This window comes from Myodes glareolus, chromosome 11, assembly GCF_982192425.1.
Source record: "Myodes glareolus chromosome 11, mMyoGla1.1, whole genome shotgun sequence".
Taxonomy (NCBI): Eukaryota; Metazoa; Chordata; class Mammalia; order Rodentia; family Cricetidae; genus Myodes; species Myodes glareolus.
Genome location: NC_142036.1, coordinates 422468 through 1575900, shown reverse-complemented (window position 1 = coordinate 1575900; position 1153433 = coordinate 422468).

Here is a 1153433-nt window from a genome sequence, read left to right as displayed (position 1 = left end):
CAAACTGGACAGAATGTACAAACTGGAAAGAATGAACTCACTGTAAAATCTGTTCACTTGAACTTCTTTAAACACTGAACAGTCTGTACACACTGGACAGCCTTAAACACTGGACTGTTGTACACACTTGACAGTCTGTACATGGTGGACAGTTTGTTCACTCAGTATGTAATGTACATACTGAACAGAAAGTACACACTGTACAGTCTGTATACACTGGACAGTCTGTAAACACTAGACAAAATGTACACACTGGACAGAATGTACACACTGGTCAGTCTGTACACACTGGAGAGTCTGTACACACTGGACAGTCTCTATAGACTGGACAGTCTTTACACATTGGACAATATGTATACATTGGAGAATCTGTACATACTGAACAGTCTGTACACACTGGACAGTCTGTATACCCTGGACAGTCTGTTCACACTTGACTGAATGTAAACACTGGACAGAATGTACACACTAGACAGATGTACACACTGGACAGAATGTACTTACTGAACAGTCTGTATACCCTGGACAGTCTGTACACACTGAAAATAATGTACTCACTGGACAGTCAATACACACTGGACAGGCAGAACACACTGAGAGTCTGGGTACACTGGACAGTCTGTACACACTGGACAGTCTATACACACTGATGAGAATGGACACACTGGACAGTCTCTAAACACTGGACAGTCTGTACACACTGGACAGTCTGTATACACTCTACAGTCTGAACACAATGGATACAATGTACAATCTGGACCGAATGAACTCACTGGAAAATCTGTTCACTTGTCCCTCTGTAAACACTGAACAGTCTGTACATACTGGACAGCCAGGAAAGACTGGAGAGTTTGTAACACTGGACAGTCTTTACACGCTGGACAGTTTGCTCACCCAGGATGGAATGTACATACTGGACAGAAAGAACACACTGGACAGTCTGTATATACTGGACAGTCTGTTCACAATGGACAGAATGTACACACTAGACAGTTATACACACTGAACCGACTGCACACACTGGGCAGCCTGTACACACTGGAAAGTCTCTACAAACTCGACAGCATGTTCATACTTACCAGTCTGTAAGCAGGGGACAGAATGTACATACTGGAAAGAATGTACACACTGTTTATTCTGTACACACTGGACAGTTCCACACACTGGACAGAATGTACTCACTGAACAGACTGCACATTCTGGAAACTCTTTACACACTGGACAGTCTGTACACATTTAAAAGAATGTACTCAATGGACAGTCTATTCACACTGGACAGTCTGTACACATTGGACAGTCTGTATACACTAGACAGTCTGTTACACTGGACAGAATGTAAACACTGGACAGAATGTACACTCTGGACAGAATGTAAACATTGGTCAGATTGGATAGTCTGTGCACACTGGACAGAATTTAGTATTGGAAAATGTACACACAGTACATTCTCTACAGACTGAACATTCTGTCCACAAGGGACAATCTGTATACACTGGAAAATCTGTACATACTGGACAGTCTGTACACAATGGACAGAATGTAAACCCTGGACAGAATGTACACACTAGACAGATATACACACTGGACAGACTGTACACACTGGGCAGGATGTACACATGGAAAGTCTCTATATACTCGTCAGCATGTTCAGACTTGACAGTCTGTATGCACTGGACCGAATATACACACTAGAGAGAATGTACATACTGATTAGACTGTACACACTGGACAGTTCTACACACTGGACAGACTGTGCTCACTGGACAGACTGTACATACTGGACAGTCTGTACACACTGGGCAGTCTGTACACCCTGGAGAGTCTGAACACACTGGACAGTCTGTACAACTTTGAAAGAATGTATGCACTGGACAGTATGTACACACTGGACAGTCTTTAAACACTGGGCAATCTGTATGCACTGGACAGTCTGGACACATTGGACAGAATGTACACAGAGGACAGAATGTACACACTGGACAGAATGTACACACTGGACAGAATGTACACACTGGACATCTGTACACACTGGACATCTGTACACACTGGACAGTCTGTGCATACTTGACAGTCTGTACACACTGGACAGTCTGTATTCACTGGACAGTCTGTACACACTGGAGAGATTGTACACAATGGACAGAATGTACACACTTTACAGTCTGTACACACTGCACAGTCTGTACACTCTGGACAGTCTGTGCACACTAGACAGAATGCACAATCTGGACAGTCAGTATACACTGGACAGTCTTCACACATTGCACATTCTGTACACAAAGGACAGTCTGTACACGCTGGAAACAATGTATACACTGGACAGTCTGTATACACTGGACAGTCTGTACCTCCTGGACAGTATGTACAAACTGGACAGTCTGTATACACTGGACAGTCTGTAAACACTGAAGAGAATGTACACACTGGAAAGAATATACTCACACGACAGTATGTACACACTGGACAGTATGTACACACTGGACAGTGTGTACACACTGGAGAGAATGTACACACTGGACAAAATGTGCACACTGGAGAGTCAGTACAAACTGAACAGTCTCGACAAAATGAACAGATTGTCCACAATGGACAGTCTCTATCCACTGGATATTCTGTATAAACTGGACAGTCTCTACACAATGGACAGAATGTAGACACTGAAAAGAATGTCCTCAATGGACACTCAATTCCCACTGGACAGTCTGTAGACACTGGACAATCTGTATACACTGGACAGTCTGTATACACTGGACAAAATTTAAAAACTGGACAGAATGTACACTGGACAGTCTGTATATACTGGACAGTCTGTACACACTGGACAGTCTATACACAATGGGCAGTCTTTACATACTGGAACTTTTTGTATACACAGAGGAGTCTGTACAAACTGAACACAATGTACACACTGAATAGAATGTACACACTGGAAAATCTGTACACACTAGACATTCTGTAAGCACTGGAAGTCTAAACACACTGAACAGTCTATACACACTCGACAGAATGTACATAATGGACAGAATATACACACAGGACAGACTGCACATAGTGAACAGTCTGTACACAATGGACAGTCTATGCACACAGAAAAGAATGTACTCACTTGACAGTATGTACACATTGGAGAGTCTGTACACACTGGACAATTTCTATACACTGGACAGTCTGTACACCCTGGACAGAATGTACACAAGGGACAGAATATACAAACTGGAAAGTCTGTACACAATGGACAGTCTGTAAAAACTGCATTGTCTCTACACAGAGGATAGAATGTACACATGGGTCAGTGTGTACACACTGGACAGTCTGTACACAGTAGCACAGTCTGTACAAACTAGAGAGAATGTACACACTGGATAGAATGTACACATTGGACAGTCTGTACACACTGGACATTCTGTATACACTAGACAGTCTGTATACACTGGAGAGAATGTAAACCCTGGACAGAATATACACTGGAGAGTCTGTATATACTGAACAGTCTGTACACACTGGACAGGCTATACACAATGGGCAGTCTGTACATACTGAAACTTCTGTAAACACTGTACAGTCTGTGCAAACTGAACACAATGTACACACTGTGCAGAATGCATACACTGGAAAATCTGTACACACTAGACATTCTGTAAGCACTGGAAGTCTGAACACACTGATCAGTCTGTAAACACTCGACAGAATGTACAAAATGGATAGAATATACACACTGAACAGACTGTACATAGAGGACAGTCTGTACACACTGCACAGTCTATACACACTAGAAGTCTGTACACACTGGAAATATGTCCTCAGTGGACAGTATGTACACAGTTGACAGTGTGTACACACTGGACAGTCTGTCCAGAATGGACAGTCTGTACACACTGGACATTCTGTATACACTGGACAGTCTGTACACACTGGACAGTCTGTACACACTGAACAGAATAGACACTGTACAGTCTATATATACTGGACAGTCTGTACACACTGGACAGTATGTACACAATGGACAGTCTGTACATAATGGACAGTCTGTATACACAGGACAGTTTGTGCAAACTGAACAAAATGTACACACTGGACAGAATGTACACACTGGAAAATCTGTACACACTAGACAGTCTGTAAGCACTGGAAATCTGAACACACTTATCAGTCTCTACACACTCGACAGAATGTACAAAGTGGACAGAATATACACACTGGACAGACTGTATATAGTGGACAGTCTGTACACACGGGACAGAACGTACACATTGGGCAGTCTGTACACACTGGACAGTCTGTACACACTGCACAGTCTGTACAAACAGGAGAGAATGTACACACTGGACAGAAGGTACACACTGGACAGTCTGTACACACTGCACATTCTGTACACAATGAACTGTGTAGCTACCAATGTTTTTCCCTTCTCCTGGCGATTCACAGGGCCGTGTGACCTCCTGCTCCCTGGAGACTGCACTAGCTCTGGCTTGAGGGGATAACTTAGCAAGAACCTGGTTCTCTCTGTTATGGTGATTCCACATGTATTTTAGGTTTTAGCAGTAGGCCCATAGCCTGGCTCCCCAGCTGATCCTGCTCCAGGCGCCGGGAAGACTTTAATCTTCTCCTCCTGCTCCTTGATGGGAGGAGGCCTTGCATTTTTGATCCTTCTAGCCCACTGGTATAAATACCCGACTTGAATTTAATAAAGTTGCCATTTACTCTGGTAAATGAGCAAAGGTCTCTTTTGTGTGTGTCTCTTTTTCAACCCTCAGGATAATCGTCCATTCTCGTGGGCCCGACAGAATGTTCACACGTGATATTCTGTATGCTCTGGACAGAATGTACACAGTGCACAGTTTGTACACTCTGAAAAGAATGCACACACTGGTTAGTCTGTACAAACTGACCAGTCTCTACACACTGGACAGAATGTACTCACTGGACAGACTGTACACACTGGACAATCTGTACACACTGGACAGTTTCTACACAATGGACAGAATGTACTCAATGGATAGACTGTACACACTGGACAACCTTTACACACTGGACAGTTTCTACACAATGGACAGAATGTACTCAATGGATAGACTGTACACACTGGACAACCTGTACACATATCCAGTCTCTACACACTGGACAAAATGTACTCACTGATCAGACTGTACACACTGGACAATCTGTACACATTGGACAGTTTCTACACCCTGGAGAGTCTGGACAGTCAGTCCACAAGAGACAGAATGTACAAAGTAGACAAAATGTACACAGTGGACAGACTATCCATACTGGACAGTCTGTATATATTGCACAGTCTGTACACTCTGGAAAGAATGTACTCACTGGACAGTCTGTACACACTGGAGAGTCTGTACACATTGGACAGTCTGTACACACTGGACAGTCTGTATACATTGGACATTATGTACAAACTGGAGAGAATGTACACACTGGACAGAATATACACACTGGACAGTCTGTACAAAATGGACAATTTGGACACACTGCACAGTCTCTACACAGTGGACATAATGTACACACTGGACAATCTGTATACACTGGAAAGTCTTACACACTGGACAGAATGTACAAACTGGACAGAATGAAATCACTGGAAAATCTGTTCGCTGGACCTTCTGTAAACACTGAACAGTCTGTACACACTGGAGAGCCTGTAAACACTGGACTCTTTGTACAAACTGGACAGTCTGTACACGCTAGACAGCTTGTTCACCCAGATTGGAATGTACATACTGGACAGAAAGTACACAATGGACAGTCTGTATATACTGGACAGTCTGTACAGACTAGACAGAATGTAAACACTGAACAGAATATACACATTTTTCATTCTGTGCACACTGGACATCTGTACTTACTGGACAGAATGTACTCATTGGAAAATCTGTACACACTGGACAGTCTCTACAGACTGGACAGTCTGTACACATTGGACAATCTGTATACACTGGAAAATCTTTACATACTGGACAGTCTGTACACATTGGACAGTCTCTAAACTGGAAATCTGTTCACACTGGACAGAATGTAAACACTGGACACAATATACACAGTAGACAGTTGTACAACTGAACAGACTGCACACACTGAGCAGTCTGTACACACCAAACAGTTTCTACACACTCAACAGCATGTTCACACATGACAGTTTGTACGCAATAGACAGAATCTACACAATGGAAAGAATGTACACACTGGTTAGTCTGGACACACTGGACAGTTCTACACACTGTACAGAATGTACTCACCGGACATACCGTACATACTGGACAATCTGTACACACTGGACAATCTGTAAACACCTGGACAGTCTGTACACACTGGACAGTCTGTACACAATGGACAGTTTCTACACACTGGACAGTCTGTATACACTGGACAGTTTGTACACCCAGGACAGAATGTACACCCTGTACACAATGTGCACACTGGACAGTTTGTACACACTGGACAGTCTGTATACATTGGATATTCTGTACACAATGGACAGAATGTACACACGCAACCGAATGTACACACTTGACAGAATGTACATACTGCAGAGTCTGTATACACTGGAAAGTCTTTAAACACAGAAAAGAATGGACTCACTGAACAGTCTATACTCACTGGTCAGTCGATACACACTGGAAAGTCTGTACACACTAGACCGTCTGGACACAATGGACAGTCTGTGTACACTGGACAGTTTGTAGGAACTGGACAGAAGGTATACACTGAACAGAATTTTCACACTGGACAGTTTGTACACCCAGGAAGAAATGTACGCACTGGACACAATGTATATATTGGACAGTCTGTACACACTGGAGAGTATGTACACACTGGAAAGAATATACTACTGGAGATTGTTTACACAATGGGCAATCTGTGAACATTGTACTGTCTGAATCCAATGATAGTCTGTACATACTGGAGAGTCTGTACACACTGGACAGTCTCTACACGCTTGACAGAATGTTCACACTTTACATTCTGTACGCACTGGACAGAGTGTACACAGTGGACAGTTTGTACACTTTGCAAAGAATGCACACACTTGTTAGTCTGTACACACTGGTCAGTCTCTACACACTGGACAGAATGTTCTCACTGGACAGACTGTACACACTAGACAGTCTGTACACACTGAACAGTCTGTACACACTGTAAAATTTGTACACGCAGGAGAGAATGTATACTCTGTACACAATGTACACACTGGACAGTCTGTATAACCTGGACAGTCTGTATACACTGGAGAGTCTGTACACACTCGATAGAATGTACAAAGTCGACAGAATGTACACAATGGACAGAATGTACATACTGCACAGTCTGTATACCCTAGACAGTCTGCACACACAGAAAATCATGTACTCACTGGACAGTCTATACACAATGGACAGGCGGAAAACACTGGACAGTCTGTATACACAGGACAGTCTCTACACACTGGACAGACTGTATGCACTGGACAGTCTGTACACACTTGACAGTCTATACACACTGGCGAGATTGTACACACTGGACAGTCTCTACACACTGGACAGTCGGTACACACTGGACAGTCTGTATACACTGGACAGTCTGAACATTGGACAGAATGTACAAACTGGACAGAATGAACTCACTGGAAAATCTGTTCACTTGACCTTCTCTAAACACTGAACAGTCTGTACACACTGGACAGCCTTTAAACACTAGACTGTATGTACATACTGGACAGTCTGCACACGGTGGAAAGTTTGTTCAACCAGAACGGAATGAACATACTGGACAGAAAGTACACACTGGACAGTCTGTATACACTGCAGAGTTTGTACATACTGGACAGAATGTTCACAGTGGTCAGTCTGTACACCCTGGACAGTCTGTACACAATGGACAGTCTGTACACACTTGACAGTCTCTACACAGGGGACAGAATGTACACATTGGACAGTACGTGCACACTGGACAGTCTGTACACACTGGACAGTCTATACACAATGGACAGTCTCTACACACTGGACAGTCTCTACACACTGAAAATTCTGTACACACTGGACAGCCTGTAAACACTGGACTGTTGTACACACTTGACAGTCTGTACACGGTGGACAGTTTGTTCACTCAGTACGGAATGTACATACTGAACAGAAAGTACACACTGGACCCTCTGTATACATTGCACAGTCTGTACACACTGGACAAAATGTACACACTGGACAGAATGTACACACTGGTCAGTCTGTACACACTGGAGAGTCTGTACGCACTGGAGAGAATGTACACATTGGAAAATCTGTACATACTGGACAGTCTCTATAGACTGGACAGTCTGTACACATTGGACAATATGTATACACGGCAGAATCTGTACATACTGGACAATCTGTACACACTGGACACTCTGTATACCCTGGACAGTCTGTTCACACTTGACAGAATGTAAACACTGGACAGAATGTACACACTAGACAGATGTACACACTGGACAGAATGTAATTACTGAACAGTCTGGATATCCTGGACAGTCTGTACACACTGAAAATAATTTACTCACTGGACAGTCAATACACACTGGACAGGCAGAACACACTGGACAGTCTGGGTACACTGGACAGTCTGTACACACTGGACAGTCTATACACACTGACAAGAATGGACACACTGGACAGTCTCTAAACACTGGACACTCTGTACACACTGGACACTCTGTATACACGGGAGAGTTTGAACACACTAGACATAATGTACAAACTGGACAGAATGAACTCACTGGAAAATCTGTTCACTTGATCTTCTGTAAACACTGAACAGTCTGTACACACTGGACAGCCACGAAAGACTGGACAGTTTGTACACACTAACAGTCTTTACATGCTGGACAGTTTGTTCACCCAGGACGGAATGTACATACTGGACAGAAAGAACACACTGGTCAGTCTGTACACACTGGACAGTCTGTATACACTGGACATAATTTACACCCTGAAAAGAATGTACTCACTGGACAGTCTGTATATACTGGATAGTCTGTACACATTGGACAGTCTGAATACACTGAACAGTCTGTGCACACTGGACAAAATGTACACACTAGACAGAATGTACACACTGGACCGTCTGAACACACTAGACAGTCTTTACACCTTGGACAAAATGTATACCCTGGACAGTCTCTACACACTGGAAACTCTGTACACACTGGACTGTCTGTATACACTGGACAGTCTGTACAAACTGGACAGAAGGTACACACTGGACAGAATGTACACACTGGACAGTTTGTATACCTAGGAAAGAATGTACATACTGGACAGTCTGCACACCCTGGACATTCTGTATAAACTGGACAGTCTGTATACACTGAAGAGAATGTAAACACTGGAAAGAATGTACACTAGAAATTCTTATATACTGAACAGTCTGTACACACTGGACTGGCTATACACAATGGGCAGTCTGTACATACTGGAACTTCTGTATACACTGGACAGTCTGTACAAACTGAACACAATGTACACACTAGGCAGAATGTATACACTTGAAAATCTGTACACACTAGACATTCTGTAAGCACTGGAAGTCTGAACACACTGATCAGTCTGTACACACTCGACAGAATGTAAAAAATGGACAGAATATACACACTGGACAGACTGTACATAGTGGACAGTCTATACACACTGAACAATCTATGCACACTGGAAAGAATGTACTCACTTGACAGTATGTACACATTGGACAGTCTGTACACACTGGACAATCTCTATACACTGGACAGTCTGTAAACTCTGGACAGAATGTATACAAGAGACAGAATATACAAACTGGAAAGTCTGTACACAATGAACAGTCTGTACACACTGTAGTGTCTCTACACAGAGGACAGAATGTACACATTGGACAGTCTGTACACACTGGACACTCTGTACACACTGCACAGTCTGTACAAACTGGAGAGAATGTGCACACTGGACAGAATGTACACACTGGACAGTCTGTAAAGCCTGCACAGTCTGTGCATAGAGGAATGAATGTACACACTGTATAGTCTGTACACACTGGATAGTCTGCACACACTGCACAGTCTGTACAAACTGGAGAGAATGTACACACTGGATAGTCTGTACACACTGGATAGTCTGAACACACTGCACATTCTGTAAACACTGGCAGTCTGTACAAACTAGAAGAAATGTACTCACTGGACAGTCTGTACTCAGTGGAGAGTGTTTACACACTTGACAGTCTTCCACACATGACAGTCTGTACACAGTAGACTGTCTGTACATACTGGACAGTTGTTCAACAATGAGGGAATGTACATACTGGATGGAAAGTACACACTGGACAGTCAGTATATACTGGACAGTCTGTACACAATGGACAAAATGTACACACTGGACTGAATGTACACACTGAACAGTCTGTACACACTGGACAGTCTGTGCACACTGGACAGAATGTGCACACTGGACAGTATGTACACACTGGACTGTCTGTACACACTGCACAGTCTATACACACTGGAAGTCTGTACGCACACTGGAAATATGTCTTCACTGGACAGTCTGTACACACTGGACAGAATGCATACACTTCACAGTCTGTACACACTGGACAGAATGTACACACTGGACAGTCTGTACACACTGGACACCCTGTACACACTGGACAGAATGTATACACTTGACAGTCTGTACACACTGGACATAATGTACACATCGTACGTTCTGTCCACAATGGACAGTATTACAAACGGGACAGTCTGTATACACTGGACAGTCTGTACACACTGGACAGAATGTACACACTGGACAAAATGTGCACACTGGACAGTCTGTACACAGTGGACAGTCTCTACACACTAGAAAGAATGTCCTTAATGGACAGTCTCTATACACTGGACATTCTGTATAAACTGGACAGTCTGTACACAATGTACAGTATGTACACACTGAAAGTATGTCCTCACTCTACACTCTATAATCACTGGACAGTCTGTACACACAGAACAGTCTGTAGAAACTGAACAGTCTGTACACAATGAAAAGAATGTATACACTTGATAATCTGTACACACTGGACATAATGTACACACTGGACAGTCTGTCCACAATGGACAGTCTTACAAACTGGACAGTCTATATACACTGGACAGTCTGTACACACTGGAGAGAATGTATACACTGGACTGAATGTTCTCACTCAAAAGTATGTACACACATCACAGTCTGTACACACTGGACAGTCTTACACACTGGACAGAATGTACACACTGGACAGAATGTGCACACTGGATAGTCTGTACAAAGTGGACAGTCTCTACACACTAGACAGAATGTCCACAATGGACAGTCTCTATACACTGGACATTCTGTACAAACTGGACTGTCTGTACACAATGTACAGTATGTACCCACTGAAAGAATGTACTCACTCAACACTCTATAATCACTGGACAGTCTGTACACACTGGACAGTCTGTACACACTGAAAAGAATGTACTCCATGGACAGTCTATACATACTGTACTTTTTTTATTCACTGGACTGTCTGTACATACTGGACAGAATGAAAACACTGGGCAGAATGTACACTGGACAGTCTGTATACACTGGACAATCTGTATACACTTTATAGAATATACACACTAGACAGTCTGTACATGATGGACAGTCTGTATACCCTGTACAATCTGTACAAACTGAACACAATGTACAAACTGGACAGAAAGTACACACTGGAAAATCTGTACACACTTGACAGTCTATAAATATTGGACTGTCTGAACATACTGATCAGTCTGTACACACTCCACAGAATGTACAAAGTGGACAGAATGGACACACTGGACAGACTGTACATACTGGAAAGTCTGTACACACTGGACAGTCTTTAAACACTGGAAAGAATGTACTCACTGGACAGTATGAGCATACTGCACAGTCTGTACACACTGGACAATTTCTATACACTGGACAGTCTGTACACATTGGAGAGAATGTACTAACTGTACAGAATGAACTCACTGGAAAATCTGTTCACTGGACAGTCTGTAAACACTGGACAGAATGTAAACACTGGATAGAATTACACAATGATTAATAAGTACACACTGAACAGAAGGTACATACTGGACAGTCTATACACACTTGACAGATTATAAACACTCAACAGTCTTTTCACACTAGACAGTTATACACACTTGACAGAATGTTCACACTTGACAGTCTGAAAACTCTGGACTGTCTGTACACAAAGGACAGAATATACACACTGGACAGAATATACATACTGGACCTTCTGTACACAATGAACAGTTTCTACACACTGGGCAGTCTGTACACACTGGAGATTCTGTACACACTTTACAGAATTTACACACGCGACCGAATTACACACTTGACAGAATTACATACTGCACAGTCTGTATTCACTGGACAGTCTGTAAACACTGAAAAGAATGGACTCACTGAACAGTCTATACTCACTGGACAGTCTATACACACTGGAGAGTCTTTACACACTTGACAGTCTGGACACACTGGACAGTCTGTATACACTGGACAGTCTGTACGAACTGGACAGAAGGTACACACGGAACAGAATTTTCACACTGGACAGATTGTACACCCAGGATGAAATGTACACACTGAACACAATGTATATATTGGACAGTCTGTACACACTGGAGAGTATGTACACATTGGAAAGAATGTACTACTGGAGACTGTGTACACAATGGACAATCTGTGCACACTGTACTGTCTGAATCCAATGATAGTCAATACATACAGGAGAGTCTGTACACACTGGACAGTCTCTATACACTTGACAGAATGTTCACACTTTACATTATGTATGCACTGGACAGAATGTACACAGTGGACAGTTTGTACACTTTGGAAAGAATGCACACACTGGTTAGTCTTACATACTGGCCAGTCTCTACACACTGGACAGAATATTCTCAGTGCACAGACTGTACACACTGGACAGTCTGTACACACTGAACAGTCTGTAAACACTGTAAATCTTGTACACCCAGGAGAGAATGTGCACACTGTACACAATGTACACACTGGACAGTCTGTATACCCTGGAGAGTCTGTATATACTGGAGAATCTGTACACACTGGACAGAATGTACAAAGTCGACAGAATGTGCACACTAGACAGAATGCACATAGCGCACAGTCTGTATACCCTGGACAGGCTGCACACACTGGACTGTCTGTATGCACTGGACAGTCTGTACACACTGGAGAGTCTATACACACTGGCGAGAATGTACACACTGGACAGTCTCTACACAGGGGACAGAATGCACACATTGGACAGTATGTGCACACTGGACAGTCTATACACACTGGAGAGAATGTACACACTAGACAGTCTCTACACACTGGATAGTCTGTTCACACTGGACAGAATGCAAACACTGGACAGAATGTACAAACTAGACAGTTGTACACACTGAACAGACTACACACACTGGGCAGTCTGTACACAGTAGAAAGTCTCTACAAACTCGACAGCGTGTTCACACTTACCAGTCTGTACGCAGGGGACAGAATGTAAACACTGGAAAGAATGCACACACTGGTTAGCTGCACACACTGGACAGTTCTACACACTGGACAGAATGTACTCACTGGACAGACTGTACATTCTGGAGAGTCTGTACACACTGGACAGTCTGTACACACTTAAAGAATGTACTCAATGGACAGTCTATTCACACTGGACAGTCTGTACACATTGGACAGTCTGTATACACTAGACAGTCTGTTACACTGGACAGAATGTAAACACTGGACAGAAAGTACACTGGACAGTCTGTATACACTGCACAGTCTGTACACACTGGACAGAATGTACACTCTGGACAGAATGTACACATTGATCAGTCTGTACAGATTGGACAGTCTGGACACACTGGACAGAATTTAGACATTGGAAAATCTGTACACACTGGACATTCTCTACAGACTAGACAGTCTGTACACATTGGACAATCTGTATACACTGGAGAATCTGTACATACTGGACAGTCTGTACACAATGGACAGAATGTAAACACTGGACAGAATGTACACACTAGACAGATGGACACACTGGACAGACTGTACACACTGGGTAGTATGTACACAATGGAAAGTCTCTATACACTCGACAGCATGTTCACACTTGACAATCTGTACACACTGGACAGAATATACACACTGGAAAGAATGTACACACCAGTTAGTCTGAACACACTGGACAGTTCTACACACTGGACAGACTGTGCTCACTGAACAGACTGTACATACTGGATAGTCTGTACACACTGGAGAGTCTGTAAACACTGGACATTCGGAACACACTGGACCCTCTGTACAACCTTGAAAGAATGTATGCAATGGACAGTAGGTACACACTGGACAGTCTGTACACACTGGACAATCTGTATACACTGGACAGTCTGTACACACTGGACAGAATGTACACAATGGACTGTCTGGGCACATTGGACAGAATGTGCACAGTGGATAGAATGTACACACTGGACAGTCTGTACACACTGGATAGTCTTTGCACATTGGACAGCATGTACACACTGGACAGAATGAACTCACTGGAAAATCTGTTCACTGGAACTTCTGTAAACACTGAACAGTCTATATACACTGGACAGCCTTTAAACACTGGACTGTTTGTACACACTGGACAGTCTGTACATGCTGGACAGTTTGTTCACCCATGACCGAATGTAGATACTGGACAGAAAGTACACACTAGACAGTCTGTATATACTGGAAAGTCTGGACACAATGTACAGAATGTACACATTGGACAGAATGTACACACTGGACAATCTATACACACTTGACAGTCTGTAGACACGGGACAGATTCTAAACACTGAACAGTCTGTATACACTGGACAGTCTGTACACACTGGACAGAATGTACACACTGGACCGTCTGTGCACATTGGACAGAATGTACACAGTGGACAGAATGTACACACTGGACAGTCTGTACACACTGGACATAATGTATACCATGGACAATCTGTACACACTGGATAGCCTGCACACACTGGACAGTCTATATACATTGAACAGTCTGTGCACACTGAACAAAATGTACACACTAGACAGAATGTGCACACTGTACCGTCTGAACACACTAGACAGTCTTTAAACCTTGGACAGAATGTACACCCTTTACAGTCTCTACAACCTGGACACTCTGTACCCACTGGACTGTCTGTATACACCAGACAGTCTGTACAAACTGGACAGAAGGTACACACGAGACAGAATGTACACACTGGACAGTCTCTACACACTCGGCAGAATGTTCACACTTGACAGTCTGAACCCACTGGACTGTCTGTACACAATGGACAGAATGTAAATACTGGATAGAATGTACACTGGACAGTCTGTACACTCTAGACAGTCTGTATACTCTGGACAATCAGTAAACACTGGACAGTATGTACACACTGGACAGAAGGCACACAATGGTAAATAAGTAGACACTGAACAAAATGTGTAAATTGGACAGAAAGTACACACTGGAAAATCTGTACACACTAGACAGTCTGTAAATATTGGACGGTCTGAACACAATGATCAGTCTGTACACACTCGACAGAATGTACAAAGATTACAGAATGTACACACTGGACAGACTGTACATACTGGAGAGTCTGTACACACTTGACAGTCTGTACATACTGGAAAGAATGTACTCACTGGGCAGTATGAGCACACTGCACAGTCTGTACACACTGGACTGTCTCTATACACTGGACCGTCTATACACACTGGACAGAATGGACAAACTGTACAGAATGAACTCACTTGAAAATCTGTTCACTGGACAGTCTGTAATCACTGGATAGAATGAAAACACTGGATAGAATGTACACAATGATTAATAAGTACACACTGGAAGAAGGCACATACTGGACAGTCTGTACACACTTGAAAGATTGTAAACACTGAACACTCTGTTCACACTAGACAGTTATACACACTCGACAGAATGTTCACACTTGACAGTCTGAAAACACTGGACTGTCTGTACTCAAAGGACAGAATGTACACACTGGACAGAATATACATACTAGAACCTCTGTACACACTGGACAGTCTGTACATGTTGGAAAGAATGTACCCACTGGATAGTCTGTACACACTGGACTGTCTGTACACAGTGGACAGTCTATACACACTGGAGAGTCTGTATACACTGGACAGTCAGTACATGCTGGACAGAATGTACACACTGGACAGAATATACTCACTGGACAGAATATACTCACTGGACAGTCTGTACACACTGGACAGTCTTTATACACGTGACAGTTTGTTCACCCAGGACAGAATGTACATATTGGACAGAAAGTACACTGGACAGTCAGTACTCTCTGGACAGTCTGTATATTCTGGACAGTCGGTAAACACTGGAAAGAATGTACAACTGGACAGATTATTCACACTGGTAAATAAGTACACACTGGACAGAATGTACATTCTGGACAGTCTGTACACACTGGACAGAATGTATAGACTTGACAGTCTGCACATACTGGACAATCTGTATACACTGGACAGTGTGTACACACTGAAAGGAATGTATTCAAAAGACACTCAATTTCCATTGGACAGTCTGTACACACTGGACAATCTGTATTCTCTGGACAGTCTGTATACACTGGATAGAATGTAAACACTGGACAGAATGTACACTGGATAGTCTGTATCAACTGGACAGTCTGTACACACTGGACAGTCTATACACAATGGACAGTCTGTACTTACTGGACCTTCTATATACACTGGACAGTCTGCAGAAACTGAACACAATGTACACACTGGACAGAATGTACACACTGGAAAATCTGTACACACTAGACATTCTGTAAGCACTGGAAGTCTGAACACACTGATCAGTCTGTACACACTCGACAGAATGTAAAAAATGGACAGAATATACTCACTCGACAGACTGTACAGAGTGCACAGTCTGTAAACTGTGGACAGTCTATGCAAACTGGAAATAATGTACTCACTTGACAGTATGTACACATTGGGCAGTCTGTACACACTCGACAATTTCTATACACTGGACAGTCTGTACACCCTGGACAGAATGTACACAAGGGACAGAATATACAACTGGAAAGTCTGTACACAATGCACAGTCTGTACACGCTGCAGTGTCTCTACACAGAGGACAGAATGTATAAATTGGACAGTCTGTACAAACTGGACAGTCTGTACACAAGGCACAGTCTGTAAAATCTGGAGAGAATGTACACATTGGACAGAATGTACACACTGGACAGTCTGTACACCCTGCACAGTCTGTGCACAAAAGACAGAATGTACACATTGGGTAGTCTGTACACACTGGACAGTCTGTACACACTGCACATTCTGTACACACTGGCAGTCTGTACACACTGGAAAAATGTACTCACTGGACAGTCTGTACACAGTGGAGAGTGTGTACACACTATACAGCCTTCCACACATGACAGTCTGTAAACACTAGACAGTCTCTACACACTGGATAGTTTGTTCACCAAAGAAGGAATGTACATACTGGATGGAAAGTACACACTGGACAGTCAGTATACACTGGACAGTGTGTACACAATGGAAAAAATGTACACACTAGACAGAATGTACACACTGGACAGTCTGTAAACACTGGACAGTCTGTACACACTGTACTGTCCGTACACAATGGACAATATCTATATACTGGAGAGTCTGTACACACTGGAGAGAATGTGCACACTGGACAGAATGTACACACTAGACAGTCTGTACACACTTGACAGACTCTGCACACTGGATAGAATGTACACACTCCACAGTATGTACACACTGGAAAGTCTGTACACACTGGAAATATGTCCTCACTGGACCGTCTGTACAGAGTGGACAGTGTGTACACACTGGACAGTCTGTCCAGAATGGACAGTCTGTACAAACTGGACAGTCTGTATAAATGGACAATCTGTACACACTGGACAGTCTTTATACACTGGGCAGTCTGTATACACTGGACAGAATGTAAACACTGGACAGAATGTACACTGGACAGTCTTTATATACTGGACATCTGTATGTACACAATGGACAGTCTGTACATACTGGACAGTCTGTATACACTGGACAGTTTGTAAAACTGAACACAATGTACACACTGGACAGAATGTATACACTGGAAAATCTGTACACACTAAACAGTCTGTAAGCACTGGAAATATGAACACACTGATCAGTCTGTACACACTCGACAGAATGTACAATGTGGACAGAATATACACACTGGACAGACTGTACAACTGTACAGAATGAACTCACTGGAAAATCTGTTCAATGGATAATCTGTAAACACTGGTAAGAATGGAAACACTGGATAGAATGTACACAATGATTAATAAGTACACAATGGAGAGAAGGCACATACTGGACAGTCAGTACAACTTGATAGATTGTAAACACTGAACAGTCTGTACACACTAGACAGTTTTACACACTAGACAATGTTCACACTTGACAGTCTGAAAACACTGTACAGTGTACACAAAAAACAAAATGTACACACTGGACAGAATGTACATACTGGACATTCTGTACTCACTGGACAGTCTGTACACACCGGACAGCATGTATATACAGTACAGTCTGCACACCCTGGAAAGAATGAACTCAAAGGACAGTCTGTACACAATGGACTGTCTGTACTCAGTGGACAGTCTATACACACTGGACATTCTGTATACACTGGACAGTCAGTACATACTGGAAAAATGAACACACTGGACAGAATATACTCACTGGACAGAATATACTCACTGGACAATCTGTACACACTGGACAGTCTTTACACACGTGACAGTTTTTTCACCCAGGACAGAACGTACATACTGCACAGAAAGTACACACTGAACAGTCTGTACCCTCTAGACAGTCTGTATACTCTGGATAGTCTGTAAACAATGGACAGATTGTACACACTGGACAGAAGGTACACACTGGTAAATAAGTTGACATTGGAGAGAATGTACATACTGGACAGTCTATACACACTGGACAGAATGTATACACTAGACAGAATGTTCACACTTGACAGTCTGAACACACTGGACTTTGTGTACACACTGGACAGAATGTACCAAATGGACAGAATGTACATACTAGACAGTCTGAACACAAGGGACAGTCTATAAACACTGGAAAGAATGTACTCACTGTACAGTTTGTACACACTGGACAGTCTGTACAACCTGGATAGAATGTACTCACTGGACAGTCTGTACAGAGTGGACAGTCTGTACACACTGGAGAATCTGTACACATTGGACAGTCTATACACATTGGACATAAAGTACACACTCGACAGTCTGTACACACTGAACAGTCTGTACACACTAGACAGAATATATACATTTGAGAGTCTCTACACACTGGACATAAAGTACACACTGGACAATCTGTAAACACTGGACAGTCTGTACACACTGGACAGAATATATTCACTGGACAGTCTCTACAAATTGTAAAGAATGTACACACTGGACCTAATATAAACAGTGGAAAATCTGCACACACTGGACAGTCTGTTAACACTGAACAGTATGTACACACTGGACAGTCTTTACACACTTGACAGAATGTTTACACTAGACAGAATGTTCACACTTGACAGTCTGAACACATTGAACTGTGTGTACACACTGAACAGAATGTACACAATAGACAGAATGTACATACTAGACAGTCTGAACACAACGGACAGTCTATAAACACTGGAAAGAATGTGCTCACTGTACAGTCTCTACACACTGGACAGTCTGTACAACCTGGATAGAATGTACTCACTGGACATTCTGTACACAGTGGACAGTTTGTACACACCGGAGAGTCTGTACACATTAGACAGTCTATACACATTGGACATAAAGTACACACTGGACAGTCTGTACACACTGAAGAGTCTGTACACACTGGACAGAATGTATACACCTGGCAGTCTCTACACACTGGACATAAAGTACACACTGGACAGTCTGTAAACACTGGACAGTCTGTACACACTGTACAGAGTATGTTCACTGGACAGTCTCTACAAATTGTAAAGAATGTACACACTGGACCGAATATACACAGTGGAAAATCTGCACACACTGGACAGTCTGTTAACACTGAACAGTCTGTACACACTGGACAGTCTTTACACACTCGACAGAATGTTTACACTTGACAGTCTGTACGCACTGGACAGAATGTTTACAGTGGACAGCCTATACACACTGGAAATAATATACAAACTGAATAGTCAAAACACAATGGACAGAATATACACACTGGACAGAATGTACACACTAGACAGAATATACTCAGTGGACAGTCTGGACACACTGGACAGTCTTTACACAAGTGACAGTTTTTTCACCCAGGACAGAATGTACATACTAGACAGAATGTACACATTGGACAGTCTGTACACTCTGGACAGGCTGTATACACTAGACAGTCTATTAACATTGGACAAAATGTACACACTGGACACAATGTATACACTGGACAATCTGTACACACACTTGACAGAATGAACACATTGGACAGAATGTACACACTGTACATAAAGTACATACTGGACAGAATGTACACACTGGACAGTCTGTACACACTTCACACAATGTACACACTGGACAGAATGTAGACACTGGGCAGAATGTACATACTGGACACAATGTATACACTGGACATTCTGTACACACGGGACAGTCTGTACACATTGAACAGTCTGTGCACACTGGACAGAATGTACATACTTGAAAATTTGTATACAGGGACAGTCTGTATGCACTGGACAGAATGTACATACTGGAGAGAATGTCCACACTGGTAAATCTGTACACACTGGACAATCTTTAAACACTGGGCAGTCTGAGCAAACAGAACAGTCTGTACATACTGGCCAGAATGTACACAGTGGACAGAATGTACACACTGGACAGAATGTAAATACTGGAGAGTCTGTACACACTGGACAATCTGTAAACTCTGGAAAGAATGTACTCACTGGACAGTCTACATACACTCAGCAGTCTGTATACACTGGATAGTCTGTACAAACTGGACAAAATATGCACACTGGACAGAATATACACACTGGACAGTCTTTACACACTAGACAGTCTGTACACATTGGACAGTCTTTACACACTGGACAGAATGTATACACTGGACTGTTTCTACACACTGGACTGTCTGTACACACTGGACAGAATGTACACAGTGGACAGAATGTACACACTGGACAGTCTGTACACAAAGGACAGCCTGTAAACACGGGACAGTCTGTACATACTGGACAGTCTGTATACACTGGACAGTATGTACACACTGGACAGTCTGTACACACTGGACAGTCTGTACACACTGGACAGTCTGTAACACTAAACAGAATGTACAAACTGGACAATCTGTTCACACTCTTGACAGAATGAAAACACTGGACAGAATGTACACACTGGACAGAATGTACAAACTGGAGAGTCTGTACACACTGGACAGAATGTACACAGTGAATAGAATGTGCACACTGGACATAATATACATACTGGACAGAATGTATACACTGGACAGTGTCTACATATTGGGCAGTCTTTATACACTGGTCACATTGTACACACTGGACATTCTGTACACAATGGACAGTCTCTGAACACTGGAGAGTTTCTACACACTGTCCAGAATGTACACACTTGAAAGTTTGTATCCAGTTACAGTCTGTAAACACTGGACAGAATGAACACGCTAGATAGAATGTACACACGGAAATTATTACACACTGGACAGTGTCTACACACTGGACAGAATGTACACACTGAAAAATCTAAACACACTGGACAGTCTCTACACACTGGGCAGAATGTACAGACTGGACAGTCTGTAGACACTAGACAGAAGGTACACACTGGAAAATCTGAACCCACTTAACAGTCTCTATACACTGGACAGTCTCTAAACACAGACCAGTCTGCATGCACTAGACAGAATGTGCACACTGAAGAGAATGTACACACTGGTAAATCTCTACACACTGGACATTCTGTAAACCCTGGGCGATCTGAACACACAGGACAGTCTGTACATACTGGACAGAATGTACACAGTGGACAGAATATACAAGCTGGACAAAATGTACATACTGGAGAGTCTGTACACACTAGAAAGTCTGTAAACAGTGGAAAGAATGTACTCACTGGACAGTTTGTACACACTGGACAGTCTGTACACACTAAAGAGTCTATATACATTGGAAAGAATGTACACACTGGACTGTGTCTACACACTGGACAGTCTGTACTCACTGGGCAGCATGTATAAACTGGACCTTCTGAACAACTGGACAGAATGGACACACTGGACAGATTGTACACACTGGAAAACCTGTACACACAGGACAGTTTTTAAACACTGAACAGTCTGTACACACTGTACAGTCTTACACAGTTGATAAAATGTACACACTGGACAGTGTCTACATACTGAACAGGCTGTACACAGTGAAAAGTTTGTATACACTGAACAGTCTGTACAGACTGGACAGTCTGTATACACTGGACAATCTGTATACACTGGACAAAATGTACACACTAGACAGAATATACACACTGGATAGAATGTACACACTGGGCAGTCTGTACACACTGGACAGTCTGTACACACTGGATGGTCTGTACACACTGGAGAGAATGTACACATTGGACAGAATGTAGACAGTGGACAGTCTGTACACAAGGGACAGTCTGTACACACTGGACAGTCTGTACACACTGGACAGTCTATATACACTGGACAATCTGTACACACTGCACAGTCTATACACACTGCACAGTCTGTTCACACTGGACAGACTGTACACACTGTACAGAATATATACACTGGACAATCTGTACACACTGCACAGTCTTTACACACTGTTCAGTATGAACAGACTGTACACACTGGACAGAATATATACACTGGAAAATCTGTACACACACTTGACAGAATGAACACAGTGGACAGAATGTACTCACTGGACAGAATGTACATACAGTACAGAATGTACACATTGGACAGTCTGTACACACTGGACAGAATGTACACACTGGACAGTATGTACAAACTGGACAGTCTGTACACACTGGAGAGTCTTTACACACTCTCCAGAATGTACAAACTTGAAAGTTTGTATACAGTTACAGTCGGTGCACACTGGACAGAATGTACACACTGGAGAGAATGGACATTCTTGTAAATCTGTACACACTGGACAATCTGTAAACACTGGACGGTCTGATAACACAGGACAGTCTGTACATTCTGTTCACAATGTACACAGTGGACACAATATACACACTGGACAGAATTTACGTACTGAATAGTCTGTACACCTTGGACAGTCTGTACACACTGGAAAGAATGTGATCACTGGACACTCTGTACACACTGGGCAGTCTGTACACACTTGACAGTTTGTATACCCTGGAGAGTCTGTACACACTGGACAGAATATACACACTCGACAGAATGTACAGACTGTACACCCTGTACACACTGGACAGAATGTACACAGATTACAGAATGTACACACTGGACAGTCTGTACACACTGGACTGTTTGTACACAATGGACAGAATATACACACTTGACAATCTGTACACACACTTGACAGAATGAACACACTGGACAGAATGTACACACTGGACAGGATGTACATACTGGGCAGAATGTACCCACTGAACAGAATGTACTCACTGGACAGAATGTACACACTGGACAAAATGTACATACTAGACAGAATGTATACAGTGGACTGTGTCTACATACTGGGAATTCTTTACACACTGGACAAAATGTACACACTGGACATTCTGTACACACTGGACAGTCTCTACACACTAGACAGAATTTACACACTTGAAAGTTTGTATACAGGGACAGTCTGTGGACTCTGGACAGAATGTACACACTGGAGAGAATGTACGCACTGGTAAATATGTACACACTGGACAATCTCTAAACACTGGGGAGTCTGAACACACAGGACAGTCTGTACATACTGGCAAGAATGTTCACAGTGGACAGAATGTACACAGTGGACAGAATGTACACACTGGTCAGAATGTGCGCACAGGACAGTATGTACACACTAAACACTCAGGACACCAGAAAAGAATGCACTTACTGGGCAGTCTGTACACACTGGACAGTCTGTACACACTGGACAGAATGTACACTTTGGACTGTTTCTACACAACGGACAGTCTGTACACACTGAACATTCTGTATACTATGGTACGTCTGTACAAACTAGACAGAATGTATACCCTGGACAGAATGTACACACTGAAAAACCTGTACACAGGACAGTCTGTAAACCCTGAACAGTCTGTACACATTGTACAGTCTGTACACACTTGACAGAATGTATACACTGGACAGTGTCTACATACTGGACAGGCTGTACACACTGAACATTTTATAAACATTGGACAGTCTGTATATATTGGACAGAATATACACACTGGACAGATTGTACACAAAGGAAAATCTGTACACACTAGAGAGTCTGTAAACACTGAAGAGTCTGTACACACTGGACAGTCAGTACAACAACCGACAGAATGTTCACACTTGACAGTCTGTACAAATTGGACAGAATGTACACAAAGGACAGTCTGTAAATACTGGAAAAAATGCACATACTGGATGGTCTGGACACACTGAACAGTTTCTACACACTGGAAGAATTTACACACTGGACAGAATGCACACACTGGACAGTCTGTAGACACTGGAAAGGTTGGACATCCAGGACGGAATGTACATATTGGAGAAAAAGTACACACTGGACAGTCTGTACACACTGGAGAGACTGCATACACTGGATAGTCTGTACACACTGGACAGAATGTTCACACTGGTAAATCTGATCACACTGGACAGTCTGTAAACACTGGACAGTTGAACACAATGGACAGTCTGTACACACTGGACAGAATGTACACAGTGGACAGACTGTACACACTGGACTAAATGTACATACTAGACCGTGTGCATACACTGGACAGTCTGTATACACTGGGCAGTATGTACACACTGGACAGAATGTACACACTGGACAAAATGTACACACTGGACATTCTGTACACACTGAACAGTCTGTACGCACTGGACAGTCTCTACACTCATGACAGAATGTACATACTGGACTGTCTCTACTCACTGGACAGTCTCTACACACTAGACCATCTGCATACACTGGACAGTCAGTACAAACTGTCCAGAATGTACACACTGGACAGCTTCAACACACTGGACAGATTATACATATTGGACAGAATGTACACATTGGACAGAATGTACACATTGGACAGTTTCGGAAAAATGGACAGTCTGTACACACTGTAGAATCTGTACAAATGGACAGTCTGTATACACTGGATAGTCTGTACACACTGGATAGAATATACATATTGGACAGAATGTACACATTGGTCAGTCTGTACAGATTGGACAGTCTGTACACACTTGACAGAATGTACACACTGGACAGTCTGTACACACTGGAGAGTCTGTACACACTGAAAAGAATGTTCTCACTAGAAAGTCTAGACACACTGGACAGTGTATAGACACTGGACAGTCTGTATACACTGGACAGTCAATAGATACTGGACAGAATTTCAAAACTGGACAGAGTATAAACACTGAACAGTGGGTACACACTGGACAGAATGTACACAGTGGACAGTCTGTACACAGTGGACAGAATGAACACACTGGACAGAATGTACACACTGGACAGTCTAAACACTGGACATTCTGAACACAGTGGACAGTCTGTACACACTGTACAGAAAGTACACAGTGGACAGACTGTACACACTGGACAGAATGTGAACACTGGACAGTATGTAAACAATGGACAGTCTGAAGACACTGGACAGTCTGTACGCACTGGACAATTTGTACAGCCAGGAAGGAATGTACACACTGGACAGTCTGTACACACTGGACAATCTGTACACACATGACAGTCTCTACATACTGGTCAGAATGTACACACAAGACAGTCTCTACACCCTGGACAGTCTCTCCCCATTGGACAGTCTGCACACACTGGACTCTCTGTACTCACTGGAAATTCTGTACACACTGGACAATTTGTTCACCAATTACGTAATGTACACACTGGACAGAAAGTACACACTAGACAGTTGGTACATTCTGCACAGTCTGTACACACTGGAAAATCTGTAAACACTTGATAGAATGTACACACTGGACTGTCTGTACACACTGGAAAGTTTGTACACACTGGGCAGTCAGCACACCCTGAACAGTCTGTACACACTGGACAGTTTCTAAAAACTGGACAGCCTGTACACACTGGACAGTTTGTACACACAGGATGGAATGTACATACTGGACAGAAAATACACACTGGACAGTCTGTACACACTGGACAGTCTGTATACATTGGACAGTCTGTACACATTGGAGAGTCTGTACAAACTAGACAGAATATACCTAATGGACACAATATACACACTGGACAAAATGTACACACTTTACAGTCTGTACACCCTGGACAGTCTGTACACACTTAAAGAATGTACTCAATGGACAGTTTATACACACTTGACTGTCTGTACTCACTGGAGAGTCTGTATACACTGGACAGTCTGTACAAAATGGACAGAATGGAAACACTGTACGGAATGTACACACTGGACAGTCTGTACACACTGGACAGTCTGTACATACTGGACAGTCTGTACGCACTGGACAGAATGTACACACTGTACAGTCTCTACACACTGGACAGTCTCTACACACTGCACAGTCTGTATACAAGGGACAGTCTGTACAAACTGGACAGTCTATATACACTGGAATGTCTGTACAAACTGGACAGAATGTACACACTGAAAAACCTGTACACACTGGACAGTGTGTACACACTGGACAGACTGCACACACTGGACAGACTGTACACACTGGACATTCTGACACACTGGACAGTCTGTACTAATTGAACAGTTTCTACACAATGGACAGTCTATACACACTGGACAGTCTGTACAGACTGGACAGTTTGTTCACCCGGGAGGGAATGTACACACTGGACAGAAAGTACACACCGGACAGTCTGTACACACTGGACAGTCTGTACACACTTGAGAGAATGTACACATTATACACTCCCTACACACTGGACAGTCTGTACACACTGGACAGTTTGCATACACTGGAGAGTCTGTACACACTGGAAAGAAAGTACACACTGGACTCTCTGTACACATTGGACAGATTGTACACACTGGAAAGTCTGTACACTCGGTACAGTCTGTACATACTGGACAGAATGTACACAATGGAAAATCTGTACACAGTGGAAAGTCTGCAAACAAGGAATAGTGTGTACACACTGGACAGTCTGTACACACTGGGCAGAATGTACACACTGGACAGTCTGTACACACTGGACAGTCTTCATACACTGGACAGTGTGTACACACTGGACAGAAAATACATACTGAACAGAATGTATACACTCGACAAAATGTACACACATTACAGTCTGTACACAGTGGACAGTCTGTAAAAACTGAAAAGAATGTACTCATTGGGGAATTTATACACACTGGACAGTCTGTACACAATGGACAATCTTTATACACTGGACAATCTGTACACAATGAACAGAATATAAACACTGGACTGAATGAACACACTGGACAGTCTGTACACACTGTACAGAATGTACACACTGGACAGTCGGTACACACTGGACAGTCGGTACACACTGGACAGTCTGTATACAAGGGACAGTCTGTTCTCACTGGACAGTCTGTACATACTGGACAGTCTGTACACACTGAACAGTCTGTACACACTGGACAGTTTGAACACCCAAAATTGGAAAATGTAAAAGAAATGGACATTTTTTTAGATAAGTACCCTATACCAAAGTTTAACCAAGAACAGGTGAACAATCTAAATAGACCTGTTAGTCGCGAAGAATTAGAAGCTGTTATCAAAAATCTCCCTGCCAAAAAAAGCCCAGGACCAGATGGCTTCAATGTAGAATTCTACCAGAACTTCCAGGAAGAGATAATACCTATACTCCTTAACGTATTCCACAACATAGAAACAGAAGAGTCATTGCCTAACCTCTTTTATGAACCTACAGTAACCCTAATACCAAAACCACACAATGACACAACCAAGAAAGAGAATTACAGGCCAATTTCACTCATGAACATCGACGCAAAAATTCTCAATAAAATACTGGCAAACCGAATCCAAGAACACATTAGAAAAATTATCCATTATGATCATGTCGGCTTCATTCCAGAGAAGCAGGGCTGGTTCAACATACGCAAATCTATCAATGTAATCCATCATATAAATAAACTGAAAGAAAAAAAACATATGATCATCTCACTAGATGCTGAAAAAGCATTTGACAAAATTCAACACCCATTTATGATAAAGGTGTTGGAGAGACTGGGGATACAAGGATCATACCTAAATATAATAAAACCAATATACAGCAAGCCGACAGCTAACATCAAATTGAATAGAGAGAAACTCAAAGCCTTTCCACCAAAATCAGGAACGCGACAAGGCTGTCCACTCTCTCCATACCTCTTCAATATAGTGCTTGAAGTTCTAGCAATAGCAATAAGACAACATAAGGAGATCAAGGGGATTCGTATTGGAAAGGATGAAGTTAAACTTTCGTTACTTGCTGACGATATGATAGTATACATAAGTGACCCCAAAAACTCTACCAAAGAACTCCTACAGCTGAGAAACACCTTTAGTAACGTGGCAGGATACAAGATCAACTCCAAAAAATCAGTGGCCCTCCTATACACAAAGGATAAAGAAGCAGAGAGGGAAATCAGAGAAACATCACCTTTCATGATAGCCACAAATAGCATAAAATATCTTGGGGTTACTCTAACCAAGGAAGTGAAAGACCTATTTGACAAGAACTTTAAGTCTTTGAAGAAAGAAATTGAGGAGGATACCAGAAAATGGAAAGACCTCCCCTGCTCTTGGATTGGGAGAATCAACATAGTAAAAATGGCAATTCTAATAAGAGCAATCTATAGATTCAATGCAATCCCCCTCAAAATCCCATCAAACTTCTTCACGGACCTAGAGAGAACAATAATCAAGTTTATATGGCAAAACAAAAAACCCAGGATAGCCAAAACAATCTTACACAATAAAAGAAATTCTGTAGGCATTATCATCCCTGACTTCAAACTCTATTATAGAGCTACAGTATTGAAAACAGCTTGGTATTGGCATAAGAACAGAGAAATCGACCTTTGGAATCGAATAGAAGACCCAGATATTAACCCACAAACTTATGAACACCTAATTTTCGACAAGGGAGCTAAAGGTATACAATGGAAGAAGGAAAGCATCTTTAACAAATGGTGCTGACATAACTGGATGTCAACCTGTAAAAATGAAAGTAGATCCATATCTATCACCATGCACAAAAATCAAGTCCAAATGGATTAAAGACATCAACATTAATCCGTCCACTTTGAACCTGATAGAAGAGAAAGTGGGAAGTAGTCTACAAGATATAGGCACAGGAGGCCTCTTCCTAAGTAGGACCCCAGTAGCACAGACAATATGAGAAACAATGAAAAATGGGATGTACTGAAACTGAGAAGCTTCTGTAAAGCAAAGGAGACTGTCAGTAGGACAAAAAGGCTGCCTTCTGACTGGGAGAAGATCTTCACCAACCCCTCATCAGACAAAGGTCTGATCTCCAAAATATACAAAGAACTCAAGAAACTAGACACTAAAACTCTAATTAACACAATTAAAAAATGGGGTACTGAACTTAACAGAGAATTCACAACAGATGAACTTCGAATGGCCAGAAGACACTTAAGGTCATGCTCAACCTCCTTAGCGATCAGGGAAACGCAAATCAAAACCACTTTGAGATACCATCTTACACCTGTCAGAATAGCTAAAGTCAAAAACACCAACGATAGCCTATGCTGGAGAGGATGTGGGGTGAGGGGAACACTCATCCATTGTTGGTGGGAATGTAAACTCGTGCAGCCACTGTGGAAATCAGTGTGGCGGTTTCTCAGGAAACTGGGAGTCAACCTCCCTCAGGACCCAGCAATTCCACTCTTGGGAATATACCCTAGAGATTCCCTAACTTACTAAAAAAGCATTTGTTCTACTATGTTCATAGCAGCACTATTTGTAATAGCCAGAACCTGGAAACATCCTAGGTGCCCCTCAATAGAAGAATGGTTAAAAAAGGTGTGGAACATATACACATTAGAGTTTTACTCAGCGGTAAAAAAGAATGGCTTCTTGAATTTTGCATGGAAATGGATGGAAATAGAAAACACTTTACTGAGTGAGGTAAGCCAGACCCAAAAAGAGGAACACGGTATGTATTCACTCATAAGTGGATTCTAACCATAATTAAAGGTCTTTGAGCCTATTATTCGTGATCCTAGAGAAGCTAAATAAGAAGGTGAACCTGATGAAGATTATTTAGCTATCTGCCAGGAGGTAGGAAATAGACAAGAGTCCCAGGTAACCTCGGGTGCATGGGGGGTGGGAGTGTTGTTGGAAGGGGAGAGGGTTAGAGAGAAGCGAGTTGGGGAGGAATGGGGAAAGCTCGGTGGCCTGGGATTGGGGGGAGGGAGGAAGGATGAATATGGGATCAGGGAAGAATATATTCAACTAAGGGAGTCATTTTAGGGTTTACAGGAGACTTGATTATATATGGGATCCCAGGTCCAAGGAGAGATCCCCAGATTTTTCTCTGGACAGAGAAGAGGGTGCCTGAACCGGCCTTGGCCCATAACCACACTGATGAAGATTTTGCTTATCACCATAGATCCTTCATCTGGCGAAGGATGGCGATACAGACGGAGACCCACATTGGAGCACCGGACTGAGCCCCTCAATTTCCAAATGAGGAGCAGAAGGAAAGAGAACGTGAGCAAGGAAGGCAAGATCAGAGGGAACCTGCATCCAATGATGGATGGCGATTCAGACGGAGACCTACATTGGAGCACCGGACTGAGCCCCCCAAGGTCCAAATGAGGAGCAGAAGGAGGAAAAACATGAAAAAGGAAATCAGGACTGTGAGGGATGCTATCACCCACTGATACAAGGGGACGGATCTAATGAGAGTTTACCAAGGCCAGTTGGACTGGGACTAAACGAGGACATGATCTAACGAGATTCTCGGAATTTGGCCGGATTCTCTGAATGTGGCTGACCCGAAGACTTTCTGAGAAGCCATTGACTATGACACTGGGACTTGTTTCCTCTGCATATACTGGATTTTTGGGATCCAGTCTCTTTGGATACTCACCTTCCTGGACCTGGAGGGAGGGGGGAGGAACTTGAACTTCCCACAGGGCAGGAAAACCTGACTGCCCTAAGGGACGAAGAGGGAGGAAGAGTGGGAGTGGGAGGAGTGCGAGGGTGTTGGGAAGAGGGGCGGAAATGGAAACTTTTATAATTTAATAAAATTACTTTCAAAAAAAAGAATATACATCCTGGACAGAATGTACACATTGGACACAATGAACACACAGGACAGTCTGTACACACTGGACAGTCTGTACACACTGAAAAGAATGTACTCACTGGAAAGTCTATACACACTGGACAGTGTGCAAACACTGGACAGTTTGTATACACTGGACAGTCAGTAGACACTGGACAGAATTTAAACACTGGACAGAATGTACACACTGGACAGTCTGTACACACTGGACAGTCTGTCCACACTGGACTGTCTGTACACACTGGAGAGTCAGTACACAATGGACAAAAAGTCCACACTGAACAGTCTAAACACACTGCACAGTTTGTACAGACTGAACAGTCTGTATACACTTGGCAGTCTGTACACACTGGACAGAATGTGCATACTAGACAGAATGTACACATGGGACAGCCTGTACACACTGGCAAGAATGTACTCATTGGACAGGCTGTACACACTGGACAGTCTGTACACACTGGACAATCTGTTCACACTGGACAGAATGTACACACTGGACAGAATGTGCACAGTGGACAGAATATACACACTGAACAGAATGTACATACTGGATAGTCTGTACACACTGGATAAAATGTACACACCGGAAAGTCAGTACACACTGGACAGTCTGTACACACTGGACAGTCTGTGAACACTGGACAGTTTCTACACACTGGAGAGTTTGTACAAACTGGACAGTCTGCACCCGCTGGACAGTCTGTATACACTGGACAGTCTGTACACTCTGGACAGAATGGACACACTGGACAGAATGTACACACTGCTAAATCTGTACACACTGGACAGTCTATAAACACTGGAAATTCATAACACACTGTACAGTGTGCACACATTGGACAGATTGTACACACTGGACAGAATGTACACACTTCAATCTGTATACACTGGACAGTCTGTATACACTGGGTAATCTGTACACCCTGGACAGAATGTAAACACTTATTAGTCTGTACACACTAGACAGTCTGTATAGACTGGACATTCTGTACACACTGGACATTCTTTAGACATTGAACAGAATATACATACTGGACAGAATGTATACATTGGACAGAATATACAAACTGGACAGTTTCTGAACATTGCACCATCTGTACACACTGGAGAGTCTTTACACAATGGACAGTCTTTATACACTGGACAGCCTGAACACAGGAAAGAATATACATACAGGACAGAATGTACTCATTAGACACAATGTACACACTGGACAGTCTGTACACACTGGACAGTCTATACACACTGAAAAGAATATACTCACTGGAAAGTCTATACACACTGGACAGTTTGTAGACACTGGACAGTCTGTATACACTGGCCAGTCAGTAGACACTGAACAGAATTTAAAAACTGGACACAATGTACACACTGGACAGTCTGTACATACTGGACAGAATGTACACATTGGACAGTATCTACACACTGGACAGAATGTACACACTGGACAGTCAGTAAACACTGGACAGTATATAGACATTGGACAGAATATACATATTGGAAAGAATGGACACACTGAACAAAATGTACACACATTAGAGTCTGTACACACTGGAATGTCTATACGAAGTGAAAAGAATGTACTCATTGGACAGTTTATACACACTGGACAGTCTGTACACAATCGACAGTATGTATACACTGGAATGTCTGTAAATAATGAACAGAATGTAAACACTGGACTGAATGTACACACTGGACAGTCTGTACAAAATGGACAGTCTGTACACACTGGACAGAATATACTCACTCAACATTTTATGCACACTGGACAGTCTGTACACACTGCACAGTCTGTATACAAGGGACAGTCTGTACACAGTGGACAGTCTGTAAACACTGGACATTCTGAACACACTAGACAGTCTGTACAACTGGATAGTCTGTAAACACTGAACAGTGTGTATACACTGGACAGTCTGTACACACTTGGCAGTCTGTACGAACCGAAAAGAATGTACTCACTGGACAGTTTATAGACACGGGACAGTCTGTACACACTGGACAGAATGTAAACACTGGACAGAATGTGCACAGTAGACAGAATGTACACACTGGACAGAATATACATACTGGACAGTCTGTACACACTGGACAGAATGTAAACACTGGACAGAATGTACACAGTAGACAGAATGTACACACTGGACAATCTATACACACTGGAGAGTCTGTACATACTGGACAGTCTGGACCCACTGGACAGTCTGTATACACTGGTCAGTATGTACGCACTGGGTAGTCTGTACAAACTGAAAAGAATATACTCACTGGACAGTTTATACACACTGGACAGTCTGTACACACTGGACAGAATGTAAACACTGGACAGAATGTGCACAGTGGACAGAATGTACACACTGAACAGAATGTACATACTGGACAGTCTGTACACACTGGACAGTCTGTACACACTGGACAGTCTGTATACACTGGACAGTCTGCACAAACTGGACAGAATGTACACACAGGACAGAATTACTCTCTGGAAAATCTGTACACACTGGACAGTTTCAAAAAACTGAACACTCTGTTCACACTGGACTGTCTGAACACACTGGACTAACTCTACACACTGGAAAGTCTGTAGACACTGTACAGTTTTTTCACCCTGGAAGAAATGTACATATTGGACAGAAAGTACACACTGGACAGTCGGTACACACTGGACAGGCTATATACACTGGACAGACTTACACAAAGGACAGAATGTACACTGGACAGAATGTACACACTGGACAGCCTGTGGAACTGTACAGTAAGTAAACACTTAACAAAATGTACACATTCGACAGTCTCTACACACTGGACAGTCTGTACACACTGGACAGTTTCTACACACCTGACAGTCTGTACACACTGGACAGTTTGTACACACTGGAGAGTCTGAAAACACTGTACACGATGTACACACTGGACAGAATGTACACAGTGGAGAGAATGTTTATACTGGACAGTCTGTATACACTGGACAGTCTGTACACTCTGGAAAGAGTGAACTCACTGAAGAGTTTGTACACACTGGACAGTTTGTATACACTAGACAGTCTGTAAACACAGGAGAGGATGTGCACACTGGACAGAATGTACATACTGGATAGTCTGTACACACAGGAAAGTTTCTATACACTTGACCGAATGTACATTCGACAGTCTCTACACACTGGCCAGTGTAACTTGAGGGGCCTGCTTGTTGGGGTTTCTGTCCGGCCCAGTACCCCAATAAGCCAGCAAGTACCAAGGAAAATCACACACAAGACTCCATAAGATTATAAACTGATTAGCTCATTAGGTCAGGCTTCTTGTTAACTCTTATAACTTATGTTACCCCATTATCCTTATCTATGTTAGCCACATGGGCTCAGTACCTTTCTCAGTGTGACAGCTTACATGTTGCCTCTTCGGTGTTCTGCACAGGAGTGGCAGAGGAACCTCTCTGATTCCCAGAATTCTCCTGTTCTCATTGCATCACCTCTACTTCCTTTCTGGTTTTCCTATACTGCCTATACTGCCTGCCTGGCCAATCAGCGTTTTATTAAAATATGACTGACAGATTACTGACAATTCTCCCACATCAGGCCAGTCTGTAAACACTGGACAGTCTGTATACACTGGACAGTCTGTACAAACTGGACAGAATGTACACACAGGTCAGAAAGTACTCTCTGGAAAATCTGTACACTGAACAGTCTGTAAACACTGAACAGTCTGTACACACTGGACAGTCTGCACACACTGGACTAACTGTAAGCACTGGAAAGTCTGTAGACACTGGACAGATTCTTCACCCAGGACGGGATGTACATATTGGACAGACAGTGCACACTGGAAAGTCTGTACACACTGGACAGCCTGTATACACTGGACAGTCTGTACACAATGGACAGAATGTACACACTGGACAGAATGTACACACTGTACAGTCTGTGGAACTGGACAGTCAGCACACACTGTACAGTCTGTTTACACTGGACAGTCTATAACACTGGACATTCTGTACACACTGGACAGTCTCTACACACTGGACAGTTTGAATACACTGGTGAGTTTCTACACACTGGACAGTATGTACACACTGGACAGTTTGTACACACTACACAGTCTGCACACACCTAAAAGTCTGTACACACTGGACAGTTTCTACACACTGGACAGTTTCTACACACTAGACAGTCTGCACCCACTGGACAGTCTGTATACACTGGGCAATCTGTATGTGTCCAGAATGGACACACGGGACAGAATGTAAAAACTGGACAGAATGTTCCTAGTAGACAGAATGTACACACTGGACAGAATGTACATACTGGACAGTCTGTATACACTGGACAGAATGTACACACTGGAAAGTCTGTGCACACTGAATATTCTGTATACAATGGACAGTCTGTACACACTGGACAGTTTCCACACACTGGACAGTTTCTACACACTGGACAGTCTGCACCCACTGGACAGTCTGTATACACTGGGCAATCTGTATGTGTCCAGAATGGACACATTGGACAGAATTTACACACAGGTAAATCTGTACACACTGGACAGTCTGTAAAAACTCTACAGTCTGAAAACACTGTACAGTGTATACACACTGGACAGAATGTACACGATGGAGAGAATGTTTATACTGGACAGTCTTTATGCAAGGGACAGTCTGCACACACTGGAAAGAATGTACTTACTGGACAGTTTGCACACACTGAAAAGTCTGTACACACTGCAGAGTCTGTATACACTGGACATTTTGTACACACTGGACAGAATGTACACATTGGACAGAATGTACAGACTGGAAAGTTTCTAAACACTGGACAGTCTGTACATACAGGAGAGTCTGTACTTATTAACAGTCTGTATACACTGGACATAATATTTATACTGGAGAGAATATTGACATTGGACAGAATGTACACATTGGACAGTCTATACAAACTGGACAGTCTGTAAACACTGAAAAGAATGTACTCACTGGACACTCTATACACACTGGATAGTGTGTGAACACTGGACAGTCTGTATAAACTGGAGAGTCAGCAGACACTGGACAGTATTTAACACTGAACAGAATGTAAGAACTGGACAGTCTGTACACACTGGACAGTCTTGACACAATGGACAGAATGTACACAGTGGACAGAATGTACACACTGGAGAGAATGTACATACTGGACCGTGTGTACGCAATTGACAGATTGTACACACTGGAAAGAATGTACTCACTGGATAGTCTGTACAATTTGGACAGCCTTTACACCCTTTACAGTCTGTACACACTGGACAGGATGTACACACTGGTAAATCTGTACACACTGGACAGTCTGTAAACACTGGACAGTCTGATCACACTGGACATTCTGTACACACTGGACAGAATGGACACAGTGGAGAGAATGTACACTCTGGAAGGAATGCACACTCTGAACACACTGGACAGACTGTACACACTGAATAGTCTGTAAACACTGGAGAGTCTGATCACACTGGATAGTCTATATTCATTATACAATCTCTACAAACTGTACAGAATGTACACACAGGACAAAATGTACTTTCTGGAAAATCTGTAAACACTGCACAGTCTGCAAACACTGAACAGTCTGTTAACACTGGACAGTCTGCACACACTGGACTCTCTGTACACATTGGAAAGTCTGTAGACACTGGAGAGTTTGTTCACCAAACACGGAATGCACATACTGGACATAAAGGACACACTGGACAGTTGGTACACACTGGAGAGCATGCATACATTGGACAGTCTGTACACACTGGAAAAAATATAAACCCTGAACAGAATGTACCAACTGTACACTCTTCTGAACTGGACAGTCGGTACACACTGGACAGAATGTGCACACTGGACAGTCAGTACACACTGAACAGTCTGTACACACTGGACAGGCGGTACACACTGGACATATTGTACACACTGTACAGTCTCTACACACTGGACAGTCTGTACATAATGAAAAGTCTGTATACAAGGGACAGTCTGGACAAACTGGACAGTCTGTATACACTCGAAAGTCGGTAAAAACTGGACAGAATGTACACACTGGACGGAATGTACACACTGGAAAACCTGTACATACTGGACTGTCTGTACACACTGGACAGTCTGTACACTGGACAGATTGGACACCCAGGAAGTAATGCACATAATGGAAAGAAAGTACACACTGTACAGTCTGTACACACTGTACAGTCTGTATACATTGGACAGTCTGTATACACTGGACAGTCTGTACACACTGGACAGAAAACACACATTGGACAAAATGTTCACACTGGTAAATCTGTACACACTGTACAGTGTGTATACAATGGACAGTCAGAAAAAACTTGACAAACTATACACACTGGACAGAAGGTACACTGTGGACTGAAGGTACACACTGGACTGAATGTTCATCCTACTGTCGGCATAAACAGGACAGTCTGTACAAACTGGACAGAATGTACAAACTAGACAGAATGTACTCACTGGTAAATCTGTACACACTGGACAGTCCGTACAGTCTGTACACAATCCACAGTCTCTACACACTGGACAGAATGTACACACTGGAAAGTCAGTAAACCTTGGAGAGTCTGTACACACTGGAGAGTCTTTACACACTGGACAGTGTGTACAAACTGGACAGTCTGCACACACTGGACAGTCTGTATACACTTGTCAGTCCATACACACTGGACAGTCTGTACAAAATGGACCATCTATACATAATGGACAGGTTGTACACCCAGGAAGGAATGTACACACTGGACAGAAAGTACACACTGGACAATCTGTACACACTGGACTGCATGTACACAATGGACAGAATGTACACACTGGAGAGTCCATACATACTGGACAGTCTGTACACACTGGACATTCTGCACACACTGGACAGTCTGTATACACAGGACAGAATATACACACTGGACAGAATGTACAAACAAGTAAATCAGTACACACTGGACAGAATGTACAGACTGGAGAGTCAGTATACAATAGACATTCTGTACACACTGGACAGAATGTACACACTGGACAGTTTGTAAAAACTGGACATTCTGTACACACTGGACAGAATGTTCACACTGGACAGAATGTACATCCTGGACAGTCTGCACATCTGGACAGTCTGTATACACTGGACAGAATATACACAATGGACAGAATTTACAAACTGGTAAATCAGTACACCCTGGAGAGATTGTACATACTTGACAGACTGTACATACTAGACAGACTGTACACACTGGACAGAATATGCTCAATGGACAGTCGGTACACAATAGAGAGTCTGTACACACTGGACAGTCTGTACACACTGGACAAAATATACATACTGGACAGTCTGTACAACTGGACAGTCTGTATACACTGGACAGAATATACACACTAGACAGAAGGTACAAACTGGTAAATCAGTACACCCTGGACAGAATGTACATCCTGGACAGTCTGTATAAACTTGACAGTCTGTACACACTGAAAAGAATGGACAGTCTGCACACACTAGACAGTCTGTACACACTGGACTGTCTGTACACATTGGACAGAATGTACACACTGGACTGGCTGTAAAAACTGGACAGTCTGTACACACTGGAGAGAATGTACACCCAGGACAGAATGTACATACTGAACAGTCTGTACAACTGGACAGTCTGAAAACACTGGACATTCTGCACACACTGGACAGAATGTACACACTGGACCGAATGTACACTCTGGAAAGTTTGTAGACACTGGACAGTTTTTATTCACTAGATATTCTGTACACACTGGACAGAATATACACACTGGACAGTTTGTATACCCAGACAGAAAGTACACACTGGACAGAAAGAAAACTTTGGACAGTCTGTACACACTGGATGGTCTGTATACACTGGACAGTCTGTACACACTGGACAGAATGTATACACTGGACAGAATATGCACACTGGACAAAAAGTACACACTGGACAGTCAGTATACACTTGACAGAATGTAACCCCAGGAAAGTCTTTACACCCTGGACAGAATGTACACACTGGACAATCTCTACACACTGGACAGTCTGAACACACTGGACAGTTTGTAAACAATTGACAGAAAGTTCACACTGGACAGAATGTACACACTGGACAATTTCTACATACTGGACAGTCTGTACACACTGGACACTCAGGAGGGAATGTACACACAGGACAGAAAGTACACACTGGACAGTCTGTTCACACTGGAGAGTCTGAACACACTGGTAAATCACTACACACTGGACAGTCTCTAAACACTGGACAGTCTGAATACACTAGACAGTCGTACAACCTGGACGGAATGTACACAGAGGATCGAAAGTACACTTTGTACAGAATTTACGTACTGGACAGTCTGTACACACTGGAAAGTCTATCAACACTGGGGAGACCGTATCCACTGGACAATCTGTACACACTGGACATAATGTAGCACTGGATAGAATGTACACACTGTATATAATGTACATACTGTACAGTATGTACACATTAGACAGCCTGTACAAACTGGAAATAAAGTACTCACTGGACAGCATGTACACACTGGACAGTCTGTATACACTGGACAGTCTGTACACACTGGACAGAATGTACACACTGGACAAAATGTACATACTGGACAATTGTACAACTGGACACTCTGTATACACTGGACAGAATATAAACACTAGTCAGAAGGTACAAACTGGTAAATCAGTATACATTGGAGAGAATGTCCAGAGTGGACTGTCAGTATAGACTGTACAGTCTGTACACACTGGACAGAATGTACACACTGGACAGTCTGTACACACTGGACAGAATGTACACATTGGACAGAATGTACGTCCTGGACAGTCTGTACACACTGGACAGTCTGTCCAAACTGGAGAGACCGTATCTACTGGACAGTCTGTACACACTGGACAGAATGTAACACTGGATAGAATGTACACACTGTACATAATGTACATACTGTATAGTATGTACACATTGGACAGCCTGTACAAACTGGAAATTAAGTACTCACTGGACAGCATGTACACACTGGACAGAATGTATACACGGCACAGTATGTAAAAACTGGACAGTCTGTACACACTGGACAGAATACACACACTGGACAGAATTTACATAATAGACAGTCTCTACAACTGGACAGTCTGTATACACTGGACAGTCTGCTCACACTGTACATAATGTACACTCTGGAAAGTCTGTATACACTGGACAGTTTCTATACACTAGACATTCTGAACACACTGAACAGAATGTGCACAGTGGACAGTTTGTATACCCAGACGGAATGTACACACTGGACAGAAAGTAAACACTGGACAGTCTGTACACACTGGACAGTCTGTATACACTGGACAGTCTGTACACACTGGAAAGAATGTAAACACTGGACAGAATGTGCACACTGGACAGAATGTACACACTGGACAGTCTGTACACACTTGAGAGAATGTAACCCCAGGACAGTCTGTACACCCTGGACAGAATGTACACACTGGACAGTCTCTACACACTGGACAGTCTGAACACACTGGACAGTCAGTACACAATGGACATTAAGTGCACACTGGACAGTATGTGCACAATATACAGTCTGTCTACACTGGACAGTCTGCAGACACTGGACAGAATGTACACACTGGACAGTCTGTATACACTGGACAGTCTGTATACACCGGACAGAATATACACACTGGACAGAATGTACAAACTGGTAAATCAGTACACACTGGACAGAATGTACAGACTGGATAGAATGTACAGACTGGACAGAATGTACATACTGGACAGTCTGTACAACAAGACAGTCTGTATACACTGGACAGAATATACACACTGGACAGAATGTACAAACTGGTAAATCAGTACAACCAGGACAGAATATACATACTAGAAGGTCTGGGCAAACTTGGCAGTCTGTACAAACTGGAAAGAATGTACTCAATGGACAGTCTGTTCACACTAGACAGTACGTACACACTGGACAGTCTGTACACACTGCACAGAATGTACACACTAGACAGTCTATAAAAACTGGACAGTCTGTTCACACTGGACAGAATGTACACTCTGTACAGAATTTACATACTAGACAGTCTGTACAACTGGACAGTCTGTATACAATTGACAGTCTGGACACACTGGACAGAATGTACACTCTGGAAAGTCTGTACACACTGGACAGTTTCTATTCACTAGACATTCTGTACACACTGGACAGAATGTACACACTGGACAGTTTGTTCCCCAAGACGGAATGTACACAGTGGACAGAAAGTAACACTGGACAGTCTGTACACACTGGACAGTCTGTATACACTGGAGAGTCTGTACACACTGGACAGAATGTACATACTGGACAGAATGTGCACACTGGAAAGAATGTACACACTGGACATCGGTACACACTTGACAGAATGTAACCCCAGGACAGTCTGGAAACCCTGGACAGAAGGTACACTTTGGACAGTCTCTACACACTAGACAGTCTGAACACACTTTACAGTTTTTACAAAATGGACAGAAAGTGCACACTTGACAGAATGTGCACAATATACAGTCTGTTTACACTAGACAGTCTGTACACACTGCACAGAATGTACACACTGGACAGAATGAACACACTGGACAATGTTGCACACTGGACAGTCTGTACACACTGGAGAGACCGTATGCATTGGACAGTCTGTACACACTGGACAGAATGTACACAGTGTACATAATGTACATACTGTACAGTATTACACATTGGACAGTCTGTACAAACTGGAAACTAAGTACTCACTGGACAGCATGTACACATAGGACAGTCTGTATACACTGGACAGTCTGTACATAATGGACAGTCTATACACACTGGACAGTCTGTGTACACTGCACAGTCTGTTCACACTGTTAAATCAGTACACACTTGACAGTATGTAAACATTGTATAGTCTGAACACACTGGACACTTTGCACACACTGGACAGACTGTAAACAGTATACAGAATATACATACTGGACAGTCTGTACTCACTGGACATTCTTTACACACTGGAAAGAATGTATTCACTTCACAGTCTGTACACACTGAAAAGCATGCATACACTGAACAGTTTGTGCACACTGGACAGAATGGACACACTGGACAGAATGTAAACACTGGACAGTCTGAACAACCTGTACAGTATGAACACATTGGACAATCTGTACACACTGGCCAGAATGCACACAATGGACAGTCTGTACACACTGGACAGAATGTACACACTGATCAGTTTGTACACACTGGACAGTCTGTACACACGTGACAGTCAGTGCACACTGGACAGAATGTACACACCGTAAAATCTGTACACACTAGACAGTCTGTATACACTGGACAGTCTGAACACACTGGAAAAAATGTACACACTAGACAGAATGTACACACTTGACAGTCTGTACCCACTGGACACACTGGACACTGTACACAATGGACACTATGTATACAGAGGACAAGCTAGTCTCTATACACTGGGCAGTCTCTACACAGTGGACAGAATGTAAACACTGGACTGTCTGTACAACGGGACAGTTGGTACACAGTTGGCAGATTGTACACAGTGGACAGTCTGTCCACACTGGACAGTCTGCATACACTGGACAGTCTGCATACACTTTACAAAGTGTAAACACTGGATAGTCTGTACACACTGTACAGTTTGTACCCACTGGACAGTCTGTACACACTGGAGACTCTGGACACATTGGACTGTCTGTACACACTGGACAGTCTGTACACAGTAGACACTGTAATCACTGGATACTCTGTAAACAGTGGACAGTTTAATCTGTAAACACTGGACAGTCTGTATACACTGGACAGTCTGTACACACTGGACAGTCTGTACACACTGGACAGTCTCTAAACACTGTAAAGTCTGTAAGCACTAAACAGTCTAGACACACTTTACAGTCTGTACTTTCTGGACACTGTACACATTGGACACTATGTACACAGCAGACAGTCTATCTGTATACACTGGACATATCTGTACACATTGGACAGTCCATACACACAGGACAGAATGTACACACTAGACAGAATGTACACACTGGACAGTCTGTACATACTAGAGACTCGGTTCTCACTGGACAGATGTTCACACTGGACAGAATGTACACAGTGGACAGATTGTACACACTGGACAGTCTGTACACACTGGGCAGTCCGTACACACATGACAAAATATACATACTGGAGAGAATGTACACCCTGGACAGTCTGTACACACTGAACAGTCTGAACACACTGGAAAGTCTGTACACACTGAACAGAATGTACACAAAGTATATACATTGGACAAAATGATTGTACACTGGACAAAATGTACATACTTGTTATAATGTACACACTGGACAGTCTGTACACACTGGGCAGTCTTTACACACTCTGCATTCTGTACACATTGAACAGAATCTACATACTGCAACGTCTGTACACGCTGGACAGAATGTACACACTGGACAGAATGTACACACTGGAAAGTCAGTACCCACTGGACAGTCTCTACACACTGGAGATTCTATACACATTGAACAGTGCGAACAGACTGAACAGTCTCTACACAGTGGAGAGTATGTACACACTGGACAGTCTGTACACACTGGACAGTCTGTTCACACTGGATAGTCTGTACTAACTGGACAGAATGTACACACTGGACAGAATGTAAACACTGGAAAAAATGTACACACTGGAAAAAATGTACACACTGGAAAGTCTGTACACACTGGACTGAATGTATACACTGGACAGAAAGTACACACTGGACACTCTGTAGACAATGGACAGTCTGTACCTACTGGACAGTCTGTACACACTGGACAGTCTCTACACAGTTGACAATGTAATCACTGGACACTCTCTAAACTGTGGACAGTCTAATCTGTAAACACTGGACAGTCTGTACACACTGGACACCCTGTACACATTTGAAAGAATGTACACACAGAGACTGTCCATTGTGTAGAGTTGTCAACTGTTTACACACTCTCCATTGTGTACAGACTGTCCTTTGTGTACAGACTGTTCATTGTGTTCATACTGTCTATTGTTTACATTCTGTCTATGGTGTATATACTCTCTATTGTGTACATACTGTTTATTGTGTACATACATTTTGTTCTTACTGTCTATTGTGTACATACTGCCCATTGTGTACAAACTGATCATTGTGTACAGACTGTCCATTGTGTACAGACTGTCCATTGTGTACAGACGTTCCATTGTTTACAGACTGTCTTTTGTGTACAAACTATCCATAGTATACAGACTGTCCATTAAGTACATTCTGTCCACTGTGTACAGACTGTCCACTGTGTACAGACTGTCTATTGTGTACAAACTGTCCATTGTTTACAATCAGATTATCCGTTATGTACATTCTGTCTATTGTGTACATGCTATTTTGTACAGACTGTCCATTCTGAACAGACTGTCCAATGTGTACAGACTCTCCATTGAGTACATTCTCTCCATTATGCACAGACTGTCCATTGTGTACAGACTGTCCATTGTGTACATACTGTCTTCTGTGTACAGACTGCCCGTTGTGTACAGACACTCCATTGTGTACAGACTGTCCATGTGTACAGACTGTCCATTGTGTACCTACTGTCCATTGTGTACAGACTGTCCATTGTGTACTACTGTCCATTGAGTACAGAGTGTCTGGTGTATACCGACTGTCCGTAGTGTACCGACTCTCCATTATGTACATTCTTTCCATTGTGTACAGACTCTTCATTGTGTACATACTGTTCATTGTGTACAGGCTGTGAATTGAGTAGAGTCCATTGTGTAGAGACTGTCCATTGTGTATAGACTGTCCATTGTGAAATGACTTCCTTTGTGTACATACTGTCCATTGTATACAGACTGTCCATTGAGTTCAGAATGTCCATTTTGAACAGACAGACCGCGGTGTATAAACTCTCCATTGTGTACAGACTTTCCATTGTGTACAGACTGTCCATTGTGTACATGGTGTCTATTGTGTACAGACTCTCCATTATGTATGCATGTCCACTATGTACAGACTCTCAATTTTGTACAGACTGTCTATTTTGTACAGACTATCCATTGTGTACAAACCGTCCATTGTGTACATACTGTTCATTGTGTACAGGCTGTGAATTGAGTAGAGTCTATCCATGGTTTATAAACTCTCAATTGTGTACTGACTATCCATTGTGTACAGACTGTGCGCTGTGTACTAACTGTCCGTTGTATACAGAATCTCCATTGTGTATATTCTGTCCATTGTGAACAGACTCTCCATTGTGTACAGACTGTTCATTGTGTACTACTGTCCATTGTGTACAGACTGTCCATTGTGTACAGACTGTCCAATGTGTACAGACTCTCCATTGTGTACATTATTTCCATTGTGTACAGACTGTCCATTGTGTACAGACTGTCCATTGTGTTCATTCTATCCATTGAGTACATTCTGTCCATTGTGTACAGACTGTCCATTGGTTAAAGACTGTCCATTGTGTACTACAGTCCAGTGTGTACTGATGTCAATTGTGTACAGACTGTCCTTTATGTACAGACTGTCCATTCTGTACAGATTCCTCATTGTGTACAGACTGTCCTTTGAGTACAGACTGTCTATTGTGCACAGACTGTCCATTTTGTACGGACTGTCCATTGTGTACAGACTGTCCATTATATACAGACTCTCAACTGTGTACAGACTCTCCATTGTGTACAGAGTGTGCACTGTGTACAGACTGTCCACTGTTTATTGACTGTCTATTGTGTACAGACTGTCTTTTGTGTACTGACTATCCATAGTATACAGACTGTCCATTAAGTACATTCTGTCCACTGTGTACAGTCTGTCCATTGTGTTCAGACTGTTTATTGTGTACAAACTGTCCATTGTTTACAATCAGGTTATCCGTTGTGTACATTCTGTCTATTGTGTACATGCTATTGTGTACAGACTGTCCACTGTTTATTGACTGTCCATTGTGTACAGACTCTCCATTGTGTAAAGACTGTCCATTGTGTGCAGACTGTCCATTGTGTACTAATGTCCATTGTGTACAGTCTCTCCATAGTGTACAAACAGTCCGTTGTGTGCAGACTCTCAATTGTCTATATACTGTATACTGTGTACAGACTGTCCATTGTGTACTACTGTCCATTGTGTACAGCGTATCCTTTGTGTAAAGACCTTCCAATGTGAACATTCTGACCATTGTGCACAGAGTGGGCATTGTGTGCAGACTGTCCATTGTGTACAGACTGTCCATTGTTTACTGACTGTTCATTGTGTACTTTCTGTCTCTTGTGTACAGACTGTGCATTGCGTTGGGACTGTCTATTTTGCACAGACTGTCCGTTGTGTACAGACTCTCCAATGTGTACATACTTTCAATTGTGTACAGACTGTCCATTGTGTACTATTGTACATTGTGTACAAACTGTCCATTGTGCAGAGACTGTCCATTGTTTGCACACTGTCCATTGTGTACATTCTGTCCATTGGGTACATTCTGTCCATTTTGTACAGGCTGTCCATTGTGTACAGACTGTCCATTGTGTACATACTGTCCATTGTGTACAGACTATCGATTGTGTGCAGAGAGTCCATTGTGTACACACTGTCCATTATTTACGCACCGTCCATTGTGCACAGACTGTCCATTATGAACATTCTGTCCATGGGGTACATTCTTTCCATTTTATACAGGCTATCCATTGTGCACAGAATGTCCATTGTGTACAGACTGTCCATTGTGTATATTCTGTCCATTGTGTACAGACTTTCCATTGGGTATAGACTGTCCATTGTGTAAAAACTGTCCTTTGTGTACAGATAGTCCAATGTGTAGTGATGTCAATTGTGTACAGGCTGTACTTTGTGTACAGACTGTCCATTGTGTACAGACTGTCCATTGTGTTCAGACTATCCATTGTGTACATTCTGTCCGTTTTGTACAGACTGTCCATTGTGTATAAACAGTCCATTGTGTACAGACTGTCCATTATGTACTACTGTCCATTGTGTACCACTGTCCATTTTGTATATACTGTCTATTGTGCGCATACAACCTGTGTATTGTTTACATTAATCCTGTCTATTGTATACATACATACTGTTTTTTGTGTACAGACTGTCCATTGTGTACAGACTGTCCATTGTGTATAGACTGTCCATTGTGTATATTCTGTCCTTTTTGTACAGACTGTCCATTGTGTACACACTGTCCATTGAGTACAAACTGTCCATTGTGTACTCACTGTCCATTTTGTACAGACTGTCCATTGTGTACAAACTGTTCATTGTGTCCAGACTGTAAATTGTGTACAGAGTGTTCATTGTATACAGACTGTCCATTGTATCCAGACTTTTCGCTGTGTACAGACTGTCCATTTTATACAGAGTGTCCACCTTGTGCAGACTGTCCATTGTGTGCAGACTGTCCTTTGTGTAGAGACTGGCCATTGTGTACTCACTGTTTATTGAGTATAGACTGTCCATTGTGTAAAGACTCTCCATTGTGTACAGACTGTCCATTGTGTACAGTCTGTCCATTCTGTTCAGACTGTCCACTGTGTACATCCTGTCCATTGTGTACAGACTGTCCATTGTGTACATCCTGTCTATTTTGTACTTACTATTTTGTCCATATTGTCCATTTTGTATACACTGTCCATTCGGTACATATTATCCATTGTGAATGTACTGTCCATTGTATATATAACCTGTCTATTGTGTACATTCATCATGTCTATTGTGTACCTACATACTGTCTATTGTGTACATACTGTCCATTGTGTACAGATTTTCCATTGTTTGCAGACTGTCCATTGTGTCCAGACTGTCCATGGTGTACTTTCTGTCTCTTTTGTACAGACCGTCCATTGTTTACAGCCTGTCCATTGTGTACATCCTTTCTATTGTGTAAAGATTGTCCATTGTGTACAGGGACTGTACATTTAGTACAGACTTTCCATTGTGTACAGACTGTCTTATGTGTACATTCTGTCCATTGTGTACAGCCTGTCATTTGTGTACAGACTCTCAATTGTGTACATTGTGTCAATTGTGTACATACTGTCCATTGTGTACATACTGTCCTTTGTGTACATAGTGTCCATTGTGATCATACTCTCCACTGTGTACATACTGTCTATTGTGTTGTGCGCCCACTGTTTATTGTGTACATTCTGTCCATTGCGTACATACTGTCCATTTTGTACAAACTGTCTATTGTGTTGAGCACATACTGTCCAAGTTGTTCAAACTGTCTATGGTATATATACTGCCCATGATTTACATACTGTTCTTGGTCTACATACTGTCCATGATGTACATACTGTCCATGGTGTACATACGGTCCATGCTGTACATACTGTCCATGGTGCACAAACTCTCTATTGTGTACAAACTATTTTGTTCCTACTGTCCATTGTGTACATACTGTCCATTGTGCTCAGTCTGTCCATTGTATAAAGACTGTCCATTGTGTACACACTGACCACTGGGTCCAGACTGTCCATTGTGTATAAACTGTCCATTGTGTACAGACTGTCCATTTTGTATAGACTCTCCATTGTGTACAGACTGTCCACTGTGTACATTCTGTCGGTTGTTCATTATGTACAGACTGACCGTTGTGTACAGACTGTCCATTTTGTATAGACTCTCCATTGTGTACAGACTGTTCACTGTGTACATTCTTTCGGTTGTCCATTATGTACAGACGGTCCATAGTGTACACAGTGTCCATTTTGTACAGACTGTCCATTGTGTACAGACTGTTCATTGTGTACAGGCTGTCTATTGTGCACAGACTGTTCATTGTGTACAGACTGTCCTTTGTTTACAGACTGTCCATTGTGGACATTCTGTCTTTAGTGTACAGACTGTCCATTATGTACAGACTGTCCATCGTGTACATAATGTCTATTGTGTACATTATGTCCATTGTGTATATACTGTCCACTGTACACATACTGTTTTTTATTTTTTATTTATTTTTTTTGTAATTTTATTAAATTATAATAGTTTCCATTTCCGCCCCTCCTCCCACCACCTCCCACTCCCCCCACTCCCTCTCCTCCTCCCACTACATCCCTAAGAGCAGTCAGGGTTTCCTTCCAAGTGGGAAGTTCAAGTTCCTCCCGCCTCCCTCCAGGTTTAGGAAGGTGAGTGTCCAGACGGACTGGATCCAGTATTTGCAAAGGAAAGAAGTCCCAGTGCCATTGTCAATGGCTTTTCAGAAAGACTCCGGGCCATTCAGAGAATCTGGTTGGATTACGTCCTCGTTCAGTACCTGTCCAACTGGCCATGGGGAACTCTCATTAGATCTGTCCACTTGTATCAGTGGGTGATCGCATCCCTCGCAGTCCTGATTTCCTTTTTCATTTTTTCCTCCTTCTGCTCCTCATTTGGAACTTGGGGGGCTCAGACCGGTGCTCCAATGTGGGTCTCCGCCTGTATTGCCATCCATCGTGGGATGAAGGTTCTCTCTGCTCTTGCTTTCTTTGCTCACGTTCTCTTTCCTTCTGCTTCTCGTTTGGACCAAGGGAGTTAAGTCCAGTGTTCCAATGTGGGTCTCTGTCTCTATCTCCATCCATCGCCAGATGAAGGTTCTGGGACTCTTGTATATTTCCAATCTCCAGGCAGAGAGCTACATGATTTTCATCAGGTTTCCCTTCTTATTTAGTTTCTCTAGGAGAAACTGCCTTAAGCTACTTACAAGCATTCACTAGCAAATCACATGCGTTTCTCATAAAGAGAAGCAGTCTGTTCCACACTTCAATTCACTGTGCGAAGTGAATGGAGTGTTGTTTCACTTTCTAAATGCTGTACTTTCAGAGAAAATCACTTTCTTTAAAAGTGCCTTAAGCTACATACAAGCATTCACAAGAAACTCACATGTGTTTCTCTAAAAGAGAAGCAGTCTGTTCCAACACTTATATTGAATGTGAGAAGTGAATGGAGTGTTGCATCACTTTCTAAATGCTGTAGTTTCAGAGAAAATAACTTTCCTTTGAAAGTGCCTTAAGCTACTTACAAGCATTCACAAGAAACTCACACGAGTTTCTCTGAAAGAGAAGCAGTCTGTTCCAACACTTCAATTGAATGTGCGAAGTGAACGGAGTGATGCTTCACTTTCTAAATGCTATAGATACAGAGAAAATCACTTTCTTTAAAACTGCCTTAAGCTACTTACAACATTCACAAGAAACTCACAAGCGTTTCTCTGAAAGAGAAGCAGTCTGTTCCAACACTTCAATGCACTGTGTGAAGGGAATGGAGTGTAGCTTCACTTTCTAAATGCTTTAGTTTCAGAAAAAATCACTTTCTTATGAAACTGCCTTAAGCTACTAACAAGCATTCACAGGAACCTCACATGCATTTCTCTGAAAGAGGAGCACTCTGTTCCAACACTTCAATGCACTGAGCGAAGAGAATGGAGTGTTGCTTCACTTTCTAAATGCTGTAGCTTCAGGGAAAAACACTTTCCTTTGAAATTGCCTTAAGCTACTTACAAGCATGCACCAGCAACTCACATGCGTTTCTTTGAAAGAGAAGGAGTCTATTCGAACACTTCAATTCACTGCACGAAGTGAATGGAGTGTTGCTGCACTTTCTAAATGCTCTGGTTTCAGAAAAAATCACTTTCTTTTTATGTGCCTTAAGCTACTTACAAGCATTCACAAGAAACTCACATGCGTTTCTCTGAAAGAGAAGCAGTCTGTTCCAACACTTCAATTGAATGTGCGAAGTGAATGGGGTGTTACTTCACTTTCTAAATGCTGTCCTTTCAGAGAAAATCACTTCCTTTGAAAGTGCCTTAAGCTACTTACAAGCATTCACAAGAAACTCACATTCATTTCTCTGAAAGAGAAGCAGTCTGTTCCAACACTTCAATTCACTGTGCGAAGTGAATGGAGTGCTGCTTCACTTTCTAAATGCTGTCCTTTCAGAGAAAATCACTTCCTTTGAAAGTGCCTTAAGCTACTTACAAGCATTCAACAGAAATTCACATGCGTTTCTCTGAAAGAGAAGCAGTCTGTTCCAACACTTCAATTCACTGTGCGAAGTGAATGGAGTGTTGCTTCACTTTCTAAATGCTGTCCTTTCAGAGAAAATCACTTTCCTTTGAAAGTGCCTTAAGCTACTTACAAGCATTCACAAAAAACTCACATCCGTTTCTCTGAAAGAGAAGCAGTCTATTACAACACTTCATTCCCTCTGCGAAGTGAATGGAGTGTTGCTTCACTTTCTAAATGCTGTCCTTTCAGAGAAAATCACTTTCCCTTGAAAGTACCTTAAGCTACTCACAAGCATTCACAGAAACTCACATGCATTTCTCTGAAAGAGAAGCAGTCGGTTCCAACACTTCAATTCACTGTGCGAAGTGAATGGAGTGTTCCTTCACTTTCTAAATGCTGTCCTTTCAGAGAAAATCACTTTCCTTTGAAAGTGCCTTAAGCTACTAACAAGCATCCACAAGAAACTCACATTCATTTCTCTGAAAGAGAAGCAGTCTGTTCCAACACTTCAATTCACTGTGCGAAGTGAATGGAGTGCTGCTTCACTTTCTAAATGCTGTCCTTTCAGAGAAAATCACTTTCCTTTGAAAGTGCCTTGGCTACATTCAATCATTCAACAGAAATTCACATACGTTTCTCTGAAAGAGAAGCAGTCTGTTCCAACACTTCAATTCACTGTGCGAAGTGATTGGAGTGTTGCTTCACTTTCTAAATGCTGTCCTTTCAGAGAAAATCACTTTCCTTTGAAAGTGCCTTAAACTACTTACAAGCATTCACAGGAAACTCAAATGCGTTTATATGAAAGAGCAGCTGTCTGTTCCAAAACTTCAATTCACTGTGCGACGTGAATGGAGTGTTGCTTCACTTTCTAAATGCTGTCCTTTCAGAAAAAATCACTTTCCTTTGAAAGTGCCTCAAGCTACATTCAAATATTCAACAGAAATTCACATGCGTTACTCTGAAAGAGAAGCAGTCTGTTCCAACACTTCAATTCACTGTGCGAAGTGAATGGAGTGCTGCTTCACTTTCTAAATGCTGTCCTTTCAGAGAAAATCACTTTCCTTTGAAAGTGCCTTAAGCTACTTACAAGCATTCACAAAAAACTCACATCCGTTTCTCTGAAAGAGAAGCAGTCTATTACAACACTTCAATTCACTGTGCGAAGTGAATGGAGTGTTGCTTCACTTTCTGAATGCTGTCCTTTCAGAGAAAATCACTTTCCTTTGAAAGTGCCTTAAGCTACTTACAAGCATTCACAAGAAACTCACATTCATTTCTCTGAAAGAGAAGCAGTCTGTTCCAACACTTCAATTCACTGTGCGAAGTGAATGGAGTGCTGGTTCACTTTCTAAATGCTGTCCTTTCAGAGAAAATCACTTTCCTTTGAAAGTGCCTTGGCTACATTCAATCATTGAACAGAAATTCACATACGTTTCTCTGAAAGAGAAGCTGTCTGTTCCAACACTTCAATTCACTGTGCGAATTGATTGGAGTGTTGCTTCAACTTTCTAAATGCTGTCCTTTCAGAGAACATCACTTTCCTTTGAAAGTGCCTTAAGCTACTTACAAGCATTCACCAGAAATTCACATGCGTTTCTCTGAAAGAGAAGCTGTCTGTTCCAATACTTCATTCACTGTGCGAAGTGAATGGAGTGTTGCTTCACTTTCTAAATGCTGTCGTTTCATAGAATGTAACTTTCCTTTGAAAGTGCCTTAAGCTACTTACAAGCATTCACAATAAACTGACATCCATTTCTCTGAAAGAGAAGCAGTCTGTTCCAATACTTCAATTCACTGTGCGAAGTGAATGGAGTGTTCCTTCACTTTCTAAATATTGGAGTTTCAGAGAAAATCAAGTGCCTTAAGCTACTTACAAGCATTCACAGGAAACTCAAATGCGTTTATATGAAAGAGTAGCTGTCTGTTCTAAAACTTCAATTCACTGTGCGAAGTGAATGGACTGTTGCTTCACTTTCTAAATGCTGTCCTTTCAGAAAAAATCACTTTCCTTTGAAAGTGCCTCAAGCTACATTCAAATATTCAACAGAAATTCACATGCGTTACTCTGAAAGAGAAGCAGTCTGTTCCAACACTTCAATTCACTGTGCGAAGTGATTGGAGTGTTGCTTCACTTTCTAAATGCTGTCCTTTCAGAGAAAATCACTTTCCTTTGAAAGTGCCTTAAGCTACTTACAAGCATTAAACAGAAATTCACACGCGTTTCTCTAAAAGAGAAGCAGTCTGTTCCGACACTCAATTCACTGTGCGACGTGAATGGAGTGTTGCTTCACTTTCTAAATGCTGTCCTTTCAGAGAATATAACTTTCCTTTGAAAGTACCTTAAGCTACTTACAAGCATTCACAAAAAACTCACATCCGTTTCTCTGAAAGAGAAGCAGTCTATTACAACACTTCATTCACTCTGCGAAGTGAATGGAGTGTTGCTTCACTTTCTAAATGCTGTTCTTTCAGAGAAAATCACTTTCCTTTGAAAGTGCCTTAAGCTAATTACAAGCATTCACAGGAAACTCACATGCATTTCTCTGTAAGAGAAGCAGTCTCTTCCAACACTTCACTTCACTGTGCGAAGTGAATTGAGTGTTCCTTCACTTTCTAAATGCTGTCCTTTCAGAGAAAATCACGTTCCCTTGAAAGTACCTTAAGCTACTCACAAGCATTCACAGAAACTCACATGCATTTCTCTGAAAGAGAAGCAGTCTGTTCCAACACTTCAATTCACTGTGCGAAGTGAATGGAGTGTTCCTTCACTTTCTAAATGTTGGATTTCAGAGAAAATCACTTTCCTTTGTAAGTGCCTTAAGCTACTTACAAGCATTCACAAAAAACTCACATCCATTTCTCTGAAAGAGAAGCAGTCTGTTCCAACACTTCAATTCACTGTGCGAAGTGAATGGAGTGTTGCTTCACTTTAAATGCCGTACTTTCAGAGAAATTCACTTTCCATTGAAAGTGCCTTAAGCTACTTTCAAGCATTCACAAGAAACTCACATACATTTCTCTGAAAGAGAAGCAGTCTGTTCCAACACTTCAATTCACTGTGCGAAGTGAATGGAGTGTTCTTTCACTTTCTAAATGCTGTAGTTTCAGAGAAAATCACTTTACTTTGAAAGTGCCTTAAGCTACTTACAAGCATTCACAGGAAACTCAAATGCATTTCTATGAAAGAGAAGCTGCCTGTTCCAACACTTCAATTCACTGTGCGAAGTGAATGGAGTGCTGCTTCACTTTCTAAATGCTGTACTTTCAGAGAAAATCACATTCCTTTGCAAGTGCCTTGGCTACTTTCAATCATTCAAAAGTAATTCACATACGTTTCTCTGAAAGAGAAGCAGTCTGTTCCAACACTCAATTCACTGTGCGAAGTGAATGGAGTGTTGCTTCACTTTCTAAATGCTGTCCTGTCAGAGAAAATCACTTCCTTTGAAAGTGCCTTAAGCTACTTACATGCATTCAACAGAAATTCACATGCGTTACTCTGAAAGAGAAGCAGTCTGTTCCAACACTTCAATTCACTGTGCGAAGTGAATGGAGTGTTGCTTCACTTTCTAAATGCTGTTCTTTCAGAGAAAATCACTTTCCTTTGAAAGTGCCTTAAGCTACTAACAAGCATTCAAAAAAAACTCACATCCGTTTCTCTGAAAGAGAAGCAGTCTATTACAACACTTCAATTCACTGTGCGAAGTGAATGGAGTGTTGCTTCACTTTCTAAATGCTGTCCTTTCAGAGAAAATCACTTTCCTTTGAAAGTGCCTTAAGCTACTTACAAGCATTCACAAAAAACTCACATTCGTTTCTCTGAAAGAGAAGCAGTATATTACAACACTTCAATTCACTGTGCGAAGTGAATGGAGTGTTGCTTCACTTTCTAAATGCTGTCCTTTCAGAGAAAATCACTTTCCTTTGAAAGTGCCTTAAGCTACTTACAAGCATTCACAAAAAACTCACATTCATTTCTCTGAAAGAGAAGCAGTCTGTTCCAACACTTCAATTCACTGTGCGAAGTGAATGGAGTGCTGCTTCGCTTTCTAAATGCTGTACTTTCAGAGAAAATCACTTTCCTTTGCAAGTGCCTTGGCTACTTTCAATCATTCAAAAGTAATTCACATACGTTTCTCTGAAAGAGAAGCAGTCTGTTCCAACACTTCAATTCACTGTTCGAAGTGAATGGAGTGTTCCTTCACTTTCTAAATGCTCTCCTTTCAGAGATAATCACTTTCCTTTGAAAGTGCCTTAAGCTACTTACAAGCATTCACAAAAAACTCACATCCGTTTCTCTATAACAGAAGCAGTCTGTTCCAACACTTCAATTCACTGTGAGAAGTGAATGGAGTGTTGCTTCACCTTCTAAATGCTGTCCTTTCAGAGAAAATCACTTTCCTGTGAAAGTGCCTTAAGCTACTTACAGGCATTCACAAGAAACTCACATGCATTTCTCTGAAAGAGAAGCAGTCTGTTCCAACACTTCACTTCACTGTGCAAAGTGAATGGAGTGATCCTTCACTTTCTAAATGCTGTAGTTTCAGAGAAAACCACTTTCCTTCGAAAGTGCCTTAAGCTACTTACAAGCATTCACAGGAAACTCAAATGCGTTTCTATGAAAAAGAAGTTGTCTGTTCCAACACTTCAATTCACTGTGCGAAGTGAATGGAGTGTTGCTTCACTTTCTAAATGCTGTCCTTTCAGAGAAAATCACTTTCCTTTGAAAGTGCCTTAAGCTACTTACAAGCATTCAACAGAAATTCACATGCGTTACTGTGAAAGAAAAGCAGTCTGATCCAACACTTCAATTCACTGTGCGAAGTGAATGGAGTGTTGCTTCACTTTCTAAATGCTGTCCTTTCAGAGAAAATCACTTTACTTTGAAAGTGTCTTAAGCTACTTACAAGCATTCACAAAAAGCTCACATCCGTTTCTCTGAAAGAGAAGCAGTCTATTACAACACTTCAATTCACTGTGCGAAGTGAATGGAGTGTTGCTTCACTTTCTAAATGCTGTTTTTTCAGAGAAAATCACTTTCCTTTGAAAGTGCCTTAAGCTACTTACAAGCATTCACAATAAACTCACATCCATTTCTCTGAAAGAGAAGCAGTCTGTTCCAACACTTCAATTCACTGTGCAAAGTGAATGGAGTGTTGCTTCACTTTCTAAATGCTGTCCTTTCAGAGAAAATCACTATCTTTGAAAGTGCCTTAAGCTACTTACAAGCATTCAACAGAAATTCACATGCGTTTCTCTGAAAGAGCAGCAGTCTGTTCCAACACATCAATTCACTGTGCGAAGTGAATGGAGTGTTGCTTCACTTTCTAAATGCTGTCCTTTCAGAGAAAATCACTTTCCTTTGAAAGTGCCTTAAGCTACTTACAAGCATTCACAGGAAACTCAAATGCGTTTCTATGAAAGAGAAGCAGTCTGTTCCAACACTTCAATTCACTGTGCTAAGTGAATGGAGTGTTGCTTCACTTTCTAAATGCTGTCCTTTCAGAGAAAATCACTTTCCTGTGAAAGTGCCTTAAGCTACTTACAAGCATTCACAAGAAACTCACATGCATTTCTCTGAAAGAGAAGCCGTCTGTTCCAACATTTCAATTCACTGTGCAAAGTGAATGGAGTGTTGTTTCACTTTCTAAATGCTGTCCTTTCAGAGAAAATCACTTTCCTTTGAAATTGCCTTAAGCTACTTACAAGCATTCACAAAAAACTCACATCCGTTTCTCTAAAACAGAAGCAGTCTGTTCGAACACTTCAATTCACTGTGAGAAGTGAATGGAGTGTTGCTTCACCTTCTAAATGCTGTCCGTTCAGAGAAAATCACTTTACTTTGAAAGTGTCTTAAGCTACTTACAAGCATTCACAATAAACTCACATCCATTTCTCTGAAAGAGAAGCAGTCTGTTCCAACACTTCAATTCACTGTGCGAAGTGAATGGAGTGTTGCTTCACTTTCTAAATGCTGTCCATTCAGAGAAAATCACTACCTTTGAAAGTGCCTTAAGCTACTTACAAGCATTCAACAGAAATTCACATGCGTTTCTCTGAAAGAGCAGCAGTCTGTTCCAGCACATCAATTCACTGTGCGAAGTGAATGGAGTGTTGCTTCACTTTCTAAATGCTGTCCTTTCAGAGAAAATCACTTTCCTTTGAAAGTGCCTTAAGCTACTTACAAGCATTCACAAAAAACTCACATCCGTTTCTCTGAAAGAGAAGCAGTCTATTACAACACTTCAATTCACTGTGCGAAGTGAATGGAGTGTTGCTTCACTTTCTAAATGCTGTCCTTTCAGAGAAAATCACTTTCCTTTGAAAGTGCCTTAAGCTAATTACAAGCATTCACAAAAAACTCACATTCGTTTCTCTGAAAGAGAAGCAGTCTTTTACAACATTTCAATTCACTGTGCGAAGTGAATGGAAGGTTGCTTCACTTTCTAAATGCTGTCCTTTCAGAGAAAATCACTTTCCTGTGAAAGTGCCTTAAGCTACTTACAAGCATTCACAAGAAACTCACATGCATTTCTCTGAAAGAGAAGCAGTCTGTTCCAACATTTCAATTCACTGTGCAAAGTGAATGGAGTGTTGTTTCATTTTCTAAATGCTGTCCTTTCAGAGAAAATCACTTTCCTTTGAAAGTGCCTTAAGCTACTTACAAGCATTCACAAAAAACTCACATCCGTTTCTCTAAAACAGAAGCAGTCTGTTCGAACTCTTCAATTCACTGTGAGAAGTGAATGGAGTGTTGCTTCACCTTCTAAATAATGTCCTTTCAGAGAAAATCACTTTACTTTGAAAGTGTCTTAAGCTACTTACAAGCATTCACAATAAACTCACATCCATTTCTCTGAAAGAGAAGCAGTCTGTTCCAACACTTCAATTCACTGTGCAAAGTGAATGGAGTGTTGCTTCACTTTCTAAATGCTGTCCTTTCAGAAAAAATCACTACCTTTGAAAGTGCTTTAAGCTACTTACAAGCATTCAACAGAAATTCACATGCGTTTCTCTGAAAGAGCAGCAGTCTGTTCCAACACATCAATTCACTGTGCGAAGTGAATGGAGTGTTGCTTCACTTTCTAAATGCTGTCCTTTCAGAGAAAATCACTTTCCTTTGAAAGTGCCTTAAGCTACTTACAAGCATTCACAAAAAACTCACATCCGTTTCTCTGAAAGAGAAGCAGTCTATTACAACACTTCAATTCACTGTGCGAAGTGAATGGAGTGTTGCTTCACTTTCTGAATGCTGTCGTTTCAGAGAAAATCACTTTCCCTTGAAAGTACCTTAAGCTACTCACAAGCATTCACAGACACTCACATGCATTTCTCTGAAAGAGAAGCAGTCTGTTCCAACACTTCAATTCACTGTGCGAAGTGAATGGAGTGTTGCTTCACTTTCTAAATGCTGTCCTTTCAGAGAAAATCACTTTCTTTGAAAGTGCCTTAAGCTACTTACAAGCATTCACAGGAAACTCACATCCGTTTCTCTAAAACAGAAGCAGTCTGTTCCAACACTTCAGTTCACTGTGCGAAGTGAATGGAGTGTTGCTTCACTTTCTAAATGCTGTCCTTTCAGAGAAAATCACTTTCCTTTGAAAGTGCCTTAAGCTACTTACAAGCATTCACAAAAAACTCACATCCGTTTCTCTGAAAGAGAAGCAGTCTGTTCCAAAATTTCAATTCACTGTGCGAAGTGAATGGAGTGTTGCTTCACTTTCTAAATGCTGTCCTTTCAGAGAAAATCACTTTCCTTTGAAAGTGCCTTAAGCTACTTACAAGCATTCACAAAAAACTCACATGCATTTCTCTGAAAGAGAAACAGTCTGTTCCAACACTTCACTTCACTGTGCGAAGTGAATGGAGTGTTCCTTCACTTTCTAAATGCTGTAGTTTCAGAGAAAATCACTTTCCTTTGAAAGTTCCTTAAGCTACTTACAAGCATTCACAGGAAACTCAAATGCGTTTCTATGAAAGAGAAGCTGTCTGTTCCAACACTTCAATTCACTGTGCGAAGTGAATGGAGTGTTGCTTCACTTTCTAAATGCTGTTCTTTCAGAGAAAATCACTTCCTATGAAAGTGCCTTAAGCCACTTACAAGCATTCAACAGAAATTCACATGCGTTACTCTGAAATAGAATCAGTCAGTTCCAACACTTCAATTCACTGTGCGAAGTGAATGGAGTGTTGCTTCACTTTCTAAATGCTGTCCTTTCAGAGAAAATCACTTTCCTTTGAAAGTGCCTTAAGCTACTTACAAGCATTCACAAAAAACTCACATCCGTTTTTCTGAAAGAGAAGCAGTCTGTTCCAACACTTCCATTCACTGTGCGAAGTGAATGGAGTGTTGCTTCGCTTTCTAAATGCTGTCCTTTCAGAGAAAATCACTTTCCTTTGAAAGTGCCTTAAGCTACTTACAAGCATTCACAAAAAACTCACATGCATTTCTCTGAAAGAGAAGCAGTCTGTTCCAACACTTCACTTCACTGTGCGAAGTGAATGGAGTGTTCCTTCACTTTCTAAATGCTGTAGTTTCAGAGAAAATCACTTTCCTTTGAAAGTTCCTTAAGCTACTTACAAGCATTCACAGGAAACTCAAATGCGTTTCTATGAAAAAGAAGCTGTCTGTTCCAACACTTCAATTCACTGTGCGAAGTGAATGGAGTGTTGCTTCACTTTCTAAATGCTGTCCTTTCAGAGAAAATCACTATCTTTGAAAGTGCCTTAAGCTACTTACAAGCATTCAACAGAAATTCACATGCGTTTCTCTGAAAGAGCAGCAGTCTGTTCCAACACATCAATTCACTGTGCGAAGTGAATGGAGTGTTGCTTCACTTTCTAAATGCTGTCCTTTCAGAGAAAATCACTTTCCTTTGAAAGTGCCTTAAGCTACTTACAAGCATTCACAAAAAACTCACATCCGTTTCTCTGAAAGAGAAGCAGTCTATTACAACACTTCAATTCACTGTGCGAAGTGAATGGAGTGTTGCTTCACTTTCTAAATGCTGTCCTTTCAGAGAAAATCACTTTCCTTTGAAAGTGCCTTAAGCTAATTACAAGCATTCACTAAAAACTCACATTCGTTTCTCTGAAAGAGAAGCAGTCTTTTACAACATTTCAATTCACTGTGCGAAGTGAATGGAGTGTTGCTTCACTTTCTAAATGCTGTCCTTTCAGAGAAAATCACTTTCCTTTGAAAGTGCCTTAAGCTACTTACAAGCATTCACAAAAAACTCACATCTCTTTCTCTAAACAAAAGCAGTCTGTTCCAACAATTTAATTCACTGTGCGAAGTGAATGGAGTGTTGCTTCACTTTCTAAATGCTGTCCTGTCAGAGAAAATCACTTCCTTTGAAAGTGCCTTAAGCTACTTACATGCATTCAACAGAAATTCACATGCGTTACTCTGAAAGAGAAGCAGTCTGTTCCAACACTTCAATTCACTGTGCGAAGTGAATGGAGTGTTGCTTCACTTTCTAAATGCTGTCCTTTCAGAGAAAATCACTTTCCTTTGAAAGTGCCTTAAGCTACTAACAAGCATTCACAAAAAACTCACATCCGTTTCTCTGAAAGAGAAGCAGTCTATTACAACACTTCAATTCACTGTGCCAAGTGAATGGAGTGTTGCTTCACTTTCTAAATGCTGTCCTTTCAGAGAAAATCACTTTCCTTTGAAAGTGCCTTAAGCTACTTACAAGCATTCACAAAAAACTCACATTCGTTTCTCTGAAAGAGAAGCAGTATATTACAACACTTCAATTCACTGTGCGAAGTGAATGGAGTGTTGCTTCACTTTCTAAATGCTGTCCTTTCAGAGAAAATCACTTTCCTTTGAAAGTGCCTTAAGCTACTTACAAGCATTCACAAAAAACTCACATTCATTTCTCTGAAAGAGAAGCAGTCTGTTCCAACACTTCAATTCACTGTGCGAAGTGAATGGAGTGCTGCTTCACTTTCTAAATGCTGTACTTTCAGAGAAAATCACTTTCCTTTGCAAGTGCCTTGGCTACTTTCAATCATTCAAAAGTAATTCACATACGTTTCTCTGAAAGAGAAGCAGTCTGTTCCAACACTTCAATTCACTGTGAGAAGTGAATGGAGTGTTGCTTCACCTTCTAAATGCTGTCCTTTCAGAGAAAATCACTTTCCTGTGAAAGTGCCTTAAGCTACTTACAAGCATTCACAAGAAACTCACATGCATTTCTCTGAAAGAGAAGCAGTCTGTTCCAACACTTCACTTCACTGTGCAAAGTGAATGGAGTGATCCTTCACTTTCTAAATGCTGTAGTTTCAGAGAAAACCACTTTCCTTCGAAAGTGCCTTAAGCTACTTACAAGCATTCACAGGAAACTCAAATGCGTTTCTATGAAAAAGAAGTTGTCTGTTCCAACACTTCAATTCACTGTGCAAATTGAATGGAGTGTTGCTTCACTTTCTAAATGCTGTCCTTTCAGAGAAAATCACTTTCCTTTGAAAGTGCCTTAAGCTACTTACAAGCATTCAACAGAAATTCACATGCGTTACTGTGAAAGAAAAGCAGTCTGATCCAACACTTCAATTCACTGTGCGAAGTGAATGGAGTGTTGCTTCACCATCTAAATGCTGTCCTTTCAGAGAAAATCACTTTACTTTGAAAGTGTCTTAAGCTACTTACAAGCATTCACAAAAAGCTCACATCCGTTTCTCTGAAAGAGAAGCAGTCTATTACAACACTTCAATTCAGTGTGCGAAGTGAATGGAGTGTTGCTTCACTTTCTAAATGCTGTTTTTTCAGAGAAAATCACTTTCCTTTGAAAGTGCCTTAAGCAACTTACAAGCATTCACAATAAACTCACATCCATTTCTCTGAAAGAGAAGCAGTCTGTTCCAACACTTCAATTCACTGTGCAAAGTGAATGGAGTGTTGCTTCACTTTCTAAATGCTGTCCTTTCAGAGAAAATCACTATCTTTGAAAGTGCCTTAAGCTACTTACAAGCATTCAACAGAAATTCACATGGGTTTCTCTGAAAGAGCAGCAGTCTGTTCCAACACATCAATTCACTGTGCGAAGTGAATGGAGTGTTGCTTCACTTTCTAAATGCTGTCCTTTCAGAGAAAATCACTTTCCTTTGAAAGTGCCTTAAGCTACTTACAAGCATTCACAAAAAACTCACATTCGTTTCTCTGAAAGAGAAGCAGTCTTTTACAACATTTCAATTCACTGTGAGAAGTGAATGGAGTGTTGCTTCACTTTCTAAATGCTGTCCTTTCAGAGAAAATCACTTTCCTTTGAAAGTGCCTTAAGCTACTTACAAGCATTCACAGGAAACTCAAATGCGTTTCTATGAAAGAGAATCAGTCTGTTCCAACACTTCAATTAACTGTGCGAAGTGAATGGAGTGTTGCTTCACTTTCTAAATGCTGTCCTTTCAGAGAAAATCACTTTCCTGTGAAAGTGCCTTAAGCTACTTACAAGCATTCACAAGAAACTCACATGCATTTCTCTGAAAGAGAAGCAGTCTGTTCCAACATTTCAATTCACTGTGCAAAGTGAATGGAGTGTTGTTTCACTTTCTAAATGCTGTCCTTTCAGAGAAAATCACTTTCCTTTGAAAGTGCCTTAAGCTACTTACAAGCATTCACAAAAAACTCACATCCGTTTCTCTAAAACAGAAGCAGTCTGTTCGAACACTTCAATTCACTGTGAGAAGTGAATGGAGTGTTGCTTCACCTTCTAAATGCTGTCCGTTCAGAGAAAATCACTTTACTTTGAAAGTGTCTTAAGCTACTTACAAGCATTCACAATAAACTCACATCCATTTCTCTGAAAGAGAAGCAGTCTGTTCCAACACATCAATTCACTGTGCGAAGTGAATGTAGTGTTGCTTCACTTTCTAAATGCTGTCCTTTCAGAGAAAATCACTACCTTTGAAAGTGCCTTAAGCTACTTACAAGCATTCAACAGAAATTCACATGCGTTTCTCTGAAAGAACAGCAGTCTGTTCCAACACATCAATTCACTGTGCGAAGTGAATGGAGTGTTGCTTCACTTTCTAAATGCTGTCCTTTCAGAGAAAATCACTTTCCTTTGAAAGTGCCTTAAGCTAATTACAAGCATTCACAAAAAACTCACATTCGTTTCTCTGAAAGAGAAGCAGTCTTTTACAACATTTCAATTCACTGTGCGAAGTGAATGGAAGGTTGCTTCACTTTCTAAATGCTGTCCTTTCAGAGAAAATCACTTTCCTGTGAAAGTGCCTTAAGCTACTTACAAGCATTCACAAGAAACTCACATGCATTTCTCTGAAAGAGAAGCAGTCTGTTCCAACATTTCAATTCACTGTGCAAAGTGAATGGAGTGTTGTTTCACTTTCTAAATGCTGTCCTTTCAGAGAAAATCACTTTCCTTTGAAAGTGCCTTAAGCTACTTACAAGCATTCACAAAAAACTCACATCCGTTTCTCTAAAACAGAAGCAGTCTGTTCGAACACTTCAATTCACTGTGAGAAGTGAATGGAGTGTTGCTTCACCTTCTAAATGCTGTCCTTTCAGAGAAAATCACTTTACTTTGAAAGTGTCTTAAGCTACTTACAAGCATTCACAATAAACTCACATCCATTTCTCTGAAAGAGAAGCAGTCTGTTCCAAGACTTCAATTCACTGTGCGAAGTGAATGGAGTGTTGCTTCACTTTCTAAATGCTGTCCTTTCAGAGAAAATCACTTTCCTTTGAAAGTGCCTTAAGCTACTTACAAGCATTCACAAAAAACTCACATGCATTTCTCTGAAAGAGAAGCAGTCTGTTCCAACACTTCACTTCACTGTGCGAAGTGAATGGAGTGTTCCTTCACTTTCTAAATGCTGTAGTTTCAGAGAAAATCACTTTCCTTTGAAAGTTCCTTAAGCTACTTACAAGGATTCACAGGAAACTCAAATGCGTTTCTATGAAAGAGAAGCTGTCTGTTCCAACACTTCAATTCACTGTGCGAAGTGAATGGAGTGTGGCTTCACTTTCTAAATGCTGTTCTTTCAGAGAAAATCACTTCCTATGAAAGTGCCTTAAGCCACTTACAAGCATTCAACAGAAATTCACATGCGTTACTCTGAAATAGAATCAGTCTGTTCCAACACTTCAATTCACTGTGCGAAGTGAATGGAGTGTTGCTTCACTTTCTAAATGCTGTAATTTCAGAGAAAATTACTTTCCTTTTAAAGTGCCTTAAGCTACTTACAAGCATTCACAAAAAACTCACATCCGTTTCTCTAAAAGAGAAGCAGTCTGTTCCAACACTTCCATTCACTGTGCGAAGTGAATGGAGTGTTGCTTCACTTTCTAAATGCTGTCCTTTCAGAGAAAATCACTTTCCTTTGAAAGTGCCTTAAGCTAATTACAAGCATTCACAAAAAACTCACATTCGTTTCTCTGAAAGAGAAGCAGTCTTTTACAACATTTCAATTCACTGTGCAAAGTGAATGGAGTGTTGCTTCACTTTCTAAATGCTGTCCTTTCAGAGAAAATCACTTTCCTTTGAATGTGCCTTAAGCTACTTACAAGCATTCACAAAAAACTCACATCCGTTTCTCTAAAACAGAAGCAGTCTGTTCCAACACTTCAATTCACTGTGCGAAGTGAATGGAGTGTTGCTTCACTTTCTAAATGCTGTCCTGTCAGAGAAAATCACTTCCTTTGAAAGTGCCTTAAGCTACTTACATGCATTCAAGAGAAATTCACATGCGTTACTCTGAAAGAGAAGCAGTCTGTTCCAACACTTCAAATCACTGTGCGAAGTGAATGGAGTGTTGCTTCACTTTCTAAATGCTGTCCTTTCAGAGAAAATCACTTTCCTTTGAAAGTGCCTTAAGCTACTAACAAGCATTCACAAAAAACTCACATCCGTTTCTCTGAAAGAGAAGCAGTCTATTACAACACTTCAATTCACTGTGCGAAGTGAATGGAGTGTTGCTTCACTTTCTAAATGCTGTCCTTTCAGAGAAAATCACTTTCCTTTGAAAGTGCCTTAAGCTACTTACAAGCATTCACAAAAAACTCACATTCGTTTCTCTGAAAGAGAAGCAGTATATTACAACATTTCAATTCACTGTGAGAAGTGAATGGAGTGTTGCTTGACTTTCTAAATGCTGTCCTTTCAGAGAAAATCACTTTCCTTTGAAAGTGCCTTAAGCTATTTACAAGCATTCACAGGAAACTCAAATGCGTTTCTATGAAAGAGAAGCAGTCTGTTCCAACACTTCAATTAACTGTGCGAAGTGAATGGAGTGTTGCTTCACTTTCTAAATGCTGTCCTTTCAGAGAAAATCACTTTCCTGTGAAAGTGCCTTAAGCTACTTACAAGCATTCACAAGAAACTCACATGCATTTCTCTGAAAGAGAAGCAGTCTGTTCCAACATTTCAATTCACTGTGCAAAGTGAATGGAGTGTTGTTTCACTTTCTAAATGCTGTCCTTTCAGAGAAAATCACTTTCCTTTGAAAGTGCCTTAAGCTACTTACAAGCATTCACAAAAAACTCACATCCGTTTCTCTAAAACAGAAGCAGTCTGTTCGAACACTTCAATTCACTGTGAGAAGTGAATGGAGTGTTGCTTCACCTTCTAAATGCTGTCCGTTCAGAGAAAATCACTTTACTTTGAAAGTGTCTTAAGCTACTTACAAGCATTCACAATAAACTCACATCCATTTCTCTGAAAGAGAAGCAGTCTGTTCCAACACATCAATTCACTGTGCGAAGTGAATGTAGTGTTGCTTCACTTTCTAAATGCTGTCCTTTCAGAGAAAATCACTACCTTTTAAAGTGCCTTAAGCTACTTACAAGCATTCAACAGAAATTCACATGCGTTTCTCTGAAAGAACAGCAGTCTGTTCCAACACATCAATTCACTGTGCGAAGTGAATGGAGTGTTGCTTCACTTTCTAAATGCTGTCCTTTCAGAGAAAATCACTTTCCTTTGAAAGTGCCTTAAGCTAATTACAAGCATTCACAAAAAACTCACATTCGTTTCTCTGAAAGAGAAGCAGTCTTTTACAACATTTCAATTCACTGTGCGAAGTGAATGGAAGGTTGCTTCACTTTCTAAATGCTGTCCTTTCAGAGAAAATCACTTTCCTGTGAAAGTGCCTTAAGCTACTTACAAGCATTCACAAGAAACTCACATGCATTTCTCTGAAAGAGAAGCAGTCTGTTCCAACATTTCAATTCACTGTGCAAAGTGAATGGAGTGTTGTTTCACTTTCTAAATGCTGTCCTTTCAGAGAAAATCACTTTCCTTTGAAAGTGCCTTAAGCTACTTACAAGCATTCACAAAAAACTCACATCCGTTTCTCTAAAACAGAAGCAGTCTGTTCGAACACTTCAATTCACTGTGAGAAGTGAATGGAGTGTTGCTTCACCTTCTAAATGCTGTCCTTTCAGAGAAAATCACTTTACTTTGAAAGTGTCTTAAGCTACTTACAAGCATTCACAATAAACTCACATCCATTTCTCTGAAAGAGAAGCAGTCTGTTCCAAGACTTCAATTCACTGTGCGAAGTGAATGGAGTGTTGCTTCACTTTCTAAATGCTGTCCTTTCAGAGAAAATCACTTTCCTTTGAAAGTGCCTTAAGCTACTTACAAGCATTCACAAAAAACTCACATGCATTTCTCTGAAAGAGAAGCAGTCTGTTCCAACACTTCACTTCACTGTGCGAAGTGAATGGAGTGTTCCTTCACTTTCTAAATGCTGTAGTTTCAGAGAAAATCACTTCCCTTTGAAAGTTCCTTAAGCTACTTACAAGGATTCACAGGAAACTCAAATGCGTTTCTATGAAAGAGAAGCTGTCTGTTCCAACACTTCAATTCACTGTGCGAAGTGAATGGAGTGTGGCTTCACTTTCTAAATGCTGTTCTTTCAGAGAAAATCACTTCCTATGAAAGTGCCTTAAGCCACTTACAAGCATTCAACAGAAATTCACATGCGTTACTCTGAAATAGAATCAGTCTGTTCCAACACTTCAATTCACTCTGCGAAGTGAATGGAGTGTTGCTTCACTTTCTAAATGCTGTAATTTCAGAGAAAATTACTTTCCTTTTAAAGTGCCTTAAGCTACTTACAAGCATTCACAAAAAACTCACATCCGTTTCTCTAAAAGAGAAGCAGTCTGTTCCAACACTTCCATTCACTGTGCGAAGTTAATGGAGTGTTGCTTCACTTTCTAAATGCTGTCCTTTCAGAGAAAATCACTTTCCTTTGAAAGTGCCTTAAGCTACTTACAAGCATTCACAAAAAACTCACATGCATTTCTCTGAAAGAGAAGCAGTCGGTTCCAACACTTCAATTCACTGTGCGAAGTGAATGGAGTGTAGCTTCACTTTCTAAATGCTGTCCTTTCAGAGAATATCACTTTCCTTTGAAAGTTCCTTAAGCTACATACAAGCATTCACAGGAAACTCAAATGCGTTTCTATGAAAGAGAAGCTGTCTGTTCCAACACTTCAATTCACTGTGCGAAGTGAATGGAGTGTTGCTTCACATTCTAAATGCTGTCCTTTCAGAGAAAATCACTATCTTTGAAAGTGCCTTAAGCTACTTACAAGCATTCAACAGAAATTCACATGCGTTTCTCTGAAAGAGCAGCAGTCTGTTCCAACACATCAATTCACTGTGCGAAGTGAATGGAGTGTTGCTTCACTTTCTAAATGCTGTCCTTTCAGAGAAAATCACTTTCCTTTGAAAGTGCCTTAAGCTAATTACAAGCATTCACAAAAAACTCACATTCGTTTCTCTGAAAGAGAAGCAGTCTTTTACAACATTTCAATTCACTGTGCGAAGTGAATGGAAGGTTGCTTCACTTTCTAAATGCTGTCCTTTCAGAGAAAATCACTTTCCTGTGAAAGTGCCTTAAGCTACTTACAAGCATTCACAAGAAACTCACATGCATTTCTCTGAAAGAGAAGCAGTCTGTTCCAACATTTCAATTCACTGTGCAAAGTGAATGGAGTGTTGTTTCACTTTCTAAATGCTGTCCTTTCAGAGAAAATCACTTTCCTTTGAAAGTGCCTTAAGCTACTTACAAGCATTCACAAAAAACTCACATCCGTTTCTCTAAAACAGAAGCAGTCTGTTCGAACACTTCAATTCACTGTGAGAAGTGAATGGAGTGTTGCTTCACCTTCTAAATGCTGTCCTTTCAGAGAAAATCACTTTACTTTGAAAGTGTCTTAAGCTACTTACAAGCATTCACAATAAACTCACATCCATTTCTCTGAAAGAGAAGCAGTCTGTTCCAAGACTTCAATTCACTGTGCGAAGTGAATGGAGTGTTGCTTCACTTTCTAAATGCTGTCCTTTCAGAGAAAATCACTTTCCTTTGAAAGTGCCTTAAGCTACTTACAAGCATTCACAAAAAACTCACATGCATTTCTCTGAAAGAGAAGCAGTCTGTTCCAACACTTCACTTCACTGTGCGAAGTGAATGGAGTGTTCCTTCACTTTCTAAATGCTGTAGTTTCAGAGAAAATCACTTCCCTTTGAAAGTTCCTTAAGCTACTTACAAGGATTCACAGGAAACTCAAATGCGTTTCTATGAAAGAGAAGCTGTCTGTTCCAACACTTCAATTCACTGTGCGAAGTGAATGGAGTGTGGCTTCACTTTCTAAATGCTGTTCTTTCAGAGAAAATCACTTCCTATGAAAGTGCCTTAAGCCACTTACAAGCATTCAACAGAAATTCACATGCGTTACTCTGAAATAGAATCAGTCTGTTCCAACACTTCAATTCACTCTGCGAAGTGAATGGAGTGTTGCTTCACTTTCTAAATGCTGTAATTTCAGAGAAAATTACTTTCCTTTTAAAGTGCCTTAAGCTACTTACAAGCATTCACAAAAAACTCACATCCGTTTCTCTAAAAGAGAAGCAGTCTGTTCCAACACTTCCATTCACTGTGCGAAGTTAATGGAGTGTTGCTTCACTTTCTAAATGCTGTCCTTTCAGAGAAAATCACTTTCCTTTGAAAGTGCCTTAAGCTACTTACAAGCATTCACAAAAAACTCACATGCATTTCTCTGAAAGAGAAGCAGTCGGTTCCAACACTTCAATTCACTGTGCGAAGTGAATGGAGTGTAGCTTCACTTTCTAAATGCTGTCCTTTCAGAGAATATCACTTTCCTTTGAAAGTTCCTTAAGCTACATACTAGCATTCACAGGAAACTCAAATGCGTTTCTATGAAAGAGAAGCTGTCTGTTCCAACACTTCAATTCAATGTGCGAAGTGAATGGAGTGTTGCTTCACTTTCTAAATGCTGTCCTTTCAGAGAAAATCACTATCTTTGAAAGTGCCTTAAGCTACTTACAAGCATTCAACAGAAATTCACATGCGTTTCTCTGAAAGAGCAGCAGTCTGTTCCAACACATCAATTCACTGTGCGAAGTGAATGGAGTGTTGCTTCACTTTCTAAATGCTGTCCTTTCAGAGAAAATCATTTTCCTTTGAAAGTGCCTTAAGCTACTTACAAGCATTCACAAAAAACTCACAGTCGTTTCTCTGAAAGAGAAGCAGTCTTTTACAACATTTCAATTCACTGTGCGAAGTGAATGGAGTGTTGCTTCACTTTCTAAATGCTGTCCTTTCAGAGAAAATCACTTTCCTTTGAAAGTGCCTTAAGCTACTTACAAGCATTCACAAAAAACTCACATCCGTTTCTCTAAAACAGAAGCAGTCTGTTCCAACACTTCAATTCACTGTGCGAAGTGAATGGAGTGTTGCTTCACTTTCTAAATGCTGTCCTTTCAGAGAAAATCACTTTCCTTTGAAAGTGCCTTAAGCTACTTACAAGCATTTACAAAAAACTCACATCCGTTTCTCTGAAAGAGAAGCAGTCTGTTCCAACACTTCAATTCACTGTGCGAAGTGAATGGAGTGTTGCTTCACTTTCTAAATGCTGTCCTTTCAGAGAAAATCACTTTCCTTTGAAAGTGCCTTAAGCTACTTACAAGCATTCACAAAAAACTCACATGCATTTCTCTGAAAGAGAAGCAGTCTCTTCCAACACTTCACTTCACTGTGTGAAGTGAATGGAGTGTTCCTTCACTTTCTAAATACTGTAGTTTCAGAGAAAATCACTTTCCTTTGAAAGTTCCTTAAGCTACTTACAAGCATTCACAGGAAACTCAAATGCGTTTCTATGAAAGAGAAGCTGTCTGTTCCAACACTTCAATTCACTGTGCGAAGTGAATGGAGTGTTGCTTCACTTTCTAAATGCTGTCCTTTCAGAGAAAATCACTTTCCTTTGAAAGTGCCTAAGGCTACTTGCAAGCATTCACAAAAAACTCACATCCGTTTCTCTGAAAGAGAAGCAGTCTATAAAAACATTTCAATTCACTCTGCGAAGTGAATGGAGAGTTGCTTCACTTTCTAAATGCTGTATTTTCAGAGAAAATCACTTTCCTTTGAAAGTGCCTTAAGCTACTTACAAGCATTCACAAAAAACTCACATTCGTTTCTCTGAAAGAGAAGCAGTCTATTACAACACTTCAATTCACTGTGCGAAGTGAATGCAGTGCTGCTTCACTTTCTAAATGCTGTCCTTTCTGAGAAAATCACTTTCCTTTGAAAGTCCCTTAAGCTACTTACAAGCATTCACAAGAAACTCACATTCATTTCTCTGAAAGAGAAGCAGTCTGTTCCAACACTTCAATTCACTGTGCGAAATGAATGGAGTGCTGGTTCACTTTCTAAATGCTGTCCTTTCAGAGAAAATCACTTTCCTTTGAAAGTGCCTTGGCTGCATTCAATCATTCAACAGAAATTCACATACGTTTCTCTGAAAGAGAAGCAGTCTGTTCCAACACTTCAATTCACTGTGCGATGTGATTGGAGTGTTGCTTCTCTTTCTAAATGCTGTCCTTTCAGAGAAAATCACTTTCCTTTGAAAGTGCCTTAAGCTACTTACAAGCATTCACAGGAAACTCAAATGCGTTTCTATGAAAGAGAAGCTGTCTGTTCCAACACTTCAATTCACTGTGCGAAGTGAATGGAGTGTTGCTTCACTTTCTAAATGCTGTTCTTTCAGAGAAAATCACTTCCTATGAAAGTGCCTTTAGCCACTTACAAGAATTCAACAGAAATTCACATGCGTTACTCTGAAATAGAAGCAGTCTGTTCGAACACTTCAATTCTCTGTGCGAAGTGAATGGAGTGTTGCTTCACTTTCTAAATGCTGTCCTTTCAGAGAAAATCACTTCCTTTGAAAGTGCCCTAAGCCACTTACAAGCATTCAACAGAAATTCACATGGGTTACTGTGAAAGAGAAGCAGTCTGTTCCAACACTTCAATTCACTGTGCGAAGTGAATGGAGTGTTGCTTCACTTTCTAAATGCTGTCCTTTCAGAGAAAATCACTTTCCTTTGAAAGTGCCTTAAGCTACTTACAAGCATTCACCAAAAACTCACATCTGTTTCTCTAAAAGAGAAGCAGTCTGTTCCAACACTTCCATTCACTGTGCGAAGTGAATGGAGTGTTGCTTCACTTTCTAAATGCTGTCCTTTCAGAGAAAATCACTTTCCTTTGAAAGTGCCTTAAGCTACTTACAAGCATTCACAAAAAACTCACATGCATTTCTCTGAAAGAGAAGCAGTCTGTTCCAACACTTCACTTCACTGTGCGAAGTGAATGGAGTGTTGCTTCACTTTCTAAATGCTGTCCTTTCAAAGAATATCACTTTCCTTTGAAAGTTCCTTAAGCTACTTACAAGCATTCACAGGAAACTTTAATGCGTTTCTATGAAAGAGAATCTGTCTGTTCCAACACTTCAATTCACAGTGCGAAGTGAATGGAGTGTTGCTTCACTTTCTAAATGCTGTTCTTTCAGAGAAAATCACTTCCTTTGAAAGTGCCTTAAGCCACTTACAAGCATTCAACAGAAATTCACATGGGTTACTGCGAAAGAGAAGCAGTCTGTTCCAACACTTCAATTCACTGTGCGAAGTGAATGGAGTATTGCTTCACTTTCTAAATGCTGTCCTTTCAGAGAAAATCACTTTCCTTTGAAAGTGCCTTAAGCTACTTACAAGCATTCACAAAAAACTCACATCCGTTTCTCTGAAAGAGAAGCAGACTATTACAACATTTCAATTCACTGTGGGAAGTGAATGGAGTGTTGCTTGACTTTCTAAATGCTGTCCTTTAAGAGAAAATCACTTTCCTTTGAAAGTGCCTTAGGCTACTTGCAAGCATTCACAAGAAACTCAAATGCGTTTCTATGAAAGAGAAGTTGTCTGTTCCAACACTTCAATTCACTGTGCGAAGTGAATGGAGTGTTGCTTCACTTTCTAAATGCTGTCCTTTCAGAGAAAATCACTTTCCTTTGAAAGTGCCTTAAGCTACTTACAAGCATTCACAAAAAACTCACATCCGTTTCTCTGAAAGAGAAGCAGTCTATTACAAGACTTCAATTCACTGTGCGAAGTGAATGCAGTGCTGCTTCACTTTCTAAATGCTGTCCTTTCTGAGAAAATCACTTTCCTTTGAAAGTCCCTTAAGCTACTTACAAGCATTCAAAAGAAACTCACATTCATTTCTCTGAAAGAAAAGCAGTCTGTTCCAACACTTCAATTAACTGTGCGAAATGAATGGAGTGCTGGTTCACTTTCTAAATGCTGTCCTTTCAGAGAAAATCACTTTCCTTTGAAAGTGCCTTGGCTACATTCAGTCATTCAACAGAAATTCACATAGGTTTCTCTGAAAGAGAAGCAGTCTGTTCCAACACTTCAATTCACTGTGCGATGTGATTGGAGTGTTGCTTCACTTTCTAAATGCTGTCCTTTCAGAGAAAATCACTTTCCTTTGAAAGTGCCTTAAGCTACTTACAAGCATTCACAGGAAACTCAAATGCGTTTCTATGAAAGTGAAGCTGTCTTTTCCAACACTTCAATTCACTTTGCGAAGTGAATGGAGTGTTGCTTCACTTTCTAAATGCTGTTCTTTCAGAGAAAATCACTTCCTATTAAAGTGCCTTTAGCCACTTACAAGCATTCAACAGAAATTCACATGCGTTACTCTGAAATAGAAGCAGTCTGTTCGAACACTTCAATTCACTGTGCGAAGTGAATGGAGTGTTGCTTCACTTTCTAAATGCTGTCCTTTCAGAGAAAATCACTTCCTTTGAAAGTGCCTTAAGCCACTTACAAGCATTCAACAGAAATTCACATGGGTTACTGTGAAAGAGAAGCAGTCTGTTCCAACACTTCAATTCACTGTGCGAAGTGAATGGAGTGTTGCTTCACTTTCTAAATGCTGTCCTTTCAGAGAAAATCACTTTCCTTTGAAAGTGCCTTAGGCTACTTACAAGCATTCACAAGAAACTCAAATGCGTTTCTATGAAAGAGAAGTTGTCTGTTCCAACACTTCAATTCACTGTGCGAAGTGAATGGAGTGTTGCTTCATTTTCTAAATGCTGTCCTTTCAGAGAAAATCACTTTCCTTTGAAAGTGCCTTAAGCTACTTACAAGCATTCAACAGAAAATCACATGCGTTACTGTGAAAGAGAAGCAGTCTGTTCCAACACTTCAATTCACTGTGCGAAGTGAATTGAGAGTTGCTTCACTTTCTCAATGCTGTCCTTTCAGAGAAAATCACTTTCCTTTGAAAGTGCCTTAAGCTACTTACAAGCATTCACAAAAAACTCACATTCGTTTCTCTGAAAGAGAAGCAGTCTATTACAAGACTTCAATTCACTGTGCGAAGTGAATTCAGTGCTGCTTCACTTTCTAAATGCTGTCCTTTCAGAGAAAATCACTTTTCTTGAAAGTCCCTTAAGCTACTTACAAGCATTCACAAGAAACTCACATTCATTTCTCTGAAAGAGAACCAGTCTGTTCCAACACTTCAATTCACTGTGCGAAATGAATGGAGTGCTGGTTCACTTTCTAAATGCTGTCCTTTCAGAGAAAATCACTTTCCTTTGAAAGTGCCTTGGCTACATTCAATCATTCAACAGAAATTCACATACGTTTCTCTGAAAGAGAAGCAGTCTGTTCCAACACTTCAATTCACTGTGCGATGTGATTGGAGTGTTGCTTCACTTTCTAAATGCTGTCCTTTCAGAGAAAATCACTTTCCTTTGAAAGTGCCTTAAGCTACTTACAAGCATTCACAGGAAACTCAAATGCGTTTCTATGAAAGAGAAGCTGTCTGTTCCAACACTTCAATTCACTGTGCGAAGTGAATGGAGTGTTGCTTCACTTTCTAAATGCTGTTCTTTCAGAGAAAATCACTTCCTATGAAAGTGCCTTAAGCCACTTACAAGCATTCAACAGAAATTCACATGCGTTACTCTGAAATAGAAGCAGTCTGTTCCAACACTTCAATTCACAGTGCGAAGTGAACGGAGTGTTGCTTCACTTTCTAAATGCTGTCCTTTCAGAGAAAATCACTTCCTTTGAAAGTGCCTTAAGCCACTTACAAGCATTCACAAGAAACTCACATCCGTTTCTCTGAAAAAGAAGCAGACTATTACAACATTTCAATTCACTGTGGGAAGTGAATGGAGTGTTGCTTCACTTTCTAAATGCTGTCCTTTCAGAGAAAATCACTTTCCTTTGAAAGTGCCTTAGGCTACTTGCAAGCATTCACAAGAAACTCAAATGCGTTTCTATGAAAGAGAAGTTGTCTGTTCCAACACTTCAATTCACTGTGCGAAGTGAATGGAGTGTTGCTTCACTTTCTAAATGCTGTCCTTTCAGAGAAAATCACTTTCCTTTGAAAGTGCCTTAAGCTACTTACAAGCATTCAACAGAAAAACACATGCGTTACTGTGAAAGAGAAGCAGTCTGTTCCAACACTTCAATTCACTGTGCGAAGTGAATGGAGTGTTGCTTCACTTTCTAAATGCTGTCCTTTCAGAGAAAATCACTTTCCTTTGAAAGTGCCTTAGGCTACTTACAAGCATTCACAAGAAACTCAAATGCGTTTCTATGAAAGAGAAGTTGTCTGTTCCAACACTTCAATTCACTGTGCGAAGTGAATGGAGTGTTGCTTCATTTTCTAAATGCTGTCCTTTCAGAGAAAATCACTTTCCTTTGAAAGTGCCTTAAGCTACTTACAAGCATTCAACAGAAAATCACATGCGTTACTGTGAAAGAGAAGCAGTCTGTTCCAACACTTCAATTCACTGTGCGAAGTGAATTGAGAGTTGCTTCACTTTCTCAATGCTGTCCTTTCAGAGAAAATCACTTTCCTTTGAAAGTGCCTTAAGCTACTTACAAGCATTCACAAAAAACTCACATTCGTTTCTCTGAAAGAGAAGCAGTCTATTACAAGACTTCAATTCACTGTGCGAAGTGAATTCAGTGCTGCTTCACTTTCTAAATGCTGTCCTTTCAGAGAAAATCACTTTTCTTGAAAGTCCCTTAAGCTACTTACAAGCATTCACAAGAAACTCACATTCATTTCTCTGAAAGAGAACCAGTCTGTTCCAACACTTCAATTCACTGTGCGAAATGAATGGAGTGCTGGTTCACTTTCTAAATGCTGTCCTTTCAGAGAAAATCACTTTCCTTTGAAAGTGCCTTGGCTACATTCAATCATTCAACAGAAATTCACATACGTTTCTCTGAAAGAGAAGCAGTCTGTTCCAACACTTCAATTCACTGTGCGATGTGATTGGAGTGTTGCTTCACTTTCTAAATGCTGTCCTTTCAAAGAAAATCACTTTCCTTTGAAAGTGCCTTAAGCTACTTACAAGCATTCACAGGAAACTCAAATGCGTTTCTATGAAAGAGAAGCTGTCTGTTCCAACACTTCAATTCACTGTGCGAAGTGAATGGAGTGTTGCTTCACTTTCTAAATGCTGTTCTTTCAGAGAAAATCACTTCCTATGAAAGTGCCTTAAGCCACTTACAAGCATTCAACAGAAATTCACATGCGTTACTCTGAAATAGAAGCAGTCTGTTCCAACACTTCAATTCACAGTGCGAAGTGAACGGAGTGTTGCTTCACTTTCTAAATGCTGTCCTTTCAGAGAAAATCACTTCCTTTGAAAGTGCCTTAAGCCACTTACAAGCATTCACAAGAAACTCACATCCGTTTCTCTGAAAAAGAAGCAGACTATTACAACATTTCAATTCACTGTGGGAAGTGAATGGAGTGTTGCTTCACTTTCTAAATGCTGTCCTTTCAGAGAAAATCACTTTCCTTTGAAAGTGCCTTAGGCTACTTGCAAGCATTCACAAGAAACTCAAATGCGTTTCTATGAAAGAGAAGTTGTCTGTTCCAACACTTCAATTCACTGTGCGAAGTGAATGGAGTGTTGCTTCACTTTCTAAATGCTGTCCTTTCAGAGAAAATCACTTTCCTTTGAAAGTGCCTTAAGCTACTTACAAGCATTCAACAGAAAAACACATGCGTTACTGTGAAAGAAAAGCAGTCTGTTCCAACACTTCAATTCACTGTGCGAAGTGAATGGAGTGTTGCTTCACTTTCTAAATGCTGTCCTTTCAGAGAAAATCACTTTCCTTTGAAAGTGCCTTAAGCTACTTACAAGCATTCACAAAAAACTCACATCCGTTTCTCTGAAAGAGAAGCAGTCAATTACAACATTTCAATTCACTCTGCGAAGTGAATTGAGAGTTGCTTCACTTTCTCAATGCTGTCCTTTCAGAGAAAATCACTTTCCTTTTAAAGTGCCTTAAGTTACTTACAAGCATTCACAAAAAACTCACATTCGTTTCTCTGAAAGAGAAGCAGTCTATTACAAGACTTCAATTCACTGTGCGAAGTGAATGCAGTGCTGCTTCACTTTCTAAATGCTGTCCTTTCAGAGAAAATCACTTTCCTTTCAAAGTCCCTTAAGCTACTTACAAGCATTCACAAGAAACTCACATTCATTTCTCTGAAAGAGAAGCAGTCTGTTCCAACACTTCAATTCACTGTGCGAAATGAATGGAGTGCTGGTTCACTTTCTAAATGCTGTCCTTTCAGAGAAAATCACTTTCCTTTGAAAGTGCCTTGGATACATTCAATCATTCAACAGAAATTCACATACGTTTCTCTGAAAGAGAAGCAGTCTGTTCCAACACTTCAATTCACTGTGCGATGTGATTGGAGTGTTGCTTCACTTTCTAAATGCTGTCCTTTCAGAGAAAATCACTTTCCTTTGAAAGTGCCTTAAGCTACTTACAAGCATTCACAGGAAACTCAAATGCGTTTCTATGAAAGAGAAGCTGTCTATTCCAACACTTCATTTCACTGTGCGAAGTGAATGGAGTGTTGCTTCACTTTCTAAATGCTGTCCTTTCAGAGAAAATCACTTTCCTTTGAAAGTGCCTTAAGCTACTTACAAGCATTCAACAGAAAATCACATGCGTTACTGTGAAAGAGAAGCAGTCTGTTCCAATACTTCAATTCACTGTGCGAAGTGAATGGAGTGTTGCTTCACTTTCTAAATGCTGTCCTTTCAGAGAAAATCACTTTCCTTTGAAAGTGCCTTAAGCTACTTACAAGCATTCACAAAAAACTCACATCCGTTTCTCTGAAAGAGAAGCAGTCTAGTACAACATTTCAATTCACTCTGCGAAGTGAATTGAGAGTTGCTTCACTTTCTTAATGCTGTCCTTTCAGAGAAAATCACTTTCCTTTGAAAGTGCCTTAAGCTACTTACAAGCATTCACAAAAAACTCACATTCGTTTCTCTGAAAGAGAAGCAGTCTATTACAAGACTTCAATTCACTGTGCGAAGTGAATGCAGTGCTGCTTCACTTTCTAAATGCTGTCCTTTCCGAGAAAATCACTTTCCTTTGAAAGTCCCTTAAGCTACTTACAAGCATTCACAAGAAACTCACATTCATTTCTCTGAAAGAGAAGCAGTCTGTTCCAACACTTCAATTCACTGTGCGAAGTGAATGGAGTGCTGGTTCACTTTCTAAATGCTGTCCTTTCAGAGAAAATCACTTTCCTTTGAAAGTGCCTTGGCTACATTCAATCATTCAACAGAAATTCACTTACGTTTCTCTGAAAGAGAAGCAGTCTGTTCCAACACTTCAATTCACTGTGCGAAGTGATTGGAGTGTTGCTTCACTTTCTAAATGCTGTCCTTTCAGAGAAAATCACTTTCCTTTGAAAGTGCCTTAAGCTACTTACAAGCATTCACAGGAAACTCAAATGCGTTTCTATGAAAGAGAAGCTGTCTGTTCCAACACTTCAATTCACTGTGCGAAGTGAATGGAGTGTTGCTTCACTTTCTAAATGCTGTCCTTTCAGAGAAAATCACTTTCCTTTGAAAGTGCCTTAAGCTACTTACAAGCATTCAACAGAAATTCACATGCTTTACTCTGAAAGAGAAGCAGTCTGTTCCAACACTTCAATTCACTGTGCGATGTAAATGGAGTGTTGCTTCACTTTCTAAATGCTGTCCTTTCAGAGAAAATCACTTTCCTTTAAAAGTGCCTTAAGCTACTTACAAGCATACACAAAAAACTCTAATCCGTTTCACTGAAAGAGAAGCAGTCTATTACAACACTGCAATTCACTGTGCGAAGTGAATGGAGTGTTGCTTCACTTTCTAAATGCTGTCCTTTCAGAGAAAAACACTTTCCTTTGAAAGTGCCTTACGCTACTTACAAGCATTCAACAGAAATTCACATGCGTTTCTCTGAAAGAGAAGCAGTCTGTTCCAACACTTCAATTCACTGTGCGATGTAAATGGAGTGTTGCTTCACTTTCTAAATGCTGTCCTTTCAGAGAAAATCACTTTCCTTTGAAAGTGCCTTAAGCTACTTACAAGCATTCACAAGAAACTCACATCCGTTTCTCTAAAACAGAAGCAGTCTGTTCCAACACTTCAATTCACTGTGCAAAGTGAATGGAGTGTTGCTTCACCTTCTAAATGCTGTCCTTTCAGAGAAAATCACTTTCCTTTGAAAGTGCCTTAAGCTACTTACAAGCATTCACAAAAAACTCACATGCATTTCTCTGAAAGAGAAGCAGTCTGTTGCAACACTTCACTTCACTGTGCGAAGTGAATGGAGTGTTCTTTCACTTTCTAAATGCTGTAGTTTCAGAGAAAATCACTTTCTTTGAAAGTTCCTTAAGCTACTTACAAGCATTCACAGGAAACTCAAATACGTTTCCATGAAAGAGAAGCTGTCTGTTCCAACACTTCAATTCACTGTGCGAAGTGAATGGAGTGTTGCTTCACTTTCTAAATGCTGTTCTTTCAGAAAAAATCACTTCCTTTGAAAGTGCCTTAAGCCACTTACAAGCATTCAATAGAAATTCACATGCGTTACTGTGAAAGAGAAGCAGTCTGTTCCAACACTTCAATTCACTGTGCGAAGTGAATGGAGTGTTGCTTCACTTTCTAAATGCTGTCCTTTCAGAGAAAATCACTTTCCTTTGAAAGTGCCTTAAGCTACTTACAAGCATTCACAAAAAACTCACATCCGTTTCTCTGAAAGAGAAGCAGTCTATTACAATACTTCAATTCACTGTGGGAAGTGAATGGAGTGTTGCTTCACTTTCTAAATGCTGTCCTTTCAGAGAAAATCACTTTCCTTTGAAAGTGCCTTAAGCTACTTACAAGCATTCACAAAAAACTCACATGCATTTCTCTGAAAGAGAAGCAGTCTGTTCCAACACTTCACTTCACTGTGCGAAGTGAATGGAGTGTTGCTTCACTTTCTAAATGCTGTCCTTTCAGAGAAAATCACTTTCCTTTGAAAGTGCCTTAAGCTACTTACAAGCATTCACAAAAAACTCACATCCGTTTCTCTGAAAGAGAAGCAGTCTATTACAACACTTCAATTCACTGTGGGAAGTGAATGGAGTGTTGCTTCACTTTCTAAATGCTGTCCTTTCAGAGACAATCACTTTCCTTTGAAAGTGCCTTAGGCTACTTGCAAGCATTCACAAGAAACTCACATGCATTTCTCTGAATGAGAAGCTGTCTGTTCCAACACTTCAATTCACTGTGCGAAGTGAATGGAGTGTTCCTTCACATTCGATATGTTGTAGTTTCAGAGAAAATCACTTTCCTTCGAAAGTGCCTTACGCTACTTACAAGCATTCACAGGAAACTCAAATGCGTTTCTATGAAAGAGAAGTTGCCTGTTCCAACACTTCAATTCACTGTGCGAAGTGAATGGAGTGTTGCTTCACTTTCTAAATGCTGTCCTTTCAGAGAAAATCACTTTCCTTTGAAAGTGCCTTAAGCTACTTACAAGCATTCAACAGAAAATCACATGTGTTGCTGTGAAAGAGAAGCAGTCTGTTCCAACACTTCAATTCACTGTGCGAAGTGAATGGAGTGTTGCTTCACTTTCTAAATGCTGTCCTTTCAGAGAAAATCACTTTCCTTTGAAAGTGCCTTAAGCTACTTACAAGCATTCACAAAAAACTCACATTCGTTTCTCTGAAAGAGAAGCAGTCTATTACAACACTTCAATTCACTGTGCGAAGTGAATGGAGTGTTGCTTCACTTTCTAAATGCTGTCCTTTCAGAGAAAATCACTTTCTTTTGAAAGTGCCTTAAGCTACTTACAAGCATTCACAAAAAACTAACATTCATTACTCTGAAAGAGAAGCAGTCTATTACAACACTTCAATTCACTGTGCGAAGTGAATGGAGTGCTGCTTCACTTTCTAAATGCTGTCCTTTCAGAGAAAATCACTTTCCTTTGAAAGTGCCTTTAGCTACTTACAAGCATTCACAAGAAACTGACATTCATTTCTCTGAAAGAGAAGCAGTCTGTTCCAACACTTCAATTCACTGTGCGAAGTGAATGGAGTGCTGCTTCACTTTTTAAATGCTGTCCTTTCAGAGAAAATCACGTTCCTTTGAAAGTGCCTTGGCTACATTCAATCATTCAACAGAAAATCACATACGTTTCTCTGAAAGAGAAGCAGTCTGTTCCAACACTTCAATTCACTGTGCGAAGTGAATGGAGTGTTGCTTCACTTTCTAAATGCTGTCCTTTCAGAGAAAATCACTTTCTTTTGAAAGTGCCTTAAGCTACTTACAAGCATTCACAAAAAACTCACATCCGTTTCTCTAAAACAGAAGCAGTCTGTTCCAGCACTTCAATTCACTGTGCGAAGTGAATGGAGTGTTCCTTCACTTTCTAAATGCTGTAGTTTCAGAGAAAATTACTTTCCTTTGAAAGTTCCTTAAGCTACTTACAAGCATTCACAGGAAACTCAAATGAGTTTCTATGAAAGTGAAGCTGTCTGTTCCAACACTTCAATTCACTGTGCGAAGTGAATGGAGTGTTGCTTCACTTTCTAAATGCTGTTTTTTCAGAGAAAATCACTTTCCTCTGAAAGTGCCTTAAGCTACTTACAAGCATTCAACAGAAATTCACATGCGTTAATGTGAAAGAGAAGCAGTCTGTTCCAACACTTCAATTCACTGTGCGAAGTGAATGGAGTGTTGCTTCACTTTCTAAATGCTGTCCTTTCAGAGACAATCACTTTCCTTTGAAAGTGCCTTAGGCTACTTGCAAGCATTCACAAGAAACTCACATGCATTTCTCTGAATGAGAAGCTGTCTGTTCCAACACTTCAATTCACTGTGCGAAGTGAATGGAGTGTTCCTTCACATTCGATATGTTGTAGTTTCAGAGAAAATCACTTTCCTTCGAAAGTGCCTTACGCTACTTACAAGCATTCACAGGAAACTCAAATGCGTTTCTATGAAAGAGAAGTTGCCTGTTCCAACACTTCAATTCACTGTGCGAAGTGAATGGAGTGTTGCTTCACTTTCTAAATGCTGTCCTTTCAGAGAAAATCACTTTCCTTTGAAAGTGCCTTAAGCTACTTACAAGCATTCAACAGAAAATCACATGTGTTGCTGTGAAAGAGAAGCAGTCTGTTCCAACACTTCAATTCACTGTGCGAAGTGAATGGAGTGTTGCTTCACTTTCTAAATGCTGTCCTTTCAGAGAAAATCACTTTCCTTTGAAAGTGTCTTAAGATACTTTCAAGCATTCACAAAAAACTCACATCCGTTTGTCTGAAAGAGAAGCAGTCTATTAGAATACTTCAATTCACTGTTGGAATTGAATGGAGTGTTGCTTCACTTTCTAAATGCTGTCCTTTCAGAGAAAATCACTTTCCTTTGAAAGTGCCTTAAGCTACTTACAAGCATTCACAAAAAACTCACATTCGTTTCTCTGAAAGAGAAGCAGTCTATTACAACACTTCAATTCACTGTGCGAAGTGAATGGAGTGTTGCTTCACTTTCTAAATGCTGTCCTTTCAGAGAAAATCACTTTCCTTTGAAAGTGCCTTAAGCTACTTACAAGCATTCACAAGAACCTCACATGCATTTCTCTGAAAGAGAAGCAGTCTGTTCCAACACTTCACTTCACTGTGCGAAGTGAATGGAGTGTTCCTTCACTTTCTTAATGCTGTAGTTTCAGAGAAAATCACTTTCCTTTGAAAGTTCCTTAAGCTACTTACAAGCATTCACAGGAAACTCAAATGCGTTTCTATGAAAGAGAAGCTGTCTGCTCCAACACTTCAATTCACTAGGCGAAGGGAATGGAGTGTTGCTTCACTTTTTAAATGCTGTTCTTTCAGAGAAAATCACTTCCTTTAAAAGTGCCTTAAGCCACTTACAAGCATTCAACAGAAATTCACATGCGTTACTCTGAAAGAGAAGCAGTCTGTTCCAACACTTCAATTCACTGTGCGAAGTGAATGGAGTGTTGCTTCACTTTCTAAATGCTGTCCTTTCAGAGAAAATCACTTTCCTTTGAAAGTGCCTTAAGCTACTTACAAGCATTCACAAAAAACTCACATCCGTTTCTCTGAAAGAGAAGCAGTCTGTTCCAAGACTTCAATTCACTGTGCGAAATGAATGGAGTGTTGCTTCACTTTCTAAATGCTGTAGTTTCAGAGAAAATCACTTTCCTTTGAAAGTTACTTAAGCTACTTACAAGCATTCACAGGAAACTCAAATGCGTTTCTATGAAAGAGAAGCTGTCTGCTCCAACACTTCAATTCACTGTGCGAAGTGAATGGAGTGTTGCTTCACTTTCTAAATGCTGTCCTTTCAGAGAAAATCACTTCCTTTGAAAGTGCCTTAAGCCACTTACAAGCATTCAACAGAAATTCACATGCGTTACTCTGAAAGAGAAGCAGTCTATTACAAGACTTCAATTCACTGTGCGAAGTGAATGCAGTGCTGCTTCACTTTCTAAATGCTGTCCTTTCCGAGAAAATCACTTTCCTTTGAAAGTCCCTTACGCTACTTACAAGCATTCACAAGAAACTCACATTCATTTCTCTGAAAGAGAAGCAGTCTGTTCCAACACTTCTATTCACTGTGTGAAGTGAATGGAGTGCTGGTCCACTTTCTAAATGCTGTCCTTTCAGAGAAAATCACTTTCCTTTGAAAGTGCCTTGGCTACATTCAATCATTCAACAGAAATTCACATACGTTTCTCTGAAAGAGAAGCAGTCTGTTCCAACACTTCAATTCACTGTGCGATGTAAATGGAGTGTTGCTTCACTTTCTAAATGCTGTCCTTTCAGAGAAAATCACTTTCCTTTGAAAGTGCCTTAAGCTACTTACAAGCATACACAAAAAACTCACATTCGTTTCACTGAAAGAGAAGCAGTCTATTACAACACTTTAATTCACTGTGCGATGTAAATGGAGTGTTGCTTCACTTTCTAAATGCTGTCCTTTCAGAGAAAATCACTTTCTTTTGAAAGTGCCTTAAGCTACTTACAAGCATTCACAAAAAACTCACATCCGTTTCACTGAAAGAGAAGCAGTCTATTACAACACTTCAATTCACTGTGCGAAGTGAATGGAGTGTTGCTTCACTTTATAAATGCTCTCCTTTCAGAGAAAATCCCTTTCCTTTGAAAGTGCCTTACGCTACTTACAAGCATTCAACAGAAATTCACATGCGTTACTCTGAAAGAGAAGCAGTCTGTTCCAACACTTCAATTCACTGTGCCATGTAAATGGAGTGTTGCTTCACTTTCTAAATGCTGTCCTTTCAGAGAAAATCACTTTCCTTTGAAAGTGCCTTAAGCTACTTACAAGCATTCACAAAAAACTCACATCCGTTTCTCTAAAACAGAAGCAGTCTGTTTAAACACTTCAATTCACTGTGCGAAGTTATTGGAGTGTTGCTTCACCTTCTAAATGCTGTCCTTTCAGAGAAAATCACTTTCCTTTGAAAGTGCCTTAAGCTACTTACAAGCATTCACAAGAAACTCACATGCATTTCTCTGAAAGAGAAGCAGTCTGTTCCAACACTTCACTTCACTGTGCGAAGTGAATGGAGTGTTCCTTCACTTTCTTAATGCTGTAGTTTCAGAGAAAATCACTTTCCTTTGAAAGTTCCTTAAGCTACTTACAAGCATTCACAGGAAACTCAAATGCGTTTCTATGAAAGAGAAGCTGTCTGCTCCAACACTTCAATTCACTAGGCGAAGGGAATGGAGTGTTGCTTCACTTTTTAAATGCTGTTCTTTCAGAGAAAATCACTTCCTTTAAAAGTGCCTTAAGCCACTTACAAGCATTCAACAGAAATACACATGCGTTACTCTGAAAGAGAAGCAGTCTGTTCCAACACTTCAGTTCACTGTGCGAAGTGAATGGAGTGTTGCTTCACTTTCTAAATGCTGTCCTTTCAGAGAAAATCACTTTCCTTTGAAAGTGCCTTAAGCTACTTACAAGCATTCACAAAAAAGTCACATCCGTTTCTCTGAAAGAGAAGCAGTCTGTTCCAAGACTTCAATTCACTGTGCGAAGTGAATGGAGTGTTGCTTCACTTTCTAAATGCTGTAGTTTCAGAGAAAATCACTTTCCTTTGAAAGTTACTTAAGCTACTTACAAGCATTCACAGGAAACTCAAATGCGTTTCTATGAAAGAGAAGCTGTCTGCTCCAACACTTCAATTCACTGTGCGAAGTGAATGGAGTGTTGCTTCACTTTCTAAATGCTGTCCTTTCAGAGAAAATCACTTCCTTTGAAAGTGCCTTAAGCCACTTACAAGCATTCAACAGAAATTCACATGCGTTACTCTGAAAGAGAAGCAGTCTGTTCCAACACTTCAATTCACTGTGCGAAGTGAATGGAGCGTTGCTTCACTTTCTAAATGCTGTCCTTTCAGAGAAAATCACTTTCCTTTGAAAGTGCCTTAAGCTGCTTACAAGCATTCACAAAAAACTCACATCCGTTTCTCTGAAAGAGAAGCAGTCTGTTCCAGCACTTCAATTCACTGTGCGAAGTGAACGGAGTGTTGCTTCACTTTCTAAATGCTGTCCTTTCAGAGAAAATCACTTTCCATTTAAAGTGCCTTAAGCTACTTACAAGCATTCACAAAAAACTCACATCCGTTTCTCTGAAAGAGAAGCAGTCTATTACAACATTTCAATTCACTCTGCGAAGTGAATGGAGAGTTGCTTCACTTTCTAAATGCTGTCCTTTCAGAGAAAATCACTTTCCTTTGAAAGTGCCTTAAGCTACTTACAAGCATTCACAAAAAACTCACATTCGTTTCTCTGAAAGAGAAGCAGTCTATTACAAGACTTCAATTCACTGTGCGAAGTGAATGCAGTGCTGCTTCACTTTCTAAATGCTGTCCTTTCCGAGAAAATCACTTTCCTTTGAAAGTCCCTTACGCTACTTACAAGCATTCACAAGAAACTCACATTCATTTCTCTGAAAGAGAAGCAGTCTGTTCCAACACTTCAATTCACTGTGCGAAGTGAATGGAGTGCTGGTCCACTTTCTAAATGCTGTCCTTTCAGAGAAAATCACTTTCCTTTGAAAGTGCCTTGGCTACATTCAATCATTCAACAGAAATTCACATACGTTTCTCTGAAAGAGAAGCAGTCTGTTCCAACACTTCAATTCACTGTGCGATGTAAATGGAGTGTTGCTTCACTTTCTAAATGCTGTCCTTTCAGAGAAAATCACTTTCTTTTGAAAGTGCCTTAAGCTACTTACAAGCATTCACAAAAAACTCACATCCGTTTCACTGAAAGAGAAGCAGTCTATTACAACACTTCAATTCACTGTGCGAAGTGAATGGAGTGTTGCTTCACTTTATAAATGCTCTCCTTTCAGAGAAAATCCCTTTCCTTTGAAAGTGCCTTACGCTACTTACAAGCATTCAACAGAAATTCACATGCGTTACTCTGAAAGAGAAGCAGTCTGTTCCAACACTTCAATTCACTGTGCCATGTAAATGGAGTGTTGCTTCACTTTCTAAATGCTGTCCTTTCAGAGAAAATCACTTTCCTTTGAAAGTGCCTTAAGCTACTTACAAGCATTCACAAAAAACTCACATCCGTTTCTCTAAAACAGAAGCAGTCTGTTTAAACACTTCAATTCACTGTGCGAAGTTATTGGAGTGTTGCTTCACCTTCTAAATGCTGTCCTTTCAGAGAAAATCACTTTCCTTTGAAAGTGCCTTAAGCTACTTACAAGCATTCACAAGAAACTCACATGCATTTCTCTGAAAGAGAAGCAGTCTGTTCCAACACTTCACTTCACTGTGCGAAGTGAATGGAGTGTTCCTTCACTTTCTTAATGCTGTAGTTTCAGAGAAAATCACTTTCCTTTGAAAGTTCCTTAAGCTACTTACAAGCATTCACAGGAAACTCAAATGCGTTTCTATGAAAGAGAAGCTGTCTGCTCCAACACTTCAATTCACTAGGCGAAGGGAATGGAGTGTTGCTTCACTTTTTAAATGCTGTTCTTTCAGAGAAAATCACTTCCTTTAAAAGTGCCTTAAGCCACTTACAAGCATTCAACAGAAATACACATGCGTTACTCTGAAAGAGAAGCAGTCTGTTCCAACACTTCAGTTCACTGTGCGAAGTGAATGGAGTGTTGCTTCACTTTCTAAATGCTGTCCTTTCAGAGAAAATCACTTTCCTTTGAAAGTGCCTTAAGCTACTTACAAGCATTCACAAAAAAGTCACATCCGTTTCTCTGAAAGAGAAGCAGTCTGTTCCAAGACTTCAATTCACTGTGCGAAGTGAATGGAGTGTTGCTTCACTTTCTAAATGCTGTAGTTTCAGAGAAAATCACTTTCCTTTGAAAGTTACTTAAGCTACTTACAAGCATTCACAGGAAACTCAAATGCGTTTCTATGAAAGAGAAGCTGTCTGCTCCAACACTTCAATTCACTGTGCGAAGTGAATGGAGTGTTGCTTCACTTTCTAAATGCTGTCCTTTCAGAGAAAATCACTTCCTTTGAAAGTGCCTTAAGCCACTTACAAGCATTCAACAGAAATTCACATGCGTTACTCTGAAAGAGAAGCAGTCTGTTCCAACACTTCAATTCACTGTGCGAAGTGAATGGAGCGTTGCTTCACTTTCTAAATGCTGTCCTTTCAGAGAAAATCACTTTCCTTTGAAAGTGCCTTAAGCTGCTTACAAGCATTCACAAAAAACTCACATCCGTTTCTCTGAAAGAGAAGCAGTCTGTTCCAGCACTTCAATTCACTGTGCGAAGTGAACGGAGTGTTGCTTCACTTTCTAAATGCTGTCCTTTCAGAGAAAATCACTTTCCATTTAAAGTGCCTTAAGCTACTTACAAGCATTCACAAAAAACTCACATCCGTTTCTCTGAAAGAGAAGCAGTCTATTACAACATTTCAATTCACTCTGCGAAGTGAATGGAGAGTTGCTTCACTTTCTAAATGCTGTCCTTTCAGAGAAAATCACTTTCCTTTGAAAGTGCCTTAAGCTACTTACAAGCATTCACAAAAAACTCACATTCGTTTCTCTGAAAGAGAAGCAGTCTATTACAAGACTTCAATTCACTGTGCGAAGTGAATGCAGTGCTGCTTCACTTTCTAAATGCTGTCCTTTCCGAGAAAATCACTTTCCTTTGAAAGTCCCTTACGCTACTTACAAGCATTCACAAGAAACTCACATTCATTTCTCTGAAAGAGAAGCAGTCTGTTCCAACACTTCAATTCACTGTGCGAAGTGAATGGAGTGCTGGTCCACTTTCTAAATGCTGTCCTTTCAGAGAAAATCACTTTCCTTTGAAAGTGCCTTGGCTACATTCAATCATTCAACAGAAATTCACATACGTTTCTCTGAAAGAGAAGCAGTCTGTTCCAACACTTCAATTCACTGTGCGATGTAAATGGAGTGTTGCTTCACTTTCTAAATGCTGTCCTTTCAGAGAAAATCACTTTCTTTTGAAAGTGCCTTAAGCTACTTACAAGCATTCACAAAAAACTCACATCCGTTTCACTGAAAGAGAAGCAGTCTATTACAACACTTCAATTCACTGTGCGAAGTGAATGGAGTGTTGCTTCACTTTATAAATGCTCTCCTTTCAGAGAAAATCCCTTTCCTTTGAAAGTGCCTTACGCTACTTACAAGCATTCAACAGAAATTCACATGCGTTACTCTGAAAGAGAAGCAGTCTGTTCCAACACTTCAATTCACTGTGCCATGTAAATGGAGTGTTGCTTCACTTTCTAAATGCTGTCCTTTCAGAGAAAATCACTTTCCTTTGAAAGTGCCTTAAGCTACTTACAAGCATTCACAAAAAACTCACATCCGTTTCTCTAAAACAGAAGCAGTCTGTTTAAACACTTCAATTCACTGTGCGAAGTTATTGGAGTGTTGCTTCACCTTCTAAATGCTGTCCTTTCAGAGAAAATCACTTTCCTTTGAAAGTGCCTTAAGCTACTTACAAGCATTCACAAGAAACTCACATGCATTTCTCTGAAAGAGAAGCAGTCTGTTCCAACACTTCACTTCACTGTGCGAAGTGAATGGAGTGTTCCTTCACTTTCTTAATGCTGTAGTTTCAGAGAAAATCACTTTCCTTTGAAAGTTCCTTAAGCTACTTACAAGCATTCACAGGAAACTCAAATGCGTTTCTATGAAAGAGAAGCTGTCTGCTCCAACACTTCAATTCACTAGGCGAAGGGAATGGAGTGTTGCTTCACTTTTTAAATGCTGTTCTTTCAGAGAAAATCACTTCCTTTAAAAGTGCCTTAAGCCACTTACAAGCATTCAACAGAAATTCACATGCGTTACTCTGAAAGAGAAGCAGTCTGTTCCAACACTTCAGTTCACTGTGCGAAGTGAATGGAGTGTTGCTTCACTTTCTAAATGCTGTCCTTTCAGAGAAAATCACTTTCCTTTGAAAGTGCCTTAAGCTACTTACAAGCATTCACAAAAAAGTCACATCCGTTTCTCTGAAAGAGAAGCAGTCTGTTCCAAGACTTCAATTCACTGTGCGAAGTGAATGGAGTGTTGCTTCACTTTCTAAATGCTGTAGTTTCAGAGAAAATCACTTTCCTTTGAAAGTTACTTAAGCTACTTACAAGCATTCACAGGAAACTCAAATGCGTTTCTATGAAAGAGAAGCTGTCTGCTCCAACACTTCAATTCACTGTGCGAAGTGAATGGAGTGTTGCTTCACTTTCTAAATGCTGTCCTTTCAGAGAAAATCACTTCCTTTGAAAGTGCCTTAAGCCACTTACAAGCATTCAACAGAAATTCACATGCGTTACTCTGAAAGAGAAGCAGTCTGTTCCAACACTTCAATTCACTGTGCGAAGTGAATGGAGCGTTGCTTCACTTTCTAAATGCTGTCCTTTCAGAGAAAATCACTTTCCTTTGAAAGTGCCTTAAGCTGCTTACAAGCATTCACAAAAAACTCACATCCGTTTCTCTGAAAGAGAAGCAGTCTGTTCCAGCACTTCAATTCACTGTGCGAAGTGAACGGAGTGTTGCTTCACTTTCTAAATGCTGTCCTTTCAGAGAAAATCACTTTCCATTTAAAGTGCCTTAAGCTACTTACAAGCATTCACAAAAAACTCACATCCGTTTCTCTGAAAGAGAAGCAGTCTATTACAACATTTCAATTCACTCTGCGAAGTGAATGGAGAGTTGCTTCACTTTCTAAATGCTGTCCTTTCAGAGAAAATCACTTTCCTTTGAAAGTGCCTTAAGCTACTTACAAGCATTCACAAAAAACTCACATTCGTTTCTCTGAAAGAGAAGCAGTCTATTACAAGACTTCAATTCACTGTGCGAAGTGAATGCAGTGCTGCTTCACTTTCTAAATGCTGTCCTTTCCGAGAAAATCACTTTCCTTTGCAAGTCCCTTACGCTACTTACAAGCATTCACAAGAAACTCACATTCATTTCTCTGAAAGAGAAGCAGTCTGTTCCAACACTTCAATTCACTGTGCGAAGTGAATGGAGTGCTGGTCCACTTTCTAAATGCTGTCCTTTCAGAGAAAATCACTTTCCTTTGAAAGTGCCTTGGCTACATTCAATCATTCAACAGAAATTCACATACGTTTCTCTGAAAGAGAAGCAGTCTGTTCCAACACTTCAATTCACTGTGCGATGTAAATGGAGTGTTGCTTCACTTTCTAAATGCTGTCCTTTCAGAGAAAATCACTTTCCTTTGAAAGTGCCTTACGCTACTTACAAGCATTCAACAGAAATTCACATGCGTTTCTCTGAAAGTGAAGCAGTCTGTTCCAACACTTCAATTCACTGTGCGATGTAAATGGAGTGTTGCTTCACTTTCTAAATGCTGTCCTTTCAGAGAAAATCACTTTCCTTTGAAAGTGCCTTAAGCTACTTACAAGCATTCACAAAAAACTCACATCCGTTTCTCTAAAACAGAAGCAGTCTGTTCCAACACTTCCATTCACTGTGAGAAGTGAATGGAGTGTTGCTTCACCTTCTAAATGCTGTCCTTTCAGAGAAAATCACTTTCCTTTGAAAGTGCCTTAAGCTACTTACAAGCATTCACAAGAAACTCACATGCATTTCTCTGAAATAGAAGCAGTCTGTTCCAACACTTCAATTCACTGTGCGAAGTGAATGGAGTGTTGCTTCACTTTCTAAATGCTGTCCTTTCAGAGAAAATCACTTTCCTTTGAAAGTGCCTTAAGCTACTTACAAGCATTCACAAAAAACTCACATGCATTTCTCTGAAAGAGAAGCAGTCTGTTCCAACACTTCACTTCACTGTGCGAAGTGAATGGAGTGTTCCTTCACTTTCTAAATGCTGTAGTTTCAGAGAAAATCACTTTCTTTTGAAAGTGCCTTAAGCTACTTACAAGCATTCACAGGAAACTCAAATGCGTTTCTATGAAAGAGATGCTGTCTGTTCCAACACTTCAATTCACTGTGTGAAGTGAATGGAGTGTTGCTTCACTTTCTAAATGCTGTTCTTTCAGAGAAAATCACTTCCTTTGAAAGTGCCTTAAGCCACTTACAAGCATTCAACAGAAATTCACATGCGTTGCTGTAAAAGAGAAGCAGTCTGTTCCAACACTTCAATTCACTGTGCGAAGTGAATGCAGTGCTGCTTCACTTTCTAAATGCTGTCCTTTCAGAGAAAATCACTTTCCTTTGAAAGTCCCTTACGCTACTTACAAGCATTCACAAGAAACTCACATTCATTTCTCTGAAAGAGAAGCAGTCTGTTCCAACACTTCAATTCACTGTGCGAAGTGAATGGAGTGCTGGTTCACTTTCTAAATGCTGTCCTTTCAGAGAAAATCACTTTCCTTCGAAAGTGCCTTGGATACATTCAATCATTCAACAGAAATTCACATGCGTTACTGTGAAAGAGAAGCAGTCTGTTCCAACACTTCAATTCACTGTGCGAAGTGAATGGAGTGTTGCTTCACATTCTAAATACTGTCCTTTCAGAGAAAATCACTTTCCTTTGAAAGTGCCTTAAGCTACTTACAAGCATTCACAAAAAACTCAAATCCGTTTCTCTGAAAGAGAAGCAATCTATTACAACACTTCAATTCACTGTGGGAAGTGAATGGAGTGTTGCTTCACTTTCTAAATGCTGTCCTTTCAGAGAAAATCACTTTCCTTTGAAAGTGCCTTAGGCTACTTGCAAGCATTCACAAGAAACTCACATGCATTTCTCTGAATGAGAAGCTGTCTGTTCCAACACTTCAATTCACTGTGCGAAGTGAATGGAGTGTTCCTTCACATTCGATATGCTGTAGTTTCAGAGAAAATCACTTTCCTTCGAAAGTGCCTTAAGCTACTTACAAGCATTCACAGGAAACTCAAATGCGTTTCTATGAAAGAGAAGTTGTCTGTTTCAACACTTCAATTCACTGTGCGAAGTGAATGGAGTGCTGCTTCACTTTCTAAATGCTGTCCTTTCAGAGAAAATCACGTTCCTTTGAAAGTGCCTTGGCTACATTCAATCATTCAACAGAAAATCACATACGTTTCTCTGAAAGAGAAGCAGTCTGTTCCAACACTTCAATTCACTGTGCGAAGTGATTGGAGTGTTGCTTCACTTTCTAAATTCTGTCCTTTCAGAGTAAATCACTTTCCTTTGAAAGTGCCTTAAGCTACTTACAAGCATTCACAGGAAACTCAAATGCGTTTCTATGAAAGAGAAGTTGTCTGTTCCCACACTTCAATTCACTGTGCGAAGTGAATGGAGTGTTGCTTCACTTTCTAAATGCTCTCCTTTCAGAGAAAATCACTTTCCTTTGAAAGTGCCTTACGCTACTTACAAGCATTCAATAGAAATTCACATGCGTTACTCTGAAAGAGAAGCAGTCTGTTCCAACACTTCAATTCACTGTGCGAAGTATTTGGAGTGTTGCTTCACTTTCTAAATGCTGTCCTTTCAGAGAAAATCACTTTCCTTTGAAAGTGCATTAAGCTACTTACAAGCATTCACAGGAAACTCAAATGCGTTTCTATGAAAGAGAAGCAGTCTGTTCCAACACTTCAATTCACTGTGCGAAGTGAATGGAGTGTTGCTTCACTTTCTAAATGCTGTCCTTTCAGAGAAAATCACTTTCCTTTGAAAGTGCCTTAAGCTACTTACAAGCATTCAACAGATATTCACATGCATTACTCTGAAAGAAAAGCAGTCTGTTCCAACACTTCAATTCACTGTGCGATGTAAATGGAGTGTTGCTTCACTTTCTAAATGCTGTCCTTTCAGAGAAAATCACTTTCTTTTGAAAGTGCCTTAAGCTACTTACAAGCATTCACAAAAAACTCACATCCGTTTCACTGAAAGAGAAGCAGTCTATTACAACACTTCAATTCACTGTGCGAAGTGAATGGAGTGTTGCTTCAATTTCTAAAAGCTCTCCTTTCAGAGAAAATCACTTTCCTTTGAAAGTGCCTTACGCTACTTACAAGCATTCAACAGAAATTCACATGCGTTACTCTGAAAGAGAAGCAGTCTGTTCCAACACTTCAATTCACTGTGCCATGTAAATGGAGTGTTGCTTCACTTTCTAAATGCTGTCCTTTCAGAGAAAATCACTTTCCTTTGAAAGTGCCTTAAGCTACTTACAAGCATTCACAAAAAACTCACATCCGTTTCTCTAAAACAGAAGCAGTCTGTTTAAACACTTCAATTCACTGTGCGAAGTGAATGGAGTGTTGCTTCACCTTCTAAATGCTGTCCTTTCAGAGAAAATCACTTTCCTTTGAATGTGCCTTAAGCTACTTACAAGCATTCACAAGAACCTCACATGCATTTCTCTGAAAGAGAAGCAGTCTGTTCCAACACTTCACTTCACTGTGCGAAGTGAATGGAGTGTTCCTTCACTTTCTAAATGCTGTAGTTTCAGAGAAAATCACTTTCCTTTGAAAGTTCCTTAAGCTACTTACAAGCATTCACAGGAAACTCAAATGCGTTTCTATGAAAGAGAAGCTGTCTGCTCCAACACTTCAATTCACTAGGCGAAGTGAATGGAGTGTTGCTTCACTTTCTAAATGCTGTTCTTTCAGAGAAAATCACTTCCTTTAAAAGTGCCTTAAGCCACTTACAAGCATTCAACAGAAATTCACATGCGTTACTCTGAAAGAGAAGCAGTCTATTCCAACACTTCAATTCACTGTGCGAAGTGAATAGAGTGTTGCTTCACTTTCTAAATGCTGTCCTTTCAGAGAAAATCACTTTCCTTTGAAAGTGCCTTAAGCTACTTACAAGCATTCACAAAAAACTCACATCCGTTTCTCTGAAAGAGAAGCAGTCTGTTCCAAGACTTCAATTCACTGTGCGAAGTGAATGGAGTGTTGCTTCACTTTCTAAATGCTGTAGTTTCAGAGAAAATCACTTTCCTTTGAAAGTTACTTAAGCTACTTACAAGCATTCACAGGAAACTCAAATGCGTTTCTATGAAAGAGAAGCTGTCTGCTCCAACACTTCAATTCACTGTGCATAGTGAATGGAGTGTTGCTTCACTTTCTAAATGCTGTCCTTTCAGAGAAAATCACTTCCTTTGAAAGTGCCTTAAGCCACTTACAAGCATTCAACAGAAATTCACATGCGTTACTCTGAAAGAGAAGCAGTCTGTTCCAACACTTCAATTCACTGTGCGAAGTGAATGGAGTGTTGCTTCACTTTCTAAATGCTGTCCTTTCAGAGAAAATCACTTTCCTTTGAAAGTGCCTTAAGCTGCTTACAAGCATTCACAAAAAACTCACATCCGTTTCTCTGAAAGAGAAGCAGTCTGTTCCAGCACTTCAATTCACTGTGCGAAGTGAACGGAGTGTTGCTCCACTTTCTAAATGCTGTCCTTTCAGAGAAAATCACTTTCCATTTAAAGTGCCTTAAGCTACTTACAAGCATTCACAAAAAACTCACATCCGTTTCTCTGAAAGAGAAGCAGTCTATTACAACATTTCAATTCACTCTGCGAAGTGAATGGAGAGTTGCTTCACTTTCTAAATGCTGTCCTTTCAGAGAAAATCACTTTCCTTTGAAAGTGCCTTAAGCTACTTACAAGCATTCACAAAAAACTCACATTCGTTTCTCTGAAAGAGAAGCAGTCTATTACAAGACTTCAATTCACTGTGCGAAGTGAATGCAGTGCTGCTTCACTTTCTAAATGCTGTCCTTTCAGAGAAAATCACTTTCCTTTGAAAGTCCCTTACGCTACTTACAAGCATTCACAAGAAACTCACATTCATTTCTCTGAAAGAGAAGCAGTCTGTTCCAACACTTCAATTCACTGTGCGATGTGAATGGAGTGCTGGTTCACTTTCTAAATGCTGTCCTTTCAGAGAAAATCACTTTCCTTTGAAAGTGCCTTGGCTACATTCAATCATTCAACAGAAATTCACATACGTTTCTCTGAAAGAGAAGCAGTCTGTTCCAACACTTCAATTCACTGTGCGAAGTGAATGGAGTGTTGCTTCACTTTCTAAATGCTGTCCTTTCAGAGAAAATCACTTTCCTTTGAAAGTGCCTTAAGCTACTTACAAGCATTCAACAGAAATTCACATGCTTTACTCTGAAAGAGAAGCAGTCTCTTCCAACACTTCAATTCACTGTGCGATGTAAATGGAGTGTTGCTTCACTTTCTAAATGCTGTCCTTTCAGAGAAAATCACTTTCCTTTGAAAGTGCCTTAAGCTACTTACAAGCATACACAAAAAACTCACATCCGTTTCACTGAAAGAGAAGCAGTCTATTACAACACTGCAATTCACTGTGAGAAGTGAATGGAGTGTTGCTTCACTTTCTAAATGCTGTCCATTCAGAGAAAATCACTTTCCTTTGAAAGTGCCTTACGCTACTTACAAGCATTCAACAGAAATTCACATGCGTTTCTCTGAAAGTGAAGCAGTCTGTTCCAACACTTCAATTCACTGTGCGATGTAAATGGAGTGTTGCTTCACTTTCTAAATGCTGTCCTTTTAGAGAAAATCACTTTCCTTTGAAAGTGCCTTAAGCTACTTACAAGCATTCACAAAAAACTCACATCCGTTTCTCTAAAACAGAAGCAGTCTGTTCCAACACTTCCATTCACTGTGAGAAGTGAATGGAGTGTTGCTTCACCTTCTAAATGCTGTCCTTTCAGAGAAAATCACTTTCCTTTGAAAGTGCCTTTAGCTACTTACAAGCATTCACAAGAAACTCACATTCATTTCTCTGAAAGAGAAGCAGTCTGTTCCAACACTTCAATTCACTGTGCGAAGTGAATGGAGTGTTGCTTCACTTTCTAAATGCTGTCCTTTCAGAGAAAATCACTTTCTTTTGAAAGTGCCTTAAGCTACTTACAAGCATTCACAAAAAACTCACATGCATTTCTCTGAAAGAGAAGCAGTCTGTTCCAACACTTCACTTCACTGTGCGAAGTGAATGGTGTGTTCCTTCACTTTCTAAATGCTGTAGTTTCAGAGAAAATCACTTTCCTTTGAAAGTTCCTTAAGCTACTTTCAAGCATTCACAGGAAACTCAAATGCGTTTCTATGAAAGAGAAGCTGTCTGTTCCAACACTTCAATTCACTGTGTGAAGTGAATGGAGTGTTGCTTCACTTTCTAAATGCTGTCCTTTCAGAGAAAATCACTTCCTTTGAAAGTGCCTTAAGCCACTTACAAGCATTCAACAGAAATTCACATGCGTTACTGTGAAAGAGAAGCAGTCTGTTCCAACACTTCTATTCACTGTGCGAAGTGAATGGAGTGTTGCTTCACATTCTAAATACTGTCCTTTCAGAGAAAATCACTTTCCTTTGAAAGTGCCTTGGCTACATTCAATCATTCAACAGAAATTCACATACGTTTCTCTGAAAGAGAAGCAGTCTGTTCCAACACTTCAATTCACTGTGCGATGTAAATGGAGTGTTGCTTCACTTTCTAAATGCTGTCCTTTCAGAGAAAATCACTTTCCTTTGAAAGTGCCTTACGCTACTTACAAGCATTCAACAGAAATTCACATGCGTTTCTCTGAAAGTGAAGCAGTCTGTTCCAACACTTCAATTCACTGTGCGATGTAAATGGAGTGTTGCTTCACTTTCTAAATGCTGTCCTTTCAGAGAAAATCACTTTCCTTTGAAAGTGCCTTAAGCTACTTACAAGCATTCACAAAAAACTCACATCCGTTTCTCTAAAACAGAAGCAGTCTGTTCCAACACTTCCATTCACTGTGAGAAGTGAATGGAGTGTTGCTTCACCTTCTAAATGCTGTCCTTTCAGAGAAAATCACTTTCCTTTGAAAGTGCCTTAAGCTACTTACAAGCATTCACAAGAAACTCACATGCATTTCTCTGAAATAGAAGCAGTCTGTTCCAACACTTCAATTCACTGTGCGAAGTGAATGGAGTGTTGCTTCACTTTCTAAATGCTGTCCTTTCAGAGAAAATCACTTTCCTTTGAAAGTGCCTTAAGCTACTTACAAGCATTCACAAAAAACTCACATGCATTTCTCTGAAAGAGAAGCAGTCTGTTCCAACACTTCACTTCACTGTGCGAAGTGAATGGAGTGTTCCTTCACTTTCTAAATGCTGTAGTTTCAGAGAAAATCACTTTCTTTTGAAAGTGCCTTAAGCTACTTACAAGCATTCACAGGAAACTCAAATGCGTTTCTATGAAAGAGATGCTGTCTGTTCCAACACTTCAATTCACTGTGTGAAGTGAATGGAGTGTTGCTTCACTTTCTAAATGCTGTTCTTTCAGAGAAAATCACTTCCTTTGAAAGTGCCTTAAGCCACTTACAAGCATTCAACAGAAATTCACATGCGTTGCTGTAAAAGAGAAGCAGTCTGTTCCAACACTTCAATTCACTGTGCGAAGTGAATGCAGTGCTGCTTCACTTTCTAAATGCTGTCCTTTCAGAGAAAATCACTTTCCTTTGAAAGTCCCTTACGCTACTTACAAGCATTCACAAGAAACTCACATTCATTTCTCTGAAAGAGAAGCAGTCTGTTCCAACACTTCAATTCACTGTGCGAAGTGAATGGAGTGCTGGTTCACTTTCTAAATGCTGTCCTTTCAGAGAAAATCACTTTCCTTCGAAAGTGCCTTGGATACATTCAATCATTCAACAGAAATTCACATGCGTTACTGTGAAAGAGAAGCAGTCTGTTCCAACACTTCAATTCACTGTGCGAAGTGAATGGAGTGTTGCTTCACATTCTAAATACTGTCCTTTCAGAGAAAATCACTTTCCTTTGAAAGTGCCTTAAGCTACTTACAAGCATTCACAAAAAACTCAAATCCGTTTCTCTGAAAGAGAAGCAATCTATTACAACACTTCAATTCACTGTGGGAAGTGAATGGAGTGTTGCTTCACTTTCTAAATGCTGTCCTTTCAGAGAAAATCACTTTCCTTTGAAAGTGCCTTAGGCTACTTGCAAGCATTCACAAGAAACTCACATGCATTTCTCTGAATGAGAAGCTGTCTGTTCCAACACTTCAATTCACTGTGCGAAGTGAATGGAGTGTTCCTTCACATTCGATATGCTGTAGTTTCAGAGAAAATCACTTTCCTTCGAAAGTGCCTTAAGCTACTTACAAGCATTCACAGGAAACTCAAATGCGTTTCTATGAAAGAGAAGTTGTCTGTTTCAACACTTCAATTCACTGTGCGAAGTGAATGGAGTGCTGCTTCACTTTCTAAATGCTGTCCTTTCAGAGAAAATCACGTTCCTTTGAAAGTGCCTTGGCTACATTCAATCATTCAACAGAAAATCACATACGTTTCTCTGAAAGAGAAGCAGTCTGTTCCAACACTTCAATTCACTGTGCGAAGTGATTGGAGTGTTGCTTCACTTTCTAAATTCTGTCCTTTCAGAGTAAATCACTTTCCTTTGAAAGTGCCTTAAGCTACTTACAAGCATTCACAGGAAACTCAAATGCGTTTCTATGAAAGAGAAGTTGTCTGTTCCCACACTTCAATTCACTGTGCGAAGTGAATGGAGTGTTGCTTCACTTTCTAAATGCTCTCCTTTCAGAGAAAATCACTTTCCTTTGAAAGTGCCTTACGCTACTTACAAGCATTCAATAGAAATTCACATGCGTTACTCTGAAAGAGAAGCAGTCTGTTCCAACACTTCAATTCACTGTGCGAAGTATTTGGAGTGTTGCTTCACTTTCTAAATGCTGTCCTTTCAGAGAAAATCACTTTCCTTTGAAAGTGCATTAAGCTACTTACAAGCATTCACAGGAAACTCAAATGCGTTTCTATGAAAGAGAAGCAGTCTGTTCCAACACTTCAATTCACTGTGCGAAGTGAATGGAGTGTTGCTTCACTTTCTAAATGCTGTCCTTTCAGAGAAAATCACTTTCCTTTGAAAGTGCCTTAAGCTACTTACAAGCATTCAACAGATATTCACATGCATTACTCTGAAAGAAAAGCAGTCTGTTCCAACACTTCAATTCACTGTGCGATGTAAATGGAGTGTTGCTTCACTTTCTAAATGCTGTCCTTTCAGAGAAAATCACTTTCTTTTGAAAGTGCCTTAAGCTACTTACAAGCATTCACAAAAAACTCACATCCGTTTCACTGAAAGAGAAGCAGTCTATTACAACACTTCAATTCACTGTGCGAAGTGAATGGAGTGTTGCTTCAATTTCTAAAAGCTCTCCTTTCAGAGAAAATCACTTTCCTTTGAAAGTGCCTTACGCTACTTACAAGCATTCAACAGAAATTCACATGCGTTACTCTGAAAGAGAAGCAGTCTGTTCCAACACTTCAATTCACTGTGCCATGTAAATGGAGTGTTGCTTCACTTTCTAAATGCTGTCCTTTCAGAGAAAATCACTTTCCTTTGAAAGTGCCTTAAGCTACTTACAAGCATTCACAAAAAACTCACATCCGTTTCTCTAAAACAGAAGCAGTCTGTTTAAACACTTCAATTCACTGTGCGAAGTGAATGGAGTGTTGCTTCACCTTCTAAATGCTGTCCTTTCAGAGAAAATCACTTTCCTTTGAATGTGCCTTAAGCTACTTACAAGCATTCACAAGAACCTCACATGCATTTCTCTGAAAGAGAAGCAGTCTGTTCCAACACTTCACTTCACTGTGCGAAGTGAATGGAGTGTTCCTTCACTTTCTAAATGCTGTAGTTTCAGAGAAAATCACTTTCCTTTGAAAGTTCCTTAAGCTACTTACAAGCATTCACAGGAAACTCAAATGCGTTTCTATGAAAGAGAAGCTGTCTGCTCCAACACTTCAATTCACTAGGCGAAGTGAATGGAGTGTTGCTTCACTTTCTAAATGCTGTTCTTTCAGAGAAAATCACTTCCTTTAAAAGTGCCTTAAGCCACTTACAAGCATTCAACAGAAATTCACATGCGTTACTCTGAAAGAGAAGCAGTCTATTCCAACACTTCAATTCACTGTGCGAAGTGAATAGAGTGTTGCTTCACTTTCTAAATGCTGTCCTTTCAGAGAAAATCACTTTCCTTTGAAAGTGCCTTAAGCTACTTACAAGCATTCACAAAAAACTCACATCCGTTTCTCTGAAAGAGAAGCAGTCTGTTCCAAGACTTCAATTCACTGTGCGAAGTGAATGGAGTGTTGCTTCACTTTCTAAATGCTGTAGTTTCAGAGAAAATCACTTTCCTTTGAAAGTTACTTAAGCTACTTACAAGCATTCACAGGAAACTCAAATGCGTTTCTATGAAAGAGAAGCTGTCTGCTCCAACACTTCAATTCACTGTGCATAGTGAATGGAGTGTTGCTTCACTTTCTAAATGCTGTCCTTTCAGAGAAAATCACTTCCTTTGAAAGTGCCTTAAGCCACTTACAAGCATTCAACAGAAATTCACATGCGTTACTCTGAAAGAGAAGCAGTCTGTTCCAACACTTCAATTCACTGTGCGAAGTGAATGGAGTGTTGCTTCACTTTCTAAATGCTGTCCTTTCAGAGAAAATCACTTTCCTTTGAAAGTGCCTTAAGCTGCTTACAAGCATTCACAAAAAACTCACATCCGTTTCTCTGAAAGAGAAGCAGTCTGTTCCAGCACTTCAATTCACTGTGCGAAGTGAACGGAGTGTTGCTCCACTTTCTAAATGCTGTCCTTTCAGAGAAAATCACTTTCCATTTAAAGTGCCTTAAGCTACTTACAAGCATTCACAAAAAACTCACATCCGTTTCTCTGAAAGAGAAGCAGTCTATTACAACATTTCAATTCACTCTGCGAAGTGAATGGAGAGTTGCTTCACTTTCTAAATGCTGTCCTTTCAGAGAAAATCACTTTCCTTTGAAAGTGCCTTAAGCTACTTACAAGCATTCACAAAAAACTCACATTCGTTTCTCTGAAAGAGAAGCAGTCTATTACAAGACTTCAATTCACTGTGCGAAGTGAATGCAGTGCTGCTTCACTTTCTAAATGCTGTCCTTTCAGAGAAAATCACTTTCCTTTGAAAGTCCCTTACGCTACTTACAAGCATTCACAAGAAACTCACATTCATTTCTCTGAAAGAGAAGCAGTCTGTTCCAACACTTCAATTCACTGTGCGATGTGAATGGAGTGCTGGTTCACTTTCTAAATGCTGTCCTTTCAGAGAAAATCACTTTCCTTTGAAAGTGCCTTGGCTACATTCAATCATTCAACAGAAATTCACATACGTTTCTCTGAAAGAGAAGCAGTCTGTTCCAACACTTCAATTCACTGTGCGAAGTGAATGGAGTGTTGCTTCACTTTCTAAATGCTGTCCTTTCAGAGAAAATCACTTTCCTTTGAAAGTGCCTTAAGCTACTTACAAGCATTCAACAGAAATTCACATGCTTTACTCTGAAAGAGAAGCAGTCTCTTCCAACACTTCAATTCACTGTGCGATGTAAATGGAGTGTTGCTTCACTTTCTAAATGCTGTCCTTTCAGAGAAAATCACTTTCCTTTGAAAGTGCCTTAAGCTACTTACAAGCATACACAAAAAACTCACATCCGTTTCACTGAAAGAGAAGCAGTCTATTACAACACTGCAATTCACTGTGAGAAGTGAATGGAGTGTTGCTTCACTTTCTAAATGCTGTCCATTCAGAGAAAATCACTTTCCTTTGAAAGTGCCTTACGCTACTTACAAGCATTCAACAGAAATTCACATGCGTTTCTCTGAAAGTGAAGCAGTCTGTTCCAACACTTCAATTCACTGTGCGATGTAAATGGAGTGTTGCTTCACTTTCTAAATGCTGTCCTTTTAGAGAAAATCACTTTCCTTTGAAAGTGCCTTAAGCTACTTACAAGCATTCACAAAAAACTCACATCCGTTTCTCTAAAACAGAAGCAGTCTGTTCCAACACTTCCATTCACTGTGAGAAGTGAATGGAGTGTTGCTTCACCTTCTAAATGCTGTCCTTTCAGAGAAAATCACTTTCCTTTGAAAGTGCCTTTAGCTACTTACAAGCATTCACAAGAAACTCACATTCATTTCTCTGAAAGAGAAGCAGTCTGTTCCAACACTTCAATTCACTGTGCGAAGTGAATGGAGTGTTGCTTCACTTTCTAAATGCTGTCCTTTCAGAGAAAATCACTTTCTTTTGAAAGTGCCTTAAGCTACTTACAAGCATTCACAAAAAACTCACATGCATTTCTCTGAAAGAGAAGCAGTCTGTTCCAACACTTCACTTCACTGTGCGAAGTGAATGGTGTGTTCCTTCACTTTCTAAATGCTGTAGTTTCAGAGAAAATCACTTTCCTTTGAAAGTTCCTTAAGCTACTTTCAAGCATTCACAGGAAACTCAAATGCGTTTCTATGAAAGAGAAGCTGTCTGTTCCAACACTTCAATTCACTGTGTGAAGTGAATGGAGTGTTGCTTCACTTTCTAAATGCTGTCCTTTCAGAGAAAATCACTTCCTTTGAAAGTGCCTTAAGCCACTTACAAGCATTCAACAGAAATTCACATGCGTTACTGTGAAAGAGAAGCAGTCTGTTCCAACACTTCTATTCACTGTGCGAAGTGAATGGAGTGTTGCTTCACATTCTAAATACTGTCCTTTCAGAGAAAATCACTTTCCTTTGAAAGTGCCTTGGCTACATTCAATCATTCAACAGAAATTCACATACGTTTCTCTGAAAGAGAAGCAGTCTGTTCCAACACTTCAATTCACTGTGCGATGTAAATGGAGTGTTGCTTCACTTTCTAAATGCTGTCCTTTCAGAGAAAATCACTTTCCTTTGAAAGTGCCTTACGCTACTTACAAGCATTCAACAGAAATTCACATGCGTTTCTCTGAAAGTGAAGCAGTCTGTTCCAACACTTCAATTCACTGTGCGATGTAAATGGAGTGTTGCTTCACTTTCTAAATGCTGTCCTTTCAGAGAAAATCACTTTCCTTTGAAAGTGCCTTAAGCTACTTACAAGCATTCACAAAAAACTCACATCCGTTTCTCTAAAACAGAAGCAGTCTGTTCCAACACTTCCATTCACTGTGAGAAGTGAATGGAGTGTTGCTTCACCTTCTAAATGCTGTCCTTTCAGAGAAAATCACTTTCCTTTGAAAGTGCCTTAAGCTACTTACAAGCATTCACAAGAAACTCACATGCATTTCTCTGAAATAGAAGCAGTCTGTTCCAACACTTCAATTCACTGTGCGAAGTGAATGGAGTGTTGCTTCACTTTCTAAATGCTGTCCTTTCAGAGAAAATCACTTTCCTTTGAAAGTGCCTTAAGCTACTTACAAGCATTCACAAAAAACTCACATGCATTTCTCTGAAAGAGAAGCAGTCTGTTCCAACACTTCACTTCACTGTGCGAAGTGAATGGAGTGTTCCTTCACTTTCTAAATGCTGTAGTTTCAGAGAAAATCACTTTCTTTTGAAAGTGCCTTAAGCTACTTACAAGCATTCACAGGAAACTCAAATGCGTTTCTATGAAAGAGATGCTGTCTGTTCCAACACTTCAATTCACTGTGTGAAGTGAATGGAGTGTTGCTTCACTTTCTAAATGCTGTTCTTTCAGAGAAAATCACTTCCTTTGAAAGTGCCTTAAGCCACTTACAAGCATTCAACAGAAATTCACATGCGTTGCTGTAAAAGAGAAGCAGTCTGTTCCAACACTTCAATTCACTGTGCGAAGTGAATGCAGTGCTGCTTCACTTTCTAAATGCTGTCCTTTCAGAGAAAATCACTTTCCTTTGAAAGTCCCTTACGCTACTTACAAGCATTCACAAGAAACTCACATTCATTTCTCTGAAAGAGAAGCAGTCTGTTCCAACACTTCAATTCACTGTGCGAAGTGAATGGAGTGCTGGTTCACTTTCTAAATGCTGTCCTTTCAGAGAAAATCACTTTCCTTCGAAAGTGCCTTGGATACATTCAATCATTCAACAGAAATTCACATGCGTTACTGTGAAAGAGAAGCAGTCTGTTCCAACACTTCAATTCACTGTGCGAAGTGAATGGAGTGTTGCTTCACATTCTAAATACTGTCCTTTCAGAGAAAATCACTTTCCTTTGAAAGTGCCTTAAGCTACTTACAAGCATTCACAAAAAACTCAAATCCGTTTCTCTGAAAGAGAAGCAATCTATTACAACACTTCAATTCACTGTGGGAAGTGAATGGAGTGTTGCTTCACTTTCTAAATGCTGTCCTTTCAGAGAAAATCACTTTCCTTTGAAAGTGCCTTAGGCTACTTGCAAGCATTCACAAGAAACTCACATGCATTTCTCTGAATGAGAAGCTGTCTGTTCCAACACTTCAATTCACTGTGCGAAGTGAATGGAGTGTTCCTTCACATTCGATATGCTGTAGTTTCAGAGAAAATCACTTTCCTTCGAAAGTGCCTTAAGCTACTTACAAGCATTCACAGGAAACTCAAATGCGTTTCTATGAAAGAGAAGTTGTCTGTTTCAACACTTCAATTCACTGTGCGAAGTGAATGGAGTGCTGCTTCACTTTCTAAATGCTGTCCTTTCAGAGAAAATCACGTTCCTTTGAAAGTGCCTTGGCTACATTCAATCATTCAACAGAAAATCACATACGTTTCTCTGAAAGAGAAGCAGTCTGTTCCAACACTTCAATTCACTGTGCGAAGTGATTGGAGTGTTGCTTCACTTTCTAAATTCTGTCCTTTCAGAGTAAATCACTTTCCTTTGAAAGTGCCTTAAGCTACTTACAAGCATTCACAGGAAACTCAAATGCGTTTCTATGAAAGAGAAGTTGTCTGTTCCCACACTTCAATTCACTGTGCGAAGTGAATGGAGTGTTGCTTCACTTTCTAAATGCTCTCCTTTCAGAGAAAATCACTTTCCTTTGAAAGTGCCTTACGCTACTTACAAGCATTCAATAGAAATTCACATGCGTTACTCTGAAAGAGAAGCAGTCTGTTCCAACACTTCAATTCACTGTGCGAAGTATTTGGAGTGTTGCTTCACTTTCTAAATGCTGTCCTTTCAGAGAAAATCACTTTCCTTTGAAAGTGCATTAAGCTACTTACAAGCATTCACAGGAAACTCAAATGCGTTTCTATGAAAGAGAAGCAGTCTGTTCCAACACTTCAATTCACTGTGCGAAGTGAATGGAGTGTTGCTTCACTTTCTAAATGCTGTCCTTTCAGAGAAAATCACTTTCCTTTGAAAGTGCCTTAAGCTACTTACAAGCATTCAACAGATATTCACATGCATTACTCTGAAAGAAAAGCAGTCTGTTCCAACACTTCAATTCACTGTGCGATGTAAATGGAGTGTTGCTTCACTTTCTAAATGCTGTCCTTTCAGAGAAAATCACTTTCTTTTGAAAGTGCCTTAAGCTACTTACAAGCATTCACAAAAAACTCACATCCGTTTCACTGAAAGAGAAGCAGTCTATTACAACACTTCAATTCACTGTGCGAAGTGAATGGAGTGTTGCTTCAATTTCTAAAAGCTCTCCTTTCAGAGAAAATCACTTTCCTTTGAAAGTGCCTTACGCTACTTACAAGCATTCAACAGAAATTCACATGCGTTACTCTGAAAGAGAAGCAGTCTGTTCCAACACTTCAATTCACTGTGCCATGTAAATGGAGTGTTGCTTCACTTTCTAAATGCTGTCCTTTCAGAGAAAATCACTTTCCTTTGAAAGTGCCTTAAGCTACTTACAAGCATTCACAAAAAACTCACATCCGTTTCTCTAAAACAGAAGCAGTCTGTTTAAACACTTCAATTCACTGTGCGAAGTGAATGGAGTGTTGCTTCACCTTCTAAATGCTGTCCTTTCAGAGAAAATCACTTTCCTTTGAATGTGCCTTAAGCTACTTACAAGCATTCACAAGAACCTCACATGCATTTCTCTGAAAGAGAAGCAGTCTGTTCCAACACTTCACTTCACTGTGCGAAGTGAATGGAGTGTTCCTTCACTTTCTAAATGCTGTAGTTTCAGAGAAAATCACTTTCCTTTGAAAGTTCCTTAAGCTACTTACAAGCATTCACAGGAAACTCAAATGCGTTTCTATGAAAGAGAAGCTGTCTGCTCCAACACTTCAATTCACTAGGCGAAGTGAATGGAGTGTTGCTTCACTTTCTAAATGCTGTTCTTTCAGAGAAAATCACTTCCTTTAAAAGTGCCTTAAGCCACTTACAAGCATTCAACAGAAATTCACATGCGTTACTCTGAAAGAGAAGCAGTCTATTCCAACACTTCAATTCACTGTGCGAAGTGAATAGAGTGTTGCTTCACTTTCTAAATGCTGTCCTTTCAGAGAAAATCACTTTCCTTTGAAAGTGCCTTAAGCTACTTACAAGCATTCACAAAAAACTCACATCCGTTTCTCTGAAAGAGAAGCAGTCTGTTCCAAGACTTCAATTCACTGTGCGAAGTGAATGGAGTGTTGCTTCACTTTCTAAATGCTGTAGTTTCAGAGAAAATCACTTTCCTTTGAAAGTTACTTAAGCTACTTACAAGCATTCACAGGAAACTCAAATGCGTTTCTATGAAAGAGAAGCTGTCTGCTCCAACACTTCAATTCACTGTGCATAGTGAATGGAGTGTTGCTTCACTTTCTAAATGCTGTCCTTTCAGAGAAAATCACTTCCTTTGAAAGTGCCTTAAGCCACTTACAAGCATTCAACAGAAATTCACATGCGTTACTCTGAAAGAGAAGCAGTCTGTTCCAACACTTCAATTCACTGTGCGAAGTGAATGGAGTGTTGCTTCACTTTCTAAATGCTGTCCTTTCAGAGAAAATCACTTTCCTTTGAAAGTGCCTTAAGCTGCTTACAAGCATTCACAAAAAACTCACATCCGTTTCTCTGAAAGAGAAGCAGTCTGTTCCAGCACTTCAATTCACTGTGCGAAGTGAACGGAGTGTTGCTCCACTTTCTAAATGCTGTCCTTTCAGAGAAAATCACTTTCCATTTAAAGTGCCTTAAGCTACTTACAAGCATTCACAAAAAACTCACATCCGTTTCTCTGAAAGAGAAGCAGTCTATTACAACATTTCAATTCACTCTGCGAAGTGAATGGAGAGTTGCTTCACTTTCTAAATGCTGTCCTTTCAGAGAAAATCACTTTCCTTTGAAAGTGCCTTAAGCTACTTACAAGCATTCACAAAAAACTCACATTCGTTTCTCTGAAAGAGAAGCAGTCTATTACAAGACTTCAATTCACTGTGCGAAGTGAATGCAGTGCTGCTTCACTTTCTAAATGCTGTCCTTTCAGAGAAAATCACTTTCCTTTGAAAGTCCCTTACGCTACTTACAAGCATTCACAAGAAACTCACATTCATTTCTCTGAAAGAGAAGCAGTCTGTTCCAACACTTCAATTCACTGTGCGATGTGAATGGAGTGCTGGTTCACTTTCTAAATGCTGTCCTTTCAGAGAAAATCACTTTCCTTTGAAAGTGCCTTGGCTACATTCAATCATTCAACAGAAATTCACATACGTTTCTCTGAAAGAGAAGCAGTCTGTTCCAACACTTCAATTCACTGTGCGAAGTGAATGGAGTGTTGCTTCACTTTCTAAATGCTGTCCTTTCAGAGAAAATCACTTTCCTTTGAAAGTGCCTTAAGCTACTTACAAGCATTCAACAGAAATTCACATGCTTTACTCTGAAAGAGAAGCAGTCTCTTCCAACACTTCAATTCACTGTGCGATGTAAATGGAGTGTTGCTTCACTTTCTAAATGCTGTCCTTTCAGAGAAAATCACTTTCCTTTGAAAGTGCCTTAAGCTACTTACAAGCATACACAAAAAACTCACATCCGTTTCACTGAAAGAGAAGCAGTCTATTACAACACTGCAATTCACTGTGAGAAGTGAATGGAGTGTTGCTTCACTTTCTAAATGCTGTCCATTCAGAGAAAATCACTTTCCTTTGAAAGTGCCTTACGCTACTTACAAGCATTCAACAGAAATTCACATGCGTTTCTCTGAAAGTGAAGCAGTCTGTTCCAACACTTCAATTCACTGTGCGATGTAAATGGAGTGTTGCTTCACTTTCTAAATGCTGTCCTTTTAGAGAAAATCACTTTCCTTTGAAAGTGCCTTAAGCTACTTACAAGCATTCACAAAAAACTCACATCCGTTTCTCTAAAACAGAAGCAGTCTGTTCCAACACTTCCATTCACTGTGAGAAGTGAATGGAGTGTTGCTTCACCTTCTAAATGCTGTCCTTTCAGAGAAAATCACTTTCCTTTGAAAGTGCCTTTAGCTACTTACAAGCATTCACAAGAAACTCACATTCATTTCTCTGAAAGAGAAGCAGTCTGTTCCAACACTTCAATTCACTGTGCGAAGTGAATGGAGTGTTGCTTCACTTTCTAAATGCTGTCCTTTCAGAGAAAATCACTTTCTTTTGAAAGTGCCTTAAGCTACTTACAAGCATTCACAAAAAACTCACATGCATTTCTCTGAAAGAGAAGCAGTCTGTTCCAACACTTCACTTCACTGTGCGAAGTGAATGGTGTGTTCCTTCACTTTCTAAATGCTGTAGTTTCAGAGAAAATCACTTTCCTTTGAAAGTTCCTTAAGCTACTTTCAAGCATTCACAGGAAACTCAAATGCGTTTCTATGAAAGAGAAGCTGTCTGTTCCAACACTTCAATTCACTGTGTGAAGTGAATGGAGTGTTGCTTCACTTTCTAAATGCTGTCCTTTCAGAGAAAATCACTTCCTTTGAAAGTGCCTTAAGCCACTTACAAGCATTCAACAGAAATTCACATGCGTTACTGTGAAAGAGAAGCAGTCTGTTCCAACACTTCTATTCACTGTGCGAAGTGAATGGAGTGTTGCTTCACATTCTAAATACTGTCCTTTCAGAGAAAATCACTTTCCTTTGAAAGTGCCTTAAGATATTTACAAGCATTCACAAAAAACTCAAATCCGTTTCTCTGAAAGAGAAGCAGTCTATTACAACACTTCAATTCACTGTGGGAAGTGAATCGAGTGCTGCTTCACTTTCTAAATGCTGTCCTTTCAGAGAAAATCACTTTCCTTTGAAAGTGCCTTAGGCTACTTGCAAGCATTCACAAGAAACTCACATGCATTTTTTTGAATGAGAAGCTGTCTGTTCCAACACTTCAATTCACTGTGCGAAGTGAATGGAGTGTTCCTTCACATTCGATATGCTGTAGTTTCAGAGAAAATCACTTTCCTTCGAAAGTGCCTTAAGCTACTTACAAGCATTCACAGGAAACTCAAATGCGTTTCTATGAAAGAGAAGTTGTCTGTTCCCACACTTCAATTCACTGTGCGAAGTGAATGGAGTGTTGCTTCACTTTCTAAATGCTGTCCTTTCAGAGAAAATCACTTTCCTTTGAAAGTGCCTTACGCTACTTACAAGCATTCAACAGAAATTCACATGCGTTACTCTGAAAGAGAAGAAGTCTGTTCCAACACTTCAATTCACTGTGCGAAGTGAATGGAGTTTTGCATCACTTTCTAAATGCTGTCCTTTCAGAGAAAATCACTTTTCTTTGAAAGTGCCTTGAGCAACATTCAAGCACTCAACAGAAATTCACATGCGTTTCTCTGAAAGAGAAGCAGTCTGTTCCAACACTTCAATTCACTGTGCGAAGTGAATGGAGTGCTGGTTCACTTTCTAAATGCTGTCCTTTCAGAGAAAATCACTTTCCTTTGAAAGTGCCTTGGCTACATTCAATCATTCAACAGAAATTCACATACGTTTCTCTGAAAGAGAAGCAGTCTGTTCCAACACTTCAATTCACTGTGCGAAGTGATTGGAGTGTTGCTTCACTTTCTAAATGCTGTCCTTTCAGAGAAAATCACTTTCCTTTGAAAGTGCCTTAAGCTACTTACAAGCATTCACAGGAAACTCAAATGTGTTTCTATGAAAGAGAAGCTGTCTGTTCCAGCACTTCAATTCACTGTGCGAAGTGAATGGAGTGTTGCTTCACTTTGTAAATGCTGTCCTTTCAGAGAAAATCACTTTCCTTTAAAAGTTCCTTAAGCTACTTACAAGCATTCAACAGAAATTCACATGCTTTACTCTGAAAGAGAAGCAGTCTGTTCCAACACTTCAATTCACTGTGCGATGTAAATGGAGTGTTGCTTCACTTTCTAAATGCTGTCCTTTCAGAGAAAATCACTTTCCTTTGAAAGTGCCTTAAGCTACTTACAAGCATTCACAAAAAACTCACATCCGTTTCTCTAAAACAGAAGCAGTCTGTTCCAACACTTCAATTCACTGTGAGAAGTGAATGGAGTGTTGCTTCACTTTCTAAATGCTGTCCTTTCAGAGAAAATCACTTTCCTTTGAAAGTGCCTTACGCTACTTACAAGCATTCAACAGAAATTCACATGCGTTTCTCTGAAAGAGAAGCAGTCTGTTCCAACACTTCAATTCACTGTGCGATGTAAATGAAGTGTGGCTTCACTTTCTAAATGCTGTCCTTTCAGAGAAAATCACTTTCCTTTGAAAGTGCCTTAAGCTACTTACAAGCATTCACAAAAAACACACATCCGTTTCTCTAAAACAGAAGCAGTCTGTTAAAACACTTCAATTCACTGTGAGAAGTGAATGGAGTGTTGCTTCACCTTCTAAATGCTGTCCTTTCAGAGAAAATCACTTTCCTTTGAAAGTTCCTTAAGCTACTTACAAGCATTCACAGGAAACTCAAATGCGTTTCTATGAAAGAGAAGCTGTCTGTTCCAACACTTCAATTCACTGTGCAAAGTGAATGGAGTGTTGCTTCACTTTCTAAATGCTGTTCTTTCAGAGAAAATCACTTCCTTTGAAAGTGCCTTAAGCCACTTACAAGCATTCAACAGAAATTCACATGCGTTACTCTGAAAGAGAAGCAGTCTGTTCCAACACTTCAATTCACTGTGCGAAGTGAATGGAGTGTTGCTTCACTTTCTAAATGCTGTCCTTTCAGAGAAAATCACTTTCCTTTGAAAGTGCCTTAAGCTACTTACAAGCATTCACAAAAAACTCACATCCGTTTCTCTGAAAGAGAAGCAGTCTGTTCCAACATTTCAATTCACTGTGCGAAGTGAATGGAGTGTTGCTTCACATTCTAAATGCTGTCCTTTCATAGAAAATCACTTTCCTTTGAAAGTGCCTTACGCTACTTACAAGCATTCACAAAAAACTCACATGCATTTCTCTGAAAGAGAAGCAGTCTGTTCCAACACTTCACTTCACTGTGCGAAGTGAATGGAGTGTTCTTTCACTTTCTAAATGCTGTAGTTTCAGAGAAAATCACTTTCCTTTGAAAGTTCCTTAAGCTACTTGCAAGCATTCACAGGAAACTCAAATGTGTTTCTATGAAAGAGAAGCTGTCTGTTCCAAGACTTCAATTCACTGTGTGAAGTGAATGGAGTGTTGCTTCACTTTCTAAATGCTGTTCTTTCAGAGAAAATCACTTCCTTTGAAAGTGCCTTAAGCCACTTACAAGCATTCAACAGAAATTCACATGCGTTTCTGTGAAAGAGAAGCAGTCTGTTCCAACACTTTAATTCACTGTGCGAAGTGAATGGAGTGTTGCTTCACATTCTAAATACTGTCCTTTCAGAGAAAATCACTTTCCTTTGAAAGTGCCTTAAGCTACTTACAAGCATTCACAAAAAACTCACATTCGTTTCTCTGAAAGAGAAGCAGTCTGTTACAAGAATTCAATTCACTGTGCGAAGTGAATGCAGTGCTGCTTCACTTTCTAAATGCTGTCCTTTCAGAGAAAATCACTTTCCTTTGAAAGTCCCTTACGCTACTTACAAGCATTCACAAGAAACTCACATTCATTTCTCTGAAAGAGAAGCAGTCTGTTCCAACACTTCAATTCACTGTGCGAAGTGAATGGAGTGCTGGTTCACTTTCTAAATGCTGTCCTTTCAGAGAAAATCACTTTCCTTTGAAAGTGCCTTGGCTACATTCAATCATTCAACAGAAATTCACATACGTTTCTCTGAAAGAGAAGCAGTCTGTTCCAACACTTCAATTCACTGTGCGAAGTGAATGGAGTGTTGCTTCACTTTCTAAATGCTGTCCTTTCAGAGAAAATCACTTTCCTTTGAAAGTGCCTTAAGCTACTTACAAGCATTCAACAGAAATTCACATGCTTTACTCTGAAAGAGAAGCAGTCTCTTCCAACACTTCAATTCACTGTGCGATGTAAATGGAGTGTTGCTTCACTTTCTAAATGCTGTCCTTTCAGAGAAAATCACTTTCCTTTGAAAGTGCCTTAAGCTACTTACAAGCATACACAAAAAACTCACATCCGTTTCACTGAAAGAGAAGCAGTCTTACAACACTGCAATTCACTGTGAGAAGTGAATGGAGTGTTGCTTCACTTTCTAAATGCTGTCCATTCAGAGAAAATCACTTTCCTTTGAAAGTGCCTTACGCTACTTACAAGCATTCAACAGAAATTCACATGCGTTTCTCTGAAAGTGAAGCAGTCTGTTCCAACACTTCAATTCACTGTGCGATGTAAATGGAGTGTTGCTTCACTTTCTAAATGCTGTCCTTTTAGAGAAAATCACTTTCCTTTGAAAGTGCCTTAAGCTACTTACAAGCATTCACAAAAAACTCACATCCGTTTCTCTAAAACAGAAGCAGTCTGTTCCAACACTTCCATTCACTGTGAGAAGTGAATGGAGTGTTGCTTCACCTTCTAAATGCTGTCCTTTCAGAGAAAATCACTTTCCTTTGAAAGTGCCTTTAGCTACTTACAAGCATTCACAAGAAACTCACATGCATTTCTCTGAAAGAGAAGCAGTCTGTTCCAACACTTCAATTCACTGTGCGAAGTGAATGGAGTGTTGCTTCACTTTCTAAATGCTGTCCTTTCAGAGAAAATCACTTTGCTTTGAAAGTGCCTTAAGCTACTTACAAGCATTCAACAGAAAATCACATGCGTTGCTGTGAAAGAGAAGCAGTCTGTTCCAACACTTCAATTCACTGTGCGCAGTGAATGGAGTGTTGCTTCACTTTCTAAATGCTGTCCTTTCAGAGAAAATCACTTTCCTTTGAAAGTGCCTTAAGATACTTACAAGCATTCACAAAAAAGTCACATCCGTTTGTCTGAAAGAGAAGCAGTCTATTAGAATACTTCAATTCACTGTGTGAAGTGAATGGAGTGTTGCTTCACTTTCTAAATGCTGTTCTTTCAGAGAAAATCACTTCCTTTGAAAGTGCCTTAAGCCACTTACAAGCATTCAACAGAAATTCACATGCGTTACTGTGAAAGAGAAGCAGTCTGTTCCAACACTTCAATTCACTGTGCGAAGTGAATGGAGTGTTGCTTCACATTCTAAATACTGTCCTTTCAGAGAAAATCACTTTCCTTTGAAAGTGCCTTAAGCTACTTACAAGCATTCACAAAAAACTCACATCCGTTTCTCTGGAAGAGAAGCAGTCTATTACAATCCTTCAATTCACTGTGGAAAGTGAATGGAGTGTTGCTTCACTTTCTAAATGCTGTCCTTTCAGAGAAAATCACTTTCCTTTGAAAGTGCCTTACGCTACTTGCAAGCATTCACAAGAAACTCACATGCATTTCTCTGAATGAGAAGTTGTCTGTTCCAACACTTCATTTCACTGTGCGAAGTGAATGGAGTGTCCATCACATTCGATATGCTGTAGTTTCAGAGAAAATCACTTTCCTTCGAAAGTGCCTTAAGCTACTTACAAGCATTCACAGGAAACTCAAATGCGTTTCTATGAAAGAGAAGTTGTATGTTCCAACACTTCAATTCACTGTGCGAAGTGAATGGAGTGTTGCTTCACATTCTAAATGCTGTCCTTTCAGAGAAAATCACTTTCCTTTGAAAGTGCCATAAGCTACTTACAAGCATTCAACAGAAAATCACATGCGTTGCTGTGAAAGAGAAGCAGTCTGTTCCAACACTTCAATTCACTGTGCGAAGTGAATGGAGTGTTGCTTCACTTTCTAAATGCTGTCCTTTCAGAGAAAATCACTTTCCTTTGAAAGTGCCTTACGCTACTTACAAGCATTCAACAGAAATTCACATGCGTTTCTCTGAAAGAGAAGCAGTCTGTTCCAACACTTCAATTCACTGTGCGATGTAAATGAAGTGTGGCTTCACTTTCTAAATGCTGTCCTTTCAGAGAAAATCACTTTCCTTTGAAAGTGCCTTAAGCTACTTACAAGCATTCACAAAAAACTCACATCCGTTTCTCTAAAACAGAAGCAGTCTGTTAAAACACTTCAATTCACTGTGAGAAGTGAATGGAGTGTTGCTTCACCTTCTAAATGCTGTCCTTTCAGAGAAAATCACTTTCCTTTGAAAGTTCCTTAGGCTACTTACAAGCATTCACAGGAAACACAAATGCGTTTCTATGAAAGAGAAGCTGTCTGTTCCAAGACTTCAATTCACTGTGTGAAGTGAATGGAGTGTTGCTTCACTTTCTAAATGCTGTTCTTTCAGAGAAAATCACTTCCTTTGAAAGTTCCTTAAGCTACTTGCAAGCATTCACAGGAAACTCAAATGCGTTTCTATGAAAGAGAAGCTGTCTGTTCCAAGACTTCAATTCACTGTGTGAAGTGAATGGAGTGTTGCTTCACTTTCTAAATGCTGTTCTTTCAGAGAAAATCACTTCCTTTGAAAGTGCCTTAAGCCACTTACAAGCATTCAACAGAAATTCACATGCGTTTCTGTGAAAGAGAAGCAGTCTGTTCCAACACTTTAATTCACTGTGCGAAGTGAATGGAGTGTTGCTTCACATTCTAAATACTGTCCTTTCAGAGAAAATCACTTTCCTTTGAAAGTGCCTTAAGCTACTTACAAGCATTCACAAAAAACTCACATCCGTTTCTATGAAAGAGAAGCAGTCTATTACAACACTTCAATTCACTGTGGGAAGTGAATGGAGTGTTGCTTCACTTTCTAAATGCTGTCCTTTCAGAGAAAATCACTTTCCTTTGAAAGTGCCTTAGGCTACTTGCAAGCATTCACAAGAAACTCACATGCATTTCTCTGAATGAGAAGCTGTCTGTTCCAACACTTCAATTCACTGTGCGAAGTGAATGGAGTGTTCCTTCACATTCGATATGCTGTAGTTTCATAGAAAATCACTTTCCTTCGAAAGTGCCTTAAGCTACTTACAAACATTCACAGGAATCTCAAATGCGTTTCTATGAAAGAGAAGTTGTCTGTTCCAATACTTCAATTCACTGTGCGAAGTGAATGGAGTGTTGCTTCACTTTCTAAATGCTGTCCTTTCAGAGAAAATCACTTTGCTTTGAAAGTGCCTTAAGCTACTTACAAGCATTCAACAGAAAATCACATGCGTTGCTGTGAAAGAGAAGCAGTCTGTTCCAACACTTCAATTCACTGTGCGCAGTGAATGGAGTGTTGCTTCACTTTCTAAATGCTGTCCTTTCAGAGAAAATCACTTTCCTTTGAAAGTGCCTTAAGATACTTACAAGCATTCACAAAAAAGTCACATCCGTTTGTCTGAAAGAGAAGCAGTCTATTAGAATACTTCAATTCACTGTGTGAAGTGAATGGAGTGTTGCTTCACTTTCTAAATGCTGTTCTTTCAGAGAAAATCACTTCCTTTGAAAGTGCCTTAAGCCACTTACAAGCATTCAACAGAAATTCACATGCGTTACTGTGAAAGAGAAGCAGTCTGTTCCAACACTTCAATTCACTGTGCGAAGTGAATGGAGTGTTGCTTCACATTCTAAATACTGTCCTTTCAGAGAAAATCACTTTCCTTTGAAAGTGCCTTAAGCTACTTACTAGCATTCACAAAAAACTCACATCCGTTTCTCTGGAAGAGAAGCAGTCTATTACAACCCTTCAATTCACTGTGGAAAGTGAATGGAGTGTTGCTTCTCTTTCTAAATGCTGTCCTTTCAGAGAAAATCACTTTCCTTTGAAAGTGCCTTACGCTACTTGCAAGCATTCACAGGAAACTCAAATGCGTTTCTATGAAAGAGAAGCTGTCTGTTCCAAGACTTCAATTCACTGTGTGAAGTGAATGGAGTGTTGCTTCACTTTCTAAATGCTGTTCTTTCAGAGAAAATCACTTCCTTTGAAAGTGCCTTAAGCCACTTACAAGCATTCAACAGAAATTCACATGCGTTTCTGTGAAAGAGAAGCAGTCTGTTCCAACACTTTAATTCACTGTGCGAAGTGAATGGAGTGTTGCTTCACATTCTAAATACTGTCCTTTCAGAGAAAATCACTTTCCTTTGAAAGTGCCTTAAGCTACTTACAAGCATTCACAAAAAACTCACATTCGTTTCTGAAAGAGAAGCAGTCTGTTACAAGAATTCAATTCACTGTGCGAAGTGAATGCAGTGCTGCTTCACTTTCTAAATGCTGTCCTTTCAGAGAAAATCACTTTCCTTTGAAAGTCCCTTACGCTACTTACAAGCATTCACAAGAAACTCACATTCATTTCTCTGAAAGAGAAGCAGTCTGTTCCAACACTTCAATTCACTGTGCGAAGTGAATGGAGTGCTGGTTCACTTTCTAAATGCTGTCCTTTCAGAGAAAATCACTTTCCTTTGAAAGTGCCTTGGCTACATTCAATCATTCAACAGAAATTCACATACGTTTCTCTGAAAGAGAAGCAGTCTGTTCCAACACTTCAATTCACTGTGCGAAGTGAATGGAGTGTTGCTTCACTTTCTAAATGCTGTCCTTTCAGAGAAAATCACTTTCCTTTGAAAGTGCCTTAAGCTACTTACAAGCATTCAACAGAAATTCACATGCTTTACTCTGAAAGAGAAGCAGTCTCTTCCAACACTTCAATTCACTGTGCGATGTAAATGGAGTGTTGCTTCACTTTCTAAATGCTGTCCTTTCAGAGAAAATCACTTTCCTTTGAAAGTGCCTTAAGCTACTTACAAGCATACACAAAAAACTCACATCCGTTTCACTGAAAGAGAAGCAGTCTTACAACACTGCAATTCACTGTGAGAAGTGAATGGAGTGTTGCTTCACTTTCTAAATGCTGTCCATTCAGAGAAAATCACTTTCCTTTGAAAGTGCCTTACGCTACTTACAAGCATTCAACAGAAATTCACATGCGTTTCTCTGAAAGTGAAGCAGTCTGTTCCAACACTTCAATTCACTGTGCGATGTAAATGGAGTGTTGCTTCACTTTCTAAATGCTGTCCTTTTAGAGAAAATCACTTTCCTTTGAAAGTGCCTTAAGCTACTTACAAGCATTCACAAAAAACTCACATCCGTTTCTCTAAAACAGAAGCAGTCTGTTCCAACACTTCCATTCACTGTGAGAAGTGAATGGAGTGTTGCTTCACCTTCTAAATGCTGTCCTTTCAGAGAAAATCACTTTCCTTTGAAAGTGCCTTTAGCTACTTACAAGCATTCACAAGAAACTCACATGCATTTCTCTGAAAGAGAAGCAGTCTGTTCCAACACTTCAATTCACTGTGCGAAGTGAATGGAGTGTTGCTTCACTTTCTAAATGCTGTCCTTTCAGAGAAAATCACTTTGCTTTGAAAGTGCCTTAAGCTACTTACAAGCATTCAACAGAAAATCACATGCGTTGCTGTGAAAGAGAAGCAGTCTGTTCCAACACTTCAATTCACTGTGCGCAGTGAATGGAGTGTTGCTTCACTTTCTAAATGCTGTCCTTTCAGAGAAAATCACTTTCCTTTGAAAGTGCCTTAAGATACTTACAAGCATTCACAAAAAAGTCACATCCGTTTGTCTGAAAGAGAAGCAGTCTATTAGAATACTTCAATTCACTGTGTGAAGTGAATGGAGTGTTGCTTCACTTTCTAAATGCTGTTCTTTCAGAGAAAATCACTTCCTTTGAAAGTGCCTTAAGCCACTTACAAGCATTCAACAGAAATACACATGCGTTACTGTGAAAGAGAAGCAGTCTGTTCCAACACTTCAATTCACTGTGCGAAGTGAATGGAGTGTTGCTTCACATTCTAAATACTGTCCTTTCAGAGAAAATCACTTTCCTTTGAAAGTGCCTTAAGCTACTTACAAGCATTCACAAAAAACTCACATCCGTTTCTCTGGAAGAGAAGCAGTCTATTACAATCCTTCAATTCACTGTGGAAAGTGAATGGAGTGTTGCTTCACTTTCTAAATGCTGTCCTTTCAGAGAAAATCACTTTCCTTTGAAAGTGCCTTACGCTACTTGCAAGCATTCACAAGAAACTCACATGCATTTCTCTGAATGAGAAGTTGTCTGTTCCAACACTTCATTTCACTGTGCGAAGTGAATGGAGTGTCCATCACATTCGATATGCTGTAGTTTCAGAGAAAATCACTTTCCTTCGAAAGTGCCTTAAGCTACTTACAAGCATTCACAGGAAACTCAAATGCGTTTCTATGAAAGAGAAGTTGTATGTTCCAACACTTCAATTCACTGTGCGAAGTGAATGGAGTGTTGCTTCACATTCTAAATGCTGTCCTTTCAGAGAAAATCACTTTCCTTTGAAAGTGCCATAAGCTACTTACAAGCATTCAACAGAAAATCACATGCGTTGCTGTGAAAGAGAAGCAGTCTGTTCCAACACTTCAATTCACTGTGCGAAGTGAATGGAGTGTTGCTTCACTTTCTAAATGCTGTCCTTTCAGAGAAAATCACTTTCCTTTGAAAGTGCCTTACGCTACTTACAAGCATTCAACAGAAATTCACATGCGTTTCTCTGAAAGAGAAGCAGTCTGTTCCAACACTTCAATTCACTGTGCGATGTAAATGAAGTGTGGCTTCACTTTCTAAATGCTGTCCTTTCAGAGAAAATCACTTTCCTTTGAAAGTGCCTTAAGCTACTTACAAGCATTCACAAAAAACTCACATCCGTTTCTCTAAAACAGAAGCAGTCTGTTAAAACACTTCAATTCACTGTGAGAAGTGAATGGAGTGTTGCTTCACCTTCTAAATGCTGTCCTTTCAGAGAAAATCACTTTCCTTTGAAAGTTCCTTAGGCTACTTACAAGCATTCACAGGAAACACAAATGCGTTTCTATGAAAGAGAAGCTGTCTGTTCCAAGACTTCAATTCACTGTGTGAAGTGAATGGAGTGTTGCTTCACTTTCTAAATGCTGTTCTTTCAGAGAAAATCACTTCCTTTGAAAGTTCCTTAAGCTACTTGCAAGCATTCACAGGAAACTCAAATGCGTTTCTATGAAAGAGAAGCTGTCTGTTCCAAGACTTCAATTCACTGTGTGAAGTGAATGGAGTGTTGCTTCACTTTCTAAATGCTGTTCTTTCAGAGAAAATCACTTCCTTTGAAAGTGCCTTAAGCCACTTACAAGCATTCAACAGAAATTCACATGCGTTTCTGTGAAAGAGAAGCAGTCTGTTCCAACACTTTAATTCACTGTGCGAAGTGAATGGAGTGTTGCTTCACATTCTAAATACTGTCCTTTCAGAGAAAATCACTTTCCTTTGAAAGTGCCTTAAGCTACTTACAAGCATTCACAAAAAACTCACATCCGTTTCTATGAAAGAGAAGCAGTCTATTACAACACTTCAATTCACTGTGGGAAGTGAATGGAGTGTTGCTTCACTTTCTAAATGCTGTCCTTTCAGAGAAAATCACTTTCCTTTGAAAGTGCCTTAGGCTACTTGCAAGCATTCACAAGAAACTCACATGCATTTCTCTGAATGAGAAGCTGTCTGTTCCAACACTTCAATTCACTGTGCGAAGTGAATGGAGTGTTCCTTCACATTCGATATGCTGTAGTTTCATAGAAAATCACTTTCCTTCGAAAGTGCCTTAAGCTACTTACAAACATTCACAGGAATCTCAAATGCGTTTCTATGAAAGAGAAGTTGTCTGTTCCAATACTTCAATTCACTGTGCGAAGTGAATGGAGTGTTGCTTCACTTTCTAAATGCTGTCCTTTCAGAGAAAATCACTTTGCTTTGAAAGTGCCTTAAGCTACTTACAAGCATTCAACAGAAAATCACATGCGTTGCTGTGAAAGAGAAGCAGTCTGTTCCAACACTTCAATTCACTGTGCGCAGTGAATGGAGTGTTGCTTCACTTTCTAAATGCTGTCCTTTCAGAGAAAATCACTTTCCTTTGAAAGTGCCTTAAGATACTTACAAGCATTCACAAAAAAGTCACATCCGTTTGTCTGAAAGAGAAGCAGTCTATTAGAATACTTCAATTCACTGTGTGAAGTGAATGGAGTGTTGCTTCACTTTCTAAATGCTGTTCTTTCAGAGAAAATCACTTCCTTTGAAAGTGCCTTAAGCCACTTACAAGCATTCAACAGAAATTCACATGCGTTACTGTGAAAGAGAAGCAGTCTGTTCCAACACTTCAATTCACTGTGCGAAGTGAATGGAGTGTTGCTTCACATTCTAAATACTGTCCTTTCAGAGAAAATCACTTTCCTTTGAAAGTGCCTTAAGCTACTTACTAGCATTCACAAAAAACTCACATCCGTTTCTCTGGAAGAGAAGCAGTCTATTACAACCCTTCAATTCACTGTGGAAAGTGAATGGAGTGTTGCTTCTCTTTCTAAATGCTGTCCTTTCAGAGAAAATCACTTTCCTTTGAAAGTGCCTTACGCTACTTGCAAGCATTCACAAGAAACTCACATGCATTTCTCTGAATGAGAAGTTGTCTGTTCCAACACTTCATTTCACTGTGCGAAGTGAATGGAGTGTTCCATCACATTCGATATGCTGTAGTTTCAGAGAAAATCACTTTCCTTCGAAAGTGCCTTAAGCTACTTACAAGCATTCACAGGAAACTCAAATGCGTTTCTATGAAAGAGAAGTTGTATGTTCCAACACTTCAATTCACTGTGCGAAGTGAATGGAGTGTTGCTTCACTTTCTAAATGCTGTCCTTTCAGAGAAAATCACTTTCCTTTGAAAGTGCCATAAGCTACTTACAAGCATTCAACAGAAAATCACATGCGTTGCTGTGAAAGAGAAGCAGTCTGTTCCAACACTTCAATTCACTGTGCGAAGTGAATGGAGTGTTGCTTCACTTTCTAAATGCTGTCCTTTCAGAGAAAATCACTTTCCTTTGAAAGTGCCTTAAGATACTTACAAGCATTCACAAAAAAGTCAGATCCGTTTGTCTGAAAGAGAAGCAGTCTTTTAGAATACTTCAATTCACTGTGGGAAGTGAATGGAGTGTTGCTTCACTTTCTAAATGCTGTCCTTTCAGAGAAAATCACTTTCCTTTGAAAGTGCCTTAAGCTACTTACAAGCATTCACAAAAAACTCACATTCGTTTCTCTGAAAGAGAAGCAGTCTATTACAACACTTCAATTCACTGTGCAAAGTGAATGGAGTGTTGCTTCACTTTCTAAATGCTGTCCTTTCAGAGAAAATCACTTTCCTTTGAAAGTGCCTTAAGCTACTTACAAGCATTCACAAAAAACTCACATCCGTTTCTCTAAAACAGAAGCAGTGTGTTCCAACACTTCAATTCACTGTGCGAAGTGAATGGAGTGTTGCTTCACATTCTAAATGCTGTCCTTTCAGAGAAAATCACTTTCCTTTGAAAGTGCCATAAGCTACTTACAAGCATTCAACAGAAAATCACATGCGTTGCTGTGAAAGAGAAGCAGTCTGTTCCAACACTTCAATTCACTGTGCGAAGTGAATGGAGTGTTGCTTCACTTTCTAAATGCTGTCCTTTCAGAGAAAATCACTTTCCTTTGAAAGTGCCTTACGCTACTTACAAGCATTCAACAGAAATTCACATGCGTTTCTCTGAAAGAGAAGCAGTCTGTTCCAACACTTCAATTCACTGTGCGATGTAAATGAAGTGTGGCTTCACTTTCTAAATGCTGTCCTTTCAGAGAAAATCACTTTCCTTTGAAAGTGCCTTAAGCTACTTACAAGCATTCACAAAAAACTCACATCCGTTTCTCTAAAAGAGAAGCAGTCTGTTAAAACACTTCAATTCACTGTGAGAAGTGAATGGAGTGTTGCTTCACCTTCTAAATGCTGTCCTTTCAGAGAAAATCACTTTCCTTTGAAAGTTCCTTAGGCTACTTACAAGCATTCACAGGAAACTCAAATGCGTTTCTATGAAAGAGAAGCTGTCTGTTCCAAGACTTCAATTCACTGTGTGAAGTGAATGGAGTGTTGCTTCACTTTCTAAATGCTGTTCTTTCAGAGAAAATCACTTCCTTTGAAAGTTCCTTAAGCTACTTGCAAGCATTCAACAGAAAATCACATGCGTTGCTGTGAAAGAGAAGCAGTCTGTTCCAACACTTCAATTCACTGTGCGCAGTGAATGGAGTGTTGCTTCACTTTCTAAATGCTGTCCTTTCAGAGAAAATCACTTTCCTTTGAAAGTGCCTTAAGATACTTACAAGCATTCACAAAAAAGTCACATCCGTTTGTCTGAAAGAGAAGCAGTCTATTAGAATACTTCAATTCACTGTGTGAAGTGAATGGAGTGTTGCTTCACTTTCTAAATGCTGTTCTTTCAGAGAAAATCACTTCCTTTGAAAGTGCCTTAAGCCACTTACAAGCATTCAACAGAAATTCACATGCGTTACTGTGAAAGAGAAGCAGTCTGTTCCAACACTTCAATTCACTGTGCGAAGTGAATGGAGTGTTGCTTCACATTCTAAATACTGTCCTTTCAGAGAAAATCACTTTCCTTTGAAAGTGCCTTAAGCTACTTACTAGCATTCACAAAAAACTCACATCCGTTTCTCTGGAAGAGAAGCAGTCTATTACAACCCTTCAATTCACTGTGGAAAGTGAATGGAGTGTTGCTTCTCTTTCTAAATGCTGTCCTTTCAGAGAAAATCACTTTCCTTTGAAAGTGCCTTACGCTACTTGCAAGCATTCACAAGAAACTCACATGCATTTCTCTGAATGAGAAGTTGTCTGTTCCAACACTTCATTTCACTGTGCGAAGTGAATGGAGTGTTCCATCACATTCGATATGCTGTAGTTTCAGAGAAAATCACTTTCCTTCGAAAGTGCCTTAAGCTACTTACAAGCATTCACAGGAAACTCAAATGCGTTTCTATGAATGAGAAGTTGTATGTTCCAACACTTCAATTCACTGTGCGAAGTGAATGGAGTATTGCTTCACTTTCTAAATGCTGTCCTTTCAGAGAAAATCACTTTCCTTTGAAAGTGCCATAAGCTACTTACAAGCATTCAACAGAAAATCACATGCGTTGCTGTGAAAGAGAAGCAGTCTCTTCCAACACTTCAATTCACTGTGCGAAGTGAATGGAGTGTTGCTTCACTTTCTAAATGCTGTCCTTTCAGAGAAAATCACTTTCCTTTGAAAGTGCCTTAAGATACTTACAAGCATTCACAACAAAGTCACATCCGTATGTCTGAAAGAGAAGCAGTCTTTTAGAATACTTCAATTCACTGTGGGAAGTGAATGGAGTGTTGCTTCACTTTCTAAATGCTGTCCTTTCAGAGAAAATCACTTTCCTTTGAAAGTGCCTTAAGCTACTTACAAGCATTCACAAAAAACTCACATTCGTTTCTCTGAAAGAGAAGCAGTCTATTACAACACTTCAATTCACTGTGCAAAGTGAATGGAGTGTTGCTTCACTTTCTAAATGCTGTCCTTTCAGAGAAAATCACTTTCCTTTGAAAGTGCCTTAAGCTACTTACAAGCATTCACAAAAAACTCACATCCGTTTCTCTAAAACAGAAGCAGTGTGTTCCAACACTTCAATTCACTGTGAGAAGTGAATGCAGTGCTGCTTCACTTTCTAAATGCTGTCTTTCAGAGAAAATCACTTTCCTTTGAAAGTCCCTTAAGCTACTTACAAGCATTCACAAGAAATTCACATTCATTTCTCTGAAAGATAAGCAGTTTGTTCCAACACTTCAATTCACTGTGCGAAGTGAATGGAGTGCTGGTTCACTTTCTAAATGCTGTCCTTTCAGAGAAAATCACTTTCCTTTGAAAGTGCCTTGGCTACATTCAATCATTCAACAGAAATTCACATAGGTTTCTCTGAAAGAGAAGCAGTCTGTTCCAACACTTCAATTCACTGTGCGAAGTGATTGGAGTGTTGCTTCACTTTCTAAATGCTGTCCTTTCAGAGAAAATCACTTTCCTTTGAAAGTGCCTTAAGCTACTTACAAGCATTCACAGGAAACTCAAATGTGTTTCTATGAAAGAGAAGCTGTCTGTTCCAGCACTTCAATTCACTGTGCGAAGTGAATGGAGTGTTGCTTCACTTTCTAAATGCTGTCCTTTCAGAGAAAATCACTTTCCTTTAAAAGTGCCTTAAGCTACTTACAAGCATTCAACAGAAATTCACATGCTTTACTCTGAAAGAGAAGCAGTCTGTTCCAACACTTCAATTCACTGTGCGATGTAAATGGAGTGTTGCTTCACTTTCTAAATGCTGTCCTTTCAGAGAAAATCACTTTCCTTTGAAAGTGCCTTAAGCTACTTACAAGCATTCACAAAAAACTCACATCCGTTTCTCTAAAACAGAAGCAGTCTGTTCCAACACTTCAATTCACTGTGAGAAGTGAATGGAGTGTTGCTTCACTTTCTAAATGCTGTCCTTTCAGAGAAAATCACTTTCCTTTGAAAGTGCCTTACGCTACTTACAAGCATTCAACAGAAATTCACATGCGTTTCTCTGAAAGAGAAGCAGTCTGTTCCAACACTTCAATTCACTGTGCGATGTAAATGAAGTGTGGCTTCACTTTCTAAATGCTGTCCTTTCAGAGAAAATCACTTTCCTTTGAAAGTGCCTTAAGCTACTTACAAGCATTCACAAAAAACTCACATCCGTTTCTCTAAAACAGAAGCAGTCTGTTAAAACACTTCAATTCACTGTGAGAAGTGAATGGAGTGTTGCTTCACCTTCTAAATGCTGTCCTTTCAGAGAAAATCACTTTCCTTTGAAAGTTCCTTAAGCTACTTACAAGCATTCACAGGAAACTCAAATGCGTTTCTATGAAAGAGAAGCTGTCTGTTCCAACACTTCAATTCACTGTGCGAAGTGAATGGAGTGTTGCTTCACTTTCTAAATGCTGTTCTTTCAGAGAAAATCACTTCCTTTGAAAGTGCCTTAAGCCACTTACAAGCATTCAACAGAAATTCACATGCGTTACTCTGAAAGAGAAGCAGTCTGTTCCAACACTTCAATTCACTGTGCGAAGTGAATGGAGTGTTGCTTCACTTTCTAAATGCTGTCCTTTCAGAGAAAATCACTTTCCTTTGAAAGTGCCTTAAGCTACTTACAAGCATTCACAAAAAACTCACATCCGTTTCTCTGAAAGAGAAGCAGTCTGTTCCAACATTTCAATTCACTGTGCGAAGTGAATGGAGTGTTGCTTCACATTCTAAATGCTGTCCTTTCATAGAAAATCACTTTCCTTTGAAAGTGCCTTACGCTACTTACAAGCATTCACAAAAAACTCACATGCATTTCTCTGAAAGAGAAGCAGTCTGTTCCAACACTTCACTTCACTGTGCGAAGTGAATGGAGTGTTCTTTCACTTTCTAAATGCTGTAGTTTCAGAGAAAATCACTTTCCTTTGAAAGTTCCTTAAGCTGCTTGCAAGCATTCACAGGAAACTCAAATGCGTTTCTATGAAAGAGAAGCTGTCTGTTCCAACACTTCAATTCACTGTGTGAAGTGCATGGAGTGTTGCTTCACTTTCTAAATGCTGTTCTTTCAGAGAAAATCACTTCCTTTGAAAGTGCCTTAAGCCACTTACAAGCATTCAACAGAAATTCACATGCGTTTCTGTGAAAGAGAAGCAGTCTGTTCCAACACTTTAATTCACTGTGCGAAGTGAATGGAGTGTTGTTTCACATTCTAAATACTGTCCTTTCAGAGAAAATCACTTTCCTTTGAAAGTGCCTTAAGCTACTTACAAGCATTCACAAAAAACTCACATCAGTTTCTCTGAAAGAGAAGCAGTCTATTACAACACTTCAATTCACTGTGGGAAGTGAATGGAGTGTTGCTTCACTTTCTAAATGCTGTCCTTTCAGAGAAAATCACTTTCCTTTGAAAGTGCCTTAGGCTACTTGCAAGCATTCACAAGAAACTCACATGCATTTCTCTGAATGAGAAGCTGTCTGTTCCAACACTTCAATTCACTGTGCGAAGTGAATGGAGTGTTCCTTCACATTCGATATGCTGTAGTTTCATAGAAAATCACTTTCCTTCGAAAGTGCCTTAAGCTACTTACAAACATTCACAGGAATCTCAAATGCGTTTCTATGAAAGAGAAGTTGTCTGTTCCAATACTTCAATTCACTGTGCGAAGTGAATGGAGTGTTGCTTCACTTTCTAAATGCTGTCCTTTCAGAGAAAATCACTTTGCTTTGAAAGTGCCTTAAGCTACTTACAAGCATTCAACAGAAATTCACATGCGTTGCTGTGAAAGAGAAGCAGTCTGTTCCAACACTTCAATTCACTGTGCGAAGTGAATGGAGTGTTGCTTCACTTTCTAAATGCTGTCCTTTCAGAGAAAATCACTTTCCTTTGAAAGTGCCTTAAGATACTTACAAGCATTCACAAAAAAGTCACATCCGTTTGTCTGAAAGAGAAGCAGTCTATTAGAATACTTCAATTCACTGTGTGAAGTGAATGGAGTGTTGCTTCACTTTCTAAATGCTGTTCTTTCAGAGAAAATCACTTCCTTTGAAAGTGCCTTAAGCCACTTACAAGCATTCAACAGAAATTCACATGCGTTACTCTGAAAGAGAAGCAGTCTGTTCCAACACTTCAATTCACTGTGCGAAGTGAATGGAGTGTTGCTTCACATTCTAAATACTGTCCTTTCAGAGAAAATCACTTTCCTTTGAATGTGCCTTAAGCTACTTACAAGCATTCACAAAAAACTCACATCCGTTTCTCTGGAAGAGAAGCAGTCTATTACAATCCTTCAATTCACTGTGGAAAGTGAATGGAGTGTTGCTTCACTTTCTAAATGCTGTCCTTTCAGAGAAAATCACTTTCCTTTGAAAGTGCCTTACGCTACTTGCAAGCATTCACAAGAAACTCACATGCATTTCTCTGAATGAGAAGTTGTCTGTTCCAACACTTCATTTCACTGTGCGAAGTGAATGGAGTGTCCATCACATTCGATATGCTGTAGTTTCAGAGAAAATCACTTTCCTTCGAAAGTGCCTTAAGCTACTTACAAGCATTCACAGGAAACTCAAATGCGTTTCTATGAAAGAGAAGTTGTATGTTCCAACACTTCAATTCACTGTGCGAAGTGAATGGAGTGTTCTTTCACTTTCTAAATGCTGTAGTTTCAGAGAAAATCACTTTCCTTTGAAAGTTCCTTAAGCTGCTTGCAAGCATTCACAGGAAACTCAAATGCGTTTCTATGAAAGAGAAGCTGTCTGTTCCAACACTTCAATTCACTGTGTGAAGTGCATGGAGTGTTGCTTCACTTTCTAAATGCTGTTCTTTCAGAGAAAATCACTTCCTTTGAAAGTGCCTTAAGCCACTTACAAGCATTCAACAGAAATTCACATGCGTTTCTGTGAAAGAGAAGCAGTCTGTTCCAACACTTTAATTCACTGTGCGAAGTGAATGGAGTGTTGTTTCACATTCTAAATACTGTCCTTTCAGAGAAAATCACTTTCCTTTGAAAATGCCTTAAGCTACTTACAAGCATTCACAAAAAACTCACATCCGTTTCTCTGAAAGAGAAGCAGTCTATTACAACACTTCAATTCACTGTGGGAAGTGAATGGAGTGTTGCTTCACTTTCTAAATGCTGTCCTTTCAGAGAAAATCACTTTCCTTTGAAAGTGCCTTAGGCTACTTGCAAGCATTCACAAGAAACTCACATGCATTTCTCTGAATGAGAAGCTGTCTGTTCCAACACTTCAATTCACTGTGCGAAGTGAATGGAGTGTTCCTTCACATTCGATATGCTGTAGTTTCATAGAAAATCACTTTCCTTCGAAAGTGCCTTAAGCTACTTACAAACATTCACAGGAATCTCAAATGCGTTTCTATGAAAGAGAAGTTGTCTGTTCCAATACTTCAATTCACTGTGCGAAGTGAATGGAGTGTTGCTTCACTTTCTAAATGCTGTCCTTTCAGAGAAAATCACTTTGCTTTGAAAGTGCCTTAAGCTACTTACAAGCATTCAACAGAAATTCACATGCGTTGCTGTGAAAGAGAAGCAGTCTGTTCCAACACTTCAATTCACTGTGCGAAGTGAATGGAGTGTTGCTTCACTTTCTAAATGCTGTCCTTTCAGAGAAAATCACTTTCCTTTGAAAGTGCCTTAAGATACTTACAAGCATTCACAAAAAAGTCACATCCGTTTGTCTGAAAGAGAAGCAGTCTATTAGAATACTTCAATTCACTGTGTGAAGTGAATGGAGTGTTGCTTCACTTTCTAAATGCTGTTCTTTCAGAGAAAATCACTTCCTTTGAAAGTGCCTTAAGCCACTTACAAGCATTCAACAGAAATTCACATGCGTTACTCTGAAAGAGAAGCAGTCTGTTCCAACACTTCAATTCACTGTGCGAAGTGAATGGAGTGTTGCTTCACATTCTAAATACTGTCCTTTCAGAGAAAATCACTTTCCTTTGAATGTGCCTTAAGCTACTTACAAGCATTCACAAAAAACTCACATCCGTTTCTCTGGAAGAGAAGCAGTCTATTACAATCCTTCAATTCACTGTGGAAAGTGAATGGAGTGTTGCTTCACTTTCTAAATGCTGTCCTTTCAGAGAAAATCACTTTCCTTTGAAAGTGCCTTACGCTACTTGCAAGCATTCACAAGAAACTCACATGCATTTCTCTGAATGAGAAGTTGTCTGTTCCAACACTTCATTTCACTGTGCGAAGTGAATGGAGTGTCCATCACATTCGATATGCTGTAGTTTCAGAGAAAATCACTTTCCTTCGAAAGTGCCTTAAGCTACTTACAAGCATTCACAGGAAACTCAAATGCGTTTCTATGAAAGAGAAGTTGTATGTTCCAACACTTCAATTCACTGTGCGAAGTGAATGGAGTGTTGCTTCACATTCTAAATGCTGTCCTTTCAGAGAAAATCACTTTCCTTTGAAAGTGCCATAAGCTACTTACAAGCATTCAACAGAAAATCACATGCGTTGCTGTGAAAGAGAAGCAGTCTGTTCCAACACTTCAATTCACTGTGCGAAGTGAATGGAGTGTTGCTTCACTTTCTAAATGCTGTCCTTTCAGAGAAAATCACTTTCCTTTGAAAGTGCCTTACGCTACTTACAAGCATTCAACAGAAATTCACATGCGTTTCTCTGAAAGAGAAGCAGTCTGTTCCAACACTTCAATTCACTGTGCGATGTAAATGAAGTGTGGCTTCACTTTCTAAATGCTGTCCTTTCAGAGAAAATCACTTTCCTTTGAAAGTGCCTTAAGCTACTTACAAGCATTCACAAAAAACTCACATCCGTTTCTCTAAAACAGAAGCAGTCTGTTAAAACACTTCAATTCACTGTGAGAAGTGAATGGAGTGTTGCTTCACCTTCTAAATGCTGTCCTTTCAGAGAAAATCACTTTCCTTTGAAAGTTCCTTAGGCTACTTACAAGCATTCACAGGAAACTCAAATGCGTTTCTATGAAAGAGAAGCTGTCTGTTCCAACACTTCAATTCACTGTGCGAAGTGAATGGAGTGTTGCTTCACTTTCTAAATGCTGTTCTTTCAGAGAAAATCACTTCCTTTGAAAGTGCCTTAAGCCACTTACAAGCATTCAACAGAAATTCACATGCGTTACTCTGAAAGAGAAGCAGTCTGTTCCAACACTTCAATTCACTGTGCGAAGTGAATGGAGTGTTGCTTCACTTTCTAAATGCTGTCCTTTCAGAGAAAATCACTTTCCTTTGAAAGTTCCTTAAGCGACTTACAAACATTCACAGGAATCTCAAATGCGTTTCTATGAAAGAGAAGTTGTCTGTTCCAATACTTCAATTCACTGTGCGAAGTGAATGGAGTGTTGCTTCACTTTCTAAATGCTGTCCTTTCAGAGAAAATCACTTTGCTTTGAAAGTGCCTTAAGCTACTTACAAGCATTCAACAGAAAATCACATGCGTTGCTGTGAAAGAGAAGCAGTCTGTTCCAACACTTCAATTCACTGTGCGAAGTGAATGGAGTGTTGCTTCACTTTCTAAATGCTGTCCTTTCAGAGAAAATCACTTTCCTTTGAAAGTGCCTTAAGATACTTACAAGCATTCACAAAAAAGTCACATCCGTTTGTCTGAAAGAGAAGCAGTCTATTAGAATACTTCAATTCACTGTGTGAAGTGAATGGAGTGTTGCTTCACTTTCTAATTGCTGTTCTTTCAGAGAAAATCACTTCCTTTGAAAGTGCCTTAAGCCACTTACAAGCATTCAACAGAAATTCACATGCGTTACTGTGAAAGAGAAGCAGTCTGTTCCAACACTTCAATTCACTGTGCGAAGTGAATGGAGTGTTGCTTCACATTCTAAATACTGTCCTTTCAGAGAAAATCACTTGCCTTTGAAAGTGCCTTAAGCTACTTACAAGCATTCACAAAAAACTCACATCCGTTTCTCTGGAAGAGAAGCAGTCTATTACAATCCTTCAATTCACTGTGGAAAGTGAATGGAGTGTTGCTTCACTTTCTAAATGCTGTCCTTTCAGAGAAAATCACTTTCCTTTGAAAGTGCCTTACGCTACTTGCAAGCATTCACAAGAAACTCACATGCATTTCTCTGAATGAGAAGTTGTCTGTTCCAACACTTCATTTCACTGTGCGAAGTGAATGGAGTGTTCCATCACATTCGATATGCTGTAGTTTCAGAGAAAATCACTTTCCTTCGAAAGTGCCTTAAGCTACTTACAAGCATTCACAGGAAACTCAAATGCGTTTCTATGAAAGAGAAGTTGTATGTTCCAACACTTCAATTCACTGTGCGAAGTGAATGGAGTGTTGCTTCACTTTCTAAATGCTGTCCTTTCAGAGAAAATCAATTTCCTTTGAAAGTGCCATAAGCTACTTACAAGCATTCAACAGTAATCACATGCGTTGCTGTGAAAGAGAAGCAGTCTGTTCCAACACTTCAATTCACTGTGCGAAGTGAATGGAGTGTTGCTTCACTTTCTAAATGCTGTCCTTTCAGAGAAAATCACTTTCCTTTGAAAGTGCCTTAAGATACTTACAAGCATTCACAAAAAAGTCACATCCGTTTGTCTGAAAGAGAAGCAGTCTATTAGAATACTTCAATTCACTGTGGGAAGTGAATGGAGTGTTGCTTCACTTTCTAAATGCTGTCCTTTCAGAGAAAATCACTTTCCTTTGAAAGTGCCTTAAGCTACTTACAAGCATTCACAAAAAACTCACATTCGTTTCTCTGAAAGAGAAGCAGTCTATTACAACACTTCAATTCACTGTGCGAAGTGAATGGAGTGTTGCTTCACTTTCTAAATGCTGTCCTCTCAGAGAAAATCACTTTCCTTTGAAAGTGCCTTAAGCTACTTACAAGCATTCACAAAAAACTAACATTCGTTACTCTGAAAGAGAAGCAGTCTATTACAACACTTCAATTCACTGTGCGAAGTGAATGGAGTGTTGCTTCACTTTCTAAATGCTGTTCTTTCAGAGAAAATCACTTTCCTTTGAAAGTGCCTTAAGCCACTTACAAGCATTCAACAGAAATTCACATGCATTACTCTGAAAGAGAAGCAGTCTGTTCCAACACTTCAATTCACTGTGCGAAGTGAATGGAGTGTTGCTTCACTTTCTAAATGCTGTACTTTCAGAGAAAATCACTTTCCTTTGAAAGTGCCTTAAGCTACTTACAAGCATTCACAAAAAACTCACATCCGTTTCTCTGAAAGAGATGCAGTCTGTTCCAACATTTCAATTCACTGTGCGAAGTGAATGGAGTGTTGCTTCACATTCTAAATGCTGTCTTTTCATAGAAAATCACTTTCCTTTGAAAGTGCCTTACGCTACTTACAAGCATTCACAAAAAACTCACATGCATTTCTCTGAAAGAGAAGCAGTCTGTTCCAACACTTCACTTCACTGTGCGAAGTGAATGGAGTGTTGCTTCACTTTCTAAATGCTGTTCTTTCAGAGAAAATCACTTCCTTTGAAAGTGCCTTAAGCCACTTACAAGCATTCAACAGAAATTCACATGCGTTACTGTGAAAGAGAAGCAGTCTGTTCCAACACTTCAATTCACTGTGCGAAGTGAATGGAGTGTTGCTTCACATTCTAAATACTGTCCTTTCAGAGAAAATCACTTTCCTTTGAAAGTGCCTTAAGCTACTTACAAGAATTCACAAAAAACTCACATCCGTTTCTCTGGAAGAGAAGCAGTCTATTACAACCCTTCAATTCACTGTGGAAAGTGAATGGAGTGTTGCTTCACTTTCTAAATGCTGTCCTTTCAGAGAAAATCACTTTCCTTTGAAAGTGCCTTACGCTACTTGCAAGCATTCACAAGAAACTCACATGCATTTCTCTGAATGAGAAGTTGTCTGTTCCAACACTTCATTTCACTGTGCGAAGTGAATGGAGTGTTCCATCACATTCGATATGCTGTAGTTTCAGAGAAAATCACTTTCCTTCGAAAGTGCCTTAAGCTACTTACAAGCATTCACAGGAAACTCAAATGCGTTTCTATGAAAGAGAAGTTGTATGTTCCAACACTTCAATTCACTGTGCGAAGTGAATGGAGTGTTGCTTCACTTTCTAAATGCTGTCCTTTCAGAGAAAATCACTTTCCTTTGAAAGTGCCATAAGCTACTTACAAGCATTCAACAGAAAATCACATGCGTTGCTGTGAAAGAGAAGCAGTCTGTTCCAACACTTCAATTCACTGTGCGAAGTGAATGGAGTGTTGCTTCACTTTCTAAATGCTGTCCTTTCAGAGAAAATCACTTTCCTTTGAAAGTGCCTTAAGATACTTACAAGCATTCACAAAAAAGTCACATCCGTTTGTCTGAAAGAGAAGCAGTCTATTAGAATACTTCAATTCACTGTGGGAAGTGAATGGAGTGTTGCTTCACTTTCTAAATGCTGTCCTTTCAGAGAAAATCACTTTCCTTTGAAAGTGCCTTAAGCTACTTACAAGCATTCACAAAAAACTCACATTCGTTTCTCTGAAAGAGAAGCAGTCTATTACAACACTTCAATTCACTGTGCGAAGTGAATGGAGTGTTGCTTCACTTTCTAAATGCTGTCCTCTCAGAGAAAATCACTTTCCTTTGAAAGTGCCTTAAGCTACTTACAAGCATTCACAAAAAACTAACATTCGTTACTCTGAAAGAGAAGCAGTCTATTACAACACTTCAATTCACTGTGCGAAGTGAATGGAGTGTTGCTTCACTTTCTAAATGCTGTTCTTTCAGAGAAAATCACTTCCTTTGAAAGTGCCTTAAGCCACTTACAAGCATTCAACAGAAATTCACATGCGTTACTCTGAAAGAGAAGCAGTCTGTTCCAACACTTCAATTCACTGTGCGAAGTGAATGGAGTGTTGCTTCACTTTCTAAATGCTGTCCTTTCAGAGAAAATCACTTTCCTTTGAAAGTGCCTTAAGCTACTTACAAGCATTCACAAAAAACTCACATCCGTTTCTCTGAAAGAGAAGCAGTCTGTTCCAACATTTCAATTCACTGTGCGAAGTGAATGGAGTGTTGCTTCACATTCTAAATGCTGTCCTTTCATAGAAAATCACTTTCCTTTGAAAGTGCCTTACGCTACTTACAAGCATTCACAAAAAACTCACATGCATTTCTCTGAAAGAGAAGCAGTCTGTTCCAACACTTCACTTCACTGTGCGAAGTGAATGGAGTGTTCTTTCACTTTCTAAATGCTGTAGTTTCAGAGAAAATCACTTTCCTTTGAAAGTTCCTTAAGCTGCTTGCAAGCATTCACAGGAAACTCAAATGCGTTTCTATGAAAGAGAAGCTGTCTGTTCCAACACTTCAATTCACTGTGTGAAGTGCATGGAGTGTTGCTTCACTTTCTAAATGCTGTTCTTTCAGAGAAAATCACTTCCTTTGAAAGTGCCTTAAGCCACTTACAAGCATTCAACAGAAATTCACATGCGTTTCTGTGAAAGAGAAGCAGTCTGTTCCAACACTTTAATTCACTGTGCGAAGTGAATGGAGTGTTGTTTCACATTCTAAATACTGTCCTTTCAGAGAAAATCACTTTCCTTTGAAAGTGCCTTAAGCTACTTACAAGCATTCACAAAAAACTCACATCCGTTTCTCTGAAAGAGAAGCAGTCTATTACAACACTTCAATTCACTGTGGGAAGTGAATGGAGTGTTGCTTCACTTTCTAAATGCTGTCCTTTCAGAGAAAATCACTTTCCTTTGAAAGTGCCTTAGGCTACTTGCAAGCATTCACAAGAAACTCACATGCATTTCTCTGAATGAGAAGCTGTCTGTTCCAACACTTCAATTCACTGTGCGAAGTGAATGGAGTGTTCCTTCACATTCGATATGCTGTAGTTTCATAGAAAATCACTTTCCTTCGAAAGTGCCTTAAGCTACTTACAAACATTCACAGGAATCTCAAATGCGTTTCTATGAAAGAGAAGTTGTCTGTTCCAATACTTCAATTCACTGTGTGAAGTGAATGGAGTGTTGCTTCACTTTCTAAATGCTGTCCTTTCAGAGAAAATCACTTTGCTTTGAAAGTGCCTTAAGCTACTTACAAGCATTCAACAGAAATTCACATGCGTTGCTGTGAAAGAGAAGCAGTCTGTTCCAACACTTCAATTCACTGTGCGAAGTGAATGGAGTGTTGCTTCACTTTCTAAATGCTGTCCTTTCAGAGAAAATCACTTTCCTTTGAAAGTGCCTTAAGATACTTACAAGCATTCACAAAAAAGTCACATCCGTTTGTCTGAAAGAGAAGCAGTCTATTAGAATACTTCAATTCACTGTGTGAAGTGAATGGAGTGTTGCTTCACTTTCTAAATGCTGTTCTTTCAGAGAAAATCACTTCCTTTGAAAGTGCCTTAAGCCACTTACAAGCATTCAACAGAAATTCACATGCGTTACTCTGAAAGAGAAGCAGTCTGTTCCAACACTTCAATTCACTGTGCGAAGTGAATGGAGTGTTGCTTCACATTCTAAATACTGTCCTTTCAGAGAAAATCACTTTCCTTTGAATGTGCCTTAAGCTACTTACAAGCATTCACAAAAAACTCACATCCGTTTCTCTGGAAGAGAAGCAGTCTATTACAATCCTTCAATTCACTGTGGAAAGTGAATGGAGTGTTGCTTCACTTTCTAAATGCTGTCCTTTCAGAGAAAATCACTTTCCTTTGAAAGTGCCTTACGCTACTTGCAAGCATTCACAAGAAACTCACATGCATTTCTCTGAATGAGAAGTTGTCTGTTCCAACACTTCATTTCACTGTGCGAAGTGAATGGAGTGTCCATCACATTCGATATGCTGTAGTTTCAGAGAAAATCACTTTCCTTCGAAAGTGCCTTAAGCTACTTACAAGCATTCACAGGAAACTCAAATGCGTTTCTATGAAAGAGAAGTTGTATGTTCCAACACTTCAATTCACTGTGCGAAGTGAATGGAGTGTTGCTTCACATTCTAAATGCTGTCCTTTCAGAGAAAATCACTTTCCTTTGAAAGTGCCATAAGCTACTTACAAGCATTCAACAGAAAATCACATGCGTTGCTGTGAAAGAGAAGCAGTCTGTTCCAACACTTCAATTCACTGTGCGAAGTGAATGGAGTGTTGCTTCACTTTCTAAATGCTGTCCTTTCAGAGAAAATCACTTTCCTTTGAAAGTGCCTTACGCTACTTACAAGCATTCAACAGAAATTCACATGCGTTTCTCTGAAAGAGAAGCAGTCTGTTCCAACACTTCAATTCACTGTGCGATGTAAATGAAGTGTGGCTTCACTTTCTAAATGCTGTCCTTTCAGAGAAAATCACTTTCCTTTGAAAGTGCCTTAAGCTACTTACAAGCATTCACAAAAAACTCACATCCGTTTCTCTAAAACAGAAGCAGTCTGTTAAAACACTTCAATTCACTGTGAGAAGTGAATGGAGTGTTGCTTCACCTTCTAAATGCTGTCCTTTCAGAGAAAATCACTTTCCTTTGAAAGTTCCTTAGGCTACTTACAAGCATTCACAGGAAACTCAAATGCGTTTCTATGAAAGAGAAGCTGTCTGTTCCAACACTTCAATTCACTGTGCGAAGTGAATGGAGTGTTGCTTCACTTTCTAAATGCTGTTCTTTCAGAGAAAATCACTTCCTTTGAAAGTGCCTTAAGCCACTTACAAGCATTCAACAGAAATTCACATGCGTTACTCCGAAAGAGAAGCAGTCTGTTCCAACACTTCAATTCACTGTGCGAAGTGAATGGAGTGTTGCTTCACTTTCTAAATGCTGTCCTTTCAGAGAAAATCACTTTCCTTTGAAAGTTCCTTAAGCTACTTACAAACATTCACAGGAATCTCAAATGCGTTTCTATGAAAGAGAAGTTGTCTGTTCCAATACTTCAATTCACTGTGCGAAGTGAATGGAGTGTTGCTTCACTTTCTAAATGCTGTCCTTTCAGAGAAAATCACTTTGCTTTGAAAGTGCCTTAAGCTACTTACAAGCATTCAACAGAAAATCAAATGCGTTGCTGTGAAAGAGAAGCAGTCTGTTCCAACACTTCAATTCACTGTGCGAAGTGAATGGAGTGTTGCTTCACTTTCTAAATGCTGTCCTTTCAGAGAAAATCACTTTCCTTTGAAAGTGCCTTAAGATACTTACAAGCATTCACAAAAAAGTCACATCCGTTTGTCTGAAAGAGAAGCAGTCTATTAGAATACTTCAATTCACTGTGTGAAGTGAATGGAGTGTTGCTTCACTTTCTAAATGCTGTTCTTTCAGAGAAAATCACTTCCTTTGAAAGTGCCTTAAGCCACTTACAAGCATTCAACAGAAATTCACATGCGTTACTGTGAAAGAGAAGCAGTCTGTTCCAACACTTCAATTCACTGTGCGAAGTGAATGGAGTGTTGCTTCACTTTCTAAATGCTGTCCTTTCAGAGAAAATCACTTTCCTTTGAAAGTGCCTTAAGCTACTTACAAGCATTCACAAAAAACTCACATCCGTTTCTCTGAAAGAGAAGCAGTCTGTTCCAACATTTCAATTCACTGTGCGAAGTGAATGGAGTGTTGCTTCACATTCTAAATGCTGTCCTTTCATAGAAAATCACTTTCCTTTGAAAGTGCCTTACGCTACTTACAAGCATTCACAAAAAACTCACATGCATTTCTCTGAAAGAGAAGCAGTCTGTTCCAACACTTCACTTCACTGTGCGAAGTGAATGGAGTGTTCTTTCACTTTCTAAATGCTGTAGTTTCAGAGAAAATCACTTTCCTTTGAAAGTTCCTTAAGCTACTTGCAAGCATTCACAGGAAACTCAAATGCGTTTCTATGAAAGAGAAGCTGTCTGTTCCAACACTTCAATTCACTGTGTGAAGTGAATGGAGTGTTGCTTCACTTTCTAAATGCTGTTCTTTCAGAGAAAATCACTTCCTTTGAAAGTGCCTTAAGCCACTTACAAGCATTCAACAGAAATTCACATGCGTTTCTGTGAAAGAGAAGCAGTCTGTTCCAACACTTTAATTCACTGTGCGAAGTGAATGGAGTGTTGCTTCACATTCTAAATACTGTCCTTTCAGAGAAAATCACTTTCCTTTGAAAGTGCCTTAAGCTACTTACAAGCATTCACAAAAAACTCACATCCGTTTCTCTGAAAGAGAAGCAGTCTATTACAACACTTCAATTCACTGTGGGAAGTGAATGGAGTGTTGCTTCACTTTCTAAATGCTGTCCTTTCAGAGAAAATCACTTTCCTTTGAAAGTGCCTTAGGCTACTTGCAAGCATTCACAAGAAACTCACATGCATTTCTCTGAATGAGAAGCTGTCTGTTCCAACACTTCAATTCACTGTGCGAAGTGAATGGAGTGTTCCTTCACATTCGATATGCTGTAGTTTCATAGAAAATCACTTTCCTTCCAAAGTGCCTTAAGCTACTTACAAACATTCACAGGAATCTCAAATGCGTTTCTATGAAAGAGAAGTTGTCTGTTCCAATACTTCAATTCACTGTGCGAAGTGAATGGAGTGTTGCTTCACTTTCTAAATGCTGTCCTTTCAGAGAAAATCACTTTGCTTTGAAAGTGCCTTAAGCTACTTACAAGCATTCAACAGAAAATCACATGCGTTGCTGTGAAAGAGAAGCAGTCTGTTCCAACACTTCAATTCACTGTGCGAAGTGAATGGAGTGTTGCTTCACTTTCTAAATGCTGTCCTTTCAGAGAAAATCACTTTCCTTTGAAAGTGCCTTAAGATACTTACAAGCATTCACAAAAAAGTCACATCCGTTTGTCTGAAAGAGAAGCAGTCTATTAGAATACTTCAATTCACTGTGTGAAGTGAATGGAGTGTTGCTTCACTTTCTAAATGCTGTTCATTCAGAGAAAATCACTTCCTTTGAAAGTGCCTTAAGCCACTTACAAGCATTCAACAGAAATTCACATGCGTTACTGTGAAAGAGAAGCAGTCTGTTCCAACACTTCAATTCACTGTGCGAAGTGAATGGAGTGTTGCTTCACATTCTAAATACTGTCCTTTCAGAGAAAATCACTTGCCTTTGAAAGTGCCTTAAGCTACTTACAAGCATTCACAAAAAACTCACATCCGTTTCTCTGGAAGAGAAGCAGTCTATTACAACCCTTCAATTCACTGTGGAAAGTGAATGGAGTGTTGCTTCACTTTCTAAATGCTGTCCTTTCAGAGAAAATCACTTTCCTTTGAAAGTGCCTTACGCTACTTGCAAGCATTCACAAGAAACTCACATGCATTTCTCTGAATGAGAAGTTGTCTGTTCCAACACTTCATTTCACTGTGCGAAGTGAATGGAGTGTTCCATCACATTCGATATGCTGTAGTTTCAGAGAAAATCACTTTCCTTCGAAAGTGCCTTAAGCTACTTACAAGCATTCACAGGAAACTCAAATGCGTTTCTATGAAAGAGAAGTTGTATGTTCCAACACTTCAATTCACTGTGCGAAGTGAATGGAGTGTTGCTTCACTTTCTAAATGCTGTCCTTTCAGAGAAAATCACTTTCCTTTGAAAGTGCCTTAAGCTACTTACAAGCATTCAACAGAAAATCACATGCGTTGCTGTGAAAGAGAAGCAGTCTGTTCCAACACTTCAATTCACTGTGCGAAGTGAATGGAGTGTTGCTTCACTTTCTAAATGCTGTCCTTTCAGAGAAAATCACTTTCCTTTGAAAGTGCCTTAAGATACTTACAAGCATTCACAAAAAAGTCACATCCGTTTGTCTGAAAGAGAAGCAGTCTATTAGAATACTTCAATTCACTGTGGGAAGTGAATGGAGTGTTGCTTCACTTTCTAAATGCTGTCCTTTCAGAGAAAATCACTTTCCTTTGAAAGTGCCTTAAGCTACTTACAAGCATTCACAAAAAACTCACATTCGTTTCTCTGAAAGAGAAGCAGTCTATTACAACACTTCAATTCACTGTGCGAAGTGAATGGAGTGTTGCTTCACTTTCTAAATGCTGTCCTCTCAGAGAAAATCACTTTCCTTGGAAAGTGCCTTAAGCTACTTACAAGCATTCACAAAAAACTCACATCCGTATCACTGAAAGAGAAGCAGTCTATTACAACACTTCAATTCACTGTGCAAAGTGAATGGAGTGTTGCGTCACTTTCTAAATGCTGTCCTTTCAGAGAAAATCACTTTCCTTTGAAAGTGCCTTAAGCTATTTACAAGCATTCACAGGAAACTCAAATGCGTTTCTTTGAAAGAGAAGCTGTCTGTTCCAACACTTCAATTCACTGTGCGAAGTGAATGGAGTCTTGCTTCACTTTCTAAATGCTGTCCTTTCAGAGAAAATCACTTTTCTTTGAAAGTGCCTTAAGCAACCTTCAAGCATTCAACAGAAATTCACATGCGTTTCTCTGAAAGTGAAGCAGTCTGTTCCAACACTTCAATTCACTGTGCGAAGTGAATGGAGTGTTGCTTCACTTTCTAAATGCTGTCCTTTCAGAGAAAATCACTTTCCTTTGAAAGTGCCTTAAGCTACTTACAAGCATTCACAAAAAACTCACATCCGTTTCTCTAAAAGAGAAGCAGTTTGTTCCAACACTTCAAATCACTGTGAGAAGTGAATGGAGTGTTGCTTCACCTTCTAAATGCTGTCCTTTCAGAGAAATCACTTTCCTTTGAAAGTGCCTTAAGCTACTTACAAGCATTCACAAGAACCTCACATGCATTTCTCTGAAAGAGAAGCAGTCTGTTCCAACACTTCACTTCACTGTGCGAAGTGAATGGAGTGTTCCTTCACATTCTAAATGCTGTAGTTTCAGAGAAAATTACTTTCCTTTGAAAGTTCCTTAAACTACTTACAAGCATTCACAGGAAACTCAAATGCGTTACTATGAAAGTGAAGCTGTCTGTTCCAAGACTTCAATTCACTGTGCGAAGTGAATGGAGTGTTGCTTCACTTTCTAAATGATGTCCTTTCAGAGAAAATCACTTTCCTCTGAGAGTGCCTTAAGCTATTTACAAGCATTCAACAGAAATTCACATGCATTACTGTGAAAGAGAAGCAGTCTGTTCCAACACTTCAATTCACTGTGCGAAGTGAATGGAGTGTTGCTTCACTTTCTAAATGCTGTCCTTTCAGAGAAAATCACTTTGCTTTGAAAGTGCCTTAAGCTACTTACAAGCATTCAAAAAAAACTCACATCCGTTTCTCTGAAAGAGAAGCAGTCTATTACAACACTTCAATTCACTGTGCGAAGTGAATGGAGTGTTGCTTCACTTTCTAAATGCTTTCCTTTCAGAGAAAATCACTTTCCTTTGAAAGTGCGTTAAGCTAATTACAAGCATTCACAAAAAACTCACATTCGTTTCTCTGAAAGAGAAGCAGTCTATTACAACATTTCAATTCACTGTGCGAAGTGAATGGAGTGTTGCTTCACTTTCTAAATGCTGTCCTTCCAGAGAAAATCACTTTCCTTTGAAAGTACATTAAGCTACTTACAAGCATTCACAAAAAACTCACATTCTTTTCACTGAAAGAGAAGCAGTCTATTACAACACTTCAATTCACTGTGCGAAGTGAATGCAGTGCTGCTTCACTTTCTAAATGCTGTCCTTTCAGAGAAAATCACTTTCCTTTGAAAGTCCCTTAAGCTACTTACAAGCATTCACAAGAAACTCACATTCATTTCTCTGAAAGAGAAGCAGTCTGTTCCAAGACTTCAATTCACTGTGCGAAGTGAATGGAGTGCTGGTTCACTTTCTAAATGCTGTCCTTTCAGAGAAAATCACTTTCCTTTGAAAGTGCCTTGGCTACATTCAATCATTCAACAGAAATTCACATACGTTTCTCTGAAAGAGAAGCAGTCTGTTCCAACACTTCAATTCACTGTGCGAAGTGTTTGGAATGTTGCTTCACTTTCTAAATGCTGTCCTTTCAGAGAAAATCACTTTCCTTTGAAAGTGCCTTAAGCTACTTACAAGCATTCACAAAAAACTCACATCCGTTTCTCTAAAACAGAAGCAGTGTGTTAAAACACTTCAATTCACTGTGAGAAGTGAATGGAGTGTTGCTTCACCTTCTAAATGCTGTCCTTTCAGAGAAAATCACTTTCCTTTGAAAGTTCCTTAAGCTACTTACAAGCATTCACAGGAAACTCAAATGCGTTTCTATGAAAGAGAAGCTGTCTGTTCCAACACTTCAATTCACTGTGCGAAGTGAATGGAGTGTTGCTTCACTATCTAAATGCTGTTCTTTCAGAGAAAATCACTTCCTTTGAAAGTGCCTTAAGCCACTTACAAGCATTCAACAGAAATTCACATGCGTTACTCTGAAAGAGAAGCAGTCTGTTCCAACACTTCAATTCACTGTGCGAAGTGAATGGAGTGTTGCTTCACTTTCTAAATGCTGTCCTTTCAGAGAAAATCACTTTCCTTTGAAAGTGCCTTAAGCAACTTACAAGCATTCACAAAAAACTCACATCCGTTTCTCTGAAAGAGAAGCAGTCTGTTCCAACATTTCAATTCACTGTGCGAAGTGAATGGAGTGTTGCTTCACATTCTAAATGCTGTCCTTTCATAGAAAATCACTTTCCTTTGAAAGTGCCTTAAGCTACTTACAAGCATTCACAAAAAACTCACATGCATTTCTCTGAAAGAGAAGCAGTATGTTCCAACACTTCACTTCTCTGTGCGAAGTGAATGGAGTGTTCTTTCACTTTCTAAATGCTGTAGTTTCAGAGAAAATCACTTTCCTTTGAAAGTTCCTTAAGCTACTTGCAAGCATTCACAGGAAACTCAAATGCGTTTCTATGAAAGAGAAGCTGTCTGTTCCAACACTTCAATTCACTGTGTGAAGTGAATGGAGTGTTGCTTCACTTTCTAAATGCTGTTCTTTCAGAGAAAATCACTTCCTTTGAAAGTGCCTTAAGCCACTTACAAGCATTCAACAGAAATTCACATGCGTTTCTGTGAAAGAGAAGCAGTCTGTTCCAACACTTTAATTCACTGTGCGAAGTGAATGGAGTGTTGCTTCACATTCTAAATACTGTCCTTTCAGAGAAAATCACTTTCCTTTGAAAGTGCCTTAAGCTACTTACAAGCATTCACAAAAAACTCACATCCGTTTCTCTGAAAGAGAAGCAGTCTATTACAACACTTCAATTCACTGTGGGAAGTGAATATAGTGTTGCTTCACTTTCTAAATGCTGTCCTTTCAGAGAAAATCACTTTCCTTTGAAAGTGCCTTAGGCTACTTGCAAGCATTCACAAGAAACTCACATGCATTTCTCTGAATGAGAAGCTGTCTGTTCCAACACTTCAATTCACTGTACAAAGTGAATGGAGTGTTCCTTCACATTCGATATGCTGTAGTTTCAGAGAAAATCATTTTCCTTCGAAAGTGCCTTAAGCTACTTACAAACATTCACAGGAAACTCAAATGCGTTTCTATGAAAGAGAAGTTGTCTGTTCCAATACTTCAATTCACTGTGCGAAGTGAATGGAGTGTTGCTTCACTTTCTAAATGCTGTCCTTTCAGAGAAAATCACTTTGCTTTGAAAGTGCCTTAAGCTACTTACAAGCATTCAACAGAAAATCACATGCGTTGCTGTGAAAGAGAAGCAGTCTGTTCCAACACTTCAATTCACTGTGCGAAGTGAATGGAGTGTTGCTTCACTTTCTAAATGCTGTAGTTTCAGAGAAAATCACTTTCCTTTGAAAGTGCCTTAAGATACTTACAAGCATTCACAAAAAAGTCACATCCGTTTGTCTGAAAGAGAAGCAGTCTATTAGAATACTTCAATTCACTGTGTGAAGTGAATGGAGTGTTGCTTCACTTTCTAAATGCTGTTCTTTCAGAGAAAATCACTTCCTTTGAAAGTGCCTTAAGCCACTTACAAGCATTCAACAGAAATTCACATGCGTTTCTGTGAAAGAGAAGCAGTCTGTTCCAACACTTCAATTCACTGTGGGAAGTGAATGGAGTGTTGCTTCACATTCTAAATACTGTCCTTTCAGAGAAAATCACTTTCCTTTGAAAGTGCCTTAAGCTACTTACAAGCATTCACAAAGAACTCACATCCGTTTCTCTGGAAGAGAAGCAGTCTATTACAACCCTTCAATTCACTGTGGAAAGTGAATGGAGTGTTGCTTCATTTTCTAAATGCTGTCCTTTCAGAGAAAATCACTTTCCTTTGAAAGTGCCTTACGCTACTTGCAAGCATTCACAAGAAACTCACATGCATTTCTCTGAATGAGAAGTTGTCTGTTCCAACACTTCAATTCACTGTGCGAAGTGAACGGAGTGTTCCTTCACATTCGATATGCTGTAGTTTCAGAGAAAATCACTTTCCTTCGAAAGTGCCTTAAGCTACTTACAAGCATTCACAGGAAACTCAAATGCGTTTCTATGAAAGAGAAGTTGTCTGTTCCAACACTTCAATTCACTGTGCGAAGTGAATGGAGTGTTGCTTCACTTTCTAAATGCTGTCCTTTCAGAGAAAATCACTTTCCTTTGAAAGTGCCTTAAGCTACTTACAAGCATTCAACAGAAAATCACATGCGTTGCTGTGAAAGAGAAGCAGTCTGTTCCAACACTTCAATTCACTGTGCGAAGTGAATGGAGTGTTGCCTCACTTTCTAAATGCTGTCCTTTCAGAGAAAATCACTTTCCTTTGAAAGTGCCTTAAGATACTTACAAGCATTCACAAAAAACTAACATTCGTTACTCTGAAAGAGAAGCAGTCTATTACAACACTTCAATTCACTGTGCGAAGTGAATGGAGTGTTGCTTCACTTTCTAAATGCTGTCCTTTCCGAGAAAATCACTTTCCTTTGAAAGTGCCTTAAGCTACTTACAAGCATTCACAAGAAACTCACGTTCATTTCTCTGAAAGAGAAGCAGTCTGTTCCAACACTTCAATTCACTGTGCGAAATGAATGGAGTGCTGCTTCACTTTCTAAATGCTGTCCTTTCAGAGAAAATCACGTTCCTTTGAAAGTGCCTTGGCTACATTCAATCATTCAAGAGAAAATCACATACGTTTCTCTGAAAGAGAATCAGTCTGTTCCAACACTTCAATTCACTGTGCAAAGTGATTGGAGTGTTGCTTAACTTTCTAAATTCTGTCCTTTCAGAGTAAATCACTTTCCTTTGAAAGTGCCTTAAGCTACTTACAAGCATTCACAGGAAACTCAAATGCGTTTCTATGAAAGAGAAGTTGTCTGTTCCCACACTTCAATTCACTGTGCGAAGTGAATGGAGTGTTGCTTCACTTTCTAAATGCTGTCCTTTCAGAGAAAATCACTTTCCTTTGAAAGTGCCTTACGCTACTTACAAGCATTCAACAGAAATTCACATGCGTTACTCTGAAAGAGAAGAAGTCTGTTCCAACACTTCAATTCACTGTGCGATGTAAATGGAGTGTTGCTTCACTTTCTAAATGCTGTCCTCTCAGAGAAAATCACTTTCCTTTGAAAGTGCCTTAAGCTACTTACAAGCATTCACAAAAAACTCACATCCGTATCACTGAAAGAGAAGCAGTCTATTACAACACTTCAATTCACTGTGCAAAGTGAATGGAGTGTTGCTTCACTTTCTAAATGCTGTCCTTTCAGAGAAAATCACTTTCCTTTGAAAGTGCCTTAAGCTACTTACAAGCGTTCAATAGAAATTCACATGCGTTACTCTGAAAGAGAAGAAGTCTGTTCCAAAACTTCAATTCACTGTGCTATGTAAATGGAGTGTTGCTTCACTTTCTAAATGCTGTCCTCTCAGAGAAAATCACATTCCTTTGAAAGTGCCTTAAGCTACTTACAAGCATTCACAAAAAACTCACATCCGTATCACTGAAAGAGAAGCAGTCTATTACAACACTTCAATTCACTGTGCAAAGTGAATGGAGTGTTGCGTCACTTTCTAAATGCTGTCCTTTCAGAGAAAATCACTTTCCTTTGAAAGTGCCTTAAGCTATTTACAAGCATTCACAGGAAAATCAAATGCGTTTCTTTGAAAGAGAAGCTGTCTGTTCCAACACTTCAATTCACTGTGCGAAGTGAATGGAGTCTTGCTTCACTTTCTAAATGCTGTCCTTTCAGAGAAAATCACTTTTCTTTGAAAGTGCCTTAAGCAACATTCAAGCATTCAACAGAAATTCACATGCGTTTCTCTGAAAGTGAAGCAGTCTGTTCCAACACTTCAATTCACTGTGCGAAGTGAATGGAGTGTTGCTTCACTTTCTAAATGCTGTCCTTTCAGAGAAAATCACTTTCCTTTGAAAGTGCCTTAAGCTACTTACAAGCATTCACAAAAAACTCACATCCGTTTCTCTAAAAGAGAAGCAGTTTGTTCCAACACTTCAAATCACTGTGAGAAGTGAATGGAGTGTTGCTTCACCTTCTAAATGCTGTCCTTTCAGAGAAATCACTTTCCTTTGAAAGTGCCTTAAGCTACTTACAAGCATTCACAAGAACCTCACATGCATTTCTCTGAAAGAGAAGCAGTCTGTTCCAACACTTCACTTCACTGTGCAAAGTGAATGGAGTGTTCCTTCACTTTCTAAATGCTGTAGTTTCAGAGAAAATTACTTTCCTTTGAAAGTTCCTTAAGCTACTTACAAGCATTCACAGGAAACTCGAATGCGTTTCTATGAAAGTGAAGCTGTCTGTTCCAACACTTCAATTCACTGTGCGAAGTGAATGGAGTGTTGCTTCACTTTCTAAATGCTGTCCTTTCAGAGAAAATCACTTTCCTCTGAGAGTGCCTTAAGCTACTTACAAGCATTCAACAGAAATTCACATGCGTTACTGTGAAAGAGAAGCAGTCTGTTCCAACACTTCAATTCACTGTGCGAAGTGAATGGAGTGTTGCTTCACTTTCTAAATGCTGTCCTTTCAGAGAAAATCACTTTGCTTTGAAAGTGCCTTAAGCTACTTACAAGCATTCAAAAAAAAACTCACATCCGTTTCTCTGAAAGAGAAGCAGTCTATTACAACACTTCAATTCACTGTGCGAAGTGAATGGAGTGTTGCTTCACTTTCTAAATGCTTTCCTTTCAGAGAAATTCACTTTCCTTTGAAAGTGCGTTAAGCTAATTACAAGCATGCACAAAAAACTCACATTCGTTTCTCTGAAAGAGAAGCAGTCTATTACAACATTTCAATTCACTGTGCAAAGTGAATGGAGTGTTGCTTCACTTTCTAAATGCTGTCCTTCCAGAGAAAATCACTTTCCTTTGAAAGTACATTAAGCTACTTACAAACATTCACAAAAAACTCACATTCTTTTCACTGAAAGAGAAGCAGTCTATTACAACACTTCAATTCACTGTGCGAAGTGAATGCAGTGCTGCTTCACTTTCTAAATGCTGTCCTTTCAGAGAAAATCACTTTCCTTTGAAAGTCCCTTAAGCTACTTACAAGCATTCACAAGAAACTCACATGCATTTCTCTGAAAGAGAAGCAGTCTGTTCCAACACTTCAATTCACTGTGCGAAGTGAATGGAGTGCTGGTTCACTTTCTAAATGCTGTCCTTTCAGAGAAAATCACTTTCCTTTGAAAGTGCCTTGGCTACATTCAATCATTCAACAGAAATTCACATACGTTTCTCTGAAAGAGAAGCAGTCTGTTCCAACACTTCAATTCACTGTGCGAAGTGTTTGGAATGTTGCTTCACTTTCTAAATGCTGTCCTTTCAGAGAAAATCACTTTCCTTTGAAAGTGCCTTAAGCTACTTACAAGCATTCACAAAAAACTCACATCCGTTTCTCTAAAACAGAAGCAGTCTGTTAAAACACTTCAATTCACTGTGAGAAGTGAATGGAGTGTTGCTTCACTTTCTAAATGCTGTCCTTTCAGAGAAAATCACTTTCCTTTGAAAGTGCCTTAAGCAACTTACAAGCATTCACAAAAAACTCACATCCGTTTCTCTGAAAGAGAAGCAGTCTGTTCCAACATTTCAATTCACTGTGCGAAGTGAATGGAGTGTTGCTTCACATTCTAAATGCTGTCCTTTCATAGAAAATCACTTTCCTTTGAAAGTGCCTTAAGCTACTTACAAGCATTCACAAAAAACTCACATGCATTTCTCTGAAAGAGAAGCAGTCTGTTCCAACACTTCACTTCACTGTGAGAAGTGAATGGAGTGTTCTTTCACTTTCCAAATGCTGTAGTTTCAGAGAAAATCACTTTCCTTTGAAAGTTCCTTAAGCTACTTGCAAGCATTCACAGGAAACTCAAATGCGTTTCTATGAAAGAGAAGCTGTCTGTTCCAACACTTCAATTCACTGTGTGAAGTGAATGGAGTGTTGCTTCACTTTCTAAATGCTGTTCTTTCAGAGAAAATCACTTCCTTTGAAAGTGCCTTAAGCCACTTACAAGCATTCAACAGAAATTCACATGCGTTTCTGTGAAAGAGAAGCAGTCTGTTCCAACACTTTAATTCACTGTGCGAAGTGAATGGAGTGTTGCTTCACATTCTAAATACTGTCCTTTCAGAGAAAATCACTTTCCTTTGAAAGTGCCTTAAGCTACATACAAGCATTCACAAAAAACTCACATCCGTTTCTCTGAAAGAGAAGCAGTCTATTACAACACTTCAATTCACTTTGGGAAGTGAATATAGTGTTGCTTCACTTTCTAAATGCTGTCCTTTCAGAGAAAATCACTTTCCTTTGAAAGTGCCTTAGGCTACTTGCAAGCATTCACAAGAAACTCACATGCATTTCTCTGAATGAGAAGCTGTCTGTTCCAACACTTCAATTCACTGTGCGAAGTGAATGGAGTGTTCCTTCACATTCGATATGCTGTAGTTTCAGAGAAAATCACTTTCCTTCGAAAGTGCCTTAAGCTACTTACAAACATTCACAGGAAACTCAAATGCGTTTCTATGAAAGAGAAGTTGTCTGTTCCAATACTTCAATTCACTGTGCGAAGTGAATGGAGTGTTGCTTCACTTTCTAAATGCTGTCCTTTCAGAGAAAATCACTTTGCTTTGAAAGTGCCTTAAGCTACATACAAGCATTCAACAGAAAATCACATGCGTTGCTGTGAAAGAGAAGCAGTCTGTTCCAACACTTCAATTCACTGTGCGAAGTGAATGGAGTGTTGCTTCACTTTCTAAATGCTGTCCTTTCAGAGAAAATCACTTTCCTTTGAAAGTGCCTTAAGATACTTACAAGCATTCACAAAAAAGTCACATCCGTTTGTCTGAAAGAGAAGCAGTCTATTAGAATACTTCAATTCACTGTGTGAAGTGAATGGAGTGTTGCTTCACTTTCTAAATGCTGTTCTTTCAGAGAAAATCACTTCCTTTGAAAGTGCCTTAAGCCACTTACAAGCATTCAACAGAAATTCACATGCGTTACTCTGAAAGAGAAGCAGTCTGTTCCAACACTTCAATTCACTGTGCGAAGTGAATGGAGTGTTGCTTCACATTCTAAATACTGTCCTTTCAGAGAAAATCACTTTCCTTTGAAAGTGCCTTAAGCTACTTACAAGCATTCACAAAAAACTCACATCCGTTTCTCTGGAAGAGAAGCAGTCTATTACAACCCTTCAATTCACTGTGGAAAGTGAATGGAGTGTTGCTTCACTTTCTAAATGCTGTCCTTTCAGAGAAAATCACTTTCCTTTGAATGTGCCTTACGCTACTTGCAAGCATTCACAAGAAACTCACATGCATTTCTCTGAATGAGAAGTTGTCTGTTCCAACACTTCAATTCACTGTGCGAAGTGAATGGAGTGTTCCTTCACATTCGATATGCTGTAGTTTCAGAGAAAATCACTTTCCTTCGAAAGTGCCTTAAGCTACTTACAAGCATTCACAGGAAACTCAAATGCGTTTCTATGAAAGAGAAGTTGTCTGTTCCAACACTTCAATTCACTGTGCGAAGTGAATGGAGTGTTGCTTCACTTTCTAAATGCTGTCCTTTCAGAGAAAATCACTTTCCTTTGAAAGTGCCTTAAGATACTTACAAGCATTCACAAAAAAGTCACATCCGTTTGTCTGAAAGAGAAGCAGTCTATTAGAATACTTCAATTCACTGTGGGAAGTGAATGGAGTGTTGCTTCACTTTCTAAATGCTGTCCTATCAGAGAAAATCACTTTCCTTTGAAAGTGCCTTAAGCTACTTACAAGCATTCACAAAAAACTCACAATCGTTTCTCTGAAAGAGAAGCAGTCTATTACAACACTTCAATTCACTGTGCGAAGTGAATGGAGTGTTGCTTCACTTTCTAAATGCTGTCCTCTCAGAGAAAATCACTTTCCTTTGAAAGTGCCTTAAGCTACTTACAAGCATTCACAAAAAACTAACATTCGTTACTCTGAAAGAGAAGCAGTCTATTACAACACTTCAATTCACTGTGCGAAGTGAATGGAGTGTTGCTTCACTTTCTAAATGCTGTCCTTTCCGAGAAAATCACTTTCCTTTGAAAGTGCCTTTAGCTACTTACAAGCATTCACAAGAAACTCACATTCATTTCTCTGAAAGAGAAGCAGTCTGTTCCAACACTTCAATTCACTGTGCGAAATGAATGGAGTGCTGCTTCACTTTCTAAATGCTGTCCTTTCAGAGAAAATCACGTTCCTTTGAAAGTGCCTTGGCTACATTCAATCATTCAACAGAAACTCACATCCGTTTCTCTGAAAGAGAAGCAGTCTGTTCCAACATTTCAATTCACTGTGCGAAGTGAATGGAGTGTTGCTTCACATTCTAAATTCTGTCCTTTCATAGAAAATCACTTTCCTTTGAAAGTGCCTTAAGCTACTTACAAGCATTCACAAAAAACTCACATGCATTTCTCTGAAAGAGAAGCAGTCTGTTCCAACACTTCACTTCTCTGTGCGAAGTGAATGGAGTGTTCTTTCACTTTCTAAATGCTGTAGTTTCAGAGAAAATCACTTTCCTTTGAAAGTTCCTTAAGCTACTTGCAAGCATTCACAGGAAACTCAAATGCGTTTCTATGATAGAGAAGCTGTCTGTTCCAACACTTCAATTCACTGTGTGAAGTGAATGGAGTGTTGCTTCACTTTCTAAATGCTGTTCTTTCAGAGAAAATCACTTCCTTTGAAAGTGCCTTAAGCCACTTACAAGCATTCAACAGAAATTCACATGCGATTCTGTGAAAGAGAAGCAGTCTTTTCCAACACTTTAATTCACTGTGCGAAGTGAATGGAGTGTTGCTTCACATTCTAAATACTGTCCTTTCAGAGAAAATCACTTTCCTTTGAAAGTGCCTTAAGCTACTTACAAGCATTCACAAGAAACTCACATCCGTTTCTCTGAAAGAGAAGCAGTCTATTACAACACTTCAATTCACTTTGGGAAGTGAATATAGTGTTGCTTCACTTTCTAAATGCTGTCCTTTCAGAGAAAATCTCTTTCCTTTGAAAGTGCCTTGGGCTACTTGCAAGCATTCACAAGAAACTCACATGCATTTCTCTGAATGAGAAGCTGTCTGTTCCAACACTTCAATTCACTGTGCGAAGTGAATGGAGTGTTCCTTCACATTCGATATGCTGTAGTTTCAGAGAAAATCACTTTCCTTCGAAAGTGCCTTAAGCTACTTACAAACATTCACAGGAAACTCAAATGCGTTTCTATGAAAGAGAAGTTGTCTGTTCCAATACTTCAATTCACTGTGCGAAGTGAATGGAGTGTTGCTTCACTTTCTAAATGCTGTCCTTTCAGAGAAAATCACTTTGCTTTGAAAGTGCCTTAAGCTACTTACAAGCATTCAACAGAAAATCACATGCGTTGCTGTGAAAGAGAAGCAGTCTGTTCCAACACTTCAATTCACTGTGCGAAGTGAATGGAGTGTTGCTTCACTTTCTAAATGCTGTCCTTTCAGAGAAAATCACTTTCCTTTGAAAGTGCCTTAAGATACTTACAAGCATTCACAAAAAAGTCACATCCGTTTGTCTGAAAGAGAAGCAGTCTATTAGAATACTTCAATTCACTGTGTGAAGTGAATGGAGTGTTGCTTCACTTTCTAAATGCTGTTCTTTCAGAGAAAATCACTTCCTTTGAAAGTGCCTTAAGCCACTTACAAGCATTCAACAGAAATTCACATGCGTTACTCTGAAAGAGAAGCAGTCTGTTCCAACACTTCAATTCACTGTGCGAAGTGAATGGAGTGTTGCTTCACATTCTAAATACTGTCCTTTCAGAGAAAATCACTTTCCTTTGAAAGTGCCTTAAGCTACTTACAAGCATTCACAAAAAACTCACATCCGTTTCTGTGGAAGAGAAGCAGTCTATTACAACCCTTCAATTCACTATGGAAAGTGAATGGAGTGTTGCTTCACTTTCTAAATGCTGTCCTTTCAGAGAAAATCACTTTCCTTTGAAAGTGCCTTACGCTACTTGCAAGCATTCACAAGAAACTCACATGCATTTCTCTGAATGAGAAGTTGTCTGTTCCAACACTTCAATTCACTGTGCGAAGTGAATGGAGTGTTCCTTCACATTCGATATGCTGTAGTTTCAGAGAAAATCACTTTCCTTCGAAAGTGCCTTAAGCTACTTACAAGCATTCACAGGAAACTCAAATGCGTTTCTATGAAAGAGAAGTTGTCTGTTCCAACACTTCAATTCACTGTGCGAAGTGAATGGAGTGTTGCTTCACTTTCTAAATGCTGTCCTTTCAGAGAAAATCACTTTCCTTTGAAAGTGCCTTAAGCTACTTACAAGCATTCACAAAAAACTCACATTCGTTTCTCTGAAAGAGAAGCAGTCTATTACAACACTTCAATTCACTGTGCGAAGTGAATGGAGTGTTGCTTCACTTTCTAAATGCTGTCCTTTCCGAGAAAATCACTTTCCTTTGAAAGTGCCTTTAGCTACTTACAAGCATTCACAAGAAACTCACATTCATTTCTCTGAAAGAGAAGCAGTCTGTTCCAACACTTCAATTCACTGTGCGAAATGAATGGAGTGCTGCTTCACTTTCTAAATGCTGTCCTTTCAGAGAAAATCACTTTCCTTTGAAAGTGCCTTGGCTACATTCAATCATTCAACAGAAAATCACATACGTTTCTCTGAAAGAGAATCAGTCTGTTCCAACACTTCAATTCACTGTGCGAAGTGATTGGAGTGTTGCTTCACTTTCTAAATTCTGTCCTTTCAGAGTAAATCACTTTCCTTTGAAAGTGCCTTAAGCTACTTACAAGCATTCACAGGAAACTCAAATGCATTTCTATGAAAGAGAAGTTGTCTGTTCCCACACTTCAATTCACTTTGCGAAGTGAATGGAGTGTTGCTTCACTTTCTCCATGCTGTCCTTTCAGAGAAAATCACTTTCCTTTGAAAGTGCCTTACGCTACTTACAAGCATTCAACAGAAATTCACATGCGTTACTCTGAAAGAGAAGAAGTCTGTTCCAACACTTCAATTCACTGTGCGATGTAAATGGAGTGTTGCTTCACTTTCTAAATGCTATCCTCTCAGAGAAAATCACTTTCCTTTGAAAGTGCCTTAAGCTACTTACAAGCATTCACAAAAAACTCACATCCGTATCACTGAAAGAGAAGCAGTCTATTACAACACTTCAATTCACTGTGCAAAGTGAATGGAGTGTTGCTTCACTTTCTAAATGCTGTCCTTTCAGAGAAAATCACTTTCCTTTGAAAGTGCCTTAAGCTACTTACAAGCATTCAACAGAAATTCACATGCGTTACTCTGAAAGAGAAGAAGTCTGTTCCAACACTTCAATTCACTGTGCTATGTAAATGGAGTGTTGCTTCACTTTCTAAATGCTGTCCTCTCAGAGAAAATCACTTTCCTTTGAAAGTGCCTTAAGCTACTTACAAGCATTCACAAAAAACTCACATCCTTATCACTGAAAGAGAAGCAGTCTATTACAACACTTCAATTCACTGTGCAAAGTGAATGGAGTGTTGCGTCACTTTCTAAATGCTGTCCTTTCAGAGAAAATCACTTTCCTTTGAAAGTGCCTTAAGCTATTTACAAGCATTCACAGGAAACTCAAATGCGTTTCTTTGAAAGAGAAGCTGTCTGTTCCAACACTTCAATTCACTGTGCGAAGTGAATGGAGTGTTGCTTCACTTTCTAAATGCTGTCCTTTCAGAGAAAATCACTTTCCTTTGAAAGTGCCTTAAGCTACTTACAAGCATTCACAAAAAACTCACATCCGTTTCTCTAAAAGAGAAGCAGTTTGTTCCAACACTTCAAATCACTGTGAGAAGTGAATGGAGTGTTGCTTCACCTTCTAAATGCTGTCCTTTCAGACAAATCACTTTCCTTTGAAAGTGCCTTAAGCTACTTACAAGCATTCACAAGAACCTCACATGCATTTCTCTGAAAGAGAAGCAGTCTGTTCCAACACTTCACTTCACTGTGCGAAGTGAATGGAGTGTTCCTTCACTTTCTAAATGCTCTAGTTTCAGAGAAAATTACTTTCCTTTGAAAGTTCCTTAAGCTACTTACAAGCATTCACAGGAAACTCAAATGCGTTTCTATGAAAGTGAAGCTGTCTGTTCCAACACTTCAATTCACTGTGCGAAGTGAATGGAGTGTTGCTTCACTTTCTAAATGCTGTCCTTTCAGAGAAAATCACTTTCCTCTGAGAGTGCCTTAAGCTACTTACAAGCATTCAACAGAAATTCACATGCGTTACTGTGAAAGAGAAGCAGTCTGTTCCAACACTTCAATTCACTGTGCGAAGTGAATGGAGTGCTGCTTCACTTTCTAAATGCTGTCCTTTCAGAGAAAATCACTTTGCTTTGAAAGTGCCTTAAGCTACTTACAAGCATTCAAAAAAAACTCACATCCGTTTCTCTGAAAGAGAAGCAGTCTATTACAACACTTCAATTCACTGTGCGAAGTGAATGGAGTGTTGCTTCACTTTCTAAATGCTTTCCTTTCAGAGAAAATCACTTTCCTTTGAAAGTGCGTTAAGCTAATTACAAGCATTCACAAAAAACTCACATTCGTTTCTCTGAAAGAGAAGCAGTCTATTACAACATTTCAATTCACTGTGGAAGTGAATGGAGTGTTGCTTCACTTTCTAAATGCTGTCCTTCCAGAGAAAATCACTTTCCTTTGAAAGTACATTAAGCTACTTACAAGCATTCACAAAAAACTCACATTCTTTTCACTGAAAGAGAAGCAGTCTATTACAACACTTCAATTCACTGTGCAAAGTGAATGCAGTGCTGCTTCACTTTCTAAATGCTGTTCTTTCAGAGAAAATCACTTTCCTTTGAAAGTCCCTTCAGCTACTTACAAGCATTCACAAGAAACTCACATGCATTTCTCTGAAAGTGAAGCAGTCTGTTCCAACACTTCAATTCACTGTGCGAAGTGAATGGAGTGCTGGTTCACTTTCTAAATGCTGTCCTTTCAGAGAAAATCACTTTCCTTTGAAAGTGCCTTAAGCCACTTACAAGCATTCAACAGAAATTCACATGCGTTACTGTGAAAGAGAAGCAGTCTGTTCCAACACTTCAATTCACTGTGCGAAGTGAATGGAGTGTTGCTTCACATTCTAAATACTGTCCTTTCAGAGAAAATCACTTTCATTTGAAAGTGCCTTAATCTACTTACAAGCATTCACAAAAAACTCACATCCGTTTCTCTGAAAGAGAAGCAGTCTATTACAACACTTCAATTCACTGTGGGAAGTGAATGGAGTGTTGCTTCACTTTCTAAATGCTGTCCTTTCAGAGAAAATCACTTTCCTTTGAAAGTGCCTTACGCTACTTGCAAGCATTCACAAGAAACTCACATGCATTTCTCTGAATGAGAAGTTGTCTGTTCCAACACTTCAATTCACTGTGCGAAGTGAATGGAGTGTTCCTTCACATTCGATATGCTGTAGTTTCAGAGAAAATCACTTTCCTTCGAAAGTGCCTTAAGCTACTTACAAGCATTCACAGGAAACTCAAATGCGTTTCTATGAAAGAGAAGTTGTCTGTTCCAACACTTCAATTCACTGTGCGAAGTGAATGGAGTGTTGCTTCACTTTCTAAATGCTGTCCTTTCAGAGAAAATCACTTTCCTTTGAAAGTGCCTTAAGCTACTTACAAGCATTCACAAAAAACTCACATTCGTTTCTCTGAAAGAGAAGCAGTCTATTACAACACTTCAATTCACTGTGCGAAGTGAATGGAGTGTTGCTTCACTTTCTAAATGCTGTCCTTTCCGAGAAAATCACTTTCCTTTGAAAGTGCCTTTAGCTACTTACAAGCATTCACAAGAAACTCACATTCATTTCTCTGAAAGAGAAGCAGTCTGTTCCAACACTTCAATTCACTGTGCGAAATGAATGGAGTGCTGCTTCACTTTCTAAATGCTGTCCTTTCAGAGAAAATCACTTTCCTTTGAAAGTGCCTTGGCTACATTCAATCATTCAACAGAAAATCACATACGTTTCTCTGAAAGAGAATCAGTCTGTTCCAACACTTCAATTCACTGTGCGAAGTGATTGGAGTGTTGCTTCACTTTCTAAATTCTGTCCTTTCAGAGTAAATCACTTTCCTTTGAAAGTGCCTTAAGCTACTTACAAGCATTCACAGGAAACTCAAATGCGTTTCTATGAAAGAGAAGTTGTCTGTTCCCACACTTCAATTCACTTTGCGAAGTGAATGGAGTGTTGCTTCACTTTCTCCATGCTGTCCTTTCAGAGAAAATCACTTTCCTTTGAAAGTGCCTTACGCTACTTACAAGCATTCAACAGAAATTCACATGCGTTACTCTGAAAGAGAAGAAGTCTGTTCCAACACTTCAATTCACTGTGCGATGTAAATGGAGTGTTGCTTCACTTTCTAAATGCTATCCTCTCAGAGAAAATCACTTTCCTTTGAAAGTGCCTTAAGCTACTTACAAGCATTCACAAAAAACTCACATCCGTATCACTGAAAGAGAAGCAGTCTATTACAACACTTCAATTCACTGTGCAAAGTGAATGGAGTGTTGCTTCACTTTCTAAATGCTGTCCTTTCAGAGAAAATCACTTTCCTTTGAAAGTGCCTTAAGCTACTTACAAGCATTCAACAGAAATTCACATGCGTTACTCTGAAAGAGAAGAAGTCTGTTCCAACACTTCAATTCACTGTGCTATGTAAATGGAGTGTTGCTTCACTTTCTAAATGCTGTCCTCTCAGAGAAAATCACTTTCCTTTGAAAGTGCCTTAAGCTACTTACAAGCATTCACAAAAAACTCACATCCTTATCACTGAAAGAGAAGCAGTCTATTACAACACTTCAATTCACTGTGCAAAGTGAATGGAGTGTTGCGTCACTTTCTAAATGCTGTCCTTTCAGAGAAAATCACTTTCCTTTGAAAGTGCCTTAAGCTATTTACAAGCATTCACAGGAAACTCAAATGCGTTTCTTTGAAAGAGAAGCTGTCTGTTCCAACACTTCAATTCACTGTGCGAAGTGAATGGAGTGTTGCTTCACTTTCTAAATGCTGTCCTTTCAGAGAAAATCACTTTCCTTTGAAAGTGCCTTAAGCTACTTACAAGCATTCACAAAAAACTCACATCCGTTTCTCTAAAAGAGAAGCAGTTTGTTCCAACACTTCAAATCACTGTGAGAAGTGAATGGAGTGTTGCTTCACCTTCTAAATGCTGTCCTTTCAGACAAATCACTTTCCTTTGAAAGTGCCTTAAGCTACTTACAAGCATTCACAAGAACCTCACATGCATTTCTCTGAAAGAGAAGCAGTCTGTTCCAACACTTCACTTCACTGTGCGAAGTGAATGGAGTGTTCCTTCACTTTCTAAATGCTCTAGTTTCAGAGAAAATTACTTTCCTTTGAAAGTTCCTTAAGCTACTTACAAGCATTCACAGGAAACTCAAATGCGTTTCTATGAAAGTGAAGCTGTCTGTTCCAACACTTCAATTCACTGTGCGAAGTGAATGGAGTGTTGCTTCACTTTCTAAATGCTGTCCTTTCAGAGAAAATCACTTTCCTCTGAGAGTGCCTTAAGCTACTTACAAGCATTCAACAGAAATTCACATGCGTTACTGTGAAAGAGAAGCAGTCTGTTCCAACACTTCAATTCACTGTGCGAAGTGAATGGAGTGCTGCTTCACTTTCTAAATGCTGTCCTTTCAGAGAAAATCACTTTGCTTTGAAAGTGCCTTAAGCTACTTACAAGCATTCAAAAAAAACTCACATCCGTTTCTCTGAAAGAGAAGCAGTCTATTACAACACTTCAATTCACTGTGCGAAGTGAATGGAGTGTTGCTTCACTTTCTAAATGCTTTCCTTTCAGAGAAAATCACTTTCCTTTGAAAGTGCGTTAAGCTAATTACAAGCATTCACAAAAAACTCACATTCGTTTCTCTGAAAGAGAAGCAGTCTATTACAACATTTCAATTCACTGTGGAAGTGAATGGAGTGTTGCTTCACTTTCTAAATGCTGTCCTTCCAGAGAAAATCACTTTCCTTTGAAAGTACATTAAGCTACTTACAAGCATTCACAAAAAACTCACATTCTTTTCACTGAAAGAGAAGCAGTCTATTACAACACTTCAATTCACTGTGCAAAGTGAATGCAGTGCTGCTTCACTTTCTAAATGCTGTTCTTTCAGAGAAAATCACTTTCCTTTGAAAGTCCCTTCAGCTACTTACAAGCATTCACAAGAAACTCACATGCATTTCTCTGAAAGTGAAGCAGTCTGTTCCAACACTTCAATTCACTGTGCGAAGTGAATGGAGTGCTGGTTCACTTTCTAAATGCTGTCCTTTCAGAGAAAATCACTTTCCTTTGAAAGTGCCTTAAGCCACTTACAAGCATTCAACAGAAATTCACATGCGTTACTGTGAAAGAGAAGCAGTCTGTTCCAACACTTCAATTCACTGTGCGAAGTGAATGGAGTGTTGCTTCACATTCTAAATACTGTCCTTTCAGAGAAAATCACTTTCATTTGAAAGTGCCTTAATCTACTTACAAGCATTCACAAAAAACTCACATCCGTTTCTCTGAAAGAGAAGCAGTCTATTACAACACTTCAATTCACTGTGGGAAGTGAATGGAGTGTTGCTTCACTTTCTAAATGCTGTCCTTTCAGAGAAAATCACTTTCCTTTGAAAGTGCCTTAGGCTACTTGCAAGCATTCACAAGAAACTCACATGCATTTCTCTGAATGAGAAGCTTTCTCTTCCAACACTTCAATTCACTGTGCGAAGTGAATGGAGTGTTCCTTCACATTCGATATGCTGTAGTTTCAGAGAAAATCACTTTCCTTCGAAAGTGCCTTAAGATACTTACAAGCATTCACAGGAAACTCAAATGCGTTTTTATAAAAGAGAAGCTGTCTGCTCCAACACTTCAATTCACTGTGCGAAGTGAATGGAGTGTTGCTTCACCTTCTAAATGATGTCCTTTCAGAGAAAATCACTTTCCTTTGAAAGTGCCTTAAGCTACTTACAAGCATTCACAAGAACCTCACATGCATTTCTCTGAAAGAGAAGCAGTCTGTTCCAACACTTCACTTCACTGTGCGAAGTGAATGGAGTGTTCCTTCACTTTCTAAATGCTGTAGTTTCAGAGAAAATCACTTTCCTTTGAAAGTTCCTTAAGCTACTTACAAGCATTCACAGGAAACTCAAATGCGTTTCTATAAAAGAGAAGCTGTCTGCTCCAACACTTCAATTCACTGTGCGAAGTGAATGGAGTGTTGCTTCACTTTCTAAATGCTGTTCTTTCAGAGAAAATCACTTCCTTTGAAAGTGCCTTAAGCCACTTACAAGCATTCAACAGAAATTCACATGCGTTACTCTGAAAGAGAAGCAGTCTGTTCCAACACTTCAATTCACTGTGCGAAGTGAATGGAGTGTTGGTTCACTTTCTAAATGCTGTCCTTTCAGAGAAAATCACTTTCCTTTGAAAGTGCCTTAAGCTACTTACAAGCATTCACAAAAAACTCACATCCGTTTCTCTGAAAGAGAAGCAGTCTGTTCCAAGACTTCAATTCACTGTGCGAAGTGAATGGAGTGTTGCGTCACTTTCTAAATGCTGTCCTTTCAGAGAAAATCACTTTCCTTTGAAAGTGCCTTAAGCTAATTACAAGCATTCAGAAAAAACTCACATGCATTTCTCTGAAAGAGAAGCAGTCTGTTCCAACACTTCACTTCACTGTGCGAAGTGAATTGAGTGTTGCTTCACTTTCTAAATGCTGTCCTTTCAGAGAAAATCACTTTCCTTTGAAAGTGCTTTAAGCTACTTACAAGCATTCAACAGAAATTCACATGCTTTACTCTGAAAGAGAAGCAGTCTGTTCCAACACTTCAATTCACTGTGCGAAGTGAATGGAGTGCTGGTTCACTTTCTAAATGCTCTCCTTTCAGAGAAAATCACTTTCCTTTGAAAGTGCCTTGGCTACATTCAATCATTCAACAGAAATTCACATACGTTTCTCTGAAAGAGGAGCAGTCTGTTCCAACACTTCAATTCACTGTGCGAAGTGATTGGAGTGTTGCTTCACTTTCTAAATGCTGTCCTTTCAGAGAAAATCACTTTCCTTTGAAAGTGCCTTACGCTACTTACAAGCATTCAACAGAAATTCACATGCGTTACTCTGAAAGAGAAGCAGTCTGTTCCAACACTTCAATTCACTGTGCGATGTAAATGGAGTGTTGCTTCACTTTCTAAATGCTGTCCTTTCAGAGAAAATCACTTTCTTTGAAAGTGCCTTAAGCTACTTACAAGCATTCACAAAAATCTCACATCCGTTTCTCTAAAACAGAAGCAGTCTGTTCCAACACTTCAATTCACTGTGCGAAGTGAATGGAGTGTTGCTTCACTTTCTAAATGCTGTCCTTTCAGAGAAAATCATTTTCCTTTGAAAGTGCCTTAAGCTACTTACAAGCATTCACAAAAAACTCACATGCATTTCTCTGAAAGAGAAGCAGTCTGTTCCAACACTTCACTTCACTGTACGAAGTGAATGGAGTGTTCCTTCACTTTCTAAATGCTGTAGTTTCAGAGAAAATCACTTTCCTTTGAAAGTTCCTTAAGCTACTTACAAGCATTCACAGGAAACTCAAATGCGTTTCTATGAAAGAGAAGCTGTCTGTTCCAACACTTCAATTCACTGTGCGAAGTGAATGGAGTGTTGCTTCACTTTCTAAATGCTGTTCTTTCAGAGAAAATCACTTCCTTTGAAAGTGCCTTAAGCCACTTACAAGCATTCAACAGAAATTCACATTCGTTACTCTGAAAGAGAAGCAGTCTGTTACAACACTTCAATTCACTGTGCGAAGTGAATGGAGTGTTGCTTCACTTTCTTAATGCTGTCCTTTCAGAGAAAATCACTTTCCTTTGAAAGTGCCTTAAGCTACTTACAAGCATTCACAAAAAACTCACATCCGTTTCTCTGAAAGAGAAGCAGTCAGTTCCAACACTTCAATTCACTGTGCGAAGTGAATGTAGTGTTGCTTCACTTTCTAAATCCTGTCCTTTCATAGAAAATCACTTTCCTTTGAATGTGCCTTAGGCTACATGCAAGCATTCACAAGAAACTCACATGCATTTCTCTGAATGAGAAGCTGTCTGTTCCAACACTTCAATTCACTGTGTAAAGTGAATGGAGTGTTCCTTCACATTCGATATGCTGTAGTTTCAGAGAAAATCACTTTCCTTCGAAAGTGCCTTAAGCTACTTACAAGCATTCACAGGAATCTCAAATGCGTTTCTATGAAAGAGAAGCTGTCTGTTCCAACACTTCAATTCACTGTGCGAAGTGAATGGAGTGTTGCTTCACTTTCTAAATACTGTCCTTTCAGAGAAAATCACTTTCCTTTGAAAGTGCCTTCAGCTACTTACAAGCATTCAACAGAAAATCACATGCGTTACTGTGAAAGAGAAGCAGTCTGTTCCAACACTTCAATTCACTGTGCGAAGTGAATGGAGTGTTGCTTCACTTTCTAAATGCTGTCCTTTCAGAGAAAATCACTTTCCTTTGAAAGTACCTTAAGCTACTTACAAGCATTCACAAAAAACTCACATCCGTTTCTCTGAAAGAGAAGCAGTCTGTTCCAACACTTCACTTCACTGTGCGAAGTGAATTCAGTGTTGCTTCACTTTCTAAATGCTGTCCTTTCAGAGAAAATCAATTTCCTTTGAAAGTGCCTTAAGCTACTTACAAGCATTCACAAAAAACTCACATCCGTTTCTCTAAAACAGAAGCAGTCTGTTCAAACATTTCAATTCACTGTGAGAAGTGAATGGAGTGTTGCTTCACCTTCTAAATGCTGTCCTTTCAGAGAAAATCACTTTCCTTTGAAAGTGCCTTAAGCTACTTACAAGCATTCACAAGAACCTCACATGCATTTCTCTGAAAGAGAAGCAGTCTGTTCCAATACTTCAATTCACTCTGCGAAGTGAATGAAGTGTTCCTTTACTTTCTAAATGCTGTAGTTTCAGAGAAAATCACTTTCCTTTGAAAGTTCCTTAAGCTACTTACAAGCATTCACAGGAAACTCAAATGCGTTTCTATGAAAGAGAAGCTGTCTGCTCCAACACTTCAATTCACTGTGCGAAGTGAATGGAGTGTTGCTTCACTTTCTAAATGCTGTTATTTCAGAGAAAATCACTTCCTTTGAAAGTGCCTTAAACCACTTACAAGCATTCAACAGAAATTCACACGCGTTACTCTGAAAGAGAAGCAGTGTGTTCCAACACTTCAATTCACTGTGCAAAGTGAATGGAGTGTTGCTTCACTTTCTAAATGCTGTCCTTTCAGAGAAAATCACTTTCCTTTGAAAGTGCCTTAAGCTACTTACAAGCATTCACAAAAAACTCACATCCGTTTCTCTGAAAGAGAAGCAGTCTGTTCCAAGACTTCAATTCACTGTGCGAAGTGAATGGAGTGTTGCTTCACTTTCTAAATGCTGTAGTTTCAGAGAAAATCACTTTCCTTTGAAAGTTCCTTAAGCTACTTACAAGCATTCACAGGAAACTTTCAAGTCACTGTGCGAAGTGAGTGGAGTGTTGCTTCACTTTCTAAATGCTGTTCTTTCAGAGAAAATCACTTCCTTTGAAAGTGCCTTAAGCTACTTACAAGCATTCAACAGAAATTCACATGTGTTACTCTGAAAGCGAAGCAGTCTGTTCCAACACTTCAATTCACTGTGCGAAGTGAATGGAGTGTTGCTTCACTTTCTAAATGCTGTTCTTTCAGAGAAAATCACTTTCCTTTGAAAGTGCCTTAAGCTGCTTACAAGCATTCACAAAAAACTCACATCCGTTTCTCTGAAAGAGTAGCAGTCTGTTCCAACACTTCAATTCACTGTGCGAAGTGAATGGAGTGTTGCTTCACTTTCTAAATGCTGTCCTTTCAGAGAAAATCACTTTCCTTTGAAAGTGCCTTAAGCTAATTACAAGCATTCAGAAAAAACTCACATGCATTTCTCTGAAAGAGAAGCAGTATGTTCCAACACTTCACTTCACTGTGCGAAGTGAATTGAGTGTTGCTTCACTTTCTAAATGCTGTCCTTTCAGAGAAAATCACTTTCCTTTGAAAGTGCCTTAAGCTACTTACAAGCATTCAACAGAAATTCACATGCTTTACTCTGAAAGAGAAGCAGTCTGTTCCAACACTTCAATTCACTGTGCGAAGTGATTGGAGTGTTGCTTCACTTTCTAAATGCTGTCTTTTCAGAGAAAATCACTTTCCTTTGAAAGTGCCTTACGCTACTTACAAGCATTCAACAGAAATTCATATGCGTTACTCTGAAAGAGAAGCAGTCTGTTCCAACACTTCAATTCACTGTGCGATGTAAATGGAGTGATGCTTCACTTTCTAAATGCTGTCCTTTCAGAGAAAATCACTTTCTTTGAAAGTGCCTTGAGCTACTTACAAGCATTCACAAAAAACTCACATCTGTTTCTCTAAAAGCGAAGCAGTCTGTTCCAACACTTCAATTCACTGTGAGAAGTGAATGGAGTGTTACTTCACTCTCTAAATGCTGTCCTTTCAGAGAAAATCACTTTCCTTTGAAAGTGCCTTAAGCTACTTACAAGCATTCACAAGAAACTCACATGCATTTCTCTGAAAGAGAAGCAGTCTGTTCCAACACTTCACTTCACTGTGCGAAGTGAATGGAGTGTTCCTTCACTTTCTAAATGCTGTCCTTTCAGAGAAAATCACTTTCCTTTGAAAGTGCCTTAAGCTACTTACAAGCATTCACCAAAAACTCACATCCGTTTCTCTGAAAGAGAAGCAGTCAGTTCCATCACTTCAATTCACTGTGCGAAGTGAATGGAGTGTTGCTTCACTTTCTAAATCCTGTCCTTTCATAGAAAATCACTTTCCTTTGAATGTGCCTTAAGCTACTTACAAGCATTCACAAAAAACTCACATGCATTTCTCTGAAAGAGAAGCAGTCTGTTCCAACACTTCACTTCACTGTGCGAAGTGAATGGAGTGTTCTTTCACTTTCTAAATGCTGTAGTTTCAGAGAAAATCACTTTCCTTTGAAAGTTCCTTAAGCTACTTACAAGCATTCACAGGAAACTCAAATGCGTTTCTATGAAAGAGAAGCTGTCTGTTCCATCACTTCAATTCACTGTGCGAAGTGAATGGAGTGTTGCTTCACTTTCTAAATGCTGTTCTTTCAGAGAAAATCACTTCCTTTGAAAGTGCCTTAAGCCACTTACAAGCATTCAACAGAAATTCACATGCGTTACTGTGAAAGAGAAGCAGTCTGTTCCAACACTTCAATTCACTGTGCGAAGTGAATGGAGTGTTGCTTCACATTCTAAATACTGTCCTTTCAGAGAAAATCACTTTCCTTTGAAAGTGCCTTAAGCTACTTACAAGCATTCACAAAAAACTCACATCCGTTTCTCTGAAAGAGAAGCAGTCTATTACAACACTTCAATTCACTGTGGGAAGTGAATGGAGTGTTGCTTCACTTTCTAAATGCTGTCCTTTCAGAGAAAATCACTTTCCTTTGAAAGTGCCTTAGGCTACTTGCAAGCATTCACAAGAAACGCACATGCATTTCTCTGAATGAGAAGCTTTCTGTTCCAACACTTCAATTCACTGTGCGAAGTGAATGGAGTGTTCCTTCACATTCGATATGCTGTAGTTTCAGAGAAAATCACTTTCCTTCGAAAGTGCCTTAAGATACTTACAAGTATTCACAGGAAACTCAAATGCGTTTCTATGAAAGAGAAGCAGTCTGTTCCAACACTTCAATTCACTGTGCGAAGTGAATGGAGTGTTGTTTCACTTTCTAAATGCTGTCCTTTCACAGAAAATCACTTTCCTTTGAAAGTGCCTTAAGATACTTACAAGCATTCACAAAAACATCACATCCGTTTGTCTGAAAGAGAAGCAGTCTATTAGAATACTTCAATTCACTGTGGGAAATGAATGGAGTGTTGCTTCACTTTCTAAATGCTGTCCTTCCAGAGAAAATCACTTTCCTTTGAAAGTGCCTTAAGCTACTTACAAGCATTCACAAAAAACTCACATTCGTTTCTCTGAAAGAGAAGCAGTCTATTACAATACTTCAATTCACTGTGCGAAGTGAATGGAGTGTTGCTTCACTTTCTAAATGCTGTCCATTCAGAGAAAATCACTTTCCTTTGAAAGTGCCTTAAGCTACTTACAAGCATTCACAAAAAACTAACATTCGTTACTCTGAAAGAGAAGCAGTTTATTACAACTCTTCAATTCACTGTGCGAAGTGAATGGAGTGCTGCTTCACTTTCTAAATGCTGTCATTTCCGAGAAAATCACTTTCCTTTGAAAGTGCTTTTAGCTACTTACAAGCATTCACAAGAAACTCACATTCATTTCTCTGAAAGAGAAGCAGTCTGTTCCAACACTTCAATTCACTGTGCGAAGTGAATGGAGTGCTGCTTCACTTTCTAAATGCTGTCCTTCCAGAGAAAATCACGTTCCTTTGAAAGTGCCTTGGCTACATTCAATCATTCAACAGAAAATCACATACGTTTCTCTGAAAGAGAAGCAGTGTGTTCCAACACTTCAATTCACTGTGCGAAGTGATTGGAGTGTTGCTTCACTTTCTAAATTCTGTCCTTTCAGAGAAAATCACTTTCCTTTGAAAGTGCCTTAAGCCACTTACAAGCATTCACAGGAAACTCAAATGCGTTTCTATGAAAGAGAAGTTGTCTGTTCCCACACTTCAATTCACTGTGCGAAGTGAATGGAGTGTTGCTTCAATTTCTAAATGCTGTCCTTTCAGAGAAAATCACTTTCCTTTGAAAGTGCGTTATGCTACTTACAAGGATTCAACAGAAATTCACATGTGTTACTCTGAAAGAGAAGAAGTCTGTTCCAACACTTTAATTCACTGTGCGATGTAAATGGAGTGTTGCTTCACTTTCTAAATGCTGTCCTCTCAGAGAAAATCACTTTCCTTTGAAAGTGCCTTAAGCTACTTACAAGCATTCACAAAAAACTCACATCCGTATCACTGAAAGAGAAGCAGTCTATTACAACACTTCAATTCACTGTGCAAAGTGAATGGAGTGTTGCTTCACTTTCTAAATGCTGTCCTTTCAGAGAAAATCACTTTCCTTTGAAAGTGCCTTAAGCTATTTACAAGCATTCACAGGAAACTCAAATGCATTTCTTTGAAAGAGAAGCTGTCTGTTCCAACACTTCAATTCACTGTGCGAAGTGAATGGAGTGTTGCTTCACTTTTTAAATGCTGTCCTTTCAGAGAAAATCACTTTCCTTTGAAAGTGCCTTAAGCTACTTACAAACATTCACAGGAAAATCAAATGCATTTCTATGAAAGAGAAGCTGTCTGTTCCAACACTTCAATTCACTGTGCGAAGTGAATGGAGTGTTGCTTCACTTTCGAAATGCTGTCCTTTCAGAGAAAATCACTTTTCTTTGAAAGTGCCTTAAGCAACATTCAAGCATTCAACAGAAATTCACATGCGTTTCTCTGAAAGAGAAGCAGTCTGTTCCAATACTTCAATTCACTGTGCGAAGTGAATGGAGTGTTGCTTCAATTTCTAAATGCTGTCCTTTCAGAGAAAATCACTTTCCTTTGAAAGTGCCTTAAGCTACTTACAAGCATTCACAAAAAACTCACATCCGTTTCTCTAAAAGAGAAGCAGTCTGTTCCAACACTTCAATTCATTGTGAGAAGTGAATGGAGTGCTCCTTCACCTTCTAAATGCTGTCCTTTCAGAGAAATCACTTTCCTTTGAAAGTGCCTTAAGCTACTTACTAGCATTCACAAGAAGCTCACATGCATTTCTCTGAAAGAGAAGCAGTCTGTTCCAACACTTCACTTCACTGTGCGAAGTGAATGGAGTGTTCCTTCACTTTCTAAATGCTGTAGTTTCAGAGAAAATTACTTTCCTTTGAAAGTTCCTTAAGCTACTTACAAGCATTCACAGGAAACTCAAATGCGTTTCTATGAAAGTGAAGCTGTCTGTTCCAACACTTCAATTCACTGTGCGAAGTGAATGGAGTGTTGCTTCACTTTCTAAATGCTGTTCTTTCAGAGAAAATCACTTTCCTCTGAAAGTGCCTTAAGCTACTTACAAGCATTCAACAGAAATTCACATGCGTTACTGTTAAAGAGAAGCAGTCTGTTCCAACACTCAATTCACTGTGCGAAGTGAATGGAGTGTTGCTTCACTTTCTAAATGCTGTCCTTTCAGAGAAAATCACTTTCCTTTGAAAGTGCGTTAAGCTAATTACAAGCATTCACAAAAAACTCACATTCGTTTCTCTGAAAGAGAAGCAGTCTATTACAACATTTCAATTCACTGTGCGAAGTGAATGGAGTGTTGCTTCACTTTCTAAATGCTGTCCTTCCAGAGAAAATCACTTTCCTTTGAAAGTCCCTTAAGCTACTTACAAGCATTCACAAGAAACTCACATGCATTTCTCTGAAAGAGAAGCAGTCTGTTCCAACACTTCAATTCACTGTGCGAAGTGAATGGAGTGCTGTTTCACTTTCTAAATGCTGTCCTTTCAGAGAAAATCACTTTCCTTTGAAAGTGCCTTGGCTACATTCAATCATTCAACAGAAATTCACATACGTTTCTCTGTAAGAGAAGCAGTCTGTTCCAACACTTCAATTCACTGTGCGAAGTGTTTGGAGTGTTGCTTCACTTTCTAAATGCTGTTCTTTCAGAGAAAATCACTTTCCTCTGAAAGTGCCTTAAGCTACTTACAAGCATTCAACAGAAATTCACATGTGTTACTGTGAAAGAGAAGCAGTCTGTTCCAACACTCAATTCACTGTGCGAAGTGAATGGAGTGTTGCTTCACTTTCTAAATGCTGTCCTTTCAGAGAAAATCACTTTCCTTTGAAATTGCCTTAAGATACTTACAAGCATTCAAAAAAAACTCACATCCGTTTCTCTGAAAGAGAAGCAGTCTATTACAACACTTCAATTCACTGTGCGAAGTGAATGGAGTGTTGCTTCACTTTCTAAATGCTGTCCTTTCAGAGAAAATCACTTTCATTTGAAAGTGCGTTAAGCTAATTACAAGCATTCACAAAAAACTCACATTCGTTTCTCTGAAAGAGAAGCAGTCTATTACAACATTTCAATTCACTGTGCGAAGTGAATGGAGTGTTGCTTCACTTTCTAAATGCTGTCCTTCCAGAGAAAATCACTTTCCTTTGAAAGTGCCTTAAGCTACTTACAAGCATTCACAAAAAACTCACATCCGTTTCTCTAAAAGAGAAGCAGTCTGTTCAAACACTTCAATCCACTGTGAGAAGTGAATGGAGTGTTGCTTCACCTTCTAAATGCTGTCCTTTCAGAGAAAATCACTTTCCTTTGAAAGTGCCTTAAGCTACTTACAAGTATTCACAAGAACCTCACATGCATTTCTCTGAAAGAGAAGCAGTCTGTTCCAAAACTTCACTTCACTGTGCGAAGTGAATGGAGTGTTGCTTCACTTTCTAAATGCTGTAGTTTCAGAGAAAATCACTTTCCTTTGAAAGTTCCTTAAGCTACTTACAAGCATTCACAGGAAACTCAAATGCGTTTCTATGAAAGAGAAGCTGTCTGCTCCAACATTTCAATTCACTGTGCGAAGTGAATGGAGTGTTGCTTCACTTTCTAAATGCTGTTCTTTCAGAGAAAATCACTTCCTTTGAAAGTGCCTTAAGCCACTTACAAGCATTCAACAGAAATTCACATGCGTTACTCTGATAGAGAAGCAGTCTGTTCCAACACTTCAATTCACTGTGCGAAGTGAATGGAGTGTTGCTTCACTTTCTAAATGCTGTCCTTTCAGAGAAAATCACTTTCCTTTGAAAGTGCCTTAAGCTACTTACAAGCATTCACAAAAAACTCACATCCGTTTCTCTGAAAGAGAAGCAGTCTGTTCCAAGACTTCAATTCACTGTGCGAAGTGAATGGAGTGTTGTTTCACTTTCTAAATGCTGTCCTTTCACAGAAAATCACTTTCCTTTGAAAGTGCCTTAAGATACTTACAAGCATTCACAAAAAAATCACATCCGTTTGTCTGAAAGAGAAGCAGTCTATTAGAATACTTCAATTCACTGTGGGAAATGAATGGAGTGTTGCTTCACTTTCTAAATGCTGTCCTTTCAGAGAAAATCACTTTCCTTTGAAAGTGCCTTAAGCTACTTACAAGCATTCACAAAAAACTCACATTCGTTTCTCTGAAAGAGAAGCAGTCTATTACAATACTTCAATTCACTGTGCGAAGTGAATGGAGTGTTGCTTCACTTTCTAAATGCTGTCCATTCAGAGAAAATCACTTTCCTTTGAAAGTGCCTTAAGCTACTTACAAGCATTCACAAAAAACTAACATTCGTTACTCTGAAAGAGAAGCAGTTTATTACAACTCTTCAATTCACTGTGCGAAGTGAATGGAGTGCTGCTTCACTTTCTAAATGCTGTCATTTCCGAGAAAATCACTTTCCTTTGAAAGTGCTTTTAGCTACTTACAAGCATTCACAAGAAACTCACATTCATTTCTCTGAAAGAGAAGCAGTCTGTTCCAACACTTCAATTCACTGTGCGAAGTGAATGGAGTGCTGCTTCACTTTCTAAATGCTGTCCTTCCAGAGAAAATCACGTTCCTTTGAAAGTGCCTTGGCTACATTCAATCATTCAACAGAAAATCACATACGTTTCTCTGAAAGAGAAGCAGTGTGTTCCAACACTTCAATTCACTGTGCGAAGTGATTGGAGTGTTGCTTCACTTTCTAAATTCTGTCCTTTCAGAGAAAATCACTTTCCTTTTAAAGTGCCTTAAGCCACTTACAAGCATTCACAGGAAACTCAAATGCGTTTCTATGAAAGAGAAGTTGTCTGTTCCCACACTTCAATTCACTGTGCGAAGTGAATGGAGTGTTGCTTCAATTTCTAAATGCTGTCCTTTCAGAGAAAATCACTTTCCTTTGAAAGTGCCTTATGCTACTTACAAGCATTCAACAGAAATTCACATGTGTTACTCTGAAAGAGAAGAAGTCTGTTCCAACACTTTAATTCACTGTGCGATGTAAATGGAGTGTTGCTTCACTTTCTAAATGCTGTCCTCTCAGAGTAAATCACTTTCCTTTGAAAGTGCCTTAAGCTACTTACAAGCATTCACAAAAAACTCACATCCGTATCACTGAAAGAGAAGCAGTCTATTACAACACTTCAATTCACTGTGCAAAGTGAATGGAGTGTTGCTTCACTTTCTAAATGCTGTCCTTTCAGAGAAAATCACTTTCCTTTGAAAGTGCCTTAAGCTATTTACAAGCATTCACAGGAAACTCAAATGCGTTTCTTTGAAAGAGAAGCTGTCTGTTCCAACACTTCAATTCACTGTGCGAAGTGAATGGAGTGTTGCTTCACTTTTTAAATGCTGTCCTTTCGGAGAAAATCACTTTCCTTTGAAAGTGCCTTAAGCTACTTACAAGCATTCACAGGAAAATCAAATGCGTTTCTATGAAAGAGAAGCTGTCTGTTCCAACACTTCAATTCACTGTGCGAAGTGAATGGAGTGTTGCTTCACTTTCGAAATGCTGTCCTTTCAGAGAAAATCACTTTTCTTTGAAAGTGCCTTAAGCAACATTCAAGCATTCAACAGAAATTCACATGCGTTTATCTGAAAGAGAAGCAGTCTGTTCCAATACTTCAATTCACTGTGAGAAGTGAATGGAGTGCTCCTTCACCTTCTAAATGCTGTCCTTTCAGAGAAATCACTTTCCTTTGAAAGTGCCTTAAGCTACTTACTAGCATTCACAAGAACCTCACATGCATTTCTCTGAAAGAGAAGCAGTCTGTTCCAACACTTCACTTCACTGTGCGAAGTGAATGGAGTGTTGCTTCACTTTTTAAATGCTGTCCTTTCAGAGAAAATTACTTTCCTTTGAAAGTTCCTTAAGCTACTTACAAGCATTCACAGGAAACTCAAATGCGTTTCTATGAAAGTGAAGCTGTCTGTTCCAACACTTCAATTCACTGTGCCATGTAAATGGAGTGTTGCTTCACTTTCTAAATGCTGTCCTTTCAGAGAAAATCACTTTCCTTTGAAAGTGCCTTAAGCTACTTACAAGCATTCACAAAAAACTCACATCCGTTTCTCTAAAAGAGAAGCAGTCTGTTCAAACACTTCAATTCACTGTGAGAAGTGAATGGAGTTTTGCTTCACCTTCTAAATGCTGTCCTTTCAGAGAAAATCACTTTCCTTTGAAAGTGCCTTAAGCTACTTACAAGTATTCACAAGAACCTCACATGCTTTTCTCTGAAAGAGAAGCAGTCTGTTCCAACACTTCACTTCACTGTGCGAAGTGAATGGAGTGTTGCTTCACTTTCTAAATGCTGTAGTTTCAGAGAAAATCACTTTCCTTTGAAAGTTCCATAAGCTACTTACAAGCATTCACAGGAAACTCAAATGCGTTTCTATGAAAGAGAAGCTGTCTGCTCCAACATTTCAATTCACAGTGCGAAGTGAATGGAGTGTTGCTTCACTTTCTAAATGCTGTTCTTTCAGAGAAAATCACTTCCTTTGAAAGTGCCTTAAGCCACTTACAAGCATTCAACAGAAATTCACATGCGTTACTCTGAAAGAGAAGCAGTCTGTTCCAACACTTCAATTCACTGTGCGAAGTGAATGGAGTGTTGCTTCACTTTCTAAATGCTGTCCATTCAGAGAAAATCACTTTCCTTTGAAAGTGCCTTAAGCTACTTACAAGCATTCACAAAAAACTCACATCCGTTTCTCTGAAAGAGAAGCAGTCTGTTCCAAGACTTCAATTCACTGTGCGAAATGAAAGGAGTGTTGCGTCACTTTCTAAATGCTGTCCTTTCAGAGAAAATCACTTTCCTTTGAAAGTGCCTTAAGCTAATTACAAGCATTCAGAAACAACTCACATGCATTTCTCTGAAAGAGAAGCAGTCTGTTCCAACACTTCACTTCACTGTGCGAAGTGAATTGAGTGTTGCTTCACTTTCTAAATGCTGTCCTTTCAGAGAAAATCACTTTCCTTTGAAAGTGCTTTAAGCTATTTACAAGCATTCAACAGAAATTCACATGCTTTACTCTGAAAGAGAAGCAGTCTGTTCCAACACTTCAATTCACTGTGCGAAGTGAATGGAGTGCTGGTTCACTTTCTAAATGCTCTCCTTTCAGAGAAAAACACTTTCCTTTGAACGTGCCTTGGCTACATTCAATCATTCAACAGAAATTCACATACGTTTCTCTGAAAGAGAAGCAGTCTGTTCCAACACTTCAATTCACTGTGCGAAGTGATTGGAGTGTTGCTTCACTTTCTAAATGCTGTCCTTTAAGAGAAAATCACTTTCCTTTGAAAGTGCCTTACACTACTTACAAGCATTCAACAGAAATTCACATGCGTTACTCTGAAAGAAAAGCAGTCTGTTCCAACACTTCAATTCACTGTGCGATGTAAATGGAGTGTTGCTTCACTTTCTAAATGCTGTCCTTTCAGAGAAAATCATTTTCCTTTGAAAGTGCCTTAAGCTACTTACAAGCATTCACAAAAAACTCACATGCATTTCTCTGAAAGAGAAGCAGTCTGTTCCAACACTTCACTTCACTGTACGAAGTGAATGGAGTGTTCCTTCACTTTCTAAATGCTGTAGTTTCAGAGAAAATCACTTTCCTTTGAAAGTTCCTTAAGCTACTTACAAGCATTCACAGGAAACTCAAATGCGTTTCTATGAAAGAGAAGCTGTCTGTTCCAACACTTCAATTCACTGTGCGAAGTGAATGGAGTGTTGCTTCACTTTCTAAATGCTGTTCTTTCAGAGAAAATCACTTCCTTTGAAAGTGCCTTAAGCCACTTACAAGCATTCAACAGAAATTCACATGCGTTACTGTGAAAGAGAAGCAGTCTGTTCCAACAATTCAATTCACTGTGCGAAGTGAATGGAGTGTTGCTTCACATTCTAAATACTGTCCTTTCAGAGAAAATCACTTTCCTTTGAAAGTGCCTTAAGCTACTTACAAGCATTCACAAAAAACTCACATCCGTTTCTCTGAAAGAGAAGCAGTCAGTTCCAACACTTCAATTCACTGTGCGAAGTGAATGGAGTGTTGCTTCACTTTCTAAATCCTGTCCTTTCATAGAAAATCACTTTCCTTTGAATGTGCCTTAAGCTACTTACAAGCATTCACAAAAAATTCACATGCATTTTTCTGAAAGAGAAGCAGTCTGTTCCAACACTTCACTTCACTGTGCGAAGTGAATGGAGTGTTCCTTCACTTTCTAAATGTTGGAGTTTCAGAGAAAATCACTTTCCTTTGAAAGTTCCTTAAGCTACTTACAAGCATTCACAGGAAACTCAAATGCGTTTCTATGAAAGAGAAGCTGTCTGTTCCAACACTTCAATTCACTGTGCGAAGTGAATGGAGTGTTGCTTCACTTTCTAAATGCTGTCCTTTCACAGAAAATCACTTTCCTTTGAAAGTGCCTTAAGATACTTACAAGCATTCACAAAAAAATCACATCCGTTTGTCTGAAAGAGAAGCAGTCTATTAGAATACTTCAATTCACTGTGGGAAATGAATGGAGTGTTGCTTCACTTTCTAAATGCTGTCCTTTCAGAGAAAATCACTTTCCTTTGAAAGTGCCTTAAGCTACTTACAAGCATTCACAAAAAACTCACATTCGTTTCTCTGAAAGAGAAGCAGTCTATTACAATACTTCAATTCACTGTGCGAAGTGAATGGAGTGTTGCTTCACTTTCTAAATGCTGTCCATTCAGAGAAAATCACTTTCCTTTGAAAGTGCCTTAAGCTACTTACAAGCATTCACAAAAAACTAACATTCGTTACTCTGAAAGAGAAGCAGTTTATTACAACTCTTCAATTCACTGTGCGAAGTGAATGGAGTGCTGCTTCACTTTCTAAATGCTGTCATTTCCGAGAAAATCACTTTCCTTTGAAAGTGCTTTTAGCTACTTACAAGCATTCACAAGAAACTCACATTCATTTCTCTGAAAGAGAAGCAGTCTGTTCCAACACTTCAATTCACTGTGCGAAGTGAATGGAGTGCTGCTTCACTTTCTAAATGCTGTCCTTCCAGAGAAAATCACGTTCCTTTGAAAGTGCCTTGGCTACATTCAATCATTCAACAGAAAATCACATACGTTTCTCTGAAAGAGAAGCAGTGTGTTCCAACACTTCAATTCACTGTGCGAAGTGATTGGAGTGTTGCTTCACTTTCTAAATTCTGTCCTTTCAGAGAAAATCACTTTCCTTTTAAAGTGCCTTAAGCCACTTACAAGCATTCACAGGAAACTCAAATGCGTTTCTATGAAAGAGAAGTTGTCTGTTCCCACACTTCAATTCACTGTGCGAAGTGAATGGAGTGTTGCTTCAATTTCTAAATGCTGTCCTTTCAGAGAAAATCACTTTCCTTTGAAAGTGCCTTATGCTACTTACAAGCATTCAACAGAAATTCACATGTGTTACTCTGAAAGAGAAGAAGTCTGTTCCAACACTTTAATTCACTGTGCGATGTAAATGGAGTGTTGCTTCACTTTCTAAATGCTGTCCTCTCAGAGTAAATCACTTTCCTTTGAAAGTGCCTTAAGCTACTTACAAGCATTCACAAAAAACTCACATCCGTATCACTGAAAGAGAAGCAGTCTATTACAACACTTCAATTCACTGTGCAAAGTGAATGGAGTGTTGCTTCACTTTCTAAATGCTGTCCTTTCAGAGAAAATCACTTTCCTTTGAAAGTGCCTTAAGCTATTTACAAGCATTCACAGGAAACTCAAATGCGTTTCTTTGAAAGAGAAGCTGTCTGTTCCAACACTTCAATTCACTGTGCGAAGTGAATGGAGTGTTGCTTCACTTTTTAAATGCTGTCCTTTCGGAGAAAATCACTTTCCTTTGAAAGTGCCTTAAGCTACTTACAAGCATTCACAGGAAAATCAAATGCGTTTCTATGAAAGAGAAGCTGTCTGTTCCAACACTTCAATTCACTGTGCGAAGTGAATGGAGTGTTGCTTCACTTTCGAAATGCTGTCCTTTCAGAGAAAATCACTTTTCTTTGAAAGTGCCTTAAGCAACATTCAAGCATTCAACAGAAATTCACATGCGTTTATCTGAAAGAGAAGCAGTCTGTTCCAATACTTCAATTCACTGTGAGAAGTGAATGGAGTGCTCCTTCACCTTCTAAATGCTGTCCTTTCAGAGAAATCACTTTCCTTTGAAAGTGCCTTAAGCTACTTACTAGCATTCACAAGAACCTCACATGCATTTCTCTGAAAGAGAAGCAGTCTGTTCCAACACTTCACTTCACTGTGCGAAGTGAATGGAGTGTTGCTTCACTTTTTAAATGCTGTCCTTTCAGAGAAAATTACTTTCCTTTGAAAGTTCCTTAAGCTACTTACAAGCATTCACAGGAAACTCAAATGCGTTTCTATGAAAGTGAAGCTGTCTGTTCCAACACTTCAATTCACTGTGCCATGTAAATGGAGTGTTGCTTCACTTTCTAAATGCTGTCCTTTCAGAGAAAATCACTTTCCTTTGAAAGTGCCTTAAGCTACTTACAAGCATTCACAAAAAACTCACATCCGTTTCTCTAAAAGAGAAGCAGTCTGTTCAAACACTTCAATTCACTGTGAGAAGTGAATGGAGTTTTGCTTCACCTTCTAAATGCTGTCCTTTCAGAGAAAATCACTTTCCTTTGAAAGTGCCTTAAGCTACTTACAAGTATTCACAAGAACCTCACATGCTTTTCTCTGAAAGAGAAGCAGTCTGTTCCAACACTTCACTTCACTGTGCGAAGTGAATGGAGTGTTGCTTCACTTTCTAAATGCTGTAGTTTCAGAGAAAATCACTTTCCTTTGAAAGTTCCATAAGCTACTTACAAGCATTCACAGGAAACTCAAATGCGTTTCTATGAAAGAGAAGCTGTCTGCTCCAACATTTCAATTCACAGTGCGAAGTGAATGGAGTGTTGCTTCACTTTCTAAATGCTGTTCTTTCAGAGAAAATCACTTCCTTTGAAAGTGCCTTAAGCCACTTACAAGCATTCAACAGAAATTCACATGCGTTACTCTGAAAGAGAAGCAGTCTGTTCCAACACTTCAATTCACTGTGCGAAGTGAATGGAGTGTTGCTTCACTTTCTAAATGCTGTCCATTCAGAGAAAATCACTTTCCTTTGAAAGTGCCTTAAGCTACTTACAAGCATTCACAAAAAACTCACATCCGTTTCTCTGAAAGAGAAGCAGTCTGTTCCAAGACTTCAATTCACTGTGCGAAATGAAAGGAGTGTTGCGTCACTTTCTAAATGCTGTCCTTTCAGAGAAAATCACTTTCCTTTGAAAGTGCCTTAAGCTAATTACAAGCATTCAGAAACAACTCACATGCATTTCTCTGAAAGAGAAGCAGTCTGTTCCAACACTTCACTTCACTGTGCGAAGTGAATTGAGTGTTGCTTCACTTTCTAAATGCTGTCCTTTCAGAGAAAATCACTTTCCTTTGAAAGTGCTTTAAGCTATTTACAAGCATTCAACAGAAATTCACATGCTTTACTCTGAAAGAGAAGCAGTCTGTTCCAACACTTCAATTCACTGTGCGAAGTGAATGGAGTGCTGGTTCACTTTCTAAATGCTCTCCTTTCAGAGAAAAACACTTTCCTTTGAACGTGCCTTGGCTACATTCAATCATTCAACAGAAATTCACATACGTTTCTCTGAAAGAGAAGCAGTCTGTTCCAACACTTCAATTCACTGTGCGAAGTGATTGGAGTGTTGCTTCACTTTCTAAATGCTGTCCTTTAAGAGAAAATCACTTTCCTTTGAAAGTGCCTTACACTACTTACAAGCATTCAACAGAAATTCACATGCGTTACTCTGAAAGAAAAGCAGTCTGTTCCAACACTTCAATTCACTGTGCGATGTAAATGGAGTGTTGCTTCACTTTCTAAATGCTGTCCTTTCAGAGAAAATCATTTTCCTTTGAAAGTGCCTTAAGCTACTTACAAGCATTCACAAAAAACTCACATGCATTTCTCTGAAAGAGAAGCAGTCTGTTCCAACACTTCACTTCACTGTACGAAGTGAATGGAGTGTTCCTTCACTTTCTAAATGCTGTAGTTTCAGAGAAAATCACTTTCCTTTGAAAGTTCCTTAAGCTACTTACAAGCATTCACAGGAAACTCAAATGCGTTTCTATGAAAGAGAAGCTGTCTGTTCCAACACTTCAATTCACTGTGCGAAGTGAATGGAGTGTTGCTTCACTTTCTAAATGCTGTTCTTTCAGAGAAAATCACTTCCTTTGAAAGTGCCTTAAGCCACTTACAAGCATTCAACAGAAATTCACATGCGTTACTGTGAAAGAGAAGCAGTCTGTTCCAACAATTCAATTCACTGTGCGAAGTGAATGGAGTGTTGCTTCACATTCTAAATACTGTCCTTTCAGAGAAAATCACTTTCCTTTGAAAGTGCCTTAAGCTACTTACAAGCATTCACAAAAAACTCACATCCGTTTCTCTGAAAGAGAAGCAGTCAGTTCCAACACTTCAATTCACTGTGCGAAGTGAATGGAGTGTTGCTTCACTTTCTAAATCCTGTCCTTTCATAGAAAATCACTTTCCTTTGAATGTGCCTTAAGCTACTTACAAGCATTCACAAAAAATTCACATGCATTTTTCTGAAAGAGAAGCAGTCTGTTCCAACACTTCACTTCACTGTGCGAAGTGAATGGAGTGTTCCTTCACTTTCTAAATGTTGGAGTTTCAGAGAAAATCACTTTCCTTTGAAAGTTCCTTAAGCTACTTACAAGCATTCACAGGAAACTCAAATGCGTTTCTATGAAAGAGAAGCTGTCTGTTCCAACACTTCAATTCACTGTGCGAAGTGAATGGAGTGTTGCTTCACTTTCTAAATGCTGTTCTTTCAGAGAAAATCACTTCCTTTGAAAGTGCCTTAAGCCACTTACAAGCATTCAACAGAAATTCACATGCGTTACTGTGAAAGAGAAGCAGTCTGTTCCAACACTTCAATTCACTGTGCGAAGTGAATGGAATGTTGCTTCACTTTCTAAATGCTGTCCTTTCAGAGAAAATCACTTTCCTTTGAAAGTGCCTTCAGCTACTTACAAGCATTCACAAAAAACTCACATCCGTTTCTATGAAAGAGAAGCAGTCTATTACAACACTTCAATTCACTGTGGGAAGTGAATGGAGTGTTGCTTCACTTTCTAAATGCTGTCCTTTCAGAGAAAATCACTTTCCTTTGAAAGTGCCTTAGGCTACTTGCAAGCATTCACAAGAAACTCACATGCATTTCTCTGAATGAGAAGCTGTCTGTTCCAACACTTCAATTCACTGTGTGAAGTGAATGGAGTGTTCCTTCACATTCGATATGCTGTGCTTTCAGAGAAAATCACTTTCCTTTGAAAGTGCCTTACGCTACTTACAAGCATTCAACAGAAATTCACATGCGTTACTCTGAAAGAGAAGCAGTCTGTTCCAACACTTCAGTTCACTGTGCCATGTAAATGGAGTGTTGCTTCACTTTCTAAATGCTGTCCTTTCAGAGAAAATCACTTTCCTTTGAAAGTGCCTTAAGCTACTTACAAGCATTCACAAAAAACTCACATCCGTTTCTCTAAAACAGAAGCAGTCTGTTCAAACACTTCAATTCACTGTGAGAAGTGAATGGAGTGTTGCTTCACCTTCTAAATGCTGTCCTTTCAGAGAAAATCACTTTCCTTTGAAAGTGCCTTAAGCTACTTACAAGCATTCACAAGAACCTCACATGCATTTCTCTGAAAGAGAAGCAGTCTGTTCCAACACTTCACTTCACTGTGCGAAGTGAATGGAGTGTTCCTTCACTTTCTAAATGCTGTAGTTTCAGAGAAAATCACTTTCCTTTTAAAGTTCCTTAAGCTACTTACAAGCATTCACAGGAAACTCAAATGCGTTTCTATGAAAGAGAAGCTGTCTGCTCCAACACTTCAATTCACTGTGCGAAGTGAATGGAGTGTTGCTTCACTTTCTAAATGCTGTTATTTCAGAGAAAATCACTTCCTTTGAAAGTGCCTTAAGCCACTTACAAGCATTCAACAGAAATTCACACGCGTTACTCTGAAAGAGAAGCAGACTGTTCCAACACTTCAATTCACTGTGCGAAGTGAATGGAGTGTTGCTTCACTTTCTAAATGCTGTCCTTTCCGAGAAAATCACTTTCCTTTGAAAGTGCCTTAAGCTAATTACAAGCATTCAGAAAAAACTCACATGCATTTCTCTGAAAGAGAAGCAGTATGTTCCAACACTTCACTTCACTGTGCGAAGTGAATTGAGTGTTGCTTCACTTTCTAAATGCTGTCCTTTCAGAGAAAATCACTTTCCTTTGAAAGTGCCTTAAGCTACTTACAAGCATTCAACAGAAATTCACATGCTTTACTCTGAAAGAGAAGCAGTCTGTTCCAACACTTCAATTCACTGTGCGAAGTGAATGGAGTGCTGGTTCACTTTCTAAATGCTGTCCTTTCAGAGAAAATCACTTTCCTTTGAAAGTGCCTTGGCTACATTCAATCATTCAACAGAAATTCACATACGTTTCTCTGAAAGAGAAGCAGTCTGTTCCAACACTTCAATTCACTGTGCGAAGTGAATGGAGTGTTGCTTCACTTTCTAAATGCTGTCCTTTCAGAGAAAATCACTTTCCTTTGAAAGTGCCTTAAGCTACTTACAAGCATTCACAAAAAATTCACATCCGTTTCTCTGAAAGAGAAGCAGTCAGTTGCAACACTTCAATTCACTGTGCGAAGTGAATGGAGTGTTGCTTCACTTTCTAAATCCTGTCCTTTCATAGAAAATCACTTTCCTTTGAAAGTGCCTTAAGCTACTTACAAGCATTCACAAAAAACTCACATCCGTTTCAGTGAAAGAGAAGCAGTCTATTACAACACTTCAATTCACTGTGCGAAGTGAACGGAGTGTTGCTTCACTTTCTAAATGCTGTCCTTTCAGAGAAAATCACTTTCCTTTGAAAGTGCCTTACGCTACTTACAAGCATTCACCAGAAATTCACATGCGTTACTCTGAAAGAGAAGCAGTGTGTTCCAACACTTCAATTCACTGTGCCATGTAAATGGAGTGTTGCTTCACTTTCTAAATGCTGTCCTTTCAGAGAAAATCACTTTCCTTTGAAAGTGCCTTAAGCTACTTACAAGCATTCACAAAAAACTCAAATGCGTTTCTATGAAAGAAAAGCTGTCTGTTCCAACACATCAATTCACTGTGCGAAGTGAACGGAGTGTTGCTTCACTTTCTAAATGCTGTTATTTCAGAGAAAATCACTTCCTTTGAAAGTGCCTTAAGCCACTTACAAGCATTCAACAGAAATTCACATGCGTTACTCTGAAAGAGAAGCAGTCTGTTCCAAGACTTCAATTCACTGTGCGAAGTGAATGGAGTGTTCCTTCACTTTCTAAATTCTGTAGTTTCAGAGAAAATCACTTTCCTTTGAAAGTTCCTTAAGCTACTTACAAGCATTCACAAAAAACTCAAATGCGTTTCTATGAAAGAGAAGCTGTCTGCTCCAACACTTCAATTCACTGTGCGAAGTGAATGGAGTGTTGCTTCACTTTCTAAATGCTGTTATTTCAGAGAAAATCACTTCCTTTGAAAGTGCCTTAAGTCACTTACAAGCATTCAACAGAAATTCACACGCGTTACTCTGAAAGAGAAGCAGTCTGTTCCAACACTTCAATTCACTGTGCGAAGTGAATGGAGTGTTGCTTCACTTTCTAAATGCTGTCCTTTCAGAGAAAATCACTTTCCTTTGAAAGTGCCTTAAGCTACTTACAAGCATTCACAAAAAACTCACATCCGTTTCTCTGAAAGAGAAGCAGTCTGTTCCAAGACTTCAATTCACTGTGCGAAGTGAATGGAGTGTTGCTTCACTTTCTAAATGCTGTAGTTTCAGAGAAAATCACTTTCCTTTGAAAGTTCCTTAAGCTACTTACAAGCATTCACAGGAAACTCAAATGCTTTTCTATGAAAGAGAAGCTGTCTGCTCCAACACTTCAATTCACTGTGCGAAGTGAATGGAGTGTTGCTTCACTTTCTAAATGCTGTTCTTTCAGAGAAAATCACTTCCTTTGAAAGTGCCTTAAGCCACTTACAAGCATTCAACAGAAATTCACATGCGTTACTCTGAAAGAGAAGCAGTCTGTTCCAACACTTCAATTCACTGTGCGAAATGAATGGAGTGTTGCTTCACTTTCTAAATGCTGTCCTTTCAGAGAATATCACTTTCCTTTGAAAGTGCCTTAAGCTAATTACAAGCATTCAGAAAAAACTCACATGCATTTCTCTGAAAGAGAAGCAGTATGTTCCAACACTTCACTTCACTGTGCGAAGTGAATTGAGTGTTGCTTCACTTTCTAAATGCTGTCCTTTCAGAGAAAATCACTTTCCTTTGAAAGTTCCTTAAGCTACTTACAAGCATTCACAGGAAACTCAAAAGCGTTTCTATGAAAGAGAAGCTGTCTGCTATAACACTTCAATTCACTGTGCGAAGTGAATGGAGTGTTGCTTCACTTTCTAAATGCTGTTCTTTCAGAGAAAATCACTTCCTTTGAAAGTGCCTTAAGCCACTTCTAAGCATTCAACAGAAATTCACATGCATTACTCTGAAAGAGAAGCAGTCTGTTCCAACACTTCAATTCACTGTGCGAAGTGAATGGAGTGTTGCTTCACTTTCTAAATGCTGTCCTTTCAGAGAAAATCACTTTCCTTTGAAAGTGCCTTAAGCTACTTACAAGCATTCACAAAAAACTCACATCCGTTTCTCTGAAAGAGAAGCAGTCTGTTCCAACACTTCAATTCACTGTGCGAAGTGAATGGAGTGTTGCTTCACTTTCTAAATGCTGTCCTTTCAGAGAAAATCACTTTCCTTTGAAAGTGCCTTAAGCTACTTACAAGCATTCACAAAAAACTCACATGCATTTCTCTGAAAGAGAAGCAGTCTGTTCCAACACTTCACTTCACTGTGCGAAGTGAATGGAGTGTTGCTTCACTTTCTAAATGCTGTCCTTTCAGAGAAAATCACTTTCCTTTGAAAGTGCCTCAAGCTACTTACAAGCATTCAACAGAAATTCACATGCTTTACTCTGAAAGAGAAGCAGTCTGTTCCAACACTTCAATTCACTGTGCGAAGTGAATGGAGTGCTGGTTTACTTTCTAAATGCTGTCCTTTCAGCGAAAATCACTTTCCTTTGAAAGTGCCTTTGCTACATTCAATCATTCAACAGAAATTCACAGACGTTTCTCTGAAAGAGAAGCAGTCTGTTCCAACACTTCAATTCACTGTGCGAAGTGATTGGAGTGTTGCTTCACTTTCTAAATGCTGTCCTTTCAGAGAAAATCACTTTCCTTTGAAAGTGCCTTACGCTACTTACAAGCATTCAACAGAAATTCACATGCGTTACTCTGAAAGAGAAGCAGTCTGTTCCAACACTTCAATTCACTGTGCGATGTAAATGGAGTGTTGCTTCACTTTCTAAAGGCTGTCCTTTCAGAGAAAATCACTTTCCTTTGAAAGTGCCTTAAGCTACTTACAAGCATTCACAAAAAACTCACATCCGTTTCTCTGAAACAGAAGCAGTCTGTTCCAACACTTCAATTCACTGTGCGAAGTGAATGGAGTGTTGCTTCACCTTCTAAATGCTGTCCTTTCAGAGAAAATCACTTTCCTTTGAAAGTGCCTTAAGCTACTTACAAGCATTCACAAGAAACTAACATGCATTTCTCTGAAAGAGAAGCAGTCTGTTACAACACTTCACTTCACTGTGCGAAGTGAATGGAGTGTTCCTTCACTTTTTAAATGATGTCCTTTCAGAGAAAATCACTTTCCTTTGAAAGTGCCTTAAGCTACTTACAAGCATTCACAGGAAACTCAAATGCGTTTCTATGAAAGAGAAGCTGTCTGCTCCAACACTTCAATTCACTGTACGAAGTGAATGGAGTGTTGCTTCACTTTCTAAATGCTGTCCTTCCAGAGAAAATCACTTTCCTTTGAAAGTGCCTTAAGCTACTTACAAGCATTCACAGGATACGCAAATGCGTTTCTATGAAAGAGAAGCTGTCTGTTCCAACACTTCAATTCACTGTGCGAAGTGAATGGAGTGTTGCTTCACTTTCTAAATGCTGTTCTTTCAGAGAAAATCACTTCCTTGGAAAGTGCCTTAAGCCACTTACAAGCATTCAACAGAAATTCACATGCGTTACTGTGAAAGAGAAGCTGTCTGTTCCAACACTTCAATTCACTGTGGGAAGTGAATGGAGTGTTGCTTCACTTTCTAAATGATGTCCTTTCAGAGAAAATCACTTTCCTTTGAAAGTGCCTTAGGCTACTTGCAAGCATTCACAAGAAACTCACATGCATTTCTCTGAATGAGAAGCTGTCTGTTCCAACACTTCAATTCACTGTGCGAAGTGAATGGAGTGTTCCTTCACATTCGATATGCTGTAGTTTTAGAGAAAATCACTTTCCTTCGAAAGTGCCTTAAGCTACTTTCAAGCATTCACAAAAAACTCAAATGTGTTTCTATGAAAGAGAAGTTGTCTGTTCCAACACTTCAATTCACTGTGCGAAGTGAATGGAGTGTTGCTTCACTTTCTAAATGCGGTCCTTTCAGAGAAAATCACTTTCCTTTGAAAGTGCCTTCAGCTACTTACAAGCATTCAACAGAAAATCACATGCGTTACTGTGAAAGAGAAGCAGTCTGTTCCAACACTTCAATTCACTGTGGGAAGTGAATGGAGTGTTGCTTCACTTTCTAAATGCTGTCCTCTCAGAGAAAATCACTTTCCTTTAAAAGTGCCTTAGGCTACTTACAAGCATTCACAAAAAACTCACATTCGTTTCTCTGAAAGAGAAGCAGTCTATTACAACACTTCAATTCACTGTGCGAAGTGAATGGAGTGTTGCTCCACTTTCTAAATGCTGTCCTTTCAGAGAAAATCACTTTCCTTTGAAAGTGCCTTAAGCTACTTACAAGCATTCACAAAAAACTAACATTCGTTTCTCTGAAAGAGAAGAAGTCTATTATAACACTTCAATTCACTGTGCGAAGTGAATGGAGTGCTGCTTCACTTTCTAAATGCTGTCCTTTCCGAGAAAATCACTTTCCTTTGAAAGTGCCTTAAGCTACTTACAAGCATTCACAAGAAACTCACATTCATTTCTCTGAAAGAGAAGCAGTCTGTTCCAACACTTCAATTAACTGTGCGAAGTGAATGGAGTGCTGCTTCACTTTCTAAATGCTGTCCTTTCAGAGAAAATCACTTTCCTTTGAAAGTGCCTTGGCTACATTCAATCATTCAACAGAAATTCACATACGTTTCTCTGAAAGAGAAGCAGTCTGTTCCAACACTTCAATTCACTGTGCCAAGTAAATGGAGTGTTGCTTCACTTTCTAAATGCTGTCCTTTCATAGAAAATCACTTTCCTTTGAAAGTGCCTTAAGCTACTTACAAGCATTCACAAGAAACTCACATCCGTTTCTCTAAAACAGAAGCAGTCTGTTCCAACACTTCAATTCACTGTGAGAAGAGAATGGAGTGTTGCTTCACCTTCTAAATGCTGTCCTTTCAGAGAAAATCACTATCCTTTGAAAGTGCCTTAAGCTAATTACAAGTATTCAGAAAAAACTCACATGCATTTCTCTGAAAGAGAAGCAATCTGTTCCAACACTTCAATTCACTGTGCGAAGTGAATGGAGTGCTGGTTCACTTTCTAAATGCTGTCCTTTCAGAGAAAATCACTTTCCTTTGAAAGTGCCTTGGCTACATTCAATCATTCAACAGAAATTCACATGCTTTACTCTGAAAGAGAAGCAGTCTGTTCCAACACTTCAATTCACTGTGCGAAGTGATTGGAGTGTTGCTTCACTTTCTAAATGCTGTCCTTTCAGAGAAAATCACTTTCCTTTGAAAGTGCCTTACGCTACTTACAAGCATTCAACAGAAATTCACATGCGTTACTCTGAAAGAGAAGCAGTCTGTTCCAACACTTCAATTCACTGTGCCATGTAAATGGAGTGTTGCTTCACTTTCTAAATGCTGTCCTTTCAGAGAAAATCACTTTCTTTGAAAGTGCCTTAAGCTACTTACAAGCATTCAACAGAAATTCACATGCTTTACTCTGAAAGAGAAGCAGTCTGTTCCAACACTTCACTTCACTGTGCGAAGTGAATGGAGTGTTCCTTCACTTTCTAAATGCTGTAGTTTCAGAGAAAATCACTTTCCTTTGAAAGTTCCTTAAGCTACTTACAAGCATTCACAGGAAACTCAAATGCGTTTCTATGAAAGAGAAGCTGTCTGTTCCAACAATTCAATTCACTGTCTGAAGTGAATGGAGTGTTGCTTCACTTTCTAAATGCTGTTCTTTCAGAGAAAATCACTTCCTTTGAAAGTGCCTTAAGCCACTTACAAGCATTCAACAGAAATTCACATGCGTTACTCTGAAAGAGAAGCAGTCTGTTCCAACACTTCAATTCACTGTGCGAAGTGAATGGAGTGTTGCTTCACTTTCTTAATGCTGTCCTTTCAGAGAAAATTACTTTCCTTTGAAAGTGCCTTAAGCATCTTACAAGCATTCACAAAAAACTCACATCCGTTTTTCTGAAAGAGAAGCAGTCTGTTCCAACACTTCAATTAACTGTGCGAAGTGAATGGAGTGTTGCTTCACTTTCTAAATGCTGTAGTTTCAGAGAAAATCACTTTCCTTTGAAAGTTCCTTAAGCTACTTACAAGCATTCACAGGAAACACAAAAGCGTTTCTATGAAAGAGATGCTGTCTGCTATAACACTTCAATTCACTGTGCGAAGTGAATGGAGTGTTGCTTCACTTTCTAAATGCTGTTCTTTCAGAGAAAATCACTTCCTTTGAAAGTTCCTTAAGCCACTTCTAAGCATTCAACAGAAATTCACATGCATTACTCTGAAAGAGAAGCAGTCTGTTCCAACACTTCAATTCACTGTGCGAAGTAAATGGAGTGTTGCTTCACTTTCTAAATGCTGTCCTTTCAGAGAAAATCACTTTCCTTTGAAAGTGCCTTAAGCTACTTACAAGCATTCACAAAAAACTCACATCCGTTTCTCTGAAAGAGAAGCAGTCTGTTCCAACACTTCAATTCACTGTGCGAAGTGAATGGAGTGTTGCTTCACTTTCTAAATGCTGTCCTTTCCGAGAAAATCACTTTCCTTTGAAAGTGCCTTAAGCTACTTACAAGCATTCACAAAAAACTCACATGCATTTCTCTGAAAGAGAAGCAGTCTGTTCCAACACTTCACTTCACTGTGCGAAGTGAATGGAGTGTTGCTTCACTTTCTAAATGCTGTCCTTTCAGAGAAAATCACTTTCCTTTGAAAGTGCCTTAAGCTACTTACAAGCATTCACAAAAAACTCACATCCGTTTCTCTAAAACAGAAGCAGTCTGTTCAAACACTTCAATTCACTGTGAGAAGTGAATGGAGTGTTGCTTCACCTTCTAAATGCTGTCCTTTTAGAGAAAATCACTTTCCTTTGAAAGTGCCTTAAGCTACTTACAAGCATTCACAAGAAACTAACATGCATTTCTCTGAAAGAGAAGCAGTCTGTTCCAACACTTCACTTCACTGTGCGAAGTGAATGGAGTGTTCCTTCACTTTTTAAATGATGTCCTTTCAGAGAAAATCACTTTCCTTTGAAAGTGCCTTAAGCTACTTACAAGCATTCACAGGAAACTCAAATGCGTTTCTATGAAAGATAAGCTGTCTGCTCCAACACTTCAATTCACTGTGCGAAGTGAATGGAGTGTTGCTTCACTTTCTAAATGCTGTCCTTCCAGAGAAAATCACTTTCCTTTGAAAGTGCCTTAAGCTACTTACAAGCATTCACAGGAAACTCAAATGCGTTTCTATGAAAGAGAAGCTGTCTGTTCCAGCACTTCAATTCACTGTGCGAAGTGAATGGAGTGTTGCTTCACTTTCTAAATGCTGTTCTTTCAGAGAAAATCACTTCCTTTGAAAGTGCCTTAAGCCACTTACAAGCATTCAACAGAAATTCACATGCGTTACTGTGAAAGAAAAGCAGTCTGTTCCAACACTTCAATTCACTGTGCGAAGTGAATGGAGTGTTGCTTCACTTTCTAAATGCTGTCCTTTCAGAGAAAATCACTTTCCTTTGAAAGTGCCTTAAGCTACTTACAAGCATTCCCAAAAAACTCACATCCGTTTCTCTGAAAGAGAAGCAGTCAGTTCCAACACTTCAATTCACTGTGGGAAGTGAATGGAGTGTTGCTTCACTTTCTAAATGCTGTCCTTTCAGAGAAAATCACTTTCCTTTGAAAATGCCTTAGGCTACTTGCAAGCATTCACAAGAAACTCACATGCATTTCTCTGAATGAGAAGCTGTCTGTTCCAAAACTTCAATTCACTGTGCGAAGTGAATGGAGTGCTGCTTCACTTTCTAAATGCTGTCCTTTCAGAGAAAATCACTTTCCTTTGAACGTGCCTTGGCTACATTCAATCATTCAACAGAAATTCACATACGTTTCTCTGAAAGAGAAGCAGTCTGTTCCAACACTTCAATTCACTGTGCCAAGTAAATGGAGTGTTGCTTCACTTTCTAAATGCTGTCCTTTCAGAGAAAATCACTTTCCTTTGAAAGTGCCTTAAGCTACTTACAAGCATTCACAAAAAACTCACATCCGTTTCTCTAAAACAGAAGCAGTCTGTTCCAACACTTCAATTCACTGTGAGAAGAGAATGGAGTGTTGCTTCACCTTCTAAATGCTGTCCTTTCAGAGAAAATCACTTTCCTTTGAACGTGCCTTGGCTACATTCAATCATTCAACAGAAATTCACATACGTTTCTCTGAAAGAGAAGCAGTCTGTTCCAACACTTCAATTCACTGTGCGAAGTGAATGGAGTGCTGGTTCACTTTCTAAATGCTGTCCTTTCAGAGAAAATCACCTTCCTTTGAAAGTGCCTTGGCTACATTCAATCATTCAACAGAAATTCACATGCTTTACTCTGAAAGAGAAGCAGTCTGTTCCAACACTTCAATTCACTGTGCGAAGTGATTGGAGTGTTGCTTCACTTTCTAAATGCTGTCCTTTCAGAGAAAATCACTTTCCTTTGAAAGTGCCTTACGCTACTTACAAGCATTCAACAGAAATTTACATGCGTTACTCTGAAAGAGAAGCAGTCTGTTCCAACACTTCAATTCACTGTGCCATGTAAATGGAGTGTTGATTCACTTTCTAAATGCTGTCTTTCAGAAAAATCACTTTCTTTGAAAGTGCCTTAAGCTACTTACAAGCATTCAACAGAAATTCACATGCTTTACTCTGAAAGAGAAGCAGTCTGTTCCAACACTTCAGTTCACTGTGCGAAGTGAATGGAGTGTTCCTTCACTTTCTATATGCTGTAGTTTCAGAGAAAATCACTTTCCTTTGAAAGTTCCTTAAGCTACTTACAAGCATTCACAGGAAATTCAAATGCGTTTCTATGAAAGATAAGCTGTCTGTTCCAACACTTCAATTCACTGTGCGAAGTGAATGGAGTGTTGCTTCACTTTCTAAATGCTGTTCTTTCAGAGAAAATCACTTCCTTTGAAAGTGCCTTAAGCCACTTACAAGCATTCAACAGAAATTCACATGCGTTACTGTGAAAGAAAAGCAGTCTGTTCCAACACTTCAATTCACTGTGCGAAGTGCATGGAGTGTTGCTTCACTTTCTAAATGCTGTCCTTTCAGAGAAAATCACTTTCCTTTGAAAGTGCCTTAAGCTACTTACAAGCATTCCCAAAAAACTCACATCCGTTTCTCTGAAAGAGAAGCAGTCAGTTCCAACACTTCAATTCACTGTGGGAAGTGAATGGAGTGTTGCTTCACTTTCTAAATGCTGTCCTTTCAGAGAAAATCACTTTCCTTTGAAAATGCCTTAGGCTACTTGCAAGCATTCACAAGAAACTCACATGCATTTCTCTGAATGAGAAGCTGTCTGTTCCAACACTTCAATTCACTGTGCGAAGTGAATGGAGTGCTGCTTCACTTTCTAAATGCTGTCCTTTCAGAGAAAATCACTTTCTTTTAAAGTGCCTTAAGCTACTTACAAGCATTCAACAGAAATTCACATGCTTTACTCTGAAAGAGAAGCAGTCTGTTCCAACACTTCACTTCACTGTGCGAAGTGAATGGAGTGTTCCTTCACTTTCTAAATGCTGTAGTTTCAGAGAAAATCACTTTCCTTTGAAAGTTCCTTAAGCTACTTACAAGCATTCACAGGAAATTCAAATGCGTTTCTATGAAAGAGAAGCTGTCTGTTCCAACACTTCAATTCACTGTGCGAAGTGAATGGAGTGTTGCTTCACTTTCTAAATGCTGTTCTTTCAGAGAAAATCACTTCCTTTGAAAGTGCCTTAAGCCACTTACAAGCATTCAACAGAAATTCACATGCGTTACTCTGAAAGAGAAGCAGTCTGTTACAACACTTCAATTCACTGTGCGAAGTGAATGGAGTGTTGCTTCACTTTCTTAATGCTGTCCTTTCAGAGAAAATCACTTTCCTTTGAAAGTGCCTTAAGCTACTTACAAGCATTCACAAAAAACTCACATCCGTTTCTCTGAAAGAGAAGCAGTCTGTTCCAACACTTCAATTAACTGTGCGAAGTGAATGGAGTGTTGCTTCACTTTCTTAATGCTGTCCTTTCAGAGAAAATCACTTTCTTTTGAAAGTGCCTTAAGCTACGTACAAGCATTCACAAAAAACTCACATCCGTTTCTCTGAAAGAGAAGCAGTCTGTTCCAACACTTCAATTAACTGTGCGAAGTGAATGGAGTGTTGCTTCACTTTCTAAATGCTGTAGTTTCAAGAAAATCACTTTCCTTTGAAAGTTCCTTAAGCTACTTACAAGCATTCACAAAAAACTCACATCCGTTTCTCTGAAAGAGAAGCAGTCTGTTCCAACACTTCAATTCACTGTGCGAAGTGAATGGAGTGTTGCTTCACTTTCTAAATGCTGTCCTTTCAGAGAAAATCACTTTCCTTTGAAAGTGCCTTAAGCTACTTACAAGCATTCACAAAAAACTCACATGCATTTCTCTGAAAGAGAAGCAGTCTGTTCCAACACTTCACTTCACTGTGCGAAGTGAATGGAGTGTTGCTTCACTTTCTAAATGCTGTCCTTTCAGAGAAAATCACTTTCCTTTGAAAGTGCCTTAAGCTACTTACAAGCATTCAACAGAAATTCACATGCTTTACTCTGAAAGATAAGCAGTCTGTTCCAACACTTCAATTCACTGTGCGAAGTGAATGGAGTGCTGGTTCACATTCTAAATGCTGTCCTTTCAGCGAAAATCACTTTCCTTTGAAAGTGCCTTGGCTACATTCAATCATTCAACAGAAATTCACATACGTTTCACTGAAAGAGAAGCAGTCTGTTCCAACACTTCAATTCACTGTGCGAAGTGATTGGAGTGTTGCTTCACTTTCTAAATGCTGTCCTTTCAGAGAAAATCACTTTCCTTTGAAAGTGCCTTACGCTACTTCCAAGCATTCAACAGAAATTCACATGTGTTACTCTGAAAGAGAAGCAGTCTGTTCCAACACTTCAATTCACTGTGCGATGTAAATGGAGTGTTCCTTCACTTTCTAAATGCTGTCCTTTCAGAGAAAATCACTTTCCTTTGAAAGTGCCTTAAGCCACTTACAAGCATTCACAGGAAACTCAAATGCATTTCTATGAAAGAGAAGCTGTCTGCTCCAACACTTCCATTCACTGTGCGAAGTGAATGGAGTGTTGCTTCACTTTCTAAATGCTGTTCTTTCAGAGAAAATCACTTCCTTTGAAAGTGCCTTAAGCCACTTACAAGCATTCAACAGAAATTCACATGCGTTACTCTGAAAGAGAAGCAGTCTGTTCCAACACTTCAATTCACTGTGCGAAGTGAATGGAGTGTTGCTTCACTTTCTAAATGCTGTCCTTTCAGAGAAAATCACTTTTCTTTGAAAGTGCCTTAAGCTACTTACAAGCATTCAACAGAAATTCACATGCTTTACTCTGAAAGAGAAGCAGTCTGTTCCAACACTTCAATTCACTGTGCGAAGTGAATGGAGTGCTGGTTCACTTTCTAAATGCTGTCCTTTCAGAGAAAATCACTTTCCTTTGAAAGTGCCTTGGCTACATTCAATCATTCAACAGAAATTCACATGCTTTACTCTGAAAGAGAAGCAGTCTGTTCCAACACTTCAATTCACTGTGCGAAGTGATTGGAGTGTTGCTTCACTTTCTAAATGCTGTCCTTTCAGAGAAAATCACTTTCCTTTGAAAGTGCCTTACGCTACTTACAAGCATTCAACAGAAATTCACATGCGTTACTCTGAAAGAGAAGCAGTCTGTTCCAACACTTCAATTCACTGTGCCATGTAAATGGAGTGTTGCTTCACTTTCTAAATGCTGTCCTTTCAGAGAAAATCACTTTCTTTGAAAGTGCCTTAAGCTACTTACAAGCATTCAACAGAAATTCACATGCGTTACTCTGAAAGAGAAGCAGTCTGTTCCAACAATTCAATTCACTGTGCGATGTAAATGGAGTGTTGCTTCACTTTCTAAATGCTGTCCTTTCAGAGAAAATCACTTTGCTTTGAAAGTGCCTTAAGCTACTTACAAGCATTCACAAAAAACTCACATCCGTTACTCTAAAACAGAAGCAGTCTGTTCCAACACTTCAATTCACTGTGAGAAGTGAATGGAGTGTTGCTTCACCTTCTAAATGCTGTCCTTTCAGAGAAAATCACTTTCCTTTGAAAGTGCCTTAAGCTACTTACAAGCATTCACAAGAAACTAACATGCATTTCTCTGAAAGAGAAGCAGTCTGTTCCAACTCTTCACTTCACTGTGCGAAGTGAATGGAGTGTTCCTTCACTTTTTAAATGATGTCCTTTCAGAGAAAATCACTTTCCTTTGAAAGTGCCTTAAGCTACTTACAAGCATTCACAGGAAACTCAAATGCGTTTCTATGAAAGAGAAGCTGTCTGCTCCAACACTTCAATTCACTGTGCGAAGTGAATGGAGTGTTGCTTCACTTTCTAAATGCTGTCCTTCCAGAGAAAATCACTTTCCTTTGAAAGTGCCTTAAGCTACTTACAAGCATTCACAGGAAACTCAAATACGTTTCTATGAAAGAGAAGCTGTCTGTTCCAACACTTCAATTCACTGTGCGAAGTGAATGGAGTGTTGCTTCACTTTCTAAATGCTGTTCTTTCAGAGAAAATCACTTTCCTTTGAAAGTGCCTTAGGCTACTTGCAAGCATTCACAAGAAACTCACATGCATTTCTCTGAATGAGAAGCTGTCTGTTGCAACACTTCAATTCACTGTGCGAAGTGAATGGAGTGTTCCTTCACATTCGATATGCTGTAGTTTCAGAGAAAATCACTTTCCTTCGAAAGTGCCTTAAGCTACTTTCAAGCATTCACAAAAAACACAAATGTGTTTCTATGAAAGAGAAGTTGTCTGTTCCAACACTTCAATTCACTGTGCGAAGTGAATGGAGTGTTGCTTCACTTTCTAAATGCGGTCCTTTCAGAGAAAATCACTTTCCTTTGAAAGTGCCTTCAGCTACTTAAAAGCATTCAACAGAAAATCACATGCGTTACTGTGAAAGAGAAGCAGTCTGTTCCAACACTTCAATTCACTGTGCGAAGTGAATGGAGTGTTGCTTCACTTTCTAAATGCTGTCCTTTCAGAGAAAATCACTTTCCTTTGAAAGTGCCTTAAGCTACTTACAAGCATTCACAAAAAACTCACATCCGTTTCTCTGAAAGAGAAGCAGTCTATTACAATACTTCAATTCACTGTGGGAAGTGAATGGAGTGTTGCTTCACTTTCTAAATGCTGTCCTTTCAGAGAAAATCACTTTCCTTTAAAAGTGCCTTAGGCTACTTACAAGCATTCACAAAAAACTCACATTCGTTTCTCTGAAAGAGAAGCAGTCTATTACAACACTTCAATTCACTGTGCGAAGTGAATGGAGTGTTGCTCCACTTTCTAAATGCTGTCCTTTCAGAGAAAATCACTTTCCTTTGAAAGTGCCTTAAGCTACTTACAAGCATTCACAAAAAACTAACATTCGTTTCTCGGAAAGAGAAGAAGTCTATTACAACACTTCAATTCACTGTGCGAAGTGAATGGAGTGCTGCTTCACTTTCTAAATGCTGTCCTTTCCGAGAAAATCACTTTCCTTTGAAAGTGCCTTAAGCTACTTACAAGCATTCACAAGAAACTCACATTCATTTCCCTGAAAGAGAAGCAGTCTGTTCCAACACTTCAATTAACTGTGCGAAGTGAATGGAGTGCTGCTTCACTTTCTAAATGCTGTCCTTTCAGAGAAAATCACTTTCCTTTGAAAGTGCCTTGGCTACATTCAATCATTCAACAGAAATTCACATACGTTTCTCTGAAAGAGAAGCAGTCTGTTCCAACACTTCAATTCACTGTGCCAAGTAAATGGAGTGTTGCTTCACTTTCTAAATGCTGTCCTTTCAGAGAAAATCACTTTCCTTTGAAAGTGCCTTAAGCTACTTACAAGCATTCACAAAAAACTCACATCCGTTTCTCTGAAAGAGAAGCAGTCTGTTCCAACACTTCAATTAACTGTGCGAAGTGAATGGAGTGTTGCTTCACTTTCTAAATGCTGTAGTTTCAGAGAAAATCACTTTCCTTTGAAAGTTCCTTAAGCTACTTACAAGCATTCACAGGAAACTCAAAAGCGTTTCTATGAAAGAGAAGCTGTATGCTATAACACTTCAATTCACTGTGCGAAGTGAATGGAGTGTTGCTTCACTTTCTAAATGCTGTTCTTTCAGAGAAAATCACTTCCTTTGAAAGTGCCTTAAGCCACTTCTAAGCATTCAACAGAAATTCACATGCATTACTCTGAAAGAGAAGCAGTCTGTTCCAACACTTCAATTCACTGTGCGAAGTGAATGGAGTGTTGCTTCACTTTCTAAATGCTGTCATTTCAGAGAAAATCACTTTCCTTTGAAAGTGCCTTAAGCTACTTACAAGCATTCACAAAAAACTCACATCCGTTTCTCTGGAAGAGAAGCAGTCTGTTCCAACACTTCAATTCACTGTGCGAAGTGAATGGAGTGTTGCTTCACTTTCTAAATGCTGTCCTTTCAGAGAAAATCACTTTCCTTTGAAAGTGCCTTAAGCTACTTACAAGCATTCACAAAAAACTCACATGCATTTCTCTGAAAGAGAAGCAGTCTGTTCCAACACTTCACTTCACTGTGCGAAGTGAATGGAGTGTTGCTTCACTTTCTAAATGCTGTCCTTTCAGAGAAAATCACTTTCCTTTGAGAGTGCCTTAAGCTACTTACAAGCATTCAACAGAAATTCACATGCTTTACTCTGAAAGAGAAGCAGTCTGTTCCACACTTCAATTCACAGTGCGAAGTGAATGGAGTGCTGGTTCACTTTCTAAATGCTGTCCTTTCAGCGAAAATCACTTTCCTTTGAAAGTGCCTTGGCTACATTCAATCATTCAACAGAAATTCACATACGTTTCACTGAAAGAGAAGCAGTCTGTTCCAACACTTCAATTCACTGTGCGAAGTGATTGGAGTGTTGCTTCAGTTTCAAAATACTGTCCTTTCAGAGAAAATCACTTTCCTTTGAAAGTGCCTTACGCTACTTACAAGCATTCAACAGAAATTCACATGTGTTACTCTGAAAGAGAAGCAGTCTGTTCCAACACTTCAATTCACTGTGCGATGTAAATGGAGTGTTGCTTCACTTTCTAAATGCTGTCCTTTCAGAGAAAATCACTTTCCTTTGAAAGTGCCTTAAGCTACTTACAAGCATTCACAAAAAACTCACATCCGTTTCTCTAAAACAGAAGCAGTCTGTTCCAACACTTCAATTCACTGTGAGAAGTGAATGGAGTGTTGCTTCACCTTCTAAATGCTGTCCTTTCAAAGAAAATCACTTTCCTTTGAAAGTGCCTTAAGCTACTTACAAGCATTCACAAGAAACTAACATGCATTTCTCTGAAAGAGAAGCAGTCTGTTCCAACACTTCACTTCACTGTGCGAAGTGAATGGAGTGTTCCTTCACTTTCTAAATACTGTCCTTTCAGAGAAAATCACTTTCCTTTGAAAGTGCCTTAAGCTACTTACAAGCATTCACAGGAAACTCAAATGCGTTTCTATGAAAGAGAAGCTGTCTGCTCCAACACTTCAATTCACTGTGCGAAGTGAATGGAGTGTTGCTTCACTTTCTAAATGCTGTCCTTCCAGAGAAAATCACTTTCCTTTGAAAGTGCCTTAAGCTACTTACAAGCATTCACAGGAAACTCAAATGCGTTTCTATGAAAGAGAAGCTGTCTGTTCCAACACTTCAATTCACTGTGCGAAGTGAATGGAGTGTTGCTTCACTTTCTAAATGCTGTTCTTTCAGAGAAAATCACTTCCTTTGAAAGTGCCTTAAGCCACTTACAAGCATTCAACAGAAATTCACATGCGTTACTGTGAAAGAGAAGCAGTCTGTTCCAACACTTCAATTCACAGTGCGAAGTGAATGGAGTGTTGCTTCACTTTCTAAATGCTGTCCTTTCAGAGAAAATCACTTTCCTTTGAAAGTGCCTTAAGCTACTTACAAGCATTCACAAAAAACTCACATCCGTTTCTCTGAAAGAGAAGCAGTCAGTTCCAACACTTCAATTCACTGTGGGAAGTGAGTGGAGTGTTGCTTCACTTTCTAAATGCTGTCCTTTCATAGAAAATCACTTTCCTTTGAAAGTGCCTTAGGCTACTTGCAAGCATTCACAAGAAACTCACATGCATTTCTCTGAATGAGAAGCTGTCTGTTCCAACACTTCAATTCACTGTGCGAAGTGAATGGAGTGTTCCTTCACATTCGATATGCTGTAGTTTCAGAGAAAATCACTTTCCTTCGAAAGTGCCTTCAGCTACTTTCAAGCATTCACAAAAAACTCAAATGTGTTTCTATGAAAGAGAAGTTGTCTGTTCCAACACTTCAATTCACTGTGCGAAGTGAATGGAGTGTTGCTTCACTTTCTAAATGCGGTCCTTTCAGAGAAAATCACTTTCCTTTGAAAGTGCCTTCAGCTACTTACAAGCATTCAACAGAAAATCACATGCGTTACTGTGAAAGAGAAGCAGTCTGTTCCAACACTTCAATTCACTGTGCGAAGTGAATGGAGTGTTGCTTCACTTTCTAAATGCTGTCCTTTCAGAGAAAATCACTTTCCTTTGAAAGTGCCTTAAGCTACTTACAAGCATTCACAAAAAACTCACATCCGTTTCTCTGAAAGAGAAGCAGTCTATTACAATACTTCAATTCACTGTGGGAAGTGAATGTAGTGTTGCTTCACTTTCTAAGTGCTGTCCTTTCAGAGAAAATCACTTTCCTTTAAAAGTGCCTTAAGCTGCTTACAAGCATTCACAAAAAACTCACATTCGTTTCTCTGAAAGATAAGCAGTCTATTACAACACTTCAATTCACTGTGCGAAGTGAATGGAGTGTTGCTCCTCTTTCTAAATGCTGTCCTTTCAGAGAAAATCACTTTCCTTTGAAATTGCCTTAAGCTACTTACAAGCATTCACAAAAAACTAACATTCGTTTCTCTGAAAGAGGAGAAGTCTATTACAACACTTCAATTCACTGTGCGAAGTGAATGGAGTGCTGCTTCACTTTCTAAATGCTGTCCTTTCCGAGAAAATCACTTTCCTTTGAAAGTGCCTTAAGCTACTTACAAGCATTCACAAGAAACTCACATTCATTTCTCTGAAAGAGAAGCAGTCTGTTCCAACACTTCAATTAACTGCGCGAAGTGAATGGAGTGTTGCTTCACTTTCTAAATGCTGTCCTTTCAGAGAAAATCACTTTCCTTTGAAAGTGCCTTGGCTACATTCAATCATTCAACAGAAATTCACATACGTTTCTCTGAAAGAGAAGCAGTCTGTTCCAACACTTCAATTCACTGTGCCAAGTAAATGGAGTGTTGCTTCACTTTCTAAATGCTGTCCTTTCAGAGAAAATCACTTTCCTTTGAAAGTGCCTTAAGCTACTTACAAGCATTCACAAAAAACTCACATTCGTTTCTCTAAAACAGAAGCAGTCTGTTCCAACACTTCAATTCACTGTGAGAAGAGAATGGAGTGTTGCTTCACCTTCTAAATGCTGTCCTTTCAGAGAAAATCACTTTCCTTTGAAAGTGCCTTAAGCTACTTAGAAGCATTCACAAGAAACTAACATGCATTTCTCTGAAAGAGAAGCAGTCTGTTCCAACACTTCACTTCACTGTGCGAAGTGAATGGAGTGTTCCTTCACTTTCTAAATGCTGTCCTTTCAGAGAAAATCACTTTCCTTTTAAAGTGCCTTAAGCCACTTACAAGCATTCACAGGAAACTCAAATGCATTTCTATGAAAGAGAAGCTGTCTGCTCCAACACTTCCATTCACTGTGCGAAGTGAATGGAGTGTTGCTTCACTTTCTAAATGCTGTTCTTTCAGAGAAAATCACTTCCTTTGAAAGTGCCTTAAGCCACTTACAAGCATTCAACAGAAATTCACATGCGTTACTCTGAAAGAGAAGCAGTCTGTTCCAACACTTCAATTCACTGTGCGAAGTGAATGGAGTGTTGCTTCACTTTCTAAATGCTGTCCTTTCAGAGAAAATCACTTTCTTTGGAAGTGCCTTAAGCTACTTACAAGCATTCACAAAAAACTCACATCCGTTTCTCTGAAAGAGAAGCAGTCAGTTCCAACACTTCAATTCACTGTGCGAAGTGAATGGAGTGTTGCTTCACTTTCTAAATCCTGTCCTTTCATAGAAAATCACTTTCCTTTGAAAGTGCCTTAAGCTACTTACAAGCATTCACAAAAAACTCACATGCATTTCTCTGAAAGAGAAGCAGTCTGTTCCAACACTTCTCTTCACTGTGCGAAGTGAATGGAGTGTTCCTTCACTTTCTAAATGCTGTAGTTTCAGAGAAAATCACTTTCCTTTTAAAGTTCCTTAAGCTACTTACAAGCATTCACAGGAAACTCAAATGCGTTTCTATGAAAGAGAAGCTGTCTGTTCCAACACTTCAATTCACTATGCGAAGTGAATGGAATGTTGCTTCACTTTCTAAATGCTGTTCTTTCAGAGAAAATCACTTCCTTTGAAAGTGCCTTAAGCCACTTACAAGCATTCAACAGAAATTCACATGCGTTACTCTGAAAGAGAAGCAGTCTGTTCCAACACTTCAATTCACTGTGCGAAGTGAATGGAGTGTTGCTTCACTTTCTAAATGCTGTCCTTTCAGAGAAAATCACTTTCCTTTGAAAGTGCCTTAAGCTACTTACAAGCATTCACAAAAAACTCACATCCGTTTCTCTGAAAGAGAAGCAGTCAGTTCCAACACTTCAATTCACTGTGCGAAGTGAATGGAGTGTTGCTTCACTTTCTAAATCCTGTCCTTTCATAGAAAATCACTTTCCTTTGAAAGTGCCTTAAGCTACTTACAAGCATTCACAAAAAACTCACATGCATTTCTCTGAAAGAGAAGCAGTCTGTTCCAACACTTCTCTTCACTGTGCGAAGTGAATGGAGTGTTCCTTCACTTTCTAAATGCTGTAGTTTCAGAGAAAATCACTTTCCTTTTAAAGTTCCTTAAGCTACTTACAAGCATTCACAGGAAACTCAAATGCGTTTCTATGAAAGAGAAACTGTCTGTTCCAACACTTCAATTCACTGTGCGAAGTGAATGGAGTGTTGCTTCACTTTCTAAATGCTGTTCTTTCAGAGAAAATCACTTCCTTTGAAAGTGCCTTAAGCCACTTACAAGCATTCAACAGAAATTCACATGCGTTACTCTGAAAGAGAAGCAGTCTGTTCCAACACTTCATTTCACTGTGCCATGTAAATGGAGTGTTGCTTCATTTTCTAAATGCTGTCCTTTCAGAGAAAATCACTTTTCTTTGAAAGTGCCTTAAGCTACTTACAAGCATTCACAAAAAACTCGCATCCGTTTCTCTGAGAGAGAAGCAGTCAGTTCCAACACTTCAATTCACTGTGGGACGTGAATGGAGTGTTGCTTCACTTTCTAAATGCTGTCCTTTCAGAGAAAATCACTTTCCTTTGAAAGTGCCTTAGGCTACTTGCAAGCATTCACAAGAAACTCACATGCATTTCTCTGAATGAGAAGCTGTCTGCTCCAAAACTTCAATTCACTGTGCGAAGTGAATGGAGTGTTGCTTCACTTTCTAAATGCTGTCCTTTCAGAGAAAATCACTTTTCTTTGAAAGTGCCTTCAGCTACTTACAAGCATTCAACAGAAAATCACATGCGTTACTGTGAAAGAGAAGCAGTCTGTTCCAACACTTCAATTCACTGTGCGAAGTGAATGGAGTGTTGCTTCACTTTCTAAATGCTGTCGTTTCAGAGAAAATCACTTTCCTTTGAAAGTGCCTTAAGCTACTTACAAGCATTCACAAAAAACTCACATCCGTTTCTCTGAAAGAGAAGCAGTCTATTACAATACTTCAATTCACTGTGGGAAGTGAATGGAGTGTTGCTTCACTTTCTAAATGCTGTCCTTTCAGAGAAAATCACTTTCCTTTAAAAGTGCCTTAAGCTACTTACAAGCATTCACAAAAAACTCACATTCGTTTCTCTGAAAGAGAAGCAGTCTATTACAACACTTCAATTCACTGTGCGAAGTTAATGGAGTGTTGCTTCACTTTCTAAATGCTGTCCTTTCAGAGAAAATCACTTTCCTTTGAAAGTGCCTTAAGCTACATTCAAGCATTCAACAGAAATTCACATGCGTTTCTCTGAAACAGAAGCAGTCTGTTCCAACACTTCAATTCACTGTGCGAAGTGATTGAAGTGTTGCTTCACTTTCTAAATACTGTACTTTCAGAGAAAATCACTTTCCTTTGAAAGTGCCGTAAGCTACTTACAAGCATTCACAAAAAACTCACATCCGTTTCTCTAAAACAGAAGCAGTCTGTTCCAACACTTCAATTCACTGTGCGAAGTGAATGGAGTGTTGCTTCACTTTCTAAAGGCTGTCCTTTCAGAGAATATAACTTTCCTTTGAAAGTGCCTTAAGCTACTTACAAGCATTCACAAGAAACTCACATGCATTTCTCTGAAAGAGAGCAGTCTGTTCCAACACTTCAATTCACTGTGCAAAGTGAATGGAGTGTTCCTTCACTTTCTAAATGCTGTAGTTTCAGAGAAAATCACTTTCCTTTGAAAGTTCCTTAAGTTACTTACAATCATTCACAGGAAACTCAAATGCGTTTCTATGAAAGGAAAGCTGTCTGTTCCAACACTTCAATTCATTGTGCGAAGTGAATGCAGTGTTTCTTCACTTTCTAAATGCTGTCCTTTTAGAGAAAATCACTTTCCTTTGAAAGTGCCTTAAGCTACAATCAAGCATTCAACAGAAATTCACATGCGTTTTTCTGAAAGAGAAGCAGTCTGTTCCAACACTTCAATTCACTGTGCGAAATGATTGGAGTGTTGCTTCACTTTCTAAATGCTGTCCTTTCAGAGAAAATCACTTTCCTTTGAAAGTGCCTTAAGCTACTTACAAGCATTCAACAGAAATTCACATGCGATTCTCTGAAAGAGAAGCAGTCTGTTCCAACACTTCAATTAGCTGTTCGAAGTGAATGGAGTGTTGCTTTACTTTCTAAATGCTGTCCTTTCAGAGAAAATCACTTTACTTTGAAAGTGCCTTAAGCTACTTACAAGCATTCAACAGAAATTCACATGCGTTTCTCTGAAAGAGAAGCAGTCTGTTCCAATACTTCAATTCACTATGCGAAGTGAATGGAGTGTTGCTTCACTTTCTAAATGCTGTCCTTTCAGAGAATATAACTTTCCTTTCAAAGTGCCTTAAGCTACTTACAAGCATTCACAAAAAACTCACATCCATTTCTCTGAAAGAGAAGCTGTGTGTTCCAACACTTCAATTCACTGTGCGAAGTGAATGGAGTTTTGCTTCACTTTCTAAAAGCTGTCCTTTCAGAGAAAATCACTTCCTTTGAAAGTGCCTTAAGCTACATACAAGCATTCAACAGAAATTCACATGCGTTTCTATGATAGAGAAGTAGTCTGTTCCAACACTTCAATTCACTGTGCAAAGTGATTGAAGTGTTGCTTCACTTTCTAAATACTGTCCTTTCACAGAAAATCACTTTCCTTTGAATGTGCCTTAAGCTACTTACAAGCATTTACAGGAAACTCAAATGCGTTTCTATGAAAGAGAAGCTGTCTGTTCCAACACTTCAATTCACTGTGCGAAGTGAATGGAGTGTTGCTTCACTTTCTAAATCCTGTCCTTTCAGAGAAAATCACTTTACTTTCAAAGTGCCTTAAGCTACTTACAAGCATTCACAAAAAACTCACATGCATTTCTCTGAAAGAGAAGCAGTCTGTTCCAACTCTTCAATTCACTGTGTAAAGTGAATGGAGTGTTGCTTCACTTTCTAAATGCTGTCATTTCAGAGAAAATATCTTTCCTTTGAAAGTGTCTTAAGCTACATTCAAGCATTCAACAGAAATCCACATGCGTTTCTCTGAAAGAGAAGCTGTCTGTTCCAACATTTCAATTCACTGTGCGAAGTGAATGGAGTGTTGCTTCACTTTCTAAATGCTGTTCTTTCAGAGAAAATCACTTCCTTTGAAAGTGCCTTAAGCCACTTACAAGCATTCAACAGAAATTCACATGCGTTACTCTGAAAGAGAAGCAGTCTGTTCCAACACTTCAATTCACTGTGCGAAGTGAATGGAGTGTTGCTTCACTTTCTAAATGCTGTCCTTTCAGAGAAAATCACTTTCCTTTGAAAGTGCCTTAAGCTACTTACAAGCATTCACAAAAAACTCACATCCGTTTCTCAGAAAGAGAAGCAGTCAGTTCCAACACTTCAATTCACTATGCGAAGTGAATGGAGTGTTGCTTCACTTTCTAAATCCTGTCCTTTCATAGAAAATCACTTTCCTTTGAAAGTGCCTTAAGCTACTTACAAGCATTCACAAAAAACTCACATGCATTTCTCTGAAAGAGAAGCAGTCTGTTCCAACACTTCACTTCACTGTGCGAAGTGAATGGAGTGTTCCTTCACTTTCTAAATGCTGTAGTTTCAGAGAAAATCACTTTCCTTTGAAAGATCCTTAAGCTACTTGCAAGCATTCACAGGAAACTCAAATGCCTTTCTATGAAAGTGAAGCTGTCTGTTCCAACACTTCAATTCACTGTGCGAAGTGAATGGAGTGTTGCTTCACTTTCTAAATGCTGTCGTTTCAGAGAAAATCACTTTCCTTTGAAAGTGCCTTAAGCTACTTACAAGCATTCACAAAAAACTCACATCCGTTTCTCTGAAAGAGAAGCAGTCTATTACAATACTTCAATTCACTGTGGGAAGTGAATGGAGTGTTGCTTCACTTTCTAAATGCTGTCCTTTCAGAGAAAATCACTTTCCTTTAAAAGTGCCTTAAGCTACTTACAAGCATTCACAAAAAACTCACATTCGTTTCTCTGAAAGAGAAGCAGTCTATTACAACACTTCAATTCACTGTGCGAAGTTAATGGAGTGTTGCTTCACTTTCTAAATGCTGTCCTTTCAGAGAAAATCACTTTCCTTTGAAAGTGCCTTAAGCTACATTCAAGCATTCAACAGAAATTCACATGCGTTTCTCTGAAACAGAAGCAGTCTGTTCCAACACTTCAATTCACTGTGCGAAGTGATTGAAGTGTTGCTTCACTTTCTAAATACTGTACTTTCAGAGAAAATCACTTTCCTTTGAAAGTGCCGTAAGCTACTTACAAGCATTCACAAAAAACTCACATCCGTTTCTCTAAAACAGAAGCAGTCTGTTCCAACACTTCAATTCACTGTGCGAAGTGAATGGAGTGTTGCTTCACTTTCTAAAGGCTGTCCTTTCAGAGAATATAACTTTCCTTTGAAAGTGCCTTAAGCAACTTTCACGCATTCACAAGAAACTCACATGCATTTCTCTGAAAGAGAAGCCTTCTCTTCCAACACTTCAATTCACTGTGCGAAGTGAATGGAGTGTTGTTTCACTTTCTAAATGCTGTCCTTTCAGAGAAAATCACTTTCCTTTGAAAGTACCTTAAGCTACTTACAAGCATTGAACAGAAACTCACATGCATTTCTCTGAAAGAGAAGCAGTCTGTTCCAACACTTCAATTCTCTGTGCGAAGTGAATGGAGTGTTGCTTCACTTTCTAAATGCTGTCCTTTCAGAGAAAATCACTTTCTTTGAAAGAGCCTTAAGCTACTTACAAGCATTCAACAGAAACTCACATGCATTTCTCTGAAAGAGAAGCAGTCTGTTCCAACACTTCAATTCACTGCACGAAGTGAATGGAGTGTTGCTTCACTTTCTAAATGCTGTCCTTTCAGAGAAAATCACTTTCCTTTGAAACTGCCTTAATCTACTTACAAGCATTCAGAAGAAACTCACATCTGTTTCTCTGAAAGAGAAGGAGTCTGTTCCAACACTTGAATTCACTGCACGAAGGGAATGGAGTGTTGCTTCCCTTTCTAAATGCTGTCCTTTCAGAGAAAATCACTTTCCTATGAAAGCGCCTTAAGCTACTTACAAGCATTAGGAAGATACTCACATGCGTTTCTCTGAAAGAGAAGCAGTCTGTTCCAACACTTCAATTCACTGTGCGAAGTGAATGGAGTGTTGCTTCACTTTCTAAATGCTGTCCTTTCAGAGAAAATCACTTTCCTTTGAAAGTACCTTAAGCTACTTACAAGCATTAGGAAGAAACTCACATGCGTTTCTCTGAAAGAGAAGCACTCTGTTTCAACACTTCAATTCACTGTGCGAACTGAATGGAGTGTTGCTTCACTTTCTAAATGCTTTCCTCTCAGAGAAAATCACTTTCCTTTGAAAGTGCCTTAAGCAACTTGCAAGCATCCACAAGAAACACTAATGCGTTTCTATGAAAGAGAAGCACTCTTTTCCAACACTTCAATTCACTGTGCGAAGTGAATGGAGTGTTGCTTCACTTTCTAAATTAGGTCCTTTCAGAGAAAATAACTTTCCCTTGAAAGTGCCTTAAGCGACTTACAAGCATTCACCAGAAACTCACATGCGTTTCTCTGAAAGAGAAGCAGTCTGTTCCAACACTTCAATTCACTGTGCGAAGTGAATGGAGTGTACTTCACATTCTAAATGCTGTACTTTCAGAGAAAATCACTTTTGTTTGAAAGTACCTTAAGCAACTTTCACGCATTCACAAGAAACTCACATGCATTTCTCTGAAAGAGAAGCCTTCTCTTCCAACACTTCAATTCACTGTGCGAAGTGAATGGAGTGTTGCTTCACTTTCTAAATGCTGTCCTTTCAGAGAAAATCACTTTCCTTTTAAAGTGCCTTAAGTTACTTGCAAGCATTAGGAAGAAACTCACATGCGTTTCTCTGAAAGAGAAGCAGTCTGTTCCAACACTTCAATTCACTGTGCGAAGTGAATGGAGTGTTGCTTCACTTTCTAAATGCTGTACTTTCAGAGAAAAATCACTTTTCTTTGAAAGTGCCTTAAGCAACATTCACGCATTCACAAGAAACTCACATGCATTTCTCTGAAAGAGAAGCCTACTCTTCCAACACTTAAATTCACTGTGCGAAGTGAATGAAGTGTTACTTCACTTTCTAAATGCTGTCCTTTCAGAGAAAATCACTTTCCTTTGAAAGCGCCTTAAGCTACTTACAAGAATTCAACAGAAACTCACATGCATTTCTCTGAAAGAGAAGCAGTCTGTTCCAACACTTCAATTCACTGTTCGAAATGAATGGAATGATTCTTCACTTTGTAAATGCTGTACTTTAAGAGAAAATCACTTTTGTTTGAAAGTGCCTTAAGCTACTTTCAAGCGTTCACAGGAAACTCACATGCGTTTCACTGAAAGAGAAGCATTCTGTTCAAACACTTCAATTCACTGTGCAAAGTGAATGGATTATTGCCTCACTTTCGAAATGCTGTCCTTTCAGACAAAATCACTTTCCTTTGAAAGTGCCTTAAGCTACTTTCAAGCATTCACAAAAAACTCACATGCGTTTCTCTGAAAGAGAAGCAGTCTGTTCCAACACTTCAATTCACTGTGCGAAGTGAATGGAGTGTTGCTTCACTTTCTAAATGCTGTCCTTTCAGAGAAAATCACTTTCCTTTGAAAGTGCCTTAAGCTACTTACAAGCATTCAACAGAAACTCACATGAATTTCTCTGAAAGAGAAGCAGTCTGTTCCAACACTTCAATTCACTGCATGAAGTGAATACAGTGTTGCTTCACTTTCTAAATGCTGTCCTTTCAGAGAAAATCACTTTCCTTTGAAAGTGCCTTAAGCTACTTACAAGCATTCACCAGAAACTCACATGCGCTTCTCTGAAAGAGAAGCTGTCTGTTCCAACACTTCAATCCACTGTGCGAAGTGAATGGAGTGTTGCTTCACTTTCTAAATGCTGTCCTTTCAGAGAAAATCACTTTCCTTTGAAAGTGCCTTAAGCCACTTACAAGCCTTAGGAAGAAACTCACATGCGTTTCTCTGAAAGAGAAGCAGTCTTTTCCAACACTTCAATTCACTGTGCGAAGTGAATGGAGTGTTGCTTCACTTTCTAAATGCTGTACTTTCAGAGAAAATCACTTTTCTTTGAAAGTGCCTTAAGCAACTTTCACGCATTCACAAGAAACTCACATGCATTTCTCTGAAAGAGAAGCCTTCTCTTCCAACACTTCAATTCACTGTGCGAAGTGAATGGAGTGTTGTTTCACTTTCTAAATGCTGTCCTTTCAGAGAAAATCACTTTCCTTTGAAAGTACCTTAAGCTACTTACAAGCATTGAACAGAAACTCACATGCATTTCTCTGAAAGAGAAGCAGTCTGTTCCAACACTTCAATTCTCTGTGCGAAGTGAATGGAGTGTTGCTTCACTTTCTAAATGCTGTCCTTTCAGAGAAAATCACTTTCTTTGAAAGAGCCTTAAGCTACTTACAAGCATTCAACAGAAACTCACATGCATTTCTCTGAAAGAGAAGCAGTCTGTTCCAACACTTCAATTCACTGCACGAAGTGAATGGAGTGTTGCTTCACTTTCTAAATGCTGTCCTTTCAGAGAAAATCACTTTCCTTTGAAACTGCCTTAATCTACTTACAAGCATTCAGAAGAAACTCACATCTGTTTCTCTGAAAGAGAAGGAGTGTGTTCCAACACTTGAATTCACTGCACGAAGGGAATGGAGTGTTGCTTCACTTTCTAAATGCTGTCCTTTCAGAGAAAATCACTTTCCTATGAAAGCGCCTTAAGCTACTTACAAGCATTAGGAAGATACTCACATGCGTTTCTCTGAAAGAGAAGCAGTCTGTTCCAACACTTCAATTCACTGTGCGAAGTGAATGGAGTGTTGCTTCACTTTCTAAATGCTGTCCTTTCAGAGAAAATCACTTTCCTTTGAAAGTACCTTAAGCTACTTACAAGCATTAGGAAGAAACTCACATGCGTTTCTCTGAAAGAGAAGCACTCTGTTTCAACACTTCAATTCACTGTGCGAACTGAATGGAGTGTTGCTTCACTTTCTAAATGCTTTCCTCTTAGAGAAAATCACTTTCCTTTGAAAGTGCCTTAAGCAACTTGCAAGCATCCACAAGAAACACTAATGCGTTTCTATGAAAGAGAAGCACTCTTTTCCAACACTTCAATTCACTGTGCGAAGTGAATGGAGTGTTGCTTCACTTTCTAAATTAGGTCCTTTCAGAGAAAATAACTTTCCATTGAAAGTGCCTTAAGCGACTTACAAGCATTCACCAGAAACTCACATGCGTTTCTCTGAAAGAGAAGCAGTCTGTTCCAACACTTCAATTCACTGTGCGAAGTGAATGGAGTGTACTTCACATTCTAAATGCTGTACTTTCAGAGAAAATCACTTTTGTTTGAAAGTACCTTAAGCAACTTTCACGCATTCACAAGAAACTCACATGCATTTCTCTGAAAGAGAAGCCTTCTCTTAAACACTTCAATTCACTGTGCGAAGTGAATGGAGTGTTGCTTCACTTTCTAAATGCTGTCCTTTCAAAGAAAATCACTTTTCTTTGAAAGAGCCTTAAGCTACTTACAAGCATTCAACAGAAACTCACATGCATTTCTCTGAAAGAGAAGCAGTCTGTTCCAACACTTCAATTCACTGCACGAAGTGAATGGAGTGTTGCTTCACTTTCTAAATGCTGTCCTTTCAGAGAAAATCACTTTCCTTTGAAACTGCCTTAATCTACTTACAAGCATTCAGAAGAAACTCACATCTGTTTCTCTGAAAGAGAAGGAGTGTGTTCCAACACTTCAATTCACTGCACGAAGGGAATGGTGTGTTGCTTCCCTTTCTAAATGCTGTCCTTTCAGAGAAAATCACTTTCCTATGAAAGTGCCTTAAGCTACTTGCAAGCATTAGGAAGATACTCACATGCGTTTCTCTGAAAGAGAAGCAGTCTGTTCCAACACTTCAATTCACTGTGCGAAGTGAATGGAGTGTTGCTTCACTTTCTAAATGCTTTCCTTTCAGAGAAAATCACTTTCCTTTGAAAGTGCCTTAAGCAACTTGCAAGCATTCACAAGAAACACTAATGCGTTTCTCTGAAAGAGAAGCACTCTGTTCCAACACTTCAATTCACTGCACGAAGGGAATGGAGTGTTGCTTCACTTTCTAAATGCTGTCCTTTCAGAGAAAATCACTTTCCTTTGAAAGTGCCTTAAGCTACTTACAAGCATTCACCAGAAACTCACATGCGTTTCTATGAAAGAGAAGCAGTCTGTTCCAACACTTCAATTCACTGTGCGAAGTGAATGGAGTGTTGCTTCACTTTCTAAATGCTGTCCATTCAGAGAAAATCACTTTCCTTTGAAAGAGCCTTAAGCTACTTACAAGCATTCAACAGAAACTCACATGCGTTTCTCTGAAAGAGAAGCAGTCTCTTCCAACACTTCAATTCACTGCACGAAGTGAATGGAGTGTTGCTTCACTTTCTAAATGTTGTCCTTTCAGAGAAAATCACTTTCCTTTGAAAGAGCCTTAAGCTACTTACAAGTATTCACCAGAAACTCACATGCGTTTCTCTGAAAGAGAAGCAGTCTGTTCCAACACTTCAATTCACTGTGCGAAGTGAATGGAGTGTTACTTCACATTCTAAATGCTGCACTTTCAGAGAAAATCACTTTTGTTTGAAAGTGCCTTAAGCAACTTTCACGCATTCACAAGAAACTCACATGCATTTCTCTGAAAGAGAAGCCTACTCTTCCAACACTTAAATTCACTGTGCGAAGTGAATGAAGTGTTACTTCACTTTCTAAATGCTGTCCTTTCAGAGAAAATCACTTTCCTTTGAAAGCGCCTTAAGCTACTTACAAGAATTCAACAGAAACTCACATGCATTTCTCTGAAAGAGAAGCAGTCTGTTCCAACACTTCAATTCACTGTTCGAAGTGAATGGAATGATTCTTCACTTTGTAAATGCTGTACTTTAAGAGAAAATCACTTTTGTTTGAAAGTGCCTTAAGCTACTTTCAAGCGTTCACAGGAAACTCACATGCGTTTCACTGAAAGAGAAGCATTCTGTTCAAACACTTCAATTCACTGTGCAAAGTGAATGGATTATTGCCTCACTTTCGAAATGCTGTCCTTTCAGACAAAATCACTTTCCTTTGAAAGTGCCTTAAGCTACTTTCAAGCATTCACAAAAAACTCACATGCGTTTCTCTGAAAGAGAAGCAGTCTGTTCCAACACTTCAATTCACTGTGCGAAGTGAATGGAGTGTTGCTTCACTTTCTAAATGCTGTCCTTTCAGAGAAAATCACTTTCCTTTGAAAGTGCCTTAAGCTACTTACAAGCATTCAACAGAAACTCACATGAATTTCTCTGAAAGAGAAGCAGTCTGTTCCAACACTTCAATTCACTGCATGAAGTGAATACAGTGTTGCTTCACTTTCTAAATGCTGTCCTTTCAGAGAAAATCACTTTCCTTTGAAAGTGCCTTAAGCTACTTACAAGCATTCACCAGAAACTCACATGCGCTTCTCTGAAAGAGAAGCTGTCTGTTCCAACACTTCAATCCACTGTGCGAAGTGAATGGAGTGTTGCTTCACTATCTAAATGCTGTTCTTTCAGAGAAAATCACTTTCCTATGAAAGTGCCTTAAGCTACTTACAAGCCTTAGGAAGAAACTCACATGCGTTTCTCTGAAAGAGAAGCAGTCTGTTCCAACACTTCAATTCACTGTGCGAAGTGAATGGAGTGTTGCTTCACTTTCTAAATGCTGTCCTTTCAGAGAAAATCACTTTCTTTGAAAGTGCCTTAATCTACTTACAAGCATTCAGAAGAAACTCACATCTGTTTCTCTGAAAGGGAAGGAGTCTGTTCCAACACTTCAATTCACTGTGCGAAGTGAATGGAGTGTTGCTTCACTTTCTAAATGCTGTCCTTTCAGAGAAAATCACTTTCCTTTGAAAGTACCTTAAGCTACTTACAAGCATTAGGAAGAAACTCACATGCGTTTCTCTGAAAGAGAAGCACTCTGTTTCAACACTTCAATTCACTGTGCGAACTGAATGGAGTGTTGCTTCACTTTCTAAATGCTTTCCTTTCAGAGAAAATCACTTTCCTTTGAAAGTGCCTTAAGCAACTTGCAAGCATCCACAAGAAACACTAATGCGTTTCTATGAAAGAGAAGCACTCTTTTCCAACACTTCAATTCACTGTGCGAAGTGAATGGAGTGTTGCTTCACTTTCTAAATTAGGTCCTTTCAGAGAAAATAACTTTCCTTTGAAAGTGCCTTAAGCGACTTACAAGCATTCACCAGAAACTCACATGCGTTTCTCTGAAAGAGAAGCAGTCTGTTCCAACACTTCAATTCACTGTGCGAAGTGAATGGAGTGTTGCTTCACTTTCTAAATGCTTTCCTTTCAGAGAAAATCACTTTCCTTTGAAAGTGCCTTAAGCAACTTGCAAGCATTCACAAGAAACACTAATGCGTTTCTCTGAAAGAGAAGCACTCTGTTCCAACACTTCAATTCACTGCACGAAGGGAATGGAGTGTTGCTTCACTTTCTAAATGCTGTCCTTTCAGAGAAAATCACTTTCCTTTGAAAGTGCCTTAAGCTACTTACAAGCATTCACCAGAAACTCACATGCGTTTCTCTGAAAGAGAAGCAGTCTGTTCCAACACTTCAATTCACTGTGCGAAGTGAATGGAGTGTTGCTTCACTTTCTAAATGCTGTCCATTCAGAGAAAATCACTTTCCTTTGAAAGAGCCTTAAGCTACTTACAAGCATTCAACAGAAACTCACATGCGTTTCTCTGAAAGAGAAGCAGTCTGTTCCAACACTTCAATTCACTGCACGAAGTGAATGGAGTGTTGCTTCACTTTCTAAATGTTGTCCTTTCAGAGAAAATCACTTTCCTTTGAAAGAGCCTTAAGCTACTTACAAGTATTCACCAGAAACTCACATGCGTTTCTCTGAAAGAGAAGCAGTCTGTTCCAACACTTCAATTCACTGTGCGAAGTGAATGGAGTGTTACTTCACATTCTAAATGCTGCACTTTCAGAGAAAATCACTTTTCTTTGAAAGTGCCTTAAGCAACTTTCACGCATTCACAAGAAACTCACATGCATTTCTCTGAAAGAGAAGCCTTCTCTTCCAAGACTTCAATTCACTGTGCGAAGCGAATGGAGTGTTGCTTCACTTTCTAAATGCTGTCCTTTCAGAGAAAATCACTTTCCTTTGAAAGTGCCTTAAGTTACTTGCAAGCATTAGGAAGAAACTCACATGCGTTTCTCTGAAAGAGAAGCAGTCTGTTCCAACACTTCAATTCACTGTGCGAAGTGATTGGAGTGTTGCTTCACTTTCTAAATGCTGTACTTTCAGAGAAAAATCACTTTTCTTTGAAAGTGCCTTAAGCAACATTCACGCATTCACAAGAAACTCACATGCATTTCTCTGAAAGAGAAGCCTACTCTTCCAACACTTAAATTCACTGTGCGAAGTGAATGAAGTGTTACTTCACTTTCTAAATGCTGTCCTTTCAGAGAAAATCACTTTCCTTTGAAAGCGCCTTAAGCTACTTACAAGAATTCAACAGAAACTCACATGCATTTCTCTGAAAGAGAAGCAGTCTGTTCCAACACTTCAATTCACTGTTCGAAGTGAATGGAATGATTCTTCACTTTGTAAATGCTGTACTTTAAGAGAAAATCACTTTTGTTTGAAAGTGCCTTAAGCTACTTTCAAGCGTTCACAGGAAACTCACATGCGTTTCACTGAAAGAGAAGCATTCTGTTCAAACACTTCAATTCACTGTGCAAAGTGAATGGATTATTGCCTCACTTTCGAAATGCTGTCCTTTCAGACAAAATCACTTTCCTTTGAAAGTGCCTTAAGCTACTTTCAAGCATTCACAAAAAACTCACATGCGTTTCTCTGAAAGAGAAGCAGTCTGTTCCAACACTTCAATTCACTGTGCGAAGTGAATGGAGTGTTGCTTCACTTTCTAAATGCTGTCCTTTCAGAGAAAATCACTTTCCTTTGAAAGTGCCTTAAGCTACTTACAAGCATTCAACAGAAACTCACATGAATTTCTCTGAAAGAGAAGCAGTCTGTTCCAACACTTCAATTCACTGCATGAAGTGAATACAGTGTTGCTTCACTTTCTAAATGCTGTCCTTTCAGAGAAAATCACTTTCCTTTGAAAGTGCCTTAAGCTACTTACAAGCATTCACCAGAAACTCACATGCGCTTCTCTGAAAGAGAAGCTGTCTGTTCCAACACTTCAATCCACTGTGCGAAGTGAATGGAGTGTTGCTTCACTATCTAAATGCTGTTCTTTCAGAGAAAATCACTTTCCTATGAAAGTGCCTTAAGCTACTTACAAGCCTTAGGAAGAAACTCACATGCGTTTCTCTGAAAGAGAAGCAGTCTGTTCCAACACTTCAATTCACTGTGCGAAGTGAATGGAGTGTTGCTTCACTTTCTAAATGCTGTCCTTTCAGAGAAAATCACTTTCTTTGAAAGTGCCTTAATCTACTTACAAGCATTCAGAAGAAACTCACATCTGTTTCTCTGAAAGGGAAGGAGTCTGTTCCAACACTTCAATTCACTGTGCGAAGTGAATGGAGTGTTGCTTCACTTTCTAAATGCTGTCCTTTCAGAGAAAATCACTTTCTTTTGAAAGTACCTTAAGCTACTTACAAGCATTAGGAAGAAACTCACATGCGTTTCTCTGAAAGAGAAGCACTCTGTTTCAACACTTCAATTCACTGTGCGAACTGAATGGAGTGTTGCTTCACTTTCTAAATGCTTTCCTTTCAGAGAAAATCACTTTCCTTTGAAAGTGCCTTAAGCAACTTGCAAGCATCCACAAGAAACACTAATGCGTTTCTATGAAAGAGAAGCACTCTTTTCCAACACTTCAATTCACTGTGCGAAGTGAATGGAGTGTTGCTTCACTTTCTAAATTAGGTCCTTTCAGAGAAAATAACTTTCCTTTGAAAGTGCCTTAAGCGACTTACAAGCATTCACCAGAAACTCACATGCGTTTCTCTGAAAGAGAAGCAGTCTGTTCCAACACTTCAATTCACTGTGCGAAGTGAATGGAGTGTTGCTTCACTTTCTAAATGCTTTCCTTTCAGAGAAAATCACTTTCCTTTGAAAGTGCCTTAAGCAACTTGCAAGCATTCACAAGAAACACTAATGCGTTTCTCTGAAAGAGAAGCACTCTGTTCCAACACTTCAATTCACTGCACGAAGGGAATGGAGTGTTGCTTCACTTTCTAAATGCTGTCCTTTCAGAGAAAATCACTTTCCTTTGAAAGTGCCTTAAGCTACTTACAAGCATTCACCAGAAACAAACATGCGTTTCTCTGAAAGAGAAGCAGTCTGTTCCAACACTTCAATTCACTGTGCGAAGTGAATGGAGTGTTGCTTCACTTTCTAAATGCTGTCCATTCAGAGAAAATCACTTTCCTTTGAAAGAGCCTTAAGCTACTTACAAGCATTCAACAGAAACTCACATGCGTTTCTCTGAAAGAGAAGCAGTCTGTTCCAACACTTCAATTCACTGCACGAAGTGAATGGAGTGTTGCTTCACTTTCTAAATGTTGTCCTTTCAGAGAAAATCACTTTCCTTTGAAAGAGCCTTAAGCTACTTACAAGTATTCACCAGAAACTCACATGCGTTTCTCTGAAAGAGAAGCAGTCTGTTCCAACACTTCAATTCACTGTGCGAAGTGAATGGAGTGTTACTTCACATTCTAAATGCTGCACTTTCAGAGAAAATCACTTTTCTTTGAAAGTGACTTAAGCAACTTTCACGCATTCACAAGAAACTCACATGCATTTCTCTGAAAGAGAAGCCTTCTCTTCCAAGACTTCAATTCACTGTGCGAAGCGAATGGAGTGTTGCTTCACTTTCTAAATGCTGTCCTTTCAGAGAAAATCACTTTCCTTTGAAAGTGCCTTAAGTTACTTGCAAGCATTAGGAAGAAACTCACATGCGTTTCTCTGAAAGAGAAGCAGTCTGTTCCAACACTTCAATTCACTGTGCGAAGTGATTGGAGTGTTGCTTCACTTTCTAAATGCTGTACTTTCAGAGAAAAATCACTTTTCTTTGAAAGTGCCTTAAGCAACATTCACGCATTCACAAGAAACTCACATGCATTTCTCTGAAAGAGAAGCCTACTCTTCCAACACTTAAATTCACTGTGCAAAGTGAATGAAGTGTTACTTCACTTTCTAAATGCTGTCCTTTCAGAGAAAATCACTTTCCTTTGAAAGCGCCTTAAGCTACTTACAAGAATTCAACAGAAACTCACATGCATTTCTCTGAAAGAGAAGCAGTCTGTTCCAACACTTCAATTCACTGTTCGAAGTGAATGGAATGATTCTTCACTTTGTAAATGCTGTACTTTAAGAGAAAATCACTTTTGTTTGAAAGTGCCTTAAGCTACTTTCAAGCGTTCACAGGAAACTCACATGCGTTTCACTGAAAGAGAAGCATTCTGTTCAAACACTTCAATTCACTGTGCAAAGTGAATGGATTATTGCCTCACTTTCGAAATGCTGTCCTTTCAGACAAAATCACTTTCCTTTGAAAGTGCCTTAAGCTACTTTCAAGCATTCACAAAAAACTCACATGCGTTTCTCTGAAAGAGAAGCTGTCTGTTCCAACACTTCAATCCACTGTGCGAAGTGAATGGAGTGTTGCTTCACTATCTAAATGCTGTTCTTTCAGAGAAAATCACTTTCCTATGAAAGTGTCTTAAGCTACTTACAAGCCTTAGGAAGAAACTCACATGCGTTTCTCTGAAAGAGAAGCAGTCTTTTCCAACACTTCAATTCACTGTGCGAAGTGAATGGAGTGTTGCTTCACTTTCTAAATGCTGTACTTTCAGAGAAAATCACTTTTCTTTGAAAGTGCCTTAAGCAACTTTCACGCATTCACAAGAAACTCACATGCATTTCTCTGAAAGAGAAGCCTTCTCTTCCAACACTTCAATTCACTGTGCGAAGTGAATGGAGTGTTGTTTCACTTTCTAAATGCTGTCCTTTCAGAGAAAATCACTTTCCTTTGAAAGTACCTTAAGCTACTTACAAGCATTGAACAGAAACTCACATGCATTTCTCTGAAAGAGACGCAGTCTGTTCCAACACTTCAATTCTCTGTGCGAAGTGAATGGAGTGTTGCTTCACTTTCTAAATGCTGTCCTTTCAGAGAAAATCACTTTCTTTGAAAGAGCCTTAAGCTACATACAAGCATTCAACAGAAACTCACATGCATTTCTCTGAAAGAGAAGCAGTCTGTTCCAACACTTCAATTCACTGCACGAAGTGAATGGAGTGTTGCTTCACTTTCTAAATGCTGTCCTTTCAGAGAAAATCACTTTCCTTTGAAACTGCCTTAATCTACTTACAAGCATTCAGAAGAAACTCACATCTGTTTCTCTGAAAGAGAAGGAGTGTGTTCCAACACTTGAATTCACTGCACGAAGGGAATGGAGTGTTGCTTCCCTTTCTAAATGCTGTCCTTTCAGAGAAAATCACTTTCCTATGAAAGCGCCTTAAGCTACTTACAAGCATTAGGAAGATACTCACATGCGTTTCTCTGAAAGAGAAGCAGTCTGTTCCAACACTTCAATTCACTGTGCGAAGTGAATGGAGTGTTGCTTCACTTTCTAAATGCTGTCCTTTCAGAGAAAATCACTTTCCTTTGAAAGTACCTTAAGCTACTTACAAGCATTAGGAAGAAACTCACATGCGTTTCTCTGAAAGAGAAGCACTCTGTTTCAACACTTCAATTCACTGTGCGAACTGAATGGAGTGTTGCTTCACTTTCTAAATGCTTTCCTCTCAGAGAAAATCACTTTCCTTTGAAAGTGCCTTAAGCAACTTGCAAGCATCCACAAGAAACACTAATGCGTTTCTATGAAAGAGAAGCACTCTTTTCCAACACTTCAATTCACTGTGCGAAGTGAATGGAGTGTTGCTTCACTTTCTAAATTAGGTCCTTTCAGAGAAAATAACTTTCCCTTGAAAGTGCCTTAAGCGACTTACAAGCATTCACCAGAAACTCACATGCGTTTCTCTGAAAGAGAAGCAGTCTGTTCCAACACTTCAATTCACTGTGCGAAGTGAATGGAGTGTACTTCACATTCTAAATGCTGTACTTTCAGAGAAAATCACTTTTGTTTGAAAGTACCTTAAGCAACTTTCACGCATTCACAAGAAACTCACATGCATTTCTCTGAAAGAGAAGCCTTCTCTTCCAACACTTCAATTCACTGTGCGAAGTGAATGGAGTGTTGCTTCACTTTCTAAATGCTGTCCTTTCAAAGAAAATCACTTTTCTTTGAAAGAGCCTTAAGCTACTTACAAGCATTCAACAGAAACTCACATGCATTTCTCTGAAAGAGAAGCAGTCTGTTCCAACACTTCAATTCACTGCACGAAGTGAATGGAGTGTTGCTTCACTTTCTAAATGCTGTCCTTTCAGAGAAAATCACTTTCCTTTGAAACTGCCTTAATCTACTTACAAGCATTCAGAAGAAACTCACATCTGTTTCTCTGAAAGAGAAGGAGTGTGTTCCAACACTTCAATTCACTGCACGAAGGGAATGGTGTGTTGCTTCCCTTTCTAAATGCTGTCCTTTCAGAGAAAATCACTTTCCTATGAAAGTGCCTTAAGCTACTTGCAAGCATTAGGAAGATACTCACATGCGTTTCTCTGAAAGAGAAGCAGTCTGTTCCAACACTTCAATTCACTGTGCGAAGTGAATGGAGTGTTGCTTCACTTTCTAAATGCTGTCCTTTCAGAGAAAATCACTTTCCTTTGAAAGTACCTTAAGCTACTTACAAGCATTAGGAAGAAACTCACATGCGTTTCTCTGAAAGAGAAGCAGTCTGTTTCAACACTTCAATTCACTGTGCGAACTGAATGGAGTGTTGCTTCACTTTCTAAATGCTTTCCTTTCAGAGAAAATACTTTCCTTTGAAAGTGCCTTAAGCAACTTGCAAGCATCCACCAAGAAACACTAATGCGTTTCTATGAAAGAGAAGCACTCTTTTCCAACACTTCAATTCACTGTGCGAAGTGAATGGAGTGTTGCTTCACTTTCTAAATGATGTCCTTTCAGAGAAAATAACTTTCCTTTGAAAGTGCCTTAAGCAACTTACAAGCATTCACCAGAAACTCACATGCGTTTCTCTGAAAGAGAAGCAGTCTGTTCCAACACTTCAATTCACTGTGCGAAGTGAATGGAGTGTTACTTCACATTCTAAATGCTGTACTTTCAGAGGAAATCACTTTTGTTTGAAAGTACCTTAAGCTACTTACAAGCATTCAACAGAAACTCACATGCAATTTTCTGAAAGAGACGCAGTCTGTTCCAACACTTCAATTCATTGTGCGAAGTGAATGGAGTGTTGCTTCACTTTCTAAATGATGTCCTTTCAGAGAAAATCACTTTCCTTTGAAAGTGCCTTAAGCAACTTGCAAGCATTCACAAGAAACACTAATGCGTTTCTATGAAAGAGAAGCACTCTGTTCCAACACTTCAATTCACTGCACGAAGGGAATGGAGTGTTGCTTCACTTTCTAAATGCTGTCCTTTCAGAGAAAATCACTTTCCTTTGAAAGTGCCTTAAGCTACTTACAAGCATTCACCAGAAACTCACATGCGCTTCTCTGAAAGAGAAGCTGTCTGTTCCAACACTTCAATTCACTGTGCGAAGTGAATGGAGTGTTGCATCACTATCTAAATGCTGTTCTTTCAGAGAAAATCACTTTCCTATGAAAGTGCCTTAAGCTACTTACAAGCATTAGGAAGAAACTCACATGCGTTTCTCTGAAAGAGAAGCAGTCTGTTCCAACACTTCAATTCACTGTGCGAAGTGAATGGAGTGTTGCTTCACTTTCTAAATGCTGTACTTTCAGAGAAAATCACTTTCCTTTGAAAGTGCCTTAAGCAACTTTCAAGCATTCACAAGAAACTCACATGCATTTCTCAGAAAGAGAAGCCTTCTCTTCCAACACTTCAATTCACTGTGCTAAGTGAATGGAGTGTTGCTTCACTTTCTAAATGCTGTCCTTTCAGAGAAAATCACTTTCCTTTGAAAGTACCTTAAGCAACTTACAAGCATTGAACAGAAACTCACATGCATTTCTCAGAAAGAGAAGCCTTCTCTTCCAACACTTCAATTCACTGTGCTAAGTGAATGGAGTGTTGCTTCACTTTCTAAATGCTGTCCTTTCAGAGAAAATCACTTTCCTTTGAAAGTACCTTAAGCAACTTACAAGCATTGAACAGAAACTCACATGCATTTCTCTGAAAGATAAGCAGTCTGTTCCAACACTTCAATTCACTGTGCGAAGCGAATGGAGTGTTACTTCACATTCTAAATGCTGCACTTTCAGAGAAAATCACTTTTGTTTGAAAGTGCCTTAAGCAACTTTCACGCATTCACAGGAAACTGACATGCATTTCTCTGAGAGAAGCCTTCTCTTCCAAGACTTCAATTCACTGTGCGAAGCGAATGGAGTGTTGCTTCACTTTCTAAATGCTGTCCTTTCAGAGAAAATCGCTTTCCTTTGAAAGAGCCTTAAGCTACTTACAAGCATTCAACAGAAACTCACATGCATTTCTCTGAAAGAGAAGCAGTCTGTTCCAACACTTCAATTCACTGCACGAAGTGAATGGAGTGTTGCTTCACTTTCTAAATGCTGTCCTTTCAGAGAAAATCACTTTCCTTTGAAACTGCCTTAATCTACTAACAAGCATTCAGAAGAAACTCACATCTGTTTCTCTGAAAGAGAAGGAGTGTGTTCCAACACTTGAATTCACTGCACGAAGGGAATGGAGTGTTGCTTCCCTTTCTAAATGCTGTCCTTTCAGAGAAAATCACTTTCCTATGAAAGCGCCTTAAGCTACTTACAAGCATTAGGAAGATACTCACATGCGTTTCTCTGAAAGAGAAGCAGTCTGTTCCAACACTTCAATTCACTGTGCGAAGTGAATGGAGTGTTGCTTCACTTTCTAAATGCTGTCCTTTCAGAGAAAATCACTTTCCTTTGAAAGTACCTTAAGCTACTTACAAGCATTAGGAAGAAACTCACATGCGTTTCTCTGAAAGAGAAGCAGTCTGTTTCAACACTTCAATTCACTGTGCGAACTGAATGGAGTGTTGCTTCACTTTCTAAATGCTTTCCTTTCAGAGAAAATACTTTCCTTTGAAAGTGCCTTAAGCAACTTGCAAGCATCCACCAAGAAACACTAATGCGTTTCTATGAAAGAGAAGCACTCTTTTCCAACACTTCAATTCACTGTGCGAAGTGAATGGAGTGTTGCTTCACTTTCTAAATGATGTCCTTTCAGAGAAAATAACTTTCCTTTGAAAGTGCCTTAAGCAACTTACAAGCATTCACCAGAAACTCACATGCGTTTCTCTGAAAGAGAAGCAGTCTGTTCCAACACTTCAATTCACTGTGCGAAGTGAATGGAGTGTTACTTCACATTCTAAATGCTGTACTTTCAGAGGAAATCACTTTTGTTTGAAAGTACCTTAAGCTACTTACAAGCATTCAACAGAAACTCACATGCAATTTTCTGAAAGAGACGCAGTCTGTTCCAACACTTCAATTCATTGTGCGAAGTGAATGGAGTGTTGCTTCACTTTCTAAATGATGTCCTTTCAGAGAAAATCACTTTCCTTTGAAAGTGCCTTAAGCAACTTGCAAGCATTCACAAGAAACACTAATGCGTTTCTATGAAAGAGAAGCACTCTGTTCCAACACTTCAATTCACTGCACGAAGGGAATGGAGTGTTGCTTCACTTTCTAAATGCTGTCCTTTCAGAGAAAATCACTTTCCTTTGAAAGTGCCTTAAGCTACTTACAAGCATTCACCAGAAACTCACATGCGCTTCTCTGAAAGAGAAGCTGTCTGTTCCAACACTTCAATTCACTGTGCGAAGTGAATGGAGTGTTGCATCACTATCTAAATGCTGTTCTTTCAGAGAAAATCACTTTCCTATGAAAGTGCCTTAAGCTACTTACAAGCATTAGGAAGAAACTCACATGCGTTTCTCTGAAAGAGAAGCAGTCTGTTCCAACACTTCAATTCACTGTGCGAAGTGAATGGAGTGTTGCTTCACTTTCTAAATGCTGTACTTTCAGAGAAAATCACTTTCCTTTGAAAGTGCCTTAAGCAACTTTCAAGCATTCACAAGAAACTCACATGCATTTCTCAGAAAGAGAAGCCTTCTCTTCCAACACTTCAATTCACTGTGCTAAGTGAATGGAGTGTTGCTTCACTTTCTAAATGCTGTCCTTTCAGAGAAAATCACTTTCCTTTGAAAGTACCTTAAGCAACTTACAAGCATTGAACAGAAACTCACATGCATTTCTCAGAAAGAGAAGCCTTCTCTTCCAACACTTCAATTCACTGTGCTAAGTAAATGGAGTGTTGCTTCACTTTCTAAATGCTGTCCTTTCAGAGAAAATCACTTTCCTTTGAAAGTACCTTAAGCAACTTACAAGCATTGAACAGAAACTCACATGCATTTCTCTGAAAGATAAGCAGTCTGTTCCAACACTTCAATTCACTGTGCGAAGCGAATGGAGTGTTACTTCACATTCTAAATGCTGCACTTTCAGAGAAAATCACTTTTGTTTGAAAGTGCCTTAAGCAACTTTCACGCATTCACAGGAAACTGACATGCATTTCTCTGAGAGAAGCCTTCTCTTCCAAGACTTCAATTCACTGTGCGAAGCGAATGGAGTGTTGCTTCACTTTCTAAATGCTGTCCTTTCAGAGAAAATCGCTTTCCTTTGAAAGAGCCTTAAGCTACTTACAAGCATTCAACAGAAACTCACATGCATTTCTCTGAAAGAGAAGCAGTCTGTTCCAACACTTCAATTCACTGCACGAAGTGAATGGAGTGTTGCTTCACTTTCTAAATGCTGTCATTTCAGAGAAAATCACTTTCCTTTGAAACTGCCTTAATCTACTAACAAGCATTCAGAAGAAACTCACATCTGTTACTCTGAAAGAGAAGGAGTGTGTTCCAACACTTGAATTCACTGCACGAAGGGAATGGAGTGTTGCTTCCCTTTCTAAATGCTGTCCTTTCAGAGAAAATCACTTTCCTATGAAAGCGCCTTAAGCTACTTACAAGCATTAGGAAGATACTCACATGCGTTTCTCTGAAAGAGAAGCAGTCTGTTCCAACACTTCAATTCACTGTGCGAAGTGAATGGAGTGTTGCTTCACTTTCTAAATGCTGTCCTTTCAGAGAAAATCACTTTCCTTTGAAAGTACCTTAAGCTACTTACAAGCATTAGGAAGAAACTCACATGCGTTTCTCTGAAAGAGAAGCACTCTGTTTCAACACTTCAATTCACTGTGCGAACTGAATGGAGTGTTGCTTCACTTTCTAAATGCTTTCCTCTCAGAGAAAATCACTTTCCTTTGAAAGTGCCTTAAGCAACTTGCAAGCATCCACAAGAAACACTAATGCGTTTCTATGAAAGAGAAGCACTCTTTTCCAACACTTCAATTCACTGTGCGAAGTGAATGGAGTGTTGCTTCACTTTCTAAATTAGGTCCTTTCAGAGAAAATAACTTTCCCTTGAAAGTGCCTTAAGCGACTTACAAGCATTCACCAGAAACTCACATGCGTTTCTCTGAAAGAGAAGCAGTCTGTTCCAACACTTCAATTCACTGTGCGAAGTGAATGGAGTGTACTTCACATTCTAAATGCTGTACTTTCAGAGAAAATCACTTTTGTTTGAAAGCACCTTAAGCAACTTTCACGCATTCACAAGAAACTCACATGCATTTCTCTGAAAGAGAAGCCTTCTCTTCCAACACTTCAATTCACTGTGCGAAGTGAATGGAGTGTTGCTTCACTTTCTAAATGCTGTCCTTTCAAAGAAAATCACTTTTCTTTGAAAGAGCCTTAAGCTACTTACAAGCATTCAACAGAAACTCACATGCATTTCTCTGAAAGAGAAGCAGTCTGTTCCAACACTTCAATTCACTGCACGAAGTGAATGGAGTGTTGCTTCACTTTCTAAATGCTGTCCTTTCAGAGAAAATCACTTTCCTTTGAAACTGCCTTAATCTACTTACAAGCATTCAGAAGAAACTCACATCTGTTTCTCTGAAAGAGAAGGAGTGTGTTCCAACACTTCAATTCACTGCACGAAGGGAATGGTGTGTTGCTTCCCTTTCTAAATGCTGTCCTTTCAGAGAAAATCACTTTCCTATGAAAGTGCCTTAAGCTACTTGCAAGCATTAGGAAGATACTCACATGCGTTTCTCTGAAAGAGAAGCAGTCTGTTCCAACACTTCAATTCACTGTGCGAAGTGAATGGAGTGTTGCTTCACTTTCTAAATGCTGTCCTTTCAGAGAAAATCATTTTCCTTTGAAAGTACCTTAAGCTACTTACAAGCATTAGGAAGAAACTCACATGCGTTTCTCTGAAAGAGAAGCAGTCTGTTTCAACACTTCAATTCACTGTGCGAACTGAATGGAGTGTTGCTTCACTTTCTAAATGCTTTCCTTTCAGAGAAAATACTTTCCTTTGAAAGTGCCTTAAGCAACTTGCAAGCATCCACCAAGAAACACTAATGCGTTTCTATGAAAGAGAAGCACTCTTTTCCAACACTTCAATTCACTGTGCGAAGTGAATGGAGTGTTGCTTCACTTTCTAAATGATGTCTTTCAGAGAAAATAACTTTCCTTTGAAAGTGCCTTAAGCGACTTACAAGCATTCACCAGAAACTCACATGCGTTTCTCTGAAAGAGAAGCAGTCTGTTCCAACACTTCAATTCACTGTGCGAAGTGAATGGAGTGTTACTTCACATTCTAAATGCTGTACTTTCAGAGGAAATCACTTTTGTTTGAAAGTACCTTAAGCTACTTACAAGCATTCAACAGAAACTCACATGCAATTTTCTGAAAGAGACGCAGTCTGTTCCAACACTTCAATTCATTGTGCGAAGTGAATGGAGTGTTGCTTCACTTTCTAAATGATGTCCTTTCAGAGAAAATCACTTTCCTTTGAAAGTGCCTTAAGCAACTTGCAAGCATTCACAAGAAACACTAATGCGTTTCTATGAAAGAGAAGCACTCTGTTCCAACACTTCAATTCACTGCACGAAGGGAATGGAGTGTTGCTTCACTTTCTAAATGCTGTCCTTTCAGAGAAAATCACTTTCCTTTGAAAGTGCCTTAAGCTACTTACAAGCATTCACCAGAAACTCACATGCGCTTCTCTGAAAGAGAAGCTGTCTGTTCCAACACTTCAATTCACTGTGCGAAGTGAATGGAGTGTTGCATCACTATCTAAATGCTGTTCTTTCAGAGAAAATCACTTTCCTATGAAAGTGCCTTAAGCTACTTACAAGCATTAGGAAGAAACTCACATGCGTTTCTCTGAAAGAGAAGCAGTCTGTTCCAACACTTCAATTCACTGTGCGAAGTGAATGGAGTGTTGCTTCACTTTCTAAATGCTGTACTTTCAGAGAAAATCACTTTCCTTTGAAAGTGCCTTAAGCAACTTTCAAGCATTCACAAGAAACTCACATGCATTTCTCAGAAAGAGAAGCCTTCTCTTCCAACACTTCAATTCACTGTGCTAAGTGAATGGAGTGTTGCTTCACTTTCTAAATGCTGTCCTTTCAGAGAAAATCACTTTCCTTTGAAAGTACCTTAAGCAACTTACAAGCATTGAACAGAAACTCACATGCATTTCTCAGAAAGAGAAGCCTTCTCTTCCAACACTTCAATTCACTGTGCTAAGTGAATGGAGTGTTGCTTCACTTTCTAAATGCTGTCCTTTCAGAGAAAATCACTTTCCTTTGAAAGTACCTTAAGCAACTTACAAGCATTGAACAGAAACTCACATGCATTTCTCTGAAAGATAAGCAGTCTGTTCCAACACTTCAATTCACTGTGCGAAGCGAATGGAGTGTTACTTCACATTCTAAATGCTGCACTTTCAGAGAAAATCACTTTTGTTTGAAAGTGCCTTAAGCAACTTTCACGCATTCACAGGAAACTGACATGCATTTCTCTGAGAGAAGCCTTCTCTTCCAAGACTTCAATTCACTGTGCGAAGCAAATGGAGTGTTGCTTCACTTTCTAAATGCTGTCCTTTCAGAGAAAATCGCTTTCCTTTGAAAGAGCCTTAAGCTACTTACAAGCATTCAACAGAAACTCACATGCATTTCTCTGAAAGAGAAGCAGTCTGTTCCAACACTTCAATTCACTGCACGAAGTGAATGGAGTGTTGCTTCACTTTCTAAATGCTGTCCTTTCAGAGAAAATCACTTTCCTTTGAAACTGCCTTAATCTACTTACAAGCATTCAGAAGAAACTCACATCTGTTTCTCTGAAAGAGAAGGAGTGTGTTCCAACACTTCAATTCACTGCACGAAGGGAATGGAGTGTTGCTTCCCTTTCTAAATGCTGTCCTTTCAGAGAAAATCACTTTCCTATGAAAGTGCCTTAAGCTACTTACAAGCATTAGGAAGATACTCACATGCGCTTCTCTGAAAGAGAAGCAGTCTGTTCCAACACTTCAATTCACTGTGCGAAGTGAATGAAGTGTTGCTTCACTTTCTAAATGCTGTCCTTTCAGAGAAAATCACTTTCCTTTGAAAGTGCCTTAAGCTACTTACAAGCATTAGGAAGAAACTCACATGCATTTCTCTGAAAGAGAAGCAGTCTGTTTCAACACTTCAATTCACTGTGCGAACTGAATGGAGTGTTGCTTCACTTTCTAAATGCTTTCCTTTCAGAGAAAATCACTTTCCTTTGAAAGTGCCTTAAGCAACTTGCAAGCATCCACAAGAAACACTAATGCGTTTCTATGAAAGAGAAGCACTCTTTTCCAACACTTCAATTCACTGTGCGAAGTGAATGGAGTGTTGCTTCACTTTCTAAATGCTGTCCTTTCAGAGAAAATAACTTTCCTTTGAAAGTGCCTTAAGCTACTTACAAGCATTCACCAGAAACTCACATGCGTTTCTCTGAAAGAGAAGCAGTCTGTTCCAACACTTCAATTCACTGTGCGAAGTGAATGGAGTGTTACTTCACATTCTAAATGCTGTACTTTCAGAGAAAATCACTTTTGTTTGAAAGTACCTTAAGCTACTTACAAGCATTCAACAGAAACTCACATGCAATTTTCTGAAAGAGACGCAGTCTGTTCCAACACTTCAATTCATTGTGCGAAGTGAATGGAGTGTTGCTTCACTTTCTAAATGCTTTCCTTTCAGAGAAAATCACTTTCCTTTGAAAGTGCCTTAAGCAACTTGCAAGCATTCACAAGAAACACTAATGCGTTTCTATGAAGAGAAGCACTCTGTTCCAACACTTCAATTCACTGCACGAAGGGAATGGAGTGTTGCTTCATTTTCTAAATGCTGTCCTTTCAGAGAAAATCACTTTCCTTTGAAAGTGCCTTAAGCTACTTACAAGCATTCACCAGAAACTCACATGCGCTTCTCTGAAAGAGAAGCTGTCTGTTCCAACACTTCAATTCACTGTGCGAAGTGAATGGAGTGTTGCTTCACTATCTAAATGCTGTTCTTTCAGAGAAAATCACTTTCCTATGAAAGTGCCTTAAGCTACTTACAAGCATTAGGAAGAAACTCACATGCGTTTCTCTGAAAGAGAAGCAGTCTGTTCCAACACTTCAATTCACTGTGCGAAGTGAATGGAGTGTTGCTTCACTTTCTAAATGCTGTACTTTCAGAGAAAATCACTTTTCTTTGAAAGTGCCTTAAGCAACTTTCAACCATTCACAAGAAACTCACATGCATTTCTCTGAAAGAGAAGCCTTCTCTTCCAACACTTCAATTCACTGTGCTAAGTGAATGGAGTGTTGCTTCACTTTCTAAATGCTGTCCTTTCAGAGAAAATCACTTTCCTTTGAAAGTACCTTAAGCAACTTACAAGCATTCAACAGAAACTCACATGCATTTCTCTGAAAGAGAAGCAGTCTGTTCCAACACTTCAATTCACTGTGCGAAGTGAATGGAGTGTTGCTTCACTTTCTAAATGCTGTCCTTACAGAGAAAATCACTTTCCTTTGAAAGAGCCTTAAGCTACTTACAAGCATTCAACAGAAACTCACATGCATTTCTCTGAAAGAGAAGCAGTCTGTTCCAACACTTCAATTCACTGCACGAAGTGAATGGAGTTTTGCTTCACTTTCTAAATGTTGTCCTTTCAGAGAAAATCACTTTCCTTTGAAAGAGCCTTAAGCTACTTACAAGTATTCACCAGAAACTCACATGCGTTTCTCCGAAAGAGAAGCAGTCTGTTCCAACACTTCAATTCACTGTGCGAAGTGAATGGAGTGTTACTTCACATTCTAAATGCTGCACTTTCAGAGAAAATCACTTTTGTTTGAAAGTGCCTTAAGCAACTTTCACGCATTCACAAGAAACTCACATGCATTTCTCTGAAAGAGAAGCCTTCTCTTCCAAGACTTCAATTCACTGTGCGAAGCGAATGGAGTGTTGCTTCACTTTCTAAATGCTGTCCTTTCAGAGAAAATCACTTTCCTTTGAAAGTGCCTTAAGTTACTTGCAAGCATTAGGAAGAAACTCACATGCGTTTCTCTGAAAGAGAAGCAGTCTGTTCCAACACTTCAATTCACTGCACGAAGTGAATGGAGTGTTGCTTCACTTTCTAAATACTGTACTTTCAGAGAAAATCACTTTTCTTTGATAGTGCCTTAAGCAACTTTCACGCATTCACAAGAAACTCACATGCATTTCTCTGAGAGAGAAGCCTTCTCTTCCAACACTTAAATTCACTGTGCGAAGTGAATGAAGTGTTACTTCACTTTCTAAATGCTGTCCTTTCAGAGAAAATCACTTTCCTTTGAAAGTGCCTTAAGCTACTTACAAGAATTCAACAGAAACTCACATGCATTTCTCTGAAAGAGAAGCAGTCTGTTCCAACACTTCAATTCACTGTTCGAAGTGAATGGAATGATTCTTCACTTTGTAAATGCTGTACTTTAAGAGAAAATCACTTTTGTTTGAAAGTGCCTTAAGCTACTTTCAAGCGTTCACAGGAAACTCACATGCGTTTCACTGAAAGAGAAGCATTCTGTTCAAACACTTCAATTCACTGTGCAAAGTGAATGGATTGTTGCCTCACTTTCGAAATGCTGTCCTTTCAGACAAAATCACTTTCCATTGAAAGTGCCTTAAGCTACTTTCAAGCATTCACAAAAAACTCACATGCGTTTCTCTGAAAGAGAAGCAGTCTGTTCCAACACTTCAATTCACTGTGCGAAGTGAATGGAGTGTTGCTTCACTTTCTAAATGCTGTCCTTTCAGAGAAAATCACTTTCCTTTGAAAGAGCCTTAAGCTACTTACAAGCATTCAACAGAAACTCACATGAATTTCTCTGAAAGAGAAGCAGTCTGTTCCAACACTTCAATTCACTGCATGAAGTGAATACAGTGTTGCTTCAATTTCTAAATGCTGTCCTTTCAGAGAAAATCACTTTCCTTTGAAACTGCCTTAATCTACTTACAAGCATTAAGAAGAAACTCAGATCTGTTTCTCTGAAAGAGAAGGAGTGTGTTCCAACACTTCAATTCGCTGTGCGAAGTGAATGGAGTGTTGCTTCACTTTCTAAATGCTGTCCGTTCAGAGAAAATCACTTTCCTTTGAACGAGCCTTAAGCTACTTACAAGCATTCAACAGAAACTCACATGCATTTTTCTGAAAGAGAAGCAGTCTGTTCCAACACTTCAATTCACTGTGCGAAGTGAATGGAGTGTTGCTTCACTTTCTAAATGCTTTCCTTTCAGAGAAAATCACTTTCCATGGAAAGTGCCTTAAGCAACTTGCAAGCATTCACAAGAAAAACTAATGCGTTTCTATGAAAGAGAAGCACTCTGTTCCAGCACTTCAATTCACTGCACGAAGGGAATGGAGTGTTGCTTCACTTTCTAAATGCTTTCCTTTCAGAGAAAATCACTCTCCTTTGAAAGTGTCTTAAGCAACTTGCAAGCATCCACAAGAAACACTAATGCGTTTCTAAGAAAGAGAAGCACTCTTTTCCAACACTTCAATTCACTGTGCGAAGTGAATAGAGTGTTGCTTCACTTTCTAAATGATGTCCTTTCAGAGAAAATCACTTTCCTTTGAAAGTGCCTTAAGCTACTTACAAGCATTCACCAGAAACTCACATGCGTTTCTCTGAAAGAGAAGCAGTCTGTTCCAACACTTCAATTCACTGCACAAAGTGAATGGAGTGTTGCTTCACTTTCTAAATGCTGTCCTTTCAGAGAAAATCACTTTCCTTTGAAACTGCCTTAATCTACTTACAAGCATTCAGAAGAAACTCACATCTGTTTCTCTGAAAGAGAAGGAGTGTGTTCCAACACTTCAATTCACTGCATGAAGAGAATGGAGTGTTGCTTCACTTTCTAAATGCTGTCCTTTCAGAGAAAATCACTTTCCTATGAAAGTGCCTTAAGCTACTTACAAGCATTCACCAGAAACTCACATGCGCTTCTCTGAATGAGAAGCTGTCTGTTCCAACACTTCAATTCACAGTGCGAAGAGAATGGAGTGTTTCTTCACTTTCTAAATGCTGTCCTTTCAGAGAAAATCACTTTCCTTTGAAAGTGCCTTAAGTTACTTGCAAGCATTAGGAAGAAACTCACATGCGTTTCTCTGAAAGAGAAGCAGTCTGTTCCAACACTTCAATTCACTGTGCAAAGTGAATGAAGTGTTGCTTCACTTTCTAAATGCTGTCCTTTCGGAGAAAATCGTTTTCCTTTGAAAGTGCATTAAACTACTTTCAAGCAATCACAAAAAACTCACATGCGTTTCTCTGAAACAGAAGCAGTCTGTTCCAACACTTCAATTCACTGTGCGAAGTGAATGGAGTGTTGCTTCACTTTCTAAATGCTGTCCTTTCAGAGAAAATCACTTTCCTTTGAAACTGCCTTAAGCAACTTGCAAGCATCCACAAGAAACACTAATGCATTTCTATGAAAGAGAAGCACACTTTTCCAACACTTCAATTCACTGTGCGAAGTGAATGGAGTGTTACTTCACTTTGTAAATGCTGTCCTTTCAGAGAAAATCACTTTCCTTTGAAAGTGCCTTAAGCGACTTACAAGCATTCACCAGAAACTCACATGCGTTTCTCTGAAAGAGAAGCAGTCTGTTCCAACACTTCAATTCACTGTGCGAAGTGAATGGAGTGTTACTTCACATTCTAAATGCTGTACTTTCAGAGAAAATCACTTTTGTTTGAAAGTGCCTTAAGCAACTTTCACGCATTCACAAGAAACTCACATGCATTTCTCTGAAAGAGAAGCCTTCTCTTCCAACACTTCAATTCACTGCACGAAGGGAATGGAGTGTGGTTCACTTTCTAAATGCTGTCCTTTCAGAGAAAATCACTTTCCTTTGAAAGTGCCTTAAGCAACTTGCAAGTATTCACAAGAAACACTAATGCGTTTCTATGAAAGAGAAGCACTCTGTTCCAACACTTCAATTCACTGCACGAAGGGTATGGAGTGTTGCTTCACTTTCTAAATGCTGTCCTTTCAGAGAAAATCACTTTCCTTTGAAAGTGCCTTAAGCTACTTACAAGCATTCACCAGAAACTCACATGCGCTTCTCTGAATGAGAAGCTGTCTGTTCCAACACTTCAATTCACTGTGCGAAGTGAATGGAGTGTTGCTTCACTTTCTAAATGCTGTCCTTTCAGAGAAAATCACTTTCCTTTGAAAGTGCCTTAAGTTACTTGCAAGCATTAGGAAGAAACTCACATGCGTTTCTCTGAAAGAGAAGCAGTCTGTTCCAACACTTCAATTCACTGTGCAAAGTGAATGGAGTGTTGCTTCACTTTCTAAATGCTGTCCTTTCGGAGAAAATCCTTTTTATTTGAAAGTGCATTAAACTACTTTCAAGCAATCACAAAAAACTCACATGCGTTTCTCTGAAAGAGAAGCAGTCTGTTCCAACACTTCAATTCACTGTGCGAAGTGAATGGAGTGTTGCTTCACTTTCTAAATGCTGTACTTTCAGAGAAAATCACTTTTGTTTGAAAGTGCCTTAAGCAACTTTCACGCATTCACAAGAAACTCACATGCATTTCTCTGAAAGAGAAGCCTTCTCTTCCAACACTTCAGTTCACTGTGCGAAGTGAATGGAGTGTTGCTTCACTTTCTAAATGCTGTCCTTTCAGAGAAAATCACTTTCCTATGAAAGTGCCTTAAGCGACTTACAAGCATTAGGAAGATACTCACATGCGTTTCTCTGAAAGAGAAGCAGTCTGTTCCAACACTTCAATTCACTGTGCGAAGTGAATGGAGTGTTGCTTCACTTTCTAAATGCTGTCCTTTCAGAGAAAATCACTTTCCTTTGAAAGTGCCTTAAGCAACTTTCACGCATTCACAAGAAACTCACATGCATTTCTCTGAAAGAGAAGCCTTCTCTTCCAACACTTCAATTCACTGCACGAAGGGAATGGAGTGTTGCTTCACTTTCTAAATGCTGTCCTTTCAGAGAAAATCACTTTCCTTTGAAAGTGCCTTAAGCTACTTACAAGCATTCACCAGAAACTCACATGCGCTTCTCTGAATGAGAAGCTGTCTGTTCCAACACTTCAATTCACTGTGCGAAGTGAATGGAGTGTTTCTTCACTTTCTAAATGCTGTCCTTTCAGAGAAAATCACTTTCCTTTGAAAGTGCCTTAAGCAACTTGCAAGTATTCACAAGAAACACTAATGCGTTTCTATGAAAGAGAAGCACTCTTTTCCAACAATTCAATTCACTGTGCGAAGTGAATGGAGTGTTGCTTCACTTTCTAAATGATGTCCTTTCAGAGAAAATCACTTTCCTTTGAAAGAGCCTTAAGCTACTTACAAGCATTCAACAGAAACTCACATGAATTTCTCTGAAAGAGAAGCAGTCTGTTCCAACACTTCAGTTCACTGCATGAAGTGAATACAGTGTTGCTTCACTTTCTAAATGCTGTCCTTTCCGAGAAAATCACTTTCCTTTGAACCTGCCTTAAATTACTTACAAGCATTCAGAAGAAACTCACATCTGTTTCTCTGAAAGAGAAGGAGTGTGTTCCAACACTTCAATTCACTGTGCGAAGTGAATGGAGTGTTGCTTCACTTTCTAAATGCTGTCCTTTCAGAGAAAATCACTTTCCTATGAAAGTGCCTTAAGCTACTTACAAGCATTAGGAAGATACTCACATGCGTTTCTCTGAAAGAGAAGCAGTCTGTTCCAACACTTCAATTCACTGTGCGAAGTGAATGGAGTGTTGCTTCACTTTCTGAATGCTGTCCTTTCAGAGAAAATCACTTTCCTTTGAAAGTGCCTTATGCTACTTACAAGCATTCAACAGAAACTCACATGCATTTTTCTGAAAGAGACGCAGTCTGTTCCAACACTTCAATTCACTGTGCGAAGTGAATGGAGTGTTGCTTCACTTTCTAAATGCTGTCCTTTCGGAGAAAATCCTTTTTATTTGAAAGTGCATTAAACTACTTTCAAGCAATCACAAAAAACTCACATGTGTTTCTCTGAAACAGAAGCAGTCTGTTCCAACACTTCAATTCACTGTGCGTAGTGAATGGAGTGTTGCTTCACTTTCTAAATGCTTTCCTTTCAGAGAAAATCACTTTCCTTTGAAAGTGCCTTAAGCAACTTGCAAGCATTCACAAGAAACACTAATGCGTTTCTATGAAAGAGAAGCACTCTTTTCCAACACTTCAATTCACTGTGCGAAGTGAATGGAGTGTTGCTTCACTTTCTAAATGATGTCCTTTCAGAGAAAATCACTTTCCTTTGAAAGTGCCTTAAGTTACTTGCAAGCATTAGGAAGAAACTCACATGCGTTTCTCTGAAAGAGAAGCAGTCTGTTCCAACACTTCAATTCACTGTGCGAAGTGAATGGAGTGTTGCTTCACTTTCTAAATGCTGTACTTTCAGAGAAAATCACTTTTGTTTGAAAGTGCCTTAAGCAACTTTCACGCATTCACAAGAAACTCACATGCATTTCTCTGAAAGAGAAGCCTTCTCTTCCAACACTTCAGTTCTCTGTGCGAAGTGAATGGAGTGTTACTTCACTTTCTAAATGCTGTCCTTTCAGAGAAAATCACTTTCCTATGAAAGTGCCTTAAGCTACTTTCAAGCATTCAACAGAAACTCACATGCATTTCTCTGAAAGAGAAGCAGTCTCTTCCAACACTTCAATTCACTGTGCAAAGTGAATGGAGTGTTGCTTCACCTTCTCAATCTTGTTCTTTCAGAGAAAATCACTTTCCTTTGAACGTGCCTTAAGCTACTTACAAGCATTCACCAGAAATTCACATGCATTTCTCTGAAATAGAAGCAGTCTGTTCCAAAACTTCAATTCAGTTTGCAAAGTGAATGGAGTGTTGCTTCACTTTCTAAATGCTATTCTTTCAGAGAAAATCACTTTCCTTTGAAAGAGCCTTTAGCTACTTACAAGCATTCAACAGAAACTCACATGCATTTCTCTGAAAGAGAAGCAGTCTCTTCCAACACTTCAATTCACTGTGCAAAGTGAATGGAGTGTTGCTTCACCTTCTCAATGCTGTTCTTTCAGAGAAAATCACTTTCCTTTGAAAGTGCCTTAAGCTACTTACAAGCATTCAACAGAAATTCACATGCAATTCTCTGAAATAGAAGCAGTCTGTTCCAAAACTTAAATTCAGTGTGCGAAGTGAATGTAGTGTTGCTTCACTTTCTAAATGCTGTCCTTTCAGAGAAAATCACTTTCCTTTGAAAGTGCCTTAAGTTACTTGCAAGCATTAGGAAGAAACTCACATGCGTTTCTCTGAAAGAGAAGCAGTCTGTTCCAACACTTCAATTCACTGTGCGAAGTGAATGGAGTGTTGCTTCAGTTTCTAAATGCTGTCCTTTCAGAGAAAATCACTTTTGTTTGAAAGTGCCTTAAGCAACTTTCACGCATTCACAAGAAACTCACATGCATTTCTCTGAAAGAGAAGCCTTCTCTTCCAACACTTCAGTTCACTGTGCGAAGTGAATGGAGTGTTACTTCACTTTCTAAATGCTGTCCTTTCAGAATAATTCACTTTCCTTTGAAAGAGCCTTAAGCTACTTACAAGTATTCAACAGAAACTCACATGCATTTCTCTGAAAGAGAAGCAGTCTCTTCCAACACTTCAATTCACTGTGCAAAGTGAATGGAGTGTTGCTTCACCTTCTCAATGCTGTTCTTTCAGAGAAAATCACTTTCCTTTGAAACTGCCTTAAGCTACTTACAAGCATTCACCAGAAATCCACATGCATTCCTCTGAAATAGAAGCTGTCTGTTCCAAAACTTCAATTCAGTGTGCGAAGTGAATGGAGTGTTGCTTCACTTTCTAAATGCTGTCCTTCAGAGAAAATCACTTTCCTTTGAAAGTGCCTGAAGCTGCTTACAAGCATTCACCAGAAATTCACATGCGCTTCTCTGAAAGAGAAGCTGTCTGTTCCAACACTTCAGTTCACTGTGCGAAGTGAATGGAGTGTTGCTTCACTTTCTGAATGCTTTCCTTTCAGAGAAAACCACTTTCCTTTGAAAGTGCCTTAAGCAACTTGCAAGCATTCACAAGAAACACTAATGCGTTTCTATGAAAGAGAAGCACTCTTTTCCAACAATTCAATTCACAGTGCGAAGTGAATGGAGTGTTGCTTCACTTTCTAAATGATGTCCTTTCAGAGAAAATCACCTTCCTTTGAAAGAGCCTTAAGCTACTTACAAGCATTCAACAGAAACTCACATGAATTTCTCTGAAAGAGAAGCAGTCTGTTCCAACACTTCAATTCACTGCATGAAGTGAATACAGTGTTGCTTCACTTTCTAAATGCTGTCCTTTCCGAGAAAATCACTTTCCTTTGAACCTGCCTTAAATTACTTACAAGCATTCAGAAGAAACTCACATCTGTTTCTCTGAAAGAGAAGGAGTGTGTTCCAACACTTCAATTCACTGTGCGAAGTGAATGGAGTGTTGCTTCACTTTCTAAATGCTGTCCTTTCAGAGAAAATCACTTTCCTATGAAAGTGCCTTAAGCTACTTACAAGCAGTAGGAAGATACTCACATGCGTTTCTCTGAAAGAGAAGCAGTCTGTTCCAACACTTCAATTCACTGTGCGAAGTGAATGGAGTGTTGCTTCACTTTCTGAATGCTGTCCTTTCAGAGAAAATCACTTTCCTTTGAAAGTGCCTTATGCTACTTACAAGCATTCAACAGAAACTCACATGCATTTTTCTGAAAGAGACGCAGTCTGTTCCAACACTTCAATTCACTGTGCGAAGTGAATGGAGTGTTGCTTCACTTTCTAAATGCTGTCCTTTCGAAGAAAATCCTTTTTATTTGAAAGTGCATCAAACTACTTTCAAGCAATCACAAAAAACTCACATGCGTTTCTCTGAAACAGAAGCAGTCTGTTCCAACACTTCAATTCACTGTGCGTAGTGAATGGAGTGTTGCTTCACTTTCTAAATGCTTTCCTTTCAGAGAAAATCACTTTCCTTTGAAAGTGCCTTAAGCAACTTGCAAGCATTCACAAGAAACACTAATGCGTTTCTATGAAAGAGAAGCACTCTTTTCCAACACTTCAATTCACTGTGCGAAGTGAATGGAGTGTTGCTTCACTTTCTAAATGATGTCCTTTCAGAGAAAATCACTTTCCTTTGAAAGTGCCTTAAGTTACTTGCAAGCATTAGGAAGAAACTCACATGCGTTTCTCTGAAAGAGAAGCAGTCTGTTCCAACACTTCAATTCACTGTGCGAAGTGAATGGAGTGTTGCTTCACTTTCTAAATGCTGTACTTTCAGAGAAAATCACTTTTGTTTGAAAGTGCCTTAAGCAACTTTCACGCATTCACAAGAAACTCACATGCATTTCTCTGAAAGAGAAGCCTTCTCTTCCAACACTTCAGTTCTCTGTGCGAAGTGAATGGAGTGTTACTTCACTTTCTAAATGCTGTCCTTTCAGAGAAAATCACTTTCCCATGAAAGTGCCTTAAGCTACTTTCAAGCATTCAACAGAAACTCACATGCATTTCTCTGAAAGAGAAGCAGTCTCTTCCAACACTTCAATTCACTGTGCAAAGTGAATGGAGTGTTGCTTCACCTTCTCAATCCTGTTCTTTCAGAGAAAATCACTTTCCTTTGAACGTGCCTTAAGCTACTTACAAGCATTCACCAGAAATTCACATGCATTTCTCTGAAATAGAAGCAGTCTGTTCCAAAACTTCAATTCAGTTTGCAAAGTGAATGGAGTGTTGCTTCACTTTCTAAATGCTATCCTTTCAGAGAAAATCACTTTCCTTTGAAAGAGCCATTAGCTACTTACAAGCATTCAACAGAAACTCACATGCATTTCTCTGAAAGAGAAGCAGTCTCTTCCAACACTTCAATTCACTGTGCAAAGTGAATGGAGTGTTGCTTCACCTTCTCAATGCTGTTCTTTCAGAGAAAATCACTTTCCTTTGAAAGTGCCTTAAGCTACTTACAAGCATTCAACAGAAATTCACATGCAATTCTCTGAAATAGAAGCAGTCTGTTCCAAAACTTAAATTCAGTGTGCGAAGTGAATGTAGTGTTGCTTCACTTTCTAAATGCTGTCCTTTCAGAGAAAATCACTTTCCTTTGAAAGTGCCTTAAGTTACTTGCAAGCATTAGGAAGAAACTCACATGCGTTTCTCTGAAAGAGAAGCAGTCTGTTCCAACACTTCAATTCACTGTGCGAAGTGAATGGAGTGTTGCTTCACTTTCTAAATGCTGTACTTTCAGAGAAAATCACTTTTGTTTGAAAGTGCCTTAAGCAACTTTCACGCATTCACAAGAAACTCACATGCATTTCTCTGAAAGAGAAGCCTTCTCTTCCAACACTTCAGTTCACTGTGCGAAGTGAATGGAGTGTTACTTCACTTTCTAAATGCTGTCCTTTCAGAATAATTCACTTTCCTTTGAAAGAGCCTTAAGCTACTTACAAGCATTCAACAGAAACTCACATGCATTTCTCTGAAAGAGAAGCAGTCTCTTCCAACACTTCAATTCACTGTGCAAAGTGAATGGAGTGTTGCTTCACCTTCTCAATGCTGTTCTTTCAGAGAAAATCACTTTCCTTTGAAACTGCCTTAAGCTACTTACAAGCATTCACCAGAAATTCACATGCATTCCTCTGAAATAGAAGCTGTCTGTTCCAAAACTTCAATTCAGTGTGCGAAGTGAATGGAGTGTTGCTTCACTTTCTAAATGCTGTCCTTCAGAGAAAATCACTTTCCTTTGAAAGTGCCTTAAGCTGCTTACAAGCATTCACCAGAAATTCACATGCGCTTCTCTGAAAGAGAAGCTGTCTGTTCCAACACTTCAGTTCACTGTGCGAAGTGAATGGAGTGTTGCTTCACTTTCTAAATGCTGTCCTTTCAGAGAAAATCACTTTCCTTTGAAAGTGCCTTAAGTTACTTGCAAGCATTAGGAAGAAACTCACATGCGTTTCTCTGAAAGAGAAGCAGTGTGTTCCAACACTTCAATTCACTGTGCAAAGTGAATGGAGTGTTGCTTCACTTTCTAAATGCTGTCCTTTCAGAGAAAATCACTTTCCTTTGAAAGTGCCTTAAGCTACTTACAAGCATTCACCAGAAACTCACATGCGTTTCTCTGAAACAGAAGCAGACTCTTACAACACTTCAATTCACTGTGCAAAGTGAATGGAGTGTTGCTTCACATTCTAAATGCTGTCCTTTCAGAGAAAACTACTTTCCTTTGAAAGTGCCTTACAATGCTTACAAGCATTAGGATGAAACTCACATGCGTTTCTCTGAAAGTGAAGCAGTCTGTTTCAAAACTTCAATTCAGTGTGCGAAGTGAATGGAGTGTTGCTTCACTTTCTAAATGCTGTCCTTTCAGAGAAAATCACTTTCCTTTGAAAGTGCCTTAAGCTACTTACAAGCATTAGGAAGAAATTCACATGCGTTTCTCTGAAAGAGAAGCAGTCTGTTCCAACACTTCAATTCACTGTACGAAGTGAATGGAGTGTTGCTTCACTTTCTAAATGCTGTCCTTTCACAGAAAATCACTTTCCTTTGAATGTACCTTAAGCTACTTACAAGCATTCACAAGAAACACTAATGCGTTTCTATGAAAGAGAAGCACTCTTTTCCAACACTTCAATTCACTGCACGAAGGGAATGGAATGTTGCTTCACTTTCTAAATGATGCCCTTTCAGAGAAAATCACTTTCCTTTGAAAGTGCCTTAAGCTACTTAAAAGCATTCGACAGAAACTCACATGCGCTTCTCTGAAAGAGAAGCAGTCTGTTTCAACACTTCAATTCACTATGCGAAGTGAATGGAGTGTTGCTTCACTTTTTAAATGCTGTCCTTTCAGAGAAAATCACTTTCCCTTGAAAGTGCCTTTAGTTACTTGCAAGCATTAGGAAGAAACTCTCTTGCGTTTCTCTGAAAGAGAAGCAGTCTGTTCCAACACTTCAATTCACTGTGCGAAGTGAATGGAGTGTTACTTCACTTTCGAAATGCTGTTCTTTCAGAGAAAATCACCTTTGTTTGAAAGTGCCTTAAGCAACTTTCACGCATTCACAAGAAACTCACATGCATTTCTCTGAAAGAGAAGCCTTCTCTTCCAACACTTCAATTCACTGTGCGAAGTGAATGGAGTGTTCCTTCACTTTCTAAATGCTGTCCTTTCAGAGAAAATCACTTTCCTTTGAAAGTGCCTTAAGCTACTTACAAGCATTCCTCAGAAATTCACATGCGTTTCTCTGAAAGAGAAGCAGTCTGTTCCAACACTTCAATTCACTGTGCGAAGTGAATGGAGTGTTGCTTCACTTTCTAAATGCTGTACTTTCAGAGAAAATCACTTTTGTTTGAAAGTGCCTTAAGCAACTTTCACGCATTCACAAGAAACTCACATGCATTTCTCTGAAAGAGAAGCCTTCTCTTCCAACACTTCAGTTCACTGTGCCAAGTGAATGGAGTGTTACTTCACTTTCTAAATGCTGTCCTTTCAGAATAATTCACTTTCCTTTGAAAGAGCCTTAAGCTACTTACAAGCATTCAACAGAAACTCACATGCATTTCTCTGAAAGAGAAGCAGTCTCTTCCAACACTTCAATTCACTGTGCAAAGTGAATGGAGTGTTGCTTCACCTTCTCAATGCTGTTCTTTCAGAGAAAATCACTTTCCTTTGAAAGTGCCTTAAGCTACTTACAAGCATTCACCAGAAATTCACATGCATTCCTCTGAAATAGAAGCTGTCTGTTCCAAAACTTCAATTCAGTGTGCGAAGTGAATGGAGTGTTGCTTCACTTTCTAAATGCTGTCCTTCAGAGAAAATCACTTTCCTTTGAAAGTGCCTTAAGCTGCTTACAAGCATTCACCAGAAATTCACATGCGCTTCTCTGAAAGAGAAGCTGTCTGTTCCAACACTTCAGTTCACTGTGCGAAGTGAATGGAGTGTTGCTTCACTTTCTAAATGCTGTCCTTTCAGAGAAAATCACTTTCCTTTGAAAGTGCCTTAAGTTACTTGCAAGCATTAGGAAGAAACTCACATGCGTTTCTCTGAAAGAGAAGCAGTCTGTTCCAACACTTCAATTCACTGTGCGAAGTGAATGGAGTGTTGCTTCACTTTCTAAATGCTGTCTTTTCAGAGAAAATCATTTTCCTTTGAAAGTGCCTTAAGCTACTTACAAGCATTCACCAGAAATTCACATGCGTTTCTCTGAAACAGAAGCAGTCTCTTACAACACTTCAATTCACTGTGCGAAGTGAATGGAGTGTTGCTTTACATTCTAAATGCTGTCCTTTCAGAGAAAATTACTTTCCTTTGAAAGTGCCTTACAATGCTTACAAGTATTAGGATGAAACTCACAGGCGTTTCTCTGAAAGTGAAGCAGTCTGTTTCAAAACTTCAATTCAGTGTGCGAAGTGAATGGAGTGTTGCTTCACTTTCTAAATGCTGTCCTTTCAGAGAAAATCACTTTCCTTTGAAAGTGCCTTAAGCTACTTACAAGCATTAGGAAGAAATTCACATGCGTTTCTCTGAAAGAGAAGCAGTCTGTTCCAACACTTCAATTCACTGTTCGAAGTGAATGGAGTGTTGCTTCACTTTCTAAATGCTGTCCTTTCACAGAAAATCACTTTCCTTTGAATGTGCCTTAAGCTACTTACAAGCATTCACAAGAAACACTAATGCGTTTCTATGAAAGAGAAGCACTCTTTTCCAACACTTCAATTCACTGCACGAAGGGAATGGAATGTTGCTTCACTTTCTAAATGATGCCCTTTCAGAGAAAATCACTTTCCTTTGAAAGTGCCTTAAGCTACTTACAAGCATTCAACAGAAACTCACATGCATTTCTCTGAGAGAGAAGAAGTCTGTTCCAACACTTCAATTCGCTGTTCCAAGTGAATGGAATGATACTTCACTTTGTAAATGCTGTACTTTAAGATAAAATCACTTTCCTTTGAAAGTGCCTTAAGCTACTTTCAAGCGTTCACAGGAAACTCACATGCGTTTCACTGAAAGAGAAGCATTCTGTTCAAACACTTCAATTCACTGTGCAAAGTGAATGGAGTGTTGCCTCACTTTCGAAATGCTGTCCTTTCAGAGAAAATCACTTTCCTTTGAAAGTGCCTTAAGCTACTTACAAGCATTCAGCAGAAATTCACATGCAATTCTCTGAAATAGAAGCAGTCTGTTCCAAAACTTAAATTCAGTGTGCGAAGTGAATGGAGTGTTGCTTCACTTTCTAAATGCTGTCCTTTCAGAGAAAATCACTTTCCTTTGAAAGTGCCTTAAGTTACTTGCAAGCATTAGGAAGAAACTCACATGCGTTTCTCTGAAAGAGAAGCAGTCTGTTCCAACACTTCAATTCACTGTGCGAAGTGAATGGAGTGTTGCTTCACTTTCTAAATGCTGTACTTTCAGAGAAAATCACTTTTGTTTGAAAGTGCCTTAAGCAACTTTCACGCATTCACAAGAAACTCACATGCATTTCTCTGAAAGAGAAGCCTTCTCTTCCAACAGTTCAGTTCACTGCGCGAAGTGAATGGAGTGTTGCTTCACTTTCTAAATGCTGTCCTTTCAGAATAAATCACTTTCCTTTGAAAGAGCCTTAAGCTACTTACAAGCATTCAACAGAAACTCACATGCATTTCTCTGAAAGAGAAGCAGTCTCTTCCAACACTTCAATTCACTGTGCAAAGTGAATGGAGTGTTGCTTCACCTTCTCAATGCTGTTCTTTCAGAGAAAATGACTTTCCTTTGAACGTGCCTAAAGCTACTTACAAGCATTCACCAGAAATTCACATGCATTCCTCTGAAATAGAAGCAGTCTGTTCCAAAACTTCAATTCAGTGTGCTAAGTGAATGGAGTGTTGCTTCACTTTCTAAATGCTGTCCTTTCAGAGAAAATCACATTCCTTTGAAAGTGCCTTAAGCTACTTACAAGCATTCAACAGAAACTCACATGTATTCTCTGAAAGAGAAGCAGTCTGTTCCAACACTTCAATTCAGGGTGCGAAGTGAATGGAGTGTTGCTTCACTTTCTAAATTCTGTCCTTCAGAGACAATCACTTTCCTTTGAAAGTGCCTTAAACTAATTTCAAGCATTCACAAAAAACTCACATGCGTTTCTCTGAAAGAGAATTAGTCTGTTCCAACACTTCAATTCACTGTGCGAAGTGATTGGAGTGTTGCTTCATTTTCTAAATGCTGTCCTTTCAGAGAAAATCACTTTCCGTTGAAAGTGCCTTAAGCTACTTGCAAGCATTCACAAGAAACACTAATGCGTTTCTATGAAAGAGAAGCACTCTGTTCCTACACTTCAATTCACTGCACGAAGGGAACGGAGTATTGCCTCACTTTCTAAATGCTGTCCTTTCAGAGAAAATCACTTTCCTTTGAAAGAGCCTTAAGCTACTTACAAGCATTCAACCGAAACTCACATGCATTTCTCTGAAAGAGAAGCAGTCTCTTCCAACACTTCAATTCACTGTGCAAAGTGAGTGGAGTGTTGCTTCACCTTCTCAATGCTGTTCTTTCAGAGAAAATCACTTTCCTTTGAAAGTCCCTTAAGCTACTTACAAGCATTCAACAGAAATTCACATGCAATTCTCTGAAATAGAAGCAGTCTGTTCCAAAACTTAAATTCAGTGTGCGAAGTGAATGGAGTGTTGCTTCACTTTTTAAATGCTGTCCTTTCAGAGAAAATCACTTTCCTTTGAAAGAGCCTTTAGTTACTTGCAAGCATTAGGAAGAAACTCTCATGCGTTTCTCTGAAAGAGAAGCAGTCTGTTCCAACACTTCAATTCACTGTGCGAAGTGAATGGAGTGTTACTTCACTTTCGAAATGCTGTTCTTTCAGAGAAAATCACCTTTGTTTGAAAGTGCCTTAAGCAACTTTTACGCATTCACAAGAAACTCACATGCATTTCTCTGAAAGAGAAGCCTTCTCTTCCAACACTTCAATTCACTGTGCGAAGTGAATGGAGTGTTGCTTCACTTTCTAAATGCTGTCCTTTCAGAGAAAATCACTTTCCTTTGAAAGTGACTTAAGTTACCTGCAAGCATTAGGAAGAAACTCACATGCGTTTCTCTGAAAGAGAAGCAGTCTGTTCCAACACTTCAATTCACTGTGCAAAGTGAATGGAGTGTTGCTTCACTTTCTAAATGCTGTCCTTTCAGAGAAAATCACTTTCCTTTGAAAGTGCCTTAAGCTACTTGCAAGCATTCAACAGAAACTCACATGCATTTCTCTGAGAGAGAAGAAGTCTGTTCCAACACTTCAATTCACTGTTCCAAGTGAATGGAATGATACTTCACTTTGTAAATGCTGTACTTTAAGATAAAATCACTTTCCTTTGAAAGTGCCTTAAGCTACTTTCAAGCGATCACAGGAAACTCACATGCGTTTCACTGAAAGAGAAGCATTCTGTTCAAACACTTCAATTCACTGTGCAAAGTGAATGGAGTGTTGCCTCACTTTCGAAATGCTGTCCTTTCAGAGAAAATCACTTTCCTTTGAAAGTGCCTTAAGCTACTTACAAGCATTCAGCAGAAATTCACATGCAATTCTCTGAAATAGAAGCAGTCTGTTCCAAAACTTAAATTCAGTGTGCGAAGTGAATGGAGTGTTGCTTCACTTTCTAAATGCTGTCCTTTCAGAGAAAATCACTTTCCTTTGAAAGTGCCTTAAGTTACTTGCAAGCATTAGGAAGAAACTCACATGCGTTTCTCTGAAAGAGAAGCAGTCTGTTCCAAGACTTCAGTTCACTGTGCGAAGTGAATGGAGTGTTGCTTCACTTTCTAAATGCTGTACTTTCAGAGAAAATCACTTTTGTTTGAAAGTGCCTTAAGCAACTTTCACGCATTCACAAGAAACTCACATGCATTTCTCTGAAAGAGAAGCCTTCTCTTCCAACAGTTCAGTTCACTGCGCGAAGTGAATGGAGTGTTGCTTCACTTTCTAAATGCTGTCCTTTCAGAATAAATCACTTTCCTTTGAAAGAGCCTTAAGCTACTTGCAAGCATTCAACAGAAACTCACATGCATTTCTCTGAAAGAGAAGCAGTCTCTTCCAACACTTCAATTCACTGTGCAAAGTGAATGGAGTGTTGCTTCACCTTCTCAATGCTGTTCTTTCAGAGAAAATGACTTTCCTTTGAACGTGCCTTAAGCTACTTACAAGCATTCACCAGAAATTCACATGCATTCCTCTGAAATAGAAGCAGTCTGTTCCAAAACTTCAATTCAGTGTGCTAAGTGAATGGAGTGTTGCTTCACTTTCTAAATGCTGTCCTTTCAGAGAAAATCACTTTCCTTTGAAAGTGCCTTAAGCTGCTTACAAGCATTCACCAGAAACTCACATGCGCTTCCGTGAAAGAGAAGCTGTCTGTTCCAACACTTCAATTCACTGTGCGAAGTGAATGGAGTGTTGCTTCACTTTCTAAATGCTGTCCTTTCAGAGAAAATCACTTTCCTTTGAAAGTGCCTTAAGTTACTTGCAAGCATTAGGAAGAAACTCACATGCGTTTCTCTGAAAGAGAAGCAGTCTGTTCCAACACTTCAATTCACTGTGCGAAGTGAATGGAGTGTTGCTTCACTTTCTAAATGCTGTCCTTTCAGAGAAAATCACTTTCCTTTGAAAGTGCCTTAAACTACATTCAAGCAATCACAAAAAACTCACATGCGTTTCTGTGAAACAGAAGCAGTCTCTTCCAACACTTCAATTCACTGTTCCAAGTGAATGGAATGATACTTCACTTTGTAAATGCTGTACTTTAAGATAAAATCACTTTCCTTTGAAAGTGCCTTATGCTATTTAAAAGCGTTCACAGGAAACTCACATGCGTTTCACTGAAAGAGAAGCATTCTGTTCAAACACTTCAATTCACTGTGCAAAGTGAATGGAGTGTTGCCTCACTTTTGAAATGCTGTCCTTTCAGAGAAAATCACTTTCCTTTGAAAGTGCGTTAAGCTACTTTCAAGCATTCACAAAAAACTCACATGCGTTTCTCTGAAAGAGAAGAAGTCTGTTCCAACACTTCAATTCACTGTGGGAAGTGAATGGAGTGTTGCTTCACTTTCTAAATGCTGTCCTTTCAGAGAAAATCACTGTCCTTTGAAAGAGCCTTAAGCTACTTACAAGCATTCAACAGAAACTCACATGCATTTCTCTGAAAGAGAAGCAGTCTGTTCCAACACTTCAATTCACTGCACGAAGTGAATGGAGTGTTGCTTCACTTTCTAAATGCTGTCCTTTCATAGAAAATCACATTCCTTTGAAAGTGCCTTAAGCTACTTACAAGCATTCAACAGAAACTCACATGTATTCTCTGAAAGAGAAGCAGTCTGTTCCAACACTTCAATTCAGGGTGCGAAGTGAATGGAGTGTTGCTTCACTTTCTAAATTCTGTCCTTCAGAGACAATCACTTTCCTTTGAAAGTGCCTTAAACTAATTTCAAGCATTCACAAAAAACTCACATGCGTTTCTCTGAAAGAGAATTAGTCTGTTCCAACACTTCAATTCACTGTGCGAAGTGATTGGAGTGTTGCTTCATTTTCTAAATGCTGTCCTTTCAGAGAAAATCACTTTCCGTTGAAAGTGCCTTAAGCTACTTGCAAGCATTCACAAGAAACACTAATGCGTTTCTATGAAAGAGAAGCACTCTGTTCCTACACTTCAATTCACTGCACGAAGGGAACGGAGTATTGCCTCACTTTCTAAATGCTGTCCTTTCAGAGAAAATCACTTTCCTTTGAAAGAGCCTTAAGCTACTTACAAGCATTCAACCGAAACTCACATGCATTTCTCTGAAAGAGAAGCAGTCTCTTCCAACACTTCAATTCACTGTGCAAAGTGAATGGAGTGTTGCTTCACCTTCTCAATGCTGTTCTTTCAGAGAAAATCACTTTCCTTTGAAAGTGCCTTAAGCTACTTACAAGCATTCAACAGAAATTCACATGCAATTCTCTGAAATAGAAGCAGTCTGTTCCAAAACTTAAATTCAGTGTGCGAAGTGAATGGAGTGTTGCTTCACTTTTTAAATGCTGTCCTTTCAGAGAAAATCACTTTCCTTTGAAAGTGCCTTTAGTTACTTGCAAGCATTAGGAAGAAACTCTCATGCGTTTCTCTGAAAGAGAAGCAGTCTGTTCCAACACTTCAATTCACTGTGCGAAGTGAATGGAGTGTTACTTCACTTTCGAAATGCTGTTCTTTCAGAGAAAATCACCTTTGTTTGAAAGTGCCTTAAGCAACTTTTACGCATTCACAAGAAACTCACATGCATTTCTCTGAAAGAGAAGCCTTCTCTTCCAACACTTCAATTCACTGTGCGAAGTGAATGGAGTGTTGCTTCACTTTCTAAATGCTGTCCTTTCAGAGAAAATCACTTTCCTTTGAAAGTGACTTAAGTTACTTGCAAGCATTAGGAAGAAACTCACATGCGTTTCTCTGAAAGAGAAGCAGTCTGTTCCAAGACTTCAGTTCACTGTGCGAAGTGAATGGAGTGTTGCTTCACTTTCTAAATGCTGTACTTTCAGAGAAAATCACTTTTGTTTGAAAGTGCCTTAAGCAACTTTCACGCATTCACAAGAAACTCACATGCATTTCTCTGAAAGAGAAGCCTTCTCTTCCAACAGTTCAGTTCACTGCGCGAAGTGAATGGAGTGTTGCTTCACTTTCTAAATGCTGTCCTTTCAGAATAAATCACTTTCCTTTGAAAGAGCCTTAAGCTACTTGCAAGCATTCAACAGAAACTCACATGCATTTCTCTGAAAGAGAAGCAGTCTCTTCCAACACTTCAATTCACTGTGCAAAGTGAATGGAGTGTTGCTTCACCTTCTCAATGCTGTTCTTTCAGAGAAAATGACTTTCCTTTGAACGTGCCTTAAGCTACTTACAAGCATTCACCAGAAATTCACATGCATTCCTCTGAAATAGAAGCAGTCTGTTCCAAAACTTCAATTCAGTGTGCTAAGTGAATGGAGTGTTGCTTCACTTTCTAAATGCTGTTCTTTCAGAGAAAATCACTTTCCTTTGAAAGTGCCTTAAGCTGCTTACAAGCATTCACCAGAAACTCACATGCGCTTCCGTGAAAGAGAAGCTGTCTGTTCCAACACTTCAATTCACTGTGCGAAGTGAATGGAGTGTTGCTTCACTTTCTAAATGCTGTCCTTTCAGAGAAAATCACTTTCCTTTGAAAGTGCCTTAAGTTACTTGCAAGCATTAGGAAGAAACTCACATGCGTTTCTCTGAAAGAGAAGCAGTCTGTTCCAACACTTCAATTCACTGTGCGAAGTGAATGGAGTGTTGCTTCACTTTCTAAATGCTGTCCTTTCAGAGAAAATCACTTTCCTTTGAAAGTGCCTTAAACTACATTCAAGCAATCACAAAAAACTCACATGCGTTTCTGTGAAACAGAAGCAGTCTCTTCCAACACTTCAATTCACTGTTCCAAGTGAATGGAATGATACTTCACTTTGTAAATGCTGTACTTTAAGATAAAATCACTTTCCTTTGAAAGTGCCTTATGCTATTTAAAAGCGTTCACAGGAAACTCACATGCGTTTCACTGAAAGAGAAGCATTCTGTTCAAACACTTCAATTCACTGTGCAAAGTGAATGGAGTGTTGCCTCACTTTTGAAATGCTGTCCTTTCAGAGAAAATCACTTTCCTTTGAAAGTGCGTTAAGCTACTTTCAAGCATTCACAAAAAACTCACATGCGTTTCTCTGAAAGAGAAGAAGTCTGTTCCAACACTTCAATTCACTGTGGGAAGTGAATGGAGTGTTGCTTCACTTTCTAAATGCTGTCCTTTCAGAGAAAATCACTGTCCTTTGAAAGAGCCTTAAGCTACTTACAAGCATTCAACAGAAACTCACATGCATTTCTCTGAAAGAGAAGCAGTCTGTTCCAACACTTCAATTCACTGCACGAAGTGAATGGAGTGTTGCTTCACTTTCTAAATGCTGTCCTTTCATAGAAAATCACATTCCTTTGAAAGTGCCTTAAGCTACTTACAAGCATTCAACAGAAACTCACATGTATTCTCTGAAAGAGAAGCAGTCTGTTCCAACACTTCAATTCAGGGTGCGAAGTGAATGGAGTGTTGCTTCACTTTCTAAATTCTGTCCTTCAGAGACAATCACTTTCCTTTGAAAGTGCCTTAAACTAATTTCAAGCATTCACAAAAAACTCACATGCGTTTCTCTGAAAGAGAATTAGTCTGTTCCAACACTTCAATTCACTGTGCGAAGTGATTGGAGTGTTGCTTCATTTTCTAAATGCTGTCCTTTCAGAGAAAATCACTTTCCGTTGAAAGTGCCTTAAGCTACTTGCAAGCATTCACAAGAAACACTAATGCGTTTCTATGAAAGAGAAGCACTCTGTTCCTACACTTCAATTCACTGCACGAAGGGAACGGAGTATTGCCTCACTTTCTAAATGCTGTCCTTTCAGAGAAAATCACTTTCCTTTGAAAGAGCCTTAAGCTACTTACAAGCATTCAACCGAAACTCACATGCATTTCTCTGAAAGAGAAGCAGTCTCTTCCAACACTTCAATTCACTGTGCAAAGTGAATGGAGTGTTGCTTCACCTTCTCAATGCTGTTCTTTCAGAGAAAATCACTTTCCTTTGAAAGTGCCTTAAGCTACTTACAAGCATTCAACAGAAATTCACATGCAATTCTCTGAAATAGAAGCAGTCTGTTCCAAAACTTAAATTCAGTGTGCGAAGTGAATGGAGTGTTGCTTCACTTTTTAAATGCTGTCCTTTCAGAGAAAATCACTTTCCTTTGAAAGTGCCTTTAGTTACTTGCAAGCATTAGGAAGAAACTCTCATGCGTTTCTCTGAAAGAGAAGCAGTCTGTTCCAACACTTCAATTCACTGTGCGAAGTGAATGGAGTGTTACTTCACTTTCGAAATGCTGTTCTTTCAGAGAAAATCACCTTTGTTTGAAAGTGCCTTAAGCAACTTTTACGCATTCACAAGAAACTCACATGCATTTCTCTGAAAGAGAAGCCTTCTCTTCCAACACTTCAATTCACTGTGCGAAGTGAATGGAGTGTTGCTTCACTTTCTAAATGCTGTCCTTTCAGAGAAAATCACTTTCCTTTGAAAGTGACTTAAGTTACTTGCAAGCATTAGGAAGAAACTCACATGCGTTTCTCTGAAAGAGAAGCAGTCTGTTCCAACACTTCAATTCACTGTGCAAAGTGAATGGAGTGTTGCTTCACTTTCTAAATGCTGTCCTTTCAGAGAAAATCACTTTCCTTTGAAAGTGCCTTAAGCTACTTACAAGCATTCAACAGAAACTCACATGCATTTCTCTGAGAGAGAAGAAGTCTGTTCCAACACTTCAATTCACTGTTCCAAGTGAATGGAATGATACTTCACTTTGTAAATGCTGTACTTTAAGATAAAATCACTTTCCTTTGAAAGTGCCTTAAGCTACTTTCAAGCGTTCACAGGAAACTCACATGCGTTTCACTGAAAGAGAAGCATTCTGTTCAAACACTTCAATTCACTGTGCAAAGTGAATGGAGTGTTGCCTCACTTTCGAAATGCTGTCCTTTCAGAGAAAATCACTTTCCTTTGAAAGTGCCTTAAGCTACTTACAAGCATTCAGCAGAAATTCACATGCAATTCTCTGAAATAGAAGCAGTATGTTCCAAAACTTAAATTCAGTGTGCGAAGTGAATGGAGTGTTGCTTCACTTTCTAAATGCTGTCCTTTCATAGAAAATCACTTTCCTTTGAAAGTGCCTTAAGTTACTTGCAAGCATTAGGAAGAAACTCACATGCGTTTCTCTGAAAGAGAAGCAGTCTGTTCCAACACTTCAATTCACTGTGCGAAGTGAATGGAGTGTTGCTTCACTTTCTAAATGCTTTACTTTCAGAGAAAATCACTTTTGTTTGAAAGTGCCTTAAGCAACTTTCACGCATTACAAGAAACTCACATGCATTTCTCTGAAAGAGAAGCCTTCTCTTCCAACAGTTCAGTTCACTGCGCGAAGTGAATGGAGTGTTGCTTCACTTTCTAAATGCTGTCCTTTCAGAATAAATCACTTTCCTTTGAAAGAGCCTTAAGCTACTTACAAGCATTCAACAGAAACTCACATGCATTTCTCTGAAAGAGTAGCAGTCTCTTCCAACACTTCAATTCACTGTGCAAAGTGAATGGAGTGTTGCTTCACCTTCTCAATGCTGTTCTTTCAGAGAAAATCACTTTCCTTTGAACGTGCCTTAAGCTACTTACAAGCATTCACCAGAAATTCACATGCATTCCTCTGAAATAGAAGCAGTCTGTTCCAAAACTTCAATTCAGTGTGCGAAGTGAATGGAGTGTTGCTTCACTTTCTAAATGCTGTCCTTTCAGAGAAAATCACTTTCCTTTGAAAGTGCCTTAAGCTGCTTACAAGCATTCACCAGAAACTCACATGCGCTTCCGTGAAAGAGAAGCTGTCTGTTCCAACACTTCAATTCACTGTGCGAAGTGAATGGAGTGTTGCTTCACTTTCTAAATGCTGTCCTTTCAGAGAAAATCACTTTCCTTTGAAAGTGCCTTAAGTTACTTGCAAGCATTAGGAAGAAACTCACATGCGTTTCTCTGAAAGAGAAGCAGTCTGTTCCAACACTTCAATTCACTGTGCGAAGTGAATGGAGTGTTGCTTCACTTTCTAAATGCTGTCCTTTCAGAGAAAATCACTTTCCTTTGAAAGTGCCTTCAACTACATTCAAGCAATCACAAAAAACTCACATGCGTTTCTATGAAACAGAAGCAGTCTCTTCCAACACTTCAATTCACAGTGCGAAGTGAATGGAGTGTTGCTTCACTTTCTAAATGCTGTCCTTTCAGAGAAAATTACTTTCCTTTGAAAGTGCCTTAAGCTACTTACAAGCATTCAACAGAAACTCACATGTATTTCTCTGAAAGAGAAGCATCTGTTCCAACACTTCAATTCACTGTGCGACGTGAATGGAGTGTTGCTTCACTTTCTAAATTCTGTCCTTTCAGAGACAATCACTTTCCTTTGAAAGTGCCTTAAACTAATTTCAAGCATTCACAAAAAACTCACATGTGTTTCTCTGAAAGAGAATTAGTCTGTTCCAACACTTCAATTCACTGTGCGAAGTGAATGGAGTGTTGCTTCACTTTCTAAATGCTGTCCTTTCAGAGAAAATCACTTTCCTTTGAAAGTGCCTTAAGCTACTTGCAAGCATTCACAAGAAACACTAATGCGTTTCTATGAAAGAGAAGCACTCTGTTCCAACACTTCAATTCACTGCACGAAGGGAACGGAGTATTGCTTCACTTTCTAAATGTTGTCCTTCAGAGAAAATCACTTTCCTTTGAAAGAGCCTTAAGCTACTTACAAGCATTCAACAGAAACTCACATGCATTTCTCTGAAAGAAAAGCAGTCTCTTTCAACACTTCAATTCACTGTGCAAAGTGAATGGAGTGTTGCTTCACCTTTTCAATGCTGTTCTTTCAGAGAAAATCACTTTCCTTTGAAAGCGCCTTAAGTTACTTGCAAGCATTAGGAAGAAATTCACATGCGTTTCTCTGAAAGAGAAGCAGTCTGTTCCAACACTTCAATTCACTGTGCGAAGTGAATGGAGTGTTGCTTCACTTTCTAAATGCTGTACTTTCAGAGAAAATCACTTTCGTTTGAAAGTGCCTTAAGCAACTTTCACGCATTCACAAGAAACTCACATGCATTTCTCTGAAAGAGAAACCTTCTCTTCCAACACTTCAGTTCACTGTGCGAAGTGAATGGAGTGTTGCTTCACTTTCTAAATGCTGTCCTTTCAGAGAAAATCACTTTCCTATGAAAGTGCCTTAAGCTACTTACAAGCATTCAACAGAAACTCACATGCATTTCTCTGAAAGAGAAGCAGTCTCTTCCAACACTTCAATTCACTGTGCAAAGTGAATGGAGTGTTGCTTCACTTTCTAAATGCTGTCCTTTCAGAGAAAATCACTTTCCTTTGAAAGTGCCTTAATCTACTTACAAGCATTCACCAGAAACACACATGCGCTTCTCTGAAAGAGAAGAAGTCTGTTCCAAAACTTCAATTCAGTGTGCAAAGTGAATGGAGTGTTGCTTCACTTTCTAAATGCTGTCCTTTCAGAGAAAATCACTTTCCTTTGAAAGTGCCTTAAGCTACTTACAAGCATTCACCAGAAACTCACATGCGCTTCTCTGAAATGGAAGCAGTCTGTTCCAAAACTTCAATTCACTGTGCGAAGTGAATGGAGTGTTGCTAGACTTTCTAAATGCTGTCCTTTCAGAGAAAATCACTTTCCTTTGAAAGTGCCTTAAGCTACTTACAAGCATTCAACAGAAACTCACATGCATTTCTCTGAAAGAGAAGAAGTCTGTTCCAACACTTCAATTCACTGTTCCAAGTGAATGGAATGATACTTCACTTTGTAAATGCTGTACTTTAAGATAAAATCACTTTCCTTTGAAAGTTCCTTATGCTACTTAAAAGCGTTCACAGGAAACTCACATGCGTTTCACTGAAAGAGAAGCATTCTGTTCAAACACTTCAATTCACTGTGCAAAGTGAATGGAGTGTTGCCTCACTTTCGAAATGCTGTCCTTTCAGAGAAAACCACTTTCCTTTGAAAGTGCCTTAAGTTACTTGCAAGCATTAGGAAGAAACTCACATGCGTTTCTCTGAAAGAGAAGCAGTCTGTTCCAATTCTTCAATTCACTCTGCGAAGTGAATGGAGTGTTGCTTCACTTTCTAAATGCTGTCCTTTCAGAGAAAATCACTTTACTTTGAAAGTGCCTTAAGGAACTTACAAGCATTCAACAGAAACTCACATGCATTTCTCTGAAAGAGAAGCAGTCTGTTCCAACACTTCAATTCACTGTGCGAAGTGAATGGAGTATTGCTTCACTTTCTAAATGCTGTCCTTTCAGAGAAAATCACTTTCCTTTGAAAGTGCCTTAAGCTACTTACAAGCATTCACCAGAAACTCACATGCGTTTCTCTGAAAGAGAAGCAGTCTGTTCCAACACTTCAATTCACTGTGCGAAGTGAATGGAGTGTTGCTTCACTTTCTAAATGCTGTCCTTTCAGAGAAAATCACTTTCCTTTGAATGTGCCTTAAGCTACTTGCAAGCATTAGGAAGAAACTCACATGCGTTTCTCTGAAAGAGAAGCAGTCTGTTCCAACACTTCAATTCACTGTGCGAAGTGAATTGAGTGTTGCTTCACTTGCTAAATGCTGTCCTTTCAGAGAAAACCACTTTCCTTTGAAAGTGCCTTAAAAACTTTCACGCATTCACAAGAAACTCACATGCATTTCTCTGAAAGAGAAGCCTTCTCTTCCAACACTTCAATTCACTGCACGAAGGGAATGGAGTGTTGCTTCACTTTCTAAATGCTGTCCTTTCAGAGAAAATCACTTTCCTTTGAAAGTGCCTTAAGCAACTTGCAAGCATTCACAAGAAACACTAAAGCGTTTCTATGAAAGAGAAGCACTCTGTTCCAACACTTCAATTCACTGCACGAAGGGAATGGAGTGTTGCTTCACTTTCTAAATGCTGTCCTTTCAGAGAAAATCACTTTCCTTTGAAAGTGCCTTAAGCTACATACAAGCATTCACCAGAAACTCACATGCGCTTCTCTGAATGAGAAGCTGTCTGTTCCAACACTTCAATTCACTGTGCGAAGTGAATGGAGTGTTGCTTCACTTTCTAAATGCGGTCCTTTCAGAGAAAATCACTTTCCTTTGAAAGTGCCTTAAGTTACTTGCAAGCATTAGGAAGAAACTCACATGCGTTTCTCTGAAAGAGAAGCAGTCTGTTCCAACACTTCAATTCACTGTGCAAAGTGAATGGAGTGTTGCCTCACTTTCGAAATGCTGTCCTTTCAGAATAATTCACTTTCCTTTGAAAGAGCCTTAAGCTACTTACAAGCATTCAACAGAAACTCACATGCATTTCTCTGAAAGAGAAGCAGTCTCTTCCAACACTTCAATTCACTGTGCAAAGTGAATGGAGTGTTGCTTCACCTTCTCAATGCTGTTCTTTCAGAGAAAATCACTTTCCTTTGAACGTGCCTTAAGCTACTTACAAGCATTAACCAGAAATTCACATGCATTCCTCTGAAATAGAAGCTGTCTGTTCCAAAACTTCAATTCAGTGTGCGAAGTGAATGGAGTGTTGCTTCACTTTCTAAATGCTGTCCTTTCAGAGAAAATCAATTTCCTTTGAAAGTGCGTTAAGCTGCTTACAAGCATTCACCAGAAACTCGCATGCGCTTCCGTGAAAGAGAAGCTGTCTGTTCCAACACTTCATTTCACTGTGCGAAGTGAATGGAGTGTTGCTTCACTTTCTAAATGCTGTCCTTTCAGAGAAAATCACTTTCCTTTGAAAGTGCCTTAAGTTACTTGCAAGCATTAGGAAGAAACTCACATGCGTTTCTCTGAAAGGGAAGCAGTCTGTTCCAACACTTCAATTCACTGTGCGAAGTGAATGGAGTGTTGCTTCACTTTCTAAATGCTGTCCTTTCAGAGAAAATCACTGTACTTTGAAAGTGCCTTAAGCTACTTACAAGCATTCAACAGAAACTCACATGCATTTCTCTGAAAGAGAAGAAGTCTGTTCCAACACTTCAATTCACTGTTCCAAGTGAATGGAATGATACTTCACTTTGTAAATGCTGTACTTTAAGATAAAATCACTTTCCTTTGAAAGTTCCTTATGCTACTTAAAAGCGTTCACAGGAAACTCACATGCGTTTCACTGAAAGAGAAGCATTCTGTTCAAACACTTCAATTCACTGTGCAAAGTGAATGGAGTGTTGCCTCACTTTCGAAATGCTGTCCTTTCAGAGAAAATCACTTTCCTTTGAAAGTGCCTTAAGCTACTTTCAAGCATTCACAAAAAACTCACATCCGTTTCTCTGAAAGATAAGCAGTCTGTTACTACACTTCAATTCACTGTGCGAAGTGAATGGAGTGTTGCTTCACTTTCTAAATGCTGTCCTTTCAGAGAAAATCACTGTACTTTGAAAGTGCCTTAAGCTACTTACAAGCATTCAACAGAAACTCACATGCATTTCTCTGAAAGAGAAGAAGTCTGTTCCAACACTTCAATTCACTGTTCCAAGTGAATGGAATGATACTTCACTTTGTAAATGCTGTACTTTAAGATAAAATCACTTTCCTTTGAAAGTGCCTTATGCTACTTAAAAGCGTTCACAGGAAACTCACATGCGTTTCACTGAAAGAGAAGCATTCTGTTCAAACAATTCAATTCACTGTGCAAAGTGAATGGAGTGTTGCTTCACTTTCTAAATGCTGTCCTTTCAGAGAAAATCACTTTCCTTTGAAAGTGCCTTAAGCAACTTGCAAGCATCCACAAGAAACACTAATGCGTTTCTATGAAAGAGAAGCACTCTTTTCCAACACTTCAATTCACTGTGCGAAGTGAATTGAGTGTTGCTTCACTTGCTAAATGCTGTCCTTTCAGAGAAAACCACTTTCCTTTGAAAGTGCCTTAAGCAACTTTCACGCATTCACAAGAAACTCACATGCATTTCTCTGAAAGAGAAGCCTTCTCTTCCAACACTTCAATTCACTGCACGAAGGGAATGGAGTGTTGCTTCACTTTCTAAATGCTGTCCTTTCAGAGAAAATCACTTTCCTTTGAAAGTGCCTTAAGCAACTTGCAAGCATTCACAAGAAACACTAAAGCGTTTCTATGAAAGAGAAGCACTCTGTTCCAACACTTCAATTCACTGCACGAAGGGAATGGAGTGTTGCTTCACTTTCTAAATGCTGTCCTTTCAGAGAAAATCACTTTCCTTTGAAAGTGCCTTAAGCTACATACAAGAATTCACCAGAAACTCACATGCGCTTCTCTGAATGAGAAGCTGTCTGTTCCAACACTTCAATTCACTGTGCGAAGTGAATGGAGTGTTGCTTCACTTTCTAAATGCTGTCCTTTCAGAGAAAATCACTTTCCTTTGAAAGTGCCTTAAGTTACTTGCAAGCATTAGGAAGAAACTCACATGCGTTTCTCTGAAAGAGAAGCAGTCTGTTCCAACACTTCAATTCACTGTGCAAAGTGAATGGAGTGTTGCTTCACTTTCTAAATGCTGTCCTTTCAGAATAATTCACTTTCCTTTGAAAGAGCCTTAAGCTACTTACAAGCATTCAACAGAAACTCACATGCATTTCTCTGAAAGAGAAGCAGTCTCTTCCAACACTTCAATTCACTGTGCAAAGTGAATGGAGTGTTGCTTCACCTTCTCAATGCTGTTCTTTCAGAGAAAATCACTTTCCTTTGAACGTGCCTTAAGCTACTTACAAGCATTAACCAGAAATTCACATGCATTCCTCTGAAATAGAAGCTGTCTGTTCCAAAACTTCAATTCATTGTGCGAAGTGAATGGAGTGTTGCTTCACTTTCTAAATGCTGTCCTTTCAGAGAAAATCAATTTCCTTTGAAAGTGCCTTAAGCTGCTTACAAGCATTCACCAGAAACTCGCATGCGCTTCCGTGAAAGAGAAGCTGTCTGTTCCAACACTTCATTTCACTGTGCGAAGTGAATGGAGTGTTGCTTCACTTTCTAAATGCTGTCCTTTCAGAGAAAATCACTTTCCTTTGAAAGTGCCTTAAGTTACTTGCAAGCATTAGGAAGAAACTCACATGCGTTTCTCTGAAAGGGAAGCAGTCTGTTCCAACACTTCAATTCACTGTGCGAAGTGAATGGAGTGTTGCTTCACTTTCTAAATGCTGTCCTTTCAGAGAAAATCACTGTACTTTGAAAGTGCCTTAAGCTACTTACAAGCATTCAACAGAAACTCACATGCATTTCTCTGAAAGAGAAGAAGTCTGTTCCAACACTTCAATTCACTGTTCCAAGTGAATGGAATGATACTTCACTTTGTGAATGCTGTACTTTAAGATAAAATCACTTTCCTTTGAAAGTGCCTTATGCTACTTAAAAGCGTTCACAGGAAACTCACATGCGTTTCACTGAAAGAGAAGCATTCTGTTCAAACACTTCAATTCACTGTGCAAAGTGAATGGAGTGTTGCTTCACTTTCTAAATGCTGTCCTTTCAGAGAAAATCACTTTCCTTTGAAAGTGCCTTAAGCAACTTGTAAGCATCCACAAGAAACACTAATGCGTTTCTATGAAAGAGAAGCACTCTTTTCCAACACTTCAATTCACTGTGCGAAGTGAATTGAGTGTTGCTTCACTTTCTAAATGCTGTCCTTTCAGAGAAAACCACTTTCCTTTGAAAGTGCCTTAAGCTACTTACAAGCATTCACCAGAAACTCACATGCGATTCTCTGAAAGAGAAGCAGTCTGTTCCAACACTTCAATTCACTGTGCGAAGTGAATGGAGTGTTACTTCACATTCTAAATGCTGTACTTTCAGAGAAAATCACTTTTGTTTGAAAGTGCCTTAAGCAACTTTCACGCATTCACAAGAAACTCACATGCATTTCTCTGAAAGAGAAGCCTTCTCTTCCAACACTTCAATTCACTGCACGAAGGGAATGGAGTGTTGCTTCACTTTCTAAATGCTGTCCTTTCAGAGAAAATCACTTTCCTTTGAAAGTGCCTTAAGCTACTTGCAAGCATTCACAAGAAACACTAATGCGTTTCTATGAAAGAGAAGCACTCTGTTCCAACACTTCAATTCACTGCACGAAGGGAATGGAGTGTTGCTTCACTTTCTAAATGCTGTCCTTTCAGAGAAAATCACTTTCCTTTGAAAGTGCCTTAAGCTACATACAAGCATTCACCAGAAACTCACATGCGCTTCTCTGAATGAGAAGCTGTCTGTTCCAACACTTCAATTCACTGTGCGAAGTGAATGGAGTGTTGCTTCACTTTCTAAATGCTGTCCTTTCAGAGAAAATCACTTTCCTTTGAAAGTGCCTTAAGTTACTTGGAAGCATTAGGAAGAAACTCACATGCGTTTCTCTGAAAGAGAAGCAGTCTGTTCCAACACTTCAATTCACTGTTCAAAGTGAATGGAGCGTTGCTTCACTTTCTAAATGCTGTCCTTTCAGAATAATTCACTTTCCTTTGAAAGAGCCTTAAGCTACTTTCAAGCATTCAACAGAAACTCATATGCATTTCTCTGAAAGAGAAGCAGTCTCTTCCAACACTTCAATTCACTGTGCAAAGTGAATGGAGTGTTGCTTCACCTTCTCAATGCTGTTCTTTCAGAGAAAATCACTTTCCTTTGAAAGTGCCTTAATCTACTTACAAGCATTCACCAGAAATTCACATGCATTCCTCTGAAACAGAAGCTTTCTGTTCCAAAACTTCAATTCAGTGTGCGAAGTGAATGGAGTGTTGCTTCACTTTCTAAATGCTGTCCTTTCAGAGAAAATCACTTTCCTTTGAAAGTGCCTTAAGCTGCTTACAAGCATTCACCAGAAACTCACATGTGCTTCTCTGAAAGAGAAGCTGTCTGTTCCAACACTTCAGTTCACTGTGCGAAGTGAATGGAGTGTTGCTTCACTTTCTAAATGCTGTCCTTTCAGAGAAAATCACTTTCCTTTGAAAGTGCCTTAAGTTACTTGCAAGCATTAGGAAGAAACTCACATGCGTTTCTCTGAAAGAGAAGCAGTCTGTTCCAACACTTTAATTCACTGTGCGAAGTGAATGGGGTGTTGCTTCACTTTCTAAATGCTGTCTTTTCAGAGAAAATCATTTTCCTTTGAAAGTGCCTTAAGCTACTTGCAAGCATTCACCAGAAACTCACATGGGTTTCTCTGAAAGAGAAGCAGTCTGTTCCAACACTTTAATTCACTGTGCGAAGTGAATGGGGTGTTGCTTCACTTTCTAAATGCTGTCTTTTCAGAGAAAATCACTTTCCTTTGAAAGTGCCTTAAGCTACTTATAAGCATTCACAAGAAACACTACTGCGTTTCTATGAAAGATAAGCACTCTTTTCCAACACGTCAATTCACTGCACGAAGGGAATGGAATGTTGCTTCACTTTCTAAATGCTGTCCTTTCAGAGAAAATCACTTTCCTGTGAAAGTGCCTTAAACTACATTCAAGCAATCACAAAAAACTCACATGCGTTTCTCTGAAACAGAAGCAGTCTCTTCCAACACTTCAATTCACAGTGCGAAGTGAATGGTGTGTTGCTTCACTTTCTAAATGCTGTCCTTTCAGAGAAAATTACTTTCCTTTGAAAGTGCCTTAAGCTACTTACAAGCATTCAACAGAAACTCACATGTATTTCTCTGAAAGAGAAGCATCTGTTCCAACACTTCAATTCACTGTGCGAAGTGAATGGAGTGTTGCTTCACTTTCTAAATTCTGTCCTTTCAGAGACAATCACTTTCCTTTGAAAGTGCCTTAAACTAATTTCAAGCATTCACAAAAAACTCACATGCGTTTTTCTGAAAGAGAATTAGTCTGTTCCAACACTTCAATTCACTGTGCGAAGTGAATGGAGTGTTGCTTCAATTTCTAAATGCTGTCCTTTCAGAGAAAATCACTTTCCTTTGAAAGTGCCTTAAGCTACTTGCAAGCATTCACAAGAAACACTAATGCGTTTCTATGAAAGAGAAGCACTCTGTTCCAACACTTCAATTCACTGCACGAAGGGAACGGAGTATTGCTTCACTTTCTAAATGCTGTCCTTCAGAGAAAATCACTTTCCTTGAAAGAGCCTTAAGCTACTTACAAGCATTCAACAGAAACTCACATGCATTTCTCTGAAAGAGAAGCAGTCTCTTCCAACACTTCAGTTCACTGTGCAAAGTGAATGGAGTGTTGCTTCACCTTTTCAATGCTGTTCTTTCAGAGAAAATCACTTTCCTTTGAAAGTGCCTTAAGTTACTTGCAAGCATTAGGAAGAAATTCACATGCGTTTCTCTGAAAGAGAAGCAGTCTGTTCCAACACTTCAATTCACTGTGCGAAGTGAATGGAGTGTCGCTTCACTTTCTAAATGCTGTACTTTCAGAGAAAATCACTTTTGTTTGAAAGTGCCTTAAGCAACTTTCACGCATTCACAAGAAACTCACATGCATTTCTCAGAAAGAGATACCTTCTCTTCCAACACTTCAGTTCACTGTGCGAAGTGAATGGAGTGTTGCTTCACTTTCTAAATGCTGTCCTTTCAGAGAAAATCACTTTCCTATGAAAGTGCCTTAAGCTACTTACAAGCATTCACCAGAAACTCACATGCATTTCTCTGAAAGAGAAGCAGTCTGTTCCAACACTTCAATTCAGGGTGCGAAGTGAATGGAGTGTTGCTTCACTTTCTAAATTCTGTCCTTTCAGAGACAATCACTTTCCTTTGAAAGTGCCTTAAACTAATTTCAAGCATTCACAAAAAACTCACATGCGTTTCTCTGAAAGAGAATTAGTCTGTTCCAACACTTCAATTCACTGTGCGAAGTGATTGGAGTGTTGCTTCATTTTCTAAATGCTGTCCTTTCAGAGAAAATAGCTTTCCGTTGAAAGTGCCTTAAGCTACTTGAAAGCATTCACAAGAAACACTAATGCGTTTCTATGAAAGAGAAGCACTCTGTTCCTACACTTCAATTCACTGCACGAAGGAAACGGAGTATTGCTTCACTTTCTAAATGCTGTCCTTTCAGAGAAAATCACTTTCCTTTGAAAGAGCCTTAAGCTACTTACAAGCATTCAACAGAAACTCACATGCATTTTTCTGAAAGAGACGCAGTCTGTTGCAACACTTCAATTCACTGTGCGAAGTGAATGAAGTGTTGCTTCACTTTCTAAATGCTGTCCTTTCAGAGAAAATCGCTTTCCTTTGAAAGTGCCTTAAGCAACTTGCAAGCATCCACAAGAAACACTAATGCGTTTCTATGAAAGAGAAGCACTCTTTTCCAACACTTCAATTCACTGTGCGAAGTGAATGGAGTGTTGCTTCACTTTCTAAATTCTGTCCTTTCAGAGAAAATCACTTTCCTTTGAAAGTGCCTTAAGCTACTTACAAGCATTCACCAGAAACTCACATGCGATTCTCTGAAAGAGAAGCAGTCTGTTCCAACACTTCAATTCACTGTGCGAAGTGAATGGAGTGTTACTTCACATTCTAAATGCTGTACTTTCAGAGAAAATCACTTTTGTTTGAAAGTGCCTTAAGCAACTTTCACGCATTCACAAGAAACTCACATGCATTTCTCTGAAAGAGAAGCCTTCTCTTCCAACACTTCAATTCACTGCACGAAGGGAATGGAGTGTTGCTTCACTTTCTAAATGCTGTCCTTTCAGAGAAAATCACTTTCCTTTGAAAGTGCCTTAAGCAACTTGCAAGCATTCACAAGAAACACTAATGCGTTTCTATGAAAGAGAAGCACTCTGTTCCAACACTTCAATTCACTGCACGAAGGGAATGGAGTGTTGCTTCACTTTCTAAATGCTGTCCTTTCAGAGAAAATCACTTTCCTTTGAAAGTGCCTTAAGCTACATACAAGCATTCACCTGAAACTCACATGCGCTTCTCTGAATGAGAAGCTGTCTGTTCCAACACTTCAATTCACTGTGCGAAGTGAATGGAGTGTTGCTTCACTTTCTAAATGCTGTCCTTTCAGAGAAAATCACTTTCCTTTGAAAGTGCCTTAAGTTACTTGCAAGCATTAGGAAGAAACTCACATGCATTTCTCTGAAAGAGAATCAGTCTCTTCCAACACTTCAATTCACTGTGCAAAGTGAATGGAGTGTTGCTTCACCTTCTCAATGCGGTTCTTTCAGAGAAAATCACTTTCCTTTGAACGTGCCTTAAGCTACTTACAAGCATTCACCAGATATTCACATGCATTCCTCTGAAATAGAAGCTGTCTGTTCCAAAACTTCAATTCAGTGTGCGAAGTGAATGGAGTGTTGCTTCACTTTCTAAATGCTGTCCTTTCAGAGAAAATCACTTTCCTTTGAAAGTGCCTTAAGCTGCTTACAAGCATTCACCAGAAACTCACATGCGCTTCTCTGAAAGAGAAGCTGTCTGTTCCAACACTTCAGTTCACTGTGCGAAGTGAATGGAGTGTTGCTTCACTTTCTAAATGCTGTCCTTTCAGAGAAAATTACTTTCTTTTGAAAGTGCCTTACAATGCTTACAAGCATTAGGATGAAACTCACATGCGTTTCTCTGAAAGTGAAGCAGTCTGTTCCAAAACTTCAATTCAGTGTGCGAAGTGAATGGAGTGTTGTTTCACTTTCTAAATGCTGTCCTTTCAGAGAAAATCACTTTCCTTTGAAAGTGCCTTAAGCTATTACAAGCATTAGGAAGAAATTCACATGCGTTTCTCTGAAAGAGAAGCAGTCTGTTCCAACACTTCAATTCACTGTTCGAAGTGAATGGAGTGTTGCTTCACTTTCTAAATGCTGTCCTTTCAGAGAAAATCACTTTTTTGAAAGTGCCTTAAGCAACTTACAAGCATTCACAATAAACACTAATGCGTTTCTATGAAAGAGAAGCACTCTTTTCCAACACTTCAATTCACTGCACGAAGGGAATGGAATGTTGCTTCACTTTCTAAATGATGCCCTTTCAGAGAAAATCACTTTCCTTTGAAAGAGCCTGAAGCTACTTACAAGCACTCAACAGAAACTCACATGCATTTCTCTGAAAGAGAAGCAGTCTCTTCCAACATTTCAATTCGCTGTGCAAAGTGAATGGAGTGTTGCTTCACCTTCTCAATGCTGTTCTTTCAGAGAAAATCACTTTCCTTTGAAAGTGCCTTAAGCTACTTACAAGCATTCAGCAGAAATTCACATGCAATTCTCTGAAATAGAAGCAGTCTGTTCCAAAACTTAAATTCAGTGTGCGAAGTGAATGGAGTGTTGCTTCACTTTCTAAATGCTGTCCTTTCAGAGAAAATCACTTTCCTTTGAAAGTGCCTTAAGTACTTGCAAGTATTAGGAAGAAACTCACATGCGTTTCTCTGAAAGAGAAGCAGTCTGTTCCAACACTTCAATTCACTGTGCGAAGTGAATGGAGTGTTGCTTCACTTTCTAAATGCTGTACTTTCAGAGAAAAACACTTTTGTTTGAAAGTGCCTTAAGCAACTTTCACGCATTCACAAGAAACTCACATGAATTTCTCTGAAAGAGAAGCCTTCTCTTCCAACACTTCAGTTCACTGTGCGAAGTGAATGGAGTGTTGCTTCACTTTCTAAATGCTGTCCTTTCAGAATAAATCACTTTCCTTTGAAAGAGCCTTAAGCTACTTACAAGCATTCAACAGAAACTCACATGCATTTCTCTGAAAGAGAAGCAGTCTCTTCCAACACTTCAATTCACTGTGCAAAGTGAATGGAGTGTTGCTTCACCTTCTCAATGCTGTTCTTTCAGAGAAAATCACTTTCCTTTGAACGTGCCTTAAGCTACTTACAAGCATTCACCAGAAATTCACATGCATTCCTCTGAAATAGAAGCAGTCTGTTCCAAAACTTCAATTCAGTGTGCGAAGTGAATGGAGTGTTGCTTCACTTTCTAAAAGCTGTCCTTTCAGAGAAAATCACTCTCCTTTGAAAGTGCCATAAGCTGCTTACAAGCATTCACCAGAAACTCACATGCGCTTCCGTGAAAGAGAAGCTGTCTGTTCCAACACTTCATTTCACTGTGCGAAGTGAATGGAGTGTTGCTTCACTTTCTAAATGCTGTCCTTTCAGAGAAAATCACTTTCCTTTGAAAGTGTCTTAAGTTACTTGCAAGCATTAGGAAGAAACTCACATGCGTTTCTCTGAAAGAGAAGCAGTCTGTTCCAACACTTCAATTCACTGTGCGAAGTGAATGGAGTGTTGCTTCACTTTCTAAATGCTGTCCTTTCAGAGAAAATCACTGTACTTTGAAAGTGCCTTAAACTACATTCAAGCAATCACAAAAAACTCACATGCGTTTCTCTGAAACTGAAGCAGTCTCTTCCAACCCTTCAATTCACTGTTCCAAGTGAATGGAATGATACTTCACTTTGTAAATGCTGTACTTTAAGATAAAATCACTTTCCTTTGAAAGTGACTTATGCTACTTAAAAGCGTTCACAGGATACTCACATGCGTTTCACTGAAAGAGAAGCATTCTGTTCAAACACTTCAATTCACTGTGCAAAGTGAATGGAGTGTTGCCTCACTTTCGAAATGCTGTCCTTTCAGAGAAAATCACTTTCCTTTGAAAGTGCCTTAAGCTACTTTCAAGCATTCACAAAAAACTCACATGCGTTTCTCTGAAAGAGAAGCAGTCTGTTCCAACACTTCAATTCACTGTGCGAAGTGAATGGAGTGTTGCTTCACTTTCTAAATGCTGTCCTTTCAGAGAAAATCACATTCCTTTGAAAGTGCCTTAAGCTACTTACAAGCATTCAACAGAAACTCACATGTATTCTCTGAAAGAGAAGCAGTCTGTTCCAACACTTCAATTCACTGTGCGAAGTGAATGGAGTGTTGCTTCACTTTCTAAATTCTGTCCTTCAGAGACAATCACTTTCCTTTGAAAGTGCCTTAAACTAATTTCAAGCATTCACAAAAAACTCACATGCGTTTCTCTGAAAGAGAATTAGTCTTTTCCAACACTTCAATTCACTGTGCGAAGTGATTGGAGTGTTGCTTCATTTTCTAAATGCTGTCCTTTCAGAGAAAATCACTTTCCGTTGAAAGTGCCTTAAGCTACTTGCAAGCATTCACAAGAAAGACTAATGCGTTTCTATGAAAGAGAAGCACTCTGTTCCCACACTTCAATTCATTGCACGAAGGGAACGGAGTATTGCTTCACTTTCTAAATGCTGTCCTTTCAGAGAAAATCACTTTCCTTTGAAAGAGCCTTAAGCTACTTACAAGCATTCAACAGAAACTCACATGAATTTCTCTGAAAGAGAAGCAGTCTCTTCCAACACTTCAATTTACTGTGCAAAGTGAATGGAGTGTTGCTTCACCTTCTCAATGCTGTTCTTTCAGAGAAAATCACTTTCCTTTGAAAGTGCCTTAAGCTACTTACAAGCATTCAACAGAAATTCACATGCAATTCTCTGAAATAGAAGCAGTCTGTTCCAACACTTCAGTTCACTGTGCGAAGTGAATGGAGTGTTGCTTCACTTTCTAAATGCTGTCCTTTCAGAGAAAATCACTTTCCTTTGAAAGTGCCTTAAGTTAATTGCAAGCATTAGGAAGAAACTCACATGCGTTTCTCTGAAAGAGAAGCAGTCTGTTCCAACACTTCAATTCACTGTGCGAAGTGAATGGAGTGTTGCTTCACTTTCTAAATGCTGTACTTTCAGAGAAAATCACTTTTGTTTGAAAGTGCCTTAAGCAACTTTCACGCATTCACAAGAAACTCACATGCATTTCTCTGAAAGAGAAGCCTTCTCCTCCAACACTTCAGTTCACTGCGCGAAGTGAATGGAGTGTTGCTTCACTTTCTAAATGCTGTCCTTTCAGAATAAATCACTTTCCTTTGAAAGAGCCTTAAGCTACTTAAAAGCATTCAACAGAAACTCACATGCATTTCTCTGAAAGAGAAGCAGTCTCTTCCAACATTTCAATTCACTGTGCAAAGTGAATGGAGTGTTGCTTCACCTTCTCAATGCTGTTCTTTCAGAGAAAATCACTTTCCTTTGAACGTGCCTTAAGCTACTTACAAGCATTCACCAGAAATTCACATGCATCCTCTGAAATAGAAGCAGTCTGTTCCAAAACTTCAATTCAGTGTGCGAAGTGAATGGAGTGTTGCTTCACTTTCTAAATGCAGTCCTTTCAGAGAAAATCACTTTCCTTTGAAAGTGCCTTAAGCTGCTTACAAGCATTCACCAGAAACTCACATGCGCTTCCGTGAAAGAGAAGCTGTCTGTTCCAACACTTCAATTCACTGTGCGAAGTGAATGGAGTGTTGCTTCACTTTCTAAATGCTGTCCTTTCAGAGAAAATCACTTTCCTTTGAAAGTGCCTTAAGTTACTTGCAAGCATTAGGAAGAAACTCACATGCGTTTCTCTGAAAGAGAAGCAGTCTGTTCCAACACTTCAATTCACTGTGCGAAGTGAATGGAGTGTTGCTTCACTTTCTAAATGCTGTCCTTTCAGAGAAAATCACTTTCCTTTGAAAGTGCCTTAAACTACATTCAAGCAATCACAAAAAACTCACATGCGTTTCTCTGAAACAGAAGCAGTCTCTTCCAACACTTCAATTCACAGTGCGAAGTGAATGGAGTGTTGCTTCACTTTCTAAATGCTGTCCTTTCAGAGAAAATTACTTTCCTTTGAAAGTGCCTTAAGCTACTTACAAGCATTCAACAGAAACTCACATGTATTTCTCTGAAAGAGAAGCAGTCTGTTCCAACACTTCAATTCAGGGTGCGAAGTGAATGGAGTGTTGCTTCACTTTCTAAATTCTGTCCTTTAAGAGACAATCACTTTCCTTTGAAAGGGCCTTAAACTAATTTCAAGCATTCACAAAAAACTCACATGCGTTTTTCTGAAAGAGAATTAGTCTGTTCCAACACTTCAATTCACTGTGCGAAGTGAATGGAGTGTTGGTTCACTTTCTAAATGCTGTCATTTCAGAGAAAATCACTTTCCTTTGAAAGTGCCTTAAGCTACTTGCAAGCATTCACAAGAAACACTAATGTGTTTCTATGAAAGAGAAGCAGTCTGTTCCAACACTTCAATTCACTGTGCGAAGTGAATGGAGTGTTGCTTCACTTTCTAAATGCTGTCCTTTCAGAGAAAATCACATTCCTTTGAAAGTGCCTTAAGCTACTTACAAGCATTCAACAGAAACTCACATGTATTCTCTGAAAGAGAAGCAGTCTGTTCCAACACTTCAATTCACTGTGCGAGGTGAATGGAGTCTTGCTTCACTTTCTAAATTCTGTCCTTCAGAGACAATCACTTTCCTTTGAAAGTGCCTTAAACTAATTTCAAGCATTCACAAAAAACTCACATGCGTTTCTCTGAAAGAGAATTAGTCTGTTCCAACACTTCAATTCACTGTGCGAAGTGATTGGAGTGTTGCTTCATTTTCTAAATGCTGTCCTTTCAGAGAAAATCACTTTCCGTTGAAAGTGCCTTAAGCTACTTGCAAGCATTCACAAGAAACACTAATGCGTTTCTATGAAAGAGAAGCACTCTGTTCCTACACTTCAATTCACTGCACGAAGGGAACGGAGTATTGCTTCACTTTCTAAATGCTGTCCTTTCAGAGAAAATCACATTCCTTTGAAAGAGCCTTAAGCTACTTACAAGCATTCAACAGAAACTCATATGCATTTCTCTGAAAGAGAAGCAGTCTCTTCCAACACTTCAATTTACTGTGCAAAGTGAATGGAGTGTTGCTTCACCTTCTCAATGCTGTTCTTTCAGAGAAAATCACTTTCCTTTGAAAGTGCCTTAAGCTACTTACAAGCATTCAACAGAAATTCACATGCAATTCTCTGAATTAGAAGCAGTCTGTTCCAAAACTTAAATTCAGTGTGCGAAGTGAATGGAGTGTTGCTTAACTTTCTAAATGCTGTCCTTTCAGAGAAAATCACTTTCCTTTGAAAGTGCCTTAAGTTACTTGCAAGCATTAGGAAGAAACTCACATGCGTTTCTCTGAAAGAGAAGCAGTCTGTTCCAACACTTCAATTCATTGTGCGAAGTGAATGGAGTGTTGCTTCACTTTCTAAATGCTGTCCTTTCAGAGAAAATCACTGTACTTTGAAAGTGCCTTAAACTACATTCAAGCAATCACAAAAAACTCACATGCGTTTCTCTGAAACAGAAGCAGTCTCTTCCAACACTTCAATTCACTGTTCCAAGTGAATGGAATGATACTTCACTTTGTAAATGCTGTACTTTAAGATAAAATCACTTTCCTTTGAAAGTGCCTTATGCTACTTAAAAGCGTTCACAGGAAACTCACATGCGTTTCACTGAAAGAGAAGCATTCTGTTCAAACACTTCAATTCACTGTGCAAAGTGAATGGAGTGTTGCCTCACTTTCGAAATGCTGTCCTTTCAGAGAAAATCACTTTCCTTTGAAAGTGCCTTAAGCTACTTTCAAGCATTCACAAAAAACTCACATGCGTTTCTCTGAAAGAGAAGCAGTCTGTTCCAATACTTGAATTCACTGTGCGAATTGAATGGAGTGTTGCTTCACTTTCTAAATGCTGTCCTTTCAGAGAAAATCACATTCCTTTGAAAGTGCCTTAAGCTACTTACAAGCATTCAACAGAAACTCACATGTATTCTCTGAAAGAGAAGCAGTCTGTTCCAACACTTCAATTCACTGTGCGAAGTGAATGGAGTGTTGCTTCACTTTCTAAATTCTGTCCTTCAGAGACAATCACTTTCCTTTGAAAGTGCCTTAAACTAATTTCAAGCATTCACAAAAAACTCACATGCGTTTCTCTGAAAGAGAATTAGTCTGTTCCAACACTTCAATTCACTGTGCGAAGTGAATGGAGTGTTGCTTCATTTTCTAAATGCTGTCCTTTCAGAGAATATCACTTTCCGTTGAAAGTGCCTTAAGCTACTTGCAAGCATTCAAAAGAAACACTAATGCGTTTCTATGAAAAAGAAGCACTCTGTTCCTACACTTCAATTCACTGCACGAAGGGAACAGAGTATTGCTTCACTTTCTAAATGCTGTCCTTTCAGAGAAAATCACTTTCCTTTGAAAGAGCCTTAAGCTACTTACAAGCATTCAACAGAAACTCACATGCATTTCTCTGAAAGAGAAGCAGTCTCTTCCAACACTTCAATTTACTGTGCAAAGTGAATGGAGTGTTGCTTCACCTTCTCAATGCTGTTCTTTCAGAGAAAATCACTTTCCTTTGAAAGTGCCTTAAGCTACTTACAAGCATTCAACAGAAATTCACATGCAATTCTCTGAAATAGAAGCAGTCTGTTCCAACACTTCAGTTCACTGTGCGAAGTGAATGGAGTGTTGCTTCACTTTCTAAATGCTGTCCTTTCAGAGAAAATCACTTTCCTTTGAAAGTGCCTTAAGTTACTTGCAAGCATTAGGAAGAAACTCACATGCGTTTCTCTGAAAGAGAAGCAGTCTGTTCCAACACTTCAATTCACTGTGCGAAGTGAATGGAGTGTTGCTTCACTTTCTAAATGCTGTACTTTCAGAGAAAATCACTTTTGTTTGAAAGTGCCTTAAGCAACTTTCACGCATTCACAAGAAACTCACATGCATTTCTCTGAAAGAGAAGCCTTCTCCTCCAACACTTCAGTTCACTGCGCGAAGTGAATGGAGTGTTGCTTCACTTTCTAAATGCTGTCCTTTCAGAATAAATCACTTTCCTTTGAAAGAGCCTTAAGCTACTTAAAAGCATTCAACAGAAACTCACATGCATTTCTCTGAAAGAGAAGCAGTCTCTTCCAACATTTCAATTCACTGTGCAAAGTGAATGGAGTGTTGCTTCACCTTCTCAATGCTGTTCTTTCAGAGAAAATCACTTTCCTTTGAACGTGCCTTAAGCTACTTACAAGCATTCACCAGAAATTCACATGCATTCCTCTGAAATAGAAGCAGTCTGTTCCAAAACTTCAATTCAGTGTGCGAAGTGAATGGAGTGTTGCTTCACTTTCTAAATGCTGTCCTTTCAGAGAAAATCACTTTCCTTTGAAAGTGCCTTAAGCTGCTTACAAGCATTCACCAGAAACTCACATGCGCTTCCGTGAAAGAGAAGCTGTCTGTTCCAACACTTCAATTCACTGTGCGAAGTGAATGGAGTGTTGCTTCACTTTCTAATTGCTGTCCTTTCAGAGAAAATCACTTTCCTTTGAAAGTGCCTTAAGTTACTTGCAAGCATTAGGAAGAAACTCACATGCGTTTCTCTGAAAGAGAAGCAGTCTGTTCCAACACTTCAATTCACTGTGCGAAGTGAATGGAGTGTTGCTTCACTTTCTAAATGCTGTCCTTTCAGAGAAAATCACTTTCCTTTGAAAGTGCCTTAAACTACATTCAAGCAATCACAAAAAACTCACATGCGTTTCTCTGAAACAGAAGCAGTCTCTTCCAACACTTCAATTCACAGTGCGAAGTGAATGGAGTGTTGCTTCACTTTCTAAATGCTGTCCTTTCAGAGAAAATTACTTTCCTTTGAAAGTGCCTTAAGCTACTTACAAGCATTCAACAGAAACTCACATGTATTTCTCTGAAAGAGAAGCAGTCTGTTCCAACACTTCAATTCAGGGTGCGAAGTGAATGGAGTGTTGCTTCACTTTCTAAATTCTGTCCTTTCAGAGACAATCACTTTCTTTTGAAAGGGCCTTAAACTAATTTCAAGCATTCACAAAAAACTCACATGCGTTTTTCTGAAAGTGAATTAGTCTGTTCCAACACTTCAATTCACTGTGCGAAGTGAATGGAGTGTTGCTTCACTTTCTAAATGCTGTCATTTCAGAGAAAATCACTTTCCTTTGAAAGTGCCTTAAGCTACTTGCAAGCATTCACAAGAAACACTAATGCGTTTCTATGAAAGAGAAGCAGTCTGTTCCAACACTTAAATTCACTGTGCGAAGTGAATGGAGTGTTGCTTCACTTTCTAAATGCTGTCCTTTCAGAGAAAATCACATTCCTTTGAAAGTGCCTTAAGCTACTTACAAGCATTCAACAGAAACTCACATGTATTCTCTGAAAGAGAAGCAGTCTGTTCCAACACTTCAATTCACTGTGCGAAGTGAATGGAGTCTTGCTTCACTTTCTAAATTCTGTCCTTCAGAGACAATCACTTTCCTTTGAAAGTGCCTTAAACTAATTTCAAGCATTCACAAAAAACTCACATGCGTTTCTCTGAAAGAGAATTAGTCTGTTCCAACACTTCAATTCACTGTGCGAAGTGATTGGAGTGTTGCTTCATTTTCTAAATGCTCTCCTTTCAGAGAAAATCACTTTCCGTTGAAAGTGCCTTAAGCTACTTGCAAGCATTCACAAGAAACACTAATGCGTTTCTATGAAAGAGAAGCACTCTGTTCCTACACTTCAATTCACTGCACGAAGGGAACGGAGTATTGCTTCACTTTCTAAATGCTGTCCTTTCAGAGAAAATCACTTTCCTTTGAAAGAGCCTTAAGCTACTTACAAGCATTCAACAGAAACTCACATGCATTTCTCTGAAAGAGAAGCAGTCTCTTCCAACACTTCAATTTACTGTGCAAAGTGAATGGAGTGTTGCTTCACCTTCTCTATGCTGTTCTTTCAGAGAAAATCACTTTCCTTTGAAAGTGCCTTAAGCTACTTACAAGCATTCAACAGAAATTCACATGCAATTCTCTGAAATAGAAGCAGTCTGTTCCAAAACTTAAATTCAGTGTGCGAAGTGAATGGAGTGTTGCTTCACTTTCTAAATGCTGTCCTTTCAGAGAAAATCACTTTCCTTTGAAAGTGCCTTAAGTTACTTGCAAGCATTAGGAAGAAACTCACATGCGTTTCTCTGAAAGAGAAGCAGTCTGTTCCAACACTTCAATTCACTGTGCGAAGTGAATGGAGTGTTGCTTCACTTTCTAAATGCTGTACTTTCAGAGAAAATCACTTTTGTTTGAAAGTGCCTTAAGCAACTTTCACGCATTCACAAGAAACTCACATGCATTTCTCTGAAAGAGAAGCCTTCTCCTCCAACACTTCAGTTCACTGCGCGAAGTGAATGGAGCGTTGCTTCACTTTCTAAATGCTGTCCTTTCAGAATAAATCACTTTCCTTTGAAAGAGCCTTAAGCTACTTAAAAGCATTCAACAGAAACTCACATGCATTTCTCTGAAAGAGAAGCAGTCTCTTCCAACACTTCAATTCACTGTGCAAAGTGAATGGAGTGTTGCTTCACCTTCTCAATGCTGTTCTTTCAGAGAAAATCACTTTCCTTTGAACGTGCCTTAAGCTACTTACAAGCATTCACCAGAAATTCACATGCATTCCTCTGAAATAGAAGCAGTCTGTTCCAAAACTTCAATTCAGTGTGCGAAGTGAATGGAGTGTTGCTTCACTTTCTAAATGCTGTCCTTTCAGAGAAAATCACTTTCCTTTGAAAGTGCCTTAAGCTGCTTACAAGCATTCACCAGAAACTCACATGCGCTTCCGTGAAAGAGAAGCTGTCTGTTCCAACACTTCAATTCACTGTGCGAAGTGAATGGAGTGTTGCTTCACTTTCTAAATGCTGTCCTTTCAGAGAAAATCACTTTCCTTTGAAAGTGCCTTAAGTTACTTGCAAGCATTAGGAAGAAACTCACATGCGTTTCTCTGAAAGAGAAGCAGTCTGTTCCAACACTTCAATTCACTGTGCGAAGTGAATGGAGTGTTGCTTCACTTTCTAAATGCTGTCCTTTAAGAGAAAATAACTTTCCTTTGAAAGTGCCTTAAACTACATTCAAGCAATCACAAAAAACTCACATGCGTTTCTCTGAAAAAGAAGCAGTCTCTTCCAACACTTCAATTCACAGTGCGAAGTGAATGGAGTGTTGCTTCACTTTCTAAATGCTGTCCTTTCAGAGAAAATCACTTTCCTTTGAAAGTGCCTTAAGCTACTTACAAGCATTCAATAGAAACTCACATGTATTTCTCTGAAAGAGAAGCAGTCTGTTCCAACACTTCAATTCACTGTGCGAAGTGAATGGAGTGTTGCTTCACTTTCTAAATTCTGTGCTTTCAGAGACTATCACTTTCCTTTGAAAGTGCCTTAAACTAATTTCAAGCATTCACAAAAAACTCACATGCGTTTTTCTGAAAGAGAATTAGTCTGTTCCAACACTTCAATTCACTGTGCGAAGTGAATGGAGTGTTGCTTCACTTTCTAAATGCTGTCATTTCAGAGAAAATCACTTTCCGTTGAAAGTGCCTTAAGCTACTTGCAAGCATTCACAAGAAACACTAATGCGTTTCTATGAAAGAGAAGCACTCTGTTCCAACACTTCAATTCACTGCACGAAGGGAACGGAGTATTGCTTCACTTTCTAAATGCTGTCCTTTCAGAGAAAATCACTTTCCTTTGAAAGAGCCTTAAGCTACTTACAAGCATTCAACAGAAACTCACATGCATTTCTCTGAAAGAGAAGCAGTCTCTTCCAACACTTCAATTCACTGTGCAAAGTGAATGGAGTGTTGCTTCACCTATTCAATGCTGTTCTTTCAGAGAAAATCACTTTCCTTTGAAAGTGCCTTAAGTTACTTGCAAGCATTAGGAAGAAATTCACATGCGTTTCTCTGAAAGAGAAGCAGTCTGTTCCAACACTTCAATTCACTGTGCGAAGTGAATGGAGTGTTGCTTCACTTTCTAAATGCTGTACTTTCAGAGAAAATCACTTTTGTTTGAAAGTGCCTTAAGCAACTTTCACGCATTCACAAGAAACTCACATGCATTTCTCTGAAAGAGAAACCTTCTCTTCCAACACTTCAATTCACTGTCCGAAGTGAATGGAGTGTTGCTTCACTTTCTAAATGCTGTCCTTTCAGAGAAAATCACTTTCCTATGAAAGTGCCTTAAGCTACTTACAAGCATTCAACAGAAACTCACATGCATTTCTCTGAAAGAGAAGCAGTCTCTTCCAACACTTCAATTCACTGTGCAAAGTGAATGGAGTGTTGCTTCACCTTCTCAATGCTGTTCTTTAGAGAAAATCACTTTCCTTTGAACGTGCCTTAAGCTACTTACAAGCATTCAGCAGAAATTTCATGCATTTCTCTGAAATAGAAGCAGTCTGTCCAAAACTTCAATTCAGTGTGCAAAGTGAATGGAGTGTTGTTTCACTTTCTAAATGCTGTCCTTTCAGAGAAAATCACTTTCCTTTGAAAGTGCCTTAAGCTACTTACAAGCATTCACCAGAAACACATATGCGCTTCTCTGAAAGAGAAGAAGTCTGTTCCAAAACTTCAATTCAGTGTGCAAAGTGAATGGAGTGTTGCTTCACTGTCTAAATTCTGTCCTTTCAGAGAAAATCACTTTCCTTTGAAAGTGCCTTAAGCTACTTACAAGCATTCACCAGAAACTCACATGCGCTTCTCTGAAATGGAAGCAGTCTGTTCCAAAACTTCAATTCAGTGTGCAAAGTGAATGGAGTGTTGCTAGACTTTCTAAATGCTGTCCTTTCAGAGAAAATCACTTTCCTTTGAAAGTGCCTTAAGCTACTTACAAGCATTCAACAGAAACTCACATGTATTTCTCTGAAAGAGAAGAAGTCTGTTCCAACACTTCAATTCACTGTTCCAAGTGAATGGAATGATACTTCACTTTGTAAATGCTGTACTTTAAGATAAAATCACTTTCCTTTGAAAGTTCCTTATGCTACTTAAAAGCATTCACAGGAAACTCACATGCGTTTCACTGAAAGAGAAGCATTCTGTTCAAACACTTCAATTCACTGTGCAAAGTGAATGGAGTGTTGCCTCACTTTCGAAATGCTGTCCTTTCAGAGAATATCACTTTCCTTTGAAAGTGCCTTAAGCTACTTTCAAGCATTCACAAAAAACTCACATGCGTTTCTCTGAAAGAGAAGCAGTCTGTTCCTACACTTCATTTCACTGTGCGAAGTGAATGGAGTGTTGCTTCACTTTCTAAATGCTGTCCTTTCAGAGAAAATCACTGTCCTTTGAAAGTGCCTTAAGCTACTTAAAAGCATTCAACAGAAACTCACATGCATTTCTCTGAAAGAGAAGAAGTCTGTTCCAACACTTCAATTCACTGTTCCAAGTGAATGGAATGATACTTCACATTGTAAATGCTGTACTTTAAGATAAAATCACTTTCCTTTGAAAGTGCCTTATGCTACTTCAAAGCGTTCACAGGAAACTCACATGCGTTTCACTGAAAGAGAAGCATTCTGTTCAAACACTTCAATTCACTGTGCAAAGTGAATGGAGTGTTGCCTCACTTTCGAAATGCTGTCCTTTCAGAGAAAATCACTTTCCTTTGAAAGTTCCTTAAGCTACTTTCAAGCATTCACAAAAAACTCACATGCGTTTCTCTGAAAGAAAGCAGTCTGTTCCAACACTTCAATTCACTGTGCGAAGTGAATGGAGTGTTGCTTCACTTTCTAAATGCTGTCCTTTCAGAGAAAATCACTGTCCTTTGAAAGAGCCTTAAGCTACTTACAAGCATTCAACAGAAACTCACATGCATTTCTCTGAAAGAGAAGCAGTCTGTTCCAACACTTCAATACACTGCACGAAGTGAATGGAGTGTCGCTTCACTTTCTAAATGCTGTCCTTTCAGAGAAAATCACTATCCTTTGAAAGTGCCTTAAGCTACTTACAAGCATTCAACAGAAACTCACATGTATTCTCTGAAAGAGAAGCAGTCTGTTCCAACACTTCAATTCAGGGTGCGACGTGAATGGAGTGTTGCTTCACTTTCTAAATTCTGTCCTTTCAGAGACAATCACTTTCCTTTGAAAGTGCCTTAAATTAATTTCAAGCATTCACAAAAAACTCACATGCGTTTCTCTGAAAGAGAATTAGTCTGTTCCAACACTTCAATTCACTGTGCGAAGTGATTGGAGTGTTGCTTCATTTTCTAAATGCTGTCCTTTCATAGAAAATCACTTTCCTTTGAAAGTGCCTTAAGCTACTTGCAAGCATTCACAAGAAACACTAATGCGTTTCTATGAAAGAGAAGCACTCTGTTCCTACACTTCAATTCACTGCACGAAGGGAACGGAGTATTGCTTCACTTTCTAAATGCTGTCCTTTCAGAGAAAATCACTTTCCTTTGAAAGAGCCTTAAGCTACTTACAAGCATTCAACAGAAACTCACATGCATTTCTCTGAAAGAGAAGCAGTCTCTTCCAACACTTCAATTCACTGTGCAAAGTGAATGGAGTGTTGCTTCACCTTCTCAATGCTGTTCTTTCAGAGAAAATCACTTTCCTTTGAAAGTGCCTTAAGCTACTTACAAGCATTCAACAGAAATTCACATGCAATTCTCTGAAATAGAAGCAGTCTGTTCCAAAACTTAAATTCAGTGTGCGAAGTGAATGGAGTGTTGCTTCACTTTCTAAATGCTGTCCTTTCAGAGAAAATCACTTTCCTTTGAAAGTGCCTTAAGTTACTTGCAAGCATTAGGAAGAAACTCACATGCGTTTCTCTGAAAGAGAAGCAGTCTGTTACAACACTTCAATTCACTGTGCGAAGTGAATGGAGTGTTGCTTCACTTTCTAAATGCTGTCCTTTCAGAGAAAATCACTTTTGTTTGAAAGTGCCTTAAGCAACTTTCACGCATTCACAAGAAACTCACATGCATTTCTCTGAAAGAGAAGCCTTCTCTTCCAACACTTCAGTTCACTGCGCGAAGTGAATGGAGTGTTGCTTCACTTTCTAAATGCTGTCCTTTCAGAATAAATCACTTTCCTTTGAAATAGCCATAAGCTACTTACAAGCATTCAACAGAAACTCACATGCATTTCTCTGAAAGAGAAGCAGTCTCGTCCAACACTTCAATTTACTGTGCAAAGTGAATGGAGTGTTGCTTCACCTTCTCAATGCTGTTCTTTCAGAGAAAATCACTTTCCTTTGAACGTGCCTTAAGCTACTTACAAGCATTCAACAGAAATTCACATGCATTTCTCTGAAATAGGAGCAGTCTGTTCCAATACTTCAATTCAGTGTGCAAAGTGAATGGAGTGTTGCTTTACTTTCTAAATGCTGTCCTTTCAGTGAAAATCACTATCCTTTGAAAGTGCCTTAAGCTACTTACAAGCATTCAACAGAAACTCACATGCGCTTCTCTAAAAGAGAAGCTGTCTGTTCCAACACTTCAATTCACTGTGCGAAGTGAAAGGAGTGTTGCTTCACTTTCTAAATGCTGTCCTTTCAGAGAAAATCACTTTCCTTTGAAAGTGCCTTAAGTTACTTGCAAGCATAAGGAAGAAACTCACATGCGTTTCTCTGAAAGACAAGCAGTCTCTTCCAACACTTCAATTCACTGTGCGAAGTGAATGGAGTGTTGCTTCACTTTCTAAATGCTGTCCTTTCAGAGAAAATCACTTTCCTTTGAAAGTGCCTTAAACTACTTTCAAGCAATCACAAAAAACTCACATGCGTTTCTCTGAAACAGAAGCAGTCTCTTCCAACACTTCAATTCACTGTGCGAAATGAATGGAGTGTTGCTTCACTTTCTAAATGCTGTCCTTTCAGAGAAAATCACTTTCCTTTGAAAGTGCCTTAAGGTACTTACAAGCATTAGGATGAAACTCACATGCGTTTCTCTGAAAGAGAAGCAGTCTGTTCCAAAACTTCAATTCAGTGTGCGAAGTGAAAGGAGTGTTGCTTCACTTTCTAAATGCTGTCCTTTCAGAGAAAATCACTTTCCTTTGAAAGTGCCTTAAGCTACTTATAAGCATTCACAAGAAACACTACTGCGTTTCTATGAAAGAGAAGCACTCTTTTCCAACACTTCAATTCACTGCACGAAGGGAATGGAATGTTGCTTCACTTTCTAAATGATGCCCTTTCAGAGAAAATCACTTTCCTTTGAAAGTGCCTTAAGCTACTTACAAGCATTCACCAGAAACTCACATGCGCTTCTCTGAAAGAGAAGCAGTCTGTTTCAACGCTTCAATTCACTGTGCGAAGTGAATGGAGTGTTGCTTCACTTTTTAAATGCTGTCCTTTCAGAGAAAATCACTTTCCTTTGAAAGTGCCTTAAGTTACTTGCAAGCATTAGGAAGAAACTCACATGCGTTTCTCTGAAAGAGAAGCAGTCTGTTCCAACACTTCAATTCACTGTGCGAAGTGAATGGAGTGTTGCTTCACTTTCTAAATGCTGTCCTTTCAGAGAAAATCACTTTCCTGTGAAAGTGCCTTAAACTACATTCAAGCAATCACAAAAAACTCACATGCGTTTCTCTGAAACAGAAGCAGTCTCTTCCAACACTTCAATTCACAGTGCGAAGTGAATGGTGTGTTGCTTCACTTTCTAAATGCTGTCCTTTCAGAGAAAATTACTTTCCTTTGAAAGTGCCTTAAGCTACTTACAAGCATTCAACAGAAACTCACATGTATTTCTCTGAAAGAGAAGCATCTGTTCCAACACTTCAATTCACTGTGCGAAGTGAATGGAGTGTTGCTTCACTTTCTAAATTCTGTCCTTTCAGAGACAATCACTTTCCTTTGAAAGTGCCTTAAACTAATTTCAAGCATTCACAAAAAACTCACATGCGTTTTTCTGAAAGAGAATTAGTCTGTTCCAACACTTCAATTCACTGTGCGAAGTGAATGGAGTGTTGCTTCACTTTCTAAATGCTGTCCTTTCAGAGAAAATCACTTTCCTTTGAAAGTGCCTTAAGCTACTTGCAAGCATTTACAAAACACTAATGCGTTTCTATGAAAGAGAAGCACTCTTTTCCAACACTTCAATTCACTGCACGAAGGGAACGGAGTATTGCTTAACTTTCTAAATGCTGTCCTTCAGAGAAAATCACTTTCCTTTGAAAGAGCCTTAAGCTACTTACAAGCATTCAACAGAAACTCACATGCATTTCTCTGAAAGAGAAGCAGTCTCTTCCAACACTTCAATTCACTGTGCAAAGTGAATGGAGTGTTGCTTCACCTTTTCAATGCTGTTCTTTCAGAGAAAATCACTTTCCTTTGAAAGTGCCTTAAGTTACTTGCAAGCATTAGGAAGAAATTCACATGCGTTTCTCTGAAAGAGAAGCAGTCTGTTCCAACACTTCAATTCACTGTGCGAAGTGAATGGAGTGTTGCTTCACTTTCTAAATGCTGTACTTTCAGAGAAAATCACTTTTGTTTGAAAGTGCCTTAAGCAACTTTCACGCATTCACAAGAAACTCACATGCATTTCTCTGAAAGAGAAACCTTCTCTTCCAACACTTCAGTTCACTGTGCGAAGTGAATGGAGTGTTGCTTCACTTTCTAAATGCTGTCCTTTCAGAGAAAATCACTTTCCTTTGAAAGTGCCTTAAGCTACTTGCAAGCATACACAAGAAACACTAATACGTTTCTATGAAAGAGAAGCACTCTGTTCCAACACTTCAATTCACTGCACGAAGGGAACGGAGTATTGCTTCACTTTCTAAATGCTGTCCTTCAGAGAAAATCACTTTCCTTTGAAAGAGCCTTAAGCTACTTACAAGCATTCAACAGAAACTCACATGCATTTCTCTGAAAGAGAAGCAGTCTCTTCCAACACTTCAATTCACTGTGCAAAGTGAATGGAGTGTTGCTTCACCTTTTCAATCCTGTTCTTTCAGAGAAAATCACTTTCCTTTGAAAGTGCCTTAAGTTACTTGCAAGCATTAGGAAGAAATTCACATGCGTTTCTCTGAAAGAGAAGCAGTCTGTTCCAACACTTCAATTCACTGTGCGAAGTGAATGGAGTGTTTCTTCACTTTCTAAATGCTGTACTTTCAGAGAAAATCACTTTTGTTTGAAAGTGCCTTAAGCAACTTTCACGCATTCACAAGAAACTCACATGCATTTCTCTGAAAGAGAAACCTTCTCTTCCAACACTTCAGTTCACTGTGCGAAGTGAATGGAGTGTTGCTTCACTTTCTAAATGCTGTCCTTTCAGAGAAAATCACTTTCCTATGAAAGTGCCTTAAGCTACTTACAAGCATTCAACAGAAACTCACATGCATTTCTCTGAAAGAGAAGCAGTCTCTTCCAACACTTCAATTAACTGTGCAAAGTGAATGGAGTGTTGCCTCACTTTCGAAATGCTGTCCTTTCAGAGAAAATCACCTTCCTTTGAAAGTGCCTTAAGCTACTTTCAAGCATTCACAAAAAACTCACATGCGTTTCTCTGAAAGATAAGCAGTCTGTTCCTACACTTCAATTCACTGTGCGAAGTGAATGGAGTGTTGCTTCACTTTCTAAATGCTGTCCTTTCAGAGAAAATCACTGTACTTTGAAAGTGCCTTAAGCTACTTACAAGCATTCAACAGAAACTCACATGCATTTCTCTGAAAGAGAAGAAGTCTGTTCCAACACTTCAATTCACTGTTCCAAGTGAATGGAATGATACTTCACTTTGTAAATGCTGTACTTTAAGATAAAATCACTTTCCTTTGAAAGTGCCTTATGCTACTTAAAAGCGTTCACAGGAAACTCACATGCGTTTCACTGAAAGAGAAGCATTCTGTTCAAACACTTCAATTCACTGTGCAAAGTGAATGGAGTGTTGCCTCACTTTCGAAATGCTGTCCTTTCAGAGAAAATCACATTCCTTTGAAAGTGCCTTAAGCTACTTACAAGCATTCAACAGAAACTCACATGCGTTTCTCTGAAAGAGAAGCAGTCTGTTGCAACACTTCAATTCACTGTGCGAAGTGATTGGAGTGTTGCTTCATTTTCTAAATGCTGTCCTTTCAGAGAAAATCACTTTCCGTTGAAAGTGCCTTAAGCTACTTGCAAGCATTCACAAGAAACACTAATGCGTTTCTATAAAGAGAAGCACTCTGTTCCTACACTTCAATTCACTGCACGAAGGGAACGGAGTATTGCTTCACTTTCTAAATGCTGTCCTTTCAGAGAAAATCACTTTCCTTTGAAAGAGCCTTAAGCTACTTACAAGCATTCAACAGAAACTCACATGCATTTTTCTGAAAGAGACGCAGTCTGTTGCAACACTTCAATTCACTGTGCGAAGTGAATGAAGTGTTGCTTCACTTTCTAAATGCTGTCCTTTCAGAGAAAATCACTTTCCTTTGAAAGTGCCTTAAACAACTTGCAAGCATTCACAAGAAACACTAATGCGTTTCTATGAAAGAGAAGCACTCTTTTCCAACACTTCAATTCACTGTGCGAAGTGAATGGAGTGTTGCTTCACTTTCTAAATGCTGCCCTTTCAGAGAAAATCACTTTCCTTTGAAAGTGCCTTAAGCTACTTACAAGCATTCACCAGAAACTCACATGCGATTCTCTGAAAGAGAAGCAGTCTGTTCCAACACTTCAATTCACTGTGCGAAGTGAATGGAGTGTTACTTCACATTCTAAATGCTGTACTTTCAGAGAAAATCACTTTTGTTTGAAAGTGCCTTAAGCAACTTTCACGCATTCACAAGAAACTCACATGCATTTCTCTGAAAGAGAAGCCTTCTCTTCCAACACTTCAATTCACTGCACGAAGGGAATGGAGTGTTACTTCACTTTCTAAATGCTGTCCTTTCAGAGAAAATCACTTTCCTTTGAAAGTGCCTTAAGCAACTTGCAAGCATTCACAAAAAACACTAATGCGTTTCTATGAAAGAGAAGCACTCTGTTCCAACACTTCAATTCACTGCACGAAGGGAATGGAGTGTTGCTTCACTTTCTAAATGCTGTCCTTTCAGAGAAAATCACTTTCCTTTGAAAGTGCCTTAAGCTACATACAAGCATTCACCTGAAACTCACATGCGCTTCTCTGAATGAGAAGCTGTCTGTTCCAACACTTCAATTCACTGTGCGAAGTGAATGGAGTGTTGCTTCACTTTCTAAATGCTGTCCTTTCAGAGAAAATCACTTTCCTTTGAAAGTGCCTTAAGTTACCTGCAAGCATTAGGAAGAAACTCACATGCGTTTCTCTGAAAGAGAAGCAGTCTGTTCCAACACTTCAATTCACTGTGCGAAGTGAATGGAGTGTTGCTTCACTTTCTAAATGCTGTCCTTTCAGAATAATTCACTTTCCTTTGACAGAGCCTTAAGCTACTTACAAGCATTCAACAGAAACTCACATGCATTTCTCTGAAAGAGAAGCAGTCTCTTCCAACACTTCAATTCACTGTGCAAAGTGAATGGAGTGTTGCTTCACCTTCTCAATGCGGTTCTTTCAGAGAAAATCACTTTCCTTTGAACGTGCCTTAAGCTACTTACAAGCATTCACCAGATATTCACATGCATTCCTCTGAAATAGAAGCTGTCTGTTCCAAAACTTCAATTCAGTGTGCGAAGTGAATGGAGTGTTGCTTCACTTTCTAAATGCTGTCCTTTCAGAGAAAATCACTTTCCTTTGAAAGTGCCTTAAGCTGCTTACAAGCATTCACCAGAAACTCACATGCGCTTCTCTGAAAGAGAAGCTGTCTGTTCCAACACTTCAGTTCACTGTGCGAAGTGAATGGAGTGTTGCTTCACTTTCTAAATGCTGTCCTTTCAGAGAAAATTACTTTCTTTTGAAAGTGCCTTACAATGCTTACATGCATTAGGATGAAACGCACATGCGTTTCTCTGAAAGAGAAGCAGTCTGTTCCAACACTTCAATTCACTGTGCGAAGTGAATGGAGTGTTACTTCACATTCTAAATGCTGTACTTTCAGAGAAAATCACTTTTGTTTGAAAGTGCCTTAAGCAACTTTCACGCATTCACAAGAAACTCACATGCATTTCTCTGAAAGAGAAGCCTTCTCTTCCAACACTTCAATTCACTGCACGAAGGGAATGGAGTGTTACTTCACTTTCTAAATGCTGTCCTTTCAGAGAAAATCACTTTCCTTTGAAAGTGCCTTAAGCAACTTGCAAGCATTCACAAAAAACACTAATGCGTTTCTATGAAAGAGAAGCACTCTGTTCCAACACTTCAATTCACTGCACGAAGGGAATGGAGTGTTGCTTCACTTTCTAAATGCTGTCCTTTCAGAGAAAATCACTTTCCTTTGAAAGTGCCTTAAGCTACATACAAGCATTCACCTGAAACTCACATGCGCTTCTCTGAATGAGAAGCTGTCTGTTCCAACACTTCAATTCACTGTGCGAAGTGAATGGAGTGTTGCTTCACTTTCTAAATGCTGTCCTTTCAGAGAAAATCACTTTCCTTTGAAAGTGCCTTAAGTTACCTGCAAGCATTAGGAAGAAACTCACATGCGTTTCTCTGAAAGAGAAGCAGTCTGTTCCAACACTTCAATTCACTGTGCGAAGTGAATGGAGTGTTGCTTCACTTTCTAAATGCTGTCCTTTCAGAATAATTCACTTTCCTTTGAAAGAGCCTTAAGCTACTTACAAGCATTCAACAGAAACTCACATGCATTTCTCTGAAAGAGAAGCAGTCTCTTCCAACACTTCAATTCACTGTGCAAAGTGAATGGAGTGTTGCTTCACCTTCTCAATGCGGTTCTTTCAGAGAAAATCACTTTCCTTTGAACGTGCCTTAAGCTACTTGCAATCATACACAAGAAACACTAATACGTTTCTATGAAAGAGAAGCACTCTGTTCCAACACTTCAATTCACTGCACGAAGGGAACGGAGTATTGCTTCACTTTCTAAATGCTGTCCTTCAGAGAAAATCACTTTCCTTTGAAAGAGCCTTAAGCTACTTACAAGCATTCAACAGAAACTCACATGCATTTCTCTGAAAGAGAAGCAGTCTCTTCCAACACTTCAATTCACTGTGCAAAGTGAATGGAGTGTTGCTTCACCTTTTCAATCCTGTTCTTTCAGAGAAAATCACTTTCCTTTGAAAGTGCCTTAAGTTACTTGCAAGCATTAGGAAGAAATTCACATGCGTTTCTCTGAAAGAGAAGCAGTCTGTTCCAACACTTCAATTCACTGTGCGAAGTGAATGGAGTGTTTCTTCACTTTCTAAATGCTGTACTTTCAGAGAAAATCACTTTTGTTTGAAAGTGCCTTAAGCAACTTTCACGCATTCACAAGAAACTCACATGCATTTCTCTGAAAGAGAAACCTTCTCTTCCAACACTTCAGTTCACTGTGCGAAGTGAATGGAGTGTTGCTTCACTTTCTAAATGCTGTCCTTTCAGAGAAAATCACTTTCCTATGAAAGTGCCTTAAGCTACTTACAAGCATTCAACAGAAACTCACATGCATTTCTCTGAAAGAGAAGCAGTCTCTTCCAACACTTCAATTAACTGTGCAAAGTGAATGGAGTGTTGCCTCACTTTCGAAATGCTGTCCTTTCAGAGAAAATCACCTTCCTTTGAAAGTGCCTTAAGCTACTTTCAAGCATTCACAAAAAACTCACATGCGTTTCTCTGAAAGATAAGCAGTCTGTTCCTACACTTCAATTCACTGTGCGAAGTGAATGGAGTGTTGCTTCACTTTCTAAATGCTGTCCTTTCAGAGAAAATCACTGTACTTTGAAAGTGCCTTAAGCTACTTACAAGCATTCAACAGAAACTCACATGCATTTCTCTGAAAGAGAAGAAGTCTGTTCCAACACTTCAATTCACTGTTCCAAGTGAATGGAATGATACTTCACTTTGTAAATGCTGTACTTTAAGATAAAATCACTTTCCTTTGAAAGTGCCTTATGCTACTTAAAAGCGTTCACAGGAAACTCACATGCGTTTCACTGAAAGAGAAGCATTCTGTTCAAACACTTCAATTCACTGTGCAAAGTGAATGGAGTGTTGCCTCACTTTCGAAATGCTGTCCTTTCAGAGAAAATCACATTCCTTTGAAAGTGCCTTAAGCTACTTACAAGCATTCAACAGAAACTCACATGCGTTTCTCTGAAAGAGAAGCAGTCTGTTGCAACACTTCAATTCACTGTGCGAAGTGATTGGAGTGTTGCTTCATTTTCTAAATGCTGTCCTTTCAGAGAAAATCACTTTCCGTTGAAAGTGCCTTAAGCTACTTGCAAGCATTCACAAGAAACACTAATGCGTTTCTATAAAGAGAAGCACTCTGTTCCTACACTTCAATTCACTGCACGAAGGGAACGGAGTATTGCTTCACTTTCTAAATGCTGTCCTTTCAGAGAAAATCACTTTCCTTTGAAAGAGCCTTAAGCTACTTACAAGCATTCAACAGAAACTCACATGCATTTTTCTGAAAGAGACGCAGTCTGTTGCAACACTTCAATTCACTGTGCGAAGTGAATGAAGTGTTGCTTCACTTTCTAAATGCTGTCCTTTCAGAGAAAATCACTTTCCTTTGAAAGTGCCTTAAACAACTTGCAAGCATTCACAAGAAACACTAATGCGTTTCTATGAAAGAGAAGCACTCTTTTCCAACACTTCAATTCACTGTGCGAAGTGAATGGAGTGTTGCTTCACTTTCTAAATGCTGCCCTTTCAGAGAAAATCACTTTCCTTTGAAAGTGCCTTAAGCTACTTACAAGCATTCACCAGAAACTCACATGCGATTCTCTGAAAGAGAAGCAGTCTGTTCCAACACTTCAATTCACTGTGCGAAGTGAATGGAGTGTTACTTCACATTCTAAATGCTGTACTTTCAGAGAAAATCACTTTTGTTTGAAAGTGCCTTAAGCAACTTTCACGCATTCACAAGAAACTCACATGCATTTCTCTGAAAGAGAAGCCTTCTCTTCCAACACTTCAATTCACTGCACGAAGGGAATGGAGTGTTACTTCACTTTCTAAATGCTGTCCTTTCAGAGAAAATCACTTTCCTTTGAAAGTGCCTTAAGCAACTTGCAAGCATTCACAAAAAACACTAATGCGTTTCTATGAAAGAGAAGCACTCTGTTCCAACACTTCAATTCACTGCACGAAGGGAATGGAGTGTTGCTTCACTTTCTAAATGCTGTCCTTTCAGAGAAAATCACTTTCCTTTGAAAGTGCCTTAAGCTACATACAAGCATTCACCTGAAACTCACATGCGCTTCTCTGAATGAGAAGCTGTCTGTTCCAACACTTCAATTCACTGTGCGAAGTGAATGGAGTGTTGCTTCACTTTCTAAATGCTGTCCTTTCAGAGAAAATCACTTTCCTTTGAAAGTGCCTTAAGTTACCTGCAAGCATTAGGAAGAAACTCACATGCGTTTCTCTGAAAGAGAAGCAGTCTGTTCCAACACTTCAATTCACTGTGCGAAGTGAATGGAGTGTTGCTTCACTTTCTAAATGCTGTCCTTTCAGAATAATTCACTTTCCTTTGAAAGAGCCTTAAGCTACTTACAAGCATTCAACAGAAACTCACATGCATTTCTCTGAAAGAGAAGCAGTCTCTTCCAACACTTCAATTCACTGTGCAAAGTGAATGGAGTGTTGCTTCACCTTCTCAATGCGGTTCTTTCAGAGAAAATCACTTTCCTTTGAACGTGCCTTAAGCTACTTACAAGCATTCACCAGATATTCACATGCATTCCTCTGAAATAGAAGCTGTCTGTTCCAAAACTTCAATTCAGTGTGCGAAGTGAATGGAGTGTTGCTTCACTTTCTAAATGCTGTCCTTTCAGAGAAAATCACTTTCCTTTGAAAGTGCCTTAAGCTGCTTACAAGCATTCACCAGAAACTCACATGCGCTTCTCTGAAAGAGAAGCTGTCTGTTCCAACACTTCAGTTCACTGTGCGAAGTGAATGGAGTGTTGCTTCACTTTCTAAATGCTGTCCTTTCAGAGAAAATTACTTTCTTTTGAAAGTGCCTTACAATGCTTACATGCATTAGGATGAAACGCACATGCGTTTCTCTGAAAGAGAAGCAGTCTGTTCCAACACTTCAATTCACTGTGCGAAGTGAATGGAGTGTTACTTCACATTCTAAATGCTGTACTTTCAGAGAAAATCACTTTTGTTTGAATGTGCCTTAAGCAACTTTCACGCATTCACAAGAAACACACATGCATTTCTCTGAAAGAGAAGCCTTCTCTTCCAACACTTCAATTCACTGCACGAAGGGAATGGAGTGTTACTTCACTTTCTAAATGCTGTCCTTTCAGAGAAAATCACTTTCCTTTGAAAGTGCCTTAAGCAACTTGCAAGCATTCACAAAAAACACTAATGCGTTTCTATGAAAGAGAAGCACTCTGTTCCAACACTTCAATTCACTGCACGAAGGGAATGGAGTGTTGCTTCACTTTCTAAATGCTGTCCTTTCAGAGAAAATCACTTTCCTTTGAAAGTGCCTTAAGCTACATACAAGCATTCACCTGAAACTCACATGCGCTTCTCTGAATGAGAAGCTGTCTGTTCCAACACTTCAATTCACTGTGCGAAGTGAATGGAGTGTTGCTTCACTTTCTAAATGCTGTCCTTTCAGAGAAAATCACTTTCCTTTGAAAGTGCCTTAAGTTACCTGCAAGCATTAGGAAGAAACTCACATGCGTTTCTCTGAAAGAGAAGCAGTCTGTTCCAACACTTCAATTCACTGTGCGAAGTGAATGGAGTGTTGCTTCACTTTCTAAATGCTGTCCTTTCAGAATAATTCACTTTCCTTTGAAAGAGCCTTAAGCTACTTACAAGCATTCAACAGAAACTCACATGCATTTCTCTGAAAGAGAAGCAGTCTCTTCCAACACTTCAATTCACTGTGCAAAGTGAATGGAGTGTTGCTTCACCTTCTCAATGCGGTTCTTTCAGAGAAAATCACTTTCCTTTGAACGTGCCTTAAGCTACTTACAAGCATTCACCAGATATTCACATGCATTCCTCTGAAATAGAAGCTGTCTGTTCCAAAACTTCAATTCAGTGTGCGAAGTGAATGGAGTGTTGCTTCACTTTCTAAATGCTGTCCTTTCAGAGAAAATCACTTTCCTTTGAAAGTGCCTTAAGCTGCTTACAAGCATTCACCAGAAACTCACATGCGCTTCTCTGAAAGAGAAGCTGTCTGTTCCAACACTTCAGTTCACTGTGCGAAGTGAATGGAGTGTTGCTTCACTTTCTAAATGCTGTCCTTTCAGAGAAAATTACTTTCTTTTGAAAGTGCCTTACAATGCTTACATGCATTAGGATGAAACGCACATGCGTTTCTCTGAAAGTGAAGCAGTCTGTTCCAAAACTTCAATTCAGTGTGCGAAGTGAATGGAGTGTTGCTTCACTTTCTAAATGCTGTCCTTTCAGAGAAAATCACTTTCCTTTGAAAGTGCCTTAAGCTACTTACAAGCATTAGGAAGAAATTCACATGTGTTTCTCTGAAAGAGAAGCAGTCTGTTCCAACACTTCAATTCACTGTTCGAAGTGAATGGAGTGTTGCTTCACTTTCTAAATGCTTTCCTTTCAGAGAAAATCACTTTCCTTTGAAAGTGCCTTAAGCTACTTACAAGCATTCACAAGAAACACTAATGCGTTTCTATGAAAGAGAAGCACTCTTTTCCAACACTTCAATTCACTGCACGAAGGGAATGGAATGTTGCTTCACTTTCTAAATGATGCCCTTTCAGATAAAATCACTTTCCTTTGAAAGAGCCTTAAGCTACTTACAAGCATTCAACAGAAACTCACATGCATTTCTCTGAAAGAGAAGCAGTCTCTTCCAACATTTCAATTCACTGTGCAAAGTGAATGGAGTGTTGCTTCACCTTCTCAATGCTGTTCTTTCAGAGAAAATCACTTTCCTTTGAAAGTGCCTTAAGCTACTTACAAGCATTCAGCAGAAATTCACATGCAATTCTCTGAAATAGAAGCAGTCTGTTCCAAAACTTAAATTCAGTGTGCGAAGTGAATGGAGTGTTGCTTCACTTTCTAAATGCTGTCCTTTCAGAGAAAATCACTTTCCTTTGAAAGTGCCTTAAGTACTTGCAAGCATTTGGAAGAAACTCACATGCGTTTCTCTGAAAGAGAAGCAGTCTGTTCCAACACTTCAATTCACTGTGCGAAGTGAATGGAGTGTTGCTTCACTTTCTAAATGCTGTACTTTCAGAGAAAATCACTTTTGTTTGAAAGTGCCTTAAGCAACTTTCACGCATTCACAAGAAACTCACATGAATTTCTCTGAAAGAGAAGCCTTCTCCTCCAACACTTCAGTTCACTGTGCGAAGTGAATGGAGTGTTGCTTCACTTTCTAAATGCTGTCCTTTCAGAATAAATCACTTTCCTTTGAAAGAGCCTTAAGCTACTTACAAGCATTCAACAGAAACTCACATGCATTTCTCTGAAAGAGAAGCAGTCTCTTCCAACACTTCAATTCACTGTGCAAATTGAATGGAGTGTTGCTTCACCTTCTCAATGCTGTTCTTTCAGAGAAAATCACTTTCCTTTGAACGTGCCTTAAGCTACTTACAAGCATTCACCAGAAATTCATATGCATTCCTCTGAAATAGAAGCAGTCTGTTCCAAAACTTCAATTCAGTGTGCGAAGTGAATGGAGTGTTGCTTCACTTTCTAAATGCTGTCCTTTCAGAGAAAATCACTCTCCTTTGAAAGTGCCTTAAGCTGCTTACAAGCATTCACCAGAAACTCACATGCGCTTCCGTGAAAGAGAAGCTGTCTGTTCCAACACTTCATTTCACTGTGCGAAGTGAATGGAGTGTTGCTTCACTTTCTAAATGCTGTCCTTTCAGAGAAAATCACTTTCCTTTGAAAGTGTCTTAAGTTACTTGCAAGCATTAGGAAGAAACTCACATGCGTATCTCTGAAAGAGAAGCAGTCTGTTCCAACACTTCAATTCACTGTGCGAAGTGAATGGAGTGTTGCTTCACTTTCTAAATGCTGTCCTTTCAGAGAAAATCACTGTACTTTGAAAGTGCCTTAAACTACATTCAAGCAATCACAAAAAACTCACATGCGTTTCTCTGAAACAGAAGCAGTCTCTTCCAACACTTCAATTCACTGTTCCAAGTGAATGGAATGATACTTCACTTTGTAAATGCTGTACTTTAAGATAAAATCACTTTCCTTTGAAAGTGCCTTATGCTACTTAAAAGCGTTCACAGGAAACTCACATGCGTTTCACTGAAAGAGAAGCATTCTGTTCAAACACTTCAATTCACTGTGCAAAGTGAATGGAGTGTTGCCTCACTTTCGAAATGCTGTCCTTTCAGAGACAATCACTTTCCTTTGAAAGTGCCTTAAGCTACTTTCAAGCATTCACAAAAAACTCACATGCGTTTCTCTGAAAGAGAAGCAGTCTGTTCCAACACTTCAATTCACTGTGCGAAGTGAATGGAGTGTTGCTTCACTTTCTAAATTCTGTCCTTTCAGAGACAATCACTTTCCTTTGAAAGAGCCTTAAGCTACTTACAAGCATTCAACAGAAACTCACATGCATTTTTCTGAAAGAGACGCAGTCTGTTGCAACACTTCAATTCACTGTGCGAAGTGAATGAAGTGTTGCTTCACTTTCTAAATGCTGTCCTTTCAGAGAAAATCACTTTCCTTTGAAAGTGCCTTAAGCAACTTGCAAGCATTCACAAGAAACACTAATGCGTTTCTATGAAAGAGAAGCACTCTTTTCCAACACTTCAATTCACTGTGCGAAGTGAATGGAGTGTTGCTTCACTTTCTAAATGCTGCCCTTTCAGAGAAAATCACTTTCCTTTGAAAGTGCCTTAAGCTACTTACAAGCATTCACCAGAAACTCACATGCGATTCTCTGAAAGAGAAGCAGTCTGTTCCAACACTTCAATTCACTGTGCGAAGTGAATGGAGAGTTACTTCACATTCTAAATGCTGTACTTTCAGAGAAAATCACTTTTGTTTGAAAGTGCCTTAAGCAACTTTCACGCATTCACAAGAAACTCACATGCATTTCTCTGAAAGAGAAGCCTTCTCTTCCAACACTTCAATTCACTGCACGAAGGGAATGGAGTGTTGCTTCACTTTCTAAATGCTGTCCTTTCAGAGAAAATCACTTTCCTTTGAAAGTGCCTTAAGCAACTTGCAAGCATTCACAAGAAACACTAATGCGTTTCTATGAAAGAGAAGCACTCTGTTCCAACACTTCAATTCACTGCACGAAGGGAATGGAGTGTTGCTTCACTTTCTAAATGCTGTCCTTTCAGAGAAAATCACTTTCCTTTGAAAGTGCCTTAAGCTACATACAAGCATTCACCTGAAACTCACATGCGCTTCTCTGAATGAGAAGCTGTCTGTTCCAACACTTCAATTCACTGTGCGAAGTGAATGGAGTGTTGCTTCACTTTCTAAATGCTGTCCTTTCAGAGAAAATCACTTTTCTTTGAAAGTGCCTTAAGTTACCTGCAAGCATTAGGAAGAAACTCACATGCGTTTCTCTGAAAGAGAAGCAGTCTGTTCCAACACTTCAATTCACTGTGCGAAGTGAATGGAGTGTTGCTTCACTTTCTAAATGCTGTCCTTTCAGAATAATTCACTTTCCTTTGAAAGAGCCTTAAGCTACTTACAAGCATTCAACAGAAACTCACATGCATTTCTCTGAAAGAGAAGCAGTCTCTTCCAACACTTCAATTCACTGTGCAAAGTGAATGGAGTGTTGCTTCACCTTCTCAATGCGGTTCTTTCAGAGAAAATCACTTTCCTTTGAACGTGCCTTAAGCTACTTACAAGCATTCACCAGATATTCACATGCATTCCTCTGAAATAGAAGCTGTCTGTTCCAAAACTTCAATTCAGTGTGCGAAGTGAATGGAGTGTTGCTTCACTTTCTAAATGCTGTCCTTTCAGAGAAAATCACTTTCCTTTGAAAGTGCCTTAAGCTGCTTACAAGCATTCACCAGAAACTCACATGCGCTTCTCTGAAAGAGAAGCTGTCTGTTCCAACACTTCAGTTCACTGTGCGAAGTGAATGGAGTGTTGCTTCACTTTCTAAATGCTGTCCTTTCAGAGAAAATTACTTTCTTTTGAAAGTGCCTTACAATGCTTACAAGCATTAGGATGAAACGCACATGCGTTTCTCTGAAAGTGAAGCAGTCTGTTCCAAAACTTCAATTCAGTGTGCGAAGTGAATGGAGTGTTGCTTCACTTTCTAAATGCTGTCCTTTCAGAGAAAATCACTTTCCTTTGAAAGTGCCTTAAGCTACTTACAAGCATTAGGAAGAAATTCACATGCGTTTCTCTGAAAGAGAAGCAGTCTGTTCCAACACTTCAATTCACTGTTCGAAGTGAATGGAGTGTTGCTTCACTTTCTAAATGCTGTCCTTTCAGAGAAAATCACTTTCCTTTGAAAGTGCCTTAAGCTACTTACAAGCATTCACAAGAAACACTAATGCGTTTCTATGAAAGAGAAGCACTCTTTTCCAACACTTCAATTCACTGCACGAAGGGAATGGAATGTTGCTTCACTTTCTAAATGATGCCCTTTCAGAGAAAATCACTTTCCTTTGAAAGAGCCTTAAGCTACTTACAAGCATTCAACAGAAACTCACATGCATTTCTCTGAAAGAGAAGCAGTCTCTTCCAACATTTCAATTCACTGTGCAAAGTGAATGGAGTGTTGCTTCACCTTCTCAATGCTGTTCTTTCAGAGAAAATCACTTTCCTTTGAAAGTGCCTTAAGCTACTTACAAGCATTCAGCAGAAATTCACATGCAATTCTCTGAAATAGAAGCAGTCTGTTCCAAAACTTAAATTCAGTGTGCGAAGTGAATGGAGTGTTGCTTCACTTTCTAAATGCTGTCCTTTCAGAGAAAATCACTTTCCTTTGAAAGTGCCTTAAGTACTTGCAAGCATTTGGAAGAAACTCACATGCGTTTCTCTGAAAGAGAAGCAGTCTGTTCCAACACTTCAATTCACTGTGCGAAGTGAATGGAGTGTTGCTTCACTTTCTAAATGCTGTCCTTTCAGAGAAAATCACTTTTGTTTGAAAGTGCCTTAAGCAACTTTCACGCATTCACAAGAAACTCACATGAATTTCTCTGAAAGGGAAGCCTTCTCTTCCAACACTTCAGTTCACTGTGCGAAGTGAATGGAGTGTTGCTTCACTTTCTAAATGCTGTCCTTTCAGAATAAATCACTTTCCTTTGAAAGAGCCTTAAGCTACTTACAAGCATTCAACAGAAACTCACATGCATTTCTCTGAAAGAGAAGCAGTCTCTTCCAACACTTCAATTCACTGTGCAAAGTGAATGGAGTGTTGCTTCACCTTCTCAATGCTGTTCTTTCAGAGAAAATCACTTTCCTTTGAACGTGCCTTAAGCTACTTACAAGCATTCACCAGAAATTCACATGCATTCCTCTGAAATAGAAGCAGTCTGTTCCAAAACTTCAATTCAGTGTGCGAAGTGAATGGAGTGTTGCTTCACTTTCTAAATGCTGTCCTTTCAGAGAAAATCACTCTCCTTTGAAAGTGCCTTAAGCTGCTTACAAGCATTCACCAGAAACTCACATGCGCTTCCGTGAAAGAGAAGCTGTCTGTTCCAACACTTCATTTCACTGTGCGAAGTGAATGGAGTGTTGCTTCACTTTCTAAATGCTGTCCTTTCAGAGAAAATCACTTTCCTTTGAAAGTGTCTTAAGTTACTTGCAAGCATTAGGAAGAAACTCACATGCGTTTCTCTGAAAGAGAAGCAGTCTGTTCCAACACTTCAATTCACTGTGCGAAGTGAATGGAGTGTTGCTTCACTTTCTAAATGCTGTCCTTTCAGAGAAAATCACTGTACTTTGAAAGTGCCTTAAACTACATTCAAGCAATCACAAAAAACTCACATGCGTTTCTCTGAAACAGAAGCAGTCTCTTCCAACACTTCAATTCACTGTTCCAAGTGAATGGAATGATACTTCACTTTGTAAATGCAGTACTTTAAGATAAAATCACTTTCCTTTGAAAGTGCCTTATGCTACTTAAAAGCGTTCACAGGAAACTCACATGCGTTTCACTGAAAGAGAAGCATTCTGTTCAAACACTTCAATTCACTGTGCAAAGTGAATGGAGTGTTGCCTCACTTTCGAAATGCTGTCCTTTCAGAGACAATCACTTTCCTTTGAAAGTGCCTTAAGCTACTTTCAAGCATTCACAAAAAACTCACATGCGTTTCTCTGAAAGAGAAGCAGTCTGTTCCAACACTTCAATTCACTGTGCGAAGTGAATGGAGTGTTGCTTCACTTTCTAAATGCTGTCCTTTCAGAGAAAATCACATTCCTTTGAAAGTGCCTTAAGCTACTTACAAGCATTCAACAGAAACTCACATGTATTCTCTGAAAGAGAAGCAGTCTGTTCCAACACTTCAATTCACTGTGCGAAGTGAATGCAGTGTTGCTTCACTTTCTAAATTCTGTCCTTCAGAGACAATCACTTTCCTTTGAAAGTGCCTTAAACTAATTTCAAGCATTCACAAAAAACTCACATGCGTTTCTCTGAAAGAGAATTAGTCTGTTCCAACACTTCAATTCACTGTGCGAAGTGATTGGAGTGTTGCTTCATTTTCTAAATGCTGTCCTTTCAGAGAAAATCACTTTCCGTTGAAATTGCCTTAAGCTACTTGCAAGCATTCACAAGAAACACTAATGCGTTTCTATGAAAGAGAAGCACTCTGTTCCTACACTTCAATTCACTGCACGAAGGGAACGGAGTATTGCTTCACTTTCTAAATGCTGTCCTTTCAGAGAAAATCACTTTCCTTTGAAAGAGCCTTAAGCTACTTACAAGTATTCAACAGAAACTCACATGCATTTCTCTGAAATAGAAGCAGTCTCTTCCAACACTTCAATTTACTGTGCAAAGTGAGTGGAGTGTTGCTTCACCTTCTCAATGCTGTTCTTTCAGAGAAAATCACTTTCCTTTGAAAGTGCCTTAAGCTACTTACAAGCATTCAACAGAAATTCACATGCAATTCTCTGAAATAGAAGCAGTCTGTTCCAACACTTCAGTTCACTGTGCGAAGTGAATGGAGTGTTGCTTCACTTTCTAAATGCTGTCCTTTCAGAGAAAATCACTTTCCTTTGAGAGTGCCTTAAGTTACTTGCAAGCATTAGGAAGAAACTCACATGCGTTTCTCTGAAAGAGAAGCAGTCTGTTCCAACACTTCAATTCACTGTGCGAAGTGAATGGAGTGTTGCTTCACTTTCTAAATGCTGTACTTTCAGAGAAAATCACTTTTGTTTGAAAGTGCCTTAAGCAACTTTCACGCATTCACAAGAAACTCACATGCATTTCTCTGAAAGAGAAGCCTTCTCCTCCAACACTTCAGTTCACTGCGCGAAGTGAATGGAGTGTTGCTTCACTTTCTAAATGCTGTCCTTTCAGAATAAATCACTTTCCTTTGAAAGAGCCTTAAGCTACTTAAAAGCATTCAACAGAAACTCACATGCATTTCTCTGAAAGAGAAGCAGTCTCTTCCAACATTTCAATTCACTGTGCAAAGTGAATGGAGTGTTGCTTCACCTTCTCAATGCTGTTCTTTCAGAGAAAATCACTTTCCTTTGAACGTGCCTTAAGCTACTTACAAGCATTCACCAGAAATTCACATGCATTCCTCTGAAATAGAAGCAGTCTGTTCCAAAACTTCAATTCAGTGTGCGAAGTGAATGGAGTGTTGCTTCACTTTCTAAATGCTGTCCTTTCAGAGAAAATCACTTTCCTTTGAAAGTGCCTTAAGCTGCTTACAAGCATTCACCAGAAACTCACATGCGCTTCCGTGAAAGAGAAGCTGTCTGTTCCAACACTTCAATTCACTGTGCGAAGTGAATGGAGTGTTGCTTCACTTTCTAAATGCTGTCCTTTCAGAGAAAATCACTTTCCTTTGAAAGTGCCTTAAGTTACTTGCAAGCATTAGGAAGAAACTCACATGCGTTTCTCTGAAAGAGAAGCAGTCTGTTCCAACACTTCAATTCACTGTGCGAAGTGAATGGAGTGTTGCGTCACTTTCTAAATGTTGTCCTTTCAGAGAAAATCACTTTCCTTTGAAAGTGCCTTAAACTACATTCAAGCAATCACAAAAAACTCACATGCGTTTCTCTGAAACAGAAGCAGTCTCTTCCAACATTTCAATTCACAGTGCGAAGTGAATGGAGTGTTGCTTCACTTTCTAAATGCTGTCCTTTCAGAGAAAATTACTTTCCTTTGACAGTGCCTTAAGCTACTTACAAGCATTCAACAGAAACTCACATGTATTTCTCTGAAAGAGAAGCAGTCTGTTCCAACACTTCAATTCAGGGTGCGAAGTGAATGGAGTGTTGCTTCACTTTCTAAATGCTGTCCTTTCAGAGACAATCACTTTCCTTTGAAAGGGCCTTAAACTAATTTCAAGCATTCACAAAAAACTCACATGCGTTTTTCTGAAAGAGAATTAGTCTGTTCCAACACTTCAATTCACTGTGCGAAGTGAATGGAGTGTTGCCTCACTTTCTAAATGCTGTCATTTCAGAGAAAATCACTTTCCTTTGAAAGTGCCTTAAGCTACTTGCAAGCATTCACAAGAAACACTAATGCGTTTCTCTGAAAGAGAAGCAGTCTCTTCCAACACTTCAATTCACTGCACGAAGGGAACGGAGTATTGCTTCACTTTCTAAATGCTGTCCTTTCAGAGAAAATCACTTTCCTTTGAAACTGCCTTAAGCTACTTGCAAGCATTCACAAGAAACACTAATGCGTTTCTATGAAAGAGAAGCACTCTGTTCCTACACTTCAATTCACTGCACGAAGGGAACGGAGTATTGCTTCACTTTCTAAATGCTGTCCTTTCAGAGAAAATCACTTTCCTTTGAAAGAGCCTTAAGCTACTTACAAGTATTCAACAGAAACTCACATGCATTTCTCTGAAAGAGAAGCAGTCTCTTCCAACACTTCAATTTACTGTGCAAAGTGAGTGGAGTGTTGCTTCACCTTCTCAATGCTGTTCTTTCAGAGAAAATCACTTTCCTTTGAAAGTGCCTTAAGCTACTTACAAGCATTCAGCAGAAATTCACATGCAATTCTCTGAAATAGAAGCAGTCTGTTCCAACACTGCAGTTCACTGTGCGAAGTGAATGGAGTGTTGCTTCACTTTCTAAATGCTGTCCTTTCAGAGAAAATCACTTTCCTTTGAAAGTGCCTTAAGTTACTTGCAAGCATTAGGAAGAAACTTACATGCGTTTCTCTGAAAGAGAAGCAGTCTGTTCCAACACTTCAATTCACTGTGCGAAGTGAATGGAGTGTTGCTTCACTTTCTAAATGCTGTACTTTCAGAGAAAATCACTTTTGTTTGAAAGTGCCTTAAGCAACTTTCACGCATTCACAAGAAACTCACATGCATTTCTCTGAAAGAGAAGCCTTCTCCTCCAACACTTCAGTTCACTGCGCGAAGTGAATGGAGTGTTGCTTCACTTTCTAAATGCTGTCCTTTCAGAATAAATCACTTTCCTTTGAAAGAGCCTTAAGCTACTTAAAAGCATTCAACAGAAACTCACATGCATTTCTCTGAAAGAGAAGCAGTCTCTTCCAACATTTCAATTCACTGTGCAAAGTGAATGGAGTGTTGCTTCACCTTCTCAATGCTGTTCTTTCAGAGAAAAATCACTTTCCTTTGAACGTGCCTTAAGCTACTTACAAGCATTCACCAGAAATTCACATGCATTCCTCTGAAATAGAAGCAGTCTGTTCCAAAACTTCAATTCAGTGTGCAAAGTGAATGGAGTGTTGCTTCACTTTCTAAATGCTGTCCTTTCAGAGAAAATCACTTTCCTTTGAAAGTGCCTTAAGCTGCTTACAAGCATTCATCAGAAACTCACATGCGATTCCGTGAAATAGAAGCCGTCTGTTCCAACACTTCAATTCACCGTGCGAAGTGAATGGAGTGTTGCTTCACTTTCTAAATGCTTTCCTTTCAGAGAAAATCACTTTCCTTTGAAAGTGCCTTAAGTTACTTGCAAGCATTAGGAAGAAACTCACATGCGTTTCTCTGAAAGAGAAGCAGTCTGTTCCAACACTTCAATTCACTGTGCGAAGTGAATGGAGTGTTGCTTCACTTTCTAAATGCTGTCCTTTCAGAGAAAATCACTTTCCTTTGAAAGTGCCTTAAACTACATTCAAGCAATCACAAAAAACTCACATGCGTTTCTCTGAAACAGAAGCAGTCTCTTCCAACACTTCAATTCACAGTGCGAAGTGAATGGAGTGTTGCTTCACTTTCTAAATGCTGTCCTTTCAGAGAAAATTACTTTCCTTTGAAAGTGCCTTAAGCTACTTACAAGCATTCAACAGAAACTCACATGTATTTCTCTGAAAGAGAAGCAGTCTGTTCCAACACTTCAATTCAGGGTGCGAAGTGAATGGAGTGTTGCTTCACTTTCTAAATTCTGTCCTTTCAGAGACAATCACTTTCCTTTGAAAGGGCCTTAAACTAATTTCAAGCATTCACAAAAAACTCACATGCGTTTTTCTGAAAGAGAATTAGTCTGTTCCAACACTTCAATTCACTGTGCGAAGTGAATGGAGTGTTGCTTCACTTTCTAAATGCTGTCATTTCAGAGAAAATCACTTTCCTTTGAAAGTGCCTTAAGCTACTTGCAAGCATGCACAAGAAACACTAATGCGTTTCTCTGAAAGAGAAGCAGTCTGTTCCAACACTTCAATTCACTGTGCGAAGTGAATGGAGTGTTGCTTCACTTTCTAAATGCTGTCCTTTCAGAGAAAATCACATTCCTTTGAAAGTGCCTTAAGCTACTTACAAGCATTCAACAGAAACTCACATGTATTCTCTGAAAGAGAAGCAGTCTGTTCCAACACTTCAATTCACTGTGCGAAGTGAATGGAGTCTTGCTTCAGTTTCTAAATTCTGTCCTTCAGAGACAATCACTTTCCTTTGAAAGTGCCTTAAACTAATTTCAAGCATTCACAAAAAACTCACATGCGTTTCTCTGAAAGAGAATTAGTCTGTTCCAACACTTCAATTCACTGTGCGAAGTGATTGGAGTGTTGCTTCATTTTCTAAATGCTGTCCTTTCAGAGAAAATCACTTTCCGTTGAAAGTGCCTTAAGCTACTTGCAAGCATTCACAAGAAACACTAATGCGTTTCTACGAAAGAGAAGCACTCTGTTCCTACACTTCAATTCACTGCACGAAGGGAACGGAGTATTGCTTCACTTTCTAAATGCTGTCCTTTCAGAGAAAATCACTTTCCTTTGAAAGAGCCTTAAGCTACTTACAAGCATTCAACAGAAACTCACATGCATTTCTCTGAAAGAGAAGCAGTCTCTTCCAACACTTCAATTTACTGTGCAAAGTGAATGGAGTGTTGCTTCACCTTCTCAATGCTGTTCTTTCAGAGAAAATCACTTTCCTTTGAAAGTGCCTTAAGCTACTTACAAGCATTCAACAGAAATTCACATGCAATTCTCTGAAATATTAGCAGTCTGTTCCAAAACTTAAATTCAGTGTGCGAAGTGAATGGAGTGTTGCTTCACTTTCTAAATGCTGTCCTTTCAGAGAAAATCACTTTCCTTTGAAAGTGCCTTAAGTTACTTGCAAGCATTAGGAAGAAACTCACATGCGTTTCTCTGAAAGAGAAGCAGTCTGTTCCAACACTTCAATTCATTGTGCGAAGTGAATGGAGTGTTGCTTCACTTTCTAAATGCTGTCCTTTCAGAGAAAATCACTGTACTTTGAAAGTGCCTTAAACTACATTCAAGCAATCACAAAAAACTCACATGCGTTTCTCTAAAACAGAAGCAGTCTCTTCCAACACTTCAATTCACTGTTCCAAGTGAATGGAATGATACTTCACTTTGTAAATGCTGTACTTTAAGATAAAATCACTTTCCTTTGAAAGTGCCTTATGCTACTTAAAAGCGTTCACAGGAAACTCACATGCGTTTCACTGAAAGAGAAGCATTCTGTTCAAACACTTCAATTCACTGTGCAAAGTGAATGGAGTGTTGCCTCACTTTCGAAATGCTGTCCTTTCAGAGAAAATCACTTTCCTTTGAAAGTGCCTTAAGCTACTTTCAAGCATTCACAAAAAACTCACATGCGTTTCTCTGAAAGAGAAGCAGTCTGTTCCAACACTTCAATTCACTGTGCGAAGTGAATGGAGTGTTGCTTCACTTTCTAAATGCTGTCCTTTCAGAGAAAATCACATTCCTTTGAAAGTGCCTTAAGCTACTTACAATCATTCAACAGAAACTCACATGTATTCTCTGAAAGAGAAGCAGTCTGTTCCAACACTTCAATTCACTGTGCGAAGTGAATGGAGTGTTGCTTCACTTTCTAAATTCTGTCCTTCAGAGACAATCACTTTCCTTTGAAAGTGCCTTAAACTAATTTCAAGCATTCACAAAAAACTCACATGCGTTTCTCTGAAAGAGAATTAGTCTGTTCCAACACTTCAATTCACTGTGCGAAGTGATTGGAGTGTTGCTTCATTTTCTAAATGCTGTCCTTTCAGAGAAAATCACTTTCCGTTGAAAGTGCCTTAAGCTACTTGCAAGCATTCACAAGAAACACTAATGCGTTTCTATGAAAGAGAAGCACTCTGTTCCTACACTTCAATTCACTGCACGAAGGGAACGGAGTATTGCTTCACTTTCTAAATGCTGTCCTTTCAGAGAAAATCACTTTCCTTTGAAAGAGCCTTAAGCTACTTACAAGCATTCAACAGAAACTCACATGCATTTCTCTGAAAGAGAAGCAGTCTCTTCCAACACTTCAATTTACTGTGCAAAGTGAATGGAGTGTTGCTTCACCTTCTCAATGCTGTTCTTTCAGAGAAAATCACTTTCCTTTGAAAGTGCCTTAAGCTACTTACAAGCATTCAACAGAAATTCACATGCAATTCTCTGAAATAGAAGCAGTCTGTTCCAACACTTCAGTTCACTGTGCGAAGTGAATGGAGTGTTGCTTCACTTTCTAAATGCTGTCCTTTCAGAGAAAATCACTTTCCTTTGAAAGTGCCTTAAGTTACTTGCAAACATTAGGAAGAAACTCACATGCGTTTCTCTGAAAGAGAAGCAGTCTGTTCCAACACTTCAATTCACTGTGCGAAGTGAATGGAGTGTTGCTTCACTTTCTAAATGCTGTACTTTCAGAGAAAATCACTTTTGTTTGAAAGTGCCTTAAGCAACTTTCACGCATTCACAAGAAACTCACATGCATTTCTCTGAAAGAGAAGCCTTCTCCTCCAACACTTCAGTTCACTGCGCGAAGTGAATGGAGTGTTGCTTCACTTTCTAAATGCTGTCCTTTCAGAATAAATCACTTTCCTTTGAAAGAGCCTTAAGCTACTTAAAAGCATTCAACAGAAACTCACATGCATTTCTCTGAAAGAGAAGCAGTCTCTTCCAACATTTCAATTCACTGTGCAAAGTGAATGGAGTGTTGCTTCACCTTCTCAATGCTGTTCTTTCAGAGAAAATCACTTTCCTTTGAACGTGCCTTAAGCTACTTACAAGCATTCACCAGAAATTCACATGCATTCCTCTGAAATAGAAGCAGTCTGTTCCAAAACTTCAATTCAGTGTGCGAAGTGAATGGAGTGTTGCTTCACTTTCTAAATGCTGTCCTTTCAGAGAAAATCACTTTCCTTTGAAAGTGCCTTAAGGTGCTTACAAGCATTCACCAGAAACTCACATGCGCTTCCGTGAAAGAGAAGCTGTCTGTTCCAACACTTCAATTCACTGTGCGAAGTGAATGGAGTGTTGCTTCACTTTCTAAATGCTGTCCTTTCAGAGAAAATCACTTTCCTTTGAAAGTGCCTTAAGTTACTTGCAAGCATTAGGAAGAAACTCACATGCGTTTCTCTGAAAGAGAAGCAGTCTGTTCCAACACTTCAATTCACTGTGCGAAGTGAATGGAGTGTTGCTTCACTTTCTAAATGCTGTCCTTTCAGAGAAAATCACTTTCCTTTGAAAGTGCCTTAAACTACATTCAAGCAATCACAAAAAACTCACATGCGTTTCTCTGAAACAGAAGCAGTCTCTTCCAACACTTCAATTCACAGTGCGAAGTGAATGGAGTGTTGCTTCACTTTCTAAATGCTGTCCTTTCAGAGAAAATTACTTTCCTTTGAAACTGCCTTAAGCTACTTACAAGCATTCAACAGAAACTCACATGTATTTCTCTGAAAGAGAAGCAGTCTGTTCCAACACTTCAATTCAAGGTGCGAAGTGAATGGAGTGTTGCTTCACTTTCTAAATTCTGTCCTTTCAGAGACAATCACTATCCTTTGAAAGGGCCTTAAACTAATTTCAAGCATTCACAAAAAACTCACATGCGTTTTTCTGAAAGAGAATTAGTCTGTTCCAACACTTCAATTCACTGTGCGAAGTGAATGGAGTGTTGCTTCACTTTCTAAATGCTGTCATTTCAGAGAAAATCACTTTCCTTTGAAAGTGCCTTAAGCTACTTGCAAGCATTCACAAGAAACACTAATGCGTTTCTATGAAAGAGAAGCAGTCTGTTCCAACACTTCAATTCACTGTGCGAAGTGAATGGAGTGTTGCTTCACTTTCTAAATGCTGTCCTTTCAGAGAAAATCACATTCCTTTGAAAGTGCCTTAAGCTACTTACAAGCATTCAACAGAAACTCACATGTATTCTCTGAAAGAGAAGCAGTCTGTTCCAACACTTCAATTCACTGTGCGAAGTGAATGGAGTCTTGCTTCACTTTCTAAATTCTGTCCTTCAGAGACAATCACTTTCCTTTGAAAGTGCCTTAAACTAATTTCAAGCATTCACAAAAAACTCACATGCGTTTCTCTGAAAGAGAATTAGTCTGTTCCAACACTTCAATTCACTGTGCGAAGTGATTGGAGTGTTGCTTCATTTTCTAAATGCTGTCCTTTCATAGAAAATCACTTTCCGTTGAAAGTGCCTTAAGCTACTTGCAAGCATTCACAAGAAACACTAATGCGTTTCTATGAAAGAGAAGCACTCTGTTCCTACACTTCAATTCACTGCACGAAGGGAACGGAGTATTGCTTCACTTTCTAAATGCTGTCCTTTCAGAGAAAATCACTTTCCTTTGAAAGAGCCTTAAGCTACTTACAAGCATTCAACAGAAACTCACATGCATTTCTCTGAAAGAGAAGCAGTCTCTTCCAACACGTCAATTTACTGTGCAAAGTGAATGGAGTGTTGCTTCACCTTCTCAATGCTGTTCTTTCAGAGAAAATCACTTTCCTTTGAAAGTGCCTTAAGCTACTTACAAGCATTCAACAGAAATTCACATGCAATTCTCTGAAATAGAAGCAGTCTGTTCCAAAACTTAAATTCAGTGTGCGAAGTGAATGGAGTGTTGCTTCACTTTCTAAATGCTGTCCTTTCAGAGAAAATCACTTTCCTTTGAAAGTGCCTTAAGTTACTTGCAAGCATTAGGAAGAAACTCACATGCGTTTCTCTGAAAGAGAAGCAGTCTGTTCCAACACTTCAATTCACTGTGCGAAGTGAATGGAGTGTTGCTTCACTTTCTAAATGCTGTACTTTCAGAGAAAATCACTTTTGTTTGAAAGTGCCTTAAGCAACTTTCACGCATTCACAAGAAACTCACATGCATTTCTCTGAAAGAGAAGCCTTCTCCTCCAACACTTCAGTTCACTGCGCGAAGTGAATGGAGTGTTGCTTCACTTTCTAAATGCTGTCCTTTCAGAATAAATCACTTTCCTTTGAAAGAGCCTTAAGCTACTTAAAAGCATTCAACAGAAACTCACATGCATTTCTCTGAAAGAGAAGCAGTCTCTTCCAACACTTCAATTCACTGTGCAAAGTGAATGGAGTGTTGCTTCACCTTCTCAATGCTGTTCTTTCAGAGAAAATCACTTTCCTTTGAACGTGCCTTAAGCTACTTACAAGCATTCACCAGAAATTCACATGCATTCCTCTGAAATAGAAGCAGTCTGTTCCAAAACTTCAATTCAGTGTGCGAAGTGAATGGAGTGTTGCTTCACTTTCTAAATGCTGTCCTTTCAGAGAAAATCACTTTCCTTTGAAAGTGCCTTAAGCTGCTTACAAGCATTCACCAGAAACTCACATGCGCTTCCGTGAAAGAGAAGCTGTCTGTTCCAACACTTCAATTCACTGTGCGAAGTGAATGGAGTGTTGCTTCACTTTCTAAATGCTGTCCTTTCAGAGAAAATCACTTTCCTTTGAAAGTGCCTTAAGTTACTTGCAAGCATTAGGAAGAAACTCACATGCGTTTCTCTGAAAGAGAAGCAGTCTGTTCCAACACTTCAATTCACTGTGCGAAGTGAATGGAGTGTTGCTTCACTTTCTAAATGCTGTACTTTCAGAGAAAATCACTTTCCTGTGAAAGTGCCTTAAACTACATTCAAGCAATCACAAAAAACTCACATGCGTTTCTCTGAAACAGAAGCAGTCTCTTCCAACACTTCAATTCACAGTGCGAAGTGAATGGAGTGTTGCTTCACTTTCTAAATGCTGTCCTTTCAGAGAAAATTACTTTCCTTTGAAACTGCCTTAAGCTACTTACAAGCATTCAACAGAAACTCACATGTATTTCTCTGAAAGAGAAGCAGTCTGTTCCAACACTTCAATTCAGGGTGCGAAGTGAATGGAGTGTTGCTTCACTTTCTAAATTCTGTCCTTTCAGAGACAATCACTATCCTTTGAAAGGGCCTTAAACTAATTTCAAGCATTCACAAAAAACTCACATGCGTTTCTCTGAAAGAGAATTAGTCTGTTCCAACACTTCAATTCACTGTGCGAAGTGATTGGAGTGTTGCTTCATTTTCTAAATGCTGTCCTTTCAGAGAAAATCACTTTCCGTTGAAAGTGCCTTAAGCTACTTGCAAGCATTCACAAGAAACACTAATGCATTTCTATGAAAGAGAAGCACTCTGTTCCTACACTTCAATTCACTGCACGAAGGGAACGGAGTATTGCTTCACTTTCTAAATGCTGTCCTTTCAGAGAAAATCACTTTCCTTTGAAAGAGCCTTAAGCTACTTACAAGCATTCAACAGAAACTCACATGCATTTCTCTGAAAGAGAAGCAGTCTCTTCCAACACGTCAATTTACTGTGCAAAGTGAATGGAGTGTTGCTTCACCTTCTCAATGCTGTTCTTTCAGAGAAAATCACTTTCCTTTGAAAGTGCCTTAAGCTACTTACAAGCATTCAACAGAAATTCACATGCAATTCTCTGAAATAGAAGCAGTCTGTTCCAAAACTTAAATTCAGTGTGCGAAGTGAATGGAGTGTTGCTTCACTTTCTAAATGCTGTCCTTTCAGAGAAAATCACTTTCCTTTGAAAGTGCCTTAAGTTACTTGCAAGCATTAGGAAGAAACTCACATGCGTTTCTCTGAAAGAGAAGCAGTCTGTTCCAACACTTCAATTCACTGTGCGAAGTGAATGGAGTGTTGCTTCACTTTCTAAATGCTGTACTTTCAGAGAAAATCACTTTTGTTTGAAAGTGCCTTAAGCAACTTTCACGCATTCACAAGAAACTCACATGCATTTCTCTGAAAGAGAAGCCTTCTCCTCCAACACTTCAGTTCACTGCGCGAAGTGAATGGAGTGTTGCTTCACTTTCTAAATGCTGTCCTTTCAGAGAAAATCACATTCCTTTGAAAGTGCCTTAAGCTACTTACAAGCATTCAACAGAAACTCACATGTATTCTCTGAAAGAGAAGCAGTCTGTTCCAACACTTCAATTCACTGTGCGAAGTGAATGGAGTCTTGCTTCACTTTCTAAATTCTGTCCTTCAGAGACAATCACTTTCCTTTGAAAGTGCCTTAAACTAATTTCAAGCATTCACAAAAAACTCACATGCGTTTCTCTGAAAGAGAATTAGTCTGTTCCAACACTTCAATTCACTGTGCGAAGTGATTGGAGTGTTGCTTCATTTTCTAAATGCTGTCCTTTCAGAGAAAATCACTTTCCGTTGAAAGTGCCTTAAGCTACTTGCAAGCATTCACAAGAAACACTAATGCGTTTCTATGAAAGAGAAGCACTCTGTTCCTACACTTCAATTCACTGCACGAAGGGAACGGAGTATTGCTTCACTTTCTAAATGCTGTCCTTTCAGAGAAAATCACTTTCCTTTGAAAGAGCCTTAAGCTACTTACAAGCATTCAACAGAAACTCACATGCATTTCTCTGAAAGAGAAGCAGTCTCTTCCAACACGTCAATTTACTGTGCAAAGTGAATGGAGTGTTGCTTCACCTTCTCAATGCTGTTCTTTCAGAGAAAATCACTTTCCTTTGAAAGTGCCTTAAGCTACTTACAAGCATTCAACAGAAATTCACATGCAATTCTCTGAAATAGAAGCAGTCTGTTCCAAAACTTAAATTCAGTGTGCGAAGTGAATGGAGTGTTGCTTCACTTTCTAAATGCTGTCCTTTCAGAGAAAATCACTTTCCTTTGAAAGTGCCTTAAGTTACTTGCAAGCATTAGGAAGAAACTCACATGCGTTTCTCTGAAAGAGAAGCAGTCTGTTCCAACACTTCAATTCACTGTGCGAAGTGAATGGAGTGTTGCTTCACTTTCTAAATGCTGTACTTTCAGAGAAAATCACTTTTGTTTGAAAGTGCCTTAAGCAACTTTCACGCATTCACAAGAAACTCACATGCATTTCTCTGAAAGAGAAGCCTTCTCCTCCAACACTTCAGTTCACTGCGCGAAGTGAATGGAGTGTTGCTTCACTTTCTAAATGCTGTCCTTTCAGAATAAATCACTTTCCTTTGAAAGAGCCTTAAGCTACTTAAAAGCATTCAACAGAAACTCACATGCATTTCTCTGAAAGAGAAGCAGTCTCTTCCAACACTTCAATTCACTGTGCAAAGTGAATGGAGTGTTGCTTCACCTTCTCAAAGCTGTTCTTTCAGAGAAAATCACTTTCCTTTGAACGTGCCTTAAGCTACTTACAAGCATTCACCAGAAATTCACATGCATTCCTCTGAAATAGAAGCAGTCTGTTCCAAAACTTCAATTCAGTGTGCGAAGTGAATGGAGTGTTGCTTCACTTTCTAAATGCTGTCCTTTCAGAGAAAATCACTTTCCTTTGAAAGTGCCTTAAGCTGCTTACAAGCATTCACCAGAAACTCACATGCGCTTCCGTGAAAGAGAAGCTGTCTGTTCCAACACTTCAATTCACTGTGCGAAGTGAATGGAGTGTTGCTTCACTTTCTAAATGCTGTCCTTTCAGAGAAAATCACTTTCCTTTGAAAGTGCTTTAAGTTACTTGCAAGCATTAGGAAGAAACTCACATGCGTTTCTCTGAAAGAGAAGCAGTCTGTTCCAACACTTCAATTCACTGTGCGAAGTGAATGGAGTGTTGCTTCACTTTCTAAATGCTGTACTTTCAGAGAAAATCACTTTCCTGTGAAAGTGCCTTAAACTACATTCAAGCAATCACAAAAAACTCACATGCGTTTCTCTGAAACAGAAGCAGTCTCTTCCAACACTTCAATTGACAGTGCGAAGTGAATGGAGTGTTGCTTCACTTTCTAAATGCTGTCCTTTCAGAGAAAATTACTTTCCTTTGAAACTGCCTTAAGCTACTTACAAGCATTCAACAGAAACTCACATGTATTTCTCTGAAAGAGAAGCAGTCTGTTCCAACACTTCAATTCAGGGTGCGAAGTGAATGGAGTGTTGCTTCACTTTCTAAATTCTGTCCTTTCAGAGACAATCACTATCCTTTGAAAGGGCCTTAAACTAATTTCAAGCATTCACAAAAAACTCACATGCGTTTTTCTGAAAGAGAATTAGTCTGTTCCAACACTTCAATTCACTGTGCGAAGTGAATGGAGTGTTGCTTCACTTTCTAAATGCTGTCATTTCAGAGAAAATCACTTTCCTTTGAAAGTGCCTTAAGCTACTTGCAAGCATTCACAAGAAACACTAATGCGTTTCTATGAAAGAGAAGCAGTCTGTTCCAACACTTCAATTCACTGTGCGAAGTGAATGGAGTGTTGCTTCACTTTCTAAATGCTGTCCTTTCAGAGAAAATCACATTCCTTTGAAAGTGCCTTAAGCTACTTACAAGCATTCAACAGAAACTCACATGTATTCTCTGAAAGAGAAGCAGTCTGTTCCAACACTTCAATTCACTGTGCGAAGTGAATGGAGTCTTGCTTCACTTTCTAAATTCTGTCCTTCAGAGACAATCACTTTCCTTTGAAAGTGCCTTAAACTAATTTCAAGCATTCACAAAAAACTCACATGCGTTTCTCTGAAAGAGAATTAGTCTGTTCCAACACTTCAATTCACTGTGCGAAGTGATTGGAGTGTTGCTTCATTTTCTAAATGCTGTCCTTTCAGAGAAAATCACTTTCCGTTGAAAGTGCCTTAAGCTACTTGCAAGCATTCACAAGAAACACTAATGCGTTTCTATGAAAGAGAAGCACTCTGTTCCTACACTTCAATTCACTGCACGAAGGGAACGGAGTATTGCTTCACTTTCTAAATGCTGTCCTTTCAGAGAAAATCACTTTCCTTTGAAAGAGCCTTAAGCTACTTACAAGCATTCAACAGAAACTCACATGCATTTCTCTGAAAGAGAAGCAGTCTCTTCCAACACGTCAATTTACTGTGCAAAGTGAATGGAGTGTTGCTTCACCTTCTCAATGCTGTTCTTTCAGAGAAAATCACTTTCCTTTGAAAGTGCCTTAAGCTACTTACAAGCATTCAACAGAAATTCACATGCAATTCTCTGAAATAGAAGCAGTCTGTTCCAAAACTTAAATTCAGTGTGAGAAGTGAATGGAGTGTTGCTTCACTTTCTAAATGCTGTCCTTTCAGAGAAAATCACTTTCCTTTGAAAGTGCCTTAAGTTACTTGCAAGCATTAGGAAGAAACTCACATGCGTTTCTCTGAAAGAGAAGCAGTCTGTTCCAACACTTCAATTCACTGTGCGAAGTGAATGGAGTGTTGCTTCACTTTCTAAATGCTGTACTTTCAGAGAAAATCACTTTTGTTTGAAAGTGCCTTAAGCAACTTTCACGCATTCACAAGAAACTCACATGCATTTCTCTGAAAGAGAAGCCTTCTCCTCCAACACTTCAGTTCACTGCGCGAAGTGAATGGAGTGTTGCTTCACTTTCTAAATGCTGTCCTTTCAGAATAAATCACTTTCCTTTGAAAGAGCCTTAAGCTACTTAAAAGCATTCAACAGAAACTCACATGCATTTCTCTGAAAGAGAAGCAGTCTCTTCCAACACTTCAATTCACTGTGCAAAGTGAATGGAGTGTTGCTTCACCTTCTCAATGCTGTTCTTTCAGAGAAAATCACTTTCCTTTGAACGTGCCTTAAGCTACTTACAAGCATTCACCAGAAATTCACATGCATTCCTCTGAAATAGAAGCAGTCTGTTCCAAAACTTCAATTCAGTGTGCGAAGTGAATGGAGTGTTGCTTCACTTTCTAAATGCTGTCCTTTCAGAGAAAATCACTTTCCTTTGAAAGTGCCTTAAGCTGCTTACAAGCATTCACCAGAAACTCACATGCGCTTCCGTGAAAGAGAAGCTGTCTGTTCCAACACTTCAATTCACTGTGCGAAGTGAATGGAGTGTTGCTTCACTTTCTAAATGCTGTCCTTTCAGAGAAAATCACTTTCCTTTGAAAGTGCCTTAAGTTACTTGCAAGCATTAGGAAGAAACTCACATGCGTTTCTCTGAAAGAGAAGCAGTCTGTTCCAACACTTCAATTCACTGTGCGAAGTGAATGGAGTGTTGCTTCACTTTCTAAATGCTGTCCTTTAAGAGAAAATAACTTTCCTTTGAAAGTGCCTTAAACTACATTCAAGCAATCACAAAAAACTCACATGCGTTTCTCTGAAACAGAAGCAGTCACTTCCAACACTTCAATTCACAGTGCGAAGTGAATGGAGTGTTGCTTCACTTTCTAAATGCTGTCCTTTCAGAGAAAATTACTTTCCTTTGAAAGTGCCTTAAGCTACTTACAAGCATTCAATAGAAACTCACATGTATTTCTCTGAAAGAGAAGCAGTCTGTTCCAACACTTCAATTCACTGTGCGAAGTGAATGGAGTGTTGCTTCACTTTCTAAATTCTGTGCTTTCAGAGACAATCACTTTCCTTTGAAAGTGCCTTAAACTAATTTCAAGCATTCACAAAAAACTCACATGCGTTTTTCTGAAAGAGAATTAGTCTGTTCCAACACTTCAATTCACTGTGCGAAGTGAATGGAGTGTTGCTTCACTTTCTAAATGCTGTCATTTCAGAGAAAATCACTTTCCTTTGAAAGTGCCTTAAGCTACTTGCAAGCATTCACAAGAAACACTAATGCGTTTCTATGAAAGAGAAGCACTCTGTTCCAACACTTCAATTCACTGCACGAAGGGAACGGAGTATTGCTTCACTTTCTAAATGCTGTCCTTTCAGAGAAAATCACTTTCCTTTGAAAGAGCCTTAAGCTACTTACAAGCATTCAACAGAAACTCACATGCATTTCTCTGAAAGAGAAGCAGTCTCTTCCAACACTTCAATTCACTGTGCAAAGTGAATGGAGTGTTGCTTCACCTATTCAATGCTGTTCTTTCAGAGAAAATCACTTTCCTTTGAAAGTGCCTTAAGTTACTTGCAATCATTAGGAAGAAATTCACATGCGTTTCTCTGAAAGAGAAGCAGTCTGTTCCAACACTTCAATTCACTGTGCGAAGTGAATGGAGTGTTGCTTCACTTTCTAAATGCTGTACTTTCAGAGAAAATCACTTTTGTTTGAAAGTGCCTTAAGCAACTTTCACGCATTCACAAGAAACTCACATGCATTTCTCTGAAAGAGAAACCTTCTCTTCCAACACTTCAGTTCACTGTCCGAAGTGAATGGAGTGTTGCTTCACTTTCTAAATGCTGTCCTTTCAGAGAAAATCACTTTCCTATGAAAGTGCCTTAAGCTACTTACAAGCATTCAACAGAAACTCACATGCATTTCTCTGAAAGAGAAGCAGTCTCTTCCAACACTTCAATTCACTGTGCAAAGTGAATGGAGTGTTGCTTCACCTTCTCAATGCTGTTCTTTAGAGAAAATCACTTTCCTTTGAACGTGCCTTAAGCTACTTACAAGCATTCAGCAGAAATTCACATGCATTTCTCTGAAATAGAAGCAGTCTGTCCAAAACTTCAATTCAGTGTGCAAAGTGAATGGAGTGTTGCTTCACTTTCTAAATGCTGTCATTTCAGAGAAAATCACTTTCCTTTGAAAGTGCCTTAAGCTACTTGCAAGCATTCACAAGAAACACTAATGCGTTTCTATGAAAGAGAAGCAGTCTGTTCCAACACTTCAATTCACTGTGCGAAGTGAATGGAGTGTTGCTTCACTTTCTAAATGCTGTCCTTTCAGAGAAAATCACATTCCTTTGAAAGTGCCTTAAGCTACTTACAAGCATTCAACAGAAACTCACATGTATTCTCTGAAAGAGAAGCAGTCTGTTCCAACACTTCAATTCACTGTGCGAAGTGAATGGAGTCTTGCTTCACTTTCTAAATTCTGTCCTTCAGAGACAATCACTTTCCTTTGAAAGTGCCTTAAACTAATTTCAAGCATTCACAAAAAACTCACATGCGTTTCTCTGAAAGAGAATTAGTCTGTTCCAACACTTCAATTCACTGTGCGAAGTGATTGGAGTGTTGCTTCATTTTCTAAATGCTGTCCTTTCAGAGAAAATCACTTTCCGTTGAAAGTGCCTTAAGCTACTTGCAAGCATTCACAAGAAACACTAATGCGTTTCTATGAAAGAGAAGCACTCTGTTCCTACACTTCAATTCACTGCACGAAGGGAACGGAGTATTGCTTCACTTTCTAAATGCTGTCCTTTCAGAGAAAATCACTTTCCTTTGAAAGAGCCTTAAGCTACTTACAAGCATTCAACAGAAACTCACATGCATTTCTCTGAAAGAGAAGCAGTCTCTTCCAACACTTCAATTTACTGTGCAAAGTGAATGGAGTCTTGCTTCACTTTCTAAATTCTGTCCTTCAGAGACAATCACTTTCCTTTGAAAGTGCCTTAAACTAATTTCAAGCATTCACAAAAAACTCACATGCGTTTCTCTGAAAGAGAATTAGTCTGTTCCAACACTTCAATTCACTGTGCGAAGTGATTGGAGTGTTGCTTCATTTTCTAAATGCTGTCCTTTCAGAGAAAATCACTTTCCGTTGAAAGTGCCTTAAGCTACTTGCAAGCATTCACAAGAAACACTAATGCGTTTCTATGAAAGAGAAGCACTCTGTTCCTACACTTCAATTCACTGCACGAAGGGAACGGAGTATTGCTTCACTTTCTAAATGCTGTCCTTTCAGAGAAAATCACTTTCCTTTGAAAGAGCCTTAAGCTACTTACAAGCATTCAACAGAAACTCACATGCATTTATCTGAAAGAGAAGCAGTCTCTTCCAACACTTCAATTTCCTGTGCAAAGTGAATGGAGTGTTGCTTCACCTTCTCAATGCTGTTCTTTCAGAGAAAATCACTTTCCTTTGAAAGTGCCTTAAGCTACTTACAAGCCTTCAACAGAAATTCACATGCAATTCTCTGAAATAGAAGCAGTCTGTTCCAAAACTTAAATTCAGTGTGCGAAGTGAATGGAGTGTTGCTTCACTTTCTAAATGCTGTCCTTTCAGAGAAAATCACTTTCCTTTGAAAGTGCCTTAAGTTACTTGCAAACATTAGGAAGAAACTCACATGCGTTTCTCTGAAAGAGAAGCAGTCTGTTCCAAGACTTCAATTCACTGTGCGAAGTGAATTGAGTGTTGCTTCACTTTCTAAATGCTGTACTTTCAGAGAAAATCACTTTTGTTTGAAAGTGCCTTAAGCAACTTTCACGCATTCACAAGAAACTCACATGCATTTCTCTGAAAGAGAAGCCTTCTCCTCCAACACTTCAGTTCACTGCGCGAAGTGAATGGAGTGTTGCTTCACTTTCTAAATGCTGTCCTTTCAGAATAAATCACTTTCCTTTGAAAGAGCCTTAAGCTACTTAAAAGCATTCAACAGAAACTCACATGCATTTCTCTGAAAGAGAAGCAGTCTCTTCCAACACTTCAATTCACTGTGCAAAGTGAATGGAGTGTTGCTTCACCTTCTCAATGCTGTTCTTTCAGAGAAAATCACTTTCCTTTGAACGTGCCTTAAGCTACTTACAAGCATTCACCAGAAATTCACATGCATTCCTCTGAAATAGAAGCAGTCTGTTCCAAAACTTCAATTCAGTGTGCGAAGTGAATGGAGTGTTGCTTCACTTTCTAAATGCTGTCCTTTCAGAGAAAATCACTTTCCTTTGAAAGTGCCTTAAGCTGCTTACAAGCATTCACCAGAAACTCACATGCGCTTCCGTGAAAGAGAAGCTGTCTGTTCCAACACTTCAATTCACTGTGCGAAGTGAATGGAGTGTTGCTTCACTTTCTAAATGCTGTCCTTTCAGAGAAAATCACTTTCCTTTGAAAGTGCCTTAAACTACATTCAAGCAATCACAAAAAACTCACATGCGTTTCTCTGAAACAGAAGCAGTCTCTTCCAACACTTCAATTCACAGTGCGAAGTGAATGGAGTGTTGCTTCACTTTCTAAATGCTGTCCTTTCAGAGAAAATTACTTTCCTTTGAAAGTGCCTTAAGCTACTTACAAGCATTCAATAGAAACTCACATGTATTTCTCTGAAAGAGAAGCAGTCTGTTCCAACACTTCAATTCACTGTGCGAAGTGAATGGAGTCTTGCTTCACTTTCTAAATTCTGTCCTTTCAGAGACAATCACTTTCCTTTGAAAGTGCCTTAAACTAATTTCAAGCATTCACAAAAAACTCACATGCGTTTTTCTGAAAGAGAATTAGTCTGTTCCAACACTTCAATTCACTGTGCGAAGTGAATGGAGTGTTGCTTCACCTTCTCAATGCTGTCATTTCAGAGAAAATCACTTTCCTTTGAAAGTGCCTTAAGCTACTTGCAAGCATTCACAAGAAACACTAATGCGTTTCTATGAAAGAGAAGCACTCTGTTCCAACACTTCAATTCACTGCACGAAGGGAACGGAGTATTGCTTCACTTTGTAAATGCTGTCCTTTCAGAGAAAATCACTTTCCTTTGAAAGAGCCTTAAGCTACTTACAAGCATTCAACAGAAACTCACATGCATTTCTCTGAAAGAGAAGCAGTCTCTTCCAACACTTCAATTCACTGTGCAAAGTGAATGGAGTGTTGCTTCACCTATTCAATGCTGTTCTTTCAGAGAAAATCACTTTCCTTTGAAAGTGCCTTAAGTTACTTGCAAACATTAGGAAGAAACTCACATGCGTTTCTCTGAAAGAGAAGCAGTCTGTTCCAAGACTTCAATTCACTGTGCGAAGTGAATTGAGTGTTGCTTCACTTTCTAAATGCTGTACTTTCAGAGAAAATCACTTTTGTTTGAAAGTGCCTTAAGCAACTTTCACGCATTCACAAGAAACTCACATGCATTTCTCTGAAAGAGAAGCCTTCTCCTCCAACACTTCAGTTCACTGCGCGAAGTGAATGGAGTGTTGCTTCACTTTCTAAATGCTGTCCTTTCAGAATAAATCACTTTCCTTTGAAAGAGCCTTAAGCTACTTAAAAGCATTCAACAGAAACTCACATGCATTTCTCTGAAAGAGAAGCAGTCTCTTCCAACACTTCAATTCACTGTGCAAAGTGAATGGAGTGTTGCTTCACCTTCTCAATGCTGTTCTTTCAGAGAAAATCACTTTCCTTTGAACGTGCCTTAAGCTACTTACAAGCATTCACCAGAAATTCACATGCATTCCTCTGAAATAGAAGCAGTCTGTTCCAAAACTTCAATTCAGTGTGCGAAGTGAATGGAGTGTTGCTTCACTTTCTAAATGCTGTCCTTTCAGAGAAAATCACTTTCCTTTGAAAGTGCCTTAAGCTGCTTACAAGCATTCACCAGAAACTCACATGCGCTTCCGTGAAAGAGAAGCTGTCTGTTCCAACACTTCAATTCACTGTGCGAAGTGAATGGAGTGTTGCTTCACTTTCTAAATGCTGTCCTTTCAGAGAAAATCACTTTCCTTTGAAAGTGCCTTAAACTACATTCAAGCAATCACAAAAAACTCACATGCGTTTCTCTGAAACAGAAGCAGTCTCTTCCAACACTTCAATTCACAGTGCGAAGTGAATGGAGTGTTGCTTCACTTTCTAAATGCTGTCCTTTCAGAGAAAATTACTTTCCTTTGAAAGTGCCTTAAGCTACTTACAAGCATTCAATAGAAACTCACATGTATTTCTCTGAAAGAGAAGCAGTCTGTTCCAACACTTCAATTCACTGTGCGAAGTGAATGGAGTGTTGCTTCACTTTCTAAATTCTGTCCTTTCAGAGACAATCACTTTCCTTTGAAAGTGCCTTAAACTAATTTCAAGCATTCACAAAAAACTCACATGCGTTTTTCTGAAAGAGAATTAGTCTGTTCCAACACTTCAATTCACTGTGCGAAGTGAATGGAGTGTTGCTTCACCTTCTCAATGCTGTCATTTCAGAGAAAATCACTTTCCTTTGAAAGTGCCTTAAGCTACTTGCAAGCATTCACAAGAAACACTAATGCGTTTCTATGAAAGAGAAGCACTCTGTTCCAACACTTCAATTCACTGCACGAAGGGAACGGAGTATTGCTTCACTTTGTAAATGCTGTCCTTTCAGAGAAAATCACTTTCCTTTGAAAGAGCCTTAAGCTACTTACAAGCATTCAACAGAAACTCACATGCATTTCTCTGAAAGAGAAGCAGTCTCTTCCAACACTTCAATTCACTGTGCAAAGTGAATGGAGTGTTGCTTCACCTATTCAATGCTGTTCTTTCAGAGAAAATCACTTTCCTTTGAAAGTGCCTTAAGTTACTTGCAAGCATTAGGAAGAAATTCACATGCGTTTCTCTGAAAGAGAAGCAGTCTGTTCCAACACTTCAATTCACTGTGCGAAGTGAATGGAGTGTTGCTTCACTTTCTAAATGCTGTACTTTCAGAGAAAATCACTTTTGTTTGAAAGTGCCTTAAGCAACTTTCACGCATTCACAAGAAACTCACATGCATTTCTCTGAAAGAGAAACCTTCTCTTCCAACACTTCAGTTCACTGTGCGAAGTGAATGGAGTGTTGCTTCACTTTCTAAATGCTGTCCTTTCAGAGAAAATCACTTTCCTATGAAAGTGCCTTAAGCTACTTACAAGCATTCAACAGAAACTCACATGCATTTCTCTGAAAGAGAAGCAGTCTCTTCCAACACTTCAATTCACTGTGCAAAGTGAATGGAGTGTTGCTTCACCTTCTCAATGCTGTTCTTTAGAGAAAATCACTTTCCTTTGAACGTGCCTTAAGCTACTTACAAGCATTCAGCAGAAATTCACATGCATTTCTCTGAAATAGAAGCAGTCTGTCCAAAACTTCAATTCAGTGTGCAAAGTGAATGGAGTGTTGCTTCACTTTCTAAATGCTGTCCTTTCAGAGAAAATCACTTTCCTTTGAAAGTGCCTTAAGCTACTTACAAGCATTCACCAGAAACACACATGCGCTTCTCTGAAAGAGAAGAAGTCTGTTCCAAAACTTCAATTCAGTGTGCAAAGTGAATGGAGTGTTGCTTCACTGTCTAAATGCTGTCCTTTCAGAGAAAATCACTTTCCTTTGAAAGTGCCTTAAGCTACTTACAAGCATTCACCACAAACTCCCATGCGCTTCTCTGAAATGGAAGCAGTCTGTTCCAAAACTTCAATTCAGTGTGCAAAGTGAATGGAGTGTTGCTAGACTTTCTAAATGCTGTCCTTTCAGAGAAAATCACTTTCCTTTGAAAGTGCCTTAAGCTAATTACAAGCATTCAACAGAAACTCACATGCATTTCTCTGAAAGAGAAGAAGTCTGTTCCAACACTTCAATTCACTGTTCCAAGTGAATGGAATGATACTTCACATTGTAAATGCTGTACTTTAAGATAAAATCACATTCCTTTGAAAGTGCCTTATGCTACTTAAAAGCGTTCACAGGAAACTCACATGCGTTTCACTGAAAGAGAAGCATTCTGTTCAAACACTTCAATTCACTGTGCAAAGTGAATGGAGTGTTGCCTCACTTTCGAAATGCTGTCCTTTCAGAGAAAATCACTTTCCTTTGAAAGTTCCTTAAGCTACTTTCAAGCATTCACAAAAAACTCACATGCGTTTCTCTGAAAGAGAAGCAGTCTGTTCCAACACTTCAATTCACTGTGCGAAGTGAATGGAGTGTTGCTTCACTTTCTAAATGCTGTCCTTTCAGAGAAAATCACTGTCCTTTGAAAGAGCCTTAAGCTACCTACAAGCATTCAACAGAAACTCACATGCATTTCTCTGAAAGAGAAGCAGTCTGTTCCAACACTTCAATTCACTTTGCGAAGTGAATGGAGTGTTGCTTCACTTTCTAAATGCTGTACTTTCAGAGAAAATCACATTCCTTTGAAAGTGCCTTAAGCTACTTACAAGCATTCAACAGAAACTCACATGTATTCTCTGAAAGAGAAGCAGTCTGTTCCAACACTTCAATTCAGGGTGCGAAGTGAATGGAGTGTTGCTTCACTTTCTAAATTCTGTCCTTTCAGAGACAATCACTTTCCTTTGAAAGGGCCTTAAACTAATTTCAAGCATTCACAAAAAACTCACATGCGTTTTTCTGAAAGAGAATTAGTCTGTTCCAACACTTCAATTCACTGTGCGAAGTGAATGGAGTGTTGCTTCACTTTCTACATGCTGTCATTTCAGAGAAAATCACTTTCCTTTGAAAGTGCCTTAAGCTACTTGCAAGCATTCACAAGAAACACTAATGCGTTTCTATGAAAGAGAAGCAGTCTGTTCCAACACTTCAATTCACTGTGCGAAGTGAATGGAGTGTTGCTTCACTTTCTAAATGCTGTCCTTTCAGAGAAAATCACATTCCTTTGAAAGTGCCTTAAGCTACTTACAAGCATTCAACAGAAACTCACATGTATTCTCTGAAAGAGAAGCAGTCTGTTCCAACACTTCAATTCACTGTGCGAAGTGAATGGAGTCTTGCTTCACTTTCTAAATTCTGTCCTTCAGAGACAATCACTTTCCTTTGAAAGTGCCTTAAACTAATTTCAAGCATTCACAAAAAACTCACATGCGTTTCTCTGAAAGAGAATTAGTCTGTTCCAACACTTCAATTCACTGTGCGAAGTGATTGGAGTGTTGCTTCATTTTCTAAATGCTGTCCTTTCAGAGAAAATCACTTTCCGTTGAAAGTGCCTTAAGCTACTTGCAAGCATTCACAAGAAACACTAATGCGTTTCTATGAAAGAGAAGCACTCTGTTCCTACACTTCAATTCACTGCACGAAGGGAACGGAGTATTGCTTCACTTTCTAAATGCTGTCCTTTCAGAGAAAATCACTTTCCTTTGAAAGAGCCTTAAGCTACTTACAAGCATTCAACAGAAACTCACATGCATTTCTCTGAAAGAGAAGCAGTCTCTTCCAACACTTCAATTTACTGTGCAAAGTGAATGGAGTGTTGCTTCACCTTCTCAATGCTGTTCTTTCAGAGAAAATCACTTTCCTTTGAAAGTGCCTTAAGCTACTTACAAGCATTCAACAGAAATTCACATGCAATTCTCTGAAATAGAAGCAGTCTGTTCCAAAACTTAAATTCAGTGTGCGAAGTGAATGGAGTGTTGCTTCACTTTCTAAATGCTGTCCTTTCAGAGAAAATCACTTTCCTTTGAAAGTGCCTTAAGTTACTTGCAAACATTAGGAAGAAACTCACATGCGTTTCTCTGAAAGAGAAGCAGTCTGTTCCAACACTTCAATTCACTGTGCGAAGTGAATGGAGTGTTGCTTCACTTTCTAAATGCTGTACTTTCAGAGAAAATCACTTTTGTTTGAAAGTGCCTTAAGCAACTTTCACGCATTCACAAGAAACTCACATGAATTTCTCTGAAAGAGAAGCCTTCTCCTCCAACACTTCAGTTCACTGCGCGAAGTGAATGGAGTGTTGCTTCACTTTCTAAATGCTGTCCTTTCAGAATAAATCACTTTCCTTTGAAAGAGCCTTAAGCTACTTAAAAGCATTCAACAGAAACTCACATGCATTTCTCTGAAAGAGAAGCAGTCTCTTCCAACACTTCAATTTACTGTGCAAAGTGAATGGAGTGTTGCTTCACCTTCTCAATGCTGTTCTTTCAGAGAAAATCACTTTCCTTTGAACGTGCCTTAACCTACTTACAAGCATTCACCAGAAATTCACATGCATTCCTCTGAAATAGAAGCAGTCTGTTCCAAATCTTCAATTCAGTGTGCGAAGTGAATGGAGTGTTGCTTCCCTTTCTAAATGCTGTCCTTTCAGAGAAAATCACTTTCCTTTGAAAGTGCCTTAAGCTGCTTACAAGCATTCACCAGAAACTCACATGCGCTTCCGTGAAAGAGAAGCTGTCTGTTCCAACACTTCAATTCACTGTGCGAAGTGAATGGAGTGTTGCTTCACTTTCTAAATTCTGTCCTTTCAGAGAAAATCACTTTCCTTTGAAAGTGCCTTAAGTTACTTGCAAGCATTAGGAAGAAAGTCACATGCGTTTCTCTGAAAGAGAAGCAGTCTGTTCCAACACTTCAATTCACTGTGCGAAGTGAATGGAGTGTTGCTTCACTTTCTAAATGCTGTCCTTTCAGAGAAAATCACTTTCCTTTGAAAGTGCCTTAAGCTACTTACAAGCATTCACCAGAAACACACATGCGCTTCTCTGAAAGAGAAGAAGTCTGTTCCAAAACTTCAATTCAGTGTGCAAAGTGAATGGAGTGTTGCTTCACTGTCTAAATGCTGTCCTTTCAGAGAAAATCACTTTCCTTTGAAAATGCCTTAAGCTACTTACAAGCATTCACCACAAACTCACATGCGCTTCTCTGAAATGGAAGCAGTCTGTTCCAAAACTTCAATTCAGTGTGCAAAGTGAATGGAGTGTTGCTAGACTTTCTAAATGCTGTCCTTTCAGAGAAAATCACTTTCCTTTGAAAGTGCCTTAAGCTAATTACAAGCATTCAACAGAAACTCACATGCATTTCTCTGAAAGAGAAGAAGTCTGTTCCAACACTTCAATTCACTGTTCCAAGTGAATGGAATGATACTTCACATTGTAAATGCTGTACTTTAAGATAAAATCACATTCCTTTGAAAGTGCCTTATGCTACTTAAAAGCGTTCACAGGAAACTCACATGCGTTTCACTGAAAGAGAAGCATTCTGTTCAAACACTTCAATTCACTGTGCAAAGTGAATGGAGTGTTGCCTCACTTTCGAAATGCTGTCCTTTCAGAGAAAATCACTTTCCTTTGAAAGTTCCTTAAGCTACTTTCAAGCATTCACAAAAAACTCACATGCGTTTCTCTGAAAGAGAAGCAGTCTGTTCCAACACTTCAATTCACTGTGCGAAGTGAATGGAGTGTTGCTTCACTTTCTAAATGCTGTCCTTTCAGAGAAAATCACTGTCCTTTGAAAGAGCCTTAAGCTACCTACAAGCATTCAACAGAAACTCACATGCATTTCTCTGAAAGAGAAGCAGTCTGTTCCAAAACTTCAATTCACTGCACGAAGTGAATGGAGTGTTGCTTCACTTTCTAAATGCTGTACTTTCAGAGAAAATCACATTCCTTTGAAAGTGCCTTAAGCTACTTACAAGCATTCAACAGAAACTCACATGTATTCTCTGAAAGAGAAGCAGTCTGTTCCAACACTTCAATTCAGGGTGCGAAGTGAATGGAGTGTTGCTTCACTTTCTAAATTCTGTCCTTTCAGAGACAATCACTTTCCTTTGAAAGGGCCTTAAACTAATTTCAAGCATTCACAAAAAACTCACATGCGTTTTTCTGAAAGAGAATTAGTCTGTTCCAACACTTCAATTCACTGTGCGAAGTGAATGGAGTGTTGCTTCACTTTCTACATGCTGTCATTTCAGAGAAAATCACTTTCCTTTGAAAGTGCCTTAAGCTACTTGCAAGCATTCACAAGAAACACTAATGCGTTTCTATGAAAGAGAAGCAGTCTGTTCCAACACTTCAATTCACTGTGCGAAGTGAATGGAGTGTTGCTTCACTTTCTAAATGCTGTCCTTTCAGAGAAAATCACATTCCTTTGAAAGTGCCTTAAGCTACTTACAAGCATTCAACAGAAACTCACATGTATTCTCTGAAAGAGAAGCAGTCTGTTCCAACACTTCAATTCACTGTGCGAAGTGAATGGAGTCTTGCTTCACTTTCTAAATTCTGTCCTTCAGAGACAATCACTTTCCTTTGAAAGTGCCTTAAACTAATTTCAAGCATTCACAAAAAACTCACATGCGTTTCTCTGAAAGAGAATTAGTCTGTTCCAACACTTCAATTCACTGTGCGAAGTGATTGGAGTGTTGCTTCATTTTCTAAATGCTGTCCTTTCAGAGAAAATCACTTTCCGTTGAAAGTGCCTTAAGCTACTTGCAAGCATTCACAAGAAACACTAATGCGTTTCTATGAAAGAGAAGCACTCTGTTCCTACACTTCAATTCACTGCACGAAGGGAACGGAGTATTGCTTCACTTTCTAAATGCTGTCCTTTCAGAGAAAATCACTTTCCTTTGAAAGAGCCTTAAGCTACTTACAAGCATTCAACAGAAACTCACATGCATTTCTCTGAAAGAGAAGCAGTCTCTTCCAACACTTCAATTTACTGTGCAAAGTGAATGGAGTGTTGCTTCACCTTCTCAATGCTGTTCTTTCAGAGAAAATCACTTTCCTTTGAAAGTGCCTTAAGCTACTTACAAGCATTCAACAGAAATTCACATGCAATTCTCTGAAATAGAAGCAGTCTGTTCCAAAACTTAAATTCAGTGTGCGAAGTGAATGGAGTGTTGCTTCACTTTCTAAATGCTGTCCTTTCAGAGAAAATCACTTTCCTTTGAAAGTGCCTTAAGTTACTTGCAAACATTAGGAAGAAACTCACATGCGTTTCTCTGAAAGAGAAGCAGTCTGTTCCAACACTTCAATTCACTGTGCGAAGTGAATGGAGTGTTGCTTCACTTTCTAAATGCTGTACTTTCAGAGAAAATCACTTTTGTTTGAAAGTGCCTTAAGCAACTTTCACGCATTCACAAGAAACTCACATGAATTTCTCTGAAAGAGAAGCCTTCTCCTCCAACACTTCAGTTCACTGCGCGAAGTGAATGGAGTGTTGCTTCACTTTCTAAATGCTGTCCTTTCAGAATAAATCACTTTCCTTTGAAAGAGCCTTAAGCTACTTAAAAGCATTCAACAGAAACTCACATGCATTTCTCTGAAAGAGAAGCAGTCTCTTCCAACACTTCAATTTACTGTGCAAAGTGAATGGAGTGTTGCTTCACCTTCTCAATGCTGTTCTTTCAGAGAAAATCACTTTCCTTTGAACGTGCCTTAACCTACTTACAAGCATTCACCAGAAATTCACAAGCATTCCTCTGAAATAGAAGCAGTCTGTTCCAAATCTTCAATTCAGTGTGCGAAGTGAATGGAGTGTTGCTTCCCTTTCTAAATGCTGTCCTTTCAGAGAAAATCACTTTCCTTTGAAAGTGCCTTAAGCTGCTTACAAGCATTCACCAGAAACTCACATGCGCTTCCGTGAAAGAGAAGCTGTCTGTTCCAACACTTCAATTCACTGTGCGAAGTGAATGGAGTGTTGCTTCACTTTCTAAATTCTGTCCTTTCAGAGAAAATCACTTTCCTTTGAAAGTGCCTTAAGTTACTTGCAAGCATTAGGAAGAAAGTCACATGCGTTTCTCTGAAAGAGAAGCAGTCTGTTCCAACACTTCAATTCACTGTGCGAAGTGAATGGAGTGTTGCTTCACTTTCTAAATGCTGTCCTTTCAGAGAAAATCACTTTCCTTTGAAAGTGCCTTAAGCTACTTACAAGCATTCACCAGAAACACACATGCGCTTCTCTGAAAGAGAAGAAGTCTGTTCCAAAACTTCAATTCAGTGTGCAAAGTGAATGGAGTGTTGCTTCACTGTCTAAATGCTGTCCTTTCAGAGAAAATCACTTTCCTTTGAAAATGCCTTAAGCTACTTACAAGCATTCACCACAAACTCACATGCGCTTCTCTGAAATGGAAGCAGTCTGTTCCAAAACTTCAATTCAGTGTGCAAAGTGAATGGAGTGTTGCTAGACTTTCTAAATGCTGTCCTTTCAGAGAAAATCACTTTCCTTTGAAAGTGCCTTAAGCTAATTACAAGCATTCAACAGAAACTCACATGCATTTCTCTGAAAGAGAAGAAGTCTGTTCCAACACTTCAATTCACTGTTCCAAGTGAATGGAATGATACTTCACATTGTAAATGCTGTACTTTAAGATAAAATCACATTCCTTTGAAAGTGCCTTATGCTACTTAAAAGCGTTCACAGGAAACTCACATGCGTTTCACTGAAAGAGAAGCATTCTGTTCAAACACTTCAATTCACTGTGCAAAGTGAATGGAGTGTTGCCTCACTTTCGAAATGCTGTCCTTTCAGAGAAAATCACTTTCCTTTGAAAGTTCCTTAAGCTACTTTCAAGCATTCACAAAAAACTCACATGCGTTTCTCTGAAAGAGAAGCAGTCTGTTCCAACACTTCAATTCACTGTGCGAAGTGAATGGAGTGTTGCTTCACTTTCTAAATGCTGTCCTTTCAGAGAAAATCACTGTCCTTTGAAAGAGCCTTAAGCTACCTACAAGCATTCAACAGAAACTCACATGCATTTCTCTGAAAGAGAAGCAGTCTGTTCCAAAACTTCAATTCACTGCACGAAGTGAATGGAGTGTTGCTTCACTTTCTAAATGCTGTACTTTCAGAGAAAATCACATTCCTTTGAAAGTGCCTTAAGCTACTTACAAGCATTCAACAGAAACTCACATGTATTCTCTGAAAGAGAAGCAGTCTGTTCCAACACTTCAATTCAGGGTGCGAAGTGAATGGAGTGTTGCTTCACTTTCTAAATTCTGTCCTTTCAGAGACAATCACTTTCCTTTGAAAGGGCCTTAAACTAATTTCAAGCATTCACAAAAAACTCACATGCGTTTTTCTGAAAGAGAATTAGTCTGTTCCAACACTTCAATTCACTGTGCGAAGTGAATGGAGTGTTGCTTCACTTTCTACATGCTGTCATTTCAGAGAAAATCACTTTCCTTTGAAAGTGCCTTAAGCTACTTGCAAGCATTCACAAGAAACACTAATGCGTTTCTATGAAAGAGAAGCAGTCTGTTCCAACACTTCAATTCACTGTGCGAAGTGAATGGAGTGTTGCTTCACTTTCTAAATGCTGTCCTTTCAGAGAAAATCACATTCCTTTGAAAGTGCCTTAAGCTACTTACAAGCATTCAACAGAAACTCACATGTATTCTCTGAAAGAGAAGCAGTCTGTTCCAACACTTCAATTCACTGTGCGAAGTGAATGGAGTCTTGCTTCACTTTCTAAATTCTGTCCTTCAGAGACAATCACTTTCCTTTGAAAGTGCCTTAAACTAATTTCAAGCATTCACAAAAAACTCACATGCGTTTCTCTGAAAGAGAATTAGTCTGTTCCAACACTTCAATTCACTGTGCGAAGTGATTGGAGTGTTGCTTCATTTTCTAAATGCTGTCCTTTCAGAGAAAATCACTTTCCGTTGAAAGTGCCTTAAGCTACTTGCAAGCATTCACAAGAAACACTAATGCGTTTCTATGAAAGAGAAGCACTCTGTTCCTACACTTCAATTCACTGCACGAAGGGAACGGAGTATTGCTTCACTTTCTAAATGCTGTCCTTTCAGAGAAAATCACTTTCCTTTGAAAGAGCCTTAAGCTACTTACAAGCATTCAACAGAAACTCACATGCATTTCTCTGAAAGAGAAGCAGTCTCTTCCAACACTTCAATTTACTGTGCAAAGTGAATGGAGTGTTGCTTCACCTTCTCAATGCTGTTCTTTCAGAGAAAATCACTTTCCTTTGAAAGTGCCTTAAGCTACTTACAAGCATTCAACAGAAATTCACATGCAATTCTCTGAAATAGAAGCAGTCTGTTCCAAAACTTAAATTCAGTGTGCGAAGTGAATGGAGTGTTGCTTCACTTTCTAAATGCTGTCCTTTCAGAGAAAATCACTTTCCTTTGAAAGTGCCTTAAGTTACTTGCAAACATTAGGAAGAAACTCACATGCGTTTCTCTGAAAGAGAAGCAGTCTGTTCCAACACTTCAATTCACTGTGCGAAGTGAATGGAGTGTTGCTTCACTTTCTAAATGCTGTACTTTCAGAGAAAATCACTTTTGTTTGAAAGTGCCTTAAGCAACTTTCACGCATTCACAAGAAACTCACATGAATTTCTCTGAAAGAGAAGCCTTCTCCTCCAACACTTCAGTTCACTGCGCGAAGTGAATGGAGTGTTGCTTCACTTTCTAAATGCTGTCCTTCCAGAATAAATCACTTTCCTTTGAAAGAGCCTTAAGCTACTTAAAAGCATTCAACAGAAACTCACATGCATTTCTCTGAAAGAGAAGCAGTCTCTTCCAACACTTCAATTTACTGTGCAAAGTGAATGGAGTGTTGCTTCACCTTCTCAATGCTGTTCTTTCAGAGAAAATCACTTTCCTTTGAACGTGCCTTAAGCTACTTACAAGCATTCACCAGAAATTCACATGCATTCCTCTGAAATAGAAGCAGTCTGTTCCAAATCTTCAATTCAGTGTGCGAAGTGAATGGAGTGTTGCTTCACTTTCTAAATGCTGTCCTTTCAGAGAAAATCACTTTCCTTTGAAAGTGCCTTAAGCTGCTTACAAGCATTCACCAGAAACTCACATGCGCTTCCGTGAAAGAGAAGCTGTCTGTTCCAACACTTCAATTCACTGTGCGAAGTGAATGGAGTGTTGCTTCACTTTCTAAATGCTGTCCTTTCAGAGAAAATCACTTTCCTTTGAAAGTGCCTTAAGTTACTTGCAAGCATTAGGAAGAAACTCACATGCGTTTCTCTGAAAGAGAAGCAGTCTGTTCCAACACTTCAATTCACTGTGCGAAGTGAATGGAGTGTTGCTTCACTTTCTAAATGCTGTCCTTTCAGAGAAAATCACTTTCCTTTGAAAGTGCCTTAAACTACATTCAAGCAATCACAAAAAACTCACATGCGTTACTCTGAAACAGAAGCAGTCTCTGCCAACACTTCAATTCTCAGTGCGAAGTGAATGGAGTGTTGCTTCACTGTCTAAATGCTGTCCTTTCAGAGAAAATCACTTTCCTTTGAAAGTGCCTTAAGCTACTTACAAGCATTCACCACAAACTCACATGCGCTTCTCTGAAATGGAAGCAGTCTGTTCCAAAACTTCAATTCAGTGTGCAAAGTGAATGGAGTGTTGCTAGACTTTCTAAATGCTGTCCTTTCAGAGAAAATCACTTTCCTTTGAAAGTGCCTTAAGCTAATTACAAGCATTCAACAGAAACTCACATGCATTTCTCTGAAAGAGAAGAAGTCTGTTCCAACACTTCAATTCACTGTTCCAAGTGAATGGAATGATACTTCACATTGTAAATGCTGTACTTTAAGATAAAATCACATTCCTTTGAAAGTGCCTTATGCTACTTAAAAGCGTTCACAGGAAACTCACATGCGTTTCACTGAAAGAGAAGCATTCTGTTCAAACACTTCAATTCACTGTGCAAAGTGAATGGAGTGTTGCCTCACTTTCGAAATGCTGTCCTTTCAGAGAAAATCACTTTCCTTTGAAAGTTCCTTAAGCTACTTTCAAGCATTCACAAAAAACTCACATGCGTTTCTCTGAAAGAGAAGCAGTCTGTTCCAACACTTCAATTCACTGTGCGAAGTGAATGGAGTGTTGCTTCACTTTCTAAATGCTGTCCTTTCAGAGAAAATCACTGTCCTTTGAAAGAGCCTTAAGCTACCTACAAGCATTCAACAGAAACTCACATGCATTTCTCTGAAAGAGAAGCAGTCTGTTCCAACACTTCAATTCACTGCACGAAGTGAATGGAGTGTTGCTTCACTTTCTAAATGCTGTCCTTTCAGAGAAAATCACATTCCTTTGAAAGTGCCTTAAGCTACTTACAAGCATTCAACAGAAACTCACATGTATTCTCTGAAAGAGAAGCAGTCTGTTCCAACACTTCAATTCACTGTGCGAAGTGAATGGAGTCTTGCTTCACTTTCTAAATTCTGTCCTTCAGAGACAATCACTTTCCTTTGAAAGTGCCTTAAACTAATTTCAAGCATTCACAAAAAACTCACATGCGTTTCTCTGAAAGAGAATTAGTCTGTTCCAACACTTCAATTCACTGTGCGAAGTGATTGGAGTGTTGCTTCATTTTCTAAATGCTGTCCTTTCAGAGAAAATCACTTTCCGTTGAAAGTGCCTTAAGCTACTTGCAAGCATTCACAAGAAACACTAATGCGTTTCTATGAAAGAGAAGCACTCTGTTCCTACACTTCAATTCACTGCACGAAGGGAACGGAGTATTGCTTCACTTTCTAAATGCTGTCCTTTCAGAGAAAATCACTTTCCTTTGAAAGAGCCTTAAGCTACTTACAAGCATTCAACAGAAACTCACATGCATTTCTCTGAAAGAGAAGCAGTCTCTTCCAACACTTCAATTTACTGTGCAAAGTGAATGGAGTGTTGCTTCACCTTCTCAATGCTGTTCTTTCAGAGAAAATCACTTTCCTTTGAAAGTGCCTTAAGCTACTTACAAGCATTCAACAGAAATTCACATGCAATTCTCTGAAATAGAAGCAGTCTGTTCCAAAACTTAAATTCAGTGTGCGAAGTGAATGGAGTGTTGCTTCACTTTCTAAATGCTGTCCTTTCAGAGAAAATCACTTTCCTTTGAAAGTGCCTTAAGTTACTTGCAAACATTAGGAAGAAACTCACATGCGTTTCTCTGAAAGAGAAGCAGTCTCTTCCAACACTTCAATTCACTGTGCAAAGTGAATGGAGTGTCGCTGCACCTATTCAATGCTGTTCTTTCAGAGAAAATCACTTTCCTTTGAAAGTGCCTTAAGTTACTTGCAAGCATTAGGAAGAAATTCACATGCGTTTCTCTGAAAGAGAAGCAGTCTGTTCCAACACTTCAATTCACTGTGCGAAGTGAATGGAGTGTTGCTTCACTTTCTAAATGCTGTACTTTCAGAGAAAATCACTTTCCTTTGAAAGTGCCTTAAGTTACTTGCAAGCATTAGGAAGAAACTCACATGCGTTTCTCTGAAAGAGAAGCAGTCTGTTCCAACACTTCAATTCACTGTGCGACGTGAGTGGAGTGTTGCTTCACTTTCTAAATGCTGTACTTTCAGAGAAAATCACTTTTGTTTGAAAGTGCCTTAAGCAACTTTCACGCATTCACAAGAAACTCACATGCATTTCTCTGAAAGAGAAGCCTTCTCTTCCAACACTTCAGTTCACTGTGCGAAGTGAATGGAGTGTTGCTTCACTTTCTAAATGCTGTCCTTTCAAAGAAAATCACTTTCCTATGAAAGTGCCTTAAGATACTTACAAGCATTCAACAGAAACTCACATGCATTTCTCTGAAAGAGAAGCAGTCTCTTCCAACTCTTCAATTCACTGTGCAAAGTGAATGGAGTGTTGCTTCACCTTCTCAATGCTGTTCTTTCAGAGAAAATCACTTTCCTTTGAACGTGCCTTAAGCTACTTACAAGCATTCAACAGAAATTCACATGCATTTCTCTGAAATAGAAGCAGTCTGTTCCAAAACTTCAATTCAGTGTGCAAAGTGAATGGAGTGTTGCTTTACATTCTAAATGCTGTCCTTTCAGAGAAAATCACTATCCTTTGAAAGTGCCTTAAGCTACTTACAAGCATTCAACAGAAACTCACATGCGCTTCTCTGAAAGAGAAGCTGTCTGTTCCAACACTTCAATTCACTGTGCGAAGTGAAAGGAGTGTTGCTTCACTTTCTAAATGCTGTCCTTTCAGAGAAAATCACTTTCCTTTGAAAGTGCCTTAAGTTACTTGCAAGCATAAGGAAGAAACTCACATGCGTTTCTCTGAAAGAGAAGCAGTCTCTTCCAACACTTCAATTCACTGTGCGAAGTGAATGGAGTGTTGCTTCACTTTCTAAATGCTGTCCTTTCAGAGAAAATCACTTTCCTTTGAAAGTGCCTTAAACTACTTTCAAGCAATCACAAAAAACTCACATGCGTTTCTCTTAAACAGAAGCAGTCTCTTCCAACACTTCAATTCACTGTGCGAAATGAATGGAGGGTTGCTTCACTTTCTAAATGCTGTCCTTTCAGAGAAAATCACTTTCCTTTGAAACTGCCTTAATCTACTTACAAGCATTTAGAAGAAACTCACATCTGTTTCTCTGAAAGAGAAGGAGTCTGTTCCAACACTTCAATTCACTGTGCAAAGTGAATGGAGTGTTGCGTCACTTTCTAAATGCTGTCCTTTCAGAGAAAATCACTTTCCTTTGAAAGTGCCTTAAGCTACTTACAAGCATTAGGAAGAAATTCACATGCGTTTCTCTGAAAGAGAAGTAGTCTGTTCCAACACTTCAATTCACTGTGCGAAGTGAATGGAGTGTTGCTTCACTTTCTAAATGCTGTCCTTTCAGAGAAAATCACTTTCCTTTGAAAGTGCCTTAAGCTACTTACAAGCATTCAACAGAAACTCACATGCGCTTCTCTGAAAGAGAAGCTGTCTGTTCCATCACTTCAATACACTGTGCGAAGTGAATGGAGTGTTGCTTCACTTTCTAAATGCTTTCCTTTCAGAGAAAATCACTTTCCTTTGAAAGTGCCTTAAGCAACTTGCAAGCATTCACAAGAAACACTAATGCGTTTCTATGAAAGAGAAGCACTCTGTTCCAACACTTCAATTCACTGCACAAAGAGAATGGAGTGTTGCTTCACTTTCTAAATGCTGTCCTTTCAGAGAAAATCACTTTCCTTTGAAAGTGCCTTAAGCTACTTACAAGCATTCACCAGAAACTCACATGTGCTTCTCTGAAAGAGAAGCAGTCTGTTCCAACACTTCAATTCACTGTGCGAAGTGAATGGAGTGTTGCTTCACTTTCTAAATGCCGTCCTTTCAGAGAAAATCACTTTCCTTTGAAAGTGCCTTAAGTTACTTGCAAGCATTAGGAAGAAACTCACATGCGTTTCTCTGAAAGAGAAGCAGTCTGTTCCAACACTTCAATTCACTGTGCGAAGTGAATGGAGTGTTGCTTCACTTTCTAAATGCTGTACTTTCAGAGAAAATCACTTTCGTTTGAAAGTGCCTTAAGCAACTTTCACGCATTCACAAGAAACTCACATGCATTTCTCGGAAAGAGAAGCCTTCTCTTCCAACACTTCAATTCACTGTGGGAAGTGAATGGAGTGTTGCTTCACTTTCTAAATGCTGTCCTTTCAGAGAAAATCACTTTCCTTTGAAAGAGCCTTAAACTACATACAAGCATTCAACAGAAACTCACATGCATTTCTCTGAAAGAGAAGCAGTCTCTTCAAACACTTCAATTCACTGTGCAAAGTGAATGGAGTGTTGCTTCACCTTCTCAATGCTGTTCTTTCAGAGAAAATCACTTTCCTTTGAAAGTGCCTTAAGCTACTTGCAAGCATTCACAAGAAACACTAATGCGTTTCTCTGAAAGAGAAGCATTCTGTTCCAACACTTCATTCACTGCACAAAGGGAATGGAGTGTTGCTTCACTTTCTAAATGCTGTCCTTTCAGAGAAAATCACTTTCCTTTGAAAGTGCCTTAAGCTACTTACAAGCATTCACCAGAAACTCACATGCGCATCTCTGAAAAAGAAGCTGTCTGTTCCAACACTTCAATTCACTGTGCGAAGTGAATGGAGTGTTGCTTCACTTTCTAAATGCTGTCCTTTCAGAGAAAATCACTTTCCTTTGAAAGTGCCTTAAGTTTCTTGCAAGCATTAGGAAGAAACTCACATGCGTTTCTCTGAAAGAGAAACCTTCTCTTCCAACACTTCAATTCACTGTGCGAAGTGAATGGAGTGTTGCTTCACTTTCTAAATGCTGTCCTTTCAGAGAAAATCACTTTTGTTTGAAAGTGCCTTAAGAAACTTTCAAGCATTCACAAGAAACTCACATGCATTTCTCTTAAAGAGAAACCTTCTCTTCCAACACTTCAATTCACTGTGCAAAGTGAATGGAGTGTTGCTTCACTTTCTAAATGCTGTCCTTTCAGAGAAAATCACTTTCCTTTGAAAGAGCCTTAAACTACATACAAGCATTCAACAGAAACTCACATGCATTTCTCTGAAAGAGAAGCAGTCTCTTCCAACACTTCAATTCACTGTGCAAAGTGAATGCAGTGTTGCTTCACCTTCTCAATGCTGTTCTTTCAGAGAAAATCACTTTCCTTTGAAAGTGCCTTAAGCTACTTGCAAGCATTCACAAGAAACACTAATGCGTTTCTCTGAAAGAGAAGCACTCTGTTCCAACACTTCAATTCACTGCACAAAGGGAATGGAGTGTTGCTTCACTTTCTAAATGCTGTCCTATCAGTGAAACTCACTTTCCTTTGAAAGTGCCTTAAGCTACTTACAAGCATTCAACAGAAACTCACATGCGCATCTCTGAAAAAGAAGCTGTCTGTTCCAACACTTCAATTCACTGTGCGAAGTGAATGGAGAGTTGCTTCACTTTCTAAATGCTGTCCTTTCAGAGAAAATCACTTTCCTTTGAAAGTGCCTTAAGTTTCTTGCAAGCATTAGGAAGAAACTCACATGCGTTTCTCTGAAAGAGAAACCTTCTCTTCCAACACTTCAATTCACTGTGCGAAGTGAATGGAGTGTTGCTTCACTTTCTAAATGCTGTCCTTTCAGAGAAAATCACTTTTGTTTGAAAGTGCCTTAAGAAACTTTCAAGCATTCACAAGAAACTCACATGCATTTCTCTGAAAGAGAAACCTTCTCTTCCAACACTTCAATTCACTGTGCGAAGTGAATGGAGTGTTGCTTCACTTTCTAAATGCTTTCCTTTCAGAGAAAATCACTTTCCTTTGAAAGTGCCTTAAGCTACTTACAAGCATTCACCAGAATTTCACATGCATTTCTCTGAAATAGAAGCAGTCTGTTCCAAAACTTCAGTTCACTGTGCGAAGTGAATGGAGTGTTGCTTCACTTCCTAATGCTGTTCTTTCAGAGAAAATCACTTTCCTTTGAATGTGCCTTAAGCTACTTAAAAGCATTAGGAAGAAATTCACATGCGTTTCTCTGAAAGAGAAGTAGTCTGTTCCAACACTTCAATTCACTGTGCAAAGTGAATGGAGTGTTGCTTCACTTTCTAAATGCTGTCCTTTCAGAGAAAATCACTTTCCTTTCAAAGTGCCTTAAGCTACATACAAGCATTCAAAAGAAACACTTATGCGTTTCTATGAAAGGGAAGCAGTCTGTTCCAACACTTCAATTCACTGCACGAAGGGAATGGAGTGTTGCTTCACTTTCTAAATGCTGTCCTTTCAGAGAAAATCACTTTCCTTTGAAAGTGCCTTAAGCTACTTGCAAGCATTCAACAAAAACTCACATGCATTTCTCTGAAAGAGAAGCAGTCTGTTCCAACACTTCAATTCACTGTGCGAAGTGAATGGAGTGTTGCTTCACTTCCTAATGCTGTCCTTTCATAGAAAATCACTTTCCTTTGAAAGTGCCTTAAGGTACTTACAAGCATTAGGATGAAACTCACACGTGTTTCTCTGAAAGAGAAGCAGTCTGTTCCAAAACTTCTTTCAGTTTGCGAAGTGAATGGAGTGTTGCTTCACTTTCTAAATGCTGTCCTTTCAGAGAAAATCACTTTCCTTTGAAACTGCCTTTATCTACTTACAAGCATTCAGAAGAAACTCACATCTCTTTCTCTGAAAGAGAAGGATTGTGTTCCAAAACTTCAATTCACTGTGCGAAGTGAATGGAGTGTTGCTTCACTTTCTAAATGCCGTCCTTTCAGAGAAAATCACTTTCCTTTGAAAGTGCCTTAAGTTACTTGCAAGCATTAGGAAGAAACTCACATGCGTTTCTCTGAAAGAGAAGCAGTCTGTTCCAACACTTCAATTCACTGTGCGAAGTGAATGGAGTGTTGCTTCACTTTCTAAATGCTGTACTTTCAGAGAAAATCACTTTCGTTTGAAAGTGCCTTAAGCAACTTTCACGCATTCACAAGAAACTCACATGCATTTCTCTGAAAGAGAAGCCTTCTCTTCCAACACTTCAATTCACTGTGCGAAGTGAATGGAGTGTTGCTTCACTTTCTAAATGCTGTCCTTTCAGAGAATATCACTTTCCTTTGAAAGAGCCTTAAACTACTTACAAGCATTGAACAGAAACTCACATGCATTTCTCTGAAAGAGAAGCAGTGTCTTCCAACACTTCAATTCACTGTGCAAAGTGAATGGAGTGTTGCTTCACCTTCTCAATGCTGTTCTTTCAGAGAAAATCACTTTCCTTTGAAAGTGCCTTAAGCTACTTGCAAGCATTCACAAGAAACTCACATGCATTTCTCTGAAAGAGAAACCTTCTCTTCCAACACTTCAATTCACTGTGCGAAGTGAATGGAGTGTTGCTTCACTTTCTAAATGCTTTCCTTTCAGAGAAAATCACTTTCCTTTGAAAGTGCCTTAAGCTACTTACAAGCATTCACCAGAATTTCACATGCATTTCTCTGAAATAGAAGCAGTCTGTTCCAAAACTTCAGTTCACTGTGCGAAGTGAATGGAGTGTTGCTTCACTTCCTAATGCTGTTCTTTCAGAGAAAATCACTTTCCTTTGAATGTGCCTTAAGCTACTTAAAAGCATTAGGAAGAAATTCACATGCGTTTCTCTGAAAGAGAAGTAGTCTGTTCCAACACTTCAATTCACTGTGCAAAGTGAATGGAGTGTTGCTTCACTTTCTAAATGCTGTCCTTTCAGAGAAAATCACTTTCCTTTCAAAGTGCCTTAAGCTACATACAAGCATTCAAAAGAAACACTTATGCGTTTCTATGAAAGGGAAGCAGTCTGTTCCAACACTTCAATTCACTGCACGAAGGGAATGGAGTGTTGCTTCACTTTCTAAATGCTGTCCTTTCAGAGAAAATCACTTTCCTTTGAAAGTGCCTTAAGCTACTTGCAAGCATTCAACAAAAACTCACATGCATTTCTCTGAAAGAGAAGCAGTCTGTTCCAACACTTCAATTCACTGTGCGAAGTGAATGGAGTGTTGCTTCACTTCCTAATGCTGTCCTTTCATAGAAAATCACTTTCCTTTGAAAGTGCCTTAAGGTACTTACAAGCATTAGGATGAAACTCACACGTGTTTCTCTGAAAGAGAAGCAGTCTGTTCCAAAACTTCTTTCAGTTTGCGAAGTGAATGGAGTGTTGCTTCACTTTCTAAATGCTGTCCTTTCAGAGAAAATCACTTTCCTTTGAAACTGCCTTTATCTACTTACAAGCATTCAGAAGAAACTCACATCTCTTTCTCTGAAAGAGAAGGATTGTGTTCCAAAACTTCAATTCACTGTGCGAAGTGAATGGAGTGTTGCTTCACTTTCTAAATGCCGTCCTTTCAGAGAAAATCACTTTCCTTTGAAAGTGCCTTAAGTTACTTGCAAGCATTAGGAAGAAACTCACATGCGTTTCTCTGAAAGAGAAGCAGTCTGTTCCAACACTTCAATTCACTGTGCGAAGTGAATGGAGTGTTGCTTCACTTTCTAAATGCTGTACTTTCAGAGAAAATCACTTTCGTTTGAAAGTGCCTTAAGCAACTTTCACGCATTCACAAGAAACTCACATGCATTTCTCTGAAAGAGAAGCCTTCTCTTCCAACACTTCAATTCACTGTGCGAAGTGAATGGAGTGTTGCTTCACTTTCTAAATGCTGTCCTTTCAGAGAATATCACTTTCCTTTGAAAGAGCCTTAAACTACTTACAAGCATTGAACAGAAACTCACATGCATTTCTCTGAAAGAGAAGCAGTGTCTTCCAACACTTCAATTCACTGTGCAAAGTGAATGGAGTGTTGCTTCACCTTCTCAATGCTGTTCTTTCAGAGAAAATCACTTTCCTTTGAAAGTGCCTTAAGCTACTTGCAAGCATTCACAAGAAACACTAATGCGTTTCTCTGAAAGAGAAGCACTCTGTTCTAACACTTCAATTCACTGCACGAAGGTAATGGAGTGTTGCTTCACTTTCTAAATGCTGTCCTTTCAGAGAAAATCACTTTCCTTTGAAAGTGCCTTAAGCTACTTACAAGCATTCACCAGAAACTCACATACGCATCTCTGAAAAAGAAGCTGTCTGTTCCAACACTTCAATTCACTGTGCGAAGTGAATGGAGTGTTGCTTCACTTTCTAAATGCTGTCCTTTCAGAGAAAATCACTTTCCTTTGAAAGTGCCTTAAGTTTCTTGCAAGCATTAGGAAGAAATTCACATGCGTTTCTCTGAAAGAGAAACCTTCTCTTCCAACACTTCAATTCACTGTGCGAAGTGAATGGAGTGTTGCTTCACTTTCTAAATGCTGTCCTTTCAGAGAAAATCACTTTTGTTTGAAAGTGCCTTAGGAAACTTTCAAGCATTCACAAGAAACTCACATGCATTTCTCTGAAAGAGAAACCTTCTCTTCCAACACTTCAATTCACTGTGCGAAGTGAATGGAGTGTTGCTTCACCTTCTAAATGCTGTCCTTTCAGAGAAAATCACTTTCCTTTGAAACTGCCTTTATCTACTTAAAAGCATTCAGAAGAAACTCACATCTCTTTCTCGAAAGAGAAGGATTGTGTTCCAAAACTTCAATTCACTGTGCGAAGTGAATGGATTGTTGCTTCACTTTCTAAATGCTGTCCTTTCAGAGAAAATCACTTTCCTTTGAAAGTACCTTAAGCTACTTACAAGCATTAGGAAGAAACTCACATGCGTTTCTCTGAAAGAGAAGCAGTCTGTTCCAACACTTCAATTCACTGTGCGAAGTGAATTGAGTGTTGCTTCACTTTCTAAATGCTGTCCTTTCAGAGAAAATCCCTTTCCTTTGAAAGTGCCTTAAGCTGCTTTCAAGCGTTCACAGGAAACTCACATGCGTTTCAATGAAAGACAAGCATTCTGTTCAAACACTTCAATTCACAGTGCAAAGTGAATGGATTGTTTTCTCCCTTTCGAAATGCTGTCCTTTCGGAGAAAATCACTTTCCTTTGAAAGTGCCTTAAGCTAATTTCAAGCATTCACAAAAAACTCACATGCGTTTCAATGAAAGAGAAGCAGTCTGTTCCAACACTTCAATTCACTGTGCGAAGTGAATGGAGTGTTGCTTCTCTTTCTAAATGCTGTCCTTTCAGAGAAAATCACTTTCCTTTGAAACTGCCTTAATCTACTTACAAGCATTCAGAAGAAACTCACATCTCTTTCTCTGAAAGAGAAGGATTGTGTTCCAACACTTCAATTCACTGTGCGAAGTGAATGGAGTGTTGCTTCACTTTCTAAATGCTGTCCTTTCAGAGAAAATCACTTTTCTTTGAAAGTACCTTAAGCTACTTACAAGCATTCAACAGAAACTCACATGCATTTCTCTGAAAGAGAAGCACTCTGTTCCAACACTTCAATTCACTGCACGAAGGGAATGGAGTGTTGCTTCACTTTCTAAATGCTGTCCTTTCAGAGAAAATCACTTTCCTTTGAAAGTGCCTTAAGCTACTAACAAGCATTCACCAGAAACTCACATGCGCATCTCTGAAAAAGAAGCTGTCTGTTCCAACACTTCAATTCACTGTGCGAAGTGAATGGAGTGTTGCTTCACTTTCTAAATGCTGTCCTTTCAGAGAAAATCACTTTCCTTTGAAAGTGCCTTAAGTTTCTTGCAAGCATTAGGAAGAAACTCACATGCGTTTCTCTGAAAGAGAAACCTTCTCTTCCAACACTTCATTTCACTGTGCGAAGTGAATGGAGTGTTGCTTCACTTTCTAAATGCTGTCCTTTCAGAGAAAATCACTTTTGTTTGAAAGTGCCTTAAGAAACTTTCAAGCATTCACAAGAAACTCACATGCATTTCTCTTAAAGAGAAACCTTCTCTTCCAACACTTCAATTCACTGTGCAAAGTGAATGGAGTGTTGCTTCACTTTCTAAATGCTGTCCTTTCAGAGAAAATCACTTTCCTTTGAAAGAGCCTTAAACTACATACAAGCATTCAAGAGAAACTCACATGCATTTCTCTGAAAGAGAAGCAGTCTCTTCCAACACTTCAATTCACGGTGCAAAGTGAATGGAGTGTTGCTTCACCTTCTCAATGCTGTTCTTTCAGAGAAAATCACTTTCCTTTGAAAGTGCCTTAAGCTACTTGCAAGCATTCACAAGAAACACTAATGTGTTTCTCTGAAAGAGAAGCACTCTGTTCCAACACTTCAATTCACTGCACAAAGGGAATGGAGTGTTGCTTCACTTTCTAAATGCTGTCCTATCAGTGAAACTCACTTTCCTTTGAAAGTGCCTTAAGCTACTTACAAGCATTCACCAGAAACTCACATGCGCATCTCTGAAAAAGAAGCTGTCTGTTCCAACACTTCAATTCACTGTGCGAAGTGAATGGAGTGTTGCTTCACTTTCTAAATGCTGTCCTTTCAGAGAAAATCACTTTCCTTTGAAAGTGCCTTAAGTTTCTTGCAAGCATTAGGAAGAAACTCACATGCGTTTCTCTGAAAGAGAAACCTTCTCTTCCAACACTTCAATTCACTGTGCGAAGTGAATGGAGTGTTGCTTCACTTTCTAAATGCTGTCCTTTCAGAGAAAATCCCTTTTGTTTGAAAGTGCCTTAAGAAACTTTCAAGCATTCACAAGAAACTCACATGCATTTCTCTGAAAGAGAAACCTTCTCTTCCAACACTTCAATTCACTGTGCGAAGTGAATGGAGTGTTGCTTCACTTTCTAAATGCTTTCCTTTCAGAGAAAATCACTTTCCTTTGAAAGTGCCTTAAGCTACTTACAAGCATTCACCAGAATTTCACATGCATTTCTCTGAAATAGAAGCAGTCTGTTCCAAAACTTCAGTTCACTGTGCGAAGTGAATGGAGTGTTGCTTCACTTCCTAATGCTGTTCTTTCAGAGAAAATCACTTTCCTTTGAATGTGCCTTAAGCTACTTACAAGCATTAGGAAGAAATTCACATGCGTTTCTCTGAAAGAGAAGTAGTCTGTTCCAACACTTCAATTCACTGTGCAAAGTGAATGGAGTGTTGCTTCACTTTCTAAATGCTGTCCTTTCAGAGAAAATCACTTTTGTTTGAAAGTGCCTTAGGAAACTTTCAAGCATTCACAAGAAACTCACATGCATTTCTCTGAAAGAGAAACCTTCTCTTCCAACACTTCAATTCACTGTGCGAAGTGAATGGAGTGTTGCTTCACTTTCTAAATGCTGTCCTTTCAGAGAAAATCACTTTCCTTTGAAAGTACCTTAAGCTACTTACAAGCATTAGGAAGAAACTCACATGCGTTTCTCTGAAAGAGAAGCAGTCTGTTCCAACACTTCAATTCACTGTGCGAAGTGAATTGAGTGTTGCTTCACTTTCTAAATGCTGTCCTTTCAGAGAAAATCCCTTTCCTTTGAAAGTGCCTTAAGCTGCTTTCAAGCGTTCACAGGAAACTCACATGCGTTTCAATGAAAGACAAGCATTCTGTTCAAACACTTCAATTCACAGTGCAAAGTGAATGGATTGTTTTCTCCCTTTCGAAATGCTGTCCTTTCGGAGAAAATCACTTTCCTTTGAAAGTGCCTTAAGCTAATTTCAAGCATTCACAAAAAACTCACATGCGTTTCACTGAAAGAGAAGCAGTCTGTTCCAACACTTCAATTCACTGTGCGAAGTGAATGGAGTGTTGCTTCACTTTCTAAATGCTGTCCTTTCAGAGAAAATCTCTTTCCTTTGAAAGAGCCTTAAGCTACTTACAAGCATTCAACAGAAACTCACATGCATTTCTCTGAAAGAGAAGCAGTTGTTCCAACAGTTCAATTCACTGCACGAAGTGAATGGAGTGTTGCTTCTCTTTCTAAATGCTGTCCTTTCAGAGAAAATCACTTTCCTTTGAAACTGCCTTAATCTACTTACAAGCATTCAGAAGAAACTCACATCTCTTTCTCTGAAAGAGAAGGATTGTGTTCCAACACTTCAATTCACTGTGCGAAGTGAATGGAGTGTTGCTTCACTTTCTAAATGCTGTCCTTTCAGAGAAAATCACTTTTCTTTGAAAGTACCTTAAGCTACTTACAAGCATTCAACAGAAACTCACATGCATTTCTCTGAAAGAGAAGCACTCTGTTCCAACACTTCAATTCACTGCACGAAGGGAATGGAGTGTTGCTTCACTTTCTAAATGCTGTCCTTTCAGAGAAAATCACTTTCCTTTGAAAGTGCCTTAAGCTACTTACAAGCATTCAACAAAAACTCACATGCATTTCTCTGAAAGAGAAGCAGTCTGTTCCAACACTTCAATTCACTGTGCGAAGTGAATGGAGTGTTGCTTCACTTCCTAATGCTGTCCTTTCAGAGAAAATCACTTTCCTTTGAAAGTGCCTTAAGGTACTTACAAGCATTAGGATGAAACTCACACGTGTTTCTCTGAAAGAGAAGCAGTCTGTTCCAAAACTTCTTTCAGTTTGCAAAGTGAATGGAGTGTTGCTTCACTTTCTAAATGCTGTCCTTTCAGAGAAAATCACTTTCCTTTGAAACTGCCTTTATCTACTTACAAGCATTCAGAAGAAACTCACATCTCTTTCTCTGAAAGAGAAGGATTGTGTTCCAAAACTTCAATTCACTGTGCGAAGTGAATGGAGTGTTGCTTCACTTTCTAAATGCCGTCCTTTCAGAGAAAATCACTTTCCTTTGAAAGTGCCTTAAGTTACTTGCAAGCATTAGGAAGAAACTCACATGCGTTTCTCTGAAAGAGAAGCAGTCTGTTCCAACACTTCAATTCACTGTGCGAAGTGAATGGAGTGTTGCTTCACTTTCTAAATGCTGTCCTTTCAGAGAAAATCTCTTTCCTTTGAAAGAGCCTTAAGCTACTTACAAGCATTCAACAGAAACTCACATGCATTTCTCTGAAAGAGAAGCAGTTGTTCCAACACTTCAATTCACTGCACGAAGTGAATGGAGTGTTGCTTCTCTTTCTAAATGCTGTCCTTTCAGAGAAAATCACTTTCCTTTGAAACTGCCTTAATCTACTTACAAGCATTCAGAAGAAACTCACATCTCTTTCTCTGAAAGAGAAGGATTGTGTTCCAACACTTCAATTCACTGTGCGAAGTGAATGGAGTGTTGCTTCACTTTCTAAATGCTGTCCTTTCAGAGAAAATCACTTTTCTTTGAAAGTACCTTAAGCTACTTACAAGCATTCAACAGAAACTCACATGCATTTCTCTGAAAGAGAAGCACTCTGTTCCAACACTTCAATTCACTGCAAGAAGGGAATGGAGTGTTGCTTCACTTTCTAAATGCTGCCCTTTCAGAGAAAATCACTTTCCTTTGAAAGTGCCTTAAGCTACTTACAAGCATTCACCAGAAACTCACATGTGCTTCTCTGAAAGAGAAGCTGTCTGTTCCAACACTTCAATTCACTTTGCTAAGTGAATGGAGTGTTGCTTCACTTTCTAAATGCTGTCCTTTCAGAGAAAATCACTTTCCTTTGAAAGTGCCTTAAGTTACTTTCAAGCATCAGGAAGAAACTCACATGCGTTTCTCTGAAAGAGAAGCAGTCTGTTCCAACACTTCAATTCACTGTGCGAAGTGAATGGAGTGTTGCTTCACTTTCTAAATGCTGTCCTTTCAGAGAAAATCTCTTTCCTTTGAAAGAGCCTTAAGCTACTTACAAGCATTCAACAGAAACTCACATGCATTTCTCTGAAAGAAAAGCAGTTGTTCCAACACTTCAATTCACTGCACGAAGTGAATGGAGTGTTGCTTCTCTTTCTAAATGCTGTCCTTTCAGAGAAAATCACTTTCCTTTGAAACTGCCTTAATCTACTTACAAGCATTCAGAAGAAACTCACATCTCTTTCTCTGAAAGAGAAGGATTGTGTTCCAACACTTCAATTCACTGTGCGAAGTGAATGGAGTGTTGCTTCACTTTCTAAATGCTGTCCTTTCAGAGAAAATCACTTTTCTTTGAAAGTACCTTAAGCTACTTACAAGCATTCAACAGAAACTCACATGCATTTCTCTGAAAGAGAAGCACTCTGTTCCTACACTTCAATTCACTGCAAGAAGGGAATGGAGTGTTGCTTCACTTTCTAAATGCTGCCCTTTCAGAGAAAATCACTTTCCTTTGAAAGTGCCTTAAGCTACTTACAAGCATTCACCAGAAACTCACATGTGCTTCTCTGAAAGAGAAGCTGTCTGTTCCAACACTTCAATTCACTGTGCTAAGTGAATGGAGTGTTGCTTCACTTTCTAAATGCTGTCCTTTCAGAGAAAATCACTTTCCTTTGAAAGTGCCTTAAGCTACTTACAAGCATTCACCAGAAACTCACATGCGCATCTCTGAAAAAGAAGCTGTCTGTTCCAACACTTCAATTCACTGTGCGAAGTGAATGGAGTGTTGCTTCACTTTCTAAATGCTGTCCTTTCTGAGAAAATGACTTTCCTTTGAAAGTGCCTTAATCTACTTACAAGCATTCAGAAGAAACTCACATCTGTTTCTCTGAAAGAGAAGGAGTCTGTTCCAACACTTCAATTCACTGTGCGAAGTGAATGGAGTGTTGCTTCACTTTCTAAATGCTGTCCTTTCAGAGAAAATCACTTTCCTTTGAAAGTGCATTAAGTTACTTACAAGCATTAGGAAGAAACTCACATGCGTTTCTCTGAAAGAGAAGCAGTCTGTTCTAACACTTCAATTGATTGTGCGAAGTGAATGGAGTGTTGCTTCACTTTCTAATTGCTTTCCTTTCAGAGAAAATCACTTTCCTTTGAAAGTGCCTTAAGCAACTTTCACGCATTCACAAGAAACTCACATGCATTTCTATTAAAGAGAAGCAGTCTCTTCCAACACTTCAATTCACTGTGCGAAGTGAATGGAGTGTTGCTTCACTTTCTAAATGCTGTCCTTTCAGAGAAAATCACTTTCCTTTGAAAGTGCCTAAAGTTACTTGCATGTGTTAGGAAGAAACTCACATGCGTTTCTCTGAAAGAGAAACCTTCTCTTCCAACACTTCAATTCACTGTGCGAAGTGAATGGAGTGTTGCTTCACTTTCTAAATGCTGTCCTTTCAGAGAAAATCACTTTTCTTTGAAAGTGCCTTAAGAAACTTTCAAGTATTCACAAGAAACTCACATGCATTTCTCCGAAAGAGAAACCTTCTCTTCCAACACTTCAATTCACTGTGCGAAGTTAATGGAGTGTTGCTTCACTTTCTAAATGCTGTCCTTTCAGAGAAAATCACTTTCCTTTGAAAGTCCCTTAAGCTACTTACAAGCATTCAACAGAAACTCACATGCATTTCTCTGAAAGAAAAGCAGTCTGTTCCAACACTTCAATTCACTGTGCGAAGTGAATGGAGTGTGGCTTCACTTTCTAAATGCTTTCCTTTCAGAGAAAATCACTTTCCTTTGAAAGTGCCTTAAGTTACTTGCAAGCATTAGGAAGAAACTCACATGCGTTTCTCTGAAAGAGAAGCAGTCTGTTCTAACACTTCAATTCACTGTGCGAAGTGAATGGAGTGTTGCTTCACTTTCTAAATGCTGTCCTTTCAGAGAAAATCATTTTCCTTTGAAAGTGCCTTAAACTATTTTCAAGCAATCACAAAAAACTCACATGCGTTTCTCTGAAAGTGAAGCAGTCTGTTCCAAAACTTTAATTCAGTGTGCGAAGTGAATGGAGTGTTGCTTCACTTTCTAAATTCTGTCCTTTCAGAGAAAATCACTTTCCTTTGAAACTGCCTTAATCTACTTACAAGCATTCAGAAGAAACTCACATCTGTTTCTCTGAAAGGGAAGGAGTCTGTTCCAACACTTCAATTCACTGTGCGAAGGGAATGGAGTGTTGCTTCACTTTCTAAATGCTGTCCTTTCAGAGAAAATCATGTTCCTTTGAAAGTGCCTTAAGCTACTTACAAGCATTATGAAGAAACTCACATGCGTTTCTCTGAAAGAGAAGCAGTCTGTTCCAACACTTCAATTCACTGTGCGAAGTGAATGGAGTGTTTCCTCACTTTCTAAATGCTTTCCTTTCAGATAAAATCACTTTCCTTTGAAAGTGCCTTAAGCAACTTGCAAGCATTCAGAAGAAACACTAATGCGTTTCTATGAAAGAGAAGCACTCTTTTCCAACACTTCAATTCACTGTTCGAAGTGAATGGAATGATACTTCACTTTGTAAATGCTGTACTTTAAGAGAAAATCACTTTCTTTTGAAAGTGCCTTAAGCTACTTTCAAGCGTTCACAGGAAATTCACATGCGTTTCACTGAAAGAGAAGCATTCTGTTCAAACACTTCAATTCACTGTGCAAAGTGAATGGATTGTTGCCTCACTTTCGAAATGCTGTTCTTTCAGAGAAAATCAATTTCCTTTGAAAGTCCCTTAAGCTACTTTCAAGCATTCACAAAAAACTCACATGCGTTTCTCTGAAAGAGAAGCAGTCTGTTCCAACACTTCAATTCACTGTGCAAAGTGAATGGATTGTTGCCTCACTTTCGAAATGCTGTTCTTTCAGAGAAAATCACTTTCCTTTGAAAGAGCCTTAAGCTACTTAAAAGCATTCAACAGAAACTCACATGCATTTCTCTGAAAGAGAAGCAGTCTGTTCCAGACTTCAATTCACGGCATGAAGTGAATAGAGTGTTGCTTCACTTTCTAAATGTTTTCCTTTCAGAGAAAATCACTTTCCTTTGAAACTGCCTTAATCTACTTACAAGCATTCAGAAGAAACTCACATCTGTTTCTCTGAAAGAGAAGGAGTGTGTTCCAACACTTCAATTCACTGTGCGAAGTGTTTGGAGTGTTGCTTCACTTTCTAAATGCTGTATTTTCAGAGAAAACCACTTTCCTATGAAAGTGCCTTAAGCTACTTACAAGCATTAGGAAGAAACTCACATGCGTTTCTCTGAAAGAGAAGCAGTCTGTTCCAACACTTCAATTCACTGTGCGAAGTGAATGGAGTGTTGCTTCACTTTCTAAATGTGTCCTTTCAGAGAAAATCACTTTCCTTTGAAAGTGCCTTAAGCTACTTACAAGCATTCAACAGAAACTCACATGCATTTTTTTGAAAGAGACGCAGTCTGTTCCAACACTTCAATTCACTGTGCGAAGTGAATGGAGTGTTGCTTCACTTTCTAAATGCTTACCTTTCAGAGAAAATCACTTTCATTTGAAAGTTCCTTAAGCTACTTACAAGCATTCACCAGAAACTCACATGCGCTTCTCTGAAAGAGAAGCTGTCTGTTCCAACCCTTCAATTCCCTGTGCGAAGTGAATGGAGTGTTGCTTCACTTTTTAAATGCTGTCCTTTCAGAGAAAATCACTTTCCTTTGAAACTGCCTTAATCTACTTACAAACATTCAGAAGAAACTCACATCTCTTTCTCTGAAAGAGAAGGAGTGTGTTCCAACACTTCAATTCACTTTGCGAAGTGAATGGAGTGTTGCTTCACTATCTAAATGCTGTCCTTTCAGAGAAAATCACTTTCCTATGAAAGTGCCTTAAGCTACCTACAAGCATTAGGAAGAAACTCACATGCGTGTCTCTGAAAGAGAAGCATTCTGTTCAAACACTTCAATTCACTGTGCAAAGTGAATGGATTGTTGCCTCACTTTCGAAATGCTGTTCTTTCAGAGAAAATCAATTTCCTTTGAAAGTCCCTTAAGCTACTTTCAAGCATTCACAAAAAACTCACATGCGTTTCTCTGAAAGAGAAGCAGTCTGTTCCAACACTTCAATTCACTGTGCAAAGTAAATGGATTGTTGCCTCACTTTCGAAATGCTGTTCTTTCAGAGAAAATCACTTTCCTTTGAAAGAGCCTTAAGCTACTTAAAAGCATTCAACAGAAACTCACATGCATTTCTCTGAAAGAGAAGCAGTCTGTTCCAGACTTCAATTCACGGCATGAAGTGAATAGAGTGTTGCTTCACTTTCTAAATGTTTTCCTTTCAGAGAAAATCACTTTCCTTTGAAACTGCCTTAATCTACTTACAAGCATTCAGAAGAAACTCACATCTGTTTCTCTGAAAGAGAAGGAGTGTGTTCCAACACTTCAATTCACTGTGCGAAGTGTTTGGAGTGTTGCTTCACTTTCTAAATGCTGTCCTTTCAGAGAAAACCACTTTCCTATGAAAGTGCCTTAAGCTACTTACAAGCATTAGGAAGAAACTCACATGCGTTTCTCTGAAAGAGAAGCAGTCTGTTCCAACACTTCAATTCACTGTGCGAAGTGAATGGAGTGTTGCTTCACTTTCTAAATGTGTCCTTTCAGAGAAAATCACTTTCCTTTGAAAGTGCCTTAAGCTACTTACAAGCATTCAACAGAAACTCACATGCATTTTTTTGAAAGAGACGCAGTCTGTTCCAACACTTCAATTCACTGTGCGAAGTGAATGGAGTGTTGCTTCACTTTCTAAATGCTTACCTTTCAGAGAAAATCACTTTCCTTTGAAAGTGCCTTAAGCTACTTACAAGCATTCACCAGAAACTCACATGCGCTTCTCTGAAAGAGAAGCTGTCTGTTCCAACACTTCAATTCCCTGTGCGAAGTGAATGGAGTGTTGCTTCACTTTTTAAATGCTGTCCTTTCAGAGAAAATCACTTTCCTTTGAAACTCCCTTAATCTACTTACAAGCATTCAGAAGAAACTCACATCTCTTTCTCTGAAAGAGAAGGAGTGTGTTCCAACACTTCAATTCACTGTGCGAAGTGTTTGGAGTGTTGCTTCACTTTCTAAATGCTGTCCTTTCAGAGAAAACCACTTTCCTATGAAAGTGCCTTAAGCTACTTACAAGCATTAGGAAGAAACTCACATGCGTTTCTCTGAAAGAGAAGCAGTCTGTTCCAACACTTCAATTCACTGTGCGAAGTGAATGGAGTGTTGCTTCACTTTCTAAATGTGTCCTTTCAGAGAAAATCACTTTCCTTTGAAAGTGCCTTAAGCTACTTACAAGCATTCAACAGAAACTCACATGCATTTTTTTGAAAGAGACGCAGTCTGTTCCAACACTTCAGTTCACTGTGCGAAGTGAATGGAGTGTTGCTTCACTTTCTAAATGCTTACCTTTCAGAGAAAATCACTTTCCTTTGAAAGTGCCTTAAGCTACTTACAAGCATTCACCAGAAACTCACATGCGCTTCTCTGAAAGAGAAGCTGTCTGTTCCAACACTTCAATTCCCTGTGCGAAGTGAATGGAGTGTTGCTTCACTTTTTAAATGCTGTCCTTTCAGAGAAAATCACTTTCCTTTGAAACTGCCTTAATCTACTTACAAGCATTCAGAAGAAACTCACATCTCTTTCTCTGAAAGAGAAGGAGTGTGTTCCAACACTTCAATTCACTTTGCGAAGTGAATGGAGTGTTGCTTCACTATCTAAATGCTGTCCTTTCAGAGAAAATCACTTTCCTATGAAAGTGCCTTAAGCTACCTACATGCATTAGGAAGAAACTCACATGCGTGTCTCTGAAAGAGAAGCAGTATGTTCCAACACTTCAATTCACTGTGTGAAGTGAATGGAGTGTTGCTTCACTTTCTAAATGCTGTACTTTCAGAGAAAATCACTTTTCTTTGAAAGTGCCTTAAGCAACTTTCACGCATTCACAAGAAACTCACATGCATTTCTCTGAAAGAGAAGCCTTCTCTTCCAACATTTAAATTCACTGTGCGAAGTGAATGGAGTGTTGCTTCACTTTCTAAATGCTGTCCTTTCAGAGAAAATCACTTTCCTTTGAAAGTACCTTAAGCTACTTACAAGCATTCAACAGAAACTCACATGCATTTCTCTGTAAGAGAAGCAGTCTGTTCCAACACTACAATTCAGTGTGCGAAGTGAATGGAGTGTTGCTTCACTTTCTAAATGCTGTCCTTTCAGAGAAAATCACTTTCCTTTGAAAGTGCCTTAAGCTACTTACAAGCATTAGGATGAAACTCACATGCGTTTCTCTGAAAGTGAAGCAGTCTGTTCCAATACTTCAATTCACTGTGTGAAGTGAATGGAGTGTTGCCTCACTTTCTAAATGCTGTCCTTTCAGAGAAAATCACTTTCCTTTGAAAGTGCCTTAAGCAACTTGCAAGCATTCACAAGAAACACTAATGCGTTTCTATGAAAGAGAAGCACTCTGTTCCAACACTTCAATTCACTGCACGAAGGGAATGGAGTGTTGCTTCACTTTCTAAATGCTGTCCTTTCAGAGAAAATCACTTTCCTTTGAAAGTGCCTTAAGCTACTTACAAGCATTCACCAGAAACTCACATGCGCTTCTCTGAAAGAGAAGCTGTCTGTTCCAACACTTCAATTCACTGCGCTAAGTGAATTTAGTGTTGCTTCACTTTCTAAACGCTGTCCTTTCAGAGAAAATCACTTTCCTTTGACAGTGCCTTAAGTTACTTGCAAGCATTAGGAAGAAACTCACATGCGTTTCTCTGAAAGAGAAGCAGTCTGTTCTAACACTTCAATTCACTGTGCGAAGTGAATGGAGTGTTGCTTCACTTTCTAAATGCTGTCCTTTCAGAGAAAATCATTTTCCTTTGAAAGTGCCTTAAACTATTTTCAAGCAATCACAAAAAACTCACATGCGTTTCTCTGAAAGTGAAGCAGTCTGTTCCAAAACTTTAATTCAGTGTGCGAAGTGAATGGAGTGTTGCTTCCCTTTCTAAATTCTGTCCTTTCAGAGAAAATCACTTTCCTTTGAAACTGCCTTAATCTACTTACAAGCTTTCAGAAGAAACTCACATCTGTTTCTCTGAAAGGGAAGGAGTCTGTTCCAACACTTCAATTCACTGTGCGAAGGGAATGGAGTGTTGCTTCACTTTCTAAATGCTGTCCTTTCAGAGAAAATCACGTTCCTTTGAAAGTGCCTTAAGCTACTTGCAAGCATTATGAAGAAACTCACATGCGTTTCTCTGAAAGAGAAGCAGTCTGTTCCAACACTTCAATTCACTGTGCGAAGTGAATGGAGTGTTTCCTCACTTTCTAAATGCTTTCCTTTCAGATAAAATCACTTTCCTTTGAAAGTGCCTTAAGCAACTTGCAAGCATTCAGAAGAAACACTAATGCGTTTCTATGAAAGAGAAGCACTCTTTTCCAACACTTCAATTCACTGTTCGAAGTGAATGGAATGATACTTCACTTTGTAAATGCTGTACTTTAAGAGAAAATCACTTTCTTTTGAAAGTGCCTTAAGCTACTTTCAAGCGTTCACAGGAAATTCACATGCGTTTCACTGAAAGAGAAGCATTCTGTTCAAACACTTTAATTCACTGTGCAAAGTGAATGGATTGTTACCTCACTTTCGAAATGCTGTTCTTTCAGAGAAAATCAATTTCCTTTGAAAGTCCCTTAAGCTACTTTCAAGCATTCACAAAAAACTCACATGCGTTTCTCTGAAAGAGAAGCAGTCTGTTCCAACACTTCAATTCACTGTGCGAAGTGAATGGAGTGTTACTTCACTTTCTAAATGCTGTCCTTTCAGAGAAAATCACTTTCCTTTGAAAGAGCCTTAAGCTACTTAAAAGCATTCAACAGAAACTCACATGCATTTCTCTGAAAGAGAAGCAGTCTGTTCCAGACTTCAATTCACGGCATGAAGTGAATAGAGTGTTGCTTCACTTTCTAAATGTTTTCCTTTCAGAGAAAATCACTTTCCTTTGAAACTGCCTTAATCTACTTACAAGCATTCAGAAGAAACTCACATCTGTTTCTCTGAAAGAGAAGGAGTGTGTTCCAACACTTCAATTCACTGTGCGAAGTGTTTGGAGTGTTGCTTCACTTTCTAAATGCTGTCCTTTCAGAGAAAACCACTTTCCTATGAAAGTGCCTTAAGCTACTTACAAGCATTAGGAAGAAACTCACATGCGTTTCTCTGAAAGAGAAGCAGTCTGTTCCAACACTTCAATTCATTGTGCGAAGTGAATGGAGTGTTGCTTCACTTTCTAAATGTGTCCTTTCAGAGAAAATCACTTTCCTTTGAAAGTGCCTTAAGCTACTTACAAGCATTCAACAGAAACTCACATGCATTTTTTTGAAAGAGACGCAGTCTGTTCCAACACTTCAATTCACTGTGCGAAGTGAATGGAGTGTTGCTTCACTTTCTAAATGCTTACCTTTCAGGGAAAATCACTTTCCTTTGAAAGTGCCTTAAGCTACTTACAAGCATTCACCAGAAACTCACATGCGCTTCTCTGAAAGAGAAGCTGTCTGTTCCAACACTTCAATTCACTGTGCGAAGTGAATGGAGTGTTGCTTCACTTTCTAAATGCTGTCCTTTCAGAGAAAATCACTTGCGTTTGAAAGTGCCTTAAGTTACATGCAAGGATTAGGAAGAAACTCACATGCGTTTCTCTGAAAGAGAAGCAGTCTGTTCCAACACTTCAATTCACTGTGCGAAGTGAATGGAGTGTTGCTTCACTTACTAAATGCTGTCCTTTCAGAGAAAGTCATTTTCCTTTGAAAGTCCATTAAACTACTTTCAAGCAATCACAAAAAACTCACATGCGTTTCTCTGAAAGAGAAGCAGTCTGTTCCAACACTTCAATTCACTGTGCGAGTGAATGGAGTGTTGCTTCACTTTCTAAATGATGTCCTTTCAGAGAAAATCACTTTCCTTTGAAAGTGCCTTAAGCTACTTACAAGCATTCACCAGAAACTCACATGCGTTTCTCTGAAAGAGAAGGAGTGTGTTCCAACACTTCAATTCACTGTGCGAAGTGAATGGAGTGTTGCTTCACTTTCTAAATGCTGTCCTTTCAGAGAAAATCACTTTCCTATGAAAGTGCCTTAAGCTACTTACAAGCATTAGGAAGAAACTCACATGAGTTTCTCTGAAAGAGAAGCAGTCTGTTCCAACACTTCAATTCACTGTGCGAAGTGAATGGAGTGTTGCTTCGCTTTATAAATGTTGTCCTTTCAGAGAAAATCACTTTCCTTTGAAAGTGCCTTAAGCTACTTACAAGCATTCACCAGAAACTCACATGCATTTCTCTGAAAGAGAAGCAGTCTGTTCCAACACTTCAATTCACTGTGCGAAGTGAATGGAGTGTTGCTTCACATTCTAAATGTTGTCCTTTCAGAGAAAATCACTTTCCTTTGAAAGTGCCTTAAGCTACATTCTAGCATTCACAGGAAACACACATGCATTTCTCTGAAAGAGAAGCAGTCTGTTCCAACACTTCAATTCACTGTGCGAAGTGAATAGAGTGTTGCTTCACTTTCTAAATTCTGTCCTTTCAGAGAAAATCACTTTCCATTGAAAGTGCCTTAAACTACTTTCAAGCATTCAAAAAAACTCACATGCGTTTCTCTGAAAGAGAAGCAGTCTGTTCCAACACTTCAATTCACTGTACAAAGTGAATGGAGTGTTACTTCACTTTCTAAATGCTGTCCTTTCAGAGAAAATCACTTTCCTTTGAAAGTGCCTTAAGCAACTTGCAAGCATTCACAAGAAACACTAATGAGTTTCTCTGAAAGAGAAGCACTCTGTTCCAACACTTCAATTCACTGCACGAAGGGAATGGAGTGTTGCTTTACTTTCTAAATGCTGTCCTTTCAGAGAAAATCACTTTCCTATGAAAGTGCCTTAAGCTACTTACAAGCATTAGGAAGAAACTCACATGAGTTTCTCTGAAAGAGAAGCAGTCTGTTCCAACACTTCAATTCACTGGGCGAAGTGAATGGAGTGTTGCTTCGCTTTCTAAATGCTGTCCTTTCAGAGAAAATCACTTTCCTTTGAAAGTGCCTTAAGCTACTTACAAGCATTCAACAGAAACTCACATGCATTTCTCTGAAAGAGAAGCAGTCTGTTCCAACACTTCAGTTCACTGTGCGAAGTGAATGGAGTGTTGCTTCACATTCTAAATGCTGTCCTTTCAGAGAAAATCACTTTCCTTTGAAAGTGCCTTAAGCTACTTTCTAGCATTCACAGGAAACACACATGCGTCTCTCTGAAAGAGAAGCAGTCTGTTCCAACACTTCAATTCACTGTGCGAAGTGAATAGAGTGTTTCTTCACTTTCTAAATTCTGTCCTTTCAGAGAAAATCACTTTCCATTGAAAGTGCCTTAAACTACTTTCAAGCATTCAAAAAAACTCACATGCGTTTCTCTGAAAGAGAAGCACTCTGTTCCAACACTTCAATTCACTGCACGAAGGGAATGGAGTGTTGCTTCACTTTCTAAATGCTGTCCTTTCAGAGAAAATCACTTTCCTTTGAAAGTGCCTTAAGCTACTTACAAGCATTCACCAGAAACTCACATGCGTTTCTCTGAAAGAGAAGCAGTCTGTTCCAATACTTCAATTCACTCTGGGAAGTGAATGGAGTGTTGCTTCACTTTCTAAATGCTGTCCTTTCAGAGAAAATCACTTTCCTTTGAAAGTGCCTTAAGCTACTTACAAGCATTCAACAGAAACTCACATGCATTTCTCTGAAAGAGAAGTAGTCTGTTCCAACACTTCAATTCACTGTGCGAAGTGAATGGAGTATTGCTTCACTTTCTAAATGCTGTCCTTTTAGAGAAAATCACTTTCCTTTGAAAGTGCCTTAAGGAACTTACAAGCATTCACAAGAAACTCACATGCGTTTCTCTGAAAGAGAAGCAGTCTGTTCCAACACTTCAATTCACTGTTCGAAATGAATGGAGTGTTGCTTCACTTTCTAAATGCTGTCCTTTCAGAGAAAATCACTTTCCTTTGAAAGTGCCTTAAGCTACTTGCAAGCATTCACCAGAAACTCACATGCGTTTCTCTGAAAGAGAAGCAGTCTGTTCCAACACTTCAATTCACTGTGCGAAGTGAATGGAGTGTTGCTTCACTTTCTAAATGCTGTCCTTTCAGAGAAAATCACTTTCCTTTGAAAGTGCCTTAAGCTACTTGCAAGCATTCACCAGAAACTCACATGCGTTTCTCTGAAAGAGAAGCAGTCTGTTCCAACACTTCAATTCACTGTGCGAAGTGAATGGAGTGTTGCTTCACTTTCTAAATGCTGTCCTTTCAGAGAAAATCACTTTCCTTTGAAAGTGCCTTAAGCTACTTACAAGCATTCACTAGAAACTCACATGCGTTTCTCTGAAAGAGAAGCAGTCTGTTCCAATACTTCAATTCACTCTGCGAAGTGAATGGAGTGTTGCTTCAGTTTCTAAATGCTGTCCTTTCAGAGAAAATCACTTTCCTTTGAAAGTGCCTTAAGGAACTTACAAGCATTCAACAGAAACTCACATGCATTTCTCTGAAAGAGAAGCAGTCTGTTCCAACACTTCAATTCACTGTGCGAAGTGAATGGAGTATTTCTTCACTTTCTAAATGCTGTCCTTTCAGAGAAAATCACTTTCCTTTGAAAGTGCCTTAAGCTACTTGCAAGCATTAGGAAGAAACTCACATGCGTTTCTCTGAAAGAGAAGCAGTCTGTTCCAACACTTCAATTCACTGTGCGAAGTGAATGGAGTGTTGCTTCACTTTCTAAATGCTGTCCTTTCAGAGAAAATCACTTTCCTTTGAAAGTGCCTTAAGCTACTTGCAAGCATTAGGAAGAAACTCACATGCGTTTCTCTGAAAGAGAAGCAATCTGTTCCAACACTTCAATTCACTGTGTGAAGTGCATGGAGTGTTGCCTCACTCTCTAAATGCTGTCCTTTCAGAGAAAATCACTTTCCTTTGAAAGTGCCTTAATCTACTTACAAGCATTCAACAGAAACTCACATGCGTTTCTCTGAAAGAGAAGCAGTCTGTTCCAACTCTTCAATTCAATGTGCGAAGTGAATGGAGTGTTGCTTCACTTTCTAAATGCTGTCCTTTCAGAGTAAATCACTTTCCTTTGAAAGTGCCTTAAGCTACTTGCAAGCATTCACAAGAAACACTAATGCGTTTCTATGAAAGAGAAGCAGTCTGTTCCAACACTTCAACTCATTGCGCGAAGGGAATGGAGTGTTGCTTTACTTTCTAAATGCTGTCCTTTCAGAGAAAATCACTTTCCTTTGAAAGAGCCTTGAGCTACTTACAAGCATTCAACAGAAACTCACATGCATTTCTCTGAAAGACAAGCAGTCTGTTCCAACACTTCAATTCACTGTGTGAAGTGAATTGAGTGTTGCTTCACTTTCTAAATGCTGTCCTTTCAGAGAAAATCCCTTTCCTTTGAATGTGCCTTAAGCTACTTACAAGCATTCCACAGAAATTTATATGCATTTTTCTGAAAGAGAAGCAATCTGTTCCAACACTTCAATTCACTGTACAAAGTGAATGGAGTGTTGCTTCACTTTCTAAATGCTGTCCTTTCAGAGAAAATCACTTTCCTTTGAAAGTGCCTTAAGCAACTTGCAAGCATTCACAAGAAACACTAATGCGTTTCTATGAAAGAGAAGCACTCTGTTCCAACACTTCAATTCACTGCACGAAGGGAATGGAGTGTTGCTTCTCTTTCTAAATGCTGTCCTTTCAGAGAAAATCACTTTCCTTTGAAACTGCCTTAATCTACTTACAAGCATTCAGAAGAAACTCACATCTCTTTCTCTGAAAGAGAAGGATTGTGTTCCAACACTTCAATTCACTGTGCGAAGTGACTGGAGTGTTGCTTCACTTTCTAAATGCTGTCCTTTCAGAGAAAATCACTTTTCTTTGAAAGTACCTTAAGCTACTTACAAGCATTCAACAGAAACTCACATGCATTTCTCTGAAAGAGAAGCACTCTGTTCCAACACTTCAATTCACTGCAAGAAGGGAATGGAGTGTTGCTTCACTTTCTAAATGCTGCCCTTTCAGAGAAAATCACTTTCCTTTGAAAGTGCCTTAAGCTACTTACAAGCATTCACCAGAAACTCACATGTGCTTCTCTGAAAGAGAAGCTGTCTGTTCCAACACTTCAATTCACTGTGCTAAGTGAATGGAGTGTTGCTTCACTTTCTAAATGCTGTCCTTTCAGAGAAAATCACTTTCCTTTGAAAGTGCCTTAAGCTACTTACAAGCATTCACCAGAAACTCACATGCGCATCTCTGAAAAAGAAGCTGTCTGTTCCAACACTTCAATTCACTGTGCGAAGTGAATGGAGTGTTGCTTCACTTTCTAAATGCTGTCCTTTCTGAGAAAATGACTTTCCTTTGAAACTGCCTTAATCTACTTACAAGCATTCAGAAGAAACTCACATCTGTTTCTCTGAAAGAGAAGGAGTCTGTTCCAACACTCCAATTCACTGTGCGAAGTGAATGGAGTGTTGCTTCACTTTCTAAATGCTGTCCTTTCAGAGAAAATCACTTTCCTTTGAAAGTGCATTAAGTTACTTACAAGCATTAGGAATAAACTCACATGCGTTTCTCTGAAAGAGAAGCAGTCTGTTCTAACACTTCAATTCATTGTGCGAAGTGAATGGAGTGTTGCTTCACTTTCTAATTGCTTTCCTTTCAGAGAAAATCACTTTCCTTTGAAAGTGCCTTAAGCAACTTTCACGCATTCACAAGAAACTCACATGCATTTCTATTAAAGAGAAGCAGTCTCTTCCAACACTTCAATTCACTGTGCGAAGTGAATGGAGTGTTGCTTCACTTTCTAAATGCTGTCATTTCAGAGAAAATCACTTTCCTTTGAAAGTGCCTTAAGCTACTTACAAGCATTCAACAGAAACTCACATGCATTTCTCTGTAAGAGAAGCAGTCTGTTCTAACACTTCAATTCACTGTGCGAAGTGAATGGAGTGTTGCTTCACTTTCTAAATGCTGTCCTTTCAGAGAAAATCACTTTCCTTTGAAAGTGCCTAAAGTTACTTGCATGTGTTAGGAAGAAACTCACATGCGTTTCTCTGAAAGAGAAACCTTCTCTTCCAACACTTCAATTCACTGTGCGAAGTGAATGGAGTGTTGCTTCACTTTCTAAATGCTGTCCTTTCAGAGAAAATCACTTTTCTTTGAAAGTGCCTTAAGAAACTTTCAAGTATTCACAAGAAACTCACATGCATTTCTCCGAAAGAGAAACCTTCTCTTCCAACACTTCAATTCACTGTGCGAAGTTAATGGTGTGTTGCTTCACTTTCTAAATGCTGTCCTTTCAGAGAAAATCACTTTCCTTTGAAAGTCCCTTAAGCTACTTACAAGCATTCAACAGAAACTCACATGCATTTCTCTGAAAGAAAAGCAGTCTGTTCCAACACTTCAATTCACTGTGCGAAGTGAATGGAGTGTGGCTTCACTTTCTAAATGCTTTCCTTTCAGAGAAAATCACTTTCCTTTGAAAGTGCCTTAAGTTACTTGCAAGCATTAGGAAGAAACTCACATGCGTTTCTCTGAAAGAGAAGCAGTCTGTTCTAACACTTCAATTCACTGTGCGAAGTGAATGGAGTGTTGCTTCACTTTCTAAATGCTGTCCTTTCAGAGAAAATCATTTTCCTTTGAAAGTGCCTTAAACTATTTTCAAACAATCACAAAAAACTCACATGCGTTTCTCTGAAAGTGAAGCAGTCTGTTCCAAAACTTTAATTCAGTGTGCGAAGTGAATGGAGTGTTGCTTCACTTTATAAATTCTGTCCTTTCAGAGAAAATCACTTTCCTTTGAAACTGCCTTAATCTACTTACAAGCATTCAGAAGAAACTCACATCTGTTTCTCTGAAAGGGAAGGAGTCTGTTCCAACACTTCAATTCACTGTGCGAAGGGAATGGAGTGTTGCTTCACTTTCTAAATGCTGTCCTTTCAGAGAAAATCACGTTCCTTTGAAAGTGCCTTAAGCTACTTACAAGCATTATGAAGAAACTCACATGCGTTTCTCTGAAAGAGAAGCAGTCTGTTCCAACACTTCAATTCACTGTGCGAAGTGAATGGAGTGTTTCCTCACTTTCTAAATGCTTTCCTTTCAGATAAAATCACTTTCCTTTGAAAGTGCCTTAAGCAACTTGCAAGCATTCAGAAGAAACACTAATGCGTTTCTATGAAAGAGAAGCACTCTTTTCCAACACTTCAATTCACTGTTCGAAGTGAATGGAATGATACTTCACTTTGTAAATGCTGTACTTTAAGAGAAAATCACTTTCTTTTGAAAGTGCCTTAAGCTACTTTCAAGCGTTCACAGGAAATTCACATGCGTTTCACTGAAAGAGAAGCATTCTGTTCAAACACTTCAATTCACTGTGCAAAGTGAATGGATTGTTGCCTCACTTTCGAAATGCTGTTCTTTCAGAGAAAATCAATTTCCTTTGAAAGTCCCTTAAGCTACTTTCAAGCATTCACAAAAAACTCACATGCGTTTCTCTGAAAGAGAAGCAGTCTGTTCCAACAATTCAATTCACTGTGCAAAGTGAATGGATTGTTGCCTCACTTTCGAAATGCTGTTCTTTCAGAGAAAATCACTTTCCTTTGAAAGAGCCTTAAGCTACTTAAAAGCATTCAACAGAAACTCACATGCATTTCTCTGAAAGAGAAGCAGTCTGTTCCAGACTTCATTTCACGGCATGAAGTGAATAGAGTGTTGCTTCACTTTCTAAATGTTTTCCTTTCAGAGAAAATCACTTTCCTTTGAAACTGCCTTAATCTACTTACAAGCATTCAGAAGAAACTCACATCTGTTTCTCTGAAAGAGAAGGAGTGTGTTCCAACACTTCAATTCACTGTGCGAAGTGTTTGGAGTGTTGCTTCACTTTCTAAATGCTGTCCTTTCAGAGAAAACCACTTTCCTATGAAAGTGCCTTAAGCTACTTACAAGCATTAGGAAGAAACTCACATGCGTTTCTCTGAAAGAGAAGCAGTCTGTTCCAACACTTCAATTCACTGTGCGAAGTGAATGGAGTGTTGCTTCACTTTCTAAATGTGTCCTTTCAGAGAAAATCACTTTCCTTTGAAAGTGCCTTAAGCTACTTACAAGCATTCAACAGAAACTCACATGCATTTTTTTGAAAGAGACGCAGTCTGTTCCAACACTTCAATTCACTGTGCGAAGTGAATGGAGTGTTGCTTCACTTTCTAAATGCTTACCTTTCAGAGAAAATCACTTTCCTTTGAAAGTGCCTTAAGCTACTTACAAGCATTCACCAGAAACTCACATGCGCTTCTCTGAAAGAGAAGCTGTCTGTTCCAACACTTCAATTCCCTGTGCGAAGTGAATGGAGTGTTGCTTCACTTTTTAAATGCTGTCCTTTCAGAGAAAATCACTTTCCTTTGAAACTGCCTTAATCTACTTACAAGCATTCAGAAGAAACTCACATCTCTTTCTCTGAAAGAGAAGGAGTGTGTTCCAACACTTCAATTCACTGTGCGAAGTGTTTGGAGTGTTGCTTCACTTTCTAAATGCTGTCCTTTCAGAGAAAACCACTTTCCTATGAAAGTGCCTTAAGCTACTTATAAGCATTAGGAAGAAACTCACATGCGTTTCTCTGAAAGAGAAGCAGTCTGTTCCAACACTTCAATTCACTGTGCGAAGTGAATGGAGTGTTGCTTCACTTTCTAAATGTGTCCTTTCAGAGAAAATCACTTTCCTTTGAAAGTGCCTTAAGCTACTTACAAGCATTAGGATGAAACTCACATGCGTTTCTCTGAAAGAGACGCAGTCTGTTCCAACACTTCAATTCACTGTGCGAAGTGAATGGAGTGTTGCTTCACTTTCTAAATGCTTACCTTTCAGAGAAAATCACTTTCCTTTGAAAGTGCCTTAAGCTACTTACAAGCATTCACCAGAAACTCACATGCGCTTCTCTGAAAGAGAAGCTGTCTGTTCCAACACTTCAATTCCCTGTGCGAAGTGAATGGAGAGTTGCTTCACTTTTTAAATGCTGTCCTTTCAGAGAAAATCACTTTGCTTTGAAACTGCCTTAATCTACTTACAAGCATTCAGAAGAAACTCACATCTCTTTCTCTGAAAGAGAAGGAGTGTGTTCCAACACTTCAATTCACTTTGCGAAGTGAATGGAGTGTTGCTTCACTATCTAAATGCTGTCCTTTCAGAGAAAATCACTTTCCTATGAAAGTGCCTTAAGCTACCTACAAGCATTAGGAAGAAACTCACATGCGTGTCTCTGAAAGAGAAGCAGTATGTTCCAACACTTCAATTCACTGTGTGAAGTGAATGGAGTGTTGCTTCACTTTCTAAATGCTGTACTTTCAGAGAAAATCACTTTTCTTTGAAAGTGCCTTAAGCAACTTTCACGCATTCACAAGAAACTCACATGCATTTCTCTGAAAGAGAAGCCTTCTCTTCCAACATTTAAATTCACTGTGCGAAGTGAATGGAGTGTTGCTTCACTTTCTAAATGCTGTCCTTTCAGAGAAAATCACTTTCCTTTGAAAGTACCTTAAGCTACTTACAAGCATTCAACAGAAACTCACATGCATTTCTCTGTAAGAGAAGCAGTCTGTTCCAACACTACAATTCAGTGTGCGAAGTGAATGGAGTGTTGCTTCACTTTCTAAATGCTGTCCTGTCAGAGAAAATCACTTTCCTTTGAAAGTGCCTTAAGTTACTAGCAAGCATTAGGAAGAAACTCACATGCGTTTCTCTGAAACAGAAGCAGTCTCTTCCAACACTTCAATTCACTGTGCGAAGTGAATGGAGTGTTGCTTCACTTTCTAAATGCTGTCCTTTCAGAGAAAATCACTTTCCTTTGAAAGTGCCTTAAGCTACTTACAAGCATTAGGATGAAACTCACATGCGTTTCTCTGAAAGTGAAGCAGTCTGTTCCAATACTTCCATTCACTGTGTGAAGTGAATGGAGTGTTGCCTCACTTTCTAAATGCTGTCCTTTCAGAGAAAATCACTTTCCTTTGAAAGTGCCTTAAGCAACTTGCAAGCATTCACAAGAAACACTAATGCGTTTCTATGAAAGAGAAGCACTCTGTTCCAACACTTCAATTCACTGCACGAAGGGAATGGAGTGTTGCTTCACTTTCTAAATGCTGTCCTTTCAGAGAAAATCACTTTCCTTTGAAAGTGCCTTAAGCTACTTACAAGCATTCACCAGAAACTCACATGCGCTTCTCTGAAAGAGAAGCTGTCTGTTCCAACACTTCAATTCACTGCGCTAAGTGAATTTAGTGTTGCTTCACTTTCTAAACGCTGTCCTTTCAGAGAAAATCACTTTCCTTTGACAGTGCCTTAAGTTACTTGCAAGCATTAGGAAGAAACTCACATGCGTTTCTCTGAAAGAGAAGCAGTCTGTTCTAACACTTCAATTCACTGTGCGAAGTGAATGGAGTGTTTCCTCACTTTCTAAATGCTTTCCTTTCAGATAAAATCACTTTCCTATGAAAGTGCCTTAAGCTACCTACAAGCATTAGGAAGAAACTCACATGCGTGTCTCTGAAAGAGAAGCAGTATGTTCCAACACTTCAATTCACTGTGTGAAGTGAATGGAGTGTTGCTTCACTTTCTAAATGCTGTCCTTACAGAGAAAATCATTTTCCTTTGAAAGTGCCTTAAACTATTTTCAAGCAATCACAAAAAACTCACATGCGTTTCTCTGAAAGTGAAGCAGTCTGTTCCAAAACTTTAATTCAGTGTGCGAAGTGAATGGAGTGTTGCTTCACTTTCTAAATTCTGTCCTTTCAGAGAAAATCACTTTCCTTTGAAACTGCCTTAATCTACTTACAAGCATTCAGAAGAAACTCACATCTGTTTCTCTGAAAGGGAAGGAGTCTGTTCCAACACTTCAATTCACTGTGCGAAGGGAATGGAGTGTTGCTTCACTTTCTAAATGCTGTCCTTTCAGAGAAAATCACGTTCCTTTGAAAGTGCCTTAAGCTACTTACAAGCATTATGAAGAAACTCACATGCGTTTCTCTGAAAGAGAAGCAGTCTGTTCCAACACTTCAATTCACTGTGCGAAGTGAATGGAGTGTTTCCTCACTTTCTAAATGCTTTCCTTTCAGATAAAATCACTTTCCTTTGAAAGTGCCTTAAGCAACTTGCAAGCATTCAGAAGAAACACTAATGCGTTTCTATGAAAGAGAAGCACTCTTTTCCAACACTTCAATTCACTGTTCGAAGTGAATGGAATGATACTTCACTTTGTAAATGCTGTACTTTAAGAGAAAATCACTTTCTTTTGAAAGTGCCTTAAGCTACTTTCAAGCGTTCACAGGAAATTCACATGCGTTTCACTGAAAGAGAAGCATTCTGTTCAAACACTTTAATTCACTGTGCAAAGTGAATGGATTGTTACCTCACTTTCGAAATGCTGTTCTTTCAGAGAAAATCAATTTCCTTTGAAAGTCCCTTAAGCTACTTTCAAGCATTCACAAAAAACTCACATGCGTTTCTCTGAAAGAGAAGCAGTCTGTTCCAACACTTCAATTCACTGTGCGAAGTGAATGGAGTGTTACTTCACTTTCTAAATGCTGTCCTTTCAGAGAAAATCACTTTCCTTTGAAAGAGCCTTAAGCTACTTAAAAGCATTCAACAGAAACTCACATGCATTTCTCTGAAAGAGAAGCAGTCTGTTCCAGACTTCAATTCACGGCATGAAGTGAATAGAGTGTTGCTTCACTTTCTAAATGTTTTCCTTTCAGAGAAAATCACTTTCCTTTGAAACTGCCTTAATCTACTTACAAGCATTCAGAAGAAACTCACATCTGTTTCTCTGAAAGAGAAGGAGTGTGTTCCAACACTTCAATTCACTGTGCGAAGTGTTTGGAGTGTTGCTTCACTTTCTAAATGCTGTCCTTTCAGAGAAAACCACTTTCCTATGAAAGTGCCTTAAGCTACTTACAAGCATTAGGAAGAAACTCACATGCGTTTCTCTGAAAGAGAAGCAGTCTGTTCCAACACTTCAATTCATTGTGCGAAGTGAATGGAGTGTTGCTTCACTTTCTAAATGTGTCCTTTCAGAGAAAATCACTTTCCTTTGAAAGTGCCTTAAGCTACTTACAAGCATTCAACAGAAACTCACATGCATTTTTTTGAAAGAGACGCAGTCTGTTCCAACACTTCAATTCACTGTGCGAAGTGAATGGAGTGTTGCTTCACTTTCTAAATGCTTACCTTTCAGAGAAAATCACTTTCCTTTGAAAGTGCCTTAAGCTACTTACAAGCATTCACCAGAAACTCACATGCGCTTCTCTGAAAGAGAAGCTGTCTGTTCCAACACTTCAATTCACTGTGCGAAGTGAATGGAGTGTTGCTTCACTTTCGAAATGCTGTCCTTTCAGAGAAAATCACTTGCGTTTGAAAGTGCCTTAAGTTACTTGCAAGGATTAGGAAGAAACTCACATGGGTTTCTCTGAAAGAGAAGCAGTCGTTCCAACACTTCAATTCACTGTGCGAAGTGAATGGAGTGTTGCTTCACTTACTAAATGCTGTCCTTTCAGAGAAAGTCATTTTCCTTTGAAAGTCCATTAAACTACTTTCAAGCAATCACAAAAAACTCACATGCGTTTCTCTGAAAGAGAAGCAGTCTGTTCCAACACTTCAATTCACTGTGCGAGTGAATGGAGTGTTGCTTCACTTTCTAAATGCTGTCCTTTCAGAGAAAATCACTTTCCTTTGAAAGTGCCTTAAGCAACTTGCAAGCATTCACAAGAAACACTAATGCATTTCTATGAAAGAGAAGCACTCTTTTCCAACGCTTCAATTCACTGTGCGAAGTGAATGGAGTGTTGCTTCACTTTCTAAATGCTGTCCTTTCAGAGAAAATCACTTTCCTTTGAAAGAGCCTTAAGCTACTTAAAAGCATTCAACAGAAACTCACATGCATTTCTCTGAAAGAGAAGCAGTCTGTTCCAGACTTCAATTCACGGCATGAAGTGAATAGAGTGTTGCTTCACTTTCTAAATGTTTTCCTTTCAGAGAAAATCACTTTCCTTTGAAACTGCCTTAATCTACTTACAAGCATTCAGAAGAAACTCACATCTGTTTCTCTGAAAGAGAAGGAGTGTGTTCCAACACTTCAATTCACTGTGCGAAGTGTTTGGAGTGTTGCTTCACTTTCTAAATGCTGTCCTTTCAGAGAAAACCACTTTCCTATGAAAGTGCCTTAAGCTACTTACAAGCATTAGGAAGAAACTCACATGCGTTTCTCTGAAAGAGAAGCAGTCTGTTCCAACACTTCAATTCATTGTGCGAAGTGAATGGAGTGTTGCTTCACTTTCTAAATGTGTCCTTTCAGAGAAAATCACTTTCCTTTGAAAGTGCCTTAAGCTACTTACAAGCATTCAACAGAAACTCACATGCATTTTTTTGAAAGAGACGCAGTCTGTTCCAACACTTCAATTCACTGTGCGAAGTGAATGGAGTGTTGCTTCACTTTCTAAATGCTTACCTTTCAGAGAAAATCACTTTCCTTTGAAAGTGCCTTAAGCTACTTACAAGCATTCACCAGAAACTCACATGCGCTTCTCTGAAAGAGAAGCTGTCTGTTCCAACACTTCAATTCACTGTGCGAAGTGAATGGAGTGTTGCTTCACTTTCGAAATGCTGTCCTTTCAGAGAAAATCACTTGCGTTTGAAAGTGCCTTAAGTTACTTGCAAGGATTAGGAAGAAACTCACATGCGTTTCTCTGAAAGAGAAGCAGTCGTTCCAACACTTCAATTCACTGTGCGAAGTGAATGGAGTGTTGCTTCACTTACTAAATGCTGTCCTTTCAGAGAAAGTCATTTTCCTTTGAAAGTCCATTAAACTACTTTCAAGCAATCACAAAAAACTCACATGCGTTTCTCTGAAAGAGAAGCAGTCTGTTCCAACACTTCAATTCACTGTGCGAGTGAATGGAGTGTTGCTTCACTTTCTAAATGCTGTCCTTTCAGAGAAAATCACTTTCCTTTGAAAGTGCCTTAAGCAACTTGCAAGCATTCACAAGAAACACTAATGCATTTCTATGAAAGAGAAGCACTCTTTTCCAACGCTTCAATTCACTGTGCGAAGTGAATGGAGTGTTGCTTCACTTTCTAAATGCTGTCCTTTCAGAGAAAATCACGTTCCTTTGAAAGTGCCTTAAGCTACTTACAAGCATTATGAAGAAACTCACATGCGTTTCTCTGAAAGAGAAGCAGTCTGTTCCAGACTTCAATTCACGGCATGAAGTGAATAGAGTGTTGCTTCACTTTCTAAATGTTTTCCTTTCAGAGAAAATCACTTTCCTTTGAAACTGCCTTAATCTACTTACAAGCATTCAGAAGAAACTCACATCTGTTTCTCTGAAAGGGAAGGAGTCTGTTCCAACACTTCAATTCACTGTGCGAAGGGAATGGAGTGTTGCTTCACTTTCTAAATGCTGTCCTTTCAGAGAAAATCACTTTCCTTTGAAAGTGCCTTAAGCTACTTACAAGCATTATGAAGAAACTCACATGCGTTTCTCTGAAAGAGAAGCAGTCTGTTCCAACACTTCAATTCACTGTGCGAAGTGAATGGAGTGTTTCCTCACTTTCTAAATGCTTTCCTTTCAGATAAAATCACTTTCCATTGAAAGTGCCTTAAGTTACTTGCAAGGATTAGGAAGAAACTCACATGCGTTTCTCTGAAAGAGAAGCAGTCGTTCCAACACTTCAATTCACTGTGCGAAGTGAATGGAGTGTTGCTTCACTTTCTAAATGCTGTCCTTTCAGAGAAAATCACTTTCCTATGAAAGTGCCTTAAGCTACTTACAAGCATTCACCAGAAACTCACATGCGTTTCTCTGAAAGAGAAGCAGTCTGTTCCAATACTTCAATTCACTCTGCGAAGTGAATGGAGTGTTGCTTCACTTTCTAAATGCTTACCTTTCAGAGAAAATCACTTTCCTTTGAAAGTGCCTTAAGCTACTTACAAGCATTCACCAGAAACTCACATGCGCTTCTCTGAAAGAGAAGCTGTCTGTTCCAACACTTCAATTCACTGTGCGAAGTGAATGGAGTGTTGCTTCACTTTCTAAATGCTGTCCTTTCAGAGAAAATCACTTGCGTTTGAAAGTGCCTTAAGTTACTTGCAAGGATTAGGAAGAAACTCACATGCGTTTCTCTGAAAGAGAAGCAGTCGTTCCAACACTTCAATTCACTGTGCGAAGTGAATGGAGTGTTGCTTCACTTACTAAATGCTGTCCTTTCAGTGAAAGTCATTTTCCTTTGAAAGTCCATTAAACTACTTTCAAGCAATCACAAAAAACTCACATGCGTTTCTCTGAAAGAGAAGCAGTCTGTTCCAACACTTCAATTCACTGTGCGAGTGAATGGAGTGTTGCTTCACTTTCTAAATGCTGTCCTTTCAGAGAAAATCACTTTCCTTTGAAAGTGCCTTAAGCAACTTGCAAGCATTCACAAGAAACACTAATGCATTTCTATGAAAGAGAAGCACTCTTTTCCAACGCTTCAATTCACTGTGCGAAGTGAATGGAGTGTTGCTTCACTTTCTAAATGCTGTCCTTTCAGAGAAAATCACGTTCCTTTGAAAGTGCCTTAAGCTACTTACAAGCATTATGAAGAAACTCACATGCGTTTCTCTGAAAGAGAAGCAGTCTGTTCCAGACTTCAATTCACGGCATGAAGTGAATAGAGTGTTGCTTCACTTTCTAAATATTTTCCTTTCAGAGAAAATCACTTTCCTTTGAAACTGCCTTAGTCTACTTACAAGCATTCAGAAGAAACTCACATCTGTTTCTCTGAAAGGGAAGGAGTCTGTTCCAACACTTCAATTCACTGTGCGAAGGGAATGGAGTGTTGCTTCACTTTCTAAATGCTGTCCTTTCAGAGAAAATCACGTTCCTTTGAAAGTGCCTTAAGCTACTTACAAGCATTATGAAGAAACTCACATGCGTTTCTCTGAAAGAGAAGCAGTCTGTTCCAACACTTCAATTCACTGTGCGAAGTGAATGGAGTGTTTCCTCACTTTCTAAATGCTTTCCTTTCAGATAAAATCACTTTCCTTTGAAAGTGCCTTAAGCAACTTGCAAGCATTCAGAAGAAACACTAATGCGTTTCTATGAAAGAGAAGCACTCTTTTCCAACACTTCAATTCACTGTTCGAAGTGAATGGAATGATACTTCACTTTGTAAATGCTGTACTTTAAGAGAAAATCACTTTCTTTTGAAAGTGCCTTAAGCTACTTTCAAGCGTTCACAGGAAATTCACATGCGTTTCACTGAAAGAGAAGCATTCTGTTCAAACACTTCAATTCACTGTGCAAAGTGAATGGATTGTTGCCTCACTTTCGAAATGCTGTTCTTTCAGAGAAAATCAATTTCCTTTGAAAGTCCCTTAAGCTACTTTCAAGCATTCACAAAAAACTCACATGCGTTTCTCTGAAAGAGAAGCAGTCTGTTCCAACACTTCAATTCACTGTGCGAAGTGAATGGAGTGTTACTTCACTTTCTAAATGCTGTCCTTTCAGAGAAAATCACTTTCCTTTGAAAGAGCCTTAAGCTACTTAAAAGCATTCAACAGAAACTCACATGCATTTCTCTGAAAGAGAAGCAGTCTGTTCCAGACTTCAATTCACGGCATGAAGTGAATAGAGTGTTGCTTCACTTTCTAAATGTTTTCCTTTCAGAGAAAATCACTTTCCTTTGAAACTGCCTTAATCTACTTACAAGCATTCAGAAGAAACTCACATCTGTTTCTCTGAAAGAGAAGGAGTGTGTTCCAACACTTCAATTCACTGTGCGAAGTGTTTGGAGTGTTGCTTCACTTTCTAAATGCTGTCCTTTCAGAGAAAACCACTTTCCTATGAAAGTGCCTTAAGCTACTTACAAGCATTAGGAAGAAACTCACATGCGTTTCTCTGAAAGAGAAGCAGTCTGTTCCAACACTTCAATTCACTGTGCGAAGTGAATGGAGTGTTGCTTCACTTTCTAAATGTGTCCTTTCAGAGAAAATCACTTTCCTTTGAAAGTGCCTTAAGCTACTTACAAGCATTCAACAGAAACTCACATGCATTTTTTTGAAAGAGACGCAGTCTGTTCCAACACTTCAATTCACTGTGCGAAGTGAATGGAGTGTTGCTTCACTTTCTAAATGCTTACCTTTCAGAGAAAATCACTTTCCTTTGAAAGTGCCTTAAGCTACTTACAAGCATTCACCAGAAACTCACATGCGCTTCTCTGAAAGAGAAGCTGTCTGTTCCAACACTTCAATTCCCTGTGCGAAGTGAATGGAGTGTTGCTTCACTTTTTAAATGCTGTCCTTTCAGAGAAAATCACTTTCCTTTGAAACTGCCTTAATCTACTTACAAGCATTCAGAAGAAACTCACATCTCTTTCTCTGAAAGAGAAGGAGTGTGTTCCAACACTTCAATTCACTTTGCGAAGTGAATGGAGTGTTGCTTCACTATCTAAATGCTGTCCTTTCAGAGAAAATCACTTTCCTATGAAAGTGCCTTAAGCTACCTACAAGCATTAGGAAGAAACTCACATGCGTGTCTCTGAAAGAGAAGCAGTATGTTCCAACACTTCAATTCACTGTGTGAAGTGAATGGAGTGTTGCTTCACTTTCTAAATGCTGTACTTTCAGAGAAAATCACTTTTCTTTGAAAGTGCCTTAAGCAACTTTCACGCATTCACAAGAAACTCACATGCATTTCTCTGAAAGAGAAGCCTTCTCTTCCAACATTTAAATTCACTGTGCGAAGTGAATGGAGTGTTGCTTCACTTTCTAAATGCTGTCCTTTCAGAGAAAATCACTTTCCTTTGAAAGTACCTTAAGCTACTTACAAGCATTCAACAGAAACTCACATGCATTTCTCTGTAAGAGAAGCAGTCTGTTCCAACACTACAATTCAGTGTGCGAAGTGAATGGAGTGTTGCTTCACTTTCTAAATGCTGTCCTGTCAGAGAAAATCACTTTCCTTTGAAAGTGCCTTAAGTTACTAGCAAGCATTAGGAAGAAACTCACATGCGTTTCTCTGAAACAGAAGCAGTCTCTTCCAACACTTCAATTCACTGTGCGAAGTGAATGGAGTGTTGCTTCACTTTCTAAATGCTGTCCTTTCAGAGAAAATCACTTTCCTTTGAAAGTGCCTTAAGCTACTTACAAGCATTAGGATGAAACTCACATGCGTTTCTCTGAAAGTGAAGCAGTCTGTTCCAATACTTCAATTCACTGTGTGAAGTGAATGGAGTGTTGCCTCACTTTCTAAATGCTGTCCTTTCAGAGAAAATCACTTTCCTTTGAAAGTGCCTTAAGCAACTTGCAAGCATTCACAAGAAACACTAATGCGTTTCTATGAAAGAGAAGCACTCTGTTCCAACACTTCAATTCACTGCACGAAGGGAATGGAGTGTTGCTTCACTTCTAAATGCTGTCCTTTCAGAGAAAATCACTTTCCTTTGAAAGTGCCTTAAGCTACTTACAAGCATTCACCAGAAACTCACATGCGCTTCTCTGAAAGACAAGCTGTCTGTTCCAACACTTCAATTCACTGCGCTAAGTGAATTTAGTGTTGCTTCACTTTCTAAACGCTGTCCTTTCAGAGAAAATCACTTTCCTTTGAAAGTGCCTTAAGTTACTTGCAAGCATTAGGAAGAAAGTCACATGCGTTTCTCTGAAAGAGAAGCAGTCTGTTCTAACACTTCAATTCACTGTGCGAAGTGAATGGAGTGTTGCTTCACTTTCTAAATGCTGTCCTTTCAGAGAAAATCATTTTCCTTTGAAAGTGCCTTAAACTATTTTCAAGCAATCACAAAAAACTCACATGCGTTTCTCTGAAAGTGAAGCAGTCTGTTCCAAAACTTTAATTCAGTGTGCGAAGTGAATGGAGTGTTGCTTCACTTTCTAAATTCTGTCCTTTCAGAGAAAATCACTTTCCTTTGAAACTGCCTTAATCTACTTACAAGCATTCAGAAGAAACTCACATCTGTTTCTCTGAAAGGGAAGGAGTCTGTTCCAACACTTCAATTCACTGTGCGAAGGGAATGGAGTGTTGCTTCACTTTCTAAATGCTGTCCTTTCAGAGAAAATCACGTTCCTTTGAAAGTGCCTTAAGCTACTTACAAGCATTATGAAGAAACTCACATGCGTTTCTCTGAAAGAGAAGCAGTCTGTTCCAACACTTCAATTCACTGTGCGAAGTGAATGGAGTGTTTCCTCACTTTCTAAATGCTTTCCTTTCAGATAAAATCACTTTCCTTTGAAAGTGCCTTAAGCAACTTGCAAGCATTCAGAAGAAACACTAATGCGTTTCTATGAAAGAGAAGCACTCTTTTCCAACACTTCAATTCACTGTTCGAAGTGAATGGAATGATACTTCACTTTGTAAATGCTGTACTTTAAGAGAAAATCACTTTCTTTTGAAAGTGCCTTAAGCTACTTTCAAGCGTTCACAGGAAATTCACATGCGTTTCACTGAAAGAGAAGCATTCTGTTCAAACACTTTAATTCACTGTGCAAAGTGAATGGATTGTTACCTCACTTTCGAAATGCTGTTCTTTCAGAGAAAATCAATTTCCTTTGAAAGTCCCTTAAGCTACTTTCAAGCATTCACAAAAAACTCACATGCGTTTCTCTGAAAGAGAAGCAGTCTGTTCCAACACTTCAATTCACTGTGCGAAGTGAATGGAGTGTTACTTCACTTTCTAAATGCTGTCCTTTCAGAGAAAATCACTTTCCTTTGAAAGAGCCTTAAGCTACTTAAAAGCATTCAACAGAAACTCACATGCATTTCTCTGAAAGAGAAGCAGTCTGTTCCAGACTTCAATTCACGGCATGAAGTGAATAGAGTGTTGCTTCACTTTCTAAATGTTTTCCTTTCAGAGAAAATCACTTTCCTTTGAAACTGCCTTAATCTACTTACAAGCATTCAGAAGAAACTCACATCTGTTTCTCTGAAAGAGAAGGAGTGTGTTCCAACACTTCAATTCACTGTGCGAAGTGTTTGGAGTGTTGCTTCACTTTCTAAATGCTGTCCTTTCAGAGAAAACCACTTTCCTATGAAAGTGCCTTAAGCTACTTACAAGCATTAGGAAGAAACTCACATGCGTTTCTCTGAAAGAGAAGCAGTCTGTTCCAACACTTCAATTCATTGTGCGAAGTGAATGGAGTGTTGCTTCACTTTCTAAATGTGTCCTTTCAGAGAAAATCACTTTCCTTTGAAAGTGCCTTAAGCTACTTACAAGCATTCAACAGAAACTCACATGCATTTTTTTGAAAGAGACGCAGTCTGTTCCAACACTTCAATTCACTGTGCGAAGTGAATGGAGTGTTGCTTCACTTTCTAAATGCTTACCTTTCAGGGAAAATCACTTTCCTTTGAAAGTGCCTTAAGCTACTTACAAGCATTCACCAGAAACTCACATGCGCTTCTCTGAAAGAGAAGCTGTCTGTTCCAACACTTCAATTCACTGTGCGAAGTGAATGGAGTGTTGCTTCACTTTCTAAATGCTGTCCTTTCAGAGAAAATCACTTGCGTTTGAAAGTGCCTTAAGTTACTTGCAAGGATTAGGAAGAAACTCACATGCGTTTCTCTGAAAGAGAAGCAGTCTGTTCCAACACTTCAATTCACTGTGCAAAGTGAATGGAGTGTTACTTCACTTACTAAATGCTGTCCTTTCAGAGAAAGTCATTTTCCTTTGAAAGTCCATTAAACTACTTTCAAGCAATCACAAAAAACTCACATGCGTTTCTCTGAAAGAGAAGCAGTCTGTTCCAACACTTCAATTCACTGTGCGATGAATGGAGTGTTGCTTCACTTTCTAAATGCTTACCTTTCAGAGAAAATCACTTTCCTTTGAAAGTGCCTTAAGCTACTTACAAGCATTCACCAGAAACTCACATGCGTTTCTCTGAAAGAGAAGGAGTGTGTTCCAACACTTCAATTCACTGTGCGAAGTGAATGGAGTGTTGCTTCACTTTCTAAATGCTGTCCTTTCAGAGAAAATCACTTTCCTATGAAAGTGCCTTAAGCTACTTGCAAGCATTAGGAAGAAACTCACATGCGTTTCTCTGAAAGAGAAGCAGTCCGTTCCATCACTTCAATTCACTGTGCGAAGTGAATGGAGTGTTGCTTCACTTTCTAAATGCTGTCCTTTCAGAGAAAATCACTTTCCTTTGATAGTGCCTTAAGCTACTTACAAGCATTAGGAAGAAACTCACATGCGTTTCTCTGAAAGAGAAGCACTCTGTTCCAACACTTCAATTCACTGCACGAAGGGAATGGAGTGTTGCTTCACTTCTAAATGCTGTCCTTTCAGAGAAAATCACTTTCCTTTGAAAGTGCCTTAAGCTACTTACAAGCATTCACCAGAAACTCACATGCGCTTCTCTGAAAGAGAAGCTGTCTGTTCCAACACTTCAATTCACTGCGCTAAGTGAATTTAGTGTTGCTTCACTTTCTAAACGCTGTCCTTTCAGAGAAAATCACTTTCCTTTGAAAGTGCCTTAAGTTACTTGCAAGCATTAGGAAGAAAGTCACATGCGTTTCTCTGAAAGAGAAGCAGTCTGTTCTAACACTTCAATTCACTGTGCGAAGTGAATGGAGTGTTGCTTCACTTTCTAAATGCTGTCCTTTCAGAGAAAATCATTTTCCTTTGAAAGTGCCTTAAACTATTTTCAAGCAATCACAAAAAACTCACATGCGTTTCTCTGAAAGTGAAGCAGTCTGTTCCAAAACTTTAATTCAGTGTGCGAAGTGAATGGAGTGTTGCTTCACTTTCTAAATTCTGTCCTTTCAGAGAAAATCACTTTCCTTTGAAACTGCCTTAATCTACTTACAAGCATTCAGAAGAAACTCACATCTGTTTCTCTGAAAGGGAAGGAGTCTGTTCCAACACTTCAATTCACTGTGCGAAGGGAATGGAGTGTTGCTTCACTTTCTAAATGCTGTCCTTTCAGTGAAAATCACGTTCCTTTGAAAGTGCCTTAAGCTACTTACAAGCATTATGAAGAAACTCACATGCGTTTCTCTGAAAGAGAAGCAGTCTGTTCCAACACTTCAATTCACTGTGCGAAGTGAATGGAGTGTTTCCTCACTTTCTAAATGCTTTCCTTTCAGATAAAATCACTTTCCTTTGAAAGTGCCTTAAGCAACTTGCAAGCATTCAGAAGAAACACTAATGCGTTTCTATGAAAGGGAAGCACTCTTTTCCAACACTTCAATTCACTGTTCGAAGTGAATGGAATGATACTTCACTTTGTAAATGCTGTACTTTAAGAGAAAATCACTTTCTTTTGAAAGTGCCTTAAGCTACTTTCAAGCGTTCACAGGAAATTCACATGCGTTTCACTGAAAGAGAAGCATTCTGTTCAAACACTTTAATTCACTGTGCAAAGTGAATGGATTGTTACCTCACTTTCGAAATGCTGTTCTTTCAGAGAAAATCAATTTCCTTTGAAAGTCCCTTAAGCTACTTTCAAGCATTCACAAAAAACTCACATGCGTTTCTCTGAAAGAGAAGCAGTCTGTTCCAACACTTCAATTCACTGTGCGAAGTGAATGGAGTGTTACTTCACTTTCTAAATGCTGTCCTTTCAGAGAAAATCACTTTCCTTTGAAAGAGCCTTAAGCTACTTAAAAGCATTCAACAGAAACTCACATGCATTTCTCTGAAAGAGAAGCAGTCTGTTCCAGATTTCAATTCACGGCATGAAGTGAATAGAGTGTTGCTTCACTTTCTAAATGTTTTCCTTTCAGAGAAAATCACTTTCCTTTGAAACTGCCTTAATCTACTTACAAGCATTCAGAAGAAACTCACATCTGTTTCTCTGAAAGAGAAGGAGTGTGTTCCAACACTTCAATTCACTGTGCGAAGTGTTTGGAGTGTTGCTTCACTTTCTAAATGCTGTCCTTTCAGAGAAAACCACTTTCCTATGAAAGTGCCTTAAGCTACTTACAAGCATTAGGAAGAAACTCACATGAGTTTCTCTGAAAGAGAAGCAGTCTGTTCCAACACTTCAATTCATTGTGCGAAGTGAATGGAGTGTTGCTTCACTTTCTAAATGTGTCCTTTCAGAGAAAATCACTTTCCTTTGAAAGTGCCTTAAGCTACTTACAAGCATTCAACAGAAACTCACATGCATTTTTTTGAAAGAGACGCAGTCTGTTCCAACACTTCAATTCACTGTGCGAAGTGAATGGAGTGTTGCTTCACTTTCTAAATGCTTACCTTTCAGGGAAAATCACTTTCCTTTGAAAGTGCCTTAAGCTACTTACAAGCATTCACCAGAAACTCACATGCGCTTCTCTGAAAGAGAAGCTGTCTGTTCCAACACTTCAATTCACTGTGCGAAGTGAATGGAGTGTTGCTTCACTTTCTAAATGCTGTCCTTTCAGAGAAAATCACTTGCGTTTGAAAGTGCCTTAAGTTACTTGCAAGGATTAGGAAGAAACTCACATGCGTTTCTCTGAAAGAGAAGCAGTCTGTTCCAACACTTCAATTCACTGTGCAAAGTGAATGGAGTGTTACTTCACTTACTAAATGCTGTCCTTTCAGAGAAAGTCATTTTCCTTTGAAAGTCCATTAAACTACTTTCAAGCAATCACAAAAAACTCACATGCGTTTCTCTGAAAGAGAAGCAGTCTGTTCCAACACTTCAATTCACTGTGCGAGTGAATGGAGTGTTGCTTCACTTTCTAAATGCTTACCTTTCAGAGAAAATCACTTTCCTTTGAAAGTGCCTTAAGCTACTTACAAGCATTCACCAGAAACTCACATGCGTTTCTCTGAAAGAGAAGGAGTGTGTTCCAACACTTCAATTCACTGTGCGAAGTGAATGGAGTGTTGCTTCACTTTCTAAATGCTGTCCTTTCAGAGAAAATCACTTTCCTATGAAAGTGCCTTAAGCTACTTACAAGCATTAGGAAGAAACTCACATGAGTTTCTCTGAAAGAGAAGCAGTCTGTTCCAACACTTCAATTCACTGTGCGAAGTGAATGGAGTGTTGCTTCGCTTTCTAAATGCTGTCCTTTCAGAGAAAATCACTTTCCTTTGAAAGTGCCTTAAGCTACTTACAAGCATTCAACAGAAACTCACATGCATTTCTCTGAAAGAGAAGCAGTCTGTTCCAACACTTCAATTCACTGTGCGAAGTGAATGGAGTGTTGCTTCACATTCTAAATGTTGTCCTTTCAGAGAAAATCACTTTCCTTTGAAAGTGCCTTAAGCTACTTTCTAGCATTCACAGGAAACACACATGCATTTCTCTGAAAGAGAAGCAGTCTGTTCCAACACTTCAATTCACTGTGCGAAGTGAATAGAGTGTTGCTTCACTTTCTAAATTCTGTCCTTTCAGAGAAAATCACTTTCCATTGAAAGTGCCTTAAACTACTTTCAAGCATTCAAAAAAACTCACATGCGTTTCTCTGAAAGAGAAGCAGTCTGTTCCAACACTTCAATTCACTGTACAAAGTGAATGGAGTGTTACTTCACTTTCTAAATGCTGTCCTTTCAGAGAAAATCACTTTCCTTTGAAAGTGCCTTAAGCAACTTGCAAGCATTCACAAGAAACACTAATGAGTTTCTCTGAAAGAGAAGCACTCTGTTCCAACACTTCAATTCACTGCACGAAGGGAATGGAGTGTTGCTTTACTTTCTAAATGCTGTCCTTTCAGAGAAAATCACTTTCCTATGAAAGTGCCTTAAGCTACTTACAAGCATTAGGAAGAAACTCACATGAGTTTCTCTGAAAGAGAAGCAGTCTGTTCCAACACTTCAATTCACTGGGCGAAGTGAATGGAGTGTTGCTTCGCTTTCTAAATGCTGTCCTTTCAGAGAAAATCACTTTCCTTTGAAAGTGCCTTAAGCTACTTACAAGCATTCAACAGAAACTCACATGCATTTCTCTGAAAGAGAAGCAGTCTGTTCCAACACTTCAGTTCACTGTGCGAAGTGAATGGAGTGTTGCTTCACATTCTAAATGCTGTCCTTTCAGAGAAAATCACTTTCCTTTGAAAGTGCCTTAAGCTACTTTCTAGCATTCACAGGAAACACACATGCGTCTCTCTGAAAGAGAAGCAGTCTGTTCCAACACTTCAATTCACTGTGCGAAGTGAATAGAGTGTTTCTTCACTTTCTAAATTCTGTCCTTTCAGAGAAAATCACTTTCCATTGAAAGTGCCTTAAACTACTTTCAAGCATTCAAAAAAACTCACATGCGTTTCTCTGAAAGAGAAGCACTCTGTTCCAACACTTCAATTCACTGCACGAAGGGAATGGAGTGTTGCTTCACTTTCTAAATGCTGTCCTTTCAGAGAAAATCACTTTCCTATGAAAGTGCCTTAAGCTACTTACAAGCATTCACCAGAAACTCACATGCGTTTCTCTGAAAGAGAAGCAGTCTGTTCCAATACTTCAATTCACTCTGCGAAGTGAATGGAGTGTTGCTTCACTTTCTAAATGCTGTCCTTTCAGAGAAAATCACTTTCCTTTGAAAGTGCCTTAAGCTACTTACAAGCATTCAACAGAAACTCACATGCATTTCTCTGAAAGAGAAGCAGTCTGTTCCAACACTTTAATTCACTGTGCGAAGTGATTGGAGTATTGCTTCACTTTCTAAATGCTGTCCTTTTAGAGAAAATCACTTTCCTTTGAAAGTGCCTTAAGGAACTTACAAGCATTCACAAGAAACTCACATGCGTTTCTCTGAAAGAGAAGCAGTCTGTTCCAACACTTCAATTCACTGTTCGAAATGAATGGAGTGTTGCTTCACTTTCTAAATGCTGTCCTTTCAGAGAAAATCACTTTCCTTTGAAAGTGCCTTAAGCTACTTGCAAGCATTCACCAGAAACTCACATGCGTTTCTCTCAAAGAGAAGCAGTCTGTTCCAACACTTCAATTCACTGTGCGAAGTGAATGGAGTGTTGCTTCACTTTCTAAATGCTGTCCTTTCAGATAAAATCACTTTCCTTTGAAAGTGCCTTAAGCTACTTACAAGCATTCACTAGAAACTCACATGCGTTTCTCTGAAAGAGAAGCAGTCTGTTCCAATACTTCAATTCACTCTGCGAAGTGAATGGAGTGTTGCTTCAGTTTCTAAATGCTGTCCTTTCAGAGAAAATCACTTTCCTTTGAAAGTGCCTTAAGGAACTTACAAGCATTCAACAGAAACTCACATGCATTTCTCTGAAAGAGAAGCAGTCTGTTCTAACACTTCAATTCACTGTGCGAAGTGAATGGAGTATTGCTTCACTTTCTAAATGCTGTCCTTTCAGAGAAAATCACTTTCCTTTGAAAGTGCCTTAAGCTACTTGCAAGCATTAGGAAGAAACTCACATGCGTTTCTCTGAAAGAGAAGCAGTCTGTTCCAACACTTCAATTCACTGTGCGAAGTGAATGGAGTGTTGCTTCACTTTCTAAATGCTGTCCTTTCAGAGAAAATCACTTTCCTTTGAAAGTGCCTTAAGCTACTTGCAAGCATTAGGAAGAAACTCACATGCGTTTCTCTGAAAGAGAAGCAATCTGTTCCAACACTTCAATTCACTGTGTGAAGTGCATGGAGTGTTGCCTCACTCTCTAAATGCTGACCTTTCAGAGAAAATCACTTTCCTTTGAAACTGCCTTAATCTACTTACAAGCATTCAACAGAAACTCACATGCGTTTCTCTGAAAGAGAAGCAGTCTGTTCCAACTCTTCAATTCAATGTGCGAAGTGAATGGAGTGTTGCTTCACTTTCTAAATGCTGTCCTTTCAGAGTAAATCACTTTCCTTTGGAAGTGCCTTAAGCTACTTGCAAGCATTCACAAGAAACACTAATGCGTTTCTATGAAAGAGAAGCAGTCTGTTCCAACACTTCAATTCATTGCGCGAAGGGAATGGAGTGTTGCTTTACTTTCTAAATGCTGTCCTTTCAGAGAAAATCACTTTCCTTTGAAAGAGCCTTGAGCTACTTACAAGCATTCAACAGAAACTCACATGCATTTCTCTGAAAGACAAGCAGTCTGTTCCAACACTTCAATTCACTGTGTGAAGTGAATTGAGTGTTGCTTCACTTTCTAAATGCTGTCCTTTCAGAGAAAATCCCTTTCCTTTGAATGTGCCTTAAGCTACTTACAAGCATTCCACAGAAATTTATATGCATTTTTCTGAAAGAGAAGCAATCTGTTCCAACACTTCAATTCACTGTACAAAGTGAATGGAGTGTTGCTTCACTTTCTAAATGCTGTCCTTTCAGAGAAAATCACTTTCCTTTGAAAGTGCCTTAAGCAACTTGCAAGCATTCACAAGAAACACTAATGCGTTTCTATGAAAGAGAAGCACTCTGTTCCAACACTTCAATTCACTGCACGAAGGGAATGGAGTGTTGCTTCACTTTCTAAATGCTGTCCTTTCAGAGAAAATCCCTTTAGTTTGAAAGTGCCTTAAGCTACTTGCAAGCATTCACAAGAAACACTAATGCGTTTCTATGAAAGAGAAGCAGTCTGTTCCAACCCTTCAATTCACTGTGCGAAGTGAATGGAGTGTTGCTTCACTTTCTAAATGCTGTCCTTTCAGAGAAAATCACTTTCCTTTGAAAGTGCCTTAAGCTACTTACAAGCATTAGGATGAAACTCACATGCGTTTCTCTGAAAGTGAAGCAGTCTGTTCCAATACTTCAATTCACTGTGTGAAGTGAATGGAGTGTTGCCTCACTTTCTAAATGCTGTCCTTTCAGAGAAAATCACTTTCCTTTGAAAGTGCCTTAAGCAACTTGCAAGCATTCACAAGAAACACTAATGCGTTTCTATGAAAGAGAAGCACTCTGTTCCAACACTTCAATTCACTGCACGAAGGGAATGGAGTGTTGCTTCACTTTCTAAATGCTGTCCTTCCAGAGAAAATCACTTTCCTATGAAAGTGCCTTAAGCTACTTACAAGCATTCACCAGAAACTCACATGCGCTTCTCTGAAAGAGAAGCTGTCTGTTCTAACACTTCAATTCACTGTGCTAAGTGAATTTAGTGTTGCTTCACTTTCTAAACGCTGTCCTTTCAGAGAAAATCACTTTCCTTTGAAAGTGCCTTAAGTTACTTGCAAGCATTAGGAAGAAACTCACATGCGTTTCTCTGAAAGAGAAGCAGTCTGTTCTAACACTTCAATTCACTGTGCGAAGTGAATGGAGTGTTGCTTCCCTTTCTAAATGCTGTCCTTTCAGAGAAAATCATTTTCCTTTGAAAGTGCCTTAAACTATTTTCAAGCAATCACAAAAAACTCACATGCGTTTCTCTGAAAGTGAAGCAGTCTGTTCCAAAACTTTAATTCAGTGTGCGAAGTGAATGGAGTGTTGCTTCACTTTCTAAATTCTGTCCTTTCAGAGAAAATCACTTTCCTTTGAAACTGCCTTAATCTACTTACAAGCATTCAGACGAAACTCACATCTGTTTCTCTGAAAGGGAAGGAGTCTGTTCCAACACTTCAATTCAATGTGCGAAGGGAATGGAGTGTTGCTTCACTTTCTAAATGCTGTCCTTTCAGAGAAAATCACGTTCCTTTTGAAAGTGCCTTAAGCTACTTACAAGCATTATGAAGAAACTCACATGCGTTTCTCTGAAAGAGAAGCAGTCTGTTCCAACACTTCAATTCACTGTGCGAAGTGAATGGAGTGTTTCCTCACTTTCTAAATGCTTTCCTTTCAGATAAAATCGCTTTCCTTTGAAAGTGCCTTAAGCAACTTGCAAGCATTCAGAAGAAACACTAATGCGTTTCTATGAAAGTGAAGCACTCTTTTCCAACACTTCAATTCACTGTTCGAAGTGAATGGAATGATACTTCACTTTGTAAATGCTGTACTTTAAGAGAAAATCACTTTCTTTTGAAAGTGCCTTAAGCTACTTTCAAGCGTTCACAGGAAATTCACATGCGTTTCACTGAAAGAGAAGCATTCTGTTCAAACACTTCAATTCACTGTGCAAAGTGAATGGATTGTTGCCTCACTTTCGAAATGCTGTTCTTTCAGAGAAAATCAATTTCCTTTGAAAGTCCCTTAAGCTACTTTCAAGCATTCACAAAAAACTCACATGCGTTTCTCTGAAAGAGAAGCAGTCTGTTCCAACACTTCAATTCACTGTGCGAAGTGAATGGAGTGTTACTTCACTTTCTAAATGCTGTCCTTTCAGAGAAAATCACTTTCCTTTGAAAGAGCCTTAAGCTACTTAAAAGCATTCAACAGAAACTCACATGCATTTCTCTGAAAGAGAAGCAGTCTGTTCCAGACTTCAATTCACGGCATGAAGTGAATAGAGTGTTGCTTCACTTTCTAAATGTTTTCCTTTCAGAGAAAATCACTTTCCTTTGAAACTGCCTTAATCTACTTACAAGCATTCAGAAGAAACTCACATCTGTTTCTCTGAAAGAGAAGGAGTGTGTTCCAACACTTCAATTCACTGTGCGAAGTGTTTGGAGTGTTGCTTCACTTTCTAAATGCTGTCCTTTCAGAGAAAACCACTTTCCTATGAAAGTGCCTTAAGCTACTTACAAGCATTAGGAAGAAACTCACATGCGTTTCTCTGAAAGAGAAGCAGTCTGTTCCAACACTTCAATTCACTGTGCGAAGTGAATGGAGTGTTGCTTCACTTTCTAAATGTGTCCTTTCAGAGAAAATCACTTTCCTTTGAAAGTGCCTTAAGCTACTTACAAGCATTCAACAGAAACTCACATGCATTTTTTTGAAAGAGACGCAGTCTGTTCCAACACTTCAATTCACTGTGCGAAGTGAATGGAGTGTTGCTTCACTTTCTAAATGCTTACCTTTCAGAGAAAATCACTTTCCTTTGAAAGTGCCTTAAGCTACTTACAAGCATTCACCAGAAACTCACATGCGCTACTCTGAAAGAGAAGCTGTCTGTTCCAACACTTCAATTCACTGTGCGAAGTGAATGGAGTGTTGCTTCACTTTCTAAATGCTGTCCTTTCAGAGAAAATCACTTGCGTTTGAAAGTGCCTTAAGTTACTTGCAAGGATTAGGAAGAAACTCACATGCGTTTCTCTGAAAGAGAAGCAGTCTGTTCCAACACTTCAATTCACTGTGCGAAGTGAATGGAGTGTTGCTTCACTTACTAAATGCTGTCCTTTCAGAGAAAGTCATTATCCTTTGAAAGTCCATTAAACTACTTTCAAGCAATCACAAAAAACTCACATGCGTTTCTCTGAAAGAGAAGCAGTCTGTTCCAACACTTCAATTCACTGTGCGAGTGAATGGAGTGTTGCTTCACTTTCTAAATGCTGTCCTTTCAGAGAAAATCACTTTCCTTTGAAAGTGCCTTAAGCAACTTGCAAGCATTCACAAGAAACACTAATGCGTTTCTATGAAAGAGAAGCACTCTTTTCCAACGCTTCAATTCACTGTGCGAAGTGAATGGAGTGTTGCTTCACTTTCTAAATGATGTCCTTTCAGAGAAAATCACTTTCCATTGAAAGTGCCTTAAACTACTTTCAAGCATTCAAAAAAACTCACATGCGTTTCTCTGAAAGAGAAGCAGTCTGTTCCAACACTTCAATTCACTGTACAAAGTGAATGGAGTGTTACTTCACTTTCTAAATGCTGTCCTTTCAGAGAAAATCACTTTCCTTTGAAAGTGCCTTAAGCAACTTTCAAGCATTCACAAGAAACACTAATGAGTTTCTCTGAAAGAGAAGCACTCTGTTCCAACACTTCAATTCACTGCACGAAGGGAATGGAGTGTTGCTTCACTTTCTAAATGCTGTCCTTTCAGAGAAAATCACTTTCCTATGAAAGTGCCTTAAGCTACTTACAAGCATTAGGAAGAAATTCACATGAGTTTCTCTGAAAGAGAAGCAGTCTGTTCCAACACTTCAATTCACTGGGCGAAGTGAATGGAGTGTTGCTTCGCTTTCTAAATGCTGTCCTTTCAGAGAAAATCACTTTCCTTTGAAAGTGCCTTAAGCTACTTACAAGCATTCAACAGAAACTCACATGCATTTCTCTGAAAGAGAAGCAGTCTGTTCCAACACTTCAGTTCACTGTGCGAAGTGAATGGAGTGTTGCTTCACATTCTAAATGCTGTCCTTTCAGAGAAAATCACTTTTCTTTGAAAGTGCCTTAAGCTACTTTCTAGCATTCACAGGAAACGCACATGCGTTTCTCTCAAAGAGAAGCAGTCTGTTCCAACACTTCAATTCACTGTGCGAAGTGAATAGAGTGTTGCTTCACTTTCTAAATGCTGTCCTTTCAGAGAAAATCACTTTCCATTGAAAGTGCCTTAAACTACTTTCAAGCATTCAAAAAAACTCACATGCGTTTCTCTGAAAGAGAAGCAGTCTGTTCCAACACTTCAATTCACTGTACAAAGTGAATGGATTGTTACTTCACTTTCTAAATGCTGTCCTTTCAGAGAAAATCACTTTCCTTTGAAAGTGCCTTAAGGAACTTACAAGCATTCAACAGAAACTCACATGCATTTCTCTGAAAGAGAAGCAGTCTGTTCCAACACTTCAATTCACTGTGCGAAGTGAATGGAGTATTGCTTCACTTTCTAAATGCTGTCCTTTCAGAGAAAATCACTTTCCTTTGAAAGTGCCTTAAGCTACTTGCAAGCATTAGGAAGAAACTCACATGCGTTTCTCTGAAAGAGAAGCAGTCTGTTCCAACACTTCAATTCACTGTGCGAAGTGAATGGAGTGTTGCTTCACTTTCTAAATGCTGTCCTTTCAGAGAAAATCACTTTCCTTTGAAAGTGCCTTAAGCTACTTGCAAGCATTAGGAAGAAACTCACATGCGTTTCTCTGAAAGAGAAGCAATCTGTTCCAACACTTCAATTCACTGTGTGAAGTGCATGGAGTGTTGCCTCACTCTCTAAATGCTGACCTTTCAGAGAAAATCACTTTCCTTTGAAACTGCCTTAATCTACTTACAAGCATTCAACAGAAACTCACATGCGTTTCTCTGAAAGAGAAGCAGTCTGTTCCAACTCTTCAATTCAATGTGCGAAGTGAATGGAGTGTTGCTTCACTTTCTAAATGCTGTCCTTTCAGAGTAAATCACTTTCCTTTGGAAGTGCCTTAAGCTACTTGCAAGCATTCACAAGAAACACTAATGCGTTTCTATGAAAGAGAAGCAGTCTGTTCCAACACTTCAATTCATTGCGCGAAGGGAATGGAGTGTTGCTTTACTTTCTAAATGCTGTCCTTTCAGAGAAAATCACTTTCCTTTGAAAGAGCCTTGAGCTACTTACAAGCATTCAACAGAAACTCACATGCATTTCTCTGAAAGACAAGCAGTCTGTTCCAACACTTCAATTCACTGTGTGAAGTGAATTGAGTGTTGCTTCACTTTCTAAATGCTGTCCTTTCAGAGAAAATCCCTTTCCTTTGAATGTGCCTTAAGCTACTTACAAGCATTCCACAGAAATTTATATGCATTTTTCTGAAAGAGAAGCAATCTGTTCCAACACTTCAATTCACTGTACAAAGTGAATGGAGTGTTGCTTCACTTTCTAAATGCTGTCCTTTCAGAGAAAATCACTTTCCTTTGAAAGTGCCTTAAGCAACTTGCAAGCATTCACAAGAAACACTAATGCGTTTCTATGAAAGAGAAGCACTCTGTTCCAACACTTCAATTCACTGCACGAAGGGAATGGAGTGTTGCTTCACTTTCTAAATGCTGTCCTTTCAGAGAAAATCCCTTTAGTTTGAAAGTGCCTTAAGCTACTTGCAAGCATTCACAAGAAACACTAATGCGTTTCTATGAAAGAGAAGCAGTCTGTTCCAACCCTTCAATTCACTGTGCGAAGTGAATGGAGTGTTGCTTCACTTTCTAAATGCTGTCCTTTCAGAGAAAATCACTTTCCTTTGAAAGTGCCTTAAGCTACTTACAAGCATTAGGATGAAACTCACATGCGTTTCTCTGAAAGTGAAGCAGTCTGTTCCAATACTTCAATTCACTGTGTGAAGTGAATGGAGTGTTGCCTCACTTTCTAAATGCTGTCCTTTCAGAGAAAATCACTTTCCTTTGAAAGTGCCTTAAGCAACTTGCAAGCATTCACAAGAAACACTAATGCGTTTCTATGAAAGAGAAGCACTCTGTTCCAACACTTCAATTCACTGCACGAAGGGAATGGAGTGTTGCTTCACTTTCTAAATGCTGTCCTTCCAGAGAAAATCACTTTCCTATGAAAGTGCCTTAAGCTACTTACAAGCATTCACCAGAAACTCACATGCGCTTCTCTGAAAGAGAAGCTGTCTGTTCTAACACTTCAATTCACTGTGCTAAGTGAATTTAGTGTTGCTTCACTTTCTAAACGCTGTCCTTTCAGAGAAAATCACTTTCCTTTGAAAGTGCCTTAAGTTACTTGCAAGCATTAGGAAGAAACTCACATGCGTTTCTCTGAAAGAGAAGCAGTCTGTTCTAACACTTCAATTCACTGTGCGAAGTGAATGGAGTGTTGCTTCCCTTTCTAAATGCTGTCCTTTCAGAGAAAATCATTTTCCTTTGAAAGTGCCTTAAACTATTTTCAAGCAATCACAAAAAACTCACATGCGTTTCTCTGAAAGTGAAGCAGTCTGTTCCAAAACTTTAATTCAGTGTGCGAAGTGAATGGAGTGTTGCTTCACTTTCTAAATTCTGTCCTTTCAGAGAAAATCACTTTCCTTTGAAACTGCCTTAATCTACTTACAAGCATTCAGACGAAACTCACATCTGTTTCTCTGAAAGGGAAGGAGTCTGTTCCAACACTTCAATTCAATGTGCGAAGGGAATGGAGTGTTGCTTCACTTTCTAAATGCTGTCCTTTCAGAGAAAATCACGTTCCTTTTGAAAGTGCCTTAAGCTACTTACAAGCATTATGAAGAAACTCACATGCGTTTCTCTGAAAGAGAAGCAGTCTGTTCCAACACTTCAATTCACTGTGCGAAGTGAATGGAGTGTTTCCTCACTTTCTAAATGCTTTCCTTTCAGATAAAATCGCTTTCCTTTGAAAGTGCCTTAAGCAACTTGCAAGCATTCAGAAGAAACACTAATGCGTTTCTATGAAAGTGAAGCACTCTTTTCCAACACTTCAATTCACTGTTCGAAGTGAATGGAATGATACTTCACTTTGTAAATGCTGTACTTTAAGAGAAAATCACTTTCTTTTGAAAGTGCCTTAAGCTACTTTCAAGCGTTCACAGGAAATTCACATGCGTTTCACTGAAAGAGAAGCATTCTGTTCAAACACTTCAATTCACTGTGCAAAGTGAATGGATTGTTGCCTCACTTTCGAAATGCTGTTCTTTCAGAGAAAATCAATTTCCTTTGAAAGTCCCTTAAGCTACTTTCAAGCATTCACAAAAAACTCACATGCGTTTCTCTGAAAGAGAAGCAGTCTGTTCCAACACTTCAATTCACTGTGCGAAGTGAATGGAGTGTTACTTCACTTTCTAAATGCTGTCCTTTCAGAGAAAATCACTTTCCTTTGAAAGAGCCTTAAGCTACTTAAAAGCATTCAACAGAAACTCACATGCATTTCTCTGAAAGAGAAGCAGTCTGTTCCAGACTTCAATTCACGGCATGAAGTGAATAGAGTGTTGCTTCACTTTCTAAATGTTTTCCTTTCAGAGAAAATCACTTTCCTTTGAAACTGCCTTAATCTACTTACAAGCATTCAGAAGAAACTCACATCTGTTTCTCTGAAAGAGAAGGAGTGTGTTCCAACACTTCAATTCACTGTGCGAAGTGTTTGGAGTGTTGCTTCACTTTCTAAATGCTGTCCTTTCAGAGAAAACCACTTTCCTATGAAAGTGCCTTAAGCTACTTACAAGCATTAGGAAGAAACTCACATGCGTTTCTCTGAAAGAGAAGCAGTCTGTTCCAACACTTCAATTCACTGTGCGAAGTGAATGGAGTGTTGCTTCACTTTCTAAATGTGTCCTTTCAGAGAAAATCACTTTCCTTTGAAAGTGCCTTAAGCTACTTACAAGCATTCAACAGAAACTCACATGCATTTTTTTGAAAGAGACGCAGTCTGTTCCAACACTTCAATTCACTGTGCGAAGTGAATGGAGTGTTGCTTCACTTTCTAAATGCTTACCTTTCAGAGAAAATCACTTTCCTTTGAAAGTGCCTTAAGCTACTTACAAGCATTCACCAGAAACTCACATGCGCTACTCTGAAAGAGAAGCTGTCTGTTCCAACACTTCAATTCACTGTGCGAAGTGAATGGAGTGTTGCTTCACTTTCTAAATGCTGTCCTTTCAGAGAAAATCACTTGCGTTTGAAAGTGCCTTAAGTTACTTGCAAGGATTAGGAAGAAACTCACATGCGTTTCTCTGAAAGAGAAGCAGTCTGTTCCAACACTTCAATTCACTGTGCGAAGTGAATGGAGTGTTGCTTCACTTACTAAATGCTGTCCTTTCAGAGAAAGTCATTATCCTTTGAAAGTCCATTAAACTACTTTCAAGCAATCACAAAAAACTCACATGCGTTTCTCTGAAAGAGAAGCAGTCTGTTCCAACACTTCAATTCACTGTGCGAGTGAATGGAGTGTTGCTTCACTTTCTAAATGCTGTCCTTTCAGAGAAAATCACTTTCCTTTGAAAGTGCCTTAAGCAACTTGCAAGCATTCACAAGAAACACTAATGCGTTTCTATGAAAGAGAAGCACTCTTTTCCAACGCTTCAATTCACTGTGCGAAGTGAATGGAGTGTTGCTTCACTTTCTAAATGATGTCCTTTCAGAGAAAATCACTTTCCATTGAAAGTGCCTTAAACTACTTTCAAGCATTCAAAAAAACTCACATGCGTTTCTCTGAAAGAGAAGCAGTCTGTTCCAACACTTCAATTCACTGTACAAAGTGAATGGAGTGTTACTTCACTTTCTAAATGCTGTCCTTTCAGAGAAAATCACTTTCCTTTGAAAGTGCCTTAAGCAACTTTCAAGCATTCACAAGAAACACTAATGAGTTTCTCTGAAAGAGAAGCACTCTGTTCCAACACTTCAATTCACTGCACGAAGGGAATGGAGTGTTGCTTCACTTTCTAAATGCTGTCCTTTCAGAGAAAATCACTTTCCTATGAAAGTGCCTTAAGCTACTTACAAGCATTAGGAAGAAATTCACATGAGTTTCTCTGAAAGAGAAGCAGTCTGTTCCAACACTTCAATTCACTGGGCGAAGTGAATGGAGTGTTGCTTCGCTTTCTAAATGCTGTCCTTTCAGAGAAAATCACTTTCCTTTGAAAGTGCCTTAAGCTACTTACAAGCATTCAACAGAAACTCACATGCATTTCTCTGAAAGAGAAGCAGTCTGTTCCAACACTTCAGTTCACTGTGCGAAGTGAATGGAGTGTTGCTTCACATTCTAAATGCTGTCCTTTCAGAGAAAATCACTTTTCTTTGAAAGTGCCTTAAGCTACTTTCTAGCATTCACAGGAAACGCACATGCGTTTCTCTCAAAGAGAAGCAGTCTGTTCCAACACTTCAATTCACTGTGCGAAGTGAATAGAGTGTTGCTTCACTTTCTAAATGCTGTCCTTTCAGAGAAAATCACTTTCCATTGAAAGTGCCTTAAACTACTTTCAAGCATTCAAAAAAACTCACATGCGTTTCTCTGAAAGAGAAGCAGTCTGTTCCAACACTTCAATTCACTGTACAAAGTGAATGGATTGTTACTTCACTTTCTAAATGCTGTCCTTTCAGAGAAAATCACTTTCCTTTGAAAGTGCCTTAAGCAACTTGCAAGCATTCACAAGAAACACTAATGCGTTTCTCTGAAAGAGAAGCACTCTGTTCCAACACTTCAATTCACTGCACGAAGGGAATGGAGTGTTGCTTCACTTTCTAAATGCTGTCCTTTCAGAGAAAATCACTTTCCTTTGAAATTGCCTTAAGCTACTTGCAAGCATTAGGAAGAAACTCACATGCGTTTCTCAGAAAGAGAAGCAATCTGTTCCAACACTTCAATTCACTGTGTGAAGTGCAGGGAGTGTTGCCTCACTCTCTAAAAGCTGTCCTTTCAGAGAAAATCACTTTCCTTTGAAAGTGCCTTAAGCTACTTACAAGCATTCAATAGAAACTCACATGCGTTTCTCTGAAAGAGAAGCAGTCTGTTCCAAATCTTCAATTCAATGTGCGAAGTGAATGGAGTGTTGCTTCACTTTCTAAATGCTGTCCTTTCAGAGTAAATCACTTTCCTTTGAAAGTGCCTTAAGCTACTTGCAAGCATTCACAAGAAACACTAATGCGTTTCTATGAAAGAGAAGCAGTCTGTTCCAACACTTCAATTCATTGCGCGAAGGGAATGGAGTGTTGCTTTACTTTCTAAATGCTGTCCTTTCAGAGAAAATCACTTTCCTTTGAAAGAGCCTTGAGCTACTTACAAGCATTCAACAGAAACTCACATGCATTTCTCTGAAAGACAAGCAGTCTGTTCCAACACTTCAATTCACTGTGTGATGTGAATTGAGTGTTGCTTCACTTTCTAAATGCTGTCATTTCAGAGAAAATCCCTTTCCTTTGAATGTGCCTTAAGCTACTTACAAGCATTCCGCAGAAATTTATATGCATTTTTCTGAAAGAGAAGCAATCTGTTCCAACACTTCAATTCACTCTACAAAGTGAATGGAGTGTTGCTTCACTTTCTAAATGCTGTCCTTTCAGAGAAAATCACTTTCCTTTGAAAGTGCCTTAAGCAACTTGCAAGCATTCACAAGAAACACTAATGCGATTCTATGAAAGAGAAGCACTCTGTTCCAACACTTCAATTCACTGCACGAAGGGAATGGAGTGTTGCTTCACTTTCTAAATGCTGTCCTTTCAGAGAAAATCACTTTCCTTTGAAAGTGCCTTAAGCTACTTTCTAGCATTCACAGGAAACACACATGCGTTTCTCTGAAAGAGAAGCAGTCTGTTCCAACACTTCAATTCACTGTGCGAAGTGAATAGAGTGTTGCTTCACTTTCTAAATTCTGTCCTTTCAGAGAAAATCACTTTCCATTGAAAGTGCCTTAAACTACTTTCAAGCATTCAAAAAAACTCACATGCGTTTCTCTGAAAGAGAAGCAGTCTGTTCCAACACTTCAATTCACTGTACAAAGTGAATGGAGTGTTACTTCACTTTCTAAATGCTGTCCTTTCAGAGAAAATCACTTTCCTTTGAAAGTGCCTTAAGCAACTTGCAAGCATTCACAAGAAACACTAATGCGTTTCTCTGAAAGAGAAGCACTCTGTTCCAACACTTCAATTCACTGCACGAAGGGAATGGAGTGTTGCTTCACTTTCTAAATGCTGTCCTTTCAGAGAAAATCACTTTCCTTTGAAAGTGCCTTAAGCTACTTACAAGCATTCACCAGAAACTCACATGCGTTTCTCTGAAAGAGAAGCAGTCTGTTCCAACACTTCAATTCACTGTGCGAAGTGAATGGAGTGTTGCTTCACTTTCTAAATGCTGTCCTTTCAGAGAAAATCACTTTCCTTTGAAAGTGCCTTAAGCTACTTGCAAGCATTAGGAAGAAACTCACATGCGTTTCTCAGAAAGAGAAGCAATCTGTTCCAACACTTCAATTCACTGTGTGAAGTACATGGAGTGTTGCCTCACTCTCTAAAAGCTGTCCTTTCAGAGAAAATCACTTTCCTTTGAAAGTGCCTTAAGCTACTTACAAGCATTCAACAGAAACTCACATGCGTTTCTCTGAAAGAGAAGCCGTCTGTTCCAAATCTTCAATTCAATGTGCGAAGTGAATGGAGTGTTGCTTCACTTTCTAAATGCTGTCCTTTTAGAGTAAATCACTTTCCTTTGAAAGTGCCTTAAGCTACTTGCAAGCATTCACAAGAAACACTAATGCGTTTCTATGAAAGAGAAGCAGTCTGTTCCAACACTTCAATTCATTGCGCGAAGGGAATGGAGTGTTGCTTTACTTTCTAAATGCTGTCCTTTCAGAGAAAATCACTTTCCTTTGAAAGAGCCTTGAGCTACTTACAAGCATTCAACAGAAACTCACATGCATTTCTCTGAAAGACAAGCAGTCTGTTCCAACACTTCAATTCACTGTGTGATGTGAATTGAGTGTTGCTTCACTTTCTAAATGCTGTCCTTTCAGAGAAAATCCCTTTCCTTTGAATGTGCCTTAAGCTACTTACAAGCATTCCGCAGAAATTTATATGCATTTTTCTGAAAGAGAAGCAATCTGTTCCAACACTTCAATTCACTCTACAAAGTGAATGGAGTGTTGCTTCACTTTCTAAATGCTGTCCTTTCAGAGAAAATCACTTTCCTTTGAAAGTGCCTTAAGCAACTTGCAAGCATTCACAAGAAACACTAATGCGATTCTATGAAAGAGAAGCACTCTGTTCCAACACTTCAATTCACTGCACGAAGGGAATGGAGTGTTGCTTCACTTTCTAAATGCTGTCCTTTCAGAGAAAATCACTTTCCTTTGAAAGTGCCTTAAGCTACTTTCTAGCATTCACAGGAAACACACATGCGTTTCTCTGAAAGAGAAGCAGTCTGTTCCAACACTTCAATTCACTGTGCGAAGTGAATAGAGTGTTGCTTCACTTTCTAAATTCTGTCCTTTCAGAGAAAATCACTTTCCATTGAAAGTGCCTTAAACTACTTTCAAGCATTCAAAAAAAAACACATGCGTTTCTCTGAAAGAGAAGCAGTCTGTTCCAACACTTCAATTCACTGTACAAAGTGAATGGAGTGTTACTTCACTTTCTAAATGCTGTCCTTTCAGAGAAAATCACTTTCCTTTGAAAGTGCCTTAAGCAACTTGCAAGCATTCACAAGAAACACTAATGCGTTTCTCTGAAAGAGAAGCACTCTGTTCCAACACTTCAATTCACTGCACGAAGGGAATGGAGTGTTGCTTCACATTCTAAATGCTGTCCTTTCAGAGAAAATCACTTTCCTTTGAAAGTGCCTTAAGCTACTTACAAGCATTCACCAGAAACTCACATGCGTTTCTCTGAAAGAGAAGCAGTCTGTTCCAATACTTCAATTCACTCTGCGAAGTGAATGGAGTGTTGCTTCACTTTCTAAATGCTGTCCTTTCAGAGAAAATCACTTTCCTTTGAAAGTGCCTTAAGCTACTTACAAGCATTCAACAGAAACTCACATGCATTTCTCTGAAAGAGAAGCAGTCTGTTCCAACACTTCAATTCACTGTGCGAAGTGAATGGAGTGTTGCATCACTTTCTAAATGCTGTCCTTTCAGAGAAAATCACTTTCCTTTGAAATTGCCTTAAGCTACTTGCAAGCAATAGGAAGAAACTCACATGCGTTTCTCTGAAAGAGAAGCAATCTGTTCCAACACTTCAATTCACTGTGTGAAGTGCATGGAGTGTTGCCTCACTCTCTAAATGCTGTCCTTTCAGAGAAAATCACTTTCCTTTGAAAGTGCCTTAAGCTACTTACAAGCATTCAACAGAAACTCACATGCGTTTCCCTGAAAGAGAAGCAGTCTGTTCCAACTCTTCAATTCAATGTGCGAAGTGAATGGAGTGTTGCTTCACTTTCTAAATGCTGTCCTTTCAGAGTAAATCACTTTCCTTTGAAAGTGCCTTAAGCTACTTGCAAGCATTCACAAGAAACACTAATGCGTTTCTATGAAAGAGAAGCAGTCTGTTCCAACACTTCAATTCATTGCGCGAAGGAATGGAGTGTTGCTTTACTTTCTAAATGCTGTCCTTTCAGAGAAAATCACTTTCCTTTGAAAGAGCCTTGAGCTACTTACAAGCATTCAACAGAAACTCACATGCATTTCTCTGAAAGACAAGCAGTCTGTTCCAACACTTCAATTCACTGTGTGAAGTGAATTGAGTGTTGCTTCACTTTCTAAATGCTGTCCTTTCAGAGAAAATCCCTTTGCTTTGAATGTGCCTTAAGCTACTTGCAAGCATTCAACAGAAATTTATATGCATTTTTCTGAAAGAGAAGCAATCTGTTCCAACACTTCAATTCACTGTACAAAGTGAATGGAGTGTTGCTTCACTTTCTAAATGCTGTCCTTTCAGAGAAAATCACTTTCCTTTGAAAGTGCCTTAAGCAACTTGCAAGCATTCACAAGAAACACTAATGCGTTTCTATGAAAGAGAAGCACTCTTTTTCAACACTTCAATTCACTGCACGAAGGGAATGGAGTGTTGCTTCACTTTCTAAATGCTGTCCTTTCAGAGAAAATCACTTTCCTTTGAAAGTGCCTTAAGCTACTTGCAAGCATTAGGAAGAAACTCACATGCGTTTCTCTGAAAGAGAAGCAGTCTGTTCCAACACTTCAATTCACTGTGCGAAGTGAATGGAGTGTTGCCTCACTTTCTAAATGCTGTCCTTTCAGAGAAAATCACTTTCCATTGGAAGTGCCTTAAACTACTTTCAAGCATTCACAAAAAACTCACATGCGTTTCTCTGAAAGAGAAGCAGTCTGTTCCAACACTTCAATTCACTGTGCGAAGTGAATGGAGTGTTGCTTCACTTTCTAAATGCTGTCCTTTTAGAGAAAATCCCTTTCCTTTGAATGTGCCTTAAGCTACTTACAAGCATTCAACAGAAACTCACATGCATTTCTCTGAAAGAGAAGCAATCTGTTCCAACACTTCAATTCTCTGTGCGAAGTGAATGGAGTGTTGCTTCACTTTCTAAATGCTGTCCTTTCAGAGAAAATCCCTTTCCTTTGAAAGTGCCTTAAGCTACTTGCAAGCATTCACAAGAAACACTAATGCGTTTCTATGAAAGAGAAGCAGTCTGTTCCAACACTTCAATTCATTGCGCGAAGGGAATGGAGTGTTGCTTTACTTTCTAAATGCTGTCCTTTCAGAGAAAATCACTTTCCTTTGAAAGAGCCTTGAGCTACTTACAAGCATTCAACAGAAACTCACATGCATTTCTCTGAAAGAGAAGCAGTCGGTTCCAACACTTCAATTCAGTGTGCGAAGTGAATGGAATGTTACTTCACTTTCTAAATGCTGTCCTTTCAGAGAAAATCACTTTCCTTTGAAAGTGCCTTAAGCTACTTTCTAGCATTCACAGGAAACACACATGCGTTTCTTTGAAAGAGAAGCAGTCTGTTCCAACACTTCAATTCACTGTGCGAAGTGAATGGAGTGTTGCTTCACTTTCTAAATGCTGTACATTCAGAGAAAATCACTTTCCATTGAAAGTGCCTTAAACTACTTCCAAGCATTCAAAAAAACTCACATGCGTTTCTCTGAAAGAGAAGCAGTCTGTTCCAACACTTCAATTCACTGTACAAAGTGAATGGAGTGTTGCTTCACTTTCTAAATGCTGTCCTTTCAGAGAAAATCACTTTCCTTTGAAAGTGCCTTAAGCAACTTGAAAGCATTCACAAGAAACACTAATGCGTTTCTGTGAAACAGAAGCACTCTGTTCCAACACTTCAATTCACTGCACGAAGGGAAAGGAGTGTTGCTTCACTTTCTAAATGCTGTCCTTTCAGAGAAAATCACTTTCCTTTGAAAGTGCCTTAAGCTACTTGCAAGCATTAGGAAGAAACTCACATGCGTTTCTCTGAAAGAGAAGCAGTCTGTTCCAATTCTTCAATTCACTCTGCGAAGTGAATGGAGTGTTGCTTCACTTTCTAAATGCTGTCCTTTCAGAGAAAATCACTTTACTTTGAAAGTGCCTTAAGGAACTTACAAGCATTCAACAGAAACTCACATGCATTTCTCTGAAAGAGAAGCAGTCTGTTCCAACACTTCAATTCACTGTGCGAAGTGAATGGAGTATTGCTTCACTTTCTAAATGCTGTCCTTTCAGAGAAAATCACTTTCCTTTGAAAGTGCCTTAAGCTACTTACAAGCATTCACCAGAAACTCACATGCGTTTCTCTGAAAGAGAAGCAGTCTGTTCCAACACTTCAATTCACTGTGCGAAGTGAATGGAGTGTTGCTTCACTTTCTAAATGCTGTCCTTTCAGAGAAAATCACTTTCCTTTGAAAGTGCCTTAAGCTACTTGCAAGCATTAGGAAGAAACTCACATGCGTTTCTCTGAAAGAGAAGCAATCTGTTCCAAAACTTCAATTCACTGTGTGAAGTGCATGGAGTGTTGCCTCACTCTCTAAATGCTGTCCTTTCAGAGAAAATCACTTTCCTTTGAAAGTGCCTTAAGCTACTTACAAGCATTCAACAGAAACTCACATGCGTTTCTCTGAAAGAGAAGCAGTCTGTTCCAACTCTTCAATTCAATGTGCGAAGTGAATGGAGTGTTGCTTCACTTTCTAAATGCTGTCCTTTCAGAGTAAATCACTTTCTTTTGAAAGTGCCTTAAGCTACTTGCAAGCATTCACAAGAAACACTAATGCGTTTCTATGAAAGAGAAGCAGTCTGTTCCAACACTTCAATTCATTGCGCGAAGGGAATGGAGTGTTGCTTTACTTTCTAAATGCTGTCCTTTCAGAGAAAATCACTTTCCTTTGAAAGAGCCTTGAGCTACTTACAAGCATTCAACAGAAACTCACATTCATTTCTCTGAAAGACAAGCAGTCTGTTCCAACACTTCAATTCACTGTGTGAAGTGAATGGAGTGTTGCTTCACTTTCTAAATGCTGTCCTTTCAGAGAAAATCCCTTTCCTTTGAATGTGCCTTAAGCTACTTACAAGCATTCAACAGAAATTTATATGCATTTTTCTGAAAGAGAAGCAATCTGTTCCAACACTTCAATTCTCTTGCGAAGTGAATGGAGTGTTGCTTCACTTTCTAAATGCTGTTCTTTCAGAGAAAATCACTTTCCTTTGAAAGTGCCTTAAGCTACTTGCAAGCATTAGGAAGAAACTCACATGTGTTTCTCTGAAAGAGAAGCAGTCTGTTCCAACACTTCAATTCACTGTGCGAAGTGAATGGAGTGTTGCTTCACTTTCTAAATGCTGTCCTTTCAGAGAAAATCACTTTCCTTTGAAAGTGCCTTAAGCTACTTGCAAGCATTAGGAAGAAACTCACATGCGTTTCTCTGAAAGAGAAGCAGTCTGTTCCAACACTTCAATTCACTGTGCGAAGTGAATGGAGTGTTGCCTCACTTTCTAAATGCTGTCCTTTCAGAGAAAATCACTTTATATTGAAAGTGCCTTAAACTACTTTCAAGCATTCACAAAAAACTCACATGCGTTTCTCTGAAAGAGAAGCAGTCTGTTCCAACACTTCAATTCACTGTACAAAGTGAATGGAGTGTTACTTCACTTTCTAAATGCTGTCCTTTCATAGAAAATCACTTTCCTTTGAAAGTGCCTGAAGCAACTTGCAAGCATTCACCAGAAACTCACATGCGTTTCTCTGAAAGAGAAGCACTCTGTTCCAACACTTCAATTCACTGCACGAAGGGAATGGAGTGTTGCTTCACTTTCTAAATGCTGTCCTTTCAGAGAAAATCACTTTCCTTTGAAAGTGCCTTAAGCTACTTACAAGCATTCACCAAAAACTCACATGCGTTTCTCTGAAAGAGAAGCAGTCTGTTCCAACACCTCAATTCACTGTGCGAAGTGAATGGAGTGTTGCTTTACTTTCTAAATTCTGTCCTTTCAGAGAAAATCACGTTCCTTTGAAAGTGCCTTAAACTACTTTCAAGCATTCACAAAAAACTCTCATGCGTTTCTCTGAAAGAGAAGCAGTCTGTTCCAATACTTCAATTCACTCTGCGAAGTGAATGGAGTGTTGCTTCGCTTTCTAAATGCTGTCCTTTCAGAGAAAATCACTCTCCTTTGAAAGTGCCTTAAGCTACTTACAAGCATTCACCAGAAACTCACATGCGTTTCTCTGAAAGAGAAGCAGTCTGTTCCAATACTTCAATTCACTCTGCGAAGTGAATGGAGTGTTGCTTCACTTTCTAAATGCTGTCCTTTCAGAGAAAATCACTTTCCTTTGAAAGTGCCTTAAGCTACTTACAAGCATTCAACAGAAACTCACATGCATTTCTCTGAAAGAGAAGCAGTCTGTTCCAACACTTCAATTCACTGTGCGAAGTGAATGGAGTATTGCTTCACTTTCTAAATGCTGTCCTTTCAGAGAAAATCACTTTCCTTTGAAAGTGCCTTAAGCTACTTACAAGCATTCACCAGAAACTCACATGCATTTCTCTGAAAGAGAAGCAGTCTGTTCCAACACTTCAATTCACTGTTCGAAATGAATGGAGTGTTGCTTCACTTTCTAAATGCTGTCCTTTCAGAGAAAATCACTTTCCTTTGAAAGTGCCTTAAGCTACTTGCAAGCATTCACAAGAAACACTAATGCGTTTCTATGAAAGAGAAGCAGTCTGTTCCAACACTTCAATTCATTGCGCGAAGGGAATGGAGTGTTGCTTTACTTTCTAAATGCTGTCCTTTCAGAGAAAATCACTTTCCTTTGAAAGAGCCTTGAGCTACTTACAAGCATTCAACAAAAACTCACATGCATTTCTCTGAAAGAGAAGCAGTCTGTTCCAAAACTTCAATTCACTGTGTGAAGTGAATGGAGTGTTGCTTCACTTTCTAAATGCTGTCCTTTCAGAGAAAATCCCTTTCCTTTGAATGTGCCTTAAGCTACTTACAAGCATTCAACAGAAACTCACATGCATTTCTCTGAAAGAGAAGCAATCTGTTCCAACACTTCAATTCTCTTGCGAAGTGAATGGAGTGTTGCTTCACTTTCTAAATTCTGTCCTTTCAGAGAAAATCACTTTCCATTGAAAGTGCCTTAAACTACTTTCAAGCATTCAAAAATACTCACATGCGTTTCTCTGAAAGAGAAGCAGTCTGTTCCAACACTTCAATTCACTGTACAAAGTGAATGGAGTGTTGCTTCACTTTCTAAATGCTCTCCTTTCAGAGAAAATCACTTTCCTTTGAAAGTGCCTTAAGCAACTTGCAAGCATTCACAAGAAACACTAATGCGTTTCTATGAAAGAGAAGCACTCTGTTCCAACACTTCAATTCACTGCACGAAGGGAATGGAGTGTTGCTTCACTTTCTAAATGCTGTCCTTTTAGAGAAAATCACTTTCCTTTGAAAGTGCCTTAAGCTACTTGCAAGCATTAGGAAGAAACTCACATGCGTTTCTCTGAAAGAGAAGCAGTCTGTTCCAACACTTCAATTCATTGTGCGAAGTGAAAGGAGTGTTGCTTCACTTTCTAAATGCTGTCCTTTCAGAGAAAATCACTTTCCTTTGAAAGTGCCTTAAGCTACTTGCAAGCATTAGGAAGAAACTCGCATGCGTTTCTCTGAAAGAGAAGCAGTCTGTTCCAACACTTCAATTCACTGTGCGAAGTGAATGGAGTGTTGCCTCACTTTCTAAATGCTGTCCTTTCAGAGAAAATCACTTTCCATTGGAAGTGCCTTAAACTACTTTCAAGCATTCACAAAAAACTCACATGCGTTTCTCTGAAAGAGACGCAGTCTGTTCCAACACTTCAATTCACTGTGCGAAGTGAATGGAGTGATGCTTCACTTTCTAAATGCTGTCCTTTTAAGAAAATCCCTTTCCTTTGAATGTGCCTTAAGCTACTTACAAGCATTCAACAGAAACTCACATGCATTTCTCTGAAAGAGAAGCAATCTGTTCCAACACTTCAATTCTCTGTGCGAAGTGAATGGAGTGTTGCTTCACTTTCTAAATGCTGTCCTTTCAGAGAAAATCACTTTCCTTTGAAAGTGCCTTAAGCTACTTGCAAGCATTAGGAAGAAACTCACATGCGTTTCTCTGAAAGAGAAGCAATCTGTTCCAAAACTTCAATTCACTGTGTGAAGTGCATGGAGTGTTGCCTCACTCTCTAAATGCTGTCCTTTCAGAGAAAATCACTTTCCTTTGAAAGTGCCTTAAGCTACTTACAAGCATTCAACAGAAACTCACATGCGTTTCTCTGAAAGAGAAGCAGTCTGTTCCAACTCTTCAATTCAATGTGCGAAGTGAATGGAGTGTTGCTTCACTTTCTAAATGCTGTCCTTTCAGAGTAAATCACTTTCTTTTGAAAGTGCCTTAAGCTACTTGCAAGCATTCACAAGAAACACTAATGCGTTTCTATGAAAGAGAAGCAGTCTGTTCCAACACTTCAATTCATTGCGCGAAGGGAATGGAGTGTTGCTTTACTTTCAAAATGCTGTCCTTTCAGAGAAAATCACTTTCCTTTGAAAGAGCCTTGAGCTACTTACAAGCATTCAACAGAAACTCACATTCATTTCTCTGAAAGAGAAGCAGTCTGTTCCAACACTTCAATTCACTGTGTGAAGTGAATGGAGTGTTGCTTCACTTTCTAAATGCTGTCCTTTCAGAGAAAATCCCTTTCCTTTGAATGTGCCTTAAGCTACTTACAAGCATTCAACAGAAATTTATATGCATTTTTCTGAAAGAGAAGCAATCTGTTCCAACACTTCAATTCTCTTGCGAAGTGAATGGAGTGTTGCTTCACTTTCTAAATGCTGTTCTTTCAGAGAAAATCACTTTCCTTTGAAAGTGCCTTAAGCTACTTGCAAGCATTAGGAAGAAACTCACATGTGTTTCTCTGAAAGAGAAGCAGTCTGTTCCAACACTTCAATTCACTGTGCGAAGTGAATGGAGTGTTGCTTCACTTTCTAAATGCTGTCCTTTCAGAGAAAATCACTTTCCTTTGAAAGTGCCTTAAGCTACTTGCAAGCATTAGGAAGAAACTCACATGCGTTTCTCTGAAAGAGAAGCAGTCTGTTCCAACACTTCAATTCACTGTGCGAAGTGAATGGAGTGTTGCCTCACTTTCTAAATGCTGTCCTTTCAGAGAAAATCACTTTATATTGAAAGTGCCTTAAACTACTTTCAAGCATTCACAAAAAACTCACATGCGTTTCTCTGAAAGAGAAGCAGTCTGTTCCAACACTTCAATTCACTGTACAAAGTGAATGGAGTGTTACTTCACTTTCTAAATGCTGTCCTTTCATAGAAAATCACTTTCCTTTGAAAGTGCCTGAAGCAACTTGCAAGCATTCACCAGAAACTCACATGCGTTTCTCTGAAAGAGAAGCACTCTGTTCCAACACTTCAATTCACTGCACGAAGGGAATGGAGTGTTGCTTCACTTTCTAAATGCTGTCCTTTCAGAGAAAATCACTTTCCTTTGAAAGTGCCTTAAGCTACTTACAAGCATTCACCAGAAACTCACATGCGTTTCTCTGAAAGAGAAGCAGTCTGTTCCAACACCTCAATTCACTGTGCGAAGTGAATGGAGTTTTGCTTTACTTTCTAAATTCTGTCCTTTCAGAGAAAATCACGTTCCTTTGAAAGTGCCTTAAACTACTTTCAAGCATTCACAAAAAACTCTCATGCGTTTCTCTGAAAGAGAAGCAGTCTGTTCCAATACTTCAATTCACTCTGCGAAGTGAATGGAGTGTTGCTTCGCTTTCTAAATGCTGTCCTTTCAGAGAAAATCACTTTCCTTTGAAAGTGCCTTAAGCTACTTACAAGCATTCACCAGAAACTCACATGCGTTTCTCTGAAAGAGAAGCAGTCTGTTCCAATACTTCAATTCACTCTGCGAAGTGAATGGAGTGTTGCTTCACTTTCTAAATGCTGTCCTTTCAGAGAAAATCACTTTCCTTTGAAAGAGCCTTGAGCTACTTACAAGCATTCAACAGAAACTCACATGCATTTCTCTGAAAGAGAAGCAGTCTGTTCCAACACTTCAATTCACTGTGTGAAGTGAATGGAGTGTTGCTTCACTTTCTAAATGCTGTCCTTTCAGAGAAAATCCCTTTCCTTTGAATGTGCCTTAAGCTACTTACAAGCATTCAACAGAAACTCACATGCATTTCTCTGAAAGAGAAGCAATCTGTTCCAACACTTCAATTCTCTTGCGAAGTGAATGGAGTGTTGCTTCACTTTCTAAATTCTGTCCTTTCAGAGAAAATCACTTTCCATTGAAAGTACCTTAAACTACTTTCAAGCATTCAAAAAAACTCACATGCGTTTCTCTGAAAGAGAAGCAGTCTGTTCCAACACTTCAATTCACTGTACAAAGTGAATGGAGTGTTGCTTCACTTTCTAAATGCTGTCCTTTCGGAGAAAATCACTTTCCTTTGAAAGTGCCTTAAGCAACTTGCAAGCATTCACAAGAAACACTAATGCGTTTCTATGAAAGAGAAGCACTCTGTTCCAACACTTCAATTCACTGCCCGAAGGGAATGGAGTGTTGCTTCACTTTCTAAATGCTGTCCTTTCAGAGAAAATCACTTTCCTTTGAAAGTGCCTTAAGCTACTTGCAAGCATTAGGAAGAAACTCACATGCGTTTCTCTGAAAGAGAAGCAATCTGTTCCAACACTTCAATTCACTGTGTGAAGTGAATGGAGTGTTGCCTCACTCTCTAAATGCTGTCCTTTCAGAGAAAATCACTTTCCTTTGAAAGTGCCTTAAGCTACTTACAAGCATTCAACAGAAACTCACATGCGTTTCTCTGAAAGAGAAGCAGTCTGTTCCAACTCTTCAATTCAATGTGCGAAGTGAATGGAGTGTTGCTTCACTTTCTAAATGCTGTCCTTTCAGAGTAAATCACTTTCCTTTGAAAGTGCCTTAAGCTACTTGCAAGCATTCACAAGAAACACTAATGCGTTTCTATGAAAGAGAAGCAGTCTGTTCCAACACTTGAATTCATTGCGCGAAGGGAATGGAGTGTTGCTTTACTTTCTAAATGCTGTCCTTTCAGAGAAAATCACTTTCCTTTGAAAGAGCCTTGAGCTACTTACAAGCATTCAACAGAAACTCACATGCATTTCTCTGAAAGGGAAGCAGTCTGTTCCAACACTTCAATTCACTGTGTGAAGTGAATGGAGTGTTGCTTCACTTTCTAAATGCTGTCCTTTCAGAGAAAATCCCTTTCCTTTGAATGTGCCTTAAGCTACTTACAAGCATTCATCAGAAATTTATATGCATTTTTCTGAAAGAGAAGCAATCTGTTCCAACACTTCAATTCTCTTGCGAAGTGAATGGAGTGTTGCTTCACTTTCTAAATGCTGTTCTTTCAGAGAAAATCACTTTCCTTTGAAAGTGCCTTAAGCTACTTACAAGCATTAGGAAGAAACTCACATGTGTTTCTCTGAAAGAGAAGCAGTCTGTTCCAACACTTCAATTCACTGTGCGAAGTGAATGGAGTGTTGCTTCACTTTCTAAATGCTGTCCTTTCAGAGAAAATCACTTTCCTTTGAAAGTGCCTTAAACTACTTGCAAGCATTAGGAAGAAACTCACATGCGATTCTCTGAAAGAGAAGCAGTCTGTTCCAACACTTCAATTCACTCTGCGAAGTGAATGGAGTGTTGCCTCACTTTCTAAATGCTGTCCTTTCAGAGAAAATCACTTTACATTGAAAGTGTCTTAAACTACTTTCAAGCATTCACAAAAAACTCACATGCGTTTCTCTGAAAGAGAAGCAGTCTGTTCCAACACTTCAATTCACTGTACAAAGTGAATGGAGTGTTACTTCACTTTCTAAATGCTGTCCTTTCAGAGAAAATCACTTTCCTTTGAAAGTGCCTGAAGCAACTTGCAAGCATTCACCAGAAACTCACATGCGTTTCTCTGAAAGAGAAGCACTCTGTTCCAACACTTCAATTCACTGCACGAAGGGAATGGAATGTTGCTTCACTTTCTAAATGCTGTCCTTTCAGAGAAAATCACGTTCCTTTGAAAGTGCCTTAAACTACTTTCAAGCATTCACAAAAAACTCACATGCGTTTCTCTGAAAGAGAAGCAGTCTGTTCCAACACTTCAATTCACTGTACAAAGTGAATGGAGTGTTACTTCACTTTCTAAATGCTGTCCTTTCAGAGAAAATCACTTTCCTTTTAAAGTGCATTAAGCTAATTGCAAGCATTAGGAAAAAAATCACATGCGTTTCTCTGAAAGAGAAGCAGTCTGTTCCAATACTTCAATTCACTCTGCGGAGTGAATGGAGTGTTGCTTCACTTTCTAAATGCTGTCCTTTCAGAGAAAATCACTTTCCTTTGAAGGTGCCTTAAGCTACTTACAAGCATTCACCAGAAACTCACATGCGTTTCTCTGAAAGAGAAGCAGTCTGTTCCAATACTTCAATTCACTCTGCGAAGTGAATGGAGTGTTGCTTCACTTTCTAAATGCTGTCCTTTCAGAGAAAATCACTTTCCTTTGAAAGTGCCTTAAGCTACTTACAAGCATTCACCAGAAACTCACATGCGTTTCTCTGAAAGAGAAGCAGTCTGTTCCAACACTTCAATTCACTGTTCGAAATGAATGGAGTGTTGCTTCACTTTCTAAATGCTGTCCTTTCAGAGAAAATCACTTTCCTTTGAAAGTGCCTTAAGCTACTTGCAAGCATTCACAAGAAACACTAATGCGTTTCTATGAAAGAGAAGCAGTCTGTTCCAACACTTCAATTCATTGCGCGAAGGGAATGGAGTGTTGCTTTACTTTCTAAATGCTGTCCTTTCAGAGAAAATCACTTTCCTTTGAAAGAGCCTTGAGCTACTTACAAGCATTCAACAGAAACTCACATGCATTTCTCTGAAAGAGAAGCAGTCTGTTCCAACACTTCAATTCACTGTGTGAAGTGAATGGAGTGTTGCTTCACTTTCTAAATGCTGTCCTTTCAGAGAAAATCCCTTTCCTTTGAATGTGCCTTAAGCTACTTACAAGCATTCAACAGAAACTCACATGCATTTCTCTGAAAGAGAAGCAATCTGTTCCAACACTTCAATTCTCTTGCGAAGTGAATGGAGTGTTGCTTCACTTTCTAAATGCTGTCCTTTCCGAGAAAATCACTTTCCATTGAAAGTGCCTTAAACTACTTTCAAGCATTCAAAAAAACTCACATGCGTTTCTCTGAAAGAGAAGCAGTCTGTTCCAACACTTCAATTCACTGTACAAAGTGAATGGAGTGTTGATTCACTTTCTAAATGTTGTCCTTTCAGAGAAAATCACTTTCCTTTGAAAGTGCCTTAAGCAACTTGCAAGCATTCACAAGAAACACTAATGCGTTTCTATGAAAGAGAAGCACTCTGTTCCAACACTTCAATTCACTGCACGAAGGGAATGGAGTGTTGCTTCACTTTCTAAATGCTGTCCTTTCAGAGAAAATCACTTTCCTTTGAAAGTGCCTTAAGCTACTTGCAAGCATTAGGAAGAAACTCACATGCATTTCTCTGAAAGAGAAGCAGTGTGTTCCAACACTTTAATTCACTGTGCGAAGTGAATGGAGTGTTGCTTCACTTTCTAAATGCTGTCCTTTCAGAGAAAATCACTTTTCTTTGAAAGTGCCTTAAGCTACTTGCAAGCATTAGGAAGAAACTCACATGCGTTTCTCTGAAAGAGAAGCAATCTGTTCCAACACTTCAATTCACTGTGTGATGTGAATGGAGTGTTGCCTCACTTTCTAAATGCTGTCCTTTCAGAGAAAATCACTTTCCTTTGAAAGTGCCTTAAGCTACTTACAAGCATTCAACAGAAACTCACATGCGTTTCTCTGAAAGAGAAGCAGTCTGTTCCAACACTTCAATTCACTGCGCGAAGGGAATGGAGTGTTGCTTTACTTTCTAAATGCTGTCCTTTCAGAGAAAATCACTTTCCTTTGAAAGTGCCTTAAGCTACTTACAAGCATTCAACAGAAACTCACATGCGTTTCTCTGAAAGAGAAGCAGTCTGTTCCAACTCTTCAATTCAATGTGCGAAGTGAATGGAGTGTTGCTTCACTTTCTAAATGCTGTCCTTTCAGAGTAAATCACTTTCCTTTGAAAGTGCCTTAAGCTACTCGCAAGCATTCACAAGAAACACTAATGCGTTTCTATGAAAGAGAAGCAGTCTGTTCCAACACTTCAATTCATTGCGCGAAGGGAATGGAGTGTTGCTTTACTTTCTAAATGCTGTCCTTTCAGAGAAAATCACTTTCCTTTGAAAGAGCCTTGAGCTACTTACAAGCATTCAACAGAAACTCACATGCATTTCTCTGAAAGAGAAGCAGTCTGTTCCAACACTTCAATTCACTGTGTGAAGTGAATGGAGTGTTGCTTCACTTTCTAAATGCTGTCCTTTCAGAGAAAATCCCTTTCCTTTGAATGTGCCTTAAGCTACTTACAAGCATTCATCAGAAATTTATATGCATTTTTCTGAAAGAGAAGCAATCTGTTCCAACCCTTCAATTCTCTTGCGAAGTGAATGGAGTGTTGCTTCACTTTCTAAATGCTGTTCTTTCAGAGAAAATCACTTTCCTTTGAAAGTGCCTTAAGCTACTTGCAAGCATTAGGAAGAAACTCACATGTGTTTCTCTGAAAGAGAAGCAGTCTGTTCCAACACTTCAATTCACTGTGCGAAGTGAATGGAGTGTTGCTTCACTTTCTAATTGCTGTCCTTTCAGAGAAAATCACTTTCCTTTGAAATTGCCTTAAGCTACTTGCAAGCATTAGGAAGAAACTCACATGCATTTCTCTGAAAGAGAAGCAGTCTGTTCCAACACTTCAATTCGCTCTGCGAAGTGAATGGAGTGTAGCCTCACTTTCTAAATGCTGTCCTTTCAGAGAAAATCACTTTACATTGAAAGTGCCTTAAACTACTTTCAAGCATTCACAAAAAACTCACATGCGTTTCTCTGAAAGAGAAGCAGTCTGTTCCAACACTTCAATTCACTGTACAAAGTGAATGGAGTGTTACTTCACTTTCTAAATGCTGTCCTTTCAGAGAAAATCACTTTCCTTTGAAAGTGCCTGAAGCAACTTGCAAGCATTCACCAGAAACTCACATGCGTTTCTCTGAAAGAGAAGCACTCTGTTCCAACACTTCAATTCACTGCTCGAAGGGAATGGAGTGTTGCTTCACTTTCTAAATGCTGTCCTTTCAGAGAAAATCACTTTCCTTTGAAAGTGCCTTAAGCTACTTACAAGCATTCACCACAAACTCACATGCGTTTCTCTGAAAGAGAAGCAGTCTGTTCCAACACCTCAATTCACTGTGCCAAGTGAATGGAGTGTTGCTTTACTTTCTAAATTCTGTCCTTTCAGAGAAAATCACGTTCCTTTGAAAGTGCCGTAAACTACTTTCAAGCATTCACAAAAAACTCACATGCGTTTCTCTGAAAGAGAAGCAGTCTGTTCCAACACTTCAATTCACTGTACAAAGTGAATGGAGTGTTACTTCACTTTCTAAATGCTGTCCTTTCAGAGAAAATCACTTTCCTTTGAAAGTGCCTTAAGCTACTTGCAAGCATTAGGAAGAAACTCACATGCGTTTCTCTGAAAGAGAAGCAGTCTGTTCCAATACTTCAATTCACTCTGCGGAGTGAATGGAGTGTTGCTTCACTTTCTAAATGCTGTCCTTTCAGAGAAAATCACTTTCCTTTGAAGGTGCCTTAAGCTACTTACAAGCATTCACCAGAAACTCACATGCGTTTCTCTGAAAGAGAAGCAGTCTGTTCCAATACTTCAATTCACTCTGCGAAGTGAATGGAGTGTTGCTTCACTTTCTAAATGCTGTCCTTTCAGAGAAAATCACTTTCCTTTGAAAGTGCCTTAAGCTACTTACAAGCATTCACCAGAAACTCACATGCGTTTCTCTGAAAGAGAAGCAGTCTGTTCCAACACTTCAATTCACTGTTCGAAATGAATGGAGTGTTGCTTCACTTTCTAAATGCTGTCCTTTCAGAGAAAATCACTTTCCTTTGAAAGTGCCTTAAGCTACTTGCAAGCATTCACAAGAAACACTAATGCGTTTCTATGAAAGAGAAGCAGTCTGTTCCAACACTTCAATTCATTGCGCGAAGGGAATGGAGTGTTGCTTTACTTTCTAAATGCTGTCCTTTCAGAGAAAATCACTTTCCTTTGAAAGAGCCTTGAGCTACTTACAAGCATTCAACAGAAACTCACATGCATTTCTCTGAAAGAGAAGCAGTCTGTTCCAACACTTCAATTCACTGTGTGAAGTGAATGGAGTGTTGCTTCACTTTCTAAATGCTGTCCTTTCAGAGAAAATCCCTTTCCTTTGAATGTGCCTTAAGCTACTTACAAGCATTCAACAGAAACTCACATGCATTTCTCTGAAAGAGAAGCAATCTGTTCCAACACTTCAATTCTCTTGCGAAGTGAATGGAGTGTTGCTTCACTTTCTAAATGCTGTCCTTTCAGAGAAAATCACTTTCCATTGAAAGTGCCTTAAACTACTTTCAAGCATTCAAAAAAACTCACATGCGTTTCTCTGAAAGAGAAGCAGTCTGTTCCAACACTTCAATTCACTGTACAAAGTGAATGGAGTGTTGATTCACTTTCTAAATGCTGTCCTTTCAGAGAAAATCACTTTCCTTTGAAAGTGCCTTAAGCAACTTGCAAGCATTCACAAGAAACACTAATGCGTTTCTATGAAAGAGAAGCAGTCTGTTTCAACACTTCAATTCACTGTTCGAAATGAATGGAGTGTTGCTTCACTTTCTAAATGCTGTCCTTTCAGAGAAAATCACTTTCCTTTGAAAGTGCCTTAAGCTACTTACAAGCATTCACCAGAAACTCACATGCGTTTCTCTGAAAGAGAAGCAGTCTGTTCCAACACTTCAATTCACTGTTCGAAATGAATGGAGTGTTGCTTCACTTTCTAAATGCTGTCCTTTCAGAGAAAATCACTTTTCTTTGAAAGTGCCTTAAGCTACTTGCAAGCATTAGGAAGAAACTCACATGCGTTTCTCTGAAAGAGAAGCAATATGTTCCAACACTTCAATTCACTGTGTGAAGTGAATGGAGTGTTGCCTCACTTTCTAAATGCTGTCCTTTCAGAGAAAATCACTTTCCTTTGAAAGTGCCTTAAGCTACTTACAAGCATTCAACAGAAACTCACATGCGTTTCTCTGAAAGAGAAGCAGTCTGTTCCAACTCTTCAATTCAATGTGCGAAGTGAATGGAGTGTTGCTTAACTTTCTAAATGCTGTCCTTTCAGAGAAAATCACTTTCCTTTGAAAGTGCCTTAAGCTACTTGCAAGCATTCACAAGAAACACTAATGCGTTTCTCTGAAAGAGAAGCAGTCTGTTCCAACACTTCAATTCATTGCGCGAAGGGAATGGAGTGTTGCTTTACTTTCTAAATGCTGTCCTTTCAGAGAAAATCACTTTCCTTTGAAAGTGCCTTAAGCTACTTACAAGCATTCAACAGAAACTCACATGCGTTTCTCTGAAAGAGAAGCAGTCTGTTCCAACTCTTCAATTCAATGTGCGAAGTGAATGGAGTGTTGCTTCACTTTCTAAATGCTGTCCTTTCAGAGTAAATCACTTTCCTTTGAAAGTGCCTTAAGCTACTCGCAAGCATTCACAAGAAACACTAATGCGTTTCTATGAAAGAGAAGCAGTCTGTTCCAACACTTCAATTCATTGCGCGAAGGGAATGGAGTGTTGCTTTACTTTCTAAATGCTGTCCTTTCAGAGAAAATCACTTTCCTTTGAAAGAGCCTTGAGCTACTTACAAGCATTCAACAGAAACTCACATGCATTTCTCTAAAAGAGAAATAGTCTGTTCCAACACTTCAATTCACTGTGTGAAGTGAATGGAGTGTTGCTTCACTTTCTAAATGCTGTCCTTTCAGAGAAAATCCCTTTCCTTTGAATGTGCCTTAAGCTACTTACGAGCTTTCAACAGAAACTCACATGCATTTCTCTGAAAGAGAAGTAATCTGTTCCAACACTTCAATTCTCTTGCGAAGTGAATGGAGTGTTGCTTCACTTTCTAAATACTGTTCTTTCGGAGAAAATCACATTCCTTTGAAAGTGCCTTAAGCTACTTGCAAGCATTAGGAAGAAACTCACATGCGTTTCTCTGAAAGAGAAGCAGTCTGTTCCAACACTTCAATTCATTGTGCGAAGTGAATGGATTGTTGCTTCACTTTCTAAATGCTGTCCTTTCAGAGAAAATCACTTTCTTTGAAAGTGCCTTAAGCTACTTGCAAGCATTAGGAAGAAATTCACATGCGTTTCTCTGAAAGAGAAGCAGTCTGTTCCAACACTTCAATTCACGGTGCGAAGTGAATGAAGTGTTGCCTCACTTTCTAAATGCTGTCCTTTTAGAGAAAATCACTTTACATTGAAAGTGCCTTAAACTACTTTCAAGCATTCACAAAAAACTCACATGCGTTTCTCTGAAAGAGAAGCAGTCTGTTCCAACACTTCAATTCACTGTGCGAAATGAATGGAGTATTGCTTCACTTTCTAAATGCTGTCCTTTCAGAGAAAATCACTTTCCTTTGAAAGTGCCTTAAGCTACTTACAAGCATTCACCAGAAACTCACATGCGTTTCTCTGAAAGAGAAGCAGTCTGTTCCAACACTTCAATTCACTGTTCGAAATGAATGGAGTGTTGCTTCACTTTCTAAATGCTGTCCTTTCAGAGAAAATCACTTTCCTTTGAAAGTGCCTTAAACTACTTTCAAGCATTCACAAAAAACACACATGCGTTTCTCTTAAAGAGAAGCAGTCTGTTCCAACACTTCAATTCACTGTGCGAAGTGAATGGAGTGTTGCTTCAGTTTCTAAATGCTGTCCTCTCAGAGAAAATCACTTTCCTTTGAAAGTGCCTTAAGCTACTTACAAGCATTCACCAGAAACTCACATGCGTTTCTCTGAAAGAGAAGCAGTGTGTTCCAATACTTCAATTCACTCTGCGAAGTGAATGGAGTGTTGCGTCACTTTCTAAATGCTGTCCTTTCAGAGAAAATCACTTTCCTTTGAAAGTGCCTTAAGCTACTTACAAGCATTCACCAGAAACTCACATGGGTTTCTCTGAAAGAGAAGCAGTCTGTTCCAACACTTCAATTCACTGTTCGAAATGAATGGAGTGTTGCTTCACTTTCTAAATGCTGTCCTTTCAGAGAAAATCACTTTCCTTTGAAAGTGCCTTAAGCTACTTGCAAGCATTCACAAGAAACACTAATGCGTTTCTCTGAAAGAGAAGCAGTCTGTTCCAACACTTCAATTCATTGTGCGAAGTGAATGGAGTGTTGCTTCACTTTCTAAATGCTGTCCTTTCAGAGAAAATCACTTTCCTTTGAAAGTGCCTTAAGCTACTTGCAAGCATTAGGAAGAAACTCACATGCGTTTCTCTGAAAGAGAAGCAGTCTGTTCCAACACTTTAATTCACTGTGCGAAGTGAATGGAGTGTTGCTTCACTTTCTAAATGCTGTCCTTTCAGAGAAAATCACTTTCCTTCGAAAGTACCTTAAGCTACTTGCAAGAATTAGGAAGAAACTCACATGCGTTTCTCTGAAAGAGAAGCAATCTGTTCCAACACTTCAATTCACTGTGTGAAGTGAATGGAGTGTTGCCTCACTTTCTAAATGCTGTCCTTTCAGAGAAAATCACTTGCCTTTGAAAGTGCCTTAAGCTACTTGCAAGCATTAGGAAGAAACTCATATGCGTTTCTCTGAAAGAGAAGCAGTCTGTTCCAACACTTCAATTCACTGTGCGAAGTGAATGGAGTGTTGCCTCACTTTCTAAATGCTGTCCTTTCAGAGAAAATCACTTTCCATTGGAAGTGCCTTAAACTACTTTCAAGCATTCACAAAAAACTCACATGCGTTTCTCTGAAAGAGAAGCAGTCTGTTCCAACACTTCAATTCACTGTGCGAAGTGAATGGAGTGTTGCTTCACTTTCTAAATGCTGTCCTTTTAGAGAAAATCCCTTTCCTTTGAATGTGCCTTAAGCTACTTACAAGCATTCAACAGAAACTCACATGCATTTCTCTGAAAGAGAAGCAATCTGTTCCAGCACTTCAATTCTCTGTGCGAAGTGAATGGAGTGTTGCTTCACTTTCTAAATGCTGTCCTTTCAGAGAAAATCACTTTCCTTTGAAAGTGCCTTAAGCTACTTGCAAGCATTCACAAGAAACACTAATGCGTTTCTATGAAAGAGAAGCAGTCTGTTCCAACACTTCAATTCATTGCGAGAAGGGAATGGAGTGTTGCTTTACTTTCTAAATGCTGTCCTTTCAGAGAAAATCACTTTCCTTTGAAAGAGCCTTGAGCTACTTACAAGCATTCAACAGAAACTCACATGCATTTCTGTGAAAGAGAAGCAGTCGGTTCCAACACTTCAATTCACTGTGCGAAGTGAATGGAATGTTACTTCACTTTCTAAATGCTGTCCTTTCAGAGAAAATCACTTTCCTTTGAAAGTGCCTTAAGCTACTTTCTAGCATTCACCGGAAACACACATGCGTTTCTCTGAAAGAGAAGCAGTCTGTTCCAACACTTCAATTCACTGTGCGAAGTGAATGGAGTGTTTCTTCACTTTCTAAATTCTGTCCTTTCAGAGAAAATCACTTTCCTTTGAAAGTGCCTTAAACTACTTTCAAGCATTCAAAAAAACTCACATGCGTTTCTCTGAAAGAGTAGCAGTCTGTTCCAACACTTCAATTCACTGTACAAAGTGAATGGAGTGTTGCTTCACTTTCTAAATGCTTTCCTTTCAGAGAAAATCACTTTCCTTTGAAAGTGCCTTAAGCAACTTGCAAGCACTCACAAGAAACACTAATGCGTTTCTATGAAAGAGAAGCAGTCTGTTCCAATACTTCAATTCACTGCACGAAGGGAATGGAGTGTTGCTTCACTTTCTAAATGCTGTCCTTTCAGAGAAAATCACTTTCCTTTGAAAGTGCCTTAAGCTACTTACAAGCATTCACCAGAAACTCACATGCGTTTCTCTGAAAGAGAAGCAGTCTGTTCCAACACTTCAATTCACTGTGCGAAGTGAATGGAGTGTTGCTTCACTTTCTAAATTCTGTCCTTTCAGAGAAAATCACTTTCCTTTGAAAGTGCCTTAAACTACTTACAAGCATTCACAAAAAACTCACATGCGTTTCTCTTAAAGAGAAGCAGTCTGTTCCAACACTGCAATTCACTGTGCGAAGTGAATGGAGTGTTGCTTCACTTTCTAAATGCTGTCCTTTCAGAGAAAATCACTTTCCTTTGAAAGTGCCTTAAGCACCTTGCAAGCATTCACAAGAAACTCACATGCGTTTCTCTGAAAGAGAAGCAGTCTGTTCCAACACTTCAATTCACTGTGCGAAGTGAATGGAGTGTTGCTTCACTTTCTAAATGCTGTCCTTTCAGAGAAAATCACTTTCCTTTGAAAGTGCCTTAAGCTACTTACAAGCATTCACCAGAAACTCACATGCGTTTCTCTGAAAGAGAAGCAGTCTGTTCCAATACTTCAATTCACTCTGCGAAGTGAATGGAGTGTTGCTTCACTTTCTAAATGCTGTCCTTTCAGAGAAAATCACTTTCCTTTGAAAGTGCCTTAAGCTACTTACAAGCATTCAACAGAAACTCACATGATTTTCTCTGAAAGAGAAGCAGTCTGTTCTAACACTTCAATTCACTGTGAGAAGTGAATGGAGTATTGCTTCACTTTTTAAATGCTGTCCTTTCAGAGAAAATCACTTTCCTTTGAAAGAGCCTTGAGCTACTTACAAGCATTCAACAGAAACTCACATGCATTTCTCTAAAAGAGAAATAGTCTGTTCCAATACTTCAATTCACTGTGTGAAGTGAATGGAGTGTTGCTTCACTTTCTAAATGCTGTCCTTTCAGAGAAAATCCCTTTCCTTTGAATGTGCCTTAAGCTACTTACAAGCTTTCAACAGAAACTCACATGCATTTCTCTGAAAGAGAAGTAATCTGTTCCAACACTTCAATTCTCTTGCGAAGTGAATGGAGTGTTGCTTCACTTTCTAAATACTGTTCTTTCGGAGAAATCACATTCCTTTGAAAGTGCCTTAAGCTACTTGCAAGCATTAGGAAGAAACTCACATGCGTTTCTCTGAAAGAGAAGCAGTCTGTTCCAACACTTCAATTCATTGTGCGAAGTGAATGGATTGTTGCTTCACTTTCTAAATGCTGTCCTTTCAGAGAAAATCACTTTCTTTGAAAGGGCCATAAGCTACTTGCAAGCATTAGGAAGAAATTCACATGCGTTTCTCTGAAAGAGAAGCAGTCTGTTCCAACACTTCAATTCACGGTGCGAAGTGAATGAAGTGTTGCCTCACTTTCTAAATGCTGTCCTTTTAGAGAAAATCACTTTACATTGAAAGTGCCTTAAACTACTTTCAAGCATTCACAAAAAACTCACATGCGTTTCTCTGAAAGAGAAGCAGTCTGTTCCAACTCTTCAATTCAATGTGCGAAGTGAATGGAGTGTTGCTTAACTTTCTAAATGCTGTCCTTTCAGAGAAAATCACTTTCCTTTGAAAGTGCCTTAAGCTACTTGCAAGCATTCACAAGAAACACTAATGCGTTTCTCTGAAAGAGAAGCAGTCTGTTCCAACACTTCAATTCATTGCGCGAAGGGAATGGAGTGTTGCTTTACTTTCTAAATGCTGTCCTTTCAGAGAAAATCACTTTCCTTTGAAAGTGCCTTAAGCTACTTACAAGCATTCAACAGAAACTCACATGCGTTTCTCTGAAAGAGAAGCAGTCTGTTCCAACTCTTCAATTCAATGTGCGAAGTGAATGGAGTGTTGCTTCACTTTCTAAATGCTGTCCTTTCAGAGTAAATCACTTTCCTTTGAAAGTGCCTTAAGCTACTCGCAAGCATTCACAAGAAACACTAATGCGTTTCTATGAAAGAGAAGCAGTCTGTTCCAACACTTCAATTCATTGCGCGAAGGGAATGGAGTGTTGCTTTACTTTCTAAATGCTGTCCTTTCAGAGAAAATCACTTTCCTTTGAAAGAGCCTTGAGCTACTTACAAGCATTCAACAGAAACTCACATGCATTTCTCTAAAAGAGAAATAGTCTGTTCCAACACTTCAATTCACTGTGTGAAGTGAATGGAGTGTTGCTTCACTTTCTAAATGCTGTCCTTTCAGAGAAAATCCCTTTCCTTTGAATGTGCCTTAAGCTACTTACGAGCTTTCAACAGAAACTCACATGCATTTCTCTGAAAGAGAAGTAATCTGTTCCAACACTTCAATTCTCTTGCGAAGTGAATGGAGTGTTGCTTCACTTTCTAAATACTGTTCTTTCGGAGAAAATCACATTCCTTTGAAAGTGCCTTAAGCTACTTGCAAGCATTAGGAAGAAACTCACATGCGTTTCTCTGAAAGAGAAGCAGTCTGTTCCAACACTTCAATTCATTGTGCGAAGTGAATGGATTGTTGCTTCACTTTCTAAATGCTGTCCTTTCAGAGAAAATCACTTTCTTTGAAAGTGCCTTAAGCTACTTGCAAGCATTAGGAAGAAATTCACATGCGTTTCTCTGAAAGAGAAGCAGTCTGTTCCAACACTTCAATTCACGGTGCGAAGTGAATGAAGTGTTGCCTCACTTTCTAAATGCTGTCCTTTTAGAGAAAATCACTTTACATTGAAAGTGCCTTAAACTACTTTCAAGCATTCACAAAAAACTCACATGCGTTTCTCTGAAAGAGAAGCAGTCTGTTCCAACACTTCAATTCACTGTGCGAAATGAATGGAGTATTGCTTCACTTTCTAAATGCTGTCCTTTCAGAGAAAATCACTTTCCTTTGAAAGTGCCTTAAGCTACTTACAAGCATTCACCAGAAACTCACATGCGTTTCTCTGAAAGAGAAGCAGTCTGTTCCAACACTTCAATTCACTGTTCGAAATGAATGGAGTGTTGCTTCACTTTCTAAATGCTGTCCTTTCAGAGAAAATCACTTTCCTTTGAAAGTGCCTTAAACTACTTTCAAGCATTCACAAAAAACACACATGCGTTTCTCTTAAAGAGAAGCAGTCTGTTCCAACACTTCAATTCACTGTGCGAAGTGAATGGAGTGTTGCTTCAGTTTCTAAATGCTGTCCTCTCAGAGAAAATCACTTTCCTTTGAAAGTGCCTTAAGCTACTTACAAGCATTCACCAGAAACTCACATGCGTTTCTCTGAAAGAGAAGCAGTGTGTTCCAATACTTCAATTCACTCTGCGAAGTGAATGGAGTGTTGCGTCACTTTCTAAATGCTGTCCTTTCAGAGAAAATCACTTTCCTTTGAAAGTGCCTTAAGCTACTTACAAGCATTCACCAGAAACTCACATGGGTTTCTCTGAAAGAGAAGCAGTCTGTTCCAACACTTCAATTCACTGTTCGAAATGAATGGAGTGTTGCTTCACTTTCTAAATGCTGTCCTTTCAGAGAAAATCACTTTCCTTTGAAAGTGCCTTAAGCTACTTGCAAGCATTCACAAGAAACACTAATGCGTTTCTCTGAAAGAGAAGCAGTCTGTTCCAACACTTCAATTCATTGTGCGAAGTGAATGGAGTGTTGCTTCACTTTCTAAATGCTGTCCTTTCAGAGAAAATCACTTTCCTTTGAAAGTGCCTTAAGCTACTTGCAAGCATTAGGAAGAAACTCACATGCGTTTCTCTGAAAGAGAAGCAGTCTGTTCCAACACTTTAATTCACTGTGCGAAGTGAATGGAGTGTTGCTTCACTTTCTAAATGCTGTCCTTTCAGAGAAAATCACTTTCCTTCGAAAGTACCTTAAGCTACTTGCAAGAATTAGGAAGAAACTCACATGCGTTTCTCTGAAAGAGAAGCAATCTGTTCCAACACTTCAATTCACTGTGTGAAGTGAATGGAGTGTTGCCTCACTTTCTAAATGCTGTCCTTTCAGAGAAAATCACTTGCCTTTGAAAGTGCCTTAAGCTACTTGCAAGCATTAGGAAGAAACTCATATGCGTTTCTCTGAAAGAGAAGCAGTCTGTTCCAACACTTCAATTCACTGTGCGAAGTGAATGGAGTGTTGCCTCACTTTCTAAATGCTGTCCTTTCAGAGAAAATCACTTTCCATTGGAAGTGCCTTAAACTACTTTCAAGCATTCACAAAAAACTCACATGCGTTTCTCTGAAAGAGAAGCAGTCTGTTCCAACACTTCAATTCACTGTGCGAAGTGAATGGAGTGTTGCTTCACTTTCTAAATGCTGTCCTTTTAGAGAAAATCCCTTTCCTTTGAATGTGCCTTAAGCTACTTACAAGCATTCAACAGAAACTCACATGCATTTCTCTGAAAGAGAAGCAATCTGTTCCAGCACTTCAATTCTCTGTGCGAAGTGAATGGAGTGTTGCTTCACTTTCTAAATGCTGTCCTTTCAGAGAAAATCACTTTCCTTTGAAAGTGCCTTAAGCTACTTGCAAGCATTCACAAGAAACACTAATGCGTTTCTATGAAAGAGAAGCAGTCTGTTCCAACACTTCAATTCATTGCGAGAAGGGAATGGAGTGTTGCTTTACTTTCTAAATGCTGTCCTTTCAGAGAAAATCACTTTCCTTTGAAAGAGCCTTGAGCTACTTACAAGCATTCAACAGAAACTCACATGCATTTCTGTGAAAGAGAAGCAGTCGGTTCCAACACTTCAATTCACTGTGCGAAGTGAATGGAATGTTACTTCACTTTCTAAATGCTGTCCTTTCAGAGAAAATCACTTTCCTTTGAAAGTGCCTTAAGCTACTTTCTAGCATTCACCGGAAACACACATGCGTTTCTCTGAAAGAGAAGCAGTCTGTTCCAACACTTCAATTCACTGTGCGAAGTGAATGGAGTGTTTCTTCACTTTCTAAATTCTGTCCTTTCAGAGAAAATCACTTTCCTTTGAAAGTGCCTTAAACTACTTTCAAGCATTCAAAAAAACTCACATGCGTTTCTCTGAAAGAGTAGCAGTCTGTTCCAACACTTCAATTCACTGTACAAAGTGAATGGAGTGTTGCTTCACTTTCTAAATGCTTTCCTTTCAGAGAAAATCACTTTCCTTTGAAAGTGCCTTAAGCAACTTGCAAGCACTCACAAGAAACACTAATGCGTTTCTATGAAAGAGAAGCAGTCTGTTCCAATACTTCAATTCACTGCACGAAGGGAATGGAGTGTTGCTTCACTTTCTAAATGCTGTCCTTTCAGAGAAAATCACTTTCCTTTGAAAGTGCCTTAAGCTACTTACAAGCATTCACCAGAAACTCACATGCGTTTCTCTGAAAGAGAAGCAGTCTGTTCCAACACTTCAATTCACTGTGCGAAGTGAATGGAGTGTTGCTTCACTTTCTAAATTCTGTCCTTTCAGAGAAAATCACTTTCCTTTGAAAGTGCCTTAAACTACTTACAAGCATTCACAAAAAACTCACATGCGTTTCTCTTAAAGAGAAGCAGTCTGTTCCAACACTGCAATTCACTGTGCGAAGTGAATGGAGTGTTGCTTCACTTTCTAAATGCTGTCCTTTCAGAGAAAATCACTTTCCTTTGAAAGTGCCTTAAGCACCTTGCAAGCATTCACAAGAAACTCACATGCGTTTCTCTGAAAGAGAAGCAGTCTGTTCCAACACTTCAATTCACTGTGCGAAGTGAATGGAGTGTTGCTTCACTTTCTAAATGCTGTCCTTTCAGAGAAAATCACTTTCCTTTGAAAGTGCCTTAAGCTACTTACAAGCATTCACCAGAAACTCACATGCGTTTCTCTGAAAGAGAAGCAGTCTGTTCCAATACTTCAATTCACTCTGCGAAGTGAATGGAGTGTTGCTTCACTTTCTAAATGCTGTCCTTTCAGAGAAAATCACTTTCCTTTGAAAGTGCCTTAAGCTACTTACAAGCATTCAACAGAAACTCACATGATTTTCTCTGAAAGAGAAGCAGTCTGTTCTAACACTTCAATTCACTGTGAGAAGTGAATGGAGTATTGCTTCACTTTTTAAATGCTGTCCTTTCAGAGAAAATCACTTTCCTTTGAAAGAGCCTTGAGCTACTTACAAGCATTCAACAGAAACTCACATGCATTTCTCTAAAAGAGAAATAGTCTGTTCCAATACTTCAATTCACTGTGTGAAGTGAATGGAGTGTTGCTTCACTTTCTAAATGCTGTCCTTTCAGAGAAAATCCCTTTCCTTTGAATGTGCCTTAAGCTACTTACAAGCTTTCAACAGAAACTCACATGCATTTCTCTGAAAGAGAAGTAATCTGTTCCAACACTTCAATTCTCTTGCGAAGTGAATGGAGTGTTGCTTCACTTTCTAAATACTGTTCTTTCGGAGAAATCACATTCCTTTGAAAGTGCCTTAAGCTACTTGCAAGCATTAGGAAGAAACTCACATGCGTTTCTCTGAAAGAGAAGCAGTCTGTTCCAACACTTCAATTCATTGTGCGAAGTGAATGGATTGTTGCTTCACTTTCTAAATGCTGTCCTTTCAGAGAAAATCACTTTCTTTGAAAGGGCCATAAGCTACTTGCAAGCATTAGGAAGAAATTCACATGCGTTTCTCTGAAAGAGAAGCAGTCTGTTCCAACACTTCAATTCACGGTGCGAAGTGAATGAAGTGTTGCCTCACTTTCTAAATGCTGTCCTTTTAGAGAAAATCACTTTACATTGAAAGTGCCTTAAACTACTTTCAAGCATTCACAAAAAACTCACATGCGTTTCTCTGAAAGAGAAGCAGTCTGTTCCAACACTTCAATTCACTGTACAAAGTGAATGGAGTGTTGCTTCACTTTCTAAATGCTGTCCTTTCAGAGAAAATCACTTTCCTTTGAAAGTGCCTGAAGCAACTTGCAAGCATTCACAAGAAACACTAATGCGTTTCTCTGTAAGAGAAGCACTCTGTTCCAACACTTCAATTCACTGCTCGAAGGGAATGGAGTGTTGCTTCACTTTCTAAATGCTGTCCTTTCAGAGAAAATCACTTTCCTTTGAAAGTGCCTTAAGCTACTTACAAGCATGAGGAAGAAACTCACATGCGTTTCTCTGAAAGAGAAGCAGTCTGTTCCAACACTTCAATTCATTGTGCGAAGTGAATGGATTGTTGCTTCACTTTCTAAATGCTGTCCTTTCAGAGAAAATCACTTTCCTTTGAAAGTGCCTTAAGCTACTTGCAAGCATTAGGAAGAAATTCACATACGTTTCTCTGAAAGAGAAGCAGTCTGTTCCAACACTTCAATTCACGGTGCGAAGTGAATGAAGTGTTGCCTCACTTTCTATATGCTGTCCTTTCAGAGAAAATCACTTTACATTGAAAGTGCCTTAAACTACTTTCAAGCATTCACAAAAAACTCACATGCGTTTCTCTGAAAGAGAAGCAGTCTGTTCCAACACTTCAATTCACTGTACAAAGTGAATGGAGTGTTACTTCACTTTCTAAATGCTGTCCTTTCAGAGAAAATCACTTTCCTTTGAAAGTGCCTGAAGCAACATGCAAGCATTCACAAGAAACACTAATGCGTTTCTCTGAAAGAGAAGCACTCTGTTCCAACACTTCAATTCACTGCTCGAAGGGAATGGAGTGTTGCTTCACTTTCTAAATGCTGTCCTTTCAGAGAAAATCACTTTCCTTTGAAAGTGCCTTAAGCTACTTACAAGCATTCACCAGAAACTCACATGCGTTTCTCTGAAAGAGAAGCAATCTGTTCCAACACTTCAATTCACTGTGTGAAGTGAATGGAGTGTTGCCTCACTTTCTAAATGCTGTCCTTTCAGAGAAAATCACTTGCCTTTGAAAGTGCCTTAAGCTACTTGCAAGCATTAGGAAGAAACTCATATGCGTTTCTCTGAAAGAGAAGCAGTCTGTTCCAACACTTCAATTCACTGTGCGAAGTGAATGGAGTGTTGCCTCACTTTCTAAATGCTGTCCTTTCAGAGAAAATCACTTTCCATTGGAAGTGCCTTAAACTACTTTCAAGCATTCACAAAAAACTCACATGCGTTTCTCTGAAAGAGAAGCAGTCTGTTCCAACACTTCAATTCACTGTGCGAAGTGAATGGAGTGTTGCTTCACTTTCTAAATGCTGTCCTTTTAGAGAAAATCCCTTTCCTTTGAATGTGCCTTAAGCTACTTACAAGCATTCAACAGAAACTCACATGCATTTCTCTGAAAGAGAAGCAATCTGTTCCAGCACTTCAATTCTCTGTGCGAAGTGAATGGAGTGTTGCTTCACTTTCTAAATGCTGTCCTTTCAGAGAAAATCACTTTCCTTTGAAAGTGCCTTAAGCTACTTGCAAGCATTCACAAGAACACTAATGCGTTTCTATGAAAGAGAAGCAGTCTGTTCCAACACTTCAATTCATTGCGAGAAGGGAATGGAGTGTTGCTTTACTTTCTAAATGCTGTCCTTTCAGAGAAAATCACTTTCCTTTGAAAGAGCCTTGAGCTACTTACAAGCATTCAACAGAAACTCACATGCATTTCTGTGAAAGAGAAGCAGTCGGTTCCAACACTTCAATTCACTGTGCGAAGTGAATGGAATGTTACTTCACTTTCTAAATGCTGTCCTTTCAGAGAAAATCACTTTCCTTTGAAAGTGCCTTAAGCTACTTTCTAGCATTCACCGGAAACACACATGCGTTTCTCTGAAAGAGAAGCAGTCTGTTCCAACACTTCAATTCACTGTGCGAAGTGAATGGAGTGTTTCTTCACTTTCTAAATTCTGTCCTTTCAGAGAAAATCACTTTCCTTTGAAAGTGCCTTAAACTACTTTCAAGCATTCAAAAAAACTCACATGCGTTTCTCTGAAAGAGTAGCAGTCTGTTCCAACACTTCAATTCACTGTACAAAGTGAATGGAGTGTTGCTTCACTTTCTAAATGCTTTCCTTTCAGAGAAAATCACTTTCCTTTGAAAGTGCCTTAAGCAACTTGCAAGCACTCACAAGAAACACTAATGCGTTTCTATGAAAGAGAAGCAGTCTGTTCCAATACTTCAATTCACTGCACGAAGGGAATGGAGTGTTGCTTCACTTTCTAAATGCTGTCCTTTCAGAGAAAATCACTTTCCTTTGAAAGTGCCTTAAGCTACTTACAAGCATTCACCAGAAACTCACATGCGTTTCTCTGAAAGAGAAGCAGTCTGTTCCAACACTTCAATTCACTGTGCGAAGTGAATGGAGTGTTGCTTCACTTTCTAAATTCTGTCCTTTCAGAGAAAATCACTTTCCTTTGAAAGTGCCTTAAACTACTTACAAGCATTCACAAAAAACTCACATGCGTTTCTCTTAAAGAGAAGCAGTCTGTTCCAACACTGCAATTCACTGTGCGAAGTGAATGGAGTGTTGCTTCACTTTCTAAATGCTGTCCTTTCAGAGAAAATCACTTTCCTTTGAAAGTGCCTTAAGCACCTTGCAAGCATTCACAAGAAACTCACATGCGTTTCTCTGAAAGAGAAGCAGTCTGTTCCAACACTTCAATTCACTGTGCGAAGTGAATGGAGTGTTGCTTCACTTTCTAAATGCTGTCCTTTCAGAGAAAATCACTTTCCTTTGAAAGTGCCTTAAGCTACTTACAAGCATTCACCAGAAACTCACATGCGTTTCTCTGAAAGAGAAGCAGTCTGTTCCAATACTTCAATTCACTCTGCGAAGTGAATGGAGTGTTGCTTCACTTTCTAAATGCTGTCCTTTCAGAGAAAATCACTTTCCTTTGAAAGTGCCTTAAGCTACTTACAAGCATTCAACAGAAACTCACATGATTTTCTCTGAAAGAGAAGCAGTCTGTTCTAACACTTCAATTCACTGTGAGAAGTGAATGGAGTATTGCTTCACTTTTTAAATGCTGTCCTTTCAGAGAAAATCACTTTCCTTTGAAAGAGCCTTGAGCTACTTACAAGCATTCAACAGAAACTCACATGCATTTCTCTAAAAGAGAAATAGTCTGTTCCAATACTTCAATTCACTGTGTGAAGTGAATGGAGTGTTGCTTCACTTTCTAAATGCTGTCCTTTCAGAGAAAATCCCTTTCCTTTGAATGTGCCTTAAGCTACTTACAAGCTTTCAACAGAAACTCACATGCATTTCTCTGAAAGAGAAGTAATCTGTTCCAACACTTCAATTCTCTTGCGAAGTGAATGGAGTGTTGCTTCACTTTCTAAATACTGTTCTTTCGGAGAAATCACATTCCTTTGAAAGTGCCTTAAGCTACTTGCAAGCATTAGGAAGAAACTCACATGCGTTTCTCTGAAAGAGAAGCAGTCTGTTCCAACACTTCAATTCATTGTGCGAAGTGAATGGATTGTTGCTTCACTTTCTAAATGCTGTCCTTTCAGAGAAAATCACTTTCTTTGAAAGGGCCATAAGCTACTTGCAAGCATTAGGAAGAAATTCACATGCGTTTCTCTGAAAGAGAAGCAGTCTGTTCCAACACTTCAATTCACGGTGCGAAGTGAATGAAGTGTTGCCTCACTTTCTAAATGCTGTCCTTTTAGAGAAAATCACTTTACATTGAAAGTGCCTTAAACTACTTTCAAGCATTCACAAAAAACTCACATGCGTTTCTCTGAAAGAGAAGCAGTCTGTTCCAACTCTTCAATTCAATGTGCGAAGTGAATGGAGTGTTGCTTAACTTTCTAAATGCTGTCCTTTCAGAGAAAATCACTTTCCTTTGAAAGTGCCTTAAGCTACTTGCAAGCATTCACAAGAAACACTAATGCGTTTCTCTGAAAGAGAAGCAGTCTGTTCCAACACTTCAATTCATTGCGCGAAGGGAATGGAGTGTTGCTTTACTTTCTAAATGCTGTCCTTTCAGAGAAAATCACTTTCCTTTGAAAGTGCCTTAAGCTACTTACAAGCATTCAACAGAAACTCACATGCGTTTCTCTGAAAGAGAAGCAGTCTGTTCCAACTCTTCAATTCAATGTGCGAAGTGAATGGAGTGTTGCTTCACTTTCTAAATGCTGTCCTTTCAGAGTAAATCACTTTCCTTTGAAAGTGCCTTAAGCTACTCGCAAGCATTCACAAGAAACACTAATGCGTTTCTATGAAAGAGAAGCAGTCTGTTCCAACACTTCAATTCATTGCGCGAAGGGAATGGAGTGTTGCTTTACTTTCTAAATGCTGTCCTTTCAGAGAAAATCACTTTCCTTTGAAAGAGCCTTGAGCTACTTACAAGCATTCAACAGAAACTCACATGCATTTCTCTAAAAGAGAAATAGTCTGTTCCAACACTTCAATTCACTGTGTGAAGTGAATGGAGTGTTGCTTCACTTTCTAAATGCTGTCCTTTCAGAGAAAATCCCTTTCCTTTGAATGTGCCTTAAGCTACTTACGAGCTTTCAACAGAAACTCACATGCATTTCTCTGAAAGAGAAGTAATCTGTTCCAACACTTCAATTCTCTTGCGAAGTGAATGGAGTGTTGCTTCACTTTCTAAATACTGTTCTTTCGGAGAAAATCACATTCCTTTGAAAGTGCCTTAAGCTACTTGCAAGCATTAGGAAGAAACTCACATGCGTTTCTCTGAAAGAGAAGCAGTCTGTTCCAACACTTCAATTCATTGTGCGAAGTGAATGGATTGTTGCTTCACTTTCTAAATGCTGTCCTTTCAGAGAAAATCACTTTCTTTGAAAGTGCCTTAAGCTACTTGCAAGCATTAGGAAGAAATTCACATGCGTTTCTCTGAAAGAGAAGCAGTCTGTTCCAACACTTCAATTCACGGTGCGAAGTGAATGAAGTGTTGCCTCACTTTCTAAATGCTGTCCTTTTAGAGAAAATCACTTTACATTGAAAGTGCCTTAAACTACTTTCAAGCATTCACAAAAAACTCACATGCGTTTCTCTGAAAGAGAAGCAGTCTGTTCCAACACTTCAATTCACTGTGCGAAATGAATGGAGTATTGCTTCACTTTCTAAATGCTGTCCTTTCAGAGAAAATCACTTTCCTTTGAAAGTGCCTTAAGCTACTTACAAGCATTCACCAGAAACTCACATGCGTTTCTCTGAAAGAGAAGCAGTCTGTTCCAACACTTCAATTCACTGTTCGAAATGAATGGAGTGTTGCTTCACTTTCTAAATGCTGTCCTTTCAGAGAAAATCACTTTCCTTTGAAAGTGCCTTAAACTACTTTCAAGCATTCACAAAAAACACACATGCGTTTCTCTTAAAGAGAAGCAGTCTGTTCCAACACTTCAATTCACTGTGCGAAGTGAATGGAGTGTTGCTTCAGTTTCTAAATGCTGTCCTCTCAGAGAAAATCACTTTCCTTTGAAAGTGCCTTAAGCTACTTACAAGCATTCACCAGAAACTCACATGCGTTTCTCTGAAAGAGAAGCAGTGTGTTCCAATACTTCAATTCACTCTGCGAAGTGAATGGAGTGTTGCGTCACTTTCTAAATGCTGTCCTTTCAGAGAAAATCACTTTCCTTTGAAAGTGCCTTAAGCTACTTACAAGCATTCACCAGAAACTCACATGGGTTTCTCTGAAAGAGAAGCAGTCTGTTCCAACACTTCAATTCACTGTTCGAAATGAATGGAGTGTTGCTTCACTTTCTAAATGCTGTCCTTTCAGAGAAAATCACTTTCCTTTGAAAGTGCCTTAAGCTACTTGCAAGCATTCACAAGAAACACTAATGCGTTTCTCTGAAAGAGAAGCAGTCTGTTCCAACACTTCAATTCATTGTGCGAAGTGAATGGAGTGTTGCTTCACTTTCTAAATGCTGTCCTTTCAGAGAAAATCACTTTCCTTTGAAAGTGCCTTAAGCTACTTGCAAGCATTAGGAAGAAACTCACATGCGTTTCTCTGAAAGAGAAGCAGTCTGTTCCAACACTTTAATTCACTGTGCGAAGTGAATGGAGTGTTGCTTCACTTTCTAAATGCTGTCCTTTCAGAGAAAATCACTTTCCTTCGAAAGTACCTTAAGCTACTTGCAAGAATTAGGAAGAAACTCACATGCGTTTCTCTGAAAGAGAAGCAATCTGTTCCAACACTTCAATTCACTGTGTGAAGTGAATGGAGTGTTGCCTCACTTTCTAAATGCTGTCCTTTCAGAGAAAATCACTTGCCTTTGAAAGTGCCTTAAGCTACTTGCAAGCATTAGGAAGAAACTCATATGCGTTTCTCTGAAAGAGAAGCAGTCTGTTCCAACACTTCAATTCACTGTGCGAAGTGAATGGAGTGTTGCCTCACTTTCTAAATGCTGTCCTTTCAGAGAAAATCACTTTCCATTGGAAGTGCCTTAAACTACTTTCAAGCATTCACAAAAAACTCACATGCGTTTCTCTGAAAGAGAAGCAGTCTGTTCCAACACTTCAATTCACTGTGCGAAGTGAATGGAGTGTTGCTTCACTTTCTAAATGCTGTCCTTTTAGAGAAAATCCCTTTCCTTTGAATGTGCCTTAAGCTACTTACAAGCATTCAACAGAAACTCACATGCATTTCTCTGAAAGAGAAGCAATCTGTTCCAGCACTTCAATTCTCTGTGCGAAGTGAATGGAGTGTTGCTTCACTTTCTAAATGCTGTCCTTTCAGAGAAAATCACTTTCCTTTGAAAGTGCCTTAAGCTACTTGCAAGCATTCACAAGAAACACTAATGCGTTTCTATGAAAGAGAAGCAGTCTGTTCCAACACTTCAATTCATTGCGAGAAGGGAATGGAGTGTTGCTTTACTTTCTAAATGCTGTCCTTTCAGAGAAAATCACTTTCCTTTGAAAGAGCCTTGAGCTACTTACAAGCATTCAACAGAAACTCACATGCATTTCTGTGAAAGAGAAGCAGTCGGTTCCAACACTTCAATTCACTGTGCGAAGTGAATGGAATGTTACTTCACTTTCTAAATGCTGTCCTTTCAGAGAAAATCACTTTCCTTTGAAAGTGCCTTAAGCTACTTTCTAGCATTCACCGGAAACACACATGCGTTTCTCTGAAAGAGAAGCAGTCTGTTCCAACACTTCAATTCACTGTGCGAAGTGAATGGAGTGTTTCTTCACTTTCTAAATTCTGTCCTTTCAGAGAAAATCACTTTCCTTTGAAAGTGCCTTAAACTACTTTCAAGCATTCAAAAAAACTCACATGCGTTTCTCTGAAAGAGTAGCAGTCTGTTCCAACACTTCAATTCACTGTACAAAGTGAATGGAGTGTTGCTTCACTTTCTAAATGCTTTCCTTTCAGAGAAAATCACTTTCCTTTGAAAGTGCCTTAAGCAACTTGCAAGCACTCACAAGAAACACTAATGCGTTTCTATGAAAGAGAAGCAGTCTGTTCCAATACTTCAATTCACTGCACGAAGGGAATGGAGTGTTGCTTCACTTTCTAAATGCTGTCCTTTCAGAGAAAATCACTTTCCTTTGAAAGTGCCTTAAGCTACTTACAAGCATTCACCAGAAACTCACATGCGTTTCTCTGAAAGAGAAGCAGTCTGTTCCAACACTTCAATTCACTGTGCGAAGTGAATGGAGTGTTGCTTCACTTTCTAAATTCTGTCCTTTCAGAGAAAATCACTTTCCTTTGAAAGTGCCTTAAACTACTTACAAGCATTCACAAAAAACTCACATGCGTTTCTCTTAAAGAGAAGCAGTCTGTTCCAACACTGCAATTCACTGTGCGAAGTGAATGGAGTGTTGCTTCACTTTCTAAATGCTGTCCTTTCAGAGAAAATCACTTTCCTTTGAAAGTGCCTTAAGCACCTTGCAAGCATTCACAAGAAACTCACATGCGTTTCTCTGAAAGAGAAGCAGTCTGTTCCAACACTTCAATTCACTGTGCGAAGTGAATGGAGTGTTGCTTCACTTTCTAAATGCTGTCCTTTCAGAGAAAATCACTTTCCTTTGAAAGTGCCTTAAGCTACTTACAAGCATTCACCAGAAACTCACATGCGTTTCTCTGAAAGAGAAGCAGTCTGTTCCAATACTTCAATTCACTCTGCGAAGTGAATGGAGTGTTGCTTCACTTTCTAAATGCTGTCCTTTCAGAGAAAATCACTTTCCTTTGAAAGTGCCTTAAGCTACTTACAAGCATTCAACAGAAACTCACATGATTTTCTCTGAAAGAGAAGCAGTCTGTTCTAACACTTCAATTCACTGTGAGAAGTGAATGGAGTATTGCTTCACTTTTTAAATGCTGTCCTTTCAGAGAAAATCACTTTCCTTTGAAAGAGCCTTGAGCTACTTACAAGCATTCAACAGAAACTCACATGCATTTCTCTAAAAGAGAAATAGTCTGTTCCAATACTTCAATTCACTGTGTGAAGTGAATGGAGTGTTGCTTCACTTTCTAAATGCTGTCCTTTCAGAGAAAATCCCTTTCCTTTGAATGTGCCTTAAGCTACTTACAAGCTTTCAACAGAAACTCACATGCATTTCTCTGAAAGAGAAGTAATCTGTTCCAACACTTCAATTCTCTTGCGAAGTGAATGGAGTGTTGCTTCACTTTCTAAATACTGTTCTTTCGGAGAAATCACATTCCTTTGAAAGTGCCTTAAGCTACTTGCAAGCATTAGGAAGAAACTCACATGCGTTTCTCTGAAAGAGAAGCAGTCTGTTCCAACACTTCAATTCATTGTGCGAAGTGAATGGATTGTTGCTTCACTTTCTAAATGCTGTCCTTTCAGAGAAAATCACTTTCTTTGAAAGGGCCATAAGCTACTTGCAAGCATTAGGAAGAAATTCACATGCGTTTCTCTGAAAGAGAAGCAGTCTGTTCCAACACTTCAATTCACGGTGCGAAGTGAATGAAGTGTTGCCTCACTTTCTAAATGCTGTCCTTTTAGAGAAAATCACTTTACATTGAAAGTGCCTTAAACTACTTTCAAGCATTCACAAAAAACTCACATGCGTTTCTCTGAAAGAGAAGCAGTCTGTTCCAACACTTCAATTCACTGTACAAAGTGAATGGAGTGTTGCTTCACTTTCTAAATGCTGTCCTTTCAGAGAAAATCACTTTCCTTTGAAAGTGCCTGAAGCAACTTGCAAGCATTCACAAGAAACACTAATGCGTTTCTCTGTAAGAGAAGCACTCTGTTCCAACACTTCAATTCACTGCTCGAAGGGAATGGAGTGTTGCTTCACTTTCTAAATGCTGTCCTTTCAGAGAAAATCACTTTCCTTTGAAAGTGCCTTAAGCTACTTACAAGCATGAGGAAGAAACTCACATGCGTTTCTCTGAAAGAGAAGCAGTCTGTTCCAACACTTCAATTCATTGTGCGAAGTGAATGGATTGTTGCTTCACTTTCTAAATGCTGTCCTTTCAGAGAAAATCACTTTCCTTTGAAAGTGCCTTAAGCTACTTGCAAGCATTAGGAAGAAATTCACATACGTTTCTCTGAAAGAGAAGCAGTCTGTTCCAACACTTCAATTCACGGTGCGAAGTGAATGAAGTGTTGCCTCACTTTCTATATGCTGTCCTTTCAGAGAAAATCACTTTACATTGAAAGTGCCTTAAACTACTTTCAAGCATTCACAAAAAACTCACATGCGTTTCTCTGAAAGAGAAGCAGTCTGTTCCAACACTTCAATTCACTGTACAAAGTGAATGGAGTGTTACTTCACTTTCTAAATGCTGTCCTTTCAGAGAAAATCACTTTCCTTTGAAAGTGCCTGAAGCAACATGCAAGCATTCACAAGAAACACTAATGCGTTTCTCTGAAAGAGAAGCACTCTGTTCCAACACTTCAATTCACTGCTCGAAGGGAATGGAGTGTTGCTTCACTTTCTAAATGCTGTCCTTTCAGAGAAAATCACTTTCCTTTGAAAGTGCCTTAAGCTACTTACAAGCATTAGGAAGAAACTCACATGCGTTTCTCTGAAAGACAAGCAGTCTGTTCCAACACCTCAATTCACTGTGCGAAGTGAATGGAGTGTTGCTTCAGTTTCTAAATGCTGTCCTTTCAGAGAAAATCACTTTCCTTTGAAAGTGCCTTAAGCTACTTACAAGCATTCACCAGAAACTCACATGCGTTTCTCTGAAAGAGAAGCAGTGTGTTCCAATACTTCAATTCACTCTGCGAAGTGAATGGAGTGTTGCGTCACTTTCTAAATGCTGTCCTTTCAGAGAAAATCACTTTCCTTTGAAAGTGCCTTAAGCTACTTACAAGCATTCAACAGAAACTCACATGCATTTCTCTGAAAGAGAAGCAGTCTGTTCCAACACTTCAATTCACTGTGCGAAATGAATGGAGTATTGCTTCACTTTCTAAATGCTGTCCTTTCAGAGAAAATCACTTTCCTTTGAAAGTGCCTTAAGCTACTTACAAGCATTCACCAGAAACTCACATGCGTTTCTCTGAAAGAGAAGCAGTCTGTTCCAACACTTCAATTCACTGTTCGAAATGAATGGAGTGTTGCTTCACTTTCTAAATGCTGTCCTTTCAGAGAAAATCACTTTCCTTTGAAAGTGCCTTAAACTACTTTCAAGCATTCACAAAAAACACACATGCGTTTCTCTTAAAGAGAAGCAGTCTGTTCCAACACTTCAATTCACTGTGCGAAGTGAATGGAGTGTTGCTTCAGTTTCTAAATGCTGTCCTCTCAGAGAAAATCACTTTCCTTTGAAAGTGCCTTAAGCTACTTACAAGCATTCACCAGAAACTCACATGCGTTTCTCTGAAAGAGAAGCAGTGTGTTCCAATACTTCAATTCACTCTGCGAAGTGAATGGAGTGTTGCGTCACTTTCTAAATGCTGTCCTTTCAGAGAAAATCACTTTCCTTTGAAAGTGCCTTAAGCTACTTACAAGCATTCACCAGAAACTCACATGGGTTTCTCTGAAAGAGAAGCAGTCTGTTCCAACACTTCAATTCACTGTTCGAAATAAATGGAGTGTTGCTTCACTTTCTAAATGCTGTCCTTTCAGAGAAAATCACTTTCCTTTGAAAGTGCCTTAAGCTACTTGCAAGCATTCACAAGAAACACTAATGCGTTTCTCTGAAAGAGAAGCAGTCTGTTCCAACACTTCAATTCATTGTGCGAAGTGAATGGAGTGTTGCTTAACTTTCTAAATGCTGTCCTTTCAGAGAAAAACACTTTCCTTTGAAAGTGCCTTAAGCTACTTGCAAGCATTCACAAGAAACACTAATGCGTTTCTCTGAAAGAGAAGCAGTCTGTTCCAACACTTCAATTCATTGCGCGAAGGGAATGGAGTGTTGCTTTACTTTCTAAATGCTGTCCTTTCAGAGAAAATCACTTTCCTTTGAAAGTGCCTTAAGCTACTTACAAGCATTCAACAGAAACTCACATGCGTTTCTCTGAAAGAGAAGCAGTCTGTTCCAACTCTTCAATTCAATGTGCGAAGTGAATGGAGTGTTGCTTCACTTTCTAAATGCTGTCCTTTCAGAGTAAATCACTTTCCTTTGAAAGTGCCTTAAGCTACTCGCAAGCATTCACAAGAAACACTAATGCGTTTCTATGAAAGAGAAGCAGTCTGTTCCAACACTTCAATTCATTGCGCGAAGGGAATGGAGTGTTGCTTTACTTTCTAAATGCTGTCCTTTCAGAGAAAATCACTTTCCTTTGAAAGAGCCTTGAGCTACTTACAAGCATTCAACAGAAACTCACATGCATTTCTCTAAAAGAGAAATAGTCTGTTCCAACACTTCAATTCACTGTGTGAAGTGAATGGAGTGTTGCTTCACTTTCTAAATGCTGTCCTTTCAGAGAAAATCCCTTTCCTTTGAATGTGCCTTAAGCTACTTACGAGCTTTCAACAGAAACTCACATGCATTTCTCTGAAAGAGAAGTAATCTGTTCCAACACTTCAATTCTCTTGCGAAGTGAATGGAGTGTTGCTTCACTTTCTAAATACTGTTCTTTCGGAGAAAATCACATTCCTTTGAAAGTGCCTTAAGCTACTTGCAAGCATTAGGAAGAAACTCACATGCGTTTCTCTGAAAGAGAAGCAGTCTGTTCCAACACTTCAATTCATTGTGCGAAGTGAATGGATTGTTGCTTCACTTTCTAAATGCTGTCCTTTCAGAGAAAATCACTTTCTTTGAAAGTGCCTTAAGCTACTTGCAAGCATTAGGAAGAAATTCACATGCGTTTCTCTGAAAGAGAAGCAGTCTGTTCCAACACTTCAATTCACGGTGCGAAGTGAATGAAGTGTTGCCTCACTTTCTAAATGCTGTCCTTTTAGAGAAAATCACTTTACATTGAAAGTGCCTTAAACTACTTTCAAGCATTCACAAAAAACTCACATGCGTTTCTCTGAAAGAGAAGCAGTCTGTTCCAACACTTCAATTCACTGTACAAAGTGAATGGAGTGTTGCTTCACTTTCTAAATGCTGTCCTTTCAGAGAAAATCACTTTCCTTTGAAAGTGCCTGAAGCAACTTGCAAGCATTCACAAGAAACACTAATGCGTTTCTCTGTAAGAGAAGCACTCTGTTCCAACACTTCAATTCACTGCTCGAAGGGAATGGAGTGTTGCTTCACTTTCTAAATGCTGTCCTTTCAGAGAAAATCACTTTCCTTTGAAAGTGCCTTAAGCTACTTACAAGCATGAGGAAGAAACTCACATGCGTTTCTCTGAAAGAGAAGCAGTCTGTTCCAACACTTCAATTCATTGTGCGAAGTGAATGGATTGTTGCTTCACTTTCTAAATGCTGTCCTTTCAGAGAAAATCACTTTCCTTTGAAAGTGCCTTAAGCTACTTGCAAGCATTAGGAAGAAATTCACATACGTTTCTCTGAAAGAGAAGCAGTCTGTTCCAACACTTCAATTCACGGTGCGAAGTGAATGAAGTGTTGCCTCACTTTCTATATGCTGTCCTTTCAGAGAAAATCACTTTACATTGAAAGTGCCTTAAACTACTTTCAAGCATTCACAAAAAACTCACATGCGTTTCTCTGAAAGAGAAGCAGTCTGTTCCAACACTTCAATTCACTGTACAAAGTGAATGGAGTGTTACTTCACTTTCTAAATGCTGTCCTTTCAGAGAAAATCACTTTCCTTTGAAAGTGCCTGAAGCAACTTGCAAGCATTCACAAGAAACACTAATGCGTTTCTCTGAAAGAGAAGCACTCTGTTCCAACACTTCAATTCACTGCTCGAAGGGAATGGAGTGTTGCTTCACTTTCTAAATGCTGTCCTTTCAGAGAAAATCACTTTCCTTTGAAAGTGCCTTAAGCTACTTACAAGCATTAGGAAGAAACTCACATGCGTTTCTCTGAAAGACAAGCAGTCTGTTCCAACACCTCAATTCACTGTGCGAAGTGAATGGAGTGTTGCTTCAGTTTCTAAATGCTGTCCTTTCAGAGAAAATCACTTTCCTTTGAAAGTGCCTTAAGCTACTTACAAGCATTCACCAGAAACTCACATGCGTTTCTCTGAAAGAGAAGCAGTGTGTTCCAATACTTCAATTCACTCTGCGAAGTGAATGGAGTGTTGCGTCACTTTCTAAATGCTGTCCTTTCAGAGAAAATCACTTTCCTTTGAAACTGCCTTAAGCTACTTACAAGCATTAAACAGAAACTCACATGCATTTCTCTGAAAGAGAAGCAGTCTGTTCCAACACTTCAATTCACTGTGCGAAATGAATGGAGTATTGCTTCACTTTCTAAATGCTGTCCTTTCAGAGAAAATCACTTTCCTTTGAAAGTGCCTTAAGCTACTTACAAGCATTCACCAGAAACTCACATGCGTTTCTCTGAAAGAGAAGCAGTCTGTTCCAACACTTCAATTCACTGTTCGAAATGAATGGAGTGTTGCTTCACTTTCTAAATGCTGTCCTTTCAGAGAAAATCACTTTCCTTTGAAAGTGCCTTAAACTACTTTCAAGCATTCACAAAAAACACACATGCGTTTCTCTTAAAGAGAAGCAGTCTGTTCCAACACTTCAATTCACTGTGCGAAGTGAATGGAGTGTTGCTTCAGTTTCTAAATGCTGTCCTCTCAGAGAAAATCACTTTCCTTTGAAAGTGCCTTAAGCTACTTACAAGCATTCACCAGAAACTCACATGCGTTTCTCTGAAAGAGAAGCAGTGTGTTCCAATACTTCAATTCACTCTGCGAAGTGAATGGAGTGTTGCGTCACTTTCTAAATGCTGTCCTTTCAGAGAAAATCACTTTCCTTTGAAAGTGCCTTAAGCTACTTACAAGCATTCACCAGAAACTCACATGGGTTTCTCTGAAAGAGAAGCAGTCTGTTCCAACACTTCAATTCACTGTTCGAAATGAATGGAGTGTTGCTTCACTTTCTAAATGCTGTCCTTTCAGAGAAAATCACTTTCCTTTGAAAGTGCCTTAAGCTACTTGCAAGCATTCACAAGAAACACTAATGCGTTTCTCTGAAAGAGAAGCAGTCTGTTCCAACACTTCAATTCATTGTGCGAAGTGAATGGAGTGTTGCTTCACTTTCTAAATGCTGTCCTTTCAGAGAAAATCACTTTCCTTTGAAAGTGCCTTAAGCTACTTGCAAGCATTAGGAAGAAACTCACATGCGTTTCTCTGAAAGAGAAGCAGTCTGTTCCAACACTTTAATTCACTGTGCGAAGTGAATGGAGTGTTGCTTCACTTTCTAAATGCTGTCCTTTCAGAGAAAATCACTTTCCTTCGAAAGTACCTTAAGCTACTTGCAAGAATTAGGAAGAAACTCACATGCGTTTCTCTGAAAGAGAAGCAATCTGTTCCAACACTTCAATTCACTGTGTGAAGTGAATGGAGTGTTGCCTCACTTTCTAAATGCTGTCCTTTCAGAGAAAATCACTTGCCTTTGAAAGTGCCTTAAGCTACTTGCAAGCATTAGGAAGAAACTCACATGCGTTTCTCTGAAAGAGAAGCAGTCTGTTCCAACACTTCAATTCACTGTGCGAAGTGAATGGAGTGTTGCCTCACTTTCTAAATGCTGTCCTTTCAGAGAAAATCACTTTCCATTGGAAGTGCCTTAAACTACTTTCAAGCATTCACAAAAAACTCACATGCGTTTCTCTGAAAGAGAAGCAGTCTGTTCCAACACTTCAATTCACTGTGCGAAGTGAATGGAGTGTTGCTTCACTTTCTAAATGCTGTCCTTTTAGAGAAAATCCCTTTCCTTTGAATGTGCCTTAAGCTACTTACAAGCATTCAACAGAAACTCACATGCATTTCTCTGAAAGAGAAGCAATCTGTTCCAGCACTTCAATTCTCTGTGCGAAGTGAATGGAGTGTTGCTTCACTTTCTAAATGCTGTCCTTTCAGAGAAAATCACTTTCCTTTGAAAGTGCCTTAAGCTACTTGCAAGCATTCACAAGAAACACTAATGCGTTTCTATGAAAGAGAAGCAGTCTGTTCCAACACTTCAATTCATTGCGAGAAGGGAATGGAGTGTTGCTTTACTTTCTAAATGCTGTCCTTTCAGAGAAAATCACTTTCCTTTGAAAGAGCCTTGAGCTACTTACAAGCATTCAACAGAAACTCACATGCATTTCTGTGAAAGAGAAGCAGTCGGTTCCAACACTTCAATTCACTGTGCGAAGTGAATGGAATGTTACTTCACTTTCTAAATGCTGTCCTTTCAGAGAAAATCACTTTCCTTTGAAAGTGCCTTAAGCTACTTTCTAGCATTCACCGGAAACACACATGCGTTTCTCTGAAAGAGAAGCAGTCTGTTCCAACACTTCAATTCACTGTGCGAAGTGAATGGAGTGTTTCTTCACTTTCTAAATTCTGTCCTTTCAGAGAAAATCACTTTCCTTTGAAAGTGCCTTAAACTACTTTCAAGCATTCAAAAAAACTCACATGCGTTTCTCTGAAAGAGTAGCAGTCTGTTCCAACACTTCAATTCACTGTACAAAGTGAATGGAGTGTTGCTTCACTTTCTAAATGCTTTCCTTTCAGAGAAAATCACTTTCCTTTGAAAGTGCCTTAAGCAACTTGCAAGCACTCACAAGAAACACTAATGCGTTTCTATGAAAGAGAAGCAGTCTGTTCCAATACTTCAATTCACTGCACGAAGGGAATGGAGTGTTGCTTCACTTTCTAAATGCTGTCCTTTCAGAGAAAATCACTTTCCTTTGAAAGTGCCTTAAGCTACTTACAAGCATTCACCAGAAACTCACATGCGTTTCTCTGAAAGAGAAGCAGTCTGTTCCAACACTTCAATTCACTGTGCGAAGTGAATGGAGTGTTGCTTCACTTTCTAAATTCTGTCCTTTCAGAGAAAATCACTTTCCTTTGAAAGTGCCTTAAACTACTTACAAGCATTCACAAAAAACTCACATGCGTTTCTCTTAAAGAGAAGCAGTCTGTTCCAACACTGCAATTCACTGTGCGAAGTGAATGGAGTGTTGCTTCACTTTCTAAATGCTGTCCTTTCAGAGAAAATCACTTTCCTTTGAAAGTGCCTTAAGCACCTTGCAAGCATTCACAAGAAACTCACATGCGTTTCTCTGAAAGAGAAGCAGTCTGTTCCAACACTTCAATTCACTCTGCGAAGTGAATGGAGTGTTGCTTCACTTTCTAAATGCTGTCCTTTCAGAGAAAATCACTTTCCTTTGAAAGTGCCTTAAGCTACTTACAAGCATTCACCAGAAACTCACATGCGTTTCTCTGAAAGAGAAGCAGTCTGTTCCAACACTTCAATTCACTGTTCGAAATGAATGGAGTGTTGCTTCACTTTCTAAATGCTGTCCTTTCAGAGAAAATCACTTTCCTTTGAAAGTGCCTTAAGCTACTTACAAGCATTCACCAGAAACTCACATGCGTTTCTCTGAAAGAGAAGCAGTCTGTTCCAATACTTCAATTCACTCTGCGAAGTGAATGGAGTGTTGCTTCACTTTCTAAATGCTGTCCTTTCAGAGAAAATCACTTTCCTTTGAAAGTGCCTTTAGCTACTTACAAGCATTCAACAGAAACTCACATGATTTTCTCTGAAAGAGAAGCAGTCTGTTCTAACACTTCAATTCACTGTGAGAAGTGAATGGAGTATTGCTTCACTTTTTAAATGCTGTCCTTTCAGAGAAAATCACTTTCCTTTGAAAGAGCCTTGAGCTACTTACAAGCATTCAACAGAAACTCACATGCATTTCTCTAAAAGAGAAATAGTCTGTTCCAACACTTCAATTCACTGTGTGAAGTGAATGGAGTGTTGCTTCACTTTCTAAATGCTGTCCTTTCAGAGAAAATCCCTTTCCTTTGAATGTGCCTTAAGCTACTTACAAGCTTTCAACAGAAACTCACATGCATTTCTCTGAAAGAGAAGTAATCTGTTCCAACACTTCAATTCTCTTGCGAAGTGAATGGAGTGTTGCTTCACTTTCTAAATACTGTTCTTTCGGAGAAAATCACATTCCTTTGAAAGTGCCTTAAGCTACTTGCAAGCATTAGGAAGAAACTCACATGCGTTTCTCTGAAAGAGAAGCAGTCTGTTCCAACACTTCAATTCATTGTGCGAAGTGAATGGATTGTTGCTTCACTTTCTAAATGCTGTCCTTTCAGAGAAAATCACTTTCTTTGAAAGGGCCATAAGCTACTTGCAAGCATTAGGAAGAAATTCACATGCGTTTCTCTGAAAGAGAAGCAGTCTGTTCCAACACTTCAATTCACGGTGCGAAGTGAATGAAGTGTTGCCTCACTTTCTAAATGCTGTCCTTTTAGAGAAAATCACTTTACATTGAAAGTGCCTTAAACTACTTTCAAGCATTCACAAAAAACTCACATGCGTTTCTCTGAAAGAGAAGCAGTCTGTTCCAACACTTCAATTCACTGTACAAAGTGAATGGAGTGTTGCTTCACTTTCTAAATGCTGTCCTTTCAGAGAAAATCACTTTCCTTTGAAAGTGCCTGAAGCAACTTGCAAGCATTCACAAGAAACACTAATGCGTTTCTCTGTAAGAGAAGCACTCTGTTCCAACACTTCAATTCACTGCTCGAAGGGAATGGAGTGTTGCTTCACTTTCTAAATGCTGTCCTTTCAGAGAAAATCACTTTCCTTTGAAAGTGCCTTAAGCTACTTACAAGCATGAGGAAGAAACTCACATGCGTTTCTCTGAAAGAGAAGCAGTCTGTTCCAACACTTCAATTCATTGTGCGAAGTGAATGGATTGTTGCTTCACTTTCTAAATGCTGTCCTTTCAGAGAAAATCACTTTCCTTTGAAAGTGCCTTAAGCTACTTGCAAGCATTAGGAAGAAATTCACATACGTTTCTCTGAAAGAGAAGCAGTCTGTTCCAACACTTCAATTCACGGTGCGAAGTGAATGAAGTGTTGCCTCACTTTCTATATGCTGTCCTTTCAGAGAAAATCACTTTACATTGAAAGTGCCTTAAACTACTTTCAAGCATTCACAAAAAACTCACATGCGTTTCTCTGAAAGAGAAGCAGTCTGTTCCAACACTTCAATTCACTGTACAAAGTGAATGGAGTGTTACTTCACTTTCTAAATGCTGTCCTTTCAGAGAAAATCACTTTCCTTTGAAAGTGCCTGAAGCAACATGCAAGCATTCACAAGAAACACTAATGCGTTTCTCTGAAAGAGAAGCACTCTGTTCCAACACTTCAATTCACTGCTCGAAGGGAATGGAGTGTTGCTTCACTTTCTAAATGCTGTCCTTTCAGAGAAAATCACTTTCCTTTGAAAGTGCCTTAAGCTACTTACAAGCATTAGGAAGAAACTCACATGCGTTTCTCTGAAAGACAAGCAGTCTGTTCCAACACCTCAATTCACTGTGCGAAGTGAATGGAGTGTTGCTTCAGTTTCTAAATGCTGTCCTTTCAGAGAAAATCACTTTCCTTTGAAAGTGCCTTAAGCTACTTACAAGCATTCACCAGAAACTCACATGCGTTTCTCTGAAAGAGAAGCAGTGTGTTCCAATACTTCAATTCACTCTGCGAAGTGAATGGAGTGTTGCGTCACTTTCTAAATGCTGTCCTTTCAGAGAAAATCACTTTCCTTTGAAAGTGCCTTAAGCTACTTACAAGCATTCAACAGAAACTCACATGCATTTCTCTGAAAGAGAAGCAGTCTGTTCCAACACTTCAATTCACTGTGCGAAATGAATGGAGTATTGCTTCACTTTCTAAATGCTGTCCTTTCAGAGAAAATCACTTTCCTTTGAAAGTGCCTTAAGCTACTTACAAGCATTCACCAGAAACTCACATGCGTTTCTCTGAAAGAGAAGCAGTCTGTTCCAACACTTCAATTCACTGTTCGAAATGAATGGAGTGTTGCTTCACTTTCTAAATGCTGTCCTTTCAGAGAAAATCACTTTCCTTTGAAAGTGCCTTAAACTACTTTCAAGCATTCACAAAAAACACACATGCGTTTCTCTTAAAGAGAAGCAGTCTGTTCCAACACTTCAATTCACTGTGCGAAGTGAATGGAGTGTTGCTTCAGTTTCTAAATGCTGTCCTCTCAGAGAAAATCACTTTCCTTTGAAAGTGCCTTAAGCTACTTACAAGCATTCACCAGAAACTCACATGCGTTTCTCTGAAAGAGAAGCAGTGTGTTCCAATACTTCAATTCACTCTGCGAAGTGAATGGAGTGTTGCGTCACTTTCTAAATGCTGTCCTTTCAGAGAAAATCACTTTCCTTTGAAAGTGCCTTAAGCTACTTACAAGCATTCACCAGAAACTCACATGGGTTTCTCTGAAAGAGAAGCAGTCTGTTCCAACACTTCAATTCACTGTTCGAAATGAATGGAGTGTTGCTTCACTTTCTAAATGCTGTCCTTTCAGAGAAAATCACTTTCCTTTGAAAGTGCCTTAAGCTACTTGCAAGCATTCACAAGAAACACTAATGCGTTTCTCTGAAAGAGAAGCAGTCTGTTCCAACACTTCAATTCATTGTGCGAAGTGAATGGAGTGTTGCTTCACTTTCTAAATGCTGTCCTTTCAGAGAAAATCACTTTCCTTTGAAAGTGCCTTAAGCTACTTGCAAGCATTAGGAAGAAACTCACATGCGTTTCTCTGAAAGAGAAGCAGTCTGTTCCAACACTTTAATTCACTGTGCGAAGTGAATGGAGTGTTGCTTCACTTTCTAAATGCTGTCCTTTCAGAGAAAATCACTTTCCTTCGAAAGTACCTTAAGCTACTTGCAAGAATTAGGAAGAAACTCACATGCGTTTCTCTGAAAGAGAAGCAATCTGTTCCAACACTTCAATTCACTGTGTGAAGTGAATGGAGTGTTGCCTCACTTTCTAAATGCTGTCCTTTCAGAGAAAATCACTTGCCTTTGAAAGTGCCTTAAGCTACTTGCAAGCATTAGGAAGAAACTCACATGCGTTTCTCTGAAAGAGAAGCAGTCTGTTCCAACACTTCAATTCACGGTGCGAAGTGAATGAAGTGTTGCCTCACTTTCTAAATGCTGTCCTTTTAGAGAAAATCACTTTACATTGAAAGTGCCTTAAACTACTTTCAAGCATTCACAAAAAACTCACATGCGTTTCTCTGAAAGAGAAGCAGTCTGTTCCAACACTTCAATTCACTGTACAAAGTGAATGGAGTGTTGCTTCACTTTCTAAATGCTGTCCTTTCAGAGAAAATCACTTTCCTTTGAAAGTGCCTGAAGCAACTTGCAAGCATTCACAAGAAACACTAATGCGTTTCTCTGTAAGAGAAGCACTCTGTTCCAACACTTCAATTCACTGCTCGAAGGGAATGGAGTGTTGCTTCACTTTCTAAATGCTGTCCTTTCAGAGAAAATCACTTTCCTTTGAAAGTGCCTTAAGCTACTTACAAGCATGAGGAAGAAACTCACATGCGTTTCTCTGAAAGAGAAGCAGTCTGTTCCAACACTTCAATTCATTGTGCGAAGTGAATGGATTGTTGCTTCACTTTCTAAATGCTGTCCTTTCAGAGAAAATCACTTTCCTTTGAAAGTGCCTTAAGCTACTTGCAAGCATTAGGAAGAAATTCACATACGTTTCTCTGAAAGAGAAGCAGTCTGTTCCAACACTTCAATTCACGGTGCGAAGTGAATGAAGTGTTGCCTCACTTTCTATATGCTGTCCTTTCAGAGAAAATCACTTTACATTGAAAGTGCCTTAAACTACTTTCAAGCATTCACAAAAAACTCACATGCGTTTCTCTGAAAGAGAAGCAGTCTGTTCCAACACTTCAATTCACTGTACAAAGTGAATGGAGTGTTACTTCACTTTCTAAATGCTGTCCTTTCAGAGAAAATCACTTTCCTTTGAAAGTGCCTGAAGCAACATGCAAGCATTCACAAGAAACACTAATGCGTTTCTCTGAAAGAGAAGCACTCTGTTCCAACACTTCAATTCACTGCTCGAAGGGAATGGAGTGTTGCTTCACTTTCTAAATGCTGTCCTTTCAGAGAAAATCACTTTCCTTTGAAAGTGCCTTAAGCTACTTACAAGCATTAGGAAGAAACTCACATGCGTTTCTCTGAAAGACAAGCAGTCTGTTCCAACACCTCAATTCACTGTGCGAAGTGAATGGAGTGTTGCTTCAGTTTCTAAATGCTGTCCTTTCAGAGAAAATCACTTTCCTTTGAAAGTGCCTTAAGCTACTTACAAGCATTCACCAGAAACTCACATGCGTTTCTCTGAAAGAGAAGCAGTGTGTTCCAATACTTCAATTCACTCTGCGAAGTGAATGGAGTGTTGCGTCACTTTCTAAATGCTGTCCTTTCAGAGAAAATCACTTTCCTTTGAAAGTGCCTTAAGCTACTTACAAGCATTCAACAGAAACTCACATGCATTTCTCTGAAAGAGAAGCAGTCTGTTCCAACACTTCAATTCACTGTGCGAAATGAATGGAGTATTGCTTCACTTTCTAAATGCTGTCCTTTCAGAGAAAATCACTTTCCTTTGAAAGTGCCTTAAGCTACTTACAAGCATTCACCAGAAACTCACATGCGTTTCTCTGAAAGAGAAGCAGTCTGTTCCAACACTTCAATTCACTGTTCGAAATGAATGGAGTGTTGCTTCACTTTCTAAATGCTGTCCTTTCAGAGAAAATCACTTTCCTTTGAAAGTGCCTTAAACTACTTTCAAGCATTCACAAAAAACACACATGCGTTTCTCTTAAAGAGAAGCAGTCTGTTCCAACACTTCAATTCACTGTGCGAAGTGAATGGAGTGTTGCTTCAGTTTCTAAATGCTGTCCTCTCAGAGAAAATCACTTTCCTTTGAAAGTGCCTTAAGCTACTTACAAGCATTCACCAGAAACTCACATGCGTTTCTCTGAAAGAGAAGCAGTGTGTTCCAATACTTCAATTCACTCTGCGAAGTGAATGGAGTGTTGCGTCACTTTCTAAATGCTGTCCTTTCAGAGAAAATCACTTTCCTTTGAAAGTGCCTTAAGCTACTTACAAGCATTCACCAGAAACTCACATGGGTTTCTCTGAAAGAGAAGCAGTCTGTTCCAACACTTCAATTCACTGTTCGAAATGAATGGAGTGTTGCTTCACTTTCTAAATGCTGTCCTTTCAGAGAAAATCACTTTCCTTTGAAAGTGCCTTAAGCTACTTGCAAGCATTCACAAGAAACACTAATGCGTTTCTCTGAAAGAGAAGCAGTCTGTTCCAACACTTCAATTCATTGTGCGAAGTGAATGGAGTGTTGCTTCACTTTCTAAATGCTGTCCTTTCAGAGAAAATCACTTTCCTTTGAAAGTGCCTTAAGCTACTTGCAAGCATTAGGAAGAAACTCACATGCGTTTCTCTGAAAGAGAAGCAGTCTGTTCCAACACTTTAATTCACTGTGCGAAGTGAATGGAGTGTTGCTTCACTTTCTAAATGCTGTCCTTTCAGAGAAAATCACTTTCCTTCGAAAGTACCTTAAGCTACTTGCAAGAATTAGGAAGAAACTCACATGCGTTTCTCTGAAAGAGAAGCAATCTGTTCCAACACTTCAATTCACTGTGTGAAGTGAATGGAGTGTTGCCTCACTTTCTAAATGCTGTCCTTTCAGAGAAAATCACTTGCCTTTGAAAGTGCCTTAAGCTACTTGCAAGCATTAGGAAGAAACTCACATGCGTTTCTCTGAAAGAGAAGCAGTCTGTTCCAACACTTCAATTCACTGTGCGAAGTGAATGGAGTGTTGCCTCACTTTCTAAATGCTGTCCTTTCAGAGAAAATCACTTTCCATTGGAAGTGCCTTAAACTACTTTCAAGCATTCACAAAAAACTCACATGCGTTTCTCTGAAAGAGAAGCAGTCTGTTCCAACACTTCAATTCACTGTGCGAAGTGAATGGAGTGTTGCTTCACTTTCTAAATGCTGTCCTTTTAGAGAAAATCCCTTTCCTTTGAATGTGCCTTAAGCTACTTACAAGCATTCAACAGAAACTCACATGCATTTCTCTGAAAGAGAAGCAATCTGTTCCAGCACTTCAATTCTCTGTGCGAAGTGAATGGAGTGTTGCTTCACTTTCTAAATGCTGTCCTTTCAGAGAAAATCCCTTTCCTTTGAAAGTGCCTTAAGCTACTTGCAAGCATTCACAAGAAACACTAATGCGTTTCTATGAAAGAGAAGCAGTCTGTTCCAACACTTCAATTCATTGCGAGAAGGGAATGGAGTGTTGCTTTACTTTCTAAATGCTGTCCTTTCAGAGAAAATCACTTTCCTTTGAAAGAGCCTTGAGCTACTTACAAGCATTCAACAGAAACTCACATGCATTTCTGTGAAAGAGAAGCAGTCGGTTCCAACACTTCAATTCACTGTGCGAAGTGAATGGAATGTTACTTCACTTTCTAAATGCTGTCCTTTCAGAGAAAATCACTTTCCTTTGAAAGTGCCTTAAGCTACTTTCTAGCATTCACCGGAAACACACATGCGTTTCTCTGAAAGAGAAGCAGTCTGTTCCAACACTTCAATTCACTGTGCGAAGTGAATGGAGTGTTGCTTCACTTTCTAAATTCTGTCCTTTCAGAGAAAATCACTTTCCTTTGAAAGTGCCTTAAACTACTTTCAAGCATTCAAAAAAACTCACATGCGTTTCTCTGAAAGAGTAGCAGTCTGTTCCAACACTTCAATTCACTGTACAAAGTGAATGGAGTGTTGCTTCACTTTCTAAATGCTTTCCTTTCAGAGAAAATCACTTTCCTTTGAAAGTGCCTTAAGCAACTTGCAAGCACTCACAAGAAACACTAATGCGTTTCTATGAAAGAGAAGCAGTCTGTTCCAATACTTCAATTCACTGCACAAAGGGAATGGAGTGTTGCTTCACTTTCTAAATGCTGTCCTTTCAGAGAAAATCACTTTCCTTTGAAAGTGCCTTAAGCTACTTACAAGCATTCACCAGAAACTCACATGCGTTTCTCTGAAAGAGAAGCAGTCTGTTCCAACACTTCAATTCACTGTGCGAAGTGAATGGAGTGTTGCTTCACTTTCTAAATTCTGTCCATTCAGAGAAAATCACTTTCCTTTGAAAGTGCCTTAAACTACTTTCAAGCATTCACAAAAAACTCACATGCGTTTCTCTTAAAGAGAAGCAGTCTGTTCCAACACTTCAATTCACTGTGCGAAGTGAATGGAGTGTTGCTTCACTTTCTAAATGCTGTCCTTTCAGAGAAAATCACTTTCCTTTGAAAGTGCCTTAAGCACCTTGCAAGCATTCACAAGAAACTCACATGCGTTTCTCTGAAAGAGAAGCAGTCTGTTCCAACACTTCAATTCACTCTGCGAAGTGAATGGAGTGTTGCTTCACTTTCTAAATGCTGTCCTTTCAGAGAAAATCACTTTCCTTTGAAAGTGCCTTAAGCTACTTACAAGCATTCAACAGAAACTCACATGATTTTCTCTGAAAGAGAAGCAGTCTGTTCTAACACTTCAATTCACTGTGAGAAGTGAATGGAGTATTGCTTCACTTTTTAAATGCTGTCCTTTCAGAGAAAATCACTTTCCTTTGAAAGAGCCTTGAGCTACTTACAAGCATTCACCAGAAACTCACATGCGTTTCTCTGAAAGAGAAGCAGTCTGTTCCAATACTTCAATTCACTCTGCGAAGTGAATGGAGTGTTGCTTCACTTTCTAAATGCTGTCCTTTCAGAGAAAATCACTTTCCTTTGAAAGTGCCTTAAGCTACTTACAAGCATTCACCAGAAACTCACATGCGTTTCTCTGAAAGAGAAGCAGTCTGTTCCAACACTTCAATTCACTGTTCGAAATGAATGGAGTGTTGCTTCACTTTCTAAATGCTGTCCTTTCAGAGAAAATCACTTTCCTTTGAAAGTGCCTTAAGCTACTTACAAGCATTCACCAGAAACTCACATGCGTTTCTCTGAAAGAGAAGCAGTCTGTTCCAATACTTCAATTCACTCTGCGAAGTGAATGGAGTGTTGCTTCACTTTCTAAATGCTGTCCTTTCAGAGAAAATCACTTTCCTTTGAAAGTGCCTTAAGCTACTTACAAGCATTCAACAGAAACTCACATGATTTTCTCTGAAAGAGAAGCAGTCTGTTCTAACACTTCAATTCACTGTGAGAAGTGAATGGAGTATTGCTTCACTTTTTAAATGCTGTCCTTTCAGAGAAAATCACTTTCCTTTCAAAGTGCCTTAAGCTACTTACAAGCATTCAACAGAAACTCACATGCGTTTCTCTGAAAGAGAAGCAGTCTGTTCCAACACTTCAATTCACTGTTCGAAATGAATGGAGTGTTGCTTCACTTTCTAAATGCTGTCCTTTCAGAGAAAATCACTTTCCTTTGAAAGTGCCTTAAGCTACTTGCAAGCATTAGGAAGAAACTCACATGCGTTTCTCTGAAAGAGAAGCAGTCTGTTCCAACACTTCAATTCACTGTTCGAAATGAATGGAGTGTTGCTTCACTTTCTAAATGCTGTCCTTTCAGAGAAAATCCCTTTCCTTTGAATGTGCCTTAAGCTACTTACAAGCTTTCAACAGAAACTCACATGCATTTCTCTGAAAGAGAAGTAATCTGTTCCAACACTTCAATTCTCTTGCGAAGTGAATGGAGTGTTGCTTCACTTTCTAAATACTGTTCTTTCGGAGAAAATCACATTCCTTTGAAAGTGCCTTAAGCTACTTGCAAGCATTAGGAAGAAACTCACATGCGTTTCTCTGAAAGAGAAGCAGTCTGTTCCAACACTTCAATTCATTGTGCGAAGTGAATGGATTGTTGCTTCACTTTCTAAATGCTGTCCTTTCAGAGAAAATCACTTTCTTTGAAAGGGCCATAAGCTACTTGCAAGCATTAGGAAGAAATTCACATGCGTTTCTCTGAAAGAGAAGCAGTCTGTTCCAACACTTCAATTCACGGTGCGAAGTGAATGAAGTGTTGCCTCACTTTCTAAATGCTGTCCTTTTAGAGAAAATCACTTTACATTGAAAGTGCCTTAAACTACTTTCAAGCATTCACAAAAAACTCACATGCGTTTCTCTGAAAGAGAAGCAGTCTGTTCCAACACTTCAATTCACTGTACAAAGTGAATGGAGTGTTGCTTCACTTTCTAAATGCTGTCCTTTCAGAGAAAATCACTTTCCTTTGAAAGTGCCTGAAGCAACTTGCAAGCATTCACAAGAAACACTAATGCGTTTCTCTGTAAGAGAAGCACTCTGTTCCAACACTTCAATTCACTGCTCGAAGGGAATGGAGTGTTGCTTCACTTTCTAAATGCTGTCCTTTCAGAGAAAATCACTTTCCTTTGAAAGTGCCTTAAGCTACTTACAAGCATGAGGAAGAAACTCACATGCGTTTCTCTGAAAGAGAAGCAGTCTGTTCCAACACTTCAATTCATTGTGCGAAGTGAATGGATTGTTGCTTCACTTTCTAAATGCTGTCCTTTCAGAGAAAATCACTTTCCTTTGAAAGTGCCTTAAGCTACTTGCAAGCATTAGGAAGAAATTCACATACGTTTCTCTGAAAGAGAAGCAGTCTGTTCCAACACTTCAATTCACGGTGCGAAGTGAATGAAGTGTTGCCTCACTTTCTATATGCTGTCCTTTCAGAGAAAATCACTTTACATTGAAAGTGCCTTAAACTACTTTCAAGCATTCACAAAAAACTCACATGCGTTTCTCTGAAAGAGAAGCAGTCTGTTCCAACACTTCAATTCACTGTACAAAGTGAATGGAGTGTTACTTCACTTTCTAAATGCTGTCCTTTCAGAGAAAATCACTTTCCTTTGAAAGTGCCTGAAGCAACATGCAAGCATTCACAAGAAACACTAATGCGTTTCTCTGAAAGAGAAGCACTCTGTTCCAACACTTCAATTCACTGCTCGAAGGGAATGGAGTGTTGCTTCACTTTCTAAATGCTGTCCTTTCAGAGAAAATCACTTTCCTTTGAAAGTGCCTTAAGCTACTTACAAGCATTAGGAAGAAACTCACATGCGTTTCTCTGAAAGACAAGCAGTCTGTTCCAACACCTCAATTCACTGTGCGAAGTGAATGGAGTGTTGCTTCAGTTTCTAAATGCTGTCCTTTCAGAGAAAATCACTTTCCTTTGAAAGTGCCTTAAGCTACTTACAAGCATTCACCAGAAACTCACATGCGTTTCTCTGAAAGAGAAGCAGTGTGTTCCAATACTTCAATTCACTCTGCGAAGTGAATGGAGTGTTGCGTCACTTTCTAAATGCTGTCCTTTCAGAGAAAATCACTTTCCTTTGAAAGTGCCTTAAGCTACTTACAAGCATTCAACAGAAACAGACATGCATTTCTCTGAAAGAGAAGCAGTCTGTTCCAACACTTCAATTCACTGTGCGAAATGAATGGAGTATTGCTTCACTTTCTAAATGCTGTCCTTTCAGAGAAAATCACTTTCCTTTGAAAGTGCCTTAAGCTACTTACAAGCATTCACCAGAAACTCACATGCGTTTCTCTGAAAGAGAAGCAGTCTGTTCCAACACTTCAATTCACTGTTCGAAATGAATGGAGTGTTGCTTCACTTTCTAAATGCTGTCCTTTCAGAGAAAATCACTTTCCTTTGAAAGTGCCTTAAACTACTTTCAAGCATTCACAAAAAACACACATGCGTTTCTCTTAAAGAGAAGCAATCTGTTCCAACACTTCAATTCACTGTGTGAAGTGAATGGAGTGTTGCCTCACTTTCTAAATGCTGTCCTTTCAGAGAAAATCACTTGCCTTTGAAAGTGCCTTAAGCTACTTGCAAGCATTAGGAAGAAACTCACATGCGTTTCTCTGAAAGAGAAGCAGTCTGTTCCAACACTTCAATTCACTGTGCGAAGTGAATGGAGTGTTGCCTCACTTTCTAAATGCTGTCCTTTCAGAGAAAATCACTTTCCATTGGAAGTGCCTTAAACTACTTTCAAGCATTCACAAAAAACTCACATGCGTTTCTCTGAAAGAGAAGCAGTCTGTTCCAACACTTCAATTCACTGTGCGAAGTGAATGGAGTGTTGCTTCACTTTCTAAATGCTGTCCTTTTAGAGAAAATCCCTTTCCTTTGAATGTGCCTTAAGCTACTTACAAGCATTCAACAGAAACTCACATGCATTTCTCTGAAAGAGAAGCAATCTGTTCCAGCACTTCAATTCTCTGTGCGAAGTGAATGGAGTGTTGCTTCACTTTCTAAATGCTGTCCTTTCAGAGAAAATCCCTTTCCTTTGAAAGTGCCTTAAGCTACTTGCAAGCATTCACAAGAAACACTAATGCGTTTCTATGAAAGAGAAGCAGTCTGTTCCAACACTTCAATTCATTGCGAGAAGGGAATGGAGTGTTGCTTTACTTTCTAAATGCTGTCCTTTCAGAGAAAATCACTTTCCTTTGAAAGAGCCTTGAGCTACTTACAAGCATTCAACAGAAACTCACATGCATTTCTGTGAAAGAGAAGCAGTCGGTTCCAACACTTCAATTCACTGTGCGAAGTGAATGGAATGTTACTTCACTTTCTAAATGCTGTCCTTTCAGAGAAAATCACTTTCCTTTGAAAGTGCCTTAAGCTACTTTCTAGCATTCACCGGAAACACACATGCGTTTCTCTGAAAGAGAAGCAGTCTGTTCCAACACTTCAATTCACTGTGCGAAGTGAATGGAGTGTTGCTTCACTTTCTAAATTCTGTCCTTTCAGAGAAAATCACTTTCCTTTGAAAGTGCCTTAAACTACTTTCAAGCATTCAAAAAAACTCACATGCGTTTCTCTGAAAGAGTAGCAGTCTGTTCCAACACTTCAATTCACTGTACAAAGTGAATGGAGTGTTGCTTCACTTTCTAAATGCTTTCCTTTCAGAGAAAATCACTTTCCTTTGAAAGTGCCTTAAGCAACTTGCAAGCACTCACAAGAAACACTAATGCGTTTCTATGAAAGAGAAGCAGTCTGTTCCAATACTTCAATTCACTGCACAAAGGGAATGGAGTGTTGCTTCACTTTCTAAATGCTGTCCTTTCAGAGAAAATCACTTTCCTTTGAAAGTGCCTTAAGGTACTTACAAGCATTCACCAGAAACTCACATGCGTTTCTCTGAAAGAGAAGCAGTCTGTTCCAACACTTCAATTCACTGTGCGAAGTGAATGGAGTGTTGCTTCACTTTCTAAATTCTGTCCTTTCAGAGAAAATCACTTTCCTTTGAAAGTGCCTTAAACTACTTTCAAGCATTCACAAAAAACTCACATGCGTTTCTCTTAAAGAGAAGCAGTCTGTTCCAACACTTCAATTCACTGTGCGAAGTGAATGGAGTGTTGCTTCACTTTCTAAATGCTGTCCTTTCAGAGAAAATCACTTTCCTTTGAAAGTGCCTTAAGCACCTTGCAAGCATTCACAAGAAACTCACATGCGTTTCTCTGAAAGAGAAGCAGTCTGTTCCAACACTTCAATTCACTCTGCGAAGTGAATGGAGTGTTGCTTCACTTTCTAAATGCTGTCCTTTCAGAGAAAATCACTTTCCTTTGAAAGTGCCTTAAGCTACTTACAAGCATTCAACAGAAACTCACATGATTTTCTCTGAAAGAGAAGCAGTCTGTTCTAACACTTCAATTCACTGTGAGAAGTGAATGGAGTATTGCTTCACTTTTTAAATGCTGTCCTTTCAGAGAAAATCACTTTCCTTTGAAAGAGCCTTGAGCTACTTACAAGCATTCACCAGAAACTCACATGCGTTTCTCTGAAAGAGAAGCAGTCTGTTCCAATACTTCAATTCACACTGCGAAGTGAATGGAGTGTTGCTTCACTTTCTAAATGCTGTCCTTTCAGAGAAAATCACTTTCCTTTGAAAGTGCCTTAAGCTACTTACAAGCATTCACCAGAAACTCACATGCGTTTCTCTGAAAGAGAAGCAGTCTGTTCCAACACTTCAATTCACTGTTCGAAATGAATGGAGTGTTGCTTCACTTTCTAAATGCTGTCCTTTCAGAGAAAATCACTTTCCTTTGAAAGTGCCTTAAGCTACTTACAAGCATTCACCAGAAACTCACATGCGTTTCTCTGAAAGAGAAGCAGTCTGTTCCAATACTTCAATTCACTCTGCGAAGTGAATGGAGTGTTGCTTCACTTTCTAAATGCTGTCCTTTCAGAGAAAATCACTTTCCTTTGAAAGTGCCTTAAGCTACTTACAAGCATTCAACAGAAACTCACATGATTTTCTCTGAAAGAGAAGCAGTCTGTTCTAACACTTCAATTCACTGTGAGAAGTGAATGGAGTATTGCTTCACTTTTTAAATGCTGTCCTTTCAGAGAAAATCACTTTCCTTTCAAAGTGCCTTAAGCTACTTACAAGCATTCAACAGAAACTCACATGCGTTTCTCTGAAAGAGAAGCAGTCTGTTCCAACACTTCAATTCACTGTGTGAAGTGAATGGAGTGTTGCTTCACTTTCTAAATGCTGTCCTTTCAGAGAAAATCCCTTTCCTTTGAATGTGCCTTAAGCTACTTACAAGCATTCAACAGAAACTCACATGCATTTCTCTGAAAGAGAAGCAATCTGTTCCAACACTTCAATTCTCTTGCGAAGTGAATGGAGTGTTGCTTCACTTTCTAAATGCTGTTCTTTCAGAGAAAATCACTTTCCTTTGAAAGTGCCTTAAGCTACTTGCAAGCATTAGGAAGAAACTCACATGCGTTTCTCTGAAAGAGAAGCAGTCTGTTCCAACACTTCAATTCATTGTGCGAAGTGAATGGAGTGTTGCTTCACTTTCTAAATGCTGTCCTTTCAGAGAAAATCACTTTCCTTTGAAAGTGCCTTAAGCTACTTGCAAGCATTAGGAAGAAACTCACATGCGTTTCTCTGAAAGAGAAGCAGTCTGTTCCAACACTTCAATTCACTGTGCGAAGTGAATGGAGTGTTGCCTCACTTTCTAAATGCTGTCCTTTCAGAGAAAATCACTTTCCATTGAAAGTGCCTTAAACTACTTTCAAGCATTCACAAAAACTCACATGCGTTTCTCTTAAAGAGAAGCAGTCTGTTCCAACACTTCAATTCACTGTGCGAAGTGAATGGAGTGTTGCTTCAGTTTCTAAATGCTGTCCTTTCAGAGAAAATCACTTTCCTTTGAAAGTGCCTTAAGCAACTTGCAAGCATTCACAAGAAACTCACATGCGTTTCTCTGAAAGAGAAGCAGTCTGTTCCAACACTTCAATTCACTGTGCGAAGTGAAAGGAGTGTTGCTTCACTTTCTAAATGCTGTCCTTTCAGAGAAAATCACTTTCCTTTGAAAGTGCCTTAAGCTACTTGCAAGCATTCACAAGAAACACTAATGCGTTTCTATGAAAGAGAAGCAGTCTGTTCCAACACTTCAATTCATTGCGCGAAGGGAATGGAGTGTTGCTTTACTTTCTAAATGCTGTCCTTTCAGAGAAAATCACTTTCCTTTGAAAGAGCCTTGAGCTACTTACAAGCATTCAACAGAAACTCACATGCATTTCTCTGAAAGAGTAGCAGTCTGTTCCAAAACTTCAATTCACTGTGTGAAGTGAATGGAGTGTTGCTTCACTTTCTAAATGCTGTCCTTTTAGAGAAAATCCCTTTCCTTTGAATGTGCCTTAAGCTACTTACAAGCATTCAACAGAAACTCACATGCATTTCTCTGAAAGAGAAGCAATCTGTTCCAACACTTCAATTCTCTGTGCGAAGTGAATGGAGTGTTGCTTCACTTTCTAAATGCTGTCCTTTCAGAGAAAATCCCTTTCCTTTGAAAGTGCCTTAAGCTACTTTCTAGCATTCACAGGAAACACACATGCGTTTCTCTGAAAGAGAAGCAGTCTGTTCCAACACTTCAATTCACTGTGCGACGTGAATGGAGTGTTGCTTCACTTTCTAAATTCTGTCCTTTCAGAGAAAATCACTTTCCATTGAAAGTGCTGTAAACTACTTTCAAGCATTCAAAAAAACTCACATGCATTTCTCTGAAAGAGAAGCATTCTGTTCCAACACTTTAATTCACTGCACGAAGGGAATGGAGTGTTGCTTCACTTTCTAAATGCTGTCCTTTCAGAGAAAATCACCTTCCTTTGAAAGTGCCTTAAGCAACTTGCAAGCATTCACAAGAAACACTAATGCGTTTCTATGAAAGAGAAGCACTCTGTTCCAACAATTCAATTCACTGCACGAAGGGAATGGAGTGTTGCTTCACTTTCTAAATGCTGTCCTTTCAGAGAAAATCACTTTCCTTTGAAAGTGCCTTAAGCTACTTACAAGCATTCACCAGAAACTCACATGCGTTTACTGAAAGAGAAGCAGTCTGTTCCAACACTTCAATTCACTGTACAAAGTGAATGGAGTGTTGCTTCACTTTCTAAATGCTGTCCTTTCAGAGAAAATCACTTTCCTTTGAAAGTGCCTTAAGCAACTTGCAAGCATTCACAAAAAACTCACATGCGTTTCTCTGAAAGAGAAGCAGTATGTTCCAACACTTCAATTCACTGTGCGAAGTGAATGGAGTGTTGCTTCACTTTCTAAATGCTGTCCTTTCAGAGAAAATCACTTTCCTTTGAAAGTGCCTTAAGCTACTTACAAGCATTCACCAGAAACTCACATGCGTTTCTCTGAAAGAGAAGCAGTCTGTTCCAACACTTCAATTCACTGTTCGAAATGAATGGAGTGTTGCTTCACTTTCTAAATGCTGTCCTTTCAGAGAAAATCACTTTCCTTTGAAAGTGCCTTAAGCTACTTGCAAGCATTAGGAAGAAACTCACATGCGTTTCTCTGAAAGAGAAGCACTCTGTTCCAACACTTCAATGCACTGCACGAAGGGAATGGAGTGTTGCTTCACTTTCTAAATGCTGTCCTTTCAGAGAAAATCACTTTCCTTTTAAAGTGCCTTAAGCAACTTGCAAGCATTCACAAGAAACACTAATGCGTTTCTATGAAAGAGAAGCAATCTGTTCCAACACTTCAATTCACTGCACGAAGGGAATGGAGTGTTGCTTCACTTTCTAAATGCTGTCCTTTCAGAGAAAATCACTTTCCTTTGAAAGTGCCTTAAGCTACTTACAAGCATTCACCAGAAACTCACATGCGTTTACTGAAAGAGAAGCAGTCTGTTCCAACACTTCAATTCACTGTTCGAAGTGAATGGAGTGTTGCTTCACTTTCTAAATGCTGTCCTTTCAGAGAAAATCACTTTCCTTTGAAAGTGCCTTAAACTACTTTCAAGCATTCACAAAAAACTCACAAGCGGTTCTCTTAAAGAGAAGCAGTCTGTTCCAACACTTCAATTCACTGTGCGAAGTGAATGGAGTGATGCTTCAGTTTCTAAATGCTGTCCTTTCAGAGAAAATCACTTTCCTTTGAAAGTGCCTTAAGCAACTTGCAAGCATTCACAAAAAACTCACATGCGTTTCTCTGAAAGAGAAGCAGTCTGTTCCAACACTTCAATTCACTCTGCGAAGTGAATGGAGTGTTGCTTCACTTTCTAAATGCTGTCCTTTCAGAGAAAATCACTTTCCTTTGAAAGTGCCTTAAGCTACTTAAAAGCATTCACCAGAAACTCACATGCGTTTCTCTGAAAGAGGAGCAGTCTGTTCCAATACTTCAATTCACTCTGCGAAGTGAATGGAGTGTTGCTTCACTTTCTAAATGCTGTCCTTTCAGAGAAAATCACTTTCCTTTGAAAGTGCCTTAAGCTACTTACAAGCATTCAACAGAAACTCACATGCATTTCTCTGAAAGAGAAGCAGTCTGTTCCAACACTTCAATTCACTGTGCGAAGTGAATGGAGTGTTACTTCACTTTCTAAATGCTGTCATTTCAGAGAAAATCACTTTCCTTTGAAAGTGCCTTAAGCTACTTGCAAGCATTAGGAAGAAACTCACATGCGTTTCTCTGAAAGAGAAGCAGTCTGTTCCAACACTTCAATTCACTGTTCGAAATGAATGGAGTGTTGCTTCACTTTCTAAATGCTGTCCTTTCAGAGAAAATCACTTTCCTTTGAAAGTGCCTTAAGCTACTTGCAAGCATTAGGAAGAAACTCACATGCGTTTCTCTGAAAGAGAAGCAGTCTGTTCCAACACTTCAATTCACTGTGCGAAGTGAATGGAGTGTTGCTTCACTTTCTAAATGCTGTCCTTTCAGAGAAAATCACTTTCCTTTGAAAGTGCCTTAAGCTACTTGCAAGCATTAGGAAGAAACTCACATGCGTTTCTCTGAAAGAGAAGCAATCTGTTCCAACACTTCAATTCACTGTGTGAAGTGAATGGAGTGTTGCCTCACTTTCTAAATGCTGTTCTTTCAGAGAAAATCATTTTCCTTTGAAAGTGCCTTAAGCTACTTACAAGCATTCAACAGAAACTCACATGCGTTTCTCTGAAAGAGAAGCAGTCTGTTCCAACACTTCAATTCACTGTGCGAAGTGAATGGAGTGTTGCTTCACTTTCTAAATTCTGTCCTTTCAGTGAAAATCACTTTACTTTGAAAGTGCCTTAAGCAACTTGCAAGCATTCACAAGAATCACTAATGCGTTTATATGAAAGAGAAGCACTCTGTTCCAACACTTCAATTCACTGCAAAAAGGGAATGGAGTGTTGCTTCACTTTCTAAATGCTGTCCTTTCAGAGAAAATCACTTTCCTTTGAAAGTGCCTTAAGCTACTTACAAGCATTCACCAGAAACTCACATGCGTTTCTCTGAAAGGGAAGCAGTCTGTTCCAACACTTCAATTCACTGTTCGAAATGAATGGAGTGTTGCTTCACTTTCTAAATGCTGTCCTTTCAGAGAAAATCACTTTCCTTTGAAAGTGCCTTAAGCTACTTGCAAGCATTAGGAAGAAACTCACATGCGTTTCTCTGAAAGAGAAGCAGTCTGTTCCAACACTTCAATTCACTGTGCGAAGTGAATGGAGTGTTGCTTCACTTTCTAAATTCTGTCCTTTCAGAGAAAATCACTTTCCATTGAAAGTGCTGTAAACTACTTTCAAGCATTCAAAAAAACTCACATGCGTTTCTCTGAAAGAGAAGCAGTCTGTTCCAACACTTCAATTCACTGCACGAAGGGAATGGAGTGTTGCTTCACTTTCTAAATGCTGTCCTTTCAGAGAAAATCACTTTCCTTTGAAAGTGCCTTAAGCAACTTGCAAGCATTCACAAGAAACACTAATGCGTTTCTATGAAAGAGAAGCACTCTGTTCCAACACTTCAATTCACTGCACGAAGGGAATGGAGTGTTGCTTCACTTTCTAAATGCTGTCCTTTCAGAGAAAATCACTTTCCTTTGAAAGTGCCTTAAGCTACTTACAAGCATTCACCAGAAACACACATGCGTTTACTGAAAGAGAAGCAGTCTGTTCCAACACTTCAATTCACTGTACAAAGTGAATGGAGTGTTGCTTCACTTTCTAAATGCTGTCCTTTCAGAGAAAATCACTTTCCTTTGAAAGTGCCTTAAACTATTTTCAAGCATTCACAAAAAACTCACATGCGTTTCTCTTAAAGAGAAGCAGTCTGTTCCAACACTTCAATTCACTGTGCGAAGTGAATGGAGTGTTGCTTCAGTTTCTAAATGCTGTCCTTTCAGAGAAAATCACTTTCCTTTGAAAGTGCCTTAAGCAACTTGCAATCATTCACAAAAAACTCACATGCGTTTCTCTGAAAGAGAAGCAGTCTGTTCCAAAAATTCAATTCAATGTGCGAAGTGAATGGAGTGTTGCTTCACTTTCTAAATGCTGTCCTTTCAGAGAAAATCACTTTCCATTGAAAGTGCCTTAAACTACTTTCAAGCATTCAAAAAAACTCACATGCATTTCTCTGAAAGAGAAGCAGGCTGTTCCAACACTTCAATTCATTGCGCGAAGGGAATGGAGTGTTGCTTCACTTTCTAAATGCTGTCATTTCAGAGAAAATCACTTTCCTTTGAAAGTGCCTTAAGCTACTTACAAGCATTCAACAGAAACTCACATGCAATTCTCTGAAAGAGAAGCAGTCTGTTCCAACACTTCAATTCACTGTTCGAAGTGAATGGAATGTTGCTTCACTTTCTAAATGCTGTCCTTTCAGAGAAAATCACTTTCCTTTGAAAGTGCCTTAAGCTACTTGCAAGCATTAGGAAGAAACTCACATGCGTTTCTCTGAAAGAGAAGCAGTCTGTTCCAACACTTCAATTCACTGTGCGAAGTGAATGGAGTGTTGCTTCACTTTCTAAATGCTGTCCTTTCAGAGAAAATCACTTTCCTTTGAAAGTGCCTTAAGCTACTTACAAGCATTCACCAGAAACTCACATGCGTTTCTCTGAAAGAGAAGCAGTCTGTTCCAACACTTCAATTCACTGTTCGAAATGAATGGAGTGTTGCTTCACTTTCTAAATGCTGTCCTTTCAGAGAAAATCACTTTCCTTTGAAAGTGCCTTAAGCTACTTGCAAGCATTAGGAAGAAACTCACATGCGTTTCTCTGAAAGAGAAGCAATCTGTTCCAACACTTCAATTCACTGTGTGAAGTGAATGGAGTGTTGCCTCACTTTCTAAATGCTGTCCTTTCAGAGAAAATCACTTTCCTTTGAAAGTGCCTTAAGCTACTTTCTAGCATTCACAGGAAACACACATGCGTTTCTCTGAAAGAGAAGCTGTCTGTTCCAACACTTCAATTCACTGTGCGAAGTGAATGGAGTGTTGCTTCACTTTCTAAATTCTGTCCTTTCAGAGAAAATCACTTTCCATTGAAAGTGCTGTAAACTACTTTCAAGCATTCAAAAAGCCTCACATGCGTTTCTCTGAAAGAGAAGCACTCTGTTCCAACACTTCAATTCACTGCACGAAGGGAATGGAGTGTTGCTTCACTTTCTAAATGCTGTCCTTTCAGAGAAAATCACTTTCCTTTGAAAGATCCTTAAGCAACTTGCAAGCATTCACAAGAAACACTAATGCGTTTCTATGAAAGAGAAGCACTCTGTTCCAACACTTCAATTCACTGCACGAAGGGAATGGAGTGTTGCTTCACTTTCTAAATGCTGTCCTTTCAGAGAAAATCACTTTCCTTTGAAAGTGCCTTAAGCAACTTGCAAGCATTCACAAAAAACTCACATGCGATTCTCTGAAAGAGAAGGAGTCTGTTCCAACACTTCAATTCACTGTGCGAAGTGAATGAAGTGTTGCTTCACTTTCTAAATGCTGTCCTTTCAGAGAAAATCACTTTCCTTTGAAAGTGCCTTAAGCTACTTACAAGCATTCACCAGAAATTCACATGCGTTTCTCTGAAAGAGGAGCAGTCTGTTCCAATACTTCAATTCACTCTGCGAAGTGAATGGAGTGTTGCTTCACTTTCTAAATGCTGTCCTTTCAGAGAAAATCACTTTCCTTTGAAAGTGCCTTAAGCTACTTACAAGCATTCACCAGAAACTCACATGCGTTTCTCTGAAAGAGAAGCAGTCTGTTCCAACACTTCAATTCACTGTTCGAAATGAATGGAGTGTTGCTTCACTTTCTAAATGCTGTCCTTTCAGAGAAAATCACTTTCCTTTGAAAGTGCCTTAAGCTACTTGCAAGCATTAGGAAGAAACTCACATGCGTTTCTCTGAAAGAGAAGCAGTCTGTTCCAACACTTCAATTCACTGTGCGAAGTGAATGGAGTGTTGCTTCATTTTCTAAATGCTGTCCTTTCAGAGAAAATCACTTTCCTTTGAAAGTGCCTTAAGCTACTTGCAAGCATTAGGAAGAAACTCACATGCGTTTCTCTGAAAGAGAAGCAATCTGTTCCAACACTTCAATTCACTGTGTGAAGTGAATGGAGTGTTGCCTCACTTTCTAAATGCTGTTCTTTCAGAGAAAATCATTTTCCTTTGAAAGTGCCTTAAGCTACTTACAAGCATTCAACAGAAACTCACATGCGTTTCTCTGAAAGAGAAGCAGTCTGTTCCAACACTTCAATTCACTGTGCGAAGTGAATGGAGTGTTGCTTCACTTTCTAAATTCTGTCCTTTCAGAGAAAATCACTTTCCTTTGAAAGTGCCTTAAGCAACTTGCAAGCATTCACAAGAATCACTAATGCGTTTATATGAAAGAGAAGCACTCTGTTCCAACACTTCAATTCACTGCAAAAGGGAATGGAGTGTTGCTTCACTTTCTAAATGCTGTCCTTTCAGAGAAAATCACTTTCCTTTGAAAGTGCCTTAAGCTACTTACAAGCATTCACCAGAAACTCACATGCGTTTCTCTGAAAGAGAAGCAGTCTGTTCCAACACTTCAATTCACTGTTCGAAATGAATGGAGTGTTGCTTCACTTTCTAAATGCTGTCCTTTCAGAGAAAATCACTTTCCTTTGAAAGTGCCTTAAGCTACTTGCAAGCATTAGGAAGAAACTCACATGCGTTTCTCTGAAAGAGAAGCAGTCTGTTCCAACACTTCAATTCACTGTGCGAAGTGAATGGAGTGTTGCTTCACTTTCTAAATTCTGTCCTTTCAGAGAAAATCACTTTCCTTTGAAAGTGCCTTAAACTACTTTCAAGCATTCACAAAAAACTCACATGCGTTTCTCTTAAAGAGAAGCAGTCTGTTCCAACACTTCAATTAACTGTGCGAAGTGAATGGAGTGTTGCTTCAGTTTCTAAATGCTGTCCTTTCAGAGAAAATCACTTTCCTTTGAAAGTGCCTTAAGTAACTTGCAAGCATTCACAAGAAACTCACATGCGTTTCTCTGAAAGAGAAGCAGTCTGTTCCAACACTTCAATTCACTGTGCGAAGTGAAAGGAGTGTTGCTTCACTTTCTAAATGCTGTCCTTTCAGAGAAAATCACTTTCCTTTGAAAGTGCCTTAAGCTACTTGCAAGCATTCACAAGAAACACTAATGCGTTTCTATGAAAGAGAAGCAGTCTGTTCCAACACTTCAATTCATTGCGCGAAGGGAATGGAGTGTTGCTTTACTTTCTAAATGCTGTCCTTTCAGAGAAAATCACTTTCCTTTGACAGAGCCTTGAGCTACTTACAAGCATTCAACAGAAACTCACATGCATTTCTCTGAAAGAGAAGCAGTCTGTTCCAACACTTCAATTCACTGTGTGAAGTGAATGGAGTGTTGCTTCACTTTCTAAATTATGTCCTTTTAGAGAAAATCCCTTTCCTTTGAATGTGCCTTAAGCTACTTACAAGCATTCAACAGAAACTCACATGCGTTTCTCTGAAAGAGAAGCAATCTGTTCCAACACTTCTATTCACTGTGTGAAGTGAATGGAGTGTTGCCTCACTTTCTAAATGCTGTTCTTTCAGAGAAAATCATTTTCCTTTGAAAGTGCCTTAAGCTACTTACAAGCATTCAACAGAAACTCACATGCGTTTCTCTGAAAGAGAAGCAGTCTGTTCCAACACTTCAATTCACTGTGCGAAGTGAATGGAGTGTTGCTTCACTTTCTAAATTCTGTCCTTTCAGAGAAAATCACTTTACTTTGAAAGTGCCTTAAGCAACTTGCAAGCATTCACAAGAATCACTAATGCGTTTATATGAAAGAGAAGCACTCTGTTCCAACACTTCAATTCACTGCAAAAAGGGAATGGAGTGTTGCTTCACTTTCTAAATGCTGTCCTTTCAGAGAAAATCACTTTCCTTTGAAAGTGCCTTAAGCTACTTACAAGCATTCACCAGAAACTCACATGCGTTTCTCTGAAAGAGAAGCAGTCTGTTCCAACACTTCAATTCACTGTGCGAAGTGAATGGAGTGTTGCTTCAGTTTCTAAATGCTGTCATTTCAGAGAAAATCACTTTCCTTTGAAAGTGCCTTAAGCTACTTACAAGCATTCACCAGAAACTCACATGCGTTTCTCTGAAAGAGAAGCAGTCTGTTCCAACACTTCAATTCACTGTGCGAAGTGAATGGAGTGTTGCTTCACTTTCTAAATTCTGTCTTTCAGAGAAAATCACTTTCCTTTGAAAGTGCCTTAAACTACTTTCAAGCATTCACAAAAAAATCACATGCGTTTCTCTGAAAGAGAAGCAGTCTGTTCCAACACTTCAATTCACTGTGCGAAGTGAATGGAGTGTTGCTTCACTTTCTAAATGCTGTCCTTTCAGAGAAAATCACTTTCCTTTGAAAGTGCCTTAAGCTACTTACAAGCATTCACCAGAAACTCACATGCGTTTCTCTGAAAGAGAAGCAGTCTGTTCCAACACTTCAATTCACTGTTCGAAATGAATGGAGTGTTGCTTCAGTTTCTAAATGCTGTCCTTTCAGAGAAAATCACTTTCCTTTGAAAGTGCCTTAAGCTACTTGCAAGCATTAGGAAGAAACTCACATGCGTTTCTCTGAAAGAGAAGCAATCTGTTCCAACACTTCAATTCACTGTGTGAAGTGAATGGAGTGTTGCCTCACTTTCTAAATGCTGTCCTTTCAGAGAAAATCACTTTCCTTTGAAAGTGCCTTAAGCTACTTTCTAGCATTCACAGGAAACACACATGCGTTTCTCTGAAAGAGAAGCAGTCTGTTCCAACACTTCAATTCACTGTGCGAAGTGAATGGAGTGTTGCTTCACTTTCTAAATTCTGTCCTTTCAGAGAAAATCACTTTCCATTGAAAGTGCTGTAAACTACTTTCAAGCATTCAAAAAAACTCACATGCGTTTCTCTGAAAGAGAAGCACTCTGTTCCAACACTTCAATTCACTGCACGAAGGGAATGGAGTGTTGCTTCACTTTCTAAATGCTGTCCTTTCAGAGAAAATCACTTTCCTTTGAAAGATCCTTAAGCAACTTGCAAGCATTCACAAGAAACACTAATGCGTTTCTATGAAAGAGAAGCACTCTGGTCCAACACTTCAATTCACTGCACGAAGGGAATGGAGTGTTGCTTCACTTTCTAAATGCTGTCCTTTCAGAGAAAATCACTTTCCTTTGAAAGTGCCTTAAGCTACTTACAAGCATTCACCAGAAACTCACATGCGTTTACTGAAAGAGAAGCAGTCTGTTCCAACACTTCAATTCACTGTTCGAAGTGAATGGAGTGTTGCTTCACTTTCTAAATGCTGTCCTTTCAGAGAAAATCACTTTCCTTTGAAAGTGCCTTAAACTACTTTCAAGCATTCACAAAAAACTCACAAGCGTTTCTCTTAAAGAGAAGCAGTCTGTTCCAACACTTCAATTCACTGTGCGAAGTGAATGGAGTGTTGCTTCACTTTCTAAATGCTGTCCTTTCAGAGAAAATCACTTTCCTTTGAAAGTGCCTTAAGCAACTTGCAAGCATTCACAAAAAACTCACATGTGATTCTCTGAAAGAGAAGGAGTCTGTTCCAACACTTCAATTCACTGTGCGAAGTGAATGAAGTGTTGCTTCACTTTCTAAATGCTGTCCTTTCAGAGAAAAACACTTTCCTTTGAAAGTGCCTTAAGCTACTTACAAGCATTCACCAGAAACTCACATGCGTTTCTCTGAAAGAGGAGCAGTCTGTTCCAATACTTCAATTCACTCTGCGAAGTGAATGGAGTGTTGCTTCACTTTCTAAATGCTGTCCTTTCAGAGAAAATCACTTTCCTTTGAAAGTGCCTTAAGCTACTTACAAGCATTCAACAGAAACTCACATGCATTTCTCTGAAAGAGAAGCAGTCTGTTCCAACACTTCAATTCACTGTGCGAAGTGAATGGAGTGTTGCTTCAGTTTCTAAATGCTGTCATTTCAGAGAAAATCACTTTCCTTTGAAAGTGCCTTAAGCTACTTACAAGCATTCACCAGAAACTCACATGCGTTTCTCTGAAAGAGAAGCAGTCTGTTCCAACACTTCAATTCACTGTTCGAAATGAATGGAGTGTTGCTTCACTTTCTAAATGCTGTCCTTTCAGAGAAAATCACTTTCCTTTGAAAGTGCCTTAAGCTACTTGCAAGCATTAGGAAGAAACTCACATGCGTTTCTCTGAAAGAGAAGCAGTCTGTTCCAACACTTCAATTCACTGTGCGAAGTGAATGGAGTGTTGCTTCATTTTCTAAATGCTGTCCTTTCAGAGAAAATCACTTTCCTTTGAAAGTGCCTTAAGCTACTTGCAAGCATTAGGAAGAAACTCACATGCGTTTCTCTGAAAGAGAAGCAATCTGTTCCAACACTTCAATTCACTGTGTGAAGTGAATGGAGTGTTGCCTCACTTTCTAAATGCTGTTCTTTCAGAGAAAATCATTTTCCTTTGAAAGTGCCTTAAGCTACTTACAAGCATTCACAAGAATCACTAATGCGTTTATATGAAAGAGAAGCACTCTGTTCCAACACTTCAATTCACTGCAAAAAGGGAATGGAGTGTTGCTTCACTTTCTAAATGCTGTCCTTTCAGAGAAAATCACTTTCCTTTGAAAGTGCCTTAAGCTACTTGCAAGCATTCACCAGAAACTCACATGCGTTTCTCTGAAAGAGAAGCAGTCTGTTCCAACACTTCAATTCACTGTTCGAAATGAATGGAGTGTTGCTTCACTTTCTAAATGCTGTCCTTTCAGAGAAAATCACTTTCCTTTGAAAGTGCCTTAAGCTACTTGCAAGCATTAGGAAGAAACTCACATGCGTTTCTCTGAAAGAGAAGCAGTCTGTTCCAACACTTCAATTCACTGTGCGAAGTGAATGGAGTGTTGCTTCACTTTCTAAATTCTGTCCTTTCAGAGAAAATCACTTTCCTTTAAAAGTGCCTTAAACTACTTTCAAGCATTCACAAAAAACTCACATGCGTTTCTCTTAAAGAGAAGCAGTCTGTTCCAACACTTCAATTTACTGTGCGAAGTGAATGGAGTGTTGCTTCAGTTTCTAAATGCTGTCCTTTCAGAGAAAATCACTTTCCTTTGAAAGTGCCTTAAGCAACTTGCAAGCATTCACAAGAAACTCACATGCGTTTCTCTGAAAGAGAAGCAGTCTGTTCCAACACTTCAATTCACTGTGCGAAGTGAAAGGAGTGTTGCTTCACTTTCTAAATGCTGTCCTTTCAGAGAAAATCACTTTCCTTTGAAAGTGCCTTAAGCTACTTGCAAGCATTCACAAGAAACACTAATGCGTTTCTATGAAAGAGAAGCAGTCTGTTCCAACACTTCAATTCATTGCGCGAAGGGAATGGAGTGTTGCTTTACTTTCTAAATGCTGTCCTTTCAGAGAAAATCACTTTCCTTTGACAGAGCCTTGAGCTACTTACAAGCATTCAACAGAAACTCACATGCATTTCTCTGAAAGAGAAGCAGTCTGTTCCAACACTTCAATTCACTGTGTGAAGTGAATGGAGTGTTGCTTCACTTTCTAAATTATGTCCTTTTAGAGAAAATCCCTTTCCTTTGAATGTGCCTTAAGCTACTTACAAGCATTCAACAGAAACTCACATGCGTTTCTCTGAAAGAGAAGCAATCTGTTCCAACACTTCAATTCACTGTGTGAAGTGAGTGGAGTGTTGCCTCACTTTCTAAATGCTGTTCTTTCAGAGAAAATCATTTTCCTTTGAAAGTGCCTTAAGCTACTTACAAGCATTCAACAGAAACTCACATGCGTTTCTCTGAAAGAGAAGCAGTCTGTTCCAACACTTCAATTCACTGTGCGAAGTGAATGGAGTGTTGCTTCACTTTCTAAATTCTGTCCTTTCAGAGAAAATCACTTTCCTTTGAAAGTGCCTTAAGCTACTTGCAAGCATTAGGAAGAAACTCACATGCGTTTCTCTGAAAGAGAAGCAATCTGTTCCAACACTTCAATTCACTGTGTGAAGTGAATGGAGTGTTGCCTCACTTTCTAAATGCTGTTCTTTCAGAGAAAATCATTTTCCTTTGAAAGTGCCTTAAGCTACTTGCAAGCATTCACAAGAAACACTAATGCGTTTCTATGAAAGAGAAGCAGTCTGTTCCAACACTTCAATTCATTGCGCGAAGGGAATGGAGTGTTGCTTCACTTTCTAAATGCTGTCCTTTCAGAGAAAATCACTTTCCTTTGAAAGAGCCTTGAGCTACTTACAAGCATTCAACAGAAACTCACATGCATTTCTCTGAAAGAGAAGAAGTCGGTTCCAACACTTCAATTCACTGTGCGAAGTGAATGGAATGTTACTTCACTTTCTAAATGCTGTCCTTTCAGAGAAAATCACTTTCCTTTGAAAGTGCCTTAAGCTACTTTCTAGCATTCACAGGAAACACACATGCGTTTCTCTGAAAGAGAAGCAGTCTGTTCCAACACTTCAATTCTCTTGCGAAGTGAATGGAGTGTTGCTTCACTTTCTAAATTCTGTCCTTTCAGAGAAAATCACTTTCCGTTGAAAGTGCTGTAAACTACTTTCAAGCATTCAAAAAACTCACATGCGTTTCTCTGAAAGAGAAGCAGTCTGTTCCAACACTTCAATTCACTGCACGAAGGGAATGGAGTGTTGCTTCACTTTCTAAATGCTGTCCTTTCAGAGAAAATCACTTTCCTTTGACAGTGCCTTAAGCAACTTGCAAGCATTCACAAGAAACACTAATGCGTTTCTATGAAAGAGAAGCACTCTGTTCCAACACTTCAATTCACTGCACGAAGGGAATGGAGTGTTGCTTCACTTTCTAAATGCTGTCCTTTCAGAGAAAATCACTTTCCTTTGAAAGTGCCTTAAGCTACTTACAAGCATTCACCAGAAACACACATGCGTTTACTGAAAGAGAAGCAGTCTGTTCCAACACTTCAATTCACTGTACAAAGTGAATGGAGTGTTGCTTCACTTTCTAAATGCTGTCCTTTCAGAGAAAATCACTTTCCTTTGAAAGTGCCTTAAACTACTTTCAAGCATTCACAAAAAACTCACATGCGTTTCTCTTAAAGAGAAGCAGTCTGTTCCAACACTTCAATTCACTGTGCGAAGTGAATGGAGTGTTGCTTCAGTTTCTAAATGCTGTCCTTTCAGAGAAAATCACTTTCCTTTGAAAGTGCCTTAAGCAACTTGCAAGCATTCACAAAAAACTCACATGCGTTTCTCTGAAAGAGAAGCAGTCTGTTCCAACACTTCAATTCACTGTGCGAAGTGAATGGAGTGTTGCTTCACTTTCTAAATGCTGTCCTTTCAGAGAAAATCACTTTCCTTTGAAAGTGCCTTAAACTACTTTCAAGCATTCAAAAAAACTCACATGCATTTCTCTGAAAGAGAAGCAGGCTGTTCCAACACTTCAATTCATTGCGCGAAGGGAATGGAGTGTTGCTTCACTTTCTAAATGCTGTCATTTCAGAGAAAATCACTTTCCTTTGAAAGTGCCTTAAGCTACTTACAAGCATTCAACAGAAACTCACATGCAATTCTCTGAAAGAGAAGCAGTCTGTTCCAACACTTCAATTCACTGTGCGAAGTGAATGGAGTGTTGCTTCACTTTCTAAATGCTGTCATTTCAGAGAAAATCACTTTCCTTTGAAAGTGCCTTAAGCTACTTGCAAGCATTCACCAGAAACTCACATGGGTTTCTCTGAAAGAGAAGCAGTCTGTTCCAACACTTCAATTCACTGTTCGAAATGAATGGAGTGTTGCTTCACTTTCTAAATGCTGTCCTCTCAGAGAAAATCACTTTCCTTTGAAAGTGCCTTAAGCTACTTGCAAGCATTAGGAAGAAACTCACATGCGTTTCTCTGAAAGAGAAGCAGTCTGTTCCAACACTTCAATTCACTGTGCGAAGTGAATGGAGTGTTGCTTCACTTTCTAAATGCTGTCCTTTCAGAGAAAATCACTTTCCTTTGAAAGTGCCTTAAGCTACTTGCAAGCATTATGAAGAAACTCACATGCGTTTCTCTGAAAGAGAAGCAATCTGTTCCAACACTTCAATTCACTGTGTGAAGTGAATGGAGTGTTGCCTTACTTTCTAAATGCTGTCCTTTCAGAGAAAATCACTTTCCTTTGAAAGTGCCTTAAGCTGCTTACAAGCATTCAACAGAAACTCACATGCGTTTCTCTGAAAGAGAAGCAGTCTGTTCCAACACTTCAATTCACTGTGCGAAGTGAATGGAGTGTTGCTTCACTTTCTAAATTATGTCCTTTCAGAGAAAATCACTTTCCTTTGAAAGTGCCTTAAGCAACTTGCAAGCATTCACAAGAATCACTAATGCGTTTATATGAAAGAGAAGCACTCTGTTCCAACACTTCAATTCACTGCAAAAAGGAATGGAGTGTTGCTTCACTTTCTAAATGCTGTCCTTTCAGAGAAAATCACTTTCCTTTGAAAGTGCCTTAAACTACTTTCAAGCATTCAAAAAAACTCACATGCGTTTCTCTGAAAAAGAAGCAGTCTGTTTCAACACTTCAATTCACTGTACAAAGTGAATGGAGTGTTGCTTCACTTTCTAAATTATGTCCTTTCAGAGAAAATCATTTTCCTTTGAAAGTGCCTTAAGCAACTTGCAAGCATTCACAAGAAACACTAATGAGTTTCTATGAAAAAGAAGCACTCTGTTCCAACACTTCAATTCACTGCACGAAAGGAAAGGAGTGTTGCTTCACTTTCTAAAGCTGTCCTTTCAGAGAAAATCACTTTCCTTTGAAAGTGCCTTAAGCTACTTACAAGCATTCACCAGAAACTCACATGCGTTTCTCTGAAAGAGAAGCAGTCTGTTCCAACACTTCAATTCACTGTGCGAAGTGAATGGAGTGTTGCTTCACTTTCTAAATTCTGTCCTTTCAGAGAAAATCACTTTCCATTGAAAGTGCTGTAAACTACTTTCAAGCATTCAAAAAAACTCACATGCGTTTCTCTGAAAGAGAAGCAGTCTGTTCCAACACTTCAATTCACTGTTCGAAATGAATGGAGTGTTGCTTCACTTTCTAAATGCTGTCCTTTCAGAGAAAATCACTTTCCTTTGAAAGTGCCTTAAGCAACTTGCAAGCATTCACAAGAAACACTAATGCGTTTCTATGAAAGAGAAGCAGTCTGTTCCAACACTTCAATTCACTGCACGAAGGGAATGGAGTGTTGCTTCACTTTCTAAATGCTGTCCTTTCAGAGAAAATCACTTTCCTTTGAAAGTGCCTTAAGCTACTTACAAGCATTCACCAGAAACTCACATGCGTTTACTGAAAGAGAAGCAGTCTGTTCCAACACTTCAATTCACTGTGCGAAGTGAATGGAGTGTTGCTTCACTTTCTAAATTCTGTCCTTTCAGAGAAAATCACTTTCCTTTGAAAGTGCCTTAAACTACTTTCAAGCATTCACAAAAAACTCACATGCGTTTCTCTTAAAGAGAAGCAGTCTGTTCCAACACTTCAATTCACTGTGCGAAGTGAATGGAGTGTTGCTTCAGTTTCTAAATGCTGTCCTTTCAGAGAAAATCACTTTCCTTTGAAAGTGCCTTAAGCAACTTGCAAGCATTCACAAGAAACTCACATGCGTTTCTCTGAAAGAGAAGCAGTCTGTTCCAACACTTCAATTCACTGTGCGAAGTGAATGGAGTGTTCCTTCACTTTCTAAATGCTGTCCTTTCAGAGAAAATCACTTTCCTTTGAAAGTGCCTTAAGCTACTTACAAGCATTCACCAGAAACTCACATGCGTTTCTCTGAAAGAGAAGCAGTCTGTTCCAATACTTCAATTCACTCTGCGAAGTGAATGGAGTGTTGCTTCACTTTCTAAATGCTGTCCTTTCAGAGAAAATCACTTTCCTTTGAAAGTGCCTTAAGCTACTTACAAGCATTCAACAGAAACTCACATGCAATTCTCTGAAAGAGAAGCAGTCTGTTCCAACACTTCAATTCACTGTGCGAAGTGAATGGAGTGTTGCTTCACTTTCTAAATGCTGTCATTTCAGAGAAAATCACTTTCCTTTGAAAGTGCCTTAAGCTACTTGCAAGCATTCACCAGAAACTCACATGGGTTTCTCTGAAAGAGAAGCAGTCTGTTCCAACACTTCAATTCACTGTTCGAAATGAATGGAGTGTTGCTTCACTTTCTAAATGCTGTCCTTTCAGAGAAAATCACTTTCCTTTGAAAGTGCCTTAAGCTACTTGCAAGCATTAGGAAGAAACTCACATGCGTTTCTCTGAAAGAGAAGCAGTCTGTTCCAACACTTCAATTCACTGTGCGAAGTGAATGGAGTGTTGCTTCACTTTCTAAATGCTGTCCTTTCAGAGAAAATCACTTTCCTTTGAAAGTGCCTTAAGCTACTTGCAAGCATTATGAAGAAACTCACATGCGTTTCTCTGAAAGAGAAGCAATCTGTTCCAACACTTCAATTCACTGTGTGAAGTGAATGGAGTGTTGCCTTACTTTCTAAATGCTGTCCTTTCAGAGAAAATCACTTTCCTTTGAAAGTGCCTTAAGCTGCTTACAAGCATTCAACAGAAACTCACATGCGTTTCTCTGAAAGAGAAGCAGTCTGTTCCAACACTTCAATTCACTGTGCGAAGTGAATGGAGTGTTGCTTCACTTTCTAAATTATGTCCTTTCAGAGAAAATCACTTTCCTTTGAAAGTGCCTTAAGCAACTTGCAAGCATTCACAAGAATCACTAATGCGTTTATATGAAAGAGAAGCACTCTGTTCCAACACTTCAATTCACTGCAAAAAGGGAATGGAGTGTTGCTTCACTTTCTAAATGCTGTCCTTTCAGAGAAAATCACTTTCCTTTGAAAGTGCCTTAAACTACTTTCAAGCATTCAAAAAAACTCACATGCGTTTCTCTGAAAAAGAAGCAGTCTGTTTCAACACTTCAATTCACTGTACAAAGTGAATGGAGTGTTGCTTCACTTTCTAAATTATGTCCTTTCAGAGAAAATCATTTTCCTTTGAAAGTGCCTTAAGCAACTTGCAAGCATTCACAAGAAACACTAATGAGTTTCTATGAAAAAGAAGCACTCTGTTCCAACACTTCAATTCACTGCACGAAAGGAAAGGAGTGTTGCTTCACTTTCTAAAGCTGTCCTTTCAGAGAAAATCACTTTCCTTTGAAAGTGCCTTAAGCTACTTACAAGCATTCACCAGAAACTCACATGCGTTTCTCTGAAAGAGAAGCAGTCTGTTCCAACACTTCAATTCACTGTGCGAAGTGAATGGAGTGTTGCTTCACTTTCTAAATTCTGTCCTTTCAGAAAAAATCACTTTCCATTGAAAGTGCTGTAAACTACTTTCAAGCATTCAAAAAAACTCACATGCGTTTCTCTGAAAGAGAAGCAGTCTGTTCCAACACTTCAATTCACTGTTCGAAATGAATGGAGTGTTGCTTCACTTTCTAAATGCTGTCCTTTCAGAGAAAATCACTTTCCTTTGAAAGTGCCTTAAGCAACTTGCAAGCATTCACAAGAAACACTAATGCGTTTCTATGAAAGAGAAGCAGTCTGTTCCAACACTTCAATTCACTGCACGAAGGGAATGGAGTGTTGCTTCACTTTCTAAATGCTGTCCTTTCAGAGAAAATCACTTTCCTTTGAAAGTGCCTTAAGCTACTTACAAGCATTCACCAGAAACTCACATGCGTTTACTGAAAGAGAAGCAGTCTGTTCCAACACTTCAATTCACTGTGCGAAGTGAATGGAGTGTTGCTTCACTTTCTAAATTCTGTCCTTTCAGAGAAAATCACTTTCCTTTGAAAGTGCCTTAAACTACTTTCAAGCATTCACAAAAAACTCACATGCGTTTCTCTTAAAGACAAGCAGTCTGTTCCAACACTTCAATTCACTGTGCGAAGTGAATGGAGTGTTGCTTCAGTTTCTAAATGCGGTCCTTTCAGAGAAAATCACTTTCCTTTGAAAGTGCCTTAAGCAACTTGCAAGCATTCACAAGAAACTCACATGTGTTTCTCTGAAAGAGAAGCAGTCTGTTCCAACACTTCAATTCACTGTGCGAAGTGAATGGAGTGTTCCTTCACTTTCTAAATGCTGTCCTTTCAGAGAAAATCACTTTCCTTTGAAAGTGCCTTAAGCTACTTACAAGCATTCACCAGAAACTCACATGCGTTTCTCTGAAAGAGAAGCAGTCTGTTCCAATACTTCAATTCACTCTGCGAAGTGAATGGAGTGTTGCTTCACTTTCTAAATGCTGTCCTTTCAGAGAAAATCACTTTCCTTTGAAAGTGCCTTAAGCTACTTACAAGCATTCAACAGAAACTCACATGCAATTCTCTGAAAGAGAAGCAGTCTGTTCCAACACTTCAATTCACTGTGCGAAGTGAATGGAGTGTTGCTTCACTTTCTAAATGCTGTCATTTCAGAGAAAATCACTTTCCTTTGAAAGTGCCTTAAGCTACTTGCAAGCATTCACCAGAAACTCACATGGGTTTCTCTGAAAGAGAAGCAGTCTGTTCCAACACTTCAATTCACTGTTCGAAATGAATGGAGTGTTGCTTCACTTTCTAAATGCTGTCCTTTCAGAGAAAATCACTTTCCTTTGAAAGTGCCTTAAGCTACTTGCAAGCATTAGGAAGAAACTCACATGCGTTTCTCTGAAAGAGAAGCAGTCTGTTCCAACACTTCAATTCACTGTGCGAAGTGAATGGAGTGTTGCTTCACTTTCTAAATGCTGTCCTTTCAGAGAAAATCACTTTCCTTTGAAAGTGCCTTAAGCTACTTGCAAGCATTATGAAGAAACTCACATGCGTTTCTCTGAAAGAGAAGCAATCTGTTCCAACACTTCAATTCACTGTGTGAAGTGAATGGAGTGTTGCCTTACTTTCTAAATGCTGTCCTTTCAGAGAAAATCACTTTCCTTTGAAAGTGCCTTAAGCTGCTTACAAGCATTCAACAGAAACTCACATGCGTTTCTCTGAAAGAGAAGCAGTCTGTTCCAACACTTCAATTCACTGTGCGAAGTGAATGGAGTGTTGCTTCACTTTCTAAATTATGTCCTTTCAGAGAAAATCACTTTCCTTTGAAAGTGCCTTAAGCAACTTGCAAGCATTCACAAGAATCACTAATGCGTTTATATGAAAGAGAAGCACTCTGTTCCAACACTTCAATTCACTGCAAAAAGGGAATGGAGTGTTGCTTCACTTTCTAAATGCTGTCCTTTCAGAGAAAATCACTTTCCTTTGAAAGTGCCTTAAACTACTTTCAAGCATTCAAAAAAACTCACATGCGTTTCTCTGAAAAAGAAGCAGTCTGTTTCAACGCTTCAATTCACTGTACAAAGTGAATGGAGTGTTGCTTCACTTTCTAAATTATGTCCTTTCAGAGAAAATCATTTTCCTTTGAAAGTGCCTTAAGCAACTTGCAAGCATTCACAAGAAACACTAATGAGTTTCTATGAAAAAGAAGCACTCTGTTCCAACACTTCAATTCACTGCACGAAAGGAAAGGAGTGTTGCTTCACTTTCTAAAGCTGTCCTTTCAGAGAAAATCACTTTCCTTTGAAAGTGCCTTAAGCTACTTACAAGCATTCACCAGAAACTCACATGGGTTTCTCTGAAAGAGAAGCAGTCTGTTCCAACACTTCAATTCACTGTTCGAAATGAATGGAGTGTTGTTTCACTTTCTAAATGCTGTCCTTTCAGAAAAAATCACTTTCCTTTGAAAGTGCCTTAAGCTACTTGCAAGCATTAGGAAGAAACTCACATGCGTTTCTCTGAAAGAGAAGCAGTCTGTTCCAACACTTCAATTCACTGTGCGAAGTGAATGGAGTGTTGCTTCACTTTCTAAATGCTGTCCTTTCAGAGAAAATCACTTTCCTTTGAAAGTGCCTTAAGCTACTTGCAAGCATTAGGAAGAAACTCACATGCGTTTCTCTGAAAGAGAAGCAATCTGTTCCAACACTTCAATTCACTGTGTGAAGTGAATGGAGTGTTGCCTTACTTTCTAAATGCTGTCCTTTCAGAGAAAATCACTTTCCTTTGAAAGTGCCTTAAGCTACTTACAAGCATTCAACAGAAACTCACATGCGTTTCTCTGAAAGAGAAGCAGTCTGTTCCAACACTTCAATTCACTGTGCGAAGTGAATGGAGTGTTGCTTCACTTTCTAAATTATGTCCTTTCAGTAGAATCACTTTACTTTGAAAGTGCCTTAAGCAACTTGCAAGCATTCACAAGAATCACTAATGCGTTTATATGAAAGAGAAGCACTCTGTTCCAACACTTCAATTCACTGCAAAAAGGGAATGGAGTGTTGCTTCACTTTCTAAATGCTGTCCTTTCAGAGAAAATCACTTTCCTTTGAAAGTGCCTTAAGCTACTTATAAGCATTCACCAGAAATTCATATGCGTTTCTCTGAAACAGAAGCAGTCTGTTCCAACACTTCAATTCACTGTGCAAAGTGAATGGAGTGTTGCCTCACTTTCTAAATGCTGTCCTTTCAGAGAAAATCACTTTCCTTTGAAAGTGCCTTAAGCTTCTTTCTAGCATTCACAGGAAACACACATGCGTTTCTCTGAAAGAGAAGCAGTCTGTTCCAACACTTCAATTCACTGTGCGAAGTGAATGGAGTGTTGCTTCACTTTCTAAATTCTTTCCTTTCAGAGAAAATCACTTTCCATTGAAAGTGCCTTAAACTACTTTCAAGCATTCAAAAAAACTCACATGCGTTTCTCTGAAAAAGAAGCAGTCTGTTTCAACACTTCAATTCACTGTACAAAGTGAATGGAGTGTTGCTTCACTTTCTAAATTATGTCCTTTCAGAGAAAATCACTTTCCTTTGAAAGTGCCTTAAGCAACTTGCAAGCATTCACAAGAAACACTAATGAGTTTCTATGAAAGAGAAGCACTCTGTTCCAACACTTCAATTCACTGCACGAAAGGAAAGGAGTGTTGCTTCACTTTCTAAAGCTGTCCTTTCAGAGAAAATCACTTTCCTTTGAAAGTGCCTTAAGCTACTTACAAGCATTCACCAGAAACTCACATGCGTTTCTCTGAAAGAGAAGCAGTCTGTTCCAACACTTCAATTCACTGTGCGAAGTGAATGGAGTATTGCTTCACTTTCTAAATTCTGTCCTTTCAGAAAAAATCACTTTCCATTGAAAATGCTGTAAACTACTTTCAAGAATTCAAAAAAACTCACATGCGTTTCTCTGAAAGAGAAGCAGTCTGTTCCAACACTTCAATTCACTGTACAAAGTGAATGGAGTGTTGCTTCACTTTCTAAATGCTGTCCTTTCAGAGAAAATCACTTTCCTTTGAAAGTGCCTTAAGCAACTTGCAAGCATTCACAAGAAACACTAATGCGTTTCTATGAAAGAGAAGCAGTCTGTTCCAACACTTCAATTCACTGCACGAAGGGAATGGAGTGTTGCTTCACTTTCTAAATGCTGTCCTTTCAGAGAAAATCACTTTCCTTTGAAAGTGCCTTAAGCTACTTACAAGCATTCACCAGAAACTCACATGCGTTTACTGAAAGAGAAGCAGTCTGTTCCAACACTTCAATTCACTGTGCGAAGTGAATGGAGTGTTGCTTCACTTTCTAAATTCTGTCCTTTCAGAGAAAATCACTTTCCTTTGAAAGTGCCTTAAACTACTTTCAAGCATTCACAAAAAACTCACATGCGTTTCTCTTAAAGAGAAGCAGTCTGTTCCAACACTTCAATTCACTGTGCGAAGTGAATGGAGTGTTGCTTCAGTTTCTAAATGTTGTCCTTTCAGAGAAAATCACTTTCCTTTGAAAGTGCCTTAAGCAACTTGCAAGCATTCACAAGAAACTCACATGCGTTTCTCTGAAAGAGAAGCAGTCTGTTCCAACACTTCAATTCACTGTGCGAAGTGAATGGAGTGTTCCTTCACTTTCTAAATGCTGTCCTTTCAGAGAAAATCACTTTCCTTTGAAAGTGCCTTAAGCTACTTTCTAGCATTCACAGGAAACACACATGCGTTTCTCTGAAAGAGAAGCAGTCTGTTCCAACACTTCAATTCACTGTGCGAAGTGAATGGAGTGTTGCTTCACTTTCTAAATTCTGTCCTTTCAGAGAAAATCACTTTCCATTGAAAGTGCTGTAAACTACTTTCAAGCATTCAAAAAAACTCACATGCGTTTCTCTGAAAGAGAAGCACTCTGTTCCAACACTTCAATTCACTGTGCGAAGTGAATGGAGTGTTGCTTCAGTTTCTAAATGCTGTCCTTTCAGAGAAAATCACTTTCCTTTGAAAGTGCCTTAAGCAACTTGCAAGCATTCACAAGAAACTCACATGCGTTTCTCTGAAAGAGAAGCAGTCTGTTCCAACACTTCAATTCACTGTGCGAAGTGAATGGAGTGTTCCTTCACTTTCTAAATGCTGTCCTTTCAGAGAAAATCACTTTCCTTTGAAAGTGCCTTAAGCTACTTACAAGCATTCACCAGAAACTCACATGCGTTTCTCTGAAAGAGAAGCAGTCTGTTCCAATACTTCAATTCACTCTGCGAAGTGAATGGAGTGTTGCTTCACTTTCTAAATGCTGTCCTTTCAGAGAAAATCACTTTCCTTTGAAAGTGCCTTAAGCTACTTACAAGCATTCAACAGAAACTCACATGCAATTCTCTGAAAGAGAAGCAGTCTGTTCCAACACTTCAATTCACTGTGCGAAGTGAATGGAGTGTTGCTTCACTTTCTAAATGCTGTCATTTCAGAGAAAATCACTTTCCTTTGAAAGTGCCTTAAGCTACTTGCAAGCATTCACCAGAAACTCACATGGGTTTCTCTGAAAGAGAAGCAGTCTGTTCCAACACTTCAATTCACTGTTCGAAATGAATGGAGTGTTGCTTCACTTTCTAAATGCTGTCCTTTCAGAGAAAATCACTTTCCTTTGAAAGTGCCTTAAGCTACTTGCAAGCATTAGGAAGAAACTCACATGCGTTTCTCTGAAAGAGAAGCAGTCTGTTCCAACACTTCAATTCACTGTGCGAAGTGAATGGAGTGTTGCTTCACTTTCTAAATGCTGTCCTTTCAGAGAAAATCACTTTCCTTTGAAAGTGCCTTAAGCTACTTGCAAGCATTATGAAGAAACTCACATGCGTTTCTCTGAAAGAGAAGCAATCTGTTCCAACACTTCAATTCACTGTGTGAAGTGAATGGAGTGTTGCCTTACTTTCTAAATGCTGTCCTTTCAGAGAAAATCACTTTCCTTTGAAAGTGCCTTAAGCTGCTTACAAGCATTCAACAGAAACTCACATGCGTTTCTCTGAAAGAGAAGCAGTCTGTTCCAACACTTCAATTCACTGTGCGAAGTGAATGGAGTGCTGCTTCACTTTCTAAATTATGTCCTTTCAGAGAAAATCACTTTCCTTTGAAAGTGCCTTAAGCAACTTGCAAGCATTCACAAGAATCACTAATGCGTTTATATGAAAGAGAAGCACTCTGTTCCAACACTTCAATTCACTGCAAAAAGGGAATGGAGTGTTGCTTCACTTTCTAAATGCTGTCCTTTCAGAGAAAATCACTTTCCTTTGAAAGTGCCTTAAACTACTTTCAAGCATTCAAAAAAACTCACATGCGTTTCTCTGAAAAAGAAGCAGTCTGTTTCAACACTTCAATTCACTGTACAAAGTGAATGGAGTGTTGCTTCACTTTCTAAATTATGTCCTTTCAGAGAAAATCATTTTCCTTTGAAAGTGCCTTAAGCAACTTGCAAGCATTCACAAGAAACACTAATGAGTTTCTATGAAAAAGAAGCACTCTGTTCCAACACTTCAATTCACTGCACGAAAGGAAAGGAGTGTTGCTTCACTTTCTAAAGCTGTCCTTTCAGAGAAAATCACTTTCCTTTGAAAGTGCCTTAAGCTACTTACAAGCATTCACCAGAAACTCACATGGGTTTCTCTGAAAGAGAAGCAGTCTGTTCCAACACTTCAATTCACTGTTCGAAATGAATGGAGTGTTGTTTCACTTTCTAAATGCTGTCCTTTCAGAAAAAATCACTTTCCTTTGAAAGTGCCTTAAGCTACTTGCAAGCATTAGGAAGAAACTCACATGCGTTTCTCTGAAAGAGAAGCAGTCTGTTCCAACACTTCAATTCACTGTGCGAAGTGAATGGAGTGTTGCTTCACTTTCTAAATGCTGTCCTTTCAGAGAAAATCACTTTCCTTTGAAAGTGCCTTAAGCTACTTGCAAGCATTAGGAAGAAACTCACATGCGTTTCTCTGAAAGAGAAGCAATCTGTTCCAACACTTCAATTCACTGTGTGAAGTGAATGGAGTGTTGCCTTACTTTCTAAATGCTGTCCTTTCAGAGAAAATCACTTTCTTTTGAAAGTGCCTTAAGCTACTTACAAGCATTCAACAGAAACTCACATGCGTTTCTCTGAAAGAGAAGCAGTCTGTTCCAACACTTCAATTCACTGTGCGAAGTGAATGGAGTGTTGCTTCACTTTCTAAATTATGTCCTTTCAGTAGAATCACTTTACTTTGAAAGTGCCTTAAGCAACTTGCAAGCATTCACAAGAATCACTAATGCGTTTATATGAAAGAGAAGCACTCTGTTCCAACACTTCAATTCACTGCAAAAAGGGAATGGAGTGTTGCTTCACTTTCTAAATGCTGTCCTTTCAGAGAAAATCACTTTCCTTTGAAAGTGCCTTAAGCTACTTATAAGCATTCACCAGAAATTCATATGCGTTTCTCTGAAACAGAAGCAGTCTGTTCCAACACTTCAATTCACTGTGCAAAGTGAATGGAGTGTTGCCTCACTTTCTAAATGCTGTCCTTTCAGAGAAAATCACTTTCCTTTGAAAGTGCCTTAAGCTTCTTTCTAGCATTCACAGGAAACACACATGCGTTTCTCTGAAAGAGAAGCAGTCTGTTCCAACACTTCAATTCACTGTGCGAAGTGAATGGAGTGTTGCTTCACTTTCTAAATTCTTTCCTTTCAGAGAAAATCACTTTCCATTGAAAGTGCCTTAAACTACTTTCAAGCATTCAAAAAAACTCACATGCGTTTCTCTGAAAAAGAAGCAGTCTGTTTCAACACTTCAATTCACTGTACAAAGTGAATGGAGTGTTGCTTCACTTTCTAAATTATGTCCTTTCAGAGAAAATCACTTTCCTTTGAAAGTGCCTTAAGCAACTTGCAAGCATTCACAAGAAACACTAATGAGTTTCTATGAAAGAGAAGCACTCTGTTCCAACACTTCAATTCACTGCACGAAAGGAAAGGAGTGTTGCTTCACTTTCTAAAGCTGTCCTTTCAGAGAAAATCACTTTCCTTTGAAAGTGCCTTAAGCTACTTACAAGCATTCACCAGAAACTCACATGCGTTTCTCTGAAAGAGAAGCAGTCTGTTCCAACACTTCAATTCACTGTGCGAAGTGAATGGAGTATTGCTTCACTTTCTAAATTCTGTCCTTTCAGAAAAAATCACTTTCCATTGAAAATGCTGTAAACTACTTTCAAGAATTCAAAAAAACTCACATGCGTTTCTCTGAAAGAGAAGCAGTCTGTTCCAACACTTCAATTCACTGTACAAAGTGAATGGAGTGTTGCTTCACTTTCTAAATGCTGTCCTTTCAGAGAAAATCACTTTCCTTTGAAAGTGCCTTAAGCAACTTGCAAGCATTCACAAGAAACACTAATGCGTTTCTATGAAAGAGAAGCAGTCTGTTCCAACACTTCAATTCACTGCACGAAGGGAATGGAGTGTTGCTTCACTTTCTAAATGCTGTCCTTTCAGAGAAAATCACTTTCCTTTGAAAGTGCCTTAAGCTACTTACAAGCATTCACCAGAAACTCACATGCGTTTACTGAAAGAGAAGCAGTCTGTTCCAACACTTCAATTCACTGTGCGAAGTGAATGGAGTGTTGCTTCACTTTCTAAATTCTGTCCTTTCAGAGAAAATCACTTTCCTTTGAAAGTGCCTTAAGCAACTTGCAAGCATTCACAAGAAACTCACATGCGTTTCTCTGAAAGAGAAGCAGTCTGTTCCAACACTTCAATTCACTGTGCGAAGTGAATGGAGTGTTCCTTCACTTTCTAAATGCTGTCCTTTCAGAGAAAATCACTTTCCTTTGAAAGTGCCTTAAGCTACTTTCTAGCATTCACAGGAAACACACATGCGTTTCTCTGAAAGAGAAGCAGTCTGTTCCAACACTTCAATTCACTGTGCGAAGTGAATGGAGTGTTGCTTCACTTTCTAAATTCTGTCCTTTCAGAGAAAATCACTTTCCATTGAAAGTGCTGTAAACTACTTTCAAGCATTCAAAAAAACTCACATGCGTTTCTCTGAAAGAGAAGCACTCTGTTCCAACACTTCAATTCACTGCACGAAGGGAATGGAGTGTTGCTTCACTTTCTAAATGCTGTCCTTTCAGAGAAAATCACTTTCCTTTGAAAGATCCTTAAGCAACTTGCAAGCATTCACAAGAAACACTAATGCGTTTCTATGAAAGAGAAGCACTCTGGTCCAACACTTCAATTCACTGCACGAAGGGAATGGAGTGTTGCTTCACTTTCTAAATGCTGTCCTTTCAGAGAAAATCACTTTCCTTTGAAAGTGCCTTAAGCTACTTACAAGCATTCACCAGAAACTCACATGCGTTTACTGAAAGAGAAGCAGTCTGTTCCAACACTTCAATTCACTGTTCGAAGTGAATGGAGTGTTGCTTCACTTTCTAAATGCTGTCCTTTCAGAGAAAATCACTTTCCTTTGAAAGTGCCTTAAACTACTTTCAAGCATTCACAAAAAACTCACAAGCGTTTCCCTTAAAGAGAAGCAGTCTGTTCCAACACTTGAATTCACTGTGCGAAGTGAATGGAGTGTTGCTTCACTTTCTAAATGCTGTCCTTTCAGAGAAAATCACTTTCCTTTGAAAGTGCCTTAAGCAACTTGCAAGCATTCACAAAAAACTCACATGCGATTCTCTGAAAGAGAAGGAGTCTGTTCCAACACTTCACTTCACTGTGCGAAGTGAATGAAGTGTTGCTTCACTTTCTAAATGCTGTCCTTTCAGAGAAAATCACTTTCCTTTGAAAGTGCCTTAAGCTACTTACAAGCATTCACCAGAAACTCACATGCGTTTCTCTGAAAGAGGAGCAGTCTGTTCCAATACTTCAATTCACTCTGCGAAGTGAATGGAGTGTTGCTTCACTTTCTAAATGCTGTCCTTTCAGAGAAAATCACTTTCCTTTGAAAGTGCCTTAAGCTACTTACAAGCATTCAACAGAAACTCACATGCATTTCTCTGAAAGAGAAGCAGTCTGTTCCAACACTTCAATTCACTGTGCGAAGTGAATGGAGTGTTGCTTCAGTTTCTAAATGCTGTCATTTCAGAGAAAATCACTTTCCTTTGAAAGTGCCTTAAGCTACTTACAAGCATTCACCAGAAACTCACATGCGTTTCTCTGAAAGAGAAGCAGTCTGTTCCAACACTTCAATTCACTGTTCGAAATGAATGGAGTGTTGCTTCACTTTCTAAATGCTGTCCTTTCAGAGAAAATCACTTTCCTTTGAAAGTGCCTTAAGCTACTTGCAAGCATTAGGAAGAAACTCACATGCGTTTCTCTGAAAGAGAAGCAGTCTGTTCCAACACTTCAATTCACTGTGCGAAGTGAATGGAGTGTTGCTTCATTTTCTAAATGCTGTCCTTTCAGAGAAAATCACTTTCCTTTGAAAGTGCCTTAAGCTACTTGCAAGCATTAGGAAGAAACTCACATGCGTTTCTCTGAAAGAGAAGCAATCTGTTCCAACACTTCAATTCACTGTGTGAAGTGAATGGAGTGTTGCCTCACTTTCTAAATGCTGTTCTTTCAGAGAAAATCATTTTCCTTTGAAAGTGCCTTAAGCTACTTACAAGCATTCACAAGAATCACTAATGGGTTTATATGAAAGAGAAGCACTCTGTTCCAACACTTCAATTCACTGCAAAAAGGGAATGGAGTGTTGCTTCACTTTCTAAATTCTGTCCTTTCAGAGAAAATCACTTTCCATTGAAAGTACCTTAAACTACTTTCAAGCATTCACCAGAAACTCACATGCGTTTCTCTGAAAGAGAAGCAGTCTGTTCCAACACTTCAATTCACTGTGCGAAGTGAAAGGAGTGTTGCTTCACTTTCTAAATGCTGTCCTTTCAGAGAAAATCACTTTCCTTTGAAAGTGCCTTAAGCTACTTGCAAGCATTCACAAGAAACACTAATGCGTTTCTATGAAAGAGAAGCAGTCTGTTCCAACACTTCAATTCATTGCGCGAAGGGAATGGAGTGTTGCTTTACTTTCTAAATGCTGTCCTTTCAGAGAAAATCACTTTCCTTTGACAGAGCCTTGAGCTACTTACAAGCATTCAACAGAAACTCACATGCATTTCTCTGAAAGAGAAGCAGTCTGTTCCAACACTTCAATTCACTGTGTGAAGTGAATGGAGTGTTGCTTCACTTTCTAAATTATGTCCTTTTAGAGAAAATCCCTTTCCTTTGAATGTGCCTTAAGATACTTACAAGCATTCAACAGAAACTCACATGCGTTTCTCTGAAAGAGAAGCAATCTGTTCCAACACTTCAATTCACTGTGTGAAGTGAATGGAGTGTTGCCTCACTTTCTAAATGCTGTTCTTTCAGAGAAAATCATTTTCCTTTGAAAGTGCCTTAAGCTACTTACAAGCATTCAACAGAAACTCACATGCGTTTCTCTGAAAGAGAAGCAGTCTGTTCCAACACTTCAATTCACTGTGCGAAGTGAATGGAGTGTTGCTTCACTTTCTAAATTCTGTCCTTTCAGAGAAAATCACTTTCCTTTGAAAGTGCCTTAAGCTACTTGCAAGCATTAGGAAGAAACTCACATGCGTTTCTCTGAAAGAGAAGCAATCTGTTCCAACACTTCAATTCACTGTGTGAAGTGAATGGAGTGTTGCCTCACTTTCTAAATGCTGTTCTTTCAGAGAAAATCATTTTCCTTTGAAAGTGCCTTAAGCTACTTGCAAGCATTCACAAGAAACACTAATGCGTTTCTATGAAAGAGAAGCAGTCTGTTCCAACACTTCAATTCATTGCGCGAAGGGAATGGAGTGTTGCTTCACTTTCTAAATGCTGTCCTTTCAGAGAAAATCACTTTCCTTTGAAAGAGCCTTGAGCTACTTACAAGCATTCAACAGAAACTCACATGCATTTCTCTGAAAGAGAAGAAGTCGGTTCCAACACTTCAATTCACTGTGCGAAGTGAATGGAATGTTACTTCACTTTCTAAATGCTGTCCTTTCAGAGAAAATCACTTTCCTTTGAAAGTGCCTTAAGCTACTTTCTAGCATTCACAGGAAACACACATGCGTTTCTCTGAAAGAGAAGCAGTCTGTTCCAACACTTCAATTCTCTTGCGAAGTGAATGGAGTGTTGCTTCACTTTCTAAATTCTGTCCTTTCAGAGAAAATCACTTTCCGTTGAAAGTGCTGTAAACTACTTTCAAGCATTCAAAAAACTCACATGCGTTTCTCTGAAAGAGAAGCAGTCTGTTCCAACACTTCAATTCACTGCACGAAGGGAATGGAGTGTTGCTTCACTTTCTAAATGCTGTCCTTTCAGAGAAAATCACTTTCCTTTGAAAGTGCCTTAAGCAACTTGCAAGCATTCACAAGAAACACTAATGCGTTTCTATGAAAGAGAAGCACTCTGTTCCAACACTTCAATTCACTGCACGAAGGGAATGGAGTGTTGCTTCACTTTCTAAATGCTGTCCTTTCAGAGAAAATCACTTTCCTTTGAAAGTGCCTTAAGCTACTTTCAAGCATTCAAAAAAACTCACATGCGTTTCTCTGAAAAAGAAGCAGTCTGTTTCAACACTTCAATTCACTGTACAAAGTGAATGGAGTGTTGCTTCACTTTCTAAATTATGTCCTTTCAGAGAAAATCACTTTCCTTTGAAAGTGCCTTAAGCAACTTGCAAGCATTCACAAGAAACACTAATGAGTTTCTATGAAAGAGAAGCACTCTGTTCCAACACTTCAATTCACTGCACGAAAGGAAAGGAGTGTTGCTTCACTTTCTAAAGCTGTCCTTTCAGAGAAAATCACTTTCCTTTGAAAGTGCCTTAAGCTACTTACAAGCATTCACCAGAAACTCACATGCGTTTCTCTGAAAGAGAAGCAGTCTGTTCCAACACTTCAATTCACTGTGCGAAGTGAATGGAGTATTGCTTCACTTTCTAAATTCTGTCCTTTCAGAAAAAATCACTTTCCATTGAAAGTGCTGTAAACTACTTTCAAGAATTCAAAAAAACTCACATGCGTTTCTCTGAAAGAGAAGCAGTCTGTTCCAACACTTCAATTCACTGTACAAAGTGAATGGAGTGTTGCTTCACTTTCTAAATGCTGTCCTTTCAGAGAAAATCACTTTCCTTTGAAAGTGCCTTAAGCAACTTGCAAGCATTCACAAGAAACACTAATGCGTTTCTATGAAAGAGAAGCAGTCTGTTCCAACACTTCAATTCACTGCACGAAGGGAATGGAGTGTTGCTTCACTTTCTAAATGCTGTCCTTTCAGAGAAAATCACTTTCCTTTGAAAGTGCCTTAAGCTACTTACAAGCATTCACCAGAAACTCACATGCGTTTACTGAAAGAGAAGCAGTCTGTTCCAACACTTCAATTCACTGTGCGAAGTGAATGGAGTGTTGCTTCACTTTCTAAATTCTGTCCTTTCAGAGAAAATCACTTTCCTTTGAAAGTGCCTTAAACTACTTTCAAGCATTCACAAAAAACTCACATGCGTTTCTCTTAAAGAGAAGCAGTCTGTTCCAACACTTCAATTCACTGTGCGAAGTGAATGGAGTGTTGCTTCAGTTTCTAAATGTTGTCCTTTCAGAGAAAATCACTTTCCTTTGAAAGTGCCTTAAGCAACTTGCAAGCATTCACAAGAAACTCACATGCGTTTCTCTGAAAGAGAAGCAGTCTGTTCCAACACTTCAATTCACTGTGCGAAGTGAATGGAGTGTTCCTTCACTTTCTAAATGCTGTCCTTTCAGAGAAAATCACTTTCCTTTGAAAGTGCCTTAAGCTACTTACAAGCATTCACCAGAAACTCACATGCGTTTCTCTGAAAGAGAAGCAGTCTGTTCCAATACTTCAATTCACTCTGCGAAGTGAATGGAGTGTTGCTTCACTTTCTAAATGCTGTCCTTTCAGAGAAAATCACTTTCCTTTGAAAGTGCCTTAAGCTACTTACAAGCATTCAACAGAAACTCACATGCAATTCTCTGAAAGAGAAGCAGTCTGTTCCAACACTTCAATTCACTGCACGAAGGGAATGGAGTGTTGCTTCACTTTCTAAATGCTGTCCTTTCAGAGAAAATCACTTTCCTTTGAAAGTGCCTTAAGCTACTTACAAGCATTCACCAGAAACTCACATGCGTTTCCTGAAAGAGAAGCAGTCTGTTCCAACACTTCAATTCACTGTGCGAAGTGAATGGAGTGTTGCTTCACTTTCTAAATTCTGTCCTTTCAGAGAAAATCACTTTCCTTTGAAAGTGCCTTAAACTACTTTCAAGCATTCACAAAAAACTCACATGCGTTTCTCTTAAAGAGAAGCAGTCTGTTCCAACACTTCAATTCACTGTGCGAAGTGAATGGAGTGTTGCTTCAGTTTCTAAATGCTGTCCTTTCAGAGAAAATCACTTTCCTTTGAAAGTGCCTTAAGCAACTTGCAAGCATTCACAAGAAACTCACATGCGTTTCTCTGAAAGAGAAGCAGTCTGTTCCAACACTTCAATTCACTGTGCGAAGTGAATGGAGTGTTACTTCACTTTCTAAATGCTGTCCTTTCAGAGAAAATCACTTTCCTTTGAAAGTGCCTTAAGCCTCTTACAAGCATTCACCAGAAACTCACATGCGTTTCTCTGAAAGAGAAGCAGTCTGTTCCAATACTTCAATTCACTCTGCGAAGTGAATGGAGTGTTGCTTCACTTTCTAAATGCTGTCCTTTCAGAGAAAATCACTTTCCTTTGAAAGTGCCTTAAGCTACTTACAAGCATTCAACAGAAACTCACATGCAATTCTCTGAAAGAGAAGCAGTCTGTTCCAACACTTCAATTCACTGTGCGAAGTGAATGGAGTGTTGCTTCACTTTCTAAATGCTGTCATTTCAGAGAAAATCACTTTCCTTTGAAAGTGCCTTAAGCTACTTGCAAGCATTCACCAGAAACTCACATGGGTTTCTCTGAAAGAGAAGCAGTCTGTTCCAACACTTCAATTCACTGTTCGAAATGAATGGAGTGTTGCTTCACTTTCTAAATGCTGTCCTTTCAGAGAAAATCACTTTCCTTTGAAAGTGCCTTAAGCTAATTGCAAGCATTAGGAAGAAACTCACATGCGTTTCTCTGAAAGAGAAGCAGTCTGTTCCAACACTTCAATTCACTGTGCGAAGTGAATGGAGTGTTGCTTCACTTTCTAAATGCTGTCCTTTCAGAGAAAATCACTTTCCTTTGATAGTGCCTTAAGCTACTTGCAAGCATTAGGAAGAAACTCACATGCGTTTCTCTGAAAGAGAAGCAATCTGTTCCAACACTTCAATTCACTGTGTGAAGTGAATGGAGTGTTGCCTTACTTTCTAAATGCTGTCCTTTCAGAGAAAATCACTTTCCTTTGAAAGTGCCTTAAGCTACTTACAAGCATTCAACAGAAACTCACATGCGTTTCTCTGAAAGAGAAGCAGTCTGTTCCAACACTTCAATTCACTGTGCGAAGTGAATGGAGTGTTGCTTCACTTTCTAAATTATGTCCTTTCAGAGAGAATCACTTTACTTTGAAAGTGCCTTAAGCAACTTGCAAGCATTCACAAGAATCACTAATGTGTTTATATGAAAGAGAAGCACTCTGTTCCAACACTTCAATTCACTGCAAAAAGGGAATGGAGTGTTGCTTCACTTTCTAAATGCTGTCCTTTCAGAGAAAATCACTTTCCTTTGAAAGTGCCTTAAGCTACTTATAAGCATTCACCAGAAATTCATATGCGTTTCTCTGAAACAGAAGCAGTCTGTTCCAACACTTCAATTCACTGTACGAAGTGAATGGAGTGTTGCCTCACTTTCTAAATGCTGTCCTTTCAGAGAAAATCACTTTCCTTTGAAAGTGCCTTAAGCTTCTTTCTAGCATTCACAGGAAACACACATGCGTTTCTCTGAAAGAGAAGCAGTCTGTTCCAACACTTCAATTCACTGTGCGAAGTGAATGGAGTGTTGCTTCACTTTCTAAATTCTTTCCTTTCAGAGAAAATCACTTTCCATTGAAAGTGCCTTAAACTACTTTCAAGCATTCAAAAAAACTCACATGCGTTTCTCTGAAAAAGAAGCAGTCTGTTTCAACACTTCAATTCACTGTACAAAGTGAATGGAGTGTTGCTTCACTTTCTAAATTATGTCCTTTCAGAGAAAATCATTTTCCTTTGAAAGTGCCTTAAGCAACTTGCAAGCATTCACAAGAAACACTAATGAGTTTCTATGAAAGAGAAGCACTCTGTTCCAACACTTCAATTCACTGCACGAAAGGAAAGGAGTGTTGCTTCACTTTCTAAAGCTGTCCTTTCAGAGAAAATCACTTTCCTTTGAAAGTGCCTTAAGCTACTTACAAGCATTCACCAGAAACTCACATGCGTTTCTCTGAAAGAGAAGCAGTCTGTTCCAACACTTCAATTCACTGTGCGAAGTGAATGGAGTGTTGCTTCACTTTCTAAATGCTGTACTTTCAGAGAAAATCACTTTCCATTGAAAGTGCTGCAAACTACTTTCAAGAATTCAAAAAAACTCACATGCGTTTCTCTGAAAGAGAAGCAGTCTGTTCCAACACTTCAATTCACTGTACAAAGTGAATGGAGTGTTGCTTCACTTTCTAAATGCTGTCCTTTCAGAGAAAATCACTTTCCTTTGAAAGTGCCTTAAGCAACTTGCAAGCATTCACAAGAATCACTAATGCGTTTATATGAAAGAGAAGCACTCTGTTCCAACACTTCAATTCACTGCAAAAAGGGAATGGAGTGTTGCTTCACTTTCTAAATGCTGTCCTTTCAGAGAAAATCACTTTCCTTTGAAAGTGCCTTAAGCTACTTATAAGCATTCACCAGAAATTCATATGCGTTTCTCTGAAACAGAAGCAGTCTGTTCCAACACTTCAATTCACTGTGCGAAGTGAATGGAGTGTTGCCTCACTTTCTAAATGCTGTCCTTTCAGAGAAAATCACTTTCCTTTGAAAATGCCTTAAACTACTTTCAAGCATTCACAAAAAACTCACATGCGTTTCTCTGAAAGAGAAGCAGTCTGTTCCAACACTTCAATTCACTGTGCGAAGTGAATGGAGTGTTGTTTCACTTTCTTAATGCTGTCCTTTTAGAGAAAGTCCCTTTCCTTTGAATGTGCCTTAAACTACTTACAAGCATTCAACAGAAACTCACATGCATTTCTCTGAAAGAGAAGCAATCTGTTCCAACACTTCAATTCTCTGTGCGAAGTGAATGGACTGTTGCTTCACTTTCTAAATGCTGTCCTTTCAGAGAAAATCACTTTCCTTTGAAAGTGCCTTAAGCTACTTTCTAGCATTCACAGGAAACACACATGCGTTTCTCTGAAAGAGAAGCAGTCTGTTCCAACACTTCAATTCACTGTGCGAAGTGAATAGAGTGTTGCTTCACTTTCTAAATTCTTTCCTTTCAGAGAAAATCACTTTCCATTGAAAGTGCCTTAAACTACTTTAAAGCATTCAAAAAAACTCACATGCGTTTCTCTGAAAAAGAAGCAGTCTGTTTCAACACTTTAATTCACTGTACAAAGTGAATGGAGTGTTGCTTCACTTTCTAAATTATGTCCTTTCAGAGAAAATCATTTTCCTTTGAAAGTGCCTTAAGCAACTTGCAAGCATTCACAAGAAACACTAATGCGTTTCTATGAAAGAGAAGCACTCTGTTCCAACACTTCAATTCACTGCACGAAAGGAAAGGAGTGTTGCTTCACTTTCTAAAGCTGTCCTTTCAGAGAAAATCACTTTCCTTTGAAAGTGCCTTAAGCTACTTACAAGCATTCACCAGAAACTCACATGGGTTTCTCTGAAAGAGAAGCAGTCTGTTCCAACACTTCAATTCACTGTGCGAAGTGAATGGAGTGTTGCTTCAGTTTCTAAATGCTGTCCTTTCAGAGAAAATCACTTTCCTTTGAAAGTGCCTTAAGCAACTTGCAAGCATTCACAAGAAACTCACATGCGTTTCTCTGAAAGAGAAGCAGTCTGTTCCAACACTTCAATTCACTGTGCGAAGTGAATGGAGTGTTGCTTCAGTTTCTAAATGCTGTCCTTTCAGAGAAAATCACTTTCCTTTGAAAGTGCCTTAAGCAACTTGCAAGCATTCACAAGAAACTCACATGCGTTTCTCTGAAAGAGAAGCAGTCTGTTCCAACACTTCAATTCACTGTGCGAAGTGAATGGAGTGTTGCTTCACTTTCTAAATGCTGTCCTTTCAGAGAAAATCACTTTCCTTTGAAAGTGCCTTAAGCTACTTACAAGCATTCACCAGAAACTCACATGCGTTTCTCTGAAAGAGAAGCAGTCTGTTCCAATACTTCAATTCACTCTGCGAAGTGAATGGAGTGTTGCTTCACTTTCTAAATGCTGTCCTTTCAGAGAAAATCACTTTCCTTTGAAAGTGCCTTAAGCTACTTACAAGCATTCAACAGAAACTCACATGCAATTCTCTGAAAGAGAAGCAGTCTGTTCCAACACTTCAATTCACTGTGCGAAGGGAATGGAGTGTTGCTTCACTTTCTAAATGCTGTCATTTCAGAGAAAATCACTTTCCTTTGAAAGTGCCTTAAGCTACTTGCAAGCATTCACCAGAAACTCACATGGGTTTCTCTGAAAGAGAAGCAGTCTGTTCCAACACTTCAATTCACTGTTCGAAATGAATGGAGTGTTGCTTCACTTTCTAAATGCTGTCCTTTCAGAGAAAATCACTTTCCTTTGAAAGTGCCTTAAGCTACTTGCACGCATTAGGAAGAAACTCACATGCGTTTCTCTGAAAGAGAAGCAGTCTGTTCCAACACTTCAATTCACTGTGCGAAGTGAATGGAGTGTTGCTTCACTTTCTAAATGCTGTCCTTTCAGAGAAAATCACTTTCCTTTGAAAGTGCCTTAAGCAACTTGCAAGCATTAGGAAGAAACTCACATGCGTTTCTCTGAAAGTGAAGCAATCTGTTCCAACACTTCAATTCACTGTGTGAAGTGAATGGAGTGTTGCCTTACTTTCTAAATGCTGTCCTTTCAGAGAAAATCACTTTCCTTTGAAAGTGCCTTAAGCTACTTACAAGCATTCAACAGAAACTCACATGCGTTTCTCTGAAAGAGAAGCAGTCTGTTCCAACACTTCAATTCACTCTGCGAAGTGAATGGAGTGTTGCTTCACTTTCTAAATGCTGTCCTTTCAGAGAAAATCACTTTCCTTTGAAAGTGCCTTAAGCAACTTGCAAGCATTCACAAGAATCACTAATGCGTTTATATGAAAGAGAAGCACTCTGTTCCAACACTTCAATTCACTGCAAAAAGGGAATGGAGTGTTGCTTCACTTTCTAAATGCTGTCCTTTCAGAGAAAATCACTTTCCTTTGAAAGTGCCTTAAGCTACTTATAAGCATTCACCAGAAATTCATATGCGTTTCTCTGAAACAGAAGCAGTCTGTTCCAACACTTCAATTCACTGTGCGAAGTGAATGGAGTGTTGCCTCACTTTCTAAATGCTGTCCTTTCAGAGAAAATCACTTTCCTTTGAAAGTGCCTTAAACTACTTTCAAGCATTCACAAAAAACTCACATGCGTTTCTCTGAAAGAGAAGCAGTCTGTTCCAACACTTCAATTCACTGTGCGAAGTGAATGGAGTGTTGTTTCACTTTCTTAATGCTGTCCTTTTAGAGAAAGTCCCTTTCCTTTGAATGTGCCTTAAACTACTTACAAGCATTCAACAGAAACTCACATGCATTTCTCTGAAAGAGAAGCAATCTGTTCCAACACTTCAATTCTCTGTGCGAAGTGAATGGACTGTTGCTTCACTTTCTAAATGCTGTCCTTTCAGAGAAAATCACTTTCCTTTGAAAGTGCCTTAAGCAACTTACAAGCATTCAAAAAAACTCACATGCGTTTCTCTGAAAAAGAAGCAGTCTGTTTCAACACTTTAATTCACTGTACAAAGTGAATGGAGTGTTGCTTCACTTTCTAAATTATGTCCTTTCAGAGAAAATCATTTTCCTTTGAAAGTGCCTTAAGCAACTTGCAAGCATTCACAAGAAACACTAATGCGTTTCTATGAAAGAGAAGCACTCTGTTCCAACACTTCAATTCACTGCACGAAAGGAAAGGAGTGTTGCTTCACTTTCTAAAGCTGTCCTTTCAGAGAAAATCACTTTCCTTTGAAAGTGCCTTAAGCTACTTACAAGCATTCACCAGAAACTCACATGCGTTTCTCTGAAAGAGAAGCAGTCTGTTCCAACACTTCAATTCACTGTGCGAAGTGAATGGAGTGTTGCTTCAGTTTCTAAATGCTGTCCTTTCAGAGAAAATCACTTTCCTTTGAAAGTGCCTTAAGCAACTTGCAAGCATTCACAAGAAACTCACATGCGTTTCTCTGAAAGAGAAGCAGTCTGTTCCAACACTTCAATTCACTGTGCGAAGTGAATGGAGTGTTGCTTCAGTTTCTAAATGCTGTCCTTTCAGAGAAAATCACTTTCCTTTGAAAGTGCCTTAAGCAACTTGCAAGCATTCACAAGAAACTCACATGCGTTTCTCTGAAAGAGAAGCAGTCTGTTCCAACACTTCAATTCACTGTGCGAAGTGAATGGAGTGTTGCTTCACTTTCTAAATGCTGTCCTTTCAGAGAAAATCACTTTCCTTTGAAAGTGCCTTAAGCTACTTACAAGCATTCACCAGAAACTCACATGCGTTTCTCTGAAAGAGAAGCAGTCTGTTCCAATACTTCAATTCACTCTGCGAAGTGAATGGAGTGTTGCTTCACTTTCTAAATGCTGTCCTTTCAGAGAAAATCACTTTCCTTTGAAAGTGCCTTAAGCTACTTACAAGCATTCAACAGAAACTCACATGCAATTCTCTGAAAGAGAAGCAGTCTGTTCCAACACTTCAATTCACTGTGCGAAGTGAATGGAGTGTTGCTTCACTTTCTAAATGCTGTCATTTCAGAGAAAATCACTTTCCTTTGAAAGTGCCTTAAGCTACTTGCAAGCATTCACCAGAAACTCACATGGGTTTCTCTGAAAGAGAAGCAGTCTGTTCCAACACTTCAATTCACTGTTCGAAATGAATGGAGTGTTGCTTCACTTTCTAAATGCTGTCCTTTCAGAGAAAATCACTTTCCTTTGAAAGTGCCTTAAGCTACTTGCACGCATTAGGAAGAAACTCACATGCGTTTCTCTGAAAGAGAAGCAGTCTGTTCCAACACTTCAATTCACTGTGCGAAGTGAATGGAGTGTTGCTTCACTTTCTAAATGCTGTCCTTTCAGAGAAAATGACTTTCCTTTGAAAGTGCCTTATGCTACTTGCAAGCATTAGGAAGAAATTCACATGCGTTTCTCTGAAAGAGAAGCAATCTGTTCCAACACTTCAATTCTCTGTGCGAAGTGAATGGACTGTTGCTTCACTTTCTAAATGCTGTCCTTTCAGAGAAAATCACTTTCCTTTGAAAGTGCCTTAAGCTACTTACAAGCATTCAACAGAAACTCACATGCGTTTCTCTGAAAGAGAAGCAGTCTGTTCCAACACTTCAATTCACTGTGCGAAGTGAATGGAGTGTTGCTTCACTTTCTAAATGCTGTCCTTTCAGAGAAAATCACTTTCCTTTGAAAGTGCCTTAAGCAACTTGCAAGCATTCACAAGAATCACTAATGCGTTTATATGAAAGAGAAGCCCTCTGTTCCAACACTTCAATTCACTGCAAAAAGGGAATGGAGTATTGCTTCACTTTCTAAATGCTGTCCTTTCAGAGAAAATCACTTTCCTTTGAAAGTGCCTTAAGCTACTTATAAGCATTCACCAGAAATTCATATGCGTTTCTCTGAAAGAGAAGCAGTCTGTTCCAACACTTCAATTCACTGTGCGAAGTAAATGGAGTGTTGCCTCACTTTCTAAATGCTGTCCTTTCAGAGAAAATCACTTTCCTTTGAAAGTGCCTTAAACTACTTTCAAGCATTCACAAAAAACTCACATGCGTTTCTCTGAAAGAGAAGCAGTCTGTTCCAACACTTCAATTCACTGTGCGAAGTGAATGGAGTGTTGTTTCACTTTCTTAATGCTGTCCTTTTAGAGAAAGTCCCTTTCCTTTGAATGTGCCTTAAACTACTTACAAGCATTCAACAGAAACTCATATGCATTTCTCTGAAAGAGAAGCAATCTGTTCCAACACTTCAATTCTCTGTGCGAAGTGAATGGACTGTTGCTTCACTTTCTAAATGCTGTCCTTTCAGAGAAAATCACTTTCCTTTGAAAGTGCCTTAAGCTACTTTCTAGCATTCACAGGAAACACACATACGTTTCTCTGAAAGAGAAGCAGTCTGTTCCAACACTTCAATTCACTGTGCGAAGTGAATAGAGTGTTGCTTCACTTTCTAAATTCTTTCCTTTCAGAGAAAATCACTTTCCATTGAAAGTGCCTTAAACTACTTTAAAGCATTCAAAAAAACTCACATGCGTTTCTCTGAAAAAGAAGCAGTCTGTTTCAACACTTTAATTCACTGTACAAAGTGAATGGAGTGTTGCTTCACTTTCTAAATGCTGTCCTTTCAGAGAAAATCATTTTCCTTTGGAAGTGCCTTAAGCAACTTGCAAGCATTCACAAGAAACACTAATGCGTTTCTATGAAAGAGAAGCACTCTGTTCCAACACTTCAATTCACTGCACGAAAGGAAAGGAGTGTTGCTTCACTTTCTAAAGCTGTCCTTTCAGAGAAAATCACTTTCCTTTGAAAGTGCCTTAAGCTACTTACAAGCATTCACCAGAAACTCACATGCGTTTCTCTGAAAGAGAAGCAGTCTGTTCCAACACTTCAATTCACTGTGCGAAGTGAATGGAATGTTGCTTCACTTTCTAAATTCTGTCCTTTCAGAGAAAATCACTTTCCTTTGAAAGTGCCTTAAGCTACTTGCAAGCATTCACAAAAAACTCACATGCGTTTCTCTTAAAGAGAAGCAGTCTGTTCCAACACTTCAATTCACTGTGCGAAGTGAATGGAGTGTTTCTTCAGTTTCTAAATGCTGTCCTTTCAGAGAAAATCACTTTCCTTTGAAAGTGCCTTAAGCAACTTGCAAGCATTCACAAGAAACTCACATGCGTTTCTCTGAAAGAGAAGCAGTCTGTTCCAACACTTCAATTCACTGTGCGAAGTGAAAGGAGTGTTGCTTCACTTTCTAAATGCTGTCCTTTCAGAGAAAATCACTTTCCTTTGAAAGTGCCTTAAGCTACTTACAAGCATTCACCAGAAACTCACATGCGTTTCTCTGAAAGAGAAGCAGTCTGTTCCGATACTTCAATTCACTCTGCGAAGTGAATGGAGTGTTGCTTCACTTTCTAAATGCTGTCCTTTCAGAGAAAATCACTTTCCTTTGAAAGTGCCTTAAGCTACTTGCAAGCATTAGGAAGAAACTCACATGCGTTTCTCTGAAAGAGAAGCAGTCTGTTCCAACACTTCAATTCACTGTGCGAAGTGAATGGAGTGTTGCTTCACTTTCTAAATTATGTCCTTTCAGAGAAAATCACTTTCCTTTGAAAGTGCCTTAAACTACTTTCAAGCATTCACAAAAAACTCACATGCGTTTCTCTGAAAGAGAAGCAGTCTGTTCCAACACTTCAATTCACTGTGCGAAGTGAATGGAGTGTTGCTTCACTTTCTAAATGCTGTCCTTTCAGAGAAAATCACTTTCCTTTGAAAGTGCCTTAAGCTACTTGCAAGCATTCACAAGAAACACTAATGCGTTTCTATGAAAGAGAAGCAGTCTGTTCCAACACTTCAATTCATTGCGCGAAGGGAATGGAGTGTTGCTTTACTTTCTAAATGCTGTCCTTTCAGAGAAAATCACTTTCCTTTGAAAGAGCCTTGAGCTACTTACAGGCATTCAACAGAAACTCACATGCATTTCTCTGAAAGAGAAGCAGGCTGTTCCAACACTTCAATTCACTGTGCGAAGTGAATGGAATGTTACTTCACTTTCTAAATGCTGTCCTTTCAGAGAAAATCACTTTCCTTTGAAAGTGCCTTAAGCTACTTTCTAGCATTCACAAGAAACACACATGCATTTCTCTGAAAGAGAAGCAGTCTGTTCCAACACTTCAATTCACTGTGCGAAGTGAATGGAGTGTTGCTTCACTTTCTAAATTCTGTCCTTTCAGAGAAAATCACTTTCCATTGAAAGTGCCTTAAACTACTTTCAAGCATTCAAAAAAACTCACATGCGTTTCTCTGAAAGAGAAGCAGTCTGTTTCAACACTTCAATTCACTGTCCAAAGTGAATGGAGTGTTGCTTCACTTTCTAAATTATGTCCTTTCAGAGAAAATCATTTTCCTTTGAAAGTGCCTTAAGCAACTTTCAAGCATTCACAAGAAACACTAATGCGTTTCTGTGAAAGTGAAGCACTCTGTTCCAACACTTCAATTCAATGCACGAAAGGAAAGGAGTGTTGCTTCACTTTCTAAAGCTGTCCTTTCAGAGAAAATCACTTTCCTTTGAAAGTGCCTTAAGCTACTTACAAGCATTCACCAGAAACTCACATGCGTTTCTCTGAAAGAGAAGCAGTCTGTTCCAACACTTCAATTCACTGTTCGAAATGAATGGAGTGTTGCTTCACTTTCTAAATGCTGTCCTTTCTGAGAAAATCACTTTCCTTTGAAAGTTCCTTAAGCTACTTACAAGCATTCACCAGAAACTCACATGCGTTTCTCTGAAAGAGAAGCAGTCTGTTCCAACACTTCAATTCACTGTTCGAAATGAATGGAGTGTTGCTTCACTTTCTAAATGCTGTCCTTTCTGAGAAAATCACTTTCCTTTGAAAGTTCCTTAAGCTACTTTCTAGCATTCACAGGAAACACACATGCGTTTCTCTGAAAGAGAAGCAGTCTGTTCCAACACTTCAATTCACTGTGCGAAGTGAATGGAGTGTTGCTTCACTTTCTAAATTCTGTCCTTTCAGAGAAAATCACTTTCCATTGAAAGTGCCTTAAACTACTTTCAAGCATTCAAAAAAACTCACATGCATTTCTCTGAAAGAGAAGCAGTCTGTTCCAACACTTCAATTCACTGTACAAAGTGAATGGAGTGTTGATTCACTTTCTAAATGCTGTCCTTTCAGAGAAAATCACTTTCCTTTGAAAGTGCCTTAAGCAACTTTCAAGCATTCACAAGAAACACTAATGCGTTTCTATGACAGAAAAGCACTCTGTTCCAACACTTCAATTCACTTCACAAAGGGAATGGAGTGTTGCTGCACTTTCTAGATGCTGTCCTTTCAGAGAAAATCACTTTCCTTTGAAAGTGCCTTAAGCTACTTGCAAGCATTAGGAAGAAACTCACATGCGTTTCTCTTAAAGAGAAGCAGTCTGTTCCAACACTTCAATTCACTGTGCGAAGTGAATGGAGTGTTGCTTCACTTTCTAAATTCTGTCCTTTCAGAGAAAATCACTTTCCTTGGAAAGTGCCTTAAACTACTTTCAAGCATTCACAAAAAACTCACATGCGTTTCTCTTAAAGAGAAGCAATCTGTTCCAACACTTCAATTCACTGTGCGAAGTGAATGGAGTGTTGCTTCAGTTTTTAAATGCTGTCCTTTCAGAGAAAATCACTTTATTTTGAAAGTGCCTTAAGCAACTGGCAAGCATTCACAAGAAACTCACATGCGTTTCTCTGAAAGTGAAGCAGTCTGTTCCAACACTTCAATTCACTGTGCGAAGTGAATGGAGTGTTGCTTCACTTTCTAAATGCTGTCCTTTCAGAGAAAATCACTTTCCTTTGAAAGTGCCTTAAGATGCTTACAAGCATTCAACAGAAATTCACATGCGTTTCTCTGAAAGAGAAGCAGTCTGTTCCAAGACTTCAATTCACTGTTCGAAATGAATGGAGTGTTGCCTCACTTTCTAAATGCTGTCCTTTCAGAGAAAATCACTTTCCTTTGAAAGTGCCTTAAGCTACTTGCAAGCATTAGGAAGAAACTCACATGCGTTTCTCTGAAAGAGAAGCAGTCTGTTCCAACACTTCAATTCACTGTGCGAAATGAATGGAGTGTTACTTCACTTTCTAAATGCTGTCCTTTCAGAGAAAATCACTTTCCTTTGAAAGTGCCTTAAGCTACTTGCAAGCATTAGGAAGAAACTCACATGCGTTTCTCTGAAAGAGAAGCAATCTGTTCCAACACTTCAATTCACTGTGCGAAGTGAATGGAGTGTTGCCTCACTTTCTAAATGCTGTACTTTCAGAGAAAAACACTTTCCTTTGAAACTGCCTGAAGCTACTTACAAGCATTCAACAGAAACTCACATGCGTTTCTCTGAAAGAGAAGCAGTCTGTTCCAACATTTCAATTCAATGTGCGAAGTGAATGGCGTGTTGCTTCACTTTCTAAATTCTGTCCTTTCAGAGAAAATCACTTTCCATTGAAAGTGCCTTAAACTACTTTCAAGCATTCAAAAAAACTCACATGCGTTTCTGTGAAAGAGAAGCAGTCTGTTTCAACACTTCAATTCACTGTACAAAGTGAATGGAGTGTTGCTTCACTTTCTAAATTATGTCCTTTCAGAGAAAATCATTTTCCTTTGAAAGTGCCTTAAGCATCTTTCAAGCATTCACAAGAAACACTAATGCGTTTCTATGAAAGTGAAGCACTCTGTTCCAACACTTCAGTTCACTGCACGAAAGGAAAGGAGTGTTGCTTCACTTTCTAAAGCTGTCCTTTCAGAGAAAATCACTTTCCTTTGAAAGTGCCTTAAGCTACTTACAAGCATTCACCAGAAACTCACATGCGTTTCTCTGAAAGAGAAGCAGTCTGTTCCAACACTTCAATTCACTGTGCGAAATGAATGGAGTGTTGCTTCACTTTCTAAATTCTGTCCTTTCAGAGAAAATCACTTTCCTTTGAAAGTGCCTTAAACTACTTTCAAGCATTCACAAAAAACTCACATGCGTTTCTCTTAAAGAGAAGCAGTCTGTTCCAACACTTCAATTCACTGTGCGAAGTGAATGGAGTGTTGCTTCAGTTTCTAAATTCTGTCCTTTCAGAGAAAATCACTTTCCTTTGAAAGTGCCTTAAGCAACTTGCAAGCATTCACAAGAAACTCACATGCGTTTCTCTGAAAGAGAAGCAGTCTGTTCCAACACTTCAATTCACTGTGCGAAGTGAAAGGAGTGTTGCTTCACTTTCTAAATGCTGTCCTTTCAGAGAAAATCACTTTCCTTTGAAAGTGCCTTAAGCTACTTACAAGCATTCACAAGAAACTCACTTGCGTTTCTATGAAAGAGAAGCAGTCTGTTCCAATACTTCAATTCACTCTGCGAAGTGAATGGAGTGTTGCTTCACTTTCTAAATGCTGTCCTTTCAGAGAAAATCACTTTCCTTTGAAAGTGCCTTAAGCTACTAACAAGCATTCAACAGAAACTCACATGCATTTCTCTGAAAGAGAAGCAGTCTGTTCCAACGCTTCAATTCACTGTGTGAAGTGAATGGAGTGTTGCTTCACTTTCTAAATGCTGTCCTTTCAGAGAAAATCACTTTCCTTTGAAAGTGCCTCAAGATGCTTACAAGCATTCAACAGAAACTCACATGCGTTTCTCTGAAAGAGAAGCACTCTGTTCCAACACTTCAATTCACTGTTCGAAATGAATGGAGTGTTGCCTCACATTCTAAATGCTGTCCTTTCAGAGAAAATCACTTTCCTTTGAAAGTGCCTTAAGCTACTTGCAAGCATTAGGAAGAAACTCACATGCGTTTCTCTGAAAGAGAAGCAGTCTGTTCCAACACTTCAATTCACTGTGCGAAGTGAATGGAGTGTTACTTCACTTTCTAAATGCTGTCCTTTCAGAGAAAATCACTTTCCTTGGAAAGTGCCTTAAGCTACTTGCAAGCATTAGGAAGAAACTCACATGCGTTTCTCTGAAAGAGAAGCAATCTGTTCCAACACTTCAATTAACTGTGCGAAGTGAATGGAGTGTTGCCTCACTTTCTAAATGCTGTACTTTCAGAGAAAATCACTTTCCTTTGAAAGTGCCTTAAGCTACTTACAAGCATTCAACAGAAACTCACATGCGTTTCTCTGAAAGAGAAGCAGTCTGTTCCAACATTTCAATTCAATGTGCGAAGTGAATGGAGTGTTGCTTCACTTTCTAAATTCTGTCCTTTCAGAGAAAATCACTTTCCATTGAAAGTGCCTTAAACTACTTTCAAGCATTCAACAGAAACTCACATGCGTTTCTCTGAAAGAGAAGCAGTCTGTTTCAGCACTTCAATTCACTGTACAAAGTGAATGGAGTGTTGCTTCACTTTCTAAATTATGTCCTTTCAGAGAAAATCATTTTCCTTTGAAAGTGCCTTAAGCAACTTTCAAGCATTCACAAGAAACACTAATGCGTTTCTATGAAAGTGAAGCACTCTGTTCCAACACTTCAATTCACTGCACGAAAGGAAAGGAGTGTTGCTTCACTTTCTAAAGCTGTCCTTTCAGAGAAAATCACTTTCCTTTGAAAGTGCCTTAAGCTACTTACAAGCATTCACCAGAAACTCACATGCGTTTCTCTGAAAGAGAAGCAGTCTGTTCCAACACTTCAATTCACTGTGCGAAGTGAAAGGAGTGTTGCTTCACTTTCTAAATGCTGTCCTTTCAGAGAAAATCACTTTCCTTTTAAAGTGCCTTAAGCTACTTACAAGCATTCACAAGAAACTCACTTGCGTTTCTATGAAAGAGAAGCAGTCTATTCCAGTACTTCAATTCACTCTGCGAAGTGAATGGAGTGTTTCTTCACTTTCTAAATGCTGTCCTTTCAGAGAAAATCACTTTCCTTTGAAAGTGCCTTAAGCTACTTACAAGCATTCAACAGAAACTCACATGCATTTCTCTGAAAGAGAAGCAGTCTGTTCCAACGCTTCAATTCACTGTGTGAAGTGAATGGAGTGTTGCTTCACTTTCTAAATGCTGTCCTTTCAGAGAAAATCACTTTCCTTTGAAAGTGCCTTAAGCTACTTGCAAGCATTAGGAAGAAACTCACATGCGTTTCTCTGAAAGAGAAGCAATCTGTTCCAACACTTCAATTAACTGTGCGAAGTGAATGGAGTGTTGCCTCACTTTCTAAATGCTGTACTTTCAGAGAAAATCACTTTCCTTTGAAAGTGCCTTAAGCTACTTACAAGCATTCAACAGAAACTCACATGCGTTTCTCTGAAAGAGAAGCAGTCTGTTCCAACATTTCAATTCAATGTGCGAAGTGAATGGAGTGTTGCTTCACTTTCTAAATTCTGTCCTTTCAGAGAAAATCACTTTCCATTGAAAGTGCCTTAAACTACTTTCAAGCATTCAACAGAAACTCACATGCGTTTCTCTGAAAGAGAAGCAGTCTGTTTCAGCACTTCAATTCACTGTACAAAGTGAATGGAGTGTTGCTTCACTTTCTAAATTATGTCCTTTCAGAGAAAATCATTTTCCTTTGAAAGTGCCTTAAGCAACTTTCAAGCATTCACAAGAAACACTAATGCGTTTCTATGAAAGTGAAGCACTCTGTTCCAACACTTCAATTCACTGCACGAAAGGAAAGGAGTGTTGCTTCACTTTCTAAAGCTGTCCTTTCAGAGAAAATCACTTTCCTTTGAAAGTGCCTTAAGCTACTTACAAGCATTCACCAGAAACTCACATGCGTTTCTCTGAAAGAGAAGCAGTCTGTTCCAACACTTCAATTCACTGTGCGAAGTGAAAGGAGTGTTGCTTCACTTTCTAAATGCTGTCCTTTCAGAGAAAATCACTTTCCTTTGAAAGTGCCTTAAGCTACTTACAAGCATTCACAAGAAACTCACTTGCGTTTCTATGAAAGAGAAGCAGTCTATTCCAATACTTCAATTCACTCTGCGAAGTGAATGGAGTGTTTCTTCACTTTCTAAATGCTGTCCTTTCAGAGAAAATCACTTTCCTTTGAAAGTGCCTTAAGCTACTTACAAGCATTCAACAGAAACTCACATGCATTTCTCTGAAAGAGAAGCAGTCTGTTCCAACGCTTCAATTCACTGTGTGAAGTGAATGGAGTGTTGCTTCACTTTCTAAATGCTGTCCTTTCAGAGAAAATCACTTTCCTTTGAAAGTGCCTTAAGCTACTTGCAAGCATTAGGAAGAAACTCACATGCGTTTCTCTGAAAGAGAAGCAATCTGTTCCAACACTTCAATTAACTGTGCGAAGTGAATGGAGTGTTGCCTCACTTTCTAAATGCTGTACTTTCAGAGAAAATCACTTTCCTTTGAAAGTGCCTTAAGCTACTTACAAGCATTCAACAGAAACTCACATGCGTTTCTCTGAAAGAGAAGCAGTCTGTTCCAACATTTCAATTCAATGTGCGAAGTGAATGGAGTGTTGCTTCACTTTCTAAATTCTGTCCTTTCAGAGAAAATCACTTTCCATTGAAAGTGCCTTAAACTACTTTCAAGCATTCAACAGAAACTCACATGCGTTTCTCTGAAAGAGAAGCAGTCTGTTTCAGCACTTCAATTCACTGTACAAAGTGAATGGAGTGTTGCTTCACTTTCTAAATTATGTCCTTTCAGAGAAAATCATTTTCCTTTGAAAGTGCCTTAAGCAACTTTCAAGCATTCACAAGAAACACTAATGCGTTTCTATGAAAGTGAAGCACTCTGTTCCAACACTTCAATTCACTGCACGAAAGGAAAGGAGTGTTGCTTCACTTTCTAAAGCTGTCCTTTCAGAGAAAATCACTTTCCTTTGAAAGTGCCTTAAGCTACTTACAAGCATTCACCAGAAACTCACATGCGTTTCTCTGAAAGAGAAGCAGTCTGTTCCAACACTTCAATTCACTGTGCGAAGTGAAAGGAGTGTTGCTTCACTTTCTAAATGCTGTCCTTTCAGAGAAAATCACTTTCCTTTGAAAGTGCCTTAAGCTACTTACAAGCATTCACAAGAAACTCACTTGCGTTTCTATGAAAGAGAAGCAGTCTATTCCAATACTTCAATTCACTCTGCGAAGTGAATGGAGTGTTTCTTCACTTTCTAAATGCTGTCCTTTCAGAGAAAATCACTTTCCTTTGAAAGTGCCTTAAGCTACTTACAAGCATTCAACAGAAACTCACATGCATTTCTCTGAAAGAGAAGCAGTCTGTTCCAACGCTTCAATTCACTGTGTGAAGTGAATGGAGTGTTGCTTCACTTTCTAAATGCTGTCCTTTCAGAGAAAATCACTTTCCTTTGAAAGTGCCTCAAGATGCTTACAAGCATTCAACAGAAACTCACATGCGTTTCTCTGAAAGAGAAGCACTCTGTTCCAACACTTCAATTCACTGTTCGAAATGAATGGAGTGTTGCCTCACTTTCTAAATGCTGTCCTTTCAGAGAAAATCACTTTCCTTTGAAAGTGCCTTAAGCTACTTGCAAGCATTAGGAAGAAACTCACATGCGTTTCTCTGAAAGAGAAGCAGTCTGTTCCAACACTTCAATTCACTGTGCGAAGTGAATGGAGTGTTACTTCACTTTCTAAATGCTGTCCTTTCAGAGAAAATCACTTTCCTTTGAAAGTGCCTTAAGCTACTTGCAAGCATTAGGAAGAAACTCACATGCGTTTCTCTGAAAGAGAAGCAGTCTGTTCCAATACTTCAATTCACTCTGCGAAGTGAATGGAGTGTTGCTTCACTTTCTAAATGCTGTCCTTTCAGAGAAAATCACTTTCCTTTGAAAGTGCCTTAAGCTACTTACAAGCATTCAACAGAAACTCACATGCATTTCTCTGAAAGAGAAGCAGTCTGTTCCAACGCTTCAATTCACTGTGTGAAGTGAATGGAGTGTTGCTTCACTTTCTAAATGCTGTCCTTTCAGAGAAAATCAGTTTCCTTTGAAAGTGTCTCAAGATGCTTACAAGCATTCAACAGAAACTCACATGCGTTTCTCTGAAAGAGAAGCAGTCTGTTCCAACACTTCAATTCACTGTTCGAAATGAATGGAGTGTTGCCTCACTTTCTAAATGCTGTCCTTTCAGAGAAAATCACTTTCCTTTGAAAGTGCCTTAAGCTACTTGCAAGCATTAGGAAGAAACTCACATGCGTTTCTCTGAAAGAGAAGCAGTCTGTTCCAACACTTCAATTCACTGTGCGAAGTGAATGGAGTGTTGCTTCACTTTCTAAATTCTGTCCTTTCAGAGAAAATCACTTTCCATTGAAAGTGCCTCAAGATGCTTACAAGCATTCAACAGAAACTCACATGCGTTTCTCTGAAAGAGAAGCAGTCTGTTCCAACACTTCAATTCACTGTTCGAAATGAATGGAGTGTTGCCTCACTTTCTAAATGCTGTCCTTTCAGAGAAAATCACTTTCCTTTGAAAGTGCCTTAAGCAACTTTCAAGCATTCACAAGAAACACTAATGCGTTTCTATGAAAGTGAAGCACTCTGTTCCAACACTTCAATTCACTGCACGAAAGGAAAGGAGTGTTGCTTCACTTTCTAAAGCTGTCCTTTCAGAGAAAATCACTTTCCTTTGAAAGTGCCTTAAGCTACTTACAAGCATTCACCAGAAACTCACATGCGTTTCTCTGAAAGAGAAGCAGTCTGTTCCAACACTTCAATTCACTCTGCGAAGTGAAAGGAGTGTTGCTTCACTTTCTAAATGCTGTCCTTTCAGAGAAAATCACTTTCCTTTGAAAGTGCCTTAAGCTACTTACAAGCATTCACAAGAAACTCACTTGCGTTTCTATGAAAGAGAAGCAGTCTATTCCAATACTTCAATTCACTCTGCGAAGTGAATGGAGTGTTGCTTCACTTTCTAAATGCTGTCCTTTCAGAGAAAATCACTTTCCTTTGAAAGTGCCTTAAGCTACTTACAAGCATTCAACAGAAACTCACATGCATTTCTCTGAAAGAGAAGCAGTCTGTTCCAACGCTTCAATTCACTGTGTGAAGTGAATGGAGTGTTGCTTCACTTTCTAAATGCTGTCCTTTGAGAGAAAATCACTTTCCTTTGAAAGTGCCTCAAGATGCTTACAAGCATTCAACAGAAACTCACATGCGTTTCTCTGAAAGAGAAGCAGTCTGTTCCAACACTTCAATTCACTGTTCGAAATGAATGGAGTGTTGCCTCACTTTCTAAATGCTGTCCTTTCAGAGAAAATCACTTTCCTTTGAAAGTGCCTTAAGCTACTTGCAAGCATTAGGAAGAAACTCACATGCGTTTCTCTGAAAGAGAAGCAGTCTGTTCCAACACTTCAATTCACTGTGCGAAGTGAATGGAGTGTTACTTCACTTTCTAAATGCTGTCCTTTCAGAGAAAATCACTTTCCTTTGAAAGTGCCTTAAGCTACTTGCAAGCATTAGGAAGAAACTCACATGCGTTTCTCTGAAATAGAAGCAATCTGTTCCAACACTTCAATTAACTGTGCGAAGTGAATGGAGTGTTGCCTCACTTTCTAAATGCTGTACTTTCAGAGAAAATCACTTTCCTTTGAAAGTGCCTTAAGCTACTTACAAGCATTCAACAGAAACTCACATGCGTTTCTCTGAAAGAGAAGCAGTCTGTTCCAACATTTCAATTCAATGTGCGAAGTGAATGGAGTGTTGCTTCACTTTCTAAATTCTGTCCTTTCAGAGAAAATCACTTTCCATTGAAAGTGCCTTAAACTACTTTCAAGCATTCAACAGAAACTCACATGCGTTTCTCTGAAAGAGAAGCAGTCTGTTTCAACACTTCAATTCACTGTACAAAGTGAATGGAGTGTTGCTTCACTTTCTAAATTATGTCCTTTCAGAGAAAATCATTTTCCTTTGAAAGTGCCTTAAGCAACTTTCAAGCATTCACAAGAAACACTAATGCGTTTCTATGAAAGTGAAGCACTCTGTTCCAACACTTCAATTCACTGCACGAAAGGAAAGGAGTGTTGCTTCACTTTCTAAAGCTGTCCTTTCAGAGAAAATCACTTTCCTTTGAAAGTGCCTTAAGCTACTTACAAGCATTCACCAGAAACTCACATGCGTTTCTCTGAAAGAGAAGCAGTCTCTTCCAACACTTCAATTCACTGTGCGAAGTGAAAGGAGTGTTGCTTCACTTTCTAAATGCTGTCCTTTCAGAGAAAATCACTTTCCTTTGAAAGTGCCTTAAGCTACTTACAAGCATTCACAAGAAACTCACTTGCGTTTCTATGAAAGAGAAGCAGTCTATTCCAATACTTCAATTCACTCTGCGAAGTGAATGGAGTGTTGCTTCACTTTCTAAATGCTGTCCTTTCAGAGAAAATCACTTTCCTTTGAAAGTGCCTTAAGCTACTTACAAGCATTCAACAGAAACTCACATGCATTTCTCTGAAAGAGAAGCAGTCTGTTCCAACGCTTCAATTCACTGTGTGAAGTAAATGGAGTATTGCTTCACTTTCTAAATGCTGTCCTTTCAGAGAAAATCACTTTCCTTTGAAAGTGCCTCAAGATGCTTACAAGCATTCAACAGAAACTCACATGCGTTTCTCTGAAAGAGAAGCAGTCTGTTCCAACACTTCAATTCACTGTTCGAAATGAATGGAGTGTTGCCTCACTTTCTAAATGCTGTCCTTTCAGAGAAAATCACTTTCCTTTGAAAGTGCCTTAAGCTACTTGCAAGCATTAGGAAGAAACTCACATGCGTTTCTCTGAAAGAGAAGCAGTCTGTTCCAACACTTCAATTCACTGTGCGAAGTGAATGGAGTGTTACTTCACTTTCTAAATGCTGTCCTTTCAGAGAAAATCACTTTCCTTTGAAAGTGCCTTAAGCTACTTGCAAGCATTAGGAAGAAACTCACATGCGTTTCTCTGAAAGAGAAGCAGTCTGTTCCAATACTTCAATTAACTGTGCGAAGTGAATGGAGTGTTGCCTCACTTTCTAAATGCTGTACTTTCAGAGAAAATCACTTTCCTTTGAAAGTGCCTTAAGCTACTTACAAGCATTCAACAGAAACTCACATGCGTTTCTCTGAAAGAGAAGCAGTCTGTTCCAACATTTCAATTCAATGTGCGAAGTGAATGGAGTGTTGCTTCACTTTCTAAATTCTGTCCTTTCAGAGAAAATCACTTTCCATTGAAAGTGCCTTAAACTACTTTCAAGCATTCAACAGAAAATCACATGCGTTTCTCTGAAAGAGAAGCAGTCTGTTTCAACACTTCAATTCACTGTACAAAGTGAATGGAGTGTTGCTTCACTTTCTAAATTATGTCCTTTCAGAGAAAATCATTTTCCTTTGAAAGTGCCTTAAGCAACTTTCAAGCATTCACAAGAAACACTAATGCGTTTCTATGAAAGTGAAGCACTCTGTTCCAACACTTCAATTCACTGCACGAAAGGAAAGGAGTGTTGCTTCACTTTCTAAAGCTGTCCTTTCAGAGAAAATCACTTTCCTTTGAAAGTGCCTTAAGCTACTTACAAGCATTCACCAGAAACTCACATGCGTTTCTCTGAAAGAGAAGCAGTCTGTTCCAACACTTCAATTCACTGTGCGAAGTGAAAGGAGTGTTGCTTCACTTTCTAAATGCTGTCCTTTCAGAGAAAATCACTTTCCTTTGAAAGTGCCTTAAGCTACTTACAAGCATTCACAAGAAACTCACTTGCGTTTCTATGAAAGAGAAGCAGTCTGTTCCAACACTTCAATTCACTGTGCGAAGTGAATGGAGTGTTACTTCACTTTCTAAATGCTGTCCTTTCAGAGAAAATCACTTTCCTTTGAAAGTGCCTTAAGCTACTTGCAAGCATTAGGAAGAAACTCACATGCGTTTCTCTGAAAGAGAAGCAATCTGTTCCAACACTTCAATTAACTGTGCGAAGTGAATGGAGTGTTGCCTCACTTTCTAAATGCTGTACTTTCAGAGAAAATCACTTTCCTTTGAAAGTGCCTTAAGCTACTTACAAGCATTCAACAGAAACTCACATGCGTTTCTCTGAAAGAGAAGCAGTCTGTTCCAACATTTCAATTCAATGTGCGAAGTGAATGGAGTGTTGCTTCACTTTCTAAATTCTGTCCTTTCAGAGAAAATCACTTTCCATTGAAAGTGCCTTAAACTACTTTCAAGCATTCAACAGAAACTCACATGCGTTTCTCTGAAAGAGAAGCAGTCTGTTTCAACACTTCAATTCACTGTACAAAGTGAATGGAGTGTTGCTTCACTTTCTAAATTATGTCCTTTCAGAGAAAATCATTTTCCTTTGAAAGTGCCTTAAGCAACCCTCAAGCATTCACAAGAAACACTAATGCGTTTCTATGAAAGGGAAGCAGTCTGTTCCAACATTTCAATTCAATGTGCGACGTGAATGGAGTGTTGCTTCACTTTCTAAATTCTGTCCTTTCAGAGAAAATCACTTTCCATTGAAAGTGCCTTAAACTACTTTCAAGCATTCAACAGAAACTCACATGCGTTTCTCTGAAAGAGAAGCAGTCTGTTCCAACACTTCAATTCACTGTGCGAAGTGAATGGAGTGTTGCTTCACTTTCTAAATGCTGTCCTTTCAGAGAAAATCACTTTCCTTTGAAAGTGCCTTAAGCTACTTACAAGCATTCACAAGAAACTCACTTGCGTTTCTATGAAAGAGAAGCAGTCTATTCCAATACTTCAATTCACTCTGCGAAGTGAATGGAGTGTTGCTTCACTTTCTAAATGCTGTCCTTTCAGAGAAAATCACTTTCCTTTGAAAGTGCCTTAAGCTACTTACAAGCATTCAACAGAAACTCACATGCATTTCTCTGAAAGAGAAGCAGTCTGTTCCAACGCTTCAATTCACTGTGTGAAGTGAATGGAGTGTTGCTTCACTTTCTAAATGCTGTCCTTTGAGAGAAAATCACTTTCCTTTGAAAGTGCCTCAAGATGCTTACAAGCATTCAACAGAAACTCACATGCGTTTCTCTGAAAGAGAAGCAGTCTGTTCCAACACTTCAATTCACTGTTCGAAATGAATGGAGTGTTGCCTCACTTTCTAAATGCTGTCCTTTCAGAGAAAATCACTTTCCTTTGAAAGTGCCTTAAGCTACTTGCAAGCATTAGGAAGAAACTCACATGCGTTTCTCTGAAAGAGAAGCAGTCTGTTCCAACACTTCAATTCACTGTGCGAAGTGAATGGAGTGTTACTTCACTTTCTAAATGCTGTCCTTTCAGAGAAAATCACTTTCCTTTGAAAGTGCCTTAAGCTACTTGCAAGCATTAGGAAGAAACTCACATGCGTTTCTCTGAAAGAGAAGCAGTCTGTTCCAATACTTCAATTCACTCTGCGAAGTGAATGGAGTGTTGCTTCACTTTCTAAATGCTGTCCTTTCAGAGAAAATCACTTTCCTTTGAAAGTGCCTTAAGCTACTTACAAGCATTCAACAGAAACTCACATGCATTTCTCTGAAAGAGAAGCAGTCTGTTCCAACGCTTCAATTCACTGTGTGAAGTGAATGGAGTGTTGCTTCACTTTCTAAATGCTGTCCTTTCAGAGAAAATCAGTTTCCTTTGAAAGTGTCTCAAGATGCTTACAAGCATTCACCAGAAACTCACATGCGTTTCTCTGAAAGAGAAGCAGTCTGTTCCAACACTTCAATTCACTGTTCGAAATGAATGGAGTGTTGCCTCACTTTCTAAATGCTGTCCTTTCAGAGAAAATCACTTTCCTTTGAAAGTGCCTTAAGCTACTTGCAAGCATTAGGAAGAAACTCACATGCGTTTCTCTGAAAGAGAAGCAGTCTGTTCCAACACTTCAATTCACTGTGCGAAGTGAATGGAGTGTTACTTCACTTTCTAAATGCTGTCCTTTCAGAGAAAATCACTTTCCTTTGAAAGTGCCTTAAGCTACTTGCAAGCATTAGGAAGAAACTCACATGCGTTTCTCTGAAAGAGAAGCAGTCTGTTCCAATACTTCAATTAACTGTGCGAAGTGAATGGAGTGTTGCCTCACTTTCTAAATGCTGTACTTTCAGAGAAAATCACTTTCCTTTGAAAGTGGCTTAAGCTACTTACAAGCATTCAACAGAAACTCACATGCGTTTCTCTGAAAGAGAAGCAGTCTGTTCCAACATTTCAATTCAATGTGCGAAGTGAATGGAGTGTTGCTTCACTTTCTAAATTCTGTCCTTTCAGAGAAAATCACTTTCCATTGAAAGTGCCTTAAACTACTTTCAAGCATTCAACAGAAAATCACATGCGTTTCTCTGAAAGAGAAGCAGTCTGTTTCAACACTTCAATTCACTGTACAAAGTGAATGGAGTGTTGCTTCACTTTCTAAATTATGTCCTTTCAGAGAAAATCATTTTCCTTTGAAAGTGCCTTAAGCAACTTTCAAGCATTCACAAGAAACACTAATGCGTTTCTATGAAAGTGAAGCACTCTGTTCCAACACTTCAATTCACTGCACGAAAGGAAAGGAGTGTTGCTTCACTTTCTAAAGCTGTCCTTTCAGAGAAAATCACTTTCCTTTGAAAGTGCCTTAAGCTACTTACAAGCATTCACCAGAAACTCACATGCGTTTCTCTGAAAGAGAAGCAGTCTGTTCCAACACTTCAATTCACTGTGCGAAGTGAAAGGAGTGTTGCTTCACTTTCTAAATGCTGTCCTTTCAGAGAAAATCACTTTCCTTTGAAAGTGCCTTAAGCTACTTACAAGCATTCACAAGAAACTCACTTGCGTTTCTATGAAAGAGAAGCAGTCTGTTCCAACACTTCAATTCACTGTGCGAAGTGAATGGAGTGTTACTTCACTTTCTAAATGCTGTCCTTTCAGAGAAAATCACTTTCCTTTGAAAGTGCCTTAAGCTACTTGCAAGCATTAGGAAGAAACTCACATGCGTTTCTCTGAAAGAGAAGCAATCTGTTCCAACACTTCAATTAACTGTGCGAAGTGAATGGAGTGTTGCCTCACTTTCTAAATGCTGTACTTTCAGAGAAAATCACTTTCCTTTGAAAGTGCCTTAAGCTACTTACAAGCATTCAACAGAAACTCACATGCGTTTCTCTGAAAGAGAAGCAGTCTGTTCCAACATTTCAATTCAATGTGCGAAGTGAATGGAGTGTTGCTTCACTTTCTAAATTCTGTCCTTTCAGAGAAAATCACTTTCCATTGAAAGTGCCTTAAACTACTTTCAAGCATTCAACAGAAACTCACATGCGTTTCTCTGAAAGAGAAGCAGTCTGTTTCAACACTTCAATTCACTGTACAAAGTGAATGGAGTGTTGCTTCACTTTCTAAATTATGTCCTTTCAGAGAAAATCATTTTCCTTTGAAAGTGCCTTAAGCAACCCTCAAGCATTCACAAGAAACACTAATGCGTTTCTATGAAAGGGAAGCAGTCTGTTCCAACATTTCAATTCAATGTGCGAAGTGAATGGAGTGTTGCTTCACTTTCTAAATTCTGTCCTTTCAGAGAAAATCACTTTCCATTGAAAGTGCCTTAAACTACTTTCAAGCATTCAACAGAAACTCACATGCGTTTCTCTGAAAGAGAAGCAGTCTGTTCCAACACTTCAATTCACTGTGCGAAGTGAAAGGAGTGTTGCTTCACTTTCTAAATGCTGTCCTTTCAGAGAAAATCACTTTCCTTTGAAAGTGCCTTAAGCTACTTACAAGCATTCACAAGAAACTCACTTGCGTTTCTATGAAAGAGAAGCAGTCTATTCCAATACTTCAATTCACTCTGCGAAGTGAATGGAGTGTTGCTTCACTTTCTAAATGCTGTCCTTTCAGAGAAAATCACTTTCCTTTGAAAGTGCCTTAAGCTACTTACAAGCATTCAACAGAAACTCACATGCATTTCTCTGAAAGAGAAGCAGTCTGTTCCAACGCTTCAATTCACTGTGTGAAGTGAATGGAGTGTTGCTTCACTTTCTAAATGCTGTCCTTTCAGAGAAAATCACTTTCCTTTGAAAGTGCCTCAAGATGCTTACAAGCATTCAACAGAAACTCACATGCGTTTCTGAAAGAGAAGCAGTCTGTTCCAACACTTCAATTCACTGTTCGAAATGAATGGAGTGTTGCCTCACTTTCTAAATGCTGTCCTTTCAGAGAAAATCACTTTCCTTTGAAAGTGCCTTAAGCTACTTGCAAGCATTAGGAAGAAACTCACATGCGTTTCTCTGAAAGAGAAGCAGTCTGTTCCAATACTTCAATTCACTCTGCGAAGTGAATGGAGTGTTGCTTCACTTTCTAAATGCTGTCCTTTCAGAGAAAATCACTTTCCTTTGAAAGTGCCTTAAGCTACTTACAAGCATTCAACAGAAACTCACATGCATTTCTCTGAAAGAGAAGCAGTCTGTTCCAACGCTTCAATTCACTGTGTGAAGTGAATGGAGTGTTGCTTCACTTTCTAAATGCTGTCCTTTCAGAGAAAATCAGTTTCCTTTGAAAGTGTCTCAAGATGCTTACAAGCATTCACCAGAAACTCACATGCGTTTCTCTGAAAGAGAAGCAGTCTGTTCCAACACTTCAATTCACTGTTCGAAATGAATGGAGTGTTGCCTCACTTTCTAAATGCTGTCTTTTCAGAGAAAATCACTTTCCTTTGAAAGTGCCTTAAGCTACTTGCAAGCATTAGGAAGAAACTCACATGCGTTTCTCTGAAAGAGAAGCAGTCTGTTCCAACACTTCAATTCACTGTGCGAAGTGAATGGAGTGTTGCTTCACTTTCTAAATGCTGTCCTTTCAGAGAAAATCACTTTCCTTTGAAAGTGCCTTAAGCAACTTGCAAGCATTCACAAGAAACACTAATGCGTTTCTATGAAAGAGAAGCACTCTGTTCCAACACTTCAATTCACTGCACGAAGGGAATGGAGTGTTGCTTCACTTTCTCACTGCACGAAGGGAATGGAGTGTTGCTTCACTTTCTAAATGCTGTAATTTCAGAGAAAATCACTTTCCTTTGAAAGTGCCTTAAGCTACTTACAAGCATTCAACAGAAACTCACATGCATTTCTCTGAAAGAGAAGCAGTCTGTTCCAACGCTTCAATTCACTGTGTGAATTGAATGGAGTGTTGCTTCACTTTCTAAATGCTGTCCATTCAGAGAAAATCACTTTCCTTTGAAAGTGCCTTAAGATGCTTACAAGCATTCAACAGAAACTCACATGCGTTTCTCTGAAAGAGAAGCAATCTTTTCCAACACTTCAATTCACTGTGCGAAGTGAATGGAGTGTTGCCTCACTTTCTAAATGCTGTACTTTCAGAGAAAATCACTTTCCTTTGAAAGTGCCTTAAGCTACTTACAAGCATTCAACAGAAACTCACATGCGTTTCTCTGAAAGAGAAGCAGTCTGTTCCAACATTTCAATTCAATGTGCGAAGTGAATGGAGTGTTGCTTCACTTTCTAAATTCTGTCCTTTCAGAGAAAATCACTTTCCATTGAAAGTGCCTTAAACTACTTTCAAGCATTCAACAGAAACTCACATGCGTTTCTCTGAAAGAGAAGCAGTCTGTTTCAACACTTCAATTCACTGTACAAAGTGAATGGAGTGTTGCTTCACTTTCTAAATTATGTCCTTTCAGAGAAAATCATTTTCCTTTGAAAGTGCCTTAAGCAACTTTCAAGCATTCACAAGAAACACTAATGCGTTTCTATGAAAGTGAAGCACTCTGTTCCAACACTTCAATTCACTGCACGAAAGGGAAGGAGTGTTGCTTCACTTTCTAAAGCTGTCCTTTCAGAGAAAATCACTTTCCTTTGAAAGTGCCTTAAGCTACTTACAAGCATTCACCAGAAACTCGCATGCGTTTCTCTGAAAGAGAAGCAGTCTGTTCCAACACTTCAATTCACTGTGCGAAGTGAAAGGAGTGTTGCTTCACTTTCTAAATGCTGTCCTTTCAGAGAAAATCACTTTCCTTTGAAAGTGCCTTAAGCTACTTACAAGCATTCACAAGAAACTCACTTGCGTTTCTATGAAAGAGAAGCAGTCTGTTCCAATACTTCAATTCACTCTGCGAAGTGAATGGAGTGTTGCTTCACTTTCTAAATGCTGTCCTTTCAGAGAAAATCACTTTCCTTTGAAAGTGCCTTAAGCTACTTACAAGCATTCAAAAAAACTCACATGCGTTTCTCTGAAAGAGAAGCAGTCTGTTCCAACACTTCAATTCACTGTGCAAAGTGAATGGAGTGTTGCTTCACTTTCTAAATGCTGTCCTTTCAGAGAAAATCACTTTCCTTTGAAAGTGCCTTAAGCAACTTGCAAGCATTCACAAGAAACACTAATGCGTTTCTATGAAAGAGAAGCACTCTGTTCCAACACTTCAATTCACTGCACGAAGGGAATGGAGTGTTGCTTCACTTTCTCACTGCACGAAGGGAATGGAGTGTTGCTTCACTTTCTAAATGCTGTCCTTTCAGAGAAAATCACTTTCCTTTGAAAGTGCCTTAAGCTACTTACAAGCATTCAACAGAAACTCACATGCATTTCTCTGAAAGAGAAGCAGTCTGTTCCAACGCTTCAATTCACTGTGTGAATTGAATGGAGTGTTGCTTCACTTTCTAAATGCTGTCCATTCAGAGAAAATCACTTTCCTTTGAAAGTGCCTTAAGATGCTTACAAGCATTCAACAGAAACTCACATGCGTTTCTCTGAAAGAGAAGCAATCTGTTCCAACACTTCAATTCACTGTGCGAAGTGAATGGAGTGTTGCCTCACTTTCTAAATGCTGTACTTTCAGAGAAAATCACTTTCCTTTGAAAGTGCCTTAAGCTACTTACAAGCATTCAACAGAAACTCACATGCGTTTCTCTGAAAGAGAAGCAGTCTGTTCCAACATTTCAATTCAATGTGCGAAGTGAATGGAGTGTTGCTTCACTTTCTAAATTCTGTCCTTTCAGAGAAAATCACTTTCCATTGAAAGTGCCTTAAACTACTTTCAAGCATTCAACAGAAACTCACATGCGTTTCTCTGAAAGAGAAGCAGTCTGTTTCAGCACTTCAATTCACTGTACAAAGTGAATGGAGTGTTGCTTCACTTTCTAAATTATGTCCTTTCAGAGAAAATCATTTTCCTTTGAAAGTGCCTTAAGCAACTTTCAAGCATTCACAAGAAACACTAATGCGTTTCTATGAAAGTGAAGCACTCTGTTCCAACACTTCAATTCACTGCACGAAAGGAAAGGAGTGTTGCTTCACTTTCTAAAGCTGTCCTTTCAGAGAAAATCACTTTCCTTTGAAAGTGCCTTAAGCTACTTGCAAGCATTAGGAAGAAACTCACATGCGTTTCTCTGAAAGAGAAGCAATCTGTTCCAACACTTCAATTAACTGTGCGAAGTGAATGGAGTGTTGCCTCACTTTCTAAATGCTGTACTTTCAGAGAAAATCACTTTCCTTTGAAAGTGCCTTAAGCTACTTACAAGCATTCAACAGAAACTCACATGCGTTTCTCTGAAAGAGAAGCAGTCTGTTCCAACATTTCAATTCAATGTGCGAAGTGAATGGAGTGTTGCTTCACTTTCTAAATTCTGTCCTTTCAGAGAAAATCACTTTCCATTGAAAGTGCCTTAAACTACTTTCAAGCATTCAACAGAAACTCACATGCGTTTCTCTGAAAGAGAAGCAGTCTGTTTCAACACTTCAATTCACTGTACAAAGTGAATGGAGTGTTGCTTCACTTTCTAAATTATGTCCTTTCAGAGAAAATCATTTTCCTTTGAAAGTGCCTTAAGCAACCCTCAAGCATTCACAAGAAACACTAATGCGTTTCTATGAAAGGGAAGCAGTCTGTTCCAACATTTCAATTCAATGTGCGACGTGAATGGAGTGTTGCTTCACTTTCTAAATTCTGTCCTTTCAGAGAAAATCACTTTCCATTGAAAGTGCCTTAAACTACTTTCAAGCATTCAACAGAAACTCACATGCGTTTCTCTGAAAGAGAAGCAGTCTGTTCCAACACTTCAATTCACTGTGCGAAGTGAATGGAGTGTTGCTTCACTTTCTAAATGCTGTCCTTTCAGAGAAAATCACTTTCCTTTGAAAGTGCCTTAAGCTACTTACAAGCATTCACAAGAAACTCACTTGCGTTTCTATGAAAGAGAAGCAGTCTATTCCAATACTTCAATTCACTCTGCGAAGTGAATGGAGTGTTGCTTCACTTTCTAAATGCTGTCCTTTCAGAGAAAATCACTTTCCTTTGAAAGTGCCTTAAGCTACTTACAAGCATTCAACAGAAACTCACATGCATTTCTCTGAAAGAGAAGCAGTCTGTTCCAACGCTTCAATTCACTGTGTGAAGTGAATGGAGTGTTGCTTCACTTTCTAAATGCTGTCCTTTGAGAGAAAATCACTTTCCTTTGAAAGTGCCTCAAGATGCTTACAAGCATTCAACAGAAACTCACATGCGTTTCTCTGAAAGAGAAGCAGTCTGTTCCAACACTTCAATTCACTGTTCGAAATGAATGGAGTGTTGCCTCACTTTCTAAATGCTGTCCTTTCAGAGAAAATCACTTTCCTTTGAAAGTGCCTTAAGCTACTTGCAAGCATTAGGAAGAAACTCACATGCGTTTCTCTGAAAGAGAAGCAGTCTGTTCCAACACTTCAATTCACTGTGCGAAGTGAATGGAGTGTTACTTCACTTTCTAAATGCTGTCCTTTCAGAGAAAATCACTTTCCTTTGAAAGTGCCTTAAGCTACTTGCAAGCATTAGGAAGAAACTCACATGCGTTTCTCTGAAAGAGAAGCAGTCTGTTCCAATACTTCAATTCACTCTGCGAAGTGAATGGAGTGTTGCTTCACTTTCTAAATGCTGTCCTTTCAGAGAAAATCACTTTCCTTTGAAAGTGCCTTAACTACTTACAAGCATTCAACAGAAACTCACATGCATTTCTCTGAAAGAGAAGCAGTCTGTTCCAACGCTTCAATTCACTGTGTGAAGTGAATGGAGTGTTGCTTCACTTTCTAAATGCTGTCCTTTCAGAGAAAATCAGTTTCCTTTGAAAGTGTCTCAAGATGCTTACAAGCATTCACCAGAAACTCACATGCGTTTCTCTGAAAGAGAAGCAGTCTGTTCCAACACTTCAATTCACTGTTCGAAATGAATGGAGTGTTGCCTCACTTTCTAAATGCTGTCCTTTCAGAGAAAATCACTTTCCTTTGAAAGTGCCTTAAGCTACTTGCAAGCATTAGGAAGAAACTCACATGCGTTTCTCTGAAAGAGAAGCAGTCTGTTCCAACACTTCAATTCACTGTGCGAAGTGAATGGAGTGTTACTTCACTTTCTAAATGCTGTCCTTTCAGAGAAAATCACTTTCCTTTGAAAGTGCCTTAAGCTACTTGCAAGCATTAGGAAGAAACTCACATGCGTTTCTCTGAAAGAGAAGCAGTCTGTTCCAATACTTCAATTAACTGTGCGAAGTGAATGGAGTGTTGCCTCACTTTCTAAATGCTGTACTTTCAGAGAAAATCACTTTCCTTTGAAAGTGCCTTAAGCTACTTACAAGCATTCAACAGAAACTCACATGCGTTTCTCTGAAAGAGAAGCAGTCTGTTCCAACATTTCAATTCAATGTGCGAAGTGAATGGAGTGTTGCTTCACTTTCTAAATTCTGTCCTTTCAGAGAAAATCACTTTCCATTGAAAGTGCCTTAAACTACTTTCAAGCATTCAACAGAAAATCACATGCGTTTCTCTGAAAGAGAAGCAGTCTGTTTCAACACTTCAATTCACTGTACAAAGTGAATGGAGTGTTGCTTCACTTTCTAAATTATGTCCTTTCAGAGTAAATCATTTTCCTTTGAAAGTGCCTTAAGCAACTTTCAAGCATTCACAAGAAACACTAATGCGTTTCTATGAAAGTGAAGCACTCTGTTCCAACACTTCAATTCACTGCACGAAAGGAAAGGAGTGTTGCTTCACTTTCTAAAGCTGTCCTTTCAGAGAAAATCACTTTCCTTTGAAAGTGCCTTAAGCTACTTACAAGCATTCACCAGAAACTCACATGCGTTTCTCTGAAAGAGAAGCAGTCTGTTCCAACACTTCAATTCACTGTGCGAAGTGAAAGGAGTGTTGCTTCACTTTCTAAATGCTGTCCTTTCAGAGAAAATCACTTTCCTTTGAAAGTGCCTTAAGCTACTTACAAGCATTCACAAGAAACTCACTTGCGTTTCTATGAAAGAGAAGCAGTCTATTCCAATACTTCAATTCACTCTGCGAAGTGAATGGAGTGTTGCTTCACTTTCTAAATGCTGTCCTTTCAGAGAAAATCACTTTCCTTTGAAAGTGCCTTAAGCTACTTACAAGCATTCAACAGAAACTCACATGCATTTCTCTGAAAGAGAAGCAGTCTGTTCCAACGCTTCAATTCACTGTGTGAAGTGAATGGAGTGTTGCTTCACTTTCTAAATGCTGTCCTTTGAGAGAAAATCACTTTCCTTTGAAAGTGCCTCAAGATGCTTACAAGCATTCAACAGAAACTCACATGCGTTTCTCTGAAAGAGAAGCAGTCTGTTCCAACACTTCAATTCACTGTTTGAAATGAATGGAGTGTTGCCTCACTTTCTAAATGCTGTCCTTTCAGAGAAAATCACTTTCCTTTGAAAGTGCCTTAAGCTACTTGCAAGCATTAGGAAGAAACTCACATGCGTTTCTCTGAAAGAGAAGCAGTCTGTTCCAACACTTCAATTCACTGGGCGAAGTGAATGGAGTGTTACTTCACTTTCTAAATGCTGTCCTTTCAGAGAAAATCACTTTCCTTTGAAAGTGCCTTAAGCTACTTGCAAGCATTAGGAAGAAACTCACATGCGTTTCTCTGAAAGAGAAGCAGTCTGTTCCAATACTTCAATTCACTCTGCGAAGTGAATGGAGTGTTGCTTCACTTTCTAAATGCTGTCCTTTCAGAGAAAATCACTTTCCTTTGAAAGTGCCTTAACTACTTACAAGCATTCAACAGAAACTCACATGCATTTCTCTGAAAGAGAAGCAGTCTGTTCCAACGCTTCAATTCACTGTGTGAAGTGAATGGAGTGTTGCTTCACTTTCTAAATGCTGTCCTTTCAGAGAAAATCAGTTTCCTTTGAAAGTGTCTCAAGATGCTTACAAGCATTCACCAGAAACTCACATGCGTTTCTCTGAAAGAGAAGCAGTCTGTTCCAACACTTCAATTCACTGTTCGAAATGAATGGAGTGTTGCCTCACTTTCTAAATGCTGTCCTTTCAGAGAAAATCACTTTCCTTTGAAAGTGCCTTAAGCTACTTGCAAGCATTAGGAAGAAACTCACATGCGTTTCTCTGAAAGAGAAGCAGTCTGTTCCAACACTTCAATTCACTGTGCGAAGTGAATGGAGTGTTACTTCACTTTCTAAATGCTGTCCTTTCAGAGAAAATCACTTTCCTTTGAAAGTGCCTTAAGCTACTTGCAAGCATTAGGAAGAAACTCACATGCGTTTCTCTGAAAGAGAAGCAGTCTGTTCCAATACTTCAATTAACTGTGCGAAGTGAATGGAGTGTTGCCTCACTTTCTAAATGCTGTACTTTCAGAGAAAATCACTTTCCTTTGAAAGTGCCTTAAGCTACTTACAAGCATTCAACAGAAACTCACATGCGTTTCTCTGAAAGAGAAGCAGTCTGTTCCAACATTTCAATTCAATGTGCGAAGTGAATGGAGTGTTGCTTCACTTTCTAAATTCTGTCCTTTCAGAGAAAATCACTTTCCATTGAAAGTGCCTTAAACTACTTTCAAGCATTCAACAGAAAATCACATGCGTTTCTCTGAAAGAGAAGCAGTCTGTTTCAACACTTCAATTCACTGTACAAAGTGAATGGAGTGTTGCTTCACTTTCTAAATTATGTCCTTTCAGAGAAAATCATTTTCCTTTGAAAGTGCCTTAAGCAACTTTCAAGCATTCACAAGAAACACTAATGCGTTTCTATGAAAGTCAAGCACTCTGTTCCAACACTTCAATTCACTGCACGAAAGGAAAGGAGTGTTGCTTCACTTTCTAAAGCTGTCCTTTCAGAGAAAATCACTTTCCTTTGAAAGTGCCTTAAGCTACTTACAAGCATTCACCAGAAACTCACATGCGTTTCTCTGAAAGAGAAGCAGTCTGTTCCAACACTTCAATTCACTGTGCGAAGTGAAAGGAGTGTTGCTTCACTTTCTAAATGCTGTCCTTTCAGAGAAAATCACTTTCCTTTGAAAGTGCCTTAAGCTACTTACAAGCATTCACAAGAAACTCACTTGCGTTTCTATGAAAGAGAAGCAGTCTGTTCCAACACTTCAATTCACTGTGCGAAGTGAATGGAGTGTTACTTCACTTTCTAAATGCTGTCCTTTCAGAGAAAATCACTTTCCTTTGAAAGTGCCTTAAGCTACTTGCAAGCATTAGGAAGAAACTCACATGCGTTTCTCTGAAAGAGAAGCAATCTGTTCCAACACTTCAATTAACTGTGCGAAGTGAATGGAGTGTTGCCTCACTTTCTAAATGCTGTACTTTCAGAGAAAATCACTTTCCTTTGAAAGTGCCTTAAGCTACTTACAAGCATTCAACAGAAACTCACATGCGTTTCTCTGAAAGAGAAGCAGTCTGTTCCAACATTTCAATTCAATGTGCGAAGTGAATGGAGTGTTGCTTCACTTTCTAAATTCTGTCCTTTCAGAGAAAATCACTTTCCATTGAAAGTGCCTTAAACTACTTTCAAGCATTCAACAGAAACTCACATGCGTTTCTCTGAAAGAGAAGCAGTCTGTTTCAACACTTCAATTCACTGTACAAAGTGAATGGAGTGTTGCTTCACTTTCTAAATTATGTCCTTTCAGAGAAAATCATTTTCCTTTGAAAGTGCCTTAAGCAACCCTCAAGCATTCACAAGAAACACTAATGCGTTTCTATGAAAGGGAAGCAGTCTGTTCCAACATTTCAATTCAATGTGCGAAGTGAATGGAGTGTTGCTTCACTTTCTAAATTCTCTCCTTTCAGAGAAAATCACTTTCCATTGAAAGTGCCTTAAACTACTTTCAAGCATTCAACAGAAACTCACATGCGTTTCTCTGAAAGAGAAGCAGTCTGTTCCAACACTTCAATTCACTGTGCGAAGTGAAAGGAGTGTTGCTTCACTTTCTAAATGCTGTCCTTTCAGAGAAAATCACTTTCCTTTGAAAGTGCCTTAAGCTACTTACAAGCATTCACAAGAAACTCACTTGCGTTTCTATGAAAGAGAAGCAGTCTATTCCAATACTTCAATTCACTCTGCGAAGTGAATGGAGTGTTGCTTCACTTTCTAAATGCTGTCCTTTCAGAGAAAATCACTTTCCTTTGAAAGTGCCTTAAGCTACTTACAAGCATTCAACAGAAACTCACATGCATTTCTCTGAAAGAGAAGCAGTCTGTTCCAACGCTTCAATTCACTGTGTGAAGTGAATGGAGTGTTGCTTCACTTTCTAAATGCTGTCCTTTCAGAGAAAATCACTTTCCTTTGAAAGTGCCTCAAGATGCTTACAAGCATTCAACAGAAACTCACATGCGTTTCTCTGAAAGAGAAGCAGTCTGTTCCAACACTTCAATTCACTGTTCGAAATGAATGGAGTGTTGCCTCACTTTCTAAATGCTGTCCTTTCAGAGAAAATCACTTTCCTTTGAAAGTGCCTTAAGCTACTTGCAAGCATTAGGAAGAAACTCACATGCGTTTCTCTGAAAGAGAAGCAGTCTGTTCCAATACTTCAATTCACTCTGCGAAGTGAATGGAGTGTTGCTTCACTTTCTAAATGCTGTCCTTTCAGAGAAAATCACTTTCCTTTGAAAGTGCCTTAAGCTACTTACAAGCATTCAACAGAAACTCACATGCATTTCTCTGAAAGAGAAGCAGTCTGTTCCAACGCTTCAATTCACTGTGTGAAGTGAATGGAGTGTTGCTTCACTTTCTAAATGCTGTCCTTTCAGAGAAAATCAGTTTCCTTTGAAAGTGTCTCAAGATGCTTACAAGCATTCACCAGAAACTCACATGCGTTTCTCTGAAAGAGAAGCAGTCTGTTCCAACACTTCAATTCACTGTTCGAAATGGAGTGTTGCCTCACTTTCTAAATGCTGTCTTTTCAGAGAAAATCACTTTCCTTTGAAAGTGCCTTAAGCTACTTGCAAGCATTAGGAAGAAACTCACATGCGTTTCTCTGAAAGAGAAGCAGTCTGTTCCAACACTTCAATTCACTGTGCGAAGTGAATGGAGTGTTGCTTCACTTTCTAAATGCTGTCCTTTCAGAGAAAATCACTTTCCTTTGAAAGTGCCTTAAGCAACTTGCAAGCATTCACAAGAAACACTAATGCGTTTCTATGAAAGAGAAGCACTCTGTTCCAACACTTCAATTCACTGCACGAAGGGAATGGAGTGTTGCTTCACTTTCTCACTGCACGAAGGGAATGGAGTGTTGCTTCACTTTCTAAATGCTGTCCTTTCAGAGAAAATCACTTTCCTTTGAAAGTGCCTTAAGCTACTTACAAGCATTCAACAGAAACTCACATGCATTTCTCTGAAAGAGAAGCAGTCTGTTCCAACGCTTCAATTCACTGTGTGAATTGAATGGAGTGTTGCTTCACTTTCTAAATGCTGTCCATTCAGAGAAAATCACTTTCCTTTGAAAGTGCCTTAAGATGCTTACAAGCATTCAACAGAAACTCACATGCGTTTCTCTGAAAGAGAAGCAATCTTTTCCAACACTTCAATTCACTGTGCGAAGTGAATGGAGTGTTGCCTCACTTTCTAAATGCTGTACTTTCAGAGAAAATCACTTTCCTTTGAAAGTGCCTTAAGCTACTTACAAGCATTCAACAGAAACTCACATGCGTTTCTCTGAAAGAGAAGCAGTCTGTTCCAACATTTCAATTCAATGTGCGAAGTGAATGGAGTGTTGCTTCACTTTCTAAATTCTGTCCTTTCAGAGAAAATCACTTTCCATTGAAAGTGCCTTAAACTACTTTCAAGCATTCAACAGAAACTCACATGCGTTTCTCTGAAAGAGAAGCAGTCTGTTTCAACACTTCAATTCACTGTACAAAGTGAATGGAGTGTTGCTTCACTTTCTAAATTATGTCCTTTCAGAGAAAATCATTTTCCTTTGAAAGTGCCTTAAGCAACTTTCAAGCATTCACAAGAAACACTAATGCGTTTCTATGAAAGTGAAGCACTCTGTTCCAACACTTCAATTCACTGCACGAAAGGGAAGGAGTGTTGCTTCACTTTCTAAAGCTGTCCTTTCAGAGAAAATCACTTTCCTTTGAAAGTGCCTTAAGCTACTTACAAGCATTCACCAGAAACTCGCATGCGTTTCTCTGAAAGAGAAGCAGTCTGTTCCAACACTTCAATTCACTGTGCGAAGTGAAAGGAGTGTTGCTTCACTTTCTAAATGCTGTCCTTTCAGAGAAAATCACTTTCCTTTGAAAGTGCCTTAAGCTACTTACAAGCATTCACAAGAAACTCACTTGCGTTTCTATGAAAGAGAAGCAGTCTGTTCCAATACTTCAATTCACTCTGCGAAGTGAATGGAGTGTTGCTTCACTTTCTAAATGCTGTCCTTTCAGAGAAAATCACTTTCCTTTGAAAGTGCCTTAAGCTACTTACAAGCATTCAAAAAAACTCACATGCGTTTCTCTGAAAGAGAAGCAGTCTGTTCCAACACTTCAATTCACTGTGCAAAGTGAATGGAGTGTTGCTTCACTTTCTAAATGCTGTCCTTTCAGAGAAAATCACTTTCCTTTGAAAGTGCCTTAAGCAACTTGCAAGCATTCACAAGAAACACTAATGCGTTTCTATGAAAGAGAAGCACTCTGTTCCAACACTTCAATTCACTGCACGAAGGGAATGGAGTGTTGCTTCACTTTCTCACTGCACGAAGGGAATGGAGTGTTGCTTCACTTTCTAAATGCTGTCCTTTCAGAGAAAATCACTTTCCTTTGAAAGTGCCTTAAGCTACTTACAAGCATTCAACAGAAACTCACATGCATTTCTCTGAAAGAGAAGCAGTCTGTTCCAACGCTTCAATTCACTGTGTGAATTGAATGGAGTGTTGCTTCACTTTCTAAATGCTGTCCATTCAGAGAAAATCACTTTCCTTTGAAAGTGCCTTAAGATGCTTACAAGCATTCAACAGAAACTCACATGCGTTTCTCTGAAAGAGAAGCAATCTGTTCCAACACTTCAATTCACTGTGCGAAGTGAATGGAGTGTTGCCTCACTTTCTAAATGCTGTACTTTCAGAGAAAATCACTTTCCTTTGAAAGTGCCTTAAGCTACTTACAAGCATTCAACAGAAACTCACATGCGTTTCTCTGAAAGAGAAGCAGTCTGTTCCAACATTTCAATTCAATGTGCGAAGTGAATGGAGTGTTGCTTCACTTTCTAAATTCTGTCCTTTCAGAGAAAATCACTTTCCATTGAAAGTGCCTTAAACTACTTTCAAGCATTCAACAGAAACTCACATGCGTTTCTCTGAAAGAGAAGCAGTCTGTTTCAGCACTTCAATTCACTGTACAAAGTGAATGGAGTGTTGCTTCACTTTCTAAATTATGTCCTTTCAGAGAAAATCATTTTCCTTTGAAAGTGCCTTAAGCAACTTTCAAGCATTCACAAGAAACACTAATGCGTTTCTATGAAAGTGAAGCACTCTGTTCCAACACTTCAATTCACTGCACGAAAGGAAAGGAGTGTTGCTTCACTTTCTAAAGCTGTCCTTTCAGAGAAAATCACTTTCCTTTGAAAGTGCCTTAAGCTACTTACAAGCATTCACCAGAAACTCACATGCGTTTCTCTGAAAGAGAAGCAGTCTGTTCCAACACTTCAATTCACTGTGCGAAGTGAAAGGAGTGTTGCTTCACTTTCTAAATGCTGTCCTTTCAGAGAAAATCACTTTCCTTTGAAAGTGCCTTAAGCTACTTACAAGCATTCACAAGAAACTCACTTGCGTTTCTATGAAAGAGAAGCAGTCTGTTCCAATACTTCAATTCACTCTGCGAAGTGAATGGAGTGTTGCTTCACTTTCTAAATGCTGTCCTTTCAGAGAAAATCACTTTCCTTTGAAAGTGCCTTAAGCTACTTACAAGCATTCAAAAAAACTCACATGCGTTTCTCTGAAAGAGAAGCAGTCTGTTCCAACACTTCAATTCACTGTGCAAAGTGAATGGAGTGTTACTTCACTTTCTAAATGCTGTCCTTTCAGAGAAAATCACTTTCCTTTGAAAGTGCCTTAAGCAACTTGCAAGCATTCACAAGAAACACTAATGCGTTTCTATGAAAGAGAAACACTCTGTTCCAACACTTCAATTCACTGCACGAAGGGAATGGAGTGTTGCTTCACTTTCTCACTGCACGAAGGGAATGGAGTGTTGCTTCACTTTCTAAATGCTGTCCTTTCAGAGAAAATCACTTTCCTTTGAAAGTGCCTTAAGCTACTTACAAGCATTCAACAGAAACTCACATGCATTTCTCTGAAAGAGAAGCAGTCTGTTCCAACGCTTCAATTCACTGTGTGAATTGAATGGAGTGTTGCTTCACTTTCTAAATGCTGTCCATTCAGAGAAAATCACTTTCCTTTGAAAGTGCCTTAAGATGCTTACAAGCATTCAACAGAAACTCACATGCGTTTCTCTGAAAGAGAAGCAATCTGTTCCAACACTTCAATTCACTGTGCGAAGTGAATGGAGTGTTGCCTCACTTTCTAAATGCTGTACTTTCAGAGAAAATCACTTTCCTTTGAAAGTGCCTTAAGCTACTTACAAGCATTCAACAGAAACTCACATGCGTTTCTCTGAAAGAGAAGCAGTCTGTTCCAACATTTCAATTCAATGTGCGAAGTGAATGGAGTGTTGCTTCACTTTCTAAATTCTGTCCTTTCAGAGAAAATCACTTTCCATTGAAAGTGCCTTAAACTACTTTCAAGCATTCAACAGAAACTCACATGCGTTTCTCTGAAAGAGAAGCAGTCTGTTTCAGCACTTCAATTCACTGTACAAAGTGAATGGAGTGTTGCTTCACTTTCTAAATTATGTCCTTTCAGAGAAAATCATTTTCCTTTGAAAGTGCCTTAAGCAACTTTCAAGCATTCACAAGAAACACTAATGCGTTTCTATGAAAGAGAAGCACTCTGTTCCAACACTTCAATTCACTGCACGAAGGGAATGGAGTGTTGCTTCACTTTCTCACTGCACGAAGGGAATGGAGTGTTGCTTCACTTTCTAAATGCTGTCCTTTCAGAGAAAATCACTTTCCTTTGAAAGTGCCTTAAGCTACTTACAAGCATTCAACAGAAACTCACATGCATTTCTCTGAAAGAGAAGCAGTCTGTTCCAACGCTTCAATTCACTGTGTGAAGTGAATGGAGTGTTGTTTCACTTTCTAAATGCTGTCCTTTCAGAGAAAATCACTTTCCTTTGAAAGTGCCTTAAGCTACTTACAAGCATTCACAAGAAACTCACTTGCGTTTCTATGAAAGAGAAGCAGTCTGTTCCAATACTTCAATTCACTCTGCGAAGTGAATGGAGTGTTGCTTCACTTTCTAAATGCTGTCCTTTCAGAGAAAATCACTTTCCTTTGAAAGTGCCTTAAGCTACTTACAAGCATTCAAAAAAACTCACATGCGTTTCTCTGAAAGAGAAGCAGTCTGTTCCAACACTTCAATTCACTGTGCAAAGTGAATGGAGTGTTGCCTCACTTTCTAAATGCTGTCCTTTCAGAGAAAATCACTTTCCTTTGAAAGTGCCTTAAGCTACTTGCAAGCATTAGGAAGAAACTCACATGCGTTTCTCTGAAAGAGAAGCAGTCTGTTCCAACACATCAATTCACTGTGCGAAGTGAATGGAGTGTTACTTCACTTTCTAAATGCTGTCCTTTCAGAGAAAATCACTTTCCTTTGAAAGTGCCTTAAGCTACTTGCAAGCATTAGGAAGAAACTCACATGCGTTTCTCTGAAAGAGAAGCAATCTGTTACAACACTTCAATTCACTGTGCGAAGTGAATGGAGTGTTGCCTCACTTTCTAAATGCTGTACTTTCAGAGAAAATCACTTTCCTTTGAAAGTGCCTGAAGCTACTTACAAGCATTCAACAGAAACTCACATGCGTTTCTCTGAAAGAGAAGCAGTCTGTTCCAACATTTCAATTCAATGTGCGAAGTGAATGGAGTGTTGCTTCACTTTCTAAATTCTGTCCTTTCAGAGAAAATCACTTTCCATTGAAAGTGCCTTAAACTACTTTCAAGCATTCAAAAAAACTCACATGCGTTTCTCTGAAAGAGAAGCAGTCTGTTTCAACACTTCAATTCACTGTACAAAGTGAATGGAGTGTTGCTTCACTTTCTAAATTATGTCCTTTCAGAGAAAATCATTTTCCTTTGAAAGTGCCTTAAGCAACTTTCAAGCATTCACAAGAAACACTAATGCGTTTCTATGAAAGTGAAGCACTCTGTTCCAACACTTCAGTTCACTGCACGAAAGGAAAGGAGTGTTGCTTCACTTTCTAAAGCTGTCCTTTCAGAGAAAATCACTTTCCTTTGAAAGTGCCTTAAGCTACTTACAAGCATTCACCAGAAACTCACATGCGTTTCTCTGAAAGAGAAGCAGTCTGTTCCAACACTTCAATTCACTGTTCGAAATGAATGGAGTGTTGCCTCACTTTCTAAATGCTGTCCTTTCAGAGAAAATCACTTTCCTTTGAAAGTGCCTTAAGCTACTTGCAAGCATTAGGAAGAAACTCACATGCGTTTCTCTGAAAGAGAAGCAGTCTGTTCCAACACTTCAATTCACTGTGCGAAGTGAATGGAGTGTTACTTCACTTTCTAAATGCTGTCCTTTCAGAGAAAATCACTTTCCTTTGAAAGTGCCTTAAGCTACTTGCAAGCATTAGGAAGAAACTCACATGCGTTTCTCTGAAAGAGAAGCAGTCTGTTCCAACACTTCAATTCACTGTGCGAAGTGAATGGAGTGTTGCCTCACTTTCTAAATGCTGTACTTTCAGAGAAAATCACTTTCCTTTGAAAGTGCCTTAAGCTACTTACAAGCATTCAACAGAAACTCACATGCGTTTCTCTGAAAGAGAAGCAGTCTGTTCCAACATTTCAATTCAATGTGCGAAGTGAATGGAGTGTTGCTGCACTTTCTAAATTCTGTCCTTTCAGAGAAAATCACTTTCCATTGAAAGTGCCTTAAACTACTTTCAAGCATTCAACAGAAACTCACATGCGTTTCTCTGAAAGAGAAGCAGTCTGTTTCAACACTTCAATTCACTGTACAAAGTGAATGGAGTGTTGCTTCACTTTCTAAATTATGTCCTTTCAGAGAAAATCATTTTCCTTTGAAAGTGCCTTAAGCAACTTTCAAGCATTCACAAGAAACACTAATGCGTTTCTATGAAAGTGAAGCACTCTGTTCCAACACTTCAATTCACTGCACGAAAGGAAAGGAGTGTTGCTTCACTTTCTAAAGCTGTCCTTTCAGAGAAAATCACTTTCCTTTGAAAGTGCCTTAAGCTACTTACAAGCATTCACCAGAAACTCGCATGCGTTTCTCTGAAAGAGAAGCAGTCTGTTCCAACACTTCAATTCACTGTGCGAAGTGAAAGGAGTGTTGCTTCACTTTCTAAATGCTGTCCTTTCAGAGAAAATCACTTTCCTTTGAAAGTGCCTTAAGCTACTTACAAGCATTCACAAGAAACTCACTTGCGTTTCTATGAAAGAGAAGCAGTCTGTTCCAATACTTCAATTCACTCTGCGAAGTGAATGGAGTGTTGCTTCACTTTCTAAATGCTGTCCTTTCAGAGAAAATCACTTTCCTTTGAAAGTGCCTTAAGCTACTTACAAGCATTCAAAAAAACTCACATGCGTTTCTCTGAAAGAGAAGCAGTCTGTTCCAACACTTCAATTCACTGTGCAAAGTGAATGGAGTGTTGCTTCACTTTCTAAATGCTGTCCTTTCAGAGAAAATCACTTTCCTTTGAAAGTGCCTTAAGCAACTTGCAAGCATTCACAAGAAACACTAATGCGTTTCTATGAAAGAGAAGCACTCTGTTCCAACACTTCAATTCACTGCACGAAGGGAATGGAGTGTTGCTTCACTTTCTCACTGCACGAAGGGAATGGAGTGTTGCTTCACTTTCTAAATGCTGTCCTTTCAGAGAAAATCACTTTCCTTTGAAAGTGCCTTAAGCTACTTACAAGCATTCAACAGAAACTCACATGCATTTCTCTGAAAGAGAAGCAGTCTGTTCCAACGCTTCAATTCACTGTGTGAATTGAATGGAGTGTTGCTTCACTTTCTAAATGCTGTCCATTCAGAGAAAATCACTTTCCTTTGAAAGTGCCTTAAGATGCTTACAAGCATTCAACAGAAACTCACATGCGTTTCTCTGAAAGAGAAGCAATCTTTTCCAACACTTCAATTCACTGTGCGAAGTGAATGGAGTGTTGCCTCACTTTCTAAATGCTGTAGTTTCAGAGAAAATCACTTTCCTTTGAAAGTGCCTTAAGCTACTTACAAGCATTCAACAGAAACTCACATGCGTTTCTCTGAAAGAGAAGCAGTCTGTTCCAACATTTCAATTCAATGTGCGAAGTGAATGGAGTGTTGCTTCACTTTCTAAATTCTGTCCTTTCAGAGAAAATCACTTTCCATTGAAAGTGCCTTAAACTACTTTCAAGCATTCAACAGAAACTCACATGCGTTTCTCTGAAAGAGAAGCAGTCTGTTTCAGCACTTCAATTCACTGTACAAAGTGAATGGAGTGTTGCTTCACTTTCTAAATTATGTCCTTTCAGAGAAAATCATTTTCCTTTGAAAGTGCCTTAAGCAAATTTCAAGCATTCACAAGAAACACTAATGCGTTTCTATGAAAGTGAAGCACTCTGTTTCAACACTTCAATTCACTGCACGAAAGGAAAGGAGTGTTGCTTCACTTTCTAAAGCTGTCCTTTCAGAGAAAATCACTTTCCTTTGAAAGTGCCTTAAGCTACTTACAAGCATTCACCAGAAATTCACATGCGTTTCTCTGAAAGAGAAGCAGTCTGTTCCAACACTTCAATTCACTGTGCGAAGTGAAAGGAGTGTTGCTTCACTTTCTAAATGCTGTCCTTTCAGAGAAAATCACTTTCCTTTGAAAGTGCCTTAAGCTACTTACAAGCATTCACAAGAAACTCACTTGCGTTTCTATGAAAGAGAAGCAGTCTGTTCCAATACTTCAATTCACTCTGCGAAGTGAATGGAGTGTTGCTTCACTTTCTAAATGCTGTCCTTTCAGAGAAAATCACTTTCCTTTGAAAGTGCCTTAAGCTACTTACAAGCATTCAAAAAAACTCACATGCGTTTCTCTGAAAGAGAAGCAGTCTGTTCCAACACTTCAATTCACTGTGCAAAGTGAATGGAGTGTTGCTTCACTTTCTAAATGCTGTCCTTTCAGAGAAAATCACTTTCCTTTGAAAGTGCCTTAAGCAACTTGCAAGCATTCACAAGAAACACTAATGCGTTTCTATGAAAGAGAAACACTCTGTTCCAACACTTCAATTCACTGCACGAAGGGAATGGAGTGTTGCTTCACTTTCTCACTGCACGAAGGGAATGGAGTGTTGCTTCACTTTCTAAATGCTGTCCTTTCAGAGAAAATCACTTTCCTTTGAAAGTGCCTTAAGCTACTTACAAGCATTCAACAGAAACTCACATGCATTTCTCTGAAAGAGAAGCAGTCTGTTCCAACGCTTCAATTCACTGTGTGAAGTGAATGGAGTGTTGCTTCACTTTCTAAATGCTGTCCTTTCAGAGAAAATCACTTTCCTTTGAAAGTGCCTTAAGCTACTTACAAGCATTCACAAGAAACTCACTTGCGTTTCTATGAAAGAGAAGCAGTCTGTTCCAATACTTCAATGCACTCTGCGAAGTGAATGGAGTGTTGCTTCACTTTCTAAATGCTGTCCTTTCAGAGAAAATCACTTTCCTTTGAAAGTGCCTTAAGCTACTTACAAGCATTCACAAGAAATTCACTTGCGTTTCTATGAAAGAGAAGCAGTCTGTTCCAATACTTCAATTCACTCTGCGAAGTGAATGGAGTGTTGCTTCACTTTCTAAATGCTGTCCTTTCAGAGAAAATCACTTTCCTTTGAAAGTGCCTTAATCTACTTACAAGCATTCACAAGAAATTCACTTGCGTTTCTATGAAAGAGAAGCAGTCTGTTCCAACACTTCAATTCACTGTGCAAAGTGAATGGAGTGTTGCCTCACTTTCTAAATGCTGTCCTTTCAGAGAAAATCACTTTCCTTTGAAAGTGCCTTAAGCTACTTGCAAGCATTAGGAAGAAACTCACATGCGTTTCTCTGAAAGAGAAGCAGTCTGTTCCAACACATCAATTCACTGTGCGAAGTGAATGGAGTGTTACTTCACTTTCTAAATGCTGTCCTTTCAGAGAAAATCACTTTCCTTTGAAAGTGCCTTAAGCTACTTGCAAGCATTAGGAAGAAACTCACATGCGTTTCTCTGAAAGAGAAGCAATCTGTTACAACACTTCAATTCACTGTGCGAAGTGAATGGAGTGTTGCCTCACTTTCTAAATGCTGTACTTTCAGAGAAAATCACTTTCCTTTGAAAGTGCCTGAAGCTACTTACAAGCATTCAACAGAAACTCACATGCGTTTCTCTGAAAGAGAAGCAGTCTGTTCCAACATTTCAATTCAATGTGCGAAGTGAATGGAGTGTTGCTTCACTTTCTAAATTCTGTCCTTTCAGAGAAAATCACTTTCCATTGAAAGTGCCTTAAACTACTTTCAAGCATTCAAAAAAACTCACATGCGTTTCTCTGAAAGAGAAGCAGTCTGTTTCAACACTTCAATTCACTGTACAAAGTGAATGGAGTGTTGCTTCACTTTCTAAATTATGTCCTTTCAGAGAAAATCATTTTCCTTTGAAAGTGCCTTAAGCTACTTACAAGCATTCACCAGAAATTCACATGCGTTTCTCTGAAAGAGAAGCAGTCTGTTCCAACACTTCAATTCACTGTGCGAAGTGAAAGGAGTGTTGCTTCACTTTCTAAATGCTGTCCTTTCAGAGAAAATCACTTTCCTTTGAAAGTGCCTTAAGCTACTTACAAGCATTCACAAGAAACTCACTTGCGTTTCTATGAAAGAGAAGCAGTCTGTTCCAATACTTCAATTCACTCTGCGAAGTGAATGGAGTGTTGCTTCACTTTCTAAATGCTGTCCTTTCAGAGAAAATCACTTTCCTTTGAAAGTGCCTTAAGCTACTTACAAGCATTCAAAAAAACTCACATGCGTTTCTCTGAAAGAGAAGCAGTCTGTTCCAACACTTCAATTCACTGTGCAAAGTGAATGGAGTGTTGCTTCACTTTCTAAATGCTGTCCTTTCAGAGAAAATCACTTTCCTTTGAAAGTGCCTTAAGCAACTTGCAAGCATTCACAAGAAACACTAATGCGTTTCTATGAAAGAGAAACACTCTGTTCCAACACTTCAATTCACTGCACGAAGGGAATGGAGTGTTGCTTCACTTTCTCACTGCACGAAGGGAATGGAGTGTTGCTTCACTTTCTAAATGCTGTCCTTTCAGAGAAAATCACTTTCCTTTGAAAGTGCCTTAAGCTACTTACAAGCATTCAACAGAAACTCACATGCATTTCTCTGAAAGAGAAGCAGTCTGTTCCAACGCTTCAATTCACTGTGTGAAGTGAATGGAGTGTTGCTTCACTTGCTAAATGCTGTCCTTTCAGAGAAAATCACTTTCCTTTGAAAGTGCCTTAAGCTACTTACAAGCATTCACAAGAAACTCACTTGCGTTTCTATGAAAGAGAAGCAGTCTGTTCCAATACTTCAATGCACTCTGCGAAGTGAATGGAGTGTTGCTTCACTTTCTAAATGCTGTCCTTTCAGAGAAAATCACTTTCCTTTGAAAGTGCCTTAAGCTACTTACAAGCATTCACAAGAAATTCACTTGCGTTTCTATGAAAGAGAAGCAGTCTGTTCCAATACTTCAATTCACTCTGCGAAGTGAATGGAGTGTTGCTTCACTTTCTAAATGCTGTCCTTTCAGAGAAAATCACTTTCCTTTGAAAGTGCCTTAAGCTACTTACAAGCATTCACAAGAAATTCACTTGCGTTTCTATGAAAGAGAAGCAGTCTGTTCCAACACTTCAATTCACTGTGCAAAGTGAATGGAGTGTTGCCTCACTTTCTAAATGCTGTCCTTTCAGAGAAAATCACTTTCCTTTGAAAGTGCCTTAAGCTACTTACAAGCATTCAACAGAAACTCACATGCGTTTCTCTGAAAGAGAAGCAGTCTGTTCCAACATTTCAATTCAATGTGCGAAGTGAATGGAGTGTTGCTTCACTTTCTAAATTCTGTCCTTTCAGAGAAAATCACTTTCCATTGAAAGTGCCTTAAACTACTTTCAAGCATTCAAAAAAACTCACATGCGTTTCTCTGAAAGAGAAGCAGTCTGTTTCAACACTTCAATTCACTGTACAAAGTGAATGGAGTGTTGCTTCACTTTCTAAATTATGTCCTTTCAGAGAAAATCATTTTCCTTTGAAAGTGCCTTAAGCAACTTTCAAGCATTCACAAGAAACACTAATGCGTTTCTATGAAAGTGAAGCACTCTGTTCCAACACTTCAGTTCACTGCACGAAAGGAAAGGAGTGTTGCTTCACTTTCTAAAGCTGTCCTTTCAGAGAAAATCACTTTCCTTTGAAAGTGCCTTAAGCTACTTACAAGCATTCATCAGAAACTCACATGCGTTTCTCTGAAAGAGAAGCAGTCTGTTCCAACACTTCAATTCACTGTGCGAAATGAATGGAGTGTTGCTTCACTTTCTAAATTCTGTCCTTTCAGAGAAAATCACTTTCCTTTGAAAGTGCCTTAAACTACTTTCAAGCATTCACAAAAAACTCACATGCGTTTCTCTTAAAGAGAAGCAGTCTGTTCCAACACTTCAATTCACTGTGCGAAGTGAATGGAGTGTTCCTTCAGTTTCTAAATTCTGTCCTTTCAGAGAAAATCACTTTCCTTTGAAAGTGCCTTAAGCAACTTGCAAGCATTCACAAGAAACTCACATGCGTTTCTCTGAAAGAGAAGCAGTCTGTTCCAACACTTCAATTCACTGTGCGAAGTGAAAGGAGTGTTGCTTCACTTTCTAAATGCTGTCCTTTCAGAGAAAATCACTCTCCTTTGAAAGTGCCTTAAGCTACTTACAAGCATTCACAAGAAATTCACTTGCGTTTCTATGAAAGAGAAGCAGTCTGTTCCAATACTTCAATTCACTCTGCGAAGTGAATGGAGTGTTGCTTCACTTTCTAAATGCTGTCCTTTCAGAGAAAATCACTTTCCTTTGAAAGTGCCTTAAGCTACTAACAAGCATTCAACAGAAACTCACATGCATTTCTCTGAAAGAGAAGCAGTCTGTTCCAACGCTTCAATTCACTGTGTGAAGTGAATGGAGTGTTGCTTCACTTTCTAAATGCTGTCCTTTCAGAGAAAATCACTTTCCTTTGAAAGTGCCTCAAGATGCTTACAAGCATTCAACAGAAACTCACATGCGTTTCTCTGAAAGAGAAGCAGTCTGTTCCAACACTTCAATTCACTGTTCGAAATGAATGGAGTGTTGCCTCACTTTCTAAATGCTGTCCTTTCAGAGAAAATCACTTTCCTTTGAAAGTGCCTTAAGCTACTTGCAAGCATTAGGAAGAAACTCACATGCGTTTCTCTGAAAGAGAAGCAGTCTGTTCCAACACTTCAATTCACTGTGCGAAGTGAATGGAGTGTTACTTCACTTTCTAAATGCTGTCCTTTCAGAGAAAATCACTTTCCTTTGAAAGTGCCTTAAGCTACTTGCAAGCATTAGGAAGAAACTCACATGCGTTTCTCTGAAAGAGAAGCAATCTGTTCCAACACTTCAATTCACTGTGCGAAGTGAATGGAGTGTTGCCTCACTTTCTAAATGCTGTACTTTCAGAGAAAATCACTTTCCTTTGAAAGTGCCTGAAGCTACTTACAAGCATTCAACAGAAACTCACATGCGTTTCTCTGAAAGAGAAGCAGTCTGTTCCAACATTTCAATTCAATGTGCGAAGTGAATGGAGTGTTGCTTCACTTTCTAAATTCTGTCCTTTCAGAGAAAATCACTTTCCATTGAAAGTGCCTTAAACTACTTTCAAGCATTCAAAAAAACTCACATGCGTTTCTCTGAAAGAGAAGCAGTCTGTTTCAACACTTCAATTCACTGTACAAAGTGAATGGAGTGTTGCTTCACTTTCTAAATTATGTCCTTTCAGAGAAAATCATTTTCCTTTGAAAGTGCCTTAAGCAACTTTCAAGCATTCACAAGAAACACTAATGCGTTTCTATGAAAGTGAAGCACTCTGTTCCAACACTTCAGTTCACTGCACGAAAGGAAAGGAGTGTTGCTTCACTTTCTAAAGCTGTCCTTTCAGAGAAAATCACTTTCCTTTGAAAGTGCCTTAAGCTACTTACAAGCATTCACCAGAAACTCACATGCGTTTCTCTGAAAGAGAAGCAGTCTGTTCCAACACTTCAATTCACTGTGCGAAATGAATGGAGTATTGCTTCACTTTCTAAATGCTGTCCTTTCAGAGAAAATCACTTTCCTTTGAAAGTGCCTTAAGCTACTTACAAGCATTCACAAGAAATTCACTTGCGTTTCTATGAAAGAGAAGCAGTCTGTTCCAATACTTCAATTCACTCTGCGAAGTGAATGGAGTGTTGCTTCACTTTCTAAATGCTGTCCTTTCAGAGAAAATCACTTTCCTTTGAAAGTGCCTTAAGCTACTAACAAGCATTCAACAGAAACTCACATGCATTTCTCTGAAAGAGAAGCAGTCTGTTCCAACGCTTCAATTCACTGTGTGAAGTGAATGGAGTGTTGCTTCACTTTCTAAATGCTGTCCTTTCAGAGAAAATCACTTTCCTTTGAAAGTGCCTCAAGATGCTTACAAGCATTCAACAGAAACTCACATGCGTTTCTCTGAAAGAGAAGCAGTCTGTTCCAACACTTCAATTCACTGTTCGAAATGAATGGAGTGTTGCCTCACTTTCTAAATGCTGTCCTTTCAGAGAAAATCACTTTCCTTTGAAAGTGCCTTAAGCTACTTGCAAGCATTAGGAAGAAACTCACATGCGTTTCTCTGAAAGAGAAGCAGTCTGTTCCAACACTTCAATTCACTGTGCGAAGTGAATGGAGTGTTACTTCACTTTCTAAATGCTGTCCTTTCAGAGAAAATCACTTTCCTTTGAAAGTGCCTTAAGCTACTTGCAAGCATTAGGAAGAAACTCACATGCGTTTCTCTGAAAGAGAAGCAGTCTGTTCCAACACTTCAATTCACTGTGCGAAGTGAATGGAGTGTTGCCTCACTTTCTAAATGCTGTACTTTCAGAGAAAATCACTTTCCTTTGAAAGTGCCTTAAGCAACTTACAAGCATTCAACAGAAACTCACATGCGTTTCTCTGAAAGAGAAGCAGTCTGTTCCAACATTTCAATTCAATGTGCGAAGTGAATGGAGTGTTGCTTCACTTTCTAAATTCTGTCCTTTCAGAGAAAATCACTTTCCATTGAAAGTGCCTTAAACTACTTTCAAGCATTCAACAGAAACTCACATGCGTTTCTCTGAAAGAGAAGCAGTCTGTTTCAACACTTCAATTCACTGTACAAAGTGAATGGAGTGTTGCTTCACTTTCTAAATTATGTCCTTTCAGAGAAAATCATTTTCCTTTGAAAGTGCCTTAAGCAACTTTCAAGCATTCACAAGAAACACTAATGCGTTTCTATGAAAGTGAAGCACTCTGTTCCAACACTTCAGTTCACTGCACGAAAGGAAAGGAGTGTTGCTTCACTTTCTAAAGCTGTCCTTTCAGAGAAAATCACTTTCCTTTGAAAGTGCCTTAAGCTACTTACAAGCATTCACCAGAAACTCACATGCGTTTCTCTGAAAGAGAAGCAGTCTGTTCCAACACTTCAATTCACTGTGCGAAATGAATGGAGTGTTGCTTCACTTTCTAAATTCTGTCCTTTCAGAGAAAATCACTTTCCTTTGAAAGTGCCTTAAACTACTTTCAAGCATTCACAAAAAACTCACATGCGTTTCTATGAAAGAGAAGCAGTCTGTTCCAACACTTCAATTCACTGTGCGAAGTGAATGGAGTGTTGCTTCAGTTTCTAAATTCTGTCCTTTCAGAGAAAATCACTTTCCTTTGAAAGTGCCTTAAGCAACTTGCAAGCATTAGGAAGAAACTCACATGCGTTTCTCTGAAAGAGAAGCAGTCTGTTCCAACACTTCAATTCACTGTGCGAAGTGAAAGGAGTGTTGCTTCACTTTCTAAATGCTGTCCTTTCAGAGAAAATCACTTTCCTTTGAAAGTGCCTTAAGCTACTTACAAGCATTCAACAGAAACTCACATGCGTTTCTCTGAAAGAGAAGCAGTCTGTTCCAACATTTCAATTCAATGTGCGAAGTGAATGGAGTGTTGCTTCACTTTCTAAATTCTGTCCTTTCAGAGAAAATCACTTTCCATTGAAAGTGCCTTAAACTACTTTCAAGCATTCAACAGAAACTCACATGCGTTTCTCTGAAAGAGAAGCAGTCTGTTTCAGCACTTCAATTCACTGTACAAAGTGAATGGAGTGTTGCTTCACTTTCTAAATTATGTCCTTTCAGAGAAAATCATTTTCCTTTGAAAGTGCCTTAAGCAAATTTCAAGCATTCACAAGAAACACTAATGCGTTTCTATGAAAGTGAAGCACTCTGTTTCAACACTTCAATTCACTGCACGAAAGGAAAGGAGTGTTGCTTCACTTTCTAAAGCTGTCCTTTCAGAGAAAATCACTTTCCTTTGAAAGTGCCTTAAGCAACTTGCAAGCATTCACAAGAAACACTAATGCGTTTCTATGAAAGAGAAACACTCTGTTCCAACACTTCAATTCACTGCACGAAGGGAATGGAGTGTTGCTTCACTTTCTCACTGCACGAAGGGAATGGAGTGTTGCTTCACTTTCTAAATGCTGTCCTTTCAGAGAAAATCACTTTCCTTTGAAAGTGCCTTAAGCTACTTACAAGCATTCAACAGAAACTCACATGCATTTCTCTGAAAGAGAAGCAGTCTGTTCCAACGCTTCAATTCACTGTGTGAAGTGAATGGAGTGTTGCTTCACTTTCTAAATGCTGTCCTTTCAGAGAAAATCACTTTCCTTTGAAAGTGCCTTAAGCTACTTACAAGCATTCACAAGAAACTCACTTGCGTTTCTATGAAAGAGAAGCAGTCTGTTCCAATACTTCAATGCACTCTGCGAAGTGAATGGAGTGTTGCTTCACTTTCTAAATGCTGTCCTTTCAGAGAAAATCACTTTCCTTTGAAAGTGCCTTAAGCTACTTACAAGCATTCACAAGAAATTCACTTGCGTTTCTATGAAAGAGAAGCAGTCTGTTCCAATACTTCAATTCACTCTGCGAAGTGAATGGAGTGTTGCTTCACTTTCTAAATGCTGTCCTTTCAGAGAAAATCACTTTCCTTTGAAAGTGCCTTAAGCTACTTACAAGCATTCACAAGAAATTCACTTGCGTTTCTATGAAAGAGAAGCAGTCTGTTCCAACACTTCAATTCACTGTGCAAAGTGAATGGAGTGTTGCCTCACTTTCTAAATGCTGTCCTTTCAGAGAAAATCACTTTCCTTTGAAAGTGCCTTAAGCTACTTGCAAGCATTAGGAAGAAACTCACATGCGTTTCTCTGAAAGAGAAGCAGTCTGTTCCAACACATCAATTCACTGTGCGAAGTGAATGGAGTGTTACTTCACTTTCTAAATGCTGTCCTTTCAGAGAAAATCACTTTCCTTTGAAAGTGCCTTAAGCTACTTGCAAGCATTAGGAAGAAACTCACATGCGTTTCTCTGAAAGAGAAGCAATCTGTTACAACACTTCAATTCACTGTGCGAAGTGAATGGAGTGTTGCCTCACTTTCTAAATGCTGTACTTTCAGAGAAAATCACTTTCCTTTGAAAGTGCCTGAAGCTACTTACAAGCATTCAACAGAAACTCACATGCGTTTCTCTGAAAGAGAAGCAGTCTGTTCCAACATTTCAATTCAATGTGCGAAGTGAATGGAGTGTTGCTTCACTTTCTAAATTCTGTCCTTTCAGAGAAAATCACTTTCCATTGAAAGTGCCTTAAACTACTTTCAAGCATTCAAAAAAACTCACATGCGTTTCTCTGAAAGAGAAGCAGTCTGTTTCAACACTTCAATTCACTGTACAAAGTGAATGGAGTGTTGCTTCACTTTCTAAATTATGTCCTTTCAGAGAAAATCATTTTCCTTTGAAAGTGCCTTAAGCAACTTTCAAGCATTCACAAGAAACACTAATGCGTTTCTATGAAAGTGAAGCACTCTGTTCCAACACTTCAGTTCACTGCACGAAAGGAAAGGAGTGTTGCTTCACTTTCTAAAGCTGTCCTTTCAGAGAAAATCACTTTCCTTTGAAAGTGCCTTAAGCTACTTACAAGCATTCATCAGAAACTCACATGCGTTTCTCTGAAAGAGAAGCAGTCTGTTCCAACACTTCAATTCACTGTGCGAAATGAATGGAGTGTTGCTTCACTTTCTAAATTCTGTCCTTTCAGAGAAAATCACTTTCCTTTGAAAGTGCCTTAAACTACTTTCAAGCATTCACAAAAAACTCACATGCGTTTCTCTTAAAGAGAAGCAGTCTGTTCCAACACTTCAATTCACTGTGCGAAGTGAATGGAGTGTTCCTTCAGTTTCTAAATTCTGTCCTTTCAGAGAAAATCACTTTCCTTTGAAAGTGCCTTAAGCAACTTGCAAGCATTCACAAGAAACTCACATGCGTTTCTCTGAAAGAGAAGCAGTCTGTTCCAACACTTCAATTCACTGTGCGAAGTGAAAGGAGTGTTGCTTCACTTTCTAAATGCTGTCCTTTCAGAGAAAATCACTCTCCTTTGAAAGTGCCTTAAGCTACTTACAAGCATTCACAAGAAATTCACTTGCGTTTCTATGAAAGAGAAGCAGTCTGTTCCAATACTTCAATTCACTCTGCGAAGTGAATGGAGTGTTGCTTCACTTTCTAAATGCTGTCCTTTCAGAGAAAATCACTTTCCTTTGAAAGTGCCTTAAGCTACTAACAAGCATTCAACAGAAACTCACATGCATTTCTCTGAAAGAGAAGCAGTCTGTTCCAACGCTTCAATTCACTGTGTGAAGTGAATGGAGTGTTGCTTCACTTTCTAAATGCTGTCCTTTCAGAGAAAATCACTTTCCTTTGAAAGTGCCTCAAGATGCTTACAAGCATTCAACAGAAACTCACATGCGTTTCTCTGAAAGAGAAGCAGTCTGTTCCAACACTTCAATTCACTGTTCGAAATGAATGGAGTGTTGCCTCACTTTCTAAATGCTGTCCTTTCAGAGAAAATCACTTTCCTTTGAAAGTGCCTTAAGCTACTTGCAAGCATTAGGAAGAAACTCACATGCGTTTCTCTGAAAGAGAAGCAGTCTGTTCCAACACTTCAATTCACTGTGCGAAGTGAATGGAGTGTTACTTCACTTTCTAAATGCTGTCCTTTCAGAGAAAATCACTTTCCTTTGAAAGTGCCTTAAGCTACTTGCAAGCATTAGGAAGAAACTCACATGCGTTTCTCTGAAAGAGAAGCAATCTGTTCCAACACTTCAATTCACTGTGCGAAGTGAATGGAGTGTTGCCTCACTTTCTAAATGCTGTACTTTCAGAGAAAATCACTTTCCTTTGAAAGTGCCTGAAGCTACTTACAAGCATTCAACAGAAACTCACATGCGTTTCTCTGAAAGAGAAGCAGTCTGTTCCAACATTTCAATTCAATGTGCGAAGTGAATGGAGTGTTGCTTCACTTTCTAAATTCTGTCCTTTCAGAGAAAATCACTTTCCATTGAAAGTGCCTTAAACTACTTTCAAGCATTCAAAAAAACTCACATGCGTTTCTCTGAAAGAGAAGCAGTCTGTTTCAACACTTCAATTCACTGTACAAAGTGAATGGAGTGTTGCTTCACTTTCTAAATTATGTCCTTTCAGAGAAAATCATTTTCCTTTGAAAGTGCCTTAAGCAACTTTCAAGCATTCACAAGAAACACTAATGCGTTTCTATGAAAGTGAAGCACTCTGTTCCAACACTTCAGTTCACTGCACGAAAGGAAAGGAGTGTTGCTTCACTTTCTAAAGCTGTCCTTTCAGAGAAAATCACTTTCCTTTGAAAGTGCCTTAAGCTACTTACAAGCATTCACCAGAAACTCACATGCGTTTCTCTGAAAGAGAAGCAGTCTGTTCCAACACTTCAATTCACTGTGCGAAATGAATGGAGTGTTGCTTCACTTTCTAAATTCTGTCCTTTCAGAGAAAATCACTTTCCTTTGAAAGTGCCTTAAACTACTTTCAAGCATTCACAAAAAACTCACATGCGTTTCTCTTAAAGAGAAGCAGTCTGTTCCAACACTTCAATTCACTGTGCGAAGTGAATGGAGTGTTCCTTCAGTTTCTAAATTCTGTCCTTTCAGAGAAAATCACTTTCCTTTGAAAGTGCCTTAAGCAACTTGCAAGCATTCACAAGAAACTCACATGCGTTTCTCTGAAAGAGAAGCAGTCTGTTCCAACACTTCAATTCACTGTGCGAAGTGAAAGGAGTGTTGCTTCACTTTCTAAATGCTGTCCTTTCAGAGAAAATCACTTTCCTTTGAAAGTGCCTTAAGCTACTTACAAGCATTCACAAGAAATTCACTTGCGTTTCTATGAAAGAGAAGCAGTCTGTTCCAATACTTCAATTCACTCTGCGAAGTGAATGGAGTGTTGCTTCACTTTCTAAATGCTGTCCTTTCAGAGAAAATCACTTTCCTTTGAAAGTGCCTTAAGCTACTAACAAGCATTCAACAGAAACTCACATGCATTTCTCTGAAAGAGAAGCAGTCTGTTCCAACGCTTCAATTCACTGTGTGAAGTGAATGGAGTGTTGCTTCACTTTCTAAATGCTGTCCTTTCAGAGAAAATCACTTTCCTTTGAAAGTGCCTCAAGATGCTTACAAGCATTCAACAGAAACTCACATGCGTTTCTCTGAAAGAGAAGCAGTCTGTTCCAACACTTCAATTCACTGTTCGAAATGAATGGAGTGTTGCCTCACTTTCTAAATGCTGTCCTTTCAGAGAAAATCACTTTCCTTTGAAAGTGCCTTAAGCTACTTGCAAGCATTAGGAAGAAACTCACATGCGTTTCTCTGAAAGAGAAGCAGTCTGTTCCAACACTTCAATTCACTGTGCGAAGTGAATGGAGTGTTACTTCACTTTCTAAATGCTGTCCTTTCAGAGAAAATCACTTTCCTTTGAAAGTGCCTTAAGCTACTTGCAAGCATTAGGAAGAAACTCACATGCGTTTCTCTGAAAGAGAAGCAGTCTGTTCCAACACTTCAATTCACTGTGCGAAGTGAATGGAGTGTTGCCTCACTTTCTAAATGCTGTACTTTCAGAGAAAATCACTTTCCTTTGAAAGTGCCTTAAGCAACTTACAAGCATTCAACAGAAACTCACATGCGTTTCTCTGAAAGAGAAGCAGTCTGTTCCAACATTTCAATTCAATGTGCGAAGTGAATGGAGTGTTGCTTCACTTTCTAAATTCTGTCCTTTCAGAGAAAATCACTTTCCATTGAAAGTGCCTTAAACTACTTTCAAGCATTCAACAGAAACTCACATGCGTTTCTCTGAAAGAGAAGCAGTCTGTTTCAACACTTCAATTCACTGTACAAAGTGAATGGAGTGTTGCTTCACTTTCTAAATTATGTCCTTTCAGAGAAAATCATTTTCCTTTGAAAGTGCCTTAAGCAACTTTCAAGCATTCACAAGAAACACTAATGCGTTTCTATGAAAGTGAAGCACTCTGTTCCAACACTTCAGTTCACTGCACGAAAGGAAAGGAGTGTTGCTTCACTTTCTAAAGCTGTCCTTTCAGAGAAAATCACTTTCCTTTGAAAGTGCCTTAAGCTACTTACAAGCATTCACCAGAAACTCACATGCGTTTCTCTGAAAGAGAAGCAGTCTGTTCCAACACTTCAATTCACTGTGCGAAATGAATGGAGTGTTGCTTCACTTTCTAAATTCTGTCCTTTCAGAGAAAATCACTTTCCTTTGAAAGTGCCTTAAACTACTTTCAAGCATTCACAAAAAACTCACATGCGTTTCTATGAAAGAGAAGCAGTCTGTTCCAACACTTCAATTCACTGTGCGAAGTGAATGGAGTGTTGCTTCAGTTTCTAAATTCTGTCCTTTCAGAGAAAATCACTTTCCTTTGAAAGTGCCTTAAGCAACTTGCAAGCATTAGGAAGAAACTCACATGCGTTTCTCTGAAAGAGAAGCAGTCTGTTCCAACACTTCAATTCACTGTGCGAAGTGAAAGGAGTGTTGCTTCACTTTCTAAATGCTGTCCTTTCAGAGAAAATCACTTTCCTTTGAAAGTGCCTTAAGCTACTTACAAGCATTCACAAGAAATTCACTTGCGTTTCTATGAAAGAGAAGCAGTCTGTTCCAATACTTCAATTCACTCTGCGAAGTGAATGGAGTGTTGCTTCACTTTCTAAATGCTGTCCTTTCAGAGAAAATCACTTTCCTTTGAAAGTGCCTTAAGCTACTAACAAGCATTCAACAGAAACTCACATGCATTTCTCTGAAAGAGAAGCAGTCTGTTCCAACGCTTCAATTCACTGTGTGAAGTGAATGGAGTGTTGCTTCACTTTCTAAATGCTGTCCTTTCAGAGAAAATCACTTTCCTTTGAAAGTGCCTTAAACTACTTTCAAGCATTCACAAAAAACTCACATGCGTTTCTCTTAAAGAGAAGCAGTCTGTTCCAACACTTCAATTCACTGTGCGAAGTGAATGGAGTGTTGCTTCAGTTTCTAAATTCTGTCCTTTCAGAGAAAATCACTTTCCTTTGAAAGTGCCTTAAGCAACTTGCAAGCATTCACAAGAAACTCACATGCGTTTCTCTGAAAGAGAAGCAGTCTGTTCCAACACTTCAATTCACTGTGCGAAGTGAAAGGAGTGTTGCTTCACTTTCTAAATGCTGTCCTTTCAGAGAAAATCACTTTCCTTTGAAAGTGCCTTAAGCTACTTACAAGCATTCACAAGAAATTCACTTGCGTTTCTATGAAAGAGAAGCAGTCTGTTCCAATACTTCAATTCACTCTGCGAAGTGAATGGAGTGTTGCTTCACTTTCTAAATGCTGTCCTTTCAGAGAAAATCACTTTCCTTTGAAAGTGCCTTAAGCTACTAACAAGCATTCAACAGAAACTCACATGCATTTCTCTGAAAGAGAAGCAGTCTGTTCCAACGCTTCAATTTACTGTGTGAAGTGAATGGAGTGTTGCTTCACTTTCTAAATGCTGTACTTTCAGAGAAAATCACTTTCCTTTGAAAGTGCCTCAAGATGCTTACAAGCATTCAACAGAAACTCACATGCGTTTCTCTGAAAGAGAAGCAGTCTGTTCCAACACTTCAATTCACTGTTCGAAATGAATGGAGTGTTGCCTCACTTTCTAAATGCTGTCCTTTCAGAGAAAATCACTTTCCTTTGAAAGTGCCTTAAGCTACTTGCAAGCATTAGGAAGAAACTCACATGCGTTTCTCTGAAAGAGAAGCAGTCTGTTCCAACACTTCAATTCACTGTGCGAAGTGAATGGAGTGTTACTTCACTTTCTAAATGCTGTCCTTTCAGAGAAAATCACTTTCCTTTGAAAGTGCCTTAAGCTACTTGCAAGCATTAGGAAGAAACACACATGCGTTTCTCTGAAAGAGAAGCAATCTGTTCCAACACTTCAATTCACTGTGCGAAGTGAATGGAGTGTTGCCTCACTTTCTAAATGCTGTACTTTCAGAGAAAATCACTTTCCTTTGAAAGTGCCTTAAGCAACTTACAAGCATTCAACAGAAACTCACATGCGTTTCTCTGAAAGAGAAGCAGTCTGTTCCAACATTTCAATTCAATGTGCGAAGTGAATGGAGTGTTGCTTCACTTTCTAAATTCTGTCCTTTCAGAGAAAATCACTTTCCATTGAAAGTGCCTTAAACTACTTTCAAGCATTCAACAGAAACTCACATGCGTTTCTCTGAAAGAGAAGCAGTCTGTTTCAACACTTCAATTCACTGTACAAAGTGAATGGAGTGTTGCTTCACTTTCTAAATTATGTCCTTTCAGAGAAAATAATTTTCCTTTGAAAGTGCCTTAAGCAACTTTCAAGCATTCACAAGAAACACTAATGCGTTTCTATGAAAGTGAAGCACTCTGTTCCAACATTTCAATTCACTGCACGAAAGGAAAGGAGTGTTGCTTCACTTTCTAAAGCTGTCCTTTCAGAGAAAATCACTTTCCTTTGAAAGTGCCTTAAGCTACTTACAAGCATTCACCAGAAACTCACATGCGTTTCTCTCAAAGAGAAGCAGTCTGTTCCAACACTTCAATTCACTGTGCGAAGTGAAAGGAGTGTTGCTTCACTTTATAAATGCTGTCCTTTCAGAGAAAATCACTTTCCTTTGAAAGTGCCTTAAGCTACTTACAAGCATTCACAAGAAACTCACTTGCGTTTCTATGAAAGAGAAGCAGTCTGTTCCAATACTTCAATTCACTCTGCGAAGTGAATGGAGTGTTGCTTCACTTTCTAATTGCTGTCCTTTCAGAGAAAATCACTTTCCTTTGAAAGTGCCTTAAGCTACTTACAAGCATTCAACAGAAACTCACATGCATTTCTCTGAAAGAGAAGCAGTCTGTTCCTACGCTTCAATTCACTGTGTGAAGTGAATGGAGTGTTGCTTCACTTTTTAAATGCTCTACTTTCAGAGAAAATCACTTTCCTTTGAAAGTGCCTCAAGATGCTTACAAGCATTCAACAGAAACTCACATGCGTTTCTCTGAAAGAGAAGCAGTCTGTTCCAACACTTCAATTCACTGTTCGAAATGAATGGAGTGTTGCCTCACTTTCTAAATGCTGTCCTTTCAGAGAAAATCACTTTCCTTTGAAAGTGCCGTAAGCTACTTGCAAGCATTAGGAAGAAACTCACATGCGTTTCTCTGAAAGAGAAGCAGTCTGTTCCAACACTTCAATTCACTGTGCGAAGTGAATGGAGTGTTACTTCACTTTCTAAATGCTGTCCTTTCAGAGAAAATCACTTTCCTTTGAAAGTGCCTTAAGCTACTTGCAAGCATTAGGAAGAAACTCACATGCGTTTCTCTGAAAGAGAAGCAGTCTGTTCCAATACTTCAATTACTCTGCGAAGTGAATGGAGTGTTGCTTCACCTTCTAAATGCTGTCCTTTCAGAGAAAATCACTTTCCTTTGAAAGTGCCTTAAGCTACTTACAAGCATTCAACAGAAACTCACATGCATTTCTCTGAAAGAGAAGCAGTCTGTTCCAACGCTTCAATTCACTGTGTGAAGTGAATGGAGTGTTGCTTCACTTTCTAAATGCTGTCCTTTCAGAGAAAATCACTTTCCTTTGAAAGTGCCTCAAGATGCTTACAAGCATTCAACAGAAACTCACATGCGTTTCTCTGAAAGAGAAGCAGTCTGTTCCAACACTTCAATTCACTGTTCGAAATGAATGGAGTGTTGCCTCACTTTCTAAATGCTGTCCTTTCAGAGAAAATCACTTTCCTTTGAAAGTGCCTTAAGCTACTTGCAAGCATTAGGAAGAAACTCACATGCGTTTCTCTGAAAGAGAAGCAGTCTGTTCCAACACTTCAATTCACTGTGCGAAGTGAATGGAGTGTTACTTCACTTTCTAAATGCTGTCCTTTCAGAGAAAATCACTTTCCTTTGAAAGTGCCTTAAGCTACTTGCAAGCATTAGGAAGAAACTCACATGCGTTTCTCTGAAAGAGAAGCAATCTGTTCCAACACTTCAATTCACTGTGCGAAGTGAATGGAGTGTTGCCTCACTTTCTAAATGCTGTACTTTCAGAGAAAATCACTTTCCTTTGAAAGTGCCTTAAGCTACTTACAAGCATTCAACAGAAACTCACATGCGTTTCTCTGAAAGAGAAGCAGTCTGTTCCAACATTTCAATTCAATGTGCGAAGTGAATGGAGTGTTGCTTCACTTTCTAAATTCTGTCCTTTCAGAGAAAATCACTTTCCATTGAAAGTGCCTCAAGATGCTTACAAGCATTCAACAGAAACTCACATGCGTTTCTCTGAAAGAGAAGCAGTCTGTTTCAACACTTCAATTCACTGTACAAAGTGAATGGAGTGTTGCTTCACTTTCTAAATTATGTCCTTTCAGAGAAAATCATTTTCCTTTGAAAGTGCCTTAAGCAACTTTCAAGCATTCACAAGAAACACTAATGCGTTTCTATGAAAGTGAAGCACTCTGTTCCAACACTTCAATTCACTGCACGAAAGTAAAGGAGTGTTGCTTCACTTTCTAAAGCTGTCCTTTCAGAGAAAATCACTTTCCTTTGAAAGTGCCTTAAGCTACTTACAAGCATTCACCAGAAACTCACATGCGTTTCTCTGAAAGAGAAGCAGTCTGTTCCAACACTTCAATTCACTGTGCGAAGTGAATGGAGTGTTGCTTCACTTTCTAAATTCTGTCTTTTCAGAGAAAATCACTTTCCTTTGAAAGTGCCTTAAACTACTTTCAAGCATTCACAAAAAACTCACATGCGTTTCTCTTAAAGAGAAGCAGTCTGTTCCAACACTTCAATTCGCTGTGCGAAGTGAATGGAGTGTTGCTTCAGTTTCTAAATTCTGTCCTTTCAGAGAAAATCACTTTCCTTTGAAAGTGCCTTAAGCAACTTGCAAGCATTCACAAGAAACTCACATGCGTTTCTCTGAAAGAGAAGCAGTCTGTTCCAACACTTCAATTCACTGTGCGAAGTGAAAGGAGTGTTGCTTCACTTTCTAAATGCTGTCCTTTCAGAGAAAATCACTTTCCTTTGAAAGTGCCTTAAGCTACTTACAAGCGTTCACAAGAAACTCACTTGCGTTTCTATGAAAGAGAAGCAGTCTGTTCCAATACTTCAATTCACTCTGCGAAGTGAATGGAGTGTTGCTTCACTTTCTAAATGCTGTCCTTTCGGAGAAAATCACTTTCCTTTGAAAGTGCCTTAAGCTACTTACAAGCATTCAAAAAAACTCACATGTGTTTCTCTGAAAGAGAAGCAGTCTGTTCCAACACTTCAATTCACTGTGCAAAGTGAATGGAGTGTTGCTTCACTTTCTAAATGCTGTCCTTTCAGAGAAAATCACTTTCCTTTGAAAGTGCCTTAAGCAACTTGCAAGCATTCACAAGAAACACTAATGCGTTTCTATGAAAGAGAAGCACTCTGTTCCAACACTTCAATTCACTGCACGAAGGGAATGGAGTGTTGCTTCACTTTCTCACTGCACGAAGGGAATGGAGTGTTGCTTCACTTTCTAAATGCTGTCCTTTCAGAGAAAATCACTTTCCTTTGAAAGTGCCTTAAGCTACTTACAAGCATTCACCAGAAACTCACATGCGTTTCTCTGAAAGAGAAGCAGTCTGTTCCAACACTTCAATTCACTGTGCGAAGTGAATGGAGTGTTGCTTCACTTTCTAAATTCTGTCCTTTCAGAGAAAATCACTTTCCTTTGAAAGTGCCTTAAGCAACTTGCAAGCATTCACAAGAAACTCACATGCGTTTCTCTGAAAGAGAAGCAGTCTGTTCCAACACTTCAATTCACTGTGCGAAGTGAATGGAGTGATGCTTCACTTTCTAAATGCTGTCCTTTCAGAGAAAATCACTTTCCTTTGAAAGTGCCTTAAGCTACTTACAAGCATTCACCAGAAACTCACATGCGTTTCTCTGAAAGAGAAGCAGTCTGTTCCAACACTTCAATTCACTGTGCGAAGTGAATGGAGTGTTACTTCACTTTCTAAATGCTGTCCTTTCAGAGAAAATCACTTTCCTTTGAAAGTGCCTTAAGCTACTTGCAAGCATTAGGAAGAAACTCACATGCGTTTCTCTGAAAGAGAAGCAGTCTGTTCCAATACTTCAATTCACTCTGCGAAGTGAATGGAGTGTTGCTTCACTTTCTAAATGCTGTCCTTTCAGAGAAAATCACTTTCCTTTGAAAGTGCCTTAAGCTACTTACAAGCATTCAACAGAAACTCACATGCATTTCTCTGAAAGAGAAGCAGTCTGTTCCAACGCTTCAATTCACTGTGTGAAGTGAATGGAGTGTTGCTTCACTTTCTAAATGCTGTCCTTTCAGAGAAAATCACTTTCCTTTGAAAGTGCCTCAAGATGCTTACAAGCATTCAACAGAAACTCACATGCGTTTCTCTGAAAGAGAAGCAGTCTGTTCCAACACTTCAATTCACTGTTCGAAATGAATGGAGTGTTGCCTCACTTTCTAAATGCTGTCCTTTCAGAGAAAATCACTTTCCTTTGAAAGTGCCTTAAGCTACTTGCAAGCATTAGGAAGAAACTCACATGCGTTTCTCTGAAAGAGAAGCAGTCTGTTCCAACACTTCAATTCACTGTGCGAAGTGAATGGAGTGTTACTTCACTTTCTAAATGCTGTCCTTTCAGAGAAAATCACTTTCCTTTGAAAGTGCCTTAAGCTACTTGCAAGCATTAGGAAGAAACTCACATGCGTTTCTCTGAAAGAGAAGCAATCTGTTCCAACACTTCAATTCACTGTGCGAAGTGAATGGAGTGTTGCCTCACTTTCTAAATGCTGTACTTTCAGAGAAAATCACTTTCCTTTGAAAGTGCCTTAAGCTACTTACAAGCATTCACCAGAAACTCACATGCGTTTCTCTGAAAGAGAAGCAGTCTGTTCCAACACTTCAATTCACTGTGCGAAGTGAATGGAGTGTTACTTCACTTTCTAAATGCTGTCCTTTCAGAGAAAATCACTTTCCTTTGAAAGTGCCTTAAGCTACTTGCAAGCATTAGGAAGAAACTCACATGCGTTTCTCTGAAAGAGAAGCAGTCTGTTCCAATACTTCAATTCACTCTGCGAAGTGAATGGAGTGTTGCTTCACTTTCTAAATGCTGTCCTTTCAGAGAAAATCACTTTCCTTTGAAAGTGCCTTAAGCTACTTACAAGCATTCAACAGAAACTCACATGCATTTCTCTGAAAGAGAAGCAGTCTGTTCCAACGCTTCAATTCACTGTGTGAAGTGAATGGAGTGTTGCTTCACTTTCTAAATGCTGTCCTTTCAGAGAAAATCACTTTCCTTTGAAAGTGCCTCAAGATGCTTACAAGCATTCAACAGAAACTCACATGCGTTTCTCTGAAAGAGAAGCAGTCTGTTCCAACACTTCAATTCACTGTTCGAAATGAATGGAGTGTTGCCTCACTTTCTAAATGCTGTCCTTTCAGAGAAAATCACTTTCCTTTGAAAGTGCCTTAAGCTACTTGCAAGCATTAGGAAGAAACTCACATGCGTTTCTCTGAAAGAGAAGCAGTCTGTTCCAACACTTCAATTCACTGTGCGAAGTGAATGGAGTGTTACTTCACTTTCTAAATGCTGTCCTTTCAGAGAAAATCACTTTCCTTTGAAAGTGCCTTAAGCTACTTGCAAGCATTAGGAAGAAACTCACATGCGTTTCTCTGAAAGAGAAGCAATCTGTTCCAACACTTCAATTCACTGTGCGAAGTGAATGGAGTGTTGCCTCACTTTCTAAATGCTGTACTTTCAGAGAAAATCACTTTCCTTTGAAAGTGCCTTAAGCTACTTACAAGCATTCAACAGAAACTCACATGCGTTTCTCTGAAAGAGAAGCAGTCTGTTCCAACATTTCAATTCAATGTGCGAAGTGAATGGAGTGTTGCTTCACTTTCTAAATTCTGTCCTTTCAGAGAAAATCACTTTCCATTGAAAGTGCCTCAAGATGCTTACAAGCATTCAACAGAAACTCACATGCGTTTCTCTGAAAGAGAAGCAGTCTGTTTCAACACTTCAATTCACTGTACAAAGTGAATGGAGTGTTGCTTCACTTTCTAAATTATGTCCTTTCAGAGAAAATCATTTTCCTTTGAAAGTGCCTTAAGCAACTTTCAAGCATTCACAAGAAACACTAATGCGTTTCTATGAAAGTGAAGCACTCTGTTCCAACACTTCAATTCACTGCACGAAAGGAAAGGAGTGTTGCTTCACTTTCTAAAGCTGTCCTTTCAGAGAAAATCACTTTCCTTTGAAAGTGCCTTAAGCTACTTACAAGCATTCACCAGAAACTCACATGCGTTTCTCTGAAAGAGAAGCAGTCTGTTCCAACACTTCAATTCACTGTGCGAAGTGAATGGAGTGTTGCTTCACTTTCTAAATTCTGTCCTTTCAGAGAAAATCACTTTCCTTTGAAAGTGCCTTAAACTACTTTCAAGCATTCACAAAAAACTCACATGCGTTTCTCTTAAAGAGAAGCAGTCTGTTCCAACACTTCAATTCGCTGTGCGAAGTGAATGGAGTGTTGCTTCAGTTTCTAAATTCTGTCCTTTCAGAGAAAATCACTTTCCTTTGAAAGTGCCTTAAGCAACTTGCAAGCATTCACAAGAAACTCACATGCGTTTCTCTGAAAGAGAAGCAGTCTGTTCCAACACTTCAATTCACTGTGCGAAGTGAAAGGAGTGTTGCTTCACTTTCTAAATGCTGTCCTTTCAGAGAAAATCACTTTCCTTTGAAAGTGCCTTAAGCTACTTACAAGCATTCACAAGAAACTCACTTGCGTTTCTATGAAAGAGAAGCAGTCTGTTCCAATACTTCAATTCACTCTGCGAAGTGAATGGAGTGTTGCTTCACTTTCTAAATGCTGTCCTTTCGGAGTAAATCACTTTCCTTTGAAAGTGCCTTAAGCTACTTACAAGCATTCAAAAAAACTCACATGCGTTTCTCTGAAAGAGAAGCAGTCTGTTCCAACACTTCAATTCACTGTGCAAAGTGAATGGAGTGTTGCTTCACTTTCTAAATGCTGTCCTTTCAGAGAAAATCACTTTCCTTTGAAAGTGCCTTAAGCAACTTGCAAGCATTCACAAGAAACACTAATGCGTTTCTATGAAAGAGAAGCACTCTGTTCCAACACTTCAATTCACTGCACGAAGGGAATGGAGTGTTGCTTCACTTTCTCACTGCACGAAGGGAATGGAGTGTTGCTTCACTTTCTAAATGCTGTCCTTTCAGAGAAAATCACTTTCCTTTGAAAGTGCCTTAAGCTACTTACAAGCATTCACCAGAAACTCACATGCATTTCTCTGAAAGAGAAGCAGTCTGTTCCAACACTTCAATTCACTGTGCGAAGTGAATGGAGTGTTGCTTCACTTTATAAATTCTGTCCTTTCAGAGAAAATCACTTTCCTTTGAAAGTGCCTTAAGCAACTTGCAAGCATTCACAAGAAACTCACATGCGTTTCTCTGAAAGAGAAGCAGTCTGTTCCAACACTTCAATTCACTGTGCGAAGTGAATGGAGTGATGCTTCACTTTCTAAATGCTGTCCTTTCAGAGAAAATCACTTTCCTTTGAAAGTGCCTTAAGCTACTTACAAGCATTCACCAGAAACTCACATGCGTTTCTCTGAAAGAGAAGCAGTCTGTTCCAATACTTCAATTCACTCTGCGAAGTGAATGGAGTGTTGCTTCACTTTCTAAATGCTGTCCTTTCAGAGAAAATCACTTTCCTTTGAAAGTGCCTTAAGCTACTTATAAGCTTTCAACAGTAACTCACATGCATTTTCTGAAAGAGAAGCAGTCTGTTCCAACACTTCAATTCACTGTGCGAAGTGAATGGAGTGTTGCTTCACTTTGTAAATGCTGTCATTTCAGAGAAAATCACTTTCCTTTGAAAGTGCCTTAAGCTACTTACAAGCATTCATCAGAAACTCACATGCGTTTCTCTGAAAGAGAAGCAGTCTGTTCCAACACTTCAATTCACTGTTCGAAATGAATGGAGTGTTGCTTCACTTTCTAAATGCTGTCCTTTCAGAGAAAATCACTTTCCTTTGAAAGTGCCTTAAGCTACTTGTAAGCATTAGGAAGAAACTCACATGCGTTTCTCTGAAAGAGAAGCAGTCTGTTCCAACACTTCAATTCACTGTGCGAAGTGAATGGAGTGTTGCTTCACTTTCTAAATGCTGTCCTTTCAGAGAAAATCACTTTCCTTTGAAAGTGCCTTAAACTACTTTCAAGCATTCACAAAAAACTCACATGCGTTTCTCTGAAAGAGAAGCAGTCTGTTCCAACACTTCAATTCACTGTGCGAAGTGAAAGGAGTGTTGCTTCACTTTCTAAATGCTGTCCTTTCAGAGAAAATCACTTTCCTTTGATAGTGCCTTAAGCTACTTGCAAGCATTCACAAGAAACACTAATGCGTTTCTATGAAAGAGAAGCAGTCTGTTCCAACACTTCAATTCATTGCGCGAAGTGAATGGAGTGTTGCTTTACTTTCTAAATGCTGTCCTTTCAGAGAAAATCACTTTCCTTTGAAAGAGCCTTGAGCTACTTACAAGCATTCAACAGAAACTCACATGCATTTCTCTGAAAGAGAAGCAGGCTGTTCCAACACTTCAATTCACTGTGCGAAGTGAATGGAATGTTACTTCACTTTCTAAATGCTGTCCTTTCAGAGAAAATCACTTTCCTTTGAAAGTGCCTTAAGCTACTTTCTAGCATTCACAGGAAACACACATGCGTTTCTCTGAAAGAGAAGCAGTCTGTTCCAACACTTCAATTCACTGTGCGAAGTGAATGGAGTGTTGCTTCACTTTCTAAATTCTGTCCTTTCAGAGAAAATCACTTTCCATTGAAAGTGCCTTAAACTACTTTCAAGCATTCAACAGAAACTCACATGCGTTTCTCTGAAAGAGAAGCAGTCTGTTTCAACACTTCAATTCACTGTACAAAGTGAATGGAGTGTTGCTTCACTTTCTAAATTATGTCCTTTCAGAGAAAATCATTTTCCTTTGAAAGTGCCTTAAGCAACTTTCAAGCATTCACAAGAAACACTAATGCGTTTCTATGAAAGTGAAGCACTCTGTTCCAACACTTCAATTCACTGCACGAAAGGAAAGGAGTGTTGCTTCACTTTCTAAAGCTGTCCTTTCAGAGAAAATCACTTTCCTTTGAAAGTGCCTTAAGCTACTTACAAGCATTCACCAGAAACTCACATGCGTTTCTCTGAAAGAGAAGCAGTCTGTTCCAACACTTCAATTCACTGTGCGAAGTGAATGGAGTGTTGCTTCACTTTCTAAATTCTGTCCTTTCAGAGAAAATCACTTTCCTTTGAAAGTGCCTTAAACTACTTTCAAGCATTCACAAAAAACTCACATGCGTTTCTCTTAAAGAGAAGCAGTCTGTTCCAACACTTCAATTCACTGTGCGAAGTGAATGGAGTGTTTCTTCAGTTTCTAAATGCTGTCCTTTCAGAGAAAATCACTTTCCTTTGAAAGTGCCTTTAGCAACTTGCAAGCATTCACAAGAAACTCACATGCGTTTCTCTGAAAGAGAAGCAGTCTGTTCCAACACTTCAATTCACTGTGCGAAGTGAAAGGAGTGTTGCTTCACTTTCTAAATGCTGTCCTTTCAGAGAAAATCACTTTCCTTTGAAAGTGCCTTAAGCTACTTACAAACATTCACAAGAAACTCACTTGCGTTTCTATGAAAGAGAAGCAGTCTGTTCCAATACTTCAATTCACTCTGCGAAGTGAATGGAGTGTTGCTTCACTTTCTAAATGCTGTCCTTTCAGAGAAAATCACTTTCCTTTGAAAGTGCCTTAAGCTACTTACAAGCATTCAACAGAAACTCACATGTATTTCTCTGAAAGAGAAGCAGTCTGTTTCAACACTTCAATTCACTGTGCGAAGTGAATGGAGTATTGCTTCACTTTCTAAATGCTGTCCTTTTAGAAAAAAATCAGTTTCCTTTGAAAGTGCCTTAAGCTACTTACAAGCATTCACCAGAAACTCACATGCGTTTCTCTGAAAGAGAAGCAGTCTGTTCCAACACTTCAATTCACTGTGCGAAGTGAATGGAGTGTTGCTTCACTTTCTAAATGCTGTCCTTAGAGAAAATCACTTTCCTTTGAAAGTGCCTTAAGCTACTTGCAAGCATTAGGAAGAAACTCACATGCGTTTCTCTGAAAGAGAAGCAATCTGTTCCAACACTTCAATTCACTGTGCGAAGTGAATGGAGTGTTACCTCACATTCTAAATGCTGTCCTTTCAGAGAAAATCACTTTCCTTTGAAAGTGCCTTAAGCTACGTACAAGCATTCAACAGAAATTCACATGCGTTTCTCTGAAAGAGAAGCAGTCTGTTCCAACACTGCAATTCACTGTGCGAAGTGAATGGCGTGTTGCTTCACTTTCTAAATGCTGTCCTTTCAGAGAAAATCACTTTCCTTTGAAAGTGCCTTAAGCTACTTTCTAGCATTCACAGGAAACACACATGCGTTTCTCTTAAAGAGAAGCAGTCTGTTCCAACACTTCAATTCACTGTGCGAAGTGAATGGAGTGTTGCTTCACTTTCTAAATTCTGTCCTTTCAGAGAAAATCACTTTCCATTGAAAGTGCCTTAAACTACTTTCAAGCATTCAAAAAAACTCACATGCGTTTCTCTGAAAGAGAAGCAGGCTGTTCCAACACTTCAATTCACTGTGCGAAGTGAATGGAATGTTACTTCACTTTCTAAATGCTGTCCTTTCAGAGAAAATCACTTTCCTTTGAAAGTGCCTTAAGCTACTTTCTAGCATTCACAGGAAACACACATGCGTTTCTCTGAAAGAGAAGCAGTCTGTTCCAACACTTCAATTCACTGTGCGAAGTGAATGGAGTGTTGCTTCACTTTCTAAATTCTGTCCTTTCAGAGAAAATCACTTTCCATTGAAAGTGCCTTAAACTACTTTCAAGCATTCAACAGAAACTCACATGCGTTTCTCTGAAAGAGAAGCAGTCTGTTTCAACACTTCAATTCACTGTACAAAGTGAATGGAGTGTTGCTTCACTTTCTAAATTATGTCCTTTCAGAGAAAATCATTTTCCTTTGAAAGTGCCTTAAGCAACTTTCAAGCATTCACAAGAAACACTAATGCGTTTCTATGAAAGTGAAGCACTCTGTTCCAACACTTCAATTCACTGCACGAAAGGAAAGGAGTGTTGCTTCACTTTCTAAAGCTGTCCTTTCAGAGAAAATCACTTTCCTTTGAAAGTGCCTTAAGCTACTTACAAGCATTCACCAGAAACTCACATGCGTTTCTCTGAAAGAGAAGCAGTCTGTTCCAACACTTCAATTCACTGTGCGAAGTGAATGGAGTGTTGCTTCACTTTCTAAATTCTGTCCTTTCAGAGAAAATCACTTTCCTTTGAAAGTGCCTTAAACTACTTTCAAGCATTCACAAAAAACTCACATGCGTTTCTCTTAAAGAGAAGCAGTCTGTTCCAACACTTCAATTCACTGTGCGAAGTGAATGGAGTGTTTCTTCAGTTTCTAAATGCTGTCCTTTCAGAGAAAATCACTTTCCTTTGAAAGTGCCTTTAGCAACTTGCAAGCATTCACAAGAAACTCACATGCGTTTCTCTGAAAGAGAAGCAGTCTGTTCCAACACTTCAATTCACTGTGCGAAGTGAAAGGAGTGTTGCTTCACTTTCTAAATGCTGTCCTTTCAGAGAAAATCACTTTCCTTTGAAAGTGCCTTAAGCTACTTACAAACATTCACAAGAAACTCACTTGCGTTTCTATGAAAGAGAAGCAGTCTGTTCCAATACTTCAATTCACTCTGCGAAGTGAATGGAGTGTTGCTTCACTTTCTAAATGCTGTCCTTTCAGAGAAAATCACTTTCCTTTGAAAGTGCCTTAAGCTACTTACAAGCATTCAACAGAAACTCACATGTATTTCTCTGAAAGAGAAGCAGTCTGTTTCAACACTTCAATTCACTGTGCGAAGTGAATGGAGTATTGCTTCACTTTCTAAATGCTGTCCTTTTAGAAAAAAATCAGTTTCCTTTGAAAGTGCCTTAAGCTACTTACAAGCATTCACCAGAAACTCACATGCGTTTCTCTGAAAGAGAAGCAGTCTGTTCCAACACTTCAATTCACTGTGCGAAGTGAATGGAGTGTTGCTTCACTTTCTAAATGCTGTCCTTAGAGAAAATCACTTTCCTTTGAAAGTGCCTTAAGCTACTTGCAAGCATTAGGAAGAAACTCACATGCGTTTCTCTGAAAGAGAAGCAATCTGTTCCAACACTTCAATTCACTGTGCGAAGTGAATGGAGTGTTACCTCACATTCTAAATGCTGTCCTTTCAGAGAAAATCACTTTCCTTTGAAAGTGCCTTAAGCTACGTACAAGCATTCAACAGAAATTCACATGCGTTTCTCTGAAAGAGAAGCAGTCTGTTCCAACACTGCAATTCACTGTGCGAAGTGAATGGCGTGTTGCTTCACTTTCTAAATGCTGTCCTTTCAGAGAAAATCACTTTCCTTTGAAAGTGCCTTAAGCTACTTTCTAGCATTCACAGGAAACACACATGCGTTTCTCTTAAAGAGAAGCAGTCTGTTCCAACACTTCAATTCACTGTGCGAAGTGAATGGAGTGTTGCTTCACTTTCTAAATTCTGTCCTTTCAGAGAAAATCACTTTCCATTGAAAGTGCCTTAAACTACTTTCAAGCATTCAAAAAAACTCACATGCGTTTCTCTGAAAGAGAAGCAGTCTGTTCCAACACTTCAATTCACTGTACAAAGTGAATGGAGTGTTGCTTCACTTTCTAAATGCTGTCCTTTCAGAGAAAATCACTTTCCTTTGAAAGTGCCTTAAGCTACTTACAAGCATTCAACAGAAACTCACATGCATTTCTCTGAAAGAGAAGCAGTCTGTTCCAACGCTTCAATTCACTGTGTGAAGTGAATGGAGTGTTGCTTCACTTTCTAAATGCTGTCCTTTCAGAGAAAATCACTTTCCTTTGAAAGTGCCTTAAGATGCTTACAAGCATTCAACAGAAACTCACATGCGTTTCTCTGAAAGAGAAGCAGTCTGTTCCAACACTTCAATTCACTGTTCGAAATGAATGGAGTGTTGCCTCACTTTCTAAATGCTGTCCTTTCAGAGAAAATCACTTTCCTTTGAAAGTGCCTTAAACTACTTGCAAGCATTCAACAGAAACTCACATGCGTTTCTCTGAAAGAGAAGCAGTCTGTTCCAACACTTCAATTCACTGTTCGAAATGAATGGAGTGTTGCCTCACTTTCTAAATGCTGTCCTTTCAGAGAAAATCACTTTCCTTTGAAAGTGCCTTAAGCTACTTGCAAGCATTAGGAAGAAACTCACATGCGTTTCTCTGAAAGAGAAGCAGTCTGTTCCAACACTTCAATTCACTGTGCGAAGTGAATGGAGTGTTACTTCACTTTCTAAATGCTGTCCTTTCAGAGAAAATCACTTTCCTTTGAAAGTGCCTTAAGCTACTTGCAAGCATTAGGAAGAAACTCACATGCGTTTCTCTGAAAGAGAAGCAATCTGTTCCAACACTTCAATTCACTGTGCGAAGTGAATGGAGTGTTGCCTCACTTTCTAAATGCTGTACTTTCAGAGAAAATCACTTTCCTTTGAAAGTGCCTTAAGCAACTTACAAGCATTCAACAGAAACTCACATGCGTTTCTCTGAAAAAGAAGCAGTCTGTTCCAACATTTCAATTCAATGTGCGAAGTGAATGGAGTGTTGCTTCACTTTCTAAATTCTGTCCTTTCAGAGAAAATCACTTTCCATTGAAAGTGCCTTAAACTACTTTCAAGCATTCAACAGAAACTCACATGCGTTTCTCTGAAAGAGAAGCAGTCTGTTTCAACACTTCAATTCACTGTACAAAGTGAATGGAGTGTTGCTTCACTTTCTAAATTATGTCCTTTCAGAGAAAATCATTTTCCTTTGAAAGTGCCTTAAGCAACTTTCAAGCATTCACAAGAAACACTAATGCGTTTCTATGAAAGTGAAGCACTCTGTTCCAACATTTCAATTCACTGCACGAAAGGAAAGGAGTGTTGCTTCACTTTCTAAAGCTGTCCTTTCAGAGAAAATCACTTTCCTTTGAAAGTGCCTTAAGCTACTTACAAGCATTCACCAGAAACTCACATGCGTTTCTCTGAAAGAGAAGCAGTCTGTTCCAACACTTCAATTCACTGTGCGAAGTGAAAGGAGTGTTGCTTCACTTTCTAAATGCTGTCCTTTCAGAGAAAATCACTTTCCTTTGAAAGTGCCTTAAGCTACTTACAAGCATTCACAAGAAACTCACTTGCGTTTCTATGAAAGAGAAGCAGTCTGTTCCAATACTTCAATTCACTCTGCGAAGTGAATGGAGTGTTGCTTCACTTTCTAATTGCTGTCCTTTCAGAGAAAATCACTTTCCTTTGAAAGTGCCTTAAGCTACTTACAAGCATTCAACAGAAACTCACATGCATTTCTCTGAAAGAGAAGCAGTCTGTTCCTACGCTTCAATTCACTGTGTGAAGTGAATGGAGTGTTGCTTCACTTTCTAAATGCTCTACTTTCAGAGAAAATCACTTTCCTTTGAAAGTGCCTCAAGATGCTTACAAGCATTCAACAGAAACTCACATGCGTTTCTCTGAAAGAGAAGCAGTCTGTTCCAACACTTCAATTCACTGTTCGAAATGAATGGAGTGTTGCCTCACTTTCTAAATGCTGTCCTTTCAGAGAAAATCACTTTCCTTTGAAAGTGCCTTAAGCTACTTGCAAGCATTAGGAAGAAACTCACATGCGTTTCTCTGAAAGAGAAGCAGTCTGTTCCAACACTTCAATTCACTGTGCGAAGTGAATGGAGTGTTACTTCACTTTCTAAATGCTGTCCTTTCAGAGAAAATCACTTTCCTTTGAAAGTGCCTTAAGCTACTTGCAAGCATTAGGAAGAAACTCACATGCGTTTCTCTGAAAGAGAAGCAGTCTGTTCCAATACTTCAATTCACTCTGCGAAGTGAATGGAGTGTTGCTTCACTTTCTAAATGCTGTCCTTTCAGAGAAAATCACTTTCCTTTGAAAGTGCCTTAAGCTACTTACAAGCATTCAACAGAAACTCACATGCATTTCTCTGAAAGAGAAGCAGTCTGTTCCAACGCTTCAATTCACTGTGTGAAGTTAATGGAGTGTTGCTTCACTTTCTACATGCTGTCCTTTCAGAGAAAATCACTTTCCTTTGAAAGTGCCTCAAGATGCTTACAAGCATTCAACAGAAACTCACATGCGTTTCTCTGAAAGAGAAGCAGTCTGTTCCAACACTTCAATTCACTGTTCGAAATGAATGGAGTGTTGCCTCACTTTCTAAATGCTGTCCTTTCAGAGAAAATCACTTTCCTTTGAAAGTGCCTTAAGCTACTTGCAAGCATTAGGAAGAAACTCACATGCGTTTCTCTGAAAGAGAAGCAGTCTGTTCCAACACTTCAATTCACTGTGCGAAGTGAATGGAGTGTTACTTCACTTTCTAAATGCTGTCCTTTCAGAGAAAATCACTTTCCTTTGAAAGTGCCTTAAGCTACTTGCAAGCATTAGGAAGAAACTCACATGCGTTTCTCTGAAAGAGAAGCAATCTGTTCCAACACTTCAATTCACTGTGCGAAGTGAAAGGAGTGTTGCTTCACTTTCTAAATGCTGTCCTTTCAGAGAAAATCACTTTCCTTTGAAAGTGCCTTAAGCTACTTACAAACATTCACAAGAAACTCACTTGCGTTTCTATGAAAGAGAAGCAGTCTGTTCCAATACTTCAATTCACTCTGCGAAGTGAATGGAGTGTTGCTTCACTTTCTAAATGCTGTCCTTTCAGAGAAAATCACTTTCCTTTGAAAGTGCCTTAAGCTACTTACAAGCATTCAACAGAAACTCACATGTATTTCTCTGAAAGAGAAGCAGTCTGTTTCAACACTTCAATTCACTGTGCGAAGTGAATGGAGTATTGCTTCACTTTCTAAATGCTGTCCTTTTAGAAAAAAATCAGTTTCCTTTGAAAGTGCCTTAAGCTACTTACAAGCATTCACCAGAAACTCACATGCGTTTCTCTGAAAGAGAAGCAGTCTGTTCCAACACTTCAATTCACTGTGCGAAGTGAATGGAGTGTTGCTTCACTTTCTAAATGCTGTCCTTAGAGAAAATCACTTTCCTTTGAAAGTGCCTTAAGCTACTTGCAAGCATTAGGAAGAAACTCACATGCGTTTCTCTGAAAGAGAAGCAATCTGTTCCAACACTTCAATTCACTGTGCGAAGTGAATGGAGTGTTACCTCACATTCTAAATGCTGTCCTTTCAGAGAAAATCACTTTCCTTTGAAAGTGCCTTAAGCTACGTACAAGCATTCAACAGAAATTCACATGCGTTTCTCTGAAAGAGAAGCAGTCTGTTCCAACACTGCAATTCACTGTGCGAAGTGAATGGCGTGTTGCTTCACTTTCTAAATGCTGTCCTTTCAGAGAAAATCACTTTCCTTTGAAAGTGCCTTAAGCTACTTTCTAGCATTCACAGGAAACACACATGCGTTTCTCTTAAAGAGAAGCAGTCTGTTCCAACACTTCAATTCACTGTGCGAAGTGAATGGAGTGTTGCTTCACTTTCTAAATTCTGTCCTTTCAGAGAAAATCACTTTCCATTGAAAGTGCCTTAAACTACTTTCAAGCATTCAAAAAAACTCACATGCGTTTCTCTGAAAGAGAAGCAGTCTGTTCCAACACTTCAATTCACTGTACAAAGTGAATGGAGTGTTGCTTCACTTTCTAAATGCTGTCCTTTCAGAGAAAATCACTTTCCTTTGAAAGTGCCTTAAGCTACTTACAAGCATTCAACAGAAACTCACATGCATTTCTCTGAAAGAGAAGCAGTCTGTTCCAACGCTTCAATTCACTGTGTGAAGTGAATGGAGTGTTGCTTCACTTTCTAAATGCTGTCCTTTCAGAGAAAATCACTTTCCTTTGAAAGTGCCTTAAGATGCTTACAAGCATTCAACAGAAACTCACATGCGTTTCTCTGAAAGAGAAGCAGTCTGTTCCAACACTTCAATTCACTGTTCGAAATGAATGGAGTGTTGCCTCACTTTCTAAATGCTGTCCTTTCAGAGAAAATCACTTTCCTTTGAAAGTGCCTTAAACTACTTGCAAGCATTCAACAGAAACTCACATGCGTTTCTCTGAAAGAGAAGCAGTCTGTTCCAACACTTCAATTCACTGTTCGAAATGAATGGAGTGTTGCCTCACTTTCTAAATGCTGTCCTTTCAGAGAAAATCACTTTCCTTTGAAAGTGCCTTAAGCTACTTGCAAGCATTAGGAAGAAACTCACATGCGTTTCTCTGAAAGAGAAGCAGTCTGTTCCAACACTTCAATTCACTGTGCGAAGTGAATGGAGTGTTACTTCACTTTCTAAATGCTGTCCTTTCAGAGAAAATCACTTTCCTTTGAAAGTGCCTTAAGCTACTTGCAAGCATTAGGAAGAAACTCACATGCGTTTCTCTGAAAGAGAAGCAATCTGTTCCAACACTTCAATTCACTGTGCGAAGTGAATGGAGTGTTGCCTCACTTTCTAAATGCTGTACTTTCAGAGAAAATCACTTTCCTTTGAAAGTGCCTTAAGCAACTTACAAGCATTCAACAGAAACTCACATGCGTTTCTCTGAAAAAGAAGCAGTCTGTTCCAACATTTCAATTCAATGTGCGAAGTGAATGGAGTGTTGCTTCACTTTCTAAATTCTGTCCTTTCAGAGAAAATCACTTTCCATTGAAAGTGCCTTAAACTACTTTCAAGCATTCAACAGAAACTCACATGCGTTTCTCTGAAAGAGAAGCAGTCTGTTTCAACACTTCAATTCACTGTACAAAGTGAATGGAGTGTTGCTTCACTTTCTAAATTATGTCCTTTCAGAGAAAATCATTTTCCTTTGAAAGTGCCTTAAGCAACTTTCAAGCATTCACAAGAAACACTAATGCGTTTCTATGAAAGTGAAGCACTCTGTTCCAACATTTCAATTCACTGCACGAAAGGAAAGGAGTGTTGCTTCACTTTCTAAAGCTGTCCTTTCAGAGAAAATCACTTTCCTTTGAAAGTGCCTTAAGCTACTTACAAGCATTCACCAGAAACTCACATGCGTTTCTCTGAAAGAGAAGCAGTCTGTTCCAACACTTCAATTCACTGTGCGAAGTGAAAGGAGTGTTGCTTCACTTTCTAAATGCTGTCCTTTCAGAGAAAATCACTTTCCTTTGAAAGTGCCTTAAGCTACTTACAAGCATTCACAAGAAACTCACTTGCGTTTCTATGAAAGAGAAGCAGTCTGTTCCAATACTTCAATTCACTCTGCGAAGTGAATGGAGTGTTGCTTCACTTTCTAATTGCTGTCCTTTCAGAGAAAATCACTTTCCTTTGAAAGTGCCTTAAGCTACTTACAAGCATTCAACAGAAACTCACATGCATTTCTCTGAAAGAGAAGCAGTCTGTTCCTACGCTTCAATTCACTGTGTGAAGTGAATGGAGTGTTGCTTCACTTTCTAAATGCTCTACTTTCAGAGAAAATCACTTTCCTTTGAAAGTGCCTCAAGATGCTTACAAGCATTCAACAGAAACTCACATGCGTTTCTCTGAAAGAGAAGCAGTCTGTTCCAACACTTCAATTCACTGTTCGAAATGAATGGAGTGTTGCCTCACTTTCTAAATGCTGTCCTTTCAGAGAAAATCACTTTCCTTTGAAAGTGCCTTAAGCTACTTGCAAGCATTAGGAAGAAACTCACATGCGTTTCTCTGAAAGAGAAGCAGTCTGTTCCAACACTTCAATTCACTGTGCGAAGTGAATGGAGTGTTACTTCACTTTCTAAATGCTGTCCTTTCAGAGAAAATCACTTTCCTTTGAAAGTGCCTTAAGCTACTTGCAAGCATTAGGAAGAAACTCACATGCGTTTCTCTGAAAGAGAAGCAGTCTGTTCCAATACTTCAATTCACTCTGCGAAGTGAATGGAGTGTTGCTTCACTTTCTAAATGCTGTCCTTTCAGAGAAAATCACTTTCCTTTGAAAGTGCCTTAAGCTACTTACAAGCATTCAACAGAAACTCACATGCATTTCTCTGAAAGAGAAGCAGTCTGTTCCAACGCTTCAATTCACTGTGTGAAGTTAATGGAGTGTTGCTTCACTTTCTACATGCTGTCCTTTCAGAGAAAATCACTTTCCTTTGAAAGTGCCTCAAGATGCTTACAAGCATTCAACAGAAACTCACATGCGTTTCTCTGAAAGAGAAGCAGTCTGTTCCAACACTTCAATTCACTGTTCGAAATGAATGGAGTGTTGCCTCACTTTCTAAATGCTGTCCTTTCAGAGAAAATCACTTTCCTTTGAAAGTGCCTTAAGCTACTTGCAAGCATTAGGAAGAAACTCACATGCGTTTCTCTGAAAGAGAAGCAGTCTGTTCCAACACTTCAATTCACTGTGCGAAGTGAATGGAGTGTTACTTCACTTTCTAAATGCTGTCCTTTCAGAGAAAATCACTTTCCTTTGAAAGTGCCTTAAGCTACTTGCAAGCATTAGGAAGAAACTCACATGCGTTTCTCTGAAAGAGAAGCAATCTGTTCCAACACTTCAATTCACTGTGCGAAGTGAATGGAGTGTTGCCTCACTTTCTAAATGCTGTACTTTCAGAGAAAATCACTTTCCTTTGAAAGTGCCTTAAGCAACTTTCAAGCATTCACAAGAAACACTAATGCGTTTCTATGAAAGTGAAGCACTCTGTTCCAACACTTCAATTCACTGCACGAAAGGAAAGGAGTGTTGCTTCACTTTCTAAAGCTGTCCTTTCAGAGAAAATCACTTTCCTTTGAAAGTGCCTTAAGCTACTTACAAGCATTCACCAGAAACTCACATGCGTTTCTCTGAAAGAGAAGCAGTCTGTTCCAACACTTCAATTCACTGTGCGAAGTGAATGGAGTGTTGCTTCACTTTCTAAATTCTGTCCTTTCAGAGAAAATCACTTTCCTTTGAAAGTGCCTTAAACTACTTTCAAGCATTCATAAAAAACTCACATGCGTTTCCCTGAAAGAGAAGCAGTCTGTTCCAACATTTCAATTCACTGTGCGAAGTGAATGGAGTGTTGCTTCACTTTCTAAATGCTGTCCTTTCAGAGAAAATCACTTTCCTTTGAAAGTGCCTTAAGCTACTTACAAGCATTCACAAGAAACTCACTTGCGTTTCTATGAAAGAGAAGCAGTCTGTTCCAATACTTCAATTCACTCTGCGAAGTGAATGGAGTGTTGCTTCACTTTCTAAATGCTGTCCTTTCAGAGAAAATCACTTTCCTTTGAAAGTGCCTTAATCTACTTACAAGCATTCAACAGAAACTCACATGTATTTCTCTGAAAGAGAAGCAGTCTGTTTCAACACTTCAATTCACTGTGCGAAGTGAATGGAGTATTGCTTCACTTTCTAAATGCTGTCCTTTTAGAAAAAAATCAGTTTCCTTTGAAAGTGCCTTAAGCTACTTACAAGCATTCACCAGAAACTCACATGCGTTTCTCTGAAAGAGAAGCAGTCTGTTCCAACACTTCAATTCACTGTTCGAAATGAATGGAGTGTTGCTTCACTTTCTAAATGCTGTCCTTTCAGAGAAAAACACTTTCCTTTGAAAGTGCCTTAAGCTACTTGCAAGTATTAGGAAGAAACTCACATGCGTTTCTCTGAAAGAGAAGCAGTCTGTTCCAACACTTCAATTCACTGTGCGAAGTGAATGGAGTGTTGCTTCACTTTCTAAATGCTGTCCTTTCAGAGAAAATCACTTTCCTTTGAAAGTGCCTTAAGCTACTTGCAAGCATTAGGAAGAAACTCACATGCGTTTCTCTGAAAGAGAAGCAATCTGTTCCAACACTTCTATTCACTGTGCGAAGTGAATGGAGTGTTACCTCACTTTCTAAATGCTGTCCTTTCAGAGAAAATCACTTTCCTTTGAAAGTGCCTTAAGCTACTTACAAGCATTCAACAGAAATTCACATGCGTTTCTCTGAAAGAGAAGCAGTCTGTTCCAACACTGCAATTCACTGTGCGAAGTGAATGGCGTGTTGCTTCACTTTCTAAATGCTGTCCTTTCAGAGAAAATCACTTTCCTTTGAAAGTGCCTTAAGCTACTTTCTAGCATTCACAGGAAACACACATGCGTTTCTCTGAAAGAGAAGCAGTCTGTTCCAACACTTCAATTCACTGTGCGAAGTGAATGGAGTGTTGCTTCACTTTCTAAATTCTGTCCTTTCAGAGAAAATCACTTTCCATTGAAAGTGCCTTAAACTACTTTCAAGCATTCAAAAAAACTCACATGCGTTTCTCTGAAAGAGAAGCAGTCTGTTCCAACACTTCAATTCACTGTACAAAGTGAATGGAGTGTTGCTTCACTTTCTAAATGCTGTCCTTTCAGAGAAAATCACTTTCCTTTGAAAGTGCCTTAAGCTACTTACAAGCATTCAACAGAAACTCACATGCATTTCTCTGAAAGAGAAGCAGTCTGTTCCAACGCTTCAATTCACTGTGTGAAGTGAATGGAGTGTTGCTTCACTTTCTAAATGCTGTCCTTTCAGAGAAAATCACTTTCCTTTGAAAGTGCCTTAAGATGCTTACAAGCATTCAACAGAAACTCACATGCGTTTCTCTGAAAGAGAAGCAGTCTGTTCCAACACTTCAATTCACTGTTCGAAATGAATGGAGTGTTGCCTCACTTTCTAAATGCTGTCCTTTCAGAGAAAATCACTTTCCTTTGAAAGTGCCTTAAACTACTTGCAAGCATTCAACAGAAACTCACATGCGTTTCTCTGAAAGAGAAGCAGTCTGTTCCAACACTTCAATTCACTGTTCGAAATGAATGGAGTGTTGCCTCACTTTCTAAATGCTGTCCTTTCAGAGAAAATCACTTTCCTTTGAAAGTGCCTTAAGCTACTTGCAAGCATTAGGAAGAAACTCACATGCGTTTCTCTGAAAGAGAAGCAGTCTGTTCCAACACTTCAATTCACTGTGCGAAGTGAATGGAGTGTTACTTCACTTTCTAAATGCTGTCCTTTCAGAGAAAATCACTTTCCTTTGAAAGTGCCTTAAGCTACTTGCAAGCATTAGGAAGAAACTCACCTGCGTTTCTCTGAAAGAGAAGCAATCTGTTCCAACACTTCAATTCACTGTGCGAAGTGAATGGAGTGTTGCCTCACTTTCTAAATGCTGTACTTTCAGAGAAAATCACTTTCCTTTGAAAGTGCCTTAAGCAACTTACAAGCATTCAACAGAAACTCACATGCGTTTCTCTGAAAGAGAAGCAGTCTGTTCCAACATTTCAATTCAATGTGCGAAGTGAATGGAGTGTTGCTTCACTTTCTAAATTCTGTCCTTTCAGAGAAAATCACTTTCCATTGAAAGTGCCTTAAACTACTTTCAAGCATTCAACAGAAACTCACATGCGTTTCTCTGAAAGAGAAGCAGTCTGTTTCAACACTTCAATTCACTGTACAAAGTGAATGGAGTGTTGCTTCACTTTCTAAATTATGTCCTTTCAGAGAAAATCATTTTCCTTTGAAAGTGCCTTAAGCAACTTTCAAGCATTCACAAGAAACACTAATGCGTTTCTATGAAAGTGACGCACTCTGTTCCAACATTTCAATTCACTGCACGAAAGGAAAGGAGTGTTGCTTCACTTTCTAAAGCTGTCCTTTCAGAGAAAATCACTTTCCTTTGAAAGTGCCTTAAGCTACTTACAAGCATTCACCAGAAACTCACATGCGTTTCTCTGAAAGAGAAGCAGTCTGTTCCAACACTTCAATTCACTGTGCGAAGTGAAAGGAGTGTTGCTTCACTTTCTAAATGCTGTCCTTTCAGAGAAAATCACTTTCCTTTGAAAGTGCCTTAAGCTACTTACAAGCATTCACAAGAAACTCACTTGCGTTTCTATGAAAGAGAAGCAGTCTGTTCCAATACTTCAATTCACTCTGCGAAGTGAATGGAGTGTTGCTTCACTTTCTAATTGCTGTCCTTTCAGAAAAAATCACTTTCCTTTGAAAGTGCCTTAAGCTACTTACAAGCATTCAACAGAAACTCACATGCATTTCTCTGAAAGAGAAGCAGTCTGTTCCTACGCTTCAATTCACTGTGTGAAGTGAATGGAGTGTTGCTTCACTTTCTAAATGCTCTACTTTCAGAGAAAATCACTTTCCTTTGAAAGTGCCTCAAGATGCTTACAAGCATTCAACAGAAACTCACATGCGTTTCTCTGAAAGAGAAGCAGTCTGTTCCAACACTTCAATTCACTGTTCGAAATGAATGGAGTGTTGCCTCACTTTCTAAATGCTGTCCTTTCAGAGAAAATCACTTTCCTTTGAAAGTGCCTTAAGCTACTTGCAAGCATTAGGAAGAAACTCACATGCGTTTCTCTGAAAGAGAAGCAGTCTGTTCCAACACTTCAATTCACTGTGCGAAGTGAATGGAGTGTTACTTCACTTTCTAAATGCTGTCCTTTCAGAGAAAATCACTTTCCTTTGAAAGTGCCTTAAGCTACTTGCAAGCATTAGGAAGAAACTCACATGCGTTTCTCTGAAAGAGAAGCAGTCTGTTCCAATACTTCAATTCACTCTGCGAAGTGAATGGAGTGTTGCTTCACTTTCTAAATGCTGTCCTTTCAGAGAAAATCACTTTCCTTTGAAAGTGCCTTAAGCTACTTACAAGCATTCAACAGAAACTCACATGCATTTCTCTGAAAGAGAAGCAGTCTGTTCCAACGCTTCAATTCACTGTGTGAAGTTAATGGAGTGTTGCTTCACTTTCTAAATGCTGTCCTTTCAGAGAAAATCACTTTCCTTTGAAAGTGCCTCAAGATGCTTACAAGCATTCAACAGAAACTCACATGCGTTTCTCTGAAAGAGAAGCAGTCTGTTCCAACACTTCAATTCACTGTTCGAAATGAATGGAGTGTTGCCTCACTTTCTAAATGCTGTCCTTTCAGAGAAAATCACTTTCCTTTGAAAGTGCCTTAAGCTACTTGCAAGCATTAGGAAGAAACTCACATGCGTTTCTCTGAAAGAGAAGCAGTCTGTTCCAACACTTCAATTCACTGTGCGAAGTGAATGGAGTGTTACTTCACTTTCTAAATGCTGTCCTTTCAGAGAAAATCACTTTCCTTTGAAAGTGCCTTAAGCTACTTGCAAGCATTAGGAAGAAACTCACATGCGTTTCTCTGAAAGAGAAGAAATCTGTTCCAACACTTCAATTCACTGTGCGAAGTGAATGGAGTGTTGCCTCACTTTCTAAATGCTGTACTTTCAGAGAAAATCACTTTCCTTTGAAAGTGCCTTAAGCAACTTTCAAGCATTCACAAGAAACACTAATGCGTTTCTATGAAAGTGAAGCACTCTGTTCCAACACTTCAATTCACTGCACGAAAGGAAAGGAGTGTTGCTTCACTTTCTAAAGCTGTCCTTTCAGAGAAAATCACTTTCCTTTGAAAGTGCCTTAAGCTACTTACAAGCATTCACCAGAAACTCACATGCGTTTCTCTGAAAGAGAAGCAGTCTGTTCCAACACTTCAATTCACTGTGCGAAGTGAATGGAGTGTTGCTTCACTTTCTAAATTCTGTCCTTTCAGAGAAAATCACTTTCCTTTGAAAGTGCCTTAAACTACTTTCAAGCATTCACAAAAAACTCACATGCGTTTCTCTTAAAGAGAAGCAGTCTGTTCCAACACTTCAATTCGCTGTGCGAAGTGAATGGAGTGTTGCTTCAGTTTCTAAATTCTGTCCTTTCAGAGAAAATCACTTTCATTTGAAAGTGCCTTAAGCAACTTGCAAGCATTCACAAGAAACTCACATGCGTTTCTCTGAAAGAGAAGCAGTCTGTTCCAACACTTCAATTTACTGTGCGAAGTGAAAGGAGTGTTGCTTCACTTTCTAAATGCTGTCCTTTCAGAGAAAATCACTTTCCTTTGAAAGTGCCTTAAGCTACTTACAAGCATTCACAAGAAACTCACTTGCGTTTCTATGAAAGAGAAGCAGTCTGTTCCAATACTTCAATTCACTCTGCGAAGTGAATGGAGTGTTGCTTCACTTTCTAAATGCTGTCCTTTCGGAGAAAATCACTTTCCTTTGAAAGTGCCTTAAGCTACTTACAAGCATTCAAAAAAACTCACATGCGTTTCTCTGAAAGAGAAGCAGTCTGTTCCAACACTTCAATTCACTGTGCAAAGTGAATGGAGTGTTGCTTCACTTTCTAAATGATGTCCTTTCAGAGAAAATCACTTTCCTTTGAAAGTGCCTTAAGCAACTTGCAAGCATTCACAAGAAACACTAATGCGTTTCTATGAAAGAGAAGCACTCTGTTCCAACACTTCAATTCACTGCACGAAGGGAATGGAGTGTTGCTTCACTTTCTCACTGCACGAAGGGAATGGAGTGTTGCTTCACTTTCTAAATGCTGTCCTTTCAGAGAAAATCACTTTCCTTTGAAAGTGCCTTAAGCTACTTACAAGCATTCACCAGAAACTCACATGCGTTTCTCTGAAAGAGAAGCAGTCTGTTCCAACACTTCAATTCACTGTGCGAAGTGAATGGAGTGTTGCTTCACTTTCTAAATTCTGTCCTTTCAGAGAAAATCACTTTCCTTTGAAAGTGCCTTAAGCAACTTGCAAGCATTCACAAGAAACTCACATGCGTTTCTCTGAAAGAGAAGCAGTCTGTTCCAACACTTCAATTCACTGTGCGAAGTGAATGGAGTGATGCTTCACTTTCTAAATGCTGTCCTTTCAGAGAAAATCACTTTCCTTTGAAAGTGCCTTAAGCTACTTACAAGCATTCACCAGAAACTCACATGCGTTTCTCTGAAAGAGAAGCAGTCTGTTCCAATACTTCAATTCACTCTGCGAAGTGAATGGAGTGTTGCTTCACTTTCTAAATGCTGTCCTTTCAGAGAAAATCACTTTCCTTTGAAAGTGCCTTAAGCTACTTATAAGCTTTCAACAGTAACTCACATGCATTTTCTGAAAGAGAAGCAGTCTGTTCCAACACTTCAATTCACTGTGCGAAGTGAATGGAGTGTTGCTTCCCTTTGTAAATGCTGTCATTTCAGAGAAAATCACTTTCCTTTGAAAGTGCCTTAAGCTACTTACAAGCATTCATCAGAAACTCACATGCGTTTCTCTGAAAGAGAAGCAGTCTGTTCCAACACTTCAATTCACTGTTCGAAATGAATGGAGTGTTGCTTCACTTTCTAAATGCTGTCCTTTCAGAGAAAATCACTTTCCTTTGAAAGTGCCTTAAGCTACTTGTAAGCATTAGGAAGAAACTCACATGCGTTTCTCTGAAAGAGAAGCAGTCTGTTCCAACACTTCAATTCACTGTGCGAAGTGAATGGAGTGTTGCTTCACTTTCTAAATGCTGTCCTTTCAGAGAAAATCACTTTCCTTTGAAAGTGCCTTAAACTACTTTCAAGCATTCACAAAAAACTCACATGCGTTTCTCTGAAAGAGAAGCAGTCTGTTCCAACACTTCAATTCACTGTGCGAAGTGAAAGGAGTGTTGCTTCACTTTCTAAATGCTGTCCTTTCAGAGAAAATCACTTTCCTTTGAAAGTTCCTTAAGCTACTTGCAAGCATTCACAAGAAACACTAATGCGTTTCTATGAAAGAGAAGCAGTCTGTTCCAACACTTCAATTCATTGCGCGAAGGGAATGGAGTGTTGCTTTACTTTCTAAATGCTGTCCTTTCAGAGAAAATCACTTTCCTTTGAAAGAGCCTTGAGCTACTTACAAGCATTCAACAGAAACTCACATGCATTTCTCTGAAAGAGAAGCAGGCTGTTCCAACACTTCAATTCACTGTGCGAAGTGAATGGAATGTTACTTCACTTTCTAAATGCTGTCCTTTCAGAGAAAATCACTTTCCTTTGAAAGTGCCTTAAGCTACTTTCTAGCATTCACAGGAAACACACATGCGTTTCTCTGAAAGAGAAGCAGTCTGTTCCAACACTTCAATTCACTGTGCGAAGTGAATGGAGTGTTGCTTCACTTTCTAAATTCTGTCCTTTCAGAGAAAATCACTTTCCTTTGAAAGTGCCTTAAACTACTTTCAAGCATTCACAAAAAACTCACATGCGTTTCTCTTAAAGAGAAGCAGTCTGTTCCAACACTTCAATTCACTGTGCGAAGTGAATGGAGTGTTTCTTCAGTTTCTAAATGCTGTCCTTTCAGAGAAAATCACTTTCCTTTGAAAGTGCCTTTAGCAACTTGCAAGCATTCACAAGAAACTCACATGCGTTTCTCTGAAAGAGAAGCAGTCTGTTCCAACACTTCAATTCACTGTGCGAAGTGAATGGAGTATTGCTTCACTTTCTAAATGCTGTCCTTTTAGAAAAAAATCACGTTCCTTTGAAAGTGCCTTAAGCTACTTACAAGCATTCACCAGAAACTCACATGCGTTTCTCTGAAAGAGAAGCAGTCTGTTCCAACACTTCAATTCACTGTTCGAAATGAATGGAGTGTTGCTTCACTTTCTAAATGCTGTCCTTTCAGAGAAAAACACTTTCCTTTGAAAGTGCCTTAAGCTACTTGCAAGTATTAGGAAGAAACTCACATGCGTTTCTCTGAAAGAGAAGCAGTCTGTTCCAACACTTCAATTCACTGTGCGAAGTGAATGGAGTGTTGCTTCACTTTCTAAATGCTGTCCTTTCAGAGAAAATCACTTTCCTTTGAAAGTGCCTTAAGCTACTTGCAAGCATTAGGAAGAAACTCACATGCGTTTCTCTGAAAGAGAAGCAATCTGTTCCAACACTTCAATTCACTGTGCGAAGTGAATGGAGTGTTACCTCACTTTCTAAATGCTGTCCTTTCAGAGAAAATCACTTTCCTTTGAAAGTGCCTTAAGCTACTTACAAGCATTCAACAGAAATTCACATGCGTTTCTCTGAAAGAGAAGCAGTCTGTTCCAACACTGCAATTCACTGTGCGAAGTGAATGGCGTGTTGCTTCACTTTCTAAATGCTGTCCTTTCAGAGAAAATCACTTTCCTTTGAAAGTGCCTTAAGCTACTTTCTAGCATTCACAGGAAACACACATGCGTTTCTCTGAAAGAGAAGCAGTCTGTTCCAACACTTCAATTCACTGTGCGAAGTGAATGGAGTGTTGCTTCACCTTCTAAATTCTGTCCTTTCAGAGAAAATCACTTTCCATTGAAAGTGCCTTAAACTACTTTCAAGCATTAAAAAAAACTCACATGCGTTTCTCTGAAAGAGAAGCAGTCTGTTCCAACACTTCAATTCACTGTACAAAGTGAATGGAGTGTTGATTCACTTTCTAAATGCTGTCCTTTCAGAGAAAATCACTTTCCTTTGAAAGTGCCTTAAGCTACTTGCAAGCATTCACAAGAAACACTAATGCGTTTCTATGAAAGAGAAGCACTCTGTTCCAACACTTCAATTCACTGCACAAAGGGAATGGAGTGTTGCTGCACTTTCTAGATGCTGTCCTTTCAGAGAAAATCACTTTCCTTTGAAAGTGCCTTAAGCTACTTGCAAGCATTAGGAAGAAACTCACATGCGTTTCTCTGAAAGAGAAGCAGTCTGTTCCAACACTTCAATTCACTGTGCGAAGTGAATGGAGTGTTGCTTCACTTTCTAAATGCTGTCCTTTCAGAGAAAATCACTTTCCTTTGAAAGTGCCTTAAACTACTTTCAAGCATTCACAAAAAACTCACATGCGTTTCTCTGAAAGAGAAGCAGTCTGTTCCAACACTTCAGTTCATTGTGCGAAGTGAATGGAGTGTTGCTTCACTTTCTAAATGCTGTCCTTTCAGAGAAAATCACTTTCCTTTGAAAGTGCCTTAAGCTACTTGCAAGCATTCACAAGAAACACTAATGCGTTTCTATGAAAGAGAAGCAGTCTGTTCCAAAACTTCAATTCATTGCGCGAAGGGAATGGAGTGTTGCTTTACTTTCTAAATGCTGTCCTTTAAGAGAAAATCACTTTCCTTTGAAAGAGCCTTGAGCTACTTACAAGCATTCAACAGAAACTCACATGCATTTCTCTGAAAGAGAAGCAGGCTGTTCCAACACTTCAATTCACTGTGCGAAGTGAATGGAGTGTTGCTTCACTTTCTAAATTCTGTCCTTTCAGAGAAAATCACTTTCCATTGAAAGTGCCTTAAACTACTTTCAAGCATTCAAAAAAACTCACATGCGTTTCTCTGAAAGAGAAGCAGTCTGTTTCAACACTTCAATTAACTGTACAAAATGAATGTAGTGTTGCTTCACTTTCTAAATTATGTCCTTGCAGAGAAAATCATTTTCCTTTGAAAGTGCCTTAAGCAACTTTCAAGCATTCACAAGAAACACTAATGCGTTTCTATGAAAGTGAAGCAGTCTGTTCCAACACTTCAATTCACTCTGCGAAGTGAATGGAGTGTTGCTTCACTTTCTAAATGCTGTCCTTTCAGAGAAAATCACTTTCCTTTGAAAGTGCCTTAAGCTACTTATAAGCATTCAACAGAAACTCACATGCATTTTCTGAAAGAGAAGCAGTCTGTTCCAACACTTCAATTCACTGTGCGAAGTGAATGGAGTGTTGCTTCACTTTGTAAATGCTGTCATTTCAGAGAAAATCACTTTCCTTTGAAAGTGCCTTAAGCTACTTGCAAGCATTAGGAAGAAACTCACATGCGTTTCTCTGAAAGAGAAGCAGTCTGTTCCAACACTTCAATTCACTGTGCGAAGTGAATGGAGTGTTGCCTCACTTTCTAAATGCTGTCCTTTCAGAGAAAATCACTTTCCATTGAAAGTGCCTTAAACTATTTTCAAGCATTCACAAAAAACTCACATGCGTTTCTCTGAAAGAGAAGCAGTCTGTTCCAACACTTCAATTCACTGTGCGAAGTGAATGGAGTGTTGCTTCACTTTCTAAATGCTGTCCTTTCAGAGAAAATCACTTTCCTTTGAAAGTGCCTTAAGCTACTTACAAGCATTCAACAGAAACTCACATGCATTTCTCTGAAAGAGAAGCAGTCTGTTCCAACACTTCAATTCACTGTTCGAAGTGAATGGAGTGTTGCTTCCCTTTCTAAATGCTGTCCTTTCAGAGAAAATCACATTCCTTTGAAAGTGCCTTAAGCTACTTACAAGCATTCACCAGAAACTCACATGCGTTTCTCTGAAAGAGAAGCAGTCTGTTCCAACACTTCAATTCACTGTTCGAAATGAATGGAGTGTTGCTTCACTTTCTAAATGCTGTCCTTTCAGAGAAAATCACTTTCCTTTGAAAGTGCCTTAAGCTACTTCCAAGCATTAGGAAGAAACTCACATGCGTTTCTCTGAAAGAGAAGCAGTCTGTTCCAACACTTCAATTCACTGTGCGAAGTGAATGGAGTGTTGCTTCACTTTCTAAATGCTGTCCTTTCAGAGAAAATCACTTTCCTTTGAAAGTGCCTTAAGCTACTTGCAAGCATTAGGAAGAAACTCACATGCGTTTCTCTGAAAGAGAAGCAATCTGTTGCAACACTTCAATTCACTGTGTGAAGTGAATGGAGTGTTGCCTCACTTTCTAAATGCTGTCCTTTCAGAGAATATCACTTTCCTTTGAAAGTGCCTTAAGCTACTTACAAGCATTCAACAGAAACTCTCAGACGTTTCTCTGAAAGAGAAGCAGTCTGTTCCAACACTTCAATTCAATGTGCGAAGTGAATGGAGTGTTGCTTCACTTTCTAAATGCTGTCCTTTCAGAGAAAATCAGTTTCCTTTGAAAGTGCCCTAAGCTACTTACAAGCATTTAACAGAAACTCACATGCATTTCTCTGAAAGAGAAGCAGTCTGTTCCAACACTTCACTTCACTGTGCGAAGGGAATGGAGTGTTGCTTCACTTTCTAAATTATGTCCTTTCAGAGAAAATCACTTTACTTTGAAAGTGCCTGAAGCAACTTGCAAGCATTAACAAGAAACACTAATGCGTTTATATGAAAGAGAAGCACTCTGTTCCAACACTTTAATTCACTGCACGAAGGGAATGGAGTGTTGCTTCACTTTCTAAATGCTGCCCTTTCAGAGAAAATCACTTTCCTTTGAAAGAGTCTTGAGCTACTTACAAGCATTCACCAGAAACTCACATGCGTTTCTCTGAAACAGAAGCAGTCTGTTCCAACACTTCAATTCACTGTGCGAAGTGAATGGAGTGTTGCCTCACTTTCTAAATGCTGTCCTTTCAGAGAAAATCACTTTCCATTGAAAGTGCCTTAAACTACTTTCAAGCATTCACAAAAAACTCACATGCGTTTCTCTGAAAGAGAAGCAGTCTGTTCCAACACTTCAATTCACTGTGCGAAGTGAATGGAGTGTTGCTTCACTTTCTAAATGCTGTCCTTTTAGAGAAAATCACTTTTCTTTGAAAGTGCCTTAAACTACTTTCAAGCATTCACAAAAAACTCACATGCGTTTCTCTGAAAGAGAAGCAGTCTGTTCCAACACTTCAATTCACTGTGCGAAGTGAATGGAGTGTTGCTTCACTTTCTAAATGCTGTCCTTTCAGAGTAAATCACTTTCCTTTGAAAGTGCCTTAAGCTACTTGCAAGCATTCACAAGAAACACTAATGCGTTTCTATGAAAGAGAAGCAGTCTGTTCCAACACTTCAATTCATTGCGCGAAGGGAATGGAGTGTTGCTTTACTTTCTAAATGCTGTCCTTTCAGAGAAAATCACTTTCCTTTGAAAGAGCCTTGAGCTACTTACAAGCATTCAACAGAAACTCACATGCATTTCTCTGAAAGAGAAGCAGTCTGTTCCAACACTTCAATTCACTTTGTGAAGTGAATGGAGTGTTGCTTCACTTTCTAAATGCTATCCTTTTAGAAAAAAATCACTTTCCTTTGAAAGTGCCTTAAGCTACTTACAAGCATTCACCAGAAACTCACATGCGTTTCTCTGAAAGAGAAGCAGTCTGTTCCAACACTTCAATTCACTGTTCGAAATGAATGGAGTGTTGCTTCACTTTCTAAATGCTGTCCTTTCAGAGAAAAACACTTTCCTTTGAAAGTGCCTTAAGCTACTTGCAAGTATTAGGAAGAAACTCACATGCGTTTCTCTGAAAGAGAAGCAGTCTGTTCCAACACTTCAATTCACTGTGCGAAGTGAATGGAGTGTTGCTTCACTTTCTAAATGCTGTCCTTTCAGAGAAAATCACTTTCCTTTGAAAGTGCCTTAAGCTACTTACAAGCATTCAACAGAAATTCACATGCGTTTCTCTGAAAGAGAAGCAGTCTGTTCCAACACTGCAATTCACTGTGCGAAGTGAATGGCGTGTTGCTTCACTTTCTAAATGCTGTCCTTTCAGAGAAAATCACTTTCCTTTGAAAGTGCCTTAAGCTACTTTCTAGCATTCACAGGAAACACACATGCGTTTCTCTGAAAGAGAAGCAGTCTGTTCCAACACTTCAATTCACTGTGCGAAGTGAATGGAGTGTTGCTTCACTTTCTAAATTCTGTCCTTTCAGAGAAAATCACTTTCCATTGAAAGTGCCTTAAACTACTTTCAAGCATTCAAAAAAACTCACATGCATTTCTCTGAAAGAGAAGCAGTCTGTTCCAACACTTCAATTCACTGTACAAAGTGAATGGAGTGTTGATTCACTTTCTAAATGCTGTCCTTTCAGAGAAAATCACTTTCCTTTGAAAGTGCCTTAAGCAACTTGCAAGCATTCACAAGAAACACTAATGCGTTTCTATGAAAGAGAAGCACTCTGTTCCAACACTTCAATTCACTGCACAAAGGGAATGGAGTGTTGCTGCACTTTCTAGATGCTGTCCTTTCAGAGAAAATCACTTTCCTTTGAAAGTGCCTTAAGCTACTTGCAAGCATTAGGAAGAAACTCACATGCGTTTCTCTGAAAGAGAAGCAGTCTGTTCCAACACTTCAATTCACTGTGCGAAGTGAATGGAGTGTTGCTTCACTTTCTAAATTCTGTCCTTTCAGAGAATATCACTTTCCTTTGAAAGTGCCTTAAGCTACTTACAAGCATTCAACAGAAACTCACAGACGTTTCTCTGAAAGAGAAGCAGTCTGTTCCAACACTTCAATTCAATGTGCGAAGTGAATGGAGTGTTGCTTCACTTTCTAAATGCTGTCCTTTCAGAGAAAATCAGTTTCCTTTGAAAGTGCCCTAAGCTACTTACAAGCATTTAACAGAAACTCACATGCATTTCTCTGAAAGAGAAGCAGTCTGTTCCAACACTTCACTTCACTGTGCGAAGGGAATGGAGTGTTGCTTCACTTTCTAAATTATGTCCTTTCAGAGAAAATCACTTTACTTTGAAAGTGCCTGAAGCAACTTGCAAGCATTCACAAGAAACACTAATGCGTTTATATGAAAGAGAAGCACTCTGTTCCAACACTTTAATTCACTGCACGAAGGGAATGGAGTGTTGCTTCACTTTCTAAATGCTGCCCTTTCAGAGAAAATCACTTTCCTTTGAAAGAGTCTTGAGCTACTTACAAGCATTCACCAGAAACTCACATGCGTTTCTCTGAAACAGAAGCAGTCTGTTCCAACACTTCAATTCACTGTGCGAAGTGAATGGAGTGTTGCCTCACTTTCTAAATGCTGTCCTTTCAGAGAAAATCACTTTCCATTGAAAGTGCCTTAAACTACTTTCAAGCATTCACAAAAAACTCACATGCGTTTCTCTGAAAGAGAAGCAGTCTGTTCCAACACTTCAATTCACTGTGCGAAGTGAATGGAGTGTTGCTTCACTTTCTAAATGCTGTCCTTTTAGAGAAAATCACTTTTCTTTGAAAGTGCCTTAAACTACTTTCAAGCATTCACAAAAAACTCACATGCGTTTCTCTGAAAGAGAAGCAGTCTGTTCCAACACTTCAATTCACTGTGCGAAGTGAATGGAGTGTTGCTTCACTTTCTAAATGCTGTCCTTTCAGAGTAAATCACTTTCCTTTGAAAGTGCCTTAAGCTACTTGCAAGCATTCACAAGAAACACTAATGCGTTTCTATGAAAGAGAAGCAGTCTGTTCCAACACTTCAATTCATTGCGCGAAGGGAATGGAGTGTTGCTTTACTTTCTAAATGCTGTCCTTTCAGAGAAAATCACTTTCCTTTGAAAGAGCCTTGAGCTAATTGAAGCATTCAACAGAAACTCACATGCATTTCTCTGAAAGAGAAGCAGTCTGTTCCAACACTTCAATTCACTTTGTGAAGTGAATGGAGTGTTGCTTCACTTTCTAAATGCTGTCCTTTTAGAAAAAAATCACTTTCCTTTGAAAGTGCCTTAAGCTACTTACAAGCATTCACCAGAAACTCACATGCGTTTCTCTGAAAGAGAAGCAGTCTGTTCCAACACTTCAATTCACTGTTCGAAATGAATGGAGTGTTGCTTCACTTTCTAAATGCTGTCCTTTCAGAGAAAAACACTTTCCTTTGAAAGTGCCTTAAGCTACTTGCAAGTATTAGGAAGAAACTCACATGCGTTTCTCTGAAAGAGAAGCAGTCTGTTCCAACACTTCAATTCACTGTGCGAAGTGAATGGAGTGTTGCTTCACTTTCTAAATGCTGTCCTTTCAGAGAAAATCACTTTCCTTTGAAAGTGCCTTAAGCTACTTGCAAGCATTAGGAAGAAACTCACATGCGTTTCTCTGAAAGAGAAGCAATCTGTTCCAACACTTCAATTCACTGTGCGAAGTGAATGGAGTGTTACCTCACTTTCTAAATGCTGTCCTTTCAGAGAAAATCACTTTCCTTTGAAAGTGCCTTAAGCTACTTACAAGCATTCAACAGAAATTCACATGCGTTTCTCTGAAAGAGAAGCAGTCTGTTCCAACACTGCAATTCACTGTGCGAAGTGAATGGCGTGTTGCTTCACTTTCTAAATGCTGTCCTTTCAGAGAAAATCACTTTCCTTTGAAAGTGCCTTAAGCTACTTTCTAGCATTCACAGGAAACACACATGCGTTTCTCTGAAAGAGAAGCAGTCTGTTCCAACACTTCAATTCACTGTGCGAAGTGAATGGAGTGTTGCTTCACTTTCTAAATTCTGTCCTTTCAGAAAAAATCACTTTCCATTGAAAGTGCCTTAAACTACTTTCAAGCATTCAAAAAAACTCACATGCATTTCTCTGAAAGAGAAGCAGTCTGTTCCAACACTTCAATTCACTGTACAAAGTGAATGGAGTGTTGATTCACTTTCTAAATGCTGTCCTTTCAGAGAAAATCACTTTCCTTTGAAAGTGCCTTAAGCAACTTGCAAGCATTCACAAGAAACACTAATGCGTTTCTATGAAAGAGAAGCACTCTGTTCCAACACTTCAATTCACTGCACAAAGGGAATGGAGTGTTGCTGCACTTTCTAGATGCTGTCCTTTCAGAGAAAATCACTTTCCTTTGAAAGTGCCTTAAGCTACTTGCAAGCATTAGGAAGAAACTCACATGCGTTTCTCTGAAAGAGAAGCAGTCTGTTACAACACTTCAATTCACTGTGCGAAGTGAATGGAGTGTTGCTTCACTTTCTAAATTCTGTCCTTTCAGAGAAAATCACTTTCCTTTGAAAGGGCCTTAAACTACTTTCAAGCATTCACAAAATCTCACATGCGTTTCTCTTAAAGAGAAGCAGTCTGTTCCAACACTTCAATTCACTGTGCGAAGTGAATGGAGTGTTGCTTCAGTTTTTAAATGCTGTCCTTTCAGAGAAAATCACCTTATTTTGAAAGTGCCTTAAGCAACTTGCAAGCATTCACAAGAAACTCACATGCGTTTCTCTGAAAGAGAAGCAGTCTGTTCCAACACTTCAATTCACTGTGCGAAGTGAATGGAGTGTTGCTTCACTTTCTAAATGCTGTCCTTTCAGAGAAAATCACTTTCCTTTGAAAGTGCCTTAAGCTACTTACAAGCATTCACAAGAAACTCACTTGCGTTTCTATGAAAGAGAAGCAGTCTGTTCCAATACTTCAATTCACTCTGCGAAGTGAATGGAGTGTTGCTTCACTTTCTAAATGCTGTCCTTTCAGAGAAAATCACTTTCCTTTGAAAGTGCCTTAAGCTACTTACAAGCATTCAACAGAAACTCACATGCATTCTCTGAAAGAGAAGCAGTCTGTTCCAACGCTTCAATTCACTGTGTGAAGTGAATGGAGTGTTGCTTCACTTTCTAAATGCTGTCCTTTCAGAGAAAATCACTTTCCTTTGAAAGTGCCTTAAGCAACTTGCAAGCATTCACAAGAAACACTAATGCGTTTCTCTGAAAGAGAAGCAGTCTGTTCCAACACTTCAATTCACTGTGTGAAGTGAATGGAGTGTTGCTTCACTTTCTAAATGCTGTCCTTTCAGAGAAAATCACTTTCCTTTGAAAGTGCCTTAAGCTTCTTACAAGCATTCACCAGAAACTCACATGCGTTTCTCTGAAAGAGAAGCAGTCTGTTCCAACACTTCAATTCACTGTGCGAAGTGAATGGAGTGTTGCTTCACTTTCTAAATTCTGTCCTTTCAGAGAAAATCACTTTCCTTTGAATGTGCCTTAAGCAACTTGCAAGCATTCACAAGAAACTCACATGCGTTTCTCTGAAAGAGAAGCAGTCTGTTCCAACACTTCAATTCACTGTGCGAAGTGAATGGAGTGTTGCTTCACTTTCTAAATGCTGTCCTTTCAGAGAAAATCACTTTCCTTTGAAAGTGCCTTAAGCTACTTACAAGCATTCACCAGAAACTCACATGCGTTTCTCTGAAAGAGAAGCAGTCTGTTCCAATACTTCAATTCACTCTGCGAAGTGAATGGAGTGTTGCTTCACTTTCTAAATGCTGTCCTTTCAGAGAAAATCACTTTCCTTTGAAAGTGCCTTAAGCTACTTATAAGCATTCAACAGAAACTCACATGCATTTTCTGAAAGAGAAGCAGTCTGTTCCAACACTTCAATTCACTGTGCGAAGTGAATGGAGTGTTGCTTCACTTTGTAAATGCTGTCATTTCAGAGAAAATCACTTTCCTTTGAAAGTGCCTTAAGCTACTTACAAGCATTCACCAGAAACTCACATGCGTTTCTCTGAAAGAGAAGCAGTCTGTTCCAACACTTCAATTCACTGTTCGAAATGAATGGAGTGTTGCTTCACTTTCTAAATGCTGTCCTTTCAGAGAAAATCACTTTCCTTTGAAAGTGCCTTAAGCTACTTGCAAGCATTAGGAAGAAACTCACATGCGTTTCTCTGAAAGAGAAGCAGTCTGTTCCAACACTTCAATTCACTGTGCGAAGTGAATGGAGTGTTGCTTCACTTTCTAAATGCTGTCCTTTCAGAGAAAATCACTTTCCTTTGAAAGTGCCTTAAACTACTTTCAAGCATTCACAAAAAACTCACATGCGTTTCTCTGAAAGAGAAGCAGTCTGTTCCAACACTTCAGTTCACTGTGCGAAGTGAATGGAGTGTTGCTTCACTTTCTAAATGCTGTCCTTTCAGAGAAAATCACTTTCCTTTGAAAGTGCCTTAAGCTACTTGCAAGCATTCACAAGAAACACTAATGCGTTTCTATGAAAGAGAAGCAGTCTGTTCCAAAACTTCAATTCATTGCGCGAAGGGAATGGAGTGTTGCTTTACTTTCTAAATGCTGTCCTTTAAGAGAAAATCACTTTCCTTTGAAAGAGCCTTGAGCTACTTACAAGCATTCAACAGAAACTCACATGCATTTCTCTGAAAGAGAAGCAGGCTGTTCCAAAACTTCAATTCACTGTGCGAAGTGAATGGAGTGTTGCTTCACTTTCTAAATTCTGTCCTTTCAGAGAAAATCACTTTCCATTGAAAGTGCCTTAAACTACATTCAAGCATTCAAAAAAACTCACATGCGTTTCTCTGAAAGAGAAGCAGTCTGTTTCAACACTTCAATTAACTGTACAAAATGAATGTAGTGTTGCTTCACTTTCTAAATTATGTCCTTGCAGAGAAAATCATTTTCCTTTGAAAGTGCCTTAAGCAACTTTCAAGCATTCACAAGAAACACTAATGCGTTTCTATGAAAGTGAAGCACTCTGTTCCAACACTTCAATTCACTGCACGAAAGGAAAGGAGTGTTGCTTCACTTTCTAAAGCTGTCCTTTCAGAGAAAATCACTTTCCTTTGAAAGTGCCTTAAGCTACTTACAAGCATTCACCAGAAACTCACATGCGTTACTCTGAAAGAGAAGCAGTCTGTTCCAACACTTCAATTCACTGTGTGAAGTGAATGGAGTGTTGCTTCACTTTCTAAATGCTGTCCTTTCAGAGAAAATCCCTTTCCTTTGAATGTGCCTTAAGCTACTTACAAGCATTCAACAGAAACTCACATGCGTTTCTCTGAAAGAGAAGTAATCTGTTCCAACACTTCAATTCTCTTGCGAAGTGAATGGAGTGTTGCTTCACTTTCTAAATGCTGTTCTTTCAGAGAAAATCACTTTCCTTTGAAAGTGCCTTAAGCTACTTGCAAGCATTAGGAAGAAACTCACATGCGTTTCTCTGAAAGAGAAGCAGTCTGTTCCAACACTTCAATTCACTGTGCGAAGTGAATGGAGTGTTGCTTCACTTTCTAAATGCTGTCCTTTCAGAGAAAATCACTTTCCTTTGAAAGTGCCTTAAGCTACTTGCAAGCATTAGGAAGAAACTCACATGCGTTTCTCTGAAAGAGAAGCAATCTGTTGCAACACTTCAATTCACTGTGTGAAGTGAATGGAGTGTTGCCTCACTTTCTAAATGCTGTCCTTTCAGAGAATATCACTTTCCTTTGAAAGTGCCTTAAGCTACTTACAAGCATTCAACAGAAACTCACAGACGTTTCTCTGAAAGAGAAGCAGTCTGTTCCAACACTTCAATTCACTGTGCGAAGTGAATGGAGTGTTGCCTCACTTTCTAAATGCTGTCCTTTCAGAGAAAATCACTTTCCATTGAAAGTGCCTTAAACTACTTTCAAGCATTCACAAAAAACTCACATGCGTTTCTCTGAAAGAGAAGCAGTCTGTTCCAACACTTCAATTCACTGTGCGAAGTGAATGGAGTGTTGCTTCACTTTCTAAATGCTGTCCTTTTAGAGAAAATCACTTTTCTTTGAAAGTGCCTTAAACTACTTTCAAGCATTCACAAAAAACTCACATGCGTTTCTCTGAAAGAGAAGCAGTCTGTTCCAACACTTCAATTCACTGTGCGAAGTGAATGGAGTGTTGCTTCACTTTCTAAATGCTGTCCTTTCAGAGTAAATCACTTTCCTTTGAAAGTGCCTTAAGCTACTTACAAGCATTCACCAGAAACTCACATGCGTTTCTCTGAAAGAGAAGCAGTCTGTTCCAATACTTCAATTCACTCTGCGAAGTGAATGGAGTGTTGCTTCACTTTCTAAATGCTGTCCTTTCAGAGAAAATCACTTTCCTTTGAAAGTGCCTTAAGCTACTTACAAGCATTCAACAGAAAATCACATGCATTTCTCTGAAAGAGAAGCAGTCTGTTCCAACACTTCAATTCACTGTGCGAAGTGAATGGAGTATTGCTTCACTTTCTAAATGCTGTCCTTTCAGAGAAAATCACTTTCCTTTGAAAGTGCCTTAAGCTACTTACAAGCATTCACCAGAAACTCACATGCGTTTCTCTGAAAGAGAAGCAGTCTGTTCCAACACTTCAATTCACTGTTCGAAATGAATGGAGTGTTGCTTCACTTTCTAAATGCTGTCCTTTCAGAGAAAATCACTTTCCTTTGAAAGTGCCTTAAGCTACTTGCAAGCATTCACAAGAAACACTAATGCGTTTCTATGAAAGAGAAGCAGTCTGTTCCAACACTTCACTTCATTGCGCGAAGGGAATGGAGTGTTGCTTTACTTTCTAAATGCTGTCCTTTCAGAGAAAATCACTGTCCTTTGAAAGTGCCTTAAGCTACTTGCAAGCATTAGGAAGAAACTCACATGCGTTTCTCTGAAAGAGAAGCAGTCTGTTCCAACACTTCAATTCATTGTGCGAAGTGAATGGAGTGTTGCTTCACTTTCTAAATGCTGTTCTTTCAGAGAAAATCACTTTCCTTTGAAAGTGCCTTAAGCTACTTGCAAGCATTAGGAAGAAACTCACATGCGTTTCTCTGAAAGAGAAGCAGTCTGTTCCAACACTTCAATTCATTGTGCGAAGTGAATGGAGTGTTGCTTCACTTTCTAAATGCTGTCCTTTCAGAGAAAATCACTTTCCTTTGAAAGTGCCTTAAGCTACTTGCAAGCATTAGGAAGAAACTCACATGCGTTTCTCTGAAAGAGAAGCAGTCTGTTCCAACACTTCAATTCACTGTGCGAAGTGAATGGAGTGTTGCTTCACTTTCTAAATGCTGTCCTTTCAGAGAAAATCACTTTCCTTTGAAAGTGCCTTAAGCTACTTACAAGCATTCAACAGAAACTCACATGCATTTCTCTGAAAGAGAAGCAGTCTGTTCCAACACTTCAATTCACTGTTCGAAGTGAATGGAGTGTTGCTTCCCTTTCTAAATGCTGTCCTTTCAGTGAAAATCACATTCCTTTGAAAGTGCCTTAAGCTACTTACAAGCATTCACCAGAAACTCACATGCGTTTCTCTGAAAGAGAAGCAGTCTGTTCCAACACTACAATTCACTGTTCGAAATGAATGGAGTGTTGCTTCACTTTCTAAATGCTGTCCTTTCAGAGAAAATCACTTTCCTTTGAAAGTGCCTTAAGCTACTTGCAAACATTAGGAAGAAACTCACATGCGTTTCTCTGAAAGAGAAGCAGTCTGTTCCAACACTTCAATTCACTGTGCGAAGTGAATGGAGTGTTGCTTCACTTTCTAAATGCTGTCCTTTCAGAGAAAATCACTTTCCTTTGAAAGTGCCTTAAGCTACTTGCAAGCATTAGGAAGAAACTCACATGCGTTTCTCTGAAAGAGAAGCAATCTGTTGCAACACTTCAATTCACTGTGTGAAGTGAATGGAGTGTTGCCTCACTTTCTAAATGCTGTCCTTTCAGAGAAAATCACTTTCCTTTGAAAGTGCCTTAAGCTACTTACAAGCATTCAACAGAAACTCACAGGCATTTCTCTGAAAGAGAAGCAGTCTGTTCCAACACTTCAATTCAATGTGCAAAGTGAATGGAGTGTTGCTTCACTTTCTAAATGCTGTCCTTTCAGAGAAAATCACTTTCCTTTGAAAGTGCCTTAAGCTACTTACAAGCATTCAACAGAAACTCACATGCATTTCTCTGAAAGAGAAGCAGTCTGTTCCAACACTTCACTTCACTGTGCGAAGGGAATGGAGTGTTGCTCCACTTTCTAAATTATGTCCTTTCAGAGAAAATCACTTTACTTTGAAAGTGCCTTAAGCAACTTGCAAGCATTCACAAGAAACACTAATGCGTTTATATGAAAGAGAAGCACTCTGTTCCAACACTTTAATTCACTGCACGAAGGGAATGGAGTGTTGCTTCACTTTCTAAATGCTGCCCTTTCAGAGAAAATCACTTTCCTTTGAAAGAGTCTTGAGCTACTTACAAGCATTCACCAGAAACTCACATGCGTTTCTTTGAAACAGAAGCAGTCTGTTCCAACACTTCAATTCACTGTGCGAAGTGAATGGAGTGTTGCCTCACTTTCTAAATGCTGTCCTTTCAGAGAAAATCACTTTCTATTGAAAGTGCCTTAAACTACTTTCAAGCATTCACAAAAAACTCACATGCGTTTCTCTGAAAGAGAAGCAGTCTGTTCCAACACTTCAATTCACTGTGCGAAGTGAATGGAGTGTTGCTTCACTTTCTAATTGCTGTCCTTTCAGAGAAAATCACTTTCCTTTGAAAGAGCCTTAAACTACTTTCAAGCATTCACAAAAAACTCACATGCGTTTCTCTGAAAGAGAAGCAGTCTGTTCCAACACTTCAATTCACTGTGCGAAGTGAATGGAGTGTTGCTTCACTTTCTAAATGCTGTCCTTTCAGAGTAAATCACTGTCCTTTGAAAGTGCCTTAAACTACTTGCAAGCATTCACAAGAAACACTAATGCGTTTCTATGAAAGAGAAGCAGTCTGTTCCAACACTTCAATTCATTGCGCGAAGGGAATGGAGTGTTGCTTTAATTTCTAAATGCTGTCCTTTCAGAGAAAATCACTTTCCTTTGAAAGAACCTTGAGCTACGTACAAGCATTCAACAGAAACTCACATGCGTTTCTCTGAAAGAGAAGTAATCTGTTCCAACACTTCAATTCTCTTGCGAAGTGAATGGAGTGTTGCTTCACTTTCTAAATGCTGTTCTTTCAGAGAAAATCACTTTCCTTTGAAAGTGCCTTAAGCTACTTGCAAGCATTAGGAAGAAACTCACATGCGTTTCTCTGAAAGAGAAGCAGTCTGTTCCAACACTTCAATTCATTGTGCGAAGTGAATGGAGTGTTGCTTCACTTTCTAAATGCTGTCCTTTCAGAGAAAATCACTTTCCTTTGAAAGTGCCTTAAGCTACTATCAAGCATTAGGAAGAAACTCACATGCGTTTCTCTGAAAGAGAAGCAGTCTGTTCCAACACTTCAAATCACGGTGCGAAGTGAATGAAGTGTTGCCTCACTTTCTAACTGCTGTCCTTTCAGAGAAAATCACTTTACATTGAAAGTGCCTTAAACTACTTTCAAGCATTCACAAAAAACTCACATGCGTTTCTCTGAAAGAGAAGCAGTCTGTTCCAACACTTCAATTCACTGTACAAAGTGAATCGAGTGTTACTTCACTTTCTAAATGCTGTCCTTTCAGAGAAAATCACTTTCCTTTGAAAGTGCCTGAAGCAACTTGCAATCATTCACAAGAAACACTAATGCGTTTCTTTGAAAGAGAAGCACTCTGTTCCAACACTTCAATTCACTGCACGAAGGGAATGGAGTGTTGCTTCACTTTCTAAATGCTGTCCTTTCAGAGAAAATCACTTTCCTTTGAAAGTGCCTTAAGCTACTTACAAGCATTCACCAGAAACTCACATGCGTTTCTCTGAAAGAGAAGCAGTCTGTTCCAACACCTCAATTCACTGTGCGAAGTGAATGGAGTGTTGCTTCACTTTCTAAATGCTGTCCTTTCAGAGAAAATCACTTTCCTTTGAAAGTGCCTTAAGCTACTTGCAAGCATTAGGAAGAAACTCACATGCGTTTCTCTGAAAGAGAAGCAATCTGTTTCAACACTTCAATTCACTGTGTGAAGTGAATGGAGTGTTGCCTCACTTTCTAAATGCTGTCCTTTCAGAGAAAATCACTTTCCTTTTGAAAGTGCCTTAAGCTACTTACAAGCATTCAACAGAAACTCACAGGCGTTTCTCTGAAAGAGAAGCAGTCTGTTCCAACACTTCAATTCAATGTGCGAAGTGAATGGAGTGTTGCTTCACTTTCTAAATGCTGTCCTTTCAGAGAAAATCACTTTCCTTTGAAAGTGCCTTAAGCTACTTACAAGCATTCAACAGAAACTCACATGCATTTCTCTGAAAGAGAAGCAGTCTGTTCCAACACTTCACTTCACTGTGCGAAGGGAATGGAGTGTTACTCCACTTTCTAAATTATGTCCTTTCAGAGAAAATCACTTTACTTTGAAAGTGCCTTAAGCAACTTGCAAGCATTCACAAGAAACACTAATGCGTTTATATGAAAGAGAAGCACTCTGTTCCAACACTTTAATTCACTGCACGAAGGGAATGGAGTGTTCCTTCACTTTCTAAATGCTGCCCTTTCAGAGAAAATCACTTTCCTTTGAAAGAGTCTTGAGCTACTTACAAGCATTCACCAGAAACTCACATGCGTTTCTCTGAAACAGAAGCAGTCTGTTCCAACACTTCAATTCACTGTGCGAAGTGAATGGAGTGTTGCCTCACTTTCTAAATGCTGTCCTTTCAGAGAAAATCACTTTCCATTGAAAGTGCCTTAAACTACTTTCAAGCATTCACAAAAAACTCACATGCGTTTCTCTGAAAGAGAAGCAGTCTGTTCCAACACTTCAATTCACTGTGCGAAGTGAATGGAGTGTTGCTTCACTTTCTAATTGCTGTCCTTTCAAAGAAAATCACTTTCCTTTGAAAGAGCCTTAAACTACTTTCAAGCATTCACAAAAAACTCACATGCGTTTCTCTGAAAGAGAAGCAGTCTGTTCCAACACTTCAATTCACTGTGCGAAGTGAATGGAGTGTTGCTTCACTTTCTAAATGCTGTCCTTTCAGAGTAAATCACTTTCCTTTGAAAGTGCCTTAAGCTACTTGCAAGCATTCACAAGAAACACTAATGCGTTTCTATGAAAGAGAAGCAGTCTGTTCCAACACTTCAATTCATTGCGCGAAGGGAATGGAGTGTTGCTTTACTTTCTAAATGCTGTCCTTTCAGAGAAAATCACTTTCCTTTGAAAGAGCCTTGAGCTACTTACAAGCATTCAACAGAAACTCACATGCATTTCTCTGAAAGAGAAGCAGTCTGTTCCAACACTTCAATTCACTGTGTGAAGTGAATGGAGTGTTGCTTCACTTTCTAAATGCTGTCCTTTCAGAGAAAATCCCTTTCCTTTGAATGAGCCTTAAGCTACTTACAAGCATTCAACAGAAACTCACATGCGTTTCTCTGATAGAGAAGTAATCTGTTCCAACACTTCAATTCTCTTGCGAAGTGAATGGAGTGTTGCTTCACTTTCTAAATGCTGTTTTTTCAGAGAAAATAACTTTCCTTTGAAAGTGCCTTAAGCTACTTGCAAGCATTAGGAAGAAACTCACATGCGTTTCTCTGAAACAGAAGCAGTCTGTTCCAACACTTCAATTCACTGTGCGAAGTGAATGGAGTGTTGCCTCACTTTCTAAATGCTGTCCTTTCAGAGAAAATCACTTTCCATTGAAAGTGCCTTAAACTACTTTCAAGCATTCACAAAAAACTCACATGCGTTTCTCTGAAAGAGAAGCAGTCTGTTCCAACACTTCAATTCACTGTGCGAAGTGAATGGAGTGTTGCTTCACTTTCTAATTGCTGTCCTTTCAAAGAAAATCACTTTCCTTTGAAAGAGCCTTAAACTACTTTCAAGCATTCACAAAAAACTCACATGCGTTTCTCTGAAAGAGAAGCAGTCTGTTCCAACACTTCAATTCACTGTGCGAAGTGAATGGAGTGTTGCTTCACTTTCTAAATGCTGTCCTTTCAGAGTAAATCACTTTCCTTTGAAAGTGCCTTAAGCTACTTGCAAGCATTCACAAGAAACACTAATGCGTTTCTATGAAAGAGAAGCAGTCTGTTCCAACACTTCAATTCATTGCGCGAAGGGAATGGAGTGTTGCTTTACTTTCTAAATGCTGTCCTTTCAGAGAAAATCACTTTCCTTTGAAAGAGCCTTGAGCTACTTACAAGCATTCAACAGAAACTCACATGCATTTCTCTGAAAGAGAAGCAGTCTGTTCCAACACTTCAATTCACTGTGTGAAGTGAATGGAGTGTTGCTTCACTTTCTAAATGCTGTCCTTTCAGAGAAAATCCCTTTCCTTTGAATGAGCCTTAAGCTACTTACAAGCATTCAACAGAAACTCACATGCGTTTCTCTGATAGAGAAGTAATCTGTTCCAACACTTCAATTCTCTTGCGAAGTGAATGGAGTGTTGCTTCACTTTCTAAATGCTGTTCTTTCAGAGAAAATAACTTTCCTTTGAAAGTGCCTTAAGCTACTTGCAAGCATTAGGAAGAAACTCACATGCGTTTCTCTGAAAGAGAAGCAGTCTGTTCCAACACTTCAATTCATTGTGCGAAGTGAATGGAGTGTTGCTTCACTTTCTAAATGCTGTCCTTTCAGAGAAAATCACTTTCCTTTGAAAGTGCCTTAAGCTACTTGCAAGCATTAGGAAGAAACTCACATGCGTCTCTCTGAAAGAGAAGCAGTCTGTTCCAACACTTCAATTCACGGTGCGAAGTGAATGAAGTGTTGCCTCACTTTCTAACTGCTGTCCTTTCAGAGAAAATCACTTTACATTGAAAGTGCCTTAAACTACTTTCAAGCATTCACAAAAAACTAACATGCGTTTCTCTGAAAGAGAAGCAGTCTGTTCCAACACTTCAATTCACTGTACAAAGTGAATCGAGTGTTACTTCACTTTCTAAATGCTGTCCTTTCAGAGAAAATCACTTTCCTTTGAAAGTGCCTGAAGCAACTTGCAAGCATTCACAAGAAACACTAATGCGTTTCTTTGAAAGAGAAGCACTCTGTTCCAACACTTCAATTCACTGCACGAAGGGAATGGAGTGTTGCTTCACTTTCTAAATGCTGTCCTTTCAGAGAAAATCACTTTCCTTTGAAAGTGCCTTAAGCTACTTACAAGCATTCACCAGAAACTCACATGCGTTTCTCTGAAAGAGAAGCAGTCTGTTCCAACACCTCAATTCACTGTGCGAAGTGAATGGAGTGTTGCTTCACTTTCTAAATTCTGTCCTTTCAGAGAAAATCACGTTCCTTTGAAAGTGCCTTAAACTACTTTCAAGCATTCACAAAAAACTCACATGCGTTTCTCTTAAAGAGAAGCAGTCTGGTCCAACACTTCAATTCACTGTGCGAAGTTAATGGAGTGTTGCTTCAGTTTCTAAATGCTGTCCTTTCAGAGAAAATCACTTTCCTTTGAAAGTGCCTTAAGCTACTTACAAGCATTCAACAGAAACTCACATGCGTTTCTCTGAAAGAGAAGCAGTGTGTTCCAATAGTTCAGTTCACTCTGCGAAGTGAATGGAGTGTTGCGTCACTTTCTAAATGCTGTCCTTTCAGAGAATATCACTTTCCTTTAAAAGTGCCTTAAGCTACTTACAAGCATTCAACAGAAACTCACATGCATTTCTCTGAAAGAGAAGCAGTCTGTTCCAACACTTCAATTCACTGTGCGAAGTGAATGGAGTATTGCTTCACTTTCTAAATGCTGTCCTTTCAGAGAAAATCACTTTCCTTTGAAAGTGCCTTAAGCTACTTACAAGCATTCAACAGAAACTAACATGATTTTCTCTGAAAGAGAAGCAGTCTGTTCCAACACTTCAATTCACTGTGCGAAGTGAATGGAGTATTGCTTCACTTTCTAAATGCTGTCCTTTCAGAGAAAATCACTTTCCTTTGAAAGTGCCTTAAGCTACTTACAAGCATTCAACAGAAACTCACATGCATTTCTCTGAAAGAGAAGCAATCTGTTCCAACACTTCAATTCTCTTGCGAAGTGAATGGAGTGTTGCTTCACTTTCTAAATGCTGTTCTTTCAGAGAAAATCACTTTCCTTTGAAAGTGCCTTAAGCTACTTGCAAGCATTAGGAAGAAACTCACATGCGTTTCTCTGAAAGAGAAGCAGTCTGTTCCAACACTTCAATTCATTGTGCGAAGTGAATGGAGTGTTGCTTCACTTTCTAAATGCTGTCCTTTCAGAGAAAATCACTTTCCTTTGAAAGTGCCTTAAGTTACTTACAAGCATTCACCAGAAACTCACATGCGTTTCTCTGAAAGAGAAGCAGTCTGTTCCAATACTTCAATTCACTCTGCGAAGTGAATGGAGTGTTGCTTCACTTTCTAAATGCTGTCCTTTCAGAGAAAATCACTTTCCTTTGAAAGTGCCTTAAGCTACTTACAAGCATTCAACAGAAACTCACATGATTTTCTCTGAAAGAGAAGCAGTCTGTTCCAACACTTCAATTCACTGTGCGAAGTGAATGGAGTATTGCTTCACTTTCTAAATGCTGTCCTTTCAGAGAAAATCACTTTCCTTTGAAAGTGCCTTAAGCTACTTACAAGCATTCACCAGAAACTCACATGCGTTTCTCTGAAAGAGAAGCAGTCTGTTCCAACACTTCAATTCACTGTTCGAAATGAATGGAGTGTTGCTTCACTTTCTAAATGCTGTCCTTTCAGAGAAAATCACTTTCCTTTGAAAGTGCCTTAAGCTACTTACAAGCATTCACCAGAAACTCACATGCGTTTCTATGAAAGAGAAGCAGTCTGTTCCAACACTTCAATTCATTGCGCGAAGGGAATGGAGTGTTGCTTTACTTTCTAAATGCTCTCCTTTCATAGAAAATCTCTTTCCTTTGAAAGAGCCTTGAGATACTTACAAGCATTCAACAGAAACTCACATGCATTTCTCTGAAAGAGAAGCAGTCTGTTCCAACACTTCAATTCACTGTGTGAAGTGAATGGAGTGTTGCTTCACTTTCTAAATGCTGTCCTTTCAGAGAAAATCCCTTTCCTTTGAATGTCCCTAAGCTACTTACAAGCATTCAACAGAAACTCACATGCATTTCTCTGAAAGAGAAGCAGTCTGTTCCAACACTTCAATTCTCTTGCGAAGTGAATGGAGTGTTGCTTCACTTTCTAAATGCTGTTCTTTCAGAGAAAATCACTTTCCTTTGAAAGTGCCTTAAGCTACTTGCAAGCATTAGGAAGAAACTCACATGCGTTTCTCTGAAAGAGAAGCAGTCTGTTCCAACACTTCAATTCATTGTGCGAAGTGAATGGAGTGTTGCTTCACTTTCTAAATGCTGTCCTTTCAGAGAAAATCACTTTCCTTTGAAAGTGCCTTAAGCTACTTGCAAGCATTAGGAAGAAACTCACATGCGTTTCTCTGAAAGAGAAGCAGTCTGTTCCAACACTTCAATTCACTGTGCGAAGTGAATGGAGTCTTGCCTCACTTTCTAAATGCTGTCCTTTCAGAGAAAATCACTTTCCATTGAAAGTGCCTTAAACTACTTTCAAGCATTCACAAAAAACTCACATGCGTTTCTCTGAAAGAGAAGCAGTCTGTTCCAACACTTCAATTCACTGTACGAAGTGAATGGAGTGTTGCTTCACTTTCTAAATGCTGTCCTTTCAGAGAAAATCACTTTCCTTTGAAAGTGCCTTAAGCTACTTACAAGCATTCAACAGAAACTCACATGCATTTCTCTGAAAGAGAAGCAGTCTGTTCCAACACTTCAATTCACTGTGCGAAGTGAATGGAGAGTTGCTTCACTTTCTAAATGCTGTCCTTTCAGAGAAAATCACATTCCTTTGAAAGTGCCTTAAGCTACTTACAAGCATTCACCAGAAACTCACATGCGTTTCTCTGAAAGAGAAGCAGTCTGTTCCAACACTTCAATTCACTGTTCGAAATGAATGGAGTGTTGCTTCACTTTCTAAATGCTGTCCTTTCAGAGAAAATCACTTTCCTTTGAAAGTGCCATAAGCTACTTGCAAGCATTAGGAAGAAACTCACATGCGTTTCTCTGAAAGAGAAGCAGTCGGTTCCAACACTTCAATTCACTGTGCGAAGTGAATGGAGTGTTGCTTCACTTTCTAAATGCTGTCCTTTCAGAGAAAATCACTTTCCTTTGAAAGTGCCTTAAGCTACTTGCAAGCATTAGGAAGAAACTCACATGTGTTTCTCTAAAAGAGAAGCAATCTGTTCCAACACTTCAATTCACTGTGTGAAGTGAATGAAGTGTTGCCTCACTTTCTAAATGCTGTCCTTTCAGAGAAAATCACTTTCCTTTGAAAGTGCCTTAAGCTACTTACAAGCATTCAACAGAAACTCACAGGCGTTTCTCTGAAAGAGAAGCAGTCTGTTCCAACACTTCAATTCAATGTGCGAAGTGAATGGAGTGTTGCTTCACTTTCTAAATGCTGTCCTTTCAGAGAAAATCACTTTCTTTGAAAGTGCCTTAAGCTACTTGCAAGCATTCACAAGAAACACTAATGCGTTCTATGAAAGAGAAGTAGTCTGTTCCAACACTTCAATTCATTGCGCGAAAGGAATGGAGTGTTGCTTTACTTTCTAAATGCTGTCCTTTCAGAGAAAATTACTTTCCTATGAAAGAACCTTGAGCTACTTACAAGCATTCAACAGAAACTCACATGCATTTCTCTGAAAGAGAAGCAGTCTGTTCCAACACTTCACTTCACTGTGCGAAGGGAATGGAGTGTTGCTTCACCTTCTAAATGCTGCCCTTTCAGAGAAAATCACTTTCCTTTAAAAGTGCCTTAAGCTACTTACAAGCAATCAACAGAAACTCACATGCGTTTCTCTGAAACAGAAGCAGTCTGTTCCAACACTTCAATTCACTGTTCGAAATGAATGGAGTGTTGCTTCACTTTCTAAATGCTGTCCTTTCAGAGAAAATCACTTTCCTTTGAAAGTGCCATAAGCTACTTGCAAGCATTAGGAAGAAACTCACATGCGTTTCTCTGAAAGAGAAGCAGTCTGTTCCAACACTTCAGTTCACTGTGCGAAGTGATCGGAGTGTTGCTTCACTTTCTAAATGCTGTCCTTTCAGAGAAAATCACTTTCCTTTGAAAGTGCCTTAAGCTACTTGCAAGCATTAGGAAGAAACTCACATGTGTTTCTCTGAAAGAGAAGCAATCTGTTCCAACACTTCAATTCACTGTGTGAAGTGAATGAAGTGTTGCCTCACTTTCTAAATGCTGTCCTTTCAGAGAAAATCACTTTCCTTTGAAAGTGCCTTAAGCTACTTACAAGCATTCAACAGAAACTCACAGGCGTTTCTCTGAAAGAGAAGCAGTCTGTTCCAACACTTCAATTCACTGTGCGAAGTGAATGGAGTGTTGCTTCACTTTCTAAATGCTGTCCTTTCAGAGAAAATCACTTTCCTTTGAAAGTGCCTTAAGCTACTTACAAGCATTCAACAGAAACTCACATGCATTTCTCTGAAAGAGAAGCAGTCTGTTCCAACACTTCAATTCACTGTTCGAAGTGAATGGAGTGTTGCTTCCCTTTCTAAATGCTGTCCTTTCAGAGAAAATCACATTCCTTTGAAAGTGCCTTAAGCTACTTACAAGCATTCACCAGAAACTCACATGCGTTTCTCTGAAAGAGAAGCAGTCTGTTCCAACACTTCAATTCACTGTTCGAAATGAATGGAGTGTTGCTTCACTTTCTAAATGCTGTCCTTTCAGAGAAAATCACTTTCCTTTGAAAGTGCCTTAAGTTACTTGCAAGCATTAGGAAGAAACTCACATGCGTTTCTCTGAAAGAGAAGCAATCTGTTGCAACACTTCAGTTCACTGTGTGAAGTGAATGGAGTGTTGCCTCACTTTCTAAATGCTGTCCTTTCAGAGAAAATCACTTTCCTTTGAAAGTGCCTTAAGCTACTTACAAGCATTCAACAGAAACTCACAGGCGTTTCTCTGAAAGAGAAGCAGTCTGTTCCAACACTTCAATTCAATGTGGGAAGTGAATGGAGTGTTGCTTCCCTTTCTAAATGCTGTCCTTTCAGAGAAAATCACTTTCCTTTGAAAGTGCCTTAAGCTACTTGCAAGCATTCACAAGAAACACTAATGCGTTTCTATGAAAGAGAAGCAGTCTGTTCCAACACTTCAATTCATTGCGCGAAGGGAATGGAGTGTTGCTTTACTTTCTAAATGCTGTTCTTTCAGAGAAAATCACTTTCCTTTGAAAGAGCCTTGAGCTACTTACAAGCATTCAACAGAAACTCACATGCGTTTCTCTGAAAGAGAAGCAGTCTGTTCCAACACTTCAATTCAATGTGCGAAGTGAATGGAGTGTTGCTTCACTTTCTAAATGCTGTCCTTTCAGAGAAAATCACTTTCCTTTGAAAGTGCCTTAAGCTACTTACAAGCATTCAACAGAAACTCACATGCATTTCTCTGAAAGAGAAGCAGTCTGTTCAAACACTTCACTTCACTGTGCAAAGGGAATGGAGTGTTGCTTCACTTTCTAAATTATGTCCTTTCAGAGAAAATCACTTTACTTTGAAAGTGCCTTAAGCAACTTGCAAGCATTCACAAGAAACACTAATGCGTTTATTTGAAAGAGAAGCACTCTGTTCCAACACTTTAATTCACTGCACAAAGGGAATGGAGTGTTGCTTCACTTTCTAAATGCTGCCCTTTCAGAGAACATCACTTTCCTTTGAAAGTGCCTTAATCTATTTGCAAGCATTCACCAGAAACTCACATGCGTTTCTCTGAAAGAGAAGCAGTCTGTTCCAACACTTCAATTCACTGTGTGAAGTGAATGGAGTGTTGCCTCACTTTCTAAATGCTGTCCTTTCAGAGAAAATCACTTTCCATTGAAAGTGCCTTAAACTACTTTCAAGCATTCACAAAAAACTCACATGCGTTTCTCTGAAAGAGAAGCAGTCTGTTCCAACACTTCAATTCACTGTGCGAAGTGAATGGAGTGTTGCTTCACTTTCTAAATGCTGTCCTTTCAGAGAAAATCACTTTCCTTTGAAAGTGCCTTAAGCTACTTACAAGCATTCAACAGAAACTCACATGCATTTCTCTGAAAGAGAAGCAGTCTGTTCCAACACTTCAATTCACTGTGCGAAGTGAATGGAGTGTTGCTTCACTTTCTAAATGCTGTCCTTTCAGAGAAAATCACATTCCTTTGAAAGTGCCTTAAGCTACTTACAAGCATTCACCAGAAACTCACATGCGTTTCTCTGAAAGAGAAGCAGTCTGTTCCAACACTTCAATTCACTGTTCGAAATGAATGGAGTGTTGCTTCACTTTCTAAATGCTGTCCTTTCAGAGAAAATCACTTTCCTTTGAAAGTGCCATAAGCTACTTGCAAGCATTAGGAAGAAACTCACATGCGTTTCTCTGAAAGAGAAGCAGTCTGTTTCAACACTTCAATTCACTGTGCGAAGTGAATGGAGTGTTGCTTCACTTTCTAAATGCTGTCCTTTCAGAGAAAATCACTTTCCTTTGAAAGTGCCATAAGCTACTTGCAAGCATTAGGAAGAAACTCACAGGCGTTTCTCTGAAAGAGAAGCAGTCTGTTCCAACACTTCAATTCAATGTGCGAAGTGAATGGAGTGTTGCTTCACTTTCTAAATGCTGTCTTTTCAGAGAAAATCACTTTCCTTTGAAAGTGCCTTAAGCTACTTGCAAGCATTCACAAGAAACACTAATGCGTTCTATGAAAGAGAAGTAGTCTGTTCCAGCACTTCAATTCATTGCGCGAAGTGAATGGAGTGTTGCCTCACTTTCTAAATGCTGTCCTTTCAGAGAAAATCACTTTCCATTGAAAGTGCCTTAAACTACTTTCAAGCATTCACAAAAAACTCACATGCGTTTCTCTGAAAGAGAAGCAGTCTGTTCCAACACTTCAATTCACTGTGAGAAGTGAATGGAGTGTTGCTTCACTTTCTAAATGCTGTCCTTTTAGAGAAAATCCCTTTCCTTTGAATGTGCCTTAAGCTACTTACAAGCATTCAACAGAAACTCACATGCATTTCTCTGAAAGAGAAGCAATCTGTTCCAACACTTCAATTCTCTGTGCGAAGTGAATGAAGTGTTGCTTCACTTTCTAAATCCTGTCCTTTCAGAGAAAATCACTTTCCTTTGAAAGTGCCTTAAGCAACTTGCAGGCATTCACAAGAAACTCACATGCGTTTCTCTGAAAGAGAAGCAGTCTGTTCCAACACTTTAATTCTTTTGCAAAGTGAATGGAGTGTTGTTTCACTTTCTAAATGCTGTTCTTTCAGAGAAAATCACTTTCTGTTGAAAGTGCCTTAAGCTACTTGCAAGCATTAGGAAGAAACTCACATGCGTTTCTCTGAAAGAGAAGCAGTCTGTTCCAACACTTCAATTCACTGTGCGAAGTGAATGGAGTGTTGCTTCACTTTCTAAATGCTGTTCTTTCAGAGAAAATCACTTTCCTTTGAAAGTGCCTTAAGCTACTTGCAAGCATTAGGAAGAAACTCACATGCGTTTCTCTGAAAGAGAAGCAGTCTGTTCCAACACTTCAATTCATTGCGCGAAGTGAATGGAGTGTTGCTTCACTTTCTAAATGCTGTCCTTTCAGAGAAAATCACTTTCCATTGAAAGTGCCTTAAACTACTTTCAAGCATTCACAAAAAACTCACATGCGTTTCTCTGAAAGAGAAGCAGTCTGTTCCAACACTTCAATTCACTGTGCGAAGTGAATGGAGTGTTGCTTCACTTTCTAAATGCTGTCCTTTTAGAGAAAATCCCTTTCCTTTGAATGTGTCTTAAGCTACTTACAAGCATTCAACAGAAACTCACATGCATTTCTCTGAAAGAGAAGCAATCTGTTCCAACATTTCAATTCTCTGTGCGAAGTGAATGGAGTGTTGCTTCACTTTCTAAATCCTGTCCTTTCAGAGAAAATCACTTTCCTTTGAAAGTGCCTTAAGCAACTTGCAGGCATTCACAAGAAACTCACATGCGTTTCTCTGAAAGAGAAGCAGTCTGTTCCAACACTTCAATTCACTGTGCGAAGTGAATGGAGTGTTGCTTCACTTTCTAAATGCTGTCCTTTCAGAGAAAATCACGTTCCATTGAAATTGCCTTAAACTACTTTCAAGCATTCAAAAAAACTCACATGCGTTTCTCTGAAAGAGAAGCAGTCTGTTCCAACACTTCAATTCACTGTGCGAAGTGAATGGAGTGTTGCTTCACTTTCTAAATGCTGTCCTTTCAGAGAAAATCACTTTCCTTTGAAAGTGCCTTAAGCTACTTACAAGCATTCACAAAAAACTCACATGTGTTTCTCTGAAAGAGAAGCAGTCTGTTCCAACACTTCAATTCACTGTGCGAAGTGAATGGAGTGTTGCCTCACTTTCTAAATGCTGTCCTTTCAGAGAAAATCACTTTCCATTGAAAGTGCCTTAAACTACTTTCAAGCATTCACAAAAAACTCACATGCGTTTCTCTGAAAGAGAAGCAGTCTGTTCCAACACTTCAATTCACTGTGCGAAGTGAATGGAGTGTTGCTTCACTTTCTAAATGCTGTCCTTTTAGAGAAAATCCCTTTCCTTTGAATGTGCCTTAAGCTACTTACAAGCATTCAACAGAAACTCACATGCATTTCTCTGAAAGAGAAGCAGTCTGTTCCAACACTTCAATTCATTGCGCGAAGGGAATGGAGTGTTGCTTTACTTTTTAAATGCTGTCCTTTCAGAGAAAATCACTTTCCTTTGAAAGAGCCTTGAGCTACGTACAAGCATTCAACAGAAACTCACATGCATTTCTCTGAAAGAGAAGCAGTTGGTTCCAACACTTCAATTCACTGTGCGAAGTGAATGGAATGTTACTTCACTTTCTAAATGCTGTTCTTTCAGAGAAAATCACTTTCCTTTTAAAGTGCCTTAAGCTACATTCTAGCATTCACAGGAAACACACATGCGTTTCTCTGAAAGTGAAGCAGTCTGTTCCAACACTTCAATTCACTGTGCGAAGTGAATGGAGTGTTGCTTCACTTTCTAAATTCTGTCCTTTCAGAGAGAATCACTTTCCTTTGAAAGTGCCTTAAACTACTTTCAAGCATTCAAAAAAACTCACATGCGCTTCTCTGAAAGAGAAGCAGTCTGTTCCAACACTTCAATTCACTGTACAAAGTGAATGGAGTGTTGCTTCACTTTCTAAATGCTGTCCTTTCAAAGGAAATCACTTTACTTTGAAAGTGCCTTAAGCAACTTGCAAGCATTCACAAGAAACACTAATGCGTTTCTATGAAAGAGAAGCACTCTGTTCCAACACTTCAATTCACTGCACGAAGGGAATGGAGTGTTGCTTCACTTTCTAAATGCTGTCCTTTCAGAGAAAATCACTTTCCTTCGAAAGTGCCTTAAGCTACTTGCAAGCATTAGGAAGAAACTCACATGCGTTTCTCTAAAAGAGAAGCAGTCTGTTCCAACACTTCAATTCACTGTGCGAAGTGAATGGAGTGTTGCTTCACTTTCTAAATTCTGTCCTTTCAGAGAAAATCACTTTCCTTTGAAAGTGCCTTAAACTACTTTCAAGCATTCACAAAAAACTCACATGCGTTTCTCTTAAAGAGAAGCAGTCTGTTCCAACACTTCAATTCACTGTGCGAAGTGAATGGAGTGTTGCTTCACTTACTAAATGCTGTCCTTTCAGAGAAAATCACTTTCCTTTGAAAGTGCCTTAAGCTACTTACAAGCATTCCCCAGAAACTCACATGCGTTTCTCTGAAAGAGAAGCAGTCTGTTCCAACACTTCAATTCACTGTTCGAAATGAATGGAGTGTTGCTTCACTTTCTAAATGCTGTCCTTTCAGAGAAAATCACTTTGCTTTGAAAGTGCCTTAAGCTACTTGCAAGCATTAGGAAGAAACTCACCTGTGTTTCTCTGAAAGAGAAGCAGTCTGTTCCAACACTTCAATTCACTGTGCGAAGTGAATGGAGTGTTGCTTCACTTTCTAAATGCTGTCATTTCAGAGAAAGTCACTTTCCTTTGAAAGTGCCTTAAGCTACTTGCAAGCATTAGGAAGAAACTCACATGCGTTTCTCTGAAAGAGAAGCAGTCGGTTCCAACACTTCAATTCACTGTGTGAAGTGAATGGAGTGTTGCCTCACTTTCTAAATGCTGTCCTTTCAGAGAAAATCACTTTCCTTTGAAAGTGACTTAAGCTACTTACAAGCATTCAACAGAAACACACATGCGTTTCTCTGAAAGAGAAGCAGTCTGTTCCAACACTTCAATTCAATGTGCGAAGTGAATGGAGTGTTGCTCCACTTTCTAAATGCTGTCTTTTCAGAGAAAATCACTTTCCTTTGAAAGTGCCTTAAGCTACTTGCAAGCATTCACAAGAAACACTAATGCGTTCTATGAAAGAGAAGTATTCTCTTCCAACACTTCAATTCATTGCGCGAAGGGAATGGAGTGTTGCTTTACTTTCTAAATGCTGTCCTTTCAGAGAAAATCACTTTCCTATGAAAGAACCTTGAGCTACTTACAAGCATTCAACAGAAACTCACATGCATTTCTCTGAAAGAGAAGCAGTCTGTTCCAACACTTCAATTCACTGTGTGAAGTGAATGGAGTGTTGCTTCACATTCTAAATGCTGTTCTTTCAGTGAAAATACCTTTCCTTTGAATGTGCCTTAAGCTACTTACAAGCATTCAACAGAAACTCACATGCATTTCTCTGAAAGAGAAGCAATCTGTTCCAACACTTTAATTCTCTTGCAAAGTGAATGGAGTGTTGTTTCACTTTCTAAATGCTGTTCTTTCAGAGAAAATCACTTTCCTCTGAAAGTGCCTTAAGCTACTTGCAAGCATTAGGAAGAAACTCACATGTGTTTCTCTGAAAGAGAAGCAGTCTGTTCCAACACTTCAATTCATTGTGCGAAGTGAATGGAGTGTTGCTTCACTTTCTAAATGCTGTCCTTTCAGAGAAAATCACTTTCCTTTGAAAGTGCCTTAAGCTACTTGCAAGCATTAGGAAGAAACTCACATGCGTTTCTCTGAAAGAGAAGCAGTCTGTTCCAACACTTCAATTCACTGTGCGAAGTGAATGGAGTCTTGCCTCACTTTCTAAATGCTGTCCTTTCAGAGAAAATCACTTTCCATTGAAAGTGCCTTAAACTACTTTCAAGCATTCACAAAAAACTCACATGCGTTTCTCTGAAAGAGAAGCAGTCTGTTCCAACACTTCAATTCACTGTACGAAGTGAATGGAGTGTTGCTTCACTTTCTAAATGCTGTCCTTTCAGAGAAAATCACTTTCCTTTGAAAGTGCCTTAAGCTACTTACAAGCATTCAACAGAAACTCACATGCATTTCTCTGAAAGAGAAGCAGTCTGTTCCAACACTTCAATTCACTGTGCGAAGTGAATGGAGTGTTGCTTCACTTTCTAAATGCTGTCCTTTCAGAGAAAATCACATTCCTTTGAAAGTGCCTTAAGCTACTTACAAGCATTCACCAGAAACTCACATGCGTTTCTCTGAAAGAGAAGCAGTCTGTTCCAACACTTCAATTCACTGTTCGAAATGAATGGAGTGTTGCTTCACTTTCTAAATGCTGTCCTTTCAGAGAAAATCACTTTCCTTTGAAAGTGCCATAAGCTACTTGCAAGCATTAGGAAGAAACTCACATGCGTTTCTCTGAAAGAGAAGCAGTCGGTTCCAACACTTCAATTCACTGTGCGAAGTGAATGGAGTGTTGCTTCACTTTCTAAATGCTGTCCTTTCAGAGAAAATCACTTTCCTTTGAAATTGCCTTAAGCTACTTGCAAGCATTAGGAAGAAACTCACATGTGTTTCTCTGAAAGAGAAGCAATCTGTTCCAACACTTCAATTCACTGTGTGAAGTGAATGAAGTGTTGCCTCACTTTCTAAATGCTGTCCTTTCAGAGAAAATCACTTTCCTTTGAAAGTGCCTTAAGCTACTTACAAGCATTCAACAGAAACTCACAGGCGTTTCTCTGAAAGAGAAGCAGTCTGTTCCAACACTTCAATTCAATGTGCGAAGTGAATGGAGTGTTGCTTCACTTTCTAAATGCTGTCCTTTCAGAGAAAATCACTTTCTTTGAAAGTGCCTTAAGCTACTTGCAAGCATTCACAAGAAACACTAATGCGTTCTATGAAAGAGAAGTAGTCTGTTCCAACACTTCACTTCATTGCGCGAAAGGAATGGAGTGTTGCTTTACTTTCTAAATGCTGTCCTTTCAGAGAAAATTACTTTCCTATGAAAGAACCTTGAGCTACTTACAAGCATTCAACAGAAACTCACATGCATTTCTCTGAAAGAGAAGCAGTCTGTTCCAACACTTCACTTCACTGTGCGAAGGGAATGGAGTGTTGCTTCACCTTCTAAATGCTGCCCTTTCAGAGAAAATCACTTTCCTTTAAAAGTGCCTTAAGCTACTTACAAGCAATCAACAGAAACTCACATGCGTTTCTCTGAAACAGAAGCAGTCTGTTCCAACACTTCAATTCACTGTTCGAAATGAATGGAGTGTTGCCTCACTTTCTAAATGCTGTCCTTTCAGAGAAAATCACTTTCCTTTGAAAGTGCCATAAGCTACTTGCAAGCATTAGGAAGAAACTCACATGCGTTTCTCTGAAAGAGAAGCAGTCTGTTCCAACACTTCAGTTCACTGTGCGAAGTGAACGGAGTGTTGCTTCACTTTCTAAATGCTGTCCTTTCAGAGAAAATCACTTTCCTTTGAAAGTGCCTTAAGCTACTTGCAAGCATTAGGAAGAAACTCACATGTGTTTCTCTGAAAGAGAAGCAATCTGTTCCAACACTTCAATTCACTGTGTGAAGTGAATGAAGTGTTGCCTCACTTTCTAAATGCTGTCCTTTCAGAGAAAATCACTTTCCTTTGAAAGTGCCTTAAGCTACTTACAAGCATTCAACAGAAACTCACAGGCGTTTCTCTGAAAGAGAAGCAGTCTGTTCCAACACTTCAATTCACTGTGCGAAGTGAATGGAGTGTTGCTTCACTTTCTAAATGCTGTCCTTTCAGAGAAAATCACTTTCCTTTGAAAGTGCCTTAAGCTACTTACAAGCATTCAACAGAAACTCACATGCATTTCTCTGAAAGAGAAGCAGTCTGTTCCAACACTTCAATTCACTGTTCGAAGTGAATGGAGTGTTGCTTCCCTTTCTAAATGCTGTCCTTTCAGAGAAAATCACATTCCTTTGAAAGTGCCTTTAGCTACTTACAAGCATTCACCAGAAACTCACATGCGTTTCTCTGAAAGAGAAGCAGTCTGTTCCAACACTTCAATTCACTGTTCGAAATGAATGGAGTGTTGCTTCACTTTCTAAATGCTGTCCTTTCAGAGAAAATCACTTTCCTTTGAAAGTGCCTTAAGTTACTTGCAAGCATTAGGAAGAAACTCACATGCGTTTCTCTGAAAGAGAAGCAATCTGTTGCAACACTTCAATTCACTGTGTGAAGTGAATGGAGTGTTGCCTCACTTTCTAAATGCTGTCCTTTCAGAGAAAATCACTTTCCTTTGAAAGTGCCTTAAGCTACTTACAAGCATTCAACAGAAACTCACAGGCGTTTCTCTGAAAGAGAAGCAGTCTGTTCCAACACTTCAATTCAATGTGGGAAGTGAATGGAGTGTTGCTTCACTTTCTAAATGCTGTCCTTTCAGAGAAAATCACTTTCCTTTGAAAGTGCCTTAAGCTACTTGCAAGCATTCACAAGAAACACTAATGCGTTTCTATGAAAGAGAAGCAGTCTGTTCCAACACTTCAATTCATTGCGGGAAGGGAATGGAGTGTTGCTTTACTTTCTAAATGCTGTTCTTTCAGAGAAAATCACTTTCCTTTGAAAGAGCCTTGAGCTACTTACAAGCATTCAACAGAAACTCACATGCGTTTCTCTGAAAGAGAAGCAGTCTGTTCCAACACTTCAATTCAATGTGCGAAGTGAATGGAGTGTTGCTTCACTTTCTAAATGCTGTCCTTTCAGAGAAAATCACTTTCCTTTGAAAGTGCCTTAAGCTACTTACAAGCATTCAACAGAAACTCACATGCATTTCTCTGAAAGAGAAGCAGTCTGTTCAAACACTTCACTTCACTGTGCAAAGGGAATGGAGTGTTGCTTCACTTTCTAAATTATGTCCTTTCAGAGAAAATCACTTTACTTTGAAAGTGCCTTAAGCAACTTGCAAGCATTCACAAGAAACACTAATGCGTTTATATGAAAGAGAAGCACTCTGTTCCAACACTTTAATTCACTGCACGAAGGGAATGGAGTGTTGCCTCACTTTCTAAATGCTGTCCTTTCAGAGAAAATCACTTTCCATTGAAAGTGCCTTAAACTACTTTCAAGCATTCACAAAAAACTCACATGCGTTTCTCTGAAAGAGAAGCAGTCTGTTCCAACACTTCAATTCACTGTGCGAAGTGAATGGAGTGTTGCTTCACTTTCTAAATGCTGTCCTTTCAGAGAAAATCACTTTCCTTTGAAAGTGCCTTAAGCTACTTACAAGCATTCAACAGAAACTCACATGCATTTCTCTGAAAGAGAAGCAGTCTGTTCCAACACTTCAATTCACTGTGCGAAGTGAATGGAGTGTTGCTTCACTTTCTAAATGCTGTCCTTTCAGAGAAAATCACATTCCTTTGAAAGTGCCTTAAGCTACTTACAAGCATTCACCAGAAACTCACATGCGTTTCTCTGAAAGAGAAGCAGTCTGTTCCAACACTTCAATTCACTGTTCGAAATGAATGGAGTGTTGCTTCACTTTCTAAATGCTGTCCTTTCAGAGAAAATCACTTTCCTTTGAAAGTGCCATAAGCTACTTGCAAGCATTAGGAAGAAACTCACATGCGTTTCTCTGAAAGAGAAGCAGTCTGTTTCAACACTTCAATTCACTGTGCGAAGTGAATGGAGTGTTGCTTCACTTTCTAAATGCTGTCCTTTCAGAGAAAATCACTTTCCTTTGAAAGTGCCATAAGCTACTTGCAAGCATTAGGAATAAACTCACAGGCGTTTCTCTGAAAGAGAAGCAGTCTGTTCCAACACTTCAATTCAATGTGCGAAGTGAATGGAGTGTTGCTTCACTTTCTAAATGCTGTCTTTTCAGAGAAAATCACTTTCCTTTGAAAGTGCCTTAAGCTACTTTCAAGCATTCACAAGAAACACTAATGCGTTCTATGAAAGAGAAGTAGTCTGTTCCAGCACTTCAATTCATTGCGCGAAGTGAATGGAGTGTTGCCTCACTTTCTAAATGCTGTCCTTTCAGAGAAAATCACTTTCCATTGAAAGTGCCTTAAACTACTTTCAAGCATTCACAAAAAACTCACATGCGTTTCTCTGAAAGAGAAGCAGTCTGTTCCAACACTTCAATTCACTGTGCGAAGTGAATGGAGTGTTGCTTCACTTTCTAAATGCTGTCCTTTTAGAGAAAATCCCTTTCCTTTGAATGTGCCTTAAGCTACTTACAAGCATTCAACAGAAACTCACATGCATTTCTCTGAAAGAGAAGCAATCTGTTCCAACACTTCAATTCTCTGTGCGAAGTGAATGAAGTGTTGCTTCACTTTCTAAATCCTGTCCTTTCAGAGAAAATCACTTTCCTTTGAAAGTGCCTTAAGCAACTTGCAGGCATTCACAAGAAACTCACATGCGTTTCTCTGAAAGAGAAGCAGTCTGTTCCAACACTTTAATTCTTTTGCAAAGTGAATGGAGTGTTGTTTCACTTTCTAAATGCTGTTCTTTCAGAGAAAATCACTTTCTGTTGAAAGTGCCTTAAGCTACTTGCAAGCATTAGGAAGAAACTCACATGCGTTTCTCTGAAAGAGAAGCAGTCTGTTCCAACACTTCAATTCACTGTGCGAAGTGAATGGAGTGTTGCCTCACTTTCTAAATGCTGTCCTTTCAGAGAAAATCACTTTCCATTGAAAGTGCCTTAAACTACTTTCAAGCATTCACAAAAAACTCAAATGCGTTTCTCTGAAAGAGAAGCAGTCTGTTCCAACACTTCAGTTCACTGTGCGAAGTGAATGGAGTGTTGCTTCACTTTCTAAATGCTGTCCTTTTAGAGAAAATCCCTTTCCTTTGAATGTGCCTTAAGCTACTTACAAGCATTCAACAGAAACTCACATGCATTTCTCTGAAAGAGAAGCAGTCTGTTCCAACACTTCAATTCATTGCGCGAAGGGAATGGAGTGTTGCTTTACTTTTTAAATGCTGTCCTTTCAGAGAAAATCACTTTCCTTTGAAAGAGCCTTGAGCTACTTACAAGCATTCAACAGAAACTCACATGCATTTCTCTGAAAGAGAAGCAGTTGGTTCCAACACTTCAATTCACTGTGCGAAGTGAATGGAATGTTACTTCACTTTCTAAATGCTGTTCTTTCAGAGAAAATCACTTTCCTTTTAAAGTGCCTTAAGCTACATTCTAGCATTCACAGGAAACACACATGCGTTTCTCTGAAAGTGAAGCAGTCTGTTCCAACACTTCAATTCACTGTGCGAAGTGAATGGAGTGTTGCTTCACTTTCTAAATTCTGTCCTTTCAGAGAGAATCACTTTCCTTTGAAAGTGCCTTAAACTACTTTCAAGCATTCAAAAAAACTCACATGCGTTTCTCTGAAAGAGAAGCAGTCTGTTCCAACACTTCAATTCACTGTACAAAGTGAATGGAGTGTTGCTTCACTTTCTAAATGCTGTCCTTTCAAAGGAAATCACTTTACTTTGAAAGTGCCTTAAGCAACTTGCAAGCATTCACAAGAAACACTAATGCGTTTCTATGAAAGAGAAGCACTCTGTTCCAACACTTCAATTCACTGCACGAAGGGAATGGAGTGTTGCTTCACTTTCTAAATGCTGTCCTTTCAGAGAAAATCACTTTCCTTTGAAAGTGCCTTAAGCTACTTGCAAGCATTAGGAAGAAACTCACATGCGTTTCTCTAAAAGAGAAGCAGTCTGTTCCAACACTTCAATTCAATGTGCGAAGTGAATGCTGTGTTGCTTCACTTTCTAAATGCTGTCCTTTCAGAGAAAATCACTTTCCTTTGAAAGTGCCTTAAACTACTTTCAAGCATTCACAAAAAACTCACATGCGTTTCTCTTAAAGAGAAGCAGTCTGTTCCAACACTTCAATTCACTGTGCGAAGTGAATGGAGTGTTGCTTCACTTACTAAATGCTGTCCTTTCAGAGAAAGTCACTTTCCTTTGAAAGTGCCTTAAGCTACTTACAAGCATTCCCCAGAAACTCACATGCGTTTCTCTGAAAGAGAAGCAGTCTGTTCCAACACTTCAATTCACTGTTCGAAATGAATGGAGTGTTGCTTCACTTTCTAAATGCTGTCCTTTCAGAGAAAATCACTTTGCTTTGAAAGTGCCTTAAGCTACTTGCAAGCATTAGGAAGAAACTCACATGTGTTTCTCTGAAAGAGAAGCAGTCTGTTCCAACACTTCAATTCACTGTGCGAAGTGAATGGAGTGTTGCTTCACTTTCTAAATGCTGTCATTTCAGAGAAAGTCACTTTCCTTTGAAAGTGCCTTAAGCTACTTGCAAGCATTAGGAAGAAACTCACATGCGTTTCTCTGAAAGAGAAGCAATCTGTTCCAACACTTCAATTCACTGTGTGAAGTGAATGGAGTGTTGCCTCACTTTCTAAATGCTGTCCTTTCAGAGAAAATCACTTTCCTTTGAAAGTGACTTAAGCTACTTACAAGCATTCAACAGAAACACACATGCGTTTCTCTGAAAGAGAAGCAGTCTGTTCCAACACTTCAATTCAATGTGCGAAGTGAATGGAGTGTTGCTCCACTTTCTAAATGCTGTCTTTTCAGAGAAAATCACTTTCCTTTGAAAGTGCCTTAAGCTACTTGCAAGCATTCACAAGAAACACTAATGCGTTCTATGAAAGAGAAGTATTCTCTTCCAACACTTCAATTCATTGCGCGAAGGGAATGGAGTGTTGCTTTACTTTCTAAATGCTGTCCTTTCAGAGAAAATCACTTTCCTATGAAAGAACCTTGAGCTACTTACAAGCATTCAACAGAAACTCACATGCATTTCTCTGAAAGAGAAGCAGTCTGTTCCAACACTTCAATTCACTGTGCGAAGTGAATGGAGTGTTGCTTCACATTCTAAATGCTGTCCTTTCAGTGAAAATACCTTTCCTTTGAATGTGCCTTAAGCTACTTACAAGCATTCAACAGAAACTCACATGCATTTCTCTGAAAGAGAAGCAATCTGTTCCAACACTTTAATTCTCTTGCAAAGTGAATGGAGTGTTGTTTCACTTTCTAAATGCTGTTCTTTCAGAGAAAATCACTTTCCTTTGAAAGTGCCTTAAGCTACTTGCAAGCATTAGGAAGAAACTCACATGTGTTTCTCTGAAAGAGAAGCAGTCTGTTCCAACACTTCAATTCACTGTGCGAAGTGAATGGAGTGTTTCTTCACTTTCTAAATGCTGTCCTTTCAGAGAAAATCACTTTCCTTTGAAAGTGCCTTAAGCTACTTGCAAGCATTAGGAAGAAACGCACATGTGTTTCTCTGAAAGAGAAGCAGTCTGTTCCAATACTTCAATTCACTGTGCGAAGTGAATGGAGTGTTTCTTCACTTTCTAAATGCTGTCCTTTCAGAGAAAATCACTTTCCTTTGAAAGAGCCTTAAGCTACTTGCAAGCATTAGGACGAAACTCACATGTGTTTCTCTGAAAGAGAAGCAGTCTGTTCCAACACTTCAATTCACTGTACAAAGTGAATGGAGTGTTGCTTCACTTTCTGAATTATGTCCTTTCAGAGAAAATCACTTTCCTTTGAAAGTGCCATAAGCTACTTGCAAGCATTAGGAAGAAACTCACATGCGTTTCTCTGAAAGAGAAGCAGTCTGTTTCAACACTTCAATTCACTGTGCGAAGTGAATGGAGTGTTGCTTCACTTTCTAAATGCTGTCCTTTCAGAGAAAATCACTTTCCTTTGAAAGTGCCTTAAGCTACTTGCAAGCATTAGGAAGAAACTCACATGTGTTTCTCTGAAAGTGAAGCAATCTGATCCAACACTTCAATTCACTGTGTGAAGTTAATGAAGTGTTGCCTCTCTTTCTAAATGCTGTCCTTTCAGAGAAAATCACTTTCCTTTGAAAGTGCCTTAAGCTACTTACAAGCATTCAACAGAAACTCACAGGCGTTTCTCTGAAAGAGAAGCAGTCTGTTCCAACACTTCAATTCAATGTGCGAAGTGAATGGAGTGTTGCTCCACTTTCTAAATGCTGTCTTTTCAGAGAAAATCACTTTCCTTTGAAAGTGCCTTAAGCTACTTGCAAGCATTCACAAGAAACACTAATGCGTTCTATGAAAGAGAAGTATTCTGTTCCAACACTTCAATTCATTGCGCGAAGGGAATGGAGTGTTGCTTTACTTTCTAAATGCTGTCCTTTCAGAGAAAATCACTTTCCTATGAAAGAACCTTGAGCTACTTACAAGCATTCAACAGAAACTCACATGCATTTCTCTGAAAGAGAAGCAGTCTGTTCCAACACTTCAATTCACTGTGTGAAGTGAATGGAGTGTTGCTTCACATTCTAAATGCTGTCCTTTCAGTGAAAATACCTTTCCTTTGAATGTGCCTTAAGCTACTTACAAGCATTCAACAGAAACTCACATGCATTTCTCTGAAAGAGAAGCAATCTGTTCCAACACTTTAATTCTCTTGCAAAGTGAATGGAGTGTTGTTTCACTTTCTAAATGCTGTTCTTTCAGAGAAAATCACTTTCCTTTGAAAGTGCCTTAAGCTACTTGCAAGCATTAGGAAGAAACTCACATGTGTTTCTCTGAAAGAGAAGCAGTCTGTTCCAACACTTCAATTCACTGTGCGAAGTGAATGGAGTGTTTCTTCACTTTCTAAATGCTGTCCTTTCAGAGAAAATCACTTTCCTTTGAAAGTGCCTTAAGCTACTTGCAAGCATTAGGAAGAAACTCACATGTGTTTCTCTGAAAGAGAAGCAGTCTGTTCCAATACTTCAATTCACTGTGCGAAGTGAATGGAGTGTTTCTTCACTTTCTAAATGCTGTCCTTTCAGAGAAAATCACTTTCCTTTGAAAGAGCCTTAAGCTACTTGCAAGCATTAGGAAGAAACTCACATGTGTTTCTCTGAAAGAGAAGCAGTCTGTTCCAACACTTCAATTCACTGTACAAAGTGAATGGAGTGTTGCTTCACTTTCTAAATTATGTCCTTTCAGAGAAAATCACTTTCCTTTGAAAGTGCCTTAAGCAACTTGCAAGCATTCACAAGAAACACTAATGCATTTCTATGAAAGAGAAGCACTCTGTTCCAACACTTCAATTCACTGCACGAAAGGAAAGGAGTGTTGCTTCACTTTCTAAATGCTGTCCTTTCAGAGAAAATCACTTTCCTTTGAAAGTGCCTTAAGCTACTTACAAGCATTCACCAGAAAATCACATGCGTTTCTCTGAAAGAGAAGCAGTCTGTTCCAACACTTCAATTCGCTGTTCGAAATGAATGGAGTGTTGCTTCACTTACTAAATGCTGTCCTTTCAGAGAAAATCACTTTCCTTTGAAAGTGCCTTAAGCTACTTGAAAGCATTAGGAAGAAACTCACATGCGTTTCTCTGAAAGAGAAGCAGTCTGTTCCAACACTTCAATTCACTGTGCGAAGTGAATGGAGTGTTGCTTCACTTACTAAATGCTGTCCTTTCAGAGAAAATCACTTTCCTTTGAAAGTGCCTTAAGCTACTTGCAAGCATTAGGAAGAAACTCACATGCGTTTCTCTGAAAGAGAAGCAATCTGTTCCAAAACTTCAATTCACTGTGTGAAGTGAATGGAGTGTTGCCTCAATTTCTAAATGCTGTCCTTTCAGAGAAAATCACTTTCCATTGAAAGTGCCTTAAACTACTTTCAAGCATTCACAAAAAACTCACATGCGTTCCTCTGAAAGAGAAGCAGTCTGTTCCAACACTTCAATTCACTGTGCGAAGTGAATGGAGTGTTGCTTCACTTTCTAAATGCTGTCCTTTTAGAGAAAATCCCTTTCCTTTGAATGTGCCTTAAGCTACTTACAAGCATTCAACAGAAACTCACATGCATTTCTCTGAAAGAGAAGCAATCTGTTCCAACACTTCAATTCTCTGTGCGAAGTGAATGGAGTGTTGCTTCACTTTCTAAATGCTGTCCTTTCAAAGATAAGCACTTTGCTTTGAAAGTGCCTTAAGGAACTTTCAAGCATTCACAAGAAACACTAATGCGTTTCTATGAAAGAGAAGCACTCTGTTCCAACACTTCAATTCACTGCACGAAGGGAATGGAGTGTTGCTTCACTTTCTTAATGCTGTCCTTTCAGAGAAAATCACTTTCCTTTGAAAGTGCCTTAAGCTACTTGCAAGCATTAGGAAGAAACTCACATGCGTTTCTCTGAAAGAGAAGCAGTCTGTTCCAACACTTCAATTCACTGTGCGAAGTGAATGGAGTGTTGCTTCACTTTCTAAATTCTGTCCTTTCAGAGAAAATCACTTTCCTTTGAAAGTGCCTTAAACTACTTTCAAGCATTCACAAAAAACTCACATGCGTTTCTCTTAAAGAGAAGCAGTCTGTTCCAACACTTCAATTCACTGTGCGAAGTGAATGGAGTGTTGCTTCACTTTCTAAATGCTGTCCTTTCAGAGAAAATCACTTTCCTTTGAAAGTGCCTTAAGCTACTTAGAAGCATTCACCAGAAACTCACATGCGTTTCTCTGAAACAGAAGCAGTCTGTTCCAACACTTCAATTCACTGTTCGAAATGAATGGAGTGTTGCTTCACTTTCTAAATGCTTTCCTTTCAGAGAAAATCACTTTCCTTTGAAAGTGCCTTAAGCTACTTGCAAGCATTAGGAAGAAACTCACATGCGTTTCTCTGAAAGAGAAGCAGTCTGTTCCAACACTTCAATTCACTTTGCGAAGTGAATGGAGTGTTGCTTCACTTTCTAAATGCTGTCATTTCAGAGAAAGTCACTTTCCTTTGAAAGTGCCTTAAGCTACTTTCAAGCATTAGGAAGAAACTCACATGCGTTTCTCTGAAAGAGAAGCAATCTGTTCCAACACTTCAATTCACTGTGTGAAGTGAATGGAGTGTTGCCTCACTTTCTAAATGCTGTCCTTTCAGAGAAAATCACTTTCCTTTGAAAGTGACTTAAGCTACTTACAAGCATTCAACAGAAACTCACATGCGTTTCTCTGAAAGAGAAGCAGTCTGTTCCAACACTTCAATTCAATGTGCGAAGTGAATGGAGTGTTGCTTCACTTTCTAAATGCTGTCCTTTCAGAGAAAATCACTTTCCTTTGAAAGTGCCTTAAGCTACTTACAAGCATTCAACAGAAACTCACATGCATTTCTCTGAAAGAGAAGCAGTCTGTTCCAACACTTCACTTCACTGTGCGAAGTGAATGGAGTGTTGCTTCACTTTCTAAATTATGTCCTTTCAGAGAAAATCACTTTACTTTGAAAGTGCCTTAAGCAACTTGCAAGTATTCACAAGAAACCCTAATGCGTTTATATGAAAGAGAAGCACTCTGTTCCAACACTTCAATTCACTACATGAAGGGAATGGAGTGTTGCTTCACTTTCTAAATGCTGCCCTTTCAGAGAAAATCACTTTCCTTTGAAAGTGGCTTAAGCTACTTACAAGCATTCACCAGAAACTCACATGCGTTTCTCTGAAACAGAAGCAGTCTGTTCCAACACTTCAATTCACTGTGCGAAGTGAATGGAGTGTTGCCTCACTTTCTAAATGCTGTCCTTTCAGAGAAAATTACTTTCCTTTGAAAGTGCCTTAAGCTACTTACAAGCATTCAACAGAAACTCACATGCATTTCTCTGAAAGAGAAGCAGTCTGTTCCAACACTTCAATTCACTGTGCGAAGTGAATGGAGTGTTGCTTCACTTTCTAAATGCTGTCCTTTCAGAGAAAATCACATTCCTTTGAAAGTGCCTTAAGCTACTTACAAGCATTCACCAGAAACTCACATGCGTTTCTCTGAAAGAGAAGCAGTCTGTTCCAACACTTCAATTCACTGTTCGAAATGAATGGAGTGTTGCTTCACTTTCTAAATGCTGTCCTTTCAGAGAAAATCACTTTCCTTTGAAAGTGCCTTAAGCTACTTGCAAGCATTAGGAAGAAACTCACATGCGTTTCTCTGAAAGAGAAGCAGTCTGTTCCAACACTTCAATTCACTGTGCGAAGTGAATGGAGTGTTGCTTCACTTTCTAAATGCTGTCCTTTCAGAGAAAATCACTTTCCTTTGAAAGTGCCTTAAGCTACTTGTAAGCATTAGGAAGAAACTCACATGCGTTTCTCTGAAAGAGAAGCAATCTGTTCCAACACTTCAATTCACTGTGTGAAGTGAATGGAGTGTTGCCTCACTTTCTAAATGCTGTCCTTTCAGAGAAAATCACTTTCCTTTGAAAGTGCCTTAAGCTACTTACAAGCATTCAACAGAAACTCACAGGCGTTTCTCTGAAAGAGAAGCAGTCTGTTCCAACACTTCAATTCAATGTTCGAAGTGAATGTTGTGTTGCTTCACTTTCTAAATGCTGTCCTTTCAGAGAAAATCACATTCCTTTGAAAGTGCCTTAAGCTACTTACAAGCATTCAACAGAAACTCACATGCATTTCTCTGAAAGAGAAGCAGTCTGTTCCAACACTTCACTTCACTGTGCGAAGGGAATGGAGTGTTGCTTCACTTTCTAAATTATGTCCTTTCAGAGAAAATCACTTTCCTTTGAAAGTGCCTTAAGCAACTTGTAGCATTCACAAGAAACACTAATGCATTTCTATGAAAGAGAAGCACTCTGTTCCAACACTTCAATTCACTGCACGAAAGGAAAGGAGTGTTGCTTCACTTTCTAAATGCTGTCCTTTCAGAGAAAATCACTTTCCTTTGAACGTGCCTTAAGCTACTTACAAGCATTCACCAGAAACTCACATGCGTTTCTCTGAAAGAGAAGCAGTCTGTTCCAACACTTCAATTCACTGTGCAAAAAGAATGGAGTGTTGCTTCACTTTCTAAATTCTGTCCTTTCAGAGAAAATCACTTTCCTTTGAAAGTGCCTTAAACTACTTTCAAGCAGTCACAAAAAACTCACATGCGTTTCTCTTAAAGAGAAGCAGTCTGTTCCAACACTTCAATTCACTGTGCAAAGTGAATGGAGTGTTTCTTCAGTTTCTAAATGCTGTCCTTTCAGAGAAAATCACTTTCCTTTGAAAGTGCCTTAAGCAACTTGCAAGCATTCACAAGAAACTCACATGCGTTTCTCTGGAAGAGAAGCAGTCTGTTCCAACACTTCAATTCACTGTTCGAAGTGAATGGAGTGTTGTTTCACTTTCTAAATGCTGTCCTTTCAGAGAGAATCACTTTCCTTTGAAAGTGCCTGAAGCTACTTACAAGCATTCACAAGAAACTCACATGCGTTTCAATGAAAGAGAAGCACTCTGTTCCAATACTTCAATTCACTCTGCGAAGTGAATGGAGTGTTGCTTCACTTTCTAAATGCTGTCCTTTCAGAGAAAATCACTTTCCTTTGAAAGTGCCTTAAGCTACTTGCAAGCATTAGGAAGAAACTCACATGCGTTTCTCTGAAAGAGAAGCAGTCTGTTCCAACACTTCAATTCACTGCATGAAGGGAATGGAGTGTTGCTTCACTTTCTAAATGCTGTCCTTTCAGAGAAAATCACTTTCCTTTGAAAGTGCCTTAAGCTACTTACAAGCATTCACCAGAAACTCACATGCGTTTCTCTGAAAGAGAAGCAGTCTGTTCCAACACTTCAATTCACTGTGCGAAGTGAATGGAGTGTTGCTTCACTTTCTAAATGCTGTCCTTTCAGAGAAAATCACATTCCTTTGAAAGTGCCTTAAGCTACTTACAAGCATTCAACAGAAACTCACATGCGTTTCTCTGAAAGAGAAGCAGTCTGTTCCAACACTTCAATTCACTGTGCGAAGTGAATGGAGTGTTGCTTCACTTTCTAAATGCTGTCATTTCAGAGAAAGTCACTTTACTTTGAAAGTGCCTTAAGCAACTTGCAAGCATTCACAAGAAACACTAATGCGTTTATATGAAAGAGAAGCACTCTGTTCCAACACTTCAATTCACTGCATGAAGGGAATGGAGTGTTGCTTCACTTTCTAAATGCTGCCCTTTCAGAGAAAATCACTTTCCTTTGAAAGTGGCTTAAGCTACTTACAATCATTCACCAGAAACTCACATGCGTTTCTCTGAAACAGAAGCAGTCTGTTCCAACACTTCAATTCACTGTGCGAAGTGAATGGAGTGTTGCCTCACTTTCTAAATGCTGTCCTTTCAGAGAAAATCACTTTCCATTGAAAGTGCCTTAAACTACTTTCAAGCATTCACAAAAAACTCACATGCGTTTCTCTGAAAGAGAAGCAGTCTGTTCCAACACTTCAATTCACTGTGCGAAGTGAATGGAGTGTTGCTTCACTTTCTAAATGCTGTCCTTTCAGAGAAAATCACTTTCCTTTGAAAGTGCCTTAAGCTACTTACAAGCATTCAACAGAAACTCACATGCATTTCTCTGAAAGAGAAGCAGTCTGTTCCAACACTTCAATTCACTGTGCGAAGTGAATGGAGTGTTGCTTCACTTTCTAAATGCTGTCCTTTCAGAGAAAATCACATTCCTTTGAAAGTGCCTTAAGCTACTTACAAGCATTCACCAGAAACTCACATGCGTTTCTCTGAAAGAGAAGCAGTCTGTTCCAACACTTCAATTCACTGTTCGAAATGAATGGAGTGTTGCTTCACTTTCTAAATGCTGTCCTTTCAGAGAAAATCACTTTCCTTTGAAAGTGCCTTAAGCTACTTGCAAGCATTAGGAAGAAACTCACATGCGTTTCTCTGAAAGGGAAGCAGTCTGTTCCAACACTTCAATTCACTGTGCGAAGTGAATGGAGTGTTGCTTCACTTTCTAAATGCTGTCCTTTCAGAGAAAATCACTTTCCTTTGAAAGTGCCTTAAGCTACTTGCAAGCATTAGGAAGAAACTCACATGCGTTTCTCTGAAAGAGAAGCAATCTGTTCCAACACTTCAATTCACTGTGTGAAATGAATGGAGTGTTGCCTCACTTTCTAAATGCTGTCCTTTCAGATAAAATCACTTTCCTTTGAAAGTGCCTTAAGCTACTTACAAGCATTCAACAAAAACTCACATGCGTTTCTCTGAAAGAGAAGCAGTTTGTTCCAACACTTCAATTCAATGTGCGAAGTGAATGGAGTGTTGCTTCACTTTCTAAATGCTGTCCTTTCAGAGAAAATCACTTTCCTTTGAAAGTGCCTTAAGCTACTTACAAGCATTCAACAGAAACTAACATGCATTTCTCTGAAAGAGAAGCAGTCTGGTCCAACACTTCAATTCACTGTGCGAAGTGAATGGAGTGTTGCTTCACTTTCTAAATTATGTCCTTTCAGAGAAAATCACTTTACTTTGAAAGTGCCTTAAGCAACTTGCAAGCATTCACAAGAAACACTAATGCGTTTCTATGAAAGAGAAGCACTCTGTTCCAACACTTCAATTCACTGCACGAAGGGAATGGAGTGTTGCTTCACTTTCTAAATGCTGTCCTTTCAGAGAAAATCACTTTCCTTTGAAAGTGCCTTAAGCTACTTACAAGCATTCACCAGAAACTCACATGCGTTTCTCTGAAACAGAAGCAGTCTGTTCCAACACTTCAATTCACTGTGCGAAGTGAATGGAGTGTTGCCTCACTTTCTAAATGCTGTCATTTCAGAGAAAATCACTTTCCATTGAAAGTGCCTTAAACTACTTTCAAGCATTCACAAAAAACTCACATGCGTTTCTCTGAAAGAGAAGCAGTCTGTTCCAACACTTCAATTCACTGTGCGAAGTGAATGGAGTGTTGCTTCAATTTCTAAATGCTGTCCTTTTAGAGAAAATCCCTTTCCTTTGAATGTGCCTTAAGCTACTTACAAGCATTCAACAGAAACTCACATGCATTTCTCTGAACGAGAAGCCATCTGTTCCAACACTTCAATTCTCTGTGCGAAGTGAATGGAGTGTTGCTTCACTTTCTAAATGCTGTCCTTTCAGAGAAAATCACTTTCCTTTGAAAGTGCCTTAAGCTACTTGCAAGCATTCACAAGAAACACTAATGCGTTTCTATGAAAGAGAAGCAGTCTGTTCCAACACTTCAATTCACTGCAAGAAGGGAATGGAGTGTTGCTTTACTTTCTAAATGCTGTCCTTTCAGAGAAAATCACTTTCCTTTGAAAGAGTCTTGAGCTACTTACAAGCATTCAACAGAAACTCACATGCGTTACTCTGAAAGAGAAGCAGTCGGTTCCAACACTTCAATTCACTGTGCGAAGTGAATGGAATGTTACTTCACTTTCTAAATGCTGTCCTTTCAGAGAAAATCACTTTCCTGTGAAAGTGCCTTAAGCTACTTTCTAGCATTCACAGGAAACACACATGCGTTTCTCTGAAAGAGAAGCAGTCTGTTCCAACACTTCAATTCACTGTGCGAAGTGAATGGAGTGTTGCTTCACTTTCTAAATTCTGTCCTTTCAGAGAAAATCACTTTCCATTGAAAGTGCCTTAAACTACTTTCAAGCTTTCAAAAAAATTCACATGCGTTTCTCTGAAAGAGAAGCAGTCTGTTCCAACACTTCAATTCACTGTACAAAGTGAATGGAGTGTTGCTTCACTTTCTAAATGCTGTCCTTTAAGAGAAAATCACTTTCCTTTGAAAGTGCCTTAAGCAAATTGCAAGCATTCACAAGAAACACTAATGCGTTTCTATGAAAGAGAAGCACTCTGTTCCAACACTTCAATTCACTGCACGAAGGGAATGGAGTGTTGCTTCACTTTCTAAATGCTGTCCTTTCAGAGAAAATCACTTTCCTTTGAAAGTGCCTTAAGCTACTTACAAGCATTCACCAGAAACTCACATGCATTTCTCTGAAAGAGAAGCAGTCTGTTCCAACACTTCAATTCACTGTGCGAAGTAAATGGAGTGTTGCTTCACTTTCTAAATTCTCTCCTTTCAGAGAAAGTCACTTTCCTTTGAAAGTGCCTTAAACTCCTTTTAAGCATTCACAAAAAACTCACATGCGTTTCTCTTAAAGAGAAGCATTCTGTTCCAACACTTCAATTCACTGTGCGAAGTGAATGGAGTGTTGCTTCACTTTCTAAATGCTGTCCTTTAAGAGAAAATCACTTTCCTTTGAAAGTGCCTTAAGCAAATTGCAAGCATTCACAAGAAACACTAATGCGTTTCTATGAAAGAGAAGCACTCTGTTCCAACACTTCAATTCACTGCACGAAGGGAATGGAGTGTTGCTTCACTTTCTAAATGCTGTCCTTTCAGAGAAAATCACTTTCCTTTGAAAGTGCCTTAAGCTACTTACAAGCATTCACCAGAAACTCACATGCATTTCTCTGAAAGAGAAGCAGTCTGTTCCAACACTTCAATTCACTGTGCGAAGTAAATGGAGTGTTGCTTCACTTTCTAAATTCTGTCCTTTCAGAGAAAGTCACTTTCCTTTGAAAGTGCCTTAAACTCCTTTTAAGCATTCACAAAAAACTCACATGCGTTTCTCTTAAAGAGAAGCATTCTGTTCCAACACTTCAATTCACTGTGCGAAGAGAATGGAGTGTTGCTTCAGTTTCTACATGCTGTCCTTTCAGAGAAAATCACTTTCCTCTGAAAGAGCCTTGAGCTACTTACAAGCATTCAACAGAAACTCACATGCATTTCTCTGAAAGAGAAGCAGTCTGTTCCAACACTTCAATTCACTGTGTGAAGTGAATGGAGTGTTGCTTCACTTTCTAAATGCTGTCCTTTCAGTGAAAATCCCTTTCCTTTGAATGTGCCTTAAGCTAATTACAAGCATTCAACAGAAACTCACATGCATTTCTCTGAAAGAGAAGCAATCTGTTGCAACACTTCAATTCTCTTGCGAAGTGAATGGAGTGTTGCTTCATTTTCTAAATGCTGTTCTTTCAGAGAAAATCACTTTCCTTTGAAAGTGCCTTAAGCTACTTGCAAGCATTAGGAAGAAACTCACATGCGTTTCTCTGAAAGAGAAGCAGTCTGTTCCATCACTTCAATTCACTGTGCGAAGTGAATGGAGTGTTGCCTCACTTTCTAAATGCTGTCATTTCAGAGAAAATCACTTTCCATTGAAAGTGCCTTAAGCTACTTGCAAGCATTCACAAGAAACACTAATGCGTTTCTATGAAAGAGAAGCAGTCTGTTCCAACACTTCAATTCATTGCGCGAAGGGAATGGAGGTTGCTTTACTTTCTAAATGCTGTCCTTTCAGAGAAAATCACTTTCCTTTGAAAGAGCCTTGAGCTACTTACAAGCATTCAACAGAAACTCACATGCATTTCTCTGAAAGAGGAGCAGTCGGTTCCAACACTTCAATTCACTGTGCGAAGTGAATGGAATGTTACTTCACTTTCTAAATGCTGTCCTTTCAGAGAAAATCACTTTCCTTTGAAAGTGCCTTAAGCTACTTTCTAGCATTCACAGGAAACACACATGCGTTTCTCTGAAAGAGAAGCAGTCTGTTCCAACACTTCAATTCACTGTGCGAAGTGAATGGAGTGTTGCTTCACTTTCTAAATTTTGTCCTTTCAGAGGAAATCACTTTCCATTGAAAGTGCCTTAAACTACTTTCAAGCATTCAAAAAAACTCACATGCGTTTCTCTGAAAGATAAGCAGTCTGTTCCAACACTTCAATTCACTGTACAAAGTGAATGGAATGTTGCTTCACTTTCTAAATGCTGTCCTTTCAGAGAAAATCACTTTTCTTTGAAAGTGCCTTAAGCAACTTGCAAGCATTCACAAGAAACACTAATGCGTTTCTATGAAAGAAAAGCACTCTGTTCCAACACTTCAATTCACTGCACGAAGGGAATGGAGTGTTGCTTCACTTTCTAAATGCTGTCCTTTCAGAGAAAATCACTTTCCTTTGAAAGTGCCTTAAGCTACTTACAAGCATTCAACAGAAACTCACATGCGTTTCTCTGAAAGAGAAGCAGTCTCTTCCAACACTTCAATTCACTGTGCGAAGTGAATGGAGTGTTGCTTCACTTTCTAAAAACTGTCCTTTCAGAGAAAATCACTTTCCTTTGAAAGTGCCTTAAACTACTTTCAAGCATTCACAAAAAACTCACATGCGTTTCTCTTAAAGAGAAGCAGTCTGTTCCAACACTTCAATTCACTGTGCGAAGTGAATGGAGTGTTGCTTCAGTTTCTAAATGCTGTCCTTTCAGAGAAAATCACTTTCCTTTGAAAGTGCCTTAAGCAACTTGCAAGCATTAACAAGAAACTCACATGCATTTCTCTGAAAGAGAAGCAGTCTGTTCCAACACTTCAATTCACTGTGCGAAGTGAATGGAGTGTTGCGTCACTTTCTAAATGCTGTCCTTTCAGAGAAAATCACTTTCCTTTGAAAGTGCCTTAAGCTACTTACAAGCATTCACCAGAAACTCACATGCGTTTCTCTGAAAGAGAAGCAGTCTGTTCCAACACTTCAATTCACTGTGCGAAGTGTATGGAGTGTTGCTTCACTTTCTAAATTCTGTCCTTTCAGAGAAAGTCACTTTCCTTTGAAAGTGCCTTAAACTTCTTTCAAGCAGTCACAAAAAACTCACATGCGTTTCTCTTAAAGAGAAGCAGTCTGTTCCAACACTTCAATTCACTGTGCAAAGTGAATGGAGTGTTGCTTCAGTTTCTAAATGCTGTCCTTTCAGAGAAAATCACTTTCCTTTGAAAGTGCCTTAAGCAACTTGCAAGCATTCACAAGAAACTCACATGCGTTTCTCTGAAAGAGAAGCAGTCTGTTCCAAGACTTCAATTCACTGTGCGAAGTGAATGGAGTGTTGCTTCACTTTCTAAATGCTGTCCTTTCAGAGAGAATCACTTTCCTTTGAAAGTGCCTTAAGCTACTTACAAGCATTCACAAGAAACTCACATGCGTTTCTATGAAAGAGAAGCACTCTGTTCCAATACTTCAATTCACTCTGCGAAGTGAATGGAGTGTTGCTTCACTTTCTAAATGCTGTCCTTTCAGAGAAAATCACTTTCCTTTGAAAGTGCCTTAAGCTACTTGCAAGCATTAGGAAGAAACTCACATGCGTTTCTCTGAAAGAGAAGCAGTCTGTTCCAACACTTCAATTCACTGTGCGAAGTGAATGGAGTGTTGCTTCACTTTCTAAATGCTGTCCTTTCAGAGAAAATCACTTTCCTTTGAAAGTGCCTTAAGCTACTTACAAGCATTCAACAGAAACTCACATGCATTTCTCTGAAAGAGAAGCAGTCTGTTCCAACACTTCAATTCACTGTGTGAAGTGAATGGAGTGTTGCCTCACTTTCTAAATGCTGTCTTTTCAGATAAAATCACTTTCCTTTGAAAGTGCCTTAAGCTACTTGCAAGCATTAGGAAGAAACTCACATGCGTTTCTCTGAAAGAGAAGCAGTCTGTTCCAACACTTCAATTCACTGTGCGAAGTGAATGGAGTGTTGCTTCACTTTCTAATTGCTGTCCTTTCAGAGAAATTCACTTTCCTTTGAAAGTGCCTTAAGCTACTTGCAAGCATTAGGAAGAAACTCACATGCGTTTCTCTGAAAGAGTAGCAATCTGTTCCAACACTTCAATTCACTGTGTGAAGTGAATGGAGTGTTGCCTCACTTTCTAAATGCTGTCCTTTCAGAGAAAATCACTTTCCTTTGAAAGTGCCTTAAGCTACTTACAAGCATTCAACAAAAACTCACATGCGTTTCTCTGAAAGAGAAGCAGTGTGTTCCAACACTTCAATTCAATGTGCGAAGTGAATGGAGTGTTGCTTCACTTTCTAAATGCTGTCTTTTCAGAGAAAATCACTTTCCTTTGAAAGTGCCTTAAGCTACTTACAAGCTTTCAACAGAAACTCACATGCATTTCTCTGAAAGAGAAGCAGTCTGTTCCAACACTTCAATTCACTGTGCGAAGTGAATGGAGTGTTGCTTCACTTTCTGAATGCTGTCCTTTTAGAGAAAATCCCTTTCTTTGAATGGGCCTTAAGCTACTTACAAGCATTCAACAGAAACTCACATGCATTTCTCTGAAAGAGAAGCAATCTGTTCCAACACTTCAATTCTCTGTGCGAAGTGAATGGAGTGTTGCTTCACTTTCTAAATGCTGTCCTTTCAGAGAAAATCACTTTCCTTTGAAAGTGCCTTAAGCTACTTGCAAGCATTCACAAGAAACACTAATGCGTTTCTATGAAAGAGAAGCAGTCTGTTCCAACACTTCAATTCACTGCACGAAGGGAATGGAGTGTTGCTTTACTTTCTAAATGCTGTCCTTTCAGAGAAAATCACTTTCCTTTGAAAGAGTCTTGAGCTACTTACAAGCATTCAACAGAAACTCACATGCGTTACTCTGAAAGAGAAGCAGTCGGTTCCAACACTTCAATTCACTGTGCGAAGTGAATGGAATGTTACTTCACTTTCTAAATGCTGTCCTTTCAGAGAAAATCACTTTCCTTTGAAAGTGCCTTAAGCTACTTTCTAGCATTCACAGGAAACACACATGCGTTTCTCTGAAAGAGAAGCAGTCTGTTCCAACACTTCAATTCACTGTGCGAAGTGAATGGAGTGTTGCTTCACTTTCTAAATTCTGTCCTTTCAGAGAAAATCACTTTCCATTGAAAGTGCCTTAAACTACTTTCAAGCATTAAAAAAACTCACATGCGTTTCTCTGAAAGATAAGCAGTCTGTTCCAACACTTCAATTCACTGTACAAAGTGAATGGAGTGTTGCTTCACTTTCTAAATGCTGTCCTTTCAGAGAAAATCACTTTCCTTTGAAAGTGCCTTAAGCAAATTGCAAGCATTCACAAGAAACACTAATGCGTTTCTATGAAAGAGAAGCAGTCTGTTCCAACACTTCAATTCACTGTGTGAAGTGAATGGAGTGTTGCCTCACTTTCTAAATGCTGTCCTTTCAGATAAAATCACTTTCCTTTGAAAGTGCCTTAAGCTACTTGCAAGCATTAGGAAGAAACTCACATGCGTTTCTCTGAAAGAGAAGCAGTCTGTTCCAACACTTCAATTCACTGTGCGAAGTGAATGGAGTGTTGCTTCACTTTCTAAATGCTGTCCTTTCAGAGAAAATCACTTTCCTTTGAAAGTGCCTTAAGCTACTTGCAAGCATTAGGAAGAAACTCACATGCGTTTCTCTGAAAGAGAAGCAATCTGTTCCAACACTTCAATTCACTGTGTGAAGTGAATGGAGTGTTGCCTCACTTTCTAAATGCTGTCCTTTCAGATAAAATCACTTTCCATTGAAAGTGCCTTAAGCTACTTACAAGCATTCAACAAAAACTCACATGCGTTTCTCTGAAAGAAAAGCAGTGTGTTCCAACACTTCAATTCAATGTGCGAAGTGAATGGAGTGTTGCTTCACTTTCTAAATGCTGTCCTTTCAGAGAAAATCACTTTCCTTTGAAAGTGCCTTAAGCTACTTACAAGCATTCACCAGAAACTCACATGCGTTTCTCTGAAAGAGAAGCAGTCTGTTCCAACACTTCAATTCACTGTGCGAAGTGAATGGAGTGTTGCTTCACTTTCTAAATTCTGTTTTTTCAGAGAAAATCACTTTCCTTTGAAAGTGCCTTAAACTACTTTCAAGCATTCACAAAAAACACACATGCGTTTCTCTTAAAGAGAAGCAGTCTGTTCCAACACTTCAATCCACTGTGTGAAGTGAATGGAGTGTTGCCTCACTTTCTAAATGCTGTCGTTTCAGATAAAATCACTTTCCTTTGAAAGTGCCTTAAGCTACTTGCAAGCATTAGGAAGAAACTCACATGCGTTTCTCTGAAAGAGAAGCAGTCTGTTCCAACACTTCAATTCACTGTGCGAAGTGAATGGAGTGTTGCTTCACTTTCTAAATGCTGTCCTTTCAGAGAAATTCACTTTCCTTTGAAAGTGCCTTAAGCTTCTTGCAAGCATTAGGAAGAAACTCACATGCGTTTCTCTGAAAGAGAAGCAATCTGTTCCAACACTTCAATTCACTGTGTGAAGTGAATGGAGTGTTGCCTCACTTTCTAAATGCTGTCCTTTCAGATAAAATCACTGTCCTTTGAAAGTGCCTTAAGCTACTTACAAGCATTCAACAAAAACTCACATGCGTTTCTCTGAAAGAGAAGCAGTGTGTTCCAACACTTCAATTCAATGTGCGAAGTGAATGGAGTGTTGCTTCACTTTCTAAATGCTGTCCTTTCAGAGAAAATCACTTTCCTTTGAAAGTGCCTTAAGCAAATTGCAAGCATTCACAAGAAACACTAATGCGTTTCTATGAAAGAGAAGCACTCTGTTCCAACACTTCAATTCACTGCACGAAGGGAATGGAGTGTTGCTTCACTTTCTAAATGCTGTCCTTTCAGAGAAAATCACTTTCCTTTGAAAGTGCCTTAAGCTACTTACAAGCATTCACCAGAAACTCACATGCATTTCTCTGAAAGAGAAGCAGTCTGTTCCAACACTTCAATTCACTGTGCAAAGTGAATGGAGTGTTGCTTCACTTTCTAAATTCTGTCCTTTCAGAGAAAGTCACTTTCCTTTGAAAGTGCCTTAAACTTCTTTCAAGCAGTCACAAAAAACTCACATGCGTTTCTCTTAAAGAGAAGCAGTCTGTTCCAACACTTCAATTCACTGTGCAAAGTGAATGGAGTGTTGCTTCAGTTTCTAAATGCTGTCCTTTCAGAGAAAATCACTTTCCTTTGAAAGTGCCTTAAGCAACTTGCAAGCATTCACAAGAAACTCACATGCGTTTCTCTGAAAGAGAAGCAGTCTGTTCCAAGACTTCAATTCACTGTGCGAAGTGAATGGAGTGTTGCTTCACTTTCTAAATGCTGTCCTTTCAGAGAGAATCACTTTCCTTTGAAAGTGCCTTAAGCTACTTACAAGCATTCACAAGAAACTCACATGCGTTTCTATGAAAGAGAAGCACTCTGTTCCAATACTTCAATTCACTCTGCGAAGTGAATGGAGTGTTGCTTCACTTTCTAAATGCTGTCCTTTCAGAGAAAATCACTTTCCTTTGAAAGTGCCTTAAGCTACTTGCAAGCATTAGGAAGAAACTCACATGCGTTTCTCTGAAAGAGAAGCAGTCTGTTCCAACACTTCAATTCACTGTGCGAAGTGAATGGAGTGTTGCTTCACTTTCTAAATGCTGTCCTTTCAGAGAAAATCACTTTCCTTTGAAAGTGCCTTAAGCTACTTACAAGCATTCAACAGAAACTCACATGCATTTCTCTGAAAGAGAAGCAGTCTGTTCCAACACTTCAATTCACTGTGTGAAGTGAATGGAGTGTTGCCTCACTTTCTAAATGCTGTCTTTTCAGATAAAATAACTTTCCTTTGAAAGTGCCTTAAGCTACTTGCAAGCATTAGGAAGAAACTCACATGCGTTTCTCTGAAAGAGAAGCAGTCTGTTCCAACACTTCAATTCACGGTGCGAAGTGAATGGAGTGTTGCTTCACTTTCTAATTGCTGTCCTTTCAGAGAAATTCACTTTCCTTTGAAAGTGCCTTAAGCTACTTGCAAGCATTAGGAAGAAACTCACATGCGTTTCTCTGAAAGAGTAGCAATCTGTTCCAACACTTCAATTCACTGTGTGAAGTGAATGGAGTGTTGCCTCACTTTCTAAATGCTGTCCTTTCAGAGAAAATCACTTTCCTTTGAAAGTGCCTTAAGCTACTTACAAGCATTCAACAAAAACTCACATGCGTTTCTCTGAAAGAGAAGCAGTGTGTTCCAACACTTCAATTCAATGTGCGAAGTGAATGGAGTGTTGCTTCACTTTCTAAATGCTGTCTTTTCAGAGAAAATCACTTTCCTTTGAAAGTGCCTTAAGCTACTTACAAGCTTTCAACAGAAACTCACATGCATTTCTCTGAAAGAGAAGCAGTCTGTTCCAACACTTCAATTCACTGTGCGAAGTGAATGGAGTGTTGCTTCACTTTCTGAATGCTGTCCTTTTAGAGAAAATCCCTTTCTTTGAATGTGCCTTAAGCTACTTACAAGCATTCAACAGAAACTCACATGCATTTCTCTGAAAGAGAAGCAATCTGTTCCAACACTTCAATTCTATGTGCGAAGTGAATGGAGTGTTGCTTCACTTTCTAAATGCTGTCCTTTCAGAGAAAATCACTTTCCTTTGAAAGTGCCTTAAGCTACTTGCAAGCATTTACAAGAAACACTAATGCGTTTCTATGAAAGAGAAGCAGTCTGTTCCAACACTTCAATTCACTGCACGAAGGGAATGGAGTGTTGCTTTACTTTCTAAATGCTGTCCTTTCAGAGAAAATCACTTTCCTTTGAAAGAGTCTTGAGCTACTTACAAGCATTCAACAGAAACTCACATGCGTTACTCTGAAAGAGAAGCAGTCGGTTCCAACACTTCAATTCACTGTGCGAAGTGAATGGAATGTTACTTCACTTTCTAAATGCTGTCCTTTCAGAGAAAATCACTTTCCTTTGAAAGTGCCTTAAGCAAATTGCAAGCATTCACAAAAAACACTAATGCGTTTCTATGAAAGAGAAGCACTCTGTTCCAACACTTCAATTCACTGCACGAAGGGAATGGAGTGTTGCTTCACTTTCTAAATGCTGTCCTTTCAGAGAAAATCACTTTCCTTTGAAAGTGCCTTAAGCTACTTACAAGCATTCACCAGAAACTCACATGCGTTTCTCTGAAAGAGAAGCAGTCTGTTCCAACACTTCAATTCACTGTGCGAAGTGAATGGAGTGTTGCTTCACTTTCTAAATGCTATCCTTTCAGAGAGAATCACTTTCCTTTGAAAGTACCTTAAGCTACTTACAAGCATTCACAAGAAACTCACATGCGTTTCTATGAAAGAGAAGCACTCTGTTCCAATACTTCAATTCACTCTGCGAAGTGAATGGAGTGTTGCTTCACTTTCTAAATGCTGTCCTTTCAGAGAAAATCACTTTCCTTTGAAAGTGCCTTAAGCTACTTGCAAGCATTAGGAAGAAACTCACATGCGTTTCTCTGAAAGAGAAGCAGTCTGTTCCAACACTTCAATTCACTGTGCGAAGTGAATGGAGTGTTGCTTCACTTTCTAAATGCTGTCCTTTCAGAGAAAATCACTTTCCTTTGAAAGTGCCTTAAGCTACTTACAAGCATTCAACAGAAACTCACATGCATTTCTCTGAAAGAGAAGCAGTGTGTTCCAACACTTCAATTCAATGTGCGAAGTGAATGGAGTGTTGCTTCACTTTCTAAATGCTGTCCTTTCAGAGAAAATCACTTTCCATTGAAAGTGCCTTAAGCTACTTACAAGCATTCAACAAAAACTCACATGCGTTTCTCTGAAAGAGAAGCAGTGTGTTCCAACACTTCAATTCAATGTGCGAAGTGAATGGAGTGTTGCTTCACTTTCTAAATGCTGTCTTTTCAGAGAAAATCACTTTCCTTTGAAAGTGCCTTAAGCTACTTACAAGCTTTCAACAGAAACTCACATGCATTTCTCTGAAAGAGAAGCAGTCTGTTCCAACACTTCAATTCACTGTGCGAAGTGAATGGAGTGTTGCTTCACTTTCTGAATGCTGTCCTTTTAGAGAAAATCCCTTTCTTTGAATGTGCCTTAAGCTACTTACAAGCATTCAACAGAAACTCACATGCGTTTCTCTGAAAGAGAAGCAGTGTGTTCCAACACTTCAATTCACTGTGCGAAGTGAATGGAGTGTTGCTTCACTTTCTAAATTCTGTCCTTTCAGAGAAAATCACTTTCCATTGAAAGTGCCTTAAACTACTTTCAAGCATTCAAAAAAACTCACATGCGTTTCTCTGAAAGATAAGCAGTCTGTTCCAACACTTCAATTCACTGTACAAAGTGAATGGAGTGTTGCTTCACTTTCTAAATGCTGTCCTTTCAGAGAAAATCACTTTCCTTTGAAAGTGCCTTAAGCAAATTGCAAGCATTCACAAGAAACACTAATGCGTTTCTATGAAAGAGAAGCACTCTGTTCCAACACTTCAATTCACTGCACGAAGGGAATGGAGTGTTGCTTCACTTTCTAAATGCTGTCCTTTCAGAGAAAATCACTTTCCTTTGAAAGTGCCTTAAGCTACTTACAAGCATTCACCAGAAACTCACATGCATTTCTCTGAAAGAGAAGCAGTCTGTTCCAACACTTCAATTCACTGTTCAAAGTGAATGGAGTGTTGCTTCACTTTCTAAATTCTGTCCTTTCAGAGAAAGTCACTTTCCTTTGAAAGTGCCTTAAACTCCTTTCAAGCAGTCACAAAAAACTCACATGCGTTTCTCTTAAAGAGAAGCAGTCTGTTCCAACACTTCAATTCACTGTGCAAAGTGAATGGAGTGTTGCTTCAGTTTCTAAATGCTGTCCTTTCAGAGAAAATCACTTTCCTTTGAAAGTGCCTTAAGCAACTTGCAAGCATTCACAAGAAACTCACATGCGTTTCTTTGAAAGAGAAGCAGTCTGTTCCAACACTTCAATTCACTGTGCGAAGTGAATGGAGTGTTGATTCACTTTCTAAATGCTGTCCTTTCAGAGAAAATCACTTTCCTTTGAAAGTGCCTTAAGCTACTTACAAGCATTCACCAGAAACTCACATGCATTTCTCTGAAAGAGAAGCAGTCTGTTCCAACACTTCAATTCACTGTGTGAAGTGAATGGAGTGTTGCCTCACTTTCTAAATGCTGTCTTTTCAGATAAAATCACTTTCCTTTGAAAGTGCCTTAAGCTACTTGCAAGCATTAGGAAGAAACTCACATGCGTTTCTCTGAAAGAGAAGCAGTCTGTTCCAACACTTCAATTCACTGTGCGAAGTGAATGGAGTGTTGCTTCACTTTCTAAATGCTGTCCTTTCAGAGAAATTCACTTTCCTTTGAAAGTGCCTTAAGCTACTTGCAAGCATTAGGAAGAAACTCACATGCGTTTCTCTGAAAGAGAAGCAATCTGTTCCAACACTTCAATTCACTGTGTGAAGTGAATAGAGTGTTGCCTCACTTTCTAAATGCTGTCCTTTCAGAGAAAATCACTTTCCTTTGAAAGTGCCTTAAGCTACTTACAAGCATTCAACAAAAACTCACATGCGTTTCTCTGAAAGAGAAGCAGTGTGTTCCAACACTTCAATTCAATGTGCGAAGTGAATGGAGTGTTGCTTCACTTTCTAAATGCTGTCTTTTCAGAGAAAATCACTTTCCTTTGAAAGTGCCTTAAGCTACTTACAAGCTTTCAACAGAAACTCACATGCATTTCTCTGAAAGAGAAGCAGTCTGTTCCAACACTTCAATTCACTGTGCGAAGTGAATGGAGTGTTGCTTCACTTTCTAAATGCTGTCCTTTTAGAGAAAATCCCTTTCTTTGAATGTGCCTTAAGCTACTTAAAAGCATTCAACAGAAACTCACATGCATTTCTCTGAAAGAGAAGCAATCTGTTCCAACACTTCAATTCTCTGTGCGAAGTGAATGGAGTGTTGCTTCACTTTCTAAATGCTGTCCTTTCAGAGAAAATCACTTTCCTTTGAAAGTGCCTTAAGCTACTTGCAAGCATTCACAAGAAACACTAATGCGTTTCTATGAAAGAGAAGCAGTCTGTTCCAACACTTCAATTCACTGCACGAAGGGAATGGAGTGTTGCTTTACTTTCTAAATGCTGTCCTTTCAGAGAAAATCACTTTCCTTTGAAAGAGTCTTGAGCTACTTACAAGCATTCAACAGAAACTCACATGCGTTACTCTGAAAGAGAAGCAGTCGGTTCCAACACTTCAATTCACTGTGCGAAGTGAATGGAATGTTACTTCACTTTCTAAATGCTGTCCTTTCAGAGAAAATCACTTTCCTTTGAAAGTGCCTTAAGCTACTTTCTAGCATTCACAGGAAACACACATGCGTTTCTCTGAAAGAGAAGCAGTCTGTTCCAACACTTCAATTCACTGTGCGAAGTGAATGGAGTGTTGCTTCACTTTCTAAATTCTGTCCTTTCAGAGAAAATCACTTTCCATTGAAAGTGCCTTAAATTACTTTCAAGCATTCAAAAAAACTCACATGCTTTTCTTTGAAAGAGAAGCAGTCTGTTCCAACACTTCAATTCACTTTACAAAGTGAATGGAGTGTTGCTTCACTTTCTAAATGCTGTCCTTTCAGAGAAAATCACTTTCCTTTAAAAGTGCCTTAAGCAAATTGCAAGCATTCACAAGAAACACTAATGCGTTTCTATGAAAGAGAAGCACTCTGTTCCAACACTTCAATTCACTGCACGAAGGGAATGGAGTGTTGCTTCACTTTCTAAATGCTGTCCTTTCAGAGAAAATCACTTTCCTTTGAAAGTGCCTTAAGCTACTTACAAGCATTCACCAGAAACTCACATGCATTTCTCTGAAAGAGAAGCAGTCTGTTCCAACACTTCAATTCACTGTGCAAAGTGAATGGAGTGTTGCTTCACTTTCTAAATTCTGTCCTTTCAGAGAAAGTCACTTTCCTTTGAAAGTGCCTTAAACTCCTTTCAAGCAGTCACAAAAAACTCACATGCGTTTCTCTTAAAGAGAAGCAGTCTGTTCCAACACTTCAATTCACTGTGCAAAGTGAATGGAGTGTTGCTTCAGTTTCTAAATGCTGTCCTTTCAGAGAAAATCACTTTCCTTTGAAAGTGCCTTAAGCAACTTGCAAGCATTCACAAGAAACTCACATGCGTTTCTCTGAAAGAGAAGCAGTCTGTTCCAACACTTCAATTCACTGTGCGAAGTGAATGGAGTGTTGCTTCACTTTCTAAATGCTGTCCTTTCAGAGAGAATCACTTTCCTTTGAAAGTGCCTTAAGCTACTTACAAGCATTCACAAGAAACTCACATGCGTTTCTATGAAAGAGAAGCACTCTGTTCCAATACTTCAATTCACTCTGCGAAGTGAATGGAGTGTTGCTTCACTTTCTAAATGTTGTCCTTTCAGAGAAAATCACTTTCCTTTGAAAGTGCCTTAAGCTACTTGCAAGCATTAGGAAGAAACTCACATGCGCTTATCTGAAAGAGAAGCAGTCTGTTCCAACACTTCAATTCACTGTGCGAAGTGAATGGAGTGTTGCTTCACTTTCTAAATGCTGTCCTTTTAGAGAAAATCCCTTTCTTTGAATGTGCCTTAAGCTACTTACAAGCATTCAACAGAAACTCACATGCATTTCTCTGAAAGAGAAGCAGTCTGTTCCAACACTTCACTTCACTGTGCGAAGGGAATTGAGTGTTGCTTCACTTTCTAAATTATGTCCTTTCAGAGAAAATCACTTTACTTTGAAAGTGCCTTAAGCAACTTGCAAGCATTCACAAGAAAACTAATGCGTTTCTCTGAAAGAGAAGCACTCTGTTCCAACACTTCAATTCACTGCACGAAGGGAATGGAGTGTTGCTTCACTTTCTAAATGCTGCCCTTTCCGAGAAAATCACTTTCCTTTGAAAGTGTCTTAAGCTACTTACAAGCATTCACCAGAAACTCACATGCGTTTCCCTGAAACAGAAGCAGTGTGTTCCAACACTTCAATTCACTGTGCGAAGTGAATGGAGTGTTGCCTCACTTTCTAAATGCTGTCCTTTCAGAGAAAATCACTTTACATTGAAAGTGCCTTAAACTACTTTCAAGCATTCACAAAAAACTGACATGTGTTTCTCTGAAAGAGAAGCAGTCTGTTCCAACACTTCAATTCACTGTGCGAAGTGAATGGAGTGTTGCTTTACTTTCTAAATGCTGTCCTTTCAGAGAAAATCACTTGCCTTTGAAAGTGCCTTAAGCTACTTACAAGCATTCACCAGAAACTCACATGCGTTTCTCTGAAAGAGAAGCAGTCTGTTCCAATACTTCAATTCACTCTGCGAAGTGAATTGAGTGTTGCTTCACTTTCTAAATGCTGTCCTTTCAGAGAAAATCACTTTCCTTTGAAAGTGCCTGAAGCTACTTACAAGCGTTCAACAGAAACTCACATGCATTTCTCTGAAAGAGAAGCAGTCTGTTCCAACACTTCAATTCACTGTGCGAAGTGAATGGAGTGTAGCTTCACTTTCTAAATGCTGTCCTTTCAGAGAAAATCACTTTCCTTTGAAAGTGCCTTAAGCTACTTACAAGCATTCACCAGACACTCACATGCGTTTCTCTGAAAGAGAAGCAGTCTGTTCCAACACGTCAATTCACTGTTCGAAATGAATGGAGTGTTACTTGAGTTTCTAAATGCTGTCCTATCAGAGAAAATCACTTTCCTTTTAAAGTGCCTTAAGCTACTTGCAAGCATTAGGAAGAAACTCACATGCGTTTCTCTGAAAGAGAAGCAGTCTGTTCCAACACTTCAATTCACTGTGCGAAGTGAATGGAGTGTTGCTTCACTTTCTAAATGCTGTCCTTTCAGAGAAAATCACTTTCCTTTGAAAGAGCCTTAAGCTACTTGGAAGCATTAGGAAGAAACTCACATGCGTTTCTCTGAAAGAGAAGCAGTCTGTTCCAACACTTTAATTCACTGTGCGAAGTGAATGGAGTGTTGCCTCACTTTCTAAATGCTGTCCTTTCAGAGAAAATCACTTTCCATTGAAAGTGCCTTAAACTACTTTCAAGCATTCACAAAAAACTCACATGCGTTTCTCTGAAAGAGAAGCAGTCTGTTCCAACACTTCAATTCAATGTGCGAAGTGAATGGAGTGTTGCTTCACTTTCTAAATTCTGTTTTTTCAGAGAAAATCACTTTCCATTGAAAGTGCCTTAAACTACTTTCAAGCATTCAAAAAAACTCACATGCGTTTCTCTGAAAGAGAAGCAGTCTGTTCCAACACTTCAATTCACTGTACAAAGTGAAAGGAGTGTTGCTTCACTTTCTAAATGCTGTCCTTTCAGAGAAAATCACTTTCCTTTGAAAGTGCCTTAAGCAACTTGCAAGCATTCACAAGAAACACTAATGTGTTTCTATGAAAGAGAAGCACTCTGTTCCAATACTTCAATTCACTGCACGAAGGGAATGGAGTGTTGCTTCACTTTCTAAATGCTGTTCTTTCAGAGAAAATCACTTTCTTTTGAAAGTGCCTTAAGCTACTTGCAAGCATTAGGAAGAAACTCACATGCGTTTCTCTGAAAGAGAAGCAGTCTGTTCCAACACTTCAATTCACTGTGCGAAGTGAATGGAGTGTTGCTTCACTTTCTAAATTCTGTCCTCTCAGAGAAAATCACTTTCCATTGAAAGTGCCTTAAACTACTTTCAAGCATTCAAAAAAACTCACATGCGTTTCTCTGAAAGAGAAGCAGTCTGTTCCAACACTTCAATTCACTGTACAAAGTGAAAGGAGTGTTGTTTCACTTTCTAAATGCTGTCCTTTCAGAGAAAATCACTTTCCTTTGAAAGAGCCTTAAGCTACTTGGAAGCATTAGGAAGAAACACACATGCGTTTCTCTGAAAGAGAAGCAGTCTGTTCCAACACTTCAATTCACTGTGCGAAGTGAATGGAGTGTTGCCTCACTTTCGAAATGCTGTCCTTTCAGAGAAAATCACTTTCCTTTGAAAGTGCCTTAAGCTACTTACAAGCATTCACCTGAAACTCACATGCGTTTCTCTGAAAGAGAAGCAATCTGTTCCAATAATTCAATTCACTGTGCAAAGTGAATGGAGTGTTGCTTCACTTTCTAAATGCTGTCCTTTCAGAGAAAATCACTTTCCTTTGAAAGTGCCTTAAGCTACTTACAAGCATTCAACAGAAACTCACATGCATTTCTCTGAAATAGAAGCAGTCTGTTCCAACACTTCAATTCACTGTGCGAAGTGAATTTAGTGTTACTTCACTTTCAAAATGCTGTCTTTTCAGAGAAAATCACTTTCCTTTGAAAGTGCCTTAAGCTACTTACAAGCATTCAACAGAAACTCACATGCGTTTCTCTGAAAGAGAAGCAGTCTGTTCCAACACTTCAATTCACTGTGCGAAGTGAATGGAGTGTTGCTTCACTTTCTAAATGCTGTCCTTTCAGAGAAAATCACTTTCCTTTGAAAGAGCCTTAAGCTACTTGCAAGCATTAGGAAGAAACTCACATGCGTTTCTCTGAAAGAGAAGCAGTCTGTTCCAACACTTCAATTCACTGTGCGAAGTGAATGGAGTGTTGCTTCACTTTCTAAATGCTGTCCTTTCAGAGAAAATCACTTTCCTTTGAAAGAGCCTAAAGCTACTTGGAAGCATTAGGAAGAAACTCACATGCGTTTCTCTGAAAGAGAAGCAGTCTGTTCCAACACTTCAATTCACTGTGAGAAGTGAATGGAGTGTTGCCTCACTTTCTAAATGCTGTCCTTTCAGAGAAAATCACTTTCCTTTGAAAGTGCCTTAAGCTACTTTCAAGCATTCAAAAAAACTCACATGCGTTTCTCTGAAAGAGAAGCAGTCTGTTCCAACACTTCAATTCACTGTGCGAAGTGAATGGAGTGTTGCTTCACTTTCTAAATGCTGTCCTTTCAGAGAAAATCACTTTCCTTTGAAAGTGCCTTAAGCTACTTTCAAGCATTCAAAAAAACTCACATGCGTTTCTCTGAAAGAGAAGCAGTCTGTTCCAACACTTCAATTCACTGTACAAAGTGAAAGGAGTGTTGCTTCACTTTCTAAATGCTGTCCTTTCAGAGAAATCACTTTCCTTTGAAAGTGCCTTAAGCAACTTGCAAGCTTTCACAAGAAACACTAATGCGTTTCTATGAGAGAAGCACTCTGTTCCAATACTTCAATTCACTGCACGAAGGGAATGGAGTGTTGCTTCACTTTCTAAATGCTGTCCTTTCAGAGACAATCACTTTCCTTTGAAAGTGCCTTAAGCTACTTACAAGCATTTACCAGAAACTCACATGCGTTTCTCTGAAAGAGAAGCAGTCTGTTCCAACACTTCAATTCACTGTGCGAAGTGAATGGAGTGTTGCTTCACTTTCTAAATGCTGTCCTTTCAGAGAAAATCACTTTCCTTTGAAAGTGCCTTAAACTACTTTCAAGCATTCACAAAAAACTCACATGCGTTTCTCTGAAAGAGAAGCACTCTGTTCCAACACTTCAATTCACTGTACAAAGTGAATGGAGTGTTGCTTCACTTTCTAAATGCTGTCCTTTCAGAGAAAATCACTTTCCTTTGAAAGAGCCTTAAGCTACTTGGAAGCATTAGGAAGAAACACACATGCGTTTCTCTGAAAGAGAAGCAGTCTGTTCCAACACTTCAATTCACTGTGCGAAGTGAATGGAGTGTTGCCTCACTTTCTAAATGCTGTCCTTTCAGAGAAAATCACGTTCCTTTGAAAATGCCTTAAGCTACTTACAAGCATTCACCAGAAACTCACATGTGTTTCTCTGAAAGAGAAGCAATCTGTTCCAACACTTCAATTCACTGTGCAAAGTGAATGGAGTGTTGCCTCACTTTCGAAATGCTGCCCTTTCAGAGAAAATCACTTTCCTTTGAAAGTGCCTTAAGCTACTTACAAGCATTCAACAGAAACTCACATGCATTTCTCTGAAAGAGAAGCAGTCTGTTCCAACACTTCAATTCACTGTGCGAAGTGAATGGAGTGTTGCTTCACTTTCTAAATTCTGTCCTTTCAGAGAAAATCACTTTCCATTGAAAGTGCCTTAAACTACTTTCAAGCATTCAAAAAAACTCACAGGCATTTCTCTGAAAGAGAAGCAGTCTGTTCCAACACTTCAATTCACTGTACAAAGTGAATGGAGTGTTGCTTCACTTTCTAAATGCTGTCCATTCAGAGAAAATTACTTTCCTTTGAAAGTGCCTTAAGCTACTTGCAAGCATTAGGAAGAAACTCACATGCGTTTCTCTGAAAGAGAAGCAGTCTGTTCCAACACTTCAATTCACTGTGCGAAGTGAATGGAGTGTTGCTTCACTTTCTAAATGCTGTCCTCTCAGAGAAAATCACTTTCCTTTGAAAGAGCCTTAAGCTACTTGGAAGCATTAGGAAGAAACTCACATGCGTTTCTCTGAAAGAGAAGCAGTCTGTTCCAACACTTCAATTCACTGTGTGAAGTGAATGGAGTGTTGCCTCACTTTCTAAATGCTGTCCTTTCAGAGAAAATCACTTTCCATTGAAAGTGCCTTAAACTACTTTCAAGCATTCACAAAAAACTCACATGCGTTTCTCTGAAAGAGAAGCAGTCTGTTCCAACACTTCAATTCACTGTGCGAAGTGAATGGAGTGTTGCTTCACTTTCTAAATTCTGTCCTTTCAGAGAAAATCACTTTCCATTGAAAGTGCCTTAAACTACTTTCAAGCATTCAAAAAAACTCGCATGCGTTTCTCTGAAAGAGAAGCAGTCTGTTCCAACACTTCAATTTACTGTACAAAGTGAAAGGAGTGTTGCTTCACTTTCTAAATGTTGTTCTTTCAGAGAAAATCACTTTCCTTTGAAAGTGCCTTAAGCTACTTGCAAGCATTAGGAAGAAACTCACATGCGTTTCTCTGAAAGAGAAGCAGTCTGTTCCAACACTTCAATTCACTGTGCGAAGTGAATGGAGTGTTGCTTCACTTTCTAAATGCTGTCCTTTCAGAGAAAATCACTTTCCTTTGAAAGTGCCTTAAGCTACTTACAAGCATTCACCAGAAACACACATGCGTTTCTCTGAAAGAGACGCAGTCTGTTCCAACACTTCAATTCACTGTGTGAAGTGAATGGAGTGTTGCTTCACTTTCTAAATGCTGTCCTTTCAGAGAAAATCACTTTCCTTTGAAAGTGCCTTAAACTACTTTCAAGCATTCACAAAAAACTCACATGCGTTTCTCTTAAAGAGAAGCACTCTGTTCCAACACTTCAATTCACTGTACAAAGTGAACGGAGTGTTGCTTCCCTTTCTAAATGCTGTCATTTCAGAGAAAATCACTTTCCTTTGAAAGTGCCATAAGCTACTTGCAAGCATTAGGAAGAAACTCACATGCGTTTCTCTGAAAGAGAAGCAGTCTGTTCCAACACTTCAATTCACTGTGTGAAGTGAACGGAGTGTTGCCTCACTTTCTAAATGCTGTCCTTTCAGAGAAAATCTCTTTCCTTTGAAAGTGCCTTAAGCTACTTACAAGCATTTAACAGAAACTCACATGCGTTTCTCTGAAAGAGAAGCAGTCTGTTCCAACACTTCAATTCACTGTACAAAGTGAAAGGAGTGTTGCTTCACTTTCTAAATGCTGTCCTTTCAGAGAAAATCACTTTCCTTTGAAAGAGTCTTAAGCTACTTGGAAGCATTAGGAAGAAACTCACATGCGTTTCTCTGAAAGAGAAGCAGTCTGTTCCAACACTTCAATTCACTGTGCGAAGTGAATGGAGTGTTGCCTCACTTTCTAAATGCTGTCCTTTCAGAGAAAATCACTTTCCATTGAAAGTGCCTTAAACTACTTTCAAGCATTCACAAAAAACTCACATGCGTTTCTCTGAAAGAGAAGCAGTCTGTTCCAACACTTCAATTCACTGTGCGAAGTGAATGGAGTGTTGCTTCACTTTCTAAATTCTGTCCTTTCAGAGAAAATCACTTTCCATTGAAAGTGCCTTAAACTACTTTCAAGCATTCAAAAAAACTCACATGCGTTTCTCTGAAAGAGAAGCAGTCTATTCCAACACTTCAATTCACTGTACAAAGTGAAAGGAGTGTTGCTTCACTTTCTAAATGCTGTTCTTTCAGAGAAAATCACTTTCCTTTGAAAGTGCCTTAAGCTACTTGCAAGCTTTAGGAAGAAACTCACATGCGTTTCTCTGAAAGAGAAGCAGTCTGTTCCAACATTTCAATTTACTGTGCGAAGTAAATGGAGTGTTGATTCACTTTCTAAATTCTGTCCTCTCAGAGAAAATCACTTTCCATTGAAAGTGCCTTAAACTACTTTCAAGCATTCAAAAAAACTCACATGCGTTTCTCTGAAAGAGAAGCAGTCTGTTCCAACACTTCAATTCACTGTACAAAGTGAAAGGAGTGTTGCTTCACTTTCTAAATGGTGTCCTTTCAGAGAAAATCACTTTCCTTTGAAAGAGCCTTAAGCTACTTGGAAGCATTAGGAAGAAACTCACATGCGTTTCTCTGAAAGAGAAGCAGTCTGTTCCAACACTTCAATTCACTGTGCGAAGTGAATGGAGTTTTGCCTCACTTTCAAAATGCTGTCCTTTCAGAGAAAATCACGTTCCTTTGAAAATGCCTTAAGCTACTTACAAGCATTCACCAGAAACTCACATGTGTTTCTCTGCAAGAGAAGCAATCTGTTCCAACACTTCAATTCACTGTGCAAAGTGAATGGAGTGTTGCCTCACTTTCGAAATGCTGTCCTTTCAGAGAAAATCACTTTCCTTTGAAAGTGCCTTAAGCTACTTACAAGCATTCAACAGAAACTCACATGCATTTCTCTGAAAGAGAAGCAGTCTGTTCCAACACTTCAATTCACTGTGCTAAGTGAATGGAGTGTTGCTTCACTTTCTAAATTCTGTCCTTTCAGAGAAAATCACTTTCCATTGAAAGTGCCTTAAACTACTTTCAAGCATTCAAAAAAACTCACATGCGTTTCTCTGAAAGAGAAGCAGTCTGTTCCAACACTTCAATTCACTGTACAAAGTGAATGGAGTGTTGCTTCACTTTCTAAATGCTGTCCTTTCAGAGAAAATCACTTTCCTTTGAAAGTGCCTGAAGCTACTTGCAAGCATTAGGAAGAAACTCACATGCGTTTCTCTGAAAGAGAAGCAGTCTTTTCCAACACTTCAATTCACTGTGTGAAGTGAATGGAGTGTTGCCTCACTTTCTAAATGCTGTCCTTTCAGAGAAAATCACTTTCCTTTGAAAGTGCCTGAAGCTACTTGCAAGCATTAGGAAGAAACTCACATGCGTTTCTCTGAAAGAGAAGCAGTCTGTTCCAACACTTCAATTCACTGTGCGAAGTGAATGGAGTGTTGCTTCACTTTCTAAATGCTGTCCTTTCAGAGAAAATCACTTTCCTTTGAAAGAGCCTTAAGCTACTTGGAAGCATTAGGTAGAAACTCACATGCGTTTCTCTGAAAGAGAAGCAGTCTGTTCCAACACTTCAATTCACTGTCCGAAGTGAATGGAGTGTTGCCTCACTTTCTAAATGCTGTCCTTTCAGAGAAAATCACTTTCCATTGAAAGTGCCTTAAACTACTTTCAAGCATTCACAAAAAACTCACATGTGTTTCTCTGAAAGAGAAGCAGTCTGTTCCAACACTTCAGTTCACTGTGCGAAGTGAATGGAGTGTTGATTCACTTTCTAAATGCTGTCCTTTCAGAGAAAATCACTTTCCATTTAAAGTGCCTTAAACTACTTTCAAGCATTCAAAAAAACTCACATGCGTTTCTCTGAAAGAGAAGCAGTCTGTTCCAACACTTCAATTCACTGTACAAAGTGAAAGGAGTGTTGCTTCACTTTCTAAATGCTGTCCTTTCAGAGAAAATCACTTTCCTTTGAAAGAGCCTTAAGCTACTTGGAAGCATTAGGAAGAAACTCACATGCGTTTCTCTGAAAGAGAAGCAGTCTGTTCCAACACTTCAATTCACTGTGCGAAGTGAATGGAGTGTTGCCTCACTTTCTAAATGCTGTCCTTTCAGAGAAAATCACGTTCCTTTGAAAATGCCTTAAGCTACTTACAAGCATTCACCAGAAACAAACATGTGTTTCTCTGAAAGAGAAGCAATCTGTTCCAACACTTCAATTCACTGTGCAAAGTGAATGGAGTGTTGCCTCACTTTCGAAATGCTGCCCTTTCAGAGAAAATCACTTTCCTTTGAAAGTGCCTTAAGCTACTTACAAGCATTCAACAGAAACTCACATGCATTTCTCTGAAAGAGAAGCAGTCTGTTCCAACACTTCAATTCACTGTGCGAAGCGAATGGAGTGTTGCTTCACTTTCTAACTTCTGTCCTTTCAGAGAAAGTCACTTTCTATTGAAAGTGCCTTAAACTACTTTCAAGCATACAAAAAAACTCACATGCGTTTCTCTGAAAGAGAAGCAGTCTGTTCCAACACTTCAATTCACTGTACAAAGTGAATGGAGTGTTGCTTCACTTTCTAAATGCTGTTCTTTCAGACAAAATCACTTTCCTTTGAAAGTGCCTTAAGCTACTTGCAAGCATTAGGAAGAAACTCACATGCGTTTCTCTGAAAGAGAAGCAGTCTGTTCCAACACTTCAATTCACTGTGCGAAGTGAATGGAGTGTTGCTTCACTTTCTAAATGCTGTCCTTTCAGAGAAAATCACTTTCCTTTGAAAGAGCCTTAAGCTACTTGGAAGCATTAGGAAGAAACTCACATGCGTTTCTCTGAAAGAGAAGCAGTCTGTTCCAACACTTCAATTCACTGTGCGAAGTGAATGGAGTGTTGCCTCACTTTCTAAATGCTGTCCTTTCAGAGAAAATCACTTTCCATTGAAAGTGCCTTAAACTACTTTCAAGCATTCACAAAAAACTCACATGCGTTTCTCTGAAAGAGAAGCAGTCTGTTCCAACACTTCAATTCACTGTGCGAAGTGAATGGAGTGTTGCTTCACTTTCTAAATTCTGTCCTTTCAGAGAAAATCATTTTCCATTGAAAGTGCCTTAAACTACTTTCAAGCATTCAAAAAAACTCACATCCGTTTCTCTGAAAGAGAAGCAGTCTGTTCCAACACTTCAATTCACTGTGTGAAGTGAATGGAGTGTTGCCTCACTTTCTAAATGCTGTCCTTTCAGAGAAAATCACTTTCCATTGAAAGTGCCTTAAACTACTTTCAAGCATTCACAAAAAACTCACATGCGTTTCTCTGAAAGAGAAGCAGTCTGTTCCAACACTTCAATTCACTGTGCGAAGTGAATGGAGTGTTGCTTCACTTTCTAAATTCTGTCCTTTCAGAGAAAATCACTTTCCATTGAAAGTGCCTTAAACTACTTTCAAGCATTCAAAAAAACTCGCATGCGTTTCTCTGAAAGAGAAGCAGTCTGTTCCAACACTTCAATTCACTGTGCGAAGTGAATGGAGTGTTGCTTCACTTTCTAAATGCTGTCCTTTCAGAGAAAATCACTTTCCTTTGAAAGTGCCTTAAGCTACTTACAAGCATTCACCAGAAACACACATGCGTTTCTCTGAAAGAGAAGCAGTCTGTTCCAACACTTCAATTCACTGTGCGAAGTGAATGGAGTGTTGCTTCACTTTCTAAATGCTGTCATTTCAGAGAAAATCACTTTCCATTTAAAGTTCCTTAAACTACTTTCAAGCATTCAAAAAAACTCACATGCGTTTCTCTGAAAGAGAAGCAGTCTGTTCCAACACTTCAATTCACTGTACAAAGTGAAAGGAGTGTTGCTTCACTTTCTAAATGCTGTCCTTTCAGAGAAAATCACTTTCCTTTGAAAGAGCCTTAAGCTACTTGGAAGCATTAGGAAGAAACTCACATGCGTTTCTCTGAAAAAGAAGCAGTCTGTTCCAACACTTCAATTCACTGTGCGAAGTGAATGGAGTGTTGCCTCACTTTCTAAATGCTGTCCTTTCAGAGAAAATCACGTTCCTTTGAAAATGCCTTAAGCTACTTACAAGCATTCACCAGAAACTCACATGTGTTTCTCTGAAAGAGAAGCAATCTGTTCCAACACTTCAATTCACTGTGCAAAGTGAATGGAGTGTTGCCTCACTTTCGAAATGCTGCCCTTTCAGAGAAAATCACTTTCCTTTGAAAGTGCCTTAAGCTACTTACAAGCATTCAACAGAAACTCACATGTATTTCTCTGAAAGAGAAGCAGTCTGTTCCAACACTTCAATTCACTGTGCGAAGCGAATGGAGTGTTGCTTCACTTTCTAACTTCTGTCCTTTCAGAGAAAATCACTTTCTATTGAAAGTGCCTTAAACTACTTTCAAGCATTCAAAAAAACTCACATGCGTTTCTCTGAAAGAGAAGCAGTCTGTTCCAACACTTCAATTCACTGTACAAAGTGAATGGAGTGTTGCTTCACTTTCTAAATGCTGTTCTTTCAGACAAAATCACTTTCCTTTGAAAGTGCCTTAAGCTACTTGCAAGCATTAGGAAGAAACTCACATGCGTTTCTCTGAAAGAGAAGCAGTCTGTTCCAACACTTCAATTCACTGTGCGAAGTGAATGGAGTGTTGCTTCACTTTCTAAATGCTGTCCTTTCAGAGAAAATCACTTTCCTTTGAAAGAGCCTTAAGCTACTTGGAAGCATTAGGAAGAAACTCACATGCGTTTCTCTGAAAGAGAAGCAGTCTGTTCCAACACTTCAATTCACTGTGCGAAGTGAATGGAGTGTTGCCTCACTTTCTAAATGCTGTCCTTTCAGAGAAAATCACTTTCCATTGAAAGTGCCTTAAACTACTTTCAAGCATTCACAAAAAACTCACATGCGTTTCTCTGAAAGAGAAGCAGTCTGTTCCAACACTTCAATTCACTGTGCGAAGTGAATGGAGTGTTGCTTCACTTTCTAAATTCTGTCCTTTCAGAGAAAATCATTTTCCATTGAAAGTGCCTTAAACTACTTTCAAGCATTCAAAAAAACTCACATGCGTTTCTCTGAAAGAGAAGCAGTCTGTTCCAACACTTCAATTCACTGTGTGAAGTGAATGGAGTGTTGCCTCACTTTCTAAATGCTGTCCTTTCAGAGAAAATCACTTTCCATTGAAAGTGCCTTAAACTACTTTCAAGCATTCACAAAAAACTCACATGCGTTTCTCTGAAAGAGAAGCAGTCTGTTCCAACACTTCAATTCACTGTGCGAAGTGAATGGAGTGTTGCTTCACTTTCTAAATTCTGTCCTTTCAGAGAAAATCACTTTCCATTGAAAGTGCCTTAAACTACTTTCAAGCATTCAAAAAAACTCGCATGCGTTTCTCTGAAAGAGAAGCAGTCTGTTCCAACACTTCAATTCACTGTACAAAGTGAAAGGAGTGTTGCTTCACTTTCTAAATGTTGTTCTTTCAGAGAAAATCACTTTCCTTTGAAAGTGCCTTAAGCTACTTGCAAGCATTAGGAAGAAACTCACATGCGTTTCTCTGAAAGAGAAGCAGTCTGTTCCAACACTTCAATTCACTGTGCGAAGTGAATGGAGTGTTGCTTCACTTTCTAAATGCTGTCCTTTCAGAGAAAATCACTTTCCTTTGAAAGTGCCTTAAGCTACTTACAAGCATTCACCAGAAACACACATGCGTTTCTCTGAAAGAGACGCAGTCTGTTCCAACACTTCAATTCACTGTGTGAAGTGAATGGAGTGTTGCTTCACTTTCTAAATGCTGTCCTTTCAGAGAAAATCACTTTCCTTTGAAAGTGCCTTAAACTACTTTCAAGCATTCACAAAAAACTCACATGCGTTTCTCTGAAAGAGAAGCACTCTGTTCCAACACTTCAATTCACTGTACAAAGTGAACGGAGTGTTGCTTCCCTTTCTAAATGCTGTCCTTTCAGAGAAAATCACTTTCCTTTGAAAGTGCCATAAGCTACTTGCAAGCATTAGGAAGAAACTCACATGCGTTTCTCTGAAAGAGAAGCAGTCTGTTCCAACACTTCAATTCACTGTGTGAAGTGAATGGAGTGTTGCCTCACTTTCTAAATGCTGTCCTTTCAGAGAAAATCTCTTTCCTTTGAAAGTGCCTTAAGCTACTTACAAGCATTTAACAGAAACTCACATGTGTTTCTCTGAAAGAGAAGCAGTCTGTTCCAACACTTCAATTCACTGTACAAAGTGAAAGGAGTGTTGCTTCACTTTCTAAATGCTGTCCTTTCAGAGAAAATCACTTTCCTTTGAAAGAGCCTTAAGCTACTTGGAAGCATTAGGAAGAAACTCACATGCGTTTCTCTGAAAGAGAAGCAGTCTGTTCCAACACTTCAATTCATTGTGCGAAGTGAATGGAGTGTTGCCTCACTTTCTAAATGCTGTCCTTTCAGAGAAAATCACTTTCCATTGAAAGTGCCTTAAACTACTTTCAAGCATTCACAAAAAACTCACATGCGTTTCTCTGAAAGAGAAGCAGTCTGTTCCAACACTTCAATTCACTGTGCGAAGTGAATGGAGTGTTGCTTCACTTTCTAAATTCTGTCCTTTCAGAGAAAATCACTTTCCATTGAAAGTGCCTTAAACTACTTTCAAGCATTCAAAAAAACTCACATGCATTTCTCTGAAAGAGAAGCAGTCTATTCCAACACTTCAATTCACTGTACAAAGTGAAAGGAGTGTTGCTTCACTTTCTAAATGCTGTTCTTTCAGAAAATCACTTTCCTTTGAAAGTGCCTTAAGCTACTTGCAAGCATTAGGAAGAAACTCACATGCGTTTCTCTGAAAGAGAAGCAGTCTGTTCCAACATTTCAATTTACTGTGCGAAGTAAATGGAGTGTTGATTCACTTTCTAAATTCTGTCCTCTCAGAGAAAATCACTTTCCATTGAAAGTGCCTTAAACTACTTTCAAGCATTCAAAAAAACTCACATGCGTTTCTCTGAAAGAGAAGCAGTCTGTTCCAACACTTCAATTCACTGTACAAAGTGAAAGGAGTGTTGCTTCACTTTCTAAATGGTGTCCTTTCAGAGAAAATCACTTTCCTTTGAAAGAGCCTTAAGCTACTTGGAAGCATTAGGAAGAAACTCACATGCGTTTCTCTGAAAGAGAAGCAGTCTGTTCCAACACTTCAATTCACTGTGCGAAGTGAATGGAGTGTTGCCTCACTTTCTAAATGCTGTCCTTTCAGAGAAAATCACGTTCCTTTGAAAATGCCTTAAGCTACTTACAAGCATTCACCAGAAACTCACATGTGTTTCTCTGCAAGAGAAGCAATCTGTTCCAACACTTCAATTCACTGTGCAAAGTGAATGGAGTGTTGCCTCACTTTCGAAATGCTGTCCTTTCAGAGAAAATCACTTTCCTTTGAAAGTGCCTTAAGCTACTTACAAGCATTCAACAGAAACTCACATGCATTTCTCTGAAAGAGAAGCAGTCTGTTCCAACACTTCAATTCACTGTGCGAAGTGAATGGAGTGTTGCTTCACTTTCTAAATTCTGTCCTTTCAGAGAAAATCACTTTCCATTGAAAGTGCCTTAAACTACTTTCAAGCATTCAAAAAAACTCACATGCGTTTCTCTGAAAGAGAAGCAGTCTGTTCCAACACTTCAATTCACTGTACAAAGTGAATGGAGTGTTGCCTCACTTTCTAAATGCTGTCCTTTCAGAGAAAATCTCTTTCCTTTGAAAGTGCCTTAAGCTACTTACAAGCATTTAACAGAAACTCACATGCGTTTCTCTGAAAGAGAAGCAGTCTTTTCCAACACTTCAATTCACTGTGTGAAGTGAATGGAGTGTTGCCTCACTTTCTAAATGCTGTCCTTTCAGAGAAAATCACTTTCCTTTGAAAGTTCCTGAAGCTACTTGCAAGCATTAGGAAGAAACTCACATGCGTTTCTCTGAAAGAGAAGCAGTCTGTTCCAACACTTCAATTCAATGTGCGAAGTGAATGGAGTGTTGCTTCACTTTCTAAATGCTGTCCTTTCAGAGAAATTCACTTTCCTTTGAAAGAGCCTTAAGCTACTTGGAAGCATTAGGAAGAAACTCACATGCGTTTCTCTGAAAGAGAAGCAGTCTGTTCCAACACTTCAATTCACTGTGCGAAGTGAATGGAGTGTTGCCTCACTTTCTAAATGCTGTCCTTTCAGAGAAAATCACGTTCCTTTGAAAATGCCTTAAGCTACTTACGATCATTCACCAGAAACTCACATGTGTTTCTCTGAAAGATAAGCAATCTGTTCCAACACTTCAATTCACTGTGCAAAGTGAATGGAGTGTTGCCTCACTTTCGAAATGCTGCCCTTTCAGAGAAAATCACTTTCCTTTGAAAGTGCCTTAAGCTACTTACAAGCATTCAACAGAAACTCACATGCATTTCTCTGAAAGAGAAGCAGTCTGTTCCAACACTTCAATTCACTGTGCGAAGTGAATGGAGTGTTGCTTCACTTTCTAAATTCTGTCCTTTCAGAGAAAATCACTTTCCATTGAAAGTGCCTTAAACTACTTTCAAGCATTCAAAAAAACTCACATGCGTTTCTCTGAAAGAGAAGCAGTCTGTTCCAACACTTCAATTCACTGTACAAAGTGAATGGAGTGTTGCTTCACTTTCTAAATGCTGTTCTTTCAGACAAAATCACTTTCCTTTGAAAGTGCCTTAAGCTACTTACAAGCATTAGGAAGAAACTCACATGCGTTTCTCTGAAAGAGAAGCAGTCTGTTCCAACACTTCAATTCACTGTGCGAAGTGAATGGAGTGTTGCTTCACTTTCTAAATGCTGTCCTTTCAGAGAAAATCACTTTCCTTTGAAAGTGCCTTAAGCTACTTACAAGCATTCACCAGAAACACACATGCGTTTCTCTGAAAGAGACGCAGTCTGTTCCAACACTTCAATTCACTGTGTGAAGTGAATGGAGTGTTGCTTCACTTTCTAAATGCTGTCCTTTCAGAGAAAATCACTTTCCTTTGAAAGTGCCTTAAACTACTTTCAAGCATTCACAAAAAACTCACATGCGTTTCTCTGAAAGAGAAGCAGTCTGTTCCAACACTTCAATTCACTGTACAAAGTGAACGGAGTGTTGCTTCCCTTTCTAAATGCTGTCCTTTCAGAGAAAATCACTTTCCTTTGAAAGTGCCATAAGCTACTTGCAAGCATTAGGAAGAAACTCACATGCGTTTCTCTGAAAGAGAAGCAGTCTGTTCCAACACTTCAATTCACTGTGTGAAGTGAATGGAGTGTTGCCTCACTTTCTAAATGCTGTCCTTTCAGAGAAAATCTCTTTCCTTTGAAAGTGCCTTAAGCTACTTACAAGCATTTAACAGAAACTCACATGCGTTTCTCTGAAAGAGAAGCAGTCTATTCCAACACTTCAATTCACTGTGCGAAGTGAATGGAGTGTTGCTTCACTTTCTAAATGCTGTTCTTTCAGAGAAAATCACTTTCCTTTGAAAGAGCCTTAAGCTACTTGCAAGCATTAGGAAGAAACTCACATACGTTTCTCTGAAAGAGAAGCAGTCTGTTCCAACACTTCAATTCACTGTGCGAAGTGAATGGAGTGTTGCTTCACTTTCTAAATGCTGTCCTTTCAGAGAAAATCACTTTCCTTTGAAAGTGCCTTAAGCTACTTACAAGCATTCACCAGAAACACACATGCGTTTCTCTGAAAGAGACGCAGTCTGTTCCAACACTTCAATTCACTGTGTGAAGTGAATGGAGTGTTGCTTCACTTTCTAAATGCTGTCCTTTCAGAGAAAATCACTTTCCTTTGAAAGTGCCTTAAACTACTTTCAAGCATTCACAAAAAACTCACATGCGTTTCTCTGAAAGAGAAGCAGTCTGTTCCAACACTTCAATTCACTGTACAAAGTGAACGGAGTGTTGCTTCCCTTTCTAAATGCTGTCCTTTCAGAGAAAATCACTTTCCTTTGAAAGTGCCATAAGCTACTTGCAAGCATTAGGAAGAAACTCACATGCGTTTCTCTGAAAGAGAAGCAGTCTGTTCCAACACTTCAATTCACTGTGTGAAGTGAATGGAGTGTTGCCTCACTTTCTAAATGCTGTCCTTTCAGAGAAAATCTCTTTCCTTTGAAAGTGCCTTAAGCTACTTACAAGCATTTAACAGAAACTCACATGTGTTTCTCTGAAAGAGAAGCAGTCTGTTCCAACACTTCAATTCACTGTACAAAGTGAAAGGAGTGTTGCTTCACTTTCTAAATGCTGTCCTTTCAGAGAAAATCACTTTCCTTTGAAAGAGCCTTAAGCTACTTGGAAGCATTAGGAAGAAACTCACATGCGTTTCTCTGAAAGAGAAGCAGTCTGTTCCAACACTTCAATTCATTGTGCGAAGTGAATGGAGTGTTGCCTCACTTTCTAAATGCTGTCCTTTCAGAGAAAATCACTTTCCATTGAAAGTGCCTTAAACTACTTTCAAGCATTCACAAAAAACTCACATGCGTTTCTCTGAAAGAGAAGCAGTCTGTTCCAACACTTCAATTCACTGTGCGAAGTGAATGGAGTGTTGCTTCACTTTCTAAATTCTGTCCTTTCAGAGAAAATCACTTTCCATTGAAAGTGCCTTAAACTACTTTCAAGCATTCAAAAAAACTCACATGCGTTTCTCTGAAAGAGAAGCAGTCTATTCCAACACTTCAATTCACTGTACAAAGTGAAAGGAGTGTTGCTTCACTTTCTAAATGCTGTTCTTTCAGAAAATCACTTTCCTTTGAAAGTGCCTTAAGCTACTTGCAAGCATTAGGAAGAAACTCACATGCGTTTCTCTGAAAGAGAAGCAGTCTGTTCCAACATTTCAATTTACTGTGCGAAGTAAATGGAGTGTTGATTCACTTTCTAAATTCTGTCCTCTCAGAGAAAATCACTTTCCATTGAAAGTGCCTTAAACTACTTTCAAGCATTCAAAAAAACTCACATGCGTTTCTCTGAAAGAGAAGCAGTCTGTTCCAACACTTCAATTCACTGTACAAAGTGAAAGGAGTGTTGCTTCACTTTCTAAATGGTGTCCTTTCAGAGAAAATCACTTTCCTTTGAAAGAGCCTTAAGCTACTTGGAAGCATTAGGAAGAAACTCACATGCGTTTCTCTGAAAGAGAAGCAGTCTGTTCCAACACTTCAATTCACTGTGCGAAGTGAATGGAGTGTTGCCTCACTTTCTAAATGCTGTCCTTTCAGAGAAAATCACGTTCCTTTGAAAATGCCTTAAGCTACTTACAAGCATTCACCAGAAACTCACATGTGTTTCTCTGCAAGAGAAGCAATCTGTTCCAACACTTCAATTCACTGTGCAAAGTGAATGGAGTGTTGCCTCACTTTCGAAATGCTGTCCTTTCAGAGAAAATCACTTTCCTTTGAAAGTGCCTTAAGCTACTTACAAGCATTCAACAGAAACTCACATGCATTTCTCTGAAAGAGAAGCAGTCTGTTCCAACACTTCAATTCACTGTGCGAAGTGAATGGAGTGTTGCTTCACTTTCTAAATTCTGTCCTTTCAGAGAAAATCACTTTCCATTGAAAGTGCCTTAAACTACTTTCAAGCATTCAAAAAAACTCACATGCGTTTCTCTGAAAGAGAAGCAGTCTGTTCCAACACTTCAATTCACTGTACAAAGTGAATGGAGTGTTGCCTCACTTTCTAAATGCTGTCCTTTCAGAGAAAATCTCTTTCCTTTGAAAGTGCCTTAAGCTACTTACAAGCATTTAACAGAAACTCACATGCGTTTCTCTGAAAGAGAAGCAGTCTTTTCCAACACTTCAATTCACTGTGTGAAGTGAATGGAGTGTTGCCTCACTTTCTAAATGCTGTCCTTTCAGAGAAAATCACTTTCCTTTGAAAGTTCCTGAAGCTACTTGCAAGCATTAGGAAGAAACTCACATGCGTTTCTCTGAAAGAGAAGCAGTCTGTTCCAACACTTCAATTCAATGTGCGAAGTGAATGGAGTGTTGCTTCACTTTCTAAATGCTGTCCTTTCAGAGAAATTCACTTTCCTTTGAAAGAGCCTTAAGCTACTTGGAAGCATTAGGAAGAAACTCACATGCGTTTCTCTGAAAGAGAAGCAGTCTGTTCCAACACTTCAATTCACTGTGTGAAGTGAATGGAGTGTTGCCTCACTTTCTAAATGCTGTCCTTTCAGAGAAAATCACGTTCCTTTGAAAATGCCTTAAGCTACTTACGATCATTCACCAGAAACTCACATGTGTTTCTCTGAAAGATAAGCAATCTGTTCCAACACTTCAATTCACTGTGCAAAGTGAATGGAGTGTTGCCTCACTTTCGAAATGCTGCCCTTTCAGAGAAAATCACTTTCCTTTGAAAGTGCCTTAAGCTACTTACAAGGATTCAACAGAAACTCACATGCATTTCTCTGAAAGAGAAGCAGTCTGTTCCAACACTTCAATTCACTGTGCGAAGTGAATGGAGTGTTGCTTCACTTTCTAAATTCTGTCCTTTCAGAGAAAATCACTTTCCATTGAAAGTGCCTTAAACTACTTTCAAGCATTCAAAAAAACTCACATGCGTTTCTCTGAAAGAGAAGCAGTCTGTTCCAACACTTCAATTCACTGTACAAAGTGAATGGAGTGTTGCTTCACTTTCTAAATGCTGTTCTTTCAGACAAAATCACTTTCCTTTGAAAGTGCCTTAAGCTACTTACAAGCATTAGGAAGAAACTCACATGCGTTTCTCTGAAAGAGAAGCAGTCTGTTCCAACACTTCAATTCACTGTGCGAAGTGAATGGAGTGTTGCTTCACTTTCTAAATGCTGTCCTTTCAGAGAAAATCACTTTCCTTTGAAAGTGCCTTAAGCTACTTACAAGCATTCACCAGAAACACACATGCGTTTCTCTGAAAGAGACGCAGTCTGTTCCAACACTTCAATTCACTGTGTGAAGTGAATGGAGTGTTGCTTCACTTTCTAAATGCTGTCCTTTCAGAGAAAATCACTTTCCTTTGAAAGTGCCTTAAACTACTTTCAAGCATTCACAAAAAACTCACATGCGTTTCTCTGAAAGAGAAGCAGTCTGTTCCAACACTTCAATTCACTGTACAAAGTGAACGGAGTGTTGCTTCCCTTTCTAAATGCTGTCCTTTCAGAGAAAATCACTTTCCTTTGAAAGTGCCATAAGCTACTTGCAAGCATTAGGAAGAAACTCACATGCGTTTCTCTGAAAGAGAAGCAGTCTGTTCCAACACTTCAATTCACTGTGTGAAGTGAATGGAGTGTTGCCTCACTTTCTAAATGCTGTCCTTTCAGAGAAAATCTCTTTCCTTTGAAAGTGCCTTAAGCTACTTACAAGCATTTAACAGAAACTCACATGCGTTTCTCTGAAAGAGAAGCAGTCTATTCCAACACTTCAATTCACTGTGCGAAGTGAATGGAGTGTTGCTTCACTTTCTAAATGCTGTTCTTTCAGAGAAAATCACTTTCCTTTGAAAGAGCCTTAAGCTACTTGCAAGCATTAGGAAGAAACTCACATACGTTTCTCTGAAAGAGAAGCAGTCTGTTCCAACACTTCAATTCACTGTGCGAAGTGAATGGAGTGTTGCTTCACTTTCTAAATGCTGTCCTTTCAGAGAAAATCACTTTCCTTTGAAAGTGCCTTAAGCTACTTACAAGCATTCACCAGAAACACACATGCGTTTCTCTGAAAGAGACGCAGTCTGTTCCAACACTTCAATTCACTGTGTGAAGTGAATGGAGTGTTGCTTCACTTTCTAAATGCTGTCCTTTCAGAGAAAATCACTTTCCTTTGAAAGTGCCTTAAACTACTTTCAAGCATTCACAAAAAACTCACATGCGTTTCTCTGAAAGAGAAGCACTCTGTTCCAACACTTCAATTCACTGTACAAAGTGAACGGAGTGTTGCTTCCCTTTCTAAATGCTGTCCTTTCAGAGAAAATCACTTTCCTTTGAAAGTGCCATAAGCTACTTGCAAGCATTAGGAAGAAACTCACATGCGTTTCTCTGAAAGAGAAGCAGTCTGTTCCAACACTTCAATTCACTGTGTGAAGTGAATGGAGTGTTGCCTCACTTTCTAAATGCTGTCCTTTCAGAGAAAATCTCTTTCCTTTGAAAGTGCCTTAAGCTACTTACAAGCATTTAACAGAAACTCACATGCGTTTCTCTGAAAGAGAAGCAGTCTATTCCAACACTTCAATTCACTGTGCGAAGTGAATGGAGTGTTGCTTCACTTTCTAAATGCTGTTCTTTCAGAGAAAATCACTTTCCTTTGAAAGAGCCTTAAGCTACTTGCAAGCATTAGGAAGAAACTCACATACGTTTCTCTGAAAGAGAAGCAGTCTGTTCCAACACTTCAATTCACTGTGCGAAGTGAATGGAGTGTTGCTTCACTTTCTAAATTCTGTCCTCCCAGAGAAAATCACTTTCCATTGAAAGTGCCTTAAACTACTTTCAAGCATTCAAAAAAACTCACATGCGTTTCTCTGAAAGAGAAGCAGTCTGTTCCAACACTTCAATTCACTGTACAAAGTGAAAGGAGTGTTGCTTCACTTTCTAAATGCTGTCCTTTCAGAGAAAATCACTTTCCTTTGAAAGAGTCTTAAGCTACTTGGAAGCATTAGGAAGAAACTCACATGCGTTTCTCTGAAAGAGAAGCAGTCTGTTCCAACACTTCAATTCACTGTGCGAAGTGAATGGAGTGTTGCCTCACTTTCTAAATGCTGTCCTTTCAGAGAAAATCACGTTCCTTTGAAAATGCCTTAAGCTACTTACAAGCATTCACCAGAAACTCACATGTGTTTCTCTGAAAGAGAAGCAATCTGTTCCAACACTTCAATTCACTGTGCAAAGTGAATGGAGTGTTGCCTCACTTTCGAAATGCTGCCCTTTCAGAGAAAATCACTTTCCTTTGAAAGTGCCTTAAGCTACTTACAAGCATTCAACAGAAACTCACATGCATTTCTCTGAAAGAGAAGCAGTCTGTTCCAACACTTCAATTCACTGTGCGAAGTGAATGGAGTGTTGCTTCACTTTCCAAATTCTGTCCTTTCAGAGAAAATCACTTTCCATTGAAAGTGCCTTAAACTACTTTCAAGCATTCAAAAAAACTCACATGCGTTTCTCTGAAAGAGAAGCAGTCTGTTCCAACACTTCAATTCACTGTACAAAGTGAATGGAGTGTTGCTTCACTTTCTAAATGCTGTCCTTTCAGAGAAAATTACTTTCATTTGAAAGTGCCTTAAGCTACTTGCAAGCATTAGGAAGAAACTCACATGCGTTTCTCTGAAAGAGAAGCAGTCTGTTCCAACACTTCAATTCACTGTGCGAAGTGAATGGAGTGTTGCTTCACTTTCTAAATGCTGTCCTTTCAGAGAAAATCACTTTCCTTTGAAAGAGCCTTAAGCTACTTGGAAGCATTAGGAAGAAACTCACATGCGTTTCTCTGAAAGAGAAGCAGTCTGTTCCAACACTTCAATTCACTGTGTGAAGTGAATGGAGTGTTACCTCACTTTCTAAATGCTGTCCTTTCAGAGAAAATCACTTTCCATTGAAAGTGCCTTAAACTACTTTCAAGCATTCACAAAAAACTCACATGCGTTTCTCTGAAAGAGAAGCAGTCTGTTCCAACACTTCAATTCACTGTGCGAAGTGAATGGAGTGTTGCTTCACTTTCTAAATTCTGTCCTTTCAGAGAAAATCACTTTCCATTGAAAGTGCCTTAAACTACTTTCAAGCATTCAAAAAAACTCGCATGCGTTTCTCTGAAAGAGAAGCAGTCTGTTCCAACACTTCAATTCACTGTACAAAGTGAAAGGAGTGTTGCTTCACTTTCTAAATGTTGTTCTTTCAGAGAAAATCACTTTCCTTTGAAAGTGCCTTAAGCTACTTGCAAGCATTAGGAAGAAACTCACATGCGTTTCTCTGAAAGAGAAGCAGTCTGTTCCAACACTTCAATTCACTGTGCGAAGTGAATGGAGTGTTGCTTCACTTTCTAAATGCTGTCCTTTCAGAGAAAATCACTTTCCTTTGAAAGTGCCTTAAGCTACTTACAAGCATTCACCAGAAACACACATGCGTTTCTCTGAAAGAGACGCAGTCTGTTCCAACACTTCAATTCACTGTGTGAAGTGAATGGAGTGTTGCTTCACTTTCTAAATGCTGTCCTTTCAGAGAAAATCACTTTCCTTTGAAAGTGCCTTAAACTACTTTCAAGCATTCACAAAAAACTCACATGCGTTTCTCTGAAAGAGAAGCACTCTGTTCCAACACTTCAATTCACTGTACAAAGTGAACGGAGTGTTGCTTCACTTTCTAAATGCTGTTCTTTCAGAGAAAATCACTTTCCTTTGAAAGAGCCTTAAGCTACTTGCAAGCATTAGGAAGAAACTCACATACGTTTCTCTGAAAGAGAAGCAGTCTGTTCCAACACTTCAATTAACTGTGCGAAGTGAATGGAGTGTTGCTTAACTTTCTAAATTCTGTCCTCCCAGAGAAAATCACTTTCCATTGAAAGTGCCTTAAACTACTTTCAAGCATTCAAAAAAACTCACATGCATTTCTCTGAAAGAGAAGCAGTCTGTTCCAACACTTCAATTCACTGTACAAAGTGAAAGGAGTGTTGCTTCACTTTCTAAATGCTGTCCTTTCAGAGAAAATCACTTTCCTTTGAAAGAGCCTTAAGCTACTTGGAAGCATTAGGAAGAAACTCACATGCGTTTCTCTGAAAGAGAAGCAGTCTGTTCCAACACTTCAATTCACTGTGCGAAGTGAATGGAGTGTTGCCTCACTTTCTAAATGCTGTCCTTTCAGAGAAAATCACGTTCCTTTGAAAATGCCTTAAGCTACTTACAAGCATTCATCAGAAACTCACATGTGTTTCTCTGAAAGAGAAGCAATCTGTTCCAACACTTCAATTCACTGTGCAAAGTGAATGGAGTGTTGCCTCACTTTCGAAATGCTGCCCTTTCAGAGAAAATCACTTTCCTTTGAAAGTGCCTTAAGCTACTTACAAGCATTCAACAGAAACTCACATGCATTTCTCTGAAAGAGAAGAAGTCTGTTCCAACACTTCAATTCACTGTGCGAAGCGAATGGAGTGTTGCTTCACTTTCTAAATTCTGTCCTTTCAGAGAAAATCACTTTCCATTGAAAGTGCCTTAAACTACTTTCAAGCATTCAAAAAAACTCACATGCGTTTCTCTGAAAGAGAAGCAGTCTGTTCCAACACTTCAATTCACTGTACAAAGTGAAAGGAGTGTTGCTTCACTTTCTAAATGCTGTTCTTTCAGAGAAAATCACTTTCCTTTGAAAGTGCCTTAAGCTACTTGCAAGCATTAGGAAGAAACTCACATGCGTTTCTCTGAAAGAGAAGCAGTCTGTTCCAACATTTCAATTTACTGTGCGAAGTGAATAGAGTGTTGATTCACTTTCTAAATTCTGTCCTCTCAGAGAAAATAACTTTCCATTGAAAGTGCCTTAAACTACTTTCAAGCATTCAAAAAAACTCACATGCGTTTCTCTGAAAGAGAAGCAGTCTGTTCCAACACTTCAATTCACTGTACAAAGTGAAAGGAGTGTTGCTTCACTTTCTAAATGGTGTCCTTTCAGAGAAAATCACTTTCCTTTGAAACAGCCTTAAGCTACTTGGAAGCATTAGGAAGAAACTCACATGCGTTTCTCTGAAAGAGAAGCAGTCTGTTCCAACACTTCAATTCACTGTGCGAAGTGAATGGAGTGTTGCCTCACTTTCTAAATGCTGTCCTTTCAGAGAAAATCACGTTCCTTTGAAAATGCCTTAAGCTACTTACAAGCATTCACCAGAAACTCACATGTGTTTCTCTGCAAGAGAAGCAATCTGTTCCAACACTTCAATTCACTGTGCAAAGTGAATGGAGTGTTGCCTCACTTTCGAAATGCTGTCCTTTCAGAGAAAAACACTTTCCTTTGAAAGTGCCTTAAGCTACTTACAAGCATTCAACAGAAACTCACATGCATTTCTCTGAAAAAGAAGCAGTCTGTTCCAACACTTCAATTCACTGTGCGAAGTGAATGGAGTGTTGCTTCACTTTCTAAATTCTGTCCTTTCAGAGAAAATCACTTTCCATTGAAAGTGCCTTAAACTACTTTCAAGCATTCAAAAAAACTCACATGCGTTTCTCTGAAAGAGAAGCAGTCTGTTCCAACACTTCAATTCACTGTACAAAGTGAATGGAGTGTTGCTTCACTTTCTAAATGCTGTCCTTTCAGAGAAAATCACTTTCCTTTGAAAGTGCCTGAAGCTACTTGCAAGCATTAGGAAGAAACTCACATGCGTTTCTCTGAAAGAGAAGCAGTCTGTTCCAACACTTCAATTCACTGTGTGAAGTGAATGGAGTGTTGCCTCACTTTCTAAATGCTGTCCTTTCAGAGAAAATCACTTTCCTTTGAAAGTGCCTGAAGCTACTTGCAAGCATTAGGAAGAAACTCACATGCGTTTCGCTGAAAGAGAAGCAGTCTGTTCCAACACTACAATTCACTGTGCGAAGTGAATGGAGTGTTGCTTCACTTTCTAAATGCTGTCCTTTCAGAGAAAATCACTTTCCTTTGAAAGAGCCTTAAGCTACTTGGAAGCATTAGGTAGAAACTCACATGCGTTTCTCTGAAAGAGAAGCAGTCTGTTCCAACACTTCAATTCACTGTGCGAAGTGAATGGAGTGTTGCCTCACTTTCTAAATGCTGTCCTTTCAGAGAAAATCACTTTCCATTGAAAGTGCCTTAAACTACTTTCAAGCATTCACAAAAAACTCACATGTGTTTCTCTGAAAGAGAAGCAGTCTGTTCCAACACCTCAATTCACTGTGCGAAGTGAATGGAGTGTTGCTTCACTTTCTAAATGCTGTCCTTTCAGAGAAAATCACTTTCCATTTAAAGTGCCTTAAACTACTTTCAAGCATTCAAAAAAACTCACATGCGTTTCTCTGAAAGAGAAGCAGTCTGTTCCAACACTTCAATTCACTGTACAAAGTGAAAGGAGTGTTGCTTCACTTTCAAAATGCTGTCCTTTCAGAGAAAATCACTTTCCTTTGAAAGTGCCTTAAGCAACTTGCAAGCATTCACAAGAAACACTAATGCGTTTCTATGAAAGAGAAGCACTCTGTTCCAATACTTCAATTCACTGCACGAAGGGAATGGAGTGTTGCTTCACTTTCTAAATGCTGTCCTTTCAGAGAAAATCACTTTCCTTTGAAAGTGCCTTAAGCTACTTACAAGCATTCACCCAAAACTCACATGCGTTTCTCTGAAAGAGAAGCAGTCTGTTCCAACACTTCAATTCACTGTGCGAAGTGAATGGAGTGTTGCTTCACTTTCTAAATGCTGTCCTTTCAGAGAAAATCACTTTCCTTTGAAAGTGCCTTAAGCTACTTACAAGCATTCAACAGAAACTCACATGCATTTCTCTGAAAGAGAAGCAGTCTGTTCCAACACTTCAATTCACTGTACAAAGTGAATGGAGTGTTGCTTCACTTTCTAAATGCTGTCCTTTCAGAGAAAATCACTTTCCTTTGAAAGTGCCATAAGCTACTTGCAAGCGTTAGGAAGAAACTCACATGCGTTTCTCTGAAAGAGAAGCAGTCTATTCCAACACTTCAATTCACTGTGCGAAGTGAATGGAGTGTTGCTTCACTTTCTAAATGCTGTTCTTTCAGAGAAAATCACTTTCCTTTGAAAGTGCCTTAAGCTACTTGCAAGCATTAGGAAGAAACTCACATACGTTTCTCTGAAAGAGAAGCAGTCTGTTCCAACACTTCAATTCACTGTGCGAAGTGAATGGAATGTTGCTTCACTTTCTAAATTCTGTCCTCCCAGAGAAAATCACTTTCCATTGAAAGTGCCTTAAACTACTTTCAAGCATTCAAAAAAACTCACATGCGTTTCTCTGAAAGAGAAGCAGTCTGTTCCAACACTTCAATTCACTGTACAAAGTGAAAGGAGTGTTGCTTCACTTTCTAAATGCTGTCCTTTCAGAGAAAATCACTTTCCTTTGAAAGAGCCTTAAGCTACTTTGAAGCATTAGGAAGAAACTCACATGCGTTTTTCTGAAAGAGAAGCAGTCTGTTCCAACACTTCAATTCACTGTGCGAAGTGAATGGAGTGTTGCCTCACTTTCTAAATGCTGTCCTTTCAGAGAAAATCACGTTCCTTTGAAAATGCCTTAAGCTACTTACAATCATTCACCAGAAACTCACATGTGTTTCTCTGAAAGAGAAGCAATCTGTTCCAACACTTCAATTCACTGTGCAAAGTGAATGGAGTGTTGCCTCACTTTCGAAATGCTGCCCTTTCAGAGAAAATCACTTTCCTTTGAAAGTGCCTTAAGCTACTTACAAGCATTAGGAAGAAACTCACATGCGTTTCTCTGAAAGAGAAGCAGTCTGTTCCAACACTTCAATTCACTGTGCGAAGTGAATGGAGTGTTGCTTCACTTTCTAAATGCTGTCCTTTCAGAGAAAATCACTTTCCTTTGAAAGTGCCTTAAGCTACTTACAAGCATTCACAAAAAACTCACATGCGTTTCTCTGAAAGAGAAGCACTCTGTTCCAACACTTCAATTCACTGTACAAAGTGAACGGAGTGTTGCTTCCCTTTCTAAATGCTGTCCTTTCAGAGAAAATCACTTTCCTTTGAAAGTGCCATAAGCTACTTGCAAGCATTAGGAAGAAACTCACATGCGTTTCTCTGAAAGAGAAGCAGTCTGTTCCAACACTTCAATTCACTGTGTGAAGTGAATGGAGTGTTGCCTCACTTTCTAAATGCTGTCCTTTCAGAGAAAATCTCTTTCCTTTGAAAGTGCCTTAAGCTACTTACAAGCATTTAACAGAAACTCACATGCGTTTCTCTGAAAGAGAAGCAGTCTATTCCAACACTTCAATTCACTGTGCGAAGTGAATGGAGTGTTGCTTCACTTTCTAAATGCTGTTCTTTCAGAGAAAATCACTTTCCTTTGAAAGAGCCTTAAGCTACTTGCAAGCATTAGGAAGAAACTCACATACGTTTCTCTGAAAGAGAAGCAGTCTGTTCCAACACTTCAATTCACTGTGCGAAGTGAATGGAGTGTTGCTTCACTTTCTAAATTCTGTCCTCCCAGAGAAAATCACTTTCCATTGAAAGTGCCTTAAACTACTTTCAAGCATTCAAAAAAACTCACATGCATTTCTCTGAAAGAGAAGCAGTCTGTTCCAACACTTCAATTCACTGTACAAAGTGAAAGGAGTGTTGCTTCACATTCTAAATGCTGTCCTTTCAGAGAAATTCACTTTCCTTTGAAAGAGCCTTAAGCTACTTGGAAGCATTAGGAAGAAACTCACATGCGTTTCTCTGAAAGAGAAGCAGTCTGTTCCAACACTTCAATTCACTGTGCGAAGTGAATGGAGTGTTGCCTCACTTTCTAAATGCTGTCCTTTCAGAGAAAATCACGTTCCTTTGAAAATGCCTTAAGCTACTTACGATCATTCACCAGAAACTCACATGTGTTTCTCTGAAAGAGAAGCAATCTGTTCCAACACTTCAATTCACTGTGCAAAGTGAATGGAGTGTTGCCTCACTTTCGAAATGCTGCCCTTTCAGAGAAAATCACTTTCCTTTGAAAGTGCCTTAAGCTACTTACAAGCATTCAACAGAAACTCACATGCATTTCTCTGAAAGAGAAGCAGTCTGTTCCAACACTTCAATTCACTGTGCGAAGTGAATGGAGTGTTGCTTCACTTTCTAAATTCTGTCCTTTCAGAGAAAATCACTTTCCATTGAAAGTGCCTTAAACTACTTTCAAGCATTCAAAAAAACTCACATGCGTTTCTCTGAAAGAGAAGCAGTCTGTTCCAACACTTCAATTCACTGTACAAAGTGAATGGAGTGTTGCTTCACTTTCTAAATGCTGTTCTTTCAGACAAAATCACTTTCCTTTGAAAGTGCCTTAAGCTACTTACAAGCATTAGGAAGAAACTCACATGCGTTTCTCTGAAAGAGAAGCAGTCTGTTCCAACACTTCAATTCACTGTGCGAAGTGAATGGAGTGTTGCTTCACTTTCTAAATGCTGTCCTTTCAGAGAAAATCACTTTCCTTTGAAAGTGCCTTAAGCTACTTACAAGCATTCACCAGAAACACACATGCGTTTCTCTGAAAGAGACGCAGTCTGTTCCAACACTTCAATTCACTGTGTGAAGTGAATGGAGTGTTGCTTCACTTTCTAAATGCTGTCCTTTCAGAGAAAATCACTTTCCTTTGAAAGTGCCTTAAACTACTTTCAAGCATTCACAAAAAACTCACATGCGTTTCTCTGAAAGAGAAGCACTCTGTTCCAACACTTCAATTCACTGTACAAAGTGAACGGAGTGTTGCTTCCCTTTCTAAATGCTGTCCTTTCAGAGAAAATCACTTTCCTTTGAAAGTGCCATAAGCTACTTGCAAGCATTAGGAAGAAACTCACATGCGTTTCTCTGAAAGAGAAGCAGTCTGTTCCAACACTTCAATTCACTGTGTGAAGTGAATGGAGTGTTGCCTCACTTTCTAAATGCTGTCCTTTCAGAGAAAATCTCTTTCCTTTGAAAGTGCCTTAAGCTACTTACAAGCATTTAACAGAAACTCACATGCGTTTCTCTGAAAGAGAAGCAGTCTATTCCAACACTTCAATTCACTGTGCGAAGTGAATGGAGTGTTGCTTCACTTTCTAAATGCTGTTCTTTCAGAGAAAATCACTTTCCTTTGAAAGAGCCTTAAGCTACTTGCAAGCATTAGGAAGAAACTCACATACGTTTCTCTGAAAGAGAAGCAGTCTGTTCCAACACTTCAATTCACTGTGCGAAGTGAATGGAGTGTTGCTTCACTTTCTAAATTCTGTCCTCCCAGAGAAAATCACTTTCCATTGAAAGTGCCTTAAACTACTTTCAAGCATTCAAAAAAACTCACATGCGTTTCTCTGAAAGAGAAGCAGTCTGTTCCAACACTTCAATTCACTGTACAAAGTGAAAGGAGTGTTGCTTCACTTTCTAAATGCTGTCCTTTCAGAGAAAATCACTTTCCTTTGAAAGAGCCTTAAGCTACTTGGAAGCATTAGGAAGAAACTCACATGCGTTTCTCTGAAAGAGAAGCAGTCTGTTCCAACACTTCAATTCACTGTGCGAAGTGAATGGAGTGTTGCCTCACTTTCTAAATGCTGTCCTTTCAGAGAAAATCACGTTCCTTTGAAAATGCCTTAAGCTACTTACAAGCATTCACCAGAAACTCACATGTGTTTCTCTGCAAGAGAAGCAATCTGTTCCAACACTTCAATTCACTGTGCAAAGTGAATGGAGTGTTGCCTCACTTTCGAAATGCTGTCCTTTCAGAGAAAAACACTTTCCTTTGAAAGTGCCTTAAGCTACTTACAAGCATTCAACAGAAACTCACATGCATTTCTCTGAAAGAGAAGCAGTCTGTTCCAACACTTCAATTCACTGTGCGAAGTGAATGGAGTGTTGCTTCACTTTCTAAATTCTGTCCTTTCAGAGAAAATCACTTTCCATTGAAAGTGCCTTAAACTACTTTCAAGCATTCAAAAAAACTCACATGCGTTTCTCTGAAAGAGAAGCAGTCTGTTCCAACACTTCAATTCACTGTACAAAGTGAATGGAGTGTTGCTTCACTTTCTAAATGCTGTCCTTTCAGAGAAAATCACTTTCCTTTGAAAGTGCCTGAAGCTACTTGCAAGCATTAGGAAGAAACTCACATGCGTTTCTCTGAAAGAGAAGCAGTCTGTTCCAACACTTCAATTCACTGTGTGAAGTGAATGGAGTGTTGCCTCACTTTCTAAATGCTGTCCTTTCAGAGAAAATCACTTTCCTTTGAAAGTGCCTGAAGCTACTTGCAAGCATTAGGAAGAAACTCACATGCGTTTCTCTGAAAGAGAAGCAGTCTGTTCCAACACTTCAATTCACTGTGCGAAGTGAATGGAGTGTTGCTTCACTTTCTAAATGCTGTCCTTTCAGAGAAAATCACTTTCCTTTGAAAGAGCCTTAAGCTTCTTGGAAGCATTAGGTAGAAACTCACATGCGTTTCTCTGAAAGAGAAGCAGTCTGTTCCAACACTTCAATTCACTGTGCGAAGTGAATGGAGTGTTGCCTCACTTTCTAAATGCTGTCCTTTCAGAGAAAATCACTTTCCATTGAAAGTGCCTTAAACTACTTTCAAGCATTCACAAAAAACTCACATGTGTTTCTCTGAAAGAGAAGCAGTCTGTTCCAACACTTCAATTCACTGTGCGAAGTGAATGGAGTGTTGCTTCACTTTCTAAATGCTGTCCTTTCAGAGAAAATCACTTTCCATTTAAAGTGCCTTAAACTACTTTCAAGCATTCAAAAAAACTCACATGCGTTTCTCTGAAAGAGAAGCAGTCTGTTCCAACACTTCAATTCACTGTACAAAGTGAAAGGAGTGTTGCTTCACTTTCAAAATGCTGTCCTTTCAGAGAAAATCACTTTCCTTTGAAAGTGCCTTAAGCAACTTGCAAGCATTCACAAGAAACACTAATGCGTTTCTATGAAAGAGAAGCACTCTGTTCCAATACTTCAATTCACTGCACGAAGGGAATGGAGTGTTGCTTCACTTTCTAAATGCTGTCCTTTCAGAGAAAATCACTTTCCTTTGAAAGTGCCTTAAGCTACTTACAAGCATTCACCCAAAACTCACATGCGTTTCTCTGAAAGAGAAGCAGTCTGTTCCAACACTTCAATTCACTGTGCGAAGTGAATGGAGTGTTGCTTCACTTTCTAAATGCTGTCCTTTCAGAGAAAATCACTTTCCTTTGAAAGAGCCTTAAGCTACTTGGAAGCATTAGGAAGAAACTCACATGCGTTTCTCTGAAAGAGAAGCAGTCTGTTCCAACACTTCAATTCACTGTACAAAGTGAACGGAGTGTTGCTTCACTTTCTAAATGCTGTTCTTTCAGAGAAAATCACTTTCCTTTGAAAGAGCCTTAAGCTACTTGCAAGCATTAGGAAGAAACTCACATACGTTTCTCTGAAAGAGAAGCAGTCTGTTCCAACACTTCAATTAACTGTGCGAAGTGAATGGAGTGTTGCTTAACTTTCTAAATTCTGTCCTCCCAGAGAAAATCACTTTCCATTGAAAGTGCCTTAAACTACTTTCAAGCATTCAAAAAAACTCACATGCATTTCTCTGAAAGAGAAGCAGTCTGTTCCAACACTTCAATTCACTGTACAAAGTGAAAGGAGTGTTGCTTCACTTTCTAAATGCTGTCCTTTCAGAGAAAATCACTTTCCTTTGAAAGAGCCTTAAGCTACTTGGAAGCATTAGGAAGAAACTCACATGCGTTTCTCTGAAAGAGAAGCAGTCTGTTCCAACACTTCAATTCACTGTGCGAAGTGAATGGAGTGTTGCCTCACTTTCTAAATGCTGTCCTTTCAGAGAAAATCACGTTCCTTTGAAAATGCCTTAAGCTACTTACAAGCATTCATCAGAAACTCACATGTGTTTCTCTGAAAGAGAAGCAATCTGTTCCAACACTTCAATTCACTGTGCAAAGTGAATGGAGTGTTGCCTCACTTTCGAAATGCTGCCCTTTCAGAGAAAATCACTTTCCTTTGAAAGTGCCTTAAGCTACTTACAAGCATTCAACAGAAACTCACATGCATTTCTCTGAAAGAGAAGAAGTCTGTTCCAACACTTCAATTCACTGTGCGAAGCGAATGGAGTGTTGCTTCACTTTCTAAATTCTGTCCTTTCAGAGAAAATCACTTTCCATTGAAAGTGCCTTAAACTACTTTCAAGCATTCAAAAAAACTCACATGCGTTTCTCTGAAAGAGAAGCAGTCTGTTCCAACACTTCAATTCACTGTACAAAGTGAAAGGAGTGTTGCTTCACTTTCTAAATGCTGTTCTTTCAGAGAAAATCACTTTCCTTTGAAAGTGCCTTAAGCTACTTGCAAGCATTAGGAAGAAACTCACATGCGTTTCTCTGAAAGAGAAGCAGTCTGTTCCAACATTTCAATTTACTGTGCGAAGTGAATAGAGTGTTGATTCACTTTCTAAATTCTGTCCTCTCAGAGAAAATAACTTTCCATTGAAAGTGCCTTAAACTACTTTCAAGCATTCAAAAAAACTCACATGCGTTTCTCTGAAAGAGAAGCAGTCTGTTCCAACACTTCAATTCACTGTACAAAGTGAAAGGAGTGTTGCTTCACTTTCTAAATGGTGTCCTTTCAGAGAAAATCACTTTCCTTTGAAACAGCCTTAAGCTACTTGGAAGCATTAGGAAGAAACTCACATGCGTTTCTCTGAAAGAGAAGCAGTCTGTTCCAACACTTCAATTCACTGTGCGAAGTGAATGGAGTGTTGCCTCACTTTCTAAATGCTGTCCTTTCAGAGAAAATCACGTTCCTTTGAAAATGCCTTAAGCTACTTACAAGCATTCACCAGAAACTCACATGTGTTTCTCTGCAAGAGAAGCAATCTGTTCCAACACTTCAATTCACTGTGCAAAGTGAATGGAGTGTTGCCTCACTTTCGAAATGCTGTCCTTTCAGAGAAAAACACTTTCCTTTGAAAGTGCCTTAAGCTACTTACAAGCATTCAACAGAAACTCACATGCATTTCTCTGAAAGAGAAGCAGTCTGTTCCAACACTTCAATTCACTGTGCGAAGTGAATGGAGTGTTGCTTCACTTTCTAAATTCTGTCCTTTCAGAGAAAATCACTTTCCATTGAAAGTGCCTTAAACTACTTTCAAGCATTCAAAAAAACTCACATGCGTTTCTCTGAAAGAGAAGCAGTCTGTTCCAACACTTCAATTCACTGTACAAAGTGAATGGAGTGTTGCTTCACTTTCTAAATGCTGTCCTTTCAGAGAAAATCACTTTCCTTTGAAAGTGCCTGAAGCTACTTGCAAGCATTAGGAAGAAACTCACATGCGTTTCTCTGAAAGAGAAGCAGTCTGTTCCAACACTTCAATTCACTGTGTGAAGTGAATGGAGTGTTGCCTCACTTTCTAAATGCTGTCCTTTCAGAGAAAATCACTTTCCTTTGAAAGTGCCTGAAGCTACTTGCAAGCATTAGGAAGAAACTCACATGCGTTTCGCTGAAAGAGAAGCAGTCTGTTCCAACACTACAATTCACTGTGCGAAGTGAATGGAGTGTTGCTTCACTTTCTAAATGCTGTCCTTTCAGAGAAAATCACTTTCCTTTGAAAGAGCCTTAAGCTACTTGGAAGCATTAGGTAGAAACTCACATGCGTTTCTCTGAAAGAGAAGCAGTCTGTTCCAACACTTCAATTCACTGTGCGAAGTGAATGGAGTGTTGCCTCACTTTCTAAATGCTGTCCTTTCAGAGAAAATCACTTTCCATTGAAAGTGCCTTAAACTACTTTCAAGCATTCACAAAAAACTCACATGTGTTTCTCTGAAAGAGAAGCAGTCTGTTCCAACACCTCAATTCACTGTGCGAAGTGAATGGAGTGTTGCTTCACTTTCTAAATGCTGTCCTTTCAGAGAAAATCACTTTCCATTTAAAGTGCCTTAAACTACTTTCAAGCATTCAAAAAAACTCACATGCGTTTCTCTGAAAGAGAAGCAGTCTGTTCCAACACTTCAATTCACTGTACAAAGTGAAAGGAGTGTTGCTTCACTTTCAAAATGCTGTCCTTTCAGAGAAAATCACTTTCCTTTGAAAGTGCCTTAAGCAACTTGCAAGCATTCACAAGAAACACTAATGCGTTTCTATGAAAGAGAAGCACTCTGTTCCAATACTTCAATTCACTGCACGAAGGGAATGGAGTGTTGCTTCACTTTCTAAATGCTGTCCTTTCAGAGAAAATCACTTTCCTTTGAAAGTGCCTTAAGCTACTTACAAGCATTCACCCAAAACTCACATGCGTTTCTCTGAAAGAGAAGCAGTCTGTTCCAACACTTCAATTCACTGTGCGAAGTGAATGGAGTGTTGCTTCACTTTCTAAATGCTGTCCTTTCAGAGAAAATCACTTTCCTTTGAAAGTGCCTTAAGCTACTTACAAGCATTCAACAGAAACTCACATGCATTTCTCTGAAAGAGAAGCAGTCTGTTCCAACACTTCAATTCACTGTACAAAGTGAATGGAGTGTTGCTTCACTTTCTAAATGCTGTCCTTTCAGAGAAAATCACTTTCCTTTGAAAGTGCCATAAGCTACTTGCAAGCGTTAGGAAGAAACTCACATGCGTTTCTCTGAAAGAGAAGCAGTCTATTCCAACACTTCAATTCACTGTGCGAAGTGAATGGAGTGTTGCTTCACTTTCTAAATGCTGTTCTTTCAGAGAAAATCACTTTCCTTTGAAAGTGCCTTAAGCTACTTGCAAGCATTAGGAAGAAACTCACATACGTTTCTCTGAAAGAGAAGCAGTCTGTTCCAACACTTCAATTCACTGTGCGAAGTGAATGGAATGTTGCTTCACTTTCTAAATTCTGTCCTCCCAGAGAAAATCACTTTCCATTGAAAGTGCCTTAAACTACTTTCAAGCATTCAAAAAAACTCACATGCGTTTCTCTGAAAGAGAAGCAGTCTGTTCCAACACTTCAATTCACTGTACAAAGTGAAAGGAGTGTTGCTTCACTTTCTAAATGCTGTCCTTTCAGAGAAAATCACTTTCCTTTGAAAGAGCCTTAAGCTACTTTGAAGCATTAGGAAGAAACTCACATGCGTTTTTCTGAAAGAGAAGCAGTCTGTTCCAACACTTCAATTCACTGTGCGAAGTGAATGGAGTGTTGCCTCACTTTCTAAATGCTGTCCTTTCAGAGAAAATCACGTTCCTTTGAAAATGCCTTAAGCTACTTACAATCATTCACCAGAAACTCACATGTGTTTCTCTGAAAGAGAAGCAATCTGTTCCAACACTTCAATTCACTGTGCAAAGTGAATGGAGTGTTGCCTCACTTTCGAAATGCTGCCCTTTCAGAGAAAATCACTTTCCTTTGAAAGTGCCTTAAGCTACTTACAAGCATTAGGAAGAAACTCACATGCGTTTCTCTGAAAGAGAAGCAGTCTGTTCCAACACTTCAATTCACTGTGCGAAGTGAATGGAGTGTTGCTTCACTTTCTAAATGCTGTCCTTTCAGAGAAAATCACTTTCCTTTGAAAGTGCCTTAAGCTACTTACAAGCATTCACAAAAAACTCACATGCGTTTCTCTGAAAGAGAAGCACTCTGTTCCAACACTTCAATTCACTGTACAAAGTGAACGGAGTGTTGCTTCCCTTTCTAAATGCTGTCCTTTCAGAGAAAATCACTTTCCTTTGAAAGTGCCATAAGCTACTTGCAAGCATTAGGAAGAAACTCACATGCGTTTCTCTGAAAGAGAAGCAGTCTGTTCCAACACTTCAATTCACTGTGTGAAGTGAATGGAGTGTTGCCTCACTTTCTAAATGCTGTCCTTTCAGAGAAAATCTCTTTCCTTTGAAAGTGCCTTAAGCTACTTACAAGCATTTAACAGAAACTCACATGCGTTTCTCTGAAAGAGAAGCAGTCTATTCCAACACTTCAATTCACTGTGCGAAGTGAATGGAGTGTTGCTTCACTTTCTAAATGCTGTTCTTTCAGAGAAAATCACTTTCCTTTGAAAGAGCCTTAAGCTACTTGCAAGCATTAGGAAGAAACTCACATACGTTTCTCTGAAAGAGAAGCAGTCTGTTCCAACACTTCAATTCACTGTGCGAAGTGAATGGAGTGTTGCTTCACTTTCTAAATTCTGTCCTCCCAGAGAAAATCACTTTCCATTGAAAGTGCCTTAAACTACTTTCAAGCATTCAAAAAAACTCACATGCATTTCTCTGAAAGAGAAGCAGTCTGTTCCAACACTTCAATTCACTGTACAAAGTGAAAGGAGTGTTGCTTCACATTCTAAATGCTGTCCTTTCAGAGAAATTCACTTTCCTTTGAAAGAGCCTTAAGCTACTTGGAAGCATTAGGAAGAAACTCACATGCGTTTCTCTGAAAGAGAAGCAGTCTGTTCCAACACTTCAATTCACTGTGCGAAGTGAATGGAGTGTTGCCTCACTTTCTAAATGCTGTCCTTTCAGAGAAAATCACGTTCCTTTGAAAATGCCTTAAGCTACTTACGATCATTCACCAGAAACTCACATGTGTTTCTCTGAAAGAGAAGCAATCTGTTCCAACACTTCAATTCACTGTGCAAAGTGAATGGAGTGTTGCCTCACTTTCGAAATGCTGCCCTTTCAGAGAAAATCACTTTCCTTTGAAAGTGCCTTAAGCTACTTACAAGCATTCAACAGAAACTCACATGCATTTCTCTGAAAGAGAAGCAGTCTGTTCCAACACTTCAATTCACTGTGCGAAGTGAATGGAGTGTTGCTTCACTTTCTAAATTCTGTCCTTTCAGAGAAAATCACTTTCCATTGAAAGTGCCTTCAACTACTTTCAAGCATTCAAAAAAACTCACATGCGTTTCTCTGAAAGAGAAGCAGTCTGTTCCAACACTTCAATTCACTGTACAAAGTGAATGGAGTGTTGCTTCACTTTCTAAATGCTGTTCTTTCAGACAAAATCACTTTCCTTTGAAAGTGCCTTAAGCTACTTACAAGCATTAGGAAGAAACTCACATGCGTTTCTCTGAAAGAGAAGCAGTCTGTTCCAACACTTCAATTCACTGTGCGAAGTGAATGGAGTGTTGCTTCACTTTCTAAATGCTGTCCTTTCAGAGAAAATCACTTTCCTTTGAAAGTGCCTTAAGCTACTTACAAGCATTCACCAGAAACACACATGCGTTTCTCTGAAAGAGACGCAGTCTGTTCCAACACTTCAATTCACTGTGTGAAGTGAATGGAGTGTTGCTTCACTTTCTAAATGCTGTCCTTTCAGAGAAAATCACTTTCCTTTGAAAGTGCCTTAAACTACTTTCAAGCATTCACAAAAAACTCACATGCGTTTCTCTGAAAGAGAAGCACTCTGTTCCAACACTTCAATTCACTGTACAAAGTGAACGGAGTGTTGCTTCCCTTTCTAAATGCTGTCCTTTCAGAGAAAATCACTTTCCTTTGAAAGTGCCATAAGCTACTTGCAAGCATTAGGAAGAAACTCACATGCGTTTCTCTGAAAGAGAAGCAGTCTGTTCCAACACTTCAATTCACTGTGTGAAGTGAATGGAGTGTTGCCTCACTTTCTAAATGCTGTCCTTTCAGAGAAAATCTCTTTCCTTTGAAAGTGCCTTAAGCTACTTACAAGCATTTAACAGAAACTCACATGCGTTTCTCTGAAAGAGAAGCAGTCTATTCCAACACTTCAATTCACTGTGCGAAGTGAATGGAGTGTTGCTTCACTTTCTAAATGCTGTTCTTTCAGAGAAAATCACTTTCCTTTGAAAGAGCCTTAAGCTACTTGCAAGCATTAGGAAGAAACTCACATACGTTTCTCTGAAAGAGAAGCAGTCTGTTCCAACACTTCAATTCACTGTGCGAAGTGAATGGAGTGTTGCTTCACTTTCTAAATTCTGTCCTCCCAGAGAAAATCACTTTCCATTGAAAGTGCCTTAAACTACTTTCAAGCATTCAAAAAAACTCACATGCGTTTCTCTGAAAGAGAAGCAGTCTGTTCCAACACTTCAATTCACTGTACAAAGTGAAAGGAGTGTTGCTTCACTTTCTAAATGCTGTCCTTTCAGAGAAAATCACTTTCCTTTGAAAGAGCCTTAAGCTACTTGGAAGCATTAGGAAGAAACTCACATGCGTTTCTCTGAAAGAGAAGCAGTCTGTTCCAACACTTCAATTCACTGTGCGAAGTGAATGGAGTGTTGCCTCACTTTCTAAATGCTGTCCTTTCAGAGAAAATCACGTTCCTTTGAAAATGCCTTAAGCTACTTACAAGCATTCACCAGAAACTCACATGTGTTTCTCTGCAAGAGAAGCAATCTGTTCCAACACTTCAATTCACTGTGCAAAGTGAATGGAGTGTTGCCTCACTTTCGAAATGCTGTCCTTTCAGAGAAAAACACTTTCCTTTGAAAGTGCCTTAAGCTACTTACAAGCATTCAACAGAAACTCACATGCATTTCTCTGAAAGAGAAGCAGTCTGTTCCAACACTTCAATTCACTGTGCGAAGTGAATGGAGTGTTGCTTCACTTTCTAAATTCTGTCCTTTCAGAGAAAATCACTTTCCATTGAAAGTGCCTTAAACTACTTTCAAGCATTCAAAAAAACTCACATGCGTTTCTCTGAAAGAGAAGCAGTCTGTTCCAACACTTCAATTCACTGTACAAAGTGAAAGGAGTGTTGCTTCACTTTCTAAATGCTGTCCTTTCAGAGAAAATCACTTTCCTTTGAAAGTGCCTGAAGCTACTTGCAAGCATTAGGAAGAAACTCACATGCGTTTCTCTGAAAGAGAAGCAGTCTGTTCCAACACTTCAATTCACTGTGTGAAGTGAATGGAGTGTTGCCTCACTTTCTAAATGCTGTCCTTTCAGAGAAAATCACTTTCCTTTGAAAGTGCCTGAAGCTACTTGCAAGCATTAGGAAGAAACTCACATGCGTTTCTCTGAAAGAGAAGCAGTCTGTTCCAACACTTCAATTCACTGTGCGAAGTGAATGGAGTGTTGCTTCACTTTCTAAATGCTGTCCTTTCAGAGAAAATCACTTTCCTTTGAAAGAGCCTTAAGCTTCTTGGAAGCATTAGGTAGAAACTCACATGCGTTTCTCTGAAAGAGAAGCAGTCTGTTCCAACACTTCAATTCACTGTGCGAAGTGAATGGAGTGTTGCCTCACTTTCTAAATGCTGTCCTTTCAGAGAAAATCACTTTCCATTGAAAGTGCCTTAAACTACTTTCAAGCATTCACAAAAAACTCACATGTGTTTCTCTGAAAGAGAAGCAGTCTGTTCCAACACTTCAATTCACTGTGCGAAGTGAATGGAGTGTTGCTTCACTTTCTAAATGCTGTCCTTTCAGAGAAAATCACTTTCCATTTAAAGTGCCTTAAACTACTTTCAAGCATTCAAAAAAACTCACATGCGTTTCTCTGAAAGAGAAGCAGTCTGTTCCAACACTTCAATTCACTGTACAAAGTGAAAGGAGTGTTGCTTCACTTTCAAAATGCTGTCCTTTCAGAGAAAATCACTTTCCTTTGAAAGTGCCTTAAGCAACTTGCAAGCATTCACAAGAAACACTAATGCGTTTCTATGAAAGAGAAGCACTCTGTTCCAATACTTCAATTCACTGCACGAAGGGAATGGAGTGTTGCTTCACTTTCTAAATGCTGTCCTTTCAGAGAAAATCACTTTCCTTTGAAAGTGCCTTAAGCTACTTACAAGCATTCACCCAAAACTCACATGCGTTTCTCTGAAAGAGAAGCAGTCTGTTCCAACACTTCAATTCACTGTGCGAAGTGAATGGAGTGTTGCTTCACTTTCTAAATGCTGTCCTTTCAGAGAAAATCACTTTCCTTTGAAAGTGCCTTAAGCTACTTACAAGCATTCAACAGAAACTCACATGCATTTCTCTGAAAGAGAAGCAGTCTGTTCCAACACTTCAATTCACTGTACAAAGTGAATGGAGTGTTGCTTCACTTTCTAAATGCTGTCCTTTCAGAGAAAATCACTTTCCTTTGAAAGTGCCATAAGCTACTTGCAAGCGTTAGGAAGAAACTCACATGCGTTTCTCTGAAAGAGAAGCAGTCTGTTCCAACACTTCAATTCACTGTGTGAAGTGAATGAAGTGTTGCCTCACTTTCTAAATGCTGTTCTTTCAGAGAAAATCACTTTCCTTTGAAAGTGCCTGAAGCTACTTGCAAGCATTAGGAAGAAACTCACATGCGTTTCTCTGAAAGAGAAGCAGTCTATTCCAACACTTCAATTCACTGTGCGAAGTGAATGGAGTGTTGCTTCACTTTCTAAATGCTGTTCTTTCAGAGAAAATCACTTTCCTTTGAAAGTGCCTTAAGCTACTTGCAAGCATTAGGAAGAAACTCACATACGTTTCTCTGAAAGAGAAGCAGTCTGTTCCAACACTTCAATTCACTGTGCGAAGTGAATGGAATGTTGCTTCACTTTCTAAATTCTGTCCTCCCAGAGAAAATCACTTTCCATTGAAAGTGCCTTAAACTACTTTCAAGCATTCAAAAAAACTCACATGCGTTTCTCTGAAAGAGAAGCAGTCTGTTCCAACACTTCAATTCACTGTACAAAGTGAAAGGAGTGTTGCTTCACTTTCTAAATGCTGTCCTTTCAGAGAAAATCACTTTCCTTTGAAAGAGCCTTAAGCTACTTTGAAGCATTAGGAAGAAACTCACATGCGTTTTTCTGAAAGAGAAGCAGTCTGTTCCAACACTTCAATTCACTGTGCGAAGTGAATGGAGTGTTGCCTCACTTTCTAAATGCTGTCCTTTCAGAGAAAATCACGTTCCTTTGAAAATGCCTTAAGCTACTTACAATCATTCACCAGAAACTCACATGTGTTTCTCTGAAAGAGAAGCAATCTGTTCCAACACTTCAATTCACTGTGCAAAGTGAATGGAGTGTTGCCTCACTTTCGAAATGCTGCCCTTTCAGAGAAAATCACTTTCCTTTGAAAGTGCCTTAAGCTACTTACAAGCATTCAACAGAAACTCACATGCATTTCTCTGAAAGAGAAGCAGTCTGTTCCAACACTTCAATTCACTGTGCGAAGTGAATGGAGTGTTGCTTCACTTTCTAAATTCTGTCCTTTCAGAGAAAATCACTTTCCATTGAAAGTGCCTTAAACTACTTTCAAGCATTCAAAAAAACTCACATGCGTTTCTCTGAAAGAGAAGCAGTCTGTTCCAACACTTCAATTCACTGTACAAAGTGAAAGGAGTGTTGCTTCACTTTCTAAATGCTGTCCTTTCAGAGAAAATCACTTTCCTTTGAAAGAGCCTTAAGCTACTTGGAAGCATTAGGAAGAAACTCACATGCGTTTCTCTGAAAGAGAAGCAGTCTGTTCCAACACTTCAATTCACTGTGCGAAGTGAATGGAGTGTTGCCTCACTTTCTAAATGCTGTCCTTTCAGAGAAAATCACGTTCCTTTGAAAATGCCTTAAGCTACTTACAAGCATTCACCAGAAACTCACATGTGTTTCTCTGAAAGAGAAGCAATCTGTTCCAACACTTCAATTCACTGTGCAAAGTGAATGGAGTGTTGCCTCACTTTCGAAATGCTGCCCTTTCAGAGAAAATCACTTTCCTTTGAAAGTGCCTTAAGCTACTTACAAGCATTCAACAGAAACTCACATGCATTTCTCTGAAAGAGAAGCAGTCTGTTCCAACACTTCAATTCACTGTGCGAAGTGAATGGAGTGTTGCTTTACTTTCTAAATGCTGTCCTTTCAGAGAAAATCACTTGCCTTTGAAAGTGCCTTAAGCTACTTACAAGCATTCACCAGAAACTCACATGCGTTTCTCTGAAAGAGAAGCAGTCTGTTCCAATACTTCAATTCACTCTGCGAAGTGAATTGAGTGTTGCTTCACTTTCTAAATGCTGTCCTTTCAGAGAAAATCACTTTCCTTTGAAAGTGCCTGAAGCTACTTACAAGCGTTCAACAGAAACTCACATGCATTTCTCTGAAAGAGAAGCAGTCTGTTCCAACACTTCAATTCACTGTGCGAAGTGAATGGAGTGTAGCTTCACTTTCTAAATGCTGTCCTTTCAGAGAAAATCACTTTCCTTTGAAAGTGCCTTAAGCTACTTACAAGCATTCACCAGAAACTCACATGCGTTTCTCTGAAAGAGAAGCAGTCTGTTCCAACACGTCAATTCACTGTTCGAAATGAATGGAGTGTTACTTGAGTTTCTAAATGCTGTCCTATCAGAGAAAATCACTTTCCTTTTAAAGTGCCTTAAGCTACTTGCAAGCATTAGGAAGAAACTCACATGCGTTTCTCTGAAAGAGAAGCAGTCTGTTCCAACACTTCAATTCACTGTGCGAAGTGAATGGAGTGTTGCTTCACTTTCTAAATGCTGTCCTTTCAGAGAAAATCACTTTCCTTTGAAAGAGCCTTAAGCTACTTGGAAGCATTAGGAAGAAACTCACATGCGTTTCTCTGAAAGAGAAGCAGTCTGTTCCAACACTTCAATTCACTGTGCGAAGTGAATGGAGTGTTGCCTCACTTTCTAAATGCTGTCCTTTCAGAGAAAATCACTTTCCATTGAAAGTGCCTTAAACTACTTTCAAGCATTCACAAAAAACTCACATGCGTTTCTCTGAAAGAGAAGCAGTCTGTTCCAACACTTCAATTCACTGTGCGAAGTGAATGGAGTGTTGCTTCACTTTCTAAATTCTGTTTTTTCAGAGAAAATCACTTTCCATTGAAAGTGCCTTAAACTACTTTCAAGCATTCAAAAAAACTCACATGCGTTTCTCTGAAAGAGAAGCAGTCTGTTCCAACACTTCAATTCACTGTACAAAGTGAAAGGAGTGTTGCTTCACTTTCTAAATGCTGTCCTTTCAGAGAAAATCACTTTCCTTTAAAAGTGCCTTAAGCAAATTGCAAGCATTCACAAGAAACACTAATGCGTTTCTATGAAAGAGAAGCACTCTGTTCCAATACTTCAATTCACTCTGCGAAGTGAATGGAGTGTTGCTTCACTTTCTAAATGTTGTCCTTTCAGAGAAAATCACTTTCCTTTGAAAGTGCCTTAAGCTACTTGCAAGCATTAGGAAGAAACTCACATGCGTTTATCTGAAAGAGAAGCAGTCTGTTCCAACACTTCAATTCACTGTGCGAAGTGAATGGAGTGTTGCTTCACTTTCTAAATGCTGTCCTTTTAGAGAAAATCCCTTTCTTTGAATGTGCCTTAAGCTACTTACAAGCATTCAACAGAAACTCACATGCATTTCTCTGAAAGAGAAGCAGTCTGTTCCAACACTTCACTTCACTGTGCGAAGGGAATTGAGTGTTGCTTCACTTTCTAAATTATGTCCTTTCAGAGAAAATCACTTTACTTTGAAAGTGCCTTAAGCAACTTGCAAGCATTCACAAGAAAACTAATGCGTTTCTCTGAAAGAGAAGCACTCTGTTCCAACACTTCAATTCACTGCACGAAGGGAATGGAGTGTTGCTTCACTTTCTAAATGCTGCCCTTTCCGAGAAAATCACTTTCCTTTGAAAGTGTCTTAAGCTACTTACAAGCATTCACCAGAAATTCACATGCGTTTCCCTGAAACAGAAGCAGTGTGTTCCAACACTTCAATTCACTGTGCGAAGTGAATGGAGTGTTGCCTCACTTTCTAAATGCTGTCCTTTCAGAGAAAATCACTTTACATTGAAAGTGCCTTAAACTACTTTCAAGCATTCACAAAAAACTGACATGCGTTTCTCTGAAAGAGAAGCAGTCTGTTCCAACACTTCAATTCACTGTGCGAAGTGAATGGAGTGTTGCTTTACTTTCTAAAATCTGTCCTTTCAGAGAAAATCACTTGCCTTTGAAAGTGCCTTAAGATACTTACAAGCATTCACCAGAAACTCACATGCGTTTCTCTGAAAGAGAAGCAGTCTGTTCCAATACTTCAATTCACTCTGCGAAGTGAATTGAGTGTTGCTTCACTTTCTAAATGCTGTCCTTTCAGAGAAAATCACTTTCCTTTGAAAGTGCCTGAAGCTACTTACAAGCGTTCAACAGAAACTCACATGCATTTCTCTGAAAGAGAAGCAGTCTGTTCCAACACTTCAATTCACTGTTCGAAATGAATGGAGTGTTACTTGAGTTTCTAAATGCTATCCTATCAGAGAAAATCACTTTCCTTTTAAAGTGCCTTAAGCTACTTGCAAGCATTAGGTAGAAACTCACATGCGTTTCTCTGAAAGAGAAGCAGTCTGTTCCAACACTTCAATTCACTGTGCGAAGTGAATGGAGTGTTGCTTCACTTTCTAAATGCTGTCCTTTCAGAGAAAATCACTTTCCTTTGAAAGAGCCTTAAGCTACTTGGAAGCATTAGGAAGAAACTCACATGCGTTTCTCTGAAAGAGAAGCAGTCTGTTCCAACACTTTAATTCACTGTGCGAAGTGAATGGAGTGTTGCCTCACTTTCTAAATGCTGTCCTTTCAGAGAAAATCACTTTCCATTGAAAGTGCCTTAAACTACTTTCAAGCATTCACAAAAAACACACATGCGTTTCTCTGAAAGAGAAGCAGTCTGTTCCAACACTTCAATTCACTGTGCGAAGTGAATGGAGTGTTGCTTCACTTTCTAAATTCTGTTTTTTCAGAGAAAATCACTTTCCATTGAAAGTGCCTTAAACTACTTTCAAGCATTCAAAAAAACTCACATGCGTTTCTCTGAAAGAGAAGCAGTCTGTTCCAACACTTCAATTCACTGTACAAAGTGAAAGGAGTGTTGCTTCACTTTCTAAATGCTGTCCTTTCAGAGAAAATCACTTTCCTTTGAAAGTGCCTTAAGCAACTTGCAAGCATTCACAAGAAACACTAATGTGTTTCTATGAAAGAGAAGCACTCTGTTCCAATACTTCAATTCACTGCACGAAGGGAATGGAGTGTTGCTTCACTTTCTAAATGCTGTTCTTTCAGAGAAAATCACTTTCTTTTGAAAGTGCCTTAAGCTACTTGCAAGCATTAGGAAGAAACTCACATGCGTTTCTCTGAAAGAGAAGCAGTCTGTTCCAACACTTCAATTCACTGTGCGAAGTGAATGGAGTGTTGCTTCACTTTCTAAATTCTGTCCTCTCAGAGAAAATCACTTTCCATTGAAAGTGCCTTAAACTACTTTCAAGCATTCAAAAAAACTCACATGCGTTTCTCTGAAAGAGAAGCAGTCTGTTCCAACACTTCAATTCACTGTACAAAGTGAAAGGAGTGTTGTTTCACTTTCTAAATGCTGTCCTTTCAGAGAAAATCACTTTCCTTTGAAAGAGCCTTAAGCTACTTGGAAGCATTAGGAAGAAACACACATGTGTTTCTCTGAAAGAGAAGCAGTCTGTTCCAACACTTCAATTCACTGTGCGAAGTGAATGGAGTGTTGCCTCACTTTCGAAATGCTGTCCTTTCAGAGAAAATCACTTTCCTTTGAAAGTGCCTTAAGCTACTTACAAGCATTCACCTGAAACTCACATGCGTTTCTCTGAAAGAGAAGCAATCTGTTCCAGTACTTCAATTCACTGTGCAAAGTGAATGGAGTGTTGCTTCACTTTCTAAATGCTGTCCTTTCAGAGAAAATCACTTTCCTTTGAAAGTGCCTTAAGCTACTTACAAGCATTCAACAGAAACTCACATGCATTTCTCTGAAATAGAAGCAGTCTGTTCCAACACTTCAATTCACTGTGCGAAGTGAATTTAGTGTTACTTCACTTTCAAAATGCTGTCCTTTCAGAGAAAATCACTTTCCTTTGAAAGTGCCTTAAGCTACTTACAAGCATTCAACAGAAACTCACATGCGTTTCTCTGAAAGAGAAGCAGTCTGTTCCAACACTTCAATTCACTGTGCGAAGTGAATGGAGTGTTGCTTCACTTTCTAAATGCTGTCCTTTCAGAGAAAATCACTTTCCTTTGAAAGAGCCTTAAGCTACTTGCAAGCATTAGGAAGAAACTCACATGCGTTTCTCTGAAAGAGAAGCAGTCTGTTCCAACACTTCAATTCACTGTGAGAAGTGAATGGAGTGTTGCCTCACTTTCTAAATGCTGTCCTTTCAGAGAAAATCACTTTCCTTTGAAAGTGCCTTAAGCTACTTTCAAGCATTCAAAAAAACTCACATGCGTTTCTCTGAAAGAGAAGCAGTCTGTTCCAACACTTCAATTCACTGTGCGAAGTGAATGGAGTGTTGCTTCACTTTCTAAATGCTGTCCTTTCAGAGAAAATCACTTTCCTTTGAAAGTGCCTTAAGCTACTTTCAAGCATTCAAAAAAACTCACATGCGTTTCTCTGAAAGAGAAGCAGTCTGTTCCAACACTTCAATTCACTGTACAAAGTGAAAGGAGTGTTGCTTCACTTTCTAAATGCTGTCCTTTCAGAGAAATCACTTTCCTTTGAAAGTGCCTTAAGCAACTTGCAAGCTTTCACAAGAAACACTAATACGTTTCTATGAAAGAGAAGCACTCTGTTCCAATACTTCAATTCACTGCACGAAGGGAATGGAGTGTTGCTTCACTTTCTAAATGCTGTCCTTTCAGAGACAATCACTTTCCTTTGAAAGTGCCTTAAGCTACTTACAAGCATTTACCAGAAACTCACATGCGTTTCTCTGAAAGAGAAGCAGTCTGTTCCAACACTTCAATTCACTGTGCGAAGTGAATGGAGTGTTGCTTCACTTTCTAAATGCTGTCCTTTCAGAGAAAATCACTTTCCTTTGAAAGTGCCTTAAACTACTTTCAAGCATTCACAAAAAACTCACATGCGTTTCTCTGAAAGAGAAGCACTCTGTTCCAACACTTCAAATCACTGTACAAAGTGAATGGAGTGTTGCTTCACTTTCTAAATGCTGTCCTTTCAGAGAAAATCACTTTCCTTTGAAAGAGCCTTAAGCTACTTGGAAGCATTAGGAAGAAACACACATGCGTTTCTCTGAAAGAGAAGCAGTCTGTTCCAACACTTCAATTCACTGTGCGAAGTGAATGGAGTGTTGCCTCACTTTCTAAATGCTGTCCTTTCAGAGAAAATCACGTTCCTTTGAAAATGCCTTAAGCTACTTACAAGCATTCACCAGAAACTCACATGTGTTTCTCTGAAAGAGAAGCAATCTGTTCCAACACTTCAATTCACTGTGCAAAGTGAATGGAGTGTTGCCTCACTTTCGAAATGCTGCCCTTTCAGAGAAAATCACTTTCCTTTGAAAGTGCCTTAAGCTACTTACAAGAATTCAACAGAAACTCACATGCATTTCTCTGAAAGAGAAGCAGTCTGTTCCAACACTTCAATTCACTGTGCGAAGTGAATTTAGTGTTACTTCACTTTCAAAATGCTGTCCATTCAGAGAAAATTACTTTCCTTTGAAAGTGCCTTAAGCTACTTGCAAGCATTAGGAAGAAACTCACATGCGTTTCTCTGAAAGAGAAGCAGTCTGTTCCAACACTTCAATTCACTGTGCGAAGTGAATGGAGTGTTGCTTCACTTTCTAAATGCTGTCCTCTCAGAGAAAATCACTTTCCTTTGAAAGAGCCTTAAGCTACTTGGAAGCATTAGGAAGAAACTCACATGCGTTTCTCTGAAAGAGAAGCAGTCTGTTCCAACACTTCAATTCACTGTGTGAAGTGAATGGAGTGTTGCCTCACTTTCTAAATGCTGTCCTTTCAGAGAAAATCACTTTCCATTGAAAGTGCCTTAAACTACTTTCAAGCATTCACAAAAAACTCACATGCGTTTCTCTGAAAGAGAAGCAGTCTGTTCCAACACTTCAATTCACTGTGCGAAGTGAATGGAGTGTTGCTTCACTTTCTAAATTCTGTCCTTTCAGAGAAAATCACTTTCCATTGAAAGTGCCTTAAACTACTTTCAAGCATTCAAAAAAACTCGCATGCGTTTCTCTGAAAGAGAAGCAGTCTGTTCCAACACTTCAATTCACTGTACAAAGTGAAAGGAGTGTTGCTTCACTTTCTAAATGTTGTTCTTTCAGAGAAAATCACTTTCCTTTGAAAGTGCCTTAAGCTACTTGCAAGCATTAGGAAGAAACTCACATGCGTTTCTCTGAAAGAGAAGCAGTCTGTTCCAACACTTCAATTCACTGTGCGAAGTGAATGGAGTGTTGCTTCACTTTCTAAATGCTGTCCTTTCAGAGAAAATCACTTTCCTTTGAAAGTGCCTTAAGCTACTTACAAGCATTCACCAGAAACACACATGCGTTTCTCTGAAAGAGACGCAGTCTGTTCCAACACTTCAATTCACTGTGTGAAGTGAATGGAGTGTTGCTTCACTTTCTAAATGCTGTCCTTTCAGAGAAAATCACTTTCCTTTGAAAGTGCCTTAAACTACTTTCAAGCATTCACAAAAAACTCACATGCGTTTCTCTTAAAGAGAAGCACTCTGTTCCAACACTTCAATTCACTGTGTGAAGTGAATGGAGTGTTGCCTCACTTTCTAAATGCTGTCCTTTCAGAGAAAATCTCTTTCCTTTGAAAGTGCCTTAAGCTACTTACAAGCATTTAACAGAAACTCACATGCGTTTCTCTGAAAGAGAAGCAGTCTGTTCCAACACTTCAATTCACTGTACAAAGTGAAAGGAGTGTTGCTTCACTTTCTAAATGCTGTCCTTTCAGAGAAAATCACTTTCCTTTGAAAGAGCCATAAGCTACTTGGAAGCATTAGGAAGAAACTCACATGCGTTTCTCTGAAAGAGAAGCAGTCTGTTCCAACACTTCAATTCACTGTGCGAAGTGAATGGAGTGTTGCCTCACTTTCTAAATGCTGTCCTTTCAGAGAAAATCACTTTCCATTGAAAGTGCCTTAAACTACTTTCAAGCATTCACAAAAAACTCACATGCGTTTCTCTGAAAGAGAAGCAGTCTGTTCCAACACTTCAATTCACTGTGCGAAGTGAATGGAGTGTTGCTTAACTTTCTAAATTCTGTCCTTTCAGAGAAAATCACTTTCCATTGAAAGTGCCTTAAACTACTTTCAAGCATTCAAAAAAACTCACATGCGTTTCTCTGAAAGAGAAGCAGTCTATTCCAACACTTCAATTCACTGTACAAAGTGAAAGGAGTGTTGCTTCACTTTCTAAATGCTGTTCTTTCAGAGAAAATCACTTTCCTTTGAAAGTGCCTTAAGCTACTTGCAAGCATTAGGAAGAAACTCACATGCGTTTCTCTGAAAGAGAAGCAGTCTGTTCCAACATTTCAATTTACTGTGCGAAGTGAATAGAGTGTTGATTCACTTTCTAAATTCTGTCCTCTCAGAGAAAATCACTTTCCATTGAAAGTGCCTTAAACTACTTTCAAGCATTCAAAAAAACTCACATGCGTTTCTCTGAAAGAGAAGCAGTCTGTTCCAACACTTCAATTCACTGTACAAAGTGAAAGGAGTGTTGCTTCACTTTCTAAATGGTGTCCTTTCAGAGAAAATCACTTTCCTTTGAAAGAGCCTTAAGCTACTTGGAAGCATTAGGAAGAAACTCACATGCGTTTCTCTGAAAGAGAAGCAGTCTGTTCCAACACTTCAATTCACTGTGCGAAGTGAATGGAGTGTTGCCTCACTTTCTAAATGCTGTCCTTTCAGAGAAAATCACGTTCCTTTGAAAATGCCTTAAGCTACTTACAAGCATTCACCAGAAACTCACATGTGTTTCTCTGCAAGAGAAGCAATCTGTTCCAACACTTCAATTCACTGTGCAAAGTGAATGGAGTGTTGCCTCACTTTCGAAATGCTGTCCTTTCAGAGAAAAACACTTTCCTTTGAAAGTGCCTTAAGCTACTTACAAGCATTCAACAGAAACTCACATGCATTTCTCTGAAAGAGAAGCAGTCTGTTCCAACACTTCAATTCACTGTGCGAAGTGAATGGAGTGTTGCTTCACTTTCTAAATTCTGTCCTTTCAGAGAAAATCACTTTCCATTGAAAGTGCCTTAAACTACTTTCAAGCATTCAAAAAAACTCACATGCGTTTCTCTGAAAGAGAAGCAGTCTGTTCCAACACTTCAATTCACTGTACAAAGTGAATGGAGTGTTGCTTCACTTTCTAAATGCTGTCCTTTCAGAGAAAATCACTTTCCTTTGAAAGTGCCTGAAGCTACTTGCAAGCATTAGGAAGAAACTCACATGCGTTTCTCTGAAAGAGAAGCAGTCTGTTCCAACACTTCAATTCACTGTGTGAAGTGAATGGAGTGTTGCCTCACTTTCTAAATGCTGTCCTTTCAGAGAAAATCACTTTCCTTTGAAAGTGCCTGAAGCTACTTGCAAGCATTAGGAAGAAACTCACATGCGTTTCGCTGAAAGAGAAGCAGTCTGTTCCAACACTTCAATTCACTGTGCGAAGTGAATGGAGTGTTGCTTCACTTTCTAAATGCTGTCCTTTCAGAGAAAATCACTTTCCTTTGAAAGAGCCTTAAGCTACTTGGAAGCATTAGGTAGAAACTCACATGCGTTTCTCTGAAAGAGAAGCAGTCTGTTCCAACACTTCAATTCACTGTGCGAAGTGAATGGAGTGTTGCCTCACTTTCTAAATGCTGTCCTTTCAGAGAAAATCACTTTCCATTGAAAGTGCCTTAAACTACTTTCAAGCATTCACAAAAAACTCACATGTGTTTCTCTGAAAGAGAAGCAGTCTGTTCCAACACCTCAATTCACTGTGCGAAGTGAATGGAGTGTTGCTTCACTTTCTAAATGCTGTCCTTTCAGAGAAAATCACTTTCCATTTAAAGTGCCTTAAAATACTTTCAAGCATTCAAAAAAACTCACATGCGTTTCTCTGAAAGAGAAGCAGTCTGTTCCAACACTTCAATTCACTGTACAAAGTGAAAGGAGTGTTGCTTCACTTTCAAAATGCTGTCCTTTCAGAGAAAATCACTTTCCTTTGAAAGTGCCTTAAGCAACTTGCAAGCATTCACAAGAAACACTAATGCGTTTCTATGAAAGAGAAGCACTCTGTTCCAATACTTCAATTCACTGCACGAAGGGAATGGAGTGTTGCTTCACTTTCTAAATGCTGTCCTTTCAGAGAAAATCACTTTCCTTTGAAAGTGCCTTAAGCTACTTACAAGCATTCACCCAAAACTCACATGCGTTTCTCTGAAAGAGAAGCAGTCTGTTCCAACACTTCAATTCACTGTGCGAAGTGAATGGAGTGTTGCTTCACTTTCTAAATGCTGTCCTTTCAGAGAAAATCACTTTCCTTTGAAAGTGCCTTAAGCTACTTACAAGCATTCAACAGAAACTCACATGCATTTCTCTGAAAGAGAAGCAGTCTGTTCCAACACTTCAATTCACTGTACAAAGTGAATGGAGTGTTGCTTCACTTTCTAAATGCTGTCCTTTCAGAGAAAATCACTTTCCTTTGAAAGTGCCATAAGCTACTTGCAAGCGTTAGGAAGAAACTCACATGCGTTTCTCTGAAAGAGAAGCAGTCTATTCCAACACTTCAATTCACTGTGCGAAGTGAATGGAGTGTTGCTTCACTTTCTAAATGCTGTTCTTTCAGAGAAAATCACTTTCCTTTGAAAGTGCCTTAAGCTACTTGCAAGCATTAGGAAGAAACTCACATACGTTTCTCTGAAAGAGAAGCAGTCTGTTCCAACACTTCAATTCACTGTGCGAAGTGAATGGAATGTTGCTTCACTTTCTAAATTCTGTCCTCCCAGAGAAAATCACTTTCCATTGAAAGTGCCTTAAACTACTTTCAAGCATTCAAAAAAACTCACATGCGTTTCTCTGAAAGAGAAGCAGTCTGTTCCAACACTTCAATTCACTGTACAAAGTGAAAGGAGTGTTGCTTCACTTTCTAAATGCTGTCCTTTCAGAGAAAATCACTTTCCTTTGAAAGAGCCTTAAGCTACTTTGAAGCATTAGGAAGAAACTCACATGCGTTTTTCTGAAAGAGAAGCAGTCTGTTCCAACACTTCAATTCACTGTGCGAAGTGAATGGAGTGTTGCCTCACTTTCTAAATGCTGTCCTTTCAGAGAAAATCACGTTCCTTTGAAAATGCCTTAAGCTACTTACAATCATTCACCAGAAACTCACATGTGTTTCTCTGAAAGAGAAGCAATCTGTTCCAACACTTCAATTCACTGTGCAAAGTGAATGGAGTGTTGCCTCACTTTCGAAATGCTGCCCTTTCAGAGAAAATCACTTTCCTTTGAAAGTGCCTTAAGCTACTTACAAGCATTAGGAAGAAACTCACATGCGTTTCTCTGAAAGAGAAGCAGTCTGTTCCAACACTTCAATTCACTGTGCGAAGTGAATGGAGTGTTGCTTCACTTTCTAAATGCTGTCCTTTCAGAGAAAATCACTTTCCTTTGAAAGTGCCTTAAGCTACTTACAAGCATTCACAAAAAACTCACATGCGTTTCTCTGAAAGAGAAGCACTCTGTTCCAACACTTCAATTCACTGTACAAAGTGAACGGAGTGTTGCTTCCCTTTCTAAATGCTGTCCTTTCAGAGAAAATCACTTTCCTTTGAAAGTGCCATAAGCTACTTGCAAGCATTAGGAAGAAACTCACATGCGTTTCTCTGAAAGAGAAGCAGTCTGTTCCAACACTTCAATTCACTGTGTGAAGTGAATGGAGTGTTGCCTCACTTTCTAAATGCTGTCCTTTCAGAGAAAATCTCTTTCCTTTGAAAGTGCCTTAAGCTACTTACAAGCATTTAACAGAAACTCACATGCGTTTCTCTGAAAGAGAAGCAGTCTATTCCAACACTTCAATTCACTGTGCGAAGTGAATGGAGTGTTGCTTCACTTTCTAAATGCTGTTCTTTCAGAGAAAATCACTTTCCTTTGAAAGAGCCTTAAGCTACTTGCAAGCATTAGGAAGAAACTCACATACGTTTCTCTGAAAGAGAAGCAGTCTGTTCCAACACTTCAATTCACTGTGCGAAGTGAATGGAGTGTTGCTTCACTTTCTAAATTCTGTCCTCCCAGAGAAAATCACTTTCCATTGAAAGTGCCTTAAACTACTTTCAAGCATTCAAAAAAACTCACATGCATTTCTCTGAAAGAGAAGCAGTCTGTTCCAACACTTCAATTCACTGTACAAAGTGAAAGGAGTGTTGCTTCACATTCTAAATGCTGTCCTTTCAGAGAAATTCACTTTCCTTTGAAAGAGCCTTAAGCTACTTGGAAGCATTAGGAAGAAACTCACATGCGTTTCTCTGAAAGAGAAGCAGTCTGTTCCAACACTTCAATTCACTGTGCGAAGTGAATGGAGTGTTGCCTCACTTTCTAAATGCTGTCCTTTCAGAGAAAATCACGTTCCTTTGAAAATGCCTTAAGCTACTTACGATCATTCACCAGAAACTCACATGTGTTTCTCTGAAAGAGAAGCAATCTGTTCCAACACTTCAATTCACTGTGCAAAGTGAATGGAGTGTTGCCTCACTTTCGAAATGCTGCCCTTTCAGAGAAAATCACTTTCCTTTGAAAGTGCCTTAAGCTACTTACAAGCATTCAACAGAAACTCACATGCATTTCTCTGAAAGAGAAGCAGTCTGTTCCAACACTTCAATTCACTGTGCGAAGTGAATGGAGTGTTGCTTCACTTTCTAAATTCTGTCCTTTCAGAGAAAATCACTTTCCATTGAAAGTGCCTTAAACTACTTTCAAGCATTCAAAAAAACTCACATGCGTTTCTCTGAAAGAGAAGCAGTCTGTTCCAACACTTCAATTCACTGTACAAAGTGAATGGAGTGTTGCTTCACTTTCTAAATGCTGTTCTTTCAGACAAAATCACTTTCCTTTGAAAGTGCCTTAAGCTACTTACAAGCATTAGGAAGAAACTCACATGCGTTTCTCTGAAAGAGAAGCAGTCTGTTCCAACACTTCAATTCACTGTGCGAAGTGAATGGAGTGTTGCTTCACTTTCTAAATGCTGTCCTTTCAGAGAAAATCACTTTCCTTTGAAAGTGCCTTAAGCTACTTACAAGCATTCACCAGAAACACACATGCGTTTCTCTGAAAGAGACGCAGTCTGTTCCAACACTTCAATTCACTGTGTGAAGTGAATGGAGTGTTGCTTCACTTTCTAAATGCTGTCCTTTCAGAGAAAATCACTTTCCTTTGAAAGTGCCTTAAACTACTTTCAAGCATTCACAAAAAACTCACATGCGTTTCTCTGAAAGAGAAGCACTCTGTTCCAACACTTCAATTCACTGTACAAAGTGAACGGAGTGTTGCTTCCCTTTCTAAATGCTGTCCTTTCAGAGAAAATCACTTTCCTTTGAAAGTGCCATAAGCTACTTGCAAGCATTAGGAAGAAACTCACATGCGTTTCTCTGAAAGAGAAGCAGTCTGTTCCAACACTTCAATTCACTGTGTGAAGTGAATGGAGTGTTGCCTCACTTTCTAAATGCTGTCCTTTCAGAGAAAATCTCTTTCCTTTGAAAGTGCCTTAAGCTACTTACAAGCATTTAACAGAAACTCACATGCGTTTCTCTGAAAGAGAAGCAGTCTATTCCAACACTTCAATTCACTGTGCGAAGTGAATGGAGTGTTGCTTCACTTTCTAAATGCTGTTCTTTCAGAGAAAATCACTTTCCTTTGAAAGAGCCTTAAGCTACTTGCAAGCATTAGGAAGAAACTCACATACGTTTCTCTGAAAGAGAAGCAGTCTGTTCCAACACTTCAATTCACTGTGCGAAGTGAATGGAGTGTTGCTTCACTTTCTAAATTCTGTCCTCCCAGAGAAAATCACTTTCCATTGAAAGTGCCTTAAACTACTTTCAAGCATTCAAAAAAACTCACATGCGTTTCTCTGAAAGAGAAGCAGTCTGTTCCAACACTTCAATTCACTGCACAAAGTGAAAGGAGTGTTGCTTCACTTTCTAAATGCTGTCCTTTCAGAGAAAATCACTTTCCTTTGAAAGAGCCTTAAGCTACTTGGAAGCATTAGGAAGAAACTCACATGCGTTTCTCTGAAAGAGAAGCAGTCTGTTCCAACACTTCAATTCACTGTGCGAAGTGAATGGAGTGTTGCCTCACTTTCTAAATGCTGTCCTTTCAGAGAATATCACGTTCCTTTGAAAATGCCTTAAGCTACTTACAAGCATTCACCAGAAACTCACATGTGTTTCTCTGCAAGAGAAGCAATCTGTTCCAACACTTCAATTCACTGTGCAAAGTGAATGGAGTGTTGCCTCACTTTCGAAATGCTGTCCTTTCAGAGAAAAACACTTTCCTTTGAAAGTGCCTTAAGCTACTTACAAGCATTCAACAGAAACTCACATGCATTTCTCTGAAAGAGAAGCAGTCTGTTCCAACACTTCAATTCACTGTGCGAAGTGAATGGAGTGTTGCTTCACTTTCTAAATTCTGTCCTTTCAGAGAAAATCACTTTCCATTGAAAGTGCCTTAAACTACTTTCAAGCATTCAAAAAAACTCACATGCGTTTCTCTGAAAGAGAAGCAGTCTGTTCCAACACTTCAATTCACTGTACAAAGTGAATGGAGTGTTGCTTCACTTTCTAAATGCTGTCCTTTCAGAGAAAATCACTTTCCTTTGAAAGTGCCTGAAGCTACTTGCAAGCATTAGGAAGAAACTCACATGCGTTTCTCTGAAAGAGAAGCAGTCTGTTCCAACACTTCAATTCACTGTGTGAAGTGAATGGAGTGTTGCCTCACTTTCTAAATGCTGTCCTTTCAGAGAAAATCACTTTCCTTTGAAAGTGCCTGAAGCTACTTGCAAGCATTAGGAAGAAACTCACATGCGTTTCTCTGAAAGAGAAGCAGTCTGTTCCAACACTTCAATTCACTGTGCGAAGTGAATGGAGTGTTGCTTCACTTTCTAAATGCTGTCCTTTCAGAGAAAATCACTTTCCTTTGAAAGAGCCTTAAGCTTCTTGGAAGCATTAGGTAGAAACTCACATGCGTTTCTCTGAAAGAGAAGCAGTCTGTTCCAACACTTCAATTCACTGTGCGAAGTGAATGGAGTGTTGCCTCACTTTCTAAATGCTGTCCTTTCAGAGAAAATCACTTTCCATTGAAAGTGCCTTAAACTACTTTCAAGCATTCACAAAAAACTCACATGTGTTTCTCTGAAAGAGAAGCAGTCTGTTCCAACACTTCAATTCACTGTGCGAAGTGAATGGAGTGTTGCTTCACTTTCTAAATGCTGTCCTTTCAGAGAAAATCACTTTCCATTTAAAGTGCCTTAAACTACTTTCAAGCATTCAAAAAAACTCACATGCGTTTCTCTGAAAGAGAAGCAGTCTGTTCCAACACTTCAATTCACTGTACAAAGTGAAAGGAGTGTTGCTTCACTTTCAAAATGCTGTCCTTTCAGAGAAAATCACTTTCCTTTGAAAGTGCCTTAAGCAACTTGCAAGCATTCACAAGAAACACTAATGCGTTTCTATGAAAGAGAAGCACTCTGTTCCAATACTTCAATTCACTGCACGAAGGGAATGGAGTGTTGCTTCACTTTCTAAATGCTGTCCTTTCAGAGAAAATCACTTTCCTTTGAAAGTGCCTTAAGCTACTTACAAGCATTCACCCAAAACTCACATGCGTTTCTCTGAAAGAGAAGCAGTCTGTTCCAACACTTCAATTCACTGTGCGAAGTGAATGGAGTGTTGCTTCACTTTCTAAATGCTGTCCTTTCAGAGAAAATCACTTTCCTTTGAAAGTGCCTTAAGCTACTTACAAGCATTCAACAGAAACTCACATGCATTTCTCTGAAAGAGAAGCAGTCTGTTCCAACACTTCAATTCACTGTACAAAGTGAATGGAGTGTTGCTTCACTTTCTAAATGCTGTCCTTTCAGAGAAAATCACTTTCCTTTGAAAGTGCCATAAGCTACTTGCAAGCGTTAGGAAGAAACTCACATGCGTTTCTCTGAAAGAGAAGCAGTCTGTTCCAACACTTCAATTCACTGTGTGAAGTGAATGAAGTGTTGCCTCACTTTCTAAATGCTGTTCTTTCAGAGAAAATCACTTTCCTTTGAAAGTGCCTGAAGCTACTTGCAAGCATTAGGAAGAAACTCACATGCGTTTCTCTGAAAGAGAAGCAGTCTATTCCAACACTTCAATTCACTGTGCGAAGTGAATGGAGTGTTGCTTCACTTTCTAAATGCTGTTCTTTCAGAGAAAATCACTTTCCTTTGAAAGTGCCTTAAGCTACTTGCAAGCATTAGGAAGAAACTCACATACGTTTCTCTGAAAGAGAAGCAGTCTGTTCCAACACTTCAATTCACTGTGCGAAGTGAATGGAATGTTGCTTCACTTTCTAAATTCTGTCCTCCCAGAGAAAATCACTTTCCATTGAAAGTGCCTTAAACTACTTTCAAGCATTCAAAAAAACTCACATGCGTTTCTCTGAAAGAGAAGCAGTCTGTTCCAACACTTCAATTCACTGTACAAAGTGAAAGGAGTGTTGCTTCACTTTCTAAATGCTGTCCTTTCAGAGATAATCACTTTCCTTTGAAAGAGCCTTAAGCTACTTTGAAGCATTAGGAAGAAACTCACATGCGTTTTTCTGAAAGAGAAGCAGTCTGTTCCAACACTTCAATTCACTGTGCGAAGTGAATGGAGTGTTGCCTCACTTTCTAAATGCTGTCCTTTCAGAGAAAATCACGTTCCTTTGAAAATGCCTTAAGCTACTTACAATCATTCACCAGAAACTCACATGTGTTTCTCTGATTGAGAAGCAATCTGTTCCAACACTTCAATTCACTGTGCAAAGTGAATGGAGTGTTGCCTCACTTTCGAAATGCTGCCCTTTCAGAGAAAATCACTTTCCTTTGAAAGTGCCTTAAGCTACTTACAAGCATTCAACAGAAACTCACATGCATTTCTCTGAAAGAGAAGCAGTCTGTTCCAACACTTCAATTCACTGTGCGAAGTGAATGGAGTGTTGCTTCACTTTCTAAATTCTGTCCTTTCAGAGAAAATCACTTTCCATTGAAAGTGCCTTAAACTACTTTCAAGCATTCAAAAAAACTCACATGCGTTTCTCTGAAAGAGAAGCAGTCTGTTCCAACACTTCAATTCACTGTACAAAGTGAAAGGAGTGTTGCTTCACTTTCTAAATGCTGTCCTTTCAGAGAAAATCACTTTCCTTTGAAAGAGCCTTAAGCTACTTGGAAGCATTAGGAAGAAACTCACATGCGTTTCTCTGAAAGAGAAGCAGTCTGTTCCAACACTTCAATTCACTGTGCGAAGTGAATGGAGTGTTGCCTCACTTTCTAAATGCTGTCCTTTCAGAGAAAATCACGTTCCTTTGAAAATGCCTTAAGCTACTTACAAGCATTCACCAGAAACTCACATGTGTTTCTCTGAAAGAGAAGCAATCTGTTCCAACACTTCAATTCACTGTGCAAAGTGAATGGAGTGTTGCCTCACTTTCGAAATGCTGCCCTTTCAGAGAAAATCACTTTCCTTTGAAAGTGCCTTAAGCTACTTACAAGCATTCAACAGAAACTCACATGCATTTCTCTGAAAGAGAAGCAGTCTGTTCCAACACTTCAATTCACTGTGCGAAGTGAATGGAGTGTTGCTTTACTTTCTAAATGCTGTCCTTTCAGAGAAAATCACTTGCCTTTGAAAGTGCCTTAAGCTACTTACAAGCATTCACCAGAAACTCACATGCGTTTCTCTGAAAGAGAAGCAGTCTGTTCCAATACTTCAATTCACTCTGCGAAGTGAATTGAGTGTTGCTTCACTTTCTAAATGCTGTCCTTTCAGAGAAAATCACTTTCCTTTGAAAGTGCCTGAAGCTACTTACAAGCGTTCAACAGAAACTCACATGCATTTCTCTGAAAGAGAAGCAGTCTGTTCCAACACTTCAATTCACTGTGCGAAGTGAATGGAGTGTAGCTTCACTTTCTAAATGCTGTCCTTTCAGAGAAAATCACTTTCCTTTGAAAGTGCCTTAAGCTACTTACAAGCATTCACCAGAAACTCACATGCGTTTCTCTGAAAGAGAAGCAGTCTGTTCCAACACGTCAATTCACTGTTCGAAATGAATGGAGTGTTACTTGAGTTTCTAAATGCTGTCCTATCAGAGAAAATCACTTTCCTTTTAAAGTGCCTTAAGCTACTTGCAAGCATTAGGAAGAAACTCACATGCGTTTCTCTGAAAGAGAAGCAGTCTGTTCCAACACTTCAATTCACTGTGCGAAGTGAATGGAGTGTTGCTTCACTTTCTAAATGCTGTCCTTTCAGAGAAAATCACTTTCCTTTGAAAGAGCCTTAAGCTACTTGGAAGCATTAGGAAGAAACTCACATGCGTTTCTCTGAAAGAGAAGCAGTCTGTTCCAACACTTCAATTCACTGTGCGAAGTGAATGGAGTGTTGCCTCACTTTCTAAATGCTGTCCTTTCAGAGAAAATCACTTTCCATTGAAAGTGCCTTAAACTACTTTCAAGCATTCACAAAAAACTCACATGCGTTTCTCTGAAAGAGAAGCAGTCTGTTCCAACACTTCAATTCACTGTGCGAAGTGAATGGAGTGTTGCTTCACTTTCTAAATTCTGTTTTTTCAGAGAAAATCACTTTCCATTGAAAGTGCCTTAAACTACTTTCAAGCATTCAAAAAAACTCACATGCGTTTCTCTGAAAGAGAAGCAGTCTGTTCCAACACTTCAATTCACTGTACAAAGTGAAAGGAGTGTTGCTTCACTTTCTAAATGCTGTCCTTTCAGAGAAAATCACTTTCCTTTAAAAGTGCCTTAAGCAAATTGCAAGCATTCACAAGAAACACTAATGCGTTTCTATGAAAGAGAAGCACTCTGTTCCAACACTTCAATTCACTGCACGCAGGGAATGGAGTGTTGCCTCACTTTCTAAATGCTGTCCTTTCAGAGAAAATCACTTTCCTTTGAAAGTGCCTTAAGCTACTTACAAGCATTCACCAGAAACTCACATGCATTTCTCTGAAAGAGAAGCAGTCTGTTCCAACACTTCAATTCACTGTGCAAAGTGAATGGAGTGTTGCTTCACTTTCTAAATTCTGTCCTTTCAGAGAAAGTCACTTTCCTTTGAAAGTGCCTTAAACTCCTTTCAAGCAGTCACAAAAAACTCACATGCGTTTCTCTTAAAGAGAAGCAGTCTGTTCCAACACTTCAATTCACTGTGCAAAGTGAATGGAGTGTTGCTTCAGTTTCTAAATGCTGTCCTTTCAGAGAAAATCACTTTCCTTTGAAAGTGCCTTAAGCAACTTGCAAGCATTCACAAGAAACTCACATGCGTTTCTCTGAAAGAGAAGCAGTCTGTTCCAACACTTCAATTCACTGTGCGAAGTGAATGGAGTGTTGCTTCACTTTCTAAATGCTGTCCTTTCAGAGAGAATCACTTTCCTTTGAAAGTGCCTTAAGCTACTTACAAGCATTCACAAGAAACTCACATGCGTTTCTATGAAAGAGAAGCACTCTGTTCCAATACTTCAATTCACTCTGCGAAGTGAATGGAGTGTTGCTTCACTTTCTAAATGTTGTCCTTTCAGAGAAAATCACTTTCCTTTGAAAGTGCCTTAAGCTACTTGCAAGCATTAGGAAGAAACTCACATGCGTTTATCTGAAAGAGAAGCAGTCTGTTCCAACACTTCAATTCACTGTGCGAAGTGAATGGAGTGTTGCTTCACTTTCTAAATGCTGTCCTTTTAGAGAAAATCCCTTTCTTTGAATGTGCCTTAAGCTACTTACAAGCATTCAACAGAAACTCACATGCATTTCTCTGAAAGAGAAGCAGTCTGTTCCAACACTTCACTTCACTGTGCGAAGGGAATTGAGTGTTGCTTCACTTTCTAAATTATGTCCTTTCAGAGAAAATCACTTTACTTTGAAAGTGCCTTAAGCAACTTGCAAGCATTCACAAGAAAACTAATGCGTTTCTCTGAAAGAGAAGCACTCTGTTCCAACACTTCAATTCACTGCACGAAGGGAATGGAGTGTTGCTTCACTTTCTAAATGCTGCCCTTTCCGAGAAAATCACTTTCCTTTGAAAGTGTCTTAAGCTACTTACAAGCATTCACCAGAAATTCACATGCGTTTCCCTGAAACAGAAGCAGTGTGTTCCAACACTTCAATTCACTGTGCGAAGTGAATGGAGTGTTGCCTCACTTTCTAAATGCTGTCCTTTCAGAGAAAATCACTTTACATTGAAAGTGCCTTAAACTACTTTCAAGCATTCACAAAAAACTGACATGCGTTTCTCTGAAAGAGAAGCAGTCTGTTCCAACACTTCAATTCACTGTGCGAAGTGAATGGAGTGTTGCTTTACTTTCTAAAATCTGTCCTTTCAGAGAAAATCACTTGCCTTTGAAAGTGCCTTAAGATACTTACAAGCATTCACCAGAAACTCACATGCGTTTCTCTGAAAGAGAAGCAGTCTGTTCCAATACTTCAATTCACTCTGCGAAGTGAATTGAGTGTTGCTTCACTTTCTAAATGCTGTCCTTTCAGAGAAAATCACTTTCCTTTGAAAGTGCCTGAAGCTACTTACAAGCGTTCAACAGAAACTCACATGCATTTCTCTGAAAGAGAAGCAGTCTGTTCCAACACTTCAATTCACTGTGCGAAGTGAATGGAGTGTAGCTTCACTTTCTAAATGCTGTCCTTTCAGAGAAAATCACTTTCCTTTGAAAGTGCCTTAAGCTACTTACAAGCATTCACCAGAAACTCACATGCGTTTCTCTGAAAGCGAAGCAGTCTGTTCCAACACGTCAATTCACTGTTCGAAATGAATGGAGTGTTACTTGAGTTTCTAAATGCTATCCTATCAGAGAAAATCACTTTCCTTTTAAAGTGCCTTAAGCTACTTGCAAGCATTAGGTAGAAACTCACATGCGTTTCTCTGAAAGAGAAGCAGTCTGTTCCAACACTTCAATTCACTGTGCGAAGTGAATGGAGTGTTGCTTCACTTTCTAAATGCTGTCCTTTCAGAGAAAATCACTTTCCTTTGAAAGAGCCTTAAGCTACTTGGAAGCATTAGGAAGAAACTCACATGCGTTTCTCTGAAAGAGAAGCAGTCTGTTCCAACACTTTAATTCACTGTGCGAAGTGAATGGAGTGTTGCCTCACTTTCTAAATGCTGTCCTTTCAGAGAAAATCACTTTCCATTGAAAGTGCCTTAAACTACTTTCAAGCATTCACAAAAAACACACATGCGTTTCTCTGAAAGAGAAGCAGTCTGTTCCAACACTTCAATTCACTGTGCGAAGTGAATGGAGTGTTGCTTCACTTTCTAAATTCTGTTTTTTCAGAGAAAATCACTTTCCATTGAAAGTGCCTTAAACTACTTTCAAGCATTCAAAAAAACTCACATGCGTTTCTCTGAAAGAGAAGCAGTCTGTTCCAACACTTCAATTCACTGTACAAAGTGAAAGGAGTGTTGCTTCACTTTCTAAATGCTGTCCTTTCAGAGAAAATCACTTTCCTTTGAAAGTGCCTTAAGCAACTTGCAAGCATTCACAAGAAACACTAATGTGTTTCTATGAAAGAGAAGCACTCTGTTCCAATACTTCAATTCACTGCACGAAGGGAATGGAGTGTTGCTTCACTTTCTAAATGCTGTTCTTTCAGAGAAAATCACTTTCTTTTGAAAGTGCCTTAAGCTACTTGCAAGCATTAGGAAGAAACTCACATGCGTTTCTCTGAAAGAGAAGCAGTCTGTTCCAACACTTCAATTCACTGTGCGAAGTGAATGGAGTGTTGCTTCACTTTCTGAATTCTGTCCTCTCAGAGAAAATCACTTTCCATTGAAAGTGCCTTAAACTACTTTCAAGCATTCAAAAAAACTCACATGCGTTTCTCTGAAAGAGAAGCAGTCTGTTCCAACACTTCAATTCACTGTACAAAGTGAAAGGAGTGTTGTTTCACTTTCTAAATGCTGTCCTTTCAGAGAAAATCACTTTCCTTTGAAAGAGCCTTAAGCTACTTGGAAGCATTAGGAAGAAACACACATGTGTTTCTCTGAAAGAGAAGCAGTCTGTTCCAACACTTCAATTCACTGTGCGAAGTGAATGGAGTGTTGCCTCACTTTCGAAATGCTGTCCTTTCAGAGAAAATCACTTTCCTTTGAAAGTGCCTTAAGCTACTTACAAGCATTCACCTGAAACTCACATGCGTTTCTCTGAAAGAGAAGCAATCTGTTCCAGTACTTCAATTCACTGTGCAAAGTGAATGGAGTGTTGCTTCACTTTCTAAATGCTGTCCTTTCAGAGAAAATCACTTTCCTTTGAAAGTGCCTTAAGCTACTTACAAGCATTCAACAGAAACTCACATGCATTTCTCTGAAATAGAAGCAGTCTGTTCCAACACTTCAATTCACTGTGCGAAGTGAATTTAGTGTTACTTCACTTTCAAAATGCTGTCCTTTCAGAGAAAATCACTTTCCTTTGAAAGTGCCTTAAGCTACTTACAAGCATTCAACAGAAACTCACATGCGTTTCTCTGAAAGAGAAGCAGTCTGTTCCAACACTTCAATTCACTGTGCGAAGTGAATGGAGTGTTGCTTCACTTTCTAAATGCTGTCCTTTCAGAGAAAATCACTTTCCTTTGAAAGAGCCTTAAGCTACTTGCAAGCATTAGGAAGAAACTCACATGCGTTTCTCTGAAAGAGAAGCAGTCTGTTCCAACACTTCAATTCACTGTGCGAAGTGAATGGAGTGTTGCTTCACTTTCTAAATGCTGTCCTTTCAGAGAAAATCACTTTCCTTTGAAAGAGCCTAAAGCTACTTGGAAGCATTAGGAAGAAACTCACATGCGTTTCTCTGAAAGAGAAGCAGTCTGTTCCAACACTTCAATTCACTGTGAGAAGTGAATGGAGTGTTGCCTCACTTTCTAAATGCTGTCCTTTCAGAGAAAATCACTTTCCTTTGAAAGTGCCTTAAGCTACTTTCAAGCATTCAAAAAAACTCACATGCGTTTCTCTGAAAGAGAAGCAGTCTGTTCCAACACTTCAATTCACTGTGCGAAGTGAATGGAGTGTTGCTTCACTTTCTAAATGCTGTCCTTTCAGAGAAAATCACTTTCCTTTGAAAGTGCCTTAAGCTACTTTCAAGCATTCAAAAAAACTCACATGCGTTTCTCTGAAAGAGAAGCAGTCTGTTCCAACACTTCAATTCACTGTACAAAGTGAAAGGAGTGTTGCTTCACTTTCTAAATGCTGTCCTTTCAGAGAAATCACTTTCCTTTGAAAGTGCCTTAAGCAACTTGCAAGCTTTCACAAGAAACACTAATACGTTTCTATGAAAGAGAAGCACTCTGTTCCAATACTTCAATTCACTGCACGAAGGGAATGGAGTGTTGCTTCACTTTCTAAATGCTGTCCTTTCAGAGACAATCACTTTCCTTTGAAAGTGCCTTAAGCTACTTACAAGCATTTACCAGAAACTCACATGCGTTTCTCTGAAAGAGAAGCAGTCTGTTCCAACACTTCAATTCACTGTGCGAAGTGAATGGAGTGTTGCTTCACTTTCTAAATGCTGTCCTTTCAGAGAAAATCACTTTCCTTTGAAAGTGCCTTAAACTACTTTCAAGCATTCACAAAAAACTCACATGCGTTTCTCTGAAAGAGAAGCACTCTGTTCCAACACTTCAAATCACTGTACAAAGTGAATGGAGTGTTGCTTCACTTTCTAAATGCTGTCCTTTCAGAGAAAATCACTTTCCTTTGAAAGAGCCTTAAGCTACTTGGAAGCATTAGGAAGAAACACACATGCGTTTCTCTGAAAGAGAAGCAGTCTGTTCCAACACTTCAATTCACTGTGCGAAGTGAATGGAGTGTTGCCTCACTTTCTAAATGCTGTCCTTTCAGAGAAAATCACGTTCCTTTGAAAATGCCTTAAGCTACTTACAAGCATTCACCAGAAACTCACATGTGTTTCTCTGAAAGAGAAGCAATCTGTTCCAACACTTCAATTCACTGTGCAAAGTGAATGGAGTGTTGCCTCACTTTCGAAATGCTGCCCTTTCAGAGAAAATCACTTTCCTTTGAAAGTGCCTTAAGCTACTTACAAGCATTCAACAGAAACTCACATGCATTTCTCTGAAAGAGAAGCAGTCTGTTCCAACACTTCAATTCACTGTGCGAAGTGAATTTAGTGTTACTTCACTTTCAAAATGCTGTCCATTCAGAGAAAATTACTTTCCTTTGAAAGTGCCTTAAGCTACTTGCAAGCATTAGGAAGAAACTCACATGCGTTTCTCTGAAAGAGAAGCAGTCTGTTCCAACACTTCAATTCACTGTGCGAAGTGAATGGAGTGTTGCTTCACTTTCTAAATGCTGTCCTCTCAGAGAAAATCACTTTCCTTTGAAAGAGCCTTAAGCTACTTGGAAGCATTAGGAAGAAACTCACATGCGTTTCTCTGAAAGAGAAGCAGTCTGTTCCAACACTTCAATTCACTGTGTGAAGTGAATGGAGTGTTGCCTCACTTTCTAAATGCTGTCCTTTCAGAGAAAATCACTTTCCATTGAAAGTGCCTTAAACTACTTTCAAGCATTCACAAAAAACTCACATGCGTTTCTCTGAAAGAGAAGCAGTCTGTTCCAACACTTCAATTCACTGTGCGAAGTGAATGGAGTGTTGCTTCACTTTCTAAATTCTGTCCTTTCAGAGAAAATCACTTTCCATTGAAAGTGCCTTAAACTACTTTCAAGCATTCAAAAAAACTCGCATGCGTTTCTCTGAAAGAGAAGCAGTCTGTTCCAACACTTCAATTCACTGTACAAAGTGAAAGGAGTGTTGCTTCACTTTCTAAATGTTGTTCTTTCAGAGAAAATCACTTTCCTTTGAAAGTGCCTTAAGCTACTTGCAAGCATTAGGAAGAAACTCACATGCGTTTCTCTGAAAGAGAAGCAGTCTGTTCCAACACTTCAATTCACTGTGCGAAGTGAATGGAGTGTTGCTTCACTTTCTAAATGCTGTCCTTTCAGAGAAAATCACTTTCCTTTGAAAGTGTCTTAAGCTACTTACAAGCATTCACCAGAAACACACATGCGTTTCTCTGAAAGAGACGCAGTCTGTTCCAACACTTCAATTCACTGTGTGAAGTGAATGGAGTGTTGCTTCACTTTCTAAATGCTGTCCTTTCAGAGAAAATCACTTTCCTTTGAAAGTGCCTTAAACTACTTTCAAGCATTCACAAAAAACTCACATGCGTTTCTCTTAAAGAGAAGCACTCTGTTCGAACACTTCAATTCACTGTGTGAAGTGAATGGAGTGTTGCCTCACTTTCTAAATGCTGTCCTTTCAGAGAAAATCTCTTTCCTTTGAAAGTGCCTTAAGCTACTTACAAGCATTTAACAGAAACTCACATGCGTTTCTCTGAAAGAGAAGCAGTCTGTTCCAACACTTCAATTCACTGTACAAAGTGAAAGGAGTGTTGCTTCACTTTCTAAATGCTGTCCTTTCAGAGAAAATCACTTTCCTTTGAAAGAGCCATAAGCTACTTGGAAGCATTAGGAAGAAACTCACATGCGTTTCTCTGAAAGAGAAGCAGTCTGTTCCAACACTTCAATTCACTGTGCGAAGTGAATGGAGTGTTGCCTCACTTTCTAAATGCTGTCCTTTCAGAGAAAATCACTTTCCATTGAAAGTGCCTTAAACTACTTTCAAGCATTCACAAAAAACTCACATGCGTTTCTCTGAAAGAGAAGCAGTCTGTTCCAACACTTCAATTCACTGTGCGAAGTGAATGGAGTGTTGCTTCACTTTCTAAATTCTGTCCTTTCAGAGAAAATCACTTTCCATTGAAAGTGCCTTAAACTACTTTCAAGCATTCAAAAAAACTCACATGCGTTTCTCTGAAAGAGAAGCAGTCTATTCCAACACTTCAATTCACTGTACAAAGTGAAAGGAGTGTTGCTTCACTTTCTAAATGCTGTTCTTTCAGAGAAAATCACTTTCCTTTGAAAGTGCCTTAAGCTACTTTCAAGCATTCAAAAAAAACTCACATGCGTTTCTCTGAAAGAGAAGCAGTCTGTTCCAACACTTCAATTCACTGTACAAAGTGAAAGGAGTGTTGCTTCACTTTCTAAATGCTGTCCTTTCAGAGAAATCACTTTCCTTTGAAAGTGCCTTAAGCAACTTGCAAGCTTTCACAAGAAACACTAATACGTTTCTATGAAAGAGAAGCACTCTGTTCCAATACTTCAATTCACTGCACGAAGGGAATGGAGTGTTGCTTCACTTTCTAAATGCTGTCCTTTCAGAGACAATCACTTTCCTTTGAAAGTGCCTTAAGCTACTTACAAGCATTTACCAGAAACTCACATGCGTTTCTCTGAAAGAGAAGCAGTCTGTTCCAACACTTCAATTCACTGTGCGAAGTGAATGGAGTGTTGCTTCACTTTCTAAATGCTGTCCTTTCAGAGAAAATCACTTTCCTTTGAAAGAGCCTTAAACTGCTTTCAAGCATTCACAAAAAACTCACATGCGTTTCTCTGAAAGAGAAGCACTCTGTTCCAACACTTCAAATCACTGTACAAAGTGAATGGAGTGTTGCTTCACTTTCTAAATGCTGTCCTTTCAGAGAAAATCACTTTCCTTTGAAAGAGCCTTAAGCTACTTGGAAGCATTAGGAAGAAACACACATGCGTTTCTCTGAAAGAGAAGCAGTGTGTTCCAACACTTCAATTCACTGTGCGAAGTGAATGGAGTGTTGCCTCACTTTCTAAATGCTGTCCTTTCAGAGAAAATCACGTTCCTTTGAAAATGCCTTAAGCTACTTACAAGCATTCACCAGAAACTCACATGTGTTTCTCTGAAAGAGAAGCAATCTGTTCCAACACTTCAATTTACTGTGCAAAGTGAATGGAGTGTTGCCTCACTTTCGAAATGCTGCCCTTTCAGAGAAAATCACTTTCCTTTGAAAGTGCCTTAAGCTACTTACAAGCATTCAACAGAAACTCACATGCATTTCTCTGAAAGAGAAGCAGTCTGTTCCAACACTTCAATTCACTGTGCGAAGTGAATTTAGTGTTACTTCACTTTCAAAATGCTGTCCATTCAGAGAAAATTACTTTCCTTTGAAAGTGCCTTAAGCTACTTGCAAGCATTAGGAAGAAACTCACATGCGTTTCTCTGAAAGAGAAGCAGTCTGTTCCAACACTTCAATTCACTGTGCGAAGTGAATGGAGTGTTGCTTCACTTTCTAAATGCTGTCCTCTCAGAGAAAATCACTTTCCTTTGAAAGAGCCTTAAGCTACTTGGAAGCATTAGGAAGAAACTCACATGCGTTTCTCTGAAAGAGAAGCAGTCTGTTCCAACACTTCAATTCACTGTGTGAAGTGAATGGAGTGTTGCCTCACTTTCTAAATGCTGTCCTTTCAGAGAAAATCACTTTCCATTGAAAGTGCCTTAAACTACTTTCAAGCATTCACAAAAAACTCACATGCGTTTCTCTGAAAGAGAAGCAGTCTGTTCCAACACTTCAATTCACTGTGCGAAGTGAATGGAGTGTTGCTTCACTTTCTAAATTCTGTCCTTTCAGAGAAAATCACTTTCCATTGAAAGTGCCTTAAACTACTTTCAAGCATTCACCAGAAACACACATGCGTTTCTCTGAAAGAGACGCAGTCTGTTCCAACACTTCAATTCACTGTGTGAAGTGAATGGAGTGTTGCTTCACTTTCTAAATGCTGTCCTTTCAGAGAAAATCACTTTCCTTTGAAAGTGCCTTAAACTACTTTCAAGCATTCACAAAAAACTCACATGCGTTTCTCTTAAAGAGAAGCACTCTGTTCCAACACTTCAATTCACTGTACAAAGTGAACGGAGTGTTGCTTCCCTTTCTAAATGCTGTCCTTTCAGAGAAAATCACTTTCCTTTGAAAGTACCATAAGCTACTTGCAAGCATTAGGAAGAAACTCACATGCGTTTCTCTGAAAGAGAAGCAGTCTGTTCCAACACTTCAATTCACTGTGTGAAGTGAATGGAGTGTTGCCTCACTTTCTAAATGCTGTCCTTTCAGAGAAAATCTCTTTCCTTTGAAAGTGCCTTAAGCTACTTACAAGCATTTAACAGAAACTCACATGCGTTTCTCTGAAAGAGAAGCAGTCTGTTCCAACACTTCAATTCACTGTACAAAGTGAAAGGAGTGTTGCTTCACTTTCTAAATGCTGTCCTTTCAGAGAAAATCACTTTCCTTTGAAAGAGCCATAAGCTACTTGGAAGCATTAGGAAGAAACTCACATGCGTTTCTCTGAAAGAGAAGCAGTCTGTTCCAACACTTCAATTCACTGTGCGAAGTGAATGGAGTGTTGCCTCACTTTCTAAATGCTGTCCTTTCAGAGAAAATCACTTTCCATTGAAAGTGCCTTAAACTACTTTCAAGCATTCACAAAAAACTCACATGCGTTTCTCTGAAAGAGAAGCAGTCTGTTCCAACACTTCAATTCACTGTGCGAAGTGAATGGAGTGTTGCTTCACTTTCTAAATTCTGTCCTTTCAGAGAAAATCACTTTCCATTGAAAGTGCCTTAAACTACTTTCAAGCATTCAAAAAAACTCACATGCGTTTCTCTGAAAGAGAAGCAGTCTATTCCAACACTTCAATTCACTGTACAAAGTGAAAGGAGTGTTGCTTCACTTTCTAAATGCTGTTCTTTCAGAGAAAATCACTTTCCTTTGAAAGTGCCTTAAGCTACTTGCAAGCATTAGGAAGAAACTCACATGCGTTTCTCTGAAAGAGAAGCAGTCTGTTCCAACATTTCAATTTACTGTGCGAAGTAAATGGAGTGTTGATTCACTTTCTAAATTCTGTCCTCTCAGAGAAAATCACTTTCCATTGAAAGTGCCTTAAACTACTTTCAAGCATTCAAAAAAACTCACATGCGTTTCTCTGAAAGAGAAGCAGTCTGTTCCAACACTTCAATTCACTGGACAAAGTGAAAGGAGTGTTGCTTCACTTTCTAAATGGTGTCCTTTCAGAGAAAATCACTTTCCTTTGAAAGAGCCTTAAGCTACTTACAAGCATTCAACAGAAACTCACATGCGTTTCTCTGAAAGAGAAGCAGTCTGTTCCAACACTTCAATTCACTGGACAAAGTGAATGGAGTGTTGCCTCACTTTCGAAATGCTGTCCTTTCAGAGAAAATCACTTTCCTTTGAAAGTGCCTTAAGCTACTTACAAGCATTCAACAGAAACTCACATGCATTTCTCTGAAAGAGAAGCAGTCTGTTCCAACACTTCAATTCACTGTGCTAAGTGAATGGAGTGTTGCTTCACTTTCTAAATTCTGTCCTTTCAGAGAAAATCACTTTCCATTGAAAGTGCCTTAAACTACTTTCAAGCATTCAAAAAAACTCACATGCGTTTCTCTGAAAGAGAAGCAGTCTGTTCCAACACTTCAATTCACTGTACAAAGTGAATGGAGTGTTGCTTCACTTTCTAAATGCTGTCCTTTCAGAGAAAGTCACTTTCCTTTGAAAGTGCCTGAAGCTACTTGCAAGCATTAGGAAGAAACTCACATGCGTTTCTCTGAAAGAGAAGCAGTCTTTTCCAACACTTCAATTCACTGTGTGAAGTGAATGGAGTGTTGCCTCACTTTCTAAATGCTGTCCTTTCAGAGAAAATCACTTTCCTTTGAAAGTGCCTGAAGCTACTTGCAAGCATTAGGAAGAAACTCACATGCGTTTCTCTGAAAGAGAAGCAGTCTGTTCCAACACTTCAATTCACTGTGCGAAGTGAATGGAGTGTTGCTTCACTTTCTAAATGCTGTCCTTTCAGAGAAAATCACTTTCCTTTGAAAGAGCCTTAAGCTACTTGGAAGCATTAGGAAGAAACTCACATGCGTTTCTCTGAAAGAGAAGCAGTCTGTTCCAACACTTCAATTCACTGTCCGAAGTGAATGGAGTGTTGCCTCACTTTCTAAATGCTGTCCTTTCAGAGAAAATCACTTTCCATTGAAAGTGCCTTAAACTACTTTCAAGCATTCACAAAAAACTCACATGTGTTTCTCTGAAAGAGAAGCAGTCTGTTCCAACACTTCAATTCACTGTGCGAAGTGAATGGAGTGTTGCTTCACTTTCTAAATGCTGTCCTTTCAGAGAAAATCACTTTCCATTTAAAGTGCCTTAAACTACTTTCAAGCATTCAAAAAAACTCACATGCGTTTCTCTGAAAGAGAAGCAGTCTGTTCCAACACTTCAATTCACTGTACAAAGTGAAAGGAGTGTTGCTTCACTTTCTAAATGCTGTCCTTTCAGAGAAAATCACTTTCCTTTGAAAGAGCCTTAAGCTACTTGGAAGCATTAGGAAGAAACTCACATGCGTTTCTCTGAAAGAGAAGCAGTCTGTTCCAACACTTCAATTCACTGTGCGAAGTGAATGGAGTGTTGCCTCACTTTCTAAATGCTGTCCTTTCAGAGAAAATCACGTTCCTTTGAAAATGCCTTAAGCTACTTACAAGCATTCACCAGAAACTCACATGTGTTTCTCTGAAAGAGAAGCAATCTGTTCCAACACTTCAATTCACTGTGCAAAGTGAATGGAGTGTTGCCTCACTTTCGAAATGCTGCCCTTTCAGAGAAAATCACTTTCCTTTGAAAGTGCCTTAAGCTACTTACAAGCATTCAACAGAAACTCACATGCATTTCTCTGAAAGAGAAGCAGTCTGTTCCAACACTTCAATTCACTGTGCGAAGCGAATGGAGTGTTGCTTCACTTTCTAACTTCTGTCCTTTCAGAGAAAATCACTTTCTATTGAAAGTGCCTTAAACTACTTTCAAGCATTCAAAAAAACTCACATGCGTTTCTCTGAAAGAGAAGCAGTCTGTTCCAACACTTCAATTCACTGTACAAAGTGAATGGAGTGTTGCTTCACTTTCTAAATGCTGTTCTTTCAGACAAAATCACTTTCCTTTGAAAGTGCCTTAAGCTACTTGCAAGCATTAGGAAGAAACTCACATGCGTTTCTCTGAAAGAGAAGCAGTCTGTTCCAACACTTCAATTCACTGTGCGAAGTGAATGGAGTGTTGCTTCACTTTCTAAATGCTGTCCTTTCAGAGAAAATCACTTTCCTTTGAAAGAGCCTTAAGCTACTTGGAAGCATTAGGAAGAAACTCACATGCGTTTCTCTGAAAGAGAAGCAGTCTGTTCCAACACTTCAATTCACTGTGCGAAGTGAATGGAGTGTTGCCTCACTTTCTAAATGCTGTCCTTTCAGAGAAAATCACTTTCCATTGAAAGTGCCTTAAACTACTTTCAAGCATTCACAAAAAACTCACATGCGTTTCTCTGAAAGAGAAGCAGTCTGTTCCAACACTTCAATTCACTGTGCGAAGTGAATGGAGTGTTGCTTCACTTTCTAAATTCTGTCCTTTCAGAGAAAATCATTTTCCATTGAAAGTGCCTTAAACTACTTTCAAGCATTCAAAAAAACTCACATGCGTTTCTCTGAAAGAGAAGCAGTCTGTTCCAACACTTCAATTCACTGTGTGAAGTGAATGGAGTGTTGCCTCACTTTCTAAATGCTGTCCTTTCAGAGAAAATCACTTTCCATTGAAAGTGCCTTAAACTACTTTCAAGCATTCACAAAAAACTCACATGCGTTTCTCTGAAAGAGAAGCAGTCTGTTCCAACACTTCAATTCACTGTGCGAAGTGAATGGAGTGTTGCTTCACTTTCTAAATTCTGTCCTTTCAGAGAAAATCACTTTCCATTGAAAGTGCCTTAAACTACTTTCAAGCATTCAAAAAAACTCGCATGCGTTTCTCTGAAAGAGAAGCAGTCTGTTCCAACACTTCAATTCACTGTACAAAGTGAAAGGAGTGTTGCTTCACTTTCTAAATGTTGTTCTTTCAGAGAAAATCACTTTCCTTTGAAAGTGCCTTAAGCTACTTGCAAGCATTAGGAAGAAACTCACATGCGTTTCTCTGAAAGAGAAGCAGTCTGTTCCAACACTTCAATTCACTGTGCGAAGTGAATGGAGTGTTGCTTCACTTTCTAAATGCTGTCCTTTCAGAGAAAATCACTTTCCTTTGAAAGTGCCTTAAGCTACTTACAAGCATTCACCAGAAACACACATGCGTTTCTCTGAAAGAGACGCAGTCTGTTCCAACACTTCAATTCACTGTGTGAAGTGAATGGAGTGTTGCTTCACTTTCTAAATGCTGTCCTTTCAGAGAAAATCACTTTCCTTTGAAAGTGCCTTAAACTACTTTCAAGCATTCACAAAAAACTCACATGCGTTTCTCTGAAAGAGAAGCACTCTGTTCCAACACTTCAATTCACTGTACAAAGTGAACGGAGTGTTGCTTCCCTTTCTAAATGCTGTCCTTTCAGAGAAAATCACTTTCCTTTGAAAGAGCCTTGAGCTACTTACAAGCATTCAACAGAAACTCACATGCATTTCTCTGAAAGAGAAGAAGTCGGTTCCAACACTTCAATTCACTGTGCGAAGTGAATGGAATGTTACTTCACTTTCTAAATTCTGTCCTTTCAGAGAAAATCACTTTCCATTGAAAGTGCCTTAAACTACTTTCAAGCATTCAAAAAAACTCACATGCGTTTCTCTGAAAGAGAAGCAGTCTATTCCAACACTTCAATTCACTGTACAAAGTGAAAGGAGTGTTGCTTCACTTTCTAAATGCTGTTCTTTCAGAGAAAATCACTTTCCTTTGAAAGTGCCTTAAGCTACTTGCAAGCATTCGGAAGAAACTCACATGCGTTTCTCTGAAAGAGAAGCAGTCTGTTCCAACATTTCAATTTACTGTGCGAAGTAAATGGAGTGTTGATTCACTTTCTAAATTCTGTCCTCTCAGAGAAAATCACTTTCCATTGAAAGTGCCTTAAACTACTTTCAAGCATTCAAAAAAACTCACATGCGTTTCTCTGAAAGAGAAGCAGTCTGTTCCAACACTTCAATTCACTGTACAAAGTGAAAGGAGTGTTGCTTCACTTTCTAAATGGTGTCCTTTCAGAGAAAATCACTTTCCTTTGAAAGAGCCTTAAGCTACTTGGAAGCATTAGGAAGAAACTCACATGCGTTTCTCTGAAAGAGAAGCAGTCTGTTCCAACACTTCAATTCACTGTGCGAAGTGAATGGAGTGTTGCCTCACTTTCTAAATGCTGTCCTTTCAGAGAAAATCACGTTCCTTTGAAAATGCCTTAAGCTACTTACAAGCATTCACCAGAAACTCACATGTGTTTCTCTGCAAGAGAAGCAATCTGTTCCAACACTTCAATTCACTGTGCAAAGTGAATGGAGTGTTGCCTCACTTTCGAAATGCTGTCCTTTCAGAGAAAATCACTTTCCTTTGAAAGTGCCTTAAGCTACTTACAAGCATTCAACAGAAACTCACATGCATTTCTCTGAAAGAGAAGCAGTCTGTTCCAACACTTCAATTCACTGTGCGAAGTGAATGGAGTGTTGCTTCACTTTCTAAATTCTGTCCTTTCAGAGAAAATCACTTTCCATTGAAAGTGCCTTAAACTACTTTCAAGCATTCAAAAAAACTCACATGCGTTTCTCTGAAAGAGAAGCAGTCTGTTCCAACACTTCAATTCACTGTACAAAGTGAATGGAGTGTTGCCTCACTTTCTAAATGCTGTCCTTTCAGAGAAAATCTCTTTCCTTTGAAAGTGCCTTAAGCTACTTACAAGCATTTAACAGAAACTCACATGCGTTTCTCTGAAAGAGAAGCAGTCTTTTCCAACACTTCAATTCACTGTGTGAAGTGAATGGAGTGTTGCCTCACTTTCTAAATGCTGTCCTTTCAGAGAAAATCACTTTCCTTTGAAAGTGCCTGAAGCTACTTGCAAGCATTAGGAAGAAACTCACATGCGTTTCTCTGAAAGAGAAGCAGTCTGTTCCAACACTTCAATTCACTGTGCGAAGTGAATGGAGTGTTGCTTCACTTTCTAAATGCTGTCCTTTCAGAGAAAATCACTTTCCTTTGAAAGAGCCTTAAGCTACTTGGAAGCATTAGGTAGAAACTCACATGCGTTTCTCTGAAAGAGAAGCAGTCTGTTCCAACACTTCAATTCACTGTCCGAAGTGAATGGAGTGTTGCCTCACTTTCTAAATGCTGTCCTTTCAGAGAAAATCACTTTCCATTGAAAGTGCCTTAAACTACTTTCAAGCATTCACAAAAAACTCACATGTGTTTCTCTGAAAGAGAAGCAGTCTGTTCCAACACTTCAATTCACTGTGCGAAGTGAATGGAGTGTTGCTTCACTTTCTAAATGCTGTCCTTTCAGAGAAAATCACTTTCCATTTAAAGTGCCTTAAACTACTTTCAAGCATTCAAAAAAACTCACATGCGTTTCTCTGAAAGAGAAGCAGTCTGTTCCAACACTTCAATTCACTGTACAAAGTGAAAGGAGTGTTGCTTCACTTTCTAAATGCTGTCCTTTCAGAGAAAATCACTTTCCTTTGAAAGAGCCTTAAGCTACTTGGAAGCATTAGGAAGAAACTCACATGCGTTTCTCTGAAAGAGAAGCAGTCTGTTCCAACACTTCAATTCACTGTGCAAAGTGAATGGAGTGTTGCCTCACTTTCTAAATGCTGTCCATTCAGAGAAAATCACGTTCCTTTGAAAATGCCTTAAGCTACTTACAAGCATTCACCAGAAACTCACATGTGTTTCTCTGAAAGAGAAGCAATCTGTTCCAACACTTCAATTCACTGTGCAAAGTGAATGGAGTGTTGCCTCACTTTCGAAATGCTGCCCTTTCAGAGAAAATCACTTTCCTTTGAAAGTGCCTTAAGCTACTTACAAGCATTCAACAGAAACTCACATGCATTTCTCTGAAAGAGAAGCAGTCTGTTCCAACACTTCAATTCACTGTGCGAAGCGAATGGAGTGTTGCTTCACTTTCTAAATTCTGTCCTTTCAGAGAAAATCACTTTCCATTGAAAGTGCCTTAAACTACTTTCAAGCATTCAAAAAAACTCACATGCGTTTCTCTGAAAGAGAAGCAGTCTGTTCCAACACTTCAATTCACTGTACAAGGTGAATGGAGTGTTGCTTCACTTTCTAAATGCTGTTCTTTCAGACAAAATCACTTTCCTTTGAAAGTGCCTTAAGCTACTTGCAAGCATTAGGAAGAAACTCACATGCGTTTCTCTGAAAGAGAAGCAGTCTGTTCCAACACTTCAATTCACTGTGCAAAGTGAATGGAGTGTTGCTTCACTTTCTAAATGCTGTCCTTTCAGAGAAAATCACTTTCCTTTGAAAGAGCCTTAAGCTACTTGGAAGCATTAGGAAGAAACTCACATGCGTTTCTCTGAAAGAGAAGCAGTCTGTTCCAACACTTCAATTCACTGTGCGAAGTGAATGGAGTGTTGCCTCACTTTCTAAATGCTGTCCTTTCAGAGAAAATCACTTTCCATTGAAAGTGCCTTAAACTACTTTCAAGCATTCACAAAAAACTCACATGCGTTTCTCTGAAAGAGAAGCAGTCTGTTCCAACACTTCAATTCACTGTGCGAAGTGAATGGAGTGTTGCTTCACTTTCTAAATTCTGTCCTTTCAGAGAAAATCATTTTCCATTGAAAGTGCCTTAAACTACTTTCAAGCATTCAAAAAAACTCACATGCGTTTCTCTGAAAGAGAAGCAGTCTGTTCCAACACTTCAATTCACTGTACAAAGTGAAAGGAGTGTTGCTTCACTTTCTAAATGCTGTTCTTTCAGAGAAAATCACTTTCCTTTGAAAGTGCCTTAAGCTACTTGCAAGCATTAGGAAGAAACTCACATGCGTTTCTCTGAAAGAGAAGCAGTCTGTTCCAACATTTCAATTTACTGTGCGAAGTAAATGGAGTGTTGATTCACTTTCTAAATTCTGTCCTCTCAGAGAAAATCACTTTCCATTGAAAGTGCCTTAAACTACTTTCAAGCATTCAAAAAAACTCACATGCGTTTCTCTGAAAGAGAAGCAGTCTGTTCCAACACTTCAATTCACTGTACAAAATGAAAGGAGTGTTGCTTCACTTTCTAAATGGTGTCCTTTCAGAGAAAATCACTTTCCTTTGAAAGAGCCTTAAGCTACTTGGAAGCATTAGGAAGAAACTCACATGCGTTTCTCTGAAAGAGAAGTAGTCTGTTCCAACACTTCAATTCACTGTGCGAAGTGAATGGAGTGTTGCCTCACTTTCTAAATGCTGTCCTTTCAGAGAAAATCACGTTCCTTTGAAAATGCCTTAAGCTACTTACAAGCATTCACCAGAAACTCACATGTGTTTCTCTGCAAGAGAAGCAATCTGTTCCAACACTTCAATTCACTGTGCAAAGTGAATGGAGTGTTGCCTCACTTTCGAAATGCTGTCCTTTCAGAGAAAATCACTTTCCTTTGAAAGTGCCTTAAGCTACTTACAAGCATTCAACAGAAACTCACATGCATTTCTCTGAAAGAGAAGCAGTCTGTTCCAACACTTCAATTCACTGTGTGAAGTGAATGGAGTGTTGCTTCACTTTCTAAATTCTGTCCTTTCAGAGAAAATCACTTTCCATTGAAAGTGCCTTAAACTACTTTCAAGCATTCAAAAAAACTCACATGCGTTTCTCTGAAAGAGAAGCAGTCTGTTCCAACAGTTCAATTCACTGTACAAAGTGAATGGAGTGTTGCTTCACTTTCTAAATGCTGTCCTTTCAGAGAAAATCACTTTCCTTTGAAAGTGCCTGAAGCTACTTGCAAGCATTAGGAAGAAACTCACATGCGTTTCTCTGAAAGAGAAGCAGTCTGTTCCAACACTTCAATTCACTGTGTGAAGTGAATGGAGTGTTGTCTCACTTTCTAAATACTGTCCTTTCAGAGAAAATCACTTTCCTTTGAAAGTGCCTGAAGCTACTTGCAAGCATTAGGAAGAAACTCACATGCGTTTCTCTGAAAGAGAAGCAGTCTGTTCCAACACTTCAATTCACTGTGCGAAGTGAATGGAGTGTTGCTTCACTTTCTAAATGCTGTCCTTTCAGTGAAAATCACTTTCCTTTGAAAGAGCCTTAAGCTACTTGGAAGCATTAGGTAGAAACTCACATGCGTTTCTCTGAAAGAGAAGCAGTCTGTTCCAACACTTCAATTCACTGTCCGAAGTGAATGGAGTGTTGCCTCACTTTCTAAATGCTGTCCTTTTAGAGAAAATCACTTTCCATTGAAAGTGCCTTAAACTACTTTCAAGCATTCACAAAAAACTCACATGTGTTTCTCTGAAAGAGAAGCAGTCTGTTCCAACACTTCAATTCACTGTGCGAAGTGAATGGAGTGTTGCTTCACTTTCTAAATGCTGTCCTTTCAGAGAAAATCACTTTCCATTTAAAGTGCCTTAAACTACTTTCAAGCATTCAAAAAAACTCACATGCGTTTCTCTGAAAGAGAAGCAGTCTGTTCCAACACTTCAATTCACTGTACAAAGTGAAAGGAGTGTTGCTTCACTTTCAAAATGCTGTCCTTTCAGAGAAAATCACTTTCCTTTGAAAGTGCCTTAAGCAACTTGCAAGCATTCACAAGAAACACTAATGCGTTTCTATGAAAGAGAAGCACTCTGTTCCAATACTTCAATTCACTGCACGAAGGGAATGGAGTGTTGCTTCACTTTCTAAATGCTGTCCTTTCAGAGAAAATCACTTTCCTTTGAAAGTGCCTTAAGCTACTTACAAGCATTCACCCAAAACTCACATGCGTTTCTCTGAAAGAGAAGCAGTCTGTTCCAACACTTCAATTCACTGTGCGAAGTCAATGGAGTGTTGCTTCACTTTCTAAATGCTGTCCTTTCAGAGAAAATCACTTTCCTTTGAAAGTGCCTTAAGCTACTTACAAGCATTCAACAGAAACTCACATGCATTTCTCTGAAAGAGAAGCAGTCTGTTCCAACACTTCAATTCACTGTACAAAGTGAATGGAGTGTTGCTTCACTTTCTAAATGCTGTCCTTTCAGAGAAAATCACTTTCCTTTGAAAGTGCCATAAGCTACTTGCAAGCGTTAGGAAGAAACTCACATGCGTTTCTCTGAAAGAGAAGCAGTCTGTTCCAACACTTCAATTCACTGTGTGAAGTGAATGAAGTGTTGCCTCACTTTCTAAATGCTGTTCTTTCAGAGAAAATCACTTTCCTTTGAAAGTGCCTGAAGCTACTTGCAAGCATTAGGAAGAAACTCACATGCGTTTCTCTGAAAGAGAAGCAGTCTATTCCAACACTTCAATTCACTGTGCGAAGTGAATGGAGTGTTGCTTCACTTTCTAAATGCTGTTCTTTCAGAGAAAATCACTTTCCTTTGAAAGTGCCTTAAGCTACTTGCAAGCATTAGGAAGAAACTCACATACGTTTCTCTGAAAGAGAAGCAGTCTGTTCCAACACTTCAATTCACTGTGCGAAGTGAATGGAATGTTGCTTCACTTTCTAAATTCTGTCCTCCCAGAGAAAATCACTTTCCATTGAAAGTGCCTTAAACTACTTTCAAGCATTCAAAAAAACTCACATGCGTTTCTCTGAAAGAGAAGCAGTCTGTTCCAACACTTCAATTCACTGTACAAAGTGAAAGGAGTGTTGCTTCACTTTCTAAATGCTGTCCTTTCAGAGAAAATCACTTTCCTTTGAAAGAGCCTTAAGCTACTTTGAAGCATTAGGAAGAAACTCACATGTGTTTTTCTGAAAGAGAAGCAGTCTGTTCCAACACTTCAATTCACTGTGCGAAGTGAATGGAGTGTTGCCTCACTTTCTAAATGCTGTCCTTTCAGAGAAAATCACGTTCCTTTGAAAATGCCTTAAGCTACTTACAATCATTCACCAGAAACTCACATGTGTTTCTCTGAAAGAGAAGCAATCTGTTCCAACACTTCAATTCACTGTGCAAAGTGAATGGAGTGTTGCCTCACTTTCGAAATGCTGCCCTTTCAGAGAAAATCACTTTCCTTTGAAAGTGCCTTAAGCTACTTACAAGCATTCAACAGAAACTCACATGCATTTCTCTGAAAGAGAAGCAGTCTGTTCCAACACTTCAATTCACTGTGCGAAGTGAATGGAGTGTTGCTTCACTTTCTAAATTCTGTCCTTTCAGAGAAAATCACTTTCCATTGAAAGTGCCTTAAACTACTTTCAAGCATTCAAAAAAACTCACATGCGTTTCTCTGAAAGAGAAGCAGTCTGTTCCAACACTTCAATTCACTGTACAAAGTGAATGGAGTGTTGCTTCACTTTCTAAATGCTGTTCTTTCAGACAAAATCACTTTCCTTTGAAAGTGCCTTAAGCTACTTACAAGCATTAGGAAGAAACTCACATGCGTTTCTCTGAAAGAGAAGCAGTCTGTTCCAACACTTCAATTCACTGTGCGAAGTGAATGGAGTGTTGCTTCACTTTCTAAATGCTGTCCTTTCAGAGAAAATCACTTTCCTTTGAAAGTGCCTTAAGCTACTTACAAGCATTCACCAGAAACACACATGCGTTTCTCTGAAAGAGACGCAGTCTGTTCCAACACTTCAATTCACTGTGTGAAGTGAATGGAGTGTTGCTTCACTTTCTAAATGCTGTCCTTTCAGAGAAAATCACTTTCCTTTGAAAGTGCCTTAAACTACTTTCAAGCATTCACAAAAAACTCACATGCGTTTCTCTGAAAGAGAAGCACTCTGTTCCAACACTTCAATTCACTGTACAAAGTGAACGGAGTGTTGCTTCCCTTTCTAAATGCTGTCCTTTCAGAGAAAATCACTTTCCTTTGAAAGTGCCATAAGCTACTTGCAAGCATTAGGAAGAAACTCACATGCGTTTCTCTGAAAGAGAAGCAGTCTGTTCCAACACTTCAATTCACTGTGTGAAGTGAATGGAGTGTTGCCTCACTTTCTAAATGCTGTCCTTTCAGAGAAAATCTCTTTCCTTTGAAAGTGCCTTAAGCTACTTACAAGCATTTAACAGAAACTCACATGCGTTTCTCTGAAAGAGAAGCAGTCTATTCCAACACTTCAATTCACTGTGCGAAGTGAATGGAGTGTTGCTTCACTTTCTAAATGCTGTTCTTTCAGAGAAAATCACTTTCCTTTGAAAGAGCCTTAAGCTACTTGCAAGCATTAGGAAGAAACTCACATACGTTTCTCTGAAAGAGAAGCAGTCTGTTCCAACACTTCAATTCACTGTGCGAAGTGAATGGAGTGTTGCTTCACTTTCTAAATTCTGTCCTCCCAGAGAAAATCACTTTCCATTGAAAGTGCCTTAAACTACTTTCAAGCATTCAAAAAAACTCACATGCGTTTCTCTGAAAGAGAAGCAGTCTGTTCCAACACTTCAATTCACTGTACAAAGGGAAAGGAGTGTTGCTTCACTTTCTAAATGCTGTCCTTTCAGAGAAATTCACTTTCCTTTGAAAGAGCCTTAAGCTACTTGGAAGCATTAGGAAGAAACTCACATGCGTTTCTCTGAAAGAGAAGCAGTCTGTTCCAACACTTCAATTCACTGTGCGAAGTGAATGGAGTGTTGCCTCACTTTCTAAATGCTGTCCTTTCAGAGAAAATCACGTTCCTTTGAAAATGCCTTAAGCTACTTACGATCATTCACCAGAAACTCACATGTGTTTCTCTGAAAGAGAAGCAATCTGTTCCAACACTTCAATTCACTGTGCAAAGTGAATGGAGTGTTGCCTCACTTTCGAAATGCAGCCCTTTCAGAGAAAATCACTTTCCTTTGAAAGTGCCTTAAGCTACTTACAAGCATTCAACAGAAACTCACATGCATTTCTCTGAAAGAGAAGCAGTCTGTTCCAACACTTCAATTCACTGTGCGAAGTGAATGGAGTGTTGCTTCACTTTCTAAATTCTGTCCTTTCAGAGAAAATCACTTTCCATTGAAAGTGCCTTAAACTACTTTCAAGCATTCAAAAAAACTCACATGCGTTTCTCTGAAAGAGAAGCAGTCTGTTCCAACACTTCAATTCACTGTACAAAGTGAATGGAGTGTTGCTTCACTTTCTAAATGCTGTTCTTTCAGACAAAATCACTTTCCTTTGAAAGTGCCTTAAGCTACTTACAAGCATTAGGAAGAAACTCACATGCGTTTCTCTGAAAGAGAAGCAGTCTGTTCCAACACTTCAATTCACTGTGCGAAGTGAATGGAGTGTTGCTTCACTTTCTAAATGCTGTCCTTTCAGAGAAAATCACTTTCCTTTGAAAGTGCCTTAAGCTACTTACAAGCATTCACCAGAAACACACATGCGTTTCTCTGAAAGAGACGCAGTCTGTTCCAACACTTCAATTCACTGTGTGAAGTGAATGGAGTGTTGCTTCACTTTCTAAATGCTGTCCTTTCAGAGAAAATCACTTTCCTTTGAAAGTGCCTTAAACTACTTTCAAGCATTCACAAAAAACTCACATGCGTTTCTCTGAAAGAGAAGCACTCTGTTCCAACACTTCAATTCACTGTACAAAGTGAACGGAGTGTTGCTTCCCTTTCTAAATGCTGTCCTTTCAGAGAAAATCACTTTCCTTTGAAAGTGCCATAAGCTACTTGCAAGCATTAGGAAGAAACTCACATGCGTTTCTCTGAAAGAGAAGCAGTCTGTTCCAACACTTCAATTCACTGTGTGAAGTGAATGGAGTGTTGCCTCACTTTCTAAATGCTGTCCTTTCAGAGAAAATCTCTTTCCTTTGAAAGTGCCTTAAGCTACTTACAAGCATTTAACAGAAACTCACATGCGTTTCTCTGAAAGAGAAGCAGTCTATTCCAACACTTCAATTCACTGTGCGAAGTGAATGGAGTGTTGCTTCACTTTCTAAATGCTGTTCTTTCAGAGAAAATCACTTTCCTTTGAAAGAGCCTTAAGCTACTTGCAAGCATTAGGAAGAAACTCACATACGTTTCTCTGAAAGAGAAGCAGTCTGTTCCAACACTTCAATTCACTGTGCGAAGTGAATGGAGTGTTGCTTCACTTTCTAAATTCTGTCCTCCCAGAGAAAATCACTTTCCATTGAAAGTGCCTTAAACTACTTTCAAGCATTCAAAAAAACTCACATGCGTTTCTCTGAAAGAGAAGCAGTCTGTTCCAACACTTCAATTCACTGTACAAAGGGAAAGGAGTGTTGCTTCACTTTCTAAATGCTGTCCTTTCAGAGAAATTCACTTTCCTTTGAAAGAGCCTTAAGCTACTTGGAAGCATTAGGAAGAAACTCACATGCGTTTCTCTGAAAGAGAAGCAGTCTGTTCCAACACTTCAATTCACTGTGCGAAGTGAATGGAGTGTTGCCTCACTTTCTAAATGCTGTCCTTTCAGAGAAAATCACGTTCCTTTGAAAATGCCTTAAGCTACTTACGATCATTCACCAGAAACTCACATGTGTTTCTCTGAAAGAGAAGCAATCTGTTCCAACACTTCAATTCACTGTGCAAAGTGAATGGAGTGTTGCCTCACTTTCGAAATGCTGCCCTTTCAGAGAAAATCACTTTCCTTTGAAAGTGCCTTAAGCTACTTACAAGCATTCAACAGAAACTCACATGCATTTCTCTGAAAGAGAAGCAGTCTGTTCCAACACTTCAATTCACTGTGCGAAGTGAATGGAGTGTTGCTTCACTTTCTAAATTCTGTCCTTTCAGAGAAAATCACTTTCCATTGAAAGTGCCTTAAACTACTTTCAAGCATTCAAAAAAACTCACATGCGTTTCTCTGAAAGAGAAGCAGTCTGTTCCAACACTTCAATTCACTGTACAAAGTGAATGGAGTGTTGCTTCACTTTCTAAATGCTGTTCTTTCAGACAAAATCACTTTCCTTTGAAAGTGCCTTAAGCTACTTACAAGCATTAGGAAGAAACTCACATGCGTTTCTCTGAAAGAGAAGCAGTCTGTTCCAACACTTCAATTCACTGTGCGAAGTGAATGGAGTGTTGCTTCACTTTCTAAATGCTGTCCTTTCAGAGAAAATCACTTTCCTTTGAAAGTGCCTTAAGCTACTTACAAGCATTCACCAGAAACACACATGCGTTTCTCTGAAAGAGACGCAGTCTGTTCCAACACTTCAATTCACTGTGTGAAGTGAATGGAGTGTTGCTTCACTTTCTAAATGCTGTCCTTTCAGAGAAAATCACTTTCCTTTGAAAGTGCCTTAAACTACTTTCAAGCATTCACAAAAAACTCACATGCGTTTCTCTGAAAGAGAAGCACTCTGTTCCAACACTTCAATTCACTGTACAAAGTGAACGGAGTGTTGCTTCACTTTCTAAATGCTGTCCTTTCAGAGAAAATCACTTTCCTTTGAAAGTGCCATAAGCTACTTGCAAGCATTAGGAAGAAACTCACATGCGTTTCTCTGAAAGAGAAGCAGTCTGTTCCAACACTTCAATTCACTGTGTGAAGTGAATGGAGTGTTGCCTCACTTTCTAAATGCTGTCCTTTCAGAGAAAATCTCTTTCCTTTGAAAGTGCCTTAAGCTACTTACAAGCATTTAACAGAAACTCACATGCGTTTCTCTGAAAGAGAAGCAGTCTATTCCAACACTTCAATTCACTGTGCGAAGTGAATGGAGTGTTGCTTCACTTTCTAAATGCTGTTCTTTCAGAGAAAATCACTTTCCTTTGAAAGAGCCTTAAGCTACTTGCAAGCATTAGGAAGAAACTCACATACGTTTCTCTGAAAGAGAAGCAGTCTGTTCCAACACTTCAATTCACTGTGCGAAGTGAATGGAGTGTTGCTTCACTTTCTAAATTCTGTCCTCCCAGAGAAAATCACTTTCCATTGAAAGTGCCTTAAACTACTTTCAAGCATTCAAAAAAACTCACATGCGTTTCTCTGAAAGAGAAGCAGTCTGTTCCAACACTTCAATTCACTGTACAAAGTGAAAGGAGTGTTGCTTCACTTTCTAAATGCTGTCCTTTCAGAGAAAATCACTTTCCTTTGAAAGAGCCTTAAGCTACTTGGAAGCATTAGGAAGAAACTCACATGCGTTTCTCTGAAAGAGAAGCAGTCTGTTCCAACACTTCAATTCACTGTGCGAAGTGAATGGAGTGTTGCCTCACTTTCTAAATGCTGTCCTTTCAGAGAAAATCACGTTCCTTTGAAAATGCCTTAAGCTACTTACAAGCATTCACCAGAAACTCACATGTGTTTCTCTGAAAGAGAAGCAATCTGTTCCAACACTTCAATTCACTGTGCAAAGTGAATGGAGTGTTGCCTCACTTTCGAAATGCTGCCCTTTCAGAGAAAATCACTTTCCTTTGAAAGTGCCTTAAGCTACTTACAAGCATTCAACAGAAACTCACATGCATTTCTCTGAAAGAGAAGCAGTCTGTTCCAACACTTCAATTCACTGTGCGAAGTGAATGGAGTGTTGCTTCACTTTCCAAATTCTGTCCTTTCAGAGAAAATCACTTTCCATTGAAAGTGCCTTAAACTACTTTCAAGCATTCAAAAAAACTCACATGCGTTTCTCTGAAAGAGAAGCAGTCTGTTCCAACACTTCAATTCACTGTACAAAGTGAATGGAGTGTTGCTTCACTTTCTAAATGCTGTCCTTTCAGAGAAAATCACTTTCCTTTGAAAGTGCCTTAAGCTACTTGCAAGCATTAGGAAGAAACTCACATGCGTTTCTCTGAAAGAGAAGCAGTCTGTTCCAACACTTCAATTCACTGTGCGAAGTGAATGGAGTGTTGCTTCACTTTCTAAATGCTGTCCTTTCAGAGAAAATCACTTTCCTTTGAAAGAGCCTTAAGCTACTTGGAAGCATTAGGAAGAAACTCACATGCGTTTCTCTGAAAGAGAAGCAGTCTGTTCCAACACTTCAATTCACTGTGTGAAGTGAATGGAGTGTTACCTCACTTTCTAAATGCTGTCCTTTCAGAGAAAATCACTTTCCATTGAAAGTGCCTTAAACTACTTTCAAGCATTCACAAAAAACTCACATGCGTTTCTCTGAAAGAGAAGCAGTCTGTTCCAACACTTCAATTCACTGTGCGAAGTGAATGGAGTGTTGCTTCACTTTCTAAATTCTGTCCTTTCAGAGAAAATCACTTTCCATTGAAAGTGCCTTAAACTACTTTCAAGCATTCAAAAAAACTCGCATGCGTTTCTCTGAAAGAGAAGCAGTCTGTTCCAACACTTCAATTCACTGTACAAAGTGAAAGGAGTGTTGCTTCACTTTCTAAATGTTGTTCTTTCAGAGAAAATCACTTTCCTTTGAAAGTGCCTTAAGCTACTTGCAAGCATTAGGAAGAAACTCACATGCGTTTCTCTGAAAGAGAAGCAGTCTGTTCCAACACTTCAATTCACTGTGCGAAGTGAATGGAGTGTTGCTTCACTTTCTAAATGCTGTCCTTTCAGAGAAAATCACTTTCCTTTGAAAGTGCCTTAAGCTACTTACAAGCATTCACCAGAAACACACATGCGTTTCTCTGAAAGAGACGCAGTCTGTTCCAACACTTCAATTCACTGTGTGAAGTGAATGGAGTGTTGCTTCACTTTCTAAATGCTGTCCTTTCAGAGAAAATCACTTTCCTTTGAAAGTGCCTTAAACTACTTTCAAGCATTCACAAAAAACTCACATGCGTTTCTCTGAACGAGAAGCACTCTGTTCCAACACTTCAATTCACTGTACAAAGTGAACGGAGTGTTGCTTCACTTTCTAAATGCTGTTCTTTCAGAGAAAATCACTTTCCTTTGAAAGAGCCTTAAGCTACTTGCAAGCATTAGGAATAAACTCACATACGTTTCTCTGAAAGAGAAGCAGTCTGTTCCAACACTTCAATTCACTGTGCGAAGTGAATGGAATGTTGCTTCACTTTCTAAATTCTGTCCTCCCAGAGAAAATCACTTTCCATTGAAAGTGCCTTAAACTACTTTCAAGCATTCAAAAAAACTCACATGCGTTTCTCTGAAAGAGAAGCAGTCTGTTCCAACACTTCAATTCACTGTACAAAGTGAAAGGAGTGTTGCTTCACTTTCTAAATGCTGTCCTTTCAGAGAAAATCACTTTCCTTTGAAAGAGCCTTAAGCTACTTTGAAGCATTAGGAAGAAACTCACATGCGTTTTTCTGAAAGAGAAGCAGTCTGTTCCAACACTTCAATTCACTGTGCGAAGTGAATGGAGTGTTGCCTCACTTTCTAAATGCTGTCCTTTCAGAGAAAATCACGTTCCTTTGAAAATGCCTTAAGCTACTTACAATCATTCACCAGAAACTCACATGTGTTTCTCTGAAAGAGAAGCAATCTGTTCCAACACTTCAATTCACTGTGCAAAGTGAATGGAGTGTTGCCTCACTTTCGAAATGCTGCCCTTTCAGAGAAAATCACTTTCCTTTGAAAGTGCCTTAAGCTACTTACAAGCATTCAACAGAAACTCACATGCATTTCTCTGAAAGAGAAGCAGTCTGTTCCAACACTTCAATTCACTGTGCGAAGTGAATGGAGTGTTGCTTCACTTTCCAAATTCTGTCCTTTCAGAGAAAATCACTTTCCATTGAAAGTGCCTTAAACTACTTTCAAGCATTCAAAAAAACTCACATGCGTTTCTCTGAAAGAGAAGCACTCTGTTCCAACACTTCAATTCACTGTACAAAGTGAATGGAGTGTTGCTTCACTTTCTAAATGCTGTCCTTTCAGAGAAAATTACTTTCCTTTGAAAGTGCCTTAAGCTACTTGCAAGCATTAGGAAGAAACTCACATGCGTTTCTCTGAAAGAGAAGCAGTCTGTTCCAACACTTCAATTCACTGTGCGAAGTGAATGGAGTGTTGCTTCACTTTCTAAATGCTGTCCTTTCAGAGAAAATCACTTTCCTTTGAAAGAGCCTTAAGCTACTTGGAAGCATTAGGAAGAAACTCACATGCGTTTCTCTGAAAGAGAAGCAGTCTGTTCCAACACTTCAATTCACTGTGTGAAGTGAATGGAGTGTTGCCTCACTTTCTAAATGCTGGCCTTTCAGAGAAAATCACTTTCCATTGAAAGTGCCTTAAACTACTTTCAAGCATTCACAAAAAACACACATGCGTTTCTCTGAAAGAGAAGCAGTCTGTTCCAACACTTCAATTCACTGTGCGAAGTGAATGGAGTGTTGCTTCACTTTCTAAATTCTGTCCTTTCAGAGAAAATCACTTTCCATTGAAAGTGCCTTAAACTACTTTCAAGCATTCAAAAAAACTCGCATGCGTTTCTCTGAAAGAGAAGCAGTCTGTTCCAACACTTCAATTCACTGTACAAAGTGAAAGGAGTGTTGCTTCACTTTCTAAATGTTGTTCTTTCAGAGAAAATCACTTTCCTTTGAAAGTGCCTTAAGCTACTTGCAAGCATTAGGAAGAAACTCACATGCGTTTCTCTGAAAGAGAAGCAGTCTGTTCCAACACTTCAATTCACTGTGCGAAGTGAATGGAGTGTTGCTTCACTTTCTAAATGCTGTCCTTTCAGAGAAAATCACTTTCCTTTGAAAGTGCTTTAAGCTACTTACAAGCATTCACCAGAAACACACATGCGTTTCTCTGAAAGAGACGCAGTCTGTTCCAACACTTCAATTCACTGTGTGAAGTGAATGGAGTGTTGCTTCACTTTCTAAATGCTGTCCTTTCAGAGAAAATCACTTTCCTTTGAAAGTGCCTTAAACTACTTTCAAGCATTCACAAAAAACTCACATGCGTTTCTCTGAAAGAGAAGCACTCTGTTCCAACACTTCAATTCACTGTACAAAGTGAACGGAGTGTTGCTTCACTTTCTAAATGCTGTCCTTTCAGAGAAAATCACTTTCCTTTGAAAGAGCCTTAAGCTACTTGCAAGCATTAGGAAGAAACTCACATACGTTTCTCTGAAAGAGAAGCAGTCTGTTCCAACACTTCAATTCACTGTGCGAAGTGAATGGAATGTTGCTTCACTTTCTAAATTCTGTCCTCCCAGAGAAAATCACTTTCCATTGAAAGTGCCTTAAACTACTTTCAAGCATTCAAAAAAACTCACATGCGTTTCTCTGAAAGAGAAGCAGTCTGTTCCAACACTTCAATTCACTGTACAAAGTGAAAGGAGTGTTGCTTCACTTTCTAAATGCTGTCCTTTCAGAGAAAATCACTTTCCTTTGAAAGAGCCTTAAGCTACTTTGAAGCATTAGGAAGAAACTCACATGCGTTTTTCTGAAAGAGAAGCAGTCTGTTCCAACACTTCAATTCACTGTGCGAAGTGAATGGAGTGTTGCCTCACTTTCTAAATGCTGTCCTTTCAGAGAAAATCACGTTCCTTTGAAAATGCCTTAAGCTACTTACAATCATTCACCAGAAACTCACATGTGTTTCTCTGAAAGAGAAGCAATCTGTTCCAACACTTCAGTTCACTGTGCAAAGTGAATGGAGTGTTGCCTCACTTTCGAAATGCTGCCCTTTCAGAGAAAATCACTTTCCTTTGAAAGTGCCTTAAGCTACTTACAAGCATTCAACAGAAACTCACATGCATTTCTCTGAAAGAGAAGCAGTCTGTTCCAACACTTCAATTCACTGTGCGAAGTGAATGGAGTGTTGCTTCACTTTCTAAATTCTGTCCTTTCAGAGAAAATCACTTTCCATTGAAAGTGCCTTAAACTACTTTCAAGCATTCAAAAAAACTCACATGCGTTTCTCTGAAAGAGAAGCAGTCTGTTCCAACACTTCAATTCACTGTACAAAGTGAATGGAGTGTTGCTTCACTTTCTAAATGCTGTTCTTTCAGACAAAATCACTTTCCTTTGAAAGTGCCTTAAGCTACTTACAAGCATTAGGAAGAAACTCACATGCGTTTCGCTGAAAGAGAAGCAGTCTGTTCCAACACTTCAATTCACTGTGCGAAGTGAATGGAGTGTTGCTTCACTTTCTAAATGCTGTCCTTTCAGAGAAAATCACTTTCCTTTGAAAGTGCCTTAAGCTACTTACAAGCATTCACCAGAAACACACATGCGTTTCTCTGAAAGAGACGCAGTCTGTTCCAACACTTCAATTCACTGTGTGAAGTGAATGGAGTGTTGCTTCACTTTCTAAATGCTGTCCTTTCAGAGAAAATCACTTTCCTTTGAAAGTGCCTTAAACTACTTTCAAGCATTCACAAAAAACTCACATGCGTTTCTCTGAAAGAGAAGCACTCTGTTCCAACACTTCAATTCACTGTACAAAGTGAACGGAGTGTTGCTTCCCTTTCTAAATGCTGTCCTTTCAGAGAAAATCACTTTCCTTTGAAAGAGCCTTAAGCTACTTGGAAGCATTAGGAAGAAACTCACATGCGTTTCTCTGAAAGAGAAGCAGTCTGTTCCAACACTTCAATTCACTGTGCGAAGTGAATGGAGTGTTGCCTCACTTTCTAAATGCTGTCCTTTCAGAGAAAATCACGTTCCTTTGAAAATGCCTTAAGCTACTTACAAGCATTCACCAGAAACTCACATGTGTTTCTCTGCAAGAGAAGCAATCTGTTCCAACACTTCAATTCACTGTGCAAAGTGAATGGAGTGTTGCCTCACTTTCGAAATGCTGTCCTTTCAGAGAAAAACACTTTCCTTTGAAAGTGCCTTAAGCTACTTACAAGCATTCAACAGAAACTCACATGCATTTCTCTGAAAGAGAAGCAGTCTGTTCCAACACTTCAATTCACTGTGCGAAGTGAATGGAGTGTTGCTTCACTTTCTAAATTCTGTCCTTTCAGAGAAAATCACTTTCCATTGAAAGTGCCTTAAACTACTTTCAAGCATTCAAAAAAACTCACATGCGTTTCTCTGAAAGAGAAGCAGTCTGTTCCAACACTTCAATTCACTGTACAAAGTGAATGGAGTGTTGCTTCACTTTCTAAATGCTGTCCTTTCAGAGAAAATCACTTTCTTTGAAAGTGCCTGAAGCTACTTGCAAGCATTAGGAAGAAACTCACATGCGTTACTCTGAAAGAGAAGCAGTCTGTTCCAACACTTCAATTCACTGTGTGAAGTGAATGGAGTGTTACCTCACTTTCTAAATGCTGTCCTTTCAGAGAAAATCACTTTCCTTTGAAAGTGCCTGAAGCTACTTGCAAGCATTAGGAAGAAACTCACATGCGTTTCTCTGAAAGAGAAGCAGTCTGTTCCAACACTTCAATTCACTGTGCGAAGTGAATGGAGTGTTGCTTCACTTTCTAAATGCTGTCCTTTCAGAGAAAATCACTTTCCTTTGAAAGAGCCTTAAGCTACTTGGAAGCATTAGGTAGAAACTCACATGCGTTTCTCTGAAAGAGAAGCAGTCTGTTCCAACACTTCAATTCACTGTGCGAAGTGAATGGAGTGTTGCCTCACTTTCTAAATGCTGTCCTTTCAGAGAAAATCACTTTCCATTGAAAGTGCCTTAAACTACTTTCAAGCATTCACAAAAAACTCACATGTGTTTCTCTGAAAGAGAAGCAGTCTGTTCCAACACTTCAATTCACTGTGCGAAGTGAATGGAGTGTTGCTTCACTTTCTAAATGCTGTCCTTTCAGAGAAAATCACTTTCCATTTAAAGTGCCTTAAACTACTTTCAAGCATTCAAAAAAACTCACATGCGTTTCTCTGAAAGAGAAGCAGTCTGTTCCAACACTTCAATTCACTGTACAAAGTGAAAGGAGTGTTGCTTCACTTTCAAAATGCTGTCCTTTCAGAGAAAATCACTTTCCTTTGAAAGTGCCTTAAGCAACTTGCAAGCATTCACAAGAAACACTAATGCGTTTCTATGAAAGAGAAGCACTCTGTTCCAATACTTCAATTCACTGCACGAAGGGAATGGAGTGTTGCTTCACTTTCTAAATGCTGTCCTTTCAGAGAAAATCACTTTCCTTTGAAAGTGCCTTAAGCTACTTACAAGCATTCACCCAAAACTCACATGCGTTTCTCTGAAAGAGAAGCAGTCTGTTCCAACACTTCAATTCACTGTGCGAAGTGAATGGAGTGTTGCTTCACTTTCTAAATGCTGTCCTTTCAGAGAAAATCACTTTCCTTTGAAAGTGCCTTAAACTACTTTCAAGCATTCACAAAAAACTCACATGCGTTTCTCTGAAAGAGAAGCAGTCTGTTCCAACACTTCAATTCACTGTACAAAGTGAATGGAGTGTTGCTTCACTTTCTAAATGCTGTCCTTTCAGAGAAAATCACTTTCCTTTGAAAGTGCCATAAGCTACTTGCAAGCATTAGGAAGAAACTCACATGCGTTTCTCTGAAAGAGAAGCAGTCTGTTCCAACACTTCAATTCACTGTGTGAAGTGAATGAAGTGTTGCCTCACTTTCTAAATGCTGTTCTTTCAGAGAAAATCACTTTCCTTTGAAAGTGCCTTAAGCTACTTACAAGCATTTAACAGAAACTCACATGCGTTTCTCTGAAAGAGAAGCAGTCTATTCCAACACTTCAATTCACTGTGCGAAGTGAATGGAGTGTTGCTTCACTTTCTAAATGCTGTTCTTTCAGAGAAAATCACTTTCCTTTGAAAGTGCCTTAAGCTACTTGCAAGCATTAGGAAGAAACTCACATACGTTTCTCTGAAAGAGAAGCAGTCTGTTCCAACACTTCAATTCACTGTGCGAAGTGAATGGAGTGTTGCTTCACTTTCTAAATTCTGTCCTTTCAGAGAAAATCACTTTCCATTGAAAATGCCTTAAACTACTTTCAAGCATTCAAAAAAACTCACATGCGTTTCTCTGAAAGAGAAGCAGTCTGTTCCAACACTTCAATTCACTGTACAAAGTGAAAGGAGTGTTGCTTCACTTTCTAAATGCTGTCCTTTCAGAGAAAATCACTTTCCTTTGAAAGAGCCTTAAGCTACTTTGAAGCATTAGGAAGAAACTCACATGCGTTTTTCTGAAAGAGAAGCAGTCTGTTCCAACACTTCAATTCACTGTGCGAAGTGAATGGAGTGTTGCCTCACTTTCTAAATGCTGTCCTTTCAGAGAAAATCACGTTCCTTTATAAATGCCTTAAGCTACTTACAATCATTCACCAGAAACTGACATGTGTTTCTCTGAAAGAGAAGCAATCTGTTCCAACACTTCAATTCACTGTGCAAAGTGAATGGAGTGTTGCCTCACTTTCGAAATGCTGCCCTTTCAGAGAAAATCACTTTCCTTTGAAAGTGCCTTAAGCTACTTACAAGCATTCAACAGAAACTCACATGCATTTCTCTGAAAGAGAAGCAGTCTGTTCCAACACTTCAATTCACTGTACGAAGTGAATGGAGTGTTGCTTCACTTTCTAAATTCTGTCCTTTCAGAGAAAATCACTTTCCATTGAAAGTGCCTTAAACTACTTTCAAGCATTCAAAAAAACTCACATGCGTTTCTCTGAAAGAGAAGCAGTCTGTTCCAACACTTCAATTCACTGTACAAAGTGAATGGAGTGTTGCTTCACTTTCTAAATGCTGTTCTTTCAGACAAAATCACTTTCCTTTGAAAGTGCCTTAAGCTACTTGCAAGCATTAGGAAGAAACTCACATGCGTTTCTCTGAAAGAGAAGCAGTCTGTTCCAACACTTCAATTCACTGTGCGAAGTGAATGGAGTGTTGCTTCACTTTCTAAATGCTGTCCTTTCAGAGAAAATCACTTTCCTTTGAAAGAGCCTTAAGCTACTTGGAAGCATTAGGAAGAAACTCACATGCGTTTCTCTGAAAGAGAAGCAGTCTGTTCCAACACTTCAATTCACTGTGCGAAGTGAATGGAGTGTTGCCTCACTTTCTAAATGCTGTCCTTTCAGAGAAAATCACTTTCCATTGAAAGTGCCTTAAACTACTTTCAAGCATTCACAAAAAACTCACATGAGTTTCTCTGAAAGAGAAGCAGTCTGTTCCAACACTTCAATTCACTGTGCGAAGTGAATGGAGTGTTGCTTCACTTTCTAAATTCTGTCCTTTCAGAGAAAATCACTTTCCATTGAAAGTGCCTTAAACTACTTTCAAGCATTCAAAAAAACTCACATGCGTTTCTCTGAAAGAGAAGCAGTCTGTTCCAACACTTCAATTCACTGTACAAAGTGAATGGAGTGTTGCTTCACTTTCTAAATGCTGTCCTTTCAGAGAAAATCACTTTCCTTTGAAAGTGCCATAAGCTACTTGCAAGCATTAGGAAGAAACTCACATGCGTTTCTCTGAAAGAGAAGCAGTCTGTTCCAACACTTCAATTCACTGTGTGAAGTGAATGAAGTGTTGCCTCACTTTCTAAATGCTGTTCTTTCAGAGAAAATCACTTTCCTTTGAAAGTGCCTTAAGCTACTTACAAGCATTTAACAGAAACTCACATGCGTTTCTCTGAAAGAGAAGCAGTCTATTCCAACACTTCAATTCACTGTGCGAAGTGAATGGAGTGTTGCTTCACTTTCTAAATGCTGTTCTTTCAGAGAAAATCACTTTCCTTTGAAAGTGCCTTAAGCTACTTGCAAGCATTAGGAAGAAACTCACATACGTTTCTCTGAAAGAGAAGCAGTCTGTTCCAACACTTCAATTCACTGTGCGAAGTGAATGGAATGTTGCTTCACTTTCTAAATTCTGTCCTCCCAGAGAAAATCACTTTCCATTGAAAGTGCCTTAAACTACTTTCAAGCATTCAAAAAAACTCACATGCGTTTCTCTGAAAGAGAAGCAGTCTGTTCCAACACTTCAATTCACTGTACAAAGTGAAAGGAGTGTTGCTTCACTTTCTAAATGCTGTCCTTTCAGAGAAAATCACTTTCCTTTGAAAGAGCCTTAAGCTACTTTGAAGCATTAGGAAGAAACTCACATGCGTTTTTCTGAAAGAGAAGCAGTCTGTTCCAACACTTCAATTCACTGTGCGAAGTGAATGGAGTGTTGCCTCACTTTCTAAATGCTGTCCTTTCAGAGAAAATCACGTTCCTTTGAAAATGCCTTAAGCTACTTACAATCATTCACCAGAAACTGACATGTGTTTCTCTGAAAGAGAAGCAATCTGTTCCAACACTTCAATTCACTGTGCAAAGTGAATGGAGTGTTGCCTCACTTTCGAAATGCTGCCCTTTCAGAGAAAATCACTTTCCTTTGAAAGTGCCTTAAGCTACTTACAAGCATTCAACAGAAACTCACATGCATTTCTCTGAAAGAGAAGCAGTCTGTTCCAACACTTCAATTCACTGTACGAAGTGAATGGAGTGTTGCTTCACTTTCTAAATTCTGTCCTTTCAGAGAAAATCACTTTCCATTGAAAGTGCCTTAAACTACTTTCAAGCATTCAAAAAAACTCACATGCGTTTCTCTGAAAGAGAAGCAGTCTGTTCCAACACTTCAATTCACTGTACAAAGTGAATGGAGTGTTGCTTCACTTTCTAAATGCTGTTCTTTCAGACAAAATCACTTTCCTTTGAAAGTGCCTTAAGCTACTTGCAAGCATTAGGAAGAAACTCACATGCGTTTCTCTGAAAGAGAAGCAGTCTGTTCCAACACTTCAATTCACTGTGCGAAGTGAATGGAGTGTTGCTTCACTTTCTAAATGCTGTCCTTTCAGAGAAAATCACTTTCCTTTGAAAGAGCCTTAAGCTACTTGGAAGCATTAGGAAGAAACTCACATGCGTTTCTCTGAAAGAGAAGCAGTCTGTTCCAACACTTCAATTCACTGTGCGAAGTGAATGGAGTGTTGCCTCACTTTCTAAATGCTGTCCTTTCAGAGAAAATCACTTTCCATTGAAAGTGCCTTAAACTACTTTCAAGCATTCACAAAAAACTCACATGAGTTTCTCTGAAAGAGAAGCAGTCTGTTCCAACACTTCAATTCACTGTGCGAAGTGAATGGAGTGTTGCTTCACTTTCTAAATTCTGTCCTTTCAGAGAAAATCACTTTCCATTGAAAGTGCCTTAAACTACTTTCAAGCATTCAAAAAAACTCACATGCGTTTCTCTGAAAGAGAAGCAGTCTGTTCCAACACTTCAATTCACTGTACAAAGTGAAAGGAGTGTTGCTTCACTTTCTAAATGCTGTTCTTTCAGAGAAAATCACTTTCCTTTGAAAGTGCCTTAAGCTACTTGCAAGCATTAGGAAGAAACTCACATGCGTTTCTCTGAAAGAGTAGCAGTCTGTTCCAACATTTCAATTTACTGTGCGAAGTGAATGGAGTGTTGATTCACTTTCTAAATTCTGTCCTCTCAGAGAAAATCACTTTCCATTGAAAGTGCCTTAAACTACTTTCAAGCATTCAAAAAAACTCACATGCGTTTCTCTGAAAGAGAAGCAGTCTGTTCCAACACTTCAATTCACTGTACAAAGTGAAAGGAGTGTTGCTTCACTTTCTAAATGCTGTCCTTTCAGAGAAAATCACTTTCCTTTGAAAGAGCCTTAAGCTACTTGGAAGCATTAGGAAGAAACTCACATGCGTTTCTCTGAAAGAGAAGCAGTCTGTTCCAACACTTCAATTCACTGTGCGAAGTGAATGGAGTGTTGCCTCACTTTCTAAATGCTGTCCTTTCAGAGAAAATCACGTTCCTTTGAAAATGCCTTAAGCTACTTACAAGCATTCACCAGAAACTCACATGTGTTTCTCTGCAAGAGAAGCAATCTGTTCCAACACTTCAATTCACTGTGTGAAGTGAATGGAGTGTTGCCTCACTTTCTAAATGCTGTTCTTTCAGAGAAAATCACTTTCCTTTGAAAGTGCCTTAAGCTACTTACAAGCATTTAACAGAAACTCACATGCGTTTCTCTGAAAGAGAAGCAGTCTATTCCAACACTTCAATTCACTGTGCGAAGTGAATGGAGTGTTGCTTCACTTTCTAAATGCTGTTCTTTCAGAGAAAATCACTTTCCTTCGAAAGTGCCTTAAGCAACTTGAAAGCATTCACAAGAAACACTAATGAGTTTCTATGAAAGAGATGTACTCTGTTCCAACACTTCAATTCACTGCACGAAGGGAATGGAGTGTTGCTTCACTTTCTAAATGCTGTCCTTTCAGAGAAAATCACTTTCCTTTGAAAGTGCCTTAAGCTACTTACAAGCATTCACCAGAAACTCACATGCGTTTCTCTGAAAGAGAAGCAGTCTGTTCCAACACTTCATTTCACTGTGCGAAGTGAATGGAGTGTTGCTTCACTTTCTAAATGCTGTCCTTTCAGAGAAAATCACTTTCCTTTGAAAGTGCCTTAAGCTACTTACAAGCATTTAACAGAAACTCACATACGTTTCTCTGAAAGAGAAGCAGTCTATTCCAACACTTCAATTCACTGTCCGAAGTGAATGGAGTGTTGCTTCACTTTCTAAATGCTGTTCTTTCAGAGAAAATCACTTTCCTTTGAAAGTGCCTTAAGCTACTTGCAAGCATTAGGAAGAAACTCACTTGCGTTTCTCTGAAAGAGAAGCAGTCTGTTCCAGCACTTCAATTCACTGTGCGAAGTGAAAGGAGTGTTGCTTCACTTTCTAAATGCTGTACTTTCAGAAAAAATCACTTTCCTTTGAAAGTGCCTTAAGCAACTTGCAAGCATTCACAAGAAACACTAATGCGTTTCTATGAAAGAGAAGCACTCTGTTCCAATACTTCAATTCACTGCACGAAGGGAATGGAGTGCTGCTTCACTTTCTAAATGCTGTCCTTTCAGAGAAAATCACTTTCCTTTGAAAGTGCCTTAAGCTACTTACAAGCATTCACCAGAAACTCACATGCGTTTCTCTGAAAGAGAAGCAGTCTGTTCCAACACTTCAATTCACGGTGCGAAGTGAATGAAGTGTTGCTTCACTTTCTAAATGCTGTCCTCTCAGAGAAAATCACTTTCCTTTGAAAGTGCCATAAGCTACTTGCAAGCATTAGGGAGAAACTCACATGCGTTTCTCTGAAAGAGAAGCTGTCTGTTCCAACACTTCAATTCACTGTGTGAAGTGAATGGAGTGTTGCCTCACTTTCTAAATGCTGTCCTTTCAGAGAAAATCACTTTCCTTTGAAAGTGCCTTAAGCTACTTACAAGCATTTAACAGAAACTCACATGCGTTTCTCTGAAAGAGAAGCAGTCTATTCCAACACTTCAATTCACTGTGCGAAGTGAATGGAGTGTTGCTTCACTTTCTAAATGCTGTTCTTTCAGAGAAAATCACTTTCCTTTGAAAGTGCCTTAAGCTACTTGCAAGCATTAGGAAGAAACTCACATACGTTTCTCTGAAAGAGAAGCAGTCTGTTCCAACACTTCAATTCACTGTGCGAAGTGAATGGAGTGTTGCTTCACTTTCTAAATTCTGTCCTTCCAGAGAAAATCACTTTCCATTGAAAGTGCCTTAAACTACTTTCAAGCATTCAAAAAAACTCACATGCGTTTCTCTGAAAGAGAAGCACTCTGTTCCAACACTTCAATTCACTGTACAAAGTGAAAGGAGTGTTGCTTCACTTTCTAAATGCTGTCCTTTCAGAGAAAATCACTTTCCTTTGAAAGAGCCTTAAGCTACTTTGAAGCATTAGGAAGAAACTCACATGCGTTTCTCTGAAAGAGAAGCAGTCTGTTCCAACACTTCAATTCACTGTGCGAAGTGAATGGAGTGTTGCCTCACTTTCTAAATGCTGTCCATTCAGAGAAAATCACGTTCCTTTGAAAATGCCTTAAGCTACTTACAAGCATTCACCAGAAACTCACATGTCTTTCTCTGCAAGAGAAGCAATCTGTTCCAACACTTCAATTCACTGTGTGAAGTGAATGGAGTGTTGCCTCACTTTCTAAATGCTGTCCTTTCAGAGAAAATCACTTTCCTTTGAAAGAGCCTTAAGCTACTTGGAAGCATTAGGTAGAAACTCACATGCGTTTCTCTGAAAGAGAAGCAGTCTGTTCCAACACTTCAATTCACTGTGCGAAGTGAATGGAGTGTTGCTTCACTTTCTAAATGCTGTCCTTTCAGAGAAAATCATTTTCCATTGAAAGTGCCTTAAACTACTTTCAAGCATTCAAAAAAACTCACATGCGTTTCTCTGAAAGAGAAGCAGTCTGTTCCAACACTTCAATTCACTGTACAAAGTGAAAGGAGTGTTGCTTCACTTTCAAAATGCTGTCCTTTCAGAGAAAATCACTTTCCTTTGAAAGTGCCTTAAGCAACTTGCAAGCATTCACAAGAAACACTAATGCGTTTCTATGAAAGAGAAGCACTCTGTTCCAATACTTCAATTCACTGCACGAAGGGAATGGAGTGTTGCTTCACTTTCTAAATGCTGTCCTTTCAGAGAAAATCACTTTCCTTTGAAAGTGCCTTAAGCTACTTACAAGCATTCACCAGAAACTCACATGCGTTTCTCTGAAAGAGAAGCAGTCTGTTCCAACACTTCAATTCACTGTGCGAAGTGAATGGAGTGTTGCTTCACTTTCTAAATGCTGTCCTTTCAGAGAAAATTACTTCCCTTTGAAAGTGCCTTAAACTACTTTCAAGCATTCACAAAAAACTCACATGCGTTTCTCTGAAAGAGAAGCAGTCTGTTCCAACACTTCAATTCACTGTACAAAGTGAATGGAGTGTTGCTTCACTTTCTAAATGCTGTCCTTTCAGAGAAAATCACTTTCCTTTGAACGTGCCATAAGCTACTTGCAAGCATTAGGAAGAAACTCACATGCGTTTCTCTGAAAGAGAAGCAGTCTGTTCCAACACTTCAATTCACTGTGTGAAGTGAATGGAGTGTTGCCTCACTTTCTAAATGCTGTCCTTTCAGAGAAAATCACTTTCCTTTGAAAGTGCCTTAAGCTACTTACAAGCATTTAACAGAAACTCACATGCGTTTCTCTGAAAGAGAAGCAGTCTATTCCAACACTTCAATTCACTGTGCGAAGTGAATGGAGTGTTGCTTCACTTTCTAAATGCTGTTCTTTCAGAGAAAATCACTTTCCTTTGAAAGTGCCTTAAGCAACTTGCAAGCATTCACAAGAAACACTAATGCGTTTCTATGAAAGAGATGTACTCTGTTCCAACACTTCAATTCACTGCACGAAGGGAATGGAGTGTTGCTTCACTTTCTAAATGCTGTCATTTCAGAGAAAATCACTTTCCTTTGAAAGTGCCTTAAGCTACTTACAAGCATTCACCAGAAACTCACATGCGTTTCTCTGAAAGAGAAGTAGTCTGTTCCAACACTTCATTTCACTGTGCGAAGTGAATGGAGTGTTGCTTCACTTTCTAAATGCTGTCCTTTCAGAGAAAATCACTTTCCTTTGAAAGTGCCTTAAGCTACTTACAAGCATTTAACAGAAACTCACATACGTTTCTCTGAAAGAGAAGCAGTCTATTCCAACACTTCAATTCACTGTCCGAAGTGAATGGAGTGTTGCTTCACTTTCTAAATGCTGTTCTTTCAGACAAAATCACTTTCCTTTGAAAGTGCCTTAAGCTACTTGCAAGCATTAGGAAGAAACTCACTTGCGTTTCTCTGAAAGAGAAGCAGTCTGTTCCAACACTTCAATTCACTGTGCGAAGTTAATGGAGTGTTGCTTCACTTTCTAAATGCTGTCCTTTCAGAGAAAATCACTTTCCTTTGAAAGTGCCTTAAGCAACTTGCAAGCATTCACAAGAAACACTAATGCGTTTCTATGAAAGAGAAGCACTCTGTTCCAATACTTCAATTCACTGCACGAAGGGAATGGAGTGCTGCTTCACTTTCTAAATGCTGTCCTTTCAGAGAAAATCACTTTCCTTTGAAAGTGCCTTAAGCTACTTACAAGCATTCACCAGAAACTCACATGCGTTTCTCTGAAAGAGAAGCAGTCTGTTCCAACACTTCAATTCACTGTGCGAATGAATGGAGTGTTGCTTCACTTTCTAAATGCTGTCCTTTCAGAGAAAATCACTTTCCTTTGAAAGTGCCTTAAACTACTCTCAAGCATTCACAAAAAAATCACATGCGTTTCTCTGAAAGAGAAGCAGTCTGTTCCAACACTTCAATTCACTGTACAAAGTGAATGGAGTGTTGCTTCACTTTCTAAATGCTGTCCTCTCAGAGAAAATCACTTTCCTTTGAAAGTGCCATAAGCTACTTGCAAGCATTAGGGAGAAACTCACATGCGTTTCTCTGAAAGAGAAGCTGTCTGTTCCAACACTTCAATTCACTGTGTGAAGTGAATGAAGTGTTGCCTCACTTTCTAAAGACTGTCCTTTCAGAGAAAATCACTTTCCTTTGAATGTGCCTTAAGCTACTTACAAGCATTTAACAGAAACTCACATGCGTTTCTCTGAAAGAGAAGCAGTCTATTCCAACACTTCAATTCACTGTGCGAAGTGAATGGAGTGTTGCTTCACTTTCTAAATGCTGTTCTTTCAGAGAAAATCACTTTCCTTTTAAAGTGCCTTAAGCTACTTGCAAGCATTAGGAAGAAACTCACATGCGTTTCTCTGAAAGAGAAGCAGTCTGTACCAACACTTCAATTCACTGTGCGAAGTGAATGGAGTGTTGCTTCACTTTCTAAATTCTGTCCTTTCAGAGAAAATCACTTTCCATTGAAAGTGCCTTAAACTACTTTCAAGCATTCAAAAAAAACTCACATGCGTTTCTCTGAAAGAGAAGCAGTCTGTTCCAACACTTCAATTCACTGTACAAAGTGAAAGGAGTGTTGCTTCACTTTCTAAATGCTGTCCTTTCAGAGAAAATCACTTTCCTTTGAAAGTGCCTTAAGCAACTTGCAAGCATTCACAAGAAACACAAATGCGTTTCTATGAAAGAGATGCACTCTGTTCCAACACTTCAATTCACTGCACGAAGGGAATGGAGTGTTGCTTCACTTTCTAAATGCTGTCCTTTCAGAGAAAATCACTTTCCTTTGAAAGTGCCTTAAGCTACTTACAAGCATTCACCAGAAACTCACATGCGTTTCTCTGAAATAGAAGCAGTCTGTTCCAACACTTCATTTCACTGTGCGAAGTGAATGGAGTGTTGCTTCACTTTCTAAATGCTGTCCTTTCAGAGAACATCACTTTCCTTTGAAAGAGCCTTAAGCTACTTGGAAGCATTAGGAAGAAACTCACATGCGTTTCTCTGAAAGAGAAGCAGTCTGTTAAAACACTTCAATTCACTGTGCGAAGTGAATGGAGTGTTGCCTCACTTTCTAAATGCTGTCCTTTCAGAGAAAATCACTTTCCATTGAAAGTGCCTTAAACTACTTTCAAGCATTCACAAAAAACTCACATGTGTTTCTCTGAAAGAGAAGCAGTCTGTTCCAACACTTCAATTCACTGTGCGAAGTGAATGGAGTGTTGCTTCACTTTCTAAATGCTGTCCTTTCAGAGAAAATCCCTTTCCTTTGAATGTGCCTTAAGCTACATACAAGCATTCAACAGAAACTCACATGCATTTCTCTGAAAGAGAAGCAATCTGTTCCAACACTTCAATTCTCTGTGCGAAGTGAATGGAGTGTTGCTTCACTTTCTAAATCCTGTCCTTTCAGAGAAAATCACTTTCCTTTGAAAGTGCCTTAAGCTACTTGCAAGCATTCACAAGAAACACTAATGCGTTTCTATGAAAGAGAAGCACTCTGTTCCATCACTTCAATTCATTGCGCGAAGGGAATGGAATGTTGCTTTACTTTCTAAATGCTGTCCTTTCAGAGAAAATCACTTTCCTTTGAAAGTGCCTTAAGCAACTTGCAAGCATTCACAAGAAACACTAATGCCTTTCTATGAAAGAGAAGCACTCTGTTCCAATACATCAATTCACTGCACGAAGGGAATGGAGTGTTGCTTCACTTTCTAAATGCTGTCCTTTCAGAGAAAATCACTTTCCTTTGAAAGTGCCTTAAGCTACTTACAAGCATTCACCAGAAACTCACATGCGTTTCTCTGAAAGAGAAGCAGTCTGTTCCAACACTTCAATTCACTGTGCGATGTGAATGGAGTGTTGCTTCACTTTCTAAATGCTGTCCTTTCAGAGAAAATCACTTTCCTTTGAAAGTGCCATAAGCTACTTGCAAGCATTAGGAAGAAACTCACATGCGTTTCTCTGAAAGAGAAGCAGTCTGTTCCAACAGTTCAATTCACTGTGTGAAGTGAATGGAGTGTGGCCTCACTTTCTAAATGCTGTCCTTTCAGAGAAAATCACTTTCCTTTGAAAGTGCCTTAAGCTACTTACAAGCATTTAACAGAAACTCACATGCGTTTCTCTGAAAGAGAAGCAGTCTATTCCAACACTTCAATTCACTGTGCGAAGTGAATGGAGTGTTGCTTCACTTTCTAAATGCTGTTCTTTCAGAGAAAATCACTTTCCTTTGAAAGTGCCTTAAGCAACTTGCAAGCATTCACAAGAAACACTAATGCGTTTCTATGAAAGAGATGTACTCTGTTCCAACACTTCAATTCACTGCACGAAGGGAATGGAGTGTTGCTTCACTTTCTAAATGCTGTCATTTCAGAGAAAATCACTTTCCTTTGAAAGTGCCTTAAGCTACTTACAAGCATTCACCAGAAACTCACATGCGTTTCTCTGAAAGAGAAGTAGTCTGTTCCAACACTTCATTTCACTGTGCGAAGTGAATGGAGTGTTGCTTCACTTTCTAAATGCTGTCCTTTCAGAGAAAATCACGTTCCTTTGAAAGTGCCTTAAGCTACTTACAAGCATTTAACAGAAACTCACATACGTTTCTCTGAAAGAGAAGCAGTCTATTCCAATACTTCAATTCACTGTCCGAAGTGAATGGAGTGTTACTTCACTTTCTAAATGCTGTTCTTTCAGAGAAAATCACTTTCCTTTGAAAGTGCCTTAAGCTACTTGCAAGCATTAGGAAGAAACTCACTTGCGTTTCTCTGAAAGAGAAGCAGTCTGTTCCAACACTTCAATTCACTGTGCGAAGTGAATGGAGTGTTGCTTCACTTTCTAAATGCTGTCCTTTCAGAGAAAATCACTTTCCTTCGAAAGAGCCTTAAGCTACTAGGAAGCATTAGGAAGAAACTCACATGCGTTTCTCTGAAAGAGAAGCAGTCTGTTCCAACACTTCAATTCACTGTGCGAAGTGAATGGAGTGTTGCTTCACTTTCTAAATACTGTCCATTCAGAGAAAATCACTTTCCATTGAAAGTGCCTTAAACTACTTTCAAGCATTGAAAAAAACTCACATGCGTTTCTCTGAAAGAGAAGCAGTCTGTTCCAACACTTCAATTCACTGTACAAAGTGAAAGGAGTGTTGCTTCACTTTCTAAATGCTGTACTTTCAGAGAAAATCACTTTCCTTTGAAAGTGCCTTAAGCAACTTGCAAGCATTCACAAGAAACACTAATGCGTTTCTATGAAAGAGAAGCACTCTGTTCCAATACTTCAATTCACTGCACGAAGGGAATGGAGTGCTGCTTCACTTTCTAAATGCTGTCCTTTCAGAGAAAATCACTTTCCTTTGAAAGTGCCTTAAGCTACTTACAAGCATTCACCAGAAACTCACATGCGTTTCTCTGAAAGAGAAGCAGTCTGTTCCAACACTTCAATTCACTGTGCGAATGAATGGAGTGTTGCTTCACTTTCTAAATGCTGTCCTTTCAGAGAAAATCACTTTCCTTTGAAAGTGCCTTAAACTACTCTCAAGCATTCACAAAAAAATCACATGCGTTTCTCTGAAAGAGAAGCAGTCTGTTCCAACACTTCAATTCACTGTACAAAGTGAATGGAGTGTTGCTTCACTTTCTAAATGCTGTCCTCTCAGAGAAAATCACTTTCCTTTGAAAGTGCCATAAGCTACTTGCAAGCATTAGGGAGAAACTCACATGCGTTTCTCTGAAAGAGAAGCTGTCTGTTCCAACACTTCAATTCACTGTGTGAAGTGAATGGAGTGTTGCCTCACTTTCTAAATGCTGTCCTTTCAGAGAAAATCACTTTCCTTTGAATGTGCCTTAAGCTACTTACAAGCATTTAACAGAAACTCACATGCGTTTCTCTGAAAGAGAAGCAGTCTATTCCAACACTTCAATTCACTGTGCGAAGTGAATGGAGTGTTGCTTCACTTTCTAAATGCTGTTCTTTCAGAGAAAATCACTTTCCTTTTAAAGTGCCTTAAGCTACTTGCAAGCATTAGGAAGAAACTCACATGCGTTTCTCTGAAAGAGAAGCAGTCTGTACCAACACTTCAATTCACTGTGCGAAGTGAATGGAGTGTTGCTTCACTTTCTAAATTCTGTCCTTTCAGAGAAAATCACTTTCCATTGAAAGTGCCTTAAACTACTTTCAAGCATTCAAAAAAAACTCACATGCGTTTCTCTGAAAGAGAAGCAGTCTGTTCCAACACTTCAATTCACTGTACAAAGTGAAAGGAGTGTTGCTTCACTTTCTAAATGCTGTCCTTTCAGAGAAAATCACTTTCCTTTGAAAGTGCCTTAAGCAACTTGCAAGCATTCACAAGAAACACAAATGCGTTTCTATAAAAGAGATGCACTCTGTTCCAACACTTCAATTCACTGCACGAAGGGAATGGAGTGTTGCTTCACTTTCTAAATGCTGTCCTTTCAGAGAAAAACACTTTCCTTTGAAAGTGCCTTAAGCTACTTACAAGCATTCACCAGAAACTCACATGCGTTTCTCTGAAATAGAAGCAGTCTGTTCCAACACTTCATTTCACTGTGCGAAGTGAATGGAGTGTTGCTTCACTTTCTAAATGCTGTCCTTTCAGAGAACATCACTTTCCTTTGAAAGAGCCTTAAGCTACTTGGAAGCATTAGGAAGAAACTCACATGCGTTTCTCTGAAAGAGAAGCAGTCTGTTAAAACACTTCAATTCACTGTGCGAAGTGAATGGAGTGTTGCCTCACTTTCTAAATGCTGTCCTTTCAGAGAAAATCACTTTCCTTTGAAAGTGCCTTAAGCTACTTTCTAGCATTCACAGGAAACACACATGCGTTTCTCTGAAAGAGAAGGAGTCTGTTCCAACACTTCAATTCACTGTGCGAAGTGAATGGAATGTTACTTCACTTTCTAAATGCTGTCCTTTCCGAGAAAATCACGTTCCTTTGAAAATGCCTTAAGATACAAGCATTTAACAGAAACTCACATGTGTTTCTCTGAAAGAGAAGCTGTCTGTTCCAACACTTCAATTCACTGTGCGAAGTGAATGGAGTGTTGCTTCACTTTCTAAATGCTGTCCATTCAGAGAAAATCCATTTCCTTTGAATGTGCCTTAAGCTACTTACAGGCATTCAACAGAAACTCACATGCATTTCTCTGAAAGAGAAGCAATCTGTTCCAACACTTCAATTATCTGTGCGAAGTGAATGGAGTGTTGCTTCACTTTCTAAATCCTGTCCTTTCAGAGAAAATCACTTTCTTTGAAAGTGCCTTAAGCTACTTGCAAGCATTCACAAGAAACACTAATGCGTTTCTATGAAAAGGAAGCAGTCTGTTCCAACACTTCAATTCATTGCGCGAGGGGAATGGAGTGTTGCTTTACTTTCTAAATGCTGTCATTTCAGAGAAAATCACTTTCCTTTGAAAGAGCCTTGAGCTACTTATAAGCATTCAACAGAAAATCAGATGCATTTCTCTGAAAGAGAAGCAGTCTGTTCCAACACTTCAATTCACTGTGCGAAGTGAATGGAATGTTTCTTCACTTTCTAAATGCTGTCCTTTCAGAGAAAGTCACTTTCCTTTGAAAGTGCCTTAAGCTACTTTCTAGCATTCACAGGAAACACACATGCGTTTCTCTGAAAGAGAAGCAGTCTGTTCCAACACTTCAATTCACTGTGCGAAGTGAATGGAGTGTTGCTTCACTTTCTAAATTCTGTCCTTTCAGAGAAAATCACTTTCCATTGAAAGTGCCTTAAACTACTTTCAAGCATTCAAAAAAACTCACATGCGTTTCTGTGAAAGAGAAGCAGTCTGTTCCAACACTTCAATTCACTGTACAAAGTGAAAGGAGTGTTGCTTCACTTTCTAAATGCTGTCCTTTCAGAGAAAATCACTTTCCTTTGAAAGTGCCTTAAGCAACTTGCAAGCATTCACAAGAACCACTAATGGGTTTCTATGAAAGAGAAGCACTCTGTTCCAATACTTCAATTCACTGCACGAAGGGAATGGAGTGTTGCTTCACTTTCTAAATGCTGTCCTTTCAGAGAAAATCACTTTCCTTTGAAAGTGCCTTAAGCTACTTACAAGCATTCACCAGAAACTCACATGCGTTTCTCTGAAAGAGAAGCAGGCTGTTCCAACACTTCAATTCATTGCGCGAGGGGAATGGAGTGTTGCTTTACTTTCTAAATGCTGTCCTTTCAGAGAAAATCACTTTCCTTTGAAAGAGCCTTGAGCTACTTACAAGCATTCAACAGAAACTCACATGCATTTCTCTGAAAGAGAAGCAGTCTGTTCCAACACTTCAATTCACTGTGCTAAGTGAATGGAATGTTACTTCACTTTCCAAATGCTGTCCTTTCAGAGAAAATCACTTTCCTTTGAAAGTGCCTTAAGCTACTTTCTAGCATTCACAGGAAACACACATGCGTTTCTCTGAAAGAGAAGCAGTCTGTTCCAACACTTCAATTCACTGTGCGAAGTGAATGGAATGTTATTTCACTTTCTAAATGCTGTCCTTTCCGAGAAAATCACGTTCCTTTGAAAATGCCTTAAGATACTTACAAGCATTTAACAGAAACTCACATGTGTTTCTCTGAAAGAGAAGCAATCTGTTCCAACACTTCAATTCACTGTACAAAGTGAAAGGTGTGTTGCTTCACTTTCTAAATGCTGTCCTTTCAGAGAAAATCACTTTCCTTTGAAAGTGCCTTAAGCAACTTGCAAGCATTCACAAGAAACACTAATGCGTTTCTATGAAAGAGAAGCACTCTGTTCCAACACTTCAATTCAATGCACGAAGAAAATGGAGTGTTGCTTCACTTTCTAAATGCTGTCCTTTCAGAGAAAATCACTTTCCTTTGCAAGAGCCTTAAGCTCTTTGCAAGCATTAGGAAGAAACTCACATGCGTTTCTCTGAAAGAGAAGCATTCTGTTCCAACACTTCAATTCATTGTGCGAAGTGAATGGAGTGTTGCCTCACTTTCTAAATGCTGTCCTTTCAGAGAAAATCACTTTCCTTTGCAAGAGCCTTAAGCTCTTTGCAAGCATTAGGAAGAAACTCACATGCGTTTCTCTGAAAGAGAAGCAGTCTGTTCCAACACTTCAATTCACTGTGCGAAGTGAATGGAGTGTTGCCTCACTTTCTAAATGCTGTCCTTTCAGAGAAAATCACTTTCCATTGAAAGTGATTTAAACTGCTTTCAAGCATTGACAAAAAACTAACATGCGTTTCTCTGAAAGAGAAGCAGTCTGTTCCAACACTTCCATTCACTGTGCGAAGTGAATGGAGTGTTGCTTCACTTTCTAAATGCTGTCCTTTCAGAGAAAATCCCTTTCCTTTAAATGTGCCTTAAGCTACTTACAAGCATTCAACAGAAACTCACATGCATTTCTCTGAAAGAGAAGCAATCTGTTTCAACACTTCAATTCTCTGTGCGAAGTGAATGGAGTGTTGCTTCACTTTCTAAATCCTGTCCTTTCAGAGAAAATCACTTTCCTTTGAAAGTGCCTTAAGCTACTTGCAAGCATTCACAAGAAACACTAATGCGTTTCTATGAAAGAGAAGCAGTCTCTTCCAACACTTCAATTCATTGCGCGAGAGGAATGGAGTGTTGCTTTACTTTCTAAATGTTGTCCTTTCAGAGAAAATCACTTTCCTTTGAAAGAGCCTTGAGCTACTTACAAGCATTCAACAGAAAATCACATGCATTTCTCTGAAAGAGAAGCAGTCTGTTCCAACACTTCAATTCACTGTGCGAAGTGAATGGAATGTTACTTCACTTTCTAAATGCTGTCCTTTCAGAGAAAATCACTTTCATTTGAAAGTGCCTTAAGCTACTTTCTAGCATTCACAGGAAACACACATGCGTTTCTCTGAAAGAGAAGCAGTCTGTTCCAACACTTCAATTCACTGTGCGAAGTGAATGGAGTGTTGCTTCACTTTCTAAATGCTGTCCTTTCAGAGAAAATCACTTTCCTTTGAAAGTGCCTTAAGCTACTTGAAAGCATTCACAAGGAACACTAATGCGTTTCTATGAAAGAGAAGCAGTCTGTTCCAACACTTATATTCACTGTGCGAAGTGAATGGAATGTTACTTCACTTTCTAAATGCTGTCCTTTCAGAGAAAATCACTTTCCTTTGAAAGTGCCTTAAGCTCCTTCCTAGCATTCACAGGAAACACACATGCGTTACTCTGAAAGGGAAGCAGTCTGTTCCAACACTTCAATTCACTGTGCGAAGTGAATGGAATATTACTTCACTTTCTAAATGCTGTCCTTTCGGAGAAAATCACGTTCCTTTGAAAATGCCTTAAGCTACTTACAAGCATTCACCAGAAACTCACATGTGTTTCTCTGAAAGAGAAGCAATCTGTTCCAACACTTCAATTCACTGTGCGAAGTGAATGGAGTGTTGCCTCACTTTCTAAATGCTGTCCTTTCAGAGAAAATCACTTTCCTTTGAAAGTGCCTTAAGCTACTTACAAGCATTCAACAGAAACTCACACACATTTCTCTGAAAGAGAAGCAGTCTGTTCCAACACTTCAATTCACTGTGCAAAGTGAATGGAGTGTTGCTTCACTTTCTAAATTCTGTCCTTTCAGAGAAAATCACTTTCCATTGAAAGTGCCTTAAACTACTTTCAAGCATTCAAAAAAACTCACATGCGTTTCTCTGAAAGAGAAGCAGTCTGTTCCAACACTTCAATTCACTGTGCGAAGTGAATGGAATGTTACTTCACTTTCTAAATGCTGTCCTTTCCGAGAAAATCACGTTCCTTTGAAAATGCCTTAAGATACTTACAAGCATTTAACAGAAACTCACATGTGTTTCTCTGAAAGAGAAGCAATCTGTTCCAACACTTCAATTCACTGTACAAAGTGAAAGGAGTGTTGCATCACTTTCTAAATGCTGTTCTTTTCAGAGAAAATCACTTTCCTTTGAAAGTGCCTTAAGCAACTTGCAAGCATTCACAAGAAACACTAATGCGTTTCTATGAAAGAGAAGCAGTCTGTTCCAACACTTCAATTCACTGTACAAAGTGAAAGGAGTGTTGCTTCACTTTCTAAATGCTGTCCTTTCAGAGAAAATCACTTTCCTTTGAAAGTGCCTTAAGCAACTTGCAAGCATTCAAGGAAACACTAATGCGTTTCTATGAAAGAGAAGCACTCTGTTCCAACACTTCAATTCACTGCACGAAGGGAATGGAGTGTTGCTTCACTTTCTAAATGCTGTCCTTTCAGAGAAAATCACTTTCCTTTGAAAGTGCCTTAAGCTACTTACAAGCATTCACCAGAAACTCACATGCGTTTCTCTGAAATAGAAGCAGTCTGTTCCAACACTTCATTTCACTGTGCGAAGTGAATGGAGTGTTGCTTCACTTTCTAAATGCTGTCCTTTCAGAGAACATCACTTTCCTTTGAAAGAGCCTTAAGCTACTTGGAAGCATTAGGAAGAAACTCACATGCGTTTCTCTGAAAGAGAAGCAGTCTGTTAAAACACTTCAATTCACTGTGCGAAGTGAATGGAGTGTTGCCTCACTTTCTAAATGCTGTCCTTTCAGAGAAAATCACTTTCCATTGAAAGTGCCTTAAACTACTTTCAAGCATTCACAAAAAACTCACATGTGTTTCTCTGAAAGAGAAGCAGTCTGTTCCAACACTTCAATTCACTGTGCGAAGTGAATGGAGTGTTGCTTCACTTTCTAAATGCTGTCCTTTCAGAGAAAATCCCTTTCCTTTGAATGTGCCTTAAGCTACATACAAGCATTCAACAGAAACTCACATGCATTTCTCTGAAAGAGAAGCAATCTGTTCCAACACTTCAATTCTCTGTGCGAAGTGAATGGAGTGTTGCTTCACTTTCTAAATCCTGTCCTTTCAGAGAAAATCACTTTCCTTTGAAAGTGCCTTAAGCTACTTGCAAGCATTCACAAGAAACACTAATGCGTTTCTATGAAAGAGAAGCACTCTGTTCCATCACTTCAATTCATTGCGCGAAGGGAATGGAATGTTGCTTTACTTTCTAAATGCTGTCCTTTCAGAGAAAATCACTTTCCTTTGAAAGTGCCTTAAGCAACTTGCAAGCATTCACAAGAAACACTAATGCCTTTCTATGAAAGAGAAGCACTCTGTTCCAATACATCAATTCACTGCACGAAGGGAATGGAGTGTTGCTTCACTTTCTAAATGCTGTCCTTTCAGAGAAAATCACTTTCCTTTGAAAGTGCCTTAAGCTACTTACAAGCATTCACCAGAAACTCACATGCGTTTCTCTGAAAGAGAAGCAGTCTGTTCCAACACTTCAATTCACTGTGCGATGTGAATGGAGTGTTGCTTCACTTTCTAAATGCTGTCCTTTCAGAGAAAATCACTTTCCTTTGAAAGTGCCATAAGCTACTTGCAAGCATTAGGAAGAAACTCACATGCGTTTCTCTGAAAGAGAAGCAGTCTGTTCCAACACTTCAATTCACTGTGTGAAGTGAATGGAGTGTGGCCTCACTTTCTAAATGCTGTCCTTTCAGAGAAAATCACTTTCCTTTGAAAGTGCCTTAAGCTACTTACAAGCATTTAACAGAAACTCACATGCGTTTCTCTGAAAGAGAAGCAGTCTATTCCAACACTTCAATTCACTGTGCGAAGTGAATGGAGTGTTGCTTCACTTTCTAAATGCTGTTCTTTCAGAGAAAATCACTTTCCTTTGAAAGTGCCTTAAGCAACTTGCAAGCATTCACAAGAAACACTAATGCGTTTCTATGAAAGAGATGTACTCTGTTCCAACACTTCAATTCACTGCACGAAGGGAATGGAGTGTTGCTTCACTTTCTAAATGCTGTCATTTCAGAGAAAATCACTTTCCTTTGAAAGTGCCTTAAGCTACTTACAAGCATTCACCAGAAACTCACATGCGTTTCTCTGAAAGAGAAGTAGTCTGTTCCAACACTTCATTTCACTGTGCGAAGTGAATGGAGTGTTGCTTCACTTTCTAAATGCTGTCCTTTCAGAGAAAATCACTTTCCTTTGAAAGTGCCTTAAGCTACTTACAAGCATTTAACAGAAACTCACATACGTTTCTCTGAAAGAGAAGCAGTCTATTCCAATACTTCAATTCACTGTCCGAAGTGAATGGAGTGTTACTTCACTTTCTAAATGCTGTTCTTTCAGAGAAAATCACTTTCCTTTGAAAGTGCCTTAAGCTACTTGCAAGCATTAGGAAGAAACTCACTTGCGTTTCTCTGAAAGAGAAGCAGTCTGTTCCAACACTTCAATTCACTGTGCGAAGTGAATGGAGTGTTGCTTCACTTTCTAAATGCTGTCCTTTCAGAGAAAATCACTTTCCTTCGAAAGAGCCTTAAGCTACTAGGAAGCATTAGGAAGAAACTCACATGCGTTTCTCTGAAAGAGAAGCAGTCTGTTCCAACACTTCAATTCACTGTGCGAAGTGAATGGAGTGTTGCTTCACTTTCTAAATACTGTCCATTCAGAGAAAATCACTTTCCATTGAAAGTGCCTTAAACTACTTTCAAGCATTGAAAAAAACTCACATGCGTTTCTCTGAAAGAGAAGCAGTCTGTTCCAACACTTCAATTCACTGTACAAAGTGAAAGGAGTGTTGCTTCACTTTCTAAATGCTGTACTTTCAGAGAAAATCACTTTCCTTTGAAAGTGCCTTAAGCAACTTGCAAGCATTCACAAGAAACACTAATGCGTTTCTATGAAAGAGAAGCACTCTGTTCCAATACTTCAATTCACTGCACGAAGGGAATGGAGTGCTGCTTCACTTTCTAAATGCTGTCCTTTCAGAGAAAATCACTTTCCTTTGAAAGTGCCTTAAGCTACTTACAAGCATTCACCAGAAACTCACATGCGTTTCTCTGAAAGAGAAGCAGTCTGTTCCAACACTTCAATTCACTGTGCGAATGAATGGAGTGTTGCTTCACTTTCTAAATGCTGTCCTTTCAGAGAAAATCACTTTCCTTTGAAAGTGCCTTAAACTACTCTCAAGCATTCACAAAAAAATCACATGCGTTTCTCTGAAAGAGAAGCAGTCTGTTCCAACACTTCAATTCACTGTACAAAGTGAATGGAGTGTTGCTTCACTTTCTAAATGCTGTCCTCTCAGAGAAAATCACTTTCCTTTGAAAGTGCCATAAGCTACTTGCAAGCATTAGGGAGAAACTCACATGCGTTTCTCTGAAAGAGAAGCTGTCTGTTCCAACACTTCAATTCACTGTGTGAAGTGAATGGAGTGTTGCCTCACTTTCTAAATGCTGTCCTTTCAGAGAAAATCACTTTCCTTTGAATGTGCCTTAAGCTACTTACAAGCATTTAACAGAAACTCACATGCGTTTCTCTGAAAGAGAAGCAGTCTATTCCAACACTTCAATTCACTGTGCGAAGTGAATGGAGTGTTGCTTCACTTTCTAAATGCTGTTCTTTCAGAGAAAATCACTTTCCTTTTAAAGTGCCTTAAGCTACTTGCAAGCATTAGGAAGAAACTCACATGCGTTTCTCTGAAAGAGAAGCAGTCTGTACCAACACTTCAATTCACTGTGCGAAGTGAATGGAGTGTTGCTTCACTTTCTAAATTCTGTCCTTTCAGAGAAAATCACTTTCCATTGAAAGTGCCTTAAACTACTTTCAAGCATTCAAAAAAAACTCACATGCGTTTCTCTGAAAGAGAAGCAGTCTGTTCCAACACTTCAATTCACTGTACAAAGTGAAAGGAGTGTTGCTTCACTTTCTAAATGCTGTCCTTTCAGAGAAAATCACTTTCCTTTGAAAGTGCCTTAAGCAACTTGCAAGCATTCACAAGAAACACAAATGCGTTTCTATAAAAGAGATGCACTCTGTTCCAACACTTCAATTCACTGCACGAAGGGAATGGAGTGTTGCTTCACTTTCTAAATGCTGTCCTTTCAGAGAAAAACACTTTCCTTTGAAAGTGCCTTAAGCTACTTACAAGCATTCACCAGAAACTCACATGCGTTTCTCTGAAATAGAAGCAGTCTGTTCCAACACTTCATTTCACTGTGCGAAGTGAATGGAGTGTTGCTTCACTTTCTAAATGCTGTCCTTTCAGAGAACATCACTTTCCTTTGAAAGAGCCTTAAGCTACTTGGAAGCATTAGGAAGAAACTCACATGCGTTTCTCTGAAAGAGAAGCAGTCTGTTAAAACACTTCAATTCACTGTGCGAAGTGAATGGAGTGTTGCCTCACTTTCTAAATGCTGTCCTTTCAGAGAAAATCACTTTCCTTTGAAAGTGCCTTAAGCTACTTTCTAGCATTCACAGGAAACACACATGCGTTTCTCTGAAAGAGAAGGAGTCTGTTCCAACACTTCAATTCACTGTGCGAAGTGAATGGAATGTTACTTCACTTTCTAAATGCTGTCCTTTCCGAGAAAATCACGTTCCTTTGAAAATGCCTTAAGATACAAGCATTTAACAGAAACTCACATGTGTTTCTCTGAAAGAGAAGCAGTCTGTTCCAACACTTCAATTCACTGTGCGAAGTGAATGGAGTGTTGCTTCACTTTCTAAATGCTGTCCATTCAGAGAAAATCCATTTCCTTTGAATGTGCCTTAAGCTACTTACAGGCATTCAACAGAAACTCACATGCATTTCTCTGAAAGAGAAGCAATCTGTTCCAACACTTCAATTATCTGTGCGAAGTGAATGGAGTGTTGCTTCACTTTCTAAATCCTGTCCTTTCAGAGAAAATCACTTTCTTTGAAAGTGCCTTAAGCTACTTGCAAGCATTCACAAGAAACACTAATGCGTTTCTATGAAAAGGAAGCAGTCTGTTCCAACACTTCAATTCATTGCGCGAGGGGAATGGAGTGTTGCTTTACTTTCTAAATGCTGTCATTTCAGAGAAAATCACTTTCCTTTGAAAGAGCCTTGAGCTACTTATAAGCATTCAACAGAAAATCAGATGCATTTCTCTGAAAGAGAAGCAGTCTGTTCCAACACTTCAATTCACTGTGCGAAGTGAATGGAATGTTTCTTCACTTTCTAAATGCTGTCCTTTCAGAGAAAGTCACTTTCCTTTGAAAGTGCCTTAAGCTACTTTCTAGCATTCACAGGAAACACACATGCGTTTCTCTGAAAGAGAAGCAGTCTGTTCCAACACTTCAATTCACTGTGCGAAGTGAATGGAGTGTTGCTTCACTTTCTAAATTCTGTCCTTTCAGAGAAAATCACTTTCCATTGAAAGTGCCTTAAACTACTTTCAAGCATTCAAAAAAACTCACATGCGTTTCTGTGAAAGAGAAGCAGTCTGTTCCAACACTTCAATTCACTGTACAAAGTGAAAGGAGTGTTGCTTCACTTTCTAAATGCTGTCCTTTCAGAGAAAATCACTTTCCTTTGAAAGTGCCTTAAGCAACTTGCAAGCATTCACAAGAACCACTAATGGGTTTCTATGAAAGAGAAGCACTCTGTTCCAATACTTCAATTCACTGCACGAAGGGAATGGAGTGTTGCCTCACTTTCTAAATGCTGTCCTTTCAGAGAAAATCACTTTCCTTTGAAAGTGCCTTAAGCTACTTACAAGCATTCACCAGAAACTCACATGCGTTTCTCTGAAAGAGAAGCAGGCTGTTCCAACACTTCAATTCATTGCGCGAGGGGAATGGAGTGTTGCTTTACTTTCTAAATGCTGTCCTTTCAGAGAAAATCACTTTCCTTTGAAAGAGCCTTGAGCTACTTACAAGCATTCAACAGAAACTCACATGCATTTCTCTGAAAGAGAAGCAGTCTGTTCCAACACTTCAATTCACTGTGCTAAGTGAATGGAATGTTACTTCACTTTCCAAATGCTGTCCTTTCAGAGAAAATCACTTTCCTTTGAAAGTGCCTTAAGCTACTTTCTAGCATTCACAGGAAACACACATGCGTTTCTCTGAAAGAGAAGCAGTCTGTTCCAACACTTCAATTCACTGTGCGAAGTGAATGGAATGTTATTTCACTTTCTAAATGCTGTCCTTTCCGAGAAAATCACGTTCCTTTGAAAATGCCTTAAGATACTTACAAGCATTTAACAGAAACTCACATGTGTTTCTCTGAAAGAGAAGCAATCTGTTCCAACACTTCAATTCACTGTACAAAGTGAAAGGTGTGTTGCTTCACTTTCTAAATGCTGTCCTTTCAGAGAAAATCACTTTCCTTTGAAAGTGCCTTAAGCAACTTGCAAGCATTCACAAGAAACACTAATGCGTTTCTATGAAAGAGAAGCACTCTGTTCCAACACTTCAATTCAATGCACGAAGAAAATGGAGTGTTGCTTCACTTTCTAAATGCTGTCCTTTCAGAGAAAATCACTTTCCTTTGCAAGAGCCTTAAGCTCTTTGCAAGCATTAGGAAGAAACTCACATGCGTTTCTCTGAAAGAGAAGCATTCTGTTCCAACACTTCAATTCATTGTGCGAAGTGAATGGAGTGTTGCCTCACTTTCTAAATGCTGTCCTTTCAGAGAAAATCACTTTCCTTTGCAAGAGCCTTAAGCTCTTTGCAAGCATTAGGAAGAAACTCACATGCGTTTCTCTGAAAGAGAAGCAGTCTGTTCCATCACTTCAATTCACTGTGCGAAGTGAATGGAGTGTTGCCTCACTTTCTAAATGCTGTCCTTTCAGAGAAAATCACTTTCCATTGAAAGTGATTTAAACTGCTTTCAAGCATTGACAAAAAACTAACATGCGTTTCTCTGAAAGAGAAGCAGTCTGTTCCAACACTTCCATTCACTGTGCGAAGTGAATGGAGTGTTGCTTCACTTTCTAAATGCTGTCCTTTCAGAGAAAATCCCTTTCCTTTAAATGTGCCTTAAGCTACTTACAAGCATTCAACAGAAACTCACATGCATTTCTCTGAAAGAGAAGCAATCTGTTCCAACACTTCAATTCTCTGTGCGAAGTGAATGGAGTGTTGCTTCACTTTCTAAATCCTGTCCTTTCAGAGAAAATCACTTTCCTTTGAAAGTGCCTTAAGCTACTTGCAAGCATTCACAAGAAACACTAATGCGTTTCTATGAAAGAGAAGCAGTCTCTTCCAACACTTCAATTCATTGCGCGAGAGGAATGGAGTGTTGCTTTACTTTCTAAATGTTGTCCTTTCAGAGAAAATCACTTTCCTTTGAAAGAGCCTTGAGCTACTTACAAGCATTCAACAGAAAATCACATGCATTTCTCTGAAAGAGAAGCAGTCTGTTCCAACACTTCAATTCACTGTGCGAAGTGAATGGAATGTTACTTCACTTTCTAAATGCTGTCCTTTCAGAGAAAATCACTTTCATTTGAAAGTGCCTTAAGCTACTTTCTAGCATTCACAGGAAACACACATGCGTTTCTCTGAAAGAGAAGCAGTCTGTTCCAACACTTCAATTCACTGTGCGAAGTGAATGGAGTGTTGCTTCACTTTCTAAATGCTGTCCTTTCAGAGAAAATCACTTTCCTTTGAAAGTGCCTTAAGCTACTTGAAAGCATTCACAAGGAACACTAATGCGTTTCTATGAAAGAGAAGCAGTCTGTTCCAACACTTATATTCACTGTGCGAAGTGAATGGAATGTTACTTCACTTTCTAAATGCTGTCCTTTCAGAGAAAATCACTTTCCTTTGAAAGTGCCTTAAGCTCCTTCCTAGCATTCACAGGAAACACACATGCGTTACTCTGAAAGGGAAGCAGTCTGTTCCAACACTTCAATTCACTGTGCGAAGTGAATGGAATATTACTTCACTTTCTAAATGCTGTCCTTTCGGAGAAAATCACGTTCCTTTGAAAATGCCTTAAGCTACTTACAAGCATTCACCAGAAACTCACATGTGTTTCTCTGAAAGAGAAGCAATCTGTTCCAACACTTCAATTCACTGTGCGAAGTGAATGGAGTGTTGCCTCACTTTCTAAATGCTGTCCTTTCAGAGAAAATCACTTTCCTTTGAAAGTGCCTTAAGCTACTTACAAGCATTCAACAGAAACTCACACACATTTCTCTGAAAGAGAAGCAGTCTGTTCCAACACTTCAATTCACTGTGCAAAGTGAATGGAGTGTTGCTTCACTTTCTAAATTCTGTCCTTTCAGAGAAAATCACTTTCCATTGAAAGTGCCTTAAACTACTTTCAAGCATTCAAAAAAACTCACATGCGTTTCTCTGAAAGAGAAGCAGTCTGTTCCAACACTTCAATTCACTGTGCGAAGTGAATGGAATGTTACTTCACTTTCTAAATGCTGTCCTTTCCGAGAAAATCACGTTCCTTTGAAAATGCCTTAAGATACTTACAAGCATTTAACAGAAACTCACATGTGTTTCTCTGAAAGAGAAGCAATCTGTTCCAACACTTCAATTCACTGTACAAAGTGAAAGGAGTGTTGCATCACTTTCTAAATGCTGTTCTTTTCAGAGAAAATCACTTTCCTTTGAAAGTGCCTTAAGCAACTTGCAAGCATTCACAAGAAACACTAATGCGTTTCTATGAAAGAGAAGCAGTCTGTTCCAACACTTCAATTCACTGTACAAAGTGAAAGGAGTGTTGCTTCACTTTCTAAATGCTGTCCTTTCAGAGAAAATCACTTTCCTTTGAAAGTGCCTTAAGCAACTTGCAAGCATTCAAGGAAACACTAATGCGTTTCTATGAAAGAGAAGCACTCTGTTCCAACACTTCAATTCACTGCACGAAGGGAATGGAGTGTTGCTTCACTTTCTAAATGCTGTCCTTTCAGAGAAAATCACTTTCCTTTGAAAGTGCCTTAAGCTACTTACAAGCATACACCAGAAACTCGCATGCGTTTCTCTGAACGAGAAGCAGTCTGTTCCAACACTTCAATTCACTGTGCGAAGTGAATGGAGTGTTGCTTCACTTTCTAAATGCTGTCCTTTCAGAGAAAATCACTTTCCTTTGAAAGAGCCGTAAGCTACTTGCAAGCATTAGGAAGAAACTCACATGCGTTTCTCTGAAAGAGAAGCAGTCTGTTCCAACACTTCAATTCACTGTGCGAAGTGAATGGAGTGTTGCTTCACTTTCAAAATGCTGTCCTTTCAGAGAAAATCACTTTCCTTTGAAAGTGCCTTAAGCTATTTACAAGCATTCACCAGAAACTCACATGCGTTTCTCTGAAAGAGAAGCAGTCTGTTCCAACACTTCAATTCACTGTGCGAAGTGAATGGAGTGTTGCTTCACTTTCTAAATGCTGTCCTTTCAGAGAAAATCACTTTCCTTTGAAAGAGCCTTAAGCTACTTGCAAGCATTAGGAAGAAACTCACATGCGTTTCTCTGAAAGAGAAACAGTCTGTTTCAACACTTCAATTCACTGTGCGAAGTGAATGGAGTGTTGCTTCACTTTCAAAATGCTGTCCTTTCAGAGAAAATCACTTTCCTTTGAAAGTGCCTTAAGCTACTTACAAGCATTCACCAGAAACTCACATGCGTTTCTCTGAAAGAGAAGCAGTCTGTTCCAACAATTCAATTCACTGTGCGAAGTGAATGGAGTGTTGCTTCACTTTCTAAATGCTGTCCTTTCAGAGAAAATCACTTTCCTTTCAAAGTGCCTTAAACTACTTTCAAGCATTCTCAAAAAACTCGCGTGCGTTTCTCTGAAAGAGAAGCTGTCTGTTTCAACACTTCAATTCACTGTGCGAAGTGAATGGAGTGTTACTTCACTTTCTAAATGCTGTCCTTTCAGAGAAAATCACTTTCCTTTGAAAGTGCCTTAAGCTACTTTCTAGCATTCACAGGAAACACACATGCGTTTCTCTGAAAGAGAAGCAGTCTGTTCCAACACTTCAATTCACTGTGCGAAGTGAATGGAATGTTACTTCACTTTCTAAATGCTGTCCTTTCCGAGAAAATCACGTTCCTTTGAAAATGCCTTAAGATACTTACAAGCATTTAACAGAAACTCACATGTGTTTCTCTGAAAGAGAAGCAATCTGTTCCAACACTTCAATTCACTGTACATAGTGAAAGGAGTGTTGCTTCACTTTCTAAATGCTGTCCTTTCAGAGAAAATCACTTTCCTTTGAAAGTGCCTTAAGCAACTTGCAAGCATTCACAAGAAACACTAATGCGTTTCTTGAAAGAGAAGCACTCTGTTCCAACACTTCAATTCACTGCACGAAGGTAATGGAGTGTTGCTTCACTTTCTAAATGCTGTCCTTTCAGAGAAAATCACTTTCCTTTGAAAGTGCCTTAAGCTACTTACAAGCATTCACCAGAAATTCACATGCGTTTCTCTGAAAGAGAAGCAGTCTGTTCCAACACTTCAATTCACTGTGCGAAGTGAATGGAGTGTTGCTTCACTTTCTAAATGCTGTCCTTTCAGAGAAAATCACTTTCCTTTGAAAGAGCCTTAAGCTACTTGCAAGCATTAGGAAGAAACTCACACGCGTTTCTCTGAAAGAGAAGCAGTCTGTTCCAACACTTCAATTCACTGTGCGAAGTGAATGGAGTGTTGCTTCACTTTCAAAATGCTGTCCTTTCAGAGAAAATCACTTTCCTTTGAAAGTGCCTTAAGCTACTTACAAGCATTCACCAGAAACTCACATGCGTTTCTCTGAAAGAGAAGCAGTCTGTTCCAACACTTCAATTCACTGTGCGAAGTGAATGGAGTGTTGCTTCACTTTCTAAATGCTGTCCTTTCAGAGAAAATCACTTTCCTTTGAAAGAGCCTTAAGCTACTTGCAAGCATTAGGAAGAAACTCACATGCGTTTCTCTGAAAGAGAAACAGTCTGTTTCAACACTTCAATTCACTGTGCGAAGTGAATGGAGTGTTGCTTCACTTTCAAAATGCTGTCCTTTCAGAGAAAATCACTTTCCTTTGAAAGTGCCTTAAGCTACTTACAAGCATTCACCAGAAACTCACATGCGTTTCTCTGAAAGAGAAGCAGTCTGTTCCAACACTTCAATTCACTGTGCGAAGTGAATGGAGTGTTGCTTCACTTTCTAAATGCGGTCCTTTCAGAGAAAATCACTTTCCTTTGAAAGAGCCTTAAGGTACTTGCAAGCATTAGGAAGAAACTCACATGCGTTTCTCTGAAAGAGAAGCAGTCTGTTCCAACACTTCAATTCACTGTGTGAAGTGAATGGAGTGTTGCCTCACTTTGTAAATGCTGTCCTTTCAGAGAAAATCACTTTCCATTGAAAATGCCTTAAACTACTTTCAAGCATTCAAAAAAACTCACATGCGTTTCTCTGAAAGAGAAGCAGTCTGTTCCAACACTTCAATTCACTGTGCAAAGTGAATGGAGTGTTTCCTCACTTTCGAAATGCTGTCCTTCAGAGAAAATCACTTTCCTTTGAAAGTGCCTTAAGCTACTTACAAGCATTCAACAGAAACTCACATGCATTTCTCTGAAAGAGAAGCAGTCTGTTCCAACACTTCAATTCACTGTGCGAAGTGAATGGAGTGTTGCTTCACTTTCTAAATTCTGTTTTTTCTGAGAAAATCACTTTCCATTGAAAGTGCCTTAAACTACTTTCAAGCATTCACCAGAAACTCACATGCGTTTCTCTGAAAGAGAAGCAGTCTGTTCCAACACTTCAATTCACTGTGCGAAGTGAATGGAGTGTTGCTTCACTTTCTAAATGCTGTCCTTTCAGAGAAAATCACTTTCCTTTGAAAGTGCCTTAAGCTACTTGCAAGCATTAAAAAGAAAATCACATGCGTTTCTCTGAAAGAGAAGCAGTCTGTTTCAACACTTCTATTCACTGTGCGAAGTGAATGGAGTGTTGCTTCACTTTCAAAATGCTGTCCTTTCAGAGAAAATCACTTTACTTTGAAAGTGCCTTAAGCTACTTACAAGCATTCACCAGAAACTCACATGCGTTTCTCTGAAAGAGAAGCAGTCTGTTCCAACACTTCAATTCGCTGTGCGAAGAGAATGGAGTGTTGCTTCACTTTCTAAATGCTGTCCTTTCAGAGAAAATCACTTTCCTTTGAAAGAGCCTTAAGCTACTTGCAAGCATTAGGAAGAAACTCACATGCGTTTCTCTGAAAGAGAAGCAGTCTGTCCAACACTTCAATTCACTGTGTGAAGTGAATGGAGTGTTGCCTCACTTTCTAAATGCTGTCCTTTCAGAGAAAATCACTTTCCTTTGAAAGTGCCTTAAGCTACTTACAAGCATTCACCAGAAACTCACATGCGTTTCTCTGAAAGAGAAGCAGTCTGTTCCAACACTTCAATGCACTGTGCGAAGTGAATGGAGTGTTGCTTCACTTTCTAAATGCTGTCCTTTCAGAGAAAATCACTTTCCTTTGAAAGAGCCTTAAGCTACTTGCAAGCATTAGGAAGAAACTCACATGCGTTTCTCTGAAAGAGAAACAGTCTGTTTCAACACTTCAATTCACTGTGCGAAGTGAATGGCGTGTTGCTTCACTTTCAAAATGCTGTCCTTTCAGAGAAAATCACTTTCCTTTGAAAGTGCCTTAAGCTACTTACAAGCATTCACCAGAAAATCACATGCGTTTCTCTGAAAGAGAAGCAGTCTGTTCCAACACTTCAATTCACTGTGCGAAGTGAATGGAGTGTTGCTTCACTTTCTAAATGCGGTCCTTTCAGAGAAAATCACTTTCCTTTGAAAGAGCCTTAAGCTACTTGCAAGCATTAGGAAGAAACTCACATGCGTTTCTCTGATAGAGAAGCAGTCTGTTCCAACACTTCAATTCACTGTGTGAAGTGAATGGATTGTTGCCTCACTTTGTAAATGGTGTCCTTTCAGAGAAAATCACTTTCCATTGAAAATGCCTTAAACTACTTTCAAGCATTCAAAAAAACTCACATGCGTTTCTCTGAAAGAGAAGCAGTCTGTTCCAACACTTCAATTCACTGTGCAAAGTGAATGGAGTGTTTCCTCACTTTCGAAATGCTGTCCTTCAGAGAAAATCACTTTCCTTTGAAAGTGCCTTAAGCTACTTACAAGCATTCAACAGAAACTCACATGCATTTCTCTGAAAGAGAAGCAGTCTGTTCCAACACTTCAATTCACTGTGCGAAGTGAATGGAGTGTTGCTTCACTTTCTAAATTCTGTTTTTTCTGAGAAAATCACTTTCCATTGAAAGTGCCTTAAACTACTTTCAAGCATTCACCAGAAACTCACATGCGTTTCTCTGAAAGAGAAGCAGTCTGTTCCAACACTTCAATTCACTGTGCGAAGTGAATGGAGTGTTGCTTCACTTTCTAAATGCTGTCCTTTCAGAGAAAATCCCTTTCCTTTGAATGTGCCTTAAGCTACTTACAAGCATTCAACAGAAACTCACATGCATTTCTCTGAAAGAGAAGCAATCAGTTCCAACACTTCAATTCTCTGTGTGAAGTGAATGGAGTGTTGCTTCACTTTCTAAATGCTGTCCTTTCAGAGAAAATCACTTTCTTTGAAAGAGCCTTTAGCTACTTGCAAGCATTAGGAAGAAACTCACATGCATTTCTCTGAAAGAGAAACAGTCTGTTTCAACACTTCAATTCACTGTGCGAAGTGAATGGAGTGTAGCTTCACTTTCAAAATGCTGTCCTTTCAGAGAAAATCACTTTCCTTTGAAAGTGCCTTAAGCTACTTACAAGCATTCACCAGAAACTCACATGCGTTTCTCTGAAAGAGAAGCAGTCTGTTCCAACACTTCAATTTACTGTGCGAAGTGAATGGAGTGTTGCTTCACTTTCTAAATGCTGTCCTTTCAGAGAAAATCACTTTCCTTTGAAAGAGCCTTAAGCTACTTGCAAGGATTAGGAAGAAACTCACATGCGTTTCTCTGAAAGAGAAGCAGTCTGTTCCAACACTTCAATTCACTGTGTGAAGTGAATGGAGTGTTGCCTCACTTTCTAAATGCTGTCCTTTCAGAGAAAATCACTTTCCATTGAAAATGCCTTAAACTACTTTCAAGCATTCAAAAAAACTCACATGCATTTCTCTGAAAGAGAAGCAGTCTGTTCCAACACTTCAATTCACTGTGCAAAGTGAATGGAGTGTTGCCTCACTTTCGAAATGCTGTCCTTCAGAGAAAATCACTTTCCTTTGAAAGTGCCTTAAGCTACTTACAAGCATTCACCAGAAACTCACATGCGCTTCTCTGAAAGAGAAGCAGTCTGTTCCAACACTTCAATTCGCTGTGCGAAGTGAATGGAGTGTTGCTTCACTTTCTAAATGCTGTCCTTTCAGAGAAAATCACTTTCCTTTGAAAGAGCCTTAAGCTACTTGCAAGCATTAGGAAGAAACTCACATGCGTTTCTCTGAAAGAGAAGCAGTCTGTCCAACACTTCAATTCACTGTGTGAAGTGAATGGAGTGTTGCCTCACTTTCTAAATGCTGTCCTTTCAGAGAAAATCACTTTCCTTTGAAAGTGCCTTAAGCTACTTACAAGCATTCACCAGAAACTCACATGCGTTTCTCTGAAAGAGAAGCAGTCTGTTCCAACACTTCAATTCACTGTGCGAAGTGAATGGAGTGTTGCTTCACTTTCTAAATGCTGTCCTTTCAGAGAAAATCACTTTCCTTTGAAAGAGCCTTAAGCTACTTGCAAGCATTAGGAAAAAACTCACATGCGTTTCTCTGAAAGAGAAACAGTCTGTTTCAACACTTCAATTCACTGTGCGAAGTGAATGGAGTGTTGCTTCACTTTCAAAATGCTGTCCTTTCAGAGAAAATCACTTTCCTTTGAAAGTGCCTTAAGCTACTTACAAGCATTCACCAGAAACTCACATGCGTTTCTCTGAAAGAGAAGCAGTCTGTTCCAACACTTCAATTCACTGTGCGAAGTGAATGGAGTGTTGCTTCACTTTCTAAATGCGGTCCTTTCAGAGAAAATCACTTTCCTTTGAAAGAGCCTTAAGCTACTTGCAAGCATTAGGAAGAAACTCACATGCGTTTCTCTGAAAGAGAAGCAGTCTGTTCCAACACTTCAATTCACTGTGTGAAGTGAATGGAGTGTTGCCTCACTTTGTAAATGCTGTCCTTTCAGAGAAAATCACTTTCCATTGAAAATGCCTTAAACTACTTTCAAGCATTCAAAAAAACTCACATGCGTTTCTCTGAAAGAGAAGCAGTCTGTTCCAACACTTCAATTCACTGTGCAAAGTGAATGGAGTGTTTCCTCACTTTCGAAATGCTGTCCTTCAGAGAAAATCACTTTCCTTTGAAAGTGCCTTAAGCTACTTACAAGCATTCAACAGAAACTCACATGCATTTCTCTGAAAGAGAAGCAGTCTGTTCCAACACTTCAATTCACTGTGCGAAGTGAATGGAGTGTTGCTTCACTTTCTAAATTCTGTTTTTTCTGAGAAAATCACTTTCCATTGAAAGTGCCTTAAACTACTTTCAAGCATTCACCAGAAACTCACATGCGTTTCTCTGAAAGAGAAGCAGTCTGTTCCAACACTTCAATTCACTGTGCGAAGTGAATGGAGTGTTGCTTCACTTTCTAAATGCTGTCCTTTCAGAGAAAATCCCTTTCCTTTGAATGTGCCTTAAGCTACTTACAAGCATTCAACAGAAACTCACATGCATTTCTCTGAAAGAGAAGCAATCAGTTCCAACACTTCAATTCTCTGTGTGAAGTGAATGGAGTGTTGCTTCACTTTCTAAATGCTGTCCTTTCAGAGAAAATCACTTTCTTTGAAAGAGCCTTTAGCTACTTGCAAGCATTAGGAAGAAACTCACATGCATTTCTCTGAAAGAGAAACAGTCTGTTTCAACACTTCAATTCACTGTGCGAAGTGAATGGAGTGTTGCTTCACTTTCAAAATGCTGTCCTTTCAGAGAAAATCACTTTCCTTTGAAAGTGCCTTAAGCTACTTACAAGCATTCACCAGAAACTCACATGCGTTTCTCTGAAAGAGAAGCAGTCTGTTCCAACACTTCAATTCACTGTGCGAAGTGAATGGAGTGTTGCTTCACTTTCTAAATGCTGTCCTTTCAGAGAAAATCACTTTCCTTTGAAAGAGCCTTAAGCTACTTGCAAGGATTAGGAAGAAACTCACATGCGTTTCTCTGAAAGAGAAGCAGTCTGTTCCAACACTTCAATTCACTGTGTGAAGTGAATGGAGTGTTGCCTCACTTTCTAAATGCTGTCCTTTCAGAGAAAATCACTTTCCATTGAAAATGCCTTAAACTACTTTCAAGCATTCAAAAAAACTCACATGCATTTCTCTGAAAGAGAAGCAGTCTGTTCCAACACTTCAATTCACTGTGCAAAGTGAATGGAGTGTTGCCTCACTTTCGAAATGCTGTCCTTCAGAGAAAATCACTTTCCTTTGAAAGTGCCTTAAGCTACTTACAAGCATTCAACAGAAACTCACATGCATTTCTCTAAAAGAGAAGCAGTCTGTTCCAGCACTTCAATTCACTGTGCGAAGTGAATGGAGTGTTGCTTCACTTTCTAAATTCTGTTTTTTCTGAGAAAATTACTTTCCATTGAAAGTGCCTTAAACTACTTTCAAGCATTCACCAGAAACTCACATGCGTTTCTCTGAAAGAGAAGCAGTCTGTTCCAACACATCAATTCACTGTGCGAAGTGAATGGAGTGTTGCTTCACTTTCTAAATGCTGTCCTTTCCGAGAAAATCACTTTCCTTTGAAAGAGCCTTAAGCTACTTGCAAGCATTAGGAAGAAACACACATGCGTTTCTCTGAAAGAGAAGCAGTCTGTTCCAACACTTCAATTCACTGTGCGAAGTGAATGGAGTGTTGCCTCACTTTCTAAATGCTGTCCTTTCAGAGAAAATCACTTTCCATTGAAAGTGCCTTAAGCTACTTTCAAGCATTCACAAAAAACTCACATGCGTTTCTCTGAAAGAGAAGAAGTCTGTTCCAACACTTCAATTCACTGTGCGAAGTGAATGGAGTGTTGCTTCACTTTCTAAATGCTGTCCTTTCAGAGAAAATCCCTTTCCTGTGAATGTGCCTTAAGCTACTTACAAGCATTCAACAGAAACTCACATGCATTTCTCTGAAAGAGAAGCAATCTGTTCCAACACTTCGATTCTCTGTGTGAAGTGAATGGAGTGTTGCTTCACTTTCTAAATGCTGTCCTTTCAGAGAAAATCACTTTCCTTTGAAAGTGCCTTAAGCTACTTGAAAGCATTCACAAGAAACACTAATGCGATTCTATTAAAGAGAAGCAGTCTGTTCCAACACTTCAATTCATTGCTCGAAGGGAATGGAGTGTTGCTTTACTTTCTAAATGCTGTCCTTTCAGAGAAAATCACTTTCCTTTGAAAGAACCTTGAGCTACTTACAAGCATTCAACAGAAACTCACATGCATTTCTCTGAAACAGAAACAGTCTGTACCAACACTTCAATTCACTGTGCGAAGTGAATGGAATGTTACTTCACTTTCTAAATGCTGTCCTTTCAGAGAAAATCACTTTCCTTTGAAAGTGCCTTAAGCTACTTCCTAGCATTCACAGGAAACACACATGCGTTTCTCTGAAAGAGAAGCAGTCTGTTCCAACACTTCAATTCACTGTGCGAAATGAATGGAATGTTACTTCACTTTCTAAATGCTGTCCTTTCCGAGAAAATCACATTCCTTTGAAAATGCCTTAAGCTACTTACAAGCATTCACCAGAAACTCACATGTGTTTCTCTGAAAGTGAAGCAATATGTTCCAACACTTCAATTCACTGTGCAAAGTGAATGGAGTGTTGCCTCACTTTCGAAATGCTGTCCTTTCAGAGAAAATCACTTTCCTTTGAAAGTGCCATAAGATACTTGCAAGCATTAGGAAGAAACTCACATGCGTTTCTCTGAAAGAGAAGCAGTCTGTTCCAACACTTCAATTCACTGTGCGAAGTGAATGGAGTGTTGCTTCACTTTCTAAATGCTGTCCTTTCAGAGAAAATCACTTTCCTTTGAAAGTGCCTTAAGCTAATTACAAGCATTCAACAGAAACTCACATGCATTTCTCTGAAAGAGAAGCAGTCTGTTCCAACACTTCAATTCACTGTGCGAAGTGAATGGAATGTTACTTCACTTTCTAAATGCTGTCCTTTCCGAGAAAATCACGTTCCTTTGAAAATGCCTTAAGATACATACAAGCATTTAACAGAAACTCACATGTGTTTCTCTGAAAGAGAAGCAATCTGTTCCAACACTTCAATTCACTGTACAAAGTGAAAGGAGTGTTGCTTCACTTTCTAAATGCTGTCCTTTCAGAGAAAATCACTTTCCTTTGAAAGTGCCTTAAGCAACTTGCAAGCATTCACAAGAAACACTAATGCGTTTCTATGAAAGAGAAGCACTCTATTCCAACACTTCAATTCACTGCACGAAGGGATTGGAGTGTTGCTTCACTTTCTAAATGCTGTCCTTTCAGAGAAAATCACTTTCCTTTGAAAGTGCCTTAAGCTACTTACAAGCATTCACCAGAAACTCACATGCGTTTCTCTGAAAGAGAAGCAGTCTGTTCCAACACTTCAATTCACTGTGCGAAGTGAATGGAGTGTTGCTTCACTTTCTAAATGCTGTCCTTTCAGAGAAAATCACTTTCCTTTGAAAGAGCCTTAAGCTACTTGCAAGCATTAGGAAGAAACTCACATGCGTTTCTCTGAAAGAGAAGCAGTCTGTTCCAACACTTCAATTCACTGTGCGAAGTGAATGGAGTGTTGCCTCACTTTTTAAATGCTGTCCTTTCAGAGAAAATCACTTTCCATTGAAAGTGCCTTAAGCTACTTTCAAGCATTCACAAAAAACTCACATGCGTTTCTCTGAAAGAGAAGCAGTCTGTTCCAACACTTCAATTCATTGTGCGAAGTGAATGGAGTGTTGCTTCACTTTCTAAATGCTGTCCTTTCAGAGAAAATCCCTTTCCTTTGAATGTGCCTTAAGCTACTTACAAGCATTCAACAGAAACTCACATGCATTTCTCTGAAAGAGAAGCAATCTGTTCCAACACTTCAATTCTCTGTGTGAAGTGAATGGAGTGTTGCTTCACTTTCTAAATGCTGTCCTTTCAGAGAAAATCACTTTCCTTTGAAAGTGCCTTAAGCTACTTGAAAGCATTCACAAGAAACACTAATGCGTTTCTATTAAAGAGAAGCAGTCTGTTCCAACACTTCAATTCATTGCTCGAAGGGAATGGAGTGTTGCTTTACTTTCTAAATGCTGTCTTTTCAGAGAAAATCACTTTCCTTTGAAAGAACCTTGAGCTACTTACAAGCATTCAACAGAAACTCACATGCATTTCTCTGAAACAGAAGCAGTCTGTACCAACACTTCAATTCACTGTGCGAAGTGAATGGAATGTTACTTCACTTTCTAAATGCTGTCCTTTCAGAGAAAATCACTTTCCTTTGAAAGTGCCTTAAGCTACTTCCTAGCATTCACAGGAAACACACATGCGTTTCTCTGAAGGAGAAGCAGTCTGTTCCAACACTTCAATTCACTGTGCGAAATGAATGGAATGTTACTTCACTTTCTAAATGCTGTCCTTTCCGAGAAAATCACATTCCTTTGAAAATGCCTTAAGCTACTTACAAGCATTCACCAGAAACTCACATGTGTTTCTCTGAAAGAGAAGCAATATGTTCCAACACTTCAATTCACTGTGCAAAGTAAATGGAGTGTTGCCTCACTTTCGAAATGCTGTCCTTTCAGAGAAAATCACTTTCCTTTGAAAGTGCCATAAGATACTTGCAAGCATTAGGAAGAAACTCACATGTGTTTCTCTGAAAGAGAAGCAGTCTGTTCCAACACTTCAATTCACTGTGCGAAGTGAATGGAGTGTTGCTTCACTTTCTAAATGCTGTCCTTTCAGAGAAAATCACTTTCCTTTGAAAGTGCCTTAAGCTAATTACAAGCATTCAACAGAAACTCACATGCATTTCTCTGAAAGAGAAGCAGTCTGTTCCAACACTTCAATTCACTGTGCAAAGTGAATGGAGTGTTGCTTCACTTTCTAAATTCTGTCCTTTCAGAGAAAATCACTTTCCTTTGAAAGTGCCTTAAACTACTTTCAAGCATTCTCAAAAAACTCACGTGCGTTTCTCTGAAAGAGAAGCTGTCTGTTCCAACACTTCACTTCACTGTGCGAAGTGAATGGAGTGTTGCTTCACTTTCTAAATGCTGTCCTTTCAGAGAAAATCACTTTCCTTTGAAAGTGCCTTAAGCTACTTTCTAGCATTCACAGGAAACACACATGCGTTTCTCTGAAAGAGAAGCAGTCTGTTCCAACACTTCAATTCACTGTGCGAAGTGAATGGAATGTTACTTCACTTTCTAAATGCTGTCCTTTCCGAGAAAATCACGTTCCTTTGAAAATGCCTTAAGATACTTACAAGCATTTAACAGAAACTCACATGTGTTTCTCTGAAAGAGAAGCAATCTGTTCCAACACTTCAATTCACTGTACAAAGTGAAAGGAGTGTTGCTTCACTTTCTAAATGCTGTCCTTTCAGAGAAAATCACTTTCCATTGAAAGTGCCTTAAGCTACTTTCAAGCATTCACAAAAAACTCACATGCGTTTCTCTGAAAGAGAAGCAGTCTGTTCCAACACTTCAATTCACTGTGCGAAGTGAATGGAGTGTTGCTTCACTTTCTAAATGCTGTCCTTTCAGAGAAAATCCCTTTCCTGTGAATGTGCCTTAAGCTACTTACAAGCATTCAACAGAAACTCACATGCATTTCTCTGAAAGAGAAGCAATCTGTTCCAACACTTCGATTCTCTGTGTGAAGTGAATGGAGTGTTGCTTCACTTTCTAAATGCTGTCCTTTCAGAGAAAATTACTTTCCTTTGAAAGTGCCTTAAGCTACTTGAAAGCTTTCACAAGAAACACTAATGCGTTTCTATTAAAGAGAAGCAGTCTGTTCCAACACTTCAATTCATTGCTCGAAGGGAATGGAGTGTTGCTTTACTTTCTAAATGCTGTCCTTTCAGAGAAAATCACTTTCCTTTGAAAGAACCTTGAGCTACTTACAAGCATTCAACAGAAACTCACATGCATTTCTCTGAAACAGAAACAGTCTGTACCAACACTTCAATTCACTGTGCGAAGTGAATGGAATGTTACTTCACTTTCTAAATGCTGTCCTTTCAGAGAAAATCACTTTCCTTTGAAAATGCCTTAAGCTACTTACAAGCATTCACCAGAAACTCACATGTGTTTCTCTGAAAGAGAAGCAATATGTTCCAACACTTCAATTCACTGTGCAAAGTGAATGGAGTGTTGCCTCACTTTCGAAATGCTGTCCTTTCAGAGAAAATCACTTTCCTTTGAAAGTGCCATAAGATACTTGCAAGCATTAGGAAGAAACTCACATGCGTTTCTCTGAAAGAGAAGCAGTCTGTTCCAACACTTCAATTCACTGTGCGAAGTGAATGGAGTGTTGCTTCACTTTCTAAATGCTGTCCTTTCAGAGAAAATCACTTTCCTTTGAAAGTGCCTTAAGCTAATTACAAGCATTCAACAGAAACTCACATGCATTTCTCTGAAAGAGAAGCAGTCTGTTCCAACACTTCAATTCACTGTGCAAAGTGAATGGAGTGTTGCTTCACTTTCTAAATTCTGTCCTTTCAGAGAAAATCACTTTCCTTTGAAAGTGCCTTAAACTACTTTCAAGCATTCTCAAAAAACTCACGTGCGTTTCTCTGAAAGAGAAGCTGTCTGTTCCAACACTTCAATTCACTGTGCGAAGTGAATGGAGTGTTGCTTCACTTTCTAAATGCTGTCCTTTCAGAGAAAATCACTTTCCTTTGAAAGTGCCTTAAGCTACTTTCTAGCATTCACAGGAAACACACATGCGTTTCTCTGAAAGAGAAGCAGTCTGTTCCAACACTTCAATTCACTGTGCGAAGTGAATGGAATGTTACTTCACTTTCTAAATGCTGTCCTTTCCGAGAAAATCACGTTCCTTTGAAAATGCCTTAAGATACTTACAAGCATTTAACAGAAACTCACATGTGTTTCTCTGAAAGAGAAGCAATCTGTTCCAACACTTCAATTCACTGTACAAAGTGAAAGGAGTGTTGCTTCACTTTCTAAATGCTGTCCTTTCAGAGAAAATCACTTTCCTTTGAAAGTGCCTTAAGCAACTTGCAAGCATTCACAAGAAACACTAATGCGTTTCTATGAAAGAGAAGCACTCTATTCCAACACTTCAATTCACTGCACGAAGGGATTGGAGTGTTGCTTCACTTTCTAAATGCTGTCCTTTCAGAGAAAATCACTTTCCTTTGAAAGTGCCTTAAGCTACTTACAAGCATTCACCAGAAACTCACATGCGTTTCTCTGAAAGAGAAGCAGTCTGTTCCAACACTTCAATTCACTGTGCGAAGTGAATGGAGTGTTGCTTCACTTTCTAAATGCTGTCCTTTCAGAGAAAATCACTTTCCTTTGAAAGAGCCTTAAGCTACTTGCAAGCATTAGGAAGAAATTCACATGCGTTTCTCTGAAAGAGAAGCAGTCTGTTCCAACACTTCAATTCACTGTGCGAAGTGAATGGAGTGTTGCCTCACTTTCTAAATGCTGTCCTTTCAGAGAAAATCACTTTCCATTGAAAGTGCCTTAAGCTACTTTCAAGCATTCACAAAAAACTCACATGCGTTTCTCTGAAAGAGAAGCAGTCTGTTCCAACACTTCAATTCAATGTGCGAAGTGAATGGAGTGTTGCTTCTCTTTCTAAATGCTGTCCTTTCAGAGAAAATCCCTTTCCTTTGAATGTGCCTTAAGCTACTTACAAGCATTCAACAGAAACTCACATGCATTTCTCTGAAAGAGAAGCAATCTGTTCCAACACTTCAATTCTCTGTGTGAAGTGAATGGAGTGTTGCTTCACTTTCTAAATGCTGTCCTTTCAGAGAAAATCACTTTCCTTTGAAAGTGCCTTAAGCTACTTGAAAGCATTCACAAGAAACACTAATGCGTTTCTATTAAAGAGAAGCAGTCTGTTCCAACACTTCAATTCATTGCTCGAAGGGAATGGAGTGTTGCTTTACTTTCTAAATGCTGTCCTTTCAGAGAAAATCACTTTCCTTTGAAAGAACCTTGAGCTACTTACAAGCATTCAACAGAAACTCACATGCATTTCTCTGAAACAGAAGCAGTCTGTACCAACACTTCAATTCACTGTGCGAAGTGAATGGAATGTTACTTCACTTTCTAAATGCTGTCCTTTCAGAGAAAATCACTTTCCTTTGAAAGTGCCTTAAGCTACATCCTAGCATTCACAGGAAACACACATGCGTTTCTCTGAAAGAGAAGCAGTCTGTTCCAACACTTCAATTCACTGTGCGAAATGAATGGAATGTTACTTCACTTTCTAAATGCTGTGCTTTCCGAGAAAATCACATTCCTTTGAAAATGCCTTAAGCTACTTACAAGCATTCACCAGAAACTCACATGTGTTTCTCTGAAAGAGAAGCAATATGTTCCAACACTTCAATTCACTGTGCAAAGTAAATGGAGTGTTGCCTCACTTTCGAAATGCTGTCCTTTCAGAGAAAATCACTTTCCTTTGAAAGTGCCATAAGATACTTGCAAGCATTAGGAAGAAACTCACATGCGTTTCTCTGAAAGAGAAGCAGTCTGTTCCAACACTTCAATTCACTGTGCGAAGTGAATGGAGTGTTGCTTCACTTTCTAAATGCTGTCCTTTCAGAGAAAATCACTTTCCTTTGAAAGTGCCTTAAGCTAATTACAAGCATTCAACAGAAACTCACATGCATTTCTCTGAAAGAGAAGCAGTATGTTCCAACACTTCAATTCACTGTGCAAAGTGAATGGAGTGTTGCTTCACTTTCTAAATGCTGTCATTTCAGAGAAAATCACTTTCCTTTGAAAGTGCCTTAAGCTACTTTCAAGCATTCTCAAAAAACTCACGTGCGTTTCTCTGAAAGTTAAGCTGTCTGTTCCAACACTTCAATTCACTGTGCGAAGTGAATGGAGTGTTGCTTCACTTTCTAAATGCTGTCCTTTCAGAGAAAATCACTTTCCTTTGAAAGTGCCTTAAGCTACTTTCTAGCATTCACAGGAAACACACATGCGTTTCTCTGAAAGAGAAGCAGTCTGTTCCAACACTTCAATTCACTGTGCGAAGTGAATGGAATGTTACTTCACTTTCTAAATGCTGTCCTTTCCGAGAAAATCACGTTCCTTTGAAAATGCCTTAAGATACTTACAAGCATTTAACAGAAACTCACATGTGTTTCTCTGAAAGAGAAGCAATCTGTTCCAACACTTCAATTCACTGTACAAAGTGAAAGGAGTGTTGCTTCACTTTCTAAATGCTGTCCTTTCAGAGAAAATCACTTTCCTTTGAAAGTGCCTTAAGCAACTTGCAAGCATTCACAAGAAACACTAATGCGTTTCTATGAAAGAGAAGCACTCTATTCCAACACTTCAATTCACTGCACGAAGGGATTGGAGTGTTGCTTCACTTTCTAAATGCTGTCCTTTCAGAGAAAATCACTTTCCTTTGAAAGTGCCTTAAGCTACTTACAAGCATTCACCAGAAACTCACATGCGTTTCTCTGAAAGAGAAGCAGTCTGTTCCAACACTTCAATTCACTGTGCGAAGTGAATGGAGTGTTGCTTCACTTTCTAAATGCTGTCCTTTCAGAGAAAATCACTTTCCTTTGAAAGAGCCTTAAGCTACTTGCAAGCATTAGGAAGAAACTCACATGCGTTTCTCTGAAAGAGAAGCAGTCTGTTCCAACACTTCAATTCACTGTGTGAAGTGAATGGAGTGTTGCCTCACTTTCTAAATGCTGTCCTTTCAGAGAAAATCACTTTCCATTGAAAATGCCTTAAACTACTTTCAAGCATTCAAAAAAACTCACATGCGTTTCTCTGAAAGAGAAGCAGTCTGTTCCAACATTTCAATTCACTGTGCAAAGTGAATGGAGTGTTGCCTCACTTTCGAAATGCTGTCCTTCAGAGAAAATCACTTTCCTTTGAAAGTGCCTTAAGCTACTTACAAGCATTCAACAGAAACTCACATGCATTTCTCTGAAAGAGAAGCAGTCTGTTCCAACACTTCAATTCACTGTGCGAAGTGAATGGAGTGTTGCTTCACTTTCTAAATTCTGTTTTTTCTGAGAAAATCACTTTCCATTGAAAGTGCCTTAAACTACTTTCAAGCATTCATCAGAAACTCACATGCGTTTCTCTGAAAGAGAAGCAGTCTGTTCCAACACTTCAATTCACTGTGCGAAGTGAATGGAGTGTTGCTTCACTTTCTAAATGCTGTCCTTTTCAGAGAAAATCACTTTCCTTTGAAAGTGCCTTAAGCTACTTGCAAGCATTAGGAAGAAACTCACATGCGTTTCTCTGAAAGAGAAGCAGTCTGTTCCAACACTTCAATTCACTGTGCGAAGTGAATGGAGTGTGGCCTCACTTTCTAAATGCTGTCCTTTCAGAGAAAATCACTTTCCATTGAAAGTGCCTTAAACTACTTTCAAGCATTCACAAAAAACTCACATGCGTTTCTCTGAAAGAGAAGCAGTCTGTTCCAACACTTCAATTCACTGTGCGAAGTGAATGGAGTGTTGCTTCACTTTCTAAATGCTGTCCTTTCAGAGAAAATCCCTTTCCTTTGAATGTGCCTTAAGCTACTTACAAGCATTCAACAGAAACTCACATGCATTTCTCTGAAAGAGAAGCAATCTGTTCCAACACTTCAATTCTCTGTGTGAAGTGAATGGAGTGTTGCTTCACTTTCTAAATGCTGTCCTTTCAGAGAAAATCACTTTCCTTTGAAAGTGCCTTAAGCTAGTTTAAAGCATTCACAAGAAACACTAATGCGTTTCTATGAAAGAGAAGCAGTCTGTTCCAACACTTCAATTCACTGTGCGAAGTGAATGGAGTGTTGCTTCACTTTCTAAATGCTGTCCTTTCAGAGAAAATCACTTTCCTTTGAAAGAACCTTGAGCTACTTACAAGCATTCAACAGAAACTCACATGCATTTCTCTGAAACAGAAGCAGTCTGTTCCAACACTTCAATTCACTGTGCGAAGTGAATGGAGTGTTGCCTCACTTTCTAAATGCTGTCCTTTCAGAGAAAATCACTTTCCTTTGAAAGTGCCTTAAGCTACTTCCTAGCATTCACAGGAAACACACATGCGTTTCTCTGAAAGAGAAGCAGTCTGTTCCAACACTTCAATTCACTGTGCGAAGTGAATGGAATGTTACTTCACTTTCTAAATGCTGTCCTTTCCGAGAAAATCACGTTCCTTTGAAAATGCCTTAAGCTACTTACAAGCATTCACCAGAAACTCACATGTGTTTCTCTGAAAGAGAAGCAATCTGTTCCAACACTTCAATTCACTGTGCAAAGTGAATGGAGTGTTGCCTCACTTTCGAAATCCTGTCCTTTCAGAGAAAATCACTTTCCTTTGAAAGTGCCTTAAGCTAATTACAAGCATTCAACAGAAACTCACATGCATTTCTCTGAAAGAGAAGCAGTCTGTTCCAACACTTCAATTCACTGTGCAAAGTGAATGGAGTGTTGCTTCACTTTCTAAATTCTGTCCTTTCAGAGAAAATCACTTTCCTTTGATAGTGCCTTAAACTACTTTAAGCATTCTCAAAAAACTCACGTGCGTTTCTCTGAAAGAGAAGCTGTCTGTTCCAACACTTCAATTCACTGTGCAAAGTGAATGGAGTGTTACTTCACTTTCTAAATGCTGTCCTTTCAGAGAAAATCACTTTCCTTTGAAAGTGCCTTAAGCTACTTTCTAGCATTCACAGGAAACACACATGCGTTTCTCTGAAAGAGAAGCAGTCTGTTCCAACACTTCAATTCACTGTGCGAAGTGAATGGAGTGTTGCTTCACTTTCTAAATGCTGTCCTTTCAGAGAAAATCACTTTCCTTTGAAAGAGCCGTAAGCTACTTGCAAGCATTAGGAAGAAACTCACATGCGTTTCTCTGAAAGAGAAGCAGTCTGTTCCAACACTTCAATTCACTGTGCGAAGTGAATGGAGTGTTGCTTCACTTTCAAAATGCTGTCCTTTCAGAGAAAATCACTTTCCTTTGAAAGTGCCTTAAGCTATTTACAAGCATTCACCAGAAACTCACATGCGTTTCTCTGAAAGAGAAGCAGTCTGTTCCAACACTTCAATTCACTGTGCGAAGTGAATGGAGTGTTGCTTCACTTTCTAAATGCTGTCCTTTCAGAGAAAATCACTTTCCTTTGAAAGAGCCTTAAGCTACTTGCAAGCATTAGGAAGAAACTCACATGCGTTTCTCTGAAAGAGAAACAGTCTGTTTCAACACTTCAATTCACTGTGCGAAGTGAATGGAGTGTTGCTTCACTTTCAAAATGCTGTCCTTTCAGAGAAAATCACTTTCCTTTGAAAGTGCCTTAAGCTACTTACAAGCATTCACCAGAAACTCACATGCGTTTCTCTGAAAGAGAAGCAGTCTGTTCCAACAATTCAATTCACTGTGCGAAGTGAATGGAGTGTTGCTTCACTTTCTAAATGCTGTCCTTTCAGAGAAAATCACTTTCCTTTCAAAGTGCCTTAAACTACTTTCAAGCATTCTCAAAAAACTCGCGTGCGTTTCTCTGAAAGAGAAGCTGTCTGTTTCAACACTTCAATTCACTGTGCGAAGTGAATGGAGTGTTACTTCACTTTCTAAATGCTGTCCTTTCAGAGAAAATCACTTTCCTTTGAAAGTGCCTTAAGCTACTTTCTAGCATTCACAGGAAACACACATGCGTTTCTCTGAAAGAGAAGCAGTCTGTTCCAACACTTCAATTCACTGTGCGAAGTGAATGGAATGTTACTTCACTTTCTAAATGCTGTCCTTTCCGAGAAAATCACGTTCCTTTGAAAATGCCTTAAGATACTTACAAGCATTTAACAGAAACTCACATGTGTTTCTCTGAAAGAGAAGCAATCTGTTCCAACACTTCAATTCACTGTACATAGTGAAAGGAGTGTTGCTTCACTTTCTAAATGCTGTCCTTTCAGAGAAAATCACTTTCCTTTGAAAGTGCCTTAAGCAACTTGCAAGCATTCACAAGAAACACTAATGCGTTTCTTGAAAGAGAAGCACTCTGTTCCAACACTTCAATTCACTGCACGAAGGTAATGGAGTGTTGCTTCACTTTCTAAATGCTGTCCTTTCAGAGAAAATCACTTTCCTTTGAAAGTGCCTTAAGCTACTTACAAGCATTCACCAGAAATTCACATGCGTTTCTCTGAAAGAGAAGCAGTCTGTTCCAACACTTCAATTCACTGTGCGAAGTGAATGGAGTGTTGCTTCACTTTCTAAATGCTGTCCTTTCAGAGAAAATCACTTTCCTTTGAAAGAGCCTTAAGCTACTTGCAAGCATTAGGAAGAAACTCACACGCGTTTCTCTGAAAGAGAAGCAGTCTGTTCCAACACTTCAATTCACTGTGCGAAGTGAATGGAGTGTTGCTTCACTTTCAAAATGCTGTCCTTTCAGAGAAAATCACTTTCCTTTGAAAGTGCCTTAAGCTACTTACAAGCATTCACCAGAAACTCACATGCGTTTCTCTGAAAGAGAAGCAGTCTGTTCCAACACTTCAATTCACTGTGCGAAGTGAATGGAGTGTTGCTTCACTTTCTAAATGCTGTCCTTTCAGAGAAAATCACTTTCCTTTGAAAGAGCCTTAAGCTACTTGCAAGCATTAGGAAGAAACTCACATGCGTTTCTCTGAAAGAGAAACAGTCTGTTTCAACACTTCAATTCACTGTGCGAAGTGAATGGAGTGTTGCTTCACTTTCAAAATGCTGTCCTTTCAGAGAAAATCACTTTCCTTTGAAAGTGCCTTAAGCTACTTACAAGCATTCACCAGAAACTCACATGCGTTTCTCTGAAAGAGAAGCAGTCTGTTCCAACACTTCAATTCACTGTGCGAAGTGAATGGAGTGTTGCTTCACTTTCTAAATGCGGTCCTTTCAGAGAAAATCACTTTCCTTTGAAAGAGCCTTAAGGTACTTGCAAGCATTAGGAAGAAACTCACATGCGTTTCTCTGAAAGAGAAGCAGTCTGTTCCAACACTTCAATTCACTGTGTGAAGTGAATGGAGTGTTGCCTCACTTTGTAAATGCTGTCCTTTCAGAGAAAATCACTTTCCATTGAAAATGCCTTAAACTACTTTCAAGCATTCAAAAAAACTCACATGCGTTTCTCTGAAAGAGAAGCAGTCTGTTCCAACACTTCAATTCACTGTGCAAAGTGAATGGAGTGTTTCCTCACTTTCGAAATGCTGTCCTTCAGAGAAAATCACTTTCCTTTGAAAGTGCCTTAAGCTACTTACAAGCATTCAACAGAAACTCACATGCATTTCTCTGAAAGAGAAGCAGTCTGTTCCAACACTTCAATTCACTGTGCGAAGTGAATGGAGTGTTGCTTCACTTTCTAAATTCTGTTTTTTCTGAGAAAATCACTTTCCATTGAAAGTGCCTTAAACTACTTTCAAGCATTCACCAGAAACTCACATGCGTTTCTCTGAAAGAGAAGCAGTCTGTTCCAACACTTCAATTCACTGTGCGAAGTGAATGGAGTGTTGCTTCACTTTCTAAATGCTGTCCTTTCAGAGAAAATCACTTTCCTTTGAAAGTGCCTTAAGCTACTTGCAAGCATTAAAAAGAAAATCACATGCGTTTCTCTGAAAGAGAAGCAGTCTGTTTCAACACTTCTATTCACTGTGCGAAGTGAATGGAGTGTTGCTTCACTTTCAAAATGCTGTCCTTTCAGAGAAAATCACTTTACTTTGAAAGTGCCTTAAGCTACTTACAAGCATTCACCAGAAACTCACATGCGTTTCTCTGAAAGAGAAGCAGTCTGTTCCAACACTTCAATTCGCTGTGCGAAGTGAATGGAGTGTTGCTTCACTTTCTAAATGCTGTCCTTTCAGAGAAAATCACTTTCCTTTGAAAGAGCCTTAAGCTACTTGCAAGCATTAGGAAGAAACTCACATGCGTTTCTCTGAAAGAGAAGCAGTCTGTCCAACACTTCAATTCACTGTGTGAAGTGAATGGAGTGTTGCCTCACTTTCTAAATGCTGTCCTTTCAGAGAAAATCACTTTCCTTTGAAAGTGCCTTAAGCTACTTACAAGCATTCACCAGAAACTCACATGCGTTTCTCTGAAAGAGAAGCAGTCTGTTCCAACACTTCAATGCACTGTGCGAAGTGAATGGAGTGTTGCTTCACTTTCTAAATGCTGTCCTTTCAGAGAAAATCACTTTCCTTTGAAAGAGCCTTAAGCTACTTGCAAGCATTAGGAAGAAACTCACATGCGTTTCTCTGAAAGAGAAACAGTCTGTTTCAACACTTCAATTCACTGTGCGAAGTGAATGGAGTGTTGCTTCACTTTCAAAATGCTGTCCTTTCAGAGAAAATCACTTTCCTTTGAAAGTGCCTTAAGCTACTTACAAGCATTCACCAGAAAATCACATGCGTTTCTCTGAAAGAGAAGCAGTCTGTTCCAACACTTCAATTCACTGTGCGAAGTGAATGGAGTGTTGCTTCACTTTCTAAATGCGGTCCTTTCAGAGAAAATCACTTTCCTTTGAAAGAGCCTTAAGCTACTTGCAAGCATTAGGAAGAAACTCACATGCGTTTCTCTGATAGAGAAGCAGTCTGTTCCAACACTTCAATTCACTGTGTGAAGTGAATGGATTGTTGCCTCACTTTGTAAATGGTGTCCTTTCAGAGAAAATCACTTTCCATTGAAAATGCCTTAAACTACTTTCAAGCATTCAAAAAAACTCACATGCGTTTCTCTGAAAGAGAAGCAGTCTGTTCCAACACTTCAATTCACTGTGCAAAGTGAATGGAGTGTTTCCTCACTTTCGAAATGCTGTCCTTCAGAGAAAATCACTTTCCTTTGAAAGTGCCTTAAGCTACTTACAAGCATTCAACAGAAACTCACATGCATTTCTCTGAAAGAGAAGCAGTCTGTTCCAACACTTCAATTCACTGTGCGAAGTGAATGGAGTGTTGCTTCACTTTCTAAATTCTGTTTTTTCTGAGAAAATCACTTTCCATTGAAAGTGCCTTAAACTACTTTCAAGCATTCACCAGAAACTCACATGCGTTTCTCTGAAAGAGAAGCAATCTGTTCCAACACTTCAATTCACTGTGCGAAGTTAATGGAGTGTTGCTTCACTTTCTAAATGCTGTCCTTTCAGAGAAAATCCCTTTCCTTTGAATGTGCCTTAAGCTACTTACAAGCATTCAACAGAAACTCACATGCATTTCTCTGAAAGAGAAGCAATCAGTTCCAACACTTCAATTCTCTGTGTGAAGTGAATGGAGTGTTGCTTCACTTTCTAAATGCTGTCCTTTCAGAGAAAATCACTTTCTTTGAAAGAGCCTTTAGCTACTTGCAAGCATTAGGAAGAAACTCACATGCATTTCTCTGAAAGAGAAACAGTCTGTTTCAACACTTCAATTCACTGTGCGAAGTGAATGGAGTGTAGCTTCACTTTCAAAATGCTGTCCTTTCAGAGAAAATCACTTTCCTTTGAAAGTGCCTTAAGCTACTTACAAGCATTCACCAGAAACTCACATGCGTTTCTCTGAAAGAGAAGCAGTCTGTTCCAACACTTCAATTCACTGTGCGAAGTGAATGGAATGTTGCTTCACTTTCTAAATGCTGTCCTTTCAGAGAAAATCACTTTCCTTTGAAAGAGCCTTAAGCTACTTGCAAGGATTAGGAAGAAACTCACATGCGTTTCTCTGAAAGAGAAGCAGTCTGTTCCAACACTTCAATTCACTGTGTGAAGTGAATGGAGTGTTGCCTCACTTTCTAAATGCTGTCCTTTCAGAGAAAATCACTTTCCATTGAAAATGCCTTAAACTACTTTCAAGCATTCAAAAAAACTCACATGCATTTCTCTGAAAGAGAAGCAGTCTGTTCCAACACTTCAATTCACTGTGCAAAGTGAATGGAGTGTTGCCTCACTTTCGAAATGCTGTCCTTCAGAGAAAATCACTTTCCTTTGAAAGTGCCTTAAGCTACTTACAAGCATTCACCAGAAACTCACATGCGCTTCTCTGAAAGAGAAGCAGTCTGTTCCAACACTTCAATTCGCTGTGCGAAGTGAATGGAGTGTTGCTTCACTTTCTAAATGCTGTCCTTTCAGAGAAAATCACTTTCCTTTGAAAGAGCCTTAAGCTACTTGCAAGCATTAGGAAGAAACTCACATGCGTTTCTCTGAAAGAGAAGCAGTCTGTCCAACACTTCAATTCACTGTGTGAAGTGAATGGAGTGTTGCCTCACTTTCTAAATGCTGTCCTTTCAGAGAAAATCACTTTCCTTTGAAAGTGCCTTAAGCTACTTACAAGCATTCACCAGAAACTCACATGCGTTTCTCTGAAAGAGAAGCAGTCTGTTCCAACACTTCAATTCACTGTGCGAAGTGAATGGAGTGTTGCTTCACTTTCTAAATGCTGTCCTTTCAGAGAAAATCACTTTCCTTTGAAAGAGCCTTAAGCTACTTGCAAGCATTAGGAAAAAACTCACATGCGTTTCTCTGAAAGAGAAACAGTCTGTTTCAACACTTCAATTCACTGTGCGAAGTGAATGGAGTGTTGCTTCACTTTCAAAATGCTGTCCTTTCAGAGAAAATCACTTTCCTTTGAAAGTGCCTTAAGCTACTTACAAGCATTCACCAGAAACTCACATGCGTTTCTCTGAAAGAGAAGCAGTCTGTTCCAACACTTCAATTCACTGTGCGAAGTGAATGGAGTGTTGCTTCACTTTCTAAATGCGGTCCTTTCAGAGAAAATCACTTTCCTTTGAAAGAGCCTTAAGCTACTTGCAAGCATTAGGAAGAAACTCACATGCGTTTCTCTGAAAGAGAAGCAGTCTGTTCCAACACTTCAATTCACTGTGTGAAGTGAATGGAGTGTTGCCTCACTTTGTAAATGCTGTCCTTTCAGAGAAAATCACTTTCCATTGAAAATGCCTTAAACTACTTTCAAGCATTCAAAAAAACTCACATGCGTTTCTCTGAAAGAGAAGCAGTCTGTTCCAACACTTCAATTCACTGTGCAAAGTGAATGGAGTGTTTCCTCACTTTCGAAATGCTGTCCTTCAGAGAAAATCACTTTCCTTTGAAAGTGCCTTAAGCTACTTACAAGCATTCAACAGAAACTCACATGCATTTCTCTGAAAGAGAAGCAGTCTGTTCCAACACTTCAATTCACTGTGCGAAGTGAATGGAGTGTTGCTTCACTTTCTAAATTCTGTTTTTTCTGAGAAAATCACTTTCCATTGAAAGTGCCTTAAACTACTTTCAAGCATTCACCAGAAACTCACATGCGTTTCTCTGAAAGAGAAGCAGTCTGTTCCAACACTTCAATTCACTGTGCGAAGTGAATGGAGTGTTGCTTCACTTTCTAAATGCTGTCCTTTCAGAGAAAATCCCTTTCCTTTGAATGTGCCTTAAGCTACTTACAAGCATTCAACAGAAACTCACATGCATTTCTCTGAAAGAGAAGCAATCAGTTCCAACACTTCAATTCTCTGTGTGAAGTGAATGGAGTGTTGCTTCACTTTCTAAATGCTGTCCTTTCAGAGAAAATCACTTTCTTTGAAAGAGCCTTTAGCTACTTGCAAGCATTAGGAAGAAACTCACATGCATTTCTCTGAAAGAGAAACAGTCTGTTTCAACACTTCAATTCACTGTGCGAAGTGAATGGAGTGTTGCTTCACTTTCAAAATGCTGTCCTTTCAGAGAAAATCACTTTCCTTTGAAAGTGCCTTAAGCTACTTACAAGCATTCACCAGAAACTCACATGCGTTTCTCTGAAAGAGAAGCAGTCTGTTCCAACACTTCAATTCACTGTGCGAAGTGAATGGAGTGTTGCTTCACTTTCTAAATGCTGTCCTTTCAGAGAAAATCACTTTCCTTTGAAAGAGCCTTAAGCTACTTGCAAGGATTAGGAAGAAACTCACATGCGTTTCTCTGAAAGAGAAGCAGTCTGTTCCAACACTTCAATTCACTGTGTGAAGTGAATGGAGTGTTGCCTCACTTTCTAAATGCTGTCCTTTCAGAGAAAATCACTTTCCATTGAAAATGCCTTAAACTACTTTCAAGCATTCAAAAAAACTCACATGCATTTCTCTGAAAGAGAAGCAGTCTGTTCCAACACTTCAATTCACTGTGCAAAGTGAATGGAGTGTTGCCTCACTTTCGAAATGCTGTCCTTCAGAGAAAATCACTTTCCTTTGAAAGTGCCTTAAGCTACTTACAAGCATTCAACAGAAACTCACATGCATTTCTCTAAAAGAGAAGCAGTCTGTTCCAGCACTTCAATTCACTGTGCGAAGTGAATGGAGTGTTGCTTCACTTTCTAAATTCTGTTTTTTCTGAGAAAATCACTTTCCATTGAAAGTGCCTTAAACTACTTTCAAGCATTCACCAGAAACTCACATGCGTTTCTCTGAAAGAGAAGCAGTCTGTTCCAACACATCAATTCACTGTGCGAAGTGAATGGAGTGTTGCTTCACTTTCTAAATGCTGTCCTTTCCGAGAAAATCACTTTCCTTTGAAAGAGCCTTAAGCTACTTGCAAGCATTAGGAAGAAAATCACATGCGTTTCTCTGAAAGAGAAGCAGTCTGTTCCAACACTTCAATTCACTGTGCGAAGTGAATGGAGTGTTGCCTCACTTTCTAAATGCTGTCCTTTCAGAGAAAATCACTTTCCATTGAAAGTGCCTTAAGCTACTTTCAAGCATTCACAAAAAACTCACATGCGTTTCTCTGAAAGAGAAGAAGTCTGTTCCAACACTTCAATTCACTGTGCGAAGTGAATGGAGTGTTGCTTCACTTTCTAAATGCTGTCCTTTCAGAGAAAATCCCTTTCCTGTGAATGTGCCTTAAGCTACTTACAAGCATTCAACAGAAACTCACATGCATTTCTCTGAAAGAGAAGCAATCTGTTCCAACACTTCGATTCTCTGTGTGAAGTGAATGGAGTGTTGCTTCACTTTCTAAATGCTGTCCTTTCAGAGAAAATCACTTTCCTTTGAAAGTGCCTTAAGCTACTTGAAAGCATTCACAAGAAACACTAATGCGATTCTATTAAAGAGAAGCAGTCTGTTCCAACACTTCAATTCATTGCTCGAAGGGAATGGAGTGTTGCTTTACTTTCTAAATGCTGTCCTTTCAGAGAAAATCACTTTCCTTTGAAAGAACCTTGAGCTACTTACAAGCATTCAACAGAAACTCACATGCATTTCTCTGAAACAGAAACAGTCTGTACCAACACTTCAATTCACTGTGCGAAGTGAATGGAATGTTACTTCACTTTCTAAATGCTGTCCTTTCAGAGAAAATCACTTTCCTTTGAAAGTGCCTTAAGCTACTTCCTAGCATTCACAGGAAACACACATGCGTTTCTCTGAAAGAGAAGCAGTCTGTTCCAACACTTCAATTCACTGTGCGAAATGAATGGAATGTTACTTCACTTTCTAAATGCTGTCCTTTCCGAGAAAATCACATTCCTTTGAAAATGCCTTAAGCTACTTACAAGCATTCACCAGAAACTCACATGTGTTTCTCTGAAAGTGAAGCAATATGTTCCAACACTTCAATTCACTGTGCAAAGTGAATGGAGTGTTGCCTCACTTTCGAAATGCTGTCCTTTCAGAGAAAATCACTTTCCTTTGAAAGTGCCATAAGATACTTGCAAGCATTAGGAAGAAACTCACATGCGTTTCTCTGAAAGAGAAGCAGTCTGTTCCAACACTTCAATTCACTGTGCGAAGTGAATGGAGTGTTGCTTCACTTTCTAAATGCTGTCCTTTCAGAGAAAATCACTTTCCTTTGAAAGTGCCTTAAGCTAATTACAAGCATTCAACAGAAACTCACATGCATTTCTCTGAAAGAGAAGCAGTCTGTTCCAACACTTCAATTCACTGTGCGAAGTGAATGGAATGTTACTTCACTTTCTAAATGCTGTCCTTTCCGAGAAAATCACGTTCCTTTGAAAATGCCTTAAGATACATACAAGCATTTAACAGAAACTCACATGTGTTTCTCTGAAAGAGAAGCAATCTGTTCCAACACTTCAATTCACTGTACAAAGTGAAAGGAGTGTTGCTTCACTTTCTAAATGCTGTCCTTTCAGAGAAAATCACTTTCCTTTGAAAGTGCCTTAAGCAACTTGCAAGCATTCACAAGAAACACTAATGCGTTTCTATGAAAGAGAAGCACTCTATTCCAACACTTCAATTCACTGCACGAAGGGATTGGAGTGTTGCTTCACTTTCTAAATGCTGTCCTTTCAGAGAAAATCACTTTCCTTTGAAAGTGCCTTAAGCTACTTACAAGCATTCACCAGAAACTCACATGCGTTTCTCTGAAAGAGAAGCAGTCTGTTCCAACACTTCAATTCACTGTGCGAAGTGAATGGAGTGTTGCTTCACTTTCTAAATGCTGTCCTTTCAGAGAAAATCACTTTCCTTTGAAAGAGCCTTAAGCTACTTGCAAGCATTAGGAAGAAACTCACATGCGTTTCTCTGAAAGAGAAGCAGTCTGTTCCAACACTTCAATTCACTGTGCGAAGTGAATGGAGTGTTGCCTCACTTTTTAAATGCTGTCCTTTCAGAGAAAATCACTTTCCATTGAAAGTGCCTTAAGCTACTTTCAAGCATTCACAAAAAACTCACATGCGTTTCTCTGAAAGAGAAGCAGTCTGTTCCAACACTTCAATTCATTGTGCGAAGTGAATGGAGTGTTGCTTCACTTTCTAAATGCTGTCCTTTCAGAGAAAATCCCTTTCCTTTGAATGTGCCTTAAGCTACTTACAAGCATTCAACAGAAACTCACATGCATTTCTCTGAAAGAGAAGCAATCTGTTCCAACACTTCAATTCTCTGTGTGAAGTGAATGGAGTGTTGCTTCACTTTCTAAATGCTGTCCTTTCAGAGAAAATCACTTTCCTTTGAAAGTGCCTTAAGCTACTTGAAAGCATTCACAAGAAACACTAATGCGTTTCTATTAAAGAGAAGCAGTCTGTTCCAACACTTCAATTCATTGCTCGAAGGGAATGGAGTGTTGCTTTACTTTCTAAATGCTGTCTTTTCAGAGAAAATCACTTTCCTTTGAAAGAACCTTGAGCTACTTACAAGCATTCAACAGAAACTCACATGCATTTCTCTGAAACAGAAGCAGTCTGTACCAACACTTCAATTCACTGTGCGAAGTGAATGGAATGTTACTTCACTTTCTAAATGCTGTCCTTTCAGAGAAAATCACTTTCCTTTGAAAGTGCCTTAAGCTACTTCCTAGCATTCACAGGAAACACACATGCGTTTCTCTGAAGGAGAAGCAGTCTGTTCCAACACTTCAATTCACTGTGCGAAATGAATGGAATGTTACTTCACTTTCTAAATGCTGTCCTTTCCGAGAAAATCACATTCCTTTGAAAATGCCTTAAGCTACTTACAAGCATTCACCAGAAACTCACATGTGTTTCTCTGAAAGAGAAGCAATATGTTCCAACACTTCAATTCACTGTGCAAAGTAAATGGAGTGTTGCCTCACTTTCGAAATGCTGTCCTTTCAGAGAAAATCACTTTCCTTTGAAAGTGCCATAAGATACTTGCAAGCATTAGGAAGAAACTCACATGTGTTTCTCTGAAAGAGAAGCAGTCTGTTCCAACACTTCAATTCACTGTGCGAAGTGAATGGAGTGTTGCTTCACTTTCTAAATGCTGTCCTTTCAGAGAAAATCACTTTCCTTTGAAAGTGCCTTAAGCTAATTACAAGCATTCAACAGAAACTCACATGCATTTCTCTGAAAGAGAAGCAGTCTGTTCCAACACTTCAATTCACTGTGCAAAGTGAATGGAGTGTTGCTTCACTTTCTAAATTCTGTCCTTTCAGAGAAAATCACTTTCCTTTGAAAGTGCCTTAAACTACTTTCAAGCATTCTCAAAAAACTCACGTGCGTTTCTCTGAAAGAGAAGCTGTCTGTTCCAACACTTCACTTCACTGTGCGAAGTGAATGGAGTGTTGCTTCACTTTCTAAATGCTGTCCTTTCAGAGAAAATCACTTTCCTTTGAAAGTGCCTTAAGCTACTTTCTAGCATTCACAGGAAACACACATGCGTTTCTCTGAAAGAGAAGCAGTCTGTTCCAACACTTCAATTCACTGTGCGAAGTGAATGGAATGTTACTTCACTTTCTAAATGCTGTCCTTTCCGAGAAAATCACGTTCCTTTGAAAATGCCTTAAGATACTTACAAGCATTTAACAGAAACTCACATGTGTTTCTCTGAAAGAGAAGCAATCTGTTCCAACACTTCAATTCACTGTACAAAGTGAAAGGAGTGTTGCTTCACTTTCTAAATGCTGTCCTTTCAGAGAAAATCACTTTCCATTGAAAGTGCCTTAAGCTACTTTCAAGCATTCACAAAAAACTCACATGCGTTTCTCTGAAAGAGAAGCAGTCTGTTCCAACACTTCAATTCACTGTGCGAAGTGAATGGAGTGTTGCTTCACTTTCTAAATGCTGTCCTTTCAGAGAAAATCCCTTTCCTGTGAATGTGCCTTAAGCTACTTACAAGCATTCAACAGAAACTCACATGCATTTCTCTGAAAGAGAAGCAATCTGTTCCAACACTTCGATTCTCTGTGTGAAGTGAATGGAGTGTTGCTTCACTTTCTAAATGCTGTCCTTTCAGAGAAAATTACTTTCCTTTGAAAGTGCCTTAAGCTACTTGAAAGCATTCACAAGAAACACTAATGCGTTTCTATTAAAGAGAAGAAGTCTGTTCCAACACTTCAATTCATTGCTCGAAGGGAATGGAGTGTTGCTTTACTTTCTAAATGCTGTCCTTTCAGAGAAAATCACTTTCCTTTGAAAGAACCTTGAGCTACTTACAAGCATTCAACAGAAACTCACATGCATTTCTCTGAAACAGAAACAGTCTGTACCAACACTTCAATTCACTGTGCGAAGTGAATGGAATGTTACTTCACTTTCTAAATGCTGTCCTTTCAGAGAAAATCACTTTCCTTTGAAAATGCCTTAAGCTACTTACAAGCATTCACCAGAAACTCACATGTGTTTCTCTGAAAGAGAAGCAATATGTTCCAACACTTCAATTCACTGTGCAAAGTGAATGGAGTGTTGCCTCACTTTCGAAATGCTGTCCTTTCAGAGAAAATCACTTTCCTTTGAAAGTGCCATAAGATACTTGCAAGCATTAGGAAGAAACTCACATGCGTTTCTCTGAAAGAGAAGCAGTCTGTTCCAACACTTCAATTCACTGTGCGAAGTGAATGGAGTGTTGCTTCACTTTCTAAATGCTGTCCTTTCAGAGAAAATCACTTTCCTTTGAAAGTGCCTTAAGCTAATTACAAGCATTCAACAGAAACTCACATGCATTTCTCTGAAAGAGAAGCAGTCTGTTCCAACACTTCAATTCACTGTGCAAAGTGAATGGAGTGTTGCTTCACTTTCTAAATTCTGTCCTTTCAGAGAAAATCACTTTCCTTTGAAAGTGCCTTAAACTACTTTCAAGCATTCTCAAAAAACTCACGTGCGTTTCTCTGAAAGAGAAGCTGTCTGTTCCAACACTTCAATTCACTGTGCGAAGTGAATGGAGTGTTGCTTCACTTTCTAAATGCTGTCCTTTCAGAGAAAATCACTTTCCTTTGAAAGTGCCTTAAGCTACTTTCTAGCATTCACAGGAAACACACATGCGTTTCTCTGAAAGAGAAGCAGTCTGTTCCAACACTTCAATTCACTGTGCGAAGTGAATGGAATGTTACTTCACTTTCTAAATGCTGTCCTTTCCGAGAAAATCACGTTCCTTTGAAAATGCCTTAAGATACTTACAAGCATTTAACAGAAACTCACATGTGTTTCTCTGAAAGAGAAGCAATCTGTTCCAACACTTCAATTCACTGTACAAAGTGAAAGGAGTGTTGCTTCACTTTCTAAATGCTGTCCTTTCAGAGAAAATCACTTTCCTTTGAAAGTGCCTTAAGCAACTTGCAAGCATTCACAAGAAACACTAATGCGTTTCTATGAAAGAGAAGCACTCTATTCCAACACTTCAATTCACTGCACGAAGGGATTGGAGTGTTGCTTCACTTTCTAAATGCTGTCCTTTCAGAGAAAATCACTTTCCTTTGAAAGTGCCTTAAGCTACTTACAAGCATTCACCAGAAACTCACATGCGTTTCTCTGAAAGAGAAGCAGTCTGTTCCAACACTTCAATTCACTGTGCGAAGTGAATGGAGTGTTGCTTCACTTTCTAAATGCTGTCCTTTCAGAGAAAATCACTTTCCTTTGAAAGAGCCTTAAGCTACTTGCAAGCATTAGGAAGAAATTCACATGCGTTTCTCTGAAAGAGAAGCAGTCTGTTCCAACACTTCAATTCACTGTGCGAAGTGAATGGAGTGTTGCCTCACTTTCTAAATGCTGTCCTTTCAGAGAAAATCACTTTCCATTGAAAGTGCCTTAAGCTACTTTCAAGCATTCACAAAAAACTCACATGCGTTTCTCTGAAAGAGAAGCAGTCTGTTCCAACACTTCAATTCAATGTGCGAAGTGAATGGAGTGTTGCTTCTCTTTCTAAATGCTGTCCTTTCAGAGAAAATCCCTTTCCTTTGAATGTGCCTTAAGCTACTTACAAGCATTCAACAGAAACTCACATGCATTTCTCTGAAAGAGAAGCAATCTGTTCCAACACTTCAATTCTCTGTGTGAAGTGAATGGAGTGTTGCTTCACTTTCTAAATGCTGTCCTTTCAGAGAAAATCACTTTCCTTTGAAAGTGCCTTAAGCTACTTGAAAGCATTCACAAGAAACACTAATGCGTTTCTATTAAAGAGAAGCAGTCTGTTCCAACACTTCAATTCATTGCTCGAAGGGAATGGAGTGTTGCTTTACTTTCTAAATGCTGTCCTTTCAGAGAAAATCACTTTCCTTTGAAAGAACCTTGAGCTACTTACAAGCATTCAACAGAAACTCACATGCATTTCTCTGAAACAGAAGCAGTCTGTACCAACACTTCAATTCACTGTGCGAAGTGAATGGAATGTTACTTCACTTTCTAAATGCTGTCCTTTCAGAGAAAATCACTTTCCTTTGATAGTGCCTTAAGCTACATCCTAGCATTCACAGGAAACACACATGCGTTTCTCTGAAAGAGAAGCAGTCTGTTCCAACACTTCAATTCACTGTGCGAAATGAATGGAATGTTACTTCACTTTCTAAATGCTGTCCTTTCCGAGAAAATCACATTCCTTTGAAAATGCCTTAAGCTACTTACAAGCATTCACCAGAAACTCACATGTGTTTCTCTGAAAGAGAAGCAATATGTTCCAACACTTCAATTCACTGTGCAAAGTAAATGGAGTGTTGCCTCACTTTCGAAATGCTGTCCTTTCAGAGAAAATCACTTTCCTTTGAAAGTGCCATAAGATACTTGCAAGCATTAGGAAGAAACTCACATGCGTTTCTCTGAAAGAGAAGCAGTCTGTTCCAACACTTCAATTCACTGTGCGAAGTGAATGGAGTGTTGCTTCACTTTCTAAATGCTGTCCTTTCAGAGAAAATCACTTTCCTTTGAAAGTGCCTTAAGCTAATTACAAGCATTCAACAGAAACTCACATGCATTTCTCTGAAAGAGAAGCAGTATGTTCCAACACTTCAATTCACTGTGCAAAGTGAATGGAGTGTTGCTTCACTTTCTAAATGCTGTCATTTCAGAGAAAATCACTTTCCTTTGAAAGTGCCTTAAGCTACTTTCAAGCATTCTCAAAAAACTCACGTGCGTTTCTCTGAAAGAGAAGCTGTCTGTTCCAACACTTCAATTCACTGTGCGAAGTGAATGGAGTGTTGCTTCACTTTCTAAATGCTGTCCTTTCAGAGAAAATCACTTTCCTTTGAAAGTGCCTTAAGCTACTTTCTAGCATTCACAGGAAACACACATGCGTTTCTCTGAAAGAGAAGCAGTCTGTTCCAACACTTCAATTCACTGTGCGAAGTGAATGGAATGTTACTTCACTTTCTAAATGCTGTCCTTTCCGAGAAAATCACGTTCCTTTGAAAATGCCTTAAGATACTTACAAGCATTTAACAGAAACTCACATGTGTTTCTCTGAAAGAGAAGCAATCTGTTCCAACACTTCAATTCACTGTACAAAGTGAAAGGAGTGTTGCTTCACTTTCTAAATGCTGTCCTTTCAGAGAAAATCACTTTCCTTTGAAAGTGCCTTAAGCAAATTGCAAGCATTCACAAGAAACACTAATGCGTTTCTATGAAAGAGAAGCACTCTATTCCAACACTTCAATTCACTGCACGAAGGGATTGGAGTGTTGCTTCACTTTCTAAATGCTGTCCTTTCAGAGAAAATCACTTTCCTTTGAAAGTGCCTTAAGCTACTTGCAAGCATTAGGAAGAAACTCACATGCGTTTCTCTGAAAGAGAAGCAGTCTGTTCCAACACTTCAATTCACTGTGTGAAGTGAATGGAGTGTTGCCTCACTTTCTAAATGCTGTCCTTTCAGAGAAAATCACTTTCCATTGAAAATGCCTTAAACTACTTTCAAGCATTCAAAAAAACTCACATGCGTTTCTCTGAAAGAGAAGCAGTCTGTTCCAACATTTCAATTCACTGTGCAAAGTGAATGGAGTGTTGCCTCACTTTCGAAATGCTGTCCTTCAGAGAAAATCACTTTCCTTTGAAAGTGCCTTAAGCTACTTACAAGCATTCAACAGAAACTCACATGCATTTCTCTGAAAGAGAAGCAGTCTGTTCCAACACTTCAATTCACTGTGCGAAGTGAATGGAGTGTTGCTTCACTTTCTAAATTCTGTTTTTTCTGAGAAAATCACTTTCCATTGAAAGTGCCTTAAACTACTTTCAAGCATTCATCAGAAACTCACATGCGTTTCTCTGAAAGAGAAGCAGTCTGTTCCAACACTTCAATTCACTGTGCGAAGTGAATGGAGTGTTGCTTCACTTTCTAAATGCTGTCCTTTTCAGAGAAAATCACTTTCCTTTGAAAGTGCCTTAAGCTACTTGCAAGCATTAGGAAGAAACTCACATGCGTTCCTCTGAAAGAGAAGCAGTCTGTTCCAACACTTCAATTCACTGTGCGAAGTGAATGGAGTGTGGCCTCACTTTCTAAATGCTGTCCTTTCAGAGAAAATCACTTTCCATTGAAAGTGCCTTAAACTACTTTCAAGCATTCACAAAAAACTCACATGCGTTTCTCTGAAAGAGAAGCAGTCTGTTCCAACACTTCAATTCACTGTGCGAAGTGAATGGAGTGTTGCTTCACTTTCTAAATGCTGTCCTTTCAGAGAAAATCCCTTTCCTTTGAATGTGCCTTAAGCTACTTACAAGCATTCAACAGAAACTCACATGCATTTCTCTGAAAGAGAAGCAATCTGTTCCAACACTTCAATTCTCTGTGTGAAGTGAATGGAGTGTTGCTTCACTTTCTAAATGCTGTCCTTTCAGAGAAAATCACTTTCCTTTGAAAGTGCCTTAAGCTAGTTTAAAGCATTCACAAGAAACACTAATGCGTTTCTATGAAAGAGAAGCAGTCTGTTCCAACACTTCAATTCACTGTGCGAAGTGAATGGAGTGTTGCTTCACTTTCTAAATGCTGTCCTTTCAGAGAAAATCACTTTCCTTTGATAGTGCCTTAAACTACTTTAAGCATTCTCAAAAAACTCACGTGCGTTTCTCTGAAAGAGAAGCTGTCTGTTCCAACACTTCAATTCACTGTGCAAAGTGAATGGAGTGTTACTTCACTTTCTAAATGCTGTCCTTTCAGAGAAAATCACTTTCCTTTGAAAGTGCCTTAAGCTACTTTCTAGCATTCACAGGAAACACACATGCGTTTCTCTGAAAGAGAAGCAGTCTGTTCCAACACTTCAATTCACTGTGCGAAGTGAATGGAATGTTACTTCACTTTCTAAATGCTGTCCTTTCCGAGAAAATCACGTTCCTTTGAAAATGCCTTAAGCTACTTACAAGCATTTAACAGAAACTCACATGTGTTTCTCTGAAAGAGAAGCAATCTGTTCCAACACTTCAATTCACTGTACAAAGTGAAAGGAGTGTTGCTTCACTTTCTAAATGCTGTCCTTTCAGAGAAAATCACATTCCTTTGAAAGTGCCTTAAGCAACTTGCAAGCATTCACAAGAAACACTAATGCGTTTCTATGAAAGAGAAGCACTCTGTTCCAACACTTCAATTCACTGCACGAAGGGATTGGAGTGTTGCTTCACTTTCTAAATGCTGTCCTTTCAGAGAAAATCACTTTCCTTTGAAAGTGCCTTAAGCTACTTACAAGCAATCACCAGAAACTCACATGCGTTTCTCTGAAAGACAAGCAGTCTGTTCCAACACTTCAATTCACTGTGCGAAGTGAATGGAGTGTTGCTTCACTTTCTAAATGCTGTCCTTTCAGAGAAAATCACTTTCCTTTGAAAGAGCCTTAAGCTACTTGCAAGCATTAGGAAGAAACTCACATGCGTTTCTCTGAAAGAGAAGCAGTCTGTTCCAACACTTCAATTCACTGTGTGAAGTGAATGGAGTGTTGCCTCACTTTCTAAATGCTGTCCTTTCAGAGAAAATCACTTTCCATTGAAAATGCCTTAAACTACTTTCAAGCATTCAAAAAAACTCACATGCGTTTCTCTGAAAGAGAAGCAGTCTGTTCCAACACTTCAATTCACTGTGCAAAGTGAATGGAGTGTTGCCTCACTTTCGAAATGCTGTCCTTCAGAGAAAATCACTTTCCTTTGAAAGTGCCTTAAGCTACTTACAAGCATTCAACAGAAACTCACATGCATTTCTCTGAAAGAGAAGCAGTCTGTTCCAACACTTCAATTCACTGTGCGAAGTGAATGGAGTGTTGCTTCACTTTCTAAATTCTGTTTTTTCTGAGAAAATCACTTTCCATTGAAAGTGCCTTAAACTACTTTCAAGCATTCACCAGAAACTCACATGCGTTTCTCTGAAAGAGAAGCTGTCTGTTCCAACACTTCAATTCACTGTGCGAAGTGAATGGAGTGTTGCTTCACTTTCTAAATGCTGTCCTTTCAGAGAAAATCACTTTCCTTTGAAAGTGCCTTAAGCTACTTGCAAGCATTAGGAAGAAACTCACATGCGTTTCTCTGAAAGAGAAGCAGTCTGTTCCAACACTTCAATTCACTGTGCGAAGTGAATGGAGTGTTGCCTCACTTTCTAAATGCTGTCCTTTCAGAGAAAATCACTTTCCTTTGAAAGAACCTTGAGCTATTTACAAGCATTCAACAGAAACTCACATGCATTTCTCTGAAACAGAAGCAGTCTGTACCAACACTTCAATTCACTGTGCGAAGTGAATGGAATGTTACTTCACTTTCTAAATGCTGTCCTTTCAGAGAAAATCACTTTCCTTTGAAGTGCCTTAAGCTACTTCCTAGCATTCACAGGAAACACACATGCGTTTCTCTGAAAGAGAAGCAGTCTGTTCCAACACTTCAATTCACTGTGCGAAATGAATGGAATGTTACTTCACTTTCTAAATGCTGTCCTTTCCGAGAAAATCACATTCCTTTGAAAATGCCTTAAGCTACTTACAAGCATTCACCAGAAACTCACATGTGTTTCTCTGAAAGAGAAGCAATATGTTCCAACACTTCAATTCACTGTGCAAAGTGAATGGAGTGTTGCCTCACTTTCGAAATGCTGTCCTTTCAGAGAAAATCACTTTCCTTTGAAAGTGCCATAAGATACTTGCAAGCATTAGGAAGAAACTCACATGCGTTTCTCTGAAAGAGAAGCAGTCTGTTCCAACACTTCAATTCACTGTGCGAAGTGAATGGAGTGTTGCTTCACTTTCTAAATGCTGTCCTTTCAGAGAAAATCACTTTCCTTTGAAAGTGCCTTAAGCTAATTACAAGCATTCAACAGAAACTCACATGCATTTCTCTGAAAGAGAAGCAGTCTGTTCCAACACTTCAATTCACTGTGCAAAGTGAATGGAGTGTTGCTTCACTTTCTAAATTCTGTCCTTTCAGAGAAAATCACTTTCCTTTGAAAGTGCCTTAAACTACTTTCAAGCATTCTCAAAAAACTCACGTGCGTTTCTCTGAAAGAGAAGCTGTCTGTTCCAACACTTCAATTCACTGTGCGAAGTGAATGGAGTGTTGCTTCACTTTCTAAATGCTGTCCTTTCAGAGAAAATCACTTTCCTTTGAAAGTGCCTTAAGCTACTTTCTAGCATTCACAGGAAACACACATGCGTTTCTCTGAAAGAGAAGCAGTCTGTTCCAACACTTCAATTCACTGTGCGAAGTGAATGGAATGTTACTTCACTTTCTAAATGCTGTCCTTTCCGAGAAAATCACGTTCCTTTGAAAATGCCTTAAGATACTTACAAGCATTTAACAGAAACTCACATGTGTTTCTCTGAAAGAGAAGCAATCTGTTCCAACACTTCAATTCACTGTACAAAGTGAAAGGAGTGTTGCTTCACTTTCTAAATGCTGTCCTTTCAGAGAAAATCACTTTCCTTTGAAAGTGCCTTAAGCAACTTGCAAGCATTCACAAGAAACACTAATGCGTTTCTATGAAAGAGAAGCACTCTATTCCAACACTTCAATTCACTGCACGAAGGGATTGGAGTGTTGCTTCACTTTCTAAATGCTGTCCTTTCAGAGAAAATCACTTTCCTTTGAAAGTGCCTTAAGCTACTTACAAGCATTCACCAGAAACTCACATGCGTTTCTCTGAAAGAGAAGCAGTCTGTTCCAACACTTCAATTCACTGTGCGAAGTGAATGGAGTGTTGCTTCACTTTCTAAATGCTGTCCTTTCAGAGAAAATCACTTTCCTTTGAAAGAGCCTTAAGCTACTTGCAAGCATTAGGAAGAAACTCACATGCGTTTCTCTGAAAGAGAAGCAGTCTGTTCCAACACTTCAATTCACTGTGCGAAGTGAATGGAGTGTTGCCTCACTTTCTAAATGCTGTCCTTTCAGAGAAAATCACTTTCCATTGAAAGTGCCTTAAGCTACTTTCAAGCATTCACAAAAAACTCACATGCGTTTCTCTGAAAGAGAAGCAGTCTGTTCCAACACTTCAATTCACTGTGCGAAGTGAATGGAGTGTTGCTTCACTTTCTAAATGCTGTCCTTTCAGAGAAAATCCCTTTCCTTTGAATGTGCCTTAAGCTACTTACAAGCATTCAACAGAAACTCACATGCATTTCTCTGAAAGAGAAGCAATCTGTTCCAACACTTCAATTCTCTGTGTGAAGTGAATGGAGTGTTGCTTCACTTTCTAAATGCTGTCCTTTCAGAGAAAATCACTTTCCTTTGAAAGTGCCTTAAGCTACTTGAAAGCATTCACAAGAAACACTAATGCGTTTCTATTAAAGAGAAGCAGTCTGTTCCAACACTTCAATTCATTGCTCGAAGGGAATGGAGTGTTGCTTTACTTTATAAATGCTGTCCTTTCAGAGAAAATCACTTTCCTTTGAAAGAACCTTGAGCTACTTACAAGCATTCAACAGAAACTCACATGCGTTTCTCTGAAAGAGAAGCAGTCTGTTCCAACACTTCAATTCACTGTGTGAAGTGAATGGAGTGTTGCCTCACTTTCTAAATGCTGTCCTTTCAGAGAAAATCACTTTCCATTGAAAATGCCTTAAACTACTTTCAAGCATTCAAAAAAACTCACATGCGTTTCTGTGAAAGAGAAGCAGTCTGTTCCAACATTTCAATTCACTGTGCAAAGTGAATGGAGTGTTGCCTCACTTTCGAAATGCTGTCCTTCAGAGAAAATCACTTTCCTTTGAAAGTGCCTTAAGCTACTTACAAGCATTCAACAGAAACTCACATGCATTTCTCTGAAAGAGAAGCAGTCTGTTCCAACACTTCAATTCACTGTGCGAAGTGAATGGAGTGTTGCTTCACTTTCTAAATTCTGTTTTTTCTGAGAAAATCACTTTCCATTGAAAGTGCCTTAAACTACTTTCAAGCATTCACCAGAAACTCACATGCGTTTCTCTGAAAGAGAAGCAGTCTGTTCCAACACTTCAATTCACTGTGCGAAGTGAATGGAGTGTTGCTTCACTTTCTAAATGCTGTCCTTTCAGAGAAAATCACTTTCCTTTGAAAGTGCCTTAAGCTACTTGCAAGCATTAGGAAGAAACTCACATGCGTTTCTCTGAAAGAGAAGCAGTCTGTTCCAACACTTCAATTCACTGTGCGAAGTGAATGGAGTGTTGCCTCACTTTCTAAATGCTGTCCTTTCAGAGAAAATCACTTTCCATTGAAAGTGCCTTAAACTACTTTCAAGCATTCACAAAAAACTCACATGCGTTTCTCTGAAAGAGAAGCAGTCTGTTCCAACACTTCAATTCACTGTGCGAAGTGAATGGAGTGTTGCTTCACTTTCTAAATGCTGTCCTTTCAGAGAAAATCCCTTTCCTTTGAATGTGCCTTAAGCTACTTACATGCATTCAACAGAAACTCACATGCATTTCTCTGAAAGAGAAGCAATCTGTTCCAACACTTCAATTCTCTGTGTGAAGTGAATGGAGTGTTGCTTCACTTTCTAAATGCTGTCCTTTCAGAGAAAATCACTTTCCTTTGAAAGTGCCTTAAGCTAGTTTAAAGCATTCACAAGAAACACTAATGCGTTTCTATGAAAGAGAAGCAGTCTGTTCCAACACTTCAATTCACTGTGCGAAGTGAATGGAGTGTTGCTTCACTTTCTAAATGCTGTCCTTTCAGAGAAAATCACTTTCCTTTGAAAGAACCTTGAGCTACTTACAAGCATTCAACAGAAACTCACATGCATTTCTCTGAAACAGAAGCAGTCTGTTCCAACACTTCAATTCACGGTGCGAAGTGAATGGAGTGTTGCCTCACTTTCTAAATGCTGTCCTTTCAGAGAAAATCACTTTCCTTTGAAAGTTCCTTAAGCTACTTCCTAGCATTCACAGGAAACACACATGCGTTTCTCTGAAAGAGAAGCAGTCTGTTCCAACACTTCAATTCACTGTGCGAAGTGAATGGAATGTTACTTCACTTTCTAAATGCTGTCCTTTCCGAGAAAATCACGTTCCTTTGAAAATGCCTTAAGCTACTTACAAGCATTCACCAGAAACTCACATGTGTTTCTCTGAAAGAGAAGCAATCTGTTCCAACACTTCAATTCACTGTGCAAAGTGAATGGAGTGTTGCCTCACTTTCGAAATCCTGTCCTTTCAGAGAAAATCACTTTCCTTTGAAAGTGCCTTAAGCTAATTACAAGCATTCAACAGAAACTCACATGCATTTCTCTGAAAGAGAAGCAGTCTGTTCCAACACTTCAATTCACTGTGCAAAGTGAATGGAGTGTTGCTTCACTTTCTAAATTCTGTCCTTTCAGAGAAAATCACTTTCCTTTGATAGTGCCTTAAACTACTTTAAGCATTCTCAAAAAACTCACGTGCGTTTCTCTGAAAGAGAAGCTGTCTGTTCCAACACTTCAATTCACTGTGCGAAGTGAATGGAGTGTTACTTCACTTTCTAAATGCTGTCCTTTCAGAGAAAATCACTTTCCTTTGAAAGTGCCTTAAGCTACTTTCTAGCATTCACAGGAAACACACATGCGTTTCTCTGAAAGAGAAGCAGTCTGTTCCAACACTTCAATTCACTGTGCGAAGTGAATGGAATGTTACTTCACTTTCTAAATGCTGTCCTTTCCGAGAAAATCACGTTCCTTTGAAAATGCCTTAAGATACTTACAAGCATTTAACAGAAACTCACATGTGTTTCTCTGAAAGAGAAGCAATCTGTTCCAACACTTCAATTCACTGTACAAAGTGAAAGGAGTGTTGCTTCACTTTCTAAATGCTGTCCTTTCAGAGAAAATCACATTCATTTGAAAGTGCCTTAAGCAACTTGCAAGCATTCACAAGAAACACTAATGCGTTTCTATGAAAGAGAAGCACTCTGTTCCAACACTTCAATTCACTGCACGAAGGGATTGGAGTGTTGCTTCACTTTCTAAATGCTGTCCTTTCAGAGAAAATCACTTTCCTTTGAAAGTGCCTTAAGCTATTTACAAGCAATCACCAGAAACTCACATGCGTTTCTCTGAAAGACAAGCAGTCTGTTCCAACACTTCAATTCACTGTGCGAAGTGAATGGAGTGTTGCTTCACTTTCTAAATGCTGTCATTTCAGAAAAATCACTTTCCTTTGAAAGAGCCTTAAGCTACTTGCAAGCATTAGGAAGAAACTCACATGCGTTTCTCTGAAAGAGAAGCAGTCTGTTCCAACACTTCAATTCACTGTGTGAAGTGAATGGAGTGTTGCCTCACTTTCTAAATGCTGTCCTTTCAGAGAAAATCACTTTCCATTGAAAATGCCTTAAACTACTTTCAAGCATTCAAAAAAACTCACATGCGTTTCTCTGAAAGAGAAGCAGTCTGTTCCAACACTTCAATTCACTGTGCAAAGTGAATGGAGTGTTGCCTCACTTTCGAAATGCTGTCCTTCAGAGAAAATCACTTTCCTTTGAAAGTGCCTTAAGCTACTTACAAGCATTCAACAGAAACTCACATGCATTTCTCTGAAAGAGAAGCAGTCTGTTCCAACACTTCAATTCACTGTGCGAAGTGAATGGAGTGTTGCTTCACTTTCTAAATTCTGTTTTTTCTGAGAAAATCACTTTCCATTGAAAGTGCCTTAAACTACTTTCAAGCATTCACCAGAAACTCACATGCGTTTCTCTGAAAGAGAAGCTGTCTGTTCCAACACTTCAATTCACTGTGCGAAGTGAATGGAGTGTTGCTTCACTTTCTAAATGCTGTCCTTTCAGAGAAAATCACTTTCCTTTGAAAGTGCCTTAAGCTACTTGCAAGCATTAGGAAGAAACTCACATGCGTTTCTCTGAAAGAGAAGCAGTCTGTTCCAACACTTCAATTCACTGTGCGAAGTGAATGGAGTGTTGCCTCACTTTCTAAATGCTGTCCTTTCAGAGAAAATCACTTTCCATTGAAAGTGCCTTAAACTACTTTCAAGCATTAACAAAAAACTCACATGCGTTTCTCTGAAAGAGAAGCAGTCTGTTCCAACACTTCAATTCACTGTGCGAAGTGAATGGAGTGTTGCTTCACTTTCTAAATGCTGTCCTTTCAGAGAAAATCACTTTCCTTTGAATGTGCCTTAAGCTACTTACAAGCATTCAACAGAAACTCACATGCATTTCTCTGAAAGAGAAGCAATCTGTTCCAACACTTCAATTCTCTGTGTGAAGTGAATGGATTGTTGCTTCACTTTCTAAATGCTGTCCTTTCAGAGAAAATCACTTTCCTTTGAAAGTGCCTTAAGCTACTTGAAAGCATTCACAAGAAACACTAATGCGTTTCTATGAAAGAGAAGCAGTCTGTTCCAACACTTCAATTCATTGCGCGAAGGGAATGGAGTGTTGCTTTACTTTCTAAATGCTGTCATTTCAGAGAAAATCACTTTCCTTTGAAAGAGCCTTAAGCTACTTGCAAGCATTAGGAAGAAACTCACATGCGTTTCTCTGAAAGAGAAGCATTCTGTTCCAACACTTCAATTCACTGTGTGAAGTGAATGGAGTGTTGCCTCACTTTCTTAATGCTGTCCTTTCAGAGAAAATCACTTTCCATTGAAAATGCCTTAAACTACTTTCAAGCATTCAAAAAAACTCACATGCGTTTCTCTGAAAGAGATGCAGTCTGTTCCAAAACTTCAATTCACTGTGCAAAGTGAATGGAGTGTTGCCTCACTTTCGAAATGCTGTCATTCAGAGAAAATCACTTTCCTTTGAAAGTGCCTTAAGCTACTTACAAGCATTCAACAGGAACTCACATGCATTTCTCTGAAAGAGAAGCAGTCTATTCCAACACTTCAATTCACTGTGCGAAGTGAATGGAGTGTTACTTCACTTTCTAAATGCTGTCCTTTAAGAGAAAATCACTTTCCTTTGAAAGTGCCTTAAGCTACTTTCTAGCATTCAGAGGAAACACACATGCGTTTCTCTGAAAGAGAAGCAGTCTGTTCCAACAATTCAATTCACTGTGCGAAGTGAATGGAATGTTACTTCACTTTCTAAATGCTGTCCTTTCCGAGAAAATCACGTTCCTTTGAAAATGCCTTAAGATACTTACAAGCATTTAACAGAAACTCACATGTGTTTCTCTGAAAGAGAAGCAATCTGTTCCAACACTTCAATTCACTGTACAAAGTGAAAGGAGTGTTGCTCACTTTCTAAATGCTGTCCTTTCAGAGAAAATCACTTTCCTTTGAAAGTGCCTTAAGCAACTTGCAAGCATTCACAAGAAACACTAATGCGTTTCTATGAAAGAGAAGCACTCTGTTCCAACACTTCAATTCACTGCACGAAGCGAATGGAGTGTTGCTTCACTTTCTAAATGCTGTCCTTTCAGAGAAAATCACTTTCCTTTGAAAGTGCCTTAAGCTACTTACAAGCATTCACCAGAAACTCACATGCGTTTCTCTGAAAGAGAAGCAGTCTGTTCCAACACTTCAATTCACTGTACGAAGTGAATGGAGTGTTGCTTCACTTTCTAAATGCTGTCCTTTCAGAGAAAATCACTTTCCTTTGAAAGAGCCTTAAGCTACTTGCAAGCATTAGGAAGAAACTCACATGCGTTTCTCTGAAAGAGAAGCAGTCTATTCCAACACTTCAATTCACTGTGCGAAGTGAATGGAGTGTTGCTTCACTTTCAAAATGCTGTCCTTTCAGAAAAACTCACTTTCCTTTGAAAGTGCCTTAAGCTACTTACAAGCATTCACCAGAAACTCACATGCGTTACTCTGAAAGAGAAGCAGTCTGTTCCAACACTTCAATTCACTGTGCGAAGTGAATGGAGTGTTGCTTCACTTTCTAAATGCTGTCCTTTCAGAGAAAATCACTTTCCTTTGAAAGAGCCTTAAGCTACTTGCAAGCATTAGGAAGAAACTCACATGCGTTTCTCTGAAAGAGAAGCAGTCTGTTCCAACACTTCAATTCACTGTGTGAAGTGAATGGAGTGTTGCCTCACTTTCTTAATGCTGTCCTTTCAGAGAAAATCACTTTCCATTGAAAATGCCTTAAACTACTTTCAAGCATTCAAAAAAACTCACATGCGTTTCTCTGAAAGAGATGCAGTCTGTTCCAACACTTTAATTCACTGTGCAAAGTGAATGGAGTGTTGCCTCACTTTCGAAATGCTGTCATTCAGAGAAAATCACTTTCCTTTGAAAGTGCCTTAAGCTACTTACAAGCATTCAACAAGAACTCACATGCATTTCTCTGAAAGAGAAGCAGTCTGTTCCAACACTTCAATTCACTGTGCGAAGTGAATGGAGTGTTACTTCACTTTCTAAATTCTGTTTTTTTCTGAGAAAATCACTTTCCATTGAAAGTGCCTTAAACTACTTTCAAGCATTCACCAGAAACTCACATGCATTTCTCTGAAAGAGAAGCAGTCTGTTCCAACACTTCAATTCACTGTGCGAAGTGAATGGAGTGTTGCTTCACTTTCTAAATGCTGTCCTTTCAGAGAAAATCACTTTCCTTTGAAAGTGCCATAAGCTACTTGCAAGCATTAGGAAGAAACTCACATGCGTTTCTCTGAAAGAGAAGCAGTCTGTTCCAACACTTCAATTCACTGTGCAAAGTGAATGGAGTGTTGCTTCACTTTCTAAATGCTGTCCTTTCAGAGAAAATCACTTTCCTTTGAGAGTGCCTTAAGCTACTTACAAGCATTCACCAGAAACTCACATGCATTTCTCTGAAAGAGAAGCAGTCTGTTCCAACACTTCAATTCACTGTGCGAAGTGAATGGAGTGTTGCTTCACTTTCTAAATTCTGTCCTTTCAGAGAAAATCACTTTCTTTGGAAAGTGCCTTAAACTACTTTCAAGCATTCTCAAAAAACTCACGTGCGTTTCTCTGAAAGAGAAGCAGTCTGTTCCAACACTTCAATTCACTGTGAGAAGTGAATGGAGTGTTACTTCACTTTCTAAATGCTGTCCTTTAAGAGAAAATCACTTTCCTTTGAAAGTGCCTTAAGCTACTTTCTAGCATTCACAGGAGACACACATGCGTTTCTCTGAAAGAGAAGCAGTCTGTTCCAACACTTCAATTCACTGTGCGAAGTGAATGGAATGTTACTTCACTTTCTAAATGCTGTCCTTTCTGAGAAAATCACGTTCCTTTGAAAATGCCTTAAGATACTTACAAGCATTTAACAGAAACTCACATGTGTTTCTCTGAAAGAGAAGCAATCTGTTCCAACACTTCAATTAACTGTACAAAGTGAAAGGAGTGTTGATTCACTTTCTAAATGCTGTCCTTTCAGAGAAAATCACTTTCCTTTGAAAGTGCCTTAAGCAACTTGCAAGCATTCACAAGAAACACTAATGCGTTTCTATGAAAGAGAAGCACTCTGTTCCAACACTTCAATTCACTGCACGAAGCGAATGGAGTGTTGCTTCACTTTCTAAATGCTGTCCTTTCAGAGAAAATCACTTTCCTTTGAAAGTGCCTTAAGCTACTTACAAGCATTCACCAGAAACTCACATGCGTTTCTCTGAAAGAGAAGCAGTCTGTTCCAACACTTCAATTCACTGTGCGAAGTGAATGGAGTGTTGCTTCACTTTCTAAATGCTGTCCTTTCAGAGAAAATCACTTTCCTTTGAAAGAGCCTTAAGCTACTTGCAAGCATTAGGAAGAAACTCACATGCGTTTCTCTGAAAGAGAAGCAGTCTGTTCCAACACTTCAATTCACTGTGTGAAGTGAATGGAGTGTTGCCTCACTTTCTAAATGCTGTCCTTTCAGAGAAATCACTCTCCTTTGAAAGTTTCTTAAGCTACTTACAAGCATTCAACAGAAACTCACATGTGTTTCTCTGAAAGAGATGTAGTCTGTTCCAACACTTCAATTCACTCTGCGAAGTGAATGGAGTGTTGCTTCACTTTCTAAATGCTGTTCTTTCAGAGAAAATCACTTTCCTTTGAAAGTGCCTTAAGCTACTTACAAGCATTCAACAGAAACTCACATGCATTTCTCTGAAAGAGAAGCAGTCTGTTCCAACACTTCAATTCACTGTGCGAAGTGAATGGAGTGTTGCTTCACTTTCTAAATTATGTCCTTTCAGAGAAAATCACTTTCCTTTGAAAGTGCCTTAAGCTACTTGCAAGCATTAGGAAGAAACTCACATGCGTTTCTCTGAAAGAGAAGCAGTCTGTTCCAACACTTCAATTCACTGTGTGAAGTGAATGGAGTGTTGCCTCACTTTCGAAATGCTGTCCTTTCAGAGAAAATCACTCTCCTTTAAAGTTTCTTAAGCTACTTACAAGCATTCAACAGAAACTCACATGCGTTTCTCTGAAAGAGATGCAGTCTGTTCCAACACTTCAATTCAATGTGCGAAGTGAATGGAGTGTTGCTTCACTTTCTAAATGCTGTCCTTTCAGAGAAAATCACTTTCCTTTGAAAGTGCCTTAAGCTACTTACAAGCATTCAACAGAAACTCACATGCATTTCTCTGAAAGAGAAGCAGTCTGTTCCAACACTTCAATTCACTGTGCAAAGTGAATGGAGTGTTGCCTCACTTTCGAAATGCTGTCATTCAGAGAAAATCACTTTCCTTTGAAAGTGCCTTAAGCTACTTACAAGCATTCAACAGGAACTCACATGCATTTCTCTGAAAGAGAAGCAGTCTGTTCCAACACTTCAATTCACTGTGCGAAGTGAATGGAGTGTTACTTCACTTTCTAAATTCTGTTTTTTCTGAGAAAATCACTTTCCATTGAAAGTGCCTTAAACTACTTTCAAGCATTCACCAGAAACTCACATGCATTTCTCTGAAAGAGAATCAGTCTGTTCCAACACTTCAATTCACTGTGCGAAGTGAATGGAGTGTTGCTTCACTTTCTAAATGCTGTCCTTTCAGAGAAAATCACTTTCCTTTGAAAGTGCCATAAGCTACTTGCAAGCATTAGGAAGAAACTCACATGCGTTTCTCTGAAAGAGAAGCAGTCTGTTCCAACACTTCAATTCACTGTGCAAAGTGAATGGAGTGTTGCTTCACTTTCTAAATGCTGTCCTTTCAGAGAAAATCACTTTCCTTTGAGAGTGCCTTAAGCTACTTACAAGCATTCACCAGAAACTCACATGCATTTCTCTGAAAGAGAAGCAGTCTGTTCCAACACTTCAATTCACTGTGCGAAGTGAATGGAGTGTTGCTTCACTTTCTAAATTCTGTCCTTTCAGAGAAAATCACTTTCTTTGGAAAGTGCCTTAAACTACTTTCAAGCATTCTCAAAAAACTCACGTGCGTTTCTCTGAAAGAGAAGCAGTCTGTTCCAACACTTCAATTCACTGTGAGAAGTGAATGGAGTGTTACTTCACTTTCTAAATGCTTTCCTTTAAGAGAAAATCACTTTCCTTTGAAAGTGCCTTAAGCTACTTTCTAGCATTCACAGGAAACACACATGCGTTTCTCTGAAAGAGAAGCAGTCTGTTCCAACACTTCAATTCACTGTGCGAAGTGAATGGAATGTTACTTCACTTTCTAAATGCTGTCCTTTCCGAGAAAATCACGTTCCTTTGAAAATGCCTTAAGATACTTACAAGCATTTAACAGAAACTCACATGTGTTTCTCTGAAAGAGAAGCAATCTGTTCCAACACTTCAATTCACTGTACAAAGTGAAAGGAGTGTTGCTTCACTTTCTAAATGCTGTCCTTTCAGAGAAAATCACTTTCCTTTGAAAGTGCCTTAAGCAACTTGCAAGCATTCACAAGAAACACTAATGCGTTTCTATGAAAGAGAAGCACTCTGTTCCAACACTTCAATTCACTGCACGAAGCGAATGGAGTGTTGCTTCACTTTCTAAATGCTGTCCTTTCAGAGAAAATCACTTTCCTTTGAAAGTGCCTTAAGCTACTTACAAGCATTCACCAGAAACTCACATGCGTTTCTCTGAAAGAGAAGCAGTCTGTTCCAACACTTCAATTCACTGTGCGAAGTGAATGGAGTGTTGCTTCACTTTCTAAATGCTGTCCTTTCAGAGAAAATCACTTTCCTTTGAAAGAGCCTTAAGCTACTTGCAAGCATTAGGAAGAAACTCACATGCGTTTCTCTGAAAGAGAAGCAGTCTGTTCCAACACTTCAATTCACTGTGTGAAGTGAATGGAGTGTTGCCTCACTTTCTAAATGCTGTCCTTTCAGAGAAAATCACTCTCCTTTGAAAGTTTCTTAAGCTACTTACAAGCATTCAACAGAAACTCACATGTGTTTCTCTGAAAGAGATGTAGTCTGTTCCAACACTTCAATTCACTCTGCGAAGTGAATGGAGTGTTGCGTCACTTTCTAAATGCTGTTCTTTCAGAGAAAATCTCTTTCCTTTGAAAGTGCCTTAAGCTACTTACAAGCATTCAACAGAAACTCACATGCATTTCTCTGAAAGAGAAGCAGTCTGTTCCAACACTTCAATTCACTGTGCGAAGTGAATGGAGTGTTGCTTCACTTTCTAAATTATGTCCTTTCAGAGAAAATCACTTTCCTTTGAAAGTGCCTTAAGCTACTTGCAAGCATTAGGAAGAAACTCACATGCGTTTCTCTGAAAGAGAAGCAGTCTGTTCCAACACTTCAATTCACTGTGTGAAGTGAATGGAGTGTTGCCTCACTTTCGAAATGCTGTCCTTTCTGAGAAAATCACTCTCCTTTAAAGTTTCTTAAGCTACTTACAAGCATTCAACAGAAACTCACATGCGTTTCTCTGAAAGAGATGCAGTCTGTTCCAACACTTCAATTCAATGTGCGAAGTGAATGGAGTGTTGCTTCACTTTCTAAATGCTGTCCTTTCAGAGAAAATCACTTTCCTTTGAAAGTGCCTTAAGCTACTTACAAGCATTCAACAGAAACTCACATGCATTTCTCTGAAAGAGAAGCAGTCTGTTCCAACACTTCAGTTCACTGTGCGAAGTGAATGGAGTGTTGCTTCACTTTCTAAATGCTGTCCTTTCAGAGAAAATCACTTTCCTTTGAAAGTGCCTTAAGCTACTTGCAAGCATTCACAAGAAACACTAATGCGTTTCTATGAAAGAGAAGCAGTCTGTTCCTACACTTCAATTCATTGCACGAAGGGAATGGAGTGTTGCTTTACTTTCTAAATGCTGTCCTTTCAGAGAAAATCACTTTCCTTTGAAAGAGCCTTGAGCTACTTACAAGCATTCAACAGAAACTCACATGCATTTCTCTGAAAGAGAAGCAGTCTGTTCCAACACTTCAATTCACTGTGCAAAGTGAATGGAATGTTACTTCACTTTCTAAATGCTGTCCTTTCAGAAAAAATCACTTTCCTATGAAAGTGCCTCAAGCTGCTTTCTAGCATTCACAGGAAAAACACATGCGTTTCTCTGAAATAGAAGCAGTCTGTTCCAACACTTCAGTTCACTGTGCGAAGTGAATGGAGTGTTGCTTCACTTTCTAAATCCTGTCCTTTCAGAGAAAATCACTTTTGTTTGGAAGTGCCTTAAGCAACTTTCAAGCATTCACAAGAAATTCACATGCATTTCTCTGAAAGAGAAGCCTTCCCTTCCAACACTTCAATTCACTGTGCGAAGTGAATGGAGTGTTGCTTCACTTTTTAAATGCTGTCCTTTCAGAGAAAATCCCTTTCCTTTGAATGTGCCTTAAGCTACTTACAAGCATTCAACAGAAACTCACATGCATTTCTCTGAAAGAGAAGCAATCTGTTCCAAAACTTCAATTCTCTGTGTGAAGTGAATGGAGTGTTGCTTCACTTTCTAAATGCTGTCCTTTCAGAGAAAATCACTTTCATTTGACAGTGCCTTAAGCTACTTGCAAGCATTCACAAGAAACACTAATGCGTTTCTATGAAAGAGAAGTAGTCTGTTCCAACGCTTCAATTCATTGCGCGAAGGGAATGGAGAGTTGCTTCACTTTCTAAATGCTGTCCTTTCAGAGAAAATCACTTTCCTTTGAAAGTGCCTTAAGCTACTTGCAAGCATTCACAAGAAACAATAATGCGTTTCTATGAAAGAGAAGCAGTCTGTTCCAACACTTCAATTAAGTGTGCGAAGTGAATGGAGTGTTGCTTCACTTTCTAAATGCTGTCCTTTCAGAGAAAATCACTTTCCTTTGAAAGTGCCTTAAGCTACTTACAAGCATTAGGAAGAAACTCACATGCGTGTCTCTGAAAGAGAAGCAGTCTGTTCCAACACTTCAATTCACTGTGCGAAGTGAATGGAGTGTTGCTTCACATTCTAAATGCTGTTCTTTCAGAGAAAATCACTTTCGTTTGAAAGTGCCTTAAGCTACTTGCAAGCATTAGGAAGAAACTCACATGCGTTTCTCCGAAAGAGAAGTAGTCTGTTCCAACACTTCAGTTCACTGTGCGAAGTGAATGGAGTGTTGCTTCACTTTCTAAATGCTGTCCTTTCAGAGAAAATCACTTTCCTTTGAAAGTGCCTTAAGCTACTTGCAAGCATTAGGAAGAAACTCACATGAGTGTCTCTGAAAGAGAAACAGTCTGTTCCAACACTTCAATTCACTGTGCGAAGTGAATGGAGTGTTGCCTCACTTTCTAAATGCTGTCCTTTCAGAGAAAATCACTTTCCATTGAAAGTGCCTTAAACTACTTTCAAGCATTCACAAAAAACTCACATGCGTTTCTCTGAAAGAGAAGCAGTCTGTTCCAACACTTCAATTCACTGTGAAAAGTGAATGGAGTGTTGCTTCACTTTCTAAATGCTGTCCTTTCAGAGAAAATCCCTTTCCTTTGAATGTGCCTTAAGCTACTTACAAGTATTCAACAGAAACTCACATGCATTTCTCTGAAAGAGAAGAAATCTGTTCCAACACTTCAATTCATTGCGCGAAGGGAATGGAGTGTTGCTTTACTTTCTAAATGCTGTCCTTTCAGAGAAAATCACTTTCCTTTGAAAGAGCCTTAAGCTAATTAGAAGCATTCAACAGAAACTCACATGCATTTCTCTGAAAGAGAAGCAGTCTGTTCCAACACTTCAATTCAGTGTACAAAGTGCATGGAGTGTTGCTTCACTTTCTAAATGCTGTCCTTTCAGAGAAAATCACTTTCCTTTGAAAGTGCCTTAAGCAACTTGCAAGCATTCACAAGAAACACTAATGCGTTTCTATGAAAGAGGAGCAGTCTGTTCCAACACTTCAGTTCACTGTACAAAGTGAATGGAGTGTTGCCTCACTTTCTAAATGCTGTCCTTTCAGAGAAAATCACTTTCCTTTGAAAGTGCCTTAAGCTACTTGCAAGCATTAGGAAGAAACTCACATGCGTTTCTCTGAAAGAGAAGCAGTCTGTTCCAACACTTCAATTCACTGTGTGAAGTGAATGGAGTGTTGCCTCACTTTCTAAATGCTGTCCTTTCAGAGAAAATTACTTTCCTTTGAAAGTGCCTTGAGCTACTAACAAGCATTCAACAGAAACTCACATGCATTTCTCTGAAAGAGAAGCAGTCTATTCCAACACTTCAATTCAATGTGCGAAGTGAATGGAGTGTTGCTTCTCTTTCTAAATGCTGTCCTTTTAGAGAAAATCACTTTCCTTTGAAAGTGCCTTAAGCTACTTACAAGCATTCAACAGAAACTCACATGCATTTCTCTGAAAGAGAAGCAGTCTGTTCCAACACTTCAATTCACTGTGCGAAGTGAATGGAGTGTTGCTTCACTTTCTAAATTCTGTCCTTTCAGAGAAAATCACTTTCCTTTGAAAGTGCCTTAAGCAACTTGCAAGCATTCACAATTAACACTAATGCGTTTACATGAAAGAGAAGCAGTCTGTTCCAACACTTCAATTCACTGCACGATGGGAATGGAGTGTTGCTTCACTTTCTAAATGCTGTCCTTTCAGAGAAAACCACTCTCCTTTGAGAGTGCCTTAAGCTACTTAGAAGCATTCACCAGAAACTCACATGCGTTTCTCTGAAAGAGAAGCAGTCTGTTCCAACACTCAATTCACTGTGTGAAGTGAATGGAGTGTTGCTTCACTTTCTAAATGCTGTCCTTTCAGAGAAAATCACTTTCCTTTGAAAGTGCCTTAAGCTACTTGCAAGCATTCACAAGAAACACTAATGCGTTTCTATGAAAGAGAAGCAGTCTGTTCCAACACTTCAATTCACTGTGCGAAGTGAATGGAGTGTTGCTTCACTTTCTAAATGCTGTCCTTTCAGAGAAAATCACTTTCCTTTGAAAGTGCCTTAAGCTACTTACAAGCATTAGGAAGAAACTCACATGCGTGTCTCTGAAAGAGAAGCAGTCTGTTCCAACACTTCAATTCACTGTGCGAAGTGAATGGAGTGTTGCCTCACTTTCTAAATGCTGTCCTTTCAGAGAAATTCACTTTCCATTGAAAGTGCCTTAAACTACTTTCAAGCATTCACAAAAAACTCACATGCGTGTCTCTGAAAGAAAAGCAGTCTGTTCCAACACTTCAATTCACTGTGCGAAGTGAATGGAGTGTTGCTTTACTTTCTAAATGCTGTCCTTTCAGAGAAAATCACTTTCTTTTCAAAGTGCCTTAAACTACTTTCAAGCATTCATAGAAAACTCACATGCGTTTCTCTGAAAGAGAAGCAGTCTGTTCCAACACTTCAATTCACTGTGCGAAGTGAATGGAGAGTTGCTTCACTTTCTAAATGCTGTTCTTTCAGAGAAAATCACTTTCGTTTGAAAGTGCCTTAAGCTACTTGCAAGCATTAGGAAGAAACTCACATGCGTTTCTCTGAAAGAAAAGTAGTCTGTTCCAACACTTCAGTTCACTGTGCGAAGTGAATGGAGTGTTGCTTCACTTTCTAAATGCTGTCCTTTCAGAGAAAATCACTTTCCTTTGAAAGTGCCTTAAGCTACTTGCAAGCATTAGGAAGAAACTCACATGCGTTTCTCTGAAAGAGAAGCAGTCTGTTCCAACACTTCAATTCAATGTGTGAAGTGAATGGAGTGTTGCCTCACTTTCTAAATGCTGTCCATTCAGAGAAAATTACTTTCCTTTGAAAGTGCCTTAAGCTACTAACAAGCATGCACAGAAACTCACATGCGTTTCTCTGAAAGAGAAGCAGTCTGTTCCAACACTTCAATTCAATGTACGAAGTAAATGGAGTGTTGCTTCTCTTTCTAAATGCTGTCCTTTCAGAGAAAATCACTTTCCTTTGAAAGTGCCTTAAGCTACTTACAAGCATTCAACAGAAACTCACATGCGTGTCTCTGAAAGAGAAGCAGTCTGTTCCAACACTTCAATTCACTGTGCGAAGTGAATGGAGTGTTGCCTCACTTTCGAAATGCTGTCCTCTCAGAGAAAATCACTTTCCATTGAAAGTGCCTTAAACTACTTTCAAGCATTCACAAAAAACTCACATGCGTTTCTCTGAAAGAGAAGCAGTCTGTTCCAACACTTCAATTCACTGTGCGAAGTGAATGGAATGTTACTTCACTTTCTAAATGCTGTCCTTTCAGAGAAAACCACTTTCTTTTGAAAGTGCCTTAAGCTACTTACAAGCATTCACCAGAAACTCACATGCGTTTCTCTGAAAGAGAAGCAGTCTGTTCCAACACTTCAATTCACTGTGCGAAGTGAATGGAGTGTTGCTTCACTTTCTAAATGCTGTCCTTTCAGAGAAAATCACTTTCCTTTGAAAGTGCCTTAAGCTACTTGCAAGCATTAGGAAGAAACTCACATGCGTTTCTCTGAAAGAGAAGCAGTCTGTTCCAACACTTCAATTCACTGTGCAAAGTGAATGGAATGTTACTTCACTTTCTAAATGCTGTCCTTTCAGAGAAAATCACTTTCCTTTGAAAGTGCCTTAAGCTACTTTCTAGCATTCACAGGAAACACACATGCGTTTCTCTGAAAGAGAAGCAGTCTGTGCCAACACTTCAATTCACTGTGCGAAGTGAATGGAGTGTTGCCTCACTTTCTAAATGCTGTCCTTTCAGAGAAAATTACTTTCCTTTGAAAGTGCCTTAAGCTACTAACAAGCATTCAACAGAAACTCACATGCGTTTCTCTGAAAGAGAAGCAGTCTGTTCCAACACTTCAATTCAATGTGCGAAGTGAATGGAGTGTTGCTTCTCTTTCTAAATGCTGTCCTTTCAGAGAAAATCACTTTCCTTTGAAAGTGCCTTAAGCTACTTACAAGCATTCAACAGAAACTCACATGCATTTCTCTGAAAGAGAAGCAGTCTGTTCCAACACTTCAATTCACTGTGCGAAGTGAATGGAGTGTTGCTTCACTTTCTAAATGCTGTCCTTTCAGAGAAAATCACTTTCCTTTGAAAGTGCCTTAAGCTACTTGCAAGCATTAGGAAGAAACTCACATGCGTTTCTCTGAAAGAGAAGCAGTCTGTTCCAACACTTCAATTCAATGTGCGAAGTGAATGGAGTGTTGCTTCACTTTCTAAATGCAGTCGTTTCAGAGAAAATCACTTTCCTTTGAAAGTGCCTTAAGCTACTTACAAGCATTCAACAGAAACTCACATGCATTTCTCTGAAAGAGAAGCAGTCTGTTCCAACACTTCAATTCACTGTGTGAAGTGAATGGAGTGTTGCTTCACTTTCTAAATGCTGTCCTTTCAGAGAAAATCTCTTTCCTTTGAAAGTGCCTTAAGCTACTTGCAAGCATTAGGAAGAAACTCACACGCGTTTCTCTGAAAGAGAAGCAGTCTGTTCCAACACTTCAATTCACTGTGCGAAGTGAATGGAGTGTTGCTTCACTTTCTAAATGCTGTCCTTTCAGAGAAAATCACTTTCTTCTGAAAGTGCCTTAAACTATTTCAAGCATTCATAAAAAAATCACATGCGTTTCTCTGAAAGAGAAGCAGTCTGTTCCAACACTTCAATTCACTGTGCAAAGTGAATGGAGTGTTGCTTCACTTTCTAAATGCTGTCCTTTCAGAGAAAATCACTTTCCTTTGAAAGTGCCTTAAGCTACTTGCAAGCATTCACAAGAAACACTAATGCGTTTCTATGAAAGAGAAGCACTCTGTTCCAACACTTCAATTCATTGCACGAAGGGAATGCAGTGTTACTTTACTTTCTAAATGCTGTCCTTTCAGAGAAAATCACTTTCTTTTGAAAGTGCCTTAAGCTACTTGCAAGCATTAGGAAGAAACTCACATGCGTTTCTCTGAAAGAGAAGCAGTCTGTTCCAACACTTCAATTCACTGTGCGAAGTGAATGGAGTGTTGCCTCACTTTCTAAATGCTGTCCTTTCAGAGAAAATCACTTTCTTTTGAAAGTGCCTTAAACTACTTTCAAGCATTCATAGAAAACTCACATGCGTTTCTCTGAAAGAGATGCAGTCTGTTCCAACACTTCAATTCACTGTGCGAAGTGAATGGAGTGTTGCTTCACTTTCTAAATGCTGTTCTTTCAGAGAAAATCACTTTCGTTTGAAAGTGCCTGAAGCTACTTGCAAGCATTAGGAAGAAACTCACATGCGTTTCTCTGAAAGAGAAGTAGTCTGTTCCAACACTTCAGTTCACTGTGCGAAGTGAATGGAGTGTTGCTTCACTTTCTAAATGCTGTCCTTTCAGAGAAAATCACTTTCCTTTGAAAGTACCTTAAGCTACTTGCAAGCATTAGGAAGAAACTCACATGCGTGTCTCTGAAAGAGAAACAGTCTGTTCCAACACTTCAATTCACTGTGCGAAGTGAATGGAGTGTTGCCTCACTTTCTAAATGCTGTCCTTTCAGAGAAAATCACTTTCCATTGAAAGTGCCTTAAACTACTTTCAAGCATTCACAAAAAACTCACATGCGTTTCTCTGAAAGAGAAGCAGTCTGTTCCAACACTTCAATTCACTGTGCGAAGTGAATGGAGTGTTGCTTCACTTTCTAAATGCTGTCCTTTCAGAGAAAATCCCTTTCCTTTGAATGTGCCTTAAGCTACTTACAAGCATTCAACAGAAACTCACATGCATTTCTCTGAAAGAGAGGAAATCTTTTCCAACACTTCAATTCATTGCGCGAAGGGAATGGAGTGTTGCTTTACTTTCTAAATGCTGTCCTTTCAGAGAAAATCACTTTCCTTTGAAAGAGCCTTAAGCTAATTAGAAGCATTCAACAGAAACTCACATGCATTTCTCTGAAAGAGAAGCAGTCTGTTCCAACACTTCAATTCAGTGTACAAAGTGAATGGAGTGTTGCTTCACTTTCTAAATGCTGTCCTTTCAGAGAAAATCACTTTCCTTTGAAAGTGCCTTAAGCTACTTACAAGTATTAGGAAGAAACTCACATGCGTGTCTCTGAAAGAGAAGCAGTCTGTTCCAACACTTCAATTCACTGTGCGAAGTGAATGGAGTGTTGCTTCACTTTCTAAATGCTGTCCTTACAGAGAAAATCCCTTTCCTTTGAATGTGCCTTAAGCTACTTACAAGCATTCAACAGAAACTCACATGCATTTCTCTGAAAGAGAGGAAATCTGTTCCAACACTTCAATTCATTGCGCGAAGGGAATGGAGTGTTGCTTTACTTTCTAAATGCTGTCCTTTCAGAGAAAATCACTTTCCTTTGAAAGAGCCTTAAGCTAATTAGAAGCATTCAACAGAAACTCACATGCATTTCTCTGAAAGAGAAGCAGTCTGTTCCAACACTTCAATTCAGTGTACAAAGTGAATGGAGTGTTGCTTCACTTTCTAAATGCTGTCCTTTCAGAGAAAATCACTTTCCTTTGAAAGTGCCTTCAGCAACTTGCAAGCATTCACAAGAAACACTAATGCGTTTCTATGAAAGAGAAGCACTCTGTTCCAACACTTCAATTCACTGCACGAAGGGAATGGAGTGTTGCTTCACTTTCAAAATGCTGTCCTTTGAAAGAAAATCACTTTCCTTTGAAAGTGCCTTAAGCTACTTACAAGCATTCACCAGAAACTCACATGCGTTTCTCTGAAAGAGAAGCAGTCTGTTCCAACACTTCAATTCACTGTGCGAAGTGAATGGAGTGTTGCTTCACTTTCTAAATGCTGTCCTCACAGAGAAAATCACTTTCCTTTGAAAGTGCCTTAAACTACTTTCAAGCATTCACAATAAACTCACATGCGTTTCTCTTAAAGAGAAGCATTCTGTTCCAACTCTTCAATTCACTGCACGAAGTGAATGGAGTGTTGCTTCGGTTTCTAAATGCTGTCCTTTCAGAGAAAATCACTTTCCTTTGAAAGTGCCTTAAGCAACTTGCAAGCATTCACAAGAAACTCACATGCGTTTCTCTGAAAGAGAAGCAGTCTGTTCCAAGACTTCAATTCAATGTGCGAAGTGAATGGAGTGTTGCTTCACTTTCTAAATGCTGTCCTTACAGAGAAAATCACTTTCCTTTGAAAGTGCCTTAAGCTACCTGCAAACATTAGGAAGAAACTCACATGCGTTTCTCTGAAAGAGAAGCAGTTTGTTCCAACACTTCAATTCACTGTGTGAAGTGAATGGAGTGTTGCCTCACTTTCTAACTGCTGTCCTTTCAGAGAACATCACTTTCCTTTGAAAGTGCCTTAAGCTATTTACAAGCATTCAACAGAAACTCACATGCGTTTCTCTGAAAGAGAAGCAGTCTGTTCCAACACTTCAATTGAATTTGCGAAGTGAATGGAATATTGCTTCACTTTCTAAATGCTGTCCTTTCAGAGAAAAATCACTTTCCTTTGAAAGTGCCTTAAGCTACTTACAAGCATTCAACAGAAACTCACATGCATTTCTCTGAAAGAGAAGCAGTCTGTTCCAACACTTCAATTCACTGTGCGAAGTGAATGGAGTGTTGCTTCACATTCTAAATTCTGTCCTTCAGAGAAAATCACTTTCCTTTGAAAGTGCCTTAAGCAACTTGCAAGCATTCACAAGAAACACTAATGCGTTTATGTGAAAGAGAAGCACTCTGTTAAAACTCTTCAATTCACTGCACGAAGGGAATGGAGTGTTGCTTCACTTTCTAAATGCTGTCCTTTCAGAGAAAATCACTTTCCTTTGAAAGTGACTTAAGCTACTTACAAGCATTCACCAGAAACTCACAAGCGTTTCTCTGAAAGAGAAGCAGTCTGTTCCAACACTTCAATTCACTGTGCGAAGTGAATGGAGTGTTGCTTCACTTTCTAAATGCTGTCCTTTCAGAGAAAATCCCTTTCCTTTGAAAGTGCCTTAAGCTACTTCCAAGCATTCAACAGAAACTCACATGCATTTCTCTGAAAGAGAAGAAATCTGTTCCAACACTTCAATTCATTGCGCGAAGGGAATGGAGTGTTGCTTTACTTTCTAAATGCTGTCCTTTCAGAGAACATCACTTTCCTTTGAAAGAGCCTTAAGCTACTTAAAAGCATTCAACAGAAACTCACATGCATTTCTCTGAAAGAGAAGCAGTCTGTCCCAACACTTCAATTCACTGTACAAAGTGAATGGAGTGTTGCTTCACTTTCTAAATGCTGTCCTTTCAGGGAAAATCACTTTCCTTTGAAAGTGCCTTAAGCAACTTGCAAGCATTCACAAGAAACATTAATGCGTTTCTATGAAAGAGAAGCAGTCTGTTCCAACACTTCAATTCACTGTACAATGTGAATGGAGTGTTGCCTCACTTTCTAAATGCTGTCCTTTCAGAGAAAATCACTTTCCTTTGAAAGTGCCTTAAGCTACTTGCAAGCATTAAGAAGAAACTCACATGCGTTTCTCTGAAAGAGAAGCAGTCTGTTCCAACACTTCAATTCACTGTGTGAAGTGAATGGAGTGTTGCCTCACTTTCTAAATGCTGTCCTTTCAGAGAAAATCACTTTTCTTTGAAAGTGCCTTAAGCTACTAACAAGCATTCAACAGAAACTCACATGCGTTTCTCTGAAAGAGAAGCAGTCTGTTCCAACACTTCAATTCAATGTGCGAAGTGAATGGAGTGTTGCTTCTCTTTCTAAATGCTGTCCTTTCAGAGAAAATCACTTTCCTTTGAAAGTGCCTTAAGCTACTTACAAGCATTCAACAGAAACTCACATGCATTTTTCTGAAAGAGAAGCAGTCTGTTCCAACACTTCAATTCACTGTGCGAAGTGAATGGAGTGTTGCTTCACTTTCTAAATGCTGTCCTTTCAGAGAAAATCACTTTCCTTTGAAAGTGCCTTAAGCTACTTACAAGCATTCACCAGAAACTCACATGCGTTTCTCTGAAAGAGAAGCAGTCTGTTCCAACACTTCAATTCACTGTGCAAAGTGAATGGAGTGTTGCTTCACTTTCTAAATGCAGTCGTTTCAGAGAAAATCACTTTCCTTTGAAAGTGCCTTAAGCTACTTGCAAACATTAGGAAGAAACTCACATGCGTTTCTCTGAAAGAGAAGCAGTCTGTTCCAACACTTCAATTCACTGTGCGAAGTGAATAGAGTGTTGCTTCACTTTCTAAATGCTGTCCTTACAGAGAAAATCACTTTCCTTTGAAAGTGCCTTAAGCTACCTGCAAACATTAGGAAGAAACTCACATGCGTTTCTCTGAAAGAGAAGCAGTTTGTTCCAACACTTCAATTCACTGTGTGAAGTGAATGGAGTGTTGCCTCACTTTCTAAATGCTGTCCTTTCAGAGAACATCACTTTCCTTTGAAAGTGCCTTAAGCTATTTACAAGCATTCAACAGAAACTCACATGCGTTTCTCTGAAAGAGAAGCAGTCTGTTCCAACACTTCAATTCAATGTGCGAAGTGAATGGAGTGTTGCTTCACTTTCTAAATGCTGTCCTTTCAGAGAAAATCACTTTCCTTTGAAAGTGTCTTAAGCTACTTACAAGCATTCAACAGAAACTCACATGCATTTCTCTGAAAGAGAAGCAGTCTGTTCCAACACTTCAATTCACTGTGCGAAGTGAATGGAGTGTTGCTTCACTTTCTAAATTCTGTTCTTCAGAGAAAATCACTTTCCTTTGAAAGTGCCTTAAGCAACTTGCAAGCATTCACAAGAAACACTAATGCGTTTATGTGAAAGAGAAGCAGTCAGTTCCAACACTTCAATTCACTGCACGAATGGAATGGAGTGTTGCTTCACTTTCTAAATGCTGTCCTTTCAGAGAAAATCACTTTCCTTTGAAAGTGACTTAAGCTACTTACAAGCATTCAACAGAAACTCACATGCATTTCTCTGAAAGAGAAGCAGTCTGTTCCAACACTTCAATTCACTGTGCGAAGTGAATGGAGTGTTGCTTCACATTCTAAATTCTGTCCTTCAGAGAAAATCACTTTCCTTTGAAAGTGCCTTAAGCAACTTGCAAGCATTCACAAGAAACACTAATGCGTTTATGTGAAAGAGAAGCACTCTGTTAAAACTCTTCAATTCACTGCACGAAGGGAATGGAGTGTTGCTTCACTTTCTAAATGCTGTCCTTTCAGAGAAAATCACTTTCCTTTGAAAGTGACTTAAGCTACTTACAAGCATTCACCAGAAACTCACAAGCGTTTCTCTGAAAGAGAAGCAGTCTGTTCCAACACTTCAATTCACTGTGCGAAGTGAATGGAGTGTTGCTTCACTTTCTAAATGCTGTCCTTTCAGAGAAAATCCCTTTCCTTTGAAAGTGCCTTAAGCTACTTCCAAGCATTCAACAGAAACTCACATGCATTTCTCTGAAAGAGAAGAAATCTGTTCCAACACTTCAATTCATTGCGCGAAGGGAATGGAGTGTTGCTTTACTTTCTAAATGCTGTCCTTTCAGAGAACATCACTTTCCTTTGAAAGAGCCTTAAGCTACTTAAAAGCATTCAACAGAAACTCACATGCATTTCTCTGAAAGAGAAGCAGTCTGTCCCAACACTTCAATTCACTGTACAAAGTGAATGGAGTGTTGCTTCACTTTCTAAATGCTGTCCTTTCAGGGAAAATCACTTTCCTTTGAAAGTGCCTTAAGCAACTTGCAAGCATTCACAAGAAACATTAATGCGTTTCTATGAAAGAGAAGCAGTCTGTTCCAACACTTCAATTCACTGTACAATGTGAATGGAGTGTTGCCTCACTTTCTAAATGCTGTCCTTTCAGAGAAAATCACTTTCCTTTGAAAGTGCCTTAAGCTACTTGCAAGCATTAAGAAGAAACTCACATGCGTTTCTCTGAAAGAGAAGCAGTCTGTTCCAACACTTCAATTCACTGTGTGAAGTGAATGGAGTGTTGCCTCACTTTCTAAATGCTGTCCTTTCAGAGAAAATCACTTTTCTTTGAAAGTGCCTTAAGCTACTAACAAGCATTCAACAGAAACTCACATGCGTTTCTCTGAAAGAGAAGCAGTCTGTTCCAACACTTCAATTCAATGTGCGAAGTGAATGGAGTGTTGCTTCTCTTTCTAAATGCTGTCCTTTCAGAGAAAATCACTTTCCTTTGAAAGTGCCTTAAGCTACTTACAAGCATTCAACAGAAACTCACATGCATTTTTCTGAAAGAGAAGCAGTCTGTTCCAACACTTCAATTCACTGTGCGAAGTGAATGGAGTGTTGCTTCACTTTCTAAATGCTGTCCTTTCAGAGAAAATCACTTTCCTTTGAAAGTGCCTTAAGCTACTTACAAGCATTCACCAGAAACTCACATGCGTTTCTCTGAAAGAGAAGCAGTCTGTTCCAACACTTCAATTCACTGTGCAAAGTGAATGGAGTGTTGCTTCACTTTCTAAATGCAGTCGTTTCAGAGAAAATCACTTTCCTTTGAAAGTGCCTTAAGCTACTTGCAAACATTAGGAAGAAACTCACATGCGTTTCTCTGAAAGAGAAGCAGTCTGTTCCAACACTTCAATTCACTGTGCGAAGTGAATAGAGTGTTGCTTCACTTTCTAAATGCTGTCCTTACAGAGAAAATCACTTTCCTTTGAAAGTGCCTTAAGCTACCTGCAAACATTAGGAAGAAACTCACATGCGTTTCTCTGAAAGAGAAGCAGTTTGTTCCAACACTTCAATTCACTGTGTGAAGTGAATGGAGTGTTGCCTCACTTTCTAAATGCTGTCCTTTCAGAGAACATCACTTTCCTTTGAAAGTGCCTTAAGCTATTTACAAGCATTCAACAGAAACTCACATGCGTTTCTCTGAAAGAGAAGCAGTCTGTTCCAACACTTCAATTCAATGTGCGAAGTGAATGGAGTGTTGCTTCACTTTCTAAATGCTGTCCTTTCAGAGAAAATCACTTTCCTTTGAAAGTGTCTTAAGCTACTTACAAGCATTCAACAGAAACTCACATGCATTTCTCTGAAAGAGAAGCAGTCTGTTCCAACACTTCAATTCACTGTGCGAAGTGAATGGAGTGTTGCTTCACTTTCTAAATTCTGTTCTTCAGAGAAAATCACTTTCCTTTGAAAGTGCCTTAAGCAACTTGCAAGCATTCACAAGAAACACTAATGCGTTTATGTGAAAGAGAAGCAGTCAGTTCCAACACTTCAATTCACTGCACGAATGGAATGGAGTGTTGCTTCACTTTCTAAATGCTGTCCTTTCAGAGAAAATCACTTTCCTTTGAAAGTGACTTAAGCTACTTACAAGCATTCACCAGAAACTCACATGCGTTTCTCTGAAAGAGAAGCAGTCTGTTCCAACACTTCAATTCACTGTGCGAAGTGAATGGAGTGTTGCTTCACTTTCTAAATGCTGTCCTTTCATAGAAAATCCCTTTCCTTTGAGTGTGCCTTAAGCTACTTACAAGAATTCAACAGAAACTCACTTGCATTTCTCTGAAAGAAAAGAAATCTGTTCCAACACTTCAATTCATTGCGCGAAGGGAATGGAGTGTTGCTTTACTTTCTAAATGTTGTCCTTTCAGAGAAAAACACTTTCCTTTGAAAGAGCCTTAAGCTACTTACAAGCATTCACCAGAAACTCACATGCATTTCTCTGAAAGAGAAGCAGTCTGTTCCAACACTTCAATTCACTGTACAAAGTGAATGGAGTGTTGCTTCACTTTCTAAATGCTGTCCTTTCAGAGAAAATCACTTTCCTTTGAAAGTGCCTTAAGCAACTTGCAAGCATTCACAAGAAACACTAATGCGTTTCTATGAAAGAGAAGCAGTCTGTTCCAACACTTCAATTCACTGTACAAAGTGAATGGAGTGTTGCCTCACTTTCTAAATGCTGTCCTTTCAGAGAAAATCACTTTCCTTTGAAAGTGCCTTAAGCTACTTACAAGCATTCAACAGAAACTCACATGCGTTTCTCTGAAAGAGAAGCAGTCTGTTCCAACACTTCAATTCACTGTGCGAAGTGAATGGAGTGTTGCTTCACTTTCTAAATGCTGTTCTTTCAGAGAAAATCACTTTCGTTTGAAAGTGCCTTAAGCTACTTGCAAGCATTAGGAAGAAACTCACATGCGTTTCTCTGAAAGAGAAGTAGTCTGTTCCAACACTTCAGTTCACTGTGCGAAGTGAATGGAGTGTTGTTTCACTTTCTAAATGCTGTCCTTTCAGAGAAAATCACTTTCCTTTGAAAGTGCCTTAAGCTACTTGCAAGCATTAGGAAGAAACTCACATGCGTGTCTCTGAAAGAGAAACAGTCTGTTCCAACACTTCAATTCACTGTGCGAAGTGAATGGAGTGTTGCCTCACTTTCTAAATGCTGTCCTTTCAGAGAAAATCACTTTCCATTGAAAGTGCCTTAAACTACTTTCAAGCATTCACAAAAAACTCACATGCGTTTCTCTGAAAGAGAAGCAGTCTGTTCCAACACTTCAATTCACTGTGCGAAGTGAATGGAGTCTTGCTTCACTTTCTAAATGCTGTCCTTTCAGAGAAAATCCCTTTCCTTTGAATGTGCCTTAAGCTACTTGCAAGCATTCACAAGAAACACTAATGCGTTTCTATGAAAGAGAAGCAGTGTGTTCCAACACTTGAATTCATTGCGCGAAGGGAATGGAGTGTTGTTTCACTTTCTAAATGCTGTCCTTTCAGAGAAAATCACTTTCCTTTGAAAGTGCCTTAAGCTACTTGCAAGCATTCACAAGAAACACTAATGCGTTTCTATGAAAGAGAAGCAGTGTGTTCCAACACTTCAATTCATTGCGCGAAGGGAATGGAGTGTTGCTTTACTTTCTAAATGCTGTCCTTTCAGAGAAAATCACTTTCCTTTGAAAGAGCCTTAAGCTACTTACAAGCATTCACCAGAAACTCACATGCATTTCTCTGAAAGAAAAGCAGTCTGTTCCAACACTTCAATTCACTGTACAAAGTGAATGGAGTGTTGCTTCACTTTCTAAATGCTGTCCTTTCAGAGAAAATCACTTTCCTATGAAAGTGCCTTAAGCAACTTGCAAGCATTCACAAGAAACACTAATGCGTTTCTATGAAAGAGAAGAACTCTGTTCCAACACTTCAATTCACTGCACGAAGGGAATGGAGTGTTGCTTCACTTTCAAAATGCTGTCCTTTGAGAGAAAATCACTTTCCTTTGAAAGTGCCTTAAGCTACTTACATGCATTCACCAGAAACTCACATGCGTATCTCTGAAAGAGAAGCAGTCTGTTCCAACACTTCAATTCACTGTGCGAAGTGAATGGAGTGTTGCTTCACTTTCAAAATGCTGTCCTCTCAGAGAAAATCACTTTCCTTTGAAAGTGCCTCAAACTACTTTCAAGCATTCACAATAAACTCACATGCGTTTCTCTTAAAGAGAAGCATTCTGTTCCAACTCTTCAATTCACTGTGCGAAGTGAATGGAGTGTTGCTTCGGTTTCTAAATGCTGTCCTTTCAGAGAAAATCACTTTCCTTTGAAAGTGCCTTAAGCAACTTGCAAGCATTCAACAGAAACTCACATGCGTTTCTCTGAAAGAGAAGCAGTCTGTTCCAACACTTCAATTCAATGTGCGAAGTGAATGGAGTGTTGCTTCTCTTTCTAAATGCTGTCCTTTCAGAGAAAATCACTTTCCTTTGAAAGTGCCTTAAGCTACTTACAAGCATTCAACAGAAACTCACATGCATTTTTCTGAAAGAGAAGCAGTCTGTTCCAAAACTTCAATTCACTGTGCGAAGTGAATGGAGTGTTGCTTCACTTTCTAAATACTGTCCTTTCAGAGAAAATCACTTTCGTTTGAAAGTGCCTTAAGCTACTTACAAGCATTCACCAGAAACTCACATGCGTTTCTCTGAAAGAGAAGCAGTCTGTTCCAACACTTCAATTCACTGTGCAAAGTGAATGGAGTGTTGCTTCACTTTCTAAATGCAGTCGTTTCAGAGAAAATCACTTTCCTTTGAAAGTGCCTTAAGCTACCTGCAAACATTAGGAAGAAACTCACATGCGTTTCTCTGAAAGAGAAGCAGTTTGTTCCAACACTTCAATTCACTGTGTGAAGTGAATGGAGTGTTGCCTCACTTTCTAAATGCTGTCCTTTCAGAGAACATCACTTTCCTTTGAAAGTGCCTTAAGCTATTTACAAGCATTCAACAGAAACTCACATGCATTTCTCTGAAAGAGAGGAAATCTGTTCCAACACTTCAATTCATTGCGCGAAGGGAATGGAGTGTTGCTTTACTTTCTAAATGCTGTCCTTTCAGAGAAAATCACTTTCCTTTGAAAGAGCCTTAAGCTAATTAGAAGCATTCAACAGAAACTCACATGCATTTCTCTGTAAGAGAAGCAGTCTGTTCCAACACTTCAATTCAGTGTATAAAGTGAATGGAGTGTTGCTTCACTTTCTAAATGCTGTCCTTTCAGAGAAAATCACTTTCCTTTGAAAGTGCCTTAAGCAACTTGCAAGCATTCACAAGAAACACTAATGCGTTTCTATGAAAGAGAAGCACTCTGTTCCAACACTTCAATTCACTGCACGAAGGGAATGGAGTGTTGTTTCACTTTCAAAATGCTGTCCTTTGAGAGAAAATCACTTTCCTTTGAAAGTGCCTTAAGCTACTTACAAGCATTCACCAGAAACTCACATGCGTTTCTCTGAAAGAGAAGCGGTCTGTTCCAACACTTCAATTCACTGTGCGAAGTGAATGGAGTGTTGCTTCACTTTCTAAATGCTGTCCTCACAGAGAAAATCACTTTCCTTTGAAAGTGCCTTAAACTACTTTCAAGCATTCACAATAAACTCACATGCGTTTCTCTTAAAGAGAAGCATTCTGTTCCAACTCTTCAATTCACTGTGCGAAGTGAATGGAGTGTTGCTTCGGTTTCTAAATGCTGTCCTTTCAGAGAAAATCACTTTCCTTTAAAAGTGCCTTAAGCAACTTGCAAGCATTCACAAGAAACTCACATGCGTTTCTCTGAAAGAGAAGCAGTCTGTTCCAAGACTTCAATTCAATGTGCGAAGTGAATGGAGTGTTGCTTCACTTTCTAAATGCTGTCCTTACAGAGAAAATCACTTTCCTTTGAAAGTGCCTTAAGCTACCTGCAAACATTAGGAAGAAACTCACATGCGTTTCTCTGAAAGAGAAGCAGTTGGTTCCAACACTTCAATTCACTGTGTGAAGTGAATGGAGTGTTGCCTCACTTTCTAACTGCTGTCCTTTCAGAGAACATCACTTTCCTTTGAAAGTGCCTTAAGCTATTTACAAGCATTCAACAGAAACTCACATGCGTTTCTCTGAAAGAGAAGCAGTCTGTTCCAACACTTCAATTCAATGTGCGAAGTGAATGGAATATTGCTTCACTTTCTAAATGCTGTCCTTTCAGAGAAAAATCACTTTCCTTTGAAAGTGCCTTAAGCTACTTACAAGCATTCAACAGAAACTCACATGCATTTCTCTGAAAGAGAAGCAGTCTGTTCCAACACTTCAATTCACTGTGCGAAGTGAATGGAGTGTTGCTTCACATTCTAAATTCTGTCCTTCAGAGAAAATCACTTTCCTTTGAAAGTGCCTTAAGCAACTTGCAAGCATTCACAAGAAACACTAATGCGTTTATGTGAAAGAGAAGCACTCTGTTAAAACTCTTCAATTCACTGCACGAAGGGAATGGAGTGTTGCTTCACTTTCTAAATGCTGTCCTTTCAGAGAAAATCACTTTCCTTTGAAAGTGACTTAAGCTACTTACAAGCATTCACCAGAAACTCACAAGCGTTTCTCTGAAAGAGAAGCAGTCTGTTCCAACACTTCAATTCACTGTGCGAAGTGAATGGAGTGTTGCTTCACTTTCTAAATGCTGTCCTTTCAGAGAAAATCCCTTTCCTTTGAAAGTGCCTTAAGCTACTTCCAAGCATTCAACAGAAACTCACATGCATTTCTCTGAAAGAGAAGAAATCTGTTCCAACACTTCAATTCATTGCGCGAAGGGAATGGAGTGTTGCTTTACTTTCTAAATGCTGTCCTTTCAGAGAACATCACTTTCCTTTGAAAGAGCCTTAAGCTATTTAAAAGCATTCAACAGAAACTCACATGCATTTCTCTGAAAGAGAAGCAGTCTGTCCCAACACTTCAATTCACTGTACAAAGTGAATGGAGTGTTGCTTCACTTTCTAAATGCTGTCCTTTCAGAGAAAATCACTTTCCTTTGAAAGTGCCTTAAGCAACTTGCAAGCATTCACAAGAAACATTAATGCGTTTCTATGAAAGAGAAGCAGTCTGTTCCAACACTTCAATTCACTGTACAATGTGAATGGAGTGTTGCCTCACTTTCTAAATGCTGTCCTTTCAGAGAAAATCACTTTCCTTTGAAAGTGCCTTAAGCTACTTGCAAGCATTAAGAAGAAACTCACATGCGTTTCTCTGAAAGAGAAGCAGTCTGTTCCAACACTTCAATTCACTGTGTGAAGTGAATGGAGTGTTGCCTCACTTTCTAAATGCTGTCCTTTCAGAGAAAATCACTTTTCTTTGAAAGTGCCTTAAGCTACTAACAAGCATTCAACAGAAACTCACATGCGTTTCTCTGAAAGAGAAGCAGTCTGTTCCAACACTTCAATTCAATGTGCGAAGTGAATGGAGTGTTGCTTCTCTTTCTTAATGCTGTCCTTTCAGAGAAAATCACTTTCCTTTGAAAGTGCCTTAAGCTACTTACAAGCATTCAACAGAAACTCACATGCATTTTTCTGAAAGAGAAGCAGTCTGTTCCAACACTTCAATTCACTGTGCGAAGTGAATGGAGTGTTGCTTCACTTTCTAAATGCTGTCCTTTCAGAGAAAATCACTTTCCTTTGAAAGTGCCTTAAGCTACTTACAAGCATTCACCAGAAACTCACATGCGTTTCTCTGAAAGAGAAGCAGTCTGTTCCAACACTTCAATTCACTGTGCAAAGTGAATGGAGTGTTGCTTCACTTTCTAAATGCAGTCGTTTCAGAGAAAATCACTTTCCTTTGAAAGTGCCTTAAGCTACTTGCAAGCATTAGGAAGAAACTCACATGCGTTTCTCTGAAAGAGAAGCAGTCTGTTCCAACACTTCAATTCACTGTGCGAAGTGAATAGAGTGTTGCTTCACTTTCTAAATGCTGTCCTTACAGAGAAAATCACTTTCCTTTGAAAGTGCCTTAAGCTACCTGCAAACATTAGGAAGAAACTCACATGCGTTTCTCTGAAAGAGAAGCAGTTTGTTCCAACACTTCAATTCACTGTGTGAAGTGAATGGAGTGTTGTCTCACTTTCTAAATGCTGTCCTTTCAGAGAACATCACTTTCCTTTGAAAGTGCCTTAAGCTATTTACAAGCATTCAACAGAAACTCACATGCGTTTCTCTGAAAGAGAAGCAGTCTGTTCCAACACTTCAATTCAATGTGCGAAGTGAATGGAGTGTTGCTTCACTTTCTAAATGCTGTCCTTTCAGAGAAAATCACTTTCCTTTGAAAGTGTCTTAAGCTACTTACAAGCATTCAACAGAAACTCACATGCATTTCTCTGAAAGAGAAGCAGTCTGTTCCAACACTTCAATTCACTGTGCGAAGTGAATGGAGTGTTGCTTCACTTTCTAAATTCTGTTCTTCAGAGAAAATCACTTTCCTTTGAAAGTGCCTTAAGCAACTTGCAAGCATTCACAAGAAACACTAATGCGTTTATGTGAAAGAGAAGCAGTCTGTTCCAACACTTCAATTCACTGCACGAAGGGAATGGAGTGTTGCTTCACTTTCTAAATGCTGTCCTTTCAGAGAAAATCACTTTCCTTTGAAAGTGACTTAAGCTACTTACAAGCATTCACCAGAAACTCACATGCGTTTCTCTGAAAGAGAAGCAGTCTGTTCCAACACTTCTATTCACTGTGCGAAGTGAATGGAGTGTTGCTTCACTTTCTAAATGCTGTCCTTTCATAGAAAATCCCTTTCCCTTGAGTGTGCCTTAAGCTACTTACAAGAATTCAACAGAAACTCACTTGCATTTCTCTGAAAGAAAAGAAATCTGTTCCAACACTTCAATTCATTGCGCGAAGGGAATGGAGTGTTGCTTTACTTTCTAAATGCTGTCCTTTCAGAGAAAAACACTTTCCTTTGAAAGAGCCTTAAGCTACTTACAAGCATTCACCAGAAACTCACATGCATTTCTCTGAAAGAGAAGCAGTCTGTTCCAACACTTCAATTCACTGTACAAAGTGAATGGAGTGTTGCTTCACTTTCTAAATGCTGTCCTTTCAGAGAAAATCACTTTCCTTTGAAAGTGCCTTAAGCAACTTGCAAGCATTCACAAGAAACACTAATGCGTTTCTATGAAAGAGAAGCAGTCTGTTCCAACACTTCAATTCACTGTACAAAGTGAATGGAGTGTTGCCTCACTTTCTAAATGCTGTCCTTTCAGAGAAAATCACTTTCCTTTGAAAGTGCCTTAAGCTACTTACAAGCATTCAACAGAAACTCACATGCGTTTCTCTGAAAGAGAAGCAGTCTGTTCCAACACTTCAATTCACTGTGCGAAGTGAATGGAGTGTTGCTTCACTTTCTAAATGCTGTTCTTTCAGAGAAAATCACTTTCGTTTGAAAGTGCCTTAAGCTACTTGCAAGCATTAGGAAGAAACTCACATGCGTTTCTCTGAAAGAGAAGTAGTCTGTTCCAACACTTCAGTTCACTGTGCGAAGTGAATGGAGTGTTGTTTCACTTTCTAAATGCTGTCCTTTCAGAGAAAATCACTTTCCTTTGAAAGTGCCTTAAGCTACTTGCAAGCATTAGGAAGAAACTCACATGCGTGTCTCTGAAAGAGAAACAGTCTGTTCCAACACTTCAATTCACTGTGCGAAGTGAATGGAGTGTTGCCTCACTTTCTAAATGCTGTCCTTTCAGAGAAAATCACTTTCCATTGAAAGTGCCTTAAACTACTTTCAAGCATTCACAAAAAACTAACATGCGTTTCTCTGAAAGAGAAGCAGTCTGTTCCAACACTTCAATTCACTGTGCGAAGTGAATGGAGTCTTGCTTCACTTTCTAAATGCTGTCCTTTCAGAGAAAATCCCTTTCCTTTGAATGTGCCTTAAGCTACTTGCAAGCATTCACAAGAAACACTAATGCGTTTCTATGAAAGAGAAGCAGTGTGTTCCAACACTTGAATTCATTGCGCGAAGGGAATGGAGTGTTGTTTCACTTTCTAAATGCTGTCCTTTCAGAGAAAATCACTTTCCTTTGAAAGTGCCTTAAGCTACTTGCAAGCATTCACAAGAAACACTAATGCGTTTCTATGAAAGAGAAGCAGTGTGTTCCAACACTTCAATTCATTGCGCGAAGGGAATGGAGTGTTGCTTTACTTTCTAAATGCTGTCCTTTCAGAGAAAATCACTTTCCTTTGAAAGAGCCTAAAGCTACTTACAAGCATTCACCAGAAACTCACATGCATTTCTCTGAAAGAAAAGCAGTCTGTTCCAACACTTCAATTCACTGTACAAAGTGAATGGAGTGTTGCTTCACTTTCTAAATGCTGTCCTTTCAGAGAAAATCACTTTCCTATGAAAGTGCCTTAAGCAACTTGCAAGCATTCACAAGAAACACTAATGCGTTTCTATGAAAGAGAAGCACTCTGTACCAACACTTCAATTCACTGCACGAAGGGAATGGAGTGTTGCTTCACTTTCAAAATGCTGTCCTTTGAGAGAAAATCACTTTCCTTTGACAGTGCCTTAAGCTACTTACATGCATTCACCAGAAACTCACATGCGTTTCTCTGAAAGAGAAGCAGTCTGTTCCAACACTTCAATTCACTGTGCGAAGTGAATGTAGTGTTGCTTCACTTTCTAAATGCTGTCCTCTCAGAGAAAATCACTTTCCTTTGAAAGTGCCTCAAACTACTTTCAAGCATTCACAATAAACTCACATGCGTTTCACTTAAAGAGAAGCATTCTGTTCCAACTCTTCAATTCACTGTGCGAAGTGAATGGAGTGTTGCTTCGGTTTCTAAATGCTGTCCTTTCAGAGAAAATCACTTTCCTTTGAAAGTGCCTTAAGCAACTTGCAAGCATTCAACAGAAACTCACATGCATTTCTCTGAAAGAGAAGCAGTCTGTTCCAACACTTCAATTCAATGTGCGAAGTGAATGGAGTGTTGCTTCTCTTTCTAAATGCTGTCCTTTCAGAGAAAATCACTTTCCTTTGAAAGTGCCTTAAGCTACTTACAAGCATTCAACAGAAACTCACATGCATTTTTCTGAAAGAGAAGCAGTCTGTTCCAAAACTTCAATTCACTGTGCGAAGTGAATGGAGTGTTGCTTCACTTTCTAAATACTGTCCTTTCAGAGAAAATCACTTTCGTTTGAAAGTGCCTTAAGCTACTTACAAGCATTCACCAGAAACTCACATGCGTTTCTCTGAAAGAGAAGCAGTCTGTTCCAACACTTCAATTCACTGTGCAAAGTGAATGGAGTGTTGCTTCACTTTCTAAATGCAGTCGTTTCAGAGAAAATCACTTTCCTTTGAAAGTGCCTTAAGCTACTTGCAAGCATTAGGAAGAAACTCACATGCGTTTCTCTGAAAGAGAAGCAGTCTGTTCCAACACTTCAATTCACTGTGCGAAGTGAATAGAGTGTTGCTTCACTTTCTAAATGCTGTCCTTACAGAGAAAATCAATTTCCTTTGAAAGTGCCTTAAGCTACCTGCAAACATTAGGAAGAAACTCACATGCGTTTCTCTGAAAGAGAAGCAGTTTGTTCCAACACTTCAATTCACTGTGTGAAGTGAATGGAGTGTTGCCTCACTTTCTAAATGCTGTCCTTTCAGAGAACATCACTTTCCTTTGAAAGTGCCTTAAGCTATTTACAAGCATTCAACAGAAACTCACATGCGTTTCTCTGAAAGAGAAGCAGTCTGTTCCAACAGTTCAATTCAATGTGCGAAGTGAATGGAGTGTTGCTTCACTTTCTAAATGCTGTCCTTTTAGAGAAAATCACTTTCCTTTGAAAGTGCCTTAAGCTACTTACAAGCATTCAACAGAAACTCACATGCATTTCTCTGAAAGAGAAGCAGTCTGTTCCAACACTTCAATTCACTGTGCCAAGTGAATGGAGTGTTGCTTCACTTTCTAAATTCTGTTCTTCAGAGAAAATCACTTTCCTTTGAAAGTGCCTTAAGCAGCTTGCAAGCATTCACAAGAAACACTAATGCGTTTATATGAAAGAGAAGCAGTCTGTTCCAACACTTCAATTCACTGCACGAAGGGAATGGAGTGTTGCTTCACTTTCTAAATGCTGGCCTTTCAGAGAAAATCACTTTCCTTTGAAAGTGACTTAAGCTACTTACAAGCATTCACCAGAAACTCACATGCGTTTCTCTGAAAGAGAAGCAGTCTGTTCCAACACTTCAATTCACTGTGCGAAGTGAATGGAGTGTTGCTTCACTTTCTAAATGCTGTCCTTTCATAGAAAATCCCTTTCCTTTGAATGTGCCTTAAGCTACTTACAAGAATTCAACAGAAACTCACTTGCATTTCTCTGAAAGAAAAGAAATCTGTTCCAGCACTTCAATTCATTGCGCGAAGGGAATGGAGTGTTGCTTTACTTTCTAAATGCTGTCCTTTCAGAGAAAATCACTTTCCTTTGAAAGTGCCTTAAGCAACTTGCAAGCATTCACAAGAAACATTAATGCGTTTCTATGAAAGAGAAGCAGTCTGTTCCAACACTTTAATTCACTGTACAAAGTGAATGGAGTGTTGCCTCACTTTCTAAATGCTGTCCTTTCAGAGAAAATCACTTTCCTTTGAAAGTGCCTTAAGCTACTTGCAAGCATTAAGAAGAAACTCACATGCGTTTCTCTGAAAGAGAAGCAGTCTGTTCCAACACTTCAATTAGCTGTGTGAAGTGAATGGAGTGTTGCCTCACTTTCTAAATGCTGTCCTGTCAGAGAAAATCACTTTTCTTTGAAAGTGCCTTAAGCTACTAACAAGCATTCAACAGAAACTCACATGCGTTTCTCTGAAAGAGAAGCAGTCTGTTCCAACACTTCAATTCAATGTGCGAAGTGAATGGAGTGTTGCTTCTCTTTCTAAATGCTGTCCTTTCAGAGAAAATCACTTTCCTTTGAAAGTGCCTTAAGCTACTTACAAGCATTCAACAGAAACTCACATGCATTTTTCTGAAAGAGAAGCAGTCTTTTCCAAAACTTCAATTCACTGTGCGAAGTGAATGGAGTGTTGCTTCACTTTCTAAATACTGTCCTTTCAGAGAAAATCACTTTCGTTTGAAAGTGCCTTAAGCTACTTACAAGCATTCACCAGAAACTCACATGCGTTTCTCTGAAAGAGAAGCAGTCTGTTCCAACACTTCAATTCACTGTGCAAAGTGAATGGAGTGTTGCTTCACTTTCTAAATGCAGTCGTTTCAGAGAAAATCACTTTCCTTTGAAAGTGCCTTAAGCTACTTGCAAGCATTAGGAAGAAACTCACATGCGTTTCTCTGAAAGAGAAGCAGTCTGTTCCAACACTTCAATTCACTCTACAAAGTGAATGGAGTATTGCTTCACTTTCTAAATGCTGTCCTTTCAGAGAAAATCACTTTCCTTTTAAAGTGCCTTAAGCATCTTGCAAGCATTCACAAGAAACACTAATGCATTTCTATGAAAGAGGAGCAGTCTGTTCCAACACTTCAATTCACTGTACAAAGTGAATGGAGTGTTGCCTCACTTTCTAAATGCTGTCCTTTCAGAGAAAATCACTTTCCTTTGAAAGTGCCTTAAGCTACTTGCAAGCATTAGGAAGAAACTCACATGCGTTTCTCTGAAAGAGAAGCAGTCTGTTCCAACACTTCAATTCACTGTGTGAAGTGAATGGAGTGTTGCCTCACTTTCTAAATGCTGTCCTTTCAGAGAAAATCACTTTCCTTTGAAAGTGCCTTAAGCTACTAACAAGCATTCAACAGAAACTCACATGCGTTTCTCTGAAAGAGAAGCAGTCTGTTCCAACACTTCAATTCAATGTGCGAAGTGAATGGAGTGTTGCTTCTCTTTCTAAATGCTGTCCTTTCAGAGAAAATCACTTTCCTTTGAGAGTGCCTTAAGCAACTTGCAAGCATTCACAAGAAACTCACATGCGTTTCTCTGAAAGAGAAGCAGTCTGTTCCAACACTTCAATTCACTGTGCGAAGTGAATGGAGTGTTGCTTCACTTTCTAAATGCTATCCTTTCAGAGAAAATCACTTTCCTTGGAAAGTGCCTTAAACTACTTTCAAGCATTCACAAAAAACTCACATGCGTTTCTCTGAAAGAGAAGCAGTCTGTTACAACACTTCAATTTACTGTACAAAGTGAATGGAGTGTTGCTTCACTTTCTAAATGCTGTCCTTTCAGAGAAAATCACTTTCCTTTGAAAGTGCCTTAAGCAACTTGCAAGCATTCACGAGAAACACTAATGTGTTTCTATGAAAGAGGAGCAGTCTGTTCCAACACTTCAATTCACTGTACAAAGTGAATGGAGTGTTGCCTCACTTTCTAAATGCTGTCCTTTCAGAAAAAATCACTTTCCTTTGAAAGTGCCTTAAGCTACTTGCAAGCATTAGGAAGAAACTCACATGCGTTTCTCTGAAAGAGAAACAGTCTGTTCCAACACTTCAATTCACTGTGTGAAGTGAATGGAGTGTTGCCTCACTTTCTAAATGCTGTCCTTTCAGAGAAAATCACTTTCCTTTGAAAGTGCCTTAAGCTACTAACAAGCATTCAACAGAAACTCACATGCGTTTCTCTGAAAGAGAAACAGTCTGTTCCAACACTTCAATTCAATGTGCGAAGTGAATGGAGTGTTGCTTCTCTTTCTAAATGCTGTCCTTTCAGAGAAAATCACTTTCCTTTGAAAGTGCCTTAAGCTACTTACAAGCATTCAACAGAAACTCACATGCATTTCTCTGAAAGAGAAGCAGTCTGTTCCAACACTTCAATTCACTGTGTGAAGTGAATGGAGTGTTGCTTCACTTTCTAAATTCTGTCCTTTCAGAGAAAATCACTTTCCTTTGAAAGTGCCTTAAGCAACTTGCAATCATTCACAAAAAACACTAATGCGTTTCTATGAAAGAGAAGCACTCTGTTCCAACACTTCAATTCACTGCACGAAGGGAATGGAGTGTTGCTTCACTTTCTAAATGCTGTCCTTTCAGAGAAAACCACTTTCCTTTGAAAGTGCCTTAAACTACTTACAAGCATTCACCAGAAACTCACATGCGTTTCTCTGAAAGAGAAGCAGTCTGTTCCAACACTTCAATTCACTGTGCGAAGTGAATGGAGTGTTGCTTCACTTTCTAAATGCTGTCCTTTCAGAGAAAATCACTTTCTTTTGAAAGTGCCTTAAACTAGTTTCAAGCATTCATAAAAAACTCACATGCGTTTCTCTGAAAGAGAAGCAGTCTGTTCCAACACTTCAATTCACTGTGCGAAGTGAATGGAGTGTTGCTTCACTTTCTAAATGCTGTCCTTTCAGAGAAAATCACTTTCCTTTGAAAGTGCCTTAAGCTACTTGCAAGCATTCACAAGAAACACTAATGCGTTTCTATGAAAGAGAAGCAGTCTGTTCCAACACTTCAATTCATTGCACGAAGGGAATGCAGTGTTGCTTTACTTTCTAAATGCTGTCCTTTCAGAGAAAATCACTTTCCTTTGAAAGAGCCTTGAGCTACTTACAAGCATTCAACAGAAACTCACATGCATTTCTCTGAAAGAGAAGCAGTCTGTTCCAACACTTCAATTCACTGTGCGAAGTGAATGGAATGTTACTTCACTTTCTAAATGCTGTTCTTTCAGAGAAAATCACTTTCCTTTGAAAGTGCCTTAAACTACTTTCAAGCATTCACAGGAAACACACATGCGTTTCTCTGAAGGAGAAGCAGTCTGTTCCAACACTTCAATTCACTGTTCGAAGTGAATGGAGTGTTACTTCACTTTCTAAATGCTGTCCTTTCAGAGAAAATCACTTTCCTTTGATAGTGCCTTAAGCTACTTGCAAGCATTAGGAAGAAACTCACATGCGTTTCTCTGAAAGAGAAGCAGTCTGTTCCAACATTTCAATTCACTGTATGAAGTGAATAGAGTGCTGCCTCACTTTCTAAATGCTGTCCTTTCCGAGAAAATCACTTTCCTTTGAAAGTCCCTTAAGCTACTTACAAGCATTTAACAGAAACTCACATGCGTTTCTCTGAAAGAGAAGCAATCTGTTCCAACACTTCAATTCACTGTGCGAAGTGAATGGAGTGTTGCTTCACTTTCTTAATGCTGTTATTTCAGAGAAAATCACTTTCGTTTGAAAGTGCCTTAAGCTACTTGCAAGCATTAGGAAGAAACTCACATGCGTTTCTCTGAAAGAGAAGCAGTCTGTTCCAACACTTCAATTCACTGTGCGAAGTGAATGGAGTGTTGCTTCACTTTCTAAATGGTGTCCTTTCAGATAAAATCACTATCTTTTGAAAGTGCCTTAAACTACTTTCAAGCATTCATAAAAAACTCACATGCATTTCTCTGAAAGAGAAGCAGTCTGTTCCAACACTTCAATTCACTGTGCGAAGTGAATGGAGTGTTGCTTCGCTTTCGAAATGCTGTCCTTTCAGAGAAAATCACTTTCCTTTGATAGTGCCTTAAGCTACTTGCAAGCATTAAGAAGAAACTCACATGAGTTTCTCTGAAAAAGAAGCAGTCTGTTCCAACACTTCAATTCATTGCATGAAGGGAATGCAGTGTTGCTTTACTTTCTAAATGCTGTCCTTTCAGAGAAAATCACTTTCCTTTGAAAGTGCCTTAAGCTACTTACAAGCATTCACCAGAAACTCACATGCGTTTCTCTGAAAGAGAAGCAGTCTGTTCCAACACTTCAATTCACTGTGCGAAGTGAATGGAGTGTTGCTTCACTTTCTAAATGCTGTCCTTTCCGAGAAAATCACTTTCCTTTGAAAGTTCCTTAAGCAACTTGCAAGTATTCACAAGAAACACTAATGCGTTTCTCTGAAAGAGAAGCAGTCTGTTCCAACACTTCAATTCACTGTACAAAGTGAATGGAGTGTTGCCTCACTTTCTAAATGCTGTCCTTTCAGAGAAAATCACTTTCCTTTGAAAGTGCCTTAAGCTACTTGCAAGCATTAGGAAGAAACTCACATGCGTTTCTCTGAAAGAGAAGCAGTCTGTTCCAACACTTCAATTCACTGTGTGAAGTGAATGGAGTGTTGCCTCACTTTCTAAATGCTGTCCTTTCAGAGAAAATCACTTTCCTTTGAAAGTGCCTTAAGCCACTAACAAGCATTCAACAGAAACTCACATGCATTTCTCTGAAAGAGAAGCAGTCTGTTCCAACACTTCAATTCAATGTGCGAAGTGAATGGAGTGTTGCTTCTCTTTCTAATTGCTGTCCTTTCAGAGAAAATCACTTTCCTTTGAAAGTGCCTTAAGCTACTTACAAGCATTCAACAGAAACTCACATGCATTTCTCTGAGAGAGAAGCAGTCTGTTCCAACACTTCAATTCACTGTGCGAAGTGAATGGAGTGTTGCTTCACTTTCTAAATGCTGTCCTTTCAGAGAAAATCACTTTCCTTTGAAAGTGCCTTAAGCTACTTACAAGCATTCACCAGAAACTCACATGCGTTTCTCTGAAAGAGAAGCAGTCTGTTCCAACACTTCCATTCACTGTGCGAAGTGAATGGAGTGTTGCTTCACTTTCTAAATGCAGTCGTTTCAGAGAAAATCACTTTCCTTTGAAAGTGCCTTAAGCTACTTGAAAGCATTAGGAAGAAACTCACATGCGTTTCTCTGAAAGAGAAGCAGTCTGTTCCAACACTTCAATTCACTGTGCGAAGTGAATAGAGTGTTGCTTCACTTTCTAAATGCTGTCCTTACAGAGAAAATCACTTTCCTTTGAAAGTGCCTTAAGCTACCTGCAAACATTAGGAAGAAACTCACATGCGTTTCTCTGAAAGAGAAGCAGTTTGTTCCAACACTTCAATTCACTGTGTGAAGTGAATGGAGTGTTGCCTCACTTTCTAAATGATGTCCTTTCAGAGAACATCACTTTCCTTTGAAAGTGCCTTAAGCTATTTACAAGCATTCAACAGAAACTCACATGCGTTTCTCTGAAAGAGAAGCAGTCTGTTCCAACACTTCAATTCAATGCGCGAAGTTAATAGAGTGTTGCTTCACTTTCTAAATGCTGTCCTTTCAGAGAAAATCACTTTCCTTTGAAAGTGCCTTAAGCTACTTACAAGCATTCAACAGAAACTCACATGCATTTCTCTGAAAGAGAAGCAGTCTGTTCCAACACTTCAATTCACTGTGCGAAGTGAATGGAGTGTTGCTTCACTTTCTAAATTCTGTTCTTCAGAGAAAATCACTTTCCTTTGAAAGTGCCTTAAGCAACTTGCAAGCATTCACAAGAAACACTAATGCGTTTATGTGAAAGAGAAGCACTCTGTTCCAACACTTCAATTCACTGCACGAAGGGAATGGAGTGTTGCTTCACTTTCTAAATGCTGTCCTTTCAGAGAAAATCACTTTCCTTTGAAAGTGACTTAAGCTACTTACAAGCATTCACCAGAAACTCACATGCGTTTCTCTGAAAGAGAAGCAGTCTGTTCCAACACTTCAATTCACTGTGCGAAGTGAATGGAGTGTTGCTTCACTTTCTAAATGCTGTCCTTTCAGAGAAAATCCCTTTCCTTTGAATGTGCCTTAAGCTACTTACAAGCATTCAACAGAAACTCACATGCATTTCTCTGAAAGAGAAGAAATCTGTTCCAACACTTCAATTCATTGCGCGAAGGGAATGGAGTGTTGCTTAACTTTCTAAATGCTGTCCTTTCAGAGAAAATCACTTTCCTTTGAAAGAGCCTTAAGCTACTTAGAAGCGTTTAACAGAAACTCACATGCATTTCTCTGAAAGAGAAGCAGTCTGTTCCAACACTTCAATTCACTCTACAAAGTGAATGGAGTGTTGCTTCACTTTCTAAATGCTGTCCTTTCAGAGAAAATCACTTTCCTTTGAAAGTGCCTTAAGCAACTTGCAAGCATTCACAAGAAACACTAATGCGTTTCTATGAAAGAGGAGCAGTCTGTTCCAACACTTCAATTCACTGTACAAAGTGAATGGAGTGTTGCCTGACTTTCTAAATGCTGTCCTTTCAGAGAAAATCACTTTCCTTTGAAAGTGCCTTAAGCTACTTGCAAGCATTAGAAAGAAACTCACATGCGTTTCTCTGAAAGAGAAGCAGTCTGTTCCAACACTTCAATTCACTGTGTGAAGTGAATGGAGTGTTGCCTCACTTTCTAAATGCTGTCCTTTCAGAGAAAATCACTTTCCTTTTAAAGTGCCTTAAGCTACTAACAAGCATTCAACAGAAACTTACATGCGTTTCTCTGAAAGAGAAGCAGTCTGTTCCAACACTTCAATTCAATGTGCGAAGTGAATGGAGTGTTGCTTCTCTTTCTAAATGCTGTCCTTTCAGAGAAAATCACTTTCCTTTGAAAGTGCCTTAAGCAACTTGCAAGCATTCACAAGAAACTCACATGCGTTTCTCTGAAAGAGAAGCATTCTGTTCCAACACTTCAATTCAATGTGCGAAGTGAATGGAGTGTTGCTTCACTTTCTAAATGCTGTCCTTTCAGAGAAAATCACTTTCCTTTGAAAGTGCCTTAAGCTACTTACAAGCATTCAACAGAAACTCACATGCATTTCTCTGAAAGAGAAGCAGTCTGTTCCAACACTTCAATTCACTGTGCGAAGTGAATGGAGTGTTGCTTCACTTTCTAAATTCTGTCCTTCAGAGAAAATCACTTTCCTTTGAAAGTGCCTTAAGCAACTTGCAAGCATTCACAAGAAACACTAATGCGTTTATGTGAAAGAGAAGCACTCTGTTCCAACACTTCAATTCACTGTACAAAGTGAATGGAGTGTTGCCTCACTTTCTAAATGCTGTCCTTTCAGAGAACATCACTTTCCTTTGAAAGTGCCTTAAGCTATTTACAAGCATTCAACAGAAACTCACATGCGTTTCTCTGAAAGAGAAGCAGTCTGTTCCAACACTTCAATCCAATGTGCGAAGTGAATGGAGTGTTGCTTCTCTTTCTAAATGCTGTCCTTTCAGAGAAAATCACTTTCCTTTGAAAGTGCCTTAAGCTACTTACAAGCATTCAACAGAAACTCACCTGTATTTCTCTGAAAGAGAAGCAGTCTGTTCCAACACTTCAATTCACTGTGCAAAGTGAATGGAGTGTTGCTTCACTTTCTAAATGCTGTCCTTTCAGAGAAAATCACTTTCCTTTGAAAGTGCCTTAAGCAACTTGCAAGCATTCACAAGAAACACTAATGCGTTTATATGAAAGAGAAGCACTCTTTTCCAACACTTCAATTCACTGCACGAAGGGAATGGAGTGTTGCTTCACTTTCTAAATGCTGTCCTTTCAGAGAAAACCACTTTCTTTTGAAAGTGCCTTAAACTACTTTCAAGCATTCATAAAAAACTCACATGCGTTTCTCTGAAAGAGAAGCAGTCTGTTCCAACACTTCAATTCACTGTGCGAAGTGAATGGAGTGTTGCTTCATTTTCTAAATGTTGTCCTTTCAGAGAAAAACACTTTCCTTTGAAAGTGCCTTAAGCTACTTGCAAGCATTCACAAGAAACACTAATGCGTTTCTATGAAAGAGAAGCAGTCTGTTCCAACACTTCAATTCATTGCACGAAGGGAATGCAGTGTTGCTTTACTTTCTAAATGCTGTCCTTTCAGAGAAAATCACTTTCCTTTGAAAGAGCCTTGAGCTACTTACAAACATTCAACAGAATCTCACATGCATTTCTCTGAAAGAGAAGCAGTCTGTTCCAATACTTCAATTCACTGTGCGAAGTGAATGGAATGTTACTTCACCTTCTAAATGCTGTCCTTTCAGAGAAAAACACTTTCCTTTGAAAGTGCCTTAAGCTACTTGCAAGCATTCACAAGAAACACTAATGCGTTTCAATGAAAGAGAAGCAGTCTGTTCCAACACTTCAATTCACTGTACAAAGTAAATGGAGTGTTGCTTCACTTTCTAAATGCTGTCCTTTCAGAGAAAATCACTTTCCTTTGAAAGTTCCTTAAGCAACTTGAAAGTATTCACAAGAAACACTAATGCGTTTCTATGAAAGAGAAGCAGTCTGTTCCAACACTTCAATTCACTGTACAAAGTGAATGGAGTGTTGCCTCACTTTCAAAATGCTGTCCTTTCAGAGAAAATCACTTTCCTTTGAAATTGCCTTAAGCTACTAACAAGCATTCAACAGAAACTCACATGCGTTTCTCTGAAAGAGAAGCAGTCTGTAACAACAGTTCAATTCAATGTGCGAAGTGAATGGAGTGTTGCTTCTCTTTTTAAATGCTGTCCTTTCAGAGAAAATCACTTTCCTTTGAAAGTGCCTTAAGCTACTTACAAGCATTCAACAGAAACTCACATGCATTTCTCTGAAAGAGAAGCAGTCTGTTCCAACACTTCAATTCACTGTGCGAAGTGAATGGAGTGTTGCTTCACTTTCTAAATGCTGTCCTTTCAGAGAAAATCACTTTCCTTTGAAAGTGCCTTAAGCAACTTGCAAGCATTCACAAGAAACACTAATGCGTTTATATGAAAGAGAAGCAGTCTGTTCCAACACTTCAATTCACTGCACGAAGGGAATGGAGTGTTGCTTCACTTTCTAAATGCTGTCCTTTCAGAGAAAAACACTTTCCTTTGAAAGTGCCTTAAGCTACTTCAAAGCATTCACCAGAAACTCACATGCGTTTCTCTGAAAGAGAAGAAGTCTGTTCCAACACTTCAATACACTGTGCGAAGTGAATGGAGTGTTGCTTCACTTTCTAAATGCTGTCCTTTCAGAGAAAATCACTTTCCTTTGAAAGTGCCTTAAACTACTTTCAAGCATTCATAAAAAACTCACATGCGTTTCTCTGAAAGAGAAGCAGTCTGTTCCAACACTTCAATTCACTGTGCGAAGTGAATGGAGTGTTGCTTCACTTTCTAAATTCTGTCCTTCTGAGAAAATCACTTTCCTTTGAAAGTGCCTTAAGCAACTTGCAAGCATTCACAAGAAACACTAATGCGTTTATGTGAAAGAGAAGCACTCTGTTCCAACACTTCAATTCACTGCACGAAGGGAATGGAGTGTTGCTTCACTTTCTAAATGCTGTCCTTTCAGAGAAAATCACTTTCCTTTGAAAGTGACTTAAGCTACTTACAAGCATTCACCAGAAACTCACATGCGTTTCTCTGAAAGAGAAGCAGTCTGTTCCAACACTTCAATTCACTGTGCGAAGTGAATGGAGTGTTGCTTCACTTTGTAAAAGCTGTCCTTTCAGAGAAAATCCCTTTCCTTTGAATGTGCCTTAAGCTACTTACAAGCATTCAACAGAAACTCACATGCAGTTCTCTGAAAGAAAAGAAATCTGTTCCAACAGTTCAATTCATTGCGCGAAGGGAATGGAGTGATGCTTTACTTTCTAAATGCTGTCCTTTCAGAGAAAATCACTTTCCTTTGAAAGAGCCTTAAGCTACTTACAAGCATTCAACAGAAACTCACATGCATTTCTCTGAAAGAGAAGCAGTCTGTTCCAACACTTCAATTCACTGTACAAAGTGAATGGAGTGTTGCTTCACTTTCTAAATGCTGTCCTTTCAGAGAAAATCACTTTCCTTTGAAAGTGCCTTAAGCAACTTGCAAGCATTCACAAGAAACACTAATGCGTTTCTATGAAAGAGAAGCAGTCTGTTCCAACACTTCAATTCACTGTACAAAGTGAATGAAGTGTTGCCTCACTTTCTAAATGCTGTCCTTTCAGAGAAAATCACTTTCTTTGAAAGTGCCTTAAGCTATTGCAAGCATTAAGAAGAAACTCACATGCGTTTCTCTGAAAGAGAAGCAGTCTGTTCCAACACTTCAGTTCACTGTGCGAAGTGAATGGAGTGTTGCTTCACTTTCTAAATGCTGTCCTTTCAGAGAAAATCACTTTTCTTTGAAAGTGCCTTAAGCTACTTGCAAGCATTCACAAGAAACACTAATGCGTTTCTATGAAAGAGAAGCAGTCTGTTCCAACACTTCAATTCATTGCACGAAGGGAATGCAGTGTTGCTTTACTTTCTAAATGCTGTCCTTTCAGAGAAAATCACTTTCCTTTGAAAGAGCCTTGAGCTACTTACAAACATTCAACAGAATCTCACATGCATTTCTCTGAAAGAGAAGCAGTCTGTTCCAATACTTCAATTCACTGTGCGAAGTGAATGGAATGTTACTTCACCTTCTAAATGCTGTCCTTTCAGAGAAAAACACTTTCCTTTGAAAGTGCCTTAAGCTACTTGCAAGCATTCACAAGAAACACTAATGCGTTTCAATGAAAGAGAAGCAGTCTGTTCCAACACTTCAATTCACTGTACAAAGTAAATGGAGTGTTGCTTCACTTTCTAAATGCTGTCCTTTCAGAGAAAATCACTTTCCTTTGAAAGTTCCTTAAGCAACTTGCAAGTATTCACAAGAAACACTAATGCGTTTCTATGAAAGAGAAGCAGTCTGTTCCAACACTTCAATTCACTGTACAAAGTGAATGGAGTGTTGCCTCACTTTCAAAATGCTGTCCTTTCAGAGAAAATCACTTTCCTTTGAAATTGCCTTAAGCTACTAACAAGCATTCAACAGAAACTCACATGCGTTTCTCTGAAAGAGAAGCAGTCTGTAACAACAGTTCAATTCAATGTGCGAAGTGAATGGAGTGTTGCTTCTCTTTTTAAATGCTGTCCTTTCAGAGAAAATCACTTTCCTTTGAAAGTGCCTTAAGCTACTTACAAGCATTCAACAGAAACTCACATGCATTTCTCTGAAAGAGAAGCAGTCTGTTCCAACACTTCAATTCACTGTGCGAAGTGAATGGAGTGTTGCTTCACTTTCTAAATGCTGTCCTTTCAGAGAAAATCACTTTCCTTTGAAAGTGCCTTAAGCAACTTGCAAGCATTCACAAGAAACACTAATGCGTTTATATGAAAGAGAAGCAGTCTGTTCCAACACTTCAATTCACTGCACGAAGGGAATGGAGTGTTGCTTCACTTTCTAAATGCTGTCCTTTCAGAGAAAAACACTTTCCTTTGAAAGTGCCTTAAGCTACTTCAAAGCATTCACCAGAAACTCACATGCGTTTCTATGAAAGAGAAGAAGTCTGTTCCAACACTTCAATACACTGTGCGAAGTGAATGGAGTGTTGCTTCACTTTCTAAATGCTGTCCTTTCAGAGAAAATCACTTTCCTTTGAAAGTGCCTTAAACTACTTTCAAGCATTCATAAAAAACTCACATGCGTTTCTCTGAAAGAGAAGCAGTCTGTTCCAACACTTCAATTCACTGTGCGAAGTGAATGGAGTGTTGCTTCACTTTCTAAATGCTGTCCTTTCAGAGAAAATCACTTTCCTTTGAAAGTGCCTTAAGCTACTTGCAAGCATTCACAAGAAACACGAATGCGTTTCTATGAAAGAGAAGCAGTCTGTTCCAACACTTCAATTCATTGCACGAAGGGAATGCAGTGTTGCTTTACTTTCTAAATGCTGTCCTTTCAGAGAAAATCACTTTCCTTTGAAAGAGCCTTGAGCTACTTACAAGCATTCAACAGAAACTCACATGCATTTCTCTGAAAGAGAAGCAGTCTGTTCCAACACTTCAATTCACTGTGCGAAGTGAATGGAATGTTACTTCACTTTCTAAATGCTGTCCTTTCAGAGAAAATCACTTTCCTTTGAAAGTGCCTTAAGCTACTTGCAAGTATATGGAAGAAACTCACATGCGTTTCTCTGAAAGAGAAGCAGTCTGTTCCAACACTTCAATTCACTGTGTGAAGTGAATAGAGTGTTGCCTCACTTTCTAAATGCTGTCCTTTCAGAGAAAATCACTTTCCTTTGAAAGTGCCTTAAGCTACTTACAAGCATTTAACAGAAACTCACATGAGTTTCTCTGAAAGAGAAGTAGTCTGTTCCAACACTTCAATTCCCTGTGCGAAGTGAAAGGAGTGTTGCTTCACTTTATAAATGCTGTCCTTTCAGAGAAAATCACTTTCCTTTGAAAGTGCCTTAAGCTACTTACAAGCATTCAACAGAAACTCACATGCATTTCTCTGAAAGAGAAGCAGTCTGTTCCAACACTTCAATTCACTGTACAAAGTGAATGGAGTGTTGCTTCACTTTCTAAATGCTGTCCTTTCAGAGAAAATCACTTTCCTTTGAAAGTGCCTTAAGCAACTTGCAAGCATTCACAAGAAACACTAATGCGTTTCTATGAAAGAGAAGCAGTCTGTTCCAACACTTCAATTCACTGTACAAAGTGAATGAAGTGTTGCCTCACTTTCTAAATGCTGTCCTTTCAGAGAAAATCACTTTCCTTTGAAAGTGCCTTAAGCTATTGCAAGCATTAAGAAGAAACTCACATGCGTTTCTCTGAAAGAGAAGCAGTCTGTTCCAACACTTCAATTCACTGTACAAAGTGAATGGAGTGTTGCTTCACTTTCTAAATGCTGTCCTTTCAGAGAAAATCACTTTCCTTTGAAAGTGCCTTAAGCAACTTGCAAGCATTCACAAGAAACACTAATGCGTTTATATGAAAGAGAAGCACTCTTTTCCAACACTTCAATTCACTGCACGAAGGGAATGGAGTGTTGCTTCACTTTATAAATGCTGTCCTTTCAGAGAAAACCACTTTCTTTTGAAAGTGCCTTAAACTACTTTCAAGCATTCATAAAAAACTCACATGCGTTTCTCTGAAAGAGAAGCAGTCTGTTCCAACACTTCAATTCACTGTGCGAAGTGAATGGAGTGTTGCTTCATTTTCTAAATGCTGTCCTTTCAGAGAAAAACACTTTCCTTTGAAAGTGCCTTAAGCTACTTGCAAGCATTCACAAGAAACACTAATGCGTTTCTATGAAAGAGAAGCAGTCTGTTCCAACACTTCAATTCATTGCACGAAGGGAATGCAGTGTTGCTTTACTTTCTAAATGCTGTCCTTTCAGAGAAAATCACTTTCCTTTGAAAGAGCCTTGAGCTACTTACAAACATTCAACAGAATCTCACATGCATTTCTCTGAAAGAGAAGCAGTCTGTTCCAATACTTCAATTCACTGTGCGAAGTGAATGGAATGTTACTTCACCTTCTAAATGCTGTCCTTTCAGAGAAAAACACTTTCCTTTGAAAGTGCTTTAAGCTACTTGCAAGCATTCACAAGAAACACTAATGCGTTTCAATGAAAGAGAAGCAGTCTGTTCCAACACTTCAATTCACTGTACAAAGTAAATGGAGTGTTGCTTCACTTTCTAAATGCTGTCCTTTCAGAGAAAATCACTTTCCTTTGAAAGTTCCTTAAGCAACTTGCAAGTATTCACAAGAAACACTAATGCGTTTCTATGAAAGAGAAGCAGTCTGTTCCAACACTTCAATTCACTGTACAAAGTGAATGGAGTGTTGCCTCACTTTCAAAATGCTGTCCTTTCAGAGAAAATCACTTTCCTTTGAAATTGCCTTAAGCTACTAACAAGCATTCAACAGAAACTCACATGCGTTTCTCTGAAAGAGAAGCAGTCTGTTCCAACAGTTCAATTCAATGTGCGAAGTGAATAGAGTGTTGCTTCTCTTTTTAAATGCTGTCCTTTCAGAGAAAATCACTTTCCTTTGAAAGTGCCTTAAGCTACTTACAAGCATTCAACAGAAACTCACATGCATTTCTCTGAAAGAGAAGCAGTCTGTTCCAACACTTCAATTCACTGTGCGAAGTGAATGGAGTGTTGCTTCACTTTCTAAATGCTGTCCTTTCAGAGAAAATCACTTTCCTTTGAAAGTGCCTTAAGCAACTTGCAAGCATTCACAAGAAACACTAATGCGTTTATATGAAAGAGAAGCAGTCTGTTCCAACACTTCAATTCACTGCACGAAGGGAATGGAGTGTTGCTTCACTTTCTAAATGCTGTCCTTTCAGAGAAAAACACTTTCCTTTGAAAGTGCCTTAAGCTACTTCAAAGCATTCACCAGAAACTCACATGCGTTTCTCTGAAAGAGAAGAAGTCTGTTCCAACACTTCAATACACTGTGCGAAGTGAATGGAGTGTTGCTTCACTTTCTAAATGCTGTCCTTTCAGAGAAAATCACTTTCCTTTGAAAGTGCCTTAAACTACTTTCAAGCATTCATAAAAAACTCACATGCGTTTCTCTGAAAGAGAAGCAGTCTGTTCCAACACTTCAATTCACTGTGCGAAGTGAATGGAGTGTTGCTTCACTTTCTAAATGCTGTCCTTTCAGAGAAAATCACTTTCCTTTGAAAGTGCCTTAAGCTACTTGCAAGCATTCACAAGAAACACGAATGCGTTTCTATGAAAGAGAAGCAGTCTGTTCCAACACTTCAATTCATTGCACGAAGGGAATGCAGTGTTGCTTTACTTTCTAAATGCTGTCCTTTCAGAGAAAATCACTTTCCTTTGAAAGAGCCTTGAGCTACTTACAAGCATTCAACAGAAACTCACATGCATTTCTCTGAAAGAGAAGCAGTCTGTTCCAACACTTCAATTCACTGTGCGAAGTGAATGGAACGTTACTTCACTTTCTAAATGCTGTCCTTTCAGAGAAAATCACTTTCCTTTGAAAGTGCCTTAAGCTACTTGCAAGTATATGGAAGAAACTCACATGCGTTTCTCTGAAAGAGAAGCAGTCTGTTCCAACACTTCAATTCACTGTGTGAAGTGAATAGAGTGTTGCCTCACTTTCTAAATGCTGTCCTTTCAGAGAAAATCACTTTCCTTTGAAAGTGCCTTAAGCTACTTACAAGCATTTAACAGAAACTCACATGAGTTTCTCTGAAAGAGAAGTAGTCTGTTCCAACACTTCAATTCCCTGTGCGAAGTGAAAGGAGTGTTGCTTCACTTTATAAATGCTGTCCTTTCAGAGAAAATCACTTTCCTTTGAAAGTGCCTTAAGCTACTTACAAGCATTCAACAGAAACTCACATGCATTTCTCTGAAAGAGAAGCAGTCTGTTCCAACACTTCAATTCACTGTACAAAGTGAATGGAGTGTTGCTTCACTTTCTAAATGCTGTCCTTTCAGAGAAAATCACTTTCCTTTGAAAGTGCCTTAAGCAACTTGCAAGCATTAGGAAGAAACTCACATGCGTTTCTATGAAAGAGAAGCACTCTGTTCCAACACTTCAATTCACTGCACGATGGGAATGGAGTGTTGCTTCACTTTCTAAATGCTGTCCTTTCAGAGAAAATAATTTCCTTTGAAAGTGCCTTAAGCTACTTACAAGCATTCACCAGAAACTCACATGCGTTTCTCTGAAAGAGAAGCAGTCTGTTCCAACACTTCAATTCACTGTGCAAAGTGAATGGAGTGTTTCTTCACTTTCTCAATTCTGTCCTTTCAGAGAAAATCACTTTCCTTTGAAAGTGCCTTAAACTACTTTCAAGCATTCACAATAAACTCACATGCGTTTCTCTGAAAGAGAAGCAGTCTGTTCCAACTCTTCAATTCACTGTGCGAAGTGAATGGAGTGTTGCTTCAGTTTCTAAATGCTGTCCTTTCAGAGACAATCACTTCCCTTTGAAAGTGCCTTAAGCAACTTGCAAGCATTCACAAGAAACTCACATGCGTTTGTCTGAAAGAGAAGCAGTCTGTTCCAACACTTCCATTCAATGTGCGAAGTGAATGGAGTGTAGCTTCTCTTTCTAAATGCTGTCCTTTCAGAGAAAATCACTTTCCTTTGAAAGTGCCTTAAGCTACTTACAAGCATTCAACAGAAACTCACATACATTTCTCTGAAAGAAAAGAAATCTGTTCCAACACTTCAATTCATTGCGCGAAGGGAATGGAGTGTTGCTTTACTTTCTAAATGCTGTCCTTTCAGAGAAAATCACTTTCCTTTGAAAGAGCCTTAAGCTACTTACAAGCATTCCAGAGAAACTCACATGCATTTCTCTGAAAGAGAAGCAGTCTGTTCCAACACTTCAATTCACTGTACGAAGTGAATGGAGTGTTGCTTCACTTTCTAAATGCTGTCCTTTCAGAGAAAATCACTTTCCTTTGAAAGTGCCTTAAGCAAATTGCAAGCATTCACAAGAAACACTAATGCGTTTCTATGAAAGAGAAGCAGTCTGTTCCAACACTTCAATTCACTGTACAAAGTGAATGGAGTGTTGCCTCACTTTCGAAATGCTGTCCTTTCAGAGAAAATCACTTTCCTTTGAAAGTGCCTTAAGCTACTTGCAAGCATTTAGAAGAAACTCACATGCGTTTCTCTGAAAGAGAAGCAGTCTGTTCCAACACTTCAATTCATTGTGTGAAGTGAATGGAGTGTGGCCTCACTTTCTAAATGCTGTCCTTTAAGAGAAAATCACTTTTCTTTGAAAGTGCCTTAAGCTACTAACAAGCATTCAACAGAAACTCACATGCGTTTCTCTGAAAGAGAAGCAGTCTGTTCCAACACTTCAATTCAATGTGCGAAGTGAATGGAGTGTTGCTTCTCTTTCTAAATGCTGTACTTTCAGAGAAAATCACTTTCCTTTGAAAGTGCCTTAAGCTACTTACAAGCATTCAACAGAAACTCACATGCATTTCTCTGAAAGAGAAGCAGTCTGTTCCAACACCTCAATTCACTGTGCGAAGTGAATGGAGTGTTGCTTCACTTTCTAAATGCTGTCCTTTAAGAGAAAATCACTTTCCTTTGAAAGTGCCTTAAGCAACTTGCAAGCATTCACAAGAAACACTAATGCGTTTATATGAAAGAGAAGCAGTCTGTTCCAACACTTCAATTCACTGCACGAAGGGAATGGAGTGTTGCTTCACTTTCTAAATGCTGTCCTTTCAGAGAAAACCACTTTCTTTTGAAAGTGCCTTAAACTACTTTCAAGCATTCATAAAAAACTCACATGCGTTTCTCTGAAAGAGAAGCAGTCTGTTCCAAAACTTCAATTCACTGTGCAAAGTGAATGGAGTGTTGCTTCCCTTTTTATATGCTGTCCTTTCAGAGAAAATCACTTTCCTTTGAAAGTGCCTTAAGCTACTTGCAAGCATTCCCAAGAAACACTAATGTGTTTCTGTGAAAGAGAAGCAGTCTGTTCCAACACTTCAATTCATTGCACGAAGGGAATGCAGTGTTGCTTTACTTTCTAAATGCTGTCCTTTCAGAGAAAATCACTTTCCTTTGAAAGAACCTTGAGCTACTTACAAACTTTCAACAGAAACTCACATGCATTTCTCTGAAAGAGAAGCAGTCTGTTCCAATACTTCAATTCACTGTGCGAAGTGAATGGAATGTTACTTCACTTTCTAAATGCTGTCCTTTCAGAGAAAAACACTTTCCTTTGAAAGTGCCATAAGCTACTTGCAAGCATTCACAGGAAACACTAATGTGTTTCTATGAAAGAGAAGCAGTCTGTTCCAAAACTTCAATTCACTATACAAAGTAAATGGAGTGTTGCTTCACTTTCTAAATGCTGTCCTTTCAGAGAAAATCACTTTCCTTTGAAAGTTCCTTAAGCAACTTGCAAGTATTCACAAGAAACACTAATGCGTTTCTGTGAAAGAGAAGCAGTCTGTTCCAACACTTCAATTCACTGTACAAAGTGAATGGAGTGTTGCCTCACTTTCTAAATGCTGTCCTTTCAGAGAAAATCACTTTCCTTTGAAAGTGCCTTAAGCTACTTGCAAGCATTAGGAAGAAACTCACATGCATTTCTCTGAAAGAGAAGCAGTCTGTTCCAACACTTCTATTCACTGTGTGAAGTGAATGGAGTGTTGCCTCACTTTCTAAATGCTGTCCTTTCAGAGAAAATCACTTTCCTTTGAAAGTGCCTTAAGCTACTAACAAGCATTCAACAGAAACTCACATGCGTTTCTCTGAAAGAGAAGCAGTCTGTTCCAACACTACAATTCAATGTGCGAAGTGAATGGAGTGTTGCTTCTCTTTCTAAATGCTGTCCTTTCAGAGAAAATCACTTTCCGTTGAAAGTGCCTTAAGCTACTTACAAGCATTCAACAGAAACTCACATGCATTTCTCTGAAAGAAAAGCAGTCTGTTCCAACACTTCAATTCACTGTGCGAAGTGAATGGAGTGTTGCTTCACTTTCTAAATGCTGTCCTTTCAGAGAAAATCACTTTCCTTTGAAAGTGCCTTAAGCAACTTTCAAGCATTCACAAGAAACACTAATGCGTTTATATGAAAGAGAAGCACTCTGTTCCAACACTTCAATCACTGCACGAATGGAATGGAGTGTTGCTTCACTTTCTAAATGCTGTCCTTTCAGAGAAAAACACTTTCCTTTGAAACTGCCTTAAGTTACTTGCAAGCATTCACAAGAAAGACGAATGCGTTTCTATGAAAGAGAAGCAGTCTGTTCCAACACTTCTATTCACTGTGTGAAGTGAATGGAGTGTTGCCTCACTTTCTAAATGCTGTCCTTTCAGAGAAAATCACTTTCCTTTGAAAGTGCCTTAAGCTACTAACAAGCATTCAACAGAAACTCACATGCGTTTCTCTGAAAGAGAAGCAGTCTGTTCCAGCACTACAATTCAATGTGCGAAGTGAATGGAGTGTTGCTTCTCTTTCTAAATGCTGTCCTTTCAGAGAAAATCACTTTCCGTTGAAAGTGCCTTAAGCTACTTACAAGCATTCAACAGAAACTCACATGCATTTCTCTGAAAGAAAAGCAGTCTGTTCCAACACTTCAATTCACTGTGCGAAGTGAATGGAGTGTTGCTTCACTTTCTAAATGCTGTCCTTTCAGAGAAAATCACTTTCCTTTGAAAGTGCCTTAAGCAACTTTCAAGCATTCACAAGAAACACTAATGCGTTTATATGAAAGAGAAGCACTCTGTTCCAACACTTCAATCACTGCACGAAGGGAATGGAGTGTTGCTTCACTTTCTAAATGCTGTCCTTTCAGAGAAAAACACTTTCCTTTGAAACTGCCTTAAGTTACTTGCAAGCATTCACAAGAAACACGAATGCGTTTCTATGAAAGAGAAGCAGTCTGTTCCAACACTTCAATTCATTGCACGAAGGGAATGCAGTGTTGCTTTACTTTCTAAATGCAGTCCTTTCAGAGAAAATCACTTTCCTTTGAAAGTGCCTTAAGCTACTTTCAAGCATTCACAGGAAACACACATGCGTTTCTCTGAAAGAGAAGCAGTCTGTTCCAACACTTCAATTCATTGTGCGAAGTGAATGGAGTGTTGCTTCACTTTCTAAATGCTGTCCTTTCAGAGAAAATCATTTTCCTTTGATAGTGCCTTAAGCTACTTGCAAGCATTAGGAAGAAACTCACATGCGTTTCTCTGAAAGAGAAGCAGTCTGTTCCAACACTTCAATTCACTGTGCGAAGTGAATGGAGTGTTGCTTCACTTTCTAAATGCTGTCCTTTCAGAGAAAATCACTTTCTTTTGAAAGTGCCTTAAACTACTTTCAAGCATTCATAAAAAACTCACATGCGTTTCTCTGAAAGAGAAGCAGTCTGTTCCAACACTTCAATTCACTGTGAGAAGTGAATGGAGTGTTGCTTCACTTTCTAAATGCTGTCCTTTCAGAGAAAATCACTTTCCTTTGAAAGTGCCTTAAGCTACTTGCAAGCATTCACAAGAAACACTAATGCGTTTCTATGAAAGAGAAGCAGTCTGTTCCAACACTTCAATTCATTGCACGAAGAAAATGCAGTGTTGCTTTACTTTCTAAATGCTGTCCTTTCAGAGAAAATTACTTTCCTTTGAAAGAGCCTTGAGCTACTTACAAGCATTCAACAGAAACTCACATGCATTTCTCTGAAAGGGAAGCAGTCTGTTCCTACACTTCAATTCACTGTGCTAAGTGAATGGAATGTTACTTCACTTTCTAAATGCTGTCCTTTCAGAGAAAATCACTTTCCTTTTAAAGTGCCTTAAGCTACTTTCAAGCATTCACAGGAAACACACATGCCTTTCTCTGAAAGAGAAGCAGTCTGTTCCTACACTTCAATTCACTGCACGAAGTGAATAGAGTGCTGCCTCACTTTCTAAATGCTGTCCTTTCAGAGAAAATCACTTTCCTTTGAAAGAGCTTTAAGCTACTTACAAGCATTCAACAGAAACTCACATGCATTTCTCTGAAAGAGAAGCACTCTGTTCCAACACTTCAATTCACTGCACGAAGGGAATGGAGTGTTGCTTCACTTTCTAAATGCTGTCCTTTCAGAGAAAATCACTTTCCTTTGAAAGTGCCTTAAGCAACTTACAAGCATTCACCAGAAACTCACATGCGTTTCTCTGAAAGAGAAGCAGTCTGTTCCAACACTTCAATTCACTGTGCGAAGTGAATGGAGTGTTGCTTCTCTTTCTAAATTCTGTCCTTTCAGAGAAAATCACTTTCCTTTGAAAGTTCCTTAAGCAACTTGCAAGTATTCACAAGAAACACTAATGCGTTTCTATGAAAGAGAAGCAGTCTGTTACAACACTTCAATTCACTGTACAAAGTGAATGGAGTGTTGCCTCACTTTCTAAATGCTGTTCTTTCAGAGAAAATCACTTTCCTTTGAAAGTGCCTTAAGCTACTTGCAAGCATTAGGAAGAAACTCACATGCGTTTCTCTGAGAGAGAAGCAGTCTGTTCCAACACTTCAATTCACTGTGTGAAGTGAATAGAGTGTTGCTTCACTTTCTAAATGCTGTCCTTTCAGAGAAAATCACTTTCCTTTGAAAGTGCCTTAAGCTACTTGCAAACATTAGGAAGAAACTCACATGCGTTTCTCTGAAAGAGAAGCAGTTTGTTCCAACAATTCAATTCACTGTGTGAAGTGAATGGAGTGTTGCCTCACTTTCTAAATGCTGTCCTTTCAGAGAACATCACTTTCCTTTGAAAGTGCCTTAAGCTACTTACAAGCATTCAACAGAAACTCACATGCGTTTCTCTGAAAGAGAAGCAGTCTGTTCCAACACTTCAATTCAATGTGCGAAGTGAATGGAGTGTTGCTTCACTTTCTAAATGCTGTCCTTTCAGAGAAAATCACTTTCCTTTGAAAGTGCCTTAAGCTACTTACAAGCATTCAACAGAAACTCACATGCATTTCTCTGAAAGAGAAGCAGTCTGTTCCAACACTTCAATTCACTGTGCGAAATGAATTGAGTGTTGCTACACTTTCTAAATGCTGTCCTTTCAGAGAAAATCACTTTCCTTTGATAGTGCCTTAAGCTACTTGCAAGCATTAGGAAGAAACTCACATGCGTTTCTCTGAAAGAGAAGCAGTCTGTTCCAACACTTCAATTCACTGTGTGAAGTGAATAGAGTGTTGCCTCACTTTCTAAATGCTGTCCTTTCAGAGAAAATCACTTTCCTTTGAAAGTGCCTTAAGCTACTTACAAGCATTTAACAGAAACTCACATGCGTTTCTCTGAAAGAGAAGCAGTCTATTCCAAAACTTCAATTCACTGTGCGAAGTGAATGGAGTGTTGCTTCACTTTCTAAATGCTGTCCTTTCAGAGAAAATCACTTTCTTTTGAAAGTGCCTTAAACTACTTTCAAGCATTCATAAAAAACTCACATGCGTTTCTCTGAAAGAGAAGCAGTCTGTTCCAACACTTCAGTTCACTGTGCGAAGTGAATGGAGTGTTGCTTCACTTTCTAAATGCTGTCCTTTAAGAGAAAATCACTTTCCTTTGAAAGTGCCTTAAGCTACTTGCAAGCATTCACAAGAAACACTAATGCGTTTCTATGAAAGAGAAGCAGTCTGTTCCAACACTTCAATTCACTGTGCGAAGTGAATGGAGTGTTGCTTCTCTTTCTAAATGCTGTCATTTCAGAGAAAATCACTTTCCTTTGATAGTGCCTTAAGCTACTTGCAAGCATTAGGAAGAAACTCACATGCGTTTCTCTGAGAGAGAAGCAGTCTGTTCCAACATTTCAATTCACTGTATGAAGTGAATAGAGTGCTGCCTCACTTTCTAAATGCTGTCCTTTCAGAGAAAATCACTTTCCTTTGAAAGAGCCTTAAGCTACTTACAAGCATTCAACAGAAACTCACATGCATTTCTCTGAAAGAGAAGCAGTCTGTTCCAACACTTCAATTCACTGTACAAAGCTACTTACAAGCATTCACTGTTACTTGCAAGCTACTTGCAAGCATTAGGAAGAAACTCACATGGGTTTCTCTGAAAGAGAAGCAGTCTGTTCCAACACTTCAATTCACTGTGTGAAGTGAATAGAGTGTTGCTTCACTTTCTAAATGCTGTCCTTTCAGAGAAAATCACTTTCCTTTGAAAGTGCCTTAAGCTACTTGCAAGCATTAGGAAGAAACTCACATGCGTTTCTCTGAAAGAGAAGCAGTCTGTTCCAACACTTCAATTCACTGTGTGAAGTGAATAGAGTGTTGCTTCACTTTCTAAATGCTGTCCTTTCAGAGAAAATCCCTTTCCTTTGAATGTGCCTTAAGCTACATACAAGCATTCAACAGAAACTCCAATGCATTTCTCTGAAAGAGAAGAAATCTGTTCCAACACTTCAATTCAATGTGCGAAGTGAATGGAGTGTTGCGTCTCTTTCTAATTGCTGTCCTTTCAGAGAAAATCACTTTCCTTTGAAAGTGCCTTAAGCAACTTGCAAGCATTCACAAGAAACACTAATGCGTTTCTATGAAAGAGAAGCACTCTGTTCCAACACTTCAATTCACTGTACAAAGTGAATGGAGTGTTGCCTCACTTTCTAAATGCTGTTCTTTCAGAGAAAATCACTTTCCTTTGAAAGTGCCTTAAGCTACTTGCAAGCATCAGGAAGAAACTCACATGCGTTTCTCTGAAAGAGAAGCAGTCTGTTCCAACACTTCAATTCACTGTGTGAAGTGAATAGAGTGTTGCTTCACTTTCTAAATGCTGTCCTTTCAGAGAAAATCACTTTCCTTTGAAAGTGCCTTAAGCTACTTGCAAACATTAGGAAGAAACTCACATGCGTTTCTCTGAAAGAGAAGCAGTTTGTTCCAACAATTCAATTCACTGTGTGAAGTGAATGGAGTGTTGCCTCACTTGCTAAATGCTGTCCTTTCAGAGAACATCACTTTCCTTTGAAAGTGCCTTAAGCTACTTACAAGCATTCAACAGAAACTCACATGCGTTTCTCTGAAAGAGAAGCCGTCTGTTCCAACACTTCAATTCAATGTGCGAAGTGAATGGAGTGTTGCTTCACTTTCTAAATGCTGTCCTTTCAGAGAAAATCACTTTCCTTTGAAAGTGCCTTAAGCTACTTACAAGCATTCAACAGAAACTCACATGCATTTCTCTGAAAGAGAAGCAGTCTGTTCCAACACTTCAATTCACTGTGCGAAGTGAATGGAGTGTTGCTTCACTTTCTAAATTCTGTCCTTCAGAGAAAATCACTTTCCTTTGAAAGTGCCTTAAGCAACTTGCAAGCATTCACAAGAAACACTAATGCGTTTATGTGAAAGAGAAGCACTCTGTTCCAACACTTCAATTCACTGCACGAAGGGAATGGAGTGTTGTGTCACTCTCTAAATGCTGTCCTTTCAGAGAAAATCACTTTCCTTTGAAAGTGCTTTAAGCTACTTACAAGCATTCAACAGAAACTCACATGCGTTTCTCTGAAAGAGAAGAAATCTGTTCCAACACTACAATTCATTGCGCGAAGGGAATGGAGTGTTGCTTTACTTTTTAAATGCTGTCCTTTCAGAGAAAATCACTTTCCTTTGAAAGAGCCTTAAGCTACTTACAAGCATTCAACAGAAACTCACATGCGTTTCTCTGAAAGAGAAGCAGTCTGTTCCAACACTTCAATTCACTGTACAAAGTGAATGGAGTGTTGCTTCACTTTCTAAATGCTGTCCTTTCAGAGAAAATCACTTTCCTTTGAATGTGCCTTAAGCTACTTACAAGCATTCAACAGAAACTCACATGCATTTCTCTGAAAGAGAAGCAGTCTGTTCCAACACTTCAATTCACTGTGCGAAATGAATGGAGTGTTGCTACACTTTCTAAATGCTGTCCTTTCAGAGAAAATCACTTTCCTTTGATAGTGCCTTAAGCTACTTGCAAGCATTAGGAAGAAACTCACATGCGTTTCTCTGAAAGAGAAGCAGTCTGTTCCAACACTTCAATTCACTGTGTGAAGTGAATAGAGTGTTGCCTCACTTTCTAAATGCTGTCCTTTCAGAGAAAATCACTTTCCTTTGAAAGTGCCTTAAGCTACTTACAAGCATTTAACAGAAACTCACATGCGTTTCTCTGAAAGAGAAGCAGTCTATTCCAAAACTTCAATTCACTGTGCGAAGTGAATGGAGTGTTGCTTCACTTTCTAAATGCTGTCCTTTCAGAGAAAATCACTTTCTTTTGAAAGTGCCTTAAACTACTTTCAAGCATTCATAAAAAACTCACATGCGTTTCTCTGAAAGAGAAGCAGTCTGTTCCAACACTTCAATTCACTGTGCGAAGTGAATGGAGTGTTGCTTCACTTTCTAAATGCTGTCCTTTCAGAGAAAATCACTTTCCTTTGAAAGTGCCTTAAGCTACTTGCAAGCATTCACAAGAAACACTAATGCGTTTCTATGAAAGAGAAGCAGTCTGTTCCAACACTTCAATTCATTGCGCGAAGGGAATGGAGTGTTGCTTTACTTTTTAAATGCTGTCCTTTCAGAGAAAATCACTTTCCTTTGAAAGAGCCTTAAGCTACTTACAAGCATTCAACAGAAACTCACATGCATTTCTCTGAAAGAGAAGCAGTCTGTTACAACACTTCAATTCACTGTACAAAGTGAATGGAGTGTTGCCTCACTTTCTAAATGCTGTTCTTTCAGAGAAAATCACTTTCCTTTGAAAGTGCCTTAAGCTACTTGCAAGCATTAGGAAGAAACTCACATGCGTTTCTCTGAAAGAGAAGCAGTCTGTTCCAACACTTCAATTCACTGTGTGAAGTGAATAGAGTGTTGCTTCACTTTCTAAATGCTGTCCTTTCAGAGAAAATCAATTTCCTTTGAAAGTGCCTTAAGCTACTTGCAAACATTAGGAAGAAACTCACATGCGTTTCTCTGAAAGAGAAGCAGTTTGTTCCAACAATTCAATTCACTGTGTGAAGTGAATGGAGTGTTGCCTCACTTTCTAAATGCTGTCCTTTCAGAGAACATCACTTTCCTTTGAAAGTGCCTTAAGCTACTTACAAGCATTCAACAGAAACTCACATGCGTTTCTCTGAAAGAGAAGCAGTCTGTTCCAACACTTCAATTCACTGTGCGAAGTGAATGGAGTGTTGATTCACTTTCTAAATTCTGTCCTTCAGAGAAAATCACTTTCCTTTGAAAGTGCCTTAAGCAACTTGCAAGCATTCACAAGAAACACTAATGCGTTTCTATGAAAGAGAAGCACTCTGTTCCAACACTTCAATTCACTGCACGAAGGGAATGGAGTGTTGCGTCACTTTCTAAATGCTGTCCTTTCAGAGAAAATCACTTTCCTTTGAAAGAGCCTTAAGCTACTTACAAGCATTCAACAGAAACTCACATGCATTTCTCTGAAAGAGAAGCAGTCTGTTCCAACACTTCAATTCACTGTACAAAGTGAATGGAGTGTTGCTTCACTTTCTAAATGCTGTCCTTTCAGATAAAATCACTTTCCTTTGAAAGTGCCTTAAGCAACTTTCAATCATTCACAAGAAACACTAATGCGTTTCTATGAAAGAGAAGCACTCTGTTCCAACACTTCAATTCACTGCACGCAGGGAATGGAGTGTTGCTTCACTTACTAAATGCTGTCCTTTCAGAGAAAATCACTTTCCTTTGAAAGTGCCTTAAGCTACTTACAAGCATTCACCAGAAACTCACATGCATTTCTCTGAAAGAGAAGCAGTCTGTTCCAACACTTCAATTCACTGTGCGAAGTGAATGGAGTGTTGCTTCTCTTTCTAAATTCTGTCGTTTCAGAGAAAATCACTTTCCTTTGAAAGTGCCTTAAACTACTTTCAAGCATTCACAATAAACTCACATGCGTTTCTCTGAAAGAAAAGCAGTCTGTTCCAACACTTCAATTCACTGTGCGAAGTGAATGGAGTGTTGCTTCACTTTCTAAATGCTGTTCTTTCAGAGAAAATCACTTTCGTTTGAAAGCGCCTTAAGCTACTTGCAAGCATTAGGAAGAAACTCACATGCGTTTCTCTGAAAGAGAAGCAGTCTGTTCCAACACTTCAATTCACTGTGTGAAGTGAATAGAGTGTTGCTTCACTTTCTAAATGCTGTCCTTTCAGAGAAAATCACTTTCCTTTGAAAGTGCCTTAAGCTACTTCCAAACATTAGGAAGAAACTCACATGCGTTTCTCTGAAAGAGAAGCAGTTTGTTCCAACAATTCAATTCACTGTGTGAAGTGAATGGAGTGTTGCCTCACTTTCTAAATTCTGTCCTTTCAGAGAACATCACTTTCCTTTGAAAGTGCCTTAAGCTACTTACAAGCATTCAACAGAAACTCACATGCCTTTCTCTGAAAGAGAAGCAGTCTGTTCCAACACTTCAATTCACTGTGCGAAGTGAATGGAGTGTTGATTCACTTTCTAAATTCTGTCCTTCAGAGAAAATCACTTTCCTTTGAAAGTGCCTTAAGCAACTTGCAAGCATTCACAAGAAACACTAATGCGTTTCTATGAAAGAGAAGCACTCTGTTCCAACACTTCAATTCACTGCACGAAGGGAATGGAGTGTTGCGTCACTTTCTAAATGCTGTCCTTTCAGAGAAAATCACTTTCCTTTGAAAGTGCTTTAAGCTACTTACAAGCATTCAACAGAAACTCACATGCGTTACTCTGAAAGAGAAGAAATCTGTTCCAACACTTCAATTCACTGCACGAAGGGAATGGAGTGTTGCGTCACTTTCTAAATGCTGTCCTTTCAGAGAACATCACTTTCCTTTGAAAGTGCCTTAAGCTACTTACAAGCATTCAACAGAAACTCACATGCGTTTCTCTGAAAGAGGAGCAGTCTGTTCCAACACTTCAATTCAATGTGCGAAGTGAATGGAGTGTTGCTTCACTTTCTAAATGCTGTCCTTTCAGAGAAAATCACTTTCCTTTGACAGTGCCTTAAGCTACTTACAAGCATTCAACAGAAACTCACATGCATTTCTCTGAAAGAGAAGCAGTCTGTTCCAACACTTCAATTCACTGTGCGAAGTGAATGGAGTGTTGCCTCACTTTCTAAATGCTGTCCTTTCAGAGAAAATCCCTTTCCTTTGAATGTGCCTTAAGCTACTTACAAGCATTCAACAGAAACTCACATGCATTTCTCTGAAAGAGAAGAAATCTGTTCCAACACTTCTATTCAATGTGCGAAGTGAATGGAGTGTTGCTTCTCTTTCTAAATGCTGTCCTTTCAGAGAAAATCACTTTCCTTTGAAAGTGCCTTAAGCAACTTGCAAGCATTCACAAGAAACACTAATGCGTTTATATGAAAGAGAAGCACTCTGTTCCAACACTTCAATTCACTGCACGAAGGGAATGGAGTGTTGCTTCATTTTCTAAATGCTGTCCTTTCAGAGAAAAACACTTTCCTTTGAAAGTGCATTAAGCTACTTACAAGCATTCACCAGAAACTCACATGCGTTTCTCTGAAAGAGAAGCAGTCTGTTCCAACACTTCAATTCACTGTGCGAAGTGAACGGAGTGTTGCTTCACTTTCTAAATGCTATCCTTTCAGAGAAAATCACTTTCCTTTGAAAGTGCCTTAAGCTACTTGCAAGCATTTGGAAGAAACTCACATGCGTTTCTCTGAAAGAGAAGCAGTCTGTTAAAACACTTCAATTCACTGTGCGAAGTGAATGGAGTGTTGCTTCACTTTCTAAATGCTGTCCTTTCAGAGAAAATCACTTTCTTTTGAAAGTGCCTTAAACTACTTTCAAGCATTCATAAAAAACTCACATGCGTTTCTCTGAAAGAGAAGCAGTCTGTTCCAATACTTCAATTAACTGTGCGAAGTGAATGGAGTGTTGCTTCACTTTCTAAATGCTGTCCTTTCAGAGAAAATCACTTTACTTTGAAAGTGCCTTAAGCTACTTACAAGCATTCAACAGAAACTCACATGTGTTTCTCTGAAAGAGAAGCAGTCTGTTCCAACACTTCAATTCACTGTGCGAAGTGAATGGAGTGTTGCTTCACTTTCCAAATGCTGTCCTTTCAGAGAAAATCACTTTCCTTTGAAAGTGCCTTAAGCAACTTGCAAGCATTCACAAGAAACACTAATGCGTTTCTATGAAAGAGAAGCAGTCTGTTCCAACACTTCAATTCACTGTATAAAGTGGATGGAGTGTTGCCTCACTTTCTAAATGATGTCCTTTCAGAGAAAATCACTTTCCTTTAAAAGTGCCTTAAGCTATTTGCAAGCATTAGGAAGAAACTCACATGAGTTTCTCTGAAAGAGAAGCAGTCTGATCCAACACTTCAATTCACTGTGTGAATTGAATAGAGAAACTCACATCCGTTTCTCTGAAAGAGTAGCAGTCTGTTCCAACATTTCAATTCACTGTATGAAGTGAATACAGTGCTGCTTCACTTTCTAAATGCTGTCCTTTCAGAGAAAATCACTTTCCTTTGAAAGAGCCTTAAGCTACTTACAAGCATTCAACAGAAACTCACATGCATTTCTCTGAAAGAGAAGAAGTCTGTTCCAACACTTCAATTCACTGTACAAAGTGAATGGAGTGTTGCTTCACTTTCTAAATGCTGTCCTTTCAGAGAAAATCACTTTCCTTTGAAAGTGCCTTAAGCAACTTGCAAGCATTCACAAGAAACACTAATGCGTTTCTATGAAAGAGAAGCACTCTGTTCCAACACTTCAATTCACTGCACGAAGGGAATGGAGTGTTGCTTCACTTTCTAAATGCTGTCCTTTCAGAGAAAATCACTTTCCTTTGAAAGTGCCTTAAGCTACTTACAAGCATTCACCAGAAACTCACATGCGTTTCTCTGAAAGAGAAGCAGTCTGTTCAAACACTTCAATTCACTGTGCGAAGTGAATGGAGTGTTGCTTCTCTTTCTAAATTCTGTCCTTTCAGAGAAAATCACTTTCCTTTGAAAGTGCCTTAAACTACTTTCAAGCATTCACAATAAACTCACCTGCGTTTCTCTGAAAGAAAAGCAGTCTGTTCCAACACTTCAATTCACTGTGCGAAGTGAATGGAGTGTTGCTTCACTTTGCAAATGCTGTTCTTTCAGAGAAAATCACTTTCGTTTGAAAGTGCCTTAAGCTACTTGCAAGCATTAGGAAGAAACTCACATGAGTTTCTCTGAAAGAGAAGCAGTCTGTTCCAACACTTCAATTCACTGTGTGAAGTGAATGGAGTGTTGCCTCACTTTCTAAATGCTGTCCTTTCAGAGAAAATCACTTTCCTTTGAAAGTGCCTTAAGCTACTTACAAGCATTCAACAGAAACTCACATGCGTTTCTCTGAAAGAGAAGCAGTCTGTTCCAACACTTCAATTCAATGTGCGAAGTGAATGGAGTGTTGCTTCACTTTCTAAATGCTGTCCTTTCAGAGAAAATCACTTTCCTTTGACAGTGCCTTAAGCTACTTACAAGCATTCAACAGAAACTCACATGCATTTCTCTGAAAGAGAAGCAGTCTGTTCCAACACTTCAATTCACTGTGCGAAGTGAATGGAGTGTTGCCTCACTTTCTAAATGCTGTCCTTTCAGAGAAAATCCCTTTCCTTTGAATGTGCCTTAAGCTACTTACAAGCATTCAACAGAAACTCACATGCATTTCTCTGAAAGAGAAGAAATCTGTTCCAACACTTCTATTCAATGTGCGAAGTGAATGGAGTGTTGCTTCTCTTTCTAAATGCTGTCCTTTCAGAGAAAATCACTTTCCTTTGAAAGTGCCTTAAGCAACTTGCAAGCATTCACAAGAAACACTAATGCGTTTATATGAAAGAGAAGCACTCTGTTCCAAAACTTCAATTCACTGCACGAAGGGAATGGAGTGTTGCTTCATTTTCTAAATGCTGTCCTTTCAGAGAAAAACACTTTCCTTTGAAAGTGCATTAAGCTACTTACAAGCATTCACCAGAAACTCACATGCGTTTCTCTGAAAGAGAAGCAGTCTGTTCCAACACTTCAATTCACTGTGCGAAGTGAACGGAGTGTTGCTTCACTTTCTAAATGCTATCCTTTCAGAGAAAATCACTTTCCTTTGAAAGTGCCTTAAGCTACTTGCAAGCATTTGGAAGAAACTCACATGCGTTTCTCTGAAAGAGAAGCAGTCTGTTAAAACACTTCAATTCACTGTGCGAAGTGAATGGAGTGTTGCTTCACTTTCTAAATGCTGTCCTTTCAGAGAAAATCACTTTCTTTTGAAAGTGCCTTAAACTACTTTCAAGCATTCATAAAAAACTCACATGCGTTTCTCTGAAAGAGAAGCAGTCTGTTCCAATACTTCAATTAACTGTGCGAAGTGAATGGAGTGTTGCTTCACTTTCTAAATGCTGTCCTTTCAGAGAAAATCACTTTACTTTGAAAGTGCCTTAAGCTACTTACAAGCATTCAACAGAAACTCACATGTGTTTCTCTGAAAGAGAAGCAGTCTGTTCCAACACTTCAATTCACTGTGCGAAGTGAATGGAGTGTTGCTTCACTTTCCAAATGCTGTCCTTTCAGAGAAAATCACTTTCCTTTGAAAGTGCCTTAAGCAACTTGCAAGCATTCACAAGAAACACTAATGCGTTTCTATGAAAGAGAAGCAGTCTGTTCCAACACTTCAATTCACTGTATAAAGTGGATGGAGTGTTGCCTCACTTTCTAAATGATGTCCTTTCAGAGAAAATCACTTTCCTTTAAAAGTGCCTTAAGCTATTTGCAAGCATTAGGAAGAAACTCACATGAGTTTCTCTGAAAGAGAAGCAGTCTGATCCAACACTTCAATTCACTGTGTGAATTGAATAGAGAAACACACATCCGTTTCTCTGAAAGAGTAGCAGTCTGTTCCAACATTTCAATTCACTGTATGAAGTGAATAGAGTGCTGCTTCACTTTCTAAATGCTGTCCTTTCAGAGAAAATCACTTTCCTTTGAAAGAGCCTTAAGCTACTTACAAGCATTCAACAGAAACTCACATGCATTTCTCTGAAAGAGAAGCAGTCTGTTCCAACACTTCAATTCACTGTACAAAGTGAATGGAGTGTTGCTTCACTTTCTAAATGCTGTCCTTTCAGAGAAAATCACTTTCCTTTGAAAGTGCCTTAAGCAACTTGCAAGCATTCACAAGAAACACTAATGCGTTTCTATGAAAGAGAAGCACTCTGTTCCAACACTTCAATTCACTGCACGAAGGGAATGGAGTGTTGCTTCACTTTCTAAATGCTGTCCTTTCAGAGAAAATCACTTTCCTTTGAAAGTGCCTTAAGCTACTTACAAGCATTCACCAGAAACTCACATGCGTTTCTCTGAAAGAGAAGCAGTCTGTTCAAACACTTCAATTCACTGTGCGAAGTGAATGGAGTGTTGCTTCTCTTTCTAAATTCTGTCCTTTCAGAGAAAATCACTTTCCTTTGAAAGTGCCTTAAACTACTTTCAAGCATTCACAATAAACTCACCTGCGTTTCTCTGAAAGAAAAGCAGTCTGTTCCAACACTTCAATTCACTGTGCGAAGTGAATGGAGTGTTGCTTCACTTTGTAAATGCTGTTCTTTCAGAGAAAATCACTTTCGTTTGAAAGTGCCTTAAGCTACTTGCAAGCATTAGGAAGAAACTCACATGCGTTTCTCTGAAAGAGAAGCAGTCTGTTCCAACACTTCAATTCACTGTGTGAAATGAATAGAGTGTTGCTTCACTTTCTAAATGCTGTCCTTTCAGAGAAAATCACTTTCCTTTGAAAGTGCCTTAAGCTACTTGCAAACATTAGGAAGAAACTCACATGCGTTTCTCTGAAAGAGAAGCAGTTTGTTCCAACAATTCAATTCACTGTGTGAAGTGAATGGAGTGTTGCCTCACTTTCTAAATGCTGTCCTTTCAGAGAAAATCACTTTCCTTTGAAAGTGCCTTAAGCTACTTACAAGCATTCAACAGAAACTCACATGCGTTTCTCTGAAAGAGAAGCAGTCTGTTCCAACACTTCAATTCAATGTGCGAAGTGAATGGAGTGTTGCTTCACTTTCTAAATGCTGTCCTTTCAGAGAAAATCACTTTCCTTTGACAGTGCCTTAAGCTACTTACAAGCATTCAACAGAAACTCACATGCATTTCTCTGAAAGAGAAGCAGTCTGTTCCAACACTTCAATTCACTGTGCGAAGTGAATGGAGTGTTGCTTCACTTTCTAAATTCTGTCCTTCAGAGAAAATCACTTTCCTTTGAAAGTGCCTTAAGCAACTTGCAAGCATTCACAAGAAACACTAATGCGTTTTTGTGAAAGAGAAGCACTCTGTTCCAACACTTCAATTCACTGCACGAAGGGAATGGAGTGTTGCGTCACTTTCTAAATGCTGTCCTTTCAGAGAAAATCACTTTCCTTTGAAAGTGCTTTAAGCTACTTACAAGCATTCAACAGAAACTCACATGCGTTTCTCTGAAAGAGAAGAAATCTGTTCCAACACTTCAATTCATTGCGCGAAGGGAATGGAGTGTTGCTTTACTTTTTAAATGCTGTCCTTTCAGAGAAAATCACTTTCCTTTGAAAATTCCTTAAGCAACTTGCAAGCATTCACAAGAAACACTAATGCGTTTCTATGAAAGAGAAGCAGTCTGTTCCAACACTTCAATTCACTGTACAAAGTGAATGGAGTGTTGCCTCACTTTCTAAATTCTGTTCTTTCAGAGAAAATCACTTTCCTTTGAAAGTGCCTTAAGCTACTTGCAAGCATTAGGAAGAAACTCACATGCGTTTCTCTGAAAGAGAAGCAGTCTGTTCCAACACTTCAATTCACTGTGTGAAGTGAATGGAGTGTTGCCTCACTTTCTAAATGCTGTCCTTTCAGAGAAAATCCCTTTCCTTTGAATGTGCCTTAAGCTACTTACAAGCATTCAACAGAAACTCACATGCATTTCTCTGAAAGAGAAGAAATCTGTTCCAACACTTCAATTCAATGTGCGAAGTGAATGGAGTGTTGCTTCTCTTTCTAATTGCTGTCCTTTCAGAGAAAATCACTTTCCTTTGAAAGTGCCTTAAGCAACTTGCAAGCATTCACAAGAAACACTAATGCGTTTTTATGAAAGAGAAGCACTCTGTTCCAACACTTCAATTCACTGTGCGAAGTGAATGGAGTGTTGCTTCACTTTCTAAATGCTGTCCTTTCAGAGAAAACCACTTTCCTTTGAAAGTGCCTTAAGCTACTTACAAGCATTCACCAGAAACTCACATGCGATTCTCTGAAAGAGACGCAGTCTGTTGCAACACTTCAATTCACTGTGCGAAGTGAACGGAGTGTTGCTTCACTTTCTAAATGCTGTCTTTTCAGAGAAAATCACTTTCCTTTGAAAGTGCCTTAAGCTACTTGCAAGCATTTGGAAGAAACTCACATGCGTTTCTCTGAAAGAGAAGCAGTCTGTTAAAACACTTCAATTCACTGTGCGAAGTGAATGGAGTGTTGCTTCACTTTCCAATGCTGTCCTTTCAGAGAAAATCACTTTCTTTTGAATGTGCCTTAAACTACTTTCAAGCATTCATAAAATCTCACATGCGTTTCTCTGAAAGAGAAGCAGTCTGTTCCAATACTTCAATTCACTGTGCGAAGTGAATGGAGTGTTGCTTCACTTTCTAAATGCTGTCCTTTCAGAGAAAATCACTTTACTTTGAAAGTGCCTTAAGCTACTTACAAGCATTCACCAGAAACTCACATGCGTTTCTCTGAAATAGAAGCAGTCTGTTCCAACACTTCAATTCACTGTGCTAAGTGAATGGAATGTTACTTCACTTTCTAAATGCTGTCCTTTCAGAGAAAATCACTTTCCTTTTAAAGTGCCTTAAGCTACTTTCAAGCATTCACAGGAAACACACATGCATTTCTCTGAAAGAGAAGCAGTCTGTTCCAACACTTCAATTCACTGTTCGAAGTGAATGGAGTGTTGCTTCACTTTCTAAATGCTGTCCTTTCAGAGAAAATCACTTTCCTTTGATAGTGCCTTAAGCTACTTGCAAGCATTAGGAAGAAACTCACATGCGTTTCTCTGAGAGAGAAGCAGTCTGTTCCAACATTTCAATTCACTGTATGAAGTGAATAGAGTGCTGCCTCACTTTCTAAATGCTGTCCTTTAAGAGAAAATCACTTTCCTTTGAAAGAGCCTTAAGCTACTTACAAGCATTCAACAGAAACTCACATGCATTTCTCTGAAAGAGAAGCAGTCTGTTCCAACACTTCAATTCACTGTACAAAGTGAATGGAGTGTTGCTTCACTTTCTAAATGCTGTCCTTTGAGATAAAATCACTTTCCTTTGAAAGTGCCTTAAGCAACTTTCAAGCATTCACAAGAAACACTAATGCGTTTATGTGAAAGAGAAGCATTCTGTTCCAACACTTCAATTCACTGCACGAAGGGAATGGAGTGTTGCGTCACTTTCTAAATGCTGTCCTTTCAGAGAAAATCACTTTCCTTTGAAAGTGCTTTAAGCTACTTACAAGCATTCAACAGAAACTCACATGCGTTTCTCTGAAAGAGAAGAAATCTGTTCCAACACTTCAATTCATTGCGCGAAGGGAATGGAGTGTTGCTTTACTTTTTAAATGCTGTCCTTTCAGAGAAAATCACTTTCCTTTGAAAGAGCCTTAAGCTACTTACAAGCATTCAACAGAAACTCACATGTATTTCTCTGAAAGAGAAGCAGTCTGTTACAACACTTCAATTCACTGTACAAAGTGAATGGAGTGTTGCTTCACTTTCTAAATGCTGTCTTTTCAGAGAAAATCACTTTCCTTTGAAAGTTCCTTAAGCAACTTGCAAGCATTCACAAGAAACACTAATGCGTTTCTATGAAAGCGAAGCAGTCTGTTCCAACACTTCAATTCACTGTACAAAGTGAATGGAGTGTTGCCTCACTTTCTATATGCTGTTCTTTCAGAGAAAATCACTTTCCTTTGAAAGTGCCTTAAGCTACTTGCAAGCATTAGGAAGAAACTCACATGCGTTTCTCTGAAAAAGAAGCAGTCTGTTCCAACACTTCAATTCACTGTGTGAAGTGAATGGAGTGTTGCCTCACTTTCTAAATGCTGTCCTTTCAGAGAAAATCCCTTTCCTTTGAATGTGCCTTAAGCTACTTACAAGCATTCAACAGAAACTCACATGCATTTCTCTGAAAGAGAAGAAATCTGTTCCAACACTTCAATTCAATGTGCGAAGTGAATGGAGTATTGCTTCTCTTTCTAAATGCTGTCCTTTCAGAGAAAATCACTTTCCTTTGAAAGTGCCTTAAGCAACTTGCAAGCATTCACAAGAAACACTAATGCGTTTATATGAAAGAGAAGCACTCTGTTCCAACACTTCAATTCACTGCACGAAGGGAATGGAGTGTTGCTTCACTTTCTAAATGCTGTCCTTTCAGAGAAAACCACTTTCCTTTGAAAGTGCCTTAAGCTACTTACAAGCATTCACCAGAAACTCACATGCGTTTCTCTGAAAGAGAAGCAGTCTGTTCCAACACTTCAATTCACTGTGCGAAGTGAATGGAGTGTTGCCTCACTTTCTAAATGCTGTCCTTTCAGAGAAAATCACTTTCCTTTGAAAGTGCCTTAAGCTACTTGCAAGCATTTGGAAGAAACTCACATGCGTTTCTCTGAAAGAGAAGCAGTCTGTTAAAACACTTCAATTCACTGAGCGAAGTGAATGGAGTGTTCCTTCACTTTCTAAATGCTGTCCTTTCAGAGAAAATCACTTTCTTTTGAAAGTGCCTTAAACTACTTTCAAGCATTCACCAGAAACTCACATGCGTTTCTCTGAAAGAGAAGCAGTCTGTTCCAACACTTCAATTCACTGTGCGAAGTGAATGGAGTGTTACTTCACTTTCTAAATGCTGTCCTTTCAGAGAAAATCACTTTCCTTTGAAAGTGCCTTAAGCTACTTGCAAGCATTAGGAAGAAACTCACTTGCGTTTCTCCGAAAGAGAAGCAGTCTGTTCCAACACTTCAATTCATTGTGCGAAGTGAATGGAGTGTTGCTTCACTTTCTAAATGCTGTCCTTTCAGAGAAAATCCCTTTCCTTTGAAAGTGTCTTAAAATACTTTCAAGCATTCATAAAATACTCACATGCGTTTCTCTGAAAGAGAAGCAGTCTGTTCCAATACTTCAGTTCACTGTGCGAAGTGAATGGAGTGTTGCTTCACTTTCTAAATGCTGTCCTTTCAGAGAAAATCACTTTCCTTTGAAAGTGCCTTAAGCTACTTGCAAGCATTCACAAGAAACACTAATGCGTTTCTATGAAAGAGAAGCAGTCTGTTCCAACACTTCAATTCATTGCACGAAGGGATTGCAGTGTTGCTTTACTTTCTAAATGCTGTCCTTTCAGAGAAATTCACTTTCCTTTGAAAGTGCCTTAAGCTACTTTCAAGCATTCACAGGAAACACACATGCGTTTCTCTGAAAGAGAAGCAGTCTGTTCCAACACTTCAATTCACTGTTCGAAGTGAATGGAGTGTTGCTTCACTTTCTAAATGCTGTCCTTTCAGAGAAAATCACTTTCCTTTGATAGTGCCTTAAGCTACTTGCTAGCATTAGGAAGAAACCCACATGCGTTTCTCTGAAAGAGAAGCAGTCTGTTCCAACACTTCAATTCAATGTGCGAAGTGAATGGAGTGTTGCTTCACTTTCTAAATGCTGTCCTTTCAGAGAAAATCACTTTCCTTTGAAAGTGCCTTAAGCTACTTGCAAGCATTAGAAAGAAACTCACATGCGTTTCTCTGAAAGAGAAGCAGTCTGTTCCAATACTTCAATTCATTCTGCGAAGTGAATGGAGTGTTACTTCACTTTCTAAATGCTGTCCTTTCAGAGAAAATCACTTTCCTTTGAAAGTGCCTTAAGCTACTTACAAGCATTCAACAGAAACTCACATGCATTTCTCTGAAAGAGAAGCACTCTGTTCCAACACTTCAATTCACTGCACGAAGGGAATGGAGTGTTGCTTCACTTTCTAAATGCTGTCCTTTCAGAGAAAACCACTTTCCTTTGAAAGTGCCTTAAGCTACTTACAAGCATTCACCAGAAACTCACATGCGTTTCTCTGAAAGAGAAGCAGTCTGTTCCAACACTTCAATTCACTGTGCGAAGTGAATGGAGTGTTGCTTCACTTTCTAAATGCTGCCCTTTCAGAGAAAATCACTTTCCTTTGAAAGTGCCTTAAGCTACTTGCAAGCATTAGGAAGAAACTCACATGCGTTTCTCTGAAAGTGAAGCAGTCTGTTACAACACTTCAATTCACTGTGCGAAGTGAATAGAGTGTTGCTTCACTTTCTAAATGCTATCCTTTCAGAGAAAATCACTTTCCTTTGAAAGTGCCTTAAGCTACTTGCAAGCATTAGGAAGAAATTCACATGCGTTTCTCTGAAAGAGAAGTAGTCTGTTCGAACACTTCAGTTCACTTTGCGAAGTGAATGGAGTGTTGCTTCACTTTCTAAATGCTGTCCTTTCAGACAAAATCACTTTCTTTTGAAAGTGCCTTAAACTACTTTCAAGCATTCATAAAAAACTCACATGCGTTTCTCTGAAAGAGAAGCAGTCTGTTCCAACACTTCAATTCATTGTGCGAAGTGAATGGAGTGTTGCTTCACTTTCTAAATGCTGTCCTTTCAGAGAAAATCACTTTCCTTTGATAGTGCCTTAAGCTACTTGCAAGCATTAGGAAGAAACTCACATGTGTTTCTCTGAAAGAGAAGCAGTCTGTTCCAACAATTCAATTCACTGTGTGAAGTGAATAGAGTGTTGCCTCACTTTCTAAATGCTGTCCTTTCAGAGAAAATCACTTTCCTTTGAAAGTGCCTTAAGCTACTTACAAGCATTTAACAGAATCTCACATGCGTTTCTCTGAAAGAGAAGCAATCTGTTCCAACACTTCAATTCACCGTGCGTAATGAATGGAGTGTTGCTTCACTTTCTAAATGCTGTCCTTTCAGAGAAAATCACTTTCCTTTGAAAGTGCCTTAAGCTACTTGCAAGCATTCAAAAGAAACACTAATGCGTTTCTTTGAAGGAGAAGCAGTCTGTTCCAACACTTCAATTCATTGCGCGAAGGGAATGGAGTGTTGCTTTACTTTCTAAATTCTGTCCTTTCAGAGAAAATCACTTTCCTTTGAAAGTGCCTTAAACTACTTTCAAGCATTCACAATAAACTCACATGCGTTTCTCTTAAAGAGAAGCAGTCTGTTCCAACTCTTCAATTCACTGTGCGAAGTGAATGGAGTGTTGCTTCAGTTTCTAAACGCTGTCCATTCAAAGAAAATCACTTTCCTTTGAAAGTGCCTTAAGCAACTTGCAAGCATTCACAAGAAACTCACATGCGTTTTTCTGAAAGAGAAGCAGTCTGTTCCAACACTTCAATTCAATGTGCGAAGTGAATGGAGTGTTGCATCACATTCGAAATACTGTCCTTTCAGAGAAAATCACTTTCCTTTGAAAGTGCCTTAAGCTACTTACAAGCATTCAACAGAAACTCACATGCGTTTCTCTGAAAGAGAAGCAGTCTGTTCAAATACTTCAATTCACTCAGCGAAGTGAATGGAGTGTTGCTTCACTTTCTAAATGCTGTCGTTTCAGAGAAAACCACTTTCCTTTGAAAGTGCCTTAAGCTACTTACAAGCATTCAACAGAAACTCACATGCATTTCTCTGAAAGAGAAGCAGTCTGTTCCAACACTTCAATTCACTGTGCGAAGTGAATGGAGTGTTGCTTCACTTTCTAAATTCTGTCCTTTCAGACAAAATCACTTTCCTTTGAAAGTGCCTTAAGCTACTTACAAGCATTCACCAGAAACTCACATGCGTTTCTCTGAAAGAGAAGCAGTCTGTTCCAACACTTCAATTCACTGTGCGAAGTGAATGGAGTGTTGCTTCACTTTCTAAATGCAGTCCTTTCAGAGAAAATCACTTTCCTTTGAAAGTGTCTTAAGCTACTTGCAAGCATTAGGAAGAAACTCACATGTGTTTCTCTGAAAGAGAAGCAGTCTGTTCCAACACTTCAATTCACTGTGCGAAGTGAATAGAGTGTTGCTTCATTTTCTAAATGCTGTCCTTTCAGAGAAAATCACTTTCCTTTGAAAGTGCCTTAAGCTACTTGCAAACATTAGGAAGAAGCTCACATGCGTTTCTCTGAAAGTAAAGCAGTTTGTTCCAACACTTCAATTCACTGAGTGAAGTGAATGGAGTGTTGCCTCACTTTCTAAATGCTGTCCTTTCAGAGAACATCACTTTCCTTTGAAAGTGCCTTAAGCTACTTACAAGCATTCAACAGAAACTCACATGCGTTTCTCTGAAAGAGAAGCAGTCTGTTCCAACACTTCAATTCATTGCGCGAAGGGAATGGAGTGCTGCTTTACTTTCTAAATGCAGTCCTTTCAGAGAAAATCACTTTCCTTTGAAAGAGCCTTAAGCTACTTACAAGCATTCAACAGAAACTCACATGCATTTCTCTGAAAGAGAAGCAGTCTGTTCCAACACTTCAATTCACTGTACAAAGTGAATGGAGTGTTGCTTCACTTTCTAAATGCTGTCCTTTCAGAGAAAATCACTTTCCTTTGAAAGTTCCTTAAGCGACTTGCAAGCATTCACAAGAAACACTAATGCGTTTCTATGAAGGAGAAGCAGTCTGTTCCAACACTTCAATTCAGTGTACAAAGTGAATGGAGTGTTGCCTCACTTTCTAAATGCTGTTCTTTCAGAGAAAATCACTTTCCTTTGAAAGTGCCTTAAGCTACTTGCAAGCATTAGGAAGAAACTCACATGCGTTTCTCTGAAAGAGAAGCAGTCTGTTCCAACACTTCAATTCACTGTGTGAAGTGAATGGAGTGTTGCCTCACTTTCTAAATGCTGTCCTTTCAGAGAAAATCACTTTCCTTTGAAAGTGCCTTAAGCTAATTACAAGCATTTAACAGAAACTCACATGCATTTCTCTGAAAGAGAAGCAGTCTGTTCCAACACTTCAGTTCACTGTGCGAAGTGAATGGAGTGTTGCTTCACTTTCTAAATGCTGTCCTTTCAGAGAAAATCACTTTCCTTCGAAAGTGCCTTAAGCAAATTGCAAGCATTCACAAGAAACACTAATGCGTTTCTATGAAAGAGAAGCAGTCTGTTCCAACACTTCAATTCACTGTACAAAGTGAATGGAGTGTTGCCTCACTTTCTAAATGCTGTCCTTTTAGAGAAAATCACTTTCCTTTGAAAATGCCTTAAGCTACTTGCAAGCATTAAGAAGAAACTCACATGCGTTTCTCTGAAAGAGAAGCAGTATGTTCCAACACTTCAATTCAATGTGCGAAGTGAATGGAGTGTTGCTTCTCTTTCCAAATTCTGTCCTTTCAGAGAAAATCACTTTCCTTTGAAAGTGCCTTAAGCTACTTACAAGCATTCAACAGAAACTCACATGCATTTCTCTGAAAGAGAAGCAGTCTGTTCCAACTCTTCAATTCACTGTGCGAAGTGAATGGAGTGTTGCTTCACTTTCTAAATGCTGTCCTTTCAGAGAAAATCACTTTCCTTTGAAAGTGCCTTAAGCAACTTGCAAGCATTCACAAGAAACACTAATGTGTTTATATGAAAGAGAAGTAGTCTGTTCCAACACTTCAACTCACTGCACGAAGGGAATGGAGTGTTGCTTCACTTTCTAAATGCTGTCCTTTCAGAGAAAACCACTTTCTTTTGAAAGTGCCTTAAACTACTTTCAAGCATTCATAAAAAACTCACATGCGTTTCTCTGAAAGAGAAGCCGTCTGTTCCAACATTTCAATTCACTGTGAAAAGTGAATGGAGTGTTGCTTCACTTTCTAAATGCTGTCCTTTCAGAGAAAATCACTTTCCTTTGAAAGTGCCTTAAGCTACTTGCAAGCATTCCCAAGAAACACTAATGTGTTTCTATGAAAGAGAAGCAGTCTGTTCCAACACTTCAATTCATTGCACGAAGGGAATGCAGTGTTGCTTTACTTTCTAAATGCTGTCCTTTCAGAGAAAATCAGTTTCCTTTGAAAGAGCCTTGAGCTACTTACAAACATTCAACAGAAACTCACATGCATTTCTCTGAAAGAGAAGCTGTCTGTTCCAACACTTCAATTCACTGTGCAAAGTGAGTGGAGTGTTGCTTCACTTTCTAAATGCTGTCCTTTCAGAGAAAATCACTTTCCTTTGAAAGTGCCTTAAGCTACTTGCAAGCATTCACAAGAAACACTAATGCGTTTCTATGAAAGAGAAGCAGTCTGTTCCAACACTTCAATTCACTGTACAAAGTGAATGGAGTGTTGCCTCACTTTCTAAATGCTGTCCTTTCAGAGAAAATCACTTTCCTTTGAAAGTGCCTTAAGCTACTTGCAAGCATTAGGAAGAAACTCACATGCGTTTCTCTGAAAGAGAAGCAGTCTGTTCCAACACTTCAATTCACTGTGTGAAGTGAATGGAGTGTTGCCTCACTTTCTAAATGCTGTCCTTTCAGAGAAAATCACTTTCCTTTGAAAGTGCCTTAAGCTAATTACAAGCATTTAACAGAAACTCACATGCATTTCTCTGAAAGAGAAGCAGTCTGTTCCAACACTTCAGTTCACTGTGCGAAGTGAATGGAGTGTTGCTTCACTTTCTAAATGCTGTCCTTTCAGAGAAAATCACTTTCCTTCGAAAGTGCCTTAAGCAAATTGCAAGCATTCACAAGAAACACTAATGCGTTTCTATGAAAGAGAAGCAGTCTGTTCCAACACTTCAATTCACTGTGTGAAGTGAATGGAGTGTTGCCTCACTTTCTAAATGCTGTCGTTTCAGAGAAAATCACTTTCCTTTGAAAGTGCCTTAAGCTAATTACAAGCATTTAACAGAAACTCACATGCATTTCTCTGAAAGAGAAGCAGTCTGTTCCAACACTTCAGTTCACTGTGCGAAGTGAATGGAGTGTTGCTTCACTTTCTAAATGCTGTCCTTTCAGAGAAAATCACTTTCCTTCGAAAGTGCCTTAAGCAAATTGCAAGCATTCACAAGAAACACTAATGCGTTTCTATGAAAGAGAAGCAGTCTGTTCCAACACTTCAATTCACTGTACAAAGTGAATGGAGTGTTGCCTCACTTTCTAAATGCTGTCCTTTTAGAGAAAATCACTTTCCTTTGAAAATGCCTTAAGCTACTTGCAAGCATTAAGAAGAAACTCACATGCGTTTCTCTGAAAGAGAAGCAGTCTGTTCCAACTCTTCAATTCACTGTGCGAAGTGAATGGAGTGTTGCTTCACTTTCTAAATGCTGTCCTTTCAGAGAAAATCACTTTCCTTTGAAAGTGCCTTAAGCAACTTGCAAGCATTCACAAGAAACACTAATGTGTTTATATGAAAGAGAAGTAGTCTGTTCCAACACTTCAACTCACTGCACGAAGGGAATGGAGTGTTGCTTCACTTTCTAAATGCTGTCCTTTCAGAGAAAACCACTTTCTTTTGAAAGTGCCTTAAACTACTTTCAAGCATTCATAAAAAACTCACATGCGTTTCTCTGAAAGAGAAGCCGTCTGTTCCAACATTTCAATTCACTGTGAAAAGTGAATGGAGTGTTGCTTCACTTTCTAAATGCTGTCCTTTCAGAGAAAATCACTTTCCTTTGAAAGTGCCTTAAGCTACTTGCAAGCATTCCCAAGAAACACTAATGTGTTTCTATGAAAGAGAAGCAGTCTGTTCCAACACTTCAATTCATTGCACGAAGGGAATGCAGTGTTGCTTTACTTTCTAAATGCTGTCCTTTCAGAGAAAATCAGTTTCCTTTGAAAGAGCCTTGAGCTACTTACAAACATTCAACAGAAACTCACATGCATTTCTCTGAAAGAGAAGCTGTCTGTTCCAACACTTCAATTCACTGTGCAAAGTGAGTGGAGTGTTGCTTCACTTTCTAAATGCTGTCCTTTCAGAGAAAATCACTTTCCTTTGAAAGTGCCTTAAGCTACTTGCAAGCATTCACAAGAAACACTAATGCGTTTCTATGAAAGAGAAGCAGTCTGTTCCAACACTTCAATTCACTGTACAAAGTGAATGGAGTGTTGCCTCACTTTCTAAATGCTGTCCTTTCAGAGAAAATCACTTTCCTTTGAAAGTGCCTTAAGCTACTTGCAAGCATTAGGAAGAAACTCACATGCGTTTCTCTGAAAGAGAAGCAGTCTGTTCCAACACTTCAATTCACTGTGCGAAGTGAATGGAGTGTTGCTTCACTTTCTAAATGCTGTCCTTTCAGAGAAAATCACTTTCCTTTGAAAGTGCCATAAGCTACTTGCAAGCATTAGGAAGAAACTCACATGCGTTTCTCTGAAAGAGAAGCAGTCTGTTCCAACACTTCAATTCATTGCACGAAGGGAATGCAGTGTTGCTTTACTTTCTAAATGCTGTCCTTTCAGAGAAAATCAGTTTCCTTTGAAAGAGCCTTGAGCTACTTACAAACATTCAACAGAAACTCACATGCATTTCTCTGAAAGAGAAGCTGTCTGTTCCAACACTTCAATTCACTGTGCAAAGTGAGTGGAGTGTTGCTTCACTTTCTAAATGCTGTCCTTTCAGAGAAAATCACTTTCCTTTGAAAGTGCCTTAAGCTACTTGCAAGCATTCACAAGAAACACTAATGCGTTTCTATGAAAGAGAAGCAGTCTGTTCCAACACTTCAATTCACTGTACAAAGTGAATGGAGTGTTGCCTCACTTTCTAAATGCTGTCCTTTCAGAGAAAATCACTTTCCTTTGAAAGTGCCTTAAGCTACTTGCAAGCATTAGGAAGAAACTCACATGCGTTTCTCTGAAAGAGAAGCAGTCTGTTCCAACACTTCAATTCACTGTGTGAAGTGAATGGAGTGTTGCCTCACTTTCTAAATGCTGTCCTTTCAGAGAAAATCACTTTCCTTTGAAAGTGCCTTAAGCTAATTACAAGCATTTAACAGAAACTCACATGCATTTCTCTGAAAGAGAAGCAGTCTGTTCCAACACTTCAGTTCACTGTGCGAAGTGAATGGAGTGTTGCTTCACTTTCTAAATGCTGTCCTTTCAGAGAAAATCACTTTCCTTCGAAAGTGCCTTAAGCAAATTGCAAGCATTCACAAGAAACACTAATGCGTTTCTATGAAAGAGAAGCAGTCTGTTCCAACACTTCAATTCACTGTGTGAAGTGAATGGAGTGTTGCCTCACTTTCTAAATGCTGTCGTTTCAGAGAAAATCACTTTCCTTTGAAAGTGCCTTAAGCTAATTACAAGCATTTAACAGAAACTCACATGCATTTCTCTGAAAGAGAAGCAGTCTGTTCCAACACTTCAGTTCACTGTGCGAAGTGAATGGAGTGTTGCTTCACTTTCTAAATGCTGTCCTTTCAGAGAAAATCACTTTCCTTCGAAAGTGCCTTAAGCAAATTGCAAGCATTCAAAAGAAACACTAATGCGTTTCTATGAAAGAGAAGCAGTCTGTTCCAACACTTCAATTCACTGTACAAAGTGAATGGAGTGTTGCCTCACTTTCTAAATGCTGTCCTTTTAGAGAAAATCACTTTCCTTTGAAAATGCCTTAAGCTACTTGCAAGCATTAAGAAGAAACTCACATGCGTTTCTCTGAAAGAGAAGCAGTCTGTTCCAACTCTTCAATTCACTGTGCGAAGTGAATGGAGTGTTGCTTCACTTTCTAAATGCTGTCCTTTCAGAGAAAATCACTTTCCTTTGAAAGTGCCTTAAGCAACTTGCAAGCATTCACAAGAAACACTAATGTGTTTATATGAAAGAGAAGTAGTCTGTTCCAACACTTCAACTCACTGCACGAAGGGAATGGAGTGTTGCTTCACTTTCTAAATGCTGTCCTTTCAGAGAAAACCACTTTCTTTTGAAAGTGCCTTAAACTACTTTCAAGCATTCATAAAAAACTCACATGCGTTTCTCTGAAAGAGAAGCCGTCTGTTCCAACATTTCAATTCACTGTGAAAAGTGAATGGAGTGTTGCTTCACTTTCTAAATGCTGTCCTTTCAGAGAAAATCACTTTCCTTTGAAAGTGCCTTAAGCTACTTTCAAGCATTCCCAAGAAACACTAATGTGTTTCTATGAAAGAGAAGCAGTCTGTTCCAACACTTCAATTCATTGCACGAAGGGAATGCAGTGTTGCTTTACTTTCTAAATGCTGTCCTTTCAGAGAAAATCAGTTTCCTTTGAAAGAGCCTTGAGCTACTTACAAACATTCAACAGAAACTCACATGCATTTCTCTGAAAGAGAAGCTGTCTGTTCCAACACTTCAATTCACTGTGCAAAGTGAGTGGAGTGTTGCTTCACTTTCTAAATGCTGTCCTTTCAGAGAAAATCACTTTCCTTTGAAAGTGCCTTAAGCTACTTGCAAGCATTCACAAGAAACACTAATGCGTTTCTATGAAAGAGAAGCAGTCTGTTCCAACACTTCAATTCACTGTACAAAGTGAATGGAGTGTTGCCTCACTTTCTAAATGCTGTCCTTTCAGAGAAAATCACTTTCCTTTGAAAGTGCCTTAAGCTACTTGCAAGCATTAGGAAGAAACTCACATGCGTTTCTCTGAAAGAGAAGCAGTCTGTTCCAACACTTCAATTCACTGTGCGAAGTGAATGGAGTGTTGCTTCACTTTCTAAATGCTGTCCTTTCAGAGAAAATCCCTTTCCTTTGAATGTGCCTTAAGCTACTTACAAGCATTCAACAGAAACTCACATGCATTTCTCTGAAAGAGAAGAAATCTGTTCCAACACTTCAATTCATTGCGCGAAGGGAATGGAGTGTTGCTTTACTTTCTAAATGCTGTCCTTTCAGAGAAAATCACTTTCCTTTGAAAGAGCCTTAAGCTACTAACAAGCATTCAACAGAAACTCACATGCATTTCTCTGAAAGAGAAGCAGTCTGTTCCAACACTTCAATTCACTGTACAAAGTGAATGGAGTGTTGCTTCACTTTCTAAATGCTGTCCTTTCAGAGAAAATCACTTTCCTTTGAAAGTTCCTTAAGCGACTTGCAAGCATTCACAAGAAACACTAATGCGTTTCTATGAAAGAGAAGCAGTCTGTTCCAACACTTCAATTCACTGTACAAAGTGAATGGAGTGTTGCCTCACTTTCTAAATGCTGTTCTTTCAGAGAAAATCACTTTCCTTTGAAAGTGCCTTAAGCTACTTGCAAGCATTAGGAAGAAACTCACATGCGTTTCTCTGAAAGAGAAGCAGTCTGTTCCAACACTTCAATTCACTGTGTGAAGTGAATGGAGTGTTGCCTCACTTTCTAAATGCTGTCCTTTCAGAGAAAATCACTTTCCTTTGAAAGTGCCTTAAAATACTTACAAGCATTTAACAGAAACTCACATGCATTTCTCTGAAAGAGAAGCAGTCTGTTCCAACACTTCAGTTCACTGTGCGAAGTGAATGGAGTGTTGCTTCACTTTCTAAATGCTGTCCTTTCAGAGAAAATCACTTTCCTTCGAAAGTGCCTTAAGCAAATTGCAAGCATTCACAAGAAACACTAATGCGTTTCTATGAAAGAGAAGCAGTCTGTTCCAACACTTCAATTCACTGTACGAAGTGAATGGAGAGTTGCCTCACTTTCTAAATGCTGTCCTTTCAGAGAAAATCACTTTCCTTTGAAAATGCCTTAAGCTACTTGCAAGCATTAAGAAGAAACTCACATGCGTTTCTCTGAAAGAGAAGCAGTATGTTCCAACACTTCAATTCAATGTGCGAAGTGAATGGAGTGTTGCTTCTCTTTCCAAATTCTGTCCTTTCAGAGAAAATCACTTTCCTTTGAAAGTGCCTTAAGCTACTTACAAGCATTCAACAGAAACTCACATGCATTTCTCTGAAAGTGAAGCAGTCTGTTCCAACCCTTCAATTCACTGTGCGAAGTGAATGGAGTGTTGCTTCACTTTCTAAATGCTGTCCTTTCAGAGAAAATCACTGTCCTTTGAAAGTGCCTTAAGCAACTTGCAAGCATTCACAAGAAACACTAATGCGTTTATATGAAAGAGAAGTAGTCTGTTCCAACACTTCAATTCACTGCACGAAGGGAATGGAGTGTTGCTTCACTTTCTAAATGCTGTCCTTTCAGAGAAAACCACTTTCTTTTGAAAGTGCCTTAAACTACTTTCAAGCATTCATAAAAAACTCACATGCGTTTCTCTGAAAGAGAAGCCGTCTGTTCCAACACTTCAATTCACTGTGCAAAGTGAATGGAGTGTTGCTTCACTTTCTAAATGCTGTCCTTTCAGAGAAAATCACTTTCCTTTGAAAGTGCCTTAAGCTACTTGCAAGCATTCCCAAGAAACACTAATGTGTTTCTATGAAAGAGAAGCAGTCTGTTCCAACACTTCAATTCATTGCACGAAGGGAATGCAGTGTTGCTTTACTTTCTAAATGCTGTCCTTTCAGAGAAAATCACTTTCCTTTGAAAGAGCCTTGAGCTACTTACAAGCATTCAACAGAAACTCACATGCATTTCTCTGAAAGAGAAGCCGTATGTTCCAACACTTCAATTCACTGTGCAAAGTGAATGGAGTGTTGCTTCACTTTCTAAATGCTGTCCTTTCAGAGAAAATCACTTTCCTTTGAAAGTGCCTTAAGCTACTTGCAAGCATTCACAAGAAACACTAATGCGTTTCTATGAAAGAGAAGCAGTCTGTTCCAACACTTCAATTCACTGTACAAAGTGAATGGAGTGTTGCCTCACTTTCTAAATGCTGTCCTTTCAGAGAAAATCACTTTCCTTTGAAAGTGCCTTAAGCTACTTGCAAGCATTAGGAAGAAACTCACATGCGTTTCTCTGAAAGAGAAGCAGTCTGTTCCAACACTTCAATTCACTGTGCGAAGTGAATGGAGTGTTGCTTCACTTTCTAAATGCTGTCCTTTCAGAGAAAATCCCTTTCCTTTGAATGTGCCTTAAGCTACTTACAAGCATTCAACAGAAACTCACATGCATTTCTCTGAAAGAGAAGAAATCTGTTCCAACACTTCAATTCATTGCGCGAAGGGAATGGAGTGTTGCTTTACTTTTAAATGCTGTCCTTTCAGAGAAAATCACTTTCCTTTGAAAGAGCCTTAAGCTACTAACAAGCATTCAACAGAAACTCACATGCATTTCTCTGAAAGAGAAGCAGTCTGTTCCAACACTTCAATTCACTGTACAAAGTGAATGGAGTGTTGCTTCACTTTCTAAATGCTGTCCTTTCAGAGAAAATCACTTTCCTTTGAAAGTTCCTTAAGCGACTTGCAAGCATTCACAAGAAACACTAATGCGTTTCTATGAAAGAGAAGCAGTCTCTTCCAACAATTCAATTCACTGTACAAAGTGAATGGAGTGTTGCCTCACTTTCTAAATGCTGTTCTTTCAGAGAAAATCACTTTCCTTTGAAAGTGCCTTTAGCTACTTGCAAGCATTAGGAAGAAACTCACATGCGTTTCTCTGAAAGAGAAGCAGTCGGTTCCAACACTTCAATTCACTGTGTGAAGTGAATGGAGTGTTGCCTCACTTTCTAAATGCTGTCCTTTCAGAGAAAATCACTTTCCTTTGAAAGTGCCTTAAAATACTTACAAGCATTTAACAGAAACTCACATGCATTTCTCTGAAAGAGAAGCAGTCTGTTCCAACACTTCAGTTCACTGTGCGAAGTGAATGGAGTGTTGCTTCACTTTCTAAATGCTGTCCTTTCAGAGAAAATCACTTTCCTTCGAAAGTGCCTTAAGCAAATTGCAAGCATTCACAAGAAACACTAATGCGTTTCTATGAAAGAGAAGCAGTCTGTTCCAACACTTCAATTCACTGTACAAAGTGAATGGAGTGTTGCCTCACTTTCTAAATGCTGTCCTTTCAGAGAAAATCACTTTCCTTTGAAAGTGCCTTAAGCTACTTGCAAGCATTAAGAAGAAACTCACATGCGTTTCTCTGAAAGAGAAGCAGTATGTTCCAACACTTCAATTCAATGTGCGAAGTGAATGGAGTGTTGCTTCTCTTTCTAAATGCTGTCCTTTCAGAGAAAATCACTTTCCTTTGAAAGTGCCTTAAGCTACTTACAAGCATTCAACGGAAAGTCACATGAATTTCTCTGAAAGAGAAGCAGTCTGTTCCAACCCTTCAATTCACTGTGCGAAGAGAATGGAGTGTTGCTTCACTTTCTAAATGCTGTCCTTTCAGAGAAAATCACTTTCCTTTGAAAGTGCCTTAAGCAACTTGCAAGCATTCACAAGAAACACTAATGCGTTTATATGAAAGAGAAGCAGCCTGTTCCAACACTTCAATTCAATGCACGAAAGGAATGGAATGTTGCTTCACTTTCTAAATGCTGTCCTTTCAGAGAAAACCACTTTCTTTTGAAAGTGCCTTAAACTACTTTCAAGCATTCATAAAAAACTCACATGCGTTTCTCTGAAAGAGAAGCCGTCTGTTCCAACACTTCAATTCACTGTGCAAAGTGAATGGAGTGTTGCTTCACTTTCTAAATGCTGTCCTTTCAGAGAAAATCACTTTCCTTTGAAAGTGCCTTAAGCTACTTGCAAGCATTCCCAAGAAACACTAATGTGTTTCTATGAAAGAGAAGCAGTCTGTTCCAACACTTCAATTCATTGCACGAAGGGAATGCAGTGTTGCTTTACTTTCTAAATGCTGTCCTTTCAGAGAAAATCACTTTCCTTTGAAAGAGCCTTGAGCTACTTACAAACATTCAACAGAAACTCACATGCATTTCTCTGAAAGAGAAGCAGTCTGTTCCAACACTTCAATTCACTGTGCAAAGTGAATGGAGTGTTGCTTCTCTTTCTAAATGCTGTCCTTTCAGAGAAAATCACTTTCCTTTGAAAGTGCCTTAAGCTACTTGCAAGCATTCACAAGAAACACTAATGCGTTTCTATGAAAGAGAAGCAGTCTGTTCCAACACTTCAATTCACTGTACAAAGTGAATGGAGTGTTGCCTCACTTTCTAAATGCTGTCCTTTCAGAGAAAATTACTTTCCTTTGAAAGTGCCTTAAGCTACTTGCAAGCATTAGGAAGAAACTCACATGCGTTTCTCTGAAAGAGAAGCAGTCTGTTCCAACACTTCAATTCACTGTGTGAAGTGAATGGAGAGTTGCCTCACTTTCTAAATGCTGTCCTTTCAGAGAAAATCACTTTCCTTTGAAAGTGCCTTAAGCTACTTACAAGCATTCAACAGAAACTCACATGCGTTTCTCTGAAAGAGAAGCAGTCTGTTCCAACAATACAATTCAATGTGCGAAGTGAATGGAGTGTTGCTTCTCTTTCTAAATGCTGTCCTTTCAGAGAAAATCACTTTCCTTTGAAAGTGCCTTAAGCTACTTACAAGCATTCAACAGAAACTCACATGCATTTCTCTGAAAGAGAAGCAGTCTGTTCCAACACTTCAATTCACTGTGCGAAGTGAATGGAGTGTTGCTTCACTTTCTAAATGCTGTCCTTTCAGAGAAAATCACTTTCCTTTGAAAGTGCCTTAAGCAACTTTCAAGCATTCACAAGAAACACTAATGCGTTTATATGAAAGAGAAGCACTCTATTCCAACACTTCAATTCACTGCACGAAGGGAATGGAGTGTTGCTTCACTTTCTAAATGCTGTCCTTTCAGAGAAAATCACTTTCCTTTGAAAGTGCCTTAAGCTACTTACAAGCATTCACCAGAAACTCACATGCGTTTCTCTGAAAGAGAAGCAGTCTGTTCCAACACTTCAATTCACTGTGCAAAGTGAATGGAGTGTTGCTTCACTTTCTAAATGCAGTCCTTTCAGAGAAAATCACTTTCCTTTGAAAGTGCCTTAAGCTACTTGCAAGCAGTAGGAAGAAACTCACATGCGTTTCTCTGAAAGAGAAGCAGTCTGTTCCAACACCTCAATTCACTGTGCGAAGTGAATAGAGTGTTGCTTCACTTTCTAAATGCTGTCCTTTCAGAGAAAATCACTTTCCTTTGAAAGTGCCTTAAGCTACTTGCAAACATTAGGAAGAAGCTCACATGCGTTTCTCTGAAAGAGAAGCAGTTTGTTCCAACACTTCAATTCACTGAGTGAAGTGAATGGAGTGTTGCCTCACTTTCTAAATGCTGTCCTTTCAGAGAACATCACTTTCCTTTGAAAGTGCCTTAAGCTACTTACAAGCATTCAACAGAAACTCACATGCGTTTCTCTGAAAGAGAAGCAGTCTGTTCCAACACTTCAATTCAATGTGCGAAGTGAATGGAGTGTTGCTTCACTTTCTAAATGCTGTCCTTTCAGAGAAAATCACTTTCCTTTGAAAGTGCCTTAAGCTACTTACAAGCATTCAACAGAAACTCACATGCATTTCTCTGAAAGAGAAGCAGTCTGTTCCAATACTTCAATTCACTGTGCGAAGTGAATGGAGTGTTGCTTCACTTTCTAAATTCTATCCTTCAGAGAAAATCACTTTCCTTTGAAAGTGCCTTAAGCAACTTGCAAGCATTCACAAGAAACACTAATGCGTTTATGTGAAAGAGAAGCACTCTGTTCCAACACTTCAATTCACTGCACGAAGGGAATGGAGTGTTGCTTCACTTTCTAAATGCTGTCTTTTCAGAGAAAATCACTTTCCTTTGAAAGTGTCTTAAGCTACTTACAAGCATTCACCAGAAACTCACATGCGTTTCTCTGAAAGAGAAGCAGTCTGTTCCAACACTTCAATTCACTGTGCGAAGTGAATGGAGTGTTGCTTCACTTTCTAAATGCTGTCCTTTCAGAGAAAATCCCTTTCCTTTGAATGTGCCTTAAGCTACTTACAAGCATTCAACAGAAACTCACATGCATTTCTCTAAAAGAGAAGAAATCTGTTCCAACACTTCAATTCATTGCGGGAAGGGAATGGAGTGTCGCTTTACTTTCTAAATGCTGTCCTTTCAGAGAAAATCACTTTCCTTTGAAAGAGCCTTAAGCTACTTACAAGCATTCAACAGAAACTCACATGCATTTCTCTGAAAGAGAAGCAGTCTGTTCCAACACTTCAATTCACTGTACGAAGTGAATGGAGTGTTGCTTCACTTTCTAAATGCTGTCCTTTCAGAGAAAATCACTTTCCTTTGAAAGTTCCTTAAGCAACTTGCAAGCATTCACAAGAAACACTAATGCGTTTCTATGAAAGAGAAGCAGTCTGTTCCAACACTTCAATTCACTGTTCAAAGTGAATGGAGTGTTGCCTCACTTTCTAAATGCTGTTCTTTCAGAGAAAATCACTTTCCTTTGAAAGTGCCTTAAGCTACTTGCAAGCATTAGGAAGAAACTCACATGCGTTTCTCTGAAAGAGAAGCAGTCTGTTCCAACACTTCAATTCACTGTGTGAAGTGAATGGAGTGTTGCCTCACTTTCTAAGTGCTGTCCTTTCAGAGAAAATCACTTTCCTTTGAAAGTGCCTTAAGCTACTTACAAGCATTTAACAGAAACTCACATGCATTTCTCTGATAGAGAAGCAGTCTGTTCCAACACTTCAGTTCACTGTGCAAAGTGAATGGAGTGTTGCTTCACTTTCTAAATGCTGTCCTTTCAGAGAAAATCACTTTCCTTCGAAAGTGCCTTAAGCAAATTGCAAGCATTCACAAGAAACACTAATGCGTTTCTATGAAAGAGAAGCAGTCTGTTCCAACACTTCAATTCACTGTACAAAGTGAATGGAGTGTTGCCTCACTTTCTAAATGCTGTCCTTTCAGAGAAAATCACTTTCCTTTGAAAGTGCCTTAAGCTACTTGCAAGCATTAAGAAGAAACTCACATGCGTTTCTCTGAAAGAGAAGCAGTATGTTCCAACACTTCAATTCAATGTGCGAAGTGAATGGAGTGTTGCTTCTCTTTCTAAATGCTGTCCTTTCAGAGAAAATCACTTTAATTTGAAAGTGCCTTAAGCTACTTACAAGCATTCAACAGAAACTCACATGCATTTCTCTGAAAGAGAAGCAGTCTGTTCCAACCCTTCAATTCACTGTGCGAAGTGAATGGAGTGTTGCTTCACTTTCTAAATGCTGTCCTTTCAGAGAAAATCACTTTCCTTTGAAAGTGCCTTAAGCAACTTGCAAGCATTCACAAGAAACACTAATGCGTTTATATGAAAGAGAAGCCGTCTGTTCCAACACTTCAATTCACTGTGCAAAGTGAATGGAGTGTTGCTTCACTTTCTAAATGCTGTCCTTTCAGAGAAAATCACTTTCCTTTGAAAGTGCCTTAAGCTACTTGCAAGCATTCCCAAGAAACACTAATGTGTTTCTATGAAAGAGAAGCAGTCTGTTCCAACACTTCAATTCATTGCACGAAGGGAATGCAGTGTTGCTTTACATTCTAAATGCTGTCCTTTCAGAGAAAATCACTTTCCTTTGAAAGAGCCTTGAGCTACTTACAAACATTCAACAGAAACACACATGCATTTCTCTGAAAGAGAAGCCGTCTGTTCCAACACTTCAATTCACTGTGCAAAGTGAATGGAGTGTTGCTTCACTTTCTAAATGCTGTCCTTTCAGAGAAAATCACTTTCCTTTGAAAGTGCCTTAAGCTACTTGCAAGCATTCACAAGAAACACTAATGCGTTTCTATGAAAGAGAAGCAGTCGGTTCCAACACTTCAATTCACTGTACAAAGTGAATGGAGTGTTGCCTCACTTTCTAAATGCTGTCCTTTCAGAGAAAATCACTTTCCTTTGAAAGTGCCTTAAGCTACTTGCAAGCATTAGGAAGAAACTCACATGCGTTTCTCTGAAAGAGAAGCAGTCTGTTCCAACACTTCAATTCACTGTGCGAAGTGAATGGAGTGTTGCTTCACTTTCTAAATGCTGTCCTTTCAGAGAAAATCCCTTTCCTTTGAATGCGCCTTAAGCTACTTACAAGCATTCAACAGAAACTCACATGCATTTCTCTGAAAGAGAAGAAATCTGTTCCAACACTTCAATTCATTGCGCGAAGGGAATGGAGTGTTGCTTTACTTTCTAAATGCTGTCCTTTCAGAGAAAATCACTTTCCTTTGAAAGTGCCTTAAGCTACTTGCAAGCATTAAGATGAAACTCACATGCGTTTCTCTGAAAGAGAAGCAGTATGTTCCAACACTTCAATTCAATGTGCGAAGTGAATGGAGTGTTGCTTCTCTTTCTAAATGCTGTCCTTTCAGAGAAAATCACTTTCCTTTGAAAGTTCCTTAAGCAACTTGCAAGCATTCACAAGAAACACTAATGCGTTTCTATGAAAGAGAAGCAGTCTGTTCCAACACTTCAATTCACTGTTCAAAGTGAATGGAGTGTTGCCTCACTTTCTAAATGCTGTTCTTTCAGAGAAAATCACTTTCCTTTGAAAGTGCCTTAAGCTACTTGCAAGCATTAGGAAGAAACTCACATGCGTTTCTCTGAAAGAGAAGCAGTCTGTTCCAACACTTCAATTCACTGTGTGAAGTGAATGGAGTGTTGCCTCACTTTCTAAGTGCTGTCCTTTCAGAGAAAATCACTTTCCTTTGAAAGTGCCTTAAGCTACTTACAAGCATTTAACAGAAACTCACATGCATTTCTCTGATAGAGAAGCAGTCTGTTCCAACACTTCAGTTCACTGTGCAAAGTGAATGGAGTGTTGCTTCACTTTCTAAATGCTGTCCTTTCAGAGAAAATCACTTTCCTTCGAAAGTGCCTTAAGCAAATTGCAAGCATTCACAAGAAACACTAATGCGTTTCTATGAAAGAGAAGCAGTCTGTTCCAACACTTCAATTCACTGTACAAAGTGAATGGAGTGTTGCCTCACTTTCTAAATGCTGTCCTTTCAGAGAAAATCACTTTCCTTTGAAAGTGCCTTAAGCTACTTGCAAGCATTAAGAAGAAACTCACATGCGTTTCTCTGAAAGAGAAGCAGTATGTTCCAACACTTCAATTCAATGTGCGAAGTGAATGGAGTGTTGCTTCTCTTTCTAAATGCTGTCCTTTCAGAGAAAATCACTTTAATTTGAAAGTGCCTTAAGCTACTTACAAGCATTCAACAGAAACTCACATGCATTTCTCTGAAAGAGAAGCAGTCTGTTCCAACCCTTCAATTCACTGTGCGAAGTGAATGGAGTGTTGCTTCACTTTCTAAATGCTGTCCTTTCAGAGAAAATCACTTTCCTTTGAAAGTGCCTTAAGCAACTTGCAAGCATTCACAAGAAACACTAATGCGTTTATATGAAAGAGAAGCCGTCTGTTCCAACACTTCAATTCACTGTGCAAAGTGAATGGAGTGTTGCTTCACTTTCTAAATGCTGTCCTTTCAGAGAAAATCACTTTCCTTTGAAAGTGCCTTAAGCTACTTGCAAGCATTCCCAAGAAACACTAATGTGTTTCTATGAAAGAGAAGCAGTCTGTTCCAACACTTCAATTCATTGCACGAAGGGAATGCAGTGTTGCTTTACATTCTAAATGCTGTCCTTTCAGAGAAAATCACTTTCCTTTGAAAGAGCCTTGAGCTACTTACAAACATTCAACAGAAACACACATGCATTTCTCTGAAAGAGAAGCCGTCTGTTCCAACACTTCAATTCACTGTGCAAAGTGAATGGAGTGTTGCTTCACTTTCTAAATGCTGTCCTTTCAGAGAAAATCACTTTCCTTTGAAAGTGCCTTAAGCTACTTGCAAGCATTCACAAGAAACACTAATGCGTTTCTATGAAAGAGAAGCAGTCGGTTCCAACACTTCAATTCACTGTACAAAGTGAATGGAGTGTTGCCTCACTTTCTAAATGCTGTCCTTTCAGAGAAAATCACTTTCCTTTGAAAGTGCCTTAAGCTACTTGCAAGCATTAGGAAGAAACTCACATGCGTTTCTCTGAAAGAGAAGCAGTCTGTTCCAACACTTCAATTCACTGTGCGAAGTGAATGGAGTGTTGCTTCACTTTCTAAATGCTGTCCTTTCAGAGAAAATCCCTTTCCTTTGAATGTGCCTTAAGCTACTTACAAGCATTCAACAGAAACTCACATGCATTTCTCTGAAAGAGAAGAAATCTGTTCCAACACTTCAATTCAATGTGCGAAGTGAATGGAGTGTTGCTTCTCTTTCTAAATGCTGTCCTTTCAGAGAAAATCACTTTCCTTTGAAAGTGCCTTAAGCTACTTACTAGCATTCAACGGAAACTCACATGCATTTCTCTGAAAGAGAAGCAGTCTGTTCCAACCCTTCAATTCACTGTGCGAAGTGAATGGAGTGTTGCTTCACTTTCTAAATGCTGTCCTTTCAGAGAAAATCACTTTCCTTTGAAAGTGCCTTAAGCAACTTGCAAGCATTCACAAGAAACACTAATGCGTTTATATGAAAGAGAAACAGCCTGTTCCAACACTTCAATTCAATGCACGAAGGGAATGGAGTGTTGCTTCTCTTTCTAAATGCTGTCCTTTCAGAGAAAATCACTTTCCTTTGAAAGTTCCTTAAGCGACTTGCAAGCATTCACAAGAAACACTAATGCGTTTCTATGAAAGAGAAGCAGTCTGTTCCAACACTTCAATTCACTGTACAAAGTGAATGGAGTGTTGCCTCACTTTCTAAATGCTGTTCTTTCAGAGAAAATCACTTTCCTTTGAAAGTGCCTTAAGCTACTTGCAAGCATTAGGAAGAAACTCACATGCGTTTCTCTGAAAGAGAAGCAGTCTGTTCCAACATTCAATTCACTGTGTGAAGTGAATGGAGTGTTGCCTCACTTTCTAAATGCTGTCCTTTCAGAGAAAATCACTTTCCTTTGAAAGTGCCTTAAGCTACTTACAAGCATTTAACAGAAACTCACATGCATTTCTCTGAAAGAGAAGCAGTCTGTTCCAACACTTCAGTTCACTGTGCGAAGTGAATGGAGTGTTGCTTCACTTTCTAAATGCTGTCCTTTCAGAGAAAATCACTTTCCTTCGAAAGTGCCTTAAGCAAATTGCAAGCATTCACAAGAAACACTAATGCGTTTCTATGAAAGAGAAGCAGTCTGTTCCAACACTTCAATTCACTGTACAAAATGAATGGAGTGTTGCCTCACTTTCTAAATGCTGTCCTTTCAGAGAAAAACACTTTCCTTTTAAAGTGCCTTAAGCTACTTGCAAGCATTAAGAAGAAACTCACATGCGTTTCTCTGAAAGAGAAGCAGTATGTTCCAACACTTCAATTCAATGTGCGAAGTGAATGGAGTGTTGCTTCTCTTTCTAAATGCTGTCCTTTCAGAGAAAATCACTTTCCTTTGAAAGTGCCTTAAGCTACTTACAAGCATTCAACAGAAACTCACATGCATTTCTCTGAAAGGGAAGCAGTCTGTTCCAACCCTTCAATTCACTGTGCGAAGTGAATGGAGTGTTGCTTCACTTTCTAAATGCTGTCCTTTCAGAGAAAATCACTTTCCTTTGAAAGTGCCTTAAGCAACTTGCAACCATTCACAAGAAACACTAATGCGTTTATATGAAAGAGAAGCAGTCTGTTCCAACACTTCAATTCACTGCACGAAGAGAATGGAGTGTTGCTTCACTTTCTAAATGCTGTCCTTTCAGAGAAAACCACTTTCTTTTGAAAGTGCCTTAAACTACTTTCAAGCATTCATAAAAAACTCACATGCGTTTCTCTGAAAGAGAAGCCGTCTGTTCCAACACTTCAATTCACTGTGCAAAGTGAATGGAGTGTTGCTTCACTTTCTAAATGCTGTCCTTTCAGAGAAAATCACTTTCCTTTGAAAGTGCCTTAAGCTACTTGCAAGCATTCCCAAGAAACACTAATGTGTTTCTATGAAAGAGAAGCAGTCTGTTCCAACACTTCAATTCATTGCACGAAGGGAATGCAGTGTTGCTTTACTTTCTAAATGCTGTCCTTTCAGAGAAAATCACTTTCCTTTGAAAGAGCCTTGAGCTACTTACAAACATTCAACAGAAACACACATGCATTTCTCTGAAAGAGAAGCCGTCTGTTCCAACACTTCAATTCACTGTGCAAAGTGAATGGAGTGTTGCTTCACTTTCTAAATGCTGTCCTTTCAGAGAAAATCATTTTCCTTTGAAAGTGCCTTAAGCTACTTGCAAGCATTCACAAGAAACACTAATGCGTTTCTATGAAAGAGAAGCAGTCTGTTCCAACACTTCAATTCACTGTACAAAGTGAATGGAGTGTTGCCTCACTTTCTAAATGCTGTCCTTTCAGAGAAAATCACTTTCCTTTGAAAGTGCCTTAAGCTACTTGCAAGCATTAGGAAGAAACTCACATGCGTTTCTCTGAAAGAGAAGCAGTCTGTTCCAACACTTCAATTCACTGTGTGAAGTGAATGGAGTGTTGCCTCACTTTCTAATTGCTGTCCTTTCAGAGAAAATCACTTTCTTTTGAAAGTGCCTTAAGCTACTAACAAGCATTCAACAGAAACTCACATGCGTTTCTCTGAAAGAGAAGCAGTCTGTTCCAACACTACAATTCAATGTGCGAAGTGAATGGAGTGTTGCTTCTCTTTCTAAATGCTGTCCTTTCAGAGAAAATCACTTTCCTTTGAAAGTGCCTTAAGCTACTTACAAGCATTCAACAGAAACTCACATGCATTTCTCTGAAAGAGAAGCAGTCTGTTCCAACACTTCAATTCACTGTGCGAAGTGAATGGAGTGTTGCTTCACTTTCTAAATGCTGTCCTTTCAGAGAAAATCACTTTCCTTTGAAAGTGCCTTAAGCAACTTTCAAGCATTCACAAGAAACACTAATGCGTTTATATGAAAGAGAAGCACTCTGTTCCAACACTTCAATTCACTGCACGAAGGGAATGGAGTGTTGCTTCACTTTCTAAATGCTGTCCTTTCAGAGAAAATCACTTTCCTTTGAAAGTGCCTTAAACTACTTTCAAGCATTCACAATAAACTCACATGCGTTTCTCTGAAAGAGAAGCAGTCTGTTCCAACTCTTCAATTCACTGTGCGAAGTGAATGGAGTGTTGCTTCAGTTTCTAAATGCTGTCCTTTCAGAGACAATCACTTCCCTTTGAAAGTGCCTTAAGCAACTTGCAAGCATTCACAAGAAACTCACATGTGTTTCTCTGAAAGAGAAGCAGTCTGTTCCAACACTTCAATTCAATGTTCGAAGTGAATGGAGTGTTGCTTCACTTTCTAAATGCTGTCCTTTCAGAGAAAATCACTTTCCTTTGAAAGTGCCTTAAGCTACTTACAAGCATTCAACAGAAACTCACATGCGTTTCTCTGAAAGAGAAGCAGTCTGTTCCAATACTTCAATTCACTCTGCGAAGTGAATGGAGTGTTGCTTCACTTTCTAAATGCTGTCCTTTCAGAGAAAATCACTTTCCTTTGAATGTGCCTTAAGCTACTTACAAGCATTCAACAGAAACTCACATGCATTTCTCTGAAAGAGAAGCAGTCTGTTCCAACACTTCAATTCACTGTGCGAAATGAATGGAGTGTTGCTTCACTTTCTAAATGCTGTCCTTTCAGAGAAAATCACTTTCCTTTGATAGTGCCTTAAGCTACTTGCAAGCATTAGGAAGAAACTCACATGCGTTTCTCTGAAAGAGAAGCAGTCTGTTCCAACTCTTCAATTCACTGTGTGAAGTGAATAGAGTGTTGCCTCACTTTCTAAATGCTGTCCTTTCAGAGAAAATCACTTTCCTTTGAAAGTGCCTTAAGCTACTTACAAGCATTTAACAGAAACTCACATGCGTTTCTCTGAAAGAGAAGCAGTCTGTTCCAACACTTCAATTCACTGTGCAAAGTGAATGGAGTGTTGCTTCACTTTCTAAATGCTGTCCTTTCAGAGAAAATCACTTTCTTTTGAAAGTGCCTTAAACTACTTTCAAGCATTCATAAAAAACTCACATGCGTTTCTCTGAAAGAGAAGCAGTCTGTTCCAACACTTCAATTCACTGTGCGAAGTGAATGGAGTGTTGCTTCACTTTCTAAATGCTGTCCTTTCAGAGAAAATCACTTTCCTTTGAAAGTGCCTTAAGCTACTTGCAAGCATTCACAAGAAACAGTAATGCGTTTCTATGAAAGAGAAGCAGTCTGTTCCAACACTTCAGTTCATTGCACGAAGGGAATTCAGTGTTGCTTTACTTTCTAAATGCTGTCCTTTCAGAGAAAATCACTTTCCTTTGAAAGAGCCTTAAGCTACTTACAAGCATTCAACAGAAACTCACATGCATTTCTCTGAAAGAGAAGCAGTCTGTTCCAACACTTCAATTCACTGTGCGAAGTGAATGGAATGTTACTTCACTTTCTAAATGCAGTCCTTTCAGAGAAAATCACTTTCCTTTGAAAGTGCCTTAAGCTACTTTCAAGCATTCACAGGAAACACACATGCGTTTCTCTGAAAGAGAAGCAGTCCGTTCCAACACTTCAATTCATTGTGTGAAGTGAATGGAGTGTTGCTTCACTTTCTAAATGCTGTCCTTTCAGAGAAAATCATTTTCCTTTGATAGTGCCTTAAGCTACTTGCAAGCATTAGGAAGAAACTCACATGCGTTTCTCTGAAAGAGAAGCAGTCTGTTCCAACACTTCAATTCACTGTGCGAAGTGAATGGAGTGTTGCTTCACTTTCTAAATGCTGTCCTTTCAGAGAAAATCACTTTCTTTTGAAAATGCCTTAAAACTTTCAAGCATTCATAAAAAACTCACATGCGTTTCTCTGAAAGAGAAGCAGTCTGTTCCAACACTTCAATTTACTGGGCAAAGTGAATGGAGTGTTGCTTCACTTTCTAAATGCTGTCCTTTCAGAGAAAATCACTTTCCTTTGAAAGTGCCTTAAGCTACTTGCAAGCATTCACAAGAAACACTAATGCGTTTCTATGAAAGAGAAGCAGTCTGTTCCAACACTTCAATTCATTGCACGAAGGGAATGCAGTGTTGTTTTACTTTCTAAATGCTGTCCTTTCATAGAAAATCACTTTCCTTTGAAAGAGCCTTGAGCTACTTACAAGCATTCAACAGAAACTCACATGCATTTCTCTGAAAGGGAAGCAGTCTGTTCCAACACTTCAATTCACTGTGCGAAGTGAATGGAATGTTACTTCACTTTCTAAATGCTGTTCTTTCAGAGAAAATCACTTTCCTTTGAATGTGCCTTAAGCTACTTTCAAGCATTCACAGGAAACACACATGCGTTTCTCTGAAAGAGAAGCAGTCTGTTCCAACACTTCAATTCACTGTTCGAAGTGAATGGAGTGTTGCTTCACTTTCTAAATGCTGTCCTTTCAGAGAAAATCACTTTCCTTTGAAAGTGCCTTAAGCAACTTGCAAGCATTCACAAGAAACACTAATGCGTTTCTCTGAAAGAGAAGCAGTCTGTTCCAACACTTCAATTCACTGCACAAAGGGAATGGAGTGTTGCTTCACTTTCTAAATGCTGTCCTTTCAGAGAAAATCACTTTCCTTTGAAAGTGCCTTAAGCTACTTACAATCATTCTCCAGAAACTCACATGCGTTTCTCTGAAAGAGAAGCAGTCTGTTCCAACACTTCAATTCACTGTGCGAAGTGAATGGAGTGTTGCTTCTCTTTCTAAATTCTGTCATTTCACAGAAAATCACTTTCCTTTGAAAGTGCCTTAAACTACTTTCAAGCATTCACAATAAACTCACATGCGTTTCTCTGAAAGAGAAGCAGTCTGTTCCAACACTTCAATTCACTGTGCGAAGTGAATGGAGTGTTGCTTCACTTTCTAAGTGCTGTTCTTTCAGAGAAAATCACTTTCGTTTGAAAGTGCCTTAAGCTACTTGCAAGCATTAGGAAGAAACTCACATGCGTTTCTCTGAAAGAGAAGCAGTCTGTTCCAACACTTCAATTCACTGTGTGAAGTGAATAGAGTGTTGCTTCACTTTCTAAATGCTGTCCTTTCAGAGAAAATCACTTTCCTTTGAAAGTGCCTTAAGCTACTTGCAAACATTAGGAAGAAACTCACATGCGTTTCTCTGAAAGAGAAGCAGTTTGTTCCAACAATTCAATTCACTGTGTGAAGTGAATGGAGTGTTGCCTCACTTTCTAAATGCTGTCCTTTCAGAGAACATCACTTTCCTTTGAAAGTGCCTTAAGCTACTTACAAGCATTCAACAGAAACTCACATGCGTTTCTCTGAAAGAGAAGCAGTCTGTTCCAACACTTCAATTCAATGTGTGAAGTGAATGGAGTGTTGCTTCACTTTCTAAATGCTGTCCTTTCAGAGAAAATCACTTTCCTTTGAAAGTGCCTTAAGCTACTTACAAGCATTCAACAGAAACTCACACGCATTTCTCTGAAAGAGAAGCAGTCTGTTCCAACACTTCAATTCACTGTGCGAAGTGAATGGAGTGTTGCTTCACTTTCTAAATTCTGTCCTTCAGAGAAAATCACTTTCCTTTGAAAGTGCCTTAAGCAACTTGCAAGCATTCACAAGAAACACTAATGCGTTTATGTGAAAGAGAAGCACTCTGTTTCAACACTTCAATTCACTGCACGAAGGGAATGGAGTGTTGCTTCACTTTCTAAATGCTGTCCTTTCAGAGAAAATCACTTTCCTTTGAAAGTGCTTTAAGCTACTTACAAGCATTCAACAGAAACTCACATGCGTTTCTCTGAAAGAGAAGAAATCTGTTCCAACACTTTAATTCATTGCGCGAAGGGAATGGAGTGTTGCTTTACTTTTTAAATGCTGTCCTTTCAGAGAAAATCACTTTCCTTTGAAAGAGCCTTAAGCTACTTACAAGCATTCAACAGAAACTCACATGCATTTCTCTGAAAGAGAAGCAGTCTGTTACAACACTTCAATTCACTGTACAAACTGAATGGAGTGTTGCTTCACTTTCTAAATGCTGTCCTTTCAGAGAAAATCCCTTTCCTTTGAATGTGCCTTAAGATACTTACAAGCATTCAACAGAAACTCACATGCATTTCTCTGAAAGAGAAGAAATCTGTTCCAACACTTCAATTCAATGTGCGAAGTGAATGGAGTGTTGCTTCTCTTTCTAAATGCTGTCCTTTCAGAGAAAATCACTTTCCTTTGAAAGTGCCTTAAGCTACTTACAAGCATTCAACAGAAACTCACATGCATTTCTCTGAAAGAGAAGCAGTCTGTTCCAACACTTCAATTCACTGTGCGATGTGAATGGAGTGTTGCTTCACTTTCTAAATGCTGTCCTTTCAGAGAAAATCACTTTCCTTTGAAAGTGCCTTAAGCAACTTGCAAGCATTCACAAGAAACACTAATGCGTTTCTATGAAAGAGAAGCACTCTGTTCCAACAGTTCAATTCACTCCACGAAGGGAATGGAGTGTTGCTTCACTTTCTAAATGCTGTCCTTTCAGAGAAAACCACTTTCCTTTGAAAGTGCCGTAAGCTACTTACAAGCATTCACCAGAAACTCACATGCGTTTCTCTGAAAGAGAAGCAGTCTGTTACAACACTTCAATTCACTGTGCGAAGTGAACGGAGTGTTGCTTCACGTTCTAAATGCTGTCCTTTCAGAGAAAATCCCTTTCCTTTGAAAGTGCCTTAAGCTACTTGCAAGCATTTGGAAGAAACTCACATGCGTTTCTCTGAAAGAGAAGCAGTCTGTTAAAACACTTCAATTCACTGTGCGAAGTGAATGGAGTGTTGCTTCACTTTCTAAATGCTGTCCTTTCAGAGAAAATCACTTTCTTTTGAAAGTGCCTTAAACTACTTTCAAGCATTCATAAAAAACTCACATGCGTTTCTCTGAAAGAGAAGCAGTCTGTTCCAATACTTCAATTCACTGTGCGAAGTGAATGGAGTGTTGCTTCACTTTCTAAATGCTGTCCGTTCAGAGAAAATCCCTTTCCTTTGAAAGTGCCTTAAGCTACTTACAAGCATTCACCAGAAACTCACATGCGTTTCTCTGAAAGAGAAGCAGTCTGTTCCAACACTTCAATTCACTGTACAAAGTGAATGGAGTGTTGCTTCACTTTCTAAATGCTGTCCTTTCAGAGAAAATCAGTTTCCTTTGAAAGTTCCTTAAGCAACTTGCAAGCATTCACAAGAAACACTAATGCGTTTCTATGAAAGAGAAGCAGTGTGTTCCAACACTTCAATTCACTGTAGAAAGTGAATGGAGTGTTGCCTCACTTTCTAAATGCTGTTCTTTCAGAGAAAATCACTTTCCTTTGAAAGTGCCTTAAGCTACTTGCAAGCATTAGGAAGAAACTCACATGCGTTTCTCTGAAAGAGAAGCAGTCTGTTCCAACACTTCAATTCACTGTGCGAAGTGAATGGAGTGTTGCCTCACTTTCTAAATGCTGTCCTTTCAGAGAAAATCCCTTTCCTTTGAATGTGCCTTAAGCTACTTACAAGCATTCAACAGAAACTCACATGCATTTCTCTGAAAGAGAAGAAATCTGTTCCAACACTTCAATTCAATGTGCGAAGTGAATGGAGTGTTGCTTCTCTTTCTAAATGCTGTCCTTTCAGAGAAAATCACTTTCCTTTGAAAGTGCCTTAAGCTACTTACAAGCATTCAACAGAAACTCACATGTATTTCTCTGAAAGAGAAGCAGTCTGTTCCAACACTTCAATTCACTGTGCGAAGGGAATGGAGTGTTGCTTCACTTTCTAAATGCTGTCCTTTCAGAGAAAATCACTTTCCTTTGAAAGTGCCTTAAGCAACTTGCAAGCATTCACAAGAAACACTAATGCGTTTCTATGAAAGAGAAGCACTCTGTTCCAACACTTCAATTCACTGCACGAAGGGAATGGAGTGTTGCTTCACTTTCTAAATGCTGTCCTTTCAGAGAAAACCACTTTCCTTTGAAAGTGCCTTAAGCTACTTACAAGCATTCACCAGAAACTCACATGCGTTTCTCTGAAAGAGAAGCAGTCTGTTCCAACACTTCAATTCACTGTGTGAAGTGAACGGAGTGTTGCTTCACTTTCTAAATGCTGTCCTTTCAGAGAAAATCACTTTCCTTTGAAAGTGCCTTAAGCTACTTGCAAGCATTGGGAAGAAACTCACATGCGTTTCTCTGAAAGAGAAGCAGTCTGTTAAAACACTTCAATTCACTGTGCGAAGTGAATGGAGTGTTGCTTCACTTTCTAAATGCTGTCCTTTCAGAGAAAATCACTTTCTTTTGAAAGTGCCTTAAACTACTTTCAAGCATTCATAAAAAACTCACATGCGTTTCTCTGAAAGAGAAGCAGTCTGTTCCAATACTTCAATTCACTGTGCGAAGTGAATGGAGTGTTGCTTCTCTTTCTAAATGCTGTCCTTTCAGAGAAAATCACTTTCCTTTGAAAGTGCCTTAAGCTACTTACAAGCATTCAACAGAAACTCACATGTATTTCTCTGAAAGAGAAGCAGTCTGTTCCAACACTTCAATTCACTGTGCGAAGGGAATGGAGTGTTGCTTCACTTTCTAAATGCTGTCCTTTCAGAGAAAATCACTTTCCTTTGAAAGTGCCTTAAGCAACTTGCAAGCATTCACAAGAAACACTAATGCGTTTCTATGAAAGAGAAGCACTCTGTTCCAACACTTCAATTCACTGCACGAAGGGAATGGAGTGTTGCTTCACTTTCTAAATGCTGTCCTTTCAGAGAAAACCACTTTCCTTTGAAAGTGCCTTAAGCTACTTACAAGCATTCACCAGAAACTCACATGCGTTTCTCTGAAAGAGAAGCAGTCTGTTCCAACACTTCAATTCACTGTGCGAAGTGAACGGAGTGTTGCTTCACTTTCTAAATGCTGTCCTTTCAGAGAAAATCACTTTCCTTTGAAAGTGCCTTAAGCTACTTGCAAGCATTGGGAAGAAACTCACATGCGTTTCTCTGAAAGAGAAGCAGTCTGTTAAAACACTTCAATTCACTGTGCGAAGTGAATGGAGTGTTGCTTCACTTTCTAAATGCTGTCCTTTCAGAGAAAATCACTTTCTTTTGAAAGTGCCTTAAACTACTTTCAAGCATTCATAAAAAACTCACATGCGTTTCTCTGAAAGAGAAGCAGTCTGTTCCAATACTTCAATTCACTGTGCGAAGTGAATGGAGTGTTGCTTCACTTTCTAAATGCTGTCCTTTCAGAGAAAATCACTTTACTTTGAAAGTGCCTTAAGCTACTTACAAGCATTCACCAGAAACTCACATGCGTTTCTCTGAAAGAGAAGCAGTCTGTTCCAACACTTCAATTCACTGTGCGAAGTGAATGGAGTGTTACTTCACTTTCCAAATGCTGTCCTTTCAGAGAAAATCACTTTCTTTGAAAGTTCCTTAAGCAACTTGCAAGCATTCACAAGAAACACTAATGCGTTTCTATGAAAGAGAAGCAATCTGTTCCAACACTTCAATTCACTGTACAAAGTGAATGGAGTGTTGCCTCACTTTCTAAATGATGTCCTTTCAGAGAAAATCACTTTCCTTTAAAAGTGCCTTAAGCTACTTGCAAGCATTAGGAAGAAACTCACATGTGTTTCTCTGAAAGAGAAGCAGTCTGTTCCAACACTTCAATTCACTGTGTGAAGTGAATGGAGTGTTTCCTCACTTTCTAAATGCTGTCCTTTCAGAGAAAATCACTTTCTTTTGAAAGTACCTTAAGCTACTTACAAGCATTCAACAGAAACTCACATGCGTTTCTCTGAAAGAGTAGCAGTCTGTTCCAACACTTCAATTCAATGTGCGAAGTGAATGGAGTGTTGCTTCTCTTTCTAAATGCTGTCCTTTCAGAGAAAATCACTTTCCTTTGAAAGTGCCTTAAGCTACTTACAAGCATTCAACAGAAACTCACATGCATTTCTCTGAAAGAGAAGCAGTCTGTTCCAACACTTCAATTCACTGTGCGAAGTGAATGGAGTGTTGCTTCACTTTCTAAATGCTGTCCTTTCAGAGAAAATCACTTTCCTTTGAAAGTGCCTTAAGCAACTTGCAAGCATTCACAAGAAACACTAATGCGTTTCTATGAAAGAGAAGCACTCTGTTCCAACACTTCATTTCACTGCACGAAGGGAATGGAGTGTTGCTTCACTTTCTAAATGCTGTCCTTTCAGAGAAAACCACTTTCCTTTGAAAGTGCCTTAAGCTACTTACAAGCATTCACCAGAAACTCACATGCGTTTCTCTGAAAGAGAAGCAGTCTGTTCCAACACTTCAATTCACTGTGCGAAGTGAATGGAGTGTTGCTTCACTTTCTAAATGCTGTCCTTTCAGAGAAAATCACTTTCCTTTGAAAGAGCCTTAAGCTACTTGCAAGCATTAGGAAGAAACTCACATGCGTTTCTCTGAAAGAGAAGCAGTCTGTTCCAACACTTCAATTCACTGTGCGAAGTGAATGGAGTGTTGCTTCACTTTCTAAATGCTGTCCTTTCAGAGAAAATCACTTTCCTTTGAAAGTGTCTTAAACTACTTTCAAGCATTCATAAAATACTCACATGCGTTTCTCTGAAAGAGAAGCAGTCTGTTCCAACACTTCAATTCACTGTGCGAAGTGAATGGAGTGTTGCTTCACTTTCTAAATGCTGTCCTTTCAGAGAAAATCACTTTCCTTTGAAAGTGCCTTAAGCTACTTGCAAGCATTCACAAGAAACACTAATGCGTTTCTATGAAAGAGAAGCAGTCTGTTCCAACACTTCAATTCATTGCACGAAGGGAATGCAGTGTTGCTTTACTTTCTAAATGCTGTCCTTTCAGAGAAATTCACTTTCCTTTAAAGTGCCTTAAGCTACTTTCAAGCATTCACAGGAAACACACATGCGTTTCTCTGAAAGAGAAGCAGTCTGTTCCAACACTTCAATTCACTGTTCGAAGTGAATGGAGTGTTGTTTCACTTTCTAAATGCTGTCCTTTCAGAGAAAATCACTTTCCTTTGATAGTGCCTTAAGCTACTTGCAAGCATTAGGAAGAAACCCACATGCGTTTCTCTGAAAGAGAAGCAGTCTGTTCCAACATTTCAATTCACTGTATGAAGTGAATAGAGTGCTGCCTCACTTTCTAAATGCTGTCCTTTCAGAGAAAATCACTTTCCTTTGAAAGTGCCTTAAGCTAAATACAAGCATTTAACAGAAACTCACATGCGTTTCTCTGAAAGAGAAGCAGTCTGTTCCAACACTTCAATTCACTGTGCGAAGTGAATGGAGTGTTGCTTCACTTTCTAAATGCTGTTCTTTCAGAGAAAATCACTTTCGTTTGAAAGTGCCTTAAGCAACTTGCAAGCATTAGGAAGAAACTCACATGCGTTTCTCTGAAAGAGTAGCAGTCTGTTCCAACACTTCAATTCACTGTGCGAAGTGAATGTAGTGTTGCTTCACTTTCTAAATGCTGTCCTTTCAGAGAAAATCACTTTATTTTGAAAGTGCCTTAAACTACTTTCAAGCATTCATAAAAAACTCACATGCGTTTCTCTGAAAGAGAAGCAGTCTGTTCCAACACTTCAATTCACTGTGCGAAGTGAATGGAGTGTTGCTTCACTTTCTAAATGCTGTCCTTTCAGAGAAAATCACTTTCCTTTGATAGTGCCTTAAGCTACTTGCAAACATTAGGAAGAAGCTCACATGCGTTTCTCTGAAAGAGAAGCAGTCTGTTCCAACACTTCAATTCACTGTGTGAAGTGAATAGAGTGTTGCCTCACTTTCTAAATGCTGTCCTTTCAGAGAAAATCACTTTCCTTTGAAAGTGCCTTAAGCTACTTACAAGCATTTAACAGAAACTCACATGCTTTTCTCTGAAAGAGAAGCAGTCTTTTCCAACACTTCAATTCACTGTGCGAAGTGAATGGAGTGTTGCTTCACTTTCTAAATGCTGTCCTTTCAGAGAAAATCACTTTCCTTTGAAAGTGCCTTAAGCTACTTGCAAGCATTCACAAGAAACAGTAATGCTTTTTTATGAAAGAGAAGCAGTCTGTTCCTACACTTCAATTCATTGCGCGAAGGGAATGGAGTGTTGCTTTACTTTCTAAATTCTGTCCTTTCAGAGAAAATCACTTTCCTTTGAAAGAGCCTTAAGCTACTTTCAAGCATTCAACAGAAACTCACATGCATTTCTCTGAAAGAGAAGCAGTCTGTTCCAACACTCCAATTCACTGTACGAAGTGAATGGAGTGTTGCTTCACTTTCTAAATGCTGTCCTTTCAGATAAAATCACTTTCCTTTGAAAGTGCCTTAAGCAACTTGCAAGCATTCACAAGAAACACTAATGCGTTTCTATGAAAGAGAAGCACTCTGTTCCAACACTTCAATTCACTGCACGAAGGGAATGGAGTGTTGCTTCACTTTCTAAATGCTGTCCTTTCAGAGAAAATCACTTTCCTTTGAAAGTGCCTTAAGCTACTTACAAGCATTCACCAGAAACTCACATGCGTTTTTCTGAAAGAGAAGCAGTCTGTTCCAACACTTCAATTCACTGTGCGAAGTGAATGGAGTGTTGCTTTCACTTTCTAAATTCTGTCCTTTCAGAGAAAATCACTTTCCTTTGAAAGTGCCTTAAACTGCTTTCAAGCATTCACAATAAACTCACATGCGTTTTTCTTAAAGAGAAGCAGTCTGTTCCAACTCTTCAATTCACTGTGCGAAGTGAATGGAGTTTTGCTTCAGTTTCTAAATGCTGTCCTTTCAGAGAAAATCACTTTCCTTTGAAAGTGCCTTAAGCAACTTGCAAGCATTCACAAGAAACACAGATGCGTTTCTCTGAAAGAGAAGCAGTCTGTTCCAACACTTCAATTCAATGTGCGAAGTGAATGGAGTGTTGCTTCACTTTCTAAATGCTGTCCTTTCAGAGAAAATCACTTTCCTTTGAAAGTGCCTTAAGCTACTTGCAAGCATTAGGAAGAAACTCACATGCGTTTCTCTGAAAGAGAAGCAGTCTGTTCCAATAATTCAATTCACTCTGCGAAGTGAATGGAGTGTTGCTTCACTTTCTAAATGCTGTCCTTTCAGAGAAAATCACTTTCCTTTGAAAGTGCCTTAAGCTACTTACAAGCATTCAACAGAAACTCACATGCATTTCTCTGAAAGAGAAGCACTCTGTTCCAACACTTCAATTCACTGCACGAAGGGAATGGAGTGTTGCTTCACTTTCTAAATGCTGTCCTTTCAGAGAAAACCACTTTCCTTTGAAAGTGCCTTAAGCTACTTACAAGCATTCACCAGAAACTCACATGCGTTTCTCTGAAAGAGAAGCAGTCTTTTCCAACACTTCAATTCACTGTGCGAAGTGAATGGAGTGTTGCTTCACTTTCTAAATGCTGTCCTTTCAGAGAAAATCACTTTCCTTTGAAAGTGCCTTAAGCTACTTGCAAGCATTAGGAAGAAACTCACATGCGTTTCTCTGAAAGAGAAGCAGTCTGTTCCAACACTTCAATTCACTGTGCGAAGTGAATAGAGTGTTGCTTCACTTTCTAAATGCTGTCCTTTCAGAGAAAATCACTTTCCTTTGAAAGTGCCTTAAGCTACTTGCAAACATTAGGAAGAAACTCACATGCGTTTCTCTGAAAGAGAAGCAGTCTGTTCCAACACTTCAATTCACTGTGTGAAGTGAATGGAGTGTTGCCTCACTTTCTAAATGCTGTCCTTTCAGAGAAAATCACTTTCCTTTGAAAGTGCCTTAAGCTACTTGCAAACATTAGGAAGAAACTCACATGTGTTTCTCTGAAAGAGAAGCAGTCTGTTCCAACACTTCAATTCACTGTGTGAAGTGAATGGAGTGTTTCCTCACTTTCTAAATGCTGTCCTTTCAGAGAAAATCACTTTCTTTTGAAAGTACCTTAAGCTACTTACAAGCATTCAACAGAAACTCACATGCGTTTCTCTGAAAGAGTAGCAGTCTGTTCCAACACTTCAATTCAATGTGCGAAGTGAATGGAGTGTTGCTTCTCTTTCTAAATGCTGTCCTTTCAGAGAAAATCACTTTCCTTTGAAAGTGCCTTAAGCAACTTGCAAGCATTCACAAGAAACACTAATGCGTTTCTATGAAAGAGAAGCACTCTGTTCCAACACTTCATTTCACTGCACGAAGGGAATGGAGTGTTGCTTCACTTTCTAAATGCTGTCCTTTCAGAGAAAACCACTTTCCTTTGAAAGTGCCTTAAGCTACTTACAAGCATTCACCAGAAACTCACATGCGTTTCTCTGAAAGAGAAGCAGTCTGTTCCAACACTTCAATTCACTGTGTGAAGTGAATGGAGTGTTGCTTCACTTTCTAAATGCTGTCCTTTCAGAGAAAATCACTTTCCTTTGAAAGAGCCTTAAGCTACTTGCAAGCATTAGGAAGAAACTCACATGCGTTTCTCTGAAAGAGAAGCAGTCTGTTCCAACACTTCAATTCACTGTGCGAAGTGAATGGAGTGTTGCTTCACTTTCTAAATGCTGTCCTTTCAGAGAAAATCACTTTCCTTTGAAAGTGTCTTAAACTACTTTCAAGCATTCATAAAATACTCACATGCGTTTCTCTGAAAGAGAAGCAGTCTGTTCCAACACTTCAATTCACTGTGCAAAGTGAATGGAGTGTTGCTTCACTTTCTAAATGCTGTTCTTTCAGAGAAAATCACTTTCCTTTGAAAGTGCCTTAAGCTACTTGCAAGCATTCACAAGAAACACTAATGCGTTTCTTTGAAAGAGAAGCAGTCTGTTCCAACACTTCAATTCATTGCACGAAGGGAATGCAGTGTTGCTTTACTTTCTAAATGCTGTCCTTTCAGAGAAATTCACTTTCCTTTAAAGTGCCTTAAGCTACTTTCAAGCATTCACAGGAAACACACATGCGTTTCTCTGAAAGAGAAGCAGTCTGTTCCAACACTTCAATTCACTGTTCGAAGTGAATGGAGTGTTGTTTCACTTTCTAAATGCTGTCCTTTCAGAGAAAATCACTTTCCTTTGATAGTGCCTTAAGCTACTTGCAAGCATTAGGAAGAAACCCACATGCGTTTCTCTGAAAGAGAAGCAGTCTGTTCCAACATTTCAATTCACTGTATGAAGTGAATAGAGTGCTGCCTCACTTTCTAAATGCTGTCCTTTCAGAGAAAATCACTTTCCTTTGAAAGTGCCTTAAGCTAAATACAAGCATTTAACAGAAACTCACATGCGTTTCTCTGAAAGAGAAGCAGTCTGTTCCAACACTTCAATTCACTGTGCGAAGTGAATGGAGTGTTGCTTCACTTTCTAAATGCTGTTCTTTCAGAGAAAATCACTTTCGTTTGAAAGTGCCTTAAGCAACTTGCAAGCATTAGGAAGAAACTCACATGCGTTTCTCTGAAAGAGAAGCAGTCTGTTCCAACACTTCAATTCACTGTGCGAAGTGAATGTAGTGTTGCTTCACTTTCTAAATGCTGTCCTTTCAGAGAAAATCACTTTATTTTGAAAGTGCCTTAAACTACTTTCAAGCATTCATAAAAAACTCACATGCGTTTCTCTGAAAGAGAAGCAGTCTGTTCCAACACTTCAATTCACTGTGCGAAGTGAATGGAGTGTTGCTTCACTTTCTAAATGCTGTCCTTTCAGAGAAAATCACTTTCCTTTGATAGTGCCTTAAGCTACTTGCAAACATTAGGAAGAAACTCACATGCGTTTCTCTGAAAGAGAAGCAGTCTGTTCCAACACTTCAATTCACTGTGTGAAGTGAATAGAGTGTTGCCTCACTTTCTAAATGCTGTCCTTTCAGAGAAAATCACTTTCCTTTGAAAGTGCCTTAAGCTACTTACAAGCATTTAACAGAAACTCACATGCTTTTCTCTGAAAGAGAAGCAGTCTTTTCCAACACTTCAATTCACTGTGCGAAGTGAATGGAGTGTTGCTTCACTTTCTAAATGCTGTCCTTTCAGAGAAAATCACTTTCCTTTGAAAGTGCCTTAAGCTACTTGCAAGCATTCACAAGAAACAGTAATGCATTTCTCTGAAAGAGAAGCAGTCTGTTCCTACACTTCAATTCATTGCGCGAAGGGAATGGAGTGTTGCTTTAATTTCTAAATTCTGTCCTTTCAGAGAAAATCACTTTCCTTTGAAAGAGCCTTAAGCTACTTTCAAGCATTCAACAGAAACTCACATGCATTTCTCTGAAAGAGAAGCAGTCTGTTCCAACACTTCAATTCACTGTACAAAGTGAATGGAGTGTTGCTTCACTTTCTAAATGCTGTTCTTTCAGATAAAATCACTTTCCTTTGAAAGTGCCTTAAGCAACTTGCAAGCATTCACAAGAAACACTAATGCGTTTCTATGAAAGAGAAGCACTCTGTTCCAATAATTCAATTCACTCTGCGAAGTGAATGGAGTGTTGCTTCACTTTCTAAATGCTGTCCTTTCAGAGAAAATCACTTTCCTTTGAAAGTGCCTTAAGCTACTTACAAGCATTCAACAGAAACTCACATGCATTTCTCTGAAAGAGAAGCACTCTGTTCCAACACTTCAATTCACTGCACGAAGGGAATGGAGTTTTGCTTCACTTTCTAAATGCTGTCCTTTCAGAGAAAACCACTTTCCTTTGAAAGTGCCTTAAGCTACTTACAAGCATTCACCAGAAACTCACATGCGTTTCTCTGAAAGAGAAGCAGTCTTTTCCAACACTTCAATTCACTGTGCGAAGTGAATGGAGTGTTGCTTCACTTTCTAAATGCTGTCCTTTCAGAGAAAATCACTTTCCTTTGAAAGTGCCTTAAGCTACTTGCAAGCATTAGGAAGAAACTCACATGCGTTTCTCTGAAAGAGAAGCAGTCTGTTCCAACACTTCAATTCACTGTGCGAAGTGAATAGAGTGTTGCTTCACTTTCTAAATGCTGTCCTTTCAGAGAAAATCACTTTCCTTTGAAAGTGCCTTAAGCTACTTGCAAACATTAGGAAGAAACTCACATGCGTTTCTCTGAAAGAGAAGCAGTTTGTTCCAACACTTCAATTCACTGTGTAGTGAATGGAGTGTTGCCTCACTTTCTAAATGCTGTCCTTTCAGAGAACATCACTTTCCTTTGAAAGTGCCTTAAGCTACTTACAAGCATTCAACAGAAACTCACATGCGTTTCTCTGAAAGAGAAGCAGTCTGTTCCAACACTTCAATTCAATGTGCGAAGTGAATGGAGTGTTGCTTCACTTTCTAAATGCTGTCCTTTCAGAGAAAATCACTTTCCTTTGAAAGTGCCTTAAGCTACTTACAAGCATTCAACAGAAACTCACATGCATTTCTCTGAAAGAGAAGCAGTCTGTTCCAACACTTCAATTCACTGTGCGAAGTGAATGGAGTGTTGCTTCACTTTCTAAATTCTGTCCTTCAGAGAAAATCACTTTCCTTTGAAACTGCCTTAAGCAACTTGCAAGCATTCACAAGAAACACTAATGCGTTTATGTGAAAGAGAAGCACTTTGTTCCAACACTTCAATTCACTGCACGAAGGGAATGGAGTGTTGCTTCACTTTCTAAATGCTGTCCTTTCAGAGAAAATCCCTTTCATTTGAAAGTGCCTTAAGCTACTTACAAGCATTCACCAGAAACTCACATGCGTTTCTCTGAAAGAGAAGCAGTCTGTTCCAACACTTCAATTCACTGTGTGAAGTGAATGGAGTGTTGCTTCACTTTCTAAATGCTGTTCTTTCAGAGAAAATCCCTTTCCTTTGAAAGTGCCTTAAGCTACTTACAAGCATTCACCAGAAACTCACATGCATTTCTCTTAAAGAGAAGCAGTCTGTTCCAACACTTCAATTCACTGTACAAAGTGCATGGAGTGTTGCTTCACTTTCTAAATGCTGTCCTTTCAGAGAAAATCACTTTCCTTTGAAAGTGCCTTAAGCAACTTGCAAGCATTCACAAGAAACACTAATGCGTTTCTATGAAAGAGAAGCAGTCTGTTCCAACACTTCAATTCACTGTACAAAGTGAATGGAGTGTTGCCTCACTTTCTAAATGCTGTCCTTTCCGAGAAAATCACTTTCCTTTGAAAGTGCCTTAAGCTACTTACAAGCATTTAACAGAAACTCACATGCGTTTCTCTGAAAGAGAAGCAACCTGTTCCAACACTTCAATTCACTGTGCGAAGTGAATGGAGTGTTGCTTCACTTTCTAAATGCTGTCCTTTCAGAGAAAATCACTTTCATTTGAAAGTGCCTTAAGCTACTTGCAAGCATTCACAAGAAACAGTAATGCTTTTTTATGAAAGAGAAGCAGTCTGTTCCTACACTTCAATTCATTGCGCGAAGGGAATGGAGTGTTGCTTTACTTTCTAAATTCTGTCCTTTCAGAGAAAATCACTTTCCTTTGAAAGAGCCTTAAGCTACTTTCAAGCATTCAACAGAAACTCACATGCGTTTTTCTGAAAGAGAAGCAGTCTGTTCCAACACTTCAATTCACTGTGCGAAGTGAATGGAGTGTTGTTTCACTTTCTAAATTCTGTCCTTTCAGAGAAAATCACTTTCCTTTGAAAGTGCCTTAAGCAACTTTCAAGCATTCACAATAAACTCACATGCGTTTTTCTTAAAGAGAAGCAGTCTGTTCCAACTCTTCAATTCACTGTGCGAAGTGAATGGAGTTTTGCTTCAGTTTCTAAATGCTGTCCTTTCAGAGAAAATCACTTTCCTTTGAAAGTGCCTTAAGCAACTTGCAAGCATTCACAAGAAACACAGATGCGTTTCTCTGAAAGAGAAGCAGTCTGTTCCAACACTTCAATTCAATGTGCGAAGTGAATGGAGTGTTGCTTCACTTTCTAAATGCTGTCCTTTCAGAGAAAATCACTTTCCTTTGAAAGTGCCTTAAGCTACTTGCAAGCATTAGGAAGAAACTCACATGCGTTTCTCTGAAAGAGAAGCAGTCTGTTCCAATACTTCAATTCACTCTGCGAAGTGAATGGAGTGTTGCTTCACTTTCTAAATGCTGTCCTTTCAGAGAAAATCACTTTCCTTTGAAAGTGCCTTAAGCTACTTACAAGCATTCAACAGAAACTCACATGCATTTCTCTGAAAGAGAAGCACTCTGTTCCAACACTTCAATTCACTGCACGAAGGGAATGGAGTGTTGCTTCACTTTCTAAATGCTGTCCTTTCAGAGAAAACCACTTTCCTTTGAAAGTGCCTTAAGCTACTTACAAGCATTCACCAGAAACTCACATGCGTTTCTCTGAAAGAGAAGCAGTCTTTTCCAACACTTCAATTCACTGTGCGAAGTGAATGGAGTGTTGCTTCACTTTCTAAATGCTGTCCTTTCAGAGAAAATCACTTTCCTTTGAAAGTGCCTTAAGCTACTTGCAAGCATTAGGAAGAAACTCACATGCGTTTCTCTGAAAGAGAAGCAGTCTGTTCCAACACTTCAATTCACTGTGCGAAGTGAATAGAGTGTTGCTTCACTTTCTAAATGCTGTCCTTTCAGAGAAAATCACTTTCCTTTGAAAGTGCCTTAAGCTACTTGCAAACATTAGGAAGAAACTCACATGCGTTTCTCTGAAAGAGAAGCAGTTTGTTCCAACACTTCAATTCACTGTGTAGTGAATGGAGTGTTGCCTCACTTTCTAAATGCTGTCCTTTCAGAGAACATCACTTTCCTTTGAAAGTGCCTTAAGCTACTTACAAGCATTCAACAGAAACTCACATGCGTTTCTCTGAAAGAGAAGCAGTCTGTTCCAACACTTCAATTCAATGTGCGAAGTGAATGGAGTGTTGCTTCACTTTCTAAATGCTGTCCTTTCAGAGAAAATCACTTTCCTTTGAAAGTGCCTTAAGCTACTTACAAGCATTCAACAGAAACTCACATGCATTTCTCTGAAAGAGAAGCAGTCTGTTCCAACACTTCAATTCACTGTACAAAGTGAATGGAGTGTTGCTTCACTTTCTAAATTCTGTCCTTTCAGATAAAATCACTTTCCTTTGAAACTGCCTTAAGCAACTTGCAAGCATTCACAAGAAACACTAATGCGATTCTATGAAAGAGAAGCACTCTGTTCCAACACTTCAATTCACTGCACGAAGGGAATGGAGTGTTGCTTCACTTTCTAAATGCTGTCCTTTCAGAGAAAATCACTTTCCTTTGAAAGTGCCTTAAGCTACTTACAAGCATTCACCAGAAACTCACATGCGTTTTTCTGAAAGAGAAGCAGTCTGTTCCAACACTTCAATTCACTGTGCGAAGTGAATGGAGTGTTGCTTCACTTTCTAAATTCTGTCCTTTCAGAGAAAATCACTTTCCTTTGAAAGTGCCTTAAACTGCTTTCAAGCATTCACAATAAACTCACATGCGTTTTTCTTAAAGAGAAGCAGTCTGTTCCAACTCTTCAATTCACTGTGCGAAGTGAATGGAGTTTTGCTTCAGTTTCTAAATGCTGTCCTTTCAGAGAAAATCACTTTCCTTTGAAAGTGCCTTAAGCAACTTGCAAGCATTCACAAGAAACACAGATGCGTTTCTCTGAAAGAGAAGCAGTCTGTTCCAACACTTCAATTCAATGTGCGAAGTGAATGGAGTGTTGCTTCACTTTCTAAATGCTGTCCTTTCAGAGAAAATCACTTTCCTTTGAAAGTGCCTTAAGCTACTTGCAAGCATTAGGAAGAAACTCACATGCGTTTCTCTGAAAGAGAAGCAGTCTGTTCCAATAATTCAATTCACTCTGCGAAGTGAATGGAGTGTTGCTTCACTTTCTAAATGCTGTCCTTTCAGAGAAAATCACTTTCCTTTGAAAGTGCCTTAAGCTACTTACAAGCATTCAACAGAAACTCACATGCATTTCTCTGAAAGAGAAGCACTCTGTTCCAACACTTCAATTCACTGCACGAAGGGAATGGAGTGTTGCTTCACTTTCTAAATGCTGTCCTTTCAGAGAAAACCACTTTCCTTTGAAAGTGCCTTAAGCTACTTACAAGCATTCACCAGAAATTCACATGCGTTTCTCTGAAAGAGAAGCAGTCTTTTCCAACACTTCAATTCACTGTGCGAAGTGAATGGAGTGTTGCTTCACTTTCTAAATGCTGTCCTTTCAGAGAAAATCACTTTCCTTTGAAAGTGCCTTAAGCTACTTGCAAGCATTAGGAAGAAACTCACATGCGTTTCTCTGAAAGAGAAGCAGTCTGTTCCAACACTTCAATTCACTGTGCGAAGTGAATAGAGTGTTGCTTCACTTTCTAAATGCTGTCCTTTCAGAGAAAATCACTTTCCTTTGAAAGTGCCTTAAGCTACTTGCAAACATTAGGAAGAAACTCACATGCGTTTCTCTGAAAGAGAAGCAGTCTGTTCCAACACTTCAATTCACTGTGTGAAGTGAATGGAGTGTTGCCTCACTTTCTAAATGCTGTCCTTTCAGAGAAAATCACTTTCCTTTGAAAGTGCCTTAAGCTACTTGCAAACATTAGGAAGAAACTCACATGTGTTTCTCTGAAAGAGAAGCAGTCTGTTCCAACACTTCAATTCACTGTGTGAAGTGAATGGAGTGTTTCCTCACTTTCTAAATGCTGTCCTTTCAGAGAAAATCACTTTCTTTTGAAAGTACCTTAAGCTACTTACAAGCATTCAACAGAAACTCACATGCGTTTCTCTGAAAGAGTAGCAGTCTGTTCCAACACTTCAATTCAATGTGCGAAGTGAATGGAGTGTTGCTTCTCTTTCTAAATGCTGTCCTTTCAGAGAAAATCACTTTCCTTTGAAAGTGCCTTAAGCTACTTACAAGCATTCAACAGAAACTCACATGCATTTCTCTGAAAGAGAAGCAGTCTGTTCCAACACTTCAATTCACTGTGCGAAGTGAATGGAGTGTTGCTTCACTTTCTAAATGCTGTCCTTTCAGAGAAAACCACTTTCCTTTGAAAGTGCCTTAAGCTACTTACAAGCATTCACCAGAAACTCACATGCGTTTCTCTGAAAGAGAAGCAGTCTGTTCCAACACTTCAATTCACTGTGCGAAGTGAACGGAGTGTTGCTTCACTTTCTAAATGCTGTCCTTTCAGAGAAAATCACTTTCCTTTGAAAGAGCCTTAAGCTACTTGCAAGCATTAGGAAGAAACTCACATGCGTTTCTCTGAAAGAGAAGCAGTCTGTTCCAACACTTCAATTCACTGTGCGAAGTGAATGGAGTGTTGCTTCACTTTCTAAATGCTGTCCTTTCAGAGAAAATCACTTTCCTTTGAAAGTGTCTTAAACTACTTTCAAGCATTCATAAAATACTTACATGCGTTTCTCTGAAAGAGAAGCAGTCTGTTCCAACACTTCAATTCACTGTGCGAAGTGAATGGAGTGTTGCTTCACTTTCTAAATGCTGTCCTTTCAGAGAAAATCACTTTCCTTTGAAAGTGCCTTAAGCTACTTGCAAGCATTCACAAGAAACACTAATGCGTTTCTATGAAAGAGAAGCAGTCTGTTCCAACACTTCAATTCATTGCACGAAGGGAATGCAGTGTTGCTTTACTTTCTAAATGCTGTCCTTTCAGAGAAATTCACTTTCCTTTAAAGTGCCTTAAGCTACTTTCAAGCATTCACAGGAAACACACATGCGTTTCTCTGAAAGAGAAGCAGTCTGTTCCAACACTTCAATTCACTGTTCGAAGTGAATGGAGTGTTGTTTCACTTTCTAAATGCTGTCCTTTCAGAGAAAATCACTTTCCTTTGATAGTGCCTTAAGCTACTTGCAAGCATTAGGAAGAAACCCACATGCGTTTCTCTGAAAGAGAAGCAGTCTGTTCCAACATTTCAATTCACTGTATGAAGTGAATAGAGTGCTGCCTCACTTTCTAAATGCTGTCCTTTCAGAGAAAATCACTTTCCTTTGAAAGTGCCTTAAGCTAAATACAAGCATTTAACAGAAACTCACATGCGTTTCTCTGAAAGAGAAGCAGTCTGTTCCAACACTTCAATTCACTGTGCGAAGTGAATGGAGTGTTGCTTCACTTTCTAAATGCTGTTCTTTCAGAGAAAATCACTTTCGTTTGAAAGTGCCTTAAGCAACTTGCAAGCATTAGGAAGAAACTCACATGCGTTTCTCTGAAAGAGAAGCAGTCTGTTCCAACACTTCAATTCACTGTGCGAAGTGAATGTAGTGTTGCTTCACTTTCTAAATGCTGTCCTTTCAGAGAAAATCACTTTATTTTGAAAGTGCCTTAAACTACTTTCAAGCATTCATAAAAAACTCACATGCGTTTCTCTGAAAGAGAAGCACTCTGTTCCAACACTTCAATTCACTGTGCGAAGTGAATGGAGTGTTGCTTCACTTTCTAAATGCTGTCCTTTCAGAGAAAATCACTTTCCTTTGATAGTGCCTTAAGCTACTTGCAAACATTAGGAAGAAACTCACATGCGTTTCTCTGAAAGAGAAGCAGTCTGTTCCAACACTTCAATTCACTGTGTGAAGTGAATAGAGTGTTGCCTCACTTTCTAAATGCTGTCCTTTCAGAGAAAATCACTTTCCTTTGAAAGTGCCTTAAGCTACTTACAAGCATTTAACAGAAACTCACATGCTTTTCTCTGAAAGAGAAGCAGTCTTTTCCAACACTTCAATTCACTGTGCGAAGTGAATGGAGTGTTGCTTCACTTTCGAAATGCTGTCCTTTCAGAGAAAATCACTTTCCTTTGAAAGTGCCTTAAGCTACTTACAAGCATTCAACAGAAACTCACATGCATTTCTCTGAAAGAGAAGCAGTCTGTTCCAACACTTCAATTCACTGTACAAAGTGAATGGAGTGTTGCTTCACTTTCTAAATGCTGTCCTTTCAGATATAATCACTTTCCTTTGAAAGTGCCTTAAGCAACTTGCAAGCATTCACAAGAAACACTAATGCGTTTCTATGAAAGAGAAGCACTCTGTTCCAATAATTCAATTCACTCTGCGAAGTGAATGGAGTGTTGCTTCACTTTCGAAATGCTGTCCTTTCAGAGAAAATCACTTTCCTTTGAAAGTGCCTTAAGCTACTTACAAGCATTCAACAGAAACTCACATGCATTTCTCTGAAAGAGAAGCACTCTGTTCCAACACTTCAATTCACTGCACGAAGGGAATGGAGTTTTGCTTCACTTTCTAAATGCTGTCCTTTCAGAGAAAACCACTTTCCTTTGAAAGTGCCTTAAGCTACTTACAAGCATTCACCAGAAACTCACATGCGTTTCTCTGAAAGAGAAGCAGTCTTTTCCAACACTTCAATTCACTGTGCGAAGTGAATGGAGTGTTGCTTCACTTTCTAAATGCTGTCCTTTCAGAGAAAATCACTTTCCTTTGAAAGTGCCTTAAGCTACTTGCAAGCATTAGGAAGAAACTCACATGCGTTTCTCTGAAAGAGAAGCAGTCTGTTCCAACACTTCAATTCACTGTGCGAAGTGAATAGAGTGTTGCTTCACTTTCTAAATGCTGTCCTTTCAGAGAAAATCACTTTCCTTTGAAAGTGCCTTAAGCTACTTACAAACATTAGGAAGAAACTCACATGCGTTTCTCTGAAAGAGAAGCAGTTTGTTCCAACACTTCAATTCACTGTGTAGTGAATGGAGTGTTGCCTCACTTTCTAAATGCTGTCCTTTCAGAGAACATCACTTTCCTTTGAAAGTGCCTTAAGCTACTTACAAGCATTCAACAGAAACTCACATGCGTTTCTCTGAAAGAGAAGCAGTCTGTTCCAACACTTCAATTCAATGTGCGAAGTGAATGGAGTGTTGCTTCACTTTCTAAATGCTGTCCTTTCAGAGAAAATCACTTTCCTTTGAAAGTGCCTTAAGCTACTTACAAGCATTCAACAGAAACTCACATGCATTTCTCTGAAAGAGAAGCAGTCTGTTCCAACACTTCAATTCACTGTGCGAAGTGAATGGAGTGTTGCTTCACTTTCTAAATTCTGTCCTTCAGAGAAAATCACTTTCCTTTGAAACTGCCTTAAGCAACTTGCAAGCATTCACAAGAAACACTAATGCGTTTATGTGAAAGAGAAGCACTTTGTTCCAACACTTCAATTCACTGCACGAAGGGAATGGAGTGTTGCTTCACTTTCTAAATGCTGTCCTTTCAGAGAAAATCCCTTTCATTTGAAAGTGCCTTAAGCTACTTACAAGCATTCACCAGAAACTCACATGCGTTTCTCTGAAAGAGAAGCAGTCTGTTCCAACACTTCAATTCACTGTGTGAAGTGAATGGAGTGTTGCTTCACTTTCTAAATGCTGTTCTTTCAGAGAAAATCCCTTTCCTTTGAAAGTGCCTTAAGCTACTTACAAGCATTCACCAGAAACTCACATGCATTTCTCTTAAAGAGAAGCAGTCTGTTCCAACACTTCAATTCACTGTACAAAGTGCATGGAGTGTTGCTTCACTTTCTAAATGCTGTCCTTTCAGAGAAAATCACTTTCCTTTGAAAGTGCCTTAAGCAACTTGCAAGCATTCACAAGAAACACTAATGCGTTTCTATGAAAGAGAAGCAGTCTGTTCCAACACTTCAATTCATTGTACAAAGTGAATGGAGTGTTGCCTCACTTTCTAAATGCTGTCCTTTCAGCGAAAATCACTTTCCTTTGAAAGTGCCTTAAGCTACTTACAAGCATTTAACAGAAACTCACATGCGTTTCTCTGAAAGAGAAGCAACCTGTTCCAACACTTCAATTCACTGTGCGAAGTGAATGGAGTGTTGCTTCACTTTCTAAATGCTGTCCTTTCAGAGAAAATCACTTTCCTTTGAAAGTGCCTTAAGCTACTTGCAAGCATTCACAAGAAACAGTAATGCTTTTTTATGAAAGAGAAGCAGTCTGTTCCTACACTTCAATTCATTGCGCGAAGGGAATGGGGTGTTGCTTTACTTTCTAAATTCTGTCCTTTCAGAGAAAATCACTTTCCTTTGAAAGAGCCTTAAGCTACTTTCAAGCATTCAACAGAAACTCACATGCGTTTTTCTGAAAGAGAAGCAGTCTGTTCCAACACTTCAATTCACTGTGCGAAGTGAATGGAGTGTTGCTTCACTTTCTAAATTCTGTCCTTTCAGAGAAAATCACTTTCCTTTGAAAGTGCCTTAAGCAACTTTCAAGCATTCACAATAAACTCACATGCGTTTTTCTTAAAGAGAAGCAGTCTGTTCCAACTCTTCAATTCACTGTGCGAATTGAATGGAGTTTTGCTTCAGTTTCTAAATGCTGTCCTTTCAGAGAAAATCACTTTCCTTTGAAAGTGCCTTAAGCATCTTGCAAGCATTCACAAGAAACACAGATGCGTTTCTCTGAAAGAGAAGCAGTCTGTTCCAACACTTCAATTCAATGTGCGAAGTGAATGGAGTGTTGCTTCACTTTCTAAATGCTGTCCTTTCAGAGAAAATCACTTTCCTTTGAAAGTGCCTTAAGCTACTTGCAAGCATTAGGAAGAAACTCACATGCGTTTCTCTGAAAGAGAAGCAGTCTGTTCCAATACTTCAATTCACTCTGCGAAGTGAATGGAGTGTTGCTTCACTTTCTAAATGCTGTCCTTTCAGAGAAAATCACTTTCCTTTGAAAGTGCCTTAAGCTACTTACAAGCATTCAACAGAAACTCACATGCATTTCTCTGAAAGAGAAGCACTCTGTTCCAACACTTCAATTCACTGCACGAAGGGAATGGAATGTTGCTTCACTTTCTAAATGCTGTCCTTTCAGAGAAAACCACTTTCCTTTGAAAGTGCCTTAAGCTACTTACAAGCATTCACCAGAAACTCACATGCGTTTCTCTGAAAGAGAAGCAGTCTTTTCCAACACTTCAATTCACTGTGCGAAGTGAATGGAGTGTTGCTTCACTTTCTAAATGCTGTCCTTTCAGAGAAAATCACTTTCCTTTGAAAGTGCCTTAAGCTACTTGCAAGCATTAGGAAGAAACTCACATGCGTTTCTCTGAAAGAGAAGCAGTCTGTTCCAACACTTCAATTCACTGTGCGAAGTGAATAGAGTGTTGCTTCACTTTCTAAATGCTGTCCTTTCAGAGAAAATCACTTTCCTTTGAAAGTGCCTTAAGCTACTTGCAAACATTAGGAAGAAACTCACATGCGTTTCTCTGAAAGAGAAGCATTTTGTTCCAACACTTCAATTCACTGTGTAGTGAATGGAGTGTTGCCTCACTTTCTAAATGCTGTCCTTTCAGAGAACATCACTTTCCTTTGAAAGTGCCTTAAGCTACTTACAAGCATTCAACAGAAACTCACATGCGTTTCTCTGAAAGAGAAGCAGTCTGTTCCAACACTTCAATTCAATGTGCGAAGTGAATGGAGTGTTGCTTCACTTTCTAAATGCTGTCCTTTCAGAGAAAATCACTTTCCTTTGAAAGTGCCTTAAGCTACTTACAAGCATTCAACAGAAACTCACATGCATTTCTCTGAAAGAGAAGCAGTCTGTTCCAACACTTCAATTCACTGTGCGAAGTGAATGGAGTGTTGCTTCACTTTCTAAATTCTGTCCTTCAGAGAAAATCACTTTCCTTTGAAACTGCCTTAAGCAACTTGCAAGCATTCACAAGAAACACTAATGCGTTTATGTGAAAGAGAAGCACTTTGTTCCAACACTTCAATTCACTGCACGAAGGGAATGGAGTGTTGCTTCACTTTCTAAATGCTGTCCTTTCAGAGAAAATCCCTTTCATTTGAAAGTGCCTTAAGCTACATACAAGCATTCACCAGAAACTCACATGCGTTTCTCTGAAAGAGAAGCAGTCTGTTCCAACACTTCAATTCACTGTGTGAAGTGAATGGAGTGTTGCTTCACTTTCTAAATGCTGTTCTTTCAGAGAAAATCCCTTTCCTTTGAAAGTGCCTTAAGCTACTTACAAGCATTCACCAGAAACTCACATGCATTTCTCTTAAAGAGAAGCAGTCTGTTCCAACACTTCAATTCACTGTACAAAGTGCATGGAGTGTTGCTTCACTTTCTAAATGCTGTCCTTTCAGAGAAAATCACTTTCCTTTGAAAGTGCCTTAAGCAACTTGCAAGCATTCACAAGAAACACTAATGCGTTTCTATGAAAGAGAAGCAGTCTGTTCCAACACTTCAATTCATTGTACAAAGTGAATGGAGTGTTGCCTCACTTTCTAAATGCTGTCCTTTCAGAGAAAATCACTTTCCTTTGAAAGTGCCTTAAGCTACTTACAAGCATTTAACAGAAACTCACATGCGTTTCTCTGAAAGAGAAGCAACCTGTTCCAACACTTCAATTCACTGTGCGAAGTGAATGGAGTGTTGCTTCACTTTCTAAATGCTGTCCTTTCAGAGAAAATCACTTTCCTTTGAAAGTGCCTTAAGCTACTTGCAAGCATTCACAAGAAACAGTAATGCTTTTTTATGAAAGAGAAGCAGTCTGTTCCTACACTTCAATTCATTGCGCGAAGGGAATGGAGTGTTGCTTTACTTTCTAAATTCTGTCCTTTCAGAGAAAATCACTTTCCTTTGAAAGAGCCTTAAGCTACTTTCAAGCATTCAACAGAAACTCACATGCGTTTTTCTGAAAGAGAAGCAGTCTGTTCCAACACTTCAATTCACTGTGCGAAGTGAATGGAGTGTTGCTTCACTTTCTAAATTCTGTCCTTTCAGAGAAAATCACTTTCCTTTGAAAGTGCCTTAAACTGCTTTCAAGCATTCACAATAAACTCACATGCGTTTTTCTTAAAGAGAAGCAGTCTGTTCCAACTCTTCAATTCACTGTGCGAAGTAAATGGAGTTTTGCTTCAGTTTCTAAATGCTGTCCTTTCAGAGAAAATCACTTTCCTTTGAAAGTGCCTTAAGCAACTTGCAAGCATTCACAAGAAACACAGATGCGTTTCTCTGAAAGAGAAGCAGTCTGTTCCAACACTTCAATTCAATGTGCGAAGTGAATGGAGTGTTGCTTCACTTTCTAAATGCTGTCCTTTCAGAGAAAATCACTTTCCTTTGAAAGTGCCTTAAGCTACTTGCAAGCATTAGGAAGAAACTCACATGCGTTTCTCTGAAAGAGAAGCAGTCTGTTCCAATACTTCAATTCACTCTGCGAAGTGAATGGAGTGTTGCTTCACTTTCTAAATGCTGTCCTTTCAGAGAAAATCACTTTCCTTTGAAAGTGCCTTAAGCTACTTACAAGCATTCAACAGAAACTCACATGCATTTCTCTGAAAGAGAAGCACTCTGTTCCAACACTTCAGTTCACTGCACGAAGGGAATGGAGTGTTGCTTCACTTTCTAAATGCTGTCCTTTCAGAGAAAACCACTTTCCTTTGAAAGTGCCTTAAGCTACTTACAAGCATTCACCAGAAACTCACATGCGTTTCTCTGAAAGAGAAGCAGTCTTTTCCAACACTTCAATTCACTGTGCGAAGTGAATGGAGTGTTGCTTCACTTTCTAAATGCTGTCCTTTCAGAGAAAATCACTTTCCTTTGAAAGTGCCTTAAGCTACTTGCAAGCATTAGGAAGAAACTCACATGCGTTTCTCTGAAAGAGAAGCAGTCTGTTCCAACACTTCAATTCACTGTGCGAAGTGAATAGAGTGTTGCTTCACTTTCTAAATGCTGTCCTTTCAGAGAAAATCACTTTCCTTTGAAAGTGCCTTAAGCTACTTGCAAACATTAGGAAGAAACTCACATGCGTTTTTCTGAAAGAGAAGCAGTTTGTTCCAACACTTCAATTCACTGTGTAGTGAATGGAGTGTTGCCTCACTTTCTAAATGCTGTCCTTTCAGAGAACATCACTTTCCTTTGAAAGTGCCTTAAGCTACTTACAAGCATTCAACAGAAACTCACATGCGTTTCTCTGAAAGAGAAGCAGTCTGTTCCAACACTTCAATTCAATGTGTGAAGTGAATGGAGTGTTGCTTCACTTTCTAAATGCTGTCCTTTCAGAGAAAATCACTTTCCTTTGAAAGTGCCTTAAGCTACTTACAAGCATTCAACAGAAACTCACATGCATTTCTCTGAAAGAGAAGCAGTCTGTTCCAACACTTCAATTCACTGTGCGAAGTGAATGGAGTGTTGCTTCACTTTCTAAATTCTGTCCTTCAGAGAAAATCACTTTCCTTTGAAACTGCCTTAAGCAACTTGCAAGCATTCACAAGAAACACTAATGCGTTTATGTGAAAGAGAAGCACTTTGTTCCAACACTTCAATTCACTGCACGAAGGGAATGGAGTGTTGCTTCACTTTCTAAATGCTGTCCTTTCAGAGAAAATCCCTTTCATTTGAAAGTGCCTTAAGCTACTTACAAGCATTCACCAGAAACTCACATGCGTTTCTCTGAAAGAGAACCAGTCTGTTCCAACACTTCAATTCACTGTGTGAAGTGAATGGAGTGTTGCTTCACTTTCTAAATGCTGTTCTTTCAGAGAAAATCCCTTTCCTTTGAAAGTGCCTTAAGCTACTTACAAGCATTCACCAGAAACTCACATGCATTTCTCTTAAAGAGAAGCAGTCTGTTCCAACACTTCAATTCATTGTACAAAGTGAATGGAGTGTTGCCTCACTTTCTAAATGCTGTCCTTTCAGAGAAAATCACTTTCCTTTGAAAGTGCCTTAAGCTACTTACAAGCATTTAACAGAAACTCACATGCGTTTCTCTGAAAGAGAAGCAACCTGTTCCAACACTTCAATTCACTGTGCGAAGTGAATGGAGTGTTGCTTCACTTTCTAAATGCTGTCCTTTCAGAGAAAATCACTTTCCTTTGAAAGTGCCTTAAGCTACTTGCAAGCATTCACAAGAAACAGTAATGCTTTTTTATGAAAGAGAAGCAGTCTGTTCCTACACTTCAATTCATTGCGCGAAGGGAATGGAGTGTTGCTTTACTTTCTAAATTCTGTCCTTTCAGAGAAAATCACTTTCCTTTGAAAGAGCCTTAAGCTACTTTCAAGCATTCAACAGAAACTCACATGCATTTCTCTGAAAGAGAAGTAGTCTGTTCCAACACTTCAATTCACTGTACAAAGTGAATGGAGTGTTGCTTCACTTTCTAAATGCTGTCCTTTCAGAGAAAATCACTTTCCTTTGAAAGTGCCTTAAGCAACTTGCAAGCATTCACAAGAAACACTAATGCGTTTCTATGAAAGAGAAGCACTCTGTTCCAACACTTCAATTCTCTGCACGAAGGGAATGGAGTGTTGCTTCACTTTCTAAATGCTGTCCTTTCAGAGAAAATCACTTTCCTTTGAAAGAGCCTTAAGCTACTTGCAAGCATTAGGAAGAAACTCACATGCGTTTCTCTGAAAGAGAAGCAGTCTGTTCCAACACTTCAATTCACTGTGCGAAGTGAATGGAGTGTTGCTTCACTTTCTAAATTCTGTCCTTTCAGAGAAAATCACTTTCCTTTGAAAGTGCCTTAAACTGCTTTCAAGCATTCACAATAAACTCACATGCGTTTTTCTTAAAGAGAAGCAGTCTGTTCCAACTCTTCAATTCACTGTGCGAAGTGAATGGAGTTTTGCTTCAGTTTCTAAATGCTGTCCTTTCAGAGAAAATCACTTTCCTTTGAAAGTGCCTTAAGCAACTTGCAAGCATTCACAAGAAACTCAGATGCGTTTCTCTGAAAGGGAAGCAGTCTGTTCCAACACTTCAATTCACTGTGCGAAGTGAATGGAGTGTTGCTTCACTTTCTAAATGCTGTCCTTTCAGAGAAAATCACTTTCCTTTGAAAGTGCCTTAAGCTACTTACAAGCATTCAACAGAAACTCACATGCATTTCTCTGAAAGAGAAGCACTCTGTTCCAACACTTCAATTCACTGCACGAAGGGAATGGAGTGTTGCTTCACTTTCTAAATGCTGTCCTTTCAGAGAAAACCACTTTCCTTTGAAAGTGCCTTAAGCTACTTACAAGCATTCACCAGAAACTCACATGCGTTTCTCTGAAAGAGAAGCAGTCTGTTCCAACACTTCAATTCACTGTGTGAAGTGAATGGAGTGTTGCTTCACTTTCTAAATGCTGTCCTTTCAGAGAAAATCACTTTCCTTTGAAAGTGCCTTAAGCTACTTGCAAGCATTAGGAAGAAACTCACATGCGTTTCTCTGAAAGAGAAGCAGTCTGTTCCAACACTTCAATTCACTGTGCGAAGTGAATAGAGTGTTGCCTCACTTTCTAAATGCTGTCCTTTCAGAGAAAATCACTTTCCTTTGAAAGTGCCTTGAGCTACTTGCAAACATTAGGAAGAAACTCACATGCGTTTCTCTGAAAGAGAAGCAGTTTGTTCCAACACTTCAATTCACTGTGTAGTGAATGGAGTGTTGCCTCACTTTCTAAATGCTGTCCTTTCAGAGAACATCACTTTCCTTTGAAAGTGCCTTAAGCTACTTACAAGCATTCAACAGAAACTCACATGCGTTTCTCTGAAAGAGAAGCAGTCTGTTCCAACACTTCAATTCAATGTGCGAAGTGAATGGAGTGTTGCTTCACTTTCTAAATGCTGTCCTTTCAGAGAAAATCACTTTCCTTTGAAAGTGCCTTAAGCTACTTACAAGCATTCAACAGAAACTCACATGCATTTCTCTGAAAGAGAAGCAGTCTGTTCCAACACTTCAATTCACTGTGCGAAGTGAATGGAGTGTTGCTTCACTTTCTAAATTCTGTCCTTCAGAGAAAATCACTTTCCTTTGAAAGTGCCTTAAGCAACTTGCAAGCATTCACAAGAAACACTAATGCGTTTATGTGAAAGAGAAGCACTTTGTTCCAACACTTCAATTCACTGCACGAAGGGAATGGAGTGTTGCTTCACTTTCTAAATGCTGTCCTTTCAGAGAAAATCACTTTCCTTTGAAAGTGCCTTAAGCTACTTACAAGCATTCACCAGAAACTCACATGCGTTTCTCTGAAAGAGAAGCAGTCTGTTCCAACACTTCAATTCACTGTGTGAAGTGAATGGAGTGTTGCTTCACTTTCTAAATGCTGTCCTTTCAGAGAAAATCCCTTTCCTTTGAAAGTGCCTTAAGCTACTTACAAGCATTCAACAGAAACTCACATGCATTTCTCTTAAAGAGAAGCAGTCTGTTCCAACACTTCAATTCACTGCACGAAGGGAATGGAGTGTTGCTTCACTTTCTAAATGCTGTCCTTTCAGAGAAAATCACTTTCTTTGGAAAGTGCCTTAAGCTACTTACAAGCATTCACCAGAAACTCACATGCGTTTCTCTGAAAGAGAAGCAGTCTGTTCCAACACTTCAATTCACTGTGCGAAGTGAATGGAGTGTTGCTTCACTTCCTAAATGCTGTCCTTTCAGAGAAAATCACTTTCCTTTGAAAGTGCCTTAAGCTACTTGCAAGCATTCACAAGAAACACTAATGCGTTTCTATGAAAGAGAAGCACTCTGTTCCAACACTTCAATTCACTGCACGAAGGGAATGGAGTGTTGCTTCACTTTCTAAATGCTGTCCTTTCAGAGAAAATCACTTTCTTTGGAAAGTGCCTTAAGCTACTTACAAGCATTCACCAGAAACTCACATGCGTTTCTCTGAAAGAGAAGCAGTCTGTTCCAACACTTCAATTCACTGTGCGAAGTGAATGGAGTGTTGCTTCACTTTCTAAATTCTGTCCTTTCAGAGAAAATCACTTTCCTTTGAAAGTGCCTTAAGCTACTTACAAGCATTCACCAGAAACTCACATGCATTTCTCTGAAAGAGAAGCAGTCTGTTCCAACACTTCAATTCACTGTGCGAAGTGAATGGAGTGTTGCTTCAGTTTCTAAATGCTGTCCTTTCAGAGAAAATCACTTTCCTTTGAAAGTTCCTTAAGCAACTTGCAAGCATTCACAAGAAACTCACATGCGTTTCTCTGAAAGAGAAGCAGTCTGTTCCAACACTTCAATTCAATGTGCGAAGTGAATGGAGTGTTGCTTCCCTTTCTAAATGCTGTCCTTTCAGAGAAAATCACTTTCCTTTGAAAGTGCCTTAAGCTACTTACAAGCATTCAACAGAAACTCACATGCGTTTCTCTGAAAGAGAAGCAGTCTGTTCAAATACTTCAATTCACTCTGCGAAGTGAATGGAGTGTTGCTTCACTTTCTAAATGCTGTCCTTTCAGAGAAAATCACTTTCCTTTGAAAGTGCCTTAAGCTACTTACAAGCATTCACCAGAAACTCACATGCATTTCTCTGAAAGAGAAGCAGTCTGTTCCAACACTTCAATTCACTGTGCGAAGTGAATGGAGTGTTGCTTCACTTTCTAAATGCTGTCCTTTCAGAGAAAATCACTTTCCTTTGAAAGTGCCTTAAGCTACTTACAAGCATTCACCAGAAACTCACATGCGTTTCTCTGAAAGAGAAGCAGTCTGTTCCAACACTTCAATTCACTGTGCGAAGTGAATGGAGAGTTGCTTCACTTTCTAAATGCAGTCCTTTCAGAGAAAATCACTTTCCTTTGAAAGTGCCTTAAGCTACTTGCAAGCATTAGGAAGAAACTCACATGCACTTCTCTGAAAGAGAAGCAGTCTGTTCCAACACATCAATTCACTGTGCGAAGTGAATAGAGTGTTGCTTCACTTTCTAAATGCTGTCCTTTCAGAGAACATCACTTTCCTTTGAAAGTGCCTTAAGCTACTTGCAAACATTAGGAAGAAACTCACATGCGTTTCTCTGAAAGACAAGCAGTTTGTTCCAACACTTCAATTCACTGTGTGAAGTGAATGGAGTGTTGCCTCACTTTCTAAATGCTGTCCTTTCAGAGAACATCACTTTCCTTTGAAAGTGCCCTAAGCTACTTACAAGCATTCAACAGAAACTCACATGCGTTTTTCTGAAAGAGAAGCAGTCTGTTCCAACACTTCAATTCAATGTGCGAAGTGAATGGAGTGTTGCTTCACTTTCTAAATGCTGTCCTTTCAGAGAAAATCACTTTCCTTTGAAAGTGCCTTAAGCTACTTACAAGCATTCACCAGAAACTCACATGCGTTTCTCTGAAAGAGAAGCAGTCTGTTCCGACACTTCAATTCACTGTGCGAAGTGAATGGAGTGTTGCTTCACTTTCTAAATGCTGTCCTTTCAGAGATAATCACTTTCCTTTGAAAGTGCCTTAAGCTACTTGCAAGCATTAGGAAGAAACTCACATGCGTTTCTCTGAAAGAGAAGCAGTCTGTTCCAACACTTCAATTCACTGTGCGAAGTGAATGGAGTGCTGCTTCACTTTCTAAATGCTGTCCTTTCAGAGAAAATCACTTTCCTTTGAAAGTGCCTTAAGCTATTTACAAGCATTCAACAGAAACTCACATGCATTTCTCTGAAAGAGAAGCAGTCTGTTCCAACACTTCAATTCTCTGTGCGAAGTGAATGGAGTGTTGCTTCACTTTCTAAATGCTGTCCTTTCAGAGAAAATCACTTTCCTTTGAAAGTGCCTTAAGATACTTGCAAGCATTCACAAGAAACACTAATGCGTTTCTATGAAAGAGAAGCAGTCTGTTCCACACTTCAATTCACTGTACAAAGTGAATGGAGTGTTGCCTCACTTTCTAAATGCTGTCCTTTCAGAGAAAATCACTTTCCTTTGAAAGTGACTTAAGCTACTTGCAAGCCTTAGGAAGAAACTCACATGCGTTTCTCTGAAAGAGACGCAGTCTGTTCCAACACTTCAATTCACTGTGTGAAGTGAATGGAGTGTTGCCTCACTTTCTAAATGCTGTCCTTTCAGAGAAAATCACTTTCCTTTGAAAGTGCCTTAAGCTACTTGCAAGCATTAGGAAGAAACTCACATGCGTTTCTCTGAAAGAGAAGCAGTCTGTTCCAACACTTCAATTCACTGTGCGAAGTGAATGGAGTGTTGCTTCACTTTCTAAATGCTGTCCTTTCAGAGAAAATCACTTTCCTTTGAAAGTGCCTTAAGCTACTTACAAGCATTCAACAGAAACTCACATGCATTTCTCTGAAAGAAAAGCAGTCTGTTCCAACACTTCAATTCTCTGTGCGAAGTGAATGGAGTGTTGCATCACTTTCTAAATGCTGTCCTTTCAGAGAAAATCACTTTCCTTTGAAAGTGCCTTAAGTTACTTGCAAGCATTCACAAGAAACACTAATGTGTTTCTATGAAAGAGAAGCAGTCTGTTCCAACACTTCAATTCATTGCACGAAGGGAATGGAGTGTTGCTTTACTTTCTAAATGCTGTAATTTCAGAGAAAATCATTTTCCTTTGAAAGAGCCTTGAGCTACTTACAAGCATTCAACAGAAACTCACATGCATTTCTCTGAAAGAGAAGCAGTCTGTTCCAACACTTCAATTCACTGTGAGAAGTGAATGGAATGTTATTTCACTTTCTAAATGCTGTCCTTTCAGAGAAAATCACTTTCCTTTGAAAGTGCCTTAAGCTACTTACAAGCATTAGGAAGAAACTCACATGCGTTTCTCTGAAAGAGAAGCAGTCTGTTCCAACATTTCAATTCACTGTGCGAAGTGAATGGAATGTTACTTCACTTTCTAAATGCTGTCCTTTCCGAGAAAATCACGTTCCTTTGAAAATGCCTTAAGCTACTTACAAGCATTCACCAGAAACTCACATGTGTTTCTCTGAAAGAGAAGCAATCTGTTCCAACACTTCAATACACTGTGCAAAGTGAATGGAGTGTTGCCTCACTTTCGAAATGCTGTCCTTCAGAGAAAATCACTTTCCTTTGAAAGTGCCTTAAGAAACTTACAAGCAGTCAACAGAAACTCACATGCGTTTCTCTGAAAGAGAAGCAGTCTGTTCCAACACTTCAATTCACTGTACGAAGTGAATGGAATGTTGCTTCACTTTCTAAATGCTGTTTTTTCAGAGAAAATCACTTTCCTTTGAAAGTGCCTTAAGCTACTTGCAAACATTACGAAGAAACTCACATGCGTTTCTCTGAAAGAGAAGCAGTCTGTTCCAACACTTCAATTCACTGTGCGAAGTGAATGGAGTGTTGCCTCACTTTCTAAATGCTGTCCTTTCATAGAAAATCACTTTCCATTGAAAGTGCCTTAAACTACTTTCAAGCATTCACAAAAAACTCACATGCGTTTCTCTGAAAGAGAAGCAGTCTGTTCCAACACTTCATTTCACTGTGAGAAGTGAATGGAGTGTTGCTTCACTTTCTAAATGCTGTCCTTTCAGAGAAAATCCCTTTCCTTTGAATGTGCCTTAAGCTACTTACAAGCATTCAACAGAAACTCACAGGCATTTCTCTGAAAGAGAAGCAATCTGTTCCAACACTTCAATTCTCTGTGCAAAGTGAATGAAGTGTTGCTTCACTTTCTAAATACTGTCCTTTCAGAGAAAATCACTTTCCTTTGAAAGTGCCTTAAGTTACTTGCAAGCATTCACAAGAAACACTAATGCGTTTCTATGAAAGAGAAGCAGTCTGTTCCAACACTTCAATTCATTGCGCGAAGGGAATGGACTGTTGCTTTACTTTTTAAATGCTGTCCTTTCAGAGTAAATCACTTTCCTTTGAAAGAGCCTTGAGCTACTTACAAGCATTCAACAGAAACTCACATGCATTTCTCTGAAAGAGAAGCAGTCTGTTCCAACACTTAAATTCACTGTGCGAAGTGAATGGAATGTTACTCCACTTTCTAAATGCTGTCCTTTCAGAGAAAATCACTTTCCTTTGAAAGTGCCTTAAGCTACTTTCTAGCATTCACAGGAAACACACATGCGTTTCTCTGAAAGAGAAGCAGTCTGTTCCAACACTTCAATTCACTGTGCGAAGTGAATGGAATGTTACTTCACTTTCTAAATGCTGTCCTTTCCGAGAAAATCACGTTCCTTTGAAAATGCCTTAAGCTACTTACAAGCATTCACTAGAAACTCACATGTGTTTCTCTGAAAGAGAAGCAATCTGTTCCAACCCTTCAATTCACTGTGCAAAGTGAATGGAGTGTTGCCTCACTTTCGAAATGCTGTCCTTCAGAGAAAATCACTTTCCTATAAAAGTGCCTTAAGCTACTTACAAGCATTCAACAGAAACACACATGCATTTCTCTGAAAGAGAAGCAGTCTGTTCCAACACTTCAATTCACTGTGCGAAGTGAATGGAGTGTTGCTTCACTTTCTAAATTCTGTCCTTTCAGAGAAAATCACTTTCCATTGAAAGTACCTTAAACTACTTTCAAGCATTCACCAGAAACTCACATGCGTTTCTCTGAAACAGAAGCAGTCTGTTCCAACACTTCAATTCACTGTGCGAAGTGAATGGAGTGTTGCTTCACTTTCTAAATGCTGTCCTTTCAGAGAAAATCACTTTCCTTTGAAAGTGCCTTAAGCTACTTGAAAGCATTCACAAGAAACACTAATGCGTTTCTCTGAAAGAGAAGCAGTCTGTTCCAACACTTCAATTCATTGCGCGAAGGGAATGGAGTGTTGCTTTACTTTTTAAATGCTGTCCTTTCAGAGAAAATCACTTTCCTTTGAAAGAGCCTTGAGCTACTTACAAGCATTAAACAGAAACTCACATGCATTTCTCTGAAAGAGAAGCAGTCTGTTCCAACACTTCAATTCACTGTGCGAAGTGAATGGAATGTTACTTCACTTTCTAAATGATGTCCTTTCAGAGAAAATCACTTTCCTTTGAAAGTGCCTTAAGCTACTTTCTAGCATTCACAGGAAACATACATCCGTTTCTCTGAAAGAGAAGCAGACTGTTCCAACACTTCAATTCACTGTGCGAAGTGAATGGAGTGTTGCTTCACTTTCTAAATGCTGTCGTTTCCGAGAAAATCACGTTCCTTTGAAAATGCCTTACGCTACTTACAAGCATTCACCAGAAACTCACATGTGTTTCTCTGAAAGAGAAGCAATCTGTTCCAACACTTCAATTCACTGTGGAAAGTGAATGGAGTGTTGCCTCACTTTCGAAATGCTGTCCTTTCAGAGTAAATCACTTTCCTTTGAAAGTGCCTTAAGCTACTTACAAGCATTCAACAGAAACTCACATACATTTCTCTGAAAGAGAAGCAGTCTGTTCCAACACTTCAATTCACTGTGCTTAGTGAATGGAGTGTTGCTTCACTTTCTAAATTCTGTCCTTTCAGAGAAAATCACTTTCCATTGAAAGTGCCTTAAACTACTTTCAAGCATTCAAAAAAACTCACATGCGTTTCTCTGAAAGAGTAGCAGTCTGTTCCAACACTTCAATTCACTGTACAAAGTGAATGGAGTGTTGCTTCACTTTCTAAATGCTGCCCTCTCAGAAAAAATCACTTTCCTTTGAAAGTGCCATAAGCTACTTGCAAGCATTAGGAAGAAACTCACATGCGTTTCTCTGAAAGAGAAGCAGTCTGTTCCAACACGTCAATTCACTGTGCAAAGTGAATGGAGTGTTGCTTCACTTTCTAACTGCTGTCCTTTCAGAGAAAATCACTTTCTTTGAAAGTGCCTTAAGCTAATTACAAGCATTCATCAGAAACTCACATGCATTTCTCTGAAAGAGAAGCAGTGTGTTCCAACACTTCAATTCACTGTGCAAAGTGAATGGAGTGTTGCTTCACTTTCTAAATTCTGTCCTTTCAGAGAAAATCACTTTCCTTTGAATGTGCCTTAAGCTACTTTCTAGCATTCACAGGAAACACACATGCGTTTCTCTGAAAGAGAAGCAGTCTGTTCCAACACTTCAATTCACTGTGCGAAGTGAATGGAATATTACTTCACTTTCTAAATGCTGTCCTTTCCGAGAAAATCACGTTCCTTTGAAAATGCCTTAAGCTACTTACAAGCATTCACCAGAAACTCACATGTGTTTCTCTGAAAGAGAAGCAATGTGTTCCAACCCTTCAATTCACTGTGCAAAGTGAATGGAGTGTTGCCTCACTTTCGAAATGCTGTCCTTCAGAGAAAATCACTTTCCTATAAAAGTGCCTTAAGCTACTTACAAGCTTTCAACAGAAACTCACATGCATTTCTCTGAAAGAGAAGCAGTCTGTTCCAACACTTCAATTCACTGTGCGAAGTGAATGGAGTGTTGCTTCACTTTCTAAATGCTGTCCTTTCAGAGAAAATCACTTTCCTTTGAAAGTGCCTTAAGATACTTGCAAGCATTCACAAGAAACACTAATGCGTTTCTATGAAAGAGAAGCAGTCTGTTCCACACTTCAATTCACTGTACAAAGTGAATGGAGTGTTGCCTCACTTTCTAAATGCTGTCCTTTCAGAGAAAATCACTTTCCTTTGAAAGTGACTTAAGCTACTTGCAAGCCTTAGGAAGAAACTCACATGCGTTTCTCTGAAAGAGACGCAGTCTGTTCCAACACTTCAATTCACTGTGTGAAGTGAATGGAGTGTTGCCTCACTTTCTAAATGCTGTCCTTTCAGAGAAAATCACTTTCCTTTGAAAGTGCCTTAAGCTACTTGCAAGCATTAGGAAGAAACTCACATGCGTTTCTCTGAAAGAGAAGCAGTCTGTTCCAACACTTCAATTCACTGTGCGAAGTGAATGGAGTGTTGCTTCACTTTCTAAATGCTGTCCTTTCAGAGAAAATCACTTTCCTTTGAAAGTGCCTTAAGCTACTTACAAGCATTCAACAGAAACTCACATGCATTTCTCTGAAAGAAAAGCAGTCTGTTCCAACACTTCAATTCTCTGTGCGAAGTGAATGGAGTGTTGCATCACTTTCTAAATGCTGTCCTTTCAGAGAAAATCACTTTCCTTTGAAAGTGCCTTAAGTTACTTGCAAGCATTCACAAGAAACACTAATGTGTTTCTATGAAAGAGAAGCAGTCTGTTCCAACACTTCAATTCATTGCACGAAGGGAATGGAGTGTTGCTTTACTTTCTAAATGCTGTAATTTCAGAGAAAATCATTTTCCTTTGAAAGAGCCTTGAGCTACTTACAAGCATTCAACAGAAACTCACATGCATTTCTCTGAAAGAGAAGCAGTCTGTTCCAACACTTCAATTCACTGTGAGAAGTGAATGGAATGTTATTTCACTTTCTAAATGCTGTCCTTTCAGAGAAAATCACTTTCCTTTGAAAGTGCCTTAAGCTACTTACAAGCATTAGGAAGAAACTCACATGCGTTTCTCTGAAAGAGAAGCAGTCTGTTCCAACATTTCAATTCACTGTGCGAAGTGAATGGAATGTTACTTCACTTTCTAAATGCTGTCCTTTCCGAGAAAATCACGTTCCTTTGAAAATGCCTTAAGCTACTTACAAGCATTCACCAGAAACTCACATGTGTTTCTCTGAAAGAGAAGCAATCTGTTCCAACACTTCAATACACTGTGCAAAGTGAATGGAGTGTTGCCTCACTTTCGAAATGCTGTCCTTCAGAGAAAATCACTTTCCTTTGAAAGTGCCTTAAGAAACTTACAAGCAGTCAACAGAAACTCACATGCGTTTCTCTGAAAGAGAAGCAGTCTGTTCCAACACTTCAATTCACTGTACGAAGTGAATGGAATGTTGCTTCACTTTCTAAATGCTGTTTTTTCAGAGAAAATCACTTTCCTTTGAAAGTGCCTTAAGCTACTTGCAAACATTACGAAGAAACTCACATGCGTTTCTCTGAAAGAGAAGCAGTCTGTTCCAACACTTCAATTCACTGTGCGAAGTGAATGGAGTGTTGCCTCACTTTCTAAATGCTGTCCTTTCATAGAAAATCACTTTCCATTGAAAGTGCCTTAAACTACTTTCAAGCATTCACAAAAAACTCACATGCGTTTCTCTGAAAGAGAAGCAGTCTGTTCCAACACTTCATTTCACTGTGAGAAGTGAATGGAGTGTTGCTTCACTTTCTAAATGCTGTCCTTTCAGAGAAAATCCCTTTCCTTTGAATGTGCCTTAAGCTACTTACAAGCATTCAACAGAAACTCACAGGCATTTCTCTGAAAGAGAAGCAATCTGTTCCAACACTTCAATTCTCTGTGCAAAGTGAATGAAGTGTTGCTTCACTTTCTAAATACTGTCCTTTCAGAGAAAATCACTTTCCTTTGAAAGTGCCTTAAGTTACTTGCAAGCATTCACAAGAAACACTAATGCGTTTCTATGAAAGAGAAGCAGTCTGTTCCAACACTTCAATTCATTGCGCGAAGGGAATGGACTGTTGCTTTACTTTTTAAATGCTGTCCTTTCAGAGTAAATCACTTTCCTTTGAAAGAGCCTTGAGCTACTTACAAGCATTCAACAGAAACTCACATGCATTTCTCTGAAAGAGAAGCAGTCTGTTCCAACACTTAAATTCACTGTGCGAAGTGAATGGAATGTTACTCCACTTTCTAAATGCTGTCCTTTCAGAGAAAATCACTTTCCTTTGAAAGTGCCTTAAGCTACTTTCTAGCATTCACAGGAAACACACATGCGTTTCTCTGAAAGAGAAGCAGTCTGTTCCAACACTTCAATTCACTGTGCGAAGTGAATGGAATGTTACTTCACTTTCTAAATGCTGTCCTTTCCGAGAAAATCACGTTCCTTTGAAAATGCCTTAAGCTACTTACAAGCATTCACCAGAAACTCACATGTGTTTCTCTGAAAGAGAAGCAATCTGTTCCAACCCTTCAATTCACTGTGCAAAGTGAATGGAGTGTTGCCTCACTTTCGAAATGCTGTCCTTCAGAGAAAATCACTTTCCTATAAAAGTGCCTTAAGCTACTTACAAGCATTCAACAGAAACACACATGCATTTCTCTGAAAGAGAAGCAGTCTGTTCCAACACTTCAATTCACTGTGCGAAGTGAATGGAGTGTTGCTTCACTTTCTAAATTCTGTCCTTTCAGAGAAAATCACTTTCCATTGAAAGTACCTTAAACTACTTTCAAGCATTCACCAGAAACTCACATGCGTTTCTCTGAAACAGAAGCAGTCTGTTCCAACACTTCAATTCACTGTGCGAAGTGAATGGAGTGTTGCTTCACTTTCTAAATGCTGTCCTTTCAGAGAAAATCACTTTCCTTTGAAAGTGCCTTAAGCTACTTGAAAGCATTCACAAGAAACACTAATGCGTTTCTCTGAAAGAGAAGCAGTCTGTTCCAACACTTCAATTCATTGCGCGAAGGGAATGGAGTGTTGCTTTACTTTTTAAATGCTGTCCTTTCAGAGAAAATCACTTTCCTTTGAAAGAGCCTTGAGCTACTTACAAGCATTAAACAGAAACTCACATGCATTTCTCTGAAAGAGAAGCAGTCTGTTCCAACACTTCAATTCACTGTGCGAAGTGAATGGAATGTTACTTCACTTTCTAAATGATGTCCTTTCAGAGAAAATCACTTTCCTTTGAAAGTGCCTTAAGCTACTTTCTAGCATTCACAGGAAACATACATCCGTTTCTCTGAAAGAGAAGCAGACTGTTCCAACACTTCAATTCACTGTGCGAAGTGAATGGAGTGTTGCTTCACTTTCTAAATGCTGTCGTTTCCGAGAAAATCACGTTCCTTTGAAAATGCCTTACGCTACTTACAAGCATTCACCAGAAACTCACATGTGTTTCTCTGAAAGAGAAGCAATCTGTTCCAACACTTCAATTCACTGTGGAAAGTGAATGGAGTGTTGCCTCACTTTCGAAATGCTGTCCTTTCAGAGTAAATCACTTTCCTTTGAAAGTGCCTTAAGCTACTTACAAGCATTCAACAGAAACTCACATACATTTCTCTGAAAGAGAAGCAGTCTGTTCCAACACTTCAATTCACTGTGCTTAGTGAATGGAGTGTTGCTTCACTTTCTAAATTCTGTCCTTTCAGAGAAAATCACTTTCCATTGAAAGTGCCTTAAACTACTTTCAAGCATTCAAAAAAACTCACATGCGTTTCTCTGAAAGAGTAGCAGTCTGTTCCAACACTTCAATTCACTGTACAAAGTGAATGGAGTGTTGCTTCACTTTCTAAATGCTGCCCTCTCAGAAAAAATCACTTTCCTTTGAAAGTGCCATAAGCTACTTGCAAGCATTAGGAAGAAACTCACATGCGTTTCTCTGAAAGAGAAGCAGTCTGTTCCAACACTTCAATTCACTGTGCAAAGTGAATGGAGTGTTGCTTCACTTTCTAACTGCTGTCCTTTCAGAGAAAATCACTTTCTTTGAAAGTGCCTTAAGCTAATTACAAGCATTCATCAGAAACTCACATGCATTTCTCTGAAAGAGAAGCAGTGTGTTCCAACACTTCAATTCACTGTGCAAAGTGAATGGAGTGTTGCTTCACTTTCTAAATTCTGTCCTTTCAGAGAAAATCACTTTCCTTTGAATGTGCCTTAAGCTACTTTCTAGCATTCACAGGAAACACACATGCGTTTCTCTGAAAGAGAAGCAGTCTGTTCCAACACTTCAATTCACTGTGCGAAGTGAATGGAATATTACTTCACTTTCTAAATGCTGTCCTTTCCGAGAAAATCACGTTCCTTTGAAAATGCCTTAAGCTACTTACAAGCATTCACCAGAAACTCACATGTGTTTCTCTGAAAGAGAAGCAATGTGTTCCAACCCTTCAATTCACTGTGCGAAGTGAATGGAGTGTTGCTTCACTTTCTAAATTCTGTCCTTTCAGAGAAAATCACTTTCCATTGAAAGTGCCTTAAACTACTTTCAAGCATTCACCAGAAACTCACATGCGTTTCTCTGAAATAGAAGCAGTCTGTTCCAACACTTCAATTCAATGTGCGAAGTGAATGGAGTGTTGCTTCACTTTCTAAATGCTGTCCTTTCAGAGAAAATCACTTTCCTTTGAAAGTGCCTTAAGCTACTTGAAAGCATTCACAAGAAACACTAATGCGTTTCTATGAAAGAGAAGCAGTCTGTTCCAACACTTCAATTCATTGCGCGAAGGGAATGGAGTGTTGCTTTACTTTTTAAATGCTGTCCTTTCAGAGAAAATCACTTTCCTTTGAAAGAGCCTTGAGCCTCTTACAAGCATTCAACAGAAACTCACATGCATTTCTCTGAAAGAGAAGCAGTCTGTTCCAACACTTCAATTCACTGTGCGAAGTGAATGGAATGTTACTTCACTTTCTAAATGCTGTCCTTTCAGAGAAAATCACTTTCCTTTGAAAGTGCCTTAAGCTACTTTCTAGCATTCACAGGAAACACACATCCGTTTCTCTGAAAGAGAAGCAGACTGTTCCAACACTTCAATTCACTGTGCGAAGTGAATGGAATGTTACTTCACTTTCTAAATGCTGTCCTTTCCGAGAAAATCACGTTCCTTTGAAAATGCCTTACGCTACTTACAAGCATTCACCAGAAACTCACATATGTTTCTCTGAAAGAGAAGCAATCTGTTCCAACACTTCAATTCACTGTGGAAACTGAATGGAGTGTTGCCTCACTTTCGAAATGCTGTCTGTTCAAAGAAAATCATTTTCCTTTGAAAGTGCCTTAAGCTACTTAGAAGCATTCAACAGAAACTCACATGCATTTCTCTGAAAGAGAAGCAGTCTGTTCCAACACTTCAATTCACTGTGCGAAGTGAATGGAGTGTTGCTTCACTTTCTAAATTCTGTCCTTTCAGAGAAAATCACTTTCCATTGAAAGTGCCTTAAACTACTTTCAAGCATTCAAAAAAACTCACATGCGTTTCTCTGAAAGAGAAGCAGTCTGTTCCAACACTTCAATTCACTGTACAAAGTGAATGGAGTGTTGCTTCACTTTCTAAATGCTGTCCTTTCAGAAAAAATCACTTTCCTTTGAAAGTGCCATAAGCTACTTGCAAGCATTAGGAAGAAACTCACATGCGTTTCTCTGAAAGAGAAGCAGTCTGTTCCAACACTTCAATTCACTGTGCAAAGTGAATGGAGTGTTGCTTCACTTTCTAAATGCTGTCCTTTCAGAGAAAATCACTTTCTTTGAAAGTGCCTTAAGCTAATTACAAGCATTCATCAGAAACTCACATGCATTTCTCTGAAAGAGAAGCAGTGTGTTCCAACACTTCAATTCACTGTGCAAAGTGAATGGAGTGTTGCTTCACTTTCTAAATGCTGTCCTTTCAGAGAAAATCACTTTCCTTTGAAAGAGCCTTGAGCTACTTACAAGCATTAAACAGAAACTCACATGCCTTTCTCTGAAAGAGAAGCAGTCTGTTCCAACACTTCAATTCACTGTGCGAAGTGAATGGAATGTTACTTCACTTTCTAAATGATGTCCTTTCAGAGAAAATCACTTTCCTTTGAAAGTGCCTTAAGCTACTTTCTAGCATTCACAGGAAACATACATCCGTTTCTCTGAAAGAGAAGCAGACTGTTCCAACACTTCAATTCACTGTGCGAAGTGAATGGAGTGTTGCTTCACTTTCTAAATGCTGTCGTTTCTGAGAAAATCACGTTCCTTTGAAAATGCCTTACGCTACTTACAAGCATTCACCAGAAACTCACATGTGTTTCTCTGAAAGAGAAGCAATCTGTTCCAACACTTCAATTCACTGTGGAAAGTGAATGGAGTGTTGCCTCACTTTCGAAATGCTGTCCTTTCAGAGTAAATCACTTTCCTTTGAAAGTGCCTTAAGCTACTTACAAGCATTCAACAGAAACTCACATACATTTCTCTGAAAGAGAAGCAGTCTGTTCCAACACTTCAATTCACTGTGCGAAGTGAATGGAGTGTTGCTTCACTTTCTAAATTCTGTCCTTTCAGAGAAAATCACTTTCCATTGAAAGTGCCTTAAACTACTTTCAAGCATTCAAAAAAACTCACATGCGTTTCTCTGAAAGAGTAGCAGTCTGTTCCAACACTTCAATTCACTGTACAAAGTGAATGGAGTGTTGCTTCACTTTCTAAATGCTGCCCTCTCAGAAAAAATCACTTTCCTTTGAAAGTGCCATAAGCTACTTGCAAGCATTAGGAAGAAACTCACATGCGTTTCACTGAAAGAGAAGCAGTCTGTTCCAACACGTCAATTCACTGTGCAAAGTGAATGGAGTGTTGCTTCACTTTCTAACTGCTGTCCTTTCAGAGAAAATCACTTTCTTTGAAAGTGCCTTAAGCTAATTACAAGCATTCATCAGAAACTCACATGCATTTCTCTGAAAGAGAAGCAGTGTGTTCCAACACTTCAATTCACTGTGCAAAGTGAATGGAGTGTTGCTTCACTTTCTAAATTCTGTCCTTTCAGAGAAAATCACTTTCCTTTGAATGTGCCTTAAGCTACTTTCTAGCATTCACAGGAAACACACATGCGTTTCTCTGAAAGAGAAGCAGTCTGTTCCAACACTTCAATTCACTGTGCGAAGTGAATGGAATATTACTTCACTTTCTAAATGCTGTCCTTTCCGAGAAAATCACGTTCCTTTGAAAATGCCTTAAGCTACTTACAAGCATTCACCAGAAACTCACATGTGTTTCTCTGAAAGAGAAGCAATGTGTTCCAACCCTTCAATTCACTGTGCAAAGTGAATGGAGTGTTGCCTCACTTTCGAAATGCTGTCCTTCAGAGAAAATCACTTTCCTATAAAAGTGCCTTAAGCTACTTACAAGCTTTCAACAGAAACTCACATGCATTTCTCTGAAAGAGAAGCCGTCTGTTCCAACACTTCAATTCACTGTGCGAAGTGAATGGAGTGTTGCTTCACTTTCTAAATTCTGTCCTTTCAGAGAAAATCACTTTCCATTGAAAGTGCCTTAAACTACTTTCAAGCATTCACCAGAAACTCACATGCGTTTCTCTGAAAGAGAAGCAGTCTGTTCCAACACTTCAATTCAATGTGCGAAGTGAATGGAGTGTTGCTTCACTTTCTAAATGCTGTCCTTTCAGAGAAAATCACTTTCCTTTGAAAGTGCCTTAAGCTACTTGAAAGCATTCACAAGAAACACTAATGCGTTTCTATGAAAGAGAAGCAGTCTGTTCCAACACTTCAATTCATTGCGCGAAGGGAATGGAGTGTTGCTTTACTTTTTAAATGCTGTCCTTTCAGAGAAAATCACTTTCCTTTGAAAGAGCCTTGAGCCTCTTACAAGCATTCAACAGAAACTCACATGCATTTCTCTGAAAGAGAAGCAGTCTGTTCCAACACTTCAATTCACTGTGCGAAGTGAATGGAATGTTACTTCACTTTCTAAATGCTGTCCTTTCAGAGAAAATCACTTTCCTTTGAAAGTGCCTTAAGCTACTTTCTAGCATTCACAGGAAACACACATCCGTTTCTCTGAAAGAGAAGCAGACTGTTCCAACACTTCAATTCACTGTGCGAAGTGAATGGAATGTTACTTCACTTTCTAAATGCTGTCCTTTCCGAGAAAATCACGTTCCTTTGAAAATGCCTTACGCTACTTACAAGCATTCACCAGAAACTCACATATGTTTCTCTGAAAGAGAAGCAATCTGTTCCAACACTTCAATTCACTGTGGAAACTGAATGGAGTGTTGCCTCACTTTCGAAATGCTGTCCGTTCAAAGAAAATCATTTTCCTTTGAAAGTGCCTTAAGCTACTTAGAAGCATTCAACAGAAACTCACATGCATTTCTCTGAAAGAGAAGCAGTCTGTTCCAACACTTCAATTCACTGTGCGAAGTGAATGGAGTGTTGCTTCACTTTCTAAATTCTGTCCTTTCAGAGAAAATCACTTTCCATTGAAAGTGCCTTAAACTACTTTCAAGCATTCAAAAAAACTCACATGCATTTCTCTGAAAGAGAAGCAGTCTGTTCCAACACTTCAATTCACTGTACAAAGTGAATGGAGTGTTGCTTCACTTTCTAAATGCTGTCCTTTCAGAAAAAATCACTTTCCTTTGAAAGTGCCATAAGCTACTTGCAAGCATTAGGAAGAAACTCACATGCGTTTCTCTGAAAGAGAAGCAGTCTGTTCCAACACTTCAATTCACTGTGCAAAGTGAATGGAGTGTTGCTTCACTTTCTAAATGCTGTCCTTTCAGAGAAAATCACTTTCTTTGAAAGTGCCTTAAGCTAATTACAAGCATTCATCAGAAACTCACATGCATTTCTCTGAAAGAGAAGCAGTGTGTTCCAACACTTCAATTCACTGTGCAAAGTGAATGGAGTGTTGCTTCACTTTCTAAATGCTGTCCTTTCAGAGAAAATCACTTTCCTTTGAAAGTGCCTTAAACTACTTTCAAGCATTCTCAAAAAACTCACATGCGTTTCTCTGAAAGAGAAGCAGTCTGTTCCAACACTTCAATTCACTGTGCGAAGTGAATGGAATGTTACTTCACTTTCTAAATGCTGTCCTTTCAGAGAAAATCACTTTCCTTTGAAAGTGCCTTAAGCTACTTTCTAGCATTCACAGGAAACGCACATGCGTTTCTCTGAAAGAGAAGCAGTCTGTTCCAACACTTCAATTCACTGTGCGAAGTGAATGGAGTGTTGCTTCACTTTCTAAATTCTGTCCTTTCAGAGAAAATCCCTTTCCATTGAAAGTGCCTTAAACTACTTTCAAGCATTCAAAAAAACTCACATGCGTTTCTCTGAAAGAGAAGCAGTCTGTTCCAACACTTCAATTCACTGTACAAAGTGAATGGAGTGTTGCTTCACTTTCTAAATGCTGTCCTTTCAGAGAAAATCACTTTCCTTTGAAGTTGCCATAAGCTACTTGCAAGCATTAGGAAGAAACTCACATGCGTTTCTCTGAAAGAGAAGCAGTCTGTTCCAACACTTCAATTCACTGTACAAAGTGAATGGAGTGTTGCTTCACTTTCTAAATGCTGTCCTTTCAGAGAAAATCACTTTCCTTTGAAAGTGCCTTAAACTACTTTCAAGCATTCAAAAAAACTCACATGCGTTTCTCTGAAAGAGAAGCAGTCTGTTCCAACACTTCAATTCATTGCACGAAGGGAATGCAGTGTTTCTTCACTTTCTAAATGCTGTCCTTTCAGAGAAAATCACTTTCCTTTGAAAGTGCCTTAAGCTACTACAAGCATTTAACAGAAACTCACATGCGTTTCTCTGAAAGAGAAGCAGTCTGTTCCAACACTTCAATTCACTGTGCGAAGTGAATGGAGTGTTGCTTCACTTTCTAAATGCTGTCCTTTCAGAGAAAATCACTTTCCTTTGAAAGTGCCATAAGCTACTTGCAAGCATTAGGAAGAAACTCACATGCGTTTCTCTGAAAGAGAAGCAGTCTGTTCCAACACTTCAATTCATTGCACGAAGGGAATGCAGTGTTTCTTCACTTTCTAAATGCTGTCCTTTCAGAGAAAATCACTTTCCTTTTAAAGTGCCTTAAGCTACTTACAAGCATTTAACAGAAACTCACATGCGTTTCTCTGAAAGAGAAGCAGTCTGTTCCAACACTTCAATTCACTGTGCGAAGTGAATGGAGTGTTGCTTCACTTTCTAAATGCTGTCCTTTCAGAGAAAATCACTTTCCTTTGAAAGTGCCTTAAGCTACTTGCAAGCATTAGGAAGAAACTCACATGCGTTTCTCTGAAAGAGAAGCAGTCTGTTCCAACACTTCAATTCACTGTGCGAAGTGAATGGAGTGTTGCTTCACTTTCTAAATGCTGTCCTTTCAGAGAAAATCCCTTTCCTTTGAAAGTGCCTTAAACTACTTTCAAGCATTCATAAAAAACTCATATGCGTTTCTCTGAAAGAGAAGCAGTCTGTTCCAACACTTCAATTCAATGTGCGAAGTGAATGGAGTGTTGCTTCACTTTCTAAATGCTGTCCTTTCAGAGAAAATCACTTTCCTTTGAAAGTGCCTTAAGCTACTTGAAAGCATTCACAAGAAACACTAATGCGTTTCTATGAAAGAGAAGCAGTCTGTTCCAACACTTCAATTCATTGCGCGAAGGGAATGGAGTGTTGCTTTACTTTTTAAATGCTGTCCTTTCAGAGAAAATCACTTTCCTTTGAAAGAGCCTTGAGCCTCTTACAAGCATTCAACAGAAACTCACATGCATTTCTCTGAAAGAGAAGCAGTCTGTTCCAACACTTCAATTCACTGTGCGAAGTGAATGGAATGTTACTTCACTTTCTAAATGCTGTCCTTTCAGAGAAAATCACTTTCCTTTGAAAGTGCCTTAAGCTACTTTCTAGCATTCACAGGAAACACACATCCGTTTCTCTGAAAGAGAAGCAGACTGTTCCAACACTTCAATTCACTGTGCGAAGTGAATGGAATGTTACTTCACTTTCTAAATGCTGTCCTTTCCGAGAAAATCACGTTCCTTTGAAAATGCCTTACGCTACTTACAAGCATTCACCAGAAACTCACATGTGTTTCTCTGAAAGAGAAGCAATCTGTTCCAACACTTCAATTCACTGTGGAAAGTGAATGGAGTGTTGCCTCACTTTCGAAATGCTGTCCGTTCAAAGAAAATCATTTTCTTTGAAAGTGCCTTAAGCTACTTAGAAGCATTCAACAGAAACTCACATGCATTTCTCTGAAAGAGAAGCAGTCTGTTCCAACACTTCAATTCACTGTGCGAAGTGAATGGAGTGTTGCTTCACTTTCTAAATTCTGTCCTTTCAGAGAAAATCACTTTCCATTGAAAGTGCCTTAAACTACTTTCAAGCATTCAAAAAAACTCACATGCGTTTCTCTGAAAGAGAAGCAGTCTGTTCCAACACTTCAATTCACTGTACAAAGTGAATGGAGTGTTGCTTTACTTTCTAAATGCTGTCCTTTCAGAAAAAATCACTTTCCTTTGAAAGTGCCATAAGCTACTTGCAAGCATTAGGAAGAAACTCACATGCGTTTCTCTGAAAGAGAAGCAGTCTGTTCCAACACTTCAATTCACTGTGCAAAGTGAATGGAGTGTTGCTTCACTTTCTAAATGCTGTCCTTTCAGAGAAAATCACTTTCTTTGAAAGTGCCTTAAGCTAATTACAAGCATTCATCAGAAACTCACATGCATTTCTCTGAAAGAGAAGCAGTGTGTTCCAACACTTCAATTCACTGTGCAAAGTGAATGGAGTGTTGCTTCACTTTCTAAATTCTGTCCTTTCAGAGAAAATCACTTTCCTTTGAAAGTGCCTTAAACTACTTTCAAGCATTCTCAAAAAACTCACATGCGTTTCTCTGAAAGAGAAGCAGTCTGTTCCAACACTTCAATTCACTGTGCGAAGTGAATGGAATGTTACTTCACTTTCTAAATGCTGTCCTTTCAGAGAAAATCACTTTCCTTTGAAAGTGCCTTAAGCTACTTTCTAGCATTCACAGGAAACGCACATGCGTTTCTCTGAAAGAGAAGCAGTCTGTTCCAACACTTCAATTCACTGTGCGAAGTGAATGGAGTGTTGCTTCACTTTCTAAATTCTGTCCTTTCAGAGAAAATCACTTTCCATTGAAAGTGCCTTAAACTACTTTCAAGCATTCAAAAAAACTCACATGCGTTTCTCTGAAAGAGAAGCAGTCTGTTCCAACACTTCAATTCACTGTACAAAGTGAATGGAGTGTTGCTTCACTTTCTAAATGCTGTCCTTTCAGAGAAAATCACTTTCCTTTGAAGTTGCCATAAGCTACTTGCAAGCATTAGGAAGAAACTCACATGCGTTTCTCTGAAAGAGAAGCAGTCTGTTCCAACACTTCAATTCATTGCACGAAGGGAATGCAGTGTTTCTTCACTTTCTAAATGCTGTCCTTTCAGAGAAAATCACTTTCCTTTGAAAGTGCCTTAAGCTACTACAAGCATTTAACAGAAACTCACATGCGTTTCTCTGAAAGAGAAGCAGTCTGTTCCAACACTTCAATTCACTGTGCGAAGTGAATGGAGTGTTGCTTCCCTTTCTAAATGCTGTCCTTTCAGAGAAAATCACTTTCCTTTGAAAGTGCCATAAGCTACTTGCAAGCATTAGGAAGAAACTCACATGCGTTTCTCTGAAAGAGAAGCAGTCTGTTCCAACACTTCAATTCATTGCACGAAGGGAATGCAGTGTTTCTTCACTTTCTAAATGCTGTCCTTTCAGAGAAAATCACTTTCCTTTTAAAGTGCCTTAAGCTACTTACAAGCATTTAACAGAAACTCACATGCGTTTCTCTGAAAGAGAAGCAGTCTGTTCCAACACTTCAATTCACTGTGAGAAGTGAATGGAGTGTTGCTTCACTTTCTAAATGCTGTCCTTTCAGAGAAAATCACTTTCCTTTGAAAGTGCCTTAAGCTACTTGCAAGCATTAGGAAGAAACTCACATGCGTTTCTCTGAAAGAGAAGCAGTCTGTTCCAACACTTCAATTCACTGTGCGAAGTGAATGGAGTGTTGCGTCACTTTCTAAATGCTGTCCTTTCAGAGAAAATCCCTTTCCTTTGAAAGTGCCTTAAACTACTTTCAAGCATTCATAAAAAACTCATATGCGTTTCTCTGAAAGAGAAGCAGTCTGCTCCAACACTTCAATTCATTGCACGAAGGGAATGAAATGTTGCTTTACTTTCTAAATGCTGTCCTTTCAGAGAAAATCACTTTCCTTTGAAAGAGCCTTGAGCTACTTACAAGCATTCAACAGAAACTCACATGCATTTCTCTGAAAGAGAAGCAGTCTGTTCCAACACTTCAATTCACTGTGCAAATTGAATGGAGTGTTGCTTCACTTTCTAAATTCTGTCCTTTCATAGAAAATCACTTTCCTTTGAAAGTGCCTTAAACTACTTTCAAGCATTCATAAAAAACTCACATGCGTTTCTCTGAAAGAGAAGCAGTCTGTTCCAACACTTCAATTCACTGTGCGAAGTGAATGGAGTGTTGCTTCACTTTCTAAATGCTGTCCTTTCAGAGAAAATCACTTTCCTTTGATAGTGCCTTAAGCTACTTGCAAGCATTAGGAAGAAACTCACATGCGTTTCTCTGAAAGAGAAGTAGTCTGTTCCAACACTTCAATTCACTGTGTGAAGTGAATAGAGTGTTGCCTCACTTTCTAAATGCTGTCCTTTCAGAGAAAATCCCTTTCCTTTGAAAGTGCCTTAAGCTACTTACAAGCATTTAACAGAAACTCACATGCGTTTCTCTGAAAGAGAAGCAGTCTGTTCCAACACTTCAATTCACTGTGCGAAGTGAATGGAGTGTTGCTTCACTTTCTAAATGCTGTCCTTTCAGAGAAAATCACTTTCCTTTGAAAGTGCCTTAAGCTACTTGCAAGCATTAGGAAGAAACTCACATGCGTTTCTCTGAAAGAGAAGCAATCTGTCCCAACACTTCAATTCACTGTGTGAAGTGAATGGAGTGTTGCCTCACTTTCTAAATGCTGTCCTTTCAGAGAAAATCACTTTCCTTTGAAAGTGCCTTAAGCTAATTACAAGCATTCAACAGAAACTCACATGCGTTTCTCTGAATGAGAAGCAGTCTGTTCCAACACTTCAATTCAATGTGCGAAGTGAATGGAGTGTTGCTTCACTTTCTAAATGCTGTCCTTTCAGAGAAAATCACTTTCCTTTGAAAGTGCCTTAAGCTTCTTGCAAGCATTCACAAGAAACACTAATGCGTTTCTATGAAAGAGAAGCAGTCTGTTCCAACACATCAATTCATTGCGCGAAGGGAATGGAGTGTTGCTTTACTTTCTAAATGCTGTCCTTTCAGAGAAAGTCACTTTCCTTTGAAAGAGCCTTGAGCTACTTACAAGCATTCAACAGAAACTCACATGCATTTCTCTAGGAGAGAAGCAGTCTGTTCCAACACTTAATTCACTGTGCGAAGTGAATGGAGTGTTGCTTCACTTTCTAAATGCTGTCCTTTCAGAGAAAATCACTTTCCTTTGAAAGTGCCTTAAGCTACTTGAAAGCATTCACAAGAAACACGAATGCGTTTCTATGAAAGAGAAGCAGTCTGTTCCAACACTTCAATTCATTGCGCGAAGGGAATGGAGTGTTGCTTTACTTTCTAAATGCTGTCCTTTCAGAGAAAATCACTTTCCTTTGAAAGAGCCTTGAGCTTCTTACAGGCATTCAACAGAAACTCACATGCATTTCTCTGAAAGAGAAGCAGTCGGTTCCAACACTTCAATTCACTGTGCGAAGTGAATGGAATGTTGCTTCACTTTCTAAATGCTGTCCTTTCAGAGAAAATCACTTTCCTTTGAAAGTGCCTTAAGCTACTTACAAGCATTAGGAAGAAACTCACATGCGTTTCTCTGAAAGAGTAGCAGTCTGTTCCAACACTTCAATTCACTGTGCGAAGTGAATGGAGTGTTGCCTCACTTTCTAAATGCTGTCCTTTCAGAGAAAATCACTTTCCATTGAAAGTGCCTTAAACTACTTTCAAGCATTCACAAAAAACTCACATGCGTTTCTCTGAAAGAGAAGCAGTCTGTTCCAACACTTCACTTAACTGTGCGAAGTGAATGGAGTGTTGCTTCACTTTCTAAATCCTGTCCTTTAAGAGAAAATCCCTTTCCTTTGAATGTGCCTTTAGCTACTTACAAGCATTCAACAGAAACTCACATGCATTTCTCTGAAAGAGAAGCAATCTGTTCCAACACTTCAATTCTCTGTGCGAAGTGAATGGAGTGTTGCTTCAGTTTCTAAATGCTGTCCTTTCAGAGAAAATCACTTTCCTTTGAAAGTGCCTTAAGCTACTTGCAAGCATTCACAAGAAACACGAATGCGTTTCTATGAAAGAGAAGCAGTCTGTTCCAACACTTCAATTCATTGCGCGAAGGGAATGGAGTGTTGCTTTACTTTCTAAATGCTGTCCTTTCAGAGAAAATCACTTTCCTTTGAAAAAGCCTTGAGCTACATACAAGCATTCAACAGAAACTCACATGCATTTCTCTGAAAGAGAAGCAGTTGGTTCCAACACTTCAATTCACTGTGCGAAGTGAATGGAATGTTACTTCACTTTCTAAATGCTGTCCTTTCAGAGAAAATCACTTTCCTTTAAAAGTGCCTTAAGCTACTTTCTAGCATTCACAGGAAACACACATGCGTTTCTCTGAGAGAAGCAGTCTGTTCCATCACTTCAATTCACTGTGCGAAGTGAATGGAGTGTTGCTTCACTTTCTAAATGCTGTCCTTTCAGAGAAAATCACTTTCCTTTGAAAGTGCCTTAAGCAACTTGCAAGCATTCACAAGAAACACTAATGCGTTTCTATGAAAGAGAAGCACTCTGGTCCAACACTTCAATTCACTGCACGAAGGGAATGGAGTGTTGCTTTACTTTCTAAATGCTGTCCTTTCAGAGAAAATCACTTTCCTTTGAAAGTGCCTTAAGCTACGTGCAATCATTATTAAGAAACTCACATGCGATTCTCTGAAAGAGAAGCAGTCTGTTCCAACACTTCAATTCACTGTGCGAAGTGAATGGAGTGTTGCCTCACTTTCTAAATGCTGTCCTTTCAGAGAAAATCACTTTCCATTGTAAGTGCCTTAAACTACTTTCAAGCATTCACAAAAAACTCACATGCGTTTCTCTGAAAGAGAAGCAGTGTGTTCCAACACTTCAATTCACTGTGCGAAGTGAATGGAGTGTTGCTTCACTTTCTAAATTCCGTCCTTTCAGAGAAAATCACTTTCCATTGAAAGTGCCTTAAACTACTTTCAAGCATTCAAAAAAACTCACATGCGTTTCTCTGAAAGAGAAGCAGTCTGTTCCAACACTTCAATTCACTGTACAAAGTGAATGGAGTGTTGCTTCACTTTCTAAATGCTGTCCTTTCAGAGAAAATCACTTTCCTTTGAAAGAGCCTAAAGCTACTTACAAGCATTCACCAGAAACTCACATGCGTTTCTCTGAAAGAAAAGCAGTCTGTTCCAACACTTCAATTCACTGTGCGAAGTGAATGGAGTGTTGCTTCACTTTCTAAATTCTGTCCTTTCAGAGAAAATCACTTTCCTTTGAAAGTGCCTTAAACTACTTTCAAACATTCACAAAAAAACTCACATGCGTTTCTCTTAAATAGAAGCAGTCTGTTCCAACACTTCAATTCACTGTGCGAAGTGAATGGAGTGTTGCTTCAGTTTCTAAATGCTGTCCTTTCAGAGAAAATCACTTTCCTTTGAAAGTGCCTTAAGCAACTTGCAAGCATTCACAAGAAACTCACATGCGTTTCTCTGAAAGAGAAGCAGTCTGTTCCAACACTTCAATTCACTTTGCGAAGTGAATGGAGTGTTGCTTCACTTTCTAAATGTTGTCCTTTCAGAGAAAATCACTTTCCTTTGAAAGTGCCTTAAGCTACTTACAAGCATTCACCAGAAACTCACATGCGTTTCTCTGAAAGAGAAGCAGTCTGTTCCAATACTTCAATTCACTGTGCGAAGTGAATGGAGTGTTGCTTCACTTTCTAAATGCTGTCCTTTTAGGGAAAATCACTTTCCTTTGAAAATGCCTTAAGCAACTTGCAAGCATTCACAAGAAACACTAATGCGTTTCTATGAAAGAGAAGCACTCTGGTCCAACACTTAAATTCACTGCACGAAGGGAATGAAGTGTTGTTTCACTTTCTGAATGTTGTCCTTTCAGAGAAAATCACTTTCCTTTGAAAGTGCCTTAAGCTACGTGCAAGCATTAGGAAGAAACTCACATGCGATTCTCTGAAAGAGAAGCAGTCTGTTCCAACACTTCAATTCACTGTGCGAAGTGAATGGAGTGTTGCCTCACTTTCTAAATGCTGTCCTTTCAGAGAAAATCACTTTCCTTTGAAAGTGCCTTAAACTACTTTCAAGCATTCACAAAAAACTCACATGCGTTTCTCTGAAAGAGAAGAAGTCTGTTCCAACACTTCAATTCACTGTGCGAAGTGAATGGAGTGTTGCTTCACTTTCTAAATTCTGTCCTTTCAGAGAAAATCACTTTCCATTGAAAGTGCCTTAAACTACTTTCAAGCATTAAAAAAAACTCACATGCGTTTCTCTGAAAGAGAAGCAGTCTGTTCCAACACTTCAATTCACTGTACAAAGTGAATGGAGTGTTGCTTCACTTTCTAAATGCTGTCCTTTCAGAAAAAATCACTTTCCTTTGAAAGTGCCTTAAGCAACTTGCAAGCATTCACAAGAAACACTAATGCATTTCTATGAAAGAGAAGCAGTCTGTTCCAGCACTTCAATTCACTGTGCGAAGTGAATCGAGTGTTGCTTCACTTTCTAAATTCTGTCCTTTCAGAGAAAATCACTTTCCTTTGAAAGTGCCTTAAACTGCTTCCAAACATTCACAAAAAACTCACATGCGTTTCTCTTAAAGAGAAGCAGTCTGTTCCAACACTTCAATTCACTGTGCGAAGTGAATGGAGTGTTGCTTCAGTTTCTAAATGCTGTCCTTTCAGAGAAAATCACTTTCCTTTGAAATTGCCTTAAGCAACTTGCAAGCATTCACAAGAAACTCACATGCGTTTCTCTGAAAGAGAAGCAGTCTGTTCCAACACTTCAATTCACTGTGCGACGTGAATGGAGTGTTGCTTCACTTTCTAAATGTTGTCCTTTCAGAGAAAATCACTTTCCTTTGAAAGTGCCTTAAGCTACTTACAAGCATTCACCAGAAACTCACATGCGTTTCTCTGAAAGAGAAGCAGTCTGTTCCAATACTTCAATTCACTCTGCGAAGTGAATGGAGTGTTGCTTCACTTTCTAAATGCTGTCCTTTCAGAGAAAATCACTTTCCTTTGAAAGTGCCTTAAGCTACTTGAAAGCATTCACAAGAAACACTAATGCGTTTCTCTGAAAGAGAAGCAGTCTATTCCAACACTTAATTCATTGTGCGAAGGGAATGGAGTGTTGCTTTACTTTCTAAATGCTGTCCTTTCAGAGGAAATCACTTTCCTTTGAAAGAGCCTTGAGCTACTTACAAGCATTCAACAGAAACTCACATACATTTCTCTGAAAGAGAAGCAGTCTGTTCCAACACTTCAATTCACTGTGCGAAGTGAATGGAATGTTACTTCCCTTTCTAAATGCTGTCCTTTGAGAGAAAATCACTTTCCTTTGAAAGTGCCTTAAGCTACATTCTAGCATTCACAGGAAACACACATGCGTTTCTCTGAAAGAGAAGCAGTCTGTTCCAACACTTCAATTCACTGTGCGAAGTGAATGGAATGTTAATTCACTTTCTAAATGCTGTCCTTTCCGAGAAAATCACGTTCCTTTGAAAATGCCTTAAGCTACTTACAAGCATTCACCAGAAACTCACATGTGTTTCTCTGAAAGAGATGCAATCTGTTCCAACACTTCAATTCACTGTGTGAAGTGAATGGAATGTTGCTTCACTTTCTAAATTCTGTCCTTTCAGAGAAAATCACTTTCCATTGAAAGTGCCTTAAACTACTTTCAAGCATTCAAAAAAACTCACATGATTTTCTGTGAAAGAGAAGCAGTCTGTTCCAACACTTCAATTCACTGTACAAAGTGAATGGAGTATTGCTTCACTTTCTAAATCCTGTCCTTTCAGAGAAAATCACTTTTGTTTGAAAGTGCCTTAAGCAACTTTCAAGCATTCACAAGAAATTCACATGCATTTTTCTGAAAGAGAAGCCTTCTCTTCCAACACTGCAATTCACTGTGCGAAGTTAATGGAGTGTTGCCTCACTTTCTAAATGCTGTCCTTTCAGAGAAAATCTCTTTCCTTTGAAAGTGCCTTAAGCTACTTACAAGCATTTAACAGAAACTCACATGCGTTTCTCTGAAAGAGAAGCAGTCTGTTCCAACACTTCAATTCACTGTGCGAGGTGAATGGAGTGTTGCTTCACTTTCTAAATGCTGTTCTTTCAGAGAAAATCACTTTCCTTTGAAAGTGCCTTAAGCTACTTGCAAGCATTAGGAAGAAACTCACATGCGTTTCTCTGAAAGAGAAGCAGTCTGTTCCAACACTTCAATTCACTGTGCGAAGTGAATGGAGTGTTGCTTCACTTTCTAAATGCTGTCCTTTCAGAGAAAATCACTTTCCTTTGAATGTGCCTTAAACTACATTCAAGCATTCATAAAAAACTCACATGCGTTTCTCTGAAAGAGAAGCAGTCTGCTCCAACACTTCAATCCATTGCACGAAGGGAATGGAGTGTAGCTTTACTTTCTAAATGCTGTCCTTTCAGAGAAAATCACTTTCCTTTGAAAGAGCCTTGAGCTACTTTCAAGCATTCAACAGAAACTTACATGCATTTCTCTGAAAGAGAAGCAGTCTGTTCCAACACTTCAATTCACTGTGCAAATTGAATGGAGTGTTGCTTCACTTTCTAAATTCTGTCCTTTCAGAGAAAATCACTTTCCTTTGAAAGTGCCTTAAACTACTTTCAAGCATTCATAAAAAACTCACATGCGTTTCTCTGAAAGAGAAGCAGTCTGTTCCAACACTTCAATTCACTGTGCGAAGTGAATGGAGTGTTGCTACACTTTCTAAATGCTGTCCTTTCAGAGAAAATCACTTTCCTTTGATAGTGCCTTAAGCTACTTGCAAGCATTAGGAAGAAACTCACATGCGTTTCTCTGAAAGAGAAGTAGTCGGTTCCAACACTTCAATTCACTGTGTGAAGTGAATAGAGTGTTGCCTCACTTTCTAAATGCTGTCCTTTCAGAGAAAATCACTTTCCTTTGAAAGTGCCTTAAGCTACTTACAAGCATTTAACAGAAACTCACATGCGTTTCTCTGAAAGAGAAGCAGTCTGTTCCAACACTTCAATTCACTGTGCGAAGTGAATGGAGTGTTGCTTCACTTTCTAAATGCTGTCCTTTCAGAGAAAATCACTTTCCTTTGAAAGTGCCTTAAGCTACTTGCAAGCATTAGGAAGAAACTCACATGCGTTTCTCTGAAAGAGAAGCAATCTGTCCCAACACTTCAATTCACTGTGTGAAGTGAATGGAGTGTTGCCTCACTTTCTAAATGCTGTCCTTTCAGAGAAAATCACTTTCCTTTGAAAGTGCCTTAAGCTAATTACAAGCATTCAACAGAAACTCACATGCATTTCTCTGAAAGAGAAGCAGTCTGTTCCAACACTTCAATTCACTGTGCGAAGTGATTGGAGTGTTGCTTCACTTTCTAAATCCTGTCCTTTCAGAGAAAATCACTTTTGTTTGAAAGTGCATTAAGCAACTTTCAAGCATTCACAAGAAATTCACATGCATTTCTCTGAAAGAGAAGCCTTCTCTTCCAACACTTCAATTCACTGTGCGAAGTGAATGGAGTGTTGCTTCACTTTCTAAATGCTGTCCTTTCAGAGAAAATCACTTTCCTTTGAAAGTGCCATAAGCTATTTGCAAGCATTAGGAAGAAACTCACATGCGTTTCTCTGAAAGAGAAGCAGTCTGTTCCAACACTTCAATTCATTGCACGAAGGGAATGCAGTGTTTCTTCACTTTCCAAATGCTGTCCTTTCAGAGAAAATCACTTTCCTTTGAAAGTGCCTTAAGCTACTTACAAGCATTTAACAGAAACTCACATGCGTTTCTCTGAAAGAGAAGCAGTCTGTTCCAACACTTCAATTCATTGTACGAAGTGAAAGGAGTGTTGCTTCACTTTCTAAATGCTGTCCTTTCAGAGAAAATCACTTTCCTTTGAAAGTGCCTTAAGCTACTTGCAAGCATTAGGAAGAAACTCACATGTGTTTCTCTGAAAGAGAAGCAGTCTGTTCCAACACTTCAATTCACTGTGCAAATTGAATGGAGTGTTGCTTCACTTTCTAAATTCTGTCCTTTCAGAGAAAATCACTTTCCTTTGAAAGTGCCTTAAACTACTTTCAAGCATTCATAAAAAACACACATGCGTTTCTCTGAAAGAGAAGCAGTCTGTTCCAACACTTCAATTCACTGTGCGAAGTGAATGGAGTGTTGCTTCACTTTCTAAATGCTGTCCTTTCAGAGAAAATCACTTTCCTTTGATAGTGCCTTAAGCTACTTGCAAGCATTAGAAAGAAACTCACATGTGTTTCTCTGAAAGAGAAATAGTCTGTTCCAACACTTCAATTCACTGTGTGAAGTGAATAGAGTGTTGCCTCACTTTCTAAATGCTGTCCTTTCAGAGAAAATCACTTTCCTTTGAAAGTGCCTTAAGCTACTTACAGGCATTTAACAGAAACTCACATGCGTTTCTCTGAAAGAGATGCAGTCTGTTCCAACACTTCAATTCACTGTGCGAAGTGAATGGAGTGTTGCTTCACTTTCTAAATGCTGTCCTTTCAGAGAAAATCACTTTCCTTTGAAAGTGCCTTAAGCTACTTGCAAGCATTAGGAAGAAACTCACATGCGTTTCTCTGAAAGAGAAGCAATCTGTCCCAACACTTCAATTCACTGTGTGAAGTGAATGGAGTGTTGCCTCACTTTCTAAATGCCGTCCTTTCAGAAAAAATCACTTTCCTTTGAAAGTGCCTTAAGCTAATTACAAGCATTCAACAGAAACTCACATGCGTTTCTCTGAAAGAGAAGCAGTCTGTTCCAACACTTCAATTCAATGTGCGAAGTGAATGGAGTGTTGCTTCACTTTCTAAATGCTGTCCTTTCAGAGAAAATCACTTTCCCTTGAAAGTGCCTTAAGCTACTTGCAAGCATTCACAAGAAACACTAATGCGTTTCTATGAAAGAGAAGCAGTCTGTTCCAACACTTCAATTCATTGCGCGAAGGGAATGGTGTGTTGCTTTACTTTCTAAATGCTGTCCTTTCAGAGAAAATCACTTTCCTTTGAAAGAGCCTTGAGCTACTTACAAGCATTCAACAGAAACTCACATGCATTTCTCTGAAAGAGAAGCAGTCTGTTCCAACACTTAATTCACTTTGTGAAGTGAATGGAGTGTTGCTTCACTTTCTAAATGCTGTCCTTTCAGAGAAAATCCCTTTCTTTTGAATGTGCCTTAAGCTACTTACAAGCATTCAACAGAAACTCACATGCATTTCTCTGAAACAGAAGCAGTCTGTTCCAACACTTCAATTTTCTTGCGAAGTGAATGGAGTGTTGCTTCACTTTCTAAATGCTGTTCTTTCAGAGAAAATCACTTTCCTTTGAAAGTGCCTTAAGCTACTTGCAAGCATTAGGAAGAAACTCACATGCGTTTCTCTGAAAGAGAAGCAGTCGGTTCCAACACTTCAATTCACTGTGCGAAGTGAATGGAATGTTGCTTCACTTTCTAAATGCTGTCCTTTCAGAGAAAATCACTTTCCTTTGAAAGTGCCTTAAGCTACTTGCAAGCATTAGGAAGAAACTCACATGCGTTTCTCTGAAAGAGAAGCAGTTTGTTCCAACACTTCAATTCACTGTGCGAAGTGAATGGAGTGTTGCCTCACTTTCTAAATGCTGTCCTTTCAGAGAAAATCACTTTCCATTGAAAGTGCCTTAAACTACTTTCAAGCATTCACAAAAAACTCACATGCGTTTCTCTGAAAGAGAAGCAGTCTGTTCCAACACTTCAATTAACTGTGCGAAGTGAATGGAGTGTTGCTTCACTTTCTAAATCCTGTCCTTTTAGAGAAAATCCCTTTCCTTTGAATGTGCCTTTAGCTACTTACAAGCATTCAACAGAAACTCACATGCATTTCTCTGAAAGAGAAGCAATCTGTTCCAACACTTCAATTCTCTGTGCGAAGTGAATGGAGTGTTGCTTCAGTTTCTAAATGCTGTCCTTTCAGAGAAAATCACCTTCCTTTGAAAGTGCCTTAAGCTACTTGCAAGCATTCACAAGAAACACGAATGCGTTTCTATGAAAGAGAAGCAGTCTGTTCCAACACTTCAATTCATTGCGCGAAGGGAATGGAGTGTTGCTTTACTTTCTAAATGCTGTCCTTTCAGAGAAAATCACTTTCCTTTGAAAGAGCCTTGAGCTACTTACAAGCATTCAACAGAAACTCACATGCATTTCTCTGAAAGAGAAGCAGTCTGTTCCAACACTTCAATTCACTGTGCGAAGTGAATGGAATGTTACTTCACTTTCTAAATGCTGTCCTTTCAGAGAAAATCACTTTCCTTTGAAAGTGCCTTAAGCTACTTTCTAGCATTCACAGGAAACACACATGCGTTTCTCTGAGAGAAGCAGTCTGTTCCAACACTTCAATTCACTGTGCGAAGTGAATGGAGTGTTGCTTCACTTTCTAAATGCTGTCCTTTCAGAGAAAATCACTTTCCTTTGAAAGTGCCTTAAGCAACTTGCAAGCATTCATAAGAAACACTAATGCGTTTCTATGAAAGAGAAGCACTCTGGTCCAACACTTCAATTCACTGCACGAAGGGAATGGAGTGTTGCTTCACTTTCTAAATGCTGTCCTTTCAGAGAAAATCACTTTCCTTTGAAAGTGCCTTAATCTACGTGCAAGCATTATTAAGAAACTCACATGCGATTCTCTGAAAGAGAAGCAGTCTGTTCCAACACTTCAATTCACTGTGCGAAGTGAATGGAGTGTTGCCTCACTTTCTAAATGCTGTCCTTTCAGAGAAAATCACTTTCCATTGAAAGTGCCTTAAACTACTTTCAAGCATTCACAAAAAACTCACATGCGTTTCTCTGAAAGAGAAGCAGTCTGTTCCAACACTTCAATTCACTGTGCGAAGTGAATGGAGTGTTGCTTCACTTTCTAAATTCTGTCCTTTCAGAGAAAATCACTTTCCATTGAAAGTGCCTTAAACTACTTTCAAGCATTCAAAAAATCTCACATGCGTTTCTCTGAAAGAGAAGCAGTCTGTTCCAACACTTCAATTCACTGTACAAAGTGAATGGAGTGTTGCTTCACTTTCTAAATGCTGTCCTTTCAGAGAAAATCACTTTCCTTTGAAAGAGCCTTAAGCTACTTACAAGCATTCACCAGAAACTCACATGTGTTTCTCTGAAAGAGAAGCAGTCTGTTCCAACACTTCAATTCACTGTGCGAAGTGAATGGAGTGTTGCTTCACTTTCTAAATGCTGTCCTTTCAGAGAAAATCACTTTCCTTTGAAAGTGCCTTAAGCTACTTGCAAGCATTAGGAAGAAACTCACATGCGTTTCTCTGAAAGAGAAGCAGTCTGTTCCAACACTTCAATTCACTGTGCAAATTGAATGGAGTGTTGCTTCACTTTCTAAATTCTGTCCTTTCAGAGAAAATCACTTTCCTTTGAAAGTGCCTTAAACTACTTTCAAGCATTCATAAAAAACTCACATGCGTTTCTCTGAAAGAGAAGCAGTCTGTTCCAACACTTCAATTCACTGTGCGAAGTGAATGGAGTGTTGCTTCACTTTCTAAATGCTGTCCTTTCAGAGAAAATCACTTTCCTTTGATAGTGCCTTAAGCTACTTGCAAGCATTAGAAAGAAACATGCGTTTCTCTGAAAGAGAAATAGTCTGTTCCAACACTTCAATTCACTGTGTGAAGTGAATAGAGTGTTGCCTCACTTTCTAAATGCTGTCCTTTCAGAGAAAATCACTTTCCTTTGAAAGTGCCTTAAGCTACTTACAGGCATTTAACAGAAACTCACATGCGTTTCTCTGAAAGAGATGCAGTCTGTTCCAACACTTCAATTCACTGTGCGAAGTGAATGGAGTGTTGCTTCACTTTCTAAATGCTGTCCTTTCAGAGAAAATCACTTTCCTTTGAAAGTGCCTTAAGCTACTTGCAAGCATTAGGAAGAAACTCACATGCGTTTCTCTGAAAGAGAAGCAATCTTTCCCAACACTTCAATTCACTGTGTGAAGTGAATGGAGTGTTGCCTCACTTTCTAAATGCCGTCCTTTCAGAAAAAATCACTTTCCTTTGAAAGTGCCTTAAGCTAATTACAAGCATTCAATAGAAACTCACATGCGTTTCTCTGAAAGAGAAGCAGTCTGTTCCAACACTTCAATTCAATGTGCGAAGTGAATGGAGTGTTGCTTCACTTTCTAAATGCTGTCCTTTCAGAGAAAATCACTTTCCCTTGAAAGTGCCTTAAGCTACTTGCAAGCATTCACAAGAAACACTAATGCGTTTCTATGAAAGAGAAGCAGTCTGTTCCAACACTTCAATTCATTGCGCGAAGGGAATGGTGTGTTGCTTTACTTTCTAAATGCTGTCCTTTCAGAGAAAATCACTTTCCTTTGAAAGAGCCTTGAGCTACTTACAAGCATTCAACAGAAACTCACATGCATTTCTCTGAAAGAGAAGCAGTCTGTTCCAACACATAATTCACTGTGTGAAGTGAATGGAGTGTTGCTTCACTGTCTAAATGCTGTCCTTTCAGAGAAAATCCCTTTCTTTTGAATGTGCCTTAAGCTACTTACAAGCATTCAACAGAAACTCACATGCATTTCTCTGAAAGAGAAGCAATCTGTTCCAACACTTCAATTTTCTTGCAAAGTGAATGGAGTGTTGCTTCACTTTCTAAATGCTGTTCTTTCAGAGAAAATCACTTTCCTTTGAAAGTGCCTTAAGCTACTTGCAAGCATTAGGAAGAAACTCACATGCGTTTCTCTGAAAGAGAAGCAGTCGGTTCCAACACTTCAATTCACTGTGCGAAGTGAATGGAATGTTGCTTCACTTTCTAAATGCTGTCCTTTCAGAGAAAATCACTTTCCTTTGAAAGTGCCTTAAGCTACTTGCAAGCATTAGGAAGAAACTCACATGCGTTTCTCTGAAAGAGAAGCAGTTTGTTCCAACACTTCAATTCACTGTGCGAAGTGAATGGAGTGTTGCCTCACTTTCTAAATGCTGTCCTTTCAGAGAAAATCACTTTCCATTGAAAGTGCCTTAAACTACTTTCAAGCATTCACAAAAAACTCACATGCGTTTCTCTGAAAGAGAAGCAGTCTGTTCCAACACTTCAATTAACTGTGCGAAGTGAATGGAGTGTTGCTTCACTTTCTAAATCCTGTCCTTTTAGAGAAAATCCCTTTCCTTTGAATGTGCCTTTAGCTACTTACAAGCATTCAACAGAAACTCACATGCATTTCTCTGAAAGAGAAGCAATCTGTTCCAACACTTCAATTCTCTGTGCGAAGTGAATGGAGTGTTGCTTCAGTTTCTAAATGCTGTCCTTTCAGAGAAAATCACCTTCCTTTGAAAGTGCCTTAAGCTACTTGCAAGCATTAGGAAGAAACTCACATGCGTTTCTCTGAAAGAGAAGCAGTCTGTTCCAACACTTCAATTCACTGTGCAAATTGAATGGAGTGTTGCTTCACTTTCTAAATTCTGTCCTTTCAGAGAAAATCACTTTCCTTTGAAAGTGCCTTAAACTACTTTCAAGCATTCATAAAAAACTCACATGCGTTTCTCTGAAAGAGAAGCAGTCTGTTCCAACACTTCAATTCACTGTGCGAAGTGAATGGAGTGTTGCTTCACTTTCTAAATGCTGTCCTTTCAGAGAAAATCACTTTCCTTTGATAGTGCCTTAAGCTACTTGCAAGCATTAGAAAGAAACTCACATGCGTTTCTCTGAAAGAGAAATAGTCTGTTCCAACACTTCAATTCACTGTGTGAAGTGAATAGAGTGTTGCCTCACTTTCTAAATGCTGTCCTTTCAGAGAAAATCACTTTCCTTTGAAAGTGCCTTAAGCTACTTACAGGCATTTAACAGAAACTCACATGCGTTTCTCTGAAAGAGATGCAGTCTGTTCCAACACTTCAATTCACTGTGCGAAGTGAATGGAGTGTTGCTTCACTTTCTAAATGCTGTCCTTTCAGAGAAAATCACTTTCCTTTGAAAGTGCCTTAAGCTACTTGCAAGCATTAGGAAGAAACTCACATGCGTTTCTCTGAAAGAGAAGCAATCTTTCCCAACACTTCAATTCACTGTGTGAAGTGCATGGAGTGTTGCCTCACTTTCTAAATGCCGTCCTTTCAGAAAAAATCACTTTCCTTTGAAAGTGCCTTAAGCTAATTACAAGCATTCAACAGAAACTCACATGCGTTTCTCTGAAAGAGAAGCAGTCTGTTCCAACACTTCAATTCAATGTGCGAAGTGAATGGAGTGTTGCTTCACTTTCTAAATGCTGTCCTTTCAGAGAAAATCACTTTCCCTTGAAAGTGCCTTAAGCTACTTGCAAGCATTCACAAGAAACACTAATGCGTTTCTATGAAAGAGAAGCAGTCTGTTCCAACACTTCAATTCATTGCGCGAAGGGAATGGTGTGTTGCTTTACTTTCTAAATGCTGTCCTTTCAGAGAAAATCACTTTCCTTTGAAAGAGCCTTGAGCTACTTACAAGCATTCAACAGAAACTCACATGCATTTCTCTGAAAGAGAAGCAGTCTGTTCCAACACATAATTCACTGTGTGAAGTGAATGGAGTGTTGCTTCACTTTCTAAATGCTGTCCTTTCAGAGAAAATCCCTTTCTTTTGAATGTGCCTTAAGCTACTTACAAGCATTCAACAGAAACTCACATGCATTTCTCTGAAAGAGAAGCAATCTGTTCCAACACTTCAATTTTCTTGCGAAGTGAATGGAGTGTTGCTTCACTTTCTAAATGCTGTTCTTTCAGAGAAAATCACTTTCCTTTGAAAGTGCCTTAAGCTACTTGCAAGCATTAGGAAGAAACTCACATGCGTTTCTCTGAAAGAGAAGCAGTCGGTTCCAACACTTCAATTCACTGTGCGAAGTGAATGGAATGTTGCTTCACTTTCTAAATGCTGTCCTTTCAGAGAAAATCACTTTCCTTTGAAAGTGCCTTAAGCTACTTGCAAGCATTAGGAAGAAACTCACATGCGTTTCTCTGAAAGAGAAGCAGTTTGTTCCAACACTTCAATTCACTGTGCGAAGTGAATGGAGTGTTGCCTCACTTTCTAAATGCTGTCCTTTCAGAGAAAATCACTTTCCATTGAAAGTGCCTTAAACTACTTTCAAGCATTCACAAAAAACTCACATGCGTTTCTCTGAAAGAGAAGCAGTCTGTTCCAACACTTCAATTAACTGTGCGAAGTGAATGGAGTGTTGCTTCACTTTCTAAATCCTGTCCTTTTAGAGAAAATCCCTTTCCTTTGAATGTGCCTTTAGCTACTTACAAGCATTCAACAGAAACTCACATGCATTTCTCTGAAAGAGAAGCAATCTGTTCCAACACTTCAATTCTCTGTGCGAAGTGAATGGAGTGTTGCTTCAGTTTCTAAATGCTGTCCTTTCAGAGAAAATCACCTTCCTTTGAAAGTGCCTTAAGCTACTTGCAAGCATTCACAAGAAACACGAATGCGTTTCTATGAAAGAGAAGCAGTCTGTTCCAACACTTCAATTCATTGCGCGAAGGGAATGGAGTGTTGCTTTACTTTCTAAATGCTGTCCTTTCAGAGAAAATCACTTTCCTTTGAAAGAGCCTTGAGCTACTTACAAGCATTCAACAGAAACTCACATGCATTTCTCTGAAAGAGAAGCAGTCTGTTCCAACACTTCAATTCACTGTGCGAAGTGAATGGAATGTTACTTCACTTTCTAAATGCTGTCCTTTCAGAGAAAATCACTTTCCTTTGAAAGTGCCTTAAGCTACTTTCTAGCATTCACAGGAAACACACATGCGTTTCTCTGAGAGAAGCAGTCTGTTCCAACACTTCAATTCACTGTGCGAAGTGAATGGAGTGTTGCTTCACTTTCTAAATGCTGTCCTTTCAGAGAAAATCACTTTCCTTTGAAAGTGCCTTAAGCAACTTGCAAGCATTCATAAGAAACACTAATGCGTTTCTATGAAAGAGAAGCACTCTGGTCCAACACTTCAATTCACTGCACGAAGGGAATGGAGTGTTGCTTCACTTTCTAAATGCTGTCCTTTCAGAGAAAATCACTTTCCTTTGAAAGTGCCTTAATCTACGTGCAAGCATTATTAAGAAACTCACATGCGATTCTCTGAAAGAGAAGCAGTCTGTTCCAACACTTCAATTCACTGTGCGAAGTGAATGGAGTGTTGCCTCACTTTCTAAATGCTGTCCTTTCAGAGAAAATCACTTTCCATTGAAAGTGCCTTAAACTACTTTCAAGCATTCACAAAAAACTCACATGCGTTTCTCTGAAAGAGAAGCAGTCTGTTCCAACACTTCAATTCACTGTGCGAAGTGAATGGAGTGTTGCTTCACTTTCTAAATTCTGTCCTTTCAGAGAAAATCACTTTCCATTGAAAGTGCCTTAAACTACTTTCAAGCATTCAAAAAATCTCACATGCGTTTCTCTGAAAGAGAAGCAGTCTGTTCCAACACTTCAATTCACTGTACAAAGTGAATGGAGTGTTGCTTCACTTTCTAAATGCTGTCCTTTCAGAGAAAATCACTTTCCTTTGAAAGAGCATTAAGCTACTTACAAGCATTCACCAGAAACTCACATGTGTTTCTCTGAAAGAGAAGCAGTCTGTTCCAACACTTCAATTCACTGTGCGAAGTGAATGGAGTGTTGCTTCACTTTCTAAATGCTGTCCTTTCAGAGAAAATCACTTTCCTTTGAAAGTGCCATAAGCTATTTGCAAGCATTAGGAAGAAACTCACATGCGTTTCTCTGAAAGAGAAGCAGTCTGTTCCAACACTTCAATTCATTGCACGAAGGGAATGCAGTGTTTCTTCACTTTCCAAATGCTGTCCTTTCAGAGAAAATCACTTTCCTTTGAAAGTGCCTTAAGCTACTTACAAGCATTTAACAGAAACTCACATGCGTTTCTCTGAAAGAGAAGCAGTCTGTTCCAACACTTCAATTCATTGTACGAAGTGAAAGGAGTGTTGCTTCACTTTCTAAATGCTGTCCTTTCAGAGAAAATCACTTTCCTTTGAAAGTGCCTTAAGCTACTTGCAAGCATTAGGAAGAAACTCACATGTGTTTCTCTGAAAGAGAAGCAGTCTGTTCCAACACTTCAATTCACTGTGCAAATTGAATGGAGTGTTGCTTCACTTTCTAAATTCTGTCCTTTCAGAGAAAATCACTTTCCTTTGAAAGTGCCTTAAACTACTTTCAAGCATTCATAAAAAACACACATGCGTTTCTCTGAAAGAGAAGCAGTCTGTTCCAACACTTCAATTCACTGTGCGAAGTGAATGGAGTGTTGCTTCACTTTCTAAATGCTGTCCTTTCAGAGAAAATCACTTTCCTTTGATAGTGCCTTAAGCTACTTGCAAGCATTAGAAAGAAACTCACATGTGTTTCTCTGAAAGAGAAATAGTCTGTTCCAACACTTCAATTCACTGTGTGAAGTGAATAGAGTGTTGCCTCACTTTCTAAATGCTGTCCTTTCAGAGAAAATCACTTTCCTTTGAAAGTGCCTTAAGCTACTTACAGGCATTTAACAGAAACTCACATGCGTTTCTCTGAAAGAGATGCAGTCTGTTCCAACACTTCAATTCACTGTGCGAAGTGAATGGAGTGTTGCTTCACTTTCTAAATGCTGTCCTTTCAGAGAAAATCACTTTCCTTTGAAAGTGCCTTAAGCTACTTGCAAGCATTAGGAAGAAACTCACATGCGTTTCTCTGAAAGAGAAGCAATCTGTCCCAACACTTCAATTCACTGTGTGAAGTGAATGGAGTGTTGCCTCACTTTCTAAATGCCGTCCTTTCAGAAAAAATCACTTTCCTTTGAAAGTGCCTTAAGCTAATTACAAGCATTCAACAGAAACTCACATGCGTTTCTCTGAAAGAGAAGCAGTCTGTTCCAACACTTCAATTCAATGTGCGAAGTGAATGGAGTGTTGCTTCACTTTCTAAATGCTGTCCTTTCAGAGAAAATCACTTTCCCTTGAAAGTGCCTTAAGCTACTTGCAAGCATTCACAAGAAACACTAATGCGTTTCTATGAAAGAGAAGCAGTCTGTTCCAACACTTCAATTCATTGCGCGAAGGGAATGGTGTGTTGCTTTACTTTCTAAATGCTGTCCTTTCAGAGAAAATCACTTTCCTTTGAAAGAGCCTTGAGCTACTTACAAGCATTCAACAGAAACTCACATGCATTTCTCTGAAAGAGAAGCAGTCTGTTCCAACACTTAATTCACTTTGTGAAGTGAATGGAGTGTTGCTTCACTTTCTAAATGCTGTCCTTTCAGAGAAAATCCCTTTCTTTTGAATGTGCCTTAAGCTACTTACAAGCATTCAACAGAAACTCACATGCATTTCTCTGAAACAGAAGCAGTCTGTTCCAACACTTCAATTTTCTTGCGAAGTGAATGGAGTGTTGCTTCACTTTCTAAATGCTGTTCTTTCAGAGAAAATCACTTTCCTTTGAAAGTGCCTTAAGCTACTTGCAAGCATTAGGAAGAAACTCACATGCGTTTCTCTGAAAGAGAAGCAGTCGGTTCCAACACTTCAATTCACTGTGCGAAGTGAATGGAATGTTGCTTCACTTTCTAAATGCTGTCCTTTCAGAGAAAATCACTTTCCTTTGAAAGTGCCTTAAGCTACTTGCAAGCATTAGGAAGAAACTCACATGCGTTTCTCTGAAAGAGAAGCAGTTTGTTCCAACACTTCAATTCACTGTGCGAAGTGAATGGAGTGTTGCCTCACTTTCTAAATGCTGTCCTTTCAGAGAAAATCACTTTCCATTGAAAGTGCCTTAAACTACTTTCAAGCATTCACAAAAAACTCACATGCGTTTCTCTGAAAGAGAAGCAGTCTGTTCCAACACTTCAATTAACTGTGCGAAGTGAATGGAGTGTTGCTTCACTTTCTAAATCCTGTCCTTTTAGAGAAAATCCCTTTCCTTTGAATGTGCCTTTAGCTACTTACAAGCATTCAACAGAAACTCACATGCATTTCTCTGAAAGAGAAGCAATCTGTTCCAACACTTCAATTCTCTGTGCGAAGTGAATGGAGTGTTGCTTCAGTTTCTAAATGCTGTCCTTTCAGAGAAAATCACCTTCCTTTGAAAGTGCCTTAAGCTACTTGCAAGCATTCACAAGAAACACGAATGCGTTTCTATGAAAGAGAAGCAGTCTGTTCCAACACTTCAATTCATTGCGCGAAGGGAATGGAGTGTTGCTTTACTTTCTAAATGCTGTCCTTTCAGAGAAAATCACTTTCCTTTGAAAGAGCCTTGAGCTACTTACAAGCATTCAACAGAAACTCACATGCATTTCTCTGAAAGAGAAGCAGTCTGTTCCAACACTTCAATTCACTGTGCGAAGTGAATGGAATGTTACTTCACTTTCTAAATGCTGTCCTTTCAGAGAAAATCACTTTCCTTTGAAAGTGCCTTAAGCTACTTTCTAGCATTCACAGGAAACACACATGCGTTTCTCTGAGAGAAGCAGTCTGTTCCAACACTTCAATTCACTGTGCGAAGTGAATGGAGTGTTGCTTCACTTTCTAAATGCTGTCCTTTCAGAGAAAATCACTTTCCTTTGAAAGTGCCTTAAGCAACTTGCAAGCATTCATAAGAAACACTAATGCGTTTCTATGAAAGAGAAGCACTCTGGTCCAACACTTCAATTCACTGCACGAAGGGAATGGAGTGTTGCTTCACTTTCTAAATGCTGTCCTTTCAGAGAAAATCACTTTCCTTTGAAAGTGCCTTAATCTACGTGCAAGCATTATTAAGAAACTCACATGCGATTCTCTGAAAGAGAAGCAGTCTGTTCCAACACTTCAATTCACTGTGCGAAGTGAATGGAGTGTTGCCTCACTTTCTAAATGCTGTCCTTTCAGAGAAAATCACTTTCCATTGAAAGTGCCTTAAACTACTTTCAAGCATTCACAAAAAACTCACATGCGTTTCTCTGAAAGAGAAGCAGTCTGTTCCAACACTTCAATTCACTGTGCGAAGTGAATGGAGTGTTGCTTCACTTTCTAAATTCTGTCCTTTCAGAGAAAATCACTTTCCATTGAAAGTGCCTTAAACTACTTTCAAGCATTCAAAAAATCTCACATGCGTTTCTCTGAAAGAGAAGCAGTCTGTTCCAACACTTCAATTCACTGTACAAAGTGAATGGAGTGTTGCTTCACTTTCTAAATGCTGTCCTTTCAGAGAAAATCACTTTCCTTTGAAAGAGCCTTAAGCTACTTACAAGCATTCACCAGAAACTCACATGTGTTTCTCTGAAAGAGAAGCAGTCTGTTCCAACACTTCAATTCACTGTGCGAAGTGAATGGAGTGTTGCTTCACTTTCTAAATGCTGTCCTTTCAGAGAAAATCACTTTCCTTTGAAAGTGCCTTAAGCTACTTGCAAGCATTAGGAAGAAACTCACATGCGTTTCTCTGAAAGAGAAGCAGTCTGTTCCAACACTTCAATTCACTGTGCAAATTGAATGGAGTGTTGCTTCACTTTCTAAATTCTGTCCTTTCAGAGAAAATCACTTTCCTTTGAAAGTGCCTTAAACTACTTTCAAGCATTCATAAAAAACTCACATGCGTTTCTCTGAAAGAGAAGCAGTCTGTTCCAACACTTCAATTCACTGTGCGAAGTGAATGGAGTGTTGCTTCACTTTCTAAATGCTGTCCTTTCAGAGAAAATCACTTTCCTTTGATAGTGCCTTAAGCTACTTGCAAGCATTAGAAAGAAACATGCGTTTCTCTGAAAGAGAAATAGTCTGTTCCAACACTTCAATTCACTGTGTGAAGTGAATAGAGTGTTGCCTCACTTTCTAAATGCTGTCCTTTCAGAGAAAATCACTTTCCTTTGAAAGTGCCTTAAGCTACTTACAGGCATTTAACAGAAACTCACATGCGTTTCTCTGAAAGAGATGCAGTCTGTTCCAACACTTCAATTCACTGTGCGAAGTGAATGGAGTGTTGCTTCACTTTCTAAATGCTGTCCTTTCAGAGAAAATCACTTTCCTTTGAAAGTGCCTTAAGCTACTTGCAAGCATTAGGAAGAAACTCACATGCGTTTCTCTGAAAGAGAAGCAATCTTTCCCAACACTTCAATTCACTGTGTGAAGTGAATGGAGTGTTGCCTCACTTTCTAAATGCCGTCCTTTCAGAAAAAATCACTTTCCTTTGAAAGTGCCTTAAGCTAATTACAAGCATTCAATAGAAACTCACATGCGTTTCTCTGAAAGAGAAGCAGTCTGTTCCAACACTTCAATTCAATGTGCGAAGTGAATGGAGTGTTGCTTCACTTTCTAAATGCTGTCCTTTCAGAGAAAATCACTTTCCCTTGAAAGTGCCTTAAGCTACTTGCAAGCATTCACAAGAAACACTAATGCGTTTCTATGAAAGAGAAGCAGTCTGTTCCAACACTTCAATTCATTGCGCGAAGGGAATGGTGTGTTGCTTTACTTTCTAAATGCTGTCCTTTCAGAGAAAATCACTTTCCTTTGAAAGAGCCTTGAGCTACTTACAAGCATTCAACAGAAACTCACATGCATTTCTCTGAAAGAGAAGCAGTCTGTTCCAACACATAATTCACTGTGTGAAGTGAATGGAGTGTTGCTTCACTGTCTAAATGCTGTCCTTTCAGAGAAAATCCCTTTCTTTTGAATGTGCCTTAAGCTACTTACAAGCATTCAACAGAAACTCACATGCATTTCTCTGAAAGAGAAGCAATCTGTTCCAACACTTCAATTTTCTTGCAAAGTGAATGGAGTGTTGCTTCACTTTCTAAATGCTGTTCTTTCAGAGAAAATCACTTTCCTTTGAAAGTGCCTTAAGCTACTTGCAAGCATTAGGAAGAAACTCACATGCGTTTCTCTGAAAGAGAAGCAGTCGGTTCCAACACTTCAATTCACTGTGCGAAGTGAATGGAATGTTGCTTCACTTTCTAAATGCTGTCCTTTCAGAGAAAATCACTTTCCTTTGAAAGTGCCTTAAGCTACTTGCAAGCATTAGGAAGAAACTCACATGCGTTTCTCTGAAAGAGAAGCAGTTTGTTCCAACACTTCAATTCACTGTGCGAAGTGAATGGAGTGTTGCCTCACTTTCTAAATGCTGTCCTTTCAGAGAAAATCACTTTCCATTGAAAGTGCCTTAAACTACTTTCAAGCATTCACAAAAAACTCACATGCGTTTCTCTGAAAGAGAAGCAGTCTGTTCCAACACTTCAATTAACTGTGCGAAGTGAATGGAGTGTTGCTTCACTTTCTAAATCCTGTCCTTTTAGAGAAAATCCCTTTCCTTTGAATGTGCCTTTAGCTACTTACAAGCATTCAACAGAAACTCACATGCATTTCTCTGAAAGAGAAGCAATCTGTTCCAACACTTCAATTCTCTGTGCGAAGTGAATGGAGTGTTGCTTCAGTTTCTAAATGCTGTCCTTTCAGAGAAAATCACCTTCCTTTGAAAGTGCCTTAAGCTACTTGCAAGCATTAGGAAGAAACTCACATGCGTTTCTCTGAAAGAGAAGCAGTCTGTTCCAACACTTCAATTCACTGTGCAAATTGAATGGAGTGTTGCTTCACTTTCTAAATTCTGTCCTTTCAGAGAAAATCACTTTCCTTTGAAAGTGCCTTAAACTACTTTCAAGCATTCATAAAAAACTCACATGCGTTTCTCTGAAAGAGAAGCAGTCTGTTCCAACACTTCAATTCACTGTGCGAAGTGAATGGAGTGTTGCTTCACTTTCTAAATGCTGTCCTTTCAGAGAAAATCACTTTCCTTTGATAGTGCCTTAAGCTACTTGCAAGCATTAGAAAGAAACTCACATGCGTTTCTCTGAAAGAGAAATAGTCTGTTCCAACACTTCAATTCACTGTGTGAAGTGAATAGAGTGTTGCCTCACTTTCTAAATGCTGTCCTTTCAGAGAAAATCACTTTCCTTTGAAAGTGCCTTAAGCTACTTACAGGCATTTAACAGAAACTCACATGCGTTTCTCTGAAAGAGATGCAGTCTGTTCCAACACTTCAATTCACTGTGCGAAGTGAATGGAGTGTTGCTTCACTTTCTAAATGCTGTCCTTTCAGAGAAAATCACTTTCCTTTGAAAGTGCCTTAAGCTACTTGCAAGCATTAGGAAGAAACTCACATGCGTTTCTCTGAAAGAGAAGCAATCTTTCCCAACACTTCAATTCACTGTGTGAAGTGCATGGAGTGTTGCCTCACTTTCTAAATGCCGTCCTTTCAGAAAAAATCACTTTCCTTTGAAAGTGCCTTAAGCTAATTACAAGCATTCAACAGAAACTCACATGCGTTTCTCTGAAAGAGAAGCAGTCTGTTCCAACACTTCAATTCAATGTGCGAAGTGAATGGAGTGTTGCTTCACTTTCTAAATGCTGTCCTTTCAGAGAAAATCACTTTCCCTTGAAAGTGCCTTAAGCTACTTGCAAGCATTCACAAGAAACACTAATGCGTTTCTATGAAAGAGAAGCAGTCTGTTCCAACACTTCAATTCATTGCGCGAAGGGAATGGTGTGTTGCTTTACTTTCTAAATGCTGTCCTTTCAGAGAAAATCACTTTCCTTTGAAAGAGCCTTGAGCTACTTACAAGCATTCAACAGAAACTCACATGCATTTCTCTGAAAGAGAAGCAGTCTGTTCCAACACATAATTCACTGTGTGAAGTGAATGGAGTGTTGCTTCACTTTCTAAATGCTGTCCTTTCAGAGAAAATCCCTTTCTTTTGAATGTGCCTTAAGCTACTTACAAGCATTCAACAGAAACTCACATGCATTTCTCTGAAAGAGAAGCAATCTGTTCCAACACTTCAATTTTCTTGCGAAGTGAATGGAGTGTTGCTTCACTTTCTAAATGCTGTTCTTTCAGAGAAAATCACTTTCCTTTGAAAGTGCCTTAAGCTACTTGCAAGCATTAGGAAGAAACTCACATGCGTTTCTCTGAAAGAGAAGCAGTCGGTTCCAACACTTCAATTCACTGTGCGAAGTGAATGGAATGTTGCTTCACTTTCTAAATGCTGTCCTTTCAGAGAAAATCACTTTCCTTTGAAAGTGCCTTAAGCTACTTGCAAGCATTAGGAAGAAACTCACATGCGTTTCTCTGAAAGAGAAGCAGTTTGTTCCAACACTTCAATTCACTGTGCGAAGTGAATGGAGTGTTGCCTCACTTTCTAAATGCTGTCCTTTCAGAGAAAATCACTTTCCATTGAAAGTGCCTTAAACTACTTTCAAGCATTCACAAAAAACTCACATGCGTTTCTCTGAAAGAGAAGCAGTCTGTTCCAACACTTCAATTAACTGTGCGAAGTGAATGGAGTGTTGCTTCACTTTCTAAATCCTGTCCTTTTAGAGAAAATCCCTTTCCTTTGAATGTGCCTTTAGCTACTTACAAGCATTCAACAGAAACTCACATGCATTTCTCTGAAAGAGAAGCAATCTGTTCCAACACTTCAATTCTCTGTGCGAAGTGAATGGAGTGTTGCTTCAGTTTCTAAATGCTGTCCTTTCAGAGAAAATCACCTTCCTTTGAAAGTGCCTTAAGCTACTTGCAAGCATTCACAAGAAACACGAATGCGTTTCTATGAAAGAGAAGCAGTCTGTTCCAACACTTCAATTCATTGCGCGAAGGGAATGGAGTGTTGCTTTACTTTCTAAATGCTGTCCTTTCAGAGAAAATCACTTTCCTTTGAAAGAGCCTTGAGCTACTTACAAGCATTCAACAGAAACTCACATGCATTTCTCTGAAAGAGAAGCAGTCTGTTCCAACACTTCAATTCACTGTGCGAAGTGAATGGAATGTTACTTCACTTTCTAAATGCTGTCCTTTCAGAGAAAATCACTTTCCTTTGAAAGTGCCTTAAGCTACTTTCTAGCATTCACAGGAAACACACATGCGTTTCTCTGAGAGAAGCAGTCTGTTCCAACACTTCAATTCACTGTGCGAAGTGAATGGAGTGTTGCTTCACTTTCTAAATGCTGTCCTTTCAGAGAAAATCACTTTCCTTTGAAAGTGCCTTAAGCAACTTGCAAGCATTCATAAGAAACACTAATGCGTTTCTATGAAAGAGAAGCACTCTGGTCCAACACTTCAATTCACTGCACGAAGGGAATGGAGTGTTGCTTCACTTTCTAAATGCTGTCCTTTCAGAGAAAATCACTTTCCTTTGAAAGTGCCTTAATCTACGTGCAAGCATTATTAAGAAACTCACATGCGATTCTCTGAAAGAGAAGCAGTCTGTTCCAACACTTCAATTCACTGTGCGAAGTGAATGGAGTGTTGCCTCACTTTCTAAATGCTGTCCTTTCAGAGAAAATCACTTTCCATTGAAAGTGCCTTAAACTACTTTCAAGCATTCACAAAAAACTCACATGCGTTTCTCTGAAAGAGAAGCAGTCTGTTCCAACACTTCAATTCACTGTGCGAAGTGAATGGAGTGTTGCTTCACTTTCTAAATTCTGTCCTTTCAGAGAAAATCACTTTCCATTGAAAGTGCCTTAAACTACTTTCAAGCATTCAAAAAATCTCACATGCGTTTCTCTGAAAGAGAAGCAGTCTGTTCCAACACTTCAATTCACTGTACAAAGTGAATGGAGTGTTGCTTCACTTTCTAAATGCTGTCCTTTCAGAGAAAATCACTTTCCTTTGAAAGAGCATTAAGCTACTTACAAGCATTCACCAGAAACTCACATGTGTTTCTCTGAAAGAGAAGCAGTCTGTTCCAACACTTCAATTCACTGTGCGAAGTGAATGGAGTGTTGCTTCACTTTCTAAATGCTGTCCTTTCAGAGAAAATCACTTTCCTTTGAAAGTGCCTTAAGCTACTTGCAAGCATTAGGAAGAAACTCACATGCGTTTCTCTGAAAGAGAAGCAGTCTGTTCCAACACTTCAATTCACTGTGCAAAGTGAATGGAGTGTTGCTTCACTTTCTAAATGCTGTCCTTTCAGAGAAAATCACTTTCCTTTGAAAGTGCCTTAAACTACTTTCAAGCATTCATAAAAAACTCATATGCGTTTCTCTGAAAGAGAAGCAGTCTGCTCCAACACTTCAATTCATTGCACGAAGGGAATGAAATGTTGCTTTACTTTCTAAATGCTGTCCTTTCAGAGAAAATCACTTTCCTTTGAAAGAGCCTTGAGCTACTTACAAGCATTCAACAGAAACTCACATGCATTTCTCTGAAAGAGAAGCAGTCTGTTCCAACACTTCAATTCACTGTGCAAATTGAATGCAGTGTTGCTTCACTTTCTAAATTCTGTCCTTTCATAGAAAATCACTTTCCTTTGAAAGTGCCTTAAACTAATTTCAAGCATTCATAAAAAACTCACATGCGTTTCTCTGAAAGAGAAGCAGTCTGTTCCAACACTTCAATTCACTGTGCGAAGTGAATGGAGTGTTGCTTCACTTTCTAAATGCTGTCCTTTCAGAGAAAATCACTTTCCTTTGATAGTGCCTTAAGCTACTTGCAAGCATTAGGAAGAAACTCACATGCGTTTCTCTGAAAGAGAAGTAGTCTGTTCCAACACTTCAATTCACTGTGTGAAGTGAATAGAGTGTTGCCTCACTTTCTAAATGCTGTCCTTTCAGAGAAAATCCCTTTCCTTTGAAAGTGCCTTAAGCTACTTACAAGCATTTAACAGAAACTCACATGCGTTTCTCTGAAAGAGAAGCAGTCTGTTCCAACACTTCAATTCACTGTGTGAAGTGAATGGAGTGTTGCTTCACTTTCTAAATGCTGTCCTTTCAGAGAAAATCACTTTCCTTTGAAAGTGCCTTAAGATACTTGCAAGCATTAGGAAGAAACTCACATGCGTTTCTCTGAAAGAGAAGCAATCTGTCCCAACACTTCAATTCATTGTGTGAAGTGAATGGAGTGTTGCCTCACTTTCTAAATGCTGTCCTTTCAGAGACAATCACTTTCCTTTGAAAGAGCCTTGAGCTACTTACAAGCATTCAACAGAAACTCACATGCATTTCTCTGAAAGAGAAGCAGTCTTTTCCAACACTTCAATTCACTGTGCAAATTGAATGGAGTGTTGCTTCACTTTCTAAATTCTGTCCTTTCAGAGAAAATCACTTTCCTTTGAAAGTGCCTTAAACTACTTTCAAGCATTCATAAAAAACTCACATGCGTTTCTCAAAGAGAAGCAGTCTGTTCCAACACTTCAATTCACTGTGCGAAGTGAATGGAGTGTTGCTTCACTTTCTAAATGCTGTCCTTTCAGAGAAAATCACTTTCCTTTGAAAGTGCCTTAAGCTAATTACAAGCATTCAACAGAAACTCACATGCGTTTCTCTGAAAGAGAAGCAGTCTGTTCCAACACTTCAATTCAATGTGCGAAGTGAATCGAGTGTTGCTTCACTTTCTAAATGCTGTCCTTTCAGAGAAAATCACTTTCCCTTGAAAGTGCCTTAAGCTACTTGCAAGCATTCACAAGAAACACTAATGCGTTTCTATGAAAGAGAAGCAGTCTGTTCCAACACTTCAATTCATTGCGCGAAGGGAATGGTGTGTTGCTTTACTTTCTAAATGCTGTCCTTTCAGAGAAAATCACTTTCCTTTGAAAGAGCCTTGAGCTACTTACAAGCATTCAACAGAAACTCACATGCATTTCTCTGAAAGAGAAGCAGTCTGTTCCAACACTTAATTCACTGTGTAGTGAATGGAGTGTTGCTTCACTTTCTAAATGCTGTCCTTTCAGAGAAAATCCCTTTCTTTTGAATGTGCCTTAAGCTACTTACAAGCATTCAACAGAAACTCACATGCATTTCTCTGAAAGAGAAGCAATCTGTTCCAACACTTCAATTTTCTTGCGAAGTGAATGGAGTGTTGCTTCACTTTCTAAATGCTGTTCTTTCAGAGAAAATCACTTTCCTTTGAAATGCCTTAAGCTACTTGCAAGCATTAGGAAGAAACTCACATGCGTTTCTCTGAAAGAGAAGCAGTCGGTTCCCACACTTCAATTCACTGTGCGAAGTGAATGGAATGTTGCTTCACTTTCTAAATGCTGTCCTTTCAGAGAAAATCACTTTCCTTTGAAAGTGCCTTAAGCTACTTGCAAGCATTAGGAAGAAACTCACATGCGTTTCTCTGAAAGAGAAGCAGTTTGTTCCAACACTTCAATTCACTGTGCGAAGTGAATGGAGTGTTGCCTCACTTTCTAAATGCTGTCCTTTCAGAGAAAATCACTTTCCATTGAAAGTGCCTTAAACTACTTTCAAGCATTCACAAAAAACTCACATGCGTTTCTCTGAAAGAGAAGCATTCTGTTCCAACACTTCAATTAACTGTGCGAAGTGAATGGAGTGTTGCTTCACTTTCTAAATCCTGTCCTTTTAGAGAAAATCCCTTTCCTTTGAATGTGCCTTTAGCTACTTACAAGCATTCAACAGAAACTCACATGCATTTCTCTGAAAGAGAAGCAATCTGTTCCAACACTTCAATTCTCTGTGAGAAGTGAATGGAGTGTTGCTTCAGTTTCTAAATGCTGTCCTTTCAGAGAAAATCACCTTCCTTTGAAAGTGCCTTAAGCTACTTGCAAGCATTCACAAGAAACACGAATGCGTTTCTATGAAAGAGAAGCAGTCTGTTCCAACACTTCAATTCATTGCGCGAAGGGAATGGAGTGTTGCTTTACTTTCTAAATGCTGTCCTTTCAGAGAAAATCACTTTCCTTTGAAAGAGCCTTGAGCTACTTACAAGCATTCAACAGAAACTCACATGCATTTCTCTGAAAGAGAAGCAGTCTGTTCCAACACTTCAATTCACTGTGCGAAGTGAATGGAATGTTCCTTCACTTTCTAAATGCTGTCCTTTCAGAGAAAATCACTTTCCTTTGAAAGTGCCTTAAGCTACTTTCTAGCATTCACAGGAAACACACATGCGTTTCTCTGAGAGAAGCAGTCTGTTCCAACACTTCAATTCACTGTGCGAAGTGAATGGAGTGTTGCTTCACTTTCTAAATGCTGTCCTTTCAGAGAAAATCACTTTCCTTTGAAAGTGCCTTAAGCAACTTGCAAGCATTCACAAGAAACACTAATGCGTTTCTATGAAAGAGAAGCACTCTGGTCCAACACTTCAATTCACTGCACGAAGGGAATGGAGTGTTGCTTCACTTTCTAAATGCTGTCCTTTCAGAGAAAATCACTTTCCTTTGAAAGTGCCTTAATCTACGTGCAAGCATTATTAAGAAACTCACATGCGATTCTCTGAAAGAGAAGCAGTCTGTTCCAACACTTCAATTCACTGTGCGAAGTGAATGGAGTGTTGCCTCACTTTCTAAATGCTGTCCTTTCAGAGAAAATCACTTTCCATTGAAAGTGCCTTAAACTACTTTCAAGCATTCACAAAAAACTCACATGCGTTTCTCTGAAAGAGAAGCAGTCTGTTCCAACATTTCAATTCACTGTGCGAAGTGAATGGAGTGTTGCTTCACTTTCTAAATGCTGTCCTTTCAGAGAAAATCACTTTCCTTTGAAAGTGCCTTAAGCTACTTGCAAGCATTAGGAAGAAACTCACATGCGTTTCTCTGAAAGAGAAACAGTCTGTTCCAACACTTCAATTCACTGTGCAAAGTGAATGGAGTGTTGCTTCACTTTCTAAAAGCTGTCCTTTCAGAGAAAATCACTTTCCTTTGAAAGTGCCTTAAACTACTTTCAAGCATTCATAAAAAACTCATATGCGTTTCTCTGAAAGAGAAGCAGTCTGCTCCAACACTTCAATTCATTGCACGAAGGGAATGAAATGTTGCTTTACTTTCTAAATGCTGTCGTTTCAGAGAAAATCACTTTCCTTTGAAAGAGCCTTGAGCTACTTACAAGCATTCAACAGAAACTCACATGCATTTCTCTGAAAGAGAAGCAGTCTGTTCCAACACTTCAATTCACTGTGCAAATTGAATGGAGTGTTGCTTCACTTTCTAAATTCTGTCCTTTCATAGAAAATCACTTTCCTTTGAAAGTGCCTTAAACTAATTTCAAGCATTCATAAAAAACTCACATGCGTTTCTCTGAAAGAGAAGCAGTCTGTTCCAACACTTCAATTCACTGTGCGAAGTGAATGGAGTGTTGCTTCACTTTCTAAATGCTGTCCTTTCAGAGAAAATCACTTTCCTTTGAAAGTGCCTTAAGCTACTTGCAAGCATTAGGAAGAAACTCACATGCGTTTCTCTGAAAGAGAAGCAGTCTGTTCCAACACTTCAATTCACTGTGCAAATTGAATGGAGTGTTGCTTCACTTTCTAAATTCTGTCCTTTCAGAGAAAATCACTTTCCTTTGAAAGTGCCTTAAACTACTTTCAAGCATTCATAAAAAACTCACATGCGTTTCTCTGAAAGAGAAGCAGTCTGTTCCAACACTTCAATTCACTGTGCGAAGTGAATGGAGTGTTGCTTCACTTTCTAAATGCTGTCCTTTCAGAGAAAATCACTTTCCTTTGATAGTGCCTTAAGCTACTTGCAAGCATTAGAAAGAAACTCACATGCGTTTCTCTGAAAGAGAAATAGTCTGTTCCAACACTTCAATTCACTGTGTGAAGTGAATAGAGTGTTGCCTCACTTTCTAAATGCTGTCCTTTCAGAGAAAATCACTTTCCTTTGAAAGTGCCTTAAGCTACTTACAGGCATTTAACAGAAACTCACATGCGTTTCTCTGAAAGAGATGCAGTCTGTTCCAACACTTCAATTCACTGTGCGAAGTGAATGGAGTGTTGCTTCACTTTCTAAATGCTGTCCTTTCAGAGAAAATCACTTTCCTTTGAAAGTGCCTTAAGCTACTTGCAAGCATTAGGAAGAAACTCACATGCGTTTCTCTGAAAGAGAAGCAATCTTTCCCAACACTTTAATTCACTGTGTGAAGTGAATGGAGTGTTGCCTCACTTTCTAAATGCCGTCCTTTCAGAAAAAATCACTTTCCTTTGAAAGTGCCTTAAGCTAATTACAAGCATTCAACAGAAACTCACATGCGTTTCTCTGAAAGAGAAGCAGTCTGTTCCAACACTTCAATTCAATGTGCGAAGTGAATGGAGTGTTGCTTCACTTTCTAAATGCTGTCCTTTCAGACAAAATCACTTTCCCTTGAAAGTGCCTTAAGCTACTTGCAAGCATTCACAAGAAACACTAATGCGTTTCTATGAAAGAGAAGCAGTCTGTTCCAACACTTCAATTCATTGCGCGAAGGGAATGGTGTGTTGCTTTACTTTCTAAATGCTGTCCTTTCAGAGAAAATCACTTTCCTTTGAAAGAGCCTTGAGCTACTTACAAGCATTCAACAGAAACTCACATGCATTTCTCTGAAAGAGAAGCAGTCTGTTCCAACACTTAATTCACTGTGTGAAGTGAATGGAGTGTTGCTTCACTTTCTAAATGCTGTCCTTTCAGAGAAAATCCCTTTCTTTTGAATGTGCCTTAAGCTACTTACAAGCATTCAACAGAAACTCACATGCATTTCTCTGAAAGAGAAGCAATCTGTTCCAACACTTCAATTTTCTTGCGAAGTGAATGGAGTGTTGCTTCACTTTCTAAATGCTGTTCTTTCAGAGAAAATCACTTTCCTTTGAAAGTGCCTTAAGCTACTTGCAAGCATTAGGAAGAAACTCACATGCGTTTCTCTGAAAGAGAAGCAGTCTGTTCCAACACTTCAATTCACTGTGCGAAGTGAATGGAATGTTGCTTCACTTTCTAAATGCTTTCCTTTCAGAGAAAATCACTTTCCTTTGAAAGTGCCTTAAGCTACTTGCAAGCATTAGGAAGAAACTCACATGCGTTTCTCTGAAAGAGAAGCAGTTTGTTCCAACACTTCAATTCACTGTGCGAAGTGAATGGAGTGTTGCCTCACTTTCTAAATGCTGTCCTTTCAGAGAAAATCACTTTCCATTGAAAGTGCCTTAAACTACTTTCAAGCATTCACAAAAAACTCACATGCGTTTCTCTGAAAGAGAAGCAGTCTGTTCCAACACTTCAATTAACTGTGCGAAGTGAATGGAGTGTTGCTTCACTTTCTAAATCCTGTCCTTTTAGAGAAAATCCCTTTCCTTTGAATGTGCCTTTAGCTACTTACAAGCATTCAACAGAAACTCACATGCATTTCTCTGAAAGAGAAGCAATCTGTTCCAACACTTCAATTCTCTGTGCGAAGTGAATGGAGTGTTGCTTCAGTTTCTAAATGCTGTCCTTTCAGAGAAAATCACCTTCCTTTGAAAGTGCCTTAAGCTACTTGCAAGCATTCACAAGAAACACGAATGCGTTTCTATGAAAGAGAAGCAGTCTGTTCCAACACTTCAATTCATTGCGCGAAGGGAATGGAGTGTTGCTTTACTTTCTAAATGCTGTCCTTTCAGAGAAAATCACTTTCCTTTGAAAGAGCCTTGAGCTACTTACAAGCATTCAACAGAAACTCACATGCATTTCTCTGAAAGAGAAGCAGTCTGTTCCAACACTTCAATTCACTGTGCGAAGTAAATGGAATGTTACTTCACTTTCTAAATGCTGTCCTTTCAGAGAAAATCACTTTCCTTTGAAAGTGCCTTAAGCTACTTTCTAGCATTCACAGGAAACACACATGCGTTTCTCTGAGAGAAGCAGTCTGTTCCAACACTTCAATTCACTGTGCGAAGTGAATGGAGTGTTGCTTCACTTTCTAAATGCTGTCCTTTCAGAGAAAATCACTTTCCTTTGAAAGTGCCTTAAGCAACTTGCAAGCATTCATAAGAAACACTAATGCGTTTCTATGAAAGAGAAGCACTCTGGTCCAACACTTCAATTCACTGCACGAAGGGAATGGAGTGTTGCTTCACTTTCTAAATGCTGTCCTTTCAGAGAAAATCACTTTCCTTTGAAAGTGCCTTAATCTACGTGCAAGCATTATTAAGAAACTCACATGCGATTCTCTGAAAGAGAAGCAGTCTGTTCCAACACTTCAATTCACTGTGCGAAGTGAATGGAGTGTTGCCTCACTTTCTAAATGCTGTCCTTTCAGAGAAAATCACTTTCCATTGAAAGTGCCTTAAACTACTTTCAAGCATTCAAAAAATCTCACATGCGTTTCTCTGAAAGAGAAGCAGTCTGTTCCAACACTTCAATTCACTGTACAAAGTGAATGGAGTGTTGCTTCACTTTCTAAATGCTGTCCTTTCAGAGAAAATCACTTTCCTTTGAAAGAGCCTTAAGCTACTTACAAGCATTCACCAGAAACTCACATGTGTTTCTCTGAAAGAGAAGCAGTCTGTTCCAACACTTCAATTCACTGTGCGAAGTGAATGGAGTGTTGCTTCACTTTCTAAATGCTGTCCTTTCAGAGAAAATCACTTTCCTTTGAAAGTGCCTTAAGCTACTTGCAAGCATTAGGAAGAAACTCACATGCGTTTCTCTGAAAGAGAAGCAGTCTGTTCCAACACTTCAATTCACTGTGCGAAGTGAATGGAGTGTTGCTTAACTTTTTAAATGCTGTCCTTTCAGAGAAAATCACTTTCCTTTGAAAGTGCCTTAAACTACTTTCAAGCATTCATAAAAAACTCATATGCGTTTCTCTGAAAGAGAAGCAGTCTGCTCCAACACTTCAATTCATTGCACGAAGGGAATGAAATGTTGCTTTACTTTCTAAATGCTGTCCTTTCAGAGAAAATCACTTTCCTTTGAAAGAGCCTTGAGCTACTTACAAGCATTCAACAGAAACTCACATGCATTTCTCTGAAAGAGAAGCAGTCTGTTCCAACACTTCAATTCACTGTGCAAATTGAATGGAGTGTTGCTTCACTTTCTAAATTCTGTCCTTTCATAGAAAATCACTTTCCTTTGAAAGTGCCTTAAACTAATTTCAAGCATTCATAAAAAACTCACATGCGTTTCTCTGAAAGAGAAGCAGTCTGTTCCAACACTTCAATTCACTGTGCGAAGTGAATGGAGTGTTGCTTCACTTTCTAAATGCTGTCCTTTCAGAGAAAATCACTTTCCTTTGATAGTGCCTTAAGCTACTTGCAAGCATTAGGAAGAAACTCACATGCGTTTCTCTGAAAGAGAAGTAGTCTGTTCCAACACTTCAATTCACTGTGTGAAGTGAATAGAGTGTTGCCTCACTTTCTAAATGCTGTCCTTTCAGAGAAAATCCCTTTCCTTTGAAAGTGCCTTAAGCTACTTACAAGCATTTAACAGAAACTCACATGCGTTTCTCTGAAAGAGAAGCAGTCTGTTCCAACACTTCAATTCACTGTGCGAAGTGAATGGAGTGTTGCTTCACTTTCTAAATGCTGTCCTTTCAGAGAAAATCACTTTCCTTTGAAAGTGCCTTAAGCTACTTGCAAGCATTAGGAAGAAACTCACATGCGTTTCTCTGAAAGAGAAGCAATCTGTCCCAACACTTCAATTCATTGTGTGAAGTGAATGGAGTGTTGCCTCACTTTCTAAATGCTGTCCTTTCAGAGACAATCACTTTCCTTTGAAAGAGCCTTGAGCTACTTACAAACATTCAACAGAAACTCACATGCATTTCTCTGAAAGAGAAGCAGTCTTTTCCAACACTTCAATTCACTGTGCAAATTGAATGGAGTGTTGCTTCACTTTCTAAATTCTGTCCTTTCAGAGAAAATCACTTTCCTTTGAAAGTGCCTTAAACTACTTTCAAGCATTCATAAAAAACTCACATGCGTTTCTCAAAGAGAAGCAGTCTGTTCCAACACTTCAATTCACTGTGCGAAGTGAATGGAGTGTTGCTTCACTTTCTAAATGCTGTCCTTTCAGAGAAAATCACTTTCCTTTGAAAGTGCCTTAAGCTAATTACAAGCATTCAACAGAAACTCACATGCGTTTCTCTGAAAGAGAAGCAGTCTGTTCCAACACTTCAATTCAATGTGCGAAGTGAATGGAGTGTTGCTTCACTTTCTAAATGCTGTCCTTTCAGAGAAAATCACTTTCCCTTGAAAGTGCCTTAAGCTACTTGCAAGCATTCACAAGAAACACTAATGCGTTTCTATGAAAGAGAAGCAGTCTGTTCCAACACTTCAATTCATTGCGCGAAGGGAATGGTGTGTTGCTTTACTTTCTAAATGCTGTCCTTTCAGAGAAAATCACTTTCCTTTGAAAGAGCCTTGAGCTACTTACAAGCATTCAACAGAAACTCACATGCATTTCTCTGAAAGAGAAGCAGTCTGTTCCAACACATAATTCACTGTGTGAAGTGAATGGAGTGTTGCTTCACTTTCTAAATGCTGTCCTTTCAGAGAAAATCCCTTTCTTTTGAATGTGCCTTAAGCTACTTACAAGCATTCAACAGAAACTCACATGCATTTCTCTGAAAGAGAAGCAATCTGTTCCAACACTTCAATTTTCTTGCGAAGTGAATGGAGTGTTGCTTCACTTTCTAAATGCTGTTCTTTCAGAGAAAATCACTTTCCTTTGAAAGTGCCTTAAGCTACTTGCAAGCATTAGGAAGAAACTCACATGCGTTTCTCTGAAAGAGAAGCAGTCGGTTCCAACACTTCAATTCACTGTGCGAAGTGAATGGAATGTTGCTTCACTTTCTAAATGCTGTCCTTTCAGAGAAAATCACTTTCCTTTGAAAGTGCCTTAAGCTACTTGCAAGCATTAGGAAGAAACTCACATGCGTTTCTCTGAAAGAGAAGCAGTTTGTTCCAACACTTCAATTCACTGTGCGAAGTGAATGGAGTGTTGCCTCACTTTCTAAATGCTGTCCTTTCAGAGAAAATCACTTTCCATTGAAAGTGCCTTAAACTACTTTCAAGCATTCACAAAAAACTCACATGCGTTTCTCTGAAAGAGAAGCAGTCTGTTCCAACACTTCAATTAACTGTGCGAAGTGAATGGAGTGTTGCTTCACTTTCTAAATCCTGTCCTTTTAGAGAAAATCCCTTTCCTTTGAATGTGCCTTTAGCTACTTACAAGCATTCAACAGAAACTCACATGCATTTCTCTGAAAGAGAAGCAATCTGTTCCAACACTTCAATTCTCTGTGCGAAGTGAATGGAGTGTTGCTTCAGTTTCTAAATGCTGTCCTTTCAGAGAAAATCACCTTCCTTTGAAAGTGCCTTAAGCTACTTGCAAGCATTCACAAGAAACACGAATGCGTTTCTATGAAAGAGAAGCAGTCTGTTCCAACACTTCAATTCATTGCGCGAAGGGAATGGAGTGTTGCTTTACTTTCTAAATGCTGTCCTTTCAGAGAAAATCACTTTCCTTTGAAAGAGCCTTGAGCTACTTACAAGCATTCAACAGAAACTCACATGCATTTCTCTGAAAGAGAAGCAGTCTGTTCCAACACTTCAATTCACTGTGCGAAGTGAATGGAATGTTACTTCACTTTCTAAATGCTGTCCTTTCAGAGAAAATCACTTTCCTTTGAAAGTGCCTTAAGCTACTTTCTAGCATTCACAGGAAACACACATGCGTTTCTCTGAGAGAAGCAGTCTGTTCCAACACTTCAATTCACTCTGCGAAGTGAATGGAGTGTTGCTTCACTTTCTAAATGCTGTCCTTTCAGAGAAAATCACTTTCCTTTGAAAGTGCCTTAAGCAACTTGCAAGCATTCACAAGAAACACTAATGCGTTTCTATGAAAGAGAAGCACTCTGGTCCAACACTTCAATTCACTGCACGAAGGGAATGGAGTGTTGCTTCACTTTCTAAATGCTGTCCTTTCAGAGAAAATCACTTTCCTTTGAAAGTGCCTTAATCTACGTGCAAGCATTATTAAGAAACTCACATGCGATTCTCTGAAAGAGAAGCAGTCTGTTCCAACACTTCAATTCACTGTGCGAAGTGAATGGAGTGTTGCCTCACTTTCTAAATGCTGTCCTTTCAGAGAAAATCACTTTCCATTGAAAGTGCCTTAAACTACTTTCAAGCATTCACAAAAAACTCACATGCGTTTCTCTGAAAGAGAAGCAGTCTGTTCCAACACTTCAATTCACTGTGCGAAGTGAATGGAGTGTTGCTTCACTTTCTAAATGCTGTCCTTTCAGAGAAAATCACTTTCCTTTGAAAGTGCCTTAAGCTACTTGCAAGCATTAGGAAGAAACTCACATGCGTTTCTCTGAAAGAGAAACAGTCTGTTCCAACACTTCAATTCACTGTGCAAAGTGATTGGAGTGTTGCTTCACTTTCTAAAAGCTGTCCTTTCAGAGAAAATCACTTTCCTTTGAAAGTGCCTTAAACTACTTTCAAGCATTCATAAAAAACTCATATGCGTTTCTCTGAAAGAGAAGCAGTCTGCTCCAACACTTCAATTCATTGCACGAAGGGAATGAAATGTTGCTTTACTTTCTAAATGCTGTCCTTTCAGAGAAAATCACTTTCCTTTGAAAGAGCCTTGAGCTACTTACAAGCATTCAACAGAAACTCACATGCATTTCTCTGAAAGAGAAGCAGTCTGTTCCAACACTTCAATTCACTGTGCAAATTGAATGGAGTGTTGCTTCACTTTCTAAATGCTGTCCTTTCAGAGAAAATCACTTTCCTTTGAAAGTGCCTTAAACTAATTTCAAGCATTCATAAAAAACTCACATGCGTTTCTCTGAAAGAGAAGCAGTCTGTTCCAACACTTCAATTCACTGTGCGAAGTGAATGGAGTGTTGCTTCACTTTCTAAATGCTGTCCTTTCAGAGAAAATCACTTTCCTTTGATAGTGCCTTAAGCTACTTGCAAGCATTAGGAAGAAACTCACATGCGTTTCTCTGAAAGAGAAGTAGTCTGTTCCAACACTTCAATTCACTGTGTGAAGTGAATAGAGTGTTGCCTCACTTTCTAAATGCTGTCCTTTCAGAGAAAATCCCTTTCCTTTGAAAGTGCCTTAAGCTACTTACAAGCATTTAACAGAAACTCACATGCGTTTCTCTGAAAGAGAAGCAGTCTGTTCCAACACTTCAATTCACTGTGCGAAGTGAATGGAGTGTTGCTTCACTTTCTAAATGCTGTCCTTTCAGAGAAAATCACTTTCCTTTGAAAGTGCCTTAAGCTACTTGCAAGCATTAGGAAGAAACTCACATGCGTTTCTCTGAAAGAGAAGCAATCTGTCCCAACACTTCAATTCATTGTGTGAAGTGAATGGAGTGTTGCCTCACTTTCTAAATGCTGTCCTTTCAGAGACAATCACTTTCCTTTGAAAGAGCCTTGAGCTACTTACAAGCGTTCAACAGAAACTCACATGCATTTCTCTGAAAGAGAATCAGTCTTTTCCAACACTTCAATTCACTGTGCAAATTGAATGGAGTGTTGCTTCACTTTCTAAATTCTGTCCTTTCAGAGAAAATCACTTTCCTTTGAAAGTGCCTTAAACTACTTTCAAGCATTCATAAAAAACTCACATGCGTTTCTCAAAGAGAAGCAGTCTGTTCCAACACTTCAATTCACTGTGCGAAGTGAATGGAGTGTTGCTTCACTTTCTAAATGCTGTCCTTTCAGAGAAAATCACTTTCCTTTGATAGTGCCTTAAGCTAGTTGCAAGCATTAGGAAGAAACTCACATGTGTTTCTCTGAAGGAGAAGTAGTCTGTTCCAACACTTCAATTCACTGTGTGAAGTGAATAGAGTGTTGCCTCACTTTCTAAATGCTGTCCTTTCAGAGAAAATCACTTTCCTTTGAAAGTGCCTTAAGCTACTTACAAGCATTTAACAGAAACTCACATGCGTTTCTCTGAAAGAGAAGCAGTCTGTTCCAACACTTCAATTCACTGTGCGAAGTGAATGGAGTGTTGCTTCACTTTCTAAATGCTGTCCTTTCAGAGAAAATCACTTTCCTTTGAAAGTGCCTTAAGCTACTTGCAAGCATTAGGAAGAAACTCACATGCGTTTCTCTGAAAGAGAAGCAATCTGTCCCAACACTTCAATTCATTGTGTGAAGTGAATGGAGTGTTGCCTCACTTTCTAAATGCTGTCCTTTCAGAGACAATCACTTTCCTTTGAAAGAGCCTTGAGCTACTTACAAGCGTTCAACAGAAACTCACATGCATTTCTCTGAAAGAGAATCAGTCTTTTCCAACACTTCAATTCACTGTGCAAATTGAATGGAGTGTTGCTTCACTTTCTAAATTCTGTCCTTTCAGAGAAAATCACTTTCCTTTGAAAGTGCCTTAAACTACTTTCAAGCATTCATAAAAAACTCACATGCGTTTCTCAAAGAGAAGCAGTCTGTTCCAACACTTCAATTCACTGTGCGAAGTGAATGGAGTGTTGCTTCACTTTCTAAATGCTGTCCTTTCAGAGAAAATCACTTTCCTTTGATAGTGCCTTAAGCTAGTTGCAAGCATTAGGAAGAAACTCACATGTGTTTCTCTGAAGGAGAAGTAGTCTGTTCCAACACTTCAATTCACTGTGTGAAGTGAATAGAGTGTTGCCTCACTTTCTAAATGCTGTCCTTTCAGAGAAAATCACTTTCCTTTGAAAGTGCCTTAAGCTACTTACAAGCATTTAACAGAAACTCACATGCGTTTCTCTGAAAGAGAAGCAGTCTGTTCCAACACTTCAATTCACTGTGCGAAGTGAATGGAGTGTTGCTTCACTTTCTAAATGCTGTCCTTTCAGAGAAAATCACTTTCCTTTGAAAGTGCCTTAAGCTACTTGCAAGCATTAGGAAGAAACTCACATGCGTTTCTCTGAAAGAGAAGCAATCTGTCCCAACACTTCAATTCACTGTGTGAAGTGAATGGAGTGTTGCCTCACTTTCTAAATGCTGTCCTTTCAGAGAAAATCACTTTCCTTTGAAAGTGCCTTAAGCTAATTACAAGCATTCAACAGAAACTCACATGCGTTTCTCTGAATGAGATGCAGTCTGTTCCAACACTTCAATTCAATGTGCGAAGTGAATGGAGTGTTGCTTCACTTTCTAAATGCTGTCCTTTCAGAGAAAATCACTTTCCTTTGAAAGTGCCTTAAGGTACTTGCAAGCATTCACAAGAAACACTAATGCGTTTCTATGAAAGAGAAGCAGTCTGTTCCAACACATCAATTCATTGCGCGAAGGGAATGGAGTGTTGCTTTACTTTCTAAATGCTGTCCTTTCAGAGAAAGTCACTTTCCTTTGAAAGAGCCTTGAGCTACTTACAAGCATTCAACAGAAACTCACATGCATTTCTCTGAAAGAGAAGCAGTCTGTTCCAACACTTAATTCACTGTGCGAAGTGAATGGAGTGTTGCTTCACTTTCTAAATGCTGTCCTTTCAGAGAAAATCACTTTCCTTTGAAAGTGCCTTAAGCTACTTGAAAGCATTCACAAGAAACACGAATGCGTTTCTATGAAAGAGAAGCAGTCTGTTCCAACACTTCAATTCATTGCGCGAAGGGAATGGAGTGTTGCTTTACTTTCTAAATGCTGTCCTTTCAGAGAAAATCACTTTCCTTTGAAAGAGCCTTGAGCTACTTACAGGCATTCAACAGAAACTCACATGCATTTCTCTGAAAGAGAAGCAGTCGGTTCCAACACTTCAATTCACTGTGCGAAGTGAATGGAATGTTACTTCACTTTCTAAATGCTGTCCTTTCAGAGAAAATCACTTTCCTTTGAAAGTGCCTTAAGCTACTTGCAAGCATTAGGAAGAAACTCACATGCGTTTCTCTGAAAGAGTAGCAGTCTGTTCCAACACTTCAATTCACTGTGCGAAGTGAATGGAGTGTTGCCTCACTTTCTAAATGCTGTCCTTTCATAGAAAATCACTTTCCATTGAAAGTGCCTTAAACTACTTTCAAGCATTCACAAAAAACTCACATGCGTTTCTCTGAAAGAGAAGCAGTCTGTTCCAAAACTTCAATTAACTGTGCGAAGTGAATGGAGTGTTGCTTCACTTTCTAAATCTTGTCCTTTAAGAGAAAATCCCTTTCCTTTGAATGTGCCTTTAGCTACTTACAAGCATTCAACAGAAACTCACATGCATTTCTCTGAAAGAGAAGCAATCTGTTCCAACACTTCAATTCTCTGTGCGAAGTGAATGGAGTGTTGCTTCAGTTTCTAAATGCTGTCCTTTCAGAGAAAATCACTTTCCTTTGAAAGTGCCTTAAGCTACTTGCAAGCATTCACAAGAAACACGAATGCGTTTCTATGAAAGAGAAGCAGTCTGTTCCAACACTTCAATTCATTGCGCGAAGGGAATGGAGTGTTGCTTTACTTTCTAAATGCTGTCCTTTCAGAGAAAATCACTTTCCTTTGAAAAAGCCTTGAGCTACATACAAGCATTCAACAGAAACTCACATGCATTTCTCTGAAAGAGAAGCAGTTGGTTCCAACACTTCAATTCACTGTGCGAAGTGAATGGAATGTTACTTCACTTTCTAAATGCTGTCCTTTCAGAGAAAATCACTTTCCTTTAAAAGTGCCTTAAGCTACTTTCTAGCATTCACAGGAAACACACATGCGTTTCTCTGAGAGAAGCAGTCTGTTCCATCACTTCAATTCACTGTGCGAAGTGAATGGAGTGTTGCTTCACTTTCTAAATGCTGTCCTTTCAGAGAAAATCACTTTCCTTTGAAAGTGCCTTAAGCAACTTGCAAGCATTCACAAGAAACACGAATGCGTTTCTATGAAAGAGAAGCACTCTGGTCCAACACTTCAATTCACTGCACGAAGGGAATGGAGTGTTGCTTTACTTTCTAAATGCTGTCCTTTCAGAGAAAATCACTTTCCTTTGAAAGTGCATTAAGCTACGTGCAAGCATTATTAAGAAACTCACATGCGATTCTCTGAAAGAGAAGCAGTCTGTTCCAACACTTCAATTCACTGTGCGAAGTGAATGGAGTGTTGCCTCACTTTCTAAATGCTGTCCTTTCAGAGAAAATCACTTTCCATTGTAAGTGCCTTAAACTACTTTCAAGCATTCACAAAAAACTCACATGCGTTTCTCTGAAAGAGAAGCAGTGTGTTCCAATACTTCAATTCACTGTGCGAAGTGAATGGAGTGTTGCTTCACTTTCTAAATTCCGTCCTTTCAGAGAAAATCACTTTCCATTGAAAGTGCCTTAAACTACTTTCAAGCATTCAAAAAAACTCACATGCGTTTCTCTGAAAGAGAAGCAGTCTGTTCCAACACTTCAATTCACTGTACAAAGTGATGGAGTGTTGCTTCACTTTCTAAATGCTGTCCTTTCAGAGAAAATCACTTTCCTTTGAAAGAGCCTAAAGCTACTTACAAGCATTCACCAGAAACTCACATGCGTTTCTCTGAAAGAAAAGCAGTCTGTTCCAACACTTCAATTCACTGTGCGAAGTGAATGGAGTGTTGCTTCACTTTCTAAATTCTGTCCTTTCAGAGAAAATCACTTTCCTTTGAAAGTGCCTTAAACTACTTTCAAACATTCACAAAAAAACTCACATGCGTTTCTCTTAAATAGAAGCAGTCTGTTCCAACACTTCAATTCACTGTGCGAAGTGAATGGAGTGTTGCTTCAGTTTCTAAATGCTGTCCTTTCAGAGAAAATCACTTTCCTTTGAAAGTGCCTTAAGCAACTTGCAAGCATTCACAAGAAACTCACATGCGTTTCTCTGAAAGAGAAGCAGTCTGTTCCAACACTTCAATTCACTTTGCGAAGTGAATGGAGTGTTGCTTCACTTTCTAAATGTTGTCCTTTCAGAGAAAATCACTTTCCTTTGAAAGTGCCTTAAGCTACTTACAAGCATTCACCAGAAACTCACATGCGTTTCTCTGAAAGAGAAGCAGTCTGTTCCAATACTTCAATTCACTCTGCGAAGTGAATGGAGTGTTGCTTCACTTTCTAAATGCTGTCCTTTCAGAGAAAATCACTTTCCTTTGAAAGTGCCTTAAGCTACTTACAAGCATTCAACAGAAACTCACATGCATTTCTCTGAAAGAGAAGCAGTCTGTTCCAACACTTCAATTCACTGTGCGAAGTGAATGGAGTGTTGCTTCACTTTCTAAATGCTGTCCTTTCAGAGAAAATCACTTTCCTTTGAAAGTGCCTTAAGCTACTTGAAAGCATTCACAAGAAACACGAATGCGTTTCTATGAAAGAGAAGCAGTCTGTTCCAACACTTCAATTCATTGCGCGAAGGGAATGGAGTGTTGCTTTACTTTCTAAATGCTGTCCTTTCAGAGAAAATCACTTTCCTTTGAAAGAGCCTTGAGCTACTTACAGGCATTCAACAGAAACTCACATGCATTTCTCTGAAAGAGAAGCAGTCGGTTCCAACACTTCAATTCACTGTGCGAAGTGAATGGAATGTTACTTCACTTTCTAAATGCTGTCCTTTCAGAGAAAATCACTTTCCTTTGAAAGTGCCTTAAGCTACTTTCTAGCATTCACAGGAAACACACATGCGTTTCTCTGAAAGAGAAGCAGTCTGTTCCAACACTTCAATTCACTGTGCGAAGTGAATGGAGTGTTGCTTCACTTTCTAAATTCTGTCCTTTCAGAGAAAATCACTTTCCATTGAAAGTGCCTTAAACTACTTTCAAGCATTCAAAAAAACTCACATGCATTTCTCTGAAAGAGAAGCAGTCTGTTCCAACACTTCAATTCACTGTACAAAGTGAATGGAGTGTTGCTTCACTTTCTAAATGCTGTCCTTTTAGGGAAAATCACTTTCCTTTGAAAGTGCCTTAAGCAACTTGCAAGCATTCACAAGAAACACTAATGCGTTTCTATGAAAGAGAAGCACTCTGGTCCAACACTTAAATTCACTGCACGAAGGGAATGAAGTGTTGTTTCACTTTCTGAATGTTGTCCTTTCAGAGAAAATCACTTTCCTTTGAAAGTGCCTTAAGCTACGTGCAAGCATTAGGAAGAAACTCACATGCGATTCTCTGAAAGAGAAGCAGTCTGTTCCAACACTTCAATTCACTGTGCGAAGTGAATGGAGTGTTGCCTCACTTTCTAAATGCTGTCCTTTCAGAGAAAATCACTTTCCTTTGAAAGTGCCTTAAACTACTTTCAAGCATTCACAAAAAACTCACATGCGTTTCTCTGAAAGAGAAGGAGTCTGTTCCAACACTTCAATTCACTGTGCGAAGTGAATGGAGTGTTGCTTCACTTTCTAAATTCTGTCCTTTCAGAGAAAATCACTTTCCATTGAAAGTGCCTTAAACTACTTTCAAGCATTAAAAAAAACTCACATGCGTTTCTCTGAAAGAGAAGCAGTCTGTTCCAACACTTCAATTCACTGTACAAAGTGAATGGAGTGTTGCTTCACTTTCTAAATGCTGTCCTTTCAGAAAAAATCACTTTCCTTTGAAAGTGCCTTAAGCAACTTGCAAGCATTCACAAGAAACACTAATGCATTTCTATGAAAGAGAAGCAGTCTGTTCCAGCACTTCAATTCACTGTGCAAAGTGAATGGAGTGTTGCTTCACTTTCTAAATTCTGTCCTTTCAGAGAAAATCACTTTCCTTTGAAAGTGCATTAAACTGCTTCCAAACATTCACAAAAATCTCACATGCGTTTCTCTTAAAGAGAAGCAGTCTGTTCCAACACTTCAATTCACTGTGCGAAGTGAATGGAGTGTTGCTTCAGTTTCTAAATGCTGTCCTTTCAGAGAAAATCACTTTCCTTTGAAAGTGCCTTAAGCAACTTGCAAGCATTCACAAGAAACTCACATGCGTTTCTCTGAAAGAGAAGCAGTCTGTTCCAACACTTCAATTCACTGTGCGACGTGAATGGAGTGTTGCTTCACTTTCTAAATGTTGTCCTTTCAGAGAAAATCACTTTCCTTTGAAAGTGCCTTAAGCTACTTACAAGCATTCACCAGAAACTCACATGCGTTTCTCTGAAAGAGAAGCAGTCTGTTCCAATACTTCAATTCACTCTGCGAAGTGAATGGAGTGTTGCTTCACTTTCTAAATGCTGTCCTTTCAGAGAAAATCACTTTCCTTTGAAAGTGCCTTAAGCTACTTGAAAGCATTCACAAGAAACACTAATGCGTTTCTATGAAAGAGAAGCAGTCTATTCCAACACTTAATTCATTGTGCGAAGGGAATGGAGTGTTGCTTTACTTTCTAAATGCTGTCCTTTCAGAGGAAATCACTTTCCTTTGAAAGAGCCTTGAGCTACTTACAAGCATTCAACAGAAACTCACATGCATTTCTCTGAAAGAGAAGCAGTCTGTTCCAACACTTCAATTCACTGTGCGAAGTGAATGGAATGTTACTTCCCTTTCTAAATGCTGTCCTTTGAGAGAAAATCACTTTCCTTTGAAAGTGCCTTAAGCTACATTCTAGCATTCACAGGAAACACACATGCGTTTCTCTGAAAGAGAAGCAGTCTGTTCCAACACTTCAATTCACTGTGCGAAGTGAATGGAATGTTATTTCACTTTCTAAATGCTGTCCTTTCCGAGATAATCACGTTCCTTTGAAAATGCCTTAAGCTACTTACAAGCATTCACCAGAAACTCACATGTGTTTCTCTGAAAGAGATGCAATCTGTTCCAACACTTCAATTCACTGTGTGAAGTGAATGGAATGTTGCTTCACTTTCTAAATTCTGTCCTTTCAGAGAAAATCACTTTCCTTTGAAAGTGTCTTAAACTACTTTCAAGCATTCAAAAAAACTCACATGATTTTCTGTGAAAGAGAAGCAGTCTGTTCCAACACTTCAATTCAATGTACAAAGTGAATGGAGTATTGCTTCACTTTCTAAATCCTGTCCTTTCAGAGAAAATCACTTTTGTTTGAAAGTGCCTTAAGCAACTTTCAAGCATTCACAAGAAATTTACATGCATTTTTCTGAAAGAGAAGCCTTCTCTTCCAACACTTCAATTCACTGTGCGAAGTTAATGGAGTGTTGCTTCACTTTCTAAATGCTGTCCTTTCAGAGAAAATCTCTTTCCTTTGAAAGTGCCTTAAGCTACTTACAAGCATTTAACAGAAACTCACATGCGTTTCTCTGAAAGAGAAGCAGTCTGTTCCAACACTTCAATTCACTGTGCGAGGTGAATGGAGTGTTGCTTCACTTTCTAAATGCTGTTCTTTCAGAGAAAATCACTTTCCTTTGAAAGTGCCTTAAGCTACTTGCAAGCATTAGGAAGAAACTCACATGCGTTTCTCTGAAAGAGAAGCAGTCTGTTCCAACACTTCAATTCACTGTGCGAAGTGAATGGAGTGTTGCTTCACTTTCTAAATGCTGTCCTTTCAGAGAAAATCACTTTCCTTTGAAAGTGCCTTAAACTACATTCAAGCATTCATAAAAAACTCACATGCGTTTCTCTGAAAGAGAAGCGGTCTGCTCCAACACTTCAATTCACTGTGCGAAGTGAATGGAGTGTTGCTTCACTTTCTAAATGCTGTCCTTTCAGAGAAAATCACTTTCCTTTGAAAGTGCCTTAAGCAACTTGCAAGCATTCACAAGAAACACTAATGCGTTTCTATGAAAGAGAAGCACTCTGGTCCAACACTTCAATTCACTGCACGAAGGGAATGGAGTGTTGCTTCACTTTCTAAATGCTGTCCTTTCAGAGAAAATCACTTTCCTTTGAAAGTGCCTTAAGCTACGTGCAAGCATTATTAAGAAACTCACATGCGATTCTCTGAAAGAGAAGCAGTCTGTTCCAACACTTCAATTCACTGTGCGAAGTGAATGGAGTGTTGCCTCACTTTCTAAATGCTGTCCTTTCAGAGAAAATCACTTTCCATTGAAAGTGCCTTAAACTACTTTCAAGCATTCACAAAAAACTCACATGCGTTTCTCTGAAAGAGAAGCAGTCTGTTCCAACACTTCAATTCACTGTGCGAAGTGAATGGAGTGTTGCTTCACTTTCAAAATTCTGTCCTTTCAGAGAAAATCACTTTCCATTGAAAGTGCCTTAAACTACTTTCAAGCATTCAAAAAATCTCACATGCGTTTCTCTGAAAGAGAAGCAGTCTGTTCCAACACTTCAATTCACTGTACAAAGTGAATGGAGTGTTGCTTCACTTTCTAAATGCTGTCCTTTCAGAGAAAATCACTTTCCTTTGAAAGAGCCTTAAGCTACTTACAAGCATTCACCAGAAACTCACATGTGTTTCTCTGAAAGAGAAGCAGTCTGTTCCAACACTTCAATTCACTGTGCGAAGTGAATGGAGTGTTGCTTCTCTTTCTAAATTCTGTCCTTTCAGAGAAAATTACTTTCCTTTGAAAGTGCCTTAAACTACTTTCAAACATTCACAAAAAAACTCACATGCGTTTCTCTTAAATAGAAGCAGTCTGTTCCAACACTTCAATTCACTGTGCGAAGTGAATGGAGTGTTGCCTCACTTTCTAAATGCTGTCCTTTCAGAGAAAATCCCTTTCCTTTGAATGTGCCTTAAGCTACTTACAAGCATTCAACAGAAACTCACATGCATTTCTCTGAAAGAGAAGCAATCTGTTCCAACACTTCAATTTTCTTGCGAAGTGAATGGAGTGTTGCTTCACTTTCTAAATGCTGTTCTTTCAGAGAAAATCACTTTCCTTTGAAAGTGCCTTAAGCTACTTGCAAGCATTAGGAAGAAACTCACATGCGTTTCTCTGAAAGAGAAGCAATCTTTCCCAACACTTCAATTCACTGTGTGAAGTGAATGGAGTGTTGCCTCACTTTCTAAATGCTGTCCTTTCAGAAAAAATCACTTTCCTTTGAAAGTGCCTTAAGCTAATTACAAGCATTCAACAGAAACTCACATGCGTTTCTCTGAAAGAGAAGCAGTCTGTTCCAACACTTCAATTCAATGTGCGAAGTGAATGGAGTGTTGCTTCACTTTCTAAATGCTGTCCTTTCTGAGAAAATCACTTTCCCTTGAAAGTGCCTTAAGCTACTTGCAAGCATTCACAAGAAACACTAATGCGTTTCTATGAAAGAGAAGCAGTCTGTTCCAACACTTCAATTCATTGCGCGAAGGGAATGGTGTGTTGCTTTACTTTCTAAATGCTGTCCTTTCAGAGAAAATCACTTTCCTTTGAAAGAGCCTTGAGCTACTTACAAGCATTCAACAGAAACTCACATGCATTTCTCTGAAAGAGAAGCAGTCTGTTCCAACACTTAATTCACTGTGTGAAGTGAATGGAGTGTTGCTTCACTTTCTAAATGCTGTCCTTTCAGAGAAAATCCCTTTCCTTTGAATGTGCCTTAAGCTACTTACAAGCATTCAACAGAAACTCACATGCATTTCTCTGAAAGAGAAGCAATCTGTTCCAACACTTCAATTTTCTTGCGAAGTGAATGGAGTGTTGCTTCACTTTCTAAATGCTGTTCTTTCAGAGAAAATCACTTTCCTTTGAAAGTGCCTTAAGCTACTTGCAAGCATTAGGAAGAAACTCACATGTGTTTCTCTGAAAGAGAAGCAGTCTGTTCCAACACTTCAATTCACTGTGCGAAGTGAATGGAATGTTGCTTCACTTTCTAAATGCTGTCCTTTCAGAGAAAATCACTTTCCTTTGAAAGTGCCTTAAGCTACTTGCAAGCATTAGGAAGAAACTCACATGCGTTTCTCTGAAAGAGAAGCAGTCTGTTCCAACACTTCAATTCACTGTGCGAAGTGAATGGAGTGTTGCCTCACTTTCTAAATGCTGTCCTTTCAGAGAAAATCACTTTCAATTGAAAGTGCCTTAAACTACTTTCAAGCATTCACAAAAAACTCACATGCGTTTCTCTGAAAGACAAGCAGTCTGTTCCAACACTTCAATTAACTGTGCGAAGTGAATGGAGTGTTGCTTCACTTTCTAAATGCTGTCCTTTCAGAGAAAATCACTTTCCCTTGAAAGTGCCTTAAGCTACTTGCAAGCATTCACAAGAAACACGAATGCGTTTCTATGAAAGAGAAGCAGTCTGTTCCAACACTTCAATTCACTGTGCGAAGTGAATGGAGTGTTGCTTCACTTTCTAAATGCTGTCCTTTCAGAGAAAATCACTTTCCTTTGAAAGTGCCTTAAGCAACTTGCAAGCATTCACAAGAAACACTAATGCGTTTCTATGAAAGAGAAGCACTCTGGTCCAACACTTCAATTCACTGCACGAAGGGAATGGAGTGTTGCTTCACTTTCTAAATGCTGTCCTTTCAGAGAAAATCACTTTCCTTTGAAAGTGCCTTAAGCTACGTGCAAGCATTATTAAGAAACTCACATGCGATTCTCTGAAAGAGAAGCAGTCTGTTCCAACACTTCAATTCACTGTGCGAAGTGAATGGAGTGTTGCCTCACTTTCTAAATGCTGTCCTTTCAGAGAAAATCACTTTCCATTGAAAGTGCCTTAAACTACTTTCAAGCATTCACAAAAAACTCACATGCGTTTCTCTGAAAGAGAAGCAGTCTGTTCCAACACTTCAATTCACTGTGCGAAGTGAATGGAGTGTTGCTTCACTTTCAAAATTCTGTCCTTTCAGAGAAAATCACTTTCCATTGAAAGTGCCTTAAACTACTTTCAAGCATTCAAAAAATCTCACATGCGTTTCTCTGAAAGAGAAGCAGTCTGTTCCAACACTTCAATTCACTGTGTGAAGTGAATAGAGTGTTGCCTCACTTTCTAAATGCTGTCCTTTCAGAGAAAATCACTTTCCTTTGATAGTGCCTTAAGCTACTTGCAAGCATTAGGAAGAAACTCACATGCGTTTCTCTGAAAGAGAAGTAGTCTGTTCCAACACTTCAATTCACTGTGTGAAGTGAATAGAGTGTTGCCTCACTTTCTAAATGCTGTCCTTTCAGAGAAAATCACTTTCCTTTGAAAGTGCCTTAAGCTACTTACAAGCATTTAACAGAAACTCACATGCGTTTCTCTGAAAGAGAAGCAGTCTGTTACAACACTTCAATTCACTGTGCGAAGTGAATGGAGTGTTGCTTCACTTTCTAAATGCTGTCCTTTCAGAGAAAATCACTTTCCTTTGAAAGTGCCTTAAGCTAATTACAAGCATTCAACAGAAACTCACATGCATTTCTCTGAAAGAGAAGCAGTCTGTTCCAACACTTCAATTCACTGTGCGAAGTGATTGGAGTGTTGCTTCACTTTCTAAATCCTGTCCTTTCAGAGAAAATCACTTTTGTTTGAAAGTGCATTAAGCAACTTTCAAGCATTCACAAGAAATTCACATGCATTTCTCTGAAAGAGAAGCCTTCTCTTCCAACACTTCAATTCACTGTGCGAAGTGAATGGAGTGTTGCTTCACTTTCTAAATGCTGTCCTTTCAGAGAAAATCACTTTCCTTTGAAAGTGCCATAAGCTATTTGCAAGCATTAGGAAGAAACTCACATGCGTTTCTCTGAAAGAGAAGCAGTCTGTTCCAACACTTCAATTCATTGCACGAAGGGAATGCAGTGTTTCTTCACTTTCCAAATGCTGTCCTTTCAGAGAAAATCACTTTCCTTTGAAAGTGCCTTAAGCTACTTACAAGCATTTAACAGAAACTCACATGCGTTTCTCTGAAAGAGAAGCAGTCTGTTCCAACACTTCAATTCATTGTACGAAGTGAAAGGAGTGTTGCTTCACTTTCTAAATGCTGTCCTTTCAGAGAAAATCACTTTCCTTTGAAAGTGCCTTAAGCTACTTGCAAGCATTAGGAAGAAACTCACATGCGTTTCTCTGAAAGAGAAGCAGTCTGTTCCAACACTTCAATTCACTGTGCAAATTGAATGGAGTGTTGCTTCACTTTCTAAATTCTGTCCTTTCAGAGAAAATCACTTTCCTTTGAAAGTGCCTTAAACTACTTTCAAGCATTCATAAAAAACTCACATGCGTTTCTCTGAAAGAGAAGCAGTCTGTTCCAACACTTCAATTCACTGTGCGAAGTGAATGGAGTGTTGCTTCACTTTCTAAATGCTGTCCTTTCAGAGAAAATCACTTTCCTTTGATAGTGCCTTAAGCTACTTGCAAGCATTAGGAAGAAACTCACATGCGTTTCTCTGAAAGAGAAATAGTCTGTTCCAACACTTCAATTCACTGTGTGAAGTGAATAGAGTGTTGCCTCACTTTCTAAATGCTGTCCTTTCAGAGAAAATCACTTTCCTTCGAAAGTGCCTTAAGCTACTTACAGGCATTTAACAGAAACTCACATGCGTTTCTCTGAAAGAGATGCAGTCTGTTCCAACACTTCAATTCACTGTGCGAAGTGAATGGAGTGTTGCTTCACTTTCTAAATGCTGTCCTTTCAGAGAAAATCACTTTCCTTTGAAAGTGCCTTAAGCTACTTGCAAGCATTAGGAAGAAACTCACATGCGTTTCTCTGAAAGAGAAGCAATCTTTCCCAACACTTCAATTCACTGTGTGAAGTGAATGGAGTGTTGCCTCACTTTCTAAATGCTGTCCTTTCAGAAAAAATCACTTTCCTTTGAAAGTGCCTTAAGCTAATTACAAGCATTCAACAGAAACTCACATGCGTTTCTCTGAAAGAGAAGCAGTCTGTTCCAACACTTCAATTCAATGTGCGAAGTGAATGGAGTGTTGCTTCACTTTCTAAATGCTGTCCTTTCTGAGAAAATCACTTTCCCTTGAAAGTGCCTTAAGCTACTTGCAAGCATTCACAAGAAACACTAATGCGTTTCTATGAAAGAGAAGCAGTCTGTTCCAACACTTCAATTCATTGCGCGAAGGGAATGGTGTGTTGCTTTACTTTCTAAATGCTGTCCTTTCAGAGAAAATCACTTTCCTTTGAAAGAGCCTTGAGCTACTTACAAGCATTCAACAGAAACTCACATGCATTTCTCTGAAAGAGAAGCAGTCTGTTCCAACACTTAATTCACTGTGTGAAGTGAATGGAGTGTTGCTTCACTTTCTAAATGCTGTCCTTTCAGAGAAAATCCCTTTCCTTTGAATGTGCCTTAAGCTACTTACAAGCATTCAACAGAAACTCACATGCATTTCTCTGAAAGAGAAGCAATCTGTTCCAACACTTCAATTTTCTTGCGAAGTGAATGGAGTGTTGCTTCACTTTCTAAATGCTGTTCTTTCAGAGAAAATCACTTTCCTTTGAAAGTGCCTTAAGCTACTTGCAAGCATTAGGAAGAAACTCACATGTGTTTCTCTGAAAGAGAAGCAGTCTGTTCCAACACTTCAATTCACTGTGCGAAGTGAATGGAATGTTGCTTCACTTTCTAAATGCTGTCCTTTCAGAGAAAATCACTTTCCTTTGAAAGTGCCTTAAGCTACTTGCAAGCATTAGGAAGAAACTCACATGCGTTTCTCTGAAAGAGAAGCAGTCTGTTCCAACACTTCAATTCACTGTGCGAAGTGAATGGAGTGTTGCCTCACTTTCTAAATGCTGTCCTTTCAGAGAAAATCACTTTCCATTGAAAGTGCCTTAAACTACTTTCAAGCATTCACAAAAAACTCACATGCGTTTCTCTGAAAGACAAGCAGTCTGTTCCAACACTTCAATTAACTGTGCGAAGTGAATGGAGTGTTGCTTCACTTTCTAAATGCTGTCCTTTCAGAGAAAATCACTTTCCCTTGAAAGTGCCTTAAGCTACTTGCAAGCATTCACAAGAAACACGAATGCGTTTCTATGAAAGAGAAGCAGTCTGTTCCAACACTTCAATTCACTGTGCGAAGTGAATGGAGTGTTGCTTCACTTTCTAAATGCTGTCCTTTCAGAGAAAATCACTTTCCTTTGAAAGTGCCTTAAGCAACTTGCAAGCATTCACAAGAAACACTAATGCGTTTCTATGAAAGAGAAGCACTCTGGTCCAACACTTCAATTCACTGCACGAAGGGAATGGAGTGTTGCTTCACTTTCTAAATGCTGTCCTTTCAGAGAAAATCACTTTCCTTTGAAAGTGCCTTAAGCTACGTGCAAGCATTATTAAGAAACTCACATGCGATTCTCTGAAAGAGAAGCAGTCTGTTCCAACACTTCAATTCACTGTGCGAAGTGAATGGAGTGTTGCCTCACTTTCTAAATGCTGTCCTTTCAGAGAAAATCACTTTCCATTGAAAGTGCCTTAAACTACTTTCAAGCATTCACAAAAAACTCACATGCGTTTCTCTGAAAGAGAAGCAGTCTGTTCCAACACTTCAATTCACTGTGCGAAGTGAATGGAGTGTTGCTTCACTTTCAAAATTCTGTCCTTTCAGAGAAAATCACTTTCCATTGAAAGTGCCTTAAACTACTTTCAAGCATTCAAAAAATCTCACATGCGTTTCTCTGAAAGAGAAGCAGTCTGTTCCAACACTTCAATTCACTGTACAAAGTGAATGGAGTGTTGCTTCACTTTCTAAATGCTGTCCTTTCAGAGAAAATCACTTTCCTTTGAAAGAGCCTTAAGCTACTTACAAGCATTCACCAGAAACTCACATGTGTTTCTCTGAAAGAGAAGCAGTCTGTTCCAACACTTCAATTCACTGTGCGAAGTGAATGGAGTGTTGCTTCTCTTTCTAAATTCTGTCCTTTCAGAGAAAATTACTTTCCTTTGAAAGTGCCTTAAACTACTTTCAAACATTCACAAAAAAACTCACATGCGTTTCTCTTAAATAGAAGCAGTCTGTTCCAACACTTCAATTCACTGTGCGAAGTGAATGGAGTGTTGCCTCACTTTCTAAATGCTGTCCTTTCAGAGAAAATCCCTTTCCTTTGAATGTGCCTTAAGCTACTTACAAGCATTCAACAGAAACTCACATGCATTTCTCTGAAAGAGAAGCAATCTGTTCCAACACTTCAATTTTCTTGCGAAGTGAATGGAGTGTTGCTTCACTTTCTAAATGCTGTTCTTTCAGAGAAAATCACTTTCCTTTGAAAGTGCCTTAAGCTACTTGCAAGCATTAGGAAGAAACTCACATGCGTTTCTCTGAAAGAGAAGCAGTCTGTTCCAACACTTCAATTCACTGTGCGAAGTGAATGGAATGTTGCTTCACTTTCTAAATGCTGTCCTTTCAGAGAAAATCACTTTCCTTTGAAAGTGCCTTAAGCTACTTGCAAGCATTAGGAAGAAACTCACATGCGTTTCTCTGAAAGAGAAGCAGTCTGTTCCAACACTTCAATTCACTGTGCGAAGTGAATGGAGTGTTGCCTCACTTTCTAAATGCTGTCCTTTCAGAGAAAATCACTTTCCATTGAAAGTGCCTTAAACTACTTTCAAGCATTCACAAAAAACTCACATGCGTTTCTCTGAAAGAGAAGCAGTCTGTTCCAACACTTCAATTAACTGTGCGAAGTGAATGGAGTGTTGCTTCACTTTCTAAATCCTGTCCTTTTAGAGAAAATCCCTTTCCTTTGAATGTGCCTTTAGCTACTTACAAGCATTCAACAGAAACTCACATGCATTTCTCTGAAAGAGAAGCAATCTGTTCCAACACTTCAATTCTCTGTGCGAAGTGAATGGAGTGTTGCTTCAGTTTCTAAATGCTGTCCTTTCAGAGAAAATCACTTTCCTTTGAAAGTGCCTTAAGCTACTTGCAAGCATTCACAAGAAACACGAATGCGTTTCTATGAAAGAGAAGCAGTCTGTTCCAACACTTCAATTCATTGCGCGAAGGGAATGTAGTGTTGCTTTACTTTCTAAATGCTGTCCTTTCAGAGAAAATCACTTTCCTTTGAAAGAGCCTTGAGCTACTTACAAGCATTCAACAGAAACTCACATGCATTTCTCTGAAAGAGAAGCAGTCTGTTCCAACACTTCAATTCACTGTGCGAAGTGAATGGAATGTTACTTCACTTTCTAAATGCTGTCCTTTCAGAGAAAATCACTTTCCTTTGAAAGTGCCTTAAGCTACTTTCTAGCATTCACAGGAAACACACATGCGTTTCTCTGAGAGAAGCAGTCTGTTCCAACACTTCAATTCACTGTGCGAAGTGAATGGAGTGTTGCTTCACTTTCTAAATGCTGTCCTTTCAGAGAAAATCACTTTCCTTTGAAAGTGCCTTAAGCAACTTGCAAGCATTCACAAGAAACACTAATGCGTTTCTATGAAAGAGAAGCACTCTGGTCCAACACTTCAATTCACTGCACGAAGGGAATGGAGTGTTGCTTCACTTTCTAAATGCTGTCCTTTCAGAGAAAATCACTTTCCTTTGAAAGTGCCTTAAGCTACGTGCAAGCATTATTAAGAAACTCACATGCGATTCTCTGAAAGAGAAGCAGTCTGTTCCAACACTTCAATTCACTGTGCGAAGTGAATGGAGTGTTGCCTCACTTTCTAAATGCTGTCCTTTCAGAGAAAATCACTTTCCATTGAAAGTGCCTTAAACTACTATCAAGCATTCACAAAAAACTCACATGCGTTTCTCTGAAAGAGAAGCAGTCTGTTCCAACACTTCAATTCACTGTGCGAAGTGAATGGAGTGTTGCTTCTCTTTCTAAATTCTGTCCTTTCAGAGAAAATCACTTTCCTTTGAAAGTGCCTTAAACTACTTTCAAACATTCACAAAAAAACTCACATGCGTTTCTCTTAAATAGAAGCAGTCTGTTCCAACGCTTCAATTCACTGTGCGAAGTGAATGGAGTGTTGCTTCAGTTTCAAAATGCTGTCCTTTCAGATAAAATCACTTTCCTTTGAAAGTGCCTTAAGCTACTTGCAAGCATTAGGAAGAAACTCACATGCGTTTCTCTGAAAGAGAAGCAGTCTGTTCCAACACTTCAATTCACTGTGCGAAGTGAATGGAGTGTTGCTTCACTTTCTAAATGCTGTCCTTTCAGAGAAAATCACTTTCCTTTGAAAGTGCCTTAAGCTATTTGAAAGCATTCACAAGAAACACGAATGCCTTTCTATGAAAGAGAAGCAGTCTGTTCCAACACTTCAATTCATTGCACGAAGGGAATGGAGTGTTGCTTTACTTTCTAAATGCTGTCCTTTCAGAGAAAATCACTTTCCTTTGAAAGAGCCTTGAGCTACTTACAGGCATTCAACAGAAACTCACATGCATTTCTCTGAAAGAGAAGCAGTCGGTTCCAACACTTCAATTCACTGTGCGAAGTGAATGGAATGTTACTTCACTTTCTAAATGCTGTCCATTCAGAGAAAATCACTTTCCTTTGAAAGTGCCTTAAGCTACTTTCTAGCATTCACAGGAAACACACATGCGTTTCTCTGAAAGAGAAGCAGTCTGTTCCAACACTTCAATTCACTGTGCGAAGTGAATGGAGTGTTGCTTCACTTTCTAAATTCTGTCCTTTCAGAGAAAATCACTTTCCATTGAAAGTGCCTTAAACTACTTTCAAGCATTCAAAAAAACTCACATGCGTTTCTCTGAAAGAGAAGCAGTCTGTTCCAACACTTCAATTCACTGTACAAAGTGAATGGAGTGTTGCTTCACTTTCTAAATGCTGTCCTTTTAGGGAAAATCACTTTCCTTTGAAAGTGCCTTAAGCAACTTGCAAGCATTCACAAGAAACTCTAATGCGTTTCTATGAAAGAGAAGCACTCTGGTCCAACACTTCAATTCACTGCACGAAGGGAATGAAGTGTTGCTTCACTTTCTGAATGTTGTCCTTTCAGAGAAAATCACTTTCCTTTGAAAGTGCCTTAAGCTACGTGCAAGCATTCGGAAGAAACTCACATGCGATTCTCTGAAAGAGAAGCAGTCTGTTACAACACTTCAGTTCACTGTGCGAAGTGAATGGAGTGTTGCCTCACTTTCTAATGCTGTCCTTTCAGAGAAAATCACTTTCCTTTGAAAGTGCCTTAAGCTACTTTCTAGCATTCACAGGAAATACACATGCGTTTCTCTGAAAGAGAAGCAGTCTGTTCCAACACTTCAATTCAATGTGCGAAGTGAATGGAGTGTTGCTTCACTTTCTAAATTCTGTCCTTTCAGAGAAAATCACTTTCCATTGAAAGTGCCTTAAACTACTTTCAAGCATTAAAAAAAACTCACATGCGTTTCTCTGAAAGAGAAGCAGTCTGTTCCAACACTTCAATTCACTGTACAAAGTGAATGGAGTGTTGCTTCACTTTCTGAATGCTGTCCTTTCAGAGAAAATCACTTTCCTTTGAAAGTGCCTTAAGCAACTTGCAAGCATTCACAAGAAACACTAATGCATTTCTATGAAAGAGAAGCAGTCTTTTCCAACACTTCAATTCACTGTGCGAAGTGAATGGAGTGTTGCTTCACTTTCTAAATTCTGTCCTTTCAGAGAAAATCACTTTCCTTTGAAAGTGCCTTAAGCAACTTGCAAGCATTCACAAGAAACTCACATGCGTTTCTCTGAAAGAGAAGCAGTCTGTTCCAACACTTCAATTCACTGTGCGACGTGAATGGAGTGTTGCTTCACTTTCTAAATGTTGTCCTTTCAGAGAAAATCACTTTCCTTTGAAAGTGCCTTAAGCTACTTACAAGCATTCACCAGAAACTCACATGCGTTTCTCTGAAAGAGAAGCAGTCTGTTCCAATACTTCAATTCACTCTGCGAAGTGAATGGAGTGTTGCTTCACTTTCTAAATGCTGTCCTTTCAGAGAAAATCACTTTCCTTTGAAAGTGCCTTAAGCTACTTGAAAGCATTCACAAGAAACACTAATGCGTTTCTATGAAAGAGAAGCAGTCTGTTCCAACACTTAATTCATTGCGCGAAGGGAATGGGGTGTTGCTTTACTTTCTAAATGCTGTCCTTTCAGAGGAAATCACTTTCCTTTGAAAGTGCCTTAAGCTACTTGAAAGCATTCACAAGAAACACTAATGCGTTTCTATGAAAGAGAAGCAGTCTGTTCCAACACTTCAATTCACTGTGCGAAGTGAATGGAATGTTAATTCACTTTCTAAATGCTGTCCTTTCCGAGAAAATCACGTTCCTTTGAAAATGCCTTAAGCTACTTACAAGCATTCACCAGAAACTCACATGTGTTTCTCTGAAAGAGATGCAATCTGTTCCAACACTTCAATTCACTGTGTGAAGTGAATGGAATGTTGCTTCACTTTCTAAATTCTGTCCTTTCAGAGAAAATCACTTTCCATTGAAAGTGCCTTAAACTACTTTCAAGCATTCAAAAAAACTCACATGCGTTTCTCTGAAAGAGAAGCAGTCTGTTCCAACACTTCAATTCACTGTACAAAGTGAATGGAGTATTGCTTCACTTTCTAAATCCTGTCTTTTCAGAGAAAATCACTTTTGTTTGAAAGTGCCTTAAGCAACTTTCAAGCATTCACAAGAAATTCACATGCATTTTTCTGAAAGAGAAGCCTTCTCTTCCAACACTTCAATTCACTGTGCGAAGTTAATGGAGTGTTTCCTCACTTTCTAAATGCTGTCCTTTCAGAGAAAATCTCTTTCCTTTGAAAGTGCCTTAAGCTACTTACAAGCATTTAACAGAAACTCACATGCGTTTCTCTGAAAGAGAAGCAGTCTGTTCCAACACTTCAATTCACTGTTGGAAGTGAATGGAGTGTTGCTTCACTTTCTAAATGCTGTCCTTTCAGAGAAAATCACTTTCCTTTGAAAGTGCCTTAAACTTCTTTCAAGCATTCATAAAAAACTCACATGCGTTTCTCTGAAAGAGAAGCAGTCTGTTCCAACACTTCAATTCATTGCACGAAGGAAATGGAGTGTTGCTTTACTTTCTAAATGCTGTCCTTTCAGAGAAAATCACTTTCCTTTGAAAGAGCCTTGAGCTACTTACAAGCATTCAACAGAAACTCACATGCATTTCTCTGAAAGAGAAGCAGTCTGTTCCAACACTTCAATTCACTGTGCAAAGTGAATGGAGTGTTGCTTCACTTTCTAAATTCTGTCCTTTCAGAGAAAATCACTTTCCTTTGAAAGTGCCTTAAACTACTTTCAAGCATTCATAAAAAACTCACATGCGTTTCTCTGAAAGAGAAGCAGTCTGTTCCAACACTTAAATTCACTGTGCGAAGTGAATGGAGTGTTGCTTCACTTTCTAAATGCTGTCCTTTCAGAGATAATCACTTTCCTTTGATAGTGCCTTAACCTACTTGCAAGCATTAGGAAGAAACTCACATGCGTTTCTCTGAAAGAGAAGCAGTCTGTTCCAACACTTCAATTCACTGTGTGAAGTGAATAGAGTGTTGCCTCACTTTCTAAATTATGTCCTTTCAGAGAAAATCACTTTCCTTTGAAAGTGCCTTAAGGTACTTACAAGCATTTAACAGAAACTCACATGCGTTTCTCTGAAAGAGAAGCAGTCTGTTCCAACACTTCAATTCACTGTGCGAAGTGAATGGAGTGTTGCTTCACTATCTAAATGCTGTTCTTTCAGAGAAAATCACTTTCGTTTGAAAGTGCCTTAAGCTACTTGCAAGCATTAGGGAGAAACTCACATGCATTTCTCTGAAAGAGAAGCAGTCTGTTCCAACACTTCAGTTCACTTTGCGAAGTGAATGGAGTGTTGCTTCACTTTCTAAATTCTGTCCTTTCAGAGAAAATCACTTTCTTTTGAAAGTGCCTTAAGCTACTTGCAAGCATTCACAAGAAACACGAATGCGTTTCTATGAAAGAGAAGCAGTCTGTTCCAACACTTCAGTTCATTGCACGAAGGGAATGGAGTGTTGCTTTACTTTCTAACTGCTTTCCTTTCAGAGAAAATCACTTTCCTTTGAAAGAGCCTTGAGCTACTTACAAGCATTCAACAGAAACTCACATGCATTTCTCTGAAAGAGAAGCAGTCTGTTCCAACACTTCAATTCACTGTGCGAAGTGCATGGAATATTACTTCACTTTCTAAATGCTGTCCTTTCAGAGAAAATCACTTTCCTTTGAAAGTGCCTTAAGCTACTTTCTAGCATTCACAGGAAACACACATGCATTTCTCTGAAAGAGAAGCATTCTGTTCCAACACTTCAATTCACTGTGCGAAGTGAATGGAGTGTTGCTTCACTTTCTAAATTCTGTCCTTTCAGAGAAAATCACTTTCCATTGAAAGTGCCTTAAACTACTTTCAAGCATTCAAAAAAACTCACATGCATTTCTCTGAAAGAGAAGCAGTCTGTTCCAACACTTCAATTCACTGTACAAAGTGAATGGAGTGTTGATTCACTTTCTAAATGCTGTCCTTTCAGAGAAAATCACTTTCCTTTGAAAGTGCCTTAAGCTACGTGCAAGCATTAGGAAGAAACTCACATGCGATTCTCTGAAAGAGAAGCAGTCTGTTCCAACACTTCAATTCACTGTGCGAAGTGAATGGAGTGTTGCCTCACTTTCTAAATGCTGTCCTTTCAGAGAAAATCACTTTCTATTGAAAGTGCCTTAAACTACTTTCAAGCATTCACAAACAACTCACATGCGTTTCTCTGAAAGAGAAGCAGTCTGTTCCAACACTTCAATTCACTGTGCGAAGTGAATGGAGTGTTGCTTCACTTTCTAAATTCGGTCCTTTCAGAGAAAATCACATTCCATTGAAAGTGCCTTAAACTACTTTCAAGCATTCAAAAAAATTCACATGCGTTTCTCTGAAAGAGAAGCAGTCTGTTCCAACACTTCATTTCACTGTACAAAGTGAATGAAGTGTTGCTTCACTTTCTAAATGCTGTCCTTTAGAGAAAATCACTTTCCTTTGAAAGTGCCTTAAACTACTTTCAAACATTCACAAAAAACTCACATGCGTTTCTCTTAAAGAGAAGCAGTCTGTTCCAACACTTCAATTCACTGTGCGAAGTGAATGGAGTGTTGCTTCACTTTCTAAATGTTGTCCTTTCAGAGAAAATCACTTTCCTTTGAAAGTGCCTTAAGCTACTTACAAGCATTCACCAGAAACTCACATGCGTTTCTCTGAAAGAGAAGCAGTCTGTTCCAATACTTCAATTCACTCTGCGAAGTGAATGGAGTGTTGCTTCACTTTCTAAATGCTGTCCTTTCAGAGAAAATCACTTTCCTTTGAAAGTGCCTTAAGCTACTTGCGAGCATTAGGAAGAAACTCACATGCGTTTCTCTGAAAGAGAAGCAGTCTGTTCCAACACTTCAATTCACTGTGCGAAGTGAATGGAGTGTTGCCTCACTTTCTAAATGCTGTCCTTTCAGAGAAAATCACTTTCCTTTGAAAGTGCCTTAAGCTACTAACAAGCATTCAACAGAAACTCACATGCATTTCTCTGAAAGAGAAGCAGTCTGTTCCAACACTTCAATTCAATGTGCGAAGTGAATGGAGTGTTGCTTCTCTTTCTAAATGCTGTCCTTTCAGAGAAAATCACTTTCCTTTGAAAGTGCCTTAAGCTACTTACAAGCATTCAACAGAAACTCACATGCATTTCTCTGAAAGAGAAGCAGTCTGTTTCAACACTTCAATTCACTGTGCGAAGTGAACGGAGTGTTGCTTCACTTTCTAAATTCTGTCCTTTCAGAGAAAATCACTTTCTTTTGAAAGTGCCTTAAGCAACTTGCAAGCATTCACAAGAAACACTAATGCGTTTGTATGAAAGAGAAGCACTCTGTTCCAACACTTCAATTCATTGCAGGAAGGGAATGGAGTGTTGCTTCACTTTCTAAATGCTGTCCTTTCAGAGAAAATCACTTTCCTTTGAAAGTGCCTTAAGCTACGTGCAAGCATTAGGAAGAAACTCACATGCGATTCTCTGAAAGAGAAGCAGTCTGTTCCAACACTTCAATTCACTGTGCGAAGTGAATGGAGTGTTGCCTCACTTTCTAAATTCTGTCCTTTCAGAGAAAATCACTTTCCATTGAAAGTGCCTTAAACTACTTTCAAGCAATCACAAACAACTCACATGCGTTTCTCTGAAAGAGAAGCAGTCTGTTCCAACACTTCAATTCACTGTGCGAAGTGAATGGAGTGTTGCTTCACTTTCTAAATGCTGTCCTTTCAGAGAAAATCACTTTCCATTGAAAGTGCCTTAAACTACTTTCAAGCATTCAAAAAAACTCACATGCGTTTCTCTGAAAGAGAAGCAGTCTGTTCCAACACTTCATTTCACTGTACAAAGTGAATGGAGTGTTGCTTCACTTTCTAAATGCTGTCCTTTAGAGAAAATCACTTTCCTTTGAAAGTGCCTTAAACTACTTTCAAACATTCACAAAAAACTCACATGCGTTTCTCTTAAAGAGAAGCAGTCTGTTCCAACACTTCAATTCACTCTGCGAAGTGAATGGAGTGTTGCCTCACTTTCTAAATGCTGTCCTTTCAGAGAAAATCAATTTCCTTTGAAAGTGCCTTAAGCTACTTGCAAACATTATGAAGAAACTCACATGCGTTTCTCTGAAAGAGAAGCAGTTTGTTCCAACAATTCAATTCACTGTGTGAAGTGAATGGAGTGTTGCCTCACTTTCTAAATGCTGTCCTTTCAGAGAACATCACTTTCCTTTGAAAGTGCCTTAAGCTACTTACAAGCATTCAACAGAAACTCACATGCGTTTCTCTGAAAGAGAAGCAGTCTGTTCCAACACTTCAATTCAATGTGCGAAGTGAATGGAGTCTTGCTTCACTTTCTAAATGCTGTCCTTTCAGAGAAAATCACTTTCCTTTGAAAGTGCCTTAAGCTACTTGCAAGCATTCACAAGAAACACTAATGCGTTTCTATGAAAGAGAAGCAGTCTGTTCCAACACTTCAATTCATTGCGCGAAGGGAATGGAGTGTTGCTTTACTTTCTAAATGCTGTCCTTTCAGAGAACATCACTTTCCTTTGAAAGAGCCTTGAGCTACTTACAAGCATTCAACAGAAACTCACATGCATTTCTCTGAAAGAGAAGCAGTCTATTCCAACACTTCAATTCACTGTGTGAAGTGGAGTGTTGCTTCACTTTCTAAATGCTGTCCTTTCAGAGAAAATCACTTTCCTTTGAATGTGCCTTAAACTACTTTCAAGCATTCACAAAAAACTCACATGCGTTTCTCTGAAAGAGAAGCAGTCTGTTCCAACACTTCAATTCACTGTGCGAAGTGAATGGAGTGTTGCTTCACTTTCTAAATTCTGTCCTTTCAGAGAAAACCACGTTCCATTGAAAGTGCCTTAAACTACTTTCAAGCATTCAAAAAAACTCACATGCGTTTCTCTGAAAGAGAAGCAGTCTGTTCCACTACTTCAATTCACTGTACAAAGTGAATGGAGTGTTGCTTCACTTTCTAAATGCTGTCCTTTCAGAGAAAATCACTTTCCTTTGAAAGTGCCTTAAGCAACTTGCAAGCATTCACAAGAAACACTAATGCGTTTCTATGAAAGAGAAGCACTCTGTTCCAACACTTCAATTCACTGTGCGAAGTGAATGGAGTGTTGCTTCACTTTCTAAATGCTGTCCTTTTAGAGAAAATCCCTTTCCTTTGAATGTGCCTTAAGCTACTTACAAGCATTCAACAGAAACTCACATGCGTTTCTCTGAAAGAGAAGCAGTCTGTTCCAACACTTCAATTCAATGTGCGAAGTGAATGGAGTGTTGCTTCACTTTCTAAATGCTGTCCTTTCAGAGAAAATCACTTTCCTTTGAAAGTGCCTTAAGCTACTTGCAAGCATTCACAAGAAACACTAATGCGTTTCTATGAAAGAGAAGCAGTCTGTTCCAACACTTCAATTCATTGCGCGAAGGGAATGGAGTGTTGCTTTACTTTCTAAATGCTGTCCTTTCAGAGAACATCACTTTCATTTGAAAGAGCCTTGAGCTACTTACAAGCATTCAACAGAAACTCACATGCATTTCTCTGAAAGAGAAGCAGTCTGTTCCAACACTTCAATTCACTGTGTGAAGTGAATGGAGTGTTGCTTCACTTTCTAAATGCTGTCCTTTCAGAGAAAATCACTTTCCTTTGAATGTGCCTTAAGCTACTTACAAGCATTCAACAGGAACTCACATGCATTTCTCTGAAAGAGAAGCAGTCTGTTCCAACACTTCAATTCACTGTGCGAAGTGAATGGAGTGTTGCCTCACTTTCTAAATGCTGTCCTTTCAGAGAAAATCACTTTCCATTGAAAGTGCCTTAAACTACTTTCAAGCATTCACAAAAAACTCACATGCGTTTCTCTGAAAGAGAAGCAGTCTGTTCCAACACTTCAATTCACTGTTCGAAGTGAATGGAGTGTTGCTTCACTTTCTAAATTCTGTCCTTTCAGAGAAAATCACGTTCCATTGAAAGTGCCTTAAACTACTTTCAAGATTTCAAAAAAACTCACATGCGTTTCTCTGAAAGAGAAGCAGTCTGTTCCAACACATCAATTCACTGTACAAAGTGAATGGAGTGTTGCTTCACTTTCTAACTGCTGTCCTTTCAGAGAAAATCACTTTCCTTTGAAAGTGCCTTAAGCTACTTGCAAGCATTAGGAAGAAACTCACATGCGTTTTTCTGAAAGAGAAGCAGTCTGTTCCAACACTTCAATTCACTGTGCGAAGTGAATGGAGTGTTGCTTCAGTTTCTAAATGCTGTCCTGTCATAGAAAATCACTTTCCTTTGAAAGTGCCTTAAGCAACTTGCAAGCATTCACAAGAAACTCACATGCGTTTCTCTGAAAGAGAAGCAGTCTGTTCCAACACTTCAATTCACTGTGCGAAGTGAATGGAGTGTTGCTTCACTTTCTAAACGCTGTCCTTTCAGAGAAAATCACTTTCCTTTGAAAGTGCCTTAAGCTACTTACAAGCATTCACCAGAAACTCACATGCGTTTCTCTGAAAGAGAAGCAGTCTGTTCCAATACTTCAATTAACTCTGCGAAGTGAATGGAGTGATGCTTCACTTTCTAAATGCTGTCCTTTCAGAGAAAATCACTTTCCTTTGAAAGTGCCTTAAGCTACTTACAAGCATTCAACAGAAGCTCACATGCATTTCTCTGAAAGAGAAGCAGTCTGTTCCAACACTTCAATTCACTGTGCGAAGTGAATGGAGTGTTGCTTCACTTTCTAAATGCTGTTCTTTCAGAGAAAATCACTTTCCTTTGAAAGTGCCTTAAGCTACTTACAAGCATTCACCAGAAACTCACATGCGTTTCTCTGAAAGAGAAGCAGTCTGTTCCAACACTTCAATTCACTGTTCGAAATGAATGGAATGTTGCTTCACTTTCTAAATTCTGTCCTTTCAGAGAAAATCACTTTCCTTTGAAAGTGCCTTAAGCTACTTACAAGCATTCACCAGAAACTCACATGCGTTTCTCTGAAAGAGAAGCAGTCTGTTCCAACACTTCAATTCACTGTGCGAAGTGAATGAAGTGTTGCTTCACTTTCCAAATGCTGTCCTTTAAGAGAAAATCACTTTCCTTTGAAAGTGCCTTAAGATACTTGAAAGCATTAGGAAGAAACTCACATGCGTTTCTCTGAAAGAGAAGCAGTCTGTTCCAACACTTCAATTCACTGTGCGAAGTGAATGGAGTGTTGCTTCACTTTCTAAATGCTGTTCTTTCAGAGAAAATCACTTTCCTTTGAAAGTGCCTTAAGCTACTTACAAGCATTCACCAGAAACTCACATGCGTTTCTCTGAAAGAGAAGCAGTCTGTTCCAACACTTCAATTCACTGTTCGAAATGAATGGAGTGTTGCTTCACTTTCTAAATTCTGTCCTTTCAGAGAAAATCACTTTCCTTTGAAAGTGCCTTAAGCTACTTACAAGCATTCACCAGAAACTCACATGCGTTTCTCTGAAAGAGAAGCAGTCTGTTCCAACACTTCAATTCACTGTGCGAAGTGAATGAAGTGTTGCTTCACTTTCTAAATGCTGTCCTTTAAGAGAAAATCACTTTCCTTTGAAAGTGCCTTAAGATACTTGAAAGCATTAGGAAGAAACTCACATGCGTTTCTCTGAAAGAGAAGCAGTCTGTTCCAACACTTCAATTCACTGTGCGAAGTGAATGGAGTGTTGCTTCACTTTCTAAATGCTGTCCTTTTAGAGAAAATCCCTTTCCTTTGAATGTGCCTTAAGCTACTTACAAGCATTCAACAGAAACTCACATGCATTTCTCTGAAAGAGAAGAAATCTGTTCCAACACTGCAATTCTCTGTGCGAAGTGAAAGGAGTGTTGCTTCACTTTCTAAATGCTGTCCTTTCAGAGAAAATCACTTTCCTTTGAAAGTGCCTTAAGCTACTTGCAAGCATTTGCAAGAAACACTAATGCGTTTCTCTGAAAGAGAAGCAGTCTGTTCCAACACTTCAATTCATTGCGCAAAGGGAATGGAGTGTTGCTTTACTATCTAAATGCTGTCATTTCAGAGAAAATCACTTTTCTTTGAAAGTGCTTTAAGCTACTTTCTAGCATTCACAGGAAACACACATGCGTTTCTCTGAAAGAGAAGCATTCTGTTCCAACACTTCAATTCACTGTGCGAAGTGAATGGAGTGTTGCTTCACTTTCTAAATGCTGTCCTTTTAGAGAAAATCCCTTTCCTTTGAATGTGCCTTAAGCTACTTACAAGCATTCAACAGAAACTCACATGCGTTTCTCTGAAAGAGAAGCAGTCTGTTCCAACACTTCAATTCAATGTGCGAAGTGAATGGAGTGTTGCTTCACTTTCTAAATGCTGTCCTTTCAGAGAAAATCACTTTCCTTTGAAAGTGCCTTAAGCTACTTGCAAGCATTCACAAGAAACACTAATGCGTTTCTATGAAAGAGAAGCAGTCTGTTCCAACACTTCAATTCATTGCGCGAAGGGAATGGAGTGTTGCTTTACTTTCTAAATGCTGTCCTTTCAGAGAACATCACTTTCATTTGAAAGTGCCTTGAGCTACTTACAAGCATTCAACAGAAACTCACATGCATTTCTCTGAAAGAGAAGCAGTCTGTTCCAACACTTCAATTCACTGTGTGAAGTGAATGGAGTGTTGCTTCACTTTCTAAATGCTGTCCTTTCAGAGAAAATCACTTTCCTTTGAATGTGCCTTAAGCTACTTACAAGCATTCAACAGGAACTCACATGCATTTCTCTGAAAGAGAAGCAGTCTGTTCCAACACTTCAATTCACTGTGCGAAGTGAATGGAGTGTTGCCTCACTTTCTAAATGCTGTTCTTTTAGAGAAAATCACTTTCCATTGAAAGTGCCTTAAACTACTTTCAAGCATTCACAAAAAACTCACATGCGTTTCTCTGAAAGAGAAGCAGTCTGTTCCAACACTTCAATTCACTGTTCGAAGTGAATGGAGTGTTGCTTCACTTTCTAAATTCTGTCCTTTCAGAGAAAATCACGTTCCATTGAAAGTGCCTTAAACTACTTTCAAGATTTCAAAAAAACTCACATGCGTTTCTCTGAAAGAGAAGCAGTCTGTTCCAACACTTCAATTCACTGTACAAAGTGAATGGAGTGTTGCTTCACTTTCTAACTGCTGTCCTTTCAGAGAAAATCACTTTCCTTTGAAAGTGCCTTAAGCTACTTGCAAGCATTAGGAAGAAACTCACATGCGTTTTTCTGAAAGAGAAGCAGTCTGTTCCAACACTTCAATTCACTGTGCGAAGTGAATGGAGTGTTGCTTCAGTTTCTAAATGCTGTCCTGTCATAGAAAATCACTTTCCTTTGAAAGTGCCTTAAGCAACTTGCAAGCATTCACAAGAAACTCACATGCGTTTCTCTGAAAGAGAAGCAGTCTGTTCCAACACTTCAATTCACTGTGCGAAGTGAATGGAGTGTTGCTTCACTTTCTAAACGCTGTCCTTTCAGAGAAAATCACTTTCCTTTGAAAGTGCCTTAAGCTACTTACAAGCATTCACCAGAAACTCACATGCGTTTCTCTGAAAGAGAAGCAGTCTGTTCCAATACTTCAATTAACTCTGCGAAGTGAATGGAGTGTTGCTTCACTTTCTAAATGCTGTCCTTTCAGAGAAAATCACTTTCCTTTGAAAGTGCCTTAAGCTACTTACAAGCATTCAACAGAAGCTCACATGCATTTCTCTGAAAGAGAAGCAGTCTGTTCCAACACTTCAATTCACTGTGCGAAGTGAATGGAGTGTCGCTTCACTTTCTAAATGCTGTTCTTTCAGAGAAAATCACTTTCCTTTGAAAGTGCCTTAAGCTACTTACAAGCATTCACCAGAAACTCACATGCGTTTCTCTGAAAGAGAAGCAGTCTGTTCCAACACTTCAATTCACTGTTCGAAATGAATGGAGTGTTGCTTCACTTTCTAAATTCTGTCCTTTCAGAGAAAATCACTTTCCTTTGAAAGTGCCTTAAGCTACTTACAAGCATTCACCAGAAACTCACATGCGTTTCTCTGAAAGAGAAGCAGTCTGTTCCAACACTTCAATTCACTGTGCGAAGTGAATGAAGTGTTGCTTCACTTTCCAAATGCTGTCCTTTAAGAGAAAATCACTTTCCTTTGAAAGTGCCTTAAGATACTTGAAAGCATTAGGAAGAAACTCACATGCGTTTCTCTGAAAGAGAAGCAGTCTGTTCCAACACTTCAATTCACTGTGCGAAGTGAATGGATTGTTGCTTCACTTTCTAAATGCTGTTCTTTCAGAGAAAATCACTTTCCTTTGAAAGTGCCTTAAGCTACTTACAAGCATTCACCAGAAACTCACATGCGTTTCTCTGAAAGAGAAGCAGTCTGTTCCAACACTTCAATTCACTGTTCGAAATGAATGGAGTGTTGCTTCACTTTCTAAATTCTGTCCTTTCAGAGAAAATCACTTTCCTTTGAAAGTGCCTTAAGCTACTTACAAGCATTCACCAGAAACTCACATGCGTTTCTCTGAAAGAGAAGCAGTCTGTTCCAACACTTCAATTCACTGTGCGAAGTGAATGAAGTGTTGCTTCACTTTCTAAATGCTGTCCTTTAAGAGAAAATCACTTTCCTTTGAAAGTGCCTTAAGATACTTGAAAGCATTAGGAAGAAACTCACATGCGTTTCTCTGAAAGAGAAGCAGTCTGTTCCAACACTTCAATTCACTGTGCAAAGTGAATGGAGTGTTGCTTCACTTTCTAAATGCTGTCCTTTCAGAGAAAATCACTTTCTTCTGAAAGTGCCTTAAACTACTTTCAAGCATTCACAAAAAACTCACATGCGTTTCTCTTAAAGAGAAGCAATCTGTTCCAACACTTCAATTCACTGTGTGAAGTGAATGGAGTGTTGCCTCACTTTCTAAATGCTGTCCTTTCAGAGAAAATCACTTTCCTTTGAAAGTGCCTTAAGCTACTTACAAGCATTCAACAGAAACTCACATGCGTTTCTCTGAATGAGAAGCAGTCTGTTCCAACACTTCAATTCAATGTGCGAAGTGAATGGAGTGTTGCTTCACTTTCTAAATGCTGTCCTTTCAGAGAAAATCACTTTCCTTTGAAAGTGCCTTAAGCAACTTGCAAGCATTCACAAGAAACACTAATGCGTTTCTATGAAACAGAAGCACTCTGTTCCAACACTTCAATTCACTGCAAGAAAGGAAAGGAGTGTTGCTACACTTTCTAAATTCTGTCCTTTCAGAGAAAATCACTTTCCTTTGAAAGTGCCTTAAGCTACTTGCAAGCATTAGGAAGAAACTCACATGCGTTTCTCTGAAAGAGAAGCAGTCTGTTCCAACACTTCAATTCACTGTTCGAAATGAATGGAGTGTTGCTTCACTTTCTAAATGCTGTCCTTTCAGAGAAAATCACTTTCCTTTGAAAGTGCCTTAAGCTACTTGCAAGCATTAGGAAGAAACTCACATGCGTTTCTCTGAAAGAGAAGCAGTCTGTTCCAAAACTTCAATTCACTGTGCGAAGTGAATGGAGTGTTGCTTCACTTTCTAAATTATGTCCTTTCAGAGAAAATCACTTTACTTTGAAAGTGCCTTAAGCTACTTGCAAGCATTCACAAGAAACACTAATGCGTTAATATGAAAGAGAAGCAGTCTGTTCCAACACTTCAATTCATTGCGCGAAGGGAATGGAGTGTTGCTTTACTTTCTAAATGCTGTCCTTTCAGAGAAAATCACTTTCCTTTGAAAGTGCCTTAAGCTAATTACAAGCATTCAACAGAAACTCACATGCATTTCTCTGAAAGAGAAGCAGTCTGTTCCATCACTTCAATTCACTGTGCGAAGTGAATGGAGTGTTGCTTCACTTTCTAAATGCTGTCCTTTCAGAGAAAATCACTTTCCTTTGAAAGTGCCTTAAGCTACTTGCAAGCATTAGGAAGAAACTCACATGCGTTTCTCTGAAAGAGAAGCAGTCTGTTCCAAAACTTCAATTCACTGTTCGAAATGAATGGAATGTTGCTTCATTTTCTAAATGCTGTCCTTTCAGAGAAAATCACTTTCCTTTGAAAGTGCCTTAAGCTACTTGCAAGCATTAGGAAGAAACTCACATGCATTTCTCTGAAAGAGAAGCAATCTGTTCCAACACTTCAATTCACTGTGTGAAGTGAATGGAGTGTTGCCTCACTTTCTAAATGCTGTCCTTTCAGAGAAAATCACTTTCCTTTGAAAGTGCCTTAAGCTACTTACAAGCATTCAACAGAAACTCACATGCTTTTCTCTGAAAGAGAAGCAGTCTGTTCCAACACTTCAATTCACTGAACGAAGTGAATGGAGTGTTGCTTCACTTTCTAAATGCTGTCCTTTCAGAGAAAATCACTTTCCTTTGAAAGTGCCTTAAGCTACTTACAGGCATTCAACAGAAACTCACATGTATTTCTTTTAAAGTAAAGCAGTCTGTTCCAACACTTCAATTCACTGTGCGAAGTGAATGGAGTGTTGCTTCACTTTCTAAATTATGTCCTTTCAGAGAAAATCACTTTACTTTGAAAGTGCCTTAAGCAACTTGCAAGCATTCACAAGAAACAGTAATGCGTTTATATGAAAGAGAAGCACTCTGTTCCAACACTTCAATTCAGTGCACGAAGGTAATGGAGTGTTGCTTCACTTTCTAAATGCTGTCCTTTCAGAGAAAATCCCTTTCCTTTGAAAGTGCCTTAAGCTACTTACAAGCATTCACCAGAAACTCACATGCGTTTCTCTGAAAGAGAAGCAGTCTGTTCCAACACTTCAATTCACTGTGCAAAGTGAATGGAGTGTTGCTTCACTTTCTAAATGCTGTCCTTTCAGGGAAAATCACTTTCTTCTGAAAGTGCCTTAAACTACTTTCAAGCATTCACAAAAAACTCACATGCGTTTCTCTTAAAGAGAAGCAATCTGTTCCAACACTTCAATTCACTGTGTGAAGTGAATGGAGTGTTGCCTCACTTTCTAAATGCTGTCCTTTCAGAGAAAATCACTTTCCTTTGAAAGTGCCTTAAGCTACTTACAAGCATTCAACAGAAACTCACATGCGTTTCTCTGAATGAGAAGCAGTCTGTTCCAACACTTCAATTCAATGTGCGAAGTGAATGGAGTGTTGCTTCACTTTCTAAATGCTGTCCTTTCAGAGAAAATCACTTTCCTTTGAAAGTGCCTTAAGCTACTTGCAAGCATTCTCAAGAAACACTAATGCGTTAATATGAAAGAGAAGCAGTCTGTTCCAACACTTCAATTCATTGCGCGAAGGGAATGGAGTGTTGCTTTACTTTCTAAATGCTGTCCTTTCAGAGAAAATCACTTTCCTTTGAAAGTGCCTTAAGGTAATTACAAGCATTCAACAGAAACTCACATGCATTTCTCTGAAAGAGAAGCAGTCTGTTCCATCACTTCAATTCACTGTGCGAAGTGAATGGAGTGTTGCTTCACTTTCTAAATGCTGTCCTTTCAGAGAAAATCACTTTCCTTTGAAAGTGCCTTAAGCTACTTGCAAGCATTAGGAAGAAACTCACATGCGTTTCTCTGAAAGAGAAGCAGTCTGTTCCAACACTTCAATTCACTGTTCGAAATGAATGGAGTGTTGCTTCACTTTCTAAATGCTGTCCTTTCAGAGAAAATCACTTTCCTTTGAAAGTGCCTTAAGCTACTTGCAAGTATTAGGAAGAAACTCACATGCGTTTCTCTGAAAGAGAAGCAGTCTGTTCCAACACTTCAATTCACTGTGCGAAGTGAATGGAGTGTTGCTTCACTTTCTAAATACTGTCCTTTCAGAGAAAATCACTTTCCTTTGAAAGTGCCTTAAGCTACTTGCAAGCATTAGGAAGAAACTCACATGCATTTCTCTGAAAGAGAAGCAATCTGTTCCAACACTTCAATTCACTGTGTGAAGTGAATGGAGTGTTGCCTCACTTTCTAAATGCTGTCCTTTCAGAGAAAATCACTTTCCTTTGAAAGTGCCTTAAGCTACTTACAAGCATTCAACAGAAACTCACATGCGTTTCTCTGAAAGAGAAGCAGTCTGTTCCAACACTTCAATTCAATGTGCGAAGTGAATGGAGTGTTGCTTCACTTTCTAAATGCTGTCCTTTCAGAGAAAATCACTTTCCTTTGAAAGTGCCTTAAGCTACTTACAAGCATTCAACAGAAACTCACATGCTTTTCTCTGAAAGAGAAGCAGTCTGTTCCAACACTTCAATTCACTGAACGAAGTGAATGGAGTGTTGCTTCACTTTCTAAATGCTGTCCTTTCAGAGAAAATCACTTTCCTTTGAAAGTGCCTTAAGCTACTTACAGGCATTCAACAGAAACTCACATGTATTTCTTTTAAAGTAAAGCAGTCTGTTCCAACACTTCAATTCACTGTGCGAAGTGAATGGAGTGTTGCTTCACTTTCTAAATTATGTCCTTTCAGAGAAAATCACTTTACTTTGAAAGTGCCTTAAGCAACTTGCAAGCATTCACAAGAAACAGTAATGCGTTTATATGAAAGAGAAGCACTCTGTTCCAACACTTCAATTCAGTGCACGAAGGTAATGGAGTGTTGCTTCACTTTCTAAATGCTGTCCTTTCAGAGAAAATCCCTTTCCTTTGAAAGTGCCTTAAGCTACTTACAAGCATTCACCAGAAACTCACATGCGTTTCTCTGAAAGAGAAGCAGTCTGTTCCAACACTTCAATTCACTGTGCAAAGTGAATGGAGTGTTGCTTCACTTTCTAAATGCTGTCCTTTCAGGGAAAATCACTTTCTTCTGAAAGTGCCTTAAACTACTTTCAAGCATTCACAAAAAACTCACATGCGTTTCTCTTAAAGAGAAGCAATCTGTTCCAACACTTCAATTCACTGTGTGAAGTGAATGGAGTGTTGCCTCACTTTCTAAATGCTGTCCTTTCAGAGAAAATCACTTTCCTTTGAAAGTGCCTTAAGCTACTTACAAGCATTCAACAGAAACTCACATGCGTTTCTCTGAATGAGAAGCAGTCTGTTCCAACACTTCAATTCAATGTGCGAAGTGAATGGAGTGTTGCTTCACTTTCTAAATGCTGTCCTTTCAGAGAAAATCACTTTCCTTTGAAAGTGCCTTAAGCTACTTGCAAGCATTCTCAAGAAACACTAATGCGTTAATATGAAAGAGAAGCAGTCTGTTCCAACACTTCAATTCATTGCGCGAAGGGAATGGAGTGTTGCTTTACTTTCTAAATGCTGTCCTTTCAGAGAAAATCACTTTCCTTTGAAAGTGCCTTAAGCTAATTACAAGCATTCAACAGAAACTCACATGCATTTCTCTGAAAGAGAAGCAGTCTGTTCCATCACTTCAATTCACTGTGCGAAGTGAATGGAGTGTTGCTTCACTTTCTAAATGCTGTCCTTTCAGAGAAAATCACTTTCCTTTGAAAGTGCCTTAAGCTACTTGCAAGCATTAGGAAGAAACTCACATGCGTTTCTCTGAAAGAGAAGCAGTCTGTTCCAACACTTCAATTCAATGTTCGAAATGAATGGAGTGTTGCTTCACTTTCTAAATGCTGTCCTTTCAGAGAAAATCACTTTCCTTTGAAAGTGCCTTAAGCTACTTGCAAGTATTAGGAAGAAACTCACATGCGTTTCTCTGAAAGAGAAGCAGTCTGTTCCAACACTTCAATTCACTGTGCGAAGTGAATGGAGTGTTGCTTCACTTTCTAAATACTGTCCTTTCAGAGAAAATCACTTTCCTTTGAAAGTGCCTTAAGCTACTTGCAAGCATTAGGAAGAAACTCACATGCATTTCTCTGAAAGAGAAGCAATCTGTTCCAACACTTCAATTCACTGTGTGAAGTGAATGGAGTGTTGCCTCACTTTCTAAATGCTGTCCTTTCAGAGAAAATCACTTTCCTTTGAAAGTGCCTTAAGCTACTTACAAGCATTCAACAGAAACTCACATGCGTTTCTCTGAAAGAGAAGCAGTCTGTTCCAACACTTCAATTCAATGTGCGAAGTGAATGGAGTGTTGCTTCACTTTCTAAATGCTGTCCTTTCAGAGAAAATCACTTTCCTTTGAAAGTGCCTTAAGCTACTTACAGGCATTCAACAGAAACTCACATGTATTTCTCTTAAAGTAAAGCAGTCTGTTCCAACCCTTCAATTCACTGTGCGAAGTGAATGGAGTGTTGCTTCACTTTCTAAATTATGTTATTTCGGAGAAAATCACTTTACTTTGAAAGTGCCTTAAGCAACTTGCAAGCATTCACAAGAAACAGTAATGCGTTTATATGAAAGAGAAGCACTCTGTTCCAACACTTCAATTCAGTGCTCGAAGGTAATGGAGTGTTGCTTCACTTTGTAAATGCTGTCCTTTCAGAGAAAATCCCTTTCCTTTGAAAGTGCCTTAAGCTACTTACAAGCATTCACCAGAAACTCACATGCGTTTCTCTGAAAGAGAAGCAGTCTGTTCCAACACTTCAATTCACTGTGCAAAGTGAATGGAGTGTTGCTTCACTTTCTAAATGCTGTCCTTTCAGAGAAAATCACTTTCTTCTGAAAGTGCCTTAAACTACTTTCAAGCATTCACAAAAAATTCACATGCGTTTCTCTTAAAGAGAAGCAATCTGTTCCAACACTTCAATTCACTGTGTGAAGTGAATGGAGTGTTGCCTCACTTTCTAAATGCTGTCCTTTCAGAGAAAATCACTTTCCTTTGAAAGTGCCTTAAGCTACTTACAAGCATTCAACAGAAACTCACATGCGTTTCTCTGAATGAGAAGCAGTCTGTTCCAACACTTCAATTCAATGTGCGAAGTGAATGGAGTGTTGCTTCACTTTCTAAATGCTGTCCTTTCAGAGAAAATCACTTTCCTTTGAAAGTGCCTTAAGCTACTTGCAAGCATTCACAAGAAACACTAATGCGTTAATATGAAAGAGAAGCAGTCTGTTCCAACACTTCAATTCATTGCGCGAAGGGAATGGAGTGTTGCTTTACTTTCTAAATGCTGTCCTTTCAGAGAAAATCACTTTCCTTTGAAAGAGCCTTGAGCTACTTACAAGCATTCAACAGAAACTCATATGCATTTCTCTGAAAGAGAAGCAGTCGGTTCCAACACTTCAATTCCCTGTGCGAAGTAAATGGAATGTTACTTCACTTTCTAAATGCTGTCCTTTCAGAGAAAATCACTTTCCTTTGAAAGTGCCTTAAGCTACTTTCTAGCATTCACAGGAAACACACATGCGTTTCTCTGAAAGAGAAGCAGTCTGTTCCAACACTTCAATTCACTGTGCGAAGTGAATGGAGTGTTGCTTCACTTTCTAAATTCTGTCCTTTCAGAGAAAATCACTTTCCATTGAAAGTGCCTTAAACTACTTTCAAGCATTCAAGAAAACTCACATGCATTTCTCTGAAAGAGAAGCAGTCTGTTCCAATACTTCAATTCACTGTACAAAGTGAATGGAGTGTTGCTTCACTTTCTAAATGCTGTCATTTCAGAGAAAATCACTTTCCTTTGAAAGTGCCTTAAGCAACTTGCAAGCATTCACAAGAAACACTAATGCGTTTCTATGAAACAGAAGCACTCTGTTCCAACACTTCAATTCACTGCAAGAAAGGAAAGGAGTGTTGCTTCACTTTCTAAATTCTGTCCTTTCAGAGAAAATCACTTTCCTTTGAAAGTGCCTTAAGCTACTTACAAGCATTCACCAGAAACTCACATGCGTTTCTCTGAAAGAGAAGCAGTCTGTTCCAACACTTCAATTCACTGTGCGAAGTGAATGGAGTGTTGCTTAACTTTTTAAATGCTGTCCTTTCAGAGAAAATCACTTTCTTTTGAAAGTGCCTTAAACTACTTTCAAGCATTCACAAAAAACTCACATGCGTTTCTCTTAAAGAGAAGCAGTCTGTTCCAACACTTCAATTCACTGTGCGAAGTGAAAGGACTGTTGCTTCAGTTTCTAAATGCTGTCCTTTCAGAGAAAATCACTTTCCTTTGAAAGTGCCTTAAGCTAATTACAAGCATTCAACAGAAACTCACATGCATTTCTCTGAAAGAGAAGCAGTCTGTTCCATCGCTTCAATTCACTGTGCGAAGTGAATGGAGTGTTGCTTCACTTTCTAAATGCTGTCCTTTCAGAGAAAATCACTTTCCTTTGAAAGTGCCTTAAGCTACTTGCAAGCATTAGGAAGAAACTCACATGCGTTTCTCTGAAAGAGAAGCAGTCTGTTCCAACACTTCAATTCACTGTTCGAAATGAATGGAGTGTTGCTTCACTTTCTAAATGCTGTCCTTTCAGAGAAAATCACTTTCCTTTGAAAGTGCCTTAAGCTACTTGCAAGCATTAGGAAGAAACTCACATGCGTTTCTCTGAAAGAGAAGCAGTCTGTTCCAACAGTTCAATTCACTGTGCGAAGTGAATGGAGTGTTGCCTCACTTTCTAAATGCTGTCCTTTCAGAGAAAATCACATTCCATTGAAAGTGCCTTAAACTACTTTCAAGCTCACAAAAAACTCACATGCGTTTCTCTGAAAGAGAAGCAGTCTGTTCCAACACTTCAATTCACTGTGCGAAGTGAATGGAGTGTTGCTTCACTTTCTAAATGCTGTCCTTTTAGAGAAAATCCCTTTCCTTTGAATGTGCCTTAAGCTACTTACAAGCATTCAACAGAAACTCACATGCATTTCTCTGAAAGAGAAGCAATCTGTTCCAACACTTCAATTCTCTGTGCGAAGTGAATGGAGTGTTGCTTCACTTTCTACATGCTGTCCTTTCAGAGAAAATCACTTTCCTTTGAAAGTGCCTTAAACTACTTTCAAGCATTCACAAGAAACACTAATGCGTTTCTATGAAAGAGAAGCAGTCTGTTCCAACACTTCAATTCATTGCGCGAAGGGTATGGAGTGTTGCTTTACTTTCTAAATGCTGTCCTTTCAGAGAAAATCACTTTCCTTTGAAAGAGCCTTGAGGTACTTACAAGCATTCAACAGAAACTCACATGCATTTCTCTGAAAGAGAAGCAGTCGGTTCCAACACTTCAATTCACTGTGCGAAGTGAATGGAATGCTACTTCACTTTCTAAATGCTGTCCTTTCAGAGAAAATCACTTTCCTTTGAAAGTGCCTTAATCTTCTTTCTTGCATTCACAGGAAACACACATGCGTTTCTCTGAAAGAGAAGCAGTCTGTTCCAACACTTCAATTCACTGTGCGAAGTGAATGGAGTGTTGCTTCACTTTCTAAATGCTGTCCTTTCAGAGAAAATCACTTTCCTTTGAAAGTGCCTTAAGCAACTTGCAAGCATTCACAAGAAACACTAATGCGTTTCTATGAAAGAGAAGCACTCTGTTCCAACACTTCAATTCACTGCACGAAGGGAATGGAATGTTGCTTAACATTCTAAATGCTGTCCTTTCAGATGAAATCAGTTTCCTTTGAAAGTGCCTTAAGCTACTGGCAAGCATTAGGAAGAAACTCAAGTGCGTTTCTCTGAAAGAGAAGCAGTCTGTTCCAACACTTCAATTCACTGTGCGAAGTGAATGGAGTGTTGCTTCACTTTCTAAATGCTGTCCTTTCAGAGAAAATCACTTTCCTTTAAAAGTGCCTTAAGCAACTTGCAAGCATTAGGAAGAAACTCACATGCGTTTCTCTGAAAGAGAAGCAATCTGTTCCAACACTTCAATTCACTGTGTGAAGTGAATGGATTGTTGCCTCACTTTCTAAATGCTGTCCTTTCAGAGAAAATCACTTTCCTTTGAAAGTGCCTTAAGCTACTTACAAGCATTCAACAGAAACTCACATGCGTTTCTCTGAAAGAGAAGCAGTCGGTTCCAACACTTCAATTCAATGTGCGAAGTGAATGGAGTGTTGCTTCACTTTCTAAATTCTGTCCTTTCAGAGAAAATCACTTTCCTTTGAAAGTGCCTTAAGGTACTTGCAAGCATTCACAAGAAACATTAATGCGTTTCTATGAAAGAGAAGCAATCTGTTCCAATACTTCAATTCTCTTGCGAAGTGAATGGAGTGTTGCATCACTTTCTAAATGCTGTTCTTTCAGAGAAAATCACTTTCCTTTGAAAGTGCCTTAAGCTACTTGCTAGCATTAGGAAGAAACTCACATGCGTTTCTCTGAAAGAGAAGCAGTCTGTTCCAACACTTCAATTCACTGTGCGAAGTGAATGGAGTGTTGCTTCACTTTCTAAATGCTGTCCTTTCAGAGAAAATCACTTTCCTTTGAAAGTGCCTTAAGCTACTTGCAAGCATTAGGAAGAAACTCACATGCGTTTCTCTGAAAGAGAAGCAGTCTGTTCCAACACTTCAATTCACTGTGCGATGTGAATGGAGTGTTACCTCACTTTCTAAATGCTGTCCTTTCAGAGAAAATCACTTTCCATTGAAAGTGCCTTAAACTACTTTCAAGCATTCACAAAAAACTCACATGTGTTTCTCTGAAAGAGAAGCAGTCTGTTCCAACACTTCAATTCACTGTGCGAAGGGAATGGAGTGTTGCTTCATTTTCTAAATGCTGTCCTTTTAGAGAAAATCCCTTTCCTTTGAATGTGCCTAAGGCTACTTAAAAGCATTCAACAGAAACTCACATGTATTTCTCTGAAAGAGAAGCAATCTTTTCCAACACTTCAATTCTCTGTGCGAAGTGAATGGAGTGTTGCTTCAGTTTCTAAATGCTGTCCATTCAGAGAAAATCACTTTCCTTTGAAAGTGCCTTAAGCTACTTACAAGCATTCAACAGAAACTCACATGCGTTTCTCTGAAAGAGAAGCAGTCTGTTCCAACACTTCAATTCAATGTGCGAAGTGAATGGAGTGTTGCTTCACTTTCTAAATGCTGTCCTTTCAGAGAAAATCACTTTCCTTTGAAAGTGCCTTAAGCTACTTACAGGCATTCAACAGAAACTCACATGTATTTCTCTTAAAGTAAAGCAGTCTGTTCCAACCCTTCAATTCACTGTGCGAAGTGAATGGAGTGTTGCTTCACTTTCTAAATTATGTTATTTCGGAGAAAATCACTTTACTTTGAAAGTGCCTTAAGCAACTTGCAAGCATTCACAAGAAACAGTAATGCGTTTATATGAAAGAGAAGCACTCTGTTCCAACACTTCAATTCAGTGCACGAAGGTAATGGAGTGTTGCTTCACTTTGTAAATGCTGTCCTTTCAGAGAAAATCCCTTTCCTTTGAAAGTGCCTTAAGCTACTTACAAGCATTCACCAGAAACTCACATGCGTTTCTCTGAAAGAGAAGCAGTCTGTTCCAACACTTCAATTCACTGTGCAAAGTGAATGGAGTGTTGCTTCACTTTCTAAATGCTGTCCTTTCAGAGAAAATCACTTTCTTCTGAAAGTGCCTTAAACTACTTTCAAGCATTCACAAAAAATTCACATGCGTTTCTCTTAAAGAGAAGCAATCTGTTCCAACACTTCAATTCACTGTGTGAAGTGAATGGAGTGTTGCCTCACTTTCTAAATGCTGTCCTTTCAGAGAAAATCACTTTCCTTTGAAAGTGCCTTAAGCTACTTACAAGCATTCAACAGAAACTCACATGCGTTTCTCTGAATGAGAAGCAGTCTGTTCCAACACTTCAATTCAATGTGCGAAGTGAATGGAGTGTTGCTTCACTTTCTAAATGCTGTCCTTTCAGAGAAAATCACTTTCCTTTGAAAGTGCCTTAAGCTACTTGCAAGCATTCACAAGAAACACTAATGCGTTAATATGAAAGAGAAGCAGTCTGTTCCAACACTTCAATTCATTGCGCGAAGGGAATGGAGTGTTGCTTTACTTTCTAAATGCTGTCCTTTCAGAGAAAATCACTTTCCTTTGAAAGAGCCTTGAGCTACTTACAAGCATTCAACAGAAACTCATATGCATTTCTCTGAAAGAGAAGCAGTCGGTTCCAACACTTCAATTCCCTGTGCGAAGTAAATGGAATGTTACTTCACTTTCTAAATGCGGTCCTTTCAGAGAAAATCACTTTCCTTTGAAAGTGCCTTAAGCTACTTTCTAGCATTCACAGGAAACACACATGCGTTTCTCTGAAAGAGAAGCAGTCTGTTCCAACACTTCAATTCACTGTGCGAAGTGAATGGAGTGTTGCTTCACTTTCTAAATTCTGTCCTTTCAGAGAAAATCACTTTCCATTGAAAGTGCCTTAAACTACTTTCAAGCATTCAAGAAAACTCACATGCATTTCTCTGAAAGAGAAGCAGTCTGTTCCAATACTTCAATTCACTGTACAAAGTGAATGGAGTGTTGCTTCACTTTCTAAATGCTGTCATTTCAGAGAAAATCACTTTCCTTTGAAAGTGCCTTAAGCAACTTGCAAGCATTCACAAGAAACACTAATGCGTTTCTATGAAACAGAAGCACTCTGTTCCAACACTTCAATTCACTGCAAGAAAGGAAAGGAGTGTTGCTTCACTTTCTAAATGCTGTCCTTTCAGAGAAAATCACTTTCCTTTGAAAGTGCCTTAAGCTACTTACAAGCATTCACCAGAAACTCACATGCGTTTCTCTGAAAGAGAAGCAGTCTGTTCCAACACTTCAATTCACTGTGCGAAGTGAATGGAGTGTTGCTTAACTTTTTAAATGCTGTCCTTTCAGAGAAAATCACTTTCTTTTGAAAGTGCCTTAAACTACTTTCAAGCATTCACAAAAAACTCACATGCGTTTCTCTTAAAGAGAAGCAGTCTGTTCCAACACTTCAATTCACTGTGCGAAGTGAAAGGAGTGTTGCTTCAGTTTCTAAATGCTGTCCTTTCAGAGAAAATCACTTTCCTTTGAAAGTGCCTTAAGCTAATTACAAGCATTCAACAGAAACTCACATGCATTTCTCTGAAAGAGAAGCAGTCTGTTCCATCGCTTCAATTCACTGTGCGAAGTGAATGGAGTGTTGCTTCACTTTCTAAATGCTGTCCTTTCAGAGAAAATCACTTTCCTTTGAAAGTGCCTTAAGCTACTTGCAAGCATTAGGAAGAAACTCACATGAGTTTCTCTGAAAGAGAAGCAGTCTGTTCCAACAGTTCAATTTACTGTGCGAAGTGAATGGAGTGTTGCCTCACTTTCTAAATGCTGTCCTTTCAGAGAAAATCACTTTCCATTGAAAGTGCCTTAAACTACTTTCAAGCTCACAAAAAACTCACATGCGTTTCTCTGAAAGAGAAGCAGTCTGTTCCAACACTTCAATTCACTGTGCGAAGTGAATGGAGTGTTGCTTCACTTTCTAAATGCTGTCCTTTTAGAGAAAATCCCTTTCCTTTGAATGTGCCTTAAGCTACTTACAAGCATTCAACAGAAACTCACATGCATTTCTCTGAAAGAGAAGCAATCTGTTCCAACACTTCAATTCTCTGTGCGAAGTGAATGGAGTGTTGCTTCACTTTCTACATGCTGTCCTTTCAGAGAAAATCACTTTCCTTTGAAAGTGCCTTAAACTACTTTCAAGCATTCACAAGAAACACTAATGCGTTTCTATGAAAGAGAAGCAGTCTGTTCCAACACTTCAATTCATTGCGCGAAGGGTATGGAGTGTTGCTTTACTTTCTAAATGCTGTCCTTTCAGAGAAAATCACTTTCCTTTGAAAGAGCCTTGAGGTACTTACAAGCATTCAACAGAAACTCACATGCATTTCTCTGAAAGAGAAGCAGTTGGTTCCAACACTTCAATTCACTGTGCGAAGTGAATGGAATGCTACTTCACTTTCTAAATGCTGTCCTTTCAGAGAAAATCACTTTCCTTTGAAAGTGCCTTAATCTTCTTTCTTGCATTCACAGGAAACACACATGCGTTTCTCTGAAAGAGAAGCAGTCTGTTCCAACACTTCAATTCACTGTGCGAAGTGAATGGAGTGTTGCTTCACTTTCTAAATGCTGTCCTTTCAGAGAAAATCACTTTCCTTTGAAAGTGCCTTAAGCAACTTGCAAGCATTCACAAGAAACACTAATGCGTTTCTATGAAAGAGAAGCACTCTGTTCCAACACTTCAATTCACTGCACGAAGGGAATGGAATGTTGCTTAACTTTCTAAATGCTGTCCTTTCAGATGAAATCAGTTTCCTTTGAAAGTGCCTTAAGCTACTGGCAAGCATTAGGAAGAAACTCAAGTGCGTTTCTCTGAAAGAGAAGCAGTCTGTTCCAACACTTCAATTCACTGTGCGAAGTGAATGGAGTGTTGCTTCACTTTCTAAATGCTGTCCTTTCAGAGAAAATCACTTTCCTTTGAAAGAGCCTTGAGGTACTTACAAGCATTCAACAGAAACTCACATGCATTTCTCTGAAAGAGAAGCAGTTGGTTCCAACACTTCAATTCACTGTGCGAAGTGAATGGAATGCTACTTCACTTTCTAAATGCTGTCCTTTCAGAGAAAATCACTTTCCTTTGAAAGTGCCTTAATCTTCTTTCTTGCATTCACAGGAAACACACATGCGTTTCTCTGAAAGAGAAGCAGTCTGTTCCAACACTTCAATTCACTGTGCGAAGTGAATGGAGTGTTGCTTCACTTTCTAAATGCTGTCCTTTCAGAGAAAATCACTTTCCTTTGAAAGTGCCTTAAGCAACTTGCAAGCATTCACAAGAAACACTAATGCGTTTCTATGAAAGAGAAGCACTCTGTTCCAACACTTCAATTCACTGCACGAAGGGAATGGAATGTTGCTTAACTTTCTAAATGCTGTCCTTTCAGATGAAATCAGTTTCCTTTGAAAGTGCCTTAAGCTACTGGCAAGCATTAGGAAGAAACTCAAGTGCGTTTCTCTGAAAGAGAAGCAGTCTGTTCCAACACTTCAATTCACTGTGCGAAGTGAATGGAGTGTTGCTTCACTTTCTAAATGCTGTCCTTTCAGAGAAAATCACTTTCCTTTAAAAGTGCCTTAAGCTACTTGCAAGCATTAGGAAGAAACTCACATGCGTTTCTCTGAAAGAGAAGCAATCTGTTCCAACACTTCAATTCACTGTGTGAAGTGAATGGAGTGTTGCCTCACTTTCTAAATGCTGTCCTTTCAGAGAAAATCACTTTCCTTTGAAAGTGCCTTAAGCTACTTACAAGCATTCAACAGAAACTCTCATGCGTTTCTCTGAAAGAGAAGCAGTCGGTTCCAACACTTCAATTCAATGTGCGAAGTGAATGGAGTGTTGCTTCACTTTCTAAATTCTGTCCTTTCAGAGAAAATCACTTTCCTTTGAAAGTGCCTTAAGGTACTTGCAAGCATTCACAAGAAACATTAATGCGTTTCTATGAAAGAGAAGCAATCTGTTCCAATACTTCAATTCTCTTGCGAAGTGAATGGAGTGTTGCTTCACTTTCTAAATGCTGTTCTTTCAGAGAAAATCACTTTCCTTTGAAAGTGCCTTAAGCTACTTGCAAGCATTAGGAAGAAACTCACATGCGTTTCTCTGAAAGAGAAGCAGTCTGTTCCAACACTTCAATTCACTGTGCGAAGTGAATGGAGTGTTGCTTCACTTTCTAAATGCTGTCCTTTCAGAGAAAATCACTTTCCTTTGAAAGTGCCTTAAGCTACTTGCAAGCATTAGGAAGAAACTCACATGCGTTTCTCTGAAAGAGAAGCAGTCTGTTCCAACACTTCAATTCACTGTGCGATGTGAATGGAGTGTTACCTCACTTTCTAAATGCTGTCCTTTCAGAGAAAATCACTTTCCATTGAAAGTGCCTTAAACTACTTTCAAGCATTCACAAAAAACTCACATGTGTTTCTCTGAAAGAGAAGCAGTCTGTTCCAACACTTCAATTCACTGTGCGAAGGGAATGGAGTGTTGCTTCATTTTCTAAATGCTGTCCTTTTAGAGAAAATCCCTTTCCTTTGAATGTGCCTAAGGCTACTTAAAAGCATTCAACAGAAACTCACATGTATTTCTCTGAAAGAGAAGCAATCTTTTCCAACACTTCAATTCTCTGTGCGAAGTGAATGGAGTGTTGCTTCAGTTTCTAAATGCTGTCCATTCAGAGAAAATCACTTTCCTTTGAAAGTGCCTTAAGCAACTTGCAAGCATTCACAAGAAACACTAATGCGTTTCTATGAAAGAGAAGCACTCTGTTCCAACACTTCAATTCACTGGACGAAGGGAATGGAGTGTTGCTTCACTTTCTAAATGCTGTCCTTTCAGATGAAATCACTTTCCTTTGAAAGTGCCTTAAGCTACTTGCAATCATTAGGAAGAAACTCACATGCGTTTCTCTGAAAGAGAAGCAGTCTGTTCCAACACTTCAGTTCACTGTGCGAAGTGAATGGATTGTTGCTTCACTTTCTAAATGCTGTCCTTTCAGAGAAAATCACTTTCCTTTGAAAGTGCCTTAAGCTACTTGCAAGCATTAGGAAGAAACTCACATGCATTTCTCTGAAACAGAAGCAATCTGTTCCAACACTTCAATTCACTGTGTGAAGTGAATGGAGTGTTGCCTCACTTTCTAAATGCTGTCCTTTCAGAGAAAATCACTTTCCTTTGAAAGTGCCTTAAGCTACTTACAAGCATTCAACAGAAACTCACATGCATTTCTCTGAAAGAGAAGCAGTCTGTTCCAACACTTCAATTCTCTGTGCGAAGTGAATGGAGTGTTGCTTCACTTTCTACATGCTGTCCTTTCAGAGAAAATCACTTTCCTTTGAAAGTGCCTTAAACTACTTTCAAGCATTCACAAGAAACACTAATGCGTTTCTATGAAAGAGAAGCAGTCTGTTCCAACACTTCAATTCATTGCGCGAAGGGAATGGAGTGTTGCTTTACTTTCTAAATGCTGTCCTTTCAGAGAAAATCACTTTCCTTTGAAAGAGCCTTCAGGTACTTACAAGCTTTCAACAGAAACTCACATGCATTTCTCTGAGAGAAGCAGTCGGTTCCAACACTTCAATTCACTGTGCGAAGTGAATGGAATGTTACTTCACTTTCTAAATGCTGTCCTTTCAGAGAAAATCACTTTCCTTTGAAAGTGCCTTAATCTTCTTTCTTGCATTCACAGGAAACACACATGCGTTTCTCTGAAAGAGAAGCAGTCTGTTCCAACACTTCAATTCACTGTGCGAAGTGAATGGAGTGTTGCTTCACTTTCTAAATGCTGTCCTTTCAGAGAAAATCACTTTCCTTTGAAAGTGCCTTAAGCAACTTGCAAGCATTCACAAGAAACACTAATGCGTTTCTATGAAAGAGAAGCACTCTGTTCCAACACTTCAAAACACTGCACGAAGGGAATGGAAAGTTGCTTAACTTTCTAAATGCTGTCCTTTCAGATGAAATCAGTTTCCTTTGAAAGTGCCTTAAGCTACTTGCAAGCATTAGGAAGAAACTCAAGTGCGTTTCTCTGAAAGAGAAGCAGTCTGTTCCAACACTTCAATTCACTGTGTGAAGTGAATGGAGTGTTGCTTCACTTTCTAAATGCTGTCCTTTCAGAGAAAATCACTTTACTTTGAAAGTGCCTTAAGCTACTTGCAAGCATTAGGAAGAAACTCACATGCGTTTCTCTGAAAGAGAAGCAATCTGTTCCAACACTTCAATTCACTGTGTGAAGTGAATGGAGTGTTGCCTCACTTTCTAAATGCTGTCCTTTCAGAGAAAATCACTTTCCTTTGAAAGTGCCTTACGATACTTACAAGCATTCACCAGAAACTCACATGCGTTTCTCTGAAAGAGAAGCAGTCTGTTCCAACACTTCAATTCAATGTGCGAAGTGAATGGAGTGTTGCTTCACTTTCTAAATGCTGTCCTTTCAGAGAAAATCATTTTCCTTTGAAAGTGCCTTAAGGTACTTGCAAGCATTCACAAGAAACATTAATGCGTTTCTATGAAAGAGAAGCAATCTGTTCCAATACTTCAATTCTCTTGCGAAGTGAATGGAGTGTTGCTTCACTTTCTAAATGCTGTTCTTTCAGAGAAAATCACTTTCCTTTGAAAGTGCCTTAAGCTACTTGCAAGCATTAGGAAGAAACTCACATGCGTTTCTCTGAAAGAGAAGCAGTCTGTTCCAACACTTCAATTCACTGTGCGAAGTGAATGGAGTGTTGCTTCACTTTCTAAATGCTGTCCTTTCAGAGAAAATCACTTTCCTTTGAAAGTGCCTTAAGCTACTTGCAAGCATTAGGAAGAAACTCACATGCGTTTCTCTGAAAGAGAAGCAGTCTGTTCCAACACTTCAATTCACTGTGCGATGTGAATGGAGTGTTGCCTCACTTTCTAAATGCTGTCCTTTCAGAGAAAATCACTTTCCATTGAAAGTGCCTTAAACTACTTTCAAGCATTCACAAAAAACTCACATGTGTTTCTCTGAAAGAGAAGCAGTCTGTTCCAACACTTCAATTCACTGTGCGAAGGGAATGGAGTGTTGCTTCACTTTCTAAATGCTGTCCTTTTAGAGAAAATCCCTTTCCTTTGAATGTGCCTTAGGCTACTTACAAGCATTCAACAGAAACTCACATGTATTTCTCTGAAAGAGAAGCAATCTGTTCCAACACTTCAATTCTCTGTGCGAAGTGAATGGAGTGTTGCTTCAGTTTCTAAATGCTGTCCATTCAGAGAAAATCACTTTCCTTTGAAAGTGCCTTAAGCAACTTGCAAGCATTCACAAGAAACACTAATGCGTTTCTATGAAAGAGAAGCACTCTGTTCCAACACTTCAATTCACTGCACGAAGGGAATGGAGTGTTGCTTCACTTTCTAAATGCTGTCCTTTCAGATGAAATCACTTTCCTTTGAAAGTGCCTTAAGCTACTTGCAATCATTAGGAAGAAACTCACATGCGTTTCTCTGAAAGAGAAGCAGTCTGTTCCAACACTTCAGTTCACTGTGCGAAGTGAATGGAGTGTTGCTTCACTTTCTAAATGCTGTCCTTTCAGAGAAAATCACTTTCCTTTGAAAGTGCCTTAAGCTACTTGCAAGCATTAGGAAGAAACTCACATGCGTTTCTCTGAAAGAGAAGCAATCTGTTCCAACACTTCAATTCACTGTGTGAAGTGAATGGAGTGTTGCCTCACTTTCTAAATGCTGTCCTTTCAGAGAAAATCACTTTCCTTTGAAAGTGCCTTAAGCTACTTACAAGCATTCAACAGAAACTCACATGCGTTTCTCTGAAAGAGAAGCAGTCTGTTCCAACACTTCAATTCAATGTGCGAAGTGAATGGAATGTTGCTTCACTTTCTAAATGCTGTCCTTTCAGAGAAAATCACTTTCCTTTTAAAGTGCCTTAGGCTACTTGCAAGCATTCACAAGAAACACTAATGCGTTTTTATGAAAGAGAAGCAGTCTGTTCCAACACTTCAATTCATTGCGCGAAGGGAATGGAGTGTTGCTTTACTTTCTAAATGCTGTCCTTTCAGAGAAAATCACTTTCCTTTGAAAGAGCCTTGAGCTACTTACAAGCATTCAACAGAAACTCACATGCATTTCTCTGAAAGAGAAGCAGTCTGTTCCAACACTTAATTCACTGTGTGAAGTGAATGGAGTGTTGCTTCAATTTCGAAATGCTGTACTTTCAGAGAAAATCCCTTTCCTTTGAATGTGCCTTAAGCTACTTACAAGCATAAAACAGAAATTCACATGCATTTCTCTGAAAGAGAAGCAATCTGTTCCAATACTTCAATTCTCTTGCGAAGTGAATGGAGTGTTGCTTCACTTTCTAAATGCTGTTCTTTCAGAGAAAATCACTTTCCTTTGAAAGTGCCTTAAGCTACTTGCAAGCATTAGGAAGAAACCCACAAGCGTTTCTCTGAAAGAGAAGCAGTCTGTTCCAACACTTCAATTAACTGTGCGAAGTGAATGGAGTGTTGCTTCACGTTCTAAATGCTGTCCTTTCAGAGAAAATCACTTTCCTTTGAAAGTGCCTTAAGCTACTTGCAAGCATTAGGAAGAAACTCACATGCGTTTCTCTGAAAGAGAAGCAGTCTCTTCCAACACTTCAATTCTCTGTGCGAAGTGAATGGAGTGTTGCTTCAATTTCTAAATGCTGTCCTTTCAGAGAAAATCACTTTCCTTTGAAAGTGCCTTAAGCTACTTGCAAGCATTCACAAGAAACACTAATGCGTTTCTATGAAAGAGAAGCAGTCTGTTCCAACACTTCAATTCATTGCGCAAAGGGAATGGAGTGTTGCTTTACTTTCTAAATGCTGTCCTTTCAGAGAAAATCACTTTCCTTTGAAAGAGCCTTGAGCTACTTACAAGCATTCAACAGAAACTCACATGCATTTCTCTGAAAGAGAAGCAGTCGGTTCCAACACTTCAATTCACTGTGCGAAGTGAATGGAATGTTACTTCACTTTCTAAATGCTGTCCTTTCAGAGAAAATCACTTTCCTTTGAAAGTGCCTTAAGCTACTTTCTAGCATTCACAGGAAACACACATGCGTTTCTCTGAAAGAGAAGCAGTCTGTTCCAACACTTCAATTCACTGTGCGAAGTGAATGAAGTGTTGCTTCACTTTCTAAATTCTGTCCTTTCAGAGAAAATCACTTTCCATTGAAAGTGCCTTAAACTACTTTCAAGCATTCAAAAAAACTCACATGCGTTTCTCTGAAATAGAAGCAGTCTCTTCCAACACTTCAATTCACTGTGCGAAGTGAATGGAGTGTTGCTTCACTTTCTAAATGCTGTCCTTTCAGAGAAAATCACTTTCCTTTGAAAGTGCCTTAAGCTACTTGCAAGAATTCACCAGAAACTCACATGCGTTTCTCTGAAAGAGAAGCAGTCTGTTCCAACACTTCAATTCACTGTTCGAAATGAATGGAGTGTTGCTTCACTTTCTAAATGCTGTCCTTTCAGAGAAAATCACTTTCCTTTGAAAGTGCCTTAAGCTACTTGCAAGCATTAGGAAGAAACTCACATGCATTTCTCTGAAAGAGAAGCAGTCTGTTCCATCACTTCAATTCACTGCACGAAGTGAATGGAGTGTTGCTTCACTTTCTAAATGCTGTCCTTTCAGAGAAAATCACTTTCCTTTGAAAGTGCCTTAAGCTACTTGCAAGCATTAGGAAGAAACTCACATGCGTTTCTCTGAAAGAGAAGCAGTCTGTTCCAACACTTCAATTCACTGTGCGAAGTGAATGGAGTGTTGCTTCACTTTCTAAATGCTGTCCTTTTAGAGAAAATCCCTTTCCTTTGAATGTGCCTTAAGCTACTTACAAGCATTCAACAGAAACTCACATGTATTTCTCTGAAAGAGAAGCAATCTGTTCCAACACTTCAATTCTCTGTGCGAAGTGAATGGAGTGTTGCTTCAGTTTCTAAATGCTGTCCTTTCAGAGAAAATCACTTTCCTTTGAAAGTGCCTTAAGCTTCTTGCAAGCATTCACAAGAAACACTAATGCGTTTCTATGAAAGAGAAGCAGTCTGTTCCAACACTTCAATTCATTGCGCGAAGGGAATGGAGTGTTGCTTTACTTTCTAAATGCTGTCCTTTCAGAGAAAATCACTTTCCTTTGAAAGAGCCTTGAGCTACATAAAAGCATTCAACAGAAACTCACATGCATTTCTCTGAAAGAGAAGCAGTCGGTTCCAACACTTCAATTCACTGTGCGAAGTGAATGGAGTGTTGCCTCACTTTCTAAATGCTGTCCTTTCATAGAAAATCACTTTCCATTGAAAGTGCCTTAAACTACTTTCAAGCATTCACAAAAAACTCACATGCGTTTCTCTAAAAGAGAAGCAGTCTGTTCCAACACTTCAATTCACTGTGTGAAGTGAATGGAGTGTTGCCTCACTTTCTAAATGCTGTCCTTTCAGAGAAAATCACTTTCCTTTGAAAGTGCCTTAAGCTACTTACAAGCATTCAACAGAAACTCACATGCGTTTCTCTGAAAGAGAAGCAGTCTGTTCCAACACTTCAATTCAATGTGCGAAGTGAATGGAATGTTGCTTCACTTTCTAAATGCTGTCCTTTCAGAGGAAATCACTTTCCTTTGAAAGTGCCTTAGGCTACTTGCAAGCATTCACAAGAAACACTAATGCGTTTTTATGAAAGAGAAGCAGTCTGTTCCAACACTTCAATTCATTGCGCGAAGGGAATGGAGTGTTGCTTTACTTTCTAAATGCTGTCCTTTCAGAGAAAATCACTTTCCTTTGAAAGAGCCTTGAGCTACTTACAAGCATTCAACAGAAACTCACATGCATTTCTCTGAAAGAGAAGCAGTCTGTTCCAACACTTAATTCACTGTGTGAAGTGAATGGAGTGTTGCTTCAATTTCGAAATGCTGTACTTTCAGAGAAAATCCCTTTCCTTTGAATGTGCCTTAAGCTACTTACAAGCATAAAACAGAAATTCACATGCATTTCACTGAAAGAGAAGCAATCTGTTCCAATACTTCAATTCTCTTGCGAAGTGAATGGAGTGTTGCTTCACTTTCTAAATGCTGTTCTTTCAGAGAAAATCACTTTCCTTTGAAAGTGCCTTAAGCTACTTGCAAGCATTAGGAAGAAACTCACAAGCGTTTCTCTGAAAGAGAAGCAGTCTGTTCCAACACTTCAATTCACTGTGCGAAGTGAATGGAGTGTTGCTTCACGTTCTAAATGCTGTCCTTTCAGAGAAAATCACTTTCCTTTGAAAGTGCCTTAAGCTACTTGCAAGCATTAGGAAGAAACTCACATGCGTTTCTCTGAAAGAGAAGCAGTCTCTTCCAACACTTCAATTCTCTGTGCGAATTGAATGGAGTGTTGCTTCAATTTCTAAATGCTGTCCTTTCAGAGAAAATCACTTTCCTTTGAAAGAGCCTTCAGGTACTTACAAGCATTCAACAGAAACTCACATGCATTTCTCTGAAAGAGAAGCAGTCGGTTCCAACACTTCAATTCACTGTGAGAAGTGAATGGAATGTTACTTCACTTTCTAAATGCTGTCCTTTCAGAGAAAATCACTTTCCTTTGAAAGTGCCTTAATCTTCTTTCTTGCATTCACAGGAAACACACATGCGTTTCTCTGAAAGAGAAGCAGTCTGTTCCAACACTTCAATTCACTGTGCGAAGTGAATGGAGTGTTGCTTCACTTTCTAAATGCTGTCCTTTCAGAGAAAATCACTTTCCTTTGAAAGTGCCTTAAGCAACTTGCAAGCATTCACAAGAAACACTAATGCGTTTCTATGAAAGAGAAGCACTCTGTTCCAACACTTCAAAACACTGCACGAAGGGAATGGAATGTTGCTTAACTTTCTAAATGCTGTCCTTTCAGATGAAATCAGTTTCCTTTGAAAGTGCCTTAAGCTACTTGCAAGCATTAGGAAGAAACTCAAGTGCGTTTCTCTGAAAGAGTAGCAGTCTGTTCCAACACTTCAATTCACTGTGCGAAGTGAATGGAGTGTTGCTTCACTTTCTAAATGCTGTCCTTTCAGAGAAAATCACTTTACTTTGAAAGTGCCTTAAGCTACTTGCAATCATTAGGAAGAAACTCACATGCGTTTCTCTGAAAGAGAAGCAATCTGTTCCAACACTTCAATTCACTGTGTGAAGTGAATGGAGTGTTGCCTCACTTTCTAAATGCTGTCCTTTCAGAGAAAATCACTTTCCTTTGAAAGTGCCTTACGCTACTTACAAGCATTCACCAGAAACTCACATGCGTTTCTCTGAAAGAGAAGCAGTCTGTTCCAACACTTCAATTCAATGTGCGAAGTGAATGGAGTGTTGCTTCACTTTCAAAATGCTGTCCTTTCAGAGAAAATCATTTTCCTTTGAAAGTGCCTTAAGGTACTTGCATGCATTCACAAGAAACATTAATGCGTTTCTATGAAAGAGAAGCAATCTGTTCCAATACTTCAATTCTCTTGCGAAGTGAATGGAGTGTTGCTTCACTTTCTAAATGCTGTTCTTTCAGAGAAAATCACTTTCCTTTGAAAGTGCCTTAAGCTACTTGCAAGCATTAGGAAGAAACTCACATGCGTTTCTCTGAAAGAGAAGCAGTCTGTTCCAACACTTCAATTCACTGTGCGAAGTGAATGGAGTGTTGCTTCACTTTCTAAATGCTGTCCTTTCAGAGAAAATCACTTTCCTTTGAAAGTGCCTTAAGCTACTTGCAAGCATTAGGAAGAAACTCACATGCGTTTCTCTGAAAGAGAAGCAGTCTGTTCCAACACTTCAATTCACTGTGCGATGTGAATGGAGTGTTGCCTCACTTTCTAAATGCTGTCCTTTCAGAGAAAATCACTTTCCATTGAAAGTGCCTTAAACTACTTTCAAGCATTCACAAAAAACTCACATGTGTTTCTCTGAAAGAGAAGCAGTCTGTTCCAACACTTCAATTCACTGTGCGAAGGGAATGGAGTGTTGCTTCACTTTCTAAATGCTGTCCTTTTAGAGAAAATCCCTTTCCTTTGAATGTGCCTTAGGCTACTTACAAGCATTCAACAGAAACTCACATGTATTTCTCTGTAAGAGAAGCAATCTGTTCCAACACTTCAATTCTCTGTGCGAAGTGAATGGAGTGTTGCTTCAGTTTCTAAATGCTGTCCATTCAGAGAAAATCACTTTCCTTTGAAAGTGCCTTAAGCAACTTGCAAGCATTCACAAGAAACACTAATGCGTTTCTATGAAAGAGAAGCACTCTGTTCCAACACTTCAATTCACTGCACGAAGGGAATGGAGTGTTGCTTCACTTTCTAAATGCTGTCCTTTCAGATGAAATCACTTTCCTTTGAAAGTGCCTTAAGCTACTTGCAATCATTAGGAAGAAACTCACATGCGTTTCTCTGAAAGAGAAGCAGTCTGTTCCAACACTTCAGTTCACTGTGCGAAGTGAATGGAGTGTTGCTTCACTTTCTAAATGCTGTCCTTTCAGAGAAAATCACTTTCCTTTGAAAGTGCCTTAAGCTACTTGCAAGCATTAGGAAGAAACTCACATGCGTTTCTCTGAAAGAGAAGCAATCTGTTCCAACACTTCAATTCACTGTGTGAAGTGAATGGAGTGTTGCCTCACTTTCTAAATGCTGTCCTTTCAGAGAAAATCACTTTCCTTTGAAAGTGCCTTAAGCTACTTACAAGCATTCAACAGAAACTCACATGCGTTTCTCTGAAAGAGAAGCAGTCTGTTCCAACACTTCAATTCAATGTGCGAAGTGAATGGAATGTTGCTTCACTTTCTAAATGCTGTCCTTTCAGAGAAAATCACTTTCCTTTGAAAGTGCCTTAGGCTACTTGCAAGCATTCACAAGAAACACTAATGCGTTTTTATGAAAGAGAAGCAGTCTGTTCCAACACTTCAATTCATTGCGCGAAGGGAATGGAGTGTTGCTTTACTTTCTAAATGCTGTCCTTTCAGAGAAAATCACTTTCCTTTGAAAGAGCCTTGAGCTACTTACAAGCATTCAACAGAAACTCACATGCATTTCTCTGAAAGAGAAGCAGTCTGTTCCAACACTTAATTCACTGTGTGAAGTGAATGGAGTGTTGCTTCAATTTCGAAATGCTGTACTTTCAGAGAAAATCCCTTTCCTTTGAATGTGCCTTAAGCTACTTACAAGCATAAAACAGAAATTCACATGCATTTCTCTGAAAGAGAAGCAATCTGTTCCAATACTTCAATTCTCTTGCGAAGTGAATGGAGTGTTGCTTCACTTTCTAAATGCTGTTCTTTCAGAGAAAATCACTTTCCTTTGAAAGTGCCTTAAGCTACTTGCAAGCATTAGGAAGAAACTCACAAGCGTTTCTCTGAAAGAGAAGCAGTCTGTTCCAACACTTCAATTCACTGTGCGAAGTGAATGGAGTGTTGCTTCACGTTCTAAATGCTGTCCTTTCAGAGAAAATCACTTTCCTTTGAAAGTGCCTTAAGCTACTTGCAAGCATTAGGAAGAAACTCACATGCGTTTCTCTGAAAGAGAAGCAGTCTCTTCCAACACTTCAATTCTCTGTGCGAAGTGAATGGAGTGTTGCTTCAATTTCTAAATGCTGTCCTTTCAGAGAAAATCACTTTCCTTTGAAAGTGCCTTAAGCTACTTGCAAGCATTCACAAGAAACACTAATGCGTTTCTATGAAAGAGAAGCAGTCTGTTCCAACACTTCAATTCATTGCGCAAAGGGAATGGAGTGTTGCTTTACTTTCTAAATGCTGTCCTTTCAGAGAAAATCACTTTCCTTTGAAAGAGCCTTGAGCTACTTACAAGCATTCAACAGAAACTCACATGCATTTCTCTGAAAGAGAAGCAGTCGGTTCCAACACTTCAATTCACTGTGCGAAGTGAATGGAATGTTACTTCACTTTCTAAATGCTGTCCTTTCAGAGAAAATCACTTTCCTTTGAAAGTGCCTTAAGCTACTTTCTAGCATTCACAGGAAACACACATGCGTTTCTCTGAAAGAGAAGCAGTCTGTTCCAACACTTCAATTCACTGTGCGAAGTGAATGAAGTGTTGCTTCACTTTCTAAATTCTGTCCTTTCAGAGAAAATCACTTTCCATTGAAAGTGCCTTAAACTACTTTCAAGCATTCAAAAAAACTCACATGCGTTTCTCTGAAATAGAAGCAGTCTCTTCCAACACTTCAATTCACTGTGCGAAGTGAATGGAGTGTTGCTTCACTTTCTAAATGCTGTCCTTTCAGAGAAAATCACTTTCCTTTGAAAGTGCCTTAAGCTACTTGCAAGAATTCACCAGAAACTCACATGCGTTTCTCTGAAAGAGAAGCAGTCTGTTCCAACACTTCAATTCACTGTTCGAAATGAATGGAGTGTTGCTTCACATTCTAAATGCTGTCCTTTCAGAGAAAATCACTTTCCTTTGAAAGTGCCTTAAGCTACTTGCAAGCATTAGGAAGAAACTCACATGCATTTCTCTGAAAGAGAAGCAGTCTGTTCCATCACTTCAATTCACTGCACGAAGTGAATGGAGTGTTGCTTCACTTTCTAAATGCTGTCCTTTCAGAGAAAATCACTTTCCTTTGAAAGTGCCTTAAGCTACTTGCAAGGATTAGGAAGAAACTCACATGCGTTTCTCTGAAAGAGAAGCAGTCTGTTCCAACACTTCAATTCACTGTGCGAAGTGAATGGAGTGTTGCTTCACTTTCTAAATGCTGTCCTTTTAGAGAAAATCCCTTTCCTTTGAATGTGCCTTAAGCTACTTACAAGCATTCAACAGAAACTCACATGTATTTCTCTGAAAGAGAAGCAATCTGTTCCAACACTTCAATTCTCTGTGCGAAGTGAATGGAGTGTTGCTTCAGTTTCTAAATGCTGTCCTTTCAGAGAAAATCACTTTCCTTTGAAAGTGCCTTAAGCTTCTTGCAAGCATTCACAAGAAACACTAATGCGTTTCTATGAAAGAGAAGCAGTCTGTTCCAACACTTCAATTCATTGCGCGAAGGGAATGGAGTGTTGCTTTACTTTCTAAATGCTGTCCTTTCAGAGAAAATCACTTTCCTTTGAAAGAGCCTTGAGCTACATAAAAGCATTCAACAGAAACTCACATGCATTTCTCTGAAAGAGAAGCAGTCGGTTCCAACACTTCAATTCACTGTGCGAAGTGAATGGAGTGTTGCCTCACTTTCTAAATGCTGTCCTTTCAGAGAAAATCACTTTCCATTGAAAGTGCCTTAAACTACTTTCAAGCATTCACAAAAAACTCACATGCGTTTCTCTAAAAGAGAAGCAGTCTGTTCCAACACTTCAATTCACTGTGTGAAGTGAATGGAGTGTTGCCTCACTTTCTAAATGCTGTCCTTTCAGAGAAAATCACTTTCCTTTGAAAGTGCCTTAAGCTACTTACAAGCATTCAACAGAAACTCACATGTGTTTCTCTGAAAGAGAAGCAGTCTGTTCCAACACTTCAATTCAATGTGCGAAGTGAATGGAATGTTGCTTCACTTTCTAAATGCTGTCCTTTCAGAGGAAATCACTTTCCTTTGAAAGTGCCTTAGGCTACTTGCAAGCATTCACAAGAAACACTAATGCGTTTTTATGAAAGAGAAGCAGTCTGTTCCAACACTTCAATTCATTGCGCGAAGGGAATGGAGTGTTGCTTTACTTTCTAAATGCTGTCCTTTCAGAGAAAATCACTTTCCTTTGAAAGAGCCTTGAGCTACTTACAAGCATTCAACAGAAACTCACATGCATTTCTCTGAAAGAGAAGCAGTCTGTTCCAACACTTAATTCACTGTGTGAAGTGAATGGAGTGTTGCTTCAATTTCGAAATGCTGTACTTTCAGAGAAAATCCCTTTCCTTTGAATGTGCCTTAAGCTACTTACAAGCATAAAACAGAAATTCACATGCATTTCACTGAAAGAGAAGCAATCTGTTCCAATACTTCAATTCTCTTGCGAAGTGAATGGAGTGTTGCTTCACTTTCTAAATGCTGTTCTTTCAGAGAAAATCACTTTCCTTTGAAAGTGCCTTAAGCTACTTGCAAGCATTAGGAAGAAACTCACAAGCGTTTCTCTGAAAGAGAAGCAGTCTGTTCCAACACTTCAATTCACTGTGCGAAGTGAATGGAGTGTTGCTTCACGTTCTAAATGCTGTCCTTTCAGAGAAAATCACTTTCCTTTGAAAGTGCCTTAAGCTACTTGCAAGCATTAGGAAGAAACTCACATGCGTTTCTCTGAAAGAGAAGCAGTCTCTTCCAACACTTCAATTCTCTGTGCGAATTGAATGGAGTGTTGCTTCAATTTCTAAATGCTGTCCTTTCAGAGAAAATCACTTTCCTTTGAAAGAGCCTTCAGGTACTTACAAGCATTCAACAGAAACTCACATGCATTTCTCTGAAAGAGAAGCAGTCGGTTCCAACACTTCAATTCACTGTGAGAAGTGAATGGAATGTTACTTCACTTTCTAAATGCTGTCCTTTCAGAGAAAATCACTTTCCTTTGAAAGTGCCTTAATCTTCTTTCTTGCATTCACAGGAAACACACATGCGTTTCTCTGAAAGAGAAGCAGTCTGTTCCAACACTTCAATTCACTGTGCGAAGTGAATGGAGTGTTGCTTCACTTTCTAAATGCTGTCCTTTCAGAGAAAATCACTTTCCTTTGAAAGTGCCTTAAGCAACTTGCAAGCATTCACAAGAAACACTAATGCGTTTCTATGAAAGAGAAGCACTCTGTTCCAACACTTCAAAACACTGCACGAAGGGAATGGAATGTTGCTTAACTTTCTAAATGCTGTCCTTTCAGATGAAATCAGTTTCCTTTGAAAGTGCCTTAAGCTACTTGCAAGCATTAGGAAGAAACTCAAGTGCGTTTCTCTGAAAGAGTAGCAGTCTGTTCCAACACTTCAATTCACTGTGCGAAGTGAATGGAGTGTTGCTTCACTTTCTAAATGCTGTCCTTTCAGAGAAAATCACTTTACTTTGAAAGTGCCTTAAGCTACTTGCAAGCATTAGGAAGAAACTCACATGCGTTTCTCTGAAAGAGAAGCAATCTGTTCCAACACTTCAATTCACTGTGTGAAGTGAATGGAGTGTTGCCTCACTTTCTAAATGCTGTCCTTTCAGAGAAAATCACTTTCCTTTGAAAGTGCCTTACGCTACTTACAAGCATTCACCAGAAACTCACATGCGTTTCTCTGAAAGAGAAGCAGTCTGTTCCAACACTTCAATTCAATGTGCGAAGTGAATGGAGTGTTGCTTCACTTTCAAAATGCTGTCCTTTCAGAGAAAATCATTTTCCTTTGAAAGTGCCTTAAGGTACTTGCATGCATTCACAAGAAACATTAATGCGTTTCTATGAAAGAGAAGCAATCTGTTCCAATACTTCAATTCTCTTGCGAAGTGAATGGAGTGTTGCTTCACTTTCTAAATGCTGTTCTTTCAGAGAAAATCACTTTCCTTTGAAAGTGCCTTAAGCTACTTGCAAGCATTAGGAAGAAACTCACATGCGTTTCTCTGAAAGAGAAGAAGTCTGTTCCAACACTTCAATTCACTGTGCGATGTGAATGGAGTGTTGCCTCACTTTCTAAATGCTGTCCTTTCAGAGAAAATCACTTTCCATTGAAAGTGCCTTAAACTACTTTCAAGCATTCACAAAAAACTCACATGTGTTTCTCTGAAAGAGAAGCAGTCTGTTCCAACACTTCAATTCACTGTGCGAAGGGAATGGAGTGTTGCTTCACTTTCTAAATGCTGTCCTTTTAGAGAAAATCCCTTTCCTTTGAATGTGCCTTAGGCTACTTACAAGCATTCAACAGAAACTCACATGTATTTCTCTGAAAGAGAAGCAATCTGTTCCAACACTTCAATTCTCTGTGCGAAGTGAATGGAGTGTTGCTTCAGTTTCTAAATGCTGTCCATTCAGAGAAAATCACTTTCCTTTGAAAGTGCCTTAAGCAACTTGCAAGCATTCACAAGAAACACTAATGCGTTTCTATGAAAGAGAAGCACTCTGTTCCAACACTTCAATTCACTGCACGAAGGGAATGGAGTGTTGCTTCACTTTCTAAATGCTGTCCTTTCAGATGAAATCACTTTCCTTTGAAAGTGCCTTAAGCTACTTGCAATCATTAGGAAGAAACTCACATGCGTTTCTCTGAAAGAGAAGCAGTCTGTTCCAACACTTCAGTTCACTGTGCGAAGTGAATGGAGTGTTGCTTCACTTTCTAAATGCTGTCCTTTCAGAGAAAATCACTTTCCTTTGAAAGTGCCTTAAGCTACTTGCAAGCATTAGGAAGAAACTCACATGCGTTTCTCTGAAAGAGAAGCAATCTGTTCCAACACTTCAATTCACTATGTGAAGTGAATGGAGTGTTGCCTCACTTTCTAAATGCTGTCCTTTCAGAGAAAATCACTTTCCTTTGAAAGTGCCTTAAGCTACTTACAAGCATTCAACAGAAACTCACATGCGTTTCTCTGAAAGAGAAGCAGTCTGTTCCAACACTTCAATTCAATGTGCGAAGTGAATGGAATGTTGCTTCACTTTCTAAATGCTGTCCTTTCAGAGAAAATCACTTTCCTTTGAAAGTGCCTTAGGCTACTTGCAAGCATTCACAAGAAACACTAATGCGTTTTATGAAAGAGAAGCAGTCTGTTCCAACACTTCAATTCATTGCGCGAAGGGAATGGAGTGTTGCTTTACTTTCTAAATGCTGTCCTTTCAGAGAAAATCACTTTCCTTTGAAAGAGCCTTGAGCTACTTACAAGCATTCAACAGAAACTCACATGCATTTCTCTGAAAGAGAAGCAGTCTGTTCCAACACTTAATTCACTGTGTGAAGTGAATGGAGTGTTGCTTCAATTTCGAAATGCTGTACTTTCAGAGAAAATCCCTTTCCTTTGAATGTGCCTTAAGCTACTTACAAGCATAAAACAGAAATTCACATGCATTTCTCTGAAAGAGAAGCAATCTGTTCCAATACTTCAATTCTCTTGCGAAGTGAATGGAGTGTTGCTTCACTTTCTAAATGCTGTTCTTTCAGAGAAAATCACTTTCCTTTGAAAGTGCCTTAAGCTACTTGCAAGCATTAGGAAGAAACTCACAAGCGTTTCTCTGAAAGAGAAGCAGTCTGTTCCAACACTTCAATTCACTGTCGAAGTGAATGGAGTGTTGCTTCACGTTCTAAATGCTGTCCTTTCAGAGAAAATCACTTTCCTTTGAAAGTGCCTTAAGCTACTTACAAGCATTCAACAGAAACTCACATGCGTTTCTCTGAAAGAGAAGCAGTCTCTTCCAACACTTCAATTCTCTGTGCGAAGTGAATGGAGTGTTGCTTCAGTTTCTAAATGCTGTCCTTTCAGAGAAAATCACTTTCCTTTGAAAGTGCCTTAAGCTACTTGCAAGCATTCACAAGAAACACTAATGCGTTTCTATGAAAGAGAAGCAGTCTGTTCCAACACTTCAATTCATTGCGCAAAGGGAATGGAGTGTTGCTTTACTTTCTAAATGCTGTCCTTTCAGAGAAAATCACTTTCCTTTGAAAGAGCCTTGAGCTACTTACAAGCATTCAACAGAAACTCACATGCAATTCTCTGAAAGAGAAGCAGTCGGTTCCAACACTTCAATTCACTGCACGAAGGGAATGGAGTGTTGCTTCACTTTCTAAATGCTGTCCTTTCAGATGAAATCACTTTCCTTTGAAAGTGCCTTAAGCTACTTGCAATCATTAGGAAGAAACTCACATGCGTTTCTCTGAAAGAGAAGCAGTCTGTTCCAACACTTCAGTTCACTGTGCGAAGTGAATGGAGTGTTGCTTCACTTTCTAAATGCTGTCCTTTCAGAGAAAATCACTTTCCTTTGAAAGTGCCTTAAGCTACTTGCAAGCATTAGGAAGAAACTCACATGCGTTTCTCTGAAAGAGAAGCAATCTGTTCCAACACTTCAATTCACTATGTGAAGTGAATGGAGTGTTGCCTCACTTTCTAAATGCTGTCCTTTCAGAGAAAATCACTTTCCTTTGAAAGTGCCTTAAGCTACTTACAATCATTCAACAGAAACTCACATGCGTTTCTCTGAAAGAGAAGCAGTCTGTTCCAACACTTCAATTCAATGTGCGAAGTGAATGGAATGTTGCTTCACTTTCTAAATGCTGTCCTTTCAGAGAAAATCACTTTCCTTTGAAAGTGCCTTAGGCTACTTGCAAGCATTCACAAGAAACACTAATGCGTTTTTATGAAAGAGAAGCAGTCTGTTCCAACACTTCAATTCATTGCGCGAAGGGAATGGAGTGTTGCTTTACTTTCTAAATGCTGTCCTTTCAGAGAAAATCACTTTCCTTTGAAAGAGCCTTGAGCTACTTACAAGCATTCAACAGAAACTCACATGCATTTCTCTGAAAGAGAAGCAGTCTGTTCCAACACTTAATTCACTGTGTGAAGTGAATGGAGTGTTGCTTCAATTTCGAAATGCTGTACTTTCAGAGAAAATCCCTTTCCTTTGAATGTGCCTTAAGCTACTTACAAGCATAAAACAGAAATTCACATGCATTTCTCTGAAAGAGAAGCAATCTGTTCCAATACTTCAATTCTCTTGCGAAGTGAATGGAGTGTTGCTTCACTTTCTAAATGCTGTTCTTTCAGAGAAAATCACTTTCCTTTGAAAGTGCCTTAAGCTACTTGCAAGCATTAGGAAGAAACTCACAAGCGTTTCTCTGAAAGAGAAGCAGTCTGTTCCAACACTTCAATTCACTGTCGAAGTGAATGGAGTGTTGCTTCACGTTCTAAATGTTGTCCTTTCAGAGAAAATCACTTTCCTTTGAAAGTGCCTTAAGCTACTTACAAGCATTCAAAAGAAACTCACATGCGTTTCTCTGAAAGAGAAGCAGTCTCTTCCAACACTTCAATTCTCTGTGCGAAGTGAATGGAGTGTTGCTTCAGTTTCTAAATGCTGTCCTTTCAGAGAAAATCACTTTCCTTTGAAAGTGCCTTAAGCTACTTGCAAGCATTCACAAGAAACACTAATGCGTTTCTATGAAAGAGAAGCAGTCTGTTCCAACACTTCAATTCATTGCGCAAAGGGAATGGAGTGTTGCTTTACTTTCTAAATGCTGTCCTTTCAGAGAAAATCACTTTCCTTTGAAAGAGCCTTGAGCTACTTACAAGCATTCAACAGAAACTCACATGCAATTCTCTGAAAGAGAAGCAGTCGGTTCCAACACTTCAATTCACTGTGCGAAGTGAATGGAATGTTACTTCACTTTCTAAATGCTGTCCTTTCCGAGAAAATCACTTTCCTTTGAAAGTGCCTTAAGCTACTTTCTAGCATTCACAGGAAACACACATGCGTTTCTCTGAAAGAGAAGCAGTCTGTTCCAACACTTCAATTCACTGTGCGAAGTGAATGAAGTGTTGCTTCACTTTCTAAATTCTGTCCTTTCAGAGAAAATCACTTTCCATTGAAAGTGCCTTAAACTACTTTCAAGCATTCAAAAAAACTCACATGCGTTTCTCTGAAAGAGAAGCAATCTGTTCCAACACTTCAATTCTCTGTGCGAAGTGAATGGAGTGTTGCTTCACTTTCTACATGCTGTCCTTTCAGAGAAAATCACTTTCCTTTGAAAGTGCCTTAAACTACTTTCAAGCATTCACAAGAAACACTAATGCGTTTCTATGAAAGAGAAGCAGTCTGTTCCAACACTTCAATTCATTGCGCGAAGGGAATGGAGTGTTGCTTTACTTTCTAAATGCTGTCCTTTCAGAGAAAATCACTTTCCTTTGAAAGAGCCTTCAGGTACTTACAAGCATTCAACAGAAACTCACATGCATTTCTCTGAAAGAGAAGCAGTCGGTTCCAACACTTCAATTCACTGTGCGAAGTGAATGGAATGTTACTTCACTTTCTAAATGCTGTCCTTTCAGAGAAAATCACTTTCCTTTGAAAGTGCCTTAATCTTCTTTCTTGCATTCACAGGAAACACATATGCGTTTCTCTGAAAGAGAAGCAGTCTGTTCCAACACTTCAATTCACTGTGCGAAGTGAATGGAGTGTTGCTTCACTTTCTAAATGCTGTCCTTTCAGAGAAAATCACTTTCCTTTGAAAGTGCCTTAAGCAACTTGCAAGCATTCACAAGAAACACTAATGCGTTTCTATGAAAGAGAAGCACTCTGTTCCAACACTTCAAAACACTGCACGAAGGGAATGGAATGTTGCTTAACTTTCTAAATGCTGTCCTTTCAGATGAAATCAGTTTCCTTTGAAAGTGCCTTAAGCTACTTGCAAGCATTAGGAAGAAACTCAAGTGCGTTTCTCTGAAAGAGAAGCAGTCTGTTCCAACACTTCAATTCACTGTGCGAAGTGAATGGAGTGTTGCTTCACTTTCTAAATGCTGTCCTTTCAGAGAAAATCACTTTACTTTGAAAGTGCCTTAAGCTACTTGCAAGCATTAGGAAGAAACTCACATGCGTTTCTCTGAAAGAGAAGCAATCTGTTCCAACACTTCAATTCACTGTGTGAAGTGAATGGAGTGTTGCCTCACTTTCTAAATGCTGTCCTTTCAGAGAAAATCACTTTCCTTTGAAAGTGCCTTACGCTACTTACAAGCATTCACCAGAAACTCACATGCGTTTCTCTGAAAGAGAAGCAGTCTGTTCCAACACTTCAATTCAATGTGCGAAGTGAATGGAGTGTTGCTTCACTTTCTAAATGCTGTCCTTTCAGAGAAAATCATTTTCCTTTGAAAGTGCCTTAAGGTACTTGCAAGCATTCACAAGAAACATTAATGCGTTTCTATGAAAGAGAAGCAATCTGTTCCAATACTTCAATTCTCTTGCGAAGTGAATGGAGTGTTGCTTCACTTTCTAAATGCTGTTCTTTCAGAGAAAATCACTTTCCTTTGAAAGTGCCTTAAGCTACTTGCAAGCATTAGGAAGAAACTCACATGCGTTTCTCTGAAAGAGAAGCAGTCTGTTCCAACACTTCAATTCACTGTGCGAAGTGAATGGAGTGTTGCTTCACTTTCTAAATGCTGTCCTTTCAGAGAAAATCACTTTCCTTTGAAAGTGCCTTAAGCTACTTGCAAGCATTAGGAAGAAACTCACATGCGTTTCTCTGAAAGAGAAGCAGTCTGTTCCAACACTTCAATTCACTGTGTGATGTGAATGGAGTGTTGCCTCACTTTCTAAATGCTGTCCTTTCAGAGAAAATCACTTTCCATTGAAAGTGCCTTAAACTACTTTCAAGCATTCACAAAAAACTCACATGCGTTTCTCTGAAAGAGAAGCAATCTGTTCCAACACTTCAATTCACTGTGTGAAGTGAATGGAGTGTTGCCTCACTTTCTAAATGCTGTCCTTTCAGAGAAAATCACTTTCCTTTGAAAGAGCCTTGAGCTACTTACAAGCATTCAACAGAAACTCACATGCATTTCTCTGAAAGAGAAGCAGTCTGTTCCAACACTTAATTCACTGTGTGAAGTGAATGGAGTGTTGCTTCAATTTCGAAATGCTGTACTTTCAGAGAAAATCCCTTTCCTTTGAATGTGCCTTAAGCTACTTACAAGCATAAAACAGAAATTCACATGCATTTCTCTGAAAGAGAAGCAATCTGTTCCAACACTTCAATTCACTGTGCGAAGTGAATGGAATGTTACTTCACTTTCTAAATGCTGTCCTTTCAGAGAAAATCACTTTCCTTTGAAAGTGCCTTAAGCTACTTTCTAGCATTCACAGGAAACACACATGCGTTTCTCTGAAAGAGAAGCAGTCTGTTCCAACACTTCAATTCACTGTGCGAAGTGAATGAAGTGTTGCTTCACTTTCTAAATTCTGTCCTTTCAGAGAAAATCACTTTCCATTGAAAGTGCCTTAAACTACTTTCAAGCATTCAAAAAAACTCACATACGTTTCTCTGAAAGAGAAGCAGTCTGTTCCAACACTTCAATTCACTGTGCGAAGTGAATGGAGTGTTGCTTCACTTTCTAAATGCTGTCCTTTCAGAGAAAATCACTTTCCTTTGAAAGTGCCTTAAGCTACTTGCAAGAATTCACCAGAAACTCACATGCGTTTCTCTGAAAGAGAAGCAGTCTGTTCCAACACTTCAATTCACTGTTCGAAATGAATGGAGTGTTGCTTCACTTTCTAAATGCTGTCCTTTCAGAGAAAATCACTTTCCTTTGAAAGTGCCTTAAGCTACTTGCAAGCATTAGGAAGAAACTCACATGCATTTCTCTGAAAGAGAAGCAGTCTGTTCCATCACTTCAATTCACTGCACGAAGTGAATGGAGTGTTGCTTCACTTTCTAAATGCTGTCCTTTCAGAGAAAATCACTTTCCTTTGAAAGTGCCTTAAGCTACTTGCAAGCATTAGGAAGAAACTCACAAGCGTTTCTCTGAAAGAGAAGCAGTCTGTTCCAACACTTCAATTCACTGTGCGAAGTGAATGGAGTGTTGCTTCACTTTCTAAATGCTGTCCTTTTAGAGAAAATCCCTTTCCTTTGAATGTGCCTTAAGCTACTTACAAGCATTCAACAGAAACTCACATGTATTTCTCTGAAAGAGAAGAAATCTGTTCCAACACTTCAATTCACTGTGTGAAGTGAATGGAGTGTTGCCTCACTTTCTAAATGCTGTCCTTTCAGAGAAAATCACTTTCCTTTGAAAGTGCCTTACGCTACTTACAAGCATTCACCAGAAACTCACATGCGTTTCTCTGAAAGAGAAGCAGTCTGTTCCAACACTTCAATTCAATGTGCGAAGTGAATGGAGTGTTGCTTCACTTTCTAAATGCTGTCCTTTCAGAGAAAATCATTTTCCTTTGAAAGTGCCTTAAGGTACTTGCAAGCATTCACAAGAAACATTAATGCGTTTCTATGAAAGAGAAGCAATCTGTTCCAATACTTCAATTCTCTTGCGAAGTGAATGGAGTGTTGCTTCACTTTCTAAATGCTGTTCTTTCAGAGAAAATCACTTTCCTTTGAAAGTGCCTTAAGCTACTTGCAAGCATTAGGAAGAAACTCACATGCGTTTCTCTGAAAGAGAAGCAGTCTGTTCCAACACTTCAATTCACTGTGCGAAGTGAATGGAGTGTTGCTTCACTTTCTAAATGCTGTCCTTTCAGAGAAAATCACTTTCCTTTGAAAGTGCCTTAAGCTACTTGCAAGCATTAGGAAGAAACTCACATGCGTTTCTCTGAAAGAGAAGCAGTCTGTTCCAACACTTCAATTCACTGTGTGATGTGAATGGAGTGTTGCCTCACTTTCTAAATGCTGTCCTTTCAGAGAAAATCACTTTCCATTGAAAGTGCCTTAAACTACTTTCAAGCATTCACAAAAAACTCACATGCGTTTCTCTGAAAGAGAAGCAATCTGTTCCAACACTTCAATTCACTGTGTGAAGTGAATGGAGTGTTGCCTCACTTTCTAAATGCTGTCCTTTCAGAGAAAATCACTTTCCTTTGAAAGTGCCTTAAGCTACTTACAAGCATTCAACAGAAACTCACATGCGTTTCTCTGAAAGAGAAGCAGTCTGTTCCAACACTTCAATTCAATGTGCGAAGTGAATGGAATGTTGCTTCACTTTCTAAATGCTGTCCTTTCAGAGAAAATCACTTTCCTTTGAAAGTGCCTTAGGCTACTTGCAAGCATTCACAAGAAACACTAATGCGTTTTTATGAAAGAGAAGCAGTCTGTTCCAACACTTCAATTCATTGCGCGAAGGGAATGGAGTGTTGCTTTACTTTCTAAATGCTGTCCTTTCAGAGAAAATCACTTTCCTTTGAAAGAGCCTTGAGCTACTTACAAGCATTCAACAGAAACTCACATGCATTTCTCTGAAAGAGAAGCAGTCTGTTCCAACACTTCAATTCACTGTGCGAAGTGAATGGAGTGTTGCTTCACTTTCTAAATGCTGTCCTTTCAGAGAAAATCACTTTCCTTTGAAAGTGCCTTAAGCTACTTGCAAGAATTCACCAGAAACTCACATGCGTTTCTCTGAAAGAGAAGCAGTCTGTTCCAACACTTCAATTCACTGTTCGAAATGAATGGAGTGTTGCTTCACTTTCTAAATGCTGTCCTTTCAGAGAAAATCACTTTCCTTTGAAAGTGCCTTAAGCTACTTGCAAGCATTAGGAAGAAACTCACATGCATTTCTCTGAAAGAGAAGCAGTCTGTTCCATCACTTCAATTCACTGCTCGAAGTGAATGGAGTGTTGCTTCACTTTCTAAATGCTGTCCTTTCAGAGAAAATCACTTTCCTTTGAAAGTGCCTTAAGCTACTTGCAAGCATTAGGAAGAAACTCACATGCGTTTCTCTGAAAGAGAAGCAGTCTGTTCCAACACTTCAATCCACTGTGCGAAGTGAATGGAGTGTTGCTTCACTTTCTAAATGCTGTCCTTTTAGAGAAAATCCCTTTCCTTTGAATGTGCCTTAAGCTACTTACAAGCATTCAACAGAAACTCACATGTATTTCTCTGAAAGAGAAGCAATCTGTTCCAACACTTCAATTCACTGTGTGAAGTGAATGGAGTGTTGCCTCACTTTCTAAATGCTGTCCTTTCAGAGAAAATCACTTTCCTTTGAAAGTGCCTTACGCTACTTACAAGCATTCACCAGAAACTCACATGCGTTTCTCTGAAAGAGAAGCAGTCTGTTCCAACACTTCAATTCAATGTGCGAAGTGAATGGAGTGTTGCTTCACTTTCTAAATGCTGTCCTTTCAGAGAAAATCATTTTCCTTTGAAAGTGCCTTAAGGTACTTGCAAGCATTCACAAGAAACATTAATGCGTTTCTATGAAAGAGAAGCAATCTGTTCCAATACTTCAATTCTCTTGCGAAGTGAATGGAGTGTTGCTTCACTTTCTAAATGCTGTTCTTTCAGAGAAAATCACTTTCCTTTGAAAGTGCCTTAAGCTACTTGCAAGCATTAGGAAGAAACTCACATGCGTTTCTCTGAAAGAGAAGCAGTCTGTTCCAACACTTCAATTCACTGTGCGAAGTGAATGGAGTGTTGCTTCACTTTCTAAATGCTGTCCTTTCAGAGAAAATCACTTTCCTTTGAAAGTGCCTTAAGCTACTTGCAAGCATTAGGAAGAAACTCACATGCGTTTCTCTGAAAGAGAAGCAGTCTGTTCCAACACTTCAATTCACTGTGTGATGTGAATGGAGTGTTGCCTCACTTTCTAAATGCTGTCCTTTCAGAGAAAATCACTTTCCATTGAAAGTGCCTTAAACTACTTTCAAGCATTCACAAAAAACTCACATGCGTTTCTCTGAAAGAGAAGCAATCTGTTCCAACACTTCAATTCACTGTGTGAAGTGAATGGAGTGTTGCCTCACTTTCTAAATGCTGTCCTTTCAGAGAAAATCACTTTCCTTTGAAAGTGCCTTAAGCTACTTACAAGCATTCAACAGAAACTCACATGCGTTTCTCTGAAAGAGAAGCAGTCTGTTCCAACACTTCAATTCAATGTGCGAAGTGAATGGAATGTTGCTTCACTTTCTAAATGCTGTCCTTTCAGAGAAAATCACTTTCCTTTGAAAGTGCCTTAGGCTACTTGCAAGCATTCACAAGAAACACTAATGCGTTTTTATGAAAGAGAAGCAGTCTGTTCCAACACTTCAATTCATTGCGCGAAGGGAATGGAGTGTTGCTTTACTTTCTAAATGCTGTCCTTTCAGAGAAAATCACTTTCCTTTGAAAGAGCCTTGAGCTACTTACAAGCATTCAACAGAAACTCACATGCATTTCTCTGAAAGAGAAGCCGTCTGTTCCAACACTTAATTCACTGTGTGAAGTGAATGGAGTGTTGCTTCAATTTCGAAATGCTGTACTTTCAGAGAAAATCCCTTTCCTTTGAATGTGCCTTAAGCTACTTACAAGCATAAAACAGAAATTCACATGCATTTCTCTGAAAGAGAAGCAATCTGTTCCAATACTTCAATTCTCTTGCGAAGTGAATGGAGTGTTGCTTCACTTTCTAAATGCTGTTCTTTCAGAGAAAATCACTTTCCTTTGAAAGTGCCTTAAGCTACTTGCAAGCATTAGGAAGAAACTCACAAGCGTTTCTCTGAAAGAGAAGCAGTCTGTTCCAACACTTCAATTCACTGTGCGAAGTGAATGGAGTGTTGCTTCACGTTCTAAATGCTGTCTTTTCAGAGAAAATCACTTTCCTTTGAAAGTGCCTTAAGCTACTTGCAAGCATTAGGAAGAAACTCACATGCGTTTCTCTGAAAGAGAAGCAGTCTCTTCCAACAATTCAATTCTCTGTGCGAAGTGAATGGAGTGTTGCTTCAGTTTCTAAATGCTGTCCTTTTAGAGAAAATCACTTTCCTTTGAAAGTGCCTTAAGCTACTTGCAAGCATTCACAAGAAACACTAATGCGTTTCTATGAAAGAGAAGCAGTCTGTTCCAACACTTCAATTCTCTGTGCGAATTGAATGGAGTGTTGCTTCAATTTCTAAATGCTGTCCTTTCAGAGAAAATCACTTTCCTTTGAAAGAGCCTTGAGCTACTTACAAGCATTCAACAGAAACTCACATGCATTTCTCTGAAAGAGAAGCAGTCGGTTCCAACACTTCAATTCACTGTGCGAAGTGAATGGAATGTTACTTCACTTTCTAAATGCTGTCCTTTCAGAGAAAATCACTTTCCTTTGAAAGTGCCTTAAGCTACTTTCTAGCATTCACAGGAAACACACATGCGTTTCTCTGAAAGAGAAGCAGTCTGTTCCAACACTTCAATTCACTGTGCGAAGTGAATGAAGTGTTGCTTCACTTTCTAAATTCTGTCCTTTCAGAGAAAATCGCTTTCCATTGAAAGTGCCTTAAACTACTTTCAAGCATTCAAAAAAACTCACATGCGTTTCTCTGAAAGAGAAGCAGTCTGTTCCAACACTTCAATTCACTGTGCGAAGTGAATGGAGTGTTGCTTCACTTTCTAAATGCTGTCCTTTCAGAGAAAATCACTTTCCTTTGAAAGTGCCTTAAGCTACTTGCAAGAATTCACCAGAAACTCACATGCGTTTCTCTGAAAGAGAAGCAGTCTGTTCCAACACTTCAATTCACTGTTCGAAATGAATGGAGTGTTGCTTCACTTTCTAAATGCTGTCCTTTCAGAGAAAATCACTTTCCTTTGAAAGTGCCTTAAGCTACTTGCAAGCATTAGGAAGAAACTCACATGCATTTCTCTGAAAGAGAAGCAGTCTGTTCCATCACTTCAATTCACTGCACGAAGTGAATGGAGTGTTGCTTCACTTTCTAAATGCTGTCCTTTCAGAGAAAATCACTTTCCTTTGAAAGTGCCTTAAGCTACTTGCAAGCATTAGGAAGAAACTCACATGCGTTTCTCTGAAAGAGAAGCAGTCTGTTCCAACACTTCAATTCACTGTGCGAAGTGAATGGAGTGTTGCTTCACTTTCTAAATGCTGTCCTTTTAGAGAAAATCCCTTTCCTTTGAATGTGCCTTAAGCTTCTTACAAGCATTCAACAGAAACTCACATGTATTTCTCTGAAAGAGAAGCAATCTGTTCCAACACTTCAATTCACTGTGTGAAGTGAATGGAGTGTTGCCTCACTTTCTAAATGCTGTCCTTTCAGAGAAAATCACTTTCCTTTGAAAGTGCCTTACGCTACTTACAAGCATTCACCAGAAACTCACATGCGTTTCTCTGAAAGAGAAGCAGTCTGTTCCAACACTTCAATTCAATGTGCGAAGTGAATGGAGTGTTGCTTCACTTTCTAAATGCTGTCCTTTCAGAGAAAATCATTTTCCTTTGAAAGTGCCTTAAGGTACTTGCAAGCATTCACAAGAAACATTAATGCGTTTCTATGAAAGAGAAGCAATCTGTTCCAATACTTCAATTCTCTTGCGAAGTGAATGGAGTGTTGCTTCACTTTCTAAATGCTGTTCTTTCAGAGAAAATCACTTTCCTTTGAAAGTGCCTTAAGCTACTTGCAAGCATTAGGAAGAAACTCACATGCGTTTCTCTGAAAGAGAAGCAGTCTGTTCCAACACTTCAATTCACTGTGCGAAGTGAATGGAGTGTTGCTTCACTTTCTAAATGCTGTCCTTTCAGAGAAAATCACTTTCCTTTGAAAGTGCCTTAAGCTACTTGCAAGCATTAGGAAGAAACTCACATGCTTTTCTCTGAAAGAGAAGCAGTCTGTTCCAACACTTCAATTCACTGTGTGATGTGAATGGAGTGTTGCCTCACTTTCTAAATGCTGTCCTTTCAGAGAAAATCACTTTCCATTGAAAGTGCCTTAAACTACTTTCAAGCATTCACAAAAAACTCACATGCGTTTCTCTGAAAGAGAAGCAATCTGTTCCAACACTTCAATTCACTGTGTGAAGTGAATGGAGTGTTGCCTCACTTTCTAAATGCTGTCCTTTCAGAGAAAATCACTTTCCTTTGAAAGTGCCTTAAGCTACTTACAAGCATTCAACAGAAACTCACATGCGTTTCTCTGAAAAAGAAGCAGTCTGTTCCAACACTTCAATTCAATGTGCGAAGTGAATGGAATGTTGCTTCACTTTCTAAATGCTGTCCTTTCAGAGAAAATCACTTTCCTTTGAAAGTGCCTTAGGCTACTTGCAAGCATTCACAAGAAACACTAATGCGTTTTTATGAAAGAGAAGCAATCTGTTCCAACACTTCAATTCATTGCGCGAAGGGAATGGAGTGTTGCTTTACTTTCTAAATGCTGTCCTTTCAGAGAAAATCACTTTCCTTTGAAAGAGCCTTGAGCTACTTACAAGCATTCAACAGAAACTCACATGCATTTCTCTGAAAGAGAAGCAGTCTGTTCCAACACTTCAATTCACTGTGCGAAGTGAATGGAGTGTTGCCTCACTTTCTAAATGCTGTCCTTTCAGAGAAAATCACTTTCCTTTGATAGTGCCTTAAGCTACTTGCAAGAATTCACCAGAAACTCACATGCGTTTCTCTGAAAGAGAAGCAGTCTGTTCCAACACTTCAATTCACTGTTCGAAATGAATGGAGTGTTGCTTCACTTTCTAAATGCTGTCCTTTCAGAGAAAATCACTTTCCTTTGAAAGTGCCTTAAGCTACTTGCAAGCATTAGGAAGAAACTCACATGCATTTCTCTGAAAGAGAAGCAGTCTGTTCCATCACTTCAATTCACTGCACGAAGTGAATGGAGTGTTGCTTCACTTTCTAAATGCTGTCCTTTCAGAGAAAATCACTTTCCTTTGAAAGTGCCTTAAGCTACTTGCAAGCATTAGGAAGAAACTCACATGCGTTTCTCTGAAAGAGAAGCAGTCTGTTCCAACACTTCAATCCACTGTGCGAAGTGAATGGAGTGTTGCTTCACTTTCTAAATGCTGTCCTTTTAGAGAAAATCCCTTTCCTTTGAATGTGCCTTAAGCTACTTACAAGCATTCAACAGAAACTCACATGTATTTCTCTGAAAGAGAAGCAATCTGTTCCAACACTTCAATTCACTGTGTGAAGTGAATGGAGTGTTGCCTCACTTTCTAAATGCTGTCCTTTCAGAGAAAATCACTTTCCTTTGAAAGTGCCTTACGCTACTTACAAGCATTCACCAGAAACTCACATGCGTTTCTCTGAAAGAGAAGCAGTCTGTTCCAACACTTCAATTCAATGTGCGAAGTGAATGGAGTGTTGCTTCACTTTCTAAATGCTGTCCTTTCAGAGAAAATCATTTTCCTTTGAAAGTGCCTTAAGGTACTTGCAAGCATTCACAAGAAACATTAATGCGTTTCTATGAAAGAGAAGCAATCTGTTCCAATACTTCAATTCTCTTGCGAAGTGAATGGAGTGTTGCTTCACTTTCTAAATGCTGTTCTTTCAGAGAAAATCACTTTCCTTTGAAAGTGCCTTAAGCTACTTGCAAGCATTAGGAAGAAACTCACATGCGTTTCTCTGAAAGAGAAGCAGTCTGTTCCAACACTTCAATTCACTGTGCGAAGTGAATGGAGTGTTGCTTCACTTTCTAAATGCTGTCCTTTCAGAGAAAATCACTTTCCTTTGAAAGTGCCTTAAGCTACTTGCAAGCATTAGGAAGAAACTCACATGCGTTTCTCTGAAAGAGAAGCAGTCTGTTCCAACACTTCAATTCACTGTGTGATGTGAATGGAGTGTTGCCTCACTTTCTAAATGCTGTCCTTTCAGAGAAAATCACTTTCCATTGAAAGTGCCTTAAACTACTTTCAAGCATTCACAAAAAACTCACATGCGTTTCTCTGAAAGAGAAGCAATCTGTTCCAACACTTCAATTCACTGTGTGAAGTGAATGGAGTGTTGCCTCACTTTCTAAATGCTGTCCTTTCAGAGAAAATCACTTTCCTTTGAAAGTGCCTTAAGCTACTTACAAGCATTCAACAGAAACTCACATGCGTTTCTCTGAAAGAGAAGCAGTCTGTTCCAACACTTCAATTCAATGTGCGAAGTGAATGGAATGTTGCTTCACTTTCTAAATGCTGTCCTTTCAGAGAAAATCACTTTCCTTTGAAAGTGCCTTAGGCTACTTGCAAGCATTCACAAGAAACACTAATGCGTTTTTATGAAAGAGAAGCAGTCTGTTCCAACACTTCAATTCATTGCGCGAAGGGAATGGAGTGTTGCTTTACTTTCTAAATGCTGTCCTTTCAGAGAAAATCACTTTCCTTTGAAAGAGCCTTGAGCTACTTACAAGCATTCAACAGAAACTCACATGCATTTCTCTGAAAGAGAAGCAGTCTGTTCCAACACTTAATTCACTGTGTGAAGTGAATGGAGTGTTGCTTCAATTTCGAAATGCTGTACTTTCAGAGAAAATCCCTTTCCTTTGAATGTGCCTTAAGCTACTTACAAGCATAAAACAGAAATTCACATGCATTTCTCTGAAAGAGAAGCAATCTGTTCCAATACTTCAATTCTCTTGCGAAGTGAATGGAGTGTTGCTTCACTTTCTAAATGCTGTTCTTTCAGAGAAAATCACTTTCCTTTGAAAGTGCCTTAAGCTACTTGCAAGCATTAGGAAGAAACTCACAAGCGTTTCTCTGAAAGAGAAGCAGTCTGTTCCAACACTTCAATTCACTGTGCGAAGTGAATGGAGTGTTGCTTCACGTTCTAAATGCTGTCCTTTCAGAGAAAATCACTTTCCTTTGAAAGTGCCTTAAGCTACTTGCAAGCATTAGGAAGAAACTCACATGCGTTTCTCTGAAAGAGAAGCAGTCTCTTCCAACAATTCAATTCTCTGTGCGAAGTGAATGGAGTGTTGCTTCAGTTTCTAAATGCTGTCCTTTTAGAGAAAATCACTTTCCTTTGAAAGTGCCTTAAGCTACTTGCAAGCATTCACAAGAAACACTAATGCGTTTCTATGAAAGAGAAGCAGTCTGTTCCAACACTTCAATTCATTGCGCAAAGGGAATGGAGTGTTGCTTAACTTTCTAAATGCTGTCCTTTCAGAGAAAATCACTTTCCTTTGAAAGAGCCTTGAGCTACTTACAAGCATTCAACAGAAACTCACATGCATTTCTCTGAAAGAGAAGCAGTCGGTTCCAACACTTCAATTCACTGTGCGAAGTGAATGGAATGTTACTTCACTTTCTAAATGCTGTCCTTTCAGAGAAAATCACTTTCCTTTGAAAGTGCCTTAAGCTACTTTCTAGCATTCACAGGAAACACACATGCGTTTCTCTGAAAGAGAAGCAGTCTGTTCCAACACTTCAATTCACTGTGCGAAGTGAATGAAGTGTTGCTTCACTTTCTAAATTCTGTCCTTTCAGAGAAAATCGCTTTCCATTGAAAGTGCCTTAAACTACTTTCAAGCATTCAAAAAAACTCACATGCGTTTCTCTGAAAGAGAAGCAGTCTGTTCCAACACTTCAATTCACTGTGCGAAGTGAATGGAGTGTTGCTTCACTTTCTAAATGCTGTCCTTTCAGAGAAAATCACTTTCCTTTGAAAGTGCCTTAAGCTACTTGCAAGAATTCACCAGAAACTCACATGCGTTTCTCTGAAAGAGAAGCAGTCTGTTCCAACACTTCAATTCACTGTTCGAAATGAATGGAGTGTTGCTTCACTTTCTAAATGCTGTCCTTTCAGAGAAAATCACTTTCCTTTGAAAGTGCCTTAAGCTACTTGCAAGCATTAGGAAGAAACTCACATGCGTTTCTCTGAAAGAGAAGCAGTCTGTTCCAACACTTCAATTCACTGTGCGAAGTGAATGGAGTGTTGCTTCACTTTCTAAATGCTGTCCTTTTAGAGAAAATCCCTTTCCTTTGAATGTGCCTTAAGCTTCTTACAAGCATTCAACAGAAACTCACATGTATTTCTCTGAAAGAGAAGCAATCTGTTCCAACACTTCAATTCACTGTGTGAAGTGAATGGAGTGTTGCCTCACTTTCTAAATGCTGTCCTTTCAGAGAAAATCACTTTCCTTTGAAAGTGCCTTACGCTACTTACAAGCATTCACCAGAAACTCACATGCGTTTCTCTGAAAGAGAAGCAGTCTGTTCCAACACTTCAATTCAATGTGCGAAGTGAATGGAGTGTTGCTTCACTTTCTAAATGCTGTCCTTTCAGAGAAAATCATTTTCCTTTGAAAGTGCCTTAAGGTACTTGCAAGCATTCACAAGAAACATTAATGCGTTTCTATGAAGGAGAAGCAATCTGTTCCAATACTTCAATTCTCTTGCGAAGTGAATGGAGTGTTGCTTCACTTTCTAAATGCTGTTCTTTCAGAGAAAATCACTTTCCTTTGAAAGTGCCTTAAGCTACTTGCAAGCATTAGGAAGAAACTCACATGCGTTTCTCTGAAAGAGAAGCAGTCTGTTCCAACACTTCAATTCACTGTGCGAAGTGAATGGAGTGTTGCTTCACTTTCTAAATGCTGTCCTTTCAGAGAAAATCACTTTCCTTTGAAAGTGCCTTAAGCTACTTGCAAGCATTAGGAAGAAACTCACATGCTTTTCTCTGAAAGAGAAGCAGTCTGTTCCAACACTTCAATTCACTGTGTGATGTGAATGGAGTGTTGCCTCACTTTCTAAATGCTGTCCTTTCAGAGAAAATCACTTTCCATTGAAAGTGCCTTAAACTACTTTCAAGCATTCACAAAAAACTCACATGCGTTTCTCTGAAAGAGAAGCAATCTGTTCCAACACTTCAATTCACTGTGTGAAGTGAATGGAGTGTTGCCTCACTTTCTAAATGCTGTCCTTTCAGAGAAAATCACTTTCCTTTGAAAGTGCCTTAAGCTACTTACAAGCATTCAACAGAAACTCACATGCGTTTCTCTGAAAGAGAAGCAGTCTGTTCCAACACTTCAATTCAATGTGCGAAGTGAATGGAATGTTGCTTCACTTTCTAAATGCTGTCCTTTCAGAGAAAATCACTTTCCTTTGAAAGTGCCTTAGGCTACTTGCAAGCATTCACAAGAAACACTAATGCGTTTTTATGAAAGAGAAGCAATCTGTTCCAACACTTCAATTCATTGCGCGAAGGGAATGGAGTGTTGCTTTACTTTCTAAATGCTGTCCTTTCAGAGAAAATCACTTTCCTTTGAAAGAGCCTTGAGCTACTTACAAGCATTCAACAGAAACTCACATGCATTTCTCTGAAAGAGAAGCAGTCTGTTCCAACACTTCAATTCACTGTGCGAAGTGAATGGAGTGTTGCCTCACTTTCTAAATGCTGTCCTTTCAGAGAAAATCACTTTCCTTTGAAAGTGCCTTAAGCTACTTGCAAGAATTCACCAGAAACTCACATGCGTTTCTCTGAAAGAGAAGCAGTCTGTTCCAACACTTCAATTCACTGTTCGAAATGAATGGAGTGTTGCTTCACTTTCTAAATGCTGTCCTTTCAGAGAAAATCACTTTCCTTTGAAAGTGCCTTAAGCCACTTGCAAGCATTAGGAAGAAACTCACATGCATTTCTCTGAAAGAGAAGCAGTCTGTTCCATCACTTCAATTCACTGCACGAAGTGAATGGAGTGTTGCTTCACTTTCTAAATGCTGTCCTTTCAGAGAAAATCACTTTCCTTTGAAAGTGCCTTAAGCTACTTGCAAGCATTAGGAAGAAACTCACATGCGTTTCTCTGAAAGAGAAGCAGTCTGTTCCAACACTTCAATCCACTGTGCGAAGTGAATGGAGTGTTGCTTCACTTTCTAAATGCTGTCCTTTTAGAGAAAATCCCTTTCCTTTGAATGTGCCTTAAGCTACTTACAAGCATTCAACAGAAACTCACATGTATTTCTCTGAAAGAGAAGCAATCTGTTCCAACACTTCAATTCACTGTGTGAAGTGAATGGAGTGTTGCCTCACTTTCTAAATGCTGTCCTTTCAGAGAAAATCACTTTCCTTTGAAAGTGCCTTACGCTACTTACAAGCATTCACCAGAAACTCACATGCGTTTCTCTGAAAGAGAAGCAGTCTGTTCCAACACTTCAATTCAATGTGCGAAGTGAATGGAGTGTTGCTTCACTTTCTAAATGCTGTCCTTTCAGAGAAAATCATTTTCCTTTGAAAGTGCCTTAAGGTACTTGCAAGCATTCACAAGAAACATTAATGCGTTTCTATGAAAGAGAAGCAATCTGTTCCAATACTTCAATTCTCTTGCGAAGTGAATGGAGTGTTGCTTCACTTTCTAAATGCTGTTCTTTCAGAGAAAATCACTTTCCTTTGAAAGTGCCTTAAGCTACTTGCAAGCATTAGGAAGAAACTCACATGCGTTTCTCTGAAAGAGAAGCAGTCTGTTCCAACACTTCAATTCACTGTGCGAAGTGAATGGAGTGTTGCTTCACTTTCTAAATGCTGTCCTTTCAGAGAAAATCACTTTCCTTTGAAAGTGCCTTAAGCTACTTGCAAGCATTAGGAAGAAACTCACATGCGTTTCTCTGAAAGAGAAGCAGTCTGTTCCAACACTTCAATTCACTGTGTGATGTGAATGGAGTGTTGCCTCACTTTCTAAATGCTGTCCTTTCAGAGAAAATCACTTTCCATTGAAAGTGCCTTAAACTACTTTCAAGCATTCACAAAAAACTCACATGCGTTTCTCTGAAAGAGAAGCAATCTGTTCCAACACTTCAATTCACTGTGTGAAGTGAATGGAGTGTTGCCTCACTTTCTAAATGCTGTCCTTTCAGAGAAAATCACTTTCCTTTGAAAGTGCCTTAAGCTACTTACAAGCATTCAACAGAAACTCACATGCGTTTCTCTGAAAGAGAAGCAGTCTGTTCCAACACTTCAATTCAATGTGCGAAGTGAATGGAATGTTGCTTCACTTTCTAAATGCTGTCCTTTCAGAGAAAATCACTTTCCTTTGAAAGTGCCTTAGGCTACTTGCAAGCATTCACAAGAAACACTAATGCGTTTTTATGAAAGAGAAGCAGTCTGTTCCAACACTTCAATTCATTGCGCGAAGGGAATGGAGTGTTGCTTTACTTTCTAAATGCTGTCCTTTCAGAGAAAATCACTTTCCTTTGAAAGAGCCTTGAGCTACTTACAAGCATTCAACAGAAACTCACATGCATTTCTCTGAAAGAGAAGCAGTCTGTTCCAACACTTAATTCACTGTGTGAAGTGAATGGAGTGTTGCTTCAATTTCGAAATGCTGTACTTTCAGAGAAAATCCCTTTCCTTTGAATGTGCCTTAAGCTACTTACAAGCATAAAACAGAAATTCACATGCATTTCTCTGAAAGAGAAGCAATCTGTTCCAATACTTCAATTCTCTTGCGAAGTGAATGGAGTGTTGCTTCACTTTCTAAATGCTGTTCTTTCAGAGAAAATCACTTTCCTTTGAAAGTGCCTTAAGCTACTTGCAAGCATTAGGAAGAAACTCACAAGCGTTTCTCTGAAAGAGAAGCAGTCTGTTCCAACACTTCAATTCACTGTGCGAAGTGAATGGAGTGTTGCTTCACGTTCTAAATGCTGTCCTTTCAGAGAAAATCACTTTCCTTTGAAAGTGCCTTAAGCTACTTGCAAGCATTAGGAAGAAACTCACATGCGTTTCTCTGAAAGAGAAGCAGTCTCTTCCAACAATTCAATTCTCTGTGCGAAGTGAATGGAGTGTTGCTTCAGTTTCTAAATGCTGTCCTTTTAGAGAAAATCACTTTCCTTTGAAAGTGCCTTAAGCTACTTGCAAGCATTCACAAGAAACACTAATGCGTTTCTATGAAAGAGAAGCAGTCTGTTCCAACACTTCAATTCATTGCGCAAAGGGAATGGAGTGTTGCTTAACTTTCTAAATGCTGTCCTTTCAGAGAAAATCACTTTCCTTTGAAAGAGCCTTGAGCTACTTACAAGCATTCAACAGAAACTCACATGCATTTCTCTGAAAGAGAAGCAGTCGGTTCCAACACTTCAATTCACTGTGCGAAGTGAATGGAATGTTACTTCACTTTCTAAATGCTGTCCTTTCAGAGAAAATCACTTTCCTTTGAAAGTGCCTTAAGCTACTTTCTAGCATTCACAGGAAACACACATGCGTTTCTCTGAAAGAGAAGCAGTCTGTTCCAACACTTCAATTCACTGTGCGAAGTGAATGAAGTTTGCTTCACTTTCTAAATTCTGTCCTTTCAGAGAAAATCACTTTCCATTGAAAGTGCCTTAAACTACTTTCAAGCATTCAAAAAAACTCACATGCGTTTCTCTGAAAGAGAAGCAGTCTGTTCCAACACTTCAATTCACTGTGCGAAGTGAATGGAGTGTTGCTTCACTTTCTAAATGCTGTCCTTTCAGAGAAAATCGCTTTCCTTTGAAAGTGCCTTAAGCTACTTGCAAGAATTCACCAGAAACTCACATGCGTTTCTCTGAAAGAGAAGCAGTCTGTTCCAACACTTCAATTCACTGTTCTAAATGAATGGAGTGTTGCTTCACTTTCTAAATGCTGTCCTTTCAGAGAAAATCACTTTCCTTTGAAAGTGCCTTAAGCTACTTGCAAGCATTAGGAAGAAACTCACATGCATTTCTCTGAAAGAGAAGCAGTCTGTTCCATCACTTCAATTCACTGCACGAAGTGAATGGAGTGTTGCTTCACTTTCTAAATGCTGTCCTTTCAGAGAAAATCACTTTCCTTTGAAAGTGCCTTAAGCTACTTGCAAGCATTAGGAAGAAACTCACATGCGTTTCTCTGAAAGAGAAGCAGTCTGTTCCAACACTTCAATTCACTGTGCGAAGTGAATGGAGTGTTGCTTCACTTTCTAAATGCTGTCCTTTTAGAGAAAATCCCTTTCCTTTGAATGTGCCTTAAGCTACTTACAAGCATTCAACAGAAACTCACATGTATTTCTCTGAAAGAGAAGCAATCTGTTCCAACACTTCAATTCACTGTGTGAAGTGAATGGAGTGTTGCCTCACTTTCTAAATGCTGTCCTTTCAGAGAAAATCACTTTCCTTTGAAAGTGCCTTAAGCTACTTACAAGCATTCAACAGAAACTCACATGCGTTTCTCTGAAAGAGAAGCAGTCTGTTCCAACACTTCAATTCAATGTGCGAAGTGAATGGAATGTTGCTTCACTTTCTAAATGCTGTCCTTTCAGAGAAAATCACTTTCCTTTGAAAGTGCCTTAGGCTACTTGCAAGCATTCACAAGAAACACTAATGCGTTTTTATGAAAGAGAAGCAGTCTGTTCCAACACTTCAATTCATTGCGCGAAGGTAATGGAGTGTTGCTTTACTTTCTAAATGCTGTCCTTTCAGAGAAAATCACTTTCCTTTGAAAGAGCCTTGAGCTACTTACAAGCATTCAACAGAAACTCACATGCATTTCTCTGAAAGAGAAGCAGTCTGTTCCAACACTTAATTCACTGTGTGAAGTGAATGGAGTGTTGCTTCAATTTCGAAATGCTGTCCTTTCAGAGAAAATCCCTTTCCTTTGAATGTGCCTTAAGCTACTTACAAGCATAAAACAGAAATTCACATGCATTTCTCTGAAAGAGAAGCAATCTGTTCCAATACTTCAATTCTCTTGCGAAGTGAATGGAGTGTTGCTTCACTTTCTAAATGCTGTCCTTTCAGAGAAAATCACTTTCCTTTGAAAGTGCCTTAAGCTACTTGCAAGCATTAGGAAGAAACTCACATGCGTTTCTCTGAAAGAGAAGCAATCTGTTCCAACACTTCAATTCACTGTGTGAAGTGTTGCCTCACTTTCTAAATGCTGTCCTTTCAGAGAAAATCACTTTCCTTTGAAAGTGCCTTAAGCTACTTACAAGCATTCAACAGAAACTCACATGCGTTTCTCTGAAAGAGAAGCAGTCTGTTCCAACACTTCAATTCAATGTGCGAAGTGAATGGAATGTTGCTTCACTTTCTAAATGCTGTCCTTTCAGAGAAAATCACTTTCCTTTGAAAGTGCCTTAGGCTACTTGCAAGCATTCACAAGAAACACTAATGCGTTTTTATGAAAGAGAAGCAGTCTGTTCCAACACTTCAATTCATTGCGCGAAGGGAATGGAGTGTTGCTTTACTTTCTAAATGCTGTCCTTTCAGAGAAAATCACTTTCCTTTGAAAGAGCCTTGAGCTACTTACAAGCATTCAACAGAAACTCACATGCATTTCTCTGAAAGAGAAGCAGTCTGTTCCAACACTTAATTCACTGTGTGAAGTGAATGGAGTGTTGCTTCAATTTCGAAATGCTGTACTTTCAGAGAAAATCCCTTTCCTTTGAATGTGCCTTAAGCTACTTACAAGCATAAAACAGAAATTCACATGCATTTCTCTGAAAGAGAAGCAATCTGTTCCAATACTTCAATTCTCTTGCGAAGTGAATGGAGTGTTGCTTCACTTTCTAAATGCTGTTCTTTCAGAGAAAATCACTTTCCTTTGAAAGTGCCGTAAGCTACTTGCAAGCATTAGGAAGAAACTCACAAGCGTTTCTCTGAAAGAGAAGCAGTCTGTTCCAACACTTCAATTCACTGTGCGAAGTGAATGGAGTGTTGCTTCACGTTCTAAATGCTGTCCTTTCAGAGAAAATCACTTTCCTTTGAAAGTGCCTTAAGCTACTTGCAAGCATTAGGAAGAAACTCACATGCGTTTCTCTGAAAGAGAAGCAGTCTCTTCCAACACTTCAATTCTCTGTGCGAAGTGAATGGAGTGTTGCTTCAGTTTCTAAATGCTGTCCTTTCAGAGAAAATCACTTTCCTTTGAAAGTGCCTTAAGCTACTTGCAAGCATTCACAAGAAACACTAATGCGTTTCTATGAAAGAGAAGCAGTCTGTTCCAACACTTCAATTCATTGCGCAAAGGGAATGGAGTGTTGCTTTACTTTCTAAATGCTGTCCTTTCAGAGAAAATCACTTTCCTTTGAAAGAGCCTTGAGCTACTTACAAGCATTCAACAGAAACTCACATGCATTTCTCTGAAAGAGAAGCAGTCGGTTCCAACACTTCAATTCACTGTGCGAAGTGAATGGAATGTTACTTCACTTTCTAAATGCTGTCCTTTCAGAGAAAATCACTTTCCTTTGAAAGTGCCTTAAGCTACTTTCTAGCATTCACAGGAAACACACATGCGTTTCTCTGAAAGAGAAGCAGTCTGTTCCAACACTTCAATTCACTGTGCGAAGTGAATGAAGTGTTGCTTCACTTTCTAAATTCTGTCCTTTCAGAGAAAATCACTTTCCATTGAAAGTGCCTTAAACTACTTTCAAGCATTCAAAAAAACTCACATGCGTTTCTCTGAAAGAGAAGCAGTCTGTTCCAACACTTCAATTCACTGTGCGAAGTGAATGGAGTGTTGCTTCACTTTCTAAATGCTGTCCTTTCAGAGAAAATCACTTTCCTTTGAAAGTGCCTTAAGCTACTTGCAAGAATTCACCAGAAACTCACATGCGTTTCTCTGAAAGAGAAGCAGTCTGTTCCAACACTTCAATTCACTGTTCGAAATGAATGGAGTGTTGCTTCACTTTCTAAATGCTGTCCTTTCAGAGAAAATCACTTTCCTTTGAAAGTGCCTTAAGCTACTTGCAAGCATTAGGAAGAAACTCACATGCATTTCTCTGAAAGAGAAGCAGTCTGTTCCAACACTTTAATTCACTGTGCGAAGTGAATGGAGTGTTGCTTCACTTTCTAAATGCTGTCCTTTCAGAGAAAATCACTTTCCTTTGAAAGTGCCTTAAGTTACTTACAAGCATTCACCAGAAACTCACATGCGTTTCTCTGAAAGAGAAGCAGTCGGATCCAACACTTCAATTCACTGTGCGAAGTAAATGGAATGTTACTTCACTTTCTAAATGCTGTCCTTTCAGAGAAAATCACTTTCCTTTGAAAGTGCCTTAAGCTACTTTCTAGCATTCACAGGAAACACACATGTGTTTCTCTGAAAGAGAAGCAGTCTGTTCCAACACTTCAATTCACTGTGCGAAGTGAATGGAGTGTTGCTTCACTTTCTAAATTCTGTCCTTTCAGAGAAAATCACTTTCCGTTGAAAGTGCCTTAAACTACTTTCAAGCATTCTAAAAAACTCACATGCGTTTCTCTGAAAGAGAAGCAGTCTGTTCCAACACTTCAATTCACTGTACAAAGTGAATGGAGTGTTGCTTCACTTTCTAAATGCTGTCCTTTCAAAGAAAATCACTTTCCTTTGAAAGTGCTTTAAGCAACTTGCAAGCATTCACAAGAAACACTAATGTGTTTCTATGAAAGAGAAGCACTCTGTTCCAACACTTCAATTCACTGCACGAAAGGAAAGGAGTGTTGCTTCACTTTCTAAATGCTGTCCTTTCAGAGGAAATCACTTTCCTTTGAAAGTGCCATAAGCTACTTACAAGCATTCACCAGAAACTCACATGCGTTTCTCTGAAAGAGAAGCAGTCTGTTCCAACACTTCAATTCACTGTGCGAAGTGAATGGAGTGTTGCTTCACTTTCTAAATGCTGTCCTTTCAGAGAAAATCACTTTCCTTTGAAAGTGCCTTAAACTTCTTTCAAGCATTCACAAAAAACTCACATGCGTTTCCCTTAAAGAGAAGCAGTCTGTTCCAACACTTCACTTCACTGTGCGAAGTGAATGGAGTGTTGCTTCAGTTTCTAAATGCTGTCCTTTCAGAGAAAATCACTTTCCTTTGAAAGTGCCTTAAGCAACTTGCAAGCATTCACAAGAAACTCACATGCGTTTCTCTGAAAGAGAAGCAGTCTGTTCCAACACTTCAATTCACTGTGCGAAGTGAATGGAGTGTTGCCTCACTTTCTAAATGCTGTCCTTTCAGAGAAAATCACTTTCCTTTGAAAGAGCCTTAAGCTACTTGCAAGCATTAGGAAGAAACTCACATGTGTTTCTCTGAAAGAGAAGCAGTCTGTTCCAACACTTTAATTCACTGTGCGAAGTGAATGGAGTGTTGCTTCACTTTCTAAATGCTGTCCTTTCAGAGAAAATCACTTTCCTTTGAAAGTGCCTTAAGCTACTTACAAGCTTTCACAAAAAACTCACATGCGTTTCCCTGAAAGAGAAGCAGCCTGTTCCAACACTTCAATTCACTGTGCGAAGTGAATGGAGTGTTGCTTCACTTTCTAAATGCTGTCCTTTCAGAGAAAATCACTTTCCTTTGAAAGTGCCTTAAGTTACTTACAAGCATTCACCAGAAACTCACATGCGTTTCTCTGAAAGAGAAGCAGTCGGTTCCAACACTTCAATTCACTGTGCGAAGTAAATGGAATGTTACTTCACTTTCTAAATGCTGTCCTTTCAGAGAAAATCACTTTCCTTTGAAAGTGCCTTAAGCTACTTTCTAGCATTCACAGGAAACACACATGTGTTTCTCTGAAAGAGAAGCAGTCTGTTCCAACACTTCAATTCACTGTGCGAAGTGAATGGAGTGTTGCTTCACTTTCTAAATTCTGTCCTTTCAGAGAAAATCACTTTCCGTTGAAAGTGCCTTAAACTACTTTCAAGCATTCAAAAAAACTCACATGCGTTTCTCTGAAAGAGAAGCAGTCTGTTCCAACACTTCAATTCACTGTACAAAGTGAATGGAGTGTTGCTTCACTTTCTAAATGCTGTCCTTTCAAAGAAAATCACTTTCCTTTGAAAGTGCTTTAAGCAACTTGCAAGCATTCACAAGAAACACTAATGTGTTTCTATGAAAGAGAAGCACTCTGTTCCAACACTTCAATTCACTGCACGAAAGGAAAGGAGTGTTGCTTCACTTTCTAAATGCTGTCCTTTCAGAGGAAATCACTTTCCTTTGAAAGTGCCTTAAGCTACTTACAAGCATTCACCAGAAACTCACATGCGTTTCTCTGAAAGAGAAGCAGTCTGTTCCAACACTTCAATTCACTGTGCGAAGTGAATGGAGTGTTGCTTCACTTTCTAAATGCTGTCCTTTCAGAGAAAATCACTTTCCTTTGAAAGTGCCTAAAATTCTTTCAAGCATTCACAAAAAACTCACATGCGTTTCCCTTAAAGAGAAGCAGTCTGTTCCAACACTTCACTTCACTGTGCGAAGTGAATGGAGTGTTGCTTCAGTTTCTAAATGCTGTCCTTTCAGAGAAAATCACTTTCCTTTGAAAGTTCCTTAAGCATCTTGCAAGCATTCACAAGAAACTCACATGCGTTTCTCTGAAAGAGAAGCAGTCTGTTCCAACACTTCAATTCACTGTGCGAAGTGAATGGAGTGTTGCCTCACTTTCTAAATGCTGTCCTTTCAGAGAAAATCACTTTCCTTTGAAAGAGCCTTAAGCTACTTGCAAGCATTAGGAAGAAACTCACATGTGTTTCTCTGAAAGAGAAGCAGTCTGTTCCAACACTTTAATTCACTGTGCGAAGTGAATGGAGTGTTGCTTCACTTTCTAAATGCTGTCCTTTAAGAGAAAATCACTTTCCTTTGAAAGTGCCTTAAGCTACTTACAAGCATTCACCAGAAACTCACATGCGTTTCTCTGAAAGAGAAGCAATCTGTTCCAACACTTCTATTCACTGTGTGAAGTGAATGGAGTGTTGCCTCACTTTCTAAATGCTGTCCTTTCAGAGAAAATCACTTTCCTTTGAAAGTGCCTTAAGCTACTTACAAGCATTCAACAGAAACTCACATGCGTTTCTCTGAAAGAGAAGCAGTCTGTTCCAACACTTCAATTCAATGTGCGAAGTGAATTGAGTGTTGCTTCACATTCTATATGCTGTCCTTTCGAAGAAAATTACTTTTCTTTGAAAGTGCCTTAAGCTACTTACAAGCATTCACAAGAAACTCACATGCGTTTCTCTGAAAGAGAAGCAGTTTGTTCCAACACTTCAATTCATTGCGAGAAGAGAATGGAGTGTTGCTTTACTTTCTAAATGTTGTCCTTTCAGAGAAAATCACTTTCCTTTGAAAGAGCCTTGAGCTACTTACAAACATTCAACAGAAACTCACATGCATTTCTCTGAAAGAGAAGCAGTCTGTTCCAACACTTCAATTCACTGTGCGAAGTGAATGGAGTGTTGCTTCACTTTCTAAATGCTGTCCTTTCAGGGTAAATCACTTTCCATTGAAAGTGCCTTAAACTACTTTCAAGCTCACAAAAAACTCACATGCCTTTCTCTGAAAGAGAAGCAGTCTGTTCCAACACTTCAATTCACTGTGCGAAGTGAATGGAGTGTTGCTTCACTTTCTAAATGCTGTCCTTTCAGAGAAAATCACTTTCCTTTGAAAGTGCCTTAAGCTACTTGCAAGCATTAGGAAGAAACTCTCATGCGTTTCTCTGAAAGAGAAGCAGTCTGTTCCAACACTTCAATTCACTGTGCGAAGTGAATGGAGTGTTGCCTCACTTTCTAAATGCTGTCCTTTCAGAGAAAATCACTTTCCATTGAAAGTGCCTTAAACTACTTTCAAGCTCACAAAAAACTCACATGCGTTTCTCTGAAAGAGAAGCAGTCTGTTCCAACACTTCAATTCACTGTGCGAAGTGAATGGAGTGTTGCCTCACTTTCTAAATGCTGTCCTTTCAGAGAAAATCACTTTCCATTGAAAGTGCCTTAAACTACTTGCAACCTCACAAAAAACTCACATGCATTTCTCTGAAAGAGAAGCAGTCTGTTCCAACACTTCAATTCACTGTGCGAAGTGAATGGAGTGTTGCTTCACTTTCTAAATGCTGTCCTTTTAGAGAAAATCCCTTTCTTTGAATGTGCCTTAAGCTACTTACAAGCATTCAACAGAAACTCACATGCATTTCTCTGAAAGAGAAACAATCTGTTCCAACACTTCAATTCTCTGTGCGAAGTGAATGGAGTGTTGCTTCACTTTCTAAATGCTGTCCTTTCAGAGAAAATCACTTTCCTTTGAAAGTGCCTTAAGCTACTTGCAAGCATTCACAAGAAACACTAATGCGTTTCTATGAAAGAGAAGCAGTCTGTTCCAACACTTCAATTCATTGCGCGAAGGGAATGGAGTGTTGCTTTACTTTCTAAATGCTGTCCTTTCAGAGAAAATCACTTTCCATTGAAAGTGCCTTAAACTACTTTCAAGCATTCAAAAAAACTCACATGCGTTTCTCTGAAAGAGAAGCAGTCTGTTCCAACATTTCAATTCCCTGTACAAAGTGAATGGAGTGTTGCATCAATTTCTAAATGCTGTCCTTTCAGAGAAAATCACTTTCCTTTGAAAGTGCCTTAAGCAACTTGCAAGCATTCACAAGAAACACTAATGCGTTTCTATGAAAGAGAAGCACTCTGTTCCAACACTTCAATTCACTGCACGAAAGGAAAGGAGTGTTGCTTCACTTTCTAAATGCTGTCCTTTCAGAGAAAATCACTTTCCTTTGAAAGTGCCTTAAGCTACTTACAAGCATTCACCAGAAACTCACATGCGTTTCTCTGAAAGAGAAGCAGTCTGTTCCAACACTTCAATTCACTGTGCGAAGTGAATGGAGTGTTGCTTAACTTTTTAAATGCTGTCCTTTCAGAGAAAATCACTTTCTTTTGAAAGTGCCTTAAACTACTTTCAAGCATTCACAAAAAACTCACATGCGTTTCTCTTAAAGAGAAGCAGTCTGTTCCAACACTTCAATTCACTGTGCGAAATGAATGGAGTGTTGCTTCAGTTTCTAAATGCTGTCCTTTCAGAGAAAATCACTTTCCTTTGAAAGTGCCTTAAGCTACTTACAAGCATTCAACAGAAACTCACATACATTTCTCTGAAAGAGAAGCAGTCTGTTCCATCACTTCAATTCACTGTGCGAAGTGAATGGAGTGTTGCTTCACTTTCTAAATGCTGTCCTTTCAGAGAAAATCACTTTCCTTTGAAAGTGCCTTAAGCTACTTACAAGCATTCACCAGAAACTCACATGCGTTTCTCTGAAAGAGAAGTAGTCTGTTCCAACACTTCAATTCACTGTGCGAAGTGAATGGAGTGTTGCTTCACTTTCTAAATACTGTCCTTTCAGAGAAAATCACTTTCCTTTGAAAGTGCCTTAAGCTACTTGCAAGCATTAGGAAGAAACTCACATGCATTTCTCTGAAAGAGAAGCAATCTGTTCCAACACTTCAATTCACTGTGTGAAGTGAATGGAGTGTTGCCTCACTTTCTAAATGCTGTCCTTTCAGAGAAAATCACTTTCCTTTCAAAGTGCCTTAAGCTACTTACAAGCATTCAACAGAAACTCACATGCGTTTCTCTGAAAGAGAAGCAGAGTGTTCCAACACTTCAATTCACTGTGCGAAGTGAATGGAGTGTTGCCTCACGTTTTAAATGCTGTCCTTTCAGAGAAAATCACTTTCCATTGAAAGTGCCTTAAACTACTTTCAAGCATTCACAAAAAACTCACATGCGTTTCTCTGAAAGAGAAGCAATCTGTTCCAACACTTCAATTCTTTTGCGAAGTGAATGGACTGTTGCTTTACTTTCTAAATGCTGTCCTTTCAGAGAAAATCACTTTCCTTTGAAAGAGCCTTGAGCTACTTACAAGCATTCAACAGAAACTCACATGCATTTCTCTGAAAGAGAAGCAGTCAGTTCCAACACTTCAATTCACTGTGCGAAGTGAATGGAATGTTACTTCACTTTCTAAATGCTGTCCTTTCAGAGAAAATCACTTTCCTTTGAAAGTGCCTTAAGCTACTTGCAAGCATTAGGAAGAAACTCACATGCGTTTCTCTGAAAGAGAAGCAGTCTGTTCCAACACTTCAATTCACTGTGCGAAGTGAATGGAGTGTTGCCTCACTTTCTAAATGCTGTCCTTTCAGAGAAAATCACTTTCCATTGAAAGTGCCTTAAGCTACTTGCAAGCATTCAACAGAAACTCACATGCATTTCTCTGAAAGAGAAGCAGTCTGTTCCAACACTTCAATTCACTGTGTGAAGTGAATGGAGTGTTGCTTCACTTTCTAAATGCTGTCCTTTCAGAGAAAATCCCTTTCCTTTGAATGTGCCTTAAGCTACTTACAAGCATTCAACAGATACTCACATGCATTTCTCTGAAAGAGAAGCAATCTGTTCCAACACTTCAATTCACTGTGCGAAGTGAATGGAGTGTTGCCTCACTTTCTAAATGCTGTCCTTTCAGAGAAAATCACTTTCCATTGAAAGTGCCTTAAACTACTTTCAAGCTCACAAAAAACTCATGTGCGTTTCTCTGAAAGAGAAGCAGTCTGTTCCAACACTTCAATTCACTGTGCGAAGTGAATGGAGTGTTGCTTCACTTTCTAAATGCTGTCCTATCAGAGAAAATCACTTTCCTTTGAAAGTGCCTTAAGCTACTTGCAAGCATTAGGAAGAAACTCACATGCATTTCTCTGAAAGAGAAGCAGTCTGTTCCAACACTTCAATTCACTGTGCGAAGTGAATGGAGTGTTGCCTCACTTTCTAAATGCTGTCCTTTCAGAGAAAATCACTTTCCATTGAAAGTGCCTTAAACTACTTTCAAGCTCACAAAAAACTCACATGCGTTTCTCTGAAAGAGAAGCAGTCTGTTCCAACACTTCAATTCACTGTGCGAAGTGAATGGAGTGTTGCCTCACTTTCTAAATGCTGTCCTTTCAGAGAAAATCACTTTCCATTGAAAGTGCCTTAAACTACTTGCAACCTCACAAAAAACTCACATGCATTTCTCTGAAAGAGAAGCAGTCTGTTCCAACACTTCAATTCACTGTGCGAAGTGAATGGAGTGTTGCTTCACTTTCTAAATGCTGTCCTTTTAGAGAAAATCCCTTTCTTTGAATGTGCCTTAAGCTACTTACAAGCATTCAACAGAAACTCACATGCATTTCTCTGAAAGAGAAACAATCTGTTCCAACACTTCAATTCTCTGTGCGAAGTGAATGGAGTGTTGCTTCACTTTCTAAATGCTGTCCTTTCAGAGAAAATCACTTTCCTTTGAAAGTGCCTTAAGCTACTTGCAAGCATTCACAAGAAACACTAATGCGTTTCTATGAAAGAGAAGCAGTCTGTTCCAACACTTCAATTCATTGCGCGAAGGGAATGGAGTGTTGCTTTACTTTCTAAATGCTGTCCTTTCAGAGAAAATCACTTTCCATTGAAAGTGCCTTAAACTACTTGCAACCTCACAAAAAACTCACATGCATTTCTCTGAAAGAGAAGCAGTCTGTTCCAACACTTCAATTCACTGTGCGAAGTGAATGGAGTGTTGCTTCACTTTCTAAATGCTGTCCTTTTAGAGAAAATCCCTTTCTTTGAATGTGCCTTAAGCTACTTACAAGCATTCAACAGAAACTCACATGCATTTCTCTGAAAGAGAAACAATCTGTTCCAACACTTCAATTCTCTGTGCGAAGTGAATGGAGTGTTGCTTCACTTTCTAAATGCTGTCCTTTCAGAGAAAATCACTTTCCTTTGAAAGTGCCTTAAGCTACTTGCAAGCATTCACAAGAAACACTAATGCGTTTCTATGAAAGAGAAGCAGTCTGTTCCAACACTTCAATTCATTGCGCGAAGGGAATGGAGTGTTGCTTTACTTTCTAAATGCTGTCCTTTCAGAGAAAATCACTTTCCATTGAAAGTGCCTTAAACTACTTTCAAGCATTCAAAAAAACTCACATGCGTTTCTCTGAAAGAGAAGCAGTCTGTTCCAACATTTCAATTCCCTGTACAAAGTGAATGGAGTGTTGCATCAATTTCTAAATGCTGTCCTTTCAGAGAAAATCACTTTCCTTTGAAAGTGCCTTAAGCAACTTGCAAGCATTCACAAGAAACACTAATGCGTTTCTATGAAAGAGAAGCACTCTGTTCCAACACTTCAATTCACTGCACGAAAGGAAAGGAGTGTTGCTTCACTTTCTAAATGCTGTCCTTTCAGAGAAAATCACTTTCCTTTGAAAGTGCCTTAAGCTACTTACAAGCATTCACCAGAAACTCACATGCGTTTCTCTGAAAGAGAAGCAGTCTGTTCCAACACTTCAATTCACTGTGCGAAGTGAATGGAGTGTTGCTTAACTTTTTAAATGCTGTCCTTTCAGAGAAAATCACTTTCTTTTGAAAGTGCCTTAAACTACTTTCAAGCATTCACAAAAAACTCACATGCGTTTCTCTTAAAGAGAAGCAGTCTGTTCCAACACTTCAATTCACTGTGCGAAATGAATGGAGTGTTGCTTCAGTTTCTAAATGCTGTCCTTTCAGAGAAAATCACTTTCCTTTGAAAGTGCCTTAAGCTACTTACAAGCATTCAACAGAAACTCACATACATTTCTCTGAAAGAGAAGCAGTCTGTTCCATCACTTCAATTCACTGTGCGAAGTGAATGGAGTGTTGCTTCACTTTCTAAATGCTGTCCTTTCAGAGAAAATCACTTTCCTTTGAAAGTGCCTTAAGCTACTTACAAGCATTCACCAGAAACTCACATGCGTTTCTCTGAAAGAGAAGTAGTCTGTTCCAACACTTCAATTCACTGTGCGAAGTGAATGGAGTGTTGCTTCACTTTCTAAATACTGTCCTTTCAGAGAAAATCACTTTCCTTTGAAAGTGCCTTAAGCTACTTGCAAGCATTAGGAAGAAACTCACATGCATTTCTCTGAAAGAGAAGCAATCTGTTCCAACACTTCAATTCACTGTGTGAAGTGAATGGAGTGTTGCCTCACTTTCTAAATGCTGTCCTTTCAGAGAAAATCACTTTCCTTTCAAAGTGCCTTAAGCTACTTACAAGCATTCAACAGAAACTCACATGCGTTTCTCTGAAAGAGAAGCAGAGTGTTCCAACACTTCAATTCACTGTGCGAAGTGAATGGAGTGTTGCCTCACGTTTTAAATGCTGTCCTTTCAGAGAAAATCACTTTCCATTGAAAGTGCCTTAAACTACTTTCAAGCATTCACAAAAAACTCACATGCGTTTCTCTGAAAGAGAAGCAATCTGTTCCAACACTTCAATTCTTTTGCGAAGTGAATGGACTGTTGCTTTACTTTCTAAATGCTGTCCTTTCAGAGAAAATCACTTTCCTTTGAAAGAGCCTTGAGCTACTTACAAGCATTCAACAGAAACTCACATGCATTTCTCTGAAAGAGAAGCAGTCAGTTCCAACACTTCAATTCACTGTGCGAAGTGAATGGAATGTTACTTCACTTTCTAAATGCTGTCCTTTCAGAGAAAATCACTTTCCTTTGAAAGTGCCTTAAGCTACTTGCAAGCATTAGGAAGAAACTCACATGCGTTTCTCTGAAAGAGAAGCAGTCTGTTCCAACACTTCAATTCACTGTGCGAAGTGAATGGAGTGTTGCCTCACTTTCTAAATGCTGTCCTTTCAGAGAAAATCACTTTCCATTGAAAGTGCCTTAAGCTACTTGCAAGCATTCAACAGAAACTCACATGCATTTCTCTGAAAGAGAAGCAGTCTGTTCCAACACTTCAATTCACTGTGTGAAGTGAATGGAGTGTTGCTTCACTTTCTAAATGCTGTCCTTTCAGAGAAAATCCCTTTCCTTTGAATGTGCCTTAAGCTACTTACAAGCATTCAACAGATACTCACATGCATTTCTCTGAAAGAGAAGCAATCTGTTCCAACACTTCAATTCACTGTGCGAAGTGAATGGAGTGTTGCCTCACTTTCTAAATGCTGTCCTTTCAGAGAAAATCACTTTCCATTGAAAGTGCCTTAAACTACTTTCAAGCTCACAAAAAACTCATGTGCGTTTCTCTGAAAGAGAAGCAGTCTGTTCCAACACTTCAATTCACTGTGCGAAGTGAATGGAGTGTTGCTTCACTTTCTAAATGCTGTCCTATCAGAGAAAATCACTTTCCTTTGAAAGTGCCTTAAGCTACTTGCAAGCATTAGGAAGAAACTCACATGCATTTCTCTGAAAGAGAAGCAGTCTGTTCCAACACTTCAATTCACTGTGCGAAGTGAATGGAGTGTTGCCTCACTTTCTAAATGCTGTCCTTTCAGAGAAAATCACTTTCCATTGAAAGTGCCTTAAACTACTTTCAAGCTCACAAAAAACTCACATGCGTTTCTCTGAAAGAGAAGCAGTCTGTTCCAACACTTCAATTCACTGTGCGAAGTGAATGGAGTGTTGCCTCACTTTCTAAATGCTGTCCTTTCAGAGAAAATCACTTTCCATTGAAAGTGCCTTAAACTACTTGCAACCTCACAAAAAACTCACATGCATTTCTCTGAAAGAGAAGCAGTCTGTTCCAACACTTCAATTCACTGTGCGAAGTGAATGGAGTGTTGCTTCACTTTCTAAATGCTGTCCTTTTAGAGAAAATCCCTTTCTTTGAATGTGCCTTAAGCTACTTACAAGCATTCAACAGAAACTCACATGCATTTCTCTGAAAGAGAAACAATCTGTTCCAACACTTCAATTCTCTGTGCGAAGTGAATGGAGTGTTGCTTCACTTTCTAAATGCTGTCCTTTCAGAGAAAATCACTTTCCTTTGAAAGTGCCTTAAGCTACTTGCAAGCATTCACAAGAAACACTAATGCGTTTCTATGAAAGAGAAGCAGTCTGTTCCAACACTTCAATTCATTGCGCGAAGGGAATGGAGTGTTGCTTTACTTTCTAAATGCTGTCCTTTCAGAGAAAATCACTTTCCATTGAAAGTGCCTTAAACTACTTGCAACCTCACAAAAAACTCACATGCATTTCTCTGAAAGAGAAGCAGTCTGTTCCAACACTTCAATTCACTGTGCGAAGTGAATGGAGTGTTGCTTCACTTTCTAAATGCTGTCCTTTTAGAGAAAATCCCTTTCTTTGAATGTGCCTTAAGCTACTTACAAGCATTCAACAGAAACTCACATGCATTTCTCTGAAAGAGAAACAATCTGTTCCAACACTTCAATTCTCTGTGCGAAGTGAATGGAGTGTTGCTTCACTTTCTAAATGCTGTCCTTTCAGAGAAAATCACTTTCCTTTGAAAGTGCCTTAAGCTACTTGCAAGCATTCACAAGAAACACTAATGCGTTTCTATGAAAGAGAAGCAGTCTGTTCCAACACTTCAATTCATTGCGCGAAGGGAATGGAGTGTTGCTTTACTTTCTAAATGCTGTCCTTTCAGAGAAAATCACTTTCCATTGAAAGTGCCTTAAACTACTTTCAAGCATTCAAAAAAACTCACATGCGTTTCTCTGAAAGAGAAGCAGTCTGTTCCAACATTTCAATTCCCTGTACAAAGTGAATGGAGTGTTGCATCAATTTCTAAATGCTGTCCTTTCAGAGAAAATCACTTTCCTTTGAAAGTGCCTTAAGCAACTTGCAAGCATTCACAAGAAACACTAATGCGTTTCTATGAAAGAGAAGCACTCTGTTCCAACACTTCAATTCACTGCACGAAAGGAAAGGAGTGTTGCTTCACTTTCTAAATGCTGTCCTTTCAGAGAAAATCACTTTCCTTTGAAAGTGCCTTAAGCTACTTACAAGCATTCACCAGAAACTCACATGCGTTTCTCTGAAAGAGAAGCAGTCTGTTCCAACACTTCAATTCACTGTGCGAAGTGAATGGAGTGTTGCTTAACTTTTTAAATGCTGTCCTTTCAGAGAAAATCACTTTCTTTTGAAAGTGCCTTAAACTACTTTCAAGCATTCACAAAAAACTCACATGCGTTTCTCTTAAAGAGAAGCAGTCTGTTCCAACACTTCAATTCACTGTGCGAAATGAATGGAGTGTTGCTTCAGTTTCTAAATGCTGTCCTTTCAGAGAAAATCACTTTCCTTTGAAAGTGCCTTAAGCTACTTACAAGCATTCAACAGAAACTCACATACATTTCTCTGAAAGAGAAGCAGTCTGTTCCATCACTTCAATTCACTGTGCGAAGTGAATGGAGTGTTGCTTCACTTTCTAAATGCTGTCCTTTCAGAGAAAATCACTTTCCTTTGAAAGTGCCTTAAGCTACTTACAAGCATTCACCAGAAACTCACATGCGTTTCTCTGAAAGAGAAGTAGTCTGTTCCAACACTTCAATTCACTGTGCGAAGTGAATGGAGTGTTGCTTCACTTTCTAAATACTGTCCTTTCAGAGAAAATCACTTTCCTTTGAAAGTGCCTTAAGCTACTTGCAAGCATTAGGAAGAAACTCACATGCATTTCTCTGAAAGAGAAGCAATCTGTTCCAACACTTCAATTCACTGTGTGAAGTGAATGGAGTGTTGCCTCACTTTCTAAATGCTGTCCTTTCAGAGAAAATCACTTTCCTTTCAAAGTGCCTTAAGCTACTTACAAGCATTCAACAGAAACTCACATGCGTTTCTCTGAAAGAGAAGCAGAGTGTTCCAACACTTCAATTCACTGTGCGAAGTGAATGGAGTGTTGCCTCACGTTTTAAATGCTGTCCTTTCAGAGAAAATCACTTTCCATTGAAAGTGCCTTAAACTACTTTCAAGCATTCACAAAAAACTCACATGCGTTTCTCTGAAAGAGAAGCAATCTGTTCCAACACTTCAATTCTTTTGCGAAGTGAATGGACTGTTGCTTTACTTTCTAAATGCTGTCCTTTCAGAGAAAATCACTTTCCTTTGAAAGAGCCTTGAGCTACTTACAAGCATTCAACAGAAACTCACATGCATTTCTCTGAAAGAGAAGCAGTCAGTTCCAACACTTCAATTCACTGTGCGAAGTGAATGGAATGTTACTTCACTTTCTAAATGCTGTCCTTTCAGAGAAAATCACTTTCCTTTGAAAGTGCCTTAAGCTACTTGCAAGCATTAGGAAGAAACTCACATGCGTTTCTCTGAAAGAGAAGCAGTCTGTTCCAACACTTCAATTCACTGTGCGAAGTGAATGGAGTGTTGCCTCACTTTCTAAATGCTGTCCTTTCAGAGAAAATCACTTTCCATTGAAAGTGCCTTAAGCTACTTGCAAGCATTCAACAGAAACTCACATGCATTTCTCTGAAAGAGAAGCAGTCTGTTCCAACACTTCAATTCACTGTGTGAAGTGAATGGAGTGTTGCTTCACTTTCTAAATGCTGTCCTTTCAGAGAAAATCCCTTTCCTTTGAATGTGCCTTAAGCTACTTACAAGCATTCAACAGATACTCACATGCATTTCTCTGAAAGAGAAGCAATCTGTTCCAACACTTCAATTCACTGTGCGAAGTGAATGGAGTGTTGCCTCACTTTCTAAATGCTGTCCTTTCAGAGAAAATCACTTTCCATTGAAAGTGCCTTAAACTACTTTCAAGCTCACAAAAAACTCATGTGCGTTTCTCTGAAAGAGAAGCAGTCTGTTCCAACACTTCAATTCACTGTGCGAAGTGAATGGAGTGTTGCTTCACTTTCTAAATGCTGTCCTATCAGAGAAAATCACTTTCCTTTGAAAGTGCCTTAAGCTACTTGCAAGCATTAGGAAGAAACTCACATGCATTTCTCTGAAAGAGAAGCAGTCTGTTCCAACACTTCAATTCACTGTGCGAAGTGAATGGAGTGTTGCCTCACTTTCTAAATGCTGTCCTTTCAGAGAAAATCACTTTCCATTGAAAGTGCCTTAAACTACTTTCAAGCTCACAAAAAACTCACATGCGTTTCTCTGAAAGAGAAGCAGTCTGTTCCAACACTTCAATTCACTGTGCGAAGTGAATGGAGTGTTGCCTCACTTTCTAAATGCTGTCCTTTCAGAGAAAATCACTTTCCATTGAAAGTGCCTTAAACTACTTGCAACCTCACAAAAAACTCACATGCATTTCTCTGAAAGAGAAGCAGTCTGTTCCAACACTTCAATTCACTGTGCGAAGTGAATGGAGTGTTGCTTCACTTTCTAAATGCTGTCCTTTTAGAGAAAATCCCTTTCTTTGAATGTGCCTTAAGCTACTTACAAGCATTCAACAGAAACTCACATGCATTTCTCTGAAAGAGAAACAATCTGTTCCAACACTTCAATTCTCTGTGCGAAGTGAATGGAGTGTTGCTTCACTTTCTAAATGCTGTCCTTTCAGAGAAAATCACTTTCCTTTGAAAGTGCCTTAAGCTACTTGCAAGCATTCACAAGAAACACTAATGCGTTTCTATGAAAGAGAAGCAGTCTGTTCCAACACTTCAATTCATTGCGCGAAGGGAATGGAGTGTTGCTTTACTTTCTAAATGCTGTCCTTTCAGAGAAAATCACTTTCCATTGAAAGTGCCTTAAACTACTTTCAAGCATTCAAAAAAACTCACATGCGTTTCTCTGAAAGAGAAGCAGTCTGTTCCAACATTTCAATTCCCTGTACAAAGTGAATGGAGTGTTGCATCAATTTCTAAATGCTGTCCTTTCAGAGAAAATCACTTTCCTTTGAAAGTGCCTTAAGCAACTTGCAAGCATTCACAAGAAACACTAATGCGTTTCTATGAAAGAGAAGCACTCTGTTCCAACACTTCAATTCACTGCACGAAAGGAAAGGAGTGTTGCTTCACTTTCTAAATGCTGTCCTTTCAGAGAAAATCACTTTCCTTTGAAAGTGCCTTAAGCTACTTACAAGCATTCACCAGAAACTCACATGCGTTTCTCTGAAAGAGAAGCAGTCTGTTCCAACACTTCAATTCACTGTGCGAAGTGAATGGAGTGTTGCTTAACTTTTTAAATGCTGTCCTTTCAGAGAAAATCACTTTCTTTTGAAAGTGCCTTAAACTACTTTCAAGCATTCACAAAAAACTCACATGCGTTTCTCTTAAAGAGAAGCAGTCTGTTCCAACACTTCAATTCACTGTGCGAAATGAATGGAGTGTTGCTTCAGTTTCTAAATGCTGTCCTTTCAGAGAAAATCACTTTCCTTTGAAAGTGCCTTAAGCTACTTACAAGCATTCAACAGAAACTCACATGCATTTCTCTGAAAGAGAAGCAGTCAGTTCCAACACTTCAATTCACTGTGCGAAGTGAATGGAATGTTACTTCACTTTCTAAATGCTGTCCTTTCAGAGAAAATCACTTTCCTTTGAAAGTGCCTTAAGCTACTTGCAAGCATTAGGAAGAAACTCACATGCGTTTCTCTGAAAGAGAAGCAGTCTGTTCCAACACTTCAATTCACTGTGCGAAGTGAATGGAGTGTTGCCTCACTTTCTAAATGCTGTCCTTTCAGAGAAAATCACTTTCCATTGAAAGTGCCTTAAGCTACTTGCAAGCATTCAACAGAAACTCACATGCATTTCTCTGAAAGAGAAGCAGTCTGTTCCAACACTTCAATTCACTGTGTGAAGTGAATGGAGTGTTGCTTCACTTTCTAAATGCTGTCCTTTCAGAGAAAATCCCTTTCCTTTGAATGTGCCTTAAGCTACTTACAAGCATTCAACAGATACTCACATGCATTTCTCTGAAAGAGAAGCAATCTGTTCCAACACTTCAATTCACTGTGCGAAGTGAATGGAGTGTTGCCTCACTTTCTAAATGCTGTCCTTTCAGAGAAAATCACTTTCCATTGAAAGTGCCTTAAACTACTTTCAAGCTCACAAAAAACTCATGTGCGTTTCTCTGAAAGAGAAGCAGTCTGTTCCAACACTTCAATTCACTGTGCGAAGTGAATGGAGTGTTGCTTCACTTTCTAAATGCTGTCCTATCAGAGAAAATCACTTTCCTTTGAAAGTGCCTTAAGCTACTTGCAAGCATTAGGAAGAAACTCACATGCATTTCTCTGAAAGAGAAGCAGTCTGTTCCAACACTTCAATTCACTGTGCGAAGTGAATGGAGTGTTGCCTCACTTTCTAAATTATGTCCTTTCAGAGAAAATCACTTTCCTTTGAAAGTGCCTTAAGCTACTTACAGGCATTCACCAGAAACTCACATGCGTTTCTATGAAAGACAAGCAGTCTGTTCCAACACTTCAATTCATTGCACGAAGGGAATGGAGTGTTGATTCACTTTCTAAATGCTGTCCTTTCAGAGAAAATCACTTTCCTTTGAAAGTGCCTTAAGCTACTTGCAAGCATTAGGAAGAAACTCACATGCGTTTCTCTGAAAGAGAAGCATTCTGTTCCAACACTTCAATTCACTGTGCGAAGTGAATGGAGTGTTGCTTCACTTTCTAAATGATGTCCTTTCAGAGAAAATCACTTTCCTTTGAAAGTGCCTTAAACTACTTGCAAGCATTAGGAAGAAACTCACATGCGTTTCTCTGAAAGAGAAGCAATCTGTTCCAACACTTCAATTCACTGTGTGAAGTGAATGGAGTGTTGCCTCACTTTCTAAATGCTGTCCTTTCAGAGAAAATCACTTTCCTTTGAAAGTGCCTTAAGCTACTTACAAGCATTCAACAGAAACTCACATGCGTTTCTCTGAAAGAGAAGCAGTCTGTTCCAACACTTCAATTCCCTGCGCGTAGTGAATGGAGTGTTGCTTCACTTTCTAAATGCTGTCCTTTCAGAGAAAATCACTTTCCTTTGAAAGTGCCTTAAGCTAATTACAAGCATTCAACAGAAACTCACATGCATTTCTCTGAAAGTGAAGCAGTCTGTTCCAACACTTCAATTCACTGTGCGAAGTGAATGGAGTGTTGCTTCACTTTCTAAATGATGTCCTTTCAGAGAAAATCACTTTACTTTGAAAGTGCCTTAAGCAACTTGCAAGCATTCACAAGGAACACTAATGCGTTTATATGAAAGAGAAGCACTCTGTTCCAACACTTCAATTCACTGCACGAAGGTAATGGAGTGTTGCTTCACTCTCTAAATGCTGTCCTTTCAGAGAAAATCACTTTCCTTTGAAAGTGCCTTAAGCTACTTACAAGCATTCACCAGAAACTCACATGCGTTTCTCTGAAACAGAAGCAGTCTGTTCCAACACTTCAATTCACTGTGCGAAGTGAATGGAGTGTTGCCTCACTTTCTAAATGCTGTCCTTTCAGAGAAAATCACTTTCCATTGAAAGTGCCTTAAACTACTTTCAAGCATTCACAAAAAACTCACATGCGTTTCTCCGATAGAGAAGCAGTCTGTTCCAACACTTCAATTCACTGTGCGAAGTGAATGGAGTGTTGCTTCACTTTCTAAATGCTGTCCTTTCAGAGAAAATCACTTTCCTTTGAAAGTGCCTTAAGCTAATTACAAGCATTCAACAGAAACTCACATGCATTTCTCTGAAAGAAGGGCAGTCTGTTCCAACACTTCAATTCACTGTGCGAAGTGAATGGAGTGTTGCTTCACTTTCTAAATGATGTCCTTTCAGAGAAAATCACTTTACTTTGAAAGTGCCTTAAGCAACTTGCAAGCATTCACAAGGAACACTAATGCGTTTATATGAAAGAGAAGCACTCTGTTCCAACACTTCAATTCACTGCACGAAGGTAATGGAGTGTTGCTTCACTCTCTAAATGCTGTCCTTTCAGAGAAAATCACTTTCCTTTGAAAGTGCCTTAAGCTACTTACAAGCATTCACCAGAAACTCACATGCGTTTCTCTGAAACAGAAGCAGTCTGTTCCAACACTTCAATTCACTGTGCGAAGTGAATGGAGTGTTGCCTCACTTTCTAAATGCTGTCCTTTCAGAGAAAATCACTTTCCATTGAAAGTGCCTTAAACTACTTTCAAGCATTCACAAAAAACTCACATGCGTTTCTCCGATAGAGAAGCAGTCTGTTCCAACACTTCAATTCACTGTGCGAAGTGAATGGAGTGTTGCTTCACTTTCTAAATTCTGTCCTTTCAGAGAAAATCACTTTCCATTGAAAGTGCTTTAAACTACTTTCAAGCATTCAAAAAAACTCACATGCGTTTCTCTGAAAGAGAAGCAGTCTGTTCCAACACTTCAATTCTCTGTGCGAAGTGAATGGAGTGTTGCTTCACTTTCTAAATGCTGTCCTTTCAGAGAAAATCACTTTCCTTTGAAAGTGCCTTAAGCAACTTGCAAGCATTCACAAGAAACACTAATGCGTTTCTATGAAAGAGAAGCACTCTGTTCCAACACTTCAATTCACTGCACGAAAGGAAAGGAGTGTTGCTTCACTTTCTAAATGCGGTCCTTTCAGAGAAAATCACTTTCCTTTGAAAGTGCCATAAGCTACTTACAAGCATTCAACAGAAACTCACATGCATTTCTCTGAAAGAGAAGCAGTCTGTTCCATCACTTCAATTCACTGTGCGAAGTGAATGGAGTGTTGCTTCGCTTTCTAAATGCTGTCCTTTCAGAGAAAATCATTTTCCTTTGAAAGTGCCTTAAGCTACTTACAAGCATTCACCAGAAACTCACATGCGTTTCTCTGAAAGAGAAGCAGTCTTTTCCAACACTTCAATTCACTGTTCGAAATGAATGGAGTGTTGCCTCACTTTCTAAATGCTGTCCTTTCAGAGAAAATCACTTTCCTTTGAAAGTGCCTTAAGCTACTTGCAAGCATTAGGAAGAAACTCACATGCGTTTCTCTGAAAGAGAAGCAGTCTGTTCCAACACTTCAATTCACTGTGCGAAGTGAATGGAGTGTTGCTTCACTTTCTAAATTATGTCCTTTCAGAGAAAATCACTTTACTTTGAAAGTGCCTTAAGCAACTTGCAAGCATTCGCAAGAAACACTAATGCGTTTACATGAAAGAGAAGCACTCTGTTCCAACACTTCAATTCAGTGCACGAAGGTAATGGAGTGTTGCTTCAGTTTCTAAATGCTGTCCTTTCAGAGAAAATCCCTTTCCTTTGAAAGTGCCTTAAGCTACTTACAAGCATTCACCAGAAACTCACATGGGTTTCTCTGAAAGAGAAGCAGTCTGTTCCAACACTTCAATTCACTGTGCAAAGTGAATGGAGTGTTGCTTCACTTTCTAAATGCTGTCCTTTCAGAGAAAATCACTTTCTTCTGAAAGTGCCTTAAACTATTTTCAAGCATTCACAAAAAACTCACATGCGTTTCTCTTAAAGAGAAGCAATCTGTTCCAACACTTCAATTCACTGTGTGAAGTGAATGGAGTGTTGCCTCACTTTCTAAATGCTGTCCTTTCAGAGAAAATCACTTTCCTTTGAAAGTGCCTTAAGCTACTTACAAGCATTCAACAGAAACTCACATGCGTTTCTCTGAAAGAGAAGCAGTCTGTTCCAACACTTCAATTCAATGTGCGAAGTGAATGGAGTGTTGCTTCACTTTCTAAATGCTGTCCTTTCAGAGAAAATCACTTTCCTTTGAAAGTGCCTTAAGCTACTTGCAAGCATTCACAAGAAACACTAATGCGTTAATATGAAAGAGAAGCAGTCTGTTCCAACACTTCAATTCATTGCGCGAAGGGAATGGAGTGTTGCTTTACTTTCTAAATGCTGTCCTTTCAGAGAAAATCACTTTCCTTTGAAAGAGCCTTGAGCTACTTACAAGCATTCAACAGAAACTCACATGGATTTCTCTGAAAGAGAAGCAGTCGGTTCCAACACTTCAATTCCCTGTGCGAAGTAAATGGAATGTTACTTCACTTTCTAAATGCTGTCCTTTCAGAGAAAATCACTTTCCTTTGAAAGTGCCTTAAGCTACTTTCTAGCATTCACAGGAAACACACATGCGTTTCTCTGAAAGAGAAGCAGTCTGTTCCAACACTTCAATTCACTTTGCGAAGTGAATGGAGTGTTGCTTCACTTTCTAAATTCTGTCCTTTCAGAGAAAATCACTTTCCATTGAAAGTGCCTTAAACTACTTTCAAGCCTTCAAAAAAACTCACATGCGTTTCTCTGAAAGAGAAGCAGTCTGTTCCAACACTTCAATTCACTGTACAAAGTGAATGGAGTGTTGCTTCAGTTTCTAAATGCTGTCCTTTCAGAGAAAATCACTTTCCTTTGAAAGTGCCTTAAGCAACTTGCAAGCATTCACAAGAAACACTAATGCGTTTCTATGAAAGAGAAGCACTCTGTTCCAACACTTCAATTCACTGCACGAAAGGAAAGGAGTGTTGCTTCACTTTCTAAATGCTGTCCTTTCAGAGAAAATCACTTTCCTTTGAAAGTGCCTTAAGCTACTTACAAGCATTCACCAGAAACTCACATGCATTTCTCTGAAAGAGAAGCAGTCTGTTCCAACACTTCAATTCACTGTGCGAAGTGAATGGAGTGTTGCTTAACTTTTTAAATGCTGTCCTTTCAGAGAAAATCACTTTCCATTGAAAGTGCCTTAAGCTACTTACAAGCATTCACAAAAAACTCACATGCGTTTCTCTTAAAGAGAAGCACTCTGTTCCAACACTTCAATTAACTCTGCGAAGTGAATGGAGTGTTGCTTCAGTTTCTAAATGCTGTCCTTTCAGAGAAAATCACTTTCCTTTGAAAGTGCCATAAGCTACTTACAAGCATTCAACAGAAACTCACATGCATTTCTCTGAAAGAGAAGCAGTCTGTTCCATCACTTCAATTCACTGTGCGAAGTGAATGGAGTGTTGCTTCACTTTCTAAATACTGTCCTTTCAGAGAAAATCACTTTCCTTTGAAAGTGCCTTAAGCTACTTACAAGCATTCACCAGAAACTCACATGCGTTTCTCTGAAAGAGAAGCAGTCTGTTCCAACACTTCAATTCACTGTTCGAAATGAATGGAGTGTTGCCTCACTTTCTAAATGCTGTCCTTTCAGAGAAAATCACTTTCCTTTGAAAGTGCCTTAAGCTACTTGCAAGCATTAGGAAGAAACTCACATGCGTTTCTCTGAAAAAGAAGCAGTCTGTTCCAACACTTCAATTCACTGTGCGAAGTGAATGGAGTGTTACTTCACTTTCTAAATTATGTCCTTTCAGAGAAAATCACTTTACTTTGAAAGTGCCTTAAGCAACTTGCAAGCATTCACAAGAAACACTAATGCGTTTATATGAAAGAGAAGCACTCTGTTCCAACACTTCAATTCAGTGCACGAAGGTAATGGAGTGTTGCTTCACTTTCTAAATGCTGTCCTTTCAGAGAAAATCCCTTACCTTTGAAAGTGCCTTAAGCTACTTACAAGCATTCACCAGAAACTCACATGCGTTTCTCTGAAAGAGAAGCAGTCTGTTCCAACACTTCAATTCACTGTGCAAAGTGAATGGAGTGTTGCTTCACTTTCTAAATGATGTCCTTTCAGAGAAAATCACTTTCTTCTGAAAGTGCCTTAAACTACTTTCAAGCATTCACAAAAAACTCACATGCGTTTCTCTTAAAGAGAAGCAATCTGTTTCAACACATCAATTCACTGTGTGAAGTGAATGGAGTGTTGCCTCACTTTCTAAATGCTGTACTTTCAGAGAAAATCACTTTCCTTTGAAAGTGCCTTAAGCTACTTACAAGCATTCAACAGAAACTCACATGCGTTTCTCTGAAAGAGAAGCAGTCTGTTCCAACACTTCAATTCAATGTGCGAAGTGAATGGAGTGTTGCTTCACTTTCTAAATGCTGTCCTTTCAGAGAAAATCACTTTCCTTTGAAAGTGCCTTAAGCTACTTGCAAGCATTCACAAGAAACACTAATGCGTTAATATGAAAGAGAAGCAGTCTGTTCCAACACTTCAATTCATTGCGCGAAGGGAATGGAGTGTTGCTTTACTTTCTAAATGCTGTCCTTTCAGAGAAAATCACTTTCCTTTGAAAGAGCCTTGAGCTACTTACAAGCATTCAACAGAAACTCACATGCATTTCTCTGAAAGAGAAGCAGTCGGTTCCAACACTTCAATTCCCTGTGCGAAGTAAATGGAATGTTACTTCACTTTCTAAATGCTGTCCTTTCAGAGAAAATCACTTTCCTTTGAAAGTGCCTTAAGCTACTTTCTAGCATTCACAGGAAACACACATGCATTTCTCTGAAAGAGAAGCACTCTGTTCCAACACTTCAATTCACTGCACGAAAGGAAAGGAGTGTTGCTTCACTTTCTAAATGCTGTTCTTTCAGAGAAAATCACTTTCCTTTGAAAGTGCCTTAAGCTACTTACAAGCATTCACCAGAAACTCACATGCGTTTCTCTGAAAGAGAAGCAGTCTGTTCCAACACTTCAATTCACTGTGCGAAGTGAATGGAGTGTTGCTTAACTTTTTAAATGCTGTCCTTTCAGAGAAAATCACTTTCCATTGAAAGTGCCTTAAGCTACTTACAAGCATTCACAAAAAACTCACATGCGTTTCTCTTAAAGAGAAGCACTCTGTTCCAACACTTCAATTAACTCTGCGAAGTGATTGGAGTGTTGCTTCAGTTTCTAAATGCTGTCCTTTCAGAGAAAATCACTTTCCTTTGAAAGTGCCATAAGCTAGTTACAAGCATTCAACAGAAACTCACATGCATTTCTCTGAAAGAGAAGCACTCTGTTCCATCACTTCAATTCACTGTGCGAAGTGAATGGAGTGTTGCTTCACTTTCTAAATGCTGTCCTTTCATAGAAAATCACTTTCCTTTGAAAGTGCCTTAAGCTACTTACAAGCATTCACCAGAAACTCACATGCGTTTCTCTGAAAGAGAAGCAGTCTGTTCCAACACTTCAATTCACTGTTCGAAATGAATGGAGTGTTGCCTCACTTTCTAAATGCTGTCCTTTCAGAGAAAATCACTTTCCTTTGAAAGTGCCTTAAGCTACTTGCAAGCATTAGGAAGAAACTCACATGCGTTTCTCTGAAAGAGAAGCAGTCTGTTCCAACACTTCAATTCAATGTGCGAAGTGAATGGAGTGTTGCTTCACTTTCTAAATTATGTCCTTTCAGAGAAAATCACTTTAATTTGAAAGTGCCTTAAGCAACTTGCAAGCATTCACAAGAAACACTAATGCGTTTATATGAAAGAGAAGCACTCTGTTCCAAAACTTCAATTCAGAGCACGAAGGTAATGGAGTGTTGCTTCACTTTCTAAATGCTGTCCTTTCAGAGAAAATCCCTTTCCTTTGATAGTGCCTTAAGCTACTTACAAGCATTCACCAGAAACTCACATGGGTTTCTCTGAAAGAGAAGCAGTCTGTTCCAACACTTCAATTCACTGTGCAAAGTGAATGGAGTGTTGCTTCACTTTCTAAATGCTGTCCTTTCAGAGAAAATCACTTTCTTCTGAAAGTGCCTTAAACTACTTTCAAGCATTCACAAAAAACTCACATGCGTTTCTCTTAAAGAGAAGCAATCTGTTTCAACACTTCAATTCACTGTGTGAAGTGAATGGAGTGTTGCCTCACTTTCTAAATGCTGTACTTTCAGAGAAAATCACTTTCCTTTGAAAGTGCCTTAAGCTACTTACAAGCATTCAACAGAAACTCACATGCGTTTCTCTGAAAGAGAAGCAGTCTGTTCCAACACTTCAATTCAATGTGCGAAGTGAATGGAGTGTTGCTTCACTTTCTAAATGCTGTCCTTTCAGAGTAAATCACTTTCCTTTGAAAGTGCCTTAAGCTACTTGCAAGCATTCACAAGAAACACTAATGCGTTAATATGAAAGAGAAGCAGTCTGTTCCAACACTTCAATTCATTGCGCGAAGGGAATGGAGTGTTGCTTTACTTTCTAAATGCTGTCCTTTCAGAGAAAATCACTTTCCTTTGAAAGAGCCTTGAGCTACTTACAAGCATTCAACAGAAACTCACATGCATTTCTCTGAAAGAGAAGCAGTCGGTTCCAACACTTCAATTCCCTGTGCTAAGTAAATGGAATGTTACTTCACTTTCTAAATGCTGTCCTTTCAGAGAAAATCACTTTCCTTTGAAAGTGCCTTAAGCTACTTACAAGCATTCACCAGAAACTCACATGCGTTTCTCTGAAAGAGAAGCAGTCTGTTCCAACACTTCAATTCACAGTGCGAAGTGAATGGAGTGTTGCTTAACTTTTTAAATGCTGTCCTTTCAGAGAAAATCACTTTCTTTTGAAAGTGCCTTAAACTACTTTCAAGCATTCACAAAAAACTCACATGCGTTTCTCTTAAAGAGAAGGAGTCTGTTCCAACACTTCAATTCACTGTGCGAAGTGAATGGAGTGTTGCTTCACTTTCTAAATGCTGTCCTTTCAGAGAAAATCACTTTACTTTGAAAGTGCCTTAAGCAACTTGCAAGCATTCACAAGAAACACTAATGCGTTTATATGAAAGAGAAGCACTCTGTTCCAACACTTCAATTCAGTGCACGAAGGTAATGGAGTGTTGCTTCACTTTCTAAATGCTGTCCTTTCAGAGAAAATAACTTTCCTTTGAAAGTGCCTTAAGCTACTTACAAGCATTCACCAGAAATTCACATGGGTTTCTCTGAAAGAGAAGCAGTCTGTTCCAACACTTCAATTCACTGTGCAAAGTGAATGGAGTGTTGCTTCACTTTCTAAATGCTGTCCTTTCAGAGAAAATCACTTTCTTCTGAAAGTGCCTTAAACTACTTTCAAGCATTCACAAAAAACTCACATGCGTTTCTCTTAAAGAGAAGCAATCTGTTCCAACACTTCAATTCACTGTGTGAAGTGAATGGAGTGTTGCCTCACTTTCTAAATGCTATCCTTTCTGAGAAAATCATTTTCCTTTGAAAGTGCCTTAAGCTACTTACAAGCATTCAACAGAAACTCACATGCGTTTCTCTGAATGAGAAGCAGTCTGTTCCAACACTTCAATTCAATGTGCGAATTGAATGGAGTGTTGCTTCACTTTCTAAATGCTGTCCTTTCAGAGAAAATCACTTTCCTTTGAAAGTGCCTTAAGCTACTTGCAAGCATTCACAAGAAACACTAATGCGTTAATATGAAAGAGAAGCAGTCTGTTCCAACACTTCAATTCATTGCGCAAAGGGAATGGAGTGTTGCTTTACTTTCTAAATGCTGTCCTTTCAGAGAAAATCACTTTCCTTTGAAGGAGCCTTGAGCTACTTACAAGCATTCAACAGAAACTCATATGCATTTCTCTGAAAGAGAAGCAGTCGGTTCCAACACTTCAATTCCCTGTGCGATGTAAATGGAATGTTACTTCACTTTCTAAATGCTGTCCTTTCAGAGAAAATCACTTTCCTTTGAAAGTGCCTTAAGCTACTTTCTAGCATTCACAGGAAACACACATGCGTTTCTCTGAAAGAGAAGCAGTCTGTTCCAACACTTCAATTCACTGTGCGAAGTGAATGGAGTGTTGCTTCACTTTCTAAATTCTGTCCTTTCAGAGAAAATCACTTTCCATTGAAAGTGCCTTAAACTACTTTCAAGCATTCAAAAAAACTCACATGCATTTCTCTGAAAGAGAAGCAGTCTGTTCCAATACTTCAATTCACTGTACAAAGTGAATGGAGTGTTGCTTCACTTTCTAAATGCTGTCATTTCAGAGAAAATCACTTTCCTTTGAAAGTGCCTTAAGCAACTTGCAAGCATTCACAAGAAACACTAATGCGTTTCTATGAAACAGAAGCACTCTGTTCCAACACTTCAATTCACTGCAAGAAAGGAAAGGAGTGTTGCTTCACTTTCTAAATTCTGTCCTTTCAGAGAAAATCACTTTCCTTTGAAAGTGCCTTAAGCTACTTACAAGCATTCACCAGAAACTCACATTCGTTTCTCTGAAAGAGAAGCAGTCTGTTCCAACACTTCAATTCACTGTGCGAAGTGAATGGAGTGTTGCTTAACTTTTTAAATGCTGTCCTTTCAGAGAAAATCACTTTCTTTTGAAAGTGCCTTAAACTACTTTCAAGCATTCACAAAAAACTCACATGCGTTTCTCTTAAAGAGAAGCAGTCTGTTCCAACACTTCAATTCACTGTGCGAAGTGAATGGAGTGTTGCTTCAGTTTCTAAATGCTGTCCTTTCAGAGAAAATCACTTTCCTTTGAAAGTGCCATAAGCTACTTACAAGCATTCAACAGAAACTCACATGCATTTCTCTGAAAGAGAAGCAGTCTGTTCCATCACTTCAATTCACTGTGCGAAGTGAATGGAGTGTTGCTTCACTTTCTAAATACTGTCCTTTCAGAGAAAATCACTTTCCTTTGAAAGTGCCTTAAGCTACTTACAAGCATTCACCAGAAACTCACATGCGTTTCTCTGAAAGAGAAGCAGTCTGTTCCAACACTTCAATTCACTGTTCGAAATGAATGGAGTGTTGCCTCACTTTCTAAATGCTGTCCTTTTAGAGAAAATCACTTTCCTTTGAAAGTGCCTTAAGCTACTTGCAAGAATTAGGAAGAAACTCACATGCGTTTCTCTGAAAGAGAAGCAGTCTGTTCCAACACTTCAATTCACTGTGCGAAGTGAATGGAGTGTTGCTTCACTTTCTAAATTATGTCCTTTCAGAGAAAATCACTTTACTTTGAAAGTGCCTTAAGCAACTTGCAAGCTTTCACAAGAAACACTAATGCGTTTATATGAAAGAGAAGCACGCTGTTCCAACACTTCAATTCAGTGCACGAAGGTAATGGAGTGTTGCTTCACTTTCTAAATGCTGTCCTTTCAGAGGAAATCCCTTTCCTTTGAAAGTGCCTTAAGCTACTTACAAGCATTCACCAGAAACTCACATGGGTTTCTCTGAAAGAGAAGCAGTCTGTTCCAACACTTCAATTCACTGTGCAAAGTGAATGGAGTGTTGCTTCACTTTCTAAATGCTGTCCTTTCAGAGAAAATCACTTTCTTCTGAAAGTGCCTTAAACTACTTTCAAGCATTCACAAAAAACTCACATGCGTTTCTCTGAAAGAGAAGCAGTCTGTTCCAACACTTCAATTCACTGTGTGAAGTGAATGGAGTGTTGCCTCACTTTCTAAATGCTGTACTTTCAGAGAAAATCACTTTCCTTTGAAAGTGCCTTAAGCTACTTACAAGCATTCAACAGAAACTCACATGCGTTTCTCTGAAAGAGAAGCAGTCTGTTCCAACACTTCAATTCAATGTGCGAAGTGAATGGAGTGTTGCTTCACTTTCTAAATGCTGTCCTTTCAGAGAAAATCACTTTCCTTTGAAAGTGCCTTAAGCTACTTGCAAGCATTCACAAGAAACACTAATGCGTTAATATGAAAGAGAGGCAGTGTGTTCCAACACTTCAATTCATTGCGCGAAGGGAATGGAGTGTTGCTTTACTTTCTAAATGCTGTCCTTTCAGAGAAAATCACTTTCCTTTGAAAGAGCCTTGAGCTACTTACAAGCATTCAACAGAAACTCACATGCATTTCTCTGAAAGAGAAGCAGTCGGTTCCAACACTTCAATTCCCTGTGCGAAGTAAATGGAATGTTACTTCACTTTCTAAATTCTGTCCTTTCAGAGAAAATCACTTTCCTTTGAAAGTGCCTTAAGCTACTTACAAGCATTCACCAGAAACTCACATGCGTTTCTCTGAAAGAGAAGCAGTCTGTTCCAACACTTCAATTCACTGTGCGAAGTGAATGGAGTGTTGCTTCACTTTTTAAATGCTGTCCTTTCAGAGAAAATCACTTTCCATTGAAAGTGCCTTAAGCTACTTACAAGCATTCACAAAAAACTCACATGCGTTTCTCTTAAAGAGAAGCACTCTGTTCCAACACTTCAATTAACTCTGCGAAGTGATTGGAGTGTTGCTTCAGTTTCTAAATGCTGTCCTTTCAGAGAAAATCACTTTCCTTTGAAAGTGCCATAAGCTACTTACAAGCATTCAACAGAAACTCACATGCATTTCTCTGAAAGAGAAGCAGTCTGTTCCATCACTTCAATTCACTGTGCGAAGTGAATGGAGTGCTGCCTCACTTTCTAAATGCTGTCCTTTCAGAGAAAATCACTTTCCTTTGAAAGTGCCTTAAGCTACTTACAAGCATTCACCAGAAACTCACATGCGTTTCTCTGAAAGAGAAGCAGTCTGTTCCAACACTTCAATTCACAGTGCGAAGTGAATGGAGTGTTGCTTAACTTTTTAAATGCTGTCCTTTCAGAGAAAATCACTTTCTTTTGAAAGTGCCTTAAACTACTTTCAAGCATTCACAAAAAACTCACATGCGTTTCTCTTAAAGAGAAGGAGTCTGTTCCAACACTTCAATTCACTGTGCGAAGTGAATGGAGTGTTGCTTCACTTTCTAAATGCTGTCCTTTCAGAGAAAATCACTTTACTTTGAAAGTGCCTTAAGCAACTTGCAAGCATTCACAAGAAACACTAATGCGTTTATATGAAAGAGAAGCACTCTGTTCCAACACTTCAATTCAGTGCACGAAGGTAATGGAGTGTTGCTTCACTTTCTAAATGCTGTCCTTTCAGAGAAAATAACTTTCCTTTGAAAGTGCCTTAAGCTACTTACAAGCATTCACCAGAAATTCACATGGGTTTCTCTGAAAGAGAAGCAGTCTGTTCCAACACTTCAATTCACTGTGCAAAGTGAATGGAGTGTTGCTTCACTTTCTAAATGCTGTCCTTTCAGAGAAAATCACTTTCTTCTGAAAGTGCCTTAAACTACTTTCAAGCATTCACAAAAAACTCACATGCGTTTCTCTTAAAGAGAAGCAATCTGTTCCAACACTTCAATTCACTGTGTGAAGTGAATGGAGTGTTGCCTCACTTTCTAAATGCTATCCTTTCAGAGAAAATCATTTTCCTTTGAAAGTGCCTTAAGCTACTTACAAGCATTCAACAGAAACTCACATGCGTTTCTCTGAATGAGAAGCAGTCTGTTCCAACACTTCAATTCAATGTGCGAATTGAATGGAGTGTTGCTTCACTTTCTAAATGCTGTCCTTTCAGAGAAAATCACTTTCCTTTGAAAGTGCCTTAAGCTACTTGCAAGCATTCACAAGAAACACTAATGCGTTAATATGAAAGAGAAGCAGTCTGTTCCAACACTTCAATTCATTGCGCAAAGGGAATGGAGTGTTGCTTTACTTTCTAAATGCTGTCCTTTCAGAGAAAATCACTTTCCTTTGAAGGAGCCTTGAGCTACTTACAAGCATTCAACAGAAACTCATATGCATTTCTCTGAAAGAGAAGCAGTCGGTTCCAACACTTCAATTCCCTGTGCGATGTAAATGGAATGTTACTTCACTTTCTAAATGCTGTCCTTTCAGAGAAAATCACTTTCCTTTGAAAGTGCCTTAAGCTACTTTCTAGCATTCACAGGAAACACACATGCGTTTCTCTGAAAGAGAAGCAGTCTGTTCCAACACTTCAATTCACTGTGCGAAGTGAATGGAGTGTTGCTTCACTTTCTAAATTCTGTCCTTTCAGAGAAAATCACTTTCCATTGAAAGTGCCTTAAACTACTTTCAAGCATTCAAAAAAACTCACATGCATTTCTCTGAAAGAGAAGCAGTCTGTTCCAATACTTCAATTCACTGTACAAAGTGAATGGAGTGTTGCTTCACTTTCTAAATGCTGTCATTTCAGAGAAAATCACTTTCCTTTGAAAGTGCCTTAAGCAACTTGCAAGCATTCACAAGAAACACTAATGCGTTTCTATGAAACAGAAGCACTCTGTTCCAACACTTCAATTCACTGCAAGAAAGGAAAGGAGTGTTGCTTCACTTTCTAAATTCTGTCCTTTCAGAGAAAATCACTTTCCTTTGAAAGTGCCTTAAGCTACTTACAAGCATTCACCAGAAACTCACATGCGTTTCTCTGAAAGAGAAGCAGTCTGTTCCAACACTTCAATTCACTGTGCGAAGTGAATGGAGTGTTGCTTAACTTTTTAAATGCTGTCCTTTCAGAGAAAATCACTTTCTTTTGAAAGTGCCTTAAACTACTTTCAAGCATTCACAAAAAACTCACATGCGTTTCTCTTAAAGAGAAGCAGTCTGTTCCAACACTTCAATTCACTGTGCGAAGTGAATGGAGTGTTGCTTCAGTTTCTAAATGCTGTCCTTTCAGAGAAAATCACTTTCCTTTGAAAGTGCCATAAGCTACTTACAAGCATTCAACAGAAACTCACATGCATTTCTCTGAAAGAGAAGCAGTCTGTTCCATCACTTCAATTCACTGTGCGAAGTGAATGGAGTGTTGCTTCACTTTCTAAATACTGTCCTTTCAGAGAAAATCACTTTCCTTTGAAAGTGCCTTAAGCTACTTACAAGCATTCACCAGAAACTCACATGCGTTTCTCTGAAAGAGAAGCAGTCTGTTCCAACACTTCAATTCACTGTTCGAAATGAATGGAGTGTTGCCTCACTTTCTAAATGCTGTCCTTTTAGAGAAAATCACTTTCCTTTGAAAGTGCCTTAAGCTACTTGCAAGAATTAGGAAGAAACTCACATGCGTTTCTCTGAAAGAGAAGCAGTCTGTTCCAACACTTCAATTCACTGTGCGAAGTGAATGGAGTGTTGCTTCACTTTCTAAATTATGTCCTTTCAGAGAAAATCACTTTACTTTGAAAGTGCCTTAAGCAACTTGCAAGCTTTCACAAGAAACACTAATGCGTTTATATGAAAGAGAAGCACGCTGTTCCAACACTTCAATTCAGTGCACGAAGGTAATGGAGTGTTGCTTCACTTTCTAAATGCTGTCCTTTCAGAGGAAATCCCTTTCCTTTGAAAGTGCCTTAAGCTACTTACAAGCATTCACCAGAAACTCACATGGGTTTCTCTGAAAGAGAAGCAGTCTGTTCCAACACTTCAATTCACTGTGCAAAGTGAATGGAGTGTTGCTTCACTTTCTAAATGCTGTCCTTTCAGAGAAAATCACTTTCTTCTGAAAGTGCCTTAAACTACTTTCAAGCATTCACAAAAAACTCACATGCGTTTCTCTGAAAGAGAAGCAGTCTGTTCCAACACTTCAATTCACTGTGTGAAGTGAATGGAGTGTTGCCTCACTTTCTAAATGCTGTACTTTCAGAGAAAATCACTTTCCTTTGAAAGTGCCTTAAGCTACTTACAAGCATTCAACAGAAACTCACATGCGTTTCTCTGAAAGAGAAGCAGTCTGTTCCAACACTTCAATTCAATGTGCGAAGTGAATGGAGTGTTGCTTCACTTTCTAAATGCTGTCCTTTCAGAGAAAATCACTTTCCTTTGAAAGTGCCTTAAGCTACTTGCAAGCATTCACAAGAAACACTAATGCGTTAATATGAAAGAGAGGCAGTGTGTTCCAACACTTCAATTCATTGCGCGAAGGGAATGGAGTGTTGCTTTACTTTCTAAATGCTGTCCTTTCAGAGAAAATCACTTTCCTTTGAAAGAGCCTTGAGCTACTTACAAGCATTCAACAGAAACTCACATGCATTTCTCTGAAAGAGAAGCAGTCGGTTCCAACACTTCAATTCCCTGTGCGAAGTAAATGGAATGTTACTTCACTTTCTAAATTCTGTCCTTTCAGAGAAAATCACTTTCCTTTGAAAGTGCCTTAAGCTACTTACAAGCATTCACCAGAAACTCACATGCGTTTCTCTGAAAGAGAAGCAGTCTGTTCCAACACTTCAATTCACTGTGCGAAGTGAATGGAGTGTTGCTTCACTTTTTAAATGCTGTCCTTTCAGAGAAAATCACTTTCCATTGAAAGTGCCTTAAGCTACTTACAAGCATTCACAAAAAACTCACATGCGTTTCTCTTAAAGAGAAGCACTCTGTTCCAACACTTCAATTAACTCTGCGAAGTGATTGGAGTGTTGCTTCAGTTTCTAAATGCTGTCCTTTCAGAGAAAATCACTTTCCTTTGAAAGTGCCATAAGCTACTTACAAGCATTCAACAGAAACTCACATGCATTTCTCTGAAAGAGAAGCAGTCTGTTCCATCACTTCAATTCACTGTGCGAAGTGAATGGAGTGTTGCTTCACTTTCTAAATTCTGTCCTTTCAGAGAAAATCACTTTCCTTTGAAAGTGCCTTAAGCTACTTACAAGCATTCACCAGAAACTCACATGCGTTTCTCTGAAAGAGAAGCAGTCTGTTCCAACACTTCAATTCACTGTTCGAAATGAATGGAGTGTTGCCTCACTTTCTAAATGCTGTCCTTTCAGAGAAAATCACTTTCCTTTGAAAGTGCCTTAAGCTAATTGCAAGCATTAGGAAGAAACTCACATGCGTTTCTCTGAAAGAGAAGCAGTCTGTTACAACACTTCAATTCACTGTGCGAAGTGAATGGAGTGTTGCTTCACTTTCTAAATGCTGTCCTTTCAGAGAAAATCACTTTCCTTTGAAAGTGCCTTAAGCAACTTGCAAGCATTCACAAGAAACACTAATGCGTTTATATGAAAGAGAAGCACTCTGTTCCAACACTTCAATTCAGTGCACGAAGGTAATGGAGTGTTGCTTCACTTTCTAAATGCTGTCCTTTCAGAGAAAATCCCTTTCCTTTGAAAGTGCCTTAAGCTACTTACAAGCATTCACCAGAAACTCACATGGGTTTCTCTGAAAGAGAAGCAGTCTGTTCCAACACTTCAATTCACTGTGCAAAGTGAATGGAGTGTTGCTTCACTTTCTAAATGCTGTCCTTTCAGAGAAAATCACTTTCTTCTGAAAGTGCCTTAAACTACTTTCAAGCATTCACAAAAAACTCACATGCGTTTCTCTTAAAGAGAAGCAATCTGTTTCAACACTTCAATTCACTGTGTGAAGTGAATGGAGTGTTGCCTCACTTTCTAAATGCTGTACTTTCAGAGAAAATCACTTTCCTTTGAAAGTGCCTTAAGCAACTTGCAAGCATTCACAAGAAACACTAATGCGTTTCTATGAAACAGAAGCACTCTGTTCCAACACTTCAATTCACTGCAAGAAAGGAAAGGAGTGTTGCTTCACTTTCTAAATTCTGTCCTTTCAGAGAAAATCACTTTCCTTTGAAAGTGCCTTAAGCTACTTACAAGCATTCACCAGAAACTCACATGCGTTTCTCTGAAAGAGAAGCAGTCTGTTCCAACACTTCAATTCACTGTGCGAAGTGAATGGAGTGTTGCTTAACTTTTTAAATGCTGTCCTTTCAGAGAAAATCACTTTCTTTTGAAAGTGCCTTAAACTACTTTCAAGCATTCACAAAAAACTCACATGCGTTTCTCTTAAAGAGAAGCAGTCTGTTCCAACACTTCAATTCACTGTGCGAAGTGAATGGAGTGTTGCTTCAGTTTCTAAATGCTGTCCTTTCAGAGAAAATCACTTTCCTTTGAAAGTGCCATAAGCTACTTACAAGCATTCAACAGAAACTCACATGCATTTCTCTGAAAGAGAAGCAGTCTGTTCCATCACTTCTATTCACTGTGCGAAGTGAATGGAGTGTTGCTTCACTTTCTAAATACTGTCCTTTCAGAGAAAATCACTTTCCTTTGAAAGTGCCTTAAGCTACTTACAAGCATTCACCAGAAACTCACATGCGTTTCTCTGAAAGAGAAGCAGTCTGTTCCAACACTTCAATTCACTGTTCGAAATGAATGGAGTGTTGCCTCACTTTCTAAATGCTGTCCTTTTAGAGAAAATCACTTTCCTTTGAAAGTGCCTTAAGCTACTTGCAAGAATTAGGAAGAAACTCACATGCGTTTCTCTGAAAGAGAAGCAGTCTGTTCCAACACTTCAATTCACTGTGCGAAGTGAATGGAGTGTTGCTTCACTTTCTAAATTATGTCCTTTCAGAGAAAATCACTTTACTTTGAAAGTGCCTTAAGCAACTTGCAAGCTTTCACAAGAAACACTAATGCGTTTATATGAAAGAGAAGCACGCTGTTCCAACACTTCAATTCAGTGCACGAAGGTAATGGAGTGTTGCTTCACTTTCTAAATGCTGTCCTTTCAGAGGAAATCCCTTTCCTTTGAAAGTGCCTTAAGCTACTTACAAGCATTCACCAGAAACTCACATGGGTTTCTCTGAAAGAGAAGCAGTCTGTTCCAACACTTCAATTCACTGTGCAAAGTGAATGGAGTGTTGCTTCACTTTCTAAATGCTGTCCTTTCAGAGAAAATCACTTTCTTCTGAAAGTGCCTTAAACTACTTTCAAGCATTCACAAAAAACTCACATGCGTTTCTCTGAAAGAGAAGCAGTCTGTTCCAACACTTCAATTCACTGTGTGAAGTGAATGGAGTGTTGCCTCACTTTCTAAATGCTGTACTTTCAGAGAAAATCACTTTCCTTTGAAAGTGCCTTAAGCTACTTACAAGCATTCAACAGAAACTCACATGCGTTTCTCTGAAAGAGAAGCAGTCTGTTCCAACACTTCAATTCAATGTGCGAAGTGAATGGAGTGTTGCTTCACTTTCTAAATGCTGTCCTTTCAGAGAAAATCACTTTCCTTTGAAAGTGCCTTAAGCTACTTGCAAGCATTCACAAGAAACACTAATGCGTTAATATGAAAGAGAGGCAGTGTGTTCCAACACTTCAATTCATTGCGCGAAGGGAATGGAGTGTTGCTTTACTTTCTAAATGCTGTCCTTTCAGAGAAAATCACTTTCCTTTGAAAGAGCCTTGAGCTACTTACAAGCATTCAACAGAAACTCACATGCATTTCTCTGAAAGAGAAGCAGTCGGTTCCAACACTTCAATTCCCTGTGCGAAGTAAATGGAATGTTACTTCACTTTCTAAATTCTGTCCTTTCAGAGAAAATCACTTTCCTTTGAAAGTGCCTTAAGCAACTTACAAGCATTCACCAGAAACTCACATGCGTTTCTCTGAAAGAGAAGCAGTCTGTTCCAACACTTCAATTCACTGTGCGAAGTGAATGGAGTGTTGCTTCACTTTTTAAATGCTGTCCTTTCAGAGAAAATCACTTTCCATTGAAAGTGCCTTAAGCTACTTACAAGCATTCACAAAAAACTCACATGCGTTTCTCTTAAAGAGAAGCACTCTGTTCCAACACTTCAATTAACTCTGCGAAGTGATTGGAGTGTTGCTTCAGTTTCTAAATGCTGTCCTTTCAGAGAAAATCACTTTCCTTTGAAAGTGCCATAAGCTACTTACAAGCATTCAACAGAAACTCACATGCATTTCTCTGAAAGAGAAGCAGTCTGTTCCATCACTTCAATTCACTGTGCGAAGTGAATGGAGTGTTGCTTCACTTTCTAAATTCTGTCCTTTCAGAGAAAATCACTTTCCTTTGAAAGTGCCTTAAGCTACTTACAAGCATTCACCAGAAACTCACATGCGTTTCTCTGAAAGAGAAGCAGTCTGTTCCAACACTTCAATTCACTGTTCGAAATGAATGGAGTGTTGCCTCACTTTCTAAATGCTGTCCTTTCAGAGAAAATCACTTTCCTTTGAAAGTGCCTTAAGCTACTTGCAAGCATTAGGAAGAAACTCACATGCGTTTCTCTGAAAGAGAAGCAGTCTGTTACAACACTTCAATTCACTGTGCGAAGTGAATGGAGTGTTGCTTCACTTTCTAAATGCTGTCCTTTCAGAGAAAATCACTTTCCTTTGAAAGTGCCTTAAGCAACTTGCAAGCATTCACAAGAAACACTAATGCGTTTATATGAAAGAGAAGCACTCTGTTCCAACACTTCAATTCAGTGCACGAAGGTAATGGAGTGTTGCTTCACTTTCTAAATGCTGTCCTTTCAGAGAAAATCCCTTTCCTTTGAAAGTGCCTTAAGCTACTTACAAGCATTCACCAGAAACTCACATGGGTTTCTCTGAAAGAGAAGCAGTCTGTTCCAACACTTCAATTCACTGTGCAAAGTGAATGGAGTGTTGCTTCACTTTCTAAATGCTGTCCTTTCAGAGAAAATCACTTTCTTCTGAAAGTGCCTTAAACTACTTTCAAGCATTCACAAAAAACTCACATGCGTTTCTCTTAAAGAGAAGCAATCTGTTTCAACACTTCAATTCACTGTGTGAAGTGAATGGAGTGTTGCCTCACTTTCTAAATGCTGTACTTTCAGAGAAAATCACTTTCCTTTGAAAGTGCCTTAAGCTACTTACAAGCATTCACCAGAAACTCACATGGGTTTCTCTGAAAGAGAAGCAGTCTGTTCCAACACTTCAATTCACTGTGCAAAGTGAATGGAGTGTTGCTTCACTTTCTAAATGCTGTCCTTTCAGAGAAAATCACTTTCTTCTGAAAGTGCCTTAAACTACTTTCAAGCATTCACAAAAAACTCACATGCGTTTCTCTTAAAGAGAAGCAATCTGTTTCAACACTTCAATTCACTGTGTGAAGTGAATGGAGTGTTGCCTCACTTTCTAAATGCTGTACTTTCAGAGAAAATCACTTTCCTTTGAAAGTGCCTTAAGCTACTTACAAGCATTCAACAGAAACTCACATGCGTTTCTCTGAAAGAGAAGCAGTCTGTTCCAACACTTCAATTCAATGTGCGAAGTGAATGGAGTGTTGCTTCACTTTCTAAATGCTGTCCTTTCAGAGTAAATCACTTTCCTTTGAAAGTGCCTTAAGCTACTTGCAAGCATTCACAAGAAACACTAATGCGTTAATATGAAAGAGAAGCAGTCTGTTCCAACACTTCAATTCATTGCGCGAAGGGAATGGAGTGTTGCTTTACTTTCTAAATGCTGTCCTTTCAGAGAAAATCACTTTCCTTTGAAAGAGCCTTGAGCTACTTACAAGCATTCAACAGAAACTCACATGCATTTCTCTGAAAGAGAAGCAGTCGGTTCCAACACTTCAATTCCCTGTGCTAAGTAAATGGAATGTTACTTCACTTTCTAAATGCTGTCCTTTCAGAGAAAATCACTTTCCTTTGAAAGTGCCTTAAGCTACTTACAAGCATTCACCAGAAACTCACATGCGTTTCTCTGAAAGAGAAGCAGTCTGTTCCAACACTTCAATTCACAGTGCGAAGTGAATGGAGTGTTGCTTAACTTTTTAAATGCTGTCCTTTCAGAGAAAATCACTTTCTTTTGAAAGTGCCTTAAACTACTTTCAAGCATTCACAAAAAACTCACATGCGTTTCTCTTAAAGAGAAGGAGTATGTTCCAACACTTCAATTCACTGTGCGAAGTGAATGGAGTGTTGCTTCACTTTCTAAATGCTGTCCTTTCAGAGAAAATCACTTTACTTTGAAAGTGCCTTAAGCAACTTGCAAGCATTCACAAGAAACACTAATGCGTTTATATGAAAGAGAAGCACTCTGTTCCAACACTTCAATTCAGTGCACGAAGGTAATGGAGTGTTGCTTCACTTTCTAAATGCTGTCCTTTCAGAGAAAATAACTTTCCTTTGAAAGTGCCTTAAGCTACTTACAAGCATTCACCAGAAATTCACATGGGTTTCTCTGAAAGAGAAGCAGTCTGTTCCAACACTTCAATTCACTGTGCAAAGTGAATGGAGTGTTGCTTCACTTTCTAAATGCTGTCCTTTCAGAGAAAATCACTTTCTTCTGAAAGTGCCTTAAACTACTTTCAAGCATTCACAAAAAACTCACATGCGTTTCTCTTAAAGAGAAGCAATCTGTTCCAACACTTCAATTCACTGTGTGAAGTGAATGGAGTGTTGCCTCACTTTCTAAATGCTATCCTTTCAGAGAAAATCATTTTCCTTTGAAAGTGCCTTAAGCTACTTACAAGCATTCAACAGAAACTCACATGCGTTTCTCTGAATGAGAAGCAGTCTGTTCCAACACTTCAATTCAATGTGCGAATTGAATGGAGTGTTGCTTCACTTTCTAAATGCTGTCCTTTCAGAGAAAATCACTTTCCTTTGAAAGTGCCTTAAGCTACTTGCAAGCATTCACAAGAAACACTAATGCGTTAATATGAAAGAGAAGCAGTCTGTTCCAACACTTCAATTCATTGCGCAAAGGGAATGGAGTGTTGCTTTACTTTCTAAATGCTGTCCTTTCAGAGAAAATCACTTTCCTTTGAAGGAGCCTTGAGCTACTTACAAGCATTCAACAGAAACTCATATGCATTTCTCTGAAAGAGAAGCAGTCGGTTCCAACACTTCAATTCCCTGTGCGATGTAAATGGAATGTTACTTCACTTTCTAAATGCTGTCCTTTCAGAGAAAATCACTTTCCTTTGAAAGTGCCTTAAGCTACTTTCTAGCATTCACAGGAAACACACATGCGTTTCTCTGAAAGAGAAGCAGTCTGTTCCAACACTTCAATTCACTGTGCGAAGTGAATGGAGTGTTGCTTCACTTTCTAAATTCTGTCCTTTCAGAGAAAATCACTTTCCATTGAAAGTGCCTTAAACTACTTTCAAGCATTCAAAAAAACTCACATGCATTTCTCTGAAAGAGAAGCAGTCTGTTCCAATACTTCAATTCACTGTACAAAGTGAATGGAGTGTTGCTTCACTTTCTAAATGCTGTCATTTCAGAGAAAATCACTTTCCTTTGAAAGTGCCTTAAGCAACTTGCAAGCATTCACAAGAAACACTAATGCGTTTCTATGAAACAGAAGCACTCTGTTCCAACACTTCAATTCACTGCAAGAAAGGAAAGGAGTGTTGCTTCACTTTCTAAATTCTGTCCTTTCAGAGAAAATCACTTTCCTTTGAAAGTGCCTTAAGCTACTTACAAGCATTCACCAGAAACTCACATGCGTTTCTCTGAAAGAGAAGCAGTCTGTTCCAACACTTCAATTCACTGTGCGAAGTGAATGGAGTGTTGCTTAACTTTTTAAATGCTGTCCTTTCAGAGAAAATCACTTTCTTTTGAAAGTGCCTTAAACTACTTTCAAGCATTCACAAAAAACTCACATGCGTTTCTCTTAAAGAGAAGCAGTCTGTTCCAACACTTCAATTCACTGTGCGAAGTGAATGGAGTGTTGCTTCAGTTTCTAAATGCTGTCCTTTCAGAGAAAATCACTTTCCTTTGAAAGTGCCATAAGCTACTTACAAGCATTCAACAGAAACTCACATGCATTTCTCTGAAAGAGAAGCAGTCTGTTCCATCACTTCAATTCACTGTGCGAAGTGAATGGAGTGTTGCTTCACTTTCTAAATACTGTCCTTTCAGAGAAAATCACTTTCCTTTGAAAGTGCCTTAAGCTACTTACAAGCATTCACCAGAAACTCACATGCGTTTCTCTGAAAGAGAAGCAGTCTGTTCCAACACTTCAATTCACTGTTCGAAATGAATGGAGTGTTGCCTCACTTTCTAAATGCTGTCCTTTTAGAGAAAATCACTTTCCTTTGAAAGTGCCTTAAGCTACTTGCAAGAATTAGGAAGAAACTCACATGCGTTTCTCTGAAAGAGAAGCAGTCTGTTCCAACACTTCAATTCACTGTGCGAAGTGAATGGAGTGTTGCTTCACTTTCTAAATTATGTCCTTTCAGAGAAAATCACTTTACTTTGAAAGTGCCTTAAGCAACTTGCAAGCTTTCACAAGAAACACTAATGCGTTTATATGAAAGAGAAGCACGCTGTTCCAACACTTCAATTCAGTGCACGAAGGTAATGGAGTGTTGCTTCACTTTCTAAATGCTGTCCTTTCAGAGGAAATCCCTTTCCTTTGAAAGTGCCTTAAGCTACTTACAAGCATTCACCAGAAACTCACATGGGTTTCTCTGAAAGAGAAGCAGTCTGTTCCAACACTTCAATTCACTGTGCAAAGTGAATGGAGTGTTGCTTCACTTTCTAAATGCTGTCCTTTCAGAGAAAATCACTTTCTTCTGAAAGTGCCTTAAACTACTTTCAAGCATTCACAAAAAACTCACATGCGTTTCTCTGAAAGAGAAGCAGTCTGTTCCAACACTTCAATTCACTGTGTGAAGTGAATGGAGTGTTGCCTCACTTTCTAAATGCTGTACTTTCAGAGAAAATCACTTTCCTTTGAAAGTGCCTTAAGCTACTTACAAGCATTCAACAGAAACTCACATGCGTTTCTCTGAAAGAGAAGCAGTCTGTTCCAACACTTCAATTCAATGTGCGAAGTGAATGGAGTGTTGCTTCACTTTCTAAATGCTGTCCTTTCAGAGAAAATCACTTTCCTTTGAAAGTGCCTTAAGCTACTTGCAAGCATTCACAAGAAACACTAATGCGTTAATATGAAAGAGAGGCAGTGTGTTCCAACACTTCAATTCATTGCGCGAAGGGAATGGAGTGTTGCTTTACTTTCTAAATGCTGTCCTTTCAGAGAAAATCACTTTCCTTTGAAAGAGCCTTGAGCTACTTACAAGCATTCAACAGAAACTCACATGCATTTCTCTGAAAGAGAAGCAGTCGGTTCCAACACTTCAATTCCCTGTGCGAAGTAAATGGAATGTTACTTCACTTTCTAAATTCTGTCCTTTCAGAGAAAATCACTTTCCTTTGAAAGTGCCTTAAGCTACTTACAAGCATTCACCAGAAACTCACATGCGTTTCTCTGAAAGAGAAGCAGTCTGTTCCAACACTTCAATTCACTGTGCGAAGTGAATGGAGTGTTGCTTCACTTTTTAAATGCTGTCCTTTCAGAGAAAATCACTTTCCATTGAAAGTGCCTTAAGCTACTTACAAGCATTCACAAAAAACTCACATGCGTTTCTCTTAAAGAGAAGCACTCTGTTCCAACACTTCAATTAACTCTGCGAAGTGATTGGAGTGTTGCTTCAGTTTCTAAATGCTGTCCTTTCAGAGAAAATCACTTTCCTTTGAAAGTGCCATAAGCTACTTACAAGCATTCAACAGAAACTCACATGCATTTCTCTGAAAGAGAAGCAGTCTGTTCCATCACTTCAATTCACTGTGCGAAGTGAATGGAGTGTTGCTTCACTTTCTAAATTCTGTCCTTTCAGAGAAAATCACTTTCCTTTGAAAGTGCCTTAAGCTACTTACAAGCATTCACCAGAAACTCACATGCGTTTCTCTGAAAGAGAAGCAGTCTGTTCCAACACTTCAATTCACTGTTCGAAATGAATGGAGTGTTGCCTCACTTTCTAAATGCTGTCCTTTCAGAGAAAATCACTTTCCTTTGAAAGTGCCTTAAGCTAATTGCAAGCATTAGGAAGAAACTCACATGCGTTTCTCTGAAAGAGAAGCAGTCTGTTACAACACTTCAATTCACTGTGCGAAGTGAATGGAGTGTTGCTTCACTTTCTAAATGCTGTCCTTTCAGAGAAAATCACTTTCCTTTGAAAGTGCCTTAAGCAACTTGCAAGCATTCACAAGAAACACTAATGCGTTTATATGAAAGAGAAGCACTCTGTTCCAACACTTCAATTCAGTGCACGAAGGTAATGGAGTGTTGCTTCACTTTCTAAATGCTGTCCTTTCAGAGAAAATCCCTTTCCTTTGAAAGTGCCTTAAGCTACTTACAAGCATTCACCAGAAACTCACATGGGTTTCTCTGAAAGAGAAGCAGTCTGTTCCAACACTTCAATTCACTGTGCAAAGTGAATGGAGTGTTGCTTCACTTTCTAAATGCTGTCCTTTCAGAGAAAATCACTTTCTTCTGAAAGTGCCTTAAACTACTTTCAAGCATTCACAAAAAACTCACATGCGTTTCTCTTAAAGAGAAGCAATCTGTTTCAACACTTCAATTCACTGTGTGAAGTGAATGGAGTGTTGCCTCACTTTCTAAATGCTGTACTTTCAGAGAAAATCACTTTCCTTTGAAAGTGCCTTAAGCAACTTGCAAGCATTCACAAGAAACACTAATGCGTTTCTATGAAACAGAAGCACTCTGTTCCAACACTTCAATTCACTGCAAGAAAGGAAAGGAGTGTTGCTTCACTTTCTAAATTCTGTCCTTTCAGAGAAAATCACTTTCCTTTGAAAGTGCCTTAAGCTACTTACAAGCATTCACCAGAAACTCACATGCGTTTCTCTGAAAGAGAAGCAGTCTGTTCCAACACTTCAATTCACTGTGCGAAGTGAATGGAGTGTTGCTTAACTTTTTAAATGCTGTCCTTTCAGAGAAAATCACTTTCTTTTGAAAGTGCCTTAAACTACTTTCAAGCATTCACAAAAAACTCACATGCGTTTCTCTTAAAGAGAAGCAGTCTGTTCCAACACTTCAATTCACTGTGCGAAGTGAATGGAGTGTTGCTTCAGTTTCTAAATGCTGTCCTTTCAGAGAAAATCACTTTCCTTTGAAAGTGCCATAAGCTACTTACAAGCATTCAACAGAAACTCACATGCATTTCTCTGAAAGAGAAGCAGTCTGTTCCATCACTTCTATTCACTGTGCGAAGTGAATGGAGTGTTGCTTCACTTTCTAAATACTGTCCTTTCAGAGAAAATCACTTTCCTTTGAAAGTGCCTTAAGCTACTTACAAGCATTCACCAGAAACTCACATGCGTTTCTCTGAAAGAGAAGCAGTCTGTTCCAACACTTCAATTCACTGTTCGAAATGAATGGAGTGTTGCCTCACTTTCTAAATGCTGTCCTTTTAGAGAAAATCACTTTCCTTTGAAAGTGCCTTAAGCTACTTGCAAGAATTAGGAAGAAACTCACATGCGTTTCTCTGAAAGAGAAGCAGTCTGTTCCAACACTTCAATTCACTGTGCGAAGTGAATGGAGTGTTGCTTCACTTTCTAAATTATGTCCTTTCAGAGAAAATCACTTTACTTTGAAAGTGCCTTAAGCAACTTGCAAGCTTTCACAAGAAACACTAATGCGTTTATATGAAAGAGAAGCACGCTGTTCCAACACTTCAATTCAGTGCACGAAGGTAATGGAGTGTTGCTTCACTTTCTAAATGCTGTCCTTTCAGAGGAAATCCCTTTCCTTTGAAAGTGCCTTAAGCTACTTACAAGCATTCACCAGAAACTCACATGGGTTTCTCTGAAAGAGAAGCAGTCTGTTCCAACACTTCAATTCACTGTGCAAAGTGAATGGAGTGTTGCTTCACTTTCTAAATGCTGTCCTTTCAGAGAAAATCACTTTCTTCTGAAAGTGCCTTAAACTACTTTCAAGCATTCACAAAAAACTCACATGCGTTTCTCTGAAAGAGAAGCAGTCTGTTCCAACACTTCAATTCACTGTGTGAAGTGAATGGAGTGTTGCCTCACTTTCTAAATGCTGTACTTTCAGAGAAAATCACTTTCCTTTGAAAGTGCCTTAAGCTACTTACAAGCATTCAACAGAAACTCACATGCGTTTCTCTGAAAGAGAAGCAGTCTGTTCCAACACTTCAATTCAATGTGCGAAGTGAATGGAGTGTTGCTTCACTTTCTAAATGCTGTCCTTTCAGAGAAAATCACTTTCCTTTGAAAGTGCCTTAAGCTACTTGCAAGCATTCACAAGAAACACTAATGCGTTAATATGAAAGAGAGGCAGTGTGTTCCAACACTTCAATTCATTGCGCGAAGGGAATGGAGTGTTGCTTTACTTTCTAAATGCTGTCCTTTCAGAGAAAATCACTTTCCTTTGAAAGAGCCTTGAGCTACTTACAAGCATTCAACAGAAACTCACATGCATTTCTCTGAAAGAGAAGCAGTCGGTTCCAACACTTCAATTCCCTGTGCGAAGTAAATGGAATGTTACTTCACTTTCTAAATTCTGTCCTTTCAGAGAAAATCACTTTCCTTTGAAAGTGCCTTAAGCAACTTACAAGCATTCACCAGAAACTCACATGCGTTTCTCTGAAAGAGAAGCAGTCTGTTCCAACACTTCAATTCACTGTGCGAAGTGAATGGAGTGTTGCTTCACTTTTTAAATGCTGTCCTTTCAGAGAAAATCACTTTCCATTGAAAGTGCCTTAAGCTACTTACAAGCATTCACAAAAAACTCACATGCGTTTCTCTTAAAGAGAAGCACTCTGTTCCAACACTTCAATTAACTCTGCGAAGTGATTGGAGTGTTGCTTCAGTTTCTAAATGCTGTCCTTTCAGAGAAAATCACTTTCCTTTGAAAGTGCCATAAGCTACTTACAAGCATTCAACAGAAACTCACATGCATTTCTCTGAAAGAGAAGCAGTCTGTTCCATCACTTCAATTCACTGTGCGAAGTGAATGGAGTGTTGCTTCACTTTCTAAATTCTGTCCTTTCAGAGAAAATCACTTTCCTTTGAAAGTGCCTTAAGCTACTTACAAGCATTCACCAGAAACTCACATGCGTTTCTCTGAAAGAGAAGCAGTCTGTTCCAACACTTCAATTCACTGTTCGAAATGAATGGAGTGTTGCCTCACTTTCTAAATGCTGTCCTTTCAGAGAAAATCACTTTCCTTTGAAAGTGCCTTAAGCTACTTGCAAGCATTAGGAAGAAACTCACATGCGTTTCTCTGAAAGAGAAGCAGTCTGTTACAACACTTCAATTCACTGTGCGAAGTGAATGGAGTGTTGCTTCACTTTCTAAATGCTGTCCTTTCAGAGAAAATCACTTTCCTTTGAAAGTGCCTTAAGCAACTTGCAAGCATTCACAAGAAACACTAATGCGTTTATATGAAAGAGAAGCACTCTGTTCCAACACTTCAATTCAGTGCACGAAGGTAATGGAGTGTTGCTTCACTTTCTAAATGCTGTCCTTTCAGAGAAAATCCCTTTCCTTTGAAAGTGCCTTAAGCTACTTACAAGCATTCACCAGAAACTCACATGGGTTTCTCTGAAAGAGAAGCAGTCTGTTCCAACACTTCAATTCACTGTGCAAAGTGAATGGAGTGTTGCTTCACTTTCTAAATGCTGTCCTTTCAGAGAAAATCACTTTCTTCTGAAAGTGCCTTAAACTACTTTCAAGCATTCACAAAAAACTCACATGCGTTTCTCTTAAAGAGAAGCAATCTGTTTCAACACTTCAATTCACTGTGTGAAGTGAATGGAGTGTTGCCTCACTTTCTAAATGCTGTACTTTCAGAGAAAATCACTTTCCTTTGAAAGTGCCTTAAGCTACTTACAAGCATTCACCAGAAACTCACATGGGTTTCTCTGAAAGAGAAGCAGTCTGTTCCAACACTTCAATTCACTGTGCAAAGTGAATGGAGTGTTGCTTCACTTTCTAAATGCTGTCCTTTCAGAGAAAATCACTTTCTTCTGAAAGTGCCTTAAACTACTTTCAAGCATTCACAAAAAACTCACATGCGTTTCTCTTAAAGAGAAGCAATCTGTTTCAACACTTCAATTCACTGTGTGAAGTGAATGGAGTGTTGCCTCACTTTCTAAATGCTGTACTTTCAGAGAAAATCACTTTCCTTTGAAAGTGCCTTAAGCTACTTACAAGCATTCAACAGAAACTCACATGCGTTTCTCTGAAAGAGAAGCAGTCTGTTCCAACACTTCAATTCAATGTGCGAAGTGAATGGAGTGTTGCTTCACTTTCTAAATGCTGTCCTTTCAGAGTAAATCACTTTCCTTTGAAAGTGCCTTAAGCTACTTGCAAGCATTCACAAGAAACACTAATGCGTTAATATGAAAGAGAAGCAGTCTGTTCCAACACTTCAATTCATTGCGCGAAGGGAATGGAGTGTTGCTTTACTTTCTAAATGCTGTCCTTTCAGAGAAAATCACTTTCCTTTGAAAGAGCCTTGAGCTACTTACAAGCATTCAACAGAAACTCACATGCATTTCTCTGAAAGAGAAGCAGTCGGTTCCAACACTTCAATTCCCTGTGCTAAGTAAATGGAATGTTACTTCACTTTCTAAATGCTGTCCTTTCAGAGAAAATCACTTTCCTTTGAAAGTGCCTTAAGCTACTTACAAGCATTCACCAGAAACTCACATGCGTTTCTCTGAAAGAGAAGCAGTCTGTTCCAACACTTCAATTCACAGTGCGAAGTGAATGGAGTGTTGCTTAACTTTTTAAATGCTGTCCTTTCAGAGAAAATCACTTTCTTTTGAAAGTGCCTTAAACTACTTTCAAGCATTCACAAAAAACTCACATGCGTTTCTCTTAAAGAGAAGGAGTATGTTCCAACACTTCAATTCACTGTGCGAAGTGAATGGAGTGTTGCTTCACTTTCTAAATGCTGTCCTTTCAGAGAAAATCACTTTACTTTGAAAGTGCCTTAAGCAACTTGCAAGCATTCACAAGAAACACTAATGCGTTTATATGAAAGAGAAGCACTCTGTTCCAACACTTCAATTCAGTGCACGAAGGTAATGGAGTGTTGCTTCACTTTCTAAATGCTGTCCTTTCAGAGAAAATAACTTTCCTTTGAAAGTGCCTTAAGCTACTTACAAGCATTCACCAGAAATTCACATGGGTTTCTCTGAAAGAGAAGCAGTCTGTTCCAACACTTCAATTCACTGTGCAAAGTGAATGGAGTGTTGCTTCACTTTCTAAATGCTGTCCTTTCAGAGAAAATCACTTTCTTCTGAAAGTGCCTTAAACTACTTTCAAGCATTCACAAAAAACTCACATGCGTTTCTCTTAAAGAGAAGCAATCTGTTCCAACACTTCAATTCACTGTGTGAAGTGAATGGAGTGTTGCCTCACTTTCTAAATGCTATCCTTTCAGAGAAAATCATTTTCCTTTGAAAGTGCCTTAAGCTACTTACAAGCATTCAACAGAAACTCACATGCGTTTCTCTGAATGAGAAGCAGTCTGTTCCAACACTTCAATTCAATGTGCGAATTGAATGGAGTGTTGCTTCACTTTCTAAATGCTGTCCTTTCAGAGAAAATCACTTTCCTTTGAAAGTGCCTTAAGCTACTTGCAAGCATTCACAAGAAACACTAATGCGTTAATATGAAAGAGAAGCAGTCTGTTCCAACACTTCAATTCATTGCGCAAAGGGAATGGAGTGTTGCTTTACTTTCTAAATGCTGTCCTTTCAGAGAAAATCACTTTCCTTTGAAGGAGCCTTGATCTACTTACAAGCATTCAACAGAAACTCATATGCATTTCTCTGAAAGAGAAGCAGTCGGTTCCAACACTTCAATTCCCTGTGCGAAGTAAATGGAATGTTACTTCACTTTCTAAATGCTGTCCTTTCAGAGAAAATCACTTTCCTTTGAAAGTGCCTTAAGCTACTTTCTAGCATTCACAGGAAACACACATGCGTTTCTCTGAAAGAGAAGCAGTCTGTTCCAACACTTCAATTCACTGTGCGAAGTGAATGGAGTGTTGCTTCACTTTCTAAATTCTGTCCTTTCAGAGAAAATCACTTTCCATTGAAAGTGCCTTAAACTACTTTCAAGCATTCAAAAAAACTCACATGCATTTCTCTGAAAGAGAAGCAGTCTGTTCCAATACTTCAATTCACTGTACAAAGTGAATGGAGTGTTGCTTCACTTTCTAAATGCTGTCATTTCAGAGAAAATCACTTTCCTTTGAAAGTGCCTTAAGCAACTTGCAAGCATTCACAAGAAACACTAATGCGTTTCTATGAAACAGAAGCACTCTGTTCCAACACTTCAATTCACTGCAAGAAAGGAAAGGAGTGTTGCTTCACTTTCTAAATTCTGTCCTTTCAGAGAAAATCACTTTCCTTTGAAAGTGCCTTAAGCTACTTACAAGCATTCACCAGAAACTCACATGCGTTTCTCTGAAAGAGAAGCAGTCTGTTCCAACACTTCAATTCACTGTGCGAAGTGAATGGAGTGTTGCTTAACTTTTTAAATGCTGTCCTTTCAGAGAAAATCACTTTCTTTTGAAAGTGCCTTAAACTACTTTCAAGCATTCACAAAAAACTCACATGCGTTTCTCTTAAAGAGAAGCAGTCTGTTCCAACACTTCAATTCACTGTGCGAAGTGAATGGAGTGTTGCTTCAGTTTCTAAATGCTGTCCTTTCAGAGAAAATCACTTTCCTTTGAAAGTGCCATAAGCTACTTACAAGCATTCAACAGAAACTCACATGCATTTCTCTGAAAGAGAAGCAGTCTGTTCCATCAATTCAATTCACTGTGCGAAGTGAATGGAGTGTTGCTTCACTTTCTAAATACTGTCCTTTCAGAGAAAATCACTTTCCTTTGAAAGTGCCTTAAGCTACTTACAAGCATTCACCAGAAACTCACATGCGTTTCTCTGAAAGAGAAGCAGTCTGTTCCAACACTTCAATTCACTGTTCGAAATGAATGGAGTGTTGCCTCACTTTCTAAATGCTGTCCTTTTAGAGAAAATCACTTTCCTTTGAAAGTGCCTTAAGCTACTTGCAAGAATTAGGAAGAAACTCACATGCGTTTCTCTGAAAGAGAAGCAGTCTGTTCCAACACTTCAATTCACTGTGCGAAGTGAATGGAGTGTTGCTTCACTTTCTAAATTATGTCCTTTCAGAGAAAATCACTTTACTTTGAAAGTGCCTTAAGCAACTTGCAAGCTTTCACAAGAAACACTAATGCGTTTATATGAAAGAGAAGCACGCTGTTCCAACACTTCAATTCAGTGCACGAAGGTAATGGAGTGTTGCTTCACTTTCTAAATGCTGTCCTTTCAGAGGAAATCCCTTTCCTTTGAAAGTGCCTTAAGCTACTTACAAGCATTCACCAGAAACTCACATGGGTTTCTCTGAAAGAGAAGCAGTCTGTTCCAACACTTCAATTCACTGTGCAAAGTGAATGGAGTGTTGCTTCACTTTCTAAATGCTGTCCTTTCAGAGAAAATCACTTTCTTCTGAAAGTGCCTTAAACTACTTTCAAGCATTCACAAAAAACTCACATGCGTTTCTCTGAAAGAGAAGCAGTCTGTTCCAACACTTCAATTCACTGTGTGAAGTGAATGGAGTGTTGCCTCACTTTCTAAATGCTGTACTTTCAGAGAAAATCACTTTCCTTTGAAAGTGCCTTAAGCTACTTACAAGCATTCAACAGAAACTCACATGCGTTTCTCTGAAAGAGAAGCAGTCTGTTCCAACACTTCAATTCAATGTGCGAAGTGAATGGAGTGTTGCTTCACTTTCTAAATGCTGTCCTTTCAGAGAAAATCACTTTCCTTTGAAAGTGCCTTAAGCTACTTGCAAGCATTCACAAGAAACACTAATGCGTTAATATGAAAGAGAGGCAGTGTGTTCCAACACTTCAATTCATTGCGCGAAGGGAATGGAGTGTTGCTTTACTTTCTAAATGCTGTCCTTTCAGAGAAAATCACTTTCCTTTGAAAGAGCCTTGAGCTACTTACAAGCATTCAACAGAAACTCACATGCATTTCTCTGAAAGAGAAGCAGTCGGTTCCAACACTTCAATTCCCTGTGCGAAGTAAATGGAATGTTACTTCACTTTCTAAATTCTGTCCTTTCAGAGAAAATCACTTTCCTTTGAAAGTGCCTTAAGCTACTTACAAGCATTCACCAGAAACTCACATGCGTTTCTCTGAAAGAGAAGCAGTCTGTTCCAACACTTCAATTCACTGTGCGAAGTGAATGGAGTGTTGCTTCACTTTTTAAATGCTGTCCTTTCAGAGAAAATCACTTTCCATTGAAAGTGCCTTAAGCTACTTACAAGCATTCACAAAAAACTCACATGCGTTTCTCTTAAAGAGAAGCACTCTGTTCCAACACTTCAATTAACTCTGCGAAGTGATTGGAGTGTTGCTTCAGTTTCTAAATGCTGTCCTTTCAGAGAAAATCACTTTCCTTTGAAAGTGCCATAAGCTACTTACAAGCATTCAACAGAAACTCACATGCATTTCTCTGAAAGAGAAGCAGTCTGTTCCATCACTTCAATTCACTGTGCGAAGTGAATGGAGTGTTGCTTCACTTTCTAAATTCTGTCCTTTCAGAGAAAATCACTTTCCTTTGAAAGTGCCTTAAGCTACTTACAAGCATTCACCAGAAACTCACATGCGTTTCTCTGAAAGAGAAGCAGTCTGTTCCAACACTTCAATTCACTGTTCGAAATGAATGGAGTGTTGCCTCACTTTCTAAATGCTGTCCTTTCAGAGAAAATCACTTTCCTTTGAAAGTGCCTTAAGCTACTTGCAAGCATTAGGAAGAAACTCACATGCGTTTCTCTGAAAGAGAAGCAGTCTGTTACAACACTTCAATTCACTGTGCGAAGTGAATGGAGTGTTGCTTCACTTTCTAAATGCTGTCCTTTCAGAGAAAATCACTTTCCTTTGAAAGTGCCTTAAGCAACTTGCAAGCATTCACAAGAAACACTAATGCGTTTATATGAAAGAGAAGCACTCTGTTCCAACACTTCAATTCAGTGCACGAAGGTAATGGAGTGTTGCTTCACTTTCTAAATGCTGTCCTTTCAGAGAAAATCCCTTTCCTTTGAAAGTGCCTTAAGCTACTTACAAGCATTCACCAGAAACTCACATGGGTTTCTCTGAAAGAGAAGCAGTCTGTTCCAACACTTCAATTCACTGTACAAAGTGAATGGAGTGTTGCTTCACTTTCTAAATGCTGTCCTTTCAGAGAAAATCACTTTCTTCTGAAAGTGCCTTAAACTACTTTCAAGCATTCACAAAAAACTCACATGCGTTTCTCTTAAAGAGAAGCAATCTGTTTCAACACTTCAATTCACTGTGTGAAGTGAATGGAGTGTTGCCTCACTTTCTAAATGCTGTACTTTCAGAGAAAATCCCTTTCCTTTGAAAGTGCCTTAAGCTACTTACAAGCATTCACCAGAAACTCACATGGGTTTCTCTGAAAGAGAAGCAGTCTGTTCCAACACTTCAATTCACTGTGCAAAGTGAATGGAGTGTTGCTTCACTTTCTAAATGCTGTCCTTTCAGAGAAAATCACTTTCTTCTGAAAGTGCCTTAAACTACTTTCAAGCATTCACAAAAAACTCACATGCGTTTCTCTTAAAGAGAAGCAATCTGTTTCAAAACTTCAATTCACTGTGTGAAGTGAATGGAGTGTTGCCTCACTTTCTAAATGCTGTACTTTCAGAGAAAATCACTTTCCTTTGAAAGTGCCTTAAGCTACTTACAAGCATTCAACAGAAACTCACATGCGTTTCTCTGAAAGAGAAGCAGTCTGTTCCAACACTTCAATTCAATGTGCGAAGTGAATGGAGTGTTGCTTCACTTTCTAAATGCTGTCCTTTCAGAGTAAATCACTTTCCTTTGAAAGTGCCTTAAGCTACTTGCAAGCATTCACAAGAAACACTAATGCGTTAATATGAAAGAGAAGCAGTCTGTTCCAACACTTCAATTCATTGCGCGAAGGGAATGGAGTGTTGCTTTACTTTCTAAATGCTGTCCTTTCAGAGAAAATCACTTTCCTTTGAAAGAGCCTTGAGCTACTTACAAGCATTCAACAGAAACTCACATGCATTTCTCTGAAAGAGAAGCAGTCGGTTCCAACACTTCAATTCCCTGTGCTAAGTAAATGGAATGTTACTTCACTTTCTAAATGCTGTCCTTTCAGAGAAAATCACTTTCCTTTGAAAGTGCCTTAAGCTACTTACAAGCATTCACCAGAAACTCACATGCGTTTCTCTGAAAGAGAAGCAGTCTGTTCCAACACTTCAATTCACAGTGCGAAGTGAATGGAGTGTTGCTTAACTTTTTAAATGCTGTCCTTTCAGAGAAAATCACTTTCTTTTGAAAGTGCCTTAAACTACTTTCAAGCATTCACAAAAAACTCACATGCGTTTCTCTTAAAGAGAAGGAGTCTGTTCCAACACTTCAATTCACTGTGCGAAGTGAATGGAGTGTTGCTTCACTTTCTAAATGCTGTCCTTTCAGAGAAAATCACTTTACTTTGAAAGTGCCTTAAGCAACTTGCAAGCATTCACAAGAAACACTAATGCGTTTATATGAAAGAGAAGCACTCTGTTCCAACACTTCAATTCAGTGCACGAAGGTAATGGAGTGTTGCTTCACTTTCTAAATGCTGTCCTTTCAGAGAAAATAACTTTCCTTTGAAAGTGCCTTAAGCTACTTACAAGCATTCACCAGAAATTCACATGGGTTTCTCTGAAAGAGAAGCAGTCTGTTCCAACACTTCAATTCACTGTGCAAAGTGAATGGAGTGTTGCTTCACTTTCTAAATGCTGTCCTTTCAGAGAAAATCACTTTCTTCTGAAAGTGCCTTAAACTACTTTCAAGCATTCACAAAAAACTCACATGCGTTTCTCTTAAAGAGAAGCAATCTGTTCCAACACTTCAATTCACTGTGTGAAGTGAATGGAGTGTTGCCTCACTTTCTAAATGCTATCCTTTCAGAGAAAATCATTTTCCTTTGAAAGTGCCTTAAGCTACTTACAAGCATTCAACAGAAACTCACATGCGTTTCTCTGAATGAGAAGCAGTCTGTTCCAACACTTCAATTCAATGTGCGAATTGAATGGAGTGTTGCTTCACTTTCTAAATGCTGTCCTTTCAGAGAAAATCACTTTCCTTTGAAAGTGCCTTAAGCTACTTGCAAGCATTCACAAGAAACACTAATGCGTTAATATGAAAGAGAAGCAGTCTGTTCCAACACTTCAATTCATTGCGCAAAGGGAATGGAGTGTTGCTTTACTTTCTAAATGCTGTCCTTTCAGAGAAAATCACTTTCCTTTGAAGGAGCCTTGAGCTACTTACAAGCATTCAACAGAAACTCATATGCATTTCTCTGAAAGAGAAGCAGTCGGTTCCAACACTTCAATTCCCTGTGCGAAGTAAATGGAATGTTACTTCACTTTCTAAATGCTGTCCTTTCAGAGAAAATCACTTTCCTTTGAAAGTGCCTTAAGCTACTTTCTAGCATTCACAGGAAACACACATGCGTTTCTCTGAAAGAGAAGCAGTCTGTTCCAACACTTCAATTCACTGTGCGAAGTGAATGGAGTGTTGCTTCACTTTCTAAATTCTGTCCTTTCAGAGAAAATCACTTTCCATTGAAAGTGCCTTAAACTACTTTCAAGCATTCAAAAAAACTCACATGCATTTCTCTGAAAGAGAAGCAGTCTGTTCCAATACTTCAATTCACTGTACAAAGTGAATGGAGTGTTGCTTCACTTTCTAAATGCTGTCATTTCAGAGAAAATCACTTTCCTTTGAAAGTGCCTTAAGCAACTTGCAAGCATTCACAAGAAACACTAATGCGTTTCTATGAAACAGAAGCACTCTGTTCCAACACTTCAATTCACTGCAAGAAAGGAAAGGAGTGTTGCTTCACTTTCTAAATTCTGTCCTTTCAGAGAAAATCACTTTCCTTTGAAAGTGCCTTAAGCTACTTACAAGCATTCACCAGAAACTCACATGCGTTTCTCTGAAAGAGAAGCAGTCTGTTCCAACACTTCAATTCACTGTGCGAAGTGAATGGAGTGTTGCTTAACTTTTTAAATGCTGTCCTTTCAGAGAAAATCACTTTCTTTTGAAAGTGCCTTAAACTACTTTCAAGCATTCACAAAAAACTCACATGCGTTTCTCTTAAAGAGAAGCAGTCTGTTCCAACACTTCAATTCACTGTGCGAAGTGAATGGAGTGTTGCTTCAGTTTCTAAATGCTGTCCTTTCAGAGAAAATCACTTTCCTTTGAAAGTGCCATAAGCTACTTACAAGCATTCAACAGAAACTCACATGCATTTCTCTGAAAGAGAAGCAGTCTGTTCCATCACTTCAATTCACTGTGCGAAGTGAATGGAGTGTTGCTTCACTTTCTAAATACTGTCCTTTCAGAGAAAATCACTTTCCTTTGAAAGTGCCTTAAGCTACTTACAAGCATTCACCAGAAACTCACATGCGTTTCTCTGAAAGAGAAGCAGTCTGTTCCAACACTTCAATTCACTGTTCGAAATGAATGGAGTGTTGCCTCACTTTCTAAATGCTGTCCTTTTAGAGAAAATCACTTTCCTTTGAAAGTGCCTTAAGCTACTTGCAAGAATTAGGAAGAAACTCACATGCGTTTCTCTGAAAGAGAAGCAGTCTGTTCCAACACTTCAATTCACTGTGCGAAGTGAATGGAGTGTTGCTTCACTTTCTAAATTATGTCCTTTCAGAGAAAATCACTTTACTTTGAAAGTGCCTTAAGCAACTTGCAAGCTTTCACAAGAAACACTAATGCGTTTATATGAAAGAGAAGCACGCTGTTCCAACACTTCAATTCAGTGCACGAAGGTAATGGAGTGTTGCTTCACTTTCTAAATGCTGTCCTTTCAGAGGAAATCCCTTTCCTTTGAAAGTGCCTTAAGCTACTTACAAGCATTCACCAGAAACTCACATGGGTTTCTCTGAAAGAGAAGCAGTCTGTTCCAACACTTCAATTCACTGTGCAAAGTGAATGGAGTGTTGCTTCACTTTCTAAATGCTGTCCTTTCAGAGAAAATCACTTTCTTCTGAAAGTGCCTTAAACTACTTTCAAGCATTCACAAAAAACTCACATGCGTTTCTCTGAAAGAGAAGCAGTCTGTTCCAACACTTCAATTCACTGTGTGAAGTGAATGGAGTGTTGCCTCACTTTCTAAATGCTGTACTTTCAGAGAAAATCACTTTCCTTTGAAAGTGCCTTAAGCTACTTACAAGCATTCAACAGAAACTCACATGCGTTTCTCTGAAAGAGAAGCAGTCTGTTCCAACACTTCAATTCAATGTGCGAAGTGAATGGAGTGTTGCTTCACTTTCTAAATGCTGTCCTTTCAGAGAAAATCACTTTCCTTTGAAAGTGCCTTAAGCTACTTGCAAGCATTCACAAGAAACACTAATGCGTTAATATGAAAGAGAGGCAGTGTGTTCCAACACTTCAATTCATTGCGCGAAGGGAATGGAGTGTTGCTTCAGTTTCTAAATGCTGTCCTTTCAGAGAAAATCACTTTCCTTTGAAAGAGCCTTGAGCTACTTACAAGCATTCAACAGAAACTCACATGCATTTCTCTGAAAGAGAAGCAGTCGGTTCCAACACTTCAATTCCCTGTGCGAAGTAAATGGAATGTTACTTCACTTTCTAAATTCTGTCCTTTCAGAGAAAATCACTTTCCTTTGAAAGTGCCTTAAGCTACTTACAAGCATTCACCAGAAACTCACATGCGTTTCTCTGAAAGAGAAGCAGTCTGTTCCAACACTTCAATTCACTGTGCGAAGTGAATGGAGTGTTGCTTCACTTTTTAAATGCTGTCCTTTCAGAGAAAATCACTTTCCATTGAAAGTGCCTTAAGCTACTTACAAGCATTCACAAAAAACTCACATGCGTTTCTCTTAAAGAGAAGCACTCTGTTCCAACACTTCAATTAACTCTGCGAAGTGATTGGAGTGTTGCTTCAGTTTCTAAATGCTGTCCTTTCAGAGAAAATCACTTTCCTTTGAAAGTGCCATAAGCTACTTACAAGCATTCAACAGAAACTCACATGCATTTCTCTGAAAGAGAAGCAGTCTGTTCCATCACTTCAATTCACTGTGCGAAGTGAATGGAGTGTTGCTTCACTTTCTAAATTCTGTCCTTTCAGAGAAAATCACTTTCCTTTGAAAGTGCCTTAAGCTACTTACAAGCATTCACCAGAAACTCACATGCGTTTCTCTGAAAGAGAAGCAGTCTGTTCCAACACTTCAATTCACTGTTCGAAATGAATGGAGTGTTGCCTCACTTTCTAAATGCTGTCCTTTCAGAGAAAATCACTTTCCTTTGAAAGTGCCTTAAGCTACTTGCAAGCATTAGGAAGAAACTCACATGCGTTTCTCTGAAAGAGAAGCAGTCTGTTACAACACTTCAATTCACTGTGCGAAGTGAATGGAGTGTTGCTTCACTTTCTAAATGCTGTCCTTTCAGAGAAAATCACTTTCCTTTGAAAGTGCCTTAAGCAACTTGCAAGCATTCACAAGAAACACTAATGCGTTTATATGAAAGAGAAGCACTCTGTTCCAACACTTCAATTCAGTGCACGAAGGTAATGGAGTGTTGCTTCACTTTCTAAATGCTGTCCTTTCAGAGAAAATCCCTTTCCTTTGAAAGTGCCTTAAGCTACTTACAAGCATTCACCAGAAACTCACATGGGTTTCTCTGAAAGAGAAGCAGTCTGTTCCAACACTTCAATTCACTGTGCAAAGTGAATGGAGTGTTGCTTCACTTTCTAAATGCTGTCCTTTCAGAGAAAATCACTTTCTTCTGAAAGTGCCTTAAACTACTTTCAAGCATTCACAAAAAACTCACATGCGTTTCTCTTAAAGAGAAGCAATCTGTTTCAACACTTCAATTCACTGTGTGAAGTGAATGGAGTGTTGCCTCACTTTCTAAATGCTGTACTTTCAGAGAAAATCACTTTCCTTTGAAAGTGCCTTAAGCTACTTACAAGCATTCAACAGAAACTCACATGCGTTTCTCTGAAAGAGAAGCAGTCTGTTCCAACACTTCAATTCAATGTGCGAAGTGAATGGAGTGTTGCTTCACTTTCTAAATGCTGTCCTTTCAGAGTAAATCACTTTCCTTTGAAAGTGCCTTAAGCTACTTGCAAGCATTCACAAGAAACACTAATGCGTTAATATGAAAGAGAAGCAGTCTGTTCCAACACTTCAATTCATTGCGCGAAGGGAATGGAGTGTTGCTTTACTTTCTAAATGCTGTCCTTTCAGAGAAAATCACTTTCCTTTGAAAGAGCCTTGAGCTACTTACAAGCATTCAACAGAAACTCACATGCATTTTTCTGAAAGAGAAGCAGTCGGTTCCAACACTTCAATTCCCTGTGCGAAGTAAATGGAATGTTACTTCACTTTCTAAATGCTGTCCTTTCAGAGAAAATCACTTTCCTTTGAAAGTGCCTTAAGCTACTTTCTAGCATTCACAGGAAACACACATGCGTTTCTCTGAAAGAGAAGCAGTCTGTTCCAACACTTCAATTCACTGTGCGAAGTGAATGGAGTGTTGCTTCACTTTCTAAATTCTGTCCTTTCAGAGAAAATCACTTTCCATTGAAAGTGCCTTAAACTACTTTCAAGCATTCAAAAAAACTCACATGCGTTTCTCTGAAAGAGAAGCAGTCTGTTCCAACACTTCAATTCACTGTACAAAGTGAATGGAGTGTTGCTTCAGTTTCTAAATGCTGTCCTTTCAGAGAAAATCACTTTCCTTTGAAAGTGCCTTAAGCAACTTGCAAGCATTCACAAGAAACACTAATGCGTTTCTATGAAAGAGAAGCACTCTGTTCCAACACTTCAATTCACTGCACGAAAGGAAAGGAGTGTTGCTTCACTTTCTAAATGCTGTCCTTTCAGAGAAAATCACTTTCCTTTGAAAGTGCCTTAAGCTACTTACAAGCATTCACCAGAAACTCACATGCGTTTCTCTGAAAGAGAAGCAGTCTGTTCCAACACTTCAATTCACTGTGCGAAGTGAATGGAGTGTTGCTTCACTTTCTAAATTATGTCCTTTCAGAGAAAATCACTTTACTTTGAAAGTGCCTTAAGCAACTTGCAAGCTTTCACAAGAAACACTAATGCGTTTATATGAAAGAGAAGCACGCTGTTCCAACACTTCAATTCAGTGCACGAAGGTAATGGAGTGTTGCTTCACTTTCTAAATGCTGTCCTTTCAGAGGAAATCCCTTTCCTTTGAAAGTGCCTTAAGCTACTTACAAGCATTCACCAGAAACTCACATGGGTTTCTCTGAAAGAGAAGCAGTCTGTTCCAACACTTCAATTCACTGTGCAAAGTGAATGGAGTGTTGCTTCACTTTCTAAATGCTGTCCTTTCAGAGAAAATCACTTTCTTCTGAAAGTGCCTTAAACTACTTTCAAGCATTCACAAAAAACTCACATGCGTTTCTCTGAAAGAGAAGCAGTCTGTTCCAACACTTCAATTCACTGTGTGAAGTGAATGGAGTGTTGCCTCACTTTCTAAATGCTGTACTTTCAGAGAAAATCACTTTCCTTTGAAAGTGCCTTAAGCTACTTACAAGCATTCAACAGAAACTCACATGCGTTTCTCTGAAAGAGAAGCAGTCTGTTCCAACACTTCAATTCACTGTGCGAAGTGAATGGAGTGTTGCTTCACTTTTTAAATGCTGTCCTTTCAGAGAAAATCACTTTCCATTGAAAGTGCCTTAAGCTACTTACAAGCATTCACAAAAAACTCACATGCGTTTCTCTTAAAGAGAAGCACTCTGTTCCAACACTTCAATTAACTCTGCGAAGTGATTGGAGTGTTGCTTCAGTTTCTAAATGCTGTCCTTTCAGAGAAAATCACTTTCCTTTGAAAGTGCCATAAGCTACTTACAAGCATTCAACAGAAACTCACATGCATTTCTCTGAAAGAGAAGCAGTCTGTTCCATCACTTCAATTCACTGTGCGAAGTGAATGGAGTGTTGCTTCACTTTCTAAATTCTGTCCTTTCAGAGAAAATCACTTTCCTTTGAAAGTGCCTTAAGCTACTTACAAGCATTCACCAGAAACTCACATGCGTTTCTCTGAAAGAGAAGCAGTCTGTTCCAACACTTCAATTCACTGTTCGAAATGAATGGAGTGTTGCCTCACTTTGTAAATGCTGTCCTTTCAGAGAAAATCACTTTCCTTTGAAAGTGCCTTAAGCTACTTGCAAGCATTAGGAAGAAACTCACATGCGTTTCTCTGAAAGAGAAGCAGTCTGTTACAACACTTCAATTCACTGTGCGAAGTGAATGGAGTGTTGCTTCACTTTCTAAATGCTGTCCTTTCAGAGAAAATCACTTTCCTTTGAAAGTGCCTTAAGCAACTTGCAAGCATTCACAAGAAACACTAATGCGTTTATATGAAAGAGAAGCACTCTGTTCCAACACTTCAATTCAGTGCACGAAGGTAATGGAGTGTTGCTTCACTTTCTAAATGCTGTCCTTTCAGAGAAAATCCCTTTCCTTTGAAAGTGCCTTAAGCTACTTACAAGCATTCACCAGAAACTCACATGGGTTTCTCTGAAAGAGAAGCAGTCTGTTCCAACACTTCAATTCACTGTGCAAAGTGAATGGAGTGTTGCTTCACTTTCTAAATGCTGTCCTTTCAGAGAAAATCACTTTCTTCTGAAAGTGCCTTAAACTACTTTCAAGCATTCACAAAAAACTCACATGCGTTTCTCTTAAAGAGAAGCAATCTGTTTCAACACTTCAATTCACTGTGTGAAGTGAATGGAGTGTTGCCTCACTTTCTAAATGCTGTACTTTCAGAGAAAATCACTTTCCTTTGAAAGTGCCTTAAGCTACTTACAAGCATTCAACAGAAACTCACATGCGTTTCTCTGAAAGAGAAGCAGTCTGTTCCAACACTTCAATTCAATGTGCGAAGTGAATGGAGTGTTGCTTCACTTTCTAAATGCTGTCCTTTCAGAGTAAATCACTTTCCTTTGAAAGTGCCTTAAGCTACTTGCAAGCATTCACAAGAAACACTAATGCGTTAATATGAAAGAGAAGCAGTCTGTTCCAACACTTCAATTCATTGCGCGAAGGGAATGGAGTGTTGCTTTACTTTCTAAATGCTGTCCTTTCAGAGAAAATCACTTTCCTTTGAAAGAGCCTTGAGCTACTTACAAGCATTCAACAGAAACTCACATGCATTTTTCTGAAAGAGAAGCAGTCGGTTCCAACACTTCAATTCCCTGTGCGAAGTAAATGGAATGTTACTTCACTTTCTAAATGCTGTCCTTTCAGAGAAAATCACTTTCCTTTGAAAGTGCCTTAAGCTACTTTCTAGCATTCACAGGAAACACACATGCGTTTCTCTGAAAGAGAAGCAGTCTGTTCCAACACTTCAATTCACTGTGCGAAGTGAATGGAGTGTTGCTTCACTTTCTAAATTCTGTCCTTTCAGAGAAAATCACTTTCCATTGAAAGTGCCTTAAACTACTTTCAAGCATTCAAAAAAACTCACATGCGTTTCTCTGAAAGAGAAGCAGTCTGTTCCAACACTTCAATTCACTGTACAAAGTGAATGGAGTGTTGCTTCAGTTTCTAAATGCTGTCCTTTCAGAGAAAATCACTTTCCTTTGAAAGTGCCTTAAGCAACTTGCAAGCATTCACAAGAAACACTAATGCGTTTCTATGAAAGAGAAGCACTCTGTTCCAACACTTCAATTCACTGCACGAAAGGAAAGGAGTGTTGCTTCACTTTCTAAATGCTGTCCTTTCAGAGAAAATCACTTTCCTTTGAAAGTGCCTTAAGCTACTTACAAGCATTCACCAGAAACTCACATGCGTTTCTCTGAAAGAGAAGCAGTCTGTTCCAACACTTCAATTCACTGTGCGAAGTGAATGGAGTGTTGCTTAACTTTTTAAATGCTGTCCTTTCAGAGAAAATCACTTTCTTTTGAAAGTGCCTTAAACTACTTTCAAGCATTCACAAAAAACTCACATGCGTTTCTCTTAAAGAGAAGCAGTCTGTTCCAACACTTCAATTCACTGTGCGAAGTGAATGGAGTGTTGCTTCACTTTCTAAATTATGTCCTTTCAGAGAAAATCACTTTCCTTTGAAAGTGCCTTAAGCAACTTGCAAGCATTCACAAGAAACACTAATGCGTTTATATGAAAGAGAAGCACTCTGTTCCAACACTTCAATTCAGTGCACGAAGGTAATGGAGTGTTGCTTCACTTTCTAAATGCTGTCCTTTCAGAGAAAATCCCTTTCCTTTGAAAGTGCCTTAAGCTACTTACAAGCATTCACCAGAAACTCACATGGGTTTCTCTGAAAGAGAAGCAGTCTGTTCCAACACTTCAATTCACTGTGCAAAGTGAATGGAGTGTTGCTTCACTTTCTAAATGCTGTCCTTTCAGAGAAAATCACTTTCTTCTGAAAGTGCCTTAAACTACTTTCAAGCATTCACAAAAAACTCACATGCGTTTCTCTTAAAGAGAAGCAATCTGTTTCAACACTTCAATTCACTGTGTGAAGTGAATGGAGTGTTGCCTCACTTTCTAAATGCTGTACTTTCAGAGAAAATCACTTTCCTTTGAAAGTGCCTTAAGCTACTTACAAGCATTCAACAGAAACTCACATGCGTTTCTCTGAAAGAGAAGCAGTCTGTTCCAACACTTCAATTCAATGTGCGAAGTGAATGGAGTGTTGCTTCACTTTCTAAATGCTGTCCTTTCAGAGTAAATCACTTTCCTTTGAAAGTGCCTTAAGCTACTTGCAAGCATTCACAAGAAACACTAATGCGTTAATATGAAAGAGAAGCAGTCTGTTCCAACACTTCAATTCATTGCGCGAAGGGAATGGAGTGTTGCTTTACTTTCTAAATGCTGTCCTTTCAGAGAAAATCACTTTCCTTTGAAAGAGCCTTGAGCTACTTACAAGCATTCAACAGAAACTCACATGCATTTTTCTGAAAGAGAAGCAGTCGGTTCCAACACTTCAATTCCCTGTGCGAAGTAAATGGAATGTTACTTCACTTTCTAAATGCTGTCCTTTCAGAGAAAATCACTTTCCTTTGAAAGTGCCTTAAGCTACTTTCTAGCATTCACAGGAAACACACATGCGTTTCTCTGAAAGAGAAGCAGTCTGTTCCAACACTTCAATTCACTGTGCGAAGTGAATGGAGTGTTGCTTCACTTTCTAAATTCTGTCCTTTCAGAGAAAATCACTTTCCATTGAAAGTGCCTTAAACTACTTTCAAGCATTCAAAAAAACTCACATGCGTTTCTCTGAAAGAGAAGCAGTCTGTTCCAACACTTCAATTCACTGTACAAAGTGAATGGAGTGTTGCTTCAGTTTCTAAATGCTGTCCTTTCAGAGAAAATCACTTTCCTTTGAAAGTGCCTTAAGCAACTTGCAAGCATTCACAAGAAACACTAATGCGTTTCTATGAAAGAGAAGCACTCTGTTCCAACACTTCAATTCACTGCACGAAAGGAAAGGAGTGTTGCTTCACTTTCTAAATGCTGTCCTTTCAGAGAAAATCACTTTCCTTTGAAAGTGCCTTAAGCTACTTACAAGCATTCACCAGAAACTCACATGCGTTTCTCTGAAAGAGAAGCAGTCTGTTCCAACACTTCAATTCACTGTGCGAAGTGAATGGAGTGTTGCTTAACTTTTTAAATGCTGTCCTTTCAGAGAAAATCACTTTCTTTTGAAAGTGCCTTAAACTACTTTCAAGCATTCACAAAAAACTCACATGCGTTTCTCTTAAAGAGAAGCAGTCTGTTCCAACACTTCAATTCACTGTGCGAAGTGAATGGAGTGTTGCTTCACTTTCTAAATGCTGTCCTTTCAGAGAAAATCACTTTACTTTGAAAGTGCCTTAAGCAACTTGCAAGCATTCACAAGAAACACTAATGCGTTTATATGAAAGAGAAGCACTCTGTTCCAACACTTCAATTCAGTGCACGAAGGTAATGGAGTGTTGCTTCACTTTCTAAATGCTGTCCTTTCAGAGAAAATAACTTTCCTTTGAAAGTGCCTTAAGCTACTTACAAGCATTCACCAGAAACTCACATGGGTTTCTCTGAAAGAGAAGCAGTCTGTTCCAACACTTCAATTCACTGTGCAAAGTGAATGGAGTGTTGCTTCACTTTCTAAATGCTGTCCTTTCAGAGAAAATCACTTTCTTCTGAAAGTGCCTTAAACTACTTTCAAGCATTCACAAAAAACTCACATGCGTTTCTCTTAAAGAGAAGCAATCTGTTCCAACACTTCAATTCACTGTGTGAAGTGAATGGAGTGTTGCCTCACTTTCTAAATGCTATCCTTTCAGAGAAAATCACTTTCCTTTGAAAGTGCCTTAAGCTACTTACAAGCATTCAACAGAAACTCACATGCGTTTCTCTGAAAGAGAAGCAGTCTGTTCCAACACTTCAATTCAATGTGCGAAGTGAATGGAGTGTTGCTTCACTTTCTAAATGCTGTCCTTTCAGAGTAAATCACTTTCCTTTGAAAGTGCCTTAAGCTACTTGCAAGCATTCACAAGAAACACTAATGCGTTAATATGAAAGAGAAGCAGTCTGTTCCAACACTTCAATTCATTGCGCGAAGGGAATGGAGTGTTGCTTTACTTTCTAAATGCTGTCCTTTCAGAGAAAATCACTTTCCTTTGAAAGAGCCTTGAGCTACTTACAAGCATTCAACAGAAACTCACATGCATTTTTCTGAAAGAGAAGCAGTCGGTTCCAACATTTCAATTCCCTGTGCGAAGTAAATGGAATGTTACTTCACTTTCTAAATGCTGTCCTTTCAGAGAAAATCACTTTCCTTTGAAAGTGCCTTAAGCTACTTTCTAGCATTCACAGGAAACACACATGCGTTTCTCTGAAAGAGAAGCAGTCTGTTCCAACACTTCAATTCACTGTGCGAAGTGAATGGAGTGTTGCTTCACTTTCTAAATTCTGTCCTTTCAGAGAAAATCACTTTCCATTGAAAGTGCCTTAAACTACTTTCAAGCATTCAAAAAAACTCACATGCGTTTCTCTGAAAGAGAAGCAGTCTGTTCCAACACTTCAATTCACTGTACAAAGTGAATGGAGTGTTGCTTCAGTTTCTAAATGCTGTCCTTTCAGAGAAAATCACTTTCCTTTGAAAGTGCCTTAAGCAACTTGCAAGCATTCACAAGAAACACTAATGCGTTTCTATGAAAGAGAAGCACTCTGTTCCAACACTTCAATTCACTGCACGAAAGGAAAGGAGTGTTGCTTCACTTTCTAAATGCTGTCCTTTCAGAGAAAATCACTTTCCTTTGAAAGTGCCTTAAGCTACTTACAAGCATTCACCAGAAACTCACATGCGTTTCTCTGAAAGAGAAGCAGTCTGTTCCAACACTTCAATTCACTGTGCGAAGTGAATGGAGTGTTGCTTAACTTTTTAAATGCTGTCCTTTCAGAGAAAATCACTTTCTTTTGAAAGTGCCTTAAACTACTTTCAAGCATTCACAAAAAACTCACATGCGTTTCTCTTAAAGAGAAGCAGTCTGTTCCAACACTTCAATTCACTGTGCGAAGTGAATGGAGTGTTGCTTCACTTTCTAAATGCTGTCCTTTCAGAGAAAATCACTTTACTTTGAAAGTGCCTTAAGCAACTTGCAAGCATTCACAAGAAACACTAATGCGTTTATATGAAAGAGAAGCACTCTGTTCCAACACTTCAATTCAGTGCACGAAGGTAATGGAGTGTTGCTTCACTTTCTAAATGCTGTCCTTTCAGAGAAAATAACTTTCCTTTGAAAGTGCCTTAAGCTACTTACAAGCATTCACCAGAAACTCACATGGGTTTCTCTGAAAGAGAAGCAGTCTGTTCCAACACTTCAATTCACTGTGCAAAGTGAATGGAGTGTTGCTTCACTTTCTAAATGCTGTCCTTTCAGAGAAAATCACTTTCTTCTGAAAGTGCCTTAAACTACTTTCAAGCATTCACAAAAAACTCACATGCGTTTCTCTTAAAGAGAAGCAATCTGTTCCAACACTTCAATTCACTGTGTGAAGTGAATGGAGTGTTGCCTCACTTTCTAAATGCTATCCTTTCAGAGAAAATCACTTTCCTTTGAAAGTGCCTTAAGCTACTTACAAGCATTCAACAGAAACTCACATGCGTTTCTCTGAATGAGAAGCAGTCTGTTCCAACACTTCAATTCAATGTGCGAATTGAATGGAGTGTTGCTTCACTTTCTAAATGCTGTCCTTTCAGAGAAAATCACTTCCCTTTGAAAGTGCCTTAAGCTACTTGCAAGCATTCACAAGAAACACTAATGCGTTAATATGAAAGAGAAGCAGTCTGTTCCAACACTTCAATTCATTGCGCGAAGGGAATGGAGTGTTGCTTTACTTTCTAAATGCTGTCCTTTCAGAGAAAATCACTTTCCTTTGAAAGAGCCTTGAGCTACTTACAAGCATTCAACAGAAACTCATATGCATTTCTCTGAAAGAGAAGCAGTCGGTTCCAACACTTCAATTCCCTGTGCGAAGTAAATGGAATGTTACTTCACTTTCTAAATGCTGTCCTTTCAGAGAAAATCACTTTCCTTTGAAAGTGCCTTAAGCTACTTTCTAGCATTCACAGGAAACACACATGCGTTTCTCTGAAAGAGAAGCAGTCTGTTCCAACACTTCAATTCACTGTGCGAAGTGAATGGAGTGTTGCTTCACTTTCTAAATTCTGTCCTTTCAGAGAAAATCACTTTCCATTGAAAGTGCCTTAAACTACTTTCAAGCATTCAAAAAAACTCACATGCGTTTCTCTGAAAGAGAAGCAGTCTGTTCCAATACTTCAATTCACTGTACAAAGTGAATGGAGTGTTGCTTCACCTTCTAAATGCTGTCATTTCAGAGAAAATCACTTTCCTTTGAAAGTGCCTTAAGCAACTTGCAAGCATTCACAAGAAACACTAATGCGTTTCTATGAAACAGAAGCACTCTGTTCCAACACTTCAATTCACTGCAAGAAAGGAAAGGAGTGTTGCTTCACTTTCTAAATTCTGTCCTTTCAGAGAAAATCACTTTCCTTTGAAAGTGCCTTAAGCTACTTACAAGCATTCACCAGAAACTCACATGCGTTTCTCTGAAAGAGAAGCAGTCTGTTCCAATACTTCAATTCACTGTGCGAAGTGAATGGAGTGTTGCTTAACTTTTTAAATGCTGTCCTCTCAGAGAAAATCACTTTCTTTTGAAAGTGCCTTAAACTACTTTCAAGCATTCACAAAAAACTCACATGCGTTTCTCTTAAAGAGAAGCAGTCTGTTCCAACACTTCAATTCACTGTGCGAAGTGAATGGAGTGTTGCTTCAGTTTCTAAATGCTGTCCTTTCAGAGAAAATCACTTTCCTTTGAAAGTGCCTTAAGCTAATTACAAGCATTCAACAGAAACTCACATGCATTTCTCTGAAAGAGAAGCAGTCTGTTCCATCACTTCAATTCACTGTGCGAAGTGAATGGAGTGTTGCTTCACTTTCTAAATGCTGTCCTTTCAGAGAAAATCACTTTCCTTTGAAAGTGCCTTAAGCTACTTGCAAGCATTAGGAAGAAACTCACATGCGTTTCTCTGAAAGAGAAGCACTCTGTTCCAACACTTCAATTCACTGTTCGAAATGAATGGAGTGTTGCTTCACTTTCTAAATGCTGTCCTTTCAGAGAAAATCACTTTCCTTTGAAAGTGCCTTAAGCTACTTGCAAGCATTAGGAAGAAACTCACATGCGTTTCTCTGAAAGAGAAGCACTCTGTTCCAACACTTCAATTCACTGTTCGAAATGAATGGAGTGTTGCTTCACTTTCTAAATGCTGTCCTTTCAGAGAAAATCACTTTCCTTTGAAAGTGCCTTAAGCTACTTACAAGCATTCACCAGAAACTCACATGCGTTTCTCTGAAAGAGAAGCAGTCTGTTCCAACACTTCAATTCACTGTGCGAAGTGAATGGAGTGTTGCTTAACTTTTTAAATGCTGTCCTTTCAGAAAAAATCACTTTCTTTTGAAAGTGCCTTAAACTACTTTCAAGCATTCACAAAAAACTCACATGCGTTTCTCTTAAAGAGAAGCAGTCTGTTCCAACACTTCAATTGACTGTGCGAAGTGAATGGAGTGTTGCTTCAGTTTCTAAATGCTGTCCTTTCAGAGAAAATCACTTTCCTTTGAAAGTGCCATAAGCTACTTACAAGCATTCAACAGAAACTCACATGCATTTCTCTGAAAGAGAAGCAGTCTGTTCCAACACTTCAATTCACTGTGCGAAGTGAATGGAGTGTTGCTTCACTTTCTAAATACTGTCCTTTCAGAGAAAATCACTTTCCTTTGAAAGTGCCTTAAGCTACTTACAAGCATTCACCAGAAACTCACATGCGTTTCTCTGAAAGAGAAGCAGTCTGTTCCAACACTTCAATTCACTGTTCGAAATGAATGGAGTGTTGCCTCCCTTTCTAAATGCTGTCCTTTCAGAGAAAATCACTTTCCTTTGAAAGTGCCTTAAGCTACTTGCAAGCATTAGGAAGAAACTCACATGCGTTTCTCTGAAAGAGAAGCAGTCTGTTCCAACACTTCAATTCACTGTGCGAAGTGAATGGAGTGTTGTTTCACTTTCTAAATTATGTCCTTTCAGAGAAAATCACTTTACTTTGAAAGTGCCTTAAGCAACTTGCAAGCATTCACAAGAAACACTAATGCGTTTATATGAAAGAGAAGCACTCTGTTCCAACACTTCAATTCAGTGCACGAAGGTAATGGAGTGTTGCTTCACTTTCTAAATGCTGTCCTTTCAGAGGAAATCCCTTTCCTTTGAAAGTGCCTTAAGCTACTTACAAGCATTCACCAGAAACTCACATGGGTTTCTCTGAAAGAGAAGCAGTCTGTTCCAACACTTCAATTCACTGTGCAAAGTGAATGGAGTGTTGCTTCACTTTCTAAATGCTGTCCTTTCAGAGAAAATCACTTTCTTCTGAAAGTGCCTTAAACTACTTTCAAGCATTCACAAAAAACTCACATGCGTTTCTCTTAAAGAGAAGCAATCTGTTTCAACACTTCAATTCACTGTGTGAAGTGAATGGAGTGTTGCCTCACTTTCTAAATGCTGTCCTTTCAGAGAAAATCACTTTCCTTTGAAAGTGCCTTAAGCTACTTGCAAGCATTCACAAGAAACACTAATGCGTTAATATGAAAGAGAGGCAGTGTGTTCCACCACTTCAATTCATTGCGCGAAGGGAATGGAGTGTTGCTTTACTTTCTAAATGCTGTCCTTTCAGAGAAAATCACTTTCCTTTGAAAGAGCCTTGAGCTACTTACAAGCATTCAACAGAAACTCACATGCATTTCTCTGAAAGAGAAGCAGTCGGTTCCAACACTTCAATTCCCTGTGCGAAGTAAATGGAATGTTACTTCACTTTCTAAATTCTGTCCTTTCAGAGAAAATCACTTTCCTTTGAAAGTGCCTTAAGCTACTTTCTAGCATTCACAGGAAACACACATGCGTTTCTCTGAAAGAGAAGCACTCTGTTCCAACACTTCAATTCACTGCACGAAAGGAAAGGAGTGTTGCTTCACTTTCTAAATGCTGTCCTTTCAGAGAAAATCACTTTCCTTTGAAAGTGCCTTAAGCTACTTACAAGCATTCACCAGAAACTCACATGCGTTTCTCTGAAAGAGAAGCAGTCTCTTCCAACACTTCAATTCACTGTGCGAAGTGAATGGAGTGTTGCTTAACTTTTTAAATGGTGTCCTTTCAGAGAAAATCACTTTCCATTGAAAGTGCCTTAAGCTACTTACAAGCATTCACAAAAAACTCACATGCGTTTCTCTTAAAGAGAAGCACTCTGTTCCAACACTTCAATTAACTCTGCGAAGTGATTGGAGTGTTGCTTCATTTCTAAATGCTGTCCTTTCAGAGAAAATCACTTTCCTTTGAACGTGCCTTAAGCTACTTTCTAGCATTCACAGGAAACACACATGCGTTTCTCTGAAAGAGAAGCAGTCTGTTCCAACACTTCAATTCACTGTGTGAAGTGAATGGAGTGTTGCTTCAGTTTCTAAATGCTGTCCTTTCAGAGAAAATCACTTTTCTTTGAAAGTGCCTTAAGCAACTTGCAAGCATTCACAAGAAACACTAATGCGTTTCTATGAAAGAGAAGCACTCTGTTCCAACACTTCAATTCACTGCACGAAAGGAAAGGAGTGTTGCTTCACTTTCTAAATGCTGTCCTTTCAGAGAAAATCACTTTCCTTTGAAAGTGCCTTAAGCTACTTACAAGCATTCACCAGAAACTCACATGCGTTTCTCTGAAAGAGAAGCAGTCTGTTCCAACACTTCAATTCACTGTGCGAAGTGAATGGAGTGTTGCTTAACTTTTTAAATGCTGTCCTTTCAGAGAAAATCACTTTCTTTTGAAAGTGCCTTAAACTACTTTCAAGCATTCACAAAAAACTCACATGCGTTTCTCTTAAAGAGAAGCAGTCTGTTCCAACACTTCAATTCACTGTGCGAAGTGAATGGAGTGTTGCTTCACTTTCTAAATGCTGTCCTTTCAGAGAAAATCACTTTACTTTGAAAGTGCCTTAAGCAACTTGCAAGCATTCACAAGAAACACTAATGCGTTTATATGAAAGAGAAGCACTCTGTTCCAACACTTCAATTCAGTGCACGAAGGTAATGGAGTGTTGCTTCACTTTCTAAATGCTGTCCTTTCAGAGAAAATAACTTTCCTTTGAAAGTGCCTTAAGCTACTTACAAGCATTCACCAGAAACTCACATGGGTTTCTCTGAAAGAGAAGCAGTCTGTTCCAACACTTCAATTCACTGTGCAAAGTGAATGGAGTGTTGCTTCACTTTCTAAATGCTGTCCTTTCAGAGAAAATCACTTTCTTCTGAAAGTGCCTTAAACTACTTTCAAGCATTCACAAAAAACTCACATGCGTTTCTCTTAAAGAGAAGCAATCTGTTCCAACACTTCAATTCACTGTGTGAAGTGAATGGAGTGTTGCCTCACTTTCTAAATGCTATCCTTTCAGAGAAAATCACTTTCCTTTGAAAGTGCCTTAAGCTACTTACAAGCATTCAACAGAAACTCACATGCGTTTCTCTGAATGAGAAGCAGTCTGTTCCAACACTTCAATTCAATGTGCGAATTGAATGGAGTGTTGCTTCACTTTCTAAATGCTGTCCTTTCAGAGAAAATCACTTTCCTTTGAAAGTGCCTTAAGCTACTTGCAAGCATTCACAAGAAACACTAATGCATTAATATGAAAGAGAAGCAGTCTGTTCCAACACTTCAATTCATTGCGCGAAGGGAATGGAGTGTTGCTTTACTTTCTAAATGCTGTCCTTTCAGAGAAAATCACTTTCCTTTGAAAGAGCCTTGAGCTACTTACAAGCATTCAACAGAAACTCATATGCATTTCTCTGAAAGAGAAGCAGTCGGTTCCAACACTTCAATTCCCTGTGCGAAGTAAATGGAATGTTACTTCACTTTCTAAATGCTGTCCTTTCAGAGAAAATCACTTTCCTTTGAAAGTGCCTTAAGCTACTTTCTAGCATTCACAGGAAACACACATGCGTTTCTCTGAAAGAGAAGCAGTCTGTTCCAACACTTCAATTCACTGTGCGAAGTGAATGGAGTGTTGCTTCACTTTCTAAATTCTGTCCTTTCAGAGAAAATCACTTTCCATTGAAAGTGCCTTAAACTACTTTCAAGCATTCAAAAAAACTCTCATGCATTTCTCTGAAAGAGAAGCAGTCTGTTCCAATACTTCAATTCACTGTACAAAGTGAATGGAGTGTTGCTTCACTTTCTAAATGCTGTCATTTCAGAGAAAATCACTTTCCTTTGAAAGTGCCTTAAGCAACTTGCAAGCATTCACAAGAAACACTAATGCGTTTCTATGAAACAGAAGCACTCTGTTCCAACACTTCAATTCACTGCAAGAAAGGAAAGGAGTGTTGCTTCACTTTCTAAATTCTGTCCTTTCAGAGAAAATCACTTTCCTTTGAAAGTGCCTTAAGCTACTTACAAGCATTCACCAGAAACTCACATGCGTTTCTCTGAAAGAGAAGCAGTCTGTTCCAACACTTCAATTCACTGTGCGAAGTGAATGGAGTGTTGCTTAACTTTTTAAATGCTGTCCTTTCAGAGAAAATCACTTTCTTTTGAAAGTGCCTTAAACTACTTTCAAGCATTCACAAAAAACTCACATGCGTTTCTCTTAAAGAGAAGCAGTCTGTTCCAACACTTCAATTCACTGTGCGAAGTGAATGGAGTGTTGCTTCAGTTTCTAAATGCTGTCCTTTCAGAGAAAATCACTTTCCTTTGAAAGTGCCTTAAGCTAATTACAAGCATTCAACAGAAACTCACATGCATTTCTCTGAAAGAGAAGCAGTCTGTTCCATCACTTCAATTCACTGTGCGAAGTGAATGGAGTGTTGCTTCACTTTCTAAATGCTGTCCTTTCAGAGAAAATCACTTTCCTATGAAAGTGCCTTAAGCTACTTGCAAGCATTAGGAAGAAACTCACATGCGTTTCTCTGAAAGAGAAGCAGTCTGTTCCAACACTTCAATTCAGGGTGCGACGTGAATGGAGTGTTGCTTCACTTTCTAAATGCTGTCCTTTCAGAGAAAATCACTTTCCTTTGAAAGTGCCTTAAGCTACTTGCAAGCATTAGGAAGAAACTCACATGCGTTTCTCTGAAAGAGAAGCAGTCTGTTCCAGCACTTCAATTCACTGTGCGAAGTGAATGGAGTGTTGCTTCACTTTCTAAATACTGTCCTTTCAGAGAAAATCACTTTCCTTTGAAAGTGCCTTAAGCTACTTGCAAGCATTAGGAAGAAACTCACATGCATTTCTCTTAAAGAGAAGCAATCTGTTCCAACACTTCAATTCACTGTGTGAAGTGAATGGAGTGTTGCCTCACTTTCTAAATGCTGTCCTTTCAGAGAAAATCACTTTCCTTTGAAAGTGCCTTAAGCTACTTACAAGCATTCAACAGAAACTCACATGCGTTTCTCTGAAAGAGAAGCAGTCTGTTCCAACACTTCAATTCAATGTGCGAAGTGAATGGAGTGTTGCTTCACTTTCTAAATGCTGTCCTTTCAGAGAAAATCTCTTTCCTTTGAAAGTGCCTTAAGCTACTTACAGGTATTCAACAGAAACTCACATGTATTTCTCTTAAAGTAAAGCAGTCTGTTCCAACACTTCAATTCACTGTGCGAAGTGAATGGAGTGTTGCTTCACTTTCTAAATTATGTCCTTTCAGAGAAAATCACTTTATTTTGAAAGTGCCTTAAGCAACTTGCAAGCATTCACAAGAAACAGTAATGCGTTTATATGAAAGAGAAGCACTCTGTTCCAACACTTCAATTCAGTGCACGAAGGTAATGGAGTGTTGCTTCACTTTCTAAATGCTGTCCTTTCAGAGAAAATCACTTTCTTTTGAAAGTGCTTTAAACTACTTTCAAGCATTCACAAAAAACTCACATGCGTTTCTCTTAAAGAGAGGCAATCTGTTCCAACACTTCAATTCACTGTGTGAAGTGAATGGAGTGTTGCCTCACTTTCTAAATGCTGTCCTTTCAGAGAAAATCACTTTCCTTTGAAAGTGCCTTAAGCTACTTACAAGCATTCAACAGAAACTCACATGCGTTTCTCTGAAAGAGAAGCAGTCTGTTCCAACACTTCAATTCAATGTGCGAAGTGAATGGAGTGTTGCTTCAATTTCTAAATGCTGTCCTTTCAGAGAAAATCACTTTCTTCTGAAAGTGCTTTAAACTACTTTCAAGCATTCACAAAAAACTCACATGCGTTTCTCTTAAAGAGAGGCAATCTGTTCCAACACTTCAATTCACTGTGTGAAGTGAATGGAGTGTTGCCTCACTTTCTAAATGCTGTCCTTTCAGAGAAAATCCCTTTCCTTTGAAAGTGCCTTAAACAACTTTCAAGCATTCACAAAAAACTCACATGCGTTTCTCTTAAAGAGAAGCAGTCTGTTCCAACACTTCAATTCACTGTGCGAAGTGAATGGAGTGTTGCTTCACTTTCTAAATGCTGTCCTTTCAGAGAAAATCACTTTACTTTGAAAGTGCCTTAAGCAACTTGCAAGCATTCACAAGAAACACTAATGCGTTTATATGAAAGAGAAGCACTCTGTTCCAACACTTCAATTCAGTGCACGAAGGTAATGGAGTGTTGCTTCACTTTCTAAATGCTGTCCTTTCAGAGAAAATCCCTTTCCTTTGAAAGTGCCTTAAGCTACTTACAAGCATTCACCAGAAACTCACATGCGTTTCTCTGAAAGAGAAGCAGTCTGTTCCAACACTTCAATTCACTGTGCAAAGTGAATGGAGTGTTGCTTCACTTTCTAAATGCTGTCCTTTCAGAGAAAATCACTTTCTTCTGAAAGTGCCTTAAACTACTTTCAAGCATTCACAAAAAACTCACATGCGTTTCTCTTAAAGAGAAGCAATCTGTTCCAACACTTCAATTCACTGTGTGAAGTGAATGGAGTGTTGCCTCACTTTCTAAATGCTGTCCTTTCAGAGAAAATCCCTTTCCTTTGAAAGTGCCTTAAGCTAATTACAAGCATTCAACAGAAACTCACATGCATTTCTCTGAAAGAGAAGCAGTCTGTTCCATCACTTCAATTCACTGTGCGAAGTGAATGGAGTGTTGCTTCACTTTCTAAATGCTGTCCTTTCAGAGAAAATCACTTTCCTATGAAAGTGCCTTAAGCTACTTGCAAGCATTAGGAAGAAACTCACATGCGTTTCTCTGAAAGAGAAGCAGTCTGTTCCAACACTTCAATTCAGGGTGCGACGTGAATGGAGTGTTGCTTCACTTTCTAAATGCTGTCCTTTCAGAGAAAATCACTTTCCTTTGAAAGTGCCTTAAGCTACTTGCAAGCATTAGGAAGAAACTCACATGCGTTTCTCTGAAAGAGAAGCAGTCTGTTCCAGCACTTCAATTCACTGTGCGAAGTGAATGGAGTGTTGCTTCACTTTCTAAATACTGTCCTTTCAGAGAAAATCACTTTCCTTTGAAAGTGCCTTAAGCTACTTGCAAGCATTAGGAAGAAACTCACATGCATTTCTCTTAAAGAGAAGCAATCTGTTCCAACACTTCAATTCACTGTGTGAAGTGAATGGAGTGTTGCCTCACTTTCTAAATGCTGTCCTTTCAGAGAAAATCACTTTCCTTTGAAAGTGCCTTAAGCTACTTACAAGCATTCAACAGAAACTCACATGCGTTTCTCTGAAAGAGAAGCAGTCTGTTCCAACACTTCAATTCAATGTGCGAAGTGAATGGAGTGTTGCTTCACTTTCTAAATGCTGTCCTTTCAGAGAAAATCTCTTTCCTTTGAAAGTGCCTTAAGCTACTTACAGGTATTCAACAGAAACTCACATGTATTTCTCTTAAAGTAAAGCAGTCTGTTCCAACACTTCAATTCACTGTGCGAAGTGAATGGAGTGTTGCTTCACTTTCTAAATTATGTCCTTTCAGAGAAAATCACTTTATTTTGAAAGTGCCTTAAGCAACTTGCAAGCATTCACAAGAAACAGTAATGCGTTTATATGAAAGAGAAGCACTCTGTTCCAACACTTCAATTCAGTGCACGAAGGTAATGGAGTGTTGCTTCACTTTCTAAATGCTGTCCTTTCAGAGAAAATCACTTTCTTTTGAAAGTGCTTTAAACTACTTTCAAGCATTCACAAAAAACTCACATGCGTTTCTCTTAAAGAGAGGCAATCTGTTCCAACACTTCAATTCACTGTGTGAAGTGAATGGAGTGTTGCCTCACTTTCTAAATGCTGTCCTTTCAGAGAAAATCACTTTCCTTTGAAAGTGCCTTAAGCTACTTACAAGCATTCAACAGAAACTCACATGCGTTTCTCTGAAAGAGAAGCAGTCTGTTCCAACACTTCAATTCAATGTGCGAAGTGAATGGAGTGTTGCTTCAATTTCTAAATGCTGTCCTTTCAGAGAAAATCACTTTCTTCTGAAAGTGCTTTAAACTACTTTCAAGCATTCACAAAAAACTCACATGCGTTTCTCTTAAAGAGAGGCAATCTGTTCCAACACTTCAATTCACTGTGTGAAGTGAATGGAGTGTTGCCTCACTTTCTAAATGCTGTCCTTTCAGAGAAAATCCCTTTCCTTTGAAAGTGCCTTAAACAACTTTCAAGCATTCACAAAAAACTCACATGCGTTTCTCTTAAAGAGAAGCAGTCTGTTCCAACACTTCAATTCACTGTGCGAAGTGAATGGAGTGTTGCTTCACTTTCTAAATGCTGTCCTTTCAGAGAAAATCACTTTACTTTGAAAGTGCCTTAAGCAACTTGCAAGCATTCACAAGAAACACTAATGCGTTTATATGAAAGAGAAGCACTCTGTTCCAACACTTCAATTCAGTGCACGAAGGTAATGGAGTGTTGCTTCACTTTCTAAATGCTGTCCTTTCAGAGAAAATCCCTTTCCTTTGAAAGTGCCTTAAGCTACTTACAAGCATTCAACAGAAACTCACATACATTTCTCTGAAAGAGAAGCAGTCGGTTCCAACACTTCAATTCACTGTGCGAAGTGAACGGAATGTTACTTCACTTTCTAAATTCTGTCCTTTCAGAGAAAATCACTTTCCTTTGAAAGTGCCTTAAGCTACTTGCAAGCATTAGGAAGAAACTCACATGCGTTTCTCTGAAAGAGAAGCAGTCTGTTCCAACACTTCAATTCACTGTTCGAAATGAATGGAGTGTTGCTTCACTTTCTAAATGCTGTCCTTTCAGAGAAAATCACTTTCCTTTGAAAGTGCCTTAAGCTACTTGCAAGCATTAGGAAGAAACTCACATGCGTTTCTCTGAAAGAGAAGCAGTCTGTTCCAACACTTCAATTCACTGTGCGAAGTGAATGGAGTGTTGCTTCACTTTCTAAATACTGTCCTTTCAGAGAAAATCACTTTTCTTTGAAAGTGCCTTAAGCTACGTGCAAGCATTAGGAAGAAACTCACATGCATTTCTCTTAAAGAGAAGCAATCTGTTCCAACACTTCAATTCACTGTGTAAAGTGAATGGAGTGTTGCCTCACTTTCGAAATGCTGTCCTTTCAGAGAAAATAACTTTCCTTTGAAAGTGCCTTAAGCTACTTACAGGCATTCAACAGAAACTCACATGCGTTTCTCTGAAAGAGAAGCAGTCTGTTCCAACACTTCAATTCAATGTGCGAAGTGAATGGAGTGTTGCTTAACTTTCTAAATGCTGTCCTCTCAGAGAAAATCACTTTCCTTTGAAAGTGCCTTAAGCTACTTACAGGCATTCAACAGAAACTCACATGTATTTCTCTTAAAGTAAAGCAGTCTGTTCCAACACTTCAATTCACTGTGCGAAGTGAATGGAGTGTTGCTTCACTTTCTAAATTATGTCCTTTCAGAGAAAATCACTTTACTTTGAAAGTGCCTTAAGCAACTTGCAAGCATTCACAAGAAACAGTAATGCGTTTGTATGAAAGAGAAGCACTCTGTTCCAACACTTCAATTCAGTGCACGAAGGTAATGGAGTGTTGCTTCACTTTCTAAATGCTGTCCTTTCAGAGAAAATCACTTTCCTTTGAAAGTGCCTTAAGCTACTTACAAGCATTCACCAGAAACTCACATGCATTTCTCTGAAAGAGAAGCAGTCTGTTCCAACACTTCAATTCACTGTGCAAAGTGAATGGAGTGTTGCTTCACTTTCTAAATGCTGTCCTTTCAGAGAAAATCACTTTCTTTTGAAAGTGCTTTAAACTACTTTCAAGCATTCACAAAAAACTCACATGCGTTTCTCTTAAAGAGAGGCAATCTGTTCCAACACTTCAATTCACTGTGTGAAGTGAATGGAGTGTTGCCTCACTTTCTAAATGCTGTCTTTTCAGAGAAAATCCCTTTCCTTTGAAAGTGCCTTAAACTACTTTCAAGCATTCACAAAAAACTCACATGCGTTTCTCTTAAAGAGAAGCAGTCTGTTCCAACACTTCAATTCACTGTGCGAAGTGAATGGAGTGTTGCTTCACTTTCTAAATGCTGTCCTTTCAGAGAAAATCACTTTACTTTGAAAGTGCCTTAAGCAACTTGCAAGCATTCACAAGAAACACTAATGCGTTTATATGAAAGAGAAGCACTCTGTTCCAACACTTCAATTCAGTGCACGAAGGTAATGGAGTGTTGCTTCACTTTCTAAATGCTGTCCTTTCAGAGAAAATCCCTTTCCTTTGAAAGTGCCTTAAGCTACTTACAAGCATTCACCAGAAACTCACATGCGTTTCTCTGAAAGAGAAGCAGTCTGTTCCAACACTTCAATTCACTGTGCAAAGTGAATGGAGTGTTGCTTCAGTTTCTAAATGCTGTCCTTTCAGAGAAAATCACTTTCTTCTGAAAGTGCCTTAAACTACTTTCAAGCATTCACAAAAAACTCACATGCGTTTCTCTTAAAGAGAAGCAATCTGTTCCAACACTTCAATTCACTGTGTGAAGTGAATGGAGTGTTGCCTCACTTTCTAAATGCTGTCCTTTCAGAGAAAATCACTTTCCTTTGAAAGTGCCTTAAGCTACTTACAAGCATTCAACAGAAACTCACATGCGTTTCTCTGAATGAGAAGCAGTCTGTTCCAACACTTCAATTCAATGTGCGAAGTGAATGGAGTGTTGCTTCACTTTCTAAATGCTGTCCTTTCAGAGAAAATCACTTTCCTTTGAAAGTGCCTTAAGCTACTTGCAAGCATTCACAAGAAACACTAATGCGTTAATATGAAAGAGAAGCAGTCTGTTCCAGCACTTCAATTCATTGCGCGAAGGGAATGGAGTGTTGCTTTACTTTCTAAATGCTGTCCTTTCAGAGAAAATCACTTTCCTTTGAAAGAGCCTTGAGCTACTTACAAGCATTCAACAGAAACTCATATGCATTTGTCTGAAAGAGATGCAGTCGGTTCCAACACTTCAATTCCCTGTGCGAAGTAAATGGAATGTTACTTCACTTTCTAAATGCTGTCCTTTCAGAGAAAATCACTTTCCTTTGAAAGTGCCTTAAGCTACTTTCTAGCATTCACAGGAAACACACATGCGTTTCTCTGAAAGAGAAGCAGTCTGTTCCAACACTTCAATTCCCTGTGCGAAGTGAATGGAGTGTTGCTTCACTTTCTAAATTCTGTCCTTTCAGAGAAAATCACTTTCCATTGAAAGTGCCTTAAACTACTTTCAAGCATTCAAGAAAACTCACATGCATTTCTCTGAAAGAGAAGCAGTCTGTTCCAATACTTCAATTCACTGTACAAAGTGAATGGAGTGTTGCTTCACTTTCTAAATGCTGTCATTTCAGAGAAAATCACTTTCCTTTGAAAGTGCCTTAAGCAACTTGCAAGCATTCACAAGAAACACTAATGCGTTTCTATGAAACAGAAGCACTCTGTTCCAACACTTCAATTCACTGCAAGAAAGGAAAGGAGTGTTGCTTCACTTTCTAAATTCTGTCCTTTCAGAGAAAATCACTTTCCTTTGAAAGTGCCTTAAGCTACTTACAAGCATTCACCAGAAACTCACATGCGTTTCTCTGAAAGAGAAGCAGTCTGTTCCAACACTTCAATTCACTGTGCGAAGTGAATGGAGTGTTGCTTAACTTTTTAAATGCTGTCCTTTCAGAGAAAATCACTTTCTTTTGAAAGTGCCTTAAACTACTTTCAAGCATTCACAAAAAACTCACATGCGTTTCTCTTAAAGAGAAGCAGTCTGTTCCAACACTTCAATTCACTGTGCGAAGTGAATGGAGTGTTGCTTCAGTTTCTAAATGCTGTCCTTTCAGAGAAAATCACTTTCCTTTGAAAGTGCCTTAAGCTAATTACAAGCATTCAACAGAAACTCACATGCATTTCTCTGAAAGAGAAGCAGTCTGTTCCATCACTTCAATTCACTGTGCGAAGTGAATGGAGTGTTGCTTCACTTTCTAAATGCTGTCCTTTCAGAGAAAATCACTTTCCTATGAAAGTGCCTTAAGCTACTTGCAAGCATTAGGAAGAAACTCACATGCGTTTCTCTGAAAGAGAAGCAGTCTGTTCCAACACTTCAATTCAGGGTGCGACGTGAATGGAGTGTTGCTTCACTTTCTAAATGCTGTCCTTTCAGAGAAAATCACTTTCCTTTGAAAGTGCCTTAAGCTACTTGCAAGCATTAGGAAGAAACTCACATGCGTTTCTCTGAAAGAGAAGCAGTCTGTTCCAGCACTTCAATTCACTGTGCGAAGTGAATGGAGTGTTGCTTCACTTTCTAAATACTGTCCTTTCAGAGAAAATCACTTTCCTTTGAAAGTGCCTTAAGCTACTTGCAAGCATTAGGAAGAAACTCACATGCATTTCTCTTAAAGAGAAGCAATCTGTTCCAACACTTCAATTCACTGTGTGAAGTGAATGGAGTGTTGCCTCACTTTCTAAATGCTGTCCTTTCAGAGAAAATCACTTTCCTTTGAAAGTGCCTTAAGCTACTTACAAGCATTCAACAGAAACTCACATGCGTTTCTCTGAAAGAGAAGCAGTCTGTTCCAACACTTCAATTCAATGTGCGAAGTGAATGGAGTGTTGCTTCACTTTCTAAATGCTGTCCTTTCAGAGAAAATCTCTTTCCTTTGAAAGTGCCTTAAGCTACTTACAGGTATTCAACAGAAACTCACATGTATTTCTCTTAAAGTAAAGCAGTCTGTTCCAACACTTCAATTCACTGTGCGAAGTGAATGGAGTGTTGCTTCACTTTCTAAATTATGTCCTTTCAGAGAAAATCACTTTATTTTGAAAGTGCCTTAAGCAACTTGCAAGCATTCACAAGAAACAGTAATGCGTTTATATGAAAGAGAAGCACTCTGTTCCAACACTTCAATTCAGTGCACGAAGGTAATGGAGTGTTGCTTCACTTTCTAAATGCTGTCCTTTCAGAGAAAATCACTTTCTTTTGAAAGTGCTTTAAACTACTTTCAAGCATTCACAAAAAACTCACATGCGTTTCTCTTAAAGAGAGGCAATCTGTTCCAACACTTCAATTCACTGTGTGAAGTGAATGGAGTGTTGCCTCACTTTCTAAATGCTGTCCTTTCAGAGAAAATCACTTTCCTTTGAAAGTGCCTTAAGCTACTTACAAGCATTCAACAGAAACTCACATGCGTTTCTCTGAAAGAGAAGCAGTCTGTTCCAACACTTCAATTCAATGTGCGAAGTGAATGGAGTGTTGCTTCAATTTCTAAATGCTGTCCTTTCAGAGAAAATCACTTTCTTCTGAAAGTGCTTTAAACTACTTTCAAGCATTCACAAAAAACTCACATGCGTTTCTCTTAAAGAGAGGCAATCTGTTCCAACACTTCAATTCACTGTGTGAAGTGAATGGAGTGTTGCCTCACTTTCTAAATGCTGTCCTTTCAGAGAAAATCCCTTTCCTTTGAAAGTGCCTTAAACAACTTTCAAGCATTCACAAAAAACTCACATGCGTTTCTCTTAAAGAGAAGCAGTCTGTTCCAACACTTCAATTCACTGTGCGAAGTGAATGGAGTGTTGCTTCACTTTCTAAATGCTGTCCTTTCAGAGAAAATCACTTTACTTTGAAAGTGCCTTAAGCAACTTGCAAGCATTCACAAGAAACACTAATGCGTTTATATGAAAGAGAAGCACTCTGTTCCAACACTTCAATTCAGTGCACGAAGGTAATGGAGTGTTGCTTCACTTTCTAAATGCTGTCCTTTCAGAGAAAATCCCTTTCCTTTGAAAGTGCCTTAAGCTACTTACAAGCATTCACCAGAAACTCACATGCGTTTCTCTGAAAGAGAAGCAGTCTGTTCCAACACTTCAATTCACTGTGCAAAGTGAATGGAGTGTTGCTTCACTTTCTAAATGCTGTCCTTTCAGAGAAAATCACTTTCTTCTGAAAGTGCCTTAAACTACTTTCAAGCATTCACAAAAAACTCACATGCGTTTCTCTTAAAGAGAAGCAATCTGTTCCAACACTTCAATTCACTGTGTGAAGTGAATGGAGTGTTGCCTCACTTTCTAAATGCTGTCCTTTCAGAGAAAATCCCTTTCCTTTGAAAGTGCCTTAAGCTACTTGCAAGCATTAGGAAGAAACTCACATGCGTTTCTCTGAAAGAGAAGCAGTCTGTTCCAATACTTCAATTCACTGTACAAAGTGAATGGAGTGTTGCTTCACTTTCTAAATGCTGTCATTTCAGAGAAAATCACTTTCCTTTGAAAGTGCCTTAAGCAACTTGCAAGCATTCACAAGAAACACTAATGCGTTTCTATGAAACAGAAGCACTCTGTTCCAACACTTCAATTCACTGCAAGAAAGGAAAGGAGTGTTGCTTCACTTTCTAAATTCTGTCCTTTCAGAGAAAATCACTTTCCTTTGAAAGTGCCTTAAGCTACTTACAAGCATTCACCAGAAACTCACATGCGTTTCTCTGAAAGAGAAGCAGTCTGTTCCAACACTTCAATTCACTGTGCGAAGTGAATGGAGTGTTGCTTAACTTTTTAAATGCTGTCCTTTCAGAGAAAATCACTTTCTTTTGAAAGTGCCTTAAACTACTTTCAAGCATTCACAAAAAACTCACATGCGTTTCTCTTAAAGAGAAGCAGTCTGTTCCAACACTTCAATTCACTGTGCGAAGTGAATGGAGTGTTGCTTCAGTTTCTAAATGCTGTCCTTTCAGAGAAAATCACTTTCCTTTGAAAGTGCCTTAAGCAAATTACAAGCATTCAACAGAAACTCACATGCATTTCTCTGAAAGAGAAGCAGTCTGTTCCATCACTTCAATTCACTGTGCGAAGTGAATGGAGTGTTGCTTCACTTTCTAAATGCTGTCCTTTCAGAGAAAATCACTTTCCTATGAAAGTGCCTTAAGCTACTTGCAAGCATTAGGAAGAAACTCACATGCGTTTCTCTGAAAGAGAAGCAGTCTGTTCCAACACTTCAATTCACTGTTCGAAATGAATGGAGTGTTGCTTCACTTTCTAAATGCTGTCCTTTCAGAGAAAATCACTTTCCTTTGAAAGTGCCTTAAGCTACTTGCAAGCATTAGGAAGAAACTCACATGCGTTTCTCTGAAAGAGAAGCAGTCTGTTCCAACACTTCAATTCACTGTGCAAAGTGAATGGAGTGTTGCTTCACTTTCTAAATACTGTCCTTTCAGAGAAAATCACTTTCCTTTGAAAGTGCCTTAAGCTACTTGCAAGCATTAGGAAGAAACTCACATGCATTTCTCTTAAAGAGAAGCAATCTGTTCCAACACTTCAATTCACTGTGTGAAGTGAATGGAGTGTTGCCTCACTTTCTAAATGCTGTCCTTTCAGAGAAAATCACTTTCCTTTGAAAGTGCCTTAAGCTACTTACAAGCATTCAACAGAAACTCACATGCGTTTCTCTGAAAGAGAAGCAGTCTGTTCCAACACTTCAATTCAATGTGCGAAGTGAATGGAGTGTTGCTTCACTTTCTAAATGCTGTCCTTTCAGAGAAAATCTCTTTCCTTTGAAAGTGCCTTAAGCTACTTACAGGCATTCAACAGAAACTCACATGTATTTCTCTTAAAGTAAAGCAGTCTGTTCCAACACTTCAATTCACTGTGCGAAGTGAATGGAGTGTTGCTTCACTTTCTAAATTATGTCCTTTCAGAGAAAATCACTTTATTTTGAAAGTGCCTTAAGCAACTTGCAAGCATTCACAAGAAACAGTAATGCGTTTATATGAAAGAGAAGCACTCTGTTCCAACACTTCAATTCAGTGCACGAAGGTAATGGAGTGTTGCTTCACTTTCTAAATGCTGTCCTTTCAGAGAAAATCACTTTCTTTTGAAAGTGCTTTAAACTACTTTCAAGCATTCACAAAAAACTCACATGCGTTTCTCTTAAAGAGAGGCAATCTGTTCCAACACTTCAATTCACTGTGTGAAGTGAATGGAGTGTTGCCTCACTTTCTAAATGCTGTCCTTTCAGAGAAAATCACTTTCCTTTGAAAGTGCCTTAAGCTACTTACAAGCATTCAACAGAAACTCACATGCGTTTCTCTGAAAGAGAAGCAGTCTGTTCCAACACTTCAATTCAATGTGCGAAGTGAATGGAGTGTTGCTTCAATTTCTAAATGCTGTCCTTTCAGAGAAAATCACTTTCCTTTGAAAGTGCCTTAAGCTACTTGCAAGCATTCACAAGAAACACTAATGCGTTAATATGAAAGAGAAGCAGTCTGTTCCAACACTTCAATTCATTGCGCGAAGGGAATGGAGTGTTGCTTTACTTTCTAAATGCTGTCCTTTCAGAGAAAATCACTTTCCTTTGAAAGAGCCTTGAGCTACTTACAAGCATTCAACAGAAACTCACATGCATTTCTCTGAAAGAGAAGCAGTCTGTTCCAACACTTCAATTCACTGTGTGAAGTGAATGGAGTGTTGCCTCACTTTCTAAATGCTGTCCTTTCAGAGAAAATCACTTTCCATTGAAAGTGCCTTAAACTACTTTCAAGCTTCTAAAAAACTCAAGTGCGTTTCTCTGAAAGAGAAGCAGTCTGTTCCAACACTTCAATTCACTGTGCGAAGTGAATGGAGTGTTGCTTCACTTTCTAAATGCTGTCCTTTCAGAGAAAATCACTTTCCTTTGAAAGTGCCTTAAGCTACTTGCAAGCATTCACAAGAAACACTAATGTGTTTCTATGAAAGAGAAGCAGTCTGTTCCAACACTTCAATTCATTGCGCGAAGGGAATGGAGTGTTGCTTTACTTTCTAAATGCTGTCCTTTCAGAGAAAATCACTTTCCTTTGAAAGAGCCTTGAGGTACTTACAAGCATTCAACAGAAACTCACATACATTTCTCTGAAAGAGAAGCAGTCGGTTCCAACACTTCAATTCACTGTGCGAAGTGAACGGAATGTTACTTCACTTTCTAAATTCTGTCCTTTCAGAGAAAATCACTTTCCTTTGAAAGTGCCTTAAGCAACTTGCAAGCATTCACAAGAAACACTAATGCGTTTCTATGAAACAGAAGCACTCTGTTCCAACACTTCAATTCACTGCAAGAAAGGAAAGGAGTGTTGCTTCACTTTCTAAATTCTGTCCTTTCAGAGAAAATCACTTTCCTTTGAAAGTGCCTTAAGCTACTTACAAGCATTCACCAGAAACTCACATGCGTTTCTCTGAAAGAGAAGCAGTCTGTTCCAACACTTCAATTCACTGTGCGAAGTGAATGGAGTGTTGCTTAACTTTTTAAATGCTGTCCTTTCAGAGAAAATCACTTTCTTTTGAAAGTGCCTTAAACTACTTTCAAGCATTCACAAAAAACTCACATGCGTTTCTCTTAAAGAGAAGCAGTCTGTTCCAACACTTCAATTCACTGTGCGAAGTGAATGGAGTGTTGCTTCAGTTTCTAAATGCTGTCCTTTCAGAGAAAATCACTTTCCTTTGAAAGTGCCTTAAGCAAATTACAAGCATTCAACAGAAACTCACATGCATTTCTCTGAAAGAGAAGCAGTCTGTTCCATCACTTCAATTCACTGTGCGAAGTGAATGGAGTGTTGCTTCACTTTCTAAATGCTGTCCTTTCAGAGAAAATCACTTTCCTATGAAAGTGCCTTAAGCTACTTGCAAGCATTAGGAAGAAACTCACATGCGTTTCTCTGAAAGAGAAGCAGTCTGTTCCAACACTTCAATTCACTGTTCGAAATGAATGGAGTGTTGCTTCACTTTCTAAATGCTGTCCTTTCAGAGAAAATCACTTTCCTTTGAAAGTGCCTTAAGCTACTTGCAAGCATTAGGAAGAAACTCACATGCGTTTCTCTGAAAGAGAAGCAGTCTGTTCCAACACTTCAGTTCACTGTGTGAAGTGAATGGACTGCTGCCTCACTTTCTAAATGCTGTCCTTTCAGAGAAAACCACTTTCCTTTGAAAGTGCCTTAAGCAAATTACAAGCATTCAACAGAAACTCACATGCATTTCTCTGAAAGAGAAGCAGTCTGTTCCATCACTTCAATTCACTGTGCGAAGTGAATGGAGTGTTGCTTCACTTTCTAAATGCTGTCCTTTCAGAGAAAATCACTTTCCTATGAAAGTGCCTTAAGCTACTTGCAAGCATTAGGAAGAAACTCACATGCGTTTCTCTGAAAGAGAAGCAGTCTGTTCCAACACTTCAATTCACTGTTCGAAATGAATGGAGTGTTGCTTCACTTTCTAAATGCTGTCCTTTCAGAGAAAATCACTTTCCTTTGAAAGTGCCTTAAGCTACTTGCAAGCATTAGGAAGAAACTCACATGCGTTTCTCTGAAAGAGAAGCAGTCTGTTCCAACACTTCAATTCACTGTGCAAAGTGAATGGAGTGTTGCTTCACTTTCTAAATACTGTCCTTTCAGAGAAAATCACTTTCCTTTGAAAGTGCCTTAAGCTACTTGCAAGCATTAGGAAGAAACTCACATGCATTTCTCTTAAAGAGAAGCAATCTGTTCCAACACTTCAATTCACTGTGTGAAGTGAATGGAGTGTTGCCTCACTTTCTAAATGCTGTCCTTTCAGAGAAAATCACTTTCCTTTGAAAGTGCCTTAAGCTACTTACAAGCATTCAACAGAAACTCACATGCGTTTCTCTGAAAGAGAAGCAGTCTGTTCCAACACTTCAATTCAATGTGCGAAGTGAATGGAGTGTTGCTTCACTTTCTAAATGCTGTCCTTTCAGAGAAAATCTCTTTCCTTTGAAAGTGCCTTAAGCTACTTACAGGCATTCAACAGAAACTCACATGTATTTCTCTTAAAGTAAAGCAGTCTGTTCCAACACTTCAATTCACTGTGCGAAGTGAATGGAGTGTTGCTTCACTTTCTAAATTATGTCCTTTCAGAGAAAATCACTTTATTTTGAAAGTGCCTTAAGCAACTTGCAAGCATTCACAAGAAACAGTAATGCGTTTATATGAAAGAGAAGCACTCTGTTCCAACACTTCAATTCAGTGCACGAAGGTAATGGAGTGTTGCTTCACTTTCTAAATGCTGTCCTTTCAGAGAAAATCACTTTCTTTTGAAAGTGCTTTAAACTACTTTCAAGCATTCACAAAAAACTCACATGCGTTTCTCTTAAAGAGAGGCAATCTGTTCCAACACTTCAATTCACTGTGTGAAGTGAATGGAGTGTTGCCTCACTTTCTAAATGCTGTCCTTTCAGAGAAAATCACTTTCCTTTGAAAGTGCCTTAAGCTACTTACAAGCATTCAACAGAAACTCACATGCGTTTCTCTGAAAGAGAAGCAGTCTGTTCCAACACTTCAATTCAATGTGCGAAGTGAATGGAGTGTTGCTTCAATTTCTAAATGCTGTCCTTTCAGAGAAAATCCCTTTCCTTTGAAAGTGCCTTAAGCTACTTGCAAGCATTCACAAGAAACACTAATGCGTTAATATGAAAGAGAAGCAGTCTGTTCCAACACTTCAATTCATTGCGCGAAGGGAATGGAGTGTTGCTTTACTTTCTAAATGCTGTCCTTTCAGAGAAAATCACTTTCCTTTGAAAGAGCCTTGAGCTACTTACAAGCATTCAACAGAAACTCACATGCATTTCTCTGAAAGAGAAGCAGTCTGTTCCAACACTTCAATTCACTGTGTGAAGTGAATGGAGTGTTGCCTCACTTTCTAAATGCTGTCCTTTCAGAGAAAATCACTTTCCATTGAAAGTGCCTTAAACTACTTTCAAGCTTCTAAAAAACTCAAGTGCGTTTCTCTGAAAGAGAAGCAGTCTGTTCCAACACTTCAATTCACTGTGCGAAGTGAATGGAGTGTTGCTTCACTTTCTAAATGCTGTCCTTTCAGAGAAAATCACTTTCCTTTGAAAGTGCCTTAAGCTACTTGCAAGCATTCACAAGAAACACTAATGTGTTTCTATGAAAGAGAAGCAGTCTGTTCCAACACTTCAATTCATTGCGCGAAGGGAATGGAGTGTTGCTTTACTTTCTAAATGCTGTCCTTTCAGAGAAAATCACTTTCCTTTGAAAGAGCCTTGAGGTACTTACAAGCATTCAACAGAAACTCACATACATTTCTCTGAAAGAGAAGCAGTCGGTTCCAACACTTCAATTCACTGTGCGAAGTGAACGGAATGTTACTTCACTTTCTAAATTCTGTCCTTTCAGAGAAAATCACTTTCCTTTGAAAGTGCCTTAAGCTACTTGCAAGCATTAGGAAGAAACTCACATGCATTTCTCTTAAAGAGAAGCAATCTGTTCCAACACTTCAATTCACTGTGTGAAGTGAATGGAGTGTTGCCTCACTTTCTAAATGCTGTCCTTTCAGAGAAAATCACTTTCCTTTGAAAGTGCCTTAAGCTACTTACAAGCATTCAACAGAAACTCACATGCGTTTCTCTGAAAGAGAAGCAGTCTGTTCCAACACTTCAATTCAATGTGCGAAGTGAATGGAGTGTTGCTTCACTTTCTAAATGCTGTCCTTTCAGAGAAAATCTCTTTCCTTTGAAAGTGCCTTAAGCTACTTGCAAGCATTAGGAAGAAACTCACATGTATTTCTCTTAAAGTAAAGCAGTCTGTTCCAACACTTCAGTTCACTGTGCGAAGTGAATGGAGTGTTGCTTCACTTTCTAAATTATGTCCTTTCAGAGAAAATCACTTTATTTTGAAAGTGCCTTAAGCAACTTGCAAGCATTCACAAGAAACAGTAATGCGTTTATATGAAAGAGAAGCACTCTGTTCCAACACTTCAATTCAGTGCACGAAGGTAATGGAGTGTTGCTTCACTTTCTAAATGCTGTCCTTTCAGAGAAAATCACTTTCTTCTGAAAGTGCTTTAAACTACTTTCAAGCATTCACAAAAAACTCACATGCGTTTCTCTTAAAGAGAGGCAATCTGTTCCAACACTTCAATTCACTGTGTGAAGTGAATGGAGTGTTGCCTCACTTTCTAAATGCTGTCCTTTCAGAGAAAATCCCTTTCCTTTGAAAGTGCCTTAAACTACTTTCAAGCATTCACAAAAAACTCACATGCGTTTCTCTTAAAGAGAAGCAGTCTGTTCCAACACTTCAATTCACTGTGCGAAGTGAATGGAGTGTTGCTTCACTTTCTAAATGCTGTCCTTTCAGAGAAAATCACTTTACTTTGAAAGTGCCTTAAGCAACTTGCAAGCATTCACAAGAAACACTAATGCGTTTATATGAAAGAGAAGCACTCTGTTCCAACACTTCAATTCAGTGCACGAAGGTAATGGAGTGTTGCTTCACTTTCTAAATGCTGTCCTTTCAGAGAAAATCCCTTTCCTTTGAAAGTGCCTTAAGCTACTTACAAGCATTCACCAGAAACTCACATGCGTTTCTCTGAAAGAGAAGCAGTCTGTTCCAACACTTCAATTCACTGTGCAAAGTGAATGGAGTGTTGCTTCAGTTTCTAAATGCTGTCCTTTCAGAGAAAATCACTTTCTTCTGAAAGTGCCTTAAACTACTTTCAAGCATTCACAAAAAACTCACATGCGTTTCTCTTAAAGAGAAGCAATCTGTTCCAACACTTCAATTCACTGTGTGAAGTGAATGGAGTGTTGCCTCACTTTCTAAATGCTGTCCTTTCAGAGAAAATCACTTTCCTTTGAAAGTGCCTTAAGCTACTTACAAGCATTCAACAGAAACTCACATGCGTTTCTCTGAATGAGAAGCAGTCTGTTCCAACACTTCAATTCAATGTGCGAAGTGAATGGAGTGTTGCTTCACTTTCTAAATGCTGTCCTTTCAGAGAAAATCACTTTCCTTTGAAAGTGCCTTAAGCTACTTGCAAGCATTCACAAGAAACACTAATGCGTTAATATGAAAGAGAAGCAGTCTGTTCCAGCACTTCAATTCATTGCGCGAAGGGAATGGAGTGTTGCTTTACTTTCTAAATGCTGTCCTTTCAGAGAAAATCACTTTCCTTTGAAAGAGCCTTGAGCTACTTACAAGCATTCAACAGAAACTCATATGCATTTCTCTGAAAGAGATGCAGTCGGTTCCAACACTTCAATTCCCTGTGCGAAGTAAATGGAATGTTACTTCACTTTCTAAATGCTGTCCTTTCAGAGAAAATCACTTTCCTTTGAAAGTGCCTTAAGCTACTTTCTAGCATTCACAGGAAACACACATGCGTTTCTCTGAAAGAGAAGCAGTCTGTTCCAACACTTCAATTCCCTGTGCGAAGTGAATGGAGTGTTCCTTCACTTTCTAAATTCTGTCCTTTCAGAGAAAATCACTTTCCATTGAAAGTGCCTTAAACTACTTTCAAGCATTCAAGAAAACTCACATGCATTTCTCTGAAAGAGAAGCAGTCTGTTCCAATACTTCAATTCACTGTACAAAGTGAATGGAGTGTTGCTTCACTTTCTAAATGCTGTCATTTCAGAGAAAATCACTTTCCTTTGAAAGTGCCTTAAGCAACTTGCAAGCATTCACAAGAAACACTAATGCGTTTCTATGAAACAGAAGCACTCTGTTCCAACACTTCAATTCACTGCAAGAAAGGAAAGGAGTGTTGCTTCACTTTCTAAATTCTGTCCTTTCAGAGAAAATCACTTTCCTTTGAAAGTGCCTTAAGCTACTTACAAGCATTCACCAGAAACTCACATGCGTTTCTCTGAAAGAGAAGCAGTCTGTTCCAACACTTCAATTCACTGTGCGAAGTGAATGGAGTGTTGCTTAACTTTTTAAATGCTGTCCTTTCAGAGAAAATCACTTTCTTTTGAAAGTGCCTTAAACTACTTTCAAGCATTCACAAAAAACTCACATGCGTTTCTCTTAAAGAGAAGCAGTCTGTTCCAACACTTCAATTCACTGTGCGAAGTGAATGGAGTGTTGCTTCAGTTTCTAAATGCTGTCCTTTCAGAGAAAATCACTTTCCTTTGAAAGTGCCTTAAGCTAATTACAAGCATTCAACAGAAACTCACATGCATTTCTCTGAAAGAGAAGCAGTCTGTTCCATCACTTCAATTCACTGTGCGAAGTGAATGGAGTGTTGCTTCACTTTCTAAATGCTGTCCTTTCAGAGAAAATCACTTTCCTATGAAAGTGCCTTAAGCTACTTGCAAGCATTAGGAAGAAACTCACATGTGTTTCTCTGAAAGAGAAGCAGTCTGTTCCAACACTTCAATTCAGGGTGCGACGTGAATGGAGTGTTGCTTCACTTTCTAAATGCTGTCCTTTCAGAGAAAATCACTTTCCTTTGAAAGTGCCTTAAGCTACTTGCAAGCATTAGGAAGAAACTCACATGCGTTTCTCTGAAAGAGAAGCAGTCTGTTCCAGCACTTCAATTCACTGTGCGAAGTGAATGGAGTGTTGCTTCACTTTCTAAATACTGTCCTTTCAGAGAAAATCACTTTCCTTTGAAAGTGCCTTAAGCTACTTGCAAGCATTAGGAAGAAACTCACATGCATTTCTCTTAAAGAGAAGCAATCTGTTCCAACACTTCAATTCACTGTGTGAAGTGAATGGAGTGTTGCCTCACTTTCTAAATGCTGTCCTTTCAGAGAAAATCACTTTCCTTTGAAAGTGCCTTAAGCTACTTACAAGCATTCAACAGAAACTCACATGCGTTTCTCTGAAAGAGAAGCAGTCTGTTCCAACACTTCAATTCAATGTGCGAAGTGAATGGAGTGTTGCTTCACTTTCTAAATGCTGTCCTTTCAGAGAAAATCTCTTTCCTTTGAAAGTGCCTTAAGCTACTTACAGGCATTCAACAGAAACTCACATGTATTTCTCTTAAAGTAAAGCAGTCTGTTCCAACACTTCAATTCACTGTGCGAAGTGAATGGAGTGTTGCTTCACTTTCTAAATTATGTCCTTTCAGAGAAAATCACTTTATTTTGAAAGTGCCTTAAGCAACTTGCAAGCATTCACAAGAAACAGTAATGCGTTTATATGAAAGAGAAGCACTCTGTTCCAACACTTCAATTCAGTGCACGAAGGTAATGGAGTGTTGCTTCACTTTCTAAATGCTGTCCTTTCAGAGAAAATCCCTTTCCTTTGAAAGTGCCTTAAGCTACTTACAAGTATTCACCAGAAACTCACATGCGTTTCTCTGAAAGAGAAGCAGTCTGTTCCAACACTTCAATTCACTGTGCAAAGTGAATGGAGTGTTGCTTCACTTTCTAAATGCTGTCCTTTCAGAGAAAATCACTTTCTTCTGAAAGTGCCTTAAACTACTTTCAAGCATTCACAAAAAACTCACATGCGTTTCTCTTAAAGAGAAGCAATCTGTTCCAACACTTCAATTCACTGTGTGAAGTGAATGGAGTGTTGCCTCACTTTCTAAATGCTGTCCTTTCAGAGAAAATCACTTTCCTTTGAAAGTGCCTTAAGCTACTTACAAGCATTCAACAGAAACTCACATGCGTTTCTCTGAATGAGAAGCAGTCTGTTCCAACACTTCAATTCAATGTGCGAAGTGAATGGAGTGTTGCTTCACTTTCTAAATGCTGTCCTTTCAGAGAAAATCACTTTCCTTTGAAAGTGCCTTAAGCTACTTGCAAGCATTCACAAGAAACACTAATGCGTTAATATGAAAGAGAAGCAGTCTGTTCCAGCACTTCAATTCATTGCGCGAAGGGAATGGAGTGTTGCTTTACTTTCTAAATGCTGTCCTTTCAGAGAAAATCACTTTCCTTTGAAAGAGCCTTGAGCTACTTACAAGCATTCAACAGAAACTCATATGCATTTCTCTGAAAGAGAAGCAGTCGGTTCCAACACTTCAATTCCCTGTGCGAAGTAAATGGAATGTTACTTCACTTTCTAAATGCTGTCCTTTCAGAGAAAATCACTTTCCTTTGAAAGTGCCTTAAGCTACTTTCTAGCATTCACAGGAAACACACATGCGTTTCTCTGAAAGAGAAGCAGTCTGTTCCAACACTTCAATTCACTGTGCGAAGTGAATGGAGTGTTGCTTCACTTTCTAAATTCTGTCCTTTCAGAGAAAATCACTTTCCATTGAAAGTGCCTTAAACTACTTTCAAGCATTCAAGAAAACTCACATGCATTTCTCTGAAAGAGAAGCAGTCTGTTCCAATACTTCAATTCACTGTACAAAGTGAATGGAGTGTTGCTTCACTTTCTAAATGCTGTCATTTCAGAGAAAATCACTTTCCTTTGAAAGTGCCTTAAGCAAATTACAAGCATTCAACAGAAACTCACATGCATTTCTCTGAAAGAGAAGCAGTCTGTTCCATCACTTCAATTCACTGTGCGAAGTGAATGGAGTGTTGCTTCACTTTCTAAATGCTGTCCTTTCAGAGAAAATCACTTTCCTATGAAAGTGCCTTAAGCTACTTGCAAGCATTAGGAAGAAACTCACATGCGTTTCTCTGAAAGAGAAGCAGTCTGTTCCAACACTTCAATTCACTGTTCGAAATGAATGGAGTGTTGCTTCACTTTCTAAATGCTGTCCTTTCAGAGAAAATCACTTTCCTTTGAAAGTGCCTTAAGCTACTTGCAAGCATTAGGAAGAAACTCACATGCGTTTCTCTGAAAGAGAAGCAGTCTGTTCCAACACTTCAATTCACTGTGCAAAGTGAATGGAGTGTTGCTTCACTTTCTAAATACTGTCCTTTCAGAGAAAATCACTTTCCTTTGAAAGTGCCTTAAGCTACTTGCAAGCATTAGGAAGAAACTCACATGCATTTCTCTTAAAGAGAAGCAATCTGTTCCAACACTTCAATTCACTGTGTGAAGTGAATGGAGTGTTGCCTCACTTTCTAAATGCTGTCCTTTCAGAGAAAATCACTTTCCTTTGAAAGTGCCTTAAGCTACTTACAAGCATTCAACAGAAACTCACATGCGTTTCTCTGAAAGAGAAGCAGTCTGTTCCAACACTTCAATTCAATGTGCGAAGTGAATGGAGTGTTGCTTCACTTTCTAAATGCTGTCCTTTCAGAGAAAATCTCTTTCCTTTGAAAGTGCCTTAAGCTACTTACAGGCATTCAACAGAAACTCACATGTATTTCTCTTAAAGTAAAGCAGTCTGTTCCAACACTTCAATTCACTGTGCGAAGTGAATGGAGTGTTGCTTCACTTTCTAAATTATGTCCTTTCAGAGAAAATCACTTTATTTTGAAAGTGCCTTAAGCAACTTGCAAGCATTCACAAGAAACAGTAATGCGTTTATATGAAAGAGAAGCACTCTGTTCCAACACTTCAATTCAGTGCACGAAGGTAATGGAGTGTTGCTTCACTTTCTAAATGCTGTCCTTTCAGAGAAAATCACTTTCTTTTGAAAGTGCTTTAAACTACTTTCAAGCATTCACAAAAAACTCACATGCGTTTCTCTTAAAGAGAGGCAATCTGTTCCAACACTTCAATTCACTGTGTGAAGTGAATGGAGTGTTGCCTCACTTTCTAAATGCTGTCCTTTCAGAGAAAATCACTTTCCTTTGAAAGTGCCTTAAGCTACTTACAAGCATTCAACAGAAACTCACATGCGTTTCTCTGAAAGAGAAGCAGTCTGTTCCAACACTTCAATTCAATGTGCGAAGTGAATGGAGTGTTGCTTCAATTTCTAAATGCTGTCCTTTCAGAGAAAATCACTTTCCTTTGAAAGTGCCTTAAGCTACTTGCAAGCATTCACAAGAAACACTAATGCGTTAATATGAAAGAGAAGCAGTCTGTTCCAACACTTCAATTCATTGCGCGAAGGGAATGGAGTGTTGCTTTACTTTCTAAATGCTGTCCTTTCAGAGAAAATCACTTTCCTTTGAAAGAGCCTTGAGCTACTTACAAGCATTCAACAGAAACTCACATGCATTTCTCTGAAAGAGAAGCAGTCTGTTCCAACACTTCAATTCACTGTGTGAAGTGAATGGAGTGTTGCCTCACTTTCTAAATGCTGTCCTTTCAGAGAAAATCACTTTCCATTGAAAGTGCCTTAAACTACTTTCAAGCTTCTAAAAAACTCAAGTGCGTTTCTCTGAAAGAGAAGCAGTCTGTTCCAACACTTCAATTCACTGTGCGAAGTGAATGGAGTGTTGCTTCACTTTCTAAATGCTGTCCTTTCAGAGAAAATCACTTTCCTTTGAAAGTGCCTTAAGCTACTTGCAAGCATTCACAAGAAACACTAATGTGTTTCTATGAAAGAGAAGCAGTCTGTTCCAACACTTCAATTCATTGCGCGAAGGGAATGGAGTGTTGCTTTACTTTCTAAATGCTGTCCTTTCAGAGAAAATCACTTTCCTTTGAAAGAGCCTTGAGGTACTTACAAGCATTCAACAGAAACTCACATACATTTCTCTGAAAGAGAAGCAGTCGGTTCCAACACTTCAATTCACTGTGCGAAGTGAACGGAATGTTACTTCACTTTCTAAATTCTGTCCTTTCAGAGAAAATCACTTTCCTTTGAAAGTGCCTTAAGCAACTTGCAAGCATTCACAAGAAACACTAATGCGTTTCTATGAAACAGAAGCACTCTGTTCCAACACTTCAATTCACTGCAAGAAAGGAAAGGAGTGTTGCTTCACTTTCTAAATTCTGTCCATTCAGAGAAAATCACTTTCCTTTGAAAGTGCCTTAAGCTACTTACAAGCATTCACCAGAAACTCACATGCGTTTCTCTGAAAGAGAAGCAGTCTGTTCCAACACTTCAATTCACTGTGCGAAGTGAATGGAGTGTTGCTTAACTTTTTAAATGCTGTCCTTTCAGAGAAAATCACTTTCTTTTGAAAGTGCCTTAAACTACTTTCAAGCATTCACAAAAAACTCACATGCGTTTCTCTTAAAGAGAAGCAGTCTGTTCCAACACTTCAATTCACTGTGCGAAGTGAATGGAGTGTTGCTTCAGTTTCTAAATGCTGTCCTTTCAGAGAAAATCACTTTCCTTTGAAAGTGCCTTAAGCAAATTACAAGCATTCAACAGAAACTCACATGCATTTCTCTGAAAGAGAAGCAGTCTGTTCCATCACTTCAATTCACTGTGCGAAGTGAATGGAGTGTTGCTTCACTTTCTAAATGCTGTCCTTTCAGAGAAAATCACTTTCCTATGAAAGTGCCTTAAGCTACTTGCAAGCATTAGGAAGAAACTCACATGCGTTTCTCTGAAAGAGAAGCAGTCTGTTCCAACACTTCAATTCACTGTTCGAAATGAATGGAGTGTTGCTTCACTTTCTAAATGCTGTCCTTTCAGAGAAAATCACTTTCCTTTGAAAGTGCCTTAAGCTACTTGCAAGCATTAGGAAGAAACTCACATGCGTTTCTCTGAAAGAGAAGCAGTCTGTTCCAACACTTCAATTCACTGTGCAAAGTGAATGGAGTGTTGCTTCACTTTCTAAATACTGTCCTTTCAGAGAAAATCACTTTCCTTTGAAAGTGCCTTAAGCTACTTGCAAGCATTAGGAAGAAACTCACATGCATTTCTCTTAAAGAGAAGCAATCTGTTCCAACACTTCAATTCACTGTGTGAAGTGAATGGAGTGTTGCCTCACTTTCTAAATGCTGTCCTTTCAGAGAAAATCACTTTCCTTTGAAAGTGCCTTAAGCTACTTACAAGCATTCAACAGAAACTCACATGCGTTTCTCTGAAAGAGAAGCAGTCTGTTCCAACACTTCAATTCAATGTGCGAAGTGAATGGAGTGTTGCTTCACTTTCTAAATGCTGTCCTTTCAGAGAAAATCTCTTTCCTTTGAAAGTGCCTTAAGCTACTTACAGGCATTCAACAGAAACTCACATGTATTTCTCTTAAAGTAAAGCAGTCTGTTCCAACACTTCAATTCACTGTGCGAAGTGAATGGAGTGTTGCTTCACTTTCTAAATTATGTCCTTTCAGAGAAAATCACTTTATTTTGAAAGTGCCTTAAGCAACTTGCAAGCATTCACAAGAAACAGTAATGCGTTTATATGAAAGAGAAGCACTCTGTTCCAACACTTCAATTCAGTGCACGAAGGTAATGGAGTGTTGCTTCACTTTCTAAATGCTGTCCTTTCAGAGAAAATCACTTTCTTTTGAAAGTGCTTTAAACTACTTTCAAGCATTCACAAAAAACTCACATGCGTTTCTCTTAAAGAGAGGCAATCTGTTCCAACACTTCAATTCACTTTTTGAAGTGAATGGAGTGTTGCCTCACTTTCTAAATGCTGTCCTTTCAGAGAAAATCACTTTCCTTTGAAAGTGCCTTAAGCTACTTACAAGCATTCAACAGAAACTCACATGCGTTTCTCTGAAAGAGAAGCAGTCTGTTCCAACACTTCAATTCAATGTGCGAAGTGAATGGAGTGTTGCTTCAATTTCTAAATGCTGTCCTTTCAGAGAAAATCCCTTTCCTTTGAAAGTGCCTTAAGCTACTTGCAAGCATTCACAAGAAACACTAATGCGTTAATATGAAAGAGAAGCAGTCTGTTCCAACACTTCAATTCATTGCGCGAAGGGAATGGAGTGTTGCTTTACTTTCTAAATGCTGTCCTTTCAGAGAAAATCACTTTCCTTTGAAAGAGCCTTGAGCTACTTACAAGCATTCAACAGAAACTCACATGCATTTCTCTGAAAGAGAAGCAGTCTGTTCCAACACTTCAATTCACTGTGTGAAGTGAATGGAGTGTTGCCTCACTTTCTAAATGCTGTCCTTTCAGAGAAAATCACTTTCCATTGAAAGTGCCTTAAACTACTTTCAAGCTTCTAAAAAACTCAAGTGCGTTTCTCTGAAAGAGAAGCAGTCTGTTCCAACACTTCAATTCACTGTGCGAAGTGAATGGAGTGTTGCTTCACTTTCTAAATGCTGTCCTTTCAGAGAAAATCACTTTCCTTTGAAAGTGCCTTAAGCTACTTGCAAGCATTCACAAGAAACACTAATGTGTTTCTATGAAAGAGAAGCAGTCTGTTCCAACACTTCAATTCATTGCGCGAAGGGAATGGAGTGTTGCTTTACTTTCTAAATGCTGTCCTTTCAGAGAAAATCACTTTCCTTTGAAAGAGCCTTGAGGTACTTACAAGCATTCAACAGAAACTCACATACATTTCTCTGAAAGAGAAGCAGTCGGTTCCAACACTTCAATTCACTGTGCGAAGTGAACGGAATGTTACTTCACTTTCTAAATTCTGTCCTTTCAGAGAAAATCACTTTCCTTTGAAAGTGCCTTAAGCTACTTGCAAGCATTAGGAAGAAACTCACATGCATTTCTCTTAAAGAGAAGCAATCTGTTCCAACACTTCAATTCACTGTGTGAAGTGAATGGAGTGTTGCCTCACTTTCTAAATGCTGTCCTTTCAGAGAAAATCACTTTCCTTTGAAAGTGCCTTAAGCTACTTACAAGCATTCAACAGAAACTCACATGCGTTTCTCTGAAAGAGAAGCAGTCTGTTCCAACACTTCAATTCAATGTGCGAAGTGAATGGAGTGTTGCTTCACTTTCTAAATGCTGTCCTTTCAGAGAAAATCTCTTTCCTTTGAAAGTGCCTTAAGCTACTTGCAAGCATTAGGAAGAAACTCACATGTATTTCTCTTAAAGTAAAGCAGTCTGTTCCAACACTTCAGTTCACTGTGCGAAGTGAATGGAGTGTTGCTTCACTTTCTAAATTATGTCCTTTCAGAGAAAATCACTTTATTTTGAAAGTGCCTTAAGCAACTTGCAAGCATTCACAAGAAACAGTAATGCGTTTATATGAAAGAGAAGCACTCTGTTCCAACACTTCAATTCAGTGCACGAAGGTAATGGAGTGTTGCTTCACTTTCTAAATGCTGTCCTTTCAGAGAAAATCACTTTCTTCTGAAAGTGCTTTAAACTACTTTCAAGCATTCACAAAAAACTCACATGCGTTTCTCTTAAAGAGAGGCAATCTGTTCCAACACTTCAATTCACTGTGTGAAGTGAATGGAGTGTTGCCTCACTTTCTAAATGCTGTCCTTTCAGAGAAAATCCCTTTCCTTTGAAAGTGCCTTAAACTACTTTCAAGCATTCACAAAAAACTCACATGCGTTTCTCTTAAAGAGAAGCAGTCTGTTCCAACACTTCAATTCACTGTGCGAAGTGAATGGAGTGTTGCTTCACTTTCTAAATGCTGTCCTTTCAGAGAAAATCACTTTACTTTGAAAGTGCCTTAAGCAACTTGCAAGCATTCACAAGAAACACTAATGCGTTTATATGAAAGAGAAGCACTCTGTTCCAACACTTCAATTCAGTGCACGAAGGTAATGGAGTGTTGCTTCACTTTCTAAATGCTGTCCTTTCAGAGAAAATCCCTTTCCTTTGAAAGTGCCTTAAGCTACTTACAAGCATTCACCAGAAACTCACATGCGTTTCTCTGAAAGAGAAGCAGTCTGTTCCAACACTTCAATTCACTGTGCAAAGTGAATGGAGTGTTGCTTCAGTTTCTAAATGCTGTCCTTTCAGAGAAAATCACTTTCTTCTGAAAGTGCCTTAAACTACTTTCAAGCATTCACAAAAAACTCACATGCGTTTCTCTTAAAGAGAAGCAATCTGTTCCAACACTTCAATTCACTGTGTGAAGTGAATGGAGTGTTGCCTCACTTTCTAAATGCTGTCCTTTCAGAGAAAATCACTTTCCTTTGAAAGTGCCTTAAGCTACTTACAAGCATTCAACAGAAACTTACATGCGTTTCTCTGAATGAGAAGCAGTCTGTTCCAACACTTCAATTCAATGTGCGAAGTGAATGGAGTGTTGCTTCACTTTCTAAATGCTGTCCTTTCAGAGAAAATCACTTTCCTTTGAAAGTGCCTTAAGCTACTTGCAAGCATTCACAAGAAACACTAATGCGTTAATATGAAAGAGAAGCAGTCTGTTCCAGCACTTCAATTCATTGCGCGAAGGGAATGGAGTGTTGCTTTACTTTCTAAATGCTGTCCTTTCAGAGAAAATCACTTTCCTTTGAAAGAGCCTTGAGCTACTTACAAGCATTCAACAGAAACTCATATGCATTTCTCTGAAAGAGATGCAGTCGGTTCCAACACTTCAATTCCCTGTGCGAAGTAAATGGAATGTTACTTCACTTTCTAAATGCTGTCCTTTCAGAGAAAATCACTTTCCTTTGAAAGTGCCTTAAGCTACTTTCTAGCATTCACAGGAAACACACATGCGTTTCTCTGAAAGAGAAGCAGTCTGTTCCAACACTTCAATTCCCTGTGCGAAGTGAATGGAGTGTTGCTTCACTTTCTAAATTCTGTCCTTTCAGAGAAAATCACTTTCCATTGAAAGTGCCTTAAACTACTTTCAAGCATTCAAGAAAACTCACATGCATTTCTCTGAAAGAGAAGCAGTCTGTTCCAATACTTCAATTCACTGTACAAAGTGAATGGAGTGTTGCTTCACTTTCTAAATGCTGTCATTTCAGAGAAAATCACTTTCCTTTGAAAGTGCCTTAAGCAACTTGCAAGCATTCACAAGAAACACTAATGCGTTTCTATGAAACAGAAGCACTCTGTTCCAACACTTCAATTCACTGCAAGAAAGGAAAGGAGTGTTGCTTCACTTTCTAAATTCTGTCCTTTCAGAGAAAATCACTTTCCTTTGAAAGTGCCTTAAGCTACTTACAAGCATTCACCAGAAACTCACATGCGTTTCTCTGAAAGAGAAGCAGTCTGTTCCAACACTTCAATTCACTGTGCGAAGTGAATGGAGTGTTGCTTAACTTTTTAAATGCTGTCCTTTCAGAGAAAATCACTTTCTTTTGAAAGTGCCTTAAACTACTTTCAAGCATTCACAAAAAACTCACATGCGTTTCTCTTAAAGAGAAGCAGTCTGTTCCAACACTTCAATTCACTGTGCGAAGTGAATGGAGTGTTGCTTCAGTTTCTAAATGCTGTCCTTTCAGAGAAAATCACTTTCCTTTGAAAGTGCCTTAAGCTAATTACAAGCATTCAACAGAAACTCACATGCATTTCTCTGAAAGAGAAGCAGTCTGTTCCATCACTTCAATTCACTGTGCGAAGTGAATGGAGTGTTGCTTCACTTTCTAAATGCTGTCCTTTCAGAGAAAATCACTTTCCTTTGAAAGTGCCTTAAGCTACTTGCAAGCATTAGGAAGAAACTCACATGCGTTTCTCTGAAAGAGAAGCAGTCTGTTCCAACACTTCAATTCAGGGTGCGACGTGAATGGAGTGTTGCTTCACTTTCTAAATGCTGTCCTTTCAGAGAAAATCACTTTCCTTTGAAAGTGCCTTAAGCTACTTGCAAGCATTAGGAAGAAACTCACATGCGTTTCTCTGAAAGAGAAGCAGTCTGTTCCAGCACTTCAATTCACTGTGCGAAGTGAATGGAGTGTTGCTTCACTTTCTAAATACTGTCCTTTCAGAGAAAATCACTTTCCTTTGAAAGTGCCTTAAGCTACTTGCAAGCATTAGGAAGAAACTCACATGCATTTCTCTTAAAGAGAAGCAATCTGTTCCAACACTTCAATTCACTGTGTGAAGTGAATGGAGTGTTGCCTCACTTTCTAAATGCTGTCCTTTCAGAGAAAATCACTTTCCTTTGAAAGTGCCTTAAGCTACTTACAAGCATTCAACAGAAACTCACATGCGTTTCTCTGAAAGAGAAGCAGTCTGTTCCAACACTTCAATTCAATGTGCGAAGTGAATGGAGTGTTGCTTCACTTTCTAAATGCTGTCCTTTCAGAGAAAATCTCTTTCCTTTGAAAGTGCCTTAAGCTACTTACAGGCATTCAACAGAAACTCACATGTATTTCTCTTAAAGTAAAGCAGTCTGTTCCAACACTTCAATTCACTGTGCGAAGTGAATGGAGTGTTGCTTCACTTTCTAAATTATGTCCTTTCAGAGAAAATCACTTTATTTTGAAAGTGCCTTAAGCAACTTGCAAGCATTCACAAGAAACAGTAATGCGTTTATATGAAAGAGAAGCACTCTGTTCCAACACTTCAATTCAGTGCACGAAGGTAATGGAGTGTTGCTTCACTTTCTAAATGCTGTCCTTTCAGAGAAAATCCCTTTCCTTTGAAAGTGCCTTAAGCTACTTACAAGCATTCACCAGAAACTCACATGCGTTTCTCTGAAAGAGAAGCAGTCTGTTCCAACACTTCAATTCACTGTGCAAAGTGAATGGAGTGTTGCTTCACTTTCTAAATGCTGTCCTTTCAGAGAAAATCACTTTCTTCTGAAAGTGCCTTAAACTACTTTCAAGCATTCACAAAAAACTCACATGCGTTTCTCTTAAAGAGAAGCAATCTGTTCCAACACTTCAATTCACTGTGTGAAGTGAATGGAGTGTTGCCTCACTTTCTAAATGCTGTCCTTTCAGAGAAAATCACTTTCCTTTGAAAGTGCCTTAAGCTACTTACAAGCATTCAACAGAAACTCACATGCGTTTCTCTGAATGAGAAGCAGTCTGTTCCAACACTTCAATTCAATGTGCGAAGTGAATGGAGTGTTGCTTCACTTTCTAAATGCTGTCCTTTCAGAGAAAATCACTTTCCTTTGAAAGTGCCTTAAGCTACTTGCAAGCATTCACAAGAAACACTAATGCGTTAATATGAAAGAGAAGCAGTCTGTTCCAGCACTTCAATTCATTGCGCGAAGGGAATGGAGTGTTGCTTTACTTTCTAAATGCTGTCCTTTCAGAGAAAATCACTTTCCTTTGAAAGAGCCTTGAGCTACTTACAAGCATTCAACAGAAACTCATATGCATTTCTCTGAAAGAGAAGCAGTCGGTTCCAACACTTCAATTCCCTGTGCGAAGTAAATGGAATGTTACTTGACTTTCTAAATGCTGTCCTTTCAGAGAAAATCACTTTCCTTTGAAAGTGCCTTAAGCTACTTTCTAGCATTCACAGGAAACACACATGCGTTTCTCTGAAAGAGAAGCAGTCTGTTCCAACACTTCAATTCACTGTGCGAAGTGAATGGAGTGTTGCTTCACTTTCTAAATTCTGTCCTTTCAGAGAAAATCACTTTCCATTGAAAGTGCCTTAAACTACTTTCAAGCATTCAAGAAAACTCACATGCATTTCTCTGAAAGAGAAGCAGTCTGTTCCAATACTTCAATTCACTGTACAAAGTGAATGGAGTGTTGCTTCACTTTCTAAATGCTGTCATTTCAGAGAAAATCACTTTCCTTTGAAAGTGCCTTAAGCAAATTACAAGCATTCAACAGAAACTCACATGCATTTCTCTGAAAGAGAAGCAGTCTGTTCCATCACTTCAATTCACTGTGCGAAGTGAATGGAGTGTTGCTTCACTTTCTAAATGCTGTCCTTTCAGAGAAAATCACTTTCCTATGAAAGTGCCTTAAGCTACTTGCAAGCATTAGGAAGAAACTCACATGCGTTTCTCTGAAAGAGAAGCAGTCTGTTCCAACACTTCAATTCACTGTTCGAAATGAATGGAGTGTTGCTTCACTTTCTAAATGCTGTCCTTTCAGAGAAAATCACTTTCCTTTGAAAGTGCCTTAAGCTACTTGCAAGCATTAGGAAGAAACTCACATGCGTTTCTCTGAAAGAGAAGCAGTCTGTTCCAACACTTCAATTCACTGTGCAAAGTGAATGGAGTGTTGCTTCACTTTCTAAATACTGTCCTTTCAGAGAAAATCACTTTCCTTTGAAAGTGCCTTAAGCTACTTGCAAGCATTAGGAAGAAACTCACATGCATTTCTCTTAAAGAGAAGCAATCTGTTCCAACACTTCAATTCACTGTGTGAAGTGAATGGAGTGTTGCCTCACTTTCTAAATGCTGTCCTTTCAGAGAAAATCACTTTCCTTTGAAAGTGCCTTAAGCTACTTACAAGCATTCAACAGAAACTCACATGCGTTTCTCTGAAAGAGAAGCAGTCTGTTCCAACACTTCAATTCAATGTGCGAAGTGAATGGAGTGTTGCTTCACTTTCTAAATGCTGTCCTTTCAGAGAAAATCTCTTTCCTTTGAAAGTGCCTTAAGCTACTTACAGGCATTCAACAGAAACTCACATGTATTTCTCTTAAAGTAAAGCAGTCTGTTCCAACACTTCAATTCACTGTGCGAAGTGAATGGAGTGTTGCTTCACTTTCTAAATTATGTCCTTTCAGAGAAAATCACTTTATTTTGAAAGTGCCTTAAGCAACTTGCAAGCATTCACAAGAAACAGTAATGCGTTTATATGAAAGAGAAGCACTCTGTTCCAACACTTCAATTCAGTGCACGAAGGTAATGGAGTGTTGCTTCACTTTCTAAATGCTGTCCTTTCAGAGAAAATCACTTTCTTTTGAAAGTGCTTTAAACTACTTTCAAGCATTCACAAAAAACTCACATGCGTTTCTCTTAAAGAGAGGCAATCTGTTCCAACACTTCAATTCACTGTGTGAAGTGAATGGAGTGTTGCCTCACTTTCTAAATGCTGTCCTTTCAGAGAAAATCACTTTCCTTTGAAAGTGCCTTAAGCTACTTACAAGCATTCAACAGAAACTCACATGCGTTTCTCTGAAAGAGAAGCAGTCTGTTCCAACACTTCAATTCAATGTGCGAAGTGAATGGAGTGTTGCTTCAATTTCTAAATGCTGTCCTTTCAGAGAAAATCACTTTCCTTTGATAGTGCCTTAAGCTACTTGCAAGCATTCACAAGAAACACTAATGCGTTAATATGAAAGAGAAGCAGTCTGTTCCAACACTTCAATTCATTGCGCGAAGGGAATGGAGTGTTGCTTTACTTTCTAAATGCTGTCCTTTCAGAGAAAATCACTTTCCTTTGAAAGAGCCTTGAGCTACTTACAAGCATTCAACAGAAACTCACATGCATTTCTCTGAAAGAGAAGCAGTCTGTTCCAACACTTCAATTCACTGTGTGAAGTGAATGGAGTGTTGCCTCACTTTCTAAATGCTGTCCTTTCAGAGAAAATCACTTTCCATTGAAAGTGCCTTAAACTACTTTCAAGCTTCTAAAAAACTCAAGTGCGTTTCTCTGAAAGAGAAGCAGTCTGTTCCAACACTTCAATTCACTGTGCGAAGTGAATGGAGTGTTGCTTCACTTTCTAAATGCTGTCCTTTCAGAGAAAATCACTTTCCTTTGAAAGTGCCTTAAGCTACTTGCAAGCATTCACAAGAAACACTAATGTGTTTCTCTGAAAGAGAAGCAGTCTGTTCCAACACTTCAATTCATTGCGCGAAGGGAATGGAGTGTTGCTTTACTTTCTAAATGCTGTCCTTTCAGAGAAAATCACTTTCCTTTGAAAGAGCCTTGAGGTACTTACAAGCATTCAACAGAAACTCACATACATTTCTCTGAAAGAGAAGCAGTCGGTTCCAACACTTCAATTCACTGTGCGAAGTGAACGGAATGTTACTTCACTTTCTAAATGCTGTCCTTTCAGAGAAAATCACTTTCCTTTGAAAGTGCCTTAAGCAACTTGCAAGCATTCACAAGAAACACTAATGCGTTTCTATGAAACAGAAGCACTCTGTTCCAACACTTCAATTCACTGCAAGAAAGGAAAGGAGTGTTGCTTCACTTTCTAAATTCTGTCCTTTCAGAGAAAATCACTTTCCTTTGAAAGTGCCTTAAGCTACTTACAAGCATTCACCAGAAACTCACATGCGTTTCTCTGAAAGAGAAGCAGTCTGTTCCAACACTTCAATTCACTGTGCGAAGTGAATGGAGTGTTGCTTAACTTTTTAAATGCTGTCCTTTCAGAGAAAATCACTTTCTTTTGAAAGTGCCTTAAACTACTTTCAAGCATTCACAAAAAACTCACATGCGTTTCTCTTAAAGAGAAGCAGTCTGTTCCAACACTTCAATTCACTGTGCGAAGTGAATGGAGTGTTGCTTCAGTTTCTAAATGCTGTCCTTTCAGAGAAAATCACTTTCCTTTGAAAGTGCCTTAAGCAAATTACAAGCATTCAACAGAAACTCACATGCATTTCTCTGAAAGAGAAGCAGTCTGTTCCATCACTTCAATTCACTGTGCGAAGTGAATGGAGTGTTGCTTCACTTTCTAAATGCTGTCCTTTCAGAGAAAATCACTTTCCTATGAAAGTGCCTTAAGCTACTTGCAAGCATTAGGAAGAAACTCACATGCGTTTCTCTGAAAGAGAAGCAGTCTGTTCCAACACTTCAATTCACTGTTCGAAATGAATGGAGTGTTGCTTCACTTTCTAAATGCTGTCCTTTCAGAGAAAATCACTTTCCTTTGAAAGTGCCTTAAGCTACTTGCAAGCATTAGGAAGAAACTCACATGCGTTTCTCTGAAAGAGAAGCAGTCTGTTCCAACACTTCAATTCACTGTGCAAAGTGAATGGAGTGTTGCTTCACTTTCTAAATACTGTCCTTTCAGAGAAAATCACTTTCCTTTGAAAGTGCCTTAAGCTACTTGCAAGCATTAGGAAGAAACTCACATGCATTTCTCTTAAAGAGAAGCAATCTGTTCCAACACTTCAATTCACTGTGTGAAGTGAATGGAGTGTTGCCTCACTTTCTAAATGCTGTCCTTTCAGAGAAAATCACTTTCCATTGAAAGTGCCTTAAACTACTTTCAAGCTTCTAAAAAACTCAAGTGCGTTTCTCTGAAAGAGAAGCAGTCTGTTCCAACACTTCAATTCACTGTGCGAAGTGAATGGAGTGTTGCTTCACTTTCTAAATGCTGTCCTTTCAGAGAAAATCACTTTCCTTTGAAAGTGCCTTAAGCTACTTGCAAGCATTCACAAGAAACACTAATGTGTTTCTATGAAAGAGAAGCAGTCTGTTCCAACACTTCAATTCATTGCGCGAAGGGAATGGAGTGTTGCTTTACTTTCTAAATGCTGTCCTTTCAGAGAAAATCACTTTCCTTTGAAAGAGCCTTGAGGTACTTACAAGCATTCAACAGAAACTCACATACATTTCTCTGAAAGAGAAGCAGTCGGTTCCAACACTTCAATTCACTGTGCGAAGTGAACGGAATGTTACTTCACTTTCTAAATTCTGTCCTTTCAGAGAAAATCACTTTCCTTTGAAAGTGCCTTAAGCAACTTGCAAGCATTCACAAGAAACACTAATGCGTTTCTATGAAACAGAAGCACTCTGTTCCAACACTTCAATTCACTGCAAGAAAGGAAAGGAGTGTTGCTTCACTTTCTAAATTCTGTCCTTTCAGAGAAAATCACTTTCCTTTGAAAGTGCCCTAAGCTACTTACAAGCATTCACCAGAAACTCACATGCGTTTCTCTGAAAGAGAAGCAGTCTGTTCCAACACTTCAATTCACTGTGCGAAGTGAATGGAGTGTTGCTTAACTTTTTAAATGCTGTCCTTTCAGAGAAAATCACTTTCTTTTGAAAGTGCCTTAAACTACTTTCAAGCATTCACAAAAAACTCACATGCGTTTCTCTGAAAGAGAAGCAGTCTGTTCCAACACTTCAATTCACTGTGCGAAGTGAATGGAGTGTTGCTTCAGTTTCTAAATGCTGTCCTTTCAGAGAAAATCACTTTCCTTTGAAAGTGCCTTAAGCAAATTACAAGCATTCAACAGAAACTCACATGCATTTCTCTGAAAGAGAAGCAGTCTGTTCCATCACTTCAATTCACTGTGCGAAGTGAATGGAGTGTTGCTTCACTTTCTAAATGCTGTCCTTTCAGAGAAAATCACTTTCCTATGAAAGTGCCTTAAGCTACTTGCAAGCATTAGGAAGAAACTCACATGCGTTTCTCTGAAAGAGAAGCAGTCGGTTCCAACACTTCAATTCACTGTTCGAAATGAATGGAGTGTTGCTTCACTTTCTAAATGCTGTCCTTTCAGAGAAAATCACTTTCCTTTGAAAGTGCCTTAAGCTACTTGCAAGCATTAGGAAGAAACTCACATGCGTTTCTCTGAAAGAGAAGCAGTCTGTTCCAACACTTCAATTCACTGTGCAAAGTGAATGGAGTGTTGCTTCACTTTCTAAATACTGTCCTTTCAGAGAAAATCACTTTCCTTTGAAAGTGCCTTAAGCTACTTGCAAGCATTAGGAAGAAACTCACATGCATTTCTCTTAAAGAGAAGCAATCTGTTCCAACACTTCAATTCACTGTGTGAAGTGAATGGAGTGTTGCCTCACTTTCTAAATGCTGTCCTTTCAGAGAAAATCACTTTCCTTTGAAAGTGCCTTAAGCTACTTACAAGCATTCAACAGAAACTCACATGCGTTTCTCTGAAAGAGAAGCAGTCTGTTCCAACACTTCAATTCAATGTGCGAAGTGAATGGAGTGTTGCTTCACTTTCTAAATGCTGTCCTTTCAGAGAAAATCTCTTTCCTTTGAAAGTGCCTTAAGCTACTTACAGGCATTCAACAGAAACTCACATGTATTTCTCTTAAAGTAAAGCAGTCTGTTCCAACACTTCAATTCACTGTGCGAAGTGAATGGAGTGTTGCTTCACTTTCTAAATTATGTCCTTTCAGAGAAAATCACTTTATTTTGAAAGTGCCTTAAGCAACTTGCAAGCATTCACAAGAAACAGTAATGCGTTTATATGAAAGAGAAGCACTCTGTTCCAACACTTCAATTCAGTGCACGAAGGTAATGGAGTGTTGC